The 1153433-nt window shown below is 41.9% G+C and overlaps 6 protein-coding genes, 3 long non-coding RNA genes and 2 pseudogenes across 47 annotated transcripts; 7 read left to right on the forward strand and 4 right to left on the reverse strand.

Moving 5' to 3' along the window:
* Positions 1-18110: 18110 nt before the first annotated feature.
* Positions 18111-27235, forward strand: NME1 (NME/NM23 nucleoside diphosphate kinase 1). Of its 5 annotated transcripts, none has more exons than XM_008517950.2 (5): positions 18111-18292; positions 21446-21575; positions 24950-25051; positions 26338-26450; positions 26934-27235. In XM_008517950.2, the coding sequence occupies exons 1-5, from the start codon at positions 18165-18167 to the stop codon at positions 27049-27051; spliced, it is 591 nt and encodes a 196-aa protein (XP_008516172.1). In that variant the 5' UTR covers positions 18111-18164; the 3' UTR covers positions 27052-27235. The 5 variants fall into 5 exon arrangements, with proteins under 5 accessions (XP_008516172.1, XP_008516171.2, XP_008516168.2 ...); XM_008517949.2 differs by lacking the exon at positions 18111-18292 and adding an exon at positions 18957-19688; XM_008517946.2 differs by lacking the exon at positions 18111-18292 and adding an exon at positions 18979-19733.
* A 1528-nt stretch (positions 27236-28763) lies between these two features.
* LOC139073983 (serine/arginine repetitive matrix protein 1-like) lies at positions 28764-30600 on the reverse strand. Its single transcript, XM_070561230.1, has 3 exons — positions 30329-30600; positions 29878-30202; positions 28764-29079 (listed from the first exon to the last, which is right to left on the reverse strand). Exons 1-3 carry the CDS (start codon positions 30598-30600, stop codon positions 28912-28914), a joined length of 765 nt encoding a protein of 254 aa, XP_070417331.1. The 3' UTR covers positions 28764-28911.
* On the forward strand, positions 29562-33280 carry NME2 (NME/NM23 nucleoside diphosphate kinase 2). Its single transcript, XM_070560747.1, has 5 exons — positions 29562-30244; positions 30595-30724; positions 31954-32055; positions 32144-32256; positions 33027-33280. The coding sequence occupies exons 2-5, from the start codon at positions 30599-30601 to the stop codon at positions 33142-33144; spliced, it is 459 nt and encodes a 152-aa protein (XP_070416848.1). The 5' UTR covers positions 29562-30244; positions 30595-30598; the 3' UTR covers positions 33145-33280.
* A 2295-nt stretch (positions 33281-35575) lies between these two features.
* On the reverse strand, positions 35576-103130 carry MBTD1 (mbt domain containing 1). 32 transcript variants are annotated; one of them, XM_070560740.1, is made up of 18 exons: positions 102989-103130; positions 102012-102075; positions 98127-98221; positions 73558-73741; positions 68933-69066; positions 67506-67620; positions 66585-66667; positions 57752-57869; positions 55015-55149; positions 54642-54730; positions 54204-54438; positions 53541-53596; positions 53093-53197; positions 49587-49734; positions 48627-48709; positions 48006-48240; positions 47441-47518; positions 35576-38790 (listed from the first exon to the last, which is right to left on the reverse strand). In XM_070560740.1, the coding sequence occupies exons 4-18, from the start codon at positions 73709-73711 to the stop codon at positions 38672-38674; spliced, it is 1887 nt and encodes a 628-aa protein (XP_070416841.1). In that variant the 5' UTR covers positions 73712-73741; positions 98127-98221; positions 102012-102075; positions 102989-103130; the 3' UTR covers positions 35576-38671. The 32 variants fall into 32 exon arrangements, 27 of the variants coding, with proteins under 27 accessions (XP_070416841.1, XP_070416839.1, XP_070416840.1 ...); XM_070560738.1 differs by having other exon boundaries at positions 73558-73759; XM_070560739.1 differs by lacking the exon at positions 102989-103130 and adding an exon at positions 102704-102845.
* Positions 103131-103313: 183 nt separating this feature from the next.
* Positions 103314-139256, forward strand: UTP18 (UTP18 small subunit processome component). 2 transcript variants are annotated; one of them, XR_011523090.1, is made up of 15 exons: positions 103458-103802; positions 105442-105554; positions 108164-108262; positions 110533-110600; positions 114039-114127; positions 115898-116023; positions 116123-116297; positions 120525-120625; positions 120885-120975; positions 123381-123504; positions 124266-124425; positions 132051-132225; positions 136808-136950; positions 138279-138317; positions 139109-139256. XR_011523090.1 is itself a non-coding variant. In XM_008517980.2 (14 exons), the coding sequence occupies exons 1-13, from the start codon at positions 103458-103460 to the stop codon at positions 138301-138303; spliced, it is 1674 nt and encodes a 557-aa protein (XP_008516202.2). In that variant the 5' UTR covers positions 103314-103457; the 3' UTR covers positions 138304-138317; positions 139109-139256. The 2 variants fall into 2 exon arrangements, 1 of the variants encoding a protein (XP_008516202.2); XM_008517980.2 differs by lacking the exon at positions 124266-124425 and having other exon boundaries at positions 103314-103802.
* Positions 139257-150105: 10849 nt separating this feature from the next.
* LOC139074064 (uncharacterized) lies at positions 150106-262646 on the forward strand. The gene is made up of 4 exons (XR_011523390.1): positions 150106-150357; positions 190749-190837; positions 200815-201060; positions 262463-262646. It is a non-coding gene; the product is annotated as an uncharacterized lncRNA (long non-coding RNA).
* A 131417-nt stretch (positions 262647-394063) lies between these two features.
* On the reverse strand, positions 394064-871054 carry CA10 (carbonic anhydrase 10). 3 transcript variants are annotated; one of them, XM_070562243.1, is made up of 10 exons: positions 870935-871054; positions 868714-869347; positions 789474-789548; positions 669677-669819; positions 491045-491230; positions 416691-416786; positions 412152-412224; positions 399156-399310; positions 397065-397239; positions 394064-395360 (listed from the first exon to the last, which is right to left on the reverse strand). In XM_070562243.1, the coding sequence occupies exons 2-10, from the start codon at positions 868772-868774 to the stop codon at positions 395338-395340; spliced, it is 987 nt and encodes a 328-aa protein (XP_070418344.1). In that variant the 5' UTR covers positions 868775-869347; positions 870935-871054; the 3' UTR covers positions 394064-395337. The 3 variants fall into 3 exon arrangements, with proteins under 3 accessions (XP_070418344.1, XP_070418342.1, XP_070418343.1); XM_070562241.1 differs by having other exon boundaries at positions 870278-871010; XM_070562242.1 differs by lacking the exon at positions 870935-871054 and having other exon boundaries at positions 868714-870165.
* Positions 483327-483928, forward strand: LOC139074066 (uncharacterized). The gene is made up of 2 exons (XR_011523392.1): positions 483327-483495; positions 483587-483928. It is a non-coding gene; the product is annotated as an uncharacterized lncRNA (long non-coding RNA).
* LOC139074065 (uncharacterized) lies at positions 662534-690777 on the forward strand. Its single transcript, XR_011523391.1, has 4 exons — positions 662534-662651; positions 684929-685070; positions 685590-685630; positions 689765-690777. It is a non-coding gene; the product is annotated as an uncharacterized lncRNA (long non-coding RNA).
* Positions 871055-1090207: 219153 nt separating the features above from the next.
* LOC103555035 (protein BUD31 homolog) lies at positions 1090208-1090909 on the forward strand (annotated as a pseudogene).
* Positions 1090910-1132015: 41106 nt separating this feature from the next.
* Positions 1132016-1132086, reverse strand: LOC139074235 (small nucleolar RNA U3; annotated as a pseudogene).
* Positions 1132087-1153433: the final 21347 nt, after the last annotated feature.

Genomic DNA, 1153433 nt, shown 5'->3' on the forward strand with positions numbered 1-1153433 from the left:
TTCTAGTATGAACAACATTTTGAACAACTTGGGCCAGAAACAAAAAAGTCAGTAGTTACTGAGTACCTACTGGATGCCAATCACTGTGATAAGGACCGTGAGCCTCAGCTTCTTCATCTGTATAATGAAGAGGTGTGTTACAGAATCTGTAAAGATTGCTTGCAATTCTAAAATCCTATGATTCTCGTTTGTAGGTGGGAGTAAAAGACAGGAGAGAGGGCCTTGAGGCTGAGTCCTGTAAGTCAACTCCTAATTATGTAGGCGGTAATACTACCCCCTGTGCTCAACTGCCTAGATAAATCCCCAGCACCCATCTCTAACTCCAAGGGCCAAGATTATTGTTAAAGACTAAGAGTCATTCAGGAAAGCAGGTCATGTTGTGGACTTTAGGGTAAGTGTTTACTCTTGATTCCTAAAAGGAAGGAAATTCCATTTTGAGAGGTTCTTTGGCCTTGCAGAAATAGTAAGGATGGTAATGGGGCAGCCGAGGGGAGGAGTTGATGAGGGCAGGAAGGGAGGAGTTTTTTCCTAAGCACAATAATTATAATCACTGGAACACTGAAATTACTAGTCCTGTTATTTGTCTAGCCATCTGGAACTTTTACAGTTGTGTCTATGTGAATCAATTTCTCTGGTTTCACAGACTACGTTTCCCCCCATGGGGAGAGAGGGTTGCTGAAAGAGGAAGAGAAAAGAAGGCTCCCAGTGCCTAAGGCCCCCCACTTATGGTGGTGTGAAATGATAAGTGATTCATCACCCCATCCAAACTAGAACGGGCTTGGTGAGGCAGTCTAGCTACGGAATTTGCGATTCTTGAAAAGTGCCAGAGGATTTTTCTGAACCCTCAGTTTTTCCTTTGAAAACCGTTTTAAGGTGTCAGGATACAATGGATAAATGCATCCAGGTTGAGGTTGCAAGCAGGCCTCTAGATGAAAGCAATTCTCTTGTAACACCCTCCTCCCCTCCCCCCTTCCCCCCTCCCACCCCGAACTTTGGACTACCAGAAATTGCCTCTGAGACGAGGAGGCTGAACATATGGCTGAAGCAAGAATCCCAGTACCTGGGGCTGTTTTTGATGGGTCCAGGGTATACTGGTCATATTTGTGCTCAGGTCTATTTTCTCTCTACTTCCATCTGACTTGGGTTAAGTGGAAGAGGATGCAGCCCATCACTCAACTCTCAGTATACTTTTTACACATAGAGCGGAAGTTCACTCTGGGAGTAAAAGATATGTCTTGAAAACAGTGAGTTTGAGGAGCAGCCCCGTGGCCAAGTGCTTAAGTTGGTGCGCTGTGGCCACCCAGGGTTTCGCCAGTTTGGATCCTGGGTGTGGACCTAGCACTGCTCTTCAAGCCATACTGAGGTGGTGACCCACATGGCACAACCGGAAGGACCTACAACTAGAATATACAACTATGTTCTGGGGAGCTTTGGGGAGAAGGGGAAGAAGAAGGAGAAGAAAAAAGAAGATTGGCAACAGATGTTGGCTCAGGTGCCAATCTTCAAAAAAAAAACAGTGAGTTGGTTGGATTTTCCCCCCTATTATAGATGAAATACAGGGGCTGGCCGGGTGGTGCAGTGGTTAAGTGCACACATTCCCACTTTGGCAGCCCAGGGTTTGCTGGTTCGGATCCCGGGTATGGACATGGCACTGCTTGGCAAGCCATGCTGTGGTAGGCATCCCACATAAAAAAAGAGTGAGAAAGATGGGACGGATGATAGCTCAGGGCCAGTCTTCCTCAGCAAAAAGAGGAGGATTGGCAGCAGATGTTAGCTCAGGGCTAATCTTCCTCAAAAAAAAAAAAGAAATACAACTCACTGTAGAAAACTTGCTAAATGCAGAAAACCACAGAGAGGAAAATTAAAATCACTCAGATAATCCCATCTCCCAGATATGACATGGTTAATGGTTAACATTTAACAATCCCAGGGTGATCCAAGAAGTCATCATTGCCTTTGTGGGAAGGAAGTCAAGTGCAAAGGCCTTGCTTTCTCTGGAGCAAGTAAGTATCCCACGAAACTTGCCAGCAAGCAATCTAAATTTTGTCCCCCTACTCCCTCACTTGGGTCTCCTAAGTAAATAGATGAGAAAGGTATAGATTAGAATTTTAGGAAACATCAGACAAACCTGGAGCCCATTTCCCAAAGTCTTTAAAAGATTTCACTGAGGATGACATTTCAAATCCATTGTAGTTTAGAAGATAATTTTGATATGCTTATTAACAGTTACGCTGGGAAAGGAAAGAGGATGAGAAGAAACTGTCTAATTTTTCTAAATGCCAATTAGTTTATGTATATTATTTTGGGGGAAGATCTCAATGACCCAAAATATCACTCCTGAAGTCTACCATCTTTAAGAAGTTGGTGCAATTCAGCTAACACTTGTTGCCTGTTAAGTGCCGAGTCCTGTGCTAGGCTCAAGGTGAAGGTGCTAGGCCAAGGCCGAGATGATGAATCAGACACAACACTTGCCCTCAAGATGAGCAGTCTAGTAAGGGAGGTAGGCCTGGGAAACATAAATCACATTCAAGTGCAACAATCTCAATATGTACAAGGTGCAATGATGGTAAAGAGGAAAGAATCGTTAACTCTTTCTGGAGGTTATTTAGGTAAACACCTCCTGGGGGATTTTGCAAAGGGGAAGGTAATCTAGGCAGAGGCTTCTTTGGAGGTTAACTCACAGAGAAATATGATTTATTTGTTTTGTTTAAATCTAATCTGGCCTACTTCCTGAGACCTCTCTCACAGAACAGACCTCATTCAAAGGAAGCTTGGTCTAAAGAGATTATTGAAACAGTCCCTTGAGGTCACATGCAGTCTCTCTTGGATAAGAATGCTGAGTCTTTGGGCTAATCTCTCTCCCTCCTGCTCCTCCCCTTAAGAGTATTCAGAGTATGGGGGAGAAGTACCTCTTCTGCCACATCATCAAGGTGGATAAAGGTAAATGGGGACTTTGGCTCCAGGCAGTGACCTTTGCTCGCTGTCTTCTGGTCTCTAAGTGATGTTCCTTGCTTGCCTGGCCTCTGGATATCCAGCTGGCCTTCGAAGTTGAAGTTTTGAGCTGCTGCTACTCAGGGTCCATTCTTTTAGCATCGCTCGCTGTCTAAGCTGGCCTCCCTTGACGCCGATGTTAGGGAGATGTCTCTGAAGTCTGCCTGTGATAGTAGCCTTCCCTGCAGCCCTCACTTCAGAGCTACCTGCTGCCACCCTAAGTTCCCTGGCTAGGCTTGGGAAGGCTGAACCTCTGAGCCTCCCACAGCCCAACCCCACAGCACAGCCAGCTTGCTGTGCTTGTTCCCTAGGTTGGTATGGGGTGGTCTTCAGGGCAGCATCTTTCTGAGCCCCAGATGAGAGGTGGGTAAGGCTCTCAGGGTTACTTTCATTTATTCATCCACCTGCTACTCTCTGGGACAAAGCCTGGACTTCCGAAAAAGTGTACACTGATAGTTTTATTTTCTTCATTCCTTTTCTTCTTGCCTCCATCCTACCAATCTTCCCGTCTGAAAAGTGAGGCCTTTTCTCATACGTTCTTTCTGCATCTGAACTTCAACTCCCAGTGAAATCTTAACAGTGAGCAGAGGTATTTTCTCTCCAGCTTGGGAGCCCTGCAGGCTAGGCTACTGATCTGCCAAAAGTGGGGGGTACGGGGCGGGGGGCAGGGAGGGAGGAGGCGGTAGAACACTGTGGGTAGGGACCAGGAACTTTGGTTGGCCAAGCTGATGTCTTCGTGCATATGCTTAAGCTGATCTTACTTAGACCTTTCTCTTTGCATTCCATCTCTATCTGTCTAATCTGCCCCCCTGCCTCCCCATCCCCCATGGGCAGGTGATGGCAATGGTATGGGTGTGAGAAATATCTGAGAGATCCAATGGTCAGAACTTGGTAGATTTAGAGGGTGACCGAAAGCGACTCGTAGATTTCTGGCTTGAGCAAATGGGTAGATGGTGGTACCACCAATCAAGAGAGCCAATTCAGGAAGGAAAGTAGCTTTTGAAAATAATAAGTTCACTTCAGACACTTTTGGTGTGAGGTGCTTCTGGACTAGATCACAAAGAAAGATGGTGGTTGGACAAACCATTCAAACTCATTAATTTATGAACGCAGTTAAGCCTTGTTTGTGGATAATACACCTAGGAAGAATTACTTTAAGAAACACGTGATCCAATATTCAACCTTTACATTTTGTTTAGTCAGCTGTTTCCCACCAAATAGCTAGTTAAAATCAGCAACCCTGAGGGAATGGCAATTTCACTGGGTAAAGGAAAGAAGCCTGAGCTAATTTTGGAGTTTATATCACTGCTTCTTAGGAAGGGAGACGGGAAAAAGAAGTTAGATTAAGAAAGAGCATTAGGGGCTGGCACGGTGGTGCAGCGGTTAAGTGCGCACGTTCTGCTTCGGCGGCCCGGGGTTCGCCAGTTCAGATCCAGGGTGCAGACATGGCACCGCTTAGCAAGCCACGCTGTGGCAGGCATCCCACACATAAAGTGGAGGAAGATGGGCATGGATGTGAGCTCAGGGCCAGTCTTCCTCAGCAAAAAGAGGAGGATTGGCAGATGTTAGCTCAGGGCTAATCTTCCTCGGAAAAAAAAAAAAGAAAGAGCATTAGCGTTTTTTCCCCCAACTTTCCTCCCATTTTATAGCTAAGGAGACTGAGGCATAAAGAGTGAGAAGCTGTGAGTAGAAAGCAGAATGAGGGCACTGGCCACAGGGATGGAGGGGTGGGGAATGGAGATCCCAGAAGGTGGGAAAGAATCCCCAAAAACTAATTACAAAGACCACTGTAAAATAAGGCAAAATTGCTTTCAATTTGGCGCAGGATGGGTCCTGTCCCATGAGACTTTGCTACTTCTAGACAATGTATGGAACCTATCCTCAGGTTGCCACATCATCAAGAGGAGAGCTGACTATTCAAAAAGAAACTATATACGTGTAATCACTTTGCAAACTGTAAAGTGCAGTTACAAGTATTGTTAACACCAACCGCTATTCCTCAGAAAAGTACACAAACCCAGCCCTAAGGACAAGGCCAATCCTCAAGCAGAGAACAGGATATGAACAAACTGAAACACAATAACATACTGTTGAATATATTTTCTATTTACGGTAATCAGCTTATCTGAAATAAAACAGAGAAAGAGGGGCTGGTTGGGAACAAGGTGTGGTGTCTGGTCAGAAGGGAAATAATCCAGAGTCTCTATGACCTTTGTCACTTTTTTCCTCCACATGTTCATGTATGAAAATGACTCAGCCCTAATACTGGCGGCTTATTTTTAGTGGAGGCAACAGAGCCAGTTGAAAACCTAAGCATAGTAACCCCTGCCAGTCGACAGCCTCACACATCAGAAGCGGGGAACAGATACTCATTTGTTCATTTCAATTTGATATGTGTGACTCAAGGGGCACCAGAGAGTCTGTGTCTTTCAAGAACGTATTTGTGCTTTCTCCTTCCTTCTGCCACAGTGCTGGAAACTCCCTGTGGAGAGTTACTCCTGTGGACGTGAGAGTCCAGCATTACGAGTTCCTGCAGGCAGCGGAGTGGAGTCCAGTTCCCTCATTTTCCCAGTGAGGGATCACCCACAGTCCTGTGTACAGTTTCAGCTGCGTCGGAACTAGTACCTAGAGCTCCAGACTCTCAGCTCAGTGCCCCATTCGACCTCCTGTTCTTCAAATTCCCTTCAAAAGCCAAATAATATCATACATTTGATATAAAACCATAGATCTACAAGAAGCTATGTCCTGGGCGGGTGTCCCATTCTAATGTAATGTAAATGTTGCATATAAGGGAATAACATTCTGTTGTTCACCACCAAATTAGGAGAAATAAAAATTCAGAGGGACGTATTCTTTACTGCTTTATAAAAAAGTTAAAATTTAAAATCAGCCAAACACGAAGCAAGAAACAACAGTGATTGAGAGAGTACAAGGGGTCTGGAGTTAGCTGCTGGGGTCTGATTGAGCTTCTGCCACTTACCAGCTGTGACGACTTTGGCAAGTTACTCCCTGTACCTCAGTTTCCTCATCTGTAAAATGAGACTGAGAATAAGAGAACCCATCACATAGGGTTGTTGTGAAGGTTCAATGAGGTAATACACATAAAGCACTCAGAATAGTGCCTGCACGTAAGTTTTCAATAAACCTCAGCTAAGATTATTAATTGCTGTACATTTATTAGCCAGGAGCCACGCCCAGCTCCCTTTCCTGTGGGCATCTCTTCTTACTACAAGGCACTGTTTTTCACCAAAATCACACCCAGCATGTCTCTAGCAGTGTCTCCTTTCTCTCAGAGGGATCCTGCATTTTCTTCTTCAGGCTTATGCAGGATGATTTTTTGTCCCTTGAAAACTACAGAGACCAGATATGTTCTGAGGAAAGGGGCCCAGTGGAGATGGGACTCGAAGTCTTGACGTGAGAAGAAAGCTTGAAGTAACTGGACCTGATTACGCTATTGAAGAGCAGCCTCCCAGGAGATCAGTGAGCCGTCTTCAAAGAGCAGGTCATGTAGGGGGAGGACTAGAGGGAGGATTATAAGCAAAGCTATCAGGAGGTGCATGTTTTCTCAATATAAGAACTTTTTTTTATCTCAATAAAGCTGAAATTTAAAAAAATTTTTTTAATCAGTGTGAGTTGTCTGAAAATGGTTAGAGGGCATCTTGGGAAATAGTGGAGTCCCCAGCCGTGGAGTTGTTTAAGCCCAGCTTAGGCAGCACATGGCAGCGAGGTAGTCAGGGAAACACAACATGGGAGTTGGAATAGGTGAATTTTTGTTTTTTGACTTTTTTTTTGCTGAAGAAGATTCACCCTGAGCTAACATCTCTTGCCAATCTTCCTTTTTTAAAAAAATTTTTATGTGAGCCACCACCACAGCATGGCTGCTAACAGACAAGTGGTGTAGGTCTGCACCCGGGAACTGAACGCAGGCCGCCCAAGTGGAGCACTCGGAACTTAACCACTAGGCCACTGGGGCTGGCCCAGAAATAGGTGAGTTTTAAGATGCTGTTCACTAGATTTGTGATCTTAAAATTATTAGGCTGGCAAAATTTACCTTTGGAGCCAACTACTCCCCTTTTCTGGTACTTTTTCTGATTCTAATATTCTACCTCCATTGGTCCTCCATTGCTACTTGCTGCCATGGGCCACCTAAAGTCTTATACTGTGGTATCTCACACAGGCCCACCAGCTTCTCTACTCCTCCTTCTGTACCCAACCTTTAGTGTCCTGATCCCAACCAGCTGTTAAAGGAAAAAATTTAAAAAGGCTCCCCAAGCTAATTCTTACTAAAATGTAAATGGCTAAGTCATTCACTTTATGTGTTCCCTTCTCAGTGGTACATCCCTTTAAAAGGAAATACTTGTTTGCTAGTTGTGTGTTTGGTATAATCACAAGTATATAAAGATAAACAAAGACTATGAAGGGTACTGGAATATGCCACCCTAAAATACACTGCTTTGGCCTATGGTTTATTTTGAGCTAAAGGCCATTGAGACCATGCAGACTGGGGCCAGCCCAGTGGCATAGCAGTTAAAGTCTGTGTGCTCTACTTCAGTGGCCCAGGGTTCACAGGTTTGGATCTACATCCCTTTCATCAAGCCATGCTGTGGCAGCATCCCACATGTAAAACAGAGGAAGAGTAGCACAGATGTTCACTCAGGGACACTCTCCCTCAAGCAAAAAGAGGAGGATTGGCAGCGGATGTAAGCTCAGGACCAATTTTCCTCACCAAAAAAAAGAAACAAAAACCAGTAGACTCAAGAAAAGCTCTAAAAACAGGGCACAAGTTTTCCTTTTGTAAAGAAAATTTACATTTATAAACAAAATTTCCATTTGTAAAAGGCATCTCCTTCCCCCTAACCAGGAAGAGGAGGACTCTTGACAACTCTGATTAACAGAGAAGTCACCCAGTTAAATCTGCATAACAAACCTCACTACACAACATGTGTTTACCAGACTTTACCTGCCCAGACTTGCCTCCTCTGACCAGAAGCCCAAAACCCCTTTTTCTTTGTTTAGTCTAAGACGGTATATGAGCCCAAATTCTAACCACTCCTTGAGGCTGCTTATCACTGGCTGCTCCCATATGTACGTGCATCATGCACGTATTAATAAACTTCTGTTTGTTTTTCTTTTGTTAATCCATCTTTGGCCAGTCTAATTTATAGGGTCCCAGCTGGAGAACCCAAGATGGGTAGAGGAAAAGATATGACTGGAAAGAAGTATGCAAATAATAATTTTTAGGCTGGTAGGATTAATTTTTCTTTCTTTTACATTTCCTTAAATACTGCCTTTGTAGTGTGTCTAATTAAAAACAAAAGCATGACACTCATGCTCATCCTGATCAGAACATGAGTAAACTGTGGAAAAGGAAGACCTGTTCCTACCAGGGATCTCTGGAGCCCTTTCCCAGAGGTCATTTTGTCTGACCTGTCTGACCTGTCTTCAACCGTCCTAGGCAGATAGTGGACCAAGTCTGGTTCCTAGACCGGGCTTCCAGAGGATTTGTTCAACCTGCTTTTATCCCTTCAGTGTTTCTCTTGTCTCCCTTTCTTCACCCAACTCCAGAGAGTTTTTCTTGCTCTTAGTAACTTCAATTTCTTTTTTTCCATGAGGAAGATTGTCCCTTAGCTAATGTCTGTTGCCAATCTTCCTCTTTTTGCTTGAGGAAGATTGTCACTGAGCTAACATCTGTGCCAGTCCTCCTCTATTTTGTATGTGGGACGCTGCCACAGTGTGGCTTGATGAGCAGTGTGTAGGTCCGTGCCCAGGATCCGAACCCATCAACCAAACCCCAGGTCACTGAAGCTGAGCACGCAAACTTAACCACTATGCCACTGGGCCTGCCCAATAACTTCAATTTTAATTGCAGAAAGTTTAGGGGGTCTTTCCAGACTACTCTCAGCTGGGTAGCTCCTAGAAAAGGACTAGATGCACAACTAGGCATGGGGACAAGGAGAAAACATTCCAACTGTGAGGCATGCCAGGGAAAGGGCAGAGGCAGGGTCATCTGGCAGGAGATGAAACACTCCAGAGAACCAGAATTGGATTAAACTATAATTTGTGGATTTAGAGGTAGGAGGTGAAAGTCCAAGGTACAGTGGCTGGACTGTGACTACACTGAGAAAGGAGAGACAAGATTGCAGCATACAATGCATTAATGAGAAGAAGGCAAAGACATGTCCTCATTTCCTAGCCCTCTTAGAGTTATGGGGGCCATTTGACCAGTTCTAGTCAATGGGCTGGAAGGAGCCATGATAGGTGTCACCTCCAGGCCAAACTAAGCATTTAAGGGCTACTGTGTGACCCTCCAGCTCCCTCTGCCCTGTTGTAGAGCAGGAAGGCTTTGTTTTGAGATGGCAGAGCCACACATTGAAAAGAGCCAGGCTCCTAGGGTCACGGTAGCAGGGAACTAATTGCAGAGGTGCTGCCTTGGAGCAGACTTTGGGCGAGTGAGAAAGTTTGGTTTCATTCAATGCAATTGACTGAATGTTGTGTCCCCCCCAAATTCGTATGTTGAAAATCTTAATTAATTAATTAATTAATTAATTAATTAATATTTTTTGAGGAAGATTAGCCCTCAGCTAACATCTACTGCCAATCCTCCTGTTTTTGCTGAGGAAGACTGGCCCTAAGCTAACATCCGTGCCCATCTTCCTCTACTTTATATGTGGGATGCCTGCCACAGCATGGTGTGCCAAGTGGTGCATAGGTCCACACCCAGGATCTGAACCAGCGAGCCCCAGGCCACCGAAGGGGAATGTGCGAACTTAACCGCTGCACCACCAGGCTGGCCCCCTGTTGAAAATCTTAACCCCCTAGGTGATGGTATTAGGAGGCGGGGCCTTTGGGAGGTGATTAGGTCTTGAGTGTGGAGTCCTCATGAACGGGATTAGCGTTCTTATAAACAAGACCATGGAGAGATCCCTGGCTGCTTCTACTGTGTGAGGTTACAATGAGAAGACTGCTATCGAGGAGGAAGGGGATTCTCAGCAGATGCCATCTGTTGGCACCATGATCTTGCACTTCCCAGTCTCCAGAATTGTGAGAAATAAATGTTTGTTGTGTAGAAGAGGAAGAAATTTTCCTGTCCCCTTCTAGGTTCTTCTGGCTGGTCTAAGAATTAAATCGACAGGAAACAGATGAACAGGAGAAAATCAAACAAAACTTAGTAACATGTATATGAGAGAGACCCAGAAAGACTGAGTAACTCACCAAAATGGCCAAAGCCATCACCTTAAATACCATCTTCAGCTGAAGACAAAAAAGGATGTTGGGTGTAGAGGTTTGGGACTTCAAAGGGAAGGAGACAATTCACATGGAGATGGAAAAGCAAATGTTTGGTAAACAAATGTTTGCCATGCCCCGCAGAGACAATGGGACCTGGGGGTCTCTAGGCCCTGGTCTCCCACCTAGTCTCCCCCACTCAATTAACTCTTTGTAGACATCTCTGGTGATAGCTCTGTTCCTATTACAGGCCATTTATCTGAATTCTTTTAGGCAGTTAAGGGGGAGGTAACAAGAAAAACTTTTTGAGTCTTTTGTTTCTCAAAAATAATCCTCATGTTAAAGAGACACATTTTGGGGTGGTAAATTTTGTTCACTTTGACTTGTTTATAAGCTGCCTAGTCTATGGGTTTTTTTTTTTTTTGAGGAAGATTAGCCCTGAGCTAACATCTGCCGCCAATCCTCCTCTTTTTGCTGTGGAAGTCTGGCCCTGAGCTAACATCGGTGCCCATCTTCCTCTACTTTATATGTGGGACGCCTACCACAGCATGGCTTGCCAAGCGGTGCCATGTCCGCACCTGGGATCCAAACAGGCGAACCCCAGGCTGCTGAGAAGCAGAATGTGCAAACTTAACCGCTGCGCCACTGGGCCGGCCCCAATGGTATTTTTGTTACAGCAGCTGAATGGACTAAGACATTCAGCCACTGAGACTTGGGGATTGATTTTTTTTTTGCTGCAGCACAACCCAGCCTATCCTGACTGATACAAAAGGCACTCCAATCATAGTATTAAAGAAATCACAGATTATGTGGCATTCAGCCCCAATCTGAAGAGGCTGAAGGAAGGAAGGAAAGACACGCTGAGCCACTCCAGTATCAGAATCATCATCAGTGAAGACGAGAGACCAGACCCATGTCAAAGGCTCCCAGTAGGGGTCCTGGAGAGTCAAACCACATGAAAGCAGGGAGGGGATTGATGCTAAGTCACTGCTCTGCATGTTGAGCCTCTTAAGCCACATACTCCTTCCCGCAGAGAGCCATAGCCTGAAAGACTAACCAGGCCAAGGCAAATGGAGAGACTGTTACAGGCAAAGAGCCCATGTTTTTGCTAAAGGCTTTATTATATCTAGGTTTAGAAAGTGGAGATAAGAGGAGGGTTGTAAGAGAATGTAAAAATAAATGGGATTGAGGAGTGTAAGTAGAAAGATCAGTGGTATCAGGGTCCTCGTTCATAGGCAAGAGTAGAAAATGCAGAGATGTCAAAGGAAGGCAATGTAGTTGAATAGAAAGAAAAAAGATGACAGATGTAATTTGGGTTGGATTGTGATCCTTAAGTTCTCAGTGGGCCAGGGAAGTCTATGATTTCTGAGGACGTCATCATCTATGGTGCATAGCACGATAGTTAAGCACGTGAGCTCTAGAGCGATAGTAAGATAGATTCACAGCCAGGCTCTGCCTCTTAGAAGTCTTGTGGCCTTGGGTAAGTTGCTTAACCTCCCCATGCCTCACTTTCCCCATCTGTAAATAAGAATTAGAGTTGTGGGGCCAGCCCAGTGGTGCAGCAGTTAAGTTCGCACGTTCTGCTTCGGTGGCCCAGGGTTCGCTGGTTCGGAACCCGGGTGTGGAAATGGTCCCGCTTGTCAAACCATGCTGTGGTAGGCATCCCACATATAAAGTAGAGGAAGATGGGCACGGATGTTAGCTCAGGGCCAGTCTTCCTCAGCAAAAACAGGAGGATTGGCAGCAGATGTTAGCTTAGGGCTAATCTTCCTCAAAAAAAAAAAAAAGAATCATGCTCACCTCCCATGGTTGTTGCACCAGACTATGTGAAGAGGCTCTCTGGATTTACTTCCTCCCTTAGCAAATAAAGCAGGTTTCCCAAAAGCTCACCCTCCGCCCCCAAGGATCAAGGCTTCACTCAGTATATTGAGTGAGAACATTGAATATCCCTATGCATACTCTAGAGCCAGAAGCAGACAGATGACCTGTAGTTTTTGCGAAACAGAGGCAATTACCTTCACCAAATGATCCTGCTGTTTGATTTATAGTTTGATTCTGGAGTCAAAGGTGGGAGGGTTCATACTACATTCTTGCTTATGGGCAGTGAAGATCCCCTGGGGGCTCGTTCCCAATTAGCGTTATGAATGTTCTCTCTTTGCCCTGCATCCCAAGATGCCTTTCTCTTCCTCACACGTGGGCATAATGCATTAGTTGCTCTGAGTCCTTAAATCATTAATAACAGGACAGGCACAGCCTGAATCAGTTCTGCTCTTTGCACAGTCTTGGAGCTAGCCATCTTGTTGGTGTTGAATTATGATTTCTTTGCACCCCATAAGGATCCCCCGTGGAAGTGAGACCTGGGGATAAAGCCTTGTGCAGATTGAGACAGCACACATGTGGTTGAGGTCCAGCTCTGGCGCTGCACAGATTGGCTTAAATCCTGGTTCTACCACTTCTAGCTGTTTAAACTTGGGCAAGTTACTCACCCTCCCTGAGCTTCAGTTTCCTCACCTAAAAAATGAGGATAATAGCAGTATTTATCGCATTAAGTGTTTATGCGGATCAAACAAGTTACTGTAAGGAAAGCACTTTGTGCCTGGCACAGATCAGGCTTTCAATAAATGTTGGCTATTATTATTTATTTCCGTGTAACACGTGAATGGTAATTATTGCTCCATTTAAAACACTTTTTAGACCTGCAGATCACTATTATGCAGATAGTTCCTAAAAGTCTCTCCTTAGGGCTAGCACCTCCTGAACCCGAGATAAAAGTCCTCAATTGATGATTGCATATTTTCTCTCTTGTGTCACCCTCCATCAGATACGTTACACCAAACTCCTCTTCCTCTAGCTGGCTTCCTCTGGTCTTCCTTATTTCTGTTAATATCTTTATTGTCACAGTTTCTTAGGTGTAAAATTTTGTCACTCGTAGCTATAAAAAAAACCCAAACAGCTGACCTTTATTATTTACTCTGTGCCAGACACTGTGTTAAATTTCTATTGGATTACTTTGTATAAGCCTCGCAACAATCTTATGAGGTAGTGACTATTATTACTCCCACTTAGCAAATATAGAAACTGAGGCTTAGTGATATTGAATAGCCTGTCCAAGGTCACACGACCAGTAAGTGGCTGAGTCAAGAATCATTCCTGTATCTTTTGAAAATGGACCCACGCCTTAAGCGCTATCATTGCTAAGATATAGTTCCTCTCTATTCTTTTTAATCATAGCTAATCAATTCCCAAATCTTGTCAGTTTATCCCAGGAATTCTATCACAAACATTCCTTTGACCACTTTTATCCTCATACCTTGATTTCTGATGATGTCACATCTTCCTAATGGGCCTCTTTGCTTCTGGCCTCTCCCTGCCCAATCTGCCATCCAGATTACAGCTAGATTCTTTACTGTCTAAAACATAGCTCTCCCACATACCAGTGAATCTTAAGTAAATAGAGTCATCTCTTTTGGTTTGTTTGTATCTCTGTGAAGTGAGTGAACGAGATGGCCTCGACAGTTTTTTTGAGTTCTAGAATTTTGCGATGTTTCTCATGTCACTGTTCTATCTCCAAAGCTTCAGTGACTTTCCATTAACTACAGCCAAAGGTCTCAGCTTCTTAGACTCGCATTCAAGGCTCGTTGCTAATCTGGTGGTCTCTCCCCTCACTGTTCTATAGAGCTCTATTAGGAGTGTCTAATCAGTTGCTCAGACATTTTCTACTTTTTTCTGCTTGCAACCTTTGCTCTTGGCCTTTTTCCTGATCTCCCAGGATCTATGGACTTAGCTATTTACCATCTTCTTCTTGTGTATCCAAATCCTCCCTCCTATGTGAAATCTCCCCCTACTCTATCAGGGCAGCCCATGACCGCTCTTTCTCTCTCAGTGCAGTTCACTAAACATTACTCCTATTATTTTGAAGGGTACTATATTTGATTGGCAGGGATTTGTTTTTAGCAAGGGGAAGGTGGGAGGCCAGTGCTCCTGATGTCTGAGGTAGTAAATTCCCATTCTCGAGGCTTCAAGCAGAGACTGAATCCCCTTGCTAGAATTTCTGGAGAAGAGATTGGTCCGTATGCTCATTAACATTATTGTTAGCTTTAAATTCTTACTGTTTGCTGATTTGGTTTGCAGAAAAATTTACCTGTGGAAGCCTGGTGGTTGTATGTAGGGTTGGGAAAGGAAGGTTAGGGTGAGTCATGTAATTAGGATGGCTTCCAGGAAGAGATGAGATCTTCCTGTTTGGTACTGCCCACCTCCCTTCTCCAGCATCTGCCTGGGCAAGACGCTCCTCACCTAATAAGGCTTAAATCATCATGTTAAAAGAACCTGGCTCTAGGACATGGTATTGTAGAGCCTATCAATCAAAGCATTGGAATCATTAAACTCTCAGGCTCCATCCCAGACCAACTGAGTGAGCATTTGCACTTTAACAAATCCCCATGGGGCCAGTCCCATGGTGCAGCGGTTAAGTTCCGCTTCGGCAGCCTGGGGTTTGCCAGTTCAGATCCCAGGTGTGGACCTATGCACTGCTAGTCAAGCCATGCTGTGGCAGGCATCCCACACTTAAAGTAAAGGAAGATGGGCATGGATGACAGCTCAGGGCCAGTCTTCCTTAGCAAAAAAAAAAAAAAAAAGTGGAGGATTGGCAGGAGATATCAGCTCAGAGCTAATCTTCCTCAAAAAAACCCAAATCCCTAGGTGATTCATTTGTACATAGAGGTTTTAGAAACACTAGTATGGTGGACTCCAACCACTAAAAAGGAGCTTTGTAGGGGCCAGCCTTGTGGTGTAGCAGTTAAGTGCACACGTTCCGATTTGGTGGCCCAGGGTTCATTGGTTCGGATCCCAGATGCGGACATGGCACCGCTTGGCAACCCATGCTGTGGCAGGTGTCCCACATATAAAGTAGAAGAAGATGGGCATGGATGTTAGCTCAGGGCCAGTGTTCCTCAGCAAAAAGAGGAGAATTGGCAGCAGATGTTAGCTCAGGGCTAATCTTCCTCAACAAAAAAAAAGAATCTTATATAAATGTCAATAGTATGTAACTTCTTTTTCTTTTAAACATTTTATTTTTCCTTTTTCTCCCCAAAGCCTCCCAGTACATAGTTGTATATATTTTAGTTGTGGGTCCTTCTAGTTGTGGCATATGGGACGCCACCTCAGCATGGCCTGATGAGCGGTGCCATGTCCAGGCCCAGGGTTCGAACCAGTGAAACCCTGGCCCAACGAAGCGGAGTGTCGAACTCAACCACTGGGCCACGGGCCAGCCCCGAGTATGTAATTTCTTGCACTTGGCTTTTTTCACTCAGCATAATTCTCTTGAGATCTATCCAAGTTGTTGCCTGTATCAATAGTTTTTTCTTTTGTATTGCTGAGTGGTGTTCCATGGTATGGATGGACCATAGTTCGTTTAAGCATTTACTTGACGGACATTCGGGTTTTTTCCAGTTTTTGGCCATTGCAAATAAAGCTGCTCTGAACATTTGTGCACAGGTTTTTGTGTGAACAGAACATAAATCTTGGGGCTGGCCCCATGGCCAAGTGGCTAAGTTGGCAGGCTCCGCTTCCCTGGCCCAGGGTTTCGCTGGTTCAGATCCTGGGCGCAGACATGGCACTGCTCATCAGGCCATGCTGAGGTAGCATCCCATATAGCAGAGAAGGACCTACAACTAGAGTATAAACTATGTATTGGGAGGCTTTGGGGAGAAGAAGAATTAAAGAAGGAAAAAAGGGGCTGGCTCGGTTGCAGAGCGGTTAAGTTCGCATGTTCCATTTCGGTGGCCTGGGGTTCGCTAGTTCGGATCCCAGGTTCGGACTTATGTACCGCTTGTCAAGCCATGCTGTGCCAGGCGTCCCACATATAAAAAGTAGAGGAAGATGGGCACAGAAGTTAGCTCAGGGCCAATCTTCCTCAGCAAAAAGAGGAGGATTGGCGATAGATGTTAGTCAGGGCTAATCTTTCTCAAAAAAAAAAAGAGAAAAGAAAAAAAAAGAACATAAGCCTTAATTTCTCTGGGATAAACACCTAAGAGTGCAATGGCTGGGTCATATGGTAAGTGCATGTTAAGTTTTATAAGAAACTGCCAAACTTTTCCAGAGGGGCTGTACCACTTTATGTTCCCACCAGCAATGTATGACTGGATCCAGTTTCTCCTCCTCATTGACAGCATCTGGTGTTGTCACTATGTTTTTATTTTAGCCATTACGACAGGTGTGTAGTGATATCTCATGTTTTTTTGTCTTTTGTTTTAGGAAGATTAGCCCTGAGCTAACTATTGCCGATCCTCTTCTTTTTGCTGAGGAAGACTGGCCCTGAGCTAACATCCATGCCCATCTTCCTCTACTTTATACGTGGGATGCCTACCACAGCATGGCTTTTGCCAAGCGGTGCCATGTCCGCACCTGGGATCCGAACCGGTGAACCCTGGGCCCTGAAGCGGAATGTGCGAACTTAACTGCTGTGCCACTGGGCTGGCCCCTCAGTGTGGCTTTAATTTGCATTTTCCTAATGGCTAATGATGTGGAACATCTTTTCTTGTGCTTATTTATCATCTGTATATCCTTTTCAGTTAAATATCTATTCTTATCTTTTGCTTATTTTATAGTTGGGTTTTTTTTGTTTTTTTTTTTTACTGTTGGGTTGTGAGAGTTCTTTATATATTCTAGATACAAGCCTTTTCTGCTGGATATGTGGTCTGTAAATATTTTCTACCACTGTAGCTTGTTTTTCCATCCTCTTCACAGGGTCTTTCAAAGAACCAAAGCTTTCATTTTCAATAGGGTCCAATTTATCAACTTTTTCCTTTTATGGATTGTGCTTTTGGTGGCAAGTGTAAAAACTCTTTGCCTAGCTCTCAGTTCTAAATATTTTCTTTCTTTTTTTAATTGCGATATAATTGACATATAACATTAAATTAGTTTCAGGTGTACAACATGATTCTATATTTGTACATATTGCTAAACGATCACCACGATGTCTAGTTACCAACCGTCACTGCAGTTACACATTTTTTTCTTGTGATGAGAACTTTTAAGATCTACTCTTTTAGCAACTTTCAAATATACAATACAGTACTTAAGATTTTTAAACCTTTTTCCTAAACGTTTTATAGTTTTACATTTTACATTTAAATTTATGATCCATTCTGAGCGATTCTTGTTTAAGGCAGGAGGTTTAGGAAGATGTTCATTTTTTTGGCCTATGGATGTCCAGTTGCTGCAGCACCATTTGTTGAAAGGGCTTCTGATTCCACTTTTGTACCTTATTCCACCCATTCCTCAGAGAGCAGTCAGAACGAGTTTTTAAAAACGTGTATCAGATGATGTTCAAAGCCCTCCAGCGACTTCCCTCCACCACACTTGCTGCCACTCCCTGCCCGCTGCAACCCTCGCCCGGATGGTCAGCCGATTGCTCCCTCCCTTCATGTAGGTTTGTTCCATCGTCACTCGCTCAGAGAGATTTCCCCAACTACCCTTTTAAAGGAGTTTACTCCTTCCACCTTTCCTTCTTGCCCTGCGTTTTCTTAACAGGACCTACATCATGCAATCTATTGCCTATTAATTTGCTCATCTGTTTATTGTTTGCCCCTCCCCCAACCCCATCAGAAGCTGCAAAGGAGTCCACTGCTGTAGCCCCAGGCCCTGCAGTAGTGCCTGGCACACAGTAGGTACTCAATAAAGACCTTACTGCTTGACAGGCTGGAAGGAACGAGTCAATGTAAAGCGACAGCGACAGTCCCCTTCTGGGTCAGGCGCTCGCGAGCGCCACCTCTCGGGAAGCCAATGGCTCGCGAACGAAGGAAGTGAGTCACAGAATCGCAAAAAAAAAATCAACGGAGCTTGCCGGAAGGGCACGAGAACGCAGTGCCGGAAGTTAAACCTCGGAAGGTTGCTCCGCAGAATGACGCCCGACTCACCGGAGGAAGCGTGGGCGAGTGGTGCTCTGCAAAATGGGCTCGGCGGCAGCCGAGCTGCGCAGGAGCGTTCCGCGCGTGCGGGCGCCGGCAGCCACGTGGGCCGGGGCAGGTTTCCGGTGCCGGGTGCAGCGGGCGCCGTGGGATCTCGAGCAGCTGGAGGGGTGAGAGGGGTTCGGGTTCGAAGAGGACTGCGAGCAGTGCGTGGCCGGGGATGGGGGAGGTGAAGAGGGCGGATGGGTTGCGCTGTGAGAGGTGGATCGGGTGTGGGGGACACCTGTCATCGCACGTCCCCCCACGTGGACTCGCCTTTGTCCGCGGCTGCCGTTCCCATCAGGCCGCCAGGATGGGGATTGTGCCCTGTTTGTCGCTGTCCGGTGCAGGGCTGGGCACGCAGGTGGCGCTCAGTGAGTGCGTGCTTAGTGAATGACAGGCGTGGTGCCACGGTGGGTGTGGAGGGCCGTCTATAGGGACCGTTCCTGGCTCCTTAGCCCCGTCGTCTCCTGGGGAATCCATGCTAGTTTCCAGCTGTCATTGGGAGTTCTCCGCCAGACCTGGGTCTTTCTCTCTTTCTCTTGGAAGGGCACGGTCATTACCGTTTCAGACACTGTTGTGTTGCTCTTACTGAATTCTGGGCCCTGTGGCTTGGTACCGAGGACAGACACAGGAGTAAACCATTCCTGTTCAGTGGTCTCCCCTTACCCACGGTTTCGCTTTCCGAGGTTTCAGTTACTCGCGGTGAACCTCTATCGGGAAATATTAAATGGAAAATTCCAGAAATAGATAATTCATAAGTTTTAAATTGCCCGCCGTTTTAAGTAGCGTGGTGAAATCTCGCGCTGTCCTGCCCGGGATGTGGATCATTCTTTTGTCCAGCGGATCCACGCTGTAATATGCTACCCGGTTAGTCACTTAGTAGCCCTCTGGGTTATCAGATCGACTGAGGCAGTATCGGGTGCTTGAGTTCAAGTAACCCTTATTTTACTTAATGATGGCCCCAAAGCGCAAGAATAGCGATGCTGGCAGTTCGAATATTCCAAAGAGAAGCCGTAAAGTGCTTCCTTTAAGTGAAAAGGTGAAAGTTCTCGACTTAATAAGGAAAGAAAAAAAATCGTATGCTGAGGTGGCTAAGATCTACGGTAAGAATGAATCTTCCATCCGTGAAATTGTGAAGAAGGAAAAAGAAATTCGTGCTAGTTTTGCTGTCGCACCTCTAACTGCAAAAGTTACGGCCACAGTGCGGGATAAGTGCTTAGTTAATATGGAAAAGGCATTAAGTTTGTGGGTGGAAGACATGAACAGAAAATGCGTTCCGCTTGATGGCAACATGTTGCGCCAGAAAGCACTGAATCTATATGAAGACTTCAGCAAGGGATCCCGTGAAACGAGTGACACCAAGACATTTACTGCAAGTAAGGGATGGTTACACAGATTCAGGAATAGGTTTGGACTGAGAACTATAAAAAGTACTGGAGAGGCTGTGCCTGCCGCCGAAGAAGCTGCTGCCACATTTCCGGCAGAGTTGAAGAAGTTGATTAAGGAGAAAGGATACCAGCCAAAGCAAGTCTTGGATTGCGATGAAACCGGGCTCTTCTGTACAGTACAGTACGATAAAATGTTTAGAGAGAGACACACACAGCCACGTAGCTTTTATTACAATATATCGTTATCATTGTTCCATTTTCTTACTAGTTATTGTTGTTAATCTCTTACCATGTGTAATTTATTAGTTAAACTTTATCATAACTATGTATACATAGGAAAAAGCATAGTATATATAGGCATACCTCGTTTTATTGCACTTCGCTTTATTTATGTTTTTTTTACAAGACCCTCCACGAGCAAAAAGATTACAACTCACTGAAGGCTCCGATGGTGGTTAGCATGTTTTGGCAAGAAAACGTTGTTTTATTAGACAATGCTATTGCATACTTAATAGACTACAGTGTAGTGTAAACATAACTTTTATTTGCACTGGGAAACCAAAAAATTCATGTGACTCGTTTTATTGCAAGGTTAGCTTTATTCCAGTGGCTTAGAGCCAAACCTGCACTGTCTCCGAGGTCTGCCTGTATAGTGTTTGGTGCTGTCCTCGCTTTCAGGCATCCACTGCGGGGTCTTGGAACGTATGCAGATAAGGGGAGACTGCTGTATACAGGCCGCAGACCAGGGGGGAGACAGACACACAAACAGAAAATTCTAATATACCCTTAAGTGCGGTAATAAGAGGTTAACAACTACAGTCCAGGCAGGTGGAGCCAGGCGCCGGTGCTGCTGTCCACACTGGGGATTGATTGTCTTTCAAGGTGCGGGCCTCCTCCTTTCTCATCTTGAGACAAAGCAGGTTGGGAACCAGACTTCTTTGTAAAAGGAAAGGTCTGGAATAGTTGCTCTCTAGGCTTCCTTCCATCACGATGTCCCATATCAGATGTTATTAAGGGCTCTAGTTCTCCCACAATCCTCCATTTATTAGTTAGTCACACTATTTATTACGCCTTATGATGTAGCATACATTTCACAGGGCTGGGAAATAGGGATTTTGGTCCTCATTCTGGTGTTCTAGATCTGTTTCCTTGTTTGTGAAAGGAAGGGGAAGTCATCTCTAAAACCCCTTCTAGTTCTAATACCATGACTGGCAGTAGATCAAATTGTATTTCATACTGCCTTGTCCCAGATGTCACTTTCACATTAGCAGCGTAGTTTTCCTCATCTTGATAACTGAGAAAGATAGTCTTTTTTCTTTTTCTTTCTTTCTTTTTTTTTTTGGTGAAGAAGACTGGCCCTGAGCGAACATCTCTGGCCAATCTTCCTCTTTTTGCCTGAGGAAGGTTGTCACTTAGCTAACATTGGTGGCAGTCTTCCTTTATTATGTATGTGGGACACCACCACGGCATGGCTTGGTGAGCAGTGCATGAGTCCACACCTGGGATCTGAACCCACAACCCCCTGGGCTGCCAAAGCGGAGCGTGTGGACTTAATCACTACACCACCAGGCCGGCCCCAATAGTGTCTCTTTTTTTTTTTTTTAACATTCCATACCTTAGTTCTGCCACAGTATTGGGTATACAGCAGATGCTTAATAGAAGCTTATTGAATCAAATGGGATAGAAATTATAGCCCCTGCTCTTGGACCCCTCCCCACTCTGGGATGTTAGCTCATCGATGAAGAGACTGAGGGCGGACTGGGTTTTTCCTAGAGAGACTTCACACTGACGTGACAGACTTAAACCAGCTTTACGGGATAATCTGCTTGGGAAGGATCGTGGTGCAGGCAGGGTATTCAGTGCTGTTTCCTTCCCTCACCCGTCCGCCCGCAGGACCATGGCCCACAGCGAGCGCACCTTCATCGCCATCAAGCCTGACGGGGTCCAGCGCAGCCTGGTGGGCGAGATCATCAAGCGCTTCGAGCAGAAGGGCTTCCGGCTCGTCGCTATGAAGTTCATGCGCGTGAGTGGGCTCCGCCCCTCTTCCTGCTCTTCTGTAGTCGGGGGCATGTCGTGGGTCAGCCTGTCTCTTTCTCCCGCCCCTCCTTTTAGTCTTCTCCATGTAGGGCGGACACAAATGTCCTGAAACCTGGAAACTCCTCTGCAGCCTAGCGTCGTGGCCGAGTCTTGGAACAAACCAAGTTATCTAAGACTTTTGGGAACAGCCCCCCTTTCCCTTAGCAACCCCGGCCCGCGTGTTACTGCGGCGCTGCGATTTCTGGCTCACAGCCCCAGGCGTGTTTGCATTTCTGCTCTTGAACTTCCGGAGCAGATGATTTTAGAGAACTTCCTCCTTTTTTTTTTTTTTGAGGAAGAGTAGCCCTGAGCTAACATCTGCTGCCAATCCTCCTCTTTTTGCTGAGGAAGACTGGCCCTGAGCTAACATCCGTGCCCATCTGACTCTATATGTGGGACGCCTGCCACAGCATGGCTTGCCAACCCTGCCATGTCTGCACCTGGGATCTGAACCAGTGAACCCTGGGCCGTGGAAGCAGAACGTGCGCACTTAACCGCTGTGCCACCGGGCTGGCTCCCTTTCTTCTCTTTGAGGCAGCTTATTTTTTAGCAAGAAAACTCTTTCCATCCTTAGTTATCACCCGTTTAGTGTCTGGCATATATTAGGCACCATCGGGGCGCAGGGGGAAAGCTTGTTTTTCCCTTGGGGGAGGCCCACCTCAAACAGCAGAGAGCAGACATCTACAAAGCAATATTTCAAAAACTGCAAAGGATTGATTGGCCAAGAAGCCTTCTTTTTGTTTTTTTGAGGAAGATTAGCCCTGCGCTAACTACTGCCAATCCTCCTCTTTTTGCTGAGGAAGACTGGCCCTGAGCTAACATCCATGTCCATCTTCCTCTACTTTATATGTGGGACGCCTACCACCGTGTGGTTTTGCCAAGCGGTGCCAGGTCCGCACCCAGGATCTGAACCGGTGAACCCTGGGCCACCGAAGCAGAACGTGCACACGTAACCACTGTGCCACTGGGCCGGCCCCCCAAGAAGCCTTCTTAAACAGACCTGGGAAATAATTCAAATTCTCAAAGCAAATAAATTAGGGGAAATCTTTTTTCCTATTCAAAGAGTCAACTTTGAACTCTCCTAGTGCTTTTCTTTTTTTTTTTTGAGGAAGATTAGCCCTGAGCTGACATCTGCTATCATTCCTCCTCTTTTTGCTGAGGAAGACTGGCCCTGAGCTCACATCCATGCCCATCTTCCTCTGCTTTATAGGTGGAACAATGCCACAGCATGGCTTGACAAGCGGTACATAGGTCCACACCGGACCCAAACCAGTGAAGCCCAGGGCGCTGTAGTGGAATGTATGAACTTAACCACTGTGCCACTGGGCTGGCCCCAACCCGAGTGCATTTTAAATTGTTTGATTTGCAATTTAGTTCCTGTGTGATGTTTTAGAAAAACCTCCTTAATATAAGAGAGAGTAGACTGGTGTTAACGCTGAGGGGAGACTGTGATGGATTGATTAGAGCAGAGTGTTGGACAAGCACTGCTGTCTAGAGTGTTTGCATGTTAGATTAGGTTTTGAAGGTAAAGTGAAATGAAAGTATTATTGATCAGGCATTTACCATGTACTGGGCACACATATTTTCTCATCCAGCCTTCATAACAGTGCAGAGAGGTGCTTAATCCTCTTCCCGTGGTTGTCAGTGGGGAGGAACCTGAGGCTTGGAGAGGTTAAGTAGTGTGCCTGAAGGCACACAGTCATTGATGCCACTGGGATTTTCTTTTTTTGCTGAGGAAGATTTGCCCTGAGCTAAAATCTGTGCCAGTCTTGCTCTATTTTGTATGTGGGGCACTGCCACAGAATGGCTGCCACCAAGTGGTGTAGGTCCACACCTGGGGACTAACCGGGGCTGCCAAAGCAGAGCATGCCCAACTTAACCACTAGGCCATGGGGCCGGCCCCTGCAACTGGGATTTTAACTCGAGTCTCTCTGACCCCTAAGTGCATACATTTTCTCCTTGATGCTGAGTTTCCTATCAAGGCTGTGGGCTTGCTGAAGACTGGGAGGAGGGATAGCTGGCATGAATCTACAGGGTTATTTACATCTGATGTGGAGGAGGGAGGCAAGAGAAAACTGGAGGCCCCCCCTCACCCCAAAAAAGCCTGTGATTTGTTTTGCAGAGTAAAGACAATCAGAGCCAACTAATAGAATTAAAACAGGGACTGGCTCCGTGACGAAGTGGTTCAGTTCATGCGCTCTGCTTCAGCGGCCCAGGGTTTCACTGGTTCGGATCCTGGGCGCGGACATGGCACTGCTCATCAGGCCACGTTGAGGTGGCGTCCCACATGCCACAACCAGAAGGACCTACAGCTGGAATATACAACTATGTACTGGGGGGCTTTGGGGAGAAGAAGAAGGAAAAAAAAAAAGATGGGCAACAGATGTTAGCTCAGGGCCAATCTTTAAAAGATAAAAAAGAATGAAAAGAGTGTTCTGGTAAGGGAAGGCCAGGTCAGTGTGTGGGAGTCTACCAATGTGGGTCTTCCATGTGGATGGAAGCGGGGAGGTGGGTGGTTAACATGAGTGATCACATGGTTATCTGGGGGCTGAACGGTAGGACATTCTGGATTTGCTTTTTGGCGGCAAATCTCCACGTTTGTGGGTATCACTGACGTGTGCAACATGCCTCATAGAATGTGGTACCACAGAACTGGAAAACTAAGGGGCCTCGTTAGACCCTTCACAAGCGTGTGTGCAGTGGCACAGAGAGGACGCAGTGGCGACGAGTTGGAACTGCCAAGCAGATGGTTCACGCTCTGGCTAACTTGATTCGTTCCCACATTCCCACCTTGCATTGTGAGAGCTTCTAATTCATTCTGCGGCAGAATGATTTACTGCTAGATGTCACGTGCTTTTGAATGGTTTGCAGATCCCTGTGGGGATTGCATGATCGCCACACCGGGCCTTTGTCCTCTGAGCAGATGTGAAGCGTCCCTGAGAAATGGCCTGGCTCAGTCTGCTTCTCCTCGAATGCCGAGACCCCCTCCCTCACCTCCCGCTAACGTTTTAGTTGAGGCTTGCTCTGGGAATGGAAATTCATCATGCTGTTAGTTTTCCTGTCTGCGATGAGGCGGCTGGATTCGAGTCTAGTGGTCTGTGGTTTATTCTGATCAGTCAAGGGGGGAAACTGGCACAAAGCTGAAACAGTTCTGGCCTCGTCACTGCCCCCTCTGCAAGTGTTGAGAAGGAATCGCTATAACGGACTCCATGAACTGAGAGCTCATGTTTCAAACGGCAGGGCGGGGGAGTGGGAAGTCACTAGATTGCTGGTTCTTAGACAGTCTTAGGGCCAGTTCTCATTCTCTCTCCTGCGCTGTAGGCTTCTGAAGACCTCCTCAAGGAACACTACAACGACCTGAAGGACCGTCCGTTCTTTGCCGGGCTGGTGAAATACATGCACTCGGGGCCAGTGGTTGCCATGGTGAGTGTGCACGTGTGGGAAGTCACTGTGAATGGCTCAGTTGGGGGTGAAGGGTGGGTGTTGTGATTCCTGCTTCTCATGCCGGGTCCTCATGGATGCGGAGCAAGCTGGGGCTGGGAGGGTTAGACAATTAGGATGTGTCAGCTCGCTGACGCACCAAAGACAGGATGAACTGAAGACTCACGGCTGGGAGAGGTCAGGAGGGGTTTGCCCTATTGGAAGCTCCCGGAGTGGGGGGAGATGGTCTCGTGGTTACCACAGTAATTCTTCTCCAAGTGTGTATAGGTTGTCATCTTTGTGCCAGGCTCTTTTCCAGGCACTGGGGATACAATCGTGAATGAGACTAACAGGTACCTGTTTTTGTAGCTTTCCTTGCCTACACATTTTGAAAGGGGAGGATGGGCAGATAATAAAGAAACCAAAAAATATATGTATCAGCTATTGATTAGTGATAGGCACAGAAATGAAATAGGATGATGTGATAGCAAGTGATCACTTTAGATTGGCTGGTCAAGGAGCATGATTTTCAAGCTGAGATCTGAATGAGAAGAAAGGCAGCTCTGCACAAATTCACAGTAAAGAGCCTTCTCAACTAAGAAAACAGCATGTGCAAAGGCCCCGGGGTGTGGACTTTTTGAAGTACAGAAAGAAGGTTGAAGTGTCTGAAGCCTGGTGGGTGGAAGAGAAGGTTGAATGAGATGTTAAGAGGCACAGGTGGGGCCAGTTCATGTTGGACTATTTTGGCCATGGACTTCATGAGTCCTTGGCAGTTATGGGAGGTTTCACACTTGGCATTTTAAAAAGGCTACTCTGGCTGCTGTGTTAAGAATGCATTGTAGGGGCTGGCCGGGTGGCACGGCAGTTAAGTGAGCACGTTCTGCTTCGGCAGCCTGGGGTTTGCCGGTTCGGGTCCTAGGTTCAGACATGGCACCGCTTGGCAAGCCATGCTGTGGTAGGCGTCGCACATATAAAGTAGAAGAAAATGGGCACAGATTTGTGCTCAGGGCCAGTCTTCCTTAGCAAAAAGAGGAGGATTGGCAGCAGATGTTAGCTCAGGGCTAATCTTCCTCAAGGGGAAAAAACAAAAAGAATGGATTGTAGAAAGGCAAGAGTGGGATCAGGGAGACCAACATTCCCAGTGTGGGAACAAGTGGATACTCTGTCAGTATTTGCCCAATGAATGAAGGTCATTTTAAGGGAGCTTTTTCTTTTTTAAATTAAGAGTTTTCGGGTTTTCTGCTGAGACTTCTTTTCTTCCTTGACCATGTCTTCTTTTGTCCTTTGAGGTCTGGGAGGGGCTGAATGTTGTGAAGACAGGCCGAGTGATGCTCGGGGAGACCAACCCTGCGGACTCCAAGCCTGGGACCATCCGTGGGGATTTTTGCATCCAAGTTGGCAGGTGGGAGTTGGTGCTTTTTACCCTTTCCCATGATCCAAGTTAGAATTCGAGTTCCTGAGGATGGACATGAGACCATATGCAGATCAATTTTTAACCAGAGTTCATAGTATTTCTCCCTCTGAAGTTGGTGTTCGGCTTCACGGGCTCTTCGCCTTTGGTTGTCAACATTGCTGTGGTTGTGTCTCTTGAGAGGGTGGACAATAAAAAACTCTGGTACAACACGCTCTCCTGGCCAGCGTCCTTCCAGAGGGCTTTCACTGCTTGCATCAGTGTTCCTGGGAGGGCTGGCTGTGGGGAGGGCGTCTTCATCCTTATGTTAACTGCAGTCCTGGTTTCTTTCTTCTGACCCAGACTGATGTACGGGGAGCTTTGGCTTTTTCTGCTGCGGCAGCTGTAGGCTTTCTGGCACTGGGAGTGAGGGGAGCTTCTGGGCGGTTTAATCCTTCTGGTCTTGGTCACACGGCCATCTCTTTCCCCATCCAGGAACATCATCCATGGCAGTGATTCCGTGGAGAGCGCAGAGAAGGAGATCGCCTTGTGGTTTCAGCCTGAGGAACTGGTCGATTACAAGAGCTGTGCTCAGAGCTGGATCTACGAGTGACGCGGCCGCAGACCGCGGTGCTTTCCCACTCCCTCGCCTCCCCTCCCACGGGCAGGGGCCAGGCTACAGCGAGTCTAGTTATTTCTGAGAACTTCCTTGTAATCTGGAGGGAAACTCTTGGAGCTGTGAGGGCTCCCTGTACAGTGTTACGTGCTACCATCAGATTAAAATGTTGCATCCCGTAGTTACTCTGTCTAGCTGTATTGCTTTGTATTCTTTTTGACTTTTTCATGTGCTCTGGCTAACCTGAGCTAATAGAGAGAATAAATACTATAGAAATTATTTATATTGGCCTGAGAGATCACACACACACACACACACACACACACACACACACATGTTCTTTGCCTGTTCCTCTCTTGCCCCCTGCATCCCGTCCCCTCTTGGCACAGCCAGTCACCAGGCATCTGTTGAGGAGCTGCTAGGTGGCCAAGACTGTACTGGATGCAGAGAATTCACTAGAAATAAAAGATATCCTTCCTGCTCTTGAGAAGCTCTCAGGGACTCAGTTGTAACTACTCCGAAACAGAAGAGCTATGCTGAGAGTGGGCCCAGGTCCCTGGGATGACCTCAAAAGAAGATACAGAAATCTTGTAAGTAGCTTTGATTTGTTAGGATCTTGATTTGGTTGCTTCAAGTGTCATGTGTACAAGATGGAAATCCACTTGTCTTTTATTTGAAAGTCCAAGCTAAAGATCTTTGGTACAGCACTGTGATTACAGTTAACAATCCTGTACTGTATACTTGAAATTTGCTGAGGGGGTAGATCTTAGGTGTTCTCACCATGTGCACACACACGCACACAGGAAAGAAAATGGTAACTGTTAAGTGATGGATATGTTAATTAGCTTGATTGTGGTGGTCATTCACAATGTATATGTATATCAACACATCAAGTTGTACACCTTAAACACATACAAATTTTGTCAATTATATCCCAATAAAACTGAAAAAAAAAAAGTCCAAGCTGGTAAGTAGGGGTGGTGATAGTAGGGCTCATCCTTGGGGTTGTCCAGGGACTCAGTTCCCTCTACCCACTGCAAAACCCGTTACCACCCCTATGCCCTCCAGCAAGTTGAGGAGGGAAGTGGAAAGAGTGTCCCTTACTTTTAAGGGCACAACTCTGAATTTACCACCTTCACTTCCCCTTGCATCTCACCAGCCAGAACTTAGTCCTGTGGCTGTATCTGGTGACAAGAAAAACAACAGGGACCAGCCCCGGGGTGTAGTGGTTAAATTCCATGCACTCTGCTTTGGTGGCCTGGGTTTATGCCTTCCATCCAGGGCATGGACCTACAAGACTCGTCAGCCACACTGTGGTGGGCACCCACATACAAAATAGAGGAAGACTGGCAGAGATGTTAGCTCAGGGCTAGTCTTCCTCAGCAAAAAAAAAAAAAAAAAGAAACCACCACAACTGGAAAATGTTATCTTTATTTGGGTAACTTTGTACCCAGATAAAACTCAGGAGTTCTAATATGAGAAGGAAGAAAGTGGGGATAGATAGTGGGACAACTACTGATTTTTGCCACAAACTAGCAGGTTTTCTTTCTTGGTACTTTCCCTGTTCACCTGGGTTTGGTAGAGGCAACTGAGGGGAAGTGATTTCTCAGGAGGAGGCAGAGGAGGACAGTTGGGATGGGGTTATTGTCTTTTTCCCCAGCTTTATTGAGGTCTAATTGACAAAACTGTAAGCTATGTAATGTGTGCAATGTGATGACTACATGGTGAAAGGATTCCCTCCATCGGGGGGCTCCCTTGTTTTGAGCAGTGGAGGGCTCGATGAGTTTCTGTCTCACACAGAGGTGGTTTGCTTTGGCGGGTGAGAGTACCAGGACTTCTGGGGAATGAATACGTGTGTCAGGAGGCAGGGCGGGCTATACCTTCCCCAATGACAGTCTTTCCGGAAGGAAAGGAGAGGTGCAGGGCCCAGGGCTGGAACTGACGGCACTGCCAGGAGGCAAACAGCTCTCCAGAGAAATGTCCAGTGAAATCCCCAGATTCCTTTCCACACTCGACGCTTGGTAACTGAAAATGAAGCCCAAATAAGAGTGTGCTTCAGACTGAGGCCAAAGGCAACACCTGGTGTTCCTGCTCCAGAACGAGGACTGCCAACGTGCTGTGGTTTAATGCTCAGCAACTAGAAGTCTGCAAAGCCAACGAGGTGTAACAGAGGCCTGGGCTGTCAGGACCAGGAGGCTGATGACACGTGGTTCCCGCGGCCGGGTCACCGTCCTGAAGAGAGACAGACACAGGGGCTCTGACCCTCCCCGAGATAAGCACTGATGGGCAGGGGTCAGTAAGTGCTGAGGGAGGGGCTCGCTGACTGCCCCGGGGAAGCTGGACACCACCAAACCGTGGGAGTGGAGGTGGGAATTGTCTGCAAACGGATGACAGGCCTGATTTGTCTGAGAGGATCTAGAATCTCGTCAAGGGTGTGTCTCAGACCGAACTGGATAATCTGACCTAACCACAGCCCTGCTGGGTGGGGAGGCCGGCAGGGAGGGAGCAGGCGCACTGCGGACAGCTTGGGGCAGCTCGCTCAGGCATCGCAACGCCGGAATGCCCTCCTCCAGGGAGCGGGGAGTCCTCAAAGCGGGACGGGGGTCCGATAGGGGTGGGAGGGGGCTCCGTGCAGGCAGAGGGGAGGTGGAGGCTCCTGCGGAGGCTACCAGTTTGAATGAGGGAGGTTGAACCAGGACTCGGGCAGAGGGGAGGGAAGAGGAAAACGATTTCCTCGGTGGAAGGATCAGGACTTCTGGGCGCAGGAAGAAGAAAGCTTAACTCTGGGTGCTCGGGTGGCTGGGGAAAGCAGGTCGTACTGACCGGGGAGAAGAACTCAAGAGCAAGAGCAGGTTTTCGTGCGCGCGCGCGTGCGGCGGGTGGCACTGAAGGGAGGAGGTGGGTTCGGACGTGCGCAGTCTTACTGGCGAGACCGGTAGGAGACAGGCGAGGAGGAGCAGAAATCACTTCCTGCCCCCGGAGCCGCGCCCGCTCCGTGCAAAGCCGGGGCGTGGACAGCGTGCTCCGGCCGCGTCGGCCCCGCGGGTTGGGCGGCAGGCCCTCCGGGGTGTGGCCGCCGCGCGCCCCTCCTCCGCCGCGGCCTCGCCTCCGGTGGTCGCCCGGCTCCCGGCTCCGGCTCCGGCTCCGGCTTCAGCTCTGCAGCGCGCTCGCACCGCCCCGCCAGCTCTCGGTAGGGGTGGGACCCTGCCCTCTCCCCCCGGGGGCCCTCACCCCGCGCCGCGTCGGCGGATCCCCGCCCGCAGCCGCCCCCCACCCCCCAAGGTCCCTGAGCTCTGCGCTGGCCCGGGAGCCCTGTCGCGTCCCCCCGCGGGCGTCCGGGGACTGCCGAGGGGCGGCGGCCCCGGGCCGGCAGGGCGGAGGCGCTCGGGAAGCCACGTGTCCCTGCGGCGGGCGGAGGGGGAGGCGGGGCGGGCGCGGCCGCGGGGGGTGGGGAGGGGCCCACGTGGTCTCGCGGCCGGGGGTCCCGGACCCCGCACAGCCCGGGTCGCTGCGGCCCCTGACTCGACTCCCCGCCCGCAGGACCATGGCCAACGTGGAGCGCACCTTCATCGCCATCAAGCCGGATGGTGTGCAGCGCAGCCTGGTGGGTGAGATCATCAAGCGCTTCGAGCAGAAGGGATTCCGCCTCGTGGCCATGAAGTTACTCCAGGTGACGCGCCCCCTCTCCCCGGCCCCCTCAGTAGCAGGGTCGCAGGTGTTTTTCCTTCCCGGCAGGGGCTCGTCGCGTCTCTTTTCCGAGTCGGGGTCCCACTTTGCTGATGTCGCCCCCGCGAGAATCCCTTTGGCCTTTGCCCTCTCCCCTGAGCCCTCTGGCCCAGTGACCCTCTCCCTAGGCCCGGGGGACAGACGCCCTTGGGAAGGTTAAGCGGAGGTAACGTGACTCCTGCTCGGGGCTGGCTTCCTTCCCGTGGCTGCGGCCCGTGGGCTGCCACCTGCCCCGGCGTCGCAGCGGGGCAGCAGGGAGTGAGGAGAGCCTGCTCCCGGGCCCCCTTCCCCTGCCCCACGCGGGGCTCCTTGTGCCGAATGGAGGCCTGGAGTCCTTTGTGCGTGAGCTTGCAGCTCTGAGATGACTGAGGATTTCGGTGGGGTGACCCTTCCTCTGCCGACTCTCTGGCGGAGGGCAGTTACTGTATTTTCCACATTAAATTTGGGGCACAGATTTGGACCCCCAGGGATAAGTAAGTAAGTACAGACGGAAATTTTAATCAATCTCGTCAGTGAAGAGGAGAACGTTCTGGGTTAACATCTGAAGTGTTTAAAAGGGCATTGTGCACGGGCCAGAGGAGTTTGATATGACCTCTGTCTGGCATATTTATTTCCTTCAATTGCAGCCAACACTTAACTCCATAAATCTAGATTTTTCTTTTGAGGAAGGTCAGCCCTGAGCTAGCATCTGCCAATCCTCTTTTTGCTGAGGAAGACTGGCCGTGAGCTAACATGCGTGCCCATCTGCCTCCACTTTATATGTGGGACGCCTGCCACAGCATGGCTTGATGAGCGGTGCCGTGTCCGCACCAGGGATCCGAATTGCGGACCCCAGGATGCGAAAGCGGAACGGGCACACTTAACCGCTGCGCCACAGGCCGGCTCCCCTAAATCTAGATCTTCAAACCACCTACGTTTCAGGATTATGACATCCATAAGTCACTGACATTCTCAGGGGTTCTTCATGATTAGAACAATCTTTCTGCTAAAATACCGTCAGTTTCGTGGTTTGGATGGCATTTTGTTTTATATGCACCTTAGGGATGTGGGCTAAAATACGGAACAGGGCTTTCGGAGGACCTACCCTGGTGATGGGGGTTCTGAGGTTGGGATGGAGGCATATCCCAGCCTTTCCAGTTTACTTCCTAACTGGCACCTCCTCTTCGATGCCAGGCCTCTGAGGACCTCCTGAAGCAGCACTACGTTGACCTGAAAGACCGCCCATTCTTCCCCGGGCTGGTGAAGTACATGCACTCTGGCCCCATCGTGGCCATGGTAAGTGCTTGTCGAAGGTAGGGATAAGTGTTTGTTCCTGCCAGTCCTGAATGGCAGACCCCATGCAATTCCTTTTCCTACTGTCAAGGTCTGGGAGGGGCTGAATGTGGTGAAGACAGGGCGAGTGATGCTCGGAGAGACCAATCCAGCAGATTCCAAGCCGGGCACCATTCGCGGGGACTTCTGCATTCAAGTTGGCAGGTAAGTCCTGAGGGGTGCCGATGACTCTTCCTCAAAGCCACTCAAATGGGGTATTAAAACAGACATTTTTGCCATATCCCAATTTTAGAAAAAATTTGAACTTTTAAATTAGGTGGTAATTATCATTGGATGAAAGCTTTCTTAAATAGTTACTTCCCTAGGCTGTTGCAAATTTTAGCTAACGCGTTGCACAAGGGAGCTGCATGTGGTAGGTTCTGTGACACAACAGCAAGCGCAGAGTGTGGGGAAAATAGGAGTTCTAGCCTCAGCTCTGCCCTTGGTGGCGCTACGTCCACGAGTGTGTCACTTAACCCTCTGGTTCCTTCACCTGTACAAGAACTTTACAGAGCTTTGAGATTCAAATGGAACAAAGGCATTGTCAATAAGCATGTCTTGGTTGGGCTTTGCAAATTATTCTAAGAAAATGCAGCAGAAATGGCCCTTGATAATGGATAGATCTCATCTAGTTCTGGGTTTGGTCTGGCTGTTCCTGTATTTTTTTCAAATTTGAGAAGGAATGTTTTGTGGAACAAATCTTGGGGTACAAGCACTATTTTGAAAACTTGGAAGCATAATAAAGTTCAACCAAGGAATACTTTTGAGCAAGTACTGCAGTTTTATACCTGCTTTTAAGAGGAAATACCCTGGGGGTAGTCTTCTGCTTCAAGTGGCATTTTGGCTCAAAAGGTCTGCAGTGGCTGTCCTTTGTTTTATCCATTAAACAGACTTTTGCACTTTAAAATGTAACTAGTAATTGTTCTCTTTCTTAGGAACATCATTCATGGCAGTGATTCAGTAAAAAGTGCTGAGAAAGAAATCAGCCTCTGGTTTAAGCCTGAAGAATTGGTTGACTACAAGTCTTGTGCTTTTGACTGGATCTATGAATGAGATGGGGAGGGCATCAGTGCCCTCTGGCACCACTTGATGTGTCCCTGGACACAGCTCTTCAGTCCACTCATTGGAAGCAATAGGATTCATCTTTCTTTTCTAAAGCGTATTTACCAATAAAGCCTTTGGAAACTGGGTGCAGCCTCCTGTGCTTACTTGCTACTAAGCTGGAAGAAGTGACTTGGTTCCCTGGCTATCGTAGCATTATCCAGAACTAATTAATCCTACTTATTATGGAAGAACGATCTGATCCTTCTCAGCGCCTGAGTCTACTTCCAGACTCTAGGAGGGGAAGCAGTGAGGCTGAAGAGGACAAGTGTGGCGTTGGTTGTGCATCAAAGGAAACTAAAAATAATGAACATCATAAATATCCCAACTGCTTTAGCTGATGTAGAAATGTGCGTTTCTGTACAAAGAGTTTTGAAACTTGACGGAGTGAAACAGATTAGTGAAGGGGTCTAGATTTACATTTTTGTTGGGCAAGTTACGTATGAGGAAACAAGCCTGCAGACATCTGTAAAATGAGGGTAATACCACTGCAAGGCAGGGTTCAATGAGATAACGGATATAAAACACTTAACCCTGGTCCACAGCTGGTACAGGCACTCCCCAAACCCTGCCCCCGCTTCCTACTCTCTTCCCTGGGATGAGAGAGTGCTCCCACCTGTTTCCTGGGCTAGAGGCAGTGCGTGGTTACAGAATTCATATTGCCTCCTTTTACGGTTAATTTTGCTGGGTTGGCAGTTGTAAAATGATGCCAAAGAGCACCTATCAATATGAATAATCTGTCACTATCACCCAGAGTCTGGCTTAAAAATCGGAGATTACTTAAAAATCGGAGATTACATAAACAGACTGACAGCCTGGTAGAAAAATGTGTCAGGAATTTAGTTTCAAGTCAGCAACTGACAAGAAATTTAACATTTTCTAAGTTTTTCAGTTTCACATTTAATCTCAGGTTTATGCTACATGCTTTCACTACATTAAGTAGAAGTAAGTTTGATTATCAGAATGACAGGTTGTGGAGCAGGCCTGGGGATTTGCATTTTAATGTGCCCCGGGGTGATCCTGTGCACACTGGATTAGCAGCAGCAGTTAAGTATGGGCTCGCTCTGTGCCAGGGCTGTTCTACGAACATTACCCTCACGAATTCACGTAATCTTCACAACTCTTAGGAGGCTGGTATTAGTACTCCCATTTCACAACAGGTTACATGCAGCCAAGGTACAGAGCTAACCAGGGAAGGAGTCGCGTTCCAATGCAAGCAGTTCGCGTGACTCCATGCTCTTAGCCACGATGCTTTACTGCCTTTAGACAGTTTTCCAAATGACATGAGAAAATCCTGAGTTTGGAGGGTTAAGAGAAGTCAAATTTGGAGCCGTGAGAGCTGAGAAGGATGCGAGTGTTATCACTTCCTCGGGGAGACATGAACGTGAAAGGGCAGACGATGGTGAGAGTGAAAACTACTCCCTCTGGAGGAAGGTCGGGTCTTGGACCTAATCCTTTCCACCAGTGAGGTGTGTGGAAGTGCACAACTCACTCATTCAGAACCTTTTATGCTTTCAGTAAGACTTTTTGAACACATAGTAAATGCAATATTTAAAATGCATTACTTCTGACATAACTGTTTGTTGTTGATAGGCAAGTCCTATTTTGGCTTGCTTGTAAGGCTTGGAATTCTCAGTTTGTAAAAAGGAAGGCGGTTTTTTGTTTTTGTTTTTGTGAGGAAGATTGTCACTGAGCAAATATCTGTGCCAATCTTCCTCTTAAAGGGCAGAAATTAGGTTTTATTTTTGTTTCTCTTGGAATGCATTACATTTTTCCAAAGTGTGATGAAATTAACCCTTGAAGAAACCCGATCTATCTCATTACTATCTTATATCTGTAAAATTCTCTACAAACTGCTTTTACAGTAAAAGTTGAGTAAGTTTCCAAAGAATCAGCTGTTGGTAAAGAAGGGTGTCTTTGCATTCCCTCTTAAACAGGAAGAGCTAGCTAGGATAATTTATTTACATCCTACGGACTTTGCTGCTAAGGTTAACAGAGCTAAAAAAAAAAAAAAGTCCCAAGCAAGTGTGCCAATCCTGAAACACCATGTTCTAGCTAAAGGGACTTAATTTCCCCACCCGTGGTCCACACTCACCTCTGTCCCTGCTGTGGGTTGTGCCTTTCCCCTCTCTGTCCGTGAAATCCTACCTCAGATGCAACCATGTCCATCTACCCACCCAAAGTCTCTTCCTCCCTTGTCAGCTAGTAAATTCTTCCTCGCTCACATGCTTGCTCTCCTTTGTCTGATTACATGCTCTTCGAGGAAGGAACTGATCTGACCTTCGCAGGGGCCTTTGATTGCTCATCAAAGGCACTCAGTATTTTGAATAAAAGAGGAAACCCCTCAAGACCAAAGCATATTAAAGAATTGCTCAAATACAACTTAACTTTAACATTTTATTTTGTGTAAAAAAGGGCAAATTTAGTGAATTATTTTCATCTTGTACACAAAGTTATAATTTTAATGCTTTTCACATCCATGCTGAAAATTTGCCATTTGGTAAAAATGAAAGGAACATAAAGTTCTCCGAAGGAATTTTTCACGCCATTATATACACTTCATGAGAAAGTTTCAAATACTTTCTCAATGATCACAAGTTACCAAGAAAATAAAAGATTAAATTTGTACAGATATTGATCTATATATCAAATACATACAGAAATGATGTAAAAACCTTATGCAGTTTACTTTGACCTCTGTCCTCAAAAGATTTGCCCAGGGACAGATGCTTTTCTTTTGTACAAATGATTGTGGCTTTATTTAAAATATGAAAATCAAAGGAAGAAACCCAGTTTAATCACAGTATTTTTAAAATCCCTTCCCAATAGTAAAGGATCATTACCAAATATATAGCACCATAATACAAATATTGATGGGAGAGGGTATTCACATCACGCAAAATTAATAATAATAAAAACAAACAAACACTGAAAACCCGTGTTAGTATCCGTAGAAGAAGTTGTTGATAACAGCTTTAGCTTTCCTCATACACAGCAAGGAAAAGGTTAAAGAGTTTAAACTACGAAAAATCTCCAAATAATCCTAACGGGAAAAAAATCAAAACAAACCCAAGGTCAGCAGTACACTTAGAACCGGAGAAGAGCAGGGGGCTATTGAGTTGTACAATTGGAGTTATGGCTAAGACGTACATCTCCTCTGCAGTAACTTCTGTTCTGTTCAGCAGCAGGAGGAGCTGGAGTCTGAACAATGAAGAGGGCTTCAGATTGTGTTTAGACTGGAGGAAGTCCTTACCAACCTTTAACTAGTGGTCATGGGATTGAGACAGGAAACACTCTATGAACAGATGGGAAATCTGGAAACTCTCAGAGCCTGGTTTTGCTACAGAACTGGAAGCTTATAAAACCTGGCTACAAATGAGCATTTCACAGAACTAATTACCAGGCTCCAAGTCAAATCCCTCCTGGTTTATTCAGTTCCCCAGAGAGCCTTTAGGCCCAAAGCATTGGTAGGCACGCCATACAACTGGCTTCTTGTGCCCATGTCATGAAATCAGAGTCCTGGGTTTAGTTCAATGAGCCTGAGAATAAAGATTGTTGTAACCTTTGCTTTGGAAGTCTTCTAGGCTTGAAGTTTATGGGAAGATTCTTACAAGTTAAAGATTTGGGAAGTGTGAGGATGTCACATTTACAGTAGGTCCCTCTCAGTAATATTGTTTAAGATAAATATCCAGTAATTTAACAGCTGAGTTCACATATATTTGAGACATGAGAATCAACTTGGCGTTGATATAATCTGCATTTATGCCCCTAAAGAGTCAGTATTAAGAAATGTTGACATGCGATTCCATACATTCTTACACTATAAAGTAACAAATTTTACTTCCAGTAGCAACTACAAAACCTTATGTTATTAACCCCTCTTGCATAGAATGAGGTAAACCTGTGCGTATTACCAATGCTATTATTCCCAAAAGTAGAGCAATATTTTAGAAAATAAATTGCTGGTTTTTAACGTTCTATGCATTTTAAAATTCAAACAAAAATCTTACCTAAAATGGTCTCCTGGGGCTTTCCATGAACATTTTTTAAAGCATTCCATAGGCTGAAGGACTGTAGAGGTTAATCATTTTGATTAATTTCTAATTAGCCCTCCCTATATTCCAGAGGAGATGGTCAATATTACCACTCTGAAGAGGCCAGGCTAAGACCCAGAAGCACTTCGAGAACAGATGCAATTAATTCCTGAGAGTTTAGTTTATGAACCTCACTGGTAAACGCTAGAGCTCTCATTCAGTCACAACTCAGAAAGTTAGAAAATGCAGAGAACAAACCTTTCACCAATTTATCCTTCTATCTTTGTTTTTAAAGGAAGCCATGTGAATTTCAAAATAGGGAATGTTCAAAATGGTCCAAATTGGTTATTACTGTTAAAATTAATTCTGAATACAATCAAAGACAATTCATACTATATATATATATATATACACGGAATTTTAAGAAAATTAAATTCTCTTTCAAATTAGTTTTCTAACAAATCCAGGATAGTTAAAAGCAAAGCTGGAATGATTTTGAAATCGAAACTTATTTTGCCTTTAAACAACTGTTCATTTGATTCTTGTGGTAATACAGAACATCTGTTTCGGGGTGTGGTTCTATCAAGTATTATCTCACAGTCTGAGGGAAATGGCAGAGAACTGATCAGAATCCCGTTTGTGGGGTATTTTTTGGTAAGGAAAATAAAAGAAACTTAGGACAATATTGCATTTCTCCCCAACCCCTCACTATGTAGACTGAGATCCTGTGTATCTTGTCAACCATTCCAGTTTAACACTTTAGTGTTAGGATAATTTTAATCATTTTTTTAATTAAAAGAGAACATATAAAAGTATCCAGAGTTCTTCCAGTTTCATATAGAACTCCAAATACATTTTCACAGAATGAAAAACATTTCTGTACAAACATTTAAAATGGGCTGCAAGAAAGGCGAACAAGCAGAACTGACTACCCCTTCGTGACCTCTGTGGTGAAGAACCCTGCAGGAGGGTTCATTGCATATTTCTGCAGCAAAGGAAGCTGGAGATGTGACTGGCCTAACTTTGAAAATCCCAAAATCTCCCAACAGGTACCAAGAAGGTTCATTTGTAATGACAGTTCATTTGCATTTACAACTATATCCTTCTTAAATCATTTCCTTCAATCCTGCTACCTAAACTTTAATCTTACCAAAAAAGTTAGAATTTCAGTTCTTGTTAACAATGCACATAAATCCAAACTTGGAAAATATTACAAAATTCTTTCAAAAGCTTCAAATACAACACAAAAATTGTCCATCTTTATAAATTGAAAAATTTCCCCCCACGACTAAAATAGTTTCCCCACCCACCTGAAAAATCTGGAACTGAAATTTTCTATGTTTAGCAAAATGTCCCAGTGGAGTAGCCGCGCTGCACAGCTGGATCGATTAGAAATCAGTCCTGTGTAAAAGGTGTCCCCTCCCGCCCGCAGGTTCTGAGCCATCTCATGGCTCTTGCTTGATGTAGAAGTTGGCAGAGCCATTGCTTTCCTGATCAGAGGCTCCTTGCAGGAAATTATAATCCTCTCCGTCTATCAACTCCTCCTTCAGCTGCAATGTGGTCACTGCGTGGAAGAGAGAAAGAGTTGATAAGCCTCGCTGGAATATTCACATTGCTCTTAATCTTCACATTCGTCCAGCCTCACAGTTAATAAGACGACTTCTTTTCTTTAATAACTCTTAAAATTACCCCCCTGAAGTATGAGCATTTAATTAATTTTAATTTTCAAAGTATATCAGCAGTCAAAGAAAGACCCAAAAAGGAATAATACTGCATCCTGGACACTGCACGATGAACATCTTCAATGAAATGCTCAAGGCAACAGTGCTCACTAATCTGACTAATTCGAATTGTTCTTATGATCAAGTATTCACTTTTATGTCAATGTCTATACAAACAATGACATATTTCTTGCATGGTTCTGCATTATAATATTTAATAAGTAACAATGCCATAAATATGACTTTAATATAATGCTATTATCATCTCCAAGGAGTACCTTTACTAAAAAGACTCCCTGCAGGAAAAAGGTATAAATCTGATATTAAATAATATTAAAATATTATAAACAGTATAAAAGGTTATCTATAATATGAATATTACTTATATAAATTATTTATAAAAATAACAAATCTGAGATTAGATAAATACCTATATTAAAAGTAAAATCATGGAAAACTTCAGTAATCACTTTAGGCAAAATAAAAATTTATTGACATCATCAACATGAAATCATTGGTGCAAAATGGCTAATATTACCAATGGGATCACATAACAGAGGTACTGCCTGAGTTCTTATCTGATGACTTCTTTTTATTTTTTATTTTGCTGAGAAAGATTCACCTTGGGCTAATATCTGTTGCCAATCTTCCTCTTTTTTGCTTGAGGAAGATTCGCCCTGAGCTAACATCTGTGCCAATCTTCCTCTATTTTTACGTGGGTTGCCACCTCAGTATGGCCTCTGATGAGTGGTGTAGGTTTGGGCCCAGGAACCAAAGTGGAGTGCACTGAACTTAACCACTAGGCCACTGGGGCTGGCCCTGATGACTTCTTTTTAATGAAAACAAACCAACAGTGTAAGCAGTCCTCAATGTATGAATAGGTCACGTTCCCAAATGTCTTTATTTCTACACACAACTGTTTTTCAGTTTCCAATATTTTCAGTGGGGTTTTGGTTTCTGTGTAGCCACTAAAGTCACACTAGCCAGAATTCCTAGTGACCAGAGGGCCCTTTCTAACACCTGGGCAAAGATGAAGAGAAAGAAGAATTTTTTCTTTGCTAGGCTCAACACTGGTCTTAGACAAAAATTTTAGGCCAAGTTTAATTCTGAGATTTTCTCTCTTTTTACAAACCCCTCTTGTTACTGCCCCTCAACACAACTACCCAGGAACTTCACAGGGCCCTAAATCCTTACCCTGAAGCCTACCCTCCACCTCCTACAGAGCTCCTCCAAAAAATTCATCGCTACTCTTCTAAGGAAAATGATCTCAGCTAGGTGTTTAAAACTGGGCTTACTAACTACCAACCTCTCAGAGATGTGTTTGGTTACTGTTTAACCAAAATTGAGTTGGTGAAGTTTCAAATAACGTAAAGAACGGGTGATCTGGAATGCTAACACACTCACTGGAATCTAATCCCATGGTGAGAAGTGCTGACGTTCTTCTCCAACTTTTCAGCACACACAGGTCTGCTAAAGCAGAGGTCACAAACTCTGCTTCCCCCCTCACCTGTGCCCTATGGTTCTTTTAAAATTTGATGGGATATTTTGAAACAAGAGATTTCAGATAAAAAACTGAAAAGTAGGGAGACTTGGCCACATGAGACTAGCGTTCTTGAAGGGCTGTGACCAGTGGGAATGGACTGGCTGCTACATGTTTTATCTGGGCAGCCTGAGGCCTCCTTCCGCCAGTGCTGGCCACAGGTAGGTATGGACGTGCATACAAGGTGTGACTCACACTCTTGCTGGCTGTGTCGCTCACTGAGGTAACCCTCTTGCTTCCTGAAGACACTGGCTCCAAATAAAAGGTAAGAGTTTTTTCTTCCATGATGGATCTTTTCATTATAATTAGTGAGAGGATGCACACAGTCGGCCCTCCATATCCGAGGGTTCCACATCTGCAGATAAGAAGGGCTGACTATGGGATTTGAGCATCCTTGAATTTTAGTATCCAAGGGGGGTCCTGGAACCAAGCCCCCATGGATATCAAGGGATGATTATATGTGGAATGTAAATTGGGAACTGCTCATACAGAAAAAAATGTCAATTTACAAGGAGAATTAGGACTCAAAGTATTTAGATGAGTGGTAAACCAATTAAGTTTTCATTGAAGCAGTAACTCGACAGTGTCACCAAGTGCAACAATATTAAAATGGGTACAGCTTTAAAGTCAAATAGTGCAATCACAGAGAAATGCTTCATGTCTTGATTTTAGTTATAAAAGATTAGTTTCAAAAATAATGGTCTTTGACATCTTATTTAGTAATTTACAGAATAATCTTTTGAGAGATGCCAATTCATTTTATTTTACCTTGGTACTTGTTTTGGTAAATGGTGGTAAAAAACTTTAATAGCCCAAAGACAGAAAAGCGAATACACTACGCCTATAATAATAGAAAACAAACCAATTGGGTGGTTGAAAGGTAAAGCCAACAAGACCGTGCGGTTCTTCCTTTCCTGTAATAATCACTGAGTATAATGAAAATGCGTTTATGGAGAACGACATCTAGTATAGAATGGTTATCCTTCAAATCCAACCAACATGCATTAATAGTTAAGGACATTTGAACAATACCATGAAAATAAACCCATGGAAAAGAAAAAAACCCCAAGTTTCATTAAAGGTGCAGTACCCACAATAAAAGGTTGATTAAAACAACATCTTGTTATATGATGACCAGATGGCTAAACGAATGAGAAAAGAATTACTTCAAGACCAAACATGTTCCATTCAAACGGATGCCTGTTTTCCGTTTTTGAAAGGTAAGCTGAGATTCTACAGCACATCCTGAAGCCGTTCGCATTTACTGTTAACAACCAATTTCTGGATTATGCTTCTACTTGTGTTAAAATATGGAAACAATGTGATTAAAAAAAGTAACTCAAGAAAAGGTGAAACATTCATTCAGATGCGTAATGTTTTAATGCAAAGTTTCACTGTTTTCATGGAACCTAAAATAAAACCTAGATGATATCGTCACACTAGTCATCTCTCCTTACCAGGCCTTATTCTCAATGAATGATGGATGAAATAAAATTGATCCTGTGCCTGAATGTCACTTTCTACGCAAATGTATTTTCTTGGCTCCACTTAAGGAAGTCACTTTGCTGACTCGAATCACTAACATTTCAGGAGATAAACTAACGGAAATCAGGTTCCTAGCTAGAAGCCCATCAATAAGAAACTCTCTCAATAGCTAATCAAACTGTACCTTTCAGATAGTTAAGACAGCAACGTGGTCCCTACAGAGTCTCACCAGAGTAAAACCACACCAAGTCTCACAACAGTGCCCCCAGCTCAGACAACTCTCCAGATACTGGTGGGAGAAGGAAGTCACTTAGGCGGCCTGTGGTTTCCATCCTCGAAGTCAAGTTCTGTTTTACATCAATCAGTAACCTCTCACAAAACAGGACATGCCTTCAAAATCAGTCTAATGCTTAAACAAAATACATCTAAAATCTGATAAAAATTCAAATAGATTCAGAGCTCACAATAGCCATAATTAATTACTTAGGTTCAAGAAGACACAGACTATTTCATAAATAACAAGTACAAAAGGGAAAAAAAGAGACAAACCAGAAAAGAAACTGATATGCTCTTTAGATAGATTTGAAGGTTTTTCCATTAAAGAGCAGAGAAACTTGGATTTGCAGTCCTAATCTTTTACACAAAAGAAGTACTGTGATTTCCTCTGGATATAAGGATATCAGAGTGATCTTCAGAGAAAGCAACTGGGAAGGGTCAAGATGACCAATACAGTGTTAGGGAGGCAAAGTTAAAGAACACATCCAAAAATGGCACAAAACCCCAAAAAACCAAAAAGGGCCGATGATAACTTCAGGTGCAAAAATATTAGCAAACAGTCAAATGAGAAGAAACAGAGCTAGGTAGGCACTAAGTCCCATCAGGGTTTTCAACAAACAGAAGACATTTTAAAGAATGCTGCTTAGATAAAAACAATTTAGTTTAAAAGCAATAGTTAGGATACGGCAAAATATATGTTAAGGAAGGTACAACTTTGACTTTGAAGCTATCTGATCTGCACTCACGTCTATAGTTCATCATGCGCAAGTGAAACTTTCTGACGTCCTATAATAATATGTTTCTTCTTAACAATTACAAAGGGCAAAACCATTTGCAGGTCTTCCTTACAATCTACTAGCTTGGCCTAACCAATCAAACTCAAATTAAATGTCATTAACCTAATTAATCACTGTACACACATAAACATGAAATTATGGAAATTTCATTCAAATTCAACAACAGAATTATACAGGTATTTTATTTCCAACTCCATATTATTCAAGTTGATATTACTCAACTAAGATTGTGGTAAATGTTACTACCAGAACCAAAATTACACTGGAACACAAAACACATCCTTTCTAATGAATGAGACACTCTGGAATGCTATGAACAAAGCTTTATCTTTGGATCTGATTAATCAAGTTGATCCCTAATGGCGCGTTTCTCCCCCAGTCAAGTTACAAAGAATTCTGCAATGAAAAATGTTCAACTATTTTAATGAAACCATGAAATAATACAAGTTGTTTCACAACTCTATCAACTGAAATTATAGCTTTACCATATTTTGAAGCTCACAATTGGTTTCTAACAATATAAAATCCTTCCCTCATGATTCATCCTAGTGAAGTGATTACCAAGGACTAGTGAAAATGGATTTTTTAGTTGAAAGAAAAAGAAAATTTAATGAGTCAGCGTCTGTCATGACAGACCATGCTTTGTCTCCCACCACCCTATCCAGACCTTCACCCTCTGTGGTACCTGAGGCGCTGATGGGACTAATTACCTGTTTTGAGGCTGGGACTGAACTCTCGGCTAGTGCTGGGAGGTGGGAAGGCCTCCGGGGCTGTCTGTGCTGGAAGGGTTCGATATGGAGGAGGAGTCAACTCTTCGTCACCAGAGAAGCTCCTCCGCACCCCACCTGTCATGGGCAGGCTTGACAAACTGACAGGCTTCTTCCCAATTGGCATCTTCCTCTCTAAATATCAAGTCAAACTAAAGTAAGCTTTTACTTACATGCGTGGTAAGAAAAGTGCATTATCTAAGTAGGAGAGGTTGTGTTGCATAGGATACTCTGAGAAGAGAACCAACTATGCAAGGTTTGTATTTCTGAAAGACAGGGGTGAGTGACTGTGTGTTTGGGTGTGTGTGTAGGAGTGGATGATGGGGAAGATTATTTCTAGTCCCCGAGTCTGGTAATCCTAGGTCCTGACTCTCAAATAAATTTAAAACAAAACAAAGCAAAATGAACTACAGAGAGCATTTAGCGCGGAGAATAGAATAGCTGGCTAATTTCCTTCAAGAAAATTTTAGCTTCAGGAAGGTTGAAAATCCAATGGAAGAGAGACAGGGTTTTAAAACCCTACTTGTAGGTAGCATTTCATTGCCCATATAAAGCCAAACACTGGCCTTCAGGGAGAAATCAGTTTAATAAATGTATTACCTGGGTGACAGGTACTGATAGGCAATGTGCTCCCCTAACTTTGGTTTTATAATCCACTCCTTTAGAAAGCACTTATAATTCTTATTCTGAAAAGCATTTTTAAAATTTAAAGCTTGTTGCCTGCAAGTTCTTAATCTAACGTCTTTTGAAACACCCTCGTTATAGTTCATAAGCAAACAGAAGCCTTCGAAGAAATACAATGCTTTCAGCACCAAGAAAAAGAATACTCCAAACTTTGCAAATATGAACCACCAGGCATACTGCATGAATCAGGTTGAAAGCTGAAGGATACTTACATATCCTTGAACTATAAATTACATCTCTTTTCTTCCAGAGTAGACAAATGACCCAGGCAAGAGCAATCAGAAATTATGCTTTGCAAAAACAGGACTAAAAGACAAATCTAAGTCAGACAGTATTCCTATGTAAAACAATCTGGAAACCAAGCTACTAGTGAGTACATATTCAACTCTCAACTGCGAGACCAAAATCATGTGTAGCAATCACTGAGACTTTTTCTAATGTACTATACACTGAGAAGTAAAAATGCAAGGAGAATCTCGACTTTTCTAGTACTCACTCAAATAGCCCCTGAAGATGGTACGGAAATTAGTGCTGGCTTTCCTGTTCTAGAAATTTCTGCTCTAAAATGACTAATCCTTGAGAAAAAAGGCTTTCGAAATTGGACAGATCACATGCACACAACAGTCTATATCATCCTCTTGGCAGAACATTCCTCTTACTTTTCAAAAGCACTCACTATGCCTTTACAGCATGAACACAGCTCAGCGGAAAACAAGCTAAAACAATGAAGCCAATCAACCGTCTACGTCTGTAAGAAAGGAGTATACCAAAGAACACACTGACGGATGACTTTCGGCACAAAAAGACCAAAGAGCTATAAGAGGAAACAACAGGGCCAGCATGTAATCCCCTGTAGGCAAACTTAAAAACAGATAAAGGTTTGGTGGCCTATCTGCTATTGATATAAATCTGCAAGCAATGACTTAGGTTTCTGGACCCCAAATTCTTTCATATTTGGGTAAGTTTTGTGGGAAAAATGTCTACCTAATAAACTATCAGCTGAGTAATATATAAAAAAATAAACGGAGTAGACAGTACCCCTACAATGAAGACTGCTTCTTCTTCAACCACTATAATTCCTTATTCTCAATTCCAAAATTCAAAGACTTTTGGGAAACTTCAGCAAAACCAGACCTCACTTGGTGATACTATTTATAATCTTTATTTGACCCATTTAATGTAAATATTTATATATAGTTTGCTTCAGAAAATGCTCCAGAGTCTTCGAGGGGTGTTCCATAATATATGCTACACGGATTGTACTTCTTTTCTGAAATCTGAAAAATTCTAATTCTGAACACATCTGGCCCCAGTGGTTTTTAATAAGGGACTGTGGGTCCATAGTTCTCTTCCTTTCTATGTCCAAAGGACAATTTAAAGAGATGATGTCATTATATTAAGAGCTATTACAATGGTACTATTAAAGAACACATTACATTTATAGCTAAATTCATTTTTCCAGGTAATCCAGAAATCTGGTAATGTTAAACATCACTAAAAACTAAGGGTACTGATATTATCACTTCATTAATTTCATATTTCTTCCCTTGTCCCTAGCACATTAATTTAGAATCATTAGACCCCATAAGCCAGAAACAAACCCTGCAAGAGTCACACTGAGGGAAGCATGTGAATATTCAATACTCAGAAATTAGTTCCAAAATGTATACATCATATAGCCACTAATAAAATACATTCATAATTCACTATCTTGGAAAGAAAACCCTGAAATCTCAAAGTCTTGTCCAACAGAAAGTGAGAAGACAGGCTAAAGCAGCCTATGCTAGTCAACCTTACAGAAAGCTTAGTCATCATGTCTGCTAAGATTAGTCAGTGACAAAGTTCCCATGTGAATTCTCCTAATCATTTCCAGATAAATGGGAACTCGCTTTGATCTGCCTGGTCTGGCAATGCTCTCCACAGTTCTTTTAGGTGACTATCAAACCTGGCAAGCAGCTAGTAGGAAAAATCATTCTGAGCCTATGAGAGGCTTAGGCCCATAACATGAAAGGGGGTGCGAGACCGGCCTGAAGGGTATCACTGTTGTGAGGCTGACTTGGGTTTCCCACTCGGAGGAAACTAAAGCACCAGCACAGGGGCTGGGAGAGGTTTTCAGTTCCCCAGTGAGAAAATGATCAACAGATAACTATATTCAGAAAGGCAAGGGGATATTTAATTCTGTGTGCTGCTTCCATCTCTTGGTTGTTAATGAGAGATTAGCACTTATTTGAACATATGGCAAATCAGCCGGAAAAATCTGTTTTAGTTCTCAAATGCACTGTTTACTTTGAAAAATATCTTTATATAAAAATAATCTTATCACAGAAGGAAATATTCCATAAGTTTCCTAAGAGAAAAAACTGTGGCTTTTGATGGTAAGGAAAAAAGATTTTAAAGAATCAAATAGAGCTGTCAATATATTTAATGTTATTTTAGCTATTAATGCCAATAATCATTCATTGTAAGGTAAAATATAATATAGAAAGCATATTTAGAAAAGTTTTCTGAGCCTGACTTTGTTAGCCATCAACTTGAATTTCTTAGAAGTAACATTCTAGAGAGTTTTTATATATAAGAAGGATAGGGTTATTAGGCTCTGAGTCTACTGTAAGCATCAAGCATCTTCTTTTTAAATTTGTTTAATAAAAAAGGTTTTAAAAAAAGAATTTACATATTCTTTTACATATTACCTTGAGAATCATTTATGGACTGTTCTTTACCGTATGTGTTGAATATTATGGTGATCATTTTTCCTGTCAATCAGAATATAAGCATTTCTCATTACTGAAAAGGTTTGCCTTTTATGGCATACTGCACCTTTAAGCATAATACCTAACGCACAGTCATCAGCTCTCACAAGGGATATCATTTTCTGTGCGAGAATACCGTGACCCCAATTGGTTAGCAACTTAGGAAATGTATTAAACACCACGTGGTGACCCACTTTTCTTATGTCCTTTGTACTGCTGGGACTTAGCCTTTTTCTTCTGTTTTGATGAACCTGACTGGCTTTCTCTTGATGCTGAAAAATAAAAGGGAAAATTGGTACCAGATAACTGCTTACAACTCTAGACACAACTTAGATGAGCTATTTTTACCAAGACCACTATGCTTACAGAAGTACATGATACTGTGAAAACAAGGGTACTTGCTCCTGCAAAACCATACACCTCAGTACCAGACAGAATGCACTACTGATTCATAAGTACTTATATACCAATACATTTTTAGCCTTTAATTTTAAGCTCATTAAAATAAGTCTAATTTGGTGAGTGCTCTTACTGTTGTGTTTCTATAGTCATTATGTAACTGACTATTGAGTTCACACTGCCATGGTACACAGGGTCTCATTCTGTGATATTGTTGTTGAGTCTTAAGATCTTACCTGGCAACCAATCAGACATAGGTATATTCTTGTCCTGTGAGCTCACAAGATGATTTATGTGAGACAGTCCTCTGGAGAATTGCTGATTTTTACAAAAGGACACCTTTTCTGTATACCAACTTACACTGTGATGCTGGAGGCTGTAGTTGATATCCAGTTAATTGACACCACCCTACAGGATAGAGGTCAGGGGACTCACAGTCTACCCACTGATCATACTCTTCTTCCCATCCATCAAAATGTATCCTCAAGAGACGGTGAATAATTCGAGTTACTGTGGCTACACATATTAATCGTGGCTCCATGAGATCTACTGCTTCTAGTTTCATTCCTACACGAAATCCGTGATTTGGAACATCCTGACATGGAGAAGCAAAACATTAGCAACGGTGAAAAGAAGAATGCATAACTCCACTATCACTAAGAAAGAAAAAAATAAGCAATGTAACAAACCAAAAAATACCAAATAATTCTTTAATAACTGAAACATATAAGGTGAAGCACTTAAAAACTAGTTAGGAAATGTATTCATTTCTATTTTACTCAGATTAAAAAGGAAACAAAGTGTGAAAACAAGTTTCAATTCCTAGGTAAATACTTACATTGCTTTATTACTATATATTTGCTTATATTAATGTCCATTAAGAAATTCTAATATAAGACAAAGACATTTTGATCAACAATTTGCCTTTGTGAGGCATCAAAAAAAATTCCACATGATTATTATGATATAATTTAAATTTACCTTATTAAATAGTTTTACTGGTGCTGCAATGGAGCCAGTTTCCCTGAGGTAGTCAAACCATTTAAAAGGAAGTTTTGTATAACCTGGAACACACAACTGGTTTAAGTAGCAGTTCACTTAAAATTAGCATAAAATTAAAATGTAGGTTAAAAAAAGTGAGTACAGACGAAATCTCAGATTTTAGGTTATACGATAAACTTTTAACTCAAGCTCTAGTACCGTTGAGTGCAATAACTTCTCGATGTTATAAGGATTTCCCATTTTTAGACAGACACAGGTGTACCAACTAGTCCTAATGCATAAGTGACTCTCCTCTCCTCTGTCTACCACAAGAATGATAGACTTTCTTTTTCCAACCCCTGGTTTAGAATAGTCTAGTATTTTACATTTTGCAGTGATATTTTTCTTCTTTGCAAGAAAGAAAACTGGCTGGGCAAATACTATTTTTATAGACCTTTTAGCTTCTCCCCCTTCTTTTCTTAAGAGAAAAACTCAAGGCTGAGATATTGAAATTAGGAAAGTCACAGGTTAAGCCATGAGAGCTATTTAAGGGTATGCCTTCTTTTAAAAAGCCACATGGTAATCTGAAGATGTAAACTTGCTTTCCCCTCAAAGGCTAAAATATCTATTTTTACAAAAAGTTTATGTATGCAACAGCTCATTAAGCCTACGCCATCATTTCGAAAGAGCTTAAAAATACCAATTCATATAAAATGCACAGATGCTTAGGAAAAATTCTATACAAATGTAGTTTATTAAGGCTAGCTGAAATACAGTGCTCTATGTTTTTAGAACATATGTTTATATACACATAAATGGGTATGTTTATATATACATATAGACACATATATATCCACACCAACAAGAAATCTAGGGCTTTGTTAAATGTTGTAAACAGATACCATGTAAAAAGAAAACAAGGATGAAAACCCAGTATATATATACATTAGGATGAAGTACCTCTGGGTGGAGTAAGTTCAATCATGTTAATTTCACAGAAACCAACAGGGAAAATAGAAGGGGAGGTTGCATGATAACAGAACCAGTCAGATCCATCTGCTGCTTCTGAGCCATCGATCCCAATCATCAGGAATCCATCAGCCAGCACCTTTTAAATTAAGAGAATTCCAAGTATTTGAAATTAGATATCGCTATTATAAAAATGATCCTTTAAGTTGACGTTCTAAAAGAAAGGAAAATCTATTACATAAAGGTCTCTTAAAAGTGAAAAATGCTTCTTTATCGAATTATTTTAAATAATGGAAATTAAAACGAAAAATCTATTAAATTAGTAAATTCTAGTGTGTACAAGAAACAAAAGCAGGGTTACAGAGAAGCGACTGCAGAGGTCTAGGAAAGAGTGCCTGTGCCCACGGCTAAGGCTGCCTGCTGCTGTGGCTTCAGGAAATTGGGCTGAGCGCTCTGCTCTTTTATAATTTCACTATCTAGCCTTGGCGAGGCTCTAAATCCTGCTCAGTAGTAACTTCACTTCTTTCCTTCTCATTTATCACATAGAGTATTTTTCCCAAACCTTTTCCACCTTCTTCAAGCTTCAACTTTACCTCTCTCATGCTAGAGATAACCATGCTCCTCCACAACAGAAACTATGTTAGGGTCCTCACATTCCTTCCTTCACACCTTAGATTGCTGTAAAAAGTAGTCCTTTCCCTGTGCCTCCCTCACACCCACGACAAACTTCTCTGTCTTGTCCTATTACCACTGGTACCTTGCTTCAAAAACACCATCTCTTGTACTCCAATGTCTCCCAATTTCTATTATATCAACAATACTTAAAAGTATTCTATTTGAAACAGTTCACACTTACAGGAAAGGTACAAGAACAGTACAATGAACTCCTACATACAGCTCACCCGGAGACCAATTCAAGTTGTATACTATGTAACTCCTTGCAGTCGGATTTCTGTCCTTACCATTGAACTGCTAAATTTGCCAATGATCTCCCAGTTTGTCACATCTGGTGTCTTTTTCCCAACATTTCCCCTCTTCAAACTCCAGCTTCCCTGCAGTATCCGGTATCTGTTGACTATTCTTAACTTCTGGAAACATCTTCTCCTGATTCTCATTACATTACAGCCTAGTGATCAATCTGCTCACCTCTCTGATCATTCCTTACACATTTCTTTTGGTGGCTGCCCTTTCACTGCCAAACCTTAAGTTTCTGATTTTGGCCTTTTCTTTCTGTCTGGTGATGTCATCCATCCAGGGCTTCAAAAATCAATCCTATGCCAACAATTTTTCAAGTTTTATCAGGAGTTTGTCTCCCTTCCATGTCCCGAGCCTGCATTCTACCTGCAGGCTGAACATATTATAGTACAGGGCGTCAAACCAACAACTGCTTCTCTTATTCCTTCAAAGGTAATGAATCACCAGGTCCTACAACTTCTCCTACACATCCAGTCCCTTGGTCCTTGCCATTAACTCTGTCCCCACTATCTTGTTTGATACCATTCCTTTTGGCCTTCCTCTATGGACATCTCTCTCTTACACAGTTTAACCTTCCCTGGGTAGGACCTCTGTTCATGCCAGAAACCTTTACCAACTTACCTTGTTTAACCAAGAAAGCTCAGAGGGCCTGACCAAGCATTCAAAACCTGCACTACCTGTTCCACATTATCTTTCAGTCTCTGCCCGCAAGTTCCTTTCTCCTACTTATTTCTACTCTATTGGATATGTACAGTAACTTTCTCTTCAAGCTTAACAGCTTTGCCTAAGACCTCTGGAAAGGACTGCACCCACTCACGTGGCAGTCCTTTCTCCCTTTCTAAAAAGAACTGACTGGACCAAGGTAGCTAACCTTCAGGGGACCAAGCTAAAGACTAGGGTCAGCTATTTAGATTCTCTCTCAGTAATTAGAATGAACAGACACAGAGACTGTTGTCAAGCCATGGGTTGGACCTGGAACTGAAAGGCTGTGATACAGAATAGGGCTAGGGCCCACCATGTGCAGACTGAGTGAATGAGCAAGACACAATTGAGAAAGAGGAAAGGAAAAGTGGCACAGACTCAGAGTAGAGAAGAGATGGGACAAAGAGGACCCTGAGAGGTGGAGAGACTAACACTGGGTTTATGTCTTTCCAGTTCTCATCTGTGTCCTCGCATGTCTGTGAGACTGCCCACTGTGGAACCATCCTAGAGCTAACTTTAGTGTGTTTCTGTTCCTTATAAACAGAAAGCCTTGCCTAGAATAGCCAATGCAACAGGTGTGATGAGTACTGCATGTGAACTACCTGCCATCCTAAATGTGGCCTGTACTTTCCTATCTTGATGCTTTTGTGCACATTCTCTTCCCATGGCACAGTTTCCTCCTGCATCTCTGCTGGGCCTCATTCTTCCCATCCTTCAAGATGTTTTCAAATATTCTGTCCACTATAGAGCTTTCCCTGCCTCCTCTGAGAAGATGTGATCTCTCCTTTATTTGCAATCCAACAGTACTTTGTACCTTTCTTAAGTCACAGTTAATCTTGTATTAAACTTATTTTTATACATCTTACCTTGCTCTACAAGACTGTAAGCTTTTTAGAGTCCAAACAAACCTAGCATGGCAAGCATCAACTAAGAACTTCCTGAACGAAGTATGACCTACTCACTGGGTACTTCATCTTCATCGCACACAACAGACATTCTTTTGAGTCTCCAGGTGATTCTCAAGTACTTCGATGGTTAAGAACCACTGATCCAGAATCTACTTACGTAAAGCTGTAACTTAAATTGTGATGCGCATTTCAACACAGTTTAAAATCTTAAGCCCAAAGAATTTAAAACAGTTATGAAGGCTGCCATGTCCCAGGCACCTACATTCAAGGTCTCACAGTTAGACATGACTGACTCAAATTCTTGTCTTCCTCTGTACCTGACTAATGATCAGAACCACCTGGAGACACAAAAGAATGTCAACACTAGGGCCCCAACCCAGATGGATTGAATCAGAATACCGGGGTAAGAAGCCTGGTCACCAGCATTTCTTTAAGTTCTCCAGGGGATTTTGTTGCCTGCTGAGAAATGAGAACCACTCTTCTAGATCTTCTCAGAAAAGCAGTTTTAGAAGAGAGGAAAAAGAGAAAAGAATGAAGCGCCACCAAAAGAAAGAAAAAGGCACAAAAAGGAAACACAGGAAACCGAAGATAAACTTGGCTTCCCGACAATTCTGTGCTGGACTAGCTTTGAGCAAGAGGTAACTTAAATAAACGTTGTTCCTCTAACTTAGGATATACTTCTGTAAATAAAGGGAGCAGACTCAAGATGACCATCTGGACAAGAAGCTATAGAAAAAGAGAACCTGTGATAAGAGAATTCAAATTTATTTTGAAATTATTAGTAACTTTCTATCCAGTGAGGATCCAGATACACACATTTTATGTCAAAATGAATGTTGGGGCCTCTTTCTCCTACTGCCTTAAACCCAGTTCCTATAACTGCATTTCTATACTTTAAACCTATTCTCTTACCTTTCTAATGGTCGCAACACATATTGTAGAAAGATTTAATGGGTCAATAGCTTCCAATTTCATTCCTTCCTTGAACCATTCCCCACTCTGGTCTACTTCTTTTACCTAAAGAATTACAGGAAAGCACATCAACTGTTACAAATGTTATCATTTTAATAATTAAAATGTTAGCAATCTGAAAAGGTTTACCAGATGAAAATACCAAAAGCCTTCTCCTACCTACCTAATATGAAAACTCAAACTTCCATTAGGGAATAGAGAGAAGTCAGGCAAACAGACAAAATTTTAAGAATAATTACAATCAATAGTTGTGACACCTAAGGATTACACGGTCTTAATTCTTTTAAGTGAACATATGTAATTGTGATTTTCATAATTTTAGGAAAAAAACCCACAACCCTCTTTCAAACCTAATTTACAAATGAGGGTTCTTATAAAAACTTCTTACCTTAGCAAATAAATGTGGTGGTGTATCAAAATGTCCATCCTGTTTCTTTGTAATATCTACAAGGAAAAGTTACACACTAATCTGTCAGCATTTGTGAGAAGACCAAAAACCACGTTTCTTTGAAGGTTTCAAACTCACAAGGTATGTATACTCTAAAACATGGCAAAAATACATGCCTTCTACATTTATGGTGAATAATATTCTTTAATAGTCTTTCTCTCTTCAAAGTACATGTGCTATTAAATACATTCCACCATTGAAAATGCTGGGAATTAGGGAATTACAACTTTAGAAGTATGTCTTAATGTGTTTATGATTAAGTCTAACCACATTTAATCTTGCTATTTTGAGGAAAATTGAATGGAAAAAGAAAGGTTATCCTTAGATCTTTCAAATGGGCTGGATAAGAAAAGTGTAAGGAAACAAATGTAGTCGTGAACAAAAGTGTTATTTTTTAAGTGAGAACAAGTGGAAGGAATATAAAGGAATTAGTTGGGACACTAACATTCTAGTGGGAACCTTCCCTTATTAAGGTAGAATGAGCAGCCCAGACAACTGGAATGCTATTTTTGATCTATGCTATTCTATAGAGAAAAATAACCAAGTAGTACACTTCAGTCTCAATGATAACTTTCAAAAGGAGTTCTTGTGACAGGTGCTTACCAGATCTTTTGAATCGATGGCCTATGCTTCGAGACCAACCAATATGATGGATCAACGGGCTGTGCATATGGCACCAGAAGTCATCTGTTCTATCTTCACTCTCTTCGTACACTAGTCTTAATCTTCCTCCAATTACACTTTCCACCACTGCCACTCGTGTTCGACACAAATGCCTCTTGTCAACCACTTCTACTCTCATGCAGGGTTTGAAAGGATACTGCATACTCTCGGAAACCTTGAAACAAAAGCAGACAAAAACTGTTCAGAATTCATGACAAAGGTCTACAAATAATTTTAATACTGTTCTATTAAAAATACTGAGTACACTCAATATTTAACAGAGGTCATTCTAGCTCACTAAAGCAAAAACTTTGGAGTTACTCCTTTCTTCAGAGCTCTCATTTAACACTGCAGTCCTTTCTAAGGTCCTGTCTTTACCTTTTGTGAGAAATCGGGAGGAAGTGTTTTGGCACCAGTAAGTCGTTTCACTAGAAAAGCTTTCCAGTTTGTATACTTATGCTGAATAGCTAAAACAAAAGAAATAACCAGTTACACTTTGGCAAAGAGCAGAACTGCTTCATAAACTATTTGCTAAAAAAAATAGTCACAAATCTCCCTGCAATTTAGAGTATTAATTAAGATTCTGAAGAAGAGTAACAGAAACAGAGAAAACAAGTATGTCTTGCCAACAAGTAAGGTACTTGAAACCAAAATATAGTATTTTAATTTCTTTATCATCTTAATGTTACTGTGTGTGAAACTGCACTAAAGCACATATATTTAAATTATAGTAAAGGTATAAGCTACTTACTTCTGGGAGGGACAAGAGGTTTTCCACTGGCTGCGCACCAACCAACTGGATGGATATCAGAACCACAAATATTGCACCAGAAGTCCAGACTAGAGTCATTTTCAAATCCTTCATATCTTAAAAGGGCATTGTAACCTGAAACCAACAAATCAATCACCATATAAGAAAATGAAGAGAAATAAAACAGGATATAGCTGCTGGCAGTGGTTGTCACACGTCTGTGCATCTGCAACAGAATCACGAGCAGGGCTTGTTAGACAGACAGAGGGCTGGGCCCCACCCGAGAGGTTCTGGGTTCGAAGGTTTTGGCTGCATCGATAATCTGCATTACTTTCTTTCTTTTTTTTTTTTTAAGACTGGCATCTGAGCTAACATCTGTTGCCAATCTTCTTCTTCTTCCCAAAGCCCCCCAGTACACAGCTGTATATCCTAGCTGTAGGTCCTTCTAGCTCTGCTACATAGGATGCCGCTTTAGCATGGCTTGATGAGCGGTGCCATGTCTGCACCCAGGATTCAAACTGGTGAACCCTGGGCCCAGCCCTAGAATCTGCATTTCTAACAAGTTCCCAGGTGATGCTGGTGCTACTGGCGTATGGATCAAACTTTCTGAGAACCATTTGTACCAGTTTAACTGTTTTCAGAGCATGGCTTCTTCCTTTCAATATATTTTGATTTTATCCACAGCTTCTTAAATTCTAGAAAAGAAATTCTCAGTGAAAACAGGTGTGGGAAAGTCGTACTAGAATATAGTTTTGAAAATAAAGCAAGAACATTGTGGTAAATTAGCAAAACCTTGTCAAATCACAAAAATCTAGTTAAAGTATATTTCAAAGAAACTGCTTTATCCAGCTGACTGGGTGACCAATTATTTTTGGAGAATTTGCATGCTGATACTTTGAGTCTAAATTCTTCTGTTTATTTGGAAATAAGATTCAGAAATGCTAGGTAAAGAAGTTTAATAAACACAAATAAAAGTATGTGAAATCACGTGAAAACTCCATGTACTAAGCAAGAGAAAGCCTCATTTCCTAGAAAGAACAAAGAGTATATGATGGATCCTGTTCATAAATTTAATAAGCCTTATGTTGATAAGAGATTGAGGTTTAATTTAATGCCCTTAGCGAAATAAAAAAGGCCCAATAAATTTGCATCTGAGACCGGGAGCTAAGTTCAGTCAGCATTTTCATGTGTTACTATCTATGATGAAAATTTATAACATGAATCCTTTAGTTTTAAAATTCAATAATTCACAGAACCATTTATGAGTTTGCTGTTGCTGAGCTCTAGTTTACGATTAACATCAGGCTCACTTACAAAATGTCATTAAAGTGGCTAAAATAAGACGATGCAATCAGATAAAACAGAAATGTAAAATCAGAGATGGGAGGTAAAAATAATTCTTGGATATTAAATATATTGATCTTTAGAGATATTTAAATACAACTGACAAACATCTAGGACAGAAACAGCATACCGCTGTTTTAAATTATGGTGTGGAGAATAATAGAGGCATTGAGAGATGCTTATTAAAGCTGGGGAAACGTTTCACGGAAAAGGTGGGAACTGAACTGGATAATACATTAAGTACAGAGCATGGGCCACTTGTGCGAGTGAGCAAAGGCAGAGAGGTGGCAAAAAACAGGCTGCATTAGGGAGGACGGAGACTACTCTCATTAGAACAGATTATTTATGTTGCGGAGCAACAAAAAATTTGGTCAGTGGTATAGGGTGCAACTCATCAATAGCTGTAAATGCTGACCATCTTGATCCTTTAAGGACAAAGAAGCTAGTAAAGACACTTGAACAGACAAACAGGATTAAGATCATTTTTAGGTAAATTGAGTCTATCACCAGTACATGTGGGCATTTTGGGAAGAAGGCCGGAGTTAAGACTAGAAAGAGAAGGATGAGTGAGAGACCTCTTCCAGTATCTCACGACAACTCTTCTGATCTGAGTGGCGGCCCCTCCTCTAAAGTACTACAGTGTCCAGCTACACTACTCAGTGAGCACCTTGCCATAAAGGTATTCAACATTTGGCAGATGTGAACTTGCTGGAAAAAACAAGTCTTATACTTCTGCATATCACCTAATGCACTTATTTCATGAGCAATAAGGAAATAAGGCCTAGGCTACATGGAAACAGCGGGAATGAAGAAAAAGGAAGAACCCAAGACATATGAAATTACCAACCCTGGTTTACTTTTGGTATTATGGATCCTATCACTCTTTTTAGTACCTCAACTTTTTGTTACTTTTCAAAGTATTTTCCTATACCAGAGGTTGGCAAACTATATTGTGGCCCAAGGATCTGGCCTACTACCTGATGTTTTTTACACTCTGCCATGCAAAAATGGTTTTAACATTTTTAAATGTTTGAAGAAAAATCAAAGGAAGAATAACATTTCATGATTCATGACAATCACATGAAATTCGAGTTCCAGTGCTCACAGGTGAAGTTCTACTAGAGCGCGGCTACGCCTGCTCATCTATGTCCTGCTACAGCTGCTTTCAAGCCACAATGGTAGAGGTGAAAAGTTGTGACTGAGATTGTATTGCCCACAAAGCTGATATATTTACTGTCTGGTTTTTACAGAAAAAAATTTGCCAACCTCTCCTCTACCATCATATTTATTATTTATTTGGCAACACTTGCAAAACTGACAAATATGCTTTCTTACAACTTACAAATATAATCAGCATTTTCTAGTGAAAATAGTAACAATGTGTGCTGTTCACCTGCTAATTTTACAATCCCAGCAATCCAGAAGACTTTGGTAGGCAAGCTGCAGTCTGTATTAGGAACTTCTACTCTCACATTTTCTGAGATATCACCCCAGCAGGTCCCCATAGGTGCCTGTCATATAAAAATTATTAAATTATTATCTTATTAACATAAAGCCTAAAACATGTCATTCAAAATTAAACATTACCATCAATAATGGAAACATTAAACTAAAAATGGTATTTAATTCACTCATTTTTCTCTAAAAATAGCACTGTTATTTCTCTTTCCACAGAATTCTATTTGGCAAAAACCAGGGTCAGGGTAAAGAGGAAAAGAATTCACATATATTAGAACAGATCCACGTCGACTTCAAAATACTGTCCTCATACAAGAATTGAGCAGCAATTTTTTCAAAAGCTGAATCACAAACTTGGTAGGAGATTTCACAGGATAAAGCTGACTTAAGAAACATTATTTTTAATATGCACTCAATAAACACACTTTTACTTTAACTTCTAATTTTAAAAGATCTGGCCAAAAGGCAGAAAGAAAAATAATTCCAATCAGCAATGTGGTTCCCAAAAACACAGGAGAAACAAAACTTAGTTATCTACATTTTCAACTTAAGTTAAATCCATAGAACAGAAAGATAGTCTGTTAAAACAACATATGGCAAAAGCACTGGATAAAGTTATTAAAAGGGTGGGTTGAAGAGTCTTTGGAGACGCGTACCATGGTAAATTGTTAAATAATTTATTATTTCTAAATTTCTCACGTAGGAATTACTGTACCCAAGAGAAAACTTTCAGTGTTAGAACTGGTAACCACTTGCCTCCACACCAAATGGTTAAGATGGGGACTCAGAAAAATGATTAAATGAACACCACAAAGGGATTTTTCCAAAATCTAACATAGGTTCCCAAATTACAATTTCCAGTACATTTTAATCATTAGAACTTGAGGCCATTTACAATTATTTGGAGTTTATGTAATGGTTAATTAAATCAAATAAGTGAATTCAGGAATATAAATGCTGATAACACCAGTCTCTGCGGCCCTTGATAATCTGGCTCCTCATTTAATTTAGAACCTGATCATAGAGAAAAGGATTAGGTGAGGTCATAATAAGAACAAATCAGGGAAAGACAAAATAGCTTCAAAGCTCAAAGATGAGCAAACAAAGACATCCAGCAGCCACACGAACCAGCCAATATGAACGCCGGGCAAATGTCTTCCACGCAAAGCCTCTCCTACTTTGGTGAATGCTAACCAACAGGAGGGTTAACCTAAAACTACTCGACCCCTATCCTCGATAGTTTATGGCATTTCTGAAGGAGAGGAAGAAACTGTCAAATATACTGAACTAGGATAAGTCTTGAAACCAAAGACAGAGTCAATTTACGGCTATTGCTTTAATTAGCAAGCAATGACTATACTCCAATACCTTGGAGACAGTGGCCTATCTCAACTATTTGTGATTCTGGAAAGGTACACATAACTATCTCCCTGAGCTGTGTGGAAAATAATACATCCACTATGACTATCTCTTTCTGCTTTTTTTAAATTGAAAGACTGGACTCTTCAGGTTCTGTTATCTCCCCCTATATCACTCTAGACTGTAGGGCCATCCCTATTGCCAGCAGATATGATCAGAAAAGGAGAGCCTGGAAGGAAGACAGCTAACAGATTAACGTATATTAACACAAAGACCATGTATTCGTTTCTGTGAGGATGAACCAATTAGAACAGATAGATGCAGTTAAATATATGCATTAAATTAAGGCAGACTATCCACCCTTCTTTGGCTGCCAAATCCTGTGGAACAGGTTTATCTTTTGTTGAGAAGAGGCATGGTTACGCTGACAAGGTAGGGGTTAGGTTGGCACACTGCTAAGTGATTTTGGCATACAGGACTCCCCTTTGAGCGAAGATATGACAATGTCATACTGACTTTTAAAAAAAAGCTTTAACAACTGTTTGGAGAAAATAACTTTTAGTCCTGTTTTATTAAAGAAAATAAAATATCCATATGCTCACTTAAAAAAACAAAGCTAAGGTTCCCTTTAGTGGGGGAATATTAAATAGTTTTGGTCCCTACAGTCTGGATTGGTATAGGAGAAAGTAGCAGAAAGTGACATTTGTTCTTGCCTGTAAGGTTGTGGTTCTGCTAGGCCCTCTTAAACCAATCCATATGGTTCACTCTAAGAAAAAAAATGAAGAAACAAAAACAACAAAAAAGAGCACCATAGTCATTGCATAGTATGTGCTCAATGTGTTGAAATAAGGTAATTTCACAGATACATCTGCCCTTTTGTTTAAAATGAATATTCTTAAGTGTGGAAGACTAAATGACCCAGGGCTTGACAGCCATCTTCATCCAAGTCATCTGTCTTCTCTTGCTGGCAGGAGGGACACCTCTGAAAGTCTGGATTGGCACAGCATGAACTAGCAGAACCATAATTTACAGGTAACAACAAATTTACCTTCCAGACTCAGGACGAGAGGTCCACCTCAGGCTCCTCCCAAACCAGGAAGATCTGCTCCACCACTTCCTGCTCCAGGGCCACTCGTGAGGGCTATCTGGGAGCGACTCTCCTTCCCTGCAAGGCAAGCTGTCATCAGGTCCTGCAGGACACGGCCAAATCCAAACGCTGAGCGCTCCCCAGCACAAATGTCTGACAACCTCCACCTGACTGTCTGTCTGTAAAAAGACAACTGGGTGGGAAGTCTTAGTTTCTGCACTTCAAGAACATTTCCAGATGGTCCAACAGCCCAGATGGCTAATATTTAGACTCTCATAGAGGGCTGATACTCTGCACTTATGATGCTTTATGGCAGAAATACAAATTTCCCTCCACAGAGCTGCCAACTTACAACTTTCAACCACCCACAATCTTTATTAACAAAGAGTTTAAGTGGGCAGACGTTAGTCCTGAAGTTGTACATAGGTAACCAAGAAAGAATCAATCCCAATAATGATATGGCAATGTACAAAAAGCCACCATTAAAATACCTTACGACTAACAGGCATATGGTCACTAAAGTACATCTAATAGAGAAAGACAAAATATTATTTTGCCAAAAAGGGGAGAAAACATTACAGGAAATTAATTAGAAAGAAATCACAACTCTTAAATACTACTTGCTGGAATTCGGAGGAAGTAGAAACAAGAAAAAACACTGTTCCCTCTTTCTTCAGAAAGTCCACTCATCCTGTGACTTGATACCATAATCTACTTTTTGAGGTGGTGGCAACAGGGAGATGGGGTGTGCAAGGACAATACAAAAGGAAATGGGAGGCCTGGGGTAGAAGATTAAGAATGAGGGAATGCTATTTACATGTGAAAAGAGCTAGGAAGCAGTGACGACTAATTTGAAAAGCATAAAACAGTCCATAATTTTTTTTAAACCATATTATACTGTTTCAGAATTGGGAGATTCCAATAGAAAAACAAGAAACATTTTAGAAAAAAGACTAAAATTTAAAAAAAACCTAGATTATTTAGGGTTTAAAACATAAAAAACAGATGATTTCTATATTAGAGTCCACTGCTTTCGTGCAGAAAATCTATTTCATGGCAACACTCAAAAAAGTTAACTCAGATAGAGCACTCATAAATGACAGAAATGAATTCAAGTTTTATTTCCATTAGAAAGAAATTCTGCAATCTAAGATGACATATTGAAGATTCTAACGAGTTAAAATGAACACAAAGTCATTTATTTTCAACTTTCAGTAGAGTCATGTATATGTGTGGTCAAGGCTAGGGGAAGAAACAAAAAATAGTTTTACTTGAAAGAGATTATTTTACTAATAAACACATAACTGAGAAATGGATTAAGAGTTTTACTATGAACTATTGTTACTGTATATACACAAACAAAAAGGCTTTTGTTTTTCTCCTTAAAGTCCAAAAACATAGTTGTGATACTTGTTGCAAAGAAATATGGATAACCTTATCTGCTCAAAACAGCGGGCGTGCAGGTGAGGCACCCAAGAGAGGATCAGAACAGATCACCTAAGTAACACCAGGGGTATTTGGGGGGGCAGGATGAAAGAGTATAGTAAACTTAGCTTCAAGTTACAGCATATATGTGTACAAAGGACCTTTTATAAAATACAAAACTACAACTATCCTCAAGGGAGAAAAAAGTACGATGATTACATTTCTGGTCTTACCAATGACACGATCAACAAAACACCAGAGTATCAAACAAAATAAATCTGATTGTAAATACATGACTGGAGGAATAGGATTTCAGCTTTTGTATGTTTCATGTACATTTAATACTGGCACATTTTGGCCTGTGCTGTACGCCTAGGAAAACTATTTCACTTGATTTTATAAGGCAAATAATGGAAAGATGAGCGCATCAGTTTAAAAGACTATAGTCTTTTAAAAAAAAAATTAAGAGTGCTTTAAAGGTAAGTGTTCTGCATACACACAGACCAAGTGGAGGCTCCCCTGGGTTCAAACATATTACTAAAAGAAGAAAATCATCTGTGAATTTCATTCATATATATAATGTACCTAACTGGCATGTGGCACTACAGTAGTATTTTGGAGATTCTTTCACAGTTTAAGGATAGTTATGGATACTGTTTTTAGGGGCTGTGAAATAACAGAAAACATATATATTGGTCTCTGTCCCTGGTTCCTGGTACAGAGCTCTTAAAACCTTTGTAATTTCCTAAGTGGTAAGAGCACTAGGAGCATCTTTTGTTCTCATATTTGGTCTCTGACCCAAGGTCCTGACACAGAGCTCCTAAATCCCTTGGAATTTATGGGTGACAGGAGTGTCTTTTCTTCTAATGAGGTGACTCTTGGTATATAGCTTCAGGATGAGAGCTGGTCACCAGAAAGACCAAGCTATGATTAGAAGCTTGGAACGTTCAGTCCTATACCTCATCCTCCAGGAAAGGGAGAGGGGCTGGAGACTCAGTTAATGACTGATCATGCCTACGTGATGAAACCTCCAGAAAAATCCCAATATACGCAGTTTGGAAAGGTTCTGGGTTGATGAACAAGTGGAGGTGCTAGGAGAGTGGCGAGCCTGGAGAGGGCATGGAGGCTCCATGCCCCTTCCCACATACCTTGCCCTATGTCTCTCTTCATCTGGCTGTTTCACCTGATTCCTTTATTATATCCTTTATAACAGACTAGTAAACGTGTTTCCCTGAGTTCTGTGAGCCACTCTAGCAAATTATCGAACCCAAGGAGGGGGTCATGGGAACCCTGATTTAGAGCCAGTAGGTCAGAAGTATAGGTGACAATCTGGAACTTGCGACTGGTGTCTGAAGTGGGCGCAGTCTTGTCAGACTGAGCCCTTAACTTGTGGCATCTGATGCTAACTCTACGCAGATAGTGTCAGAAGTGAACTGAATTATAGGACACCCAGCTGGTGTCAGAGAACTGCTTGATGTGTGGAAAACCCACACATCTGGTGTCAGAAGTCTTGTGTAGTAGGAGTGTGTGAGTAAAGGAGAAATACAGAAGTGAACCTATAGGGGCTTAATTCAAAACCACATCAAGAAAAAAAAGGAGAACCAGTCCTGATGGCCTAGTGGTTAAAGCTGGACGTGCTCTGCTTCAGAGGCCTGGTTTGGTTCCTAGGCGCGGAACCACACTACTTGTCTGCCACTAGCCACGCTGTGGCAGCAGCTCACATAGAACGGGAAGGACATACAATTTAAATATACAACTAAGTATTGGAGCTTTGGGGAGGAAAAAGAAAAAGAAAAAAAAAAAGAAAGGACTTTACCTCAATGAAAAGCAAGTTAAAGCCCAAAGTTGAAAATTACAATCCAGCTATTGAAAAAAGTAACAAGAGTTTCTTTATTTATAACAAGAGATAGATTAGATGATTTTTAAGATGCCTTACAGCTTTGTAACCATATGATTTAGGATTAGCGAAAAGTGCTATTAGCTAATTCGTGGTTTCCAACCTCAGAGACTGCCAAGGAAGGGGGAGCCAAGGGTCAGGGGCCAAGGCTCCGGCCACACCACCCCGCCCCTGCCAGACCAATCAGTGCAGCTTCTTCTTATCCTAGCTATGTTTACTAGGGAAAAGGGGAATTCTGCTGCTAAAAAAAAAGCCTGAAAAATACCACCTAGATAAAATGAAAGATATACCAGATATATGGCAATCATAATATACAGATTCCTAAGTAGATATATTTAATGAGAACTGAGGCTCAATTTCCATTGCTAATTATAAAAATGTCAAGCACCGTTGTAATCAAGTAATCACAGCAATTACTGAAAAGGATATAGTCCTATATCGTACTTTGCAGAGACTTCATTCCCAGAAGATTAAAGATACACCATGGAAAGAGGAATTCTCTTGAAATTCTATAACTTTAGAATTAATCACAATCACATTTAAGTGCTGGCAACCATAAAGCGTTTACTTGGAACCCTTAATCCAGAAGAGGTTGGGTTACGTTAAAGAAACAAGGCATTCGAGGCTCTGCCAGGGCCCCATGCCCAACTCCTGGTGCAATCACAACAGCTCTGCTTCCACGTTACACACTGGAGGTTTTTTATTTTTTGGAAGATTAGCCCTGAGCTAACATCTGTGCCCATCTTCCTTCACTTTATATGTGGCATGCCTACCACAGCATGGCTCACCAAGCAGTGCCATGTCCGCACCCGGGATCTGAACCAGCGAACCCCGGGCCACCAAAGCGGAACATGCGAACTTAACCGCTGCACCACCAGGCCAGCTCCTGGAGGTTTTTTAAAATCATGTTTGAAAAAGAATCTCCTAGGAGCAGGGAAAGGCTCCCAAACTCTGATCAAGTTGGAGACAAGGCAGATGTAGAGTCTAGACGAAGGGGGCCCAAATGATGAACCAGACTCAGGGCAGGTGTTAAGTCTCAGAAGAATAGAAGATTGATGATACAAGGCAGGGTCTCGCACTTCCAGCAGCTCCTGACAACAGGTTTTCTAAAGTCAAAGCCAATAACTCTCTTTGGAGACCTAGAAAATGATCTTGGGGGAGAACCATGAAGAGTCAACTCTAAAGGACAAAATCAAGTGCAGTATGAGGTCTGACCTCTAAACCAAATGGCTTCAAATGAAGATGCTGGTTAAGGCAACAACGCAAACCCACTTGTACTAAAATACACTAACAAATTAACAATATAAATGTTTTCCTATTTGATAAGGAGAAGGCAGTAAAGAAAGATGAGTGGACTAGGAAGGCACAGGGTGACAGATGCCTCAATTCTGAGCAAAAAAGAGGAGGCTCCACAGTATGATTATTAATAATCCAGCTAAGGTTAGCTGCTCTATTTTTCATCAGACAACAGTTCAATCTTAAAAAAGCAAACTCAAAAACAAAATCAATCAATTTTAGTATCAGAGATTTTCTTGCAAAGAACTTTAATATAGTATTACTATTCAAAGATAAAGACATGAAAAAAGTGATGTTTTTGGGACTCTGAAATGCTATTTTTTAAATATCCTGACTACTTAGGTAAAATAGCTTGACATGGTTTATGATATTAAAACATAAAAAACAGACTATTAAAATAAAGATAGGAAAAGAGATAAAGGCTATTCTGAAGGAGACAACAGACAAACATTCCAGGAATCTGCAATAAATTATCACAGCTGAGAACTTAATCTAGTCCTGAGCTTCTTAGTACCAGAAGGAACTATCCCACAGAGGAGAGAAAGATTTGCTTTGTAGTTCCCTTTAAAGCTGCTGCTGCTGTGTATTTAATATATCTCACAAATGTGACCCTATTATTAGACATTACAGTAAAATAAATCACCTACTTCACACTGAGATAAAGTAAGATTCCACTTAGGTTGGTTCAGATAGTCAGCACGCGAGCAACTAAGGACTTAACACCCGTAGTTTCAAGAAAGAAGACTTGCAAATGAATCAACTCAGCTTTAATTTATATTTCTACCACTGAATTAATATTCTTGACCTTGATCAAGATCCCTTATTGACCGTGAATGAATGAAAATTCATTTGGATTTCCATAGCAAGAAGCCAAGCTCAGTTCTGTCCACATGCTGTTATTTAAAAGTAAAGCCTTAACAAAATGCTAAGTGCAAACAAAATTTCATTCATTAATTTACTAAATTCTCTTTTCTTCTTATACATGGTCAGTAGCGGATAGAACCTTTAAATATAAATTAAACTTATAGTCAGGTTTAAAAAAGTATTGGACAGAATTACTCAGATAATTGAATCAAAAGGAATAGAATCAAAAGGAAAGAACTTATCATTAGGTATATTTTTAACATAATTCTGAATTATTTCAGATGTTCTGTAACAATTTACTTGCTAAAAACATCTTGCAAAGGGTTTTCCATGATATACAGCACATATTTCAGCCCATAAGAATATATTACTAATAGTTTCTTCTTTGTTTTTGTGATTTTACATTTGGAGACAAAAATAAAACGAAGAAAGAGCTTTCCTTTTCTGAATTATCAGGTCAAATCACAAAGATTTAGGTAATATAAATGATGGATGGTTTCTATTAGGTTGAACCACATGACATTGCTAATATGCAACCACTTTTGATATACAAAGGCAATTTTATATGATTCAACTTAATATGAAAATCAGACGAGAAGAGTACTTTTCCTGGTTTAAAATAATTTCAGATTGCAATTTCTTTATACTAAGGTTTTACTTACAAAACTTACTGAAGTTATTTTTAGCTATTAATAAGTATAATAATTAATAAAAAAAGACATTTCCACTGCAACGTGTAAGATAAAAACCTTCTAAGGATAAAATGTTTAGGTGTTATGTACCTTCAGATTTAATCAACTAGGAAGTATGTTAATACAAGGTGAGAAATTCCATACTCACATGTTTAAAGCAGGTAACTGGAGCTGCTATAAAGCTATTGCTATTGATGTAGTTGCCCCAGCTGAAACCTTCCATAGAGACTGCTGCTGAAACAAAACAAAGGTAGATATATTACAATGCTTAAATCTTCATAAGAAGGCTATTACTTTAAAATGCAAAATAATATGAAATTAATTTATCACCTTTAAAGAAAGTTTTCTTTTTTTCTGTAAGGATTAAAGAACTTCTCTAGAGAAACATGAACTTTAGGATACATCATATTTGCAAACAAACAGCAGTTTGAGTATTCTTCACACAACACGTGCTCCTCGGGACGTGAGTAAGAGCTCTCCAGTTAGGAAAGGCAGAGAACAGCGGAGAGCAGAGGTGTTCAGGCTAACAAACGCTGCCATGGCTGCCTTTGCGTCTTTATTCCCACGCAGCTCTTACTGTGCACCTTGGTGACATGTCCATCCAGCATCTACCATTTAATACATTTACTGCCTTTCTCCCTACTTACCTCTTTACCTTTGCACTCCTGTTAAGAATCTTCCATTAGAAATGGTCCTTTCTTCTTATTACTCTCTTCTCCCCAACCCCTTTGAAGCCTGCTAAATGTCCTACTTCTTTGCCAATTATCTCCACAATGCTCTCTACCATCCATGGCGTAGAGAATCAGTACATAAAAAATAAATAATAAACCAAATAAAAAACATTAATATTAAGGAGATTGCCACAAGTACTAGAACTTGTGAATGCAACTATTCTCTTCTAGAATAATTTACTGATACCAAAACCATCATCAGGAAGCCTAATGTCATAATGCGTTAACAGGGCATAGAAACAGCTTAGATAACCAGAATCCCAAATTAAAATGTCACTAATTAAAACCAGATGAATCAGTATCAAATATTTCACCTTTACTGCATTCACCCATATTACCTGCTTTAGTCTTTGCTTGATTTTGCAAGGTAGCTTGATACTGAGCATAGGCGGCTAGTTTAGCAACTAAAGGTTGTTTCTGAAGAACTTTTGCTTTCTTTGTTGGAGGCTTACCCTAAAACAAGAAGAGTTAAGTAAATAGGATTCTTTTTCATCCTCCCCGACACTGAAAACTAACTTGATTGCACACTACTCATTCTGCTTAAGTAAACATCGAGGGTTTAGAAAATTATTCAAGCGGAGGAAATACACAAAGAATTTTAACATGGGAAATCTTTTCTGGAGTTCTGCTACAATGTAGATTTCTAATATGGGTAGCAGAGCTGGCACAGACTAAAACAGCAATATGCAAATTAATATGTTAATAAAAAATTACACCCCATAAGATGTTAAAATATAGGCTGTGGTGGATACATGATTCCTTCTTATACTAGATAAAACCACTGGTTATTCACTCATGCAGGTTGCCAAGCATTGCTATTTATATGGTAAGAGAAGACAATTTAATGTTTAAAGAGCAAGTGACTGAGGTTTATACCTTTAGTGCTAATGCAAAAGATCAATGACAAAATGATCATTGGCCAAATTCAGTGTGACAAACTGCCATCCACTTGGGTACAGACCACTGCTCAGGATCTTTAGGTACTGTCTATCTGAAATATAGAAATACATCTAAGTGATGTATTTCCTTAATTTGGGGGATTTAAATAATCCTTTCAGTGCTATGTAATGATCACAATAAGTTAAATGAGAATAAGAAAAATGTGATCACTCAAGTAAAATACATTACAAAAATCAGTTACATAATGCCTTCAAAAAGTTTCTATGCCACAATACCAACAACTTAGTCAAATCATCAAATCTTCAGTCATTTTGTAGGCACTGATGTCTGTTTCAAGAAAGATGATTTTTTTTTCCATATCATGAATGTTTTCAAAAAGGTCAGTTGGATTAACCAAATATATTTGGTCAAGGTATCATATGGGTTGTAATCTAAACTACAAAGCAAAGATGATGGGAACATAAAACCAAAGGGTAAATTATTTCCCCGCAAATGTTGAAAGATTCTGCCTTGATGTTAACTCAAAAGAAAACAAGGGGGGAAAAATGGATTCAATTTCTATATATAAAAAGTTGTTTATTATGTTTATACTTGTTTAGAAAAAGCATAAGTATTTTTAACTCACTTACACAAACAGTTCACAGTTTATTCTGGATAGTATGTCTTATCTATTTATAATAGCTGTTCAATTTTTAGACTGAACAAACTTTGGGACTCACCTATTTCCTAAAAACGTGGGGTGTAAAATGACAACTGGCCAATTGGGCAGAGGTGGAATGCAGTGAATCACAGTCAAATGACAGATCAACGGTGAAAGCCAGAGAAACGACAGACAGAAAGAATACGAAGGTCTCTGTACCGTTACCTGAAGTCTGGCCAAAATGCTTGCCTTCTTGGAGTTTGACGAATAACTTCTTGAACATGAAACGCTGCAGAAACGCTTTGTTTTAGAGTAAAAAGCATCTCGCACACCAACCATCCCACACATTTCGCAGGTAGCTAATTAACAAAATAAAAACATGGGCATTATGATAATATAATAACACCAATTTTTACCTAACAGTTTAATAATTTCTCCAACTGTCTAAAGGTTTTAATTTAAAAGTTTTCCTTAAGAGAAAATTTCTTCTATCTGTTACACAAATGATAAAATACCTACACAAAAATGAGAGAAAAAGACTGGTATGATGCCATGGCTAGGGGGTCCAGAAGGTCCGAAAATAGCTCAAGGTCAGAAAGACTTTAAAAAGGGTCAAAAGACACACAAATGTAAGCCAGATTCAACTAACATTTCCTAGTGCTCACCCAGCACCAGGAATTTTCATATACATCATGAGCTCCAGTGTTTGAAAGGATTATAAACAAAAGATAAAAAGAAATACAATGCCACTGAGGATTAATTCAAAGTACAGCACAAGCCTTTAAAACACTGCAAAGAGTGAAACCTAAAAAAAGCCAACTCCTGGAAAAATCCTAAGGGCAATGTGAAGATTTTCTTAAGTTATATTCAGAGGATGAGAAAAAAGGGATGGGTTCCAAGCTTGAGGTAAGTGCTCCATTATTCAGTGATGGAAGAAGGCAACAGAACTCTAACTATTATTGTGCCTCTTTGGTAAATCAGCATAATGGACAATAATCTGAAAAGCAAAATTAGAAGAACAAGGATCACAAGCTCAAAAAAGACAAACAGGTACATACCCAGCAGCAGACTGCAGAGTTATACGGTAGTTCCATTTTTAACTTTTTGTGGAATTGCCACAATGTTTTCCATAATGGCTGCACCAATTTACATTCTCACCAGGAGTGTACAAGCCTTCCCCTTTCTCCACATCCTTGCCAACACTTGTTATTTCTTGTGTTTTTGATAGGAGCCATCCTAACAGGTGTGAGGTGGTATCTCACTGTGGTTTTGATTTGCATTTCCCTGATGACTAGTGATGCTGAGCACCTTTTCATGTACCTAATGGCCATTTTTATATCTCTTTTGGAAAAATGTCTATTCAGGTCCTTTGCCCATTTTTTAATTGGGTTATTTACTTATTTGCTATCGAGTTAAATGAGTTCTTTATCTATTTTATTAATCCCTTATCAGATACAAGATTTGCAAATATTTTCTCCCATTCTGTCGGTTGCCTTTTCAATTTGGTGACTGTTTCCTTCGTTGGGAAGAAACTCTTTAGTTTGATGTAGTCCCTCTCTTTATTTTAGCTTTTGTTCCCTGTACTTTTGGTGTCTTACCCCAAAAGTCGTTGCCAAAACCAATGTTAAGGAGCTTTTCCCCTATGTCTTCCTGGGGGTTTTTACAGTTTCAGGTCTTAAGTCTTTAATTCGAGTTAATTTTTGTGAGCGATGTAAGATAGTGGTCCAGTTTCATTCTTTTGCATGTGGATGTCCAATTTTCCAAACACGATTCATTGAAGAGACTATCCTTTCCCCATGTGTGTTCCTGGTGCCCTCGTCAAAAATTATTTGACTGTGTGGGGGCAGGCCCTGTGGCCAAACGGTTAAGTTTGCGCGCTCAGCTTCGATGGCCCAGGGTTTCACAGGTTTGGATCCTGGGTGTGGACATGGCACCACTCATCAGGCCATGCTGAGGCGGCATCCCACATGCCACAACTAGAAGGACCCACAACTAAAATATGCAACTAGGTACTGGGGGGATGGGGAGAAAAAGGAAAAATTAAAAAAAAAATCTTCAAAAAAAAAAATTAGTTGACTGTAAATCAGTACTTCGAAGAGATTAGCTGCACTCTCATGTTCAATGCAGCATTACTCACAATAACCAAGATAAGGAAACATCCTAAATGCCCTTTGATGGATGAGTGGGTAAGAAAATGTGGTAATCGGGGCCGGGCCCGTGGCGAAGTGGTTAAGTTCACGCGCTAAGCTTCGGGGGCCCAGGGTCTCACTGGTTCGAATCCTGGGCGTGGACGTGGCACTGCCCATCAAGCCATGCTGAGGCGGCATCCCACATACCACAACTAGAAGGACCCACAACTAAAAATACACAACTATGTACTGGGGGGCTTTGGGAGAAAAAATAAAATCTTTAAAAAAAAAAGAAAAAGCATTCTCATTCTTTAAAAATAAATAAATAAAATAAAATGTGGTAATACATATATATGGTATATATTTATATATATAACAGAATATTATTCATTATAGAATATTCTTCAGCCATAAGAAAAAGAAGGAAATCCTGTCATTTCTGATAACATGGATGAACCTGGAGGGCCTTATGCTAAGTGAAATAAGCCAGACAGAGAAAGAGAAACAGTGTATGGTATCACTTACATGTGGAATCTTAAAAAAAAAAAGCCTATTTCACAGAATGGTGGTTGCCAGAGGTTGGGAAGAGGGGGAAATGGGAGATGTAGGTCAAAGGGTACAAATCTTCAGTGATCAAAAGAGTAAGCTGTGAGGATCTAATGTACAGCATGTGACTACAGTTGATAATGTGGTATTTTATACTTGAAAGTGGCTGAGAGTAAATCTTAAGTGTTCACACCACACACACAGTTAACTATGTGAGGTGATGGATGTGTTAATTATCTTGATCTTGGTAATCATTCCACAATATATACATACATCAAATCACCACATTGTATACTTTGAATATATACCATTATATCTGTCAATTGTTCTTCAATAGAGTTGGAAAAAAAGATAAACAGAAATCGAGTTGGAAAAAAAAATAATATAGCAAACAACTGTCTGAGTGGGTTCAAATCTCCACGCAAATGGGTAACACTGGAGGGACTTGTAGTTTAACCAGTACTTATACATCTATGAGAAATCACGGAAAAGATAAGGTGCCAGGAGATTAGGGAGGAACAAAGGGTGTCCAAGGTGGAAAAAGCGGAATGGTTCTCTGTTGTAAAATTCTACAACACATTATTAAAAAGGTTTGTGATCATCTTGGTAAAACAACTGTGCTCCCAAGGGAACAGAGTATCTTTGCCAAGAATTATACCTGTCAAACTAGAGCTCATGACTAGGAATGTGAACTCCATCAGGGCAGGGACTTTATTCTGTATCGTTCATCTCTATCTCTAGTATATGAAACAGAGTCTGGCACATATAAAACTTTAATAACCTTATTTCCTTTTGTGATAAGAATCCCAGACTAGGGGGTTATAACCACATCATGGCAAGCTATCTATTAGTAGGAGTTAACACACTTGATACAATCTCTCATGTAGCTTTGTCAATAAAGGGCTGAGAAGTTTAAGCTTAAGTAGAAGACACTTAGGTAGGTTTTAACTGGTTGGATGACCACCCCTAGTGGGTCCTGATAAATGAAGTCAAGTTTTTTGATATGGTCTGTACCAGGCCCTGTGCTACTTAACTTAAAAGTCTAGAACAAGACCTAAAGGGCATTATTATCGATGACACAGCATTCAATATTAGATGACAGAATTAAGAATCAAAAATTTCTAAGACCAAAATTTATTAAGAAAAAGGTTACATGGGGATCTTTAAAATCTTACACCTTGGGTTTAAAAAATCAACTGCAAAAGCCTAAGATTAGTTTAAATTGGTTTAGTTTGTGTGGTAAAGATCAAAAGGTTTCAGTTATTTGCAAATTCAGTATTAGTTTCAAAAAAGCTAAAGCAATTTTGCTGGTATGAACGGAAACACAATGTCCTGAAACAGGGAGATACAGGCTGAGCTGCCCCGTGCCCTCATCACACAGCAGGGCCACCCCTTTGCCTGAGGTCTTTTCCAGGACGTGGGACTTTCAATCCTAAAACCAGGACAGTCTCAGGCAAATCAGGACAAGGTGTCACCCTACACCATATAATCTGAAGTATCCCCAGAAGAAAGTGAGCAGGATGTTGAAGAATTAAATCACTGTGATACTGTGAGAAATGGCTGAAGCAACTAGGGTTACTAATGTACCCAAGACACAAACTAGAACTAAGCATTCTAGTGTGAAGAGAAGAGACATCATTGTAACGAGGACTGGAATTATTCTAATAATTCAAAGAGCAAAATTAAGACCAAAAGACAAAAGAGCAAGGATAATTTTGGTTCAATATAAAGAATATTCTGGTAATGAGAGATACCCTATCACACTGGCAATATTAAACAGAAAACCTCTTAGGAGGAATTGTTACAGAGGAGACCTACCTTGACAGTCTCTTCCAACTCTGTAAGTCTACTATCCTACATGCTTTAAGTTGCACAGGGATTTATTAACCAACTACAGAATTTAAGTCCACATTAAGTTTCTAAACAGCCTTTTGTTTTCATCTCGTTCTACTTGTTTTCCACCAGAGGTAGTAGGTAGGCAAAATAAAGAGATCCAACACAAACCCAGTGATCTGATCTAGACCCACAAGTTTCAGACTGTGTTTCTGCAAACTGCCCTCTAAAAATTCTTAGGAAGGGAAATGAGAGAAGAAACGGAATCAAATACACTCTCAAAGATAAAGCTGCATGACAGGTGAAGGCTGTTCCCCTGACGGCAGAAGTGTTTCTACTCACCCATGCCAGACTTGCCATCTGGGTAAGTGTAGACTTGTCCATTGTTTTTGATAATTGGGAGATTAGAAGGTAAGGGAGCAACTTCTTCTTCACTCTCCTCAGAGCTGGAGCTGCTACTTGTGTCCTCACTGCAGCTGTCATAACCGTCAAACATCCCGAACGAGTCTCTTCTTCTCCTTCCGGACTGTGAAGAAGGTTCAGTCTTAAAAGTAGAAGAAGTCAATAATACATGACACAGCGCTCATACACACCCCCAAAAGACCTTAGTTGGAATGTCGGCTCGTGAGATTTGAAAAACGAAAATCTAGCCCTGAGAAATGATAATTGTATTTTATAAAGAAAAGCTAAATGTCTGTGTCAAAATGGAGCCCTCCACTTTGGTGAGGAACAAATCTATTAGCTACTGTGTTAGCTAAAAAGAACAATGATGATGGCAAGAATACCGAATGGGAATCAGCACATCATCATGTAATTCAAGTTTTGCCATAAACTAGGTGTGTCACTTCTCTATAAAAAGTTTAGATAATAGGATTTCTTTTTTTTAAAAAACTGTGTTGTAGGGCCGGCCCTGTGGCCAAGCGGTTAAGTTCGTGCGCTCCTCTTTGGTGGCCCAGGGTTTCGCCGGTTCGGATCCTGGGTGCAGACATGGCACTGCTCATCAGACCATGCTCAGGCAGCATCCCACATACCACAACTAGAAGGACCCACAACTAAAAACACACAACTATGCACTGGGGGGCTTCGGGAGAAAAAGGAAAAATAAAAAACAAAGAACAAAAACAAACAAAAAACCTGTGTGGAGGGGCCAGCCTGGCGGCCTAGTAGTTAAGTTTGCAGGCTCAGCTTTGGCAGCTTGGGGTTCACAGGTTTGGATCCTGGACGTGGACCTACACACTGCTCATTAAGCCATGCTGTGGTGGCATCTCATGTACAAAACAGAGGAAGACTGGCACAGATGTTAGCTCAGCAACAATCTTCCTTAAGCAAAAAGAGGAAGATAGGCAATGCTGCCACAGCATGGCTGACGAGTGGTGTAGGTCCATGTCCAGGATCCAAACCTGGAAACCTGGGCTGCCAAAGTGGAGCACACTGAACTTAACCACGGGGCCAACCCCCTCATTTTTCTCCTTTAACATAAACAATGGTTAAAAAAAATCCAATTATCTCAAGCTAAACATTATTTCCTTTTCAAAGGAAAGGCACAAAGAAACGATATCATCTTCAGTGAATGCTACTTATTAATGCTCCTCTAAAAGATGTTTCCTCACTCAAGTCACAAAAAAACTGCAAACTAATATTGCCACCCCAACCTTTTCTGAAACAAACTCCAAAACTTCAAGTTTAGTGAGGAAAGTCAACAGAAAGTAAGAGACCACAAAGAGAAAAAAACCAGAATGTGTGAAATGAAAAAAAAAAAATCAAACCATCAGTAAACATACAGTGAGATAGAGTGAAAACTATTAACCAAAAAAATCTTTAGAGTTTGTCACCTCTCCTTATTCTTTTCCTTCAGTTAACATTTTTTTTGTATCATCTTACACTTTATGCATAATTTCTTTTCTGGCTAGTTTAACTTCTTAACACGACCAGTGAGAGAGCTGAAATCTGTTGTCCAAAGTTTGATGAGACACAACCATGAAGATGAGTCTCTTAGTATTGAATAAACTGTCATTTTCAGATATGCCAGTAATTAAACATTTGCATTGAGACAGGAAACTGATTTTCACTTCTATCAGGTATCATTATGAAAGTAACAAAATGGGTTTCTTAATCCACACAACAGAAATATCATATACCCAAATGAATACTGTTCTTTTTTTCCCCTAAGCTAACATCTATGCCAATCTTTTTATTCCCTTCCACCCCCACAAAACCCCAGTACATCGCTGAGTATAGTTGTAAATTCTTCTGGTTCTTCTATGTGAGCTGCCACCACAGGATGGCTACTGACAGACGAGTGGTGTAACAGTTCTGTGCCTGGGAGCCAATCCCAGGCCACTGAAGCAGAGCGCACTGACTCTAACTGCTAGGAATCAGGGCTGGCTCAATACTGTTACTTTAAGAAGTTCCCTGGGGGCCAGCCCAGTGGCACAGCGGTTAAATTTGCACGTTCCGCTTTGGCGGCCCGGGGTTCACCAGTTCAGATCCTGGGTGCAGACCTATGCACCACTTGGCAAGCCATGCTGTGGCAGGTGTCCCACATATAAAGTAGAGGAAAATGGGGACAGACGTTAGCTCCGGGCTAACCTTCCTTAAAAAAAAAAAAAGTCCCCTTGGGAGGCTGTACACATGTTCTAATAATATTGCCACAACCTCCAACTTTCTTTCAGAGCTCTCCTTTAGACCCAATTTTAAAAAGAAAAACCTATTGTTTGTGATCACTTAGAATTATTCTCCCGTCCCCCAACAGTTTTCCCTAGCTAATTTAGCAGATTTAGTTCTGAGTAACTTCCTGGTATTTCTATAAACCAAACGTATCTTCAAAGAATCAAAATTTGCTACCACCAGGAGATTTCAAAAGAATAAATAAGACTCTGAAGGCAATTGGAAAGGAAAAGCCTAACAACACTCTGAACTGGTAAGGTGGGAGGGAATGGGACAGTCCTGGGTCAGATGAAGTGTGGTGCTAAGGACACGGAAGTCTGACAGGCTTAGGCTTGAGACCCAGCTTTGCCATCTAGTACCTGTGAACTTGGGCACCTTAGGATTTTCCTCTCTTCTTCACTCACATTCCCCAACTCTTTATCAAGCATCTGTGTGTCTCACAGTAACGAGGCTACGACAGAGAGGCATACAGAGCAGACAAGATCCACGGTTCTCAAAGGTTACAGCCTACTGGCGGGAGAAATTCAAGCAATGCCATCTGATGACAGAGTAAATAACTAAGCCTGGGTAGTCAACTGAGATTGAGTGGTGAGGAAAGACCCTGAGGACAAAGAAGGCAGCCACTTGAATATTCTAGGCAAAAGAAAGAGCAAGACAAAGACTTCCAGGCTGGAATACACTTGGTGCATTGAAAGGTGGGAGATGAGGCTGGAGGAGGATGCAATGACCAGATCACAAAGGGCCCTTGAAAGCCAGAGTAAAGAACTCACGTATTATTCTCCCTGAGGGTAATGGAAAGACAGTATGAAATATTTATCACAGTGCCTGGAATACATACTTAAACACTGGCTAGCCTTCTAAGTTCTAACAAATTCATACAGCCCACCTCCATGCAAAGATGATCTTTTATACCCACAGTTTTCATACAAGTTTGTCCACTTTACAGGCAGCTTGGTTAGCAGCTAATGACATATTCATTGACCCTTAAATGTCAGTGTAAAATATCTTATTCTGACTCTACTTGTCACGGAATATAATTTTGAAATTTCAGGGGGTTAATTATTATGAACATTCTGGTTTCATTAGAGGTTGTTTCCATTAACACTGGGAAATTTTCTTTACTTTAAGGCCTCTTTGAACCTTTTCCAAATCATGTTCAAGGAAAATTGTTCTAGAGAAATGTTCTCTGACCTTTTCCACAGTTTCAACACACAGAAAATGATCATCATACAATGCAACGCGAATAAGCCCCTGGAAGCACCCAGCCTGAGGCCTCTGACTGTCCCAAGTATCGCAGGAATGAATATCTTGACATACACACAATGCAGGACACACTAGTTGGGACGCTGTGTTCTACTTGGGGAATATTGTTCCTTAAGTATTTTTTCTTAGATTAGGATGGAATACTTGTGAACTACACATATGAAGTGTAATCACTTTATCCTATGTAAAACTTACCATTTATTTACTGTAGGGGAACTTAACTGGAAACTCCTGCATCAGACCAAAACCTCTAAGGGGGCTGCAACTTCAACAAAATTTGCAAAGTGGGTGGGAAAAAAATTTGGACTACAAGCCAAGAGGATGACCTACAAGGGAGCCTTTTCTGCCCATGCTCTGGGTGGAGAGGCTTCTCTGAGATTTTGTAATCACAGGCCTGTCCTCCTGAGGGTGTCTCAGGTTATAACTTACCCTACCCTAGATGGTCAGGAAATCCCCCTAGGCCACTAGTGCTCCTTGCCACCAGCAAAAGCAATCCTAAACCATTTCAAGAAATAATCACCTACAATTCAGGGCTTTCAGTATTGCCACAGATTTTATCAAATATGAGGGCCCAATCAAATGTCAAACACACAATAAGCAATCCACCACAAGCCAAGTGTCAGCAGAAATAGATGAGGAATTCCAAATAGTTAGGTACCAGACTTGTGAGAGACAGAATATAAAATAACCATTCAAGAACCGATTAAAAAGAAAAATATTACTGAAAAATGAGCAAAGGAATATAAAGCAATCAGGCAGATTTGAAAAGAACCAAATAAAACTTTTGTAAATGAGAAATACCGGGGGCCGGCCCCATGGCTGAGTGGTTAAATTTGTGTGCTCTGCCCTTGGCGGCCCGGGGTTTTGCTGGTTCGGATCCTGGGCGAGGACCTAGCACCGCTCACCAAGTCATGCTGAGGCGGCGTCCCACATAGCAGAGCCAGAAGGACCTACAGCTAGAATATACAACTATGTACTGGGGGGCTTTGGGGAGAAGAAGAAGAAAAAAAAGAAAAGATTGGCAACAGATGTTAGCTCAGGGCCAATCTTTATTAAAAAAAAACAAAAGAAAAACATAACTGCTGTAAGTAAAAAGAACAAACTCAAAACACCTCAATGGATGGGACGAACAGCAGATGAGACATGGCTAAAAAAGAACTGGGAAAATGAAAGATACACATTAAGAAAATACCCAAACACAGCAAAGGAAAACAGAAACATGGAAAATAAGAGGTTAAAAGAGCAGAGACAGTGAAGATCTAATAAATGTCTGATACACGTTCTCAAAGTAGAACATGGAGAACTGAGACAGGTAAAGCTGAACGAGATACCGGCTGAGAGCTTTACAAAAATAATGAAAACACGAATTCACAGATAGACCTACAATACATATTAAGCACAACAAAAACATATCCACACCTAAAGAGATCTCAGTAAAAGTGCAGAACACCAGAGAGAAGATTTAAAAACCAACCAGCCACCACAGTGAATCTCACTAGTCACCACGCCCAACTCAGGCACATTCAGTCCCATCACCTGCTTAGTCACTAACCATTTAATATGAACAGACAGGCAAGGATCACTAATCATTTGAGAATGGCCTCTAAGAATGGGAAAGACCAAAAATGAATCTTCAGGAAAGAAGAATCTAAAGGAAACAGAAACAATGCAGGGAACAAAAGGAAACTTCAAAAAATGAAATTAATTCTTCAGAGATATAAGAATGGAATATTATCAGTGAACAAGATAGATCTTGGAATTTAAAAACAGAAGAGGCAAACAATAAATTCAATAAATGGATAGTAAAATCAAGGAAATCGTTCAAAAAACACATGTGTGTGTATACATGAGACAGAAAGCTAGATAATAAAAGAGGAAAGATATGAGTTAAAACCAGAAGATCCAAAATCCAAAGAACAGAGATATTCAAGAAAGAGAAAAAAGACGCGGAAAAATTATATAAAGGAATGAAAAAACAACAAAAACTCCAGGAGTAAAAGAAAGAGTTTCTATATTGAGACACCATGTAAGCCCAGCGTAATGATTAAAAAAAAACACACACACACAACCTATACTGAGATACATCATTATAAAAATGACAGAACTCATTGGCAATAGATGTTAGCTGAGGGCCAATCTTCCTTACCGAGAAAACCCACAAAAAACAAAAACAAAACTACAGAACAATATTCCTCATGAATACAGGATGCATATATTCTTAAAATTTTAGTAAACTGAATTGAACAACATATAAAAAGAATAAGATAGTATTGCCAAGTGGGTTTATCCCAGGAATGTAAAGCTAATTTAACATTTCAAAAGCAATAAATTCACCATATTAACATAATAAAAAAGAAGTCATATGACCATTGTAAGAGATGTATAAAAAAGCATTTGACAAAATCCAACATCTATTCCTGATAAAAACCCTCAGCAAACTAGGAATAGAAGAGAACTTCCTCACCTGATAAAGAGCATTTAGAAAAATCCTAAAGCTAGTATATTGGTGAAAACCTGGATGTTTTCCCTCTAAGACTGGGAAAAAGATGAGTGTATCTGCCTTTGTCACTTTTATTCAACATTATAATAGAGGTTCTAGCCTGTGCAATAAGGCAAGAAAAAGAAATAAAGGAATCCAGATTGGAAACAAAGGAAGAAATAAATCTTTATTCCCAGACAACATGACTGTCTATGTAGAAAATCTGATGGAATATACAAAAAGCTACCTGGGCTAACAAGTGAGTTTAGCAAGGATGTAGGACACAGTAAATAATATTACAAAATTAGGTGTATTTCTATATACTAGCAACAACCAACCAGAAAATGAAATTTTAAAAAATACCATTAAAAAATATGAAATAATTAGGAATAAATCTGGCAAAAGATGTGCAAGACCAATACCTTGAAAACTACTAAATGCTACTGAAAAACTAAAGAAAGATCTAAATAAATGGAGAGATGTACAGAAGAACCAATATTGTTGGATCAAAAGAATCAATATTGTTAAGTGCCAATTCTTCCCAAATTGATTTATAGATTCAACATAATCTAATCAAAATCACAGATTTTCTTTTTTGGTAGCAATTGACAAGCTGATTCTAAAATTGATATGGGACTGCAAAAGACCTAGAATAGCCAAAACAAATTTGAAAAAAAAAACCAAAGCTGCAAGACTTAACATTTCCTGACTCCAAGACATATAAGGAAGCTACACTAATCAAGGCAGTGGGATTTTGACATAAAGACAGACAAACAGATCAATCAGAACAGAACAGAGTCCAGAAATATACCCACACGTATGTGGGTCAATTGATTTTTGACAAGGGTAAAAAAATTCAGTAGAGAAAACAGTCTTTCAATGAAAAGGTGCTGACACAAGTAGATAAACACGTGTAAAAAAAAACAAACAGAATTTTGGCCCATACTTCACATCATACACAAAAATTAACTCAAAATGGATCACAGACCTAAACGTAAGAGCGAAAACTTCTAGGAAAAAAACTGGAGAAAATCTTCATGATCTTAGGTTAGGCATAAAGTTTTTAGATATGACATGAAAAGTATGATCCAGAAAAGAAAAAAATTGATAAACTAGACTTCATCAAAATTAAAATCTTCTAGTTTCTGAAAGACACTATTAAGAGAAAAAGACAAGCCACAGACTGGAAAACAATATTTGCAAATCATATATCTAATAAAGGATTTGTATCTAGGATATATAAAGAACTATCAAAACTCAGTAACTGAAACAACCTAATTATAGAAGAAAACAGGTGGGCCGGCCTGGAGGCAAAGTGGTTAAGTTTGCACGTTCCGCTTTGGCAGCCCGGGGTTCATCAGTTCAGATCCCGGGTGCGGACATGGCACCGCTTGGGAAGCCATGCTGTGGTAGGCGTCCCACATATAAAGTAGAGGAAGATGGGCATGGATGTTAGCTCAGGGCCAGTCTTCCTCAGCAAAAAGAGGAGGAGTGGCAGCAGACGTTAGCTCAGGGCTATCTTCCTCAAAAAAAAAAAAAAGGAAAAAGATCTAAACAGACAGTTCACATAGGAGATATATGGATGGGAAATAAGGACATGAAAAGAGGTTTAACACCATTAGTCATTGGGAAAATACAAATTAAAGTCACGAGATACTCTTACACATCTATTAGAACGGTTAAAATTTTTAAAAAATCCTCTGTGTAGCAAATGGAACCTTCATATGATGCAGATGGAAAAGCGAAATGGTACAAGCACTTTGGAAAACAGGCAGTTTCTTAAAATGATAAATATACACAATTTACCACCCATTCCACTCCTAGGTATTTATCTAAGAGAAATGAAATAGTATAATTTCTATACAGAGCCATATATATGATCATTAATAGCTCAAAACTGAAAACAACTCAAATGTCCATCAACAAGTGAATGAATAAACAAATTGTGGTGTATCCATACGATTCCATTTTGCTACTCAACAATAAAAGGAATGAATTATTGATACACACAACATGGATGTATCTCAAAATAATTATGCTGAGTGAAAACCAGAGTAAAATAAAGAGCACATGCTGTATGACTCTATTTATATAAAATTTTAGAAAATGTAAACTAATGTTAGTGACAGAAAACAGATCAGTAGTTCTCTGGGGAAGGGTTGGGGACCAGGGGTGGGAAAGAGAGGTTGTAAGGGGGCATGAGGAAATGTTCAGTGATGTTCTTTATCATGATTGTGGTGATGGTCTCAGGAGTGTACACTTGTCAAAACTTATTAAATTGTACACTTTAAAGATGTATAGTTCTAATTTTCTGTCAACTTTACTTCAATAAATCTGTTTAAAAAATCTATATCCAGTCAAACTATCAACCAAGTGCAATGGTAGAATACAGATATTTTTAGATATGCCAGGACTCAAAAAACTTAGCTCCTAAATTCACTTTTTCTCAGGAAATCACTGGAAGATATGCTTCATTATAACATCAAAGTAACGAAGAAAGAGGAAGATCCCACACAGGAGAGAGGTGAAGGGCATTTCTAAGACAATAAAAAGGGATGTTCTAGGGTGACAGCTGTACAGGAGGCCTGGAAAACCAGAAAACCAGATTATCTTAAAGAAGGCGGATGGAGGATGGCTCTGGAGGGGCTCCCGGTAAAAACTGAACCTTTGTATTTGACACAGTTGGAGCGTTTGGGAAAAAAAGCAACGGACACTTCTAATATTAACTAAATAAAAAAAATGAGACAATTATTAACTCCAGGAAAAGAAGTTACACCAGAAAGGAAACAGTATAGTGACTGGCTGAGCAGCAGTAAATACTATTCATAGTTATACAAAAGCGTTAATGATTTAAGTAAAACTTGTGATATAAGGCAATGAAGTGGATAAGTGTGAAAACATATGGTGATTCCTCATCTCCCAATGAAATTAGTAACAGAAGTCAGTTTTTGGATGAACTTGAAGAAAATCTGGGGGAATGGAGATAAAAAGGGCAAACGTCAACTTATGTTTATTGCCCAAGCTATTCTTTTTTTCCATAAACCTTAATTTATTAAATTTAAATGACTATTATTTATTATAAGATTATGTTCTCTCTACTTTCTTTTATTTAAAGATGGTAATAATAGATTGTTATTTTTACCATAGAATATTCAACTACTTACTTGGAAATTATTTATAACTTATATAATTTTAGTAACACAAAGACCATCTGGATATCCTTTACCTTGATTAACTAGTTATTAGCATTTTGACCTACTTATTCCTCTCTCTCTCCATTTCTTTTTTCCCCCTGAACCATTTGTGAGTAATCTGCATGTTTCAAGGCCCTTTATCTCTAAATCAGGGCTAGCTGCATAGCTCAGGTTTCCCAACAGTGGCAATACTGACGTTTTGGACCAGATAATTCTTTGTTATGGGAGGCTATCTTGTGCATGATAAGATGTTTAGTATAATTTCTGGCAATAACATCTCCCCTAGTTCTGACAATCAGAAGTGCCTCGAGGTATTGCCAAGTGTCCCCTGGGGTACAAAACCACCCCAGTTGAGAACTAACGCCTCCTACTTCAATGTGCCTTTCCTGATAAGGACATTCTCTTACATAATCACAGCTCAGCTATCATCTTCAAGAAACTTAACATTAACCCACTACTTTCATCTACCATCCATATTCTGTCAACTGAGGTCTTTTTTTCTCCAGTCCAGTATCATATATTTCACCTGTTACATGTCTCAGGTCTTTAATGTGGAAGCAGACTGTTTTTCTTAACATTTGACATATTTTAACAATACAGCTCCCCCCTTTAAGAAAAAGAGTGGCTGGCCCAGTGGTGCAGCAGTTAAGTGCGCACATTCTGCTTTGGTGGCCCGGGGTTGGCCGGTGCGGATCCCAGGTGCAGACATGGCACCACTTGGCAAGCCATGCTGTGGTGGGCACCCCATGTATAAAGGAGAGGAAGATGGGCACGGATGTGAGCTCAGGGCCAGGCTTCCTCAGCAAAAAGAGGGGGACTGGAAGCAGTTGGCTCAAGGCTAATCTTCCTAAAAAAAAAGAAAAAGAAAAACTTTATCTTTTAGTTCTAGATTTACAGAAAACTTGCAAATACAGTAGATTTTCTAGACATCCCATGGCTTCCCCTATTAACATCTCAGATTAGTACTGTACATTTGCTACAATTAATATTGATCTATTACCATTAACTAAGTCGATACTTCATTCAGATTTCCTTCATTTTTACCTAACGTTCTTTTTCTGTTCCAGATCTCACATTACATTTAGTTGTCATGTCTCCTTAAGCTCCTCTTGGCTGTGACAATTTCTCAGGTTTTCCTGGTTTCTGATGACCTTGAGTTTTGGAGCAGCACTGGTCAGGTGGTTTGCTGAATGTTTCTCCAACGGGATTTGTCTCAAAATTTCCTCACGATGAGACTGGGGTTATACGTTTGTTTGGGAGACAAATCACAGAGGTCAAATGTCCCTTGAATCACATGATATCAAGGACACACACCACCACCATGACTTATTACTGCTGATGCTGACCTTGCTCACCTGCCTGAGGTAGTACCCATTAGGTTTCTCCACTATAAAATTCCTCTTAACCCTTTTCTACACCATACTCTTTCAAAGGAAGTGACTATGCACAGCCCACACTTAAGGAGTGGGGAGTTATGCTCCCCTTCCTTTGAGGATGGAGTATCTACACAAATTATTTGGAATTCTTCTGCATAGATTTCCTCTCCTTTTCTAAGAAAAGTTTCCTCCTTTTGGGTTTGAGGTTTTCTCATTAGATTCAGGCTGTGCATCCCCAGCTGAAATACTACATAACTGATGCTGTATCTCTCAGGGTAGCAAATCCAGACTACACGATGTCCATCTGCCCCTTACTGGTGATGCCAAGCTTGAAGATCTGGTCTAGCTGTGGTCCGGTTCTCCACCGTAGTCTTTACTATTTTCCCTCGTAATAAGCAATCTATGGGGAGAAACTTAAAGACCATGCAAATATTCTGCTCATCAAAATTTCACTCCAGATTTAGCATCCAATGACGACTCTCACCCAATCTTTTTTGTTTTTTTTTTGAGGAAGATTAGCCCTGAGCTAACATCTGCCGCCAATCCTCCTCTTTTTGCTGAGGAAGACTGGCCCTGAGCTAACATGTGTGCCCATGTTCCTCTACTTTATATGTGGGATGCCTACCACAGCATGGCTTGCCAAGCAGTGCTGTGTCTGTGTCACCAGGATCTGAACTGGTGAGCCCCGGGGTGCCAAAGCAGAATGTGTGCACTTAACCACTGCGCCACCGGGCCGGCCTGGTCCAATCTTTAACTATGATTTTCCAACCCCAGAATCTTTCCATATTCATCAGTTGGCATTCTTCTGTCAGGAACATCTGTTTTTTCTCTTATGGGTATTAACTCATGGATTCCTGCTTCCCAATAATTTATAATTCATTATTGTCCTTAATTATTTGAGGGCTCAAACTATCCCAGATTTGGGCAGTGGGAACCTCTTCAAGCCAACTCCAGTGTCATTGTGACATGCCCCTATCATTTTCTGAGCAATTCTTTACTCTCTGGCATAATAAGATATCCTAGGCTTGGCCCAGCCCTGGTGGCCTAGTGGTTAAGTTCAGCGCGCTCCGCTTTGGTGGCCCAGGTTCGGTTCCTAGGTGCAGACCTATACCACTGGTCTGCCAGTGGCACCAATGCTGTGGTGGCAGCTCACATACAAAAAGAGGAAGATCGGCCATGGATGTTAGCACAGGGCAAATCAGCCTCAGCCAAAAAAACAGATATCCTAGGCTTATTTTAGCTTATACTCATTTTCCTGTTCCAGCCCTGGAATCAACCATTTCTCTGAAGAGCCTTGGTTTCTTTTAGTGGGGAATGATAGTAGAAATAAAGATCTAGGTGCCCCGTGAGCTCATTGATACTGTGTCCTTCAGTGCATTGAGTTGGAATATACACACATACACCTATGTGATAATGTACACACATGTACTTTAGAAAACCATGAGTTCATACTTCTACCTTGAATTCCAATGCAGTATTTGTGTTTTTCTTCTTCCATAGTGAAAACCCTGGCTTGCAACAAAATAACACTTACTCATTTGCTCAATCCTTCTATACATTTCAATGGTTTCAGAAGCACAATATCCATACTGCTACAAAAAACAAACTTTGGGTTTAGAATTTCTCTGTAGTCCCTTCTCCCCAAACTGAGGGACAGGGTACTGAGGTGAGGAGTTACTTGGATTAGTTATTTTGCCCTCCTTCAATGTGCTTATGTCACTGATTTGAAATAAGTTGGGTCTGCCCTGCTTTTACTTTTTAGTCTCCCCTGCCATCCTTATTGAATTAATTTCATTTCTGGGGATTATCTAAAAAAAAAAAAAAATTCACCCTGCTTCCAAATATAAACAACTATACAAAAAGGTGTAACTTGGAGAAATGTAATTTCCTTCCCCGCCTTACCACCCACCCTTGTAGGCAGGTAACCAACTTTATTGCTTTCTGGTTCATCTTTCTTGTGTATGTTTGCAAAGGTAAATAGGTTTATGCATGTTTCCTTATTTCCTCTTCTTTCTTACACAAAAGGCCACACACTAAATTCTTCTGTCCTCTACTTTCATTAATTTAGAAATATCGCCTGGAAATCACACCATTTCAGTGCATAGACATCTCCCTCATTCTTTTTTCAGCTGCAGTACTCCACTGTGCAGATGTTTATTCAAACAATCTATTGTTTGGACATGTAGTAGTTTTCAATGCTTTACAGTTCCAAATATTGCTGCAATGAACAAACTTATGCACATACATATTTTTTAATTGCTTAAGGTATACCTTCAGGGTATATTTTCAGAAGTGGGATTGCTGGGTAGAAGGGTAAACGTATATGTAATTTTGTTAGATACTGCCAAAATTCCCCTAAGAATTTTGCCATTTGGAATTGGCACCAGCAACAGTGAGAGTGTTTGATTTTTTTTGCCAATATGATGGATGAAAAGTGGTATGGCAGTGTAGTCTTTTTCTTTCTTTCTTTCAACTTTTTAGTTGGAAATAACTTCAACCTTGCAGGAAAGCTGGAAGAATAGTACAATGAAATCCTATGTACTCTCCTCAGATTCACCAATTACTACCATTTTGCCCCACTTGTTTTATTCTTCTCTCTAAACATATAGATGTTTTCCTGAACCATCTGAGAGTAAGTTGCCCACATTATGTCTTTCTGACCCAGACTACTTCAGTGTGCATTTCCTAATAAAAACATTTTCATAACTACAGCACAGTTATAAGCTTCAGGAAATTTAACATTAATACGATACTTTCCAGTTATTTACCATCCACTGTTCGATGGACCCAATGTCCTTTGCAGCATTTCTTCCCTCCAGTCCAGGATCACATGCTGTATGTCTCCTTAGCTTCCTTTAATCTGGAATATCATTTCTGAAGAACGCAGCTCCTCTCCCTGCTTTTTAACACATTTCCCATTTGGGGTTCATCTGATGTTTGCCCATAAGCCTACCCAAGTCATGTATCCTTCTCAGAAGATACATCCAGAGGCCCAAGATGCCTATCCGCCCCTCACTGGTCACGTTAATTTTGATTGCTGTGTCAAAGTGTTCAGCTTTTCTACAGTATATTTAGCGTATTTCTCCTTGCAACTAATAAGCAATCATGGAGACACACTTTAAAACACACAAATTTTCTGTTCTCATGGAAATCCCTCCCCAGCCCTAAATTTAGCATCCAGTAACTCCGGCCAAAGCAAACATTACTATGATGGCCACAAAATGCTTTTCTACTTCTAGTTCTCCTTCACCAGTCAGCAGGACATCCTCCCATCGTTCCCTTTAGATCTACCTATTCTTTATCACTATGGGTTCACTAACTCCTATTTTTTTCCTCAATGGTTTATAATCCATTACTTCTTTATTATTTATTTTGGGGCTTAAATTGTCCCACGTTTGGCTACTGGGATCCCCTTGAACTGGCCCCTGTGTCCTTTTGACATGCCTCCATCAATTTTTTTTTAATTTAAAAAAATTTTTTTTATTGAGTTATTGATAGCTTACAATCTTGTGAAATTTCAATTGTACATTAATGTTTGTCAGTCATGTTGTAGATGCACCACTTCACCCTTTGTGCCCACGCCCCACCCCACCTTTCCCCTGGTATCCACTAAACTGTTCTTAGTCCACATTTTTAAATTCCTCATATGACTGGAGTCATACACAGATTATCCTTCTGTAGCTGGCTTATTTCACTTAACATAATTCCCTCGAGGTCCATCCATGTTATTGCAAATGGAATGATTTTGTTCTGTTTTGCAGCTGAGTAGTATTCCATTGTATATATGTACCACATCTTCTTTATCCATTCGTCTGTTGATGGGCACTTAGGTTGCTTCCATGTCTTGGCTATTGTAAATAATGCTGCAATGAACATTGGGGTACATAGGACTTTTGGGATTGCTGACTTCAAGCTCTTTGGATAGATACCCAGTAGTGGAATGGCTGGATCGTATGGTAGTTTTATTTTTAATTTTTTGAGGAATCTCCATACTGTTTTCCATAGTGGCTGCACCAGTTTGCATTCCCACCAGCAGTGTATGAGGGTTCCTTTTTCTCCACAATCACTCCAACATTTGTTACTATTAGTTTTAGATATTTTTGTCATTCTAATGGGTGCAAGGCGATATCTTAGTGTAGTTTTGATTTGCATTTCCCTGATGATCAGTGATGATGACATCTTTTCATGTGCCTATTGGCCATCCGTATATCTTCTTTGGAGAAATGTCTGTTCATGTCTCCAGCCCATTTTTTGACCTCCATCAACTTTTGAGTACTGCCTTACGTGGTGGCATATCAAGATATTCCAGGCGCCAGCTCCAGGGCATAGTGGTTAAGTTCAGCATGCTCCACTCTGGTGGCCTGGGGTTTTCGGATCCTGGGCATAGACCTAGACCACTCATCAGCCATACCGTGGCAGCGACCCACATACAAAGTGGAGGAAGACTAGCTCAGTTGTTAGCTCAGAGCTAATCTTCCTCAAGCAAAAAGACGAGGAAGCTTGGCAACAGATGTTAGCTCAGGGCAAATCTTTCTCAGCAAAAAAAACAATAAAAAAGGTATTCCAGGACCATTTTGTACCTATGCTGCTCCAGCCCTGAAATCAACCATTTTCTCAAGGAGCTCTCATCCTTTTTAGTGGGGATTGGCATTAAAAACCAAGATGTGCACAGTATAGTTTTACACTGAGTCATTTTTGTATTTTTACATGTGTGTGCAATTTGTCTGTTCTTATCTTTCGCCTTTTTTTCTTTAGGGTTTCTAGTCTTTTAAACATTTTTTTGAAGTTCTTTATATTTGGAATTTACCCTTTGTCTGTAATATATGGCAAGTTTTGATTTTGCTTAGTCTTTTGCCATGAAATTAAAATTTTTTTTTATGTAGTACAATTTATCAGTATTTTGTTTCATTGTATCTTGATTTTAAATCATGGTTAGAAAATTTTTCCTTATATCATGGAATAGAAAAATTCACCCATATTTTCCTCTATTTTTAGTTTTTTATATTTAGATGTCTAATTCATTTGGAATTTATTCTTATGTATGGTGCAAAGAATGATCTAATACTATTTTTCCCAAATGGTATCTAGTTGTGCCAACATCTTTTATTAAAATGTCTATTTTCTTTTAGTGATTTGAAATACCAGTTTAATAAAGTACTAGATTACATACTTTCCATATGTAGTTGTGTCCATATCTGGACTTTATACTATTTTACTGGTCTTTTCTTTTTTTTTTTAAGATTTTTTATTTTTCCTTTTTCTCCTGAAAGCCCCCTGGTACACAGCTGTATATTCTTTTTTTTTAAGATTTTATTTTTTCTTTTTTTCTCCCCACAGCCCCCCAGTACCTAGTTTTTAGTTGTGGGTCCTTCCAGCTGTGGCATGTGGGATGCCACCTCAGCATGGTCTGACGAGCAGTGCCTTGTCCACACCCGGGACTTGAACTGGCGAAACCCTGGGCCGCCAAAGAGAAGCACGAGAACTTAACCACTCGGCCACGGGGCCAGCCTCCACAGCTGTATATTCTTAGTTGTGGGTCCTTCTAGTTGTGGCATGTGGGATTCCACCTCAGCATGGCTCAATGAGCGGTGCCATGGCCACGCCCAGGATCTGAACCAGCAAAACCCTGGGCCGCTGAAGCAGAGCGCGTGAACTTAATCACGTGGCCATGGGGCTGGCCCCAAGTGTCTCTATTCTTGTGCCAATATCTTGCTTTTTAAATTATAGAGGCTTCCTAGTATATTTCGATTACTGGTAGGGCCAGGCCCCCCTCAAAGGTCTTCCCTTTAATGTTTTGATATTCTTGCATGTTTATTTTCCCAAATGAACTTCAGTATTAACTAGTTTAGCTCTATATCAAAAAATTGCTGGTGTTTTTATTGGGATCTCATTAAACCTACTAATTTAAGAAGAGACATCTTCAAGATGTTGAGATGTCTTAACCAAGAACACGGGATTCTTTCTATTTGTTTAGGTTTACTTTCTGTCTTTCAGGAATGTTTTATAGTTTGTTTCATACAGGTTTTTAAACAATTCATGTTGAAAGCAAATCCCTAGGAATGTATTTTATTTATTTTTTTGTTGCTATTGCAAATGTGATTTTCCCTTTTGTTATACTAATTGGTTACTGAGTATACAAAGCTTTATTATTTTATATCCTGCAATCTTGCTGAATTATTTTGAAATAGTTTTATCATTGATTCTCTAGGGCTTTCCAGATAAATCATCATGTCACTGCAAAGCAATTTCTTTCTTTCCCCATCATTATGCCTATAATTGTTTCTCTCTTCTGTTTGTATCTGTTCCCACTTCCAGCACAATGTTAAATAGTGGAGACAAAGGGCACCCTTGCTTTGTTTCTCATCTTAATGTTTCCCTATTAAGACACTAGCTTCAGGATTAAGGTGTGTGTATCTATGTATGTTAAGTGCAAAATCATGTTAAGGTCCCCATTCTTTCCCATTTCTGTTTTCTCAACAGTTTTTATGAGGTGAATTTTGTCACAGACTTTTTCAGCATCTATAGAGAATGATTTTTCTCCTTTCACCTATTAATATAGTGAATTCTATCAGAGGAGTTCCCAATACTGAATTATCCTTGTATTCCAACTGTAAACCTCACTTCATCATATCTTTTCTTAATATGGTGTTAGAGATTGCACAATATTTAGGACTTCGCATCAATATCCATAAATATTTACCTGTAACTTTCATTTCTTGCTCTATCTTTAACAAGTTTAGAAATTGGTACTATTTTTGCTTCATAAAAATAATTAGAGTTTTTCTTCATCTTGCATGCTCTGAAAAAATTCATGTAGCATTGGGAATATATGGTCTCTGAAGGTTTTGCAGAATTTCCCCATGAAATCACCTGGGCCTGGTGTTTTGTAGGATAGCTCCTTGATAAATTTCTTTATTTCTTCTATGGAAATTGCCTAAATTTTTTCTTTTTAATCTCTAATGAGGTCAATTTTCTTAAACTGTATTTTCCTAAGAAATAATCAATTTCATCTAGGTTTTCAAATTTATTTGCATAGAGGGGTGCAAAATTTTCTCAATTTCCTCTGTATCAAGTTATATTCCCCCTTGTCATTTCTTATTTTGTATATTTTTGCTTTCTCTTTTCCTCCTTGATTAATCTAGCTATTTATTTTGTCAATTTCCCCCCAAAAGTCCAGGACTGATTCATTAATTAGATACACAGTGTTTCTGTTCATTAACTCATTAATTTCTACATTTATCTTCAGTATTTTCTTTTTGTTGTTTTCTTTTGGCTTATTTTGCTGTCCTTTTTCACTTTCTGAGTTGGGAATTTATTTATTTTCATTCTTTTATTTTTACTGGGTTAAACCAAGCAGATTAGGCCCAGGATGAAGTTACTCAAGCTAAGCTTCATGTCAGCAAACCAAAATCTACCACGTTTCTATGCTCAGCTCTCCCAGAAAAAGCAGTCCCAGGTCATCCTATCAGCACTTGCCCATTCAGCACAAGTTATTTTACTACACTCCAAGACTTCCCTTTGCTCCATTAAGGACGGTACCCTCACTTTCACCAATCAGCAAAAGCCAGTGTAACTTCCTTGTTCCTGCTCACTTTGGTCTAGAAAAATCTTTCACCTTGCACAGCTCTTTGGAACTGCTTTCTATCTGCTAGATTGGATGCAGCCCAATTTATCAATCGCTTAATGAAGCCAATAAAATATTTTTAAAGTTTCCTCAGTTGAATTTTCTTCTTTAACAACTGATATAGGCATTCAGGACTATGAATTTTCCTCTGCTCACTGACTGAAATATATTCCACAAGTCCTGATTTGTAGTATTTTTATTATCATTAGTTTTTAGAAATTCTGTAATCTGTTTGCATTCCCCTTTTACCCCAAAGTTAACTTTTTTAATTGAGGCATAATTTTAAAAGCATATCAAGATGCAGAAGTCTTCTGTTACTCTAGAAAGCTCCTTTACGTCCTTTCCCAGTCAATCCCTCTCTTCCCCAGAAGAGTTCTAGCACCATTAATTTTGCATATATTTAAGGTTTTACCTAAATGGAATAAAACTGTATGGACATTTTTGTATATAATTTATCTCACTCAGTGAGGAATTTTTGAGATTTTCCCATTTTATTGCATGAATGAATGGTTCATTGCTTTATATTGCTGAGTACCATTGCACTTTACCAATCTATTAGTTCACTTATTCACTCTCCATCCAGATTTGACTACTATGAATAAAGGAGCTCTGACAATCCTGTACAAGGTTCTCTAACATGACAGGAAGCTTCTAAAGTTCAAGGTGGAAGTGCCCTTTTGCTTTTTCATTTTCTTGTATGGGACCTACTGATGTTTTCCTAATATATGAACAATTTTTGTGACTGTTATGTATTCTCTATCGTTAGAATGTAGTGATGGATGTGCGTGAAGATCTGCCTTATTATGCTGTTTAGATCTTTCATAGCCTTAATCTTTGTCTACTACACTCATCACGTGCTGAGTATTGAAGTCTCCAATTTTCAGTCTTTTTTTTTTGGTGAGGAAGCTAACATCTGTGCCAGTCTTCCTCTATTTTATATGTGCAATGCTGCCAAGCACGGCTTGATGGGTGTTGTGTAGATCTGCGCCCGGGATCCGAACCTGCGAACGTTGGGCTGCTGAAGCAGAGCATGTGGACTTAACTACTACACCACCAAGCCGGCCCCTAGTCTTTCTTTTTACTACTTCCATTTCTTGTAGTTTCTGCTCCAAACAGACTGTTGCTGCGTTATTTGGTTCATGTATATTTATAACTGTTATATCTTTGTTGTGAACTGTGGCTTTTAGCATTATAAACTGTCTTCCTCTGCCTTATTTAATGCTTTTTGGTTTGACTTCTACTTTAGTGTCAGCATTGCCTGTCCTACTTTCTTATTATTTCTATTTGCTAGTCTATCTTTGTCCGTCCCTTTATTTTTGGCTGTTTTAAGGGTCTTCATATGTTATAAAGTTGGGTTTCGATTTTTGAGCCAATTTGAAAATCTTTTTCTTTTAGTTGGTGAGAGAATCCTCACGGATATGACTGGTATGTTTCATTTCAATTCTGTCTTATTATTTTGTTATAATTACCATGTACATTATGTAATATTTACCATGTGATATTTTTCACTTCATGATGGTATTCTTTGGCCTTTTAAAACTGTCTTTCAATATTTTCATTTTCTTTTAGTATATGGAAGGTTTGTACTTTTTTTCTAGTGCTTACCTTTGAATTAATCTCTTTTACAGTTCTAGGTATCTTTCTTACCTAACCTTTCCCGTCTTTCAGTTTCATATAGTATCCTTTGAATCCCTTGTAATAGCTAAACTATAGTCATTAATCTTATTCTAGTTTTCCCTTTTCCTTCCCCCTTCCATGTTTTTTAACTGCATTCTTTCTACTTTGACAGAACATATAACATTTATGTACTCTTCTTCTTCCTATGTCCCTACTCTTGGTTTTAATCTTAGCTCAAAAAGATACAAGAAATACTCACTGTCACAGTCTTTTTGCAGAAAATTTCCCAAACATCTCCTTTAAACAAAGCTCACCCTTTAACAGTTTCCTCAGGAAGGGCTGGTCAGTACAGCATTCCCTGAGTTCTTGGCGTGTTCGAAACTGTTTTTATAGTCTTGACACTTGAAGGACAGCTGACTGGACATAAAGTCTTTGGTTTTTTTTCCTTATGCTGCTCCACTATTGTCTTGCTTTGTATGCTGCTTTTAAGAAATATGATACCAGTCTAATTCTCTGGCCCTTGTAAATCACTTTATCTTTGTGCCTGGAGGCCCTGAGAATTTTTCTGTATGTTTAAAGTCGTACAGCTTTACTAGAATATATCCTGGAGTTTACCTTCTGGGATGAACTTTTGATGTATAAATTCAGATCTTTTATTTCCAGAAAGTTTTCCTGGATTATAGTTTTAAACATTATGTTTTAAATCTTTTTCCTTCTTGAGGGACACCAATCACATGTGAGACTTTTTTGATCTATCTTCCATTTAAACTCTCAACTAAAAAAAAAGAATTTCATTTCATTCTCGTTTCCCTGCTTTTCCTCAATGCCTTTTATTATATTTGCATTTGAATCTACTGTTCAGTGGGAACCTTAAAACAGTCTTCGTTTCTAATACGATTTCAGTTTTTTCTCCTTTTCTGTTTAATCTACTCTCACTTTATTACTTCCTGTTTTTGTTCCTTTCTTAGTCTTATATTTCTGATTCAAGGTGGTTTTTTCCCCCCATCATATCTCCAAATATTAGTTTGAGGATGTTTTATTTCATTTCAGGTGTTTCATCAATTTTCTTCTGCCTCATGTTTTTCTTTTTTTTTGGGCGGGGGGGAGGGTAGAGATTTTCATCAGCTGAAATGCTTTGATTCACTCTGTGTTGTCTTACAGAAGTTCTCTGTGGATGTGGTCCATTCTTTTCTACTTCTATTCATTTCATGGTCAGAGTTCCTAGTTCACAAATGCTCTCAGGTTTATTTTCTCTTTTGTTTCCTGAAGGGTTATTGATTATTTCTTCTCTCTCTCCTCACTTCCATGTCGTTCAGTCTCCGTCTCTTCCCTATAATAAGGTTACCAGCTCTCACACTGCGGGCTTTCAAGCTCTTCTCCCAGCCTAGAGCTGTGAACCATCACATTTTAAACCTCTGTTCAGTATTTTGGAACTTAGTGTGGATTTTTCTCTTTAAGAAATGATATTTTAGGGGCCAGCCCGGTGGCCGAGTGGTTAAGTTCATGTGCTCCACTGTGGCAGGATCCCACATGCCACAACTAGAAGGACCCACAACTAAAATATCCAACTATGTACCAGGGGACTTTGGGGAGAAAAAGGAAAAATTAAAAGAAAAGAAATGATATTTTGCACTTCATCTAAGTCATCCATGCCCCTAAACTTTTTCAGTGAATCTGTTAAGCCGTCCCTGTCCCACTCTTCACATCCATGGGAATGGGCAGAAGGAGCTCTTGGAATCTAATTTAGTTCTTACAGGTAATTTGAAGGCTGTGGTAATCTGTTTGTTAACAACACTGAAGGCATGGGTGGTATGCGATTTATATGTGCTCTTTGTTCCTTTTATAGGTTTATAGAAAGGTGGGTAGGAAACCTGGATCAGGCTGCTCCCATTGTTCTCCAGACCTGGAAGTCTCACATATATATTTCAGTAATATATTAGAATATATTAATTTAGAAATATTGCTTTTGCCATTTCATGAAACAGTTCTCTTGTCATCACTAGAGTCACTCGCCCCACCCCACTATGAGGAAAATTGGCTCTGAGCTAACATCTGTTGCCAATCTTCTTCTTTTTACCTGAGAAAGACTGTCCCTGAGCAAACATCTGTGCCAATCTTCCTCTATTTTACATGTGGGATGCCGCCACAGCATGGCTTGATGAGTGGTGTATAGGTCTGCACCCAGGATCTGAACCTCCAAACCCCAGGCCACCAAAGCGGAGTGCACAAACTCAACCACTACGCCAGCTGGCAGGCCCCTAGATTCACTTTTTATAACATCTGTTTTCCGGAGTAAGTCTTCTTCATTTTCATCTAAGTTGGTTTGGCAACACATTTTGCCCTATAGGAGTCTATCGGTAAATTCCATATGAACCTCTTCTTGGACTATTTTTGCTAGTGATTTGTAGACGGCCTCTTATGATATTAATACAATTAATATTTATAGGATGCTTAGTATGTGCTAGCGACATTCTGAGCACTTAACTGTATAGTAATGCAGTCATTCCTTTCAACTATCATTACTCCCATTTCATAGATGAGGAAGCAGAGGCTCAAACAGGCTAAACAACCTGCTCAAGTTCATACAGCTGAAATGAACACTGGCAATATGAATCAAGGGAATAATCTCAAATCTATGTTAAATTTTAACCTTCTTTCTTTTTCTTAATTATGGTTCTGTCAGCTGACTTCTGAAAGTATAGAAAATAAGGATCAAATAAAACTGTTTCAGGTAATGTGATTTTTTGAATACTTTGCTCTCCAAAATAAAACTGAAAAACCATGTTAGGTGACTGCTTAAGGCTTTGAATATAAGGCGATGGGACGATTGCAGGTGAGCAAACCTTGCCTAATATTGGGGCAAATAAGGTAATTCTTCATCCACCACAGAGGAAGTCGAAAGATATCATCTAAAATTCACACACTCAGTAAGGTAAGCCTAGTATTTAGAATTATAGAGTAAATATTAGATGAAAAAGCTAAAAAACCTAAAAGTAGTTGTTGCATGAGAATTGAACTGGGAAGAGAAAAAGATTGCTGCAAGGGACCTGTTTTTGGAGGTACTTTTATCATTGTTTAACATTGTACTACCAAATGCATGTATTATTTGTGTAAAAATAAAACAATTTTTATGAAGTATAAACTACCTTTTTAAAATAAATTACAACAGCAAATATTGAGATTGATGGCATCTGGCACTGGCAAATTTATCTGTGGGAGAAATACCACTCATACACACTCAGCAGGAAAGCAAACTTATGCCATTTTTTTGGAAGGCAATTTGACATTACTTATGAAAACAAAAAATAACTGAGTACGCCTTTCATCAGGTAATTCCACTTTAGGAATGTGTACTTCAGAAATACTCATAGGACACAAGAATCTATGTGGCAGGACGCATCTTACAGTGGCAATGTAATAGCAAAAAGCTGGAAGCAAGCTAACCATCAGTAGGAAAACAATCAGCAGTAGTTAAAATGCTGAGTGAAAAAAATAAATGACAAAATGTGAATAGGATGACTCACTTTTTATTAAAAGAAACAATATATGCTGGTATATGCAAGGTTGATATATCTATGTTTATTTATTTATGCATTTAGAAAGGTCCTAGAAGGAACAGCTAAACTGTTAACATGGTGAAACGGGATGGGAGAATAATTTTCTTTTCTATATTTTTCATTTTCTTTTTTAAAACAGCAAATGCGTAATACTTCCGTAATGAAAAATAAAACCAAGGAGGCTTTTATGGTGACAAGATGTAAGGAGTCACAAATCACAGAATTTCATTTCTCTACTATAATTGTCACCCTGATGAACCTCCCTCCCTATAAAATTCATAAAGGAATAAAAAGGTATAATCATTAACTTAATGGAATAATCAACCAGAAGTTCCAAGTTCCAATAAAAGTGTAAACTTTTCTGGAGAAATTTTACAGAAGATATTTCAGATTCCAAATGCAAACAAGTATAAATATGTAACAAGTATTAATAGTATAATTTCAATTTGAATAAACTCATCAAAAGTTAACCAACTCTCCATTATTCAAACCAATAGGGAGCGGTGGCCCACAAAATGTTCAGAGCTTTATATTTAGTCTTGAAACACAAGTTTCCTAAAGCCTTAAATTTGAAAGTTGTATGCGTGAACTCACAAAGGTAAAAATAAGAATTAACAGACATTCTATGACTGGACCCAGCAGGAGTTAGAGAGCTATTTAGCTCTTGCTGGTCTTGTCCTCATTCCCACCATCAGGATGGAAAGCACAGCCTGGCATAGAGATACAATTCACCGGCCTCAACAAAATGCCTTCATTCCTTCTAAGTTTACTATTAGGAGGAAAATAAATTGTAAGGATTTGAGATCATTGGGTTTTTGTTTCCCCTAAGTGCAACGTGAAAGAAAGAATAAATTCATATCAATGATACAATCAAGAGGAAAGTGAAAGCAATACTATCCTGAATAACCCCCTAGAGAAGCTGACAAGTACCAGGGACTGATAGGAGAGGACAATGTTCTACATACGCTAAGATTTAAAGCAACAGTGAGCAAAAGGAAGCTATTCTTTGATCTATAAGAATTAAAAATTTCTACCTCTGGGTTCAAGTTCTGGTTCTATCACTTGAGACTATAGATATAATAATTACTTGGGTCTCAGTTTCCCTCTCTTCTAAATAAGGAAAACACCACTTACCACACAGGAAGGACGTATGATAAAATAAATTCACATGAATGGGCTTTCAGTTCTTCAGAAGAAAGCTATGAATCCTTAAGTATGAACCTGAAAAGCTAATTAAAAATAAGACGACCGCGTCAAAATTAAGTCTGAAACACCGTAGCCTAGAGGGTCTTTAAAATCATTATCAGCTATCAATTCTACCCCAAATAACAGAAATTCATACTATGGCTGGGAACGTAGGCAAACGTAGTTTGTGCAATGAAACGCTATCATTTCTTATTATGTTAATACAGCAAAAATAAGTTAAACTGTTATTCAGTGATAACACCCGAAATAAACTGATGTAAAAGGATATTCTCTCAGCATTTTGCTTTTAAAAATATATTTGGAGCTGGTTGCTCAAAAGATATAATCATTGACCAATAATAACCACAGGGTATTGATGAAACAATTAAAATAGGGTTAAACACGTGTACACAAGGGGGTTATTTCTCTGGTGTATAAAATAATCGGAAACTAGCTAATTGAAGTTTTAAAGTCTAAAAGTAAAGTAATAGATGGTATTATCCAATATTTATTGAACAATATATACAAATCATTAGGCCAAGCACCAGAAATACAAAAAAGTGCTAGATTTAACATGCATGCCCTACGACTAGACTGCAAACTATGACCAGACAATTGGGAGGACAAGAAATTATTATATTAATTAATGAGCACTGTATACAACCTATTCTATAATAAAAGAAGTAGGAATTAGGTTAACACAGTGGCAAGGGAAAAAGAAAAAGGGATTCTGGGAAGATATCTTAACATCTTAACTATCATTTATAGCAGCTTACGTTTTCTTATATAATGGTCATGACATCTGATTGGAGGTTTACAGAAACCTTGGGACAGAGGCAAGGCTGATGCTTGGCCTGTATTTTAGATGGGAAAATGAAGCTCCAAGAGATGAGGCAATTTGCCTAAGCTCACAGGTCAGGAAGTGGCAGAGCTAGAGCCTGGCCAGTTTGCCAACACTGTCCAGAGTTCATTTCTGCTATGCTAAATTTTAAGTTACTAATACTAAAGTGAGAACCAGAAGGGAGCCCAGAAATCTTCAAATGCAGTGTTTTCCTAACCAATCTGATCAAAAACTTTCTTGGCATGCACGAAAAACATAGATTCCCAGGCCCCACTGCAGACCTACTGAATGGTAACCTCCAGGGTAAAGGTTTGCATTTTTACAAGAGCCCCAGAAGGTGATTCTAGTGATTAGTTGAGCTTGGAAAACACTTGTTCTCTATCTGCATGTCCAATATGGCAGACATGTGGCTATTTAAACTCACACTGATTACATCAATAATAAGAACAATTGAGTTCCTCAGTCACACTAGCTACCTTTTAAGTGCTTAACAGCCACATGTGGCTACTGACTACCTTATTGGACAGCACAATGATGGACATTTCCATCACTGCGGAAACTTCCATTGGACAATGCTGATTCTAGACCAACCTTTCAACTGTGAGGACAAGAAAATTGAGGCACAGAATCTTGTCCAACAAGTGCCCAGAAGCTGCTTAGTGGCAGAACTGAAACTCTAACCTTGTCTGCCAGGGCCCCTCTTACTACATCCCTCCATCCCACCTCAAATTCAGGGTGTATTCAAATGGTATTATTTTCTGTCCACCTTTTCTTATGGGTTCCAGCAAAACAAGAAGAGAAATTCTAAATTTGTGGAGGAAAAAAAGGCTTATTAAAAAATCATGTTCAAATCTAAACCAATCTGCAATCTTTGTATAAAATTAAAGGTAGTCTTGGACACTTAAGAATATTTTGGTGTTACAAGCATATCTTAGCTTGTTTTAACTATTTTAAGTTCTTCCTTTTCTTTGTCCTGAAGTTTTTATCTTTCTCTTGGATTTGAAATCCTGAAACTAATGATATATTTTAACTGGCTTAACTTAAAATTATAAATGTGAAAGGGTTACATCTAATTTAGCAAATATTTTTAAGGATGAAAAATAAAGAAGCAAGGAGCAACCAAAAGAATAGTGACTTGTCTAATTTTAGAATGTGGTCACTCAAACCACTGAGCACTTGTGGCTTAGAGTAATTTAGTGGTTTAGTATTTATGACATTAATATGCTGTTTTCACATCTAAGCTATAGTTTTACCTTCTTTTCACTATTTTGTTATACTTTAAAACAATTTCAATTGCTTTGTTTGAATTTCCAATGTAACTGAAGGACTAGAAGCATTTGAACATCCAGGAAGGTTTAGACACCAACCAGGTCAACATATAACCAGCCATAAAAACTGTAACAGCGTCTTCTTTAAAAATAAAACCAGTTGTTCCTGTCTAGTATGTTTAGAATGCAAATGTCTCCAAGTCAGTCAACATAAGTCATGACAGTTCACGTTTAAAGTAAGCAGGAAAATAACTTGGAACTCTGTATTAATTAAAACTTCAAAGATAGAATTATACAGCTCTATTAATTTTTTTCAGTATCTAGTATTCATTTCCATGCTAAAGTCAGTGACTAGGCTGAGGAAGTATTATATGTCAAAGTTTGTACAAAATTAAAAATTAGATGTCAAAAAACATGACCCAACATAACACACTTATGAACAGATACTTATTCAAGACAGTTTTTGCCATAATTTGCAAGGCATCAGAAGCCTTGAGTATGGTGTTCTATATAAATAGAAGCTACTTGTTATTCAGAGAAGGAGGTGGTGTAAAAAAAGACAGTTATTTTCTTTCTAAACACTCATTGGTGTTGAGGTAAACAGATGAAAAAAAAATACAGCCTAAGCACACACCAGAGCAGAGCAATAGTCTCTAAGTCATACAAGAGAGAGAAAAAAAATGTCTCTGCTCTAACATTTTAAACAGGGGACTGGGAGCTTAAAGTGAAATTTATTCTCTGGCTTTTAGACCAGATTCATGACTTCTACATTTTATCTGGTATGTCTTGACTCCCACCTCACCATATTAGGAAGAGGAAACATGTGCCCCCAAGATTCTTATGGCAATAAGACTTCTTTTGGAGGCAGCATAGCTCACAAAATAAAGAAGAACGTTAGAAAAACACTAAGTGACAATAGCAGAAACTGAACTATCTCAACCATCAAATAAATATTCGTGCATACTAATGTAAGGAGCATGAAAAATAACACAAACTCTAAGCAACTACTAAAGTGTTTCAAAAATTTCAAATCTCATAAGAGTTAAAACAAAAAAAAAGACAAGAAAGAAAGAAATGAAAGCATTGTGAAGGAGGGACCCTGAGAAGGAAGTCCAGCTTGAAAGGAACACATGGGTCAAAAGGAGGAGGGGGGAGTTCTGCTGACCATCCCTCTACCAGGAGATGTTTCTAACAGCTTCTGTACTATCCCCTAGAAGCATTTTTAGGCATCCTTAAGAAGCGATTTAGGCAACAAGCAAATGTGCTTTCAGATATGGGAACTAGAGAGACGATGCTGAAATTTTTAACTTCAAAAACACGCACTAGTGAGAGAAAACTCTCATGAAATCCGAAACCGTAATTCCCAAGCTTCCTGTTGAAAAATATCAGCAGTTCTCAGACATATAAGCCAGCACATTTCAAACTGACCCAGCAAAGTTTTCAGCTGGCTCTCACTCTCTCTCAAACCCTCCTTCCTCCACTTCCCTGCTGTTCTTTCCTGGCACACAAAATATAGGCCAATGAGCAGTGGGTGGGTGAGGAGGATGTGAGAGAAAATTTGAGAAGTAAAAAACGGAGCAACTTAACAAGGACATGAATGAGACTGAAGGGTCTAATAAGGGCAGGCAAACAATAATTAGAACAACTGAAAAACGGACTGGGTTTCCTGGGCAGCAGCGAGCGCTCAGTGTTCGCAGGGGTTTAAGCAGAGGCCAGACTACCTACCACTTGTCAGAGAGGCTGCAGAGGGGACGGCTGCTTTGGGTGACCTCTAACGTCTCTTCCGACTCTGAAACGTTAGGATTCTTATTTCACAAAAGAGAACGCAACGGTCATAGAAGCCCACCGACCTAGAACCCTCTCAAACGAGCGGCCCTGGCGGCTGCTTCCCAAACACCACTCCCACCTCTCCCTCCCACACGTGCCCACCCCGCCCCCTTTCAATATTTCCACCTCCACGTGCAAAATGCCTCGCGGCACTCGCCCCAAAGCGTACAGGTGCCTTCCCCCGCAAAGCACCCAAACCATGCCCCCCGGGGGGAAGTGAGGACTCCACTCTCCCACCCTGGGTGGCTAAAAAAGGAAAAGTCTCAAATCCAGCCTTTCCCCCCAGCCAGAGCTGAAGGGGGGAGGGGGGGCGGAACGCAGAGAAAAACTTTCTTCTAAATTTTTCTTCCAGAGAGTGGAGAGAGTAGAGTAAACCCCGACGAGTCCGGGGCTGAAGGGGTGGGGGGAGGGGAACCCCTGAATCGTTTAACGGCCGGTAGGGGGAGGGGGGCTCCGGAGGTGGAGGGGGCGTGGGATGGAGAAGCAGGCCTGGGAGCGGGGTCAGAGAGCTGCAGGGCTTCCTGGGGTCGGGGAGCTGCAGGGGTCCCCCCCACCTGGCACACAAAGCGGCTGCCGCGCTCGGCTCTCACCAGATCCTTTGTGTTTTCCATCAGGGCCTCATGGGTAGGGGTTGTCCGTGCTCCCCGGGCCCGCGGCGCCCCCTCCCCGAGCTGGGGTCAGGCGCCTCTCCCCGGGACTACGGCGACTACAGGGGGGCCCCGGTTGGGCCCAGACCGGTGGCGGCTGCGGCAGCCCCCGGATTTCCCCCCTTTAACTCGGGTGGCCCCAGGATATCAACAACATTAGCATAGCCCTCCCTCCCCAGCGCGCCTGCGCCGTGACCCGCGCCCCGATTGGCCCACTTCCCTACATACCCTCCTCTCTCTCTTCCAGCGTGGGACCCTCTGCAGGCTCCGTACTCCAAGGGCCGTACCAAGGCCAAGGGGGGAGGAAGGCAGTTGGGGCTCGTGTAAAGTCGAGTGGTTAAAAAGTCAGGAGGAGGAGCAGAGGTTTCACGCAGTCATCTTAGTTTATACTCTGACTTTCTTGTGCTCCTTTCACTCTGCTGCAGCTGCGAAGTTGTGTTGGAAAAAATTTTCCACTCCGGTCACACCGCTTCCCCCTCCACCCGGAAGATTGGTCCTCCCGGAGGAACTCCCATACGGGGAGGGGCCCGTGCGGGGAGGGGGCGTTACGTAGGGAGCGAGGGCTGGTCACGTGGCAGCAGGCTGCGCAGGCTTCTTCCGGCCCCCCGGGGCCTCAGCCTCGGCGGACAGCGAGGCGCCTTGGCGCAGGCGCGGTGAGGTTCCACGTGAGCGCCTGCGTTTCTTCTCAAATCCGACGATGCCGCCGGAACGGAGGAGCCGAAGGAGACCGGACCGGAGAACCGGAGCGAGGCCGGACCGGAAGACCCGAGTGAGGCCGGACCGGAGAGTCGGAGCGGGGCCAGGCGGGCCGCCCCGAAAGGCTGCTCCTTCATCCCAGCGGAAACCGCCGGCTCGGCCGAGCGCAGCGGCCGCTGCGATGGCAGTCGCGGCGGCGGCGGCGGAGGAGAGACGGCTCCGGCAGCGGAACCGCCTGACGCTGGAGGAGGACAAGCCGGCCGTGGAGCGATGCCTGGAGGAGCTGGTCTTCGGCGGCGGCGAGGACGATGAGGACGCGCTGCTGCAGCGTCTGCGAGGCCCGCGGGTGAGGGAGGCCGCGGCGCGCGGGCTGGGCGCGCTCGGGCGGGGCGCGCGGTGGGCGGTGAGCCTTCAGGGGCGGAGCCTGGGCGACCTGCGGCGCCGGGGAGCGCTCAGGTGGGCGGGAGCCCGAGAACGCGGGCGCCGGGGACGCCAGAGAGTGTCTCGCGAGGGCGGGGACCGCGCCTTTCTCCGCCCCCGTGGGAGCCGCTGGGCCTGGTATTCAGCAGGCGCTCACCACGTCTTTGTTTCGCGAGCTGTAGTCGTGCGCATCTTTCGTGGCTCAGGCCCCCGCATTCTCTCCATCTCCAAAATGTTTCTTCCCTCGTGGTCGTTCGATCGCCTCCCGTGATAGCGTGCCGTGATTCACGAGTTCCGCTTGGTTTGTAGAATCAGAATTCTTGGGCACGGGCCTGGGAATCTGTGTTTTAACCATGTTCCCAAGTGATTGACTCGCCAGCTTTGGAGAATGACCGTGTACCTATTTCTCTATTCCACGAATATTTGTGAGCCCGTTGGGTGCCAGATACTTTTTCTGGCAATGAAAACCCTGCGTGATTGACTATAATTTTCCAACACTATTGTCATCCCTTTTATTCTATACCTGGGTTTTCTTCCAAGATGGGGAATCCCAGGCATTGTTCTAGGCACTAGATGAGAAACAGTAATGGACAAAAACTGACAAAAATCCCTGCTTAGGTACTGCTCGCAAAGGCAGAAGGTAAAGGAGTTAAGTGAAATTCAAGTATGTCAGTGACAAGTGCTTAAGGGAAAACAAAAGCATTGGGGAAAGGGAGCTGAGTGTGTAGGGGAGGGCTGTGAAATTTGACGAGGGAGACCCAGGAGAGCCTCACTGAGGATTGCTCAGCTTCATAAACAAGGCAGACCTGGCAGGTATCAGCTGATTGCTAGAACCTCCTTTGGTGCTTCTGGGAGAAGCTGCGAAAATCTAGTTGGGAGATGGAGAAATACAGCTGGAAATTGCTGAACCGTGTGCAGTTTCCTAGTCGGGAAAGCAGTCTATGTGAGGTGGGATTTCTTGGGCTCTGAAGGATCAGAGGCCCCTAATAGAGCGAGTAGAAATCACTTGGACATTTCTGTCATGTGGTTTTCGGAAAGCTTAAGCTCACCTTAGGGGGCCTTCTGTGGTTTAGATTTAGATTTGATAGTACAGTGTAAAGTTTCTTAAGGAGGTGGGCGGTCAAGAACGGTTGAGAAAAATGGAGAAGTGTGTCTAAGAAGATGAAATCGTAATTAATTGTGACATTCAGTCGTGTTGTTTTGTCTTTGATGCTGATCTGCCTCTGGTCCGGTGCTTTCTGTAGTTGTGGACTTTTTCCTGCTCCTTCATCTGTCGGCTTACCTTCGGTTGCTCTTGTCTGACTTGGTCTTTTCCGTTGAGCACATTGACTTTCTCTCCTTGACTGTTCCCTCTTACCTTGCCTGTCCAGCATGTGGTGCTATTCTCCAGTCTGCTAATTTTTTGTTCTGCCTCCAGCATTTGCTGCGGTGGCATTCTGTCTCATCATTCATCAGAGGGCCGGAGAAAACAAAGCATTCTACAAGCTGTCTCACTGCGAGGTGTGTGTGTCTGCCACCAGAGCATATGAAAAGCTCAGTGCGTGAGGGCTGTTCATCTTCTCTAGGTTCAAGCGCAGGAAGACTCGGGTGACTCGGAAGTGGAGAATGAAGCAAAAGATAATTTTCCACCTCAAAAGAAGCCGGTTTGGGTGGACGAAGAAGATGAAGATGAGGAAATGTAAGTTGCCTGATTTTTTTCCAGAGTCCCTGTGGATACTTTCAAAGTTGTTTCACAGGTTTTAAAAAAGTTTTTTTTGAGAATATGTGATTATGTGAAGACTTGAAAAATATTGGGAAGTATGGAAAAGGTCATTCATAATGCCACTGCTGGGGTAGAACCCTTGATAACACGTTGGTGTGCTTCTCTTCTCCTCTCTCTCAGTGCTGGATGGAGGAGTTGAGACAACACAGGTTTTTTTTTTTTTTTAAACATTTTGTTTTTCCTTTTTCTCCCCAAAGCCCCCCAGTACATAGTTGTGTATTTTTAGTTGTGGATCCTTCTACTTGTGGCGGAGTGCGCGAACTTTAACCATTCAGCCACGGGGCCGGCCCAACAACACAGGGTTTGGTGTCTGACCTGAGTTTGCCTCCTGATTTGGCCAGTTCCTAACTGACCGTGGGCAAGTTTAGAACCTACCTTGTCTTGTTTGTCAAATAGAGAGAATAATAGTGACTGTATCAGAAGGCTCATGAGATTGAAGGAAATAATGTATGTAGAGCTCTTCACACAATGCCTGAAACTGAGAAAAGGCTAAAAAAAGTTAGTACACACAATATGTACTTTAAAAGATGAGAATCTACTGTATTGCATGTATTTCTCCTGCTTTACAAATAAGCTTTATCCCTGTGGTCGAGTGGTTAAGTTCGTGTGCTCTGCTGCAGGTGGCCTAGTGTTTCGTTGGTTCGAATCCTGGGCGTGGACACGGCACTGCTCATCAGACCACGCTGAGGCAGTGTCCCACGTGCCACAACTAGAAGGACCCCCAACGAAGAATATACAACTATATACTGAGGGGCTTTGGGGAGAAAAAGGAAAAAAACAAAATCTTTAGAACAAACAAAAAAACTTTTATAAACATTTTTTTTTTTTGAGGAAGATTAGCCCTGAGCTAACATCTGCTGCCAGTCCTCCTCCTCTTGCTGAGGAAGCCTGGCCCTGAGCTCACATCCGTGCCCATCTTCCTCTACTTTATATGTGGGACGCGTACCACAGCATGGCTTGCCAAGTGGTGCCGTGTCCGCACCTGGGATCTGAACCGATGAACCCCGGGCCACCGAGAAGCGGAACGTGTGAACTTAACCGCTGCGCCACTGGGCCAGCCCCTTTGTAAACATTTTTAAATGGGTCTATTATCCGTTGTATGAATTAACCATAATTTATGTAGCTATTGTTGGACATATTTTATTTTTCTCTTTAATAAATTAACGACAAGGTAAATATCTTTATGCATAAATCTTTTTCTTTTGTAATTATTTCTTTAAGAAGGATTCTTTGAGGTAGAAAATACTTAATCAAACAGTATAGGCATTTTTCAGGCTCTTGATAAATACTGTCAGACCAACCATGAGATTCTACCAGTTTACTTCCCATTGAAAGGTGTCTGTTTCACTCCGTTCTTGTAAGCAGCGATTTGTGTTTTTTCAGACTTTGTCAGTTTAATGGGTGGGAAATAGCTCCTTAATTTGTGTTGCAAAAACATTTTCTTTAGTTGTTGGTGTTTATTGGAAGTATTCTGTATTATGTCTGACAATTGGAGACTTTTTATTTTTTAAATAAAAATATATTTAAGGAGTACAGCATGATGATTTGCTCTACATATACCTAGTGAAATCATTATTACAGCAAGCGAATTAACATATCCATCTCTTCACATATTTACTATTTTTATTTGTGGTTAGAGCACCCGAAATCTACTCTCTTAGCAGATTTCCAGTATATGGTATAGTATTATTAACTATAGTCATGATGCTGTAGATTAGATTTCTAGACTTACTCATCTTACATAACTGCAACTTTGTACCCTTTGACCAACATCTCCCCATTTCTCCCACCTCCCTGCCCCTGGTAACCACCATTCTACTCTCTGCTTCTGTGTGGTCTGCTGGTTTTGGATTCTACATATAAGTGAGGTCATGCAGTATTTTTCTTCTATGTCTGTCTTATTTCACTTAGCATAATGTCCTGCAGGTTCCTCCGTGTTCTCAAAAATGGCAAGATGAGACTCTTAATGATCATAGTAATCAGCTCCTTACATGTTGAGAATTTCAAACCTTTATCTGTCAAATTCATTGCAGGTTTTCTCCTCGCTTTCTGTTTGCCTTTTAATTTTGTTTTTAATGTTTGACATTCAGAATATTTACATTTTTATATAGTCACACTTATGAATCTTTTCTCCTTTTTTTTGCTGGTTTTAATAGTAAGAAGTCCATCAGAGAGAGACAAGGGTTTGCCTATGTTTTTCCTTCATAGTATTTTAAGATTTGGTTTTTATGTATTTAGCTCTTTGTTTTGCCTGGAAATATTTTGGTGAATGGCATAAGCTGTGTCTAGATAAGCCATTATGAATTTGAAATGTTAGCTCTTCAAAGGGTAAACTCGATGATCTCAAATATTGGAGACTCCTGTTTGTTTTGGGAAGAATGGAGAATATGCATATGAGATGTTCCACATCTTACAAATCTTGACCTGTATTGTTCAATTAAATGTTTTCTCAAATATTAAAGCCAACAACTATTTATGTTGATTCTTTAAAAATCGTTTAAAGCATGCTGTTGTGTTTTTTATAGGGTTGACATGATGAATAATCGTTTTCGGAAAGATATGATGAAAAATGCCAATGAAAGTAAACTTTCGAAAGAGGAACTTCAGAAGAGACTTAAAGAAGAGTAAGTGTCCTTTGTCGTATGATTTGACCAAGAGGTATTTATAACAGTAGTTTATTTTGAGTTGCTCAGTCTTTGGCTGTAACAGCTTTCTGGGTAGTGAGATTTCCATTTTGAAATAGTAAGAGCATTGCTACTGAAAGAAATGGTTAACTTCTAGCCTTTTGCGGGGAGAGGGAATGCAACAAGTACAAAATATTTGGAAGGAACTTGTAATCCCCCACCCAAATAGAATCAGTGATAATATTGCTTACTTGCTTGTTCATTTATACAATGGTAAACCATCTCTTGCTGCAACTTCTAAACTCTTCTAGTTGAACAGAGCTAGGAAATAAAATGTGTATTTTAAGGTAATGATATTGTATTGCTATTTCCAGTTCAAACTTGCAGATCTTTAAAAATATTTTAAAATAGTTTTACTTTTGTATTGACATTTTTCTGTATTCCTAGAGGTTCATTGCATTATCACTATTTTTATTAAAGTAGGTTTATTGAGGTGTAATTTACACACAGTGAAATTTACCGTTTTTAAGTATCGTTCTATGAATTTTGGTAAACACGTATAGTCATGTAAGCACCACAACTATTAAGATATGGAATCAAGATATAGAACATTGCCATCACCCCAAAAAGTTCTCTTTGTACTCAGCCCTCTCCTTAACTTCTGACCCCTTTAGGCCCTGACAACCACTCGTCTGTTTTTTTGTCCTTATAGATTAGCCTTTTCCAGAATGTTGTATAAATGAAATCATACAACATGTAGTCTTTTGAATTTGTTAAACACATTTAGTGAATTTCTTTCAGGTATTTTATTTTTCAGCTTCAGAAGATCTTTTCAGCTTGAGGTCTTTTTTTTGGTTTGGTTTGCTTTAGTTCCTATTTCCCCTTTTCTTATGTTCATACTTCCTTTAAATACTTGAATATATTTGTATGAACTATTTCAGAGTCTTTGTGTACGAATTCCATCATGTTTGTCATTTCTGTGTCTATTGCTATTGACTGATCTTCCTTCTGGTTATCAGTCATATTTTTCTGCTTCTCTGCATGTTTAGTAATTTTGATTGGATTCTGGGCGGTGTGAATGTTAAGTTGTCCAATGTCTCAATTTTGTTTTTTGCCTTTAGTGAGTGTTAAACTTTGTGTTGGCAGACAGTTAACTGGCTTGGAGATCAGTTTGATCCCTTCAAGATTTGTTTTTAGCTTTGTTCTAGACTAGCATTTACTCTAGGCAGGTTTAGCCCCATTACTAAGGGATCTCGACTGAATGCCCTGAGTGTTGGCTAAGGCCCTCCCCTCTGACTGGTTGGAACTCGAGTGAGCTTTGGTGAGCAGCTTACAGCTCCCTAGTGGTTCTTTGCCTGACCTCGTGGAGTGTCATCCTATGAGCGCGCAGCTTGGTGTTCAGCAAAAGTGTCTGTGGACTGCTGTGTGCATTCTGGAGCTCTTTCTCTTCCTCTTCCACTGTCCACTGCCCCTCAAATTCCAATTGTCTTGGCCACTTCAAGTTTGAGCTTTTTCTCCTTGACTCTGTGCCAGGGTCTTATAAATGCCCTCAGGGAGAAATCCTGGTGATGGCGAGGCTCACTTTGTTATTTCCCTTTTCAGGGCTCACAATCCTGTGTTGCCTGTTGTCCACCTTCTGAAAACAGTTTGATATATTTTGTGCAGTTTTCTAGTTGTTTCTGGCTAGTAGACTTAGTTTGGTGGGCTTGTCTATACTTCTGCATCGAACAATTAAAATGACTCTGCACTCTTTCGGATCCCAGTCTCTTAGAATATAGCTATCATGCTTCTCCTAAAGCTTGCTTTTTCCAGTGCGGAACACTCCTATTTCGTCAGAGGATGGATGGTATTTTGTATATTCATACCAGTCTGGTTGTTTTCTGTCAGATGTGTTCTAGTGTGTACTCTGTACTATAACATTGGTTTTTAAGTACAACGAGACTACTTAGTCCCAAGATCTGGGATGTGCTGATATCAGCAAATAAGACAACTTTGTAACTAGATGTAAGTAGTTGACAGAAAGTATGTATCCAGGTGTCCTGTAACCAGGTGTCCTGTATCTAGGACTGGTTGAGAAGGTGGGGTTTCCAATATAGGCAGGTTGGGACTTATTCTGTGTGAGCAGCCCTTCCGTTCTTAAAAAATAACAACTTCTTTGGAAGACATTCTACACATGCTCCCAAGGGTGATCTAAGCTACGCTCTTTAACTGTATCAAGCTCTATTTACATACAATGGTTACCACAAAATGTTTTTTATATTTTTGCTTAGATTCCAGCATGCCATGGGAGGAGTACCCTCCTGGGCTGAGACTAAGAAGCGGAAAACATCTTCAGATGGTGAGTGTTGCTACCTCTGTTTGAGTTAGTAAGTAAGTCCCTATCCCTGTTCCATTGTTATTTCAGCTCTCTCATGAGGCTCGTTAAAATCCGGTGTTTCAAATATGTCTTTTTTATTTAAATGTCTGGTATTGAAGTCTACCATTTCTCTGTGGGAAGTCCTTTTACAATAGTTTAAGGCTTACTTGATAGCATATTCTCCATGGTAAGGACAATAATAGATGAATTTTATGTTGTTTTATCTGAACAGAACTGTGTTGCATTGAGGCATAGGATTAAGGGAAAATGAATTCTTGATTCAGAGCCCCTTCTGAAGGCACTGGCCCCTAATCTAGTGGTCCACTAGGAAGTGAGATGTCTTCCTAAGTCGCACATGTCAGGTCAGGCCCAGGTTATTCCTCACTTTATAAAAACTTATTTTTCAACTCCAGGTTTTAAGTTGGGCTTGTAATATAACTGTTTTCTGCTTTTTAGATCCTTGACTTTAGATATTATAAATATGGATAGTTGAGTGAAGATCTAATTTGTGTGCTTGGAGTTACAAATTTTAGACTTGGGGTTGACCTGTGAAATCCTTTAGGGAGTCCAGAGTGTGTCCTCCACATAATGCAGGAGCTCCTTCCTTAACGTCCTTGCTATCTGGTGAGCTTCTGTTTGATTACTGCCACCACCTCTCCTTCCCTTCTCCCCACCCCAGTCAGTCCTCGTGGGCTTCAAGTACAGGGAGCCCATTCAAGGAGCCAGTTGTTTTATATAATTCTGTTGGAAAGCTCAATCTGTTATTTTATTTTATTTTTTTTGGTGAGAAAGATTGTCCCTCAGCTAACATCTATGCCAGTCTTCCTCTATTTTGTATGTGGGATGCCACCATAGCATGGCTTGATGAGTGGTGTGTAGGTCTGCACCCAGGACCTGAACCCACATTTAAACCCCAGGCCGCCAAAGCAGAGTGTGTGAACTTAACCACCATGCCATCTGGCTGGCCCCTAACGTTTTTTTACATGACATAATTTTTATGCCCTTGGTCACCAGTTTGTGCTCCTGGACAAAATAAAAGTTTATCATCTGTTTTAGATTGCGGCATTCATAGAACTACAACATTTTAGATTTGAGTAATTATAGATAAGGTTATGCTAGCTGTTGAAAAAGAAAACCTCCCAGATCCTCATGGCTTAATCCAGTAGAAGTTGTTTTTTTTATGTGCGCAAAATTGGAGTGGTGAGAAGGCAGTGATGTACCTCAGGGCCCAAGTTTATAGAAGTTCTGCCATCTTCAGGCTGGGTCTTTGAAAGTTGGCCGAGATGTTGACATCCACTTGGCTTATGGGGAAGAGAAAGAGGCTCACCCAAGGGAGATTCTCACTGGCCTGTCCTGGAAGTGGGGCATGGTACTTTCACCCACATTTTATTGGCCACAATTCAGTTACAAGGCCACGCTAACTGCATGAGATACCAGGAAATGTAGTTTGTGTCCAGAAGAAAAAGGAAATGGCTTTGGTCAACAATTAGCCAGGGTGCTGCCATCTAGGATATCTTAGTCTAATTCATTCATTTTACAGATGAAAAGAGTGAGGTTCAAAAAGATCAAATTGACTTGTCTAAGGTATACTTCTTATTGGCAGAGTGGTGACTAGAACCCAGCTTCACAGCTGTTTCCAACATGTGATTTGTTATTTTTATCTATAAGTACTTCATTGAGTATCTTTAAAAGAGAAGTGCTCCCTTCTTTAAACGTTTCATGATGCTGTCATCATACACTTCAAAAATCAACAGTATTTCGTTAATATTATAGATTGTTTTATTGTTGCTGTTTTGTTCATTTATCCCCCTCAATCTTTTTAGCTTGCTTTGTATTCTGCTTGGTCTTCATAGTGCTTTTGAACCTGGCTTGATGTTTTGGAAATTCTTACCTATTATCTCTTCAACTATTTTTTTTCCAGTCTTCCTTTCCTTCTGGGGTACCAATTACATGTATGTTAATTTTTTTTTAACATATTCTCTGCTCTTTCCTGTATTTTCTATCTTTTTTGCTTTCTATATTTTAATCTGGATTTTTTTTCTGATCCATTTTTCAGACCACTGATTCTCTCAACTAATTTTGATATACTGTTAAAAACATCCTTTGGGGTCTTAATTTTAATTACTGTATTTTTCAGGTCTAGAATTTCCGTTTGGTTCTTTTTTATTTTATTGAGGAAGATTAGCCCTGAGCTAACATCTGCTGCCAATCCTCCTCTTTTTGTTGAGGAAGACTGGCCCTGAGCTATCATCCGTGCGCATTGTCCTCTGCTTTATATGTGGGATGCCTACCACAGCATGGCTTGCCAAGCGGTGCCATGTCCGCACCCGGGATCCGAACTGGTGAACCCCGGGCCGCCAAAGTGGAACGTGCGAACTTAACCGCTGCACCACTGGACTGGCCTCCCTTTGGTTGTCTTTTTAATAGTCTAGTTCTCTGGCTCAATTCTCAACCTTGTCTTTCATTATTCTTGAACATGCTAAACATAATATTTTTAAAGTTTATGTCTGATAACTCCATTGTCTAGATCCCCTGCCAGGAGTGCCTGTCTTTCCTTAGATTTTCAGTCAAGTTGTCTTACCTTGACCTTGTTGTGTTTCACTGAGTGCTGGACATTATATACGAAAATAGTATTGACTAATTAGAGATCTAGGACAGTATCATCTTTTCCAGAGAGTTTGTGTATTTGTTTCTGGGTAGGTGGCTGGGCAAGGGGCACTGACAATCCCAGAGCATCTTATTCCAGTGAGAAATTGTGGGGATTCAAAGCTGCTTTCAGTTCCTGGAAGATTTTCTCATAGTTCTTCGATTTCGCCCTTAATCTTAGATGTAGCCTTTTGTGGCTCCGATCCAAAGCCTGGTGATTTACCAGATCCCCTTAAGAACCTTAGAGGGCCTTTAGTGCTGCTTTTTGCCCTCTTAGCCCCATGATTGTTTTAGGAACTCTGCTCAGCTTCTCAGCTTTCTGGGAAAAAAAAAAAACCAACCAAAAAACCAAAACACAACTTTGAAGTTCCGATTCACAGTTTGCTGACATCCATCTGTCAGTCAACCGTAAGTTCTGGTTCTTTTTCATGTGAGTCATTAAGCTAGATCTGCTGTCCCCCCTTTTGTCAATTTTCCAAAATTATGAGTTGCTCTTTTTAAATTAAATGCTGACTTTATTTCATCTTGTTTTAGTCACCGTCTGTAAATGTGTGTCTTTTATTCCAGAGTCAGGCTTTGATTTTAACCATATATATTGACCTCTGTGTTATCTTTTTCTTTTCCCAAATTTATTTTGCTGTTTTACCAATTGCAGCTTAAATAAAGTGGTTGGGAAGATGGGAGGGAAGTTGAAGTTTGAAATATAGTCATTGGGGTAGGTAATGGCCATCTCATTGATTCTAAAGATCAGCCTTGTGGGTTTGTTTGACTTAGATGAAAGTGAAGAGGATGAAGATGAGTTGTTGCAAAGGACTGGGAATTTCATATCCACATCAACTTCTCTTCCTAAAGGCATCTTAAAGGTGAGAGTCAGTGAAGTTGTACCTACCCAGCTAATTACCTCTGAAATCCAGTATGCTTCCCAGTTACAAATGTATGGATTCCTGTTAGCTGTGGGATTAAATCTGTTTGCTGTCGTTTTGCCTCGGTAAATACTTGTTAGTTTTTTTTTTTCCATTTGCAAAAATGATCAAGAAGATTAAATTATATCCCCAGGAATCTTTTAGGAGTCCTATGTGATTTCTCCTTTGCATTTCTCTTCATTTCTGTTGGCACCAGCCTCGTTCATGCTGCTGTCGTCTCTCACGCTGTGTACTGCAGTAGCTTTGTGACTAGTCTCCCCACTTCTGCTTGACTTCTTCCTAAACTGTTCTTCATCTAGTAGCCAGAGGGATCTTTTAAAAATAAAACATCAGGTCATGTCACTTTTCATTGCTTTTTGAAAACTTCTGAATTCCTTATCATACTCTACACTGCCCTTCCTGATCTGGCTTCTGTCTATGTCTAAAACTTCATCTCAGACCTTTTTTCCTTTATTCCCTCCTCGAGCCACACAGGCCTTCTTTTCTGTTTCTTGAACATGCTGAGTCTTTTCTTGCCTCAGAAACTTTGCTCATTCTCTTCCTTATACCTGTCTGTTCTTCAAGCACTGCTAACGGCCAGCTTGTCCTTTCCTTTCTGCTCAGATGACACCTTAGAACTAAGTCTTTCCTGGCCATCCTATCTAAAGTGGCCTACTACTAGTTACTTTCTAACTCGTCACTGTGTCTAGCTTGTTTGTTGGAGTAACAGAGTGCCTGCCCAGCACAGTGCTTCAGTTAAATATCTGTCAAATGAACAGATCTGTCTCTGACATAGATACTTTTCTCCATTATAAAATCGTCACATGTGTTTCTAGATAGAGGAAGGGACCCTGTTATGGCAAATTATTAGGAGACAGTGATTCTGTCTCTGCCCACCTTAAGACAGTTCATTCAGCTTCTCATAGGGTGAATTCATTGAAAACGTAGTCACCATAAAGATTTAACTTCAATGGTTACAAACAAAGCATACATATAATACTTTCTTTTTTATGTAATTGAATTTCTTTTTCCCCCTGAGGAAGACTTGCCCTGAGCTAACATCTGTTCCTAGTCTCCTTCTTCTTGTTTGTGAGCTGCTGCCACAGCATGGCCACTGACAGATGAGTGGTGTAGGTCTGTGCCTGGAAACTAAACCCAGGCCACTGAAGTGGAGCATCCCAAACTTAACCACTAGGCTACTGGGGCTGGCCCTATAATTGAATTTTTAATACAGAAGGAAAGACCTGTAAAAACAGAAATAACTGGAAACAGTTGAAATGATGCATGGGATCACCATTACTTAAACCAGCAATCTTGTACCCTGGGAGGAGAACATAAGCAATCCATGTGCAACCATAGAACCGTGGGGATGACCACATAGTGCCTCTTATTTGTGCCTTAAATGCAACGAGGCTGGAGTAGGAGTTTTAAGTAAACATTCCCTGGAAGTCAAAGTCTCCTGACCCAAATGGGTGTGTCGTGGGGAAATGACTGTATCCTGGTGCTCCATGACCTTAATGATTTAATCCCCTCATATGAAAGATGATAAAAATGAGTTATTACATAGTAAAATGACTTACTAGTTGGTAGCAGAGCTTTGGTCTTCTGATTACCATTCCAGTGCACTTTCTTCTGCCTTATAACTACTTTATAATGTCTTTCCTTCGTGTTTTAAAGCAAATAATGTTAATGCATTTGAATTGATAAAATTCCAGCTTTATTTTTCCGTAGATGAAGAACTGCCAGCATGCTAATGCTGAACGTCCTACCACTGCTCGGATCTCATCTGTGCAGTTCCATCCTCGTGCACAGGTTGTGATGGTCGCTGCACTGGATAACACTGTGTCACTGTTTCAGGTATGCATTTTTAAATGAGGACTTGGAGTGCAAAGTGTACTACCAGGATACAGGGTCTATGGGAAATTACCGAAAGGAATGTTTTCTACTTGCTTGTAGGTTGATGGAAAAACAAATCCTAAAATCCAGAGCATCTATTTGGAAAACTTTCCCATCTTTAAGGCTTGTTTCAGTGCTAATGGAGAAGAAGTTTTAGCCACAAGTACCCACAGCAAGGTTCTTTATGTCTATGATATGCTGGCTGGAAAGTTAATCCCTGTGCATCAAGTAAGAGGTAAGGTTTGTATTGAACACATAGCTGGTCATCTCACCCCTTCCCCACCCGCCCCCGCCCACAGCTGAGTTCATTTAACAGTATTTAGAACCACTTTTTTCCCTCCCCATAGGATTATTAAAAAACAAGAGTTTCTTTAGTTTTAGTATTTGGAAAATGGCATTGTGTCGTTGAGATAGTGTGTTTGAATGAAAACAGTGAACTGACTTTGTATTGAATACTTATTATGGGAAAATCATAATTTGGAAATGTCTCCCCCAGACCAGAAACGCAGTTACAGATACTTGGCTGCGAAATTAGCAATTGATGCAGCTGAATGAGCATGAGCCTGGGAGCTGGAAGACCTGGGTGCCGCTTCCTTGGACACATCACTTCACTTCTCTGATCTTAAAGAAATTTGGATACCTTCTGGTTCTTCTAGTGTTTGTTAGCATAGAATTTTGGTTTACAGTTAAAGGAAATAAGCACTGCTTTTGGAGGTTATGATGTGTTTTGAAGCATGAACTATCTTTCTTCTGTCTTACCCGTTCTTCCCCTGCATTCCCCTGCCCCTGTTACCACAGAATACATGACACCTTCCTGAATCCTTTGGGAACCAGGGCACTTGTACTGAGGTTGGCTGGGTTACATTATAAATCTTGGGAGGTGGTGTTGGCATGTGCTGCAGCTCGCTGGCCGTCTCCCTGTTAAACTGCCCCGCTATGGGGCTGTAAAGGACAGGGCTAGCTCTGTACAGCGTCTTTCCTGCTAGTGGTTGAAAGTGAATCAGGCCAACTTTAGAAACATTTATGATGTTTATTTTCAGTGTTTCCAAACTTCTCTTTTCCTGTGTTCCCTGACACCTTTAGTGCTCCTTTCCGTGTAGGTTCTTAGTTTATCCAATCATGCTTTAAACTGGGCTTCTCAGACGTTAGTGTCCATGTGAATCACCTGGGGATCTTGTTAAAATGCGGATTCTGATTGTGCAGGTCTGAAATGGGGACTGATTTCTGCATATCTCACAGGCTCTCAGGTGGTGCTCATGGTGGTGCTGGTCCATGGACCGCACTCTGAGTTGAAAAGCCTTAAAGCATCTCCCATGTTGAAATAGAAAACAGTATATAGTAGTTAGTACTTTTACGTATCATTCCACTAATCAAAAGGAATGGGCCTTGGTTCTTGCCTTAAATCCTCTTGGGGAAAGCAAACCAGGGGTTGGCCAAGATAGAGTAGTTAGTGACATTTACTGTGATCTGCTTGTGTTGAGGAGTGTGTATCCAGTCACCAGCTACTTCTAAGACACAGCATTTATCTTTCCCTCTCAATATTTTCCCTTCTCCTTTTGACTCAGTAAGCATAGCTTGGTAATGATGATAATAATAGTATTGATAAATCAAAGAGATTTCTTTTTGTGGTGATATGCTATTGAATGCTATTCTCACTGTCTCACCATTATTAAACACTCTAAATAACTCAGAAAATTAATTGAGGACATTAGAATAAGGGGGGAAATTTGCTGACCAGTTAGGATATGCAAGCCTTATACATATGCAAATTTGAAAAATGAAGAATACAGGATTGATGTAAATAGTGTGTTCCATTAATCTTTTGGGGTTCATAATGTGCGGTCCATGGACTCAGAATTCTCTGGATAGAATTCAGGGGCCTATGAAGTTAGGTGGGAAAAACACGACATCTTTCTTTTTACTCCCCTCTAACTGAAATTTAGTATTTCCTTCAGTCATGGATGTTTTGAACAATCATTAATTTGAGAAGGGGACCATACGCTTTACCAAACTGCTAAAAGGTCCTTGGCACAAAAAAGGTTACGACCCCCAGATTTCTAGTTCTGACTCCCAAAGCAATTTCTGTTATATCATTTAGACAGGCATTCTTCAGAGAGAAGTCTTGTTCTTAGTAAACGTAGAAGGAGTTTCACCATTTGGGAATCACATTAGTTGGTCAGGCAGCCATTTTGGTGATAGGTGTTATGGTGTGGTGATCTCAGCCTCAGTGTTCTCTTTCTCTGAACTCGGGCCATAAGTGTTGAGAGAATTTTTTAAAAGCACTTGCCGCATGGTAAATGCTCAATAAATGGCAACTGCTGAGCTTGTTAGGAATAGCATATAACCTGTCTGATGACAATGAGACTAATATTTTAATTTAGCAACTTAGAATCAATCCACTTATCGTCCTATGGAATTTGGCTCTATTCTAGTTAAATTGGCCGTTCCTTTTCTTAACAGGTGTTCAGTGATTGACCTAAAAATCTTATTCACAAATCTATGAAGATTTGTATCTGACATCTTTAAAGCATTGTATCTTCTTTACCTAGGCCATATTATAAATTTTATCTGACTCCTATTTTGAAAAGTCCAGCATTTGTAAAGAGCAATTATAATACTATTTGCATTAATCAGTATTTTTTTCTGAGGCTAAAAGCAAAAGGGTATATACATATAACTAGTATAACACACTGTAAGCTTGGATGAAAATAGTTGTTTCTTATTTTTGCAATTAATTCCTAGAGCAACTACTGTCCTCATTTGTTTGAATTCTGGTGTTTCCTCCTTGAAGACAGCCCCTCTCTCCTGAACTGCCCAAAAACACAGGCTTACTCAGGCCAAAAGCATAAGGTCTTCCAGCCACCTGCAGGCAGTGAGCAGTGGACTGTGTAATGAGTGCACTGGCGCTTTGCCTGTGCTGCTGCCGCACTGGGTCTGGGTTCACACCGGGTCTCTGTTCACACTGGTCCTGCACAGTGTGAGGGAACTTGGTTCACTCTTGCTCTGATGAAACCTGTGCAGTCTGTAAACCTCCAGGGCTGCTGTGGTGGCTAGCTTTAGGCTCCATGGTGAATACTTTTGAGTTCTCTTTCATGTTCCCGCTGCCCAATACCGTGCCATTAGGACTGGGTCTGGAGGGGTTTCCAGCTGTAGCCTCACCCAGTGCTAGAACTAGCCTCCCTCCCCTGCTTTATTGTGTAATGATACTTTTCTTATGTTTGGAACTATTTCTGTATACTGTAGTCAGTACGTAAGGTTTGTCCAGAATTTGGGGTGAAAGTTATTAGGAATAGATTCATTGTGAAGCAGCCTGGTCATCAGCAGAAGTAACCCCAGTGATTGGAAATAATGTGTCTGGATTGATTCCAATCAAGGGACCTAGGGTGTCATCTCTCGGGGCAGGACTAGAGTGGGAGGCTGTGTGTAGTGGTGTGAACCATCTAGACAAAGACCGTTAATAGGATAGAGATGGTCTGTAGGAGCCTTAAGCAGCATTTTCCTGTAGGGGAACAAGGGCTCTTCACTAGATTTTTCTAAATTCCCTTTCTCTGATTAATATTTTAACTTAGCAACTTAAAATTTTTTTAAGTAATTTTTTTTGACTAGGCAATAACGTTTACATGGTACAAAAATCTAATACCCACTTTCGAATGGGTGGACAGTGAAGGTCTCTTCCTCTCCGTCTCCCTGGCCACCTCCTTCCCTTCTCTGGAGGTAGCCAATTGTACCCATTCTTTATGTATCCTTTCTTTTAGACAGCTTTTTCATGAGTAACTTGGCTGTCTAAGCAGTCTGATGTCAGAAGGAGTCTCCTGCATAGTCAGTACGAGACTTTTAGGTCTGGAAAAGGGACATGTCCCTTTGTAGATAAGTAAATTGACTCTTTGGTTTGTATACCTAGCTCTTGTGACTTGGTTACGTGAGTCACATCTTGAGAAGCTAATCATCTCTTGAATATACTGATATCTTGTGTTTGTCTTGGATCCGCAAAGTTAAGGTTAGACTCCCATTCATCGTGGGAACTGTAGTAGGTGGCCAGCAACTAGTTTCCACATGTTATGTCTTTGGCTGTCTCTAACGGCAGTATATTTCCCTCCTTGTAATCAGCTTTGTGACTAAGAAGTATAATTTATCCTTTTAGTTAATTGCAGATATTGTTGCTTGTATTTGGAAAATTAGTTGATATGTTACCTGTTTGGAGAGCTAAATCTCTGGGCTGCGATTAAAATGGTGAATGTTAATCAAGACAAGGAAGAGAAGTGTGCTAAACACTTTTTAATGACGTTATATTTGGGTCATGCTTAATGATGCATGGTGTCAGACTTATTTCGAGTCTGAGCCTAGGTTTTGGTTAATTTGAGGCACTTAGATGTTTTAAAAGGTCAGAAAGTCTCAATTCTCAATGAAAGATAGCTTTATTGAAAACCATATTAATCCTTATTTAATTGAATCATCTCCTTAGGTTTGAAAGAGAAGATAGTGAGGAGCTTCGAAGTCTCGCCAGATGGGTCCTTCTTGCTCATTAAAGGTGTTGCTGGATATTGTCATTTGCTGGCAATGAAGGTGAATCATTATTAGTTGCTGCTTGCTCTTCTGAGATTGAGACATTAGTGTAGGAGTAGTCTGGAACCGTACCATATGGTGTCCTTAAATCTGCCCCTCACGTAGAGGAGCACAGTGGGACTGGGGAGAAGTTCCTGAGTATAGGGGAAAACCAGGTTGAGTAGGTGCCACAAAAGGGAGAACTAGATTGTTTTATTCTGCACAGTGTGATTCTCGCATGCACCTGCTAACCATTTGGTAATACTTATTGATCTTTTAGACTAAAGAATTGATTGGGAGCATGAAAATTAATGGAAGGGTTGCAGCATCCACGTTCTCGTCCGATAGTAAGAAAGTATACGCGTCTTCAGGTAAGTTAATGACATGACGATCTGAAGCGTCTTTGAAGTTTTCGATGTGTTTCCATTTCAAATTTAACCAAAAACTGTGTTTTAGACTTTCTTATTTCAGTAAGAAAATCAGTTTTATTTTTAGAATTCATTTTTCATTGCCATTTGTCTCCTCATAGCACTAACTGCTGATAGTGAAGGGCTAACCATTTAATATGCGCTGTTAACATGTTTGGAGCAAAAATGGGAAGAAAATGCTTATTTAAAAGATGATTCATTTTAAGACTTCCCTACTTCTTTTTGAGACGTACTTAGAATCATCACACCTTTTCTTTCAGCCCCTTTAGACTTCGCTATCGTTTGGAGTTTTCTCCGTTATTGACTGAAAACAATTGAGATCTCATGCTTTCTGACATTTCTGTGGTTCTCTTGACCAACTCTCATCCTGATGGTCTCTAATGTCTGCTCTCTGCCCTTATGACTAGCCTGGGTCATCTTTGGCTCTCACTCCCTTTCCTGAAGGCTCTTTGAGGCCATCACAATTGCAGAGTAGCTCATGCTGTTTGGTGGTGGGAGGTATGAGAGTGGTTCTGCCTGGGAGTGGTAGTCTGCAATCTCTGCAGGGCTTTTTAGCATTATTTTAATTTTACCTCAGATAGGAACATTTGATAATATGGCATTACTTTTTTTAAAAAAGGATTTGCTTTGGGGCTGGCCCCGTGGCCGAGTGGTTAAGTTCGTGCGCTCCGCTGCAGGCGGCCCAGTGTTTCGTTGGTTTGAATCCTGGGCGCGGACATGGCACTGCTCATCAGGCCACGCTGAGGCAGTGTCCCACATGCCACAACTAGAGGGACCCACAAGGAAGAATATACAACTATGTACCGGGGGGCTTTGGGGAGAAAAAGGAAAAATAAAATCTTTTAATAAAAAAAAAAAAAAAAGGATTTGCTTTAGCATTACCTCATGTTTAACTTTCATTCTGGTTTTGTCCTAGACTCAAACTTACACAAAGTTGAGTTACTTTGCACGTGTATTTTTTTAAATTTACTAATATAAGAAGCTCAGCAGCATCCATATTCCCTGTATTATGCTAGGTGTTCTGAGAGGTAAGGAATAAATATTGGTTCAGAGTGATGTTCCTAATGAAATGGCCCTTGGATTCTGGAAGTTGAGAATTAGAGTCAGTCAGTGGGGGAGAAGAGGTGGAGGGTCAGCAGAGATACTGAAATTTGGCGTATAAATTGGATGCAGGTGCAAAATATTTACAAAGTTGGTCCCTACTCTGGAGGTCTAGTTTACCATACGGAGGGCCCTGAAAGCAGGGAAGGAGCGGTCAGAAGGCGACATCTAGATGAGCTTCCCGCCCGTGAGCTCTTCTCTTCCCATTGCAGTCTTTGCTCCGTAGACTAATCTTTAAACACCTTTCTTTATTGTAACATTACCCTGCAGACACATGTGATGGTTTTAAAATTTGACCCTATTCAATTTTTTCCAAATGTATTTTACTACTACCTAACCTAAACCCTTCTGCCAGCCTGTCAAGTTTTATTTGTCAAGGAAATAGTTGAAACAGTGAGATTCATTGAATTCTCATTGGGTGAGATTAAGAGTATAGAAGAGTGAACTTTACAGCAATATCCACAGAAAAGGAAGAGATGAAATAGGTTTGAGATGGGTGTAGGGTCATAGAAATGTAGAGTGAGTGTGGGGAACAGGGTGATCATCTGTATCGAGTGCTGTAGGAGAGAGACAAAGAATAAGGACTGATTTTGGCAATTAGAGGGTCATTTCCATCATGAAAATATTTCTATTCTCTTCAGATTTAATATCCCCTCTTACTTTGCACACATTCTCCCTTCTCTAAACTATTTGTGCTTACTGCTCACAGTTAGCATTTCTTGTTATTTAAGTGACTTGGTAATAGATAAATTGTGTGTGTCTTATTTAAATGGTGGATTCCCGGTGGTCTGGATCAGTTTGTTCTTCACTTCCTCCTCCTCCGTCATCAGCATCGTCAGTCTGGTATCTGAGTCACCCAGCCTTACATTCGAGGTGCTCTAGTACCTCGTGATAGATGTTGGAAGACATATGCTGGTGGGTATTTTGTTTTTTCAGTTTTTGCTCCAATAACTTATTGGAATAAAATGTAGAAACTTTTTCTAGAAGCTAAACTCAAACCAAGACTTTGTGATTTTTTTACTCTGAATCTGAAGATACTGTGTAGATACTGAGGGTGCAGTTTTCTATATATGAGACTGTGTATACGAGAAATATTTTTAGGCCGCTTTTCTAGACCTAGGACACTTAGAGTAGGTCATCATTTGTAGTCCCTTGTACTGTTAAAGAGGGACTAAGAATGGTCAGTTCACTTGCCTTTCAAGTTTAAAGCAAAATTAACTGAACCCTCTTTTGGCTCTTTCATGCAGCGGATGGGGAAGTTTACGTTTGGGATGTGAACTCTAGGAAGTGCCTTAACAGATTTGTTGATGAAGGCAGTTTATACGGGTTAAGCATTGCCACATCTAGGAACGGACAGTATGTAGCTTGTGGGTAAGTAAAGAGGTTCTAGTAACCTTTGATCACCTTGTGCTAATGAGAAAATATTAAAGGGTTGAATGTACTAGATGGTGCTTGAGTATAAAGTGTTCAATTATAGGAAATCGGTAAACCCAGATCTTTTACATTTTATTGTCTTAATGCAGTTCTTAAGAATAATAATAATGGTGGTTTATCAGCTCTTTGGCAAAGAAAATACTAGACTGCCTTACATCATTGTATTTTCTCTTACATTTGAAGCATGTATTTGGTCACGTCAGGTTTTCCTGTTAGCTTAGTTTCTTGCCATTGATGAGGAAGTAGAATAAGATAAACTTTGGGTTTAAGTCTTAAAGATACCTAAGTTATTTTTTCCTTTATCTAGGAGGTATAAACCAGAAATGTGTTCCTTGGAAATAGTTTTTTGTATTGTAGAAACTTGGAAAATATTATCTGGAACATGTTACTGTGTTACGTTTATTACACTTGGGAAAAGATGGCTTTATTCTCCTACTTGACTCTAAAGGTGCAGGGTGGGAGGAGGCGCGTTAGATATTTACTCGTGATTCTAAACTGTCTTACCTACCAAACCATTAGGCAGCACGTGTAATTTTAGAGGTTTCAGAAGTGGATTTTTATGACTTTCTTAGACTAAACACAAGTGATCCGGAGAGATTTCAGTCAGATCCTGTCTGGGAGGGAGGTCAAAGGGGTCTTGCCTGTCCAGAAGCAGAGCGTACTCACCACTCTTTCTTCACTTCACTCCCTCCTTCAAGGTTAAAATTGAGGAACTGCCTGTAAATATCCCTACGCCCATTTGAAAATTGGTCAGCTACTACCTTTGGGGCCTGGGAGGAAAGGAAAGTAGAACCAGGCTGTGGAGCTTGGAGACCAGGCCAGCATCACGTGGACAGTGAGGCAGTAGGACAGTGGCAGGTAACTTGGTGTGGGAGTGCCCAAGTTAAGGTCCTTCCCTTTCGTGTGTTTCCACTAGTCAAACACCTGTGCCACCCTATAGGCAGGAACAGCTCAGTGTGAACCCCGCATTTGCCAGAGTGCTGTGCACTGTGGCAGCAAGTCACGATTAGCAGAACTTCTGGGAATAAAGCCCCTTTTAAATGAAGACTGGTGTTTAAACTAATGACAGGCAATTTTAAGTAGAACTGCTTTTGCCTCTGTGTGGGACAAGAATAACTGCACACAAATGACCTTCGTTCAAATTTGTGAAGTTAGTCTTTTTCTGGTCCTTGCCTTTCTTTTTTGTATCACTTTTTTTTTAATGCCCTTTGAAGGGTCCAAACAGGAAAGAATCTAATATTAGTAGTTTAAATTCACGTGATTTTAATTGCCCGTTGGTGTAATTGAATTCTGATGATTCTGATATGCTTGGTCAAAGAACATTGTTAAACCTGCAAGGAAAGGCCTTAACCTTTGTTAGAGGAATTTCTGATGTTAATAGGCAGGTGGGGAAGAGTTACTGGTGGTGGAGGAGCCAGAGGAGGAGAAGCTGAGCCCACCTGGCTGTCTGGGTGCCAGCTCCCTCCTTTCCTCTCTGTCGTGTCGTGTCCCGTCCCACCCCGCTGCCTGCAACTGGTGTGAAACCACTCTGTTCTGGCCTCTGCAGCTGGGAATTAACTCCTTCTTTGATCTCAGAACTTATGTGTTAGTATCGTTTAACTCTTCTCGTTCAGTGTCCTGACATAGGATGCTTTCTATGTGTGGTTTTGCTCTGAAAAGGAAATAGAGCAACTAAGAATGTTGCAAATAGAGAGCTCTTTTCGTTTACGTTACTGTTTTTTTACAGCTTTGGTTAATCTAAGGATTGCTATATATTTTTAGCAAGTTTTCACAGTAATTCATCCAACATCAGTGTTAAACGTTCTTGGGAAGTCATTCTGGATTAACCCTTCATTTTATAGACGGGGGACTGATGCTCTGAAGCGTCCTGAAAGACACAGCTGGAAGTATTGACCTTGAACTCTGCGGTCTTACTTTTTCGGGTGCCGCGGCCTTCTCCCTCCACTGGGTAGAATCTGTAGTTAAGTGGTACCTTGGCTGTATCTTCTGTAAGTGAAGAAGGGGAAAGAGTGGAGACATGGCGTACTCTCCCTTGCATATGACAGCCCTTTGTATGCATAGGCCCTTACAGTCTCAGAAGGTAGCTCAGCAAATTCGGAGGGCCCCATAAGGTGACTTGGAGAATCCTCTTTGTTTTGTTGCTTTTGCTTTATTTTCTCTGCTTGCAGTGAAGAAGTTAGGAATGTCTCATGCTCTAGCCGTGGCACAGATCCCTAGCTTGGGCTCCTGCCTTTACTGGGGTATGCAAGCTATAAAAACCACTTTGGGGTCTTTGCATTTTGAGAATTGTAGGTCAATGCCATAGAAATACCTGTTTTCATATTTTCAAATCAAAATTCTGTCAGGTGATAAGACATTTGTTGACTTTAGTCTTCATCAGCTTGTTAAAAATAGACAAATTAAGATGGTCTTTTTACTTTGATTTCCTTCTAAGTAGTTTTAAATTGTGCCTTGAATAATAATTATGGTAAAAAGATTATTTTATAATATTAATAGCAACCTTTTTTCCAGCGTTTATTGTGTGCCAAGGTCTGTTGTTTTCCATCTGTAACTATGTATGTATGTATATGTGTATATATATTAACTGTATATTTGTGTGTGTGTGTACGTTTTTTTTTTTGTTTTTTGTGTGTCCTTGTGAGGAAGATTGACCCTGAGCTAACATCTGTTGCCATCTTCCTCTTTTTGCTTGAGGAAGATTGTTGCTGAGCTAACGTCTATGCCAGTCTTCCTCTATTTTATGTGGGATGCCACCACAGCATGGCTTGACAAGCAGAGTGCTAGGTCCGTGCCCGGGATCTGAACCCGTGAACTTCACGCCGGCAAAGTGGAGTGTGTGAATTTAACCACTGCGCCACTGGGCTGGTCCCTATATATATTTTTATATATAAATGAATTCTTGTTTCCTACTCCGAGATATAGGTACTGTTATTTCCACTTTACAGGTGAGAAAGCTGAGGCACTGTGAGTTAGGTAACTTGGTTGAGGTCACACAAATAGTACGTGGTGGAACCAAAATTACAACCCAGATAGTCTGGCTCCAAAGCCTGAGTGCTTCACCCTCTACTGCCGTGTTTTAAGGCACACCTTTTGTTTGTGTTTTTTAATGTATAAATGGGACAGTTACTAGAAGTTTTGTAAATTAAGGAGTCTTAGAAGAGGTAAAGAAAATTTGTAGTGCATTGTGTCTTAAATGTGAATCCTTCTGTGCCATCTACATAATCCCTTTGGAAAATCGTCTTCAACCATTCTGTGCTTCAGCTTTTACATAGCTTTATCTTTTATCTTTTTAAGTCTCTAAATGTACCTTGGATTGCTATTTTTCCTACTTACATCTGAGTTCTAAACCCTTAGCTTAAAACTTTGCTTCAGGATTTTTGTGATTTCAGTAACCTACCTGGATTTGGAGATGTGGAAGATAGTCTTCTGTAATTTAAAGCTAACAAATGGAAAGCTTCTCTTTCATCTTTGAACTGTAGGATATTTTCAGTGTTAGTTTATTCTCATCATGATTATCCTTTTTGTCTTCTCTCTCCATTTGTTTGTATATCTACTTTTAATTTCTGGATGGTGTCTTAGTGAAATCCTGCATGTCCATCACAGTAGCCACTAGCCACATATGGCTCTTTAAATTTAATTAAAATAAAAATTTAGTTTCTTAGTGGTATTATACATTCTAAGTATGCAGTAGCCACGTGTCTGGTGGTTCCCAAAACAGCACAGATACAGAACATTTCCGTCATCACAGAGAGGTGTACTGGTAGCACTAAATCAATCATTTTATTGATAAGGAAACTAAGGGCTGATTTAGGTAATTTAAGTTTTGTTTATTGGTTGTTACTCATTAAACTGGTTATCTGCAGAGCTGGATCTGGAACTCAGGTTGTCTGGTTCCCAGTTCTGTGTTCTTTCCACACTGACACCCCCTGAATATTTTCGTTTTATTTTAAAAGAATAGTAGATAATTCAGAGCTATAGAAAAGTATGAAATTCTTTGAGGTAGGGCCTGGAATTAATAGTTCTTTAGTTTTAACAGTCTCAGTAAACATTTAAAATGGGTTTCATTTTACTTCATCTGAGACTCTTCAGGACGTGTATGTTTTATAATGCAAGAAAAACTTGTTTTATTCAGTGGTGTGTTTTTGCCTTGGTTTTCTCTTTCATGAAAGCATTTATTGAGCGTTGAGCTAGGGATTGTGGGTTAGAGGAACAGTACATCATCAGCCCACAGTTCATGATCTTGTGGTGGGGACAGATGTACATGTTTCTCTGTTTACTAGACAAGTTATCCTAAGGGCTGCCTTGAGATACAGTGTTTTCTAGGAGTCTATGGAATGGTGAAGGCTGTTAGAATTGAACATCTGGAACAATTTGTTTTGGAGATACTTGCACTTGAGCTGGGCATTGTGAGGGTTAGGTAGTATTCAAAGAAAAGCATTGCAGATTGTGGAAAGGGTAAAGGTGTGGAGGCGAGAGAATTCAGGTCTGCATTCCAAGTGGGGTGTAGACGGGATGACTGCAAAGGTAAGCAGGCAGGGATGACTTGTGAGGTCTTTTATGCTGTGTCCATGAGTGTGGACATTATTTTGAGTGGAAAGAAACCAAAAAAGGGTTTTTTAAGCAGAGGAGAATCATGATGATATCTGAATTTTAGGGTTTGAAGTGGATAATTCATGTGACAGCCTTTAGAAGGGGAACAGATCGCAGGGAGATGAGCTTTGAGGTCACTGCAGTAATCTAGGCAGTGGGTCATAATCACTAGGGCAGAGGGAATGGGAATGGGGAGGTGGGCCAACGATGCTTGTAACGGATCTCATAACTGCTTAGAAAATTGGGAAGGGAGAGAAGCAAGGACATTCTCAGGCTCCAGGCCTGAGCAGCTAGAAGAGTGGACTTGTCATAGGATGAGAGAGGAAGAGGAGGAGTTGTGTCAGAGGGGATACGTTCATGTGGCTGTGTCGAAAGCAGTTAGAAATGTGGTGTGGAATTACAATGAAGATGCTGATTTGGACATGATAGGTGATGGGTGGCCCATGGGAGTAAATGAGATGAGTGAGACACGAGAGGTAGGTCGAAAATAGAACTTTGGGGGCCGGAGTCGGTGGAGAAAGAGGTGACTGAGGATGAGAGAAGAAGTAGAGTTTAGTCTGAGAGAATTGAGTAAAGGAGAGGCTTTAGTTCTATTTAGAGCTTGTTTGATTTGAGGTTCTGTAGGACAGCTGTGGCTGTGGTTTTGTCTTAGACTCTTAATTTGAGGAGCAGACTTCCTTGGGCCACCCTCACGTGGCAATGAAGAGGAAGGAAGCAGCTGCATAGGAAGGTCACACGCAGACCGAGTGGGGTTGAGGCCTCGGAAGGAGGCAGGCGGTCCTGGACATTGGGCGGTTTCCGGTCCCTCAGCGGCGGTGTGTTTGTGTTCTGTGTTGTGGAGCTGCAGCTTCTCTCTCCCCTTTTACCTACATTCTTGGCCTTACTGGTTTGCCTCATTCTTGTTTCTCTGAATGTGGTCCTTAGATGCCCTCCAGCCCCACAATACCTGAGGTAGTGGTTTAAAACCAAGATTCCTGGGCTGCACTCCAGCTCTGTGGATCAGAATGCTGGCACAGGCGCATGGGCACATGGAGCCCAGGAAGCTGCTTTTAACACACTCGGTGATTCTTATGCACTATCAAGTGTGAGAACCAGGGTCTTATTTGCATTTTTTCCTCTACCTCAGGGCATTTCAGCTTCAGCACTGTTGATATTTTGGATGGATAGTTCTTTGTTCTGGGGTGTCCTGTGTACTGTAGGAAGTTTAGCAGCATCACTGACCTCTAGCCACTAGATGCCAGTAGCACAACTACACCCCCCACCCCTCAGCTGTGACAATCACAGTATCTCCGGACATTGCCGGATGTCCCTGGGGGTCACAGAATTGTCCCTCGTTGATAACAACTGTTCTGTCTTACGGTACCTTCTTGCTCATATTGTTAATTTTTTCGTGGCCCCCATGTGCTATATGCCTTTTCTTCTTTGACTCCTACCACCACTGCCACCATGGTTCCCAGCCCCAGTTCATAAGATAAACATTGATCTGGCTGATTGCTGTCATTCCTGTTTGGAAAGAATTTTGTGTAGCAGGACACTCTGGTTGCTCATCTACTGTGGATTGACTGCCCTTGATTCAGGAACCTGCTTCTGGTCCCATCAGCTGTGGCTGGGGGTGGAAGGATCAGTCTTGTCTGTTTCTTTGGTAGGAGTTCACGGGTGAGTGAATAAAAGCATGCTGATCTGTCCCTTTGTTCCTCTTCTCCCCCTCACCTGTGGTACCCTGGCTTTTACCTCCTGTCTGCCTTCCCCAGCTGAGGCCTACCTATTGCACAAAGCTTCCTCTGGGGCAGCTTCACCTCAGCTAATTTTTCCCTTCTTTGAGGTTCTAGATCACATATGGAGCTTGGTGCTGAATGATGTTTCTTTTGTGTTTCTGACTATTTCATGCAGGTGTATGTTTTCTGGGATAAATTCCTTCTGATATTCTATTCCTGTGACACTTTGCACACCGCCGGACTTGTGGAGATCATTCAAAAATATCTACTAACCACTCTTAGTAGCATATTAGAATCAGTTATACTCTTTTAGCACAAATGGCATTATAGGAATAAGTTGCCATATCTCAAAATGATTAACTTGTGCCATTTTTGTTCCAAAAATTTAAGCAACAGTCAAGTAAGAATTAATAAGCATTATTTAAGGAGCCTCTGCTGTTCATGGTGGTAAGATTTGATCTAAAATTGATGTTTACAAGAGAGCTATATGGGTTATAATTTTTTGTCCTTAATCAAGATGGATTTAGACATAAATCAGTTTTCAGCAAGAAGAGAGATTTAGTATAAAGTAAATACGTTGAATAGATATTTTGATCCAAGTCAAAAATATAAATAAGGAAAAGATGAAATTTGTCTTAGTTTGGGCTGCTGTAGCAAAGTACTATAGACTGAGTGGCTTATAAACAACAGAAATTTATTTCTCATAATTGTGGCAGCTGGAAGTGTGAGATTAGGAGGCCAGCATGGTCAAGTTCTGGTGAGGGCCTTCTTCCAGGGTGCAGTAGGCTGACTTCTTGCTGTGTCCTCACATGGTGGGTAGAGAGCAAGAGAGCTCTCTGGGTCCCTTTATAAGGGCCCTAATCCCAGTCATGAGGGCTTCACCCTCATCAGCTCATTATCTCCCAGAGGCCCTACCTCCTAATACTGTTACTGTGGGAGTTAGGATTTCAAACTGTGAATTTGGGGAGGGCCTTATGAACAAACATGAACAGTCATTCAGTCCATAACAAACTTATATAAACCAAGGATATATATATATATAGTTTCTCCTGAGTAGTTAGCATGGTCTACATACAGTGAGCTCTGTTTAAGTTAAGGGGTCCTTAGAATCAAATAAGAAGATGTATATATGTAAGTAGTTTGAAGACTTTAAACTACTAAATTCTAACATACTGTTTGTGTTGTGTGCTGGCTATAATTTCAAGCCATTGAATCTTTAGTGTGAACTGACTTTGTCTTGTTTATGCCTTGTGTCTGGTTCATTGTAGGTAGTAGTATTAAGTGGATGAGGGAGGCTGTTTGAGTGGTAGGAATGAGGGTACACTTGGTGGAATACATGTGTATCACTCCTGTGAGTTTGAAGCTTGATTTCTTGCATCTTTCAAGTTTGTATTGCATTGCATTTGCTAATTAAGTTTGAACTAAGTATCTATGAATTACAAGTACCTTATTCCTGTTGCTTATAAATGATGCCCATAACATTAGGTGGTCTGAAGAGTGAGATCAAAGATGTTTACTGAAAGCTCTTGCCTGTGAATGAGTCTGTTGATGATAAGGTCAGGAGGTTTTACTTTTTATGAATATTGGCTGTACGTCGTTGCTGGCAGATGTTCTGGTAAACTTGGAGTGGATGATCACCTCCAAAACTCTTGAATGTAGATATTCCCAGTAGAGCAAAACTAAGATGCCTGCTATTGCTGCTGCTGGTCAGCACAGTTTTGGAGGTTCTCACAAGTAGAATAAAAAAGAAAGGAGGAGATCTCAGTTGGCGAGGAACAGCTGTCATTCACACATTGGGATGTTAGGTGAGCCATAAGTGCCGGGAGAATGGTGGTCTCCGTCTCTTTTGCTCACCGTTGCATCCCAGGCATTTAAATAGCGCCTTGCATGGAGTTGACATTGAGTAAATATTTATTAAGGGAATGAATAGTGGAGAGTCTCTGCCTTCTTGGATTTTCCAGCTAGACTCAATTGAAAAGCTGCCAGAGTTAGCACGAGGTGAGCAAGACTGCAGTAGACCTGGTGGAATGTGTCTAGCTTTGAGCTTGGGATGAACTCTCCAGCGCTGCTCCCTTTGTAACACGAAACGACTGCAAATACCAGTTTATGGGGTTAAATCTCTATGTGAAAGCCCTTTTGCTTGTTTTTAATCTGTTGTATTCGCTTTTCTCTTTGCAGTTCTAATTGTGGAGTGGTAAACATATACAGTCAAGATTCTTGTCTCCAGGAAACAAACCCAAAGCCGATAAAAGCTGTAATGAACTTGGTCACAGGTGCTACTTCTCTCACCTTCAATGCTACCTCAGAGATCTTGGCAATTGCTTCAGACAAAATGAAAGAAGCAGTCAGATTGGTAATGTTTCTTTACCCTTTCCTTTTATCATTGATAATTTTTAAATTAAATTGAAAACATGGAAAGATAACAGGGAAGCAGAGTGTTGGATTATTTTTAAAAGAGTAGCTTCTTTTGATGTAGAAATTATTAGGATTGTAGCTTTTGGGTGTGGTTATAGAAATGCACAGTAGCCACCAAATTTGTATTATGTCACTTCTTTTGGGAATGCTGTGCTGTCCACCTTAGCATTTGTTAAGTGATGGTCTGCATTTTCAGGTGTTTCTTTTGACATATATGTTAAAGAATCTGTTCAAGGCAAACACTTCATTTCTCTAGTTTTCTTTTTTCATCTTTCTTTTTAAGGCCTGTTGTCTTAATGGAGTGGAGGCAATTCTTAGATTTTCAAAGTAAATTGAGCTTGAAAATAAGTTGTATAAAAAGATTACAATTTAAATACCTAGATAGAATGTGTGACTGTGTCTGTGCCAGGAGTCCCCAGGACCACCCCCAGGTTTGGCAGTTTACTAAGAGGACCCCCAGAACTCGGTCTGTGGTTGTACTCATGCTAAGAGTTATTACAGGGAAGGGATATAAAGCAACGTCAGCAAAGGGAAAAGGGGTTTGGGGCGAAGTCTGGAGGAAACCAGGTGCATACTTTCAAGAGGCCTCTCCTGTTGGCATCACATGGGACATATTTAATTCCTCCAGCAAGGAGTTGTGACAACATGTGTTGTGTTGTCTACCAGGGAAGCTCATTTGAGACTTAATGCCCAAGGTTTTTGGTGGGGCTTGACCATGTAGGTACCCTCTGCCTAGCATGTACCAAAATTCTAGGCTCCCAGAAATAAAAGCAGGTGTTCAGCTTAAATCATGGTGTGCAAATGGTTTAGGCATGGTGAGCCATCCTTATCATTTAGAGAAAGTTTCACATTAGTGTAGGGACCTGTTTACCAGTCAGGTTCCCAGACACCACCTAAGGGCCGCACTTGCAAGCAGGCCTTTCTAAGGATAGCAGCCTCGGGCCTGTGTTAACCTCAGAGCTCAGCTTAAATGTCACCATCTCTATGAAGTTTCCTCCTCTTCAGGCAGAATCAGTTTCTTCATTCATTTAACAGTTACCTGCTCTAGGCACCAGCTATACAGACGGTGTAGAACTTTGAATGGCAGTGTTGCGTTGCGCTGTTGTTACGTGTATACCACCAGATTGTAAGCACTTTACAGAGACTGTTTTTATCTTGCTCACTTAGCATACTTCATCAGCTTTGTATAATAGTATATAATTTATAAAGGTTTACACAAAAAAATTTTGAGCCAAATAACTGTCCTCAGAGGATTAATGTACCCAAAGTCAACAGCTAGTAAAGGGCAGAACTGTGCTTCTAGAGTCCATATTTTTTCTAGCACTTTAGTGGTTTTCCAGCTGAATTTCTCAGAGCCCTAGAATGTGTGCAGGACTTCTGACTCAAGTAGGGCAAGGAGGGGGCTGAGCTCTTATCTGTGTCTGATGGAGCAGCTTCGCTGTTACCTGTGGTGTACATTAGCATTCTGCATAAGATTTTCTTTGAGGGGAGAAAGGATTCTGCTGGAAAAAGAGTTAGAAAAATACAGTATTGTATTTATTGCCTGTCTGTTGAGTGAATCATTTGATATATGAGAAGGTTCTAATTCAAGTCGGCTTGGAAATCTCCACTCCTGTAACGGGAGTAGTGGGCTAGTGCATATTAACCTTTTATCGTTTTAATGGTAGTAAATTGTTTTAGAAAACCATGGGCTCTGTCTCCTGTTGACATAATACGTCTGCAAGACGCCTAGTAGTTAGTTCTGCCTAGTTTGCTTCACTGATCATGGCGGCACTTAACGGTTTTTTATTGTGGCAAAGTCACACAAGGAATTCATTAGTAACAGCCAAATCCCATTTTTTAAGTGGTAGTCAACCATAATATCTAATGGAAAGAAGCCAGGCAGAGCAGTTTCAGAATGCTTCAGTGAAACGGTGGTAGTATCAGTAAATGCAGTCTCCTATTATAATGATCCAAACCGTCCTGTTATCCCACCACAGAGCAGGATTATAAATCCACGCCACTGCACCAGTAAGAGACCCAAAAGTTAAATTGTTGTTAACGCCTTCAGTCTTGGATGCTGTAGAAAGTTGTGGAACTTCTTATCCATTAAATTAAGGATGGGTGAGCTTTTACTTGTTGAATTTTGATATCTGGGCCTTTATGCCGTTGGACATAAAAGGAACTTTCTAAGATTAAGAAATTGGGTTTTTATGGGACTTTTTATTAATTAATAGTTCAACTATAGCTTTTAATACAAGAGCCATAAGGAGAGGTTAGAGCGCAGCTGACCCTAACCAGGTGGGGGTCATTGGTCTGAGGGAGGATGTCCTAATGCGGAGAGAGATTACACTGGGGGGCTTTGCGAACAGATACAGTTGAATCTCTTAGGAGGACATTGTAAACATTTTTGCCCCTGATATCCAAGTCAGTAGAAGAGATAAAATATAAAAATAAGTTGTCACTAAGGTGGTGTTTATCCTCTGTCAGAAAGGACACACCAGCCTGTTGTGTGAAGGCATGGCCCTGTGTACAGTTGTATAGGTTATGCGCTGGACAAGGGCAGCACGTCTAAGGGCCACCGTTTACACCGTAAGCTTTGTAAGTGTCTGTATTTAACACAGTATTCCTGGTACTCTGTTCTCTTTAGCTACAAAAATGCACAGCTGCCCTCTGGTAAAAATGGTCTTTAAAAAATAGCTGTGTCTTGTGCCCCAGTTTTTACTCTGTAGTGAGCTCCTGATTTGTAATCAGCAATTGGCTTGAGTATAAAGTTACATGAATCCAAATTGAGACTGTTTTTTCCAATTTAAGTTAGAAAATAAAAAGAGTGGTTTAATATAATTATCTTTAACAAGTCATTCAAGTAGAAAGGTTGGTTCTGGTGTATTTTGTTTTGGAAAAGTCAGAAAAACAGCTCCTCAAACTTCAAAGTCATGCCGGGAAAGTTCATGAGCAAATGTCTGGGGCATAGTTTAAGGGTATTGGGTTACGTATAGGATGGAAACAAAAGTAAGGCGTTGGACAGTTCTCTTCTTGGCACTCACAGCAAATGGTTATTTCCTGAAGGTCTGCTCCCATGATGCCTTGGATCACCTGTTCAAAGTTGGTGCATACTGGGGGGATGCAAACTTGTAAAAACCTAAGCAAAATACAATTAATAAGCCAAACCACTTATCAAAAATTCATATAATTTCTGCATTCTCAAACCAAGTGTAAATACATTTTGCATATCCATATTGTGGCTTCTCTCCTAAAATAATAGCCTGCTTTACTAAGTACTTTAAAAAATATATACTGAAATTTTCCAAGAAATCTGTATAGAAAGTGGTGTTTAAGAAATTTAAAAGTTAAGATTGAATCAGGGTTCTGCTTTAATGGGTCAAGACCACTTCTCATTAGCGTTAATGTCTTTGCATTGATGTCACACTGTGCAGGCAGAACCTGCCTTCTGGAGAAGTTGAGAATAACTGGAAATGGCTTGGAGATTGACTGTGAGCTTTACTTTGTTGAGGAAATGGTCACTGTTATGTATCAGAAGGAGTAGGGCCTAGTAAGTGACTGACTGAAACCTGGTTGATAGACAGATGTATATATTAATGGGTTTTACTCTGTACTTGTCTGTGAAAAATCACTTTGATTGAATGGTTTCAAGTCTCATCTAAAAGTGTGGAGGATAACAGACTACCAAGATAAATAGCTGAATGAGAAGTCTGTATGTATTTGAATATGAAAGGTGTTAGATTTCTTAAAAGAGCTGGAGAACATTTGAAAGTGAGAGTTCTTAAAATCCTAGTCTGCTTAAGATAACTGCTTCTGTGCTTGGATTTTGTTTACCCACAAATTGGATTAGCACTTGTCTCACCCATCTTGGATTTGGGCCCATTCTTCCCAGAAGTAGACTCTTGGAATAAGAGCCTCTGCCCCTCCTCATGCTTGGGCCCGGCCTTGAGGTGAGCTTTCGGTTCGCTCTAAGTCACAACAGTTTGACTGGATGAACCAGGTTTTCATGATTCAGTCCTCCTTGAGGAGAGATGGCAGAAGGCAGAATATATGACATAGTTGAAAAGTAAACGTGTATAAAGGAAATAATGTGATATTGGAAGACTGTGAATTTGCGTAGGCTTCAGTTATGTAAAATCAGACTCTTCCTAATGTTCAAATATCTGTTCCCTGTGACCAAATTTTAGTCTTCTTTCCTGTGGTCATTAAGTTAGAGCAGTAATGGGTACTGCTGTTGACTTTTCACTTTAGTTTATTCATTCGTTTACTCATTCAGCAAACGTTTAGATCTCCCAGGCACCAGGGTAGGAAAAGCATCAGAAAATGCTTTCTTCTTTTTCCTCCCTCCCCTCTCAGTTAATAGCACGTTGAAAATCAAATTTTAATTTTGGAACACTTTACCTCATTAAGAGAACTATACCTTATGTGTGCTACAATCAAATGCACTTTCTGTTCCAGCAAAAAGATAAAATGAAGACTAGATTTTAAGAAAGATGAGTTCCCAGTTGTTGCAATTTAAAGCTTTTTATTTCCTGCAGGTTCACCTTCCTTCCTGTACAGTATTTTCAAACTTCCCAGTCATTAAAAAGAAGAATATTTCTCTTGTTCATACCATGGATTTTTCTCCCAGAAGTGGATATTTTGCCTTGGGGAATGAAAAGGGCAAAGCCCTGATGTATAGGTAGGTATTATTTATGTTTGAAAGAAATAGCGATAAACTTGAAAATGTGAAGAGATGCTATCATTACATTCCCATTTCTACAATTATGTGCAATGTATTAATTCTACAATTTATTAATCAGTTACAATGAGAAATTATTAAATGATAAATTGTAGAGTGTTCAGCTTGACTCTCATTGTCATTGTCTAATAAAATGTGCATTTTTCTACCATAAAATGTTACTAGCAGAAAAGTTCATTGGGGGAATTTGGGGGGTGGGGCGGGAGTGTAAGCTGTATTTTGAGAATGTCAAATTGAAAAAAAGTAGCCACTTTAATAATAATGCCACTTTCTTGGTGCCTTATGTTTTGATTAACCTTTGTTGATTTGACAATTCACTACTTGTTAGATTTAAGTGATTTTTTTTTTTTTAAAGGGATTTCTTTCCCTTCAGCTGTAAATAAGGATGTTAACTACAAAGATACCGAAAAGTTAGGCTCTGCCCAGGTTCTTTTTTGCACTCAATATATTTGGCTATAAAGCAGGAACAGACAAAATCTCATTGTATCATTGCTAGAAGATATAGGTGACAAAGTGGCTCTTTGGGGAGCACTGAAGAGCTGGAAGCCTGTGACTGAACCCACAGCCCCCTTTCCTCGCTCCCTTGTGTTGCTAGTGAATGCTGCAGAGGCCTGTGTTTATGTTCGTATGCTCAGGGAAGGCCTGCTTTCCTAGTGAACTGAAATCCAGGGTGAAGAAAAGGAGGAATGTAAATCGGTTTTCAGGAGATGGTTGTGAAGAGAGAATATAACAATAATATGGTTTAAAGTTCTGCTTACTTTGAAAGGAAAATGGGTTACACCAGGAAAATTGATAATTCCATCAGTGTCATTTCGGATCATTTTTGGAGTGATTCTTTCCATTTGGATTCTATAAAAGGATGCAGATTATTACTGTACTTAGAAATTCTCTTCCAAAGCTTTGGTTTATTATAATAACGGAAATATTTTTCTCTAAGTCCCAAAGACCATTAGACTTTTCACCAGAGCATTGCTCTCTAGTGAGACTTTCTAGCAAATGGGTTGAACTGACAGCATTTCTTTTGGGTATGGCTGATCAGGTATTTCACAGACCCCAGTTTGATGCTTAGGAGCAAGCTAAAATCTGAAGCATTAGCACTAGGGTCCTTCAGAATGTCAGACAGGGGAGTCTTATCCTAGCTGGCTGCTGAGAAGGATTGTGATTACATTCCCCGCCTCCAGTCTTCCTAAGTGCCGTTTCATGATCTGAGTGACAGTATGCTGGGTAATCAGAAAGTTGTTGAGATGATTTCTCTTTTACTTTTTCAGGTTGCACCATTACTCAGACTTCTAAAGAGGTTATTTGAAGTAAGAACATCCTGTTTTATTGGTTCTACAGGTTTTAAGGTTGCACCCATTGCCTCAGTTGCTGGAGGGACTAGATTAGCTGATGTCTGTGTCTTTGCCCCTGGGTTGCTGTTGTCTTCAGTTAGGGTAGGAGGATGGAAGTAGATCAGGAACAGTCTAGTTGGACTTCGACCTTCCGTGGGAATTTCTTATCCCAAATCACAACACTCTGGCTCTGTTCTTCTGAGGTCAGATCTCTAATGTTGTATTCAGTGATGGTCATGAAAATTGTGATTACCAACCATTTAATCCACAAATGAGAATAGACTTGAGAGAGAGAGAAGTGTCTTCAGGTATAATTATAGCTTATGCGAGCTCAAGCCCTTGTATTCTGTGTGTGTTTTTTGAGAGATTATAAGTGACATGCCCAGCTAGTTAATGGTGGCTTGTCACAGAGCTAGTTAATGGCTGTTACCCAGTATTTAAAACGGTAGGGCATACTTCCCTTCCCATGGCTTGACCTTTGACCTACGATATGGTGGTACTGAGGTTGAGCCTTGCACTTGGCCTGTTCATCACAGTTGACTATTTGGTCTTCTCTGAGATCCATAAATGTTGAGGAGAGACTCTGGGAGGGCATATAGATTTAATTAGGGAGAAGAAGTTTTGGAAGCAAAGGGATTTTGAGCAAAACAGCCAGGAGGGGAAAGCAGTCCAGATATCCTGCCTCCCAAAATTACAGTGCCAGTACGTATTGTTTGATGACTAGCAGCTGTAAATCAAGTGTGTAATTTCTTCTCTTCTTTCCTCAGATCCAGTTGAGCCACAAGAGAAGCCCGTCCTGATATATCTTCTCAGAAACTTTCCTGAATGTGCGATAATATATGGATAATGATTTATTGAGCCAGCTGTGTTTAACAGAAATGTCTTAATAAACACGTGGCAACTTTTGTTTGAAAACAAGTGTATGTGGTTCTTCCCTCCCCACCTACACACACGCACACTGACTTGTATGCGTTTCTTTTAAGACTAAACATGAGAGAGAGGAAACACTGGTCTGTAGCCAAAAATAATAGAGGCAGATATGTTGCTATTTCACAATGAACCCTGATGAATAGTTCCCCCTTTTTCAGCATAGGTCTCTCCATGTTTTGGGGATTGGATAACAGAGGCTCTGATGAGCTATGGAGGTCATTTCGCTTGAGATGATGTCTCATGAAATGAATTTTGAACTTCAGGTTTTCCTAGAAAGGTGGTTATGGAGATGAAAAGGCTTTTCTGGGCTTGGCACTTGGAATGGTTATCAATGCTACTTGTCGGGGAAGAGGCATGTGAAAACCTGGCACACTTGTCCTAAATATTAGCCACTCCGCTTCCTGGAAATGTTCATTATGTCAACTTAAATGTTTCATTTGACTTAGGTTCCAGGGTTGACAATTGGTTCCATAATTCTTTAATCATAGTATAAGCTTGCTTTAGACTACTTCCTACATTTCTTGGGAAAAACTGACACTGTATTAGATATTTAAGTATTAAAGGGGTTAGTTAGGAGAAGTATCAACTAGGTCTATGAACTTTCACCCCACCTCCTTGCTAAACATGGAAGAGAAAAGTCAGGTGAGAGGAGGAAGTTTTTCCAGTGACAAAAAATGGCTCTGGCTCTGCCCAGAGAAGTAACAGATCCCACTTAACTGTCTTCAAACAAACAGGGCAGAGGCAGGTATCTTCAGGGTCTTCAAGGCCCTTCCCAGTCTACAGGCGATGACCTTGAGCAGCCCAGTCGGTGTGGGTTGTGTTCGCGTATTTCAGCATCTTTCTAAAACAACATTTTCTGTTCAGATGGACTATTGCTTTGTGATTGTGGAGACCCTTCCTCTGTTCCCTCCTTTTTCAGCAACATCTTCCATGATTAAATAATAGTAATGCTGAAAATTTCAGATTCCTGGCCCGGGTTGGCTTGTTAGGGTTATTTCTCTCTCGAGTTGCTAGGGGGCAGTGTTGGATTATGTGAGTAACTGAAGGCGAGGTGTTTTATAGCTTTTTACTGTCACCTTGTCTTTAGCTCCAGCTAAATCGTTTGTTTCAGAAACGGACACCAAGCCTTGTATGTGCTTATTTTGCTTATGGTTTTCAGCGTGTGAAAGATTTACAGGAACTTACCATTCTAGAGAAAACGATGGAAGCAGAGTTTAAGTTTTAACTCTACCTTGTTAACATGGCCGGATCGTTTTATACTCTACTAGAGGCAGAGTAAAGAATTCCCAGTTCTGATCTCCAAGATAGACAGATGTGCTGTTTGTTCTACAGAGACGCTGCCGGTCCTCTGTCTTGTCTTTTCATGTTTTTCCCCCTTGATGGGAGTTGGGAATTTGAGTCAGCCTCTCATTTCTACCCCTTGTGGCCAGTGCCAAGCTAACTCTTAAAGGGGATGAGAGCCACAATCATGAGCTCATTTACACAGTTCTCTATTGGCAGTTGCTAAGATAGCATGAATGTGGCTCATTTCTCTGTTTTGGGGGCCCATCTTGAGCTGTGAGGTGGTATTTTGCCGCCCAGAGCCACACAGGATGTAGTTGGGTTTACTTGGAGTGATGAATTGACAAGTTGACATCTTCGGAGTGTCCCACTCCTCTCTCCCTCCATCCCTGCTCATATTTGTTGAACTAAAGAATTATTAACCTGTTGAAATTTCTCTTGTTTGAACAAATTACAGATGGGAAGTCTCTTGCCTTGCTGGATGTTGTGTGCGTGTGTGTGTGTTTCTGGTGGAGATGTGTGACCCTTTCTAAGTCTGCACAGAATGAAGTGACTAGCTGCAGGGTTTGTGACCAGCATGTTTACACTTCAGTTTGGGAATGGATGGAAGCCAGCAAATGCTGGAGAAATGAAGTGCTTGCTCACACCTGCAGTCAGCTCTTAAACTACTTGGGGTCCCACCTATGTGCATCTTCAAGTTAACACAAGAAACAACATTGTCTGTTCTGTTGTTCTGTTCTGGAGGAAATGGGGCAAAAAGTGTGGAGAGGTCGAATGTGGGGTGGGAACAGAATTTCTGAGCCCCTGGTGCTGTACTTGTGCTGACATGAGGATATTCGCACAATCTCATGAAATTCTCATTGTTCCTCTCTGTGGGAAGTAATAATTTCTTTTTACAGAGAAGTAAATTGAGGTTCAGAGAGGTCGAGTATCCCAAGCCTAAAGCCATTACCACCACTGACCTTCAAGGTAGGGTGTGCATACCCCAACAGTATACAGCCCTGTTGAGGTATGCACACCAATTAGATTGTGGGGAGGAAATCCTAGAACTTCTTTGCTGTGTGAAAAGTATGTTTGTTTTTTTTTTTGAGGAAGATTAACCCTGAGCTAACATCTGCTGCCAATCCTCTTTTTGCTGAGGAACACTGGCCCTGAACTAACATCCGTGCCCATCTTCCTCTACTTTATATGTGGGATGCCTACCACAGCATAGTTTGCCAAGCGGTGCCGTGTCTGGACCCAGGATCCGAACGGGCAGACCCTGGGCTGCCGAAGCGAAACGTGTGAACTTAGCTGCTGTGCTACCGGGCCAGCCCCGTATGTTTGTTTCATAATGTATTTATATTATAGATCATGTAGTTAATTTATTAAAAAATGTTTATATTGGGGATATATACTCAAAGATTTTTTGCAAAAGGGCCACTGATTTAGATGCCAAACCTACTGCCACACCAAACTTGACATATCCACAACTGGACACATTTCCACACCCTTCCCACCACTTTCCCAGACTTGCCTTTGTATTCCCTATGATGTTAACAGCTCCTCCATTAACCTAGTCACTTAAGCCAGGTACCTAAGACCCACTTTAAACCTGAGATTTTTCTCTACCCATGCCCCCACCACAAAAACTACTCATTGAGCAATTTTTCTCTCACAAAGTCCTTTTTGTTCCTATCCTACTGCCACTTTCCCAGCTCTCATCAGCACTCACCTGTTAATCACCTACTTCACGCTTTTCAATTGGATCTCCACGTTCCAGCCAGACATTTAAAAAAACCAAAACGTGGTTATTATGGAAAACTGCCAACATACAAAAGAAGAGAGACTAGTATAATAAATCCCCTTGGGTGCTTCAGCATCCCACGTCAGCAAGGATCAGCTCCTGGAAGTCTTTGTATCCCCACCCACAAACTCTGGTTATTTTGAAGCAGAGCCGAGATGTATCATTGCATCTGTAAATATTTGAGTATGTATAGAGATGTGTTTTAAAAATATAAATCTCAACATGCCACTCTTGCTTAGAATCCTTCAACAGCTCATCTCTCCCAAACTCTTTAGTTTCTGCATCTATGGAAAGGGCATAAAAATAGACCTGCCTCGTAGGATTCAGAACAGCTCCCGGCCCAGAGCACGCTCTCAGTGAGCCTTAGCTGCTGTCATTACCTTCATGACTGCCGTCAGGTACAAGATGATACTCAAGCTCCTTTGCTGGGCAGAAAGGCCCATTATTTCCGCCTCTTCCCATCACTCCAGCTTTCTCGCTCACCTTATGCTCCAGAAATCTTGAGCTACTTGAAATTCCCTGCATAAGCCAAGCTGTTTTCTCCCCCATGCCTTTGTTCTTGCTGATGCTTCCTCCTTGCCTCTTCTTTTTCCACTTTTCAAATACTGTGCATCCAGCAAGACTCAGATGGACTTCCATTGTAGTACCAATACACTTGTGCATTTGTTTCTTTGTTTGTACAGTCTTTCCGTGGAAGATTGGATGGCTTTCCAAAAAACACAGTAGAGAGAGAAAATATAATTGAATCAGGGCCTGGGGAAATGAACATAAGACAGGAAATTAGACCCCAAATATGTAGGCCATATGTGGTTACTAAGTTGAGCTGTAATCTCCCCCCCCCCCCGTTTTTGGCCTAAGCGATAGTCAAATATATTTTTTTGAAACAAATGTATTTCAAGAAAGAGTGAAAGTCCTCTTTCCCCTCCCTAACCAAGGGAACCTCTGTTAACAGTTTGATGTGTTTTTAGTAGTTTTTTTTTTTTTGTCATTGAGTCAATTATGTGTCCAGCTGCAAGAAACAAAACCTGGCAAATAGCGGCTTAAATCATAAGGACATTTATTGTTTAAGAAGTCCTTAAAGGTGGGGGTCAGCCCCGAGGCTGTGTGGTTAAGTTCGCGCTCTGCTTCGGTGGCCCAGGGTTTCACCGGTTCGGGTCTTGAGCGTGGACATGGCACCACTCATCAAGCCATGATGAGGTGGCACCCCACACGCCACAACTGGAAGGACCCACAACTAAAATTACACAACTATGTACTGGGAGGCTTTGGGGAGAAAAAGGAAAAATAAAATCTTTAAAAAGAAAAAAAAGAAGTCCAGAGGTGGGTGACTAGCTTCAGAATCCATTCGGTGGCTCAACAATGCCCCATCTCTGGTTGGTGTGTCTGTGTTTCTCTTCACCTGTGTCTCATGGCTGCAAAATGGCTGCTGCACCTCAAGTGCCACATCCTCACACACCATGAGAGCATTCCAAAGTGGAAGGAAGGGATGGGGAGAGAACAGCTTTCCTGGCAGGGCTTTTCCTTCCGACCAAAGGAGAAAGTCTTTTCTAGAAGTCTCCTTGCAGACTTCCCTTGTGTTTCCTTGGCAGAATAGGGTTACAGGCTCACTCCCGACCAATCACTGGCAAAGAGGACCAACTTCCCATAAAACCAATCATGCTTCATCCCAGGGGCTGGCGGTGGGGCCTGCTTTTCCTGAGCACATAGCTATCTGCCCGTTGATTGAAAACACTGGGCGTTCTGTTTGCAAGGAGGAAGGGGGAGTAGGACTGACTTTTGGGAGAAAACCAACAGTGCTTACCATAGATGCATGCATGCATTTAAAAAATTTTTTGTTTTATCTTTTAGTAGCAAGGGGCCCAAATTGTAATATTGTCCAACTCACTATTTTCACTTACCCAGCAGACATGGCAGTGCATATGGGTTTACCTCCTTTGTAACTATTGCATAGTATCTCTGACTGAGGAACATTTGGGTAGTTTCCTGTTTTTTACCATTGCAAACAATGCTGCAATTAACTTTCTTATACAGGTCTCTTTGTACCAAAAGGCTATGACAGTGACATTCCTACCAACAGTGGATGAGGGTCCCCTTCCCCTCTTTCTCTTTGACAGCTAAGCAGTGACAAAATTTTACCACTAGATATTATTGTTTATAATCTAATGAGTGAAAAACGATACCTATTATTATTTTAGTTGGCGTGTGCTATGATTTTGATTCCTTCCATTGAAAAAGGACAATAAAAGTGATATGATTCACATTGTCCATAAGAGAAGCTAATCCTAGTTCCCCAGGGAAAGCAGACTCCCCCTCGCGCCCCCACATTCTTAACAGGATTTGTTAACAAATCTCTCTCCTGCTGGTAGTTTATCCATCTTTGTGTCTCCAGCATCTAGTTCAATGCTTGCTCCACATATTAGATGTATAATTTTTTGAGCTTTAAAAATCTGACTTGATTACAGAGAGAACAAAGGGTAAATATGGACTAAGAGCACATTTTCTGGATCACAAATCAAGATGCATAGGTTGACTAAGGGTTTTTGTGAGAAACTGTCTTCGAGGAACAATATGAATGTAGAAATGACGAAACTTCTGAAGTATTTTGATAGTTTATACAGACAGCAGGTCAGAGTATTTGGAATTGGGACTATTTTGGAGGTTAAGCCTTAAGGAAGAGCTTAAGAGGGAATGCTGAGGTATAAGGAGAGATGAACTGTAGGTAGCCGGAGGCGAAACTGAAGTTAGTGGTTTTTAGAATAGATGATGAGTTGAAAATAAACCGTGAAACTTTGAATCAGCCAGCAGCTGGCAAATGTGTTTTCTCATTGACAGCTAAGCGGTGATAAAATTCCCTCACTGTAGGTCCTGACTCCCCTTCAGAAAGCTTATGTGGGCTTGGCATAGTAAAATGAAATCAAATTCCCAGAAGTTCTTCCAGTAAGATGATATACTGTTATTTTTATATGCCTCTGTTCTCCCTCAAACCTTTGCTTCCTAAAATGTAACATCTTCCTCCTGTGGTCCTCATCTGGATTTTCAAATCATCCATCCATCCATCCATCCATCTATCCATCCATCCATCCACCCACTCACCCATCCCATCCACCCAATGAATATCAATTGAGCGCCTGTGTATGTCAGGTACTATGTTGTTCATACTGGATTCCCAGCACTCATGGACAGATACAGTGCCTCCCCTCATGGAGGGCAAGTCACACATCAGACAGGTGATTACAAATTCAACAAGTGTGACCAAAGGAGAATGGCAGAGTGCTTTGCCAACATGGAGCCTGGAAACTTGACCTGGTCCGAAGGATCCTGGAAGGCTTCCTGAGGAAGCCATGCTTCAGTTGAGTTTGGAAGAGTGAGTAGGAGTTCACCAGGAGAAGGAGGAACATTTCCTTCCAGTCCCTCCCCACCACCTCGCCCCATTTCTCCCAGAGGCCTGCCCTCCGTGGTGCTCTGTGGAATTCCCCATCCCACTGTGAAAACTCCCTGTGCATCTCTGATTGCTTCTCTTTATCGGGAACCCTGGGTCCTCCCTGAAGCTCCTGGTCTCCAGCGACCTCTCCCTTCAATTTGGTTGCTTTGCCCCAGCCATCCCCTCCCCTCTTTCAGTTTGGTGAGAGGGAAGACTACAGCGACTCTTTCTTCTTAAACAATGTTCTAATATGACTTGGAAAGGGCATGGAGTAATCGTTTTGTCTTATTTCCAAATTTTGGATAACTTTTCTTATAACAGTTATAAGGCACTTTAGCAGTGGGTCCAACACAGAGTAAACTCTTAATATATGTTATATTACTCCTATTACTATTTTTAAAAGCCTCTGACAGTACATTGCCCATAATAGGCACTCCATAAGTGCTGAGTCCCTTCCTCCATCCCAGTGCCCCATGGCCCAGGCAGGGCAGAGCAGTAGGGCCCCAAGAATCCTGTTTAGGAGGGACCTTGGAGGTCATCTGATCCCGACAGTGGAGTGATTTGTCCAGGGTCACACAACTTGTTAATGCCAAAGTGAGCTAGACTTGGGATCTAGGTCTTAATGCTCAAACCCAAGTGTCCTGACTTGCACTTTAATGCTCTTCCTACTACACTACCGTGTGCTCTCCAGTCTCTGTGGGGATATTAGGTGGGGCTCACTATCTGTGATCACTGAAAGGGTGATAAAGCTTTTGAGTCTGTGTTCTCAGAGGCTCTCTTGTCTCCTCTGCAAACAGTGGGCTGTCTTGTGCAACCCTGGACACTCCTAGGAACTCTCTCCTCTCTGGGAAGCATCTCTGGCTGCCTCTCAGGAAGGGAGTGGGGTGGGCAGAGGATGCAATGCCCCTTCCTGCTATTTCCAAATCCGTCCTGTTTTGAGGGTTTGGAGGACCTGTGTTCCTGTCTCCCTAGATCCCTCAGTCTTTGCTTGGAGGTGCCCCCGAAGCATCCCTTCTGCTTTGCTTGTGGAGGCATTGCCTTCTAGGCGGCAGTTGGTACCTACTGTGCCTCTTCTGTTCTGTAGTTTTAAGGACACAAGGTCCTTTTAGAGACGTGCTCTGGGAGGCAGTACGGCATCACAGTTAAGAGCACAGAACCCGGAGTCAATCTACTTGCTTTTAAATGTTGGCTCTAACTTGGGCAAATTATTTACGCTCTCCAAGTCTCAGTCTCTTCACCTGTAAAAGAGGGACCACAATGGAGGCCACTTCAGAGGGTTGATGAAGAATTAAGGGATCCTACAGTGTATATAAAGCACATGGCCCAGTGCCTGGCACATGGCAAGCATTCAATAAATGCCAGCTGTTATTATTTTCTCATCTGATCCTACAGCAGCCTTGGGAGGCAGGCAGGGCATGTGTTATTAACCCTTTTATACCCTTGGGAAGGCTGAGTTTCAGAAATGTTAAATGACTTGAACAGAGGTCACAAATCCAGTAAATGGCAGTCAGGACCTCAGGTGTCCCTACTCTGAGTCCAGTGCTCCTTCTGTTCTCAGCGTGGCCTCTGGAACGAATGGTGATTCCCCTGGGGACCTGCCTGACTGACTTTCATGTCTGTGAAGTCTCTCTCCTTCCTGCTGCTCCTCCTCCTGCCAGAATTCTGCCTGGTGCCAGTCTCCAGAAACCCACGGGCCAAACCTCTGCCTGTCGCTCCGATGCCATCAGGACGCAGGTATCTCTTGTGAGGGATCAGAAGTGGTCCTCAGTGGCTGCGAGGCTGCTGGGTTGGTTCATCCACGCAGGGCATGCATTGACCCTTCAGCTGGCCGTTCACTTAGCTGTCTGTTGAATGGAATTAGTTCAAGTCCCCACAACTTGAAATAAGACCTATCGTATGTTTATGCATTTGAAAATTGCATAATCATTGAATTCTTATAACAGGTATTGTAGCATATATATGCTATTGCTGAAAAGGTACTAAAGAGTTTTTACACTAGGGTACTTCCTACGAAGGGTAACTTGTTACACAATGCCTCTGGGTGTCTTGCTTTTGTATATCACTAAGAACATTCCATTTCGTTCAATAAAAGCATTGGGTTTCATCCTTTTTTATTGTCCAAGGCATTGGCGGGGTAGATGCTAGTGCTTCCTTGTTCTCTGACCTGTGGAGTATTAATTTCTGAAGCGAAAAACTCTTTCACCTGTTGGCTGGGTGACTCTGGGTAAGTTACTGAACCTCTCTGAACCTTAGTTGACACATCTGAAATGATGATAATTATCCCTCAGAGATACGTAAAGCGTTCAATGAGATGATGTGCATAAGGGACCTCACATAGCAGTGTGCCTGACATTTGGTAGGTGCTTGGTCAGCCTGAGTTTATCTTTACCTTATGTTTCTATCATCCTTCACACTTACCCAGCCGTAGTCACATGCATTATTCTATTTTCTTCTGACCCTGTGGAGCACATGGGACCAGCATTAATTTGAAATATAGATGAATATGGCTAAATTGCCTTACAAAAACCTTTATCAGTTTATACTCCCATTGACCCTGTGTGAAAATCTCTCATTTACTATCTTTACTTAGCATACTGGAAATTTTTAATTGAAAAATAAAACACAGATACAAAAACCCACACATAACAAATATGTGGCTTAATGAATTATTATAAGGCAAACACCACCCAGGTCAAGAAATAGAACTTTGCCCCCACTCCAGGAACCCCTCCATGTGCCCCATCCCGATCCAAAGCCTTTTTTCCTTATAAATAACCACTCTTCTGACTTTTATAGTGATTATTGCTTTGCTCTTTTTAGGTTTTTTAGTTTTTGTTTTTGTTATTTTAGTGAGGAAGATTGGCCCTGAGCTAACGTCTGTTGCCAATCTTCCTCTTTTGTTTGTTTCTTCCCATAGCCCAGTGCATCATTGTATATCCTAGTCGTAGGTCATTCTGGTTCTTCTACATGTGACACCGCCACAGCATGGCCTGATGAGTGGTGTGTAGCTCCATGCCCAGGATCCAAACCAGGAAACCCCCGGCTGCTGAATCTGAGTACACAAACCCAACCACTTGACCACTGGGCTGGCCCCTCTTTTTAGTTTTATTACTCAAATGTGTGTTTTGAGATAATATTGTTTAGTCTTGCCCATTTAAAAAAATATGATATTTCTTTTAAGTCTCTTTTAATCTGTAAGTTCCTCCTCTGTCCTTTTTTTTTCTTTACAATTTGTCTATTGAAGAATTCAAGTCATTTGATTTGTAAGTTTCCCGCAGTTTGGGTTTTGCTGATGGCGTGCTCATAGTGCAGTTCAGCATATTCCTGAGTCCTCTGTTTTTCTTACAAATTGGCAGATTGATCAGAGACTGGGTCAGAACTCAGGGTCAATCTCTTCGGCAAAACTCTACGTAGTTTTAGGCATGACTACAGGAGGTGCCGAATGTCTAATGATCTTTCTTTTAATGCTTAAGTTCATTAGGGATTGCGGAATGGAGAATTAGAATAGAGTGGAGAATTAGAATAGAATTCTAATTCTATCATTTCTCTTTCATTTATTAGTTGGAATAGTTTTCTAAGAGACACCTTCATTTATTATTTGGTTGCCCAGTGGTACAGTCAACTAGAAAAGGTGTGATAAATGCTGGATTATTTCCCTCTACTTACCATTTTTCAAGACGATGAGTTAGTTTCCTATCATCCTCTGAGAGTGACCAATCTTTTTTTTTTTTTTTTATATCATCACAGACCTATGGACTTAAGTATATTTGACAGGTTTTAATCTATTGCAATTATTGTCACTGAAGCTCAAGTTGTACCATCTTTGGCCAATAGAAGCTTCCTCAAGTTTGCTCCTGAGTCCTTTTTGACATGACTCTAGCAGTTTTTTAATTGCTTCTTCACTATTTGGTGACAGTGTTCCAGATTCCTCTTGCATATTTCCTGCTCCGGACCTGGAATGATCCATTTCTTTGAGGATTACTGGTTTCTTTGAATGAGAAATTGTCTTTCAAGGCCACACACTCTGGTTGCTAGTGATGATCATTGTCACTGAGATTAGCGATTGTTTCCAGACCTTCTCAGCAGACAGAACTGGTGAGGGGGTTGAGGTGGGGGTGGAGAATTTATTGCTTGCTGATAACACTTGTCTGCGCCTTTGTTGGAGGAGGTCATTAAGAGGATGTGACCGCCAGTTGACCTGAGAGCTGGGCTGGCAATTAGAGGCTCCTCAGCCCCTCCCCTGTCCTTGGAATGTACACTCTACCTGCCTTTCCTGCACTAGAAGCTGCCTCAAGGACACAAGCTTGAGAGCAATGTGTTGTTGAGACCATCTGGACAGTATGAGTGATTGAACACAGTTAAGGCCTCTATATAAACTTTAAGATTCTGGTAAGCGGGCGCGGCTTTGTACTTGTCTGCAGCGCCCAAGACAAACTGCATTAAGTAAGTTCCCTTGCTTCTTAAACCTGCCGCCTGCCAGTCTGGAGTGTCCTGCCTCTTTCTTCAGTCTCACCTTGCCCTCCCCCTTCAGGTGTCAGTTTCAGATTTCACCCAGGAAACTCCCAAGTTTGCAAATCAACAGCCTTTTACACTCGAAGGTAAGTTTTACTAGATACTAAATCTTTGGCTCACACTTTCTTTCCTTGAGTATCTTAAATATGTTACTCTATTTTCTCTTGGCGTAAAGTGTTGCTGTTGAAAAGTCTGATAATTATCTGAATTTCTTTCCCTTATTAAGTCATATGTTCTTATTTTCTAGACAGTTAAAGGATTTTTCTTTTTCTTTAAAAAGTCCAGTAATTTTACTAGAATGTCTTGGTGCTGGTCATTCTGGGTCAATATTCTTAGGTAAGAAGTCTGCTCTCTCAATATGAAGTTTCAAATCTTTTTCGTTTCAGGAAAGTTTTCTTGAATTATAGTTTTTAGTATCTGTTCTGTTCCCTTGGTGAGGTCTTCTTTAGGGACTCTGTTAATCTGTATGTAGGATTTTCTTTGCCTATCTTCAATATTTGTCAGTTTCTCTTGAATCTTTTTTATCTCTTTCTTCATTTCCTTTTCCCCCCTGTTTTTCACCTTCTATTTCTCTTAAGAAACATGTTGTCTTTATTTGATCTTGTGTTCCTTCTAGTCTAGTCTTCATTTCTGAAATGATTTTTTTCTTTTCTTTTTAATTCTTCCCTGAGTTCTGTCACCTCACTTCCGAGTTTTTCTAATTCTGGTTTATAATTTTTTTTTTATGTCTTGTAGTTTAAAAACTGTGTTTGAGCTTGATTTGAAACAGTCATAGTTTTATTTTGTTTTGTGGACATGTCTTTCTATTATGCAGTTTCTCCGAGGTGTGGAGCCCACTCCTAGAATTAAGGCCCCAGTCTTTACCGCAGACCCCTTACACTCCCCAAGAACTGGAGAGGGCCAAACCTTTCCCCGTTTCGGCTGCTGTTTTCAGATTGGCCCTCCATGTTTCCTGGTCAATACCTGTGGGCTATTTCAGGGTTCTCCTCTTCTCAGGTACTGCCTAGTCGCTTCTCTTTCTCTCCTTTCTCCTGCATGGATGTGGCCAGTGCTTAGGTCTTGTGGCCATTGGTAGTTTGTCCCCATTTGTTTGTATTTGGGGGCTCATGCGTATACTATTCGTTTGTATTTGGGGGTTCATGAGTATACCATGTTACATTTTGATGTAAATGTTGCCCATTTTTGGTTTATTATCTAGTTGCTCTGGGGTTTTTTTTGTTTGTTTTTTGGATTTGGAGATATTGAGAAATTATGATCCCACTGCTGCCATCTTCCCAGAATTCTCTTTATAACAATTTAAAATTTTTTGTGTGATATCATATACTGACATTAGGCCTAGTATATAAATATACATAAAATATATAATATAAAATAATCATATACGATAGAATGTGTATAACATATAATCATATAATATATGTATATTTGTGTACCTGTATATAATTCTACCACTACAACAAAATGTAACAAAAAGAGAGAAAACAATTACCCAAAACCCACAATACATTAGCTGTTTTGCGTTCTTCCTCTGGTTTTGTCCATCAGATTTATTGGTTCATATCATACTTCACTCAGATTTAAAAATTTTTATCAAAGCCATAATATGCATGGTTAAGAAATCGAGTGGTGCTGAAGGCTTACAATGAAAAAACAGTCCCTGCCTCACCCCACTAACTCTCAGTCCTACTCCTTACAGGCCGCCATTTTGAATCCCTTTAGCTGTTTCTTCTGGTCGTTGTTCCCATATCTCTAACTAATATGCTCGTGCTACTATTCCATGGTCTACCGTCTTCAGACACTTCCTGATTACTTCCTGATGTAACAAATGAGGATTTATGTCTATTGCACCAGTCTCCCCTCCCCATTCAATCCTCCCAATGTGGTAATTTCATTATTTTCAGTTAAATGAGTTCATTATTATGACCATGTAGATATTATTAACTACAAAAGGAAGTAGTATATTTTGATTACATTTAATTTCTTGTATTACCTTCTTTTATATCCACCTCCCGCCTCCCCCCTGACCCCCTAAGCTGTGCCATTGGATCAGTGTCTGGTCTCTGGAACCTTTCCTTCTGCCCCATCTGGATTCTGGGATTCTCCTTGACTGCTCTCTTGGTTGTTATCCTGTTTCCTGGTCCCACATCTTCCATTTTGTTGGTTTAGTTCCTTGTTTTGCTCTAGCATATTCTCAAATTATTTCCTAAAATAAGGTGTATTGGAAACAAATTTCTTTAGAACTTGTATATGAAAATATCTACTTGAATCTGAAAAGTACCTTCCTTAGAATTTTGAGGCATTGTTCCTCTGGCACATACTGCTACTGTTGAGAAATCTGATAATATTCTGATTCTATTTACCTTCAAGGTAACTTTAAAAAAAAAATTCTTCACTTGGAATCTTTTAAAATCTATTCTTTGTTCTTGGTACTGTAAGACTCTATAACGACTCGTTCTGATAGGTGTCTTTTTGCATCCTCTGTTCTGGGTACTCAGTGGAATGCACCGTGTGGAAACATCAACTCTGGGAATTATTTTCAACTATTTCATCCTCTCTAGTTTCTCTCTTCCCTCTTTTCAGAACTCCTAAGTCAATAGTTAGAGTTTGGACCTCTTGTGTGGATCTTCTATGTCTTTCTTTTTTTTTTCCTCTCTCATTTTCTGTCTTTCTGTGTTTTTATTTTGATTTCTGACTTTATCTTCTGACCTTTCTCTTGAATTTTCAGCTTTATCGCATATATTTGAATCTCCTGCTCTGGTGATCTAGTGGTTAAAATTCAGCACTCTCACCACCACTGCCTAGGTTCACTTCTCTGTCTGGGAACCACATCACCTATCTGTTGGTTTTCATACTGTGGCTGCTGCGTGTTGCTGTGATTCTGAAAGCTCTGCCACCAGTATTTCAAATACCAGCAGGGTCACCCATGGTGGACAGGTTTTAGCAGAGCTTCCAGACTAGACAGACTAGGAAGAAGGACCTGGCCACTTCTGAAAAAATTGGCCACAAAAACTCTATTAATGGTCGTAGAGCATTGTCTGATACAGCCCTGGAAGGTGAGATGATGGAGCAAAAAGACTTCATAGAGTCTTGTTCTTATTTTATGGATGCACTATCTTTTCTACTCTCCTTTAAGATAATATTTATAGATTATTAAGTTAGAATGTCACTATTTCTTGTTTATCTTTTTTTTTTTTACCATGTGGGAGGTTTTTTGTTTTTAATGTTCCTTAAATAATCTGGTGATTCTTGGCTGGTCCTTTCAATTGAAAGAATGAGGCATGGCCAAGCTGATGGGAGCTCCGTATGTGAGTGGGAAGGGGGCACTGTATGACTGGCAGGCTTTGCTTTGGGTAAATAGAGAAGATACTATTTCTGTGCTGGAGGATAAAACCAGAATGAGATGGTCTTTTTTCCTGGGCCGACTTGATGTTTTTCCAGAGAAGAAACATCTAATCTTCAGCCACAGCAGGCGTGGAGAAATGTCTGCCTCCTCATTAGTGCTCTGTGAGGCTGGGGGCTGGGGGTGGGTGGTGGCAAAGAGACAGGTAGGGGTCCACTCTTCCTAACACAAACTTTCAAACAAACAGAGGGATCACCTGTGTTTTCAGCCCTGAGTTTCACTTCTGCCTTTCTCTGAACTGGAGTCTCTGAGCCCTGAGCCTCTGCTGGGTTCTTTGAGGGCAAATTTCCTCTCTTTTTGTCTGTAGCGCCCCTAGGAACATGCTCTGGTGGGCTTGCTTGCCCTGCTACATCAATTATCACTCTTCCGTTGGCTTCCTGATGTCTACAATTCTGTTGAAATCCCTTATTCACAATATACTTTCTCACTCCCATTCTCTTTTTTGTGGGCATTGAAAAAAATTCATTTACTATAAATTTAATGGAACCTAAAAAGAGAGAGGAGATAGATATAGGTGTTCAGTCTACCATCTTCAACTGGAAACTTCTGGTATTCCAATTTAATGAATTTACATCACAAATTATTTGCTGGGCGACTGGACAAGGCTATTTCTAATTGTCTCCTTTGGGCATGTATAAAAATATGCTTAATGTATGTCTCTGTGGACATATAAACCAAAAAAAGAGATGGCACTCATTTAGTTAAGCTCCCTCGAATGGAATCGGTGCTGGGAAGTACCGGTGAACAGAAATCTGATTTACATTCTGCTAGATAGTGGAATGAACCCAATGACACAGGTTTACTGCATTTGATTGTATTTTGGGCTTGTATTATTATCTCAATATTTTTGTGTTAGTGACAAAGAGAAGACTTAGGGTGTCTGGGATTCTTTGAAACCTCAGCACTAGATTGAGTCTCATGACTGGAGCCAGACTCTGGCTCAGAATTCCAGTTTCTAAGCTTCCCTTCTTTGCCTTCTTAATATTCCTGCTGCACCCTGTACCCACTAATCTTTAAGTATCTTGTGATCAGGAAAAACGTCTAGCTCATCTTTGTGTATGCCACGTTGAGCACAGGGCCCAGCACATACCACACTTGAATGGACAAATGCTTACTTGTATGACTAGGTGTACGGTTTGTATTACATGTTTACATATTTGTCTCTTCCTGTAAGAATGTAAGCATCTCAAGGGTAAGGATCAGATCCTACTCATCTTTGCAACCCTTTTCTTAGTACTCACTGAATGAATTAACAAGACTAAGTGGGAACAGAATGTCAGAAGACCTTTAGCAAGGACCCATCCTTTTTGGGTCTCCTGATGTTTTAAGGGCCAAAAGTAATTTCACAGCTGTGGCTTCTAAGATTAAGAGAAGAGCTTGAACAAAGGCAAATTTACTCAAAGCACAGCTGTATCTGTGCATGTATTCAGGCCTGTCCCCAACAGCACTACCTCCCATCCCCAGTTCGTGACAGATCTCAGAGTTGCATCCCCCAGGGCTGGCAGCATCACTTGTGCTGCTGGAAAAATGCATTCTTGCTCTCTCTAGCAGCTGATTAAATTCTATTCCCCATGGTGCTTGGAGCTTACTTGAAGCCAGAGGGGCGGGGGGTGCCTAGACTAGATTTGTTCCTGAAATCTCACCAACTCCTAGAGGGCCCACCACATAGTCCCTGTTGCATGCACACTTCAGGTACCTCCCCCATCTGACCACAGGCCCAGCCACAGCCTGTGCGGTGTGCCCCTAGAATGCCACAGTAGACTTCTATCTGCTTCCCTTGGGGACAGCCTGGTACCCCACCCAGCTGGTTTCAGAGGCCTCGTGTGCTCCATAGCCTCGCCATGTTCTGTGTCCCATGCAATATTGATGGTGATAGAACAATCCTTTGATGAGCGCTTACCGATGTGCCAGGTGTCAGACTAAGCGTGCTTCAAACAACATTTCATGGAATTCCCACAACCCAGTGAGTTCATATTATTGCAGATGAAGCCTCTGAGAAGTAAGGCCATTTTTCTCAAGGTCACAGTATGCGTAAGTAGAAGAGCCAGGTCTCAAACTCAGGCAAGTTGAGTATCCAAAATCCATGTTTCTAATGACTTGTCACAGGAGGGCTCCCAGGAAGCAGGCTCTGAGATGGAGATTCATGTGCAGGAGATTATGAGGAAGTGTTCCCAGGATGGACACCTGCGGAAGGGATGGGGTGAAAGCAGGAGGGGCAGAAGAAGGAGTTGAGCACTGATGAAGTCCCAGTGAAAGCCTCAGCCAGCCCTGGAGGACGGGGGAGCTGGGAGGGCCCTTTGGAATTATCCTGAGTCAGGTGCAGGAGCTGGAGGAAGGAGAAAGCCTGAAAAACACTGGAGGAACAATTCTATGTCCTCACTGCAGGGAAGCTTGTTGGTTCATTCACTTACTTGCTCATTCAGTCATTCATTCATTCGATGTCCCAGGTTTGGTGCTGGATGCTGGGAGAATACCAAGTGAAGTTTACAGTCAACATGGAGTTGATGAACACATGAGCTAGTGGAACTCAATTTGGTGGGTGCTAAGATAGAGGTGTGCACAGGGCTCCATGAGAAAATGGACATGGGCACTGAAGTCAGTGGGAGAAGCTGAGATATGTTGCCTTCCCAAGGCTGACTGAGCTGCACTGGGAGATGGGGAGGAAGGGCATTCCAGGCTGTGGGAAAGGACCCTGCTGATGGCCAAGAGAGTGAGCTGGGGTCAGAAACAAGGTTATCAGACGTGCATGTGGGAGGATGATGAGGTAAGGGACTAACTTGATGTGATTTACCCCAGATTCTCCACCCCTCTTGATTCTCATCAAGAGAGAGGAGAGCAACATTGCCCTATGGGGGAACGCGTGACAGAACATAGAGGAGAGGTGGCAGATTATTACCAAGTTCCAAAGCCACAGGAGCAGGAACAAAATAGAAAGATTTTGGAAGAAGATGTGATCAGCCAAAAGCAATTTTTGTCCTCGTCTCCATTCCTGATAGATGAAGATGCAGAGAGCATGGGACTGGACGTAAGAGGAGAAGCTGGGATAGTGAGGGATGGGTAGGGGGAAAACGAATGGTGGGGAAAATATACCAGTTAATTCTTCCAAGTACTATCCCACCACAGAAGAGTGCAGATATGTGGGCGGAAGATAAAGAGTAGATGAATCCCAGAGGCGGGACAAGCTAATGGTCAAGAATCCAGGGTGGGAACCTGACATCAAAGAGGATTGTCTGAGCTGGGGCCTGTGGACCTCAGGCTGGGGTTAGGGACCGAAGGGTGTGACCTTGCATATGTGGACTGAGGTGGGGCTACACAGGGTGAGGGGTGAGAGCACAGGCCTCCAAGAAGGTAAGTAGTTTGCCCATGAAGAGAGGACAGGGAGGCAGCTAAAGAGGTCCTACCAGCTACCCCATGCTTGCCTCCAGGAACCAGGCCAAGTAGACAGAGGCAAAGTGAATGTTTGGCAGGGACCCAAGCTGAAGACCGGCTAGAGTCAGAACGGGTCAGTTGTGGAAGAATTTCTGAACAGTGGGTTCTGAGGTGGCTGTGGCCCAGTTTGGTGTCTCCGACCTTGGCTTGGCATGGAGATCCCGGAAAACAAAGCTACAAGAGCAAAAAGGAAGGATGGGGATGCAATGAGTGGCTCTTATGGACTGAACTGTGTCCCCCCCCCCCAAGTTCATATGTTGAAGTCCTAACCCCAACACCTCAAAATCTGAATGTATTTGGAGATAGGGCCTTTAAAGAGATAATGAAGGTAAAATGAGGTCCTATGGGTGGCCTCTAATCCAATATGACAGGTGTCCTTATAAAAAGAGAGGATTAGGACACAGAAGACACAGAGAGATGACCACGTGAACACACTGCAAGAAGGTGACCACCAACAAGCCAAGGACAGAGGCCTCGAAAGAAAGAAACTCTGCTGACACCTTGATCTCGGACTTCCAGCCTCCAGAATTGTGAGAAAACAAATTTCTGTTGTTTAAGCCGCCCAGTGCGTGGTATTTTGCAATGGCAATCTCAGCAAATGCACACAGTGGCCATCCATTCTCTTCTCTAAGTAGATTCCAGGCACACAAGTAATTGTTCAAGAAATGCTTATTGAGCACATGCGAGGTCCAAGCACCATGCAAACTGCTAGGGATAGTGAGGGATAAGGTACTCCCTGTCCTTAAGGATCTCACTGAAGGAGAAACCTTTGTAGAGGAATTAATGATCAGAAGGAGCTTCCTGGAAGAAATACTAATAAGAAAACCCAGCAGCTCAACAGGCGCTGTCTCATTCGATTCCCACAACAACAGTAGGGGTTGTTATCTGCATCTTCCTCCTGCTTTAGGGGTTCAGATACTAAGGTTCAGAGAGGCAAGTTCAGGGTCACAAGCCAGTAAGTGGCAGATATTTGGAGATGGATTCCTAATTCTGAAGCTGCATCGTCTCTAGTGCATCTCATTGACTCTTGCTGATGACACCCGTTCAACTTTGGAGTCTTGGCCAGCGGGATATTGTAGCCCTGGATATTCTCAAGATCTGATGTAAAGCTTTTGATATGGGAGGATTTCTGACCCCATTCCTCAAGAAGCAATAAGTTAGAGCACACCTCTTTAAGATAACTTCTGGGTATTTTCACAGTTGGAAAGAATCCATTTTTGGTGATTCTGAAGACCCCGCTTGGATTCCACTCTCCAGCTCTCAGGAAACTCAGGCCCCCTCATTTCTCCCTGGGTCTCACTGTTCACTTTTTCCTTCCATGAGGGGGAAGCTTCCCCAGACCCATCCAGCCTGTGGGACACACAGAGCTTCGTGAAGGATGCTCTGACCTGTGGTTCCTGTGATTGGTAGCTGTGATCATCGCCAACCTCGGGGAGCCTGCAGGTGGGGGGAGTGAGTGGCTGGCATCTCTGCTAAGAAAGGTGAAATGCATATAATTGCCACTGACATTTGCCTCTGCTGTAAATCCTCTCAAAGAGACCCCAAGTCTCTAATGGAATGCCTTCACAGGGAGATGGCATCCACTTGATGAATCAATTGTGGCTTCATTAGTCTCTCCCTGATATTTAATAGTAGCTGATACTGAGCACTCCAGGGGCCAGCTCATGTGCCAACACCAAGAGGAAAGGGGTCAGGCTGGGAGGGGTGAAGTCAACAAGGGAGGGGGCTGCTTTTCCTCTGGTGGGGGCACGTCCCTTGTCATGCTTCCTTACTCAGTCAGTTCTATAAAGGAAGATGAAACACAAAGAGAGAAAAATAAGCAAAGAATGCAATGGGAAGATAATTAGAACGTGGGGAAAGAATGAGATCTGGTATTTATGGGCACTCAAATCCCTCCTGAACTCAACCATTCTGGATTCTTCTGGAACTTCTGTCTACACACATCACCTCATTTAATCCTCACCCAGGCCCTCTGATTATCTTCATTTTGGAGAGAAGAAAGGGGGGGTTAAGGATTTTTGTCTGGTTGCCCAGGCATAAAGACTGAGGAAAGGCAAAGTTTATGCCCTTTGTACTACTCCAACATAGCCCAGTTTGTTTAAAATTAGAGGTGGGCAAACCATGCCCTGCAGGCTAAGTGGACGCCGCTGCCCAAATTTCTGGATGGCTATGATCTAAGAATGTATCGTACATTGTTAATTGGTTTAAAGAAAATCAAAAGAAGAAGAACATTTCATGACATGTGAACATCATAAGAAATTCAAATGTTGGTGTCCATAAATAAAGTTTTTTTGGAACACAGATCTGCTCATTCATTCACAGATTATCTCTGGCTGCCTTTGCCCTACCATGGGGGTTGAGTGGTCATGACAGAGGTACTATGGCCAGCAAAACCTAAAATATTTACTATCTGGGCTTCTACAGAAAAAGTTTGCCAGCGCTGTTCAGACAGATTCCTGGGCACTTTGAATGACAGAAGAAGAGACGAATTGAGTTCAGACACGAATGCACACTGTGTTGATAATCGACTTTGTTAGACATAATTAAGTACTCCCAGTTTCAGAAACATGAAACACTGTTCCGTCGCCAGCCAGGAATGGCCCCGGAAGGGTTTTAGGATTTATAAGCATCATTAAATATTGCAGTAGAGATTGTTCAGCCACTTCAGTGATTTGCCTTGAAGGTACTTAATATTTTCAAGTAAATGCCAGGGATGGGGTTTTGAATGTAACTTGAAGACTTTGCTAATTTCTTTGTCCCTTGATTACTGCATGTGTGATTACTGCAAAAAATATTTACTTTCCCCAAATTTACTCAGCTCAGGGTTGGTGGCTGTCTAATTTATCAGTGTTGGTGGTATATATCACATTTGTCCAATTCAGGTAGAAAGGAGAAGCAAAAGAAGAAAGAAAAGAAGACAACCCATTGTAGGTTCTTACGAGGTCATGGTTTTATCGCAATACACTTTTAAAAGAACATGCATGAGCAAGTTGTCTCACTTTCCAATCCAAGAATGTTTGATTCCCTTGTGATGAAAAATTCTCTTTTCCAACATGGCTGCCTTGGATTCAAGAAAGTCCTCTTGTCCTCAACGTTTTTTTCCTGCTCATGATCCTCATGAAGATGGCAGGTTGACTAGGTTTGTCCCATGTCTTCCTCAAGCTTTGCTTCTGTTGTGAACCTCTTGGACTCTTCTGGCTTAATCTTCCTCCCCACTGTTGCCATTCTATCTTAAACACCCACCTGCCTTACCTGGAGGTACATGTCTTATCATAGGATACTATCTGTCCACCTAGCTATTTCCTCTCGACCACGGGCTTCTTAAGGGGTGCTGTCTTATTTCTCTTACTTCTGTACCTCCAGCAACCTAAGGGTGTTTACCACAAAATTGATCCTCGTTAAATATTTATTGAATGAATGAGTGAATGAGTAGATAGGCTAGGGGGGACTTGCTAGGGAGAGTGCCCACTGGGGTGAAATTCTGGGACTGAAATGCATTGTTCCCATCTCCTGTGTATAAGAGAAAAGAGACAGTATCCATCAGCCCTCTGAGGAAGTTTTCTCTTGACCACAGTGTCCCTTTGAACAGAGACAGGGGGAAACAGGTCTAGAGAAGGTAAATGTGAGGATTGAGGCTTTAAAACAAGCCCACAGACTTGCTGTCAGTAACGAGAACCACTTGCGTACAGTGCCTTGTGGTCTCCATGACCCCATTTGGACCTCCATAATGACCCTGTTGGGTGGATGTTGTTTTCTGTTTTACAAGGGAAAGAAACCAAACTCAGAAAGATTATCTAACCTCTCTGATATCACTTACTTAAATAAACAGCTGAGTGGGGACTCAAGCTTGGTCTTCTCTCTAGAACCTGGCAAATATTCCTCCAGGAGAAAATCGACCTATCTTTATAGTGGTGACTTCACAGAAAAATCTAAACGCTTTTTGTTCTTGCTTTCTGGTAATCTTGACTCATATAGGTAATTATCACATTCTCACACACTCTTCTCCTCCACCAAAACAAAAGAAAATAAAACCAAAAACAGACGCATTCATGCTCTTTGTCACAGAGCTTTTAATTGCTCTCTTACAATCGTTTTAACTGTAGAAGCCTGCCCTGCAGGGATGGTGGAAAGAGCTAGAGGGAGAACAGAGTTCTGACCTCATGGTGTGCAAGGATTAACACAGGGAGAGCCAAATTCAGTCATCAGTTGCAGGCACTAGATGAGATGGGGGCTGTGGGCAATGCAGGAGAAGCTGGCAGGAACTGGCACAGAATAGATGCCGAGAGCAAGGTCACAGCCCAGCCAAAGGGTCAGAGACTGTGACTGCAAGTGAGGCTGTGGGTCGGCGTGGGAGGGAAGGTCCACCTGCCCACCGCTGCAGAAGCCTTGCCTGCTTTGTTTACTGCTGAATCTAGAAGGGTCCTGGTGTTTTCTGGGACAGAGAGGCTGCCGATTCACTCTGGCCAAGGTTCAGGGCCCAGTCAGGGGAGTGGTATAGCATTCATATCGGACCTAGTGGCTTGGGTGGGGTTTGTATGAGAGATTATGGAACCTGGCCTTTGTCTGTAGGGACACAGAGGAAAGTCTGACTCAGTGCTCTCTTTGTATCTCTCATGGTGTTGGGTACTGTGCCGGGCACACAGTAGGTGTTAAGCTCAATGAATAGCACTGCCAGCCATCCACTTCCCCAGAACCAAAGCCAGAAGTCAATTTTGGTACCTCTTTCTTTCACCCTCTGGTCAATGATATGGCTGTAATAGCTTGTAACTCTGACCGTTGCCCTCCACCCTGTAGCCACCACCCAGCCCAAGGTGACGGCACCTTTCTCGGAGTTCTGTGACAGCCTCCTATCTGCTCTCTTATTCCCTGGAGTGTGTGCCTTCTGCCACTGCCACCACTCCCAGCCTGTCCTCTACACTGCATTCAGGGATCTTTCCAAATGCAAATCTGACTATGTCCCAGAGCCCCCACTCCCTTTCCATTCTTTAAATCTCATCTCTAACATCACCTTCTTCAACCAGGTTGGGTCCTTCTGTTATTAGCTTTGTAAGCACCCTATACTGTTCCTTTCAAGCCCTTACCATGGTTTTTAATTACACATTTTTTGGCATGTGATTAATTTCTGTCTCCTCCACTAGACTTTAACTTCCACAAGGGGAAGGACAGTGTCTATTTTTTGCTCATCCATGACCGTGTTTCCCAAGCAACCAACACTTGGTGATTGTTAAATAAATAAATAAATTTTAGTGAATAAGGGAATTCATAAACAAACTGATGGATGATGTGACAGGGAGTCGTGACTCAAGGCAGCCTGCTGTGCAGGGATCAAGGGAAAACCAAACAAGACAGAACACCAGACTGAGACCTCTCACCTCCCGCGAGAAGATGGAGACTCATTTCTGAAACACCTACTTAAAAACGTGTTTCGTTATTCTAAAATGCTTCTCTAAATGGATGTAGTGAACTGAAACTGGGAATCACATAATGTAATCTGACAAAAAAAATTAAGCAAATTGGCTCCTATCTAGGCAAAAATAGACAGACTAGAAACTATAGTGTAATATTCATGGATCTTTTAGAGCAGAGAGGAGGAGAGAGTGAAGGAGCGAAGGCAGGTGTGAAGGTGGGCTCGTATCATGGTAACGTGGACTTCCTTCGGCCACTTGGTGCTTGAATGATTTTGGCTTTGGACCAAAGGCATTGCTTCTCTGTGCTGCTTTCTCCAGAAAACACGTCTCCCTCCGCTGTGCATCTCCAGGTTTCATTGCCTTCAGGGATGGTTGAGTTGACCACACTTTACAGAGGGGACCACTGAAGCTAAGTGAGGATAATAACTGGGCCAGAAGTGACAAATACATGTTTTCTCCTTAGCCCAAACCCCTCCTTCATCCAGTGCATATGTACCGCTCCATAAATGAAAACCATTCTTAGCTGTGGCCGGGAATCTATGGTTAGTCACGTTAGCTGTTGGAGATAAACATTTATCCCTCAAGTCCCCTCTGTGGGTTGATGTCCAAAGGACTACTCTAGCTCCCAGTCCCTGTTTCTAACCTCCCTTGAGTCAGTGCTTCGGGAGCAGGTGGGAAGGGGTGGGAGAGCAGAGGTGGGGGGCAGCGGGAAGAGGGGCAGAGTTGTGTTAAGAAGTATTGATAGTGCGGTAGAAAGATCTCAGGAGTTGGAGGCAGACACACTAGGGTCAGATCAGGGCTGATCTTGTAGGAATTTATTAAACCTCTCTGAGCTTTCGCTTTCCCGTCTGTGAAACAATTATAATAAGATCTGCCTTGCAGGATCACTGTAAGCATTGAATACGTAAAGTGGCCAGCAAGGACACCGTGCATACGGTTGGGAGCCATTAGTATTCACTCCCTTCCCTTTTCCTTCCTTTCTCCTTTAGGAAGTAGCATGGTGCAGAGGATGGCGAGACCCACCTGGGTGAGATCCTGCCTTGGCTATGGATTAGCTGTGCGGTCCTGCACAGATAGCTTAACTTCTCAGAGCCTCCCTTTCCTCATCTGTAAACAGGGAGGGAGGGCCATCTCCCAGGTTGAGCCTTACGCAAGATAATGCACGCACAGTTCCTGGTGCAGACTTGTGGGGTGAATTTGTTATGTGCATATTTCCTCTTCCACGTTGCTTTGTGGATTGATGGAGTGATTCATAGTTATTTGCCCATCTGGGGTGATTGAGTCTTACAACACGTACACACACGCACGGACACACACATGCGCCCACACACACTCTCGAAAGGAAATGTGAGTCCAGGAGTAGCCCCACAGAATATTAACCGAGACATCTGCTTTGACAGCCTGTCTGCACAAAGGGTTGTTTGTGGATCCCGCGTGCATTGGTATGCCAACCGTGTACCAAAATCCTGCCTCTGTACAAGGCGGAACTTCTGTCGCAGACGGACTGGGCTCTGTCTGAGCCACTCGGCTTCCCAGACATCCTGATGACAAAACTCCCTCTCTGTTATTTCCGGAAGGGTAGCTCCTTTCATTTCATTTATAAAAATGGCCATAAAAAGGAAACCCAAACCTCACATCCTAAGCTAACCCCAAGGGCGTTTTTTCTACATTTGTCCACAGATGAGGTAACATATTCCCTTTTTAGAGGTGTTCTTAGCACCACGGTTTTCTGGAAACGTGGGAAGGGTGAGTGTTCCATGTGCTGAAGAGACAGGTGCCTTCCTCTAGCATCGCTAGTTCTCTGGAAGCTCCCAAAGCAGCCATTTTCCATCACCATTATGTGAAAGCCAGAGAGAAGAGAAAGGGTTTCTATCAAAATTCTGCCTGTCCCAGACTGTGTTTAAATAACTCCCTGGTTTGAAGTCAGACCCACCTGAATTTAGTTCCCGGCTCAGCCATTTACTTACCTTGAGGAGATGTCTTAGTCTTTGTAAACCTCGATTTTCTCATCTGTAGAATGGGCGTGGGAGGAGCGTTACCACCTCATAAGCTTGTTAGGAGGGTTAAATGCTATAAGGAAGGTGCACCATCTGGCATGGACAGCATAGCCACCGGCAAAGTCCCTCCCTCCTTCCCTTCATCTTCTTAATCTGTTCAAAAGTTGAGTGACTTAGGTGTGATAATGGTAAGCTCCCTCAAACAGGGAATGATTCTAGATGGCCACCTAGCCTAAGAGGACAGCAGGTCTCCAGGTCACTTCTGGGCAGCCCTTGCAGGGCCTTGGAACCCGTTTGACGGAACAAAGCGAGGCATGTAGGAAAGCTGTGATTGCATATGCTGAGGCCTGGTCCCAGGGCACCCTCTCACCTGCTCCCCAGGCCCTACCTTCCCACTCAGTCTTTCTCACAGTCATTCTGCAGTTGTGGTCACTGAGATGAGACTTCCTTCTTTCCCACTGTGCAGGTGACATCATCTGGGCACTGAGGACCTTCTGGTGGTAGCTGGCTGCTTCCTGATTGGCTGAGGTTTAAGCAGTGCATAATGATCACGTGTCGTGTGCATAAACAGTGCTTAATGATAAGTCAGGTGTTGCTTTCTTCAGGCTGTTGCATCTCTACCCCAGCCCCGCTCCCCTGTCCCTCAGGCAGTTTTGTCTGCCCTTCCCTTTTCAGAGCGGATCAAGGGAAAAAGCACAGGTCTTGGAGTCAGACCACACATTCAGGATCAGGACCTTCATGTGTGACTTCTGACAATGATTTAACTTTTCTGAGTCCCCCTTTACTCATCTGCAAAATAGGGGGGTTATGGCTGTCTCAGTGTTTTCCAAAGGGTCTTCTATGGAATCCTGGTTTGAGAGGATGCCACAGGTATCACAAGAACAAAGAGGGATGTGACCAGATAAGTGTGGGCAACAGTGGGTCAGATGAAGACAAAGACTCTTCTGCACTGTAGGGCTTCTCTTCATGCAATGTGAATCTTCAAGAAGGGGATATAATAGTCAACATTTCCAAATTTACTATTATTATTTTTTTTGGTGAAGAAGATTGGTTTTGAGCTAACATCTGTGCCAATCTTCCTCTATTTTGTACGTGGGATGCCGCCACAGCATGGCTTGATGAGTGGTGTGTAGGTCCATGCCTGAGATCTGAACCTGTGAACTCCAGGCTGCCGAAGCGGAGCATGTGAACTGAACCACTACACCAGTAGGTTGGCCCCAAACTGATTTTACCCCATTTTCCCCACAAACAGAATATCCTCTTAGACGTGAAAGGTGATATAGTGTAGTGGTTCAGGACACTGACTTGGGAGCCAGAGCGCCCGAGTACAAGGCCCGCCTTTTCCACTTACTAGTTGTATTAGTTATTTACTGCTGCATGATAAATTAGACAAACCTAGTGGCTGAAAATAGCACATGTTTATTATCTCATACTTCCCATGGGTTAGGATTCCTGGAGAGCTTAGCTGAGTCATTGCTTCAGTCTCTCTCACAAGGCTGCAATCAAGGTGTCAGCCAGGGTTGGGGTCTCATCTGAAGTCTCTGCTGGGAAAGGATGTACTTCTAAGCCCATGTGGTTGTTGGCAGGATTGAGTTCCCTGTGGGCTGTTGGCTAGAGGCTGCCCTCAGTTTCTTGCCATGTGGGCCTCGCCAAGAGGGCAGCCTGCTTCCTCAAATCCAGCAAGGGAACAAGTCTGCCAGCGAGATGGAAGTCACAGTCTTATGTAGCCTATTCATGGAAGTGACAGCCTGTCACCTTTGCCTTATTCTCTTGGTTAGAAGCAGTCACTTGGCCAGTCTACACTCAAGGAGAGAGACTATGCCAGGGCTTGAACACCGGGAGGCAGGGCTCATCGGGGGCCATCTGAGAGTCTGCCTGTCCCACTAACATCACACATGACAACTTAACTCTGTGCCTTAGTCTTCTCATCTGTAGAACTGGGATGACAACGATGCCTTCTTTATAAAGTTGTAATTAAATGAGTTAACATATAGAAAAGTATCTGGCAAATAGCAGGCACTATATATATACTGGCTCTTATTATTACCAAGTCCGGTGTCTGGCACACTGAGAAAACACAGTCAACATTGGTTGAATGAATGAATCAAGGATTTGACTTGCACTACACGGAACACACTTTGAGAACGGCAGCCCTCCTTAGAAATGCTGCAAGGATTAAATGCAAAGAGCTATGTGATGCTCCTGGCACAGCCCCTGGTGTGTGCCAGGTCCCCACTCGATGCTAGGTCCCCATCCTACTTCGGGTTTGAATGTCCAGTCTGAGATTGGAAGCCCAGAGAAGTCAGGTCCAGTTTCCCCGTTTACTCCTCCCTCTCTTTCTCCCTCTCTCTCCCCCTCCTACACCAATAGTAATTTTCTCAGTACAGTGGCTGGTATGATGCCATGAGCAGTTAAATGCTTCATAGGGGCTGTGGATGAGGTTGGCAATGACAATTAAGTGTACTTGAGGGGACTGAGCAGCAATGGAAATGAGGCGAATGGGAATAAGAGAATAAAGATCTAAAGAAGCAGAAAAAAAGAGACAGAAAGGACCACTTTGAAGAGCAATGCTACATTTTCTCTATGTACCTAAGAGGTGATTTAACATTCACTCCTAAAATCTTGAAAAACACAGTCCTACGTTTTTCCTTCCATCTTAGCTGCTTGTAATTACTGTATTCAAAGCAGATATTCCTTCTCAGTCTTATTCTCCTCGGCAAATGTCTGCATGGCATCCACCTTTTTTGTGTGTGTGAGGAAGATTGGCCCTGAGCTAACATCTGTTGCCAATCTTCCTCTTTTTGCTTGAGGAAGATTGTCACTGAGCTAACACCTGTGCCAGTCTTCCTCTATTTTCTATGTGAGATGCCACCACAGCTTGATGAGCAGTGTGTTGGTCCATGCCCAGGATCTGAACCTGCGAACCCTGGGCCACTGAAACAGAGCACGTGAACTTAACCACTATGCCACCAGGCTGGCCCCTTGGCATTTACAATTGATTTGTTTTGCAACTTTCACTATACCTCTTGAGTTAATAAAAACAACTGACAGCTGCCCCATGCTCTACGTTTGCAGAGTGCCTTCATACACATTATCCCTTTGAACCTCAAAACAACCCAGTGAGGCCGATATTGCTATTGTCCTCATTTTATGGTGGACAGAAGACAAGGGGCCACTGAAATGAAGTGGCCTTGAGCAGATGTCAGCATCAGAACCTCTATTGCAGCATCAAACTCTGAGCCAAGGCATTCTTCCCACTGCAGTGGATACTAACAGGAAGCTGTTCATAAATTGTGGGAGATGAACTCAGGTCCTTCTATAGCAATGCCACCTGTTGGTTGCTACCGGAGGAACAAAGAGCAGCTTCGATTTTGAGGAAGAGTTCTCAAAACTCTTTCTACTGGGCCTCCTTGAGTCTCACAAGACACCTTTCTATTTTAAGCTGCCTTCTTTCAAAGCACAGAAACAATTGGGAGCCAGGCAGGGGAAGGGGAGAGCCTTCCTGGGATGGTTTCCTTGGCTTGTCAGGAAAGTTCTCTGACATCTGTTGGCTTCTGTGCCCCATGTTGGCTGTCCTCCACAGGGCAGGCACATTGCTGTGATGCCAGCCACTGGGCAGCACGTCCAGGGACTCAGGCCACTCCTGTCCCTCATTGCCCAAAAAAGGGTGACAATAACAGCCTCTGAATGTATTCCCCTTTGCTGTCTGGGAGAGACCAGTCTGGAGCACAGTTTTCTTGTGGAGATGTCCTGGATCTAGGAACCTCCTGGAACCAGGAGACCCTACCTTCCATGCCCATAGTGCTTTAGTCCAGAGGTTCTCAACCAGGAGTGATTTTGTCCCCTTTCTACCCCTCTGGGGACATTAGGCAATGTCTGGAGACAGTTTGGGTTCTTCCAACTTGGGGGAGGGGAGGGCTTGTTACTAGCATGTAGAGGGTAGAAGTCAGGGGTGCTGCTAAACATCCTACAGTGCACAGGACAGCCCCCCCAACAAAGAATGACCCAACCCCAAATGTCAGTAGTGCTGAGGCTGAGAAATTCTGCTTAGCTCTACTCTTTTAGAAGCTTCAACGGGGTTGGGGGTCCAGGTGGAAGAAGGAGGCAGCTGTGTGGTTGTCTTGGCCACTTCTGTAGGATGCTCTTTAGGGATGGGCTCAGACTGCTAAGTAGGTACTTGTTTCCGGGGCACCCCATCCCTTCTTACTCCCTTCCACTTACCTAGCCCTCCCGTGTCTGTTTAATTCTGCTTGAAACCAGTGCTGTTTGACAGGGCAGAAACGACTTCCCCGTAGTTCCTATGCCTGGCCTGCTTTTGGCCGTGGCCTTGATGGCTCTGGTTGGGAATTCATGTGTCACTGTTTGGAGAGAGTCATATTTTTTACAGCAACATAGCCCATTTTACCTTTATAGTAATTGTTTTGGAATAAGAAGTAATCATCCAGGACTGACCAACTTGCTATACTAAGCGCTCCTTCCTCACTCCTGGCAAATTGCTTTGAGAATTGAACAAAGCCCGGCTCAATCATGCAGGATATCCATTCCAAAGGATGCCGGGGAAGTGAATCTCTGTTAAGCCAGCCCGAGTCATGCCTCCTCCTCCTTCTTCCCAGGGATCAAATGGTGAGCCTGTGCTTCATCCCGCATGCCCCTCCTCTTGCGGATGGGCGCCTTAAGCCTGGGGCTTGACCAGGGCATTTGCGATGCTCATGGGGCTGCATAGGAAACTTGGAGCAACAGACTGTTCTGTTAAAGAGCTTTTGGTCCTTGGGGCTGACGTCAGAGTCGGCGCTTTCCACGTGGCTGTTGAAATTAATTTATGGCAGTCTTTCCCTGACATAGCTTTTGTGGATGTTAAATAGGTATTGCATGAAAAAGTAGTCAAATGAGTTTGGAGAATCCGTGTTCTTTTCCGCAGGACTTCCGATGGTCTTTAAATTGTTAACCAACTGTGTGAATTGTTAAGAGGAGGATTATAGCATGTAGTAGTCCACACATTTATTTGGTCTCAGAACTCTATTTTTATGGAGCATCTCCCATGATCAGTGATCCACAGGATGGGATTTTGGAATATTGCAAAGGGAAAGGGTTTATCTCCTCTCCTCTTTTTTCCCTCCCCTCCTCTCCTTGTTCCTTTCTTTCTCTCTCTCTCTCTCTCTCCCTCTCTCTCTCTCTCTCTCACACACACACACACACACACACGCACGCTCAATTGGAGGGGGAATATGCTTCCAGGAAATGTAATGAGTTTTTTTCCTTGTCTTGAGCTCCTTATATAGATATGATCCTAGATCGTTGTCTTAAAGAAGTCCTCTTTTTATTCATATAACTTCAAAAGTGCTGCTCCCTCTCCCTGTAGGGAGTACTCACCATCCCTTTCCCCAAGCTAACTCCTGCTCGCTCACCTTCCAGGGCTCAGCTTAAAGAGCACATCATCGGAAAAGCTCTTCCTGACCCTCCTCCCAGTGGAGATCTGGGACCACATCCCATGGAGCTCAGCTCCTCATTAGCTGCACGAACTCACGGGTTCAGCTGTCAACATAAGATTGAGATGTGTTAATTATCCTCATCTTGGTAGTCATTTCACAGTGTATATGTTTATCAACTCCTCATGTTGTACATGTTAAATATATACAATTATGCTTGTCAATTATTTATTTATTCCTTGATAAAGCCGGGAAAAATTTTAAAAATTAGAAAATTAAAAAATAAAAAGATTTTAAAATTAAAAACAAGATAGCCTATACATATGATTTCTGCATGCACCTGGCGTTTGTATTTGAAGTCCAAGAAGAGGGTGGTGGTTACTCGGTGCTTGAAGGATGATGGCAAGGCTAGGAGTCGGCAAACCCAGTTCTTAGGCAGAGATCTTCCCTCCAGCTGGAGCGGAGGTCCCCCCCCCCCCCCCCCCCCCCCCCCCCCCCCCCGGAGTCCTGCGCTGTGTGGAGGTCTGCCTCCAGGCAGCCGCTGCTGCTGCCCCACGGCAGGGAGTCAGGAGCCCAGGGTTCCAGGCACACTTTAAATACCCTCTCAAGGCCTGAGGTCTGTGATTATGCAGGTGATGGAGCTGTAACATGCTGATCTCCTAGAGAATTATTTCCATTTCTATGATCTCCCCACAAACCGTATTATAGAGACTGTTGCCGCCTTGGCTGTTAACTATGTGATTGGGAGTCAAAATGAACGGGATAGCATGAGCTAACATCCCCGCAGCACCATAAGGTTTATGAGTCAAGTCTCAGAGCAGCCCTGTGAGCCCATTGTCTCTGGATGATGCTGAAACCACAGCCGTTCTATTCATCCTCTTACTCATTGAACAGATACTGATGAGTTTGACCCTGAGCCAGGCTCCATCCATGCTGGGTGTGGGGCATTTAGAAATGAATAGGATAAGGTCTTTACCCCCAGGGGCATCATCCTCCACTTCTCCAAACCAAAAGCTCCAACCTCTCCCCCGCTGCACCTCCAGTCTGCAGCCGGGTAAAATTGAACCTCTTGAGTTCACTCACTTTCCATCGCTGCCGCCATTACTCTAGTTCATCCATGTCACCTCTTGCCTCAGTGGTCCAGCTCCTTCCTTTACAGGTGAGGAAATTTAGGAGGCTCTTTCTCCTCCTCTCCCCAGGCCCTCACCTTGGCGTGTGGAGGAGGGAACTTTTGCATCCTGCCTCTCTCCTCAGGGGAGTGCTGCTGTGTAAGCTCAGTTCCTCTCTCTGCCCTCTTACTTGTTTCTCTTCCTCTAAAGCAGAGGATTGGTTTAGTCATGTTTTACTGGCGGGCAGGGTTCCTGGTGTGTCCACTCTGTCTTTTTGACATGTTTGTCCCAGGATTCAAAGAACTCTGATCTCACCCCTTGCCTGACCAGGTGGGACATCCTTGAGGTCCTGGGGGTCTAAGGTCTAAATTTGGGGAGGGAGCAGGAGGTCTCTACATTGGCCGCAGTCCAATTTGTGTTTGCCCTTCCAGCTTTGTCAGAGGGCTCTTCCTTTTGGGCGTTAATGGGTACAAAAGCTGCCCATTAGTAAATCTTATACTCTTTTTCCTCTTGTGGGTCTTTCGTGGAGAGGAAAAAAGGCGGGTGTCAGTGTTCTGGCCCCAACCCTACCCCAGACCTCTAAACTTAGAGGCAGAGAGGGTAAGGGGCTCACTCAAAGCTGTGGGGGCTCTTGGCAGATATGGGACTTGAACTGTGGTCTCTTGGCCCAGTGCTGTTTTCTCCACATCTCTCTCTCCTCAAATGAGCAGAGCTCACCTTTGGCGCTCTGCTTGTTGAAAAGAAGATACAGCCATGTGGACACAAAGATAAAAAAATGGACTCTGGACCAGAGATACTGTGGTGTCTGAATTTCTAATCTCCCCTGATGTCTTAGTTGCCTCATCTGGAAGCAGGCTTAATCACGGTATCTTCCTCCTAGCGTTATGATGGGCATGAGAAGAGATCATCCATGGAGCGTGCACAGCATAGTGCCTGGCAGAGAGTAAGTGCTCAATAAATGTTACCTATTTTTATTTCCTACCAAATGAAACGATCAAAAGGCTTTCAAGATGGAAAAATCTGGGCCAAGAAAAGGAAAACAGAGTCCAGCAGATGTGAAGTACAAGCCGAGGTGTTTCCCTAATGACCAGTGAGAGCACCAGCTCTGGTTTCAAGGAGCGGTAATTCCCATCTGGAACCCACCTGGGTATTGTAACTCTTCCCTGCTGGCCGTGCGGCCCAGGCTGAATGCTCTCAGTGTATGCGTCTAGAACACCACAGGCGCTAATATCTATAAATAGGGAGGAAGCCAGAAATGAGAGCTCATTAAGTTCTCACTGACTGCTGAAAAGTAAATTAGAAAAAATAAACAGAGCCGAACATTTGTGTAAACCTCAATCTTTTTGATGTTTTTCAATTAGCCGAGCCATTTTTCATGTGAAAAATTAATAGCTGTCATGTGCCACCTGGCTATAGAATCCAGTGACAAATTTGTTTTAATGACCGCTGTCATATCTCTGGAGTTAGCTAGGCGTGACCAGTTACAGGCCATCTGGGGTGGGAGGAGGCAAAAGGGAGGGAGTTGGCCTTTCCCTCTGATGCGCCAGACACTGTGCTGATCTCAGGAGGTACACCATCCACTGAATTTCCTCCAGGGCCTGGTGAAGCCATTATTATCCTCCTTTTATAGATGAGGTTCAGAGAGGTGAAGGAACTTGCCCAAGGTCACACAGTAGATGAGCAGGGCAGTCTGATTCTACAGTCTGTTCTATTAAGCCACACTGCGCAGAGGGAGAAAGATTCAGCAGGAAGGCAGGAGGTGTCTGGGAGGCTCTAGCGGGCAGCCTGAAGCAGGGGTGGGGCTGGAATGAAGTGAAGGCAGTTGAAGTGGGCGGAGTCCAGCTGCAGGAACTCTGGTGTAGGAGATACTTAGGATTCTGTTGGCAGGGAGCTCTCTCTGAATAACAGAGTACCTGCCTCCAAACAGGGGCTCCAGTCACTGGGAGAGGGACAGCAAGAGCAAGGCAGGAGTCAGGCAGGATGTCTGTCCAAGGGGGGCCCTGGGTTAGCAGGTACTCAGCAAACGTTCAGTAAGACCATTGAGCAGTTTATGAGAATAAGGCCTTAGAGGCCGACACCGGGGCCCGAGGCCCATCTCTGATGCTGGAGCAACCCCATGAGGGTGGGATAGCAGCAAGGACGGCTTTGTGCTGAGGCCACATTTTCAATCTGGGGCTGCCTTGGCTTGGGGGAGTGAGGGAGGCACAGAGCCGGCATGCGCGGTCAGAGACCTTAGCCTGGGCAGAGCTGGAGCAGGGGTGCAGAGCTGGGAGCAGGCAGGGCCTGACCTCCATGACGACAGCCTTCACCGATTGCTGGACGGGCCTCTTTACACTCAGCATCTTTCTTCACGAAACAGCATCAGGAGAAAGACACTACTATCCCTTTTTGTAGATCAAGAAGCAGAAGTTCAGAGAAGTGAGGTAACTTGCTTAAGGACACACAGGGGCCAGCTGACAGAGTAGAAATGCAACCCAAAGACCTGTGTGTGTTCCACCTTCCCCCTTCATGCCAGCTCCCTGCCATCCCCACGCAAACAGATGATTACTTTCTCCATCCACTCCTTCCTCCCTGCGCAGAGGTGCAGAAACAGCAGCAGCCCTAGCTCTGATTTCTTGGGCATTCTAACCTGGATGGAGGAGATTGCCTTGGCTGTAGGGACAAATCTGCTGAGGATGGCGCACACGTGGACGTCCCAGACTGAAAGTGGGACCACTGGATCCGACAGTTGCAGCTTATCCTTCCTTTTGGTAACGCACGACTGGGCAAGAGAAGAAAAAGACGCTGCCCAAGCAATCCTTTCATTTCAAAGAGAATTTCTCCAAGGTGTAGGATCAGTGGATGCGATCCCGGCTGTGGCAGGTCTCTGCTCCGGGGAAGGGCAGTTTAGGAACGGCTCTGCCGTGAGGCAGGGGAGGGACCCAGTGACCTCGGCAGGGTTTCTTGCAGCCACAGGTCCTCTCAGGAGTTTTGCTGATTGGTTTGAACTTGACTTTGAACCTGGTAGTAGATAGAGGTGTTAAGGTTTTACAAAGGTCTCTCTTTCTATTTGGTTTCCTTTCTATTTCTAATTACTGAAGTTTAGAATTACTCCGTTTGCCCTTTCGTAGTTTGGTGACTGCTATTTTTTGTTGTTGCTGTTTCTTTTGGCCATTTGAATATTCTTTGATGTCTACACCAGCAGACTCCTGGAATTCGCACTCTTCTTCCTGACGTTTCTGGAGAGACGGTACTTGTTCCAGCTCTGGCCTTGCTGGCCGACTGTTAAAAGTCAGTTCTCTCTGTCTCTGTCTCTGTTCCTCTCTCTTTTCAGCATTATCTATCTACCAATTCATCCATTCATCGATTAAGCCATTCGTCTGTCTAACTATCCACCAATTATTCCTCCAGGCATGCCATGGCTCTGCGTTAGCAAAGATTAAGATGCTTGGCTAAAGGATGTAGACCACTCATGCTTCCCGATAGGCATAGAAACCAAAGGGAGTTAAAAGATACAGGGAAAACTCAGTTAATCTCAAACCTCATCTGACTTTATTCACTTTCTTCCCCTAAAGTGTTCTTTTGTCTGTGTTGGAGACAGAGAAGAAGGAAAATCAGACACGTTGACTGGGGTTCTAGACTCCACCTCTAGAGGGCAGATTTGTAAGTTTGAAGAAAGGAGGGTGGCTACTCAAGGATCTTGAGATCAGGTAGTCAGGGGCCAGAGTGGCTGTGATGCTGCTGCTGGTTGATCCCTCCTGAGTGACCAGAGCAGGCCTCTGCGTCTCCGCCCTAGATCCCAGGTGAGGGTTTGGGAATCATTGCTCACCCTTGATCAGCTTGTCCTTCATCTTTGGCATCGTTCCATACATTCCTGACTCCAATAAATAGTCTTGGAATGGGAAGGTCCTGAAATCCTCTCCAGGCACCGATCTGTCTCTCTTTGTGGCCCTGCAAGAACGCCGGACAAACCTCTGGTGTCCCAGGGCTGCGGTTTCTCTGCTTCCCTCCGTTCTCCCAGAATATTCTGGGTTGAATGAAATCGTGTTGCTTCGTCCTTCTATTTCCATCAACACGTGGAAGTGGATTTTATATAATGGCTATTAAAAAAAGTTCTTAAATATTTGAATTCTACTTCAGGCAGTTCTGCTGAATTTAAAGCCCCATATTGACAAGTTTCTTTAATAGTGTAATATCAAAAAATAAAGCTTGATGTTGTAATTTTCTGCAGTAAAAAAAAAAAGGATATCTCTCTTATAATATGTTGTTTAAGGTTGCGAACTGTCCTTTCTTCAAAGGGATCATTTTAAGAGTGAGGAGTTTGAAGTCAGATCCGTTGGGTTCAAATCCTGACTTCACCACCAATTTGCTGTGTTACGATGAACAAATTGCTTAACCTCCCCCTGCCTCAGTTTTCTTATGTGTAAGATGTAGAAAGAGTGCTAGTAATTACTATGGTTTGGCTAGTGATGCTGTGGATTGGCTTGCTCGATCTCCATGCCACCCTCCTTCCAGGCTGCCTCCCTGTACTTTAGAGCCTGGAAAGCTAAGTCTACGTTTTCCAGATGCCCTTGCAGCCACGGTTCAGAATGCAGTGTAGGGTTTGCTAATCAGAGACGTTTGCCTGGGATTTGGAAGGCCGAGTGAGGAGGAGGCACAGACCTTCCTCCTGCCCCTTCTGCTGGTAATCAAGGGTGTGGAGCAGCAAGAGCTTTTGCAGCAACGTTCCGGTATCCTGTCCCCAGCCTCCTGGGATGAGAGGTAGTTATGGGAACAGCAGTGGGGGTGAAGGATCCTTGATCCTGGTTTCCGATGGCTGACTCACAGCGATGAGCTGTGCTGTGGACTCAGTAGTTCAAGTGTCGGCCTCAGGGGAACACCTCCCAAAGTTGACCAGGTCTTATTGTCCTGGAAATCAGTCTCGGGCACCTAGACAGCCCTTCTAATGACTTTGTGGTGCCCAATTTCCTTTATGACATCCCTTCCTGCTTAAAAGACCCGGAGTTGTTCCACTTTCTTATACTGACCCCCGAGTGATGCAAGTACCTTCCCGGGTTGTTGTGAGAATTCAGGGAGGTCACGAAAGAGCTAAGCGTCAGGGCCTGGCACGTGGTTGCATAGTCAGTGTTTCAGAAACATCAGTTATGATCACCTTTGCTGTTCCCGTTATTCTATTCCAAATTCTTGTCCTCCCCTGGTCCTGGGAGCACAGCTGAAAACAATAGGCAGCCTTCATCTTCCAAAAGGTCTTACAGTCCAGGGGACTTAAAATGAGATTCATTTTTATGAATTGATTTTAATGATCAATAATAGTTCCTTTTATTTACTTATTTATTTATTTTTGAGGAAGATTAGCCCTGAGCTAACATCTGCTGCCAATCCTCCTCTTTTTGCTGAGGAAGATTGTCGCTGAGGTAGCATCTTCCTCTACTTTATATGTGGAATGCCTGCCACAGCATGGCTTGATGAGTGGTGTGTAGGTCTGTGCCCGGGATCCAAACCAGCGAACCCTGGGCCCCCAAAGTGGGGTGCGTGAACTTAACTGCTACGCCACTGGGCCAGCCCCAGCAGTTCTTTTAAAAAAATACTCCATTCCTTTTTTTGAAAAAATAAAAAGCTGGCCAACCAACATCACCAGGTCCCTCATTTTTTATTTTTTCACGCCTGTGAGTACGGAACGCCTGGGAATCCCCATCCTAGATGGCACCCCAGCCCCTGACACCATACCCTGTTCCCAGAGGCCAGGCCTCATGCTGCTGGGAGCAGCCCATGAGCTTCGGGAACCCAGGGAAGCCCAGAGCTCAGCTCCTCCTTCTGTGACTGCACTTGGCCCGGTGACTGGCAGGAGCAGGTCTCGGGGAAGCAGGATGAATGAATGAACAGCTGGATGCCCTGCCTGACACTGGTTTCCCATCCCAGCATCTGGGCCAGCATTTCTCAGCTATGCCCAGACATTAGAATCACCGGGGAGCTTTAAAAAATTCTCATGCTCAGGACTCAACTCCATGATTTAATCAGTCTGGAGTGCACCCCTGACCTCTGTAATTTTTTTTTTTAAAAGTAGACTTATTTTTTTTTTTTTAAGATTTTATGTTTTTCCTTTTTCTCCCCAAAGCCCCCCAGCACATAGTTGTATATTTCTCGTTGTGGGTTCTTCTAGTTGTGGTATGTGGGACGCTGCCTCAGCGTGGTCTGACGAGCAGTGCCATGTCCGCGCCCAGGATTCGAACCAACGAAACACTGGGACGTCTGCAGCGGAGCGCGCGAACTTAACCACTCGGCCACGGGGCCAGCCCCTGACCTCTGTATTTTTTAAAGGCCCTTTGATCCCCTGTCTCCCACCAGCAGCCCTACGAATCACTTCCTGCAGGACCCCACAATATAATGATTAGCTGTAGGTATGTAAATCCTATTGGAATCCATTGCAGTGGTCCCAGCGGTCTGCTAAGAAGCAGCAACATCGACCAGTTTGTGTTTAGCCTTCCTTTGTTGTCTCTCCACCCTGAGCGGGGCGGGCATGACATGGGTGGGGTGAAGACCCAGTGACGCGGTGAGTTTGGTGAGAGGTTCCTCCTTCGCCCCCTCAGTTCCAGGATCTGCTCTTGGGCTTCTCTGAGGCCGTCCTCCTGACACCCGCCAAAGAACTTGCTTCATTCTGACTTCCTGGGAGTGGCATCCTTGGGAAAGATAGCCTCTGTGCACGCCCCCATCCCTTGGAAACATGTAGACATTTTGCTATTATTGTTTAAAGAATGATTATTGCTGGAACCTTTTGTGCGTTCACAATGTAGAGAGAGGAGTAGTTTGGCCAAGAGTCTGTCTGAGTATTTCCGTCTTCTTCCGCAGGAGTCTCTGGTTCTGGGGGCTGCCTCCCGCCCGTCCTATGCAGTGTGGTGGGCAGTAGCTGGAATCCATTCCAGTCATTGCAGTCTACGTTTTGCACGTGCTGTGAGGGCGCTGGGGAATCAGAGATGGACAAGAGCCGGTGCCTGCCTTCCAGGCTTTCACAGCCAAGTCCAAAAGGGCAGCAATGTCACTGCAACCCCAGAAGCATTTATAGGGAAAAGGCAGACTGCGGTTGAACAAAGCTAGAGTCTTAAAGGGAGAATGGACATTTGCCAAGTGGAGAGGGAGGGGAAGGGCATGGCTAGCAGAGGAAACAGCCTTGGCAAAGGCACAGAGGCAAGCTGTAGGGCACAAAGCGGGAGCGACAGCAGCAGCGGGAAGAGGCCAGGTCATGAAGGTCCTCCCAGCCAGGCTCAGGAGCTGGGATGTGGTCCTGGGAGAATGGGGAGCCATGGAAGGGTTTAAGCAAGGCAATGACTTACCAGAATTTGCCTAATAGAGGGATTCCAGGCAGGACTGTGTGGCGGAGAGGCACAGTGTTGGATGCAGATCCCCAGATTCTTATCCTTGCTGTGCTGCGTAAATAACCAACTGTCCTTGGACTAGTCGCCTCGCTTCTTTCACCCTCAGTGTCCTATAAAATGGGCATGATAACAAATTATAATATCCTCCTATCCAGAGGCAGAAATACAGTAGGAAATCTAAAGGAAATGTGTGTCCTTGAGCAGCTGGGCCTATTCTGGGTGCTGGTGTTCGGGGTTTAGAATCCCTTTGAGTGGGATGTGCGAAGTGGGCTGGCTCTGCTCTGTGTGGCAGCAGATGTAAGGCTGCCTAATCCCCTGTACATTCTAAGCCTCCCCACCCCTCACCCCTGCAAGGCTCCTGTCCCCACTGCAGGTGGCTCGTCTCGGGTGCTTTCTAGGGAGAGTGCACTTCCAGGTGGCACATTGCCCTCTCCTCCCCAAAGAGGGATGGGGATAGGCAGGCTCCCCTTTGGCGCCCTCAATGGCATGATTGCCTGCCCTTGTGGGAGGAGGTGGGAAAGTCATGCACATGTGCCCAGGGGAACTTCATGGCCCCAAGGATGCTCAGAACAAAATTGAAGGAAACTGTTTCAAGAAACAGAGGTGGCTTCTTGCTGAGGTCAGTGGTTTGTATTGTCATAAATAGGCCAGGATGGTGTGGAGAGGCCTGGTGGGCAGCTCTAAGGAGAGGGTGGGTGGAGCTGCCACCATCCTAGTCACTTGTGCCTGCATGAGGCAGTCAAGAATTTCCTCATTCCGAGTTCTTGTCTTGACACCTGTTTGCTGTGTGATCTTAGAAAAGTCCCGCAACCTTTCTGGCATTTGTTTCTTTATTTGCAAACAGGGGTTTTGAGATCCTTCGTAGTTCTAAAATTCTGTGGTGTTAATAACTACACTAGGGGCTGGCCCCATGGCCGAGTGGTAAGTCCATGTCCTCCACTTGGGCAGCCCAGGGTTTTGCCAGTTTGAATCCTGGGCACAGACATGGCCCTGCTCATCAGGCCATGCTGAGGTGGCGTCCCACATAGCAGAGCCAGAAGGACCTACAACTAGAATATACAAGTATGTACTGGGGGCTTTGGGGAGAAGAAGGGGATAAAAAAAAGAAGAAGATTGGCAACAGATGTTAGCTCAGGGCCCATCTTAAAAAAAAAAAAGAAACAAGTTAATATCTGGTAATTGGAAATAACAGCTGGACTTTAGTAATAAGAAATTATACTTGAATCAAGTAACTGGAAATACTGAAACAATTTATTTTAATATGTTCTAGGGTTCTGACTTTTCATTATTTCCAGCTCACCTCCCCCAGTCCTCTCAAAGGCCTCTAATTAGCTCATAGGCCTTTGGGATGATGGTGATCGAACCCAACTTATGTGAGATGCATTCAGGCCCAAGATGGAGGGAGTCTTGGCTTAGTGGTCCTCAAGCTCTAGCAGGCATTAGTGTAAAAATGCCCAATACTTGAGGGGGCCTGAGGGAGACCCCTACTGTATTAGTCTGCCAGGGCTGCCATGACAAAATACCACGGACTGAGTGGTTTCAAAAATAGAAATTTATTGCTCACAGTCCTGGAGGCTGGAAGTCCAAGATCAAGGTACCTGCAGGGCTGGTTTCCCCTGAAGGCTCTGTCCTTGACTTGTCTCTACATTCTCCCTGTGTCCTCACATGGCCCTTCCTCTGTGGGCCCTCTCCTGGTCTCTCCCTCTTCTTAGAAGGACACCAGTCCTATTGGGTTAGGACCCCACCCTCATGACCTCATTTAAGCTGAAGTCCCTCCTTAAAGGTCTCATCTCCAGGTGCAGTCACATTGCGGGTTAGGGCTTCAACCTATGAATTCTCAGGGCACACATTCAGTCCATAACACTTATAACCCCCAAATTCTAGCATTGTGGGGAAGTAGAATTGAAGCCAGATGATCTGAGTTCAAGTTGCCTCCTTCCCTGACCCCACACTGCTCTTGGGCTAGCTCCTTCCCTTTCTGGGCCTGCTTTTTATTTATTTTGATTTGATTTGATTTTACTTTTTCTGGTGAGGAGGATTGGCCCTGAGCTAATGTTTGTTGCCAATCTTCCTCTTTTTGTTTGAGGAAGATTGGCCCTGAGCTAACATCTATGCCGATCTTCCTCTATTGTGTATGTGGGACGCCGCCACAGCATAGCTTGATAAGCAGTGCGTAGGTTTGTGACCAGGATCTGAACCCTTGAACTGTGGGCTGCCAAAGTGGAGCACACAGACTTAACCACTACACCACCAAGCTGGCCCCTAGGGCCCACCTTTTAGAGTGAAATGACAGGGTTTGAGCAGAAGTCCCCTCTGGCTGAGCCATTCTAGGTTCCTAAGGGTCAGGACACAGTCTAAGGAAGGGGAACCCAGCAGGTTCTGTGTCTGTGCAGCGCAGATGTCAGGGCAGGGTCCACATGTGGGCTTATGTGAGTGCCGTCCAGGGTTGCTGCCCTGCAGGGTTTCTGGGTCTGATTTTTTATGACAAAACAACATTTTTCTCTTTGCATCGACTTCAATGGCAAGATCCCTGCTGCCACACCCTTTTGGGATTCCTTTCACGTGCTCATAGCTTGATGGCTTGAGAGGACCACTCCCCATCAACCCAGCTGGGACTTGATAATCTTATAGAGACCAGTGAATGACGCACTTCCCAGGAATCCTAGTGTGGTGGGACAAGCTGCGGGCTGCGGGTCAGAAGTCTTGGGTCCCAGGTCTGTTACAAGATTCAGCAGCTCCTCCTGGCTCCCTACCTATAAAATGATTTAGGGTGAGCTCACTGACTTCTCGGCAACAGGGATGGGAGATGGTTTGTTTTTTTCAAAATTTTTTTCTGGCTTTATTTGCATATAATTGACATATAACACTGTGTGAGTTTAAGGTGTTCAACATGCTGATCTGATACACTTATATATTGCAAAATGCTCGCCACTGTAGAGTCAGCTAACGCCTCCACCACATCACATAGCTACCATTTCTTTTTTATGGTGAGAACATTTAAGATTTACTCTCTTAGCACCTTTCCAATATATAATACAGTATTATTAACTATAATCACCATGCTGTACATTAGATCCCCAGAACTTACTCCTCTTATAACTGGAAGTTTGCACTCTCATCTCCCCAACCTCCCAGGCCCTGGTAATCACCATTCTACTCTCTGTTTCTTTGAGTTCAGCTTTTTTAGATTCTGGTACCAGCCCTGATACTGGTTTCCCTACATTAAACCCAGCATATGTGGGGTTAAAACAAAAGCACTCATTCCCTGCTTACTCCCTGGCTTCCTGGCTCCAGAATCCACTATCCTCCCTGGAGACAAATGGCCAAGGATTACTACCTGGATTTGTTATCTTCTCCCCACAAGGAGCTACAGGCTGGTGGGAAAGCTGCTGACCAGCAAGGCCATATGCTCCCCCTCCTCTCTCTAAAACCCCAAATAAAAACTCTTCCTTTTAGGTTTTCAGGGAGTTTGGGATTTCAGTGTTAGCTGCCCTTTCTCCTTGCTCAGTTCTGTGCAATAATAAAATTCCTGCTTTCTTCCACCACACCCGGTGTCAACAGGTGCTCAACGGGTGAGCAAACTTGCTTCAGGTTAGATATCACTTCCACATGTAAGTGAGATCATACAGTATTTGTCTTTCTCTCTCTGGCTTATTTCACTTAACATAATGCCCTCAAGGTCCGTCCACGTTGCTGTAAATGCCAGGATTTCCTTCTTTCTCATGGCTGAGTCATACTCCTTTGTGTATATATATGTATGTATGTATACACCACATCTTCTTTAGCCATTCATCCATTGACAGACACTTAGGTTGTTTCCACATCTTGGCTCTTGTGCGCAATGCTGCAGTGAATGTGGGGGTGCAGACAGGGGGGGAATTTTGAGTCCCCTTCTGGCATGGATGTCTTAGGATTCTTCATGCCCTCTAAGAGCAATTCTTTGCTTTTCATATTCAAATAGACTTGCCCTTGCATCTCTTTTCTCTTTTACCCCATCCAGTTGGCATCACTCAAAGTTCCTTTTAAGATTTTATGACTTTTCTGAAATTATTTTCCAAGTCTGACTAGCTCTTTGATCCAGCCTTTGTGTCTTCCTTTGGCACTGCGGGTAGGAGGCGAGCGGGCCGCGCTGGGGGCAGGCTTCCTTCTGGGCCACTGACAGTTGCTGTGGCCGTGCAGGGCTATCATTACTGTCATCGTCTCTGCACAGGCAGAGTTAGGTTTTGATCACCTTACTCTGGTTTGAGAGCTGTTGTGTGGTTGCTCACGGAACAAATGCTTTGAGTTTCTTCCTGTGTCACCCTGCAAAGAATTTTCCCTGCTACTTCACGCTGGACCCTAAGCTCCCTGAACGAATGGGCAGCTGTAACGCTGTGTTGTGTTTGAGTGCTGACAAAGGACCAGGAGATCAGAAATTGGGGTCCAGGAGATGGGAGCCCTCCTTTCTCTATATTTCCTATCTGTAGAGACTCTTACACTTTAGCGTCTTAATCCTTGAACCTGATTTGTAGTCCTCTTTCAGGGCTGCCATAACAGAACACCACAAACTGGGTGGCTTAAGACAGTAGAAATCAGGGTGCCCCAGGGCCAAGATCCCTCTGAAAGCTTAGGAGAGACCCCTTCCTTGCCTCTTCCTACCTTCTCGTGGTTTGTGGCAATCGGCGTTCCTCGGCTTGCAGATGCCTCACTCCAATCCCTGCCTCCTTTCCCGCATGGCCTTCTTCCCTCATGTGTCTGGGTGTTTCCTGATAAAGACACCAGACATTTTGGATTAAGGGTCTATTCTCCTCCAGTATGACCCCATTTTAACTAATTACACCTGTAATGACTCTGTTACCAAATAAGGTCACATTTTCTGGTAGTGGGGGTTAGGACTTTGATTTTTTTTTTTTTTTTGGTAGGGGAAGACAATTTAATACATAACATCACTATAAGTGAGATCCTGATTTTTATAGATGAGAAAACAGGCTCAGAGAATTTCGTGACTCCTATAAATTCATATGTACGGCAAGTAGCAGAGTCAGAATTCGGGGTGTAACTCACCCGGTTCTGATGCCCACATGTTCCTTACTATAACAGGGCATTTCTACTCACAGCCTCTGGGTCACCTGGATCAGAAGCACCTGGGGCAGGGGGTGCTTGTTACACACACCTGGGCACAGGGAAACTGCATTTTTAGTGAGCTGCCCAGATGCTTCTGAGGCATGCAAAAACTAGGGAACTCCTGCATTACGTCTTGGTTCCCGTCTTGGGCTGAGGGAGGTGGTGAGTTGAAGAGCTGCTGGCTGTCCAGATGGGAAGTGGTGGGTGGATGAGTATAAGAGCCAAGGTCTAAACAGCTGGTTCTCGCTCTCTACTGTGAACATGTACCATCCAGGGATCTTGTTAAAATGCAGATTCATATTCAAGAGGTCTCGGGTGGGAGCTGTGTTTCTGCATTTTTAGCAAGCTCCCAGGCCATGTTGATGCTGAGTTTCCACGGACCACATTTTGATTCGTGGGGCTTTAAGAGGCCGTCCTAGACGAGACATTGTTACCGAACCTGAAGTGAGTTCGCTCACCCGTTGCGCAGCAAGCCAATCTCTGACACCGGGTGTGGTGGAAGAAAGTAGGAACTTTATTTTTGCACAGCGCTGAGCAAGGAGAGAGGGCAGCTAACGCTGAAATCCCAAACTCCCCGAAAAGCTAAAAGGGAGGGTTTTTATTTGGGGCTTTAGGTAGGGGAGGGGGAGCGTATGGCCTTGCTGGTCAGAGCTTTCCCACCAGCCTGTCTTTGGCCTTGAGACACTTGCAGAGAGGAGGGAGCTCGTGACCTTGCTGGTCAGCAGCTTTCCCACCAGCCGTATCTCTTTGTGGGGAGGAGATGGTCCAGGTGCTTGTCCTTGATGGTGTCTGTTTCCATGGAGGATAGGGGATTCTGGAGGCAGGAAGCCAGAGAGTAAGCAGGGAATGAGTGTTTTGGTTTTAACCCCATATATGCTGGGTTTAATGTGGGGAAACTGATACCAGGGTCGGTATCAACATGGAGGGTGATGAACCAAGTGTGGATTCTCCATCCTGGCTGCAGTTTTGGACCCCTGGTGAATTTTTGACGTACCAATCTCCAGGGGCCATCCCTAGAGAGTGTTGGTATTTTGTAAAAGCTCCTCAGGTAATTCCATTGTGTGGCCAAGGTTAGGAAACACTACTGTGAAGCAAGATGAGGGACATAAGAACACCCACGTAGAAGCGGGCGTCGGCTTTTCCCTTGCCCTGTATGACTTCCTTTGGAAAGTCTCTGTCTCACCCCACTGACTTGCTGCTGCTAATCCCGCGGCTGGATTCAGAGCCAAGGAATGAGGTCTAGTTCACCTGCCTGGAGGGGATGGGGTGAGGGGCTGTCCCTGTGCCCTGCTAGTGTTTACGCAAGACCATGGGGTGCTGAGCTGCAGGCTGATGGGGGTGTGAGTTTTCCCAGGGGCCCTGGAACTCAGAATGCTGTTCCTTCCTAGCTGGAGTTCAAACCCCTGACTTCCTCTTTTAAAGTATCCCCTCCCTCGTCCACCAGCCCTTTACTCTCCAACTCACTTCCCTCCTCCTGCCATTGGACGGCTTCTCTGATGAGCCCACCACACCCAAGCAGTTCACACTGGGTGGGGTCCGCTCCAGTGGGCAGTGTATGGGTTGTGTTTGTTTGACTTCCGTCCCTAACAAGCCCTCCGGACTTTGACCTGGATTTGACCGTCATGTTAAACTGTCTCTGGGGCCCTGTAGTGGGAGGTAGTTTAGAGCAGCAGTTAAAAGCTTTGGCTTCAGGCCAATCTGAGGTTTCTGCCCAGCTCTGCCTCCCTCTAGGCTGTGGTCTTGGGGTAGCTTTTTAACCTGTGTCTCAGTCTCCTCATCTATAAAATGGAGCTGAACAGTAGTTTCTATCTCACAGGGATAATGACAATTGAACAGGATGATTTATGGAAAGCATCTAGGACGGTGCCTGCACATGTAAACGTGTCTTCATAGCGCAAGTCTCCGGAACCTGGGTGACGCTGACCGCAAGGGCCCTCTGCTGCCCAGGGCTCAGGACCCTGCTGGTCTGCCTCTGTCCCAAGAAAAGGGCAAAATGGGCAGGTTTGAAAAGAGTCCTTGGGTCAACTCATTCCTCATGTGATCCGTCTGTTCTTTTCTATTCTTCTTCTCTCTTATCTGCTCTTAATTTTTTTTTTAAACCACACTTCTGGAGTAAATTGAATTGTCATTCAATGAGACAATATGATGCAGTGGTTGAGAACAGGGCCTCTGGAGCCCACTACCTGGCCTTGCAATGGCTCTTTAGGAGCTATGTCGGCTTGGGCAAATTTCTAACGTCTCTGCATCTCAGCTTCCTCATCTGTGGAACGAGGATAATAACAGGACGTGTCTTCTAGGGGTGCTGAGACAGTGCAGGGAAAGTACATAGGACAGAGCCTGGCACAAAGACAATACTCAGTCTCTATGACTTATTGCTGACCACAAACCCTATGTTATGAGACTTCCCATCTCTTTTAATCCTAGAACTACCCTGTGAGGTAGGAGGTGTTATCTCATTTCACAGATGAGGAAATGGAGGCTCAGAGATTTGGGGACTGGCCCAAGGTCATAGAACTAGTGAATGGTAGAGCCAAGATTTGAACCTTGGACTTTTAGCTAAAAATTCTGAGGTCTTTCTTCTCTGGGAGTTCTTAATCTGGGGACCAAGAACACCTGGTGGATTATCTGTAGGTTTCATTGGTTTTGGGAACCCTTTGGAATTGTTTCAGAATTGGGTGTTTGTATTTTGGGGGCAAAGTCCATAGCTTTCTTTAGATGCATGGAATGAACCAGTGCATTATGCCAACTTTCTTATAAGATGGAAAAATTGTTTAATTAACTCCAAATATATGAAACTGCCATTGCTGAGATCATGCAAATAATTGAGCTCTAATGCAGCTGGATTTCTAGAATTAATAATTTCTGCATTCATATTCAACGCACATCACACTAGCGCCTCTAGTGCCATTTTGGTCTCAGTGGCTTCTGAGAAGGATAGGATGGTCCAGAAACCTGGACCAGTCACCCCCTGGAGTCCTGGGCTTCAATCTCAGCTCTGCTTCCACCCCCCAGGACTTTATCTCCCTTGCCTGTAAAGCGTGGGGATTGCCCAGATGGTCTTTGAGTCTCCCCTGACCTTCACGGGTCATTTTGCTGACGTCTTTCTTATATGAAGTCAAGATGAAGATCAGGAGTCTCCTTTCTTAATCAAGGTGCAGGCACATTTTGGGTAGATGGGGTAACACAGCCAGTCAGACATTCATTTGCTACATCTGGGGATGAGCGAAGTTGAGTGGGAGCCTCATGCATAACTCCTCCTCTCTTTTCCCCCTCTATGGTCACCACTGAGGACTGTAGGGTTAGAGTTGGGATAGGCCATGGAGGTAGCTCTTAGTTTATCCTCTCATGCTCCTGAGCAGCCTGAGGCCTCAAGGTGGGGAGTGCCTTCCACAAGGTCACGTGGCTAGGAAGTGGTTGGACTGGGACTGGGACTTGAACCCAGGTTTTCAGGCTCCAATTCCAATATCTGTACAAAGCCAAACTAGGACACAAAGAGACCTAGGGATCCTGTCAGGACTACCCAGGTGTGGCGAATCTGTGGGCTCGGGGGATCCTGGGACACATTTCTAGGAATGCTGTGCTCTCCCCTCCCAGAGCCTCATCATGGACGTAGCCTTCCACTCATTGGAGGAGGAGAGGCGAGGATGGAAGGGGAATATTGGTCCCAGGGTATGTGCCCCTATCCTGGACAAGGGGCAGTGTCGATGCCCTCAGCCCCCTGGGGCTCTGACCTAAGGCTGGCCATTGTTGACAGCACACTCCAGGCTGCCAGCTTCCTTCTTCAAAGGGCCCCCAAGGGGGATTGGACATAGGCTGTCATGCTCCATTCCTAGGTGGCAGATCCCAGAGTTAAGGGAGAAAAGACCCCACTAGGAGCTTTCCTTCCATCCCTGTGACTGTTCTCAGGGCCTCCCTCCCTTTGGAAGCTCTGGGTCCACTCTTCACATTCTGAGGGGGGAGCTGGGGAGCTGGAAAACATGCTGGCCCTGTCGGTCAGCTCCGCATCACTTGGTCATCTCACCCACAGATCAGAGTGGGAATGGATCCAGCCTCCTGCTTCTGGGTTCGGGGTGGTCAGAGCCAGGGCAGGTTCCACTTGGGGCTGGGAGGAGGCCAGCATGGCAGTCAGGCACCGGGAAGTGGGTGAGGGTGCTGAGGAGGTGGGGTACGTGAGATGCGTTTCACAATGACAGGAATGAGCCTTGAATTCTTTCATCGTCCTCAGCGGCTTCGAAGCCCCTGGATGGAGCACTGCATGGGCACTGATAGACTCTCTACCAGAGCGTTATTCCCTGATCCTTTGTCTCACATCACTCTGGTTATCCTGCATCTGCTCTGACAGTCAACAAATACTTGCTGAGCACCTACTGGGTGCCCATGAAGGAGACCCAGGCAAGGCCAGTTGCTTCAGTTGAACGCAAAGGAGGGAGGGATGAATTTTGTCGGAGGGATGTCAGAGAGCTTTCCAGGGGTAACGATTTTGTTTGCTTTTTTGTTGGGCTTTGGTGTTTCTCCAGGATTTCTTGATGTAAAAAATGGAGAAGGATTTCCAAGTAGATGGAACAGCTTGACTGAAGGCATGAGCTTATTCAGAGAAGGGGGTGCAGACTGGGGTGGCTAAGGCCAGAGAGTGTGGGCCCTTGTACGTCACGCAAGGCATCTTAGGCTTCACTCTTTAGTGACGGGGGCCAGGGAAGGGTTTTAAGTAAGAAAGCAGCAAGGTTGGCTCTGTTTTGGAGAAAATTCAGTCACTTTGGTGGCTGCTACAGACTGAATATCTGCATCTCCCTCAGATTTACATGTTGAAAGCTAATCCCCAGGTGATGGTATTTGGAGCTGGGGCCTTCGGGCAAAGCCCTCATGAATGGGATTAGTGTTCTTATGAGAGAGACCCCAGCAAGCCGCCTCACCCCTTCAGTGATGTGAGAACACAGCAAGAAGAAGGCTATGAATGCGGCCGTGGGTTCTCGTCAGAACCAACCATGCGGACACCCTGATCTCAGACTTTCAACCTCCAGAACCATGAGGAAGAAATTTCTGTTGTTTATAAGCCCCCTAGGCCGTGGTGGTTTGTTATATCAGCCAGAACTAAGACAGTGGCTGTGGAAGCAATAGATTGTAGAGAAGAGACCTGAGAGAGAGGGTCGCTCCTGCAGCCGTCACGGTTTCCTGGGTGATCTGTGATGCCTATTTCTTAACACGACTCTTTGAAGAAGCTAGGGTTACCTCTTTGAAATGAACTAACCAACCAACTAACCAACCCATCCCCTATCCCCAGTTTCATAAGGATTCTAGATGGCCAAGATTTTATTCTCTTTGGTGCTTGCTAAAGGATGTAAGGATTAAAAAGCAAACTTCAAATTGCCCCTGGGGTTCCTTGGCTAGACTGAATGTGGGTGGTGCCTGGATGTGGAAAATCCTTGAAGTTCTTTGGAAATAACAGGAAAATGGGTTCATTATTACTTTCCCTTTGCTCTAAGCACAGGGTCAGTCGAAAGAGCTTGGGGGTCAGAAGTGTGGATCCTGGAGTTAAACCCCAGGTCAGCTACTTCCTAGCTATGAGCCCCTGGATTAGTTTCTTTGTCTTCCTGACCCTCAGTTTACCTAACTGCAAAGTGGCGATAATAATATCTAACCCAGAGAATGAAATGACAGGTGCGTCTAGGATATTTTCTGCAGGCATTGGGTAAGAGCTAGTCTGTCGATAGGAAGCAAGAATTCTGCCAGTGACTTCACAGTGTGGGGCATCTCCAGGGAGTGGCTCTCCAGGCCTGGCCTTCCAGGCCCACCTGCCAGTCACTTATTCCTTTAGTCCATGTGAGTGGGCATCCATGTCAAGCCAGGCTCAGAAAGAGGAGCTGGGACGACAGGATGTGAGAACCAGCATCTGCCCTTAGGGGACGCAGAGATTTGTGCCAGCAGCAGGATGGGCTTTTTCTCCTAATTCTGCTTCTCCCTGGTTGGTTATTAGCACTCTTATTCCTCCTGAGTGGGAACTGCTACTGCTAGGGGCAGCATCCCTGGGGGCATGCTGGCAGCAGGGGGTTAAGAACCAGCCAGGAGATGCACCTGTGGACCCAGGAGGATTCAGCTTCTCAGCTCCTTTTCTCTTCAATGATGGGTTCACTATCCCTGTTCTTCTCACCGCCCATACTGGTTTCTTTTTAATGTAAAAAGTAACACGCATGGTTACATATCTTCTCCTAAAATTATATCTTGCTATCTGCCTGTTCCTCCATCCATCATAATAATGGCTAACATGTGAAGCTTTTCCCTCACTGTCCCGAGTCTTTCAGAGTTGAGTCTCTCACTGTGAGAGAGATGCCACTATTGTCTCTGTTTTTAAGAAGAGAAAATGAGATATGCAGATGTCGAATAATTTGCCCACGGTCATATATTAGGAAGTGGCAGAGCCAGCCAGGATTGCCTGCAGTCGGGCCCCAGAGCCCAAACCCGGAACCCCTAGAAGCCACACAGCTTCTCTGCTTGTGGATGGCACCGAGACACGCCCGTGGTGACTGGCCCCGAGTACTAACGCTGGCTATTTCTGAGTGGCTGGATTTGGGGTGATTTGTGACTGTCTTCTTCAAAGTCTTCAGTAGTGTTTTAATTTTTAAATGATGCGCATGTACCATTTTTATAACAATGAAGTAAATTAAAAGAGCTAGTCGCAGAGAATCCCCAAAGCATATGGTTTGCAAGAGGCTAGACGGGAAACAGGGGTTTGTTTGTTTTTGATCAGGCAAAGGGAAGGGCTTTGAGAGGCAGTCGGAGGAAGCCACTTTGATCTTGATGGTCATCGTCTGGTGCTCCTAGGACACTGATGGTGGTTGGGATGCTTTACGGCCTCACACTTCCTCTGCCACTAGATGGCAGTCACAGCACAACGATGGACTGGCTTGCAGCCTCCTTGAAGAAAGACTTGAGTGCCTGTCTCCTGACTACAGAGATGCCTCCTGGTACACAGTGGGAGGAAGGGGCTTTTAGAGAGAGATAGTAAAGCCCACATCCCCTGCTCACCCAAACCCCAGGCAGCCGGGCCGTCGTATTCAGATGCCTTCTGGCGCTGTACCCCACAGCTCTCCCCAGAACAGGGCTGCATCATCCACTTTGCTTTCTAATGAAAGAGACATAGAGACAAAATGACATAGAGGTTTCCGGGCTTGGGATGTGCACCGCCAAGCCTGAAGAATGAGCTGTTGCTAATCGGTGTGCTTATTTATCCTGTGATAATGTAGATTCTTTCTGCTCCACAGAAAGAAATCGGTGCTGGCCTTCTGGGTGCAGAGGCTACAAGACAAGTCCCAGAACAGGAAGCTGGCAGCCTTCACAGGGGTCTTTCCAGGTGAGTGGCTGGGAAGGGCAGCTTCAATGGAGGCCCAGCTTTGGGGCCAATCCCTAGGGAGGAAGACTGCCAAGAACAAGACTGGGTCCTGGTCCCTGTGATGACACTGGGGAAGAGCACAGGTGACTGGGGAGGGAACGTTGGAGTGGGGGCCACTGCATTTCTACCCCTTGAGATGCCCAATAGGGACTGGACTCAGGCGTGGAAGCAGGGGCAGGACTCCTGTGTCAGTTATTTGCTAGCTGCTGTAACAGATGCAACTTCAAATGCTGGTGACTTAGGACAACAGAAGTTCATTTCCTGCTCATGTAATGTTTGAGCTGGGTGATCCTGACCAGCAAGCAGGCAGCTCTTCTCCAAGTGGTGATTTGGGGACCCAGGCTCCTTCTAGCTTGTGGCTCTGCCATTTTCAACACGTGACTTATGAGCACTCTTAGAAGAAAAGGAAAGAGCATGGAAGAGCATGCATGAGAGGTTTTAAGGGCCAGGCCCAGCAAGGGTGGAGACGTCGCTCCCACCTCTATTCCATTGGCCAGAAATGAGTTGCATGGCCACGCCTAACTACAAGGAGGCTAGGAGATGTGGTCCTGTGTGTGCCCAGGAGGACGAAGACGTGGATTTTGTGTGTAATTAGCCAGTCCCTGCCCCAAGGCTCATTATTGAAATAGCTGGACTATAGAGTTTATCCCAAAGAAATAATTAGATTTGCATACAAATTTGTGCAGGAAGATGTTCATTTCTCTGTTCTCATAAAAGTAAATATTTAGAATCAACTTAAATATTTAGCAATAAGAGATAAAGGGCTTATGGTCTATTTACACAAAGGAATTCCATGCTGCCACTAAAAATCATGCTGTCGAAGGATGAATTTTGGCCCCACAGTTGTCAGAGTGCTTTATTAAGTAGTAATCCCAGGAGGCCCAGGACTCATGTAAGGCAAGAATAAAATACAATCAGACATTAGCTATTTTCATTTAAATGTTATACCACTTAGAGTCATATACAAAATATTTACTTTAAATATAATGCTTTAGAATATTCTCTCTGCATTTTTAAGAACACATTTCCTCAAAAGCAAAATGCACAACTGAATTATACTGCAGACCTTGTGGGAGACTGTTTCATCCTCTTCTTATCTCCCTGGTTCAGTGTCTGGCTCCCACCCTGACCATCAGCCTCGCGGGGCAGAGACTCTGTCAGGCTTCTTTACTGTGCTGCGCACAGTGCGGGGCCGATAAAAGGCATTTGGTAAATATTTATTGACTAAAGTTCAGTTGAATAGGATGACGTCAAAGGAAAAAACAGCTTGAGTGAAAAAAGCAAGAAAAACCTCCAAACATTCAGTATGATACCAGTTACCTAAAAAGAAGTTCATAGAGGCATTCAAAAAGACTGCAGAACAGCATTGTGTCATGTTCTTTCCTTTACAATTGTCTCTATTTTCCATTGTTTTTACAGCGGATCATTTATATAATCATTCACATCTATTGTTTGCATAGTCACGATGAAAAGAAACAGTTGTTCTTAAAAGAGGCTGCTGTAGGGACCAGAAATGCGACTCTGAGTCTGTATCCAATACCTCCTGGCAATATGGGGAGGTGTGGGAAGCTACTGAAATCACTGATGCTCAGACCTTTAGTCTGTGAGCTGGTGCAGAGCCCAGCCTGAAGCTGGGGAGCTGAGGAGCTGGGGGCATGGAGGCGGGGGCCTGGGAGGGGAGCTGACATTTCTCTCTTGGGTGTGCATCCTGAGACCTTCTTGATGTTCCCCTGGAAGTGTGAGCATGTCCCTCATCTGTGCTGAGAGTAGTGGGTTTAGCCTCTGGGAAGAAGTGTGGGGTGGGGGAGATGCCATCACAGCAGCACAGGCTGGGCAGTTGGTTCTGTATCCCTTCTGGGAGCGTCCCCACCCTCCCCAGGTTGCCAGATAAAATACAAGATGCCCAGTTAAATTTGAATTTCAGATAAACAGCAAATCATATTTTAGTATAACTATGTCCCAAGTATTGCACATTTTACAGAACTCTACCAAGCTCCAGAGCCTTGAATTGGTGAAACCGCCTGCTTTGTAAGAAGGGAGGAGTTGTATAAGCCCCTATCATAGTTGGGACCCTAAAACCAGTCAAATTAGCCTCCTGACCCCCTCTGTCCGCCTCCTTTTCCTCTTCTCAACTTCTGCCTTCCTCCTGCAAGACAGCCAGCAGCCACGTCTAAACCCAGGGCTGCATTGCCAGCCTCGGGCGTGTTGCTTCAGGGTGTTTCCCCTGAAAAAGCCCTCCTGGGGCAAATCGGACCTGCAGACTCTTCTAGGTGCCTTTGCAGGGCTCGCTCCCCTTGGCAGCCGCTTTCTTCTGGTGACTCTGCCCCTTGTTGGGCTGCCACCTCCCAGGTCTCTCTTTCCCTGGGTCCTCAACAAAGTTGCAAGGCTCCCGGCTTCTCCCTGAGCCTCTTCTGCCTGAAAGCATCTTGTTGCCTTTTGGAGGTTTTCTCAAGACTGCCCACATCTCTAGGGGAACAGATCTGGATAAAAATGACAAGCATTTTCATTGTCATACATTTCCTAGACGTTTAAAAACATTTGCAAGAGCCATCCTGTGGTGTGCTGGCACTGAGTGGGGCCTAGCAAGGGAGCAAGGGAGGTGGAGGGAGAGAGAAGCCAGGGAAAGATGTTTCCAGGCTGAGAAGCCAGGGATGGAGTCGCCGGCTGGGCTCGAGGCCGGGAAGACTTCACACTTCGAAGCAGAGTGTGGGTGGAGTCCATGCAAGGAGACAGAGGCAGAGAACAGGATAATCTCGCCAGCAGATGAGGCAAACAGGGGTTCAGAGGCGAACACAGAAGGGTCTGATTTGAGTCCAGCAGATGATGCACTGGGACGGCCAGCTGTCTGCCCTCCTGCCTAGCTGCCAGGTACCAGTGTAATTGGGAGCAAGGCCTGCCTCTCTCAGTCCCGCTTGTCAAATAAAAACCAAATCGTTCTTTTGGGTTGCTTGTTGATTTTGAAAAGCAAGTCTTCAGAGGAGGGTTGTGAATAAATCATCAATGAATATGGGATTTTCCATTTTTCAAGACAGTAGTTCGAACCAAGTGAAGTTGCCAATTCTTCTCTGCTTTGGACCTACAAAAAGATTGGTTTATATGCCACAATCATCAAACTACACATACACAGATGCACGCATGCACATAAGCATGTATTCCCATGCACAGATCGACTTTTGTTACCTGGGGTTGGCAAATTGGCTCAGAATGACCAGCCCTGTCACAGGCAACTGCTGCTGCTGACAGCGTGACAGAATGTCTCCCGGAGTTTTCCTTGGAATTTTAAATTGAATTGAACAAGTTTGCACAATATCTCTGCTTACTCAGTGCTGCCTTCTTCCGGAGAAAGTGCTTTGCTTCTGGTTTCTCCAAGAGACCTCACAGCCTTGGTGGAACGTACCCCTCAGCCTGTCCCAGCGAGTCAGGGAGAGTCCTGCTGGGGTCAAGTTCTCTTTGCTGCAAAGCCTGCGGTAGTTTTGGAAATGTCAGCCACACCCTGAATTGTTGTGTGTATTGCTGTTGTCAACTTGTATATTAGCTGTAACTGTCTGGGGCTGCCTGATCCTTCTGCTTGTCAAAAGGCCTCCTGGATTCTGTGCTTTTCAACCATTGTCCTATGCCTGTGACCCTGTGACCTCCTGAGATGTTCACATGTGAGAAGGAAAACAGAAGGAGACTAGATGTCCCTGAGAATGTGGGCAGCATGTGGAAACCCCACCCAGGATGGTAAAGTAGGTTCAAGGCCTGTGCCAGTTAAAACAGCAGGTGGCACAAAGTTTCAGTGAGACTGAAAGTAGATGACCTGGAAAAGTCCAGAAACCTGGGGAGGAGAGTGTTTGGCCTATGAGTATTCATGTGGAATGCAGTCTGTTGTGATGGGGTGATATCTTCTTTAACTGTCCTAACATAGATCCTTTATTTGCTAGCAATGTGACCTTAGGCAAGTTACTCAGACCCTCTGAGCCTCAGTTTTCTCTTCTGTAAAATGGGGAGAATAACTCTTACCTCATGGGGTGGCAGTAAGCATCTGACGAAGAAAGATGAGAAAGGTAAACTGTGAAAGCTGCATGTAAATGTCACATGAGCTGAACAGTGAGAATTCCCTTCGTGGAGGGCAGTTGAGGCAGGGAAGAGGTAGTTTCTCTGAGACTTTGAGAATCAGACCATCAGAGAACGAACCCACTAGCCTACGAGGAAGAATGGACTGCAGTTCTGGGGGAGTGGACAGGAAGGGAGCTAGGTTGCTAGGGAACCAGACTGAGTCTTGCTGGGATGAAGTATGCGATGCAGGATGCCAGATGTTCATGATCAATTTGGACTCTTCTGAGCTGCCAGTGACTGAGGGTTCCCCCTGCACTGCCAGAACCATTGTGTGGCTTCAGCCTGCTATTCTCTCAGGGCTCTAGAAACATAGAGGACCCAGGAGTATCTCCCTTATAGACTATTCTTCAAGGGCTTAGAGACAGTATGTTGTCGTGTAGTGTTTTCCAAGCATCAATGGCCATACAACGCTTTAGACATCATAATGTAGCAATGTACAGCAACAGCAGTTTGAGCATAAATGTTCAATAATCAGCATTGAAATCTTGAATATACACGGAAATTACAGGACAAAGTACCTGCCATAACCTGTGATTTTCTAAGAGATGCTTCTGCTAGGAGCTCCATGGTACCTGGTACTTACCCATCACAGCACTTGGCCTCCTTGCAAAGACAGAATCTTAAATAAAAGTGATGGAACACAACCCAAAGTAGCTTAAGCCAAAAAAAGAAGAGAATTTCTTGGCTCAGTTACTGGAAACATCAGTGCGGCAGCTAATTTTAAGGCTCTGTGTCTCTCTCTCCTTCTCTCAGTTTCTTGGACCTGTTATCTCCACTGACGGCAAGATGGCCATCAGCATTCCATACTTGCATCCTACCAGTGGCTTAGCAACACCAGCGGAAAGACAGGGTCTTTCGGGATAGCAATGGCAGAAAAGTTCCAGGGAGACTCTGATGGGCTTGTCTGTGGTCTCATGGCTATTCCTGAACCAATCATTGTGGCCAGGAGGATGGGGTTTCCTGGTTGACCTTTTGGAAAGAGTGGGTGGAATCGGCCTCCTTTCTGTCTCACAGAGAAGGCATTCCCTGTTGGAAAGGGGAGTTCTACTGCTGGAAGAAAGGGAGGAGTAGGGTGCTGGAGGACAAAAACAATGAGACCCTCCTGCAGTACTTTAATGCCACAGCTCGTGAATTGTCTACTGCGAGCTCTCCCAGGCAAGGACTGTGTCTGTCTCACTCACCACAGTGCCCTCAGCATAGCACTTGGCACAGAGTCAATGCTTAATACATGTTTGTTGAATTGATGGACAAATGAACAAATGAATGAGATACTTCAGCAAGTTAAGTTGGTAAATTCTGCATCTTTAATGAGACTTCCTTTTATTCGTAGGTATAACATATGGTTTCTTTTTTTTAGAAAATTGAGATGAAATTTATGTAACATAAAATTAATCATCTGAAAATGTACAATTCAGTGGTATCTAGTACATTCCCAATGTTGTGCAACCAGCACCTATATCAAGTTCTAAAACATTTTCGTCACCATGAAAGAAAACCCCTTAACTATTAAAGCTGTCACTCCATTAACCATGCTCCCCACCTCCCGCCTCCCCACCCCTGGGTGGTCCTTGGCAACCACCAATCTGCTTTCTGTCTCTATGGATTAACCTATTCTGGATATTTCATATAACATATTGTTTCTTAATGAAAATAACAAGTTTGTGGGGTATTTTTCTTAAATTTACCAAGCAAACTGAAGAAAAATAATTACTTCTAAAATTTGGTGACAAAGTACTCAAAGCAGCTTGAGCCAGTTTAATGGAGAAAAAAGGGATTACCAATCCGCCTGAGTTCCTTCCAGAAGTCAAGCCCAGTCAGAGGGTCTGGTACCAGGGTCTGAAGACTTGCCAGAACTCTGTCTTTTGTCTCTACTTCTTTCCACCCATCAGTTGCTTCTTTCTCTGCTCAGATGGGTTTTTTCTGCTTTTTGGAGCGTGTGGCAGAAGATACCCTCTCCCTAAATGACAGCTTAATATCCCTTCTGTTCCTGCCGCATTCAGAGGTTCTGGATCCACTTCCTAATTTCTAGGAGAGGGAACGGATTGGTCTAGCCTGGACCAGGTGTCCTTCCCCAGTCCCACCAACTACTGAGGGTCTTGGAGCAAGGCCATCTGATGAAAGAGCTCTATGGAGGGCAGAGGGTGACATGGACCCAAGCCAGCAGGGAGAGGACCAGCAGCTACTCAAAGGCTGGGGCTTCTCATCTGGAGACCTGCCTGTGGCTCGTAAGCCAAAGGGCTGCTCTGGCCTCCTGGAGCATGGCTGTAATTGATTTTGCTTTAGAGGATTTCATGACCCTTCCTGAGATAATAAAAAGGACTAACATAAAATTCTCCCAAACAAAATCAATTGCTTTCCTTTTCCCACCCGCATCCAGAGGCAGTCTGCCGTTCCTCTGAGTGAGCAGACTCCTGAAGCGTGCAGCCAGGGCCCGGGGGAGGCCGGCTGCCTGGTCTGGAGGGCGTCCGTGCCAGTGTGAGGCAGGTTTTAGCGGGCAATCTGAATTACAGTGTTCTGAGTCGCACGTCCCTCCTGGACCTTGCCCTAGATCTTGGTCCAGGAGGTTTTCGACTCCTCCTGACAGAAGACTTTGAAGTCAGCTGGCTTCCTAGTGCCAGAGGAGGAGAAGGTGTGCATCTGGGGCTTAAGCATGGTGGTGACAGGTTAAAGGTGGGGATTCCCAGCTACTCGGCTCATAAAAGGCATCTTCTGGGCAGTGGTTAGGAGAAGGGCCCCGGTGTCTTCAGGTGGGCAGTAAGCATCGAACTGCTGCGGGCTCCACTGACAGCTAGGCAGAAAGAGTTCTTCGCTGCAAGAGCAAGGGCCACACGCTCAGGAGCCTACCTGGAACTGTAGTTCCAAAATCCAGGTGAGCTCCGGGTTCCAGACCAACCCAACCGAGTGCCCCTGTAGACTCCCCAGGTTGAGGAAGGAGAATGAGCATGCACTTTGGAGCCAGGCAAAACTATGTTTGGATTCTGGCTCTGCTTCTTATGAGTCATGTGACCTTAGACAACTCAGCCTCAGCTTCCTCGTCTATAGAATAGGGCTAATAATGTACATCTTCTGTTCTATGGATGTAAGGATCATATAAGGCACAGAGCTTAGCTTGGCAGTACAAAGGAGCTATGCTCACCCTCTGTTGAATATGTGATTGCACAGTCAGTTAGAAACAACACCCACTGCTTTGGTTTATCCGGGATCTCTCTTCATCCGTGTCCAAGCTCATACCTTAAATTGCTGCTTCTCTCTGGGCAAGGGGCTTCAACTCTTTTGTCCTCAGTTTTCTCATCTGTAAAATGAGGTTGTTAGATAAGATCATCTTTAAGGTCCCTCCTGGCAGGGAAGGATAGGCACATGGGGTCTTCTGGGAGAGAAGCATGAGTGCCCCAAAGCCTAGTCAAGGCTGATCACTTACAAGACTGCCAGAAACCGAGGGTGCCTCCCTTGGAATCCAGTGATCTGGAAAGACTTAAGGAGAGAGAGTGCTTTCTCAATGTGTGTGGAGGAGAGAGGCGGGCTGCCATTTGACATTCCAGATTTTGTGCTTTGCTAATATAGCTTGAAGTTACCAGTCCAGGAAGGCTTTTGAATTACAAATAGCTTTTCAATACGAAATGCCATTTGAGTATGATATCAAAGATGACTCATTCATACTGGCAATTTACAACGAGTAGAGGGAATTATCTTTTTATAAGGACTTTTCCATGTAGTTTCGGAGCAGAAAATCCAACGTTGTGGAAGATAGTTAACCCAAGGAGCCCAGAGCCACAGTATCACCATGATAATGGCCATTTCTATGGACATCCATGAATCCTTGTTTGCAGTACTCAAGAAATGGGTTTGGGCATTATTCGGGAACCAATTTATTTGTTCCCTCCCTCATACAGCTCAGCCCAGAGTAATCATGAAACATGTCAGCCATTTTTCCTGGGATCGCAGGCTGACTTCGGGCCTCTCGGAATGGACTGTGTGTGGTGATGGACCCATATGTATGCTGACTGACAGGTACTTCTCCTGGGTGTGCTGGGCGAGGAGGCCACACCTTGTAGGGGAGAGGACACTGGAGTTGGAGACAGAAACTGCCAGTCTTAGTCCCGGCGCGTCTCCTTTACTTTGTGGTTTTGTACCAGTTGTTTCATCTGCCTGAGCTTCAGCTTCTTGTCTGTAACATAGAGAGAGACCCCTGTGCTCCCTCCCTCCCAGGTGAGGTTGTCAGGAGGGGGCGTGAGATAACACATGTTGAAAATGCTTTGCACACTGTAAAGGTCTATCATCTCTCTATCTATCCATCCAATCTATCTATATCTATCATCCGTCTATCTGTCTAACATCTATCTATCTATCTGATATTCTGCTTATTGCAACCACTGTTGCTAGTTGATTATTATAGCTCCTTGTCAGTGAAGATACCCTCAGTCTTTGGGGTAAAAGGGGATTCTGGGAGGACTTGGGGGGGCTCTAGGGGGAGGTGGTTTACTTTGTTACCCCCTTTATCCATGGTCCCCCAGCTAGGAAGGGTGGCTCAGTCTTTGACCTTGCCTACACCCACGCCAATGCAAATTCCCCAGTGTTTTTGAACTCTGCTCTGTGGAACCTTAAATCATTCAGGGATTCTGCACATGTCTGATAGTCACTGTTGTAGACGCTGGGGATGCAGCAGTGGTCTTCTTACTTAATGCCCCAATGATGGCTCTTGTACCAACTGGTGGGATTGGAATCCTCATCCACCTCTGGCTGAGGGTATCCTTGGTTACCTTGTTTGTCCCCAAATACAAACATCTAGAAATGCCCATACACATCATGCTGAGGAAGCCTCCAGACCTCTAGGGCTGCATGGGGCTCCTCTCCTTCTCCCCTTTCTGGGGTTTGGTGATCTACTGGAGAGCGTTCGCTCAAATATGCTGCTCTAAGTTCCTTAGCCGGACAACCCGGGGAGACAGCAGGGCGCCTGCAGGATGCTTGTCCTTGCCAAGTGCAGGAGTAATTAATGTGGCAAGAGGAGGGAGGGGAGCAACATGGATTTCATCACTTGGCAGCTTCGCCTCTGGAGAATATGGTGTGGTTTGGGAAATAACCCTTTAGGCTCACTGTAGCATTTTTCTTTGAATAAATGACAAACATCCATCATGTAATACATCCCTTGCAACATTTCAGCCTGTCACCAATGACCTTATTGGAAAGAACATTTGATTTAAGATTTAAACCTTTCACGACAACCTCTCTTAGCTTGGATACATATATTTGAAATAAAATTAATGTGGTTTTTGCCTGCGGTCAAGCAGTAAATCCACGACTTTTCTGGGTTTAAGAATTAGCAATCTTCTTTCTTCCCCCCTCTGCAATTCTTTAAAACAAATGTGCTTAAATATCAGCCCCCACCAGCTCCTGGAAATATAGTGGGATGACTTCATCCATTTTTGACCAACTGATGGTATATTCTCTGAGGTGTCAAAAGAATTATTATCTTATTTTAGGAGTCAAGGTTGGAGCAGCAAGTGTCTGTTATTCTCTCTGATAGCTGTACATCAGATTCTTAACTGATGTCCCCGTGGCTGAGGAAATGATTTAAGTCTGGAGAAAAGACAATGAATATTGTAGGGGCATCTGACAGCTTCCGTAAAGCTGAAGAAATGTTGTTGCTTCTGTGAGAAGTTTTACTTTAAAATGTATCCATCTGCAACACCTTAGTCCAAACGTTTTTAACCTGTGATAGGACAGATGTGGCCCTGACCTTGGGATCCTTCTCTTAGGATGTTCAAGTGTGCACACCAATTTTTCCTGAACTAGGCCAATTGATGGGGGATTGGCACACGAATGCAGCATTTTTCTGCTTTTAGGAAACTGCAGCCTCTTCTGAGTCCCGACCAGCTCCTTGAGGAGGTCTCTGGCACCAGAGGGCAGTGGCCAGTGACGCATCTTCCCTGAGGAAGGAACTGAGTCCCTTACTGAAATGGGATTGAAATGGGGAAAGTGCCTACGCTTGCACCACAACGTGCCAGGTTCTGCACCAGGCAGTGTTGCAGGTGAACGAGACAGACATGGTCTCCGAGCCCATGGTGGTGACGTCCAGCGGGGGAAAACAGGTAAGTCAAGAGGCAATTACTAGAACGTTGATAAACGCTGAGAGAGGGAAGCACGGGGCCCTGTGAGAATATATGGCTGGGGGAATTTACTAGTCGGGGGTGCCTGGAGGCCCTCCTGAGGGAGGTGACATTTATGCTGAGGCCTGTGTTTGTCACAGTGGAGGCGTGGAACATAGGCCATGAAGCAGGGCTGGCTTCTGCTCACCCCACCTTACAGAGATTGTCATGAAGATTCTACTCCAGCTAACTCTTCTTCCTGGGGCACGGCCAGAATTACCCTGACCCCCACGAACCTTTCTGAAAAATTTATCACCCACACTTCCTCTTCCATTAGGCTGGGGTCCCTAACCCACAGGGGGCCCTATTTCTTCTTTGTGCACAGATCCCTGGTGGGGTGGTCTCATTGACTCTTCAGGTTTCCCAGAGAGGCCTGAATTCCAGGGGGCCCTCCATTTAGCCTTTCAGACTGGGGCCCTCAACCCACATGGAGAAAGAGTGCATACCTGAGGCTCAGACTGGTTTGAGAGTCAGGTTATGGGACATAGAAAAGACCAGCACAAGCTCACCAGGGGCCTGGGTTGGCCCCGAGCAGAGTGTTGGGGAGTAATGGGTCAGGACTGGGCCTGTGGACTGGCTGGACCTGAGAGATATGGTCAGGGCCACACAGCGCCAAATGCCTGGCAGGATGAGCTCGTTTAGGGTACAGAGCTCAAACTGGGTGGTCCTTGGTGGTGAGGCTTGCTGGGTTTGGGGTGTGGTGCCTCTTCTGTGTAATGGAGAACGGGCCCAGCTTCTCAGCATTCTCAGGAAACTTCTTCCTGAGTCAGCCCTGAGCTCCTTTGCAGGCAGACCATAAAGGGCCCCGGGCTTGCACCCTACTACCTGGGGGAATCTGCCCAGGGACCCTCCCAAAGGGGCTCTCTGCCTTGAAGCCTACCCTTGCTTTCCATTCTGCTTGGGCTCTGCTCCTGCCCCCATCCATCTGGCTCTTCCCTAGATTTCCAGTCACACTCTTGTCCTGCAAACTGCACTAGGCCCCCAGCTCTGAATCCAGCCCATTCCCATGCACAGCCCCTCATGCTGAGACTCCAGCCCTGTCCTGAGCATGGGGTCCTTGCTCTGGAAAGCTTGGGACAGGCTCCTGGGCACCCCACCTGTCCCTCTCAGGGCAGGCCTGGGGCCCTGAGAGAAACCAATTGGTGGCAAGAGTTCCAGGTGAAAGGCAGCTGCTGTGGACACCCAGACTGCAGTAGAGATTGGTGTGTAGACGGTGGGAGGAGCTGGGCCGCCAGAGGGTGCTGTGGCGGAGGAAGGAGCTGGGAGCGAAGCTTGGGCCCAGGGAGGGGGGATGCACAGGGGAGCTGAGAGGAGTGACCCCTGCCCTCCCCAGTTCCTTCCAAGATTGGGTGGTGGCCCGGGGCAGGGAGGAGAACAGATCCCTGCACCCGAGATCCTGTAGCTCCAACTGAGGAGAGCGTTGGAGGCGTCAACCCCTGACCTTCCCTCACATGAGCTCCTCCATATCTGCTCTCCTCAGCAACACCATTTGCTTTGCTTATGTCAGAAGCTGGGAGTCTCCTTGCCATCCCTCTCCGTCTCCTTCCACAACCAGTCCACCACTCTTCCCCCAAAACATCCGGAACCTGTTCACATCTCTCCAGCCGAGCTGCCTCCAGGTTGGGTCACTCCTGGGTCACCGTCACCTCTCTGCTAGACCCCAGCCCTGCGTTCTCCACACCACTCCCAGAGCGGTCTTTTAAATATGGAAATGTGCTCATGCCACTTCTGTTGAAAGCTTCTCTGCTCATGTCACTTAGAGTAAACCGTAAGATCCCCAACTCTGCCTGTGCGGCCATTACAATCTGTTCTTTGCTCACCTCTCCAGTCTCCGCTCAGGCTCCCCAACCTCTCTTGTGTTCTGGGCTGCAGATGCTCTGGGCTCCAGTCAGGCTTTTCATTGCTAGCTTTTCTTTTTTGCTTTCCTGAGAGACTCCTCAGTCTAAGTTAGGGGCCACAGTTATATTCTCTTATACCATTCCATTCCGTCCTTTTCCTTCATTGTGCTTCCATGATTTGCAATAATATACTAATTGGAGTGATGGTTGTCTGTCTTACCTACTTGTCTGCACACTCTGTGAGGAAAGGGAGTAGGGATGTTTTGTCCAATATCCTTGAACAGGGCCTGGCACCCAGTAGACACCAATATTTGTCGAATGACAGACTGACTTACGGAATGATACTCTACCATCCAATATGGTAGCCCATAACCTCATGTGGCTGTTTAAATTTAAATTAATTAAAATTAAATAAAGTTAAAAATTCAGTTCCTCAGACACTCTGGACACATTTCCAGTGCTCAATAGCCACTTCCAGCTAATGGCTACTGCATCGGACAGCACAGAACATTTCCACCATGGCAGAAAGTTCTATTGGGCTGTGCTGTTAGCAAGTGTGAATATCAGTCCCTTCATTCAGGTGGTTAAGAAATATAATTTTTCTATGACTGAATTTGATTTTTATTTCAGGCTCCTATTCTGCTGGGTAAGGGACATTCGCTAGTTTATTGGGGGTCCCTCTCCCATTTCCTGGGGTGGGACAAATTCTAGGAGGCTTATGCAATGCCAGGGTCTCTGGTGGGGACTGGTGGCATCCGCGCTGTCATTCCTGAGGTGTCCTCCTCCTCATCTGGGCATTCGTCCATGAAGGACAAACAGCGCTGAAAGCTTTGTAATGAAAAAGAGCAACCCTAGCCTCCCCCTCTCCCTCCTCCACTCCTTCTCATTCCCCAGAGGCATCCCTTTCCATTTTTTAAAAGCTATTTCTCCAGGTTCATAAATAATGTGTGTGTATGGCTCTCTTTTGATTTGTCTACTCTAGACATTCTCTACTTAGTTCCTATTACGGTGGATGAGAAGTTTTTGCTTTTATTCACCTCCTTAAACTCGCCCATCCTTTCCATTTAGTTATAGTACAGTTTTTTGACAATAAAAAGTATTTCATTATTATAACTCTACCACTATTGTTCATTATTGAATACACCATGATCCTATGTTCTTTCTAGAACAACCTTTTTAAAAAGTTAATAATTGTGACATTTTATTTGTTTTCTTTGCATTTCTGGCTAAACCTCCTCATAACCTCCAGTAATTCTGTGAAACTTTTTCTTGGTACAAATTTCCACAGTCAAGATTTTTTTCCTCCGGGAGACATTCCTCTCGGAGTCCTCCGTCCTCCTGCCCCGGCCACTGAATGGCCATCATCCTGGGCTCCCCTTACTTCTTGCCTGTGTTGGAAACTCCGTTTCCTAAACCCCGTAGCTCTGTTTTCCGAGATTTAGTCCTTCGTGTTGGCCGAGTACAGCTTCTGTCCATTTTTTAAGACAGGAGAGTGTGGAGGTAAAGTTTTTGAGCCTATGAATGTCTGAAAGTATCTTTATTCCAGCCTCACATTTGATTGATAGTTTAGTCAGGGCAAGAATTTTAGGCTGAAAGTAATTTTCGGTCAGAATGTAAGGTCTTGCTTCATTATCTTCTACCTTCTAGTGTTGCTGTTGAGAAGTCCTAAACTAGTCCATAACGCTAGTGATAGAGAGAAAGAGAGAGAGAGACAGAGACACAGAGAGAGAGAGACAGAGACACAGAGAGAGAGAGAGAGAGAGAGAGACCCAGATGGAAACTGCAGCGTGTCTTTTGTACCCTAATCTTGGAAGTGACTTACCATCGCTTCTGCTGCGTTCTATTGGCCACGCAGACTGACCCTGGTGCAGTGTGGGAGGAAACAATGCAAATGTGTGAATAGCAGGAGAGGGGGATCATTGGCTCCATTTTAGAGGTTAGCTCTAACAGGGTCTGTTTGTCCTCTGTACAGGTTTTCAAGAAGTCCCCCATTTTCAGTGCCCCACCTTTCAGCGTATCCTTTGCCTTCAATCTTTTTGCCTTCATGAGGGTCTGAGCGGAGGAACGGGTTCATTTCTCGTGATCTCTTACTCTGGGCATTCAGCTTTGACCTTTCTCTTATTGGGTCATTTTTCATTCCTCTATTCTTCTCCATTTCTATAGGTCATGGTTTTATTTTACAGATAACTTGTAGCCTCATTAATATGGAGTTTCTGTGTCTGTGACTTGCTCTCCTTGTTATTTTGGGATGATTTTTGAGAAGGGAAGGCAGTAGGAAGAGTTTTGCTTTACCATTTTGGAATCTGAAGTCTTCCCAGGAAATCTGCAGCTAGTCAGTCCAGCTTTGCTCTCCTTCCTGGATCTTCTATGCCCCCAATCCACTCAGGACTTATGGTTTTCAGTTCACAAGCCAGGAATGACTCCCTTATTCTTTGTATTTTGCTATGTGATACCTTTCCTAAGATGGTTAGCATAGAACGGATGCTCAGATTTGTGGACAGAGAAGGACAAAGAATAAAGGAAATGTATGGAGTTGGGACATCTGGTAATTTATCAAAATGTTACTCTGCTACAATAACTAAAGATTAGAAAAATTAAAGATCAGGAACGCTGGAAGCAGCGGGGAGGAGCTGGGCATGAGTCACGAGGTGTGCTCTCAAATTTAAAACGGTAACCATAAGAAAACACCGACCCGAATGCTAGAAACCAAGAAGAAGGGACCTTGGCAGGTTATTAGAGGACTCCAAGAAACCTTAGCACCCAGCATTTGATGACTCACTCGACATCTAGCTAAAGAGATCATCTTTTCAGTCCCTCACTTTAAAAATGGGGAAACTGAGGTCCGAGAAGGGAAGGGACTTGACCAAGGTCACTGAGTCAGTTAAGAGCGGAGGTGGAATCTGAACTTTGGTGCTTTTATCATTGCACCATGAACCCTTCTATATTTTTATGACATCCCTCCTTTCTTATCATTTGCGCAACATTTTTGACAATTATCTAGCTACCTCTTTATTTCCAAAGATCAAGAACATAATTTTTACTGAGGTCCAGATGGCCTTTTCTCTGTGATCAGTCTTGATAACGGCACTTCTGTGCAGGGAATGAGTACAGAAGTTCAGGAAGCAGTTTAAAGGTAAGCAGTCATCTGTCGGCAGGACTTCATAGAGCTTGTAGCCTATTTGCGTACATTGTGACTCTTCAAGGAGGCTTAGTCTGCTGGGGCTTCCATAACAAGACACCTCAGACTGGGTGGCTTCAAGAGCAGACGTGGATTTTCTTTCAGTTCCTGAGGGGAAGTCTGAGATCAAGGTGTCAGCAGTGTTGGTTTCTCCTGAGACCTCTCTGTGTGCCCAAATTTCCCTTTTTTATGAGGATACCAGTCGGATTGCATTAGGGCCCACTCTAAAGGCCTCATTTTAAGTTAATGACCTGTTCAAATCCCCATCTCCAAATAAAGTCACATTATGAGGCACTGAGGGTTAATGCTTCAACATATGAATTTTGGGGAGGGGGGCACAATTTAGCTCATAACAGTGAGTGTTTACCCGTCTTAGTGGCTGGTGGAATCCTTTGCAGTGTTGAGAAATTTGTTTTTTAGAGAACAGTCATCAGGAAATGATGCTCTGAGGAAACAAAGTAAACAGACCACAGCTGAGATGAGGCGTGAGCCGCTCCAGTGTCCATAGTTTGCGATGACTCATCTCATGATGAGAATCAGGAGTGTATCGTGGGGGTGTCTAGGGCAAGAGATGGAGCTGGCCGAAAAGAACAGTTTTTTGTTTTTTAAACAATATGAGATGGCACATAGAATGAAAGGAAGGGCTCCAGGGACAGAGCCTCTGTTTCTTTGTCTCTTGGTGTCTCTTTCATCTTTACCTCTCTCTGCTTGGTTTCATTTAATTTCATTCCCTTTTCCTGTAGAGGGGTTTTTTTCATGACCCTCAAAGCTAGAGATATTCCTTGTCAGCTCCAGTGTAAAAAGACTCCCATGGCCCCAGCTTGGGTCACATTTGTGGAGAGATTTTCGGTTCTTTTATTGGCCAAAGAATATGGGGCAAATAAAGATAACATCCAGTGCAGAGAAGTACATAGAGCATTATCATGTTGCAGTCATACTGAAGGAAGGACACAGTGGTCCAGTCCCAGGGCATGCAGAGCTGTTGGGGAAGAGAAGTGTCTTCCAGCCTCTATATTGGATGAGTCAGGGTTTGCTCTGTGTTCTTTTAGGTGATGGTCCCTCAGGTGTAGGCACAAGAGGAGACACAGGAGAGGCTCAGGAAAACAAAGTTTATTATATTCACAGGTCCCAGAAACAGGTGGCATGCCATGCAGGGCTACATGGGGAAGCACCAGTGTCAGTCGGGGGCAGAAGGGCAGGAGCAAGGGGAGAGCCAAGGTGTTTATTGGCGTTTCCCTGGGAAAGGCAAGGCAGGACAAGGAAAACTGTTTAGGATTGACTAGTTTAATAATTTTGGAGGGCTTCAGGCTGTTGAAGTGGTCCCTAGTTGCCTGGTATCTGGCCCTGGGATGATTAAGGCAGAGGAATATTGCCTCCTGGGGTGTACGGGTCAGATAGAGGAGGTATGGAGCTGGATGGGTTAGTTTACATATAAGGACATGCTCCTGGCTGAGTCCTTTGCTGTCTCTAAGAATTGGCTAGCCCCAGGGGAGAGAGTCTTTCTCCATCTGGAAAGGTTTTTAAGATGCCGAAACATCCTAATATACAGAAAATAAAATTATTAACAGTACAAGGTTCAATCAGAGAAGCAGAACCCAAGGAGATACACACATAGTTGTAGGATTAGACCTTTCTCGATTATGCAAGTCAGTTACGCAGTCTCTGCTAGGCTGTTGTCTGTGTTTGAAGTCCCTGCTGGAGCTTGTCATTCTCAGGTAGGCTGTAAGGAAGGGAAAATGGATTTAAAGTGGGAGAGTCAAGACAAGCTGACACCATGAGCATGAGTAAGAACCCATGAGGACAGACTAGAACCCGTGTCAGTTCTCACTGCCTCCAACCTTGATGCTGAGGCATCCTGTGGGACAAGCAGGAGCCCTTCCTCACAGAGCTAAACACATGCAGGCCCTGGAGTGGGAGAAGCTGAAGGAGGGCCCGGGGGGAGGGGCAGTTGCAGGCCCCACAGCTGCCCCCGTGCCAATGAGGTGAGTCACCAGATAAGCATCAACCTGCTGAGTTGCGAAAGAGGCTGGTGACCCTGCCCCAACTTGCCAAGTGTGAAAACACAGCGTGGCTGCTCCTTCCTTTCCTCCCCATCTTCCACGAGAGTCTCTCTGCTGCTTCACGTTAACTGGAAGCACACAGGGAAGGACATTTTGGGACACTGAGCTCAGCCTAGATAAGCTGACACATCACCAAGGCACCGCCTTTGTCCGGTTGGAGCACCAGATGGGAGGACTTGCTGAGGATGTTTGTGTGTGTGTGTGTTTGTGCGTCCATATGAAGCAGGGCAGCAGCTGTGGAAGGAATGGGTGCTCAGAGCAGAGGAAAGAGCTGCGAAGAATCTTCACAGGGTGGAGGGAGCTATTCTGAGGGCTGAGCTGTGGGAGACTCATTCTTTCTGCTCATCTCCCCACTGCCTATGACATTAGTTCCTGTGAGGAGTGTGGAGACCATGGAAACCAGCATTCCTTTCTTTTAGTTTTTCTTACTTTAAAAGTCCAAATTCTCCCATGAAGCTGAAGGACTGGAAGTCTAGAACATTGGGCTCAGGCTGGAGACACCCAACGCCTCTGTTGTACACTGAGGAAAAAGAAGGTTGCACACGCTTACACACCAATGTCCTGTGACTTTTCAATAGTAAGGCCAGTCAAGGGTCAGCATCTTCAAACAGATTTTAATGGTCTCATTAAGGAGTTGTAATGGTTGTTGTATTGTGGCTGGTCTGTTTGGGTTAGTTAGTTTGGGTACACAATTTTGAGCTTAGAACTGAGGGTAGGCACCAGTAAGAGAGAAAATAAAGAGGACTATGAATTTCTGGGTAACAGGTCAAAAACATTTTAGGTGCCAAAAAGTGGCTCATGACAGAGGATCTCTGGCTGAGCCATGGCCTCCATCAACACTTCCTTTAGGGGTTTCTGCCTTCAGAATCCCCCCGGATCCCACCATGCTCAATGGCTCCTAATTTAGAGAACAGCAATGCCCGTCTTTCTTTGTGTTAAAGGGTAATTGTCCTCCACTATTCTTCCATTCAACAGTTTTCTGAGAGTTGATTCTGTTCCCAGCTCTGTGGGAGGTCCTGGGAATACAGGCTTAGCCCTTGGGAACACGTGGTCAAATGAGTGAGGGGGGACAAAGTCTAGTGATTCTGTTCAATGGGGTTTAGAGCAATTATTAGCCTTCCTTTTGGTCCCCATTGCCATTTTTAGACCATTACTCATCCATCCTCATGAAAAAACCTTTCTCCTTTGAGGTTATCATCATCTCGCCAATAAGGCTTTAGAGAGGAGGCACCAAGGTGGTGGGGCCTTGAAGGAGGGGCAGTTCTTCAGGCTGAAAGAGCTGAGGGAGAGGCTAAAGAAGGGCAGTGGAGGCAGAGCAAAGAGCAGGTTAAATATATCCTTAGAATTTTAGGCTTTTGGGTACCGTTCTCAGTTTCCCTTAGTTTCCAGTGAGATTACCCTCCTGGCTGCAGAAAAATGTCCCATTACCCACCCCCCGGGAGAATATCTGCTAGTCTCAGCTTTCTCAATCTACTTTGCAGAGTAAAGTTTCCTTGTAGCTCTGTTTCGAGGAAATTTAGTCCTTGAAGTCAACAGAAAAAGAAATCAATGAACTGCAGGGGACCATTTAGCATTGAGACTGATTTTAAGTGGGAAAGGTACAAGGATAAATGCCTGTGTGCAAATTGTGGTTCTTTTCTACAATTGTGTTTGCATAAATGGCTCATGGCCAAAGATTTCCCTTAGGAGAAGTTTGAGTCATTTTTTTTTTCTTCACCAGTCCCAGAGGAAGTATAATTGCCATGAAGTTTGTAGGCTCACTTAAGAGTTTAACCCATTTACCAAAGCAGGTCCTAAATGCAAACAACAACAACGTGGGTTCATATTTTTTGAGTTGTATGGTGGTTGATCACCCATAATTTCAGAAACACTGATTCGGTATGCAAGAGAAGCAGCCTTTGATTAGGTTTAAATGGACATCTTGAATAGAGTCTGAAATGCGAAAAGAAAGCAGCCCTGCCCTTTGATTCTGCAAAAATAAAACCAATTTGCTTTGAAAAAACTTATCTCCATTTCTTTCTCTTTTCATATTTGCAAGTTAAATAGGATTAAATCCCAATCAGCCATTCATTGTACACTTGCCAAATATATAGACTTAGACTTGGCTGGGAGTCAGGGCTCCTCACGGCCAAGTTGAGTGTCAGGTGCTTTGATTTATCGGGAACGTCAGGAACTGCTTGTGGTATCATCTTTTGCTGCTCAGAAAATGTGTCTTTTTCTTTTTCCCTCATAATTTAGAACTCCATCTCTCACAACTATAGACAGCATATAACTTTTGAGAATGCAGAGCATGGCTAAAGATATTGGAATGCATAACACAGGGCAACATAAAAGGAATACATCAATTCAAAGTATCTAAAATCAATGGCCACTCACAAAGTTCTGTTTTATTTTTTGATATTCATTTTAACTTCCATTTCAATTTTGAGACCCCATAGAATGAGTATTTCATGGTTTCTTCTTACTACCACGGAGAAGATTTTTTGAAAACTAAGAATCTGCTTTGTGGTGGCCAAGCTCCAGTAATAAACACAGTCCTTTCCTAACTCAGTCACCTGGGGACTGAGATGTCAGAGTAGATAACTGTTCAAGAGAGGAAATGAGATTTCATCAGCTACCCTGTCGCCTCCAGAGCACAGTCAGATGGTCTTTATTGGATGGAAGTAAAAACGGCTCTTTATTTATTTTTTTGGCACAAGAATTTTGGCTAAAATAAGACCAGGACTTTTATGCTGAGGGTTTGGTAAAGGGAAGCGCAAGGGGTAAATGTCTGTGTATAGCCCGCTCACTGTACCCAGAACTTGTTCTCTGTATTCATAACCTGTGACTGCCCTAAAGGGACAGCTTAAAATTCAAAGCATGCAGATCTTTGGCTGTTTGATTTCAGACACCAAATTGGACTCGGGCTGATAAACACATGCCGCACGCATGCCCCCGCCCCCGCCCCCGCCCCCGCCCCCGCCCCGCCTCCGTGTTCCGTTTCGCTGGGCTCAGCAGAGAGGCCGAGCCCTGTCAGCTCCGGGCTGGAAGGATCCCTGCTTTCCTCCCTGCTCTGCAGGAGTTTCATTGTTCCAATCGAGAGTCTCCTGAACTACCTCCGTTTCTCCTGTGTGTTTGAAACCGAAGTCTAGAGGGCCCGGATGAGAGCAAGCTTGCACTTATTTCGCTTCCTTTCCATGGGCTGGAGGGATGGGGGGAGATTTACTGACACAGTGATGTTCCCACCTCCCTTTTGGGAGAACAGCCATGTGGTCATAAGGCCCACGAGATCTTAGTGACAAATGACACCATCGATGCTGCCAGGGCATGATGACTCCATCCCCCACGATTCTGGGGTGTGGTGTGGCTGAGGGCTTTCATTGACCAGACTCTTTCACTTTCTCTTCCTTTCTTCTAATTCTTGGCTTGTTGAGGTCAAGACTCAACTCTGTATTTCCTTAAATGGCAAATTTTGAATTAATCATTGAAAGCTCAGACACAGGGCTTAGGTTACTTGTCTTTCTGGGCAATGATGGTCTTACAGCTAAGTCTCAGGACTTTCCTAAAAGGATGACACTGTCATCCACGTCCTTTGGGGGAAATGAACACCTTTGCTTCTAGGGGCAGAGCAGCTGGCAGCATTAGATTCTGGACCTGTTGGTGTCTTTTCCTCTACTGGGCTGACGGCTGTAGGGCAAGGAAGTGGGAATTTGTGATTAGCAGTTCACGGAGTTCTCATTCTTCATGATTAGGTGGTTCATTATTAATGATTCTTCGGTACTCCAAGCACTAATAAAACTAATGATTACTTTTGAATATCAGCAAAAGACTTGCTGTGTCTCTTTTAGAGAGAGGAGGTTATCAAGCACATATGTTTTCCAGTGAGTGTCCAGCCTAGATTGCCTCTTTTGTACCTGCTCTCTCCCCCTAGGTGTGGACCTCTAAGAGCCTGGGTCCATGCTATGTGATCTCAGCCCCTCAACTACACACAGCTGACTGAGCCAAGGCTGGACACCTGACTCAGGGAGACTGTATGGACCAAGTATTTGGGTCCTCCCCAAATTCATGTGTTGAAACCCTCCCCCATAATGTGATGGTACTAGGAGCTAGAGGTTGGGAGGTAATTAGGGTTAGCTGAGGTCACAAGCGTGGAGCCCTCATGAATGGGATTGGTGCCCATATAAGAGTCATGAGAGAGCTCGCTTCTTGTCTCTCTTTCCCCCATGTGAGGTTACAATGAGTAGTCAGCAGTCTACAACCAGGAAGAGGGTTCACACCAGAACCCAACAATGCTGGCACCCCGATCTTGGACTTCCAGTTTCCAGAGTGAGAGAAATAAAGTCCTCTTGTAATAAGCCACCTGGTCCATGGTACTTTGCTATGGCAGCCCAAACGAAGACAGGGATCTATGATGCGTTGAGCCAATCTATTATTTCTATTGGTAAATGACATCAAAGGCCATAGAGACTGGCTGGATGAGATGGTATTGGTCAAGGGAAAGTCACACAATATTGGGACCAGAGTTGGTGCCAAGGCCAGCCAGACCTGTGGGCAAGCTGAGGGTGTGGGGGGAGACTCCAGAACCTTGCCCAGAAGCTGGTCTTTGGAGAACATGAGCAGACGGAAGCAGAGCTAAGGGAGCACATGGTCCAGAGGAAGAGTTGTGGGGTCACCCTCAGTCCACTGTGGCCCGGTTTTCTGTCCTTGGATGCTCAGCTGCTTGTTGGTGTCCTACAATGACTTTATCCAATTTGAGTGGATTTCTCTTCCTTGCAAGCAAACAACCCCTGACCAGATGAGTGGCCTCTGAGGGCCAGAGGTGACTCATCACAGGGCCAGGAATAGTCGGAGTCTCAGTGTGGAGATAGGCAGCTCCCAGGTGGGTCAGGGCCTTGGAGCCAGAGCGCCCTATGTATGCCAGGCAGGGCATGCTGCACAAGGGTCCCCGGGGGACAAGTGTCCTGTGGGGAACAGGGAAGAGAAAAAGATGGAACGTTACCGAGGGCCTGTTGGGTCCTGGGCACTGTGTTAGGTGCTTTACAAATGTGTCTTTTTTTGTCTTTTGGTGGTTGTGGTTGGCTGAATAATTGCCCCCCAAATATGTCCACATCCTGATCCCCAGAACATTTCAATGTAATTTTATATGGCAAAAGGAACTTTGCAGATGTGATTAAGCTAAGAATCTTGAGATGGAGATTATCCTGGATTATCCAGATGGGTTTAATGTAATCACGTGTCCTTAGGAGAGGGAGGCAGGAGAGTCAGAGAGAAGGCAATGTGATGTACAAGAGACTGGAGTGATACACTTTGCAGATGGACGAAGGGGCCACAAGCCAAGGAATACAGGCGGCCACTAAAAGCTGAACAAAGCAAGGAAATGGACCCTCCCCTCAGAACTCCCAGAAGGAACCAGTCCTGCTGACATCTTGACTTTAGCTCAGTGAATTGGAGTTCCGACTTCTGACCTCCAAACCGTGAGAGAGTTAATCTGAATGGTTTAAGCCATTAAATTTGTGGCAATTTGTTACAGCAGAAATAGGACACTAATACAGTAGTATTCTTATAATCCCCACTTTTATAAACAAGGAAGCTCAGAGAGGTTGGATAACTTGCCCAAGGACACACAGCTAGTAAGAGATGAAACAAAGCTTTGGTCCCAAGACTGTCAGACCTCCAGCCTCTGCATTTCCCATGATCTGATTTGCTGCCTCAGGAATCTTCTTTCCTAAGCACATCTTTGAACACGTCAAAGGCTCGATCTATGTCCATCAGGTTAACACAGGAGCTGGGGTGGCCTGGAGCCTGTGGGAAAATTTCACCTTGTTATTTATTGCAGAAGAAAGTGGCATTTCTCCCACTTTGGAGTAAGTTATTTAATCACTACGTATGGGAAATGAGGGAAGAAGAAATCTTCTTGTTTCCAAAGTGAAGCCGGGTTTTAAGGAGGAAATACAGCAATGTTTTAGCTTCATTTTCCCTGGCTGCTCCATGCCTCTCGGCTCAGGGTCACTCCTGCTCCATTGAAAGGAATGAATATTTATTGACTTCCCATGAACATAAAGACAATGGTTCCCATTCATAAGCACTTACTATGTGCCAGGCACTGTGCGAGGCAATTTACAAGTAATCCTCAAACTGAGCCTGCAAAGTACGTGTTACTCTGCTCATCTCATCAATCGGGAAGCAAGGGCTAGGATAAATGAAGGCATTTTGCCCAACAACTGGTCAGCTAGGACTCAGACCTAGGCTTTTCCGAATCTGAAGTGTTTGTTATTTCTAGAAGTGATAGAACGTTTTTCTCTGGGCATTTTATTGCCTGTTTCTATGCATCCTGCAGGTCTCAGCTCTGATGGCACCTTCCTTCAGGCAGACTTCCCTTGTACGCAGGGTCCTCCTTAGTGCTGGGTGCTCATCCACTCAGTGCCATCTTCTTGCTGTGTTGTAATTGTCGGCTCCTGTCTGTGTCCCCACTATTCCACAGACCCCTGAGGGCAAAGCCTTGGTCTTCTTCACCATTGCATACCAACTGCCCTGTACAGAGCAGGCGCTCAATAATTGCTTGCTGAATATATAAATGAATGAATGCCATACACTCACACAAATGCTGTCACTGAAGATTATTATAAACCTTAGATGCCATTTGGGGGAGGCACTGTAATTTGCAAGGTGCATTCAGATATTATCACTTAAAAAATATAGATCTCATGAAGGGGGATACAAATGAGTGATTATGATGACTTTATCGGAACAACGTTTTGGTGTTCAGCTAAATCTTAAAAGGCTTGTTTTACCACATGCAAGAAAATTCCCCCAAATCATCAAATTGATTTCCTTAATGCTGACATTCCCTACAGATTGGCACAGAAGGGCTATAAAGACATTGGTTGGTTCCCAGAATGTCTTTGGACTTTTATTTTCAAAGCATCCATTAGGATGTGTTCATCGCATTCACTCATTCCATTTCTGGCTCAAAATTTATTCCTCTGGGTCCACTTGAATGCAAGTCTCTTAAGGGCAGGGCTCCATCTTGTTCACTGCCATGTGCCCCTGGCACCTAGGACAGTGCCTGGCTCGTGGGAGGCTGTCAGTTACTATTTAGTGATTAATTTATGGGTGCCTCCTAGTCACTATAGTGAAAGGATAGAGCAGGGAGGGCACATGCAGGAGCTGTGGGTGGGGAGGTAGGAACCTGTAGGTGTCTCGCTCCCTAACACAATGGGTACTGCTAACCCAGTTTGCCTGCTATCCCTGGCCCACCAAGCTAGGCAGAATCATCCACACTCCGTGCCTTATACTCCTTTATACCTCCCAAACAAGCCCTGAATTTCAGAGAATATTCTAGGCAATCACTCAAGTGCCTCATTACTCACTTTTGCCCTGACCTTCTCTCCTTTTCATTTTGTCTCCTGTCCCACATTCCTCAACATGGCCACAGCTCTAGTCTTCAGCTTTGATCCTGGCTCATGGTCTTTCCTTGGAGCCAGAGCGCCTGGGTGTGAATTTGAGCTTTACTCACTGTCTAGCTGTGTGGCCTTGGGCATATTCCTTAACCCCTCTGCTTCTGAGATTCCTGGCTGGTAAACTGAAAATAATAGCCATGCCCCTCAGAAAGCTGGTGGGAGGATTAGCTGAGCTAATATGTGTGAAGTGCTTAGACCAATGCCTAACATGCAGTAAGCACTAAATCTCTAATTGCTGTTATTATTTTTATCATGCTGTCCTTCTTGGGCTCTCAACGGGCCATCAGAGCAAGGCAGACGGAGCCTCGGCACAGGATGGAACCCTTGGTAATGCCCATGACTTCCACAGCAGTGTGGTTATGTAGACTGTTGCCAGGCAGACAGTCTTTCCCTCAACTGACCTAGAGAAACCCCCCAAGTCCAGAGGGTGAGAGCTGTTTCTGTGCTGCTCCATCCAGTTACCTCTGAGTCTACATGGAGCTCTCGTTGCTGGATGCCTGGGGGACTCTGCTCTCTCTGACCACTTCCTACTCTGGGATCTCTTGGTCTTTTCAGCCTCTCACTTCTCCCCGCAGAATCCTGGCTCTATCCTGGAGGGTCTCACCATAGCACCGACCCTGGGTACTCAGGTCCTGCTGAGTCATCAGAGAGATACCTCTCTAAGAGCAAAATCCTTTGCTTTGCTATTACTGACAGCCTTTGCAGCAGAACCTGGGGGCATTACTATCCCAGCAAAGTGCCTCTTTTTCTGCCGTACCAGGGACCCCCCACTCTGGAAGGGGTGAGTGTGGGAAGAACAGACTGAGGGAGCCGGAAAAACACCTCTTCTCATGTCTTAGAGTACCGCAAGAGCACCTTTCCTGGGGGTGGGCAGTGGGAGTGGCATCAGCCTGGAGTAGTGAATTACTTGGGATCAAGCTGCACCCTGGAGTTTAATTTCAAACCATGCAGCTGGAGCCTGACTGCTACTAAAACCCACCTGCTCGCATTGCCATGCAAACCCTGATGGAAACAGGCGTGAATTTGCAAGAAGGGCACCAAGTAGCAGACGTGTGTCAATATGGGGCTTTCAACTCAGGCGAGGAAATAAATCTCATTTTGGAATTAATGTCATGATTGACTTTAGAGCATATAAACTTGTTATGTAATTGATCTCCGAGCAAAGTGAGAATGTGACCCGCAGGTACAGGTTGCACACTGACATTTTGTTCTCTGCCTTCTCTCCCCCATCTCACCTTCTCCTTCTGTATCCTGGGGATGGCTGGCCTGGACCAATGAGAACCGATCTGTTTTTCTGTTTAATGATACCTGGGGGAAAGATGTGCTAAAGTAACTGACTCCTCAGCCTACTGCTGGTTTAACTGTTGTTGTAGCCATAAAGTTATGCCCTAGGTCTGACTTGCATCCTTTGTGCTGTGTCCTGAGTTTGTTTTTATTAGTTGCAAATTGCAGAGGACACAAACAGCAACAGGTTTGAACCTTTTAAAGGCTGTCGTAGTGGATATCTTGTGGTCTGTCCATCCCTAACACATCCACCACCAATGACATCGTGCCCCCACCCCTTCTCCTCACGCCCTCCCTTGCTGCACCCTGATCCTTACCACCTCCCTTCTCCATTAACCCAGCGAGTGGGGACCGAGAACTCGGATCCCGCTGATGGGAAAATGGTGTAAGCTGTGATGAGAAGTGTACCACTAAATTTTAAAAGTCCGAGTATCCTGGCTTTGAATCTTGGTCTGATTTATTTACGGGCTGGCCTCTGTCACCCAGAGTACAGCATTATATCAGGCAGCGTGCTGAAGGTGCCCCTGGTGGTTTATGGCTGTGATAATGGAGTTGTTACGGGCCCTGGCGAGCTGGAATTTATCAAGGCCCAGGTTCTCCCTTGTGTAGCTGACTCTGAGATATCACTTAACCTCTGTTAACAACAATAACAGTAGTAATAATAATATTAATAAAATAGCTCCTGCCTGCTAAGCCTTTATTAGGAGACTGGCACACATGTTAATACTTAAATGCATTATTTCATGCTCCTCAAACTGTCTCGTAAGGTAGACATTATTCAATCCCTAATTTACAGGTGAGGAAACTGAGGCATGTTGAAGTTAAGCGGTGTCCCCAAGGCCACACAGTGGTTAGGATTTGAGCTGGGAATTCAAACACAGACAGTCGGAATCCAGCATTTTTAATTTAATTTTTATGGGTATTATTCTGAGAGCTTTATTTGCTCCTTGAACTAACAGCCTCTGTGGAGATAAACAAAGATGATCAATCTGAGAACAAGCGTTGCTTCTTGACAGCAAGAGAGTCAGCCACCAGCACTTGTGGTTGGCACCGCGCTGCGAGCAGCCACAGGCAGAAGGGGACGCTCTCGCTTTGACGTTGACATCGAGGGGCTTCTTATTCTCAGCACCCTCCGACTTGTGTGTGTGCATGAATGTGTGTGGATGTGCACACGTGTTCGCAAAGGCAGCTGCGGTCGGCACGGAGCGTCCTGGGAACTTCCTGGTTGGGAGGGCCGAGCACCGATGTCCTTTGGCCTGTCCTGCTCTGTCCCACTTCGTGTTTTCCACTGTGGGTTTCTGGAGCTCCCTTCAGGGGGCCAGGGACGGCAGAGACAGGGTCGTTCCCCACCCCCACTCCATGGCACCTGCACTCCAGGTGCTAATCGCCCTCCTGTAGGTTCGTCATATGCAGGTTCCATCAGCCCTTCCTTGGGGGAATGATCCAGAAGAATATTTGGCAACATGAAAAGTTGGTTGCTACATATTATTTAGCAAAGAAAAAGTCACCAGAAAGTATATACAACATGATCATTCTTATTAAGGCACATATGTGTATATATGCGTATATTTATGTGTATGGTCATATGCCACGTAACAATGTTTCCCTTAATGACGAACTGCAAAGAGGTGTGCTAGTTAAGGGACTAGAACATTCTAGTTACAAAAAAGAGGAGTGCTGTCCCCCATGAGAAACAGGCATTTTGAATTCTGATTCATAACTGGTCTGCTGTGAGCTTGGTTAATGGGAATCTGTCCAGAGTGATTGGTTAGTCAGCTCTTCGGCCTGCAAGCTCGGGACCAGCCCCAGGGAGGCAGTGGTGCGGCTGCAGATCTCTTGCCAGAGCTGGTCAGCTGGCTTTTCTCTGGCAACATCTCTCCTTGGAAGAGAGCGTGATGTACTGGAATGGGCTCAAACTGGCAACTGGGTAGACCCATAGTCAAAACCTAGCGCTGTCATTTCTTAGCAGTGTGTGTTGAGCTGCTTACTTAATCTCTCTGAGACTTGCCTTTCTCATCTGAAAATGGGCATAAAAATACACCATGGAGTTCATCTGGAGATTGAATAAAATATAGAATGTAAAATTCCTAGCACATGGATGGCAGGTAACAGGAGCTAGTTCCCTTCTCCTTGTTTATTTGCACTATCAGGGAGGGCAGGAAGAACAGACAATACCCCTGTTATCCCTGATCTTGGATCCAGAGAGATTATGAGCTTTGCTCATGTTGACACAGTAAAACCAGACCACAGCTCAGGTCTTCTCCTTCCTTGCTGTGGCTTCCATGACAATATGGCCTTGGGTCAGCCCAGAGCAGGGGTTGGCAAACTATGGCCCACAGGCCAAATCAGGCCCACTGCCTGTTTTGTTTGTTTGTTTTTTTGGTGAGGAAGATTGTCGCTGAGTTAACATCTGTGCCAATCTTCCTCTAGTTTGTATGTGGGATGCCGCCACAGCATGGCTTGATGAGGAGTGTGTAGGTGTGTGCCTGGGATCTGAACCCGCAAACCCTGCACAGCTGAAGCAGAGCATGGGGACTTAACCACTACACCACTGGGCTGGCCTCACACAGACTGTTTTTGTCAGCAAAGTTTATTGGAAAACAGCCACACTCACTCATTTACGTATTATCTGTGGCTCAACAGCAGAGCTGAGCCTGCACGGTCCACAAAACCTAAGATATCTATTAACTGGTCCTTTTCAGAGAAAGTTTGCCAATCCCTGGTGTAGAACGTTGTTGTCTTCTTAGGTCGGAGGAATTTCAGAGCAGGGAATCAAGAATCAAGAAAGAGAGGCAACCCTCAAAAGTTTGCAGAAGAGAGAGATTTGGGAGAAAACATTGGCTTCCAGGGAAAGGAGGGAGAGAATGAAGGGAGAATATAGACCTTCAGCAGACCTGGCAATAGCCTTGAAAGACTGGCCAAGAAATATTAGGGAACTGATAAATCTGCTCCCTTTAATTCCATTGTCTCTGTGGGGGATGCAAAGCTGTTTCCAGAGATTATGAGAAAATATGTGTTGAATGTCTGGCAAAAGGCCAAGTCTCGAGATGGTCCTTCTGAAAGCCTGGCTGGTGACAGTGCTTTCATCTACTGTTTGTCTTCTCTGCCTCTGTGCTCTGACTTCAGGACCTGGAACTTCATGTTTCTTGGAAATCCATCATCCTCTATAGCCAATTGGCCCCCAAGCCCTGTCTCCTCTGACTCCTTAAATATACCTTCAGTCCGTCTTTCCTCTCCATCTCCACTGCCACAATGCTAGTTCTGCCCTTACCATCTCTCACTAGTATTATTGTAATAACATCCATCCACCCATCCATCCACCATCCATCCATCCATCCATCCATCCATCCATCCATCCATCTATTCATCCAGTTGTACTGAGTACCTGCCACGTGCCGTGTACTGGGCTGAGCCCTGGGACACAATGCAGAACACAATACTGTCTTTGCCTTCAAGACCTCACTAGCTAATGGTCTTTAATAACTGAATTTCCACTTCTAGCCTCACCTCCACCCTGGCTCTCCTTCTTCCCTGTTTGCAGGTTGCTCTTTTGAAAACATATGTCTGATTCTGCTATTCCTCTAGTTAAAACCCTTAATCACTTCTCATTGCTTGTAGAACAAAGTGCAAAGTCCTTTGTGAGGCATTTAGGCTCCTTTGCAAGTTGATTCCCACTCATCTTCCTAGGCTTCTCTGCCACAAATCTAAATTTTAGCAAACAACTCTGAGTTATAGTTCAAGCTTGACAGGATGTTTCATACTGTGTTAGTCAGGGTAAGTAATGCTAGGGTCTGCTGAGGTAACAAATAAAAGCTGAAATCTCAGTGCCTTAACACAAAATTTTATGTATCTCTTGTCTACAGTCCAATGTGATGGTCCTGGTTGGGTGGCTTTCCTGGGCACCCCTCCTCCAAGCAATGACTTGGGGATCTAGGCTCCTTCCATTTCTAAAAGTGACTGCAAGCTCATCCTGGAGTCATCCAGCCAGCAGATGAGAGGATGAACCTGCTTGGAGGGCTACTCAGGAAGTGTAAGGAGCCGGACCTTACATCACTTCTGGTCCCATTTTACTGGCTAGAATTCAATCATGTGACCCCAGTTAACTGCAAGGGAGACTGGGAAATGCAGTTTAGCTGTATGCCTAAGGGATGAAGAAATGGAGTTGACGAACAAACAGCACTGTCACTATTATTTAAATCTTTGTATTTTTGCCCTTGCTGTTTCCTCTGCCTAGACTCTCCTTCCCCTGCCTCTCTGGGCATATGAGCATCCCCTCATCCTTGAAGGCCCAGCCTAAACGTCACCACTTCCAAAGGAAAGCCTTTCCTAGTCCCACATGAATCCCAGTCCCTCTCTTCGCTTCCACAGCACTTTGTCTATTGTCAGCATTGATCAGATTTTTCTATGTGCCAGACCCTCTTCTGAGCTCTTTACGCACATTAACCCTTATGCTCCTCACACAAACTCTATGAAGTATGTACATTATTATCTCCAATTCAGAGATGAGGGACCCGAGGCATAGGAGATAAAGCAAATGTTCAAGGGCTTTATTACTATATCACAGTTCATTGCACTGATTTGTCTTCCAGTTTGTCACTCCTTTGGGACCATGAGCTCTTCACAGGCAGGAGCCTGGTCTTATTCATCTTCTATGCCTGCAAATGACATGTCCTCAGGAACTATATATTGTGTGAAGAAAAGTTGCCTTTCAACACATTAATATATGTATTGATCAGTGAATTTGTTTTATACTGATGCGTCATAGGGTATGCTCAACAAATATGTATTCCCTGATTGGTTTAAGAGTTGAGTCATCAGTCAGCGCTGAGCGGCTCATTCTTTTAGAAGGAGCACATGACCAGCTGGATGCTCCAGGGGTGTTTACAGCTGCTGCAGGAGAAAGCTATTCCTGACACTATACTTGCCTTGCAAGCTGTTCACTCTTGGTCATCATGGGCTTCTCGTGATGAGCTTCAGACAGCTGGGCTGCACTGTGATCTGTCACGTGCCAAGCTCAAACACATTTGTTTCTGATCCCAAGACTTAAGTCAAATCTGATGTCACATGCTTTTAATTTGACCTTTGGGAAAGCTTTGATTCCATCATTCAATAGGGTGACCAACAGAACTTTTGGGCTCAGAGAACCAGAAGTGCAGTTAAATTGTTCCCATGAATCGAAACTGAATTATATGCTAACCTTTGAGTGAGGTGTAAGGCGTGTATGGTTCATTCACTGTAAGTGCTCACTGTCTGGGGCTGAAGGAGGAGGTAGATCATCAATAAAGTCTGCCTGATAGGGTTTCTGTGAGGAGTAACGGTATAGTGCAGCAGGTAAAGCACACAGAACAGGGTCAGACATGTTAGTCAGTGCTCAATTAGTATTAGCTGTTATGTTATTATGAATCCATTATAGTGTGATGAGTGTTATCTTGGCGATGTGAACAAAATGCTTTTGGAGCACAGAGTATCCAGTCATGCCTGGAGAACTCGAGGAGACATTCACAGAGAGAGTGAGATTTAAACAAGACTCTGATGAATGAGTAGGAGTGCTTTGGATAGATAAGACAATGGCAAGGGTGGGGATGGGTATTACAGGCAGAGGAAACTAGAAGTATGAAAATAAATTTTTTTCTCTGAGGATAACAAGCAGTTTTGGTAAGAAGCGTAGCAGGTACTACAGGAGAAAGGAGGGGAAATAGAAAAGGTGGTGTGGTAGATGGAATAGGTATATCTTCCCACCCCTTGCCCAACGCCCACATCCTAAACCCTGGTACCTATGAATATGTTACCTTGCGTGGCAAAGGGGAATTAAAGTTGTAAATGGAATTAAGGTTGCTAATCAGTTGACCTTAAAATAGGGAGATTATCCTGGATTATCTGGGTGGCTTCAGTATAATCACAAGTGTGCTTAAAAGTGAAAGAGAGAGGCAGAAGAGGGAGTCTAAGTGATGCAATATGAGAACAACTCAACTCTCTTTGAACTCAACTGGCTGTGAAGATGGAGAAAGGAGATGAGCCAAGGAATGCGAGTGGCCCCAAGAAGCGGGAAAAGGAAAGGAGATGAGCCAAGGAATGCGAGTGGCCCCTACAGCTCTGCTGACGCCTTGATTTTTGTTCAGTGAGACCTGTGTTGACTTCTAACCTCCAGCACTGTGGGGTAATAAATTTGTGTTGTTTAAGCCACTGAGGTCGTGGTGATTTGTTACAGTAGCAGAGGGAACTAAGACAGATCAGGAAGGGAGCGTGAAGGACAGGGGCTGGAAGGGTGGGCGAAGCCATGTTATGGAAAGCCTCATAAGTTACACCCTCTTTGTAGGGTCCCCAAAAAGTATTCTCTCTCTTGATATGTTCTGCAAAAATAGAGTCCAGAGATCAAATAACTTTGTATATCGTTGAATCCTCTAGTCCTCATTTGAAAGTTCATAATGAACATTAATAGCTTAAAGTTCCCAAGAAGTCCTGCAGTAAAGAGATCTGTTTAACTTCGTTTAATCAAATTTTCCAAAATTTACCTAATCATCAAGTTTCTCTTTTTTTTTTTCTTCACATAAGACCTGTTGAAATCCCAACACCCTTTGGAAAATTTTGCTATAGATGATGGGAACCCATCAGAGTTTTAATTTTAATAAATGAATTTTTTTTTCTAGTTGAAAAGGTAGTGTAACCTTGTTATGAAAAATAGATAAAAGGAAAAAGTCACAGTTAATTTCATCACCTCAATCCAACTAGTAGTTAGTGTATTTTTATGTCTGTTTTTTACACATATCTATTCTTTTGCATAGTTTTAGTATGCAAAGTTAGTTTAAAATTATTTGAATGGCATTTGGTAATATTGCCATGTTTTTCTATTCAGTATCCATTCCACCTTTTTCAAGTAACAAGAGCACAATTCCTTCCCTACCTCAATGTTCCCAATAATGTAGTACAAGAGAAAGGAGGAAGCAAAGAAAACGTCAGTGAAGATAAGTAGAAAGCATGAAGTAAGATGGCAGAAGCCTGGTCCATATCTATCAATAATCACAATAAATGTAAAAGGATTAAAATCACCAGTTAAATGGTAGATTGCCAGATCGGATTAAAAAGAGTAAATGGGATGTGAAGAAGTGACTGACAGGACATCATACTTTTGGAAATTAGGCTGTGGATGGAAAGATTGAGACAGGATAGTTCTATGAGTCAGAAACTGCTTTGAGGGAGACGTTTTTAGAACTTGAATATTGGGTCCTTCCAAAGCTATGTGATGAGCAAGGAGAAAGAGGAAGACTTTGTTCTTTGACTTTGCCCCAAAGGATAGGCGTTGCCTTCCAAAAGAGTGATATCTTAGTGTGTAACTACTAGAATTTAAAAATTGTTTGGCAATGGGTTTGAGATGGAAGGAAGGGATGATTATCAAAAGGTCTTTGAAACAGAGAGAAAAGACCTAGAAAAATCTTGCAGAAACACATTATCCATTTATGATGCTTTACTTACCCAACGGCATCACTACAAACTGTCATTCTACTGTAGAGCTGAAAGTATACCTTACAGGGTTAGTAAATGATTTCAAGGCAGCATGGTGTGATGGAAAGATTTCTGGATTTGAGTCAGAATCTTGTCCTGAATCCCAGCTCCGTGATTGAGTGGCTGTGAGCTTAGACAAACTCCTTCAGCTGTCTGGGCCTCAGGATCCCTTGATGGGAAACAAGGGCACTGGATGATACAATCTCTGGGATGTATCCTAGCTTTCACCTTTTCTGAAGAGCTCTATTCCTTCATAAGTCTCAGGGAAATGATATCATCCCAATTCATTGAGGTCAATTCTTTCCTCTACCCCAAATCCATAGCTTGCCCTGGAAATGGGATGAAGCACTGGATCTTGAGACGATGTGTTTGAGTAACTGGGACATTTGTTGTACCTCTACACATCTCAAGATAGAGTAGTTTCTCAAGCAGCATTTACCAAAATGTATGTCAGGGAACACTAGTCCTATGAGATATTCTGTCAAGTAAATTTGGGAAATGCATTCCCTATGTCTCTTTAGAGATGCCCAATGAATAGCAGCGAGTTAAAGAATTGTGAGCTGGAGCTGAACAGGGTTAAGACTGATTATCACCAAGCCTCCAGGAATAAGGTGAGCATTCGTAGAGTCACTCATCAAAGGCCTCCAGACTCATGTTGTGGGCAAAGTGGAAGGGAAGAGTTTGTTCTTTACTCTTGGCCCTAAGGGTAGGCATCGCTCTCCAGGGAGTAGGGTCTGTATGAGTGCTTATTGGAATTAAAAAATCATTTGGTAGCGAGGATGTGGTCAGGGGATGGGATGGTGACAAAGGAAGGCTGTGGGGTGAGTAGGGACTGCACCCAGTATGAGGCTGTCTGTTTTACTGAGGGGCAGACAAAATCCTCTTTCTCGGGAGCGGTGTAAGTGACAAGAGCTTGGTGGGTGGCACCTTGGATAGAGAATTTTTGGAGCCAAACTGCTGCTAGAAAGCACTGACTCATAGCCTTTTTTTGTTTCCATAAGGTTGGGAAAAAGATCAAACCTTAGGTTGGGCGGCAACATCCTTTGGTTGAAGAGGGGTGGGGGCGTGTGTACTACCACTCGACCAACTTGCATTTGTGGATTAGAGAAGTGTCAACTAGAAAGTCTCCCCTTGTTGTGGCCTGTCCAACCTTCAGCACACTGCCTACAGAGCACCAGTGACACTACCCAGAGTGCACCAGTGAAACTCCCTACAGTGTACCTGTGTAAGCACCGACAGTGTGCTAGCGTCGCTGTCTATAGTGTGCCAGAGTAACTGCCTGCAGTGTACCTGTGTAACTCTGCAGTGTATCTAAGTAACTGCATGGGGTGCGGTAATGCCACTCCCTACATTATACCAGTGTAACTACCTACATTGTACTAGTGTTACTGCCTACAGTGTATCTGTGTAACTCTACAGTGTACCCGTGTAATTCCCTATAGTCTACCACTGTAACTGCTTCTAGTGTACTAGTGTTACTGCCTACAGTGTGCCAGGATCTGGGGTAGCTCCTGGGGATTTTGGAGGTGAATAAGACATGGCCTTCCTGCAAGGACCTCAGAATCCAGGCTAGCTAGAAAATCTAGGAAATGGAGTAAGAGCTTTATCTAACAAAGCTTGGGTATTAGGAGGACAAGATGGTGGCGTGTAACAGAATCTGTGAGTCTTGGGGAAGTTTACCTGGGGGAGGTGATGCCTGAGCTGGGTTATGAAGGCTGTGTAGGCATTAGCCAGATGAAGCGTGTGGGCAAATGAGCCAGGAGGGCATTTTGGGCACAGCTGGGAACAACAGCATTGAGGGGCAAGGCAGTGAGTGGGGGACGAGAAGCTGGTCTGTGTTGCTGGAAGGAAGTGTGTGAGTGGGGAGAGGTGCGAGGTCAGAATCAGGTTACAGGGGATCTGATCCCCATTCTAAGGAAGCAGGGCTGCCCTTAGCCTCTGGTTAGTGATTTTCAAAGTTTGATCCCCATGCTCTTTGCATCAGAATTGTCTTAGAGGCTTGTTAAAAATTCAGCATCTACTGAATCAGAGCCTTTGGATGAGCCACCCAGAAATCTGCATTTTAGAGAAGCTCCCAGGCGATTCTGGTGTACACTGAAGTTGAGAACTGCCACTTCAGGAGACAAGAGTCACTGAAGAGTTTCAAGCGGTGAAGTTGCCGAATGAGTGGTTTCGTAACTCGCCCTGGAGTGGAGGGTAGGGTAGAAAAGATCAAAGCAGGGAGACCACTTAAGAGACTCTTGATAATCGTGGTGGAAGTTGAGTGTGAACTCACCACAGTAGGGTAGCCAGGATGCAGAGAAACACCGATGTGGCCACAGAGGCGCTGAGCTCTCACCTGGGGCCTCAATGGTTAGTACTGCTTTAGAAAAAGGCACCGAGCATGGACTCACCTGGCTGATGAGGGGCACGAGGAGGGTAAAGTTAATTGGGAGAATGGTCTTTGGAAAATGTTGTAGGTAGTAAAGCGATTCTAAGTGATAAAGCTCAAAAGCCAGACTCCGTTTCAGTGTCTAGGCTAAATGAAATAATACTTCAGGATAATGCACATGGATGGCGGTGTCTGAGAATCGCCAGCTAGCAGGATGCATGTGCACACGTGGGTGCATTAGGGAGCAGAGCACTTCCTCTTCGCTTATAAAAGGGAAGATGTTCAATGTTTGCGGAAAAGGCCTGAGGCTCCCTATAGGCAGAACGGGAACATCAGAGTGAGCCTAACGCAGGAGTTTCCAAGCGGTGGGATTTGAGTTCTCTTCCCATCCCCCCTCCAAGAAACCCAGAGCCTTTGCAGGATGTATCTATCGTTAACAGATTGGTGTTTAATCTTTCAGACCTTCTTCTGAGTATAAATGTACATATAATATATTTCTATGGAAATACATAGTTTTATTTTGTGCATGCATGTGTTTTATTCAGGTCAATTTAAGAGATTCTCTTTTTTTATTTAAGAAAACTTTCCCCCAGTTTTATTGAGATATAATTGACATAGAACATTGTATTAGCTTAAGATGTACAATATTGTGATTTGGATATTGCAAAATGATCACCACAATAGGTTTAATTAATGTCCATTACATCACATAGTTACAATTTTTTTTTTTAAAGAGTGGCACCTGAGCTAACAACTGTTGCCAATCTTCTTTTTTTTTCCTTCTTCTTTTTCTCCCCAAATCTCCCCAGTACGTAGTTGCATATTTTAGTTGTGGGTCCTTCTAGTTGTGGCATGTGGGACGCCGCCCCAGCGTGGCCTGACGAGTGGTGCCATGTCCGTGCCCAGGATCCGAACCAGAGAAACCCTGGGCCGCTGAAGCGGAGTGGGCAAACTTAACCACTCGACCATGGGACCGGCCTCACAATTTTTTTTTTCTTGTGGTGAGAACTTTTAAGATCTATACTCTTAGCAACTTTCAAATATACAATACTATGTTGTTAACCATAGTCATCATGTTGTACATTACAGCCCCAGGACTTATGTATCTTATAACTGGAAGTTTGTATTTTGTGATCAACTTTACCCATTTCCCCCATCCTCCACCCCCAACCTCTGGCAACCACCCATCTGTTCCCTGTTTCTATGAGTTTGCTTTTTTCAGATTCCCCATATAAGTGAGATCATACACTATTTGTCTTTCTCTGATTTATTTCACTCAGCATAATGCCCTCAAGTTCCATTCTTGTTGTCACAAGTGTCAGGATTTCCTTCCTCTTTATGGCGGAATAATATTCTATTATATATATACCACAAACTTCTTTATCCATTCATCTGTTGATAAATACTGAGGTTGTTTCTATGTCTTGGCTACTGTAAATAATGCTGCAATGAATGTGGGGGTGCAGATGTCTATTTGAGATAGTGATCTCGCTTTCTTTGGATATATACTCAGAAGTGGAATTGCTGGATCATATGGTTGTCCTATTTTTAATTTTTTGAGGAACCTCCATACTGTTTTCCATAGTGGCTGCGCCAATTTACATTCCCACCAGCAGTGCACAAGGGTTCCCTTTGCTCTGCATCCTCACCAACACTGATAGCCATTCTAACAGATGTGAGGTGATATCTCATTGTGGTTTTGATTTGCATTTCCCTGATGATTAGTGATGTTGAACACGCTTTCACTTATCTGTTGGCTTTTGCATGCTTTCTTTGGAAAAACGTCGATTCAATTCCTCTCCCCATTTTTGTACGGGATTGTTTGTTCTTTTGCTGTTGAGTTGCATGAAGCTCTTGGTATACTTTGGATATTATCCCCTTCTCAGATATATGATTTGCAAGGTTGGCTTTTTACTTTCTTGATGGTTTCCTTTGCTGTGCAGAAACTTTTTAGTTTGATGTAGCTCCACATGTTTCTTTTTGCTTTTGGTGTCAAATGCATGTATGTTTTTTGCAGGCCTTGAATACTGTACATAAACTGCAACTGGATTTTTTCTTTCAACAATCTGTTTTGGAGAAGTTTCCATGTTAGTTTGTGTAGATCCGATCTGTTTTTTGAAACTGCTGCGTTTTCCTCGGTATGGAGCTACTTTTCCATTTCAGACCCAAGGGTGATCCAAACGCAGAACTTCTTCCCGTGCACCAGGTGGGGACTGTGAACATCCTCATCCTTTCCTCCCTGTATCTCCCCCGACACCAAAGCTAGACTTTCCCTTCTTGTTCCCTGAATCTTCATCTCACTGCAGTTAAACCTCTTCTCCTGGCAGCCAGCCGAGCCACATCTTTGAGATGCCACCTGGCTATACCTGGTGGGAACAAGAGAGCTTGCTGCCTGCATTCCTGTTGTTGAAGAAAGCCTTCATGGGGAAACATTTGGGAATTCTACGTATGGCACATTGACTTGTGATGTGCCTTCATAGCTGTAGGGCTCTAACGATACATAGTATCTTTGGCACATTCTTATCTGAACTGAGCAATCCTGTTTCCATGTCTTTACTATTTACCTTTGTATAAGTTCAAGAGTCTGCTAACAGAGGAGGGGCATTCCTTTTTCTTTCTTTCCTTTATTTTTTGGTGAGGGAGGTTGTCACTGAGCTAACATCTGTGTCCATCTTCCTCTATTTTTTCTATGTGAGACACCACCACAGCATGGCTTGGTGAGCGGTGTGTAGGTCCATGCCCGGGATCTGAACCCTGGGCCGCCAAAGTGGAGCATGTGAACTTAACCATTACGCCACCAGGCTGGCCCCAGGAAGGGCATTTCTTGAAGAGAGAGCCCACTGGGAGAAAAAAGAAAAGCATTTGATAAAAGATTTCAGGATTTGGAAAAACATAGTTATAATAACATAGTTATAATTATAGTTAAGGTTACAGCAGATTTGTCCCAACCACATCTCTTCACGCAGACATCAGCACAGGTTACTTGTAACAATGCCAGCCAAGGAGAGGAGATGGATACTGGATGCAGATAATTGGAAGGTCTCAGCGAACCACGGAACTGGGGTCATTGAGACATCTCTGGCTTTTCCACCCACATGCTAATGCAAGAGTCGTGTGGGGTTTAATTTAATTGAAGCAGTCAGAATGGAAACAGCTGAAAACCTGCTCCTTCTATTTATTCTCTGGGTTTCTATGGAGAGAGGAGCTCTGAGTGGTGATCTTTTAAAGAGGGATGTATCAGGAAAATAGTTCCCTGCTGGTCAGGGAGGAACTTGGGCTTGGGCAGAGGAGGTGGCTGTATTCGAAGGACACTTTGAAGGGTGCTGTGTGGTGATGGGAAGGAGAGGGAAGCAGAACTTATGTCCCCTTGAGTTTTATTAACAGTAATGATAATAATTACATAATAATAGCTCACACTCACATTCTTTTCAGCACCTGCTGGATTCTTTTCACTGTTTTAATTAATTCTCAGGCATCTACGAGATGGGCAGGGCAGAACTGTTATCCCCATTTTACTACTGAGGTTCAGAGAGTTAAGTTCGTTGCCTGGGGTCACACAGCTTCAAATAAGGGACAGTACGCAAATTGGAAAATAGGGCATGCGACCCTTTAGGGTTTGTTTTTAATGTCTACTCTATATGGTCATAGATATAGAGATCCAGATTGAAGGGGGGAAAAGTACAGGAGGGCAACATCTTGGCCAGAGAAGGATCAGATTTAACTGACGACAAGATCATTAGCCATTGTTGTAGGCTCTCCGAGTACACTGATGGGCAGGTGTGCCAGTCTCACAATCAAGGAGCTCTTTCTAAGGGCTCGCAGTCTTTCATCCCCCTCTCCCACCACTTGGCGTCACGAGCACTCTGGAAAGTGTATTTTCCTCAGAGGCCATGGCTCAGGATTCTTCAGAGTTGTTTACTTTCTTTCTTAAGGGTCAGGAGGACAGCAGAATGATCAGCATCCTGAGAAGAGTATTTGCCCATTCTGGATCAGAGAGAGGCCCTGCAGCACGTGGACTGAGACCGTGTAGGCAGGCGGAGCTTCACAGTGCAGGAGCAGAGGCAAGGTCATATCCAGGGAGGTTTCACGACTGAAGAGGGAGGAGAGAACGAGCGAGGAGGTCACGAGGCCTTGGGATCTGGGGAGGGGTGGGATGTGGTGTGGCGGGGTCAGGCAGTTCTGAGGTTATGAAGGATCCACCCTTGACGGTTCTGGCTACGTGGCATGGGGGGCGTGAGAGGGGTGCGTGGGATTGTTCCCTTAAGGGGCTGAGCAGGTAGACAGGGCCCAGGACAATGCCTTAAACATGCTTGAATCATGCCTGCCCTTTGTATGGTGCTTTTCAATTTCCAAAGTACTTCCTCCTCAGCATGCAATATGTTTGCTGCATTAAACTGAATAAAGCTGGGTTGGGGGGGGTTCTCTGTTACAAGTTATTCCTTGGAAGTTCACAGGTGTCCATACACATCACGATAATTTCAGAAAAAGTCACTGACTCTGATGAGGTTTGGTACGCACCTCAACTTCAATTTTTGGGGTAGCTTATCATCTTGGAATGAAACAGCAGCAGGTACGTTCCTGTGGCTGCACTGGGACAAGGCTACAGTCCAGGCAACCACAGAGGAACGTGCTAAGGCTGGCTTCCTCTTGGCAAGAAATAGTGAGCAGGATGGAGCCGAGAATTACCTTTGAAATAAGAGAGTGACAAGAACATCTTGGCACAGGTAGTCAACAGAGGGACAATCACTGCCACCAGTGACCTCTCTCATCTCTAACTCCACCAGCCTTTCATCTCGTTCTCTCTCGTGACATGTTGAAGTGGAAATTTCTTGTTTTGGGGCTACTCAGGTCCGTCCCTTCTTCTTTCGGTAACAGCACCCAGAATTTCCTTTGGGCGAACCCTCCTCCCTCCCCCACAGGCCACATCTGTGGGTGAAGATGGCACCATTGCTGGCTTTGGGGTGGATCATGGGACCACACCTGGCCAGTCAGACCACTGAGTGCCTCTAGCCACAGTGACTGGTTCAGGAATGGGCACGTGACCAGGATTTAGTGGGGGCTACATGGACGAGAAGCATTCTCTTTCTGCTGCCTTGGACCTTGATGACGTGAGGATGGGAGACTCTAGATGTTAGTAGCTACCTTGCCCCTGTGAGGGTAGATGGAATACTTAAAAGGGCTTAAGTGAAGAGAGGTTAACCTCAGGACTATTTACAGAGGCCTGGGGGAGGATGAAGGGAGCCAAGAGAGTGTAGTGAAGCACCCAGGGGCTAGCAACAGTGGGCAGCCTTGGTACCCTTAGTCCAAAGGAGCAAGGGGAGGGAACAGTGTTACCAGAGCTGGACAAGAGCTGGAGCCACAGAACAGGAATGCAGCTGCTGCCAGTCTGACAAGGCAGAGAGGAAGTGGGGATGGGCTGACCTTGACCTCACCCTCGTCAACGCTTCCAGTCTTGTGCTGGTACCTGCATTGGCTGGACACAATCAAAGCCAGAGTCAAACGCAGGTCAGCCCCCAAGATGCAGCGCATGGAAGAGAAGGGGAGAGAATGGGGGAAGGTAAAAGGAGAAAACCAGCACCAAGATGCTCTTGCTGTCCTATTAGATTTGTCAGTTAAGAGAGCCAGTAATCCTCCTTGTTGCTTTGGCTGGTTTGGGTGTCTGCTCTATCCTTTGTCCTGCAGGAGTCCTACGTGGAACATAAACTCACTAGCTCACTCTTATTGTAGTTACCGGGTATGTCTCAACTCCCCTACGAGATGTGAACTCTTTGAGGGCGTCTGGGACCGTCCTTTGTGCTTCTGTATTCTCAGTGAAGTGTCTGGTGTGTAGTAGATGCTCAGGAAATGCTTGCTGAAGTGAATGGAACTGAGTCCCAGGCAGAGGGAATAACTCATGCAAAGGCACAAGGCACGTTCCACCACGGCAGACCGCGATGTCAGCAAACGTGGGTGTTGGAATGGGTGGCATTTAGTTGCAAGGTGGTCGGACATCCTGGGCTGCTTCACCCCTGCTGTGAAAGCAGAGAAGACTTGAGCTCCCTGAAGAGGAATTGAGGCGAGGGTGCGGGAGGGTGGGAGGGAGCAGAGAGAAGAGCCTCGGTGTTCCAGGCGATGGGGAGTAATTCAGCCACCATGGACTCTGATGTGCAGAACAGCCAAGGCGGAATTGCACAGGGGCAATAAGGTGTTCAGCAAGAAAAACTGGGGCAGAACCTCAGTGTTAAAAGAGAGATCGTCTGATGGAATCTCCAACACGTGACCCTGTAAGTGTGGAGTTGGGGTGGGAGGGCAGGATGGACGACTCTGAAGTACCAGCAGAAAGTCAATGATCCAGGATAACATGCTAATACCTCAGGAGGAAAAGAAACTGCAGGTCAGGGTGAAAAAAATTCAGGGAAGGGTTCTGGTTGACCTGGTGGGTCCGATGTCCCTCCTTTCTACCAACCACAGAGGCCAGGAGCTCTCATGCATCTTTCTGCACCATTTGCCAGAAAAGGTGGCGAAAAGGCTGCTGGGAAGACAGAAACTACATGTGCTGATATTTCTAACTGTTTCAGTCAGCGGAGCCAGTATCCATATCTTGTTGTCTCAGATAGCATTGCAAAGATTGCACACCAGAGGGGGTAATCTGGGGTTCTAAGGGACCGTAAAGTGCTACAGGCAAAAAAGGTGTGGGGTAGTCTTAAACAGTTGGATGGAAAACTGGAAGCGACACAGTCAAACTCTGAATGCATTCTGGGCATTCAGATTATCATGCCTTAAGGCAGTGTTTCTCAAAGAGTGGTCTGGGGATCCGTGGGGGACTCTGAGACCCTTCCAGAAGGTCCTCAAGGTCAAAACTATTTGCATAATAATCTAAGAAGTTATTTGCTTATTTCGCTCTCATTCTCTCCCGAGTGTCCAGTTGAGAAGGAGAGTGACGTGTTCCAAGGTCTGTCTGGCACGTGACGATGCTGCAGACTGAATGCAGAATCGGCAATGAGAACCCAGCTCCTCTATGAAGCCAGACATCAAAGAGGTCTTCAAAAATGCAAAACAGTGCCACCCTTCTCGCTATTATTTTTGTTTCTGAAAGTAGTTATTTTACACAAAAATAAATTATTTATGTTAGCCATGCAACATGTTTATTGTTATTTCTGAGATTAATTAACATATAAGTATTTTAAAAATTTCTAAGTTTTGATTTCTAATATGGTAAGTATGAATAGATATACCCTGCATAAACAAAAGCTCTTTGGAGTCCTTATTAATTTTTTTCTTTTCTTTTTTTTTTTTTGGTGAGGAAGATTGGCTCTGAGCTAACATCTGTGCCAATCATCCTCTACTTTGTATGTGGGATGCTACCACAGCATGGCTTGATGAGCGGTGTGTAGGTCTGTGCCTGGCATCCAGGCCTGTGAACCCTGGGACCGCCAAAGCAGAGTGTATGAACTTAACCACTACACCACTGGGCCAGCCCCTATCGTTAATTTTTAAGATTGTGAAGGGGTCCTGGGACCAAAAAGTTTGGGAGTCACTGCCTTAAGCTAGTGCTAAGTCCCTGGCAACACACAGGGGAAGGGAATTCATGTTTTTCCAGCTTGCATTTTTGTTTCCGGTATAGTCTGTTTTAATACGAGGTTGCACTGAACGGATGATAATACTTGTCATCCTGTGGCGATGACCCCATGCAGGGAGTAGTGCAAAGTTCATGCATGAAATTGAGGCGGACTGTCCTGTCTTTAACTTCCACTTCTTTTAGGCAAATGATCATGTTCGAATTACTTACTATTTCTGAAGTTCAATTTCTCATTGGTAAAATGTAGAAGGTAACAGCCCCCCATCTCACTGGAATTTTGTGAAAACTGAATGAAGCGTTTATGAAAGAATCTAATCCGTTGCCTGGTAATAACAGGGGCTCCGTAAATATTAGTCCCCTTTCCTCCTGGTCGGATCACTTAAAGGATCAATCCTTTCAGAATCTCTAAAAAGGGTTCTTGTCTGAGTGGTTCCCAAAGAAAGTTCCGCCTGGTCTCTGGCCTCTTTTGGTCCCATAAGTCTCTTAGCCCTGAAGAATCAACTCACTGCCTCATAGAAACTTGTTTTGTATAACGCCAAGACCACTGAATTATATTTCCTGGATTTGCTTACTCTTGGTGGATACGTTCTATAGTGAAGCCACAAAGGGAATTTTATATAGAGATATATCGTCAGTGGACTTTTTACAAACACCCCTTCCTCTTCCTTTGGGATCAGAATTGGCTTGGAGGAGTGGGCGAAGGCCCCAGTCGGAGAGTTACCTAGCAACTGTTGGAATGCAGGTGAAATCTGCTAATTAGACTGGTATGGAGTGTGGTTGGCAAGGAGTTGCCTAGCAACCAGCAGTCTCCGGGCCCTCATTGCAGATTTTGGTGGAGGGCATCCATACTGCCTCCAGAAGGGTTCCCCCAAAGTTGCTTGCTCATGGAAATTTTCAACCAAATTTATCCATCCTGAAAATCTCTGTCTGTCTCTCTCCTTTCCCTGCTCCCCCCCACCACCACTTTCTCTGTTTCTCCTCATCAATTTATCAACTTGGCAGCTAAAAGAAAGTTGAACGTTTGGAGGAAGCAACAAGGCCAAGGGGAAAGAGCACGAGTTCTGGAGCCAAATAAATACAGATTTCAAACCCGTTCTGCCACTCACTGGTTCTATGAGTTAGATAAGTTGCTTCATCTCTCTGAGTCAGTTTCTTCATCTGTGAAACGGGGGATAACAGAGCCAAGCTCAGAAGGCTATGGTGAAGTTTAAATTACATAAGGCCCAGACTGCCTGGCACATGGCGACATTCACTAAACATTACCTCCTTTGGTGCCTTCTCTTTGTAAATTAGATAGTCCCAACTCTGTATAGAATCAATCAGAAGGATTAAAATATTAGTAATGCATGCCTGAAACACAAACATTACAGAGGAGTATACTATAGTTATCATACATGATACTATATTTTATATAAATATATTGGGAAACACTTCTCCCACCAGCTCCTCAAAAATAGACATTTAGAAATGGAAAAAGAGAACAAAACGTGTTTAAACACTGGTGAAGGTTTATTCTGCCATCCTGCCCATAGAAGATGCTGTCGGATCAAGAATCTGTTTTTACATCAGAAATATCCAGATGCCGCGGTGGACAGAAGAGCCGTTCCTCAAAGACGTCCACGTCCAACTCCTTGGAATCTGAGAATACGTTTCTTTACATGGTGAAGTGAATTTCGCCGATGTGATTAAGGGTGTTGAGTTGAGGAGATTATCTTGGATTGTCATCAAGGTGCTTATAAGGGAAAGGGGGAGGCCAGGAAGAGAGGACAGAAGCAGAGATCAGAGAGGAGGGAGGTTTGCAGACGCTACAATGCTGGTTCTTCAGAAGGAAGGGGTCACGAGTCAAGGAATGCTGTGGTCTCTAGAAGCTGGAAAAGGCCAGGGAACCGACTCTGGAGGAACCCAGCCTGCTGCCACCTTGATTTTAGCCCAATGAGATGCATTTCGGACTTTTCATCGCCAGAAGCCTAAGATAATAAATTTGTGTTGTTTTTAAGCTATTAAATTATGATTATTTTTCATGGCAGCAACAGGAAACTAATAAGATTCCTTTGAGAGTTTGGGGGGCTCAGATACCTGGAAACTTGAGCCCGCTGTGTTCCCTCGACTAGTTGAGACAAGTTGATTCTTCTTTCTGAACTTGTTTTTCACCTGTTTATGGGAGGCATTGACTAAACCAGGATGTCTCCCTGGGGTCCCTTCTGGTATGAGTTTATGGCTCTGTGGTCCAGGACTGTCTAGTGGAGGCAGTTGGAGTGAGTGACTAAAAATGTCACTAGGTTCTTTGGAGGGCTTGTGTTCATTCGACAAACTGGTGCTTCCTAGGTGCCAGGTGCTGTGCTAATTGCTGAGAATATAGGAAAATAGTTTCCTCCCCTGCAGAAATCAGAGTCCAGTGGGAGACGGGGAGAAGAGGATGAGACACAAGTGCTGGCCCAGGGGGATTCAAGGTGCGGTGGGGGCAAGGCTAAGGCACCTGACTGATGTGAAGGTGGCAGCGAGAGTTCCCAGAAGAGGTGAAGGATGACAAGAGTTTAGCAGGACAGAGGAGTGAGGCTGGTTTCCCGGCGGAGCCTGCAAAGGCAGGGAGACATGGGAGCTGGCTGTCTGTGTTACAGCAAAGAGGAAAGGTGGCTGCATGAGCGGAGGAAGGTGCCCCGGGCTCAGGCTGGGGACGGAGGCAGGAGTCAGAGCCAGGAGAGCCTCATACGTCACACCGAGGGCAGCAGGGAGCCCTAAAAGGTTTTCCGTGGGGCACGGCAAGATATCCTTCATGTGCTGTGACGATTTTTCACTTCGGCATTTTAAAACTAGAGAGACTATGGGATAAAGAGACTTGCCAACCAGTTACTGTTATATTGTGGATATTAAAAAATGGGAAGACCTAGAGAAAAATATGTCAAAGCATTAACTCTGGACCTAAAATGCCTGATTTTAAATCTTGGTTCTCTCACTGGCCAGCTGTGTGACCTTGGGCAAATTGCTCAACTCTTTGGCGCCTCAGTTTCCTCTCCTATAAAATGGAGATAATAGCGGAATTGCCTCAGAGAAATAAATGAATACAATAAAATGTTAGAACACTGCCTAGAATCCAGCAAACGTTCTATAAGTCTTTGCTATTTTAATTTCTAAGATCCCACTGGTCGGAGTCCTTTCAATGTGACCCTCAGTAGCACCCTGTTTGGTGGGAGGGAGGCGGTGCTCTTAGACCAGGTCCAAGGGGCCTCATTACTGCTTGTGGTAAGGTTACCAAGGTGGACCCTGTCAAAATACCAACTCTCTTTTAACTCTGTTTGGCTGCAAAGACTCCACAGAGACCATTAAAGTGACACTCCGGAGCATTTCAGGAATGTTCTCTGCATCCTGGTGCCCCAGTTGGACAGGCCTGGCAGGGTAGCCCAAGGCAAAACTTGTGTGGAGGCCAAGCTTCTCTTTGGCTTCCTCTGCTGTCCCTTGAGAGGGTCTGCCGGGCTGTTTGACCTTAGGCAAGGTACTCACCTCTTCCAGGTTTAGCTTCCTCATCCGTAAACTGGGGATAATGATAATTCTGCCTTTACCTCAAAGAATTGTTCATTCGTTGTATTAGTTACCTATTGCCGTGTAACAAATTATCCCCAAACTTAGTGGCTTAAAACAGCAAACGTTTATTATCTCTTGGTTTCTGCTGGTCAGGAATCTATGCATGGCACAGCTGAGTGCCTCTGGCTTTGGGTCTCTCTTGAGGTTGTCATCAAGCTGTGGGCCAAGGCTGCTGTCACCTCAAGGCTCTGGGGCTGAGAGAATCTGCTTTCCGGCTCCCTCACATCTCCTTGGTGTCTGTATCAGTCTGCTAGGACTGCCATAACGAAATGCCACAGGTTGAGCGGCTTAAACAGCAGAAATTTATTTCCTCACAGTTTTGGAGGCCGGAAGTCCAAGATGAAGGTGCCAGCAGGTCTGGTTTCTTCTGAGGCCTCGCTCCCTGCCTTGCAGTTGGCTGCCTTCTCTTTATGGCCTCACACGGTCTTTCCTCTCTGTGTGTGGGCCTACCTGGTGCCTCTTTCTTCTTATAAGGACACAAGTCACATGGATTAGGGTCCTAGCCTTGTATCCTCAGTTAACCTTAATGACCTATTTAAAGGCCCTAACTCCAAATACAGTCACATTGGGGATTAGGGCTTCAACATATAAATTTTGGGGGGGAGCACAATTCAGTGCATAACAGTTGCTCACCACATGGGCTTCTCCATAAGCTGCCTCAGTGTCCTCACTACATGGCAGCTAGAGATCCCAGAGACAGTCAGAAAGTGCTCCCCAAACACAGTCTTTTTGTAACCTAATCTTGGACGTGACCTCCTGTCACATCTGGTGTCTCCTGTTTGTTAGAACCAAGTCACTCAGTTCAGCCCACAAATTACATAAGGGCATGCGTACCAGGAGGAGGGATCCTTGGGGCCACTTAAAGCTACTTATCACAGTCACTCATTCATACAACAGACATTTCCCGAGTGCCTACTATGTGCCCCTGGTGATGCAACAGCAAATAAGCAAACAAGGTTCTGCACCTCCTCGAGCGTGCACTTTGGCAGGAGAGATAGGCTCTTTTTCTATGAACAATAAAAGAAGACATCTTAATGAGAATAACATTACTAGGCCATTTGGGCCAGGACACAAATGTATATGTCGAAGGAGTAGGTCTAGAGCTATCTATTTATCTACGGAAATGGATACGGTAGCCAGATATGTAGAAGTAGATGGAGATTTACATCTTCTATCTAGAAAGTAGATAGAGATATAGATCTCTCTATATTTAGGGTCAGGCAGCGATCAGTGCTCTGTAGGCATATGGAGAAGGATCGAGGACGGTGGCATGGAGAGAGAGGTGTGTCTATGGATGTGGTCCTGGGCAGCCTCTCTGTTAGGGTGACTGAGGCCTGCAGTAAGGGAGAGCGGGAGCCTGGGGAAAGAGCCTGTGCTGCTTTGCTGTACCCATGAAGCAAAGTCGCACGTGAGAAAATGCCTAGTCAGTGGAGACAACTGTATTGTGCTGTTGTTATCGTCGACAGTTTCCGTTGTCCGCCCACCCCATGCTCCCTTCATCCCATCTGCCTTGTTAAGAGATTAGCTAATAAATGCTTTGCAAATTATTTGTCCAGTCATTGCTTTTTCCCCCTGTAGAGGGAATATCTCTGTTGTTTCTTCTGATTACGTAGTGATCCATGCTCACTGTAGACAAAACTCAATATGGTACAGGCAATGAAATTTTCAGAAGAGGTGCTTGTGACCAAGAAAGGCCTTGACTAAGGAAGAGAATTAAAACGTATGGATGCTGCTGATCCTGGGTGCTGCTGAGGTGGAACGTCCCAGGTGAACTTCCCCACACCTGAGAGCTGCGTGCGATCACCTCGGCTTCATAAATGGGGGAATGGGCGCACATGTGCCCAGAGTCCGTAGCACTGGGATGCAGCCCCAGGCCTTCTCCACCCGTGCTGGTTCCTCCATTTGGCGCTGTTCTCAGTGAATGCATATCCAGACAGAGCCACGTGTGAGATGTTATTTTGAGTGAGAGACTTGCTGATGCCCCTTTGCATTGACCCTCTGCCCTCATCCGGTCTCTGCTTCTTGTGGAAGGAGACTAGAGGAAAGGGCAGCAGGGAATTTACTGTTCATGCCCTGTTTCCTGGCCCAAATGGCCTAGTAATGTTATTCTCATTAAGATGTCTTCTTTTATTGTTCATAGAAAAAGACAGAAGAGCAATCACTTAGTGAGGAGGGAGTGGTCACACTACTTGAACTGCTATACAATGTATGTCATTAAAATATGAGACCTAAAAGGGCAGGAAGTCTTGACTTTACCAAATCAACTGGCCTCTCAAGACACTGGCTCTTTTCTTTTGAAATAATTATCTGCTAACATTTACTGTGTACTGTGTACGCAGCACGTACTGTGAACTAGGCACCACTGTAAACTCTTCTGAGGAATTAATTAATTAAATCTCAGATAAATGCCTAGAGGTAGAATTTCTGGATTAGAGGATAGATGTATGTTTAACTTTTTAAGAAACTGCCAACCAGTTTTCCAAACTGGTTAAGCCATTTTACATTCTTACAGCAATGTATGAAAGTCCTGGTTCCTCAAGATCCTCTCCAGCATTAGGTGTTGTCTATCTTTTTTATTTGACCAATTTTACCAGGTATGTAGTGGTACTTCACCATGGTTTTAGTTTACCTGAAGGCTGATGATGTTGAGTATTTTTTCATATCCATAAGATATAGATTTCCTTGTGTATATTCATGCGTATAACTCATTTTCAAATCTTTCTTATAATTAAATTATAATTAAATAATTTAAGACTATGCATTTTCCTTTGAGTATGGGTTTGGCCATATCCCAAAGGGTTTGAAAGAAGTCCTCTAAATTTTGTTAGTCCTAAGTAATTTTGTCTTTTTATTTCTAATAAATGTTTAAATTCCTAAGTTATTTAAAGGATCTTTTCCAGATTTTCAACGGTTAACATTCTTTGCTTGCTTATCTCTTATTTCCCTCTGAATTTATGACACTGTAGGTCAATGAACATGACCTGTAAAACATTATCTTTTTAGAAAAAACATAGAGTTGTGGCCAAGTGCATGATCACTATTTTTCAATCTTCTGTGGGCTTAAAGAATATATTCTCTTTTTTAATGTGCATGTTTCTCTTTCTACATATCTTTTAAATCAAGACTGATTATTATGTTGTCAAAATAATTTACATACTTGTTTCTTTTTTGTCTTTTTAATTAAAAAAATTTGAAGAGAGGTGTTTTAGGCTCTCTTACTATGATTTTATTTTATTTTTTAAAAAATTCAATTCTCTTTGCATTCCTAAGAGCATTTGCCTTGAATATCATTTGGTGCATAAATTTTCATGCCTATTATAACTTATTCATGGAGTGTCCTTTGTCATTGAGAATATCATTCTTTAAATTGTTTAAATTTTGGGCCTAACATTCCATCTTTTAGCCCTTAATATTCCTATTGCTGTTTCTTCTCATTGGCTTTTGTCTGATATCTGTTTGGTCATCTCATTTTTTTCAATGTCCTAGTGTCATTTCATTTTAGGTTCATCTCTTTTAAACAACATATAATTGGGTTTTTTCTTTTCAAACCCATTCTAAGGATCTTTGTCTTTTTATTGCAGAATTCAACCCTCTCACATTTATTTGTCATCTAGGATGTTTGGTCTTGTTCCTGCCATTTAATTTTATGCCGTCTATTTATGACACTTTCTATTTATTTCCTCATTTCCCTTTTAGTTACATTTGTTAAGCTGATGAAATTTTCCTTATTCCGTTTTTTTCTTTCCAGTGAAATAGAAGTTCTAATATGCATTTATATTCTACTAGTTTTCACATTTAAATGTTTAATATACATATTTAAACTTATATTTCTGTAACAATTCCAAAAATGAAATAATGGCCACGTCCTTCCAGTTTTACTGAAATAATTAGGAATTTTAGTTTTATGTTGTTCGCTTTTTTCTTGGAGTATGTTAAGATTTGCGTTGAAGTTTTAAGTCACACTTACTTAGATTTACTTGTAAATAAACGTTTATACAATTGAATTGTAGGAGGACATTTTTGGTCTCTTTGTTCATCTGCTTGAGGACAGGGACCATTAAAAAAACAATTCCTTATATTGTCCCAGAGCCTTACATATAGTAAGCAATTCACACTGATATTGCGAAGTAGGGGACATAAGACAGGCCCTGAAGCTCTGGCCCCAGCTCTGCCACTTGTGGGTTACACGAGCTTAAGTAAATCACTAATGTCCCTGACCCTCAGCTTCCTCAGCTCTAGGATAGGAATAACTTGGGAGGCTAATTAACAAGGTTAAAAGGATAGAATCTGCAGGAATTCTGTGAACCATGGTGCACAATGGCTGGGTAAGAAAATGAATGTGTGGAAAAGGAAGAAAAACAGAAGGTCAAAGCCTACAGACTCTGAGGTGCGTCCTGGATGTGAAGACGCTCCCTGCGGCCTTCCCTGCCTTTGTTTTTCAGCTGAAACTGTTTGGGTGAGGTCAGCCAAGAGGTGACTGCAGAATGGAGGTGAGGTGCAGGCGAGAGTGTGGGCTTTGTGATTTCCTGATCCACAACTACAGCTGGGTGGGCCGTGTGCGAGACTCAGCCTGCTCACCATGCAGGGAGCCAGCTTGTGCTGTCCTGCTATTTACTAGGAGTCAACCTGGCAGAGAGCATTGGTTGGAAGGGTGACTTGGGGACTTGGCAAGGCATGCTTTTTTTCTAGTGAGTTTCTTTGCTCATTCAGATTGTTTTCTGTTCCCTGCTGCCTGATCTGAGGAGACTTGGAGGTTGTCTTTCTCCCATCCCCACCACTTGTTTGCCTGGCCCCTTGGTCCCCTTTCTAATGCTACTTTAAAATTTTTAAGGTTTTCCTGTATTAAAAAACTGTGTGTGTGTGTGTGTGTGTGTATATATTCATATATATATTTTATATATATATATATACACATATATTTTAAATCTGGAAGTTTAGCACCCAAGCTGCCCCACCCCTTGTTTATTTGTTTTCTATTTTTCACAAGAGAAATTCCGTATCTAACTTGCTTGCTAACTCCAGTATCTCTCAGACTTCCCTTTGCTTAAGGGACAGAGAATCTATTTGAAGAAATAATAGCTGAAAATGTTCCTAACCTAAGGAAGGAAACAGGCATCCAGGTACAGGAAGCACAGAGAGCACCAAACAAGATAAACCTAAAGAGGCCCACACCAAGACACATTATAACTAAAATGTCAAGAATTAAAGATAAAGAGAGAATCCTAAAAGCTTCAAGAGAAAGGCAACAAGTTACAAAGGAAACCCCATAAGTCTATTAGCTGATTTCTCAGCAGAAACCTTACAGGCTAGAAGGGAGTGGCATGATATGTTTAAAGTACTGAAAGGAAAAAACCTACAACTAAGAAAACTCTACCCAGCAAGGTTATCATTCAGAATGAAAGGGCAGATAGAGTTTCCCAGACAAGCAAAAATTAAAGGAGTTTATCACCAAGAAACCGGTTCTACAAGAGATGCTGAGGGGACTTATTTAAGTGGGGAAGAGAAGACCACAATTAGGGATAAGAAAATTATCAAAAAAGCCCACAAACAAACAGGAAATAAAACCACTGGTAAAGGCAAAAATACAGTAAAAGTAGCAGATCAACCACCTATGAAGATAATATGAAAGTCAAAGGACAAAAGTACTAAAATTACCTATTTCAATGATAAGAGGGTAATGGATACACAGACACACACACACACACAAAGAGGTTAGATATGATATCAAAAACATAAAATGGAGCAGGAAGGGAGTAGAAGAGTAGAGCTTTTAGAAACTAAAGAGACCATCAACTCAATACAGATTGCTATATATGTAGGTCATTATGTATAAACCCCATGATAACCACAAACAAGAAACCTATAATAAATACCCAAATAATTAAGAGAAAGGAACCCAAACATCATACTAAAGAAAGTCATCAAACCACAAGGGAAGAAAGCAAGAGAAGAAGAGAGGAACAGAGAAGAACTACTAAAACATCCAGAAAAAAATTAACAAAATGGCAATATATACATACTTATCAATAGCTACTTTAAATGTCAACGGACTAAATGCTCCAATCAAAAAGCATAGGGTGGCCGAATGGATAATAAGACAAAACCTGTATATATGCTGCATACAAGAGAAACAGTTCAGACCTAAAGACACCCACAAACTGAAAGTGAAGTGATGGAGAAAGATACTCCATGCAAATGGCAGACAAAAGAAAGCTGGGATAGCAATACTTATATCAGACAAAATAGACTTTAAAACAAACACTGTAACAAGAGACAAAGAAGAGCACTACATAATGATAAAGGGAACAATCCTACAAGAGGATACAACACTTGTAAATATGTATGCACCCAACATGGGAGCACCTAAACATATAAAGCAATTATTGAGACATAAAAGGAGAAACAGACAGTAACGCAATAATAGTACAGGACTTGAACACTCCACTGACACCAATGGATAGATCATTCAAACAGAAGATCAATAAAGGGGTACTGGCCTTAAATGATGCATTAGACCTGATGGACTTAGCAGATATACACAGAACATTCCATCCAAAAACTGCAGAATCCATATTCTTTTCAAATCCACACGGAACATTCTCCAGGATTGATCACATATTAGGACACAAAACAAATCTCAATAAATTTAAGAAGATAGAAATAATACCAAGCATATTTACTGACCACAAAGGTATGAAACTAGAAATCAACTACAGGAAGAAAAATCAGAAAAGCATTAAATAAAATGCTACCAAACAATGATGGGGTCAATGAAGAAGTCAAAGTAGAAATCAAAAAATACCTGGAGACAAATGAAAATGAAAATACAACAATGCCAAAATGTATGGGATACAGCAAAAGCAGTTCTAAGAGGGAAGATTATAGCAATACAGGCCTACCTCAACAAACAAGAAAAATTTCAGATAAGCAATCTAACAGTGCACCTAAAAGAATTGGAAAAAGAAGAACAAACAAAGCCCAGAATCAGTGGAAGGAAGGAAATAATAAAAATCAGAGCAGAAATAAATGAAAGAAACACTAAAAAACAATAGAAAAAAATCAATGAAACCAAGAACGGGTTCTTTGAAAGCATAAACAAAATTCACAAACCTTTAGTTAGACTCACCAAAAAAAAAAAAAAAGAGAAAGAAGCCTCAGATACATCAGAAATGAAAGAGGAGAAATGTCAACAAACACCTCAGAAATATAAAAGATTATAAGAGAATACTACAAAAAGCTATATGCCAACAAATTGCATAATCTAGAAGAAATGGATAAATTCTTAGAATCATGCAACCTTCCAAAACTGAATCAAGAAGAAGTAGAGACGTTGAATAGACCAATCACCAGTAATGAGATCAAAACAGTAATCAAAAACCTCCCCAAAAATAAAAGTCCAGGACCACATGGCTTCCCTGGTGAATTCCACCAAACAATCGGAGAAGGCTTCATACTGATCTTTCTCAAACTCTTCCAAAAAATTGAAGAGGAGGGGAGGCTTCCTAACTTACTCTACGAAGGCAACATTACCCTGATACCAAAACCAGACAAGGACAACACACAAAAAAGGAAATTATAGGTCCATAACACTGGTGAAATCAATGCAAAAATCCTCAACAAAATACTAGCAAATCAAATACAGCAATACATCAAAAAGATCATACATGTGATCAAGTGGGATTTATTTCAGAGATGCAGAGATGGTTCACATCCGCAAATCAATCAATGTGAGACAACATATTAACAAAATGAAGAATAAAAATCACATGATCATCTCAACAGATGCAGAGAAAGCATTTGACAAGATATAGTATCCATTTATGATAAAAACTCTGAATAAAATGAGTTTAGAAGGGAAGTACCTCAACATAACAAAGGCCGTATATGACAAACCCACAGCTAACATCATTCTCAGTGGAGAACAACTGAAAGCTATCCCTCTAAGAACAGGAACCAGACAAGATGCCCACTGTCACCACTCTTATTTAACACAGTATTGGAAGGCTCAGCCAGAGCAATCAGGCAAGAGAAAGAAATAAAATGATCCAAATTGGAAAGGAAGAAATGAAGTTGTCAATATTTTCAGACGAAATGATTTTATATATAGAAAACCCTACAGAACCCACTAAAAAACTTTTAGAAATAATAAATGAATATGGTCAAGTTGCAGGATACAAAATCAACATACAAAAATCAGTTGTGTTTCTATACACTAACAACGAAGTAGCAGAAAGAGAAATTAAGAATACAATCCCATTTACAATTGCAGCAAAAAGAACAAAATAGCTAGGAATAAACTTAACCAAAGAGGTGAAAGATCTGTACACCGAAAACTGTAAAACATTGTTGAAAGAAATTGAAGAAGACACAAAGAAATGGAAAGATATTCCGTGCTCTTGGATTAGAAGAATTAACACGGTTAAGATGTCCATACTTCCTAAAGCAATCTACAGATTCAATGTAATCCCTATCAAAGTGCCAACAACATTTTTCACAGAAATAGAACAAAGACTCCTAAAATTGATGCAGAATAACAAAAGACTCCGAATAGCCAAAAGAATCTTAAGAAAAAAGAACAAAGCTGGAAGTATCACACTCCCTGATTTCAAAACATACTACAAAGCTATAGTAACCAAAACAGCATGGTACTGGCACAAAAATGGGCACAGAGATCAATGGAACAGATTTGAAAGCCCAGAAATAGATCCACATATCTATGCACAGCTAATTTTCAACAAGGGAGCCAAGAACATACAGCAGAGAAAGGAAAGTCTCTTCCATAGATGGTGTTGGGAAAACTGGACAGCCACATGCAAAAGAATGAAAGTAGATCGTTATCTTACACCATACACAAAAATTAACTCAAAATGGATTAGAGACTTGAATGTAAGACCTGAAACCATGAAACTTCTAGACGAAAACATAGGCAATATGTTCTTCGACATCGGTCTTAGCAGCATATTTTCAAATACCATGTCTGACCAGGCAAGGGAAACAATAGAAAAAATAAACAAATGAGACCACATCAAACTAAAAAGCTTCTGCACAGCAAAGGAAACCAACAACAAAATGAAAAGACAACCTAACAATTGGGAGAAGATATTTTCAAACTGTATATCTGATAAGGGGTTAACATCTAAAATATACAAAGAACACATACATCTCAACAACAAAAAAACCAACAACCCAATTAAAAAATGGGCAAAAGATATGAACAGACATTTCTCCAAAAAAGATATACAGATGGCCAACAGGCACATGAAAAGATGTTCAACATCACTAGCTATCAGGGAAATGCAAATCAAAACTACAATGAGCTATCACCTCACTCCCATCAGAAAGGCTATAATTAACTAGACAGGAAACAACAAGTGTTGGAGAGGATGTGGAGAGAAGGGAACTCTCACACAGTACTGGTGAGAGTGCAAACTGGTGCAGCCACTATGGAAAACAGTACCGAGATTCCTCAAAATATTAAGAATAAATCTATCATATGATCCAGCTATTCCACTGCTGGGCATTTATCCAAAGAACATGAAAAGATGAATGCATAAAGATATACGCACCCTTATGTTCATTGCAGCATTATTCACAATAGCCAAGACCTGGAAGCAACCTAGGTGCCCAAGAAGGATGGACAAAGAAGATGTGGTAAATATATACAATGGAATACTACTCAGCCATAAGAAACGATGAAATCTGGCCATTTGTGACAACATGGATGGAACTTGAGGGTGTTATGCTAAGTGAAATAAGTCAGAGGGAGAAAGTCAAATACCTTATGATCTCACTCATAAGTGGACTATAAAAACAACAGCAAACAACCATATAGAAACAGAGATTGGATTGGTGGTTACCAGGAGAAGGGAGGAGGGCAAAAGGCACATACACGTACGTGGTGATGGATGGTAATTAGTCTTCAGGTGATGAACACGATGTAATCCACACAGAAATCAAAATATAATGATATGCACTTTAAATTTATTTAATGTTATAAACCAATGTTACCACAACAAAAAAAGAAAAAAACTGAAAAAAAACCCAAAGAGAATTCCCTTTGCTTCCTCCCTCTGGCTTTTCTGCTCAAGTGTTTCTGAATGTTCAGGGCCTCAGTGACGTTGAGGGAGATTTACTTTTAACTGTGCCTTGCTCAAGGCTCCCCCTTACCCACACTGGGCTTGGTACCAAGGGATGTGCATCCTCTGCTCTTCATGAGAACTGCCCCTCCCCCCCTTTAGTGAACTCATTGTTTTGAATTGTCAGAAAAGTTGCAAAGGTAATGCACAAAGTTCTCAGACACCCTTCACCTGGCTTCCCTTAATATTAGCATCTTTTGATCCAATACTATTAACTAAACTACAGATTTTAGAATTTACTGGATTTTCTACTAATATCATTATTCTATTCCAAGATACAATCCAGGGTCGCATATTGCATGTAGTTGTCATAAGCTCTTAGCCTCCTCCCATCTGTGATAGTTTCTCAGCCTGTCGTTGCTTTTCATGATGTTGAAAGTTTTGAAAAGTACTCCATTTAATTTAGGGAAAGGAGGGAGAACCATTTATTAATGATTTTCTGCCGTCTCAGTGGAAATCTGCTCTCATGTAAGCCATTTTTCTGGAAGCACCATCCACATTCTCAGAAGATTATTTAAAAAGCAGTTGGAGCAATGAATTTTCTTCCTTATCCAGGAGCTTGACTGGCGATATTTAATTTTTTTTATCTCCATGACCCTGTCTTAGCATATGAACAGGCAGTGCATGGAGTCGACAGGTTAATGAGGCCCCTGGGTGCTGTTATATACTGTTGCACCTACTCTCCCTATAGGCTGCATAGCTGGGCTAGAATTTGCCAAGACTAACATATTTGCAGGGACCACCCCCCTGGCATCTGGGGACACACATCTTCCTCTCTCTCCCCTTACCTCTCCTCTGCGGGGACGCAGGGTCCATTAGGGCAACAAGCAAGGGCAGCCCAGACTTCACAACCTAAAAAGACCAAGAACCAACAAGACCAGCTTTATCTGAGTGTGGCACTTGAGGATGTCTCACTGAGGGCACCTCCAGACCTCCCTACATCAGCATACCGGGAAATCTAGTTACAGTGAATATCAAGGCCCCTGAAGAGGAAAGGATGGAGGGATACTGCAAAGAAGGACCACGTGAGCCCAGGAGGGGTATGGAGGAAGAGAAATGTATGAGCACCAATTCGTCTTCCTTTTCAGATCCAACATGTGCATATGGCTGTCCTGTCGCTGGCTGAGGTTCCCCATGCTCTGAGGTTCTCTACCTCCCCTACACACGGCAATGGCTGGCTCCTCAGGATCAGGAGGCCCCACAAAGTCCAGAGTAGGATGATTGACCTGGTTTTCTAGACCCCAGAAAGATCTCTGGGACTGCATGGAGCCCTGACTTGGGGTTTCGAATGGGTGGCAGTGCTTCTGGATAGAGATTTTTCACATTGTAGTGGAAGAAGCACTGGATGGGTGCTGACTCTAGTTTAGTGGAGCCCTGTCCTCCTGTAAACATGGGGACATGTGACCCAAACCAGGGTGATCGGATGCTCCTTTCCTGGAGTGTGAATCTTGAGCAAATAAGACAAGGCGGCCAATGCGTGGTGTTGCCCACTCCACTGGTGGCATCTTGATCTGGCCATTCCTGCCGCAGGACCACCCTTGTACTTCCTGCTTCCAGGAGCTGTCTATGCCCTAGGAGAATCCAGGCCTGGGTCCCAGCCTTCCAGTTGATTCTGAGAGCCCCTGATCTCCTTCAGTGTTATCCATTTTGGCTTAAGTTAGGCAAAATCAGTTTCTATGGTTTGCAACCAAGGATCTGTAAATATTGAAGAATTTTCTGCTAACCTTCTTAAATGTGAAGTTGTAGCAAGAATATTTGCTCTACATTTCAGAAATTTTCAGAGTTCTGGAAAGTACAGATCACGCCACCCAGTGATGTTTGGGCTCTGGAGTGAAACAGCCCTAATCCAAATGGGAGGTGATGTCTAGGGGCTCCTTTGCTGACTGGTGCCCTTGGATAACTCTCTGGAACTCCCTAAGCCTCAGTTTTCTTGTCTATTAGATGTGGACAATAACACTACTAGCCACGTAGAATGGTTGTGAATATTAAAGAAATATACATATAATAAGTTTTCAATAAACATTGAATGATTGTGATCGCTATCATGAAAACTTGGATGGATTATGGTGCCGTGTTGGATACATCTGTCTCTGGGCACCCCAAATAACTAGGACTGAGAATAATAATAATAATAATAATGCACACATATTATTACTGTGTTCCAGCTACGGTCCTAAGTGCTTTATAATTAACTCACTTAATCCTCACAACCGCCTTATATGGAAGGGTACTCTTATCACCTCCACTTTAAAAATGAGGAATTGAGGCATCCAGCAGTTAAGTAACTTGCCCAAGGCCTCCAGAAGCTCTTGATCTGCTCTGATGTTTCCTGACAGAGAGAAGGCTGGGCAGATGGGCCAACATCACACACACACTGCAGAATCCATGTGCTTTCTCTGCATCCCTCCCCTGGTCTCAGGGAAGGACTGTCGCTGCGGTCCAGGAGGGAGGCAGCTTCATCAGTAGGCATGACTCCTAGCCTGCGCTCCTGGATTTGGTCTTGAAGAGAGATTTCTTTGTGTTTATTGCACATAGACAGGCAGCTCCATTACCTATTAACTTGGCTTCCTTCCCATTAAGTTACCGAACTTTGAGCATTGGGGAGGCCGAGCAGGAAGGGAGGCCAGGCAGGGTTCTAAGAGAGCTCTGTCTTCGGCAAGTAATGAATTCCCCCGGCAGCTGTTCCCACTTAGTCTGGATGCATTGATAGGATGTGAAGATGGGCTTCATTGCTCTATCCTGCTTGCAGCTCGGAAGATGAGGATTGGCTCTCCTCTTGGGGAGATGGTCTGGGGGCCAGACATGAGCTGCTGAGGCCAGAGGGAAGACTGGCCAGTGCTCTGGCCACACGCTGGAACAGCCAAGAGAGATGAGAGATGGAGCAAAGCCACAGGGTGTAAACGTAGGCTTGAACAAGGAGTCCAGTCAAAGAGCCGGAGGGACTCCCCTTCATTGAGTTCCTCACTGTCGACACACACAGAGAGCGGGAAGGAGTGACCACACATCCAGAGCCTGCTGTGGAGGAGACACAGCGACAGGCCTATTCAATACTTATCTCGTTTAATCTGCATGCCAACGTCAAAGCTTGAGGAGATTATGTGAATTTGGGAAGGACTCAGAGCAGAGCCAGGATTCAATTCAGATCTGCTTGACTCCAAGGCCATTCCAGAAATCTCCCTTTCTTTAGGCCTTCTGACATGAGAGTTGGGTTCTTTCTGCCAAGATTTCCATCTCTGACGATCATTTAAATGAATACAAGAGTGCAGGTAATTGATGAAACCCAACAACAGAGGTGAATGTCTTTGTTTGGCTGTGGATGTTGAAGAGGAGGTGACACTTGATGTGAGGGTGTTTGTCTCAAGCCTGGGAGGGTGTTCTGGGCCTTGGTGCCTGCGCTGGAGGAGTTGAAGTGGTTTGGAGGGCCTTAGAAATCAGCTGGGTCAGTGGTTCTCAACTGGTGGTGATTTTGGTAATGTGTGAAAACATTTCTGGTTGTCATGATGGAGGTAGGGGCGTGCTACCAGCCTCTAGTGGGTAGAACCCAGGGATGAACATCCTGTAACGCACAGGAGAGCTCCCCACATCACAGAGTCATCTCACCTAAAATGTCAACGGTGGCGAGGCTGAGAAAGCCCGATCTTGGTAGCCCTGTATTTACAGCTGTGTAAACAGGGTTCCAGGAGGCAAGGTGCCCTCCCCCAGGTAACACAGCTGGTGTAAGCAGAGATGAGACGAGAACCAGGTTTGCTGCAAGGGTTGGGTGAGTAATATTTACACCACGTTCGGTGGTCTCAGTCAAGGAAGGCAGGAAAGGCTTTCTGATGAAAGGGCGGGGTCCGGCGCATCTCAGCTCAAATTGCCCAGGCCGGGTCAGCGTCTGCCCAGGTCTCTCCTTGGGGAAGAGGTGCTTCTAGTCCGTTGATTGTCCATGGGGCCCAGGACCCAGGGGAGGAAAGGGTGCTGGGAGAGTCCTTGGAGCCAGCATGAGCTGGGTCTACTGAGAGAGGTTGGCAGGTGGTCTCCATCCCGTCTTTTTTCCCTCCTGGCCCTGAGATACCACTTCCTCTGCTGGTCTATGAAGACCTTCATGCTCACCCAGTGGGAAATGTGGGAACCACTGTAGCCCCTGACTCCTGAACAGCTCTTGATAGTTCAGAAAGCACTTTTTAACGTTGTCTCTTCACTGACTCTGTGATCCTCATCACAGCTTTGTGAGGTAGGCTGAGCGGGCATGATTCTTCCCATTCTAGAGATAGTGGAAGCAGGGCTTAGGGTGTTAACCTTGACCCCACATCTTGCCAGAGGCCCAGCTGAACCAGCACCCATACTTTCTGACTCACGCCTGGCAATCTATTGACTACGGTTTAACAGCTTCCATGTGAGAGGGGAGCTTTCAGTTGGAGCACCCTGCAGGTCCTGCCTCTCTTTCCATCCTCCTTCTCTGCGTCCCTGCTAGGTACCCGGTTTCTCCAAGGTGTGAATATCTCAGTTGTTACTCTCCAATTAGCATAGATATCCAGAACTTAATTTCCATTTCAATAAATGAATCCCTAGGTTGAGGTGGCATTTGGGTTTGTGGTTTGTGAGGCACAGTGCTGCAGAGCCCGGGCATGGTGTTGACCGAGCTGTGGTCCCTCTCCTATGTGCTCAGAGTGCAGTAGGGCAGAGGCGGAAACACACCATGATCGGAGAGTCAGCGGAGGATGCCCGCGAGCGGAGGTGAGCACCCAGCTCAGGCCTGGAGGGGTGTCCGGAGCAGTGGAACCCCCCTGACCTCAAATTACTGCTTTATAATTTGCACTGCATACCTCTCTCCCCAGGAGGCCACATGCTTCTCACCTTTGTCTCTCCAGCCCTTAGAGGTGTTTGGCACGTAGTAGTAGCCTAGTAAATGGCTGTTCCTTTCTGTTCCCTCTTGGAGGCAATGTAGAGGAGTGGTTAAGAGCATGGCTTTTGGAGTCTCAGTTCCTTAACATATTTGCTGTGTGACTTTGGTAAAATTACTTAATGTCTCTGAGCTTCAGTTTCCTCACTTGGAAAATGGGGATAGAAACAATGGGTCCCTCACAGGGCGGCTGTGAAGATTATCTGTGTAAACCATCCAGCACTGTCACTGTGTGTGATACAAGGAAGATGTGAATAAATGCAGCTACTACAGTAGTGATAATGTAATTGGGCTGGGGGTGCCTGTCCAGTACACGCACGAGTGCTCCTTAGATCCCAATAACTGTGGTTGATTTGAATGGTTCAGGCATCGGTGTTGTAAGAGAGCCAAGGTCACTGGTTAACCAACTTGCAATGCTTTATCATTGGAAGTGACGTTACTTGTCAAGATGCTAAGAAGTATCTTTAATGAAACAGAGTAAAAATTGTTGCTGGAGCATGGTAGAGGTGGGCCTGCTGTGGTCGAAAGGACATGGGGCCAACAAACCTTGGATTCACGTTCGAAAGTTATTGCTTACTGGCTTCCCTGTCCCCCTGCCTGAATCTTGACACTCTCCTGTCACCATGTCACTTTCAAGGTATTCCCAATTCTAGGCTCCAGAGTGCTTGACTTCCATGGCTGAGGGTGCCCGGAGCCAGCTCAGGGACAGTTCCGAGGCCCTGAGTCCCCAAGGCCTGGATTGCTAACATTCTTTGCCCTGTCTTGAATCTGCCACGTTCTCCTTGCTAAGCTCCAGGAGATAATTTGCCTATTGAGCATAACTAACATGTTTGTAGCCATCTCCGTGGGTGGCCAAAGAGTGGACAGGATTGCTGACCCTGGAGACCTGGGCTGACAGAGGCCGGGTCTACCTCCCTCCTCTGAACCTTGAATGTCCGGGGTAGAACCCCAGAGACCCGGTCACACCACCTTGACGCCATCTGGGATGGGCCTCTCTCTGGAGCCAGCTCAGAATTCCCATGCTGTCCCCAGCAACTGTTCTTCGCACACACGTAGGAAGAGATCTCTTCTCCTTTTGTTGGTACCACTCAAAATGTTAGCACCTGGATTCCCTCTTCCCTCCGCCTTTCCAACCACCTGTTTGAACGTTGAAGGCAGTCAGCCCAGGGACGGGGACATTTGAAGCTTTGAGGCAGCCCCTAGCTTTGAAGCAAGGACTCGGAGACTTACTGTTGGCTCCACTCCTCTGCTTTGGGTCCCTGCCAGGATTGTAACGACATCTGCAGAGCGTGTCTAACCACACATTGCAATGATTCTCTCCAGACCCGCATCGTCTTTCCTTGGAATTTCTCCCGTGCTTGTATCACGTGGCTTCTACTGGGGACTCCACTGCACCCCTAATTTCTTTCTGCACCATATCAGCCAGTCTCCTCAGACTTGTGACTTGGCAGATAGAGCCGCGCAGGGACTTTTGACCAGTCCAAGAGTGTCTTCCAAAAAAGACTTCAACTTTTCAAGAAACCCTGTGCCTATAGATGCTGATTTTTAGACCAACTTCTGGCGGCCTTCTTTGCCTGCTTGTACCTGAGGGAAATTTCTGGATCTCGTATTGTGTATGACTGGCTCTCTGACAGGCTACCTGCACCCACACCAAGTTGCAAGGTTGATTGCTGAAGAGTTCCAGAACTTCCTTCTGACCTTTGAGAGGTAGTCCTAAGGGTATTTTCCAAACTGTTAGGAGAGAAGAGAGTCTGAGGATGAAAGTGGGACTGATGATGCCCTTGAAGATAGAATCATACCTCCTGGTTACCCCATGATCTAAAGCCAAATAGGGGGCCCCTCGAATCAGTTGATTGAACCAAGGCTTCTGCACAACTAAACTGACATGGGATGTCAGTGGCAGGAAGAAACCTCCCTAAAGGCAATGAAACAGGAAAGATGTCTCTATAGGGAGAGTTAGAAGTTCACCCTTTATCTAGAATCATTTTTAGAACCCCTGGAGTGTGAGATGAAGACCTCACCCATGCAGATCGGTGCTCTGCGGCATGCGGTGAGCCATCACTTCCACTTCGGGGTACCATCTGGGGAAGTATCTGGATGCTTCAGCTGTACAATGTGTTTTGGGGTCCCTGATATGTCACCATAAGGATGAAACCCAGAGAAAATGACATTTTGTTGAGTAGAGTTCGTAAGTTCTTAAATTTACAAAAGTTAATGTGAGGAGGGTCTTGGGAGATATACAAAGTTCAAGAGACCTGGTCGGAGTCTTGAACCTGCTGAGAAAGGTAGTGAGGAGAAAGTCCCATTGCTCAGGGGGTGGAGGTGGGACAAGAGGATTTTCAAGAATGGGGATTTTTTTTGTATTAAATTACAAATTGTTTTTCTTTAAAATAAATCCCTACTCCTTGCACCATACCCCATATGGCTTGAGAGTGTGGTTTTGGGCAATGTCAAGGAAAAGGAGCTCTGTTGCACATCAGGATTGGTGAGGGTAGAGGAAAGAGGAGGTGGGGAAGGGAAATCATAAATGAGACAGAGAACTTGGTAGGAGCAGGGATGGAGGGCCAGTGGAAGTCCCGAGAACGTACGTCTTTGGGGATTTATGGAAATCTTGGGCAGGGCATTGGACTTCCCTGGATGTGGGAGAAGGGACTGGTGCCAATTTCCTTTAAATCCTAAAGCTTAGAAAAACCTCTTCTACTACCTGAGTATGTTTGGATGCACATAGATGAAGGTCAGGAAAAAGGTCAGAAAGACCCCAAACTGTTTAGCTGCATCGGGGGAGAGTGAGTGATTGGGAGTTTGAGGGAGAATTCACTTTTTTCTCTACATATATTTCAGTATTATTTCAATTAAAAACACATTAATTAAAAAATATGCCATTTCATAATTTAAAAATGGAAAAAGCTGGAAATCACCCATAATCCCACTGCTCAGACGTGGTAACTTTTAACATTTGATGTGTATTCTTCCTGATGTGTTTCTATCCATATGTAAACATATATACATGTATGTACATACAATGAGATCATGTTATACTCGTGGTGTAGCCTGCTTTTGAAACCTAATAATATATCTTGGATATCTTCCCATATCCTCAATACACATATGCATCATCAACTTTTAATAGATGCATGATATTCCTTTGTCTATGTATTCCATGGTTTATGTAACCGACATTGAGGACATTAGCGTTGTTTCCATTTTTTTCCTACTATACACAGCACTGCATTGAATACCTTCATAGACGCATCTTTTCACAGTTTTTAGTAGTGTCCATAGAAAACGTTCTGAGAGGCGGAGTTACTGGATCAAAGAGCAGTTGTGTTAAAAATTTTGATGCATATTATCCAACAGTCTCCCAGAAATGTACCAATTTCCACTTGTATCAGCACTCACATGTTTTTTGAGCACTGACTCTGTTCCAGACAAATAGACGTTATTTTTGCCCTGAGGAGGTTTACATTCTCTTAGATGGCCTGTTAACACATACTAAGGTTCTCTATTTATTTAACAAGCACTTACACAATGCTTACCATGCCCCAGATAGTATTTTAAGAACCTTAAAATATTAAATCATTTAATCCTCATGACAACCCTGTAAGTCAGTACTATTATTATTTCCATTTTATAAATGAAAAAGCTGAAGCAGAGAAGTTAAGTAACTTGCTCAAGGTTGTACTGCTGAGAAGTGGCAGAGCCAGGAGTCGAATCTAAGAATTACTCTCTAGCTCCAGAATCTGTGTTCTTAATCCTGACCACAACAGGTAACAAACCTCTCACTGCCAAGATAAGAAAACCCAGTGGCTTGGAAACCTGCATTCAATCATGGAAGCTAATAGGGTGATGGGCTTCCAGCTGCCCAAGCCCATCCCTTTAGGGCTAGGGGCAGAAGGGAGCTCCAGGGGCTCAGCTGCTCCAATCCGGGCAGTTGAGGACAGAACAGAGGAGTGAGGATCATAGAGTTTTTCCTGGAATTTTCCATTACAAAGCTACCCTTGGAGGAGACCCAGGGAGGAGGAAACTAGCTGAGGCCTTTGGCTGACACAGGAAGATAGAGCTCTTTTTGGAGGTTTGAGCGGTGCATTGATTCTGAAGGAGAGTAGCTAGAGAATGAAGAAAGAGAAGAGAGAGAGAGAGAGAGAGAGAGAGAGAGAGAGACTGAGATGGAAACTCCAGCTTGAACAAAGGTTGAAAGTCCAGATTGCAGAGTGTGAAGGCGTCTTGTCCTGGTAAAGACTGGTAAACCACGTGGCTGGAGAGCAAGCTGCAGATGGGGTTAGGAGAAGGAGCGGTAGCTGGTTTCAAATCTTAAAAAACTCTGAGCCCGGGTAGGGAGTTGGACCGAAGACAATGGGAAGCCATTACATTTTAAAGCAGAGAAGTGACTTGACCAGAGCTGCATTTTAGGAATATATTGCAGGAAGTGTGGAAAGATTTATGAGAAGATGGACAGACTAGGACAGGAGATCACTGCAATAGTCTGAGCTTGTGGCCTCTGGGGTTTGATTTAGGGTAGAGACAATTTGAGCATAAAGATGGCGATGATACCAAGACAACGTGAAAACGAAACAGAGAATGCGTGGCTGATTTTTGTGGGGCTGGAGGAAGACTACGTAAGGAGAAAACACGATTTTGTGATTCTTCAGCTTGAGCATCTGGAAAGCTGTTCCTGCCCTTAACCGAGATGGGGAACCCAGGAGGAGGGTAGACGGAACGCAGGGATGAAAGACAGAGACTTCTGTTTGGACTGGTTGATTCAAAGCTTTGTGAAATATCCAGAGGCAAGGACCAAGCAGCAGAAGGGAATGCACATTTGGAGCTTGGAAGGGAAGGTAGGTCTGGAAGAAGAGTCTCGAGAGTCACCAGCCTGGGGGACAGCTGTGCCACAGCGAATGCGGTGGGGTCTCACAAGGAGGGCATGCAGGGCCTGAGAGCAAGCCCGGAGAAGTGATTCCGTTTAAGGGGATGGTTCTCAAGCTTGGCCACATGTTGGAATCACCTGGAGACTATAAAAGCTCCTGATGTCTGGGTCCCACTCCCAGACATTCTGATCTCGTTGACCTGGAAGGCAGCCTGGGTGGCAGAAACTTTAAAGCTCCCCAGGTAATTATACTGTGCAGCTAAGGTGGAGAGCTATGACTGAAGGGGAATACGGAAGAGGAATTGAAGAAGGAGCCATCTCAGGAGAGCAGTGAGAGTTTAGAGGTGTTTTTCTTTGTCTATAACATTTGCTGAGAGCCTAATAATAATAATAATAATAATGATAATAATAACTATCATATATTGAGGGCTTTGCTCTGTCACGCCCTGTGCTGAATGCTTTACACACATGATCTCATTTTAATGCTCTGATGGCACTATGTGATAGATATCCTTATCCCTTTGGCAGGTAGAGAAACTAAGAATCAGAAAAGTTGAGAAACTTGCCAAAATTCATACATGTAATTAAGTGGGGGAGTCAGGATTTAAACCTTTTGAATGTCTTTCAAAACCCTTGGAGTTAATCACTATGCTATGTGCCCACTACCTGCCAGACCTTGTGCTTGGGACTCTCAAGGGCCTTGCTATCCGATGGGTGTAGGACAGTTACATGTGGTAAGGTAAGTGCTGTCATGGAGGAATGTACAAGGTGCCATGGGTACCAGAAGGGAGAAGTTCACATCAGCCTGGAGGACTCGAGGAAAGCTTTGCTCATGAGCTAATGCCCAGAGAAATATTTCCTATTTATTCCTGCACCCAGAAGCAGGCTCCACCTCTTGATGGGAGGGTGGCTTATGTGTACAGGGAGGAAAGATTTGATGATGGCCACCTTGGAGCTGAGCAACGACAGTCTTGACCAACAAATGAGCACTTTTGAGAGAGGCCTGGGGACTGTGTCGACTTTCCTTTCAGACGCTTTGGCTTCATGACGACAAAGCCTCTCTGGTGGATGGCAGCCAGATTGGCTTCTGTCTATTTTTAAGCTACTCTGGAACAATAGCCATAACTACTGAGAAGGGGATCCTAGCCTCAGGAACAGCAAAGAATTCTGCATGGGCAGAGTAGCCAGCTGAGCCAATGGGAGCATCCACTGCCCTAAAGAGAAACACCTTTAGATAAAGTTTGACATCTTACTTGGGAAGGTGCCTTCTAAGCCAATATGAATTTACGGTACCTGGAAGGAGAAAGGGCTCATTTAGGCTTTCAGAAATGGGAAGCTAAAAGTGGGCATCAGTCAGGGTTGTCATCATCTTGTATATCAAAACTGAAATTGTGCCGATGTCATTCTTGACTAGATGAGTCAGAACATAACAAACTTTCAAATTGCCAGACCAAAGGCTGCTGCTCATGCTTGTGATTGATGACAGAGATTGAGAGATTGCAAGCTGTTACATTAACTTCTCCACTTCCCATTTATGTTTGCATGAAGTTCAAGGGGGGAAAGAGAAGCTGAGCTCTTCACTGGACAGGTCAATAAGACTGTGGTCTCAGAGGGACCCAAGTTTGCTCTGTACCTTTTAAGCATCTGACTGAGAATGACACCTCTAAATTAATCACACTGATTCCCCTCTCTGCTCTGTCCCTGAGGCTTCTCAAGGGAACCAGTTGGTAAATAGCTTTAATTGAAGTTCCTGAAAAGTCAGGGGGTTGAGAACTCTTTATTTGAAAGCAATAGCTATATCAATTTAAGACACAATTAGTGATCAAATATACAATTTCATACAAGTGGCCTCACCAATATGCAGACCATTTTTATTAAACTTACTCTTAGTGAAATCATTCACTTCATTCAGGGTAAAGATGTAAGACATTCAATACTAGGATAATGAAAAATGGCAAAAAATATTGATGTATTAAAATTAATCAGATATACACAATGATGAAAATATAAATGAGAATAAAACTTCAAGGGAATAATGTAAATTCTAATGACTTTTCACCAAATGATGAGATTCCTGATTTAAAACAATCTCTCAACATTTTTTTCAACAATTAATCATTGAGCATCCACTATAGGTCATGCGCTATGCTAGATGCTAGAGATTCTGATGTAAACCAGATAGAAAGTCCCTGCCTTCAGCGAGCTTATAGTCTATGGAGGAAAACAGGCAATCAATGTCGTTCTGTGAGAGGTTCAGGAGGCTACGATTGTCGAGAAGAGCTCCTATCTGTACTCAAGGCCTTAGGCAACACTGGATAGCTAGGACAAAATACAGCCATCAATGAGATGCAAGTCAATTTAACTGTGGGCTCTCCACCATTTGTTCTGTATTAAGACATGGCCCATTCAAAAGGAAGTCTCCTCTGAGAAGAGAGCCAAGAAGACATGGCAAGAGCCATGTTGGACAAATGGTGGGAATACTGAGTGTCGAGGATTTAATGGGAGATGAGAACCAGTAGACAATTCTTTTAAGAGTTTTGAGGGAGAAGACCAGAGGAGAGAGGTAAGGGGAGTTTTGGAGGGGCATACTAAGAGCAGTGAGGATTTTTAAAAGACTAAATAGACAGTATATTTAGTGTAGATGCAAAGGAAGGCAGAAAGAGAGAGAAAGAGAAAGGCTGAGAGAGAGAGATTTATTGTAGGTCTCAAGAGGGTGAGAATGATGGACAGGTGGGAGACGATGGCATCCAGTTCACAGGTGGAGAGGTTTGTTAGTTAGGATGTTATGGTTGCAAGCCACCCAAATTGCCTCAATGTCTTTCCTGTTCTCTCAGCCATAACAGGTTGGGGCACTTCCTGTAGTTGCTACTTCCATGATACCTTAAAATTCCCTTTCGTATTTCCATTTACCTAGTTAACAGTTCTTTATGGTAAATTCTCTCTTGTATAAATAATTGGTGTGATTTGAGTCTCTTGACTGGACACTGCTTGACACACTAGCAATCTCTTTAGGGAGAATTTCAGATTTGGTTCTGGCCAGAATTGGGGGTTCTGGGGCTGGGGCAGACTGCCCTTCAAGCCTTCCACTCCAAAATCCTCTTGCCCCTTGCCATGCAAATCCTTGGTCAAGCATGACAGCCAAGACTCTTAGCTCCTGGGACCCCTTCTTCTCCTCTCCAGTGGGCACAGGGGACCTTCTGGGTCTCCTCCATGTCAGGTGTGGTCTGCAAGAAACCAGGGGGCATTCTTTGTTTCCTGTCTGGAACACCTGCTGCCATGTCTTTCTTGTCCGGCCCATTACTTGTGCTGTGTGTGGTATCACTGGGACTCTCGATTTCTAATGTCAGCCAAGAAAGAGCACATTAGTCCACCCATTTACAGATACATCCATACTCCTGGGGGATCCTCTTATATTTTTCTTCCTTTTCCCCTGCTTTCCCCTCATTAACTGGAGGACCCTCAGCCACTATGCTCTCTCTAATTGGCTTTATCTTCTGCCAACTCTTGTCTCTCATTTCCAGGCCTCTTTATGTTGCCTTTGAGTAGAGGGAAGAAAAATCAGTTCTCCTAATTCACACATACTCTCCAGTGACTTGTCTCACCTGGCCCACTGTCCACTGTACTTAGCACCTTGGAACGTGCCCCCAACCCCTTTTTAAAAAAGGTTCTTTGTCAAGGTTTTCTAGAAACATGATATTTAATGTCTCAAATTACCAGTTGGCTATGAATGAATATGCCATGTATCAATGTGCTTTTATTATATTATGCTTCTCATGGTGGTGAGCAAAGAAGGATGGCGTAAGCCAAGAACCCAGTAAAGCTGTCAGATGGCCTGGCATTTGGGATTCTCCCAGCCTGCTTTGTGGATTTCATCTCACTGCGGCAGAGTCTCCTAGGAGACTGCGGAGTCAGCTCCCTCAAGCACTCCAGCCAAAGCCTAAGTCTCCCAGCCCATCCAAAAGAGTACCCAGCTCAGCCTCTTTCCCACACTACCCTTTCTGCCCTAGATGCTGATTGCATTTAATCCACAAGTGAAATGTTCACACAGAATTCCATTTTAATTAGCATACCACACTCTTCGTGCAAATCTGCTCTCAGAGGAGTCCCACTGACACTTCATGGAGAGGCTAACGACAGGGCCCCTTGATGTTTTCCCGGATAGCTTTTAGCTGCAAAAGCATTTGGGCAGAACGCCATGAGCATCCCGCCCAACTGCATTACTGAGGAACACCTCACTGGCTAGAAGTTGATCCTCTTGTAACTTTTCTGAGTTTCTTTAGCTTACTCTTGAAGCCCAGTTGTGCCACTTCTTATCAGGATGCCGTGAAAGGGAACAGTGTCTAGGAAGAAAAGAAGAATTAGGCTGTGGACTATTTTCTTTCCCCTAGGCTGTGAAATTTCAATGCTGAAAAGGTTCTTTAAAGTTGTTTCGTCCAGCTGGTTCATTGTATAGTTGGGAAAACTATGTTCCACATTCTTTTAGCCTGAATGATGACTAGAATCTCCACTGAGGGCCTACCCAGTGCTTCTTGATGCCGGGCACACATTAGAATCAACTTGGAGCATTGAAAAAGTACCAGTGCCAGGCTGTACCCAGACAAACTAAATTAGACCTTTGGCGGGGCCTCAGAACTGCTATTTTTTTTCATATAGGTGGGCTCTAATCCAATACGACTAATGTCCTTATGAGACGAGGAAATTAACACATGGAAAAGCACAGAAGGAAGACCACATGAGGACACCAGGAGAAGAAGGCCACCTACAAGCCAAGGAGAGAGGCCTCAGAAGAAAGCAACCACACTGGCACCTTGATCTCAGACTTCTAACCTCCAGATTTGTAAGAAAATAACTTTCTATTATTTAAGCCACCAGTCTGCGGTACGTTGTTATGCAGCCTGAGCTGACTAACACACGCCCCAAGGAATTCAGTGTGTAGTTAAAGCTGAGCGCCCGTGGGCTAGTACAGACCCTAGAACTTAGCAGGAGCTGCTCAACTGGTGTTTTGAATAAAGGATTGGGATTTCTAATTCTTTCCAGTGCTCTTGCCATACTTCTTGCTCCAAGTGCTCTTGCCAACACCAGGCCCGCAAACATCCAAGTCTACTGGAATAATTTACAAATAGTAATCATTTCCAAGTATTATGTCCACGCTCTTCCTCCATTCTCTGCTCAAGCCAAGCTGGTTTCCTCACTGTTCCTAACACTGTAAGTTTTCCTGCCTCTGGGCTTCTTCTCTTCTTCCCAACTGGCTTGCTCTGGTTTTTCTCACCTCTCCCAATTGTTACCTGTTCTTTAAGCTTCCCTTCTCTACTCTAGTCAAGCTGCCCCTTCCTCCTCTGGCTCCTGAAGCCATTATCAACTGTAAAATCAACTTGGCATCTAAATATGCACTGCCCTTGATACTCATTCTATTGTCCTCTCGAACTGCCACCACGCTCGATGGGGTGCATCCTGCCTGCTATCTCTCTCTTGTCGGAGTCTCAAGTTTGATCAGCTGCCAAGTGTCTTCACTTTAAAAACAAAATGTTCTTAATTCGATTCATCATCTCAGCTCCAAACTTCTCCACCTTCCCATATTTCCTGTTTCTGATAAAGACATCTCCATTTTCTAGCAGAGGACTTTCAAACTTTTTTGACTGAGACCCTCAGTAAGAAATACATTTTATATTATGACTCATAAAGTTGCAAGAAATATTACTTGCCCACGATGCACTCTCATCTCTTCTGTTTCATTACCATATTTTTCTCTTTTGTTTGAATAACTGCCATAGAAGTTTTTGGGAATCAGATTGATCATTCATTCATTTATGCAACTAATGTTTATTGAATGCCTGCTATGTGCCTGGTATTGTAGATGATGGTGAGATGATAGGGAAAAAACAGACACGATCCTTTGAATTGGCTTTATCAAGGAGACAGAACTTGAACTCATGGTACAATCCAGTAGGTGGGGGGAAGGGAGACGGATGTCCAGAAATCACATCAAAACCACAGGCCTACACTCCGAGAGCCCTCAAGGCTCTTGGCAGGATGCTGGGATGGAAATAGCCCTGGTCTGGAGTGAGCTAGATCAGGTTTTTGCCTTAGCTTTGCCTCTAACCAGGTAACTGACTTTGGGTTAGTCGCATCCCCTGATGGGATCTCTGTTCCCTCACCTGTGAAAAGACTGGGCTGGACTGGACGAATGCCTGTCCAGTTCATACATCCCCAGCCTGTGTGTCAGAAGTGCCCACAGCTCCTCTCTCATCTTTCTTGGCCAGTGCCCGGCACAGAGCTTGGCACTTAGGGGATGCTCAATAAATATGTAATGAATAAATGATTGAATGAATTTGTCCATGGACCATCAGACCTGAAAGGGACATAGGGTGAGAGCTTGGCAAATAGTGAAAACTCAGAAAATAGCTGACCGACTGTCTGAATGAATGAAGGGAGCTTACTCATCAGTTGGTCCAATCAATTCATTTTATAGATGAGGAAATAGATATACAAGATTCCTCAGAGGAGGAGCTGTGGCTCATCCTTCCATCTGAGGGAATAAGGGAGTCCGTTCACACCCCAAACTGAATACAAATGAAACACTACAAGGTGTAACATCAATTAACACACGCGTCCTTCCATTGAAGAGCTTCTTGAATGCGCACGTTTGAGGAACAATGCCCCTACCAGCCAGCTTTGGAGAGCGGAAAGACTGCTGAGCTTGGTGACCGAAGATGTGGCTTCTGCTGATTGCTCTGTGACCTAGGGGTCTCTCTCACATCTATTTCGCCTTCTTAAAAAACAACACAACAAAACAACAGAAAATTGGAGAGGATAATTTAACCAATTTGTACCCATAGTCTAATAGCCTAGGATTAAAAATTATTTTATCCTATTTACTTTTCACAAAAGATGGAAAATATTGGGGCTGGCCCCGTGGCCGAGTGGTTAAGTTCGCGCACTCCGCTGCAGGTGGCCCAGTGTTTCGTTGGTTCGAATCCTGGGCACGGACATGGCACTGCTCATCAAACCACGCTGAGGCAGCATCCCACATACCACAACTAGAGGAACCCACAACAAGAAATATACAACTATGTACTGGGGGGCTTTGGGGAGAAAAAGGAAAAAAATAAAATCTTAAAAAAAAAAAAAGATGGAAAATATTATAGACAAAAGTGTGCTTCCTTTCACCCCCATGCACAGACCCATTCCTTCTCTCCCTACAGACAACTACTATCTTGAATTTGATATTCTGTCACTAGTTTTTTTCTCCTATTTTTGAGCACGGCTTTGTATTTTGTCTTTTTTGCTTTTTTGTGTTAACAATGATTTATTGGGGTGTAATTTACATACAGCAAAAGACAAAATCTTAAGTGTGCTTAAGGTACAACCCTGAGATCAAGACAGAACATTTCTTTCACCCCAAAAAGTGCCTTTCTAGGTTCTACCATTTCCTCTAAGAGTTAACCAGATTTTTAAAACGATAGATTAGTTCTGTCTGTTCTTGAACTTGGTATAAATGCAATCAAATAACATGTACTCTTCTATCGGGCTTCTTTTGTTCAACATACTAATTTTGAGATTCATCCATATTGACACTTGTCTCAGTAATTTCTTATTTTTTAGTGCTGAATACTATTCCATTGTCTGAACATAAGACAATTAACTGGTTTATCCCATAACTATGTATTTTTATATATTTAAAATATTATATCTAACATTTCTATGCTTTTATCATGGAAGGGGGAGCCTGTGTGTGTGTGCTTTCCTCTGACTTTCTCAACACTTATAAGCATTAGTTTTTTGTCAACTGATTGTGCTGAGCAAACGTGCCGGTGAAAGGACCCTTCCCAGGGCTGGTTCTGAAACAACCTGGAGCCGTGGTTTCCCACCTCCAGAATCCCCTGTGGGGCTTCAAAAATACAGGTGCTGGACCTCATCCTTCAGATTCAGAGTTAGTAGGTCTGGGGAGGAGCTCTGGCATTTTTTAAAGTGGTTGAAACCTACGGCTGAGGTTCTCCAGTGGTTTTAAGAGCCATCATGAAATTTCAAAAGAAGTCCTTAGATCAAGATTTTCTCATTTTGCTAGAAAGAACCCCAATAATACAAAACCTACGGCAAGCAAACACCTAATGACCTGATGGTATTAAGAATCATGAGGAGGAGAAAGAGCGGGTGTTTTAAAATCAAACCAAGCCCCTTAGGGTGTGTTGGAAAAGCCCCTGGTCTGGGGTCAGAAGATCGATGTTCGGGCTCCAGCTGTGTGACTTGGGTCAAGTTGCTTAACTTCCTGGGTCTCAGGTTCCCCTATTGTAACCAGAAGAGGTTAGGGCTGGACAGTTCCCGAGATTCTCTCCAGCTCTTGTCTTCAGTGCTTCTCAGATCCAAGAGGAGGCCTGAGTGACAGGATTGGGTCCTGCCCTCATCTCTTACTCTGGGTATCACCCAGGCAGGGGATGCCTCCTCCTTGCTGGATTAATTTTTATTTGTGGAGGGTCTATGAAGCAAGGTGAAGCCTTGAGTCACATGAATTCTTTGTGAGAAAAAGTACCTAGTTTGGAGCTGTAGGACACTGCTAAGGCTGGGCAAGAGGGATTTGCACTCTACTGTGACGTTGTTGGAAGGCTTTGTATGTGCAAGGAATCAGTGAATGATTTGCTCATAGGATTCAGAACTGCCCCTCCAGTATGCAGCAGTGGGAACTGCATAGAAATGTGTGCCAGGTCCTAGAATTATTGTCTGCAGAAACTTTCACAGTGTCTGGCACATGGGAGGTGCTTAATAAATATTTGATGAATAAAAGATCCCCTTGGAGTTACTTTAAGGATTCTCCTTCCTCAGCCTGGGTGGAGAAAGTAGCTGTTTCCTCTGCTGTCACCACGCAATTTACATCTGACTACCAGGCTTCTCTACTTGCTGCTTCTTTCCATTCACAGAGGGAGGGTTTGAGGAAGTAGGTATGTTTGGGGTGGGGTCAGGGTGGGTGCAGGGAGTCGGGGGCTGCGTTCATACATAAGCTTCCTTGGAAAATCCAAATTGCCTTTGTAGGGGAGGAAGAAATACTCCTCTACCCTCTGGGTTCTTCTGGCTGGTCTAAGAGTTAAATTGACGTGAAACAGAATAACAGGAGAAATCAAACAAATTTAATAACATGTATACACGGGAGAAATCTAGGAAACCTGAGTGATTCTCCAAAATGGCAGAAGCTAATACCTTAACCGCTATCTTCAGCTAAAGCAAAGGAGGATGTTGGTGGGGGGGGGGGAGGAGGGGAGGGAGGGTGGTGGTGGCTTGGGACTTCAAAGGGGAGGAAGGCAATTCACGTGGAGATGGAAAAACAGATCTTTGGTAGGCAGATGTTTGCCATGCCCCAAGGACAGTGAGACATGGAGAGGACTTTGATCAAATGGGCCTTGCTGGGTTCCTCCCTGTCGTCCACACCTCATTCATATTATACTATAGATCTCTATGGTGATAGCTCCTTCCTGGGACAGGCCTTCCATCTTAAATTCTTTTAGGCAGTTAGGGGGAAGCTCAAAGTTTCTTTCTGAGTCTTTTGTTCTTAAAAATAATCAGCCAAAGAGACATATTTTGGGGTAGCAAATTCTGTTCCTCCTCAGCATCAATCTGAGAGAGGGAGTGGCTGTCATGAGAATCTCTTGAAAAACAGCCTCCTTCCCAAAGATACTGGATCAAGCAGTCCCATTTAAAATGGCTTTCTTGGGGGGGCCAGCACTGTGGCCGTGTGGTTAAGTTTGTGCACTCTGCTTTAGTAACCCAGGGTCTGCTGGTTTGGATCCTGGGCATGGACCTATGCACTGCTCATCAAGCCATGCTGTGGCAGCATCCCACATAGAAGAAGCAGAATGGCTTACAGCTAGAATATACAACTATGTACTGGGGCACTCTGGGGAGAAAAAAATGAGGAAGATTGGCATTAGATGTTAGCTCAGGGCCTATCTTCCTCACCAAAAAAAAAAAAAAAAAGCTTACCTTAAAATGGCTTTTTTGGGCCTGGCCTGGTGGCTGAGAGGTTAAAGTTCCACATTCTCTGCTTCGGTTGCCTTTGCAGGTTTGGATCCCAGGCACAGACCTACTCTATTCATCAGCCACACTGTGAAGTGTGTCCCACATACGAAAAATAGAGGAAGATTGGCACAGATGTTAGCTCAGGGCTAATCTTCCTCAAGCAAAAAAAGAGGAGGATTGGCAATGGATGCTAGCTCAGGACAATCTTCCTCAGCAAAAAAAAAAAAAAAAAAAAAGGTTTTCTCATTTTGTCCCCCTTTTTTGCAGTTAATGTGTATATACTAATGAAGTGTGGAATAATATAGGTATCAGTGTATATACCAACACTAAGTGTTTTATTAAAACCAAGTTCAGCAGTGTCCCCCTTTCCCAGCCACCTGTCAGTTATGATTACGTGGGGGAGGAAAACCCGATCTCCCATTGAAAAAAAGCATTTGAAACACTAACACCTGAGGAGTAACCACCACTGATTGGGAACCTTCCAGATCTCTCTTCACCTTTATTTTTTAAAAATTTTGATAAAAAACATGTAACATAAAATTGACCGTCTTAACCATTGCTAAGTGTACAGTTCAGCTGGGTTAAGTGTACTCACGTTGTTGTGTAACAGGTCTCCAGATCTTTTTCACCTCGTAAAGCTGAAACTCTGTAATATCCCTTCTACTTTTGAACTCTGGAAAATGCAAGAAAAATATATTCTGAAGGGGATGAGTTAAGTGTGCAAGCGTGTGGGTCTGGTTTTATCCAAGAGGTGGAAAGGAGGAAATTAACTAAATTAATGTTTATTAGTAATATTAAGAATAGCATATCCAGGTACTCTGCAGTTCTGAGATCCCACACTTCTCATTTTTGTCGATCTTGAAATGAGGATGCTACAGGGGGCTGTAAGTTTTTGTTTGTTTTTTTGCTAAAGCCTGACTGCCTGTGTGATAGGTAGAATCTGGGGCACTTGTCAGTTTTTTCCAGGGATTTGAGCACTGGTTTCGCCACCAGCCGTGTTCACCAGACCCAGCGAGAGAGGAGCCTGGGGTGGGGGTGGGGGTGGTGGTTATGGGGCAGGGCTCATTGTCTTAGTATCTGTGCTGATGTCGGCAGAAGCATTATATTCAAGTCCTGGTTGTATGGCTCTTAATTATTTGTTCCTTGCTCTATTTCCACAAAGCGTTTGGACATGGCATGAGAAACAAATACCACTCAACAGTTTAAATAATTGATAAGGAAATTTGGACAAAGGGGAAAAGAAGGCAGGACCATAATAGGATAAAGCTGAGTAAGGACGCTTGCTGTCCATCCTGTGTATGGCTTTCGGGCTCTAGGGGGTTCATTTCAATCCTCTCAACTTCCGTTCTCTCACTTGTAAGATGAGAACCAAACTACTTACCTCAAAAGGGCCTGAGAACGACAATAGAAAGCACTATGTTAATGAATTATTTTTATCATAACAGAGATTTCTTTTTTTTCAAACCAGCTCAATCAGCTTCCATTAAAAATGAATTAGAGAGACAAGGTTTTTAGGTAGTTGGGTCAATTTTCAGCAGTGGGGCATCTGTCTTAGCCTTTTCGAGTTGTGGCGGTTTCTCCCCACTAGGTTATTAGGAATGATCAGCAGAACAGAATTTACACTCTTTTGACAAATTAGACGAAGAAACTGGGGGCAAGTTCTGAATATCCAGGCCTCTAGGTATCACTTTTCCAGCTTTTCCTGAAATTGTTTTATGGACGTTCTCTACACAGCTCCGTAAGGAAGAAATTTGTGCTTCAGTGGAAAAGTGTACATTGCTTAGAGAAAAGTATGTATTGCTTCAGATTATTTTATTCTGATTCTGTGGGGGCTTTGAGTCTGTTATGGGCTGAATTACATGTGGTGTTCTCCCCCTTGCCGCTGCCCAATTCATATGTTGAAGTCTACAGAATGGGGCCTTGTTTGGAAATGGGATCATTGCAGAAGTAATTAGGTTAAGATGAGCTCATACTGGAGCAGGGTGGGCCCCTGATTCAATATGATTGGTGTCCTTGTAAAAGGGGGAAATTTGGGCAAAGACACACACAGGGAGGACACCGTGTGAACATGAAGGCAGAGACCAGGATGATGCATCTACAAGCTAAGGAATTGCCTGACAGCTGCCGGAAGCAAGGTGAGGGTATGGAACAGATTCTCTCCCCAGAAGGAAACAGCTCTGCCGACGTCTTGATCTTGGACTTTCGGCTTCCAGATTCGTGAGACAATAAAGTTCCGTTTTTTAATCTACCCAGTTGTTGTACTTGTTAAGGCAGCTCTAAAAAACTAATACATCTTTCATTGTCTTTGAGCTATTTTAAACTCTGAATCATAGATAATTGATAGTAATGCAAAATAATTCTTGTCTATCGACATGCAAATTTTGTCCTGTCCACACAGAGGTTTAATTGGCTTCATCCCCTGCTGTGAAAGAAGTCAGATTTGTTCCTATTTGCACACTCATTTTAATATTCTTCATCTTTCAATGAGTCTGTCCTTTGTTTATCCTTTGAACTGGTCTTAATATCCCACTGGTTCCCTCATTCGATAATGAGTTAAATAAAACCTTTAACGTATGTTTATTTTATATCTGTAGGAGAGCCACGATTTTACATTTCTGGGGTAAGATTCTCCTTTAACACTTCCTTGTTATTGATGAGTTCTTCCATGTGTTTCTTTTATACACTGCTTTATTTAAAATTTTTCTCTTTTCTGCTTTTGATCGTAACGTCCCATCGGGTCAGAGACAGACAGATGTATGCCAAATGGAGGAAGGGTAGTCTTGGTACCCAGTAGTTTTTATCAAATACTTGAAGGGCTGTCACCTGAAGGTCGGGCCATCATTCCATGTTTCCTCCAGCAGCTGTCAGTTACAGGGAGACAGGCTTTGGCTCCAAGGGAAGATGAACTTGCTAATCATTAGAGTTGATTAAAGACAAAATGGGCTGCCTTTGGGAGGTAGTGGTTTTTGTGGTTGGGATTATGCAGCGAGGTTTGGATGCCTTTGGTGGATGTTATAGCAGGGTTTAAGGATGAAGGGTTGGATGGAAGTTTTAAGTCCCTTCCAGTCATGAAGATCAATAATTCAAAGATAGAAAGACAGACAGTAACATCCTCTCCCAACCTCTTTTCTTGCTCCCATCTCTAGCCCTCTCTTGCCTTAGCTGAAAAATTCCAAATCCTTCTCCCTTCTTCTCTAGTCCTGTTTCCACCTTCTCAGTCATTCTATCACTTTCCCCTTCAGTCTTAAGATGTCTCTTTTGGGGGAGAGGTCCTGCCTTCTCTTCATTAGCTTAGACCTGGCTGCCCACCAGATGGAAGCAGGATGGAACATTTAGAGTCTTCGTCCTCTGGACCTGGGCCTGGGGGCTCCTAGTGGGCAGGGTGTGTTTGACAAAGATGTCAAGATGTCACTGCTAAGTGGTGGGATGCATTTTGGATGGGGTGTTACTGCCTGACACGCTGTCTGGGGCTGCAATCTAGCAAAACTTGGAGGGTATAATTAATGCCATGCGCGTATTGTCTAATGTCATCATAAATCTGCCTGTCATGGCTTCTCATGGGTGGTTTCTGACTCTTGGTGCTAAGCTTCATGAATCCCCATCACTGCTTTCCAGGCATGTCATCATTTTGCAGGTTATAATTTGCAAAACGAGAGAGACTCGTGTGAGCATGGAGCCAGCTGAGGTTACACCAGCGACTTCATTATACACTGTGTATCTTGCAGGTTTGTAATTATGCAGTTAAAAAAATGAAAAAAAAAATTGCCAAAGGCAGTCACTTGACATAGATATATAGTTCCAGTACACAAGAATTATTGATATAATTTTGTTTTGCCTCCTTTTATTTAAAAAAAAAAGGAGATTACAAAAAATCAGTGAGCTTTGTCTGTGTACATGGAAATCCCAATGTGGTTTCAATGCCAGAAATTTATAGATATAACATAGATTGGATCTTGGATCTTAAAAAATGTTAATTTGCCACTCTTGCTGCAACGGAAGTGGAACCCCCTCCTCATTTATTGTTGGGGATCTTTATTCTTCCAAGATGCTGCCTCTACAGATTGTGTTGCAGATTCAAAAGGTGGTGATGGGATAAAGACTTGACCAGGCGCAGGCAGCTGGGTCTGAGTCCTCAGTGGGGGCAAGTGTGGCACCTTGTTACCTAAATCCTGGCTTGTAAGCTTAAGTAGTACAGTGCTGCGGGGCCCCAGATCATTAGCATGCGATCGAATCGACCAGAAAGACAGTTAACCAGCAAGTCCACAGGCAGTGGACCTTCTTTCCTCATCAGTAGAGGAAGAGCTTCTCTCATTTATTCCCCTAAGAACCCTTGCCTTACCAGCCAGGGGTCTATAGCTGGGGCCAGCCCAACAGAGCTCAGTGACCAGAGGGCAGTCTGCATGATTGAGTCTTCAAGGCCAGGATTCCCTCCTTCTCTTTTTCCTCTAACTCTTGGAAACTCGTGTCTTTCAACTCCCAGTCCCTGGATATCCTCCCTTAATTTACTATTTATTTCATCATGTCTCATCATTAGCTCAGTGACAATTAGAAAAGTTGCTTGAAGGTTTTTCTCCCAGGAGACGGGTATTAAGTCCTTTCATGCGACTTCTGGCTAATCCATCAACTCAAGCAAAATTGCTGGCTCAAAGGGTATCCACACTTTAAAACTCTTCTTTTTCTTTCTTTTTTTAGATGAACATTTAACTTCGTAAGTCATGTATACCAAAAAGAATCATTTTCACACCTTAGGAAGACCCCAAAATAAAGTATTATGTCTCTTCTTTTCTTTGCAACTTGAGTATGTATTTATCCCCTCAGGAGCCGTGATTCTGAAGAGCTCAGAGTAAATGGGATTCTTATAAACTGTGTCTTATTTCACCCTTTAGTTCACATGATTATCTCTGAGCTTAGATTTTAGCTTGATTTCTCTCTGACAGTCATTTAGTGAGCGCTCCTAATAATCTGCTGCCAGGTTTAACTGTCAAGTAGTTAACGATCGACAAACCAGCCCTTTCATTTACTAAACATTTGATATTTTCCATGTAAAAACATTTCAAGGCAAAGAGGAGTTCTATAATGCAACAGGTCATACCCAATTTCTATTTGATAAACTCAGATGTGTGTTTCTTGAATGTTCTTTAATGGAATGTGTGAACAAATGGGTGGCAGGAAACCTGGGTTTTGGCCTGACTTTGCTGCTAACTTGGAATAGAATCAGTATCTGCAGGTATTTGACGTCCATCCTGCGACTCCCTCTCCTTGTCCATGGCAGACATTGCTAATAGATTGAGGTAAGATTTCTAGCCAAGTCTAGAGACAGCTTCAGAATTCTTCTCAAGGTAGCTCTCCAGGCAGCCCCTGCTAACTGATTAGGGTTACTAGAGACGAAAACTATCTGCTACTCTAGGGCAAATCATTTCTCTCCTGTCCAAAATTCTATTGTTGTATATTACGTGTAATCAATGTCCATTGTTTCTTTTTGAAAAAGACAAAGTAATAGAAAAATACCACTTCCTTTCATCTGAAGAACTCTGAATTTCCTAGAGTCACAAGTCTGATAGGGTCTTCATGGGATGTACCAGAACCTAGGAACTTGGATCCTGGGGGCATGCAGGAAGTCAGGGCTGAATAAGACCGAGGCTGGTGCAATCTGCCAGCAGTCCTGCTGGTCCAGGAACCCTCTGGGAGACACTGCTGTTTGCAACCCTGGAGATTCTGAAAGGGCCTGATACTCGATTCCAACCCTCCCAGCTGCAGTCTCTGAGCAGTTCTGCCAGTGCTGGGACCTGGTGGGACACAGTCCTGCCCGAGCCTCAGGAGATTCTGAAACAGCTCTAGCCCTTCCAGCCACAGCTGGGGAGCAGTCCAGCCTGCCCAGGAGCCTAGCAAGAGACACACCCATCTGTGCCTCCGAAGGCTGGTCTGTAGGCTTCACTCATGGCTGTGGGCCCTGAAACAGGCTTGGGACTTGGTTCCAGCCTCTCTCAGACACAGTCCAGGGCTAGTCCTGCCCACTCAGGAACCCACCCAGTGACCTGCAGGAGCCATCCCAGGGACCTAGCGGGAGCCATACCCCTCCTTGCATCTAATAATAGGCAAGCTGTCTGAGGACCCAACTGTGGACCCTGAAGGGGAACCTTGTCTCAGTACCACCCTACTGAACAAGGTACTGGAGGCAGTGCCGTCCATCCAGGGACCAGACAGGATCCAGGCCCACCTGAGCCTCTTGTAACAAGCCTGCCAACTACAGACCACATTGCAGGCCCAGCATAACTCAGGCCTAGCCTGCATGACTGTGATTCCAGAGGTGATCCCACCAGCCTGGGAACTGACAGAAGAAGGTCTTTACCTGCCAAAAGTAGTCTATAAAGACTGGAACAGGTGTTTGCTCCTTCAAATGAGCAGACACCAATGCAAGTCTACATGGATCGTGAAGAATCACGCAAATATGACACCCTTAAAGGAAATGAAGAAAACTCCAGGATCAAGAACCCAGAAATAAACTCATGTATCTGTGGTTAACTAGCATTTGACACGGGAACTAAGAATGTTCAATGGGAAAAGATAGTTTGTTCAATAAAGGTATTGGGAAAACTAGATATTGACATGCAATAGAATGAAATTGAACCTCTGTCTTGCACCAGTTACAAAAATTAAATTGAAATGGATCAAAGGCTTAAACAAGAACTGAAACTGTAAAACTCTAGAAGAAAACCTATGGAGAAAGCTTTTTGACATTGGTCTTGGCAACAATTTGTCGGGTATGACACCAAAAGCACAAGCAACAAAAGCAAAAATTAAAAAGCGAGATTATAAAATTAAAAAAAAAACCCTCCTGGGGACTGGCCCCGTGTCTGAGTGGTTAAGTTCGTGCGCTCCGCTGCAGGTGGCCCAGTGATTCGTTGGTTCGAATCCTGGGTCCGGACATGGCACTGCTCATCGAACCACGCTGAGGCAGCGTCCCACATGCCACAACTAGAAAGACCCCCAACGAAGAATATACAACTACGTACCGGGGGGCTTTGGGGAGAAAAAGGAAAAAAAAGATAAAATCTTAAAAGAAGGATCACTTAAAAAAAAAAAACCCTTCTGCACAGCAAAAGAAACAATCAGCAAAATGAAAAGGCAACTATGGAATGGGAGAAAATATTTGCAAACCTTCTATCTGATAAGGGGTTAATATCCAAAATATATATGGAACTTGTACAACTCAATAGCAAAAAACCAAACAGTCCAATTGAAAAATGGGTAAAGGACCTGAATAGACATTTTTCCAAAAAAGTCAAACAAATGGCCAACAGGTACATGAAAAGGAGCTCAACGCCACTAATCATCAGGGAAATGCACATCAAAACCACAGTGAGCTCTCACTGTGCACCTGTTAGGATGACTGCTATCAAAAAGACAGGAAGTAAGAGTTGTAGAGGCTGTGGGAAAAAAGGGAATCGTGTATTTGGTGGGAAGACAAATTGGTGTAGCCACCATGGATAACAATATGGAGCTTCCTCAAAAAATTAAAACTAGAACTGCTACCATAGGATCCAGCAATCCCACTTTTGGGTATATATCCAATGGAAATGAAATCACTCTCTAAAAGAGACATCTGCACTCCCATGTTCACTGCAGCGTTATTCACAGTAGCCTAGGCGTGGAAACAACCTAAGTGTCTCTTGACAGATAAATGGAAAAAGAAAATGTAACATATATATGTGCGCATGCACACACACACGTGCACACACTGGAATATTATTAAGCTGTAAAAAAGAAGGAAATCCTGCCATTTGCAACAATACAGATGAAACTTGAGGGCATTATACTAAGTGAAATAAGTCAGACAGAGAAAGACAAATACTGTATGATTTCATCTATGTGTGGAATCTAAAAAAATGAATTTATAGAAACAGAGTAGTAGATTGGTGGTTGCTGGGGACCGGGGGTGTGGAGGAAATGGGTAAAGGTAGCTAAAGGGTACAAACTTCCAGCTATAAGATAAATAAGTTCTGAGGATCCAACATACAGCATGGTGACTATAGTTAATGATACTGTGTTGTGTATTTGAAAGTAGCTAAGAGATTAGATCTAAATGTTCTCACTACACACACAAAAAGAAACTATGTGGGGTGATGGATGTGTTTAAGCTTTTTGCAGTGATCATTTTGCAGTGTATGTCTATATCAAATCATCACATTGTATACTTTAAACTTACTCAATGTTATATGTCAAATATATCTCAATAAAACTGGAAAAAAGGAGGGAGGCAGAGGCCAAGGACACTGACAAAACCACAGTAAATCGATTCGATAAGGGTGGCTTAAAGATCTGATGCCCAATGCTGAAATGGCTGTGAGATATTTGAGCTTGTTGGAGCAGGTGTTGGAATTCAGAGAGCCCAGTTCAGAATTGGATAGTGGACACGTAAGCAGAAGAAGACCATGGATATGCGAGAGGGTGAGTTGCCCATTTTCACATCCTTGCAGAGCAAGTTTTCAGCTAGTAAACAGAGGTGCAGAGAACAGGGTTTCGCTTCCAGGGGGCTAGGGCTTGCAAATGCAAGTCAGATGTCAGAGCCCCAGCCAAAGAGGTGGGCCTGTGTGAGGGCTAGAGTTGAGGTGAGGCGCTAAAGGGAAAGCTGTAATTTTGAGTGAGTTCATCAACTCAGGGCTTATCCCCAGCACCTCGATACCAGGGCCAGGGCAGAGATGCTAAACTTGACATTAGACTCCACAGGGAGAGTCTGAGGAAAGCTGGGGCTGTCACCAACCTTGGCAAGGATTTCACAGCGCTCATGTTTCGGCAGAGTGTGAACAAAACAGCCAAGGATCTGCCTGACTTGCAAACATCTCCGCAGTGTAGGCAGCTCTCTCAGGGTGAGACTTAATTAAAATGTCCAACATCTTCGGTGCAGGTGTCTCCCCAAGCTATTTCAGAGATGCTGAAGACTGAGGCTGTGTAACTCTTATAAAAAGTCTACTGGGAAAAATTCTTGGAATGAATTGGGTAAGAGATTGAGTCCAGTGGGAAGTCTGGATCGCGCTTTTCTTTTCCCAGCTGTCTCTTGATAGGCTAGGGGACTGAGCTCAATGAAAGGTCTCACGCTGGAGATGGAGCTGCCCAGAAAACTGAAGCAGCTGGACAGACTCTTTTGTGATCATTGCCACTTAGCAGAGAAAAATCCTTTCTCCCACCATGGCCTGGATTGGGAAAATGACTCTTCTTCCTTTTTTGGACCCAATTTGGTGCTGCCCACTTTGGGTCTGTTTGCAGTCAGACCTGCATCCACTTTGGGATCAGGGCCACATGGACTCAGTGCAGTGAATTTCAATCCTGGCTGCATATTACAATCCCCAGGGGAGCTTTAAAAAACAATCCTAAGGTTGAAGTAATCTTGTGTTATCATCCCTTCACCTGCTATAGTTTGATTACTAAGAACCTCAGGAGTTAATTTTTAAAGTGATAACATCAAACATCGTATTTCCTAAGTATTGTCAATGAACCTGTCTTCCCTTCCCTCGCCCCGGCTTTATTCTCACATCTCTTCCTTTCTAACAGGATTTCTCCCTCAGATGTTAGTGGGTATGAAGTCCAGAAAGTCCTTCCAGAAAAGTATCAAGAGAATATAAATATTAACATGATGAGCAAATTAACACAGACATGAAGAAAACATCTCTTCTGAAAAATGAAGTCAGGAGACCAACATTTGTCAAGTGAACTTGAAAATAAAAACAGTAAAATGTATGCCTGCACATTTGCATCCATTAACCTTCAGTTTTACAAGCTCTTCATGAAACAGTTTATTTTAAAAAAGTTTATTTTAAAAAAGTTTTATTTAAAAACCTTTTCTGTACCTTAATACTTAAAATAAACAAATAAATGAAAAAGCTACACCTGGACCCATCCCAAGGGTTCTGATTTAATCGATCTGTGAGGGGGCCTGACCGCTGGTATTTTTTTTTTAAAGCTTCTCAGATAAGTCTACTGTGTCTAGGATGGATTAGTTACCAGGCTCTGAAAACAGTGGTTAGTTTTGACAAGGGCTGGAGTTAATTACACGACAAAAAGAAGGTATTAAAGGGGGCATTGACCCCCATAGTCTGGCCATCTTCATATGGTGAGGGACCCATTTGAAGCACAGCCAAACTGACTAGAATGAACAGCTTTGTTGCATTCTCCCACCAGCAGGTGAGTGGCCAGAGACGAGGTTGTGGTACAACCATCCTAGGTCATGCTACAGCGGGCTCTACTATAACAGACCGAATTTATTCCTGTGTGTTTCCTTCCTGTTCCAAACCAACATTTAATCACCTTTTTGTTTTTTTTTTACAGTACATTATTGAGGAAAAATTTACATACCAAAAATGCACTTTGCATTTTGCAAAAGTGGAAATTTAATTTTTCCATCATTTTTGAAGCATATTTTTGCTGTATACATAATTCAAGTTCACAGTTTTTTTCTTCTAAGTATTTAAAATATGTAATTTCATTGTTCTCTGGCTTCCACTGTTCCTAAGGAGAAGTTGTTCATTGTTCTTATTAGTCCCCTGAATGTAACGTGTCTTTTCCCTTCTGGCTGTTTTTAAGATTTTCTCTTTAATTGCTTTTCAGCATTTTGACTTTGATATACTAGGTGTAGATTTCTTTGCACTTGTCCTGCTTAGGGTTTGATAACTTGAATCAATTTTGGGAAATTCTTGGCTATTATCTCTTCAAACGTTTTGAACATTCAAACATTCTCTTTTTCTGGGACTCCGATTATGTATGGCATTGTCCCAGAGGTCTCTGAGCACACTCCCCGCCAAGTTATTTTTTTCTCTCTATTCTTCAGCTTGATTGATTTGTATTGACCTGTCTTTAAGTTCATTAATTCTGTCTTCTGCTGTGTCCAGTCTGTTGTGAAGCCCATCCAATGAGTTATTCAATTTATAAATTTTATTTTTCAGTTTGGTTATTTTTCGGTTTCTATTTATCTGTGGAAATTCTCCATATTTTCACGCAATTTGTTAATATTTTCTTCTAATTTATTTACTGTATGTATAATAGTTATTTTAAAGATATTTTCTGCTTCTTCTTCTTTTTTTTTTTTTGGAGGAAGATTGTCCCTGAGCTAACTACTGCCAGTCCTCCTCTTTTTGCTGAGGAAGACTGGCCCTGAGCTAACATCGTGCCCATCTTCCTCTAGTTTATATGTGGGATGCCTACCACAGCATGGCGTGCCAAGCAGTGCCATGTCTGCACCTGGGATCTGAACCAGCGAACCCCGGGCCGCCGAGAAGTGGAACGTGCGAACTTATCTGCTGCGCCACCAGGCCAGCCCCCGCTTATTCTGTCTGTGGGTCACTTGTGTTGATTGATTTTTCTCCTGATTATGGACCACATTATATAAAAGAAAATAATAGAGTCTGATAATATTTCCCCCCAGAAGGGTATCGCTCTTTCCTCCATCAGGCAGTTAGGGCAAAGACTGATCTCTTTTATGAACTCAGGAGTTGAGCTGGGTTGGGGCTCATTTATTGCTTAATTACCTTCGAGTCTCCTCTGGTTTCAAGTGTCCTGACAGTGGGACCAAGTTCCTGCCTCCAGCAGAGCTTTGGAATCTGAATGCTGTGAGTTTATGAGCGATCTCTTCCTGCTTTTCAGCCCAGCTCTTGCTCCTGCACCAACACTTCCTAAGCAAAATTCCCCTGGGAGAATAGGCTGACATAGAGAAGTAGCTTAGCATTCTGATTTCCTCCATATAACAGTATGCTCTATCAGCTCACATGTGGTCATTTAGCTGTTTTTTCCTTACCCCAGCAAAGTCCCTTTATCTCTGGAAAATCTGATCCTCTCCTGTCCTGCCTTGACTTGGTAGATGCCTCCAGAGACAAAAGCAATTGCCAGTTTTTACTCATCTAGTAAGGGCTTCTTCTTCTCTGGAATTTAATTCATTTAGACTTCTTTGCATTCACAGCTTTTTGATGGTTCTAAAGAGGGTTTTCTCATCGTTATCATAAAAGCAATGGCCTCTTGCAACTTTCTATGTCCTACCGATCTGTGTTGGAAAAAATTTTGGCCAAAGATCAGTGGACATTCTCTTTTCCTTAACAGGCCTCAAGTTAAGTAAGAGATTCTTGAAATAAGGCAGTGAATGAATGGTTCCGAACTCTAAGATGTAGACATTCATCTTAAGTGTTTTGAAACACTTTCTTCATTTTCCGCGTAACATGAAGTAATAATCAGAATTTGGCAACAGTGCATTCTCAGCTCTCTATGCATGAGATCTCTTTCCTCGAACTGGTTTCAGTATCTGCACAGAGCTGGACAGCACCCTACCCCAGTCGACCTATGAGGCGCACAGAAGGACAGTCCGCCATCGAGCTCTGCAGACACGACCGACTCACGGCTGCTTCTCTGTCATGGAACCTGCCTGCTGCACACCCAGTGTGACTGGCAACGAAGTTATTCAATTACAGCTTTTCCCTTCTCCTTTTGACATTTCTGAATTCTCTAACAGGATTTTACAAATTAACAAGTTCACAAAGGAAAGACTATGGAACTCATAGGCATCCATTCATTTCTCTGTTGTAATTTATATAAATTAAACAGTCTTTTGGTCTTTCAGCGAATGGTTTTCAGTCCACCAGGGTTAGAAGTACTGTCTTTGGCAAAGAGCCAAGGCTTCATCAAGGACCCCTGTACCGTCATTGACTCCTCTCTGGATCCTTACTAGACTTTAAGTTCCTTGAAGTCAGGGACTGTGTTTGGTTCACTCTTACATTCCTTGTGCTTGAGTAAGGACTCAATAAACATTTATTGAGTCAGTGAATTGGCAAGAGACTAATTTTATTGTCCAGGAGTAGCAATGCACATGAAATAAACATATAAGCTGTTGTGTAAAATATGCAAAGCTACAGGCCGAGACTGAGAAGGCAGCTGAAGGAATGGGCCAGGAGGCTGCGTGCCCCACAGACATTATTATGCCTGGATGTTCTGACATGAGGACTGAATTCTGTGCACACGCATATTTCAGAAAAGATAAAACAGCCAAGATAATGACTAGCACCTTATGGGAACATTTTATAAACCAATATATGTTTCTAGGAAATTATCCGTAGTAACTTGAGAACCAGACATGAAATCTGAACTAATTTGGCCAGAAAGCCGGCAAAATCCAGGAGGACACTGTGTTGTCCCAGCAGAAATCTTGGGCACATGTTTACTAAAACAGTTTGAACATATTAGATGCTCTGAACGAGAGCAAAAAGCTTAAGTGGGACAAAGATGAGAAGGCCTAAATCCCTCCGTATAATTGAACCAAGAATGATATGGCCGGAGAGAGTCATCTTATGATTTTAACAAGACAGCTGCTTGTCGCAAGGCCCCTTCGCAGCATTTCTTTGTCCTCTCTTTGCCCCATTTCTCAGCCTTAGGGGCACATAGATTGGAGAGGAAAGGACAGGTGATTAGAAAGCTTTCATCTATTCCTTTTTTCATTTTTCATGCTGTATTATTTATTTTATTTATTATTAATTTTACACATGTGAAATTCAATAGAAGAAACTTATGACAGTCTGCATTTACCTGGCCATTATTGTTATTTGTTTTATTTTGTGATTATTACTGAAAATAATTTTTTTGGATGAGGGAGTGTTATAAAATAATTTCCCCCTGGTGCCAAGTATGCTTAGCACGCCCCACATCCGAGCCAATGGAACCAGTGAACACCTGCCCAGCGTGTGTTAAAATGGTGCCAAGGAGGAAAAAGTTTCCTCTGAAGAGAGATGAAAATCTAAGCAGTTTGATGGCCTCGGGGAGTTAAGGGTAAGCTCAGCAAGTTTGCAGATTTTACCTTCCCCAGGTAATAACGTGTGTACGTGTACACAAAAAAGGTGTGCTTTTCAAGATGAGGAAGAGCTGTGTTGTTTATTTTTTACGGACTTAATGCAAAAAGGAACACTAGGTGAATGAATGAGCAAAGTGATCGAACAGTCACTGTTAATTCTGGGGACCCTCCCTTGTTGTTACCCAGGGAGCGTCAGGACATGCATCTTTCTGCCTCAAGCGGGAGCTATTTTCAGAGCGTACTCCAGGCAGGAAGAGACTGCCCACCAAGGGACGGTCCTCCTGTTACGAAATGAATGTTTGCGTCCCCTCAAAATTCATATGTTGAACCCCCCTCCCCAGTGGGATGGATTTGGAGGTAGATTACTTGGGAAGTGATTAGATCATGAGGGTGGAGCCCTCCTGAATGGGAGGAGAGCTTTCTTAGAATAGGCATGATCTTTCTCCTCCATGTGAGGATCCATCAAGATGGCAGCTGCTATAAGCCAGAAAGACGGTTCTCGCCCAAACCTGACCATGCTGGCACCCTGATCTTAGACTTTCAGCCTCCCAAACAGTAGAAAGACATTTCTGTTGTTTAAACCACCCAGTCTGTGGTATTTGCCATAGCAGTCGAGTAGACTATGACGCTCCCCATCCCCCGGGTAAATGAGGGTTATCTTGGGCAACAGCTACATCACCACAGAGTCCTTGGGTTAGAAAGACCCAGACCCGCGATGTCACAGGTACGGCCACCTTGTGGCAGAATGCTTCGGGGGAAAGCAAAACCTTGTGCAGCTACCAGTTAATAAAGACCTAATAGAATTGATGTTTGAGTTATGTTTTTGCTATTCAATGTATGTCTCAAGAGCAAAAAGATTCCCCATCATTATAGCATATACTTTTCCCCGTAAGTATAACTGAAAAATTTAAGCGACTCTTATGAAAATGATTTATGGCTCACTCAATAAGCAATTTTTACACTGGCTGGAACATGTCCCGAAGCAGTTTTACAAATTGTCTTTATTGTTTTTATACAGAAGGCATGGCGGAGTCCTTCAGATTATGGATGCCGCCAAACTTGACATTCCACCCTGAATGTATCCAGTGTTTCAATTCTCTGGTAAGAACAATTACTTTCTCAGACGTCTTCACTTTTTCTTCATTTTTATCATCAGCACCAGCAGCTGCCTTTCTCTGGGGAGCTACTTTTCACACAGAAGCAAAACTTTAGTCACTTCATAAAAGTTATGGTGTCTATGACAACAAAAGAGAGAAGCACTGAATCGTGCTGAGATGCAGATTCGGGGGTTTGGTTAGGGTTATTCACTAGCTGTTTTGGTAACTTGGTTCAGATCACTGATCTTGCAGAATATAGGATGGAAATGTGTGTCTTAAAGATGTTGCAAAATAGTGCATGCCGTGGACCTCCAGTGCCATTCCAGAACGGTCAGAACTGTGAATGCTAAATTCAAAAGGCTTGTAGATGGCAAAAGTCTTCTGTACTTAATTGTATATTGAAAGGCAATGGATAAGGCAGAGAGTAAGTAAGAAGCAGCATTCCAAGAGCAATCTAAAATATAAACAAACGGATTCAGGACAGGTAAGAATGCCCTTGAGCCTGTTGGGTGACGGTTACTACTAGCCTCGCAGTGCATAGGAAATCAGGATTCGGGGTGAGAGCCCCCTGCGTGTCCTCTGTTGTTTGCTGTGTATTGACATGTAGGGTAACCTGGATGGTGTCCTCACGGTAGAGAAAGAACTTGAGTATTCTCACGAAATAATTTTGTCACCTTCACAAAATTCCAAGTTAAAGAATCTCTTCAGACATTTTGTGTGGATAACCAAGCTGAGTGAATCAGAAATGATTATTATAGTCAAGATTCTGATCCCCATCAGGACAAAATAAGAGGGCCCCCCTCCCCCTGGAAGAATTCTGCTTCAGTGAGGTTTTTTTTCTTTCCTGTCTGGGAAGCCTAGCTATTGCATATACCCTCCCATGAGCAGGCGGGGTACAAACGCCAGAAGCAGTCCTTTCTATTTGTGTCCTTGTTTGACGTGCTTCAGGAAATTCAAATATCCAGAGGTCTAAAGTTACACACTGTTCAAAGATTATTTACATGAGAAGAGGTTCCTTTAAAAAATCGTCTCTCCAATGGAAAAAAATCATTGCTCAATATACTTACAAATGGTCTGGCTTACCCAAATCAACTTTTGCACACTTTTTCAGTGGTAAACCTTGCATGTCACGTCCAGCACATGTGTCCTCAATGCCTCATCTTGCCCTGGATCACAGGCTGGTGCCTCCATCTACTTCACTGTGGTCCATATGGGCTTCAACACTCAATAACTCATGATGACAATGAAGCCAGCTGCCTCTTCAGTGACTCTATTCCTCCCTGATCTGATGTGACTCAGTCCCCTCAGTGACCCTCTTCCTTTCAAGAGTGAGACCTCGGGGGCTCTGCAAAAGTTTTCTCCTCTGTGCCCCGGTGCCCAAACTCCTGAGGCTGCCTGCTGCATCTGGCCTGCGTTTGAGTACAGACCTCCAGCCTTGATTCTCTTCTGGCTTCTCTGCCTGCTTCCTCAGAACTGATGAGTCAGAAGGTTCCCTGCTTCTGAGTGCTCTTCGTCCTTGGCATACTTTCCCACTTCCCTTTGTTCTGGATTTCGCCACGTGGATCAGCCTTGCCCTCACTCATCAGCGTGCTCCCGCAATCCCAGCCTGAGTGGGGGCCCCACTTGTCTGGGAGGGAGCTCAGATACCCTAACTGACCCCCCAGATGCCTGTGGGTTCCAATTACATTGGCACTTTCCCAGGTGGGCACCAGATCACCAGAAGACACAGTCGAGGGAGGTGATGGAGCAGCTGCTTGTCTGAATTCCCCTCAGGAGCATTGACTGGACCTCTGGCAGCACTTAATTCTCATTTCCAAATACAGACGCTGCTGCAAATATTAAAGTGAATGGAATTCTGCACCAGGGCGGAAGGCCATTCTCATTTCATTCACACGTTTGGATATCAGTTGTAATTAAGTCTGGGTATGAAGTCAACTCTTCCAATCTTGGAAGAATTACTGCCTACAGTATGGAGTGTGTGTGTATGCACATATTTTGGAGTTTTCTTTCCTGTATCTGAAATTTCAGATCACTCTCCTCCATACTGAATTGTCATGCCTGTGCTCTGGCTGCGAAGCAGGTGGGAAAGCAAGGCTCTGACTTGTCCTTGGGGAGGCGGTAGCCCTAAAGGGGAAACTTTCCTAAACTCAGGAAGGCCATTCAAACAGTACTGGGTGCCAGAAATTATGAAAAATATCCTTGGTACTCACTCTTCAGGCCGTTGGGTCTGTTCTTTGCTTCAACAATGACTTTGAAATGGAGATAATGCCTTTCACCCTTCATTAGTGCCTTAGGCTCCCATCATCTTACATAGATTTATTATTATAATTTAAAAAAATGACTAGATGGAAGCAAAAGAGCCTACAAAGAGGCCCTACCCTTTAAAAGAGTATTTTTATTTTTATTGAAAAAGTATATGCCCATAATTTTTGAAAAGTCAAGTAGTGCTAAAAAACTCATTTAAAAAATGCCAAACAATCTCTTGCTTAACATCTGTCCTCCTTCTCTCCAGAAGCAATCTCTTTTAACTTTTAATCTTTTTTCTTCTATTTGCCTCCAATTTCTGAATAATATGGATGTACTGCTCTCTCTTGATTAATCACCTTAGACGTTATTTATTGTCTTCCTATTATGGGGAGATGAAAATTTTAAATCTTTACTGCTGGTTTCTCTCTCTTCATGCTTGCAATATAATTAGAGCGCTGTATAACCACAGTGAAGTCATATTTACCGTTTTTAGGGTAACTAATATTGCCTGCTTCCGAACTGAGAGTATAACATATTCTTTCCTACTGGAGCAAGTTGTTTTTTTCTAGAATTAATAGCTATCTCATTTATCTTCACTTCTTTTACTTTCCAGAATCTCTGGTTAAATCTTCCCACATCTTCCCATAGTTCTATAAAATTCCACTCAGTTCCATTTTCCACACACACACCCCTGTCAGATAATTTCTCAGTCAACAGTTTAACCTCTCTTGGAGTCTGCTCTCCCAGAGCCTGCTTCCCTTGTTTCAGTCATAACTGTTTTTTCCCTGGATGGTTTCCTATCCTGGACATTCCCTTTGCCCTTTTTCTATGTTGAATCTCCTACTTCTTGGATCCCATGCCCTCCTTTTCCTTGTTAAGTCCATCATTTTGGTGGCGCACACTCTCCTCCAGTGTTCTGAGAAAGGTGAGCAGGAGAGACGAATTGTATGAGACTTTGCTTGTCTTCTTTTACTTTCAGAATTGATTGATAGCTTAGATGGGTATAGAATTTTATGTGGGAAACCACTTTACCCATTTATAAGGTAGTGTTCTACTTCCTTCCAGCTTCTAGTGTTTAAGATTGATGCCATTCTCAGTCCTAATTTTTTGTTTGTGATTTTTTTTTTAATCTCTCTGGAAGCTTTTAAGATCTTCCCTTTATCCACGGTGTTCTGAAATTTCACAAATGAGGTGCTTTTGTTCATTAAGCGTCGCATGCTTCGTGGGCTCTTTCAATCTGAACAGTTGTGTCTTTCAGTCCTGGGAAATTTGCTTGTAGTATTTCTTTGGAAATTTCTTCCTCACAATTTTTCTCTTTTTGGAAATCCTGTTAGGCAGATCTTAGGCCTCTTCGGTTGACCCTCTACTTTTATTATCTTTCCTTTCCTATTACCATCTCCTCATCTTTTTTGTTGAATAATTTAAGATAACTGGATATAGTATTTAAATTTTTAGGAGCGTATTGTTTTTCTCTGATTGTTTTCTTTAAGAAGATAGCAGCCTATCTTTCTTCATTTTCTGAAGTCATTAGAATTTTCTTTAAATTTTCTCTTCCTTTTTTTTTTTTCCTATTCCTTTCTTCCTGTTGGTTTTAGCCTTTGTCTTTCAAGTTTCCAGCTGCCCCCAAATGCCTGGTGTCCAAGAGTGAGGCATTAAAAAGGTGATTAGGCTTGCACTGGTCTGATTGACTTATATGGCTTTCGCATAATTTCATAGGGAAATTTGTTGGCCAACCAGATTGTCTCCAAATATCATTATTTGTATGTCTTTTTTTCTCCCCGAGGTTTTTTATTTTCTTAAATCCTCTTGAGGAATATAAGGCTAGATAACAGTGTTCTAAAGCTGGAATAAGGAAGAAGTTTGGAGGACTCACCCTCAGAACACAGTGTTCATTCATTTTCCTGATTTGAGTTTGACGCCTCACGCACACCCTTCTCCGTGCCTGGTGTTGCTGAGATGGAGTCAGCCTGGTTCAGTTCATCCGGAGACTCTCTATCCTGTCTCCCAACGGGATAGAGGAGAGTAAACGCTTTGCAGCACACAGTGACTGCTTTTGCCTTCTAGGCACTACGTGACTCCAGTTTCTGAGTCTTTCTTGGGCTCTTCAGGGCAAATTAGCTCTCTTATCGCTGGTTTCTCCCCTTGAAGACACTTGGGTTTTGCTTTACTCTGCCTTGCTAAGAGCACTCCTCTCCATGCTTTCTGGATTCAGCTATCGTGGTTATAAGTTACAGATGTCTCCGAGTCTCATAAAAATGGAGTTTGTGTTCCCTTTTCTTGTTCTCTTTCTTTTATAGTATAAGACTCCCTTTATGAACACAAGGATATTACATGTTAGAAAGTGAATGTGTGAGGTACCTAGATTTATCCCAAGAAGGTCCTTAGAGCTAGGGTGGCCAAATAATTTATTATCTGAACTGGGACACTTCAAAAGTAAGCTGGAAGAGGGAAGAGGGTTACATGCTGAGGTGACAGGTATAAACTGGGACTGTCCTGGGAAAAGTGGGACATATGCTCACTCTATATAGAACTCAAACTTTCTTTCTGTCTCTAGAGTACCAACTTTATAATATATATGTATATACACACACACAGACTGTCCCCGACTTATGATGGTTTGACATGATTTTTCAACTTTATGATGGTGCAAAAGCAATATGCATTCAATAGAAACCATACTTTGCACTTTGAATTTTGATCTTTCTTTGAGCTGTCGATATGCAGTATGATACCCCCTTGTGATATTGGACAGCACAGCCCGGTCAGCCACTCAATCATGAGGGTAAACAATTGATACACTTACAACCATTCTGTAGCCATAGGACCATTCTGTTTTTCAGTTTCAGTACAGTATTCAATAAATAACGTGAAATATTCAACACTTTATTATAAAATAGTCTTCGTGTTGGATGACTGTGCCCAACTGTAGGCTAACGTAAGTGTTCTGAGCACAGTTAAGGTAAGCTAGGCTAAGCTGTGATGTCCAGTACCTTAAGTGTATTAAATGCATTTTCAACTTACAATATTTTCAACTTATGATGGGTTTACTGGGATGTTACCCCACTGTAAGTTGAGAAAGATCTATATACATATTTTAAAGAAAAAGAATTCCCTTTAAAAATTACTCTTTAATGCAATATGCACTGTCCTTCATCTTGGCTTCTGGAATGAATTCACAAGGACTGGGCTAGACAATGAGCTGAAAGACAGCATTATGCTCTACTCAAAATTGCCCCTTCCTCCCTGACTCATTACTCTCTTTGGTCCAGACTTGTTCGCTTCAACTCTTTCTTCCCTTGGGATGGATTCTGTCCCAGGAGACAGCTTAGTGCTTCATGCAAACTGAACCATGGAGGGCTTACTCTACCAACCTTCCACTCATACTCAGAGGTGTTTGAATCATAACAAACACAGCTTAGGGTTTTAAGCCCGGACCTCCGTAAGTGAATGCAGTCATGCCTATACTGCTGCCTTGAGGTCTGCAGGAATAAAAGGAGGGCAACAAGTTGAATTCACAAATCCTCTTGGGAAGTTTATGCCAGGCAATAGATATAACCTAACTGCAACCCCTTTACCCTGCCTCATGCACACACACGCACATACACACACACCCCAGTATCTTGAGAACTTGCATCTCCTCTTCCATTTCTGGCTCCAAGCCCTTATCACTATCCCTCAATTCAATATAGTTGTGTTTATTTCACCAAACATACATCAGTGCCTACTGCATGTCAGACACTGGGTAGGTACTGAAGACATAAAGATGAATTCTTGCTATCAGGGATCTTATAGTCTAACTTGCTATAGATGTAAAAGGGTCAATATTTTTGAGAGTCCTTCCTTGGATAGACAGAGGAGGAAGAAATAATCCCCTTTGGTATGAGAGGAAAGAATTGGAGGTAGAGAGGGGAATCAAGGGATGGTAGAAACATGTAGAGAGGTTTGGGGAAAACCTAGTGCAGGAAACTACTTCCTTATTCCTCATTTCTCAAGCCATAGCTTGAGAAAACTTCAAGACCCATTGAGATGCTCCATTTTCACTACAGTGCCTGATAACATGGTGCTGGTTGGGGGAGGGATGCAGATTAGAAATGGCTGAGGGAAGTGTCCATATAACTGGGCCTGAGACAGTTTCCCAGTTCTCCAGGGTCCATGCCTGATGTCCAGGGAATCAGAAGTTCTTGACTGCCTCAGTGGGGCATACGCAAGTGCTAGAGAAGTGATGGGCTGAGGAGGCCTGGCGTTGGGACTGGGAGGCCACACTCTTCACTATGGCATGCCCAAAATGAACTGGGCAGAATTAGTCACACTGGCGGATGCCATTGGTGGATGCCAGCACAATACTCAGTGGCGAGATTGGGTCAACTTTTCCTAAGAGTGTTACATTCGTGGTTAGAGCAATGCCCACATTGGAGGTGGGAGACAAGCCGTGAACTTGTAGATGGTTTGGAAGGCTCCCATTCAGACAGTGGCCCTGAGCAAGAGTACAGAGGAATAGGTTGAAGAACAAAGAAGTCATCTGAAGTGAGAGGTTGGACAGTAAAAGTGCACAAGTGCAAAATGGAGTTGGTTTAGGAGTGAATATAGGCTTGCAGGATTGTGACCACAAGCACCCCTGTGCTCCCACGGCTGGAGGTTGTATTAGTTTCCTATTACTGCAGTACCAAATTACTACAAACTTAATGGCTTAAAACAACATGAATGGGGGCTGGCCCCATGGCCGAGTGGTTAAGTTCACGCGCTCCGCTGCAGGTGGCCCAGTGTTTTGTTGGTTCGAATCCTGGGCGCGGACATGGCACTGCTCATCAAAGCACGCTGAGGCAGCGTCCCACATGCCACAACTAGAAGGACCCACAACGAAGAATATACAACTATATACCAGGGGGCTTTGGGGAGAAAAAGGAAAAAAATGAAAAAAAAATCTTAAACAAAACAAAACAAACCCAACATGAATATATTATCTTGCAGTTCTGGTGATCAGAAGTCCAAAATGAATCTCACTGGGCTAAAATCAAGGTGTTGGCAGGGCTACATTCCTTCTGGAGGCTCTGGGGAGAGTCTCGTTTCTTGCCTTTTCCAGCTTCTAAAGACCACCTGCGTTGTTTGACTTGTGGCTCCTTCCTGATCTTCTGCATCTTTGAAATCAACAACACAGGGCCGAATATTTCTCATGATGTCATCTCTCTGATTCTCTCTTCTGCCTCCCTCTTTCACTCACCCTTGCGATTACGGTGGGCCCACTGCCTAATCCAGGATAATCTCCCCATCTCAAGGTCAACAGACTAGCAATTTAATTCCACCTGCAGCCTTAATTCCTTTTGCCACAGAACGTCACATAAGGACAGGTTCTGTGGATCAGGACATGGACATCCTTGTGGGAGGGCAGTATTCTGCTGACCAGAGATGTTCTCCCACGAGACCACACACAGGACCTTAAGGTGGCAGGCACTTGGCTGGCTTAAGGCTTTAAGGAAGAGGTGACAACTTAGCTGTGTTTTCAAGGAAACGTAGAGCTTAGCAAAGCTGGGAGGAGAGGAGAGTGAATTCCAGGCAAGGGAGAGAATGAGAGTAAAGGATCAGAGATGGGAATGTGGTGAACAGAATGCAGGACTGTTTGAGGACAGCAGAGGATACCTGTGGGGGGGGGGACAGAGATTAGATTGAAGAGGAAGGTAAAGGACAGCTGACTAGTGCCTTGAAGTTTAGGTGGAAGGCAGTGGAGCGACATTGAAAGCTTGCGTGGGGTGGGGGTGGGGAAAGACCATAAAATAAACATGTAAGGATGTATGGTCATTAAATCAATTAGTTTCCCTCACTCAGGCAATATCTGATTTCGTGCTCTTGACTTTATTGCGATTGTCAAATAAGACTTGCTCTGTATGATTTACCAAGATGTAGTTGAAGAAGTCCATTTTGTAGTTTTCCGAAGACTTGGCTCCATGTGAAATGTTCCCTGCATTTAGTGCCGAGAAGGTTGCCTCTCCACATGACATTTATATGCTTTCTAACTTGGGCACTGTGAACTGTGCTGTCTAGTGGTTGTTTTTTTGTTTGTTTATTTTGGTTCATTTGTTCATTTGTGCTTCCATGAAGCTCAGAGACAAATGCTAAATTGCTATAATGCCCTATTTCTCTCTCTTGTACATTTATATATTTCCTAATTCCAAATGGTCTCCAATTTTTCTTTTATATCTCTGTTAGTTAGGGAGTAATGCTATCTGTTAAAAAATAACCCCCTAAGTGTTAGGGACTTAAATACAGTGGAAATTTCTGTCTTTCTTACATAAATTTCGCACAGGTATTTGTGATTCTAAATCTTTCCAAAAGTGGTTTAGGAACCATGGGTCTTTCTTCTCGAGACTCCATCTTCATCTAGGCCTAGGAGTGCTCTCAATTCCAGCAGCAGGTGGGGAAAGAGATGATGGATTATGTATAGGCTAGACCGGGAAGTGGTGCACATAACTTCCATTGGATAGAATTCAATCACCCACGGCATCTCCACCTAACAACCAGGGATACTGGGAAATACAGATGAACTGTGTGCTGAGAAGAAAAGGAAACTCATTTGGTGAAAAGCTTGTCAATCTCTGCTGTTATGGATTGATTGTTCATGTCCCAGTGAAATGCATATGTTGAATCCTAACCCCCAGTGTGATGGCATTAGGAGGAAAGGTCTTTGGGAGGTAATTAACGTTTAGACGAGGTCGTGAGAGTGGGGTCCTTATGATGGGATTTGCGTCTTTATAAGAAGAGACCAGAGCTCTTTCTCTCACTCTTTCTCTCTCCCTGTCTATCATGTGAGGCTACAGCAAGAAGATGGTGGCCCACAAGCTAGGGAGGGAGCGTTCAGCAGGAACCAGAGCCAAACCAGCTAGCACCTTGATCTTGGACTCCCCCGCTGGTCCAGAGCTGTGAGAAATAAATTTCTGTTGCTTAAGCCACCCATTTTATGGCATTTTGTCATAGCAGCCAGAGCTCACTAAGACATCTGCCATATCCGTTCCTCTGGTTACCAGGTACCCATTTTGTTCTTCCCACAATAGAAGACACTCTCTCCAAGAGAGTCCACTCAAAGTCTCATTGAATCATGTCCTCAGGCTCCAAGTTCAGGACCTTTGGCCGATGATACGCATTTCTCTCCATCAGGTCTGGAGGCGGCTCCTGCGACCCTGCAATGATAAACTGACAAGAAGGTTATCATGCCCCCTCCCCAGACCCAACTGCTGCGATGTACAGCAGAGACGGGATAACACACAAAAGACTCCCATTTGTGAAAGAGAAAGGTGGGAACCACACGTGGCTGGTCCAGAGCAATAAGGAGATCTTGCCAGGAGGATGGGGGGTGAGGCCATCTGACCTGGCAGTGGGGAAGTTCCTTGAATTGACCGGACTCTGCTCCACAATAGGAATTTCATTTTTTCTCATGTAAAGTTCGAATGGTTACTCCTGATGTCAGTTGCTTCTCCCACAAGTGGAGATCCGGGACCTAGAATCCTTCCACTTTGGGCTTTGGAGTCCTCTGCACTCTGCCAGAAGAAGAAAGAGTATGCATGATCATGCATGGAAGGTATCTATGGGCCAGCCCTGGAAGTGGTTCACATATTTCTCCTCACATTTTATTAGCTAGAACTCAGTCATTCCTATTTGTAAGGGAGGTCATACCTAATTGCAAAGGAGGCTGGGAAATGTGGTCTAGTTTATGCTCAGGAAGAAGAGGAAATGGGTTTGATGAAGAGCGAGCCAGACTTTGCCAAGTATCTTTACTTAACTGCCCTGCACATGTGCTTTAATATTGTGAATTACCTTAGAGCCTTTTGAAAATGTTTATGTTATAAATTAATTTTAAAGGACACACAATCTGCCTCTCTTTTTCCAGATTTTTTTTCTATAAAATATAAGGCAGGAAAAAAATTATTTAATGGTCTGTTCTAAGTTTGGGAAGCTCACCAATTTGGACCCACACCAGTGGTAATGGTCAGACCATCAAAAGGCTTCTGAGCACTTAATTCCTAATTCCTAATTCTAATTTCTACAGGGTCAGCTTTCTTCTTCCTTTTCAAATGGCCTCTTTCTTCTGCATCTCCTTCATCGTTGACCAACCTCTCATCTAACTTGGCTTGGATTCAGAGGCAAGGCTTTAGTCTATGTGCTTTCATTTTGATTAGTACCGTTTCTTGCAATTTCTCCTTAGACTCACAACTTGCACCCAGTTGGCACCGTCCATCTGTTTCTACTTATCTGGAGTAGGAGATTTTAAAGGCTCCAGAGTTCTAAGATGACCCATCCTGGGCACAGTCTTTGGCAGCCTGTGAACTTGAGGTCTAGTGAATGACAAGATCCTTGTTCTGTGCTCATGCTGACCCCCCTCCCTCCACGCCCTGTCCCTTAGTCTGGCTGCCCTTGTAGCACTCAGGGGCCATCCAACTGCCTCCTGATGGGCCATCTGTAGGCACATTTGCTTTCTGGCAAACTTCTTTGCACAAGCAGCTTTTGAGCATGATTTGTGAGACTCATCCCGCTTTCTGATTTTCAAATCACGTCCTGAATATTGACTGTCCCTCTTTGCCTTACTATTTTCTAAAAAACTGGAACCCTTTTACTCCCCTCTGTCGATATACTTTCTGAGCCTTTGACATAACCAAAAGCTTGGGTTTCAGCATTAATCATTGTGATTAATGTGATCCCACTAATAACCTTTTTCTACTTGGGAAGGCTCCAATTATGGCTATATTTTGTGTTTGGCCTTGGGCCAATTTCTTACCCAATGATCCAGGTTCTCGTTGGTTTCATGATTCCTCAGCGTGGACACCAACCTCTCCTGTATCACTTTCTCCTACAGATTTCAGGCAGTGCCAGTCCTCTGGCCCTTCTGCTGGCACGCCCTTGGCTACAACAAGGCCCCCTGCCGGGGAGGGAAGGTCTGCCTGTCTCACACGCTCAGTATGCTCAGACACAAGCCCATTCAATGATTCTTGGTGATGATCACCCGAGGGTGATGTCAAGCCAAATTCCAGCTTCATAATTCTTTGGCTCATCATTCACCCTTATAATTAATAATGGAACCCTGCCAGAAACTATTCTCTTCTAAAGAATGTTCTTCAAGGAGAATATTCAAAGGAACTCTTCAGTATAGATTCTTCACAAGCTCTGGACTCCTTCTTTCAATCCTGGTAGCGGAGATAGTCTAGTTTTTCAGAGAGGTAACATGATATAGGGGAAAGAACATGGTCTTCAAGGTCAGGATCAGTTGTGCGACCTTGAGAAAATTATTTAACTTCTATGAGTGTCAATTTCTTCATTTGTGAAGTGGGACTATGATTATCTATCTTGCAGGAATAGGATGAGGATTAAATTGAATAATGTGTTGAATGTGATCAGTGGTTCCATTTCCAGTAATACAGTAGTCTCAGTAGTGTGAAAACCTTCCCACTAGAAAATGCCTAGAAATACTGAACAGAAGATAGCAAACATCCTTTTAAATGCCCAGAAAGAAAGGGGAAATCTTCAAGAGCCCAAAACAGAAGGAACTGAAAACCAGGGCTGATGGTCTAGCAACCTTGGAAAGGCGGGAGTTTATTGTTTCTGGTAAACTAGGGGTTTGGATTTTAAAGTTCACATAGAGATGGGAGATAAGGTCTTTGGCTCTTGTGGGACAGGGAGTTGGAACTGAGACCACTGAAAAAATCTGGGGCACTCGAAATGCTATATACTTGGGGAAATGGTTAGATAGAAAAATTTCCACCCACCGGCAGAGGTGTTGTAATGAAGTTTATCTGTCTCCTCCTGATTTCCGAATGGGTGGTAAATTTTCTTTTGAGAATTCATAACAATGTTCATTCATAACAAACTCCTTGCACAAGCTTGGGGTTCTAATTTATACTACCTGCATGGTCTTGGGAGCCACTATGCTGAAAAATGGACATACCACTGGTTCTAGGTTGGTGATACCCTTGGAATGACTACAGAAGCAAATCTAAAACTATCTAAGAAATCTGGATAGACCCTTACTCAGGCCACTTGGCATTTCCACGGATAAAGCTTCACTAGAGTAGATCCAAAAAACAAATTACAAAATGCACAGGGAAACCATCTGCCATATCTAAGAGTCATCAGGCAAACATACAGCAGGGTTGGAGCCCCAAAAGCTTCCAATCACGGAGCTGTTAGATGGAGACCATGAGATAAGTACACTCAAAAATCATCAAAATTATAACAGAAAGAAGTGAGATTATGGGAAAAGAATGAAGCAGCATAGAAAAAAGAGAACTCGTAGCAATGGAAAAATGCAGTCCTTGGAATTAAAACTCAGTGGGCAGGGTAAAGAGTGGATTGGCCACAGTGGTGAGACGATGAGTGAACACAAATACTTGAAATCAGTAGATACACAGAAATTTCCAGCGATCCCTCTTTGGGAAACATTGAGGTGTTTACTTTCTTTCCACAGTATACTTGAGAGGCAAGGAGGGGTTAAAAATGTCCATGTCTATTTTCAGATCAGCAAATGAAATTGTAAGTCAAATTTAATGTGTCTATAGTATGGCTGACCGCTGCTGTAGCACCGTTCTCTCTATGATGGCACCTTCTCTTTCACCTCCCTTTCCTCCCAGCATCACCAGGAGCTCGTGGCCTTATGCTTTCACCCCACTCCCCCTACCAGAATGCCATTGCAGGAAAGGACCTTATGGATCTACATACATACAGCAGAGGGTGCTGAAAAATGGTCAGGATTTGGAATCAGAAATCTTGGCCTTGAGTAGTGGCTCCATCACTGAAGAGGTATCTATAAAATTGGAGTTATAGCATCCCTTTTCTTATTCTGCAGAGTTGTTGACAAGATCAAATAGATCCTATTGTGACAGTATATTGGAAATGACAAAGCACAAATACAAGGTTATGAAGTTGCTATTATTGCTATTCATATCAAGGAATAATTAGAAGGCTCATGGCTATTTCTCTCATGTCTATTTGATTTCAACAGGGAGCTCTGTAAGCCAAATGAACAGGTCTCTTTTGTTGGGACTTCACACATTGGTGGGCAACTGGGGAAGCCTTCTTACTAATCCTGAAATCACACCAAATAGGCAATTACCTTCCCTGTTCAATTTCCAGCTCAGATTTTTCACATGTGATTTGAGGGCAAAGTAGTGTGGGGTGGTCAATTTCTACAAAATGACTCTGCATGTCAAAACTTACTCTTGGAAGGCAAAGCTGGGCTTAGGGAGGGGAAGTGTCTATGTCTCTGTTCTTCCCCAGCACAACTGTGTTCTCATATTTGAGCATTTTCATGTTTGTTATCTGTTTGTATCACCTCTTCAGTGAATAGTCATGTTCCTATGCTTTGTCAGTTTTTTTTCCCTGTTGGATTGTTGGTCTTTTTCTTATTGATTTTGTAGGCACTCTTCATATATTAAAGGAATTATGCCTTTATCTGTATTATCATCTACATTTTCCCCCTGGTATATAATTTATCTTTTAACTTGGCTAATGTTTCAAAGATTTAGATGCATTTTTAATGCAGTTAAAACTGGAAGTTAAAACCCCTAGGCTTTGTGCCATTCCTATATTCTCACATGGGTTCTTATGAATCTTTTGTGGTTTCACTTTGATGTAAAATTTGAAATATGGGTCCAAAAAAGAGTGAAGAAACTTTTTGCATCTAGATGAGGTTTCCTTTATTTCTCCTTCTCTATGACCCTTTGGAAATCTGAGCAATCTCTCTGCTTCTAGAAACGTCGGAGACCTCTCAGACACTTTTGGCAGATCTGGCTCTAGCCTGTGCAATTTACATGGGAAAGGGGCACTTTTTATTCTTCTATTTGCTGTACTCCTTTGAGAATTATTTCCAACAGAGACCAGGTTTTTCTATTATTAAATATCTAAAAAATTTAGTGGGTGATATAAAGTCATAGACGCATTTCAAAGCCCAATTTATCAGCTAACCAGAGGCAGCTACAGAAAGTCTCTGTTCACCAGTAAATTTGATGCAGTGAGAGGGTGGGTAGGCGGAGCTGCAAGAGAGAGGGAGAGGGTGAAATTTCTCTGGATTGAACAGGGCTCGCCCACAATGGTGTAACAAGTGAAACAGGTCCCGGATGCACGGTGTAATTGGTCCCTCTTGCATATAACAAAGAGGACATTCCTCCTTTTTCCAGCTCACTGGAAAGTGGCTTTCGCTACATGAGGATGAGGCTCCTGGATGGAGAGGGTGGGAGGAAAGCGAATTCTTCCTTTTTGGTCGTATAAATTTACCAAAGAAAACACTGGTTTTCCTGACAGTCTGTGTGCAGTGGTGGTGGCAGAGGTTGCTTCTGTATTTCTCAGTCCCGTTGGAGATCATCTCACCTTTACCTTCCATGAGTGACATCCTACCCTAAACACAGGTGGGCTGGTCACACACAGCTCAGGGTCCTTGCTGAAATGAATCAGTTATGCCGTCTTAGAACCACCACTGCCCTCCAAACTTTTCTTTATAGGGGATGGAAGGAGCTATTTTTATTTCTCCAAAGCAATAGGACTCCTGAAGTGAGGCTGCTCATAGGTCCTTGGTAGAAGACCAGGACAGCAATGCGCCCCTCTCTGCCCAGAACAAAGGGTGGGGAATGGGTGCCAGGAGAACAATATTGTGTTACTCGGATATGCACCAGGTAAGGCTGTAAAATGGAAGCGTAGAATTTCAGGATCTTTACAACGATTGGTTTAAGCTCTCTCATTTTACTGATAAGAAACAGAAGTAATGACTTAGTTGTCCAAGATCTAGTGGCAAAGCCAGAGCTTGATTCCAGGACTTTTGACTTGAAATCCCTTGCTTTCCTGATAGATCATGCATGACTGGCCTCTTGAAATCCTAGATTGAAGGCGCCTGATGGCTGCCATAAAAGTGCCAGACCTTCCAGGAGTGTCAGATGGGGAGTGGAGATGACAATTGCTTAACCAATATCCATTTTCTTTTATTATTAATAGAACTCCAGCTAAAAGGTAGTGGTGTGTCCACTAAAGGACCACACTTCCCAGGTTTCTTTGCAGAAAGGATGACTTTGTGACATAGTTCTGGCTAATGAGATGTAAGTGGAAGTCACTGGGTGGGGCCGCTGAGGTTTACCTTACAGCAGGGAAGACTCAGCGAATGTGCCATTTTCCTCTTCACTTTCTTCTTTTTCCTAGCATTTGGATGCCATGTTAGAGGTAGAATAGCTTCTTGTCACCATGAGGTGACCATTAGGCCAAGAGAATTCCATGAGCTTTGGCTTTGATGTACGTGAGCTGTTGCATTAAATGTCAGCAACCTCTTACTTTCTGACTTGGTTAAGCCGTTAACAAGTTGCTCTTTCTGTTATTTGCAGTCAAACATATTCCTCTAATACAGTCCAAAAAGAACTCTGTATATATATATATATGTATATGTGTATATATATATACACACACACACACATACACCCCTAATTCCCCAGAAAATAGCCTTTTACATTATTAGACAGTACTGAATACATTAGCAAGCAGATTATTAGAGGGTGAAGTCATTCACATTACCAGGGAATTTTTCACATTACAAAAGGATCACCAACCGCATCTTCTTAAGTGTTGGTTTATAGATCATTTCATACTTAACAGAGGAGAACCTAAAAGCTGAGTTGTTCCATGCTATTGCTGATTAAGAATCAATCAGAAACAAAGATAAAACAAATCTGAGAGTATAGTGATCAAAAAGACATTCGTATTACTAATTAATTCTTTTTCTTCTTTTTAACCAGGCAGGAAACTCAAACATTAGGTGTCCTGGTTCAACGCCAGACGCCTGGCTATCCTAGCAGAGTAGAAGTGAACACGTTTATCACACTGGGTCATTCTTTCTGTGGAAATTACCCTTCAAGTATTTTCTCCTCATTTCTATGAAAAGCCCCTCTATCCTCCTGGACGCCCAGACTTGAAATCTCCATCGTCTTTTCTCTCCCCACCCCAACGTTTGATCGGTTGTCAGACCTTGGGTGGGTGGGGTGGGGCATGGAGAAGAGGATCCAAAAGTGGGTTTACCCAGTTGTTCTCTGTAACCTCAATCACGCGCGCTCTTTGATCGGGCTACTCATTAGCTGCTTGCATGGGAGATATCAATTTGTGTGATGGCGACATGTGAGGCTTACGTGATTGCTTTGGTATACTAGTTTTGGAGACCAAACACCCCAATTACAGCCAACAGAACACTTTTAATTGGGACACAGAGGTAAAGGACTTTCTGTTGCCATAGTTTCAGAGGAACATATGTGGTCAGCTGCTTAAAGCTGGATTTATTTTCAGACGTAAGATATTACTGATAGTAAGCTCTGGTGACTAAGGGACATCTGCTGTTCTGGTAGGAGTGGAGTGTGGTCTTGAAGCTCAGCTAAAACCAGACTCTTGGGCAGAGAACATTCTGTAATGGTGTTGCTTTCAATGCCTCCAGTTTCATATCCTTAGATGGTGAGAACGTGTCTGAAGAGGAAGTATTAACCTATGCCTTCATGAGTACTTCGCCAATAGACTATTGTTCTGAGTGGTAGAAATAAAAAGAGAAAGAAAAAAGGCGAGGAGGACAGATTGGACTCATGACTCCTTTTATGCTTAAAACCAGCTTGCCTGGAGGTGAGTAGGAGAGACTCCATCAGAATTCAGTGATACCCTTCCATTCTGAGGGATGCCAACTGGAGGCAAGGGTACGCTGCAGGCCGTTAGAGAGTCATAGTTGGATCCTGCAAGAGGAAGCCCATTAAGTGTTCTGTGCCAGTGTGCTACCTACTCACAGATTGCACTTGGCACAGATGCCTCTCTGTCGGGCAAAACACGGCAGCACTCCCCAGCCAACTCTTGGCAGCCATTCCAGCATGACAAAGAAAATTGTAAACACAGAGATAAAACTTCTGCTATGGTACCTTACAGCTTAGCTCCTTCTCTGTCTGCTGGATCTCTGGAATTCTGTAGTAAATCTAAACTTTTTTCCCCCTTCATCAGGCCTGAAAAGGCTGGTTAAAAACTGGGCCATAAACACTCTCAAATTCCAAAACAGGAAATTGCACAGGTCATATTCTCTAAGTACAACACTACTGATAAATAAAAGTTGAAATAAAACACCAACAACTTGAAAATTAAAAACAAAACGTACAAGTGCAAAACATTCACCTAAATAATTCTTAGGTCAAGAAGGCTATAAGAAGTTCAATTAGAGTCTAACTAGCCAAGAATGACATTGAGGACAATAGATATTAAAACGTGTAGGATATGACTAAAATTGTACTCAGAGAAAATGCGTAGCCTTAAATACCTTGCTTTTAAACCAGGAATAAATTGTGTACAAATATTTAATTCAATAACTAGGAAAACAAAACATACCTAATGTAAGCAAACAAAAATTATAGGAGAGCTTTAAAAAGTTTGTAAGATAGTAGACAAGTTGCCAGCAACTCAAATCTAGAATTAGGAGAAAGCATAAGCACACAAAATGAGGAATTAGAAAAAGGATGTAATAATAGATATTAAAGAGGGATATAAAATTCCACCACATAGCAAAAAATTTGAAATTCAAAGGAATACATGAACTTCTGAGAGAAGATAAAGTACTATAATTCACCCCAAAGAAGCAGAAACTGTGAATAGCCTATTAGTAGGAAGAAATTTTATTTTATTTTTTATTTTATTTTTTGGTGAGGAAGATTGGCTGTAAGCTAACATCTGTTGCCAATCTTCCTCTTTTTGCTTGAGCAAGATTGTTGCTGAGCTGACAACTGTGCCAGTCTTCCTCTGTTTTGTATGTGGGATGCTGCCACAGCATAGCTGATGAGTGGTGTACAGGTCTGCACAGAGGATCTGAACCTGCAAACCCTGGGCCACTGAAGCAGAGCACGCAAACTTAACCACTACGCCACCAGGCTGGCCCCAAGAAATTTTATTTATTTAATTATGTATTTTCCCAGCCTTATCGATAAATTACTGACATACAAAATATGTATGTTTAAGGCGTATAATGTGATGATTAGACACATGTATATATTGCAAAATGATTACCACAGTAAAGTTAGTTAGCACCCATGTCCCCTCACATATTTACGATTTTTTTGGTATTTCCTTATACAAGAGACTCGCAAGAGCTCCTTGGCCTCTTGCAGTATGTTGAGGACACAGTGAGAAGACAGCTGTCTGTGAACCATGAAGCGGGCTCTCACCAGACACCGAATCTGCCCACACCTTGATCTTGGACATCCCAACCTCCAGAACTGTGGGAAATAAATTCTTTTATTTAAGCCAACCGGTCTATGGCATTTTTTTTTTTTTTATAGCAGCCCAAATGTTGTAAGACAAGAACAAGGATGGAAAAACTGATGAAATACAAATAATCTCTGGAATTGGTGAGTAGTAACCTAACAATGTCAGTTGCTTAGTCTTGACAAATGTGCCCTGGTGATGGAAGAGATCGACAATGGGGAAAACTGTGAGGGGTGCACTGGACATCTCCGCACCATCTTTGCAATTTTTCTGTAAATCTAAAACTACTCTAAAATTAAAACTTTGTTTAAAGAAGAGAGAGAATGTTACCCTAACTTTCACAGATGTTGTGATGGTTAAAGTTAATACCATAAGTAAAGTGCTCAGGACATAACAGATTTGCAATAAACAATAGCAGTGATTGAACCAGCTTCCCCCTGGGCTGGAGATATCTTTTCTTTCCCTATCAGGGCCTTTCATCAAACATCAATGCGGAGAATATAGTAGACGCAGCAGCTTTTCATCTTGCCCTGAGTTCCTTTCTCCCTTCTCCCCCACTACCAAGCCCCCTCCCAAGAGGAGAGCAGCAGAAGCCATCCCACACTGCTATGGAGACTTTCTAACGGCTTGGAGTTTGCATTCCTTATCTGTCCATTGCCTTTTTTTTTTTTAGATACCACATATAAGAGAGATCATATGGTATTTGTCTTTCTCTGCCTGGCTTATTTCACTTGCCTTCAAGTTTCATCCATATTGTTACAAATGGCAGGATTTTCTTCCTCTTTAAGGCTGAATAGTATTCCATTGTATACATAGCACATTTTCTTTATTCTTTTGTCCGTAGGTGCGGGTTTAGGTTTCTTCTATGTCTCGGCTATTGTAGAAAATGCTGCAGTGAACACACGGGTGCAGGGATCTTTTTGAGTTAGTGTTTTATTTTCCTTCAGATAAATACCCAGAAGTGGAATTGCTAGATCATATGTTAGTTCCATTTTTAATCTTTTGAGGAACCTCCATACTGTTTTGCATAGAGGCTTCATCAATTTACATTCCCACCAAGAGTGCCCAAGGGATCCCTTTTCTCTACATCCTTGCCAACACTTGTTATTTCTTGTCTTTTTGATAACAGCCATTCTGACAGGTGTGAGGTGATATCTCATTGTGGTTTTGACTTGCGTTTCCCTGATGCTTAGTGATGCTGAGCACCTTATCATGTATCTGTTGGCCATCTGTATGTCTCCTTTAGAAAAATGTCTATCCAGTTCCTCTGCCCATTTTATGATCAGATTATTTGTTCTCTTGCTATTGAGTAGGATGAGTTTTTATGTATTTTGGATATTAACCGCTTATCAGATGTATGATTTGCAAATGTTTTCTCTCGTTTGGTAGTTGAGTTTTCATTTTGTCCATGGTTTCCTTTGCCATGCAGAGGCTTTTTAATTTGCTGCAGTCCCACTTGTTTATTTTTGCTTTTGTTGCCTTTGTTTATGGAGTCAGGTCCAAAAAATCATTTCCAAGACCAATGTCAAGGAGCTTGGCACCTATGTTTTCTTTGAGGAGTTTTAGTGTTTCAGGTCTTATGTTCTATTCTTTAATCCAGTTTGAGTTCATTTTTGTGTATGGTATAAGAGAGTGCTCCAGTTTCACTCTTTTGCCCATGGCTGCCCAGTTTTCCCAAAAGCAATGGTCCTTTCCCCACTGTATGTTCTTGGCTCCTTTGTTGTAAATTATGCTGTTCCATTGAGCCACATGTCTGTTTTCATGCCAATAACATACTATTTTGATTACTATAGCTTCGTAGTATAGTTTGAAATCAGGAAGTGTGACGTCTCCAGCTTTGTTCTTCTTTCTCAAGACTGCTTTGGCTATTCAGGGTCTTTTGTGGTTCCACACAAATTTTAGGATTTTTTGTTCCATTTCTGTGAAAAATGCCATTGGAATTTTGATAAGAATTGCATTGAATTAAATCTGTAGATTGCTTTGAGTAGTATGAACATTTCAACACATTAATTCTTCTAATGAGTACGGAATATCTTTCCATTTATTTGTGTCTTCTTAAATTTCTTTCATTAATGTCTTATAATTTTCTGTGTATGGGTCTTTCACTTCCTTAGTTAAATTTATTCCTAGACATTTTATTTTTTTAATGCAATTGTAAATGAGATTGTTGTCTTAATTTCTCTTTGAGCCGTCTTTACTAATTATTTTCTTTGTGATCTTTAGCAAATTTAGTCATATGTTTGTAACCTGAATTTCCTCATCTTTCAAATGCGATAATAATACCTACCTCACAGTGCTGTTGTGAGGATTCATTAAGGATATATACGCATGTACCCATTTCTGTGCCTGATATATAGTAGGCATTGATAAAAGATAATGCCTCATGGATGCACCCAGGGACATCCACAAAATGTTGGCATTGCTTACATATGGGCGGGTGACTTCCATGAAGGGAGAGGCTATTATCTCTTGCTGCCTTCCAGGAGAGTTGGAATAAAACATTTCCACAAAGGTCCTGCAAAGTAGTGGTCCTATGTGTAAAGTCCTGTGTGCAAGGCCATGGGTTTATTTGTTTCATTGTTTTATCAGCAGTGGTATAAGGAATAAAATGAATCTCAATTCACAGCTCAGTGGGGCTCTCCCACATCGAGAAGTCTTTCACTTTTCTACTAAGTTCCGTGACAGGAGGGACAGTGTCTTATTTTTGGATTGCCATTGTATCCCTGTATATTAGTGGAGTTGCTAGAGCATAGAAGGTGATCAGTCAATAAAGATTTGTAGAACGGATGAATGGAATGTGAAGACGATGGGGCTGTGAGAGGAGAGAAGTTGGCTGGGAGATCTCCTTAGGAGCAAGACCATACTGCCCAGATCACTTGGATAGGAAAGGAAAATGTCTCTCTCGTTGACTTTTTCCCCATCAGCTGGAAGCTCAGGGTGGCTGTTGGTGGTGGTGCGAGGAGACGAGGAGGTGGTCTGCTAAGAAGCCTTTTCCTACTTCATCCTCAGAGAAGACGGAGCTATCACTGTTGACATCTAGGGTACAAAAGTTTGTGTAGGGACCTTCCTCGCACCAGACATGGCTGTGAGGGTTGCTCACAAACCACGGGTTCCAAAGCAGTGCACCACTGGGCTTCAGGTCATCACATGATTTGCATAATTTCCATTCATGAGAGGAGCTTTAGGATTTCCAGAGTCGCATGAGCTATCCCTCAAAGAAATGAGTATTTTCTCCTTTTTATGTCTTTCCTTCCCTGCCTTTAGTTAAGTAAACGTTTTACTTGTTTCCAAGAAGTTACTGCAAAAGGACAGATACAAGGCTTTAGCTCAGCTATTTGAGAGCCATCTGGGTTTCAAAGAGCCTTTTAAAAAATGTTGTGTTACTGGAAATTGATGGGCAAACTGTTGTGTGCTTTCCTTTGCTGGACATGTGCAGCCAAGCGGAACAGACAGTGCTTTTCTGTGTGGTAACTGTTCACTTATTCCCTTGTTTTCCTTTTATTCCAAATTGCCAGGGGTTAGAGTGGAACGAGCCATTCAAGAGACGTAATCCATCAACAGTCTCTTAAAGAGAGGGGAAAAGAAACTAATATTTATTAAGGGTTTAGAATATCAGGTGTTTTACAGGAAACTCGAAGTCAGCTGATTGATCTAGATATGATTGATCCAAAATGCTATTTCCTGAATTATGGAAAACCCAAAGCTCTCCCCGAAACTTATGCAAATTTTCTGGGGGGCTTATGTTCTCATGGTTGGCTCTGGCCCTGAGTTCATTTTTCTGTGGAAAAACTGAGTGTTTGGATCATCTTGTTCTCTGTTAGGCACCATACCAACCTAGATGTGGGACAATTCTCTCCATGATCACCTCCCCCACCTCCAGTTACAAAGAGCCTTTCTGTGTGGGCAGAAGACTTTACTGAAGGTTGAGGAGAGAGGAAAGAGTTAAGTCACCTCCGAGTAAGACACCTCAAAATTTACTATTAGACTTCTCTATTTTTACGTCTCTGTCGGCCACCGTTATGAGGTTGGCAGCTAAGCCAGATCTCTCTGCACTTATCCTCCTGCCAGCTCACAGAGTCTTCTCTCCAGGTGAGACTTCATCTATTTAAATGGGTTGAAACATATCATTCTCCCCCATTTAATTATACACATGCTAACACATTTGGTACATGGCAACTGTGTGAAGTATGTACCACTATGCTCATCTTATAGGTGACGTCTTGGAGCTCAGGGAGATAAATAATTTAACCGAGGTCACACAAATAATTTAAGTGAGGTTGTTGAGAAATTAGATTTCAGACTGAGGTCCAAAGTCCGTGCTCTTTCTGGCTTTCTCTTTGTGTTTATAAGTGTGATTGCTTTTGAAAGCAGCCACAAGAATTCCCAGACTCTGTCTCATTTCATCATAAGGAACTCCTGTCTTTGAAGTCAGTGCTTGAGCAGCAGTACATTGCTTTATTGTTCCCTCATGCATCCATGTACTCATTCAACACAGTTCCTGAATACCTCCTACCAAGTAATAAGCCTTGTGCTGGATGCTAGATGCCCAAAGGATCCAGAAATGGGACTGTGAAAAAAGAACTCATGGGTGGGAGAAGATAATGTTCTGCACAGTTGGCATATTTTGATGAGCAAAAGATCAACTCATCCAGACACTTGCCTCTACACAAGACTGTGCATAATCAGAACAGGACTGATGGGAGGGGATCTCAGTTCTTTAGGATTTTTAGTCATACGTTATCAGAAGAGTATACAATGGGCCGGTGGAGAGGGTAACTCAGGGTACAATATGGAAGCTCTGATTGGATCTGGGCCCAACTTGTGGGTAACATAAGGAAGAGGGCTCCTTAACACCAAGTCTCATCCCCATCCTCCCACTGTGCACCACGCTCTAACTCTACCTCCAGGCATTGCCGACAGGATTCTCTGAGTATTGTGATGTTCCATGCACCAACTCATAAGACCCTCTGCACAGAGGAAGTAAAAGCTGGATAAACTCTTGGGTGCCTGGGCCTTGGAAGTCTTAAATAAAGTAGAGTCCTCTAGATCACTACAGGGCTAGGGGAGAGGGAAACTTACAAGAAGTGATACTGGGTAGCGTAAGAAAGAAGATGGTTTATGTGTAGTGGTGTAAAATGATGGACTGGATCCTGGTCACTTCTTCATCTGTTTCTTCAAGATCTTAGGCAAGTTGCTTTGTTTATCTAAGCCTCAGTTTTATTTGCAAGCCAAGAATCCTCTAAACTCTTCCAGATCTGACATTTTCTAATTTTTCCACAAGTTTTGCAGACAAAGATCCTTGCTCACTGTTGACTGGGAAGACCTATGCTCCGTTGTTACATGGAAGCATTTATTTTGCTCTCTGTTGGTTTTTACTTCTGCCCTCTTTTTCTTGCTGTTGCTAAGATGGATTTCTTGTCTCTCTGCTGGAATCACCTTCCATCTCTTTCCCCTTCAGTTCTTCCTCCTTTGTTCTCCGATTGACAAATGATGGAGAAACAGGCTCGAGGTGGGAATCAGAGCTGCCTAAGGCTGAAGGAGACTCTGTTCAAATCATTGCAAAGTTCGTAAACCGCATGCCTGTGGAAGTATTGATTCTGATTTTATTTTCTCCTTTTGGTTAGGAATCTTAATTGAACTGTGGGTAGCCGCGATTACCACGGGCTCACCCCTATTAAGCCCCAAACACACACTCCTGAAATTTCTGCTCAATCAATACCACCTGGTTTCAATGAGAAGAGAAAGGTTACAAATTTTATATATAAAAGTGGGTATTGAAAAATTCCTCTGGTCGGCTCCAGGTCAGCATCCAATTCACAGCACTTTATGAGAGTAATTTTTTCAGATAGAGGTTTTTCAGCCCATGGAAGGATTTTCATGAGGTCTAGGGGCCAACTGGGATGTCAGCAGGGAAACTCTTCTTTGTATAAAAAGCTGATGTGAGTGGGAAGAGGCAGCCAGGCGTGTCTGTGTCCAACTGGCTTTGGAGGTAGGAAGAGGTGGGTAGAGGTGTGGTCCTATGGATGCCAGGTGGGAACTGCCAGATGCCTGGAGGGAATCTGCTTTCTGTTCCCTCCTCTGTTCTCTTTAACTGCCAGAAGGGAACAGCCTTCATTAAGTCCCTCCTAGCTAATGGTCATACAAGCTCTATTTCATTTCATTCATCTAACAACCATTGAGTATCCATATAAGCCAGGTGAGAGGTATCCAGTGGTGACTCATCTGTGTCCGGGAGCTTCATTCTTACAACAACCCCATACATTAGGTATTTTCGACTCTAAGACTCAGATTGCCCTCCTGTTGCAAAGCTTGTAAGAACTTTGCTTCTGGAGTAAGAAGTCTTAGTCTAGGTCTTTTAAGAAGCAGATACCAAGATGAGTTAGACATGCAAGAGATTCTAGGGGGAAACACTGGTGAGGGAAAATAGGAAGGGAGCCAGGGAAGGCTGGGAGAGACATCGGACTTGTGGTGCAGGTCCAGCCCCTATGAGGGAGATAGGGAGGGGAGGGAGGGAGGAAGGAAGAAGACTGAAGGACAGCTTGAAAGACATTTCAGCCGGGCGGATGGGGAATCATGAGTCAAAGTCACCCATGGGAGGACTGCCAGGAACAGGCCTGCCTTCGTACTGTTGCCACACTCAGTCATCGACTAGGAACAGCCATGGTACATGGGCTTTGCGTGAAAGCAGTGACAGATTTCAGAGCACAGCCCTGGGGCTGTTGGTCAGTCACATTTCCAGCCACTGGCAGGCACTGCCACAGTTCAAATCCCTGTGTGCCACTCGCCGTCTGGGTGACTGTGGGTAAGTTAGGGAATTTCTCTAAGCCTCATCTTTCCTCTTCTCTAAAAAGGATAATTCGTATCTCATGGGATCACATGGAAGAGTAAATGAGATGATACATGTTAAAAAATTTTGCACAGTGCTTGGTACATAGTAAGCTCTTGATAAATGTTAGTTATGAGGTTTTATTATATCAATGGTTCAAGCTCCAACCCCCCCCCCACCCCCGCCAGATGAAATGTTCCTTGAAACCTAAATACACGAAACAGATCAGAGTGGAGCATTCCAGTTGAAGGGAGATGGGAAGCCCTGGCAACTGGGCCTCGTGCGAACCTCTGCTCTAGCCCTTGGGGCATCTCTGAGGGACCCTCGTGATTGGAGAAACATCAGGTAGAATCACATCGTACATACATTTTGTGTGTTGTGTGTATTTTTGGATTTTTTTATGTTGATGGTTTAAAAATTTTAAAAATTAATATATGGTAAGATTGACCTTCTGAGGGTGTATAAGTCTATGAGTTTTAATACATGTATAGATTCGTGTAACCACTACTATGATGGAAATACAGAACAGCGTCATCACTTACCTCTTTATCATCACATCCTCCCAGACTCCTAACCGCTGGCAATCATTGGTCTGTTCTCCATCACCATAGTTTTGTCTTTCGGAGAATGTCAGATAAATGGAATCGTATAATATTCAGTCTTTGGGGACTGGCTTTCGTTCAGCATGATGCTGTTGAGATTCATCCAAGTTGTTGTGTATGTCAATAGTTGATTTCTTTCGTTGCTGAGTAATATTCCAACATCTGGGTGCACCGTGGTTTGTTTATCCATTCTCCTGTTAGAGGAAATTTGTTTGTTTCCAGTTTAGAACAATGCCTGGAGCATAGTTGGCGGTGATCAATAAATTCTAGTTGCTATTATGGAGGCTGAGAATGGGAGCCCACGTTTCAGTACACTCTATGGGATTCCAGCACACCTTCTTTCTTTTTAAGCTCTACACTTTGGTTTTTACTACAATTATTTTCCTTCTTATAGGTCGCTGAATGTAGTGAGTCAAAATTCATTTCCTTTGGCTGCAATAGTTAAATGGGGGAGGCAGCCATTGGCTAACATCTTTTCTTTGTCAGTTTCTCTCTGGTTAAGTGTCTCTTCCCAAGGTCAGATTTTCTCCCCAAGTTATAAGCAATGGCTTCAGGACTAACTTATATCATTGATTGTAGCTAAGTGCACACCTAGGACTGCAGCTTGTTGCGCTTAACTTTCTCCCCCAGATGCTTCCACTTTATATTCCTGAGCTACTCATCAACAGTGTGTCCTTCTATCCATCCAAACTGACACTTTTCAAGCACTTTAGTGACTCTGAACTCATTCTTTATGTAGCAACTTCATCCCTTTAACCCCTTGCTGTTAAAAATTCATCCTTACTAATATCAACATCATTAGGATTTTTTTGAGTAAGGAAGACACAAACGTTATTTAAAACTGCAACGGACAGCTAAGGAAAGTGGAGCTGGTTAAACTGAAGGGCTTCCATCCTGCTGAGCCCCCAAGGGGTTTGGTCCAGCTATTCAAGTCAGTGTGGAGCAGATTTTGTTTTTAGGAGCTGGGGGAAGCTGTAAGGCTCTACCTAACGGAGTGAGAAGAATTTGGAGTTTCCAGTGATAGTACTAGAAGGTGAGGACCAGGGGAGATACAGGAAGGCCAAGCAAGAGAGAAGAACCTGTGATATGCACGAGGCTCAGAGCCACATGGGGTGAAGCAGCCCGGGAAACATCCCAGAGGTGGAATTTCACTACTTGCCCTGTTTCCGCTAAATACAGTAGTCACACTTTGCTATGGTGTTGGAGATATAAACTATCAATGAGTCACTGCTTCTGCCCTCTGGGCTCTGACAGGTTGAGAAGAGCTATCAGGAGGCATAGGCAGTGAGGATGTTCTCCTAAGAACAAGGCTGTCTGGTGTTCCATTTGAAATTTTTCATAGAGACTCCTTTTCTGTCTCTTTGTGGACTTCTTGGTAACATCTAACACACACCCAAGGGACTTCTGAGAATGATTTTACTCTAGAGAACACAAGAGCTGGGTCTCATTTTTGTGTCAACAGGAAGTGGGGCAGAGAGAGTAGGTGTTGGGTGGAGAGAAGATTAATAAATGGACTGAATTTGGTGAAAGCAGGACTTTGGAGCCAGAAATGTGCAGTTCTCTTCCTTGCAGCCCACCACTTCTCTACCATGAAAAACCCACATCATGTTGAGGAGAGCTTTGCACTCCCATGGGATGTGGAATGAGGCGTGTTATGGACTGAATTGTGTCCCCTCCAAATTCATATATTGAAGTCCTAACCCCCTTCTTAGAATGTGACTGTGTTTGGAGGTAGGACTTTCCAAGAGGTGATTAGGTTACATGAGGTCATAAGGGTGGGGCCCTAACCCAATAGGACTGGTGTCCTTATAAGAAGAGAGCGAGACACCAGGGATGATTGTGTACAGAGAAAAGACCATGTAAGGACACAGCGGGAAGGTGGCCATCTACAACTCAAGGAGAGAGACCTCAGGAGAAACCAACCCTGCTGGCACCTTGATCTTGGACTTCCAGCTTCCAGAACTGTGAGAAATAACTTTTTGTTGTTGAAGCCACTCTGTCTGTGCTACTTTGTTGTGTCAGCTCTAGCAAACTTACATAAGGGGTTAGGCAACCTCACCTAGATCTCAGGAGGCAGGGAGAGCTCAGCTGATATCTGGGATATCTTAGGCAAGAAATGATGTCTCCATCCCATCTTGCACAGCGCATGACAAAGAAGAGGAAGCTGATGCGTCGGGGGCAAAGCATTGAGATAGGTCAGAAAACCCAGCCACTCTCTTGGCTTGGACACTCCCTGGCTGGCGACCTTGGACAGCGGTTTCTCTGAGCCCCATTTTCCTCCAGCAGTAACGTGAGGATAGTAAACCTTGTCATGACTGCTTTATAGAGCTCTGTGCCTCCAGAGGGAGTACCTGGAAGCTCTTTATTACTTGGAAAGCATGATAACTTTTCCAGCCTCATTCGTCTTTTCCTCACGTTCTAGTGGATTCCCCCCGACGTTTCACCAGCAATAGTGAGAAGCAAATGACTATCGCTATAAAGATGACCACCTTGAGAAATACCTGTGTGATTTCTTACAGAACAAAGACGTCCTCTGAATGAAGGATGAAAGCAGAAATCCCTTTTACTTCTAAAATGTGTGAGAGACAATACTCTGAGTTGTTACTGGTAAAGAAAACTCCAGCGTTTGTCTGCTCTCATAAACAACAGTGGCTCTATTGCCAAAAACTTTTCCAAAAAGCAATTTGGAAAAATGCATCAAGACCCTTAAAAATATTCATATTCTTTGACATAGTAGCTCCATTTGTAATAATTTATTCTAAGGAAATAATTTGAAATGCAGAAAGCTGTATGCTTAAGATGGGATGTTCCTTTATTATGCAGCTTTATTTACTGTGTTGTAGATGAGGAAATATTCTAAACACCTAACATGAGGATAACGGCTAAATAAGTTGTGGTACTTTCATATGATGGAGGATAATGTAGTCATTAAAAGTACGTACATAAGAGTATATATAGAGAAATGAAAAAAGCTGAATGCAAACAAAATTGGAAGGAAATACAACAAAATGATAGCAGTGGTTGGTACTAGAATTATGTATTTTTATCTTCTGCTATATACTTCTGTTTTTGATAAATTTTCCACAAGGAACATGTATTATTTTGGTATACATGAAATTTATAATACAGAAAAAATGTAGTAAAGGTCAAATTGAAAGATAGGGATGTGGGCTGGCCCTCTGGCCGAATGGTTAAATTCACACGCTCCACTTTGGTGGCCCAGGGTTCACTAGTTCGGATCCTGGGCATGGACCTATGCACCGCTCATCAGGCCATGCTGTGGCGGCATCCCACATAGAAGAACTAAATTGACCTACAACTGTGATATACAACTATGTACTGCGGCTTTGGGGAGAAACAAAAAGAGAGGAAGATTGACAACAGATGTTAGCTCAGGGCCAATCTTCCTCACCCATACCCCCCTAAAAAAGAATTTGTTTAAAAAAAGAAAAGAAAAGGATGTCACTGTATAAATAACTTCCTCCCCTGTGTCCTGGAGACCACCCTGCCTGCCTGTATACCACACAGGAAGTATTGTGAGGTTCAAATGAAATCATATGCAAAAACATTTATTCTCTTCCCATATTCCCTCCTTGGACCATAAGAAAATAAACAACACTGTTGCCTGGCCAGCAGGGAAGAACTGAAAAGAGACCTTCTCTTTCTCCTTCTGCCCATTCCTCATTCACCTCTTTCCAGGGGGATGGGCTGTGCTGGTCTGACTAACGAGGCAGGTTAAGCTGCTGACATTCCTCAGCCTAGTTTATCTACTGGGTCGAGTTCACGTTTCCTTTTGGCCTCCTGGACTAACTTGGAGAGTCCCAGCCCTGAGAGAATCACCTGGGGAGCTTTTAAAATCTATTGATGAAGGGGCCAGCCTCCTGGCCGAGTGGTTAAGTTCACGCGCTCCGCTTCAGCGGCCTAGGGTTTTGCTGGTTCGAATCCTGGGTGCGGACATGGCGCCGCTCATCAGGCCATGCTGAAGTGGCATGCCACGTGACACAACTTAGAAGGACCCACAAATAAAAATATACAACTATGTACCAGGGGGGTTTTGGGGAGAAAAAGGAAAAATAAAATCTTTAAAATCTATTGATGCTAGATGCCTCTTCCAGTTCAGACTCAGTTGGTCTCGGGTGAGGCTCGGGCAACAGTGTTTCAAAAGCTCCCAGGTGATTCTAACGTGCAGTCATGGCCAAGAACCATCGGATTGATAGAATCAGCTCCTTGACCTTCCAGGCTGTAGATGGTACACAGACCACGTAGGAACAGCCTCTTACTCAGCCTCCAGGTCTTGGCTCTTTCTGTTCCACCTTCTTAGCCTGTGAACGGGGGAAGAGGATCAAGTCAGCTCTTTACCAGGGGCCAACTGTCTTCAGGTTGTAAGGCAGGGAGCAGAAAGCTCCATTTGGGGCTCCATTCAAGCCGTATTCTCCAGTCCAGTTTTATCATTAGTGAGGCTGATTTGGCTTTGAACCCCACTGACTCCTGGTATCTATTCTCAGCCAGTAGGAGCCCAGAGGGCAGGAGAAGGAGTTAACTGACAGTTTATACTTCCAACACCATAATCAAGTGCTTCTACTGTATCACAAAGAAAACAGGGAAAGTAGTGAAAAGCTTTGCAAGGGAAAACAAAGGAAGGATTCACCAAACTGGGTTTTGAATGGAACATATGAATCTGCTAGGCTGAGAAGGTAAGAGAGGAAGAAGATTTCAGAGAGAAAGCATGGAGATGTGAAAATCCTTATTGCGTCTTGGGATCAGCAGGAAACTCTTGCGACTGGAGCACAGAGTGGCCATTTGGGGAATGTCACATGAGACTAGAAATGTATGTTGGAGTCTTAAGTGCCATGCTAAAGAATCTAAATTCTGTCCCGAAGAACTTTGTAGCCATAAGGAAAACTTATTGGAGTCACATCCATATTTCAGAAAGTCGTAGGCAATGGCCAAGGGAGACATGGATGCCTGTGTTCTATGTGGGTTTTAAATCTGTTTGCTGTGTGACCCCAGGCTGCACTGGAACTATCATCTTTGATGTAGACTGTCTCACTTTTCTCTACACGAAAATTCTCTTTCATCTCTCCTTCTCATCTTCCCCTTATTTCTGCAACAGTTCAAGATGTAAAAGAGCCATCACAAGCAGAGTCCCTTGCCAGGCCGAGTCCAGGCAAAGCCTTTAAGTGGGCCATTGTGGTGGCACCTTCAGCTTCCTCCAGCGTCTTCACACCTGATGGGCTCCCCTCTCTCTTCATACTTACACTACCATCCCCCTCTATCAACGCTTTCTGTTTGTATGTCTCCACCTGCATGTATATTAAATAAAACATGAGTTCATACTGATTTCTGACTTTGATGTAGAATCACATGGATCATTCCAGCCTCCTCCCTCATTTATCTGTGACCTCCCACTCCTACAGTGAGAAACCCAGCTCCCACCATCCGTCGTCTGTTCTCTTAATTGTTCAGTTCCAGTATTCATGTGTAGTGGTTTCTGACTTGTTAACCTGTACCTCCAGGGGAAACAGTCCTATCAATTAGAGTACAGTGCTAATGTACAATTCCTTTAGTCCTGCCAATGGCCCTCATTTCCAAAGTTACTTAGTTCAGCACCTTGTTCCCCTACCCCCTTCAGCGAGGCTATTTCACACATTTGTAATACAGTTAGATCCTGTTGCCACAGTTTGCATTCCATCCTGGGATCTCCCAACTGCTAAAGTAAATTTTTAAACATTTGCATATATTAAGACTTACTCTATGTTGTAAAGCCCTGTGGATTTTGACAAATGCACAGTGTCATGTGTCCACCATTACAGTGTCATATAGAATAGTTTCACTATCCTAAAAAATCCCCTCATCTTCCTGAACCCATGATCTATTTACAAATATTTTGGAGTTTTGCTTTTATCACGTTCCAGAAAGTGCAAAATGGAATTGTATAGTATGCAGCCTTTTCAGATTGCTTCTGTCACTTGGCAATATGCACTAAAGATTCACTCATAACTTTGAATGGCTTGATACTTCATTCTTTTTTATCACTGAATAGTCTTCCATTGGATGAATGTATTACAGTTTGTTGATCTATCACCTGTTGAAGGACATCTTGGATGCTTCCAATTTTTGGTGATTATGAATAAAGATGCTATAAATATTGATGTATAGGAAGTTAGGTACATATGGTCAGGAAGAAACCTGTCTAAATTTCAGTCAAGCTGAGGGAAATGTTAAAGCCACTCTTGGTCAGTCTTTGTGTGGACTTAAGTTTTCAGATTATTTGAGTAAATACCTAGGAACACAATTGCTGGATTGTGTGATAAGACTATGTCTAGCTTTGTAAAAAACTGCCAAATTATCTTCCAAAGTGGCTGTACCATTTTGCATTCCCACCAGCAATGAAGGAGAATTCCTGTTGCTCCCCATCCAGCAACTGGTATGGTCAGTTTTTTGGATTTTAGCCATTTAAATAGGTGCGTAGTAGATAATCTTTTAAACAGGACACCAGCCTCCAAAGCCTTGTGGACTTCCCTCTCTCAGTCTTCCCCCTCCACACAGGCTCCTTTCTTCCAGATAGCTGGTCTCCCCAGGCTCCACTTCATAGATTTCTTCTCCAACATTCTGCTGCTCCTAACACTGGGCCCTGGGACCCACCCACACCTCAAGCCCAAGCTTAAGCCCAAGGCTATATTGTTGAATGCAGCATTTAACTGCAGGCTAAAATCTCCTGTTGAAGCGAAGCAGAAAACCGTGAGCTGGTGTCAACATCTTCAGGGAATGAGCAGAGCGGACTAAGAGGTTTCTGAATGGTCAGATGAATAGTGGTTGAGGGTGGCCCAACCCAAATGGAATGAGCTTCAGAGGAACATGAGGAGAGAAGGATAAAGTCTAGAAAGTGGCAGGGGAATCCAGTGAAAGTCCAACTCTAATTTGATGTGAAGTTGGATATAAGGGATTCTCAGGTGAGGGTCAGAGTCTCATTAAGGTGGAAATGAGGAGAAGTTTCTGCAAAGAGGCTGAGGAATGTTTGCTAATATTAATGATAGAGTGAATTCTCCAGTGGATATAGTTGCAAGATTTGTTTTGTTTTTAGTTTTGGAGTTAAGGCTGAAGACTTGCAAAAGAGCAATGGGATGAAATACAAGAATGATGACATGGGAGAAGGCCCTGTCTTTCTTTGGCAGTGGAAGATGAGATGCCTAGTGGCAAGTGGCTTTCCTCAAACTACCTAATTTTGGCAAAAAAAAAACCCACAAACAAAACCTCAGCAGGAGATTTTATCCCAGGAATAGCTGCGGGTCCCACAAAGTATCTAGCCTTGTCTTGCAAAAGTAGTGAAAGCTGCCACATGGCTTGTAGACAGAGACAGAAAGAACATAGTTCTGGGTAGACATGGTCTTGTGGTTTGAGGTATGATAACAAAGGCCCAGGCTGGGAAAAGATCCCTGCAAAGATGGCACTGCATGTCTGCAGAATGGCCCTTGGGTGGGTATGGCAGCTGTGGCGACCTCCTTCAGATGACCTTCTGAAGCGAGAGTAGGTGACTGACAGCTTCCAGCTGTCATCCCATGAATGCTGAGGCTGCATTTCCCCCAGGCTGCTTCCAATCAATGATGAGCACAGCAGTCTTACTAGTGCAGTCCCATCTCTGTCCAACGTGGGATTCCTCTAATGGGCAACTTTTGCTGGGAGACTCATCATTGGCCTTGTCAAGATTTTCTCAGAACTGCACTGCCGTCTGTGGCTCTTCCTGTCCAATTCTTCATGTCCTCTTTCCTTTTACAGTGGTCAGACTTGCATTGTCATGCACATTGCATGCACTGTCCTGGCCTACTCCTGCCCCATCACCCCTCATCCTTCATAGCTGTTTCCCCAATAAATATTTACTCCTGTCTTGGTGGCTGCTTCTCAGAGGACCTGAACAGACATGGTAAGGGAGGGTCAGGAGGACTTTGTTCAAGGCAGAGCCTGTCTCAGAGGGTTCAGAGGGCATTACTTCTGTTCATCCACTTGTCTTTGTCTTCCCCTGACCTTTCACATTTGACACTTGACTTTGCTCCTGCAGCTATGACCATGACTTCTCTGCCCTGCATAATTTTCCTTGGGCAACCCCTCCTAGTACAACCTGGCTCTGGAAACCTCCTCCTACTTCAACATCTTACTTATGGGAGGCACTCCTTCCAACTCACAGCAGCCCCTGAGCAGGAATCAGACACTCACTGAATGTGTGTGACTCTTGTAGATCAAGAATTAAGGTAATCATAATTGTACTGGCTGTAATGTAAGCTTGTCCTACAATAGAGTTCAGGTAGTCCTAGAGCCTGGGCCAGCTAGAAGATGGTACATCTTGGAGGTTGGCAGTAAACTCTCAGGAATAGGCTGGGAAATTTTCTGCTTCTTGAACCTAGTAGTCACGTGGACACACAGACAGGGTCCCAAAATGCTCTGGAGGGTCCAGGAGGGATAAAATCCCATGAGAATGGCAAAGAACGTTTCTCAAAGGAACTCATGGGATGGTTACCCCTCTATTCCCATCTACCCCACTCCCTAACTGAGGGCCTGTGGTCTGATACCCTTATAGCAAAGCAGTTCCCAACATGACATCTGAGGAGTAATAGGGCCACTGATGGGAAATGAATCACTAAGTCAGAAACCAGGGGTATTAGGGACAGTGGCAAATGGGCTGGTTCAGGTGCAGTTCACTATAGGGGTCTGAACCTCATGAGAACATCAAAGTCTGGTTTTCTTGGATGCTGGCTCCATGGTGTGGCGATGCACCCGCTGGTTGAAGGACTCAGGAAGAGACAGTGGCCGGGAGGATTAGAGGAGACAATGGATGTCAAGGCCCTTTGTAAAGTGGTAGGATTGCACAGAGTTAGGGTCGTAGGTCCTGGCTCAGCACTGTTTGGAGCAGGACCTCTCATGAGTCATGGCACTGCTCGGCTTTGCTTCCCAGGCTGGAATCCCGGCCCCCTCCCGCAGCCTGGTGGAGGGGAGTCAGTGAAGTGGCAGACAGAACATGGTTTTTCCTCTGCTCTTTCCCATATACACAAGCTCTGTGCCGATGAGGCATCTGTTACAGAAACTATTAAAGGCTCTTCTTGAAACAAATCAAACTGCACAACATGGCACCTTCTTCCCTGCCAAGCAAGAAGGCACAGTGTCAGCCATGTCTTGCCCCTGTCGCCTCTTCGAGGGATCCCCGGGCCTGCAGTGACCCGGGAGGAGGCAGGGCAGTGTGAGCAGATCAGGCCACACCTCGCTTTGGGAAGAGTGAACGGAAAGACTCTTGCATCTGGTGTTTATTCCTGTATACTACTTTCCACTCCTTCATTCCTCTCTGCCAAGTTACTCATTTAAAAAAATTTAAAAATATGTTCTCTAAAAATTGTGTATCCTAAAAGTTGTTATTGAAAAAATCATAATTGATATTTATTGAGCACTTACTTTGTGCCAGACATTGGGCTAAGCACTTTACACTCACAAAGAACACTAGAAGGGAGGAACTGTTATTATGCTCATTTTACAGACAAGGACAGTGTGGCTTAGAAAAATTAGATAATTTGCTTGAGACATCAGCTTGTATTGTAGAGGAACTGAGACCTTGCTTCAGAGGCCCTGCCCTTATCAAAATACCTTAATGCCTTTTCCATATGTAGAAACATAGGCTGCTGTAAAGAAGAAAGAAACAAAAGCATTCACAACCCCAATGGTCAACGAAAACTGTTGCTAACATTTTAGCATATAAACTTCCAGTTATTTTCTATGCTGATGTACAGTTTTTGAATTTCTCTCTTTTTTTAAATTTTTTGTTTTTTATTTTTTGAGGAAGATTAGCCCTGAGCTAACTACTGCCAATCCTCCTCTTTTTGCTGAGGAAGACTGGCCCTGAGCTAACACCCATGCCCATCTTCCTCTACTTTATACATGGGACGCCTACCACAGCATGGCTTTTGCCAAGCAGTGCCATGTCTACACCCGGGAGCCGAACTGGCGAACCCTGGACTGCCGAGAAGTGGAACTTGCACACTTAACTGCTGCGCCACCAGGCCTGCCCTGTGAATTTCTCTTTAATAATGTTTTATGGATATCTTTCCATATCAATAAATATCATCCCAAATGATGATTTTTAAAATGACTGTTCCATTATATGAACACGCCATAATTTTTTTTTTAAGCAATCCTCACTTCTTGGGTATTACCAATGTTTTGCTCTTATAAACAATGATGTGATGAACATCCTTGTTCATGCATCTTTGAACATTTGTCCAACATTTTCCATAGCATATATTGCTAGAAGTAGAATTGAGAGTTAAAGTAGCTGTACACATTTTAAACATGACACGGTGACAGATGACCTTGCCGGGGGGCTGTGTGGGGCACCTTCCCCCCAGCAGTGGGACTCATTCTGAGAAAAGTGTGAGAAGCACTGTATATAATGATCCTCTCCTTTCAACTTCCTCTGACTCATTGCCACTCACTTTGATGTCTGTCCCTCTTAATTTTCCACTTTGCACCCTATCTTTGGCCCTTCTGGTTTAGAGTTCCTCTGAATATTTTCCGAATGTTGTTTTGTTTTTGTTTAAAAATAACTTCAGTGAGACATATTTTGCGTATCATATAATTCATCCTTTTAAAGTGTACCATTCAATGATTTTTCACGAAGTTTACCAAGTTGTGCCACCATCACCACAAATCAGTTTTAGAATACTCTCATCCCTTCACTGAGCCCCCTCATGCATATTTCCTGTTACTTCTCCTCCCCCCTTCTCCATTCCTGCTCCGGGCAACCACTAATCTACTTTCTGGCACTATAGTGTTGCCTTTCCTGGACATTTTCTATAAAGGGAATCACACAATAGGGAGTCTCCCGTCTCTGGTTTCTTTTAACGAGTATAATGTTTTTAAGGTCCATCCATGTTGTAGCACGTATCCGTTCTCCATTCCTTTTTGCTGTCGAATAGTTTGCCATTGTATATATACACCACCTATTGTCTATCTGTTCATCAGTTGATGGACAGTTGAGTTATTTCCAGTCTTTTTACATTATGAATAATGCTGTAAAGAGCATTCGTGTGCAAATCTGTGTGCACATATGTTTTCATTTCCCTTGAGTAGACACCTAAAAGTGGAATTGCTGGATCAGATGGCAAATTCACGTTTTAACTTTTTCAGATATTACCAAACTGTTTTCAAACAGGCTGTGCCACTGCATAGTCCACCAGCAACGGATTAGGGCTCCCGGCTCCCCACAGCCCAGCTAGCATTTGTTATTGCCTGTATTTTCCACGATAGCCATTAGCGGGTGTGAAATGGTATCTCATTGTGGTTTTAATTTGCATTTCCCTAATGACTAATGATGTTGAGCATTTTTACGCACTTCAAATTTTTTGAAATTGGACATTCATTGCATAAAATTAAAAATATACAGAAAAACCAAAGAAAAGATAATCCCTTGTATTTCCGCAATCTAGATAGAAGCCCTGTTACCACTGGATGTTTTTTCAGCCGTATGTATGTGTGTGTCTTTTTTACAAATTGGAGTCTTACTCTATATATGGCTTTGAAAATTGTTTTTCCCTCCATTCACTCATGTCATTAGATATTCTTCTACAACTCAGATGTTAACCTCTCCCTTCCCCATAGAATCATTCTTACAAGGGAAATCTTTTGTGGAACCTCAATATGCAAAACGGAAAGCAGCGCTTCTCTGAGCAGAGGTTGGGTGCAGTGGGTCCCCTTGAAGGCCCAGTGTCTTCTGAAGGCCATTTTCCAGACTGCTCTTCTGTATTATTTTTCATACTACAACTAGTTCTCCACGGTTAAACACTGAGATTCCATGTGGGAAGAAGGCAGGAGCCAGCCTGTCGGGTTTGACTCTCAGCTCTGCCACATGTTAGCAATACATCCAATGGCGCCCTTAGCCTCAGTTTCCTTGTTTGTAAAGTGGCAACAATAATAGTGCCCACTGTCATGGGAGGGCTATGTGGGCACATGTGCATGATTACAACGATTTGGCCTTCCTCAGTTTTAAATTGCTTAATTTCAAATTTGCATAATACAAAATTTAAAATTAACAGTTTAAAAAAATGTCTTTAAGCAAACATGCTAACAACTATTGCTTCTGTCTCTGGGCCACACAAACTGGTCAATGGGGTAGTTCAGAGAGAGAAAATCAGTTTATATTCTAATTCTTCACGTGCAGATACGATATGAGGTCTTGGAAAATTTGCAAGCAGTGTCATGATAATTTCTGCAAAGACTTTTTTTTCCTTTTTTTGAGGAAGATTAACCCTGAGCTAACATCCGCTGCCAATCCTCCCTTTTTTTTTTTGCTGAGGAAGACTGGCCCTGAGCTAACAGCTGTGCTCATCTTCCTCTATTTTATTTGTGGGACACTGCCACAGTATGGCTTGATGAGCATTGCTACATCCACACACGGGACCTGAACCGGCGAACCCCGAGCCACTGAAGCAAAGTGCACGAACTTACCCACTGTGCCACTGGGCTGGCTCCAGAGACATCTTTTGATGATTTGTGAAACATGAGAAGTTATAAGTGAAAAGGCATTATGTTTAAATTCAGAAGAGACATTCAAAATATAACTGTGCATAATATACTATTTTGAGCTAATGTGCCCCAGAACACCATGATGCCATAGCAGTGTTTCTTCAAAAATTCTTTTCAAGAAAAAGCCTTCCTTCTAAAGAAGAGCTCTAATGCCTACATGCATGGCTTGTTTGGGAAGGAGATAGCTTCTACAATTTTTGCTCATCGTGTTTTACAATATATGTTAATATTTAAGCCATATTTACCCTGTAAATTACTTCTCCTTTATTTTCTGTGAGACCTGATTTTTCAACCAAGGGGTTGTTGACTGACTGAATGAATGACTGTCCTTTATTGAAATCTGCTTGTATGTCCCGTAGTAACAATTTATCACTTGTGTCATATAAATCCTGTATGTTTCCTGTATTTCTAGACATTTTTTAATTTTCAGTTAATATTATAAATGAAGTATTTCCCCCCACTATTCCCTTACATTTCTAGCTGGTTACTATTGGTATTGCTGCTATGCAAATACAGCTCAAGTGCCACAGGGCAGGGCTCAGCAGTGCCACGTGGAGCAGAACACAAGGGTGATATTAAAAAACATTGAAAAACAACTAAAATCTTTCCTGAAGCCTCACAAAGGGGTGCAAGGGGAGCATTACGTCAGCTGGCACACAGCAAAACATGCTCAGCTTCTCTGCATCTTTCTTATCCATCCTGCCGGCTGGGCTTCCCTCTCTCTCCATTCTCCTCTCTCAGATCTATTCTGCTCTTCCATGGGTAGCTCCAGGCCCTGTTAACATCATCCAAACTAGTATTTCTAGGTTTATTCCAACTCTGTCTATCCATTACTCTGATCAGCAGCCCCCTAGCTAAGACCATTGGTCACTCGAGTGACAAAGAATCCTATGTCAGTTACGTATTGCTACACGACAAATTACCCCAAATATAGTGTCTTAAAACATGTATTATCTCCAATATCTGTGGGTCAGGACTGTGGGAGCAGCCTGGCTGGGTCGTTCCGGTTCAGGCTGTCTCCTGAGGGAGCTGTTGACCCGGGCTGTGGTCAGCTCAAGGTTCAACTGCAGGGAGGCGCTGCTTCCATGTTCTCCCGTGTGGCTGCTGGCAGGCCCTGGTTCCTTGCCCTCTAGGCATCTCCATGGGCTGCCAGAGACAAGAAAGAGAGAAAACCCAAGGCCAAAGACAAGGGAAGTAGAATTAAATCCCATCTCTTGAGAGGAGAAGTATCAAAGAATTGTGGCCCTATCTTTAAAACCATCATAAATCCTTTCTTATAGTGGGTTAGGAAAGAATATAAATTATTATAGGCTATTTTTCCATATTTATCATGCATAGGAAAGGCTATTGATTTCTGTGTTGCATTTTGTAATTAGCCAGCTAGCTCAACTCTTATTAAATCAAAAATTTGTTGGTTAATCTTTTTGGGTTTTCTAGGTAGCCAATCATATTTTTCCTTTCCTCTGCTATTTATGCTGTTTTTTCTTCTCATTTTCCCTATCGCTGGCTAGAATTACCAGAATAATAACCATAAATAATAAAGATAAATAATAGTGGTGGTCGGGGGCATCCTGGTTTCATTCCTCACTTTAATGGGAATGTCTTTAGCGTTTCACCGATAAGAATGATGTGGGCCGCTCTTGGTTTATTATGTGAAGGAAGCACCTTTCCTGTGCTAGTTGACTAAGAATTTTTAACTCTTCCTGGATTTTGGAACGTGGCTTTGTTGCAAGATTTTAGACGTTGCACATTCTTGGATTTCCTGAAGCTTCGAGTGAGGAATTCCAGGCTTGCAGAATCCTAGCACCTGGCTAGGCCAGAGCCCACCTCCACAGGGTGAGGTGGGGAGATTCAGACATTTGCTTTGAAGTTACTGCTTCCATATACCTTTCTGCTCCTGTTCTGCCACTCTCTCCCAAGCAACTCTTTGTCATCTTCCATTTTCTATCGCTGGAAAGCTTGGTACTAACAAAGAAAGATAAAGAACTATAGGGACAGAGGATGGCTCTTATTTCAATTGGCACAGGTAAGATTGAAGTCACCTATGGCTGTGTTCCTACCTCCCCTCACCCAACCCCATCTCTTCCCAGAAGGGAGTTGGGTGATTCTAGCCAACTTGGAGGTCCCTCATAGCACTGGGCGATTTGTGGACCCCAAGGCTAGCAGGGCGGTATTCATGGAAGCCATGCAGTTGACGTTTCCTATAAATCATTTCTCCAGGAGATGATCGGTGGGAAACCTAACTTCTACAACCTGAGGCCTCTTTTATAGATAATTCCTGTATCCTGCCCACATGAACCATGTTACCAAGTTCAACCCTTGAGATATGGTGATCTCTGCCTTGCTGATTCAGGGGAAAACCGATTTGCTGTAGCAGTTGGATAAAATGACCCTCACGACTGGCCCAGTTGAGGGAGATCTTCAGCCTTCCTTCTCAAAGTGCTGATCAGCAGCACCAGCATCCCCTAGGGGCTTGCTGGGCATGCAGACTCTCAGGGCCCACCCAGACTTACAGAATCTGGATCTGCAGTTTCACAAGGTCCTCAGGCGATTCCCACGCACGTGAAGTTTGAGAAGCTCTTGTGTAAAGCACCTCGACTGCACGTTAAATCATCTGGAAAGCTTTTCAAAAACCCACAGTGCTCAGACCATACCCTAGACCAGTGGGTTTCAACTATGTCGATTTTGCTCCCCCGCTCCCCTCATTTGCCAATGTCTGGGGACAGTTTTGGTTGTTACAACTGCGTTCCAGGTGCTATTGGCATCTAGTGGGCAGAGACCAGGGATGCCGGTAAACTTCTTCCGGTTCACAGGATAGCCCCTTTAAACAAAAAATTGTCCAGTCCAAAATGTCAATCAATACCGAAGTTGAGAACTCTGCCCCAGAATTTCTGAGCCAGGGTCCAGGCATCACCAGGGTTTCCCAGTTTTCCTGATGTTAAGAATCCCTTGGGGTGCTTGTTAATTACATAGCTCCCCAGACCTTTCCATGCATGGTTCCGAGTAAGTGGGTCTGCGATGAGGCCAGGATTCACAGTTTTAACAGAACCTTAGGTGATCCTTATCATAAAGGAAGTTTGGAAACACTAGCCCAGGGCCAAGGAGAGCACAGATGCTAGGTTATAAGTTAACTTCGGAAATCTATCCCTAAAGATGTGCTGAAGTTGAGTGCAGGAAGGAGATGTGACTTGGGACCCAGTCATACATTCTCAAGAGCCAGGGTGGCGGGCAATCCACGCTGCTCCTTACTGAGCAGTTGGGCTGCATCCTGTACTCCAGCTCCATCCTCATCTCCAACCTGGGGTGTGTGTATATGTATATGATTCACCTTGAAATGGATTCAGAGGTATTAGGTATATCACAGAGACAAAAATCATACAGTGTCTATGAATTCACAGCCTTGATCTCTCCAAGGCTTTCCAGGAGGATCCCACAATCACCTGCCTAGCTCCCAGCCTGATTAGGGTAAAGGATGGGGAGGATCAGAAGGATGCTGATGAGTCATTATATTGAATTACCAAGAGCAGGTAGTACTGAGAGACAGTGGGGATGAGCAAAATAAAGACTTACATTATTTTTCAGTGTATAGTTTTTTTAGATTAGAGATTGGAAGTTTCTTTGAATGTAACATTGAAAATGGCCACGAGGTTGCCCTGTTATACTAAAAATTTGGGTGGTTTTGTGAACCAAATCCTGGTCCAACAGGCCCAGCATCGTCTCAGCTCAAACTCTCTCCCACTCAGGTGGATGATGACTGGACGTACAGGTCTGGGAGGCCCAGACACTCACAAGATGGCCCTGTTTGATGGATAGTGGTTGGGTTGGTTGGGAAAGGGGAGTGTTATGAAGCAGGGGGGAATCAGGGAGAATGGCTGAGATACCTCTACAGACTGCACATACTTACTTCCCCTGGTCTTGAGCAGGGTCATATTCATGACCTTTCCATTTCTGAGAAGTCCTTGATATATTTGAAGATTAGAGCTGTCGGAGAGATTACATACTCCACCACACCACACTTCAGCTACCTCTACACACCAGAATCTGGAACACTTGGAGGTATTGGCTCTTGACTGAAAAGAGAAACAAAGGGCACTATCCATAGTAGGACTCCTGATACCTCGATGTTGTTTCCATTCTAGGGAGCCCTTACTCCAATGATTCCCTGGTGTTCAGGCTGAAGTGGAACTGTTAATGTTAGCGAAAGTCCAGTCTCTGATCCCGATGCCAATCCAAATAACCTTGTCTTGAGATTCTTGAGTGAAAAAGAAAAGACTTTACTTTGCCAGGCGGAGGGAGCAAAGCAAGGCCTAGTGCCTCAAGAATTGTCAGCTCCCCCCTAAGAAATGGGTAGGGGTTTTTAACTTGGGGTCTTAGGTAGGGGAGGGGAGCCGTGGACTTCTTGGTGAGCATTTTCCCATCAGCCTGTGTCTGGGGCTGCTTCCAGTGGAGGAGACAAAGGATCTCTCAGATGAGTGTCCTTGGCTGCTTATCTCCACAGTGGAAGATAGACTCTGACGTTGGGAAGCCGAGAAGTTGGGCCTGGGAAGCTTCAGCTTGTTGATATTCTCTGGACATTAGCTTCTCTGTAAAAGAACTTCAAGTTCCTGTGAATAGCCACAACTTTAGTGGGAGCCCAGCTTGAGGCCATCTTGGCTTTAACAATTTGTAGCTTCTATTTGGCTGTACAGCTCAGGGAGACAGACGTTAAAGAAACAAACACTTACACATAAGTATAACTAGAGAAGCAGGGAACTGGGAATGTGTTTCTGCTTTTAACCCCCTATCTGCTGGATTCACTATAGGGGAACCAATATCAGGTCCGATATTAACTAAGAGCTGGTAACATTAGGGCTTCTATAGCTTAATCTGGATTGCAGAGGAAGATTCATAAAAGACAGCCTTGAAGATGCTTTGACCTTCTAAGGCCCGGTGATGCCATTTGGAACACGTCCTCAGCCTTTCAACAGCTGAGAAACATGCAGCAGTATGACCTTTGGGCACTGGGACTCCACTGTTTATCTTGAGGACATCCTCAAATATGTTTTAGACCTCAACTTGACTGAGCCACTGGTCAGAAAAATCATGAACTGACTATGACAGCAGGAATCCTGAGAACCTAATTTCCTGAGGTACAGAACACGAGTTTGTAGCCATATCTGTCTAGGCCAGACATCTGTGTAGTACTGCTCAAGGACTTAGCCTTCTTGAATTGGAAGTCCCCTGTCCCCCATCCTGCTCACCTACGCTCTCTGAAGTTCATCTCCCGTTTTTCCATAGTCTGTGACTCTATAATGTACCTCTATAAAAGGAAGGCATGTTCCAATGTTCGAGGAGTTTGAAGCCCTAGTCACTTCCATCTGAGCCTGAACCACACTAAACCCAACCCACTGGCTGTTAAAATTGATGCCTGTAATGCTGTCATGTAGTGGACACAGAGATGCTCTTAAAGGAAGGACTTGCCTCTAGCTGTCAGCTCCCTCAGGGTCTGCCACTGCAGAAGAGCCATCTCTCCCGAGGCAATCTATCCACGGTGACTGAGAGAGGTGAGATTATAAAGGGGTAGTGAGGCCTGGACACTGTCGCCTGACATGGACACTCCAACAGGAAGTACTTGGTCCCCACCTGCATGGCAGTTTGACTTCTTCCTCTGCCCAGTCCTGCATCCTCCTCCCTCCCTTTGCAGGTATTGCACTCTAATAAACCACTTTCACCCCAAACTGCATCTCAGCGCTGCTTTTGGAGGAGCCAAGCTGTGACACACTGTGTGGACCTACTGCTACAGGAGGATGTGCTCCTGTGCTTACTTTTTAAGAAAGCTGGTCCTGGTTAATGTCCACTTCCCAGCATGGTGGGGGTAGCTCCTGGGGATCAGGTCTATTTTGTAAGGGAAGGTATTTCTTTCGTTTAGTCCCTAGTTTTGTTAAGATATAATTGACATGCTGCAATGTATAAGTTTAAGGCATATAGGATAATGGCTTGACTTAATACATTGTGAAATTGTTAGCATAATCAGTTTAGTTAACATCCGTCAACTCATACAGATACAAAAAGAAGAAAAAGAAAAAAATATTCTTCCCCTTGTGGTGAGAAACCTTAGGATTTATTCTCTCAACAACTCTCGTGTATATCATGCAGCGGTGTTAACTAGAGCCATCGTGTTGTACATGACATCCCTGGTGTTTATTTATCTCATAACTGCAGGTCTGTACCTTTTGGCCACCTTCATCCGATTTCCCCTCCTCCCACCCCTCAAAGGGAAGGGATTTTCTTATCACGTGACAATGTTCAATTGGGGCGTTGTCTGACTATTTTAGCTGGGCCAGCCCAGGCAAACCTAGAGGCCCCCTCGGTTACCAACAGGTGAGGCGGGCTTTCTGGAGCATTTTCCTAGTGCAAGAATATTCCAGAATTGAGCAGGTGGTCATCTCTGACCCTCTTTCTTCTTCGGTCCTGTTTCTGCTCTTTGTAATTTTCCGGGCCTATATCCTGTTTCCTCTTCCTTCTGTGAGGTTACTGCGAGGTGTGTGTCATTTCAATTTGCAATTTCAACATGGGATGAGGAATTTTTGAGTAAATCTCGGTTTAGTGAGACAAATTAAAATCCAATTAAAGAAATAAAATAGTGAACAGCGAAGTGTCTATGAGAGGTTGCTGGGGGTTGGGGTGGGGATTGGTTTGCACTCACGGAAGAGCCGAAAATTCCCCGCGGGAGATGCACACCACAGCGAAGGCTTAGAAGGCAAAGCTGAGGATAGGGGGTAATTACAGGTGCAAGGCTGTGACCTGCTTGATGCAGAGAAGATGTGAGGAACAGGTTGCAAGGGAAATGCATTTGATTAAAAAGCAGCTTAACCTCTTGCAGAAACCTGAATTGAGAAAACTATAAAGCGGCCGTGAAACTTACCGTGAGGCAAATGGGAGAGAGAATGTGAAAGTGAATGTCTTGTTTGTATAGTCTCCCAGGAGCTCTCAGAGGAATTAAAGTGAGTTTGATGAACACTGCTGCGGTCCCTGCCTTGTTCCAGGTGCTGTGCTGGGCCGAGGGATACAGATGCTAATGAAGGGAGCACAGCTCCTGTCCTCCAGCGCTGGCAGGCTAGTGGGAGAGACACCCCGCTCCCTGCTCCCAAATGGTAAGCCTGGGCTGATTCCAGCTGCGCTCTCTCTGACGAGCAGGTGGCCCCTAAGTATCTGTTGGGAGGAGCAGGTGCAGGTCTGAGAGGAGGCGGTTTTGGGTGCTTGCTGCTTAAGGGAGAGAGAATGACACGGAGAAACAAGATTCAGACTAACGGACTAAGGTGAGATGAATGGCGCCCACCTCGGGCATAAAATTTAAAGAGGCACCAAAAAACTCAGTAATGGAGATAAATAATATTGTCATGCAATTTTCAAAAAGCATGAAAATCAATGCAAAAAATCACGATGAACAAGGTATCACCATTTGAAATAAAGACAAGATCAGTATTTCTGATTTGCCTCAGGCTTCAGGGTGGCTTGGCATGGCACTGTTGCTGACCCTTGTCTCTGTTTAAAATTTCGGTATTTTGTTCATCTTGGTACTTTTTGCATTAATTTTGATTTTTTAAAGAATATTGCATTAAAATAGTACTTTATCTGGATTACTGAGTTTTTTGGCATCCTGCTAAAATTTGCGCCTAAGGCCAGTCCCAACCCCATGGGGAAGATAGATGGTATTTGTCCCCAAGGTGGCCCCGTGCACCCATTCTGAGTCTTCTGGAATGGAAAGAGCTGTCAGCTGAAGATGAAGGGACTATTTTTACTAAGATCTCGAGGGATTTGGGAAGCAGCGCGGCTTCAGGCCCCAGTGACAAAGTATGACAGAACTTTGGGTGAGGGGCCTTTTCCCAGTCTCCAGGGGGAGCCACGTGACTCCTCCCATGTGGTAGGAACTGAAGGGACACCACAGCTTGTGGGCCTGAAGGCGTCGGCAGCTTTGGGAGCACAGCCTCCTCGAAGCACTCCTCTCTCCCACGTGGTGCGCCTTCATCCTTGTAGTTGTTGTTCTTAACACATAGTAGGCACTCAGCATCCATTGAGCGCAGGAATGGACACAAATTCGTGCTACAACGTTCTGTGGTAGGTGGACTTCCTGGTACCCCAGGAGGAGACTTTGGAAAGATCTGGTTAACTGCAGAAACATTGTATCTCCTAGCCCCCGGGAAATACAAAAGTTAACCTCCCGCTCTTTTTGTTTGTTCCCATAAAATATACACAACATAAACTGTACCATTTTAAGCATTTTTAAGTGTTTAGTTCCAGTGGCATTAAGTACATTCACATTATTGTGCAGCCATCATCCATTCATCTCCAGAACTTTTTCATCTTCCCCAAGTGAAACTCTATACTCATTAAACAATACCGCCTTTCTCCCCTCTATCCCCCAGCCCCCGGCAACTACCATTTTACTTCCTGTCTCTACGAATTTGAGTACTCTAGGGACCTCGTATAAGTGGAATCACACAGAATTTCTCCTTTTGTGACTGGCTCACTTAACATAACATCTTCCAAGTTCATACATGTTGTAGCATGCGCCAGAATTTCCTTCCTGTTTAAGGCTGAATAATATTCCATTGTATGTATATACCACATTTTGTTTATCTGTTCATCCCTTGATGGACATTTGGGTTGCTTCCACGTTTTGGCTATTGTGAATAGCGCTGCTTTGAACAAATCCTCTTCCTTCTTACTCTTGGAGAAATAAAAAGCAAAGAGGCCCCTGCAGGGCTGTACCTGTGCTGATTCTGTTTTACTCTCCATTGCGGGCTTGGCCTCCCAGACAGAGTCAGCATCAGACCCTTGAGGACCCGTTGTGTTCCGGGCATGCCCCTCCCCTCAAATAACTCAGTTTAGCACGGGGGCAGATTGATCAGCAAATGATTCTACTTGCCTCTAGGTTTGGTCAGAGAAGCAATTGCTTCTGTTTGTTCTTTTGGTCCTTGAATGAGTGGGTAACTCCTGTAAGGGGAGAGGGTTTAGCTAAAGTGGGTAGTATAAGAAAGATGGACTTGAAGGACATTTTGAAGTCTCCATCAATATCCCCTTTTGAATTTACAGACCATCCAAGTTAGGTGGGGACCTCCAGTACTGTGAATAGATAGTTCTCAGGTTGTGACCACTGAGTTTGGCATTTCCCTCCTGGGGCTTCCAGGTTGGGGAGACAAGGGGGCTGCCTTGGAGCATCATGCACCCGTTCTCACTCATAAACACACACCTGTATCCTGAAGGGAGATGAGCTTCAGAAAGTCCTTGAAACCAGGAGTCTGTTGGCTGATTTCATGGGATTGCTTCATGGCTGAGGGAAAACCACCCAGCCTCTTAAAAGTCATATACCCTCTTTAATGTGGATGATAAAACTTTAATTAAAGTGGTGATTAGAAACAGAGTAATAATGACCACTAATAAAGTAGTTTATGGGGATCGATAGCTTTACAAAGAGCAGCTCCTCCAGTTGCTGGCGGGCCTCTGCGGGCAGCCCCAGAGACGGGCTCTGGGCAGGAGAGAAGGATTAGGGAAAGGGTTTCCTGGAACAGAGAGATAACATAAAAGGCAATTTAGAATGTGTGACTCCGAGCAATGAGCTGGGGAAAAGGAAAGCTGTGATGTGGATGGAATTCGCTGTACCTTTGCATTATGAATGAGCTTTACAAGATTACCGGCTATAGCCAGGACTTGGTTCCTTGTGCATAAATGAGTGTTATCGGCATTGTTTTTCTGTTTTGTTGTGGTCCATGTACCTCACGGAGAAGGGAGGCAGGACGAATAGAACCATGTCTGAGAACGAGTTTAACAATTGCTGCTGTACTAGTAACGTAATAATAATAAAGGCCAGAGCAATAATAACAATAACAACAATAATAATAATACAGTAATAATGAGCACCTAAGTGCCAACCACTTTCATATTTCATCTTTAATCCCAATGACTCTCCTGCCAGGTAAATAGTATCATCCTTACTCTACCAAATGATGCAGAGAATGTGTACTGAGAACCTTGGGTGGAAAGGAAGTCCAGGGAAGATTTTCTGGAGGGTCAATCTTTTTTTTTTTAAGGTATGCTTCTTGTTTTTGGTGAGGAAGATTGGCCCTGAGCTAACATTTGTTGCCAATCCTCCTCTTTTCTTTCTTCCCCAAAGCCCCACTACATACTGGCATATCCTAGTTGTAAATCCTTCTAGTTCTTCTATATGGGGCGCCACCTCAGCATGCCTTGATGAGCTTTGTGTAGGTCCCCACCCAGGATCTTAACCAGCAAACCCTGGGCCACCGAAGCAGAGTGCGCAAACTTAACCACTACACCACTGGGCCGGCCCCTGGTGGGTGAATTTTTAATTAGAATCTGAAAGGCAGTGACACACACATCCAAATTCTGTTCCATGACCTACAAGACCCTCTAGGATCTGGCTCCTGCCTACCTCTCTAGTCTTACCTCTCTCTATTTTGTCCTCATTCACCCACAGTGGCTTTCTCTTCCAAGCCTCAAACGTGCAAGTTCTTTCCTGCCTTAGTTCATTCATTCTTGCTCTGCCTCCTCTGGAATGTTCTTCCCTCAGATCTTTTCACAAACCCTTTTCCCATCCATCAGCCAAAAGTCGCCTCCTTGGGGAGGCCTTTTCCATCAACCCAGCTGACCCCTCTTTTCCCAATCTATTCTTTTTTTTTTTTTTTTTAAGATTTTATTTTTTCCTTTTTCTCCCCAAAGCCCCCCGTACATAGTTGTGTATTCTTCGTTGTGGGTTCCTCTAGTTGTGGCATGTGGGACGCTGCCTCAGCGTGGTCTGACGAGCAGCGCATGTCCGCGCCCAGGATTCGAACCGACGAAACACTGGGCCGCTTGCAGCGGAGCGCGCGAACTTAACCACTCAGCCACGAGGCCAGCCCCCCAATCTATTCTTTATTACCCGGTTTTGTTTTCTTGATTTCACTTAGCACCCGAGAGTATTTCATTTATTCATTTTCATTTTTTTTTTGGTATTTGCCTCCCTCCGCTAAAATATGTATTTTCTAGAGGCTGTATCTCTAGCTTCTGAAATAATTAACGCCTTGCGCATAGTAGGGGCTCAGTAAATGTTTGTGGAATGAGTGGACAAAGGCTGTTTGAAGAGCCTGTTGAGCCTAGGATGCAATGTGAAAGTCCCGTTCACCTCTAACTATTCCCCTCGACTCTCCATGCTTTTCCTGCCCCCTCTTTATTCACTGAACACAAATTTCAGAGGATTTGGACCACAACCTAGAAAGGCTTGGGAGGAAACACTGCATAATCCAGTGATTTTTAAGAGTCCCCGAGTTCTAATTAGCATGGTGCACGGCAATGATGCTAAACGAACTGTAATAGTCTTATCAGGTCAAAACCCAGCTTTGTAGGGCAGCCCAAAATAGAGGCTGTGCTCCTTTTGTCTTCAGCAGGGCAGTCCATGGAGTCTCGAAAGGTGTACCAAGGTTTAATAGACAAATAACGTACTTGGTAGAATTGTGCAGTGAGAGAGATGCCGGCATCTCTGGGGTGTGGCTTCCGGATATTGAAGTTTCTTTCAGGTGCGCTTGGGGCCTGGCTGGATGGTTTCAATTAGAATTCAATTAGCATCAATCAAGGTGAACTCCAGGGGCAGCCAATTCATCCTAAGCCCCCAGCCCCAACCCCCTCCACGCCCTCCCCTCTCTCAGGGCAGTTCTGAAAGAAAGCTCTACAGGAGCATGAAAAGGAAGTGGCTCTGGATTCAGTTCAGTGTGGAGATAAGAACCCTTAACCTTCACTTTAATAGCCACTGGAGGACCAGCTGGCCTGTCCCTCCCTGGCCACCCTATCTAACTCTGTACTGGCCCTTCAGGTGGTTGGGCCTGACCCCACATTACACAGTCAGCAGCATGTACAAAACGTGCACTTCTAGCACCTTCTCACCATTCACAGCTATAATTCTGAACCACTTGTGGCAACATATCCCATGACAACTTGCTGCCAGTCCTCCTGGCTTCTGGCTTGAGTACTGCCTGCTTCCTAGATTTGACTTGGAAATTGCCTCTCACTGCTGTTGAGACCCAATGCTCTTAGGTTTTTCTTCACATAATCCTTGATAAAGAACTAGAAATGTATTTATACGTGTATGTGTATAACTCTCTCAGCGCAGTGTGATTTAGAGGGAGAAGCCTAACCTGTTTGCTTGAGCGGGAATTTTGGCTCAGTGGAGCATGTCCCTAGGAGTCCTGTTTACCTGCAGGTTTCACTGACCTCTGGGATATTAGAGAAGAGTATTTTGAAATTGATGGCTGAATCTTGCGAAGCCAAAATCATGGCTCTCCTGCAAAGAGAGGGGGACAAACTCTATTACCCTCTCCTGAAGGAAGATCTTGGCACAGGTTAGAATTTCCCCTTGAAAGTGGGTCTCCTTCTGTCTTGAGACTCAAACTGATTATTAACAAGAAGAGAGACTTTGGGTGTGGCACAGATGGTGACCATCAAATGTCCTCCAACCCAACTTCAGAGGGAAACTTGTCCTGGGTTTCTTAGTGAAGAACAGACACCATGAGGCCCCCTTCTTGCGAATAGAGTAAACTTGTCTTAATCCTGGTGGAGAGACGTTTCTCCCTCCCCCATCTCCATGGGAACACAGAAGTGTCTGCTCAACAACTGGGACAGTCGAAGGATTTCCTGGTGTAAATATCATCCTCAGCAGTTGATTAGAATACCTTTCAGCAGAACAGAGAGAAGCACCTATAGCTCACGGCAGATTTCAGTAGCCAGGAGGGGATGCTATCTTCCTACAACCTGCTAGATAAAAGGCCCCAGAGATGGTGCAGGGTAGGGTTTAAGGTCCTACTGGATTGCTCTTTTTATTTTCTTAACCATGGCTTCTAGGGATTTCTTAAGCAAGTTTGGCATCGTAGTTAGCGATGCACATTTCTGCCTTCTCTTTGGATTGAGAACTCTGGGTGCCCTACAATGCCTTGTGCACAGAAAGACATCAAAAAATAAATACAACTTAAATGCAACTGATTTAGGCCTGAGCTTTTCGCAATCACACACTGCTTGAGAAAACTCTCAGCATGTGCAAGAATCCAGGGAACCCCCAAATGCCAGCTATATATAGCTTGAAAAGACGAGTCAGCTCCTGAAAGAGAGGGAGAAAGCAAGGTTTGGCAATTGAAGAGGAAATGTCAAGCCAGGCAGGGCAGGCCCGAGGGAGCCTGTGCACTTTGCGGTGTAATTGTCCAGCTTGGAGCCCTTGGCTGCCAGCCTGGCCCGGCCATCAGGTGATGAGAAACAGCACTCTTGACCTTTCAGTTCTGCCGCAGAGCCCTTTGCTTGAGGAGCTGGGCAAACCTGAGCTGCTTCGCGAACTGAAGCAGTGGAGGGTGCCTGTGGGGACCAGAATTTCTCTATTCAAGGTATGAGGGGATCACTTGCCCCCTTGGGGATGTGTGCTTTCCTTCCTGACATCAGCCAGACCTCCAGTCCCAGGGCAGAGGGCTGACCTCACCCCGGCCCAGTGCCGAGTGGAGTCTTTAGTGAGCACCAACAGTTTCCTTTACTTTTTATCCCCTCTTATTAGATGAAAACCCAGCATGTGGTAAGAGCGCCTGCTTGAGAGTCAGAGGGACTTGGATGTGCGTCCTGGCTCTGCCGTGTGATAGCTGGGTAACTTGGGTACATTTTACACCTGTAAAATGGCGAGAAAAAGTTGAGAAAGGAAAGTGCATGATTGTAATGGATGAGGGGCAGGAAGCGCTGTTCCCTGTCCCATCTTACATGTTGTCCTTATTGTTACCAGACTTGAGACTTGACCAAACAGTGAGGTCGCCATCTTGGCAGGCCTCTGCCTTCTTGCTGACAGGTGTTCTGGACTCCATGTTGTTTTTCCCTATCCAGGTACCTTCTGTTGGTCTTGGCCTCTTTTCTGGAGCTTTCCTGCCCACTGACCCCCATTAACACTGACCCATTGTATCTTGCATTCTCTCAGGACCTTGGTCAAAACAGATAATTGTCATCCCATGTCTCTTCCTATTACATTTTCTTATGGGGAGTGAGGCCTTCCATCTTTAGGCTAACAGATAAGTGGCATCCACTTAAGACTCCATGGGCTTGTCGGTGGCTCTGAGCCCACTGATGGTCAGGCAGGACTTGCTGAGGGACGGGGGCCTATGGCACTCAGAGGCACAGCCTTTCCCTAATCTCAGCATCATAGCTCGTTCTTCATAGCTGTTTCTGCTTTGGTTTCCTGTTCATCTCTACTGTTACACTCTGGGGCTGGAATCTGATTCTGGATTCCAGTCCTGAAACAGGGGCTCTGATCTTCCAGATCTTACTAATCTTTCCCTTAAAAGTTGGATTCTCTTCCAAATAATTCCTCACCATCAGATGGGTTCTGTTCCTAAGGAACTCATTGCTGGGCTCTGCATACTGCTGCTGTCTGGTTATTTCTGCTCATGTCCCACACTCTGGGTTGGGGTCCCTCGCATTGCAGCTCTAGGCCAGTCAAGCCTGAGACCATCATGTCCTGCTGGATCGTGGCTTTGGACTGATGGTTTCCGGCTCCGGGTCAAGCTCTGGCGCTGAGTCACTTCTTTTAGTTCCAGGCTTTTTCATCTTGGCTCCTTCCCTCCTCTACACATCCATGGGGCTAAGGGCCCAAAATGCCTCATGCTCAGTCTTCATGATTTAGCTCATAAACAAATCCTACCAATAGTATTGATTTATGATTTATATCCACTCCATTTCACACACACTTTCAAAAATATCTCAGGCAGCTTTCAATAAACAAATAAATATTTCAATAAATAAGCTTTCAAGCTTTCAGTACTTAAAATTGGTCTATACAAACAAGAACGAAAGACTGAATCACTAATGGGCGGGGGGGGGGGGGTGGTTTGGAAGGACACTAGAAACCTAGATTAAGGATGTTCTTGTCCTTGAGCACCAGATTTTCAATTGAACTTCCCAGCGGCCAAAGCAAAAAAGAAAATATGATGAGTTGTGTGGTTTTCTCTTCTGGTTAATGGTGGCACACTAAGATCCTGCTGAAAATTACTTAATTTTATATTTTTAGGCTAATATTGTGCATTGTTTCAGTCAAAATTTCCTGGACATTCTTAAGGAATAAAATGGATGGCAAAAATTTTAAGCATCACGATAGATCAATTCAATTCAACCAACACTGATTTATTTTGTAATCGAACAAACTTACTGAGCACCTGATCTGTCAGCATGAAATATTATGCATATGCTAGGGGAGATAGAAAGATACAGAACTTTTCCATGAGTAGCTCACAGTACAGAAGGGGAGATGAGAGACACACCCATATGTCTACAAAACGAAGTAGAAAGTAATAAATACTATAAGGTTGGCATGGACATGGTGCTGGGCGAGTCCAAAAGAGGGATAGAGGAACCAAAGGTCATAGAGGGATAAGACTGACATTTAGGGTCTGTGCAAGTAGAGGTGGTGGGAGGGACAAGCAGGAGGAAAGGTCATTTGATGTTGAAGAAGCAGTGTGGCTCAGAGCACTGATGTAAGAATCGCAGGTTGTATTTAGGGAAAAGTCAGTGTCAGGGAGTCCATGGCTGGTTGACTAGAGGCAGAACATCTGCTGGAAATATCCAAGGGGAGGTCATGGGCTATGAAGGCAGCGTGACAGGACAGAATAAGGAGGGTCTGGCATGCCATGCTTAGATGTCAATGAGAGCTAATTAGGGTGAGGTGTGTAGCCTAGGACCTATGCTTCCTGAACTTTGGGCTTTATTCTGCAGGCAAGAAGAGCTGATGGAGGTTTCTGAGCTAGAAAGGGCTTTGTCCAGAATTGGGCTTTAAGCAAATTATTTTGTCAGTTGAATACTGGAAAATTTGGAGCCAAGGAGACCATAAAAAGGAGACCAGGATGACGCTGCGTCACCAGTTCAGGTAAGATGGGAGGAGAGAATGAGATGGAGTCGGGGCAGTGAGGCTGGAGGGGAGTGGATGGGTTCAAGAGCTGTTATTGCTCAGCGTCTTTCCTTGAATTGTGATCTCTTATGCACCTTTCTGCCTTGGCTACGCATGACGCAGTGTAACGAAGAGGCTGAGTGAGTGTGGGAGCCAGATAGACACAGGTTCCAATCCTACCTCCACCACTCACCAGCTGTATGATTTTGAGCAAATCACTTCATTTTCTTCTGAGTCTCACTCCTAAATCGAGGGTAAGAATACTGTCCTCATAAGGCCGTCGTGAAGATGAAATGAGAGACTGAATGTGCAGTACTTCCTATGGTGCCTAGCCCAGAAGGTCCTACATGAATGGTTGTAGCTAAGCTTATCTCTGCTGTCCGGCTGTTCGCCTGAATCCTGATTCGTAGTCTGCTCTGGTATTTACTGAGGTACCCATAACGTACCTACCTCCCTGACCTTGGACTTTGCCTTTTCTGCGTGATGTATGCTATTCCTTCCTGACCTACGTGGATCTGCTCTATTGCCTGACTCTGACCTTTGATACACAGATTCATCTTTGCTCCAGATCCTTGCCGTCTTACCTGTGGCCACTAGCTACATGTGGGTACTGAGCACTTGAGTTGTAGTGTAAGTGTAAAATACACACTGAATTTAGATGTAGCATGAAATAAGAATGGAAAATATCTCATTAATAATTTTCTTATATTGATGACATATTGGAATGCTAATATTTTGAATGTATTGAGTCAAACGAAATATATCATTGAAATTAATTTTACGTCTTTGTTTTTTGAAATGGTAACAATGAAACTAAGTTTATTGGAGGCTTACTAGGCACTGTTCTAGGCACAGCACAAGGTCTGAGTCATTTGATCTTCACAACATCCTGTGACTTACTATTATTAGCTTTATTTTTACAGTTAAGGAAACTGAGGCCCGAAGAGTTTAAGATAATTCCTTAACCATCTGTTTCTTTTTACTTTTTAAAAATGTGGCTACTAGAAAATTTAAAATTACATGTGCACCTTGTGTTTGTGGCTCATATTATATTTCTGTTGGATGGTGGGCTCTAGACTAGAGGTTGGCAAATTGCTCATGAGCCAAATCTGGTCCTCTGCCTGATTTTGTATGGCCCGTGAGCTCAGAATGGGTTTACGTGTTTAAATGGTTGAAAAAAATCAAAAGAATAATATTCCATGAAAAGTACATGAAATTCAAGTTTCAGGGTTTCTAAGTAAAGCTTTGTTGGGACACAGCCACACATTCATTTACATACTGTGTGTGGCTGCTTTCACGTTACAACCACAGGGTCGAGTGACCACAGCAAAGACCACCTGGTCCACAAAGACTAAAATTGTTACTATTTGGCCTTTTACAGAAAAAGCTGACCAATCTCTGCTCTAGCCAGTATCCTGATTTTGGCCCTTTTCTCTGTCCTGACCACTGGCCCCTGAAGCCTCTCCTGATCAGTGTCACTCCTCTATACCTTATCCTGGATTCTAGACTTACTCAAGTGCCTGTCACGCTGCTTCTTGGCTCTGTACTCACAACCTGCTTCCACATGGGACCCCAGCCTGGACAGGATGTCATTCCCTCTCAACCACTTGCAGCTGCTACACTAGGTTCACATTGAGGTGACTCGTATGCGATTACTAAGTGAGCCTCTCTGCTTTGGGCTTCTGTCCTCGATGTTGCCATCTTGGTATTTTGCTTCGTGTGGGTTGCAATTTGCCGTAAAATAAGCACAAATGCACTGAAAACACCAGCTTCTGAGGCTCACAAATTGCTGCCGAAGACACACAGACGGCAATGCTGCCACTGCGATGGGAGCAGCCATCTGCTGTCACCAGTGTGGAGGCTGTGCTCAGGGAGCAGAACGCGGAGAGTGGAATGAAAACATCTGTTTCCAAGCTTGAAGGTGGTGCCTCCAAAGAGAGCACAAGACAGTAACGGCCAACAAGGGGAAAGGTTCTGGGTCCCAGAAAAACTTTACAAAGGGTCCCTCCTTCACCTTTATAGCCCACCACCACCCTAAGCCCTTTTTCTTTAAGAAAACTTTATTTTTTTAAAAATGTATTTCTAAATACATGATCATTGTTAAAAACAAAAACAAAAACAAAACGAAAACCAAGCGAACCCTTGTTGCACTTATACGTGATTTGGGCCTGGAGGGCGCTGGGCCTTGAGTGGGATTTGCAGACAGATCATGCTGACTCTCAAATTGTCTCTCTTTTTCAATAATCTAAGTATCTGTTTCTAGCTCTGGCTTTTTTTTCCCGGTTCTGTTTCCATAGGATGAATTCTTTCTCAGGAGACTTTTCAGATCCTAATTGAAAAAGCCTTCAGGTGGGTCTTTCCCCGGTTCAGCTGACTTGCCTGGGCTCACCCGAATCCCAGTGGTAGGCACAAATTAGGTTCAAGATTCTGACAAGCTTGGCTGTGAGGTCTGTGAGGTCAGAAACTAGCGTTTTCATCTTGGGCCTCTGATGCCTGGCACAGTGCCGGTCCACACAGAAGCGTTTGTATGTATGTGGATCTCTTTCCTCCTCTAGACCTGGTGGCCCAGCCAGTAACCTGAAATTGTCCACATCCAGCTTTGTTGTACCCTCCCCGTACTCCTTGTTCTTCCTCCCTCTAAGCATTCTTTTCCACTCTAATCTGTCCATAGCCTTAAGTACCCCACTCATTCCTCCAGGGCACCACACTCAAGCACTCCTCTGGTCCTCAGGGTCTCCCCTTTAACTCTTACCTCCCCCATGACACATTTGTTTAGGTCCCAGGTCTTGGAGAAGGAAATGGAAAAACTACCAGGCGCTAAGTTGCTAGTAGCCAAGAGAAGTTAAGGTGGAACCACATAACTCCTGAGAGATTGAAAGTAGAGCCGTGGTTCCTGCCTAACGAAGCCTTAGATATCTGACTGTCTGTTGTCTGTACCTTTAGAATAAAGGCCCCTTCACTGGGGCCATTTGAAATGGGTTTGTTCCTTGACACTCAATGTGCCTAGAGCAGAGCAATCAACATTCTTCCAAATAACACATAGTTAATTTCAGTAGTTAAGATCCTCTGGGTTTTAGGAGGTTTCACTCGAGCCCACTTCCTTTGGTACTTGGAGCAGATGGTCTTGTTACTAGTATGATCCAGATCAAAGACAGTCGTCTAGTATTTTTTGTGATGCATCATCTCTATAGCCCAAGGCAAGCATATGAAGCTTCTGTTTTCTTCCTTGGGGAGAATGAGGGTCTCAGTATTTTTATTTGCTTGGCTTTCTGACTATCTCAATTATTCATTCATTCAATCTTTTATTCATTCAATGAATATCTATTGATACCATCTAGGAGTCAAAGAATATGCTAGGACTAGAGATACCCTGTTAAAAAGGTCCCAGTTTGCATGGACATTCTGGTGGATGATGACATATAATAAAACACAAGAAAAATATCAGGTAAAATAAGGCAAGGCACAGAATGAAATCAGGATGATGTAGTTAGTAGGTGGCTATTTTAGGTTGGGTAACGAGGGAAGGCCACTCTAAGAAGTTGGCATTTAAGCCAATATCTGAATGTCAAGGAGGAGTCAGCCATGTGGAGTTCAGGGGAGTGCAAAGGCCCTAAGATGGGATCAAATATGGTAAGTTCAAGGGACAGAAGAAGTCCACTATGGCTGTGGTGCCGTGGGAAGAGGAAGAGTGGAAGATGACAAGGACAGAAACGTGGGTAGGGCTACATCGTGTAGGGCCTTGTAAGTCAGAGGAAGAAGATTATTCTAAATATTATGGATACCCTTGAAGGCCTCCCTTTTTAAAAAAATAGCTTTATTAAGGCATAATTTAAATAACAGAAAGTTCACCCAATTGTTCAATTAAATGCCTTTTTGCAGAAATATGCAAGCATCACACAATCCAGTTTTAAAATATTTTCATTATCCCAAAAAGATCCCTCCTACTCCTTCATAGTCATTCTCCATTTCCACCCCCAGCTCTTGGCAACTATTCATCTACTTTCTTTCTCTATAGATTTGCCTTTAGGGGATCTTTCTTATAAAAAGAATCATAATATGTAGGGTTTTGCATTTGGCTGCTTTCATTGGCTTCTTTCATGAGTTTTAAAGCTTCATCCATGTTGTGACTTGTATCAGTATTTCATTTCCTTTTTTTTTTTTGGCTGAGTAGTAGTTCATTTTATGGGTAGCCCAATTTTTATTTATCCATTCATCACTTGATGCATATTAGGGTTGTTTCTAGTTTTTGGTTATTATAAATAATGACAAATAACCCTGGAAAGGTAAAGCAGGGAAATGAGTGATGTGATCTGATTTACATGTAGGAAGATGACTGTGGCTATTGCGTCGAGGATGGAACAAAGAGAGCAACAATGGAAGCAGGAAGACCAGTTTAGAAACTGTTGCGGTTGCCTAGACAAGCATGATAGTACTTGGAAGAGGGGATAAAATAGTAGAGATGGAGAAAAGTGTATGAACTTGTGGTATGTTTTGGAAGAGAATGAGAAGGATGTGCTGATGGGTTGGACATGGTATGAGAAAAGTTTAATAGGTGGGGAACAAAGATTTTGTTTCAGTGTGCTCTTTTTCCTACTCATTGTTCCTTAGCTAATCAAAAAAATACGGGTGAAATTTGTGACTAGAGATGTTGAAGTCATTTTTTATCTCAATTCCTGTCCCCCAAATTTGGGAGAACAAACCAACAAAAATCTTTGATGTTTTCAAAGAGGAAAACCTCATCTTTGATGAAACAAAGAAATGGCCACAACCCCAAACTGTGAACTGTCAAGCATGGTCCATGAGCAATCTGGACCAAAACGAGAGGAGAAGCTGTGATCCAACACTTTTCCCTCACATCTCAAGTAGCAAAGAAATTTCCTTACAAGTAAGAATCACAATTTTGAAAGACTCTTCTCTAATCACTTGGTTGGAGCCCTGAGGTTTAGATTTCTCCACAGACACATTTATGCCAGTAGGCAGTGGAGAAGTATCTATAGAGATCTGAAGGAGAGCATGGGGGTCCTAGAATTTTACCCTCAGCCAAGACTTCTCTCAGGTAGAAAGGCCGTAGACAAAAGGCAACATACAAACATTTTAAAGCCTGCAAGAACTCAGATGATATAGTTTCCCTCTATTGCTTTTTTTTTTTTAGTTTAATTATTTTAACTAAAACCAGCATGTACTGTTATGTGGCTCTTAACGACAGGCTCTTCTCAAAAGTGCATGGTTAAGTGATTTCATCATTGTATGAACATCACAGGGTGACCAATATAAATCTAGATGGTCTAACCTACTACACACCTAGGCTCTATGGTATTAATCTTATGGAACCACTGTCGTAAATGTGGTCTGTCGTTGACTGAAATGTCCTTATGTGGCGCATGACTGTATAACATAGCCTTATTCTTATTTGTCTATTTACTTATTTATCTACTCTGTCTGTCTGCCTTTTAGCTGTATATATACATGGTCATTATTGGAAATGATAGTCACCAAATAACAATAGTAATTGGATTTGGAGTCATTTTTAAGCTTCCTTCTTTATACTTCTCCGTACTCTTTACTTTTAAAAAAACAACTAGGGGCCAGCCTGGTATCGCAGCAGTTAAGTTCTCATGTTCCCCTTCGGCGGTCTGGGGTTCACCAGTTCGAGTCCCGGGTGTGGACCTACGCACTGCTTGTCAGGCCATGCTGTGGCAGGCGTCCCACATAAAATAGAGGAAGATGGGCATGGATGTGAGCTCAGGGCCAGTCTTCCTCAGCAAAAAGAGGAGGATTGGTGGCAGATGTTAGCTCAGGGCTAATCTTCCTCAAAAAAACCCCCATAAAATATATACCTAAGTCTTTTTTTAATTAAAGAAATTTAAAATAAGTGTAGCTTATTTTAAAATAAGTGTAGCTAAGTTGTGACCATGAGAAGGAAAGTCAAGTGCAGTGGAACTGGAAGCAGTGACCTCCTTTTTGTTTAGATCCTTGGCTATCTCAGCTGACACTCAACTCCTGCCCCCCAAAACTCCTGGCTCTGAGAGACCCTACTCAGTGAGGGATCCTGATCTCAGAACTCTGTACTGGTCATTGTTCCTACTAACCTCGACCTTGAAAAAGGGACTTGGATAGGAATGGGGTGTGCCAGAACGATGTTGTCTTATTTTCCATGCAAGTCCGGGGAGAAAGAGGCTAAGACAGAAGCCATCAGGACAAAGCGTAGGGCAGTTTTATTTAAGCAATACAGGTGAAATAGGATCTTGTCTGTGTAGGCACAACTAGGAGGCCGGTTACCTGAAGGAAATGGAGGTGGGTGAACGGCTGCTAAAGCTGAACAATAAATGGTAATTGATACAAAGTAGCATCAAAGAAACCCAAGAAGGTGGCGTTATAGGAGACTAAGTAAACTGCGGCATTGCTCAACCTATAGCATTTCACAGAAGCGGAAGGTGGGGCAGAGGGGAGAGCCAAGGAGACAGAGAGCAGAGGTGGCAGATGGGCCCACAAAGGCAAGAGGGTTTTGAAATGGAGACCAAGCCTGCCCTAGACAGCCACTAACACTCTTCTAGGGCAGCAGATAATAATCATTGGCTGTCCAAGGCCTAAGTAGCCCATGGTCTGGAGGTAAAGGCTCCTGTATGGTAGCACTTGCTTGCCCCTACAAGAGCAGTAGTTCCTAACAAGGCCAAAAGGAATTTCATCTCATCCACCCATATATCCTCTTTCATCTTCTTAGGTAAACCCTCTGATATACTCCAGGGTGAGGAATCAACTTTTTTTTTTTTTTGTAAGTTGGACATTTTAGTTAATAAAGAATTAACTTGAGGCTGCAGAATGATGGCAAGAATCCTGGACTTAGAGTCAAAAGACATAGTTCAGTTGCTTTCAGTGAGTCATGTCAACTATCCAAGCTTCAGGTTTTGAATCTGCTAAATGGGTATCATATACCTGTCTTATCCTGTCTGTCAATGATGATACAGGAATCCAATGGGGTGATGGCTGTAGGAGTGCTTTCAAAATTATATATCGAAATATACATATCGAAGATGCTGTAATATTATCACATACACCGGCCATGTCTAGTTTGAAAGAATTAGAATAAAAGAAAATACACATGAAGTTCAAACTGTACACGGGAGATTTTATTCTCTCTCACGATACGGAACATTTTTCAGTACCATGGAGAGAAGGCAACAGCAGAGGAAGTTCACCCAAGGCATTCAAAGCCGCTGTCCAGGGTTCTGGCCTCGAAATTGAAAAATCTGGAGCTGACCTGCTATTTAGTGAAACACATTAAGATGTCTTAGATGGTGCAGAAGACGTGCAGGCTCCAGAGGCAAACTTTTTGCATCATAAATGAGAAGTGTTGAGTGTCAGAAGGCAGCATGGAGAGGAGGAGCCCAGACACAAAGAAGGAGGGAATCTTTGAGGAGAGAGGGGGATGAACAATCTGGTCGTATGAAGCTCCTCACTGCCTGAGATCCTCAAACATGTTTATCACCGCCTCAAGTGACTTGAGATGGTAGTTTTCACACTGGGGCAGAGGGCAGGTGTCCCCACAGAAAAGGGTCTGAGTTCCAGATCCACATCAGTAAGGGGCAGAGAAAAAAGACCTGCTGTCAGTGATATGAGTGAAGCTAGATTTTCGCCGGGAGCCCTGAAGTGGGGCGACTGTCAGGACGGTCGCAGTTTTAACACTGAAAGTCCATGTCTCAGGAAATCCTTCGTCCCAGACAAATTGGGATGGTCGTTCACCCTCCAAGTGGTGCTGGAATGAGGAAATTTAGGGTTTTCAAATATCTTGGGGAGGTCATTGGACCCTCCCTCCAGGCATGGATAGAGGAATGAGTCAATTAAAAAATCTCTAAGGACAGAGTGACATTTTGTTCCACATGTGTGTTTGAATGTTGGGTAACAAAGACATTTGGTTGCCAAAGGAGGCCGAAGAGAGCACAGTCTTGTTGTTTTCTCTGATGTTTATTAACTTTCACTAATGTCGGAATTTTCTGGGCTATCGTTGCTTTGGTTCATCTCAAAGAAGAACACTTCCAAGGTTTTTGCATGTGAAATTCAGGATAAATGAAGCAACACGACTCTCTAAGTACTCATGAAAAAAAGTAAAAAACAAAAACAAAACAACTCCATTTTATTTGAAAATAGACTTACAGAAAAGCTGTAAGAAGATGGAATAGCTTCAAGAAATAGAATAGTACAAAGACCACCAATATTCCTTCATTTAGATTACCTGTTATAACATATTACCCCATTTGCTTTATAGTTTGTGCATTCTGTCTTTCTCTCTCTCTCTGTCTCATCCACATACACATTGAATAATTTCTTTCTGAACCATTTGACACTAGGCTGCATACTTCATGCCTTTTATCCCCAAATAATTCAATGTGTATCTCCTAAGAATAGGAGTGTTCTCTCATATGTCAACTTCAGTAATGTAACATCAATACAATACTTGAATCCACCATACATATTCGAAATTTGTCAACTGACTCAGTAGTGTCCTGTATAGCATTTCCCTTCCTTCCTCTAGTACAGGAACAAATGGAGGATCAAGTATTTCATCTAGTTGTTTTGTCTCTTTAGTCTCCTTTAATCTGGAACATTTTGTAGTCTTTTTTTTCATTTACAACATTTTTGAAGGTACAATCCTGTCTTTGTGTTTGATAGAAACTTCCTCATTTTGGGGTTTATCTGATGTTTCCTCAGGGTTAGATTGTACCTCCTGGCTTGAATACTATGTAAGTGATACTGTGTCTCTCTCAAGGTATCACATCTGGGGGCACCCCGTGTCCATCCGCCCGTCATTGATGATGTTAATTTTGAATATACAACCAAGTGGTTGTCTGATTTCCATACCATAGAGTTCTATTTTTTCCTCATGTATATACATTCTTAATCAATTCTACATATAGATATTAGCATCTTACATTATTTCAGACGTGCACTTTCTTTGTAACCATGGACAAGTAGAAGGTGTTTGATGTGTTTTAGTTTCTATTTGCACTAAAGGAGGAAGTTTTTATATTTTCGTTGTTATGTTATACTTAGTTTCTGGAACCAAACCGACCTCTGAAGATTGCCTCTTACTTGGGTAAAGGCGTGAGAAAGAAAATCAAAACCAAACATGAAGCCCACAATAAAGCATCCCCACCCTAGTTGCTCTGCTTCCTCTGCTAGAGGAGATGATTGAGTTTCACGGAACCGACCATTCTGACAGCAGAATTCTGCTGCTGCCTTTGCCTCAAGACTGGAAGATCTTTGGCAAAATGAAGAGAAACTGGGCTAACATCTGTGGTTAAACAACAAAGAAAAAATTGAATTTTTCCTAGTTATGAGTTCACATCACTTGTGTCATGCTGACTCTGAGAGGCAGAGTAGCTTTAGAAAAGGTGGATGCAGAGGGCCAGTTTGTTGGTGGAGATGTTCGATTCCAAGCAAGGACAGTGTTGGCCTGATGTTCTTTCAAGGGTTAACCTGGACCCAGAAAATGCTTGTAGATATTCAACATCATAGAACAAGACATAAAAACTGCTCCCTATGTATCTTTCTTCAACTTGTGACCTTCCCAGTATCTGCCTTTTCTACTGTCAAGTTTCTCTTCTACCTAAAACCTTGACCTTGTAGTCCCCTGTGTCTACCTTGACTTTGTTCCGTGGTGTCCTTTCAAGATTTCTTTCCTTGGTGTGCAGTTTTCATGCGAACTTATCTCTGGTAATAAGCCCCTGTTTGGCATATGTCTAGAACATTTGATCCTTGTGTATTACCCTAATGGGCAGCTCAGCCCAACCCCACGGATGGACACCAGTTGGGGAGGGGCATGAGCTGACCATGCTAAGAGAACTGCATTAGACTCTAGCCCCTGACACATTTGACCATGTATAATTCTTCTCTCCCAAGGTGGAGGTGGACAGGAAACAGGCCCATTACTTGATCCCTGCATGGGATTAGGTAACAAAGAACCAAAATTGTGCCCCAAAAGAGTACAGAGATCCAGCAGATCTGAAGTGGATAGTTAATCATAGGTCACCAATCTTAGGCCCAAGATTCAGAATCAAATGGGATAAGAAAATGACACATGAAAATGGGGAGGAACAGACTGGAATTAGTGAGGAAGATGCTGTTTGGACTAATTCCAGAGTGGAGAATCTTAGATTGAATTTCATTTTTACAAAGTCAAAGTACATGTTGGCAAGATTGGGCTGGGTCCATTTAAAGGGACCATCATGCAGTAGACAAACTATTTACTACTGCCCCAATGATCTGGCAATTGTCTAGTGAATTTGAGCAGAGAAGTTCTACATCAGAGGAACAATGTAAAGTCAAGCTCAGTGATGAAGTTTAAATGCAAGGTGACTATCAAGTGTCCTGCTAATTTTAAGATTTCTCACGTAAAAATCTTGGAAAGTTGGAAAATTGAGAAAAGCAAATACTTGAGAGGAGGCACCATTTGTCTAGGTCTTCTCAATATGCTGTTGGAGAAGGAGAGAGATTTTGATGTTTGAGATGGTGGAGCAATAACGTATAACTAAAAACCCACAGGAATTTCCAAATGTTTCTTGATCGGAGCTGGGAATTTTGATTGCCTCGGATGTTTCTAGAAGTCCAGGTTACTATCAGCCACACCTGTATTATCCTGGTGCCCGGTTGTGCTATATTCATTAGCTGAATTCTCATAATAATCCTTTGAAGTAAGTACCGTTATTTCCCTCTTTTTGAAGATGAGGACCTAAGAGGCACAAAGAAGTTAAAAGATTTGCTCAAAGTTATACAGCAAGTGGTTGAATTGAGATTCAACCTGGGGCTCTTAGTCCTGTGCTCTGCTGCACTGCTTCTTGGCCCACTTGAGGTCATGGATCCTTCGAGCATCTGACGTAAGCCGTGGATGTTCTTCACAGGAAATTATACCTTCAACATTCACCTAAAGCCTCAGGGGGCTCATGAACATCTGGGAGGTCACTGATGGAACTAAAGTTAAGAATGTCTCCTAAATATATATATATCTTATATATAAAATGCATAAATAATATGTTTTTAAAATTTATTTTTATTTAGTAATTTTTTTAAGAAAAAAATATATTCTAAGTCCCCAAAACCCTACAGTTCATATAAACTCTTGCAATACAAGAAATTTCTGAGTTGAGGTCCGCTGGTATAGAAGTTTTGAGGCAAATGCTGTTCATGCCTCACCCACGTCCCTTTGGCATTCATTGTTCTAGTATATTCTGATGCAGCCTACTGCAAGCTCTTAAAACTCTCCACCTGTAGGTTTTCTTAGCCTGCAATTGGGGCAGGCCAGAAGTGCTGGGGGTTTAATGATCCTGGGAGCAGCTGTTGGCTAATGAAAGATGGGAACCGATGCATAAATACTCCTGCTTTCTCACTCCATGAGGGGGACAACTCTGAGGTGGGTTCAACATTTCCTCTCAGGGTTCCCCAGCTGGATTAAGCTGTAGCTATCCATCGTGGGAGCCTGTTTGATAGTACACCCTTTACTGGCTTTTGTCCTTTCTTTGTCTCATTTTTCCATGTTCCTAACCAGTGCTTCCTGGGACCACATTCCAAATGAATTATTTACACTCAAACCCTTGTCTCAGGGTCTGTTTCTGGGGGAACCTGGCCTCAGACCAGTCTATACAAGTATAGACTATACAAGTATAGTACTATACAAGTATAGTACTGTGATAAGTTTTTTTAACTATAACAATAGTGATGGTTTAAGATACTCATCACATGACAAAATCCAGCTATGAATGCTTTTGTCGTCATGTACAGAAGCCCGGTCGAACCACTGGAGGATGTGAAGTCACGTGAAAGAGAACATAGACATCCCAGTCAACAACTGCATCCAACAGCCAGACATGTGAGTAGCTCTCTGGGACCATCTGGTCCCTGGTTGATCCGCCACTTGACCACAAAAACACAAAAGAACTGCGGTGACACCATGGGTGGTAGAGAGGAGCCTTCCCAGGTGAGCCTTGCCCAAGTTTCCAACCTGCAGAATTATCTCTGGATCAAGAGGAGCAGCACCTGAACAGCCTCAGCCACACTGGAACCTGATCCAGATCACGAGCTCATGGACTTTGAGCCTGATTCTGTGGCCAAATAAGGCCTTGGGGATCTTGGGAGGGGGTGAGTATATTTCACATATTTTGTGTGAATTTTTGGAGCCAGAGGCTGGACCATGGTAGTTTGTTAGAAATGGTCCCCAATGAGCCACACCTCCTTCTCTCCTCCCTTTGCTATGTGATTTTGTTTCCCCTCTCATCCAGAGATGGAGTCTATTTCTCCATCTTCTGAATCTGTGCTGGCCTTGTGACTTGCTTTCACTAATATAATGCTGCACAAGTGACATTTTGAGATTTCTGAGGCCTGGCCTTAAGGGGACTTGCAGCTGCCACTGGTCATCCTCACGGCATGCATCTTCCGCCATGTAAAAGGCCTGATCTAGTTACTGGAGAAAGAGGGCATGCAAAGGAGAGTCATGGCATGCTGGCTAACAGCCAGACATGTGAATGAGGGCATCTGGACCAGCCAGCCACCAGCCAACCTGCCAAATGACCACAACACAGGAGAGAGCCCAGCCGACAGCATGTGGAACAGAGATGAACCATTCCAGCTGAGCCCTACCAAATTGCCAGCCCACAGAATCACAAGGGGGAAACACAACAGGATCCACTCATAGTTCTTAGTTTTGCTGACTTTCTCTCTCCATGGCCTCTTGATGCCACGCCAGGGAATCAAAGATAGTGCTGGTACAAAGGTTGGAGACCCAGCCTCGGCCACGGCCAAGATTGCCTTCTGATTTAAGTCCAAATTCAGTCCTTTCTTGCTCCATAGACCCGTGAGGCAGGAAATGAGGGTCCTTTTGACTTAGTTACAATGGAGGGCTGCTGGACCTGTCCACTTTCCCCCTGGGGTTAAGCCAACCACCAAACTGAAAGACAGATTACGTAAAGCAAACTGATGTGGATGAAGGCAAACCCTGCATGAATTTGTAAATCTTGTAAATCTTGTGAATTTGTAAATCCCCTTGTAAAAGTCAGAGTATGTAAGTGAGTCATGGCGCTGCTGCTGCCCTTCTGCCCTTTCGTCTCACTTTAAAAGTCATGGGAAAGATTTTATCTTTTTTTTTTAAATGACTTTTTTTTTTTGGAGGAAGATTAGCCCTGAGCTAACATCCACCATCAATTCTCCTCTTTTTGCTGAGGAAGATTGGCCCTGAGCTAACATCCATGCCCATCTTCCTCTATTTTGTATGTGGGATGCCTTCCACAGCATGGCCTGACAAGTGGTGTAGGCCCGTGCCCAGGATCTAAACCTGAGAACCCAGGCTGCCGAAGCAAAGCTCGCCAAACTTAACCACTATGCCCCCGGGCCGGCCCCAGATTTTATCTTAATTGAGAAGAAAATATGAGTTTTTCTTCTCAACTCAAGAAGGGGGCATCCATCAGACCGTCAGAAGTAGGCAAAAATGCATCAGTCTCTAAATGGCAGTAATAATTTCAGCTTGAAATATTTTTGCTTTGGGGAGGTTTAAAGAAAGTTTGCTTTGATCCATTTTCTTCCTTTTATCCCTCTGTGTCCATCATTAGAGGTTTGTACTGGAGCTTTATGTAGAAGAGCATGTTTTAGGACAGCTTTTCTGACTTTTCTGAACATTCATCCTCCTTTTGTGGAGGGGCATTATAAAACCCTGTGAGTCCTTAATTTCAGGTTGTGTGCCCTTACCATTCTGTTTTCTTCATTTGTCTTCTCTGATGGTGGAAAGTGCTAGAGAAAAATGTTGATTTCTGATGAGAATAATGCAGCTTTTTTGGTGAAAAGCCTTCGTTCCATGAAGCAGTTGGTTTGTTGCCAAGCTGCGCTGGAAGCCACCCAACTATTGATCAATTTATGTACATCGTGTAGCTCCTCTAAACATGGTGGAGTTCCCTAGACCTCAAAAATACAACTTCATCGTCTTCTATTACTCAGCTTAAATAAGAGGGAACCTTGTATTGCTAAAAGTCATCTTGTGAAGTGTGTGTAAATCTGGATGCTCCCAGATGGCTCTCCTGTTTGATCCACTCCTTCTGGCTACTTGGTCCCAGGCAGCCCTGTGGTTAAAGGGGCAGGTTTCTATCAGGGACTGTGAGGTACATAAGCTCACAGGAGATAGAAGTGTAGATACAAAGCCCCACACTAGGCTTCTCCTACTCCAGACTGAGCCAATACGGTGGTTTACTGGGAGTTGTTTGCTTGTTAACACACCAAACAATGTTTCTTCCTCCTTTAATTTTATATATAACAGGCAAAAACATTATGCATCAATTAGTATTTGTAGAGTCTTTTCCATCCCAAATCTCTGGTAGGTAAACTTTCGTGTTGTCTGTTCATCTCTTTCCCATCCTTTCACTACCATTCTTCCCCCATCCAGCTCCTAGGCAAGATTCTCTTGGGAGAAAAAAATAACAATGGTAGAGGAGAGGAGAGGAGAGGGAAGGGAAGAGCACAGGTGGTGTTGGGGTAGGCAGGGCTTCTCACCCAATTTGCTTGTTAGAACCTTCTCGGGAGCTTTTAAAAATGCCAGCGCCTGGGTCCGCAATTTAACCAATCTGGGCACTGGCATTTTTATAAAACTACCTTGGTGATTCAACTGAGCAGCCAGAATTGAGGTCGCATTTTGATGAACGAGAGAGGTTGGAGAGAAGGAAGGTTCCAGAGTCGCTGTGGCTTGTGATAGAACTGGAAATCAAGATGATTAGGAGAAAACGAATTTTAAGTGTGTTAAGAAGTAGTCCTGTAGATTATAAATTGAACCCTTAATGGGTTTTTCCCCCCAAGATACGTATGTAGAGATTAGAATTGCTTTTGGTTGCTGATCCCTATTTCCTTGAACACAACATCACATCACAGTTGGACTTTCCCTCTTCTGGCTTCAACAGTCCTCTTTACAGGATGTAAGATGGGTGAAACCACAGAGCTCTCTATGCATCTGTTAAAACTGTGTCCTCCCTTACCCTCTAACTGCCCCATGTACAAGCACCCTGCCTCATTCCTCCAAACTGTCCAAGAGACCATTTCCAAGAAGAAAGATGTAACCAGACCTGATTATCCACCTCCCTGTAAGCCAGTGTTTTTCAAATTATGGAGCTATGAAATCAATTGAATGGCCTGTGACCAGCGTGTTGTGTTCTAATGAAAAAGAATAGACAAGGGAATAAACAGAGTACATGGAAGACAGTAAGGGCAGATATAATTTGTTAAAGCCTTTGTTTCACTATATGTATATGAGTGTAACATTTCATGTATTATATTCTTATATTGGTATTTCTTATACGAGATATTTCTTATTGTGAGTTTGTCAAATCGATTGAAGCCACTGCTCTAAGTGACCACAGGGCACATTGCCTTATACCTTATCTATGTTTCTCCAGTTACCACAGACTTTCAAGGTGATCCTTTATCACCTGGACTCTCATACGGGTCTGTACATGCCCCAATCTGACCCAATATACCACTCCTCCTGACTCCTCAGACCCTTCCACTCTGCCCTCGGGAACTCATTGATCTACCATTAGCAAAATTCCCAGTATTTTCAAACTCTCTTCAGAACACTCCTTCTTCTTGTTGCTCTCTTTGAAAACTGTCTCTCCTCTGACACCACTGATTCCCCTGTAGCCTCTCAGGTGGTGGCTTTCTTTCCCTCACTTCCCACCTACCGCTGGAGGTGGAAGGGGTATATTTCTGCTCTTCATTACTACTTCCAGATCATTGTTCCTTCCTCATCCCTAAAGAGGCCAGCTCCTTTAGACCATACCGCCCACTCCCCTTCCTTGTTGTAGCTATTTTTAGTCCTTACGGTTAAACTCATTCATTGAAAATCAGAGAACCTGGTTTTGTATCTTTCTTTCCATCCCTGGTCCTGCCATCATTCTTGGTATTTTGAAAATCCACATAGATGATTTATCCAACTTCCTGACCTCCCAATTCCTTGACCACCTCATCTCCAGTGATTTTTTTCCTTTGCCAAACTCAGCCATGATCCCCACGGTCATACATTAAAACTACACTGTCCAGCATGATAGCTGCTAGCTAAGATGGTTATTTAATTTGAATTTAATTAAATAAATAAAGTGAAAATTTTAGTCCTTCAGTAGCACTAGTCACACTCAAGTGTCTCACAGCCATTTGTGGCTAGTGGCTATCATATTGGACTTCACAGATATAGAACATTTGTATCATTGCAGAAAGCTCTATAGAATAACGCTGCACTAAGACCTTGTCATGACAGTAACTCAGTTTCAAGCATTATGCTTCCAGACTACCATCTTACATAGCTGCAGCTCCCTCCTTTGAGTACCTGTCTCTCATAACTCTTTGGCTCTACCAGGACCTTCAATCCACTGACCTCAGTACTTTACTGTCTGTTATCTTCCCCATATCCTCACTTTCCCCCTTACCCAACTTAAATGTCAAGGCCCATTGTTCCAGCTTGTGGCATAGAGCCTCAACATTTTTGCTCCCATTTCCCTCTGTCCTACTCAATCAGAAAAACACCCTCCCAGGTTAAATTTCTCCTCTGACAGTCTACACCCAAGGAGCTGAATGCAATTTAAGAAAAATCGTAACTGTACCATCTTACTTGAATTTCATGACAAAAACCTCACCTGGGCTCTCAGTAAACCCTACTGTATTTCACGTGTTCTAGGGTAACTAGAGGTCTGAATCGCAGCCTTGGTGGGAGATCATCTTAACCAAGTTTGTTCTGTGTTTGTTCCAAGTACTGCCTCAGCCCTAGGGGTACTAGCTATTCTTTACATTTTCTGTTTCTCTCTTCTTTAGAATTCTCTTTTATCTCTTTTAGTAGTTAACCGTCTTTTACCAGTTAATAATTATTAATATTAAATTTTCCATATCCTAATTATTGGTGTGATTTCTGTCTCCTGACTGTATCTTGATTGGTACAAAGGTTATTGACACAAGGTCAGCTAAATAGACCAGTAGAAGAGAAAAGAGGGTGCCCAAGTGGACTCATGCCATTTGTAGACACTCGATTTATGACAAAGTTGACCCTGCAGAGCAGTGGTGAGGAATATGGTGTTTTCAATAAATGGAGCTGCTCTCTGATCACATCTCCTACTATCCTTCCCCACTGCACTGTGTTTCAGCCTCGCTGGCCTCTTTGGTGCTTGTTGGACACACGCAAGCATGTTCCTGCCTCAGGGCTTCTGTGTAACTATTCCATTGCTTGGAATGTTATTCCCCCAGATAGCCACATGGCTTCACTGAGCTCTGTACTCAAATCACAGTTCCTCAGGGGGAATTTCCCTCTAAAAATTGGAAAATCCAAAGTATTATTTCCAGAGATTCTTAGTCCCATATTTCACTTTAGATTTCTTCATAGTACTTCTTAGCACTAACTGTAAATATTTATGTTGGTTTTTTGGTTGTCTGCTTCTTAGAATGTGAGATCCATGAGGAGATACATTTTTCTTTTTACTGATGTATACCCAGAATTTAGAACAGAGTTTTCAATAAATATTTGTTGACTGAGCAAATGAATGACTGAATCATATGATACTGGGCCACTTGGGCCCTGGGATTTATTTGGGTTACACGCACGTCTTCCCTAAACTGATGTTTGAGCCTTACCCTTGGGAAAGTTCTGCTGCTCTCTGGCTTTAGGCTCTTCCTCTAAGAATACCTCTCCTAGACATTGACTGCCTTTTTACTGAAGATTTTAAAACTGGATGTTGAAAATGTAAGTCAGATTATTTCACTTCCATGCTGAAACCCTCAAAAGACTTCTCATTGGATGTGGAATAAAATTCACTCCTTTTTCTGCTCTACTGGACCTGACACCATCTGTTCTCTTCCAATATTTCTGACCTCTTGCCCTGCAATCTCTCTTTTGCTCTTTCACCTGCAGCCACACTTGATTTCCTTCTGGTCTTTGAACAACACATTGGCCCATTCCTTAGGACCTTTAAACTTGTGTTTCCTTCTGCTCAGAGCACTGTCTTCAGATTTTCACTTGCTTCATCCTTTGTCATTCAGTGCAAACATCACCTTGCCAAAGAGGGCTTTCTTTATCTCCTTCTCATCATCTGTTTTATGTTCCATGTAGCACTTGCCATTCTGTAAAAATTATCTTATTTGTTTAATTGTTTCCTCTCTGTCTTCCTTCTTCACCAGAATCTTGTTTTATTTTATTTGCTAGTATATTCCTAGTGTCTATACAAACAGTGCCTGATATTTAGGTAATACTAGCCTTAGGTGGGAACATAGATCCTCTTAGAAATAATGTGAGCTCTTACGAGAACTTGCTGCTTACAGTAATTTATAATAAATTAACTTTCTTCACACTCACCCATGATTTCTACAAAAGCCTTTCCTTATTAAGAAGACACTTTAATTTCTAGTTTCTGCTTAAACATAAGGTACATTTTGTCACTCACGCTCTTTCTTTGAAGGCTGTTTTGCTATGATCCATCCTTCTTATCTGCACATCGCCTTCTTTCATGATTGAAAGCAGGATCCTGTCTGCCTCTCATCTCCGGGGTCTGATCACTTGGCTTCTGGTTTATCAGCTTCAGGCAGTCTCTGCTGCTGTTTAAGAAGAAAGGTATTAACCTCCTTTATTTATTTTATGTATTATTTACACCCCACCTGCTTCCAAAACCAATTTGAGGCAACTCACTTCTCTTAACTACTTTTCACCCTTGCCCTTTGAAGCTTCTAGACCCTGTAAGGTTTCTCAGCAGTGGCACTGGTTCTTTGATTCCTGTTTAAAAAAGCACAATGTTGGCTGGTTGGATTGGGTGATCTCTGGGTTTTTTTTAATTGTGACATTTTGAACCACTCTTCACAAAGTCGAGGCAGCCAATGATCACTCACCTAGGGACCCTCCGTCCTCGCTCAGCCACTTCTTCCCAGGTAAATGTCTTCACCACTCTCAGCTGCACCTCTTAAGGAGACTCAGTTTGAAACATGATGAATATAGATTTCCTATTTTATTAAAACTTGAACTCTTAAGTTGTTATCTATGGAGCATATAATACTATTTGTTGAGTACCAACTATGTGCCAGGTACTGCTAATTATTTTATATAAGTTATTTCAGTTAATTTCTATAAAATTTCTGTAAGGTAGATGCTAATACCCCTATTTTACAGAAGAGAACAACTGAGGATCAGAATAGCTAAGCAACTTATGCAAGATGAAATAACTAATAAGGGGCAGTACCAGGATTTGAACCTGGGTCTATCTGGTCCTTCAATCAGACACTCTGAGGCTGGCCTCTGCAGATGTATGTACATACTCCTGTGGGTGTAAATCACAGAGGGAGAGAAATTCAACCCTAGTGTTGCATTAGGGATGACTAAGGGAAACTGGAACAGCTGTGGAGAGAAGCAATGCCTTCTCTGCTTTTGGTTTACACATATTTGTGTGAAGATGCATGTATGACACAACTGTTGTGGCAACAATAGGCGAATGAATGGATGGACGGATGGATGGATGGATGAGTGGGGTCACATCTGACCAGGGTCTTAATGGCTGCATAAGACTTAGCCCAGTCAACTGAATTGAAGTTGAGGTGAAGAAGAATTTGCTTTCCAGGCAGAAGAAACAGCGTGCATAAATTCCTTAAGACATGGTACACTTGAATGGCCAGCACTGTGGCCCAGTGTTTAAGTTCATGCGCTCTGCTTCAGTGGCCCAGGGTTTCACTAGTTTGGATCCTGGGGGTGGACATGGCACCACTCACCAAGCCGTGTCGAGGCGATGTCCCACATAGCAGAGCCAGAAGGACCTACAACTAGAATATACAACTATGTGCTGGGGCGGAAAAAAAGGAAAAGAAAATTGGCAACAGATGTTAGCTCAGGTGCCAATCTTTAAAAAAAGAAGACATGATACACTTGAAAACTGTGAGTAGCTTGGTGAAACCAGAGGGTAGGATCTGTCTGTGGGTTGGAGGAAAGCCTGGAAATGAGGCTGGAAAGGTCAGCAGATGCCAGATTATGCAGAGCCTTTTGTACTTTGATCAGTAGTTGGAAAGGGTCCCAGAGGTGATGCAGCATCACTGAAGAACTGAAGAGGAGTGATGTGATCTGGCTTCATTTTGGAAAGCTTTCTCTCCTTGCATAGTGGCTCTGACTCCTTTGATCTGACTAGCTATCCTTGCCAGATATGTGGGGAATGCCCCTCGGGAGGACACCTTGTCTAATTCGTGGGCTGGGATTCTCATCATGCTTACCCAGTGCCTGTAGATGGAAGGTGACACATCCAGGACAGATAATGTCAGAGCCTGAATGGAGCTCTGTGGCTCTCAGGCTTGACAGACATTTTTCCATTGCTCTTGAGATGAAAAGAAAGGCTGCCTTTGCCTCAAATGTCAAGGCATTCTGTGGGTGAATTTTCTGCTGGTGGTGAATCGATGCCAATTTGAATTCATCCAATAAACTCTGGAAAACAAAATTAAATTATTGGCCCTCTTTTCCCCAGCAGCTAAAGCGAGCTGAATACTTCGCCTCGTGTTCAGACACCTAGGGGGGAGAATGGAACAGCTTCTGAATGAGAAGTGAACAGAGAGACGGGATGAAAATCTCGAGGCGGTGGCTTTGTCTGTGGGTTCGCAGCACCTGGACCGGATTCTAAGACCAAGAACAAGACTCCGGGGGCTGTGCTTTTAAAAGGGAAGTGTAACTAACATTTGTAAACGGCTTGTCCATTGGGAAAACACTGTCCAAACATATAGCCTACGGTACCTCGCACGGAGCTCGTCAGTGGTTGGATACTAGAAAGTGCCGTTCAAAACCCTTAAAATCAAAAGTTACAAGTTGAGAATGTTTGAAAATTGTTTTGATTCCACAAACTCATTTTAGATTAAAAATTGAAGTTACTGAGTAGCAAAATTGTTGTGAGACCCTTTCCCCAGTCTGGGAAAACATCTCAATTCTGTTGTGATGGGGGCATTATCAGGACTTTAGTACAGTTCGGAGTCAGACAAACCTGGCTTAGAATCCCAGTCCCCAAACTTGAGCATCCTTGGGCAAGTCACTTCCTCTCTCTAAGCTTTAGTTTCCCATCTTTAGAATGGCGTCAGTGCTACTTATCCCCAAGGGTTGTTATAAGGACTGAGTAAAGTACTCAGTGTTATATCTGGCACTCAATAAGCACTCAATAAAGGGCAGTTGTGGTGATCATTGTTGGTGTTTTTGAATCTCAGGTTTCCCAGTGCCGGTTCCTGCCCACACCTCTCTTGGCTCTGGCCATCTTCTTACTGCTGACCCTGAAAAGATCATCTCTCCAGCTTCACCTCCGATAAACACTTCCAACTCTGACACGAACTTGCTTAACCGGAATGCTCAGTTTTTGCCTTGGTCTCCTGGCAATTTCAGTTCATTTTTCCACCCCAACATTAGTGCTTACAGCTGTCCTGGTAATGACCCTTACTGTTTCCGTCATCTCCCGCTTACCTTCTGCTCTGGCAGGTCCTGAGACCGCCTTCTGTGTAAGTTGCCTGTGGTAGGCAAAATAATGTCCTCCCTCCCATCCCTAAGGATATTCACGTTCTGGTTCCAGAACCTGTGACTGCATTATGTTATATGGCAAGGGGGAATGAAGGTTGCAAATAGAATTAAGGTTGCCAATCAGCTGACCTTGGATGGGGAGATTATCTGGATTATCCTATGGGTGGGCCCAATGTAATCACGTGTCCATATAAGGGAAAAAGAAGGACAGGAGAGTCAGGTCAGAGGAGGTGAGAGAGACTAATGGGCCCTGCTGACTTTGAAGATGGAAGGGGCTTTAAGCCCAGGAATGTGGGCAGCCTCTAGAAGCTGGAAAAGACAGGAGAATAGATTATCTCCTAGAGCCTGCAGAAAAACACATAACCTTGCCAACACCTTGATTTTAGCCAAGGGAGACCATTTTCAGACGTCTGACCTCCAGAACTGTAAGATAATAAATTTGTTTTGTTTCAGGCCACTAAATTGGTGGTAATTTGTTACAATAGCGATAGGAAACGAGTGCTCTGCTCTTTCCATAAGCTATGCGTTTTCCAGTGGATTGGCCCAGACTCAAAGACAGGAAGACAGGGTAACATGGGTTTCAAAACAAATATTTCCAAAAAGACTTGGTACGCAGTAATTTTTGATGAATAATATCAATCCAATGGTCACCCCAGCTATCCACTCCCATTTTGAAGTGGAGAGAAAAAAGACTTCTATTACTTTTCGTTATTCTCCACTAAATGCCTTGTTAATCCTCCATATTTTCCCTGCTGCCTTCTTGTGATTTTAACATCTAGTGCTATATTGTTATCTGATAAAAATATTTAAAAATGATTTTTAAAAATTCTCAAGTTCTAGAGGCATAGAATGTTAATGGGGGTTTTCAAACTTTGTACCTCCTTAAACAACAGGCCCCTTTTATCAAATGAAATGTCGTGACCAGATAGTCTATAAAACAGATGACAGCAGTGTTCAGGTAGAGATGGATTGCCGACGGGGAGAGGAGAGGATATCCAATGTTCAGCCTCATTCTCTGGGGCCCCCGAAGCATCTCATTGGAGCCCCAGAGAAACCATTGTTTTTGATTTGAACTTTCTATTTGACAGATGGGAAAACTGTGGCCCAGAGTGGGAGCATAGTCAGCTCAAGGGCACATGACCAGTTAATGCCAGAATGGAGACTAGAACCCAGGCCTCTGGGCCTGGCTCACAGACTGTGCTCTTTTCACTCTACTGTGTTGGTTTGAAATCTAATTCTCGTCTTGTCTGATTTTTTTTCACACTGATGAAGTGAGAGACACAGCCAATTCTCTGGTGGGTGGGTGAAAGAAGGTTTTTCATCCGGGAAGTTCAGGCTCAAGCGTGTATCAGCTGCTAAAATTCTTCATTCTGTTACAACCATTCTCTAGGTGAGGAAACTGAAACTCAGAATGATTAAGTGACATACCTTCTATCCATTTTCAGCTCAGATCTCAATCAGGAAGTGTCTCTTCCCAATAGAAGTGATGAAAATGATCCTCCTTTGTCGCAATGTGGGAACTATCGCCAGCAACCGAAGCATTCTCGTGAAAAACAGTCATAGAAATATGAGGACTTCCCATTGACAGGAACACAGGCAGCCAACCTTTTGTGCTTGTTGGATTTCATTAGAGGAAAGAGTTGCCTTCCGTGGAAATTGATTAAAAATAACTAAATCCTTGGAGACTTCTCTTTGGGAAGGCGGGGTTAGTTAGGAGGGCCTGTCATAAGAAGCCATCCTGGGAAACGATGGAAAAGATCTCAGAAAGAAGAAGGATCCATCCCAGGCCAGCACTGAGCGTTATCACCAGTCCTTCCTGAGACGGAAGCATAGACTGGTATCAAATTCATGTCTTCTCTCTGTTCACTGAATATACATGTACATAGTAAGTAGTTCTTATTCCAATCATTCAAGTGTGAGGCTCCCATCATTCTACACCAATCCACCCAGGCATTGCTGTGTGTATCAAGGTTAATACTCAGCTAGTACACACCTGTATAGTTTACCAGCGGGTGTATATCCTGATTGACCAGAGCCGATGCCGTAGCTATTATTAGATATTTCGAACATCATCCCTGTTTAAATACCAGGATCAGTCAAGATTCCCATGCCTACAGTGAGCCAGGCTAGGGAAGCAAGAACACTTATAGAAGTTCTTAGTAAAATTTATTGGATGTAGGTGTTCTAGCAAGCGATGGAGCCAGAATTCAAAGCCTTTCCTAGTGGCTTCCACGGCCGTACACTTCTCAGCACACTGTGCTGCGTTTCCAGTGATGAAAAGCATTTTTCAATTTGATGGGTTTCATCTGCATTTTATTAGTCTATTTCTGGAAAAAAAACCATTTGTACATCATTTTGCTTGCAGACTTGTCTTTATTATTCCTTTCCCCACCTCACGTGGTGGGTCCAGGATTTGATTTTCTCTCGACTCTTGGCACATTTCTCATCCTCTCTCAGAGTAATTTACCCTCCGTGACAGTCCATCTGTCTCTCCTGCCCCCACTTATGAATACTCTGCCTTTTCCAATATTCCTTATTTCCTCTTTAATATCATCCACCTCGCCTTCCCTGACCTTTTCTGGCTCTTCGCATGTCCCGTTGTTCCTTATCTGTGCTGTTTGATTGGTTGGAATCCTGCAGATTGCTCTGACAGCATTTCTCTCATAACTTGCCCTGTCACTCTCTCTTAACTGTCTCATTGACCTTTAGTTGTATTTTAGTGGTTTGTGTTTTTCTCTTATTAAAAAGAAAAAAAAGAAAACTACAAGTATGAAACATGCGGCCATTGTCTGAATATTTCCATTTGAAAGAGGATCTGGGTGTGTGTGTATCTCTTCTGCTGTGCCTGCTGGAGTTGGAAGGAGGGACCTTGAGGACTTGTGGCCTTCGGTGGCCACCTCGGAAGCTTGTGGGGATCCTTCAATGGGCTAATGGTCATTGTTGATGAGTGTCACCAAGGAGAGATGTATACTCATTTTATATTGGGGTCAGCAAACTTTTTCTGTAAAGAACCAAACAGTAAAATTTTCAGCTTCTCAGGCCATATGGTGTATGTTGCAACTACTCGGCTCTACTGTTGTAGTGCAAAAGCAGCCAAAGACAACACACAGAGGAGTAGGCAGAGCTGTGTTCCAATAAAACTTTATTTACAAAAATAGGCAGCAGGCCAGATTTGGCTTGGGGACCTTAGTTTGTTGACCTTTGTGTTAAGAGTAATTTTACCTTCTGGCTTCTTACCTTTCCTTGTATATTCATGCATTTGTTGTTTTACCGAAAAGTGCTTTTTCAGAAATGAGTTGGTGTTCTCTCGTGGGGTACTCTCAGAGGTCACCTTGTGAGGGAGAGGGTAGCAGGGAAAAGGGAGTTTGGTGCAAGGAGCTATCTTGTGCTGGTTTTGGCATTGACAGAGAGAACCTTGCTCAGGCCTGCTGGAGAAAGTTGGTCTCCTTTTAGGTTGGAGGTAACCTGAGTTGAGTGATTGAAGATTTAGTTCTGACGCTTGATATTTTGCTCAGGAGCTGGGTGAACTTGGTCAATTCATGTCTTTGGATTTCAATGTTCTTATCTGCAAAACGGGGTTATTATTGTTATTATTATTAAATTAAATATATGCTATTTTATTTCACATCTATGTTTAACAGTTGCAAGCTAGTACAAGAATTTCTAACTTAAGGGAATTTTTGTCTTCTAATATCTCAAAGATGATATAGTATGTGAATTGTAGCGAAGTCTTCATGTAACAGAAAATCCAAACATAGGGGTTATGATATAGGTGTTTATTTTTTTCTCAATCAGTTGTCCAGGGCTGACATGGTAGCTTCATGATGTGAGCAGGGACTCAGGATCCTGCTATCTTTCTGTCCCACAAGTCTCAGTATATGGCTTTCATCCTTAAAGTCCCTTCATGGTGTCAATATAGCCACTGCAGCTCCATCCGTCACATTTACATTCCAACCACCAGATCAGAGGACAGGGCAAAGGCAAAAGGGAAGTCTTTTAAATAGCTTTCCTGGAAACTCCAGCAAATGAATTGACCTCATGTGCCATTAGCCACCCTCACCTTCCAGTAAATGCAGTGTTTCAGCTTGGCACATTACTGTTCTCAATAATATACGATAAAAAGAAAGAATGGGTATTGAGAAGGCAAATAGCAGTTTCTGCTGTGTACAGGTTTATATAATGGCTCAAGGTGAAAAGTAGGTAAGTGCCCCCAACCACACCTGTGGCACAGCATTTCTGTCTCACCTTTGGTACTTTTTCCAACAATGACACAGGTGAGTTTACATAGTGGATAGTGCAACCATATTATGATGCACTTCATGAAAGAATTCTGTCAGTGGTCTTCTCTTAGTTTTTCTCACTATTGACACCAGAATCTTAACTGATCTCCACATCCATATCAGGGGTAACATTAAAAAAAAACCTAACAATGGGTCTGTCATCAGCCCTGATGGATAGAACAGCCGCCAGCTGGTAAGACATAGAGATGTGTACCAGTTGCTCTAAAGTAATGCATGGGAAGGATTTGTGAACAACGATTGGAGCCTCATTCTGAAATAAGAATCATTTACCACGATCACCTGTCAGAGGTGAGCTGGAAGGATTCATAAACGCCGACGCCAGGCTATGGGCCCTCCTCAGGAGGGGGCTGGTGTTGACTGGCAATGCTGCCTACGATGGATCTTTCTCTCTTGGATTTTAGGGATCGTCTATGTTTCCCAAGTTGCAGGCTCTAATAACTAATCCCACTCGCTCAAAGAAAAATCCTTAAAGATTTAGTCATTTTTCATTGATTTCCATGGAAGGCAACCCTTTCCTCTAGTGTGATCCAACAAGCAAAAAATGTTGGCTGTCTGTTTTCCTATCAATGGGAAAGCCTCATATTTCTCTAACTCTGACTCTTTTTTTCTCCAGGATGTTCAGGTTGGTGGCAACAGTCCCCACCCTGTGCCAAAGGAAGGTTTCCATCACTTCGAATGGGAAGACACACTCGCGATTGAGGTCTGAGTGAAAAGTGGATGACCCCACTGTGCTGCCCTTGTGTGATGAGAACTATATAATGTTATACCTCCTGTGCAATTCCACGAAACAACCCCACTCTTCACCTACTCCTTGCAGCAGCGGCTGTGGTGTTGCTGTCTAATTATGCACAGTGTTGTGTGGGTGATTTTCCTGAGTTGGACAGGACAGCTCCTCAAAGAATTTTATATATATGTGTGTGTGTGTGTGTGCTCAGCCTTCCTCAGACCACCAAAATAAATCCTGTACTTTCTTGCTCAATTCTTACCTTTTTTTGGTTCTAATTGGAGAGTCAGGAAAGCAGTCTTTGGGTGGCGAGAGAAGGGAGAGGAGGACGATATCTGTGCCGGGCCTGGCGATGGTGGGCCAGGTGTGGCTAAGAGTGGAAAGAAAGTTTCTCAAAAAAAAGTCATTCTAAACTATGTATTTGGATCCCGTTCATGCTTTTTGAGAAATGCAGGTAAATAATTTTTTATTACTTTTGGTTGTTATATTGTCTATTTTGGCTGTGATACTCCCCACAAATAAACTATGAAGACCCCTTACAATAAAGATTATATTTTAATAAAAAGTAAACCTTTGTCTTATTAAAGAAGCAATGCATGTCCTCTGTAGAAGAACTGGAAGGGGGTGCCTCTTGCCAGACCTTTCAGAAGTTGCCCTTTACCAGTTGCAGCTCCCTTGTTTGGGTGGACAGGCAAGCAGACGTGGAGCAGATCTTTTTTCAGAGAAGAGTTACTTAAGTGGCCTTGAAGCTTACACAAATGGGAGGTTTAATGGCAGGTTTCCATCTTTGGGTAAGGGTGCAGGAGGGCCTTTTGTCACCCAAAGAGGCCACTGCTTTGGAATACCCTTTGAGATGCTGGTGCGCTGCTTTGGAGAAGCTTGGTCCATTTGCACAGGGGCCAAGGAGCCATGGAGAGGAAATGGACCAAAGCCATAGGTGCTTCCTTTTGAGATTCAAAGTTAGTGGACACTCCAGATGTGTTTCTATGGTCCCCAGGAAGTTGTACTAATTGGAAAGAAGAGACGGGCCTCCAAAAGGCACTCATGAGAGATGGGGGTCTGAACACCGACTGAGCCCAGGACAAGGGCTCTGCTTGGGAATGAACTAAAGACTTGGAACTCTGGGTGCCCACATGTGGAGTACCCCAGTTGAGGTCGTACGGAGCGGGGCAACTGTCTTTCCTCAAAGGATGTTCTTGACTTGAGCAAGGATCTGGGTCAGCGAGAAAGTCAACAAGGAAGCATCAGCTGAGCAGGCCCCATATTAATAGCAGCAGCAGGGGCAGTGAAAACAGACCAGAGCCTGTCCGGGCTTTCTCTCCTTCTTTGTCTAGCAGTTGGAAATAGAACTACATAAGCCTGATGATTCCTGGACCATTCAGGAGGAGGGTCAAGCCCAAGAATGAGAAGATGGGCATCTTGCTAATATGGAAATGTTCGAGTGATTAACTGATGTCTAAAAAAGTACAAATAGAGCTTATTTATACCGTAAACTGGCAGAGTGGTTCATATCCAGCTACACTAGAAAATGCAGATAAACTCAAAGTGAAGAAAATTCACAAGACCCACGATAATTATTATGACATCTCAGCGTATAGTCTAGATTTTCCTGTCATAGTTATACATATACAGTGGGGCATATTGTTTTTAAAATGGCTGTTTTTCACTTGACAATATACTCTAAATACTTGTCAATGCACATTCATCTTAGTATCATTTGTAATAGTTGAAAACATCCCATTTTTATATACGGGATATCTTATATACTGAATGTGCAGTCATGCTTTTTGCTCTCTAAAGGCAATTACATTACATTACCCTGCCTTGCTGTGGAACTGTCTTCAGGTGAAGGCAGTAGAGAGTGATGGTTTAGAGCAGTGAGCTTTGGATTCAGGGAGACCTTGGCAATTTTTCTGGATCTGCCTCTTTTAGGCCATGTGATTTTAGGGAATTCATTTAACTTCACTTACCCCCAGTTTCACTAGTAGTAAAATATGTATAATAACTTCAGCTTCATAGCATTGCTGTGAGGATTAAATTATATAAAGTATGTAAAGATCTTAGCACAGGGCCTGATTCAAAACAGTTACGCAGTCAAGGGTAGATACAATAATTATTCATTCATTAGTGTGAAAATCATTCATTCATTAGTACAATAATATTTACCGGGCAGCTATAGAGTTTCAGCCACTGTGACAAATGCTTAGGCTAAGAAAGTAGCACATAGACTCATCCTTACCCTCAGGAGACTCACAGATAAGTAAAACAGTTACAGAAAAAGGAGCTAAGTGCTGTAATATTGAGGAACGTACATGGGACCAAGGCATCAAGAAGAAGATGGTGCTTAAGCTTTCTGGGTGGCTGCGTTATGTAAAGGACACAATTATCATGCACTCTTAGGCATGTCTTTACTTCCTCGTTTCCCCAGGAAACAGAAGAAACCAGTGTCAGCTTCACAAGCATGTCCCCTGTGTGCTTGCTCTGTAACATGGAGCACACCTCCTCCATCCCCCGATTCCTTATCTGCTGGAGACACTGTTCAAGGCCAAGAGGAACTCAATCTATACCTGGGCCAGCCTAAGCCAGCCAGTGGGCCATGAACAGAACTGACAGAACAGTGGTCATCGGATAGAAACTGTTAGAAGAGAACCACATGAAGGGCCCTTTGAGTTGTTAAGCCAAGGAAGATGTCTGTAACTCAACTGAGAAATGGAGGCCCTATAGGGAATTCTTTTTTTCCCCAAGACAGATGATTTCTGGCACCCAGGGGAGATAACCTGTAGGACAGTTGGAAAAGAATCAGAACAACTGGTTACACGCATTCTGCATTATTATTTGTATCAAAGAGATTCCATTTGATAAACCCCATTTTACTTGAAAAGGAGAGAGAAGCTATTGCTTTTGTTAAACAACCAAAGATAAACTGACCCACCTGGTCCAGGAAGGATGTTGGGACAAGCTAAACATCAGAGCTGGGACATGATACCTGTGCAGCCGCCCCTAAAGAGAGACCTCCTGACCCTCATCTAAAGAGGATTGAGCAGGGAGCCCTGTACTGTCCTCTGTTTTGCATCTATTAGAAGTGTAGGGCAGACATCAGGACTGGGATTGTTCTCCTGGTATCCGTACCTAGGAGGAGCTCTGGAATACTTAGCCAGAGATCAAGGACTAAGGCATGATGCTTCTCTGGACAAGGCCATCCTTAAACATACACCATATACGTTTTACAGCTGATGTGGCAAATGGGTTTACTCTCTTAGGCCAATTTTGGTGTATTCAGATTTGCTACCAAGAGCAGTGCATTGACCCAGATTCAAGGGCCGTGTTCAGGCTCAGTGGCATAGAAGGCCATGATTGTTTGGTGAGTCTATCAGAAGAGGAAAGGAAGAGAGGAAAGGAGGAGAATCTATCAGAAGAGGAAGAGGAAACAGTTGACCTATTAAAGGATGAGTAACATGGGTATTGAAGTGTTCATAGAGATTCTTTACAATTATGAAAAATGTTCCTGTATCTATTAGAGATCCTTTGCACATTCAAGTTCTCTGCTTAAGAAGCGAAGAGGGTAATGAATGAGCATATCTAATAGACAAAGAATTATTCTTTTTAACATATAAAGAACTCCTACAAATTGATAAGAAAGACAGCCCAACAGAAAAATGGACAAAGTGTGAAAACAGATAATTCACAGAAAATAAAAGACTGCCAATGAATATTTGAAAAATTGTATACTCTCTCTAATAAATAGGGAAATAAAAATTTAAATGACTATGAGTGAGATATCTTTCTTAAAACCTATCAGATCAGCAAAAATTAAAAAGCTATCAAGTCCAGGATAGGATGAGATTGTGAGGGAATAGAAGATGTCACACACTATAGTTGGAAGTATAAATTGATAGAGTGTCTTTGGAGGGCATTCTGGTAGTACCTATTACAATTCCACATGAACATATCCTTTAACCCAGAAATTCCAATTCAAAATTTTTGTTCTAGAGAAATACTTATACATGATTTCAAGGATACTCATTGCAGAATTGTTTGCAGTTGTGAAAAACAATTAATAACCTAAATGTCCATCAAGTGGAAATTGATTAAATAATTTAATATATTCATAATATGGAAATCAATTTAGTTCTTTAGAAGAATGAGTTAGATAAACAGATGTACAGACATGAGAAGATCTCTAAGATAGAAAGTGAAAACAAAGTTATTTTGCATATAATACATATAGTATTAACTCATTTACTATTTTTGAAGCAAAAACAATGTACTCCTTTATGCACTATATATGTATGTAAGTGTATTTTTAAAAAAGTTTCTACAGGTAGAACCTAAATTGTCATGTGGTTACTTTGGGGAGAGGGGTGAAATTGGGGCTCAGAAGTGGAAGGTGGACAGGAACTTTTATTGTTTTATTGTTTAAAATTTTAATCACGAGAATGTGTTCTTTAACTGTTTTCTGAGAAAATGTCAGAGTTGTGAGGGCATATGTTTCATTCTAGAAATTACAAAGGGGCTGTTGGAGCCGTAGGCTGGGGCCAGACTGTGAGAGCTCTGTATGTCAGGCTCGAGTTTAAATTCATTCTGTAGGCAATGGAAAGTCATCGAAGGGTTTAAGAAGAGGAGAAAGGGGATCAGACACGCGTCTCTGTTGGCTGCCCCTGGCAGTAGTTGGAGGATGGAGATGTTCGGTGTGTGTTTATTAAACGGACAGATGAGGGAATGACTGATTTCTTATGGAAAAGCCCATGTGTGAAATCAAAAGTGCCAACGCTGAGATGATTTTTATTTCTCTTTTTCCAAGTCATTTCAGAGAATGGATGAGCAGCTTTAAAGTCAGCTTGAAAAATGAGGAAACTGGATTGAATATAAGTCAGGAGGCAAATACGACACGCTTAGTACAGCAGCTCTTAACAGCTGGGTCTTGGTTCCTTGGTGAGGTTTGTCACAATCCAATATTTTGCTAGTAATGAAGCAGTAATGTTTGTAAATCGTTTGCTTAGTAAAGAGAGAGCAGCCTCAAGATCATGCCTGTAAAAGTGCTGCCCCACCCCCCCATGGCATTCTGATGTGCTTTCTTTAGTGGAGGGAAAGGGATGGGTACCAAACAGGGTGATAGGAAATCTGAGCCCAGGACACCCAGAGGAATGTGTCTTATCTGTGATGCGCGGTTGGAGTGGGAGGAAATTTTAAGAACCCCTGTCTTAGGATAAGAAAATGGCTCTTCTTAAGTCTAAACTACCATAGAATTGAGTTTGTTCTGACAAACAGCTTTCCCTCCATTCATCATATTCCCAGGGAGTGAAATTCTTGCAATTAACCACTGACCTTGATGCTCTGGTCATGATCAAGCTGTTCACATTGCCAGTGGTGTGCTGCTAAACTAGAAATCTGGCAACAACAACAACAACAAAACGAACTGTGATATTGTGATTTATAATAAATAAATATTTGGTCTCCATCCTGGTCCTGGCACAGAGCTCCTCAAACCCCTGAAATTTCCTAAGTGATAGAGCCATAAAGGTAAAAGGACAGTATTTTGTCCTTCATAATAAGCCCATTTCAACCACACCTGAGCTTATGTTAATACGATGACTTTTGGAAAGTCCCTAAAAATGGGGGCCTGGTTGCCAAGAGAACCAATCATGTGATTAGAGGGTTGGAACTTTAAGCCCCACTCCCAAACCTCTGCAGAGGAGAGAGGGGCTGGAGGTTGAGTTAATCACCAATGGTCCATAATTTAATCAATTGTGCCTTCGCAATGAAGCCTCCGTAAAGACCCTAGCTGAAAGGGTTAGGAGGTTGGTGAAAACATGGAGGTGCTGGGAGAGTGGTGCTCTGGAGAAGGCATGCAGGCTCTGATCCTCTTCCTACATACCTTGCCCTGTGCATCTCTTCCGTCTGGCTATTCCTGAGTTGTATTCTTTTGTAATAAACAGTAATCTAAGTAAACGGTGTTCCCGAGTTCTGTGAGCTGCTCTAGCAAATTATTGAACCTGAGGAAGGGGTTGGAGGAAACTCTGATTTATAGCTGGTCCGTCAGAAGCACAGGTGACAACCTGGACTTGAGATTGGCATCTGAAGGGGGGTGGGGCAGTCTTGTGGGACTGAGCCCTTAACCGGTGGGATCTGATGCTAACTGCAGGTAGCTAGTGTCAGAATTGAGTTAATTTGTAGGACACCCAGCTGGTGTCTGAGAATTGCTTGGTATGAGAAAAACTTCCACACATTAGGTGACCAGAAGTGAACTATTCTGTGAGTGAGAGTGTTATAACGGAGTATAGGAAAACAGTTAAATGCTGGGAGTAGGAACTGTGAGCTTTTTCTTTTCACAAAGAAAACTTGTAGTTTTTGCCGATTTCCGTGGTGTAAATACTTTCACCATGGTCAGTTTCAAGCCACCAACAATTTAACAACTGGCCTGTAAAATTCCTGAATGTTTAACAATCAGCTCTCCATGAGCCGTGGCAGTCCCAGCACACCACCGGTCCTTGACCCAGAACTTCATATGGGTGCCAACAAGCATCATGCATTCTAATCTAATTTAGGAAATGCTTGCCTTTAGTTAAGAGGTATTATTAACTTACTTCTCTCCTCTCCCTCTCTCCTCTACTTGCATTCAGGAGCTCTTTCCTAATAGTACAATAACCTAGGTGGTAATAATCCCATTTTATGCATGAGAAAACTAAAATTCAAAAAGAAGTAACTTGCCCAAGATCCTGTATAAGACAGCACATATGGTTGCAATTTCCTCCTAGAAGAATGAACCTCCTGCAGAAGCCCAGGGGCATCAACATCTGGGCCCCAGACCCTTAGGATCAAAGAGAAGAACTCATGGGAAGACAGTTCTATATAGGAGCTCTGTAGTCAAGAGGAAAAGAGCATGAGGTAGATGTTTCCACAAAGATTTAATTCTCACAACAACACTTTTGCTGTTTATTAAAACACTAAGTGCAAAGTCATTTGTTAACTGAAAAGTGCTAAACAAATGCTAGTTCGTAACTGTTAATATTTAAAGTAGTCTCATAATCCTCAGTCCTATGTCATAGGTAAGATTGTCACCAGGTTAGAAGTGAGGATGCTGAGTGTCTGCGAGATTCTTTCAAGCACTTGGGGTCTCATAGCTTGTGAGGGCTGATCTGAAGGGACAGGTCTGAAACCTGCATCTTCTAAAGCCCAGCTTATCCATCACGTTGCTTCTTTGCTTGTGTCCTTTCTTCCCTACTGGATTACGACTCCTCTGAGGAGAACATCCTCCTGTGTCTCTGAAGTCTGTGTGTCTCACCTTTCCAAAATGAGGGCTGATTTGCAGGAGGTAGTTTTTGTCCTGGCCTAGGTAAGAGGGTTAGCTAATGCTGTCAACCAACGGATTCTCAAACAAATTCCTTAGCTCTCTACAGGCAGAAACCCAGATCTTTTATATCAGACAAGGAGCTTGCAAATTGCAACCAAGTAAGAGAATGTTGTTACTGAGTTCTCCCTATCCGCATCACTGAAAAAGCAGCTGAAGTTTTCCTGTGAACAGTAGAGCTGCAGCATCATCTTTGTAAAGAGGGCAACACATCCGTCAAATCCTTGACTTGGGATGTCTGCTTCGGTCCTGTGCTTTTGAGTTACCGGTCCACCGTGACATGCTTCACAGCCTCCATCCCGAACCACTCGCCTGACCTGCTCACACTTGGCTTTCCTACCTGCACCCAATTGTCTTGATTTCTTGGCTTCTAATGCCAGGGCTTATTTTCTGGCTCATGGTAAATCTCTAACAACCTGCTGGGGAACAGAAGGGAGGCCAGAGGTAGTGAGGGGCAGGGAGGGTGGCAGGAGGTGGCCTGGAGAGATTCGTGGGGGTGTAGTGTTTACAGATTTGCATTCAAAAAAATTCTTGTAGTACGTACATCTGTTTGGCAACTATATTTTTAGTTCCTCAAGGATGGAACCAACTCCTGTTCCCTAGAGTGAGTAGCACAGTGAAGAAAGTAAATATTTATTGCATGAAAACAGTGAGATAAGAGGGGAGACCTAGTGTGGCTGTAGGCACATCACTTCACACATCTGGACATCACTCTGAGAATCTTAAAAAAATAGAGGTTGGACTAAAAACACCCCAAAGCAGCAAAGTCTAGGACAGGGGTTGGTAAAGTTCTCCTGTAAAGGTCCAGAGAATAAAACTATTTTAGGCTCTGCAGGCCCTATGGTCTCTGTGGCGACTGCCCAGCTTTGCTGTTGTGGCACAATGGCGGGCACAGAATGAATGAGCCTGGCTGTGTCTCAATAAAACTTTATTTACAAAAATAGGCAGCAGGCTGGGAGAGAGGCGGATCCAAGATGGCACCGTGAGTCGTCCTCTTTGTCTCTCCCCCTTCAAGTCTACAATTATGTGGACACTCATCGCTTACCAAAGGATATCCAGATAGCATCTCAGGACGTCTGAGAGACCCACGTGACCATACATCAGAAGGCGGACGGACTTCCCTCCGGGAGGAGGTGGAGATAGGTGAAAACTCTCTGACCCCAACCGAACAGCCTAGTATCTGCAAGCGGCTTTCTTCCAACAGACGCCCCCAGAAGATCAACACACACCTAGGGCAGGAGCAAGCACACACCAGAGGAGCAACGGTGGAAACAGGTGACCAGAACCCTACCTAAACCCCCCGCAATTACTCCTAAACACAGAGGGAAACTCTAGAGTTACACACTTGAGCCCACGGGGAGAGTCTCGCCCCGCCATTGGCGGGGAGATCCCACCTGGTGTCCATGGCGCCCAGAGGGTCCCAGAGAGAATCACAGAGGGCATGGCGGCCCCCCTGGCTGCCACTGCCTGCATGGCAGGGCAAGGGATTGCCGGAGATCTCGGAGAGGACTGGGGCTGGGTGGAGCTCCAGAGGCTGGCTCCGCACCCCGGGGGGGGGGGGGAAGCTCCAGAGTTCCGCCAGGGCAGCAGACAAAACTCTCTGTCTGCCATTAGTGGAGGGGCCACGCCCAGCATCCACAACACCGGGAGGGTCCCGGAGAGGAGAATATCAGGCAGAGCAGCAGCTGACCAGCTACCACTGAAATCAGGATCTCTGGCTATCCCCCAGTCAGGGCAAAGGGCTCCCCGAGTTCCTGGGGAACAGGACTGGGGCTGGGTGGAGTTCCAGCGACCCGGCTCTGTAGCCTAGGGGGAAACCCTACAGACTCACAGCAGCCTCAGCGAAAGCCTCTGCACAGCACTAATAGAGAGCACCCATCCAGCAGCCACAAGGCTGGAAGACCCCGGGACAAAAGTAGCATAGCTAGGTGAGCTAACCACAGACTGTAAAAGATGCCAATAGCTCTGCTGCAACCCATAGTGGACAAGTGAGATTTTGTGGGTGCCAACAGTGACGGAGCGGCAAATATAAGTGATCCTACCCCTGGCAGCTGGAAAAGCCCATAACACCGTTGCAGACCCCAAGGAGGGAACACGTCTAGGTGGGCTGCAACAGTAGGCACCAGCAGCCTGAAGCCCCCACGTGACGGCCCCCACGGCAGAAGAGGGAATCCAAAGGACCACTGTGACTACGAGGAGGGGCCCGGGCCCAGGCCCAGTTAGCAACTGCGGATAGGGTTCCTGGTTGGTGCAGTATAAACAGCTGCTCCCCCACCACACCAGCAGAAACAAGTGGAAGGAGCAACTAATCTCTATCTCTATGCAGAGGCACAAATCTACAACATCAAGCAATATGAAGAAATACATTAAAGCTCCAGAACAGAAGGAAAACAACAAATACACAGACAACAATCCCAAAGAAAATGAAATATATAACCTAAATGACGATGACTTCAAAACAGCCATCATTAAAATACTCAATGAGTTAAGAGAGAATTCAGATAGACAACTCAACGAGTTCAGGAGCTATGTCACAAAAGAGTTTGATACGATAAAGAAGAACCAAACAGAAATACTGGAAATGAAGAACACAATAGAGGAGATTAAGAAAAATCTAGATGTGCTGAACAGTAGGGCCGATAATATGGAGGAAAGAATTAGCAATTTGGAAGATGGGAATGTAGAAATGCTGCAGGCAGAGGAGGCGAGAGAAGTAAGACTAAAAAGAAATGAAGAAACTCCGAGAATTATCAGACACAATTAGGAGATGCAACGTAAGGATTATAGGTATACCAGATGGAGAAGAGAAGGAGAAAGGGGAAGAAAGCCTATTCAAAGAAATAATGGCTGAGAACTTCCCAAATCTGGTGAGAGAGATGGATCTTCAGGTGACAGAAGCCAATAGATCTGCAAACTTTATCAATGCAAGAAGACCAACCCCACGGCATGTAGTAGTGAAGCTAGCAAAAGTCAATGACAAGGAGAAAATACTAAGGACAGCCAGGCAAAAGAAACTAACCTACAAAGGAACCCCCATCAGGCTATCAGCAGATTTCTCAGCAGAAACTTTACAGGCTAGAAGAGAGTGGAATGATATATTCAAAAATCTGAAGGACAAAAACCTACAGCCGAGAATTCTCTACCCAGCGAAAATATCCTTCAAATACGATGGAGAAATAAAAACTTTCCCAGATAAACAAAAATTAAGGGAGTTCATTGCCACAAAACCTCCTCTTCAGGAAATCCTCAGGAAAACCCTCATTCCCGAAAAATCCAAAAAAGGAAAGGGGCTACAAAACCAAGAGCAGAGGAGATAAGTAGAAGGACAACAACAGAGAGTAGCAGCTCTTCATCAGAACAGATTAAACCATGGGATGAGAAACAAAGGAAATTGAAGAAAACCGGAAAACAAGACATAAAATGGCAGCAGTAGGCCCCCACATCTCAATAATCACTCTAAATGTAAATGGATTGGACTCCCCAATCAAAAGACACAGAGTGGCAGGATGGATCAAAGAACAAGACCCAATGATATGCTGCCTCCAGGAAACACACCTCAGCCCCAAAGACAAACACAGACTCAGAGAGAAGGGATGGAGAACAATACTCCAAGCTAATAATGAACAAAAGAAAGCAGGTGTTGCCATACTTCTATCAGACAAAGTAGACTTCAAAGCAAAACAGATAAAGAAAGACAAAGAGGGACAATACATAATGATAAAAGGGATTCTCCACCAAGAAGACATAACACTTATAAATATATACACATCCAACACAGGAGCACCAAAATTTGTAAAGCAACTCTTAACAGAACTAAAAGAAGACATCAACAACAATACAATAATAGTAGGGGACCTCAACACACCATTAACACCAATGGACAGATCATCCAGACAGAAAATCAACAAGGAAATAATAGAATTAAATGAAAAATTAGACCAGATGGACTTAATAGATATATATAGAACACTTCATCCAAAAACAGCAGGTTACATATTCTTCTCAAGTGCACATGGAACATTCTCAAGGATTGACCATATTTTGGGAAACAAAGCAAACATCAATAAATACAAGAGAGTTGAAATAATATCAAGCATCTTTTCTGATCATAATGCTATGAAACTAGAAATCAACTACAAGAAAAAAGCAGAGAAAGGTGCAAAAATGTGGAGACTAAACAACACGCTTCTGAACAAACAATGGATTATTGAAGAAATTAAAGAAGAAATCAAATATTATCTGGAGACAAATGAAAATGAGAACACGACATACCAAATCATTTGGGATGCAGCAAAAGCAGTCCTAAGAGGGAAATTCATCGCAATACAGGCTCACCTCACTAAACAAGAAAAAGCTCACATAAGCAACCTCAAATGACACCTAACAGAACTAGAAAAGGAAGAACAAACAAAGCCAAGAGTCAGTAGAAGGAGGGAAATAATAAAAATAAGAGCAGAAATAAACGATATTGAAACAAAAAAGACAGTAGAAAGGATCAATGAAACAAAGAGTGTGTTCTTCGAAAAAATTAACAAAATTGACAAACCTTTAGCCAGACTCACCAAGAAAAGAAGAGAGAAATCTCAAATAAATAAAATTAGGAATGAGAGAGGAGAAATCACAACAGATACCAATGAAATACAAGGGATCATAAGAGAATACTATGAAAAACTATATGCCAACAAATTGAACAACCTGGAAGAAATGGACAACTTCCTAGACTCCTACAACCTCCCCAAATTGAATCAGGAAGAAATGGAGAATCTGAATAGGCCAATCACAAGTAAGGAAATAGAAACGGTAATCAAAAACCTCCCCCAAAATAAGAGTCCAGGACCAGATGGCTTCTCTAGAGAATTCTACCAAACATTCAAAGAAGACTTAATACCTATTCTTCTCAAACTATTCCAGAAAATTGAGGAAGATGGAGTACTCCCTAACACATTCTATGAAGCCAATATCACTCTGATCCCCAAACCTGACAAGGACAACACAAAGAAGGAGAACTACAGGCCGATATCACTGATGAACATAGATGCAAAAATCCTCAACAAAATTCTGGCAAACCAAATACAGCAATACATCAAAAAGATTATACACCATGATCAAGTGGGATTTATACCAGGGACACAGGGATGGTTCAACATCCACAAGTCAGTCAATGTGATACACTCCATCAACAAAATGAAAAACAAAAACCACATGATCATCTCAATAGATGCAGAGAAAGCATTCGAGAAGATCCAACACCCATTTATGATAAAAACCCTCAATAAAATGGGTATAGAAGGAAAGTACCTCAACATAATAAAGGCCATATATGACAAACCCACAGCCAACATCATACTCAATGGACAAAAACTGAAAGCCATCCCTCTGAGGACAGGAACAAGACAAGGGTGCCCACTTTCACCACTCCTATTCAACATAGTACTGGAGGTGTTGGCCAGAGCAATTCGGCAGGAAAAAGAAATAAAAGAAATCCAAACAGGTAATGAAGAAGTAAAACTCTCACTGTTTGCAGACGACATGATCTTATATATAGAAAACCCCAAAGAATCCATAGAAAAACTATTAGAAATAATCAACAACTACAGCAAAGTAGCAGGGTATAAAATCAACATACATAAATCAGTAGCATTTCTATACACTAACAATAAACTAACAGAAAAAGAACTCAAGAACTCAATCCCATTCACAATTGCAACGAAAAGAATAAAATACCTCGGGATAAACTTAACCAAGGAAGTGAAGGATCTATACAATGAAAACTACAAGACTTTCTTGAAAGAAATTGACGATGACATAAAGAGATGGAAAGACATTCCATGCACATGGATTGGAAGAATAAACATAGTTAAAATGTCCATACTACCTAAAGCAATCTACAGATTCAATGCTATCCCAATCAGAATCCCAAGAACATTCTTCGCAGAAATTGAACAAAGAATCCTAAAATTCATATGGGGCAACAAAAGACTGCGAATTGCTAAAGCAATCCTGAGCAAGAAAAACAAAGCCGGAGGCATCACAATCCCCGATTTCAAAACATACTACAAAGCTACGGTGATCAAAACAGCATGGTACTGGTACAAAAACAGGTCCACAGATCAATGGAACAGAATCGAAAGCCCAGAGATAAAACTACACATCTATGGACAGCTAATCTTCGACAAAGGAGCAGAGGGCCTACAATGGAGAAAAGAAAGTCTCTTCAACAAATGGTGCTGGGAAAACTGGACAGCCACATGCAAAAGATTGAAAATTGACCATTCTTTTTCACCACACACCAAAATAAACTCAAAATGGATCAAAGACCTAAAGATTAGGCCGGAAACAGTAAGTCTTCTAGAAGAGAATATAGGCAGTACACTCTTTGACATCAGTTTCAAAAGAATCTTTTCAGACACTATAACTCCTCAGTTGAGGGAAAGAATAGAAAGAATAAACAAATGGGACTTCATCAGACTAAGGCAAGGGAAAACAGGATTGAAACAAAAAAACAGCTCACTAATTGGGAAAAAATATTTACAAGCCACTTATCCGACAAAGGGTTAATCTCCATAATATACAAAGAACTGACACGGCTTAACAACAAACAAACAAACAACCCAATCAAAAAATGGGCAGAGGACATGAACAGACATTTCTCAAAAGAAGATATGAATATGGCCAATAGACACATGAAAGGATGTTCATCATCTCTAATCATCAGGGAAATGCAAATCAAAACTACACTAAAATGTCACCTTACACCAGTTAGATTGGCAAAAACATCCAAAACCAAGAGCGACAAATGTTGGAGAGGTTGTGGAGAAAAAGGAACCCTCATACACTGTTGGTGGGAATGCAAACTGGTGCAGCCACTATGGAAAACAGTATGGAGATTTCTCAAAAAGTTACAAATAGAAATACCCTATGACCCAGCCATCCCATTACTGGGTATCTATCCTAAGAACCTGAAATCAGAAATCCCAAGAGTCCCTTGCACCCCTATGTTCATCGCAGCATTATTTACAATAGCCAAGACGTGGAACCAACCTACATACCCAGAAACTGGTGATTGGATAAAGAAGATATGGTATATATACACAATGGAATACTACTCAGCCATAAAAAAAGACAAAATTGGCCCATTCACAGCAATGTGGATGGACCTCGAGGGTATTATGTTAAGCGAAATAAGCCAGTCAGAGAAAGACGAACTCTATATGACTCCACTCATAGGTGGAAGTTAACATATTGACAAGGAGATCTGATCGGTGGTTACCAGGGAAAAGGTGGGGTGGGGGGAGGGCACAAAGGGGGAAGAGGTGTACCCACAACATGACTAACAATAATGTACAACTGAAATCTCACAAGGTTGTAATCTATCATAACATTAATAAGAAAAAAAAAATAGGCAGCAGGCTGGTGCAGAGGTACAGGGAAAGGCTTGAGTATTAGGCTTAGACCCATGAGGGTTTGACCCCCCAGCTTGGACACCAACTGGTTGGCATTAGGCAAGTTAATTAATTTTTCTGCTCCTGTGGTTGTTTGGCCATAACAATCAGGATGATATTATTTGCTTTGTAGGGACGGTTGTGAGAATTAGATGAATCTATATCAAGTTCTTGTCCCAGGGCCCGGCATATGTGGTAACTGCTGCTTCCATGATTATTTTCGTTATTCTAGCTCTAATATTCAAGGAGCCTAAGAGTCTAAGAATTCTGCTGGTATTTTTAGTTCAGGCTTTTCTGAGACATAAGCTGACAACTCCTGGGTGACATTTCCTCTGAGAAACAATAAACAATTTGAGCAGATTCCTTATCTGAACTTATGCTAAGCGGGGAGAGAAAGAGAAGCTTTGGGGACAGCGTTATAGGTGGTTTGGGGTACTTTACTTTTGAAAATGCCCAGGCTAGGTCCTGCTGTCTGGCACACTTTTCCAGACAGTCTGCACTCTAGATGGGCTGTACATCCCTTTCCTCTCAGGACCCTCCCTGCCCTCAGCAGGCCCTCTGAGGTCCCCTCCATGCACCTCAGGTGTTCTTTCCCGAGGCCTCCATCAGAGGAACTCTAGTCTGGCCTTTTGAGTCACAGGAAACACGTCTCGCAGGCCAGGTTCAGGGTACCGACTGTAAGAGTCCAGGTAGCATGATGTAATTCAAGGCTAGGGTAGGAAACTGAGCCAGGTCTTCTGGGACCTGGGGAGTGAAGAGGAATTGATGGTGGCATCACTAAGTTGGGAGGCTCTTCTGTAGGGGTTGAGCACGTCACTTTGAAGTTAAGTTGCCTGGCTGCGACTCCGGGCTCTCTGCTCATCAGCTGTGGGATCCTGGACAAGCAAGCGCTGCCTGCCTGGCGTGTAAAATGGAGCCTGTAATTGACACAAGACTGCAGTGAGGACTAACTATGGCTATTTCCTCCGTCTAAGAAGCAGCTTGATTTCTAAGTGTCTTCTCCATTCCCTCTCTCTCCAGAGTCTTACATGACCGTTTTGTTGCACGAATGAACGTATTTGGCTTGATTTCTGAATTGCTTCTCTTGGCATTCTCTTAGTTGTTATTTCATTCATTCATTCATTCATTCACTCATTTATTCTGCATTAATTGGGTACCTACTATGTGCTTGGCATTATGCTTGATGCTCAGATTACAAATAGGACGTGGTGCTTGCCTCAAAGGAGTTGCCCAGCTAGCGGGTAACAGATAAGCAGACCATTCCAGTACAGTGCACAAGTATCTGCCACCCAGACAAATAAAGAGGGGCAAGTGGCTCCCATGATGACATCAGGGGGGCTTCTGGGAGGAAGTGGTGCTTAAAATTTGATTTTAATAAGTAGGTGAGGGTAGACTAGGGGAAGGATGTTCCAGGTAGAGGGGAAGGCATACACTGAACCAAGGCGTGAAATACTGTGATTTGCTCAAGTAATCTGTGTGACTGCCCCAGAGGGTGAAGGGGAGAGAATCTAGTGTCCTGGGGTGGGGAGGTAGGAGGGGTCAGGTAACGAAAAGCCTCGTGGGCCCGACTAAGGAGCTTGAATTTAACCTTGATTCTAAGGGCAGTGGGGGACCTTGAAGAGTGTCAACAGGGAGTGCCGGGTCAGATGTAAATAAGGGGGGTGAGGCGCCCGTTGTCTAACACTGCTGGGGGATGCAGGGCCGCCTCCCGGGGACCTCCTCAATGACCAGCTCCGTTACCACTGCAGCCGGGCGCCCGTGGAGCACAGGGCATTGTTGTTTCCTTTCCTTTTCTTTCTTTTTGCATTCTTTTTTATTTTTTTGGACAAAACCCTAAGAAAATGTCATTTACGCTCTGAAGAGTGTTTTGCCCGGGGCGGAATTGGATGTCAGGCCCAACCTGCTGTACAGTGACAGGTTGCTGTATGAAATGAGGTGCTTGGTGTGAATAGGCAATTAACGGTCCCAACGGTTCACAGAAACCGCAGAACTTAAGAGCTGTGCTCCTCCAGGACGCCTTCTCCCATTTCCCCAGTTCCATTAATTGCTCCCTGCACTGCGTCTCTGGGTGTTTGGTTCAGTTCTCTGTGCACCGTCACCTGTTTCGGTTGCAGTTTCTGGGGATCTATTTGTCTCCTTTGTCAGAGTCCTAAGCTCTCTGGAAACAGGCACGGGGTCTCCTGTAGCCTTGTGTCCTCCACAGAACACTGCAGAGTTGCTTGCACATGGTAGATACTTAAGATGGTTGTTTTAAATCCGATTTAAAAAAATCCTTCCTTTATTTTATAGATGAAGAATAAAATCCCTCCTTTATTTTATGGGGATGGAGGGAGGAAGGCAAGCAGACAGTTGACATATATCAGAGGCTCCTGTGTGGCTGTCACTGCATTCTGTCTATGTTGCTTACTTAGTCCTCATGACAGGGATGGTATCACCCTATTTTTACAGATAAGGAAAATGATGCTCAGAGAGGCCAAGGAATCTGCCCACGTTTATGAAACAAATTACTGGCCCAAATGGGTCTAGAATTCAAGGCTTTTTCTGAAGATTCCCATGGCCTTCTTGGCCTGAGGCTGCAGTGAGGGTCCATGTTGTATTGGGTCTTTCTGCCTTGGAGTCCAGACTCAATTCCTTCAGCCTCTGAGGCTTTGATGGGACAAAGCTCCTCTCCTGGGGAGGGCCACCGCGTACCCAGACAAGATGGACGCGGCACACATATGTAAACACGTTAGTCTGGGGAGCCTGGTAGAGACTCGCATGGTGGACTAGTGGAACGTGGGCCAAGGGGAGGGAGCAGCGGCCCTCTGAGACCTGTGGCCGCAGGAGGAGGCTGATCACCGGAGCTGTGAATCCAGGTGCTGTCAGCCTGCTGCCCGGGAGAGAGGTATGGGAACAAATACCTCCACCTCGCTGTCCTCCCGTGCTCCAGTCTCCTGCTTGTGACAGGACCCATATGGAACTGAGAGACCCAGGGAGCCGGCTAATGGGTCCACAAGGTCAGCGTCTTGGGGTTCAGAGCAGGGTGAAGACGGTGGAGAATGGGTCTGAAAGGGCAAGATACTCTGTGGCACCCGGGGGAAATGAGGAACTTCTGTCCTAGGACTTGTGTGTGGCGGCAGTCCAGTTTAGGTGTCTAAAGTCCTGTCCTTCCACTTCCACTCCTGGGCCCCAACAGAAGGGAACCCTTTGTTGTTGTTCTTGTTGTTGGACAGTATTTTCCCTACACACAATCTTTCGTGTTCCTGAGTTGGTATTTGCCCTCCCCTTTCCCAAGGGCCAATGGCAAAAAGATGATGGGTTGCCAAAAGAGGAAACAGATTTGGAATAGTTTTAAATAACTACTTTCTGCATAGGGTGTCCCTGGTAAGAGCATGTCTTCCTGCAGAGACATCTGCTTTCACTGCTGCCCCTCCCCTCATCAGATGCCTCAAGTCTCCCCCCCCAGGCGAAGTAGAAGGCTAGGTCACCCTGGTCCTGAGTGAAATTCTCATCTCCTGCCCAGGAGGCCCAACTTTCTCCCAGGACAGGTCCCATCAAACCAAGAGCAGGCAAAGGTTTTCAAGAGGAGGATGGGCCCTGGCTGGGCTCATGTCACGGGACTGAGTTGCTGATACTTCTTTCTTTTTTTCTTTTTGGTTAGGAAGATTGTCACTGAGCTAATATCGGTGCCAATCTTCTTCTATTTTTTATATGTGGGATGCCACCACAACATGGCTTGATGAGCAGTGCATAGGTCCATGACTGGAATCCGAACCTGTGAACCCTGGGCTGTCAAAACAGAGCACACGAAGTTAGCCACTATGCCACTGGGCCGGCCCCCATGTTGCTAATATTTCTTAAGGCAACAGGTAAAGTGGGCTAGCACTCTTCCCTGCAGTTCCTTCCAGATTGTGTCAGGGGAATGCCATGTGCTTATCAAACTGTTTCCATGTTCCTCTGGTCACATAGGAAGACTACATTTCCCAGTTTCCCTTGCAGTTAGAGTGAGGCCATGTGACTGGGTTCTGGCCAATAGGATGTGGGGAGAAATGTAAGACACTTTAGGCCTGGCCTGAGTAAAAAGAACCTGGATCTCTGAGTCACCTACTGCTCAGAGGAGAGCTACCAAGAAGGGTTGACATTGACATTGAACTATAATGAGAGACGTAAATCTTTATTATGTTAAGCCACTGAGATTTGGGGGCTGACTGTTACAGCAGCTAGCTTTAATTAACCTCACTAATATACTCTCCTCCTCCTAGTCATTGGCTAGACACCTCCTCATCTATACCTATTGATAATATCCCAACTGCGTGCTTAATATGCCCTGAAATAGAGGTATTTAGGGGGAAAATAGCTACTTGCATGTGCAGACAGATACCACCTCTATTTTGGGGTTCCACTCTTTGGAAAAGAGGAAAATGACATTTTTTATAGGCATTTTTTTTTATATGCTAGGCAATTTCACACACGTTAATTCACATAATCTTCTCAAAATCATGAGAGTTAGATATGATTTAGGGAGCCATCTGGAAGTTCCTAATTATCTGGAGGGGAAGAGGAGACCCTCGGGTAAAGCAACATAAGAAAGACTTTCAAAATGGCGCATGAAGAAGAGCAAGGTAATGGGAAGAAGGGCATTAGCTGCTAATGCAGAGAGGACCCAGAGTAAATGAGCTGTGAGAATTCAAACGCTTCACCAAGCGTCATGTAGAACATGGGTGTTCTCAGTGAAAAGAATGTAAGAGAGAATAGGAGATGATACCTTACTGTCTTACATAAGAAGACTGAAGCTCACAGAGGTGAAGTGCCACGCCCAGGTCATCAGGCTAGAAGGTAAAGTGCTGGGATTCGAAGCCAGGCTCAAAGCCCACGCTCTTTTTCTTCTACTGATAACTGAATTTCCCTTAAGTGGTCGGTCTCTAATCAGAGCTTCCAGAATCTTTCCTGCTCAGTTTTCTAATTAACCCACCGTGTAGCCACATTTCAACATTTGGGGGACCACGTTTCGGAGGTGGGTCTGCACCTCTGGTATGCGAGGGAGCTGGCGCATAAAGAGTTCCTAACTTTAACAAATTTCCCCACCCAAATCAAGACTTACCTTCACATTGCTTCTGCTGATATTTTTTGTCAGCGATTTAAGATCTATCAATATCAACTTATGACCTTAATTCTTTTTTTCCCCAAAGTTATCAACTTTATAGAATGTGCCCAAGAGGAGTCCAACTAGTTATATGTCTTTCTTTGATCTCAAATATGTGCTGAAGTGCAGGGGTCTTATTTTGGTGGGGAGGTAGTACTAGTTATTTCTTGAGGTTTCTGGTGCTCAGGCTGGCTAGATTTCCCCTCTTTTCCATCAAATTCTGCCATCCAACTACACTTTCCTTTTTTTTTTGAGGAAGATTAACCCTGAGCTAACATCTGCTGGCAATCGCTAACATCTGTGCCTATCTTCCTCTACTTTTTATATGGGACACCTACCACAGCATGGCTTGCTACACTGTGCCATGTCTGTACCCGAGATCTGAACCAGCAAACCCCGGGCCGCCGAAGCGGAGCATGCACACTTAACCACTGTACCACTGGCCGGCCCCCAAACTACACTTTCCTTAACGTTATCAGTTCTCAACTCTGGCTTTTCTGAGCGGCCTGGGTTGTTTGCCACTTGAATGAGAGTTAAGCTGTCTGAGTTCCTGGAATTGGGCTGTTTCTACCACTTTCTCCTCGTCAATGTCCAGTTTTCTCTTGAAAAGATTTATTATCCATTTTCCATCCACTGCGTTGGCTTGGATTTTTGACAAATCCTTAGTTGTTTCCATGCTTTCGGACACTGCAGAAAGGAGTCTTGGTTCTCTCTGATGCTGGCTTCTCGCTATAATTGTTCTGGGTCTTTATCAAGCAAATGTCTCTTCTGAATAATTCTGTAGCATGAGTGTAGACGATGGCCTCAATGGTTTGACAGTTGTTTTAATTCACTAGAAACAAACTAGGTTTCTGAGGGCCAACGACTTCTGCACTCCATCTCTAGTTGGGAAAGAAAATTGGAAACAGCACGGCTGAGCTGCCCACTCCTAGTTCAAGCTGCTCTCAGGCAGGGAGCTCTAGTACATGCTGCTGGTGGGAGAATGAGCTCACTCCTCTTTGCCCGAAAGATGGTGACGAGCCAGGGGAAGTGTGGCTGGATGTCTGCAACAGTGATCTCCCCGGTCCCAGAGAAACCTCCATGAGCGGAGGGATTCTGAAGCTTCAGGGACAGAGGGAGGAGTATAACAGGGTGTAGTGTCGAACAGTCTGAGAGTCCTGGGTTTGGCTCCTGGCTCTGCCACTTACTCAGAGGAGGCTGTTGGGCAAGTTGCATAAACAGTCTGAGCCTCCATTTGGTTCACTGTGCTTGGGAACAATAAGTGTTTTTATCACAGAAGACTGTTGGAGGATTGGATAAAATGATGCCGGTAAAGTGCTTAGCACCATGCCTGGAACATGGGAGGTACTCCATGACTAGCAGACGTTGTATCCACCGTATTTTCCCACCAACCAAGTGATGCCACAGAGTTGGGTTTAAATAAGCCTGCGGTGCACGTGTCAGGGGCTGATGGTGTATACTATCTCTCTCTATAATCCCCTCCCCATTCAAGCAGCCTTGCCCATCTTGAGCTTTGGTTACTTATTATTATTTTAAAATTTAAGTAAAATTCACATAATATAAAGTTAACCATTTTAAAGTGAACAATTCAGTGGGATTTAACACATTCACAATGTGACACAACCATCACCTTTATCTAGTTCCAAAACCTTTTGACCACCGCAAAGGAAAACTCTGTACCTGTTAAGCAGTTGCTGCTTATTTCCTCTGCCCCCCAACCCCTGGTAACCACCAATCTGTGTTCTGTCTCTGCAGCTTTACTTAATCTGGATGCAGTCATGTCTCGCTTACTGATGGAGATGTTGTTGTTGTGTGATCACAGACTGAACTTACACAAACCTGGATGGTATAGGCTACTACACACCTAGGCTGCATGGTACTAATCTTATGGGACACTGTCTTATATGTGGTCCATTGTTGACTAAAACCTCGTTATGAGGTGTATGACTGTATTTCATATAAATGAAATCATACAGTATATAACCTTTTGAGTCTAGCTTCTTTCACTTAGCATAATGTTTCCGAGGTTCATCCACGTTGTAGCGTGTATCAGTACTTCATTCCTTTGTATGAATGAATAATATTCCATTATTCCATTATATAGCTATATCACATTTTGTTAGCCATTCATCCATTGGTGGACAATAGGGCTGTGTCCACCTTTTGGCTATTGTGAATAGTGCTGTTATGAACATGCACGTACATGTTTGAGTCTCTGTTTTCAATTCTTTTGGGTATATACTGATCCCTAGTTTTAATTGATCTCTGCTGTGCGTTTCTTACCAGCACATTTTCTGCGAGGCACCATGACAAAGAGGTGAGGTGTGAGGGCTCTGGGGCCAGGCTCTCTCCTCTGTCACTAGTTGAGCGATATTGGGCAACAGTTGACCTCTCTATGCCTCCGTTTTCCTCTCGTAAAATGCAGTCCATATCAACAGTTCCTGCCTTATAGGAGGATTGTGATAATGAAACGAATTGATAACTGTAAAGCACATAGTCTGTACTTAGTGAACGTCAGCAATCAATGTTGCCCTCTCCTTCCAGTTACTTCCCTTCTGGAATGTCCTTTTCACCCCCCTCCCACCTTTGTTTTAGGGTCTCTCATTTATTTCCTGGAGCAGCCAATGGCTGAAGTTTCTTCCTGGGCAGGGTGACTGAGCTCCTGGGCTCTCCCATTAACACAGGGAGTCTTGGGACCCTGGAGGACCAGGATCTCTGAAACAGGAACAAGCTTTAGAGGAGCTGGGCTTTGAGCGTATTCCTATCTGACCAATAGGAATCTGGATCCAAAGCTGCCTTCTTTCTCCTTTCCATAGACCTCCTGGTTCTATGGCCGAGGTATATCCCCAGATCCCATATGACTATCTTCTCTCTAGGGGAGATGCCCTTGCTCAAAGCTGCCAGTAGACTCATAATTTTTCCCCTTTTTGTCATATTCCTGCTCAAGACTTCCAAAGGCTCCTTATTGCCTATTACACTAAGACAACCCCTCTACAGCCCTAGAAAGTAGGTGGCTCTCTCCTCATTTTATTTCTGTGTGTTTGCTTGCAAAGGGAGTTTCCTCTGTTTTTTATGGATGAGGAATCTTAGACTCAGAGGCATAAGATAATTGCCAGTGTCCCCAGTAAGTAAATTACAGAGCTCAGATTTGAACACGCTAGCCAGACCCAGGAGCACCTGCTCTTTCTAGTCTGCACCCTGCCACCCACTCTGGCCTCCTATGCCAAATCCAGGTGATTTTTCCTTGGCCTGGTTTCATCTCATCTGTAGTGAAGCCAGCGAAGTCTCTTTGTGCCTTGAGCACCTGCCAGGCTCGTGCGAGCCCCAGACCTTAGCTCCAGCTGTTCTGTTTGTCTGGAACACCATCCCACGTCCCGCCTATTCCAGTCCGGCCACCTGGCAGGCCTCATTCAAACCCCTCTTCCTTCACTAATGTGCCCCACTGAGCTTTTCAATCAAGGTGTTCATCTTCATTGTTTGAATCTCCTGTCATTCTTTTTTTTCAATTTTTATTTTAACTAATTTACTTATTTAAAATTTTTTATTAAATTATAATTCACATACAATATTATATTAGTTTCAGGTGTACAACGCAGTGATTCAATACTTTTATACATTACGAAAGGATCACCATAATAAGTCTAGTTACAATCTGTCACCATACAAAGTTATGACAGTACTATTGACTATCATTCTTAAAGTTGCTGTCCTCGGGGCCTCAGCTAGCATACCTATTGCTTCTATGTGAATTACAAGAAGGCATTCATTCCCTCCAGGCTGATCAATTGCAAAAAGATGGTCCGAGTCGCCCTCTTGGCTGAGCACTTTTGTGCAGGGGGAAGTCTGTACAGCCAAACTCCGCCAACTTGCCTATCTGACAGTTTCAAAAATAATTGTCTTCAATTATTTTTGTAAAACATTCCTAAGTCATATAGATTGTAAGAACTCCATGTTCATTCATTGTCTCCCCCAATTAGATTTCAAGCTTCTTGAGGGCAGGAACCACAACTTATCCTTCAGTTTTCCCCACTGTGCTCAGCTCAGAGCCAGCTGTGTAGTTGGTGCTAAGACCTCAGTGTCAGGCTAATGAAGTGACTTAGAGAAAGTGTAGTACCAGCCCTTGGCTCTGAAGGGACCTAGCAAAACTCTTGTGGGTAAGATTTGACTGACATCCACAGGTGACCTCAGGAACTCTGTCCCATTCCAGCCATACCGGCCACTTCATTTTGGAACACACCCTGCACCGCTTTTCCTTCAGGCTACTTCTTCTCTAGAAAGCTGGCTCCTTCCTTGTTCTCTCAGCCAAATTTTCAGCTTTGTCAGCTCAAATGCCGCTTCCTCAGGGACGCCTTCTTCTCCAGAAGCCTCTATCAGAGTCAGTATTTCCCTCCTACAATTCCCTAGGTGGTTGCTCCCTTCTCATCCACCATTCCTGGCTCTTAAAAGTGTTTCTTTAAATTCAGCTCAAGTTTTCATCTCTGACATCTGTTTGCATCAGGGAGGCGTATCCCAAAATACATTGGGCCTTCGTCTCCCATTCTGGACTAGGTTCTTTGAGGACAGGGTGGTGCCCCGCACACAGTAGGCCCTCTCCTAATGGCTGTTGCATCAGTGTCCACCAGGGTCCCCAGTCACCCACATTTTCCAGTAATGTATCTTTATTCATTGCAGCAGAAGCATTTGCATCTTCTATGAGCGTTACCTGACACTTGTTTAACACTTTCCCCAAGCTTTTTCTCACCTCTTCTCTGGTTTTGTTTTCACAACTTGTAGGATATGAGAAAAGAAATGATTATATCCATTTCACTCATGAGGCACCTTAAGTCCAGGAGGCAGACATCTTATCTCACTGTCTGCTGACAGGGGCACAGCTGTCACTCACTGTGGTGTCCCGAGCTCTATAGACTACTGGGGTATGTTGATGGTTTGGCTCTAGTTTCATCCTCTTAACTCTTACCTGAAGTTAACTATTCACTGTCTTTGGACTTCCTACTGAGTCTGAGCCCTGAGGCCAAGAGGTTGACTTGGGTGTGAGGGTTGAGTATCCTTGTCAACCCTAAAATCGTATGAGCACAACTCACTGCATTCATATGTCAGAATCCCGCATCCCGGGCCCTTAAAGGAATTGTTCTTTTCTCTCATTGACTCTGCGTGCTACCGTTCTATTTGAGCGTCTCTTTCAGGGGTCTATAAGGTACCCTCTATGTATTTAGAACTGTTTGGCAAATATCTTGGCATAGAAAGTGGGTCTCTGCCTTGGCTGATGTTAGATTCACCTGGGGAACTTTTAGAACTACCAATGCTCCATACCTTTATGAGCTTTCCCAGGTGACTCTGATTGGCAGCCAACGTTGGGAGTGGTTCTCAATGCTGATGGCAGAGCGGAACCACCTGTGGCTTTTAGAAATCTGATGGCCGGGACTCATAGTCAGACACCCTGATTTAATTGGTCTGGGGCTGGGAATCATTGACAGGCCTCCTGGACCTTGAGTCCATGGAAAGAATAGAACTAAATGATGACAGTCTCAATGGGAAGAGCCCTTCCATTCTAGCACCAGCTAAGGGCAAGTTCACCTGATGCTTCTCTAGTATCAGCTTTTGCTGTAACTTTCTGGCTTTGATCCTCACCAAATGTGTGATCTTGGGTAAGTATCTTTACCTTTCTGATTAACTACATGTAAAATAAAGCCAAGACCTGCTTGGCAGAACTGTTATGAGCACCAATAAAAGAAAAAATTATGTAAAATATATCTAAAAGAACCCACCACTGTGCCTGGTACATACCTGGGACATGGAAGGGCCCCAACCATCTGAATTGAAAAGCGATACTGTCCTCCCTCCCACTGGAAAATTCTATGTATCAACAAACTTTTTTGAGTACCTACTATTTGCAAAGCATTATGATATGATTCCTTTCTCTTTTTCCCTCTGTGCATGGGAGGGAGAGATACAAAGATGAATGAAGAGAGAATCTCTGTCTTCAGGGAAGTTCAAATTGGCATATACAGACAGGAAAATATAGAACCGAATGAAGTTCTCTCTCTATATACAACACACATACATTTCTATATCTATATTTCTAGTAGAGACCAGAATGAAATGAATGTTAATCAGAGATAAAATCAATATGTTGTGTTAGCTCAGAGCAAGGAAGAAATAATTTTCCCTGTGCGATCAGGGAAGCGTGGGCGGCATTTGAGCTGGGTTTCTTTAAAGGCGTGTCGTATTTCCACAGATGAGGAAGAACCAGAAAGAGCTGAGGGAGGCCATGGGCCAGGAGGCTGAGATGTGAGTTTGCAAACCTCTGCTGTGAATCCATTAAGGAAGGCTTTGCCTGCCTCGCTAAGGAATTTGACCCTTTAACCTGAAAACAGCTGGGGGCCATTGGAAATCTGAGTCTTGGGAGATGTGCTCCAGTTGGAGGTTTTGGTTCACTGATCCTAGAGATGGGATGGGAACGGGCTGGAAATGTCTGGGTCAAAACGTGACTTTCATCTCTTCCTCCGCACCCTGGCCCGTGGCCAAGGCCTCAGACAGCCTATGGAGAGCAGCTCAGGACATTCCCCTGGGTCCTGCTTCCTATCTCCATTCCAGATACGGCACACAGGTTCTGTCCTCTTGCATTGTGCCTGGAATCGATTTCTCTACCCAATCGAGTTGGAGTGCTGCCCTTTTGGATTACCTGTTTAGCTTTGCGTTTTGTTCTATTCCCCGGGAAGCATCTCAGATTATTCTCCATCCACTCCCCAGTCCAGCCTAAACTTCTGACAACCTCCGATCAGGGTGGACTCAGATTCCCTTATCTGAGGGCAGAGTGTGGCTGTTTTTGTGCTCTTGGCCCTGGGTCTTTCGCTTATGCAGACTGGAGGCATGAGGACCTGTGGAATGGATATCGCTATAGTGCGTGGAGGTGACAAGGGCGGGGACGAGGGCTTGTCACAGGGCTGCAGGGTTGGGGGAGGGAGCACTGCATGGAAGAGAGACCATGAAGTCAGAACTGACAAAGCTATAATTTGCCTATGACTTTTAATTACGGACCCAGCTTATCATGCCGAATTTCTGGTCGCCTGCCTCACAGCTTGTTTTCATTTGTTCATCATAGTCTGAAGACTTGGAAACTGCAATCTGAGTAACTGGGAGTGATGACCTGGGGTGGGTTTTGGAAAGTTGGTGCCAAGCCATTATTTCAAATACTAATGCTTCTTCTATTTTAAAAAAAGGGAGATTTGTTATTCAAACTCTGGACCTGTTAATGGAAGATTTGGGGAAGGAGGAGGGGTGGGGAGTATTCTGAGACCATCCAAAAGAATTACGATGCACCGGGATCAGGGTATGATTCTGAATGGGAAGATGGGTGAGGTAACACTGGCCTCTGGGCTCCCATGGACCCACCTTACAGGTGGGCCCTCCTTGGAGAAGGTCCTTCAGACAAGGATATGGCTCCCAACTTTGCTGCTCATTGGAATCATCCGGGGATTTTTATAAAATACTCACACTGGCTACCACCCCGACATTCTGACTTCAGTGGTATGCAGTACAGCCCGGGCAATGGGATTTTTAGAACATCCCAGGAGATTCTATGTATAGCAAAGTTTGAGAACCTCTGCAGTAGGAGGTAGTAGGAATGAGCATTTGATTTACAGCGGGTCTCACACTTGAGTGTCCATCAGAATCACCTGGAAGTCTTGTTAAACCAGATGGCTGGGCCCCACCCCCAGTGTGTCAGTAGGTCTTCAATGCAGTGTGGTTTAAGACTTTGCATTTCCATCCAGTTTCCCAGTGATGCTGATAGTCAAGGCCACAGTTTGAGAACCAGTGGCTTAAAAGAGCTGGATCTGGCTGTACCACTCAGAAGCTATGTGATGCTGAGCATGTCACCCAATATTTTTTTTTTTTAAGATTTTATTATTTTTTTTTCCCCAAAGCCCCCCGGTACATAGTTTTATGTTCTTCTTTGTCGGTCCTTCTAGTTGTGGCATGTGGGATGCCGACCTCAGCGTGGTCTGATGAGAAGTGCCATATCTGCACCCAGGATTTGAACCAACGAAACACTGGGCCGCCTGCAGCACAGCGTGCGAACTTAACCACTCGGCCATGGGGCCAGCCCCTCACCCAATCTTTAAGAAGTCCAGTTTCTGCATTTATAACGTGGGACGGCAATGGTGATTACCTCATGGGTCTCTGCGGGTGAAATGAGATGATATTTGTAAGTTGCTTAGCACAGGGCTTGGCCCACAGGAAACGATGTACCCCATAGTGGATTTTATTAGTATGTTTCCTCAGTTGGGGTTTTGGCAGATCTTGATGTTCAATCCTGCTAGATGGTGAAGCATGTTAAAGTGAGTTTCTGCTCCTGGAGGTCCTATGTTCCTTTCCGGAACAGGAAAACTGGGATGCTGGCATCAACTACGAGCGCTCTGGGGTCCAGCAGGGTAAGGGCCCACCTTGGAGGTGTTGGCATCTGTTAATTGACGATCATCCATCAAACCCTTTGGCCTGATGTGGGTGGCCCTTGGCTGTGACTGAGGACTGCTTTCCTGCCCAAATTCCAGGTTACTCTCACATTCCAGACACATTTAGGGCCCTGAGTTGTGATTGTCCTGGTGTCCCCGTGGAAACTAAACTGCTGCCGAGGGAGGTGGGATGAAGCCCTAAATGGTCTTGAAAACCACAAAATGTGTCCTCGAGAGGGGGACTGGGGACCTCGACACTGCCTTCTCTTTTTTTCATGCAATTTTCCCAGAATTCTCTTCTGTATTTACCTCCCTCCCCCATTTCCCTGAGGAGGGAACTGAGGCTTGGCATGTATGGCCCCAAAAGTTCTAGTTATCCTCCCCAGGTGGAGGGGAATGCCCATGTAAGCCTGTGGCTCCGCGGGCAAAACCAGCTGGCCTGCACACACCGCAGAGCACGTGGCCCTGCTGCCCGGCCCTTCCTGAGCACCCATGGACTTCACGATGTCCAGATGTGTTTTTGTTCCTTTATGGCGTCACCAGGTCAACTCTCAGGGGCTTTTTGGTACTTTTAAAACTTCTTTTCTTTTAGAGTGGCACGAATCTAGCTAATCTTTATTACTTCCATGTGGTTTGAGGGCAAAGTGTCCCTATTTCCATGTTACAGTTTGGGCAGCCCAGTGAGTGGGGAGAAGGGACATTGAGGATTGGCCCAGAAGGTGGGACATGAGCTACTTCACTCCATCCTGAGTTCTCTTTGGCCAGAGAAAAATTCTTCCTGTGCCTAGGGACCTCAGGGGTGAGAACCTGGGTTTTCCTTTGTTCTCCCTGGAGAGACAGGGAGTGACAGGGTGAAAAGGCCAAGGGAGGTTGTCGTGTCCAAGTCATTTCTAATTAAGGACGCTGTCCCAGGGAGGGGAGTCGACTTGCCCAAAGTCACAGAGGATGCGAATAACAGAACAGAGCTTAGAAACCCAGCCTCTGCTTTCCTTCCTCACCTGTGCTCCATCCTCTCTGTCCCGACACACATCAGGCATTTACGTACCTGTGTGCTGTCTGCTGGGTATCTATTGCTCTCGCTTGATATTAATTTGATGCCCCTCTTGTGATCAATGCTAACTGCTCCCTGTAGAGGGAGGTATGGTGTGGTCCAGATAAACCCTCATAGCTAGGCCACACATATGCTCTATAGGCACCATTTATGGAAAAATCATTGCAGGTATTGTGCTAGCTGCCTCAAGTAGCTATACAGCAATTAAGCCTCACAATTTGTGGAGGCAGTTATTAGCATCCCCAATGTACAGATCAGAGAAGTAATGCAACTTGCCTAGGATCACACAGAAAGCAGGCAAGTGGCAGAGTGAAGTCTGAAGCCAGGCCTGGTTAATTTACCATCGATATTGTTCAACCATTACACCATATGGCTGCCTGCCCTTGCAGGCTAAGGAAAACTGACTCATAGAGGAAGCAGCAAGCCGCACAAAGAGAGACTGCCACCTGCCCACCCTAGACCTCTGCAAACAGATCTGGTTTGCTGGAAAAACACGATTGCTCAGAAACAGGTTCATCTGTCATCACGGCAAAGGCCATCATCTAACTAACATTGGTGCAAAAAGAGAAAACGAATCCAATTAAGTGTATTATTTCAAATTTGAAATATCTGGCTGCTTGCTTTTCTTTTTCCTCGTCAATATACCTAGTCTCTTGGCTGAAGTTTTCCACGGGTTTGAGAAATCACCCATCTGCATGGCCCCTAGCTGCCTGTGCTTTTCCCTCTTTCTGGGGACTGTGACAGAAAGGAGAGACGAAAGTTATTTTTAATTTGGCTGCCGAACGAACATCCAGGTCTTCCCTTCTAGCAGCTGAGTCTATATGTTTTCTCACCAGGGTATTAATTACCTGGCCCTGGGAACGGCCAGACGGGCTATTCCGGCGGCTCTGGCTACCCTGCTGGTTGTAATGCAATTGCTCGTGGACGCGGCAGGACTCTGAAGCATCCTCCTCCTCAATAAACTCAGACATGGGTACCGGATAACTTGTTAAACACATTTATTGATTTCTTGACAGTAACCAAACACAGTGAGTGACCATTATAAACAAGAAAAGAAAGGCATTCGTTTGTACTTTGTGAGATCCGGCTGCACCTGGAGAGAAAAGACACTCCTTTCCCAGGAATTTACAAGGCAAAGTGCATTCCTTCAAGGGAGCATCACAGGGGGGATGGCAGTTTTGAATCGCAAGAAATCTGTCGCCTGCTGTCAGGCTGAAGCTCACCTTGTATGAATGATCGAGCCATGGAGTGGAATTAAAGTTATACTTGCTTAGCAAATGCATTCCTGATTGCCACAAACTCAGTAAAAACTGGCTGCAAATGAACCAAACATGTAGATGAAGAAAAAAGTGAAATCAAAGAATGCACTCGCATGGAGCCAGGGCTTAGCCTGTAAGGAAAGAGAACAGACCCAAGCCAGAGAATGAAATGAACTCGTTAAACACATTTATTGAGCTGTTAACAATAACCAAACACAATGTATGACCTTTGGAAAACAAGAAACAGCAAATGGATCAATTCTGATCTTGGCAAATCCTACTACAGATATGTGACAAAGAGGGGAGATAATTCCATTTCTTTATAGTCTGTGGTGATAGATATATACAATGTGTATCTCTTCAATGTCTGTCCTTTTTTTTTTTCTTTTTAAATTGTTGAGTAAACGGAAGAATCATAATCTAGAAATAAGTGTCCTTGGCCAACTTTGTCCTGGTTCACCTGTGTCACCAGCACCCTCAGAAGATCCTAGGACACTATCCAAGATGATTTGATGCAAAGAACAAAGTCTGCTGGATGCTGTCGGAGTTGCGTTTGCTCCTCTCTCTCTTTTGGAAGAATTTTGTATGTACAAAGGCTGAAAGGTCTCATTGGGTAGAGTTATTAGTTCAGGAGAATGGTATCAAAATTGTTATCAGGTTAACTGGTTATTTTCTTCTAAGACCTCTTCTGAATGAGCCTTTTGTTCTGAAACGTGACTTCCCATCTTGGAGGCTGGGTGAGTTTACATGTATATAGATATGTTTGCATGTGTGTGTATGGATGTGTGAGTGCTTGTGTGTGTGTGTTTGTGTGTGTAAGAGATGTGTTCCTCTGCCATGGTTTTGCAGACACTTTTCATGTAGAAAGGGCCGATCCAAAGAGTGAATGAGGCTTGAGGGGGGGAGGGAGAGAGAAAAAAGAAGGGGACATTCTGGGTTATGTCAATTCACAGTTGTAGCATTTCACTGAGGTGGGATTCTTCTTGGCCTAGTTTCCTATTTGAGGAGCCATTCATTTACTGGAAAGAGAGAAAGGAAAAAAAACACAAACACAAAACAAGGCATCAATGAATGAATTTGCACACAGTTTGGGGGAAGGGACAGTTCTGCTTACTTGTACGTATCCCAACTACCTCCTCTCCTTCCTCAGGAACCTCTAGGCCTGAGCTCTCCAATATGGCGGTCACTAGTCATATGTGGCTCCCATAAATTTAAATTAACCAAAATTAAATTAAAAATTTAGTTGCATCATTATACTAACCACACTGCAAATGTTCAATAGCTGCATGTAGTTAGTAGCTACCTACCATGTTGGACAATGCAAATGCAGAACGTTTCCATCATCACAGAAAATTCTAGTGGGTGGCACTGCTCTTGACAGGGGTGGGGAAATGACAGCCTACAGGCCAAATCCAGCATGCTATCTGGTTTTGTAAATAAAGGTTCATTGGAACACGGCCACACCCGTTCATTTACATATTATTTATGGCTGCTTTCACACTACAATGTCAGAGTGTGGCAGAGACCGTATGGCTCACAAAACCTAAAATATTTACCATCTGGCCCTTTACAGAAAAAGTTTGCCGACCCCTGCTCTAGACTAAGCTCCTATGGATGGGGTCATATCTGTCTTCATCACCACTATATCCCTATAACCTAGCTAAGAGCCTGGCACATAGTAGGTACACAATAAATAAGTATTGACTAAAGAGAGAGATCAATGAATGAGTAGACTATTTGTCTGGTAGCTCTGGCTGGAAGGGAACAGAAAATTATAGTTTTGGCACTCTGCATGTATCTGAGAGAAGAAAAAGAAAGAAGGGATGTGGGGAAGTGGGAGCGATGAAGTGGGGGATCAAGGGACAGCAGTGGCAGCTGCTTCTAAAAGCTGCCTGGTAACATCCACAGCCCCTGTATTTGGGCAGCACATTATTGCTACAAAGGGCTTCCCCATCCAGCCTCTCATTTGCTCCTCACAAGTTGTGATGTAGAGGGTACACGGACTGTCATGACAGAAGCCAGATCCAGAGGGGTAAATGACTTCGTTGGGTTTGCATGGCTTGTGAGTGACAGAACCAGGCACAGAACTCAGGTGTCCTGACTCCTGGTCAAGGGCATCTCCATGACATGGTTCTGCCTGCATCTTCCTTCCCATTTGGAGGGTTTACTACAATGATCCACAGATACTTAGTGTGCAGAAGGGAAGAGAGAGGGCTGGGTGTGGACCAGAGGGTTACAGGAGGTGGGAGTCATCTTGCATGTCCCTTTAGTAGGAATAATAGTCACTTCTAGGGACATAGCACTGGGAAAAGATGTATTCACACACATTCCTCATTGGATCCTAATGGCCTGGCATTCAGAGTATTTGCTCACCTTCTAGGGGGAGAGGGTCCATCACACACATAACTAAGAGCTCTAACGCCTCTAGCTGTCCTGTCCTAACACATAACCTCAGGAAAATCAGCCTCTCTGGGCTCTCTGTAAAATGACAATAAAAAGGCTGTCTTGCCTGAACCAGAAGAGCTTTAAAGGTTTGATCTCTATCTCCGATATATAGGCTTTACCAGCAGAAAAGCCCCATGCAAATGGAAGGTGGTGATTTCAACTGTCATTTATAATCACGATTGCTATAATGGGAGATAATGCCAGGCTCTAAGAGCAGGCCTAAGCAGGAAGACTGAGCTCTGGCCTGGGTCCACTGTCCTCTGAGCTGCTGCACCCACCTCTATACTGAAGCTTCTGGGCTCGGTTGTTTGGACAGTCCTTCCCCTGTAAACTGAAGTTGATGTTGGTGCGGATGCAGCGGTTGTTGAGCGGCTGGACGGGCCTGAAGTTGTCACTCATGCTCAGAAAGATCTGAGATGGCTGATTCTGGCTGAGCAGGCGTAAGGAATGCATCTGAGGAGAGAGAAACAACCATGAGGTCCACCAATCCCCTTAAATGCACTTCGGAAGAAGTAAGACCATGCAGATTGTGACCGAACCAGGCTGTACTGGCTGTCTGGGAAAGACGACCCTGTTCCATGGGTTCAGCTGCGCTGGAGGCCCAGTGATGCCTCCATGCGTGGAGTGGGCCTTGTTTCTAGCTCACTAGCTCATGCATGCCTCAAGTCAGTTCCTCTCTTTCATCCTCAAATATGCCATCATCAAAGGTGGAAACCCAGCTAGGTGTTCTCCAGAGTCTCTTCTTTCTCTTACACCCCATGGTTCAATAACTCCCAATAATTCAGGGAATTATTCCCCTACATGGCTATTATCCAAACTATCGTGATTGGCCCAGGAGCCAGAGCTAAACTAAGCTGGATTAATTTGGTTCCTTTTCTGTGAATATGACGACCAGGGGCTGGACTAAAATGTTTGCAGCCGTGTTCCACCCCAGGACTGTGAAGGAAAGGAGGGGTCTCTAGCAGGAGGAAAGAATGAAGCAAATGTGTAGTAGGAAGCAGAAGACAGCAGAGAGAAAGGGCTGCTGGGGTTCAGATTCCAGTGAATTCCTGACATCAACTTCTGATTTTAAATTCCACAAGATGCTCCCATATCTTTTGAATAAGTCCTTTCCTAAGTTGAAGTTACGTGGAGGGGTTCTTATCACCAAAACAGTCCCATTCAATACAGATGGGATCAGGGACTTTGAATGTTCCAATTGTTGTCGGGTTGTGAGGACACATCCTGTAAAGAAGATTGGATTCCGTGTCCTTTGCACCTTGGCCTCTGAGTTTTTACAGACTCTCACAATCATAGAATATCAGAGCTGGAACAGACTTGTGTAATTTACCCCCTCGTTTATAAAGAGGAGTATCCATTCACAGAAGGAGGATGGCAGGCCTAGGAGTGCATAATGAGCCATTAGCAAAGCTGGCCTCCGAGGCCAGTCTCCTGGCTCCCATTCAGTTCTGAGAAATACTAGCCAGGTTTACTAGGAATCCCGGGAGATGCTCTAAAAATTTCCGCATTCAAATACATTTGTGAAATGCTACGTAGCATGTTGCTTCCTCTTGGAGACTGACATATGTATTATCATTTTCAAGGCCCCGAGAAGTCTCCCAACAATGAAATCTATTTAACTCTTTTTGAATCCAGCTTTTTCAAACATATTTGGCTGTATCATCCATTTTGCTCCTTTGTTTTTGAGCACCATGGCTGTAGAGCACACTTTGGGAACTAATGCTGCTGTCCTTTCTCACTCAAGGGTGGAATGCTTCTACAATGAGTCTGTGCTAAGCCTTTTCAATTGCAGATTCTTTAAACAAAGGTGTGATGAGTTGAATTATGTGCTCCCAAAATTCACAAGTTAAAAGTCCTAAACACCAGTACCTCAGCATGTGACCTCATTTGGAAATCGAGTCATTACAGATGTAATTAGCTAAGATGAGATTATTGGGGTGGGCCTTAAGCTAATATGACTGATTGGGGCGGGCCCTAATCCAATATGACTGATGTCCTTATAAAAAGGAGGATTTGGACAAAAAGACACAGACACAGGGTAAATGACATGTAAAGATGAGGGTAGAGTGGGGTGATGCTTCTACAAGCTGAGGAACACCAAAGATTGCCAGAAAACCACCAGAAACCAAGGGAAAGGCAGAGAACAGATTCCTCCTCACTCCCTCAAACGGAACCAACCCTGCTGACACCTTGATCTTGGATGTACAGCCTCCAGAACAGCGAGGCGATACCTTTCTGTGGTTTAAGCCACCAAGTTAGCGGTACTTTGCTAAAGCAGTCCCAGCAAACTAACACAATAGGCACTCCACAAAGTCAGCCAGGCTTCACACCATCTTCCCCATTAGCTAAAGGACCACAGAGCAGCTCACCTGCATCCTGGTTATATAGACGGGTTTGTTCATTATTATCCAACTTGCCGTCTCATAGCACGGTGGGATAGTCATCGACCCATCGTAAGTAATGAAACTAGAGGTCTCTGGATAGAGTGCCTCTATGTTAAGTCCCTGTAGTAAATATGCATCATCTAGAGAAGAAAATAAGAGATTTAAGAATTAGGTTTCTCGAGAAAGTGCTGCTATCGCTGGTAACTTTTTTTCTTTTCAGATTCCAGAAGACTGTAGCTGTCAGGATGGGCTGCAGTAACACACAGCCCCCCACAGCTCAGTCATTTTAAACAACAAAGGCTTATTTCTTGCTCACACTGTAGGTTGGCCGAGGGCTTCCTCCATGTCATTGGTGTCCACACTCTGGGATCTAGGCTCTTACAGTAGATACTATCTGGACCCTCATGAGTCACAATGATAGGAGGAAAAGCAAGAACAGTGACACATGCGTTGGCTCTTAAAGCTCCCATCCAGGAAGTGGCAAATGTCGCTTCTGCTCACATTTGGTAGCCAAAGAAGTCACATGGCCAAGGCTGCTGTTAGGGATTCAAAGAAGCACATTCCTCCCACAGGGTGGGGCACTGAATATCGGTGAACAGAAACGTGGTCTACCACAAGGATACAAGGAAGAGCCAAGTTCTTGGTTATGGTCTCTGAGACCTAGACTGCTAGCATTATATTTATTACAGTCATAATGAAATGCACAATTTAAGCCTTCAGGACCTGTTGAAACGTTGTCTGGTCATCATTCTTATTTATTAACATTGCTTAATTAAAAGAACACTAAGAAAATACTCTTAGAAAGAAAAGTATATCAGGCCAAATCTTACCATGAGATTCAACAGTTAAGCTCAACAACTAATTTCAACTTTTTGTAGATCTCCTCTTTGTCAGGCCCGTGCATGTAGCCTTCTCTCTTATACCTATTTGAGGTATTCACACTCATATATCTGTTATTATTAAATATACTTTTTCAATAATAAAAGTGACATAAGTACATATCAGACTATACGGAAAAAAGAGAAAAAGAAAATAATGACAGCCCCGATCATCTAAAATAGTTGCCATGGGCATTTTGGTGTATTTCCTTCTGATTTTTTAATTCAGTGTTTCCGTCGTATTTTTATAAAAAGTGTAATGTAGCAGAGTTTTCAAATAACAATAAATTTCAAAGGACCTTCATATACAGCTGGAACCTCATACTGACCTAGTGAGATTGGTCAGACAGATAACAACATTCTTATTGACAAGAAACTGAAGATCAGAGAGGGAGAGTAACCTGCTCAAGGTCACAGAGGTAGCGGGTGACTGCAGAGTGGGAACTCAAACCTAGCTCTCCTGACTTCCAGACCAAAGTCATTCATTCATTCAGCAAATGTTCGCTAAGCACCTCGTTGTGCTGGGCACAGGGTTAAGCTCTGGGGATAGAGCAGTGAACAAGATGGATGCAGTGCCCACCCTCATTCTGGTCGAGGAGGCAGATGACAAATGGCAGAATCAACATACATGAACTCTAATATCAGGTGGTGGTAAGTGCACCTTGGCCTAGTCTGTACCTATCTATTGATCCTGAGCATTAATGCTGCTAATCCGTTTTCCTGGGCAAAGGCCCCCTTCCTTCCTCCATAAATTGCTCACTCACGTTTCTCTGATAAGAAAGAACTATCTTTGCCAAGGGAACTTGAATTTCAGTGCTCCTTTGCTTGTCAACTGAATTAAGAACCAACCAACTGATTCAGTGGTTTGGAATGATGTAAATAAAACCACTGTTTGCCTGCTCCATCCCAAACGGGCCCTCCTGGCCTCTGACAACCCTGATGGGGTAACGGAACCTCTCCAGGGCTCTGGCCACAAAATGCCCATGAGAGAGAGAGATTGGTCAAGCTAGATTTGGAGACCAACCCTAGGAGACAGGACTTCCTTTCACTTTCCATTGAGACGTTTCTACCTTTCCACCAAAACACCAGGGAATCAGGACAAGCTCAGGAGAGACGTCGCGGTTGGAATATGGCTGGGATGGGGCTGCAGTCTGGCCTGTGGGGTCAGGTGCTTCCACGACAAAGCCTCAGTGCCCAGAGCACACACTGATACGATGGTTCTAGGGAATCAGATCCAGCGTCAACACAATAAGCTTATGTTGAGTATCCGTCATATGGCTCTGTTTCTTAAGCCCCTAATATGTGTCAGGCACTAAGCTAGGTGTAGGCGAGCAGGACGTAATTAAGTGACTGCAGCAAGGAGCCACAGAGACAGTGATATGTATCTGCACTGGGTACACTGAGAGGTTGTCAGTTCTGCCTGGGGGTGGGACTCAGGAGAAGATTAATGGAGGAGCTGACCTGAACTGCATCTTGAATGACAAGAGGTAATCAGTGTGTGGCTGGCAGTGGGGGGTGGGGCTGTCAAGGGCACTCTAGACAGTCCCGCTAGAGAAACAGCTAAGGACGCAGAGAGCGGTGCACACTCGGTGATGGCTAGAGCGTGGGCGAGATGCAGGGGGAGGGGTGCTGTGAGAAAGCAGGCTGGCGGGTCAGCACAGGCCACACCTAGGAGGTCCTTCTTTGCGCTGTTGGGAGTTTGGGCTTCATCCTGTAGGCAATGTGGAGCCACTGAAGGGTTTTAAGCAGGGAGTAGCATGATCAGATTTGCAGTTAATGATGCTTGCTCTGATGGTGGTTTGGCCTGAAGATTAACATATTGAATGAGAGAAGGAAGCATTCGGCACATCTTTATTAAAGGTCAATGTGATTTGTTTAACCAAGCTTGCACGCAGAGCATATTGGGTACTCTAGCATGCTGCTATTATTGTATTTTATTTTATCGGGAGTGGTGGGCAGGAGGGTAGGAGGGAGGCGGTGGAATGAGGGACGTTCCAGTCATGACTGGAGTAAAGAAAATGAACATTTATGTTTCTCTGAAACTATAACCAGCCTGTGTTGCATCCACATTTGAGGAAAGAGTTGGTGTGGGTGGGGAGGGGCAGGCTAGGAGCAAGAGGCAAAAGGTATGTTCCTGGGTTGAACCCACATGGCAGGGTAAGAACGTGCTTCTAAAACACTGTTTTGCTGAAATCTCAGACTCCACCCGAGTGGTCCTGCCAGGGAGTCCTCTTCGTCCACATCCCCTGCGAGATGCAACAGTCGTCAGAGAACGCGGGCAGCTTCCGCCCTCCCAAGATCCTCATTCACCACTTTGTTCTGTGCGTGAGCTTGGCTAATACTCACACTTCACCTTTGCCCTTTTTATTTCCTCACGCTGCAGAATTTGGAAGGACCCAGTGTGATGAGTGTGAGCCTAGGACCCAGACCTGAGTTTGAGGGCTGGCTCTGCTGTGTGCCATCTGTGTGATCTTGGACACGCAGGTAACTGTCTGAGCCTCATTTGTGACATCTGTAGTATGCAGATGGTTGGAGTAGGCAGTGGACTGATTGTCTGTGTCCCCCCCACACTCATATTCTGAAGTCCTCACTCGAATGTGATGGCATTTGGAAGATGATTAGGTCATGAGGGTGGAGCCCTCAGGAATGGGATTAGTGCCTTTATAAAAGCCACCCCAGAGAGCCCTCTGACTTTCTTTCTGCCATGTGAGGACACAAGAATTCCGCAACCCAGAAGAGGGTTCTCACCAGAAGCCAGCCATGCTGTCTCCCTGATCTCAGACTTTCAGCCTCTGGAACCGTGAGAAGTAAGTTTCTGCTGTTTACATGGTACTTTGTTACGGCAGCTCGAACTGACTGAATACTTGCCTCACAGAGTTGTTTGAGGAACAAATGAGATTACACTTTCCAATGTCCTGGCCCATGGGAAATACTCAGCAATGCTGGGTAGCATTGATGCCATTCCTCCCTTCCCGGAGTGTCTTTGCCCAGCTTCCCCAGGATAACCACGGCTTGACCTCCCCGAGGCCTCTTGACTCTCCCTAGCGAGGTTAGTGCCTTCCTTTTTCACCATATTTACTGAGTTAGCTTGCCAATAATTACCTACCAATTTGAACGTCTCCACTAAGCCATGAGCCTTTGGGGGAAGGGCTTCCATCTTTTATCTCTGAATCCCCAAGCCCCAGTATGGGGTCTACCATATTGGATGCTCAATAAACACTGGTTGAATGAATGAATGAAATGGTTTCTGCACAGAAGCTCCACCTGCTGGTGGTTCTGAGCAGAAACTAAGGGAGGAAGAGGCAACATCATCTGTCAGATGACGGGGAAAATTGTCTGAGGCTCGTCTGTACCATTAACTTAAATGCCTGCTGTCGGCCACCATCTCCATATATATCACACCACAGAAATCAGGGTGAAACTGAGACTGTTGACTGTCTCCTTATGGTATTCCTGTGTTTCTACACCAAACCAACCTCTACGCTTATATTTACATTGCTGAAATTGGTGTGCATTTAACACATAACATTTGTCCTCATGACTCACCACACTGCCTTATAGGAAGCCATTAAGTCAATGTTCTGTCTCTTAGGGACTGGAATTTGAGAGCCACAAGCTACCGTCACATCTTCTTTTCTCCTCATTGCTTGCTTGGTGTATTAGGCAGCACAGAGGCAGTGGAACCCAAGAAAATGATATAGGCAAACCCAATAGTTTTCAGCTCTACTGTCAAGGAACACTGCGGTGTCTCCATGGCTGACCAGGCCAGGAACTAATTATTACCCACAGGCTATCTCATCCACGCAGCAGCCAACACAAAACCATTGCTTTGTGCATGTCAGTGTTCTCCTCTGGGTTGTGGCAGACAGAAAGGAGCCTAAGAACTAGCCCACCGGAAGGTGGATTCTGCTCTCCAAATTCTCATGGCTCTATTCATTTGTAAGGATGGCAAAGATCTGCGGAGGTCAGAGCTGCTTATGAACAGAGAGATACAAATTTGGGGGTGAAGCTCAGAGGCAAATGGGGTGAATCATGCAAGCTTCTGCTTGCTTTAAGGATATCTATTCAGAGGAAGTGATGGCAGAAGTTCAAATAAATTTTCATGGATAGTTTTACAGAAAGGTTTTCTTCCTTCCTATTATCTAACTCTCTATGAATCGATTGATTGATCTATCAATCAATCAGTCCTATGAGAATATAGCTTACAGAGGGCAAAGCCCTGGACTTCAAGTCAGGAGTCTTAATTCAAGTCTAAGTTCTAATTGTGGCTTTGCCAGTGATCCACTCCTCCTTCAGGGGTAAGTTACGTAACCTCCTACTTGTGGGTCAGATTATTCTGGATAATTGCTGAAGTCATCTTCAGGTTAAAAAAAAAAAATCTATAGAACCCCAAATGTCCTTCAACATAAATAAGCTTACAGAGGCAAATTTATCTTAAGTAGGTCAAATTTCTGGTATGACATTGTAATTTTTTACATGTTGGCTATATCTTTATAGTACGAGAAGATCCCTCGGATAATCAGTAAGTGTAGAACACTTAGGCATAGTTTATAGCCCAATTTTATTCTTTTAATTGACTGTAAGAGTTGACAGCTTGGCTTCTGATTTTATGACATGCTCTTGCTGAATCTATGATTTATGTTACACTGAGTTCTTAGTCATGGACGCAACTTCTAAGTTGACTTTTTCTTTTTTTTTTAAGAGAAACACACTATAATGAAATGCCTAGGACCACACAGTTGGGGGATCTTTATCTCAGTCTGAGCATCCAACAGCCGCCTCTGGTAAACGCATTGTGTTTACTTATGTGGACCACTGATGAGATTTCACATCGCCCAGCTTCCTGCTTATGAAGTTCCCATTCAAAGAGAATGATGCCAATGAGAAAAAGGCACGGCAGTTCCCGAGATCGATACTGGACTTGCTTCTGATCAATATGGAACTATTTGGCAATTTACTCATACGGAATGACATTTCCTCTTGTAATCTGGGGCAAATTGAACCGAAGTGAAAAAAGGTAATGACTAAAGAATAAAGTAATATGATTTTTTGTTTTACACAAACAATAAATGAAAAAAGGTCCTCTGAGAATTGGATTCACGCAGGCAAGCCACTCCTTCTCTGCTCCTCGCTGACTTGAGTTACTACTTAGATTGCAACATGGGAAGTGGTGCGCTGCATTTCGCCTTCTGTGAAAACATTTCCAAAGCCGTTCCTTTGAAATGAAAGTACAAGTTCAATTAAGCATAGAGAAAGGCACTGGGAGCAATAGGCTGAAACTCCCCTGTGATATTTCACCACATTTGACACCGCGTCCCTCTGCGGAGCAGGCGCACAGAACACTTTCTGAGGAACTGAGGAGCTCACGGCAGTACAGCTTGGTCCCTCCTTGCCTACACACTCATTTTTCAGCTGGCGTGGGGGTGGGGGGCCAAAGGAAAGTTATAAACAGGCAAGACTGAAACAAATGTTTTCACGGGGTCATACTGGGTGTCAAAACACCATGTTTAAAAGCCCTCCTCCAAACCCCTCCAGTCGTGTGCTTTCATTTCCTTGGAGGAAATACGTTAAGGCATTAGCCAGATCTTTCTAAATTTGGAATCTGTGATCTTTTGGATTCTTACTGGTCTGAAGTTCTTCACTGCATTTACCGTCTATGAAATGAACGGAGTGTGTTGAAATTGGAAGAGAATGAAGCTACCAAAATGATACGCTGTCCTAGGAAGACATTGGAAGAAAGTGTTCATTTATACGTAATCTTCTAGTAATGACCCCCTCTTACCCACTTAAGAAGGCTCTTTGTGCTCCATTAGTCACTGGCTTCACCACTTGAAATTATCATAAAATCTCTTTTTAAAAAAATAACGCTAGCTCGATGAAATCAGGTGGGTACGAAAATGACAAGAATGTTACCTTTTATGTAATTGGGGCTCTATGCCTACTAATTGATTAACAGAAGGAAAATGTAGAGATTTGGCATTATTCCAATATACTACATTAGAAAAACTAAAACACTTGGGGTAAATTACCGATATCTCCTCCAGAAAATCCATTCAGAAAATCCATATTTCAATGTCATAATTTCAGTCTTGACTCTCAATCTGTCGAAGGGGAATTTAATTTTAATGAAATGGATTTTCTTTAGAAGACTTTCTAAATTCAGCCTGAAATGAATTCAGGCTGGTCGTTTCCATTGTCAGTCTGGGTTAGGGAGAGTGTTTTATAAGCCTTGCTCAGATGTATGAAATCTAAGCTTCTAAGGAAAATAGTGGAAGCCACTAGGCCATTACCACCCACTCCATGGGCTCATACACAGGACTCTGCTTCATTTGAAGTAAGCGAACTCTGTAGCCTGTGTGCCTTGTATTGGATTCACCTGGAACATAATTTTTATTTGGCACCATAGTGACCTGCCTCCCACTCTTCAGGAAGCTGGATTTGACCACCACATACCTTAGGACAATTTAGGAATACAAAATTATGCCCCTAGTTTATACCAGTCACTGCCCAGGCAATTGACTCATTATCTTGCTTAATCCTCACCTCAGCCCTTTAATATCAGTATGAAAATCTTTATCTTACTGATGAGAAAATTATTATCTCAGAGATGTTAAGAAACTTGCCTGAAGTCACACAGCAAAGGAATCGATAGAGCCAGGAGCCCAGGTCTGCTTTGCTCCATCTCTCATCACTAGAACACTCTGCCTCCATAAGTTTGGTGACCTTCACCAGCATGGTATCTGGCTTCTGAAATTCCCAGTCCTTGTGGCAAGATTCTCCCTTTTTCCTCCTTTTACAGGTTCCCTAGCGCACTGATTTTCTTAACTGGTTAAATAGAATGATTTTGCATGAGTCCTTTTTTTTGCTAGTCATCTAATCTATGCTCAAACCAAGCAAATGGACTGCGTCCCTACTGGCTGCCATCTCGTGATTTCACCCCACGCTTCCATATTCGCTCCCACCTCCCTGCGCCTCCTCAGCCAGTTAATGAGACAGACACATGGGAGCCTCTCCCAGGGTGGGATTTAAAAGATATCTTTAGAAATAATTTGCAACCCTAAGTCATGGGGATTTGAGCTGCTCTTTCAAAAGTGAGGACATGTCCGCCTCTCTTCTCTATTTATTCCCACTCACGATTTCACCCAGGTTTAAATGCCATCTGGATCCCAATGCCTTCCACATTTATATCTTCAGTTCTCTCTCCTAAAATCCAGGCTCATATACCCAACTACCTACTCCACACCTCTTCTTGGATGCCCAGTAGACATCTCAAGCTTAACACGTTTGAAATTTCTGATTCCCTTCCCACCCACAAATATGCTTCATCCACGAATATGCTTCATCCAGAGTCTTCCCCAAATCAGTTGATGGAAACATCTTCCTTCCAGGAATTCGGGCTAATAATCTTCCAGTCATCCTTGACTCCTTTCTCTCATATCACACATCTGATCTTTCAAGAAATCTCTTGGCTCTTCCTTCAAAATATACCCAATTGCTTCTCACCACCCCCCCACAGTAGTCTGGTCATGACTGACATTGTCCCAGCATTTGGATTGCTGCCATCATCTCCCAACATTTTTTGTCAGCAGATCATGTCACTCTCTGCTCAGTATCTTAGAGTGACTCCTCATTACTACAGCCTCCAGGAGAAGGACTAAGGGGGATGAGTGGACCCATCCTGAACCAGTTGCTAGCCTTCCTCTGATTACTGTGTGTACCAATAGCAACAGTGCCACTGTGTCCCTCTGGATGACACTGATTTCCACTGGGAGTCTCATGCTGAGGGACAGGCAGGAGTTGCAGAGAGCTCAGGATGTTATGAGCCTGAACTTTCAAAGTGCCCAGAAGGTCTGTGGCTAGTTTATGTCCCTTTCAAGTAGAAACAAACAAAAGCAAAAAGCAGAGAGATGGCTCTTCCAACTGAACCAAACTGGGAATTCAGAGAAAACCATGCTGACAAGTTTCACGTAATGTGAAAGTTTGAAGACCTCAGAGCTAAATTTTCCTTGTTCCTTAGAGAGGAAGCACGATAGAAAGGTAAGAGCATAAAGTCCCTGGGAGGACCTATGTTTGAATCCTTGCTCTCCCACTCTGGAAGAGTAGATCATCGTTCAGGAAATCTTTCCTCTCTCCTCAACCCCACCTCCTTGGGAGGATTTTGATGTTGGGCTTGGCCACGTCACTTGCTTTGGCCACAGGAAGTGGACAGAAGGGACAGTTTGTGAATTTCAAGCCTAGGCCTTAAGTCACATTACAGGTTCTGGTCTCTACCATGAGAAGTACTTGCCCTGGGTATCTACCTGATCCTAGAAAAATGAGAGCCACGTGCAGCTACACTGCCCTAGCTGACCTGCAGATCTGCAGCTGGAAGCAGAGCCACCTGGCTGACCCACAGATGCAGCAGTGAGAAATCAATGCTGATTGCTGAATGCTTGTGCGCTACGCAGAAGTTGCCAACTTAGCCGTTTACTAGATGTGTGTCCTTGTCAAATGACTTCACTTCTTGGAGCCTTAGTTTCCTCATCTGTAAACTGGGATAGCGATCGGACCCACTTTGTGAGTACTGGGCAAAGTGCTGTCTGTAAAGCTCTTAACACGGAGCCTGGAGTGCAGAAAGTGCTCACTTAGCATCACTTCCATACTCTGGATGCTCAGCCTATTGCAGAGTGGGTACCACATCTAAATGAGTGGGGCAAGTTGAAGCTACGCTGGGGTATAATTCTGGGTAGCAGCAGAGTGGGTGGGGTTGAGGTCAGGTGTCCTGGGTAGTGTGGCTGGGTGGCGGTGGGGGGCACTGGTTTATTTCTGTCTTACTTAGAAGCATGGATGCAGAGTACTATGATAAGTGTTCCTGAGCAGGTGGCGTTGTCTCCCTCTCGCCCGGAATTCTCGGGCTGATGCCAGCATAACCTGCTGCCTCCCGCAGAGCCTCTGGAGAGTCTTCCAGCCTCGTGTTTCCCACCCACTGGCTGTATCCTAGTGAATGACTCCTGTTTCAGAAAGTCCCCTGCTTTCCGCCAGGCCAACCTTCCGTGGGCTGGCTGCCTCAGGGAGTTTAGCAGGAGAGACCAGTGCTGGCACTTTCCTGCTGAGCAAATCAATCCCTTTCAGCCACAGTGTCCTGGGCACGTGGTGTCGAGGCTGCTTCCCTGTCTAGGGCCATCATTATCCGTGTGGTGTTTCTCCCTTTAGGTCTATGATGAAGGCGCTACCAGGCACACCTTCATTATTCGCCAAGCGTAAGAGCACAAAATACCTGTGATTAGCGGCCTAAAGCTGTTACCTCTCCCCATGAGAGGTCTCTTTGTCTTGCTTTAGTTCCCCTTCTTTTCCCTTGGCCCTGACAGATAGAGGATGAGGGAGAGAGGAGAAGGGGGTGCTCCTGTTCTCTCCTGTTAGCATTTCTAGGATTGTGTCTCTAGAGAAGGCGAAGGCATTTCTTCAAATGCATCTCCTGTGTAAACTCCTCAGCGTGGCATCAAGACCTTTCAGGATCTGGCTCCAGAACATCCTTCCCACCACTCCTTCTGCCCTTGTCACTGCTACCACAGGGGGCCATTCATTCCTCCATTAATTCAGGCTGTCACCAATGTTTACTGGGTATCCTGTGGGGCACTGAGGTGAAGAGCTGAGGAAGGCAGAGTTCCTCCCTTTGAACTCTTCATAGTCCTTTTACTGCTCTCCATGCCTTCGTACATGCTGCCTTTCTAGGCTTGAAACGGCTTCCCTCCTTCCTTCCATCTCTCTCTCTCCCCTTCCCTCCTTCCTTCTTTCCCTCTCTTTCTCTTCTCCTCTCCTTTCTTCTTTTTCTTCCATTCATCCTTCTTCTCTTTCTCCTCCTCCTTCTGCTCCCTCTCTTTCTCTTTCTTTCCCCAGCAAATAGTTATTGATCTATTCATTTGAATAGTACTTACTCTGTGCAACCTCGCTATGTATGTAATTCTAGGCAGATTTTCTGTGATCCCAAAGAGTTCTGTTCATATTGTTAACACTGCATTTGTTACGCAAATCTTTATAATACACTATGATATGACTGTAATGAGAGAGTGAGGGCCTTATGGACAGGAAACGTGTTCTTTTGATCTCCCTATCTCCCGGCACTCAAGAACCACTCAATAAATATTTGCAGAGTGACTCAGTGAACAAATGAATGAAGGTCTTGGGTTTTAACATTGCTATCCTGTTCAGCTACTGCCAAAGTGTTTCCTTCTCAGTTCCCACAGACCCGATGGGGCTGGCAGTCAGCAGGGACACCTCATTTGAAGTAGATGAAGTTCAAATTCCCCTTAGCCACAAAAGGGCCATCCACCATTGGTCCCAACAAGATCTGTCACCCTGGCTCTCCAGCCCCTCTCTGTACCAGAATCGATACCTGTTCCCGAGGGAGGCCACCTTCCTGGAGCACAGACCCACGTGGATGCCTTCATCTTCGGCAGCAACCACATCACTTAATATTAAGCAGACCAGTGCTGGGGGTGGGGGGGTGTGGGTGGGGAGGGAAGCCCCACTAATGACTTACTCTGCAGTTGGCAATCTGTTAGATTGTGTGTTGGGGCTTAATGTGTGATTTCACGGTTTTTCACGGTCTCTAAACTGCAAATTCAAGATTATTTGAAAACATTTTATTTAATTTTCATGCTTTTTTTAATCAAAAATGTTAAAAGACTAATAATCTTTTATGGGCAATCATAAAATGTGCTATTTGCACACGAGACAGAACTGCCTCCCTTTGCTGAGCAACCCATGTACGCTTAGAGAAGACTTCCTGGGAGTGCTGGTGAGGAAGGCAGGTGGCTGTGGAGACCACTTAAGGCGTCCTTCTAGGTGATGTCCTTCCAGGTGGAGTGCAATTCCCCAGTTTCATTTATCGCCCTCACCGCCCAGTACCCAACCTTCTTCATATAGGAGTGACTTGGCAGTGAGCACCTTGTGGGGAGGGCTGGGGTCTGGTCCATCTTTATATTCCAGGAGCCTTGCCTGGTGTCTGTCATGGGACAGCCATGTGGGAAATGTTTGTTGAATGCATGAAGAAATGAATGCGGGAAGGTTCTCCTTACTCTCCCTCCCGCAGTCCGAGGTGAGACCCGTGAGCATTCACTCTGTCTTTCCCGCATCACCTTTGGAGGCAGGAACTGCAGTAACAGCTAAGTTTCTCTCTTGGCGGACGATGCGCCAGGGGGATGCAGGGTGTTAGAATGTTTGCGTGCTGTTTTTTACTTTTGTGAAAATCATTATTTACCTATTGCTTGATTCAGAATCCTAGACCTAGAAGGACCTAGAAACCTAGGGGGTAACTTCTTCACTTTACAGATGATGGAACAGAGTCAAAGTGAGGAAGCTCCTTGCTCGAAGTCAGGACTGGAATGCCCCTTTCCTGCTCACTCCTGGTTCATAAATTTGCCTTGCCTGTACTGACCTCTTTCCTCTCCTGGTGTGTGCTATTTCACGTAAATTTTCCCAAATCCTGCAACCCCTGAGACTGCTGTGGATGACAGTGGCACCCTTTTTCCTCTTCCCTCTTCAACTTTGCACCGTTCTCTCTTTTCTGCTTAAAGATTCTATGGAGAAAACCCTCTGGAAACCCAAGGAAACTGGACAGAGTCCTCTGGGTCAGTGGATCACACGTGGGGATGAAAAAAGATGCCACCTGCCTCTACCTGAGAGGGAGACGCAGCGACCCGGAGAGGGAGGTCTGGTCCAGCTGAGGGCCTCTGTAAGTGCTGAGGTTGGAGCCAAACTACCTCGTGAACGCTTTTTCAATCACATAATTGGCAAAGCCCCAAATGTGGCCAGCTGACACGGTGGAGTCTGTCAGCTTGTAGAGTCCCCCAGCTCGTTACCAATCCATGGGATAACGATGACCATCATCATAATAACCATTATTGCCTTAGACAGGCGTGGATGACAAAGACACCGTTGGGACTTCTGTTTGAAAATGAGCCGCTTCTTTGCCAACCCTGACTCTCCAGAGTGACTTTCTACAGAATTAAAGGATTATGAACCTGGAAGGGGCCCTCGGAGATCCTCGGTCCTGGCTTTCTGCCTTCAGACAGGACTAACCTTTATAGAATAGTTGCTGTATAGGAAATTGAACCAAACTTACTTTTATACGTTATTCTCGTGATAGTATCTCTGTTGAGCATTCGATTAAGAAATGGGTTTGATGAATCAGAAACCTAGGGGGAAAAAGAAAATAGTGATGGCTGGGCAGTACTACCCTAGGATAAACATTGCTCCATGCATTCACTTATTCATTCATATTTACTGAGCGCCTCCCATATGCCAAACACTATGACGGCTGGACATTCAGAGATCAAATAGACAGACTCTACTCTCCAGAAACCCAGTCTAGAGAAAGAGGACAGGGAAGTAAACAAATGGTTATAATTAGTGTGAGGAGTGCTCTGAGAGAGTCACAGGTGGGATGATATTAGAGGGAGACCACCCACCTGGGGACTCTGGGGAGCTAAGGCATGAGCTGGGTCTTCAAGGATGGTGGAAGTTAACCAAGTGCTTTGGTGATAGAGTGTAGAAAAGGAGGAATGGTAACGAACAACATTACGTACAGGAATCTGTGCATGGATGGACATGGGAGAGTGAGAACTGCCGTGCTCAGGCAAGTATTTCAGTGTAGTTGGAGCCGAGAGTATGGGAGAAGGACAGAGGTGAGGCCAGAGGGGGAGGCAGGGGCTAGCTCATGTCAGGCTTTGAATATCAAGTTAGGGCATTTAAACTTTATTCTGTAGGGAGGGGGAAGCATCAAAGAGTTTTAAGCGGGGTGTAGGGAGTGACACGTTAGTAGGGAATAGTAATCTAAGTTGAGAGTGAGAGAGAAAGAATACCCAGAACAGAGGTATCAGGAGATGAAAAAAAATCTCAAATAATATAAAACCTTATTATATCACTGCTCATTATTGCATGAATCAAATATATCATAAGCCATGTCATTCAGTCAATCATCCATCCATCCATCCATGCATCCTTACATACAACAAATATTTACCAAGTGCCTATTATGGATGAAACATTGTACTAGATGTTCAGGGATCAGTTCCCATTTTATGCCTATGCTCTGAGGTCTCCAAATTCCTTCTTTAAGAGAACAAGCCAAGCTTCACGGGGCTTAAGCCAGGGGACCACCATTTGGAGACTGTGATGTGCCCCAACATAACTGTGTACACTGTTTTCTTAACAACTCCCTTTTTAGTCAGCCTTTTCCGAGGCGCCATGGTTCATCCTAGTCATTTCTCTCCTACCTCGCTCAGCTCTGCTCTGCAATTTACGCCTCAGCTGCTAATCGGATGTTGTGACACATGAACATTTTAAATCTGATTTCTTCTGAGGGTTGGAAAAATTGTAGCAGATGATTATTATTATTAGATAAGCAACAGGTAATTTTTAGTTTGGAGAAAGTGCAGACTGTTTATTTTCCCTCCATCCATCTCTCCTTCCCCACACGCTTTCCTGGGTGTGTTGTGGTGAGACACACACCAGGGGGAGATGGGTGAGTGACACTGCTCCATGGAAGCAAAAGCCCATCCCCCAAAAGGAGAAAAGTCCCCAATCAAACCCTGCTGCCCCCTGGAAGCTTCAGTGCCACGTCCAACTTCTACGTTGACATCCTCTTCAGCCATTTAAAAGGTAGCCTAAAGCTGCCTGTTTGTGCCAATGCACCCCATGAAAGGAGAGCCAATAATATTTTGTCATGGGAGGTAAGGAATCTGCCATGTCCCTTACTTGGGTGCCTTGGGCTCCTGGTAGCTGGTGAGTCTGGCCAACACTAACATTGGGACTGGACCCTTTTGAGCTGATTAAAAATAATTGAAAAAATTCCAAAGTGCACACAGATGATTTGTGGGCTCTAGTGTGTTGGCTGCGTGGGTGAGAGGATAAAATATGTACTTGGTATAAGTGAGCTTAAGTGGGAAGTTAATGGTGTGTGATTGAGCAGCAATTACAGCCAAATCTCAGTTCCCTGTGGTCACGGGAAGGCTGGGGGATTAGGAGGGAACAGAGATAAATAAATCCCACAGATAAATAGTTCTCTTATTTCAGCCAACAACCCCAACCCTTCTAGGGCTCAGCTGTTGGCCAAGGTGACATCTCCAGGACTCAGCTGACCTAGACGTGGTGCCTCTGGTTCTCTGTTCCTGCCTACCCTGCACGGAGCTAGGAGGGGGAGGCAGAAAGATGAGAAGGAGGGCAGGACTACCAGAGGTTGTGCGCCCTCCGAGGCCCAGGGCCTTCTTCATCTCATTTCTAGGTACCAGTGCCTTGCACACGGCTGGCCTGTGTCCCACATTCATTCGGTGTTTTGAGATGAGTGAATGACAAGTCACAGCTTGGATAACTCACTGTGGAGCATCTGGGAGACGATTATGTTGGATAAAGATAGAAATGCTGGCTTATTCTGAGAGCTAGCCAGAAAGCCTCAGGTTTGCTCAGGGAAAGAACGGTAGCATCCCTGGCGGCCAAACTGGCCTGGGAAGATGCAGGAGCTAGTCACCATCCTTTCACGGACCTCAGGGTCTAGGGCATAAGTTCCTCCCAGCAACCCACAGGGAAGCAGCCGGGACCTGCGGCCGTAATCTCCGTGGAGCGAGCGTTTCTGCAAGAGCTTGTGAAACACGCCAGTAGTTTGCTGTTGAGGAGGCTGACTTCCCAGCATATCAATCACTCTGTCAGCTGTAATGTGCCTGTGCTTCCAGGATGACATTCACTGACTCAGGAGCTTCAAGCAAAGTGAGGCAAAGTCAGGGGCCAAGGTTGACGCACCCATTAAGGACAGGAGTTGCTGGGCAGCCCATGTTGGCCGTCGGAGTTACTCATGGATGGCTTGGCATCAGGAAAGCCATGGGGGAGGTGAGCTCCTGGACACGCATGGCATGATATTGTGATAGATCTGCAGGCTCCACAACAATGAGTGTGGCCCAGGTTGAACGCACCAGTTGGCTGTCAATGTCATAACTGGGGCTGGTGAAGGGGATACAGGAATTTGCCCCGTGCTTGTGAGCAACATGGGGACGGTGGGGGGAGATGTTTTCAAATGTCCTTTTCTCTCTTCATCTCACTTGGGTTGTCCCAGCTCGGTTAGGAAGGCATAAAGTGCGAATAACGTCATTAGTGTTAAAGTCAAGCAAGACCTGGGGGGCTTTCCTGCACGGGCTGTTATGAATTACATGAACTTGCGGGGGATGTCAAAGATTCTCGGGACCATTTTCCTCATCTGCAAGATAGGGACACTAATGCCCAGCTCACAAGTTTATCATTAGGGTTAAATGATAAAATATACATAAAGCACATGTCTCAGTGCCTGGCATTCAGGAATCTACTGTTTATTATACCAGGTCTTTGCTGATGCCAAGAGGGGTTGGGCGGGGACCAGCGGGATCTGTGCCAGGACCAGTTTCCTTCAGGATGTCACATTAGGTTTTAAGAAGGCATGATAGCCTAAAAATATGCTTTCCCGGCCAATAGCCCCTTCCTATATTGCTAATGACAAGCTAGAGGAGTTTGGGGTTGGTGGCCAGGGGCAGCAACACATCACAAATGCCCCTGCCCAGTGTACAGCTCTGCCTGGACCACGAAGAGGCCTGACCTGACCCAGGGGAGGGAGAGGAAGTTGGGAGAAGGTGTGGAGTCTGGAGAGGGATGACTGGGCAGGGCTGGCCTGTTGCCAAGGGAGATGCTTTCAGAGAGGGAGTGGTGTCTGAGGTGCCTGTGTGCCCATTCTTTTGAGTGATGTCAACACGAGAACTGTTAAAACTCCCTAATGGCAAATGCTGGATTTCTCCTGATTATTTTCATCAGATGAAGTTCCAATCGGGCACTTCCTCTAATGGTCAGGCTGGGACTTTCCCAAAGGGCTAGCACAGTGACTGCCGACCTTTGTAACTGTCACCTGTTGCTCTTTTCTCCTAACTGGAAAGACAATTTCTTATTTTCTTTTTTCCTTTAAATTTGCAGTCTTTCTTCACTCTACATCTGTCAAAAACGTTAAAGGTAATTATTTTTTTTAACAAGTTAGAATTTACTGGGTTGGAAATTTGTCGTTGTTGACTCTTAGGAGGATGTGGAGCCTCCCTAGAGTGTCATAGATTCAGCAGGGGGATCTTGCCTTAATTCTCCCTGGGGATGCTTCCGAGGGAGAGGGAGAGACGATACTCAGAGCAATGGCAGAAAAGCTGGAGCGAGCTGCTTACTGCAGTGCCTGGAGGGAGGGACCTCTCAGAGCTCCTTTGTATCTCGTTTTCCAAGGGGCAACTGATGGACAGGGCTTAATCCAGTGTGGTGTCAGTAAGGAACCCCCTCCCCTTTTGTTGCATCCTTCTGGTCCTTCTGCATGAGGCAGGACCTGGGCCTGCCCCTGGGGCCGGCACCCTTTGTCTCACCAGAGCAGAAGCTGCCTGAATCCTCAGGCTCTGATGCTCTGAAATGGAACTCATCACTTTTGCATCTCTCTGAAAGGGATCTCATTTTTCATAAATCTCATGGATATAAAAGTCACCACCCTGCAGCTTTTCTTGGGCACGGACATCACCCTTTTTGTTATTTCTAAGATCCAACAGAGACTGTAAACTGATATTCCGATTGGAGTGGGAAATGGCAAGAAGGAAAGAATGAAGGAATGCAAGACACTTACTTTTATAAATATAGAAACTACCACCAATCCATTTGGGCTCTTTGCAGCTTCTGTGACATTTGTGTATAACTCATGGTTATAGTGGATGAGCTGCACCTGGCAGGAGGCAAAAACAATAATAAGAACAACAATCTAGCATTAAAAGGTGTGAGGCACAGCATAGCCACCCTACATAAGAGTAAACTGTAAAGTATATTATAGAACAATTGGAAAGACAATCTTGTAATAGAAGGGATTTCACGAAGATGTGTGTGTGTGTATATTTTGTACGTGTGTGTGTAAAATGCATGCACACACACACACACACACTACAAAAATACCCATACCTATTTGCAAATGTTTCCTGGTAACAATTATGCCTTTAATAGGCTTAGTGCCCATCTGGCTTTGGTTCCATCTCAGGATATTTCCCCTCAAGTGCGTGTAAAGTGAATTTCCCTTATTAGGAGCAGAACTGCCCTGTAGGGGCGGACGTGCTCTCTGGGCTGCACCACCAGCTGCCACTGGCAGCAAGTAAATCTTCCTCGTGGCCTCAGGCGAGCAGGGAATTGTCAGGTCCTGAGTCAGCCCAGTGACTCTGAGAAGAGACTGGTCAGCCTGCAAGATGCAGTGGTCCTGAGGGAGAGAGAGCGGATGGCTTAGGCTCCCAAAGCACCAGCCTGCCCAGGTCATCTGATTGTGCAGGACTTAACTTCCTCCCTGTTGAATGAAGATCTTCAATCTGCTTGTTGAGCCCCGGTGCAAGAGACAGCATAGATAGCAAAGTAGTCCTGGACCTGGGCTCCAGCAAACTAGGTTCTCCCTCTGTTACCTAATTTTTAAAACTCGTTTTTTTTTTTAATTGTGAAACATAGCATACAAGTATGTTCAAACTAATGCCCCACCAATTTTTAGCCACATGACTAGTTACTCCATCTCACTGACTCTTGATTGCTTCCTCTGAAAAATGGGTATGATTATCTCTCCTTGGAATTCATCTCAGGCTGTGGTTTTAAAGTAGACTTTGTTTTGTTTTCTTTTTTTTTGTTTTTTTTGAGGAAGATCAGCCCTGAGCTAACATCTGCTGCCAATCCTCCTTTTTTTGCTGAGGAAGGCTGGCCCAGAGTTAACATTCGTGCCCAGCTTCCTCTATTTTATGTGGGATGCCTGCCACATCATCTCTTGACAAGCGGTGCGTAAGTACACACCCGGGATCTGAACCTGCAAACCCTGGGCCACAAAGTGGAATGTGTGCACTTAACTGCTGCGCCAGACCCTAAAATAGGATTTTAAGAACAATATAGAAGTACAATTTTTGTAACAAACTAAAAGATGGAGAAATAAAAAAACTGTGATAGCCGCCCCCACCTCTGTCTATTCTCAGCAATATGACTGTTAACAGTTTAGTATATATCCTTCCAGATATTGTTTTGTGCTTATAAGTCACTCACACATGGACATATAGGGTTTGAAAAACAATGGATGGATAAATTCCTAGAAACATACAACCTATCAAGACTGAATCAAGAAGAAACAGAAACCTGAACAGATGAATACAAATGAGGAGATTGAAGCAGTAATCAAAAATCTCCCAACAAAGAAAAGCCCTGGGCCAGATGGCTTCGTGGGTGAATTCTACCAATCACTCAAAGAAGAATTCAGACTGATCCTTCTTCAACTCTTCCAGAAATAGAAGTAGAGAGAATACTTTCAAACCCATGTTATAAGGCCAGCATCATCCTGATACCAAAGCCAGACAAAGACACTTCAAGAAAAGAAAACTACAGGCCGATATCCCTAATGAACAGAGATGCAAAAATTTTCAATAAAATACTAGCAAACCAAATTCAACAGCACATTAAAAGGATTATACACCATGATCAAGGAAGATTTATTCCTGGATGCGAGGATGGATCAACATATGCAAATCATACCACATTAACAGAACGAAAAATAAAAACCACATGGCCATCTCAATAGATTCAGAAAGAGCATTTGACAAAATCCGCCATCCATTTGTGATATAAACTCTCAACAAAACGGGTATAGAAGAAGCTTACCTCAACACAAAAAGGATATACGTGAAAAGCCCACAGCTAACATCATAATCAATGGGGAAAGACTGAAAACTTTTCTTTTAAGATCCAGTACAAGGTGAGGATGCCTACCTTTGTTAAATCTATTCAATGTATTTCTAGAAGTCCTAGGCAGAGCAATCAGATAAGAAAAAAGAAAAAAGGCATCCAAATCAGAAAGGAGGAAGCAAGATTATCTCTGTTTGGAGATGAGATGATCATATACATAGACACACTAAAGACTCAACCACAAGAAAAAACTATTAGCACTAATAAATGAATTCAGGAAAGTTACAGGCTATCAATTCAGTATGTAAAAATTGCTGGCATTTCTATACACTAACATTGAACTATCTGAAAAGGAAATTAAGGAAACAATCCCATTTACACTAACAACAAAAAGAATAAAATACTTAAGAATAAGCTTAACCAAACAAGTAAAAGACTTGTACACTGAAAACTATAAAACATTGATGAAGGAAATTAGAGAAGACATAGATAAACTGAAAGACATCCTGTGTTCCTGCGTTGAAGGAATTAATATTGTTAAAATGTCCATACTACTAAAAGTGGTCGACACGGGGCTGGCCCCGTGGTGGAGTGGTTAAGTTCGTGTGTTCCGATTCGGCAGCCCAGGGATTCTCCGGTTTGGATTCTGGGCGTGGACATGGCACCACTCGTCATGCCATGTTGAGGCAGCATCCAACGTGCCACAACTAGAGGGACCCACAACTAAAATATACAACTATGTACTGGGGGAATTGGGAGAGAAAAAGCAATAAAAGTGGTCTACAGATTCAATGGAATCCCTATCAAAATTCCAATGGCATTCTTTGCAGAAGCAGAAAAAACAATCCTAAAATTCACATGGAGCCACAAAAGATCCCAAATAATCAAAGCATTCTTGAGCAAGAACAACAAAACTAGAGGCATCACATTTCCTGTGTCCAAAATATATTTCAAAGCTATAGTAATCAAAACAGTAGGGCACTGGCATAAAAACATATATATATAGACCAATGGAACAGAATAGAGGGCCCAGAAATAAATTCATACACTTATGGTCAACTGATCTTTGACAAGGGTGCCAAGAATACACACTGGGGAAAGGAGAGCCTCTTCGATTAATGATGTTGGGAAAACTGGATATCCCATGCAGAAGAATGAAATTGGACCCCGATCTCGCGCCATATAAAAAATCAACTCAAAATGAATTAAAGATTTATGTGTAAGACCCAAAACTGTAAAACTACTAGAAGAAAACATAGGGAACAGTTTCTTGACATTGGTCTTGGCAACAATTGTTTGGTCATGACATCAAAAAGCATAGGCAACGAAAGTGAAAATAGACAAGCGGGATTGTATCAAACTAAAATACTTCTGCACAGCAATGGAAACAATCAAAACAGTAAAAAGGTAACCTATAGAATGGGAGAAAATATCTGTAAACCGTATATGTGATAAGGGGTTAATATCCAAAATATATAAGGAACTCCTACAACTCAATAGCAAAAAACCAAATAACCTTATTAAAAAATGGGCAAAGGACTTGAATTGACATTTCTCAAAAGAAGATACAGAAATGGCCAACTGGTACATGACAAGGTGCTCAACATCACCAATCATCAGGGAAACGCAAATCAAAACCACAATGAGATATCACCTTGCACTGTTAAATGGCTGTTATGAAAAAGACAAGAGAGAAGTGTTGGCAAGGATGTGAAGAGAAAGGAGCCCTTGCGCACTGTTGGTGGGAATGTACACTGCTACAGCCATTATGGAAAACAGCATACAGCTTCCTCAGAGAGTTAAAAATATAACTACTATATGACCTAGCAATCCCTTTCTGGGTATATGTCCAAAGGAAACGAAATCTGGATCTCAAAGAGCTATCTGCACTCCCGTGTTCACTGCGGCATTATTCTCAATAGCCAAGACATGGAAACGACCTAAGTTTCCATTGATGGATGAATGGATAATGAACATGTGGTATATACATACACAATGGAATAGTATTCAGCCGTGAAAAATAAAGGAAATCCTGCTACTTGTGACAACATAGATGAACCAGTAGGACATTATGCTAAGTGAAATAAGCCAGACATAGAAAGGCAAATACTGTATGATCTCACTTATATGTAGAATCCAAAATAAACTCATAGAAGCAGAGAATAGAATGGTGGTTGTCAGGGGTTCCGGGGTGGGGAAAATGAGATGTTGGTCAAAGTGTACAAAGTCTCAGTTATATGAGATGAACGAGTTCTGGAGCTCTAATGCACAGCATAGTGATGATAGTTAACAATGCTGTATTGTATACTTGAAACTTGCTAAAAAGTATAGATCATAAATCAAATCTTCTTAACACACACACACAATAGTAACTATGTAGAGGTGACGGATATGTTATTTAGTTTGATTGTGGTGAACTTTTCACAGTGTACACATATATCAAAACATCAAGTTGTACACCTTAAATACATACAATTTTTATATGCCAAGGGTATCTCAGTAAAGTTGTTAAAAATAGAAAACACAACAGAAACGGAATGTATAATTATGCTTCAGAACTTGAGGTTTTAAATTTAAAAATAGTTTGTGGCTATCTTTCTAAGTCAATGTGTATCGATCTACCTGTCTTTCTAACAGCTGTGGAATTCTCTGTTGCATGAATGCCTCGTAACATATTAAACCATCCTCTCACTAGCTTTTGGGTTGTTTCCATTTTTTTGTCTCTTATAAACAATGTCACAGCAAGCCCAGCATATATCTTTCTGTAATGGCGTGAGCACTTTCCACAGGCTGATTTGAGAATCTAATAAGAGAGTGCATGTAAAAGTGATTTGTGACTCTGAAAGCATAAGAGAGTGTTTATTATTACCAATATCCTGTATTACACTAAAAAAAGGAAGGGAAGTTTTAGAAGTCGGGAAAGTCAATGATCAAAAAAACGTGCTTTCCCTTGATCTTTGAAAAAAAACATTTCTAACACAGTGGTTTGTAACCTTCACTGTGCATCCAAATCACCTGGGTGCTTTTAAAACCCACCTATGCCTGGCCCCCCCCAGTCCTGATTGAATTGACTTAGGGTGGGAAGAGGGCACTGGTATTTGCTAAAAGCTCTCCAGCTAGAGAGTAGCTGGAATGGAGAACTTGTGCAACATAATCAATGAACATCAACACCCCATCAGTGCCTGCGCAGACGGATGGTACCTTGGATCAGAGAACACCCTGAATAAGTGGAGTCAGCAGAGCTTCTCATGGAGGGAGCACACAGTATTGCTGCTCTTGAAATATCCTATTTGTTTATCGCTTTTTCACTTCTTGTGAGTTTTTCCAATGGTGGCAGATGGTTATGCAGCAGCTACTCTGCCATCAGAAGGGCGACCACAGGCAGGGGCTGGTGAATCTGCTCTGCCTGTGCAGGACTCAGGCCAGGCAGGTTCATCAGGCCTGTGCTCATCAGTTGCCTCCCTCCCTTTCTCCCGCCCACACACAGAGCCAGGACTTTCTGCAGGTGCAGAAGTGTCGCCATGTGGAAGAACCAGGAGCTGTGGGGGACCTGCCGCACCTCCCTTCAATGTTGAGTAAGCTTCTTAATGAGAATCAAAACACATCTTGCCATCTGCTAAGATCTTCCTACCAGGTGACTTACGAAAACCACCTGGGGATGCGCCAGTGCTTCAAGGCATGCCTCGAAATTTCAGCATCTTCTGGGAACTAGGCCTTGGAGAGCAGGGAAGTGGAAGGCAATCCAGTGGAGTGATCCTCCTCTCCAACTTACAAGACTGAAAAAGGCAGGAAGAGTCTCCTGGGCGGGATTCTACAGGGGCCAGGGGCCGTGAGAAGGAGGCTGGCAAGGATGGGGTGAGGTTGTGCTCTGCTCTAAGCTCACGTTAACACATTTAGAATTTTGATCTGAAGTCTCGCCTCCTCTTTGTTCCGTGGTAAGTCGGCTAGGATTCTGAGATCGTGAGCTTTGGTTTCTATTAGGAGTTGTTGATAGACTGCCTCTTTTATTAGGGTGGACCAAATGAAGTTGACTCTTTGATCTACAGAAACGGTGATTTTAGAGAGTTAACATGATCTTAAAATAAAGCTATTTTGAATCTAGCATTTCTCCCCCCCTCCACAAATTAGATATTAAACGGATGACATAGTGCTTTGCTACTCAATGTGCAGTGTGGGGACCAGCAACAGCCAGAGCATCTGGGAGCTTGTTAGAAATGCAGAATCTTGAGCCCCACCCTAGACCTTCTGCATCAAGATCTGCATTTTCACAAATCCCCAGTGATTCGAATGCACATTAGTAGTAGCTGAGAATACTGGTTTAGCAGATACTGTTGGCTGGTTGGCAGAGCCCTATAGGGTCTGGCTGTTCACCGCTCCTCTGCTTCAGTTTGGCTGGGTGAAGGGGTACATACGTCATATATGTTGGAGGATGGGCTGAGTATAGACCATAGGAGACCCAGAATAAGAGCTATGGAAGAGTTCTGAGCAGGGATGAGCTCATCAGCATGGACTGTCAGAGGGCAGATTAGAGCAGGAGAGACTGGAGGTACAGAGGTTGTAATTGCAGGTGGTAGCTATTAAGGCAGAGAATGTTCCATAGGACTTTGCAGTTTAAAGAATGTGCATATGTGTGTGGTGAGTGGGCACCAAGCCATCCCCTGGGCCTCAGAACAGTCAGCATCACCAGAGGAGCCCAGGAGGCAGCTTGGCAGTGGCCAGGCTTCTTGTTCCCACTTGTCAGAACACAATTTTGGCATCAAAAGCAAGAGGGGAAGATGCCTGGGGCCTGCACTGCTTCATGCACCAACAGTAGGGCTTACTTGTGAAAAAGCGCTGCTTCCCTTCCACCTCCCCCCAAGGTCCTCTCAGTGACAATTACAGTTCCCGCAGCCATTGCCCCTGTTCTTCCCCAGCCAGGCCTAGTGGGGCCAATCTGATACCCACTAACCACTCACAATGTGCACAGGTGCGGGTGGGTCTGGGGGAAGGGGTCTGCTGCTCACCCTGCTGTTCATTTGGGCTTAGGGAGCAGCCATGGGAGATCCTATCCCACTAGGGAGAGAGTGTCAGATTGGCAGGTGGGTTCTGAAGGTGATGCCTGTAGATTACTTCTTGCCAGTTATGGGTAACATTTTAAAATCCCAATCCTACAAAGTCGGAATTTTGAATAATTTGGATGAGTACTAAGCTGTGGTTTAATTACTACTTAGTTAATGAGCCTCAACTTTGAGGTTTATTCAAGGTCATCAGGGTGTCTGACATGAAATAGGCGATCAACAAGTGAATGTTTGACCTTCTGAGCAAGTGCACGAGGCAACGACGGCTGCAGGGACAATGTTGAAACTGCTTACAAGAGCAAACTCTTTAGGGGCTCATGATGACATGCTAATTAAACACCAAGTTTAGCTATTCATTAAAGAGACGCCCCTAGGGCTTCTGCTGGCTTAGTTGGAATTACCATGTGAAAGAGCTAAACCTGGATTACTGGAAATTATTTTATAATCTCTACTTTTTTATTAATTTAGATGGGTGTCCTCCTAGAGAAGCTTTCTGGAAATTCAAGCCTGAGAAATAGCTGTCTTAGAGGAAGAAATCAGATCTTTTGGTCTTTCGATGATGCTCAGATACGGTGGACGCCATGATTCAGTGCATTCTCTGTACTTAAGTGCTCTGTGACCTGATGTAACTTTAGTACTAGCTTGAAACTTGTGTTCTCATCCTAGAACATTGTGCCTCCCCTCAATCCTTTACAAGGATCTGGAATTTGTTTGTTCAAAAAGTCTCTGAGAGCAACTATGTGCCGAGGCCGGCTGGAACAAGACTGGTAAGTGCTTGACCTCTTAGAGATAATTTCAGATGGTAGTAAGTGCTTTGAAGGAAATAAAACAAAGTTTTGGCTTGCAAAGCGAATGACAGCAGTGGAAAAATTTGGGGGGGCATGCAAGAGTGGGAACAATGTCAGGTAGTGTCATTGGTGGAGGCCTCTCTGCAGAGGTGACGTTCGAGCTGAGTTCTGAGGATGAAGAGGAGCCAGGCAGGGGAAGATGGGAGGGAGGTGCATGGCTGGTAGAGAGCGCAGCCAATGCAGAGAGCCTGAGGTGGGGATAAATGGCTGAGTACGCTGGGGAAGGGTGAAGGTGGCTCAAGATGGGACCAGCTCATGCAGGGCTTTGCGGACCGTGGGGAGGAGCTTTGATTTTATTCCAAGCGCAACGGATAGTGATTAGTTTTAAGGAAGAAATCAATTGATCTGATGTGCATTTTTGAAAGCTCCCTCTGGTCACTGTTGGAGGGCAAAGTGGAGATAGAGGAGGCCGTGCCTACCCCTCTTTACCTTACAACTCAGCTCTGGCCTCATCTTCCTCAGGACGCCTTCCATGAACCAGTGACACTGAGCACCAAGTGCAGCTCCTCCCTGCTCCACGCACTCTCGTCCAGAGGGAACGTTGAAAATATTTTACCAGGAGGGCGTGAGTACTGAGAGTTCAGAACAGACGTAAGCCATAGACAACCGGTACAGTCACAGGGTGCTGAATATTGTTGTCGACGTCAGTCATCATCATCATTTGTTGATGATCATCACTAACATTTGTTGTGTACTTCTTTGTGCCAGAGACAACGCCAGCAGTAACATCGTGTCATTTAATTCTCACAAAATTCCATGAGTTAGTGCCATTATCTCTATTTGAATCATGGGGACACCAGGCCACCAAGAGATTATTTGCTCAAGAAAGCGCTCAGAGTTGAGATTGTGCCTAGTTCCTATGACTAGAGAGTTCACACTCATGCGCCATGCTATTTTGAAACTCTTCTCTTTGTGTCTGTCTCTACTTTTGAATAAACATCTCAAGAGCAGGGATATCCATCAACATATCCCTCGTGCCTGTCATGGGCCTTGGCTTGGAGGAGATGTTGGCAAGTGTTTGCTGAATGAATCCCTGTTCTGCATCTCATAGAGTCTTCATCCTGGAAGGGGCCTTATAGAAAACCCAGGCCAGTCGCTTATTTTACAAATGAAGAAACTGAGATCAGAGAGGGGCTATGTCTTGCCCAAGATAATATAGTCATTCATCCATCCATTCATTCAACAAGAGTTCAGTGAGCAGCTACTAAGTAAAGGAGAGTGGTCTGAGTTGAAGTCAAACAGGGAGGCAGGACTAGACCACGGAGAGCCTGGCAGGCCAGGGTAGGGGGTTTTCATTCCACTCTAAGGGAGATGGACAGTCGTGTTTATGCCTAGAATTCTCTTACGACTGAAGGCAAAGCTTGTTTTGTGCCCTAGAATTGAAGTGAGGGGCCTGAAAAACATTGACGTTGGTGACAAGAAACTCAGCTTTCAACTAATAGGTAAGTACTCATTTTTACTAAATGAGCAGACTGGCTGCAAGCAAGCTTCCCAGTCGACAGCAAGCTGCCCTTGTCATCGGTTAGGCTGGGAGCCATCTCTGGTGTCAAAGTCTCACACAGAGTTTTCCCTTCGTAGCCGGGAGGTGACTCCCCAGGACGTGCCAGGCTGCTCCTGGCTTACCCCTCACGCCTCAGCAGAGCGACCAGCTGTGTTTTCAGACCCTGATGTATACACCTTAGTTCGTCTTTCTCAGCGTGATGCTCCATTAGCAGAAGCCCCTTAGTGAACTCAGGAAACAGCAGCGTTGTAATGGGAGACCACACACAGCATTCAGTGTGATACCACCACCGCCTTACTCACCCCTGCTTCAACCGCTCAGTGACTTCCCATTGCCTTTAAGACAAAGACCCGAATCTGAGCACAAGCCTGATTTTTCCATCTGCGTCTCCTTGTTCTGTGTGCTCTGGCCACAGTGACCTTCTTTCAGTTTTCCTCACGCCCCGTGCTTCCTCCTTCCTTAGAGCCTGTGCACACACTGGTCCTTCTGCTTAGAGCGCCTTCCTCTCCCCTCTGTGCCTGACTCTTCTTTATGAATTCCTTTAGATCTGAGCTCAAGGGTCAGCTCTTGAGAGAGATCCCCATAACCCACGCTCACGGCATCCTGTGGCTTTCCTCTTTGAAACACACATCACAGTTTCATTTAACATTTCTTATGTGATTGATTAATGCCCATCACTTTCACCAGACTTTAAGCTGCATCCAGGCAAAGACTGTATCTGATTGGTTCTTGTGATGGACCCAATGCCCAGCACAGTACCTGGCACATATTAGCAGTAGCAAGGTAGAAATAATTATTAAATGAATGAATGAGGCCGTGCAGGCTGGCGATAAGACAACAAAATATGTTGTCTTGAGGATCAGGGAGAGCAAGGCACTTGGCTGAGCTGGTAAAGGAACAGCCTGGAATCCTAAAGACTATCTCTAATGGGAACTCAGAAACCAAGTCTCACGCTGGGCTATGCGGACTGCGAAGCCTGGCTTCACTGCTGGTACCCTTCAGCAAGGCAGGCCTCTCGTCTATGAACAGAGATAATAACACTAGCTACTTCGTAGAATGGTGGGGACGATTTTATGAGACAGGATCCATAAAGCATTTAGTGCAGGGCCTGGCATGCAGTCAGCACTCCGTAATTAGCTATTACTACTGTTGTTGTTACCCTATAATTATTATAAAACAATAGATAATAGAGCCTTCCGCTCCGGCAGAAATAGGGGTTCGGGGTGGGCAGCCCCCTCTTCTGGGTCCTCACTTGGAGTCTGTTGTCCCAAGGAAACTTGAGGACGGTGTACCTTGTCCACAACCTGGAGCACTTTCCGATTTATTTTGTCTCCTTCAGCCATGGATGGAGCACCCCATGTTCCAGGCACTGGATGAGGTGAGAGCTTTTAAAGAAAAATACATGCCCAGTGGCTTATACCATAGTTCTGAGGTCAGCAGACTTTTTCTGTAAAGATTCAGAGAGCAGATATTTTCAGCCATGTGGGCTCTATGGTCTCTGTCACTATTCAATTCTGCTTGTATATGAAAGCAGCTGTAGACAAAATATAAAAGGGCATGGCTGGGTTCCAATAAAACTTTATTTACAAAAACAAGCGCAGGCTGCAGTTTGCCAGCCCTGCTGGTTTAAATTTGAGAGATGAATAAAAAGTGTTAGGGGCATATATTTACCAGTGAGTGTTCTATAGAACAGGAAGAAAACACATGTTGAAAGAATCTAGTATTACCCTCTTCCTTCCCTTTAAATGAGAATGATTTCCATCGTCACAGTTCAATAGGCTTTTAAACTTTTCAAGACTTATTCAATTCAACTAAGTTTATTTCCAGTCAACACAAAAGTCCCAAGTGTCGACTCCATGCCAGACTCCAGGAATCCACAGAGAAATGCTATACATTCCATATCATTGAGGAACTCACCCGTAATGCCTCATTTGTTCCTAACATAGGCAAAGGATGAAATGAAGGCACAGAGAGGTTCGGCAACTCTTCTGAGGTCACAAAGCCAAACAGTGACCCTGGCCCACTTTGCTTTTGAGTGTCCAAACATTTTCTTTCCACAAGAAGGTAAAGAGAAAAGGAAAGGTATTTATATTTAGGGGGAGCTCACATTTCAGCAGCTGTTGCTGGAACAACAATTATAAGCTAGAACTTACTTACAGAAAGTCATTAACAAGTTTGGCTTTAAGTGTAAGAGCACACACAGCCTTCAGAGAAGAACGCCGTTTGATATTTACCAATTGTCACATTCTCACCCTAAGGTTTGGCAGTTATCACCAATCTGCCTGGTGACGGATGATTTCCTGCACTTTAAGACATGGAAGGCAATTACGGCTAAAAATAAAAAGAAGTGCCAATAATTTCATTGATAGAGCCCCCAAAATGTGGTCCAGTGATCACAGCAACCTATAAAACCAGAGTGAGCTATACAGTAGTTCGCACAAGTGTAGAGGGATCTGATGGGTGCAGGATGGTGCTGGAAAAGACAAGGCTGTGAACCTCAGGGACCTCTTCTGTCCAGGTAACCGTTGGCTGGTTGATGAGCCCCTCTGTGCCTTGGTTTCTTCATCTGTAATATGTGGATGCCTCTAAGGATCATCGTGAGAAGGAAACAAGAGAACCCACTACCAAGTCCTTGAGGAACTAGGTAGGGTATAATTAAACAAGAGGCATCAATGAGGTGGCACACACTGAGTGCCACACGGAGAAAAGGCAGTCATCAAATATTCCTTCTTTTTCTTTCCATGATGCAAAGATTGGACATACTTTCCTTCTTACTGGTTGCTAGACTTGAAATTCATTATCACAAAACAGACGAGACGCCAAGAATCTTCTGGACAGTTCTTTCCTCTGAGGTGACATGTTTCCCACATCTTTATCTAGAACTACTGACTTGGAATGTTCCCTAATGCTTTTTTTTCCTGAAACATTCTGAAATAGCCACTTCTAGAAGCCAAACTTTCCTCCTACGATCTTTTTTTCAAAGCATCTGTAGCCCTTCCACTTCTCATGAAAGAAGCATCTGAAAGGCAGAGCAGGATGCTCCCCCTGAATTGTGGTCCAGATCCTCCCGGAAGTGACCTCCAGGCAGTGGCTGCTACCTGCCAGGAGTTACAGGTGAGGTCGACAGGTACTTTCTGCACCTGGGCTGATTCTAGGTGATGCTCGGCCTCACTGACGTCCTGCCACCCAGCCTTCACTGCTCACGTCCTCCTTTTCTCTGCAGTCACCTCCTCCCATACTCCCATTACCTCAAATCATCCCAGAGAAGGGCAGGGATAATGACTGTTCATCGGCTCTGGAGTCAAACGCCCTGGGTTCAAGACCTGGGTCATGTAGTCTCTTTGAGCCTTGATTTCTTCACATGCAAAACTGTGATTACAGCAGAACCACTCAAAGTGTTCTTGGGGTGATTAAAACAGCCAAAATATGTCAATAAGCTAAAGTGCCTAAATGAGATAAAGCAGGCTTTAGACGCAGTGCCTGGCACGAAGCAAGCCCTCATTCAATGGGAGTTGCGATTATTGCTATTAGAACTGTCCGGCTGCTGGGGCTCAGATAAGGGAAATGAGATGCCTGGACGATGAAGTGACTCGTTCAATCCATAGATAACAGCAGAGCCAGGCATGAATGCTTCTAGACCATATTTCTCGAGAACAGGGTCCGTATATTATTCATTTTTGTATCTTACTTTATCTTATTGTCATCTGACTGCCAAAAAGATCCTGCCAGCCTTTTCTTTCCGTAGTTCATATTATAATAACTGTAGATGTACTGAACACATTGTTTTAAACTATCTATGCACCGCCTCTCTTAGGCTCATGATCATCCCTGTGGAAGAGCTTGTCCTTTGGGTAAAACCACGGTTCTGGTGTGTTCAGGTCATTTTTGTTAAGTGTTTATTGAATAAGTAGTTCCTGAGGCCACATAAGGAAGGTTCACTTTGTTCTAATTATTGTAGAGATGTAACGTTATTCAGTTCCTTTGATTAAGTCAAGAATTATTTTCCTTTGTTTTTCTATCCACAAAAACTACTACCCACAAAAAAGCTTTGGTCAAGGTGGTTTTATAAGTACGTTCTGTGAGACTTCTAAAGGGCAGATAGGCCAATGTCTCTTACAATCATAAATGCAAGAAGCCTAAATAAATATTAGCTAATGGAAAACAACATGGTAAAAATCATTTTTATTTTTTATTTTATATATTTTTAATATTTTATTTAATATTTTTATTTTATTATGATCAAGTAGGGTTCATATCAGGAAACAAGAGTAAGTCAACATAGTAAAAAATCTTCCAATGTAATTTAGTTGAATGAAGTAGGAAAAAGACCCACAAACACCCCCATAGGGACTAGCTATACTGAAGTCACACCTGTACCAAGTTAACACCCGTTTTAGTAGGATTATTTCTCATTTCAGTCGAAGAACATGACTTTAACAGTTGGCTCTTCTGATTTAACTGTGATGGGTAGCTGTTACAACTCTTAGACACAGTAGAAATTGTTAATAAGTTAGTTCTGTTTTATTGTCCAGGTTAAAATGAGTGCAGTTGTGAGCGGTACTTAAAAAAAAATACGCCAATACTTCAACCCCATCCCAGAAGGTTTTTGCCTGAGGTCTGATCTCTGGGAACGAACAAGGAAGGCAGCCTCCAAATGCCCACGTGATGATCTGGTCCAAAGCCTGTCCGCAGGAGGCTGCGGAATGCTCTCAAAGCCTCTTTCTCCATTGCTTGAGGCTGGCATCCACACTGCAACGCGGAGCCCAGAGCACAATGTGAAAGACATTTCAGGGGACCACGATGTACGGTTTCCGTCCCCTTATAGTTATTTGTAAATGTTATGGCCTCACCGGTTTAGATATAACTAAACTGAAGAGGTTTGTGATTTGTCAAACATCCAGGGGCAACAAGCATCAATAGGTGCCCTGCAGTAGACGCACACCCGGGATTTGACTGAGAAAGCCTTTCTCAGCTACACTGTACAGTCGGGCCTGGAATCAGCCAAGCTCAACTCACAGAGAAACAGAATAGAAACCAAATTCTCCTTTCTAATAAGAGGCAGCTGTGTGGCACTGGATTGCCTGAGGGCCTTAGACCCTCACTTTCTGCTACCCAGACTCCAAGCTCTGTTCCTTACTTGCTTAGTGACCTCAGGGAATCACCTTACTATTTTCTGCCTCAGTTTCCCGATCTGTAACAGGAGGCTAACCACTCGTGCCTTCTAGGCTTTTGGGAAGGATTTGGAAAGATAATGGACATACATCCAGTTGTATTTTCAGTATATAGCCTGATACCTGGTATATTCTAAGTACTTAAACACTTGAATGAACAAAGGCATGTATGAAAATCCTTTATAAACTGTAATGCAATATATGTATAAGGAAATACATATATTTTTCGGAAAACTGGAGTACTCAATACTCAATCTTTTTGGAACTCCAATAAATACTTCCTACAGGTATGCCAGCAGGAGCAGCTGGGGGTGGGGGTGGAAGGTTTCTTGGATGACCTCTTTAGAAGAAAAAGAAAACAACTCATCTAAAAAAGAGTGAGGCTCCTCTGGGGGCAATAAATGGAGATCACATTAGGCAAATTACAGAAGCAGAACCTGTCACTCCAGGTTCTCAGACCACAGCAAAGGGACCACCGGCTCGAGAGTAACAGCCCTCCAGTTTCTCAGATTCCAACTCTAGAAGCAGGTAATGCTACCAAGAATTTTATGACATATCACTCAGTCACATCTGCTTTCTGCAGAGGCTGAAAACACCCATCACGGAGGGAAGAAAGATTCAATGCCCACAACCACTTGCTAAGGCCCCCGCGTTCAGCTGGTGTTAATCCAGAAGAGTCCCTTTCCATGAGCACTCTAACTGACACATTAATGGAAATAGAAACACAACATCTATCAGATAAGAGGGGAGGGTTTTCTGTCCTCTTGTAAATCAAGCTGCAGAGCAATTTGGATAAAACGTTCATAAAACTAGGCTTGATTTTCTACACATTAATTGTAGAAGGTGTGATACTTAATAACTAGAAATGCAGACTTTCAAAGCCATTAAATAGACATAAACACCATCCATGATGGATTGACGCTGGGGATGAGGAGTAGGAAGAGCCCGGAGCTGGGACTCAGGAGAACTGGGTTTTAAAGGGCAGTTCTTCCTTTTAGACCTTGGGTCTTTATCTGGAAACATGGAGATCTCAAGGACAGGGTTTTGTGATTTTTCCAAAAAGTGAAAGCACATTGGTGGGAGGTATGGGCTATTGCCTCCTGAATTTCTATCAAATTCAATTAAATTACATTGAATTGAAGTCATATATTTAAATGAAACTTTCAGTAGACAGCATGTGTAAGCCTGGGGTTGCAAGTGGAATGCCAGGCAGATTGTAAAGATGAGAGAAAGGGGCTAGGAAGGGACCGAGCTCAAAGATTTGTGGCCAGGTCAGGAACGGTCTCTGGGCCTGTTGGCTGCCAGTTTGTGATCTCTGGTTGCTTCATTTGATAATGTTTAGGCCAAACCAAATCAAATCCATTCAAAACACAATACCCTAAATCTGAGAATTGACTCCTAAGCCTTCATTCATTTATTCTTTCCATAAACACTTATTTGTGTCTCCTATGCACCAAGCCCTGTGCTGGGAATGACGTGATGAAAAGAGGAAAGATATTAAAGGCAGAAGGAAGCACATGTGCAAAGGCCCTGTGGCATCATGTAGGGATGTGTAAGAAGAAAAGGCTGAAGCCCAGAAGGCAAAGGGGATGAAGGTAGGATCACGTAGGAGAAAAAAGTCAGGACCAGACCATATCCAGTCTTGGAGACCCTGGTAAGAATTTTATCTTTATCCTAAGCACAATGGAACATCATCAAAGGTTTTAAGATGAAGGAGAGGGTGTGGGTGGAGGGGTAAGGGATGGTGACAACATCAGATTTACTTTTGGCACAGACCGGTCAACCAAAAACTGTAGAGAGACGTGACTCTTTCCTACAGAACACTTTCTCAGTATGCTGGCTGACTCTTCCAGGAATCACACTGCCAACCACCTGCCAACTTTCCCCAAATCTTGCCCTTCCAGAACCTGCCCAGGCTCTCAGTGAGCCAGCATTCCAAACCCTGGACTCAGACCACCCAAATTCAGTAACATGCCTCACGCCATGGTGCCTGATGAGTTAAAGGTAATTTGAATATCTGCCTAAATCTGTTAACCATAAAAGGCACTGCAAATTATTTGGTAATTTTATTTCTTTTAAAAAAAGAAAATAAGAAAACAACATATCGATCCAGATTACAGGGAATGGGAGACCCTCAAATAGTCTTCTGAAAAATCAGGAAAAATATTCAGGAAGATTATAAAAGATGAGTAATGAGTGAAAAACAACTTTTGGCAAACACAGAAAAGTATTTGCTTATTCTAAGATATAAGAAACAGATCATTGGAAAATAAATGGCAAAAAATACAAAGAAAGCCCCAATACCTATTTGGAAAAGTACAAAAGTGATAAATCAAGAACATTTGAACAATCCAGGGATGGCCACATTGGTTCTGGCCTATTACTGCAGTTTAAAATGAAGCCAAATGCCAGAGGATAATATGACCTGTTTTCGGGGTTCGTACATGCTACATGGGAGAGAGGGAGCCACAAAGACATACCACGTTGAAGAAGAAGGAAGGGATTATGAATGCTGAATGGGTTTACTGGCCAAGTCAATATGGTCTTAGAATCCAGCCCTCCCTCTGCTCACCAGGCAGTGTTTTATAATCAGCGAGCTGTGGACAGTTGGTCTGGACAAGTCTTCATGGGGTGTGACGGTCCTATGCACTTCAGGGCCTTTAGAACCTTTGTACTCCTCCCACTAATTGCTTGTAGTATTCCCCATCATGGTGACAATCCCAAATGCCTCCCATACATTTTCAAACAACCCCTCCAGGACAAACAACTGGAGTGTATGGGGGGTGGAGTATGGATTGGTGGTTCTGCCCAGACTGAAGGGCATGGCTGGACAGCCGGGTTCCTTATCTGTAAACTGGAGGTAATGATGAGGCTCTCACATTACACATCTGTGCTATATATCTTCATGAAGGCTGCAATATCTTGGGGATCAAGAGAAAATGACCATGAGATGCAAAACCCTTGCTGCTGCTCCCCTGTGTGGTCTGATTGTCATTCAGTGAGGATTCTTTGCACTAGCCCTTTAGAGGGTATTGTTTTATAGATGGACCCTTTGATCCTGTTACTGAGGAGTGGGTCTGGGCTGACAGTGGGGAAAAGGAGACAGAAGAAGAGAAAGCTGAACTGCCCTCACTGTATGACAGGGAAGCCCAGATGGTGCCCTTGTCCCAGGCTCCCAAAATATACTCTGGGAGGGAAACAGAGACAGCGTTTTGCTGACAGCATTTGGGAACAGGCATGTGGGCAGTCTATAATAAGACTTCAACATCCATTCCAAGCGAATCTGTGTGCATGTGAGAGAACCATGGCTTTCCTTGGAAACCACTGGGCCTAAATCTCTGGGGCAGACCTCATTTTCATTCTTTCCCTCCTCTCCACTGTAAGGCAGGCTTAGCTCAATATCATGGCCCCAGGCTGTTTCCAATAGAACTGAGCCAAAGGAGAAGGTCTGAGTCTCTTGTATAGCCAGGGTCCGGGGCATTCCCAAGGGTGAGTGGGAACAGTGCGTTCACATCTACAGCAAGGTAGCACCCACTCTGTGCTAGGAACTGGGCCAGGGGTGATGATTCAAGATGGAGACCCAGTCTTGGCCTCAAGCAGTTCCCAGTCCAGGGAGGGAGAAAACCAGCTCATACACGGAGAGCTTTGTAATTTACAATGCATCTTCATGGCCATCTCCTCATTGGACCCACACAATAGCCCTGCTGTGAATTAGGCCTAGAAGAGTGGAAACTGACTTTCAGACAGGAGAAACTGAGGACCCAAAGTCGCTCAGCTGGTAAGCAGTCAATCTTAGAAATCCAGGTCTCTGATTTTCCAGCCTATTTCTCATCTCTAAACTTTTGTTCAAGCTGCTTCTTTCAACTGGTGTGTTTTCCCTACTTTTATCCACCAACTTTATCTTGCCTGACCTTCAATTAATAAAAAATTCAAAGGAGTTACCACATCCTGAGAGTTTTCCACAGGCCAGTGGGGTCCTCAATGCCCTATGGACTCATCTCACTCAATTATTGTAACCGGCAGATGTACTGGCAGAAACTGTCGTCCCCACTTAACAGATGTGGAAACTGAGGTCAGAGAGGTGGAATGACTTGCTGGAAGTCACCCAGCTAGTAAAAGGTGGAGCCTTGCGTCAAACCTGGTCTGTGGGTCACAGGAGCAGCCACTGCTCCCCGAGGATTAGCGAGATTGCCCGCCTGCTCAGGGCCTCCCTCAGCATTCTGGCCCACATTCCTTTCTCTTCCCTGGACCTCTGGGACACCAGCTCGTGTGTGAACCTGGGCAAGTCACCTTCCCTTCTTGGGACCTGGCTGAGGGCTTGAACGACCTCCAAGCCGCCTTCCAGCTCTGCCTTTCTGTGGCTCTATGTGTACTGTCCATCCTACCCCCAAGTCACATTTATCTCTTATACTCACGGTGAGCAACACCAGCACCACTAGTGAACACTATCGGGCCTGCAGTGTGAGCCTGGACTGTGCTAGCCAGTTCACGTGCATTGTCTCATGATCCTCACCAAAACCTCAAGCATGAGAACCTTATCACTACCTCCAATTTACAGCTAAGGAAACTGAGGCATAGAGCTGTTAAGTAATGTGTCCGAGTCACACAGCTACTCACGGATAGAACAAGGGCTGGTGCCTGAAGCCAAAGACAACGTGCTAACTACCAAGCTGTACGGCCCCCACGTTGGATGTGAAGGCTTTGGGACTCAGGATGGTCAATCAGACTTCGGGGCTGGCTAAAGAAGTGAATCCCTGTGGAGTGAAAGCCTCTTGCACTGCAGGATTTTACTGCGTGTCAGCTGTGGAGAAAGAGGCACAGGGGTACGTTCTCCATAATGCTCCTTCCTCATCCCCCAGCCCCCACTCCAACTGCTGGGGATCCTGCCCTCTAAGGCTGGAAGGGAGCTGGCTCGGTGCGTTGGTTGGTCGTGAGTCTCCGGTTCTCTCTTTCCCTGGTAGGAGCTACTCCGGACACACTGCTAATCCCTCCTCTGTAAGTCCCGGCCAGCGGCCAGCCTCTTAATTTTCCCAACTGCTAACGCTGTCTCCTTCTTCCCACCCCCAGGCCTGCCTGCCCTTGGTTGGCCCTCAGGGCCCTCCACAGCCTAATCCCAATAATTCCAGCCCTCTCTTGCCCACTTCTCTACAATAAACAACTACCCTTTCAGGGGCTCCTTGCTGGTCCCTGCACATGCCCCAGAGTTTCAGAGTCTGACCTCTGTCCATGTTGTTTGTCCCCACCTGGAATGGCAATTTTTTTTAGCTGTCGTTTCTGCCAGTTGGAAGCCCCTCCTAATCACCATTTCCTCCGTGCTGGCTTTCTGGATTTCCCCATCTAAATTTGTTCTCTTCCTCCTTTTGAATTCTCGTAGCACTAAAATGTAGATCTTAGTCTGCTTTAAATGATAACTTTTGTGACTTGTAGCCTCTGAGTAGTGGAAAGAGGTAGAAATCTGACGCTCATCCTGGCACTAACTCTGGCCTTAGGGTCAGCAAGTTAACGTCTCTCTCAACTTGAGTTTCTCATTTCTCCAGCTGTCCAACTTATTAGCAAAGGATTATATAAATTAATGCATGTAAAATACTCAGCATGCACCAGACATGCACTAAGCACTCAAGAATCTTAATTTACCCTTCTATCCTACTTTCTTTATCACCTTTTACCCCCGAGACACATACTTACATATATACGCCACCACCACCACCACTGACATGGCTCAATGCCTAGTGTACATGGGATCACAGCAAGTGAGAGCTGTAAGGTTCATTAAGAGTCCATTGCATTGTCATTGTTGTGCATATGAGTAACTAACACCTGGGCTAGGGGGTCCGTCGCTCTCACTTGCCTTAAGTTAGTACAGCGATATAGCTAACATTTATTGGGTTCCTACTAAATTCCAGGCATTGTATGTGGTGTTTTACAAGCATTATCTTATTTGATCCTCCCAGTGAATTCCCCTTTGAGGTCAGGGAATAACCTCTTCATCATCCACATTTTGTAAAGGGGTTGGGGAGCCAAGGCTTAAAGAAGTTAAGGAGCTTGCCCAACGTCTCACTTTGCTAGTAAGTTGAAGCACTAGAATTTGAACCCCAGAGCTTAATTCCAGAGCCTGGCTCTTATCCAGAAGCCAATGTGAACATGGACGCCAGCTATCCTGCATTCTGTCCAGAGTCCTGGCCAGAGCCTTAGGAAGGGCTGCGGGAATTCAGAAAAGCTCACTTCCCGATTCCCACACCAGGGCTATTTGCCCAGCTCTGCCCAGTGCAGCTGAGCCGAACAGAAGTGAATTCCATCAGGCTAGACCGCTTGCCCTCCCATCTCCTCCCTCAATAGCTAAAATCAGCTCCCCCAAGGAAGCTGGCTGCTTCCCAGTGGGGAGGTCCAGCGAGCTCTGCAGGAGAGGAGGCCTGGAAGGGGAACTCCAGCAACGCAGGTTGTTCCAGGCATGCCCTTAGGCCTGCCCGGGAGACACTCTTCACTTTCTCTCGGGCTGACACAAAACACACGGCTCTCTTGCTCGTCATTCTGAGTTAACAGGCTTGTGGGGTTAGGGCCTGTTGAACGGGATGGGTACCAGAAAGGGCCATTCTTCGCTGTCCAGGTTCTCAGATGGAGAGCTGGGTAGAGCAGGGATGGAGCAAGCGCAGCCTCTGCTGCTCATTCTTGTTCTTCGGCATTTGGAAAGCGGGACACCTGCAGCCCCAGATGGCAGAGACGCAGGGCTACCCTGAGGCGGTTCCCTACAGCCGCCCCAACGGGCTGCGGTGAATCACTGAGTCATGGCGACGGAGACTTGTGAGCGTGCACAGGGAATTTTATACGCCAAACTTCAGCCTATCCCAAGCCACGCTGGTGATCCCGCCGCCCGAACCTCCCTCCAGATCTGCTCCTCCTGCATCCCCTCTAAGGACACCATCACCCGCCCAGCACTGCTTCTATAAACCTAGGTGCCTAGGAAGACTCTTGTGTCTTCCTTATGCCGGGGATCCCGTTAGTCACTAAGTCCTACGGATTTCGGTAATATTTCTAACAGTCCTTGCTACGGTCCCCATCCTCTTTATTCCCAGTGCCACTAACTCAGTTCAGGGCCTCTCCTCGTCTTACCTGGAGTATTTCATAACGTCCTAACTGGCCTTGCTGCTTCCAATCTTATGTCCTTCCAATCCAGCCTCTGCACGGTGGTCATGATGATGACACTATGTCTAAATGTCTCACTCCCCTGCTTAGGGAATCCTTCTGTGGCACCTTACTCTCCTTAGGGAAATGTCCAGGCTCTTTTCCATGGCCTGACAGGCTCTCTATGGCCTCCAGCTTCACCTTTCACTTTCCTGCCAAACCACACCTGCCAGTCCTGCCAAGCCACTGCAGCTTCCTGGACAGACCTGACTGTTTGCACACCTGTACCTTTGCATATGCCTTTTCCATCACCTGAAATGTCCTTCTCCCCTGTGTCCATCTGGCAAACTCTTACTCATCCTTCAAAACCCTGCTCAGTTTTCACCCTCCAAGTGGAAATGCTCATGTGTGCCTCTGTGCCACCATCATATCTACAACATACTTCTATTAAGGCCTTTACCCCACATTACAATTACTGTCCACAGGAGCATCTCCCAAGCAGAACGACAGCTGCTTGAAAGCAGGACTATGGCTTGTAGAAGTCATTGCCCTAGGATCTAGCACAGCCCCTGTCACATCATAGGCACTAAATACACTTTGTCAATATGGATGTTCCCCAAATTGATCAAGGCCATTCCTCTCACAAAGGACAACGACCACAGGGAAGAAAAACCCTCCTCTTACTTAGGAAAAAATTTACTTGACATGTCTTAAAACTGTAAAACCCTTGAACAAGCACTTTATTCTTCTTTTGCAGTTACTTTTTCTTTTCTGTTGTGTGGCTGTAGGTCTGAATAAGTTGCCTGAGTTTATTCATTTTCCAAACTCTGATCGTTAACTTGCGGGGGAGGGCTGGGGTGGGGAGGTGCAATGAAACAACAACCAATATATTGTAGCTTTTTTCTTTCCCAGAGACATATATAGAGCAGCCTCTGAAGAAGTATTAATATTGGGAAAGATGCTATTATCTGCATTTTATTAATTAATCCATACATCTACTTGTCATTCTTCCTTTTCTATGGCCTTCCTCACAGCAGTGGTACACACTTCTGCTGTTGGTAAATTGGCACAATAAATCTGGGGGCCCACCTCTATTTCCAGAAGTTCACTTAACACTTTATCACACGGTTGTGGTCTCGGGATTGAAGTCAGTTAAAAAGATTAATACCATTTAATACCACCCAGAAGGAAGACGCCAGAAATCTGTTTAAAGTCTCGTTATTCATGTCTTCATTTCCTTTGTGCGTGTATTGTGATAAGCATAACCATCCTTTTTAGGCTGCTGCTATTAACTACTTAAAATGATTAAGGTAACTAGTTATTTCCTGTAAGGAAATTGCTCTGCTGTCATTAACATGGAATTAACACGGCTTCTGTTTCATCTTTACCACACAGCCTTTTGCCCCCCAGTTGCCTTAAATAAACAGAGAACCATGTCAAGGAGGCTGCGTGCTCCTTCATAAAAGATTAGCTCCGAAGAGGCAAGAAGGTAAGAAAGCAGAGCTTGCAGACGACACTGGAATGGAGACAGCTACCGGGAGGGCAGACTGAGCTTCCTTCTGTGTTGTAGGCACAGTCTCCCTGACCTGCCATGGGGTTTGCGGGAGTATAATTGACATAACTAGCATAATTATCATTATTCCCCTGTGGTCTGAGCAATGTGAATGGGATCCACGACTCTTTAAATCTCCCAATACTCCGGACGAGTGGTTCTAAAATTTTTCTCACTCAGACAGAAGCATGACATTCATGTGAGAGACACTCCTATGAGAATACTCTGCTCTTGAGAAGGACTCACAAATATCTTATAGGGATGTAAAGCACTGAGATCATCTACAGCTGCCCTAAGTATTCATGGTACATCAGTAATGGTTGGTTATTGGGGGTTTCAGCATAAACAGATTGGCCAGCGCTACTTAAAGTGGAGTGTGTGAACATGCATGTACCAGTTTTTGTTTCAGCACCATTTTCAACTCTTTTGGAGATATACCTGGGAGTGGATGGCTGGGTCATATGGTAATCATATGTTTAACCTTTTGAGGAGCCGCCAAACTGTTTTCCTACATTTTAAAGTTGAGCACTTACCTGTGCCAGGCATTGAGTTAAAGAGTTCACAATTAAATTAAATTAAATTTTAAATTGAATTAAAGAGTTTACTGTGCAAGTGCAGTAAACACCTAGAGACAGGCGGAGATCAGAGGGCTGAAGCAGACCAAGGTCTTTAGGGATTAGTCATAGTTGTTTTTCTCGCATGCTCACTCTTCTCTCTGTCCCCCACCTTAATCGCCTGTGGTGAGTGGCAGCATCCAGCGTCAGCCTCACCCAGGAGCTTGTCAGAGATGCACAGCCTAGGGCCCCACCTAGACCTTCAGTTCAGCCTTTCTGGGGGTGAGGCCCAGGAATCTGTCTTTAAGAAGCAGTCCAGGTGATTCTGATGATTTGTCAAGTCTGAGATGCTCGGAGAGAGACCGAGGTGCAGCCTTACAGCCACGCACTTCCCTCTCACATCAGAAAACCTATGGGCAGCAAAGGGAGTGAGAGAGATGCTGCATTAGGGGCGGCTCTGAGTCTGCTCTAATTTACAGAAAACAAATCACAGGCAACACTCCTCACTTTGAGCAAACTGTGAGCACCCCACTCCACTTACAATAACAATACCTGACCGTTCCGGGCAGTTCTGCACGCAGAGTTACCTCGGCCCCATGTCATGTCAGTTGCTCTCAAGTGCTCCCTGCAGAAATAATCTAGCTTCTTAGGAATTCCCGAGACTGTGTTCTAACTCAGCGCCCACGTCAACCTGCAGGTATGACGATCGCTCTGCAGCAGGGTCCACGGCAGTGGCTTAGTTCTCTACGGCTTCCTGACGGCCAAAGGCAGACTTGACATGTGAGATGTGGTGCCTGTGTTAAGCCTTTCAAGTTTCTGCTCGTCAAGAAGTAGCAATGTAGTAGTATGCTGACCATGCATTTTGTTGTTAGACAGACCAGAGTTCAAATCCTGGTTTTGGCACTTGAACCAGAACACGTTTAATTCCCCGAGTCCTCAGGACCCCACCTGCAAAATGAGTTAATAATATCCACTACATGGAATAATATTTGTCCAATAAATAGCGGTTATTGTTATTAATCCTTGCAGATGATGTGTGTGGGAGCTCTTCCCCCTCCCTCTCGTCTCCTTTTAATAATAAAAAAAAGAAATACATGGAAAGAGGTAGTTGGTTAAGGTTGGGGAGAGAGCGAGAAGTGAGCAAGACTGAGAGACAGAAAATTGTCATGGATCCCTAAAGACTTCTTGGACTGCTTCAGCCCTGTGGTCTCCTCTTGTCTCTAGATGTTTACCACCCAAGGCACTGTCTTATCAACTCTTTAACTCAGTGCCTGGTGAAGGGTAAATGCTCAATTAAAAATACAGGAAAACAGTTTGGCAGTTCCTCGAAAAGTGACACCTACAATTACCATAAAATCCAGCAATTCCACTCCTAGGTATATAGCCAAAAGAACTGAAAATATGTATTCCAACAAAAACTTGCACATGCATATTTATTGCCACACTATTCACAATAGATAAAAGTTGAAGACGACCCAAACGTTCATCAACAGATGAATGGATAAACAAATTGTGGTATACCCATACAATGGGATATCAGTCAGTCATAAAAAGGAATAAAATACAGATAAATGCTACAACAGGATGAACCTCAAAAATATGCTGAGGGAAAGAAGTCAGACACAAAGGGTCATATGCTGTATGATTCCATTTATATGAAATATCCAGAATAAGTCAATCCATAGACGGAAAGTAGACTGGTGGAAGCCAGAGGCTGGAGGATGGGAGAGTGGGAAGGAAGTATTTAATAGGCATGGGTTTTTTGGGGGGAGGGCTATGAAAGTGTTTTGGAACCAGATAAAGGTGGTGGTTGCAGAACATTGTCCATGTACGAAGACTCATGGAATTGTTCACTTTAAAATGGTTAATTCAATGTTACTAAAATTAAAAAATAAATTAAAAAATATGTATCTATGTTTCAGGAACAATAAAAGATGAAAGGTTGAGCCTGAATGATTGATTTAGGTATTCCTGAAAGCAAGCATTTAAAAAGATCTTTTATTTCTGTTGTTTCTTGCTATAACTAAAAATCCCTCGGCCCATGTGGGGAACTCAGGTAAAGGATAAGTGGCTCTCTGGCAAGAGTATGTGGTCATAAATTTGGCCTTGCTGGTCCAGGGATTTCAGGCCAAAATCAGGAACTATGAAAGTTGTTACCTTCTAAGACAGGTGAACCTCTGAGACAGGGCCATAGGAATGGTTTAACGCAGGCAAGAGAAAAACATGAAGGAAAAGGATGCAGGCCAGCCCTCCTGAGAGACAGATTCAGGGGCATAAAATTGGCAGTGCTTCTCCATTAAGCAGTTTGGGATGATCTGAAGGCTCCTCCAGGTTCCTGTCTCTCTCTTTATCTTAATTAGCAAAGCAAAGTCTTAGGTATAGAAAGGCCTCTCCTTCCCTAACGGATTAGCCAGAAAATAGGAAACGAAGCTTTGGGGAGAGATTAATAATAAAGGAGTGAAGGGAAAGATGGAAAAGGACGGCCTAAGAGGTATGTGCTGGTAGGTGAATTAAGCTTGCCCAATCCATGAATTCACGTATTACTTCATTCACTCTCAGAAACAACTGCCTTCCTTTTTTGTGGACTGTAAGGAGTCAAAGAGATATATGACACAGCCATTGTCCACCCTCAAAGAGTTTACTCTCTACTGAGGGAGGAGAAGAAGATGTGGATACAATTACTCGACAAACCAGAGCAGTGCATGTCAGACTGAACTGTGCACACGAATCACTTGGGATTCTTGTTAAAGTGCAGATTCTGACTCATTGTGTCTGGGGCAGGGCCTGAGATTCTGTATTTCTCAAAGTACCGAGGTGAAATCCATGCTGCTGGTCTGAGGACCCCCCTGGGCATAGCAAGGAGTGAGGATATGTTAACCACAGTCAGAGAGGATGATATAAAGTGGGTTCAGCAAACAGTGGCCTGTGGGCCACATAAGGCTTGCTGCCTGTTTTTCTATAGCCCACCGATTAAGGATGTTATATGTTTTTAAATGGCTGAAAAAAAAGGAAGGGTGGTATTTCATAACATCTGAAAGTTATATAACATTCAAATTTTAGTGTCCATAAATAATGTTTCTTCGAAACACAGACACACCCATCCCTTTTTATGTTGGCTCTGGCTGCTGTCTCACTACAAAGGCAGAGTCGAGTAGTTGCAATGGAAACCATAGGGTCCAGAAAGCCTAAAATATTTACTCTCTGGCCCTTTACAGGAAAACTTTGTCTACCCCTGGTATAAAATAACAAGGGATTCCAGGAGAGAGGGAGAGACCATTTCCCGCTGGATTCATCAGGGGAGATTTTAAGGAGGAAGGGCATCTGAGTGTCGCGACCAGCGGGTAGGATCTGAATGGCAGCCCTTGGGGAAGAAGGAAATCCAGCTGGTACAAAGTCTCAGAAGTGGGAGAAGCAAGGGGTGTGACTGCAGATCTCACTGTTAAAACCACGAACAAACCAGGCCACTGTCTGGACTGCCCATGTGGAAGCACCCTCTGAACAGGAAAGAGAAATGGCCTGACAGAAAGAAACCCTGTTCCCAACTCTAGGAAGATGGCACCAGCTGGGCAAGGGTATGGTAAGCTACGTGTGTGTCTGTGAGCACCAATGAAGCCCAGGCATACCATTAACCACATGTGAGCAAGGATCTGGGATCCAGCGGTTCTCAAAGTTGGGGGGTGGCATTGCCCCCCACGGAGTGTTTGGAAATGTGTCAGGGTGTTTTTGGTTGTTACAATAACTGGGGAACATCTACTGACATTCACTCTTCAGGGGCCAGGGATGCTGGAAGGATTTGCAGTGAGAGGCAGAGGACTGTGGTTCTGGGCATCGTCGAATGGTTTCCTTCTAAACGCCAACAGCGCCTCCATTAACAAAGTCAGGCTGTGTACTCTCCTTGGTGTGGAATAGCCATGGGCTGAGGAATAAAGAGACTGGGAGAAGGGGATGCAACCTGCTTGGATACTGATGAATGGTGCCCAGGTAAGAGGGTATATTGATGGTTAGTGCTTGGCAGTTAGACTGAAAGCCTTCTATTTTTTCTCCCAGATTCCAGGAGAGCCAGAATGCCAGGGGAATGTACAAATCCAAAGAGAACCTATGTTTTAAGGGATATTTATGATGCCTATGGAAGATAAGGTTTGGGCGGTGGGTAAAGGCCTTTTACTACCATTTACCTACAACCACTCTTTCAGCCTCAATCTGCAGAGTGGTTAGATCACTGGCTTTGGAATCACAGAAAGCTGGGTATGACTTCAGCTTTGTCTCCTCCTAGCTGCCGATCCTGGGCAAATTATTTATATTTTCTTAACCTTAGTTCCTGACCTGTAAAATGGGTATGGCGAAGGGTTTTTGTAAGGGTTGATTAAGACAATCTGTGGGGCAGGCTTAACACAATATTGGGGCCCATGTTGGTGCTCAGGAAACGTGTTTCCTTCTCTCTTTGCTTCAATGAGCACAAACGGATTTCTACTGCCAACGGTGCTGCTATTATAGGCTAGTTGGCAAAATTAGAGGGAGATCAATTTTAGCCAAGCATGGCAATGATTGGAGTAAGGTAGATTTCTCACCCTCAGCAGTATTGACATTTTGGGCTGGATGATTCTTTGTTGCGGGGGCTGTCCTATACATTGCAGGATGTTTAGTAGCATCCCTGGCATCCATACACTAGATGCCCGTAGCATCCCTCAGTCATGACAACCAAAACTGTTTCCAGACACTGCCAAATGTTCCCTGGGAGGCAAAATCGCCCTTGGTTGAGAACCACTGGTTTAAGGTAAGAGAAAAATAAGTGGTGGCTGTTTTGGATGAAGGGAGAAATGTGGGATTGCTTTGTTTTTTTGTCTAAGCAAAAATTCTGACCCATAAACCTCCAAACTCCATGGCCTATAAATACCCCAACGTACCATGTTTTCATTCAATGCCCGGCACTACACTAGGTCCTGTGGACAGATGGAAACAAGGCATGGCTCCTATGGTCCAGGCAGGGGGAAACCTGTTTTGCAGAGTCTCATCTGGGGAAGAAGGTTCTTGAAACTCTGGCCACCAAGCAGCCATTCATTTTCCAAGCAGGGCCCGCTATCGGGTCTCTGGAAAACACGTGGTTGGGCAGCGGGACTGGTAATATGGGAGGCTGGGTAGATTTATGCCAGTGTTTATTCTGAAAGCTGGGCCAAGGCACAGGCTGAACCCACTGGCAAAACGAAAGTTCCCCTTGCCGCTGTGGGGAGGCCGGATTTATCTCAGGGGATACGGTGTGGTGACAAGACTGATTATGGGATGTATTGTTTATATGAGTGTAATGTACTCGGAGCCTGAGGCAGAAGGTGAGTTTTATAAATCAGCAGATAAGCAAAATTAATGCACTGGGCTAGAGATTCCTGCTCCCTTGATAAAGGTGAAGAGGGATGGTGAAATACAGTTAGTCAAGGCAATTCAATAAACTTAGTGGATTCTCCCTTTAATGATCAGTCACCGCCACCACCCAAAGGCTTTCCCCCCATCGAAGGCCATATTCTCTAGGAGAAAGCTCTGGAACTCTGGCATTGGAAACAGGCACTTGTCTTCTTAACATCAATAATCAAAAGTAAAGAAATAGAAAGACAGAACACCGCCTGATGAAGGTGGGGAGAAAAGAGGAAACGCAATGTTTATAAAGGGCTACATTGTGCCAGGTGCTTGATACAGACAGCATCTCCTTTAATTCACACAAAAATCCCATGGAGCAATTATTTCCAAACGTCTGCTTCTAAGACCCACCAGGCATGCTTATCACAAACCCAGAGGTCTGAGTGCAACTCAAAGACCTTCTGAATCTGACTTTCTGGGGAAACAGGAAAATTTGTATTTTTAACCATCATCTCGGGTTTCTGATGATGAGGGGTTTCCGATGATCAGGCTAGTATGGAAAACACTGCAGCAAACTGTAATTTATCATCCGTAAGTTACAGATGCGGAAACTGGGCTCTGCCTGACCCCTAATTCTAAACCCTTTTCATGGCTTCCCGCTGCCTCCTTAGAAATGACAGGTCCAATTAAGACTCAGACGAGATAGGCCTAAAATTGGTCTCTGCTTTGCATATCGGCTCCTTAGAGCTTTCAGAGTCAGTGTGGTGGAGAGGACAAAACCTGTGATTGGCGTCCAAGGACTCGAGTTACAGCTCTGCACTTTATTAGCTCTGTGACCTTGGGCAAGTTTCTAAAGCTCTCCTGGTCACAGTTTTTTCATCTGTAAAATGGTGATAAAAAATAATACTTGCTCCAACTGCCTCCAGATTCATTGTGTGGAGCGAATGAGATAATGGATGTGAAAGAGTTTTGCAAATGATAAAGCCGTCTGCGAGGTCTTAATATTGTGGAGTCCTGATTAAGTCGATGCCCAATTACCTGCATAACCAGTTTCTATTTTGTGCAAAGCTTTTGTAAAGGTCTGAACTTTCCTCTCACCTTTGGATCACTTCCCTTTGTGTAGTCAATGTGAGAACAAGGAATTCACGCTTATTGACAGATTAAATAAAGCATGAACAGTGCTCCCCATCAAAGGCTGCTACTCAGTGGACGCCACCCTCCAAAGGCATCTGTACATGTGTTCTGAAACTCCTGACATGTGACAGCAAATGCTCCACTGGATTAATTTGGATAACTGAATATTAACCAGGCCACTGCTTTAGCAGGGATAATTGAGCATGGCCTGAGTCATGTGAGGCCACCCTCTAGTGGCTGAAGCTGTCAGTGCACCTTCGGCCCCTAAATAATTCGTCTCCCACTGTTGCAGGCAGAATAATGGGCCCCAAAGATGTCCACATTCTGACCCCTGGAATCTGTGAATATGTCACCTTACATGGAAAAAGGGACTCTGCAGACTGATTAAGTTAAGGATCTTGAGATGAGCACATTATCCTGGATTATTCGGGTGAGCTCAATTTAATCACAACGGTCCTTGTAAGTGAAAGGGGCAGGGAGGAGAAGAGAGGAGATGTGATGTCAGAGGCAGAGACTGGAGCGATCGGGTGTGAGAAGGACTCAACAGGCCATTGTTGGCTTTGAAGACGGTCTCTTCTCCTGGAGCTTCCAGAAGGAACATGGCCTTACCAGTACCTTAATTTTAGCCCAGTGAAACCCACTTTGGACATCTGACCTCCAGAAGGGTAGGATAATAAATCAGTGTTGTTTTAAGCCATGAAGTTCATGGATCAGCCACAGGAAACTAATGTCCCCAGCTTTCCGTGTTTATCAGTGGGGTGCTGCCAGTCTCTTAGTGAAGCTCGGTCCCGAGCACAGCAGGGCATCCAGAATCCTGATGCCCCTAAGCACTAGCCTCCCTTCCAAGTCACCGTGACCACCCAACACATGTCCACATGTTCCCAAAGGCCCCGTGGTGGGGGCTGGCATTGCCTGGGTTAAAAAGAACAGCTCCTATGGCCGGAGCATCTGGGGAGGAAAGGTGCACGTGGGAGCTTGCTTCAGCGAAGCCAAATTTAAAAAACACATTTAAAGCTCCACGGTGCTCATTAGCATTACTGGCTCACCACTCCACTGGAAACTTCTTCATGCCTTCGTGTCCCCTGCACATCAGTGCCCACCACCTGGCCCCGAGTAGGTGCTCTCTAAGTGTTTGTGAAGAAAATAAATGGGTTCTTTGATTAATTATTTCTCAGGCCTCCGAGAAGGATTTATGGTGCTTTAAAATATTAAAAAGTGTAAGCTGAAAATAATGAAGTCAAATCTCATTAGAAGGAGCAGGAAAAGAGACGTCTGGGCACCCGGGATGGGAGGTAGGAGGGATGCGGAGGGAGTTGGGGTCCCATTTCTGATCCCCACCTTTGGATTTGAACTCCTGACTGCAAAATGTAGACAGGCAACACCCACTGAAGCACCCCTTGAGGTCTCACGTGCAGGTCAAAAGTAAATTGTAGGAGGGTGTCAGGAGTGACAAGTTGTGTACCAGAAATGGCCGCACGGAGACTGGCACACTGGAAATGCAAATGTATGTTTGATCTCCAGAAACGTCCCATGCAATTAGCTGAGAGATGATGGGAAAATGCGCCCAGCTTGATGAGAGATAGCCAGAGGCATGCTGGTGTGAGCAGTTTAGTAAATTTTTGAGATTTCTGGAGGTTACGGATGCCAGGGAGGATGGCGTGAAGAGTCAGAGTTGGAGTCTGCAAATCATCAGAGATGCTCTCAATGTCAGTGTCGGGACAGGAGGGGAAGCCATGGATGAGGGGAGGGCCAGAGGGCGGGCGAGGGCGTCACTGTGACTGCCAGGCAAAGAAAACAAACAAACTCGCATCCAGTCCCTCGTGTCTCTTCTTGCCTCTGCAAAGGTGCCAGGTACAGCCCCTCCGTGTTATTGATGCTAATAACCCACCTAATGGCCCTGCAAGAAGGATTTCAAATCTGCAAATGACAGTTTTTGCAGGCACCACAAATCATTGTGCCTTGCAATCAAATGCAGAGGAGCCCAGATCACTGAAGGACTTGGGATAATGGGTGATAAAATGCAGTTTAATGGCAACAAATGTGGAATAATATGTCTTGGAACAAACAATCAGAAGGAGGAACAGCTGCTAAATGAATTGGTTTGCATTACACTGACTAGGGGCCAGAAATGGCCCTGAGCAGCAGCCAAAGAGTTGACAGAGGGAAAGGCTGGAGAGGCTAGTCTCCATTGGGTGAAAAGGACCCCAGAAAAGGCAGAGGGAGGAGAATGACCAGGTTAACACCTGCCTTACAGCCACCCAAAGCTCCAGAAAGAGAAATAAAAATGGCTGACATCTGTTCTGTGAGTTAGGCACTGGCTGCCGCTCTCAGGCTCCTTCATCAGCTCTTCTGCTCTACCTCCAAATGTTGGGATACCTCAGGGCTTGGGGGTGCCCTAGGGCTTCGACCTTGGCCTTCTCTTCTCCAGTCTCACTGTCTCTCCAGAGAATCTCAATCAGTCCCCTGGCTTTAAGTATCATTTACACCTTGATGACACCCAAAGTTAAATCTTCAATTGACTTCTTGAACTCTAGTGGGTCTCAAAGTTTCCTAAACATTAGAATCACTTGGGGGATATTTTTTTTTCTTTTTATTAAGATTATGATAGTTTACAACCTTGTGAAATTTCAGTTGTACACTATTGTTAGTCATGTTGTAGGTGCACCACTTCACCCTTTGTGTCCTCCCCTCACCCCCCCTTTCCCCTGGTAACCACCGATCAGGTCTCTTTGTCTATATGTTAACTTCCACCTATGAGTAGAGTCATACAGAGTTCGTCTTTCTCTATCTGGCTTATTTCACTTAACATAATACCCTCAAGGTCCATCCATGTTGTTTTGAATGGGACTATTTTATCCTTTTTTATGGTTGAGTAGTATTCCATTGTATATATACCACATCTTCTTTATCCAATCATCAGTTGATGGGCACTTAGGTTGCTTCCACGTCTTAGCTATTGTAAATAATGCTGCGATGAACATAGGGGTGCATGGGACTTTTGGAACTGCTGATTTCAAGTTCTTTGGATAGATAGCCAGTAGTGGGATGCCTGGGTCATAAGGTATTTCTATTTTTAATTTTTTGAGAAATCTCCATACTGTTTTTTCAACATAGTGAGAAAACTATAGTTTCCTATGGTTTTCTATAGTATAGCCACATAGTGGCGGCACCAGTTTGCATTACTTGGGGGATATTTTTTAAAATCCTAATATCCAGACCACACCCTAGACCAATTAGTCAGAATCCCTTGGGGGTAGGACCCAGGCATCAGTTTTAACTCTCCAAGTGATTCCAACCTGCAGTCAGGTTTGAGAACCACTGCTCTAGACTTCTACTCCCAGCTGCCTACCTAACCTCTCCACTTGGATGTATAACTGTTCTCTCAAACTTAATATGGCCAAACACAATTGATTATTATCCCCACTCCACACCTGGTCCTCTCGATACATACATACATACATACACACATACATACATACATACACCAATTGCTCAAGCCTCACATCTAAGCTTTATTCTAGTTTCTTCTCTTTCTCTCAGTACCTACATCTAATCCACCAGCAAATTCTTCAACACTAACTTGAAAACATCCAACATCATCCTACTATCAATTGTAACCTGGGCCACTGCAAGTCTGCTTACCTTTGGTTTCTCTCTAATCCATTCTCTCTCTGGTATCCAAACTGATCTTAACATTAAAACCAGGCCACGTCACATCCCTGCTTCAAACTTCTGATGGCTTCCATCCCATGTAGCATAAAATTCATACTAATTACCCTGATGTCTGAAGCCCTCCAGGACCTTCCGCATCCTATCTTTATGACTTCATTTTGTGTTTTTCTCCCCTTATCCACCAGGCCTACCCGCTCTGACCTCAAACACATCAAGCTCATTCCCATCTTTGGAATTTTGCACCAACTACTTCATCTGCCTAGAATGTACTTTTCTTGGTCTTCACATGGCTCACTCAGTCTTAACATTTAGATCACACCACAAATGTCACCTTTTTAGAGAGACCGTCTTAACCATCCAATATCAATTAATCACATCACTCATCTGCTATTTTGTTTATTTTCTTATCAGACCTCACTAGAATATAAATCCCTTGAATCAGGGACCTTGTTTATCCTGTTCACTGCTGAATTCCCACTGCCTAGTACAGTGCTTGGCACATACTGGGTGCTCAATAAATATATGTTGAATGAATTTACGAATTTTATCAATGAAGAAGTAAGGCTCAGAGAAACCGGCTTAAGATCTTACGGTTTGTAGTGGCCAAGATCTATGGCCTATACCAGTGGTTTTCAGACCCTTGTCCAGAACAAAGTTTTCATCAATTCATGGTGAAACGAGAACAAAGAGATCATTGTGGTTCTATCAAACTTAAATAACTGAGCTATATTTTGAGATCATTTCCCTCATTCTTTTTTGGTGTTAAAATGTCCTTGCCTTTATAAGATACTATTGATAACATATGACAAGTGATTTGGGGGTTTATTGTAACCTCTTGATAAAATAAAAACTGTGCTAATGCAATAAAGTTTATTTCTTAAAAAAATTATTATGATCGTAGTATTCAGCCTCCAAGAATACCCCAATGATCCCTGCCACCTGCTGTGCACGCTCCTAGGTAGTTCCCTCTCTCGTTGAATAGGGTTGAACTTTGAGTAAATGACAGCATGTGACTTCCAAGGCTGCATCATAAAGCATTGCGGCTTCCTGCTCATACTCTCTTGGACCACTTGCTCTGGGAAAACACAGCAGCGATGTTGTGAGGACACTCAAGCAGCTCTGTAGAGAAGTGTGTGTGGGGAGGAACTGAGGCCTCAGCCATCAGTCAGCATTGACTCATCGTTCACATGAATGAGCCACCTTGAAACCAGATCCTCCAGTGTAGGAGCAGCCAGGATACCAGCCCAGGGCTGTCCATCCAAAGGCCATTCTCTTTTCAAGACATCAGAACACTCTCATTGATCTTTGAATGAATGAACATGTGATGGACTATCATCTGCCATATACACAGAAAAGAAGAAAGGTGGATGATCCATGTGCACTTATTTCTACTTTGAGATAGATACAGTTTGAAGTAATAATGAGGTTATCTAGACAAAAGGAAATGATGTCACAGGAAGTAGAATTTTGGCTTGGTGCCGGACAACTCTCTGTTTTACGTGCCCTGCTGATTGCCAATGACCATTTCCATTATACAGTCTGACATCCTGTCCTGTCTGAGCTGTCCTCACCCGCCATAGGCCCCATGGTGCTGAGAATGTGCCCTTGCTTTCCTATTGGCCTGAGTCACTTCCAGATTTTGCTGAGAAAAAAATCCCAACCAACAGAAGTGCTTAAAAATGAAACATGGCTCTCAAAACTTGATCTAAAAGTGTGCGTCTGTGTCCATGTGTTCTGACTACAGGGAATAGTTCAGTAAACCACATCATCTTGATTTTAATCTATGCATATGGGTAGGTATCCAACAGGGGCCTCTTAAGAGGTGATAATTCAATGTAACAGAAAAAGCATCATGCTCAACAGGGACTCCCCATCACCAATGTGCTATATACATGTGGGAAAATCACTTAAACTCTTAGAACCTCTGTCTTCTCATTTGTAAAATGGGGATAGTAACATCTATTTCAGTTTCATTGTGAAGATTAAATGTATATAAAGTCCTACCTGTCTGGACCTCCCATTCCTCTTTGAGCTTGTATTCTATGATACCCTCCCAATGCACACTCCTCTCCAGCTGCACTGACTTGCTACCTATTCCTAAAATTCATCAGGGAAGTGCCCACCTCAGGGCCTTTGCACCAGCTCTCCCCTTTGCTCAAACATTTCCCCTTTGGATATCTAATGGCTCACCCCTTCAAGTCTTGGCTTGCATGTCCCCTCCTCCAGAAGGTCTGTCCTGATGACCCTAATTCATTCTGCACCCTTCTCCAGTCACTCTTGAGACCTCTTGCTTTGCTTCATCTTTCCATAGCAATTACCAGCTTGCTATATGCAAAATAATGCATTTATTTATTATTTATCATCTATCTCCCAATGCTAGAATATAAGCCACATGAGGGCCAGGATCCTTGTGTTTTACACACTGATGTGTCCCTGGCAACCAAAAGAGAGCCTAGCACATAGAAGGCACACCATAAATATCTACTGAATGAATGAATGAACAAAGACATGAATGAAATCACTCAGTGTGGTGCCTGGCCTCCAATAAAGTTAGCTATTACTATTGCTGTAACAGAGATACCCCCAGTCTTCTTCATCCCGGTTTCACTACTTGCCACCCCCGCGTGGCTGCAGGATCTCACCCTCTCTCCCTCGCCACTCCCATGTCTTTCCCAGTTATTTTTGAGACCCCACAGGGACCCACGTGGCATCTGCTTCTGTTCTCCAGCTCCAGGCTTGCAGGTGGCATCAGAGATCTGAGGTCACGTGGAGGCAGCCCCTGCTCTGCCGCAGGCCTCCGTGGGACGCTGCTTCCCTGCCTCCCTCCCTGCCCAGTGGGCACTGCTGCTGCTCTCCCACTGTCCTCCCAGCACAGCAGATGCTCCCACTGCCGCGCTACCATCGGCTCTGACTGCCGTCGCTGTGTTCGCCCCAGAATCCGAGAGAACGTTCCTCTCCCCTGCCCCCTGTTGCGATGGCTCACCTGGACCCTGAATCCAAATACCTTGTGCTTCAAGCCTCTCAAGGTCGCTGGACAAAACAGTCTCCTTCAGTCTTTACTTAGGACCAGCGCCTGATAAAGAGACACCAAGCTGCTCCCCATCATCTTGCCTTCCCTCTGGTCTTGGCTCCAAGCTTCCTTTGAACCAACCTCCTCCCTCTTCCTTCAACCAGAGATGCATGCAGCGCCCAGGCCTCCCAGTTCATGTGAATGCCTGTCTGCCAGTAGGTGTCCTCCGACCCTACACCCACTCTTTGCTTAGCTTCAGCCTAGATATCCCTCCAGATCATCAAAAACAAAACCAGCCATCATTAAAAATGACATTAGAAAGGAGTATTATCGAAGAACCTAATGCCTTAACTTATTGTGTGTTGGTATTCTGCTGTTCTCGTGAAGGTCCAGTTCTGCATGACGAGGCTACTTTCACATCCCAACAGATGGCCCATGGTAACAGGGCAAAGCGGATCTTGTTACAATGAAATCTATTACATGAAAAATTCTCCCTAGCAGATGTGTACACCACTTTCATCCCCACGTGGGGATCAAACTCTTCATAAAGACACTGTTTGTGTGGTATTTATAGGCTGATGGTTGCAGGGTGAAGAGAGGGGTGACTGTTATTAGTATTAATTACAATCACTTCCATTTATCCAGTGCTTTATCCTTTTTCAAAAATGCTTCCACAGCTGTTCCCTTATTTGATTCTCGCAACATCCCTGTGAGGTAGACATTATTGCTGAGGGCACCTGCTGCTCCTGCTACCTGCCTCGTTCTTTCCCCATCTCTGCTTGGCTCACTCCCTCACTGCCTTTGAGCTTTGCTCACATCTCACCTCAGTGATGCCCGCCCCGGTTTCTCCAGACCTCGCTTGCCTCACTCACCTCCTTCCTCCCTTGTCCTTCTCACCCAGGTCTATGTCTTACTTGTCTCTGTAGTACTTACCATCTTCTCACATACTATATACATTAATTTCCCCGGGTTGTGGTCATTTGTTATGACCACAAACTGGAGGCTTAAAACAATAGAAATTTATTCCCTCACAGTTCTGGAGCTAGGAATCTTCACATGGCTGTCTTCTGTCTGTGTCTGTGTCCAAATTCCCCTCTTCTTATAAGGACACCAGCCATTATATTAGGGCCCATCCTAATGAGCTCATCTTAACTTGATTGATTACATCAACAAAGACCTATTTCCAAATGAGGTCACACTCACAGGTACAGGGCATTAGAACTTGAACACGTCTTTTGGGAAGACACGATGCAACACACAACACTATATAATTTAATTTTTACTATGTTTCTTGATTATTACCTGTTTCCCTCTGCAAGATAAGCTTTGTGAAGACTGGGACCTTTGTTACACAGACTGGTTGGATCCCAAGATGCTCAACAATGTCAGCTTCCTTCCTTCAAGTTCTTCATCCTTTAAGTATTATTTATATTCCCAAATGAAAGTCTCATAATAGCTAACTGTCAATTATCCACCCATATTTGGGAACTGGCCAAGAAAGTAATTTCACAGTCATTTCTAATGTATTACCAGAAGAATCCTATTTTGACAAATTGGACATTCTATCAAAGTTTCTAGCTTAAATTCAAGTTCTGTTTACACAGAGGCTGCCACAGCCTAGAGAAGGCTATTTAGCTTGAGATCCAGTTCTTCCATGTGTTGTCTCTCCTCAGAACCTATTTTTTCTGCACATCTTACAGTTACATGCTCACCTCCAATCACCTGTCCTGCCCTAGGTCTAACCCTCAGCTTGGTACCTCACCCACATGTCACAAGTTCTTCCTCAGAACCTGTCAACGAGTCTAGAGAATCAGACTCCTATCTTCTGAGAACCAGAAGGCATCCTACAAATCATTCATTCATTCACTCCGTAATATACTTCTTGAGCACCTATAAAGTGCCAGGAATTATGAGTTCCCCTTTAAACGTCGCAGCACCCTGTAAGGTGGGCGTTATGGTCCTTGCATTCCACATGAGGGCACAGAGGCAGAGAGAAGTTGAGAGATTTGCTTTCATCCCTCAGCTGGTAGACGGTAGATCCAGATTCAAACCTGGATGCTCGAGTTCTAAGCCCTTTGAATGACGCTGCCCTGAACCCAGCTCCTCATCATTAAGTCTGAAGACGAGGAAAGCAGATCCTAGCCTGGCTCTTCTTTTGGGTCTTCTCATCCCCTTGGGGGCACACTGAACACCCTATAGAGGGCTGCTGACAGTTCTTCTCCCCAGGTTAACCAATAACTTTTTTTTTTTATTACTTTGGCATTCTCTATTTTACGGAGCAACTCCCTCCACGGACTCATTTCATTTTCATAAGGTCACTGTGATGCAGGTAGAGCCGGTGCTGTGTGCTGGTGGCTCCCACTTGTGCCTCCAGACTCCCTCTCCACCCTTCTCCACTCTGCATGGGGACTGTAACTGGTGCCCCCTGGCTATCCGAGGGTTCCTGCCCTGTGAAGTTGTCTCGGGCTGGCTGTGTCTCCATGGTCACTGCCCCCTCAGGGCTGCCAACCCTACAATAATCTCTCTCCTTCTAGCTTCTGGTAACTTCTTCCTCCCTTTGTCCCTTTGGACCTGGGGTAGAAACAAACAGGATGCTCTATCCCTGACTTTATTACCCCCAGTGGCTCCCTCACACTCAAACCCTTGTGAATGGTCCTTTTGTAACACACTTTCCTCAGATTATCCAGTTTTGAGGTTGTCATATGTATCCTGTCAGGAATACTGTATATAGGTTACTGTGCCCACTTAGTAGAGGAGGAGACAGAAGCTGAGGAAGGTTAAATGTCTTTCTCCAGGTCATACGTGGAGAAAGTGACTGACGAGGGGCTGGAATGAGGTCCCTAGTTTAGTGCTCTGAGGGTGAAGAGGAATGTCCAGTTGGCTTAAGATAAGCCTCTGATAAGACACCCTGTGTATACTAGGTGATCAATAAATGCTGGCTGATGACATGTTTTCTTCGTTCATTAGTTACCATGATCAAATTCTAAATGACTACAAGTAGGAAGTCAGCCCTTTGGGAATATCATTATCATGGAGAGAAAACGGGGTCCATCCCTGGTAAATCTGAGCCCGAATATCAGCCCTGTGGTGGGCAAGCCCCTTAGAGCCTATGGTCTCACTCTTCTTGTCTATAAACTTGAGACGAGTTTCGAATGAGTTTTTCTCCAGTATTGTGGTGAGGATTAAGTGAGAGGACATCTGTCAAGGCTGTCCCTGAGCCACATTCCGAGCACCTCCATGCTTCCTGTCACTCAAGATAATATTTCTTCAGTATGTCATTCAGAGTTCTCCCTTAATGGGGTGTGGGATGAACAGGAGTAGTGGGGTGCAAAAGAACGAGCTTCTGAGGAAACACTTAGGAAACTGGGCTTTCTGCCATTAAAAGAGACAAATCTTTATGGTGACCTAATTAAAGTTTTTAAAATACAATTTGGACAGTTAGCAAGCTAGGCTCCTTTCCAGAAGGGAAAAGGAGTCAGTGCAATGACTTCACTGAGCTCAGGCTGCTTGCCATCTCAAACAACTGGAGTGGGTTTATCAGCTTCTTTCAGGGACCCAGGCTGCCTGGGTACAGTCTTGGGTCATGGTCTTCTGACCTCTGTGGAGTCATACTGATGTTGGAGCCCAAGAGTGACTGCCATGACTAGAGGACATGCTTTTTGGGATGGAAGGTCATGAAGTAGGATTCTCATGAACGGAAAAATGATTTTGCTTTCAACTGTTGCTATGGAAGTTTATGGAGTCTAGAAAAAAGAGCATCCTTCCAAATCCATATGTCCACCCATTTGTCCTTCTATACTTCCATCCACCCACCCATCCATCCATCCATCTACCCACCCATCCATCCATCCATCCGCCTCTCTGTTTATCCATTCAACATATACTGAATACTTACTCCCATAAAACACTGGAGATACAATATTAAATGTGGCACAATTATTACTTGGGAAGGGCTCAGTCTTCATGCAAATACAGACAACTAAAACAATGGTTACAAGCACAAGGCTCTAAGTCAGAAGACCTAGGTTTGTGTGCTCACTCTGTAATTTAAGTGGCCATGTGGTCTTGGGCAAGACACTTCTCTCTAGGCCAATTTTCTCATCCATAAAATAATGCAGCTGGACTAGAGGCATGCTCTCTAAGACCTCTTCCAGGTTAGACATGCTAAAAGTCTACGACCAGGCAAATTCAGTGTAAAATAGGCTTATCACATGAGTGTAGATAGCACAATAATCCAGTAAGCACTCTCCTCCATCCACCCTGCCCCTCCAATCTCTCTCTTATAATGTAGGCAGAGCGGTCCTTTCTAAAGCAAACCTATCTTGTTTCTCTTTGCATTTGTCCCTCTGAGGGTGGATTCCTATTCCTCTTACACTAAAGAACAACATTCTTAAGGAGGTCTTTGTGGCAAGGTGCTCTCTAAACCCCGTCAAATGATTAAGGGTGTCTCAAATCCCCAAGGGAGGACTCTCTGAACCAGAAGGGATGTAACATCACTGTGATTCTGAAAGCTGTGACACATCACCAGCTATGAAGTCACTGCTGAGCTGTAGACTTAGGGTTTGGGTGACAGGTAGAGAAGGATGCCAATGGAAGGCTAGAGAGTCAGAATTTCACAACGGGTCTCTACCACTGGCCAAGGTTGGGGGTGTTCTCAGTCTAGAAATCTGGTTCTGTAGTTTAAAAAGCTTTAGACAAAGAAAGACCATTCGTAGTTTCTCTTGAGCTCGGTTAAAAAGCATTTTGCACGTGATCTTGGTAGCACAGTGGTTGAGAATACGAGTCTGGAAGCCAGACTTGCCTGCTTGGAGTCACAGTTCTAGCACCAGGCCAGTAGCTTTGTTCTAAGGCCCAATTTCCTCATCTATGAGGACGATGGTACGTATATCACTGGATTGTTGGAAAAGGAAACAGAGTTACATAGGCTCAGTACTTAACACAGGGCCTGGCAGGTATTCACTGCTCCGTGAATGGAAGCTGTTATCAATGAGATCAATTACGCCCTTTGTTGTGATTTTCTGCTCACTGATGGGTCCATCTGGTCTACATCTGATTCCATAGTGGATCCATTTGCCAGAAGTGGGCTCCATGGGAACTGTTCCCCTTCACAGCCCCAAACCTTGACTCCTCTGCTTCTCTCCGCAGCACACCAAGTCCATCAGCTACCAGAGCTGGCCCTCTTCCCAAAGCGTATCCAGAATCCAACTGCTTCTCTACCCTTCCACTACCACTCTGGTCTAGGCTGTCAGCGTCTCTCACCCAGATGACTGCAGCGGCCTTCCCACTGGCCTCCCTGCCTCTGCCTCTATTTCCCACAGTCTTCCTGATACAGCAGACAGAAGAGGCCTGTGAAAATCCAAACTGGATCGTGCCATTTCTCTGCTTGAGAATCTCTGATGGTCCCCATCACACTCAAATGAAACCAAATCCAGATCCTGCCCTCCAAAATCTTCATGATTGGCCCAGCCAACCTATCTGATCCTACCCACTCTCTCCTAACACCTAAGTTCCAGCTACAGTGGCCTCCTTGCCACACATGGGGCACGTTCCTGCCTGAGGGCCAGAAGCCTTTCCACCAGGCAACTTGCAAACCGGCCTCCTCCTCTCCTTTAGGTCTTTGTTTACATGTCACATCCCTAGTAAGGCCTTCCCTGACCGCCTTATTTAATATTGCAATCCCCACCCCCATACCTGGCACTTTTTCCTATAACCCATCTCCTACGTCATTTTTCCCACAGCACTCATCGCCATTTGAGGTACTATATTTTTTACATATTTGTCCACTGTCTGTCTTCTCCACTAAGTTCCATTACAAAGGAGCTTTTGTCCTTTTTTCTGGTTCTCTGTTGCAGGCTCAGTGCCTAGATCCTCATAGAAGCAACATGCTAGGTGCTTAATAAATATTTACTGTATGAATGAATGACTGGTCAGTCCAGTTCTTGGGGTATGGATGCCTTCTGTGTATACTCAGAAAGTGTCCTGGATTATATGGTGGTGTGAGTCAGGCTCCCTGAGCCTCTTCTTTAAAGAGCGACTCCACTACCATCAAGTTACTGAATTCTCTGGGCTGCAGAGTCAATCCTGGACCATAGATGTCCTTAATACACAGCTCAAGCTGCGGCAACAGTGACACATTTCCACAAGAGTGGAGAATGAGTCAGACTATGAGATGGTATACATATTTAGCTACTTACCTCCTGAAGGCGAATTAGTTCTCTCAAGTTACCAGAAATATCTCTCAGTTCTGTGAAGCAGGAACACACTTACTGATGGGCATAAATAGCCAAGACAGGTAAGAAGCTGATGTTTATCATCTGGTCACCAGGCATTACGCTTACTGGGCAGGGAAGGAAAGTAGATGTATATATATTTATATGTATACATACATTTGTTTCTCATGTTCTTATCCTTAAGCAGAAAAATGGAATCCCTTCTGGAAGACTGGTTGGCCAAATTTAGGGCTATCCCCTCTTTCTGTTTTGGAGAATAGTGGTTTAGCTTTTATAGAAAAACTAAAGGGAATTCCAAGAAAGAAAGAGGTAAATGGTGGTGGTGGTGCCCAGAACAACTCGTGTTGGGACAGCTGTTGGTCAAAGGACAAACACTGGGAGATTCATTACAAAGGCACTTGCTGGGGTGAGATGCTTACGGAAACATTTAGAGCAAGACATCAACCCAGGAAAGATCTGGGAGTGGAGATGAACAGAAGATGGTACTAAAAGTAGTGGAGGATCCCCAAAGACATGATCACTCCTTGCTGCTTTGGTGATCAGTTATTCCAGTCAGATTCCACTGAAGACCAGCACATTATCTAAACGCTCCTCTGGAAGCCTAGCTGGGATGGAGGGAGACGGAACAGAGAGGGAGAGAGAGGAGCTCTTATGCCTCTCTATGGCTTGGCAGTGGGGTGGGGAGGGCACAGGTGCAGGATGGTAAAGGATTCACTTGCTGGTCTGATGGCCACATGGGGGACACATGGAAGCAGAGGATATTAAAAACCTAGAGTTTCATAGAAATTCCAACATTGATATGCAACTTATGATGTTGTGGTTATATAAATTTGTTGTCGTTCATCAAAGTTTTCTGCATCTTCAGGTTAAGAGAAGCTCAAAGCAGAAAATTATGGCTGCCTGTAGAATAAGAATATTTTCCCCAGATGTACTAAATGGGGCCTCTTATTAAGTGAAGAATGCTATCAAAAATAGTAGCTTGGACTCTAAGGACAGAAGCTCATTCGTTCACTCACTCATTTACTCATTTATTCATTTGTCCATAAACTTATTCATTCACTTATTTACTTACCCAGCAAATACATTTTGAGTACCTAATATGTATCAGGCATATGTCCTGTGATACAGAAGTCAACAAGATGAACAAGATCTCTGCTCTTTTAGAGCTTGAGTTATAGTAGAGACAACAGCAATAAACAGAACACAGAAAAGATAACATTAGATAGTGGTGAGTATTATATAGAGATAATAAAATCAGTGAGTGATGCAGAGTTTTGGGCATTGGAGTTCAGGCTACTTTAGACAAGATGATCAGGGAGGGGCCGGCCCTGTGGCGCAGCGGTTAAGTTTGCATGTTCCACTTCTCGGCGGCCCGGGGTTCGCTGGATCGGATCCCGGGTGTGGACATGGCACTGCTTGGCATGCTGTGGTAGGCGTCCCACATATAAAAAAGTAGAGAAAGATGGGCACAGATGTTAGCTCGGGGCCAGGCTTCCTCAACAAAAAGAGGAGGACTGGCAGTAGTTAGCTCAGGGCTAAGCTTCCTCAAAAAAAAAAAAAAAAAAAAAAAAGATGATCAGGGAATGCTTCTCTGGGAAGGGATGTTGGAGCTGAGACCTAAACAAGGGGGAGGACCCAGTAACATAAGGATCTAAGGTGATAGTTCACAGCGAGCTTTAAAAAAATACTGATGGTGGACCCCATCTCCAGAGGCTTTCATTTAATCAACCTAGAGATGAGGTCTAAGTTTATTTTAATGTGTAGTCAGGGTTGGAAACCATATATCTAGACTAGAAGAAAAACTTAGTAGGTAGAATAGCACAGGCAAACATCCTGAGGTAGAGAACAGCTTGGAGTGGTCCCAGAGCAGAAAGATGGTGGGTGTGGCTGGAAGGGGGTGACTGAAGCAGATGGAGGTAACAGATAGACTTGGAGAAGGAGGCAGGGATTATATTGGCCAAGGTAAGCTGGTGAGCTTACTGTGGATCTAGAACTGGACCCCTGAGGTACATAGGAAAAAAGAGTTCCCGGCCACATGCAGGGGAAGGTATTGTCTTAAAGGCAGACAGGGAGGCAGGGTGGATGGTAGGGAGGAAACGCCACACATTGCACTTCTTCAGTGTCATCAAACAGCAAACTAATCTTAACTGCAGAATTTCTCTGGTGATCAGCTGCCTGTTTTCCTGGGGTGATCAATCTATGAAAAGTTTCCAAATTGTGTTAAAACTGCCAGTTTCTCGGCAAACAGCACAGAGCGTACTTTCCAGGGAGAGAAGTTCAATAATTAAAATGAGTCAGCACGGAAGAACTGGAGGGCGGTTTGATCTAGTTTAGCAGCCGACATTTTCTTAGGAGGAAAATGCAATATCCATAATACATTATTTTGTGCTGAACAGGAGTCAACTAGAACAGAAGTGTCTCAGGAGACACCAAGGGCAGCTTGCCAGAACATCTTTTGGAAGGCAACAGAAAATGTGGTCTTCCAAAGCTGGAGTTGGGAAGTGGTCTGGGGGCCGCGTGTCAGGTGCCTGCAGGTCAGGGGTGCTCCCCAGAGCTGTTCCAACGTGCCTCTCCCCTCTCGCTCCCTCTGCTGGAACTCTGGAGGCCAGGTAAACACAACCCCTAGGCTGTCCAAACGCTGGAGTTCAGAAGCCCAGCTTCCATCCTCACCCTCTGCTGAAAGCCCGTCTCAGTGTCGGGCAGCTCTCTTCCTAAGGGTTAGGTTTGCATCTGCCTGGGGTGTTACTACAGGAGGTGGGCGGTTGGGGTGATTTGTTTTTCTGAGAAAAAAAGAGCTGTTCCAAGAGAACATCACTTTCTCTGGATGGCAAGCGTTCCTGCAAAGCATCCTCCCACTGAGATGCCATGAAGAGTGAAATCTGCCAGAACTGAAAGTGGCTTGGCTTGAAGTCGAGGTCCCAGTGAGAGGTTACAAGAATCCCTTCCCTGTGCCCACTGCATAGACGCCCTTCCTGGGGCTGCTCTCCAACTTCAAAGGAAACAGAGAAACTGCCTCTGGTCTGTCCTCCCTAAGTTTCACGCAATTATGTGCCGAACTAAATTTGTGTTAGATGATGCCAAAGACGAAACACCATTTTGCTTTATTTTTTGCTTCACTGACAATAGTCCAAGAGAGGAAGCCTTCAATTAGAGTAGCAGAAAATACTGATTAGAATCAATCAACACCTCTGGAAGTTTAAACACTTAAGTTAATTAAATGGTTTGGTAAACTTGAAGCTAAACTTGCAAACAGAAATCGCAATGTATAAAAGGATGCTTAGATTTTTACAAAACAGATAATTAGCCAACAAGCTCAACATCAACCTCACCAAAGGCTCTGTGGAAATGATCAGGCAGCCCATTAATTTTCAGGCAGCTCACACTTACATTAGTACCATTACTCAAAAGAAAAATTCGTGACTCCTATCAGAGCACATGCTGTTCTCATAAAGAATTGATTTAGAGGGGCCGGCTGGTGGCGTAGCGGTTAAGTTCATGGGCTCCGCTTTGGTGGCCTGGGGCTCGCTGCTTTGGATCCAGGGCATGGACCTACACACCAGTCCTCAAGCCATGCTGTTGCAGCATCCCACATACAAAATAGAGGAAGATTGGCACAGACGTTAGCTCAGGGCTGATCTTCCTCACCAAAAACAAACAAACAAAAAAGAGGAATTGGTTTAGAGATATTACTGGGAAGTTGGCAATGACCATGTGGTTTTTAAATAGTCTTGAATATGATAAGAGACCACTGTTTCCTCACCCTCAAAACACATAAATTCATGCAAATACAAGCAGATCTTGCTGATTTTGTTTAATTTTAGGAGAAGGCCCAATCTGAATGAGTGAAAAAATGGTATACAGATTCTTTTCAAAGACCTATATTTTGTAACTCTTCTGCTAGAAAATACAGTCAAACTAGATGTCTTTGGCTGGGTTCCCGTAGACAAAGCCTGAGATGGGGAGTCTAGTTCAAGCGATTTATTGAGGATGTATTACCCAGACGAGGGGAGGGAGGGACACAAGATAGAGCAGAAGCCAATATCTAAGCAAGGATGTTGACTTAGCTGGAGATTGCTTGTCTGAGCCTTAGGGAAGCTCCGGAGTAGGAATTACACAACTAAATTAGTCCTACCTGAGGCAAGGAAGTCAACTCGTTATGTACCCTGCCCTGTATACATCAGTCACTGGCTGTGGACTTCTGCTGGGGGTGGGGTGGGCGTGTTAAGGCATGGTCTCCCGGACAATATAAGGAAGCAATTCCCCAGGGAAAGGGGCAGCTGTCAGGTGTGATCAGACAAAGTCATGGCCACTGGGGGATGAGCGCAGTGGCTACCAGATGGGATCTGAGCAGAGGGTCTGCTTTAATGGACCAAGAAACTTGTGTCTCATGGAGATCATTGGGTGATCTTAGGTAAGGGCATCTTTGATGAACAAGCTACTATAAAATATGAGCTATTCTGGGCTCCAGACACTGTCTTGTTCACCTCTGAACGTATTAATGAGTCAGTCAACCAGTGCGTATTAAATGAATGCCCAAGAGATTGCTTATAGTGTCAACTGGAGACAGAGCAGCTTTCATTCCCTTTTCCAAACATTGCACAAACACCTGTTGGAGATAAAACAGTAATATGCTACTTGTGGTTCACTCTCATCAGGAGACATGGGTTGGAGCCCAAGTGAAGCTTCTCACTGGGTATGTGGCTTTGGACCTCAGTTGTCCAATCTTTAAAATAGGGATAATACAACTTCACAGGCCTCTCGTGAGGATTAACAGAACTGGCACAGTGAAATGCTTAGTAATTTGGCTTTTTCTTATAAAATGCTTTCCTTTGGCAGACAGCCTGGAGTCCAGGAATATAGACACTTAAAGCTAAAGGATCAGAAACTTCTAATAATAAAAATTTATTCTGCAAAGATAAAGCAATACTGGAACCACGCTGTAAGTCAATGGGCATCATGGGCTGATGTTGACCTACAGAACACACTTTTAGGAATGAAGCTACTACATAAAGTGAGGCAGACCTAGAACAAGTGACTCATTGTTCTATCTCCCAACAGAATTTGCACCTCAGGTTCTGAACTCCCCTTAACTAGAGAAATTGTGAGTTGTAAACAAGACATGAGTTTCCCACGTGTTGGCCATTTGCGACATCTCTATGCACAACACTTACTACTCCTTTTCAGACTATGTGGTGTGACTTCTTTTTGGGGGTTGCCAAAAACAAACACTCCCTACTACCTGCCAAGAAAGCGAAGGAAAGTGAGTCAGCTTGTCAGGTTAAGACATAGTACTGCAGGCACTCTGTGCCCTGGTGTTCCAGCTGTCTGGTGACCTATCTTGGCCTCCACAGACTCTCCTTTCCTGCTCCTGCTGGGCAGCTGTTCATGGGTCCAGGACATAAAGTCATCACAGAGACTTAGGCAAACAATAAATCAGAGGTCGAATTTTAATAATTTGGAAACAGGAAGACTTCACTTGTCCAGTTGGGTGACTTCTTGAGAAAGTATTTTCCACTTTTAGAGTTCCTGAAGAATTGCGAGCTGCTGCTCAAAATGACCTTCTTTCACACTCATTGAGTGGTCTGAATGTCGCTCTTCTCATCATTGACTAAGGGACTGGACTAATTCATGGCTGGACTTCAGGCATGGTCAGAAGGAGGAAAGAGCCTATGATTGACGATTTCTTGACTTGGTCATGACCACAGTGAGGAAACAGCTGCCTAACCAGAGGGTGTAAGAGGACACTGAGAATCCTGTATTGATATTGACTCACCTCATCAAAATGTCCATCAATGATGAAGTCATCATAGATGGGAACAAGGAGGAGCACCTGAGGACACTGGTCATGGTAAGTCATATGAGAAGAGTAGGGTCTGAGAACATACAAATTTCAATTCTGTATCTTTTGTTGAGGATGGCTCTGTAGCTATCACTTAAGCCTAGGACCAAAGGCTAGCTTCCCTGACCACTAGGCTACTTAGACTAGAGCAAAGAACAGAGTGTGGGTAGTGAGTATTTGTAGTTGTCTTGCTCAACATCTATTTATTCCCCCTTCTCTTGGTAACAGCACCCTCAAAAAGTGACATTTATTCTGGAAAAAAAAAAAGGAATATGCCAGATGTCCATCCCTTGGCTCCCTTCCCCGCCACCTGTCCTCCCCCTAGTCCTCCGACATTGAACCCTAGCTGGAGTAAGTGACAGGACTGCCCCTCAGGTGATGTCAGCACCACGGTTAAGTAATGCCTCACCACTTACTAAATGTACCAACTAGGGAACTTCATTTTGCCACTTTTAGCTGCAGTTGCCTCCATATTATCTTGTAGGAGAGTTATTTAAGCATATGCTTATCTCCCCCACTGAACTGTAGGCATCAGTCAATGTTGAATTTAATATAAAATCCTTTCCTTATACATCCTTCAACCTTAAGGCCTGCTGCTGAAGAACTGGTTTTACATTTGACAGAAATCCCAAGGGTCCTCAGGTTCATGGGGGGCCCAGCATTGGCTCATCAAGTTTATGGTCTTCAAGCTTTGACTATGCAGGCAAAGGGATCTTAAGTAGGATGTGAACATGGGCGACATGAATTACAGTGTTACTTGAGTACTTTATGAAATAGCTTGCTGCCGTCTTTGGAAACCTATGTCAGTGAGGAAGTCTTCTGCGCCTCCTTTTACACTACAGTGTTGTAGACTGGAAGCAGTGGACATTTCCCAAAATGGTCACAGCTTTTCTTCTGATCTCACTCCAGTCCCTTACTCCCTTCAGAGAGCTCATCTGAGCACCCTTCACATCAGCACATGTGCAAAACTACATTATGGAAAAGAGGGATTTGATGAATCGTAAAATCTTACATGGCACTGGAAAAAGTCCAGAATAAATGGGCTTTCAATAAAATAAATGCCACCAAAACCCCCACATAAATGATGCATGACATCGCCTGCAAATTGAGGCATGAAGGCATGAAATTTTAAACTCCCAGATAGCTCCCCCTCTGTTTCTTTTCAAGTTGTCCTCACAAAACATGTGCAATAGTCACATCACCCACCAGGGAACTTAGGTGACACCTGAACTCAGCCTATTGCTGAAAAGTAGACTGGGAAGTTGAGTCACTGGGATTTGAAGGCCATGTCCATGTTGCAGGTACCCCTGTAGCCCCAGCACCTAATATAGGATTGGGGCACAGTAGGTCTCAGTAAGTGTTTCTTGCATGTTTCTAAATGGGGAGGAGAGCCGTCTCTGTCTAGGAGAGGTTAAGACTCATCAGCAGATATCTTCCTTCATGGTGTAGGCTGTTAAGTATGTGCAGAGGAAGATGAACCTGGGTTTTCCAGCCTTTTAAGGAGGCAATAAGGTGGGCTTTGAGACCAGATAGGCTGGAGTTTGGTTCTCAGCTCTGGAATATAACAAGCATGTGATCTCTGAGCCCTGGTTTTCCACCATTGAGAGGATTATAATAATAATAATAGGAATAATGATAGTAATCAATTACACATTCACAGTATTATTTCAAAGACTGTGCTAAATTGTATAATACACTCAGCGTGACCAGAATACAACAGATACCATGTGAATGCTTGTTTTACTCACGCCCTCCCCAACCCTTCAATGATCTGGCCTGATTCCACTAGTCCAACTTTTTGCTCCAACACCAAGGTCCATTCCAACTTTGTGGGTGTGTGACATTTGACCCCTAAAAAGCATCTTTTCGACAGGACAGATGTGGGTGTCTATTTTGTATGCTTGGAAAGTTTCATTGAAGAAATGAGGAAGCGGGATGCATATTCACAGTCACAGTTCATATAAGTAATTCTACTAAACTTTAGGTGGTGGGATGGCTTCAGGGCTTCCCATCTCCCTACCCCCTTACCAAAATTAACAGTGTGCCACGATCTTTCACCCATTTTCTTATTTGAACTCACAACAGCCCTGGAAGGGAAGTTTGGACTAGACATATAATCACAATTTTCCAAGTGAGAAAATGGAATCTTAGAAAAATAGACTTGTAACAAAAGAATTAAAGCTTATTAAACCTGGAGGGCATCTTGGAGATCATGTGGTACAGTCTCTTCATTTTATGATTGGAAAACGAAGCCTGGATCAGAAAGTGACTTGCCCAAGGCCACATGGTCATTGGTGGAGCCAGGATTGAAATCTCTTTCTTTATTTGTGATTCTTAATTTGGTGTTTTCTCCCTCCGTACATCCCTTAGGTCTCAAATGCAGATTGTCTTTATAACAAAGGGCTTATCCCCTCTCCACCCCTTAATACCACCATCTATGAAATACTATAGGCTCCTCATGAAGTTAGTTCCCCTCCTGTTGAGACAAAGAGTGGCTAGTTGATTGAAAAAATATAATTAGACCAACAATACTAACTCAGCTATATCAATGAACCTTTCAAGATGGTGCGCAGTTCCCACTTAGAGGACTGAGTCAAATGGGAAGCTTGCCCACTGAACAACTTGGGAGAAGGAGAATGCCAAGATGACCAAAGTTGGGCATGTATTTATTCAAGCTATCCCAGAGCACGTCTTTAGTGGGAGAACCTGAATTGTGACAGAGAGGATCAGGGTTGTAGCTGAAAAATGAATGTCAAATGTCAAGTCCAGAGGGTGAGACTAGGGATGAAATTGGAGGATGAGCCATGAAGTTGAAGCTAAGAGGTTCGAGAACAGGATGGATTCAGTATGAGGAACAGTGGTTCAGAACCAAGGACTTGAATGGCCACTAAAGTCTCTTGGTGCCTGGGATGTGGCCTGGGGACCAGCATGTTGCCTAGAGGTACCAGGTAGGACTGGACACATGGTCTCCTGAGCGATCTTGTGGGTCATCTATGAGAAAGACATACATTTTAGGGAAGTAACTAGTCATAATTTCAAAGAATTACATATATATGTATTTTTTAGGTCTCTAAGGAAGTTTTTTGAAACTCAGTTCATCTTTCCTTTGATGTGAGAACAGCAGAATCAGACTGAAACCTTTTTTTTTTAACTTACTTGCCATTCATATGGGGTACTTGCTGACCCTTTTATCTTTGCTGAAATCAGAATCCTTTCCATCTGAGGAGTGTGCTGGTGCAATGCTATTGGGCTTCGATGTGAGGCTGTTTTCCCCTCTGTCTCCTTCCCCCATCTGTCCTCACATTTCCGAGTACAGATGAAAAGCCTGGCACTCATGAGTTGGGCCCCACAGCCAGCCAGCCAGCTAGTGTTTACTGGGCGCCCGCGGGGTGCATGACATCGCCCTGGGCACCCGTGTGAGACTCCGACGGCCCCAACATCCTCTGCTCTGAATCCTGGCTCCCAACAGTGCTGCAGGGCTGCATGGGCCTGGGGCACAGCAACAGCAGACAGACAGGCCTGGCGAATAGTAATCAGAAGGATGAGCTGGCCTGGGACTTTGGAATTTTGAGGGGGAAGGAGAGGAACAAGGTTTTGGCGGCTAGAATTTAGGAGTGTGAGAGATTTTGTAAACAGCCACCTTAAATAAAAGAAAGAGCTTCCAATAAGTGCAGTTTATATGGTCCTGGCAGAGTGGCAGGCACACCCACTCGCATGCATTCTGTAATTGACACAATATGAAAGGGTAGGGTCATAATACAGGACATCCCCCGGTTGGGAGATGTGTTGAGATTATGGAGGCCTGCCCACTTATCTTCCACTTAAGGAAGCTGTTTTCCACATCCGTGCTTAGGAAGGTCTAGTCGGCGTAAGTACTTTTAAGCAACGTGAACACTGGGAATGAGTTTTTCTCTGTAAACACTGGCCGTTACCAATAAAAGTACAGGATGGGCTAACATCCCCATTTTTTGGATGAGGGAAGAGGCCCACTTGCCTCTGAATAAGATGCTGTTTCCCACCTCTGTCTTTGCTTAATGAAATTTCACTCATCCTGAACTTGGGAAATCAAAAACGTTTGATTTGTTGGGGTGGAGGAGTCAGGCCATATTTTTCCTTTCTTTTACTTTGTTTTCTCAGAATATTATGATGATGTCCGTGTAATGCAGGAAAACAATTACCTGCTCTCTCAAGGAATGAAGGTTTGCCACTGAAAAAACAATGTAAGAAAGAATATTTCCTTTCCTGATTTGAGAATAAACGAAAACCATGCCTATCCCTGACGGCCCAGGGAAAATTCCATCTCCTGCATGAAATTCCTCTCTTAAACATCTCGTGCCTCCCCGGGGCCCATTGGTGTGAGCCTACAGGTCTCTCAGTAAATACTAGTTGGAAATGAAGGGCATAGCGATAGCTAGTCATAATGATAATGGTTCCCACTGTTGAGTGTCTACCAGGAGTCAGCACTGGTGGGAGCAGCTTTATAACCATCATCTCTAGTCCTCATGACAAACCAGCAGGGAAGGAGTTATAATCCACTTGACAAACGGTCAGGCCGAGACTCAAAGAGATGAAGTCATTGTCTAAGGTCACAGAGGAAGTAAGTGGCAGGATTGGAACTTGATTCCAGGTTTCCTGGGCTCCAAATGTCTTGCTCTGTGTGGAGATCTTGGTGGCTTCTGCATGGGACAGGACACATGTTAGTGTGGCTGGCTGGTGAGCACGCCAGAGCCTCTCTGAAGACAGCTTTTGAATAAACCACAAGAGAAAAGACCAGTAAATTAGCCTAGTTTCTTGGGTTTCCCACTACTCTAACTTGAACTTTAATACAATGCACATCTCCCCCCTTTCTAGTTTCACTAAATGTCAAGATTTCATTAGCATGAGCCATCCTTTTCAGGGAGGGAAGTGTGCACTGCTGCCCAGCATATCAACAGGGCAAGGGAGGCTTTCCTAGAAGCCCTCTCCATGGTAGCTGGGTGTCTCCACACATTTGTGGCAAGTGGGAGTGGCCACATGGGAGGTACCCCATGGCCTCTTGCTGGCTGATGGGTGAAGGATGATTTTTGGTTTCTCTTTCCTTCTCTGGCATTGCTCCTTGAGAGGGATCTTTGTTTTGTTGTGATTCCTGTCTTTTCTCTCTATTCATCCTGAGTGCCCGTCCCTCAGGTTTGAGTAGAAGGCAGACGCTGATAGTCAGCTGCATCTGGTTCAGAGCTAGTTCTTACAGTCTTCATTCATGTGTCTGTTCATTCATTCATTCACTCACTCATTCATTCATTCATTATTTATACAGTGTCTACCCTCTGCTGGGCATTGTGTCCTCTGCTGGAGATAGAGAGATAAGAGACAGGGACCTTGAACAATCATGGAGATGGAAAGATCATCCAGGTGCAAAAGAAGGTGACGTGCAGTAAGGACACATTTACACATTCTGTAGGAGCTGCGAGGAGCCATTAACCCTTTCTGAGAGCGGAAGAGGGGATGCTGTTGAGGCAGGGGGCACAGAGAAGTCTCAGAGTTGAGGTGGACATCGGAACTGAAACCTGAAGGAGAAGTGGGATTTGATAGGCAGACGAGCAGGGCAGGAGGGCCGAGTGTCCCGAGCAGAGGAGCTGCCTATGTGAAGGCCTGGCAATGGAAAGGAACATGTTGTTCTCAGAGAAGTGACTGGAAAGCTACTCTTTCATCCTCTGTTTACACAAATATCATTCATGCATCCTTTAAGGTCCAGCACGAGTTCCACTTTATGTAAGAGGCTGACCTAGACTATCCTAGGAAACACCCTGGTGTCCTTTAATATAATGCTATAGAATTATTTGTCTACACTTAATCATTTAGCACCTGTGTTGTTACTTAACTTTCCAAGGTATGTCTGTCTGGTTTTTTTTTTTCTGACTATACTGGTAACTCTTGAAAAGTATAGAGAATATCCTATATATATTCTGTTCCCCTACTATGATAAGCAGAGCACAGAGTACTTAGAAATAGTTAATATGCACCTTGAATGAGCCAGAAAAGGACTTAGAGACTTTTCTAGACATTTGGCCTCATTTGAGAGATGAGAGGCTCAGAAAGATGAACTGAATTGCCCACGTTTATGAAAACATTTGGTGGGATCAGAACTCAGGTCTTCTGATTCTCAGGTAGTGGTCTGTCTGTTGCATCAGCTGCTCCCTTATTTGTTGAACAGATGAGTGGGTGGATGGATGGATGGATGAACGGACAGATATCATGGTGTGTGTTGTGCATCAGTTGAAGCCTTGTCTCAATGCTGCCCACTCTTCAGCCATTTGCTAAGCCCCTTCACCCTTCTCCCTGGTGCCCCCATACTACCTTAGGGGAGGAGAGCTCACATTTCCAGAAGCTGAGACTCCTTATCAATGGACTGTCTTCTACCAGAGCCTCGTAAGGACACCTTTGACAGAGCAGCTGGCACTTAGGGGTCTCCCTCTTGTCTTTGGCAATTGTTTTCAGAGTAATAATCAGCTGCGGAATAGGAGAGGTAGCCCACATTCTTATGAACCCAGATTAATAAGATGTTACCAAGACGATAGATAATTTTCTTTAACTTTTAAATGAAGTTTCTTTTCTCTCAGAGCCTTAGAGCTGCAAAATCTTTATGAACAGAGTTGGCTGCAGGTCAGTGATGCCCAGTAATGGTTTGATCACATACAGTGGCTTCTAGTGGTCCCTGGCTAAGCTGTCACTTTTTACAGATATGCCCCAGGAAGTGGGCAGTCTTTCTTCCATTTTAAAAATAAAAATGGGACAATGATGATATTCTTTTATATTTTTAAAGAGCTCCTTGCAAAGTACTTCGCCCTGGGCAAAGCACTTTAATTGCTTCATTTATTTTTTCAGCTATCATTACGGAGATGACCGCGTGCCCATCCTATTTATTTATCAAATGTTTATTGAGCTCCTATTACCAGCCTAGACAGTTAGGGGCACAGCAGTGAAAAAGAAGATGGACAATGTCCCTGATATTGCAGAGCTTGCTTTTTTCCAAACTTTTTTAAATGAAATGCTTTTATATTCACAGCAGAGTTGTAAAGATAGAGAACAGAGAGTTTGTGTATGCCTTTCATCCATCTTCCCTCAGTGTTACATAATCATGTGAGACTTTTAGCAAAACTAAGAAATTAACACTGGCACTACACTATTAACTGAAGTAAAGACCATGTTCAGATTCTACCAGTTTTTGCTTCCAGGACCGATCTAGGATCCCACGATTCGTTTAGTTGTGGTCTCTGCTCAGACTCATCTAGACTGTGATAATTCTTCAGTCTTCCCTTGCTTTTCATCATCTTAACACTTTTGAAGGATGCTTATCAGATATTTGGTAGACTGTCCCTCACTTTGGGTTTGTCTGCTGTTCTCTCACGGTTATACTGGGATTATAGATTTGGGGATGCAGATCACAAAGCTATTATTTCCCCTGCCCACACTCGAGAACAAATGGTGGAGCTTGCTTTTTAATGAAAGGAGATAAAAAATATACAAATAATCGGATAAATAAGGGAAATTATCAGTGAGAGATGAATACAGAGCTGAGAATTAAGAGGGTGATGTGACTGTGAGTGACTGGGTATTGAGGGACAATTTCAGCTGAGATCTGAATAACAAGGAGTCAGGCATGAAAAGGCCAGGGGAAAGAATGTTCTAGGGGGAGGGAACAGCTTCATGCAGGATCAAGCTTGTTGTCATCAGACCATGTCACTAGGCTCCAGTGACTCCCTTCCCACACAGAGGGAAAGCCAGAGGCCTCACCTTGGCCCACAAAACCAGCAGGATCTGCCCTCCCTGCCTCCACCACTCTGACCTCATGCCCCTTCTGCCCCACCCCACTGACCGCCTCACAGTTCCTCAAACACACCAGGCACAGTCCATACTAAGGCCTTGGCACTGGCTGCTCCCTCTGGGGAAATTCTCTTCTCCCACCTACCCTCATGGCCAACCCCCTGACCTTTAAGATTTTGCTCAAATGTCATCTTGTCAGTGATGCCTGCCTTGATCTTATTAAAAATAGCAGCATGCCCTCACTGCTGGTACCTCTGAGGTACTTAATCGGTTCTCTTTTTCTGTATCACCTTTAGCTTGCAACACACACACATCCAGACCCAGTGAGTCTGTAGGTACCCCCATCACTGGGAACATCAGCACTGACTCAGAGCGAAGTCCTTGTATATAATCACGTCTTACGCACTTCTTTAGCCAACGGGGCCCGCGTGACAAGCCAGTAGGCAACTGTGACTCTTGAATTTCCACTTCTTTAATGCTGTTTTTTCTGACCCTTATCACAGCAAAGTTTACAAGCAATCAACTCCCTCTGTCCTTGCTTTAGACACTGCCTATAGTTCAGGCGATCGTGAATTCTGTTGCTCTCTCTTCATTACTGGTGGCTGAAGAGGCACCTGCATCACGTTCCCCACCAGCCTATGCAGGAAAAAGCTATTTTGAGGAGAAGCTGACATTTTGAGAGGAAATTTCCAGTATTTCTAAAAGAAATATAATGCAGGACTTCTAAAACTTCCCTGAAAGTCATCCTTTTGGTTCACTTCTTGCCCACCCAGCAAATAGCCAGCCACTGCAGCCCTCTCTGGAGGCATTTCAGGTGGGACAGACAAAGCTGACCTGTTAGTAGCCACACAGTGAGGGTAGAGAGGATGCCTGGGAAGACCAGGAAGGCAGACTCAGAACTTCAGCTGGCTTGTGCTGTACTGTATCATATCATTTCTGCTAAATCTCATAAATCTCTTTTTTCTCTAATCATGGGGATACTGAGGTGACATTTCTTATCAGAAAACACAAAAGGCAAGTGAACTCATATGGTCAGATAAAGGGAAAATAGTCTTAAACAGATATCTATCTTAAATGACCAATGGACCAGGACAGAAGGTGAATCAGTGCGGCATAAGTTGGTACCACTATTATTCCCACTTTACAGATGAAGAAACTGAGCCAGACGCTGGTAAATAACTTGCTCAAGGCTAGTACTGGCAGTAGAGCCAAGAGTCAGGTCTGCGCAATCTGGCTGTGCTCACAATCCCACGCCAGTGCGTGAGTGCAGTGAATAAAGGGCTTTCCTCCGGATTCTCACTGCAGACAGTGCCGTCTCCTAGAATAGAATTTGGCAAGAAAGACTGGAAAAGTCTCCTTACCTGAACAGAACTGTGAGGACATGGATTGTGTAGTATTCATATTTGAATTTAGAGACTGGCAAAATAATTCACATAGTAGGAACTCAAATATGTGTCTATGAGGAATAAATATAAGTCATGACACAGAGTTTTGGGATTATTCATTATTTTGCATTACTCATTCTTCTGTTTCCTTTATGAGGAAGCTGCTAGACACACTGGTTGGACCGTGTCAAGCATTCTGATGTAGGAATATATTCTCCTGAGCCAGATTCTCTTTCTGAACTTATTGGCCATTATTTCCTGGTAGAAACGTTTTGTAAATCCGGCCAGAAAATCAACAGGGACTTCAGCAAGGTAAGAGGGATTAATGTGTATTTGTAGTGAAGTGAATCTTACTATACCTAAGAAGTAGTTGGTTTTGCAAAGTTAACCCTGATCCCGGCTCTTAACTCAAGCAAACATTCTTTTCCCTTTTGAAAAAAAAATCGAATATATGCCAGTATGAAAAAAAAAATGCATCTTCAATATTAAAGGTCCACTGTAACTGAACTTTTCTTTTAATTAAAACAAGCACCGGAATTAAATAATATAACCTGCCATGTTGATTAAGCTCAGCCGCTGCCCCAGAAAGCCGTGTGCTTCTAACCTGTTGGCATTTTTCTAAATGTGAATAATGAGAAAACTATCCCAATGGGGATATCCTGGACTTTGAAATTCAAAAGGCTTTTGGAGTGTCCTACATCCGGGACTCTTAAAAAGTTAAGTCAACACTAGGGGCAGAATAAGTCCTCCAGTTGTTGCAGTCCTCAGAAGGGACAGACACTAGATACAGTTGTCACAGATTAATCACCAGGGCCCAGATAAGATGGTCCTGACTGAGGTGGGCAACAGGAAGCCAGGAGGATTGGCCATACAGGATGGCTCACACCAACAGGCTTATTATTGAGAAAGTGAAAATGGCGCCTAGTCAATGAGTAACTGTGAACAATATAAATAATTGTTTTCTTTTTGTTCTGAGGTTTGGAAACTGACAGTGAGACAAGAGATGACATGTGTAAAGGCCCATCGATTAAGGTAGAAATGTTCCTTTTTTTCAGGGGTGGAGTCTGTATTTTAACTATTCTGTCCCATGTTAGACCAAATCCATCCCCACGTCCGCATTTTCTTATCCACGACATGTCATCAGCCAAGTGGAGAAGAAAACAGACGGAGAGGGAAGGGGCTGGAAGCACACATTCTTGACAGCCACTCTGTGCCAGACACACTGCTAAGGTTCTTCACCTCATACTCCCGTTCTAGCCAAACAACAACTCTCTGAGGTTGATATTATTATTACTATTTTTCTCATTTGGGAAGAGCCTACATAACTTGTTTAAGGGCACACAGTAAGTGGCAGAGCTGGGATCTGAATGTGTGTTTGATTGATGCTAACCCCTAGGCAATTTATTTAAGCCCATCCTGTGGCTTATGCATTCTTCCTTATGTAGAAAGGAAGGAGGGAGCGCGATGACAGCAGCCAGGAAGATGGGTGACATGGTTGTGACGTGCCACGGATGTCCCTGTGATGAGTAAGATTGTTGTGACCCTCAATCACCAGATGCTAAATTCTGTGAGAGCACGTTATGGACTGACTATAGTCCTTCTTTCTGTTAATAAGTGATATTCCTATTTGTCTTGGATGGTTTTATCTTATTTCCACCACATTCATATTTCTCTTTCAAGAGCCTGCTCATGTCAGAAAGCTTTCTCCAACTCCCAGATGTGGGTCAAACGTGTCAACAGCACTCTAGTTTGTGGATTTTCTTGCGCTGAACAGAAAGGAGCTGTTGATCTCCCCCACCACAGGAGACATTTTTTGAGGTGTCTACATAGCTTACAATGCCAGCCTTCTCCATATAACTGCTCTCCCCACCACAGGGACAGGTCTCCAAGACCTGTTTATCTACATGAACTTGTCCCACATGCATAGCTGATTGGGTCACAGAGGACATCAGATCCGGTTTGGAAAATCAAATCTCTTCTTTGGAAAATTTGGAATTGGGATGAAAAGCCAGGCAGCCAGTCAGTCCAGGCTGGTCTTGACCCAAAGGAACACAACTTGGGAGCTTAAGGGGGGCCATTTATGCCCTCCACATGCACAGAGAATCAGCAAAAGGACAGCTTACAGAGAGAATGGGAACAAGGCAGCCATGCAGAGATGAGAAATGGAGTAGGAGTGGTTCCTGGGGTCATGACCTTGTTTCAGTTCCCGTTTCCAGTCTCTTCACGGCCCAGTCACCTCTGAGTCCTAGGACATATCCCAGAGGCCTTCCAGTAAATTCTCCTTGTAGCTTAACCTAGCTTGAGTGAGTTTCTGTTATTTGCACCCCAAAGCACCGTAGCTAAGATGCTCTCAGGAACTTGAGCTCCACGAGGACAGTGGCCAGATTCGTTCCTCAGTGTAGCCCTTGCCTAGCATGGTTCTTGGCTCAGCTCCATGAATTTTTGTCGAATAGCACTGACTGAATACAGCTTTTCTATCTAAGAGATAAACATAACACTACCGGATCCTCCCCCAAATTGCCATATCGTCTAGGAAATTAAATGAATTGAAACCAAGGGTTGGTTGATTCCATTGAAAGACCGGTCTTGCTTCGTTGTCATTCTATCTCATTTCCAGTTTGAGAAAGCAGGTGTGGTGCAAAGCTGAAAAGCACTCAGCCAAGAGAGACCAGCAGGAGAAAGTGACAAGCGAGACAGGGTATGAAAGGGGCTTGTTTTGTTCTGTGTGCTTTGGAATCCATTTGTTCCTTAATTAAGGGGAAAAAAATCACCCTCCAGCTAGTAAAGACACCCCTAAGAAATTAAAATAACGTAAATCAAGCTAAATGAATACTCCAGAAGCAGCACTGGAGCTTGATGGAAGAGAGTATGGATGCCCCCGAGATTTTAAAAGCAAAGCCTGCAACGGCTTTCTGGAGCAGAAACACTCTCCCTTTTGTCTGATGGCACTTAGATGCCAACACCAAGAGGGATTTATAGAGGAGTTTAAGGGGACAGCGTCTTCTTGCTGTTCTGGCTCTCAAAAGACAAGAATTGAAACAAAGCCTAAATGGATGATGATGATAATTCCCGGAGTTTCTTCCCAGGGGCACTTAGTGTAGAGAAATCACTTAAATTGTAATTAAAATACACAAAGCAAAATGGTTCAAGGGGAACGCATAGTTTCTAGTAAAATATCTTACTAACCACAGGAACATTTTACCTGGGAAGTAGCTGAATGACTGAAGTGTGACAGAACACGTGTGTGGGTGTGTGCTGGTCGTACGGTGGTGACAGCAGGGACATGGTTAGGAAGTTCAATATTTTAAGCATCATAACAAGTAAAGGTGAAATCCCCAAGTGGGCAGAAAATCTAAGCTTTAATTTTTGGTGTCACATCAAATGATCCAAATGTTCCTTAATTTCTCAAGCTTTTACCTTAAAGGAGGTATGATGGTGGCTACTTAGAAAGTATACACAATCTTGGGGGGAACCTCTCCAAGACAACATAAAGATTTTACTACAGATCAATGTTTCTGACTCTCCAGACAGCACAGTGAGCCCTCAATCAATGTTTATAGTGATGATAAAATTATGTAGGGAGATTGGACTTCCATGGGCCTCTTGGTGCTGGAAGGGCCCTGGTTGAGCTACTCTGATCCATTGATTTTTTGGACGTAGGAAAGGAGGTCTGGAGGGGTTAAGTGGCTTGCCTAGACATAGGGTGACCATTTGACTCCTTGTGCAAACTGCAGCAATTTTGAGCGTTAAAGGAGGTACCATTACAATGACACCAGGACCAACTGGTGTCAACCTGGACTGTCCCAGGCAGACCAGGGAATGCAATCATCCTATCTAGACAGCTCCAGGCTTGGCCTCAGACTTACAGGCAATGAGAAAATGCTCTACTTGGTGGTGTCCTTTGCAAGAAGGAGTTGCTATCTGGAGACAGGGAAGGGGGTTCCTAGGTGGCCAGATGGGGAGTGCACATCACACGTGCTTCAGCTGATGAGTGTCCCCCACAATTCTAAGCTGGTGTTAGCAGGGACTTGACAGGCCCATGCAGGGCCTCTGTGAGCATTAGAAAAAGGTGTAAGTCTGAGGAGGACAAACATCTTGGCCAGCAGATGGTGCCTTTTGCAAAAAAAAAGGAGACTCTTCCTCCAGGAAGTCCTATTCCAGGAAGTATTGGCACTGATGAGAAAGTGGCAATCAGGAAAGGGCTCTGGACCCATCTTCTTGGAATAAGCATGTTTGCAACCAACTCACAATGGCTGATGGAATTTTTAAGAATTTCATCTCTGGTATGGACACTACTCTGGATTCCTGTTAGATGAGGATGGAGGATAGAATGCTGACCCTGGAAGACGGAGCTCGAAGAAGCACGCCGTTGCTGATATCAGCTACCATTTTTGGAGCACTCACTGTGTGCCAGGCACTGTTCTGAGCACTTCACATATATTGATCCTCTTAATCCTCCAAACCACCCTATAGGGTGGAACCCTTCTGCACCCTGGTTGTAATGATGGTTATGCAAATCCATGCATGTGTTATACCTTCAGAGAATTGATGCCCAAAGAAAGAAAGTTAATCTTACTGCATGATAATTTAAAAGATAAAGTTAAAAAAATAAAGACTATACTGCTTGAGCCCATTGATTGAAATTTGAGAAAAAGTAAAAATAGTGATAGCAGATCAGTGGTTGTCAGGGGTCAGGGCTGGGGGGGATTGACTGCTGAGGGACATGAGGGCAATTTTTAGGATGATGGGAATATTCTAGATCATGGTGGTAGTGGTGGTTCCATGAGTATCTATTTGTGAAAACTGCACACTGAATTGTACAGTTAAAATTGCTGAATTTTATTGACTGTAAACTATACCCAAAAAAGCTGGGGGGAAACAACCCTATTGCATGGGCATCACTGTTAGTCTCATCTTATTCATGAGGAAACTGAGACACAAGGAGGTTGAGCAGCTTGCCCAAGGTCACAGCTAACATGTGATAGAACCAGATTCAAATATAGGAATGAATAATTCCAGCCATCTTAACCTCTCTAATTAATGCTGCTCATGCAAGTAGGTCACAGATCCTCACCTGGGGCGGGAGACACATCAGCCCTAGAGAGGCTGGTGCAACAGACAGGAAATGCACAACCCCCACAGAGGACCCTACAGAAACGACAGCTGTTCTGGGGTGGCCATTTGGGTCCACCCCAATGAGTCTTTCCTGAAGCAGACACAACTATTTGCTTTGAAAGAACTGGTGCAGAGGCACTGAGGCCCAGTGCAGGTATCTGGTGGTCCCTGGGCCTTCCCCCTTTTCCTGGCTGGAAGTGTGATTTAAAACCTCCCCAGCTAAGCTCATTTTGCCACATAGCTCCTGCAGGATTCATTTTCAAAGCTCAATCCAGAAATTTCTAGCTGAGCAAATAGATCCAAAGCAAGAAAATGTATTCACCCAAGTTACCTCTGAGACAGAGGAATATGGTTTCTCATGCTTTGCAGAGGGAAACAGATGTGTGTATATACAAACAAATTTGCAGATATATAACACTTTGCTTATTATATTTCAAAGACGTGAAAGAGAAAACAACCATGCATCTATATGTAACTTCCCAGTTGCTGTCCATCTGAGACTGGAAGGTGAGTGATCTACGGTCCTCAGCAGGTACATGAAATGATGCTGTGTCATATTTCACCTCGCAATTGTGCCACTTGGAGAAATAGGCTCCTGACTCACTTTACAGCTGGAAAAGGGACAGGCTATTCTTAAGGCTTATGCACAACTGGGAGGGGCTCAAAGATCATCTCAGGTAACACACAAGGCACTTGTGATTAGAGGGAGCAGACTTACCCATGACCAAGCAACTACTCAGAGGCAGAGCCACACAGGTGAGGTGACTTGTCTAAGGTTACTCAGCACAAAGCTGGAGTCAGAGACCTGGGTTCAAATCCTGACTCTTCCTTGTACCAACCTTCTGATCAAAGGCAGGTTCTCTAACCTCTTCAAGTTTGTTTTTTCCTAAGTAATATGCTGCTAATTAGTGCTAGCTCATAGGTGTATTGTGAGGATTGGTGGGATAACGTACTGAGCCCAATGCCTGGGTCATAGTACTTGCTCAATAAATGAAAGTTGATGGTAGTAATCGCATTAGTACATTGTGGTTATCTTTCTAAGTCTCATCTGCAAGGCTTTCGGACAAGATGAGTTCTAAGGCTTAGGCTGGCTAATAACTGACTTGTACAGCACTTTAAAAAGCCCCATCACAGGAGTATTTTCTTTGCACAGCACAATCACCCTATAACGTACATAAGATTGGCATTATTAGCCCCATATCGCAGTTTAAAACGTTAAGGAAGGCCAAGAATCTCGCCCAATTCTGCCCTCACCGAGATCAATCACACAGCTAGTAAGGGACAGAATAGGGTCTTGAAATCAGATCTTCTAAGTCAAGATATTGCCCTCTGCCCGATGGACTGAGTGTCTGACTCCTAGGCCAACATCCTTTCCCCATGGTGTGCTTGTCTCCGCTTCCCTGCAGCCCTCTTCCAGGCCAAGGCAATACGGCTCTTGGAGACGGCCTCTAACAAGCCGATCCAATGAATAATCATGAGAGCAATCCTTGTGTTGCCCTTTTACCGCTGAGATGGGGACAGATTTATAGAGGCTGACTCTGGCTGGTATTTGGGAACGGATAATTACCTTCACTTACTATATTCTAGGCTGCTTCGGCTAAATATTTACTGCCCAGAATTCTGCCCTTTCCAACCAATTCTGAACACGAGCATGCCACAGGCAACTAAGTGGTGTAATTCATTCGGGGCGACCATAAATCTAAGGCTTCCACCAGAAATGATGCAAAAAATTAATGGGACATGAAATCAAGTAAATGGAATTGAGTACAGTAATTAGTTCATATTTTAATCCTCAGGTCTGTTTATTATCCGTCAACTGGTGAGCAATTAAGTCGGCACCATTGAGATGATTAGCTTTGTTTCAGCAAAAGTTTATCGATATGTCAGAGCAAATGATTCTGGGGCTTTAAACGGCTTCATTTTGAATTGTAGAGGAGCACATCAATGGAGCGGCTAGACATCTAATGATTTAATTTTGCAATATTATTATCTAGATTACTTATATTTAATATTATGGAGCTGTTCTGGATGGTTAGTGGGGAGAGTGGGCGGGAGGGGGTATTCAAACCGTAGAAAAGCATTGTTTATATCCTTAGGTTCTTAATGCCTTTTCATACTGAGACCAAATGAGGGATCTTTAAGGCATTTCACTTTCTATTTCAGTCTTCCAATCTTTAATTTCCGCATTTCTTGCAATCAGGCATTATAATGGTTCTCACACTGGGGGTATTTTTGTTGGGGGTGATTTGGTTGACTTCCAGATCCATTTCCTCATGGATGCTCCTTAGGGCTCATGTTTGTAAACTAATCTACCAGTGTCTTTGCCTTTTTGAGGCTGACCTTATAAATGCACTTATGATGGGGTTCTGCTCACTAAAGCCAGAAATCTGAATATCAGGCTACCCTTGCTCTACTAGGTAACTAAACCAGAGCACCTAAACAGGCCTTTTGAATCTAGGATTTGATATAATTTAAAATTGTATTTGAAAAATTTAAAATCCCAAACTAAGAGTCAGGAAACTTGGGTTCTGGTGCTAATTCTGCCATTGGATCTCGGTGACTTTGGGTAGGTCTCTCGCGCTCTCTGGCACCCGATTTTTCCTTTGTCAAGTAAGCAGGTTAGAAGAGATGACCTCAGTGGGGCTTCCGACACTGACACTTCAGATGGAGGCTTCGAGCAGACTTGCTCTTTCCAATGGCAGGTCTGTATCTTGAAGCGGGAGGTTGATCTTTGGGGGAAACTACAAATTTTAATATAGTGTTGACAGTGGTCAGACTGGTCATGAATGGGTCGTTCTTACTTTGCACCTTGTTTTTCAATTGATTTTATTCCTGTGGCTTTGGAAATGGATTTAAAAAAGAAGAGCTATGGGGCTAGCCCAGTGGTGAAGTGGTTAAGTTCGTGCGTTCCACTTCCGTGGCCCGGGGTTTGTGGGTTTGGATCCCAGGTATGGACCTACATGCTGCTTGTCAAGCCATGCTGTGGTGGCATCCCACATACAAAATAGAGGAAGACTGGCATGGATGTTAGCTCAGGGACATCTTCCTCAAGCAAAAAGAGGAAGATTGGCCACAGATGTTAGCTCAGGGCCAATCTTCCTCACCAAAAGGAAAAAAGTAGAGCTAGTTCACACAAGTGTTAGAAGCAGTACTCATCCTCTAATTGCAGTGTTGCTGGTTCCTAAATAAAGGAAGATTCCACTCAACCCTCGTAAAGCCATGACCAGTGATGGTCTCCATGGTGACAGTTAGGTTCTAGGCTGAACCCTGATCAAGCCCCAGTTGCCCGTCTTTACTGTTGTCTTTGTGATATAACACCCCTTTGCCTGCTTTAGATGGAAGACTCGGGGATACCAGAGTCAAGTGGAGGAGGATGGTGGTCATCACAGTGCCATCCTGGTGGGACCAGGTCAGAGTTACAGTGCAGGTTGGGGTGGAGTTAATGGGATAATGAGTTGACCTCAACAGGTTGTCTTCAAGTGCAATGTCTTCTCTCTTAGGTGGCCCCACAGCGTCCATCTAAAACTAGCAATCCAGGAAGCTGCAGACTTGACTGGGCTGTCCGTTCTCAGAAGTAATTGTAAAGAAGTTCAAAGGGAAAATTCCCTATCCTTAGAGTCATCCTCTGCTGGTATCGTCATAATCTGTCCTACCACCATCTGGGCTTCTGACCTTGGTTTGCTTTGCTTCTTGAAGGCCAGTTTGCTCACTCTGGGTGGTACTGGCTCCCGAAATCCACAACTATGGCTTCTAGCATCAGCCAAGACAAGTCCCCTGGTCTGCTCCTGGGAGTAATTCCAGGGCTGAAATGAGGAATTTAAATGAATTTTACTAGTACTTCAGCTATCAATTGTTCCATTACTCCTCCCAGGTACCCTGAAGAATTCACTTACCTAGTGTTTGTGAATAATTTAACATAAAACGCCTAGAACGTCTGTTCATATTGACATTAACTTTATTAGGTTTGCCATTACAGCAATAGAATTTAATGCATGATATATTGGGCATAATTAAGGCACTCTGAAAGCTACAGTCTTTTAAATTATCTTCATTTACTCATTGAATCTCTTCGTTCAACAGCATCTACCAAGTGCTGGTCATGGGTATGGGGAGATATTAAAAAGTACAACCAATTCTGTGACTGCAGTTAACAGTTCATTTGGGAAGACAGGGTCCTCTACTAGATTGTAGGTTCCTTAAAGGCAGGCCCCATGGTCTATAGGTCTTTGAATTTCCCCCTGGGCTAGGGCCCGGAGTAGGTGAACACTCATTAGTATGGGGTTTATGGATAAAACTTGGCCTATATTAAGCCGTGTTATGAATCAGAAGGCCTGAGCTACGTCCAAACTCAATCATTTATCATCCGGATGGTCTTGGGCCTTAAGTCCCCACGTGAGAAGGAGATAATTTAAGGACAACTTCATTGAGCTAGTGTTTAGTGATTAAATGGGAGAATTTATATCATCGTGCTTTGGAATTCATTCAGAGTAGAAGCCAAAGTCCATACGAAGTCCATGCGAAGAGGACAAGATCTGCAGCAGCCCCCGGCCCCACCCCTAGCTCTCTGTCTCCCCTACCCTGCACATGCGCTCATGCTGCTCCGGCTCTTCCTAGGATGCTCACAGCTCTCCCCCACTTCAAAGCCATGGTACCGGCTGCTGTCTCTGCCTGGAATGTCCTTCCCCTAGACATCCCATGGCAACTTCACAAATGTCATCATCTCAGTAACACCTACACTGGCCACCCTATTTACACTTGTAACTCTCTATCTCCACTCCTCATCCTCTGGTCCCCCTTACTCTGTTCTATTTCTTTTTCCATAGCATTTGTCATATGCTAACTTACCATGTACGCTTACTCATTTCTTATGTTTATTATTTATTATCTGTCTACCCCCACTGGACTATAAGCAACTTACAGGCAGGGATGTTTCATCTATTTTATTCACTATAGCACGTGGTAGGCACTCAGTCAATATTTGTTAACTGAATGAATGAATGAATGAAAGTAATTCACAAAGCACATAAACAGTAGTCAAGTGTTAGCTGTGACATTCTGTAGCCATCTACGGGCGTGACTAAGTTCTGGACAGCACTGCACAGTAATTGACTCAAGTCTGTGCCTTGTCCCTCCAGTGGATCTAAGATTCCTCCAAGGTGACAACTGTTCAATCCTTTTGTGTTCTTTGACACATTTAGAATAGGACTAGGTTAGTGCCTCATGATTACATTCTGAATTTCTCAAAGCACACTTCTTTCTTAGAGAAAGCCTAGAATATGTCTCAGTGGTTACTGCAAACTAAACCACTCTTCCCTTTTTCCAGTTTCTAATGAAATTTGATGCTTTGGACAGCCTTTATTGAAACACTTGATCTTCAATTTAAATGAGGCCGTGTATTTCCTGTACAGTCAATGAAGGCAACACATGCAAAATTCCAGCAAAAAAAGCCTATAAGGCTTGAATTGCTAGGACTTCAATAGTTTATTGCATTATTGATTCAGTGGTTGAATGACGCATTCCACAAACATCAATTAAGCACCTACTGTATGTCGGGCACTGTGTTAGGTGTATGGTGTACGAAGATGAATAGTAAAAAATGTCTGTCCTTAAGGGCTTTCCCAAGATCGTTTACTCCTTCCTTCGGCAAACATTTACTGACTCTGCCCTCATGTGTCAGACAAGGTACGAGATGCTGAGAATACAGCGATGATCAAGATAAAACCCCTATCAACAAAGAACTACGGTTCCAACAGAAGGGAGAGGAAACCATTACAAAATCTACAGTGATGGGCAATTCAATAGTTTGGGGTCAGCAACATTTTTCTGTAAAAGGCGAGGTAGTAAATATTTTGGCCTCTGGAGGCCAAATATGGTCTCTGTTGCATATTCTTCTTCTTTTTAAAAAAACACAATCCTTTAAAAATGTAAATCATTCTTAGCTCCTAGGCTGAATTTGGCCCAAAGGCTACCGTTTGCAGACTCTTGTCATAGACGAACATACAGGATTCTCTGGAAGTCAAGAGGAGGCAGCATGTTACTGGCTGGGAGGAGGGAAGGGGGGTTGGAAAGCCATATGGGAGGAGGGGCTGTGCTGGATACAGAGGAGGGGAAGGGGCAGAGGGGACAGCTTCACCATGGCACTCGAGTAGCGCTTCCTTATGTATTACCCATGCATCCTTTATTCTTAAACATCTAAATTCTCATACCCCTCACATCTCCAGTTGTGCCAACGGAGCATCTCTACCAGGAGGTCCCAGCCTCCCAGCAAAGCGCTAATTAGATTGCAGGAGCGCTTCCCCTCAGAGCCATTCAATGCCTGCTGGGGCTCTGGTCCTCAGTCCTGTGCTCCTCAGCACTTTTTATACCCTGGCACACTGCAGGACAATTTGGTGTTAGTTGCTTATGCCAATGAATCTGTGTTGCTTTAGTGAAACCAGTCTCTCAAGGATGCAAATAACTGATTCCTTTAAGAGGACAAGGTCTGCATTTTCTGTTGTTTAGTCTCAGTTGTTGGCTCTGAGATAATTGTTTTCTCGTTTCTGATTCAGAGCCACTAAGAAATATATATATTTTACATAGGACTTTTATTTCCCTCTTTTAAGTAAACAAATCTTATCTACATTACCATAGTGACAGCTATGGACTTCTTCCTCCCTCAGATGTATTTGAGCAGAATCGGGGATTCGAGAGGCTGAGAGTTGCAAGGAGGATGTGTTTCTACCCCACCTTCAGGGGCAGCAACTGTGTCAGGCCACACAGCTGTTCCTCCATCCTCTCCTTCATGCAATCCAGAGAGAGCCATTTCATAATCCTCTTCTGGAACAATCCTCAATATAATCCGCATTACTTTGTATTAAAAATACAAACATCTCTCTCAACAGACTGTAAGCTTCTCTGGGCAAGAGCTGGGCTGTGGAGCCCAGCTCACAGCACAAGCACAATAGTCATGTGAAGAGTGAGTAAAATACAAAGGAGGATGTGGCCACAGGTACCCCGTGACGTGGCTGGTGCAATTCTCAGGGTACCGCCTCATCTCTTTGAAAAGAAGAACTTAAGGAAGGTTTTCAAAATGAATATTTCCAATTTCCTCCAAATAAGAAAGATCCTTCTTTGTCTAGCCTCATTCCTGCACCTTAATCCACAGGCATGATTCTTTTCAAATATTATCTTTCGCCTGGTTAATGTATTCGTTTCTTTTCATAAATACCCTACTTTATACCGGACGTTAATCTAACCACTTTAGACATGATTAGCAAGCTACTTTCTTATTAAAAACAGTTAATTTTCCCTTCTTAAAAAAATCGAGACATTTGAATCTCTGAATATGCTCATTTATCACCAACCCCCAACAAGGCATCCAGGAGTTTTTCGTGTAGGACATGAATAATTTTTATAAAAACGCAGTTGCTGACTGTGTCGTACATCCACGCAGCTTTATAAAACAAAGCAAGTGATTACCATCAATTATAATAACCTCACTAGACAAGGCTGCAATTAATCTACAGCTCTTCAGAAAATGACTGTTGCGCTGTGCCAAGGAAAATGCCTGGCATTAATTGACTTATCACTATCAGCAATGATAGATGGGGCAGATGGCAATGTGATTATTCATTGTCAACAAAGTAAACACATGCTTTGTTGCTAGAGGGCCTACTTGAGTCCTCACAGAGGGTAGCCAAAAATAGAGACCAAAGGTGGCTTTGAAGTCAGCACAAAATAAAAATAAAACATTAACTTACAGGACGGGATATATTTACTTGAACTGGGGCTAACCCTCAGTGGAATCCAATCCGAGGACATGTTCTTTAAGGAAGTCATCGATTGTGTAGAGTTTCAGCATTAGAAGGTGCATTAAAACTAACAGCCCATCCGCTCATTAGGATGTGAGTGTCTTTTATGAAGTTCTCAAATTCCATTCCATGCTAAATAATTCCAGTGACGGGAATTCCCTATTTTCAGAGGCAAACTCATTCCATTGATGAATGGCTCTCATTGTTAGAATGTATATTTAGCTGAACTCTCTCTTTCTAGAACTTCCCCCCATTGACCTAGGTCTTTTCTCTGATACCACAGAGAAGATGCTAAAATTTTCTTGCTCACTAAAGCCCTTTAAACATATCAAAGGCCAAATGCCTATCCAACTGCTTTCCACATGACATTGTTTTGGTGCTTCCAATCTTCTGGTTTCTTGCATCTAAACCCACACCTGTTTACGGATCACTCATACTGAGACCCTTCACACTGAGGTGCTCAGAAAGAAAAGTGATACAGCTGATGTGGTCTACCCGGGACAAGGTATGACCATGCTTATGCTGAGCCTAATGCTCAAGGTTGCCTTGGGCAACGGATGTGTGTGTGGCAGTTCTGCTTGGGAAGCTGTTCTCCAAACCCCATCTGTCTAGACAGCAGCCCAGCTCTGTCATTTCTGGGGGCAGTTGCCTCTGGGTTTCTCTTTTTTATTTTTGCTCAGTATGGTTTTATGGATTAAGTCCTCATGCTGAGAAACCTGGGATAATTCACAGCCTGAGTTGAAATTGGCATAGTGGTCACTAACCAAAATCTCTTGGGGGGATTTTTATAGACGTGCATAACTGGACCCCATTCCTGGAGACTCTGAGTCAGTTGCTTTGGGGAAGGACTCATATATAAATATTTTGATAATATTCCCCAGTTAATTCTGATTTGAAACTCTGTTTAAATGCTTTCTTCATTGAGAACACGTAAGGATGTACTACTGAGTGAGTGCTTCACAAACCTAACCATAAGACTCTCCTGAGCTTTAGCAATGCAGATTCCTGGGAGTGCCTGATACCTGTGATCTGGGTTAGGTCTAGAAAAACTAACACATTGAGAGATCAAATTGCTATAGATTCCCCTTAAGGATCTCGGAAGCACTCAATTACTGCAAAATTGTAGTTCATATACAGGTTACAAAGCACCCTTATTACCTATTGAAGAAACAAGCAACTGTATGGAATTCTACAATGGAAAGATTTTAGCCAAGTAATCATTTACATTTTTTGACTCATTCATTTCATAAATTGATTCCTAAGTGCATTTTTACTCTGAGGTCATATTGTGAGAGGCTCTGGACTATAACAGTTCAGCAGGGGAGAAAAACAAAGAAATAACAGCAAACAAATAAATGAGAAAAGAAGTCCACAAATGAAATAACTACAAATCTTAAAATAACATATATTTAAAAAAGAAGAGTTTATCTAATTCTGAATATTCTCTAGTTTGGCCTGGCCATCCGCAGTCACTCTCAATTCATGAGCTTTGGCCCTGCTCTCATCATAAGCTCTGCTATACTCTAGCTCAGGGTCTGCATCGCCTGGGAGTTTCCCATTACAGTGCCTTTGGCAGACATTCCTAATCAATTCTAGCAATTTTTTCCTACAGATCCAGAAAGGAAACTCATATGCCTGCTCAACCAAGTCCTCTATGAAGCCATTACTAACAGATCACAGATGAAATCTATGGGTAGCTTCCCCAACACACAGTGCCCTACACGCCTGGAGCCTTGGGTGCCCCTCATTTCCTGCTTTATCTTTGTTGTCTATCACCTACTGAGTACCTCCAGCGCTCCCTGCATCTGGAATCCCACTTAATTTCCAAAATAACCTTGAGAAGTGTCTAAACTTAGAAGCCTTAGAAGGCTCAAGTAATCATTCTAAGATCACACAATTAGCATGTATCAAAGCAGGGGGTACAAACTCAGGCTTTTTGACTCTCAAGCTGATGTTCTTAAAATCGTTCTGCCCAGTTCAAAAGGCACCTCCTCTGTGAAGCTTTCCCTGACCCCTTCAAATAAAATTTGTCACTTCTTTGAGTTCGCCAGGGCCTTTGTACATCTCCACTGCAGCATGACACTATACTTTAACGATTTGAATATAGCACTCTTTGAGCAACTCTGGCAGGAGCTCTGTCTTTTTTTTTTTTTTTCTTTTTTTAATCCCTGTGTCCCTGGTAAGTAGTAGAGTGCTCAGGCAGGTTCTCAGTGGATGCATTTTGAACAATCATTAAAATCTGGCCACTGGACTCATTAAGGTTGTGGATCTCTTTCTCAGTGCATGGCCTTACTATATTAAAAACAATGCCAGGTTTAAACATGATGCTGATTTAAAAACACTTAAAAAGACCAAGTCGATAATGGATACATACTTCTGCTATTTCAAAACATTCTTGACATCAGTTATTGAGGACTCTTAAGTAGAAACCTAGTGACAGGATATTTAGCATAGAAGGACCAATGATCCCTAGTTGGTAACTGTCTTCAAGTGTAACTGAGGTCAAACAGGTCAAATTAACTACACGCTGCTTGTCAAGTGTCATAGCACAGATGACATCTGTTTAGACTATACCTCTCATCCTATAATTGAAACTGGTTTGGCTCACTGCTGTGGCCTGAGTTCTGTCTGGGTTGATGGTGGCACATAGTGACACTCACTGTTAATGGTGGCACATGATGACGTCTCCATTCTGCAGAAACTCAGGCAGACTTTTCAGTTGCCTGACACAACTATTTTACAGTAAATTATTGTTTGTGCAAATAAGACATATTCTATCAGAAGGGAAATTATAGACTCTGTGCTATCAAATGTGACATATGGGAGGCTGAGTGCCCACAGAGGGGTAAGAGAAGATGTACATGAAAGGTGCATTTGGGTTTTGAATAATGCTCTGGAGATATCTTAGGGCATGAGTCACAAGAGAGCTGTACCAATGTTGCAGAAGGAAATATATATCCAGTTTCACTGTGGCCTTTTCTGGAAAATGCTGGAAGCTTGTTATAGACTTTCATGTCAACTTGAAAAAGATAGATGGAGAAAGGAGGCACAAACCTACTTGTTTCATAGATTCAAGAGAAATCTTTCTCTTCTCCTACCTTGGGTATAACGAAGCACCAAATCTTATTAATTGGCACTTAACCTTAGTACTTCAACAGCCCCACGTACCTCCCCAGAGAAGGCTTGTCCGTTGAGGAGGTGCTCCGACCCCTGGCTGTCCTCACTCCCAAAGTGTAGCCGGATCTCCTCCAGCCGGTGGCTGTATGTCATCGGCCCTCCTGATATGTTGACCAAGTGCTCCTTGTCCAGGCGCAGGGACACGTGTCTTCCAGTGTTGTACATGGTCCCACTGACCTGCAAGGCAATGGCAGCAGGTGAAGCAAGGCTCTCCTCCTTCCACTTCTCACCAAACCCAGCATGGTGCTTAGACCAATGCCTTTTGCTTCCTCCTGCTGGGAAGACATTAGGCTAAATCTACCTGTGGAGCAGGGAGTGGCAGTCTCCCCAGACAGCCCTCCTGCCCCTACTTGGCTTCCATGGTACCTTCTGTGAGGCAAAAACCATATTATCATTTAGGAAATTGAGGTAGGAATTCAAAGGAGACTTTATCAATTGTGGCTAATATTTTGGATATTGCACCTTATAAAAAATTAACTTGTCCCTCTCGCCATAAATATTTGGAATGTAGAGATATTGCAAAAGTTAAAAATCTGAGGAGTGAGAAAATGGAGAAAGCAGTTAGTAGGGGTGAGATGCTATGAAGGCCAAATGAGGGACAAGGAAGCCAAAATGGGTCAACAGGAGTAAACTCTAGTGGGAGACCAAAGGCTCAAGTCTTAAGCGTCCGGTCCGGTGTGCCTTGGTTAGGTCCCTCTCTCGCCCCTGCAACCAGACACTGCAGAGAGTAGAGAGCGGTGACCCTTCCTCACTGCCCGTGGTCCCAGTGCTAAGCTAGAGATTCATACACGCTTCCTGTTTCACAGATTCCCAGACTCCCTCCTCACTCCTGATCCCATCTTGCTTCAGCCCCTGCAAGCTGCTAACCTTACTGCTTCCTTCCTCTTTGAACTTGATGTTCAGCTTCATCTTCCTGCCTCTGGCCTTAGCACTTCTCAACACTTGACTCTAGAACACTGATTCCGGGCTGAGACTCTATTGCCTTAGTCTCCTGGGTTGACCCAGCTCTAGGAGCAGATCAAAAGCTTTGAATGGGTCTGGATGGAATGCCTCTGGGCTATTACATGTGGATCTTCTTGGATTTTCCTCCTGCTTACTCTGACTCCTCTTGGCCCAGCCTTCTGCTCTATGGGCTTCATGTAACTTCCTTACGGGCTTCATGTAACTTCCGATATCTTTATTAGATGCGGTTTTCACGTACAGCTCTATAGCACTAGCCTTACCTGCCCCTCCACCTTTCTGACACTAGTCTCATGAATGATCAGTTAGTTTAGTTCTGTAGATTGCTCTGTGTGGCAGAGACAGTAATGTTCACCAAATACTCTGTTGACTCATTATTCCACTGTCTTGCCATAAGTTAGAGCCCATGTGACTGGTGTCGGCCATGGGCTGTGTGGGGACATGTCAAGTGTCACTTCCAGGCTGAAACAGTGAAAAGCTTTTGCACAATTCTCCAGTCTCTCTCTTCCCCTGCTATATCAACCAATGGTGCAATGTGGAAGTATGTAAATACGGTGCAGCTACAAGTTGGAGCCTGTGTCAGCCTGGGTCTCTGGCAGATTGTGTGCAGATTGCAAAAATGGCCAGAATTCTTTCCCTCCCTGTAACTGCACTCCTTACAATATGCCTTTGTAGCTGTGCCCATTAAGATAGAGGTCTCTTTCTCCGCCCCTTGAATCTAAGCTGGTATGTTACTTGCTTTGGCCAATAGCATGTAGTGGATGCAACATATGAGTTCTGAGAGTAAGTCTCTAAAGAGACTTTGCACACTTCCTCACCCCTTCTTAGAGCCTTGAGACCACCATGCAAACAAGCCTGGCTAGCCTGCTGGAGGATGACACCATAGTGAGGAGAGTTATTCTGGGAGAACCCATCCTAGACTGGCCATTCCACGGCCCATCCACCAGTTGACTGGTCCAGCCAAGATCAGCTTAGCCTGGCTCAGACCAGAACTGCCCACAGACTAATAGACTTGGGAGCTAAATAATTGGTGTTTTAAGTCCCTAAGTTTTGGGGTAGTTTGTTATGTAGCAAAAGCTAACTGATATACACTAAGTCAATCATCCCTTTCTCCTGTGAATCTGGAATCATCAACAAAAACTCTGGACACTCTTTGCTGAGCACCTGAACTGGAAAGTCACATGGGCCCAGACAGTCAACGTGTTGAGCAGCTGGAAAGTCAGACCAGAGAGAGAGAAGAGAGAAGCAGATGTGCCAACAGCGACAGAGGAAACCATGCAGAGCTAGAAGAAGAATTGGAGAGAATAAGTACTTGACCCTCAGAAACCCTTCGCGCCTTCTTGTTCCAGTTCCTTCATGAGGCCTGAGCTGTGCTTTCTCAGATACTTAATATCTTAGCAATAAATGTATTTTTTTTTCTTAAGTTATCTATTCCTTACAACCAAATGATCCCTGTCAAGGGGTCTACTCCTGTTCTTTAGCCTCAAATAAATGTCTATTTAGTCACTAGGAGATAATGAGAACTTGTCTTCTTTTCATGTCCCAATTCATGACTTTCTTTGCAGTAAAATGGTTTGAGACAGGTTTGTGTTGAGATTGCTTCTATTTTTAAGTAAAATTTATTTTTCTAATTATTAAGATAATATACAGGCATTACATATGGTTAGGAAGATATAGAAATAGCTGAAGGAAATAAAAATCAGCCTCAATTCCACAATTAACCAGTAATAACCACAAATATTTTGTATGTATACTCTTCACACTTTTAACTACATATACCCATATTTTAATGAGATCATTTTATGTATATGTATGTGTATAAATAGATAATAAATGATTTTTCACATACATGTGTATATATATGACTTTATATATATAAAATAATATATTAAATATATATTAATATTATATATTAATACATTTGTTATATATTACTAATAATGTTAAATATTATTTATATTATATAAATATACAATATAATCATATTATATATTAATATATAGTAATATAATTTATTTAATAACATATATATTATGTATATAAATATTTATATAATAAGCATATTATAAATATTATTTCACTAATATTAATATTTCCAGGTCATTAACTGTTTTGCAGTATCACTTGGAAATGGTTGCATAACGTTCCACTGTAAAAATGGATATCTTATTGTTGAATCTTTACATCCCCTCCACTTTTTCACTATTGTAAAAAAATACCGCAATGAGCATCCTTATAGACACGTATTTTTGCCAATCCAGGGATATTTCATTAGGCAAATTCTGGGTCCAATGGTGGACACGTTATTACAGCGCTTACTATCTATTGCCAAATCCATCTGCTGTGGAGAGTAGATCTCGCAGGGCAGGCTGGACCTCTAATTCTCTTCAAATGACATTAAGAATAGAATCATGAGATGAAACCAGTCACAACCATGGGCACCTCTGGGGTCAAGGAAGCAGAAGAGGAGCTGCTCTGAATTCTTACAGGATATACGCTCTGTCCCACGGGGCAAGTATCTTGAGCTTCCCTGCCCTTCTAGAAACCCTTTCCTCTGTGTCTGTCTAATGTTCCTAAGAAAACCATTGCCCACTGAAGCATGGCAGGGACCATGTCATACGCTTGTCTGCATTTTCCCAGTACTTTGAAAACACACTGGCACATAGCAGGTGGAAGAACCAAGGAGCCTTGAATCAAAAGCTTCCCATAAAGTAGAGATAAGAAAATTTCCCCCATGAAAATGAAGGAGAAAAAACCTGTAAGGCATATAGAAAACAAATATCGAAGTGACTGAAGTAAATCTCTCCTTACCAGTAACTACTTTAACTGTAAACGGACACCACTTATATGAAGCTCCCAGAGTAGTCAAAATCAGAGACACAAAGTAGAACGGAGGCTGCCAGGCGCTGGGGGAGAGAGGACTGGGGCTATTGTTTAATGGGCACAGAGACGCGGTTTTACAAGACGAAAAGAGTTCTGGAGATGGCGGTGACGGTGGCACAACAACACGAATGTACTTAATGCCACTGAAATGTACATGTTAAAACAGTTAAGATGGTAAATTTTCTATGTGTATTTTACCACAATAAAAAAATTGGGAAACATTGCCTCCCAAGAGGCTGTTTTGAGAATTAAATAAATAATACATATAATTTTCATTCTCTTCCTTCTCTTCCTTTTGACTTACTGCCTGGGGGCCAGCTGATGCAGAAGGACCCTTGCTGATCTTCCCCACTTCTCAGAGCCTGGTGGAATACAGTGTTGCTTGGTAAACATCACAATGAAGAACTTTAACTGACTTCGGCGCTGTGATGATCCACTTGCTTCCCACTTTGGATTTTAAAGCTCCAGGGGTGGGAAGCATCCAAGATCATTTTGAAGGCCATGAAGCAAACACAAAACCAGAAAAATCAGGAGTAGACCATTGATTGTGCCTTCTCATTCCTCCACTCTACCAGCAGACCCCTTCTGCTTACATGGCTCTATCTTCATTCATTCCCTTTGTCAGTCACTCAGAAGATGTTCAGTGCACGTGAATGTGTGCAGGGAGCTGGGGATTATATGGTGAGCAAAACCAGGCACGTCCCCGCGCTCATGGAGTTCACACTCTCCACTGTGTAGAGACCAGAGCCGGGGAAGGAAGCTATGGGGAATCCATCTGAAAGTCTGCCATTTGCCTATGTGTTCTTACAATTAAAAGCAATACCCCTTATCCCCACCCTTTCCCTAGACACCAAAATAACATTAATTTGTACTAATCAAAAAAAGCTGTGTAGCCCGGGTATGGTTTGTTGCACTTTAATTTAAAAATAAAGGCTTGACAACATTATGTATGATATCTAACCGTACATCTGCACTGTAGTAATTAACATTGCAGCAGTGTCATTTTATCTGTAACTCTAATTACTGTGTTTCCAATGAACTACTTTGGTGCACAGCATGGCAGAAGAAGTTGTATTATGCAGACCAGGAGACAGGGCTGAGCAGAGAAGTTGGACCTGCAGGGGAGAGTCGACTGCCTCTAGCTGCCTCACAGTTCTGCTTTTGTTTTATTTTAATCCACTGCAAAATGAGGTGAGAGATGTACGTGATGCCCATCTTACAAATGAGGGAAGTAAGTACGGTCGGTAAATGCTCAGTGACTTTTCCAGGATCACAAACCTGGCAGCGGCGGCAAACCCAGGTCTTCTGATTCCAGGACTAATGATCTCGATGTGAGCCAATGCGAGCATCTCAGCTCATTTCAGATGGAAACTAAGTCAGGGATTTTCGCTTCTTCTCCAGTGTGTAGACAAGGGGCTTACGCAGGGGCCAAGGCAGCGGATTCTTCGTCAGGAAAGCAGAGGGCTGGAATGGATGCTGGGCTGCTCAAGTTCATCCCAGGAGGGGGCCTGGAGAAACCCGAAGGTCAGGGAAGTCCCGGCGTATCCTCACCTGCAGACGTTTACACTGGTTTGAGACTGGGTGGAGCCATATGTGTTGAGAGACACAGGTATCAGATGCTCCACAGATATGCCTGTCAAGATTGTATGTCAATCAATACCATCTTGATAACTTGAAACCATCCAGAAGCAATGTGTTCTTTTGCAAAGCAAAAAATTTACTCCCATTTATTCATTTTGTAAAACCGGGTGTCCTTATATAGCAAACACACTGCTTTGCAGCAGCTCATGACTAGCCAGGAACTCTAATAAATGGACTCGTCTCCTCTTTCATTCTGGTGACACTGCTGTATTGGAGGAAAATAAATTCAGTCAGTGTAACTTTTTTAAAATGGTAGGTGTTTTTTTTTTTTTTTTTTTGCAGGGGAAGATTCACCCTAAGCTAACATCTGTTGCCAATCTTCTTTTTTCTTCCTCCTCCACCACTCAAAAGCCCCAGTACATAGTTGTGTATAGTTGTAAGTTCTTCTGGTTCTTCTATGCGATCTGCCACCACAGCATGGCTACTGACAGACGAGTGGTGTGGTGCCACGGCCTGGAACTGAACCTGGGCCACCAGAGTGGAGCATGCTGAACTTTAATAGCCAGGCCATCAGGGCTGGCTCAGTGTGTTTTTGAGGTAAGGAGAGTTTTTATGCTTTGAAAATCAAGAATGATCCCGTTCATAATAGTTGCCATCTTGGTTTGAACCTTTAGTTGGTAAATTCTGAACCTGAATTTAACTAATCCTCACAATTTCTCCCTCACCAAACTCACCACCAAACACAGCGTGGTACTTAGACCCAAGCCACTTGTTTCCACTTGGATGGGGAGACATCGGGCTACCCTGCATGGAGCACAGGCTGGAGGCCTCCCACAGGGCATGTCTGTCCTCGGCCTCGTGGTGGTTTCCGGCCTTGAGGCAAACAGCCCATCAGTGGGGAGCCAGGGCTTGACCCCACGTATCTCTGGCTCTGAAGTCTGCACTTTCAACCACTTTTAATCACTTCTTAGATTGCCTAGCCGATTACTTAAAAATTCAATATTATAAGGTTTCCTTCAAATACGGGTTGATAGTGTAGGAATCCCACAGTGGTTTAGAGTTCAGCGTCCAGGGTTACTTATGATATTAGGGTTCTCCAGAGAAACAGAATTAATAAGATGTGTGTATACACATAGAAGGAGATTTATTTTAAGGAACTGGCTCATGTGATTATGGAGGCTGGCAAGGCCAGAATCTGTAAGGTGGGCCGGCAGGCTGGAGATCCAGGAAAGAGCCGAGGTCCTAGTTCAAGGCCTAAGGCCGACGGCCGCAGAGCTCCTTGTTGCTCTGGGCAGGCCAGTCCCTTTGTTCTATTCAGGCTTTCAGCTGATCGGATGAGGCCTGTCCATCTTATGGAGGCCAATCTGCTTTCTTCAAAGCCCACGAATTTAAATGTTTATCTCATCCAAAAACACTCTCGCAGAAACATCCAGAATAATGTTTGACCAAAGACGCAGGCACTGCGGGCCGGCCAAGTTAACACACAAAATTAACCATCCTCCTTATCTTCAAATCCCATTTGCTTTCTTCACGACATCTTGCTCAAACAGCTCTTCACCAGTTGTGCTGACAGCACACGTACCAGGTTAATATATTTAATATCTGTATATTATATATTTTCTACATCACATAATTTAAAAAGTCAGCTGTACTAAATCTGTTCTCTAAACCTCAGTCATATGGTAGGACAGCCAGTTTGCAGTAATGTACGTCTGGATTATATAACAATTTTAAAGAAACAATTTAACTTCTTCTGTCAAAAGCTACGTGCACAACAAGGTAGATTTATTCTTGAGTCTGTGTGGGACCTCAGAGACGATTTGATGGAAGTCCCTCATGTTGTCTAACTTCCTATTAGCAGATTGGGAAAAAAAAAAAGAGGAGGTGTATCTTTTTTAAAAGACCCAATTCACAAAATAAACGTACTGATGGTCTTTTGGTTTAATGCGGATAGTACTTGTAGGGTTGAGGTTTATGGCAGACAGCTAAGCTTGAGTAAACCTTCCCTTCAGAAATTCTGATTCAGTAAGTAGTTACTTGCTTGGTATGATGCAAAGCTTACGTGAGGTTTCCATTATATTCTCTCTCGAGGCAGTCTGACCCAAATCTCCACTAATATACTCAGAAATAATTCCCCACAGCTTAAATGGAAATGTAACACCACAGACGGAGTAGTGGAGAGGAAATAGAATTCTAATTGTGTAAAAGGAGGAGATGGCCATCTGACCTGCATGCGAGCTACAGGGTTGGGTAGGAAAGGGAGGGCGGAGCGCACCCTCAGATTTTGAGGACTTAGCATGTGTCAGATGCTATGCCACTGTTAAGATCAGGAAACTAGGTACAGAGATGCTAAGGACTCTACTCAAGGGTATCAGGCAAGCAAGCGAGGGGACTAGAACTCAAAAGAAATCTTTATGACCCAAAGCTCACAGTCTTCCCACCGTCTCAGAGAACAATTTCAAAGCCACCGGAGAGAGGCTGCACTCCACTTCACAGTGACCCTGTCAACTGCAGAAATTTAATAATGGTCCTTTGTTTATTTTTCTATATGGAATTGGCAGAGGCCCTGTTCACTCATAAATAGCACTGCTGGCATTCTCGCTATAGGATACGGTCTTATTTAGCGATTGTCTTTTACTGTAATTTGAGTGAACACCCCGGGCTGATGGGGGACCGTGACATCCACAGCAGCAGCAGTGATTACGGTATATTCTAGGCCTTGCACTTAGTGTCTTCATTTAATCCTTGCACCACCCATGTGAGGAAGGCATTATTATCCACATTATACAGAGCGGGAGGTGGAGACTCAAAGGGCTAAATGACTCTACCTAAAGCTCCACAGTTAGAATCAGCAGAGCCAGAATTCCAGCCCAGGCCTGTCTGATTCCAAACTCTACAGCTCTTCAAAGAGGAGAAGTCAGAAGTTGGCAGGAAGAGTGTTGGGGATATCACGTGGCGTGGCTTAAAAGTAGCTTCTGGGACCAGGGATAAAACATGGTATCCCCATGGATATGCTAGATTGAGTTGGACTGGGCCTGGCTTGAATACCCTTGGTGGTTTCTAGATCCTGGGCAGCAGGGGAAATGCCAGTCCCCACTTGCTGGGAGTTCAGAGATGGTCATACCTGCCTATCTTAGCAACTGGGTGGCCAAGCCCTTAATGTTGGCTCAGTGCCAAGAGGGGTTAGTGAAGATGCTCCAACAGCCACGTCACATAAATTAGGTGTCCTTTCTCTGCAACTGATGTTTCCTATTATATGTCTCTGACCGCTCTGCTGATGTGTGTAATAGGTCTTCCAATGTAATTAGTGAGCCTAAGAGATTTAACACCACCACTTAGTCTGGTTTCCTGTCGAGTAGCTCAAGATGCCAAAGGGCTGATTTTTAAAGGCTGAATCCAAGAAGCCAGTGGGCTGTTTGCTCACATGGACACTTCGGAGGCATCACAGAAAAAAAAAAAACAACAAACAACCAGAGTGAAATGATTGGCTTCATTGCAGCGTAGCATATACATGGATTGGCAAATTGAGGGCGTTGGGGATTCTAGAGCTACAAGAACCTCAGAGATAATCAAGACCAACCTTTTACTCAATAAACCAGGGAACTGAGACACAAAGAGGTTGAAAGACCTGTCCAGGATTGGACAACAAGTCAGTGGCTGACCCAAGACTAGAAATCAACCAACTGACTGTTCCTTCCTCTGTGCAGCATATCTCCTCCTCCTCTTATTCTTTTGTTTTTCCTTTAAAGTATTTTATGCTGAGGGTACACAAGCATAGTGACTCAGTTAGAAATCCTGCGGTACTAAGGGTGAATATACACAAATACCATAACCCACGGAAAAGCAGAAAAAAGTTCAGCCTGAATCTGGACATACCATTTACACGACATCATTCATCTGGATTCGAGCTCTTCTCAGAGCCCGACCGGATGTTTTAAGCTATGTAGATTTCAGAGTAATGATTGGAAATGGAGGGGATTAGATTTGAGAAGAGATATAGAGGTAAAGGATATGGAGCGTTAGGAGAAGCGTTGAGGCTTTGAAAGAAAGCAGAAGATAAATATTTGGAGCTTGTGGGTGGGGTTGTTAGGAAGGAAGTGGCTGAGATGTGGGTAAGGAAGAAAATGGAAACCGACCAGAGTGATCTGCATGGAGTTACCATACATGGAGTTGTGTAGGAGGACTGAAGAAGTACTTCCAAGTCTCACCCACCACTCTTAACCCTGCAGGGAGGATGGAAGCAAGGCTCAGGTTACTCCAGTCTTTCTCTTCCCATCCATCTGAGTCAGTCTGCTTATCCTACGTGAAGAAACTAGGATTTTGGAGTGAATGTTGAAAAACCAGATGAAATGGTCACTTGTGCTACTTATTATTATATTAATCCTATTATTATTAAGATAAAAATTGAACTTGTGTATGGTAATATTGATTCTTCAAATAACAGTTAATTTCTTTGCGACCTCTACAAGGATGCTGGGCATCGCCGTTGCAGCAAAGCATCTCTTGAACATGATTGGTGCTGGTGGTAATGACAAGAGGAGTGGAGAGCATGTGTGAAAGATGCTGTCTGGTCCACAAAGGTGTGGGCTCTGGAAAGAGAATGCTCTTTATCTTCCTCAAAGGGGCCAAGGGCAGGTGGCCAGCATTGGGCTGAGCACGTTCTGCCACACAGAGCTGTTGGCACTGAAGCCCTTCACCCACACCTCAGCCTTGCCCAGTCTCTGACCAGGGAGGGGACCCCAAAGAATGGCGTCTGGAATCAGTATTTCCATTACAGTCTTGGCATATGGGTTTTCCAGGTGTGAGTCCCACGCACTCGTCTATTGAGCTACCACTGCCAACCAATCATTTTATTAATTTAATATTATTTTAATAATTTGATATGATGAGTAAAATTTAAATTTGTCTTGTGTGTTTCCTTAGATGCTTTATGAACATTGAAAATCCCTACCCCAAATCTGCAAGGTAGGTGTACTCTTCTCATTTTCCGGATGAGATAATTGACAAATGGAGGGTTATGAGACTTGCCCAGTGTCACATAGTTAGTGGGTTAAGGAGCCAGAGTTTGATCGCAGACTGATTTCAAGTTGGTCTCTTTCTGCATCACTGTGCTTCTCCTAGCACTCAATAAGTAGACCTCATCTGTATCACATCACCATGGTTCATGGATTCAGGATTAGTTCTCCAATTCCCATAGTTGGGCTAAAACTCTGCTTTAAATCTTAGCCCACAAGGACTTTGAGAGCCTGCAGAGTTCTTGCCAAGCCTCTCATTGTCGGTTGCCTGCAGCCACTCCTTTTGACTCTGTAGTGAGAGGCCAGTTGGACAGACCAACCAGATCCAAGATGGTATCAGCTGATTGCCCAGCAGTACTGCCCCCACGGGAACATCTCCTCTGCTCCTTTCTTCCGCTGGGAGCCCACCCAGGTACTGCACTAGATCAAATCAAGCTTGGGTTGAGTACACTCCTGTAAATTTAAATATATGTTTTTTTTTTTTTAAGATAATATAGACACGTTTGTTTGTATTTATGCTTCCTGCGGTATCCCCAGCACCTGAAAAATGCCTTGTTTCTATTGGTTGCAAAGAAACGGACAAGATGATGCTTTGAGCATCTCCGGGGTGCTCGGCCCCAGCTCCACCCCCAGACTGACTCAGTAGGTCTGAGGTAGGACTTGGGAACTGCCGTATTTCTCTTCTAGGCATCCCTCGGTGTTCATTTTAACCAATGCTGACAGATTTAATGCTGGAGTAATCTTCTTTATCCTTTCTCCATCCTCCATGCCTTAAGGAGTTGCTGTGATAATTATAAAGACAAAAGCATTAAAGCTCTCTTAAATATATATCACAGGCTACACACTGACTCATCTTCAGGCCACCATTTTCGCCTAAACTGTGAAAATTCAAGGTTAAGCCACCTTAATTAACATACTAAAACTTACCTTAGAAAAGTTATTTCTAGCTTAATGTCATTTAATTCAATCTCTGATTCCCAAGGCTTTAGGCAAATAACTCCCTATCTCCAGTTATTTCATCTCCAAAGAGGAAAATGCCTTTTAAGGGGAGTCTGGTGGGACACAATGGCGCCTGGTGCTGGCCCTTTGTGGGGCGTCGCTGGTCCCACTGGTCATGTTAGAATCCTTGATGCCAGTTTTTCAAAGAGATTAGAAATGGCAAATGTTTGGGGGATAATTAGATAAGTCCCTTTGCTCGTTCTTCACATCATTGTACACAAGTTAATTATTTAACGTTTATCTCCCACAGTGTCCTTGCCCCCATGGACTCTTGTCCACTGTGAAGCTGTCACCCTCTGGGACATACTCAAGTACCCACAGTGGTCAGCAGGATAATGACAATAAGCGAGACAGGCCGGGGTGAGACAACAGGGGGTGGTAGCCATGGTGGGGCTCCTGGGGAGCACCATTCCTTGGACATCTCTGGAAGGATGTACAGGACACTGAGGTGATGCTTGCCTCAGGAGGACAAACCAAACGGAATCAGGAAAAGGAGGGGCAGTGATATAAGACACTTTTCATCTTGTGCCCTTTCGCATTGTTCGAATTTTAAAAGTAAACAAAGAGATCTTTACAATGAAATCAGAGACTCTGTAGACAATCACATCTGATGCTAAATCTGGGCCGTGGGGTGATGGTTATGATGTGGGCCCAGGAGCTAGTCTAGAGCAGCTGCCCATGAAGCAGAAAGCAAGCTACAGCTGCAATTTTAAATTTTCTAGCAGCTACGTTAAAAAACAATAAAACGGTGAAATTAACATTAAGAATATATTTCATTTAACCCAATATATCCCAAATATTATTTCAACATGTAATATATACAGAAATTATTAATGAGATATTTCCCATTCTTTCTTCATACTAAGTCTTTGAAATTCAGTATATATTTTACACTCAAAGGACATCCCAGTTTGGTCTCGCCACATTTGAAGTACTCAATAGCCACGTATGGTTAGTGGCTACCATATTGGACAGTGCAGCCTGGTCAGTCTTCCTTTCCAGTCTGTTCTCTCACATGTAAGCAGAGCCAGATCAAGGAGTGTGCCAAGTGAGCAGCTGCAGAGGGTACCAGACTCTGAGGAGCACTAAACAGCCCAGGAATAAATTAGGAATATAGTGCCAGTAACTTCTGTTACCCACCCAAGTAGACAGCTCCCAGTCTGTTGAGGTTTTTTTCTCTTTTCTCTTCTCTTCTCTTTTCTCTTCTCTTCTCTTCTCATCTTTCTTTGTGAGTCATATTGCAAAATTTATGGGGCAGCCATGCATGGGCGCAGACAAATGACAGTGACCTTGAAACCCAGTAAGGCATGGCCTAGTGCTATTTACCAGGAATGTATAATATGTCCCATTATCTAAATTATGAACCTCTTAATATTCCTCCTAAGAAGCTGGTTGACTCTGAAAATCATAAAATAAACTGAGAAGATAGATGAAATAAAAATGGGAAACCTTTCTTTCACAGGTGTATTTGTTGGAGGAGCATAGACATATTCCCCAGTGCTTCCATCCCACTGCTTCTTCCTCCTCCCAAGATTAGACAGCCTCTGTTTCCATCTTGAAGGCCATTTATTCTATATTCATCAAAGCTCTTCATCTTGTTAGCCAATGACTGTGCATTTGAGATTTCGCATTGTTGCCCAGTTTTCATGTGCTCTGCCTTTCTCAGGGGCTCTGCAGGTGTCATGAACATTTCTTGTGCCCTGGAAGGAAGGCTTAGGGTCTTGAGCCAATAAATAAATATCATCCATAAGCAAAATCCAAACAGGACTGCACCTCTGATGCCCTTATTTTATTGGAATCATCACTGTTGCCACTTCCTACTGCAGCCCTTAACAAGAGAGGGGAGACCATGAAAGAAGACACTGATTTCTAGAAACAGCATGTGTCCTTTCTAGAAGCAAGAAACCAGGGGAATTACATTTTCTGACCAGAGGTCACATCTAGATATACTTCTACTACTACATCAGCAGTACTACCATCTATTGAGCTCCATGTGTTTGCCACTGTGCATGCATTAGCAACTTGATCCCTGCCACCGCCCCGGGAAACAGATATTTTTATTATCACCATTTTGATGAAGAAAGTGAGGCTCAGCGAGGGTAAATAGGTCACAGAGCTATAAGTGTCAGAAAGAATATATGAGACAGAGCCTGTGTGGACTGCCACTGAGCAGGTAGATTGGCTCTGAGGTGGGAGACATGACTTCCATTCAGGAGAGTCAGCGACGTTTCCCAGAGGAGCTGGCATTCGAAATGGGCCATGGAGATGGGCGGGACATGGACATCTGGAGATACCTAGAATAGTGAACAGCATCAGTGAAGACCTAGGGACGGGAAAATACAAGGCATGTAAAGGGAATGGCAGGAGTGGCCAGCCAGTGATCCCAGATAGCCAAGGGTGGGGGTTGTACAGGGTATCTGACAGTAGGTACTAGACACCTGCCAGGTGACTGACTCCTTGCTAGTGGTTTAAATAGGTCACCTTGTTGACTTTTCAGCAAAACCTGTGAGGTACAACGTATTACCATCTCTGTTAAAAATAAGGAAAATGGGGCTCTGAGTGGTTAAGTAACCTGCCCAGGTCACAAAGTCAGCAAGCAAAGGCGGGAAGATTTGAGTGTGTGTCCGTCCCACTCTTTCCACTGCAATGTGAAATCACAACAGAAAAGGACACATTTCCTCAGAAATAATTTCCTGCTATAATGCTGTCTTATTCCAACGACTCTCCCACTTGGCCACATTTCAATATCAGAGGGAGCCCCCGCTCTCACGCCTCCTCTGTAATGCCTAGCATCACCACCACCACCATCACCACCCTGTCTCCCTTCTCCTTCTTCCCAAGTCTTTGACTAGTAGGAATAAAATCTAAAAATCAACAACCAAGAAAAACCTAGTGAAATGATTAAGTAGCTGACAGCACCAACTAGAATCTCACCTTAGGGATGAGAAGATAAATACTGCAATAACCAAAACCTCAGAAATATGTGGCTCAGTTTCATGCAACTGATACTCCATTTCATGGCTCCAAAGCAACGGTTATATCAGCCAATTTGCATCCTCAATATAGTAAAATGCCTATTGAGGGAAAGTGGTGGAACGTGTGCGCTGCAGGGATGGGACAAAAGTGCTAAGTGGCTCCAAAGTTATTTGTACAATTGATCCAGCTGATATCAGGAGAGTGTATTTGCCAGGTGAATTAGAGCAAATTAAATGCAATGCTGTGCTCCTTAAGAAGACAATCTTAAACTCAGAGGGCCAGAAAGAAGTCATTCAATCCTTTTTCACTTCTCCTCCCTGCCCCACTTCCATCATTGTGGTCCGTTGAAAACCTGCCCAGATTTTTATTCAATGAGGTGATCTCATGGTGCCTTTTGGTTATGTAACTCTCCTACCTCTTTTATGGTCAAAGAACTTAAAATAGTCAGCAAAACTGTTTTCACTAGTTTCTTCCAGTTGTTTCTACACACACACACTCCACAGAGGAACTCTCCTCTTTGTCTCTGACATATAGTCATTCAACAACTATAAAAAATTCCACCTCCTAAAAACCTCTATAATCTTTCCCCTTCTGTCTCCACAGCCACCACCTCATCTTATTCTGTCCCTTGATTTTACAGTGTCCTCCCCACTCCATCCTTCAGCCACAGTCTCATTTAAGCCCCTATATTACTGTATTTCCTCAAATCTCAGATGCCACAGATTGTAAAATGCCCCATAATTTTACGTCCCTCCATGAAAAGAGAAAATACTACAAATACAATGATGACACACCATCGTTTCAGGATGCAGGAGACATCCCAAAGAGATGTTAAAACATGAGAAGAAAATGTGTATCTTAAAAACTGACGATACACAGTATCTCAACTAAACTCATAATTGCCTTCTAACTGCTCATTCCCGTCATCTTGTAGTGGCACAGCTGACCCTTCGCAACCAGGTTCTGACCGATGTCTCCTTTTCCTCTGCTTGGCAACCTCCTTCTCATCCTTCCAGACCACCTCCTCAAAGTCCTGAGACCCCTCGGGTGTGGTGATGACGATTTCCTGTTCCCGCAGCATTGTGAACTTCCGCATGTGTAATAACACATACACACTGCTTTGTAATTGTGTGCCTATGTGTCTTCCTTCTGAGGACCATGAGGAATCTGAGGACAGGTGGCGCCTCTCGTTCACCTCAGTATCCCCAGTCCCTGGCATTTAGCAGATCCTCAGGAGATATTGCTGAATGCACTTGAAGACTGCATGATGCTTCTAGTAGCTTCTGGGCACAGCCACTAGAGGGCAGTGTGGAACTATTCCATTGCCCAGAACTGCTGTTGCCAGGAATCTAGGTTGCAGAGGTTGAAGGAAGCCGGCCTCCTGTGGGCAAACTGGCTGAGCGCCTAGGAGGCTATATTGCTCTAAGGGCTCCATACCATTCTGCAGAATCTACTTTGACGATGATCCTGCATCTCCGGATCCCCTGCCAGACCCCTCCCACTAGGTGCTTTCAGGTGACTGCCTCAGCATACTTCTTTAATAAGAGCCAAACGCTCTTCCCAGCTTTCCATCCTGGGTGGGAGGGGGAGGCCATGGAGAGAGAAAGAACCATCTCCCTAACATCCCCATTCTCATTTCTAATAAAGACAGGCTTGCCGAGAAGGGCCTGCAGTATAATTGCTTCACTTTGAAGAACAACAGGTAGCAGCATCAATATTTGATTTTTAAAAGGTTGTGCGAACAGTTTTAAATATTAAAGATAAAGGCAAAGACTTGGATCGCCTTTTCATCTCAGCAGTTGAAGCATTTTAAACGAAAAACGGTGCTAATGAGCAGAATAAGACTGTTTGCCCATCAAATGGTATCGGGTTGCAATAAAGCAAAATCATTTCGAGGTGGGGAGGGAAAGGGTGGGAAGCAATATCTGCACCAGGGAAGCCTTCTGTTCATTATCTCTGTAATGAGAGAAAAGTAACACAACCCTACCCGAGTAACTTTCTTCCATCTCATTGAGGGCTGTTGAGCTCCCTCAATGAGTGGTCTGGGACAGGCTCTGAGGGAACCTCATAAATTAACTATCCAACTTCCTGGCTAATGAGCCCAATATGTCAATTTCCAGTGATCAAAATGATGCAATTCAATAAAGCACAGTTCATTTTGTAAGGAAATATACTTTTAATAGGGAGAAATGTAGGGTCATGGTCCTCCCGAGATAATTATGGGCCAGAAGAATTAGAGGCGTGGAGCTGTACTTACTCCCTGGAGATATCCCATGGGGTTTGTGTGGCAGATATTGTCTTTCAGGGACAATAAATTCCTTCATTATATTTCCATTACTGCACTAATGCAGTGATCTCTGATTTACATGTAACTAAGAAGGCTGGTTATTCCTGAAACCTGGCATTTAATGCTAATGAGTGCTTGCAAGTCAGGCAGCTCCCTCTGTGTGTGTGTGTGTGTGTGTATGTCTGTCTTTGACTCAGGCAATCCAGCAGGAAAGTCAGGAACCTGGGAGAGCATTAGGGTAGGTCTGGAGGGCTGAGATGACCCAGGCCAGATAGACAAATGGATATTTGGAGAGAGTCTGAGAGTTCTGAAATCACACCTGCAAAGAGAAGCTGAGTTCTCTACTAGGTAAGCAGTACCAGGTGTGAAATCCAGACTGACAAGGCAGGGGGTCCTTTAGGCAAGGCAAACAGATCTCACTTGAAAAAATGGGGTCAAGATGGTGGTGCAGGCAGAGTCTGAACTCACCTCCTCACACAGACACAACAAATTTACAACTACTCTGGGGACAATTACCTCTGAGAGAGAACTGAAATCTGGACAAAAAGAACTCCTGCAACAAGGGACAGTGCTGACTGAGGTGGAAGAGGCAGAAATTCCTTTCTGGAGAGAAAAAAAAGGCACCTTTGCAAGCTGCGGCACTTCATGGCTGACCGGAGGCAATCTTAAGGTACACAGCCTTCCCTGGAGGAGTGAGGGACCTGAGCGGGGGAGTGTTACCTCTATAAGCATCCTTCGGGCTCAGCACAACCAAGATGAGTGTCATAATATCTGGCTTTGCTGGCTAGTAACTACCATGGGGAATACCCCCAGACATAAGGGGGAAAAAGCCTGCTCTTAAAGGGACAAAGCACAAATTCACCCATTTTGGAAAGCAACCTAAAATCACCAGAAAGAAAGGTGAACAGTCCTTTGGTGAAAAGAGACTCACCTGATAGGCTCTGAGTGCATTTCGGTGAGAGGTGAGACATCTCCAGGGACTGAGATGTTGGCAGTAGCCATTATTGTGACCTAGTACAGGTGTGCTGACACAGATGCTGGCAGATGCCATTGGAGTTCTTACTCTGGCCTGTTAGCCCAGTGTTAAACCACTAGAGCACTGATTTAATCCTGCTCAGCCAGGCCAGGCAGCTTACCCTAGGGACTGGCCCCACCCAACAGCAAGCCCTCAAGCAACTTGTGGGCTTGCATAGGCTGGGTGCCTGGATCCTCTGCAGCTGGGTGAGTGGGTCCACCTCTGCAGGGCAGGGCATGCATGAGAAGTGGGTGGAGTGTGTGGGGTGTTGGTGAGGTGTATGGGGCCTTTCCAGTGGGCCAACTGGGTCCCCTTGAGGGGACCCTTGATGCATGCATGGAACAGGACTGTTTTGATAGTGTGTGTGGCCCTGTGGGAGGTGGGGCTTGTCAGCTGCAGAAGACTTGTGCTTCTCAAACAGCCACATAGTGGATTGGTCCCACCTTTCAAAGCGTGAAATAATTGGGTGCTCCTGTGCCTGGGGCCAGCTCCACTCAGCTTCAATACTGAGAAAGCTGACAACAGCCTTGCAGGCTGGAGACCTACAGCAATTGTAAGCCCCTGAGCCCAGCAACCAGCCATGCTGGAGGCCTAGTCATTTATCAGAAAAACTGCAAAAGGAATGTGCTATTAGTCGTTGCAGCCAACTGTGCTAGGGCTCCCCATGCCTGATAAAGTGACTGAAGAGTCCATAGCAGCCAAACACAGCTGAGCATTACAACCAGCTGGCCAGGGAGACAGTCTAGACTTCCTGTGAACTTGCAGAAAGGGCAACCCTACCACAACAGAGGGACATATATAAGGGGTTACTCCTGGAACATTTGGAACTGGTGATGAGAGGGAAGCACACAGCTGGGCCTTATAAGGCATCTCTTACATAGGGCCACCTCTCCAAGATCCAGAGACATAGCTGACCCACCTAATACACAGATATTGAGCACAGAGAAAGAGGAAAATGAGAAGGCAAAAGAATATGTTCCAAGTAAGGGAATGGGACAAAACCCCTCAAAAGAACTGAATGAAACAGAAATAAACAATCTACCTGACAAAGAGTTCAAACAAAAAGTCATAAGCATGCTCACTGATCCTGGGAGAAGAATGGATGAACTTAGTGAGAACATCAAAAGAGAACTGGACAATATAAAAAAAAAATCAATCAGAAAAAAAGAATATTGGAAATGAAAAATTCACTAGAGGCTCTCAATAGCAGAGTAGATGATACGAAAGGATGGACCAGTAAACTGGACAAAAGACTAGAGGAAATCACCCAAGCTGAACGGATAAAAGGAGAAAGAATTAAAGAGAACAAGAACAGTCTAAGGGACCTCTGGGACAACATCAAGCACACTAACATCCATATTATACATGTCCCAGAAGAAGAAGCGAGAGACAAAGGGGTAGAGAATCTATTTGAAGAAATAATAGCTGGAAACTTTCCTAACCTAAGGAAGGAAACAGACACCCAGCTATAGGAAGCACAGAGGGCACCTAACAAGATAAACCCAAAGAGGCCCACACCAAGACACATTATAATTAAAATGTCAAGAACTAAAGTAAGAGAATCCTAAAAGCTGCAAGAGAAAGGCAACAAGTTAGAAAGGACACCCCATAAGGCTATCGGCTGACGTCTCAGCAGAAAGCTTACAGGCTAGAAGGGAGTGGCACGATATATTTCAAGTGCTGAAAGGAAAAATCCTAGAGCCAAGAATACTCTACCTGGCAAGGTTATCATGCAGAATGGAAGGAGAGATCAAGAGTTTCCCAGACAAGCAAAAATTAAAGGAGTTTATCACCAAGAAACTAGTCTTACAAGAAATACTAAAAGGACTTGTTTAAGTAGGAAAGAGAAGACCGCAAATAGCAATAAGAAAATTATCAGAAAAAAATAGCAATAAAATCACAGGTAAAGGCAAAAAGACAGTAAAGGTAGCAGATAAACCACCTATTAAGATAATATGAAGGTCAAAAGACAAAAGTACTAAAATTATCTATTTTAAGGATAAGAGGGTAACGGATACACACACACACACAGATTAGATATTATTTCAAAAAATAAAATGTGGGAGGAGAGGAGTAAAAGAGTAGAGCTTTTAGCAAGAGGTCAAACTAAAGAGACCATCAAATTAATATAGATTGCTATATATGTAGGTTATTCTACATGAACCTCATGGTAATCACAAATCAGAAACCTATAATTAATACACAAAAAATTAAGAGAAAGGAATCCAAACAGAAAAGAAAGCCATCAAACCACAAGGGAAGAGATCAAGAGACAAATACTGAAGAGAGAACTACTAAAACATACAGAAGAAAAGTGACAAAACGGCAATAAATACATATTTATCAATAGCTACTTTAAATGTCAATGGACGAAATGCTCCAATCGAAAGGCATAGGGTGGTGATCAGATAAAAAAACAAGACCCATATATATGCTGCATACAAGAGACATATTTCAGACCTAAATACACTCACAAACTGAAAGTGAAGGGATGGAAAAAATACTCCATACAAATGGCAATGAAAAGAAAGCTGGGGTAGCAACACTTATATCATACAAAATAGACTTTAAAACAAAATCTGTAACAAGAGACAAAGAAGGGCACTACATAATGATGAAGTGTTATCCTACAAGAGGATATAACACTTGTAAATATCTATGCACCCAATATAGGAGCACCTAAATATATAAAGCAACTATTAACAGACATAAAAAGAGAAATAGACAGTAACACAGTAATAGTAGGGGACTCATTCCACTTACATCAATGGATAGATAATCCAGAGACGATCAATAAGGAAATGTTGGCCTTAAATGATACATTAGACCAGATAGATATATACAGAACATTCCATCCAGAAATCACAGAATACACATTCTTTTCAAATGCACATGGAACATTCTCCAGGATTGATCACATATTAGGCCACAAAACAAGTATCAATAAATTAAGAAGATTGAAATAATACCAAGCATGTTTTCAGATTACAATGGTATGAAACTAGAAATCAACTACAGAAAGAAAATCAGAAATGCCACAAATATGTGGAGATTAAACAAAATGCTACTGAATAACGATTGGGTCAATGAAGAAATCAAAGGAGAAATAAAAAAAATACCTGGAGACGAACATGAAAATACAACACGTCAAAATTCATGGGATACAGCAAAAGCGGTTTTAAGAGGGAGGTTTATAGCAATACAGGCCTACCTCAACAAACAAGAAAAATCTCAAATAAACAATCTAACAGTGCACCTGAAGGAACTGGAAAAAGAAGAACAAACAAAGCCCAAAATCAGTAGAAGGAAGGAAATAATAAAAATCAAAGAAGAAAGAAATGAAAGGGAGACTAAAAAAAACAATAGGAAAAATCAATGAAACCAAGAGCTGATTTTTTGAAAAGATATACAAAATTGACAAACTGTTAGCTAGACTCACTAAGAAAAAAAGAGAGAAGGCTCAAATAAATAGAATCAGAAATGAAAGAGGAGGAATTACAATGGACACCTCAGACATACAAAAAATTATAAGAGAATACTATGGAAAGCTCTACACCAACAATTAGGATAATCTAGAAGAAATGGATAAATTCTTAGAATCATACAACCTTCTGAAACTGAATCAAGAAGAAATAGAGAATTTGAATAGACCAATCACCAGTAAGGAGATCAAAACAGTGACTAAAAACCTCCCCAAAAAGAAAAGTCCAGGACCAGACAGCTTCCCTGGGGAATTCTACCAAGATTCAAAGGAGACTTAATACCTATCCTTCTTAAACTCTTCCAAGAAAATGAAGAGGAGGGGAAGCTTCCTAACTCATTCTACAAAGCCAACATTACCCTGATACCAAACCAGACAAGGACAACATGAAAAAGGAAAACTACAAGCTAATACTGCTGATGAACATAGATGCAAAATTCCTCAACAAAATACTAGCAAATCAAATACAACGATACATTAAAAAGATCATATACCATGATCAAGTGGGATTTATTCCAGGGATGTGGGTATGGTTCAATATCCACAAATAAATCAACGTGATACACCAGGTTCACAAAATGAAGAATAAAAATCACACGATCATCTCAACAGATGCAGAGAAAGCATTTGACAAGATACAGCATCAACTTATGATAAAAACTCTGGATAAAATGGGTATAGAAGGAAATTACCTTAACAAAATAAAGGCCACATATGACAAACCCACAGCTAATATCATTCTCAATGGAGAAAAATTGAAAGCTATCCCTCTAAGAATAGGAACCAGACAAGGATGCCCACTCTCACTACTCTTATTTAACACAGTACTGGAAGTCCTAGCCAGAGCAATCAGGAAAGAAAAAGAAATAAAAGGGATCCAAATTGGAAAAGAAGAAGTGAAACTGTCATTATTTGAAGATGACACAATTTTATATATAGAAAACCCTAAAGAATCCACCAAAAAGTTTTAGAAATAATAAATGAATATGGTAAAGTTGCAGGATTCAAAATCAACATACAAAAATCAGTTGCATTTCTATACACTAACAACAAAGTAGCAGAAAGAGAAATTAAGAATACAATACCATTTACAATTGCAACAAAAAGAATAAAATACCTAGGAATAAACTTAATCAAAGAGGTGAAACATCTGTATACTGAAAACTATGAAACATTGTTGAAAGAAATTGAAGAAGACACAAAGAAATGGAAAGATATTCCATGCTCCTGGATTGGAAGAATTAACATAGTTAAAATTTCCATACTTCCTAAAGCAATCTACAGATTTAATGCAATCTCTATCAAAGTTCCAACAACATTTTTCACAGGAATAGGACAAAGAATCCTAAAATTTATATGGAAGAACAAAAGACCCCAAATAGCCAAAGGAACCCTGAGGAAAAAGAACAAAGCTGGAGGTATCACACACCCTGATTTCAAAATATACTACAAAGCCATAGTAACCAAAATAGCACGGTACTGGCCCAAAAACAGACACATAGATAAATGAAATAGAATCAAGAGCCCAGAAATAAACCCACACATCTAGGATGAACTAATTTTTGACAAGGGAGCCAAGAACATACAACGGAGAAAGGTAAGTCTCTTCAATAAGTGGTATTGGGAAAACTGGACAACCACATGCAAAAGAATGAAAGTAGACCATTAACCTTCACCATACACAAAAATCAACTCAAAATGGACTAAAGACTTGAATGTAAGACCTGAAACCATGAAACTTCTAGGAGAAAACATAGACAGTATGCTCTTTGACACTGGTCTTAGCAGCATATTTTCCATCACCATGTCTGACTGGGCAAGGGAAACAATAGAAAAAATAAACCAGAGGGGAAGGGGGGAAGGAGCAGGGCGAAAGGGGGGATTAGGCACATGTGTGTGGTGATGGATGGTAATTAGCCTTTGGGTGGTGAACACGATGAAATCTACACAGGAATCATAATACAATGATGTACACCTGAAATTTATGTAATGTTATAAGCTAATGTTGCTGCAATAAAAGAAAAGAGGTTAACGTGATATATATGAATAGCAAGCATTTCACTCACCAAAATTTCTACATTGTACCATCATCATGTACAATAAGAACATTTTTAAATCATATAGTGCTTTGTGGGTTACAAGGAACTTAAAATTTTTATTTTCATCTAAAACAATAGCTCACATCTATTGAACCCTTTACTGTGGTCTTGTCATTCTAAACGCTTCATTTATGATCCTACTTGATCCTCAGACAACTATGAGTTACAGCTATTATCAACCCGATCTTATGAATTAGGAAACTGAACTCATAGATGTAGACCAACTCGAAGAATATCAAATATATAAGGAGTGTAATAGAAGATATTTGAGTCCAGGCCTGCTCTCTTATCTCTTACACCAAAAGTGTCTCTACTGCACCTGTGTTAATAAATCAAATGTTATACTAAATGAAATGAAAGTTCCTTAATGAAAACTTCAAGCTAAAAAACATTAGGGAGCAATTAGAAAAAAAACTATAAAGGAGACTAAGACTACAGGAGCAGAGTGGCAAGAAGAAAACCAAGGAAGACAAAACTGTTGAAAGCAAAATAATACTGTGTCCGAAGATAATAATAATCATAAATCAAGAAGAATGAAATAAATAATCCAGTAAAGATGATGTTGATAGATCAAATAATATAAGTATTGAAATAAATTGAATTCATGAATTATGCTTGCTGCCTAAAACAGAAATTGATACATAAAAAGATTCAAAATAAATAAATGAATGAATGACAAATAGATCATTAGTGTCTTCAACAAAAGCAGTTTCAATAAAAAGGAGAAAAGAACACAAATAACAATGTTCTGAATAATGATTGGAAAGTGAGAAAGTATATAATCTGTGTCCATTTTTCGCTCAAGTGCATTGACTTTGAAGAGAAACTTATAAAAGGGGTGATGGAAGAGGGATGATAGAGATGCATGGGTATATTTATGTCTTGAAGGTAATGCATTTTAAATGGAAGTGGCTGCATATATATGAGGAAGGGAATTAATGAAATAAAACTTGAAATAGTGTGGGGCTAGGGGGAAATGGATCCAGAGTCTATTCAAAAGCAGCCTCTGACAGGATGTGTCTTTTCCAGTAGGACAAGAAGCAAGGAATTAATGTAAGCGAAATTGACATATTTAAGACCTGCTAGGAAGGAAGACTTCAGTGAGTAGCTTGGAAAATAGATGACTTCAGAAATTTTTTTTTCTTTTGGTGAGGAAGATTGGCCCTGAGCTAACATCTGTTGCCAATCCTCCTCTTTTTGCTTGAGGAAGATTGTCCCTGAGCTAATATCTGTGCCAACCTTCCTCTATTTTGTATGTGGGATGCTGCCACAGCATGGCTTGATGAGTGGTGTGTAGGTCTGCACCTGGGATCCAAACCCGCACACTCTGGGCCACTGAAGGGGAGTGTGCAAATGTAAATACCACACCACCATGCCACCAGGCCGGCACCCAGAAATTTGTTTTAGTTAAATCAAATTTAACTTTATTTACTTTATATTACTATCGATATTTCTGTTTGCCGTTTTTTGTACATCATATGTTAAATCATTTATCACTTATATTTCCTGTTGTATTTGTTCTGAAGGCTTGTTTCCAAGAAGTCACAACTTTAAATGAATAAATTTTAGAATGTAAAAAAAGAAAAAAGGGGTGCTGGGCGCCAAAAGGGTGCAGGACCCAGGCTTGGAAGCAATAAAGGGTGCTGGGAACTCATGCCCATTCAGGGCTGCCCATGCAGCATAGGAAGAACCAGGCACTTCATGGTGATAGGGCCAAGGGCAGCCCAGCCCAATGGGTGTCTCTTTAAAGAGGCTCCACCTTGAGACAGGTTCTTTAAGAGCAAGCGGCCCATGGTCAGGCTCATGGGAATTGCTTGATTCTGTAATCTGCACCCAAGGGTGAAAAGATACTTGTTTGGTTTTAAAGACATAAGTGGATGGAATGAATTTCACAAGTCTTCTGCAGGAGCAGATAATCTTCTAACATGCTACCCAACCATGCCGGGAAGCTCTGCTGTTGAGGAAAAAACCATGTAGGAAAGACGAGTTCCACCAGCATTCTTCAACTTGACTCCAGGGGAGTGGACAAGGATGCAGCAGGAGCCGAGGATAGCTCCTGGAGTCAGGTTCATGTTCTGACTCCTCTCCTCTTAGCTGGATGGTGTTGGGCAGGTTGCCCAGCTTCTCTGAGCTGTAGTTTCTCCGACTGACATTTAATTTGCTTGACTATCTATTTGAAGGGAGATGGGAAGATAAATGAATACGTCAGTTTGCTTATTTTTTATTTATTTCTCCAACACCAGAGATAAGAAAAATAAGTTACAAACAAAATCAGGATTCTTTCCCTTGAAGCCATTGTTATCTATAATGGGACTTACCTAGGAAAGTAAGGTTGCTGTTAATTCAAGGAACTTGGAAATAAATTTGTGAAAAAAGAATTTTTCCATGAGTCAGAGGGCTCAAAATGATAATACATTAATTAGAAGGTGTTGACTTAAGGTGAGAAATGGATTGTGCCAAATTCAACCTTATGCAAACTCTTGCCGGAAGTCCCTGAAGGGCAATGACTGGAGATGCTGCTCAGCTTGCCCTGACCTTGAGATGAGGCTCCTGGTTGTCCAGGAGTTGTGGGAAGGGACTTGGCAAAGATTTTTCTGCTATTTAAAAAAAAATTCTTCTTTGACCTTTGACTTTTACCTTGTCTTGGCCTTTGACTAAATTCAACTAATGTGTATGGAATATTTATTACCTGCAAGTTCGACTTATACGTTCTGTCACTTAATCATCATAATAATTGAATAAAGAGAGTTTAATTATGCCCATTGTTAGAGATGAGAAAACTAAGGTTCAGGTAGGGTAAGAACTTAATGATAGGGACAGCTAATAAGAGGAGAAGGGAGCCCCATATTCACGCCTTTGGATGGATTCCATGTCTCACATTTTTTTTCATATTCCACATCTCATCCTCGGTGACCCCTGGGTTTGATCCTCCTACATTTTTAAAATAAACAATATTTTGGAATAATTTTAGCTTTATAGAAAGTTGCAAAGACAGTACAGAGAGTTCCTGTACACCCTTCACCCAGTTTTCCCACTTGCGAACATCTCACTTAAGCATTGTACATTTGTCACAACTAAGAAATTAACATTGGAACATCACTATTAACTAAACTACAGACTTGATTTAAATTTCATCAGTTTTTCCACTTGCGTCCTTTTTCTGTTCCAGGATCCAATCCAGGACATGACATTGCATTTAGTGATTCTCAGTTTTAACCTGATATTTGTTGCAACTTCATTTGGGAAAAGGTTGGAGTAGGGATAACGTTTAAAGGCTAACCTTTTCGTAGAGTGTACCAACTTGTAAAAATATGCTAGTTTTTTGTTTGTTTTTGATTCTGTTTTTGGCAGAAGCAGTTCTCAAAACTCATTGCAAATGACACTTTCATTTCGGCTCGAAATCTTGGCTTGCTTGCACCATGGCTGTGAAGGTTTGGGATTGAGATCCAGCTTTCAAAAGCAACTCTCCATCATTGTCTTCTTTCAAGGATGGGAAATTTCAAATCAACTTTAAACTTTAGCATTCACTGCACTAAACATTCCTGAAGTTTCCACGATTGCTAATAAATAAGACTTTCCATCATCTTTAAGGCGTCAAATCTTATGATAAATTGAATTTCATAAAATATTGCTTTATTGATCTTAGTGCTCATCTTTCAATAAGGCAAGCGAGCCAGAATTGCTGGCTGGGGCTTTTCTGCAAGGAGGATGTCGTGTGCTTACATGGGTGGGGACATTTACGAGGTCAGGGTCCCCGACTCTCAATTTCAGCTCCTGGCACTACGTCAAATCCAAACTGATGATAGTGACCTTCTCTCCATTGCTGTTGCCTTAGCTTCATAGTAAAATTTCATTAATGCTTCTAAAAGAACGTGGGAGGAGCCCTTTGAATCTACACTGTAGTTAGTACCTGGCACATAGTGGGTGCACAATCTGTGTTTTGCTCCCCTTCTTCCTGGAACAAAAGAAAATCAAATTTGTCTCAGGACTCAATTTTGAGAGTTCATCATGATTACGGAAAGAAAAGAGCTAATGATGAAAACTGATGATATGGCAAGACTGAGAAGGAAAAAGTCAAAACACAGAGTCTTCCCCCATGCCAGCTTCCCCAGGGCTGCTCTTAAAATAGTCTGCAGTTATGTGCGGGTTCTTTTAAGATTTAAAAAAAAAAAAATAGCATGTTCATCCTTTTATAATGACAACATGCCTTGAATGCCATCTGTTCTTGCCATTTGTTAACGCAACTCAATGAGAAAATAGTATTTGAATGACTAATATTTAGCTTGCTCATAGTCTTTTTAAATGGGTGGACAGCTTCCCTTGAGATAGCATCCCAGGATCCATGGGAAGCTAGTGGGATGGGAGAGCTAGAAGCAGGGCTTTGCTACCATTAAGCAAATTGGGTCATTCATCCAACATTTCTTAAGCAACTGCAATGAGCCAGTCAATGTGCTAGGATGAGAAATAGAAAGATGAAAGAGAGAGTCTCCTTAGGCTGGTGGGGACTGAGCAGTAAATCCATAATTACATATAAAATGTTAAGTGCCATGACAGAGGTTTGCAAAGGGTGCTACTGGAATATCTAAAGGGGGCCTGTGATCTAGTCTGTGTCTGTGTGTCTGGGAGGGGCATGGTGGTGGAAAAGGATGGCCAGGAGAGTTTCCCTGAAGGAGATAAAACCTGATCTGGATCTGGCAGAATTGGTAGACATCAGCTACAAGTAAAAGAGGAGAGTGTGTAGCTCAAATGAATCCTATGAGAACAGCATGATGCATCAAGGATACACATTTCATCTTCCATCTGTTTTAACTGGACCAGAGAGCAAGAGCATGCAACAGAGCTAATAAATTGAACGCCATTTCCTGTGCATCCTGACACAGTTAATCAACAAGGATTGATTGCCCAGCCCCAGACCAGGTGAAAGAGAGTAAAAGAAAGAGAAGACAACGTGGTCCACCTTGGGAGGGCAGCCACAATTTCTTCTCAGGCCACAATCAGATAGCAATGTGAGGTGGTGTGTTGAATACGGGGGTCCTTTTGTGCTTAAGGAGCAGATATAGCCTATGTTAGTCTGATGCCATGAAGTTGCTTACACAGGGTTATTTATTTTTGTTTTTTTTTAGGCCATTTACTGGAGAACCTGGTGCAGGAGGGCTAGACAGAGGATCCAGGAGGCTTCCTTCCAAAGCTAAGAGTCTGTATCTCCACTGCTCTCTTAAAGGACTGAGGTTAAACCCTTTTTAAATAGCCCTTGCAGTGATTTTGTGTTTCTCCTAGAGGTATTTGGGAGTACGTGTCTGTTTTTAATGAATAGGAATGCATAGTAGCTGCACATTGTAAAACTGCTTTTTTCCCTAGAAATAAAAAGTGTTTAAGGCATGCCTTCCATGTTCTCTAAATCATAGTTATCTGTGGTGTGCAGCAAGTTACCAAGTGTGGCTGTAACATCCCTCGTTCTTTCCCTATACCATGGAGGAGCAAAGAATCAGAAAACAACTAAAGCAAATAGGACACAAAGCCCCCCAGAGCTTGGAGGGTCGCAAAGTCATACAAACATTAATACTAATGTTTGCTAAACTGTACTGAATGCTTCCTATGTGCCAGATCCTGCACTGAGCATGATCTCTCACTGAATCATCCCAGCAATCCTGTGAGCTGGTATCAATGTTATATTTCCCTTATAGATATGAAAGTAGAGGCTCAGAGAGGATAACTGACCTGTCCAAGATCACACAGCTAGAGGGTAATGAAACTGTACCAACCCAGCCTTGTCCACTGCAAAGCCTTCTCTCTATTGTATCACCTCCCGGGAAGTTAGTCAAGGGAGCGTCCCCATGTCATACTTGGCAATGCTTACTCCATGTAATGGCTATGGTGGATCGGGGGGCCCTTTGACTTTCCATGAAACTCAATAGTCACACCCTGAGAATTCTGTGAAGTCCATCTTTCCCCCTTTAGTCATGGGCAGCTCCCACCATGTCCCAGCCTTATCATTTATTCTTCCTACATTTGAGAAAGTGCATGTCAGCCAGCCCTGGCTCTTTCCTGGTTCATTCAGCAAGCACTAAGTAAGCATTTACTGTGTGCCAATGTTTTCCTAGGTTCTGGGGTGGTGGTGTGGGGCAAGGATGGGAGGAAACCAGGGAGGCGAGACTTGACCAATCCTGAGCTGGCTAACATCACTATGGCTCCTTAACATTTACAGAGCATGTTCACATGCCCCTGGTCCTATGGTTCCCAGACAGGAAGCCCTGACATGGGAGCAAGTAGCCCATCTCATGGAGTTTAAGTGACTATTCCATAGCTGACCTCTTGCAGAATTGAGTTTGACACCATCCATGTGATGTCACGTGGAGTGTTCTGCATTGCTGCTTCAGTTCTGTCACTCCTCTTTCTCATTCTCATACCCTATTTAACCTCTCTGTGCCTCACTTTCCTCATCCTTGAAATGGGGAGAACAATAGTAGCTACTGATTTGTCTTGAAGATTAAATAAGGTATTACATGTAAAAATACTTAGAAGAGTGCCTGCATACACAAAAATTACTTAACAAACATTAGGCACTGCTAATAGTTATTAATATTGCTAAGACTACTACTACTATGATGCCCACACAACAAATAAAAAACAATTCTAAAGAAATATGCAAATACACGCAAATGAGCATAAGCGCTTGCTTATAAAATGTAAGTGTTAAGCGATATGGGACGAAAAAGTGACATAAAATAAAATTTTCTAGACTTGGTTGTTTTTGATACACAGCTCCAACAGCTCATGTTTAAGTAATTAAGGCCACAAGGAGACCTAAAATATGGACTAAATCCTTGAGAAATTCACAAATGGGAAAGACACAGAGGCAGACACCCACACAGGTGAGCAGGATAAAGTGAGGCAAGGGCTACAACTGGCATGGAGCAGGGAGGAGGAGGAGAGAGAAGAGAAGTAATTTCCTTTTATTGGGCCCTCTAACACAGTCTAATAATTTAATTCTAATAACTGTCGTGGGAGACAAGTGGTCTTATCTCCATTTTACAAATGGGGAAATTGAGACTCAAAGAAGTTAAGGAACTTGTCAAGGTCACAGAATGGAACGAAATTGTTTTTTGGTGAGGAAGATTGGCCCCGAGTTAACATCTGTTGCCAATCTTCCCCTTTTTGCTTAAGGAAGATTGTCACTAAGCTAACATCTGTGCCAATCTTCTGTTTTGTATGTGGCATGCCACCACAGCATGGCTTGATGAGCAATGTGTAGGTCTGAGCCCAGGATCTGAACGTGGGAATCCCAGGCTACCGAAGCAGAGTGTGTGAACTTAACCATTATGCCACTGGGCTGCCCCTGGAACAGAATTTTAACACAGATATTTTACTCTGAAGCCCATGCTTTATCTCCCTCACCAACAGTAACATTCTAATCTGGGGAGCATTGTGGGTGAGCAGCTTGTGACTTCTCCTCTCCCTGAACTCTTAAGTATCTCTAATTTATACACATACTTGCACACCCAACATTTACACACAGCATGCACTGCATTATTTGCACACCAGAGCGATCTCTGCAATCAGGCTGTAAGTACCTTGAACGCAGGGTTGGTGCTGACGTCGCACAGTGCTTAACACATGGCCTTGTACATAGTAAGTGTCTACTGAAGGACGTGGGGAGGGGAAAGATTCTGTGATGTGCAAGACTGGGGAAGAGGCAAGGACTTTCATAAGCAATGGCTGCTTTTGGACCAAAGGAAAGCCAGAGCCCCTGAGAATGTTCTTGGTGTGTAGAACTCTCTGGAAGCCAGGTCTGAGCTACAAGCTCCCACTTCCGGGCACAGGTATTTGGTCAACTCTGGATCCTTTACTGAAGTTGGACTGCTTGCGTTCTTTTCTTGCTAATTTTGGGCTAGGACTAGGAGATTCAGTCTGGGCTGGTCTCTTAGATAAAGAGGATGTAAACTCAGGAACTGTGACCGGTCATCTTGTGCCTGAGAAGCAGAGAGAAGGATGAAGTAGACATTCAGAGAGAAGACATCCTCACAGCCTGGTGGAGAAGTCACTAGATCCCCGCAGGGTGGTGCACCATGGAAGGAGCCCATTGGGTCTGTGGAGCCAGACTGGTTGGGTCCTAATCTTGGTTCTGTCCCTTACAAGCAGTGTGGCTGTAGGAATACTGTTTAACTTCCCTGTGCCTCAGTTGATCACAGTATCTTCCTCAGGATCCCATGTCACCTGCTTCAGCACAGTGTTGGACACATCCTACACCCTCTTGGAACTGTAGCTATCATTTTAAGGCTGTAGCTCCATTTTATTCTGCTTGTTTTTTATCTGTATGTTTCTGGCATCTTGGGCGCTTTTTCTTCCTTTTTTCAGAACTCTTGCAGGCCCAATTGCTACTCGTAACACAAAGCAAATCAAGTTGCCAGTAAAGAGACTGTCTCTTCAGCAGCTTCTGCCTGAGCATATTTATCAGCCACTAGCCAGAAACACACACCTGTCTTTCCATAAGCAACACCCCAGGCCCCAGCGCATTTCAAAGCACAGACGGTTCTCCTACGGAGAAGGGGCTCTGCTTGTTTGTTCTCTCTGACTCTCGGGGCTTCTTATTAATTTGGCACATGGCTGGGGATATTAATGTCCTCTCATTGTCAAGAACACCCTCCAAAGTCATGAATAATCATGTTGTCATGCCTGTGTGACTTAAAATACAAAAGGTGCAATTTATGCAAGTTTTAAAGTTACTTTTTCAAAAGAGTTCACCAGTGAAGCTGTCAGACTGTCAGAATAGAAGCACCAGACTAGATCCTTAGCTGTTAGTTATGAATTTTCAAAGGACTTTAGCACATTTTTAATTGGAGTTTTTTTCCCCCCTAGCGTGCAAATCAATCTGTTTGGCTATTATATTCTGTTGAGTGGAGTGGCAACAGAATGCTGGGCTGGTGGGAGGGGTGGGTGGAAGGCTAGCTTCATTCAAGGCCACTTTCTAGGCTCAAGGCCATGGGCCAGAGCCCAGGTTTGTCAGACAATAAATAACTTTTATTTATTTTTTTAGAGAAAGCAGGATGCTAGCCAGCCTAGGTGTGCGTGAAATATCTTAATAATAGCTTATATTTTCACTGCATTTCTCAGAGCACTCACACACACCTTAATTCACTTGACCCTCCCAACAATGGTGTTTCTGCTCATCCTCCTACAGATGTGTGGGCAGATTCCCAGGTCTTGGAGAGACCTTTGTTCCCCATGCCTCCTGACTCATGAGGAAGGACTCTTCCTAGACAAACACTTCTGGTCCCTCTGTCCTCATCTCACTCCTCCCCAAGGAAGAGGAGCCTCACTTCTCTGATTGGTGAGTTTGAGAGAAAGAAGTAGGCCTGCGAAGCTCGGTGCCTTGCTCTCTGCTCAGAATGGCCTGCCCACAGAGGTGGTACTCTGGTTGGTTCTCTTGGTCTTCCTGGGACCTCCACGGTAGACTTGTCTCCTCTGAAGTCAGGCCTACGACTTAGGAGGATAAGTTCAATTTGTGGTGATGGGCGGGTGATGTTCTCAAATTTACTTCACAGCACACCTTAGCCACATCCTCCAACATAGTTTTCATCATCAATAAAGTTGACATTTTAGTCTCCAACTATCTGATTCCTAGGTGTAGCTCTTACTTAATTTAAACCATGTAGGATGCAAAGAGGGGTAGGGCATGCTATTTATTAGTCCCCTCAAACACAAATAAGAAGAATCAAATCCAAGATTAAACAGCACATAGTGAGGCTGTTCTTTTATTTATTTCACACATACTTATTGGGTATCTACTAAGTGTCAGGCCATAGGTTTTACAATGAAGAGACCTTATCAAGCATATATTTTAATGGTGGAGAAAGGCATTCACCAACTAAGTACACAATTACATGGTAATAAGGACTAAGCAAAGAAGTACAGGATGCTAAAGAAGGTATAATGAGGGGACTGACATAGTTTTGTCTGGAAATTGAAGGTTGTCTTCTTTGAGCAAGGGACATAAATTGAACTCCTAGGATGAGCAGGAGGAGGCTGGCCAAAGTATTGATGTGGAGAAAGGTGAAGGATGATCCAGCACATGGTCCCTGGGATCCTTAAAAGAGGTCAGATGTGGCCGAAACAGAAAAATGGAAGGGAACTGGGGCACATGGCCAGATGGAGCTGGTGAGGTAGGACAATCGTACAGGATCTCGTGGGTCAGATTTAGGATAGTCTAGCTTTTCTCTAAGATCAGTGGGAAGGCATTGAAAGTTTTTTAAACAAGAACAGCTATGTTGAGATTTGGGTTTCACAAAGATCCCTATAGCTGTTGTGTAAAGAATGGATTAGAGTAGAATGAGAACAGAAGCCAGGGACCCAGTTATTAGATATTAGATATAGGAATATTAGAAATAGAGACTTATCTTTGGTTTAGGTATTTATAGTTTGAGTTGTCCCCAAAGCAAACCCTGAGATTCTAGTATGCTAATTTGTTTGGGAGGTGATTTCAGGAAACAATAATGTGGGAAGAAGATATGAGACAGGGAAGGGAAGGAGGTCAATAATGGTGAGTAATCAAGAAACCGAGGGTAACTGGAACTTGACCCTGCCAGAAGGCATGCCTTAGAGCAGCACTGTCCTGTAGAAATAGAATGCGGGCCACATATGTATTAAAATTTTATACTCATCACATTAAGAAAAAGCAAAAGAAAACAGGTAAAATTAGTGTTAAGAATACATATTGTTTAGCCTAATATATCTCAAGGATTATCATTTAACATGTAGTTAAAATAAAAATTATTAATAAGCTATTTTACATGCATTTTTGAATACTAAATCTACAAAATCCAGAACGCATTTTACACTTACAGGACATCTCAGTTGGAACACTAAATTATCTTTGGAAATACTTGATCTGTGTTTAGATTTCATAAAACTTATAGCTGAAAAGTAGATTCATACACCTAAGTTGTACTGAACATACTTGAAACTTTCCCAATAACTGAATTGAGTGTCAGTTTTTAACTGAGTCTCCCGAGGACCCATCAACTCTGAGTGTCCTGGCCCATGGGACAAGCCCAGTACCAGGCACACAGACAGCTCTCCCCAGACTCAACTGATGGATCAGAGGAGGACCAGTGACACAGCCTGCTAGTCCTTCAGACCCGGCATTCTCTGGAAGTCAAGCTTGGCTGGCTTCTAGGCTGGTAGGCTGGTTCTGGGACATGAATCTTTGCATGGGTACCCTGCAGACAGCCTTCAAAGAACAGGGCCACTGTAGGTGGTCCAGATGATGAAGTCTTATAGGATTTCACACTTTGTTAGGAGGCCTTGTTCCATCAGTTCAGATGAGACTGCAGAAAATACACCTTGACCACATGGTAATAGCCCTGATAGCTGTAACATCACATCGAACACCTTTATATGGAGGAAATAATCCAGTGCTCAATCATGTGTTCAACCTGAAGTTGTAAAGTGCTGACATTTTCCCAAGCCTTGTGCTAGGAGGCGGACCAGAGGCGAGCTGTCTCTGCTCCCACTCAGGAGGGAGAGTCAATAAACAGAAAATCTAGAGTGTGCGAGAACGTAGGACAGAGGGGATCACAGAAATGAAGTGTCTAGCTCAGGCTGTGCAGGGAGAAGATGGGGACATTTTCCTGGAGAAAACAACCTCTGAACTGAAATCGTTGAGGGAACAAGAGCACTGAAGTGCCACATTCTCAGGTCAAAGAGTTGAGAGGGGTCCCTGGGAGTCACAGAACCATTTCCTGCCTCCTGGAAGGCTCTGCCAGACATCAGTTAATTATACTAGTCACCTTCTGATCCACAGCAAGATCAAGAGAGAATTTATGGTGGAAAGTGCAGGACCTGGAGCTGAGGGGAAAAGGAAAACCTTTCTGAAATGGTCAGGGCCAGAAGAGGCATTCACGTGGGGCAGTGGTGTAGGTATGTGGGGGCTGGTGGGTTAGAAGCACTGTTTTCCCTTTTCCAAAAATGGGGGAAAGCTAAGTAGCACTAGTGGCTAGAGTGAGAGCCCTGCTGAGGGGCTTGGCATCTGGGGGCTCCCCGCCTTGACTAGCAACCTCATTCCGCCCTCCACCTGCCCTCCCCAGATAAGATTCTAGCCTGCCGATGAACACACAATGCTTTTATTTTTAACTGTAATCATTTTCCCCCTACAATGATTCATTGCAAATTCTGTGTCCATCAGATGCATTAATATTGATTAAGAAACAGGTGCTCTCTGATTCAATTAGCAAAACTGCAATTATTCACAGAGGGTTATGCTGGAAAATTGGGGAAAATATGCAGGTGTGCAAATGAGCACTAGCTGGAGGCGCTGCAGCAGGGCTCGAAAAATGCCTCCCCTCCAGCGAGAGCTTCCCTCGCATTACCCTTTGTGTGGGTGACAGATGGAGCTGCCATTTCAACCAAATAGTGATGATGAACCTCTGTGGCTTAGGAGCCAGTAGAACTTCATCCTTGGCATCAGACTCCCAAGTCAGGATTCCCAAACTTGCCTGTTGAATGACTACTCGTGAATATAGATCCCTCGATGTCACTCCTGGTGCTTCAAGTTCAAGGAGCTCAGGTGAGAGGCTCAGAAATCTGTAGCTTAAAAAGTAACTCATATGACTCTTGTTATGAGACCAGTTTGGGGAATGTGCCCCAAGAGAAGGCTGGAGCTGACTGGAGCTGTGAAATGCCCTCAGTGGGGATGCATGATGCTGGGACATGGAAGGGACATTTACTATCCCTTCTGGTTTGGCTTTGACATATGCAGTATCCTAAATGCTGAATCTCTCTGGATGCTGAGTGAATAATGGTTAATCCAATAACCACGAAAATGAGAAGAGGGCATCATGATTTGCCAGTTAATGCTCTTTTTTTTAAATAAATAAGAGAGAGAAAATAAATAGCTTTGGGTGTGTAATCATGGACACTCAATCTGGACTTCTGGAACATTCTTGGGGTTCTTGCAAATAACACCTCCCTTGACAACAAGAGAGGGGAGTTTGTGACTTAGATCCCTCCCTGGCTAACTATATTTATAACTGTTGACCCTCAGTCACAGACGTCAGGGTCTCAGAATTTTTAGGGCAGGAAGAACATTCAAGATAATTGAGTCTGACCTCTTTACAGTGCAGATGAAGGCAGGCTGGCTCAGAGAGGTGAAGGGACTTATCCAAGGCCACTCAGATGGTGAGATAAGAGATCCAAAGATGGAAGGAGAGACACCACGGTTCCTGAACCTTGGCTTCTGGCTCCCAGTGCCTCCTTCTGGCACACCGCACTGCCTCTGAGATCCTCTCCTTACACAGCCACAATATGCTAGGGAGCAGGAAAGGCAGGAAGAACTCCAATTTGTTGCAATAAATATTAAGTGAGAACCCAATATGTTCAAGGAATTGGGTCACATGATGAGCTACGAAGATGCATAAAATAAGATTCCTGTCCTTTAGGTCACACAACATGTAAATGGACAACCGCAATATAAGGTGACAAATACAAAGTATAAGCATACATAAGACACTGGTAACTCAAGAGAGGAAGCAACTAACTCCTTGAGAAATTAGGGAAGTCTTTTCAGAGGGTTTTGAAAAGTCCAAAGTCAAAGCTCATCAGGTCCTGATGGAAGAAATGGCATGCCTGGGAGAAAGACCAGCATGTGCAAGAGTCTGGAGGTGGCAAAACTCTAAGGCAGGTGTCAACAAACATTTTCTGTGGAGAGCAAGGAAGTAAAGATTTTAGGCTTTGTGGGTTATACATTTTCTGTTGCAACTGCTCGACTCTGTTATAGTGTGAAAGTAGCCACAGGCCATATGGGAACCAACAGGCACGGCTGTTCTCACGAAATTAGGCAGCGAGCCAGATTTGGCCAGTGGGCTGTAATTTGTTGACCTCTGCTCTAGAGGCTATGTATCATAAGTAGTTCAAAATGGTTGGAGCATGGAGCTAGGGGAGGAATAACTGGGAGGGAAATACGGCAAAAGATCAATCTGGTCAGCTTGGTAAAGAGCAGATCAAAGGAGAACTTACATGGTGAAGACATGCTTGATGAGTTACTTGTGTTCTCTGAGCCTCAACTTCCTCATCTGTGAAACAGGAATAAAAGTACCCACCATCCCAACCGAAGAAGGACTGCTGGGGGTATTATCTTAGATAAATCGAGCGCGATTCCTGGCATTGGGTAGATGCTACAAAATCTGAGTTGCTATTGCTCTACAAGCAGGACACATTTAGAGATGGGGATGTGGAGTGGTCACAGATTCAGAGTAGGCACAGTGAGCAAGGGGTCTTGTTTCCTCCAGCAGGTTAATACGGAGAGATGCCGTTTGGCCGTTAAGTCCAGAGGGGAAGTCTTCAATGGGCTATCTCCTTGGAGGCTGTAGGTCGAATGGCCCCTTATTATCTGACCTTATTTACATTAATCCTAATGGAAAGCTTTTTGTTCATTTCCTCCACTGCATGTGAGCTCCTTGAAAGTGGATCATTAATCTTTGCAACCACAGTACCCAGCTCACAGTAGAGCTCAATTAACGTCTGACAAAGATGCCTTTGTGTCTGTCATTCTCTCTGCATGTGGTGCCTTCTTTCTCTTCTCCCTTTCAAGTCCCGCTTTTATCCCTCTGACATGTAGACCTTTGCTTTTGTAACAGTCATGATATGTAACATATTTTGAAAACTTACTATGTGCCAGGCATTATCCTTAACAATTTATGTACATCATTTCACTTCCTATATAATACGAGATAGATATCATATCACAATATAGTTATATAACAATGAGGTAGGTATTAGCATCACTCCTATTTCACAGACGAGGAAACTGGGTGCAGCTCAGAATACTTGCTCCAGATTTTACAGCTTGTAAATGGCAGGACCAGGATTTGAACCAGGCTCGTCTGATTCCAAAACCAGAGACCGTGCTGTGGGGTGACATGTGGTATTTGTGCACTGTCTTGTGAGGTTCCAAATCCTTCAGTGTCAGTGAGTCTCCTTCTCCAACCAGACTGTTCTTCTGAATATTTTTTTCCTCGCAATACCCAATCTAATGTAGAAAAGCTGATGTTTATTAAATACTTGGAGACTTAACTTGAAGAGATCTTTGTCCCATGGTCACCTGGATTGTTCCAAAGAATGTACTACTAACTCGTTCTGGCCTTTAGGAATTACTGCTCCTTTGACATATGGCAAGAATGAAAATATTTTTCTCTCTTTATATGCTAAGCAGCATTGTAACAGCTGCCTGAAAATATAGGCCTGCCATCTATCACGCAAGCACCTGGATGTTGTAATCACAGATGACAAGCCAGCTCAGAAGTTCATTCTCTCTCTAGAGCAGGCCTGATACAGGCATCTTCTTGAAGAAAACATTTTCTCAGTTCAATTGAAATCAAGGCTCCCTGGACTGGAATCTTCCTTTTAACAACGGGGGGTGGTGTCAGGCATTGGTCCTTTCTTTTCTTCTTTTAAAATTATTTTTTGAGTTCATATTGACTTTTAACATTGTGTAAATTTCAGGTGTACATTATTATATATCAGTTTCTGTATAGACTGTATCACTTTCACCACCAACGTCTAGTGTTTATCTGTCACCGTACATATGTGCCCCTTTACCCCTTTTGCCCTTCCTCCTGCCCCTTCTCTGGTAACCACCAATCTGTTCTCTATGTCTGTGTGTTTGTTTATCTCCCACATATGATTGAAATCATATGGTGTTTGTCTTTCTCTGTTTGGCTTATTTCACTTAGCATAATACCCTCAAGGTCCTTTCTTTTCTGATAAGAAAAGGCCACACTTACTCTCTTCATCTCTCCCTTCACTATGGAAACAGGACATACAACAGATATATGTCAGTTTCCTGATCACCTGGAATGCAAACCCCCTCACTAAAAGGGAATCTCTCTCTCCTCCTGTGTGTATGGTCTTGGCAGGAAAGCAATTCTCAGTGCCTGCCTGCTACTCTGGAAGTCTGGGGCTCAGATCCTTGCAACGTTCCCTGGTACAGCTAGAAGGCAGGACATTGCATTTCATGACAGCAAATGGCAGCCTGGTGGAGGTCAGCTCGTCCTAGCGATGGTGGAGCAGTGACAGCAGCAGTGATGTCTCAGAGTCTTTGACGGCCTCCTGATCAGAGCTGGAGTTCCTGTGCTTGGCATCCCTTGTTCCAAGTCTGGTCCTCTAGCCTCCCACTGATTTCCTTCCAACAAATCTCCTTTTTGTTTAAGATAACCAGAATTGTTTCTAGTACTTGTAACCAAGAATCCTGGGTGACACAATTTGGAACATACAATTTTATCAACCATCTCTCAACCAATTGTTGTCTATTATATTAACCTCTTTTCCTCAGAGGTGATTCAGTGGAAAGCCCTCATTTCCTTCCTTCCTTCCTTCCTGTATTTCAGGGGTGCTGAGAAGCCGGAAGGTGCCCTCAAAGCAGGAACTTAATTGGAAATGAATACTTACTGGAGTGGCCCAGAGGGAAGTAAGAAAGCTTGTGTTTTCTCAGTTCACTGCTCTGTCCCGGAAAGGTGGAGCAGTGCCTCGAACACACTGTGTACTCAGTCAATATTTGTGGCTTAATGAATGAATGAATTGCCTATTAACAGCTAGATAACCACTTAAGTATTTTCACATTTAGTCTTCCTTTTCTTTAAACTGTATGATTCCCTTTATATGAAGGTTAAGGACAGGCAACACTAATTTAGGGCAGTGGTTCTCAACCAGGGGTGAATCCCCACCTCACCCTCCACTGGGGAACATTTGGCAATGTCTGGAGACATTTTTGATTGTCACAACTTGGGTGGGAAGTGGGCTACTGGCATCTAGTGAGCAGAGGCCAGGAATGCTGCTAAACATACTACAGTGCCCATGGCAGCCCCATGACAAAGAATTATCTGGTCATAGTGCCAAGGTGGGGAACCCCTAGTCTACAATGACAGAAGTCAGAAAAGTGGTCACCTTTTGGGGAGTGCTGACTGGAAGGGGCACATGGGAACTTTCTCGGGTGATGGAAACACCCTCTGTCTGTGCTGTCCCCTCTAGCAGCCACTGTTTACACAACAAATACACAGCCAAGCTATTATTACCTACATTATATAGATAAAGGAATGGAAACTCAGCAAGGTTAAGTCACTTTCCCAAGGTCTCACAGATGATGAATAGTGGAGCTGAGATTCACAGCCAGGATTGCCAAATTCCAATTCAGGGTGTTCTACTCCCCATCCTGAGGCAGGTAAGGAGAAGACTAGAGAAAGGAGAGAAGGACTGAAAAGAAAGAAGAGAGAAGAAAAGAGAAGTCGATGAAGTGAAGAAAAGGCCCGGTTGGTTTCCAGATGGGTCCCCTTTTTGGGATAACGAGGATTTCCTAAGGCGTCTATTCCACTGGCCCACAGGGAGAGGGCAGCGTGTGCTGGCGCTGATGTTGTGCAGGGAGGCTGGCCCCTGCTCAGAGGGAGCCCGCAGCACAGCGGCCCTCTGAGCTTGTCAGAGCCAGGCTGGAAAGCTGGCCCGGTTCCCTGTCTTCAGACAGGATCCTTGCGAGGCTGCTGACTGGAGAACAGAGGAAAGTTCTATAGGACAAGCCTGCCTGGGAGGCTCGGTGCAGGAGCAACAGCGCTAGGAGAGGCCAGCTTCCCCAGGCTGGCGGCACTAAGTAAACACAACCTGGAATCACTTCTCTTCGCCTGCCCTGGCCGTGCCCACTGGGTTAAGTATCATTTCCCCATTTTTTAGGCAGGGAAGCCAACCGGACAGCTTCGGTTGCCCAGGGCCAGATAGATGCCAAGTGCAGACTCTGGGATAACTTCTCAGAGGAGTGGGCTGGACCCCCGGGAGCTGGCAACCCCAGACTGTGTGAATGCTGTGGCGGGGGACTGTTACCTTCTCAGCCAGGAAGGAAGACTCCAATCCAGCCACCACCCAGAGCCTGGTGCCCGAGGCAGAAGGACTCCGCAGGGCTGTGGTTCTCCTTAGCAGCTGGAAGGTACTAAGAGAACGCAGGACGCAGTTATATCTGGTTCTGGAAATTAGGGAGGTTTTCATGTAAAATGTGTTCGTTTAAAAGGGCTCTCATCAAAATCTACTATGGAGCATCTCCAGAGAACCCCATTTCTCCTCCTCCAGGAAGCTCCACCCCGACCCCTCTAGCGGGGCTTAGAAATGAATAGACTCAGGTTCAGTGCTGGCTCTGCTGCTAGTTATCCGTGTGATTCTGGGCAAGTTACTCTACCTCCCTGAGCCTCAGTTTCCTCCTCTGAAAAACTGGGATAAAAAATCTACCTCACGTAATATAGCATCCTAGATAGAATATACAGCGGCAGAATAGCTAAATAAATCTAGTTTCCTCCCCTTCTTTTCCTCTTTCCTCTGCAATTCAATGGCACTTATAGGATTTGTCATAAAATTCAGTTCTCAATTACACAGTTTTCTAATAAAGGACATTTATCTTATGGCAATGCTATATTTATCTTTAATTCACTTTATGCTCCCAGATAACGGCTGAAAGGAAAAGTCCAGTACATTCGCCATTAGCTTTTTCAATGCATCATAGACAGACCTGGCACGGAACGTCCTCTCTGATTCTGCCCTTGTGTGGAACACACCAGTACACGCTGCATGATTTACAGCTCCCTGAGCTCATCGCCCTCTGCCTCTGTGTGTGCACATGGTACAGCCTGGAAACCAGCTGCTCTGCCCACTCTCGCCCCCATTCCACCTGGCTGACCTTTTCCCACATTTCACTGAGGAATCCTTGCCTGACCTCCAGCCTGTGATGGTTCCCGATGCCTGTTTCACATGCTGGGCACTCATACACAGGTAGTCGTTACACCTGCAAACACAGTCTCATTTGTCATTTTCCATTTTAAATACCTAGGCTAACAGGTCCACCTCACCTTCTACCTGTGAATCCCAGCAAATGTCTCTGGTTCTTAGCCTTAGGAGATATTGAGGAGATGGGTCACCAAAGGATGAAGATCTTTGATGCTCCTAGACCCGAACTCTTCTTGGCATGAGAGATGTTTCTCACCTCCCTATCACCCTCTGGGCTCTTTGGTGGGTCTACAGCTTGCACCAGCAGCAGCCAGCCCCATCCTTGCCCTGCTTGGTGAAGCCCAGCCTGTGGCTCACTTCTTAGCTGCCTCCTTTCCTGCTGGCCATAGGAGGAGCCATTGCACATCACAGGCTTAGACAGACCAATGAGTGGGGAACCAGGGCTCATTCCAGGTAGTGGCCAGGGACCCAGGATCAATGTGCTGCTCCACTGGAGCCCAGACCTCCGACTTCCCTTGCTTGGCTGGGCCCCTGATGACTGTACCACAGCGACAAGAAGAGAGGGGAGCTCAGCAAGAACGTGACAGTCTAATGTGCCTGCAGCTGGGGCCGGACTCCTGCCTGCAGCAGGATGATGCTCCTCTTGTAACAACTGTCCTCTGAGTTGCAAGTAATAAACCTCTGGCTTAAGTGACTGCTAACTGGGATTGCATCTTTTGCATTTGGTAAACTCATAATGATTTGCCTTCCTTCTCTGCCTCCTTCCTACCTCAGGTGAACATTCTTTCCTCTCTGTTACTCCTCTGCCTTGAACACAATTCTCTTCCTGAAACTCACCAAAAATAGATTGCAATTCATTTGCTTGCAAGTGCGTTTTCTCTTAGGCTGAGAGGACCTTGAGGGCAGGGACTCTGTCTATTTATCTGTCTTCTGGGAACACAGTGGTCTTAACAAATATTTTTGCTATAAATATGTGTTCAGATAAACTTGATCTCAAATTCATCCCGTTACCCTGAAAAAGTTAGATGAGTAAGTGGATCAATTTTAAAGGTTCTACCACCTTTGCTTTGCATCTTGGTCATATTAACGTCTGTTAACAATGCACTAAATGCCACTTGAAATAATCACCAACATCTGTTTTCCAACACATCACCACTTCCATATACATTATCTCCACTTTGGGAGCAGGAAAGTTATCCAAGAGGCTACTTGCATAGAAGTAGCATAGCATATTGGTCAAGAGGATATGTTTTGAGGTGAAACAGACTGAGGTTTAAGTCCAGGCCTTCCCAGCTAAGTAACATGTGTCTTTGGGCAAGTTACTTGACTTCTTACAGCCTCAGTTTCTACATCTGGAAAATAGGAACCAAGATATACACCTATACTCTGGGAAGAGTAAGTGAGACTATGTAAGCACTCAGAACATCGTTTGCTCTCTGTGCTCCGTAATGGTAACAGTATAGTTGTCACATACCTAGTAAATAGTAGAGGTAGACTAAACCTTAGGCACTCCATTCACGATTTGTCTACTCTACTAGTCTAATGTTGCTAATAGAATAGCCTACCATTTTGAATTTCTATTCAAAATCAATTCGTGTGATCAAATGACAACATGACAATGAATTTTCACATTTCTATCTTCATTTACAAAGGTGCAATTAACATCCCAACTGTATATTCATTGAATTTAAACACACAGTGTCTGGCATGCAGTAGATGTTCAACTAACGTTTGTTAAATGAAATGCCCTATGGATTTTTAGCTCCTCATCTTGCATGGGCTAGACTTTCTCACTAAGTACACCAGGAGGATATTGACATGGATATTGGGATTGCCTGATCTAATCCCATTCTGTGTGGCTCACATTAGGAGAACTGTCTGTGATCAAGAACCTAAAGAAATTCACCCATGATCCATAAGGAGATGGAGGCCTCTCTCTGGGAATCATCAGCACTGTGGTGCCACCGAGTCAGGTGACCAGACACAAATGACTTCTTCATGGTGCTATGCGGAATCAGCTTTTCTGGGCTAACTACCTAAGTGATTATTCTCTCTTTTTCACTTATTTGGTCCTGCTAGCCTTTGAAGACAATTTAAAGTATTTCCATTTGAACCTCTATTTTAGAACCTATTTAGCTCTATTTTGTATTGAAATTACTTACGTGTATTTCTCTTTTCTACCAGCTGGAAAGTTCTCGAAAATAAACACATTTATCTCTGCACAGAGAAACATCATGCACGATGTGTAGGAGAGAGAAACTGAAAGATAAATAAATGGAAAGGTACTCCTATTTCAGGTATCATGCCAGGCGCTGTATAGACATCATGGATAACTCTCCTCTGGGAGACTGGTATTACTTCCCCAATTTTACCAAAGGGAAAACAGGCACAGGGAGGTTAAGCAACTTATTCCAAGTGATGAAGACAGCAAACAGTGGAGCTAGAAAAGAACCCAATTCTGTTTGGTTTCAAAGCCTATTCTTCCACTTTCCCAGCTCCCCCTAATGCTTTGCACATAACAGAGGCTCGGTAATTGTTGAAGCGTGACCTGAAAAACCCAGTAACAGACAGAGGGTATGTGATCATAACTAAACATAATCAAATCCCTTTAACAACTTGAACATACTTGAGCAGTAGATGATGGGTGACAGCATATGTTTGTCAGAATAAGTACCTTACGAGAAGTCAGTTCATTTAAATAGGAAGCAAAGACTGAATTAATGAATGAAGCTTAGTGTAGAAGCTCAGCGTCAGTTGCTGGATGTGTGCAAAGCCATCATCATAGCACGCTGTTAATTATGGTCAAATCAAAAGCAAATTGACTGGTAGCTACAAATTATGTTTTCATGCATAGAAAAGAAGAAAAAAAATAGAAAAATAAGCACCAGCATCAACAGATCCAATGGTGAGGCTGGTCTGTATCATGCAGAAAGGAGCCATAAACCATGTGTAAATGACCTTTATGGATGATCAATGTCTCACTCAAATGCCACTATTACAACTATAATAATATCTTATGTTCATGTAGCTCGTTGTAGTTTAAACATAATCTCAAATCCTTCATCAATTTTAATCCTCAAAGCAACACCATGTAGTATGAATCACCCCTGTTTCACAGATGAGGAAGCAGAGGTTCAGGGGTTCAAGCACCTTGCCCACGTTGGCCCGTAGTTAAAGCAAAAGCCAAGAAGAGAATGCAGACCTTCAAGCAACTGCCTTTCTTCCAAGAGTTTTGTTGTTCCTAGTGAGGTCCATGGAGAGAAACTGATTACCCCGATTACTTAATTCCTATCTCATGCTATTCCATCTTCCTTCCTCTCTCTATGGCTCATGCACTGAGGACACAGCCTGACTTACATCTGAGTCCACTTGAATTGAAGGCACAGGAAATGATGCTTCATGGTTTAAAATAAACTTAGGGTGGAGAGGAGGGCAGACAGAATTCTGGACCGTGAACTTCTTAAGAATCTGGAATTCCTGACAACTTCCTTTGGATCAGTGGCATTTTGGGGGGAAAAATTCAAAGAAACAACACCCAAGATGCCTGTTCTGGAAACCATGTGGTTGTGGTTTCAGGTGATGGGAATGGGTCTAAGGTGATTTCCCTGCCCACCCTGGTTAGCCACATTTCACACACATAATAAAGTCCAGAAGTCCCTGTGGTTGAAGAAGGAGGAAAGACTACAGATTGCAAAAACCCTGAATAATGGGCCACAATTGGAACCATCATTCTTGATGATCTTTAATTTGGTGCAAATATTATAATATTCTCTGGGAGGTTAGGGACCCCACAGAAACCAGGTTTTGCCCTGTATTGAAAGTATTGGCAAAGAGAGAAGGATAAAACAAATGGTTTTTGACTAGAGGTTGGGCGTAGAGAAATTTGCTGTAGCTTGGTAATAAACTTGTCTCTTGTACAATGGATGGTGGAAACACGGAACAGCTGCTGATTGGTGAATGAGTACACAGACCCACATGGTATCTGCGGAGGAAAGACAATTTCTTTTCCCCTTGCATCTTTTAGACAGATGTTTGGTGTTCGTTGTGCTTTCTTTCCTTACCGTCTCATTTCTGACCTTTCTTTGTCAAATCTTCACTCAGTGTAGGATTATCATTTATCTACCTGCTGTGCCTCCATCTGCCTTCGGATGCCTGAGCATGCTCAGATTCTGGACATCCAATACAATCTGATGGGGATTTGCTTTCCAGAGTCCTTTTCTCTTTGTACACAATACATCAAACAGTAAACGGTGACCATGGGACCCACCTCTGCAAAGTCAACAGATGCCAGGTAGTTGTCCGGAAGAAAGTTGAATTGAACTAGGCAGTACAGATATTTGCAAATTAAAACAACTGCTTTTCTGCCAGGGTTTTTGTTGGGTCTCGCAAGGCCCAAGGAGAGAAGTTAATTACACCAGTCACCTTGAATTTCTTGGGTATCACAAGAGGGAAAGGTATATTTTCAGTTTGTTTCTGGTTCCATTGTTAACAAAAATGAGCCTGGGCACCCACATGTATAGACCCGGCATACGAACTGGAAGGAAAGCTGCTAGATGGGCCCCTTCTCCATTTCACCAGTAGAAACTGAGGTCAGAGAGGTTACATGCTTGGCTCAAGGTCACACAGCTAATTGGTGGCAGAGGTGGAATTGGAGACCGAGGTCATTTTACCCCTGGGTCTGCAGGTGTCATCCAAGTATATTGTAATAATTTTAATTTCTACGTATTGGGCTCTAAGATATACTCTCCTATCCAGGTGGGGTTCTTTTTTCTATCTTAAATTCAATTGTATGATATTTAAAAATTGATACCAAGCAAATAAAACCAAATAAGTATTATGTATTATATGTATACTAAATATAATATGCAATGTCATAAATTTCCTCACTCTTTCAACAAATATTTACTTAGGGACTTTGAAACACTGGAGTAGAGATAGAGTTTCGATATAAGAAATTTATAATAGAATGGAAAAGTAGAGAAAGAGAAAAGTAGAGTGAAACCCAGGATATGTATCCATTACAGCAAAATCAAGGATATCTCCATGAATAAAAGGCAAAATACTTGAGACTTTTTAAAAACATCTAAAAGTCCTCACTTTAAATAGGGTCTACAAAGGGAGACTTGGTTAACTAGAAGGGGATTATATGGGACTTCCAGTTAATCAGAACTGGATTGCTGGTTCTGATTTGGGAGAAAGAGACAAATCACAAAGAATATAGAGCATAGCAGGCAGGACGGCATCTGCAATGGGCCTGGATTCAGATCCAGATTTTCCAGAAGCCTTAACTTTTCTACCACTCAGTTTCATCTCCTGTAAATGGCCAATGAGAGGCTTCATTGTATGGGTGGATGAGGTCATATGTGCAGAATACCCAGCCCAGAGTCTGGCACACAGCCTCTGCTCAGTAAATGTTCATGTTCTTCCTTCTTTCTAAAAATTCACTTCCAGAGCACATTCCTGGATTTGATCCGTATTCAGAGCTGTCTCTGGCACCACCTTCCTCAGAAGATGGAGCAGGGAGGACCAACATTCAGAACGATGTGATGAGAGCACGGGGAGCCGCAGCCATCCAACTACAATTCCATTCTCACCAATGTGTTCCACTTACCAAAGGGGTATCATGGAATGACACATTTTGGAAAGACTTTTAGCCATCAAAAAGGAAATAAAAACAACTTTTAGCCATTGAAAAGTCAACTGGAAGGTTCAACTGAGCAGAACATGGCTGCTCTAAGAATTGTGGATGATTGAGGTTCTGTTTTACACTCACCTAACAAAGGTGCCTTTGGATGCAGGTCTGTGTTTCTTGGCATCAGCTTCCTCCAGGAGGTAACGGACTCGAATGCCCTTACTAAAAATAGCATCGGCTGGCTCTGACTGGTGCTGACAGAGCTCAGGGCTGACCCCGGGGAGGCACAAAGTGTCCTCTGCAAGGCCCTTGCCCACACTCGTGGTGGTCACAGGGCAGTCCCGCACTGGGCAGCTGTAGGAAGGAACAAGAGAGCATATATGCTGATGCCTCTGAAAGTGTCAAGTCTCCCCTGCTTTCCAGAAATGGATTTGGAGGCTAGGTGGGAGTGGGGAGGGTCCAAAGCACAAGAAAATCGTGGCATAAAAAAGTCCTGAAAAGAAACCAATCTGAAGAGGCTACATACTGTGATTCCAACTATCTGACATTCTGGAAAAGGCAAAACTATGGAGCCAGTAAAAAGATCAGTGGTTGCCAGAGGTAGAAGGGGTTGGGATGTAGGCAGAGCAGAGGATTTTTAGGGCAGTGAAAATATTCTGTATCATGTTATAAAGGTGGGCACATGTCATTACACATCTGTCCAAACCCAGAGAATGTACAACACCGAGAGCGAACCCTACTATGAACTATGGACTTTGGGTGACAATGTTGTGTCAATGTAGGTTCATCAGTTGTAACAAATGTATCCCTCTGGTGGTGGGTGTTGATAATGGGGGAGGTTGTGTGTGGTGGGGGGTAAGGAGGTATATGGGAGATCTCTGTACTTTCCTCTCAATTTTGCTGTGAATCTAAAACTGCTTCAAAAAAATAATGTACCTTTTTCTTTTAAAAGTCTTAGAAAGCAGAGCTATTTATCTAGCTATTTTATTTTATAGAATGAGAAATTGCAGACTGGAGAAAGAGAGAGGTTTCTAGTGAATGGAAGCAGTGGGACCACAACCCAGGGATGCTAATTTTTCATCCAAAGTCTTCCTGCCCTCTCTCTGATGACCTGGCTCTTGACTTTCTTTCCTAGGGCCATCCATGGACCACTAATGTGGAGTCGGATGTGACATGTGGAAGACATTTATAGACTTCTTGTTCCAGTTCTGTTCTTTTTCAGAGGAGGACACTGAGGCCCAGAAAGGGAATGTGCCTTGCCCAGGATCTCATGGAAGTTAGTAACAGAGTCTGACTAGTGCTCACCTCCCCTATCACAGGCTCAATGCCATTTCTATTTCAGTATGCAGCCAGACCTCGAAGGGGACCAATGTGCTCCTGTCACTCCCAGGAATTTCAAGTTCAAGTGCCATGTCTGCACTGTCCTGAAGACATTCTAGGGCATCATGCAGAGAAACATATGGAGTGAAGGAGATAAGGTCAACAAAATAGACGAGAAGATCTACCATCCGCTGGTCTAAATCTTTTTAGGTAATTCAAGCAAAACTCATGAATCCTGGACCACTCTATAGCTTGAGGTGAAAGCTAAATTCACAACAGTCATACATCTTTTTTGTTTTGGGCTTTTTCTCTACCTGTAGTAGTGTTTCCTGGAACACTTCAAATCGGGGAAGCTGTCTCCTAATTACAATGTAGCACCTGTCATTCCATCCCCTTCCTCTTCAACTCCCTGAAGTTTTTTCCATTGCCAAGGCCTCCAGCATCTGTGCCAGGAGCACTGCTGCTTTCCCTGAAGCCACCAAGGCCTGAGAAGGTCACTGCAAAGCCAGATCCCACAGCTGTCAGAGACACTGGGACTTTTTTCTATAAAACATAGAATGAATATCTTTAAAGAAGAGGATGGTGACCTTGGTAACAATTAAAGACATCTCTCCCCACACCCCCCAAAGCATCCCAGGTACACTAAGGTTCTTACCCACAGACCATCTGCTAGCTGTGTCTGCCAGAACAGCTGCCTGTCAGGTGGAAGATGGACCCAGAGAGCCTCTGCACAGCCCTGGAGTGCTTCTCCAGCATCAGCAATGCAGGCAAGGCCTGTCACAGACAGCCCCAGCTGTTGGTGGCTGACACAGCCAACTTGGGCATGAAATAGCTACTGAGGGCAATCAGGCAGCATGAAAACGGACGTGCAATTGTACACACTGTGCAAAGCGCTGCTGTTTCTGTGGACTTCCCAGGCTAGAGCTGCAAATTCCACTCTGTCCTAATTCATAACACACACACACACACACACACACACACACACACATGACCACCGACTCATGGAGTGGTGGTGCTAAAAGTGGCCTGAAGGTCATTTAATCCAGTGGTTCTTACATTTGGCCATGTCTACAGACCACACTAACCACCTGGGGAGCTTTCAGAAATCAGAGATCCCTGGGTCCCATCCCCTCAACTCAGAATATCTAGAGATAAAGCCAAAAAAAAAAAAGGAAAAAGAAATTTATATTGGAACAAGCTTTCCAAATGATTTGGATGTAGTCTGCCCAGCATGCATCCACAGACTATCATTTGGGAGTCATTGATCATAGTTCAAATACCCTCCCTCCACTGCTATAATTTCTATTGAAGAGGACACCATGGCCCTGTGAGAGGACGTGACTTGCCTTGAACCCACGGCAAAGCCCTGACAGAGATGTTCTAGAAGTAAATCCTCTGACTTCTTATGTTTTGCGCCTTCCCACAATGTGCACTGTACTGTCCCTTATTAATGACCAACCTTCCTTCCCATTTTCCTCATGTTCACAATACAACACGCACACTTGGCTATGCAAGCTCATTTATTGATCAAAAAAAATACTTAATCTAACCCTGCCTCCCTCTGGAAGCTCAAATTCCCTCTACAACATGAGTCTTTTAGGTCTGGGACTTCAAGGCTATAGAGAGACTTGGGGCTTTAGAGACCAGACTCTGAAAATGTAGAAATACTATTGTATACACGCGTCTGTGCTTGTTTTGTGGAAGACGGTTCCTAGCTTTCATGAGATGCTCAAAGGCATCTGTCTATATCTCTAAAATAGCTAAAACCTCTGGTTTATAATATCCCTGATAAGAGGTTGTTTGCCTACTATTTTAAAGGAGATGGCTTAGAACTTACAAAAAAAAAAAGAAAGAAAGAAAGAAAAGAAAAGAGAAAAAAAAAGTCTACTTTAGAGACCCAGCTTAACATACCGTTTTTTGGCCCATCTAGCTGTGCTAAGCACAGTGAAAGTGTTTGATAAAGTGTCAACACAGAAGACATGATCATAAAAGCTACGGCAGCTTGAGAAAATTTTTTAAGTTGGCTTAAAGCTGCATTGTCACTAATGTGAAGCAAAAATATGGCCAAACCAAAATGCCTCAAGGAAAAGGGAAAGGAAGCCAGAAAAGGCTTAAGACTTAGAAGGATAATAAACCAATTTATCGGGGTAGAACTTGGGAGAAATATGGAGCAGTAACTTTTAATTAAAGTTATGCTAGTACACTAATTTGGGCAACCAAGATTCATAATTAAAACTTTATGCCAACTCTCCGCATCACCAAACATTTTTAATGGCTCCAGGAAGAACATGATGTGGGTACAGGATACATTGCAGTGAACATCAAGGGAGCCAGTCAAATGCACAAAGTGAGGAAATTGGGGGGGAAAGCTAGGAAACCGTTACTCAAGCTCGCAAAGCCTCCTTCTTTTACAAAATGGGCAGGGATAGCTACCTGGTCAAAGGAGTGTCCCAATTCTTTCAGAGCACAGACTGAACTATATTATCACTCTTCGGTACATTTCTGCCCTCCCTAATTCAATATGGTCCAGGGACTGTGTCTTTCATATTTCTATCCTCAGTACTTAAGACACTGTCTTGTATCAGTTATCTAGTCCCATAATAATGCAACAAAACAAACAATCACAAACCCTCAGTGGCAGACAACAAGAAACATTCATTTAGGTCATGAGTCCTTGGGGTCCAGGTGATCTGGGATGGATTTGCTTGCATGTCTATGCTTAGCTGCAAGTCATCTGGACAGATCTGCCAAACTTGCCGGGTTCGCTCAAATGTCTGGGAGTTGCCTGGCTATTGGCTGATCTAGGATAGTCTTGGTGGGGATGATGTGGCAACTCAGCCCTGTACCACACATCACATCCTCCAGTAGGCTAGCTTGGGTGTGATCTCCCAACATCTCATGGGACAAAAAAAGACATGTGGCTAAGTTCCAAGTCTGAATGAGAGGGTACTACCAAATTACTTGGCAAAGGGTATGGCTACAGGGAGGTGTGAAGAATTGGGGCCACCGATGCAATCAGTCTCCCATGTGCCTAGACTATGGTAAAGGCTCAATAAAGGTTCGTTGCAAAAAATGAATTGAATGTTCACCAAAGAAGATATACAAATGGCCAATAAGCACAATGAAAAGATGCTTAACATCACTGGCCATCAGGGAAATGCACAACCATGAGATGTCACTTCACACTTATCAGGATGGCTAGCGCCAAAAAGTCAAAAAAATTACAAGCGTTGGCAAAGATGTGCAGAAATGGAACCCTTACTTGTAGGAATGAAGTTGGTGCAGCCACTTTGGAAAACAGGCTGGCAGTTCCTCAAAAAGTTAAACATAGAGTTATCATTTGACATAGCAATTACACTCCTAGGTATACACCCAAGAGAGATAAGAACATATGTCCACACAAAAGCTTGTATACAAACGTTCACAGCATTATTATTCATAAGAGCCAAAGGGTGGAAACCATCCAAATGTCTATCAGTTGATGAATGGATAAATAAAATGTAGTATATTCGTCCAACGGACTAACTCATCCAGAGAAAGGAATGAAGGACTGATACACGCTACAACTTGGATGACCCTTGAGAACATTATGCTAAATGAAAGAAGCCAGACACAAAGGGCCACATATGCTATGATTCCATTTATATGAAATGCCCAGAATAGGTAAATCTATGGGGCTAGAAAGTAGATTAGTGGTTGCCTAGGACTGGTTGGGTTGGGGTAATATGGAGGTGACTTCTAATGGGTATAGGGTTTCTTTATGAGATGATAAAAATGTTCCAAATTGATTGTGGTGATAGTTGCACAACTCTGTGAATATATAAAAAATTGAATTGTAACTTCAAATGGATGAATTGCATGGTAGCTCAATAAAGCTTATACAAAAAAAATAATCAAATGAGGTAACTCTTATAAACATACCTGGCAGAGTACTTGGCCATGTTAACCATACTTCATGAAATCAATGATGCTACAGGTTGTAAGATGCACTCTTATTTTATGTACACCAAGAAATAAAAAACACTGCCAAATAAACTGTGACAGATCATCAATTATAAGATGTATTCTAATTTCAGAGATGTTAAAATGTGGAAAAATATGTGTCTCAGAACCAACGAAATATGGCACATGTTGAAGAAATGTTAGTAGCATCTGAAATTAAATCTATTCAACAGGAAGACAGATCCTTCTGTCTTCAGATTCAATTTTTAGGCTCACACATCTTTCCTACATTAATGGGTTTTTTGGTATCCACTCTTAACTCCCAGTCTCCATCAAATTCAGCAGGTGTGTCCAGGTGAAGTGCCTACCCTCCCTGGTCCAATATGCCCTGCCATTGCCCCTGAAATTGTGTCCTACTCCTAGGAGTCCCTGGTCTGCTTGAAAATTTCTTGTCTCTTTGTAGGGAGGGAGGTCTGGGCATGGAAGGAGCCTGCCTTTCCTGGAGGTCATTTTTGCCTCCGAAGCCCTTCAGGCATCTTTTCTCTCCCCTGTGATGGGATGTGACTGGGACAAACAAGGAGAGCGTTTTGTTGTGGTAAGAGACATCTGGCCTCCAGTGGCAGCTTCCACAGAGGAGAGAGCGAAAAACCACATACATGTTCACTTTTGTTTGGGTGATGAGCAGTCAGAGCTGTTGACTGATGGACAATGGAATGAATAAAAGCACTACCCATCCATCTTTTGATTGTCAGTAAATCTGCAGTCTCCTTTGGGAACGGGGGAGAATTATTTTCTCCTTCTTGCAATTTACCAATCTCATCTAGGACAGATAGGAGAATAGCTTCATCGTAGGCAGGCTGTTATGTACTTTCTTAACAGCATGAATGTGCTTTCTAATTTTCACACTAGAGGAAAAAAACCACGCTCTTCAGTTCTATCTTCCATATCTACGAATCTCGAGTGAACTATAGAATGTTGTTGTGGGGAAAGGCAATTAAGAAAAAATAGTGATCAGAAGCAATCTTTCTCAGAAACAAAATCTATAAAGAGAACCGTGAGAAGCATTGTGGGTGGCATGTCTACTTTATGACAGTTCTCCTGGGGCTGGCATTTTGTTCTGAATGATTCCAGGTTTATAGGATAACTTCACGAAAATTACAGTGAGATAAAAGAAGACATTCTGGTGCAAGACGACCCATGTTTCATGAAAGGATCTAACCCAGTGACACCAGGAAGTCGTTGATCATGGTGTTTGAGCTGTGTAATGCTCATAGTGGTGCTTGTACTTGAAACACAGGAGATTGTCCCTCTGAAGCCCTAATTTCAGCCCTACTGGAGACACTGCTCAGAGAACAACCCCAAGAGACCACATTGAAGCTTCATGAGGGGAAGGATTGCAGGGTGTAGTCCACAGGGTCTGGGTGTCTGACAGTTGGGTACCATGAACTCAGACATGGCAAATAGCTTCATCATTCATCCAGATTCCAAATGCTGGGAAGTGGCTGCTTGGCATGCCATGTTGAGGAAGATTCAGAGCTGCTTTAGAACGTCCAGTGGAAAAAGAGCGCTATTATCAATTACGCCTAGCTACGCTTTTAGCAGGGGCTGGGGTCAGGCTGGGTCTATCTGTTATAATGCTTCTCATTAGTTTTTCCCAGGGAGGTAGAAATCCTAGAAAGAAAAGATTTGGAATCAAGCACACCTGGTTTCACTCCTGGTTCTGCTTTTTGTCACATGACAGTGGGGCAATTTACTTAATCTCCCTGAGGCTCCATTTTCTCATTTGCAAATGGGGGTAATAATGAGAATTGTGATCTCTTGTATATTGTTCACTTGGTGCCATGCACTGTTCAAAAGGGCTTTGACTATCTTAGCTCATGTGGTCCTCTTGAGTGTGGAGCACAATCAAGCCCTGGCATTGCAGAAGTAAGATGCTTTCCACGTGGGAAAACTCTTCCTCCGCAGGCCAGTGTCTTTGGACCCAGCCTAGACATTCTGCAGGCTCCGCTTGGAGGGGAAGACTTGTGCCTGAAATCTGAAAAAACAGAAGCACTTCCTACATTTGAGCCAAAGGGTATCTGACGATTAAGTTTAAAGTGAGGGGGTTGCTGAGTCCTGAGAGGCGGATGGCTAGTGGCATCCATAGTGTTAATCTGCCAGATAATCTGCAGATGACACTAGAAGATGTGGTGAGGAAGGACCTGGCCACCTCTGTTTCATGCCCATTAGGACATAACACCCAACAGGCTATGCATAGCTCTGCAACCTGTGCCTGCTTTCAAGTAACGAAGTTATATTTGCTTCCCGGTTCTGCTGAATATGCCCATATTTAAGTGCACTATCGCTTCACCAAGAACCATGAAACAATCATCTTATTGACATTAAGTGCACAGTAGCAGACAGCAAGACTCATACCCTAACATCCCAGGATCCTGCCAATTAAGCCCAAAGACCCTTCTGGCTAAGGGATTAACGTGCTGCTCCTGGTTAAATGGAGCATTAGCCTGTCACGGTACCAGCCAGTTTTTCCCTTACTTTCCCTGGCATTACCTGAAACCCTACCAGAAAATGGATAGTGCTCACATCTCCGATTGGTAGGCAAGTAAGAAAGTCCAGCTAAAGGGCTGTTCAGGAGGGCGGATTTGAGGTTTGGGCTCTGAGAAGCTGATGAGCATGGGAACTCTGCCCAGTGTGTCCTGAAGCAGAAGCAGCCCGGCCCTCCATCCTCCTGGGACTGGTCTCCCCTCCCTCAGCCTCCACTGTTCCAAAATGGCAGCCGGAACTTTCCCTATTGCTTCTGCCTCCCTCGCTTTCCTAAATTCTAGGCCTCGGCTAGAGACTTCATTTCCTCTTAACTGCCTCTTCTCCCCAAATCCCGATTTCTGTCTCTCTCTCCCAGCTTCACGATCGAATCTAACAATGAAAAATTTCTGGAGATTTTCAAACTACGGAGAATTTTTGGTTTATTTTTATGTTTTTTTCTTTCCTTTATTTACTTTTTGGTGGTGTTGGGGGAAAGCATGTGTGGAGGAACGAGCAAAGAAACACCACATTTGAGAGAAAGCAGAAATCTGCACAATGCTTATTTTTAAGTGCCAGTTTTAGTCAATTTAGGAGCATAAGGCTACTTTACAACTCGGTTTACTAATTAAGTGGTGACTGGTATATTAAATTTTAAAGTATAATTTAGTCAGACAATAATTACCAGCAAACTAATTAAATTCACTTTTCAATGTTTTTAACTTTCGCCACAAATGGAGCTGCAAGTTACCAGGCTGCAAGGAATCTAGCATCTTTCCTTTGATCAGCGAACAAAAAGCAGGCAAAACAATGATCATAGAAGAGATTTTCTTCCCACATTGTATTTTATATGACTCATATAGTAGTTAAGCGTAGAGGCCTAGGAGCTAGGCTGTCTGGGTCAAAGCTTGACTTGAACCCTGACTGGCTGTGTGATCTTGACGAAGTTACTAAAACCCTCTGCGTCTCAGTTTCTTCACATTAATCTCATAGAGTTGTCACGAGGAATAAACGAATTAGTTCTTATAAAAGTTGTAAAATGTTGTCTGGCACACACTAGATACTAAGTGTTTTCCATGATGATCTTTAAACAATCCTTATGCTTTCTGAACTTATCTCCTCCAATGTCAGGGCTACTCAAAAATACACATTTCTAGAAACGGATCTGGAGAAAAGAAGAGAACAAGAATCTACACTCATTGACGGCAGCATCTGCCACATAGGATTAGCCAATCCTTCTTAATTTGTGACTGACCTATCATTGTCCCTATTTCTGCATCCAATGTTTCTCTCTCGTCCCCTTCCTAAATTCTGACAACTGAAATTTTGTAAGTGACTAGGGTTGCTGTTCATTTCTTGATTTGGGTCAGGTCAGGACCTTCTTGGGAACAGTTACAGAGGTCATGAGAAGATAGAAGCATTAAAACCGAAACTGCTTGAGGTCCTTCGGCAATAGCCCGGTTTCTTTCACATGCTTCAAAATAGGGAGGAAGGTGGAGGTGGCAGGAGGTGGAGAAGATGAAGTTAGTCAAAGGGCGTGGCCACCTTGCTCTGGGGGGAGTCCTCAGCGGAGTCACAGACCGCATTTCTGGCTGCATTCTTAGTCATGCACAGGGAGGTAGCTCTCTAGCATTCATTGTATGTACGCTGCTGCTTGGTAATCCACAACCACAATCTAATTAATAGATAAAGTGTTAGCACAATCTAATTAAGAGACAAAGACTCTCTGGCCCCCAGAAGAGTTCAAGTCCTTTCTGACTGGCAGTCTTGACCCTTGCCAACCTGTTTACCTTCATAAATACCATGGCATGTTCACACTTGAATGGATTTGGCATAAAATTTACCCATCTTCAAAGAGGGTATGCTTTTACTCCCTATAAAAAATTGGTTGGATAGCACATATCCACAAAACTTGGATATATAAAACATAAAAACTTAGTTTCTTAAGCTACAGGTCAGGGTTTCTCGTGCTAATATTTTTCTTGAGGAGCAAATAGGCTTTATTTAGGCAAAGTTCATCATCTACTGACAGCTGTCATGCTTGTTATCATTTCTGAAACACTTTTCAAGAATAATACAAAATCTTTGCAGCTTTCATTGACCTCTTCTTGACCTTTAACTTGACCTGGTATGGCTCTAAGTTACAGTTCTTAGTTACTGACAGAGAACAAATCTGCATCGTAATCCTGTTAGGAGACCTAAGGTCAGTGTGCATCCTCTTTTGAGAAATCAGATAATTATGTTTAGTAACAAAGGGCCATACTAGGAAACCTCTTCTTACCTTACACATTTACGATCTTAAATAGCTTTGCAGTCATCTGCATGCAAACTCCTCAGGCATAGAAATTAGAAGGACTGTCTTCTATGATGTCACAAACTAGGAGTGACTGAAATTGACCAATGCTTTTGCTATATAACTCTTTGCAACATAATTGCTTGACTATCAACTATACTAAAAGTTAAAAATGACTATTGGTGACAGCCATCTTCTAAAACAGAACTGGATTGTTTTCATTAACTTTATTCAATAGGATCAGCTTGTTCTTAGCTCGGCTTCTTGCATTCCCGCTCCTGAATTTTCAGCCCAAGTGGTCTGTAGTAACAGGAACTAGCCCAAAAACCTTTTTTAAGGCAGGGAATTAAGATAAGAAGTACCAAATGGGAATTACATATGTAGGAAAGAAAGCCAACTACTCTCTTGGGGCAAATTCTCTCCCATCTTGCTTTCTCTAAGCTGTTTCCCGAAGATCTCCCCAGTCCTGGACTCTCATTTCTGTCTACTGGGTCCTCTCCTTTGAAACCTGCCTCCGCAGCCTGTTCATGGTCAACTTTTGACCTCAGGTTGGATGCTGTGGTTTCTCCTTTTTGATGGAAGCCTCTGCTTCTCTCTGCACTCCCAGTCTTCACCCAGACTTGACCTAAGTTCCTGTCTTCACTCTTCCAACTTGGATGCAGCACCAGAGAGAAAAAATAAATTTGCTTTCCCAGGAGAAAATTACCTACAACAATGCAAAATGAAGTTATACACATCTAACTGAAAATGAGGGCGGGATAGCCTGAAAATTTTCTAGCCCATTTTTACCAATTAAATATGTATGTGACGTCATTTATATTTTATATTTTATTATTTCGTGAGCTGTCTGTAATCCACCTTAGTGAATGCAAAAACATCTATAAGGGCTTGCAAAGGTTTACAGGTGAGAGCACTTTTGTTAGCCTTCTTTTTGGTATAAGGTCATTTTTTGTTTTTTTATCCCAGCTCTATTGAGATATAATTGACATATAACATTACGTAAATTTAAGGTGTAAAATGTAGTGAAAAAAAAAAAAATATATATATATAAATGATGACCACAATAAGCTTAGTTAATATATCCATCACCTCACGTAGTTACAATTTTGTGTGTGTGTGGCGGGAACTTTTAAAACCTACTCTCTTAACAACTTGTAAATACACAGCACAGTGTTGTTAACTATAGTCACCATGCTGCACATTACATCCCCAGAAGTTTTTCATCTCATAACTGGAAGTTTGTTACCTTTGACCACCTTCACCCATTTCTCCCACCCCGACCCTCTGCCCCTGGCAACCACCAATCTGTTCTCTATTTCTATGAGTTTAGTTTTTTGGATTCCACATGTAAGTGAGATCATATGTATTTCTCTTTCTCTATCTGACTTATTTCACTCAGCATAATGCCTTCAAGGTTCATGCAGTCTGTTATAAATGGCAGCATTTCCATCTTTTTTATGGCTGAATAATATTCCATTGCATACATATTCCACATTTCCTTTATCCATTCATCTGTCGATGGACACTTAGGTCGTTTCCCTGTCTTGGCTGTTGTAGATAATGCTGCAATGATCATGGGAGGGCAGATATCTCTTTGAGATAGTGACATAAGGTCTTAAAATCCTCAACTGCAAATTTTCCTACTTTGAGGGTGTAGAGTTGGAAGGGGAGGGACAGTATTTTCTCCGAACTCTCCATTTCTGGGCTCCTTTACTGAACACCTCTATTTCCTGTGTCTGAGGTCTTCCCACACTGCTTTACAGGGTTATGAGACCATCTCACTGTCCCTGTGGTCTCAGGGGTCCCTCTCAGCACTGACTGAATGATTCTCAGACACACAGTTCTGGTCACATGTCTGCCATTCTGTGCAGCTCTTTGGCAAACACGCCATGCTAACACGCCGTGTTCTTTCGTGTTTCTGTGCCTTAGCGAGGGCTTTCCCTCTATCCTCCACTTTTCTATTCATTTACTTAATAAACATATATTAGGCAGCTACTATGTGCTGGATACTGGAGAGTCAAAGGCGATCCGGTGACAGTCTCTCCCTTAAGGCAGCTTTTATTATGTTTCATCAGGACAATAACTTAAGTAAACAATTGAGTAAATAAGGCAATTACAGGGCTATGAAGGCAATAAACAGAGTGATAAGAGAGAGAAGTGGTTCTCAGTCATGGTTGTACATCAGAATTTCCTGGGGAGCTTTAAAAATTTATGGGTGCTTAGGCCCCATCCCCAGATTAATTAAATCAGAATTTCTGGGAGTGGGTTCCAAGTACCAGTATTTTGTAAAAGCTCCCCAGGTAATTTTTAAGGACAGTTTTATGGAAACATAATTCAAATACCATAAACGCACCCATTGCAAGGGTGTGGCTTGATGATTTTTAGTAAACTAGAATTGGGCAACCATTCCCACAGTTCAGTTTAGAACATTTCCATCTCGTAACAAGATCACACCTGCCCATCTGTAGTAGCTTCCTATGCCCACCCCAGCCCTAGGCGGCCCCTGAGCTGCTTTCTATAGATCTGCCTTTTCTAGATGTCTCATCGCCAGGTAGTTTTAATGCGCAGCCTGGATTGAGAAACACTAAGATCGAGTAAATGTGGGGAGGGAGAGGCTAAACTAAAGTTGAAGGATGAGAATAAACCAGGCCTGCGAGGGATGAGAAGAGGAGCCTTCCTGGCAGAGGGGACAGCAAAGGCAAAGGCTCAGAGGAGGGAGAGAGCATGGCATGCTGCAGAAGTGGAGAGGAGGCCACTGTGCACAGTGAGCGAGAGTGACAGCAGAAGAAGATGCAGGATCCAGAACAGCAGGCTTTGTGGCATGGCTAGGAGCTTGGGTTTTCCTTTGAGAGCAATGGGAGATCACTGAGAGTTTTATGCAAAAGTGTGACATGATTCTCTTTTAAAAGAGTTTCATGGGGCCAGCCTGGTGGTGTAGTGGTTAAGTTTGTGCACTCTGCTTCGGCAGCCCAGGGTTTGCAGGTTCGGAGCCCGGGCACAGACCTATGCACTGTTCATCAAGCCAGGCTGTGGCAGCGTCCCACATACAAAATAGAGGAAGACTGGCACAGATGTTAGCTCAGGGCCAATCTTCCTCACACACACAAAAAAGATTCCTAGCTGCTTTGTAGAGACTAGATCAGAGAGGGTCAAAAGAGACAAGCAGAAGAAATTAGAAATAGACAAGGCGCTATTTCCCTGTGGCCAACTCCTACTCATCCTTTAAGGCTTGATTAAAGCTTCTTTGGGTAGCTTTCTCAGTGTCCCTGCTTTTGCTCCCATAAAGCTCTGTTCACACTTCCATTAAAAACCAATTATAAAAGATTGTTAATCTATTTACTTGTCTGTCTTCCCTATAGGCTAAGGATGCCTTTGGTGGTTTGCATAGGGGAGAGAAATCTCACCAAATAAGTAAACTAATGGAAAATAAAACAAATAAAAATGAGAAACAAAGACGTGTTATTTATCCTTCTATTCCTACCACCTGGCTCTATGCCTGGCACAGTCACAGGTGTTCAGGAAATAAATGTTTGTTGAAGTGAATGAGGCATCTCTTCAAGGCCTGAGACCATGCCTCATGTTCTGAATCCCTTTGGCAAGCAGCATGATTTAGGGCGCAGGAGAGGCAAGGTGTAATTTCATGTTGTGTAAACGAATCTGTCTTGAGATTTGATTCCATCGGTGCATGGAATACAACATGTGATGATAATGAAAGCTAACATTTGTGCAACAGTGTATAGCTTTCAAAGTGTTTTCATTCATTCAAGAAATAGCTGCTGAGCACCTCCCACATACCAGGCACTGTGTTGGGTGTTGGTGGGTGGTACGGGGTTTGACAGAGAGTAAGTCTTCTGGCACTGGGCTGTGGTCTTGTTGAGGACCAGAGTACGATACAGCGGGCTTGGAGGGGTGGTGAGCCAAACTGCATCATCCCCATTTTACAGATGAGAAAACCAAGGCAGACTGATGTACTTGGTTAAGATATCAGCCAAGACCCAAAGCTGTGTCTTCTGCCTCCAAGTCCCTTTGCTGGATAGTGGCTCTTGGGAAGAAATGTCACATCAGGGACACTTGGGAAAGCAATGATTGTCTCTGGGATATAGACCATGTTGGACTCTTTTGAAACATGGAATTTATAGCTGGAAGGAATGTTGGGGAGCATTTGGTTCAACTGCTTTATTTTACAGGTAGAAATTTTAACCGAGGCCCAGAGAAATGAAATGACTTTCCTTCAGGTTACACAGGTATTTAGTCAGAAAGCCATGAACTTTCAGTGTGAAAAGTCCTCATTTATTTTATTGTTGAGAGAATTTAGAACCAGAAACATGGAACAATTTGCATAAAATTATACTGCTAGGAAATGGCAAAGCTCCAAAAACAACTCAGGTCCCCTGGCTCTTGGTTCACGGTTCTCACTATAATTTGTAAAACACCCAAAAGCTTATATCTGTTGTTCACCAAAAAACAGATTAAAAATGTCTGTAGTACCTTTAATCATAGTAGCCAAAAAGTAGAAATAACAAAAACATCTATCAATGGTAGAATGAGTATAGGCACACAACGGAATACTATACATCGATGAAAAAGAATGAGTTACTGCTTCACAAACAACATGGGTAAATCTTAACAGATATAATGATGAGCAAAAGATGTTAGACCAAAAAAGAGTTCGTACCATGTGATTTTCATTCATATGAAGTTCAGGAATAGGTGAACCAGCGATAGAGGTCGTAATAGTAGTTATACCAGGGGCTGCTGACTGAGAGGGGACACGAGGGAGCCTTCCAGGGCTCTGGAAAAGTTCTGTGTCTTGATCTGGGTGGAGGCAACACAGGTATAAACATGTACAAAAATTCCCCAAATTGTCCTCTTAAGATCTGTGCATGTTTCTCAATACAAGTTACATCTCAATAGATTTGACGAATGAAAAAAAAAAGTTTCCAATTGTCATCTCCTGTTCCTCTCACTCTGAGGAACTCTGAGAGGTTAAGACCAGGCTTAGGAGAATTAGGCTCAGGGAATTTGCTGACCAACCCCGCAGCCCTTGGAACGGGCTGCCCAGTTGCTGCTCCACTTGAAAAGCTGTTGGTTTCAAGTCTTCAGTCAATAGAGAGAAGGTTTTAAGTTTCTTACAGAGTTTATAAATGTGTTAATTACAGTCATCAGGATTTTGTATTGCAATAAACGCTTATCTAACAGGCTCAGAGTAGGCAATTTACTCAACTTGCTTCTTATTTCCCAGTTAACTTCTTGAAATCTTCTTTCTCTGACTTTTCAACCTATACCAATGCAGCCACTGAGGTCTGGATCTCAGCAATTTTTTAAAAAGTAGTATGTATTGTTTGCTTCACCAGTGAAAAGTTCTGGAAGCAAGTTCAGATTTACAGCTGCATCTCTGTTTCTTGAACCTTTTGTTTTGTTTTGTCTTGTTTTTGAGGAAGAATCTTTATCCACACAAACGCCGAAGGCAGCATTATTTATAACAGAAACTAACAGAAGCAAATAAATGTCCAGTGATAAGGAATGCCTATGGGAACTATGGTGCATCTCTGCTAGGTGGAATATAATGCAGCCAGTAAAATGAGACAATACCTTGGAAAGTGCTGATGGTATGTTAAGGGGAAAAAGCAAATAAAATCGTACACACAATGTGTCACAACTCAGCAAAAGTACACGTTTAAAAAACACACATACTCAAATGTCAAGAGCGATTATGTTTAGATACGAGAACTAGGGTATTCTGTTATTCTTTCTAGTCTTCTATATTTTCCAAATTTTCTTTAATGAGTATGTACTTTATAATTTTAAAAATCACATCTTTGAAGACAAAACAAATTAATTTTCAATATCTTTGAGGCGTACTTTCTAAATGTCCTCCATTTTTCAGAGCTATTGAGTGCTTCACATTACCAATAATATTGTATTTTTAAACCAGTAAATTGAGATTTATTAAGCCCTAACCTTGTGTCCGAGGTTTCTCACAGCACTATGTGGGACAAAATGAAAATATAACAGTGCAAATAAAAGAGACAAAAGCAACAGGAGAGAAACAGAAGTTAACATAAGAATGAAAACTAAGAGTTAATTTTGACCTATTTCCTACGAGACACTTGAAATCAGTTATCTCAAAAACATTCATTGATAAAGGTGGATATGATCATTCTCATCCACGTACTCCACAAACATTTATAAACACCTACTGTGTGCCAGGCAGTGTGTTCGAAGCTGGGGTTACAAAGACAAATAAGATACAGTCCTTATGGTATGTAAATTACACGTAAAGAAAAAAGTACAGCCCTTTATCTCAAGGGAGCTTGCCCCCTGAACAAACGTGAAAAACATTTAGAAAAGTTAAATGACTCGTCCATTGTCCCACAGAAAGACAGCGCTGGAGCCGGGGTTGAAGGTGCTCCTCTGAGACATCCTGGTTTTGAAGACCATCACGTGATACAGGTTATGGATGCTGTGGGACTGACGAACTCTTCAGTAGCTGGTAACGCTTTCACGGACAAGGGACCATCTTTCTGGGCCTCACAGTGGGTAAGCTTTGGAATGCTGATATGACAGGGAAGATATTCCAGCAGCTCAAACAGGCAAGGAGGAGAGAATCATCCCATGGTATTATAGTCTTGTAAAGGACACGGGCCCCTAATCAGATGGTGAAGCTAGAATATGGGACAGACTATGTTGTAACTCAGATTTTAGCCTCAGATTCTCACCTCTGCAGAAATGTCCAACCTGAACTAGGTATCCAGTCCTTTTCCACAGCACCCGATCTTAAATCTATACAGAACATTTATCAGTATTGGTGATGTGTCTTGTTTTGTAGCTTTTTTTTCCTTTTTAAATTACTGCTTATTTCCTTCCATTAGAATGTAAAATCCAAGAGAACAGGGACCATGCCTGTCTTACTCCTAGCTGAATTCTTAGAACCTGGAACAGAATCTGGAAAAGAAAACACTCCCTAAATATTTGTGGAATAAATTAATTGGTTTTATGGGCGCACCAAGGAGGGTTCCTAGCCTGGACAGGAATGGGGAGTGGATGTCAGGGGAAGGTTTCCTGCAGGAGGTGACAGTTGAGATGGGCCTTAGGATGAGTAGGTTCTCTCCAAATCTGGGGTAGGAGAGGGAGGGCTGAGAGAAGCGGGGAAAGACATTGTGAAGCAGGGGAACAGCACAGGCAAGACATGGTGAAGAAGAATGGTGCGAGAGGAGCTGGAAAGTGCGATGCAAGGGCGTGCCTACAGATGAGGCTCAAATCAGGCAGGGACCAGACTCCGGCAGGAGTTGGAATCCATTTATTTGGAGGATGAAGGAGATCGACTGAAGGGTTTTAAGTGGGATGTGACATGACCAGTTCTGTGTGTTTTAGAAATTTTGGCAGTATGGAAGGACACATTTGGGGGAGGGGGAAGATCCCTGACCCCCAGGGGCTGGTCTGGAACTATCGGCCAGGTCTTGGTGTTCTCCTGATGAATGTCAACACCGTCACAGAACACAGCACACAAGGCCACTCGGTGATGGGTCAAGTCAAAAACAAGGCCACTCCACAATCACGTCTGAACACAGACCCAAAGCATGAACGTCATCCAAACTACAAAAATGACCAAAGCTCCCCTCTCTTGGCTAATGTGAGTGGCTGCTGCTTCTTTATCAATTACAGTTCTAACTTGCTTCATTCTTTCAGCTTCATAGATAAGATTTTCTAAGATATCCAACCTTAGAATTACCCCCGTTTCCTGACAACAAGCCATTCAGAGCCAAGCCCTGCTTTCTTGAAATCTCCAGAGAACCTGACACAAATCTGGATTCAATAACAAGTCCTTCCTAGCACCTCTTATCGAGATGCCGCATGATGCCCTCCCTCACTGGAAGGAGCAAGAAACTAAACTTGTTCAACTGCAGACGTGTTCCTGGTGGCCTCTGGCTACAAGGCAGCGACACTGCTAAAGGCTGCAACAATCAATGACGTGTCAGAGTCGCACCAGCTCGCGAGAGCCTATTGTTAAATTTTTAGGCATTTTGCAAGCCAGTTGTTGAACACATCATTATGAATAATCAAATTATACCAACTTCCAATTAAATAAATTTAATTATATTGAGACAACAGTAATGCATCCTCAAAACTCATTACTTCCTAATTCCTTTATTACATTTTGCTATTATCTCTGCTCTGGGGATTATTGGCATCTATTTTTTCTGCGTGGTGGAAACAGTACAACGTCATGTGCTACTGTGGCGTCTCTTCCAGACTCCGTGTTTACTGATGTCATGTCGTTACTGATGTCATGTCGTTAGCTGATTGGCCATAGTGAGAGTATTTACACCACGGAAATTGGTAAGCACCACACATCAAGGCTCCTCGCCTTCCTGCAGCTTGTTGGTAAACCAGCACACCACCGCTATGCTAATCCACAAATGTCAAGCCCTTGCACTGAGGCACTAACGCGGAGCAGGACATCAGTGGTGGCCTCAAGAACTGGTTAGGTGATAAGAGAGCTGAAAGAGGAGGGAGTTAATTGTCTGAATTCTTCCCCCATCCTCTGGATGAAAAGTATGAAGCCTTGATTTCCTTTGCCTAAGGAGGCTTGGCTTTAGGTACCCAGATATCCTTTCCCGATTCTCTTTACACTGTCCTGGGTCCTGCCTGCTCCCAGGCTGATTTCCGGCCTTTGGCTTGAGTACCAGCACAGGCAGGAAGTAGCTCCAGGGAGTTGTGCTGGCCTTGGAGCACTGCTGAGAGCCATCGGGATGAGGGGGCCCTGCTCAGGCATCTTCCAAGTGGCTCACTATTCTGAACCAAGAGAACAAGCAAATGTGTGTCTTAAATTTACTTCAGGGGTGGTTTAGAAATAAAGATGCATAACGTTTATTTACTTTGTAAAATTTTCAATCGGCATTAAATTTCACTTGGACTAAATCAGATAATAGAAAAGCACAGGGCCGACAGAAAAGATCAAAAAGAGAGTCACATGTAACAGATGAAAAATTACACCACGGGGAGAGTGACAAGAGCACCGTGCTCTGAAGGAAGAAGCTTCCTCCAATGATGGTACCTGGCACCTAAGTAGTCCAGGTAATTAATGCTTGTAGAATACTTCAAAAGCACAAACCACTGCACCGATACTGAGACATAACCGTTCCAGTCAATCAGGACGTGGAGCTCCACTGCACATGCTCGCGATGGAGACCCTTAAACGGGACATGTTAGCGCCGCAATTGGCGCAAATCCGTGGACTTGCATCAGGCAGTGGCTGGGGCGGTGAGGACCAGGGGTATGGGAGGGGCTAGGCTGACGCTTACAGGGACGTGGGAGGCCCTCAGTACAAGGCCCACCTCCTGCATGGGGCCTTTCTAGATCACCAGGCTCTCCTCAGAACCCAGCAACTCTCCATCCCCGGGTCACCCTGGGTCAGTGTGGTTTTGTGCGATCATTTGCACGTTTCACCTGAAGGTCTGGGACCAGGCAAGCCCCTTGCTTCTGCTGCATCCTCGGCACAGGACCTGCCCCCAGCTGCAGCCCTGGGGACTCGCCATAAAGCTGCGTGTGACTGCACGGTGAGAGGGAAAGCTTTCTCCTCTGAATGGCGTCCGTCCTCACACGACAGTCCTGCGACACCAACCCCAATACCTGGTGGAATAGGCCAGTTCCTGCAACCACTCTGGGAGGCAGAGAATACACAGAACTCCCACTTAGGAGAGTGGAGAGCAGAGGCTCAAAAAGGCCAAGCAGCCTGCCGCAGAGCTCGAGCCTCGTTCAACTCTGTCTAGCACCCTTTCCTCATTGTTCCCAAACTCCTGGGTGGCCCCTGCCACTGTCTGATTTCCTGCTGCCTTGTTTCGCCTACAGTCAAAATAATACCCATCCAACAGCAAAAACAACTGACATTGAAGAGTGTTGTCCTGGGCTCGGAGGGCCCCGCGCTGGTCATCTTGATTAATCTGCGCTGTGACTCCATTCCTAGCTACACGACCTTGGGCAAGACCTTCACCTCTCGGGGGCCGCTGTTACTTCAATTATCACATTCATCAACTCCACATCTAAGTGAGGTAGGGAAGATTTTATTAGTAGTAAATTATTAATCAGGATGCATTAATAATGACCGCTTAAACTTTTATAACTCTTCGGAGTTTACAAAGCACTTTCTCAAGTGTTTTCTCGTTTCTTCTTCCAACAGGTCTGGAAGGTCACTGAGGCAGACAGTATGGCCCCAGTGGGAGGGTAAAGAAACTGAGGCCTAGAGAGACTCCTGCAGCATTTTATAAAAGTGCATTTTGGCAGCATATTAGTCCCTGGAGATACTCTACGAAAAAGACATGAGTGGGAAATGCTGCATCCCATGTTCCCTGCTTAGAAAGTGCATGGAACATGAAAGGCTCTGATCAGTCCTGCAGTAAGGAAATGGCGTACTTTTGTTTAAACAACGTTTGCTAAAACTTAGATAACCATAAACAATAACCCCTTCTCTGAGCACTTATTAGTATTTTGTGAAACTAGGTTTCTGTGGAGCTCGTGGAATTGCCCTTTAGTAGTATTTGGACTAAACTATATATATATATATTTATTTATTTATTTTTGGTGAGGAAGATTGGCCCTGAGCTAACATCTGTTGCCAGTCTTCCTCTTCCTTTTTTCCTCTCCAAAGCCCCAGTACACAGTTGTATATCCTAGTTGTAAGTCATTCTAGTTCTTCTATGTGGGACGCCACCACAGCATGGCTTGATGAGTGGTGTGTAGGTCTGCGCCCAGGATCCAAACCAGCCAACCCTGGGTGGCCGAAGCTGAGCATGTGAACTTAACCATTACGCCACGGGGCCAGCCCCCTGGACTAAGCTGTTTAATCCAGGTTGTGGGGCTGGGAGAGCTGATCTTTCTTTGCGTCAGTCTGCAGTTGATATGGTCACTAGCAGAAACATATTATAGCCCTCTGTTCCTAATACATTTAACTACCTGTACGGGTCAGTTTCCTGTCTGCTTGGCCTAACAGGGCTAGACCACCACTCCAGACCCTGTGGACTTTGACTTGTTGCCAAGAAAATGCTGAGTTGCCTGTACCCAGCTAACTTCCCATCACTGCCTGGTTGGTCTGAAATTCTCCTATGTCCGGGAGTACATTTCTCCTTCAACATCCAGCCCAACGTAGGGGAGTGGGAGAGTGGATGTATTGAGGCTTCTATGCCCCAGTCGTTCAAGTCTAAAAGGATCACGTGTTGTAAACATAGCTTCTGGGGTCTTGTTGGTTCTTCTTTCTGAGTTGCTCGGAACATTCCAGAGATGGTACTCCAGATACCAAACACCAAGGATTAGGTAAGGGGACGGAAACGGCGGTTCCCAGCCAGGAGCAATCCACCCGCAGCTCCTCCTGCCAGGGGACAGTGGGCAGTGTCTGGGTCACCCCTAGGGGGTGCTACTGACAGCCAGTGGGTAAAGACCAGGGATGCTGCTCAATACCCTATGATGCACTGGACGGTCCCCACAACAAAGAATTATCCCGCCCAAAGTGTCAATAGTGCTGAGGTGGAGAAACAGAGGACTATAGGAAGTGAGATGGTTTGGGTGTGTGCCAAATTCCTGAGGCCACGCAGAGCAGCAGAGGAGCACGGATTGCTGGCCTGAAGGCCAAGGTTCAAAGCCTGGCTCCACGCGTGTAGGAGGGACATCCGGGGCTCACTGCTGCGCCGTTCTCCTCTCCTCCCTGATCCAGAGAGCAAGTCCACACAGCAAGCAAGGGGGAGAAGGTGGTCACAGGATTTGCCCAAGCTGGTGTCATTAGTAAGTGGCTGAGCTGGAGTTTAACTCAGCTTGGTTCCATGCCCAGCACAGTGTATACTGCCCAACACTGCTTTCTGCCATGTTTTTCACTGCCCCTAGCATTGTCATCAAAGAACCTTCATGCAGAGTATGTGGTTATTGAGTATAACTGTGACAAGGCCTCTGCCATAATCCAGTCCTGAATGGTCTTTCAAATGAGTCAAGGTCAACTCTTGTTTATTGTCTGCTGTTGAATTGCTGTGTGATCCTAAGTAAGTCACTTAACCTCTCTGAGCCTCAATTCTTTCAACTGTCAAAACAGAATTATAACCTTTATTCTACCTCACTGGGTAATTTAGCACTCATTCAAAGATGAAAGGAAATAAATTTGTTGGGTAGATTTTTCTTTTTTTAGTCTCGGCAGTGAAAAAAAAGTATTTTTCTTTGAAAGACTCACAAAACGACAGCTGCCAAAATTAGCATCTGGCTCGCTTCCTTTTATTTAAATACATCTTATTTGACTCCATTCCTTTGGCACATTGTAGAACGATCTAATGCCAGGGCTAGAAGGGAGTTGACGAGATCTTTCTAAAACAACCTTTCTTTTAGCAGTTGAGGAAACAGGGGCCCCAGGAGGCCAGGTGGTTTGCTGTGGATCAACCAGGAATGTGAGCTGAGGCTAGAACTCCGGATTCCTAGGGATGTGTGTTCTCCACGTTTCTTTACGGCCTCCTGAAGGAGGCGCCTGCTCCAAGCGTCCAATTTCGTGATGATGGTTATTCAAACAGAAGTTACAATGGGTGTGCCCCTTTCCTTTGGGGGTAGGTGTGCAATGATAAACCCACCATCTTCGATTTAAAGAAGCTTGGGCTTGAATGGTTCCTCTGCCACTGACAAACGATGAGACCTTGGGCTCATTCCCTAAGCCCTCCGGCAGGGTCTGTTTCCTTGCCTGTCAAACAGGGAGAATAATAGTACCTATTTCATAGGCTGTGGAGAGTGCAATAACATGATGTAGATAAAGCATGTATAATAAAGTCCCTGGCCTACAGCGAGACTCAGTAAAGGCTAACTGCATTACAGCTATCGTTCCAGCAGCTGAGGGTAAGGATCCTGCATCCACGCGTGCGATCCACGCACGGGGCAGGAAAGAGGCTGTGGTGTGTCATTCCGGGGTCCATACAAAGGGTGCCAAGAAACAGGGCATTAGTAGCCATGGCTATCTGCCCAGTTTTATGCTGGAGAAAGCCTGCATTCTAGAAAATCACTGTGAGTTTAGGTCTCTCACTCGATATCACTAAACAGGCATTTAAATACATATTTATTTCATGTTCTGATGTCAGCCAGTGTGAGTATGGAGGAAATCACCCAGAAACAACTTAAACCTCCCGAGTTAGACCTTCTGCGGGAGTTTCTCTCCAGCCAAGAACTCAGCGTTGGATTTGATCTGCACACGGGGCCTCATGGCGGCAGCCACCATCCTGGCCACAGAGCGGGTCTTCAGCATGGGCTGGCTCCGGGGACCCAGGGCCACCTCAGTGCCTTATTACCTGTGAAATGTCTTTAAGCATTAAGCTTTGGTGAGGTCGATGCCCACGAACCAGGCCTCTCAGCCACTGACGGAGGTCACGGGCTCGCTGGTTCACACACAACCAAGCTCTCAGCGGAGCCCTGCGGGGGGCGGGGGGGGGGGTGCTGGGAAGTGGCAGCTGTTTGGGGCTAATTAGCCTCATTATGAAATGCTGATGAGCTAATGGAACTAAAATGTAGTCACCTTCTGAAGTCACTTAGGAGATCTTCGACCTAAAAATAAAGTAACTTTCTGGCCGTTTCGGAAGGACTTCCTCCAGGAGGAAGTATACAGGTGTGGTCTTCCTCCCCAGCTGAGCTGGGGCCTGGAGCCTGGAGCCTGGTGTTCTTTTGTACTTTCTTTTGTTTTAGATTGAGAGGTCTGTCTGGGGAGCTCCCTCCCCTCTCTTCTTTTTGCCTCTGGATCCAACCCCCAGAGCTCTGCTCAAACCCTACTCCCTATCATGTGTGCCTTATTCATGCTCTTTCTCTCTTTCTGTCCTTGTCTGATTTACTCTGTGCTGAGTTCTCATATGCATTTTCTCATTTAACCATTGTAAGGACCTTATAAAGTGGTTATTGCCATCATTCCTATTTTATAGATGAAGCTCAGAGAGGTTAAGTGACTTTTCCTAAGTCCCACAGCTAATAAGTGGCAGAGCCAGAATGTGAACCCAAAATAACTGACTCCAGAACCTAAAACCCTCACCTAATACTGCCTTCAACTGTGAGCACTTAGAATGTTCTCACGCTGCATCCACATCATTTCCCACTCGAATGTGTCCTTGTTTGTGTATGAATAATGGGCCTCCCGACTGGCACACAGTAGGCATTCAGTAAAAATTTGTTGCATGACTTCATGCGTTGTAAACTTCTGGAGGGTAATGACTTTGTTTTATGCATCTGGGGTCCCTGCCTCCCCAACTTGAGTTCCTGCACAATGTTGAGCTCAGAGTCTGAAGCTATTACATTCTTCCTGAACATCAGATAGTCCTATGTATTGGGCAATTTCTTTCTCATATCCAGATGAAATCTCTGACACAGCAATTTAAACATTTCCTTTAGTCTGAACCATAGTTGAAAACTTCCACCTACGCCTGCTTAGGTGCTTAACACCGAGCCACCTTAGTGGGAGAAATAAGCCTGGAGTTTAGAGTCAGAAGACCTAAGTTTGAGTCTCATTCTGTCACCTGTTAGCTGTGACCTTTGGCACCTGGCTCAACATTCTTGAGCCTCAATTTTCTCATCTGTAAAACGGGCATCGTAGCACCTGCTCACCCAGACCACCTCACAGAGCCTGTGGGAGGGTCAAGTTAGATAACATACACTGCATCAACTTGTACATCAGTTATTATTTTTACTGACCATAAGCTGATGGCAGAAGTGTTTCTTTTGTAGAATAAATTGTGTCGTGGTTCATTTTGGATAGCAGAGTCAGCAGAAATCTTGAAGATGTCTTTCCCAGGTCAAGCTACTAAGTAGAGGGGCTGTGATTGATATCCTTTTTAAAATTCTTCCCTCCTTCAAATATTTCTTGTGCACTTAAGGCATGCCAGGCACTAGATGCTAAACGCGGGATATTCAGAGGCTAGATGCTGGATATGCAAAGCCATATGAGACCGAGCTGCTGCTCCTCATGGAGCCCAGAGTCTAGAACGACATACAAACAGGTGGATCCCAACCACCATGCAGTAGGCCAAGTGCCATGGAACAGGTGGAAAGAGGGGAGCCAGTGTGTAGCGAATGTCTACAACCCTTGGAATCGCCCTTGACTTCATCTCTCTCACATCCCACGGCCCAGCTCCCAGTAAATCACGCCAACTCTACCCTCAACATCCATCGCGAATCTGACCACTTCTCATTGCCCCCGCCCCCTCCAGCCAGAACTTGTAAAAAAGGAAAGTCAGAACACGTCCCTCCTCTGCTCAGAACCCGTCAGTGCCTTCTTATCTCACTCAGAGGAAAATCTGACGTCCCAATAACAGCCTACAAGGCCCTGTACCGTCTGGCCCTGGCAACCCCCTGCTCTCTGCTACCTCTCTTCCCAGCTCAGCCCACACGCTGGCCTCCTTGCTTTGCCCTGACTGCTCCAAGCACATGCCTACTTTAGAGTTTTTACAAATCCTTGGACACCAGTCCTGGTCTAGAATAGCCATTTTGCAGATATGCATGTGGCTTGCTCCCTCTCTTTCTTCACCTCCTCTACTCACATCTCATAACTGCTTAAAACTCCATTCCTGACCACCCTATCTAAAATAGCACCCACGCTCTCCCCTTATCAGTACCGTCTTGCTTTATTTTCCTTCAAAGGACTTAAGGCCACTGCACACAGATCTAATTGTTTAGGTGTTTATTGCCCTCCACCCCGGAGAATGGAAGCTCCGTGATGGTTTGTTTGGTTCACTGATGTTTTCCTAGTATATAGAATGGTGCCTGGCACATAGTAGGTACTCAATAAATATAAATAGATAGAATGTGAAGGGTGGTGCGCCAGAAACACAGAGAAGGGGCATCTCACAGGACTTGGTGGGGCAGAGGGAGGGCTCATGAGTCCTTTTTGGAGAAGGTGCAGTCTGCTTTGAGTTTTGAAGAACTGAAAGGTAACAGCTAGATAGAAAAGGGGAGAAGAGTGTACTCGATGGAGGGCCCAAATATCATGTGCAAAGACCCAAAGGAATGAAGACCATGATGCATTTGGGGAACTTGAAGTGGTTCTAGATGGGATGAAGTCCAGAATCCTTCTACAATGGTCTAAGAGGAGATTCAGCCTTACTCCCACCGCCTCCCCCCTCCATCATCTTGTGCTCCCTATTGATTCACAAGAGGTTTTATTCACTGAGAGATTTAAAATCTTTTTCTAAGCCCTGCTCTTTCTAACCTGGGGAGCACTTTATTTTCTCTACTTTTGTTTTCTTTTTTGCTTTGTTTTGTTTTCCTTGGTTTTTAACAGGCATAAAAAGTCCAGATGAAGGAAAGGAAACTTTCATTTCTTTCTTTACATGCTGCTTTGCCGGAACCCAAACACCATGAAATGAGTTGGTGAAATGCCAGACAGTCACATCCAGAGCATTGGCAAAGGGCCACATGGGCTGGGTCGGATCAGCCAACCCATGGGAAGCCGTGGCTGGATGTGGTCCCGAGCGTGGGGTGGCCCTCCTAGCTCCAGCCAAAGGCAATGGCTTCGCTGATGTTTTCTGCCCACGGATGCTGTGCTGGAAAGGAATCACATCCACTTGGGTATGCCAATTACCTAGGGGCTGTTTCTGGGTTGTGCTCATCCTTTTTACTCTTCAGCATATCTGGTTTTTCTCCTCTGTTCCCTTTGTAAGGAAAAAGCTGAAGCTCAAGTGTGCTCACTATGAAAGGAGAATAGAGTGAAACTTTTTTCAGATAATTGCATTTTCTGGACCTCAGGGCCAGAGACCTCCATGTTCTCAGAGCTGAGCCAAGTGATAAAGACAGCTGTTAACACTTTCAGGCTCTCTCTGTGCACTTAGTGGTAGAATTGTCCAGAATCCTGTAGTTTCAGCTTCCAAGGTGGCTGCAGAGCCATGTCCATTGTCCAACTTGCCTTCCAAACTGACCTTTCCCTGCTTGAGCGAGCTCCACACCCATCCTTTACTGAGGCACTAAGGCGAGGTGGGCACTGTGCTGTCCTTTGGGGATAACTATTACCTCCTTTCTTCTCCTCAATAACCCTTCTCTGAACCAGTCCCACCTCTTTCGTCCCCTCTCTGCCACCCGTCGTCACTCTTGGTCACCCACCCTGCTTTATTTTTCTTCTAAGCCTTGACCATAACTATGCTACCTGATATTACGTATTTACTTTTATGGGGCATGACTCTCCCAAACTAAAGTGAAAAGGTCATACAAGCAGAGACTTTGTTTTGTTTTGATAACTACTATATCCCCTGGGCCTCAAGCACATAACAGGTGCTCAATAAATATGTATTGACAGATGAATGAACAAACCCATGGGTGAGGTTTTTGTTATCCTTTTGCTGAGGAAGAAACCAAGCATTTAAAGGGGAAGTAAACTGCCCAAGATAACATACTCAGGGTTTGATCCCGGGCCAGCTGACTTTAAAGACACCTCTTTTCATGCATCTCTTCATGCCCCCTACACTCTGTAGGGGCTGCGATTAGGGTGAAGCCACTGAGGCACCCATCTCTGTGCAAAATTTAAGCAGGTAGCAAAAATCAAAATAAATAATAGTCTAATGCACTTTTTTTGAAAAATCAAAAATTTTAATGCCAAAAAACCCATGATGATCAAAACGTCAAAATTATAAATAAAGGATCAGTATCCCTGAGTTTTCCTTTTGCCTCAGGCTCCATGGCTCAGCCAGCACCGATCCATCTTTATTTAAAATGTTGATATTGCCCTGACCCCTGCCCTGTGCCTCGTCATAGTTATGTGTTAAATCTCTTATTCTTTAGGCACTTCTTCCCTCCAGGCCTTTGTTCAAATGCTCCTGGATCTTGGGATATTGGCCTCTTGCATCATTTGCACTTGTGAGTGCTTTACAGATCTCTCTAAGCCACGGTGGATTGGTCACGTGCCACTGTGTGACATCTCTCATGCCCTGCTGCTCTGCTGTTTTGACGCCACAAATTCCGCCTCCCTCACCGTGCTACCCGATGGCCGTTGTGGAGGTGGTGCTGGCATCGCTTGCCAACTACTAGTTCCGTGTATCAGAACCGCGGTCTGGACTGCTGTGTTGTTCAATTATTGGACCGTTTCGTTGCATTTCCTTTATTGTTTTGTGAACTTCAGTGGAAAACAGAAAAATGGAACCACTGAGTCTAGTGAGAGGAAGCGCAAGTCTTATCATCTAATTGAATTGAAACGAAAAAGGAAATCATTAGGCACGCCAAAAGCAACGCTTCCTGGGCTTCAGTCAGAGGCTTTTGCACTTCCCTGTAGACTGTGTTTCTACACGTGGAAGAAAAGAGCCGGATTAGAGAGTGCGTAAAAAAATGCTAAAGATACATTATCAGAGACTGTGTCAAAAGGTGAGGTTTAATCAGATTTTGATGCTTTTTTTTTTTTTAGTTTTTCTGGGAACATCTTTATAATGTGATTATAATTGTTAATCTAGAATGTACTCTGTGCCAGGCACTTTATGTGTATTAACTCATGTAATCCTCTAAACAACTCTAGAAGGTGAGTGCAAATATTATCTATTTTATCTGTTTTCCCTGTTACAGATGAGGAAACTGAGGCACAGAGAGGCTAAGCAACTTGCCCAACACCACACAGCTAGTGAGTATCAGAGCCAGGATTTGAACCCAGGTAGTACGACTCCAGAATCTCAGCTTTCAGGACACCAAACCTCTTATGTAACGTGTACATCTATTAGACTTCATGTTATAGGGGAGGAAGAATTTTTCCTCTCCCCTTCTAGGTTCTTCTTGCTGGTCTAAGAATTAAATTGACAGGAGAAAGAATAAAAGGAGGAAATCAAACAGTTTAATAACATGAGTATATGGGAGAGACCCAGGAAATCTGAGTAACTTGCCAAATTGGTTGAAGGCACCACCTTAAATATCACCTTTAGCTAAAGACAAAGGAGGATGTTGGGGGTAGTGGTTTGGGACTTCAAATGGGAGGAAGACAATTCACATGGAGATGGAAAAGCAAATGTTTGGTAAACAAATGTTTGCCATGCCATGCAGAGACAATGGGACCTGGAGAGGACTTTGATCAAATGGGCCTTGCTAGGTTCCTCCCTGACTATCACATGTAGTTCTTATTATGCTGTAGTTATCTCTGTGTATTAGCTCCTTCCTAGAACAGGCAATCTACCTTAAATTCTTTTAGGCAGTTAGAAGGAAGGTCAAAATTTCTTCCTGAGTCTTTTGTTCTTAAAAATAATCAGCCAGGGCCGGCCCAGTGGTGCAGTGGTTAAGTTCACACGTTCCCCTCTGGTGGCCTGGGGTTTGCCGGTTCGGATCCCGGGTGCGGACATGGCACTGCTTGGCAAGCCATGCTGTGGCAGGCATCCTACATATAAAGCAGAGGAAGATGGGCATGGATTTGAGCTCAGGGCCAGTCTTCTTCAGCAAAAAGAGGAGGAATGGCAGCAGATGTTAGCTCAGGGTTAATCTTCCAAAAAAAAAAACATCAGCCAGAGACCCATTTTGGGGTGGCAAATTCTGTTCCCCTACAGTGTATTTTACTTTTGCACATATTTATTTTTGTCCTTAATTCCATGAGCATTACACCCAGAAGCAGTGCCCTGCCCATGACCCTCTCCCCTTTGGCTGGTCCCAATCCTAGCCCTTTTCAAGGCTCAGATAAAAAGCTACTTCTTCCCCGTTGCCTTCTCTGACAAGCTGGAAGCACTCCATCCTGCCTAGAATGCTCCATAGCACTTCATGTCTCCATCTCTCAAAGCACTTTATTGTCCTTTAACTCAACATACATGTGATCTCTCTTAATTGATTGTGTGGATTTCATCTTTGCATCGTGCAAAACAGCATAGTAACAAGTACTTGCTGAAGAGGGAACAGAGGCATGGGATCTGCCCAGCAGAAGTGGTCTCACAGCGTCTGGGAGGCCACAGGGTTCTGTGGATTTTCCCATGACCTTTCTATACAGCAGATGGCAAGTGTAAAGGGCTGTAAATATGGAAGAAGTGAAGGGTACTACCTACTGAAGAGTGTGGCAGTAAGTGACTAATGAGAACATCCTTTCATAGAGATGACCCTTCCAGGACACCATCAGCAAAGTGTGTCATTCACATGGTAGAATCAGCACCAGGTTGGTTCCAGGAAATTCCACCTTCACGTCCCAACTAGACCTTTGAAGTTCGGATGTGGGGAAGGCAGCTTCATGTGTAAAATATGATAATTACTCCCTCTCTGTGTACCTCACGGGGTTGTTGTGACAGCAAATGAAAGAAGACATGAAAGGGCTTCACGAGCTCCACAGCAATGGAGAGTCAGGGCGGTGATCATATTTTCCCTGGGTGGATTTAATCGTGCTCAATCCATATTCTCACATCCTTCAAAGCCCTGCTTGTGCTGGCTACTCTGCTTCACCCTGAGGTCCCGCCTCCATCCTTTTCTACCTGTCTCTGCTCTGGGAGGCTGACCCTCATGGTTGCCACCAGCTCTCTTGCTCTCTGACTTCTGCTTGCACTTGGTCAATGAGGGGTATTTGTTCCATTGTCCACCCACCCACTCAGGGTCACGTTGGGCTGGCTGTGTCCCTCAACAGAGGTCACCGCTCCCCTTAAGGCAGCCCTCTCTCCCGGCCTTGTCCTTCATTCATCCCTTGAAGGACAGTGACAGCCAGTGCTGGGCACTGCACTCTCCCTGTGGTTTCTCTAGACCCTGCACACACCTACATACACAGTCCCTCTACCAAACCCTCCTCAAGTTAACTTGATTTGTCTTATCGTCTCCTGCTGGGACCTTCACTGATTCACTTGCTTCATGAGGCCTTCCTAGCAGACTTCAATCCAGAAGACAGCTAATCTGCTTTTCTCTGAACTCAAAGCTCTCGTTGTTTAAACCCATTTTTGTCAAAGTGAGTACCATGAATATTCGCTCTAATGGATACTAGTAAGTGATTTCAAAAAAACGTTTTCATGGGCTAGCCTGGTGGTGCAGCAGTTAAGTTTGCATGCTCCACTTCGGTGGCCCGGGGTTTGCTGGTTCAGCTCCCACGCACGGACCTATGCACCGCTTGTCAAGCCATGCTGTGGCAGGCATCCCACATATAAAGTAGAGGAAGATGGGCATGGATGTTACCTCAGGGCCAATCTTCCTCAGCAAAGAGAGGAGGATTAGTGGCAGATGTTAGATCAGGGCTAATCTTCTTCAAAAAAAGGAAGAAAGTTTTCATGTTCTGATAACTTATAGAGATACAAGTTAAACAAACTACATCACCAACACCCCCTTTTTCATCTGCAAGACTTTTCAGAGCATTTAATTTGCTATTATGCATATTATGTACCACTAAGAGAGAAAACACACACATGCCCATATATACACACACAAGCTATGTAATTATAAGAAGCCATCTACTGTAAAATGTATTACTATTTCAGAGATATTAAAATGTTAAAAAGATATTGGTCTTAGAACTGACAGAATATGATAGTATGCATATCTTCCAAATTTTCTTATTTGAGGAAATCTGTCCGGGTAGAAAAATCTCATTGGAATAGAGCTCTAAGGGACATATTTTGGCAAACCCCAGTCCATGCTTTTATCAGCTAACAACATATATAGCACTTGTGCATTTCTTTTATTATTGAATTATTGTTTAACTATGACTTGGTTATTAATCTCCTAATGGCAAGGAAATCGCTATTAACCCCATCTTGAGAGCAAACATCCTAGGGCTCAGCAGATCTTGGCAGCTGCGTGGGTTCTGTGGCAGAGGCTGGCTAGCTGTTTACCAAGCCGGGTTCTATTTCCTCCTGCGCACACAACTAAGGGCATTTCGCACTCTTCCTTACAGGCAGGTGTGGCCATGTGAGTTCTGCTGTGGTTAGAAATAACGTGTGTGGCTTTCAAGCTCGGTGCCTAAAACTTTAGTCTTCATGCTCTCTTCTCCCATATCCTGGTGGGATGTCAACACCTGGAGCCAACTTGGAGGCCATGTGCTGAAGATGGCAGAGACATCATCAGCCTACATCTCTGAACACGTGAGCTCCCCTCCACCTATCCTCCCATTATTGCTCTTTGGACGTTGAGCAGGAAATACACATCTGCTGTACAAAGTCACTGAGATCGTCGGTTTCATTTGCTTCCTACTGTGGCTGGTGTTGCATAAACTAACACAAACGCCTTGTGACTAGGGAGTGGCTGGGGTTCAGAGAGTGGCCTGTGGCTGGAATTGCATGTAGCTTTGGGCTCTTGAAACTCAGAACATCCCTCACGTCCAACCTTCTCCTCTCTGAAGTCTTCCCCATGTCCCAGCTAGCCCATTCTTCCTGCTCCTTTGGGCGTAACTTTACTAGAACACTTGTAAAGCTGCATTTCATCTCTTGGTGTCGTGTTTATCCCCTCATTTCACAAGTTCCACGGGGTCAGGGTCCTGAATGTATCAATGTCCCTGCTCTTAATACCCCACAGAGGGCTTGGCATTGGGTGCATACTCAAAAAATATTTTACCGAGTGAGTGAATTGCTAGAACTTTGGATAGTCAAATAAAGCATTTTGGAACCTTCCCCATATATGCAGAGTTGCTTCAAGTAAACCCCACGATCAAACAAATATATAATAAAGTGAACCCAAGAGTCTCCAAGAGGAATCAGAGTTTTGAGAAAAACAAACATTGCAAGCAAAAGTATCTTTCATCCACACACTTTCCAAAAAGACTGTTTCATAGCTATAAATATATTTTTTTCATGAAATAAAAATAAATCTTCCAAAGATTGATTGTTGGTCATGGTTTAAAGCTGGGACTCTGGAAACCATCCAGCTCTAGGGCACTGAGTTGCTTAATCCTCTTTGCCTTCTTTTTCTCATTTGTAATATGCAAATAATAATAATGCATAGTTGTTATAAAGAGTTAATGTATGTAAAGTGCTTAAAATAGTGCATGGCACACAGTAAGTACTCACTAAATGTTAGCTATTTTTATCATTTCATAGGCAAGGGGCTTTATCTCCTAATTTCATAAAGATATCTGGTTCTCAGCTGGGCCAGGAAACTGTGTCCCTTAAGTCAGGTCCAGCACGCAGCCTGTGTTGTGTGGGCCCTGCAAGCTACAAATGGTTGTCGTATTTCTAAGGTATAAAACAAAAACAAAGAAAAACCAAACAGAACAGGCGACAGGCCATATGTGTCTGGCAAAGCCTAAGATATTTCCCCTCTGGCCATTTCCAGAAAACGTGTGCCGGTCCCTGCTTTAGAGTAACAGTTATTCACTGGTGGAAATGACAGTGTTACCTCTTCTTGAGAGGCAGAACAGCAGAGTATGGAGTAGGAGGAACACTGGATTCAAACTCCCAACCCTTTCAGGTCTATTAGCTTGGACAAATTATGTAGCTTTTCTGAGCCATGGTTTCCTCATTGTAATATGCAAAATTTAATATTTTATCCCTATAAATGAGAGTGGATTGGTGGTCAGGCCTACTCCAAGGGCTATTTTAAGAATTAAACATGAGAATGTGTGTCTAGACCCCACTTCAGTGCCTCGCTGAGACCAGGAGTTCAGCAGCTACTGTTTTCTGTCCCGTCATGTCAGCACTGTACTATTGGGCTAGGAATCCAATGATTCTTTTTAAGGAGCAAAATGGAGGATTCAGAGCACAGTACAAGCCCTGGGCAAATATCAGCTGGCAGGGGCCTGTAGGAGACTGTGGAAGCCCCACCTTAGAGGGCCCTGATGTTATAGGACCCAGGAGGCCAACAGAGTCCTACTCTCATGGCCCGACAAGCCCCCTTTCAAGAATTGCTCTCCAGCTTGTCTTGGTTGTTCCTGATTCTCTTGACATACAGAGCCCTGCTGCAGCCTCTAAGTGACTTTCCGGCAATGAAGGTGTTAGGCAGGAGAGAGTCGTGTTATTCAAAGACTGCCCCCAACGGATATGTTGTGAATCCTCGGAACAGCCCATTGCAGCCTCCCTGAAGTTGCCTCCTTTAATTTCTAAAGCGTTTGAAATCTTTACCAAGTTCATACCTTTGGTGACTGTAAACATTCAGTATGTGCATGGATTGCTGAAGCCTCAATTTCTGCTCCCAAGAAACTCAAGCACTGCCTGCCTGGAGCCGCCTGTCAGGGGCCGGGCTGCGGAGGGCAGCGAGGTGCTGACGCGGTGCTCACTGGGGTCGAAGGATTCCTCCCGCGACATCTTGCAAAGACAGCTCCACACAAATAAAAGCGGCAGCAAGGAGCTACGTTTAAACGCTTCATGCTAATACTTAGGAAAGCGAGTCACAAGGGAGAAATACGTAATAGCACACCAGTGCCATCCCAGAAGAACTACAGAGGGATAAGGGAGGAGAAGGGAGCTAGCATTTGTTAAGGCGCCTACTATGTGCCAGGCATGGTGCTAAATGCTTCATTAGCAGGTTAGCACTTCAATTCTGGGCGGCGGCCCAGTGAGGCAGTTGCAGTCATTACCCCAACTTTACAAACCAGGAAACTCTGGTTTAGAGAAGCAAGTGGCTTGTTCAAGGCCTTGCTCAGACAGAACCAGAGTTCTAGGCTAGGTTGATTTCCAAGCCTTTGTTCATTTCTAGACCAGACATGGTTGAGAATCCATTATGAACTTCAGGAATGACCCCGACCCAAAGGGAGGAAGGGTCAAGGTGACATAAAGAAGTCTAGAGAGTATACATGGGCGACTGAGGGTGAGGAGGGCGCTGGAGTCCTTTAATCGAATGTGTGAGATTCAGGCACAGTAGAACAGTGACGCCTTTGTCTTTCTTTTCTCTCTCTTTAAGATGCACCTGATTTAGAAAGCATTCCATGCTTTCTAAGAAACCATTTGAGATCCACCCAGTCTTACCATCCTATACTTCTATCCTTTGTAGCGCCTGTTAGCCTCATTCATGAAAAGTTTATGACCAGCTGATGCCAATAAGCAGCAGCTCTAGAAAACTTCAGGAATCCACCTCATTAAATGGCTTTTGTGCAGTCCTGAGCTTGGAGTGTTGGGCCCAGGTTTTCCAGGGATGGAAAGCTGATACCTTGCTTCAGCAAGGAGGCCGGCAAGCGACCTCTCTGCTTACTCCACATCAGATAGAGAGGAACAAGCCAAGAAACAGAATACTTGACTGACACTGGCTTAAGAAATGATGGCATGTGATTGTCTCGCTCTAGTGGCTATTTGTCACTTGTGGCTGCCCCATACTCTCCCTATATTTTGGTTACATCTCATATTCCGAGTCCACCTTTTTCAACAATAGAGACCAGAAAACTCATATTCCCAGACTCCCTTGCAACTAGAGTACAGGTCTGGCTTCTAGCAACTGGCTGTACCCATGGAAGACTGGGATTCAAGACAGGCCCTGTGAGCAGGTGGCCAGGTATGGGGCACTCAATACGCTGGTTATCACCGTGGGGGAGGTTTTTACTTCCTCAGAGCTTCTAGCATCCAGGCATGAGCAGCATTGGAGCTGAGGGTAACGGCTGAGACAGTGACATTTTCACCAAAATAGTTCCCCTGTCACGTTTGGACATTGTTGTTATCTCTGTATCTTCAAAGCCTGCCTCCCTGGTCCTCCTGGAGAGTCTATGAGTCACCTAACATCCTTTCAAAATGATTTTTTTAACCAATCCACAGTGGGTGCTGTCATTTGCAACTCAGAACCCTGACCAGTGCTGTCCACTGACAAGGAGCAGGTGATTCCAGGGCCAGTGCGTTGGCTCAAAGTGTCATTAAGGATTCGCCTCCATCCTCCCAAGTTTCGTGTGTTTACTTTTTATCTTAAGGTTGTTTGTCTCATGGTCATTGTCAGTGACCAAGATGACTGTCAATGGCTCCAAACATCACATCTTCACACTGTTGTTCCAAGGAGAAAAAAAATGAATGGGCAGAAAAGGGGCTTGCTTGCTTTCTTTTTAAAAAATTTTTATTAAAGAGGAAATATTTTCTAGAAGCTCCTCCAGGTCCCCCTTATTTTTCACTGACCAGAACTGGGTCATAAAGCCACCACTAGTTGCAAAGGGAGTATCTGACAAGGAGGAATGTGATAGCCATTGAGAGCTTGGACCAACCATGATTTATTATCAGGGGCCGGAAAATCCAGATTCCATTATCAAGAAAGAAGGGAGGGGACTGGCTGCTGGGTAGGCAACTGATGTCTACCACCATTACATTGTAAGCTTAGCTGCTCTTGACCAGGCTTGGCAATGGGAACCTGCTCCTAGCAGTGGAAGCTTTTCTAGCAGATTCTGATTTTCATTTCCCCCAGGCCAACTTCCAGGTGCTTCAGAACCTTCCGATGGGCCCATTGTCAGAGAGATCTGGTTTGAATCCTGGCACTGTCATATGCCCCAGTGTGGTCTGGACAGAGACCTTCTCACTTCTTTTTCTTCATCTGTAAAATGGGAACAGCAAAGTGCTGCCTTATGGGTTGTTGTGAAGACTGAAGCTGTAGGAACACACAATTCCTGGCACTTGTTAGACAATAACATTTTTGGAAGGATGGGGAGGACTACATGGGGAGGAGACAACTATTTGGAAGGATGGAATGTTCTGACACCTAATCCTTCTAGAGACGGTGACTTGACAATACACGCATATAATCAGGTGATTTTAGAATACAGACACCCTGATGATATCATTGGTATGATACCAATGACAAGGTAAGGTGTTTACCAAATGTGTGTTTACAAGCGTACTGTAAGAAAATGTTATGAGTATCATCTCATTTAATCTTCATACAAACCCTTTTTACAGTTGAAGAATTAGAGGCTAAAGGATGTTCATGATGGATCTGAGGGTGCATTTGGTAAGTGGCAGGGACAGACTTACTCATCCAGGTCTACCTGGACTCTTTGCAGTCTACCTCAGCACCTGGAAGCTGACCAGGAAGGTCAGTAGCAGGTTTCTTGATAACCATTGAGGGTTAATCTGGAGAAAACTCAGGAGCACAATGCTGGCTGTCTTGAAATATCAACAGGACTGGCTTGTGACAGAGTGACTTCACTCATATTTTTAGGCTCCAGAGATTGAAGACATGGATCATATTAGTGGAGGGAAATTTTGAACTACAGAAGGAATGCAGTATGAGCTAAGCAACAGTGGAATGAGTGGCTTTGGTGAGAAGTGAGCTTCCTGTCACTAGAGGTAATCAAGTAGTACTGGTCTTCTGTAGAGATGATTCGTGCTTTGGATGGAGGCAGGGAAGTAAGGCTGGGTGATTACGAGGCCCTTTTCAGTTCTGATCCAAGATTTTGTGAGAGAGGGGGTAGAGCAACACCAGCCTCGTGGAAGGTTCTGGAGTGGGTGGAATCTACCCTTCCAGCAAGAGTTGCTGAACTTAGGCAATCTGCAATCAAACACAGGTGTGATTTCTCTGCCCTTCTCTTAGTGCCTTTGCTGGGTGATTCCTGTAAAGTGTTTTGGGTATCCAGGTTTCTCCCTTGGGCATTAGCAGGAGTGGCCTGTTCCAAAACGAAAGCAGCCAGACCATTCTCACTGGTGAATCTCAGTACTGCCACCATCTTAGAGGCCAAGAGAAACCAGCGCACCTGTGCTCCTCCTGTCAACATTCTCTCCTTCCAATATGATGCAGATGAAGAACTCGTTTTTCCGCTTTGATGTGTTTTTAAGCATTTACCCTCAGGATTATTTCTCTTTCTTTCTATCTCTCTTTTGTTCTCTCAACTTCTAGCCGGCTGATTAAAATTCCAGTTAGACTGAAATACTCTTTCAAATTGGGCCATTCAGAATTAAGGGAAAAGGACTGAACTTTCTACAGGCCCAGTACTTTGATTAATCTTTAATTAATACTTCACTTTAATTTTCAATGCTACCTTTAAAACACAGAGCTGTGTTCAAGCCTCAAACTCATTATCTTATCATTTTGAAAGGCAGGCCTGTCTGCCAGAGAATAAAAAAAGGATGCTGTGTAATAGTCTCTTCCTGGAAGTCAGCTTCGGAAAATCCTCTTTGATAGACGGTAGTCCTGAAATATATATATTTTAGAAGACAACTGTTTTGTGAAAGATCTAACAAGAATCAGCTGGGAGAAAGTTATTGTAACACAGGGTAAAATAATATGGTGCCAAGTTGACATCAATTTATCTTTGTTATTTATCCTAATGATTTTATGTTTTTATTGGTATGCTACATGGCTGCAAATGTACTTTATAATTTAACTTCCACGGCCGAGTACAGAGAAGCCACTGGGGGCACCATAATGATGAAAGAACAGCCACGGTGAGACCACGGAAAAGGATGTGAAGATGATTTATGTAACTTTCTTTTCCTATTTGCAGTTCATTAAGTCGCTGCCTTCTCACAGTGACCAAGAGAAAATTAAAACACTTCAGAGAAGAGCTTGGGGTTCAGCATCATTAGAGGAAGAGAAATGGGCGCCTTGATGAACTTGACTGCAGAAATCTATAGAGCACAACTTAATCAGCCTCTACATTGATCTTGGATGCTCAGAGGCAGGTTTAAGACTGAACAAATCTTTTTAATGCATATTCTTTCCCTTTGAAAAGCGGCATATGATGCATGAGAATGATTTAAAGATGATCCCAGACTTGAATTTCATAAAGTGAAATTGCACATAGCACTTTCCAAGTTTTCATGGAAAAACAGGAAGAGGATGGATACTTTTCATGATGCCGCCTCCTTTCTTGGATTCTCTGTCCCTGCTCCTGAGAAGCATCGTCCGGACAATGGCAATTACTTAGAAGAAAGAGAAACTGCCTGCTGTCCTGATGATTACAATACCGTTGGGCCACGGATGTTTCACTTCCTTTTTAACTGTAGGTTCAGAGAAACCAGCACAATCTATGCATCTGGGCTGGCAAGAGCTGTGAGAAGGATCCTTTTCTCCAGTAGTACATCTCTCCCATCCTTGTGGGGAGGGATAGCTGCCATGTGAGGCAGGGAGCAGGGGTACTAAGAATTTGGTGTCAGACAAGCTTGGCCTTGAGTCCTTGCTTCTCCACTTACTACAAGTCCTTGAGCAAGTTACCTAAATTAATTGAGCTCCAGATTCCTCAACTGCTAAAATGGGCTGATGAAACTTATCTTATATGGTTATCCAGGGGATTAAAGGTAGTCGTTGATGGGGACCAGAGGTAATGGCAACCATCCCAGTGTCATGCAAAAGCAGACTTTATCAGAGAAATTTACAAGCAGAAGGTCAGCAAGATTTGTCCCCTATTCTCTCCTCTGCCACAGAGAGGTGTCCAGGAGCCAAGTTGGCAGGACACAGTGTGAGGCTGTGCTCTGGGAGCAGGACCCACCGCCCTGCTACTCCAGCCTTTCATAGTGAGTTCTCAAGAGTGGAAAAACCAATCTGGTCTTGTGGTCCACCTGCTCAAGACAGTTGTAGATAAACATTTAGTAGCCGCACACCAGCTTTTTAGTGGGGTGTTATTCCTGGAATGGTATCAGCCCCAACTTGTGGGATGTCTAAGCCCCTCCAACTGGAAGAATAATAGTCAGTCACCAAGAGTGACATGTCCTGGAGTCATGGGGAACTTGAGGAGAAGGTGGCAAGGTTTCAATCTGAGTTGAGGCTGTGCCTTGGACTATATGGTTGAGCAGAAAGACCACTTTTCCTTGACCCATCTATTTTGCGAATCAAGATTTACTTTGGGGCCCCTCAGAAGTGGAACTGCGGTCTACTGACAGTAGGGCTGTACTTCTTAAACATTCTAGCTATCCATGGCTTGCTACGCCCCATCTGCTCTCAGGCTTTCCTCCTCTGCTACACCATAAGTCCAGCACAGACACTGAAAGCAAACTAGCATAAGGTGAGTTGTAATTAGGTTTCTAAGAAAGGTGTTTTTGTTGTTGTTATCTTTCAATTCAATAAAATAAACATTCATGTTGTACCTCCTAGGCGCCAAGGGATGTAGCAGTGGGAGGGGGTTAATACCAACAAGAATAACTCCAACAGTTATTGAGTTTTACTACCTGCAGGCAGTACTCTAAGTACATTACGTGTTTTATAAAAAAAAAAACAACTAACATATAACACCTGCCTTTGAGTTAGGCAGGGAGTCAGCCACTTACACAACTGAATGGGTGATGCTAGTACTAAGTGCCGTAGAGTGTAGTTGACAAATGCTATTGGAGCCCAGAGAAGGGTTATGAGAACGTAAGAGAACACAACATTTGAGCTAGAAGATTGCGTAAGATTTAGCCAGACAGAAGAGGGGTGGAAGGAAGAGCACGAACAAAGGCATGATGGTGTTGATGATGATGGTGAGCAAAACCCAAGGAGGGGGAGGGAAAAGAGAAGGAGGAGTAGAAAGGAAAAAAATTAGGTAAGATTTAAGAGATCTAGACTCCCAACCACCATCAACACATCTCTCCCATCAACACACCTCTCAGTGCAGGTTTTCAACACACATTTTTCACTCATCAACTTGAGGGACCGTGAGAAGCAAACATATATAGGACTAACACAGCCTTTGTTGACTTCACCAAAAAGCAAGGCACCCTTTCTGTAGGCTGAGGTTGGCTCTCCATCTCTCACCTGCCATCTTGCTGGCCTAGGTAAACACACTGTAAAGCAAACATGTCATTACTTCTCCTGGGATCTTTCTTCCTAAGATCCCATGACCCCTTTGGAAATCCAGAGAGATGCTCTAAGTAAAAGTACTTTGAAAAAGGTACCAGGAGCCAACACACAGGCAAAGTTGGGGCTCTAAAGAAGTCAGGCTGCTCCTCTGCAGTCAGAGCTCACAGGATGGAGACAGCCATGGTAAAGCAGTCTAGCCCCTCTGAGTATCCTGCCCACACCCATTCCCACTAGGTAGTAAACACTCAGAGTGGGGAAAATACATAGGTTCATTTCATCCATCCACTTGCAGCCTAACATCTGTGGAATGCCTGTGCCAAGTGCTGTGGACACTATGGTCAAGGATCTCCCAGTGTATGAGGAAAATGGACATGTAAAAAATAATTGTATATGCCATGTACCAAACATTGTGAAACTGTGGTGGCACAGAGAAGTGAGACAATTGATGGGGTGGGGTTTGACAGGGAGGCGTATGGCTGTAGGAAGTCCTCCCCGGAAGTGAACATACTTGAGTTTGAAAGAGAAGGAGGAGCTGCCTTATGTTCTAATTCTTACTGTATATACATAGTCTCTTTCATGGGAAGGTTTTACCCAGGGAGTAAAACACTCGGCAGAGAGTACAGGGGTAATGAAGGAGGCACCGGGGATGTGAGGCTGGGGAGAAAGACTAGGAAGTGAAATATCAGGTGAACATTTACGATGTCACAAGAAATGGTACATGTAAAGTGGTTTAAGGTCAGATGATACACAGACACACACACAAATAACTCGGGGAGAAAGTCAGTGAAAGGATTCAGGTTAGTGCTGCGTAAAGTCCAAGACTTCAGGAAAATTCTTTGAGGAAGAAGCATCGAAAACAGAAGAGAGTCAGCAGCCCTCTGTATAATTTTCCTTTGCAAGTTGAGTTTCCAGAAAATATGAGCCTCCCCTTTTAGGCTTATCATGGCATCTGATATGGAAGTAGGACACTCCTGTACCAATTACAGTGGGATGAGGAGGTGAGGACTCACAGCTCGGAGGGTCCACCCTCTGCCAGATGCTATATACGTATAACCCAGGTCTTCCCCACACTAGCCTGCGGGGAGCCCCCCTTAGTATCCCGCCCACCCCTATTCCCACTAGGTAGTAAACACTCAGAGTGTAGCTACATATATATATAATTTCATTTAATTCTTACAATACCCTATAATGTTGGGTATGAAAGCCTAGATCCATTTCCCCAATGGCTGGAAATTGTGACTTGGAGTTTTGAAATACTTTGCCTAACAAAGGTCATGCAGTTGATCCAAGTCAGACCTCGCTTATTCCAAAGTGTATGTTTTGTCCACTATATAATGCTACCCTGAAAACATGAGCCAACACCATTACTGAAACAGATAGTGCCTTTTATGTGTACATGATCAAATGTGAGAATGTAAGATATTTTATAGATTTCAAGTATATCTATATGAAGGATTATTATGATTTATTATCATTATTTCAGTGTTATTGAAAACTTTCCATTGTTTACAACTTCTAAATTTTATTTTTGAGTCTGGTCCATAGGAGGCTAGATTTTTGGAGCTCCTAACCAGCTAATTATCTAACAGAAATTCAATATAACACCTGCTCTTCAAGTTAATATTTCTTCTTTCCTGGTCAAGGACATATTTGGATGATGAAAGAATCTGTATATTCTCAGACTCTGAAATCCTTAAAGTGATATTTATCACCACTAATTTAAAAATCAGAGTGCAAGTGTCTTGAAGCATTTTATCATTTCAACGTATAATTAATTACCTTGGTTAAAACTCTTATGAAGGAGGTGGTGCAGGCATTATGATCCTCATCTTACATTCATCCATAAATTCCTTCCCTTTACAAATATTTATTAACAGATTCTAAAAATCTAAGCCAAAAGAAGCTAATGACAGACTGAAATCAGGGCTTCTGGCTCTGGTTCTGAATTTGGGCCATTTCTCACTAACCTGTCTTGCCTGCGTCTCAGTTCTAGTCCAGGTCTTTGGGTATATATTGTTGATGTCTTAGCTGATTTATTCTATTGTAGGAAAGATCCTGATGCAACTAGCACCTTCTAAATCAACTTCTATTTGCCTCCAAACCCCATGGAAATATGGCTCCTAGAACAGCTGTACCTTCAGAAATCCTGAGAAATGTATGCGGTGGCTTGTGTGCTAACTAAATTATAGGGGATGGGACTGCTTAATTGCTGTGAGGAGCTGAATGCAGTTATTACTCAGAGTGAAAGAGCCTTGTTTCTTATTTTCTTTGAAGACTGCCAATTATTTTCTGGAATGACTTGATATATTATCAAAACTTCCATAAAAATTCATTGAGACATTCCACAACAGAGCAAGTGCCCCCTTTCACATAGCAAATGTCTCTACCTGTACACCCTGTACTTCTCAGATAGTAGAAGGTTGGAAAACACACAACTCTTCTCAAGGGAGTCATGGACTAGCTCTCTGGCACCTTCTGTGACCCTGCTCCTGCCTTTCCCTTCTCCACTTCCCCCATCGAAGACTGGATCACTCCTTCTCATCTTTTACCATTGCCCCCTTTATAGACCTCTATGAATAATACAGTTATTTTGTTTTAATTTCTTCGGGTTTTTTTTTTCCTACTAAATTGTGTGCTTCCTAAACTCAGAGATCTTGTTTCATTAACATTTGTAGCATTGGTGCCTAACACAGTGCCTGGTACAAAGCAGGCATTCAAAAATGTTTGCTGGAGGAAGACACAAATGCATGAAATCAGAGATTTACAGTCCTTGGTTAATTACATGTCCATTGTTGAGTAAAAGAAGCAACAAGCAAGCAGGCTTTGAATATATCTATTGCTTTCCTATCATGCACAGAACGCTATGGTTAAACGGCTCGACCTTATAGAACAGGGAAGGAAACACATAAATGATATTAAAAAAATCATTGATTCTTTCATCAGATATTAGGTAAATTCCAACTTTTGTCCAGGCACTAGCTGATGACTAGGTATAAGAAGGAATGACAGGGACCCTGGAGGGGCTTACGGCTTGGTAGGAAGAGGCTGGGCTATAATTAGGTAATTAAAATAAAGTAAACCAAGGGCCTAAATGGGAAGGAAGACTGAAACAGAACTGGAAAATTTCAAAAAAGATACAAATACAGCTCTGGCAGAGGAATCCACATGAAAATCAATTCTAAGAAAGAGCAACACATACCCAATCAATGAGCAACAGGTCTCTAACATTTAGATGAAGTGTTACTCAGTATCGGCTGGTGTGGTAGATGTCTTACCTTTGCTGTATAACTTATTCCTTACACTAACCCTAGAAAGAAAGCCCTGGACTTCTTTCACAGATAAAGACTTGGGATCAAGGAGGTAAAGTAAGCAGAGTGGAGGGGTTAAGAACACCAGCTTTGGCATTTGGCAGAACTGGGTTTGAACCTTGGGTCCATCACTTAACCGTGTGACACTGGAAAAATCATGTCAAGCCTCAGGATTTTCACCTCTAATAGGGGAGGATGATAGAGCGCACCTCATTGGTGAGGCAGGTAAGGTACTTATTAGCTCAGTGGGCAACAGAGAATCCACTGAGTGCTGACTGTTTCTTTAGTCCAAGACCACCCAGCTAGCAAGGGCCAAGGCAGGGCTTCCCACCCAGCCTTTTTATTCCCAAGTTCATGCTCTTTCATGTTTATTGCCTCTCTGGGCAAACTGGGAGATTTGACACACATTCATTAGATGTCTGATATGGGCAAAAGGCAGAATGCAGCTCTTCTGATCGCATTATCAGGGCATTTCTGTCTCAACTTGAACTCTGAACACAATCTCAACTGCAGTATATACAGAGCTATACATTATGTCTCTTGTGGCTTGTGGCTATAATAACACAGAGCTGATAAATTATAAGATAGGGAAAGGGAGAAAGGACAGCTCTTCACCATGTTTTTGACTTTGGAGAGTAAATCTAAGCCTGAGGATGGGAAGGATGATTTTAGTTTTGAATATACTGGATGTGAGTCTCCAGTGGATCATGCAAGTAGGGAGGAAAGTACAAATGGGGAAGCTATCACAGGGTGTTGTCAACAGGAACTGAGTACACGAGGGAGAAGGCCGGGAGGTTTTGAGCATGGAGGCAAAACATCAGAATCACAGTCCAAAGATGTGTGCTTATTACCCCAGATGTCTTAAAGCAGGTCAGCATTGAAATCAAAGCAGCAGTAGAGGCAGACCCTGGGGAGAATAAACTCTGCTTATTCATCAAGAAACAGAAAGCAAAACAGAGCTGAGTCCATGTCCTGAGAGCCATGTGCTCGCTCAGAAGTAGAGGTGAATTAATATTCGAAAGGATTAAGGGACAGCGGCAGAGACAGGTGGTAATGGCCTCCATTTCCATCAGCCACACAGTCAGGCTCCTGCTTTCCTGGACAGGACCAGATTCTTGTACGACACAGAACCCCTTGTGCCTGCCTTCAAGAATGGCATGCTTTCTCGCTTCCTTCCCCTCCTTTTCCCACAGCAGCGACAGACTTCACCCTCCAACCCCAACGTTAAGTCTTCAGTCCATGAGTCATTTTTATTTGCCACCCCATGTGACTTTATCTGTGTGCATATACTAAAGTCAGATTTCATAGCCCCTTTCAGGTTTCATGGCCTCCAGACATATCCATGCTACTGTTATTACCTCTAAATCTAGCAGCATATTCTCCAATAAACCAATGTACACAAGAATGCATCTTCTTTCCTGGCAAACATTTAATTCACTGGTGCCCCTTGTACTATTTCTGGTGCGGATCTGGCTCTTCTGTAGGGGAACTTCCAATGCGAAGACAAACCTACAAAGAAGCCCCAGGAAACAGGAATAAATAGCAGGATGTATGCACAAGGGTTCATGAGAAATTGGATGAGGGAGGGGTCCATTCCACTCCCAAGAGTGGGCACCTTGGCTAGTCTTCAAAACCACCACGTAAACTCAGGCAGAAGCTCCCTGCAAGCAAAAGACACAGCATGGCTTGATTTATTATTTGGCTCCTGAGTCCAAATACATTGGCAGCAAGTAGCAGAAAGCCTGGACTCGACCAGCTTAAATTTAAGGAGATTTATGATCTCAAAGAGCAAGCTGTCCACAGGTAGGGAAGGCTCCAGGCAGGGGACATCATGGGTCTGACCCCACTTCACTGTGGCCCTGTCTTTGTGGATTTTGCTTTGTCAGCAGTTCCAGGCATCGCAACCAGGCATGCCAATGACTTGAGAAAGGGAAGGGACTGTCTCCTCCTTGTGCCTCTTTTTAGCACCAAGGGAACATTTCCCATAAATGCCCTAACAGTTTCTCATCTCACTGGCCTGGATAGGGTCACGTGCCTGCCTTTAAGCCCATCACTTAGAAGGGGTATGAGATGACCATGATGGTCGTAGACTATTTGGGATCTGCCCCCTGGGTGGTCATATTTTCTGAGCGAGCCCACTGGAACAAAGCAGCACTCTATCCATGAAGACAAATGGGAGAACAGATTTGAAGCGGGTAGCTCACAGAGTCTGCTCTGCAGCCACTCTCTGCATATAATGCTTTTTATTTTAAAAGAGAAAAAAAAATGAAAACAAAGAGTGCTATTAGAATAGGAGCAGGCTCAGGAAGACAGACTGATTCTGGGCAAGGGATTTAGGTTATGGACAGCGTGACACAATTATAAAGAAAATCTGGAGATTTAAAGGGCCAGCTGCCTGTGAGCAGCCACTGCAGAAATCTCAAAATATCTTGGTGTATCCATTAGACATGACTGTGATTGAGGAGTGCCACGTCAGACCACTCTGCGCTCACTCTTGGAATATATGCAGTGTGACAGCCGACAGGCACTACGCATAGTTTTAAAGGGTTGGTAGTTAGCAGATTTACTTGTTGGAAACATATTCCCGTAAAAGACAAGACATCATTGGCATGAAACTCTCACATATGCACTTACACAGAGAAATATATATATATAACTAATCACTTATTTTTCATGCATATTAAACCACTTTTGCTTTTAGTAAAAGTCACATCAATAAATCAATAAGTAATTAAAATTTAAGCTTTCAGTCTGAGAATAACAGTATATGGAACCATATAACCTGACTCCCTATCTTCAGCTGGCTTTTAGTTTTTACAAAAGAATCTATGAGAGACAAGCAAAAATTCGTTTCTCTTGCAGAAAAGTGAGCAGAGTGAGGGCTGCAAAGGGGTTACTTCCAGACGCTGAGCAAGGATGCTTATACATGGTTTTGTTAAGTTACTTGCAAATGATAAGTACTATGACTATCTCCATTGCTGAAAATCCACTGTGTATGCACTGAAGCTGGGACTGACAGAGATACTGAAGTGGGCAGCCACATTCACCCAGAGACAAGCTAAAGTGAAGGTATAAAATAGCCACAGAAGAAAAGAACCATGGAGACATGCAGCAGCTACGGCAGTCTGTTCTTTGAAGCCAGTGAGGAAACTCCAAGCATCTAGCACATTCCATGTGGGTACTTTGGGACTGAGTGGGTTGCTGTGGGAAGGAGCCATTCTCTTAAGGAGAGGTGGGCAGCCTATGATGGCTGGACCCCTAATATTGGCTCAGAAAACTTCTCTAATTGGCAACTCTCTAACCACATAGCCTTTGAATAAACCACTGCATTTCTAAGTCAAGAAAGACTCTCATTTATTTTGTCACTCTAATTGCCTTGAACACTAGTTTGAAACTGCATCTGGAAGGGACTGTTAAAGGACAAATTCCAGATCTCAGCTACAGGGAAGGTTAAATCAGAATCATCCAATGCTGGTTGACTTTTCTCCCACATGAGGGCTCTCTTGGAGCCAAGGCATCACACCTCCTGGTTATCTGAAATGAGGTGGGCCCACTGTGAGGGGATGGACTATAATTAGTTTTTGGGTGGTGAACATGATGTAATCTACACAGAATTCGAAATACATTATGATGTACATCCAAAAGCTACATAATGTTATAAGCCAATGTTACCGCAATTAAAAATAAATAAATAAAATCTGAAAAAAAAAAAAAGAAGTTCCTGAGGCAATTTGGTCTTAGTAATAGTCTCCAGTTGTATACACCGTCCTTTTCCTACAACAATATACCAAAGTAATTCTATCTAATGTTATTTGTTTTTTACAGTATTGCTTTAAACAAGGTGCAAATATCTTAATAATATCTTTCGTGGGATGGGGGTGGAGTTGTAGAAAGAAAGAAAAAAAGGTCAGGAGTCTTTCTTATCTGGGTTTTCACGATTATGGGCTCCACAGTTGTAAGGTTTCAGAGAGAAGTAAATTCACGACTGCATGAACATATTCATTACTGGATTGACCACTTAAAAAATCAGTTCCCATTCAAAATCAGTGCCTACTTAACAGTAGAGTCTCAGTCAATGTCATTACAAGTCTCTCATTGATGCCTGTAAAATACAGGCTTATGTAAATTGATTAAAAAGTAAATTTAACAATTTTCCCAAAAATGGAAGATTTCATGAAGTTAAAAAGAAAAGTGCTGTTGAAGAATGGCTGGAATCACACAGAGAATTACTGATGAATGATGATGTGGCAGACACATAACTAGGCATTATTTGAAGAGGAAGGAATCCACAAAGATAATGACAGCCCAGGCATTATAGGCGAGAATGCCAAGAATAGCAAAGGAATTAGAGAATAACGATAAACTCCTCGAATTTTGAAAAATAATCCTCTTTATGACTATACTGAGAAAGTCAAAGTGAAAGTGAGAGATATGCTGTGAAATCATGTGATTTTGTTGGAAAAATTAAACCAAAGGGGGAAATAAAACAAGATCATTCTTTGTTTTAAGAATTAGTGCAGTTATATTTATAACCTGAATTTCTTCAAATTTAAGTAAAATGCATTCATTTTCATAAATTTTCATTATAAATTCCAAATCAAAAGATTTTTTTATTCAGTTCTTTAGAAATTTTGATCTCCATTTTAAGAGAATTCATTGTAAATGGCCTTTTGGAATTATCCATTATTGTTAAATAAGATGGAACTTCGGTAAATGCTCTCTTTCACTGGGCCAGATTACCTCACATGACACTAGAAAAGCCCAACATATAAGATATCTGATATGGAAGCACAACGTTGTCCTTGTGGTAGTTTTAAAATACGTCCACAAATTGTTGGATCCTTCTCTCTTCAAAAGACAGAGTCTCATTTCTCTCTTCTAGAGTGTGGGCTGGTTAATGACTCACTTCTCAGAAATAGAATAAAACAGGTGGGTGTACTGGGTTGAATATGTCCCCACCAAAAGAAAACTCATGTCCACCTGGAACCTCAGAATGTGACCTTATTTGGATATAGGGTCTGTGTGGATGTCATTAGTTAAGATGAGGTCATAGGGGATTAAGGTGGGCCCTGATCCAAAGACTGGTGTCCTTATAGGAAAAGAGACACACAGCCGGAAGACAGCCATGTGAAGATGGAGGCAGAGACTGGAATGGTGCTTCTGTAAGCCAATGAATGCCAAGGGCTGCTGGTAGCTACCAGAAGGTAGGAAGAGACATGGTAGGATTCCTCCCCCAGAGTCTTCAGAGAGAGCAGAGCTCTGCTGACACCTTGATTTGGACTTCTCCCCTCCAGAAGGATGAGAGAATAAATTTCTATCATTTTAAGCCTCCCCGTTTGTGGTACTTTGTTATGGCAGCCCTGGGAGACTCAGATAGGAAAGACTTCGGAGACTGCATTATAAAAGGCACTACAGCTTCCTCTTTGTCCACTCTTTCCTGGATCTCTCACTCTAGGGGAAGTTGGTTGCAATGTCATGAAGAATCTCAAGCAACATACAGAGAGGCCCCATAGTGAGGAGCTGACGCCTCCTGCCAAAGGCCATGGAAGTGAACCATCTTGAAAGTGGACTTTCCAGCCCCAGTCAAGCCTTCACATGACTACAACCCCTGCTGACATCTTGACTGCACTCACCTGGGAAACCCTGAGCCACCAGCCCAACTAAACTGCTTCCAAATTTCTGACCCACGGAAACTCTGTGATAATATTCATTGTTTTAAGCCACTGAGCCTTGGCATAATTTTTTATGCAGAAACAAACAACTAATCCCTTTGTTCCCTCAGATCTAATTTCCCCACCTCCGAAGTTCCCACAGATCCAACTGCAGTCAAAACACATTTAGAATTGAATAGAGATTTCCTCTCCCAAGGTTATTATAATTTTCCATAACTTCATTTCCACTGCTTATGCACCTCCTACTTCTGATAGACTAAAAAGTGGGCTTGTTTCTTCCTTAGAAATCTCTCAGTCATAAAGCTCCATCATTCTGAGATGTAAAGATTCTAAATAAAGGGTGTTTGCCACTTTCATAAATGAGATTTATTAGTTTCATTATCTCAGATATTTCAAAAACGATCTGAAGCTTCTCATATCCCCTTGGAAAATTCCATTGGATGCAGATTCCAATACCAGCATTCTGTCCAGCAGGCTTCAGAGGATGTCCAAGGGGTGCATGTAGCATGTATGTGGAAAATAGCTGGTCTCTGGTCTCCCCCACTCCTTGGAAAGCTCAATGAAGACAGTTCTGCCGCTCTAGCAGCTACACTGTGAGGACACAAAGGAAGGAGAGGATCCCTGAGAAGGAGCAGAGAGAAAACAACTCTCTCTGTGTGGACACAGGTCCACAGAGTCAGGCTCTGGTCATTGCTGATTTAACAGATTTATCCAGTGCCTGCTGTGTACCACACACAAGATGTTAGGTCCTGGGCAGGCAAGAAAGAATAAGATAAGGGTCTGTCATTGTCCATCAGGTAGACGGACCCATGAAAAGATCATTACGTGCCATATGGTAAGGACAATAATGGAAACATGTACAAAGTTCAACAGGAACCAGGAGGAGATGAAGTGAGCTTGCCAATTTTTTTTTTTTTTTCTGAAATCTGTTTGCCTGCAGGTTTATTTGCCATTGGAACTTGTATGGGAACTGCCTTCAAGGGGACAACTGCACCCCTGCAATGTTGGAGGAAGGGGAGGAAGAACAGGGGAGGGGAAACAAGCCCACTTACACTGCAGGCTCCGTACTACAGCCTCCTGCCCCTGGGATGAACGAACGTGCTCTGATGATCATCTGCGTGTGGAAACCCTGTGCTGGGGCTGCCTACGGTCAGAAACGCCAGCTAATCTTGTATGCCAGGTGCTGTGCAATACTCTAAGTGCTTTACAAATATCAGCTCATTAAATCCTCATAACGACTGGAAGAGGGAGGTATTGTTATTATCCCCTTTTTACAAATAAAGAAACTGAGGCACAGTAAGAGGCAGAGCTGGATTCAAACCCAGGCAATCTGTTTCCAGACTATGCCCCGCCATGTTAATCTCTCAGGTGTCCTAAATGTCGGTAAAAAGGATGTTTACTCTGGACTACAGCTGATCTGGAATTTTGATAAAATATGGCACAAGGCAGAATTTCAGGCCTTTTAAGCAAATCGCACAGGTCTGACACTGGTGAGCTTGCTACCACAACATTAGGCTGATGTGTCTGTGCTTGTTTGCTGTTTTGTTGTTGGTTCCATCCAGTCGATTCTGACTCCTGGTGACCCTGTGGACAGCAGAGCGGAACCCTGCCTGGTCTTTTTGCGCCCTCCTCTCACCTTCCGGCGCTCTCCCAGACAATGCTCTGCTGCTATTCATAGGGTTTCATGGTCAATTTTTTCACAAGTGGGTAGCCAGGTCCTTCTTCCTAGTCTGTCTTAGTCTAGAAGCTCCGCCATGGGTGACCCTGCTGGTTGGTATTTGAAATACTGGTGACATAGCTTTCAGCGTCACAGCAATGTGCAGCTGCCACAGTATGACAACCGATAGACGGTGGCATGGTTCCCTGACTCAGAAACGAACCTAGGCCTTGGGGGTGAGAGAACCGAATCTTAACCACTAGACCACCAGGGCTGGCTTGTAGTTGGTAGATATGTTAAAAAAAATTAAATAAAGGGTAGGCAGACTCAGCTGTTTCATGTTTTGAGGCCATTCCCTAAAATGGTTAGGAAGTCAATGGCTGACTCTGATAAATGCATCAGTACACAGATTTTAAGTCTAAATAAATTTTAATATAATTTTGGAAGGCAATTAATCAGGTGTGCTCATAATTGCCTGGTGGGGTAGGCAGAGGAGTTGGGTGTGGACTAGTATGGACTGCTCAGTATTATATAACAAACTGAGACCGTTGTATGAGACTGTGGAAGCCAGCCGGGGAGTCTCTGCAGCTCATCCCAGATTTACTGCACATGGAAGCTGCTAAGGAGAGCGAGTCTGAGTCTCCAGGCAGCTGCACGGCATCAGCCCTTCCCTCCTTAATCCATAGCTCCAAATAATTTTATAAGTAGATAAAATTCTTAACCCATCCAAGAGTAATAAAATCGGACCACTAATGCTGCCATCTCGTCTCTCTCGGGGAAATCTTTCTGAGTGCAAGTGAAGCAGTCTCCTTCTCCAGAATCCTCTGCCTTCCTGTTAGTTTAAAATCTATCTCATTGCAAGAATTGCATCAGCCTTCAGCAAGCCGAGGGTGGTGAATGGACTCTGGGTATTCAGAGATGCACAGAACACCAAATCCTTTTATGTCTGTCATTGCTGTGTACTCTTGCGTCTCCCCAACCTTTTTTGAATGTCATGGTCACTTGGGATGTGATAATAATGTATTTTATCTCCTTCCAAGATGCACCATTTTTTTGCATTATAACATCTGTGAAGTTGGTATGAATTGTTAGCACCTTCCAAGTGCTGTCATCTTGGTGGCAGCAGGGACATGGTGCATAAAATCACAGTGCTTCTTATAAAGGCTGGAATCTTGGGGTTCAGTGGACTCTGGTGTCTGTGAAGCATGCTGGAGTACACGCATGAGGCTGCTTCTGGCTGGAGGCGGCCAGTCTGGGGGTGCCTGTGGCACCAGGTTCTGGTCAGCTCCCCTTGGGGGCTGAGAAACTCAACATCTCAGGCACACCTGTGATTCATCTGTGACACCCCAGGAGGGCATCTTGGCCTCAAGTCTCAGACATGCTGTCTGTAAACAGAGATCATAACAGCACCTTCCTGATGAGAGGCTTCTGTGGGCCCTCTGTGAGTTTACATAAAGAAAGCACCGTTCCTCTAACATGACATTAAAAGCTCTCTTAGTTACTGCTGCTGGTCTTACAGGGCCAGGGCTGGGGGAGGAGAGTGAGGCATTCGCCTTGGATGCAAAACTTGGCGTCAAAATCTCAGTGATCAAGATAAAAAATATTTCCATTCAATATTTAAAAAAAATCAAAATTAATTTAAAAAATCCAGGATGAAAAAAAATTCAAAATTTTACACAAAGACAAGATCTGGCTCTTCACCGGGATAACACCCTTCTTTCCCTTTCCCTAATCTCTGCCCTGTTGGATCCCATTTTGATTATTTAAAATATTGCATTAAAATATTATAAATCTTGATTACTAAGTTTTTTGGTGTGCCCTTAAATTTTGCACCTGGGGCTAGTGTCTCACTTCCTTTACCCCGAGGTGGACTCTGGTTACATTTCTGATGCTGGACTGATCATTGCTAATTGTGCCTAAGTTGGCCTGTTGTAAACTACCCTTTCACTCATGCAGCCATTCAGCAAGCCCCCGATCTATGCCAGGTGTTGCACTGGGGATGCACAGTGACGAGACACAGCACTGGCCTGTGGAGAACACGGATACACAAACAGAGACGTGTCATATATTCTTTAGGGGCATGGCAAATGTATCCATTCATGGGTTCATTCCAAAGTGTTCAGTGAGCGCCCCCTCTATGTGCCAGGCACACAATATGGACCAGCTACAACACGGGCCTCAGGAAGAGAAAAGTCACTTCTGTTGGCAGAAGTGGATCAGTATTTCCTTACAAAACACTCATTTACAGTGGCCTAGGGGGAGGTAGTGAGAAACCCATTTGGAATTCAAAAATTGCTGTGGCTGCTTCAAATGCAGTGCCAGCACAGTGCCCACCACATAAGACACACTCGAGAAATAAATGTTTGCTAATGAGGGTTCGAACTAGTGAATTCCTATAAGTAAGACGGAGATGATGAAGCCACACTCAGCCCACTGGAATCCCTCTCTTTCCCTTGGATGCTGGCGGGCCTGGTGCAATGGGATGAACCAGACTTTGCAGTTGACAGATTTGAACTTGAAACTCGGCTCCACCACTTAATTAGCTGTGTGACCTTGGTCAATTTACTTAATCTTTCTGAAACTATCTCCTCTAATAAGGTTAATGCCAGCAAACTTGCAGGTCTTTCAGGAGATTACGGATCTGCAAAGTGTTTTGTAAAGAGTCAGGCTCATAGAAGGTACTCGGAGATGTACATTTCTTTCCTTTCCACTTTGTTACAGAACTCAATGGAAGCGCAGGTCAGAAAGTCTGAGTCGACCCCAGGCAAAGAGAACCATTTGGGAAAAGGGCAATGAGATTTCACGGCTGCCGTCATGCCAAGGGCTCTGACCGCACAAAGAATGGGACCATTCTGTTTCTTTGCATCAATACCCCATAAGCAAGTGGGATATGGGATTTGAATAATTCAAGTTCATTTCCACAAGATGGTCACAAATGGATTGGCTTCTCCAGGAAAGATGCCAAACTGGGATCTTTAGCAACAGCCTCCTGAAGCAATGTGGGCCTGAAGAAATGCTTCAAGGACAGGAGAAACACACCTGCTCTGAGTAGGAAGTCCTGAGTGCTACAGCAGACATGCAAATTGGGGCTGTGTCATGAAAACAAAAGTTAAACCATAAAATGTCACTTCACATGCAATTTAAGAGAGATCTATGAGAAATAAACTTTAGAAAACTGCTTACATATATCAGCGTATTACAGGTGCCTGGCAAAACATTTCCATGAAAATATGCAGCATGGCATGTGTATACATCTATCCTGAGTTTTATGGTTCTGTATACAAAGTCATAATGTATATAAAGTAGAGGAATATGGAGAACCAGTTCATTGCTTTACTACTGGTCAAATGGACGTGGAATAATCTATCAAACTTATATAGCATCAAACAAATACAATCGCCATCTAACAAGGGTCCAAGCAGTAAAGGCCAGTCCGGTCCCACCCATTTTATAGGGTGGCAGTGGGGTGGGGAACAGACTAAGATTTCTTGACCCCCTGAAATGGGCCAAGTCTCTGCTGAACACATTACATCCATAACCTCACTTCAGCCTCTCCACAACTCTAAGAGGCAGGTGCTACTGTCCCTAATTCACAGATGGGAGAACTGACACCCAGAGAGGTTGAGTTACATAAGTAAGGACACAGAGGCAGCAGATACTGCACTAGCTGGAAGACTCATGAAAGCAAGGGTCTTCTACACGACTTTACTCTCAGTTCAGAGAACAGTGCCTGCCAATAAATATTTATTGAGCAAGTGAGTGAAGATGGCAATCCCAGGTTCAGTTGACTGTATGTCTAGCGTTCTTCTCGTGGGGTCTTTGCAGCGATGAGAGAAATGAAGCAGCTCATGTGCACAGAAGAGAGGATTCATGGGGTGCAATGAGAGCTGTGGCCTCTGAGAAGACAGGTTATGGAGATCGTTTGGGAAATTCCACAGTTTAAGGAGCAAGCTGCCTCTTCTCCTCAGTGCCTGCCCAGACCATATCTCTAGACTAGGCTGTCCTGAATGCCCCTTCCTTGTGCTCCTACAGTAGCTCATATGGAGCAAAGTGGAGGCAGCATGGGATCTAGACAGAGCACGATGCTGAGAGGCAGCAGACCCAGTTCCAACCCTCCGCATTGCCACTTACTAGACACATGACCGTGGAGATGTCATCAAACCTCAATCTTCTTGTCACTGGCAAGAGTGTATTAATACTCATGTTATTTTCTTCCAGGCTGGATATAGCTTCACAGGCTGTACACCGCACAACTCCACATCCTATAACCTACAATGTGAATGGTGCCCCTGGCGTCGTGCAACACAGCAGCCCTGCTCTAGGATGGAGCACACGGGAAAGAAGCCACAAATGGAGCCAGACAGACCTGAGCTCAAATAGCTCTGCCACTCTCCAGCTGTGCAATCTCGCCTCTATTTCTTCACTTGTAATGGGAATAGAAGGAATATGTGCCTCACAGTGTTGTTTTGAGGATGAAATGAATTAATACATGTAAACCACTTAGAAGGCATGTAGTAAATTCTCAAAAAATATTATATTATTATTATTTTATTATGTTATTTTATCATTTTTTATTCTGTATTAAACCAATCTATTTTAGAGTCAATTCTCCTGACTAGACCAGAAGCTTCCAGAAGGCAAGGCTGTGTCCACTTATCCATCTATCACCATTCTCCCACTGCTGGGCAAATACTGGACCCTCGATACATATTTGTTGAACCAATCTGAACCAGCTGTGGACAAATGATTCTGAGTCTCTTTGACCAGGTCTCACCATGAATTGTCTTCTTCCGTTTCACAGACTCTTGAGCCAAAGATCTCTTCATTTGTCTTAGTTAAAGGGCGTAGATTTCACTAAACTTTCCTTCCCCACCCTTACTCCCAACTCAAATCCTTTTCTTCTGAGAGAAATTCACACTTAACACAGGCTCCTATTTGTAAGGAATTTCTTATCTGCTGTTCTTTGGGTTATACAATCAAGTGGAAGAAATACATCGGCAACACGGTCTCCCCAGGACCCAGCATGACGCAGCCTTTAAAGCTCCCAGGGCCAGAGGTGGAATCAGGGTCACACAGCACCGTGCTTGTCTATGTTTGCAAGACAGTATGGGGGTGGGGGGCCCCTAAGCCATGACCACAGTCCAGCTCCATTCCAGAAGATTCTAGCTTCACTGAATTCAAGGGGAGGAGATCGGGTTTGTCCATGGTCTCCACACCAAAGAGGTGAGTGAAGGTGACTGATTGCCAGAGAAATTTCAGACCAAAAAACCACCACTGATTTTCTGAATTGTTTAGGAATTTGGGTAACAATTTTTAAGTAGTAAATATGTGCCAATTATGGTACTATCATAGTACTGGGCACGTGCTTATATATTGTTTAATTTAGTCATCATAGAAATTAAGGTAGGGATTATGAACCTCCAGATTACAGACTCAGAGAGGTTAAGTAACTTGCTCAAAGTCACACAGCTGAAGTTCAAATATAGGTCTGAATCTAAACACTGTGTACAGGGTTAAGATTTGGGTTCTGGAGTCAGAAGGATCTAGATTGAAATTCTAGGTCTGCCTCTTAAGAGTTGTGTTGTATTAGGGAACCTATTAAAACTCTCTAAGTCTCAGTTCCATCACAGGTAAAATGAGAATAATAGCTGTATTCATCTTACAGAGTTGTTGTGAAGGCTAAATGAGATAAGGCATCTGATTCAATTGGCACAATGTCGCCCACAAAGTAGTAGGTGCACCATCAAGTTTAGTTATTTATTACTACTTTTTTGTTTGTTTTTTGGTGAGGAAGATTGACCCTGAGCTAACATCTGTTGCCAATCTTTCCCTTTCTTTTTTTTCCTCCCCAAAGCCCCAGGTCATAGTTGTATATCCTAGTTGTGAGGCTTTCTAGTTCTTCTGTGTGGGTTGCTGCCACAGCATGGCCTGATGAGCAGTGCGTAGGTCTGTGCCCAGGATCTGAATTGACACATCTGGGCTGCCAAAGTGGAGCGTGAGAACTTAACCACTGGACCACAGGGCTGGCCCTACTACTTTTAAAATTTACTATTCCTACATCATCCTCTTAACATAATTCAGATGTTCCCCATTCCCCCCACTCTTAAGAGAACAATGGCTTTACAAGTTTTTTTTATTTTTTAGGAAGATTAGCCCTGAGCTAACTTCTGCTGCCAATCCTCCTCTTTTTGCTGACAAAGACTGGCCCCGAGCTAACATCTGTGCCCATCTTCCTCTACTTTATATGTGGGACACTGGCACAGCATGGCTTGCCAAGCAGTGCATAGGTCCGCACCTGGGATCCAAACTGGTGAACCCCAGGCTGCCAAAGCGGAATGTGCAAACTTAAGTGCTGCACCACTGGTGGGCCTGCTTTATGAATTTTTAATTTAGAAATCCTAACTGCCTCATCTGTTTTATTTAAATGAGCAAGCATCCTATTTAGAATAGGGGGCTTTATCTTACGTCCTTGGGAAAACTGGAAGGAGGTAAGTGGATACTCAACAGAGCTTGTGTCTACTTTACTGCAAGACATTAGCCTGAATACTAATATAGTAGTTGTTTAATAAAAAAGAGAATTTTTAAAAAGGTCCTGATGATATTTAACTGTATAATAAAACCCATAGAAACTGCTAGATAGAGAGTAGGGCAATGAAATACCGCCGAAACCTAATATTGCTGGAAGCTACCCAGAGCTGGGGCTCTTCAGGCTGTTCTGTGTGAGGCTGGAGACGGGCTGGTCAGCAGCGGGCATGGCCGGGAGCTTGGCTGCTGTCTCTGCTCTGGTCAGTGGCCCCAGTCCATGCACCAGAGCACCGTTACCTGGAGCGTCTGTCCCAGAAAGCCCCTTAAGCAGATGTGGCCTGCCCACACTGGAATGCCCCCAAACCCAACAGAGGTTCTTCCCCATGACTACTTACTTAGCCCAGGTCACCCCCTAACTCATTTACTCCAACCTGCACTTTTGTTTACACTCCGTGCCTGGGTTCTCCTAGGTTCTCCATGCCCCTTAGCCCTTGGCATCCACTTCCGGCTTCCCCGGCTTTCGGATCTGTAATACAAACGTGTTTTCTCGCTGAGTCTCTGGACCTACCCGCAGCACACTTCAGATATTTACCCTCTGGCCCTGCGCACTTGGCTGTGGAGGAGAGGCACCCTCTCCGCACCAGGATTCTGAGGGAGCGCTTAGCCAGTCTGCTCAGTGGGAGTTTTCTTTTCTTTCACCGTCCCTCCTAAGAAGGTCACTCTGGCCACCCCATGGTCCAGAATGAGAAACTGAGGCCCAGGTAAACAAGCTCACAGTGCAGCGCGGCAACAGCTTCACCCCTGCTGGGCAGCGAGAACCTCCAGGGACATCTAACTGGCTCTGGGCACTCAGGAGGCTGAGGGTTAGGACCGGGCAGCAGGCAGCAGTATGAACTGTGGCTGGAAAATGTTCCCCCGGGGGAGAGTGAAATGCATTTCTGTGCAGTTTTTAAATGGGCAGCAGGCAACAAACCTCTTGGGTTTACTAGTCCTGGGGTGTGTGGTTTCTGGGACTAGTCTCGTGGGAAGCTCCTATTTTGCTGGGGACTTTGGATGAAGGGAGTGGCTGGCTGAGAACTCACTGCCTAGTGACAGTGGCGTCTGAGGAAGGCAAGCTCCGCTCAGGCCGCCTTCCCAGGACTGTTGAGAGGGGTCATGGAAGGCAGAGTCATTGAGTCTTCAGTTCCCTTCCTGCTCTCTTAGAAGAGGGGACATGGTACAGGCATCCCAGAGGCTTCTGGGAACCTGGCTTATGACCTGATGGAAGGAGCTGAAGGCCATTTCTAAGCTGAAGATGATGCCCACAGGGGATTCAGCAAATCTGAGAATGACGAGATCACTCCACAGTTCCTGAACCCTCAGTGTGGGCAGAGTCAGCGTTCCCAGCACTGTATACAGCTCATCTCACTTAACCCTTACAACCGCCAGCCTACAGGAAGCTGCTGTTCTCATTTCTACTTTACAGATGAGGAAACTGAGGCACAGAAAATTCGAGTAGCTTGCCCAAGGTCCCTCGAGAGTCTGTGTTCTCACACTGCCCATCCTGCTATCCATTTGGCTCGGCGGGGGGAGACTGAGAGCAAATTGCGACAGGAGGAGAGGCCAAAAGAGCATCATCAACTCTGCAATAAAACCCCGCTGGGTGTGGCTATGGCTCTGCATCCTACTGCTTTGTGACGTTGCAAAAATTACTTTACCTTAGTTTCCTCATCTGTAAAATGGGATGGTGCCAGCTTGAAAAGTTGTTATGAGGAGGGGATAAAATCATTAGTGTCCACAGTGCCTAACACACAGTGGGCATTCTATATATGTTAGTTCTTATTAATATATGGGAGAGCACTTCATACAATTTGAACTATCATATACTCTTCAACTCCACAATGGCAAGATTGTAATATGCACCATCATTTAAGGAAAGAAAAGACAGTGACAAACTCTCACACACCATTGACTGTAAAACACATCTCAATTTCAACAATGCTAAAATGTCAAACACAGCTAACCACATCCATGTACAAACAACCTAAAAAGAATCTAAGACTTCGCCCCACTACCACCACAGCAAGGAAGGAAAGCGATGCAAAGACACAAAGACCAAGTGCTGGTTTTATGAGGAGCACAGGGCCCAGACCGGAAGGGAACAGAAGAGCCGCATGCAGATGTTCACCTGCTGGAAGGCAATGCACGAAGGCAATGAAGCCTGGCCAGTCTCTTCATCATTCATGGAGCCGCAGAGTTCAACAACGGTGAAATGTGGTGCCACCTCAAAGTAAAATGGGTAATGACAAACAGGCGTGATTAATTCCTTAGGAGGACCCTTGAAATGTCAAAATTTGGACTACGCAAGCAATCCACAAATGGGAAGAGGCCACAGGGTGTAGGAGAGGAAAGAGCGGGACTTAAAGCCTGAAGACTCTTGTTCTAGCCCAAATTTTCCTCCCTCATTATCCGCTGGACTTGGGCAGGTCAGTTCACCTTTGGATCGCAAATATTCTGGCTACCAATGAGGGGCTGAAAAAGGAATAAATGAGGTTGATCCTACTTCTCTGAACAAGCATGTCTAGGCCTAGGGCAAATATGCAATGGTTAAACTGAAGATGATTTTATGAAACTAAACTGTCCAACGCTTCAAGCCTTTCCAGCCTGTCCCCTGGACAATCCTGGCCCTTTGCTGCCTGAGCTTTTTACCTACAGAGGGACTAACATGCTGGAATAAAACATCTTCCTAAAGCAGATCCAATCTTAATGTATTTGAGGTTTTTCTTTCATCCCATGAAGTAGCAGTGGAAGAAGCTCTGCATTCCAAACTCTTGTTTTAGCTTGTTTCCCAGTGTTGATGCTGGTTCTTTAAGGGGTCACCCAGGCAAAAAACAGATGAGAGACATTTCAGTAAAACAGCAACAATGACAACTCCCCAAATCCCCGACTGCTTTCCATGAGGCCACAAAGAGTCTAGAAATGCTTAATATAGAAGGATTGATAGTTGTAAAGTAAGTGGCCGCCGAGGAGCATGAAAATAATGACAAGACACACAAATCACAAACAAACAACTAGAAAATTCAGAACAGTGAGAGGAGCAGCACAAACACTAAACTTCAGCTCAAATGAACATCCATTAATTTGGTCCACAATGAGGAGGAACATAAAGGTGAATACGCCACAGTTCCTGCACCCAGTGGGGTCTCCCATCCTTGTGAGGCAGAGAGAAAGCGTCCAGACTCCTTTACTACAAAGCTGCCCGTGCAGAGTGCTGGGGTAGAGGTCCACACAAAGCCTCCTCAGAGAAACGGGGAATCCTAACTTGAACTAGAAGCCTTGTGCAAAGATCTCTGGAGGAGGGTAGATGGACTGGAACAGCTTGATAAATTAGTTCAAGAGCTGGAGAAAGGAGGAAGTGGCATTCCAGGTGGCTGGGGCAGCAGGAGCAAAGCCCATGTTTCAGGACAATAGTCCAGAGTTGATGATGACTCGGTCTTGGATTTCACATGTGTATGTGTTTGTAAGAGGCAGAGAGAGAGAGAGGGAGGGAGAGAGCTCGATTTTATCCTACATACAGTGCAGCACAATCCATTTGTTTTGAGGAGGGAAGTGACATGACAATTAGTTAAATCAAAGATTAAATAAATTATCCTCCAAATCAATCAAAACCACCACTTTTCTTCGCAAAACCATCCACGCCATGATAATAATAAACAGCATGGACTGAGCGTCTACCATTGCCAGGCGTTGTACAACTGTGATCTCATTTACTCCTCACCACTGCCGTCTGACATATGTATTATTACATCCATTTGATAGATGAGGACACTGAGGCTCTGAGAGGGGACATCACCCACCTATCGTGGCAGAGTGAGCACTAAAGAAAAGGCTGTGAGATTCTAAAGGCTGCTTTTTCCCACCTGCAGGGCTCACCTTTCACTATGTGCTACTGATTTTATCAGACAAAAACGTGGCCCTCTAGTTTCACAGAAAGAGTCACGGACGAGAAGCGCCATCATCAGCATAGCCCTTCAGGTTCACTCTCAGGAATCCCAAGAGCCACACCCTAAGGTGCTGTACAGTAAACTGGTCCAGGATTACCATTAGGGACTCGCCTAATTTCCCCGCCATGATATGGCTAGACACACATGGCTTTGTTTTTCTTCTATTCTAGCAACAAACCACTGTTGGGTTTGGGGGAAGAGCAACATTCCCACGTTTCATTCTGTAGTCATTCTCTTACGAAAGGCTGAAAATAGAATAGTCTGTCTTCATGATCTGAATGATAAAAAAGGCAGTGAATGACACAGGCACGATACTCCATTTTCATAATTTTATGATTTCTGGTCTAGTCGGCAGGAGCAAGCATAATAACAATCCTTCCGATTCTGTGATAGTGTCTCCCCTTAGAAAATACTCATTTTTAGCACAGTCAGGGTCAAGACTGGATGAGAAACTCAGGATTTTCTCTTTAGCCCCCACCACTCAATCTTCTGAGGCTCGCCTTCTGGAATTCAGAGAAAAAAGGGCTCAGTAGCTTCACATGGTCTTTTTCTGAATATGCATAACTGTGACCTGCAACTCTAATTACAATATGTAAATCGTGAAACAGAGGAGGAAAGAAATGACTCATCAAAAATCTCTCTGGGCACCTCCATCAGTAATGCAAATCATGTAAGTTTCTGGATTCTAGGTGGGCACCTGGAATCTCAGCTTGTAGTTTTCTTTGGGGGAAAATTAAAAATAAAGAAAACCATACGTCCCACTTTAGTGAGCAGGAGCTAAGGAACATAGGTATTAAAAGCAGAAGTAAAATGAGCAGCTTAGAGCTTCATTTTATACTGAGAAGTCAAGGTGCGATTCACCCCGTGCTTTTTACCTTATTTTGCTCTGTGCATGCCTTTCCCACTGGGAGGATGGGGAAAACGTGCTCCTGCAGAGGCAAGGAGTCCCCACAGCCTACCCCTTCCAACAATTTTCAGGATTTTCCTGAACAGATTTCCAGCTACAAAACACTCAGCTGCTGTGTAATAGCTCTGGTTACAGCTGAAAATGTTAGTCATTTCATTATACACACTCCAAAAGGGGTATATAAAAGTTGTTTACAAGGGCAAAGCCGTAGTTCTGAAAGCTGGCTTTAAGTACTCATTTTTGCCATATTTTAATTCTTTGAACCTGCAACAACAGTTACATTTTTATAACTGCTAGTAGAGGAAGTTATTAAAATGCTCTGCTCCAGTCTGTCTTGGTCCCTGCCTCTGCTGGAATGCTGTAAATTGTTATGGCCAGCGCATTTGTGCAAACCCACTGAGAAAAACGTCATATTGAAATAATTTCTGTGGCTAGTAAAGGGAAGTTAAGGACAGACTTCAAAACTAGGCTATGTGATGTAGGGATTGAGATGACGGGCACTAGAGTCAGAGTAAGCTTGAATCCTAGAGCTATCTTTTAATCCCTGCGTGAACAAGTCACTTAGCCTCTCACAGTCCCAGTGTTGCCATCTGTAAAATGGAAGCAATAATGGTACCTGCCATATACGATGTGGTGTGAATTAAATGAGACATGTAAAGCACGTAGTAAGTGCCCAATAAGAGTTAGGTATTATGATTGTTGTTGAATTAATATTATTTTCTCTTCTGCATCATAGCAGAGTTCTGGAATCTGTGGCAGAATGAAATTTCATGACCATATCCCCTTGTTGTAATCACTTACTTTTTTAAAATGACTTTGAGATATCTTTGACATATAAAAACTGTACATATTTATATGTACAACTTGATGTCTTGATATATGTGTATATTGTGAAAAAATCACCACAATCAAGCTAAACAATTTATCCATCATCTCTACCATTATCATCTTGTGAATGTGCATATGTGTTGAGAAGATTTAAGATTTATTTTCTTAGCAAGTTTTAAGTATACAATACAGTATTGTTATCTGTCATCACCAAGCTGTATGTTAGATCCCCAGAACTCAATCATCTTGCATAAATGAAACTTGTACCCTTTGACCAAGATCTCCTCATTGCCCCCTCTTCTTTCCCTTCCCTGGCAACCGCCACTCTACTCTCTGCTTCTATCAGTCTGACCATTTTAGATTTCACATATAAGTGAGGTCACGCAGTATTTGTCCTTCTGTGTCTGCCTTATTTCACTTAGCATAACGTCCTTCAAGTTTAACCTTGTGGTCACAAATGGGAGGATTCCCTTCTTTTTTAAAGTTGAATAATATTTCTGTGTGTGTGTGTGTGTGTGTGACATTTTCTTTATCTGTTCGTTCGTTGACAGACATTTATGTTGTTTCCACATCTTGGCTATTGTGAATAATGCTACAGTGAACACAGAGTGCAGAAATCTCTTCAAGATCCAGATTTGCTTTCCTTTGGCCATATACCCAGGACCAGGATTGAGGGGTCATATGGTCGTTCTATTTTTAATATTTTGAGGAACCTTCACATTGTTTTCCATAATGTCTGTCATCACTTTCTTAAGAGAACTGAAAGTGAACAATGATGAACTCTACCTTTTTCTCCCTTCACCAAGGGGTTCCAGCCCGTGGCAAGATTTACACTCCTACCTGGCCTTGTTGGTGAATGAACGAAGGCAGGACCTGGCACACGATTGTCAGCATCCTGCACTAGAATGTTAGTACCTCCCCAGTTGCCATGTTCATTATCCTTTACCCTCATCCTGCAATTAACGTGGCCTAGAAGGGTGTCCGGATTATCCTCTTGGCTGGGTCTGGAAATAACCTTGGGAGACCCGCCCACCCAGGGAGGCACGTGATTCCTTGTGCCACATTCCACACAGGCCACTGCGAAGCTGTAAACATGGGAGTCAGGAGAGCTGGCTTCAGTCTTAGCTCTGCTCCCTATTGATGATGTGATCTTGAACAAGTTACATAAACTCTCTGAGCCTCAGTTTTCTCCCCTGAAAAATGGAAATAATATTATTATTTATTTCACATAGTTTTTGTGAAGGCTGAAGGACGTAACACAAAAGAGCATTGTGAACTGTAAAGAATGACATAAATGTTGTTTATTATGACTTTGGGTAAGCAGGGTCACCATTGATCAGTTCCTTATATTAAGAATTCTAAGGGTTTCTGTGGCTGAAGACTGCCATGATACACATAAAAATAAATGTTACATTTCTTACTCAAAGGTCAGAGCAGTGGGATTGGACAAGGATAGAGTATAAAGATGAGAGGCAAGGGATCGTTGTATAGGGCCATGTCGGGCTACGCGGCTGTGGAAAGGGAAGTATTCCAGCGACAGAGCAAGGTCCACGTACTTTTGATTTATTAGAAGTGAACTTCTTTATACTTTTCTTCCTTCCTTGCAGACGTATCCCATTTCATCTGTATGTTCTTTCCAAATCCCATTCCTGGAAACTCTTTCTCTTCTAGTCTCTTGAGATGCTTAGGATTTAGCACTTATCAGGCATGAATTTTTACATGGTAGACGCTTTTACGGGACCCAGCACTGACCCCGTAAAATGAGTCCTTCCTATTTAGAACCATCCAATTATGGAGAGGCTCAAGCAGAGCCAGATTTGCAATTCTCTTGGCCTCATCAGTTCTAGAGGCCTCATTTACAGCATTCTCTTGTTTCCTTTTCCTGAAACACCCAGAAAACTGAGTGGCTGGAAGTCTGACTGCAAGCAATGGTTAGGAAAGTGGGCCGAACATACAATATACATCTTGATGCCATGGAGGAGGTGGGCCTGCCATTTCATGCTTCAGATCTGCAAGGATAACTTTCTTAAGGAAAGAAACGACTGATGGGGGATGGTTGGCCGCTGTCCACACTCCCTGCTCTGAGAGACAGTCTGGTGAAAGGATGTTCTCCTCGATGTTAGCTGTCCCCAACACTTCCCAGTGACCCTAAATTTGGAGGACCAGTAGCAAGTAGGTTTCCTCTTCTTCCAAGACTTTTATGCATGCAACAGAAGCGTGTTATAGACGTTTAATGATATACATGCCAATGACAGCATAGCAACTATTGATTTCTCTCCTCCACTAAAATGTCATTGGGGGTATTCAGAATACAGGCCCCTGCAATGGCCACCCTGATGGGCTGAGATTTGGAAAAAAGGAAAAGGACTGAGAATGGGACTAAGAGATATTGCACTAAGAACTTGATTTAGTCCTCCTCCCCACTTTCCACTGTGTGTGAGCTGTATGGAATGACCTCCTATTAAGCCAAGTACAGACACTACACTCTGAAATTTTAACATAAAACACCTCCCGTGCCATGTATGAAGCTATTGTGCCTAAGCTTCAAATACAGCTTTCCATACTTTGCTTCGTGATGCTGGGGCTAGGACTCTGCAAACCACATTTCTGCTTTGCCAGCTGGAGCCATGTCAGGTTCTGCCAGTAGGGGGCGCTGGAGGAAACTGAGAGGCCAGGGAGAGAGGAGAAACTGGTATCCTTCAGGTGAGCTTTGTGTTAGGGGCCATGTTGCTGGCCTCGCTTGCTTTTCACTCCAGCAATAGCACTTCCTCCTTGTAGCAGCAATTTAATGCCATTTGTAGTTTCCCCAACATTGCAGAAGCAGCCCCATGGTGACCCCTCAAAGACACCAGCACCATCCGGGGCTCCTGGGGGATTTGGGTCCTCTCAGCCCAGAGATGCCAGCACTGGCCAAGCAGCACCCATTCCTCAGAGGTTTGAGTTCCAGCTATGTTGGCCAAGCTCCTAGGTTTTAATATTCCTTTTCTTTTCCCTGCCTTAGAAGTGGTGTCTGCCCCCTGCAATTGTTACCTCTGCAATAACTTTGTGTTAGCTCTTTGCCTTTTCAGATACATATTCAATACCTAGTTAACTATCTTTTATATTAAATTCTGTTACAATATTGCTGTGACTTCTTTCTCCTGATTAGACTCTGATAGATGCACTCCTTTTGCTACCTAACACGCCTGGCAGTGAGAACTAACAGCATTTCTTTTAATCAAAGACACAAGTGCATACTCTAGGGGTTGTCTGTTGAAAGGCCGTAAGATACAGCTGATATTTGAGAGAAAATCTAGGAACCATAGTAACTACTCATACCTGAAAATTCTCCATATTTGATTAAGCCAGATCACCTGAAAGCTACCTGCTGCGATCATGGGGTACACGCCCATCTCATAGAGCTACTGGGAACACTAAATGAGATAACCATAGAAAGCCTAGCAGATTATAAGTGCTCAAAAAAGACCAGGTAATCATGTGTGTGCATGTGCAAACGTGTGTGTGTGTGTGTAAATACTCTTTAAAGCAGGACAAGTGATTGGCTGTTTTCTGCAAAGTTGTTATAGAAAGGGACACCACTGAATTTGGAGATTTAGGAAAACAAAATTGGCAGCTGTATCTCTCTCCTGTTTTTGCCTTAGAAAATTAGCAGGAATAAAAAGGAGACGACTGACATTCCTTTTAGCCCAGAGAAGAGAGGGCTTGAAGAGAACAGAGGGGCCTGAAGTCTCACGATTGAAGTCTGTTTATCTTCAGGGCTCTAAAGTAAATGGGAAATAAGGCATGTTTTCCGTGACCTACGAGGTCAAACAAGGGCTAATAGGAGAAAAAGAGTAATTTTTGATCAAGATAAACAGGAATTCTATGCAAGTGAGAAATAGCCAAAGGCTTACTTCCTGGAGAAGCAGTGAGTTCCCCATCAGATGAGGTGATCAATCAGAAGTAGGTATCTGCTGGGCTAAAGTAGAGAGGCTTTGAGTAGCAACGGAAGTGACTGTTAAGGTTCCTTCCAAATGCAATACTATGTAATTCTCTGATTTTAGTCTAAGTTTTCTAAATTCATGGGTTAAAATCACAAAGGTGGAAAAATAATAAGGATGTGAGAGAGAGAAGAAAAGTTCAACAGACTCAAAGTATAATGTTATAAAGGCATTAGGAAAAGCTACATCTATGAAAAATTCGCCCCCCCCCACTTATATTTTAAGCCCTCTGAGTAGGAAAAGTGAGAAATAGGTCACAATATGTGTGTGCGTGTTGTTTTTTTTTTTCAAATGAGATCATTTGGGTCAACTTTCTATATACCAACTTTACATGCTGTTGTTTCAAAGGCGACTCTCGACGTAGCAAAGAGAGAACATAATAAAAAATTCATGGAAAAAAAGTTGCAATCAATGTGGAATAAGCCTTTGAAAATTAGCCAATTAATCTGGCTTTGCTTTGTTTCTCCATATCCGGGGACTTGATTTACATAAAAGAAGTCTAATGTGAACAATGAACGCATACACAGAAAATAAGAGTTGAATAAAAGATTACTTATGTGTATGACTAGACACTTCAAAGGCTCATTGTGAAAGATGAATCACTAAAGGCTACATCTGAAAAGAACTCCAGAACCATGACTTCCTTAAAACAAGCTGTAATGGACTCTGCAAGACTAGAAGGGGTCCAAAACAGAACTGCAAGACTTCTGGTATGGTCCGCCATATACAACAGCTCTCTCTCTTGCTGTTGACACTATTTCTTCTTTAATTCTCTCGCAGACAGAGCCAGGATCAATGAGAGGAAAACACACAAAGGTAAATTTCAACTCCTTCAAGAAATTTTCAGATGATCTGATCTGTAGGAAGGAGGCTCCGGCTACCTACAAAGGCAGTCAAGCTTAAGTTGGAGGACAACCTGAATCTAGAATCAGATGGGGAGGCCCCTTCTTGCACTGAGATTCACAGGGTTCTTTGGCAACTAGTTCAGTGAGCAAGAACGTGTTACAATAGATGTTTACAGCTCTATTCATTCAGATGAGAGATTTTAGACAGAACCATAACTCAACAGGACTCCAATTTTTTTGGCCTCAACCCTAGCACCTTCCCCCATCTCCAGGTGTGCCATTACACCCTAGAGAAGACAGGATGCCTTACGCTGATCATATTTTTCAGAGGCTAAGGTGCACTTTCCAAAGGAAATTCAGTGCACGCATCATGTACTGGAGTTCTGGGTTCAGAAACTATCTTGTCAGCTTGGGCTGCCAGAACAAAATACCACAGACTGGGTGGCTGAAGCAATAGAAATTAATTTTCTCACTGTCCTGGGGGTTTGGAAGTCTGAGATCAAGGAGCCAGCATGGTTAGGTTCTGAGGATAGCTTTCTTACTGTGCTCACATGGCCTTTCCTCAGTGCCCAGGCATGGAGAGAGAGAGAGAGACAGAGAGAAGTGAGAGAGAAGCAGGCTCTCTGGTGTCTCTTTTTATTAGGGCACTAACTCCATCATGAGGGCTCCTCCCTCATGTACTCATCTAAGTCTAATTACCTCCCAAAGGTCCCATCTCCAAATACCACCACATTTGGGTTAGGGCCTCAACATATGGATTTTGGGGGAACAGTTTTAGTCTATAACAGAAATCAAAGTGCAAAGCAAAGGTCTGCCAACTCACTAGTTGGGTGACTTTGGCCCAACTGTGTACCTAAATCTCAGATACTTCATTGGAAAACAGAAACTCCAACAATACCTTCCAATAAGGTTGTTGTGGGGATTAAATGAGTCAATGAACATAAAGCACTTTTCACATAAAAACAGTCCAAGAGATTTTAGTTGCTACTGCTGATGTTGTCATTATTAGTATTTTTATCGTTAATTCAGATGACAAGGATGATTGTGATAGTTGTTCCATGTGCTGCTCTCCATGTCCTTGCCTTGCTTTGCTAATTACCATTTGTGCTTGAAATCAGCTCAGATTTCACTTTGTCCCGAAGGCCAGCTCTGATTATGCCCAATGAGTTAGATGGTACCTACCTTGCTCTCCCATGACTAAGCCTACATTTGTGAGCAAACAGCATTGTGAATGCAATTTTTCTTTTCATCACTCTACCTAGGCCAGGAGCTACTTGAGGGACCAGCCAGAGTTAAGCCAAACTTCATAGTTGAGGGCACAGTCTTTCACAAGAATGCCCTCACTGCAGATACCAACCACAAGTTCAGGGTCCCTTGGGCCACACTCCCTTCTGACTAGCTTGCTATCAATTCATGGGTCCTAAGGACTCCCTCTGGCTTGATAATTTACTAGAACAACTCACAGAACTCAGGAAAGTGCAATACTTATGATGAGAATACAAATCGGAACCAACCAAGGAAGAGGTGCATAGAGTGAGGTCTGGGGGGGTTCCACACGAGAAGCTTCTCCACATGAGAAGCTTCCATCATCCTCAGGAATGCATTACCCTTGTGGAACATCAACGTGAGACAATATGTGGAGTATGGTCAACCAGGGAAGCTCACTTGAGCTTTGGTGTCCAGAGTTTTTACTGAGGCTTCAATAAATCATTGGCTACATGGTTGAAGTCGATCTGCAGCCCCTCTTCCCTCTTCAGGGCTGGGCTGATATCAGGTGGCTCAAAGCCCCAACCCATCTCATCACACGGTTGGTTTTTCTGGCATGGCCGGCTCCCATCCAGAGTCATCTCATTAGCATAAACTATTTGGGGGCTCACCAGGAGACACCTTGTTAGCAGAGACTATCAGGTGTGTGGTCCAAGGGGTCCACTAGGAATAACAAACACTCCTAACACTCAGGCAATTCCAAAGGTTTAGTGTTTACCTCCCAGAAAGATCAGCCAAATTCTTTATTACATAGGGACAGAGACTACGTGTCCTGAGTCTTTAGTAGAATTCCTGGTAGGTGGTCAGTAAATATTTGCTGAATAAATAACAGAATGGGTAATAAAGTCAAAACGAGGCCATTGTCTTAACCCCATGGAAAGAGAGAGTTGGCCACTTACCTTTATTTTTGTGCGTAGGTTCATTTCTGGCATTTGAAGCCCTTACATCCCTTAGTCTACTTCCTCCTCTCCTTTCTTCTGTTTTCACTGAGTTCTTCCCACCCTCCTCATTCCTTACTACTGTGAAATAGACTTGAAGTCCCTCCTTAAAGCTCTGCCTTTGCCTTTCACACCTTTTCAACGGGATTTTACAGTGCTGAGAGCCGAGGAAGTGAGACCGAAAACATTGCACAAGAAAATCAAATTCCTCTCTCGGTGGCAGAGGGGCCTTGATGCATGACAGCATTTCAATCCTGGTATTCATTCCCCTTCACATTATATTAATGTCACTTCAGTTGCCACTCCATTACTTGTTATTAGTCAAATCAATAAGCAACCTGCAGGCTGGGCGCTTACTGCCTGTCAAACCGAGGCACGCGGGCGGAGCTGTTAGCGCAAACTGATATTTCAGGTGTCAAGGGGCACGCTGGCTTCCGAGAGAGGTCTGAGGAGTGCAGTTTGGTTCAACAAACAATTATTGAGTGCCTAGTATGTGTCAGATGTAGTGCTGGGGGCTGGGGAAACCAGTACTAAGAAGGCACAGTTGCCTGCCTTGAGAAACCTAGTGTCTAGGGAACAGGGGAGATGGCAGATGCGCAGAATGTATTCTTCCTCCTAGGGTCTTTCTACCCAATAGAAATTCCTCAGCATCCCTATGTCACCTTCCGAGATGTGACAGGCATATTTAAGATCCCAATCTTTCCACTGCACCCTGGCATGCCTCATCTCACTTCCCCACTTTATTTTTCTCCGTGGCATTTATCACCATCTGACACCCTATATAATTTGCCTATTTGTTTATTTGCTTGCCTCTTCCCACTAGAATGTATGCTCCATGAAGGCAATGATTCTTGTCTATTTTTACTCATGGTTGTATCTTCAGTTCCTAAATCTGTGCCTGGAATGTCGAAGGTGTTCAATAACAATGTGCTGAATGAATGAATGAATGAGTCTACTAACTAGGGGCTTTTTGTCCAACCGTCTAAGACTCCTGTCTACTAATGAAAAAAATTTTAAAGATGTGTTTATGACAAGATCATCCCTCCAGAGTGGGCTGGAGATGTTCCGACTGCTGGGACACAGCGGGGTGTCCGGGCTGCAGAGAGGAGGCAAAGGGAACCCACAGGCGCTCAAAGCCAGACACTGTAGACGTGTCGTCTCATTTAATCCTCACGGTAACCCTGCGAGGCAAGATTCATCATCTTCATTTTATAAATGAGGAAATGGAGGGGAGGTGACACAGCTTGCCTGTGGTTGCACACCTCATCAGTGCCACGGCTGAGCTCTAAACCCAAGCCTATGAGACTCCATGGCCCATGTTCTTCCCATCGGGGACGTTCGGCCCTCTCTATACCAAGTCTCAGGGAACACAGAAAATGGGCAAGATGCCTTCACTCCACTGCAGGCGCTCACAGACTAAGCTGGACAAATCGGCACCTAATAAATCATACTGGTTTGTATGGTTGGGACCACACACACCCCTTTGCACCATTCATAGAAGGCTGGACAGTGTGGATATAAAATTGCTGTGTGGAGCCAGCCCTGGTGGCCTAGTGGTTAAGTTCGGTGTACTCCACTCCACTTTGGCTGCTTGGGTTTGGTTCCCAGGTGCAGACCTACATACACTGCTCTGTTAGCAGCCATGTTGTGCTGGTGGCCCACATACTGAAAAACAGAGGAAGATTGGTAGGGACGTTAGCTCAGGGCGAATCTTCTTCAGCAAAAAAGAAAAAAAGAAAAAAAAGCTGCGGTGAATGAGTTATTGGCTTCCCTCATCTCCATGTTCATTGGGCCCCTGGAGACTTACTGTCAAGCAAGATCAAAGAAGCAAAACTAGGGAAGAAAAAAATAGGCTATTACCAAATAAACAAAAGGCAATGTTTTAAAAATCTCTGTCAAGTCCTGCTAGTTCTTGAACTACTCCAGTGAGCGTACTGCAACTGTCCTTAATCCTAATCTGACTCCTTCTGGTTTAAGACACCCCCTCCCCAGATCTGAGCCAATAAACTCCCAGTGAGGGGCTAGGTTAGGAGCCACTCCCCAAGCAGGGAGAGGGCTCTGAAATTAGTATTCTGTCTCCACGACTTGCTTCAAGATGGACTGGAGCTCATGTAACAGCCTCTCCATGTAAACACCCTCCCTGCTCCCCTCCCTACCACCTTGTGGCTATTTCTCCTGGCAGCTAATTTTTCCTGCAGTTCTTTCCTGTGCCTCTTCATTTGGCTCATGTCAGTCTTTCCCCAAGACTGGACCATGCTTCCAGCAAATCCTTAGCCCTAGTCTCTCTGGACCTAAAGCAGAAGCAACTAAGTGATGCTAAGACCTCTATTTTCTAAGAATCCTTGCTCCTCTACCCCCTGAAAATCACTGCCAGCCTGCACTGGACTGACTCTCAGGATGCCCCCTGGACTTTAAGATTCCTGGCTTCTCCTTTAGAGGCGACAGGAGGGCACCCTTTTTGGCTCATTAATTTCTCAGCCACTATCATACCACCTCGAGGATGGCCAGGCAGACAGCCAATGCCAGGATGTCTTCTAACAGTCACGTGGCTTATGATATTTACTTTTTAAAGCTTGGTAGAAATTTAGCCTTATTTAATGGCTTTTAAACCCCATGACGAAACACAGAAAATATTTTTAATGCAAGTTAGACAACTATTAATAGAAAAATTAAAGGGAAAATTTGAAAATAATAGTAGGAAGCATAGCTTCTCAGAAAAAGCACCCCTTGACTGAGAAGTTAAAACTCAGAAATACCTCGATTGCACTCAGCTGATGAATCCCCAGTATGAGAAATGACTACATGGTTTATTTCTGTTTGGTTGGCAATAAGATTGACATATTTCCTTGGCTCTCCTGTGCTATTAGAAAAAGGGCCTCTAAAATTGAGACTACTGCCCATTTTGGTAAGAAATGAGGCCACATGTCAATAGAATATAGGTAACTAGACATTTATAACACTGGGCAGTGATGCAGAATTGATTAGCAAGTGTAATTGCAGTAAGATGCTTTCTGCTACTGGTAATGATGACTCGTGGCATATTGAGAGGAAAAAGCATGATTTGCAAGGCGATGAGATTCCCAATATTAAGACTGGGTCTAAAAGTGCCCAAATAGAGTTGGAAATAACCTAACTATTGAATGAAACTCTACAGTGTAATGGTTTAGAGCATAGGATTCAGGAGACAGATCTGACTTCAAAGATCAATTTTAACATGTATTCGTTTCTTGACATGCAGCAAATACTTTAAATCTAAAGCCTCAGTCTTCTCTATAATGAAATGGCAATGCTAATAGTGTCTACTTCTCTAGGTCAGGAATAAAAGAGGATTGTGAGGATTAAAAGAGACCATGCAGGGGCTGGCCCCGTGGCCAAGTGGTTAAGTTTGCGCGCTCCGCTGCAGGCGGCCCAGTGTTTCGTTGGTTCGAATCCTGGGCGGGGACATGGCACTGCTCATCAAACCACGCTGAGGTGGCGCCCACATGCCACAACTAGAAGGACCCACAATGAAGAATATACAACTATGTACCAGGGGGCTTTGGGGAGAAAAAGGAAAAAAATAAAATCTTAAAAAAAAAAAAAGAGATCATGCAAGTAAAGCAAAGTTTGTGTCTCTCACACAGCAAGTGCGCAAAAAAAAAGCTACCAATATTGTTTTATTAGTTCACCAGAAATTCTAGTTACTGGAAGGCCACCATTCAGTGATCTACTGAAGCTAAGTCAGGCGACCAACGAGATGCACTTTTGTAGCTGATGAGATTCAGACCTAGAGGCAAGTGGCAGGGTGCACTCCCCAAGGCGGAATCTGAGGTCTGCCTTGTGAATTCAAGTTGCAAGTAGCAGGGAAAATCTCCCCAGAAGGGGAAATGTAAAAGGGAAGTGCCAATGGTGCCTAATTATTTCCAACGAATTCTAAAAGCCTCTCAGCATGAATTTTGCATAAATGTAAATCTAAACAGCTTGATGATGATCCACAGTTTCTACATTATTCAGTCTTTTAAAAATAAATAAATCTGAGTTTTCCTTAAACAATTCTATCAAGATTCAAAGAAAACAGGTGTAAAATGCAAAAAAAAAAGAAAGTCATGGAAGGATACTCTACTTTGGCTTTCTGTTGTATCTGGGAAACCATTCATCTTATAGGCTTCTCTCCCTCTCTCTCTCTTTTAGTAAACATTAATCCGCACAGATGGTGAACCATGGTAATCTCTGCTACCAGCTGCACAGAGGAATTTTTAATGAAATGGGAATTTAAAGGTTTTTACACAAAGCACTAGAATCTCTTCTACTTTTTCTCATAATGCTCAAATTATTTCTACTGCCATGGGTTATAAATGCATGATTGTGGCACTGCTTCTGGAAGAAACTGGCCTAGTGCTCAGAAGATGCTTACTGCCTTCAGCATGCTCTTCCTGCCCCACCCAGTATGAGGGTGCCAAGTCCTCGGTGAAAGACACTCAGTGGCTAAAGATTAGAAGATTTAGCCCTGAACTGACCTAATTCCACACTATGAACCCTGCCCAATCTCTGTCTGGCTTTTGTTGATATGCCTCTTGATCTCTGGCCTCCCTTTTAATAAATTCCACAGAGTTGTGGCCTTGATTTAGCTGTTTCTCTAATCTCCACCTGAAAGATTTGTTTCCTCTTTTTTTCCCCTGGCCCAGCACCGCTCAGACTGACCACCTGGTATTTTAACATCTGTTTGACCTTAAGACCCTCCTTTACAAACAGCAGCATGAGCAACTCTGTTGGACACGGCTCAGTGTTTCTATAGTCACTCACCCTCCTCAGTTCTTGCCCAAGAAGGTTGATGCTAGACACTTATGATCATTCTCAAAGAAATCTCATAGGAAGGAATTCCAAGCTAGCTATGAAGCCTAAGTCTTTTTATAAAATGTTTTATAAAAAGTTATACACACACACACACATAAAACACTGAAAGTCAAGACAATGTCTAATCTAAGTCATATTAATCACTTTTAATAGGAACACATTACTTTAAAAAAGATTTGTGCATCTCTAATACACTCAAAATATAGTGACACAGGATGATGTTGACACTTATAATAGTTTTTAAACATAAAATATAAAGGGGGAAAAGTCAGAAAGAAACTCTAATAGAAAAGGAGAACTACTGTCTGCTAATTAAGGTTAGACACAAAAGAATAATACAATCTTAACATTAAGAAGTTCACCTCTTTTGAAGCTAAATTGTGAAAATTTCACTCTTGAACACTGAATTCTCACGTGTGTCTCATTAATGACCAAAACCCCAATCACAAACCATTTCAAATGCCCGGGGAGAATCTTGAAGGCAAAGGGAGGAGATCAGAGGGAACCCACCATCATGGAAAGACTTGCTGCTTCAAGATCAGGAAGCCTGGGATCTGGTCTTGGTCCTGCTATGAACTCACTTTATGATCCAGGCCTTTTTGAGCCTCAGTTTCCTGATGTGTGCCCTTGAGGTCTGATTAATATAAAAGATATCAGGAAACAATACAAAACTCACCTAGAACTAATCAGGAGACTCTTCCAGATCCTTGATATTATTTCATATGATGGTCACATGGAAGGCAGGTTTCAGAACCCTGGACAGAGCTATTTTGACTCAGGATGAGGGAAGGAGAAAAAGCAGCTCATCTGACAGAGTAGAAAAAATCAGGGGATGTTGGGTGCCAAACTCTTTAGAAAGCCTGGCCTCAGCTACCCCATATGGAATTTGTCACTGTATTCTTTTGGATCTCATAGCATAGGATGTGTATTATTATAGAGATGTCTATTAGAATCCATGTTAACATCACTGGCAAGATGAAAAGATTCTTTAAAGAAGGACTCCTTGACATTTAGTGCTCACTTGAGCCCTCCATCTAGAGATTCCCATATCTAGGAATGTGTATTTTAATGTGTATTTTTCACAGATCCACTAGTGATTCTGACATGCACTGACATTGGAGAGATTTAAAAGCAGAGCCCAGGTCTTACTAAATGCCTGGCACCTACTACACTGCCAAGAAAGCTTGCTGAAAGAACACACACGCTGAATGAATTAGTGTGTTTTAGATGCTGCAATCCAGCACAAACACTGACCTTTATAGGACAAGTGACTCTGGGAGACTGCCCTGCTGATCGAAGAATCACCAGTAGCTTTTCTTGGGCCACGGCTTTGCAGGGCATGCTATGCTATCTTGCCCATTATGAAAGAGCTGGAAGTCCACAAATCACCTAAGGGCAGGATCCCACTCGGAAGCGACTTGAACCAATGATTTGTGTAAGTTAATGTGCACCTCCTATGGCCATGCTGTCATCAAAACACTGGGTCAAACCAAATAAGTCCATCAAGGTGCCATAAAATATGCATGCAAAGAGAATGCATGTGATGTTCTTGAGAATAATAAAACAGTCCATAAAAGCGAGGAAATAAATCAGCTGTTCTTTCAGGCATGGAATACCAAACACCGCATACAGCCATATATATTGTATATGCTGTAAGCACACATATATTATATATGAGCACTTATTGACGCGTGCAGAGAAACACAAAATGATTAAGGTGTTTGCAGCACGAAAGCATTCGCTATCAAGGAGGCAGTGACATACTGACTGAGACAATGCTTTGGCCTCTGATCAATGGCTTTGCTAAGGACAATCTCTCTGAGGAACACATCTCATTGAGAACACATATATCCCTAGATAGGAAGAATCATAAATAGGAAATACATGGAGACTACATTTATGTCATGAAAGAAAGTTCTTAGGTAGGTAGTTCTGAGATGTTCTAAAGGGGTTCTCTGCCTTCCTCTAAAATCATGTTTTTCATCTCAGATCATGGGGAAGAAATGTACCTCCAACCTTCAGGTCAAGCAATGAATGAGTTGGGAGGTAGAGATTCCTTCCTTCCTTCCTTCCTTCTACCTCTTTCACCTTCTTTCTCCTTCCTTCCCTCCCTCTCTCCCTCCTTCATTTCTTCCCGTCTAATAGCTTCTCTCACTTTTTTTTGGAAAGTGAACTTCAACACCAGCTGCTCCTGGGCACGCTGTATTAGCAATGCCAGCATTACTTAGGGAGCATTTGTATGTGACTGGCCTTTTGCTATGTAAGCAGAGTTACAGATTTGAATGAGCCGCCACCCCTACCCTCAAAGAGTTCAACATCTATTGTCAGAAAGTCACGTAAGGGTAATTAATGAGAATGCCAGCAAGAATGAAGTGTGCACTTCAAAAGAGAACATAAGCAAAGGAAAGAATGACTAGTTCCAACTGCAGAGATTGTAAAGTGTCTCATGCAAGATGGCATTTGAACTTTAAGGAATAGGGTTTTCTAGCTAAGGAATAACACGCTGAAGACCTGGAGAACAGAAAGGCAGTGGTTACACTTGGTCTTCTCTGTGGAGCACCACTCAAATGCTGGCAGTCACATGAGTCTCCGGAATGGAGCTATCTTCTTCTAGCAGAAAGAATAGGAGCTATTCCACAGAGCGACTTGGAACCTTCATCACAGAGTTTTTTCAGCTTCATCACTCACCTACATGTGGGGAGGGCTCCCCTACAAATTGTCTTGAATCCCTAAAAGTTCAATTTTCTCTCCTTTCTAGTGCTTGTTGTTAACCCAAGGGACTAAGATCAGGGAAATTCAAGAATAGCACCCCAAATCACTGTTCCCACAGACATTATCAAGCCCATCCTGCCAGGCTCATGCCAAACTTACCGTGTTTTCTCCCTCTGAGAGGCCTCTTTGTGTCTCCCCGCTATCTGCCTTTTATTGGGATATCTCCAGTGTTTAACTATCTCAATATCTGTCAGAACTCTAAACGTAGAAAGGATTTAAGTTTCCTTGCAAGGGTATCCCGAGTCCTGAACAACAAGGAGTATTTGTGTTGCTATCTGGAGCTGACTCATTCTGGCTTGCAGGAGACAATTATTAAATTTTCAGGAATTTTGTGAGCTGGTTGATACCATATTGATATCTTGAAACTGACCACGGTGGGAGAACTTATACCATGGAAACTGGCGAAAGCTACAAATCAGGGCTCTTATTTTCAGAAAGCCAGTTGTTAAGATTTTTACTAGTACTGTACTGAATATTTGCCTTTTAAGAGTCCCCAAATATTCCACACCAGTGAGCTAAGAGCACACAAATGGCTTTCAGAGGATTATCATCTTACTCCATAGACCAATGGAATGTTGGTGTCCCAGGAAGTATTGACAGATGGACATTAACAATGGTGCTGGTCAAATACACTCACTGTCAGGACTGCAGTGTGCTGCAGGGGAAAGAGGAGAAGGGCTGGTGTCCAGTGTCTAAGAATGCTAGCTCCATTCCTCATTGACTGTGTGACTTAGGGCAAGTTATTTAAGTCTCTGTGCTTTGTTTTTCTCATCTGCAAAATGAGGATCCTAATACTAAAGTAACAGAGTTACAGTAAAGATTAAATAAGATGATATTTGAAGGTACTCAAAACAATGTATAGAACAGAATAAACACCCACTAAATGACTCTGGAGACAAACTAATATAGGATCATATGCTGGTATTACTACTTTCCAGCTTATACAACCTTGTTAAAGTTATCTAACTTCTCCGGATCATTGTTTCTTCACATAAAGAATAACATTAGCAACTTTACAGGGTGCAATGAATTAGATAGTCGGCACTCAGCATTCTTCTGGTCTTCTCAGTACTGTAGAGGCTGGAAAGGTCAAAACTACACTTCCCAGATTCCCTTGCCATTAGCATTCAGAAGTGAATCAGGTTCCACCATTAAGATGCGCTTGTGTGGGGTCTAGAATGCAGATGCAAAGTAGAGACCAATGTTTTGTTTCTTAGCTTTTGTTGTTGGCAAGCACAGTTGTGGAGACACTGGCTTTTCTGCAATGGAGTTCCAGGGTTCATGATTGGCTGTAGGGGCTTGAAGAGGCAACTGTGCTGGTTGGGGTGGGCCTCTGACCCCACCCCTCCTAACTGAGGCAGAAGGAACAGCTCCCCAGGTTCCACAATGTTCTGGGAGTCATTCCTGGACGCCCAGCCTACAGACCTCTTGCAGCCCTTCTAATGATGTTGCAAGTTGTGTTAAATAACTCTAAGTGATCAAAGAGCTGTTTGCTTTCTGCAACTGAACGCTGACCAAGAAACAGAGTTTGGGGAGGATTTCACAGGTACATGGGACATCTAGTCCTGTGCCTGGCATGTAACAGGTTCTTAATAAATGGAAGTTACCTTTTCTTTCCGTACTCATCAACCCTCCTTTCTCTATGGAAGAAAAGGACTCAGCTCACTATGGCTTGCAATCAGGATAATTTATTTTGTGACCTTTCTGTGCAGAGTGTGGGGGCAATGTGTACTCACTCCCTGGAAAGCCAGACCACTGCTCTAAGCTCATTTTTATACATGCAAATCCTCAAATGATGCCAAACGATGTTAAAAGACGGTTGCCTTTACAGACAGAGCTGTACGGTAGCTGCTAAGAAAGCAAGACCATTCCTTCTGGAAATGGAGAGAGGATAGCATTGCTTGGAAAAAGTTTTCCTTAGGATGCAGAAACAATTTTGCGTGCATTTATGACCATTTCTTGTGGAGGTAGTGTCCAACCTCCACTTGTATCTTATTAATTTCACTTTTAAACAAAATTGCCATCTAAGCATCTACCCCTAAAGTAATTATTTTTTAAAAAACTCCACAAAACTCAGTTCTCTCTTCTCTGCTTTTTTATTCAAGTTGTTTCCTAAGCAATAGTAATTGTTTCAGTGATTAAAATGTCAGGAGGTGGGCAAAGCTGAGTAGAATAACCTCTGACCACACACACCAAGAAAGCCACAGGAGAGGGAGCTGGAATCTTGACTACGACCTCATTACGAACATGGTGCATTTTATTAACCTTGTTCCAAACATAAAATGTGCTGAAAACACTGACACTCAGCTCTTCCTGGTTTTGTTTCTGGCACCTCAGGCAACTGCTCACTATTAAAGCTAAAAATTGCAAATATTACAAATCAAAGGCCTGCAGAAATGAAACGTGGATGTGAGTTGAAATAACACTGTAACATGAAACTTAATGTCTGCTTCTATCGCTCCTATAGAATGTCTGCTTTACCTAGGGATGATGCATCTTGGACCGGGTCTCTCCCGTTGGTAGCATGTCCCCACACTTCCCTTTGGGCACCCTGTGTGAGGTGGGGGGAGGGGCAGGCAGAGTCGGGAGGGTGGTTTTAATGTGTGTCTGGATTTGTGTTCACAGACAGACAGAGAACTATGGTATTACCACGAGGGTATGCAAGTTACCATGAGTAAACTTAACACTCTCATCAGTCAACACGATTGAACATCAAATACCTTTGATCCTAAAAGGTAAAAGTCATTTAGCTCAATGTCCTCCCCTGTGCAGACAGCTTTATGGAACAGGAAGAGCGCTGCCTCTGCCGTCATGCAGATCTGGGTTCTATTCCTTACTCTACCATGTCGAGCTCTGTGTCAGAGACAAGTCTCTCAGGTGCCATTCTTTGTGTTTTTTACTAATTTTTTCAACTTTAAAAATGATTTACATTAAAACTTACTTTTGGGGGAGAGTATAGTTCAGTGAGTTTTAGCACACGTGTAGACTCATGTAAACACCACCAAAATCAGGATACAGAGCAATTCCATCATCTCCAAATTTCACTCTCTGCCACTTTTTACCCTTGGAAACCACTGATCTTTTCTTCATCCCTATAGTCTCATCTATCCCAGAATGTCACAGAGATGAAATCATACAGTAAGTAACTTTCTGAGACTGGTTTCCTTTGCCTAGTGTGGTACATTTGAGATTCATCCATGTTGTTGCATGCATCTTTCTTTTTTACTGCTGAGTAGTATTCCACTGTACAGGTGTACCACAGTTTGTTTATCCATTTATCCATTGAAGGACATTAGGTTGTTTTCAGTTATTACGGACAATGCACATAGACACATTCATGTGCAGGTTTTTATGTGAACAAAAGTTTTCATTTCTCTAGAGTTGAATTTTTCAACCACCATACTATCAGCTATTAAGCAGGATAATTCTTTTATGTAGGAGGCTGTCCTGTGCATTGCAGGATCTACCCACTAAATACCAGTAGGGTCCTGACCCAGTGACAACCAAAAATGTCTTCTCACATTGTCAAATGTCCCTTGGGGGGCAAAATCATCTTGAGAATCAATGCTCTAGAGTAAAAGGGAGTAGTGGTCCACATGGAAAATATATGTTTAACTTTAAAAGAAACTGCTATTTTTTAAGGCGTCTATACCATCTTGCCTTCTTACCAGCAATACATTAGCATTCTAATTGTTCCACATCTTTGTCAGCACTTGGTATTAGTAGATTTCTTAATTTTTAGTGATACTAACACTTGGATGGTTTTTTCATTTTAAAATAAAGGATAACAATACAATACTATGGTGGATATTAGTGCAGCTCACCAATATTGCTAGTTCTGTGACTCTCCTCACTTGAGAAAATTTCATTTCCTGATCTCACTAAGTTGCTCTTCACTATGTGAATTGCCTTGGCCAAAGAGATGAAGTGAGGTGGGTCACTTCTGGATGGACACATATAAGAGCTGATGCACTCGTCTCTGTCTTCCCTTCTCCCAGCTTCGGCAACCGGTTACATTCCAGATGGTGGAGACTTCATCAGCAAACGGCCTTGAGGGAGCATGACATGGAAGAGTGAGTCGCCTGCCAAACCTCAAACGGACATGAAGTATGAGCAAGAAATAAACTTTTCTCATTTTAAGCCACTGATGTTTGAGACTGTTTGCTACCTCATCGTATCTAGTCTATTTGACTAAAACAAATTCCTATGTGATAGGCTCATTGAGAGCATTTATCTCAGAAATTTCTGAGATAAATGCTCGTAATGCATTTGGCATGGTTCTTGGCTCAACATAAGTGCTCAGTAAATGGTTGCTATTATTATAACTATTTACTCTTCCCTGACCATCCTACCCCATAGTGATTCCTTTGTTTACAAACTCCCAGCTTTCCTTCTGTGATGCTTTAACAGAACTACTTCAGCTCCTTCAAGGTACCCCGAGAACAGACTGACCTCAAAGAGACAGACTGCAGCAAGCACACATTTCATTGGCCACCTGCCCTTCAGGTGTGCAGGTACACCATTCAGAGATCAAGGACACAGCATCACTGTGATGCTGCAAACATATTCTTTTGAATGACAATTAACTATATCAAGTCATTTTAAAACCCGTCCCCTATAGGTCACTGTATGTGTTGAGGGTCTTACATTCGTCAGCTAACCTTTTCACATCTTCTGACTACTTGCCCATTTCCCAAGAATGCAAAGAGAGGTAAAGAAGTATAAAAACAACAACAAACAGGGGCTGGTCCCGTGGCCGAGTGGTTAAATTCGCGCGCTCCGCTGCAGGCGTCCCAGTGTTTCGTTGGTTCGAATCCTGGGCGCGGACATGGCACTGCTCATCAAGCCACGCTGAGGCAGCGTCCCACATGCCACAACTAGAAGAACCCACAACGAGAAATATACAGCTATGTACTAGGGGGCTTTGGGGAGTAAAAGGAAAACAACAACAACAACAACAACAATAAACAAACACATAGATACAGAGATTAGATTGGGGGTTACCAGAGGGAAAGGAGGGAGGGAGGAGGGCAAAAGAGATGTCAGGGCACATGTGTATGGTGATGGATAGTAATTAGTCTTGGGGTGGTGAACATGACATAGTCTACCCAGGAATAGAAATATAATAAAGTACACCTGAAATTTATACAATGTTATAAACAAATATTATCTCAATAATAAAAAAATGCAACCATTCTCAAAGTTGATGGCAAATCTGGATTATCTGCAAAAATGTGAAAGTTCTGATTCCAAGATCTAATCTCACTGAGATTCTAAAGCAATAGATCCCGGGTGAGGCCTGGGATTTAACATATTTTCTAAGAATTCCCTCCATAATTCTGATGAGTAGTTAAGTTTGGGAGCTGCTAGATTAGTTGCAGAGGGGCAGGAAGGGGGACCCTAGAATCCTTGCAAGACTCAGAAAACCTGAAATCCTCCCAGCTGTTTAGGAATGCCAAGAGTCCATCCTACCCGCTTGGAAGAATTAAGAGTTGCTATAGGATTTTTTTTCCTGTTATTGCCCAATATTGAAATTTATCCCTGGCTCTGCTTTAACTTAGCAGAGAGAACCTAGGGAGAGCACCCAGTTCTCTGGGTACCAGGGTCCATATCTGCAAAATATGTGAAACCCATGAAAGTCTTTGATCCATTATCTTCTATAATCCAAACCCTTATTTTGATTACTCAACGAGACTGCTGCATGAGTTGAGGACCCTCTGCTTTTTCCAGGATTTTAATGCATGATAGGGACCCAGTAAATATTTTTCAAATTTATAACTGTTCGTTCACTGACAAACAGGGGGTCCACTTGAGTGAAAGTCTCATCAGTTCCAGTTTTATTTCTTTTTTAAAATAATATTTTTCATCATTCCAAATATAATATATGCTCATTATATAACATATGAAAACCAAATACAAATAACAATAAAATTCCATAATCCCAACACGCAGAAATATCCACTGTTAATATTTTAGATTATTTTCTTCATTTGTTAAATAAAGTATAGAATATATAGCTCTGTACCTTTAAAAAAAATTTCCATTATAACATGAGAATTATCTCATGATTCAGTCTTATTCAAAATGGAACTTTAAGTACTTGCATGGTATTTTATTAGATAGTTACCATACTCATGTAACCATTTCTCTACTGTCAGACATGTTAGGTAGTTTCCAATTATTTTCCATTGAACATCATGCTATGATGAATATTCTTTGTCCATATATTTTTATGTGTAGCTCTGCTTATTTCTTTAGGATAAACCACTAGAATTGGAATTACTAGGGAGTCAAACATGATGAATAGTTGCACAAGCCTTCTAAATGGTCGTCCTATCTCCACTCTCTCCCTCCCATACTCATCCTCCCTACTACTGCCAAGAATATCTTTCTAATACAGATTTTACCCCCTTTCTCTCCCATCTGATGAAGCCTAGGGTGGGATCTCTGTTCAAGATGGTGGTACTGAGCACAATGCTTTACCTCCCCTTAACCCCCCAATATTATTAAAATGAGCAAAAATGTATCAAGAATTAAATCAATTAAAGCTCTGGGAAACAGGAATGAACAGAAACTTTGAGGAATTTCTGAATAATAAAGAACAAAATGGGTTTGGCACAAAGCGAAGACTACAGAACAGAGGACCCAAAGCCCATCAAAGAAAGACTCCCTGTAGAGAGGAGAGCCAACTGCTCCCAACAGAATCCCAGAGAAATTCCACGTGCCTATCAATAAGTACGAGGAGCAGGAATGGAACGCAAAGAAGCTCCCCAAATCCCTGTTAGAGACAGGAATTCTTTTAAAAAGGAGAGACAGTGAAACACTCCTAGAAATGAAATTCACCGACGGGTGGCACTCTGTGAGTGAAGGTGTATTAACTATGTCTTTTATATCCTGCATTCTGATGCTTTGACATCTGGGGTTTTGCTGATCCTGGAAGAACTGCCCCTCACAAGGTTAGCAATTCCTAGATAGTAAACAATTTGCCTGGGAGTGTGCTTTCCATACGCAAGCCACCCAATCCAGAGTCTACACCTCTACCACTTCCTTTACTGGGCCTCTCACAATCAGGTCTACTATTCATCTGCCCTAATTACACCATGGCCAGGTACCAGACAACTAGGGACAGCCCCTCTGCCCAGAGCCCGCTGAAATTACTCAAACTAGCTAATCCCTGCTTACCCTCCCTCCCTGGTCCCTTCTCAAGGAGACCACAATAAAGGCTCTGGCCCACAGTTCCCTTGTCCCCCTCTGCCTTGTGTCAGACCCTGGCGCTTCCCGGCGTGGCCCCCATGGTGTGGTGTGCCTCCTCCTCTTGGGAACTGTGAGTAACAAACTATCTTTGTAATGGCAATCGTCTCCTGATCAGGTTGGCCTTACTGTACCCTCAAGTTTTCTATTAATACACTACATTTTAGGACAGAAGCCTTCCTTAATGTGGTACTCCTGGTGTTCCCAAATTGACTGCCAACTCTCTTCCCACTCTCCTATAGGAAACCCCGCTTATTGGCATATCCAACAGGTTTTAGTAATAAAAACAACAAAGTAGAAAAGACCTATGTAGAAGCATGCTGAAAAAAAGTTAGGTGTGAAAACATATAGAATTTTGAACAGATGGCAACAATTAAACCCTGTGGCGTTGGTGCATAAATAGATGACAGAAACTGAAAGAATAAGTATATTAAAAACCCATGCGCACGTAGGAACTCAGCTGCATTTCAAAATTAGTGGTGATGGATGATTTATTCAAGAAATTGAGTACCTGGAAAATATTAGATCTCTTTATCAAAAATAGACTAAAAATAATTTTCAGATGGATTATAGACATAAATGTAAAAAAAAAATTCCAGTGATTAAATTAATAGGATAATGTTTCTATAAACTTATGCAAAAGGAGATCTTTCCAAGCAAGGACAAAACCTGGAAATGACAAAGAGAAAGATTTACAGATTTTATATCTTAAAAATGGAAGTTTCTGTACACTAACAAAAGTCACTGTAATCACAATTAAAAGACAAATGATAAACTAGCAAAAAAATATTTGCAACACCTAAAACAGAAAAATGGTTCATATTCATAATACATAACAAACTCATAAAAATCAATACGAAAAAGACAACCTAGCTAATAGAAAAAAAAGAGCAAAGGGTATGAATAGGCATTCACGTAAAAATACAAAAGGCAAATAAACATATGAAAAGGCGATGAGCCACACTAGCAATTGGGGAAATGCAAATTCAGTCAACAATGAGACAGCGTTGTTCACATATCAGATGGGCAAAAACTCTAAAGACTGATAATATCCAGGGTTGGCAAAGCTCAGGGGGAAAAAGGAGCATCTTGTACTGTTGTGAGAGACATACAGCTCTGGGGAGGACAATTTGGTAGAATCCATCAAAATTACAGGTTTGTGACTTCTTTGGCTCAGGAATTCCACTTACAGTAACAGATGCTACTAGAAGCCTTGCTCAAAGGGATAAAGGTACGTGTGCAAAATGTGAGATGCAACATTGTTTCTAATAGTAAAGAAGTGGAAGGTTCTAAAGGCTCATCAATGGGGGCAGGGCTGGATCCTGTTGACAATTTTCACAGTGGCTGAAAAGAAAGAACAGACTTACACGGCCTGACTTTAAAAATAGATACCTATCTTATACTGTTGGTTAAAAAGAAAAAAACAGAATGAAAGAAAGTTGCAAAATAATATAATATGTACTGCATTATCTGTGTTATATGTGCACATGTATATGTTTATATATACATATATAAAGACATGTTTCTATATAAAGGTATGTATTTATACATGTATATACATATATAAATATACATAAAGTAATTGATAAAAAGCTATTCCATAAATTCATAGTATTACCGCATCATATCCCTGGAATCTACCAGCTCAGAGACCCAACATGGTCACCCTCCTTCCCTCTCTAGGGAATCCACCAGGCAAGTTTTCCTTTGAAAACCTCAGAAGGCATTTCTATTCTCCTTTCCCAGAAGAGAGTAATAGCTTGGCCCTTCTTCTAGAAAAGACAAGGTGTGCTCTGGTGGGGACCATCTTAGTTAAGGTACTGGTGGGACACTTTGCTGATAGGATAGATTTTATGTGCATAGTACAGGTCTGGAGGGATTCACACCAAACTATTAATAGTGGGTGATCCCCTTGTGGGAAGGTGGTGATAGGGGAGTGGATGTTAAAGAAATATTGTCATATTTACTCCATAGAAATTTGAATGGACTAAACTTTGGTTTGATTCTATTTTGGGAGGATTAATGAACTTGCGTGTGTGTATATACACATGATTCTACTAGATCGCTCCCATCAGCTTATACACATGTTGTTATTCCTCTCAACTTAAAAAAGAAATCCCTTCTTGATCACTCTTCCCCCTTGAGTGATAACCCTATGTTTCTGCTGCTCTTTACAGCAAAAGTCAAGAACTGTATAGATCGTTTGTAAATCTCCTCCCATTTTCTCATGGACACCTGCTAATGTTTTCCCCCTTCCACTCATGAATACTGCTCTTGTCAAGGCTACCAATGGCCTCTATTTTGTTGATCCAAAGGTCAGTTTCAGGTTTCATTGCACTTGACACAGAAGCAGGACACTTACTCCTTCACTGGCAGCTCCATCTTAGTCTCATTGGCTGATTTTGCCTCAATTCCTTCCCATCTTAATGTTGGGTGCCCCAGGGCTCAGTCCTTGAGCTTTTTCCCTGGTGTGATTTCATCATTCACGGGTTTAAATACCATCTATGCTAAACACACATCAATATTTTACTTTCAGTTTGGCCTTCTCCTGAATTCCAGATTCATACACCTTACTACCTATTCAATATCCTCACTTGGATGTTTGATAAATATGTCAAACTCAGCATACCCAAAACTGAACTCATCATATTCTCTCTCAAATGTGATCTTCTTGCATTCTTCCACAAAACGATAAAATGGTAACTCCATCCTTTTTAATTGCTCAAGTAAAAATCTTGGCGTCATCCATGACCCCTCCCTTTGTCTCACATTCCATATTTAACCCACCAGCAAATCCTGTTGCGTCTACCTTCAGATTATATCCAGAATATACGCACTTCTCCCCAACTCTTCTGCTGCCCCCTCGGGTCAAGACACAATCACCCACCTCCTGGATCCTTGAACAGCCTTTTCACTGGCTGCCCTAATTTGCCTTGAGTCCCTTCAGTAATTCTCAACACAGGGATTCTGCTAAACCATAAGGCAGATTGTCACTTTCCTCACAACCCTCATCTTTCTCAGAGCAAAAGCAAAGTCCTTGCAATGGCCTATTTAGGCCTTACATGACCTGGCCTCTGGGATCTCTTTGACCTCATTGCCCTTTACATTCTCTGCCCCTTATTTCTGTCTCCTAGCTTTCTAGGCCTTGCCTCTGGACCTTTGCATTTGCTGTTCCCTTTCCTGTGCTTGGAACACTCTCCCCCCAGATATTCAATGGCTTACAAATTTAACCCATCCAAGTCTTTGACTTTATGTCCTATTCTCAGTGAGGCTTTCCATTACTGCAGTATTTACAATAGTATTCCTCCCACCCTCCTGCCATTTCCTAGTCCTTTTTCTGGCATTTTCTTCTTCATAGCAATTATTTCTATCTGCATTAGTTTCCTAAAGCTATGGTAACAAATTACCACATATTGAGTGGCTTAAAACAACAGAAATTTATTGTCTCACAGTTCTGGAAGCCGGAAGTCTGAAATCCAGGTGCTGGCAGGCGTAGTTCCTTCTGGGGGCTCCGAGTGAGAATGTTCCATGTCTCTCTCCTAGCTTGTGGTGGCTCCCGGCAATCCCTGGTGTTCCTGGGTTTGTAGACACATCACTCTAATCTTCTCCTTGGTCATCACATTGCCTTTTTCGTTGCATGTCTGTGTCCCTGTGTCTTCACATGAGCTTCTTATAAGGAGGTGGGGCATTGGATTTAAGGTTCATCCTAATCCAGTAGGACCTCACCTTAACTTGATTACTTCTGCACAGACTATTTCCAAATAAGTTTGCACTCACAGGTACCAGGGGTTAAGACTTCAACATGTTTTTTGGGGGGATATAATTCAACCATTAGCACCATGGTGTACAATGTATTTTACTTATTTTGTTGTCTTTCTCTTCATCTAAGAATTCACCAGAAAGCAGAACTGTTTTGTCTGATTTTTTCCCTCCACTACTATACTCTCAGGGACTACAATGGTGCCTGGGTGGAATGTACCCCTGAAAGACTTACTGAATCACTGAAATCTCCCTGCTAGCTCCCCGTGACGAAGAGGATAATGGTCCCCCCCACTGGATAGAACATTCACACTCTGTGGACAATCTGTCCCTCAAGTTTTCACTCTATTCTCGTCACCTCTCTCAGTGTCCCTCATTTCCACCAAAGTGAACTCCTGGCTCTTACTCAAACAAACACTTCTACTCCCCATCTTGTCTCTTTCTGCCGCTCCTAAAATATGCTCCTTCTCCCCTTCACAACATGCATTTCTCTGCTAAAATCTTATACATCCTCCTAAGGTCAGCTCAGTTCTCACCTCCTTGAAACCTGCCCTGAGTCCATATGCAATGAACAGCCTCTTTCTCTGGCCCCCTCCCCGTTGTTCTGATTTCCCCATTAGAAATCTTATTATCTTATCACGTGAATGTGGTGGTTTGTTATTATGACAACCATGACCTTCCCATTAAACTGGGAGCCCCTTGAGGGAGAGGCCATTGCCTTCCTTATATTTCCATCTTTCCTTCACTTTAACCTGCAGAATCTACCCAGTGCTTGGACTGTAAGAGCTACGTGCTAAATACCTGTTGACAGAATGAAGGAAGCAAGGCAGATTTGCCATCTTGGGCTTGGAAGTAACCACAGATGTAATTTTGGCCACTGGGCCCCAGAGCATCTGTACTAGAGAGACAGGCAATGAGTAGGTTGGGAAAGATGAGGTTTCTAAGGCTTTTTTTGAAGTTAATAAGTGCCTTTCAGGAAAGTCCTCAGTCTGGGCAGAGAGTGCAGAGATTAGCACGGGAACACTCAAAATACACTGTGCAGGAGGCCAAAAAAGGGACTTTGCCTCCCCAAGCTAACAGCCATCGCCAGTCCAGTAAGTGGAGTGGGCTGGGGGTGAGGGGTGAATCTTCCCCAGCCACCTGCATCGTCTCTAAAGACCCATCCCTTAGAGCCATTTCCAGAGGTATTTTGAGCACTGTAGGTGAATTTAGCAGTGTGGTCTTAGACACAGACGAGGCTGAGCGGCTATAAAATCTGCAGCTGCCAATGATGACAATTTCCTGGAGTAACAATCCCCTCCCCCAAAGTAACTCCCAAGGGCCATTGATCTGTCTCATTTTTAGGCAGTGTTCCACAAAGTCCTACAACCACTCTGTGAGAATCGCTTGAATGCTTTTCAAAAATCTAATTCCTAGGTCCCCTCTAAGATCCCCCTGAGCAGATCTTTGGGGTAGAGCCCTAGAATCTGCATTGTCAATGAGCCCCCCAGGAAAATATGACACATACTAACGTTTAAGGATTCCTATCTTAAAGGAACCCACCTCGAAATCCACCTATATGACCTACCTTGGCCAACCCTATTCTTGACAAAGCTGGAGAGAGAAAGGGGTGAAAAAAATAGCAAGCCTTTGCATCAAGTTGGGATTTCTCTAAATACTCCCCCACCTCCAAATAGAGCTATTCTTAGAGAATGGATGCCCAGAAAGAAGCCTGTGGTCTGAGGCAACCAGGCCCACAGGCCTGGGACACAGAATAAAAGAGACAGCAGTTCTTGAGAGCTTATTAGCAATTAAACCCAAAGACAGACAGGCATTCTGAGATGAGGAGACACTCTGGACAGTCATTCTGTGTATTTTTCAGCAGCCCATGGAACTAGACATAGATTTCAGATGCAGGGAGGGATAGTGCAAACAGCAAGGTCTTTGGAACAAGAAAGAACAAGGTTTTAATTCCTGCTTTACCAGTTATTTCTGGGTCAGTGAATTTGGGCAAGTTATTTAATTTATCTCAGCCTTAGTTTCCTCATCTGTACAATGGGAACATCAGTTGGCTGCCCTGTTGTGAAGATTAAATGAAATAAAGTATGTGAGACAACCCAGCATAACGCTTGACACTTGGGAGGTCGCTGAAATAAGTCTTCTTCTAGATTAATTTTCCTTGTCCCCAAGAAGAGATAATGAGAAGTTGGCATTGATTTAAAAAAAGAAGGAAGAAAGGAAAGGAGGTGGGGAGTGAAGGAGGAATAAAAGAAGGGAGTAGAGGGAGGGAGGGGGAGAGAAGAGGGGGAGAGAGAGAGAGAAGAAGGGAGAAAGTGAGAAAGAGAAAGGGAAAGAGAAAGAAAAAAATATACTGAAAGAAAAGAGAATTAGCTTGGTCAGTTTGGCAGATATAATAAGCTACCTGTACATAAAACGTTTCACTGCACATTTCAATTAAAACCTTTAAAGGGTACATCCTGCCACTGTAGACTGTTCCAAATAACTAGACAGTAGAATAAGCACTATTTTCTGAAGCTCAGAGTGAAATAATATGAAAGTAAACATTGGAAAGCTTTTAAAACATCCTAAATTATTTTTTTCTCCCTTCAAATGTCAAAATACCTGTCTCAATAGATATTTTTAAATTACATTCATTTTTCAGGATCCTTCCATTCCCAGTGTCTCACTTAGGAATGAAAGAAATAACTTAGCTGGAAACAGTACAATCCAGGGTGGGGTGGGAGGGGAGTTTAAATAAATTTCAATTTGACCATCTTCTAGATCTTAGTAGATATTAATTATGTTTTACCACTGAGTTTTGTGGAAACTGGAAAAAAAATAATCTTTTGAGGTTTTCTACTCCTCCCACTATCTAATGCTAAATAACAAATCATCTCAAAACTCAGTGGCTTAAAATAATGATTTATTATTGTCACTCATGGTTCTGTAGATGGAAGGGGCTCAGCTCTCCCATGGGGTCTTTCATGTGGTTGCAGTCTGGGACTACAGACATCTCAAGGCTCTCTGGGCTGGATGTTAAGATGGGTCACTCCTAAGACTGGCAGTTGGTTTTAGAAGTTGGCTGGCAGCTCAGCTGAAGCTGTCAAGCAGAACACCTACACAGGACCTCTCCAGGTGGCTTCGGCTTCTTGGTCATGGTGGCTGGCTTCTGAGAGGGAAAGTCCCAAGATTTAGTGTTTCAAGAGACCCAGGAGGAGGCTGCCAGGCTTCTTATGACCCAGCCTTGGAAGTCATGCAATGTTACTTCTACCACATTCTACTGGTTACACACAGTCAACCAAGAATCAAGTGCACCAGTACTTGAGTTCAAAAGCGTGACCCCTAGGAAGCATGGTTCATTGAGGGGCCATCTTTGGAGACTAGCTGCCACACCTACTTACCTTCTAATCAAACTTTTTTGCTCATAGGGACATTTCTACCTTTACAGCGTCATTAGTGGGGCCACTTACCATTTAACTACAAATTCCAAATGCAAGTTTCACCTGCACATACGGAAACAAGGTTACCATCAATGGTAACAAAATGCATAACCAAACGCTGCTGGCTAAAGCTTCTGTGAAAGTCCTTTTATTAGATGGGGGCCCACTGGAGACACCTATCCTTTGAGAGTTTCTGATCTCAATCCCTAGACAGAAAGGGAGCTGGAGTCTCCCAGCTGCTAAACAGTCCTGGGAGAGTAAGCTGGCACAGATGAAGCATCTACGGTGAGTATCTTGGGCAACTCACTTCCCCTGGTTTCTTCACCTAGAAAAAAGGAGGGAGAAAAACTAGATGATTTTTAGGGTCTCTTCCCTCCAGACAGTCCCTTAATGTGCCAGTGGCTTAGGATTTTGCCGGGAACTTCACAGAATAGAACACTGTAGTTATTTTATGATTGTTGTAATGCATTTTTCTAAATCATCCATCTCCTTCTTGTCTTTTGGTTCATTCATGAGAATAGAGCAGGGAGGCTGGGTACAATCCTAGTTCGGTCTCAGCGTGAAGCAGAGTAGAGTACAGACCACGGGGTCAGCAGATGCTGGGTCTGAGTCGTGGGCTTTGAAATTCACAAGGGTGAGACCTGTTCCCATTTGCTCAACCTCTCTGATCCTTGGCTTTCTCGTTTGTAAAAAATACTAAGCCCATAGTTTAGTTGGGAGGGATAAGTGAGTTGAACTTTATGATTCTACCCTAGGTCTTTCTACCACAATTTTTGTTGTTTGGGTTTTTGTCTTTTTAACCTCACTTGAATGGCTTAATGGTTATGGTGTACCTGTAGCTTTCAGTTACCATGAATCTGTTTGAGAGGTAGTCAGGGTATGAATAATACACATAAATAAAAAACGAGTGAACAGTATTTCAAAGCAAAGCAACCCAATTTGAAAATGTGGACTCAAACCACAGTTTTAAACCCATCAAAAATATTTATTGGGTCACTAGCATTTACAAGGCACAGTGCTAGGCTCTGTAGAAGACAAGATTCATATTTGGTCCCTGTATTCAAAGCTTCTTCCAGTCTACTTATCCAGAGATTGCTGAAGTGGGAGCTGGTTGACAGTTATGCCAGCATCAATCTGCCTGCCAGGGAGAGACCTGAAAGTTTGCTTCTGCTCAGTGCGTAGCAGATGGCTCGGAAAGAGTCCTGCAAACCGAGCATTGCAAGCAAGGCCATTTCTCCTCCTTTCCAGGTTTTCATAAGTAGGTCAAGAACAGTTCAGGAAAGACGCACTTCTGAATAAGAAAGCTGTTTCAACGGACAAAGATTCAAACAGCAGAAGGGACAAGTAAGAGTCACCAATGATTGTCTTTGGTAGTTAAAACAAAAGGAAAGAACTCAGAACCATAACATGTGCTACCACCCAGCTAATTACCACAGAGGTACTGAGGACCCACCTGGGCAAGATGACATGGGAATCGAGGTGGTGTGGGGGCAGGAGGCAGGGGGCTGGAAGAATAACACAAGACTTTTAGGAGCTCACCAAAGGGGAGATGAGACAGATACCTAAATAACTAAATAATTCAAGAGAGGAAGCACTAAGGATTATGAAGCTCAAAGTTCTAAGGAATGAGAAGTGACACCTGTCAGGTAACCTGAGGGGGACCTGTTGGAGGAAGAGGTCACACTTCAGCCTGTCTTTGAAGTGGAGGTGGCAAGAGTAAGCCATTTGGTTTAGATGAATCATAGAGTTGGCGAATGAAAGAAATGGGAAAAAAGTCTGCATGCAAACAAGGTCAAAGCTAGACCCCAGAGCATTTTCAAGACTGACCTTGTGGGTTTACATTTTACCTCGTAGGAAATTGTATCAGATAAGAATGTGTTTAGCTGCAGTTGACAGAGAAATACAGCAGACAGTGGTCTAAATGAGAAAGGAGTTTGTTTATCTCATGTAACAAGAAGTCAGGGGGGCAGGCAGTCCACGGTCAATATGGTAGCTCAATGACAACATGGCCGACCCAGGCTCTTTCCATTTGCTCCGCCTTGTCATTCTCCACAGGTGGCTTTTGTCCTCATGTTTGCTACCTCATGGTAAAATGGCTGCTCCACCTCTAGCCTCGTGTCTGTGTGACAGGCAGGAAGATGGGTTAAGGGTAAAGGGACGTGCCGGTCAGCCACTCCTAAGACTTTCACTCACATCTCACTGGAAATATGTCATGCCATTCCTAGCTACAGAGGAGGCTGAGAAATTTCGAGTATTTTACATCTCCTGCATCGGTGGTAAAGAAAGCTAAGGGAAAGCAGCCAGCTCACAGTGTCTACATAGATCTATTGATGGCTTTGGAGCAGAGGGATAACAGAATCAAAGCTGTGCTTCTTGACAACTAATTTGGCTGCAATATATAACTGGACTTGGAGAGAATGGTGGCAGAGAAAGATGAGGCACAGAGAGGTTAAGTGATGGATTCATAATCATGTATTAGTAAGTAGTGGAATTTGGATTTGAACCCTGGCTGGTGGCTACAAGCTCTTTCAACCCATCTCTTAAAGCTGACTCTAAGGATTTGATCCTTACAATTGGGAAGGGCCCTTAACAGAATTATCTCTTATGTACAGTCATGTGCACAAGCACCAAAGCTAGTAAGCTAATCATTCACTTATTCCTTCAATCCTGCTTTAGTCTACTGGTGTCTCACAAAGGATCCTGAGAGAGACTGTAATAACGTGGAAAGAATGGGAGTTCAGAGAAAGATGGAGATGGGTTAAAATCCCAGCTATTCTCTTTCCAGCAGTATGATTTTGGGTTAGTCACATAAATCCTTTGACCTTCAATATCCTTAAATATAAAATGAGCAGGGGAATAACAACGACAGAGATACGTAAAATAAGATAATGTAGGTATGGCAAACATACAGCCAACATGGGTTAGTTGGCCCAACCTGCATTCTCACATTTCTTCTCCAAGACCATTCCAGCCAGGGTGGTTGTGCATTGCCATTCTGGCCAATCAGATACAAGTGAAGCTGGTTATATTTTTAGGAATGCTTTTACTTTTCTGATACCGATTCCTTTCTTTTTCCTTTCTTCCTGATGGTGGGTAAGATAGCTGGAGCTAATGCAGCCGGCCTACCACAATGAGGAAAAAGCCATGAGAATACTACAGGCTTCATCATAGACAACAATGAACAATTGGACTAGCACTAGCAGCTGTCAAGCTCCCCAACCTTTTGTTATATGACAAAAATAAACTACTTGTTGAAGACATCATGGTTTCATTTTCTATTACTTTCAGTTAAAAGCTCTTAAAATTGATATAGTATATAAAAGACTTGGTGCATAGTTGACACTCAATAAATGATGCTAATTATTATTTTCGTCATCATCGATATTATTGCTATTGTTATTATAGGAAGTAGATCACATCCAGCTGCAAACTAACTTGCAGATGAAAACACTGTAATCAAAATACAGGAACAAATATGTGATATCCTCATAAATATGGAAACAAAGTCACTGCAAAAGTTCGAGATGATTCTTTTTGAGATGATCAAAAGATCATGTTGATTCTCCGGGGGTGGAAATTGTCTGTACAGATGTTGGGAAAATCCAGGCTATAAACCCCAAACCAGGATTATAGTAAAAGACTCTCTATCCAGGTGCAGAAACAGAGTGCACGTGGAGGGAGGGAAGCATTTCTCCGGGAGAATTCTGAGTGTTGGCTACAAAATTAATGCTCTGACTCTAGAAGACGGATTCTGTGGCTCTGACTTAAATTTAGTGTTCAGGGGGTTAGAAAGAAATCAAACTAGCAAAGAGAGACTGGTTTCTGGTTAAGAATTTAGAAATCAAGGAAGGCAGGTTCCATGGAAATGAATTCTCTGACCTTCAGAATTCTCTAGCCAACTACTCGAGATAAATTGTTAATCTATAACATATGTTAAATGATCAGATTTGCATGAACCTAAAGAAGAAAATTGAATCTGATGAACAATAGATACCAAGAAGAACGGAAAGACTGTTTAAGAAAAAAATGATATATTCCAGTGCATAGCATAGCCCTAGGCATAAAAATGTTTGTTAAAGAAGTGAATGATCAAATAAATAACATAGGGTTGTTCAGACAAAATCAGAGATTCTATATTCATGAGGTCAAGAGATCAAAATTCCTATCAATATATTTACCATCTATCTATATCATTTTTATTTATACATTTTCAAAAATATTTGTTAGAATTTACAGAAACACATACACAGTAGTACAATTAACAAGTGATAAAAGAATTCTGTAGTTCAAGATAGTTGACTATGTCTTCTGCCTCACATTCCATTAAATGACACAAGATATATACAAACGAGAACAAACTGTACAATCATTGGAAAAGTATAGGGAACTTGCCATTGACAGATCAGAATATTCAGGAATTTCTGAAAGGTGTAAGGTAGATGGTAACTTAGCATTGACTAAGAATCTTAACAAGCTAAATAACCCACAACACAAAATGGGGAAAAGAAGGGACCAAGAAAATATGAGTCTTCTCAGCCAAACTCTGAAGGGACCCCAAGATCAGGGAGCATGGAAAGGGTGAGGGGTAACTGAATAAAGAGCCCTGAAAGAGCTGGACCATTCAAAAGTTGATTCAGCATTTGCTCCCTGAGTAAAGCTGAAAGAATGGCTCCCTGAATGGGGTGAATGATCCATGGGAGGTTCCCAGAGTGAGCACTAAGGTCCAAAAAGATGCAGTGCTGTGCTCTGTAATAACTTCGGTTACCATGATGGGCCCCTAAGGGTAAATCTCCAGACCTCCTAAAAAAAAGACTTCCCAGTCACTGAAAGGAGCCAGCATTCCTGTCATCAGAATCCATACCCACCGTTGGAGAAACAATGATTTTTGCATGTGATGAACTTTGAGGATAAAGGAAGGGGTCACAAGCCAAGGAATGCGGGTGGCATCTAGAAACTGGAGGAGGTAAAGGAGTGGCTTCTCCCCCAGCAAACTCAAAGTACCAATTCTGTTCATTTAGATCCTGATGTGTAAGTATGAATAAGTAACATCATCACTAATAGTGAATGAAAATTCATAGTCTGAAAGTGAGTCATAGGATGAATACTGTGGGGGACTGCAATTGGCCACTCCAAAATATGTCTCTTTGGCATGAGGATTATTTTGGGCTGGTTACTTTTAAAAACTGCAGACACAGAGAAACTCTGAAAAGCAGAAGTTACCCTTTGTTAAGAGACATTTACATTTGTAAAGGAAACTTCCATCTGTAAAGGTGTCTCCCTCTCTGTACTAGGAAGAAGGGGGGATGACCTTATTATCTCTAGAAACTCTTATCAATGCAGAAAGCAAGGACTTAAATCTGCATAATAACCTTACTCTTGTTTACTGTGCTTTTCTGGTAATCTCCCACAACTGACTCCCCGCCTCCCCAACATCTTCCTTTGTCTTTAGCTGAGGACCATATTTAAGGTGAGAGTGTCCACCACTTTGGTGAGTTACTCAGTTTCTCTGGGTCTCTCCCATGTATACATGTTATAAAGCTTTGTTTAATTTTCTCCTGTTATTCTGTTTCATGCGAATTTAATTTGTTGTCCAGCCAGAAGGACCCAGAGTGGGTAGAGGAAATGTCTTCCTCCCCTACAATATACAGACAAATTCCCTAGGAAAAAGAATTAATACAGAAGACAGAAAAAACTTTAAAGCAAATAAAATTAGTATTTTCAGAGATAATTGTGTTTTCTCCCAGTCTAAAAGAAAAAAGATGAATCAGAATTCTTGAAAATTAAAAATATCATCGCGGAAATAAAGCGTATGCATATCTCTGAGATATGGAAAATACAAAGAACTCTTTCAGAAAAGAGTAAAAAGCCAGAGTAGACTTATGAAGAAAGCAAAGAGATCAGTATGGTAGGCAGAATTACAGCCCTTTCAAAGATGCCCATATCTAATCCCTAAAAATAGTGAATGTGTTACTTTACACAGGAAAAGGGACTTTGCAGATGTGATAGTTAAGGATCTTGAGATGGGGACAGTCTCCTGGATTATTCAGATGGGCTCAATGTAATCATGAGGGCCCTTATAATTCAAAGGATGAGGCAGGAATATCAAAGTGAGAGAGAGATGCTATGCTGCTAACTTTGAGGATAAAGGAAGGGGCCACAAGCCAAGGAATGCAGGTGGTCTTCAGAAGCTGGAGGAGGTAAAGGAGTGGCTTCTCCCCTAGAGACTCCAGAATGAATGCTGCCTTGCTGACACCTTGATTTTAGCCCAGTGAAGCCCATTTCAGACTTCAGACCTCCAGAAATGTCAAAATAATACATTTGGTTTGTTTTAAGCCACTAAGTTTGTGGTAATTTCTTACGGCAGCAACAGGAAACTAACACACATGGAGAACAGGTCCAGCAGACCCAATAGCTCTGTAGGGAGGGTTCAGAAGGAAAGAAAGATATTTGGATGGAGCGTAGGATGTAACGAAATAAATAATAAAAGGAATGTCTCTGAGCTGAAAAGCGACTTGAGTTTTCAGAAAGAAAAAAGCCAGCTGAGTTCCTTATGGCAAAACTGTAAAAGAATGAGATCCTTAAGGATAAAGAAAAATTCTACAAGCTTCTAGAGAGAAAAAACATATAAAGTTGGTATAAAGGAACTGTTATCATTCTAATCACTGAGTCCATTATTTATTTGTGCTAGGTATTTTATTTAATCTTCGTCACACAAGGACCCTGCCCCATACCCTTATCTCACAAATGTGCATGAGGAAGAAGAAACTCAGTGATGGTAAGCAGTGATACAGTTGGGAAAGTGGCGGAAATGGATTTAAAACTCAGGTTGCCTGTTTCTGAAACCCATGACCTTAATTGCTCGCATGAAACTTCTGATCTATAATACAGAAAGCAGAAAACAATGGGCCAATGATTACAAAGAGCTAAGGAAATATATTTTGAAGCCCAAGTCCTATCATTAAAGTACGGGGCAAGGGGAAATGACATTTTTAGATAGATAAGAACTCAGAAAGTTGACCAACCACATAACCTTTTCTGAAAACAAAACACCAAAAAAGATAAAGTTTCCAGTTGCATTTCAGTAAAATAAAGCTGAGAAACAGAAATACATAATGTACCAATAAAACGAGCAATGATACCAGTAAACCTTTCAGTTAATACTAAGTAATTGTCGAAAATATGGCAGTGAAATTTAATGGAATTGTTAAGTAGGTATTCATAAAACAGAAGAGGCACAAAGTAAAAAATTAACAATCTGGAACCAAAATTCAAGATAATTTTAATAGTACAGAGGAGATATTAAAGAAGAAATAAAGGGAAGATATAAAACACCTGGTGATACAATTTTTCTTTCGTTTAAGTGAGGTGGCTGTACGTACTGCTCTATTTTTATGGAGAAAGGAAAATAATTTCTGTTTGTGAAGAGCTTAAGGATAACACTAGCAGAACAAAAATATAAGGTGGAGCTTTTAAACTACCAAAAGGTAAAATATAAAGAAAAAATAGCCAAGAAAATATGACAGGGTATGAAAAATGTGAACTAAGAACAAACATATCAGACATAATGAATGACTATCCATTGAATTTTCTTAACTTAAAGGACTCTCAGAATGGAGTGGGGGAAACACACCAACAATATCACTATATTTGTTTAAGGAGAGATACTTAAAATAAAACCACATAAAGAAATTGAAAATAAAGAAACAGACAAAGATTTATAAAATCAATGCCACTACAATCTGGAAGTTATCGATAAAGCAGAATTCAAGACAAAAAATATATACAAAAAAAGTATAATTTATATTGATAAAAATGTATGTTTTAATAATATGTTGTAATAGCTGTGAATGTTAAGACCTGGGACAACACATCAAAAAAAATGATGAAAGGAGAATATTATTAAAAAAAATACTGGGAGATTTTTCAATTGAATTAAGTAGTCTCAAAGTAAGGATATAGAGGATTTGAATAACATAGTTAACAATCTAGAAAGAACAAGAGGGAGAGAGAGGGAGCATAGAAGGAAGAAGGGATAGAGAGATGGAAATAAGAGATGGAAGGAGGGAGAGAGAAGAAGGGATGAAGAAAGAAAGGAAAGAAGAAAGGGGGGAAAATTGAAGTGTGTTCCAGAAAAGAATCCAGCCTATGCATTCTTTTTATTTGCCTATGAAATACAAAAATTGTCACGTACTAGGCCATAAGAAACTCTCAACAAATACATAAAAGCCCAAGTCCTACAAGTTGCATTCTCTCACTACAGTGCAATAAAGTTGCATACTAAACCAAAGGTATAACAACAACAATAAAAAAGTAGAGGAAAATCAAAATCCTTGGACATGTTTTAAAGATTCATCTACATAACATTTTGTTTAAAGCGAAAGTCAAAACTGACCTTGCAGACTCCTTAGAAATGAGAACACTATATGAAACCTGAGACATAAAAGTCATAAAGAATCTCAGGTTTGGTAACAAAAAATTAAACCTTTTATGTAGAAAAAGTCACTGAATGTTTAAGAGAGAGAGGAGAAAAACACCTGCAGAATATTTAATAAAGGTTTAGTGCTCATAACATACAAAGAGAACCTATAAATTAAGGAGAAAAAATAGGCCAATAGCGAAATGGCAACTCCCCCAGGAAGAAATAGAAATGGCCAGGAAACATAGGAACAGATGTCCACACTGGTTCTGGGAGAAATGCATGTTGAAATAAGACATGGTTTTTGTCCATGAGATTGAAAAAATTTAACTGCTAATAACCAGTTTGGTTAGGATGTGGGGCAACAAGCACTCATACTTTTTGGCTGGTGTTTAAACTGGTTTAGATTTTCGGAGGGAAATTTAGCAGTACTTATCAAAATTTTATAACATACATCCTTTGAAACAGCAAGATTAACTCTAGGAATCTATCCTGCAAGGATACTCAATGTATGATTATTTGAAGAGGGAAAAACTGAAAATAACTTCAATTCTGACAGTAGAATGGCTAGATAAAATACAGCCCAGCTATACCACACAATACTAAAGTAACTCTTAAAAACAGTGCGGTAGACCCTTATGAACTGCCATGGAAGAATGTCCATATATTGCTGAGCTAAGAAAAGAAAAGCGTGTGCACACACACACACATGCATATGCATATATATGTACAGACATTATTTATATGTGACTATATCTGCAGAAAAGCCTCAAAGTATTCCCATTGCTGAACTGTCAACAATGACTTTCCCTAGAGAGTGAACTTAGGACTTAATTTTATACAACTGTTTTTTTTTTTTTCACCTTAACATAGAACATTACTTTCGAAATTCAAAAAGCTAACAAAAATAGAGAAATTAATCAAGGTGGAAGCAAGATAAGGATATAGTAGTAAGAGGACACCAGGGGTAGGTGAGTTCACATAAATTCAGGGCATTTGCTCTGGCTAGGTGGGTCATAAATCCATTACTGAGCATCCTGGTGGTCAAAGCAAGAGGGAAAACATAACCAGTATAATGATCACAGAAACCATCAGAACCAGGCAAAACAGTTGCCATACTCTTCAGAGGCACCATTTTCCCAGGCACTCTGGCCTAACAGAAATTTCTTCTGGGGCTTCATATAAAGCATTGATGTAAATGACGTTAATAACTCTACCCTCAATAAATACCATGATTAATTTATAAAACTGCTTCTGAAACTGACCACATAGTCACTCATTAGATTAATCCCAAGGAGGAGCAAAGCCCTTTTCTGAGAAAACATTAGTGAGCCTGAGTAAAGTTCTTTGGATAGGAACATCCACAGCAGCAGCATCAGTGAAAAAAAAATCAGTACCTACTTGTACAAAGCGAAGAACAAAGGGATTTATGGCCAGGGGGCATTTGAGATGAAGCAAGCCTGTGCTCCCACCAGCTCTCTCCTCAAGGATTGCAGCGCTTCTTAAGTCAAAGCCATGACTGGGGCTGGACACAGAGTATAATGACAACCTGAAGATGTGGAGAATGTTTCTAGCTTATTCCTACCTACATGTAAGCAAATATGGGTAATTCACTCATTTATGTTAGCAAGTGACAGATTTGTTTCCGAGCAGAAGAAACAAAATGCAATAATTTATTACTTAGAAAAAACATCAGGCCAATAAATTCCAACAAAGGGACTTCTGCTATTTTATGATGTCCTACCCTTAGAGAGGCTACCAAGCAGGGTAAGGGAAGGTATGATTCATGTCACAGTGATGTGAAATGTTTACCTTGCCTTGTTTTAGGGTGGGATGTAATTATTACCGTCAATATCACATTTGTTCCTCTGCCTTCCTAGCACAGGAATCAGATTTGCCACTTCGTGAAGCACAAAATTACCTTTTCAATACTAATTCAATAATAATGTTGAATAAACTGTGAGCAATTATCACCTGAATCAGAAAATAGTCTCCCCACCTCTGTCACCTTCTAGTCACTAAGAATAACCCTCTTTGCTCACACCATAGAAGAGGATGACATTGATGTGATGAGTATTTCCAAACCAAGATAAGTAAGAATATTCCAAAGACAACTGATCAGAATCGCAATCCCCCTTAGACACTTCCTGCATCCTTGGATCTATCAGAATGATAATAGTGTTGTCATCTTTATGATGTAAAAAATGCACTTATCAAGTCATCTAAAGGTAGTAGACCTTGTAAAAGAATGTAAAAGAGAGATCTCTTGGAGAGATCAGGTAATCAGATTACAGAATTATGCATAGAGAATAATAATGAAAATAGAAGTAAATAGTGATAAGAATTTGATAGCAATTATGGGAATACTAATAGTAAAAATAATAGCCACTCTTTAATGAGTGTTTATCATTTTCCAGGCATTTATTATTGAATCCTCACAGCCATCCATGAGGTACAGGTGACAAAACTGAGGCTTATGGAGGTTCAGAAATGTATACAAAGTCACGGAGCTATTGAGTGGCAGAGCTGACATTTAAACCAAGATCTGAGGATATAGTTAATTCTCTTTCCATTCTTCCAAACTAGCAGAAAAAGTCATAGAAAACAACAGGTTCACGACCACGTAGTTTTGTAATAGATGAAGAAGCAAGAGCTCAAAGGTTGGGAACGCAAGCCCTTGATTTCAATATTTACTTTAGCTGCCCTTGCTTGGAACCAATGACAAGTGAGGGCAAAAAGTACGGATATAAGACTCAATTTGAGGATATAGGTAACATTCAATTATTCAGTACGTTTTCTTTTTGTTGGTTCCTGTTTGCTAAGTAGTGTATTGGATAAAATTATGTGGTCCCTGCCCCAATGGGCATTACCGTATTGTGGGGAAGGCAGATGTCATTTAAATAATCCTATAAATGAAGGTAAAATTACAACTGTCATCATTGCTACAAAAGAATGGTAAAAGGTTCAATGGGAGATTATAACAGGGCCATGGTAAGAAATTTTATCTTTATCCTCAACACTATGGGAAACTTCTGAAAGGTTTTAAACAGTGCTAGTGTTGGAGGTGGGGGAATTCTTCTGATTTCAAAGCCTCTGGATAGAGAGAATGGAGAATGAACTGGAAGCTAAGGGAGGGGGCAATACCAATTAGAAGATTATTAAATTGTCTTGGAAAGAGACGGTCTGGATTAAGATGGTGTCCGGAGTCAATAGAGAAGTGGATGGAGTCTAGAAATAGATAGGAGGTAATATTGACAAATCGTTATTATGAAATCACACTTAGATTTTGTTCTTAGCAAACAGTGATTTTCTTTCTTCTAACTATGATGGGGACTGAGCACTTCATGTATATTATGGCTACAAATCCTCACACTCCTATGAGGGAAGTACTGTTATCATCCCATCATAGAAATCAACAAATGAAGCTTAGAAAGCTTAAGTAACTTACTCATGGCCATACAGCTAAAAAGTAGCAAAACTGGGATCTCACACGAACCCAGAGCCCATGTGCTTAACCACTGGACTACGACCTCTGTGAACACCCTTTCTGCTTTAGTCTGGCCCCCAAACCCCATCCTGTGGAGACACCAGTCCTGCCTGACCTAGGCAGGAACCATCTATAAGAACAACGAGGGCCGGCCTGGAGTCGGCTTCTATTAGTCTTGTTTAGGAATGATGATGCAGGAATAATGATGATACCAAGAAGGCAATGGTCGACTGAAAGGATAAATGCTCTAAGCTACAAATGTCAGCAGACACATTTATGAATATGAGCACCAAGAACTCAGTAAGTTCTCGCAGGCTTTCTGATATCCCAGCTATAACACCCATGCACATGACTTGTGAATTGAGTGCAGAAAGACTAGAGAGGAAAAAGAATTACTAGTATCAACGTTATATTTTTACTTTATTTTATGTTCCTTGCATTTTGAGAGGTTTTAAGTAATCATGACAAAATAATAGTTAAATAACTCCTTAGCATTCTGGAGAAATTTATTGAGGAAGGAACTAGCAGCGTAGAACTTATCTCTAACATCCAAAATTCAGTAACACTCTATGTGTTCACCATAAGAGAACATTAAGTAAACTACAGTAATATTAATAATGATGTTGATGATGTCATCACTGATGGCAGAAGCAGCTCACATTTATTGAGCCCTTATTATTTCATCTTCACAACAATCTTATGAAGGTGAGTTATACAGTTAGTATACGATGATGTTACCAAGAGTTTATAATAGTGGAGAAATGAAAGAAGTAAGATATAAGATCTTATCCTTTGCAAGAGAAAAACCACTTACTGAAAAAAACTGGAAAGATACATGATATAATATTAATAGCAGTCAATTCTCAGAGATGAGGCTATGTGTATTTTTTTCTTCCTCCTTTTTTCTTTAATTTTTGTTTGTCTTTTATAAGCCCTTGTTACTTTCACAATGGGAAAACCCAAGAAACGTTCTTTAAAATCAAAAAGCACTGTAGAATTTCTTTTCTGGAGATGACTAACTGGGCAACATTTGTTCTCAAAGGTCTTTGGGGCCCCAGGAAACCTAGGTTAGATTTTGTTCTTCATCAGATAAAAAAGGATTTCCGACTGCTCTTTCTTGGAGGCGCTACTTCAGAATTCACCAAGAGAGGAATATGGTTAGGAAGTTCTCAGAAATGGAAGGATCCCTCTGGTAAACCATAACACAAGGAAATAAATCACCTCAGGTATCTATGGTGAGTTATACTTTTCTCAGTAACTTTATTTTCATCTTTGTTCATGTATTCCTTACAAGAGCCCTGAGAGACGAGGACACCAGGTGTTATTAATGCCCATATTACAGAAAATGAGTGACAACAAGAATAGTGACCTGCCAATGCCACAGAAAGAGCCAGTAAAAATCCAAGAATGGAACCTGATCTCAACTCTTAATTCAGTGCTCTATTCGATGACAACAGCTATCTACGCAGAGTCCTGATTACTCTTGGCAGGAAAGACAAGCTTATCAGGCCATCGGCTATCTAAAATGTTGATGGATGGAGGCTCTGTGTAACGCCTGCTGTAAATTCAGTATAATACAACTCACAGCAGAAGCAAAGGAATGCCAGTGTATCACACCCTTTTATTCAGCCATTCATGCCACACTCACTTACTGCAGGACAAACACTATGAAAGTCCTGGGGATTCAACGATGATAGCCTTCAGGTAGCCTATAGTGGGGAAGCAGATAATTAACTCTAGGAGTATAACACAGTGGGAGGAGTAATGTGAAGGAGACATAATGAGCTGTCATAGGCTGTCAGAAGAGGGGAACGCGGCTCCTCATTCATTCAACAAATAGTCATTGACAGCCTTCTTGTTGCCATGCTTTGTGTTGGGTTCTGGGAATCCACAGTAAAGAACACATATATTTATCCTCAAGTATTATCATCTAATGGGGAAGATAGAATTAAGCAAATGATTATGCAGACCTATATTAAATCAGAAATGTGATACATCTGGCAAAGAATAGTTAATGCTGTAAAAAGCACATGATCTATACTTATGATTCAAGGGAGCGTTTCTTTGTAACCCTCCACCAGAAAGTGAAAAATTTTGTATTCTCTCCAAGGCTTGGATATTCACAGGATAGTTTCCAGGTGCTGATTGGAAGAAGCCTACTCAAGAATGCTTATACCTTTATCATAATAATTTGATAGACTCACTATTTCTTATTACACTGCTGCTTCATTCCCCACCCCCTCCACCCCCGCTGCATACAACGGACGCTTCTCCTTTTGTCCTCAGTTTATGCAAAGTTGGACGCTTCCTCTCTTCCGCACAAGCCAAGCACACACTCCTGGAGAGAAAACTGCCATCATATCCCCATTATTCGTAGTAAAGTATTAGCTCCTAACCTGAAACATCCTCTGCTGAGGGTAACAGATGGCATCGGGATGCCTATGTTAGAAGAAATGAAAACCTCGTTATACTCTTTCTAATTTCTTTTCCCCTCCTACATGAAGCATGCTGTAGCCACCTCACAGAATATGGTGATGCGTCAAAACATAATTAGCCACCACTTGTACCCCTTCTACATTATGTTGGAAAGCACATTTCCAAGAGCAAGAGAAAAGAGCTCAAAATATTCTGGCAGGAAGGAAATTCTTAGAACATAAGTGAGAGAGAATAATGCAATAAGCTATTTTATATTACCAAAGCCTTAATTCTTTCTTGGATAAGCAGAAGCAGGAGACAACTTCTCAGTTCCCAGGATGCAGGAGGATTGGCGTATCTTCTACACAAAAATGGGAAATCTATGGCCTGACACGTATATGTGTATTTAAAGGATCAGGGGTTAACACATTTGAAAGAAGTACAGTTCTGTGTGTCTGGAATGCATCATAGGGTGACCAACCATCCTGATTTGCTGGGAGTGAGAGGGTTTCTGGGATGCAGGAATTTTGGTGCTAAAATGAGAAAGTCCTAGGCAAACTGAGACCAGTTTGTCACCTTCAATGCACGTAAACTATGGTTATAAAAACACTTTAATACAAACTTAGAAGGTCATGTTGACCAGGTCACCGCTGTTTCCTCTGCTCTCTCCTTTGACCAATGTGGAGGAATGAGGCTGACGGTTCACAGGAACATCAGAGATCTTCCTTGTTCTTGAAGCAGCTCATCTGTCCAAACCCCCTACTCCTCTCCCACCATCTTTCTTCCCCTTTGGCTCTGCTCCTTGCATCTTCGCTGCCACCCTCACTGTTCTGGGGCTGAATATAGGGAATTGTCCTCTACAGCATGAGAAGGGTCCCTCCGGCCTATCTAGGCTCTGTCTCTCAAGTAGGCCTACAGCTTCTTTTATATTTTCTAGGTATTTTTAACCAGGGGACAGGAAAAAAAAAAAACACCGAGATAAACTTTCAAAGTGATACAAAGGCCTCAAAAATCTCACAGTAAAAATACACTTTTGGAATTCTCTAATATACACATGGAGCAAGTTCGATCTCAGTTTCCTCATTTCCTAATGTCATGCCTGAGACAGTCAATCCAGCCTCTAGCCCATCCCAACACCTCTTTGCCTCTACTGTTTGCAGGTTTGATGAAGACACTTCTCTTCTAGGCGCCTTCCACTTCTCGTGCCATGGAAGGCAGTGAATGAAATGCAAACCACATCAATTTTGGAGTTCTCCGCCTGTTCAGGCTGATTTTAGATCCTGGCTCTGCCACTTTTTAGTTGGATATGCTTGGATGAATTACTTAATCCCTCTAAACCTCAGTTTACTCATTATACTGTCACAGAGATTTAAAAAGTAATATTTACAATGTTCCCAACCTTCTAAGGAGGCTGCTTGGTTTGCTGTGATGTTCGGCAGGATAAATAATTATGAGACACACAAGAATCTCAACAATCAAAGAAAGATGCAAGTGAGTTCTCTATATTTTCTTCATTAAGGCAAGTAAATGGTTGAAGATTTGACCCAAGATTGGAAACCAAAAGGGCTATCCATCAGTGTTCCAGAAATTGCAGTTGACTCCCCTCTGTGGCATTGAGACAGCTGTAGAATTGGAAAATGGGGCTTAGATGTGGAGTTCAGGTAAACAGTTTGCACCAAACCTCAGGTGGGGACAATTCCTCCTGACCTCACTGACTTGTTGTGAGAACTAACTGAGAATAGATCTAAAAGCAAGGGGCACGGAGTAAGCTCTGTGACTGTTGGTCAAGTTGGGCAGACATCTTTTTCCCTGTTGGTAAAGTGAATCAAAGGGTCACGGGGCTAGTAAGCAGCATTTCTCTCACTCCCTCGCCTCCCTTCTTACTTGCTAGGAATCCATGGTCCATCCCGACAATCAGTCCACTCCCCACAACTCAATTCCTTTGCTCCTTGCTCCTTTCATCAAATGCACCTGCCACACCCTAAACCCGGTTGGAACTAGCTCTCTGCCTACCTTGCTCCTGCCCCCAACTATAGAATCAATTTGGATATTTTCATTTGTAACCATAACTCTCAAGTATGCCCTCAGTGCTCCCTAGCAATCCTACCATGCTGCTCTAGTCCGTTCACAACCTCACATTCAGGGACGCCTCTTTTACACCTTCTCCCCACCCTCCTCCGATTTCTCCTTCCCATTCTTCACTCTCAGCTGATGACCTTGATTATTTGACTGACAACATAAAGCAATCAGACACAGAGCTACTTCATCGTCCCATAACCAAACATACCTCCTCAGATCACTCCACACCCAGACCCTCCTCATCCCTCCAGTTATGGGGGTGAGCTTTCCCTTCCCCTACCTAAGACCAGCACCTACTTTTTGGCACTGGAGCCGTACTCCATCCTTGCCTAAAGAAGAACTTGACATCTACAGGCAACTTGTCTTTCCTTAGCATTAACAGTGAGTTGGATTATTCCCATCAGCATACAAATATGTCCTAATATCTCTGTCTGAAAAAAAAACACCAAAAGCAAACCTTATTTCGATCCCCATTCCTCTCTAGCTAGCTTGCTCCCATATATATTATGTGTATATACATGAACTGTTTGTTTATTGTCTGTTTCTGACCACATCCCCAGTCAAGGAGGTAGGACTTAAACCTCCAACTGCTGTGAGCACTGCAACAAGGAGTCCTCAGCTGCCACTTCTCTCCTAGAATTGCTTTTAGCTGGTAAGAGCCTTCTGCCCAAGGTCGTGTCCCCTTCCCAGATAGCTCTGTCAGTGATTGGCCTACGCAATGGCCTACAGGTGAAAGCTCTTTCACTCCCATGGGGAGACCACTCTGAAAGGCCATCCCAGCTTCAGAACTCCCCACGGAGTCACCGACAGCCTTTGCTGAGACTGTGTTGCAGCCCACCTTCTCCCTCTGCTTACTGTTTCTTCATCTTCTCCCCCATAAAAGTTCAGCTTGCGAGCCCTCTTCCATAAACTTCCTGCACACAAATATCTATCTCAGAGTCTGTTTTCCTGGGAAACACAACCTGCCATACCTCCACTAAAATGTAAGCTCCAGTAGTGCTGGGACCTTATCTTTCTGGTTTTTAGCTATATGCCTTGAGCCTAGAACAGTGCCTGGCACATGGTAGGTGTTCAATAAGTTATCAGTAAATGAATGGATAAAGCGGCAGAGCTGGTATCAGACTCAGTTCAGCAAGATTTCAAAGCCGCCAGTGCTTTCTGCCCCACAAACGCTACCATGAAGGCATTTCCAAATTATAACTTTGAGATCCAGATCAATTTGAAACTCTGCCCTTGCTTCGGCATGCACCTGGTACCAGACGAAATATGGAGTTTGCTAAGGCACAGAGATTAATTGAAAGAACTCATTCCCACAAATGCTGAACCTGGGAGAGCTCAGGCATGGCGGTGTAATTACTTTGGAAGCATCAACACCTCAGAAGGCCCCTAGAGAGTCCAGAATCAGGCTCAGCCCGAGAGGTTTCCATCTTAACTTTGAATTTCCTTGGGCTTCTGTCACTTGAAGTCAAACAACATCATTTTAACAAATTTCAAGTGTGTGAATAATTTCTCCTTTTCTTCTGCCCTGTTATGTAAACTGATATTAAAGACTGGAATATTTATCATGTTGACAGCTCCTGCCTGCTAGATTAGATTTTGTAAGGGAGCTGAGTTTTCCTCTGAGAGTGTTCAACTCCATATCTTCCTATTCTTGACTTCCACTCTAGACATTTTTGGTATGAGCTAGCTCTAGCCCCAAATAAAATGGGAGGCAGCCAACAGGAAGAGTTGAGTATACTGGCTGCCTTCATTCCTGACTATTGGGGAAATACAAATTCAGTTACTAAATAAAAAGCCAGTTCAGTTAAGGAATGATGCTGTATCTTCCTCCTGTTGCATCCACTAGACTAAAACTCAGCATCACAGCTCATATTCTCGTGAGGTATTTAGTACTCCACCTCACCAAATCACTAGGAAAGCTGTGTGCGTGACATCTGTCCAAATGCAGAGAGAATCAAACACTGATTTTGCTAATCTGATATGAATGCAAGGACATTAGTAAAATAGGCTAATCTCACTGAATGAAATGTCCTTGGCTTTCATAACTAATTTCTTGACTCGACTTCTTCTGGTTCTCTGCAAAAGTCAGAGATACAGCTGCCTTTACATAACTCAACGAACGCACGCACAAGCATACACAGTGTTTTGGAGCAGCCATGCTGTCTTTTTCACAGTCAGTATAAATGTGCATCTATTTCCTAGTCAAAGGTGAGAGAGAAGGTTAAAGGCGTACTGAGACAACTCTTTCCTGGCCTCAGTCAAGGATCAAAACTCATTTTCCCAGTGAAAGCAATACCGGGTGAGACTGGGTACCATCTCTGTTTCTGCCAAATTACAGTGATGGGAGCTCAGACTTCTCTGGAACTGGAGGTCAGGCTGGCAGACTTAGTCACTATTTATCTACAGATGGAGCATAGAGCTTCCTATCATGATTTCAGGAAATGGAAGCCACACGAGGCCGGTGAAATTCAGAGGTACATACTATCAGTTTGAAAGAGGGAAACATGTTGTCCTCTGCTCTTTCTCTTGAGTTATTTTGAGACAGGGGAAGACACTGCAGATACATGGAAAATATTAGAAATGAAAAGCAACCCCTTTTATAAAAGCAAAATTACAGTGTTGAGATGAGACTGAACCTGTCAATTTCCAATCATCCATTCAAAGGACACAGCTCATTTCAGGGACTCTTCTACAGATGTGCTTTTGATAGCTTTTTCTTTAACGGTCAACTGGAGGCCCAGCTTTTCATAATTTGGTTTCCCAGAAAAAGCATCCTCTTCTTTAGGGAGACTAGTCAGTACCTCTGAGATTTGCAGAATTCACTTTTTGCAATGTGCTTCTCATTGATGCTAACTACAGAAGGTAGAGTACTGAGAAAGACCCCGTTCCTCAACAGCCAGCTGGCCAACTCATAGCCCCCTCCTCTATTTTCACTGCATTGGGTCTTTTAAACTAGTGCAACTTCTTCTACTCTGTATGCAATTGGGAATATTTCCCGCTTCAATTTTCGAAATTGTAGACATGTAATAAAATGTTGCCCTGCACTGTTTTGCTTAATCCATCTGCTCCTGCTTATATCTGCTGTGCATTCTTTTCAAATCCTGGTGACCGAAGCTATTTAAAGCAGACCCTCTGGTCAGAAGCAGGGTGACAGGAATTAACAGCAGAAGGGGAAGCTCATGTCATTTTGTGGGCTCAGGCTGGAGGGTGGGAGGAGGAGAGGCTTAGGGCAGGGGACAGTGTCAGAGGGGAGCCTTAGAGACAATGCACTGAATCCCTTTTGATCCTGCCCTTAAGCTCTTTTAGAAAATTTAATCTCCAAAGATTTGGCTTAATTGTGGTTATAAACAAAACATCTTTCTACCAGTGGTAATTAAAAAAACTAGAAGGCAGAGAAACAGACCAGCTGATCTCCGTCTTCTTAGTTAGGTACCCCTAACAGTGCACAGCTTTATTTATTGTTTTGTTCTTCCTTCTATCTTACCTCATTTCACAAAAGACTTGCTTTGGCTTACAGAACAGAAAAAAAAAAAAAACCCACTGTACATAACACTATGTATAATAAAAAAAAAATCAAAGCAGGTTAAAGACCAGTTAGAATAGAATGGCAGAATCGAGAGAGTAATTCAGCAGGTTATAAAGTCTCACGAATTTTATTACAGGTGAATATTTGGCTCTGAAGGTCTTGACATTCCAAGGGAAATGTACAATACGGTTACACAGTTCTCATGGAGGGAAAAAAGCACAGCCACTGTGCAGAGAAAGCAAGGTTTTTCCTGGCACTTAGTGTTACAGAAATTTCTTTCCTAGGGCTTCCTTCAGGAAGACCCAATGACACAATGTCCTTTACAAAATGCCAGCAGCAAGTCAAAGGGTAAATACTTGCCCCAAACTGCTCATAAATTTGAGTTTTGTAAAGCAAAATGAATCTTAAAGGTGTTTGGGACAAATTTTGGTCTGTAAGTTATCACCTTTCAATTTATCACTTTTGTTAACTTTGGATCGTTTTACGTGAAATTTTCTTAAGTAAAGGCCAATCTCGGTAATGGATAGAATATGGTAGAAGCCACAGATGGCCACACAACTTGGCCAATGGAATATGGGTGGAAGTGACAATGGGCCACTTTTGCACCTAAGGCTCATGTGGCATTTTGTGCTTCTGCTTGCCCCTCTGACAGCATTTGATCTCAGCCAAAAGGACATGCTCTAGGTAGTTGCTGCCCCTTCACCCTGGGCCACAGAACACATTTGATCTTGACTTGAAGCCTGAAGGAGACCTGCTCCAGCAGACCTGAAGACCCACGAGCAAGAAATCTGTGCTTATGTTTTATACCACTGAGACTTGGTGGCTATTTGCTAAACAGCATTATTGTGACAATAGCTTACTAATACTCTGCCTTGACTACTTCACAAAGGTGCTGTGAAGATTAAGTGAGAGAATGATCAGGGATATAATTTGCATATCTAAATTTAATGAGTGAATTATAATTGCACACTTCTCTGATGTTTACTCCAATACATGGCTTATAGAGGTTCCAGCAGACCTGCCTGCTGCTTGCTGGCAAAAGAACTGATCGTGGGACAGTCAGAGACCCAGGAAAGTCCTGTAAAATATTGGAAGTAACAAATAGTAGAGGAGGTGGTCTGTTCTGCTTAGCATCACCAGACCCATTAGTTGACATATCATACGGACCCTTATGTATTGCAACCGGCACTGTGTATATTTGGCCCCTCATGCATGGATGGAGGGCTGAGTTGAGACTGCTGGCTGGAATGAAGTAAAAGAACAATCCGGAAGTAGCTCAAAAGACTGGGACAAAATACTAGTAAGTTACCAAAAGGAGTTTGGAAACTCAAGTGGAGGTCTGGCTGGTCTACTGTTAAGCACTAATCATTTGATATCAATATTACTTTGTTCGATCAGTAAAATTCTGAACTATCTACTTGTTCTTTTCTGGAGGTAGCCATAGGAGTTATAAAGATAACATCCACCTTTCTGGATATTCTTATTTAAGCTACTTTGGTCATCCTAACCCAAATTAAATACAACAAACATTTATGAAGCACCTACCAACAATTTCAGTGCATACTTATTGGGCACCTTCTATGAGCCAAATAATATATGGCCTCAGGCATAAGCAAGCAGACCACTAGACATAGTTAAATATATGCCAGATTATAAAATACATGAGGATTATCCTTCATGAAGACTAAGAAGTACAGACATTACTGATGGGGACCAGAAAATGCCACCCCAAAATATGCCACTTTGGCATAAGGATTATTTTAAGCTGAATGCATTTGAGTTCCTCAAGTCTCTTATCTGCCTAAAAGCAGAGCCTCCCCAAAGAACTCAGTTGTCATAAACCTCCTCCCCTGGACCAATTCTAATATTCTCTTCTGGGACAGCACCATACCCAGACATTGTCACAAACTATCACATCTCTCATCTATTCTCCTAAGGGCAAATTTATCTTTCCAAAAAGTCTTTTGCTTTTCCATAAATTCTCTTTCTCCCCCTCCCTTTCCCTTACTAAGTTAGTTATAGACTCCAAATTCTAACCATCCCTTTGAGTTACTCATCTCTGGGTTCTCCTGTGTGTTAACAGGTGTGATGCACATGTTAATAAACTTCTGTATATTTTTCTTTTGTTACACTGTCTTTTTTTAGTCTAATTTACAGAGCTCCAACCAGAGAACCAAAGAGGGAAGAAGGGAAAAGATACTTTTTTTCTTCCCTTACATCACGAAGCTTATAACCTACCCTATATTTTACCATGTTGTATGTAGCACTTTTTACCTCTTCTGTAGACTAAAATGTACAGTAATACTGATAGCATAAATAACACTGACTTCAAATTGCAAGCATATTACATGGGCTGTGGCCAATGTTGACATAATTTCCAGGGTCAGTTAATTCTCTGTTAAATTAAATTGTGGGAATACTATGTGCTATTGGAATGGGTGCATTCCAACACACTGTGATCCTCACCACAATTCTTTAATATTAGCTCCATTTTACAGATCAGGAAACAGGCTCTAGGAGATAAAGTTACTTGCTTAAAGACTGTCAGAGTCCAAGTACATCTCTTTCCTCCATGCATCCTGCTACCTTCATAGTTTATTTACTGTGCTCCATATGGTGCAGTCACTAAAAAGCAAATGGCAACTGGAAAAAAAAAACTTGCCATTTCTCTTCTTCATAGCTAGAGAAAGAGTTTACTAACATCAGTGTCAATGATCATAAAGCAAAAACATTCTAAGCCTTAAATTTTCTTTTCAAATACCAGTATTTCAGAGGTAGATTACCTGACTCCAATAATATGCCTCAAACCTCGCACTGTGTGTGCAATGAGAGGGAATATTTTCATCCATTATGAGAGGCTGTCAGAGGAAAATATTTTCCTGATATCGTACCCAAGAGAACAGCGTGTGAAGCAACATTATCATATTTTACTGAACTTTCATATATTCCATGCAGTATAATGTATATTTTATCTTTTGAAAAGCCTTGGTAACAAAAGGATAAGATATCCATCTAAAACTCCAAGTACATACTAATAATGCTGCATTCAGATTAATAGCATTAAAAAACATTCACAGGGCTTGGTCGCTCGCCAGCTTACCAGTCTGTGCTAGGAATGAATATCCCCCAGTTACTGGAGGAAAAGCTCAACTCTCTGGTTTTACCCACTCTTCATGGCAGGGGACAGGTGGAAGCTGAGGGGAAGAGCGAAGGGCATCCATTGACAAAGGCTTCCTCCCAATTGGCAAGATGGCAGGAGAGGAACTTCTTGTGTACACGAAGTTGAGTACTACAAGTTTTGCTTAATTTGCATATTCCTCTAGAAACACAGGGTATTGATTCTAGCATCTAAGGGTCCATTTACACAAAGGTTTCAGGGCGCTCTCAGGGAACAGCAAAGGGGACTTCGGAATGGACAGTGAGAATCTTGAGAAAAGCAGGGAGAGGAAATGTACTGATTTTTGGTAGTTGAGGGCTCGGAGGCCAGGCAGATTACTCTTGAGGGAGAAGAGTCTAAAGACACGTGCTTTGGGTGAAGAGTCCTTTTGTCAGTGACGGAGAACAGTGCTCCCGATTCCCGCCAGGCACAGTCACTGAAATGGCTTCCAGGCAAGTCCCCAGGATCTTGTTTTAAATTTTTTGTCAGAGGCTCCTACGAAATTGGGAGAGCCATGCTATCTTCTGAGAAACTCAAAAGCAGGCTGAAATCTCTTCAAGGAGGGACCATTCAGGCTTGGGCAAAGGCCTTTACTTGCTTTGGAGAAATAGCACTGCCAGGATGGGAGTAAGGGTGCCACCCGCACGCATCACTCTCCCAGGGAGCATGTGTCACCTATGACCATGTAGAAGGGAGGGGCCTGGGAGGCTATCTATGGTGAGCTCCCAGCGATGGTCTTCAGTGGGGATGCTGAGCCACAGACCATAGGAATTGTAAGCCTCTGATGTGATTGTCCTATGCTTGGTGTGACTTGAGAACGGAGGGTCACCTTTGAATTCCTTTCAGTCTTAACACAGGATGTGGAAAAGAACAAACCTAAAGTTTCTATCCATTATTATCCACAGAGAACTAAGGGCAGACTAACAAATGAATGGCAGGGATGTGTCAGCTTCGCCATGTTAAATTATGCACGTCAGATGAAATGACTTAAAGGATGACTGCCTGGGAGAAACAGGGACAGGCCATTGACACTGGCCAGACCCTTGAGGCTCATGACTTTAAGGGTTTTTCTTGATCTGCTGTGAGCCCTGCGGAACTTAGGAATATGCCTTTTGGGGTTTTGCAATTCACATTCTTTGGGGGAAACATCCCAGATACAGAAACACTGAGATGTATCCTTATCACAAAGTAAGAGAGAGAGAGCAGAAGAGAGAGAAAACAGAGGAGACAGAGAAAACAGTGCCACCGCTATACAGAGAGAAAGCACCCATATTTGTGTCCTGGAAATTAAAACTGTATGCCTTTCCCCTGACTCTATAGCTGCCAGATCTGCAGTGATGACAATAACTATCTTGGGCATTTTATGGGGCTTTTTTGATGAAGAATGTAGGAAAATTAACTACCCATTCAGAAACGACATTCAGTACGTGCTTTGCTACCTTGCCAGGGAAGAGAAGCGGCAGCCAGATAACAAAGCAGACCTATAACACCACCTCTAACAATAAAATATGTATGATGCTGGAGCCGAAACAAACAGGCTGCAGAGACGCAATTAAAAGGCTGAACGTGGCGAGAAGGCGGCATAGGACACCACCTTCCCTCCTTCTCTTAAATTACGGCAAAGAGAAAGAAATTGGCTGAAGGTCAGGGCTCTCCCAAGATTATGCTCTCTTTTTCCTAAAAGCTTAATACATACGGAAAATATTTCTTCCCTGTTTTCAGGTTCAGCGCAACAGTCTGGAAAAGAACACAGTGTAGGAGTCAGACAACCTCAGATTGAAACTCAGCTCTTTTTCTCGTCAACCCTGTAACTCTGGGTAAATTATTTAACAACTGTACATTTCAGTTTCCTGGTCTCTAAAAGTGACCATCTCAGGTTGTTTGGGGAATTAAATGAGATTAAATATGTATGTATAAATGGATGTAGTAGACACTGAACATATTTAGTGCTTTTCTCTTTTCCTATCTATTTGTAATTCCAGGATCTGGGACATTTTTTCACTCATCTATTTATCATTTCATTCAATAAACATTTATCGAGTGTTTTCTTTGTGCCCTACACTTTGCTGCTAACCAGAAGCTGTCAGCCAAAGCCATAAAAATTAGTGGGCCAAAGAAACCAAGGCTGTAGGTTGAAAAGGGCCGCCCTTGTTCAAGATCCTATGCCTCATATCTGTTAATGCTTTCAGCACACAATCCATGGGGGAAACGCCAGACCACATGGTTAACTGGCAAGGACAATGTGTTCATCCAAACAGATTCTGTTGCTCCTATTTGAATCTGCATCAAGGGACTCTGGCTGTTGTTAATTCATCTCTGATAGGTGATCAACGTATACACTTTCCTCTCACTGTATGGGGCCCAGTCTATGAAAAGGCAAATTAAAGGCTTTACCAAACGTGTAATTATGGGTGTTTGTGTAACATTTGACCTTCTTGTGTCTTCACAGTATATTTCTAATCGCAGAGGGCAGCAAGACGGAACATACAGAACAGTTTGACTGTGTTAGTGAAGTTACTTATTTATCTATTATCTGTGATCACATACTTTTCCCCATTACATTCTTCCAAGTGGGTAACTTACAGTTATTAACTTTCAGGAAGCCCCTGTATATCATAGCATCATACCATTAAGCCTTTTGGAAATTCATCACAAATCAGTATACAGATGACATTGATGTCTTATTGCTATTCATTCCTCCTGGGCCATTTCTAGCAGTCCATTTTTTATATCCCTGCAGTGCTGAAATATGGCTCACTCCAGTATCTGTCCTTTTTGTAATCGCAAAAGGAAAGCTTGGCAGTTGTCGTATATTACACTCTTGAGAAAAACGCCAGTAATACTTCGAATTGATTGAACAGCATGGACTCAAAACTGCCTGGCACAGGGCTATTTCCTCACTCCTATTCAGATTTTAATCTTACCTTTTGGATTCAGAACCTGTGAAATAATCATTAAAAGGCAACGTGTTGGATAAGGATCACTTATCTGGAAAAGGCTAAAAGCTCCTCCCTATTCTTCCCTTTGGACTTTCAGACATGTTTATAGCATGTGTTCACGGTGTTGCATGTTGTGCTGCTGCAAACACTGCACCATTGGCAAGAAGCTGGTGGGAGCACTGAGGTTGTGCAATTGCCCAGGACATCCCTGGTTCTGGAGTAACGGAGGCTTAAAGTGGAGAAGAAATTGAGGAAGTCGCTCTGTGACTGCCACGGCATTGGGCAAAAGCTGGAGCTATAGGGCAACCTTACCTTTGCAAAGATGTCATTAGGAGAAATATAGGCTTGTAGGAGGCAAGCAAGTAAAGAAGATATACTTAACGAAGAAATAAGATGAAGGTAAGGAAAGTCAGAGTCCCACGTAATCATTTCTATGCTTCATCCCTCCTCCCCAGTTAGTGGCAACAGAGCTTGGAGAGGGGAGAACGAGGGCACAGACAGCTCAGTTTGAATGATACTTCAGGAAGTCAAACCATGGTCACCAGAGTCATTTCCAATATGAATATTTCTAACAAATCTAAAACTTTCTTTTCAACACCAGCTATAAGAGATGCTGTTGGTGACCCACCAGGATCCCCTTTTCCAGGCCAGTGCACAGGTCCTCCAGCTTCTATGAGTGTTGGCCGCAGTCAGTTCACCCTGGGAACTGTCCTTGGCTTACAAGAACTATAGTGTGCTGGTAAATGTTTATCAACAGCCCTCCAGGAAAAAAAAGCCCTGATATGTAGCATTTGCAGATTTCAGTGGTGTAAACACTCCTACCACAGTGGATTTCAAGTTACTGACTTGATGTCATTGAACACAGAAGCGGGAAGAGATGCACAAGATGGGCTCTTGAAAGCCAGTGAGAGCCAGCTTCTCCAGTACACCACTGTAGGACAGCGGCCTTGCCTGGGAATGCCAGGTGATTACATCCCTCCCAGGACATCCTCAGGCTGCCTCTCTAGCCACTAGGGGATGAGTGGAGGGCTGTTAGCGCCGCGGTGCCATTCATGCTCAAGAGCTCCCTGCGGGATCAGGCTCTAGTTGGATTCCAGTTGCACTCCAATTGGGCCCAGATCTTTGCTGAACTTCTCCCCCGTCCCGGTTCCCCAATTCCTCTGCAGTTTTCACTTGAGAACACTTCCTCAGCAAATCATTTGCACAAGAGTCTCCCTCTCAGGCTCTACACCTGGACGTGGGGGGCATGTCACTCTGAAAGGGTGATGCAACACTTATTCTGAACTGATAATTTTGCCCAAATCTTACTCTATCAGAATTTCTCAAGCTCAGAATAAATAATTTGGGAGTCATCAAACACTGAGTTAAAGGTGGGAGAAAACATTTTCTGGCAGGTGAGATGCTGCTAGTGTGAGAAGTTGCTAATGACGCACAAAACTGTGTGGGTGTGTATGTTTTCACTTCTTGGTAAAAATGAGATGATGCCCCTTCATCATATGATATCATATGTTTTATGTATGGTCAGAGCATCTGTGTTTCAGGGCTAAGGGCCAGAAGTGATTAACATTAAATTAAGTATCACATCTGATGAAGATCTGGGTAAAAAGAGGAAAAGAATCTGTTCAGAACTTTAAGTGGGTAATGCTAACATTAACAAAATGAAACTGTCACATTAATGAATAGAAAGTAGGTTTACTGTACAATAAAAACAGATGTTAGGCTGAATTTACTAATGTTTTTAAAAAAATTTACTTATAATATTTATGTTTTACTTATATATTTAAATAAAAAGTATATTATATATTTAAATAATAATAAAAATTACTTATATATTTATCTTTTTAATAAAAATTGTATATAAGGTGTACATGATAGTTTTATGTATATCTATATATATATATACACACACATAGTAAAAAGATTACTACAGTCAAACTAATTAACATATCCATCTCTTCATGTAAGTTACCATTTTTTTTTTTGGTGAGAGCACCTGAAATCTACTCTCCTAGCAGTACAGTACTAACTATAGTCATCATGCTGTACTTTAGATCTCCAGATTTATTCATTCTACATAACTGCAACCTTGGGGCGGGGAGTTGGGAAAAATCGGAAGATGAACTGGCTAATCCTAACGTTGCATATGGTTTGCATCTTGGCCCTAGCATACTACAGAACAAAGAATTAGAACGCCTACATTCTAAAATGTTAAAAATATGAGATACTGGAAAAAGGAGGGTTGATTATTTTAGTTATTCTTAATCCTCATGCAACATTAATAAAGTTGTACCTATATGACATTAAATTTTCATAAGAAAATTAAAAGTCTGATAATTGCTCCGATTTCAATAGTTTCTGATGCATAGACTCCCCAAATCACATTTTTGATTCCAGTTTTTCTTTTAGTCTAGTTCTTTAATTTCAGAAAGACAGAACTTAAGAGAAAATTCGCATTTTCTTAAGCCCTTCAAACATAATCTACCTCATTTTTTTCCTGAAGTGATGGGGAAATTATTGTTTATTTTTATTTTCAGTTTAATGTTCAGACCAAAGATTCCTGGTTTCCAGGCAATGAGAGCTCTTTAACAGGATTCAACGTATCCAAAGTTCCTGTAGGTTTATCCGGACAAATGATCAGGCTTACAAGGCGTAGAGTGGCCAATTTCAGAGCCTTCTGGAGAAAATGCACAACTGATACCAAATTTTTAGTATCACCATCACTTGTCTTGAGTATGCGACTTTCTGTATCACCCAGGTGCTCCACCAGTTTTATCTTCTTGATTATGATGGAGACACTTGTTCTGAAATGCTTGGGAGATGAGGCTAGCTGGGAAGAAGTCTGTAAAAATTAGGTCACACTTTTTCCTTTTCTCCTCCTCTTCTTCCCCATATCCAGATGGTTGGCAAGAGAGCTGAGCTGCAAGCAGTGTACGCAAATAAGACATTTTGTTGTCTATTTCTGAAAGGACAGTTAATTTGTAAAATGCCTGTTAGTTTCTTCTGTGGAATCACGTAACCAGTAAATGAAAGTGTACCATGTGACAGAAACTTAACTCATGACATTCCTGGAGGAAAATCTTTCTTTTAGGAATTCATCTGCCTATAAATTCGGCAAGCGTCTAGAGTTAATTGCCCCCATATTCTCTTATAAAAAAACTTGCTCAGTTCTCAGATAACCTGAATTTTCTCTCATTTAAGTGTTGTCACCAAAATCATACAACTGTCAATCTTTTGCAAATGTAGGAAAGGGGAGAACCTATTCTACTCTGATGCAGAAGAGAGAGGGCACAGGTTCCTCGGGTAGATGTGCCTAGGACCAAGAGAAAGGAGCGACGAAGGGACAAGGAGAAAAATGGTCTAGGGAAAAGTGAAAGGGACAGAGGAGACTGGGATATAAGGACTGGAGAAGGGAGGAAAGGATGTGAGAGCAAGTCAGAGAGATGGACAAGAGGAGGGAAAATAAGGAAAAGGATAGAAAGAATAAAGGACTGAGAAGGAGGAGGGGAACGCAAAGTCTTTTCTAATACTCACCAGAGGAGTAAAGAACGAGAGAGAACTAGATACATTTATAAAATCCTAAAGCCAACAACTCAAGGTGTTTCCTTGAGACTCTTGTCTAATGACTGCATTGATTAACTGGGTGATGCTAAGAGGTACCCATGACAAACAACTGCCAACACAGGGAGCAGTAATCCTCAGCCCAGATCTAAGCTAGGCAACGGTGCACAAGAACCTGATACCAGCAACAGAACGCCTTTGCTCTGAATCTATTTCCCAACTTAGATACAGCATCTGAGTCTTTTACATTTTGCTTATCTTTCATCACTCTTCAATGCTATGCACTGAAACCTTCCACTGACTGCGAAAAGCTCTGCTCTGAGCATAAACACAATTACCTTGGCCTCATTTCCTTATCTTTAATCAAAGTCCTTTCTTGCAACATTCATTTGGCCCTGGATGCTCCATTCTAGCTACTCAGAGCAAAATATCCTAAAGAAGAAAGAGTACTGTATGCAAAACTTTGATAGAGGATAAGAAGAAGAGAATGTAACTTTCCTCCAAACCAAAGCTAGGGCTTTAAAGGGAGTTTTCCTTTAGGAGAGTTTACATCCTAGTTAAATCCTCCTTCCAGGGTCAGCCTCCAATATATTCCACATGTCCCATCTAACCACAGCTCATATAGAATCAAAGAATTTCCAGATGAGAAGGGGATTCCCAGATCAAGTCAAGACTCTTGTCTGATGCTTGAGCTTATTCTACAATCTGAAAAGATCTTCAGTGCCTGCCAGAACTCTTTTTGTGCTGGGGTTCTCCATAAAACACATGGAGGTCACTCCCTTTGCACACAGCTCGAATTCCTATTTTGAACCAAAGTCTGGTCCAAGCCACTTCCAAACCCCAGGGCTAGTTCTCTGTATCTGAGGCAGCATAGGACAGGTACAATCAGAAGGCACCTGCAATTCCACCTTAAAAGGTTTTCCTTTCAGACAGATTGAGAGAGAGAGAAAATTGAACACAGAACATTTGATTCTTCTCATCACCACTTTGCTCCTCTTCTTCTGTGCTTCGCTTTGTCAATATCTTTCCCATTAGTTACTCTAACCATCAGCACTGAGGAATCTGTCTGTAACATCCCAGACATCATCATCTCAGTGAAGGCTGTTGCAGGACAATCACCTCACTTCTGGATGTACTACCTTATGTATCTGTAATTAGGCTGAATTTGTCTTTTAGCATCTTCCTGTGTTATTTACTCATACCGAGCACATTATCCATTAACTTCCTGTACTGATTTCACATGTAGTGATTTTACAACAAAACCAGCTCAGCCTAAGTCTGTGCAGGTTTTTATAAATGTGTACCTGAGAGGAAAGCTTTACCTTTAGGCCTACTGAATTTCAACCTTTTGGATTGGGAATACTGGCAAGGTGGCTCTGAGTTCTTACTTCTTATTCTGTCATCCAAAGAATTGCAATCTCAGCATAGATGTCACTGATTTGCATGTGAATATTAGTCTCTTTGACAGAGAAACTCAAGTGGGAGGTAAGTTGTGTGTTCTTGCTAACAGCAACAACATCTCTGACGGCAGCTACTATGTTCTGAAGGTTTGTGTCGTCTCAAAACTCATATGTTGAAATCCTAAACCCCAAGTTGATGGTATGAGGATGTGGGGCCTTTGGAAGATGATTAGGTCATAAAGGCAGAGTCCTCATCATTGGGCCTAGTGCCCTTATAAAAGAGGCCCAGAGAGCTCCCTAGCCCCTTCTACCATGTGAGGACATAGCAAGAAGGTGCCAGCAATGAACAGGAAGAGGGCTCTCGCCAGAACACGAATGTGCCAGTGCCTTGATCTTGGACTTCCCAGCCTTCAAAACTGTGAGAAACAAATTTATGGTTCTTCATAAGCCACCCAGTCTGTGGCAGTTTGTTACAGCAGCCTGAATGGACTGAGACAGCAGCTAACAATTGTGGAGCATTTTCTTCTCTGCCGGTCTCTGGCCCAATAACTTGCATTATAACCTGCCTACCAAGTGCATTATTTCATATAATTCCCTCCAACACAACCCTGCGAGGTACCATAATGATCTCTCTTTTATGAATGAGGAAACTGAAGCTGAGAGAGGTTAGGCCTCTTGTATCTAGGTGGCTGGTGGCAAAGCTAAAATTCAAACCCATATCAGAACACCCGTGGACATCTATTCTCCCACAAATTATCAGAACACCCGTGGACATCTATTCTCCCACAAATTATCAGAACACCCGTGGACATCTATTCTCCCACAAATGGAGGTCTACCTTGTCTACTGTCCCTCTTTCCTTTAACCATAACTTTAAAAGACGTTCTCATCCTTCAAGATAACTTTTGCCCTGTAAGATAACATAGGAAGTCTCAACTCATTCTGGGCCTTAGTCTCTCTGAAACCATCTTGACAGGTTACTTCCTCTTTCGTCCTCCTCCTTGGCTATAAGCCCTTTCTCTCACATCTCTTATACACCATTTAAAAACATTATTTCTCGCAAAACTCCCTGTGCAGCCACTCACATATCTTTAGCTCCTACCAGTTCCTTTTTTGGTATCATCATTTGTAATTGTATTACCATAATTTCGGTTTTAAGAGCTTCCCAATCCTCTAGAGTTATCTTCCATGAGGCAATAAGATCATATCTATTTTAACTACGATATTTCAAAAATCTGCCTTTTGAAGGCATTTTGAAGTCTGACAATGCTTAGCATTTCTTTTTAACCTTGGCTACTACTATATTTTCTAAGTTAGCACATCCACTTTCTCCCAGAGTTTTACTGTCCATTCCATATCACCAAACTGCTTTTCCTTGTTGGTTAGAACTAAATCCAAATAAAGAGACCCTTTGTTACTTCCTTCTGAGAAAGGATATTATCAACACAGCAAGTCAAGAAATTTATCAAACCACAAAATACAGATGAGTAAGAATTGCACTCACTTCTTCATCAGCTCTTAAAGACCTACTTTATCCCACAAATACACATAAAATTATATGTAGCATCCCCATACCAGAGATTCAGTGTAAATATCCCTGGTATTTAAAGACAGCTAATGAGTTCCAAGTGGGTAAGAATACTTATCTATGAAAGCTTCATATCAGTTATCCAACTAAAATCAGCACCACAGCAACAGATTTAGATGGCAAAATGGATCTATCCTTACCTTTTCTTTCACCCTTCTACATGTGGAGCCAGAACATCTGACGTTTAAAGACCCTCCTGCAAACAATATTTCATTCTATCTACCTTTTTATGCTAGCCCATATTCTAGGACCTCCAAACAGCCTGGTTCAAGGAACCCAACTTCTTACCCCTGATAAAAATTAATGCCAAAATGATTGATTTATTAATCAATCATTTTACTGCTTCCTTAGTATCTATTCTATTATCTCAATAATTATTTAAATCAGTTACTGACATTTAACTTCTGTGTGTCTATATTTTCTCCCCCAATATATCATAAATTCCTTGAAGGAACATAAATGCTTCACTCATAAAATGTTTCAGAACATAGCAATGCAGACGTGTCATGAATTGCAATGATTAATTGTGGTCAACTAAATTTTGTCATCAAGTTCATGGGGAAATTTAAAAATAGAGCAGTGATAAGATTTTAAGCACCAAACCAATTCACATTCCTTATTTTCTTAAATTTATTTCAACCATATTTCAGGGAAAGTAGAATACTTGAAAATTAGTTTCTAGAGACAGGTTGTGTTCATAGCAAGGTGACTTTTCATCAAGGGACTTTCTCATATTTTTCCCACCTTGAGTCAAAGCAACTTTTGACTAATTCCACATAAACCCTTTCCTTGGTAATCAAGGATAGCTTTGGTTCAATTCAAATCAACCAGCCCCATCATAGATAACCTCAAGGGTATAAAATGAAAATATGAAAGCACATTATTTTGAGGAGCTCTTAATCCAAGAGGAGGGAGACAAGGCAAATAAGACTAATATACTATAAGCCAAGGTTCAGGGCCTAAGAGAAACACAAGCAAGGTACTTAAGAAGCCAAATGAAGAGAGATTTCACCATCAGTTAAAGAGATCAAGAGGAGTTTCACGGAGGAGGCAGCATTGGAGCCATAGACGCTGAATAATAAAAAGGTAGGGACTGAGGGTGCTAGGTAGGTACATGGAGTGAAGCCTATGCTGTGGCCAAAGCACAGATCACAAGGGAAAGGCGAGACATACCTAATTAAAAATAAAGTATTACAATCTCACTGAGAACAAAAGGTACTCATAAAGCGTAAGAGGGGTAAGACTCTGGAAAGGATATCTGGGGAAGTATTACAAGGGCTGTGAATGCCAGACTGAGGCATTTGTACCTAATTTCATAAGTGATGATGAGTTTTATTACCTCTTATTCATTTCACGGGAAATGTGGAAATGGGCTCGTGTTGGATACCTTCCGTTTGCACCTTCAGATCTGTCTTCACCTTTCTCTGCGGCCTGCAGGCTGGCTTACACAGACTGAGTCCACAGGCTCGCTGGTCTCTGAGTTTCTCCCAATGGAGCCTTGCAGAGGCGGGGAGGGAAGGCAGTGCAATTGGGGTCTTTATTCCCCAGCTCCATCCCTGTGGGTTGCTCTGGGCTGGCTACTTCCCTTGCTGAAGGTGTTCCTACATTCAGCAAATCAGAAGTCAGAAATCAATTTTGCTGGGTTAAAACCAAGGTTTCAGCAGGGCTGTGTTCCTTCTGGAGGTTCTATGGAAGAATCCATTTCCTTGCCCTTTTCATGTTCTGGAAACTGGCCGCATTCCTGGGCTGGCGGCCCCTCCTCACTATGACCTCTGCTTCTGTTGTCACATCTTCTCTCACTCTGACTCTTCTGCCTCTGTCTTTTCCTTATAAGGACCCTGTAATTACAAGGGGCCCACCTGGATAGTATAGAATAATCTTTCCATTTTAAGATCCTTAACTTGATCACATCTTCAAGATAGCTTTTGCCATGGACGATAACATATTCACAGGTTCTGGGGATCAGCATGTGGATAGTTTTAGGAAGGGACATTATTCTATCTACCATATATGCCAACCCTAAGTATTTTCTTTCGCCTAAAATGGAGAGATAAGTTAAACGATAAGTGTTTTTCAGATTATTAAATTAATGCAAGCTTGTTGGAGAAAATCTGGACATTTAGAAGAGTAGAAAGAAAACACTATTACCCTTAATCCCCGTCTTTTCTATGTATTTCACAGCCACTCTTTAAACAAAATTGAGATCATTAAGTGGATGATTTTAGATCCTACCTTTTACATTTAACATGTCACGAGCAATACCCATGTCCTTAACTGCTGAGATGTCCATTTTATTAAAAGAGCTAGAAGATGAGGAAGGATGCCAAAAGTAATTTTTGGTTAAAATGGCAGAATCAGCAAAAGATTTTAGACTCAGTTTTAATATGTTTTTTTCTTCTTTTGGATATTTTAGATCAGCAGAGAGGTTACCCATGTACCACATTTCCTCCATGAAAGCTCAACTCACCTCTTAATCCACACCCCTCCTTAATCCACATCTGTATCAGGAATGTTCCAGGCAAATATCTAGAGAAATTACCGTACCCCGAAATGATCAAGAGAGGCTATTCATATTTTGCTGTGGGGGAACATTCTCACTCTATATCTTTATTTTCAAATTACCAAGAAGCTAACTTACGTGACTAGCCATGAAAATACACAAACACATCATGTACACTCACCTTCGTGTGAGGAAAAAGACAAAGAAGGTCAAAATACATGTGAATCTGTACAAGTTCAATAGCTAACAAGGGTCTCTATCTTTAAAATAGCCAGTCAGGCTTGAATTGAGCTTAAAACACCAGTTATGTTATAATCCAATTTCCCAAAGATAGAGACTTTAAATGATCCGAGACCACAGAAGAAGAGCATCTCCACCCGCCCCCTTTAGATTCCTGAGTTGATCTAGTAGTTTTATCTAGAACAGATTAATTAGCTCCAAGATTTAAACAAAAAACTATCTAGCCTATTGGGAGTCAAGTTTAATCGGATCAAGAATGGGATATTGGTTCCCAGGTAGGATGCTTAGATCCATATGCAACCCAACCTTAAGCGAATGTTGTTTGCAAAGGACAATTATTTTGGATTTTGTCCTTAAGAGTCCTGTGTGTCAGATATGAACAAGTGGATAAAAAGTCTTCTCCTTCAAGACGAAAAACAAACATTGCTTAAAAACTACCATTGAAAAAAAGCAACTTAAAAGGTAAAAGACATCTCATTGTTCAAGTAAAATGAATATCCTCGATTCTATTCGAGACACAGTATGTTTTGATTCTCTTATTATTCTTTGTATTCTTGGGTTCAGGTTGAATTGCAGCCCCAGCTCATGCTAAGAAAACCCTTTAATTCATCATCTGAGCCCTATGCCAGGTCAAACACATTGAATCAAACTCAGTACTGCAAGTCAGGGGTTTGCGCATAAGGTACATTTAAACACGGCCAAGAATAATGCCCACAGATAAAAATGTGACATAAAATACACAATGACTGGGATGCATTTCACATGCTGGTACCCTGCTGATCTCAGACTTCAAAATGTGGCACCTTGCCCAAATTCTACAAAACCTCCCAGTCTTTCAGCATGGTTTTTAAACCTTTTGAGTTGGCTATCTATGTCTTCAAGGCAAAACAAAATTCAGAGCAGGAATATGCATCCTCACTTCCAAAATAAGTCTCCAGGGCATCAAACACCATCTTTAAAAAGCTTGCACGCACGATTCAGCTATTGTCCATCAAGTGTAGGCATCTCATTACCAGTTAGTTTATCCTACTACCATCTATATTTTATTTTTCACCTTTACAAATGCCACGGAAACCATCAGACAGTTCTCAGCTCTTCAAACAGCTGACAACACAAATCATGCCAGTTATAAATATTTACATCATCAAAAGTAAATGTTTCCAAAATTCCAAACTCCAATGCATTTGAAAATTGATTTGGATCAGGTACACTTTACCGAATTGGAAATATTAAAAAAAAATCACTTGTCAACAACAAAAAACACCAAAGCAAAACATAACATATGAGTGATTTTTAACACCTTGCTATCTCCTAGTCTGTTCTTTCCCACTAAGTTTTAGGGAGAAGCTGTCGTGAAATTAGTTTTTCTTCTTGTACATCAACATCTTCCTCTAAGATGGTCTAATGGAAAGTGAAAATTACATATCCATTATTTGTGTTAGCTTTTGTCCTTTCCCATCACACTCTCAATGTATCTTTTCCTAAAAAATGCTTCAAATGTTTGCCATAACTCTTAGAAAATTCCAGTTCCTTAACATGGCCTCAGGATCTGGCCTCTGCCTTCTTCTTCCATCCTTACCTCCCCACCACCTCCTCTTTGGTCTCTGTGCATCAGCTTTGCTGGCCATCTTTCAAGTAATTTCTGGAACTTAGCTACCACCTCTCATTCTGCTTTGGGCTTTACTGCTTTTCCCTTTGCCTAGAATACAATGATTCCCACCATCAATCTCCAAAATAGAAAGAATGACTGAATATTTAGTCAAACCTGCAAATTGCCCTTCTTAAATACTGGTTGGTAAACCTATCCATGCTCGTAACTTGACTTGGATGATTCACCTTTTCAGAGAGAGGTGTATGTAGAACCCACATCAAATTCCTTTTAGGGTTTGTAAAAAGAAAACTGCCAATGGAACAGTAATTAGGCTAGGTTAGTTTTCTATGGAATCAGAGTAATAAACTACATGAGCTATATAGGACCTTTCTAGAAAAATGCTTCCCATGTCATATTTACATCAGCACCCAAATACTACAGAGTGAAATAGTCTCAAGCACGTGCAAGGTCTTTTAAAACCTGCCTTGTGACCTGAGTGAAGGTCACTAACAACACTTTGATGAGTCATTAGACTTTTTTGTTTTTGTGACAGTTACGTGATAGGGAAAAATATATTCTAACATATCAGGAGGGAAAAAAATTACTTACAAACTTGTGGTAAACATGGCGAGCAGACTGCATAAGTGGAGGAGAGAGCAGAGCCCAAGAAACCCAACCCTGGAGAATCAGCCGCCAGCAGTAACAAAAGTTCTCCATAATTTTAAGACCAATTTCTTGCACACAAATGATTTTCCATTCCTCTTGAGTTCACAACAGCTAAATCACCTTCAAACACAATTTTCTGGGTGTGTGTTTTTTCCATCTTCAACATTCTACTCAACGGTAAAAGCTAGCCAAATAGAAATGAACGAGCACAAGAAATGCTGGATTCCAGGGATGAGAAGACCCCGCGAGCATTATGTCCTTGCACAAATTAAGGAGGAGTGCATCATGAGGGAGGAGAGGGAAGGAGGGACGTCGGTGTGAGAGTCACAAAGCACAGCTCAGCATCTCTGTGCAGGAGCTAGGAGTCTTAGCCAACAAGACACCCCTAGGAAGATTAATTATTGATTTTCTTATAAATCATCTAAGGTGATTTTTGTTTGTTTGTTTTTCCTTCCAGAATGATAAACGTCTGATTTTACTTTTGTTAAAAAATTTTTTCACTTTCTTGAGGTTCAAAGAAGGCCCAGCAAAGAGGTTTCTGAGAGGAAGGATTTCCCCAGCATGATAGGCGGGCGGGGACAACTGTGTTTTCTGACCTTCGTGGGGTACCAAAGGATAAAACCTCAGGCAACCTCCAGGGGGTACAAAATAATTAGTAGCAGGAGGGTTTGACTAGCTATGGAGAAACAGCACAATTTAGACAGAATTATATTTGTTGGCAGTAGGCCTGAGGTCCGTGACACTGCTCCTAGGTAGAAAGATAAATTCATCACAGAGAGCAAGGCCTGGAGAACTGGCTTTCAGAATCAGCATCTCCCCCATCCTCAACTTTACAATGGAAACAACATGGCTGCTTACCTTCCTTCCCCCAGTGTTGATGCGCAGGGGCGTCAGAAAGGGGTCGAAGATCATGTGACTGGTCTCTATGTTGACTGGTGACTGCCGTTTCCCCACAGAGCAAAGATTCCAAGCTGAGTTCACCAATCCCCAGAAAGAAGGAACTAGAAACAAAAAGAAATTGTAGAATCAGGCTGGGTAGGAGGTAAAAAGAGCTATGGCACAAAAGTAGTAAAATCAAAGAGAGCCACCCAAAGTTTTCCACCTATAGAGATTCTTGAGTGTTGCTATGGTGTTTTCCTGGCCTGAATCTTAGTCAATTTCTCTAAGTCCTACATTCATAATCTCTTAAGATCAGATTTTCTTGTTTCAGATAGATTCATCCTGCGATCTCTTTCATGAGTACAGTTAGCATTAACGCCTTCATGGGAGCCGTAACAGTCCAGCCATATCATCTTTGTAACATGTCTGAGATGCACCAAATATTTAGCAATTCCTGAGTTGATGCTCTGCTTTCCCATTTGGCAGGAATGATGTGAGAATCAACCTTGTCCTACATAGAAGAAGGTGGCATTCGACATACACCAGGCATTATTCTGTGGATTGTCCAAACCAAAGTAAGGGAGTAAATTATTTTTATGGCCCCCAATCAATGCCAGACTGGAGCTTGGCAACTTGACTTTGTCTCTGTTTAGTCCAGCAGTGTGTCATTAACCTAATGTACCAGGCAGCTGAAGAGTGTGTTCATTTGATAGGAAGGAAAAAATGACACTGAGTGCTGAACACAAATATCCAAAGGGAAATCGGCTACTCATTTTCAGTGTCACATTAAAATAAATTTCTACAGCAATTTCCAGTCCTACTTTCCTTTGTTTAAGAAAGTTAGCAGAGCAGCAGAGAGCCAATCTACTAATTTTATGAAGATCAGAGACTGTATTGTTAGCCTTTTCCTGCCCCTCTCAGAATTGCCATTGAGGCTCTGGATCCATGTGTCCTCCTTATGCCCCTGAGATTACATGGCCATCATTCACTCATCCATCCACAGCATCCATCACCAGCATAGCGAGTTCCTATCGTGGGTCCAGCCCTGAGTTAGGCTGAATTGCAAGGAAGAGAGATGAGCATTAGAACATGACCACTAGGGACAGGGGGTGAGGTTAAGTCAGTGTGTTACAAGACTCTAGATGGGGGCACCGAACCCTGCAGCAGCGGAAGTGGAACCAGGGAGTCATTCCTAGAGGAGATGAGCCTAACAAGCAAGTCACAACCCTCTCAAATGTACCTGTCCTCTCAGGGACTCAAATTTAATACAGCCTTTACTTTACAGCAGCTATTATTCCTGCCCATATCATGGATGGGAAAAACTGAGGCAAGGGAGGAGTTTGGCAAACACTTGGCAAAGATACTGTATAAGAGACCCATAATCCAGGAGAAGAATTGTGCTAGACTGTTTGTCTAGTCGCATCTAAACTCAAAATTCTATGACTCTTTTATTTGTTATAGGCAAGTGTTAGGCAAAAATGGGAGGAGAACTAAAAACAAGTTCCTTAGATGCCTTGAAGAATGCTTTAACACCGAAATAATACAGGCTTCGTTGTGAAATATGGAAATACCTAATTTGGTTTAACACATGCCAGTAAGCCTCTAGTGGCTCCATTCCCTTTAAAGAGTTTGCATTGGCTTTCCAGCCACAACTGATTTACAAAATGGCAGCAATGGCCAGAGTTACAGAGGGAAAAAGAGAAGGAGGAGGAGTGGAAGGAAAAACAAGTATATGTGCTTCCATGGCACTCTCATTTCCGATCCTTATCTAAGCTATGTTATCACCGAAAGTCACTTAACATCTTTAGAAGGTACCACACCCTAGCAAAATTATAACATTTAAAGGAAGCGCTCGCATTAAAAATGTGTTTTAAAAAATGTAAACTTCCGTCTTCTCTAAGTTGCTCTTTTTAAATCACTGACTTAATCGTATACTTATTCCTCAATCATTTCAAGTTTATTATGAAAAGAAAGCCTCCGAAAGAGCATGTTTCTACTCCTTTGTGAGTGACGCACATAAACATGGCAGATGTGAGGATGCCAGGGGTAGTCATGACACTGCCACAAATTAGCTGTGTGACCTTAGATAAGTCATTTGTCTCGTAGGCCTTGGTTGGTCTCTATGGCCCCAGTGGTAGGCTGAACAACGGCCCCCCTTTGACGATGTCCACATCCTAAACTCAGAACCCAGAATATGCTACCTTACGTGGTACAAGGTACTTTGCAGAAATGATGAAGTTAAGGATCTTGAGGGGAGTAGATTATCCTGGATTATCTAGGTGGGCCCAACGTAATCACGAGGGTCTTTTTTAAGGGAGAGGTGTAGGAGGGTCAGAGACAGAGAGAAAAGATTTAAGGAAGGAAAGAGGTCAAAGAGGATAGAAGATACTGGCTTTGAAAATGGAGGGAGGGACACAAGCCAAGGAATGCAGGTGGTGGCCCCTTGAAGCTGGAAGGAAGTAACAGATCCTCTCCCTAGAACCTCCAGAGGGAACACTGGCTGGCTGACACTAATTTTATTAACCCCACAAAACTCATTTTGGACTTCTCACCTCCAGAACTGTAAGATGATATATTTGTGTTGTTTTAAGTCACTAAGTTTTGATTATTTGTTATAGCCACAAAAGGAAACTAATACAGCCCTCTTTTATCTTTAAAACTCTGTGAGACAATAACCTCTTTGACAATCAGACCATCTCTGAGGTCTGGGGGGCCTTCTCTGGAAGCCAGCTGCATGATAAATGTAGTTACAGCTGGTGCATATTGCATTTCATCTACTCCCATGAAAATCATTGACAAAAATCATTCCAACCCTACAAATGGATTGTAAGGCTGCTATTATATGGCAGCATGGGTAGGCAGATGCTGCTGTGCCTTCCTAATAAACTTCACACTCCAAAAGTACTCCCACAAAAACACAAACAGCAAAAACTTTATGCGAACATCTGCCTTCGCTTTTCCTGGGCATGGCATTCTTTATGACAAACAGTTTTGGGGTTTTATATCCCCACTTCACTATCAAGGCCTATGTGTCTGCTTCTAACCACCTGCTCAGCCAATTGAGGAAAAATTGAGAAACACTCGTTCCTGCTGAGCTGTGTCCCTCATCAGCTCCACTCCTGAAGGGGTGTCTAAGTTTGTTCAACACTGAATTGCTGGTTCTAAATCAGCCATAAATTAATAGTCTTTCAGAAATGGAAGCCACCCTAGAGATCACCTGATCTAAACCTGTACATGAAATTAAGGCCAGGCAGAGGTAGAGGCAGGGAAGGACAAAGTAAGCACCAGTACCCAAGTCTCAGGATCCCTGGTGCTGCTAGACCTCCACTGCTCTAGACCCCCAGCAGGCTCCATACATGAGCAGATTATTGTAGCCAGGGAGGTTCAGAGTTAATGTTGTCATGGTCATTGTAAGACTTTTGCTTCCATTTCTCTTTTGGTAAGTCAAGAGTAACATGAGTTGAGTGCCTATTTTCCAGTGAAAATAAATTTCAAGTCAAAGGTTCAAATCAGACTGCTCTAAATGTGAACCATCCCAATCGAAGTCAGGATTTTTCAAAAACCGTATAATTATGGCTGGGTAGAGAAAAGGCTTCAACTCAGGCATGAGGGGATGTGTTTGGGTCTCATCGCTGGGCCCCGAGGAGATCTAATGGGGATGACTGCTCAGGAAGAGCTGCTCCAGGGGTTGTGTCCATGGACCAGCTGGATTGGGCAAGGCTCTAGTCCAGATGAAAGAAGTCACTGATCTTAGAAACTTAGAAAAGTGTTGGGACAATAATTAAGGTGTCACAGTTCGTTCAGAGACCTCAGGTGCCAAATGGACCAGGAATAGGTCTGCAAATGTGGTGTAATCTAGGTTCTAGGGAAATGCTTTAGGAGGAAGGCTGTGAAACCAGGAGGGCATGGAGTGGCCACACTTACTGGGGCATGGGAGTAAGACAGCACATTTTACCTGCAGTGCAAGGCTGGACACAAGAACCAAGGCTTCAAGATTTAGAGTAAGAAACTCTCTCTCTTGATTTGCGCAAAACTTCCATTCATTTCCAAGATTCTGATACTTACCTATCCTCCATATTATTGATCCTTCAGGTTTACAACCCTCCCACGTCCCCCCGGGAGCAGAGATGTTGTTGGAGAAGCTATGGTATTGGTTCTATTTCCAAATTTAGAGAATCATTGCTGAATTATTTTTCTTTTAGTTTCCATGGCTGTCCAACAAATCCAATTTTTAAACTTTCTGTCATTTTTTAAAGCATCAGTTATTATGGCTTATTAGCTAACACTGTGTTTTTTTCTGGCTTGACTGATACAACTTATTGTTGAGAAAAAAATGTAAATAAAGTAAAATTAAGTGAGAATCACTCTAATTAATTAATGGACAACTGGTCAGAAAATGTTTGAATGGCATCATCCCTGGCATCCTTTTCACACAATCTTCTAATTTACATATAAACTAGAACACACAACAGACCTGGATATTTTTGCAAATTAATTCTCACAGAACCTAAACAATGGAACTTAACTGCTGCATCACAGCTATGTGTTATCTTGCCAAAACATTTCCCCACGGCAAAGCTGTCATTGTTACCATAAACCATAAATCCCAAACGGTCTCTTGGCTCTGGGTCCAGTGAACTATGAAAGATGCTCAGTGACTGATTTCAGCCGCTTAAAACACGAGCCTTGGAAAATCCAAAGCAAAACCTATCAGTGCTTGTTCAAAACCAGTGAAACAAAAAAGCTCAAGTTTAGTTTATTAACACATCGTGGTAACCCCCAGACAAAACAAAAACGTTCTCACCAAAGCAAGAAATAGGTCAGGAGAGTAAGAAGTCAGAGGAATTAAGTCTGAAAGGGAGGGCTAAAATTTGCCTTCACGACATTTTCATCCTAGAGAAGATGCTCCAAAGTCAGTGTGCACTTTTAGGCATCTTCCCTATTCACTTGTCCTGAATTGTCATTTGTCTTCTCAGCAGAATTTGCAGAGACCCTGCTGTTGTGGGCAAGAGTTTCCACACTGGGAATTAATTTATATGGCTTATGTGAATTTGCTAAATCTTATCGGAACAAGACAAACTCAATTAAAAAGTGTTTACCAGACAGTCTTTGATGTGCCAGGCATTAGGCTTGACACTGAGAATTCAAGCAGCAAATATTTAATGAGGACCCACTATGCGCCAGTCACTGTCATCAGTTCTTGGAAGTCAGTAATGAATGAAACAGATATGGTTCCTGCTCTCATGGATCTTACAGTCTAGGGGGAATATGAGAGAGAATGTTTATCTCCAGGTTTCTACACGTATATCTATGCAATTAGAACTTTTGGTAAGCATGCTGTAGAGACAATTAAGATGGTAATGAATTACAGAATAAGCACGATGGGGAGATAATCTAGATAGAACAGTCAGGGATAATTTCTCTGGGAGTGACATCTAGTAGACCCTGGAAGGACTGAGAGGAGCTGGTCCTGAAGAACAGCAGGGGAGAGGGTGTCTAGGGCAGAGGAGAGGAGCAGGTATTGGCAGAGAAGAACCCGCTGTGTTCAAAGAACCGAGAGGAAGCCAGTTAACTTGAACCTGATGAAGCAGACGAGAAGAAAAGCGAGATGAGATGAGGTTGTCTAGGTGGCTGGGGGACAGATGTTTCAGGCCACAGAGAGGAGTTTGCATTTTACTTTAATGTATTAGAAAGCCACTGAGAGTTTTAGGCAAGGGAGTACCATGTCTGATTTATGAATTAAAAGCATGTATCTGCCTTGGCTGGAATACAGCCAAGAGTGAGCTTGATTATCCTTGGAGTAGTTTGAGTGGGAAAAGAATTGGTTCCCAAGCAACAGTTGGGTTTTTATGTGAGTTTAATCCTATTGCTTTGGGTTTGTTTAAATTCTATCTCAAAGGCAGAACTAATTGAATGTTTTAAAAACTATTCTCTTCAACATATGTGCCAATAAAATAGCATTTTCCAGGATCCAACCAGTACTTTACAAGTCACATTTGAAGCAAGGACTATTTTCAGGAAGAGACTCAGCTAAGGGAATCGTTTTTTTGTTTTGTTTTCAACCAATAAACTAAGTCCCCAACTTTTTGGCCGAAGGAAAGCAAATGAAAGTTGAGAAAATGAATACTGGCATAAAACATATCTTTGGTGAATTCAATCTTACAAATAAAGCCTTCCACTTCAATATAGCAATCTCTACTTTAGGCTTAGAAAGCACATGAATACATTTTAAATAAGAACTCATATCTTTCCTTTGCTCTTTTCCTCACCAACGCTGATTTACTGCCCCTCTTCCTATTCTCAATTGTAATAAATCTCTACTTTGAGTCATTATTAATGAGCATGTTTAAAATGCCCACTGCTGCAGGCTTTGGGCACCTTTCTGGTTTCAGATTTATTTCATAGGGGGAATTGGCTTTGAATAACTCCTTTGCTGCTGGATTCTTCGTCCATTGCTGGGACTCTGTTCCTATCACATGAAGTGCCTCTAACTAGGGCTTCCCGTTCTCTCACTTGGGGACCTCTCAGGGGTTGTAAATATCCAATTTAACACATAATCATTAATTTGTGCGTTCATCAAAAAATTAATGGAACCTCTCCAATGAACCAGATAAAAAGTGCCCCCACTCTTAAGGACATCCTGTATGGCGAGAAGATAAGCAAAATAACAAATAGTTACAATAAAACATGATAAATGCTATAATTAAGGTGTGTGCATATTAAAGCTTAAATGTAGACAGGGGAGTAAACTGACCCTGACCGTTTTTTAAAGTGTTAGGGTAAGTCTTCCCAATAGAGGAGATATTTGAGTTCAGTGTGAACGCACGAATACAGGCCGCAAGCCATAAAAATCTTATAACTAGTTCAAAGACTAAAGTTTTTCCTCACATGGAGAGATATGCTGCTCCTAGCAACCAAGATGAATTATCATTGGAATCTGAGTAATTATTATGCAGGGAGAATTTAAGTCACTGGATCTTCTGACTTATTATGCAGGAGAAAGATCATGAGCTACCATAACCTCACCATGGAACCCTGAGCAGATGGCAAACATGGGGATAACAGTCACTTCACAGATTTGTTGGGAAGATTAAGTGAGAACATGTTTATAAAAGGTCTGGCATAATGTCGTTTCTATAATAAAAATCCAATGAATACTGGAGAAGGAATCGAGTGCTGCAGGATGGAGAACGGGGTGGCCACCAAGACTGTGATTCCGCCACTGCAGCATTCCAGAGATGACAAGGGAGAAGGATCTAAGCAGGAGGAGGAGGAGAGGCAGCTTTCAGATGCCCACACAACCCAACCTGGCTTCAGAGCAGGGAGCAGTCTAGGTCACAGGATGGCGCTTCATTTCACACTTTTAATGAGCCGTGTGCAATTATTTCTTGGATCCATAACTCTCTGTGTCTGGATGAATGGAGGGAGTAAGCAGCGAGATGGGTCACTCATGATGGCTTTCATGCGAAAGAAAATCAGTTTAATTTAGCTTTCGGAAGTTGTTGGATATTTGTTTGTCCAGCAGCTTCATCTCCTGTTTGTGCCTGGTTCCAATGTAGTGACTGGGTTGCATACCCCAAAACACATCATCTGAGGGTGAAGAGAAAGGAAGGAAGGGAGAGTTTTCATTTGCTGATCATCCACCGTAACAAGCTCTGTGCTAGAAACTTAATATATCTTATCTTGCTTAATCTTCTTCACAATTCTCTGAGATAATGTTATCATTATTTTATAGACAAGAAAAATAAGACAAAAAGGTCATGTGACTTTCCAAGGTCACTTGGCCAGTAAATAAAGGAAGTAGAATTTTGAGACCAGTTCCTTTCTTTAAAGGAAACAACCAGACAGACCAACAAATGAAGTAATGCACGCGTGGAAACATGTGAAAGAATACATAAGTGTATAAAGCAAGAGGTGATCATCTCATGCTCCCTCCTTCCAGTGACAGCCCTGAGGTAATCAGTGTGAATAGTTACGAGGCATCAGTCAGCTCAAACAAACACATCGAAATACATATACAAACCTTTAGAGAGGTTCTATTCACAAAACTACTTTCTGTTTCAAGTAACCATATGCCATGAATGCCCTCCTGTCAGTCCTTCACAGAGCCACACATTCATGTACAACTACAGAGCTTCCATTGTGTGAATGCACCCTACTCTTCCCAACCAATCCCTAAATGAAAGACATTAAGGTTATTTCCATGGGATTTTACCACGAAAATCAATGCTGCACTAAATAGCCTTGAACATAGACTTTTTCATACTAGTGCTTTCATTTCAGTAGGAAAGATTCTTAAAGGTAGTATTGTTTAGTCAAGGTATGCACACACTTTCTTTTAATAGATGCTGCCAGGTTACTCTAAAAGACACTGGCAGTACCTAAGAATATTTATGCTCCTATCAGCTAGGTGTGATATGTCCATTTCCCCATAATCTTCATAGCACTGGATGTTATTTATTTATTTGTTTATTTATTTAAGGCAATCTAACAGGAAAAATGGGATTTTGCTGATTCAATTTGCATTTCCTAACTACTGCCAAGCTTGAACATCTTCTCATAATGCTCATTAGCTATGTGCATTTCTCTTCTGATCATATTCTTCATGTATTTTTCTCTAGGTTACTTTGCTTTTAGTATAAATTTTGGCTTTCATTTGAATTGTAGAAATATTAAGCATTTGTAATGTGCTATAAACATTTTCTCCTAATCTATTATTTAGCTTTTAACCTCATTTTTGGTATTTTGCTATATAGGGATTTTTACTTTTTATATGGTTGGATTTATTGATCTTTTTCCTATAAGGTTTCTGGATTTCCTCTGTTATTTAAGCTTGCATCTCCAACTACAGATTACATAAATATTTTCCTAAATGTTCAAAAAATATTTTTGTGGTTATACTTTTTACAATTTGATTTTTGTGTGTGTGTGTGTGTGAGGAATATTTGCCCCGAGCTAACATCCATTGCCAATCCTCCTCTTTTGTTTTTTTTGCTGGAGAAAGATTAGCCCTGAGCTGACATGTGCCAGTCTTTCTCTACTTTGTATGTGGGATGCCTCCACAGCATGGCTGATGAGTGGAGTAGGTCCATGCCCAGGATCTGAACCCACGAACCCCGGGCTGCTGCAAGTGGAGTGCATGGAACTTTAACAACTTGGCCACAGGGCTGGCCCCCTATAATTTGATTTTTTAAATCCAGCAGAGATTAATTCATATATGCTATGACACAGGAGTCTAAGATTTTTTCTCAGATAGAAAGTGAATATGCCGGCATTATTTATTACATAAACCATCTTTCTCCAACAAATTGAATGTTACTTTTACCACATATTAAGTTTCCATATACACATTAGACTTGCTTCCAGTCTTTCTAGATTGTGCCACCTCTTTGCATATTCTTGTGTCAGTGCCATATTGTTTCCAGTATAGTAACATTTATGGTAATTTATAAGATCAAGCTTCTGGATCAAAAAGCCTGCTCTGTTTTCCTGTTACCTCTGTGGGACCATGAATGCCTGAGCTCCAGGGAAACCTGCTAGGATTAGTGACTCTAGGAACTTAACACAGATATAGTATTCTTGGGGAGACCAGATCTTTAGGGGTTATCTGGCCTATCCTCACATCTTCAAGTAGTTATGTACTTGAATCACACATGAGAGAGAGGACAGTGCATGCCCCTTTCCTCAGAAAGCACTAAAAGTGTACACACTCAGAGAAGCTCCAAAGTTGAGTCCTTGGAAGACAGAACAACGTGATGGAACTAGCATGGTATTCAGGGCCAGCAGAACCAGGTCCAGGTTCTAATAACAGTCACACTTACTGAGTGCTTACCATGTATTGACCACCATCCTAGGTATTTTCTATTCACTAGCTCATTTAATCATCTAGCAGGAAGACCTTGTTATTATCCTGCTTCTTATAGGATGTTGTAGGAATCTGAGGCATAGAGATGTTAAATAATGTCCCAAGGTTTAAACAAACAAACAGAAAACAACTAGCAAGTGGTGAAGTCAGGATTCAAGACTCAGGCTGTCTGGCCCAGATCCTCGATTTTAACTCCTGTATTTTTCTTCCTTCCTGTCCTGGTGCACGCGCTTGACCCAAACATGTTTTCTCTTGAGCTTCAGTCTTATTTGTAAAACCGGGACATAAGAAGATACGCTTCGCTGGACACTTGTGTCCATCTAACTGACAGTGAAAATTAAAACAACAAAAATAGCAACAACCATCACAGCCAGTTCCATTTACTGACCGAGTCATGGATTATGCCACTGGTGGTAGACTGGAAAGAGGCCAGCTTTACACCAAATTATTCATAACTGTTGTCCTCAAAGATGGGTCTTATTTGTCCCATTTTATAGATGAGGAACGGAAGCTCAGAGAGTTGAGTAACTTACCAAGGATATTTAGCTAGTACATAGCTGAGCTGGGGATCTGAACCCAAGTCTAACTCCCATCTTCATTCTGCTCTCATCCATTCCTCACAGCCAGCACAGAACTGAGCTGAACTAAGCTGCCAACGTTATTTTCTCCGCAATATTATGCTTTCTCAGAATTCATTTGCCAGTGAATCAGGATGACTTCTTCTTGAGAAACCACAGGAAGGCATAAAACAGCCTAGTTTATGTAGGCATTAAGCCCCGTGTGTCTGTGTTTAAGATTTCGCCTAACAACGGTGTTAGGCATTATCCGATTGCATTTGGGTGGAAATTTTTCTTGCCCCATGTAACTACTGGTGCTTTAGATAAAAATCTGAAATTAGTTTATTGAAGCTGGTAATTGAAACCACAAAGAGAAGAATATCTCAATGCTTGTCAATAAACCAGCCCATTAATTATTTCCACCTACTCAACTTCGAAGAAAATGACCAGGTTGATGCCTCTGAATAACCACATGACCCACTTGAAGTTTACATAAAAGCTGCATCCTCTTGGCTTCAAGAAGCGCATATCCACAATGTTGAAACCAGCTGGGACATGAGAATCAAACGCCAGGTAAAAAGCATACAGCCACTGAAAGTAGGCGCTCTTCTTCAGCCTTCAGAAATTCTGAAAGTTCACCAACACAGTATCAGACAACGATTTCCTACAATTTAAACCTCTGGTGGAACAATTTTAAAATGCTGCAAAAGATCTGGATATCTTGGAATACGGTGTCCTGGATCTGCGTGAGTATGTAAACACCTTCCTCTCCCACTCTCCCCCTAACTCGCACTCTCTCTGTATGTGTGCACAAAATTATCCCCTTATACAAATGTCAAAAGTAGGCAAATGATGAAAGTGCTGTAACCCAGATGTGTGTGGACATCAGCTGAGCCTCGCCTCACAGCCCACCCCAGCGGCGGGTATTGCAGCCTTCTGCAACTTCTCAATGCGTTCACGTTTGTGTGATCCTACAGAAACCTCCAGCTGTTCCAGTCTGTCTTGAGTTTGACATGTATTGAGGGCATTTTCTTTATCATTTGCAAAAATAACAGGCCTCAGTTATCTTCATGGTACATTAGGAGAAATAATCTTCATGCCATCACTGAGCCTTGGGGCCCAAGCACAGCAGAATCAGTCACCAAACAGGGAACAAAAACACAAATGATCTGTTGGTCTCTTCCAGATTTTGCGCTAGGATGGATTGTCCAATAAATCTAAGGGGTATTTTCTGTTGAGATGCTAGACTTAGCTTCTATGATATAGCCATTTCACCAACACATGTAGCTTCTCCTCTTAACTTTCCTTTTTGACTTTTGCATTGATACGCTTTCTATTAGCGGGCAAGAAAACATGCAGGCATCTCGCTAATTATAGATCTCTATCATCCCCCAAATATTATCAATGATTAAAGCTGGGTGAGTTCTTTGCTTTGAAATGTTCCTGGTCCAACTGAAGTACCACTAGCCCAATGCAGGTTCCCACTGCCACGCACCTTAGTTTTTGCAACACTTCCTTAGATAAATTCCCCGCCTCCAGGGTCAGTTTCACATCACAAATGACATGAGAGCTGGGTGGAAAAGGAAGAACCAGGACTGGAAATTGCACTAGATCTGTGGTCCACAACAGAATTTAGCGCACAGCAAGGGTCACGATTAGGTGACTCTAGACTTGTGTCCCCCTGTAGCCCCAGGGCTCTGCTTTGATGCCACCATTATATCCCCAGTTTCCAGAGCTTAGCGCAGAGTAGGTGCTCAATAACTATTTATCAGATAAATGGATGCATGGATGAGAGAGAGCAAGACCAGGCTGTCTGCTTTGCATATTGATTTCTGCCTATGCTGGTCATATTACAGTCCTTCAATACAACCATGGATGAACAGATGCACATCATTCTGTTTCATTTCCATACCCTCAACAACACAGTGTGCTCCTTCCTATTTCTGCGCTTCTTCTCCCCCCAGCTTCACTGAGATATGATTGACAAATAAAAATTGTACATATTTACGTTGTACGACGTGATTTTTTTAAGGTGTACAATGTGATGATTTAATACACATATACATTGTAAAATGGTTACTACAACCAAGTTAATTAACCCATCCACATAGTTACCTTCTTTTTTTTTGTGGTAAGAATACTTAAGATCTACTTCCTTAGCAAATTTCAAGTATATAATACAGTATTATTAGCTATAATCACCATGTTATGCATTACATCCCCAAGATTTATTCAGCTTGTAACTCAAAGTGTGTACCCTTTGACTTACAAGTCCCCACTCTCCAGCCCCGGTAACCACTATTCTCCTCTCTAGTTCAATGAGTTCGAATCTTGAGATTGCACATTTTTATTCTTCTTTTCTCTCTTGAGCTACCCCTAGTCAAATCCTGCGCATCCTACAATTCCTAATCTAAATCCCAATCCCTCCATTAAGTCATGCTCTACTATTCAAGCCATCACTCTGGATTTCTAGAGGAGCTGGTTACATGCCAGACCATTTTGTACTTAACTATGCACAGCGATATTGTTCACCGTTTTGCAAATGCATTAGTACCATTTTCTAAGCAAAAGCAAGCACCTCAAGATCAGGAACTCGAACACGTACAGCACCTGACTACAGGGCCTAGGCCTATAAGAGATGATTCGTGAAGTGACTGACCAAGATTAAATCTCTCCAAGGGGCTTTTAAAGAAAAGCATTTGTATTTTAAAAGACACAGCAGTGAAATGGATTTAGTGCTATTTTGACCCTCCTCACCACCCAGTGCCCAAATATCTGTCCCGCCCTATGAAGCTCCTCGCAGTTCCACTCACATGCTTTGCCCGCAGTGGCTCCACTGCCTAGAATGCCCTTCCCCATTGCCCATGCAGAGAGCACATTCTCAACTTTCAAGATGCAAGTCAAGAGACCCTGGTAAGATTTTCTCATCTGCTCTTCCCTCTACTCTCCACTCTCTCTGACGGCATCACATGACCCATCCCTGTGCACCTTGAGCACTCCTCTATACTAATACTCACATCTTCTTGGAATTTTGCACATGCCTGTCTCCCTAACTACAATCGATATTTCTTGAAAACAGATTTCCGTCCCTAAATCACCATTGTTAAGCACAGTGCCTCGTATATAGCAAATTCATAGGCAATGTTGTTTAAATAAAAAAAGGCATAAAAAATACTCAAGACCTGATATATACTAGTAGAAGAAGAGGCAAAGGGGGAGGAGTGGGGAGGACTGTCATTTTACCGAGCATCTACTTTGTGACAGGCCCAGTATTAGGCATTTACTCAGGATGTCTATTTAACATCTGATCACTCTCCCCAGATGAAGTGGGAGATAAGGCCCGATCTCAGGGACATGGTTGTTTTAACCCAGGTTGTGAAGTGCGAATATCAGACCCAGTGGGGATTTGATGGCATTCTTATCAAGGCAAAAATCCAAAGTTGGGTTACCAAATGGAATAAAGAAAGAAGAATGATTCAAGATGCAAAAATCAAAGGAAGAAAGTTAGTGAGGAGATTTGCAGTGGGCAGGAGGAAGGGGAATAAAGGAATTTCATGAGTTAGACAATAAGGAGACAGAGCAATATTTTATTCATTTCTATGTCCATGAGCATGGTATGCTCTGAGCTTTTAAAAGCAGAGCCCTGAGGCAGACATTTGATCCACGTTTGTACTAATCATGAAAGGGAGACTGATGGCTGTATCAAATGATCAGATTGGAAAAAGAACTAAAATGGCACCACCACAGGAGACCCTGACATTGGTCACTATGGCTTTAGAACATACAAGAATGCCTACCTGTGCTGGCACTTATGTTTCCATTTTTAAAGGCATTTCTCATTTCCACACAGCCTTATACAAAGATTCAATGATAAACTAATGTGAAAGTGCTTTGTAAACTGTCACACATTCTTAGTTTCTTAATTCTTCATGTTTACACTGCAATATGCTTACAAATGACCAGCACTCTCTTAGTTAGTTGGATCTCTGCATTTCAGGACAATTTTGCTCTCCTGGTAGGACAACTCAAGTTCATGCACTAAATACAAGGAAAAGATCTTTGTTGTAATGCTTACTCAAACAGATAGCATGGATGTTGGCCTTTCCCTTTATCGTTGTTTCTTAAAGAAAAAGCGAGGTGCTTAACAAACCATACTCCAACTTGCAGCCTCCCCAGGAGATCCGTGGCAAAGCAGCAAAAGAAATTCATACTGATCCAAGTGAAGGTTTTTTTTTAGAGACTGATCCAAGACTCTCAAATCAATGGCTGGGAACATTAAAGTCTAACATCTTCTTTTTGAAATAGTGAGAATCTGAAGTTTCCTCATTATAGTTGGCGGCTCCTGGTCTTCGCTGAGAAGAACTCTAAGTGCCCCGAGGAAACACCAGTTCATGGTGACAAGAGATTAAAAAAGCATTCGAGTTTTAAAGGCCCAGCTGCCTAGGAGACTGCTCAGGAATTTAATCAGCAGTGATACATCCTTAAAAGTTTCCCCTGTAAGTGGCCTGAGCCTCAGCTCCCAGTTAATTCGTGATAAGGCTGCCCCCTCCGGCCTTTCTGCCTTGTCTATGCACTGGGAAATCAGAAAAATCGGCAAAGCCCTCACTCTGGAACACTTTAAGGTTTATAAAGTATGTTCTCGAAACATGTACTTCCACTCTTCTGTGATGTGGCAGTACACGGTTTCATCAACAATTTGGCATTTCAACAAAAAACCCTTGTGCAAAGTCTGGGTCACCAAACATGAGAATGTTTACCCTCTTCTCTCAGAAGCAGGCAACTCTTTTAACTTTCTCTTTGATCTTCTAGGAAGAAGCAAAACCCAAATCCAGAAGCAATCAGAAGTGATGGATTACTGATCACTATAAACAAACACCAATGGAGCCAGTGTGCAGTGATGAGGCACTAATTTCTGTGCAGAGCAAGAAGCTATGAGCATAGGGGCACTCAGGTAATGCTTGTTCACTGAGGAGATAAGAAGTACACTGTCCTGTTCAATGTTTGAAAAGAAAAGGAGGGGACAGCCCTGTGGCCTAGTGGTTAAGTTTGGCTTGCTCCACTTTGGTGGCCTGAGTTCAGTTCTTGGGCGTGGACCTATACCACTTGTCAGCAGCCATGCTGTGGCAGCAACCCACATACAAAACGGAGGAAGATTGGCACACATGTTAGCTCAGGGCAAATCTTCCTCATGCAAAAACAGGAAGATTGACAACTGATGTTAGCCCAGAGCAAATCTTCCTCAGGAAAAAAAAAAAAACGGGGGGTGGGGGGGAGAGACAGTTAAAGGGTTACAAGTCTTTGTAGGATGCTCTAAATGGAGAGTTGCCCTAATGCTGTGGTTGAAAAATTAACCTTTATTAAGTGCTAACTCCATTCTAGGCCCTGTTATAAGTGTTTATGTATGAATTAACTCATTTAATCCTCACAACAGTCCTAACATGTGAATACAACTATCATCCCCATTTAACAGGTGAGCAAACTGAAACAGAGGGAGATTAAGTTTCACAGATGGTAAGTAGTTCGGCTAGGATTCAAAGCCAGGTGGTCTGGTTCCAGAACCTGCACCCCTTAAACACATGTGATCTGTGATCTTCCTCACCTTGATTCTTGATCTTTAAGGATACATAACAATCAAATGGGGAGCTCATCAAAAGAGCTGATTAGGAACCCCATACCAGAGATTCTGATTAGATAAATCTATGTGGGATCCAGGGGTTTGCATTATTAACAAGCAGCCCAGCCGCTTCCAGTGCAGGTTGCTCATAGACCATACTAATGGGAAAAACCAGCTGATAAAATGAACACATATTGGGAGAGAATAGGTCTCCCAGAGTCACAAGGTCAGCAATGTGACCTGAACAATGACAGATCTAAGGAGAAAAACATATCAACTAAAGGGTGGGTAAGAAAGAATAAAACAGAAAAACAAACATCCACACTTTGCTTCCTGCCCTGCCACACGAGAGAGGCACAGAAAGGTGTTTCTTGGGAGGGTAGAAATATTTCATCAGGACTCACCGGAGCCCTCAAGTTCACCTGCCTTCTTTTGGTCTAATTCCGTGTCCACCAAGAACCCTCTGATACATGTTTCCAAACATTATAAATCTCAAGAAAGAAAAAAGTTGTTTTAGATGGTAGACAGGAATAGTTTCGCTACTGGGAGGCGGGATTTCCCAATTTCCCCCTTATAAACTGTCATGGCGGCTTAGTCATCGTGCTGTGCTATTTTAACGAGCCCCAGTTAATCAGCCCCCAGGGCCTGATCATCTGTGGCTATACCAAGACTATCCTGTTTCTGGGTTTGAGAAGGTGCACCTGACACAGGGCCATGCGGTTTGGACCAGCATGTGACCTCCCACAGGCACTGCCAGCCACCAGACCACACCCCTTAGGGGCCTGCCTCTGTAGTAGGACCCCCACCTCACCAGAAGAGTCCATAGTCTTCATTACTTTAGAAACCATAAACCGCATTTAAAAACCAAAATGCTTTGTGCATAAAGATCTTCACCAGAACATAATTTATAATAAGTAAGCACTGAAAACAATCTAAACATGCAACAATAACAGGGGGATGGGTTAGTAAATTAGGTACATCCACATAAAGAATATTTGTGCAGTCATTAACATAAATTTTAACTACATAGCAAATTTTTACATAGAATACTGTTTCAAATAGATAAAAGAATGTGTACTAGAGGGAGAAAAAATAACCAAAACGTGGATAGAAGTTGTCTCTGGATAGTGGAATTATAGGTGAATATTAATGTATATGCAAGTGTGTTCCTATGTTCCAAGCTTTCTGCAATAAGCAGGTGGTACTTTTACAATTAAAAAAAAAATTTAAAGACTGTCATTTGGGTCAAATTTTAACCCTCCAAAGAATTATATTCCGTCACACTGAGATTAATTTTCTAATCATGTCTGTTCTCAGAGTGAGAATGATAAAGAAAAATTGTCGCACTCTCTGCACCCACTTTCCAAATTTCTGGGCCACTGCGATGATCTGGGCACGTCCAGGAGTGAAATGCAGGTGATCAGCCTGGCTCTCTAAGAAAAGAGGCAAATGACGGTCAGACTTAGCAATGGCCGAGCAGGAGAGTGAGAAACCTCAAGATACGGAGCAAAACTTCTTCCTTTTCATCCCCACCCTTGGACATGAGAAGTTAACAGGGATTTAGTTAAGTGGCAGGGTTTTACCCCAATTGGCTAACAAATCTATTCTAGTCTCAAGAAAAACCAAAGAAGAGGAAATAAATAACAGGAGAGTTCAGCTGCTGATTGATGTTTAAAAGGGACTGGGTTTGATGGGTCAGGTGGTCTGAGGCCTGAGGCCCAGAGCATTAGCTTCCCTGGAGAGTAGGGGCTCCATCAAGGAAGGGGTCAGTGTCCCTGCTGGGACCCCCAGGCCTTCGTGTCTCTTTGAAGAAAAACTGAAACTGATGGCTGGTACATGTTGAATTTTATCCTCTCATACTGAATTCTGCTTAAGCAAAGGCAGACTCTCTCTGGGCTGGGGCAGAAGATTCAGCAGGGCTGAGGCTCTTTACCCTGTGGGTCCAGGGCCTTCTGGAAGGTGTGCGTTACGCCCAGCTAAGCTGAGTTTGCTCTGTCTTTTCCCACCCCAATGAGTTCTGCCATTTAACACAGGGATTAGCAATCTCATTTCCCAGGACTGTCATCAAAGGATCAGAGTCAAACCACTTAGGGGAGCTAGGCTTGTGCAAAATTTTGAGGTTGGCTAAATTGCTTTTCTACATCTTTTCACCTGCCTTTTAAGCCTCGTTCCTGCCGGGTTCCTTTACTAGGTGGTCTGCGTTTCCCTCCCTCACTCTTTCTGTTTACCTCTCCTGCACCCCACAACCGGTATTACATGTATCACAATCCTACACTCTGAACTACAACTTGGCACTTATGACCAGACGCATGCAAATGCACTCCTAGGAGGGGTGGCAGAATGCTCAAAACTTGTGCTAGATCAGAAATTCAAGCCAGAGGAGGACTGTATCCAAACTATCCCAAAAAAGGTGGCAGGCAAAGTAAAAAATTAAAAAACAAAAAAAAACCAGACAAAGTGGAAGGGACTAAGGAAAGAAAGAGCCTATGGTGAGAAGAGCTAACGTACCACCAACCTGGACCTCAAGACCAGCTGATAAAGGTCCCAGGGCTCAGGCCATCTGCCATTACAGCACAGGATAGGGCTCCAAGGACAGCAGAGGGAAAAACCCAGGATTTACAAAACATGAAGAATGAAGTCTCTTCCACGTTTCTCCCTTTTCGTTCCTTCTGTACATCTTTGAATCCTCCTGTCTAAACGAATCATCCACTAAGAGGGCTGACAACTTTCAGTTTCTCCCTGCTTCCCCTTCCCTACATTGATCTTCACTGTGGCCTCCCTTTGTCTAGCTTTCAAGACCCTCCACTGGCTGGCAGCAAGCCGTCTTTGGGGCTTACCAGAGTCCCATGCTCTTCTTCATGCACCTTGGCCTCCAGCTGAACAAGATCTCCACCACTCCCAGTGTATCCTAGGGCTTTCTTCTCTTCATCACGCTATGCTGTTTGCCTCATATGCCTACTCATTAAAATCCCACTCATTCTCCAAGGCTGAACTCAACCATCTTAGCCTTTGGGAATTTTCCTCACTGCCCCTTCCTGCCTCAGGAAGTGGTACTCTCTTCTTCCTCTGAAATTCCGTTGTATCCAATGTCATTCTTATGCCACCTCTTGTAATATCTCTTGAGATAATGGCAGAAACCACGTTTTTATGTCCTAATATTCCTTGTAGCTTATAGTGTGATAATGGAAAATCAAGTGTTTGATGAACAAAGGAGGATTCCCGACCACAAACTCTGAGTATCCCCACACCACACTGAGGAGTCTTTCTCGTCTTCTTGCTCACTCCCTCTTGCTCTCATTGCACACAAATACAGTCACGCATTTCTGTCAGTGAGAACAATTCAGATATCTTAATCGAAACATGAAAGATTGATAAGGAAAGGGAAAAACAGTTAAAAAAATAAGGATTAATGTTTCAATTCTCTCAAATAAGACAGATCTTTTTTCCTTGGCCTTTAGAAGGTAATTATTTATGAATTTCTGTAGGTAGAATCCACTTTGTTCCACAGAGACCTTCGGGCACTTTTTACAATGCAAAATCTTGATTTTAGGATGCATCTTCGTATGCCAAAAAAATAAATCAAAGATTTTGTCTAGACTTTCTAAGCCTCCTTTATCTGTGTGGTGATGAAAGACTGGAAGAAGCAGCCCAAATTTCTATCAGGTGGCGAACGGCAGGGCCTCATTAAACCTGACGGAGCTTCACCTGTCTGAGGTTTGTAAACAGAACATACGTTCTCGTCAGTGTAGACGTGACCTTGTGGGTCTCTTTGCAGACTATATTAGTGCTGTGCAAACACTCCCACTCAATTGTAAAGGAACATTATACTCAGGGAAATTATTCTCCCAGCAAACAGACAGATGTTTAACTTCACTTAATATGACACTATCCTCTGAATTCTTAAAGTGAGACAGGGGGCCTTTTTGGAGCTGGAGTAAAACTGTGCATGTCATAGCTGAACAACGCGGGACTTTGTAACATCAATTAAGTCATTATCTCTTTCTGATTAAAAACTTTCTGCTCCTTTCAAGCTGCTCCCAGCAATGCCACTTGGAGAGGCCACGGTGCACTCAACAGACCTTGGTAATCGCGAGATGAAGAAGGAGGTGGCTGTGATGACATTTATTGGCCTCTCCAAGAACTTTTAAACATTCTGCTTGCAAATCCCTATAGTATAACATGACAGGACTTATCTGCCACTGTCAGGGTCTGCTCCTGGAACACGAAACATGCCTTTTCCACAGACACTAGGAAGGTTTAAGAAACTCGAGGAGAAACGAAAGGGTGGGTGGCGTTAGACCAAACACACATAGCTAGATCCATGCCTGGGGGCCTTGGCACACAACGAACAGATCCATCTTCATTCAGCTCGTGAAGGGGCCCAGGAAACTGAGCTAGACCTGAGCTTGGACACGGTGGAATTTCTTATAGTGCTGGGACTTAGCAACAATCCCAGCAATGCTGACACTTAGCCTGGAATGACCACATGCGAAGTTCTCGCAGCTTCCAATCTGCTCTTCTGCACTCTGCCTGTGATGCTGCTGCTGGGCCTCAAGAAGCCACGTTTCTGCTTTATCAGCTCATTGCAGCAGACTCTGCCCATGGGGAAATCCAGAGGGACACTGGAAGGCTGGAGGGGAAGGAGCTGTTCCTTTCTGCTTCCGTCCTGTTCCAGTTGATGGGGCTTCACCCTGGCAGGAGCATTTGGCTCCACTTTGCAGGTTTTCCCTCCCATTCACCCAGCTTCACTGCACCCCTTTGAGATACCAACACCAACCAGCTGGCCGCACTCCCCACAGGTCTGGGTCCCAGATGACAGGGGCCTCCTCCGACCTCATGAGCCCTCATTAGCAGCCCTGCTCTGCGTGCCCAGTTCCGTGGCCTCCTCCGCCAAGCTTCTAAATTCCCATCCTAGTCTCTTCTCCTATTTCTCTCAGCCCGGAGGTGGTAGCTAATTTCTTTTATTATGACTCCAGGGTCCGTTTTTTTCCCCAACTCTCTGATGAAACAATTATTTTATATTAAATTATCTCTGTTGAAATAATTACGTGATTTCTATTTTCTTGACTGGGCCCTAAGTGATACAATTTGTTACTTGTAAGGGAGTTACACAGGCTTTTCCAATATTGTTCATGTTATGTTTACATTTTGGAAGATGTATTCATGTGCTAAAAATGTATGGATAATTTGCATTTTTAAAAAGAATGTGACAGATCAATATTACTGTCCTGAAAGATGTTCATGCTATATTGAGTGATAAAAGCAAAGGCTTTTATAAGTGGCAAGCATGTGTCTTATAATTTGAGAAAAATAAAGGAAATGGTTAAGTATAAAATAAGACGATAGTGTGATCTCTGAGAGAAAACTTTATTATCCCTGTTAGCATAACTCTTAAAATATCTTTAACATATGTAACCAGGACAGTCTGACTTTTTCTGCCCATATTTAGCTGGGATTGCAATAACTATAAAACAAGATGCATTTTTTTGATGCTTCTGCCACAATTTGAAACCCAAAACATTTATATAATATGCATAATTCAAAGGCATATATGCTACTGCATCTAAAATTTAACTTTTTAGCTAAATATAGCTAAAACCAACTCACATGAAAGTCCACAGCTGGGAAGAAGAATTAGCAAAAACTTTAATTATGGCCTCATTTACACTTCTATTTTCAAGCCCATTCATGAATTAATTTTAACTCTGCGCCTCTGCCTTCCATCATGCTGTAAGTACCTGTCAGAAAATGACAGTGTTTGAGTATCCGCACATATGTTTGAGATTTCTACACCTTGATTCCTTTGTCAAAATTTCCACTTACAGCTGTGTGAGTGAGGCTCTATGGCAGAGGCAAAACGGTTGGTCTCTGAATGTGGCCAAAATTCCATACCCGGAGAATGTTCATTTAATGTATAAGCCAAAATAAAACTCCTGATTAAGACAGCTGACCTTCAACACATGATAAGGCAGGAAGGGAGCATGACAGAAGGAAGAAAGTGCTGAACAAGAACTTCAGCGAACCTGAGCTCACGGTCACATTCCCTAGTGTGACCTTGGGCTAATCTTATTCTGTAAAATGGGCACTGGACTAGTGGGACTTTGTTGTCCCTATGCAGCTTTCCATTATAAAAAGATCTCTCACCTGCAACATCTTAAAGTAACTCAGGTGAAGGCAGCGATTGCCACAATTTTAGATGGCATAGCCATATCAGCAAAAAAAGTTCAATATGCAATGCCCATATATAAATATTTATTCATAAATTAGATATGGATGCTGTTGTATTAATTATTACTAGTACTGGGTATCTTCGAAGACAGTGAATATCAGCCAGCATCCTCTCTCCTTCACTTGCAGCCACACCAACCTCCTTGCTGACCCTTGACCTTGCCAAGCATGTTCCCAGCTCACGGTCTCTGCACCTGATGCCTCTCCTTCAGCTAGCCACTCTGTTCATACCCTCACTACTTCAGGTCTTTGCTCAAAAGCCACTTTCTCAGAAGGCCTTCCCTGACTGCCCTATGGAAGATTACAATCTTTCCCAGTGCTGCCGCTTGTAGAGTACTGGGACTGGGTGTTCTCCGTTTACCCTGGGGATACCTCCTCCCCCATCTCTACCCTTTTCTATACCCTAGGAGGCTGTCCTGCATGGATTACATGCACTGGGCTCCTTTGTGCTCTGGCTTTCAGTTGAGTTTGGCCAATGGGAGGCACAAGCAGAGGACGGGATGGTGAGAGGAGAGAGAAGCCTGGGCGTTTATTCCCTCCGCAACTATCAGTGTAGGCCCAGAGGCTGGAAATAACTGCTGTCGTCTCCCAGGGCCACCTCTCCTGTTGGGTGCCCTCCTACGTCCACAGCTGCTGCTCTCTCTTGATTTGGGTCACTGCTCCCTCCCCTGGAGGAGAGAGCTCCCCACTATTGGTAGCCCCTAGGGTGTTTCACCATTCCTTGTTGGTTTCTCTTAAACTCTACCTGGCCCTCTATAAATACTGTGCCAACTGTTTCTTTCCAGGACCCTGACTAACAACGTTTATATTGTGATATATGTTGATAATCTGATATTTATCTTACATATAATGTTATATATATTGATAATCTATTTCCTCTCATTGGAATGTAAAATTCCTGAGGGTACAGACTTTTCCATCCGTTTCTATTGTTGTTGTTTTTCACTGCTATATCCTCAGTTCCAAGCACATAGTAGGCACTCAAGTAGTTGCCAATTAAAGAGATGAATCTTTTCCTCCTGGATCCCTATAGATTGTCTTGCATATTCCAATTTGGAAATCATCAGCTTAAGGAATAAATATATCTATCATTTGCCTGATTTTACTAACTCTTGGACTAATTTAGCCTACTCCTCATCTAATATGGAGCTCTGATTATTTTTAAATCATAAGAAATGTAATTTAGTATCACATCCTCTTGGAAGATCATACTTGCCTCCCACAAGATTCCTCTAATAATGGCCCGAACAGATATTGAGCCAATCATGAGAAAGACTTTATTAGTTCACCTTTTGGTGCTGTCTTTAACAGTTTTGTCCTTCTCCCTTCTGATTTCTGCTTTAAGATCTTGTCTTCCTTTCTTCTAATAAGGAAGATAAAAAACCACCCAAGGAAATATAGACTTGGCTGGCCCTCTTCATCCCTATTCACGACAGGAGAAAATCACTCAATGTCTTGTCCCCCAGCTCAATTATTTAATTCATATACAACGCTCCATTATTTAATAACTTATAATTTCTAGGGCTCAGTTTCCCAGAACAGACTTAACAGTTGTCTCTAGTAAAAACATCCCTTAGAGCAGAATAGCTAATTAAACAGAAAGTGAATTTTTTTTTAATCAGAAACACATACAAATCCTTTTTGTCCTTCAACGTGAACATTTAGTTGATTGCTTCTCACTGAATTACCTTATGCCTATTAAACATGACCAGCACTTTACTTTTGGATAAACCAGATCATTTTTCACATGCCTGAGTGAATTCTCCCCGCATTAATCGATAAACACAGCTGGGTTCTAAGCATAGCTACTGTACTGAACAGAACCTGATCTTCAAGACAAGCCCACAGAACCTGCTGAGCTTGCTTTGGGAGGGATAACATTAGTGGCAAGAAACTGCTGAATCCTGCATCCAGGAGGAAAGATTCTGTAAACACAGTAACTTCCACGTGCAAGTGGCTCCATTTTTAAATGCCGTGCTCCTCTCTGGCTATATAAAGAGGCATGAGTAAGAGTTTTCTCATGTGGTTTTAAGTTTCTTGAGCTGCAAGTCAAAACATTGTGATGTTCAAACAGTCTTTGGGGAGAAGAAGAAATTAACTGCCAAAGTTATTAAAATGGAACTCTGCTTTCTATTACAACTAAAATGGATTAGCTTGCACAAAGAGTTATGTACAAAGTAAGATATAATTTTCTTTACTTGAACTGGAACAACATTTATATTTTCCCACTGTTGGCAGTGCTTTGACTCTCCAACATTATGTTAGTTTTCTAGGTCAGCTCTAACAAGTACCACAAACTGGGGGGCTTGAACAACAGAATTTATTGTCTCACAGTTCTGGAGGCTGGAAGCCCAAGATCAAGGTGTCAGCAGGGGTGGTTCCTTCAAAGGACTACGGAGGAGAATCTGTTCCTTGTCTCCCTCTTAGCTTCTGGTGGTTTTCTGATGTCTTTAGTGTTCGTTGGTTTCTCTGCATCATCTCTAGCTCTGCCTTCATCTTCACAGAACGTTCTCCTGGTGTGCATGTCCATGTCCAAATTTCCCCTTTTATAAGGACACCAGTCCTATTAGCCTAGAGGCCCGCTCTACTCCAGTATGACCTCATGCTAATTTAACTAAGTACACGTGCAATGACTCCATTTCCAAATAACATCACAATCTGAGGTTAGGACTTCAACATGAGATTTTTTTTTTTATGGGGGAATCACAATTCAACCCATAACAAATGGTAAAAATTTTTAAAAATTAGGTCTCAAGGAGATGCTAAGAGACCATTTTGTTCAACTCCTTTATTTTTTAGTGAGAAATAGAAAGATAAAGTGACTTGTCCAGGGTTTCCTGGCAGAGTTAGTAACACAGACCCAGAACACAGGATTTCTGGCTCTGGTTCTGGTGCTTTCCAAGCACACGACACTGCCTTTAGTTGTATTCTTCCTGAAGCTGAGACTCATTGGCATTTACAGAGGGGGGAGCAGCAATAATGACCTGTCTTATCTGGAAAACCTGCCCAAAGGCTGAAGTGCATGTCTACACCAGCCTGCTTCGTGAGGCTCATCCCCAATAGGTGAATCAAGAAAGAGAAAGCTAGCTGTGAGTATTGAAAAATAAACCTAATTGGAGCACTGCACACAGTACCTGGCATGTGTGCTACACTCCAAGAAAGTCTGAATCAATAACTTAAACAAATTTTAGTAGTGAAAAGAATTTCTCACATGCGTTTAGAGCTTCTTTCACATAAAGTGTTATCAAATTCATTATCTCATTTGTTCCCTGCTAACTCTTGAGAGATAAGCATTATCGCTATTTGACAGAAAGAGAAACTGAGGTTGGAAGATAAGCGCTCTTTTTAACTCAAGTGTGACAGGCAGCCTGACTTGATAAAGCTTTCACGTTCTTGCAAGTTTGGATTCAAATTCCAGTGTTCTCTTTACTGAATTCTTGTCTTTGTGAGCAAAACTAAATTAAAATTTTTTGAAGTACATAAACTTCTTAGCATTTACCTTCAATTTTTTTCAACTTTGTTCCCTCCAAGTGTAAATTTGGAAGAACTTCTCACAGGTCAACACTTTTTCTCTAATAGCTCCTCCAAGTGCTTGCATGCACTGCTTAGCACTCAGCAGATGGTCACAATATATGAGTAAATGATGAAAGTCCCTCTTCAGACCTTAAGGTGTCACAGAGTCACACAAACTTAGGATTTGAAATGGCTTAGAGGGTTTCTAAATAATGTTCTCTGTCTTAGAGATAAGGAAGCTAAGGTCTTAGGCCTTAGAGCAAGTTAAAAACCCGGTATCCTGACTCTCAGCCCAGAGTTCCGAGGATTGCAGGAGCTGGCACCATTTCAATAAGAGACTGATCAGCTGGAAGAAAGTCCTGATCAGACGGCTTTTATCCCACTTTCTCTGAAGAAAGGTCATTAAAGATGCACGGGAGAGACTGCAAAAGAGTACAATACTGTGCAACAGTGATATTCAAAATGATTAAATTGGTGGCCCCAGTGCCCTTTGCAGGCACAAAGCAGCTCCTTTGTAAGGGAATGAAAAGAGGTCACATGTCGCGGGAAGAGGCTTCTTTCTATAGAGACCCCATTACCGCTCCGGAGGAAAGAACATCAATTCCTTCCAGGGAGTCTGTGTAAAAGATAATGTATGCTTCTTTTCTGGCTGTCAAGATTCACAAAAGAGATAGGAAGTTTGAGGCTCTATTACTGATGACCTTCCCACAGAACATGCCGCATCTCGTTTTTAAAAATAGCCTCTCTCCTGGGTGGAATATTTGATGGTCTTCATAAAGAAACTGAAAGCTTTGGCAGAAGTCTTGAAAAAGACAAAGAGTGGAAAAGAGAGAGGCAAAGAAGCAGGTCTCATTGGTCCTGGATCTTTCTGGACCTCAAAGGGGTCATCTCTCTGACCTTAGGGTCTCATCACCTCTAAGTGGTTTTCTTGATGGCCTCAACACTTCTCGGCCATTCTCCATGCTGCTGAACAGGTGGGTTGTGTCATCACCCATGGAAACCTTGGTCATCTCCACAGTATAAAGTCCACCTTCCTAAGCACAGCATGCCAGGTCCTCCTCAGAAACCCAGTTTTGGCTCCATCTCATTTCCTCCTCCACTGCTCCAGGTAACTCATGTTTCAGCCACATCTGGCCACTTGTTACTCCTCAGACATGTCACTTGTTGCCACTGCCTGGGCATGCCCTTTGTTCTTTCCTTCATTAATCAAAATTCTCCCTGAGAATCAAGGCTCAGCTTGGACGCTCCCTTCTCTGAGAAATCTTTCGGACACAATGAATCACTCCCTGACCTGAGCTCTTTCTCTGGGGCTCGGTTCAGAGCCTCCTATTTTAGGCTCTGATTCTTTTGATTAGACCTAAAGACAGAGCCGTTGTAAACCAATTCCAGATCTAATACTTTTTTTAAAACTTTTTCTTTTGCACTAATTTTACAATTACAGAAAAGCTGCTGAGATGTACAGCGAGCTCCCACCTAATAACTTTTAGAATCATAAAGTATTTTAGAGAAACTTATAAAGGATGATATTACAAACACCTACATACTCACCTCCCATCTTTACCAAATCTCAACATTTTGCCGTTTGGCTGCAGATTTTTATTAAACACATAAAACATTACTGCTGTTTTTAAAGTCCTCCATGGACTTCTCCGGATCCCAATCTCTCTTCCTCCTCAAAATTTATCATGCTCTTTATTTGGCATTTATGACTAATTTGCATGTGTTTATACATTTACTACATATGCATGTTTCCCAGAAATTATATATGATTGTTTTGTATATTGTCAAACTTTATACATAGAGCACCATTCGCTATATATCACTCAGTTCTGCTTATTTTGCTTTTTCACTTAACACGTGTTTGTGATTCTGTAGATCTAGTTCATTCACTTAATCTTCCGTATAGTATTTTATTACACGAATACACAATCATTTATTCAATTCAATTGCTAGACATTTCAGTTTCTCGTTTGTTTTTTAAGGTGGACGAGGAGTAACATACTCAATGCACATTGCAGCACTGGTTTTAATAGCAAAACCAGGAAGTGGGTCTGAACTGATCCATTAACTCCTGAGCTTTCCCATTCTAGCGCACCATTCAAGCTCTTATGGAACAAAAACATTAGAGACATCAAAATAATATTTTTGGCCGCGATGAGATGTTTCTTATTCCTTTCAGTTCAGCAAAAAACCCTTTTCTTCTTTAAATAACTAAAAAAGCAGGGGGGAATCCATCAGCATTTTCTAGGGAAATACATATCTAACAGAGGCCCCTTTAGACTCTGCCAAGCTCTTTCAAACCTGAAGAATGGAGGCAGGAGATATGGTTTGTACTTATTGTACAGAATGGTAGAATTAAATCCAAAGGGTGAGTGGAGTCTTGTCTCTCTAAATTCTGGTTTCCTGTCTCAGCACTGGCCCAGATTGCCTTAATTGTCCCTTGAAATAATAAACTCTTAAAAAAACAAAGGCAGGCTACACAAGACATGATCGTTTTCCCCCAAACAGTTTTAAAATATGCCTGTAAATAATTCTACAGAAAAGAGAGGAGTAGACCCAATCAACTGTTTTGTGAGCTAATTAAAGCAGAACTTGGATTTTATTTCTTAATGATTTTATACAAATTGGAAGGAAGGTGAGAAATGCTATTTCCTGTTCGGGCAGGAAAATAGATGCCTTGTATCAACTCGGAGTTCCCCGGTCGCACTGGGACATTTACACTGGGAACTTTTTCTTTCTGGTTATTATGAGAGTACCTAATGCCATAGATAAGGTGGTAGGATTGGGGATATTGGGTGAATAAGATAGTGTCTGCTCTGAGGAAGCTACCAGCCACTCCCTGAATATGTGAAAACTATTTTTTTAAAGCTTCAGTGCGTGGTTGTGTATCCTAGTTGTTAGCTTTTAGTTCTTCACGTGAGCTGCTGCCACAGTATGACAACTGACAGATGGGTGGTGTGGTTCCACAACTACAAAATAAACTGAGGCCATGGTGGTGAGAGCACCAAATCTTAACCACCAGACCACCAGGGCTGGCTCATGCAAACACAATTTTAAAAGAAGAGACAGACAGAGAAAGAGAGAGAGAGAGAGCATGGTTCTCTGGGGGAAGGCAGGAGATTGGGAATGCTGAAAAACAGGATAGGAAGATGCGAGCAAAGATGGAGTAGTACCAACTACCACTGCCCCCAAGGAACACCTGCAAATAACACATCTGCTTGGATCCAAGTACCGGTTTCCATTGTTTGGTCATTTCCAACACTGCCCAAACCATGACATATGAGAAATAATACAAAGTAGTCCAAGAGAATAAAAGCAAACTGGAGTGCACTGCACACCAGCTATGTTGAACTATTTTCTCTTCTCCAAGAGGGCCATGAATTTTGGAGCCTCCAAGTCTTTGCTTATACTCCTACTTTGGATGGCATTCTCTGTGTCCTCCATGGCTCTCTGTCCTCATGTGTCTTTAAAGCTCATAGAAAGCATCACCTCTCTAGGAAATCCTCCTCACTCCCCTCTGGAGGGGGAATCATCCCTGTGTGTGCTCCCAGAGAAGGCTACCTCTGCCTCTGTAAAGTACAGCACTCAGCACGGTCTGACAAATAGCCTCGTAAACGGTGCCTGCCTCCGTATCCTCCACTCCTAGAAGATAGAGATTCATCTAATTCATCTTTTTGGTCCCCTTAGCACCTGGCATAGTGCCAACATGTAGTAAGTGTTCAATGTGAAGTTTAGTAAATGACTTGCATAGCTGAAAAGGAAACGTAGCATTGGGAATTAGAGTAATCAACAGATCCAGTAGTGTAATTGCCTTAAACTTCACGTGGATAGGATTCCTCTCAAAATAGCTGTGATTTTTTTTTCTTTTTTATAATTGGCATTAATTCCCTTAGCTCTACCTAGAAGTCCTAGGTTCAGTTCCTGGGGCAAGAAACCAAGTGGTGTATATTTGTGTGGGTGTATGACGGCATTCCTCATGGAGCTCTTTCACAGATTGTGTTCAAAGTAGGCCATTTCCTGCTAGATTTCTCGCCTTTCCTAGATGGCATATGGTGAAATGTTTACTTTTATTAAAGTAAATAGTCCAAAAGTATGCCCAGAAAAGAAAATTTAAAAGGCAAGGAGAAAAACACTACACATAGAGTTTAAAAGGGTATATTATTTCCCCGTCAACCTCATGGTTTATTATATTTCTTGAAACAATTGTGAATGGCTTCTCCTTCAGTAATGTTTGGGTTTGTTCTTTTTTCTATTTTCTCTATAAAATTTATAGGAAAAGAGAAACATACCTTAGCAAGGAAGGCTGAGAAGAATTATTTTAAAACTCAAACATATCAGGCCAATATATTCATAATATAAAAACAAAGCAAAGCAAACAAATAGATGGAGCAAAAATAAAACAAAATATGAAATAAATGAAAGTACCAATAGAAGGAAAAGTAACACGTAATTTTGTTTAGTTCCAGTTCCGGCTATGACACAGTAATAAGCATACACTACTCCACATCTCCCATTGAGCGCCACTAAAAACATAAAGACATCTATCTGAGGACTCAGAAAAGTAAATAATAGCAGATGTTTTGGGAAAGAAATCAAAATTGAAAGTACGACCAATATGGCAGTGAGTTAACCGATATTTTCTTTTTTTTCCTAATTTCTCAGCTTGGATTCCAGGGCATCCCAAACCCCAGAACTGCACATCACACAGGGAGAAACAGCTCCAAGAGAAACTTACTCCCTGTTTTCCTGACCACAGGACAGGGAAGGAAGAGTATGTGGGATGGAGATAGTAGAGAGAAAGCTCTTCCTATGTTTGTTTTTTATTGTTGTGCTTACCTGACTCAGTCCCAGACAAGCCCCAGTCACAAGGCTGCACACTAATAGATGCAGCAACTATGCATATACCTAAAAGACTGAGAGAAATTCTTTCTCTTTGAGCAGAGAAACTGGAAAACTGGGTCCCCGTGGTCCAAAGAGAATGTGTGGAGAGAGGAAATCGTCATTAATTTTCTTCCTCCCTTCTCTCTCGTTGCTTTGCCCTCAAGGTGAACCAAGTTATAGGAAGTGTGAAATGGCATAGGGAATCTAAAATCCTGACTTTTAAGTCAGAAGACCTAAGAAAGGGACTCCTGGGGACTGGAAAGAGGAGAGGAGTCAGGGAGAGGAAAGTGGGAGAGAAAAAGAGCCCCTAAATGTAGTATGAAGTCCTAGGCTCACCCCTGAGTTGCACATGCAGTGAATTACCTGAGGTAGCATAGCAAATGCTTCAAGAACTGAACTAAAGCATAAAACAAAGACTGGGTTGACCTCAAGGTGATGTCCATGTGGAGCAGACAGATTAGCACCACAAATGCTTTTAAAAGTAAACTGACATCGGAACCACAGCCTACAAAAGGCAGGTTGTGACTTGCGGCAAGAACCACACCAAGTTGATTATCTGCTAACACAAACAAAAAACAAAAGAAAACAAAAGGAAAACATTCTCTGGAGGATTTTAACAGGAGTAGAGTCACAAACATAATTCTCAAAATCTCTATGATACAATCCAAAATCACCAGACATAAAAAAGAACCAGGAAAATCTCAATAACTCTGCAGAGAAAAGACAATCAACTGACATCAACTCCTAAGATGACCCATATGTGGAAATTACTAGACAAAGCTTGAAAAGTAGGATTTTAACTATGCTCCATGAACAGAAAAAAGAATCTTTTGAAATGAACAGAAATGAAAAATACGATAACTGAAAAAATTTACTGTGTAAGCTCAATAGCAGAGTGGAAATGGCAGAAAAAAGAGTCATTGCACTTGAAAATAGATCAATAGAAATGATCCTTTCTGAACAAAACAAACAAAAAAATTTTAAAAAATATAAGCAGAGCCTCGGGGACCTGTGGGACAAGTCTTGCATTTGTGTCACTAGAATCTGAGAAGGAGAGAAAAAAAGAGATCGGCGCAGAAAAAATATAGCTGAAAACTTCTCAAATTTGTGAAAGCCATAAATGTACAGATTTAAGAGGCTGAGAGAACCCCAAAACAGAAAAAAAAAATCATGCAGAGACCATCATAATGCAACCACTGAAATCCAAAGATGAAGAAAAAATTTCGAAAGCACCAAGTAAAAACGCAACATTTTACATATAGGAGAACAATTTAAATGACAGCGTATTTCAATGGACATCCTGGAAGTCAGAGGACAGTATAATAATCTATTTAAAGTGCCAAAAGCAAAGAACTCTTAATTCAGAATTCTATATCCACCTAAAACATCCTTCAGGCAAAATGGTGAAATAAAGACATTCTTGGTGGAAAAAAACAAGCTAATAGAATTCCTACAGCAGATCTGCTCTAAAAGAAATGATAAAAAAAGTTCTTCGGGCAGAAGAGAAATGATACTAAAAGGAAACCTGGAACCTCGGGAATAAAAGAAGAGGAGAAGAGAAATGGTAACTACCTGGATAAATAAAAACAGCTGTTTTCTTCTTCCTCTTAAGTTTTTTGAAATATGTAGGACTGTTGAAGGTAAAAATTATAACACTGTCTGATGGGGCTTTCAACTTTTTATAGAATTAATACATTAAATAACTATAGCATAAAGGAGGGAGCATAAAGGAACCTACATGATTATAATGTTTCTATATTTTTCTTTAAGTGCTAAAATATGAACTGCCTGTAGATTGTGAAAAGATAGGTATGTATATTTTAATCATTTGAGCAACTAATAGAAAACTATAAAAAGAGACACAGTCAAAAAATTGATAAATTAAAATTGAACACTAAATACTATTCAAATAATCAAAAGGAGACAGAAAAGGGGAAATAGAAGAATGAAAAACAGAGCAAACAAATAGAAAAACAATAAAATAATAGACCAAAATCTATCTATATCAATAATTATATTAAAGTAAATGTTCTAGGCAAACTAAAGGAGATCATCAGATTTGAGAAAAAATTAAGACTACTACATGCTGTCTACAAGAAAGCCACTTTAAATATAATGATATAGATAGGTTAAAAGTAAAAAGAAGGAAAAAAGATATATCAGGCAAACACTAGTTAAAAGAAAACTAGAGTAGCTATACTAATAATCAGATAAGTAGACATCTGAACAAGTAAATTACCAGGGATAAAGAAGGACATAATATAATGATGAAAGGGTCAATTCACCAAGAAGATATAACAATCTTACATGTGTATGCACCAAACAACAGAGCTTTAAAAATGCACAAACCAAAACTGACAACACTGGAAGAAATAAACAAATTAAAAATCATACTTCGATTATAAACACTCCTCTTAGTAATTATTAGAACAAGTAAACACAAAATCAGCCAGGATACGGAAGTTCTGAATAAGACTCAGCCAACTTGACATACACCAAGATAGACAATATCTTGGGTCATAAAACAAAGTTTAACAACTTTTAAGTGATTGGAATAATACAAAGTATGTTCTCTGATCACAATGAAATTAAACTAGAAATCAATACCAGAAAGATGCTGAAAAAAACCAAAACATTTGAAAATTAAATAACATGCTTCTAAATAATCCATTGGTCAAAGAGGAAGTTTCGAGGAACATTAGAAAATATTTTGAACTCAATGAAAATGAACATACCACATGTGCTGGTCAGTTTTATGTAGTCAACTTAGCTAGGCTATTGTCTTTGTTATTTAAGGTGCTACTGTGAGGTAGATAGGATGAAGTTTCTAGTCATTTTGCTTTAAGCAATCAAGATAATTGGTTGAAAGTATAAAATAAAGATATTTTAGAACACTGTCCCTCTAAAATATTTTCCCAACTGCTGTGAGCTTATTGAATGAAAGAATTGATTTGAGCCATAAGAAACAGTCCAGTTCTTGTTTGAACTCAGCTATATATTTATTCTTCTACCCAGATGGCTATTTACTGCATACCCTCTGTGTGCCAGGTAGTATGTTAAGCAATAAAGACAACACCAAAAATTAAAGAAAATGAATGAACAAATCTTCAAGGAACTTTTGTGTGGATCTTAGGAAATGACTAGAGAATAAGCAGAAAAGCCCATTCCAGGCAGAGGGGAACAGTATAAACAAAGAAATAGAATAAGAGAAATTATGCTCTGAGAAACTCCCGTTTCTGCCCGTTAAAAGCTCTTTGCTTCCTTCTGCGGGTCTCCAACGGTGGGGACTGAAGACACCAACTGCAGTAAGGCAGCTGAAGCATATGGAATGACTGAGTGGGCTGCTGGTAGAGTAACAGAAGTTCACAGAATAGGTAGCCAACCCAAGGCGTGGGAAAGGGAGAGATGGAATACACATCTCAGGCCAAAGCAGATTTTGTACTCCAAACGGAATTTTTATAACATCTTTAATTAAAAAAATATTATGCAAGGCTGGGCGAAAACTTGTCCAATTCCAAGCTACCCAAGCTAAGTCTTGACTTCATTTAAATCCTATTACAGCACAATCTTCTCAAATATCCTTACACGATATTTAGAAAGTCTAATTCTTCAATTTAATTTTCTGAGAGTGTGGATTAAAAATGCATACGAGCAACAGAGGGAATTAGCCAAAGAAAAGCTTTTCCTTGCACGGAAAAAAAAGCCTTCCACAAAGTAAAAGGAATCTTATAGTTTTATTATTTTTATTATTTGTTTCCCTCTTACGTATGAGGAATAGAGAATGGGAAGTCTAAAACCTCAATTAAAAGCTACCACTAGGGCTTATTTTTTATTTTATGCTATATGGCTTTAGCAGAGGAAACGTGATTCTAGAATCACCCCACATAATTTTGGTAGAGAAAGCATAGATGTATTGCTACTCAAATGCTGAAACGACTATTTGGCTTATTCAGAATTATCTGAACTGTTAGCTCACATAGGCTAAGCATGATAGGTATCAATCCTTTCATGACCTAATTCATCGGCCTTTCCAAAGTTACTAATGCAAATTTGTCAAAGATGCTTTCAAATTTTATTCTAAAAGGATTCATTGTTTGGTTTATTCTGCTTCTCAAAAGTCACAGATAAGTTTCATTTGCTCACTGCTAAGTCCCTGTTTTTAAAAAAGTAATACTTGTATTGGAAGGTAAAACACCTACATTGCAGGAATGAAATAGAAGTAGAGAGGAGTCAAGCAGCAACCAGCAATAACAGGTGGATTTGAGTCTGGGAGGAGAAGACATAGAGAAAATGGACAAGAAGTGATGAAAATTTACTTGACTACATCATGGGCCTACAAGGGAAATATTGCTCTAAAAATTCCACATTTGAATAGGCACTGCATGGTAATTGGAGTTAATTTGTTAATGGGTCTTATCTAAATATGCATTTCAAAATACACTATAAAATAAGTTCTAGATCAGATTTTTGACTCAATTGGAAAATCATCATAAGTGATTTAGAAGCTAAGGACCCAGAGCCGTTCATTTGTTTCAAGCCAATAATTTTGGAGAGCCTCAGACCAATAATGAGGAGAGTCTAAAAATGAACCCAGAATAGAACATGCATATTTACAAGCAGCCATGAGCCTGCAGTTTCTTATCCATAAATGGCAACATCATGCTTGTTATCTGCATAGGCGTAGGAGCACAAAAAATATATCATACCTCTACCAAACAATTTTTTCCCTAAGAAGCACAAAATATTCAGTGAGATCTTGGGCCCTTGGGCATGACAAATCAAAAATGTATCTATGGGTGAGATATGGATCCTTTATTATAGAAGAAATCTTTAGAAAGTCTAGCCTTTTTTTGTTTCCAGAGAAAGCATAGTCAACATTATTAGGAATGATCAATCTGGATAGCAGCCACAACAGAAAACTAAGATTTGCTTATCAGAACTTGTGATATTTCAGATAACACTGAGTGAAAGTTACCCTTATCTAACTAACTTTCAGTATCAGTAAAAACAGAATTTTAATAAGATATTGGAACTGCTAAAAAAATATTTATTGGTGCTTTTTTAAGCTTTCCACTTCTACCACTTTAAAAAGAACTCATATTTTACATAACATCTTGTGTAAATAAAAAGTTATTGTTACTTGCTTATATATAGAATAAAGCCACTATATATCTATTTTATTATCCTAAGCCAGTATAACATATATTAAAAATAATGTTTTCCTTATAATTATAAAAAACACTTTACAAGTGAAGTTTTTTCATTAGTTAAAATTTTCTCTTAGTTTATATGAGTTATTTCCTTATTCTACCAAGTAACATTGATTTTCTATTAATATTTCAGACTATGCATTTGATGACAGTAGTGGGGTACTAAAAAAAAAGTCTAGGCACAATTTTTATCTCAAATGCCTTAGTCTTGGAGGAAGAGAAAGATGGGCACACACAATTATAAAACCCAATAGAATATGAAATATAGAAAATGTGATGTGAGAATTATATAAGGGAAGGATACTATTTGGGAAATCAGAGAAAAAGCAAGGTTTCAGAAAAGATGTGAGATTTCCTTTGGGCCCCCTCCTTGTTTTCTGGTCCTGGAAAGGTCCATCCTACAGACTATAAAATTTTTCGGAGACCCACTGAAAAACAACATTGTGACCATAGTTTGCCTTGTCCTCTTTATGCTCACTGATATTCATGAATCCTCAATGTTCATTTTTAGATTCTCTATCTATACCTCTGAATACTCAAGATTATAAATGGAATTCTGAATTAAATCATACACTTTGCTGAACATCTAAAATGTCTGAAAGACAACATAGTGCTATTGATATAGAGATTAATAAGCTAAGACTCCTGCCTGAGAGGTTACCATCCATTAAAGGAAACAGACACATGAGCAGATATAAATTTAACAAGCTGTAATAAGATAACAAGGTACTAGGGGAAGAAAAGGAGGATATCATTTGAAACTACCATGCATTCTTGAAAACTGTATCTTAGAGTAGGTGGCCCAAAAAGTGAAATATTATCTAGCTTGAGGTGTTACTCTTTTCACCTCTGAAGACAATGGAGAAAATGAAACGAGTAAATAAAGGTAAGAAGTGATGAAGAAAAAAACCCTCAAAAAACTAAACCAAAAAAACCTCACAAAAACAAAGCCACATTAAGCAGTGGTTAGAGAGTCAAAACATGATGACCAGCTTAGTCTCTTTTGTATGATGTCATCTACAGCATGTGATTGTTTAAATCAAGGGACCTTGCAAATGTTAAACAAAATGAGGACAAACTGCAAGCATAGCTATAAAGAATCACAGGGAGAGACTTTCATTCACCTCATTTCAGACTGATGTGGCTCTACACTGCCTGGTCAAATAGGTTAGAAAATGCTGCAAAATTGACCAATTGATGAGGTAGCATTCTACAAGGTCTAAACGGAATAAAGCATCAGGATTTTCAGTTCCCAATAGAACAGAGTAATGAGTATCAGACTAGTTTTTCTGCCATTAAACAACTATACAACTGGAAGCAACTACTTTCAGGCATTGACAAGACAGAGCACAAGACTGTAATCTTTGAGAAAGGACAAACACACAAAATGAGCTCCATATTAACTCTGAATTTCTGCTGGAAGGCACATGCCAAGACTTGACATATAGAAAGTGGGGCCCAAGCAGAGAACAGTATTTTCAACTGTGTGAAGGAGACAGACATTGGGCTACAGGGATGGTAAGAAGGCTGGAATCTTCAGGGCAAAGAGGAGAAGAGGATGGATTTCTGCAAATTCAGAACTCCAGAAATCTGCTTTGGCATCCCTAGGCATCTGCAGGGCTAGACTTCATGAGGTCTGGCAGAGAATAACTTCTGGGGAATTGTGAGCCTAACAGAGTTTCTGAAGGTTGCGTAATGTAGGGAAACTTTGGAGTTCTCGTAATTTAGAGTGGGAAGACTTCACTAAATGCCCCAAGCATTCAGTTAAAACTTCATAAAAAGTCACAAATAAAGAGTAGGGATACACCAGCTCTCAAGTATCCTTTAGATCCATCCTAAGAAACCTCCAAAAAGCCTTGATAGCATAAATCTGATTCTCCAATAAATTAAATACTTTCCAGAAAAAAGAATCAATGCTCTTTAAAGAAAGACAGTAACATTTAGACTCTAAACATGAGGCAACTCACAAGGTACAACATAACAATAAAAAAATTACTAGAATGTGAATCAGGGAAATATGATACATAACTAGGAACAAAACATCAATAGGAATCGACCAGGATATGACAATGATGTTGTAATTAGCAGACAAGAACTTTAAAGGTAGTTATTATAAATATGTTCAATTTTTTTAAAAAGATTGCATAAACAGTTGAAGACTCTCAGCAAGAAACAGAAACTACAAAAAAGAATTGAAAGAAAATTCTATAACTGAAAATGACAACACCTAAAATTAAAAACAAAAAAATGAATAGCCTTAATGGTTGATGGACAGTAAAAAATAATAAAAGATTAGTGAACTTAAAGATAGGATGAAAGAATCTATATAAACTAAAGCTCAAAAAGAAAAATAAGCTTGAAAAATAGAACAAAGCCTCATTGACCTGGGAGACAATATCAGGAGTCTAACATGTATAATTGAATTGCCACAAGGAGAAGAGAGAGAGAGAGATTGGGCAAAAATATGTTTGAAGAGTTAATGATTAAAAATTTCCAAGTCTAGCCCCAGAGGATCCACACACATCTAGGGTAGGAGCGAGAACACAACAGAGGAGCGACGGTGGAAACAGGTGACCAGATCCCTACTTAAACCCCCCGCAATTACTCCTAAACGCAGAGGGAAACTTTGGAGTTGCACACCTGAGCCCGCGGGGAGAGTCTCTCCCCGCCATTGGCGGGGAGACCCGGCCTGGTGCTCGGGGCGCCCGGAGGGTCCCAGAGAGAGACACGGTGGGCACGGAGGTCTCCCAGCTGCCGTTGCCCGCCCCGTGGGACTAGGGATTGCCGGAGATCTCGGAGAGGACCGGGGCGGGGGAACTTTCAAAGGCGGGTCCGGCGATCCGGTGGAGAAGCGCCGGAGCTCCGCCCGGGCAGCAGACAAAACTCTCTGTCTGCCGGTAGCAGAGGGGCCACGCTGAGCATTCAGAGCTCCCGGCAGAGGCCCGGACAGAAGCCCAGAGGGCGGGGCGACCCCCAGCTGCCGTTGCCCGCCCCGTGGGACTAGGGATTGCCGGAGATCTCGGAGAGGACCGGGGCTGGGGAACTTTCAAAGGCGGGTCCGGCGATCCGGTGGAGAAGCGCCGGAGCTCCGCCCGGGCAGCAGACAAAACTCTCTGTCTGCCGGTAGCAGAGGGGCCACGCTGAGCATTCAGAGCTCCCGGCAGAGGCCCGGAGAGAAGCCCAGAGGGCGGGGCGACCCCCAGCTGCCGTTGCCCACCAGGTGAGGCTAGGGATTGCCGGAGATCTCGGAGAGGACTGGGGCTGGAGAGAGTTCCAGAGACCCAGCTTAGTAGCCTAGGGGGAAACCCTACAGGCTCACAGAAGCCTTAGGGAAAGCCTCTGCACAGCACCAGTAGAAGGCACCCAGCCGCCAGCCACAAGGCTGGAAGACCCCAGGGCAAAAGCAGCATAGCTAGGTGTACTAACCACAGACTGTAGAAGATGCCAATAGCTCTCCTGCGACCCATAGAGGACAAGTGAGATTTGGTGGGTGCCGACAGCAACCGAGCGACAAATAAAAGTGATCCCACCCCTGGCCGCTGGAAAAGCCCATAACACCGGTGCAGACCCCAAGGAGAGAGCGCATCTAGGTGGGCAACAACAGTAGGCACCTGCAGTCTGAAGCCCCCCGTGACGGCCCCCACAGCAGAGGAGGGAATCCAAAGGGCCACTGTGGCTACGAAGAGGGGCCCAGGCCCAGTTAGCAACTACGGACAGGGTTCCTGGTTGGTGAAGTATAAACAGCTGCTCCCCCCACCGCAGCAGCTGAAACAAGTGAAAGGAGCAACTAAACTCTATCTCCATGCGGAGGCACAAATCAACATCATCAAGCAATATGAAAAAATACATCAAATCTCCAGAACAGAAAGAAAGTAACAAATACACAGAAAACAATCCCAAAGAAAATGAGATATATAACCTAAATGATGATGACTTCAAAACAGCCATCATTAAAATACTCACTGAGTTAAGAGAGAATTCTGACCGACAACTCAACGAGTTCAGGAGCTATGTCACAAAAGAGTTTGATACGATAAAGAAGAACCAAACAGAAATACTGGAAATGAAGAACACAATAGAGGAGATTAAGAAAAATCTAGATGCTCTGAACAGTAGGGCCGATAATATGGAGGAAAGAATTAGCAATTTGGAAGATGGCAATATAGAATTGTTGCAGGCAGAGGAGGAGAGAGAAGCAAGACTTAAAAGAAATGAAGAAACTCTCCGAGAATTATCAGACACAATTAGGAGATGCAACGTAAGGATTATAGGTATACCAGAGGGAGAAGAGAAGGAGAAAGGGGCAGAAAACCTATTCAAAGAAATAATGGCTGAGAACTTCCCAAATCTGGTGAGGGAGATGGATCTTCAGGTGACAGAAGCCAATAGATCTCCAAACTTTATCAATGCAAGAAGACCAACTCCACGGCATATAGTAGTGAAGCTAGCAAAAGTCAACGACAAGGAGAAAATATTAAGGACAGCCAGGCAAAAGAAACTAACCTACAAAGGAACCCCCATCAGGCTATCAGCAGATTTCTCAGCAGAAACTTTACAGGCTAGAAGAGAGTGGAATGATATATTCAATAATCTGAAGGACAAAAACCTACAGCCGAGAATTCTCTACCCAGCGAAAATATCCTTCAAATACGATGGAGAAATAAAAACTTTCCCAGATAAACAAAAATTAAGGGAGTTCATTGCCACAAAACCTCCTCTTCAGGAAATCCTCAGGAAAACCCTCATTCCTGAAAAATCCAAAAAAGGAAAGGGACTACAAAACCAAGAGCAGAGGAGATAAGTAGAAGGACAACAACAGAGAGTAGCAGCTCTACATCAGAACAGATTAAACCATGGGACGAGAAACAAAGGAAACTGAAGAAAACCGGAAAACAAGACGCAAAATGGTAGTGGTAGGCCACCACGTCTCAATAATCACTCTAAATGTAAACGGATTGAACTCCCCAATCAAAAGACACAGAGTGGCAGGATGGATCAAAGAACAAGATCCAACAATATGCTGCCTCCAGGAAACACACCTCAGCCCCAAAGACAAACACAGACTCAGAGTGAAGGGATGGAGAACAATACTCCAAGCTAATAATGAACAAAAGAAAGCAGGTGTCGCTATACTAATATCAGACAAGGTAGATTTCAAAGCAAAACAGATAAAGAAAGACAAAGAGGGACAATATATAATGATAAAAGGGACTCTCCACCAAGAAGACATAACACTTATAAATATATACGCACCCAACACAGGAGCACCAAAATTTGTAAAGCAACTCTTAATAGAACTAAAAGAAGACATCAACAACAATACAATAATAGTAGGGGACCTCAACACACCATTAACACCAATGGACAGAACATCCAGACAGAAAATCAACAAGGAAATATTAGAATTAAATGAAAAATTAGACCAGATGGACTTAATAGATATATATAGAACACTTCATCCAAAAACAGCAGGTTACACATTCTTCTCAAGTGCACATGGAACATTCTCAAGGATTGACCATATTTTGGGAACCAAAGCAAACATCAATAAATACAAGAGAGTTGAAATAATATCAAGCATCTTTTCTGATCATAACGCTATTAAACTAGAAATCAACTACAAGAAAAAAGCAGAGAAAGGTGCAAAAATGTGGAGACTAAACAACACGCTTCTCAACAAACAATGGATCATTGAAGAAATTAAAGAAGAAATCAAATATTATCTGGAGACAAATGAAAATGAGAACACGACATACCAAATCATTTGGGATGCAGCAAAAGCAGTCCTAAGAGGGAAATTCATCGCAATACAGGCTCACCTCACTAAACAAGAAAAAGCTCACGTAAGCAACCTCAAACGACACCTAACAGAACTAGAAAAAGAAGAACAAACAAGGCCCAGAGTCAGTAGAAGGAGGGAAATAATAAAAATAAGAGCAGAAATAAACGATATTGAAACAAAAAAGACAATAGAAAGGATCAATGAAACAAAGAGTTGGTTCTTCGAAAGAATTAACAAAATTGACAAACCCCTAGCCAGACTCACCAAGAAAAGAAGAGAGAAATCGCAAATTAATAAAATCAGGAATGACAGAGGAGAAATCACAACAGATACCAATGAAATACAAGAGATCATAAGAGAATACTATGAAAAACTATATGCCAACAAATTGAACAACCTGGAAGAAATGGACAAATTCCTAGACTCCTACAATCTCCCCAAACTGAATCAGGAAGAAATGGAGAATCTGAATAGACCAATCACAAGTAAGGAAATAGAAACGGTAATCAAAAACCTCCCCAAAAACAAGAGTCCAGGACCAGACGGCTTCTCTGGAGAATTCTACCAAACATTCAAAGAAGACTTAATACCTATTCTCCTCAAACTGTTCCAGAAAATCGAGAAAGATGGAGAACTCCCTAACACATTCTATGAAGCCAACATCACTCTGATCCCCAAACCTGACAAGGACAACACAAAGAAGGAGAACTACAGGCCGATATCACTGATGAACATAGATGCAAAAATCCTCAACAAAATTTTGGCAAACCGATTACAGCAATACATCAAAAAGATTATACACCATGATCAAGTGGGATTTATACCAGGGACACAGGGATGGTTCAACATCCGCAAGTCAATCAACGTGATACACTACATTAACAAAATGAAAACCAAAAACCACATGATCATCTCAATAGATGCAGAGAAAGCATTCGACAAGATCCAACACCCATTTATGATAAAAACCCTCAGTAAAATGGGTATAGAAGGAAAGTACCTTAACATAATAAAGGCCATATATGATAGACCCACAGCCAACATCATACTCAATGGACAAAAGCTGAAAGCCATCCCTCTGAGGACAGGAACAAGACAAGGGTGCCCACTTTCACCACTCCTATTCAACATAGTTCTGGAGGTGCTGGCCAGAGCAATTCGGCAGGAAAAAGAAATAAAAGGAATCCAAATAGGTAACGAAGAAGTAAAACTCTCGTTGTTTGCAGACGACATGATCTTATACATAGAAAACCCCAAAGAATCCACAGAAAAACTATTAGAAATAATCAACAACTACAGCAAAGTAGCAGGGTATAAAATTAACGTGCATAAATCAGTAGCATTTCTATACACTAACAATAAACTAACAGAAAAAGAACTCAAGAACTCTATCCCATTCACAATAGCAACGAAAAGAATGAAATACCTTGGGATAAACTTAACCAAGGAAGTGAAGGATCTATACAATGAAAACTACAAGACTCTCTTGAAAGAAATAGGCGATGACATAAAGAGATGGAAAGACATCCCTTGCACATGGATCGGAAGAATAAACATAGTTAAAATGTCCATACTACCTAAAGCAATATACAGATTCAATGCTATCCCAATCAGAATCCCAAGAACATTCTTCACAGAAATTGAACAAACAATCCTAAAATTCATATGGGGCAACAAAAGACCGCGAATTGCTAAAGCAATCCTGAGCAAGAAAAACAAAGCCGGCGGAATCACAATCCCCGATTTCAAAACATACTACAAAGCTACAGTGATCAAAACAGCATGGTACTGGTACAAAAACAGGTCCACAGATCAATGGAACAGAATTGAAAGCCCAGAGATAAAACCACACATCTATGGACAGCTAATCTTCGACAAAGGAGCAGAGGGCCTACAATGGAGAAAAGAAAGTCTCTTCAACAAATGGTGCTGGGAAAACTGGACAGCCACATGCAAAAGATTGAAAATTGACCATTCTTTTTCTCCACACACCAAAATAAACTCAAAATGGATCAAAGACCTAAAGATTAGGCCTGAGACAATAAGTCTTTTGGAAGAGAATATAGGCAGTACACTCTTTGACATCAGTTTCAAAAGAATCTTTTCGGACACTGTAACTCCTCAGTTGAGGGAAACAATAGAAAGAATAAACAAATGGGACTTCATCAGACTAAAGAGCTTCTTCAAGGCAAGGGAAAACAGGATTGAAACAAAAAAACAGCTCACTAATTGGGAAAAAATATTTACAAGCCACTTATCCGACAAAGGGTTAATCTCCATAATATACAAAGAACTCACACTGCTTAACAACAAAAAAACAAACAACCCGATCAAAAAATGGGCAGAGGACATGAACAGACATTTCTCAAAAGAAGATATGAATATGGCCAATAGACACATGAAAAGATGTTCATCATCGCTAATCACCAGGGAAATGCAAATCAAAACTACACTAAGATATCACCTTACCCCCGTTAGATTGGCAAAAACATCCAAAACCAAGAACGACAAATGTTGGAGAGGTTGTGGAGAAAGAGGAACCCTCATACACTGTTGGTGGGAATGCAAACTGGTACAGCCACTATGGAAAACAGTATGGAGATTTCTCAAAAAGTTAAAAATAGAAATACCCTATGACCCAGCCATCCCATTACTGGGTATCTATCCTAAGAACCTGATATCAGATATCTCAAGAGTCCGTTGCACCCCTATGTTCATTGCAGCATTATTTACAATAGCCAAGACGTGGAACCAGCCTACATGCCCAGAAACTAATGATTGGATAAAGAAGATGTGGTATATATACACAATGGAATACTACTCAGCCATAAAAAAAGACGAAATTGGCCCATTCACAACAATGTGGATGGACCTCGAGGGTATTATGTTAAGCGAAATAAGTCAGTCAGAGAAAGACGAACTCTATATGACTCCACTCATAGGTGGAAATTAGTATATTGAGAAGCAGATCTGATTGGTGGTTACCAGGGAAAAGGGGGGGTGGGGGGAGGGTACGGAGGGGGAAGTGGTGTACCCACAACATGACTAACAAAAATGTACAACTGAAATCTCACAAGGTTGTAATCTATCATAACATTAATAAAAAAATAAAAAAATAAAAAAAATAAATAAAAAAAAAAAATAAAAAAAAAAAAAAAAAAAAAAAACTACACTAAGATATCACCCTACACCTGTTAAAATGGCTATAATCACTAAGACTAAAAGTAACAAATGTTGAAGAGGTTGTGGAGAAAAAGGAACCCTCATACACTGTTGGTGGGAATGCAAACTGGTGCAGCCACTATGGAAAGCAGTATTGAGATTTCTCAAAAAATTAAAAATAGAAATACCATATGACCCAGCCATCCCACTACTGGGTATCTATCCAAAGAACTTGAAATCAGCAATTCCAAAAGTCCCATGCACGCCTATGTTCATTGCAGCATTATTTACAACAGCCAAGATGTGGAAGCAACCTAAGTGCCCATCAACTGATGATGGGATAAAGAAAATATGGTATATATATACAATAGAATACTACTCTGCCATAAAAAGGATAAAATCGTCCCATTCACAACAACATGGATGGACCTTGAGGGAATTATGTTAAGTGAAATAAGCCAGATAGAGAGAGACAATCTCTGTATGACTCCACTCACATGTGTAAGTTAAACATGTAGACAAAGAGAACAGATTAGTGACTACCAGGGGAAAGGGGGGGGTGGGCACAAAGGGTGAAGTCGTGCACCTACAACACGACTGACAAACAAGAATGTACAACTGAAATTTCACAAGGTTGTAAACTACTATAATCTCAATAAAAAGTTAGAAAAAAAAAAAAAAAAAAAAAAAAAAAATTTCCAAGTCTAATGAAAAATTTCAAATCACAAATGCAATGAGCTAAACAAACTCCAGCTAAATAAACACAAAGAAAATGAGATATAGACACATTATAGTCAAGGTACTGATAACTTATTTTACTATTTTACTGAAAATAAAAAGAAAATCTTAAAAGCAGTCAGAAAAGGCATGTTACATAAAAGGGAAAATGATATGAATTATTGTCGACTTCTTATGAGAAATACTACATACAAGCAAGAAGATGATGGGACATCTTTAAAGGGCTGAACAAAAAAAACCCCTGTTATCCTTGAGGTCTACATCCAACAAAACAGCTTTCAAATACGAGGGTAAAATAAAGGCATTTCCATAAAAACCAAGGCAGAGAAAATCTGAAACACAAGAAATGTTAAAGATTTTTATGTTAAAGAATAATGGAACACAGATCTAGTTGAAAGCATAAAGAGAACACGAAATGATAAAAAATGTAGGTAAATAATATTTCTTTTTGGTCTTTTGGAGAACTAATATTTTTGAAGGTAGACTGCAATAAGTTAAACAAGCATTTTACAATATCTAGATGAACAATTAAATAATAGCACAAAAGAAGCATAATAAAAAAGTCAATTTAGGAGATAAAACAGAATTCTGAAGACTATTCAGTTCCCCATAAAGAAGGCAGGAAAGGTGAAACTGAAGTAAAAGAGCCGACAGGACAAATAGAAAACAAATATGAAATAACAAATAGAAAATATAGACAAACAAAAATATAAACATGATGCATTTAATCTAAACTTACCAAAAAATTACATTAAGTGCAAACGGACTAAACTCCCCAGTTAAAAGGCAAAGACTTTCAGACTGGATAAAAAAGCAAGCATCAACTATTTGCTATTTATAAGAAAAGACTTTAAGCATAAAGATATACACAGTTCAAAAGCAAATGAATGGAGAAAAACATATCATGCAAACAAGAAAGCCAATGTACTTATATTAATATCTGACAAGTAAGACTTCAATAAGTAATGTATTATCAGGGATGATGAGAGACATTTTATAATGTTAAAAGTGACAATATATGAAGAAGACAATCTTAAACGCATATTCGTTTTATAAGACATCTCTCAAATGTATGAAGCAAAAATTGATTTCACTAGAGAAAATTAGACTAGTCCACAATCACAGCTAGAACCATTAACACCAGGCTCTCGGTAATTGTCAGAACAAAAGTCATTAAGATACAGAAGGTTTTAAAAACACTATAAATCAACTTAATTAACTTTCATAAAACATTACATGCAACAACAGCAGGATACATTTTCAAGATGGACTATACACCAATTTATAAAGTAAATATCAATACATCTCAAAAAATCAAAATCATACAGATTGTTTTATCTGGCCACAATGGTGTTAAACTAGAAATTAATAATAATTACATTTTGAGAAAATACACACATACTTAGATATTTAAACAACATGGTCTTCAAATACGTATGTTTCAAAGAAGAAATCCCAACTGAAACTTTAAAAATTTATTGAACTTAGTGAAAATAAAAACACACTATATCAAAATTTGTGAGATGAACCTAAAGCAGTTCTTTCTGGGAAATTTATAGTGTTATAAGCCTACATCAGAAAAGAAAAAGACATAAAAATCCATGATCTGGGTTTTACCTTAAGAACACAGAAGAGAGAACAAATTAAACTCAAAGCAAATAAAAGAGAATGATTAAAAAAAAAAACAGTGAAAAAAACAAACATTAAGGAAATCAACAAGTTCAAAATTTGGTTCCTTGAAAAGGTTAAGAAAATAGACAAGTAAGATAAATCAAGACAAAAAAGAAAAGAAAAATCACCATTATCAGAAATGAAAGCAGGAAAATTTCTACAGACATTATAAAAATAACAGAGGAAAGTTATATAAAACTTTTTGCTCATGAATTCTAAAAATTAGAAAAAATGGACAAATTCCATGAAAGACAACTTAGCAAAACTGATAAAATAAGAAACAGAAAGTGTGATCAATCCTGTATCCATTAAAGAAATTTAATTTTAATTCAAAATTTCCCACTGAGGCACAAATGGATTTACTAATAAATACTATGAAATATTTAAGAAATATATTATATCAATTTTACATCTACTTTTTCAGAAAAATAGAAGAGATGGGACCACTGTCCAATTCATTTTATGAAGCCAGCATATCTTTGATACCAAATCAAGACAAAGATATTATAAGAAAAAGTAATGCAGACCAACACCTCTCATTAACCTAGACACAAAAACCCTTAACAAAAGATTAGTAAACAAAACCCAGTAACATATTTTTTAAAAAGGTTACATAATGGGCTGGCCCAATGGCATAGTGGTTAAGTCTATGCGCTCTGCTTTGGGGGCCTAGGGTTTGCCAGTTCGGATCCCAGACATGGACCTGCACACTGCTCATCAAGCCATGCTGTGGCAGCATCCCACATACAAAATAGAGGAAGAGTGGCATAGATGTTAGCTCAGCAACAATCTTCCTCAAGAGAAAAGAGGAAGATTGGCATAGATGTTAGCTCAGCAATAACCTTCCTCATCAAAAGAAAGAAAAAAGGTTATATATAATGACTAAGCAATATTAGTCTAGGAATTCAAGGTTGGTTAAATATGCAAAATTGAATTTATGTAATTCACTACACTAACAGATTAAAAGAGGAAAAGAATATGATCATTTCAATTGTCACAAAACATTATTTTAATAAAATTCAATACTCAATCATGGAAAAATTCTCAGAAAACTAGGAATAGAAGGCTATATCTTCAACCAAATAAAATACACCTGCTAAAAACCTACAGCTAATATCGTACTTAATTATGATATATTAAACTCTTTCTCCCTAAGATCTAGGAAGAGGCACAGATGTTCACTGGCAGTGTCTCTATTTAACATTCTACTAGATATCCTAGACAGTGCAATAAAGATAAATAAATGGCATAAAGATTGTAAAGGAAAAAGTAAAGCCATCCATATTTGCATATGTCATGAATGTGTATATATAAAATCCTAAGAAATCTACAAAAGGCAAATCCCTGACAAACTAAAAAGTAAGTTAATCAAAACCATGGATACAAACCAATATAGAAAAAGTATTTGGGTTCCCACATACCAGCAATAAACATTTAGAAAAAAATTTTAAATGCCATTTGCAACATCATACAAAGCATAAAATATTTAGGGCTAAATTTAATGGAAGCTATACAAACGCTCTATGCTGACGCTTAAAACAGTGCTGAGAGAAATTGAAAAAGGCTTAAGTAAGCAGAAAGATATACCATGTTCTGGGACTGGAAGGCTCAATATTATTAAAATGTCTTTTCTCTCCAAATAGATCTAAAGATTCAATGCATTTCTATCCAAAGTCCCACCAGGCTTGTATTTTTAATAGAAACAAACATGTTGATTCTAAAATTTATATAGAAATGCAAAGAATCTGGAATAGCCAGAACAAAGGTAGAGTACTTAAAAACTTAGTATAAAGCTACAATAATAAAAATAATGAGGTTTTGACATAAACATAAACAAATAGACCAACAGAACAAAAGTGAGACTCAAGAAACAGATCTATACTTAGATGTTCAGTTTGTGTTTTTGCAGTTACCAAAGGAATACAATGGAGAAAAGAACCTCTTTTCAACAAATGGTGCTAATACAACAGGATATCCATAAGGAAAAAAATAAGTAAACCTCAACTTTTATTTCATATCATAAGCAAAAATTAATTTTAGATGAATCATAGACTATCTAAAATTACCAAAATTAGAGAAGAAAATGTAGAAGAATATCTTTTTGAACTCAAAGTAGACAAAGATTTCTTAGCACATAAGTATTAATCATTAAAGGAAAAAATGAATAAATTATATTTCATCAAAATGGAAAATTTTCTCCTCATCAAAAGGCCTTGTGAGAATGAATAGGCAAGTAACAGACTGGAAAAAATATCTGCAAAACAAATATCCTGACAAAGGGCTTTTTAGTTCTGACAAACTAAAAAATGAATTTATCAATATCATGAATAAAACCAATATAGAAAGAGCAACTGAGTTCCTATTTAATAGTATTTGAAACATTTGAAGAACTAAAAACAATAATGCCATTTACAATATCATCCAAAACATAAAATAATTAGGGTTAAATTCAATGAAGTATTTAGGAATTCAACCAGGAATTCAAGGTTGGTTAAATACACAAAATTCTATTAATGTAATTCAATTAATATATGCAGAATAGGTAAATAACTCAATAACACAAAAACAAACAATCTAATCTAAAAACATCAGCAAAAGACTTGAATAGTCATGTCACAAAAGATGATGTACAAATGGACAATAAGCACATTAAAGTGTTCAACATCATTAGTCATGAGGGAAATGAAAATTAAAAAAACACAGTGGATTATCACTACACATCCAATAGAACAGATAACATTAAAAACACTGGCAACATCAAATGCTGGTGAGGAGGTAGAGAACTTTAATACCCATAGATTGCTAGTGTAAGTATAAAATGGTGCAACCAATGGGGCTGGCTCAGTGGTGTAGTGGTTAAGTTCGCGTGCTCCCCTCTGTCAACCTGGGGTTTGCAGGTTTGGATCCTGGGTGTGGACCTGTACACTGCTCATCAAGCCATGCTGTGGCAGCATCCCACATACAAAATAGAGGAAGACTGACACAGGTGTTAGCTCAGGAACAATCTTCCCCAAGCAAAAAGAGGAAGATTGGCAACAGATGTTAGCTAAGGGCCAAGCTTTCTCACCAAAAAAAAAAAAAAAGAAGTTCTAGCAGTTTCCTAAAAGGTTAATCATATACCTACCACAAATTCTAGCCTCTTTACTCTTAGGTATCTACCCAAGAAAAATGAAAATGTATGTTCACAAAGAGCTTTGAACTCAAATGTTCATAGCAGCTTTATTCATCATAACACAAAACTGAAAACACCTCACATGACCATCAACAGGAGATTTGATAATCTATGACACAGTCATACAATGGAGTATTGCCCACATGTAAAAGGCAAAGACCTACTGATTCATGCAACAGCATAGAGGAATCGCGACAACATTACCTTGCACAAAAAAGTCAAGTAGAAAAAAGTATGTTCTAAATGACTCCATTGTAACAAGTTCTAGAAGAGGCAAAACTAATATACGAAGAAAGGAACCAGAACATTGGTTCTGTCTTGAGGAGGGTGATTGATTGGGAAGGGACACAAAGAAACTTTTTGGGTGATGAAAATGTTCTTCAACTTGATGAGGGTGTATTACATAGGTGTTTACACTTGTCGGAACTCACTGAACTTTACAGTTAAGCTGTATGCAATTTACTGTTGTTAGTGCTGTCAAGGTGATTCCAACTCCTATCCACCGAGTGCAGCAGAGCCAAACCCTCCTCGGTCTTTCTATACCATCCTCTCACCTTCCAGCACTGCATCAAACAATGCCCCACTGCTATTCATGGGGTTTTCATGGCCAATTTTTCCGGAAGCTGGTGGCCAGGTCCTTCTTCCTAGTCTGTCTAGTCTGGAAGCTCTGCTCAAACCTGTCCCACCATGGGTGACCCTGCTCATATTTGAAATACTGGTGGCACAGCTTTCAGCATCACAGCAACATGTAACTGCCACAGTATGGCAACTGATAGACGGGTGGCGTGGTTCCCTGACCGGGAAACGAACCCGGGGCCTGGAAGTGAGAGCACCAAATCTTAACCACTAGACCACCCAGGCTGGCTGCACATTTTACCGTACGTAAATCATATCTCAATTTTTTGAAAGTCTAAACATGTGATTAGTAAGGAAAGCTGATATTTGCCTCTGCCTGCCCTAGGACAGCATTTAGTTGCTTTTTTTTAATCTTTTTTTTCTGTTGCTGAGATGTACATCAAATGCTAATAAAAAGAGCAGATTTTGATAATACTGAAATTAGTCTGGCCACTGAATATATCTCTTAAGACAAAATAACTCATTTAAATGTTAAGAAGGGATAAGCTAAATTCAGAAAATCAACTGAATTTATCTATTGTCTCTTTCCCCTAACATATTCCACAGGTAAGCAGAACATAATGCATAAAGGTATTAAGAACTTCAGGCGTGCTTGGAAAATTACCATTCAGTTTTGCAAGCGATTAAACAAATACCAGATGCAGAGCTAGATTCCCAATCATGAATTTCAACTTATAATTTAGTGACAGGCTATAAAAATTCCTTTGAACATTTCCTGTCTTCCCTCCAACACTTAGAACTATGGTGGCTATGTAAACATCAAGGAAAAAATCTTGCATAAATATTGCAGGTACGGTGTCTTTCAGTGATGTTTTTTCCTGGTGTTTAACATTTACTAGCATGTCCACCGTGTACAAACCTCCCCTGGGGATCTAGCTGGGGTGGCCTTGGAGGAAGGCAAGCAGGAAACATTCTACTCACTGTTTGAACAACGTGTTCCATTTCTTGGGCGACTTAAATTGTGTGATCAAGTCTATCCATATATTCTGTCAAATGTTATGGAGTATTTTGCATCCCCAAATTAAAAGTGTCCGGGGAAAGAAATTTAATGCCCTGCTTCATTCCAACCTTCAAGGATAAAGCATTAAGAGTGAAAATATTAAAGGAAATACTCCAGTTTCATATCTTCAACCTTTGCTTGACTAATTTATAACTGCAAAGGCCATTCCACACTACGCATGGTACTCAAGATGCACTGGGCTCTTTCACATGTGTTCCTCTCTTTGGAGTGTCCTTTTCCTTTTTCTCTGCTGGTTAAAGTCCTACTCTTCACTCAAGGCTGTGCAAATACCACACCTTCTCCCCAGTAAACTACCTCACCAACTGTAGGTGTTTTAAATGTATTCGCTCACATCTCTGTCCTTTCTAGAAGATGGAGGAGCTCACTGAGGGAACGCTCTTTGTAATATTAACCTTGGCGTCCCCGTGGGCCAGCTCACAGTAGGTGCTAAATAACTGATGAAGGACCAAATGAATTATACAAAGCAGAGATTCTGGAACACCATCACACCTATAATTTCACAGGAGTCAACTTCATGAAGACACTTTCAGCTCAAGATCTTGAGTTGTTTGGATTTTTTTTTTTTTTAACCTGAGTCCTCTCCCAGAAATATGGCTTTTTATTTCCAGCCTAATCTGGTTTCACATCTTTGAGGCGGCTTTCAATTTTGCTATAGGAAATGATATATTTTTTCTATTTTCTTGATTCCAAACTCTTTTGTGTTTTATATCTGGTCACCCTTACTAGAGTATGTCATTTATCCACCATGAAACTAACTCTGTCCAGATTACTCATTGTTTAATGTTCCCTGTCAGCTTTCCGGGCATGAGGAAACCTGAGTACTTTTCAAGCTATATTCCTATCTAGGACATTCATAACAGAGAGTGCTTTCTGCCGTCGTGAATAACTTTTCTTTCTCTCCTAAAAACAAATTGGGGATTAATGTACACAATCTTTCTCACATCAGGGTTTCTGATTTGTTTGATTGATTTCTTCCACTAAACTGTGCAATATCAAAAGTACCATGGAAATCTCAATAAATTACCTGCACCCAGACTGCCTCTTCTCTGCGTCTTGAATGCAATAAGATGGCCTACTTAAATAACTCCAAATAGGATGGCAGGTCCTATTTGTTTTCACGGATCCAAACTACTCTAGTTTCTTGCCAGATGACTGTATACGTATTTCACCTTTTATTTGTTTGCTTTTTATGGATTTAAAATCTTATGCAAAAGCAAAACAAAATGAGACACTGCCTGTGGCAGTACATCAAGCATGAAAAGAACACTATAATTAGATAAAATTTCAGCAAACAAAGCTCCGGCAACGAGATGGTCTAGTTACTCAACAATGGGAACAGGAGTCAATGACTAGTTGTTAGTCACTCACACCTTCATGAGTGAAGAGATATATACTTTCAAAGTGATGCCAACAAATCGCTGCCTGGGTGTCTCATCCTTCTATCAGGTCAAAAGGACATTTTGTCGGACAATTTTCAGGGGCACATGTGCTGCCATGTTCCCCCAGATTATTGGGCGCGTCTGTCACATGGTCCCCTTACCTGTGATTATGGGAGTTTGTGAATAGAATATAGTGAAGGATGATTAAGAAAAGGAGAGTACCTGTAGGTGAAGCAAAATATCACTGATAGCAAAAAGAAACTGGACTGATGGGGAGGGTAAAGACAAAACCGTTTACATCAAAAGCAGAAACAGCCCATTATTTAAGCCTGGGGCTCAGAGACGGAGGGGAAGTTTGCCATATAACAGGTGGAAGAATTTCCTCAGCTGCTTTGGTAAGAGTGTCTTGACTTCTCTTCTCCTTGGTAAACATTCCCAGCCTGAAGTCTCCAGGTGAGACCTGACTGTGAACAGTATAACTATCACAGTTGTTGCCGTTCAACTAGTTTTCCCCAAATTATTCCTATTCCAGCACTTCTCGACCTTTATTGATTCTGGATCCATGAGACGGCTAACTTAATGATGGCACCCTTTCACCAAAAAATGCACATCTACCCATCTATAATTCTGTATACAATTTCAGGGAATAACACGATGAGGAAAAATACACAAAGCAAAATGCAAATAAAAAGAAAGTCAATGTCACCATATGAAAAGCAAAGCAAGCTGAATATAAGGCAAAAAGCATTAAACTCCTTGATTTCAAACTATACTACGAAGCTACAGTAATCAAACAGTATGGTATTGGCATAAAAAAGGACACACGGGTCAATGGAACAGAAATAAACTCGTACATATATGGACAATTAATTTATGACAAAGGAGGCAAGAACATACGATGGGGAAAGGACAGTCTCTTCAATAAATGGTGTTGGGAAAACTGGACAGCCACATGCAAAAGAATGAAAGTGGATCACTATCTTATACCATACACAAAATTAACTCAAAATGGATTAAAGACTTGAATTTAAGACCTGAAACCATAAAATTCCTGGAAGAAGACACAGACAGTAAGCTCCTTGACATTGCTCTTAGCGATTTTTTTTAAAAAAAACATAACTGCAAAGGCAAGGGGAAAAAGCAAAAATAAATAAGTGGGACTACATCAAACTAAAAAGCTTCTGCACAGCAAAGGAAACTGTCGACAAAATGAAAATGCAATGTACTGAATGGGAAAATGTATTTGCAAATCATATATTCAATATGGTTTAATATCCAAAATATATTAAGAATTCACAAACTCCACAACAACAAAGAAAACAAATAACACAATTAAAAAATCGGCAGAGGATCTGAATAGACATTTCTACAAAGAAGACACACAGATGTCCAAAAGGCACATGAAAAAATATTCAACATCACTAATTATCAGGGAAATGCAAATCAAAAACTACAATGAGATCACCTCACACCTGTTAGAATGGCTACTATCAAAAAGAAAAGAAATAACAAGTATTGGAGAGGATGTGGAGAAAAGGGAATGTTGGTACACTGTTGGTGGGAAAGTAAACTGGTACAGCCACTATGGAAAACAGTATGGAGATTCCTCAAAAAATTAAGAATATGATCCAGCTATTCCCACTTCTGGGTATTTATCCCAAGGACATGAAGACACTAACTTGAAAAGATACATGCACCCCTATGTTCATTGCAGCATTATTTACAACATCCAAGATATGGAAACAACCTAAGGGTCTACTGATGCATGAATGGGTAAAGAAGATGTAGTAGATAAATACAACGGAATACTACTCAGCCATAAAAAAGGACATCTGGCCATTTGCAACAACATGGATGAACTCTGAGGGTATTAAGCTAAGTGAAATAAGTTAGATGAAGAAAGACAAATACTGGACAATTTCACCTACATGTGAAATCTAAAAAAACCAAAACAAGACAAAAACAAACTCATACATGGAAAACAGATTGGTGTTATCAGAAGTGAAAAGGGTTGGAAGGAGGGCAAAATGGGTGAAAGGGATCAATTGTATGGTGACAGATGGTAACTAGTCTTACAGTGGTGATCACTATGTAGTGATCACAAATATCAAATTATAATGCTGTACATCTGAAATATATATAATGTCATATACCAATTTTACAATAATTTTTAAAAAGCATTCAACTGAAAAGATAAGATAATTTCCTGGGTAAAATCAAAATTGGAACCATGACTATTCAGAACTTTTATGTACTGAAATAATATTGCATTGAAATACATAAAGCAAAATGACAGAGAATACAGGGAAATTCTAGAGAGAAACTTAAGGAAAAAATATGGTAGAGGCGAATTTCATATTTCCTTCTCAGTTTTTGACCGATAAAAAGACAAGGCAAAGGAAGAGAATGGAGCATCTAAATAACAGTTTTAAAAGCTGACCTAATATGTGTATGTGTTTGTGAGTGTGTATAATCCTTTACTGTGCAAATACTTTCTATCTGAGCATTCATGGAACACTTGCAAAGATTTACCATATATTTTTAGGCCACAGACACCTTCAATAAATTTTTTTAAATGCAGAACTGGTTAAAATAAAAACAACAGCAACCTATTTAGAATTAAATCCCTCTATCGGTTCTTGTGTCAAAAAGGAAATTAAACTTATTAAAGAATATCTATAAAATGATTGAAATATTATATATTTGACCTATAAAATGTAGCTTAAGATCCATACAAAGTTTAGGAAATTAAATTAATAAATCATAACCTCAGAAGGTATAAAAAGAACAAAAGATAGACAGTATGAGGAAAGATTTACTGGAGAATCCGTTCAACCAATGTTCATTCCGGATCTTCTCTGCTCCACATAAAGGCAGAAAATAAGAAAAGAGAAGACAGGAAAATTGCAGATTTGTGGACTAAATCTGAGACTGTTCTATGGGGAAAAAAGTAACAGCAACGGTAAAATCACAAAAATCGATGAACTATTCACCAAGATAATTAAGAAAGGGAAGAACGGAAGCACCATCATGTAAAAATCAAAATTCGAAAGGAAAAGAAAAATTGAGAGAATTTGTCATCAGCAGATCTGCCTTGCAAGAAATGTTAAAGGAAGTTCTTTAGAAGGAAAATGACATAGGTCTGAGTTCTATAAGTGGAAGTTGTGAAACTTAATGAAATGACCATAAAGTAAGGAGGAGACATAAGCAAGGCAGTAGGAAGCTGGGATAATTGCAAATTCAACCAACCACTTCCTTTACACCCAGCAGATAACTTTCATAGCACATGCATCAGCTATGTGCTTTTCAGATCCTCTTGCCTTTTGTTCTAACCTAATCAATCTAATTACATTTATTCTTCTCAGTTAACATGCCTGCACCTGTGGAAAGGGCCCAATTCTTTCTTCTTTCCTTGGCACTTTCAACTCTCTGTTTCTCGCCTGACCACACTAAAGTAGCTGAAATGCTCTCAAGGGCATGGTGTTGTGGGTAGGGAAACACCTTGTGCCTTTTGCTAGATGCCCAAGCTGACTGCCATCATCCAGCTGCTTTTCCAAGGAGGGGCTGCCAAGTCAGAAAAATCACCTGCTTCCTAGATGGCCCAAGTACCTGCCTCAACGAAAGCAGACACCACAAAGAGGGAGAAGATGATAGGATACAAATATAACTCGTGTGAATATACTTTCCTCCACTTGAAAGCTGTGTGCCCTTGAGCAAATAACTCAAACTCTCTGAACCTTACTTTTCTTAACTGTGTAAACTTGGGCTAGGTACTCAACCACTATGACCCTCATGTTTTATCTGTAATAATAGGGCGTTTTTACTTACCTCCTAGGGTTTCTGATAACATTAACCAAGAATAAAAGATACGAAAAAAATATAGTGCAGAGCCTGGCACCTGATGAATAATATCACCATAATATGCTCCCACAATTTTCTCCTATTTAACCACAGGAGTTTTGAGGCTGTGATAGCATTACTATTTTAGACCTTCTGATGGCCAACCATAAACATTTTGATGTCCAAGATTCCCCTCCAAGATGCATTTACCCTTCAAGATGCGTCTCATGCTAAGTAACATTTGTATGCAACTCTTTACTTCATTTACTTATTAACAACTATATTGCGAATATCTCTAGGACAGGGTCTGGGTCATTTCATTTTCCTTCCTGGGCACGTAATACACTGCCAGGGATTGCTTAATAAAGCACTTTTCTTTTTCTCCCCAAAGCCCCAGCACACAGTTGTAGATCCTAGTTGTAAGCCATTCTAGTTCTTCTAAGCACGGCTTGATGAGCAGTGTGTAGGTCTGCGCCCAGGCTTCAAACTGGCGAACCGTGGGCCATTGAAGCAGAGCACACAAACTTAACCGCTACGCCACCGGGCCGGCCCTAATAAAGCCCTTTTGTTGATGACAGGTACCCCCACTGTCTTTGGAAAACTTGCCATGAACGTCATAATTTGGGCACTGCTTAAGCTCTACCTTCTCATCCACCCTTGAGATCCTCCAGCACAGACCTGACCTCTTTTCCTACAAATTGAGTGGTGTTACTATAAAGCATTTCAAACATACAGAGAAGTAAAACGTCTATGTCTCTAGCAGTCAGATTTCATGAATGTTGATCTTTTGTCCTATTCCTTCAATTCTGGTTTTTAAAGATCTATAAATGTTTTAGACACAGTTTGTAAACTTTTCAATCCTATTCTCTTCCTCCCTCCTCTGAGGCATCACCTATGCTGTCACAAGTTTCATTTTTGCTGCCTGTGAAAATGGAGTTACAATATCTCTCTTACAGGGTTATGAGGGTTAAGTAAAATAAAAGATGTAATGTGGCTGACAGCGAGTTAAATACTCAGTTGCTGGATATATCATCATCATCACCATCACTATTCTCATCATCATTATTATCCTTATTACTTTTCTCTGCATGTTGATCTGTCTCCTCCAGTAAAGTCTGGCTTTTTTGAGATCTGGAACTGTCTTTCTCCTCTATATACCTAGAGTCTAGCCAAGTTCCTCTTACATAGCCAGCACACAAAACTTGTAAATTAAATGAATGCTATGAAGGCTAGCATGACTGCCATTCATTCTCTAATTTCAGGCATAGTCTTAAAACACATTAGGCATACGCTATGCCTATGCTACCTCTAAAACAGGAACTGGACCATAATATGCAGGCTGTATTCATTCTTCTTGAAAAGTCCAGAGTAATGATAATCTCTAAGTTCTTTTGAGTGGCCCCGGTTACTTATTTGTTAGTATCACTTATTCTTGTCCAATACCTGACTCCAGAGGACAATGGGATAAAATTAAGGTTCCTAAAGTTCAGAAGCTAAACTACAAGACAACCAGGTATTGGACAGACATGCACCCAGTATTCTGGCACCCTCAATACCCTCTCAAGACAACAGCAGCCTTTTAGTTCGTTGTAACCCAACTTGCTGTCTCCTATTCAATTATTGAGATTTACAGACATAAAAAAGCAGAACTTGCCATTCATTCAAAATTATTTGCAATAAAATCCTATTCTGTTTACTCGACGCTAAATACCAATAGTCAAGGAAGCAGCAGGCAATCTTACTTGTTTCCCCCCATGCACTAATTAAACATTTTAGTGCAGAGATCAGCATAATTAAAGAATTAGGAAACAATGAGAAGTGCTCGGGATAATTTGTAATATCAGTGCACTGATGCATTGGGTCCAGATACCAGACTTTGATTGGCAGGACTTTATTAAGTTTTGGCAGCACTTAGGTAGGCTGGGAGCTCCTTTACGAGGCTCTTGCACATTAATCCAGGCTCCCGCTCTCGTTCATACTGATGAGTGAAGGCAGTTAATTGAATTATGTATGAAGCACTGCTGATTAAATAATATTTCACTCCCCACTATAGAATTAGCTCTGCTGCATTAACATCCACTGTTGTCTCTGACACTGAATGTCACAAGGACCTCTTCTCAAGCATATACTTTGATTCCTTTCCATCTGTTCAATTGATGCAGCATCTCAGTTACTACTGGAAACAGCTACCCTCTCCGCTCTGACATGAGGTCACTTTGGAGAGCCGATGCAATTATTTATTAGCATCTGTGTAACCAGGAGCGAAAATCTTCCCTGGTACCTCCAGTGTCCTAAGGATATTATTATTTAAATCCACCATGGAACGTGAAGGAAAATTCTAATAATTTACAGTTGTATTCTTCATAAGGTAATAAGAAGAGAAAATAACTCAGGGTCTTCCAAATCAGCCTTGAAAAACTGAAGTATTGTTTTGAGCACCAAATGTGGTTCTGCTTACATTTTCAGCAATTCCTCTTCTCATATAATCCCAATAATTGCTGTTGAGAAAGCAGAAGCTTCTCGCCATGGAAGATGCATTCAAGTGTCTTCCCTCTCTCCTGTCCTCCCTCCCCTCCTTTCTTCCAATCCATCTCTTCTTTTATTGTGAAATTACTAAGTGCCAGATGCCAGGATGGGTGCTGGTATACAGAGAGAAACAAACTATGGTTATTCTTTTAAGAGGAGCTCACATCTTAATCGTCAATAAAATATGTACGTAGATATTTAATATCATGTGATAAGTACATAACAGAGATATAAACAGGGCAGAAGAGGGAGTGACTGATCTAGGTGGAGAAGTTGAAAAGGCTTTGAAACCAGAAGCAGCAAATGGGGTGAGTTTTGAAAGGTGAGTTGGAATTTCCAGCTCCTGACTCCATCAGAAAGAAGAAAAGAGTACAGGGTGAATTAAAGGGCATGTAGTTCCATCATCCGTTGAGGTACTAGAGTAGGGATTAGACTATCAAAGGACTCAGGAATTTTGTTTCGCCCTATGATTTAGATAAGCTTGAACTGTTTCCTCAGTTCTCTGAGGATGATGGTGTATTACGAAGCCTTATGGTGTAACAGGAGGAACATACACCTGGCAGGAGGCAAAATTTGTTTGTGATCTTTGTCCAGTCACTTCCCTAGTCTGGCCTTCAATTTCTTCGGCTCTAATGTAAGGAGTTTCATCAGGATACATCCTACTTAAGGTTTGAAGAAATCCTGACTGACAGTGGGAATGACGTTGGTCTGTCTCCAGGAGAGAGGCTGGAAGGCTACCTTGGTGAATTTATTATAGATCAGGGTCTGGCTTCTCACTTTCCAAGGCTAGAAAGTTCCTCTTATCAGCACTACAGAGATCAGGACTCAAGTATCTGATTTACACAGACTAAATTTACAAGAGATTGAGGTATATAAATCAAGTTTTTGATTTATAATAAATGTTCTTGTCAGCCTACCTTGAAATTTTCTTCTTATAGAAAAACTATAGGGAAAGCTATATTTTAATCAAAGATTACTTAAGCATGGATTTGAAGCAAAGGGAACTGACTGATTTAAATGTTTTATGACCTGTCCGAATGCACCCATCTTCATGGTAGAGTTGTGTCTGTCAAGGGGAACTGTTCTTTGTTTAGTAGGCTGGGCCAGGAACCTCTTTCCAAGGACAGTATTGAAGAGTCAAAGGTGAAAGGTGCCACATTTCACCTCCCAGACTTTCTTTTCTTCTAGATGTTCATTACTCACCAATTCTTCTTTCCTATAGATCTCAGTAAATATGTATTGTATGCAACTACTGATCCCTCAATAAAGTCTCCACTACATTATGGGGCATTCCTTCTCCTTAAGATGACTGCCTATCTCTAATGGTCCCTAAGTTGACTGATAATTCAAGTTGGAGAGGACACTCTTATTTCTCATATAGCTAAGTTTTTAGAGATTCCTTATTATTACTTACCCACCTACATCTTCCAACTCTGGGATTCTAAGACATACGCTAAATTATCTTCCTATAGTTTGCAAAACATTGGACCTACAGAAGATGCTTGAATGAAATTGAATGTGATGGCAACCCAGAAATCAACAAATAGGCATAGTCATACAAAAAGAAAGAAAATACAGCTGATAAGATTTCAAGATCATGACTGATAGGCAAAGCTATCTTAGAGTAGTAAAAGCATGCAATGCATTTCATCTCTCAAATCACAAGTTCATAAAATACTTAATACAAACAAAGCAATCAAAAGAAGAAAATAAAGCCCAACACTCAGCATTTGGATTATTAGAAAAACCTCATTCTTTAATTAAAATTGTTAATTGCTTTTATGCTGTGCTTCGCTTATTTCAAATAAGTAAAAATATTCAGGAAATAAAATGCTGGAAACACAACTGCTGAATTTTCAACTAAGAATTCTGCTTATGTGCCCTAGAAATGCTTTAAAAAAAAAAAAAACTTATGCAAATAATGGTTTAACCAAATAATTGAAATTTGATCATTACGAGAAGACATTGTTCAACCGTTTAAAAAACTTTAAAATCCTCAGCAGGCCAAATTAACACTTTCATTAAAGTTATATTCAATTCTTACGTTCAGTGACATTCCCTAATTAAGGGACTGGATCTAACAAAAAGAGGATGTAAATGGAGAAAAGTGTAGCTGAAGTTAATTCCAAAATTTCTATAATAGCTGAGAAAGTTGTTGCTTTGTGCAAAGGTTCTCTGTCTATCCAGGGCTAAGGATGACCCAACTGACATGGCTGGATTTTCAGAACTCATTTCCTGTGTTATTCCTTCTTTCAAACCTCTCCCATGGCTGCCTTTTAGAAATGAAACCAAACTAGGTCAGCTATTGTGTCCCCTCACATATTACATTTCTTCTTCCCTTAGGAGCTGTCACTTTTCTTCTCCTTGAAATAAATTCACCTAAAGAGTCAAAGCCATTTCTCTCAATCAACTTCCCATCATTCTCTCTGGAGTCTTCAGAACTCACCATTATCCTGTCAAAAGTGTGCCATCCATGAATTCACTAAAACACAACTATTGAAAGCCTAACAATAATAGTAGTTACTATTTACTGAACTCCTCAAATATACCTTGCCTGCCATGCTGGGGTTTCAGTGATTAATAAGGAATTTTTGTCCTTGAGGAGCTCCCAGTCAACCAAGAGAGGCAAACACGTAAGCAGATGTTCATTGCAGAGGAGGATATGTGCTATAAGAGCACAGATGAGGCAGCAACTCATTCAAATGGGAATGAGGTGACTCTCCCACATCCCTTATTCATGGTGTCATCACCTACCTTGTCCCCAACACCAAAGTCACACCCATCTCCTCTTTCACCCTTTCACATCAAATGGTGATTTCTACTTCAGAAATGTCTCTGAGGTCTCTTCTCACTGCCAGTGAACTAGGCCCTCAACATCTCTTGCCTGGACAACTACAATAACCTCTCTGCCACTACTGTCTTCCCTCCAGAAATTCTTATTTAACTTTAAGCAGCACTGATTCAAAAATTGCCATTGGCTTCAACTTTTCCACCAGATCAAGTTCCGTCTCCTCAACGTGGCCCATGGAACTTTTCACAATCTGGCCCTCACCTACTTCTCCAGATTCATATCCTACATCATTCTCCAGGCTACACAAAATTTTTCTGGATTCTCTCAACATGCCACGTTCTTTCAACTATCTGTACCTTTGAGCACGCCCTTTCTTTGCCTGGCATATCTTTCTTCCTGACTCCATCTTTCTGGGAAAAAATCTCATCCAGTAGATCAAAAATTATGCCCACTTGGCCTTTTTAGCACCCACTTGCAAAGGTCTACCAGATGGCCACTCACCCAACAGCTGCAGGCGACTCCACATAAGGGCAAAAACTTGACTTTTAAATAACAGCTGAGGACCACACTTCAGCCAAGCACAAAACATTTACATGCAGTAAAAATGTCACTGAGAGAGCTGCTATAATGTGCTCAACTATTTTCTATGGATTTAAAGATGTTAATACATTTCTCAAAATCTAACTTTCTCACAGCCAACAGGTGCATCCTAGCATCTCAGAGCTTCTACATGACAAAAACTGAATTATACACTAAAATTCCTGACTTCCAATCCATCTGTAGGGTTGGTTCATGATTATTCTTCAAATTTTGGCTTATATTCAAACTCTTCAAGAACTCTTTCTATATGTCCTTTCCAGGTAGGTCCCTGCTATCGTCTTTCTCATAGAATCCAGTTCTTCTCCTTTATAGCACTTACCCCAATTTATCATTGGATATCTATTGTTTGTTTACTGTCTTTTTCTGAACAAGTTTGTAAAATCCATAACGATAGGGATCATCTTTGTTTTATCCATACCTACCCAGCACTAGCCTGGCACAGAATGAATCTCAATAAATATGTGTTGAATGACTACAATATCGTGTTGCATCATGCTAGATGACATAAAAGCAGAAAAAAACAGGTCTACCAAAGTTACAGTCTGGTTGCTTGGGAAACCAATTATTGATGAAGATCTACACGCATCAGGGTAGCTAAGTGATTTCCAAGAGTTTTGTCTGTATGAAGACCCCATGGAAGTCCCAAGAGAAAGAGGGGCAAAGTAGAACTTTGACATTTGTAATTGAGCTCAACAAAGTTCTCCCCAAACTCCCTGGGGGACAAAAAATTCATCCTCAGGTAGAAGAGAGTCAAGCTTCTTTCATGGCTTCTTCCATGAAATGTGCTGATTTTGGGCGAGGAAGAAATATTTTTAGATGTAAACGTGGGGATGATTAAATAGTATCTGACTCAACCTGGGAGAAACTTTTTCATATTTAAAATAGCATGCTTTAAGAAACTGAAAAAGCAGGGCAATACTTGAGGGATCCCCAAATAGAACTGACACCACTGAGGAAATAACTCATCTTGTTCCCCAGGAAAGAAACACTCAGAGTAACGGTCAACATAAGCTGTTGTAACAATGTCAGCCTCCAATGGCAACCCCAAGGTCACCTTCCCAGTGGGAACCACAGGGACAGAAGAATCTGGGGATTACGGCCACGAAATGGCAAATGGAAGAGCAGCATGTTAACTGTAATATCTGTCAAAGTAAAAGAATGGCCACCCTGGTCACCCAGCCTGATGAAGAAAGACAAAAGAGCTGCTGTGGGGCTCAGTTGTTCCTCTGGGTGGGGATCCAGGTCAAAGCTTATGTTCTTTATAGAGGCCATGGCTGCCTAAGGGTTTTGTTCATTTATGCTAGACTGCTCTACTCTGGGGAACAAGGATTCAAAAGACATACCGTGTAAGAAAATGAAGGAACAATAAAAGTGGTGAAATAATTTTGTGCTCAATTACACGTACAGACTGCAGGTGCTATAGATATTTAGAGGCAAGAGAAAGAGCATCCAGAAAAGGATGGGGTACCAATATGTGCTCTTCTGCAATCCTTCACGAAGTGAGTCAGCCAATGATAAATTTAACTTTACTTTCTTTTAATGCCTGTCCCTGGGAATTCCTTATCCCATAAAACACCATCCTCATAAAATTACAGCACCATCCCATCTTCCTCTGATGCATTTCTCTTCCTTCCCATTTCCCTTCTATCAATTAAAACACACTGCTCTCAACTCTGACAGTACCTCGTTTCACTGTGGGCTCCCCCGGGCCCACTTTCCGCCAGCACATCAATTTATTTACATTTATTTGTCCTAATATATATTTTTTTCAATTGGTTTCTATTATACAACGCACCATAGGGAAAGAGCCTGGGATTAAAATCACACTGTGTGGTTTAATGTCACTTCAGCGGCAAGACTCTGGTTTTAATCAACTTATTTTGGTCATAGAGTAATTCTCAGTAATCATCCAGTGGTGGCAGGTAGGTCATAAGCTGAGAGTAATCGAATGAGTCTCTCCTCCCCTTTCCTCTCTCTTCCATACGTAATAGCACATTTCTTCCACTCCACATAAACTGGAGCTAAAGCCAGGTTCTAAATTGGTCTGGTGAAATTGTCAGTGACTCTCCATTATCCCTACTACTAATGGGAATCAATGGAGTGGATAATCTAAAATAGTGGCTGGTTCCAAATCAATCATAGTTGTCTGGAGGAATACAATATATGTTTTTTTCCCCTCTCAAAAGATTTACCTTTCTTATTAATTAGGTTTTCTTGATCCCTAAGTAGACATCAACAACAACAAAAAAGAACACTTTTTAGAAGGCCAAACATTGTTGGGGCTACTTTATAAACATTATATGGCACAATTCCTTTATGAAGAAGGCATCATTACTTCCAATTCATATGTAAAAGGGGAAATTCAGAGGCAGCAGAGCATTGTGGGAAAATCTCTAGGCTCAGAGATAGGGAGAAGAGAGTTCAAGTTCTCGATCACCACAGAATTACTGAAAATGGAAGATATGTATCATACCAATTTAGCTATGCTGAAATTTTGTTTCCCAAAATTCCTTTTGCTATAGAGTTCTGTTAGCCCAGGTCACAAGAGACATTTTGTGAGGGATGTGGAAGATAAAGTGAAGCAGCAGCCACCTTCTTTTTATGCGGGCAAAGTCAGTGCAGTGTATGAGACACTGTTGTAGCTCAAACACATTGTCGCTTATCTGCTGGCTTGTGTTGTTAGCATGGGGCAATGAGTGGACCTGAAGAACCCTGAGTTCCTGCTGGGCACTGTATGTGTTTAGCTCCATCAAGAAGGACATCAGCTTTTCCTGCAGATAATTCCATCATCAAAGTTGAAGGCTTAGGGCTGGTGAGAGACTAATATGGGTTCATGCTGCTCTCATGAGCTCTAGCCCATCCATGTTGGCCTTGCTTCCCGCTCTTCACATCCATCTTTCCTTCTCGACTGCTTTAAACGTGGACTTCAGGCTCCAGCCCCAGACAGAGAAGCAGTAGCCTTACATAGACTGGTTACCCGGCCCCTACAACTGCATAAAGTCGAATCCCTGTAATAATCCCTTATTCTCTACACTCTGATGAGGTCTGCCTTTCTGATCAAACTCTGACCCATACAATGAGCAATCCTAGGAAATCACTTCCTCTCTTCAGATCACTGTTTCTTAATCATTAAACAGTTGCTTACGGCTCTGTGGTCAAAGTGAAGGGGGAACCAGCATTGTGCTAAGAGGTTTTTCTTTTTGTTCATAGATAAATCACAAAATAGGTAATTTGCATATGGATAATCATGCGCTAAATTAAAAGGTGATGTTGTGAAGACAAGAGTCATCACTAGGAATTAGGTCTTGGACTTCATGACGTGAACAGTATTTCCAGGGAGTCCTCAAGCCCTGAGCCACCTGTGTGAAGAAGTGTGTGATAACATGAAGGTCGAGAGCAAGATTTGTGGTTGCTGAATGTCCCTGTTTTGTGTAGGTTCAGCAAAAGCAATAAATCCACATGTGTCTAACAACTCACTTCTTTCAAGTGCTTTCACAGCCAGTGCCCACACTTGTCAAAATGCCTGCCTTAGAGGGTTGCTGTGAGAAACACACTGATAATACATGTGGAGACCTCAGGAGGAAGCTGGGCACATAATAGTAAATAAATGGTAATTATTATTTCTGAAATGTGTGTGTTTATTTGACTTTTGCTAGCTTTCTTTAGCGGTTCCTCGGGGTAATCTTGAAATGCTATTATCACCCACTTTACTTAAGAGGAAATAAGCACAAAGCACATAAATGACTTGATCGAGGTCATATGGCTACCAAGTGCTTACAAGGACCAATGGCAAGTGATAGAACAAGAACCAATAATCTGATCCTCTGAAATAAAGATAATAAAGCTCATACGTAAGGAGCAGATATTGCCTACACATTAGTTTATTTAATCCTCACCAAGAAACAAACAAAAAAAACCCTAAGGGCAATAATATGATTACTCTTTTACAGATCTGGAAACTGAGGTTTAAAGATTGAGAGGTTAAATTATCTGCTTTATGCTACATAGCAGGGAAATGGTATATGGGGACTAAAATCGGGACATGAAATGATCAAGGGGCTGAGTGCGGGATGGGAATGGTGTTCCCAGCTTCCTTCTTACTGGTGGATTCATATAGTACCTGTCTCATAATGTTGCTCTGAGGACTGAACAACCTACTATAAGTAAGATGCTGGGACCACACCTGACATGGACTGAGAACTTTTCTGTTCACTATCTCATTCACTAGGCCACGCCCCATCTAAGCAGAGCTGGTGCTTTTATTGGTTATACCACAGATTAGGAAACCACGTCCTGTGGCCCAAATCTAGCCTGAGGTCTGTTTCTGTATGACCCATATTATAAAAACTGCTTTTACTGTTTTCAAGGGTTGCAAAAAAAACAAAGAAAAATATTCAGTAAAGACTTATGTGGCTCACAAACTCTCAAATATTTAATATCTAGGGGCTGGCCCAGAAGCGCAGCAGTTAAGTATGCACATTCCACTTCAGCGGCCCACGGTTCGCGGGTTCGGATCTGGAGTGCGGACACGGCACCGCTTGGCATGCCATGCTGTGGTAGGCATCCCACATATAAAGTAGAGGAAGATGGGCACAGATGTTAGCTCAGGGTCAGTCTTCCTCAGCAAAAAGAGGAGGATTGGCAGCAGATGTTAGCTCAGGGCTAATCTTCCTCAAAAGAAGAAAAATTTACTATCTAGCCCTTTATAGAAAAAGTTTGCCAACTTATGGTCTATACTATGCTGCTTCTTGGACCTTGAGATGCAGAACTGAAAGAGCCGGAGAGCCTGCATTGTTTTACTCTAAAAAAGGGCAGAGCTCCTTCCTAAAGCATGAATGGATCTCAGAAGATAGAAGGAGTGGGTGAAAGAGGCAGAAGAAAGCTGTATTTGGTGTTTTTCAGTGAAGTGAATAAAAATGAATAAGAGACTAGAAGTTCTCTCTGCCATAGCACCCCCACTGCTGTCTCACCTTGCTGTAAGTGATTACAGGACAAATAACTGTAGAGGAGTGGGGGTTTTTAGGGGTTATTGCTATTTGCCATGCCATGCAAACCCCTTCTACCATTTTTTTAAAAGTCTAGTAAAGACTTATATTACTTTTTGAAGGTGGAATTGTGTTTTTGTTGTTGTTGTTTGTTTTTTTCTGGTGAGTAAGATTGGTGCTGAGCTAACACCCATTGCCAATCTTCCTCTTCTTGCCCAAGGAAGACTGTCACCAAGCTAACATCTGTTCCAATATCCCTCCATTTTTTGTATGTGGGATGCTGCCACAGCATGGCCCAATTCACAGCACACAGGTCCGTGCCTGGATCTGAACCTGAGAACCGTGGGCCACCGAAGTGGAGCACATGAACTTAACCACTAGGCCACTGAGCAGGCCTTGAAATTGTGGGTATTTTTAGGATGTTACACTGTATGGAAATAGCCCATGAGGTGGCCCAACTATATTAGGGTTACATGCATATCTTCTTAAAACTACCCTGCCTGCAGCAGATTTTGTTTCTAGTCTAAATGTGTTTCTATGATAAAAGTGTGTGTCTAAGAGACAGCAATTATCCCCATGCAAAACACACACAAAGAGAAGCCAAGTCATTGTGCTAGAAGACCCTGGGCTTCAATCAGTTTGATTGTCTGGGAGTAACAGCTACCCAGAGGCTCCAGGCTATTGACTTGCTTTCTAGATCAAAGAGAAGCAGAAGGGGCAAGAAGAACTCAAGATGGGTAACATATAGCCACTCTGGGATTTCACCTGGTTTTACCTGACACCTGAGGAAGAGAGAAAAGAAAGGCCAGGGAGATTGTCTTTGCATAGGGTGTGATAAATCACAGGGGCTGTGGAAGCTCAAAGCTTAATATGTGGAAAAGAGGCTACATATTAAAACAAGCACATGCTTCCAAGGCTATCATGAGATTTTAATAAAAAATATGAATCTCCTGGAATTATATCTAGGCTGGCCTACTGCAGAGGTGAGGTGTATGAGAGCAAAAAGTAGCGATGACATCACAGAGAGAGGGGAGGCGAGATGACATGTGAGGCAGGCCTGCAAGTTCACTCAGGCCCATAACAAAACCTGGGGTTCCTGGGAGTACATACAGGACGTGCTAGTGCAGGGAAGCGACCAGCTTAGGGTCGTGGAACAGAAAAAGCAGAGGAGGGAAGATGGACACACATGGACCCAAACATAGAGAACCCAGAATGTACAGAGATGCTGAGACTTCAAGATGCTCTAAATTTATTCCCAGACACATAAATAAATAATGAACATGCAATATATCTAAGTTCATTTATTAGTTACTTTCCATGCATAATTTTATTTGATCCTTAAGATCCATCTAAGGGAAAGAAACAAGTCCTCCATTTTAGAAACTGGGAAAAGAACAGTAAAGGAAACTAATATGCATTAAGAACCTTTGATGGGTCAGCCTGGTAGCCCAGCGGTTAAGTGCGCACATTCCACTTCGGTGGCTGGGGTTCACTGGTTCGGATCCCCGGTGCGGACATGGCACCACTTGGTAAGCCATCCTGTGGTGGGCGTTGCACACATAAAGTAGAGGAAGATGGGCACAGATGTTAGCTCAGGGCCAGTCTTTCTCAGCAAAAGCAGGAGGATTGGCAGCAGATGTTAGCTCAGGGCTAATCTTCCTCAAAATAAATAAATAAATAAATAGAAAAAGGAAAAAAAAACAAAGGGGGCCACCCCCATGGCGGAGTGGTTAAGTTTGCCTGCTCCACTCTGGCGGCCCAGTGTTTCGTCGGTTTGGATCCTGGGCATGGCCATGGCACCGCTCATCAAGCCATGCTGAGGCGGCATCCCACATGCCACAACTAAGAATATACAACTATGTACCGAGGGGCTTTGGGGAGAAAAAGGAAGAAAAAAAAAAAGAACCTTTGATATGTCACGCACTCTCTAGACACTTCCACATTCTCACATGCAAGCATCACAACGACTCTGCGTATCTTATTATCGTGTATTTAGTCATTCCTATTATTATTTTTATTCCCATTATTCCTATTATTGTTTCAACAGATGAGAAACCCGAGGCTGAGAAGATTAGGTAAGTTCTCACAAGCAGCAAGTTCTAAAGTTGGAACTTGAACTCCACGTCTGGCTACAACTCCAGCCTCTCGCCATTATATAACCCTTCCTTCCCCACATAAGAGAGAGGTAGAAGACATAGGATTATCCTACTTTCAAAAATAAGAAGAGGGAGTTGGGAAAGGAATGAAGTTTGCTGTCTTCAAGTCTCTTGTTCTTTCTGGATACCTAGAGGCTTCCACTTTGCTCTTCAGGTTGCATTCCGGACCATTCAACAGACTGATCTCCCTTCGGTCCCTGACTATACTCCATTTAACCTATGGACCATGGCACATGCCCTTCCTCCTGCAGGGATAGCCTTACCTGCTCTTTACATCTTTCAAGATACAGCTTGAGCATCATCTCCTCCTGGGTGTCTTTTCTCACCATCCATTTCAACCCTCCTGGCCCTCCTCCAGCGTCATGCCTCTCCTATGGATTCTCCCGGTACCTTGTCCTCTCCCTATGGAGCACACACCACACCATGCTGTGTAGCCAGTTTGGATATTTGTTTCTCTCACTTTACTCTAACCTCCTTGAAGCCAGGGGCTGCGTTTCATTCCTTCTGCTTCTCTAGCCTCTAGCACAGTGTCTGACCTACAAGTGGTCAGTTAGTATCTGTTAAAGGAATGAATGAGTGAACCTTTATTTTTCCTGTTTAATAACTTTTTGGCTACAGTTTTGGATAATAGTTGATGAAGGAAACATACACACGAATACTCATTATTCTTCCAATGATATTGAAGTAGGAGAAGCTTAAGACAGAAGAATTTGATACGGAACTGTGCAACTCCGGGAGAAAATAAAGCATCCAGAGTTTACTCATAAGGAAAATGAGTGCAGTTAGATGCAATGACTTTCTTTAAGGAAAGGCAGAGAAGGCGATCCCTCCAATTGCCCTGTTGAATTTCATCAGCTTTTAACTATATGTTCATACTCAGCCAATCAAATTAGCATCTATTCCGACTTCCATGTGTAAGGAAGCTTATTTCTAAGGGAATAACTTTCCTAAAAGTATTCAGAGTAGTTACTTATATGGAAAAAAAAACCCATAACACAACACATAAATAACTTAGCTGTCTCTTACCAGGACAGTCACCAAAAATAACGTGTACATCCCAAGGGGCTGTTTCCTAGTTACATTAATAAATCAAAACATCTACTTACGATGATTTATTTGTAGATCTTGATGCTGAAAACTCATTTATCATGTGCAATGCAATTTGCCCATCTCTATGGATCATAAAAATTCATTGAATTATGCTTCTTCTTATGGTTTAATTTAATATCTTGTTTTTCAGCACCACAATAAATCCCCATGATAAGTATATAATTTCCCTACGTTATCCTTCAGCCGTCCATCTCAAACAATGTATTTTATAAACGCCACACATGTATCTCAAGAGTTAATAAAACAAACTTCTCACACCATAATTTCTGAAACCAAAAGTTACCAAAAGAAGTATCTAACCTATTTAGGGATCAGAACAACAAAACTGCCCAGTTAACAAGAAAGCCAGCTGTACATTTATGGAATAAGTGCAGTACCTTGCTGATTCCACCAAAACTGTGATTTATAACCACCCCTGTGGAAAAGACACATGTATGGTTTTCTTGGAGGTTGAGAGTAGAGATTTTTAGCGCAGCCATTCTGTGCCTCAGAGATTAACAAGAGAGTGATGGCTACTAAAACGAGGTGACATGCAAGATCTGGAATAAAGTTATGAATTTTGCGTTAATTGACATGCCACCAGCTTATATTATTTGCACACCATTTCTACAAGGAGATCCAAGTGTTTCCATAATTAAGTATTTTCCCAATGTTTTAGAGAAAGTAAGGCATGGAGAGGTTCAGAAAATATCTCAGAAAACAAGAATGAGGTAGTGAGAAACAGCATTTATCATCGACCAGTCTAGTTCTTGTTTTACAAGATAACAGATAAACCACATCCTTTGATAATGAAAAACTTTCTATATTTTAGTATAAGATTATTAAAGTACAAATTTATTTTTAGCCTCTGATGCAATTTGCTAATTATTTTCAGACGTCTCAAAGCCAGGTCCAAAACAAGGCTCTTGTTTTTCTTATTCAAATCTTAAACTTGTCTACAAAACAAAACAAACAAAACCTTAAGACTCTCAAATACTTAAATGCTTTTGAACTTCACTGGTATATTAGCAAGTTATTCTGAACTATATAACTAGGAAACACTATAACCAGGACCTTCATAAATCCCCAAAGTTATGAACGTCTCTATAGTACATCATTTCCCCCATAAAACGAAGTAAAGCATAACAAAGTAATTTAGTTGACCCTTCAAAACCTTAATGATTCCATAAATACACTAATAAAATCATTCATAAAGCCATAAAGGAAATTCTGCTTCCAAAATAAACTCTGCATTTCATTATGCTTCCAAACTACTGTTGTAACATTAATTATGAACTTACTGGAATCTTAAAAGAAACTTTTTATCTCCATTGGTATCTACCTCCTGAGAGTTATTCTCTGAGCAATGGGTAAGAGATAACTTCCAGGGCTCATTGAAACGAAAAGGGGGGTAGACCACCAGGGCCACTCCCCAGACACACACCAACTGACTGGCTCTACTACCAGCCACATACTGTATGTTTCCAGCCCAGGCCTCTTTGTCATTATCCTCATCAAGCATTATGTTATTTGTTAATAGTAAACATGATAAGTTTTCCATGTGGCCTGGAACAGCTCTATTTTACTGGTTTGGAGAGCAGCTGTCAGTCATTTCATGGACGGCCAAGTCTTTGTCAGACTTTCATGGTACAGAGTAGCTATATTAGGGTGCTGGTGGGGATTTGGTCTCCAACGTCGACATAGTGATAAGTTTTCCAAAAAGGTCCTTTTATATCCTCACAAATTCTTGGTTTCAGAGAACTTTCTTTAAAGTATGTTGATCTCTTGGCTCTATTGACCCATACTAACCAGTCACATGAGAAATAACCAGGGGTTGGAAAATGGTGGTCCACAGAACCAAGTTAACTTTCAACATCTGGACAAGGAAGGAGAAGAGCAACAAAAGAAGAGATAGGAAAGATGAGGGGAAACCGAGTTAAGAGTTCAAGGAGAAAAAAGGGTGAAATAAGTGTTCTAGAGTATAAAGATTTTCATCCTGCTCAGAGCTTCCATAAGTCTTAGAGGTAATGGCAGACTGGAACTTTCATCATCTGATGTAGATTGTGAAGTAATGAGCTCCAGAGAGAAAAAGATGCAGAAGGTACACACTCCAAAACCCTTGATCAACAGCAAAATGATCAGAGCCTGGTCTTTGTCTCTGTAGAAGGAAGCAGCACCTCATATGATTTCCGCTTCCACCTAAGTCTGAAATTCCATGTTGACAGAGCTTGAATGCTACAGCGTTAAACCAGCAGCTCCCTACAGGAGAAAGGACGAAGTCATGATGTACAACTTACTCTAGTCTCTGTCCCTTAGTTCCCAACCAACTAAACCCAAAAAAGGGGATGGGGCACACCTGCGCCTAAAATTATGAAATATTACAATAAAATATTACAGAAAATACAAAGTAATATAAAAATGCCACATACCCTCCAATACCCAGATTTAACAAATGTTAACATGTGCCATTCTTTCAACAGATCTCTTTTTGCGAAAAAATGCAAATGCAGCAGAAGACCCATTTTCAACATTTTTAACCCACTTTTCCCCTCTCTCACTAGACACAATGTCCCAAAGCTGCTTTATGTCCTTTATGATCATTGTTTTTATGTTTTTACAACTTATATGTATATCCACACAACACATAGTGTTTATTGATGTTTTCTAAGGTTTTACATAAATGTAATCATGTCATATTCTGCAACTTGTTTTTTTCACTCAAGATTGGTTGAGATTTATCAGTGTTGATATGGGCATACCTAGTTCATTAATTTTAAGTGCAGTAAAGTATTCCTACATAAATATATCTTTTCTAAAAATATCATGGAGATTCTTGGACCCTCTTGGGATTTTGATTAAAATACTATTGAATTGATTAATCTGAGAATTAGCCTCTTTGTGATATTAACTCTTGTCATTCATGTACATTGTGATTCCTTCCCTTTCATCCAATCTTTTCGATCCTTCAATTATATGTTGTAAATTTTTGGGTTGTTTTGTTAAAGGTCTTTCACACATACTATATACATAGTTATAGGTTCCTTGTAGTCATTATTGTAAGTGGTACCTTTTTTTCCCTACTATATTTTCTATTTTTATATGGCTGATGTATAAAAATACCTTCAATTTTTTGCATATGCATCTTATATCCAATAAACCTGTTAAATACTCTTCTTTCAAATTTCAGAATTTCCATAATTTTCTTTCAAATTTCTATACAGATAATCATATCATATTCAAATGGTAAAAATTATTTTTTTCTTCTTTTCCAATCCATCTTGTCTTTTAATGGCTGGGACCTCCAGTATTAAATGTAAATGCTAGCAGTGGCACTAAACATCTTGTCTTTAACGGAAATACTTTTTACATTTCATTCATAAGTAAAGTGTTCAATATGGGTTTTTGGTGGCTACCCTTCAACAGATTAAGGAAGTTTTATTTGAACCTTAGTTCAAAGAGAATTTTATTATGGATAATGCTAAAATTTAAAAAATTTTTTTCTGCTTCTATTGAGATGACCATGTAATTTTTTTTTCTTTAATTGAGGTTGGGAATTACATTGAGGGATTTTTATGATGTTGCTCCATTGTCACTTTTCTGGTAAAAAATGACTTTTTAAAAAATAATACAATGTATTTTTAATATTCTGTTGGATTTAATTTGTTAATGTTTTATTTAAGATTTTGCACATGGGATCATATATCAAAATAGCTTATACTTTTTCTTTTCTGTTCTTATTTGATTTTGTTGTCAACTTTATATTGGCTTCATATAATGAATTGGGCAGCTTTCCTTATTCTTATTCTCTGATATAGTTTATTTTATATGTGCACTATCTCTTGCTCATAAATCCGTTTATATCTACATTTTCTATGAAAAATACTTCTAGAATGCTTCCTGGTCCTTTTTTTAAAGCATGTTTAATTATTTCTATTTTTCCAGAAAATTACCCATCTCCTAAAATTTTAAATAACTGATCAAAATAGTATCAAATTTTCTTTTCTCTCTCCACTGTTATCTATAGTTGGATTACTGTTTTATTACTCAAATTACTTATTTGTGCAGTCTCTCATTTCTCAATCAATCTTGCTTATTTACTCTGTAATATAATCAGGTTTGCTCATTTTTCAAAGGGCCACTTTGGGTTTTGTTAATCACCTCTTGTTTGTTTGTTTGTTTCCTATTTCATTACTGCTTCTTTCCAGAGGATTCCTTTGCAAACAAAGTTCTAAAGCCCTTGAGGAAAGCTATTGCAAAGGAATTCAATAAAATCAACAATTAAGATGTGAATACACTCCAGATGGAACGAAAATAATAGAGGAAACCAAAAATAAATTCAAAATGAGAATGTTCAGAATCTCTGACTAGATAAAAATATCATAATAACTATTTTTTATTGAAAAGATAAGGCTGTAGGCAAAAATTCCCAGGAAGTTGAGAGTGCAAAAAGCGTCTTATGCATAATTGTCTTTTGGAGGGAACAGGGTGAGAAATTAAATAATTTACACTTTGGTTAAGTAACTACGTTAAAAATTTAAAGAAGTACTCTGTCTAAGCCTTTCTAATTTCTCTTTTTATATTTTTTCTCTTACTGCCACATATTTGAAGCAGAAGGGGGGCTCAAAACATGAGCTTACAATGTCACTTGGCCAGAAATCAGTGGCAGACATTATCAGAAGCTTCAGCTCTTCCAGTATCTCTCTCTTACTTAAAGAAATTTTGAAGGACACTCTGAGTCTCAAGTGTCATGTAGATTTTACATACATAAAGCTCTTTGAACCTGCTAAGTTAAAACACAAATTAAATTTAAACACGAAAGTAGAGGCTCTCTTATCCGAGCTCATTTCTTACTCCTGCTTCTGCATAGCCTTCCCTCCTCCTAAACAGAATAGTTGATGCTTCTTTCTGCCTTTGCCCACATTCCATCTTTTCTTCAGTCCCCCACCCAAACACTAGAGGTGGGGGTCCTTATTATTTTCTATACTACAGGATAGCCATTTATGGACACAGATTCTCTCTTTTTAATAGGACTGTAAACCTCTCTTAGGCCAGGACCTAATTTGTGTTTTATACATAGCAAAGCAAATTATAAATATTTGCTGAGTAAGTAAATAGCTTAAGGCATAAGAGAAACATAAAACACTGAATTTTCCACTTGTTCAGTATTTAATTACTAGGCTCATACGGTCTTCAAGAAGGTTCCTGAACTAGGGTTTTGACTTGGAGAGAAGATGTCCTGGGGGTGTTAAGTGTTGTTTCCCCTCCCTTCAAAGCGGAATTGACTCCTTAATAGTGGCTTCGTAGCAGAGCTACACACAGTTCCCTGGCTTTTAGAGAATCTCTAAAGCAATGGTCAACTGTAATCTATAAGAGCAATTTTCTTCTGAATTTATAATTTTGAGATGTTTAATTTTAAAGGGATAAGAGAAGTTTACGATTCAAAGCTCACATTTTAAACCAAAATGTTAAAACAACTATATTATTTTTATATTTTGTTTAAGGTGCATTTACTAATATTTTTATTTCAGAAAAATGCATGTTGTCCTGTTTCAATTAGCTTTAGCAAAGCTGATATAATCAAATTGAAGTCCTAAATTCACTCTACCAGTAGATATTTAATTACAATTTAAGTTCTATGATCAGAGAATGAAGTCAAGTTTCAGTAAATTTACAGCAGAGAATGATAAGAAGCAGCATGCCCAGTGGAATGCTACAAATGCACAAGCAGTGGGGACGGGAAGACCAAGGTGGCTATCCTGAGTCAGTCAACTACCAACCTGGGAAGGTCATTTAGCCCTTCCAATTGGGAATTGTAATTCTGACCTTGCAGAATGTTTGTGAGGGTTACAGAAAAGCATGAATGGCTCCTAATACTGTATTAGGCACCTACCATTTATGGTATAATTTATGGTCATTTATAATGATCATTTATCATTACATTTATGATGATGATGATGATGATGATAATGTTTCATAAGTCAGCAATGTGTCCTGAGCTTAAAAGCCAGAGGATCAGCCTTGTAAGTTTAGACTTGAGTTTCCGCTTTGATCAGGTGGAAGTCGTTTGTCCTTAGGGTCATGAACATGACAGTATGCTCTGGTGCAAATACTTTGGGCAATTTTAAAAATGACATTCTCAATGGCATTTGACATTAATCTTTTATAGCTCATCATGATAAAGTGGAATAGTCCATCATGATAGGAAGATAATGCTAAATAACTTTATTCCGTTATATTAACCAATATATAAAACATGAGATGCTTTATTAAAGCAAATGAGAAAAAAATGTCTAATTTGCCAAAAGTACACTTGGATTTTTTTCTCTTCTTATTCTCCTCCTCTTCCTCCATATTTTTCTTCTTCACTATATATCAACGGTCTGTAATATGGAATAGCTGATTTCCCACTTATAATGGAAATATACGTGAAATACACATATAACACTGTAAGGACCACATACATTGCAAGTGACATGACCCAGGAAAAGCTACAGGGGATCAGAATATAGAGAAGGGATTATGGATTTGTGGGGAAGAGTGTCTTTAAGGAAACAGAGACCAGAAGTACATGCTGATGGAGAAATGACTTCAGCACATGGAAGAGCAAAGCAGAAACAAACAGAAATAAGCACTGTTTGAGCATTATTCCCAGGCCACTAGCCCCAAGGGCATGGCTGTGAACACAGCTGGGTTTCAATGTCATCCAAGGCCAAGGAGGCAGAACTGCCTGAGAGGGCAGATGGGAATGAAGGTGAGCCCACACGCAGGCTGAGCCAGGGGGCTGCATCAGGGAGCACGTGCCCAGGGTGAGGAGGAAGCCTGGCCAAGAGGACCTTCCACTTTTCAAACTCAATATGCCACGAGCTGAGTTAGTAACAGTAGCTTGTCATTCATTAAACACAATACTAGGCAATTTATTACAATTTCTCTTAAAATTCTTACAGTTCTGTGATGCTAATATCTCAATTTCACAGATGAGAAAACTGAGAAAGAGAGAGGTTTAAGTAATTTGTCCCAATTCTTTCAAAATCCAGAATTCTCAAAACAACTCTACACGTTCAGCATTATTAACCCTATTTACAGATAAGAAAACTAGAGTTTGAAGAGACTGAGTAACTTCACAATAGACAGAAGAGCGAAAATTTGAATATAGATCTGTGAACCCAAAGAGAAAATGCCACTCAGTAAATGTTGCATTGATTCCAAAGAGCTAATTCTAGCTTCCTTTTTTACAGATGCTGAGACCTGGACATTTGAGTGGTTTAAAAATGGGGTCAGTTTTCTCATTCCCTTTATTTTCTTTAATAAAGAAGCTAACCTTAGTTGTAAAATTGTAATTTTTTTCATGGAATTCAGTGTAGCCATTTGCTTTAATTTTGTAGCTTATAAACTTTTTTTTTTTTCTGAATTGCCTTTTATGTCAAAAAGGTTATCTGTCATTGCTTCGGCTGTTCCGAATACAAGAAGAGGGTTAGTTTTGTTTTGCTTAATTTAGGCAGTCCCACAAACAGCTTTCAGTAACTGAAAGCATTTGGGGGATTTTTTTTTTTTTTACAAGGAACAATGTAAACATACACTTTATATTTTTTTAACTTTCTTTTTTTAAATTGATATATACTATACATGCAGAAAAGTGCACAGACCTTAAGTGTATAGCCGGATGAATTTTCAAAAAATGAACAACTCTGTGTATTTAGGACCTAAAATCTATGTTCTATGCCAAGGAATACAAGACGACCAGCACCCCAGACGCCCCAAATGGAAACCAGGATACACAAGAAATATTTTGGAATTTCCATTATAATTTCTTTTTTTGATCCATGGATTATTTAGAAAGGTGTGGCTTAATTTTCTAACATTTGGGAAGTTTCTAGTTGCATTTCTGATGTTGATTTACAGCTTAATATCCCTGTGAAGAGAATACATATTCATTCTTTTATATCTTGCCTATTTGTGTTTTTCCTAGATGTTTGTTACATCCTTTGTTGAGAGACTGTTGTAAAAGTCTATGATTGTAGATTTCTCTATTCTTTTAGTTCTGTCAATTTTTACTTGATTAAGTTTGAGGCTATGTTTTTAGGTGAGTACAAATTTAGAACGCTGATATCCTCCTGATAAATTGACCCTTTTGTCATTATGGAGTGTCCTCTTTATTGCTCGTAATGTTTCTTGCCTTAAAGTCTACATTATATGATATTAAACTGGGAAATAGATTTTTTCCAGCTCTTCTCGGTTCAATGTTTCCTACCTGTCCTTATATTTTAAGTATTAGACTTGCTGGTTATATGATCTTCCTGTTCTTTTAGTGGTTGAGAGTATAATGGCAATATTCGAATTATTAAAGCCTAACATAAATTAGTATTTTTGCTATTTCCATGTAAGAGTCTTAGAACATTTCAATTACAATGATGTCCTTCTTGCATTTTATCTTATTATATTTCAGATATTTTAGTTCTGCATACATTAAACCCAAAACAATATTAGTATTTTATTTTCATTATTGCTTTAGAAAGTCAATATTAACTTAGATGTACATTTTTTCCTTCATTCATTCTTGAATTTTCTTGCTCTCATCTAGGATCATTTTTCTTCTGCCTGAAGCATCCTCTTGTATTTGCTTTACGGAAATTCTGCTGACTTTTGTTTGTCTAAAAATGTGTTTATTTTGCCTTCATGTTGAAAGAATATTTTCCCCTGGTACAGAATATCAGGATTTCTGTAATTTTCTTTAATCCTTTTAAAATGTCATTCCATTTACTTTTCCTTCCATAACTTCTGTTGAGATAGAGACGTCTGTCTTATTGCTTTTTCTTTAAAGTAATGTCTTTTTTTCCCACTGCCAGTATTCAAGATCTTCCCTTTGTCTTTGTTAATAGTTTACTATGCTACCCCATGGTGTATATTTCTTTCCTTTTATTCTGCTTGGAGTTTGTCAAGTTTTTGGATCTGTGGGTTAGAGTGCTTATCAGTTTTCGAAAATTCTCGACCATTATCTCATCAAACGTCACTTCTACCTCATTCTGCACTTGCTTTAGGTCTGGGACCTTGATCTTGTAAGTCTTGGAACCCTTGGTCACTTTATGCTTCTTTCTGAGATATTTTTAAAAACTTTATGCATGTTATCCAGTTCTCAGCAAAAGGATCAATCTAAGCTAGTCCTCAGCAGCCAGAGGGAGAACGTCCCCTTTTAAGGTGATGCTTCTTACACTGTGCTAATCCCAGGCACAGACTGAACAACAATCTGCTTCTTCTTACTGAGACATAGTCACATATGTGAAATGGGAGCCAAATTTAAGGTATTAAGAAAGTAACAATGTCAAACTTATTAAATAAAATTTAGACCTTCTGCTGTCTAGTCACCAGTTGCCCCAAGGCTCATTCACAAAGGACTAGGGCACTGTGACCCTCACTACAAATCCATGGGTACTGGAGGGCTGCCAAATTACAAGCTGGGATCAGGAGTGGCAACGCCATTGCCAGAAATCTTAAACCAAATAGAGGCAGAGGAAGTGAACCAGGTCAAAGGAGAAGCAGAGTGATGTATCATAAGATATCCAAAAGCACTCTGGGACTGTTACAAGATACTTCCTCACCCACAGATGATGCTCAGCCTCCTTCTAAGAGCAAATAACTTCCTGTCTCTAAGCTTCAGGTTCCCTAAAATGATGATAATCATGAATAATTATCTTACAGGCTTGTAGTGATTGGAAATAATAAATATGCAGAGTGCTTAGAATAGTGTCTCATTCATAGTAATTGCTTAATAAGTCAGAGCTATGAGAATAGTGATGGTGATAATGATGATGATTGTGCTGAAGATATTGATGATTGTGATGATGATCATGAAATGAAAATGATTATCATTATTATCAGAAAGAAGTCAGAGGATATCAGAGCACACAGTCCTACATGTTATAGCTGACTTTCTGTGGTTGTTTTTTTTTTTTTTAAATAAAAGGGGAAGTCTCGCATTTTCTGCTTTAAAAATATTTGTTCTACCTTAAAGTGGTCATGCTCCTGAGGCTCCATCTGACTGCATGGGCTAAGTTTTGTACTGAAGGATCAGGACCCCAAACAGACTCCACGGGACACATGACATGTCATAATCCTAGTCTTGCTTCATTGTTCTTCATAACTAATAGTAACAGGCAGGAAATAAAGCTAATTCACTCATTGTCATAGAGCTTGGAGAAGGACTCAATGCTAGTTTATATGGCTCAGAATTTCATGATGATTAACAAGCAAGGTCTCAAAGGAGAAACAGCACATACTTCAGAATGGACACATTCTTCATTGTGGCTCTTGCTGAAAAATATTGATAATAGAAAGCAATTTTCCTAAGGCTCATTCACATAGGACTAGATGGCTTTTGCTTTGAATACACTGCATTTTTAAAATGGGATAATTTAAAAAAAAATCTAACTGCCACTTAAACCAAATGGATGAGGCACCTAGACGGGAAAATCTGAAGTCAGGACACTGCCATTTCTATTCATGAACACCTTTCCTGTCTTCATTTATCTTAAAACATTTTTGATTGTAGAGAAGTGAAACATGCATAAAATAGCAGGCTTTTCACAATGCGATAGGCAACTTTGTTGAGACAAATGGATTTGATGATTGCTTTGCAAGCTGTGGGTAAAGAGGGGGATGATGATAACAGAGAAGGGGTGAAACACACACAGGGTTGGCTGAGGAAGCTGAACAAAAGGAGAAACCAAAACTGGACCAGAGTGTACCTATATGCTCTTTTTTGATGGTCATGTAGGTGAAAAAATAATATATAAAAATAAATATTTTAAATATTACATATATAAACAATAGTCTTTCTCTAATCTGGCTGAGGTGAAGATTTTGGCAGACGTGGGCTCCATTCATGAGTAAATTAGTCTCAGTGAAGACTGAGGAAACAGTCTTGGAAATCTAAAGGATCTTCTACCGGAGTGGAGCAGAGCGATGCAGTTAGGGGGCCACATGTAGGGAGATCCTGCTTCACGAGGTAGGGGGTGTGCAATAAATGTGCACTTAAGTAAAATTAAGTCACCTCTGAGCCTCCTCCAAATCACTGCTGTCTTTCCAGACTTGGGGACTCTTACCCTCTTCTCTCACACAACTCTCTGTCCTCTACTCAATGGCACCAACTGCTGTCCCTTTTCTCCTAGCTTACTCTTCCCAATGACCTCCAGTTTTCATAAATAAAGGCAAGTGACTGGAGAAAACCTCCTCAAAGAAAGGAAAGGCAACTAACTGGCTTTCTTCTAGGAATCCCTTCACCGTATCTCAGTTTTTCTTCTGTACAAGGAGGGGTCTGATAGTTCAAATTCCCTGAAGTCTATCCCCGCTAGGTGCTCTAGGAGTCTAGGATCCCACGTTTTCTCTGGCTCTTCCTGTTAAGTACAAAGACTGAAAATTATTCCAACCTTCTCAAACCAGCACACGTTTTCAGAGTCCTATCACTCTCAGTTCTAGGATGGGATACTGAGAAAGCTAAAACAAAAAATTTGGTGAAAGAAGACACTCACATGGAACTTAACTTAGAAAAAAAATCTAGGGGCTGGCCCCGTGGCCGAGTGGTTAAGTTCGCGCGCTCCGCTGCAGGTGGCCCAGTGTTTCGTTGGTTCGAATCCTGGGCAAGGACATGGCACTGCTCATCAAACCATGTTGAGGCGGCACCCACATGCCACAACTAGAAGGATCCACAACGAAGAATATACAACTATGTACCGGGGGGCTTTGGGGAGAAAAAGGAAAAAATAAAATCTTAAAAAAAACAAAAAAACTATGTGGGCAGGAAGGAACCCCTAAGGTTGCAAAGGAGAGACTGCCATGTCCTGCAACAAGAGCAAGACCCAGACCCCCACCCCTTCCTTTCCTTCACTCCTACTGAAACCCAATGCTAATCTTTCTTACAAAAGGATCTGTTCTTGGAATTGAGGCAGGTATTATTCTCTGCACTTTTCTGATGATAAAGCTGTGAGTCAGAGAAGTTGAGGAATTTGCCCAAGATCACACAGTGTCTCTCATGAGTTGCAGAAGAGGACAAGCAGGAGACAAGGGCAATCACTTGACAGGACCTCAGCTGTCTACAGCCATACCACCCTGAATGCACCAGATCTTGTCTGATCTCAGAAGCTAAGCAAGGTCAGGCCTGCTAGTCCTTGGATGGGAGACCTTCACTTTCCTTGGGCCCCTGTGCAAGGGCCTTTGGAATCAGATTCCCAACAAACACTGGTGGCCTAGAATGACTTTGGCCCACCTGAGTTCTCCCCCAGCCCTCTTGCTGATCGTCACTTTATGTTGGCTGACTTTTCAGAATTTCCCCTCTATAAATGCAATTATAATATCTGACCCAGGCCTCCCAGGGATGAGAAGATAAACGAGGTGATAAAGTGAGAACCTGCTGAGCTCTTCTTAATGACAGTGCAGTGATGCTAACACCCCATGGGGTATTATGGGATTAGTAACAAAACGCAGGGGCTGCAAAGTTATATTTGGCCAAAATCTTACACTCCCAATTCTTTAGGAAGGAAACAGAGATGTGGAATAGGTATTTCGTAATAATGAAACTGACAAGTGTGCTCTCAGTTTCAAACAAACCCATTACAGGCAAACCCAATAACAGAAAAAGTATACCAATAGGCAATTTTATTAATCTATATATACATTTCACAGAACTATTCTGGATTTTATTAAAAAGAAAACTTCTTCAATATGCTCAATATGCTTCACGCTTTGTAGCATTTCAGTGAAACTGGAATTGGAAAACGACTTACACAAACCCTTTCAAGGGCACACCTTTGGCATAAAGTAAGGTACAACTGAAGTTACCATTTGAGATTCCAGCAGTGGTTCTCTCCTGAGATAATATTCTACCGATCAATTCCATCACTTGTAAATGTCAGCAGTTGTTGCCCTGGGCTGGCTTTAGAACCCACAAAAGCAATAAGATGAATTCTCGGGTATTAGATGAGGACCACATTTCTGCTGTGAGTCACCGCACGGCCAAGGTGCAGTGCTAGTCAAGACAGGATTGTGGGCAGAATCTTGAATTAGATAGACTGTCCCCTTCTTTAACGTGCATCCACAAAATTCTGGCTCTTTTGGATGGCCACAAAACTTCTGCTTTGATGACATGAGTTTTAGAGCCATGAAGAGGCTAAGACTAACTTCTACATTTCAATTTTTACCTTTTCTCCTGCATAGCTTGTCACTAAAACTCTCTCCCAGCTGACGGCTTGGAGAACAGATTTTCCTGGTTTTACATCCCCCATCCCACTGCCACAACCCTATTCAATTATATTCTATTTTTTTTTTTCAAAGATTGGCACCTGGGCTAGCAACTGCTGCCAATTTTTTTTTTTTTTAATTTTTCTGCTTTATCTCCCCAACCCCTCCTTGTACGCAGCTGTATATCTTAGTTGCCCGTCCTTCTAGTTGTGGGATGTGGGATGCCGCTTCAACGTGGCCTGACGAGTAGTGCCATGTCCGCACCCAGGATCCGAACCCTGGGCTGCCGCAGCAGAGTGCGCGAACTTCACCACTGGGCCACGGAGCCGGCCCCACAATTATATTCTTTAGAACTACTGGATAATTCCTTTTGAGGGTGCTGTAATAGCTCAAACATGTCAGGGTCTAAGGTTTTTAACAGGTAAACATCGAACACCTTCAGTTTTAGGTTGTAAATTAATCAGATAACTCAACTGAGCCTTTTTGTGTTTACTCATTGCTGAGGTTGCTTTCAAGTCTTTCCTTCCCTCATGTCTCCTCTATAATATCCCAAGAAACAGAAGAGACTAGTTAGGCTTTCTGGGCCGCTGTCTTGCCTTATTTAGGTATGAGCATCATAGGAGATGAACAGTTACCATTTCAAGTTTAAGTTTTCTAGAGATGATTTTGAAACATCCTTTGGTCAACAAATCCAATCATAAACAGCTTTTGAGTGTTCTTTCCAATTCTAGAATCAGCAACACTAATTTAGATTATTATGTTGCCTTACATTGAGAATACTCCTATTGAGACTGAAGAAGTGGTCCAATAAGAGCACAGGATTGGGGAGTTAAAAGACCTACATCACACAGCCTCGGGCAAGCTGCTCAATCCCTCAATTTCTCATTTGTAAAATACCAAAGATTCCTATCCTATCGTGTAAATGATATTCCCATCCTTGTTGTGGGAGATTAATGAGATACAAAGTACTGGGCACATGTCTGGCCAACAGTGGGCACTTCATAGTTACCTTGAATCTGAATCTCTGACGGGAAGTAAGGACATTGAGAAGTCTGAGTCACTGAATCTTGATCACAAATATTTCTAAGAAGCTTACAACTCCTTGGCTAAAGGTACCATTTCATACCAAGCATAAAAAAGTCACGTGGCTGAACTAAAAAGTGAATTTATTCTATAATTTATTGTATCACAATATTACATTTGTATTTATCTCATACACTTTACATGTGCACTCTTAGAGAGAAAGACTTTTTTAAAAGTCAAGAATTTTTATGTCAAGCAAAGGCACCTGGTCATTTGCATAGCGTGCATAGTGCTTTGTTGCAGAGTACAGAGAGAAATTACTTGCTCTTCACACTCTAAATCTGAGTCCACCAAGGATGGAAAACAGGCTTTTGGTGGCAGAGGTTTCTGTCTAGCTGAGCAGTAAATCCTAGCTGGCCACAATGATTGCAGGGACTAGCTCTTGGTAATAATTTTGATGTCATTATCCTCTTCCGGAAATGCATGAATGATTCTGGCCTTTAAAAACAGATTTAAGAGAATGCATTTATCTTGACATTATCAGCCTTGTAAAGATCATGCAGTAGGGCCTGTTGACCTTTCTGTCTTAACGATGGGCTGCAAAACTGTTGGATAACATTAATGGAATGAAGTGAGGGTGTGTGCTCAGGGGCGGGCCCCATGGAGGGGAAGAGTTGAGAAAGGGATGTTTAGGATGACAAAGGAAACTTGCTTTAGTCCTATGGGTACTAAGGAGTCACATGGAAGCAAATGGGTACAAATTGGATTCCATTTCTGTCTGTATGCCATAAATACCATCCTTGGGTATACATCAAGGCATGAACCAAGAAAAATAAAATATTTGGTTCATAATGAGGTGGTTGACAATGACTCCAATTCTTGGGCATGTAAAGCACAAACATATTTACTTAACTGCACCCAATAATGTAAATTTCTACCCTTTTAAAAAATACATAATGTTCACCAATTCACTATATACTGGAAATGGCACTGGATTCTGTCACTAATCATATGAAGGATTGTGTGCAAATCACCTCCTTCCCTAGTACTGGGTTTCACAAAATTTTTTTTTCAATCAAGAGTTTCTAACATCTTAAGGACTGAAGACAAAAATAACGGCAAAGTTCTTCACACAGTTTCTTGGTTATCTCATAGATTTAAAAAATGCTACTATCTCTTTCCTCATCTCCCAACTACCCCCTTTGCACGAACTTGCTCAATCTACAAATCAAATGTTGGAACGAACCAATAAAGTTGATCAGAATTAGAAATTGAGACTGTCTGACTCCCTTGCAATCTTTGAGATATAATTGCCATGAACACATTTTCAGTGTGATACAGAGTTTTAACAGAGGGATAGGACTTTAAAATTGGAAGCCCTCTGAAAGATACAGGAGCTGCCATGGGCAGACCAAACATCTCTAATCTCATACACACAAATAAAAACGGATTAAGTTAAAAGCACTGACTGTTCTGCCTTCTAAACCCAACAGGGAGGTGATATCAATGCACAAAGTGAAATGCATGATTCTATGCTTGCCCACTACCACGACAGCCCAGTGAACGTTTTAAATCCCAGATATGCTTTAAAAATATAGCTGGGTATGTGATTTTCTATTAAACCTAATATAGTGCAATGAACCACAGTACCTAACAGGAGCAGGTGAACTAGTATTTCCATGGCAACCAAAGGCTAACAATATCACTTTATTATTATTTTTACTTTGTAAGGTACCTTCTTTGAAAAGCATTTCCCTTTCTGCATGGCTCGACTTGATAGCTCCCCGAATAATTCTAATCCGTAAGCCTTTGTATCTCTTTTTGCCTGCTGGAAACACAATGGCTTAATCTAATTATCTCAAGAAACTCAACTCTAAAGTCAAAATCGAAGTAAAAACATAAAGCAGCCTCCTTCTTTTACTTTAGTTATTGACTTCATGGTGCCTTCCTCTTGGCAGAGTGCTAATAAGGAAATGGAACATGCCTGATGCAGAGGAAGGGTTCTTTACAGTTCTTCCTGGCAAGAGGAAGGTGGGTTTGGGCCAAGTCAGGCTCCATTAAAAGAGCATAAAACAGGAGAGATTGAAAACCGTCCTTGTGGATGACAAAGGAGTGGTTGGCTGAAACATTTACTGAGCGACTACTGGAGGACGGGCACTTTGGATGGAGAGATCAGCGGTCTAGAAGATCTCAGATCTGCAAGGAGAAAAATAGGCCAACACGGGATGTCAATAAACTGCAATGAAGGCCATTATGGAGTTAACACCAAGGCCGCCATTGATTGATTGTCCAAATTGGTCACTTTTGAGAACAAAAGGAGCACTACTGATAATTATTCAAGGACAATGGACATAAACATTACCTTAGCTAGGACGTAAGGGCTGTGGAATGAGAAAGCGGCAAAATGCATTTGGAGGAAGGTGGACCACCAGGGGTGTCAGACAAATTTTTGATTTGGGTCAGGAAGGAAAAATAGATGTTGCTAAGTAGAGAAACAGGAAAGCATTCCAGGCAAAATGAGATGGCAAGCACAAAGATGAGAAGCAGTAAAGCTGCATCGTGTGGCTCATACCCATGAGAACCTAAAGACAATAACCACAAGATGTCACTTCCGCCCCACCATACTCAGAAAATGCAAAAGCCTGATCACACCCAGTGTCGAGAAGGATATGGATTAATACCCCATATATGGTGACAACCAATTTGGAGAGCACTATGGAAACATCTGGTAAAATTGAAGATGTGTATATCCTGTAATCCAGAAACAAAACTCCTGGTATAAATCTACATGTGTGCCCAAGAAGAAATGTAGAATGTTCATTGTACATTGTTTATAATAGTGGAAAATTACAAATAACTTAAATGCTCATCAATAGCAGAATAGAAAATAAATTGTAGTGAATCCATGTAACGGACTACCATTCTGCAGTTAAATGAACTAAAAGCCAATGCATCTATCAACAGACATAAATATCAGAAACATATCAAGTGAAAAAAAGAAAAAACCAAGTTGCAAAAGGATAGGTATTGCAGGATAGCATACCAATAACGACTAACAGCATGGAAATAGCACTGTAAATTGTTTAATGGATACATATCTACAAATATAGTAAAAGCGTATGGTAAAAAGTTTGCATGGGAATGATAAATACAAAATTTTGATAGTGGTTTGCTCTAGGTAGGAAAGAAAAGGAAGAGGATTATGAAGAGGTACACAGATGACTTTAACTGTAATTGCAGCTTTATTTCTTAGAAGGGAGAGAGATGAAATAAATATGGCAGCATTTTCAGATGTGGCAGAGCTGGGTGACAGGTACATGGGAGTTCCCCATATCTTCGTGATCAGTGGGGTCTGAAGTCAGACTGCCTGAGTCCAATCCAGCCCTGCCTCTCCCATTTCACCAGCGTGCGACCCCCAGAAAATGACTTTACCTCTCTAAGTCTCAGCTCCTCACCTGTAAAATATGGCTAATAACGGTGCCCGCATCATGGAGTTATATGAGGACTGAACGAATTAGTGTTGGAGGAGCTCTTAGAACACAAAGTAACAACTATACATTGTTAAGTAAAAACAAACAATTCGTGTAGTGCACAGTTCAAGTGGTAGAGAACAGGACAGCTGGGATGGGATGGGTGAGGACGGAAGATGGGGCTGGAGAGGCAGCCTAAGGGAGAAGCAAAGGGCCTTAGAAGCTGGTAGCAATTCCTTGAAGTCACCTCCTTGAATTAGGGTGAATATAGATGACAAAAGAAGACTCTGTACTCAAACATTCTTGGAAGGACTGAAATTCAATCTATTAGTTAACGTCATTTTGGGAAACAGTGTCTGGGACATAACGGTTGCTCAAAAAGAAATTATTTTTTCTTCTATCAACATAAAATATTCCAGGGGGTAAAACAGGGCCCTTCAGAGCCGTAATATTAGGAGTTATGACTAATACCACGCTTAAAGGACGGTTATGTCTTACGATACCTGGAGTGGGTGAAGAAGGCCTGAGCGAACCCACGGCATATCTATGTAATCAATATGTTTATAGAATGCAATTCTTCAAGTAGAGAGGGACCTGGAAGCTCGTCAAACTGACTGTGTTGGTTATTTGCCTGTCTCTCAGCTCCAAGACCCTTCCTTCCCCTTTTCTTTAATGCTGGGGCTGGAACTCTACACGTGGCATTTCTTCTCTTCCTTCTAGCTGGCTTCATGTTCTGTTCTGCCAATGAAAAGCACGAGTGCAAAACTGGAAGTTGGGAAGAAGAGAGAGGGACCCCCCTTCCAGCTTTAGCACCTGTCAGCTTTACCGCAGCAGCAGCAGCAGCAACAAGCAATTATGACTCCACTCGTCAGCTTTTCCCAGCAATCCCAGGACCAGCCTTGAAGGGCTGCCCTCACAAGAATACCACCATTGCAGTCCTCAGCTGCAGAGCTGCAGCCACCAGGCCATCCTAGTACCGGCCAGGCCACAGCCTCCTTGCTATTCCAAGTACTAACTGGGCCACACCCTTTTATTAGTCCAAGAAACCAGGAAGCTGTGCACCCCCCAAGTACCAGCCACAGGGCATCGCCTTCCTAGGGTAGGAGCAGCAACCTGTCATGCTGTCCCCTTAGAGTTTTAAGTTACAATTCCTCAGGGCCCACTTCCCAATTGTTCTCTGTGGTCTCTTCCTTTTTGCTCCCCAGTTCTAAGGGTGGGAGCTGCTCTCTGGTTGTATTCATGTCAAGTTGCCTTGGCTCTCTCTTTTTGCACCTTCATCTTTCAAACATCTGTGTCCCCCAGTTCCCCATATGAAATTCCTTTTGTTTGAGAGAGATGGCATGGTTTCTCTTTTCCGAACTGGACCCTGACTGATTCAGCAACCTTATCCCAGTGTCATTTTCTAGGATGAGCAAAGTGAGCTTTGGAGAGTAGAAATAACTTGCAACAAGGCAGAAATGGTCTAGAACCCAGGTCTCCTGCCTGGCAGTCCACCGTCAATCAGGGCTATCACACGGTATTCATAATCAACGAATCCTAGAACTGGAGGGGCCCCCGGTGATCCTATCATTTAGGGAAGGGATTGGCATAACTTTTCTGTACAAAATCAGGCCTTGGGTGAGATTTGGCCCAGGGGCCCTCAGGTCATAGCTTTCCAACCCCAGGCTAGCAGTTCTCAAATAATGCCATGCATCAGAATCACCTGGAGGGCTTGCTACAAACGTAGGTTTCTGGGTTCCACTCTCAGAGACTCTGATTCAGCAGGTGTGGGGTAGAGCCCGAGAATCTGCATTTCTGACAAGTTCCCAGGTGATGCCGATGCTACTGGTCCAGAACTACACTTGGGGAATCATCGCTATGATCCAACTTCTTTATTTTATACACGAGGAGAATAATGCCACAGATATAGCTTCAATTTCTTACTTGAGGTCACAGAGCCAGTAAGTGATGGAATTGGGGCTTCAACCAAAATCTTATATATTCTAAAAGGATGGATGAAGTTCCAACTATATGCTGGACACTGTGTTAGGTTCTGGGTATGAAAAGATGAGTGTGACATGGGCCAACAGTCTAGTGGAAGAAATGAGATAACAGATGACACAGTGTGTGTGACTCCTGGGGCACAGGAAGAAATGGGACCACAATGAAGAAGTATCTGGCTTTTTGAAGGAGGTGACACCTGAGGCATCCTGTCAACCAGTCAAAATAAGCAGTTGGGAGGAGGAAATTCCAGGCAGGGGGAGTAGCTTGTGCGAGGCATGTGAGAAGTAACACAGCATCATGGTTAACAGTAGAAATTCCGGCTCTGTCTCTTATTGCCCGTGAACCTGGGTAAATTATTTAACCTCCAAACCTCAGTGTCCTCTTCCAAAAACAGGGACAGTAAAAGAACTTACTGCATAGGGTTGACACGCGGACTGTGGAAGATAATGAACGTAAAGTGCTTTGGCATAGTTCCTGAAACACAATTAGCTCTTAATAAATATGAGCCATTGTTATTAGCATTATTAGCATAGTGCAGCAGTGTCAGCATGATACATTCACAGTCATAAACAGACCTGGAGTATGAGGTGCAGGTGAAGATACGGGGGCAGGCAAGGCCAGACAATGACGGACTGTCTGCAAGTGTCTTTTTACATAAAAGTAATGAGCATCCGGGGAAGAATTTAGGCAGAAGAGTGACATACAAGGTCCTCATTATAACTAGAGGAAAGAGAATTATAGTAGATGGGGGATAAGGTAATCCAAGAGGTAAGGGAAATTTTGAGGAAAAGACGATGAGGTCGATTTTGGAGATAGGTGGGATATCTAAATGGAACTGTTTAGAACTCAAAAGAAAGATCTCAGCTATGTAAATTTGGGATCTCTCAGTTGGCAGCTGAATCCACAGAAGTGAATTAAATGATTCAGTATATTATGTAGAGAGACGGTGGGCCACATCAATGCTTACACTGTCAGCACTGAGAAGTGAAAGACGCATGAGATATTATCCCAGTAATTAAGAGGGAAGAGTTTCAAGGAGATACAGTCAATAAGACAGAACACTCCAGTGATCAAGCAAGATAAGGAGCATGGAGTGACACCTGGATTTAGAACCAGGAGATGTAATTTTATTTTATTTTTTTAAGATTGGCACTTGAACTAACATGTTGCCAATCTTCTTTTTTCCCCCTTCTTCTTCTCCCCAAAGCCCCCCAGTTGTATGTTCTAGTTGTGGGTCCTTCTGGCTCTGCTACGTGGGACGCCACCTCAGCATGGCTTCATGAGTGGTGCTAGGTCCACGCCCAGGATCCAAACCAGCCAAAACCTGGGCCACCAAAGCAGAGTGCGTGAACTTAACCACTCGGCCATGGCGCTGGCCCTGGAGAACCAGGAGATGTAATTTTAAAATCTGCTTTATACTAGCTGGACTGCTTCACAGACACTTCATAAACAACTACAGATTTGCATATAAAAATAAAAAGGGGCTAGTCATCGGTCAAAGAGCCAAAACGTTTTTCAAAAACGAACAAAAAACTCTCCTCTTGAAACCTCAAGAATAATGATTTGAATACTTCACTCTCACTTTCTGCCCGAGGACCTGTGTGACATTCCAGGCCCTCTAAAATCCGGCCATACATGACACCAGACCAGCCTCACACCCCCTAGACATCCTTCCATGAAGATGCCGTAGCCATGTGGATAGTCTGCATTTATCCATGGCTTTTCAAGCCTCTGTGCCTTTGGTCATTCTTGTTCCCTCAGTCTAGAATTCCTCCATCTTTTCCCAACGTGACGAAAAACTCTATGTAAGAAAAATCTACTCATACTTTAAGCTCGATTTCTGTGCCATGCCAGACCCTCTCACTTTGCCCACCCACCATTATCCTCTGCCCCAACACTCTGTTTATTTCCTTGACAGCACGTTTTCACAAACTATACTTCATTTTTTATTTATCTCTTCAATCCTTGTCTCTTCTCTGGAATGTAAGAGCCAAAAGTTGAAAGTCCACACTGGTCTAGGTCTGTGTTCTATCCAGTTGTACTTATTGTATCCACATGCCTGGTATAGAAGGCACTCAATACCTAGTTATTTAATGGATGAAGGGAACAATCTGTCATGCTTAAAAAGCATCTTTAAATAATTTAGGACAAGTATAAGAAAACTCATAAAGAAGTAATGCATACGAGAGTTGAGTGAGATAAATAAAATTGAAGTTTGGGGAGAGCAAGTGGGAGTAGGGAAGGCGTATGAAGTGGAGAGAAGTAACCAGGTACCCACTAGACACATTCCTCATCAGTAATTTTATCCTTATGTGAACATTATCAAGTAGGTGTTATTATTCTCATTTCGTGAATGAAAGCACAGAAGCTTGGAAAACCTACTAATTTGCTGCCCAAATCACACGGCTAATAAGTGCCAGTGCTGAAATGAATCTGATTGTACAATAGCATGGTGTTGTACGGTACCATGTTGCTTTTATGAGTTAGAATGCACAAGCATAGACTGAATTAAAAATTAAACGAAATGTGAATAGAGACTCAGCGACCATTAATTGATCTAGAAAAGGGCAACTGTACTGCCGATGAGATGCAGGCAAACTTATGATTAAAAGGATGGATCATAACTAATCATTGTGTGGACAGAACTGTGCAGTGAAAACAACCCTGAACAAAGTTTAATAACCTAGACTTTGATCATGACTCAGCCACTTACAGCCGGGTTACCTTGTTCAAGTCACTCACTCCAGCCTTCGGGTCCTCATAACAGAAGGAAATCAGATCTGTCCTGCCTGACTACTCACTTCAGAGAGTTGTGATGAGGAGCAAACAAGACAAGATATTTTGCAAGCATTTTGAAAACTGGAACAAGCCGTATGTACCTAAGGGATAATTAATTCTAGACCCTCTGACTTTTTCCTTACCCTATGCTCTGAAACATTCACTTCATTAAATTTTTGCTTATTCTTTTCTTTTTGTCTTAATCATACTAATGTGATTAAAATTAAGTCCATGGTGTTTTTCTGAGCCCTGTTTAGAATCAATTTACAAGAGATGGTCTCCTTCAAGAAACATTCCAAATACACAGTAGAAATTTTGGCTGGGGGTAGGAAGGTCTGTTCTGCCACAAATCAGCTGTGTGACCATGTGGAAATAATTTTCCTTCTCTTATCTCATCTTCCTTACATGAAAAATTAGTTGAATTAAAGGATTTCTAAAATCAGTCCCAACTTTCACATTTTATGATTTGGACTCTTCTGAAATCAACTGGATGTGTGAAATATGGTTTAAACATCCTCCTTCTTTCCAACTTGGTTCTTAGGAATCTGGAGAAATCTTTATTGTCTTGCCCCTGAAATGATTCTGGGAAAGGATATACATATTAGACCACTTTCTCCATCTATGAGTATCTTCCTTACAGCATTAAAATCCAGGATGAGTAACTTTCTCCTCTAAATATTAGATTGACTCCACATTCTCACTGTTGACAGAGCTTTAAAAAAACCCTTCCATTCTTTATAGTACCTTTTGTCAGCTGGTAGCTGATAGGAAATTTCAGCGGAGACGTGATCATTTTAAACAGCAGGTACTTGCCTTAATTTAGGGAATGAAAGTTACATTGATCCTTTAAAAGTGATCTGAAACTAGCACGAATGTCTACCCAAAGCCCGTCTAGACAGATGGATGAACCAATGGGCTTCCTGCGATCACCTCTGCTACCCATGCATCAATGGGGTGAGAAATAAATGTGTTTTAAATTACCTGTGGCTTCAGATAGACCTAGAAATTAAATCTCTCCACATTCAAGCAAAAGTTAATACCACTTTAAGCTGCATTAATAGAAGTCTAGTTTCCTTGCCATGGGAAATAATTGACCCATTCACTCTATATTTAAATTCGAGTATATATTTCTGGCAATCACATGTTAAGTAAAAAAGTAACACATTAGTTTTTCATCCAAAGAATAATGACTAGCATGGTGAGAGGGTCTGAAAGCCATGCTCTTTATAAAATATCAGAGGATGTTAATCCAGATAAAAAAAACTTAAAAGGAAACCTCACAATGGTCGTCAATTATTTCACACATTATATTCTATGTTATTCAGGAGGACAGAGCAGATAAATAGGATGAAGATAAAGGAACAGATATCTGGCTGAATGGTACAGAGATGGTTCCCAATGATCAAGAACAGGTCACTGACCGGACACAGAACATATAAAACAGCAGGTGGACGGCCACCTATCAGACATGATATGGTTGGGAAATAACAAAGGTTCCTCACAGCATGAAGATTCCCTCCTGTTTTTTTCCAAGTTATTCTCAAGTGACCTCCAAAATCAATAGCTTAGGAAAACTACTACCTCTCCTAGAGAGAAAGGGTGGCTTTCCTTGCTCATTTATAACTATGGAACTTTAATTCCAAATCAATGTTACATACCTGGTCTATTTATGAGCACTCATTTTTGTTTGGCACTAATGATGTCTTTTATATTAGAGGTTCTTGGGCCCTCAACTCCTCTTTCATCATAGTAATTTGCTTCTTCTTTCACCTTTAAAGTCTTCTCTGCATTCTACAGATGTTGAATTTAGGTCTCAAAGTAGAGAACTAACGAAAAAACTTTCATTTCAGGCCATGATGGAATGGCAGGGTCCAGATTACCCTCCTGCCTTAAATGATAAGAAAACTGGAATAGATCTATAAAAAAATAGGTTTCAGACACTGGACAAGTGGTCCCTGAAAGAAGGAAAACAAACAAGATGATTTGTGTGAGTACTCTAGATCACTACCTGAAAAACGTTTCTAGGCCAAAGCACGGGAGAGGGGGAGCCAAACAGAACCTGGTAGTCTCGCTGAGTTGAGAAGACAGAATTCAGAGTCTGTAGAGGCTAAGGAAGCAAGAAATTGTGGAGCAGTTTACTGAGAGGAAGGAACTACCCCAAGAGGGAGCTCCAGAAATGTACTGAGGGGTCCCTTTGAGTCCTCGGCTAAGTATTAATCTTAGCAGCATGAGAGGAAACTATACAAAGCAGGAAAAAGACACTGGAAAGAAGTAGTCACAACAATTTCTGAAGCTCACACAGGGCTGGGAGTAGTTTGTATTCCCCATATCCTAAGTGGAAACATATGAGCGTATTATACACAGAGTACTGGGTAGAACTAAGAGAAGCATGTAGGCTTGGTGATGGAGCTAAATTAGCCCCAGAAGAAAGGTTTCTCTGGCAAGGCTTCAAAAGAATTAAAATATTTCAAGCAACGTAACTGCACGCTGGAACAAAATCCAACACCAGAAAAGGAATATAACAAAATCTAGCAACCAGAAGTATAAAATTTTGCAGTATCTGCCATCAATTCAAAATGAAAAGTGATACAAAGAAGCAGGAAAAGACAACCTGTACCCTGGAGAAAAAAATCAACCAACTGAAACAAGTGCAGAAATACACAAATATGGAATTTGCAGACAACAATATTATAACAGCTACTCTAATTATTTTCCACACGTTGAAGGGAGGACAGAAAAACATGAGCATGATGTGAAGTGGAAGCTTTAATAAATACACAAAGGGATCTCCCAGAGATGAGAAATAAAACATATGAAAGGAAAAATACACTTCATGAGATTAACAGCAGTTTAACTACTGCAGAAGAAAAGATGTGTGGACTTGAAGAAATAGTAGTAGAAACCATCAAACATTAAGCACAGAGAGAAAAAAAGAACTCAAAAAATTGAACAGAGCCTCAGAGACTTGTGAAATAATATCAAGCAGTCTAAAATACATGTGACTCGAATCCCTGAAGGAGTTGAGGTGGTTGACGGGGCAGTGGTGAAAAACTATGAAAAAATAATGGCCAAAACTTTTCAAATTTTATAGAGACCTACAAACCTAAGAAGCTCAATGAACCATGAGCAGTTGAACATAAAGGAAACCATGATAAGAAGCATCATAACTAACTTGACGACAATCAGTGATAGAGAAATCTTAAAAGTGGACAGAAGGAAAAAAGATGCATTATATACAGAGAAAGAAAGATAAGAATGACAGTGAGCTTATTTAAATATACACAAGCCAAAGTTAGTGGATCAATACCAAGGACTAAAAGGAAAATATAAACAAGCTTGCCAACCTAGAATTTGTTACCCAGTGGGAATATATTTTATAAGTAAAGATTAAATAAAGTATTTTTCAGGAAAACAAGAAAATATTCCTTGCCAGGAGATCTGCACTAAAGGAAATATTAAAGGAGCTCCTTCAGTCAGAGGGAGAATGACAGTGGATGGAAATTTGGATCTACACAAAAGAATAAAGAACATCGGAAAAGTTAAATAGGTGGATAAATGTGAGGGGCATTTTTTTCTCAGTTTTAGTCTCTTTAAAAATTAACTGTTTAAAGCAAAAATAATAATGTAGAATAGGGTCTATAACATATGTTGGAATAAAATGTATGACATCAATAGTACAAAGCCAGGAAAAGAGAAATGGGTATGTACTGTTGCTAGATTCTCAAATACTAATAAAAGTTTCAAAATAGGTGAAACAAAAACTGATAGAACTTAAAGAAGAAATCTACAATTATATCTGGAGATTTCAAGACTCTTCTTTCAATAATTGATACAACAATTAATGACAAAATCAGTTAATAAATGGAAAACCTGACAACACTTTCAACGAATGAGATCTAAATGATATTTATAAAGCACTCCACCAAACGATAGCAGAATACACCTTCTTTTCAAGCGCACTTGGAATATTTCCCAAGCAGGTCATATTCTGAGACATAAAACAAGTCTTAATAAATTTAAGAAGTTTGAAAATATACAAAGCAGTATTTCTTAACACAACAGAGATGAACTAGAAATCAATAACAAGAATATACCTGGAAAAAATCCCAAAATGTTTGGAAATTAAATAGCATACTTCTAGACAACCAACAGGTCAAAGAAAAAAGAATCACAGAGAAATCAGGAAATGGTTTGAATTGAATGAAAATTAAATCACAACATATTAAAATTTGTGGGATGCCATTAAGGCAGACACAGAGGGAAATTTGTAGCATTAAATGCTTTTATTAAAAAAGAATACAAGCAAAATTTCTAGCTTCCACCTTTAAAAAAAAAGCTAGAAAGAGGAGAGCAAATTGAACCCAAAGTAAAGAGAAGGAAGGAAATACTAGGTGTTGCAAAAGAAATCAATGAAATAGAAACTAGGAAAAAGAAAGAAAAATAAAATAAAAAGACGGACAATACCAAGTGTTAACAGGCTGTGGAGATGCTGGAACTCTCACACACTGAGAGCAGGAATGTAAAATGGTACGGCCATTTTAGAAAACAGTTTGGCAGCTTCTTGTAAAATAAAATACACTTACTAAATGACTCAGTAATCCCTCTCCTAGCGAGGTAAATAAACACATATGTTCACACACGGACTTGTACATGACTGTTCATAGCAGCTTTACTCCAAATAGTCAAAATCTAGAAACAACTCTAATGTTCATCGATAAGTGAATTTGGTATCTGTTTAGAACAAACCACTATTCAGCAATGTAAAGGAATGAACTACTCATATAGTGAACAAACGGATGACCCTTAAGAATCTCACGCTGTAGGAAAGAGACCAGGCACAAGAACTATGTACATGCAGCCTAAACTTCCATTGATGTGAACGTCAAATTATACTGATAGAAGGTGGGTCAGTGGTTGCCAGGGACCGGGGGGTTGGAAGAACTGATCAACTACAAAGGGGCACAAATTAACTTCTTAGGATGATAAAAATGTTATGTATCATGATCGTGATGTTAGTTATAGGACTGTGTGTATATTTGTCAAAACTTTATAAATTTAAAATTAGAGAATTTTACTATGAGTGATACCTCGATAAAACAGATTTAAAAAGACTGATATTTTCACAAGTACTAAATTTTATCTAAGATCTATAAAAACTCAACACCACCTTTCCTTCCCATAATTCTTCCTTTAGAAAAAAGCTGTGTTTTTAATAAAGTCTTAACATAAAAGTAATGTCTGCTAATTATTAAAAGATTAGAGGGGCCGGTCCGATGGCACAGAGGTTAAGTGCCCACGTTCCTCTTTGGCGGCACAGGGTTCGCCAGTTTGGATTCCGGGTGCGGACATGGCACCACCTGGCAAACCATGCTGTGGTAGGCGTCCCACATATAAAGTAGAGAGAGATGAGCATGGATGTTAGCTCAGGGCCAGTCTTCCTCAGCAAAAAGAGAAGGATTGGCAGCGGATGTTAGCTCAGGGCTAATCTTCCTCAAAAAAAAAAAAAAAATTAGAAAATGCAGAAATGTACAAAAAAGAAAACAACCCTAACTCCCAAAGATAAACATGTTTTTTTATTTTGTGGTTTTTCTTTCCAGGGTTTTTCTTAAATAGTTATAAGAGAATATAAAAAATTGAATCATACATATATTTGATTTAAATCTTGCTTTTATTACTAAAACTATAAAGTTCAAACTTAATATATGGTGTTTACTGTCCTGGTCAAAATCCCAAAAATATCTAGTTTGTTTAAGTATTGTAAAATAACTCCTTCTCCAACCACAAAATAAACTCCAGTCAGAAAATAAGCTTTATGGTGAAAAAATATTGTATTAGCAAAATGAAAGCCTGAAAAAGTTCCATTTGTTCTTATTTAGTTGAAAATAAATGTGTTTTCAGGACTTGGTTCCCATCTATAAACCGATTACCCCCCTCCCCAAAAAAACCCACCCTTTTTAAAAAATTTTATTTCTTTTCCTGAAACATCTGAAAAGCACTTTGCTGAGAGCCAAACCGGCAGAAAAAATGCCTTGTCCGGAGTTCATCCTGTCTGCAAAAGGCGTAACTGGGGAGTCAGTCACCTAGCATTCTCAGTTTTAGCGTATTTTTGGGAAATAGATGTAATAAATCACTCCATGATGTGAATGTATTTGGGAAGCAGAATCATCTCACTGGAAAGCAAGACAAAGGGGCAGAGCTCTACAGGTACTCATCAGATAGGAAAAAGCAGGTGAGAGGAAGAGCCTGTATCTGTTTATCGAGTACATAAATACTTTAAGCACTCACTGTTAGCCAGGCATAGTGCAGGCATTATGGGGTAGGGGGGCAGGGAAAGATACAGATGACTTGCCCTCTAGAACTTGACAATTGGTATGCACAAATTCTTATAATATTTAGAATCTGATGACTACTGTAAAGGGCACAAAGAAAATTTAAGAGTTCAGAAAGAATTTGATGAATTTCAGCTCAAAATCAAAAAATCATGAAAGGGAGGAACCCTAATGCTGTGTTGTGTGGGACAGGTAAGATTCCAGCAGGAAAGGACAGGAAGCTTTGGGGTATGGTAGAGTAGAAAGGGATTCTAAATGTGCCGAGAGGAAGACAGAGCTGGCGAGCTGAGAATGCCAAGGACATAAGCAAGGAATCGTTAATTAGTCCAGGTTGACAGCAGTAGCTATAGGCTGTGGAAGAGTGACTGATGAGCTTGGAAGTTGAGGTCAAATGACAGGTGGCTTTGGATACCAGGAGAGGATTGTAGACATTACTCTGTAAGAAGTGTGAGGTCACTGAAGGTTTCTATCTAGGACATAACGGGAAGTGGCTGGTTGGAATGGGGAGAAGTGATTGGAGCGGGGAGAAAACACAAACCATTTAGGAGTTTATCACAATATTCCTAAAGTCCGAAATTTGGATGGTATCAGAAGGAATATGATGAAATGACAGACGTAAGAATTATTTTGGAGTTAAAAGCAATGGGGTTTCAATAAATGGTGTTGGGAAAACGGGACAGTCACATGCAAAAGAATGAAAGTAGATCATTATCTTACTCCGTGAACAAAAATCAACTCAAAATGGATTAAAGACTTGAATGTAAGACCTGAAACCATGAAACTTCTAGAAGAAAACATAGGTAGTATGCTCTTTGACATCGGTCTTAGCAGCATATTTTCAAGTACCATGTCTGACCGGACAAGGGAAACAAAAGAAAAAATGAACAAATGGGACTACATCAAACTAAAAAGCTTCTGCACAGCAAAGGAAATCATCGACAAAACGAAAAGACAACCTAACAATTGGGAGAAGATATTTGCAAACCATGTATCAGATACGGGGTTAATATCCAAAAAATACAAAGAACTCATATGTCTCAACAATAAAAAAGCCAACAACCCAATTAAAAAATGGGCAAAAGATCTGAACAGAGATTTCTAAACAGAAGATATACGGATGGCCAACAGGCACATGAAAAGATGTTCAACATCATTAACTATCAGGGAAATGCAAATCAACACTACAATGAGCTATCACCTCACTCCAGTCAGAATGGCTATAATTAACAAGACAGGAAACAGCAAGTGTTGGAGAGGATGTGGAGAGAGGGGAACCCTCATACACTGCTGGTGGGAGTGCAAACTGGTGCAGCCAATATGGAAAGCAGTTTCCATATGCCTTTTCTCTCCACTCCATAGTTTCCACTATGCAGTTTCCTCAGAAAATTAAGAATAGATCTACCACATAATCCAGCTATTCCACTGCTGGGTATTTATCCAAAGAACTTGAAAACACAAATGCATAAAGTCACATGCACCCCTATATTCATTGCAGCATTATTCACAATAGCCAAGACTTGGAAGCAACTTGGGGGCCCACTAAGGGACAAATGGATAAAGAAGATGTGGTATATATACACAATGGAATACTACTCAGCCATAAGAAAAGGCAAATCCTGCCATTTGTGAAAACATGGATGGACCTTGAGGGTATTATGCTAAGTGAAATAAGTCAGAGGGAGAAAGTGAAATACCGTATGATCTCACTCATCAGTAGAAGATAAAAACAATGACAAACAAAACCCATGGCAACAGAGATTTGACTGATGGTTACCACAGGGGAAGGGGGGAGGGAGGAGGGTGAAAGGGGTGATTAGGCACATGTGTGTGGTGATGGATGGTAATTAGTCTTTGGGTGGTGAACACGATGTAATCTACACAGAATTCGAAATATATTACGATGTAAACCTGAAAGTTATATAATGTTATAATCCAATGTTACTTCAATAAATAAATCAATAAAAGAAAAAGAAAAAAAAAAAGCGACGGGTTTTGGCAATAGACTGATTTTAAGTGGCAAGAGTTCAAAAGAATCAAGGTCTGGAAGACCCACAAGAGAAGAAATACTTCCATTCCCACCTGGCCCATTCACTTAGGATTGGGTCTTACTGAACCCACATGAGACCACAGGATGCTGAGAGCACCACGGCAGAGTGTGTAAGAGTATGAATTCTAGAACCAGACTACCTGAGTTGGCATCCCGGCTCTGTTATTCACTAGCGATGTGACCTTGAGTAAGATACTAAACTTCCACATTCTCCATCTCTTTATCTGAAAAATGGGGCTAATAATCATAAATCCTTCATGGGGTGGTTGTGAGGAATACATGAGTTAACATTTGCAAAGTTCATTTTCAAATGAACATTTGGAATCATGCCTGGCACAAAGTAAGTGTGGTATAAAGTGTATGGTTGTTAAACATACAAATGTTCACATGGTCCTATACTAATGTGAGTTGTCATAGTGGGTAAAACTTCTTCCATCTCTGCCCACTTCTTAAAAAGTTCACTTTTCTCAGTTTTTAATCTTCTATTTGTGAGCTGTATTTTCTCTTTGGGGAATCTCACTCACTCAGTGGCTTTAAATCCCACTTGTATGCTGGCAAGAGGCAAGTATATATACCCCTTCAGACCTCTCTTGCCACTATGTTGCCTCCTCTTGAATGTTTCAAAGCATGTCAGAATTAACATGGCTAAAACCGAATAATGGACTCTCCTCACTCCAAACCTACATCTCTCACAGTTCCCCGATTCAGATAATGGCAGCACCGTTCACCAAGTTATTCAAACCTCAAACTTAAGGTTCATTCTTCATTACTCTCTTTTCCATTCAGTATATCAGTATGTCCTGTCCACTACCTCCAAAACATTTCCAGAATCAGTACACTTATCTCCATCTTCACTCTGCCTCTCTGGTTCTACCTACCACTGTTTCTCCCCTACACTTCTGTAATCACTTTCTAACTGGTTTTCTTAAGTCCACCCTTGCCCTTTTCTAGTCTATTCTCCCCACAATAGCTAAAGTGATCACTAGAAAAAGTGCATATCATGCATGCAATTCCTCTGGTTAATACTCTATAATTGCTTCCTATTGAACAAAATTTAAATCTCAGTTCCTTACGTGGCCTGCAAGGCCTCTTCTTCCCAGCTTCTCATCCTTTCTTTAATGTTGCTCAGAACGTCAACCCCTTCCCTGGATTTCTCTACCATCCTCCAATGTGCCAAGGTCTTTCCTACCTCAATGACTTCCACTGTTCGTGCCCCATCTTGTTGAAATCTTCTTATCTCCCTGGCCTACTGGCCAAATTCTACTTACTCTTCAGGGCTCACCTCAAATGACATTTCCCCAGTAATGCCTTCCCACTCTTACTTCCTTCAAGGACTGTACCATACTTTGTAAACATGTGTTTTAATCGTATGCCTGTTTGGTTGACATTTGCCTCCTCCACTAGATTGTAAGCTTTGAGAGGGCAAGACCATTATTTGTTCACCACTATACACCCAGCCCCTCTCCAGTGCTTAGGTCAAAACATACTTTTTGACCCAAAGAAAGAAAGAAAAGAAAGGGAGGAGGGAAGGAGGTAGGGAAGAAACAAGCAAGATAGGCAATCACTAACTCTGATGAATGGCCATTGACTTCTGGCTCTCTGAACTGACAAGCCATTAAAATAATGGGGGAGTTGGGGAGAAAGAACAAGTTTGATGGGAAAAAAGAATTTGTTCAGGATTTGGTTCATTATCATTCAGGGCACATCTGTTTACTGTCTCTTCCACCCATACTTCCCGGATATAATTATCTGTACAGCAACAATATTAGAAAAGGAATAAATATATAACAACTATAATAGATAGGAACAAGGACCATTTGCAGGGCCAGGAATTTTCAGAATATCTCAAGCAGATAGGATCAGATTTAACAAGAGAATAAATACATAACTAGGAGAGAGAATAAGCTCCTTACAGGGGTAATAGTCTTCCTTCCTAACTTTTCAGGGGCTCCCTAGAGAGCGGCCAAACCTGCAGTCAAAGGTATAGGGAACAGAAGTGGGCCAAGCACAGGGTAATGATTAGAGTTTCCCTGTGGAAGTGCTGAGCTGCTGTTCTTTCTCGTCCTTTGCATAGTTATGCTGAGACTGGATATGGCATTTGCTCCCATGCGGAAGCCATGAGAAGGCCCTTCTAATGAAGCAGAGATCAACTGTGTGTGTGTGTGTGTGTGTGTGTGTGTGTGTGTGGTGGGGGTGGGGATGAGGTCTTTCTTATTATGTGCCTGGGTCCAGAGAGAGAGGCTGGCCAAACCCAAGGTAACTTCAGAACCACACAGGTGACACAGACACGCGAAATAAGAGGAGCAACTCTACACAGAAATGAAACACAACCACACACGGCACTCCCTAAAGTCTTCTTTACTTTGGAGACTGAGATTCACCAGCTCATCTTTTTATCTTCTGTTCATTATACCTTGAAGAGAAGATGGCGCCTCAGGATTCTCCATTTTAAATCTTCTCATTCAAGGTAGAGACTTATCATAGAAACAGATGGGCACAGCTGCAGAGGAAACCATATCCGTCTCCAACACCAAAATACTGAGTCCTTTGTTTAAAACATGGACAGCCAAAGATAACTAGACATTTGAGGGAAATCAACAGCATGAAAGAGAGGAACCAAGATTAACAAAGAGAGAGATAACTGAGAGGACAAAAGAAAACTTTAAAAAATCCAATTAGTATCCCTGTAGGGATTTAGGAAGATAATGGGTCTATAAAACAAGAAAATATTCACAAAAAACGTAAATCAAAAATAGTTTTTAGAAATTAAAATATGATTGCCAAATTTAAAAAGTGAATAAAAGTTCTGTATAAAAGAATGGATATTGCTGAAGGCCAAAGCAGAAATATGGAAGATAAGTAAAGGAAATCACCTAGAACTTAATATAAAAAGACAGAGAGAGAAATTACGAGAGCAAGGAAAGAATATGAAAATTGTGGAGGGAAAGAAAATAAAGGCTTAGAAGATACATCCATATGTTTCAAAATTATCCAGAATTTGAGAGCAGAAGGCACAGATCGGAGAAGATAATCAAAGAAATGATAGAAGAAAATTCCCCTAAAATAAGATGTGACTTAAGTATTAGTTCATTTAGTCAATAAGAGTCAGTGAGCTCTGACTTTTGTCAGGCACTCTTCTTAGCATTCATAGATAAGAGAACAAAAGAGAAAAAAAAACTCTGTGCCTGGTTGGAACCTGAACTTTGGCATGCTGAGCACAAATAACGAAAAAAGACATACACATTTAGATACATCCCATGACATTTCTGAACTTCAAGGATAAAGAAAATGTCCTAAAAGCTAGTAGGAGCCTGGCCTGGTGGGAGACATTTATCTACAAAGCCATTACACTTTTCATCTTAGACACTGTTTGCAAGCTGACAGTAGAGTAATACCTAGAAAAATCTAAAAGAAGGTAATTTTGGAACCAGAATTCTATTACCGAACAAACTATCATTCAAGTGTAAGGGCAAAGGACAGACCTTCCATTGGACATCTGAGGACCCAGAACATTGATCACCCATACACGCTTTCTGTGAAAAAAAAAAAAACAAAAACCCCAAATATATGAAGTTTAGAAAACAATAAAGTGAATTCAAAAGTATAACACAGGGGGCCGGCCCCGTGGCCGAGTGGTTAAGTTCACGGGCTCTGCTTCAGCAGCCCAGGATTTCGCCAGTTCGGATCCTGGGCACGGACGTGGCACCGTTCATCCAACCATGCTGAGGCGGCACCCTACATGCCACGGCTAGAGGGATCCACAACTAAAAATATACAACCTTGTACCAGGGGGCTTTGGGGAGAAAAAGGAAAAACAAAAACCTTAAAAAAAAAAAAACGTATAACACAATATATGAGAGGGAGTAGAAATAACCCAGGAGATTTAACAAAAAAGCAAAAAATGCCCCCAAAAGCCAGTGTGTGATGGCTGAGCAACAAGCTTAGAAAGCAATCAGTCTCCATTAGAACAGAATGTTTGAGGGCTCCAAGAAGAATGTCTTCAAGAAAAAGTAGCTGCCATAACACAAAATTTGTTGTTAGTGCCCTCGAGTGGATTCTGACTCCCAGCGACCCCGTGGACAGCAGAGCGGAACCCTGCCCGGTCTTTTTGCTCCATCCTCTCACCTTGCTGAGCTTTATCAGACAATGCTCCGCTGCTATTCATAGGATTTTTGTGGTCAACTTTTTCGGAAGTGTGTGGCTAGGTCCTTCTTTCTAGTCTCGAAGCTCTACTGAAACCTGTCCACCGTGGCTGACCCTGCTAGTATTTGAAATACCAGTGGCACAGTTTTCAGCATCACAGCAACACGCAGCTGCCACAGTATGACAACCAACAGCCTGGTGTTGTGGTTCCATGACCGGGAAATAAACCTCGGACAGAGAAGTGAAGGCACCAAATCTTAACCAGTGTACCACCACAGCAGGCGTGAACACAAAATGCATAATTAAAAATCAGTAAGTATAAATATGTTGTAATATTAATATATTACAGTATGACATTATATAATGTATTATAATAATATATTACTTATATATTTTCATACTGATGAAATGAAGGCAAAATTTCTTCTGACTAATCACACAAAAAGGTAACATTTTCCCAGGAAAAACAAATGCAAGAAAGGTGTGGTCTACATAAAAAACACTCTAAAATGAGGCATGATTCTGGGCAACTGCTGCAGTGTTAGCAAGATTCTTCTGGGGAAAAAACAGTCAACTCTCCCAGAGTAAGGCAGATAGCCTGAAATAAAATATAATAGAGCTCATAATTGATATTACCTGCACAACTGATATTGTGAAACTCTGGTGCTCCAAAGATGGGGAAGAGGGGCTGTTGAAACGCTTGGAAAATGAGGACATAACTGGAAAGAGATTGGAATGAGTGCTAGAGGTTTTGGAGTTGTCCACACAAAGCAGGTGGCCACTGAGGCTCTGAGAAGAGCTAAGAAGACATAGGGTGAGGTTCTGGAACACCATCCATGAAGGTCACATGAGGAACAGTAGGCACAGAAGCCTGCCAAGGAGCCATCAGATTTAGAAACTGTTGATCTAGAAATGTGTACTCTTCCAGAAAGGAAGGGGAAATATCTGAAAGGAGAATCATTGGTGATCGGAGTCGACACCGAAGGACCCAATGGTTTGGCACTTGGCAGGAACTGGTGACCCAATTCTGTTCAGGGATGGGAGAAGACAGCTTGTGGGCGATTTGGAGTTGAAATGCAAAAATCATCACAGCTGCCATGGGGTCCAGTCATAAGGAGGCATGGAGTGGGCTGGGGGAGAAAGAAGGCCCCCCTTCCAGCTATTATCATCACACTGGGACCCTGCAATCCAGGTTGAGGAGGTGGGAGGGGAGTTGGCTCCCTCCTATTACCAGATCTTCAAAGTAAGAGCATCCCATGCTGGATACTTGCTGCATAAAAACTTTTGCTATATAGTTTGTCTTTTTGAGAACGTTAAAGAACGTTACATCCTCTAACAAAGTCCACAGGCACCTCCCTGTCATCCTTTTGCAGGTATAAGAAGTAGGATTCCCGGTTGGGGCTTATAGTCTTGCTGCTTTTGATTATCTTCCAGCAGACAAAAAGGTATCACCAGAGGGTGAAGCATCCTGCCGTGTGTTCTGTAAACACTCCCATTATCACACGACAACTCAGTGAGCAGTATTTACCCGCACAAGGTCCCTCCCAACCTCTCACCAAGCTCTTTTCAATAAAGCTGTATCTGTGGCTTGTGAAGGGAACCAAGGCATGTCTTTCAAATGGGAGGCTTTGTCAGGAGGGAGGAAAAGAGGATTTTCAGTTAGCTGAGCGGCCAGGAGAGAATGAGGCCAACGCCGTGGATGTTAACCCAGTTAGCTTCACTCAGAGAAACCCTGCGTTTCATGGCCAGGAGGCAGGCACGAGCTCTGCTTTTGGGTTGCCCACCCCATGGAAGGGTTTTCAGTGGATGCAAAGTTACTGAACCCAAGGCTCTATAGAGTGACATCCCTAAACTACGTGACCCCAGAGCAGACCATTTTGTATTACACCCTTCTCTGAACAACACAATTATTTTCAGTAATAATCACAATAATCAACAAGAATCATTTTTCTTTAGTTTTAAAATAATTTAAAGTTTTCAGCGGTAACGGCATTATTCAGATTCAATAAAACATTTCATGGCTGAGAGGAAAACTGCACTTACCAAACAAAAATATTACACCTTACCGTTCATATTCTGCTTCAGTGTTTTAAGTACAAATAAAAATTCCAAGTAGTCCCACAGAATGGCAGAATCGCAGTAACCTGAGTTCTGTTTCTTCGTGTTTACAGTCATAGCGCCATTGTTGTTTCTTTTGAGTCAACTGTTCAGATTCAGGAATATGTAGTAGTACAGGGATTGGAGACAGGGACCATCCTGCAGTGAACTCACCAATTCCGACCCCTTAGGAATGTCGTCTTGGAACAAACACATGTCGTTGAGTCCCTGTGCGTTAGAAGCTAACTGAGTAACTGAGAGTTCCCCCATTAACTTCCGCGTCGAATGCAGTGCTTATTAAAGGATAAGTAACAGAAAGGTGCTAATTTGAAGATTACACATATATTATTAAAACACAACAGCAACCACAGGAATTGTTTAGAGTTTGGACTAATAAAACATTTTTTAAGGAGGAGTATGTCATCACTGGCAAATTTAGATTTCCAGCATATGGGCATAATAAAAAGCAGAGCAAACTTTGGGTGGATTTCATTATTGTTATTAAATTCTCTACAGACAATGTGCCCTCTTGCTGCCTGCAGCCAGTGTGGACCACTGCCACTGAGTCTCCCTTAGGATAGCTCCGACTGGATAGGTCCTGAAGCTCCAGAAGTATTCCCCAAGTGGTCGATTGGCTAGAACCACTTGTGTTGACTGGACGAAAGATTAGCGTGTGTCACCAGGAAAGCCACGTACCTCTGAGAAGTCTTCGCACAAAAGCCCATTCAACAGAAGTACTCCATATTGGATGGCTGCAACCTGACCCAAACACACCCTCTTGGTAGTGAAGTATATATGCAGATTTTATGTATACTTGTGCTCAAAGTGTATCTTTGCGCACGATGCGCTATAGTTAGCATATCTTTAAAAGGCTTACAGTGCCTCCCTGGATTAGAAGGATGTATTAGGAACTCATGATGGTACACCTGAGCAGGTCTCTTCCTTGCAAACTTAAATAGCCTAAGGCAAAATCATGATAAAAAATTAGTAATACTTTTGAATACATTCAGAGTCTATAAGGCGCATCTAGATCTAATATATAATTTTAGTTTTACAAAAATATTTGAGACATAGGTTTTATTGCCCTTATTTTACAAATGAGTAAACAGAGGCTCTGAGAAGCTAAGGGATTTGCAGACATCATACAGTTGGTACACGATGGAGTGAGACACAAAGCATGATCTTCAGAGTCTGGTGCACTCTCCACCACACAGCTTTGGTGTACGGTAATAATAGCGACTGTCGTAAATGAGATGATGAATAGGAGTGCTCACTGCTTGCAAGACGTTTACAATCTGTTATTTAGTAGTAGGTCTGATTCCATTCCATTTAATCCACCAGCAATGCCCTTTTCTGTCTTGTCCACCTGGCAGATTCCTACATATCTTTTAAGGCCTAGCTCAAGAGAAGTCTCATCTGCAAAACCTTCTCTGAGGTAGAGTGGGCTACTTTCTCCTTTTTCTCACCACTCTAGTCTCCCAGCCCTTCCCAGGCTGAACTGTAACCCCTGATTTGCATGGCAGTCTCTAAACTTGTCTGTGAGCTCTTTAAGATCAGGAGCTTTACTTTATTCTTATTGGTACCCCCCATGTCTAGCAGGGTGTCTGGCACCGATCTGGCTCAGAGTAAATTTTGATCCCTACAAATCCAATTTCTGGGGAAAAAAATATAACTAAAGGTATTTATAATTAAGGGTGAGTCAGTGTATCATCACCCTCCTATACTGAGAAGAATATATCCATTAAATTCTATTCGCTTTCTCTTAGAGATGAGAGATCGGAAATCTAGAGACACACTTGCATCGCTGACTCCATTTCCGAACACAGATATTGAGAACATGATAAAATTATCCTGTGAATGAAATCAATATTCTATTTCTTAATGCTGCTAAATATATATCCCAAACCAATCTTATGTCACATTACCAAACTCTCGGAGAATATTGGAGCCAGAATAGGCCTTTGAAAACCATGCAGCTCAATACCCTTTACACCAGGAGGAAATCAAGACCCTGAGATACTCAGTGACTTGCCTAAGAGTTCATGGAAGAGCCAGGCCGATGAGCATTTTCCAATACTTCTTGCGGCTTCCATGACCCAAAGGAGGAAGAAGATTGGAATGACAAAAGCAAAATCCAGGAACAGAGTACTGGTGTGCTCTCTCACCTACACCCTGCTCAAGGAAATTCAATGGCTAAAACAAGAGCCTACACAGTAAGGATTGACTGCCCCCAATAGCAGAGGGTTATTCCCTTAACCAAACAATATGCCACAGGTCTCTATAAAATGCAAGCTTTATCTTTTAGAGAAATTAAAATAAAATTCTACTCTGAAACAAAAAGGTTTGCATACATTTTTGCAGAAAAGAAACTGAGGCCATAAAGTGAAATATCAGCAGGGGCTTGATTTTAGAACATCTGACCTCCAGAATTATAAGATAATAAATTTGTATTGTTTCAAGTCACACTGGTGTTAATTTGTTACAGCAGCCACACGAAACTCATTCAATGACTTTATATAGCACTCATGTGGCATGTATGGAAGGCTGCTGAAGGGCAGATAAGCTCAGGGGCTGTGGGATCATCTTCCCTTCAAAGGGAGACTGAACAGGCATTGGGACAATCATGCAGTGAATTCCTGAAGGGAGGAAGCCTGTGTCCTGAGCTACACTTGACACCAGGGTCAGCAGAGCTTGTGGAGTGAAGATGGAGTAGGAGGTGGGGAGGATGGGGGAAGCAAACACTGAGCCTGAGCCGGAGGCCAAAGGGCAACATCACCAAACAGGAGGACAGAGGCCTAAGTAGGGAGAAGATCAAAAGCCAGAGTCTGAGGCTAGAAGATAAAAGGGCCAGGGAGATAAGGGCAGGGGGAAAATGGTTGGAAGTGCAATTTAGGGTGGCATCTGGATGAGCCCGAGGGCTGCTGTCCACAAGCAGCCTCTACATATCTTGACCCGCCCTCCTCACTGCTTCTTTCCTATGTCCTCACAATGGAGAATGGCTCCACTCTCCATGTGGCCCATACCAGGAACCTGGGAGTCATGTATAAAACCCTACCCTCTCCCTCACCTCCGACATTTGCTAGAAATCTGAGAAATCTGTGGTGGGCTGGGCAAAGCTGGCTTTGGTTTTCTTCCGAGGATACTCTTCACGCAAAAGCAACAAAAGCAATATCCAATCCACAGAATATTATTTCCTACTTCTTAATTTGAAGATATTAGGCTAGAACAATGTCTAGTTCATTTTCAAATGCCATATTGTAATTGATTTGAATTGAGCAGATCAGCAGCTCTTTATGCTTTTCTACTCTGCAAGAATGAGGGGCACAGTTTACCAGATGGAGGAGTGTGGGGCTCTGTGATAGACCAAATTCTAAGATGGCACCAAAGATTCCCATCTTCTGGTGTACACACCCTGTATAATCTTCCCACCTTGAGAATGGATGGGATTTATGAGTACAATGGGATTTTACTCCTGTGATTAGATTCCATTATATGTCACAAATGAAGGGACTTTGCAGATGTGAATGAGGTCCTTGATCAGTTGACTTTGAGTTGATCAAAAGGGACATTATCCTGGGTAGGCCTAACTTTTAAAAGAGAGTCCAGGCCTTCCAAGAAGACAAGGGAGAGATTCAAAGCAAGACACTTTCCTGTTGGCCTTGAAGAAACAATCAGCGATGCTGTGAACTGCCTATGGAGAAGGGACAGCCAACAGGAACTGAGGGCCTCAGTCCTATAACCACAAAGATGTGAATTCTGCCAAGGACCCGCCTGAGCTCAGCCCCAGATGAGAACGCAGCTGGACTGACACATTTTGTAGCCTTGTGAGACCCTAAGCAGAGGATCCAGCGAAGCCATGCCTGACTCCTGACCTAAGGAAACTGGGAGACAGTAAATATGTTGATTTAAGCTGCTAAATGTGTAGTAATTTGTTACAAAGCAATAAAAAACTATTATAGGCACCATTTACTATATGAAGAAATGAGGGGCGTGAATGATCCCAGGCAGGCCATCCTAGATCAGCAAGCACCCCCACCGTCCAGTCTGCTTCCCTTCCTGGGAGGACTGCTGGGAGAAAAAGAGAGTTCACATTCCTTCCAGGTGTCTAATATGGGCCTTTCTTAAGCAAAGAAAATTGGCCATTTTGAACACCACAGGTAATTAAGCATCCGTGCTAAACCACAGGTGGCTGCCAATAGTTGTAATTACCTTCATCTTCTAACAATCTTGAGGTTTTAAAACTACTCAACAAGGAAGGAGTGGGAAATGGCATGTTGGGAGAGTTTATTGGCCTGGGCGAACCATTCCAGCTCAGTTTTAAAGAACGCTCCAGAGGATGGTGCAGTGAGCCGAAGCAGCCCCCTGATCCCCTCCTGATCAGAAATGAAGCTATAGATTCCTCTAGTAGTCATTCGGACAGCTGGAAACTCGGTTTCACGATCGCTTGGTGATTGCCAGATCCCTGAGGAAGAGTAAATTGCTTATAACTGTTTATTGTCCTCTCGTTACTGCTAGGATGTCTACGCAGATACTTTGAGTGTGGCCCAGACTGTGTGATCTGGCTCCTGACCAGCTCCAATCTCAAACCACCTTTTCTCTGTCACTCTACACTCTGGCCACAGTGAATTTTGTTCTGTGTCTTCGGCACGTCATGCCCACACATGCCTCTGAGCCTTTACCCAGGGCTTATTCCTGTGCCTGGAACACTCTCTGAGCCCACTCTTCATTGGTACTCTCCCTCGTCCCCTTCCAGTCTCAGCTTCCCACGGCTTTTACAGGAAGGTCTTCCCTGATTTCCAGACTTGCTGGACTTTTCAAAACCCTTTTGTGAAATAAGAAACATATATACAGTCTCTGTCTCAGTTCCCGACAGAGATCCTAAAACCCTTGTGATTTTCTAAATAATAAGAGCACTAGGAGCATCTTTGGCTCTATTGAAGCGACTCTGGGTGGGCTCCTGGATGGTTCCTAGATAGGGCTGGTCACTAGAAAGACCAAGCCATGATGAGATGCTTGCAATGTTCACCCCTCTCCAACTTCGCCAGAGAGGAAGAGGGGCTAGGAATAGAGTTAATCATTCATCATGCCTACGTGAGGAAGCCTCCATAAAAATCCCAATAGTGTAGGGTCTTAAGAGCTTCAGGTTGGTGAACACACCCCAATATTGGGAGGGTGATGCACCCCAACTGCACAGGTACAGCAGCTCCTGTGCCAGGAAGCCTCCCAGACCTCACTCTATGCATCTCTTCACCTGGCTGTTCACCTGCTTCCTTTATCACATCCTTTAATAAGCAGGTAAACCTAAGTAAGTGTTTTCCTGAGTTCTGTGAGCCGCTCTAGCAAATTAATGAAACCCAAGGATGGGGTCATGGGAACCTCCTATTTGTAGCCAAATCAGACAGAAGTTGTGGGTAACTGAGGATCACTACTTGCGATTGGCATCTGAGTGGAGGGGCAGTCTCATGGGACTGAGCCCTTACTCTGTGGAATCTGACACTATCTCCAGGTAGATAGTGTCATAATCGAGTTAAATTGTAGGACTCAACTGACGTCATGAAGAATTGCTTGATGTGGGAAAAAACCTCCACACAGTTGGTGACCAGAAGCATGAGAAGGGAAGCGTTCTGTGTGAGGAGTAAAGGGGACACAGGTGGAAAACTGAGGTGTTTCCAGTCCACCTTTATAGCATGTACTGCGGTGTGTAGTGATGTGTTTATTATTATTATTGACACCTGGCATCAAGGGCTAACAAGTCCTCTGTTCTGATCCAGGTTGATTTAGCAAACATTGAGCCCCCTGTATGCAAAGTTTGCCCTCTGTCCTGGACGGGGAAGGGGGGTTCGGAGATGAGGTTCCTGGTCCTAGATGGGGGACCCTCCCCAGAGTCCTCACTGCTCCTATCTCAGCTCACATCTCCCTGACCCGTCATCCCGAATTCTGCACCAGTTTCAGCCCGTCCCTTGGCACCCCAAGGCCTTTAGGGTAAAGTCCAAACTCCCGGCTGGTGTGACCTTCCGTGATCGGCCCCTGCTGCCTCCTCGGCTCTGACTCCCCTAAGCCCTGCTCACTCCAGCGAGCCTCACTTTCCAGCCTCCAGGCCTCTGCCCATCTTGCTCCCTTTTCTCAAACACCATTTCTTCCCCTTGCAGATCCATTCATACATGTTACCCTTAGGGACTCAGTTTGAGGCATTGCCTCCACTGGGAAGCCCTCTGTGCTCTCTTAGATGGGTAGCTCCAAACACCTTCCACAGCAATCCTGACAACACTGTAAGGTGACATTTACCCTGGTTTCTCCCACTATCCTCTGCTCCCTGAGCCCACAGTGGAACCTCCTTTGTGTCTTTACCTACTAGGGACCAAGTATGGCCACGCCGAAAGCAGGTGTTCAAAGAGAGCTTGCTGGATGAGAGAGCTGAAGAGCTCAAGGGTCGGAACCTAGGAGCGATCCGCTGGAGGTGGTGGAGTGGAAGAGAGGTTTTTCACCTGCTCTAGGGTTCCATGAAGTCGTAAAAATATAGACCCCAAGTGTCATGATTTAAAGCCTTAAAATGGAAGCAAGCCCCCAGATTCTGACGACCTAGTCTGAAAAGCTAGAAGGAAACTCGCCCTCTACTCACGGCCACGTGAAGCAGGTGCCAGGGGCAAAAGGCTGCTCATTACTTCTAGCGACTGCCTCTCCCGCTGGATTGTAAACACCGAGAAGAAGCCATGTCTTTCGAAATCCCAGCTCCTAGCATAGCGCCTCCTCTAAAGAGAAGGCCCAATTTCCCTGCTGTTTTGGATAAACGGAATGTGAACAGACAGTATTTGGCACACATTCTCCTGAAATGTGTTAAATGTGTGTGTGTATTTATGTTAAATTATAAATGTGTTATGTACATGTGTATGAGAGAGATATATACTTTAAATGCTACCAAACAAACCCCATGCTGAATCCTTCAATAACATGATAAACCCAATTTTGGGGGGTTTTCACAGTCTCTTAGTATAGGTGCCTGCCATCTCTTGCGTGGATGATTAAAAAAAAAAATCCTCAAGGATCCTTCTGCCTCTGATATTCTTATTGAAATCAGTACATCTCCATTACTGTAGCCACAACTGACTTTTTAAAACATGCAGTTGATTGCGTCTCTCCAGAGCTTAGAAATGTCTTATATTTCCTTTGTTTTTAAAGGGATCGTGTCTAAGCTCTTGAACATGGAACACGAAGAGTTTCATGGCCTGGCCCCTGATGACCTTGCTGGCCTCCTCTCTCCTCGTGCTCCGCTGTGTACCATCCTTTAGAAGCTCAGAAGTACCCAGCACTCCACAAACCATGGTGCGTTTTCACCCCTCTTTGCCAGTGCTGTTTACTCTGATATTCTCCTCCTCCTCCTCCTTTGAGTAATCCTGAACGTTGTCAAGAGGCAGTTCCAGCTTCTGTCCCTCTTGTACCGAAAAACCTGAATCTGGAAGAATGCTTTGGGCTGCAAGTGACAGAAAGCCTGACTCAAAGTGGCTCCAAAAATAAGAGGTTTGTTACCTCACTTAAGAAAACCAATGTCAAGGCAATTCCATGGTTAATTCAACACTGAAGTGGGCCACAAAAGACCTGGGTTCTTTCCAGCTTTTTGCTCTGCTGTCTCCAGTGTGGCTTTTGTCCCCAAGTTTGTTCAGCAGACCTCTCCTCACAAGCCATGGATAGAATTGTTTATAATAAGTCCATGTCTATACTAGTGCATCAGTCAGGGTTTTCCAGAGAAAAAGAACCAATAGAATGTGTGTGTGTGTGTGTGTGTGTGTGTGTAGGTGGAAGAGAAAGAGATTTATGTTAAGGAATTGGCTTATGTGATTGTGGAGACAGACAAATCTAAAATTTGCAGGGTAAGCCAGCAGGCTGGAGACCCAGGGAAGAGCTGATATTGCAGCTCGAGGCCAGAAACTTCTGGAATCACAATTCCCTCTTCCTTGGAGGACATCAGTCTTTTTCTTGTAAGGACTTCAACTGATTGGACAAAGCTCACCAGCATTATGGAGGGTAATCTGCTTTACTCAGTCTACTGACACAAATGTTAATCTCATCTAAAAGATATCTCCACAGAAACATCTAGAATAAGGTTTGACCCAATATCTCGGTACTGTGGACTAGCCAAGTTGACACATAAAATTAGCTATCCTGAAGTTGATGATGAAATCAATCACTGTCAAGAAAGAGACTGAAATCTCCATGATTGGTATAGACATTAGCGAAGAGTAACCTTCTGGGGCTGGGGAGGGGCTCTTGCCCTGAGCACATGGCTGTGTGTGGGGTGAATGCGCAAACAAAACTGGGATTCTGCCTGCATGGCAGACTGTGGTTATGGATAGGGTTAAATGAAGATGCAGATTTGAGGAGATAAACGACAAAATCTGTTAAACACCAGGCAGCAGACTCACAATACTTTGTGGATTCCTTTACATGTTCTATAAACCCTACTAAAGCCCTTGTGATACTGAGTCATGGATGTTGGCTTACTTTCCTCTTTAGATTATGGATTCACCCTGATTAAGAATCATGTATCAGTTACCTCTTTATCAACAGCCACATGCGTAGTGCTTGGCATGAGGTGGCTACTCCATAAGTGCCACTGAATTGACCAAAGTGGGATATTCTGGTGCTAAATAAACCTTGTGCTTGCCATTGCTATAGAAATCATATATTTCTATCTACCACAAGCTTTGTTGAAGTCACAGATTCACAATTATTATGCCAACTGACCGCTATTTCTAGGTACTCTTATAAAGAACTTATGGGACAATAAAACTTGTCCAAATAGTCTAATCATATGAAGTTCTCTTCTCTTTCATACATCCAGAACCCGAAAAAAAATCCCAGTGGCAAAGAGAAGAACACTCTTAACCTTATACTCAGTACTGATAATAGCAGATAAAGGGTCCATGGTTTGCCCTAAGCGCCATCTCAGATAAACTAAGTCATCTGGAGACTGTCAGATGTTAGAGCTTCAGGTCAAATTACTTAACTTAAAACTTGTCATAATTCTCATCTTTTTTAACAGGATGGGGCTTCCAAAAGTTTAGGAAGTGAAATCATCATATAATTTCTCCTTTACTAGTCTTCTTTACCAGGAAGCCAAAGAGCTTCAGGACTGTTAAATGCAGAGGATGATAAAGTCACCTCTCGGTTGGCCCCCGTGTAGAGACCTGTTGAGTTTACAAATTCAAGGAACATGTAATAAGCACCTTCCATGTTCTAGGCATCATGAGAGACCTGCCCTTGGATTATTACATTTTCCAGTTTATAACCTTTTCTCCAGCAGTTCTCAATGACATCTGACATGTACGGACTCACGCCGTGCACCAGGCATTACCCTAAACCCCTTACCTGCATTATGCAATTTAATCCTCACAAAACCTCCTGAGGCTGATTTAATCCTTATCTCCATTTTAACAGATGAAGAAGCCGGGGGGCTGAGAGAGGGTAGGCAACTTGCTGACAGCACACAGGAAGCCGTAGAACCCAGACTCAGCTCCAGGTCTGTCTGACTCGAGTCCACGCTCAGACCTCTACACCTTCCTGCTCCCCAGGTAGCAGGTTTTACACTTATTAACTCATTTAAAGCTGTATATGAGGGAAAGTCAAACTCTTTTAAATCAACACATAAAGGAAAGATAAAGCTTTTTTCCTGTACTTGTTTTAGAAGCAAGAGCCAACTCAAAACTTGAACACCTAAAGAAAAATGTGTCAACAGATGGGAAAACATCAAAAAAAGTGGGACAGAAAAACAAAATTTTGCAGTGCCTATTCAGTGCTTATCCACGAGAATTTCAGTCACTACAGAGGCCAGTATTAGTTTAACAAGACTCATTATAACCTGGAGGGAATGCCCTTTGTTGCTCTAATTCCATAATCACAAAGCACAAGAATAAAATTATAAATGTCATTTCTGGGATATCTTGAAAATGAGAAGCAGATTCCTCAGAAAAAAATCTATGCATTCTATCCATTGGAAAGAGATGTCCCCAACTGTAAGAATAAAATGCCATGTGTCTATATCACACCATATGAACATAGCTTGTGTCAATTAAGTTGTTATATGATCATTATTAGAAACCTGGTCATTTCTGAGTCAATTAATCAAGTCCAGTTTCTATGCCCACTGGGCCAAGGAAGAAATGTACCATAGTAAATTTATCAAGTTAATAATACCAATTTATGAGGCTATTGGGCAGTCAGCTGGCTTTTTCGTGGGTCACCCACTCTCCCTCACCATGCCTGCTTTCATTCTACTGGAAAGCTCCAAGAGCGTGTATTCTTGTCCCACAATACACCTGAGAAAAGTGAGGCCCAGAGGGGTTTAGCCACTTGCTTAGCTCTGCACAGCTGATGGAACAAACTCTACAGAAGGACAGGAAAGAAGACATAGCCACCAAGAATGGACCAGGTGACCCGGGGGCACTGCTCTTTCCACCCGCCACCAACTACAAAGACCCTGACTGACACTTTGGGCCCTCCGTTCTCAGTGACTAAGTGGGGCCCCTACGTTGGCTCCTCCTGAGAGCTTTACCTCTTTCTCTCTCACATCTAAACAGTAAAAGTACTCTGAAATATCTCACTTGCCTTCCCTGCCATCCTTCTCTTTAACCTTCTTGCTCTTTCTTTTGCCCCTCTCCCCACTAAAGTCTTGACGCAGCAGAAGGACGAGCACCATGATTAGAATAAGAGTAAGGGGAAGACAACGACCCTCCATCTTGCTTCTAAACTAAAGTCATGGTTTGTTTCAGTTCTCTCCCCCATGCTGACAGCATCTACTTTGCCTGCTATTTTTAGCTGGTGCTTGGCCTAATCTGCTAAGTCCTGACCATGAATGCTACTGATGTGACATCAGTGACAGCATGCATCCCAGCAAGCCTTGTTGCCACGGTCGGCCTCCCCAGATTTCCTGTTCCATTAATGTTAAAAAATGGCTCTTTGTCACTTAACCAAATTCCAGCAAACAGAGCTTCAACCCTCCATCCTCCATTGCCCATTCTGTGACAGAGGCACCTATAGACAGAAGTACCCTGGGACGTAGGCTCAGATGGAAAACGTAGTCTTGGTTATGTTGCCACTCCTTAATAAACTTTCTCTGGATGGATTATTCACCTAACACATAAGTCAGACTATGCTGCCTTTTACAAAACATTCCTTGACATGGAGCAAATGCAAAATTCCAGAAATAATACTATATTTCATTCAAGTTATTTTCTTAAAAATAAAATAACAAGAATAAGCGTATATTTACCTGGAACAAAGCTTCCCTGGACCACCTCCTTGTATGCCCACCAGCCTTCATGGATTTTTGGTGAATTCTGTTGAGCTAAAGGAAAAACAAGGAAGAGAGACTAAGACAATAGTCGAGCAGTATTGTGTCTTGGCCAAGTAAGAAGGGTGAATATACATAAAATAATCCTTTACCCACAAGTCATACTACAAAATGCAACAGTAATCCCTCCCCCTTCCTTATTTTCAAATAGATTATTAACCTGTAAATATACTCTCATAGAGTTTTATAAAAAGCACTCAAGATATTTCTATCGAAGAGAGACAGTAATTATGTATTTGAGCCCATTTAAATTCCTCTGTCATTTGTCTCTACCTCTGACTCATCTCTTTTTCTCACCTGCTGCTACACACACAGACACAGAAATACACACATGCACAGACACACACATATACCCTCCACTGGAACTGAGGAAAGGAGGCTGATCCTATCCACAAGCCAGGAGAGAACTCTACACATGCGTGGAAATCTTAGGAATGGAGAGGTGGGGAGTTTGCTGAATGGGCTAAGCTAGAAGAGTGATGGTGCAATCAGCCCGCTTTCCTTAGGTCCCAGGAAAATGAAAACAAGAATATAAATAATCGTGGTGAGAGATTTGACATCACAGGGAGAAAGGGTGGAAAGTCCAAGAAATCGGGACACAACAGAGGGGTCTGTGAGTTCCCACTGACAAGACATCAGGATAATCCTTGACATTTGCAACAGCTGATAGGTGAATTTGGGCAATTCCATTACATAGGGGTGTACACCCCAAAGTGCAAAGATCAAACTTGCGTTGATCCCTTTCCTAATTAAATTACAGTCACATTTCAGCTCTCAGTCACATTGGAGGAAAACAGGTAATTTCGACCATACTTGTAATTTGGCCAGTATATAGCAAATGTTAAACCTTTACTTTAATTTCCTTTCTTTAAGCCTTGTTCTTTTTTCCGTCTCCTTCTTCAGACTCATCATTCTGGATTAGAGAGAATGGTACAAGAAAACGGGTTTGAAAGCAAAGCTTTGTGTTGAGAGAGGAGTTGCTAAATTCCTTTAGTTTCCATATGAGCTTCTACTGCTTAACTCCAAGCATCTTCCCATAGTATAGAGAAGATACTTCTTCTGCCTACATGTTAAGACCCCCGAGGCTTGCAGCTCTGTGATGAAGGAGGGTTTATGACATAGGATGAAGAAAAGAGAAGCCCACGCCTTCTGGAGCTGACAGTGGGGTTAGTGAATTTTAGAAATGAATAGAAGAGGGACAAAGAATCTATTTAAGGCTCTGCAAAGGTATCCCTTTTCAAGTTGCCCAGCGCTAACCTAGGGCATGGTTACATCAAAGCACACTGGATTTCCCAGTACTCTGACTTCCCAGGGGGCATGGATAAAGGCCAGATGTTCCCACAGCCCTTGAGGAAGATCCTGAAGGCAGCTGAGTTGAAAGCCAGTGCATCTGTCCTGGGGCAGCAGGCAAGGGAGAAGTGACCTCAAAGTAGAGGATGGAGAGGTTCTGTCTAGCCACAGAACCAGGTGGAACAGTCAACATAGACTCCAGGTATTTGTAGCAACAGGCAAAGACAAGGAGATCTGAAGTCAGCCAGGAGACCTTTAGGCCTGACCAAGTCGAAAAACCAGATCAAGAGTTATATGGTTGCAAAGTTCACCAAGCAGGTGGACAAAAGACACTTGTCTAGAGTTCAGAATGACTCTGATTCTCCTTCTGGGCCTTGACATTGCAGGATCCACCTTCATCGTCCTTCCCAACTCATTGAAGGGTTGTCATAGGAGCAAGATGTGAATCCCACAGGCTTAGAGATCTGTGAGATGAGATGTCACCTCATGCACTCAGACCCAGTGGCTCTTTTTTGAAACAAATACTTTGTAATGTTCACCTTGATGATAATTAAATAAAATTCATAGACAGTACATCCTACTGAAAAAGAAGGAAACAATTCTGATATTTCACTAAACTTCCTACTAGCTCTGCTGGACATGCAGCATGTTCCAAGCCTGGAAAAGAGACACATTTCTGAAAGCCCAAAAGCAATGAACTAGGACATCACCTAACAGCTTTGCATCAGAGATAAGAATTAATGTTCTTTATCAAAGACAAGAACTTCTGAGTTCTATCAAAATTCACACGATTTTATCCAATCAGGATTTTTCCCTGACGTTGAACAATTTAAACCATAAATATAGCCTCTCTTTATTCTCAGAGCCACTTGTTGGGAAGGCCACACTCTTGCACACATTTCACTATTCCAAGTAAGGATCTACATAGCACTCAAAAATTTTTCTTTTACATTAAATTTTTTTTTACCAAGTTGTTTTACAAGAACTTTTGTTTATAGTATTTATACACATTCATTTAAAAAAAAATCAACATAGTGCCTTAGCTATAATATAAAGGAGAAACAAAGGAAACGTAATTTACAATAATATATATTTCAATACATAAATGCTTAAGCATGATGCACTAGAATTAGGCAAATTATCATCTGCTAGCCAAGGATGGCCCACAGACTGTTTTTGTACCACCCACGACCTAAGAATGGTTTTACATTTTTCCATAGTTGAAAAAAATCAAAGAATAATTTCTTGTGACATGCAAAAATGATATTAAACGCAAATTTCAGTGTTCATAAATAGTTTTAGTGGAACACAGCCATGCTCCCTTACATATTGTCTATGGCTGCTTTCTCACTACAGTGGCAGAGTTGGAGAGTTGCAAAAGAGACCATTTGGCCCACAAAGCCTAAAACATTTCCTATATGGCTCTTGACTGAAAAGGTTTGTTGACTGCTAATTTACACACATAATTTCAAAAAAACGATCAATATAATCAATGTGATGCTTTAACTGTAATGTAAAGGAGAAATGCAAAGAACATAATTCATAATAAAATATATATTTCAATTTGTAAATACTTGGGTATGATGCACTAGAAGATAGAATGAAGAAGTTGGATATTTGATGGCAACAGGTACAAATGATACAGTTGTGTCGCACTGGAGATTTCAGAATCCACAAGTGGTATTGCTCTAGCAGTGTGATGTTCCCCAGATAGGGAACAACTCTTGGCAAAGTTCGGAACAAAATCAAGTACACTTTCCCTTGATTTACACAGTATTTGCATTGCTGAAGAACAGGCTATACCAAAACTACGTAAGAGAGACTTTGCAAAATGGGGTTTGTAGGCTCAGATAAATTAAACAGTTTTTCATCCACTTGAATGTCTGCTGGGACATGGGGCAACTAGTCACTGTTTGGAACTAACAAATTGCAGAGAATAGTCTCTGCCCACCCTCAGTTGGCGCTAATCGCCACCTCTTTCATTAAAACAATCTCAACTTGCCCTCACTCATTTCCAAAACACTCCCCCAGGAACAGTGACACCCCTCTTAAAAATCACCAACCTAAAAGGACTATTTGTAGCACTATTTATGTGTGCTGAATGAAATAGGGTGAAATGTCATGTTGGACACTAATCAGAGGATAATGTTTTATCCGTTGGATAAAAGATACATCTTTCCCTATATATCTGATTTGTAGGGTCGAGTTCATTTGCTGCCCCACTACGTATTCAAATATTTTTTCTACTTTTTCCTGCTTTTTTCTACTTTTCCTTATATTTGACCATATCCTTAAGAAATTATCATTTCCACCAAAGAATAAAGCAGTGAGGAAAAATGAGAAAGCAAAGATGCTTGCTCTTAAGTTGGCAAAAAGGGAAAGCTAATTCTAATACAATCCTGAATGAAATGACAAAGTTTCCAGACTTTTAGATAAATTCATGTTCTTTCTCTCTCCTCTTTCTCTCATATGCTTGAGTGCGTACACACACACACACACACACACACACACCCCCCATAAGAAAGGCCTATCCAGTCTGACCAAGGCATCAATTTAAGAAATGTCATTTAAAAGGTAGAAGACAAAGAAGTCCCTGGATAATTAAGAGTGCTGCAATTGAGAAAAGTCTCACGAAAGCCTCGGTTCCACCTAGACAGTTGCAAAACACTTTGCTCTCTCTTCATCTCCTGTCACTGCTTCCTCAGCTATCCTATCCATTCAGAAACGGAGTTATGTAAGATTTTAGCAGCCGGCAAGACAAGGAGACCATCTGAATAAGGTCTGTTATAATGATAGAACTGTGGAGTTTCTGTTAGCTTTCTGTGACATGCATTGTGAAGGATCCAAATTCACCCTACAAATATCGATCAGCCTGAGCAGGGCCCACTTGATGTCTATCAATTACAAAATATGCTACCTGCAGGCTAGAGTTGAAGAAAATGAAGGCATTATTTGTAATATGTTTTTGAATGCCCTTGCATGCCCAGACTGGCCTCATATTGTTTCACAATTTGGAACGACAGGACAGCACAGTTAAAAGGCACCTCATTTAAAGTTCTTCAGTACAGTAGTACCCCTAATCCATAGAGGATAGTTCCAAGACCCCCAGTGGATGCCTGAAACCATGGATCATACCAAACCCTATATACTCTATGTTTTTTCCCATACATACATATTTGAGGTGCGACAGCAAAACTAGCACAAATTTCTTTTTCCTTCTTCAGAGTTTCACGGCTAGAAGATTCGTTCTTAGCAACCTCAGCACACGATTTTATTCTTAATTCGAGAACTTTCATCTTTTCACTTAAAGGAAGCACTTTACGACTTCTTTTTGGCATATCCAAATTGCCAGCATCACTACTCTTGTGTCTGAGCCATTATAAAGTAAAATAAGCATTACTTAAACAGAAGCACCACGATACGGAGACAGTTGATCTGATAACTGAGAGGGCTACTAAGTGACTAACAGACAGGTAGCTTTTACAGTGTGGATCCGCTGGACAAAAGGATGATTCGTGTCCTGGAGGGGACAGGGCCAGAGGGTGTGAGATTTCATCATGCTACTCAAAATGGCATGCAACTTAAAACTTATGAATTGTTTATTTATGAAATTTTCCATTTACTATTTTCAGACTGCGGTTGACCGTGGGTAAGTGAAACCATGGAAAGTGAAACTGTGGATAAGGGGGGACTGCTGTTCTACCAGCAGCTTTTTTGCGATAGAGCACTAAGAGAAGTACTGGATTTCCATTTATCGCCTCCCAGCCAGATCCTCAATAGTCATCTGTTGTTTACATCTGGTTTCCAGTGAGCGGAGAGCCAATGGAGAATTCCTCAGAGCAAACAAGTGAACAGAAAGCAGCCTTAGCTTCCAGTGTTCTCTGCTTCCCTTTGCCAGTGGATCAGGATTCTTTACTCAACATGCAATCAGCCCCCGGGGAAAATCCAGGTGTCTAATCAAAAAAATTGTGTTGACAATAAAAGCTGTCATTGATGCCAGATGAGGAGATATACATAGCAAGGGCCCCTCTCTTGATAATAAAGAAAACATATTTCAATTTTATTTTCTTTTTTTCATTGTGGAAGGTTAAGAACTTGTGAGTTTCAAAAGAAAAGTCAGAATCTCAGGATTTAGAAAGAGACACACATTGCTCCAATCTCTTCTTGGACATACAAGGAAACTGAGGCACAGAGAAGGGATGCCACTTAAAAATGTATGGTGTCTTAGAACAAGAGTCAGAAAACTTTTGCTGTAAATGGCCAGAGAGTAAATATTCTAGGTCTTGAAGACCATAAGGTCTTTGTCCCAGCTACTCAACTCTGCCACTGTAGCACAAACGCAGCCATAGGCGATATATAAATGAATGGGTGTGGCTGTGTGCCAACACAGTTGTATTTACAAACACAGACAGGGATGGATTCGGCCTGTGGCAGGGAGCACTCTGCTGATTCCTGTCTTAGAGCTGGAAAGGATTTTTGTCATCTAGTTCTGCTTCCTACTCAAATTTTTAGAAATGAGCTACTTTAAAGAAAAAATCAAAAAGATTTTGTAAACATATGAGTTTCCAATTACATGTAAATGGTGTCTGATCAATAAGCACCAGAGAAAGCAAGGGGAACACTAAATCTTTTCCAGACTTCCGGAAATTGGTTACCAAAGTCTACATAAAATTCAATATGGCCCCCTCCCCACCCCATTTCCATTGGGCTAAACCACCAAAGCTGGAGGTGCCTCATATAAACACTGCGCACAACCCCATGCTGAGTTTTTCAAACCAGCCATAAGGGACCTGACTGATTCCTGGAAGCCCTTTTATCCCTCCCACAAGTCTGTAAAGCATGTCGACTCTTGGGAATCTCACCTGTTTCCATAGATAAATAAATTATATTTCACATGCTAATTCTTTCATGTCATTTTGAGGTTAACTTTTACACTCTATTTATACATATATTTCGATCCCTATCATTAGCTGCAAGACAGAGTTAAGTAGCTTAAGTAACTTAGATTCAGAGAAAGCCCAATTGTGAAACACTTCCATGTGGAAATTATAGTGCTGTCTTGACCTGGTGGAAAACGAAAATCAAGAAGAACGACTGAGTGCACCCTGGTGTGGTGGGGAAGGGAATGGAGCAGAGGGGCCAGAGGAGCCTCAAAGGGATCCAGGAGGAGAAGGGAGATTGCTTAATAAAACTCTGTCAGTCAAAATGCACCCAACTGTAAGTGTGCACATTGCAAAAATGCGCTTCTAAGCCCTGGGTCAGTACAATTATACCCATGCCAGGTGGTTTATGACCAGCAAAGATGGAGCCAAATACAGAGGAGTGGTGGTTAGAGCACACGTGCTGCTGGGGTACTTGGTTTTAATGTGATAATAGGAGATCTGAACAGTTATTTCCCTGAGAAACTGCTTTTCTCTGCCTGAGGACGTAACTCAAGGAAGGAGGGACTGAGGCTATTAGATCAGGAGAACACTGGGTGTTGGCAGGTGAAGAAAGTCCTGTTTACATTGGATGCAGGATGCAAAGTGTCATATCCCCAGGACATCACTGATTTCCCTTTAATGGCCAATTGTGCCCTCGCCATGGGAAGCAGGAACTTTGAGAAGAGCATGGATCACCAGAGGAAACCTAAATGACCACCCCAGTGCACTGCATGGCACCCACTGGACCTGCCGGGGTAATACTCTTCCCCAAGTGCTTGAATTATGTCACCGGGTAGGTCTCTCCTTCCTCTGTGCCCCCTTGATATTATGTGTTATCCTACATCTTAGCATTTAGACAGTGCCCCACACTTCTCTGCTTCCATGTCGTTCTTTCACACTAAACCGTAACGTTCTTGAGGTCAGGGAATGTGTCTTCTTTTGAAATCCCATTATTTATGCAAAGCTTGGTACATAAGAGGTGCCCAGTGAAAGTTACATGGATGGATGAAAAATGCTGTAGTCATATATTATATAAACTTGCGGTCCAGCTCGAACAGTCTTTGGGAGATTTTAGTCTATTTCCAAAGACGACTTGGTGTGATGCCTGTATCTGTGGTCAGTGGGAATGTGGACAAAAGCATTTTCAAGGTGGTTGACAGGCCCACACTCACTTGACAGATGGAAGAACACCAGGAGCTGACACTCCGCCTGGGGAAATCAAAGCCACAGCAAACTCTTATTTGGCTCATGTGTTTCATTTAAAAGTATAGGGGGCGGGGCTGGCCCCGTGGCCGAGTGGTTAAGTTCACGCACTCCGCTGCAGGCGGCCCAGTGTTTCGTTGGTTCGAATCCTGGGCGCGGACATGGCACTGCTCATCAGACCACGCTGAGGCAGCGTCCCACATGCCACAACTAGAAGAACCCACAATGAAGAATACACAACTATGTACCGGGGGGCTTTGGGGAGAAAAAGGAAAAAAAAAAAAATCTTAAAAGTATATGGGGAATGGGAGGAGGGAAATGCCATAACTGAGAGTATTTACATCTCTGCATTCTTTACTTTTTCTAAAGTTGTGGGACAAGTTTGAAACTCATGTCTCTCCCTGCACCTTCTGTCACCCCCACTTACCATAAAAACCTGACAGAACACTCAGATCACCAAGGATTGCACTGGTTAACTGGGTGACAGAGTGACTGTTCCAAACACAGAAGATGGATATAAGCTAGAATCACCTCACACATTGGGCCAGACCCAAGCAAGGTGATATCAAAATTTTATTTGCATTGGAAGATAAAGAAAGAAAATAATTGGTGGTGAAGCAGTCGGTATTACTTTCACTTAAAAGGCGTAGAATGAGATCACGGCTAAGAAGTCCAAAGGCAGCTGGAGTTGAAAATCAACAGGAAGAAAGTCCCTAGCATGGCTAACAAGATTCCTACCCTAGTATTCCAGAATCTCTGCAGTTTGGATTTACCACTCATTCTGATCTCATTTCTCATAATCTTTACAAAATTTCTGTTCTACCTGCTGTCCCCAAGTATATCACACTGGTTACTCCCTCCACACTTTTGCTTTAGCCTTTTTTTCCCCCACAATTCTCTCTTTATCTACTTCTTCTTGACTAGTCTTACTCAATTCTCAAAGTCCTTTCCAGAAACTTCTCCTGATCATTCCAGTTCCATTGTAATTACTGACTTCCCTGAATTTCAGATCTTTAGAGTCTATTCCTCATTTGTCACTTTCACTAATTCAACAAACATTTATTGAGTTCCTACAACTGTCAGGCAGTGTTCTACACATTGACAATACAAAGGTCCTGTTTTCCAAGAACTCACGTTCCATTGGTGGAGGCAGAAAAAAAGCAAACAACTAAATTAAACCATAAGGAGAATATTACATAGAGAAAAGTCTTCTGCAGTATAATTAAAGAGGGTGAGATAATAGAGAGTGACTGGAACGACATATTAGATTGTGTGACAGTGATGGCCTCTGAGATTATGATACTTAAACTGAGATTCAAATGACAAAAAAAAAATCTGACCTTATGAAGATCAACAGAAATAGTATTTTCAGGTGGATTGACTGACCCTAAGAAGGCAGGAAGGAATTTGGTTCTTTTAAGAAACATAAAAGTGGCCATTATGGGTGAACTATAGTGTATGCATGGGGAGAGAGGTTCAAGTGGGTCAATGTTCAAGGCCTGACGATATAAGTAGTAATCCAGGAGAAAGATAATGGTGGCTTCAACTAGGAGAGTGTTGGTGAAAACAGAAGTGGATGGACCCTGTATGTTTTAGAGGAAGAGTGAATAGGACACGCTGATGGATTGGATGAGGGAAGTTAAAGACCATGGATCAAAGCTAACTACCATTTTTTTTTGGTCTGAGGCACTAGATGTTAACCATTATTGAGATGACAAGGGAGACTGGGGGAGGAGTAGCTTTAGAGCAGGAAGTGAAGTCAAGATTCCATCTGAGATGGCTAGTGAGCATTTATGGGGAGATGGCAAGCGGGCGGTTAGAAATAAAATGAGTTCTGAGGAGAGGTCAAGATGAGATCTCTGTTTTTGATCTTTTGACATATAAATGATATTTAAAATCACGAATTTAGAAGAGGTCACCAAGAAAGATGTGAAAATTTATAGAGAGAGACCAAAAGAGACATGGAATAGAGGGATGTTCAATATTTGATGTTGAATAGAGGAAAAAATCCAAAATGAGAATGAGAGGAGAAGCCACTCAGGTTGGAGAAAAAAAAGAAACAGGAGAGAAAATAGTAGTCTGATGTCATTCTTTTTTCTTTATTTACTTTCTCTCTCTCTCTTTCTCTGTGTGTGTGTGTATTTATATATATGTGTGTGTGTGTGTGTTATATATAGAATATATTATGTTCTGTATGTATTATAGATAGAACATATATATGGACATTAATAAACTTTTTATTTTAGAATAGTTTTAGATTAATAGAAAAATTACAAAGATGGTATGGAGAGTTCTTATGAGTCTCCTTTATTAGTGACATCCTCCATTAGTAGATTTGTCACAATTAATGAACCAGTATTGATATATTATTATTAATTAAAGTCCACACTTGATTCAGATTTCCTATGTTTGTTGTTTCTTCTTTTTGAGGAAGATTAGCCCTGAGCTAACTACTGCCAATCCTCCTCTTTTTGCTGAGGCTGAGCTAACATCCGTGCCCATCTTCCTCTACTTTATACGTGGGACGCCTACCACAGCATGGCTTTTGCCAAGCAGTTCCATGTCCGCACCCGGGATCCAAACAGGCGAACCCCAGGCCACCGAGAAGTGGAAAGTGCAAGCTTAACTGCTGCACCACCGGGCCAGCCCCTCAGATTTCCTATGTTTTTAACCTAATGTCCTTTTTCTGTTCCAGGACACCATCTAGGATCCCACATTACATTTAGTTGCCATGTCTCCTTAGTCTTCTCATGGTTGCAATAATTTCTTCACATCCTTTTAATTTGTATTTTCCTATAACCCTGTCTCCCTAACTATCTGAAGGGTAGACAATCTGCTTGTCTACTATAGTTCAATATTATATTATATTATATTATATTACATTACATTACATTATATCATATTATAATAGGTGCACTAGGCACAGTGTTTAATAAATCTAGGAGAGGAAGACATGTAAAGCTCCACATAGAAATGCCATTCTCAGGTTTTATAGGAAGGCCTACTCTTCATACTCCTCTATACTTTTTCCCTAAAATAAATTTAAGGATAAATAGTCCTTAGATTTTAAGAACCATGTACCTCAAATAATAATAGTAGAACATAAAAGAACAGGGATTAAAAAGACTATCTCTAATCTAAGTAATTGGAAGACCGGAGCTGTAATTTTGTTTTCTGCTTCATTCACCAAACATTACTTTCTGAGTTGTTTTCTCCATTCTTATTTTTTTTTCTCCCCAAAGCCCCAGGACATAGTTGTATATCTTAGTTGCATGTAAGTCCTTCTAGTTCTTCTATGTATGACGCTGCCACAGCAAGGCTTGGTGAGCGGTGCTAGGTCCACACCCAGGATCAGAGCCAGTGAATCCCAGGCCGCTGAAGTGGAGCATGTGAACTTAAGCACTAAGCCATCAGGCTGGCACCTCCATTCTTTTTTTTTTTTTTCTGAGGAAGATTAGCCCTGAGCTAACATCTGCTGCCAATCCTCCTCTTTTTTGCTGAGGAAGACTGGCCCTGAGCTAACATCTGTGCCCATCTTCCTCTACTTTATATGTGGGACTCCTGCCACAGCACAGCTTGACAAGCAGTGCACAGGTCTGCACCTGGGATCTGAACTGGTGAACCCAGGGCTGCCAAAACGGAACGTGCAAATTTACCTCCTGCATCACCAGGCTGGCCCCTCCATTCTTATTTTTAATGTGCACATAATAGTGCGTTTAAAAAACATGCCATAATTTCCCAATTACTCCCTTTCTATTGGTCATTTTGTTGTTTGAATACTGCAATTAACTGTTTCAAGAGCACAGCATCCCCTTCTCCTCCTCTTTTAGAATCTTCCTTTAGCACAGCATGCTAAAATCTGGGTCAAAGGACAAGGCAGAAGCGTATTTGTTAAGTTACTTTGTAAAAAATTTACAGCAACTTGCATTGCCATAGTAATGTGATTATTTCCATTATTATTATTATTATTATTATTATTATATTATTAATAATAAAGTGATTATTATTAAAGGAAAATATTGGGGTAATCTCAAGACAAATAAATAATGATAGAATAATGCTAATCCCTCTAAAAATATTTTTGACTTCTGACATATAGGCAACTAATCTAGAAGCTTGGTAACTCTAATGAATGATTCTCTTCTGGCACAAATTCAGGAGACGAACATTTCATCAAAGTCAGGATACATTTTGTATTTCAATTTTTTTAATATTATTTATCATTTTGGAACCAGGTATAGATGTATTTTCCATAAATATTATAAGTCAATTTGGTAGTAGAGTCTATTCACATTTTAAAACGGATGAAACTTCAAACCTCAGAAGATCAAGGCCATGCCCAGGATCAGCTGGCCTCCCGTAAATCACCATGATAAGGAGAATGTGTGTCATATTTAAGAATACTAAAAGGGTAGTAATATAATGAATCCATTTCTAAACTACAGTTGATAAACTATTGATAATTCCTAAAATCAATGAGTTAGTCAATTGTGGGATTAATCTCATTCCACACAAAACTTTCAATCACAACGAGTAGCTTTGAATGAGACTAAAATCTCCTCATCTCTCTCTTAAGCTTGAAGTGAGCAAGGCCAAGTCAGATGAAAAGAAACAAGCAGAATCATTAGTGTCTTTTGAGAGGCAGTGTGAAATAATGGAAAATATACAGCAACCTGGAGTTGAATCACAAATTTAGTACTAAATTTTGTGTGACTTTGGGCAAATTATTTCATCTTTTAAATGTTCAGTTAAAAAACAAAAACAGGACCACCCCTGGTGCCCTAGTGGGTAAGTTAGGCACACTGCACTTTGACAGCCCAGGTTAGGTTCCTGAGCCTGGACCTACACCACTCGTCTGTCAGTGGCCATGCTGTGGTGGCGGCTCACATACAAAAAGAGGAAGATTGACAGCAGATGTTAGCTCAGGGCGAATCTTCCTCAGCAAAACAAAAAACCATAAAACACCTCAGTGTCCTTATCTGAAAATTGGAAATAACTGCCTTGAAGGACTATCAAAAGGACTAAATATGCAAATGTATATAAGACAATACTTTGTGCTTAATAAGTGACATCCATTACTTTTATTATTTGATGTCACTGGTGGTGATTTTAGGGTGGTGCAGCCAGAGGCAGAAAGGGAATCTGGAAAAGACAAAAAGTAGAAAATTGGGGGCCGGCCCCGTGGCCGAGTGGTTAAGTTTGCGAGCTCTGCTTCGGCAGTCCAGGGTTCGGATCCTGGGTGTGGACATGGCACTGCTCATCAGGCCATGCTGAGGCGGCATCCCACATTCTACAACTAGAAGGACCCACAACTAAAATATACAACTACGTACTGGGGGGATTTGGAGAGGAAAACAAAAGAAAGATTGGCAACAGTTGTTAGCTCAGGTGCCAATCTTTAAAAAAACAGAATAAATAAATAAATACATAAGAAGTAGAAAATTGCTCAGAAAAAGAAACCAGAAACTATGGAACAATTTTACTTGAATCTGGTTGAAATTAAGGAAAAAAAAATCACATCCTAAAGAAGTGTCAATCCACAGTCCATGCTCTAGATTCTCAGCCTGATCATGGAAGCCCTGCCTGACTGAGGGAGAGTTCAGGAGCTTGAGGACACTCGTGACGTTTCCAAGTCAAAGCACCATCACCAAGCAACCTGTGGGAACAGAACATGAGACCTGAAGCAGCAAAGCAATTGATTCAGGGAACTCATGCAGGGAACCTGTGCTATTTGCTGGGATAAAGCCCAACGCCCAACGGGCTGCTGGGGAAGCATACAAAATGACCCATTGGAATCAATGAGCCATGACAGGACCTAAGGCCAGAGGCAAATCTTAGACCATGTGGTTTTATTAATTTATTTTTTTCAGCTCAACATCTTTTTGTCCTTCTTTCAGATTCTGATCCACTGAGTATTTGCTGATCACGCACTACATGACTGGTGCTGTCACATACCTTGTAAGTGGTGCAGCCAATGAATGATGAGCACATCTGGGATGTCCAGACAAGCCAAACTGGAGTTCCATTATTTAAACAAAGATGAAAGTAAAGTTTGGAACTTGAATTTTCTGGAGTGTTGTAGCTGGAAGACTTGACCATTCTACCCATCTCAGCTACTATTTCAATAAGGATGACTCAAAATTTATATTCCTCACCTGGACTTTTCATTCCAGTTCCATCTGACCTTTTCAGCTGTCCACTAGATAGGGTATCCCTATTTTCCAGGACCTCATGATCACAACCATTGTCTTTTGCCCCTGTGGCAAAGACAGTGCTAATAATCCCCTGACAGCCACTTTACTCTTCTTCCTTAACAAGAGAAGCCCTCGTTTTAGGAAGAACCATGACTTCTCAGAATAGACTACATTTCCCTACCTCCCTTGTAGCTAGGTGTGGACATGTGACTAAGTTCTGGCCAATGAGATGTCAGGGTGTAACACATCCAAAAAGTGTTAAAGGGAAATGTTATACCTCTTTTCACCCCTTTCAGCATGCTGGAAGGTGGACATGACCGCAAGAGCTGAAGTAGCCCTCTTGAACCATGAAGCCAAAGCCTCCTTTCCAGTAACAAGTCAGAAGGACCTGGGATCCCTATACTGACTCCATTTACAAGAGAGAAATAAACCTCCATCTTAATTGGTATTTTTCTATCACAGGTGAAACTAATTCCAACTGATACACACCCACCTCCAATATCCAAGGAATTAAGACATTAATTCTACTTCTTCTATAGCTCTAATCCATTTTTCTTATACATTTACACTGCCTAGACATAGGTCTTACACAGAGGCCCTCAATAATTACTTAAATGGGCGATTACAACTGCCTAATAACAAGACTCCTCATCTCCATGCTCCATGCTGCTGTCCCCACACCTGAACCATTATGAAGATTCTTCTTCCTTGGAGAAATACTCCTGTGTGAAAGATAAACAAACAAACAAACACATAGATAAGAAGAACAGACTGCTGGTTACCAGAGGGGAAGGGGGTAGGGGGAGGGTGAAAGGGGTAAAAGGACACATATGTATGGTGAACAGAAGGAAACTAGACTATTGGTGGTGAACAGTCTATATAGAAACTGGAATATAGCAATGTACACCTGAAATTTACACAATGCTATAAGCCAACATGACCCTAATAAAATAATTTTAAAAAAACAAAAAGAAAACTCTTCCTAAAGCAACGCTTTGCTCACATCTTTTACCGCCCCACTGTCCTTTCAAAATTCTTTAATGATTTTCAACTACTTACAAAACAATGTCCAAACTCACTGACCATCATTCAAGGATCACTACAATAACCCTTCAATGGCTCCCTGTTGGTTACACCATAACGGGCAAGCATCCTAAAGAGGCTTTCAATGCCCTGCGGGGTATGGTTAATTTACTTGCTTTTCAAAACTCACCGTAGTATCCTTTGGGGGTCTTTTCTCTGTGCTCTCATAGCATTTATTATATACCTCTGCCGCATCATATACACTATTTTCTTAAATTACCTCTTCACGGGTTTGTGCTCCTGCCAGAACAGGTGGCCAATAAATATGTTTGAACTGAAGTGAATTTAGACATTTGTTTTTCACTGACTGGTCCTACATCCTAGTCAGACTGAACTGTCTGTTCTTGTTTATGTGTATCATGTTCTCAAGCTATATCTTTTTCCTGGAACATAATTTTCTTCACTGCCTATCCAAAGTAAGTCAATTCTTCAAGTGTCAGCTCAAAGACCACCTTTGCCTTGAAATCTCCATGTTTCCTCCAGTTGGAAGAAAGCTTTATCATCTCTGAAGTTTCTTACCATTTTATGTATAATTTATTTAATTTCCATCCAATTCAATGATTTGATTCAATGCAATTCAAAAAAGTATTTAGAATGTATTCACTGTATTTCAAGACCTACCCTGGATTTCTATTTTGGAGAAGCTCACAGTTCAATGAGAAAGAGATGTCTTTACTACACCTGAGGCTATTGTTTATGCAATCTATTAGTTAAGATAATGCTAGTGATGATAATGCTAATTTACCTGCTGTAAAGGTTAAAAATCTCAACGGCATAGTACAAGCTTATTTCTCACGCATGTAAAATCCCAAAATCCCAAACTGGTTTTCCTAATTGATGCACAGCTCTCCAAATCACGGCCCAGGCTCCTTCTGTCTTGTGGCTCTGCTACCTGCAACATATGAATTCAAACCACCATACTGTGCAAGTCAGGCCAGAAGGGAAAACAGCCTGGTGACTCTCTTGTAAGTTGTTTTCAAATGATACTCATTACTTCTGCCCACATTTCATTGACTAGAACTTAGCCTCCTGAATATACCTAAATGTAAAGGGGGCCAGGGAAATGTTGTCTAGCTGTGCGCTGACAATGGTGGTTGACTGGACAGAACAAAGGTACGTCTTGTAGAATCCTCCACATTCCACAGTGATACTGAAGAAAATTTGAAAGCTTCCTGTTTCCCTGAGATGGACCAAGAAGCAAGGAAATATGTTTTGGAGAATACATACTAGGGTGACTAAAACTTCTGATTTGCTTCAGATATTCCTAGTTTACCACTGTCCCAATATAATTATAAATAGGACCCTCTTTTGCTCTCCAAGGTGTCCTAGTTTAGATGATAAATTACATGGTCATCTCTGCACACAGCAGTTTTGTCACACGTAGCTTTAGCCATTTTGAAGAATCTGCCTGTAAGGCATTTAGATTCATATCAGATCATCCACATATTGATGAATATTTCATCGTGTATGTGTATTGCCTAGCCTAAATCAAAAATGTGCACTTTCTTCCTCCCTCTTTCTCCTGCTATCCTCATCACCATCTGTCAGCTGATAAATCAATAAAACCAATTCATTTGACCCCAGAAAAGACCCAATTACTAGAATCCTGATGACCCAGATACATTTCCTTTTATTTAAATGTTAGATGAAAAGAGGCAAATTTCAGGGAATACGTTTACTGAAGGTACTAAAGGCTGGGTGGTGATGGGGTTGAGTGGGGGGAGGGTTCCCTCTTCTCTGAGTAACTTTTCTCCGTCAGTAAACATTCAATGTGACCCCCAGTGCTTTCTTCAACTCCTGGTGTATACGGTGAGCCTGGCTGCCAGGATGAGTTGTAGTATAAGATACTGAATATAATGAATTGTAATTATCTCATAAACAAATTATCTAATTACACCTAATTTTCTTCTAAATAGGCTGTTCATAAAAATGAAAATACAACATAAAATTATAGATGTGGAGGGGAGCTTTGAAATCCCGTCTTCTGCTCCCTCATTTATCAGATGGAGAAACTGAGACCCAGAGGAGAGAACGCCTTCCAAAGAGTTAGCAGGGAGCCAATACCGTGACTTAGGGCCTCTGGTGATCAAATTGTTGCTCTTCCAACTACATATAAAAGGATTTTTAAATGAGTCGTAAAAGGAAAGATTAGTTGCTAGTTCAACAGAATATCCAATTTCTGTTATTCAGGATTATCAGTTCAGTAGTCAGCAAAGTCCAAGGTTTTCTAATAGCACATGAACTAATTCCACCAAAGAAACCTGTAATGATGAGATTTTTTATCTTGTCAGCATGCGGAAAGGGATCCTGGAACAGAACGTGCACACTCTGCCTAGGAAAACTGAGTGGAGTTTGACAAGTTCGAGAGTTGTAAGTTCCAGAAAGCTTCTTCTGTTCTTTAATCATCCACCTCTAGAAGTCTGTGCCACGTCCCCTCAAGGTCTACTCGCTTGTAAATCAAAGACAGATCATTATGAATGAACAGAGAGGACCTACGAGAGCCTGCCTTCTCTGAGAGCCTCTGTGAAAGTTAATCTCTAAAGAAACAAAGGCAAATCTTTGAAATGGCTGTTTTTTTCCCTCAAACAATAGGTTTTCTCAAATTTCTGGGAATGTCAAGAACACCCTATCTCTGCTATAAATGTTATATGCAGGCATTTAATAACAAAACCAAGAAATGAAAAGAAAGGAAAATCCTTATAAACAAATGCCATTGAAACACATGGGCGAGGCAGATGCCATTCCTGAGAGCCACTGCACCTCGGCTTCCAGAAAAAATCACTGAGCACGAAAGTGGGAAAACACACTAAGGATTATACAGAGGTCAGTCAACAAAATGCTTTCATCGTGCTGGCCAGATTTCCCTGGACCATATTTTGTTTAGAAAGTAAGCAAATGCTCTTTCACCATTTGGTCAATGCTCTGCAATTCTACAAATCCACTTCATTTGGGACATCCAGGGTCACACAATTGTGAATTTCAAAAGGTAGGTGAAACCAGACACAGAAAGAATATGTGGACCGCTGAAGCAAATGCTGTGCTCTAACTTTCAAGGTCAAAACGATAGGATTGGAAGAGGGAAGAAGTTCGCGTGAAATATACCAACACTGATCTCCACTGAGCTCTTGAGTCACCAGTGTACTCATGCATGGCTGCTGGATAGAAGGATGCTGGCTTTGGGGAGTGTACGGTATGTGAAGGTGCCATCACAGGGGCCAGCGCAGGCTGGCATTAGGTTTTGGGCTTGAGTTAGATTCAAAGGTGTTCTTAGCAGCCAAGAGTCAGCCAAAAGAAGAAATAACAATAATAACAATAGCTAAGATTTAAATAGCTTTCATAAGTAGGCATTGTTTAAGCACTTTATGTATACTGACTCATTGAACTCACACAGACCCTCTTTAGTGTTACTTTCATTGTCCCCATTTTACAGGTGAGGAAACCAAAGGCTAGAGATGTGAAGCAATTTGTCTGCGGTCTCACTGGTAGTAAGTGGTGGAGCTAAGGCCTACACTCAGGAGTCCAGCCTCTGAGTCTGGGCTCTTAATCACTATCCCTATTTCCTCGCAAGAGCTGGAGGATAAATACAAGGTCTTTTATTAGAGAACTGTAATTTTAAAAGAAAGGGAAAAAAAGGTTCATCAAGAAAAAGGTCGTCAAATGCCAAGGAGTAAAACGGGCTTCGAGATGGCAATAAAGCTAAGAGGTGACTGAGATTGGAGAAATACTAAGGGGGCAGATGGGAAGCAAGAGGACCCCAGTGAACAGCTGGACCATGTTTAAAATTCCTCGTAGAAAGGCATAGGTTCAGATGGACACTAAGAGAGACCATATCACCCCTCCACCAAGGCTGTCCTCATCCTCCGGCCAGGAGTCAGTCCATCACAACTACTCAGAAAATTACAGAGACATTCTTGTGAATAAAGCTTTCCTGCATCTGTGGTTACACTCCACAGATACATTTTAGAAGTGGAATTATTTAGGTCAAAAAGGGAGAAATAACTTAAATCAATGGGCATTCCCATTCTAATCAGAAACAGGACAAGGATGATTAAAACAATAACATAAAAGAAAAGCCACCATGTATTCAGTGACTTTTAACCACAGACACCCTGCTGGGCACTTCAGATATACCATTTACCAATATACCACTCAACCAAAACAAATCTATAAAATAGAAAACATTGTGGAGATTAAGATCCAAAAACATTATATAACTTGTCCAAGGTCATAATCTATTAAGTGGCAGATGCAGGATTTAAATGAAGTCTATTTGATGCTAAAGCTTTACTCATGGGCTTTACTCTCTATACTGCCTGGAAGCTCTGAACAATCAATAGTGGGAGATCGGGAATAATGACCATAACTATTGAAAAGAAGTGAGAAAAAATCATTATTTGTACATGATATGATATCAAATGAAATGAATAACTTCCAAATCACCTAAGAAAAGAACCAAAAAAAGCAATGAAGAAAACAATCCAGTGGAGTCAAGAATGGAGAAAGAAGGAGAGAGAGAAAGAGAGAAAAATAGAGCAGAGAGAGAGGGAGAGAGGGAGGAGCAGAAAAAATCATATAGATAGGAAACAAAATAAAATGGGAAAATAAATTCAAATATATTACTCATCATTATAAATGTAAAGGGTTTAAACTCAACTATTATAAGATAAAGACTCTCATATTAGGTTTTCTAAAAATTAGATATTCTATATTCTAGCGATATGCCTAAAAAAAATGGCACTTGAGGCTGGCCCGGTGGCATAGTGGTTAAGTTTGTGCACTCTCCCTCGCTGGCCCTGGGTTCGCTGGTTTGCATCCCGGGCATAGACATATGCACTGCTTATCAAGCCATGCAGTAGGAGGCATCCCACATACAAAGTAGAGGAAGATGGGCACAGACATTAGCTCAGGGCCAATTATCCTCAGCAAAAAGAGGAGTATTGGAGGAGGATGTTAGCTCAGGGCTAAATCTTCCTCAAAAAAAAGACATAAAAAGATTGGAAGCAAATAATGGAAACAATTTAAATATTCATCAGTATAGGAATAGGTCAATTAATTGTCATATTCATCTGTAGAAATACTGTACAGTAGTTAAAACAAATGAATTATATCTAAAAGCATCAAACACATAAAATTATATTAAGTGAAAAAGCAATTTGGAAAATATACTGACAACTTCAAATGTATATAGCATGCAATTATATACATATAATATTTATAATATGCATATCTTAAAACTACAAAATAAAACTATAAATTTTATGCACACATCATATATAGTAAAGTTATCAAAGAAGTCAATACATAACTTCAAAAGAGTGATTATCTCGAGAGGAGGAGAGAGAGTGGGGAATGGAATTGGGAAGGGGTACGCAGATTACTATAAATTTTATTTATTCAAAAAGATCTGAAGCAAATATGGCAAAATGCTAATATCTGCTATTTCAGAGTGGTGGGTACATTAGCATTTGACACAGTCTTAGTACTTCTGTGGTATGCTTAAAAGAATTCATATTTTTAAAGTAGATAAAGAGAAACAGGTATGGTTGTACATAAACATGTTATTAGATAATATTAAACAACTATTTTTGAAAATCATCTGGGGAAAACAACCTTAGAAGAGATGAGGAAGATAGACAGTAAAATAGAGATGAGTAAGATCTTCCCTTGTTTCAGAAGTGGCAGACTGAATAGACGTCAATTCTTCCTAAATGGATCGAGTTTTAACTTGAAATGAAGTATCGGGGGCTGGCCCGGTGGCACAGCGGTTAAGTGCGCACATTCCACTTTGGCGGCCCAGGGTTTGTCAGTTCAGATCCTGAGAGGGGACATGGCACCACTTGGCACGCCATACTGTGGTAGGCATCCCACGTATAAAGTAGAGGAAGATGGGCATAGATGTTGGCTCAGGGCCAATCTTCCTCAGCAAAAAGAGGGTGAATGGCAGTAGTTAGATCAGGGCTAATCTTCCTCAAAAAAAAAAAAAATATATATATATATATATACATATACAGTTAGGGACTTACATGTTCAGATATCAAAACTTTATAAAGCTTATAACAACTGATATGATGAGTTATCGATAAGCAATTGGCAGACAGATAAATGAAATGGCATTAATGGTGCTGAAATATTCCCTAGCTTATTTGTTAATAAGATATAATAATGAAAATATCAAAATCTATGGCAAAGAAGTGGATTACTTAACAATTACTAGGAAAATTGGCTAAGTGTAACAAAAATTTGTTAGATATGTTTGTCACAATATAAGTTCTAGATGGATTAAAAAGTTAAATGTAAAATAAAAAATTAAAAAATAAGTAAATGAAATTAAAAAATTTTTTTTCTGGGTCAAAAACAAAGCAGCTTTGGGGCCAGCCCCACGGTGTAGTGGTTAAGTTCAACATGCTCCACTTTGGCAGCCCAGGTTCATAGGTTTGGATCCTGGGTATGGACCTACACCATTTGTCAAGCCATGCTGTGGCAGCAACCCACATATAAAGTATAGGAAGACTAGCACAGTTGTTAGCTCAGGGCTAATCTTCCTCAAGCCAAAAAAAGGGTGGGGGTGAAGATTGGCAACAGATGTTAGCTCAGGGCTAATCTTCCTCAGCAAAAAATTAAAAAATAAATAATAATAAAATAAAGCAGCTTCAAGTTAATGTAGGTCACTCTCTTCCCTTAAACCTAAAGGCTGTTTATGGGTTCTAGGTAGACCAGCAGCCTAACCCTCATAGACCATTCAGGGAAATGGAAACAAATGCTGGCCATGCCCTTATGGGAGATGAACCGGAACCTGCTTTAAAACTGGGGTGTAGGCTTGTGTAGATTATCTGATGGGCTGGGGAGATTACCATGAACCAATGAAGACAAAGACTGACTCACTCTTATTAACAAACTTACAAATAACCCAGTGTTGAATAATAGAACATTAACTAAATATATCACGGAACATTCATACAATGGAGTACTAAGTCATGTTTTTTGAAAATGGTTTAAAGGCACAGAAAAATCCTCACCAAAAAACACTGAAAAAAAGCAGGATACAAAAAAAATTTATGAAATACGACCCTAATTTTGAAAAAGGACAACGAAATTCGGAAGCAAAGACAAGCAAATGTTAAGCAAGGTTATTTCCAGGTCGTAAGATGATGAAGTGAAATTAATTTTCTAACTTTCATTTTTCTGCATTTCCCAACATTTTCTTGCAACATGTATTTATTTTTTATGATTAGGATAAAAAATGTTATTAAAAACTTAAAAGGCAAAATCCCCCACTGTGTGCTAAGCTGCCCAGAACCAGTGACCCAGATTTCAGTGAAGACCCTAACAGCTTGTCTTCTCAGAGGTAAAATAATGAGTTTCCCCAACATTAATTTTTAATTTGCAGACCTAGAGATGGGAGCAAGAAAACCCAAAGGACAATCATTCCTGAGCATAATTTCTCCCTCTCACACACTGGCCACTATGCTGCTGGCTAAACAATTTCCCCCCACTCTTAGCTATTCATTTTGACTCATGCATAAAAGATACATGTCAAATCAAAGAAACCTCCATAAGGACGATTATTAATGAAGGGAGCCGGGAGCGTTCCTTCAAGCCCTAGGCTCAGGAAATGTGATAACATTTTGGACTCAATTTCACTTTGCTGCTGTAAATAACAGCGGACCTCACTGTGGGGGGCCTCATTGCTTACGCCAACATTCAATTTACCAGGAAATCTTGAACACCGTTGGCAAACTCAAAGCTCTCCATGACGAGAGGTCTTCCTAAAAGAACACCAGCTGCACAATGAAATGTGCCCTGGAAGGACCTGCTCTCTGCACAGCTAATGAAGTTTCACGGGGCTTCCGAGGAAGCAGGGCAGAGAACAGGCGGGCGGGAAACGGGATGAACGTTACCTGTGAAAGCGAATGCGGTCTATGCTTCACACACTCTGGTGCTTCTAAAACACTGCACAAACCTCTATGTGCCCACCCATCTCTCTGTGGGAGGGATAAGTTAAAACAACCTGTCTCGTCAATGGGACAGAATTGAAAGCCCAGAAATAAAACCACACATCTATGGACAGCTAATCTTCGACAAAGGAGCTGAGGGCACACAATGGAGAAAAGAAAGTCTCTTCAACAAATGGTGCTGGGAAAACTGGACAGCCACATGTAAAAGAATGAAAATTGACCATTCTTTTTCACCATTCACAAAAATAAACTCAAAATGGATCTAAAGGTAAGACCTGAAACCGTAAGGCTTCTAGAAGAAAATATAGGCAGTACACTCTTTGACATCAGTATTAAAAGGATCTTTTCTGACACCATGCCTTCTCAGACAAGGGAAACAATAGAAAGAATAAACAAATGGGACTTCATCAGACTAAAGAGCTTCTTCAAGGCAAGGGAAAACAGGATTGAAACAAACAACCCACCAATTGGGAAAAAATATTTGCAAATCATACATCTGACAAAGGGTTAATCTCCATAATACACAAAGAACTCACACAACTCAACAACAAAAAATCAAACAACCTGAAAATGGGCAGGTGACATGAATAGACATTCCTCCAAAGAAGATGTACGGATGGCCAATAGACACATGAAAAGATGTTCATCATCACTGATCATTAGGGAAATGCAAATCAAAACTACACTAAGATATCACCTTACACCCGTTAGAATGGCAAAAATAACCAAAAGAAAAAGAAACAAATGTTGGAGAGATTGTGGAGAAAAAGGAACCCTCATACCCTGCTGGTGGGAATGCAAACTGGTGCAGCCAATATGGAAATTTCTCAAAAAATTAAAAATAGAAATACCATATGACCCAGCCATCCCACTACTGGGTATCTATCCAAAGAACTTGAAATCAGCAATTCAAAGAGACCCATGCACCCCTATGTTCATTGCAGCATTATTTACAATAGCCAAGACGTGGAAGGAACCTAAGTGCCCATCAACTGATGATTGGATAAAGAAGATATGGTATATATATACAATGGAATACTAACTCAGCCACAAAAAAGGATAAAATCATCCCATTCACAACAACATGGATGGACGTTGAGGGTATTATGTTAAGTGAAATAAGCCAGATAGAGAAAGACAAACTCTGTATGACTCCACACATAGGTGGAAGTTAAACTCACAGGTGGAAGACAAAGAGAACAGATTAGTGGCTAACAGGGGAAGGGGGGGCGGGTCGGGGGGGGCACAAAGGGTGAAGTGGTGCACCTACAACACAACTGATAAACAATAACGTACAACTGAAATTTCACAAGGGTGTAAACTATCATAATCTCAATAAAAAGTTTAAAAAAACCCACAAAAAAAACCTCTCTCTCCCTCTCCTCTCTCTCTCTGTATCCATCTCTGTCTTCTTCTGACTCTGTCTTTGATTCTTCGTCTCTCTGCACGTGTCTCTCTGCATTTCTCTTTCTGTGTCTCTGTCTCTGTCTGTCTCTGTGCATGCATCTAGGTCTCTTTCTGTATTTTCCTGTCTGTCTGTCTCTGTCTCTTTTTCTGTACAACATTCCTTGTCCTTGTTCGTGGAATTTAAACAAGAAAAGTTGGGGGCAACTAACATAGCACTTACTTTACCTGGCACTATGTTTGTTACTTTATATACACTATTTCCTTCAAGCCACTCAGCAACCCTAAGAGGAGGAAACTGAGGCTCAGAGATTTTGTCCAAAGTTACAGCTAAGTAGTGGAGATGGGGTTTGGATCCAGGACTGCCTGGCCCATCTACTCACAGAAGATGGAAGGTGGCTATTTTGTGGGGAGCCCCTGTGGCCACCCTCTGGAGGAGCAGCATCCTTGGTCCATGGATACACTTGGAGTAGGCGCCTTCTCTGTGATGGCAGGGCTTGTTCTTCCTCATCTAAGGCTGAGAAATCCATGGCCCAAGATGTGTGCTCATCTACCCAAGGATATAGAGAAAGACAGCAGAGCGCCTGGTTCTCCAACCCTCCCACTTCCACTCCCTTCTCGCCAGCTCCTTTTAAACTTCCTCCACACTGACTTTTGTTCCTAAAACAATCTAAACTTATCCTTCCAAAGGTCTTTTAATGTCTTAAGACTCAATGGGCATGACTGTCTTTACTGTTCTTCCTCTCTCTAAAGACTGAGCACCATGGAGCTCATCTTCCTAACCTGCTTTGTCCTTAGCTTCTGTAATATGACATTATATTCACCCACTTTCTATTTATCTTCTTTAAAAAAGAAAAGGTAAGCAGAAAAAAAAAAGCACAACTAGAAGGACCCACAACTAAAATATACAACTATGTACCGGGGGGGGGGGCGGGCGGTTTGGGGAGAAAAAGCAGGGAAAGAGAAAAAGAAGACTGGCAACAGTTGTTAGCTCAGGTGCCAATATTCAAGAAAAAAACGTTTTTAAAAATTTAAAAGAAAAGGTAAAATACAGATAGACATATATATGTAAATAATACAATTTAACATGTACGTATATACACATATGTGTATGTATATGTATGCATATGTATTCTTCAGATATGTATATATAATATAATATATATATATATAATTATATAATACACACATGCAAACATATCAGAGAATTAAATGAGAGCAGATAGTTGAGAAAATCAAGCATTATAGATCTGGGCACACAGTAGACGCTCAATAAATATCTGTTGCATTAATGAATAAACCAACTCACAGTACTATTTCCCAATCCTCATCTCAACAAATCTTCCACTCCAGGCAACTAGAAAAGTGCCTCCTGGACATGCCATGAGTTTTCTTGCTCACATCAGTAGACCCCATCGGAGATAATTTCCTGCCGTCTACAAATGCTGTTCACTTCCTAGTTCAAATCATCACACCCACTGAAAGCCTTCTTTGCTACCGCAGACGGGCACAACTGCTCCTCTCTGAATATTTATGTTAATTTCTGTCTATTTGACAATTTACCTTGTAGTCTTCAGTGAACAATCTTTAGTAAGTGTTTTTAATTATTACTTAACTTTTGTATTGTTATTTCACATTTCCCTTGTCGTCTCTTCAACTGAGTGAGTCTTAGTTTTTGTGTCTTTACTGTGCTCCTCTAATAGTACATACTCAAGAAATGTTTAAATTATGAATGTAATATTCCTAAGTACTGCTAACTTTGATAGGACAGAATGGAGGAGGGATGGTAGCTAAATTTGCTGAGTTTCTCCTGTGTACTAGATGCTTTACATGCATATCTTGTTTAGTTCTCACAACAAAATTATTAGGTAGGTTTTATCTCATTTACACATGAAGAAACTGAAACTCAGAATTACTTGAGCAGAGTTATGCAACTGTTAAGTAGGAAAGCTGGGATTTGAAACCAAGATTCAACTAGAAAGTTCATTTGTTTAAAATTATGCCACACGAAACAATAAAGCTTCTAGAAGAATACATATGAACAAATCTTCAGGACTTTGAGACAGGCCAATGTTTCTTTAAGAGGACACAAATAGCCCTAACCACTGGGGGAAAAACGATTGATAAATTGGACTTCATTAAAATGAAGAACTTCTGTTCATCTAAAGATATCATCAAAAGGGCAAAAAGGCAAGTCATGAATTGGGAGAAGATACTTCCAAGCAAAAGACTTGTATCCAGAAAACATCAAATACTCCTACACATCAATAGGGACAAGACAAACAACCCAATTTTTAAAAATGGGCAAAAGACTTGAATAGGCCCTTCACAAGAGGACATCCAAATAGCCAGAAAGCATATGAAAACTTGCTCAATGTGATTACTCATCAAGCAAATTAAAGCACAATGAAATACCACTAACACCCACCAGAACGGCTAAAATTAAAACAACTGACAATACCAAGTACTGGCAAGGAGGTGGAGCAACTGGAACGCTCATATGTTGCTGGTGGGAGTAGAAATTGGCTCAACCACTTTGGAAAACTGTTTGGCTATATCTCTTAAAGTTAAAACTACAAACTCCATCTACTCTACAACACAACAATTTCACTCCCAGGTATACATGCAAAAGAAATCAGTGTGCCCATCTACCAAATGACATGCAGAAGAACGTTTACAGCAGCTTTATTGGTCATAGCCAAAGACCATAAACAACCAACATGCCCACTGACAGTAGAGTGAGTAAATATATCGTCGTATATTCCTACAATGGCATACTACTCATCCATTAAAAAAGAATGAATGACTGCTATCTACAACAACTTGGGTGAATCTCACAAACTGGTAAATGAAAGAAATCAGACACAAAGAGCGCATTCTGTATAATACTATTTATATCAAGTTTAAGGACAGGCAAAACAAGTCAATGTTTATAAAACTTAAAACAGTTTTTGCCTCTATGGGGCAGCGGGAGTAGAGAGGTTGTTAACTGACCAGGAGGGAGCAGGAGTAGAGGGGACTCTACTGGGGTGCTGGAAATGTTCCATATTTTGATGTGGGTGGTGGTCACACGGGTGTATATATACTACATATATACAATTTATCATATATAATGTTACATATTAAAATATTGTTACATAATATAATATATTAATATACACCCATGTAATCATATAATGTAATGTAATATAATGTAACCATATTAAAAATTAATATACATTAATCAATCTTACATTTGTGCATTTTATATATCTCAATAAAAAAGCAGTAAACAAATAAAACAATATTCCGCCTCCCAATGAGGACGGTGACTGGAAATACAATTCTAACTACAGCAGTTTCCTTTATAAGAATTTATGTGTTCGTTCCCTTTTATAATTAAGGTCCAGGGAAAACATTTGTCTCTCCTGTCACACTGCCCAGCTTCCCTTTATCAGACAATAAAACCATATATCCTGGCATGTCTCACTTGGGCCAGGGAGCATACACTAATTCACTACTAAATAATCACTTTCCTGGCCCAGGGTTTGGTATATTTATTTCTATTCCCTCTTGCTTCTCCCAACTCCCCAAACTCTAACCTCATTTCCATTTGACAAATGTCTTTTATGGATGCCTTTTGCCACCTTAAAACCACATTGGATGCAAATAAGGGCACAATACAATGCACTCAATTAATAAGGTGCTAAGGACAGAGCTGAAAGGTGGTAGACACACGATAATATTCAGTCAGAAAACTTTGGTTCGAGTCTACATTTCCTTTTGTTACCTGCATGATCTTGAGCAAACCACTTAGTTTGTTGAACCCTGCCTCCTCGCCTCTAAAGCCAGCATGCCCTGACTCATCTCACAGGTGTTGTGACTGACTCATGGGATAACGCCTATGAAAAGTACAGGAAAGCAAGGCAGTAGGGTTCATCTGGCTGCCAATAGAGGGGTGCATGGGCTGAGGTCAGTCAAGAAGCAGATCTGAGTATCCGAACCACAGCTTGAGGACCTCATTGCTCTCCATCTGTCACATTTTCCTTGACCCACATTACCTTTTTGGAACTTGGTGTGTGTTCCCCCTAAAGAAAAAAACAGACCTCCTGCTGTCAGGAAGGAGGACTCAAGAAGAGGACTGTGAAAGTGCCTTAAAAGGCTTGGCTGGATATTGACCCTGGAACTCAGAAAGTCAGGTCTACCTTCTTTTCTCTACCCTTAGAGAAAAAGTTTCAGGCCACCCAGGCACGTCTGGTCATAGAAGAAAGAGATGGGAACAGCTCAGAGGACAAGGTGAACAGGCTTCCAACAGAACCTGATGCTTTATGCTCTGCCCCTTCAACTCCCATGACAATTGGTTCCTTTTAATTTTTAAAATTCACTATGTGTTGTAAAATAGCAAAAGCTCAGGCAATAATACAATAGACACCACTGTCTCCACCACCCTTTTGGAAGAGAAGTTGACAGTGTGCTAAAATTGCTAGGATCTCTTTAAAAAAAAAAGAAAATGAAATACTATGGGTAGAGCTAAGTTTCACTGCCCATCCTTCCTCCTTATGCCCCCCTTCCTTGATGTACCTCATGTCTGAAGTTGGTGTAAATCATTTGCTTACATCCTTTTGATTTTCTACCCATAATCCCCATATAGTTCAGGTGTCATTAAAGTTAAATAAAACATATCCAGCCATATCCACCCTTTCAAACTTGCTTTCCTCATTTATCATATTGCAGACTCAATTCAGTCATTTGAACTGCTGTATAGAATCACATAAATTATCATTGACTTGTCCTTTCCCCTACTAATAGTCGAATTCTACTCCCTTCTTTTGAGCCACTTCAAATTGTGCTGCAATGAATATCCTTGTGTAGATCTCATTGTTTATGCACAAGGATACCCCAATTTAAAAATCTAGAATGGACACCGAAAAGTAGAATCGCTGAATTGTAGAGTATGCCTATCTTGAAATAAATGAGATCTTTCTAAAGTGGTTATAACAATTTAAACCATCATATCCTTTGCCCACAGTTGGTGTAATCAGATGTTAAAATGTGTGCCGATATGATGGGTTTGAAATGGTATGCTACTGCAATTTTAATTTCCCCTGAATCCCAGTGAGGCTAAGCAAATTTTTCATCTATTTATGGCTATTTGAGATTCTTCATCTATCAACAGGCTTGTTTATGCAGTTTGTACATCAAACGGTTTATTCGATCATTTGAGTTATTCTGGTGCCAGGGAATTTGACTACTCCCATAGGAGCTCAATCCATTTTCTCATACCTCTAACTTCCACAAGTTTCTTCTCTAAGGTTAAACCCAAATCTGCATTGTTATTTCCATCCAGTATAATGGTTTTGCATTCTGGGATGACACAGAATAGTCTGACCTTCTTCCATAGGACTGCCTTACACATTCATTTGTTCACTCACTCATTCATTCATTCATTCACTTATTTCAGCAAACACTAATTAAGTACCCAACAAGGTCAGGAATAAGATATGGGTCATGCCATCAAAGAGAAATGATTTGGTAGGGGAGACAGCCATTGAATTAACAAATAACACAAAAACATGGTTGGCCCAATAATAGTGGTATGTACAAGAAATGAAGGTAGGACAGAATGAGCATGATTTCAACCGATATGTACTGTTTCAACCCACCATTTATTAAAATAGTAAGACATTTGTATAAAATTTATCTGTGATAATTAGCCATTGTCACAAGCCCCTTGTGTATCTTCCCTCCAGCCCAATCACCTAGCCACCCTGACCCCTTCCAGGGACAGCCCCCAACATCTCCACATTAAGTAAAGGGCTGGCACGGAGTGGGGGATGCCCTAGGACCCTGCTCCTGTGCTAGAGTTGGCCTCTGCTCTGATTGGCCAGTGCCCAGGCCTGCTGTAACATACTCGGATGGTCTTCCTTGGGAGGAGGCCACCTGTACTTGGGATCTGGTTTCAGGCATTCTCATCCTAGCTACTCTCTTTCAGGCTTGTCTTTATCCCTCATAAATTACAGCACCCAAAATAATACTTAGGGCATGAGGAAATGGTCTAAGGCCAGCACTTGTCCAACTTTAATGTGTGCAAGAAACATCCAAAGATCTTGCTAAAATACGGATGATTCAGAAGATCTGGGGTGGGGTCTGAGATTCTGAATTTTTGACACCTTGTCAGGTGACGCTGATGCTGCTGGTCTGAGGAGCACATTCTGAGTAGCAAGGGTCTCACCAGTCTGGAATATAGTGGGACTAACACTACCTAATTCTAACACAACACTGCTAACAACCCAGCCCAACGTCACATCAGCTTTTTAGCAAGCGTCTCGCTAAGGACACATATTTGACCTAAGTCTCCCAAGTCTTTTCAGGAAGGGCTGAGGTTACAGTCAGCTCTTCCCCATCTTTCATTTGTGTGAATATATTTCTGGATGAACATGTAACCTTGCATCCACACTAATTTGGAGGCTAGTGATGGTGCCTTCTGGTTGCTACTCAAGCATGTAAGTTTATAGAGAAGGTATAACCAGTGGGCTTCCAACGGCGCACCTGAGCTTCTGCTAACCTCTTTAAAGGCCCACTGCTAACTTAAAGTAATCCTCCTGTGAGCTGAGGTTCTAAGACACGCCATTATGTTTCATCCATTACTTGAACGAGGAGCTTTTGAGCACTCATCCCTGGTGGTCACTGTTTTACAGACAAAGCCCCTTCTCTCATGGAGCTTCCATTCTGCTTGGGCCCAATATACTTTAAAAAAGAAAATCTGAATAAATAAGAATGTCATATGCAAGAATAACAGCAAAAGCTGAGGGAGTAGCAAGTGGCATGGTGGCCACTATGGATTGGGTCATAAGAAAAGGCCTCTTAGAGATGATATCATTGAAGCTGATGTCTTCTAGATCTAGACTAGAAGCAAGAAAACATACATAGATGATAAGAAAAAAAACTGCACCCAGAGAAAATAGATGGTACTAGACCCTGAAGCAGGAAAGAGTTTAACATGTTCACAGATGAAAAAGGCTAGTAAGCTGCCTGGGGCATAATGAGTCGGGGTAGGGGGTAGTGCTCACTGACACTGGGGAGGCAGGAAGCGGCCAGATCCTCTTGGGCTATAGAAGTCAGCATAAGGAGTTTAGACTTTATCTAAGCGTGATGTGCAGCCATTAGAGATCCTTGAAAGCTGTGGATTTGTTTTAGAGGTAGAGTCCATAAGGCTTGGCTTCTTATTGAAGTACTGAGCATCTAGATGATGATGATGATGATGATGATGATTGCTTTAGCAATCAGTTGGGTTTTCAGGCCATTTACCTGGTTGAGGAAAGCTGTAGTGCAAAGGACGTTTGAGAAGGAAATGTAAGAGTTTCATTTAACCATGGTAAGTTTGAGATGGCTGCTAGACATCCACGTGGAAATGCCAAGTCAACTGTGGGAAACAGCATCCTGAAGAACTGGCTGGCTCCCAGCGCTGGAGCAAAGACTTAGCACATACAGTAAGTGGTTCACAGGGCAGACCCATAGATGATACCACACTTATAGACTGATTAGAGGAGGAAAGGCCAGCAAAGGAATTTGAGGAATTAAAAAAGAGGAAGAATAAAGACATGGAGTCCTGTGAGCTCAAAGAGGTGGTTCAAGGAGGCAGTGGCTGACTGTATCTGATGTTGCTGTAAGCTCATGGTAGATAAGAACTGAGCATCGTCCACCAAATCTGGCAATATGGAGATCACTGGTGACCTTGACAATAGCAGCCCTAGTGGACTGATGAGGAGGAAAGCCTATCAGGAGAGTTGAGAAGAGAATGCTAGTGGGGAAGTGGGAACATTAATTGTAGGCAAACAGCTCAAGATTTCATGTGAAGGAAGCAAAGAGAGTAGTAGCTAGAGGGAAACAAGAGTTTGTTTTTTTAAAAAAAAATAAGAGATCCAAGAGCATATTTGTATGATAATGGGAATGAAGGAATGGAGAGGGATAATGTGATGATTCAGGAGAGAAGGAGATCTAATTGCAGGAACAAAGACCTTGAGACGGTGAAAGAGAATGGGATCCAGACCAAAAGTGTTAGGATTGGATTTTGACAGGTGCAGTGATACTGTCTCCATAGAAACAAGAGGGAAAGAAAAGAGGCAGGGGATAGACACAGAAAGGTGGTTTTGGCACCAAATAGATGAAGGGTTCCTGTCTTCCTCCATTTTTTCTGTTTGAGATCAAAAGGCATAACCGATTCTCAAGTACAACAGACTCAAGAAAAACAGACCCGCCACCGTCTGATATGACCCCACCATAACTACAACTGAAAACTAACAAGCAACTCTGTGTGAAAGTGGGCAAGAGAGGGAAGCAGCTTCTAAACAGAGAAATTGGGGGAGGAAACGTGATATCCCCAACAGCACTTAAACCTCTCAAGCCCCACTTCTCCACTACCACTTCGGACACTTTAAATGTCTCCTTCCTGACAGCCTTCTCCCCATACCCTGCTTCTCATCTTGGTATGTGGAGAATCTCACTCATTCTTCAAGGTTCATCTCAAATATACGTTCTTTATCAAGCCTTTCCTGATATCCACCCAATGCCCCCATCATTGGTACCTGTCTTGCCCCGCTTTGATTTCTCAGGTTTATTATATCACTTAGTAAAGTCTTTCCTGTACTACAGCTTCGTACTCTTTGAAGGAAATAATGACGTCTTGATTGCCTACATGCCTCCTATGTATTTCTCTTGCTACTCTGAATCATGGTCCAGATATCGGCTGTTCCCTTATCCACACGGCCTTACTCTCTTTTCATTCTAAGTCAACACAGTTGCAAAACTCAGATCTTTAACAGATTCCCACAGGAAGTCTTGTCTCAATAAGCCTGAAAATGGTCTAAGCCAGTGCCACCATTCACAGTTAGCAGGATCTTTTGGGTGCACATCAATGTCCTCCAGTAATGCGACACAGGTGAAGGCTAGGTCTCCTCCCCCATAACCTGGCCACTACATGGGACGTTGCAATAGAAACGTCTCTGATTTCTACAACACATACAGACTGTTATTCACGAGCATGTACACAAAAGTTCATGCTTCTTTTGTGAGCTAGTGAAGCACCATCTTTCTGTTCTTTGAGGCACTCTCAAAAGGATCTGTGTATAAAAGAGTTACTTGAGCCAAACAGGACATTGTGTCAGCAGCAGAATCCAGCCAGTCTTCTAGCTGGAATCAAGCAACTAAATCCTCTGTTCCATGGCTGGACGCAGGACTTGACTGGAGCTCCAGGCTGAAGGCACCGCGAGAAAGGAGTATAACGCTTTGAGATTTGCTAGATCCTCATAGCTCATTCATTCAAGGGCAGTGGTGCCCGTATGATACTTGCAGCCAATCCACATGTCTTGAGCACCATTCATTTCACCAGTAAAAAGTGATTTCTAACCTCTCTTGTGCTAATCCACATAGTCCCCAGGTGTAGATGCAGACATGGAGAGTTGACTGCTTGTGGCGGCTGCCTTTGAACTGTTGATGCTAATCAGCATCTCTCAAATGCTACCCTCTGGAGTGTGTATTCTTTTCCAGGGCCCTTCAGATGTTAGCTTTTCCCTGGGTAGGGATAAAATTAAGCTAAACATATATAGCGCAGGGTTTAAATAGGAACGTTCTAAAGTAATTTATAGACACACAAGTTAATGAATTCCTCCCTCCTCCCTCCCTCTCTCTCTCCCTGTCTTCTGATCTTTTTTTCTTGGTAGTCTGTACTAAACAGTGGTGGAGTCATGGAGGATCATATTTTGGAAGCACACAGCACTTCTATAAAAATTAAAATCCACGGGGATTTTGCTGTTCTCCAAAATCCCTCTTAGCCACACGGCTACCTACGGCTCTTTTTTCCTGGAACCTATTCCCTCTCTTGTGGAATTTCAAATTACTTTCCTATGTACTCTGCCTCCCAACATGGCATTCTCTCAGTTCTTAATTCGCAAATCCAAACATCAAGATTCTCAGGGAAACAAAGGCTGTTCCAGGGAACAGAATCTGGCCTCATTCAAAGGTTATTCGTGGAACATCTTTAATTACTTAAACATTTCCCCACCCTCTTACTACACAATTTTTCCGAGCATTTCTCCCAAACAAATATAGTGCTTTCTTCGAGAAGAATGTTGGTAGATGAACTTTTCTCAACCACATTACAGATAGAAGAATGAGAAATCATTCTTAATTATTAAGCCTCAAGAAAAGTCCAAAATGCATCTTATCCCTGATACACACCCCCTTCCCCTCCCCTCTCTATGACGGCACTTACTCTTGACATGAATATAATATAAATATTCCAGGGCTTTCATCTATTAGATTTTTTCCCTGCTATCCACACGCCCTCTTCACTTCTTTTTTTTTCTTAATTTTAGCCTTATTGAGGCCCAAGTGACCAATAAAATTGTAAGATATTTAAAGTGTACATCACAGTGATTTGATATATGGATACATTGTGAAACGATCCCCCACCTAGTTAACTAACACATCCGTCACCTTATTTATTTATTGAATTAGGTGAGAACATTTAAGTCCTACTCTCAGCAAATTTCAATTATACAATACAGTGTCATCAACTACAGTCATCACGTTTTCCATTAGCTCCTCAGACCCTATTCATCTTACAGCTGAAAGTTTGTACCCTTTACCAACCTCTTCCTATTTCGCCCACCTTCCCCCACCCCTGGGAACCCCTCCTCTACTCTCTGTTTCTATGAATTTGACATTATTTTTAATTCCACATCTAAGTGATACCATCCAGAACTTGGCTTATTTCACTTAGCATAATGCCCTCGAGTTTCACTCAGGTTGTCACAAATGGCAGGATTTCCTTCTTTCTCACGGCTGCAGAACATCCCTTTGTAGATACCACATCTTCTTTATCCATTCATCTGTTGACAACACTTAGGTTGTTTCCATATCTTGGTTTTTGTGAATCACGCTGCAATGAACATGAGAGTGCAGATATCTCGTCGTCTGGTTTTCATTTCCTTGGGATGGACACCCAGAAGTGGGATTGCTGGATCCTCCTCTTCACTTCTTTTTGTTGTCCTTGACTTGAAGCTTTGAGAATTGCAGGGCCCAGCCTAAGGTCATCAGAAGAATTGGGAGAGACTTTGAAACTACTTCAGAATCTCCCCAGATCTTCTAAATCAGCCTCTGAGAGGTGACACCAAGAACCTGTGTCTTATAAAACCATCTCCCCAGGTAATTCTGGTGCCCAGGCCCGAGTAAGCTATTTAGCACAGGCGGAGAGCCTTATGAACATCTTTCTTTGGGTACCAGTATACTGTGGTCAGGCAGAGACTTTCGGCTTCTCAGTGACCATAAGCAGAGCTCTATCACTTGCTCCATTTGCAACTTCCTCCTAGTCACTCCTGTCTCAGGCTGGCACGATCCACGGCAACAGCCAGGTGTGTACTCATCTGCACATTCAGTTCTCAGGATTGGGTGTCACTCTGATCTCATCCTCGTCCCCTCTTAGGGAGCTCGTCAGCCATGCTCAAGACCGAGACTAGGTCAGCCCCTTCCTACTCAGAGGGACTCAGTTAACCAGACTGTGTCTGAGACTCCAACCCTTAAATGAGGGAAACTTGACCTTTGCTGGCTCCCGCGCTGGATAAGCAAGGGAATGATGCACCGTGACTGCTTGGGAAGCTCGGTGCTGCCTGCAAGGACAATGGCGATTTCAGCTTTGAAGCGTTCCCTCAGCCACAGACCTGGGCCTACCACTTACTGAGCAACTCACAGACACAGAGGAAGAATGCAGTTCAGCACATTTCTTCTCCCATGGCTGTCTCATTCGTCCCAGTTCCTTTGGTCCACGCTTCTCCTTAGCACATGAGGTGAGGTGGTCCCCTCACCACCTGGGTGGTTAGTCTGATGACATAACTGCACACTGGTGTGGATGCTGCGTCACACATTAAGTGTTTCCACACGTGCAGGGAGCCAGCCTGAAGTAGTGGAGCAGGCTCAGGCTTCAGAGCCAGACTGATCTGGGTTCAAACCCCAGCTCTGTCACTTAAAGCACTGTGGCCGCGGGCCAATGACCACACTTGACTGAGACTCCATTACTACCTATAATAATGGAGATACCAGTAAAATAATAACTGCCTCAGGAGTCTAATGGAATTAAGATATTAGGTACATGTGTTAGGCACTTAGAATATGCTAGTTCCTCTTCAGCTCCCCTTCCAAAGGAGGGCAGAGTCCACATCCCTCCTCCCCCTTCTTTGTATCTTTTTTCCTCAGACAAGGGCAGAAATAACAATAATGACTGGGAGAGCTTTGTCAAAATATCCACGCCCCCACCCCTAGAGCCAACTCTTTTTACAGTCTCTAACTTCACCTCCCCTCTCTTCCTCTCTCAGTGCCCTCTCTAAGGAGAGGGACTCAGGCACGGCAAGGGAGTGGTCTGGAAGGCACAATGTAAGGAGGTGCTCACTGACCCACGCAATCCTGAGAGCCGTGCCTCCATAACTGGGCTCCCTAGGCACCTCGCTGCAGTCCTCACCTGCTGGGGAGTTCATTCCCTCAACTCATCATGTGCTGCACTGGGGACAGCCATTTCCTTCCCGTGATTTAGATACAGCTTAGACTAATTATCAGCAGAGCTTAGGCAATTTTTCTCACTAGGGTGAACAAAACACGCAGGTTCCCGAGCCCCACCCCAGACCTTTGAAAGGAGTTCACCATCCTGGGTGCCCATTAGACTCATCAGAAGCCCAGACTCCACCTCCAGAGATTCTGGATCCACCGATCTGGGGTGGGGCCAAATGAGTATTTTAAAAAGCTTCAAGGTGATTCTTATAGGTAATTAGGGTCAAATCACTAGAATAGGATCCAGGAATCTGCTCCCGGGTGATTCTTACACACATTACAGCTGAACACTCCGCTGGCTTCCTTAAGCTCGCCAACTCTGGAGTCAGACTCAGGTTCAAACCCTTACTCTTGCTCTTGCTAGCACAGCACCTTGAGTAACGTACTCAACCACTTTCTCACCCACAGAATGACAGTAACAACAGTACCTACTGCAGAAGTGTTTATGGGATTAAATAAGAGGTCCATCAGTTAGCATAACATGTGGCATGCAGCAAGGCTCATTAAGTGGTAACTATTTTTATTATTATTATTAGCATTTTAAGCATTTATTGGGCCCTTACTATAAGCAACCATTGTATATTTATACATATACTACATGTATTATATAGTATTGTAAATATATTATAAAAATAGTTTATATATATATAAATGACATAGTCTCTGATTTCCATTTGCATGACTTTGGGCTAGTTACTTAACCCCCCTGTGCATAAAGAAATTATAAACAGCACCTACAGACTCAGTACCTCATGAGGATGCGATGAAATATTGCATGTAAAGCATTTAGCAGTGGCCTGGTACACAGTAAACGTTCAATAAATGTCAGCTGTTAAAACTACACATAATAGAACTTCAATAAAGGTGGATATTCCTTTAGTATTTTTTCTTTATTATTTTTAATAGACTTATTATCAAAGAAAATGGCCCAACTTGGCTCCTTAAATGAAGCAAAATGTCTTACTCGTATCTGTTTCTCCAGCTTTTAGCACAGTGGCTGGCAGACATCTGGGGTTCCACGCATGTTTCCCAAAGGTATGCATGAATGAAGGACCAGGGAATTTGCATTTGCCTTCACTCTCCACACTGATCTTGCCCATATCTCAAGATTGTGAAAACCTCACTGACCGTGGGGCCATTCATTCTCTTTCCAAACGCTGCCAAGATGCCCACAGCTCTAATCAAGACCAGACCTGATTTATGCTCCTGTGGAGTGAGGCGGGAAGGTGGGATCCTCCCCCCGCTGGTTTGTTTATCTCCGAGTCCTTGGGAATTGAAGAGGGAGGGCGAGGGAGGTATGGAGGATGAATTAAGAGCTACTCCCCATCACATCTGATATGAGGTCCTTTCACGCTGGCAGAGTAGGGCTTTTTGTTGTTGTTAATATGAAAATTCTACAGATGTTACAAAAGCACATGGCAAGACCCATGCTGGTGACTTCTCCTGATGGCCACTAGAGCCCTGACAATGATGGAGGAGCAAGCGGCCTGGATTTCAAGGGCTTAATGAAGGAACTGCTTGCTGCAGGCGGGGCTAGAACTCTGTAATACTCCTCGGTGAATGACTACAGTATATAAAGCAAAATGTGTTTCCCTCATTTAGAGGATATTGATTAAAGAGTTCATTTTAAAACATTTAGGCTAACTTGGTTCTTTGATTTATTCATATCCATACGTTAAGTGAAAGCCCAACAGCTCAAAAAGATTGTATTAACTTGATCGCCCTCTACTGGTCACAAATGGAGTACATACCTGTTCTTGACCAGGTCCTACAAAAACGACAGCTATTTTTAGAAAGCACTGGGCTTTTAAACTCCAAAATACATCTACAGGTCAATTATGAGCATAGTAGAGAGACTCATCTGTACTAAACCCCAGACTGTCTGCCTTATTTTTGAAAACGCTGCTTCCTGAAAGGAGAACATCTGATTTCATATATTTGGTGATTTATGAAGAAGCATGGCCAGGAGCCAGGAGACATGAGTTCATAGGGACCTGTCTCCTCATCTGTGAAAAGTGAAGGTCGGGGTGAGACAGACCCAAGGCTCCTTCTCAGTTTCTCCAACTGCTGTGGTATAGAGACCGCACCCAGGTTGGGAGCCCGGGGCCGGGAGGTCTAGTCCTGATTCAACGTAATCCTGCTGTCAAGTAAACAAAGAAGGGGATGGACTCTCCAGCGTTCCCTTGAATTCGGACATGTCATGACGTGAGTCATACTAAGCCTGAGCACACAGAAATGGCAGGGAGAAATTCTCAGAAGTATAATTCCAGTTAAAACCCTTTACTTTTTTTTTCTATGAAAATTCTCTAGAAAACACAAGGTTTATCCCTTACCTAGCTCCTCATACTTGTAACTAAAGCTACTGTCTCCACAGTCTGAATAAACTCTAACATTTTCATTGTCTAGAAAATAGGGGAGGAAAAAAATCCAACACCAGACTCTAGATGCAAGTTCCTACAATTAGAAAAAAATGAAGCGATGAAGAAGTCTGAGGAAGAACAGCTTCTCTGAGTACCTCACAGATACAGTTAGAAAGAAGCTGGACTACATCCCTCTATAAAGCAGACCCAATGTGATCAGCAACCTTTGGCCTCCCTCAGTTTGTGCTGGACTCTCCAGTCCCTGGTCACAGTTCAAAGGAGACATTAGTTCAGGCAAGGTGAGCGCAGCGTAATCCTCCATCCTTGAAACAAACGCTGAGAGCATTTTAAAAAGTCAGAGCAAGGCAGCACTGGAAGAAAGTCTTTTTACCACAAGGGAAACAGAAAATGCCATGTAAATCAGTGTAAAATTGATTGACCTAGCAATGATGTGGCTGAGTGAAAATGCACCAAGTTACAAGAATTACAAACAAAAATAATAACTTCCATACATTGAATTAGCCATTTATTCTACCAGACACTTTCAAGTGCATACTTTCATTTGCCTCTTAAAACGACACCGGGAAGAGGGTGACGGAAGCATTACTGGGCACATTTTGTAGATGAAACTGAAGAGATGATTTAGCTTGCCTACAAAAACCAAATCACACAGATATTAAGTACTATTTTCAGATATTTAAAATCAGGCTCTAATGGATTTTCTGAGAAAAACACGCAAGTCCTTCTAAGGAAGTTAGGGTTATATGTATGTATCAATGTATGTTTGTATCTTTTCCAAGGAGAAATAAGCCACTGATTACCAGGGGAAAACCAGAGCAACAGAGCTGGGAGAAGAAATCTCTGAGTTTGATTCTGCACTGACTTCTCCAAAACAAGAGGCTTATTCAATGTGAAGATCACCCAGAACGTTGACTGAGCATCTAAATGGCATCGTGTAAGACACATCACAAGAAGCCATGATCCCTTCCCAGTTCATTGCCTAGTTGAGGTGCAAGCTATGCAGACTAATGCAGATTAAATTCTGTTCTCTATGAGGCCTGTGGACAAAATGGCAGCTAGTAGTTTCTAGGAGCTGGAAAATAACGGAGTGGAAGCTTAACGCAGGTCACATCCAATCCTATGAGCAAGTCCTTTAAAAAATCTATCAACTCTACATCTAAATATGTCCCACTCCCTGTCATTGTCTCCATCTCTATTACCGCATTAGACTAGTGGTCTAAAAGGTGGGAAGAGGACTATTGAAGGTATGTTTCATTACTTTCAGGTCGCCAATTACAGAGAAGAGAGCAGTGAAGAGAGTCCTCTTCCTATCTGGCTATAAAAGAATTCCAGACCCTCTTCCTTTGTCTGTGGAATCAACAGGCAACACATCCCATGCCTCCTTTGGTATCATGCTCACAAAAGTTTCATCTGCTACCGGCCTACGTAGGAGCTCATACGATATGACTGTGTGTGCTCGTACCCCTCAGCCTCACCCACATTACTGTTCTGCAAGTACAAAGCTTAAAATACACCAGACAAGACACCGGCAGGAGTCCAGCTGGAAAAATTGAGAGATCATCACAGTCTCTATGTAAGCATGTGATAAAATCTCTACAAACAGTCATGCTTTTCAGCTGGATGTGAGCTCTCCCTCCTCCGAATCCCCATCACCTTTCTTGGATCTCCTCGATAATATTTTTGCATTTGCTTTCTCTATTAGACTGCAAGCTCCTGTGGGTGTGGAGCACGGATGATCACGCCCACAAACTCAGGCAGCTGGATAGAATGAGGTCTACAGAGTCTGACAGACCTACCCCAGAAAGCTGGCTCTACTCACTGGGGGACTTTGAGCCCTTCCTGAACCTCTCTGAGCCTCAATTCCAACAGGAAAAGTTACTGTAAAGATCAAATGAGATAATATAGGTAAATTGTTTAGCCAATGCCTTGCCCCTAGTAATTGATGCAATAAGGGATAGTGCTGTGTCTTCAGTTGGGCTCTCCAGAGGTAACATCTGAGATGGGGATGTGCGTGCCTGTGATTTAACTGAAGGACAGGTCTCAGGAAGAAGGGACTGACGGAAGCAAGACAGGGCAGGAGGAGGAGCTAAGCTGAAATCCAGCTTCACTCTGATCCCATGGGGAGCTCTGGAGCATAAATTGCATCAGAGTTGGTTCCACCTTGGAATGGATCCAGCCTTTGCACCCTCCCCGATCCAAGCCCTCCATGTCAGTCAGTCAATGGCTATAGGCTACCCCCTTGGGGGGAGAGGGAGAGGAAGACATGTCTCTTTCCCATGGCCAGGCAGCTCCCATTTGGCTGAGGACATTTCTCTGGAGAAGAGGGCAGCTGTGAACTGACGGCAGCCAATATTCACGGTAACTGTGTCAGGGGATCTGGGCAGGCCACAAACAGCACCCACTACACTATTATTATTATATTTGTATCATCCCATGGCTGGAGCTGAGCTTTTGATATGACAGGGACTCAATAAATAGTTATTACACCGAATTAAATTAAAGGATTCAAATGATGGAGAGTATGCAAAACCAGCAGGAGTAGCTCAAGTCTCTTTCACAGGTCCAAAAGCTTCGGTGGCAGCTCTCACAGCTCTCCCCTTCACTGGCCCTCATAATCACCAAGACTTCCCAAGGTCGTAGCATGTCCCTACATTCCTTGGCACACTGATTATGTCTGAAGCTGACTTAACTGTGAATTTCCTTGCTTCTCTTGTTTCAGAGACTTTTCTGGCATTAATTACACCTACACTTACATCCAAATATTTCATTGTGATGCAGATTATACTTGTACGTGCATGAATTATTCTTCAAAGGCAAAAGGAATTAATAATGTTTCACCACTCACTGTGACATGTTTCCAAGCATGTAAGTGACAGATGCACTTTTAAATGATGTACTTTTTCTTCCCCTTGACTTGCAAGAACCCAGATTTAAAGAGATAGAAGATGTAAAGGCATTGCCTTCTGGATCTACTGATGTCACACTTGGATTTCCATCTCCATCAGCAAGTGCATGAATAAGTAATGTGCTCAGGTCCCAGGACCTGCTTAGATTAGATTGTATCAGCAGCCTTACACTGTGAAATACCATTAAGACAAGTCCCCAGACACCCAAGGAAGGGAGGAAGGAGGAGGGCTGAGCTGGTCATCAATAGGAGCAAGGGGAAAGCATTTCGTAAATTGTGAGGTGTTTTACAAAGGTCAATTATTAGTATTATTATTAATCCTTCTACCATCAACCTTATGTTCAATGTTCTCCAAACCCCCTGACCCCACATCTCCTTCTGAATTAATCAGCCTTTTCAGAGATTTTGCTTCTTTTCTACCGACTGGGGACAAATAAAAAACAACCAGTTCGAGTGACCAGCTCTCTTCTTGCACTTTCACCTGCTACTCTTTCTATTGTCAGGGACCAACTGAATTCAGAAAACAAGTCCCAGCAGATGCTAGGAGAGCCTTAATAGTGAGCAGCCTCTTGGCATCACATGGCAAGGAAACAGGAATCCTGAACACCATCATCACCATCACGATGTCAAGGAAATGGATGCCCGACAACCAGTTGTTGAGTTTGGGAAGATTTCTGTATGGGAAACAAGCGGATCTGTTGCCCCAATTCACTGGAGTTCATTTTAGTTCTATCAGGACTACAAGGTATTTGAGGAAAGAAGAAAAAGGAGAAAACAATATTCACTCTTTGGTATGGGTAATCCACAAAATAATTAATCCCTTACATGTAAATTCACAGTAATGGGGAAGAAAAAGACTCTATTTTGGAAGGGCAAATGGTTGAGCTCTAGAGTAGGGACTGGCAAAACATGGGCCAAATCTGGCCATCCGTCTGTTTTTATAAATAAAGTTTTATTGGAACACAGCCTTGCCCATTCATTTACACATTCTCTATGACAGCAGAGGTGAGACAGAGACCATCTTGGCTCATAAGGCCAAAAATATTTACTATCTAGATCTTTACAGAAAATATAAAGGGGTCAGCCCTTTACATTTTCTGACCCCTGCGCTACAGTTAAATTCCTTGGGATTAAATACTGGCTGTCTCACTTATTAGTTGTGTTACCTTGAAAAACGTCTTCAATATCATTATCATGAGGAAATTAACACTACCTACCACATAGGGTTGATGTGAAAACTGAATGAGTTAAAACATTCAAAGCACCTAGAGCATCTAGAATATATTAATGAATCAATAACTGTTAGCCATTATTATTATAAACAGCAAGATCAAACCACCGCCTCCCCATAAATGTCATTGGCTCTTCTGCAGACAGGGCCACCTAGACACCTTGGGGCCCTTTCCCATGCATAAATACGGACTATCTTTCAGACATAACTTCCTGCGAATGTAGACAGATCATTTTCTGGGTATTCCATAGCAGTCATGCAGAGAGAAAACCATTTTTTCTTTTTCATCACTTTATTCCCAGAAGAGAACTTCAGTCAAAAGCTCATGCAGAGACTTCAAACCTCTTTCCTCTGTCTCCTACAAAAAACATTCAATGGCCAGCCTAACAACTCATGAAATAACGGGTTTGTTTTCCCAATGAAGAGTTTTTTATCACCTTTAAAATCAATTAGGGGCTCTGAAGATATTGTATGATCCAGGGTCTGTGCTTTAAAATACCAACCCTGAATTCCTAAGAGGGCTTATTAGTGCATACAGATTAGCTACTCAAGATGCACAGAGGGCCCAGACTCTGGAAAGTAGGAATGTAGGTAGGAGGTAAAATTAGTACAAGTTATGAATAACCCACCTCCTTGAAAAACATAGATGAGTAGATTATTCCTCTCTCTCTCTCCCTCCCTCTCTACTTCTCTCTCTCTCTCTGTCTCACTTTCTTTCCCCTTCTCTTTTTGGCGGTGTTCAATGATAAAAAGTCATTATTGTGAGTAAAAAACATTATATTGATACCCGTCCGTGCAAGGCACTGCCCTGGGGTCTGTGGAAAAAAACCCATGAAGTTTAATTCCTGTCCCAGAGAGTTAATAATCCACTTAGGAAAACAAGACAAGCCCATGAAAAGTTAAATAGCAATTAACAAGTTCAATGACTTTACAAGAGAACAATGGAAAAGATACTGCCATGTAATGAAGTTATTAGTTGCTAAACAGTTCCTTCAGAGTTAACGTTATAGAAATTTCATAGAAAAATAAGATCTGCATGATATGTGAATTTGTTAACCAAAACAGGAGAAAATGGCCCTCCTACTTCCTCCTACTGAAAGAAGATAAAATGCCAAAGTTAAATATGTATTTACATTTCAAGTGAGCAATTTAAGGTGTTTTAGTTTAAAATGAACATTAATTAACTAGCTTCCCAGGCTAACAATGTGTGTTAACCAGCCACTGAACATTGTTTTCTAACTTCAGTTGTACTGTTTTTGGAGGAAATGTGTCGGGTGGGCCAAGAAATTCAGATGGAAATCAGGACACGCACTACAGTGAAGCCTTGAGAAGAAGACAGCTTGCACAGCCAAAGCACGAGGATGGAATGGGGTCCTGAACAGCATCAAAGGACCCAAAAGCTGATGGAGTACAGCAGAACTCAGAGAACAGCCTCCCCAGAATCAGCATGAATGAGCAGGACTAGCTGAATTCTAGAATGTTCTAGAAAGACCAAGCTGAAACACCTGCAAGTGAGTCTCCTGAATGAAGCTTCTCTATCACATTTACTAATTCACTGTAGGCATCCATATTTCCCAGATGCCTGAGAAAGGGGTTTATTCCCAAATATGCCACCTAATTCAAGTTTAACCACACGTCCGGATTTCTGTTTCTTTTGGACCACTGAACCTTTAATTCTGATGACTCAATGATCTGCTTCTATAGACTCCACAGCACAGCGATGAAGAATGTGGCTCCAAAACCAAACTGAGTTCAAATCTCAGTTCTGCTGCTTTGATCTGGAGCAAGTTGCACATCCCAATGTGGGGAGGATGCTACTACTGAATTCACAGCATTGTCATTAGGGCCAAGCGAGTTAATACATGTGAGGCTTTTATTTTATTTATTTATTTTGCTGGGAAAGATTCGCCCTGAGCTAAGGTCTGCTGCCAATCTTTCTCTCTTTTTTTTTTCCCTCCCCAAAGCCCCAGGACATAGTTGTATATTCTATGGTAGGTGCTTCTAGTTTTTCTATGTGAGTCACCACCACAGCATGCTTACTGACAGATGAGAGGTGTGGTTTTGCGCCTGGGTGCCAAACCCAGGCCACCAAAGCAGAGCACACGTAACTTTAACCGCTAGGCCATCAGGGCTGTCTCTACATGTGAGGCTTTTAAACTCATCCCTGGTACACAGCACCTTGTAAGTATCAGCTGTCATAGCCATCCTCTATTACTTAACCTGCCAGCTCCAGAGGCAGCCCTGCTTCCCTCTCTGGGACCAACACTAGCCCTACAAAGGGAGCTATAACAAGTCAGAGTTTATCTATTTGGTAGTCCTGTTTCTGGCCATCTGTGTATCTTAACCCAACCCTGGTTCCACCAAGAGGACCTAATTTTAGTAACTTGATTTTAACTTTCTCCTTCTACCTCTCAGGTCCTGGTTTCAAAGTACCCCAGTGTTTCTTTGTTGGGTGCCCTTTGTGTTGACCCACATCAATCATTCTGAGAACCAGACCCAGTCTTTGCATCCCAGTCACCCTCCTGCCACTGGATCCCTCTGATGCTATGCTTTGCCCACTCCCAGGATCTTGTCTATGGCAGGACTGCTTGGACAAGGACTGTGTGTCTACCTGGATATCTTCCATTGTCCTGTTGAAACCTTCCCCCACCACCTCCTGTGACTCCAACAATCAGACTGGTTTCTACATCTTCGCATTGGTGGTTTGACATCTAATCCACTCAAGTTCTGTCAGACTTCGTCACGGCAGGTAGCCTCCAAAGGCTGGCCCACCCACAGTTCGGCAAACCTGTGGCAAAGGCAGTGACTTTCTTCCGAGCATTCTCAGAGCATTTGTCTTCTCTACATCACCTCATGGTCAGTTGGTTTGACAAAAATGAAAGGACAAGGATGATATTCAGAGTTCCTTCTCGATTCTGCTAATATTGGCAAATCTGTTCATCAGCATTAAAATTGGGAGAAGATACAAGTGATAGAGGATATTGCTTCAAAAAATCTGACTGCTGCTTAGCACACAAACTAAAGCCTAATCCACAGTGTGTACACAGAACAAAGCTTCTTCCATAAGTCACTCTACAAAGCTTAGGTATGTGGAGCCATGAACTCATTCCACAATTTTCACTAGAAAGAGACCTTCATGGAAAAGAAAGGAGAATTGCAGCCTCTCAGCAGACATCCAGCAATCACATAAAAGGGGAAAAATTGAGGGCATTCTTGGCTGTCTTACACATGCACATACACACACACACACACACACACACACACACACACAACACGTCAAAGCGAAATAAAATAAAATGCTGGGCATTAACTTCCAATCACTGTTAAGGCATCAGGTCTATCGCAACAACTTACAGCCCAGAACACACAGCATGAGTTGTATTACAAAAAGAAAGCCCGTCTCCCAAACGACATGGCTGCCCCTGCCACACACCTGTCCTGCCTTCCCATTCAAGGGCCTCCAGGAACCTGTAGGCAAGAAGCTGGTCACGAGGAGACTTGACCTACTGGCTTCTCCCCCACCTCTGGTGCACCTTCAGAATGTAACAATGATTATCCCAGCACTGGGGTCAGCAGGCCAAAATCTCTTCCATAAATATGCTTCTCACTGTCTTTTATTTCCTAGCAAACGGCCCTTTACGCACACCTCAATCGAACTACCCAAATAACTGTTAATACAGCTTGGAGAGGGGGGAAGAGCAAGAAAAAGTTTTTTTTAAAAATGACAGACAAATGAACCGCCAAGTCAAATCTACACAAAGAACCCACAGATGCTGGGAACTAGGGTGATGGGAGGGAGGGAGGGAAGTGAGGTAAAATTTAAGGTGTGCCCAAAAACTCAGCCACTGAGGTGAATACTATTTTAACGCAATTCTTTTTTCTTTTTTTTTTCTTTTTTTAAAATTGGCACCTGAGCCAACATCTACTGCCAGTCTTCTTTTTGTTGTCGTCTTCTTCTTCCCCCTCAAAGTCCCCCAGTACACAGTTGTATATTCTGGTTGTGAGTGCCTCTGGTTGTGATATGTGGGATGCCACCTCAGCATGGCCTGATGAGCAGTGCCACGTCCATGCCCGGGATCCAAACCAGTGAAACCCTGGACTGCCAAAGCAGAGCACGCAAACTCAACCACTTGGCCACGGGGCCAGCCCTTAATGCAACATTTTTAAAAATCCAAGTTAATGCAAAAAAAAAAAAAAATCCACTGTGAAGAAAATATCTGATTTTTAAATATGAGCGAAATTTGATGGTGCCTCAGTGGACCATCTTGAAGCCTAAGACCAAAGGAAAAATCAGTAATGCTGGTCCTGTTTTTACTAAAAACTTGAATATTTTGTTCATCATGGGTTTTTTTCCCACACTAATTTTGATTTCTTAAAAATACTTCATTAAAATATTACTTATCTTGATTTCTGAGTTTTTTAGCTCTCCGTTAAATCTGCACTCGAGGTAAGTGCACGTTTATCTCACCCTTGTGCGCACCCTTCTCCAAAACATGAGACTCTTGTCTCAGTAGGAAAAGCAAGAGTATTGGTTTCTGATAAAGCCTTCCAGCGTCCTGCCACGCACTTTATTAAAAAAACAAAACAGAGGCCCCAGAATTAGTACCATGAAATGAAGGCCAATTCTTACTTCAATATCAGTAAACAGATTAAACCTTCCCTTTGGGTTCAAACGCCATGGCTTTTATTCAAGAGAGACACTGTTATGGGAAGGCCTCAAATTTAACATCAACTTCTCCATTTCGGCTACATGACGGTCTTGTTTTGCAAACAAGGTCCTTTTTAATCAGTAATTCCCAGTCTTTGCACCATCAAAGAGTAATTATTTCTCTCTGCCTCTAACCAGGCCCCGGGTTTTGAAAAGTGCTTTTCTGCTAAACATATATTAATACATTTATTAATAAATTCTGTCTCTCATTTTAATAAGCCAAGATAACTATATTTGCCAATCTCATCTTCTGATCAGTGAGAGAGAACCTATGATGGTCAGGCTGAGTCGACACAATTGTGACCAAAGAGAGATACTTGACCTTCAAATTAACCCATGAAGCTTCATCAAGGGTGTTAAACTTTCCATCAGATATTTTAAAATTTTGAGAAGTTCTCAAAATAATTATGGTGAAATACTCATTAAAAGTGACATAAAAGAAATAGTAAGTATACTGTGTTTTCACCTAGGTTTATAGAAAGATAATAAATAGACAAAAAGAAAAATAGTTTGGCATACTAGTTATGCGATTATAGACAATTAAAAAAATACGCAGCGTTTGCATTTAAAAGTTGACAAAGAATTCAGATCTCATTACCACTTTCCTGGTCTTGTTGGGCCTGAGGACCCCAAGATGGAACACTGTTATGTTGAAAACAAACAAGCTATGGGGGCAGATTGAAAGAAAACTGATAGAACAACGAATTTCTCAGCAAACATTCATGAATAGAAGGCTCATGAATCTATCGTAAGCAGGCCAAGGGGCCAAAGGCCATTGACTGAACCTTGATATATTTCATTAAGAAAATGACACTTCCAGGTGCTTTTATAAGGTTACCTGCAAGAATGTACGCTTCCTGGATTCTAATATCCTGCAGAATGCCCTCCAGGGCAGACCCAATAAATATTTATTGAATAGATGATTGAGTGAGTGAGTTCCTTATTTCCTGCCATTGTATTAACATGTGAATGCACTTCAGGAGGCACCAGGATTGGAGAAGTGTGCCTTTAAGAGAGATGAGGCCCCCCATGGGAGCAGAGGCTTGGGCCCTCCGTTTAAAAAGGCATCTTGTCAAGCACAATCATTAGGAGACATGGAGCACGTCTATTCATTCGCACCCATTGGCCAACTAACCAGTGATCTGTCCCAAAGATTCTTCCTCCCGCATTTGCCCCACTTGGACTCTCCAGTCTCTTGGTGGGGCTGGTATCCAAGCCTGACCACACCCTCTTACTTTCTCATTTTGATGTGGGGCTCCTTCCTGGCTCTCCAACACTCTAGTACCTTCTCTAGTCCTACATTTATCCTCTTCTCCTTCACCCCACCCCCTACCACACACACACTTTAGTGCAGCCTGGATAATTTTTCACACACTTTTTTAGCTGGCCCTTGCAACAATCCTAGGAAATTGGCAAAGCAGGTTATCATTGGTCCTATTCTATGGATGGCAAAACTGAGGGTCAGAGAAGTTAAGTGTGTTGGCCCCAGATCTGGGATTCAGAACCAGGCCTCCTTTCTCCAAGGCAAGCACTCCACTACCACCTTCATTTGCATACAGGATTCTGTTCCATTACCAAGGACCTCAGCCTGGTATATAGCATATACTCCATTTAAGCCTGACATAGGAAGTGACATAACAAGCATATAAAAGTGTTCAGAAGATACTGGAGAACTCTATATCTTTCTGTGACTATGGAATAAAATAGTAATTCTTTTCTTTTTTTTTTTTTTTTTGGTGAGGAAGATTAGCTCTGAGCTAATATCTATGCCAATCTTTGTCCACTGTGTATATGGGATGCCTCCACAGCACAGCTGAGTGGAGTAGGTCCACATCCTGGATCCGAACCTGTGAACCCAGGCTGCCAAAGTGGAGCACAGAACTTTAACCACTCAGCCACAGGGCCAGCCCCTAAAATAGTAATTCTTTAGCATGATATACAACAGTCTCATAACTTGGCTTGTCTGACTTTCCAGCTTCTTTTCCTCCACTCCCAATTATGCACACAGTGCCCCAGCCATGGAGACCTTGCAGGATCCCACACCCACTATCTTCATGCCTCCAAGCCTTTGCATATACTGATTCCTCTGCAATGGCCCTCCCACTCCATTCACCTGGCAAACTCCTATTCATCCTTCTAGAGCCTGCTTAAGCAAGACTAATGAAACTTTCTGACTGAGGCTTGCTCTATTTTGTGCCCACAACACTATTACTTCAGTAGCTTCCCATAGCTCAGGATAAAGTACAGATCACTCTACTTGGCTTGTCAAGGCCCTTCATGATCTGGCTCTTATTTATATCTTCAGCCTTATCCTCTTCCTGCACTTGTCGGGCCCCTCACACTATTCTCATTCTATACTCAACCACCTTCAGTTGTCACACACACATCACTGGCTCTCTCTCCTCTAAGACTTCTTGTGTGCAGCTCCCTCTGCCTCCTCACTTGCTTTGCTGGGAACATTCCAACTCAGTCCTCCAGGAGGTCTCAGCTGAGATGTCACTTTCTCCAGGAAGCCCCCTGAGTCAGGGTTGGCGGCACTCTTCCTTGCCCTATCGAGGTACCTCCTCACTATGATAAGTACTTGGTGACTGACTCTCCCAATGTCACCTTTGGTTTTTCCTTCTTTGACACATTCCTTGTCTGTTCTAGAAGAAAGTCCATGATCAGATGCTCCTTAGGGGCGATCCTTCCCCATCTTTGAAATCACCACTTTGTAAGGTTTCGGGGTGACTGGTGTGGTGGAAAGAAGGCTGAACTAGGTGTTAGCTCAGGCTCAGGTCCTACTCACTCATTCATTCATTCATTCATTCAACAGCTATTTATGCAGTACTTCCAGTCTATGTGCTAAGTACTATTCTAGGCAATGAAGAGAACAGGCAAAGCTTCTGCCCTCATAAAGTTTTCATTCTAGTGAGAGAGTCAGATCAGAACAAAAAGATAAACATACATCGTAACGTATGCTCGTGATATGAGCTATGAGGAAAAACGTGGCTCTGATATTGCCTGTGTCATGCTAGACAAAATCTATTAAATCTCTCTGAAACTCAGTGTCATAGTTTGTAAAACAGCACTAATAATATCTGCTCTAAATAACAAGCAGGGTTTCTATGAGATTCAGGAATGTAGGGATACAAATGCATTTTTGAAAACATACCAAGAATATGTAATATTATTATTATTTTTATTTTGATGTAATGTGGTCTCTATTTACCCTCTCCAAGAGCCAATATATGAATAAAAAAAATCCATCAGTCATTTAGATATTTGAAAATGAACAAATGTCTGGCTGACGGCTTCAGTCTTCATCTGAATGTTTGGTTAACGGATCTAAACGGATGGAGAAGTCACGAGTTTACCACTGTGCACTTGAAAGCATCGACCTCCAGGATTATTATTTTTCCTTATACTAGTGAGATAATGGTAATTTTCCTGTCTAAATGTAAATTTAAAATGGGCATTTTCTCACCCGTCTGGGAAAACAAGCTAAACAGGACTGTCCATCTCACATAAATGTTATTTATACTTCTACGTAGCTCATTTTTATTTAGGACATATGTGCATGCCAGGAATGTGTGGGAGAACGTTAAATCATTCCCCATGAAACTCAGGAACCAAATTTAATTTTGTAACTGTTTGCAAAATTTTTTTTAAATGGCAGCATGCTTTTTTTTTATATACTAGCTTTAAAAGGATTAGTGTATGAAAATAAACTAAGCCATCCTTTTTCTATGTTGCATCTGCTAAAGAAGAACTTGATATCCACCATTTTGAAAGGTGCCCAAGAGTGAGGTGAAGATATGGCAAACGGGGGTGAACACTTCAGGCTTCTTTATTTTACTCAAGTACTTGTTTATTTGTTTGCAATTATATAATAAAATGTGAACACATCTGCACAGTAATTCAGACAGTACCTACAAGGCCTAAATTCCTCTTTAGCTCCTCACCTCCTCCATCACAACCTCACTCCACTCATGAGGTAACCACTGTTATCAATTTAGTGTATGTCCTTCTAGATTTTTTATTATTAATTTATTTATTTATTGAGGAAGATTAGCCCTGAGCTAACTACTGCCAGTCCTCCTCTTTTTGCTGAGGAAGACTGGCCCTGAGCTAACATCCATGCCCATCTTCCTCTGCTTTATATGTGGGATGCCTACCACAGCATGGCTTGCCAAGTGGTGCCATGTTCACACTTGGGATCCGAACCGGCGAACCCCAGGCCACCGAAGTGGAACATGCGCACTTAACCACTGTGCCACCGGGCCGGCCCCTAGACTTGTTAATATGCAATATCAAACGTATATATGTATTTTCATATAAATAGGACACTGCATATTGTCTGGCAAGTTTGTTTCTTAACATATGTTCTGGAGACCATGCCACACAGGGACATATAGCTCTACCATATATCTTTTCACTGTTGCACAGTAAAGTGGATCCACCGCAGTTTGTGTTAGTTTATCATAGTTCATCACAGTTTATTCTATTCCTTGTGGATAAATATTTGGGCTATTTCCAATATCATTATGTTCAAACCATGCCACACTGAATATCTTGCCTATGCTTCCTAATCTGTGTGTGTGTATACACCGAGAGTATAATTGTGGCTTCAGGGATATTCACATGTTTTCTTCATTTAACTTTTGGCAGACACTGCAGATTTGTTCTCTAATAATGGGCTACCAATTTACACTTTCACCAACGGGATCCACTCCAGTTAGGGGGCATCTCTGTGCTATCTAGGGAGCAAGTGGGCGGGGAAGGAGAAGCTGGTGCCCTCTGGCTCTCTAGGGGTTACATACATACATTCAGCAGGTAAATCCTAAGGGCGTAGAAGAAGCTTAGCCTGGCAATAATTCTCTCTCTTTTGTTACACTAAAGTTAATTCCTCCTTTATACTACTTTGACCTTTTATTCCATTTCAGCTGACCCTAGATCTCTGATATTGGATATCCTCTGGATTTATATTTCCCTTGGATATGACCCTAATTAAATAGTCCATTGGAATTAATAACAATCATCATTTATTATGGGACATACACTTTGCATGCACTCAGTTAATCCTCAAAATAGCTCTGTTAGATAGGCACTACTTTGATCTACTTGACAGATGAGGATATAGTCACAGAGGTTACATGTACCTACCTAGGGTCACAACATGTGTCAAGTGGTGGAGCAGAAACCTGAATCCAGGCTAGGGGATTCCAGTGCCAGCTCTGGAACTATGAGCCACCAGGCTCCCCTGCAAGCAACCACTCCCTCCTCTGCCCTCCTAAGGCTCTTCCTCTCTGCCTCTTATATCAGGCACAAAGTTATTTGTGCATAGGATTTATCTTATCTTTTAGACTCTCAGCTTCTCAAACAACAGCTACACGGCTGAGTTACCTCTGTCTCCACCATCGTTTCAAAAAACATAGTACCTCAAACACAGTAGAAACTTAATAAAAATATTTTAAAAGAAAGACATGCCATTCAATCTCATAAAATTTCTTCCCATACAATCCAAGATCACTGAGTGCTTCCCAAACTGAATCTGACAGTGGCCTTTCTGGATCACCTACTGTGGCATCTGTCCCGGCTGAGTCCCACATCAGAACCTTTAGATGTGCATCTCTTCTAATCCCAACTCTGCCATTAGGAACCATTTGCCTTCTGGCCCGTTCCTCTAGGGCTCCACTGGTGCAGGATCTGATGCTTCGAGTTCATTCATCTGACGCCTTAATTAGAATTTATTTGCCTTAATTTATCAGTTGAAGCCCTATGCAGCTTGCTGCTCTCCATCTCTATGCTCTGTTTTCTATCTCTTATTCCAAGTCCTCTTATTCTAGCATTTATCCCCAGTTTCTAATCTTTTGGGTCATGCCTTTATTTTGCCTTCCAACTGAGCTACTGAGTGGAGGGTTGATTTGACTGTCCGGCTTCCAAGCCAGCTCCATCCCTGGACACTCTCTCTTCAATCACCTTCTAATCTATGCTCTGCTACCCAAAGCAAAACCACACTCTGCCCCATGACGAATGCAGGCCCCCCTTTCAGCTTAGATTTGGATGGAAATTTGGCTAACAGGCAATAACAAACCCCGTTACAAGGACCATCAGTGCTCTATTAAAGGAAGCAGACTTCATGTCAAGAAGACCACACCACCATTTTCCCTCTGCCTTTTTTCAGCCTACTCATCCCAAAAGCCATGGTCAAGTCGCTCCTCCATGTTGCCTTTCCCAATCCCCACCCCTCAAATTATTGGGAATCTCATTAAGCTTCTCATATGCATCACACAAACTAATATTTAATTGTATATGTTCTCATTTTGTTTTATGTGATTTATAGTCTGCCTTATTAGACTAAAAGCTTCTTGAGACAGGAACCACATTGCCATATTCTCCTTAATCATCAGCATCACAGGAAATATTTACTTAACACTTACTGTGTGCAGAAATGCTTTACACAAATTAACTTATTTAATCTTCACAAGAGCCCTATGAGGTAGGTACAATCATTATCCCCGTTTTGCAGATGAGAATACTGAGGCACAGTGATAAGTAACTTGCTCGAGGTCACATGGACACTATGTGGTGAAGCAAGTATTCAAGTCTGGGCAGTCTGTTTCTAGAATCTGTGAGCTTAACTTCTGAGACCCCCTCTTCCATGCAATCCCTCTATAGCACTGAAAACAGCTGAGCACAGAAATATTACACAATAAATATTCACTGACTGCTTGGTATACAATTAACACTAGTGGTCTTTTCAGTATCCTTAAGTCCACTCTACAAGTATTTCAAGACTCAAGGGCACATGGTCCAATTACTTAATTGGCCATTGTCCAATTACGGAGAAAGGGATCAGACCGGAACCAGATTTGCCCACGAGAGCTATGGACGCATTGGAGAGGCAGACACAGAGGAATGCTATCAGAAAGCTGGTTTGGCTGGAGAAGTCCTGAGCATGACAACAAGAGGACTTGCTCCAGTCGAGGCAGACAATAAAGGGCATCCCAGTTAAGAATATGGGCTTTGGAGCAAGGCTGCCTGCACCGGAATCCCAGTGCCATGGAGCGCTTTCTCATGGAGCTACTGTGAAGCCATGTGAGCTAATTCTTCTCAAGTGCTTAGCACAGTAAGGGGCAGAGTAGGTACACTATGTGTGTTCACTGCTATATTCTTTATAATAATTAGGATAAAGAACAGCATCTGATATCTGGGTTCCTGACTTGTATATGGGGTGCAGCAAAGAGGAGTGAAGGCACAGTGGATATTCAGAATTCAGCATCTTTTCCTGGGGCTCTGGCAACCTGAGTCCAGTGGGTCCTAGTGAGCTTAGCCCATGGGTGGTAGAACCAAATTTAGGGAGGGCACTGGGCCCTAAACTCAGGGATTCCAAGGTCTCTGTGTAGTGCCTGCAGAAATGAAGCCACTAGGTACAGGGAGAGGGGCCTCTCATCAGGACCAAGCCACAAACCAGGACTTTAGTTCCAGATGCAGATGAAATCTTACAGCTCAGCTGAGGCAGAGCCAGATAGCAGCAAGGATGCCTTGGAACAGAGAGCAATGTATGGGGTGGGGCTTAAATCAGCCCTCCCTCAGCTCAGGAGTAGGCCAGAGAACAGGGCAGGCTGAGCACGCAGCTCAGGAGCATGTGACACTGAAAGTGAGGAAGAGGTGGGAGTCAGGCTGGACCTGACCCATGTTGCACAGGGCTACCTCACAGCCCTGTCCGGGCCTCCCCCTGTTGGTGAGCAAGCAATCTGGTGCTGTGCCCTTTGCAGAAGGCAGGCACTCGGCAGGTGACAGGCCGCAGGGAGCGGAAGCCAAGCTGTCAGTCGGCACAAACCATGGTGCAAACCTCTCTGGCGGCCTCCAGGGCCCCAGCAGTGGGGCGCACATCCTCTGGGCAGGGAGCTCGATTCACACAGCACGAGAGCCATAACATAGCAGGAGACCCGCACAAGGCTTTTAAATGTCTATTTTTTAAAGTGGTTAGCAAAGCAGGGGAGAAATTGTCAGAGACCCGCAATGAAGAGTTTAATCCAGAGAGTCAGCAGAGGGTGAAGGAAAGAAAAGGGAAGACAGTGGAAGAAAAGGGCTCAGGGTTTTGGAAGAGAAATGCAAAGGGTGGTAACAAGGGGAAAAACTAACTGTCACATCTCAGAAACGGTTCAGATCAACGTTTGTGGAAGACAGTTTTCCATTCTCCAAATTCCTGCTGCTTTTGTAGCATGTTATTTCCTTTGCTGGAAAAACCCAATCCCTCTACACATCTGACAGATTTCTTCTGGTTCTTAAGCCGAGCTCAACATTCACCTCCTCAGGCAAAGCCACACCTCTCCTGGTCTCCGTTTTCCCATGACGCAACGTCTGTAATAGTGTATGTCAAAGTATCACACAAGGAATTTATAAACTCCACGTACTATAGCCACCCCTGAGCTCCTTGAGGATGTGCATCTTCATATCCCCAAGACCCACAAGCCTTAGTACAGTTCCTGGCACTTGGTAAGTGCTCGATTCATGATCGCTGAAAAAATAAGTGAAAAAAAGAATGAATAAAGGAAGGAAGGAAAGGAGAGAGGATGGGAGGGAAGAGCATCTGTGGCTGAAGCACACGGTGTACAGAGGGGAGACAGGAAGTGAGTCTGCAAACGCATCTCAGCATGGCATGAGAGTCATGTGGGCCAAGCTAAGCGTTTGAGCTTTACCTCACTAGCAAGGGAACATAATCAAGGGTCATAAAGCAGAATGATGTTTCAAAAGGCTACCTGCGATGCCCTCTTCACCCTACATGTTATTAATCTCATTTATTTGCTCCCTACTTCAAACTACTGTACTTGCACTCAGAGATTTGGCATAGATGGCCTCATTCAAAACCAGCAGACCTCAACTTCTCCAAGCGTTCCTACAATGACCTCCTATCAGACTGTTTGTTATCTCAGTACTTTATTCTCAACTTACATCCCTCTAACCCTGCACTTGTTTATTTGTCCCTTGAGGTGACAGTTTCCCTAGGAGTTATGAGTATATTCTTTAGAGCCAGATAAACTTGGGTTGAAATCATAGGTTGGCCATTTGCTAGCTTTCTAACTCCAGCTAAATTACTCAATATCTCTGAGCCTGAGTATGTTCAGCTATACAGGGGTGATGAATGACACCCATCAACATGGTTTTTGTAAGAATTGAAGGCTATTTAAGCTTTAGACATACACTAAGCAATCAATGGCAGCTAGCAACGGTGGTGTTGTCAATATTAGTTAAAAATGGCAGTAACAGTAGGTTTGTTTGTTCTTTTGCCCTGGTATACTCTCTGGTAGAAGTCACTGTCTTCTCTTTCTTTTGTTATTATTTCCTTTTCTCCCCTCCCCCAACTCTACATCTCCCTCTCTCCTTCAGGGTGTCTTGCAATTCTCTGGGACTCAATGCAGAGTGCATGCTATACATGATGGTCCCCCTTCCATTCTGCCCCAGCTCCATGAATACCACTGCCATCCACCCAGCTCATGAGGCAGAAACCTGGGTCCCCTTCTGACTCCCCACTCTCCCTCAACCCCACCATGCACAAGTCATTAAGTTCCATTGATCCATGTCCTAAACAGCTCTTGATTCTCTCCGTTCCTCTCCATATCCACCACCACCTTCCTCAGATTACCTCCATCTCTAACTCAGACTGCCACCAGAGTTTCCCTTTCGCCCTTCTCCGGGTTACCTGTCTCCCTCATCCCACTTCACTTCCAGTCAGTTCTCTGCTTTGTAGCTGGAGAGGTCTTCTTAAAGCTCAGATATGATCATGCGAATCCTCCTCCCTCTCCCCAGCTTAAGACCTTCTCCTGGCTTCCCATTGCTCTTAGGATAAATACACAACTTGTTAACATGGTTGTTCTATAATCACAATTATTACCTGTGTCAGAGCCACACTGGTTTATATCAGAACCCCCTCTCTGCAGAGGTTATTGTCTTCTGAACCAACGAGCTCTCCAAAGAAATAAGCCTTGCACAATATTGCCTCAAAAACAAAGTTAAGCCCTGAACTCTCGACTGGGAAGGTCTCTTTTTTGGTTCAGGGTATTGCATGTAACTGATATAAAACACTGTGTGAAGACAAGTCTCAGAGAGAAGGGCCAAGCTGGTAAAGTACAAGAGAAAGTGATGGATGGAGGAGCTGGGTGCCTAAAAGCACTTCATTTCACTTTTCTAAATGTGCCCTGTCAAAGTGAAGGGAATAGACCCAGTAAGGCTTAAGTTAGTGGATGCACAATGAAGTAGAATATTTATCTTCACGCTCTTGTGCTGCAGACCATTCAGCATTAGAAAACACCACCAAGACTGTCTCCCAACAGGCCCGGGGCCCTCGGAGTGGGGAGGATTCTGATTTAATGAACAAGGCACACCATCTGTCAACAGGACTGCTGAACGGGAACTCAGCAAACAGCAGCTCCCAGAACTCAAAGAGAAGAACACTTGGGCGCCATTTGGGGAAGAGATTTTACGCACCCTAACGACTCAGCCTGGGAGTGAGCAGTGATAGCTGTGTGGCCTTGCTCACAGTCCAGCCCAGCCTCAACCCACCTGTGTGGGGGCTTGACGAGCCATTGCAGAGGGGAGGCATCCAGCTTAGGACAGGGTGCGAGAGAGCTGCATCCCTGACCATTACACTTTCTGGCAAGAGGCATCAAGAGGCATTCGTGTAAGCAACACCACTGACCAAAGCATTGAACTTGGCTCATAGCTATGGGTGGAGAGGAGGAGGAGAAAGGGGAAAGTACGACTCATGTATATTCCTTATGGAACATGATTTTAAAATTGAAATAATCTAGAATGTATTTTGTACCTAAATTAGTGAAAGCAACATAGGGGTTGCTCCTATCTCAGTTGTAAAATAATATGAACTTGAACCAAACAGACCAGAAATTATAGACCCAAATGAAGGTTTTCCCCTTTAAAATCAGTCACCTTGGAAAGCTACATAATTCTTTGTCTGCATTCTCATAGCTTATTTTACTTACTGAATTTTGAAGTTCACTTATGGGGATTTTTTTTCCTCTTACACCTAGGAATCCCTAGACCCTAGCCCAGTGCTTGGCACACAAGCAGGCAGGACAGCAAAACATGTGCACCCAAGACTCAGACGACGTGACGCTCAAATCCCAGCTCTGTTCCCTAGCAATGTGAACTTGGTCATATTTCCTAAGCCTTAGTTTCTTCATCTGTAAAATGGGGATAACAATTATCCTTAACTCATGAAGTCAATATAACTATATGAAAATAAAGCATATAAAGTACTTAGCATTATCTTTAACACGAAGGAAGCACTCAATAAGTGTTGACTACTGCTATAATAGACATTCAATCTAAAAGTACATATATTTAGTCCAGTTATAATGCCTTTGTATATACATTGTAGGGGCTCCTCTTCTGGAATCATCTGAATATCCTAACTTCCGTTCTTCCAAACTACTCAAATGTGGATTTTTGGTGGGATTTGATATATAGAGACAACTGAAAATCAGTTCAATCTAAACCCAGGGTCTAGGAACTTCTTGACTGTTAGCTCTATGTCTTATTCTCTTATTTTCCTTTGTAACCATAATATCTTTCACAGCGCTTGGCACTTAACTCCAGCAAATATTTATTTAATGAATAGAACATTTGTTGAATAAATCATGGAATGAATAAGGTAGTTGAAGAAGCTGAATAATAACAAGCAATTTACACAGCTTGTTCCCCAACCCAGCTTCAGGATGCTATTGGAATGCTCTCACAGGGCACAGAAAGGGAGCCCTATGAATTGGCTGGGGAAAACAACTGTTCTAGTTTTCCTTCAATGCTGCTGTGCTGGACATCTGTCATACTATCTGGTTTCCCGTCACATTTTGAATACTTTTCTGATGTGTATTAGTTTCCTATTGCCACTGTAACAAATTCCTACAAACTTAGTGTCTTTAAACAACACAAATTTACTACCTTAAAAGTTCTGGAGCTCAGAAGTCTCGAATGAGTCTTAGGGGGCTAAGATTTAGGTGTCAGCAGACCTGTGTTCCTTCTTGAGGCTCTAGGGGACAATCCTTGCCTTTTCCAGCTGCTAAGACCTTTGGCATTGCTGAGGTCATGGCTCCGTTCCTCCATCTTAAAGAGCATCACTCCAACCTCAGCTTCCATGGTCCCATCTCCTTTTTCTGACTGATCTTCTAGTCTCTCTTTTATAAAGACCCTGCGATTACATTGGACCAGCCTGGATAGTCCAGGTGAATCTCCCTACCTCAAGATCCCTAATTTAATCACCTCTGCAAAGTCCCTTTTACCATGCAAGGTAACATATTCACAGGTTCCCAAGATTAGGACATGGACATCTTGGGGGGCCATTATTCAACCAATCCACTAATGTTTGGAGTATTTCCTGCCTTTTGTAGTCAATCCCACCCAGGCAGAATCCTGAACTTTGCTTTTGTTAGGGCACAGGCATGTGACTGAAGTCAGTCAACCTCAGATGCCCGAGACTTCAGTTCTGAAGTGAAGACATGAGGAAGTGGGTCTGATGTGGAATTCCTTTTCTGGTGAGGCTGGTGGCTGAACTGTCCAGCTTTCTGGACACCACTAGCGTCTAGTGACTTGTCCACATCAGAGATGCAATTTGGCTGTTTCCACCCAGAAGTGGCAGGAATAAGGTTTTTTCTAGAAAAATCTCATAGCACATTCTTGTAAGCATAGCCTCCAATTCCAATTCTTTGGCCACTCATAGATTCAGTGAGCAGCTCAAATGCTTTAATGAGTTTCCTTTCTGCTTAGACTAGTCTCAAAAGAGTTCTGTCATTTATAACTAAGGACCTCAGCGGACAAAGCCTCCTGTCCTGGGTTGTAAGAAGAGCCTGCAGAGAAGCTGATGGAGCGTGACTAGGAAACTGGAACAACAAACAATATTTTGGGGCACCTTTCGGGTGTCGAGTGCTTAGGAAAGAAGCTCTGAAGAAATACAGTGCCATCATTCAAACTAGGGGTTGGTAAACTGCACCATCGTTTGTAACAGCAGGTGTGAGGAGGAGGATGGAAAGAGAACACCCTGGGTGGTTCTCCTCTGAGACCTTGATTTTCACTCTCTTCTCAATCCAAACAGACCAATGCATATATAATGCTGTTTGCAAAGGGATAGAAAGAGAGATTTTGATTATCGACACTGGTCAGCATGGACGCACCCCTCAGGGTTTTTTAAAGCACTTTACCACCATTAGTTGTTTTCTATTAAATTAAATCATCTTGGAATACCCATTAGTTTAGAAAGCAAAAGTACATCTGGTTTAAGACTGCTTTTCCCCCACAGCCACTCTCACCCCTGCGTTATCTACAGCTCGCTCACCCTGGGGTCTTAGTTCACCCCTTTGTAGCACGGAGTGATTGCGATTTTCCAAAATCATGTTTTTCAATTGCTCTCTCTTCCTATGCCTTCTGCTAGCAGTTACAAGTTCAAATCCTAACTCAGGCCATTAGCAGCTGCGTGACTTGGACCAGTTACTTAACCTCTCTGAGCTTCCTTCTTCTATAAAATATTGATATTATACCCCCAAGCAGGCTTGTAGAGAGGACTGAATAAGTGTGCAGGGGAGCGGCAGAGCTCAAACTCTGGATTCAGATACATCAGAGTTCAAACCTTAGGTTACATCTTACCAGCTTTGTACCCTTTAGCAAGTTAACCTGGGGGCCTCTCTCTCCTCGCAATAAAATGGGAGATGGATAAGAACTCTCTCAGAAGGTTAAACAATTAAATGAGATAATAGATGGAGAGCTCTTTGCACAGTGCTTGTTAGCCAACTGTTTATAACATTATAAACAGTTAAGTGGGTGTTTGGAGTGGGTGTCTGGAGTGAATTAAGGAATTATCAAACAAAAGAATAAAATCAACTTTATGTTTTCACACCCCCACCACCACCCTCCCTAATACAGTCTCTAGTGACCCAAAATGCTCAGGAAACAAACATTTAAAAGCTGCTACTATTGACAGAGATGAGATACCTGGCTGCCTGAGTTCAAGGACAGGAGAGAAACTGACACGAAGGGGTCAAAGGGAATTTGGGGGATGATGGAAATGTTCTATATTTCGATTGTGGCGATGCTTACATGATTGTATTCTTTTTCCAAGCTCACCAAACAGTAGATTTAAAATGAGCGCATTTTATATATATTACACTTCAATAAAATTGACTTTAATTATTATATTGCATGCACCCTAGAGCAGAGGTGGGCAAGTTTTTTCTGTGAAGGACCAGACAGTTAACATTTTAGGCTTTGCCAGCCATAGGCTCTATTACCAGTACTCAACTCTGCTCTGGTAATGCAAAGCCAGCCCTGGTCAACAACCAACACATAAATGAATGGGCATGGCTGTGTTTCAATAAAATTTTATTTATGGACCAAAGTTTGGTTTCATATAATTTTCAGGTCATGAAATAGTCTTCTTTTTTTGTGTGAGGAAGATTGGCCCTGAGCTAACATCTATGCCAATCGTCCAGTTTTTGTATGTGGGATGCTGCCACAGCATGGCTTGATGAGTGGTATGTAGGTCTGTGCCAGGGATCTGAACCCACACACCCCGGGCTGCCAAAGAGGAGTGCTCAAACGTAACCACTATGCCATGGGGCTGGAACCGAAATCATCTTCTTTTAATTATTTTTCTAACCATTTAAAAATGTAAAATCATTCTTAGCTCCAAGCCTTATAAAAACAGGCAGCAGGCTGGATTTGGTTCCTGGACCATTGTTTGCCAAGCCCTGGCCCGGAGTTCAAGAGAGCCTCTGTCAAGCAGCATTCTGAACTCTGCTTTAGGGGCTTCTCAGTGCAAACGCCGTGTCTAAGAGGCCCAGAATCCAGGGCCTGTGAGCCCTGCCGGGCCCTTGCCAGAACCCACTCTCTCTGTGGCCAGGCTGCTTCTTGACTTCAATTTCCCCATCTGTCCAGGGAAGACAACAATTGTCTCCCAGAGCAGCGCAAAGCTCATTCAGCTGATGACTTGGGAGAAAATGCTCCGCCCAAGTGCCGAAATTGATCACAGCTCGGGTTGCACCTCTGGCCTGTCTCAATCATCAGGGGGAAAGGTTTGATTTTTCAGGTTGTCATTCCTAAAATTGCTTGTTTTTCCAGGTGATGTTCTCATTTCTGAATGTGGTCTGACCTTCACATTCCCAAAAGTGGAGGGTTATTTTTTTCAAAGAGCTGGCAGCAAAACAATACTCTCAGAAAGCTTATGCCTTCCCTGCCAAGCTGCCATCCCCAGCACAACCATGCCCCAGGGGAGGGAGAGGGGCTTCTCCCGAGAACGTTTTCCTGGGCAGGGCCAGCAGAGCCGCGCCAAGCTCCTCCGACAGCAGAGGGAGCTTTGCAAATCCAAACCAGCACAAACTGAGATTTCGTTTTTTAGTTTCTGACAGTGGTAGGTGCTTAAGGAACCCCTTTGGGGTGGGAAAAACTGCCAAGATATCCACAGAAGCCAAGATAATTCTGGAGTCCTAAAGCCTCATGGTTTTTTAAAAAAAATTTTTTAATATTTCATCTAAAATTTCATCAATCTTTCCTGGAAGAAAATGGATTATTCAGGCATCCAGTTTATCATTCTACCTGGTGGAAGCATTCAAATCAATCGTTTGCATTAGGATTTGCAAACATTTTCTGTAAAGGGCCAGAGAGTAAAAGTTCCAGGCATTTCAGGCAATACCGTCTCTGTTGCAACTACCCAACTCAATTGCTGTGGTGTAAAAGCAGCCATAGACAATACATAAATGAATGAGCATGGCTGTGTTCCAAGGAAACTTTGTTTACAAAACTAGGCGGCAAGCCAGATTTGGCCCACAGGCTGCTGTTTGCTAAGACTTGTCCTGAGCTATAGCATCTCTAAGAGATACTAGGTGAGTTGGGAAGAGGAAATAAAACTTAAATCAACAGACACTACTTGGAATATCTGCAGATAATCTTGTAATTATCATTACAGATTGTGGAGTCAAACCCAACCAATCAGCATATTGTGCTAGGAGTGGGGTCAGGATGTACAAGGAGATTATATGAGTCTTGACCACAATGAGTTTTCCATCGGATGGAGGAAGAAAGTCAGGTTGGTGATGGGCAGCACTGGAGACAGCTAAGAGCCAAAGGGTGCAGTGAGGCAAGGGGCCTCTGCTAACCAGACTGATCACAATGGTATTCACAAAGGGAGCCCTCTGGCTGAACTTTAAGATGGGTGTGATTCAGGGGGTGAAAACCAGGTGAAGAAACACAATATGAACAAAGGCACAGGTAAACACGTGCCAAGCATGTTCAAAGAATAGTGAGTTGGCAAATTGGAGCAAAGTTGGAAAGGTGTTTATGGTATATCACAGAGGACTTTCAAATATCAGTTTTAAGAGTGCAAACTCTTTTCGTAGAATCGTGAAACTCTTTTCAGTGGGAGGTACTGAAGGTTTCTGAGCTTCTAGGACAATATTCCCTACAAAGCAGGCAACTCAAAGACTCCGCCTTTACAACGAGGATGTGGCTGGCTGTATCTTAGATGTTATGAATGTGATGTGACTAACGGGTCACATTCGTTAAGCCATTATTATCTGCCCAATAATAATATACTAAATGCTTTACTTTCACATGTCATTTAACACATAAAAAAATCACTGAGGTGGTTATTTTTATCCCCACTTTACAGATTAGAAAACTGAGATGCAGAAGTTAATTTACCCCAAGCCATCCAGCTTGGAAGAGGCAGAGAGAGGGTGAGTTTAAACCTAGGCCTGACTGTCTGTAAGCTTTTAATCACTCTCCTAAATGTCTTCTCAGTGCATTTAAACATATTTCTGTGTTTTAATAAATAAAACTTTTTTTAACTTCACTTCTAAATTGTCTCTTCCAGTATTTCTCCTACTCAAAAATCCCCAATACTATGATTACTTTTCTCATCTTTTTATCTTCCTACTAATTATTCTTTTCTGGAGCGAGATTCATAATTAAAAATTTAGAAATTTAAATTCTGTTTAAATTTCATCCAATTTGAGCTCACTAATTTAGCATAAAATTGTGGTTTTCATCAATGCCATATCTACCCATCTACATAGATAATTATTTTCTCATTGTTTTTGTCTATATCTTGGTGGGCCTTGCTTTAAGGCATACAAACCATATATGACTTTTGCTCAAACAGAATAGTGGAATACAATTTAAAATAAGTAAAAGTGACTATAAATAAAAACCTACAAGGGAATAAACTGTTAACAACAGTTGCATTCAGGTTATTGTGATTACAGGTGATCTTGTTTCCTTTTCCCTCTTTCTCTAAATTACTGAAAATTGGGTTATAATTTTTCATTGTAATTATGTGAAAACGTTCTGAAAAAAAATCCCAGGATGAAACAACACATTGGGATCTACTCTAATAAGCAACTAATTAAAGAATTTCCCAATGCAAGAAGTGACTATGTTCCATGAAGTTTCCATAATTCTTGGCTATATGTACTTAGAGCTGCTAAGTCTCATTAATTTACTGAGATCTAATATCAGGCAAGCTGGTATGGGTCTATCTTTGGCTTCTCTAAATTCAATCAATTTAAGAGAAACAGGAGTAGGGGTTTAGTGGATTAGTCACAACAGGCCATTAATCTCTGCATTCTCAGTTGTAATCCAGCCTCTATCAATGCGACTGGGGGAAAAAAAAAAATCCCACAAAAAACCCAAACGCTCAGAAAAGCTCCAAAGCCGGCTCCCTAGAGACCAACACACTCAGGTCACAGTTAGTTCATCTTTACTTAATATCAATACAACATTTGTCATCTGTCCTATTTCTTGTTGGTTTTTCTTTTATGCCTTTTGCTGAAATTCTCAGAGCAGATATACTTGAAAAGGAACCATGTCGCAATCCCAGGATAGCCGAGCATTTAATTATCATCTTAAAAATCATTCTCTCAAGTGAATAGAAAACATAAATCAAAACTATCTTTTCATGTTGCAAATTTGTTGAACAAACATGGCTAAGGTTACCATGTGTGTAAATTAGTGCTTGGGGAAGCTGGCAAGACTGAATAAGGAACAGAAAACAGAATAACCAAAGTGCAGTCAAAACGAGCAAATGACAGTTTCAGAACATGTAAACATTATATCTTTTTTAAATGGATTGGATCATACTACCTCATTTCTTTATTACTTTGGCCAATAAGCCAGCATTTATTAATGGATCAAGCAGGAAAAAGGATCGGCTCCTTCCTGAATCAGGCTTTTGTTTACGCCACCATGGTCAAGGCTGAATATTTACTGGATCACATGAGACCATGTACCCACGTCAGCGGCCTGGATAAGTCTAAACCCTAGCTGTAAAATGAAAATATGTGATATTAGATTTTTTTAAAAAAATTATTAAAGAAAAACGTGGGCCAGACCCAGTAAATTGCCTCTGAAGATCATTTTATGAAAAAGATAGGACTGTCTTCTTTCTTATTACCTTTAAAATATTCCCCAAACATCCCAGCTTCCCCTAGTGAATCAGATTCAACCAACCTCAACTGATTATGTGTTATGTGCAGACATTGTGCTAAACACTTCCACATGAATTGGCTCATTTAATCGCCATGTTTTACAGGATATTGCCAATTCCTTCCTAATTTTGCCCAACATGTCTTATGTTCTTTTAGCTGCAGCCATAACAATACAAAACCCACCATTTATCAAGTACATTCTATGTGCCAAGCACTATGCTGCATTTTTTAAATGTCAGTCTCCCTTAACTCCAAAGATAGATGTGATTACCTCTAGTTTATAAATGATACTAATGATTAGAGATGGTCACTAACTCCCCAAGCTCACACGACAAGTAACAGCAGAGTTGAGATGAAATTCTAAGACTCTAGCATACAGACCACCTAGACCCCAAGGTTTTCAGTAAATGCCTTTATGGAGCAGTCAAGGATGACTCCTAGGCTGTCCCACAGTCTTACTACAAGGTCATCATTCTACAAACATAGTTTGAACTATCCTCTCATCATGCCTTATCCTTACACTTGCCCATCTCAAAAGTTACTTGCCACTTTTCTGGTCACTCACAGTCTTAAAAGTTCTTCCTGTAATTCAGTCTTACTGACTCAACATTTCAAAAACTGACAACGTTTGGCATCAACAGCAAACTTGGATAATTTCCTATAAAAGTCTCTTAACACCATAAAATTCCCAAGCTGGCAAGCAACCTGAAAATTACCTAGTCCAATGTTCCTGTTTAAAAGGAGAAAGCTGGGGCCCAGAGCAGTAAATCGACTTCCCTAACACCACAGAGCTGGTAGTGGCAAAGCTAATCCTAACTTTGACATGTTCTAACCTCCATCCCAATCATCTTTTCTGCAAACCACCAACTAGCTCTTCCCTATAACATATAGAATTATGCTCCAGGAATAAGAAGTCTCAAAATTCTGGATCTAAGAAAGGTATCTGCTTGTTCTTCCATGGTTTCCTATCTCTGATCTAACTTATTAAGCAAAATAACATCTTGAATGCCATGGCTATTTGGTTTTTGTTTAACAGTTTCTGGCGTGGACCATGTTAAAAAGATCTTTAAAGGTTTAATTACTATTCTACAAACTCGTTTATTCCCTCAAGGAATTCAAGTATTTTTTTGGAGCCTCCTAAACAGGTTATACACTACTTATGGATGTAATATGGTAAAACTATAGAGGATTTTATACTATTTTACCCAGTATTCACAATACTGGGGTTATTTTAAAGAAATAACATAAATATCTATAGACATGAAAACATATGCCAAAAAATGACAAAAACTAGAAACAGCATAGATGTTCAAAAATAGGGAAAAAAGATAAATATAAATAATGCTATTTTAGATGAATAAACTATATGGAACTATTACAAAGAAAATCATGAATATTAAAGTGGCAGACACTAGATAATTGTTCCCCAAATCATTTTCCCTCTGCTCCTGGGCACAAGGCTAGCCTCCAATTCTCAAGATCTTTTGCAATAAGATGTGGCCATGAAACTGACCAGAAGGGATGTACACAGCTTTCCTGCTTGGCCCATAAGAACGTCTCCCATGATCCTCCTCCACAGAATATTTTTTCCATCTGTTGACCTTGATGCCCAGGAGAACACTGGAAGCCATAACTTGAAGAGAGCAGAGGCTCCATCAGCCTTGAGATTCCCAAGTCACTACAAGACGGGATTCCTTCCCTTTTATCACCTCTCCCTCACAAAGTCCCTACACACACACACACATTCATGCTCATCGACACCAACGGACAATTAACGTGAGTGGAAGTAGGCTTCTATTGTGTTACGTCACTGAGATTGTGGGGTTTATCTGTCAGAGTTCAAGATTTCCTGAACTGACACGACTAGGAAGCTACATGGGAAAATACTTAAGATATAAGGTAAAATTTTTTTAAAATACAGTAGTTCCCCCTTATCCGTGGGGGATATGTTCTAAGACCCCCAGTGGATGCTTGAAACCATGGATAGTCCTGAACTCCATACATTGTTTTTTCCTAAAACATGCATATCTACGATAAAGTTTAACTTATAAATTAGGCACAGTAAAAGATTAACAATAAGAAAATAGAACAATTACAACAATATACTACAGTAAAAGTTAGCATAAATCTTAGCAACCTCAACATATGATTTTTTTCTTTCCTTATTAAGAACTCTCACCTTTTCACTTAAAGAAAGCACTTTACAGATTGTCTTTGGCAGATCCAAATTACTACTCTTGCAGTTTGGGGCTATTAAGTAAAATAAGGGTTACTTGAACACAAGCACTGTGATACAGGGACAGCAGATCTGATAACCAAGACCACTACTAAGTGAGTATGGGCAGGTAGTGTATATAGCATAATTATGCTGGATAAAGAGATGGTTCACTTCTGGGGCAGGACTGAGCAGGTCGGCGATGGAAGATTTCAACATGCTACTCAGAACAGCGGACAATTTAAAACTTATGAAATGTTTACTTCTAGAATTTTCCATTTGATATCTTCAGACCTTGGTTGATCTTGGGTAACTAAAACCGCTGAAAGTAAAACCGCAGATAAGGGGTGACTACTGTACAAAGCTTTAAGGTTGCAAAAGTTGTCACTGCAAACTTTGGTAAACAAAAATTTAGTCTATGAGGAATCTGTTTTCCTAAATTTTCTTTGATCCTGTTGTTGTACCATACTTAGCATTAAAACTAACTCAATGACTTCCAGCTCATGTTTGTGACACTAAAACACTTGCATATACCGTCCCCAGCTTGCAAGGGGTGCTGGATCAAGGAGGAACATTTCACTGGAACACACGTTAGCCTAACTGGCAAATGCATAATCAAAACTCTCATTCATTCATTAATTTGTCCAACACGTTTTACCAGGCCAGACAACAGAAATTTATCACTTATAGATGCCTCACATTCTAACTATCAGTATAATCTCTGTATAACTACTGAGAGGTCAAGAGCAGAGGCCTTTTTCCTATCTCCTACCCTTATTTTTTTTCTATAATTAAATTAACAAGCAAAGAAACAAAAACCAACCATCCAGCTGACCAGTTGAAAGGGTCAACTAGGAGATTATAGACAGACTGCCCAGCCAAGCACAGCAAATCCACTTTGTTCTTTCAATTTCTAGGTTCCTGGCTCTCCCCCAGCTAAGAACTAGCGGGCAACACTACAATTGTATCACAAAAGGCCAGAGAGGAAAATAAAGTTTTCTGACACAGGACTGAAAACACCTTAGAAACCAGTCATTTCCTGAACTGCTCTTCATCAAGATTAGAAAGTGGGCAGGCTTTTCCCTAAAGCTCTCAAGTTCAGTGCTAACTAAGGGGCAAGGAGCTTTCTCAAGCGCTGGCTTCTCCCAAGCTGGAACCCAATAAGAAAATACCGTATCCTAAACAATCTCCTTTAACAGGAACAGAGATGACATGGAGAAAGGAACAACACATCCATTGATCCTTAACATCCTGTTCAAGTCTTACAGTGTGGTAGCTGAAAAACATTTTAAACAACTCTAAGCCCCCCAGCCAACACTGGTTTGTCAAATGCAGCTATGAGTTGAGTCTGAGAAGGAAACAGAAAGCTATCCAATACGCTGCAGCCTGGGAAAGTTCCTGTTCTCTCTGACTCTGTACACTCAAAGATCCCCATGCGGTAGAAGCAAGAGGGCAGCTACCAGAGCTGTCTTCTTCATCTCCCCCTCCCTCCTAGCTTCAGATCTTCTCTCCCATTCTCCTTGGAAAGCGGAAAAGCCATTCTAAATCACTTGTTATTCATTCACATATTAATTCAGTCATTCGTTACTGAACATGTACTAAAGGCCAGGCACTGGGTTGGGCACTGGGAGAAAACAACAACAACAGTATTTGTGTATTACCAAAGATACATTCTATAAGAGCAAAGATCATGGCTGCTTTGTTCCACATTTTATCTTCTTCCTGGTCTAGTGCCTCCCTCAAAGAAGGCATTCATCAGCTTTTGAAGAATGAATAAATCAACACATTAAACACTGGGGGTGGGGGTCAGAACCCTCCCATAGGTACATCACTTTATTAGTTCATTTCAAGAATCCTATGAGACATTTATTATTATTCCAACTTCATGGAGGAGGAACGGCCTATGCTCACTCAATAAGTGCTGCCATCAATATCCTTTTCCTAAGGATGAAAGGGAGCTGTGTGTATCATAGGCAGAGGGGGCAGCAGAAGGAGAATATGTTGACTCACATCCTTCAGCAAATGTGTTTATTCCAACTCTGGCATTGCTGCCAAATGCATTGTGAAGCCAGCAGGACTTGGCTCTGGAAAACTCACCTGAAAGTCATAGGCTTCATTTCCCACTGCCAGTCCCTTCAGCCGCTGGGCATGAAGTATTGGACAAAGTTAAAGATTAATTCTGCATTTACTGTGACAAAGGTCCCACTTCTCCCAAATCAGGAGGGAAAGGCATTTGTAGGCTGTCTCCTTCACAATCACTGATAATTTCTCTGCTGCCATCCTGATGGCACCTTAATGCAAATGTAATCAAACCCAAACACTGGCTACCCCATTACCAGTGCAATCTTGCTAATAAAGAGCAATTGTGGCTTTGTTATAAAGGCAATCCCAGACCATTTCTTACCATCCACAGCTCCCCACCCCAACCCCTGCAAGATGGAAATCCTTTAAAGTTTTGTTTAAGGTTACATGAGACAAAAATTGCAAAAAGTTATAGGAAAGATTCAACTGTCAAAGAGAATAAGGTGATAATTACCATATTGCAAAATCCAGGGTCAACCAATATGGTCCTGGCTTTCTTTCTAGGGTATAAATTCACGGAGACAAACTAAGTAAGCAGATAAATTCTGTAATCTATATCTGGGTTAGCTCAAAAGCTTCTGGGAAGCCACCTGGAATTAGAGACGACAATGGAAAATAACTAGTGAACTGGGCCAAATGGAGCTTAGCTGGACTACAGCCAAAAGCTTTAACCCTAACTGGTCTGTTCCTAACAAGGAGAATGATGTAAACTAGACCTACCCTCTCGGTCCTTAAAAGGATGCTGTCCCTGCACAGAGAGGTACCAGGATGGTTTTTACTAACTATTAATATACGCAAGGTGTTATTGTACTAGAACCATAGCTCCTACAGGTTCTTCTACCTCAGTCTTATCCATCACACTCCACTCTTTTGCTGTTGTCATGCTGACCTCTTGACAGTCCCCTGAATTTATCATGTCCCTTCTAATCTCTCTGTTTTTGTAAATGCTGGCTCCTATTGTCATCCCTCCCCCATCACACTCTTCCTGGTCAATCAACCAAAATCTTCCAAGGCAACTCTTCAGCATCTTTCAAGACTCAGCCCAAGCATCTTCTAGCTAACACTACCTACTCTCCTTCCTCTATAGCACTCCCCCCTCCACACTGAGTCAGATGGCCCTTCTCTGTTCTACTCAAATGCTGTATCTCTTTTCATTACAATACTTATCACGTTCTGCTGTAACTACTAATATTTCACTATCCGTCTCCTACTAGATTATGAATTCCTGGAGGGAGAGGTCAGTGTCTTACTCATTCCTATTGGATCCTCGATAACACACACAGTGCACCCTCAACAAATACTGAATGATTAGGTGGACAAAGGAAGCCATTTCATTTTATGTCGCTATACTCACTCTATATAGTAACTGGACCACCGAGAGGGTAAAATGGGTACACAATTTAGTAAACCATAAGTATACTCTCCCAAGTGAAAATGCAATCTATTGTAAATAAGAGTCGGACAGAGCGTAATAAGGCAAAATCGCTGTAAAACGCTTTGCAGTGCTTCAGGCATCTGCTTCATGTCAATAGTGCATCTATTGCTTAGCACGCAATTAATCTTCACAACACAAAAGCATGTATGGATGATCCATGTCTCTTAGCCTTCATCTAATGCTAAAGACATTATCATTATTATTATTATTATTATTATTCAAGCACAAAATTGGAGACATTCGCATTTGCTTCACACGGTTCATAAGAGATAGGATAATTGTCTTTTTTTCCCCTAAGTCTGTCACTCAGAATGTCCCGTAATGGACCACTTGATCTATTAGACCAGTATCTTTTTAATGGGTTTTGTGAGCAAGAAAAAAGGTTGACAAGATAAGGAGTTGGGTTTCTAAAATATTGCTTATTACAATGAAAATATAAATATATTTTATTAAATTGCACACCAACCTGATTATGTCATTTTCCTTCTCTCTCCTGTAGCTCCTTATAACTAAAAGACGTGGACTAAATTTCTTCTCTTAGCTTGCGAACCCCTTCACATTAGGCCCAAGTTATTTTTCTTGCCCTATTCCAGTCACTGACTCCAGCCCATCTACCCCACATGTCCATTGCATCTTACTTCCGATGCTTTATTTTTTCATCCCTTCTTGTCTATAAACACACTATTCTTGCCTCATGGTATGTCTTTTTTTTTCTCTGTTCTTTTGACATCTTGTGTATTCTTCAGGCTTAGTTCAAATGTTTTCTCCTCTTTAAACTCTTCCCCTTGCTCACTTGAATCCACCAAAAATAGAGTTAATTGCTCTTCCTTTATAGTCCCACAGCACTTTGTACACGTCTCTATCACATAATACATACCACCTTATAACTAAGGACCAGCAGTTGTTCATTTTTGTGATTCCTATGCCTGGCACAGAGCTGGCCAGCAATACTATTTTGTTGGACACAGAAGAAACAGCTGAATAACTAATTGGCATTTACAAGAACAGGTCCAAAGTGTCAACTAGTATTGTTATTGATGACAGTGATGAGGGTGATTTTGTGAGAGTAGCTCCAGTTCACTGAGTTACTACTACATGCCAGGCACTACGGCAACATCTTACGTACATTTTCTCCAATCCGCATTTTACACATTTTAGAGAGGCTCAGGGAACTTAAAGACCACACAGAGAGTGAATGCTGAAGGCAGGATTCACATGTAGACTTATCTTGGCTCCAAGGCCCCTGCTTACTCTCATACGATATGTATAATTTGGCCAATGGTTACTGTATTCCACACACCATGCTAGGCATTTGACAAATAGCATTTTGTTCCTTAACAAGCACCCTGTCGGATTAACCCTGGGAAGTAAGTATCCTCTCCATTTTACAGGTTAGAAAGCTGAAGTCTCCCCAAAACTCAACTGTCTACAATCCTAAATGGGCTACAAACTATGAAAAGCATAGCAGCACTTGGAGACAGGCAGCAAAAACTTAAAATCCAAAGAAATGTCAGAATTTCAAACAAATTTTAACCAAGTTCAGTCCACTGAATCCACGCAAAGAACCATAATAAGAAAAATAAAAATCACCGAGGAATTAAATATATTAGGACACTCTATATTCTCTCCATTCATTGCTCCCTAAGTGGAGTCACCCAAGCTTTCCAGTATCCCCCAAAGGGAACCTTTTATTCCAGTTGACAGAGTCCTTACTACATATCTCACTCCTTCCTATTCCTCTCCTTTTGACGATATGGTCCCCCTCCATCTCTTCTATCCCAACCTCCAACATTTATCTATTATCTTCCTTTTCCTTCATGTCTAGACGTCTCTCTGCTATAGCACTTATGTCCTCTGGCAAACAATTAGGCATTATTCTTATTGTTTCATTTTGTGCCTTACTTTCTTGTGCATTGGCTTTTATAACTATTTCTCAACAACTAGGCATCATATTATTTCATATCACTCTACAATATGTGTATGGATCTCAACGTTGATTTTATAACTATATCTTAAGCATGGATCATTCCATAATATAGTAAAGGCACAGATACTGTACATTTGCATAACATGAAGAACATTCAGGATCATTCTGTGATGTTTCTCTCAATAATTCTTTGAAATAGGCAAATGTAATTTCCATGTTACAGATGAGGACACTAAGACTCTAAGAGGCTAAGAGAATTGCCCAAAGTCAGATAGATAATTAAGGAAGAGCTGGATTGCAGGGTGGGTCCTCTACCTTCCATATTCTCTGCAATGGCTTGCTACCATACACATTTATGGTGCTTGGATCTTTTCCTGACCTAAACCCCAGGCCCAAATATGTAATGCTTAATTAAGGTGAAAAATTAAGGGATGTTAAGTATTGACTGCCTAGGATGGCAATCAAACCCCCTCTCACCACTCAAGAAAATGTTCCTCCACATTGACGTTTCTCTTTTCCCCAGGGATTTTCTCTTACTCAGGAAGACTCTCGTCTCACTGCCAGGAGAGTCTCATCTATGAAGATGGAATCTGTCAGTGTCGTGGCTACGTAGCATCAACATGGGAAACTGGATTTAAAGGAAGCATATGACCCAATAAGATCATCAGATAAGAATTCTTTGTTGGGGTGGGACTCTTTTTATTTAATGGAATGTTCTATTTCAAGCCAAACTGACAGCATATATAGTTGGCCACTTGGGAAGCACTTTAAAGTTGGGTCTATCCCGAGTTAGAATTTACAAGCAGAAAGAGAAAAATTCTGTTGCTCCCCTGAGTAATAAGCACTATATTCCCAGATGATTTATTAAACTTTCCAAAGCTCCCCTCAGTATTGGGCTCACAGGGATAAAGTGAGTTACACTCATGACTATGCACCAACGCCTAATGCTGCCAGTCTCATCTACCGGAGAAAGAAAATTAAGAGACATTTCAAAGCTGTTAAGCTAAGACCTCCTTGAAAGCAGGATTCATGGCCAATGTTATAAAATGCACTTGCTGAGGATTTTCTCTTTGCTTTTAAACAAGTTGAAGGGGTGGAAGGTAAAGGCTCTATTCTATCATGGCCTTACAAACTTAAAAAACGCCAGATTTGTAGGAAAAGAAAATAATTGTATTATTGCAAGCTTACTATGCCTCAGATACTGTGCTATGTGAAAATCACTGAACGTATCATCTCATTTAATCCATGTAAAAAACATGTGGGCCACGTTCTATTGTCCCCTTTCTGCATGTAAAGAAGCTGAAGTAAAACACTCCAATTTTCAGATTAGGAAAAGAATGCATGAAATATTCCTTGCTTGTAGGGACTGCTGATCATAAGGCCTTAGTGGCAAACTTGGGTAATGGTCTTATCTGTTTGAGTGACAGTCATGCACAACTCAAACGCTACCTTAATTCCAGCTCTAGACTGCAATCTCCCCAAACTTCCACTTCCAAACTCTCTACGACTTACATCCATTTAACACCATTTATTCTTCCAATTGGAGAAAGCAAAACAAAAAATGATGTATTCATCATTTAAAAAAAGAATGATTTCATCATTAAAGAGAAACATTTAAAGAAATCTTGAACCAAAACATAAATGACATGCTGAATTTTGACTCGGTTAGATGTCCAGGTTGACCCCTGGGGGCTTTGGTTGCCTTACATATAAAATTACCCTACAAATTCTGAGAATACAGGAGTTCAAATATGTGCGATATCATGCAATATATGTGGAAGCACCACATAATTCTAATTGTTATTGCTGCGATTATTATGAATAAACTGACAAAGAAGTAAAGTTATGTATAAGGAAGTAGGATGCATTCTGTAAATTAAATCAGACAGCTGTCTTTGGACCAGGCAATTCTCTCCTGGTGCTGCTAAGCATTCATTCTAGCTGATCTGAGCTGCTTTTGTAAGAAGGGAATGGTGCTCTTGCTAGCACAGGGAAAAATCATCCTAGCTCTCTCTCTCTCTCCCTCTCTCTTCCTCTCATCTCTTCACAGATCTTGGCTGCCTTATATTTTCAGTAAAACGAGATCTGAGTCTAACATGGAGCCCAGATCATGGCACTCCCTCTTCAGCCTAGCTGTGTTGTCCTTAAGTAGCCAAAATTGATTCCATCTCTCAAATGGAAGAAGGCACACATGCTACTCCCCCAGCAGCTAGCTAAGCCTGGCCGAGCAGACCCCCAGTGCCACTTGCCAGCAGCTTCATCACAACCAAACGATTAGTGCAGAGCCATTGACCATACCAATCCCAGGTCTCTGTATTGTAAGTAATATATGTACACAGGCCCAGGGAGAAAACTCCTTGGATATGCTTTTAATTTGGGGGGTAGGGTGGGGTGAGGGTAGACGCCTTTGGTTAACAAAACCCTAAGCTACAAAGCACCAGAGCATTCGTGAAACCAGATGCTACCAACTGAAATTCAGTCGATAACCTCCCATGAGCCAGATCTACTACCAAAATTTTCCTTCTGCAAAATGTTTACACTGCAGCCTTTTGCTGGCCTTTTCTAGTCTGGTATTCCCCAGTAATGAAGCCAGCTCTACCAATACATCAATCTCACGCCTGGTAACTCAGTGAGAACTGGTACCCATTTCCCGGGTAGGGCGAGTCATCCCAAGATACCAGAGAGGTGTTTTGTTTTTTTAAATTTCTTTTTTAAATTCAAGATTTAGTAGGTTCTATGATCACAGGGTTATGTTCCTTTTGGTAAAGCTCAGTCGAGAGGAAATTAAAACTGCAAATCATGGAAACATAAGGGAAAGACCTACTAAACTCTTCCTGCGACACAATTATTCAACCTGAGCACATCACATTCCTATACCTCTTAAGGCTGCCAGATGGGAAAAAAGTCCTCCTAAGTGTGGGAAATGTGAGTCATAATTATATTACTAATCAGAATTGTCACATCCATGGACATCAGTGAATGAGTGGTTCTGCTTATGAAGGGAGGAGGCTACCCTGGCCTTGGAGAAAGAATGACCTGTTAAGTTTCTGAATGTGTAAATATAGTACCTAATATTGCCTCTCTGCCTAAACATCTTCATAAAGTGCAAATTAATGCAGGTCCTAACTAGGCATTTGGAAGGCTAACCTAGTTGTCTGTGGTTAGCTACCAGCTAGCAATTTTGCTCCCACTTTTATCCTCTCATTACATAGCAATGACGATGATTTAGTAAACACAAGTGAAAGACCACGTACTCTACAGCATCCCTCCTGGGTTGGAAATAATCCCCTCCTAATGCTTCTATTTAGATAATTTAGTTGCTGATCCACCTAATCAGGTATGGCTGTGACAGGTATCCCACCAGTGTCTCTTTTGGAGGCTAAGGACAGCCCCATCTAAGGACAGTTCCCCTCTTTGAGGGCCTGACCAAATGCAGGGTAGGGGCTGAGGACAAGGTTTGCAATCTGATCCAGAACCTCAATGAATGTTAACCCTTTGCACATCTTAAAGGGACTCAGCTGGCTTGTCTGATCTGAAAATTATTTGTGATGCTGGAGAGAGGGAGGGAAAGGCTACTTTATAACTAGTGAAATATTGTGGAATGGAGAAAGAGAGTTTGGAATAGACACGTAGAAGAAAAAGATGTAAAATGTGGCCTTGTGAGATGCCACCCAGTGCATCCCTGGATATATAACTGATAGAAACCTTCATAAATCACCTGGGAATCTTTTCTCTTAGATGCAGGAGGAGGTAAAAGAGGTCCCCCCTAGAGCAGCTGGGGTGACCCAGGGCACTTTTTATGGTCTACCAGGTACGCAACGTATCTCTAAAGTGTTACAGAGGTACGTGTCTTAGTTGGGTGGCTGAGCCCCAAACAATAATTTCAAAGAAAAGATTCCCTATTCCTGCCCAAGGAAGTGAACACTGAGACTGAACAGTGGCATTTGGCACTGGGTCCAGGGTAAGGGCAGACAAGAATCAGATCTGGCTCAGAGGGTGGGGATTGGCTGGGCTGCAGGAAGATGCAGGAAACATGTCCCTCCACCCCAATGCTGCTGAAATGTGTCTGCTCACAGGGGGCAAGGTTCTGCCCTCCTCTTCTAGTGACTTCATGGGAAGTTGTCTGAGTCCTCAATTCTGCAGAGGGAATGCAGGCAGAAGGGAGCACTGCAAACGGGCCTTACCCTGGATGCTTAAATGACAGGTGTGACGGGAAGTGGGGCAGACACCGTCCATGAGAGGAGGCACTGAACTGAAGGGGGGAATACTGCTGATCCTGGGGCTTTTTCTCACGGCCCCCGTCCACACCCCCAATTCCCTGCACCAACAAAGACACTGCTTCAAAATCAGAATCCCTCCCAACACAAAGACACACGAACACAGGCAGGCACAAGCCATACCTCATTCACCTCAACGCCCGGCTTCCCATTAGTTCCTAAAACCACAGACTAGCACAAGTAGCCTGAAATCCGGGAGGCTGAGCCAGCACATCTTTGCCACAGGGATTTAGGAAAGACCATGATCTAAAGCAGTATTTATGCTATTGTGTTGTTTCAGGTGGGTTTCGCTTCTATTTGGGGTCAAGGGGGGTGTGCTGGCATGTTTCAGACCATGGCAACCAGGTCCTGATGGGTTTGGGGAAGGCATGGAGGACCTCTACATCTCTCTGGTTCCTCCTGGTACTCTCCAGTCCCGTATCCTCCCGCAGTCTCTGGAAAGTGCCTAGAAACCAGGGAGGGCTCTGCATCCATTTTGCCAGCCTGGAACCACCGAGTTTGGGAACTTTGGAAGCCAAGGGATGGGGGTGGAGGTTGCCAAGGCTCGGATTTCGGCGCCAGAGTTCTCAGCCAGGAAAGCAGTTGAAAATCAACACCCATCTGCCTCTTCTTTCTCATCTCCCACCCCTACTACCTTTCAGGACTCCATACTGATATTATCCCCACTACATACACGCACACGCACGCACGCACACACACACACGCGCGCGCGCGCACACCCTTGAACTTCAAAGGTTTTTAATTCTGAAGGCAGCAAACCTGCAGAGCTGAAAAGGTCTCTGCCAACACCCCCCCCCCCCCATCCTCGAGGCTACTTGAGTGTCTACACACAATAAACCCTACACATTCCCAGCACCACAACAGAACCCAAACCCGCCCCTGACTCCAGCGCGTCCCATACCTGATATGCAGACGATGAAATTGGCTTGAAGAAGAAAAAGCACCTCCCAGACTATTTCCATCCTCTGATTCTCATTCCAAGTGCATCACTCGACGGGAAAACAGGGGGGGCAGGGGGGAGCCCGACACGGCACACACACATACACACACGCACACACTTCCGAGCGAGCGCACACTCGCACTCCCACCCGACAGCCGGCCAGGGGCAGTCACCCCCAAGATCAATATCGCAGTTTGAATTGTTCCGGCAAATCTCCCCTTGGGCTCGACGGATGTGCGCCCCAGATGTGCTGACACATGTCCGATGCCTCGCTGCCCCGGAGGTCTGCCCGCTCGCCGGTCTCTGCTCCTCGCACGAGAGGCGGAAACAGCACTAGCAGCGGCGGCGGCAGCCACCTGAAGCCACCAGCGCTGGGCTCTTCCTGCAAAAACGAGACCCCGATCCGCCGGGCGCCCCAAGAAGACATAGACGATAGCCCCCCGCCGGGCCGCGCCGCGCAGTTCCGGGCCCCCGGCAGCTCGCAGCTCGCTGGCTATGCCCAGGCAGTCCGCGACAAGTTGCCCTCGAAGTCCGCCCCCCTCACCGGGGCATGGTCAAAGGGTGGCTGCTCCGCTCCGGGGCCGTTCTCCTCCAGCTTCCGGGGGGCGGGGGGAGGAGCAGACACAGCAGACAGAAACAGAGAAAGAGAGGCAGGGATTATTGCCCGAAATCGCCGGCCGCCAGCAGCCTCCGCCGACCCTCCCTGCTCCCCAAGTCCGCGCGCAGCCCGCCTCCTCCGAGCCCGGCTCAGGCGGAGCGTCCAGGGCGCCGAGCGGGAACGGTGCGGGGTCGAAGACCCAGGCGCATCGGGGGCCCGCGGGCTCCCCACGACGCGCGCGCGCTTTCGGCTCCTCTGCTATTTTCCTGGGCTCCCCAGAACCCCCAGTTGCCTCGCTTCCATCGCCTGCAACTAGCGCCGCCGCCGCCGCCGAGATTTTCCGCAATGCAACTGCAGGGGTCGTTATTTCCTCGCCTACGGATCCCGATGCTTCCCGATTCGGAGGGGAGGAGGAGGGCAGGTGGGGGCGGAAGGAGAAGGAGGAGGAGGGGAGGCTCGGCCAGGTGAGCGTCCTCGCCGCCGCCGGGAGCCCCAACGTCAGCCCCGCCGCCCCCGCGCCCAGGGGCGGAGGCAGGAGGCCAGGGTGGGGAGGTGAGGCCGAACGCGGCCATAAGGAGGAGGAGAGGGCTGGGCGTCGGAGCTTTGGGCCACCGCGGCGGCCGCCTCGGCCCCAGCCCCGGGCTCCGACTCCTCACTCCGCCCTGCCCCGGCTGCCTATGTCACCCTCCAGGATTTGGGGAGTTTCTCTTCTCCTTAAAAAGAACTTCGCGCCAGCCGCTTCGGCGCGGGAGACCTGGGCGGGACTCATCCAGGGAGTGCGATGCTGCGCTCTCCCACTGCTGCGGAATATTTGGGCTTTTTTTTTTTTTTTTTGCATAATTCATTCCCTGCCCTCTCCCTCTCGTCCATCTCCTTACCCCCCCTCCTCCTTCCCCCTTTCCGCTCCAGTGCCAGAACACGACTTACCCCAGAGTCCTCCTCTCTGCAGGTTTCTAGACCGGGTGCAACTCTTGCCTGCAAGTCCCTCACCTCCCTCCTCCTGAAAGGGGAAAAAACCGTCTTCCCAAGTCCAAGTGCGAGCAGTGGCCGCTGCCCCCTGCGCCTCTGCCCAGCTCCGGGAGGATCCAAGACTATCGGAAACCCCGGTTTTAGGGGAACGGCTTTCCCTTCTTTTCCTTCTTTTATTTTCTTTTTCTTTGGGAAAGCTCAAGTGCTTTGGAGGCTTTTGCTGGGCTCCAGAATACTCTCTGCCGGCGACACTCAGCAGCTTCCACTGAAGATTTCCCTACCAAGTCCGCGCGCGCGCGCGCACACACGCCCAGCGCGCGGCTTTCCAAGGCCCCAGGGGAAGGTGGGGGCGGCGTGAGCACCACCCACCGCCCAGACCGAGGCCGGAGCCCGCGGGTCCGCAGCAGGTCTTGTGGCGGGGCGGGCTGAGGCCGGGGAGGGACTTCTACCCGGTCAGCCGCTTGGAATGTAGATGCGGGGGAAATGCGAGGAAACCCTGCGTTCGGGACTGTTCGCCTGACAGGAGGGCTGGGAGCGAGAGAAGACAGGAAAAATCGCAGCCGATTTCTATGCGTCGATCGCTGCAGGAGCGTTTTGAGAAAGCCCCAGACCTACCTCTTTGGGAGCGCTGAAGAAGAGTTGGGCAGGATAGGGGAATCCCTGGAAAGATGTCGGATTTCTCGGCGCGCCTGTCCGGATTGCAAACTGTGACTTTGGGAGATTTTGCACAAGCGCGGATGGACACACACAACAAACACAAACACACATAACCCGCAGGGGACTTTTTTTTTTTTGCACTTTTTATTTTTTATGTTTAGAAGCCCTTTCAGTGTGAGTCTCGGTCTGATAGCCGCCTAAAAGGTGGATAAGTGGAGAGGAGAAGGAAAGAGAGTACCGTTCATCCGCACAATTTAGTGAGTCTCCCAGGCTGTGTAGCATCCGAAGTTGCGGGGTTGGAGCCAAAGGAGTGACACTGCAGCCTTCCCCGGATTCTTGAACCGACTCCAACTGCCCAGGAGGCAGGCGGGTCTTTTTGCAGACAGGCGGGGTGGGGGTGGGGAGGAGGTGGGAGGGAGCAGAGCTGAAGAGCGTGAGCTTCCTGCGCTGGGCAGACTTTGGAAGCCTCCGCTGCAGTCCTGCCGCCTCACGGGATTCGAAAAAAGAACCACCCGCAGACTTGCCTGCTCTTCCACAAGGAGGTGTGGCCGAGGGATCTGTTCTCTGAGACTTGGGCCAAGGACTCCAGGTGGTCAACACATTGAAAATCTAGGCCCAGATGAAGAAAGATCAGGATTCTTATAGAAAGAGCTTCGAGGCTCAGCAGGAAAGATAGTGAGACCTCAGAACAGTAAAAGAATGTGAGACAGTGAGAATTAGCCCGTTTGGGAAACATATGGGAGGGGGAGGAGGGGTTTGTTTCCGTGCCTTGAAAGTCGACCGCAAGAAAGCGATTTTTGAAGGAAGAGGAAAGAAAACTGGTTGCCAAAGACGAACAGATTCCACCGTGGCGAGCGTTTGGAACCATGAATGGTGACCTACCTTCTGCACTCGGCAGTGGAATCTGCTGCCAGCAGGAGAGCTGTCCGTGGAAGCAGAAGCGGGGTGCCTGGATTCTATAGCAGGATTCAATTATTCATGAATTATGCAAATATTAAGTGAGTGCCTTATATGTGTCAAGCAGTCTGGCGAGATACAGGAGTTTTGTAATTGAAAATCCATAATCCTTGCTTTCAAAAAGCTTACAAACCATATTTCCCTCTGCATTTTGCCTTAAGAGCCAATCCAGTGAAGTAATACTAAATTTTCCCCTTTTCAGCCTGTACACTGGCCTTCAGCCTTCTCACAGAATAATCTATTCTCTGTCACCAACTACTTACAATTAAAAAACAAAAACAAAAGAACCCCATCAACTCATATGACATATTTAAGTGAAAATAATAGCATTCATGTGTTGTTTGATTGTTTGCTGTATGCCAGGCATTGCCAAATCGCTTACATGGATTATCTGATTTAATCATAACATCCATATGAGAGAAATGTCATTATAACTTCCATTTTACAGATGATAAAACAGAGGTCCAGAGTAGTTATTGGCCCAAAGTCTCACAGCTAGTAAGTGGTGGTGTAGAGGTCACAGCCAGGCATTCCAAACTCAGAGGCCACGCTGTACCATGTCCTGCCCCCTCTGTACAATGAGAAGTATCATCTTGAGGAGGTCACTTTGTAATTAGGGAGAGCAGGAGTCCACATGTGACACAGCTAGATGTCAGTCAAAGGCAGGATGAAATGTAACGGTAGGTTATGCAGTTTGGAACTTAGCTACTGTTAGGAGAGAAAGAAAAGATCAGTGGGAATTAGGAGTCATCAAAGGCGTTTCTAGTGAAAGAAGCTGAGTGTCTGCTGAGTATCAAGTCTGTTCTTGGCACTTGGAATACAGCACTGAACACAACAGTCCCTCAGCATTTAGTTTCCATGTTAGCATTTTCTAGAAGAAAAAAACACAATATTTTCTTGAGTCATTTCTAGGCTTAACTTGTGTGTTTTCTAAGAAAATCTCCATCTTAATCCAGAAATAACTCAGTAAAAGCACGTATTAAGTAGGAACCTTCTGTTTTCATTCTTTATTGAAGTGTTTATTTTTTTAACCCACAAAAGAAATAAAAGAAATTTTAAAAACTCTATGAAGCTAGAAAATATTTATTCTTCACAATTTTTCTCGCATTTTAAAGAGCTTGTACCCAGGTGTTAATAATTATAAAGAGTCTCTCTCCACCATGCCTGCCTTCATCTTTTGTCTCTTTCCTGCTCTACATTTCTCCAGGACAATTCAGTGCAAGCACATAACACATATAATAGAAAGTCTCGGCTGAGCCCAAGCGTGACAGCCAACTCCAGTTGTCCCATAGAAGGCAGGGGATTATAGTTCCACTCCCCAGAAGAGGACAATATTGAAATCTTTGGGGTTCCTTCTCCACTTTCTTTTTCTCTCCACCCCATAAAAAAAGCGGTGACTCATCTGGTAACATTTTGAGAGCTTGACATCCATTAGGGCACATTCCCAAGAGCCTGGATGCCTGTATTACAAGACACAGCAGAGCTCCCTCTCTTCCCAACTCCTCTACTCTCTTGTCAGCCTGTATTCAGGCACGATGGGCTCACTATTTCAGTGTGTGTTTCTCTTCTCCATGCCTTATCTAGCTGGAGTAGAATAGTGGTTGCCTGAGGAGGAAGGCAGGGAAGCGGAAAGGGACAGGAAGGAGGGGTTACAAAGGACCACAAGGAAACTTTTTAGAGCAATGGATATATTTATTATCTTAATTGTGTTGATGGTTTATGGGTGTATACGTGTGTCAAAAGTTATCAAAGTGTGCCCTTTAAACATATACAGATTATTTTATGTCAATTATATCTCACGATTATCCATCCAAATGGATAATGAGCTTTTGCAAATATAAGACAGAGACTATAATCATAAGCAATCGTAAATAGATACTATATTTAATAAACTGTGGCTGGACTAGGTTTAGAGAAGCTCAATCTTAGTGTACTGTTGTTTTATGTGAAATGTCACTTACTACTAAATTACTCAGATTCCAAGAAATATGAAAAATTAAACGAGTTCTTAATTTGGAAGCTGTCGTGTAAAGAAGTGGCTCTGATGTTGTAGCTGTATCTTTAGCTGTTTTACAGGTATTGGAGTGTTATGTTATAATATGCTATCCTGTTCGGAACATAGGATAAATCCCCTAATATTAAGTGGGGCGATTTCCCTTGAAGGTAGTGGAAATTATCCAGTCATTCCTGGAGAGAGGCACATCTTGGGACAGAAATGAAGACTTGGTGATGGGAAAGCTGGATTCTGCCACTGAGATGTGGGCTGTGAGATGGGGAAGAAGTTTTATAGTAAGACAGGAACATAGCCCAAGGGGAACCAATAAGATTGGCATAGAATTCTGTTAACTGGAAGTAATCATATCTAGTAACCAATTAAAAGTTAATCTCTGAAAGCTTTTCCTTCTGCTGTCTCTTGAGATGACTATTGATAAACATTATAACATACTGAGGGAAAATTTCTGTGCCAACACTTGTGCTATCATGTTAAAGGGAACGGCAGCAGTTCCCAAAACAATGTGGCAATGGTAGCAGAAGCAGAGGCAAACTCTGGGTGGTCCCCCAAACTGCAGAGTGTGATGCACAGTGACACAAAGGGCAGACCACTGGCAGAACAGAGAGCTATGTGGAAGAAAGAGGTGGGTGATGGTGAAGACCCTGGTGATGCCATGGATTGTGAGCACAGATGAGTCATCCCCGCAGGAGCTTCTCAAGAATTAGTCGTAGGGGAAGAATCTCGAAAGAGGCACCAGCTTCTGCTGTCTAGCATGCAGGTTGAGGCCATCAAGGAGCGTGTTAGTTTCCTGTTGCTACTGTGATAAGTTATTATCAATTTAGTGGCTTAAAACGGCATAAGCTTTTTCCCTTTCATTTCTGGAGGTCAGAAGTTTGAAATGAGTCTTACAGAGCTAATATCAATGTGTCTGTAAGGCTGTGTTCTCTTTGGAGGCTCAAGGGGAGAATTGGCTCCTTGCCTTTCCAGCTTCTAGAGGTTGTCTACGAGCCTTTGCTCATGGCGCTCTTTCAGCAATGGCTTTACTCCACCCTCTGCTTCCACCATCCCATCTCCTTCTTTTACTCTCTAATCCCTTTTTTCCTTATAAGGATCCTTGTGACTACATTGGGCCCCACGGATGATCCAGGATAATCTCTCCGTCTCAAAATCTTTAATTTAACTGCACCTGCAGAATCCCTTTTGCCACGTAAGGTAACATATTCATAGGTTCCAGCGATGAGGGTGTGGACATCTTTTGAGGGGGCATTATTCTGCCTACGACAGCAGGTAGATATTTGGGTCACAGGAAAAATGCCAAGTGTAGATCAGTGGAGCTTCTCATGAAGTAATTGAAGAAAGAAAAGCTTGCCACTTTTCAATGCTATTCAGTAATATGCCTTATATTTTTCAACAGTGAGTTCATGTGGGTTATTTGAGGCGTGGGTACAAGATCTTGTTCTCTAAATGAGTCCATCAAGAGAAGATGTTAATGCATTTGAGCAGATGCAGTTCAGTTCTCTGGACATAGAATGTGAGGATGGTGAAATAGCATATAATGCAAGGAGAACAGGTTATTTTCTTCTCTTTGACATTAGACTGAATAATAAGTTGGTTACCACCAGTGTTCATTATATTTTTGAAATAGGATTTCTTCTCATCCCTACTAAAATTCATAATCAACATAAGGGAATTTTATTTTTTTAAAGGAGATAGTGGACATTTTATTTCTATAAAATGCTATACCTTATTTGCTATTTAAGTTTGTGCAGGATCATGGTGACTAGGAACTGGTACAAACTAACTTTATGGCATTTTGGTCAATGATTTGGGTATCATTTTGGAAGTTAATTAAACCCATGCTACACCTTTCTTCTTTTCATCACAGTTAATGTCTCTCTCAAATATGCAGCCTCCTGAACTCAAGGTCTTACGAATGGAAGACTTCTTTGCAATGAATATGTAGCAGGCTAAATGATTGCTGAAAAATTGAATAGGTTTATTTGTTGGTTTATTCAAATAACTCAAGTCTTCCTTGCATTTTTGTCATGGATTTGATGGTAGATGTTTCAAAGTGCATTTCAAGCACACATTAGTACAGTTTCAGACCTGATCTGGTCCCAACCCCCTTAATTTTCAGGTAAGAAGATGCAGGTTTAAGCTGAGGTTAAATGATGTGTCGAAGTTCAAATATAGGCAAAAGCTGAGGCAGAGTCAGAATTTGATGCCAGCCTTCCTAATTATTTACTTTTAAACCTTTCTTGGTTTGAAAACTGTTCCCCATACACAGAGGGCAAGAAGAGACTGAAGAAAGAAGCAAATCACTCCAGATTGGTAGGTAGCAGGTTTAAGAAGCGAGGTAACTTACTTATGTGGCTTGGCAAGATGAATTGATCTCCGTACCTACTTGCCAGAATCTTGAAACTTTGCATAGAGGCCTTAGTGGGGTTCAGCCATGTATACCATCAAGAAGGTCTCAACAGCCCCTTGCTCCCTCAGGACTGCATCCTTGAATCAGCTCCCACTGTGGGAATGGTAGGCAGAACATACATTCCAAAGACACAAGAGGGGGTGAGGGGCCTCTAATTACCCTGGTCCAGCTCAAGGGGTCTTGATGACCTCCTCCAACAACCTTCCATCCCCATCCTTCTTTCTGTTGTTACCCAGCAACACACGCAGCAGCTGAAACATGGAAAATAAATATATCATCCAAATCCATACAACTTAGTTGAAGATGCTTTTCCCAGATATTCTGCTTCCTGTCCAATACACTTTCAACTCCGCCGCACCATTTGTGTGTATCTGTGTGTGTGTGTGTGTGGTTTTGTGGTGTGTGTTTCTTTTACATTAAACACTTTCCAGTGACAATTTATACCGGCAAGAATGCTCTCCTCTCCTCCTTAAGCCAGCTGCAGTACCTTCAGGTAGCAGTTAGAGATCAATAGAGAGGATTTTAGTTTCATAATGGTTCCCAGGTTTAAAAAAGACTTTAATTAGGACAACAGTCTGCTCCTATCTCAGCTTGTATAATTTTGGAGTTAGCAACTAACGCATTAGGTTTTTAAATTATTTGCCAAGATTTTTTTCACATTGCCTCCCCAATGATTAGCATTAAAATTACAAGTATTAAGTTTCTCTTTTTACTTTGCCCTTGAAAAATACATTCTACTTCACTACTCAGCATTTTCTACATGCTGGATCATGGAGTCATATGTCTCATTTGTTTATTAAGGAAATCTACAAATAGTGAGGGTGGCAGACCTACCCTGAATATTTGCAGGCCGGGGTCAAGAGGGCATCTGATGGGGTCTTCCAGCCTCAAGCTGGTGGTCCTTCCTCCTTCTCTTCCTACCCCTGACACTGTCTCACAGTGCAGGGCCCTCACGTGCCATCTTTCATGCTTATATGACATGCCTCAAGCTCAAGTGCCCCAAGTCGATGTTTCATCCCCACACTTAAGAGTCATTTCTCGGAGCACCCTCAGTCCTAGGAATGCAGTTACGGCACTTGGGAAAACAGCCCTGCCCCATCGCTCCACCCAACAGTATTAACCCTCAAATGCTTGTGTGAAATGACATTCCTTTTATTCAAAGCATGGAAGACATTCAAGAGTGAGGAATGGTGCCACTGGAAGGCTCTAAAAGAATGCCATTTCCAAATCGACACAGGGAAGGGGACCCTGCTGTTGGGGTCTCCGCGGCTAGCTTACTTTCTTCTCCTGCAAATAGGATTTCAGATTTTGATCCAACTTCAACAACAGAATTTTTCTCCCAGATACCGCTGTGTGGATTTAATAAAGCAGGAGTTGAGTGACCCTGGTAGGAAACCCACAAAGTTCTGAATCTGTTCTCTGATTGCTGCTAGACAGAGGAGAAAACTCATTAAATCAAAAAGAACCCCCTGCCAAGCAGAACAGGAGAGGTATGAGGAGCGATTACCCTACAACAGAGTCACCCACAGTTGAGACCAAAGAGGGTTGTAAGACTAGGGCTCTCGTTACAAAAATATAAACACGGCATTGTCGGGTACTGTAAAATATCAAGGTTTCAGTAAATGTCACATAAACTTATAATGAAGTGATGGTTTCATCTCACTGGTTTAAATACTTTCTCTTAATGAATCTTTTAAGACCCTCCTGAGCTAATATTTCCTTCTGCTGAATTTCCTCTTGGGAGGCAGAAGGACATAAATATTACATGTGAAAATATATTTCATTTTAATCTCCCATAAGTTACTGTTTCTTTAGGAAAATGGATTTTAGATGGGTGTGAAGCAAATCCTAAATATATTTTAAATGATAAACTATTTTTTAAAAAAGCATTCTCTTTTCTTCAAGTCATTAACTTCTCTCATAATAAAATAGGAGCTCCTGGAGGCTGTTTCTTGCTATTCTTCCCATGAAATGGGGAACAGACTGGCACCCTGCCCTCTTCATTTCATGTTTTTTGTTAGAAAGAAAATGAACAAAGGCACTGTTTTTCTCTCGTGTATAAGTGAATTTCAGAAGGGGGTGGTGGTAATTTTGGAGGTGTTGCCATAATGATTTTGGGATTCTTGGATTCAGTTCAGTCAATAACTACCAGAGTTAGCTTGTTCAAGACTCCTCGTTAACCAATGAGAGAGAATAGGGCTCCTTGTAAAGCAGACTGTGAGCGCTACTCCCAAAGATTTCTCATTTACCTTCAGGAATTTCATAAAATTTTCAAAGAAAATTGATTTTACTATACTTGAATTAGAAGGACTCTTAAGGAGGTACAGGGTGATAATGTCACAAAATTAAAATGATGGGAAGGTTGGATAAGGCCCATCAGTGCAAGGAAGGCTGGTCTAAAATGGTTCGGAGACTGACTTTGATCCAAACTCTGATCGCTGAATTCTGTCGGGAGAGCCTCTTCTCATCGCCTGCTACGAGCTATCTACTTTTAACCAGCAGGGTGCAACCTTGAGTCAGCCTGGATATACCTTATCCCTGTGGAGAAGCAATGACGAAACTTAAAATGAAGGTAACTAGAGGTTAAGGAACTTAAGAACCTCAGCCTAACCATTCCCCACTGAGGGGAAAACATTTCTGGCTACCTAGTGGAAATCCAAACTAGAGGATGCAGACCCAATGAACCAAGCGGGGTCTTGTCAGAAACACAAAAACCAATGGTTATTTTTCTGAGAGAATTTAACGTAGAGAGTTGGCTAAACTGGCGTTGGAGGACTAAAAAGTCAACAGGAAATGCTGTTAACACAGAGAGAGTATCTGCAGGAAGCAGCCACCACCGTTATGGCTGGGGAGACAAAGCAAAGATGTTAGGGTTATCAGAGCCTAGAAGCCCGGAGGACGGGTTCCTGATGGCCTGGGACTCCTGCCTCTCAAGAGGTGCTTCCCATTGGTGCTGGTACCTGAGAAGCTCAGAGGAGGAGCTGTAACTCAGACCTCTGAGGAGGGTGTGTTGCTCAGCTGGTACTGATATCTCTGAGGTGGTGCAACGGAGGCTGGTTCTGAGACTGCTGGAAGAAACTAGAAAGTGGAGCAACTGCTTCTTGCTGAAGGAAGAGCAGTTGCTAGGGAGACCCTTGCAAAAACTGGATGCAAAACTGAATGGATCAAGTCCTTTCTCCCACTTCCTGCCTTCCAAGCTCCCTCTAGCAGCCCCTGTTGGCAAAAATCTCACAGAGAGCAAACTGATGAAAGAGAAATGTTTGATAAAGACCCAGCCACAGCAACACAGAGCAGAGTGTGGAAGGATCTAGAACTAACAGATGATAAGTTAATAACCAACACAGCCACTAGTTCCACCATTGTTGGACGGATGGAGGTAAAATGATCCTCTCATGCTGTAGAGCTTCATCAGTTTGTTCCAGTCCAGGGTTTTGAAAATGAAGTGTTGCTTCTCAGCTGCTTTTCATAGAGCTTGATGACATTGAAGTACTGCTTTTCTCTCTGATTCACCAGCAGTGCTGATAAGCAGATCTTACCCACAATTTCATATATATTTGACTTTCCAAAACCAGTTTTTGTGTTAATCTGTAGCTGCCCTATGAAACTGAGCTGCCTACCCTATGGTCTCTTTTCCTACCTTCGAATTTGGCAGCTCATAGCCCTGGCTTTTTCCACCATGGTCAAAGGCGGAACCCTCCTCATAATCATGATTGGGACCAGCTCCCAGATAGCCGGTGGTGCAAGGATGGTGCCTCACTTCCATGTCCCAACAACTTGCCAGATAAGAATGTAGATGCTGAAAGAAAGAGATGTTTTCTGATCTGGAGACTTGACTCTGAGGTCTTCCAAGTTAGAGAGGCAAAACAGCTGACCTACAGAATTAGGAACTTATTATAAGAACACGGACAGGGAATTTCCAATATGAACTATAGTAGTTGGATAAAGCTTTATGGCAGACATGTGTCACCCTAAATTCTAAGGTGTGCTAACCTTAGACACTATGGAGAACACAGTGGATAAAGAGGCACTAGACCTCGAATCAGAAAGCTGGTGTTTGAATCTGAAGTCTACCATTCACCAGCTGTGGGATTTCAAAAGTCACTTAAGCGCTTTAAGCCACAATTTCTTTTGCAAAAGCAGAATAAGGACATCTTTCGTATAGAATTATTTGGGGCAATTCCATGAAATAGAATACCTAAAAGCATTTAATACATTCTAGGTAGTTAATAATTATTAATTAATCTAAATCTATAGAGAACTGTAATATGTGACCAGGGAATACAGGGAAAATACAATATGTGGTTCATGAAACATGCCAAGTAGGAATTTTAAAGCATCTTATACCAGACACTTAACATATACCAGGTTAGGATCATCATGCATCCTGTCCTACATCCCTCCCCCTCATAGCCAATACAACGATCTTCAATTAGCCGGATGGGGTTGGGGGTTAGGAAGGTAAATAAAGGGGAGTAGACAATTATACAGCAGATATTTATATTTTAAGCAAATATATATTTGACATTACTAACTAAGCCTTTTTTTTCTTATTCTAATCAGGGAGGAAAAACATCAGGCAGATGAGATTTGAAGGAGAACAGAAACAGGAATCAGAAGATGTGGGTTGAAATCACTGTGACGCCCCTTAGAAGTTATGTGGGCAAGTTACTTAACTTCTCTAGCCTGAATTTTTGTTTTAGTGGTTGTTTTTACTTTGTTTTGTTTTTTGACTCTGTAATAGTTTTGTTTTTGACTCTGTAATAGATGGGTTAGTGTCTAGCCCACTGGGCTGTTTTGAGGAATAAATGAGATAATATATGCAAAGCGCCTGGTGCAGAGGAAGCCCTAAATGCGTGGGGGCCATTACTGTTAGCTCCCGAGCACTCAGTTTTTGTGGACACATCGGTGGGATACAGGTTTGAGTCCTGGCTTTGTCACTTACTAGCTGTATGATCTTGGATAAGTCACTTAGAATCTCCAGGTTTTAGTTTCTTCATCTTTAAAACTAAGAGATTAATACTGAGTCTCCCTACTTCACAGAGTTACTGGGTAGTGGATCTGGTGAAAAGATCAGTGCAAAACACCTTATACATGTGTGTATATTGTCTCTATACCTGTGTGTATATGTGTATATACATATGTGTGTGTTTGTATGCATATCTGCATATATGAATGTATCTATGTAGGCATGCATGTATGTATATATCTGTATACATGTACATACACATACATACATATACCTTGATTTAGAAGGTCTCCTAATATTACATAATCTATCTATATTAGTCCTGGGATTGAAATTTACTGGTTAAGGCCAGGAAAGGGCATCAAAATCCAGGCTGTGTTTCCCTCAGTGGTCACATTGAAGGAAGCCATGTAGCCTCTCATTTGTTACAGATAAACATTAATATCTCTATTCCATTCATTAATAATTAATTGCCCCAGGCTCTGATTCATGTATAATTGTACCTTATGAAAGCCCACAGCAGAGAAATATTGTGCAAAATGCAAAACACCAATTTTATCATGAGTAATAAAAATTCAATTAAGTTTAGAATAAATGTGTGAGTTAGTAACCCAGGCTTAACATAAAGTCATAGAATGTAAATAGATTTTGGAAAGCAAAACAACAAGGATGTGACAATTTATAAAGTGTGTAGGAAATCCATCTTTGCCTTTCACGTACTGGCAAGAAAAAGCCCACATTACGGGAGAGGAGAATAATTTTTGACATTGTTATTGTGCTTTGTAGCTGGAACAGTCCAACAGGGAGGCTGAATAGGAGGCCTCTTATACAGCATGGTTTCAGGGGAAATAAAAAGTAAACCTCCCAGAATTATTTCTTCCCTGTACCTTTGATGGGACCTTGAATTCCGCAGTGTTGGTGAATGTTTTCACTCTAGAAGAACTCGGGTGTAAAACATGACCGTGACCTGGCATCACAGAGTTTGGGACTCTATCCTTTATTTGCTGTGTAACTATGAATAATGCCATGTAACGTCTCTGACCTTCAATTTACACATCAGAAAAATGGAGGCACTAATAATATTATTGTTATGAAATATGTTCTGAAAGAGTTCAAATGAGCTATTTAATTAAAGCCCTTTGCATATATTATGGAGTTTAATGAATATTATATAAGAGGTGAGATTATAATGTAATTTCATGATTTTAGTATCTTTCATTGTGTGCGCTTTTTTATTCACACAAAGCAGAATTTGCATGTTCCAATAATTTTGTTCTTCATAGCAAGAACCTCAGAAAAGGATCTTTTCAACAATTCTATCATTTCTCAAAATGATAAGGGAATTCTTATTTGAAAGTGGATTTTAAAATAGTCATGCCAAAAGAAAATAGCTATCTTACAGTCACAACCATTTTTAAAAAAATAGAAATTATATCAACAAGTTTTATCACCCACTTTCTTCAGTGAACTTGAACTTGTTATTCGTGAATATTTTCTAAGGCATGAGTCACAAATTTTGAAAGCAATTTCTGAGAAAGATTCTCAGAAGTGTTTTGAATAGCGGCAACATGGGTGGGATCCCTGTATTAGAGTACCTCGGGAGAGAAAGAGACCAATTAGACCACCTCCTGCGGCTATCTGTTTAATGCTAAAGCCTTTTCTACAGCTGTACCCATCAAGGGTTGTCCCGGCTGTGCTTGCACACCTTACGTGATGGGGGACACACTGTTCCACACTGTAGCCCATTCTATCTTTAGTTATTTATGTCTGTTAGAAGTCCTTGATTATAATGGAGCTAGAATCTGTTTTCCTGTAACTTTTATTCCAAAATTTCCATTTATCCTGCCTCTATCCATACTCTATTTACTTCTCTTTCAAGTAGCAGATTTTCAGGTTTTCAATGAATTTTTCATCATGCTGTCCCAGAATCATTCTTTTTTTTTTTTTTTAAAGATAAATAGCCTGACTTCTTCAGTTTATTAAAGTTTACCCAGAAGTAAATGCATTACTTCAAGTGTGGTCTGACCAGAGCAGGTTGTGCATGTGTGTGTTTGTGTGTGTGTTGTGTAGGTGTGCCTGTATGTGTATATGTTCTCTTGCTCTTACCAGACAGTGAAAGAAGCAATGATGTTTACTTATTTATTCAATAAATATTAATTAATATCTTGCCAGGTGCTGCTCCTGATAGTAAGATGTCAAAGATGAACACAGAGGACACATTTCTTGTTCCCATGAGGCTTATATTCTGGCTGGAGAGTAATACGTGTATTAGTAGATAATTAAATACCAGACAGAAAAATGTCCAGGAGAAGATTAAAAAGCAGAGTAAGCCAACAGAGAATGGCAGAGTGGCTAGGAGTGGGTAACTCTTTGAGATCAAGTGATCAGAATAGGTCTTGCTAAGGATGTGACATTTAAATAGGGACCAAAGCAAGGTATGAACCAGTGGAATCTGAGGGAAGAGCATTTCTGGCAGATCTAATAGAAAGTACAAAGATCCAGAAGCAAAGGAGTTTGGCGTGTTTAAGGACCCATAAGAGACCTGTGTGGCTCTAGTCCATGAGCAAGAGGAAGGATAGCAAGAGAGAAGTCAAGGAGATAGGCACAAATCTGAGGCTGTCACACACTTTAGGCTGTGATTATGAATTTGGATTCTATTCCAAGAGGGATACAGAATCCATTTGAGTGTTTTGATTCAAGACTTCATCATTTTGAGGTCACTGATTTTGTCTCCAGTGTAGAGAATTGACCTGGATGATGATGGAGAGAGGAAGCAGGGAGACCACCTGAGAGAAGTGACAGTGCAGACCAGGCCGGAGAGGTTGAGGCCTGAATAGGGAAAGTGGTTGGATTTGGGATTTATTTCAAAGTTAGTGTCTAAAGGACTTGTTGGTTGTAGGGATGGAACGAAAAGAGGAGCTAAGGAATTTATTGTGGAATATACGCACAATGCTGTTTGTAAATAGGTATAAAATTAACAGGTCCAAGAAAAGTTTTATTGATGGGAAAAATAATATACTGACATATCCCATTGATGGCCTGGCACAACTGATGCAGCACTGAGCTAAGAACTCACAGCTTTTTGAGTCTTGTCACTTATAATTTGGCCTTGGGCAAGAAATTTCTCATCTCTGGGCACCTCAGTTTCCTTATATGTAAACATTAAAGAATAAACTAGATGTTCTCTAAAAGTCCATTTACTTCATTTGTACGATGTCTCTAAGGAATAAACACAACCTTTATTTCCTAATAGATATTTTGAACCCATTAGTGACATTGCTGCAGACTTTGCTTTACAGGAGCCTGTAAGGCAAGTATTTCCCAAGGGAAAAGTGTAGCGAATTCCATTAGGAATGTACCCAATGAATTGAGATGTCATTTAAACTTACCAAAAGTCCCATTTTGATGACCTGACCTAATAAAACAGAGTGAATAAACAGAAATTTGCCTCACTAATGCCTTGGGCAGAGGGACGAGGCTCAATCTAGTTATTACACACCACTATGTGTTTGACAATGTTTCTAGTTCCTTCAGCCAAAAGATTAATCTGAAAAGTCAGTAAATGTTTGTTCAGTGGGGAAAGAAATGCATGATGATTGAATTATATATTATAGCTTCATTGATTGACAGCAAAAGTACTGAGATATTTGGCCTGGTAAATTGAAACTCTGTTGCACAGAAATAAAAAAAGAGGAAATCTTGATTGTGTAATCAGAGCATGTTAACACACTGTTATCATTTCAAATATGTGTTTTCTCCCTTTTGAAAAAAAAAAATCTGAAAAAGAGTCTCGGTTTGTTTCTATAAGAGATCCTATAGACAAGGATCATGAAATACACATAGGAAAGCAGCAACAGCTAACGATGGAAGGAAGGTAGAAATGGAAAACATTTGGACAAAGTGCCAGGGCTAGCCCCGGGGCTGAGTGGTTAAGTTCATGCGCTCTGCTTCGGCGCCCCAGGGTTTCGCCAGTTCGGATCCTGGGTGCAAACATGGCACTGCTCATCAAGCCATGCTGAGGCGGCATCCAACATGCCACAACTAGAAGGACTCACAACTAAAAGATACAACTATGTACTAGGAGGCTTTGGGGAAAAAGAAGGACAAATAAAATCTTTATAAAAAAAAGAAACTGGACAAAGTGGGAGAAAAATCTAGAGCAGGAAAGAGGGCAAATTTGAACACTATGCCACCCTATTAACTTCCACTATTCTAAGTTAGTGAGAGAGAGGGAATAGAAAAAAATTCATCCATGAATCTTGTCAGACTCCTCTTTTTAACTCTTTAACTCTTCTTGCATAGAGAAAACGTTCATTTGGAAGCCTTCCTTTAAAAATCATCCAAATAAATAACAAGTGGATTTATTTTGGGGACGCCTTTTCATTATCCTTTTGGTCAGTGGTTCTTAAGCTGTAATCACCCAGGAACTTGCTGAAAATGCAGAGGCCAGGACTCCAGCCCCCAAAGCTTCAGAGTCCATATCTGACGTGGAGCCTCCAGCTTATCTTTTCACCATGCCTCCCAGGTGATTCTGATGCAGATGGTCCAGAGATCACATCTGAATACCCATCTTTTAAGAGGCAACAGAGTATGTAGTCATGCTCTTTCCCTTCATTATATCATAGCTGAGCTGAAAAGGATAATTTTTCTGGTTTAGGGGGATTTATCTTTGCTGAAATTCTATAGGCAGAGGGAAGTAGCCTTATCATCAAACTTGCTGACTGGATAAAATGCAAAGTTCAAGCCTATTCTGCTTAAGAGAAATGCACCAAGAAAATGAGGGCAGAGGTGAACATTTTTATTCCAACTCAGTAGATTTCAAAGTAAGAGACATTAAATGGAAAAAAGCTGGTTATTTTATACCACTAAAAGCACAGCCTCCAATAAAGAAACAACAATTCTGAACATTTGTGCACCAATTAATAAAATATCAAATACATAAAAAAATGTAACTTTTAAAAAGGAGAAAATTTTAAAAATTGTGAGAGCTTTTAATATAATTAAAAATTGTAGAATTGAAATCATCTGGTAGCTGATTTTATCCAGTTTCCTCTGTATTTAATTTCTATTAAAGGCAACATAACCTTTTAATGATTTTAGTAAACACATAAAAATTACTCTATGCTTAGTTAATTTAGTGGTGAAAAGCAGAGCATAGAATGTGATCAAAACAAAATTTTTTAAAAACCTGAAAATACTGTTTATTTGAAGCCAAAGCTAAAATAAAAAGCCAATGGGTGGCCAAGGTTTCAAGTTAATCAATAGCAAATAACAGTGATTTAAATGAGAGTGGATTTCAGCAGACCCTATGCTGGGTAGTTGTTACATTTCTAAATGAACTTCTAGTGGGTTCACTCTTTCCCTCCCTTCAAATGCAGTCGTGTGTGTGTGTTTATCTACCATAAATTCATGAAATGTGTGTGTGTGTTACACACACGTGGGGGAGAAACTAGTATAAACACAAAACAGTAATTAATAAAAATTCATTTCTATTTGCTTGCAGAATATATTAGTAAGTAGAAAAGCAATGTAGTCTTTGATAGCGTCCTTGTTTTCTGATATGGTGAGATGTTCTAGGCTGATCTAGTGTAATTCCTGTCTAAGATCTAGAATCAACAATTTCTCAAAGAGCCCTGGTATTTAAGCCCATAATCTGTGTGGTAGGGCTGCCTATCGCTCCTGGGTTGGCCATTGCTTCTAGGACTTTTCAGTGGACAGAATTGGGGGATGTAAATGTATGTATATATGTATTTGCATATATACATAGATGGATTTGTGTGTATATATATGTGCACATGTGTCTGTATACACATATACATCCATATTTATTTTTATATATGTATACTTAAAGATGACACACGTTGTAAACTCATACTTCCAATCAAAATTTAGGACTATTGTTTTAACTTAATCTCTTCAATCTTAGATCTACATATCACTCTCTCTGGTCAAAAATCTTCGTTCTCAATGTCAGCAACATAATTACTAATTTTTGAAATTCCAAAATTCCTGACAGTCTCAGAATGGCAATACCAACACTACCTCGAAGGCATGGTTACTGAGATTTTTAAAACGTAATCTTACTGTCCTTGGGATGTATCTTTTTAGAGATATTCAGTATAATAAATATGATTTAAATTGCCTGAAATAATTCTTCTATGTATGGCTACGCTACCAACTCAATACAAAGTTAAGTGTCTTTGTTTCATTAAAATTTTGATTTTTAGAAACTGCTTTTTAAATTTTATTTTTATTTTCTAATTATGTTAAATATTTGATCCCAAGAGCAAATGTATAAAACAACGTAATTTAGAGATTTCTAGCTTCAATCTCTGTCCCCTCCATCCTTTTGCTTCCTTCCTCCCATAGGTTACCATTTTAATTTTTAAAATTTATCAGTTTTTAAAATAAGCAAACCAAGCACACGTGTGTTTGCACACTCTCTTTTCATACACTCTTCTCCACTTTGTGTTTCTTTTTCACTTAATGATACATCATAGAGACCCCTCCATACTAGTAAATAGAGGAAATACTGTATTTCCTGTACCGAGTATTGTAATTTCATACCTGTAACACAAATCAGTCTCAAAATCGATAGATTATTTAAGTTAGGAGCTCTGACCAAACTCTGCCCCCAGTATCCTGTAATTAGTAAATGAAGCTGCATTTGACTGGCTCGAGGCTTATACTGAAATTCATATCCAGAAATCCATTTCTGTTGACTCTTTTATAGATAGACTTTTCTGCTCAGTACATTCACTTTATTTTCTTTTGAATAAACAAATGCGTATTGAAAGCTTTGTCCCAGTACTAGGTATACCAAGATGCATGAGATGCATGAATGTTAGCAAAGAAAACATACCTATCACCATTGACATGGTGTGGTAAGTGCTGGGCACATGGTACTTAAGTCCCTCTTCAATTCATCTCCCTTTACTGTTGCCTTTGATGGCATTGGCGATGGTGTGGGGTGTGGGAGGTAAGTTGGGAGACTTCAAGGGGTGTCCGGTTGGATCCTAAAACTGGCTTAAAGGTACAGGGAGAAACACACAGTAGATACTTAATAAATATTAATGTTTCTCTTCTCCCCAAATGATCTTCCTGTAGAGCTAAGCGTTATTTCATCCTCTGACTCACCGTTGTTGTAACAGTCCCACTCTCTGCATTAAGTATAATCTCAGACTGTCACCTCATTTCTATTAGTTTATCATTTTAAAGCTCTCCTTTAAACGCCTCCCCTCACCCCTCCTTCCCCTTTCCCTAATGCTTCTGTTTTATAGCTTTCCAGCCATCCCTGCTGTTTACTCTTTTATTCTGATGTAACCAATCCCATTAGTACAAACCCAATGCATTCCGAAAGGAGACTTAATGTGCCATAAAACTAACAGGGAGATTGCTCTCAAGGTGGGCAATAAGCTGACACAGCACACAGGTAATATTTATACGGCAGTGCTACTTCGAGAAATACCAGCCACTGCACTGCTTGCAAATCACAGGGTAATTATCCGCTGTAGGTCTTTAATCACTAGAGCAAAGCCCTTCGTAAGTAAACACAAATAGTGAATGCGAAGCTGGATGCTGAAGAAAAATGAGACCGGGGAGAGACAACCTCTGGGGGTGAGGTGACGAGGGGTGGAGGGGGTCCCTCCCTGTGGTCTGTAAGGAGGCAAGAAAGTAAAGTGGTCGTTATCAGGGTCTCTAGACTCAGATAGAGACAGGTTTAAATAATGTTGTGACCTTGGGCGGGTTACTTGACCTTGGTGTGCCTTAGGTTTCTCCCACAGAAGACGGCCATGATATTCCCACCTGTCAGATGGGTTATAGGGATGGAGCTATTCAATGTGCCTAGACGGCTGGAACCTGATAAACACAAAAATGTTTCTTCCTGGGACTGGCCAGGTGTTGCAGCGGTTAAGTGCGCACGTTCGGCTTCGGTGGCCCGGGGTTCGCTGGCCCGGATCCCGGGTATGGATGTGGCACTGCTTGACAAGCCATGCTGTGGTAGGCGTCCCACATAGAAAGTAGAGGAAGATGGGCACTGATGTTAGCTCAGGGCCAGTCTTCCTCAGCAAAAAGAGGAGGATTGGCGGTGGATGTTAGCTCAGAGCTAATCTTCCTCAAAAAAAAAAAGTTTCTTTTTCTTATCAATGGTATCATCATTTTCTTCATCTTCATTGACGACTGTCAAGTTTTTCTTATGGAATTTTCTTTATTTTGGGGAGACAGAAGAAACCACGAATTGTATTGCTCACCACATTTGCTCCTGTACCGTTTCTGGGGAGAAGGTCTAGGCACTAGAATCACCCCCGAAGAAGGGTATCCAGACAAGCACTTTCAGCTTGCCGGTGTCACCAACTTGCAAAAGGGGGTGAAGCTCTGTGTTTGGGGGGAAGCACAAATGGTGCCTTTTCAGAAGGTGTCCTTGAACTCCAGAGCTTACAACAGAAGCAAGAGTCCTGGCCTAAATATCGCTCATGGCTACTGTAGAGGACCGCCAGCACATTTTAGAACTCGCCTAACAACGACTCCCACCCCAAACGCCTCACTTTGTAGTATAGACTCATAAGCCTGAATTCTGGATAACTTGTTCCAACAGATCCAAGTCTTGCTTAAGGTCACATATATGTTTTAAATGCAAACAGAAAAAAGCAACTTTAGCTCCATGAAGGTTTGCCACTATTGTTACAAAGAGTGCCCCATTGTGTGTATTTTCCTTGTCTTCTCTGCTATTATTTCTGCGGAAAATTTGTCACAGGCTGGAAGAACCCAGACATTTGGAAATAGGTTCAGATTCACGAATGGGCCTTGTGACTATTTCAAGGTTAGACCTTTTAGTTATAAATATTGACTCTGTAAGTCTTACAGTACTAATAACCAAATTTATTGAAGCTTTGCTGTCTGTCAGGCATGGTAGGGAGAGCTTTGTATTAATTCATTTATTCCACCCCATAAGATAAGATGGCTATGATTGTTATCTTATAGATGAGGAAACTGGAGCACAAGGAGGTTAGGGAACTTTCCACGATTATACAGCCACTGAGTACGAGTGAGGACATTGAACCCAGGTGGTCCAGTGTAGACAGAGCTTGTGTACCTGACAATTCTATTATACCACCTCTCTTGTGGAGAGGAAATGTGCATTCTCTTCTCCTCAGGAGCTCAGAGAAATCATCTTTCAGAAGATGAGCTGTAAAAAACAAAATGCCATTTTCTATACCTAAAAACATAAATTATGTTTTTATTTTTTAAATTTTATTTATTTATTTTTTGGCCCTGAGCTAACATCTGTTGCCAATCTTCTTCTTTTTGCTTGAGGACGATTGTCTCTAAGCTAACATGTGTGCCAGTCTCCCTCTACTTTGTATGTGGGATGCCATCACAGTATGGCTTGATGAATGGTGATAGGTCCAGGCCCAGGATCCAAACTGGCAAACCCCGGGCTGCAGAAGCGGAGTGCACAAACTTTAACTACTGTGCTACAAGGCTTGCCCCTATATTTTGTGTTTTCAAATATTAAAATATAGTTATTCTATAGGGTCCTGATTAAATTGGCAAATTGGGTAAAAGTGAGGGATTTCAAAAGACTCTTTGGATTCAATATCTAACACAGTTGACAAAATATAGACTTCCAGAACTGGAAATAACCTAAGAAATTATTTTCTCTCACCTCTTGCATTTCATGATGAGAAAACCATGGAGTATGGAGTGAAGTGACACGCCCAGGGACACCAGGCAAAGTAGGGACTGGAACTCTGCTCCCTCAATCTCCAGTGCTATTCTCTTTTCTTATTCACTTTGTTTAGATTTTAATAAATTAAACAATAATGCATCTGGCTTTGATATAGACTAAGTAAGCAAAATTAGGACCAATCTTCATATGGAAATGATGGTTTCTATATTTCTTAAGAAGCTACCTTGGGCTTGCCATATCCAGCTAACTAGAGTTTGGAGATGGGGACATATGATCTGTTAGAGAGGAATAATCCATGGTTATCTCCTTCAGTGACCCAAAGTGGAAGTTTTTCATTACTGCTAAACTACTCCCTTGTGTTACAAGGAGGAAGGACCTAAGGCCTCTCGCCTGTCCAAGTAACACTATGTACTGCAGATGTCACTCAGAGGCAGAGTGGTGCATGTCACACGTCAGTGGACTTGGATGATGAAGCCTGTTTGCACTGTGTGCAAATGTTACAAACAGCATGCCTAGTGGATTATAAGATAGTGGTCTGAATTGCTTCGTATAAACATCCACCACTGTGATTTCTATTTCTGAAGCAAATTCCATTGAAATCCTGTTAAAAATTACAGTAGCAAGCCAGCCCTGACGGTCTAGTGGTTAAAGTTCCATGCTCTCAACTATGGCCCAGGTTTGTTTCTGGGTTGCGGAACCACACCACCCATCTGTCAGTTGCCATACTGTGGTGGTGGCTTACACAGAGAACTAGAAGGACTTACAACTATGATATACAACCACATATTGAGGAGCTTTGGGGAGAAAGAAAAAAAAAAAGAGGCAGCTTGGCAACAGATGTTAGCTCAGGGTGAAACCTTCCCTGCCCAAAGGAAAAAAAAAAATGACAGTAGCAATGCTGTAGCAGGCAGAGTAATGCCCCCTCCCAAAAATGCCCACACTCTAACGTCTGGAAGCTGTGAATATGTTGCCTTACATCGTAAAGGGACTTTGCAGATTTTATTAAGGGAATGGACTTTGAGATGGGGAGATTACCCTGGATAATCCACGTGGACCCAGTCTAAGTACATGACTCCTTAAAGGTGAAAGAAGAAGGCAGAAAAGTGAGTCATAGAGATAGGATGGAAGAAAAAAGAGGACACATTGCGAGCATGAAAGGGACTCAACTCGCCGACTATACTAATGAAGGAAGGGGCCATGAATCAAGGAACGCGGGCAACCTCTAGAAGCTGGAATGGCTCTCTGTTGACTCTCAGCAAAGAAATGGAAACTTCAGTTCTATAAACACGAGGAACAAAATTCTGCCAACAACTTAAATGGATGAGGAAATGAAATCTCTCTCAGGGCTTCCGGAAGGAACATGGTGCTGCCAACATCTTGATTTTAACCTGGTGAGACCAATGTCAGACTACCGACCTACAACATGTTAATATAATACATTTGTGTTGTCTTAAGCCATTCAATTTGTGGTTATTTGTTACTGCAGAATAGAAAACGAATACAAATTCTTGTTTGAAAGACTTTATTCCACGTACCTATTGATTTTCAGAACTAGAAGAGAGCTTGTTCAGACCAAATTTGCCTTCACAACCAAGTCTTTCCCTTGTTTTCCACTGTCCTGATGGCTCCTCTCCCCAACATGTATTTTACAGGTAGGTATTATCCTTTGATTACCTGCTTCTGGTTTCTTTGTTGCAGATAGAGCCACACACTGAGCTTAACATCAGTGTTTATCTTTGTATAGAAATTGAGCAAAATAATTTCTTTAAATTATAGAACTGTGGAACATATGAGCAAACAAAATGATAACCACCAAGTAATTTCATAGAGATGGATACATACTCTGCTGGTTATATCGAATTAGGGAGAAAAGAGTTAATTTTTTGCCTTTCCCTGCCATGATAGAGTTCACTTCATTGTATCTGGGGTGGGCATGTGTGTGTGTGTGTGTGTGTGTGTGTCTGTGTGTGTGTAGGATTCATTGATTGGCTTAAAGCTATTCAGGGCCCATTGAGCAGATTTATGGTCAATCTAAGACAATCCACAGGACTGGGAAAGATGGTAGAGTAGTTTCCCAAAGAAAATTCATTATGTTTTTCCCAGAAGGAGGAGACATTGATGCTGGGTGAAAATGACGAGCATCCTAGAAAGTACATCGCTTGCTGTCCAAACTATATCACACGCCTACTTTTCCATACATAAAACTCACTCAGAGTAAGAAAGCTCAAGTCCAGGATTCCTCCTTAGTTGATGCATAACTCTCTTGATCACTTTAGGATATAGCATCTCCTTAGCTTTTGATACACGTCTAAATTATGAATTTATCCACACCTAGTTCATCCAACACACTGTGGGGTATAGATGGTATAAAACTCCTCTTTGGAGAAGTAGATATCGGTAAATAATTTATGGTAGCCATGAATCCGTGGCGTCTTCTCCTCACGTCAGAAAGTAGGAATGTTGATGTCTCATAGACGAGGGAATTTCTTGGCCAATCTAGTAGCCCCACGTTCTGTTTTCTGACAGATTTTTCCTTTTTTATTGTTTTGCATGGCCATATTTTAAGATGGTCTTTGGCCAGAGTTCCCTTTCTGTACCTGGGTTGTCCTTCCGTAGCAGCCTATATGGCACAGTGTGAGTTCAAGGACGTGGGAATTTTCTTAGGGGTTAAGCAATCACAGACAATAGTTAGACAAACCTGTGTTTTGTTTTGATTTGCTTGTTCCAAAACAATTCTGTTTTGTCTATTTGCTTCATTCAAACCAGAGAACTGAGTAAGCTCTAGTCTTTGAGTCTGGAACCTAATATGGGAGCTGTGGTTTGTAGCAGTGACCTCAGACCCTGTTTCTGCCTGCTTTCCTAGCCCTCACTTCCATGGCTTCGTTATTGGCCTGTGCTTTCAGACAATTCAGAGCAATAGGTTGAGAAAGGAGAGACCATGGATCTGCTCCTTGCCACAGACTGCGTGCCAGCTGCAACTTCACATGGAGATTCAGCGTGTTTTTATGATCCAGGTTTCCCCAACAGACACTTGGAAAATCACTTGCAAATTTCCCTGGGTCTGCTCATTCTTTCCACTTCAAAAAGTTGGCTTTTACTATTTGCCACCCACAGTGTGGGGTGGATATGAGGATGAATGTGGGAAAATTCTACAGAGAGCTTAAATGTCCTTGGTTTGAAGCAAAGTGCTTTTAAATACTAATAAAATACGTTATCATTAGAGCCAGACTTTAAGAGGCAAAAGTGGATATTTGTATTCTGTTAGCAATGAGGTAAAAAAACCTCCTTTCTTCTCATTTGCGTGCAGCATATAAATGTATTATTATTTTAAAAATTGAGCCCGAGAATTTCTTTTCCCTGATGACTTTGGTGCATTTTACATTTATTGTGACTACTCATATATTTAGGATTATTTCTATCATCTTACTTTGTGCTTTCTGTTCCCCAGACTTTCTCTTTATCTCTTTTTTTCCTCCTTTTTCACCTTTTTTGGATCAATTAAATAGTCTTTATTACTTTTTTCTTTTCTATTGTTTTAGAAGTTTTATGTATGCAGTTTTTATATTTTATATGTGGATATACACGTGTGTGTGTGTGTGTGTGTGTGTTGACTCTTGCTCTCGGTGGGTGATTTCCTCCTGTTCTTTCTATTTTTGCATATGAGAGCATCCTCAAACTGGCTTTACCTATGGAAATCCTGTGTGACCTGGCTGAAGGACATGTTTTTCTAAGGTGGTATTGAATTATCTTCTGCCTACAGCCTTGAGGTGTTACAAATTGGGATCCATTTCAATATTCTTTTCTTTTTTTATAGTCCATACACCATGCATGAGGTGTAAATTCGACCTCAAACCCATGTGTGACAATGTCATAATTATGGACTTTCAAGGGAAACCTGTTTTCTCATTCAAGTATCAAACAGATGCAAAGTCTTTTTGATATAAATTTACTAATCCAACTGTCAAGAGTCTCAGCTTTATGTAGGACTTGGTTCCATTTCCCTATTTCCCATGGGCCTGAGGTTTCACCTACAATGGTAATAAAAGAACAATATAAAACACAGGTCATTTAGACTGACAGGACCTCCTAGGGCAGTTGCAACTTCTGCTCACCCACTTATATTTGTGGTTTTCAGTATTCTCTTTAGATCTGATCCATGAGAATTTCCCTTACTTTGTCAGAATTTTAGCTATGAGTTTCAAGGATGTTCAATATATTTGTCTGGACTTTCTAAGTGTTTTTAGTGAGGATATTTTCTGGTTATCTAGTCTATTATTTTGGCAAAACTGGAAGCCTGAGACATGCTGAAGACTGAGTTTTGGCTCCAGGAATATTTGGGGATCAGACTAGCTGTCTACAAATGTATTCTAGTTGTTCTTATATGAAAAGAAAGTTCACTGGTTTCCAATCTTTAAGAGAAATCATTGAAGGTAAAAAGCCTCCTATAGGATGTAGGCTACAGGATGCCAGTGTTACCCAAACACTAATTTTTGTTCTCTTCTTAATATATATATATCTTAAAACTATACGATGAACCACTTGTAAATAATTGCAGACTGGTTTGTTTGGTCCTTTAAGGAAAGTGGGTGGAAATTAATTTCAGTGTGTTTCTTGTTAGGATCAGGTCTGGAGTTCCCGTTCTCTGTGAACAATGCTACCAGTATCTGGAAATCAAGTGGTTCCTAAGAGAGTGTCTGTTCTCATTCTCTCTTTTTCTCTCAAATTAATGAGCTGGCAGTGATCCTTGTTTGTAGCATTACAAGGAGAGATCCATTGACATTGTTGCCCCATAGCAACATCACTGATTTCTGTCTTACAACCAGAGTATTAGAACCTTACTATTTTAAATTATAGCATTTTAGATATTAAATTTGTACATTCTTATAGTTTTAAGATGCCTTCAGAATGAGAGAGAATTATATTGAATCTAGGATTATAATTAAAAAAATAAAAACACCATCTCTAAAACAGTAAATGGGGTATCTTCCAGCCAAGATGGACAAAATATGGCTCTCTTTCCTAATACTTCAAGCACATATAAATGCTTGACAGAAATGATGAGATTATATTAATTATCATCATAACTGAAATATACAGCCAAGCTAAATACTTTTAAAAATATTTAGAAACTATTCTATCAGAATGGAAAGGATCATCCCAGAGGTGTGTGAAGTTGCATAGCTCATGGGCAATACCACAGGATGTATGCTTTAAAGGCTGGTCTCTAAACACCTTCACAGAGACTGGTGTCAAAGTCTCAGATCCCTTTCATAGTTGGAATAGGAATTATGGTCCCTTTTTAACTCTGAAAGACAAGAAGTGAGGTCCTTTTTGAAAAATTCAACATATCACCTCGAGATGCTTCAAGAAGTAGGTAACCTCACCCAAATCATGGGTATAGACCAAGTCAACTGTGAGAAACTGAATTAAAAATATTGAACTGCATATGACTGTAATGCTTGAATTCACACACCATCCTTATGTGCAAAAGCCCATAGCTGGGAACTAATATAAAAACTGGTCTGGTAGGGGCTTCTCTAAACATGAGAACATCTGAAACTCCCTCAGAAAACAATTCTGAGGGACCACTGAAGATCAGCCCACAGACAAAAATTACAAAGCATGCAATTTTTCCTACAATGCCATGCAAAATAGTCAATTGATGGAGCAAATTAGAGAAATCATGGGCAATGCATTTTGGAAAAAGAACAGTCTTATGTGGATGATAAGTATGTGTAAATGCACAAAGAGACAAAATAAGGTACAGAAACCTTAAGCAATGAGACAATCATGAAAAAAGACATATTTGGAAAGGGACTAAATACAAATTTACAAAAAATAAAGTCAATAAACAAACAAATGAACAAACAAAAACGCTTCAGTGGACAGACAGAAGAATAGACTAAATACAGTTGAAGAGAGAATTAGTGGATGGGAAAAGGAAGATTGATAAGTAAACCCTCCCTACTATAAAAGAGAGATGAAAAGATAGAAAATATGCAGAGAATTTGATAGATCTGGCTGAAAAAATAAAATACTACAACATAATTCTAATAGGGTTTCCAGAAATTAATCCTAGATTAAATACTTGGGAACACGTGGAGGCAGAATTTAGACCTCAGTTCTCCTGAGGATAAAGCCTACACTCTCAGCCTCATGGAATATCGTCTCTTCAGTGCAGAGCAGGTGCATTGGATTTATAAAGATGGAATCTCACGGGAGGTGTCATTGCCTTGTGAGGCAGAATTTTTTGGTGATGGATCTCAGAGAATAAGGGTGATGACAACATACAAATCTTTATAATTTACAAAATTTGTCTCATTTTATCCTCACAGTAACCTGGAAAAGTCACTTTTTAATCTATTTACCTTTTAAATTTTCTCATATAATACACAGATATGTAAGTATCTCAAAGGTAACCAACGTTGACAGTAAATCTTTACTCCTTTATTTAATGTTACTTACATGACAATGGTATTTTATTGTCATAATCCTCATTTTACAGATGAAGATGTTGAGGCTAATAAAGGTTATTTGGTTCCCAAAGTCACATTCTATAAAGCAGCTTATGATATTGTGATTTATAATAAGAACTATATATTTAGTCTTCATCTCCTTCTGGCACAGAGCTCCTGAAACCCTTGGAATTTCTTAAGTGAGGAGAGCAATAAAGGTGTCTTTTGTTATGTTAATGAGGTGACTTTTGAACCTTACCTGAGGATGGGGCCTGGTTGAGAGAACCAACCATGTCATTAGAGGGTTGGAAATTTCAGTTTAACCTCCGCCTCCCCAACCTCTGGAGTGGGGAGAGGGGCTGGAGGTTGAATCAATTGACAATGGCTGATTATTTAATCAATCGGGCATATGTAGTGAGGCCTCCACAAAAACCCAAAAGGACTGGGTTCAGAGAGCTTCCTGGTTGGTGAACACATGGAGATGGGGAGGGTGGTGCACTGGAGAGGGCATGGAGGCTCCACGCTCTTCTCCATGCTTTGTTCTGTGTCTCTTCCACCTGGCTGTTCCTGAGTTAACATCCTTTTATAAAAACTGGTGATATCTTAAGTAAAATGCTTCTGTGTGTTCTGTGAGCTGCTCTAGCGAATTAATTGAACCCAAGATGGGGGTCTCCGGAAACTGATTTATAGCTGGTAGGTCAGAAGTACAGGTAACAACCTTGGCTTTCAACTGGCATCTGAAATGTGTGTGTAGGGTGTGTAGCGGGGACAGGAAGTCTTGTAGGTCTGAACCCTTAACCTGTGGAATCTGATGTTATCTCCAGGTAGATAGTGCTAGAATTGAATGGAATTCAAGACACTGACCTGGTGTTCTGAGACTTTCATGGCATTATGTGGGACCCATCCCTCCGCCCCACACACACATTGGAATTGGTCTCAAAACCAAAAGACAGCTTGAATAAAGGTCCTCTCATTCCAAATTCTGGGCTGTGTATATTACACAACACTGTGCCCATTGTTTCATGCTGCTTTACTCTAATCTTGCTGCCAACTGATGACACTTCTGAAAGGAAAGTTGAGATTTTAAAATAAATTCCTGGAAGCCAGGTCTTAAATGGAAGCTCCCCAAATGGTCCCCGATGATGAGATGAAAAACAAAGTGATGAGTAAATCCCCACTCCTCCATGCGCTGGTTACTTTCTTGCCTCCCCTCAAGTTACCTATGGAGCCTCAGCAATTGCTTATCTCCTTATAATCTGGCCCTGTGGAAACTGGGATCCAAAATTAGGTACTGCATTCAAGGATGACCTGTGTCATTAGATCACACCTGAATTACTGGTTGAAATAAAAACCGCATTAGCAAAGAAACGCTCATCAGTGCACACATCTGGCCTCCAGAGGGTGCGACTGGCATCTTCTCCTGGTGTCTGAGCAGAGCCACGGCTCTATGGTTAAAGAGGTGGATACAAGTTTAGCTTTTGCCACTTTTTAGTTCTAGGGCCTTGGTTTAGTGAATCACTGAGCTTGTTTCCTCTTCTGTATTAGAGATTTCAACATTCTTGCCTCAAAGAGCTATTGTGAGGGTCCAGTAAGTTAAGGAGCATAAGTTTCATAAACTGTATGATACTACTTATGCTGTCTCATGTAGTTTTCTGTGTCCTGTGCATTAGTCTTGTCTTGCCAGTAAGATGGTAAGACTTATGAGTTTATGTTTCAAATATATTTTTGTTCCTCCTTCAAGAATACTGAGTACATACTATGTTCTCAATAAGTACTTACTAAAATCATAGAACTAAAATTTGTGTTCTCTTATTAGCTCATTACAAACTTCTTGGCTGTCTATCTTCCCCATGAGAACACATATTCCATGAGGGACATTTGCTTGCCTTGTTCTTGGCTGAATTATAAACATCTAGAACATTGCTTGGTGCATACGGGCAGTCATTAAATATTTAATGATGAATGAATGATCTTTGCTGAATTAGGAGTTTTTTGGAGTGGGAATTCAACATAATGTCTTTTTTATATTTTCAGCACCAGGTTCTTTTTCCTGTCCATTCTCATTACCTTCACTCTTGTTCAGGTACAAATTAGATCACGTTCAGATTATTTTTATAGTCTCGTATTTCATGTCTCCAGTCGTTCTTCTATAATCTGTAGTGTACTATGCTGCCAGAAAAAAATCTACCTAAAACACAGATGTCAACTGGCCTGAATATCTTCAATGGCTTCATATCACTAAAAACCCCATTCTGACATTCAGAACCCTCCACAGTAAACCTACCTGACTTTTCATTCTTTACGACTCCCTCCCGTATCTGAAACCTCTATTCTAGCTAGCCTATCTACTCTTGCATAAGTCTCTCATTTTCCCCTTTTGATCCTTTGATCATTAGTCACTACCTGAAACGAACTCCCTCCATATCTAATATTGTTAGTGCCTAAGGTAGGGTTGTCTGCCTGCTGCAAGACATGCCAATAGTCAAGAGGTAAGGTGGCAGGAGAAAAAGAACTTTTTATTACAGCTTGCTAGCAAGGGGGGAGATGGCCAACTATTGTCCGAAAGAACCATCTTACAGAACAAAGACTACAAGCTAGTTATACAGAGAGCTGTTCTCCAGGTGAGGGAGACATCTGGTCTTAGTTCCTGATAGACTTTTGTTTTACTGGATATGCATTGGAGACCAGAGCAATTTCCTATACCATGATCTTTGAGTTGTCATTGATGATGGCTATCAACATACACTCTCTGCCTTAGGGGTCATAACATTCCTAAGAAACTCAAAAGAAATTATCAACTTAAAGCAGCTGGGAGGGGCCGATAAAATCTAGAGAACATGTCTGGGATAGTTAATTAGGTCATTCAAAGTTATAATATGGTTTCTTTTCTACAATATGGCTTCCCTTATGTCAACCTTGTGTTGAGCTGGTATCAATATGTCTATTAAATCCAGCAACCTTCACATCTGAACTCTCTGTCTATATCATATGACATTTATCCCATAGTCCCTTTTGCTTCAACTTAATATTTTGTTCAACAAGATATAGAGAATGGCAAACAAGCCTTGTTATTTTTTTATTTATTTATGTTTTTGCTTCTTTATTTATAAACATCCACTTTCAAAAAAGAGTTGAATTTCATTCTGAGTGTTATGGACAGCCACTGGAGTGATTCAAGCAGAAGAGTGACATGATCTAACTAATGTTTAAAGCAGTTTCTCAATGTCAACACCATTGATATTTTGGGTCAGATAGTTCTTTGTTGTGGGGAGTATGGCTGTGTACTGTAAGATGTTTAGCAGCATCCATGCCTTCTACCTTCCAGATGCCAGGAGCAACCCCATCCCGCATTGTGACAATCCAAAATGTCTCCAGACATTGCCAAATGCCTCTTGGAGGGTACCCAGTTGAGAACCATTGTTTTAAAGAGAACAAGAGAGAGAAGCAACTTTGCAAACACACCAGCCATCTCTGTCTTCTCTGACCTTGGATGTGCAGGAAGGAAGACAGAAAAGAAACACCCACTAGCTTTCTGGCTGAAGCTTTACTGTGATCTGAGCAGAGCTCAACAATGCATCAATGACCAACTCTTCTCTGAAAGGTAAAGAACAAAAACATAGCAGGTCCAAGCAATATAATTAGGAGATTTGTGATTTTATGTTAGATCTAATTGCATAGGATGTTATGCCATAATCCGAAAACAGAAAAAAAAATTTTTTTCCAAGTATTTATTTTCTAGTTTGGGAATTCTCATTGGTCCCCTTCTGGGATCAAGCTGGAGCTTGGGAAGCAAGTTGCAAAGTTTAATAAAGAATAAGATAATAACTTACATCCAAGAAATGTTTAAAAAGCACTGCCACCATTGCAATTCAGACTGTTAATAGTTTTATTCTTAATTGTTGTTGAGAGATTTCATCCTGAAAGCAAATATGAATAATGCATTCTTAGTAACAGATGACAGGAACATCAGCTCTCTCTTGCTTTAGCCTCTGACTGGGGTGGCTATTTCTCCTTAATCCTAACCTGCAAGCCAGGATGCCCTGGACTGTAAAACGAATCCTGGCTCCGGGCAGGGGCGATAGAAGAAGCTCCATGTCATTTACTTTTTGGCTCAGCTTTGAGGATGAATTGCTTCCAGTGCCAACCCAACTTTGGAATCCGCTTCCCAATGATCTGGTTCCTAATTTGTTTTTTCCTCTGTCCTAATCCTTGGATTTAATGTGTTGTAAACCAATTCTCCCCACCTTGTTGAAATTGTTGCCACTATTTTTCTATTACTGGCTACTGGACCCCAAGACATTTTCTTATAGGTTTTTCTTTCTTTTTTTAATTTAAAAAATGAAGTTATTTTCTATAATAACTGAACTTTTGCAGTCACAAAAAAGTTTTTGAATTATTCACTGGAAGAAAGTGAGGACATGAATATTTCTTATGCAAAAACAGGTGGTTTTTAATTTCTGGAGTTTACAGAACTCTTATCTTCACTTCTAATAATGACAAAGCAATAAAAATAATAATAACAACCACCACAACAGCGACAATAATGGAGCAAGACGTATTTTTCTTTTCCACTCATCCTTTTCTGGTCTTTCTTTTTTTTTTTTTCTGCTTTATCTCCCCAAACCCATCCTGTACACAGTTGTATATCTTAGTTGCAGGTCCTTCTAGTTGTGGGATGTGGGACGCCACCTCAACGTGGCCTGACGAGCGGTGCCATGTCCGTGCCCAGGATCCGAACCCTAGGCCCCCACAGTGGAGCTTGCGAACTTAACCGCTCGGCCACGGAGCGGGCCCCATGGTCTTTCTTATTCCTTATAGGACTGGAGGTGTTCAGTAAGAAAAATGATGAAACAGAGACAGTGTTTGTATAATAATAATACATTGAAGTTATGCTCTGAGAGGAAGGCAATACAGCATAGAGAAGAGTTTGTTTGTCTTGAAGAAGATTCCCTCTTTAGCAGAAGAAGGACTTAAGGTCACTAACCAGAGTGTTAAGTCTGGAAGGTCGGTTACTCGTTCTTCAGGATGGAGCACTGACCCTTGCCGGAGAGTAGAGGGGTAGAAAGAGGGAGGATGATAAGGAGGAAGAGGAGAGAACAGTTATTAAAGGGACTCCAGGATACCCATTGTATGAACTAATAGATGATTTGATGAGAAAAATAAAGGAACATTTGCCTCACCTCTGGTCTCTGTGAGTTCACGATTGCCTAATAGAATTTTTTTCATGATAATAGAATGACCTTACCCTCCCTCCCACTAACTAAGGGGAAACCACTGCCACTCCCACAAGAACAGCTCACATTAATAGAAGGCTTATTCATGCCGCCACCTTCTAAGCCCCTCACCAGCTCTTCCTCTGTGCACTCACAATACCTGATCTCTTTTGCAGGCTTCTTTCTCAATGAATTGGAAAAGCCAGTGCCAGCTGCGAGTACAGAAATACCTTGGAGACACTGCTGCCAGGGGAATTCGTGAGCAAGGACCCAAATAGGGAAGACTATTTTTTCCTAGGAGCCTGTCTACCCAAGGGGCTGCCTGCTCTGCATTGAAGCTGCTCTGTTCATTTCTCAGTGACAAGAGCCTAGTGGCATCAGGACAAGATCCTTGGAAGCCCAGAGCCAAATTAGAAGGCAGCTTTCCCTCTCCAGGCTCTAACATCGTTGCTCCCTGAGGATCACTCTTGAACAAGCTCTGAGAGAGGACCACTGGGCTGTGTGATTACCGAGTCTTGTCACTTTGTGGCACACCAGAGGGCCGATTAGAGAGAGGGCTGATGACACCTCGAAAACCTGGGTTACAGATGTTGTCAGCTGCTCCGGGGGTGCTTCCTCTGAAATGGCACTGCACACAGCCCTCCCCCCACCCCGTCCCCGCCCTCCACCCGTTACCACTAATCACCTCCTTGAAGTGTTATGACTTTACAACTACTATCTGGTGAGCTGCATCTGAAGGTAGCTAAATCCTCAAAGTGAAGGCAATTTGTCAGCACAATATTAAAACAAAGCGTGGAGAAGGGACACTTCAGCAAAAGCCAAGCTCGCTAACCTTTCAAAAGTAAGTGTATTTAATTTGAGCTGAATCAGGAAGACTGTTTGGATGCCTTGTGTATTTACAAGCATTATGTGCAGGCTTCATTTTACCCCAAAGGCTGCTTGTAATCCTGTCCCTCTGCAAAACTGTCCTCTCGAGCTGTAGGCTGAATTCTGAATCCTCACTACAGTCTGGAGTACGTGTGTACGTGTGCAACCCACTTCAGGGCTGTTTCTCGAACATCACTTCCTCCATTTTCCTACCCATTCCTCAACCCTTACCATCTCACCCAAAAGGAGGCTGCTGGATATAGCTCAGAGATGGGATTTTTAATATAACATCTTAACTAGTCTTCCTGTCTCCAGTTTCTATCTCTCTCGCCAAAAGAGCAATACAAACTATTCTCCACATAGTTGTCAATGTGAGCTTTCAAAAATATATATCCACCACATTGCTCTCCTGCTTAAAACTTCTATGGCTCCCTGTTGCCTATAGAATGAAGTCCAAACTACTTACAGTGGAATTCATGGTTGTTCTCTACCTCTGCCCACAGTTGTGCCGTTTCATAGCTTCCATGCCTCTGATTACAATGCTTCTTCCTCTAATGTCACGGCTGTGGAAGTCCTATTCATCCTTCAAACCCCATGTCAGTAATCATCTCTTTTCGAAAGACTTCTCTGAGATATTGTCTGTGTTTTTAATCATTTCCTCTTTGAGATTATTTTTGTCTCTTGCATGTGCTTGTATTGGTGCACTTATTGGGTACTATAATTAGTTTATATCTCTCTCCTACTAAATTATAATTCCTTGAAAGTAGAGGCTGTATCTTATTCATTCCTGGGTCTTCAGCATGTAGCATAGTGCCTGACACACAGCAAGCTCTCCACAGCTACCTCTTGAATTGATTTATGCTTATTCACGTAACTAGTGGATGTTTGATGGAAAATAAGACATTCTCCAAATAGGAGAGGAAATGTGGCTTGAAGAGAAGGAATCATAAATCAAGTAGGGCATGCTAGTTTGACTCTGGTTTCTTCCAATCAGATAAGCTTACTTCTGAGCTGGGTGAAAATGATCATTTTTCCATTTTGATCTTCAGTCTCATCTCTTCTCTCAATTTTTCTTCTCCTTCCTAAAACTAAAGGGCACTGCTCTGAGTTCCTTCTTTCCTCATCCTCCGCTTCCTTTGTTGCTATTCTCCTGAGGGCATGATGTCAGGTTAACCCAAAACAGTTTTACACCTGTTGTCCTAGTTTCATCATGAATAGTGGACCCTTTCATTCTCAAGTTTCAGGGTTTGGACAATACATTTTGTGGCTACCTTGCATACGCACACACACACACAACACACACACACACACGCACAAATAGGGATGGAGAGAGCAGGGAAAAGGTTTGGGGTGAAACTGGGAGAAGGGAAATAGGGAAGAAGTCAACATTGTTTAACGAACAAAGAGGGACAGAGAAGGCCATGTCTTGCAATAATGGTAATAACTAATTTTTATGATATTAAGTGATTTAAAATTATTTTCATGTGCATGATCTCATTGGATTTTCACAACAACTTGATACAATAGATAGAACAGAAAATATAATCCTTATTTACAGATGAGGAAACTAAAGCTTCACTTGGCCCAAATTACACAGTGAGTAGTGACGTAGGCTTGGTGAGCCTAGGAGCTGAAAGAAAGATTTCTTGGACTCTCAAGGTCTGGCAGCAGTGCTCTTTTATTCAGAGAATAGCATGGAGTAGCTTGGGGACAGGACCCATGGGCAGTAAAGAGCTGCAAACGTGGGTTGAGGGTAGGGCCAAATTTAAAGCATAGGTATGTGAGTTCTCTCTTTACAAGACAAAGGAAAGATTATGTAAAAAGAAGTCATTAAAATGGTAGCAGTGTAGGCGGGGTCTGGTTATGGGTGGTCCTATAACTCTGGATACAAATCCAGTCAGATCAGGTCAGGACGTCCTATGCCTTGCGGAGGATGATACAGTTCAGTATGTAGAGCAGGATGCCTCGGACTTCTCTCCCTGGGGCAGCCTTGATCCTCACCACGTAGCAGCACCAGGATTTGAATCTACATTTTTCTAACTATAAGTCTGCCACATTTTTGATCTGTCTATTGTGATTTCAGAGCTGTTTACTTCTAATTTGCAATGAAAATTTAGTGAGTAAAAGATGAGAACTCTTTCTGCTAGTATTCTGCTTAGAATTTGTTCAGCCTTATGGCTGAAAACTAGCGGGGACTATAACTCTCCTTTCCCCAAATCCTCCATCCCCATCTTAAGGGTCTACTACCATCCCCATCTGCAGTGTAGGAAGAAGCCTCAGAGATATCTTGCAGGGCACAAAGACTTAAGAGAGACATCTTTCCAGCACTTTCATAGACATGTGCAGTATAAAATATAAACATAAATAGGAGCTAAGAAAGTGAATTCATGAAAAGGAGCTTGTAGTAGATACTGCTGCTGCTGGTGTCCACCTCTGTCACTCAAGCTTCCTCACTGTTAACATCTGTGACTCTATGCTTGGAGCTTTCTTTAGCTATCGGGACATGCTTCAGGCCACAAGCAGGTGCTGGGGGGTTAACACCCCTGGGAGCAGCTCTCATCAATGACTAACAGCTGTTGGTAGATTAATGCCCCAGTTTCCTCCTCGCCCCACTGGGGGAGAGTCAACTGAGGCCTGTTTGGCCTCATCTCCTGGAGTTCCCCAGAAAACTGACCCTCAGCTGCCCTCAGAGGGCACCTGCTTATTTGGGTACCTGCATAGACTGCCTTGTCTTCCCCACCTCACTTCCTCACTTCCCTCCCGGTGCTTCCTGGTATCACCTCCCAAATAAACCACTTGCACTAAAATTCAAACCTCAAGGTCTGCTTCCAGGGAAACCCGATTTAAGATATTCCTCCTTAAGATCTGAACTTTGAGTACTTGCAGAAAGAAAATGTAAGTTCCTTGCAGTTAACAAATCAGCTTGAAATAAGCAAGTAATTAATCCGTACAACCTGACTTCCCTCAGACTGAGCACGGAAGGAGAGGAGAGTCAATGGAGACCAATGACCAATGGTCGGCAACTATGGAGCGGTTGTAAGAAAGCTTCTGTTAGATGTGTACCAATTCTAGCTTGTTATTTATATGTTTACGTTTGTCATCAAATTCTGCGGTTGTCCATATTGCCTTCCCACTGTTCTCAGAGAAAGAAGTGTGTTTATTCCTTCAGGGCTAATTCCTCCTCCATCAGTGCAATGATCTCATCCTTTTTACCTCAGGGACCCTGCTGCACGGCTCTCATCTCTCTTTCGTTCTTATAGTTCCCTCTTTCCACCCTTTCCTCAGAGCTAGGGTCTTTACTGTGTTACAAAAATGACCCTGGGACCTTGAATGTTTTCTTCCTCTTCCAGTCAAGATTCTTAAAAAGAATAAACTTCTCTCACTGTTTTCTATTTCCTCACCTCCCACTCCATTCTCAGTCCACTGCAATCTGGACTCCTTCTGCTTTTACTACTTGAGGGAAACTCCTTTCTTAAAGGTCAAAGGTCACTAATGATTGGCTTGCGGCAGAATCCAATTGTAAATGTTCAGCCATTATATTACTTAACCTCTTCACGATAATTGACTATGCAGAGATGAAAAGCAATATTGCGTGTATAGCAAGTGCTCAATAACGTCATCCATTATTACTGGGATTATTATTGCCCACTCCCTAACTTCTTGGGACCTATCCCAAGGCTTTCTGGAAACAACTTCTGTTTGTTTACTTGCTTTTCTCCTGCCCATCTGATTTCTCTTACTCAATTTTCTTTACTGGATCATATGCTTTTGCTCTCTCTTTAAATGTTTGCGTTTCTTCAGAGTTCTTTTCTTTTCTTTTCTCTCCCTACACGTGTCCCAGTGAGATTCTATTTACTTCTATAACTTCAGAAATTTATTTCTCTAATCCAGAATTATTTATTGAATTATAGGTTTTTACTTCCAGTTCTTTTATGAACATTTCCCTCTGGATGTCTTAAAGGGTTACCAAACTCAATGCATGCAATGTGGAATTTATTTCCTTTGTTATGTCTCTCTATACCCTTCTCTACACATCTTTTAATATTTCCCATCATGAGTGGTACTACCACCTCCTTAGAAGTCAAGCCAGAAATCTACATATAATCCTATTTTCTTCCTTCTCAAACACCAACCACCCTTCCAACCATGTCTAGTTGTCTACTATACCCATAGATGGTAATACTTAAATATCTCTCTAATCTTCTTCCTCCTACCCAATCCTCAGACATTGCTTGAGTTCTTGGTCTCATTATATCTTGCTGGGAAGATTGCCCAGCATCCTTCTCGCCCCATCTCCAGTCTTGTCTACTTCCAATTTACTGCTTGATGCCAGAAGAGTATTCAAAAATATAATTCTATATATAATATGACCATGTTTGAAATCTATTGATCTTAACCACCCACAGGAATACAAAACTCCAGGACCTACAAGAACCCTTATGATCTAGACGTGATCAGCTTTGGAGCCCCATAAATCACCACTCCCCAAAATGTACACAGTCATACAAAACTGCTGACACACTGTTTGTTTCCTTGGCACTCTCTTCCACCCACCTCCTCCTCCCTTCTTCCTCCGAAGTAAGAATTAGTAGTCCTATTCTGTAATGAGCATACATCCCTTATGGCCCACTCTGTACCATATTCAGAATAACTTATTTTCATGTTTGTCTTCCCTTGTAGCCTGTGAAATCCTCAGAATAGCTGATTTCCTTCAGTTCATCTTAAAAATCACAGGGCTTATAATAGTGCCTTAGTTCATTCCAGACTATGAGTTCAGTAATCTTTATCCAATTCCTGTTTGTTATCTTCTAAAGGCTGATTCACAGAAGCTTTTCAGGGATTGTTAAGAACGTAATAAATATGTGAAAGCAAGAGTTTGGCTTCCAACATGAGCAACGGAGACCCAATTGAGAAGTGGAGTCAGACGCTAAACATTCAAGTTCTGAATTCTACCACAGTCTCCTTCTGTGAGTTTAGGTAAGTTATTTAAACACTTTGGGCTTAAACTGGCTCACCTTTAAGGTTAGGATAACAATTCTTGCCTTACCATCTTATGGTGCAGATTAAATGAGATCATATGTGGCAAAACAAATTTGTAAATTGGAAGATGCAAAAAAAAAGTCAAGACAGTATAATCACCATGTATAAATGGGTTATCAGATGTTGAAAACACAATTTCTCTATCACTGGGAGTGATTTCAACTGCAAGAAACAAAACCAGAAAAACATTGGCTCTAAAAATAGAAGGCTGTTTTTCTTATCAACAAGAAATATGGAGGTAAACAGTTGATTGAGCTGGTTCAATGATGCTATCAGGGACTTAGGATCTGTCTCTATTTTTACTCTATTATCTTTAGCATGTTGGCTTTTGTATTTATGCTCATTGCCTCAAAGATGGCTGCAGGAGTTACAGACATCACATCTGCCTTCAAGGCAGAAAGAAGAGAGATAAGGGAGAAAGCACAAGCTCATTTCTTCTTTTCCTTAGAAGAGCACAAGCTTTTCTGGAAGGCCCCATCAGACTTCTTCTCCCATCTTGTTGCCTGGAACTCACAGGGCCACTTCGAGTTGCATGGAAGGCTGGGGCCATGTTTAGCTTTCTCAGCCTTTATAATAGAGATGAACAAGGAAGAAGCAGCTTCGGAATGGATGTGGATGTTGGGCTACCAGCCAACAGTGTTTACCACAAATATCTTCTTGAACGTCTCAGTTTTCAATCAGTTGTTGAGCGAGCAAGCGTAGCACTGTGTTCTCAAAGCTGCTTCTGGTGGGGAAGGATTTCTCATTAGGGATAATTAAGTCAGGGTGCCTTTTCAGATGTCTGGTCTTTCCTTTCGAGGTCAATACCCTTGAATAAAGATCACAGGGTTCTGCCTTTGGTGGAAGAGAAGGTCACCCAGCTTTACACTTTGCCTTCAGAAAATGCACCCATTAGAAGCTGATCAGGAATATTAGGGGAGAGGGAGCTCCCTGAGAAGTCGCTTTCCAATACAGTTTCCAGTACAATCCAGTGTAGACGGATCAACACAAAAGGACTATGGACAGGAGAAGATTAAGAAACTGGAAAGACGTACCAGAAGAATGCAAATACCCCAAAAGACAAAACCAAACCAAATGAACAAATGAAGTTAAAATAGTTTCACTCCTCTCTCTGCTCAAGTCCCAATGTAGCATTGACTCTGTAAAGAGCAGGATGCTCTCCCTCCTTAGCCCCACCTGCTGGCTGGATATAACCTTGTGGAAACCCAGGAAGTCTTTAAGATTATTGGTGAGATCACTGGAGGTATTTATATCTTCCAGGTCTGGGATAATTATAAGTTGCCTCTTTCCTTTCATTAGTTCTGTCACATCGGGATGGAGGGCATCTTAAATAATCTTAATATGTTGCATGCAAGCACATGGGGCCATGACTCTGTCTGAGGATCCGTTTGGTGAAGGAGGTGCCTTGGGCTGTGTCTACTGTACTGGACCACACAGCATTTCAGAGTAGAACAACTCTGCAGCCCCAGCAGATGGCTACTTTCTGTTTTTAGAAGAGCCGACTTGGGATGCCTTATGCTTTTAATCTTGCTGAAAGGCGTTCTAAAAACTCAGAGCCTATCAATTGCTCTTCATGTTTCTCATTCGAGCTAGAGAAAAAAAACGCATTAAAATTAATTTATTATTTAAAATCGTAGGAATGAAATGTATAATGCCCTTCACAGAAATGTAGAAATTAATTCCAGTGATAAATCTGGACTGCAAAATCACGGTGAACTATTCTAACTGTCTGCACCCACCATCATGTGAAAAATTACCTAGTGGAAGAGTCCATTATGGATTTCTTTCCAGGTCTTCCCATCCTCTCCCTCTCTTTCTTTTTTTCCTCTCTATCTTCTATGAGGTGCTTAACTTAGCCCAGAAAGGCAATGAGATAGGTGATTTTGTAACAGCTGTCTGTCTGAAACATTCTACAGCCCTCTTATTTTAAGGTCTGTGGATGCTTTTTATCTGCAGTGCCTTCTACTAACGTTGCAGTTGCCAAGGCTTTTGTGAAGGACGTGACTAAATCCGGTCTCCACTTTCTCTTTCAAATCATCTAATGACATTTTCATGGTTAAAACTAAGACACCAGTTCCTTAAATTGTACTATGTTGAAAATCCATTTCTAGATGAAGGCAAGAATTGGATTTATTGGCTAGGTGTATTTCTTTATTTTCACTGGTCAACAAAGCTTCAATAGATTTCAGTTGTCAACTTCAAATACTATAATTGCTACTCTCTTAAGTTGCATACAAGTGAAAGAAGTTGACTAACTCTTTGGGGCATATAGACACCTGGGGAATTTTTCTTTAAAAAATAAATTTGAAGTTATATTATTCCTTATGGCTCCTTTGCAAAAGGTGGTGTTCGAACTACATAGACTATATAAAGAAAATATAAAGGATTGGACAGACCCTTAGAGCTGGGCGGGTTAGAAGAGACTCTAGAATTCAACTTTTTAGTTTCGACCATCCCCATTTCTCCTCAGTCTTTACTCCCTTTTTACAAGTGAGGCAATTTCCCCAGACAAGAGAAGGACTTCCCAAGGTCACATGACTCATTGGCATGAGATCTCCAATCTCTTTTCTAATCAATACTCGTACTGCTAACATTGCTTTTGAATATGAAAAGTGTTTTTTAAAAATATTGAATGTGTGTTCAGACCCAACTCAAGTTGAAGGAAAGTGCTAACGTTTAACTGGTCGTATTAACAACTTCACAAAGCAAAATTACATCAAGATGAGTCATCGTTTTCAAACATTTCTGAGTGAAATGTAGTGCAAGATACACTTACTTGGGAGTCAGACAGGTCTGGGTTTACTTCTCAGCTCTGTGTTTTGCCCTTGAGCAAGTTATTTACCGTTTCTGAGGATAAAGATACTGATTTTGCAATGTTGTGAAAATTAGCAGTACTGTATGTGGAATACGTGCACAGTGCCTGGGATATAATAGGTACTCAAAAAAATAGCAGCTTTCATCAGATAACATCAAACCTAACTTCTATATAAGTGGTGGTGAGGGTTACATAATCTTAGGAGCACAGGGGAAAATATGTACTGTGCAGGTGTCTGTGTAAAGAGAATAGACTGATAAAATGAGTCCAGGTAAATGAAACATGCTCATAAATATTGGTTCCTGCCTTCTTTGACATGAGTCAGCTCAGATAGTAAAGGCTATTTCAACTACAGGTGCACCTGGGCAAGGTCTTTAGCCAAATCTGAGCAAGGCAGAGGACAGTGCAGCAAAATCAGCCACTCAGCTGATGGCACCTGGAACTAGTCTTTGTGTCCTGCGGCATATTGACCAACATGCTTGGGAGCCTCAACCCCGTGGTTTTACCACTCTTCTCCTTATTATTCGTTTGTCCAGCTTTGGTCCTGAACTTCTGCCTTGGTGTCCTCATTTGCACGCTAGTTCCTCTGGTGGAGCCCAGGACGCTTTGCTGAGACCCTGACTTCCTGCCTAGTCCTTAACATCCACCTTTTTCAGAGATGGGCACTGTCACTTGGAGCCCTTGATGCTGACTGGGGTCCTGCTCCATGTGGACGTTTCATTTGTAACCAGCATGCTTCCACTAGGTGTGCATTTCTATTTCCTGCAGATGGAGAGCACGGGATCAGAACAAGCTCAAGCTCACCACATCCTTTTGAACGTTGTGTTTTACTGTGAGTCTCCATCCTCAGGTGCTAATCCTCCCTTTTAGTTCATTCGTCCACCTGGACTCTATACCAATCCAACTCCTTTCTTTTCTCCCACTGATGAGTTTCCATAGCTCTTTGCACCAAGCTGTCCTGAGCTAAGAAGTCTTTAGGAGACCTGCAGGTTAAAGCAAAGGTTGATGTAGGTATCAGGGATGAAGCTGATCTGTGCAGGGCATCAATAGTCTCATATAATCCATACTTTCCTCGAGCTATAACTCTCTGCTTCTCTCTGATGTACAGCCATGGATAAGTTCTCAGAGACACATTGCGGGGTTTCAGTGATCCAACTCTTTCCCTCCCAGGAGGTTGGGTAGAGCAGGGAGTCATTTGGGTAACAGAGTCATGGCTGGGAATCAGCCCCTCATTCTGATGTTGAGCTGTATTTCTTGGACAAGGTTTATGCACGTCAAACTTTCTCCTTTGTTTCTCATTCCATTGTCCAAAGAGCCTTGCAGATATGCTGGCAAATGTCTGAAATAGCAGTCGATGAACTGATCAGAAACTCCTTTAGAGAAACGTGATATAATAAAAGCAGTTCTAACTCTGGCCTTTATTTACACAATTGATAACAGAATTGTGAAAGGTCTTGAGTGCAATGTTTGGGCCTCAAAGGGCACTTGACTGAAAATGAGTAGAACACAGGGCATTAGGTTGCCCTAATTCTCACATTTAGGCCGTATTTCTCACAGGCAACAGCTATTGTTCTTGCCTCTGTGGATAGCAGAAGCAGAAGCTCTGATGGAGACCTCTGAACGGCAACCATGAACCGTAAATATTAACTGCCAGGGGTCTATATTTGCAATTTTTCCTCAGTAAGGGCTGACTTTTTGACCCTCAGACTTGTTCCAAGGTATTTGCTTCTACTTTGAGTCATTTTTAAATTAGAAAATGAGCCTGGCAGTCCACCATTTTTTTTTTGGGTGTGAGGAAGATTGACCCTGAGCTAACATCTGTGCCAATCTTCCTCCATTTTGTATGTGGGACACCACCATAGCATGGCCTGATGAGCAGTGTGTAAGTCCATCCCTGGGATCTGAACCCACGAACCCCAGGCCGCCAAAGCCGAATGCACAAACCCAACCACTATGCCACTGGGCCAGCCCCCCATATCATTTTTTATAATTAGGTGTACAATGATCATATTGTAGACCCAACGTGAGTAAAAATGTGTGCTTTTTGTTGTTATTCCAAAGGTAAAAGTAGATTTCTGCCCCCAATTCTTACTCTTTCCCTTAGTCCCTACTATGACCAATGACATGGATTGACAGGTGCCAGGAGTATGTCTGCAATCACAAATCAGAAGAAATGGGATGAGTTAAAGACCAGAAGGGCGTAAAGGGGACACAGGTCCCTGCAGAGCCACATATATTTGCTAAGGTTCTTTTGGTCACATGCAACAGAAAATAACTCTGGGAAGCTTAAGCACATTTAACCAAACCATTTTATTGTGATAATAATGTGATTCTTACAGAATTGAAGGAAGAGAGGAATAACTGAAGCTCATAAGAGCATTCATACTTTGTCAGCAGAAGTTTTGGCCTTTTTCTCGAGGTATCAACAAATCAGTTCTAATTGTCCTCAGTTTCTGACTATTGTCATTCCAAATATCAAAATCTCGTTGGATCTTTTTGGGTTGGGTGTCTGTCTTTGGATTAAACTGCTATGGTCAGTGGGGCAGAGTCACACAGGATGCACGAGGCTTCTGGGACACACCCCTGTGGCCCAGGGGTCAATCTCAGAGAAGGGCTATTTATTAGGAGCTGGGCAGCCACCCCCAACATTGTATGCTACACCCCTCATAATCCAACATTAATTTTCATAATTAAAGCATCCTAAAATTCTCAAGCACAGATTGCATGGAAATGAAATGAACTACACAAACATATGCAATCTGAGGATGAAAAAATGGAAGCAGTTTGATGGTTATATAGCAAAGATGCTGATGTTTTGTTGCTGAAGACAGATTTTGTCCCTCAGCTCATAGAAGCTTGGTTGTGGCTTGGATTGTGTCTCCCCAAAATTCACATGTAGAAGTCCTAACCTCCAAGACCTCAGAAGGTGACCTTACTTGGAGACGAGGTGTTTCAGAGGTAACTGGAGTGGGATGTAATCCAATATGACTGGTATCCTTATAAAATGGGGAAATTTGGAGACAGATGACAGACACAGCACACAGGGAGAATGCCGTGTGAAGATGTAGGCAGAGATCTGGGTGATGCATCCACAAGCCAAGGACACCCAAGATTGCCAGCCAACCACCAGAAGGCAGGCAAAAGGCAGGGAGCAGATTCTTCTCCACGGTCCTCGGAAGGAACCAACTCAGCTGACACCTTGTCTTGAACTTCCAGCCTTCAGAATTGTGAGACAATAAATTTTTGTTATTTAAGCCACTGAGTTTGTGACACTTTGTTACAGCAGCCTTACCAAACTAATACAATGTTATCAAAATGTGCAAGGGCACTGGCTGTGCACTTAAAAATGACTAGATTAAAATTTAAGTTTTCAGAGAAGAAGATAACCTCTTAGGAATCTCTTTACATTAGATTGTTGAGTTACTTTTCTCCTGAGGCTAGCCGTCGCCTTCATTCTCATTGTATGACATGTGAGCATTCAATTAAATTCTCAAATGTATCACAGACTAAACAAGATTGATCAGGTAAACTGTTCAGAGCGTCAACCATCAAATATAGAGAAGTGGTCTAGAATTCGTATATTCTTAGAGAAAATTTCTGATGTTAAGCTATCCTTTTCTCAGTTTTGTAATAATTAGGACTTCAGCTAAACAGTCACTGGAAAGTTATAAAGGAATAGATTCTGTTGCGTTTTTAGGTCAACAGTGGACTTTTTCTCTCTATAATTACTAACATTAGCTCATCCATCTGTCCTTTTTACCAGTGAACCCACACGGTTCAAAAATTCCAGCTGAGGAAAGCTTGACTATTTCTCTTCCCCAGCAAAATATAATGATGCCCAGTAATTTATAAATGTTTGGAATAGCAAAAAATCTTGCAGATGTTACAATGGTTTGTGTTGAGGCTATCCAATGCCACCTTCACTGGCAAATGCCATGGCTCAAAAGGGGAATGTATCGAAAGGAGAATGTAGTTCTGCTACTAAAAAAAAAAAGGTAACTTCACAGATGCTTGGTGAGGATGACGGTGACGAGCTCAGCCTGAAATCTTTGTAACTCAGTACCAGCGAGCCCTGTGGCTATTGGAGTTTTATTGTAGTAGCTCTTACCACAGTCTGTAATGATTTCTTTTGCATGTTTAATGTTCATGTCCCCAGTAGATTGTAACTCCATGAGGACCAGGACTATGTTTGTCTTGATCAATGCTGTGCTCCATAAGTCTAGCACAATGCAGGGATTTTAATAAATTTTGTTGAATAAAAGGATGATAAAATATGAAGAATCAATGATTATTGCAAGGTCTAGGCAAAGTATTATCAGTTTGATATAGAATGTAGATAAGTTACTACTTCAAGAGATGTGTTTCTATCTCTCTGTCCCAGATATTTAACAAACTAATTTTTTTTTTTTTTTTTGCAGAGGAAGATCAGCTCTGAGCTAACATCTATACCAAGCTTCTTCCACTTTTTATATGTGGGTCACTACCTCAGCATGGCTGACAAGTGGTATAGGTCTGTGGCCGGGATCCAAACCCACAAACCCTGGTCAGTGAAGCAGATCATGCCGAAATTAACCACTATGCCACGGGGCCAGCCCCAAGCTAAGTTTTTTTTAATTTCCCAACTTCGTTACGTCATATCTTTTCTTTAAAACCTTTAGCCGTTCTCCATTTCTTGTAGTACAAAGTTCAAAATCTGCAGCAGAACAATTCTTTTTACAACTTGGCTTCAATCTACACACCTAGCCTTCTCTCTTTCTTTCTTTCTTTTTTTTTTTTTGAGGAAGATTAGCCCTGAGCCTACTACTGCCAATCCTCCTCTTTTTGCTGAGGAAGCCTGGCCCTAAGCTAACTTCTGTGACCATCTTCCTCTACTTTATTTGTGGGACACCTGCCACAACATGGTTTGCCGAGCGGGGCCATGTCCACACCCGGGATCCAAACCAGTGAACCCTGGGCCGCCGAGAATCAGAACGTGTGAACTTAACCACTGCGCCACCAGGCTGGCCCCAGCCTTCTCTCTTTCCATTTCCTCAGTCTTTCTTTTCTCTTACCTTTCTCTCCCCATATGTTCCTTCTGAGCTAGCCAGACAGAACTATTCTCAACCCCACATGTTCCACGTACCCTCAGAACTGTATGATGGTGTTCTTGCCTAGAATAGCTGTCCCCTTCACCTCTATCTGTTTGAATTCTATTAATCTTGCAAGACTCACCTCACTGCCTCCGTAGAAACTTCCATAATTCACTTCTCATTTTATAAAATTAACCACCTCCTCATCAACTCCCCCCAAAATAATGTTTACATAGCAAATAAATTATTTTTTCTTGATTGTCTGTATATCTTTAGTGTCTGATGGAGAATCTCTTTAGGGAATTTATTTATCCCTCAATCCTCTGAACCTAACTCAGTATGTGAAACATAATTAAATTTGTCAAATGGATCCTTTCTTGCTTTTCTCAGAATTCTCATTTTTAAATTCATTCTTTCAAAAAATATGTTGACATTTGGTTCTACTCCCACAAATATGCTTAACCCACACAGAAGTGCTTTGCGCCCTTGAGCAGAGATGACCTGATGTTTCATAGGATAACATAAGACTCAAGCCATGGACGCTACATCTTCTTTTCAGCTCATTTAAAAATAACTTAAAGAAATGTACCTCTAGTGGCTCAAAACAGCCTAGCATAGATGGCACATCTCAGTGCTGTGGGACTATTCAAATTTTACACTTATACAAATTTTTACATTTATTCCTTTCTATTTTTACAAAATAATCAAGCTAGTAAAATAATACAGCTTCTCATTCCTGTTATCCCCTTAGTCTAATTGGTTTGGATTCTCCAGAGTCAATTAAAACTGAACATGTGATCCCACCCAGTGATGGGAAAGAGATGCATCTCTCTCTTTTCTTTGTAGGTTTATATAATCTTCTGTGGGGAAATGCTCAAGGCCATGTATCTATGACACACTCAGTTTTGGGAAGGATTTGGTTGAAGTTGGGAGGTGGGATTCCTGTGGATCATTTGGGCAGCTGCCTTACTAATGTCCCTGGATGTTTCCAGATTGCTCCCAACTTGCCAGTTGGGAGTGAACTCAGCAAACCCCTGTAGGGTCGCAAAGCCTCCACCCCTGGGTCTGCTGCAGTTGCCCAGAGATGTGCCCAATTAGTGGAGAGAATGCAAATGGAGAGCTGAGCGCATCCGTCACCTTGTGACTGAGTTTTTGTAGAGATCACATGGTTTGGACTGGTGTTATTGATCTGGCACAAAATCTGCTGCATCTTTAATGGCCTCTTAATTGGGCAAAATTTTAAGAACATCCACAAGTAAAGTTGTTATAGAAAAATGGGAAAAATTCAATAGTATGGCAAGCTATTATAACAACAGAAGTGTTTATTTCTTTGGTGAAATGGGTCTTCTCCTCACTGTGGATCCAGAATACAATCTCTGGTTCCTGAATTTTAGTGAAAACTTCATATTTTTATTCCAAATATTAGTCAGCTAGTGCCTGAACTATATGACAGTATTTAGCATTTGTATATTGCAATGCAGTTTACCAAAATGTTTCCCTATACATTATATTTTTAGATCCTCATTTGATCCATGATTTGGATATCGTTCAGGGTGACATAAAAGGTTTTGAGAGATTACGTAATTTATCTAAGACCACACAACTACTAAGTGGTATTTCTGGTAGTCAAACCTAGGCCTTCTGAATTCTAAGCCCAAATCTGTTTTATTTTTTTGAGGAAGATTAGCCCTGAGATAATATCTGCCACCAATCCTCCTCTTTTTGCTGAGGAAGATTGGCCCTGAACTAACATCCGATGCCACCACAGCATGGCTTGACAAGCAGTGTGTAGGTCTGCACCTGGGATCCGAACCAGTGAACCCCAGGCCACTGAAGCAGAACATGTGAATTTAACCGCTGCACCAGCAGGCTGGCCCTCAAATCTGTTTGATATTAAATAGTGTAATACATGGTTAGTAACTATGTGGCAAGAGCACACTTCTACCTATGTCTATTACTTGAGAAAAACTGAGGAAGGTCTGTTATAAAACTATCTAAAAAACGGCGTTCAGGAGACATACACATTTTAACCATGTAAAGGCATTATGTTACCAAAAAAAAGCCCTAGGATAAGCAGCTAAAATAATAGCATCGATTCAAGAGATGTTCACTGAGTATGGTCTATGTCCCAGGCACTATGCTAGGCTCTGGCACTACAAAGATGAGTAAGACATGGTTCTACCCTTGCGTAGCTAGCACTGAAGTCATAACTTAGAGGATACGTAAGAATAAGGAAAAATTCTGAAGAATCAACTGCCATACCAGGCTCCTAAAGAAAGATAAGTCAACCAACATCTCATTCTGAGTAAAGGTCCGGGTTCCCAAAATGTCAGCTCGCCCCTCCCAACCCCCATGCCCCCTACCTGCGTATCTGATCCCTTTCACCTCTCTGACTTCATCTCCTACCACTCTCCCCTTCATCGTTCAGCTGCAACATCACAGCTCTCTTAATTGTTTGCTGAACATCCCACTGGCAGTGGCTGTTTCTTTGGGCCAGAATAGTCCTCTTCCAGGTAACTGCTTGGCTAACCTTCTTAGCCTCTCAATCATCATCCTCTTTAGCACTCCAGCCTACACCTCCTCCTTCGCCCTCCCCTGCGCTCCCGATCCTCCTGTTTATACTTCACGTTCTCTTTGATTTTATCCATAGTACTTATCACTCTATAACATAGTGCATACTTTACTAACTTGTCGGTTGTTTATTCTCTGACTCAACATTCTAAAATAAAGCTCCAGAGCTTTGTTATGTTCACCAATGCATCCCAAGCATCCAGAAGAGAGAGCACTTACCACTCTCAATATTTGTTGAATGAATAGGATGCAATATATAATTATCATATATATTATTTTCATTAATCTTGTACACTTCTGGAATATAGCATTTTACTCTCTCCATTTCAAAGATGTAGAAACTGAGAGCCAAAATGCTTAAATATCCCAACTAAGCTCATCTGACTGGTCTGTTAACAGGTTCTTTCCAGTACATCATGCTGCCTCAATTTGGAAAGGAGAAGGATTTAGACCATTGCTGCACAACTGCTCTGTCTGAGTGAAAAGAATAGACAGCTTGGGGTGAAGAATGCTCAGGTAGGGGCAAGGCTAGTTGTCAGAGACAGATGAGCAGAGGGGGCGAGAAGAGACTTCAATATTTGAGTCTAGGGGAAACAAATGGGGTGATGGAAAAAGAATCAGAGACATCCGAGAGCAGAGTTGTACCATTAAACCTTGGTAACGATCATTCCATTTAGGCGTCAGGTGGAGCAGGGTTGGAGGTGGGTCTCACAGGAAGCCAGAACAGAGTGGAAACACGGAAGCTGCTCTCAAACTGGAAGGTAAGCTCCTTAGGCATTCAATAAATGAGCTCCCTGATGGTGTCTCCTCCCCACCTCAGCCTGGTGTGTGTATCATGTCGTTTTTTTAACAAATGAGTGTTGGTTACAGACATTATTCACTCTGTATATTGTCTTCCCTTTGGATGAAAGCATACTTCTCCATGTCTCTGGCTCTTCATTTAATCACAATCTTCCTTGCTGATTTTGATTCTTAAGAAAATTTCCCACAGTGTGTCCTGGCAGAGAAGAGTGAGACGGGTGTTTGAGGGCAACGATGTGGTAAAGAGATTGTGCAGACCCTGACCCATCTGTTTGGAATCCTAGCCTCACCACTGGCTAGCTATATAAGCTAGGGCAAGGTGCTTACGTCCCTTAGCCGCAGTTTCTTGAACTGAGAAATGGGCTTGATCATACAAAATGGTACGGTTGTGAGGATTGAACATATATAACAAATTTGCTTCAAGAGCCCAGCCCAGTACAGTGACCAGCAAATAACAAGTACCGAACACATAGTAGTTACTTTTACTTTTTGCTCTCTTGAACATACATTGCCAGGATTTAGCCTTTCCCTTCAATTCCAAAACTGAACTTCTGGGATCATCCAGATAACTTAGCCACCTTGCTGGGGCATAAAGAATAACCATAATTGGGAGCAGTGAGAGTTAGCAGGAGAAAAAAAAAAACCCTTAAAGAAAAACTGCCTCTTACTTTTATCATTTACATAATCAAGATGTTTGGAATTTTAATGTTTAGAATTTAAATGAGAAAGATATTTAAGATTTGACTACAGGTGTTTAAACTGCAATTTAAAAGATTTAGAATTCTGACCAAAGAGAAAAGATGCTCCATTAAAATGGAGACCCTTCGTAACTTGAAATGAATCAAGTACCACTCAGATTTTTATGGGTCCAAAGCAAGATGCACTTTTCCTAGTTTCCCCTTTATCCTAGACTATACACATTAAATGAGTCCAAAATGGTATCTGAACAGATGGCTATTTGCATAATTTTAAAAAATACCATAGTATATGTCACAATTGACCTAATGTTTCCCCTGGGGTCCTGTGGTCCTTCCAATGAGATGATCAAAATGACTGAGAGGTCCTTTTCCTAATTAGGGTGCAAAGTACAGGACAGAATCAGTGAAGAAGCTGAAAAGTATAAACTGATTCCAGTTTAGGTTTCAGTTAAAGTGCTCATAGGTAGACTTTTAGGAAGAAAAATAAAGCACTAAATCGTTCACTCATTTAACATTTACTGAGCACCTATTATGTGGAAGGCACTGCTCTAGACCTTGGAGAGTCAGAAATGAACAGGGCGGACATGTCCTTGCCCTTAAAGCACTTCCTCCTGGGAGAAGAAGAGACTCTTCCTTGTAAGTCCAAGAAGTCTTGCTCATATACTGATAGATGTACATGTAAGATAAATTTGTGGCTCTAAAGAGAGTTTCAGTTTTCCTTAAAGACAGTGGTTGGATACAGGCTTCATAGGATGGGCTGAGTTTTTAAAAATAGAGGTATTCCATGGGTGGATAAAGTCAAGAGGAGTATTTTGGGCTGAGGGAGACTTCGGAGCGGGATGCATTCAGTGACCTGCAGCTTATTGGGTGTGACTGGAGCCTAGGATTCAAGCTGGGGGTCGAGCAAGGAGCTGGGAGGGCCGGGGTGGGATGGAGGTGTAGGAAGGGTCAGATCACGGAGGGCTTTGCATGCCATGCTGAAAGACCAAGATATTATCTCGGAGGCTTGCGGTTCGTGGCAAAATGTAAACAGCCACATGCCGATCAGATTTGACACTTAGAGAAATGACTCTGGTGCCATTGTGAAGGTTTGGAAGGTTTAAGCCTAGGGTCAGGGGAACCTTTTAGGACATTTTTAGAGGAATCAGGTTAAAGATACTGAGGGTCTGTGCTAAAAGTTCTCCTTTTCAAATCATTTCTAAAAATTCTTCCAGATTTCTCTCTTCTTAAGTATTCCATGAGATGCTCCCCACTCCCCAAATATCTCTCATTTCTCCCAAGCAAACTGCCCCATGAGGTGAGTAAAAAGCAGGAGATATGTTTTATCCAAGTCACCAGAACAGAACTGGCACACGGATACCCACTCCCAGCTCCTCTGGCTCTCAGAGCCAGGTGTCTGAGGAAGGACCAAGAGAAGAAAGACATCGCCATTAGCTTTTCCTCAGTGGGCGTGAGAGAATCAGCTGAGACTAGAGGGCGTGCTCTGTGGGTGAAGCAAATGACAAACAGCTAGAGGAGAAATGAAAGAAAATGCTGAGGAATCCAGACACATGACCCTTTCAAACCTTGGCATAGGACTGAGGGCGAGACAGAAGAGGAGAGAGGAGTGGGGTTTGGAATCCTCACTTTTATTTTAAGAAATCTAAAATGGTCTGGTGAGAGACACGGGAAAAAGAAAAAAAGTCCAGTTGTTCCGCCGAGAAAAACAGGAACACTCAAGTAGAACAAATTCAGCCCCGTGCTCCTCTTCTTTCTTTCTTTGGAAAAAGAAAGATTGCAGAGAGGGCATTTACACTGATTCTGCTGGGTGTCTGTGAAATTAGGGGAGAAAAAAAAAAAAAGAAAAAGAACAAGGAAATGAGAGAAAGAGACTATATTTGAAACAATGAGAAGTCTTTGGAGCTCTGCTTAACGACGTTGTCACCCTGCAGGGGCACGAGGAGGGCTGATGATGAGTAAAATGTCCTAGAAACAGACCTGTGTTAAGCAAAGAGCCGGAGAGGCATCTGGAAAGATGAAAAGTTTTTGTTTAAAACACATAAGGCCCAATTCCCTGTGGCTGGCACAGCGTGCAACACGAATTTGCAATTTCTTGCCCCCACCTCTCCCTCCACAAGTTCACATATTTTATTGAAAGCTGTGATGACATGCACGCTGGATAGTGTCTAGACTGAAAGATATACTGTACAAAGCTCTTGAGAGCAGAAAGCCCCAGCAGATCTTGTCGCTAAAGTGCAGCCAGACTCAATGAACTCGACTAAAAATAAACAAGATGCAGAAACGGATTTCACGACTCAAATTTTGAAAGGCAGTGCATTTCAAACAGGAGAGAGGAAATCAGCTGTGATCTAGGACATTTTAAAGAGTTCTATGTCACAGTTTTGTACCTTACCAATGAAGGGGTTGAAGAGAATGAGGCAGCACTTGATATTTAAAAGCCAACAGCACTGGGTTTTGAGTCTTCCTGATTTCTACTAATCATGAGGGATTTTGTCCCTTAACTATCTCTAGTGCTTTGCTACTTGTATCTTCTTTTGTAAATCCTGGAATAGTAGAAATCGAAGGGCCTTTAGAGGCCACCTGGGAAGTCCCTATAAACAAGGAAATGGAGGCCCAGAGAGATAAGGCTAATTTTCAGGGTTTCAAGACTGTCCTGGTAAGAGAATATTTGGTGGATCTGGACTCAGAACTATCTCAGGGCTGGGAATTTGGAGGTGAGGAACTGATATATTTTTTTTTCCCGGTGCTTCATCTTAATTCAGTGAAGTGATCGCTCAGGTAGCCTCTAAAGTAGTTAGGTTGGAGGGAAATGCTGGGTTTTTATAAATTTCTCTGATTATTGGAATAACAGGTGGAGCCATAGACAGCAACACAACCATGTGGGTCAATCTGCCTCTTTGAAACCCTGGGACAGTTGTTTTCCAAGTTTTAAAAGAATGTAATCTTGCTCTCTTGCTGACGTCCACGAAAAATATGTAGGGAGCAAAAACTTGTCATGTCACACAGGCAAAGAGGCTAGAATGGTGCTTGGGGGATTAGATTCTGTTCCTTAAGCAGTGAGACCAAAACTCCAAATGAGAAATTGAAAGACAAGGGAGGAAAATGAAGCTTCCTTTAAAGATCTTCTCTTGTGCTTTAGTTTTCATCACAAAATATGGACAAGGATAAATTGTTCATCACTTTTTGCTTTCTTATCTCCCCTCTGACTCCTAGTGTTTGTTCCTGCTGAAACTTTCCTAGATTATCTCAGTGCACAATTTAAAAAATGGCAAAACCGTTGACAGTCTAAGTTAAATTGTTCCCGCTATTGATGCAACTTAATGAAATTCCATCTCCAGTCATTGATGAAATCCATTACCACGCTGATCGACTGCTTCACTCACGCTCTCAATATTGCCTTCTTGTTTGTCATGTAATGATTTGGTTCTTTGCTGAAAAGTTGGGAATGTCGGCTCATTTATGCAGAGTCTGATGTTAGTAATCAGTTAACTCTATATGGATAAGGCAAGATAAAGGAGAGGTACATTCTTAAAAAATATATGTAAAAAGGTTTAACTGTCCTTGCTTGTCCCGTTCATTTATTTAGCAAATCACTGAGCCTACTGTGTGCCATAATTACTCTCCTATTTGCTTAGTTTCTTCTGCCTATGTTGTCTCTTGATGATCTTCTGAAAGCACAAATATGATCTTGTCACTCTGTTCCTTAAAACTCCCCAATGTCTTTCACTGCCTATAGCAAAAAACTCTACAGTCCTTAGCACGGCTTTCTAGGATTTGACCCCTGTTTAACCCTTCATTCTCACCTTCAACCAATTCTATTTCATATTTACTATGCTTTTGTCATGCCATCGTATTGGCTATCCTCATTGAACATCCTGACATTTCTGCCCCCATCCATCTGGGAAATGTTATCTCATGTTGGCGAACAAAGTCAAGAATCTCACCTTCTATGCAGACTTTCCTTAACCATCCCATCAGAGCTGCCTTTTCCTCTTGTCCTATCGTTATACCAATTGCATTCTTTCCTTCAACCAATAAGTACTGGAAGCTGACCACATGCTAACTACATTCTAGGCATGGGTGGCCAACAGTCCTAGTAGGTAGAGTCATGGGAGAGACAAACCATAATTAATGAATTACAATTACTGTAAGTGCCACCAAGGAGAAGTGCAGGATTCTTCAAGAGCATAAATCAAGGAGAGCAGGTATGTTATTGGGACTGTTGGTGAAGACTTCTATTAGAACACTCATTAAACTCTAGTACAGCTGTCAACTTATTTCACTTTGTCACCTATACACATGAGTTCCTTGGGGTTAAGGACCCATTTTAGTCATCTTTCTCTTCCCAATGCCTGGCAGAGTGACTAACACATTGTAGGAACTCAGAATATATTTTCAAATTTAACAATGTATACAATTAACCAGACCTCAAATGTTGCCTTTCTTAGTAAGTTTTGATATTTTCTATTTAAAAAAAGTGAAGTATTTGTCCCATGAGGTTGGTTTTCTTATACTCATTTAATAGATAAAAGACTAGAAGTTTGGGAAGTTAAGAATTTTTTTTCGAGTGTTCATATCCCTAAGATACCTAGAGTTCTAACAAATTGAAACATTTAAGTGAAAATAGGAATGACATAGGCAGATTAATCAAAGAAGAAAAAATATGATTGGCTCATGGCCATAGGAAAAGATGCCCTCCCAGACAGTGACCAAAGAGATACTAACTAAAATGAGATAACATGAGATCCTGTTCTTTTCTATCATAGCCCAGCCTCGTTTAAGGATTGGGCTTCTTTTCCAGGCCCACATCATGCTTTCTTCTTCTTGATTCTTACTTTGATTTCCATGCTTGTCCTCATCATGCTGATTTATTTTCTGATTGTCATGGTTTTAGATGTAGGCTGGAACATTTGCTCTCTTTTTCTGTCTTATTATTTTTTAAAAAGGTATTTAATCGATTGTCTCTTTTTCAGCAATATGAATTAAGTCAAATAAACTAATTGACTCATTCAAGAAACATAGAAGTGTCCCAAGTAAAGTAAATAGGCTCTCCCTCTCTCTTTCCAAACTCACTACCTTTGTTTATATAGTAACATGTGTCCTGTATTAGAAGTGTTTTGGTTTGATTCCTTTTTGTTTATAAAAATGAATCAGATAATATTATTTGTAATTTGTTTTCTTTAATCTAAAATATACCATGAATACTCTTCCAAGCAAATATGATTAAAGCTATATCTGCTTTCATAGCTCTTACTTAGTGTTTTCTAGTATGATGTGTTATTACGAAAACACAAGCCAAATTTTGCCCATGCAGATAGGTACCAGTGTTTTTGTCTGTATACACAACTCAGCCACTTGTCCTTATTCTTTTGTATTTACAAACTAGTATTTTTTAATCAAAAATTGTATTGTTGAGCGAAAATATATATGCACCTCTTTTATCTCAATAAAAATTGTCAGATTATTTTCCATAAGGGTTGTCGATATTTATCTCACCAAAAATGTATGAAAGCGCCCATTTCCAACATCCTTACTAGCCCTTGATGTTCACAATCTTCTTTTATTTTTGCCAAATTGATGAGAAAATAATTCCTATTTAATTTTTGCTTTGGTTTTCATTTCTATGAAGTGTCTATGACGTTGGACATCTTTTCAAATGTCTATTATTCATTTGTATTTTCTCTTCCATGAATTGCCAGGCATATTCTCTGCATTTTTTCTGAGGGACTGTTGCAATATTAATCCTCTGTCTGTTTGATATGTCGCAAATATTTTTCTTTACCATTAGTGCTTTTATATTTTACATTTGAAATTCTTAATTACTCCAAAGTCCTAAAAATATTCTTTTATATTCACTTCTAAAAGATTTGTTTGGTTTTTCATGTTTAAATCTGTATTTTCTTATATCTGTTTTTTTCACTGCATCTTATTGTTGACTTTTTTCCTTTGTTTGACCATGTAGTTCTTGCTGGTACCTACTACCTATGGTGGTATGCTGCCTTGCATCTCCTAGATGGTTACTGAATTCTGGCAGAAGTTTCAAGGCATCAATGGGGAACTGTTGACAATTTCCAACCAGAGGAGGGGCATAGTCAGTGGCTTAATTGTTTCAATTTTCTACCATAATAAATACAGCTCCCATTTATTGAGCATCTGCTATGTTCTGGGACCTGTATGGAAACTATCTATATATTTCTTAGCAAGCCTGAATGGGAGTTGTCGTCAAGCTCATTTTCCAGATGTAGAGATTGAAATCCAGAGTGTAGGCTAGAATTAAATAGTGAAGCTGGGTTTTGTGTTCGGGTCTGCCTGACTGTGAAGAACAAACCCTCCTGGCCCTTAACCCCTGCTCAGTGCAAGTGAACGTCATGGCCCTTTCTCTCTTTTTTCCTCCTTACCACACACCATTCCTATCTCCGTGCTTTTCCTCACATAATTCTCTCCCCTTGTAATTCTGTCTTTCATCCTTGGGGCTCAAACAGAAGCAGAAAGAGTTAGAGATGGAATGATCAGATCTGGGAGTCCATAAGACCCTACGCTGGGCAAAGGATGGGGGGATACAGAGTTAACAGGGAAAATGAACAGAGCAACACAGTGTGAGGATCCAGATTAGAGAACCACGTCTGCCACATATTAGCTCCGTGAGGCCAGTTGTTGGGTGATCCTTGCTGGCTTTTAAGTTTTTATTACATACGTCTTTTTAATCTACAGAGTAAAGTTAAAAGTCATTCTTAATCTGTAAGGCTATTTTATGTGAAATATTATGTGCCTGTGGAATATGCTTTCTAAGGGGTAAAGTTTTTAAATTGAGTATTTAACTTTTCTTGTGTATATGTCTTCTCTCTTTGACATCAGTCTTGTCCAATATGGTAGCTCCCAGCTACGTGTGGCTACTGAGCTCTTGAAACGTGGCCGGTGTTGTCTTGTAAGCATAAACTGCACACCAGATTTTTACAATTTAGTACAAAAGAGAATGTAAAAAATCTTGCTAATTTTTTAGCATTTATTACATGGTGTAATGATCATATTTTTGACATATTAGGTTCTATAAAACATGTTAAAATTAATTACATCTGCTTCTTTTCACTCTTCTTAATGTAATTTCTAGAATACTTTAAATTACGTATGTGCCATACATTATATTTCTATTGGAAAGCACTGATATAGATAATACGTTTCTTGGGGATGTGAACCCTGAGTTTCACTGAACTAACTGGTCTCCTTAAGTCCAGGTTTACCCCTTCCAATAACCCATCTTCACTTTGCTGCCAGAGTTAACTTCCTTAAGCACAGATCTGGTTTTGTCCACTCTGTGCTTAAATTCCTTTCATTGATTTCTCGTTGCTTGACGAACAAAATCCAGCCCACCCCTCATCAGGCTCTCCATCATCCAGTCCTCAACTTTGCCACCTGAGGAAGGTAAGCCACTCTTTCCCCTCTCTCTATGTGCCTCATAATAAAGGTGACATGTAATTTATTGCCTAAACAACCTGGGGCACATTCAAGATGGAAAGAGACGCTGTTAATAATAATGCTGAGCCAACAGACATAAACTGGGACTGGCCAAGCAGACCCCATCGACAGTCCAGCTTTGCTAAGTCGTACATAAGTCATGTACGTTTGCACTTGCTGTTCCTTCTGCCTAAAATACTCTTCCTCCTCTTTCCTTCCAAAGCCCTCTTCCATTGTTTTCTCAGGTTTCATTTTAAGTGTTTCTTTAATGGTCCCCTAAGACCACCATCCATTGGACATTCCTTTGGAGTGATTTCCTGGCACACTGCCTTAACACACACTCTCTTGTATTAGGGCCGCTTCCAGGTTCCCCTACTGCTTTGTCTGTTTCTTGGGCACACGAAAAGTATCCTTTCTCTGTTCTCTCCCCAGCATCTAGCCCATGGTCTTGCCTGGAATTGGTGTTTGAGAATCGTTTCTGAATGAGTATTAATTGCCTCTTACCTCTTATTGCAGCGAAGATCCACAGCCACAAAGGCAAGACTGCTTTGTTGACTGAGTGATGGGGGTGCCACAATCTTCCATTAAGGGTCTCTCCAGGGGCAACTTAACCCGTCTGAGTCTACAGTTCAGCTTCTGCAAATACATGTGCAGTTGGTGATTGCAAGGAATTTCTATTTCCAATTTGTATGACACGGCCATACAGAGGAATCAGAGCATGAGAGGCAGAGGGAAGCTGTTTGCTGTGACATTCACAAAACTCCTCGCTTCTCTGTCCCTGGGAGATGCAGATGGAGGCTGCTCTGCTCTCTGCCCTTTCATTAACGGGCCGTTTGTAAGGGAAGGACAGTCACTCTCAGCAGCGCTCCTTATCGACACTGGCACAGCCTCCCCACACCAGGGATCCCTTTGTTCCTGAGCCTGGTGGAGAGGCCCTGGGATCCCTCCTCCTGGCTGACATGCATTTACAAAGTAAAAATGGTATTTTATCATACCTGGAAATAAGAAACTATAATCACTAATGAGATTTATAAAATTATGGCCAAGCCGACTTTGACTTTCATAATAAAACGTATCTTGCCTTAGCCCGCCCACACTTATTGTCATTGTGGAAGCCTCTGGAGGCTACAGGATGTCCTCTTTGAATTATGGATTGATTAAAAGGAGCACAACGTGCTATTTGAAGGTTGTGTGAAGGCTAAATAATCCCATCTGTGTGAGAGAGGATACAATAATTTATACTGTCTGTGGAGATTCGTCCAATTATGTTTTATGATCTAGACTCAAAGATTCCAGCTTCTTATTTTATTTAACTCTGCAGGTGAGTGTTCAGCAGGACATCCATTCCCCTGGGGTAGAGAAGATGGGGAAGTTGGAATCTGAACATCATAATTCAGCTTCAAATCCAGGCTTGTTTTATGGGGTGGGGAGGTCCCTTTGAGCTCTTCCAGCAAACCAAATAAGAAAGAGAAAGATGGGTCCAGATCCTGACGTGATTATGGAGCTGCTGATCAGATCTGATCATGGTGCTATGAAGGGGGTCCTTTCCGTGTCACGAAAAACCTGACTCAAAGTGGCGATAAGCTTTGTGGTCAATTATATTCTGTTTTTATGGCTTCATGGGGTGAGTGTCAGGTGAGATTTCTACCTCGAAAAACTGCCACCAATTGTCCTTCTTAGTGCCACCCCATGTTTCTTTTGGCCGTTGTTTCCAGACATTTCAACTCATTTAGGTCCTATCTTTATCAGGCTGTGATTTGCTTATTTCCTAATAGGAAGTTCACACTCGTAAATTATGTTCTAATAAACGAATTAAGGCCCAATTTCTACATATCCTTTTTATGTCTTTGTTCCAGAAAACAGCAGAAAAGGTGAGAAGGGCATAGTTTTGTCCTATAGGTTATCCACAGCCAGCCATGCTTCTTTTCAGGAGCATAAACTTTATTTATTGTGGGATAGAAAGCATGTTTTTTGATAAATGAGTTCCAAGAAGCAGAATAAACAGCATCAAACTTTCCAAAATGCTCTCATCAGCCTTCTAGAGCAAGTGATGCCCTTGTGTTTCAAATATAAATTATTGAATAAATAATTAAATGTGAATTACTGTCTTCTTAGATATCCTTTTCTCCACCAAGAATTAGTTGACCCAAGGTTGGGGACATGAGCCAAGCTGGGCTACTCTGAGCCCTTTTCCAGGTCTTTTGAATTTTGGAGAAGAAAGCAAATCCCAGTTCTTCTCAGGAGATAAAGTTGAGTGATGAGAGATTCAGGAGGTGTTGTGTCCAGGTTCTCTATCTTATGGGGAAATCTTCTTTAAAAGACTGAAGCTGATCTGTAATAAAAGCAGGAGAGAGAGAGAGAGAAAGTAGAAGCCTCAGTCACCTTTGTCGTAGAGGTTGGTCTTACCCCTGGCCTTTCCTTGGTTGTGTGAGCCAATAAATCTGTTTTTCCTAAGCTCACCAAGGTCTGTTTCCTTTACTTGCAAGATCCAACTTCCATAACCAACATCAAATGGAGTCTTCCGCCATTCTTGGCAAAGCCTCTCCCAATTGCCCTGAATATTTATGAGTCAACTCTGTGAATCTTTTGAGATTTTTCATTTCTCTTTCTCTGAAGTCAATAGTCTACTTCCTTGGAAGGAGGATGCCCCAAGCCAGACTTACTCCTTATCTAGGGAATAGCCGTATTTTTATAGAGCTTGGCCTAGATCTGCAAGACAGAGTCTTCCCAACTTTTCCCTTGGAAGCAGTCATATTCAGCGGTCACGTAGACAGACTCTTGTTAAAACTACATAGGATAATTGCAGCTTTCCTCATTGATGGGGGTCTATGTTGGGGCAAAGACTTCTGAAATGTAGACCCTGAAATGAAATAAATTCAGTTACTCAAGCGTGAGAGTCTCTCTTTCTCTCTCTCCTTCCCTCTATCCCTCCCTTCTTCCTTCCCTCTCTCGCTCTCTCTGTCTTTCCCTCTCTCTCTTCATAGCAATGCAGAAGTCTATGGGTTGTCAGATGGAGAACAGATAGGCAGTTTCCCTCCATTAGGGGCCCAAGTCCTTTCTCTCTGATTGTTCTACCATTCCTTAGAGTGCTGCTTCATCAACAAGTACACTTTCCAAATCGTGGAGAAACGGAAAGAGCTCACATAGAGGACAAGAAATTTTATCTTAAGGAAGGGATGTGAAAGTTGCACACATTATTTCTACATCACTGGTGAGAATTGGTATATGGGAAATGACAGCGAGGGAAACTGAGATGTGTAGCATCTAGCTGGGAAGCCATGTGCCTTGCTAACACACAGGATGGTAGAAGGAGCTTATTACTAAAAGGAAGAAAGGGAGAACGGGTATTATGGGAAAATTATGTCTCTGCCATGTGTTGCTAGACTATTGCTATAGGGAAATGAATGTTTTTTCTTTAGCTCATAGGTCACTCAGATTTCCCATGTCCTAAATGCACACAAACCTCAGCTTGCTGTCCCCTCACGTTACTGCCCTCTTCTCATTTCATTCACTGCCAAAGTTCCGTAAAAATGTAATCTACACTCAGTGCACCCTCTTTCCAACTACCTGCTTACTCTACAACCCATCGCAATCTGATTTCTGTTCCTATGTCTTTTAGGAAGAAGGTTCCTCATGGGTCAGAAGTGGCCTCTAATTCCCCTCTTTTTAGCTCTCAGCCACTCCAGTGTGTTGCCTGCATTGATTCTACTGAACGTTTATTTCCCTCTGGAAATGCACTCATTCATTCGGATGACTCAGCACTATCCTGCTGCTTCTTCTATTTCTCTACCCAGGACTCCTCTGTCTTGTTCTTTGCCCATCTTTTTCCTCTCATATGATAAACATGACATTATTCTGTGGGTGTAAAGTCTTGAATTCTCCTTACCTATCCTTCAGCAGTTTCCCCAGTGGCTTTGGCTAACACCTAGGTTGACCTTGATTCCACCCCCATACTCCCTTGGTCTCATATATAATTTGCCTTATTCTCCCACAATAATGCTTCAAAAAGGATCCTGATACAAACACAAGCACAGGCCCCTATTAGCTTCCAATGACAAAGTTTGTTCTGTGACTTCTCTGGTGTATCAGAGCTCTTTTGATTCCAAAGAACAGAAACTGCCTGTCGACTTTAAGTAAAAGAAAAGATTCAGGGGTATTTTGGGGATATCCAAAGGTGGGCTGACGCCAGCAAGAGACTGGAGAGAGTCCCAGAGCTTCTAGAAGAATCAAGCACTTATCTTCTCTCTGGTGGTTGTTTATGCTTCTCTTATCCTCCAGCTCAGAGATTAAACAGGTCATGTAGGACACAGCCACTAATAGCTCCCAGGGTTACTCATTCTCAATTTCAGTTATCTGAGGTGCGACTCACTTTTCTCCCCTCATCTCTGTTTCCAAAATCCGTGGACAGAATTCAAGTGTGGGGAGTGGGGGAGGAAGTAGTTGGAAGAAACCAGATGAACAGTAACCATAGAAGAAGACATTTTGGGGAAGCCACTCGAAAAGATATCTACCCAATAAAGTAAGTCATCTCTTAAACGCAAGCACTAATGTGCATAAAAGCTATAACAGAGTGGAAAGAACATCAGACTTGGTATTAAGAAATCTGCATTTGAATCCCAGGCCTGCCATTGTCTTAGCTGCATGATTTGGCAAGTTTATACGTGCCGATATTTTCATCACATAGTGATCCTTACGTCCTGTCATTATTGTGATAACTGAATGACATTATAGATAAGAAACTGAAGAGTTTAACTTGCAGCCCATATTAGACATTCGGTAAGTGTTGGTAGAATCTAGCTGGCCAAGAGGTCCCTAAGGGAAAAAAGACATTGGTTTTGAATTTGGGGAACCGCTTTCCTCAGTGCCGGAGGATAACACAACAGCCCTCTTTTCCAGTAATTCTCATCTACAAGAAACAGTATTAATGCACCTATCTGTTCCTCACTGGGTGAGTTGGCTACGGATATTCTATGTGGTGCTTAATTGGCCTTGCCAGTTCATTAGGAACTGCAGAGCGGCGTCATGACCTTCCAAAGGAAGATGGATTGTGGCCTGCTCGCTCGCATAATAGGAAGCTGCACACCAGCTGAGAAGTGCACAAAGCAAAGTTTCCTGGCTTTGTCTGGGCAGGAGAAATGTTTTGGTTCAATTCAAAGCAGACTTGTGGCCTCATTGCCGTATTATGCTGGATATAATTCTGGGAACAATGAGGGTGCCTGAAAGATTCTGGAGGAAGGATGCAAGAAAGATTATATCCTCAGACCCGAAGGTATTGATTCTGTTTGTCTGGGAATGAAAGGAGAAAGGATCTATGACTTGGGATTTTGTTTTTCTGAGGCTTCGGGTTCACAAAGCGATGGTTATCAGGACCCTTTCAATTTTTAACTTCTCCTAAATGCTGCTGATGCTGGAGATGCCCCTGGGGTCTGGTAGTATTAATATGCAAGGTGGGAAGAACTGAAGGAAGACAGGTTGCATACTTCCATGAAGCAGGGGTAGGGTGCTTCCAGTGCCCTTGGGAACAGCAAGACAGAGGGATTGTCCATCTTTGTTCACAACATTCTTACAGGCCCCCAGGTTTTTATGCTGACTGTGAGGGCATTAAGGGCCAGGGGCCCCAGATAATCACTGAGGCTCATTATGGGGTCCCATTTCCCTCGTACTTGTCAGATAAAGCAGGCGAGATCTCTAGCACGTAGATATACGGTAAAATCTGATCTATTTTCCATAAGGATCTCTTTTGATCTGCAAAAGGGCAAAGTCATAAAGTTCAACCACGCACATATATCTGTGCACACACACTTACATACCTGGCCACACAGATGGATATATGCATTCACAGACACACACATATATGTATACACAATATTTTGCGTGAAATATATACGATATTTTTTACACATATATGTATGTATGTATAGGAACATATAGATAAGAAATTGCATAGGCAAGTGTGGCATCCATGGGACCGGCCATCAGGAAGGGCAGGCTGCAAATCTTGGGCCTGAGTTGAAGCTGCAGTCCGCAGGCAGAATTTCTCCTTCCTTAGGGAGCCTTGGCTCTGCTTTTAAGTCTCTCAACTGATTGAATCACGCTCACCAGCTTATCGAGGATAATCTCCCTTACTTCAAGTGAACTGATTCTGGACTTTATCATATCTCCTTTTGTACCTTCACAGCAACACTGAGGTTAGTATTTGACTGAATAACTGGGGACTGTCGTCTAGCCAAATTGACACATCAAAGAGACCGTCACAGAAGTTTGGTTGATATATTAAATATATAAACTGCATTGAAGAAGAAATGTCTATTTCACTTAACTCCATCATAACTTTACTAATATTTACAAGCAATCTTCAAATTACATGGTATTTTGTTTAGCTAAACAGACGGTATTACTTCTAGTTTGGAAGTATTTAGCCATAGTGTTTCTGAATATATTTAAAAAATAATATACCTATGTTAGATATTTCAGATAAATCTTTCCCCCTATTTTATTTGAATCGGTGGGTGGATTATTCTGCAGATTGTTTTGCAAATGACTTTGCAGAAAGGAAATAATAATTATTGGACTGTCTTGGGAGGTTTACATTTTACATCATTCACTCTTCCCAGCAATCCTGTGAGATGGGGGTTATTAGACCCATTTTTGTAGCGGAAGAAATTGAGGCTCAGAGAAGTTAGATAACTTGACCAAGGCCACAAAATAAGCAAGCCTAATGTTGACTGTTTCTCTTTGTTTTTCAGTATCAATCTAATCTAATTTTGGAATTAGATTGAGTTAATAAAACAGAATAAGCAGATGCTAAAGACAAATTCATCACCCACCTGTCCACAGTCAGTTAAGCGGCCTCAGAGGGGAGAGGGGAGGTGGATGGAAGCTGACCAGAGATTGAATGGAGAGAAAGAAGGGAGGAACAGTAAGAATTTAGGATTAGCTGCATTCAAGAATTTAATTAGCTGCATTTAAGAATTCACTTTGGGGGACTGTTACGAGATGTATTTGTCAACTTTACTAGCATCCTGGAAGAATGGTGACCTTAAGAAGCAGCCTCCTAGAGAAGTCCTAATTCTGAATTTCTTCCTGACTATTTTTTGACATTGGACAAATCACTTTACCTCTTTTCGCCTTCATTTCCTCTCTTACAAAATGCTGCAAATTTTATGCAACTTGCTCTGAACAGTCTCCAAGGGAAGGTATGTGGATAAAATAAACTGAAGTTGGGAAAACTCTGCAGAAAATGTCCTTTATTTTAAAGTGTTATGCAAATACGATGTGCGATTGTGGATGCAGGATAATGCTTTCGTTTCTCACCGGTTGAATCATTTATGGCCAAATCCTCTGACTGCATTCCCTCTATCCTGCTGTGACCCTGTGGCCTGTCCAGGACTTGGGTCTTTGAGCTTTCCCGGTATCATTGCAGGCATCCCTTCTAGCTGGATGCTCCTGGCTGAGGTAATTTCATAGGCAGCCCCCTTGAAGCTAGAGCCTGGTGCTCACTGTCTGAAATATCTTCTTTATCCAAACACCCAAGATAGAGCGGATCCACCCGAGTAGAGCATACACAATGCTTTTATTCCTGAAGAAGAACTGCATTTTTCAAAAGAGATGCCTTCAGATTCCCTCCTCTCACTCCTTCAACTAGCGGCTTTCTGTGGCACTATTAGAATCAGCCACAGATAAAATCTTCAGAGAGTCCCTTTCTTCCACTTGTGTGTTATTCTTATAATCCTCTCAACAAGAGCAGCTCAACCTTCATCTACTTGAACTAAAGACTTTTTGCCTGTATATTGACTCCCAATTTCCTCCAGAGTCAGCCCTGGTGGTCTGATGGTTAAGATTGCATGCTCTCACCAACGTGGCCCAGGTTTGTTTCCGGGTCATGGAACCACACCACCTATCTGTTGGTTGTCATACTGTGGTGGCTGCATGTTGCAGTGATGCTGAAAGCTGTGCTACCAGTATTTCAAATACAAGCAAAGTTGCCTGTGGTGGACAGTTTTCCCCAGAGCTTCCAGAGTAAGAAAGACTAGGAAGAAAGACATGGCCGCTCACTTCCAAAAGAATGAGCCATGAAAACCGTATGAATAGCAGCGGAGCACTGTCTGATCTAGCGCCAGGTGAGAGGGTGGCGCAAAACGATTGAGCATGGTTCTGCTCTGGGGCCCACGGGGTTGCTAGGAGTCGGAATTGACTCCATGACACTAATAACAAAATTACCTACAGAAACAACAACTTTGGGGGATGAGGCTTGATACCTACAATTGTCAGGCTGCAGAAAATTCCACATCATTGAATCGTGTTCCATGAATTATTCTCTCCGCAGTACTTTGCAATGATACTCAATGCAGGATGGCGCAACTTTAAATAAGTTTACACTGCCAAACTCCCCACTGGTGGTGTTACAGAGTGAATTCTTGCAAGTTGGATCGTAAACATCCTAGATTTGTGACAGGCACTAGATTACAGATTTTTGAAATTTCTATGGTCTATTGAGATTCTGGATGAAACATATGCTAAACTGCTGACTAATGAGAGACCTGTTAACTTGGAAAGCAGAAGAATACATAATAGCATGAACACTAAAATACGTACTTTGTATTCTTGCCTGAGTGTGAGGCCACTGGACCTGTGCACAGAGGTTTCTGATAGCAAACCGGGATGTTCTTCAGGAGTACATTTCAGATATGTCCCAGAACTAGGCTGAGACTATAGTCTCAAGAATTCCACTTTGCAATTGTTGTAAAACTGTGACTAAAGGCATTGTATGTTACACCGCTCAAAATCCCCTAGAAAATATCCCAAGGAGACATGTAATAGACCAAGTCTGCAATAGCTTTAGCCAGAAATAGCAGTCGACCACATGACCTGCGGTTTCAGTAGACATATGCATATATGTGTATATATATACACACACACAAAAAAAACTAAAGAATTAGAAAGGAATAACGAGTTCACTTTTATTCAACTCTTTTTCTCAGTTTTTGGTAAAAGTCCCTCTTCCCAGTGGCACCCTCACCATTCATTAACTGTGGCCACAAAAAATCCTACGAAATGTTTCTGTGGAGCAAAGAATTAATGGCAATGAATCAGCCATAAAAAATACATGTCTGGTAATGAATGACTATAGACAAGATGCATCCAGAATTTATAGGAATAGTAAGTGCCAGAATGTCTCTCAGGACAATAGGCTGGAGAAACTTGAATGTAGCTTAATCAATGATATTAACACATCTAAAGAAAGAATGTGTCAAACAAGTACGTAGAGGTTTTCACAGGTTTCACAAAGACCCACTGTTGTTGAAGCATCTCTCCATCCCTGCCCTTTGCAGTGTAACTTTGTAGCTCCCCTTCAAGATATGAGTCCTTGAATAAAAACTGAATTAGTGATTTGCGTTGGCCAAAAGAAATCATGGTGTGCCACTTCCAAGCCTAAGCTTCAGCGTTTCCACTCGCTTTCTTGGAACTCTGTCATTTGAGCAAGCCCAGGCTAGCTTTCTGGAGGAGGAGAAGCACATGGCTCAGTGCCATGCATCACCCCAGCTTCTCGCCAGCCAACTGCCCGGCACATGAGTGAGGTCATTACAGACATGCCAGCCTCCAGCCACCCTGCCCATGGCCTAGATCAGCAGAACCACCTAGCTGACTGCAAACTTTAATAAATGGTTGTTGTTTTAATCCACTAAGTCTTAGAATAGTTGTTAAGGAACAACAGATGGCTCATACAGAGGTCATCGGTTAAAAATCAAACGGAACCAAGAGAGAGAAATTTTATCAGTATGAATACAGCCTTGTCCAAAGGAAGTAATCAAATATCAAATCAGTCCGGCCACTTGGGCTTTCTGGAGCTCAGGTGAGATGGTTCCAGGTACTTTCACCATAAGCATCTTTGCTGTAGACATCTTTGCCGCAGACATCTTTGCCGCAAGCATTTTTGCAGCAAACATTTTCACCACAGAACTAATTGGCCCTAAGGCAATTTTGTCATGAAAGATAAAATACCATAACTGATGGACAGTTTGGTTTCATTTCTCCATTGACACAGTGCTCTCATTTTCATATTATGTAAATCTTAGCCCTCGTAATGGTCGATACAGTGATGGGCAGTAGTGACGTGGGGGCTTAAAATAGTGGATGATAACAACATATATTGATTTGATAGAAAATACGGCGATGCAACTTACTGGACGTGTGAAATAAGAGAGTGTAAAGCCAGATTGCATACTATACTAGAAAATGATAACATATCAGTTTGCAAATCTTTCGTGAGCACAGTCATCCCTTCCACCCATCAAAACCAAAAGTTTACCAGGCTATGGAAAATATAAAAGAGGCGGCTAGTCCTTTCACAACTGTCTTCGAGAGCATCAGCTATCAATTCTTTAGCTAATGTAGTTACAACAGGTTGCTCTCTAATGCTGTCTTTGCCAAATTTATCACAAAATATTAGAAGTTGGAGGCAAAAGAAGAATCGAGCTCTTCCTCCTATTCCACCGCCACCCCAAAAGAAATGGTTATCCCATTCCTGATGAGTATGTTTCTTGAAAATGGTGAAAAGTTTTTGCTATTTGATAGTGGAGAACATGATATGAACAGAATTTTGGTATTTGGCACAGAATCTGGCTTAGACGATCGGTGAAATATAAGGACTGGGCATGTGATGGGATATTTAAATGTAGTCCCGACAAGTACTATATGTTTCATCATGTCCTTTTAAATGTCTCTCCTTTATTTTATTTTCATTATTTTATCTTTCAGAGCAAAATTGTCTTACGGCCAATTAGTTATATGGTAAAGATACTTATGATGAAAACACCAGAGGTGAGGTGAGACGTCCTCCAAATTCTGACTCCCACCCAGGACAACCTGTGTGGGCATTTCAGGCACTGAGAAGTTATAGCCCTGTTGTTGATGAATACTTGGATGTTGGATTTCTATCTTTCAGTCTAATGTGAGTTTGGCTGAATTTGGGCTATAGTGTGTATGTAAAGTTTTCCTTCATGTGGAAACTTGCCCAAGAGGATCCTCCTGATTCCCTGACTACTACCAACATCCTCATTGGTGACCCCAAGCACAGGGGTCCACTGACCAATAAGGACTCTTTAAGTGTTAGAGATATTCTGCAAAAGCAATGCTTACTTTCAGACAAATGATACGCCCATGTATCAGTAGCAATGGATACTTAACCAGGATGATTTGGCCTGTGGATATTTGCTTGGAATATGGAAGAATATTCAGCCTCCTGTTTTAGTATGTTGAGAAGACACAGGTTCCAGTTCACTTCAACACAGATATAGATTTTAAAATAGCGGTGAGGTTTTAAATTATGTTCTTGTAGATTATGAAAAAATGTCATCTTCCATTAGTGGATCTTTTCTAGTTTTGGCAGTGTTATTAGAGTACAGATTTTGAAGAAATGGTAATAGACATTAACAGTTGGTAAGAAACTTGGCACATACTAAGTTCTTTGGTTCCTGTGTTCAGAATCAACGGGTGATAAAAAGACAAACGAATGGGGTCGGCTCCGTGGCCGAGTGGTTAAGTTCGCGCGCTCTGCTACGCCGGCCCAGGGTTCGGATCCTGGGTGCGGACATGGTACTGCTTCTCAGGCCACATTGAGGCGGCGTCCCACATCCCACAACTGGAAGGACCTGCAACTAAGATATACAACTATGTACGGGGGAGTTTGGGGAGAAAAAGCAGAAAAAAAAAGATTGGCAAGTTGTTAGCCCAGCTGCCAATCCTTAAAAAAAAAAGGAAGATTGGCAACAGTTATTAGCCCAGGTGCCAATCTTTAAAAAAAAAAGTCAAAGGAAACGATAGTCTTATGTAACTTTGAACAAATTTGTCCATAAACTAGAAAAGAGAACAGCAGTTTTCATTATGATTGTGATTATGCCTGAAGCAAGCCTCAACTGCAAGAAACAATGATTTCTGCCTGGGGAGCTGGGGAAGAATTTCCAGAGCAGTGGCATTCACTTTGGTTACTGAGTATGAGTGAGAGTCTGTGAAATCCAGAAAAGAGGAAGGAATCTCCAAGAAGAGGCATCAGCGTATGTCAAGGACGGAGCATGCAAGAGGATGCTTACTTGCGCCAAGAGCTACAGTATTGTGAACACAAGCTACTTTGTGTGTGTGTGTGTGTATGCGTGCAAGCGTGTATTTATATAAAGAAAGAATATGCGTAGGGATTAACACGGCAGGGAAGATCAGTTAGCAATTTCATTAATCAGAATTTCTTTAAGAAGAATTATGTTAGCTTAATGAAGCAAATAGATGTATTAACTTTGTCAGGGACTCCAGCTCCCAGGTAGGGCTTTGGACAAAGAATTTACTAACCGTGGGTACAGTCAATATTTAGTAGGTTGAACCAAAGGACTCATTGCCAGGTACTGCTTTTCACAGTCTTTGAGGAATCAGATACATTATTAGACCAGAGAGTGCCAGTGCTTTGTTATCACTATTTAATGATGTGAATTACGAGAATTTAATGCTGTCTTTGAGTGACCATATGTTATTATTCCATTTGGGTCGGGCATTCACATTCTGACCTTATTAGCTGCAAACAGACTCCAGAGCCAACTTGGCTATACTTCCCTGGGGAATGGCAACCAGCCCATTAACAGCCAGAGCTTGAACACGTGGAATCAGGCAGTCAGTCTTGAGCCTGGAAAAGCCAGGGAATAGAAAGCGAACTGTTTTCTTACTTCTCATTCAATCTCTTACCTCATGCTGTCGTAAACCTGGGTCAGACTCAACCCTTGGGCAGGGACCTATAACTGGCTTACTGTAATTGGCTGCCTGTTTTGCCTGCCCTCACTGTAGACTGAATAATGACCCGAAATGCTGGCAGAGTCTCCGGGATTTTGACATTTTGCTGTGTGGGATTTCCATATGTTATTGCCAGTTATGGAAGCAGGAGGAAAAGGTACGGAATTGCGAGTGAAATTAGCTGAAAGTCCCTAACTGGCTGTCTGTTGTTAGTTTCCTCTTTCCTAAGGGGAAGGCCAGATAGGGTAGATCCAGACATTCCGACTCCTTTTGGGGTTGGAATTGGGAAGAGGAAGGGATGGGTACCGTCTGTTGAAAAGGGGGATAAATATTAGGCATGCTCAAAGGCACACTTTAGTTAGTATTGAGTTGGAGATGAAAGTCCAAAACAGAGGGTCAGAGGTAAGCAACGCTTGAGCGGATAATCAGGAATTGAGGTGGAGAGGCAGGGAAGATGAGAATCGAGTAATAGTGAGTTAGATGGGGTGAAGGTTGTCTCCACATACACGGGCAACAAAGCCAAGATTCTGACATAGAACTTTCATAAACTTCCAGCATTTTTGCACATCTAGACCCATTTAAAAGAAAGCCAGGGCAGACTGAAATTGACAAATAATATTGAAATCTTTGAGAGATCCCACCCTCTTAAACATGCCTTTGAGGAAATTGCTCCATATTCTTCCAGGGGGACAGGCAGGTTATTTAGGATATAGTGGCTGAGAGTGTAGGTTCTGGCTTCAGAAAGACTGACGTCCCAATCTTGATGTTGCCATTTACTAGCTGTGGGAGCTTGGTCAAGTTCTTAGTTATCCTGAGCCTTATTTTTTCCCCACCTGTTAAACGGGAAATAAAAATATTACCTCCCCTGTAGTGTTGTTGTATTCATGGAGATAAATAATATAACATGTTTAGCAAAGTGTCTGGCGTGTGGTGAATATTACGTATTTATTAGCAGTTACTGTGATTATGGTGATGGTGTTGATAAAGAAAAATTAATATTTGTGGAAACAAATTAGACTGAGAGAATTTGTATGGTTAAGTTAAAGCATCCAGCTATAGAGTGCAAAGTTCCTGAGATGTGAATTTACCCGGTGCAAGACCTTCAGTTTCTTTTATAGCAGATTCAGAGCTCACGGTGTAATTATTCTTACAAATGAGTCACTGCGCTGGGTCTTTTTCTGTGAGTTTGAAATCGATCAGTGGATGCCTAAGAGTTTGTAGGCAGAGTGTTCCACATGGCCTTTTATCAGTAGATTGTGTTAAGCTGGAGACTGGCTCTGCTGGGCAATTGCGCTGGTGCTCTGCACTCTCAGATGCCTATCTGTCATACATACAACAGGTTAGACACAGATTTCCTCTTCTTTCACTTTAATAGGTAAATGGTCAAGTTCCAAAGACTGTCTTCTGTTCGAAAACTGACACTCTTTCTCCATAGAGATATAAGCTGATGTCAGGCAGGTTGAAGGTAGGTAGAGAGAGGCAACGGTTCCTGAATATTCCTCTTTAGCTCTGAAAATAAATTTAAGGATTTGAGAGAATCAAGAAAGATATGAACTCACAACTCTCACTGTTTTTTTTTTCTTTTTTTTTTTGGTGAGGAACATTGACCCTGAGCTAAAACCTGTTGCCAATCTTCCTCTTTTTGCTGAGGAAGCTTGGCTTTGAGCTAACATCTGTGCCCATCTTCCTCTATTTTGTATGTGGGACACCTGCCACAGCACGGTTTGATGAGCGGTGCGCAGGTCCACGCCTGGGATCTGAACCTGCAAACCCTGGGCCACCGAAACAGACCACACAAACTTAACCACCATGCCACCAGACCAGTCCCATTGATGCGGGGTCGGTGAGCCGAGGAGTCGAAAGAAAGATTTCTTAGATTCTCAAGCTCTGGCAGTAGTGCTCTTTTATTTAAAGAATAGTGTGGAATAGCATGGGGACAGGGACCCATGGGCAGTCAGAGCTTCTGCTGCCCTGAGTTGAGGGTTAGGGCTAATTTTATAAGGCACGGGTATGTGACTTATTTTTACTGGAAAAAAGAAAAGATGACGTAAAAAGTCAAATGATTTCAGTGCAGATGGGGTCTGGTTATTGTGCGGTCATATAACTTTAGATACGAATCTGGCCATATAGATCGGCATGCAGGTGAGGATGCCCCGGGCTTCTCTCTCTGGGGCAGTCCTAATTCATACCATAAAAAAAGTCCACTGGGTCGTATAGTTTGGTATGTAGGCCAGGTCACCTTGGGCTTCTCTAGCTGGGGCAGCCTTAATCCACATTACCATGACTCTCACTTTCTGCAGACATTATTTCCAAATGTCCCTGGTGTTGATCCCCATAGCTTTAGGGCCAGCTTAGCATAGTTACATTACAAAAAAATGAGAATTTTAATTGTGATGTGATTTTTTTTTTTCTGGTTCATTTGGTTCCAGGCTGCCTCTTAATAAGACAAGTGTTTTAACCCACTTGGGTGCAAACATTTCTATTAGGTGAACCGAGCTCTGGCACATTCATCATACTTCCGCTTGTGGCAAAGGGATCTCTTGTTTCTTTATTAGCCTCATTCCCTGAATAATGGTGCTCTACAACAAGCTGCATATTCATGGTCTTCATCGTGTCTCTCTTTCCCCCAATACACGATCCTTCTACCTGAACCAGACTCGGCTTCCTTTGCCTGCAACAGGTGTATTCATTGAGATTTGAGCCCCAGGTTCATTCCCCTTAGTCCTACGTGGGTAAAGGAACATGTCAGGAGCCATCTCTACCCATAGGTGGCAGGCAGGAGTCGTCTTGCTTTTCCAGGTTCAGGGTCTGGTTGTCTACAGAGTTATCCCGGGCCTCCACGTTTCATTGAGCTGCAGCCTCATCACCACCATAGGGAGATTTTCTTTGCCCCTCTGTGGTTGATTAGCACGGTATTGCTCGAACATCCACTTGAGTATCCAACGTTTAAAACTTGGATTTCTGAGACAAAAAATATGCTGATTTCAGGGCCAGCGGCTCAGTGGTTAATGTTCTGCACACTCTGCTTGGTGACCTGGGTTTGCTGGTTCACATCTTGGGTGTGGACCTACTCCACTTGCCAGCTGCACTGTGGAGGTGTCCCCATACAAAAGAATAGAGGAGGATTGGCACAGATGTTAGATCAGGGCAAATCTTCCTCAGCGAAAAAAAAAAAAAAAGAAGTTGATTTCTAGCACAGATCTCACAGCACCCTTACTTTCATTCTTGCACATGGCATCAGTCAGATGTACCTGAATAGCCACTGTCTAGTTTAGAGGGGACACATACTCACTGCCCTATTCCCCATCGTATCCACACAGAGGCCTGGCTGTGTAGACATATGAGCTTGGCACCCCTGATCTGGCCCATATCATGCACATTTGGGTCCACATGTTGGTTCTGGAGCCCTGCTCAGAACTTCAGCCTGCTTGGCTGGAGCATTGGCCCCTTGCTGAGCTCTTGCTGACCCTCTCTCCCAGGATGAGGAGAGGGTATCTGTCTTCTGGACCTCCAACTGCCATCCTTCTGTCCTGATCCAGATAGATCACATTGAATCATAAGAAACTAATCATTTGGGTTAGCAGACAGCCATCTAAGCCCCATTCCCTCTCCCTCCACACCCTATATGACCCCTTTTTGGGTATTGATATTGTTCAAATACACAAAACCTTCTCTGCACATTCTCCTTAGATTTCTGGACAATGCCTTCAACAGTCTATCCTACAGCTTGGCCAATTCTCTAGCCCCAATTAAGTCTATTCCTAGATGCTTTGCTGTCTAGGTGACTACTAGCACCTCAGCAAGCCTTGTAGCAAAGCCTGATTGAACAGGACACAGTCACAACCCGGGAACGCGACCTACGTTTACCCCGTTGTACGTCCCTGGAGAACCCACTAGCTCTCATTCTTCGCCGGCTGTCCCAGTTGTTCTCATGACATTTTTGTTGCCTGTGGCTGTGGGCTGGAGCCACTAGATAGATGGAGCTACAATCTGCTGGGATGGGGAAGAACGGCATTGCCGTGGGGAATTGCTCCTTCTTGCGAACATGTCCAGCAAATCAGAAAGATGCATTTGGCAGTGCCACCAAATAACCATCTCTCTTCATTTTTCTTTATTTGTGGTTATTTGATCACTGTTTAATTTATAGTTGTTGAATTTATTATATTATTTCAGATCTTGGCTCATTTACTGAACTGGAAGCTCACTGAGAAAAGAAATTGCATCTTCTTCATTTTGTATCACCTAATCAAGTTGCCTTATTTGCATATAGTAGATCCTTAGCAATATAACTATATTTGACTTGTAAAGCCCTGAATTACTTATTTTCTAAACATTTAATGATTTTATTTGAAACTTGTTAAAATTTTCTACATTGACTTTTAGTTGGAGCCTAGAGGTAAAACACTCCTGATTTGAAAGGTCTGAATATTAGAATATTCTTAAGAAATTTAATTTTACTTCTTTCCAGTTTTTTAAGATTTTTATTACCACTCCAATTTTTAAGCCACTTTAAAAATTTTAACTTTTCATTTGAGTCAATTTTCAACTTCCAAAAATGTCACAAAAATAGTGCAAGGAATTCTCTTGTATCCTCATCCAGACATCCCGGATGTTAGCATTTTACAAAACCAGAGTTACAATTATTTGTCACCGATGATCACTCCCTCCTCTGGAGATGATGCTTTGCTGTGCTCAATGTTTTCTTCTCCTGTTTTTCCTCCTGTCTCATTGGGTGTTCCTTCTCAGACCCTTTTCTCGTTCCGTTCCCATCCTTTAACTTGCTGCTGTTCCTCAGGGTTCCACGCTAGTTCCTCTTCCCCTCTAGTGACACTCAGTCCCTTGATGATATCATCCAGGCTTATATTTTAAAATATAATTTATCCTGAAAAATTCTAAATTGATACCTACCATTCCAGCCTCTCCCCTGAGCTCCAGTTTCCTATATCAGACTGTCACACCTTCACAGTATTTCCCATTTTGTTAAAGGACACCATCATTCACTATAATTCTCAGGCTTTAACCCTCTGCTTAAAAGTCTTTCCTCACTATCCAATCAGAATACCCAGACCCTTTCATTTCAATGTGACTAAGATGTCAGCTCCATGGGTGCAAAGACCTTGTTTATTTGGCCCAGTGCCTATCAGACTGCCTGCCATACAGTAGGGCCCCAGTACTCTTGGTAAATGAATGGTTAAAATAAACATGCATTTGACAAAATAAAATTCAATAGATATTTCTTATAAATCTTAGATGAAGGATTTTTTATTGTAGATAATGAGTTATGAAGGCAATTTCCAAAACCAATATATGTTAGTTGTAAACAATTTTAAAATGCATATGAATTTAACATAACATACGAAATTTGCTTGCTCTTTTCCGTAAATGGATAGCTTGGATACTTTCTTATGATACTATGAGTGATATTCTCTTAAGATAATGAAAAATGTATATTACCAACAACTAAAGGTGAAACAAAGCCTTAATGGCAAAACATCAGAAAATTTGCAATAAAAAAATAACGAGTGTTCAAACCACTGTTATACAATATTTTCCTGGAAGTTCTGGCAAATGCAACGATACATGAAGAAAACAGCAACAGCGAATTATATATATATATCAGAGTTAAGAAAAGTAATGATGGGGCCGGCCCAATGGTGTGGTGGTTATATTTGCACACTCTGCTTCAGCAGCCTGTGGTTCGCAGGTGGGGATCCCAGGCGCGGACCTGGTACCATTCATCAAGCCATGGTGTGGTGGCATCTCACATAAAATACAGGAAGATTGCCACAGATGTTAGCTCAGCAACAATCTTCCTCACACACACACACTTACACACACACACGACAATGAGACTACCAGCTATAGGCATACACCCACAAGGGAAAAGAACATGGGGGATATTGTGGAAGCAGGTAAGCAGACAGGAGAATGTTACTGGTTAGGTTGATGTTGATTATTTATCATGTAAAACTCACTTATAGACCCAAGAAATGTGAGTTCTAGGCTGCTAGAAGGGAAAACAATGAAGCAAACTAATTTTTTTTTCCTGAGGAAGAATCGCCCTGAGCTAACATCTGCTGACAATCCTCCTCTTGTTTTGCTTGAAGAAGATTAATTCTGAGCTAACATGTGTGCCAATCTTGCTCTGTTTTGTATGTGGGTCGCTGGCACAGCATGGCTGACGAGTGGTATAGGTCTGCGCCTGGGATCCAAACCCGAAAACCCAGGCTGCTAAAGCAGAGCACAGCAAACTTAACCACTAAACCTTGGGGCCAGCCCTGGAGCAAACTAATTTTTACTGTGGGTCCATCAGAAGGCTTAGGAATGGGTGGCTGTAGGTATATGGGTGATTATGGACCTTAAAACAGGAAGAGGCAATAAAAGGCCCCAATCCATCTCCATCCTCACCCACATGGGTGATTGTCCTTCCCTGTTGTGGTAGCAGAAGATTGGTGATTTATTCTCTGCAGAGGGTAACTGTGGCAGCTCCCAGGCTCAGTTAAGATCGTTAGTACAAGAAGAGGAAAATAAGTATACGTTTAATCATCGACTGTTGAGATCCTCAGCTTTCTTCTCTCTTCCGTTGGAAGGCTGAGAGCCAGTTAGTTTGCGTCCTCCAGTCAGGAGACTGTAAGAGACTTTCCTGGTGAATTTGACCCATTCAGGAGGCAAGACTAAAGAATATCACACTGCGGAGTTCCAAAGGAAATGGTTCAATCAGATCATTCCACTGCGAAGAGGTACCATTCGGGTCCACAAGGCTCCACTCAGCTTTTTAGCTTTCCTTTCTAAAATATGAGGGCACATGAAAGATCAAGGCCACCGCAAACATTAAAAGAACTTGGAAGAAACAAATTATTCCAAGAGATATTTCAAAAAATAAGTAAACAAATGAAAAAAAAAAAACCTATCAAGAACAGGAGTAAAATCAAATAACTTTTAGAGAACAAAATAGAGCTTTAGGAAATTAAAATTATGATTGTAGAATGGCAAAATTAATAGAAGAATTGGACAATAAAATTGAGAATTGTCTCAGAAATTAGACTCTAATGTCAAAGAGATGAGAAAAAGGAGAGAAAAAAAGAATCTTAGAGAAAGAGTCTAAGAGACACAGCAGCGGAGAGGTCTCAAAAGGAGAAGAGGAAATGGACAAGGAGACAAAAATGAAATAATTCAAGAAAAAATTCTGGGATGGAAGGACTCATGAAAGACTCATGATGCCAGATTGGAAAGGCCCGCTGAGTACCCAGCAGAAGGCATGAAAATAAACCCACACCTCATTGTGAAATTTCAGAACACCTGGGAAAAAGAAGGCATCCTAAAAGCTTCCAGAGGAAATAAAACAGGTTTATGCAAAGGACCAAGAGTCTGAACGGCAAAGTATCTCTCAACAGAGACACTAGAAATTGGAAGACATTGTAGAAAGGCCTTCAAACCTCTGAGTGAAAATAATTTCCAACTTAGAATTCTATATTCAGTGTTGCTATCGATGAAGTGCGGGAGTGGAATGAAGGCGCTTGTGGACAAGCGAAAAACTACCTCTTTTCTTCAGGAAGCTACTGGAGGATGTGCTTTGACCAAATACGGTAATAAAGCAAGACAGAGGAGGAATTGCAATCCAGGAAACAATGGATCCAACAGAAGAGAGAGATCTTCAACGGAGAAGAAAGATCAGGAACAGAACTAGATGAAGCAGACCTAAAGAGCGCACAGCTCCAGGAAAAACGTCTCCAAAACAATGAACGTGATCGAACACTTGATGTTTTTGGATATCTGTTGAGGATTTTGTACCACTGGGAAATGCTGATAAATTAAAGAGCAGTAGGTGGAAAACTATGCCTTCCTCTCTCCCTCTTAACCCCCCCCCAAACAAATAAACAAATAGAAGCAAGACAATTTAATGTTAGGGAGAATAAAACGTTGATCAAGAAAATTAAACTACGTCTCAGCTGTCAATAAAAGTTATGCAAAAATAACAATGCAAATATTGATCAAATAAAAATTAAGAGATTGAGCAAAATGGGTGAAGGGAGTCAAAAGATACAAACTTCCAATTATAAAATACATGTGTCTCAGGGATGCGATGTACAGCCTGGTGACTACAGTTACTAACACTGTATCGCATATTTGAAAGTAGCTGAGAGTGTAGATCTTAAAAGTTCTCATCACAAGAAAAAAAATTTTGTAACTACATATGGTGCCGGATGTTAACTAGACTTATGGTGGTGAGCATTTCATAATATACACAAACGTCGAATCATTATGTTGTACCCCTGAAACTAACATAATGTTATGTGTCAAGGATAATCTCAAAAAATTTAAGTGATCTGAAGGATAAAGTGAAGGGATTGCAAAAGAAAGTTGAATTTGACAAATTTATAGGAGGAAATCAGTGGATAATCCTTAAAACTAAAGAAATCAATAAATAGTAGCCTAAGCAGGTTATTCAGAAACGCAGAGGTAACACCAACAGGATCAGCTCGAAAATTTGAAGGTGGTCGCTGCTGGGAATTAGGAAATGTGAACAGAGAGGGGTGAGAGTTTCTTAGTTGTAACAAGGTTTGTAGACCTAAATGACCCTTTACTCTCTGTACGTGTATCTGTTTTGATAAAAATAAAAATTTAATGACAACAACAAAAAAGAATTACTGGAGAGAAATATCACTTCACAATAGCAACAGAACCAAAAATACCTGGGATTAACTCTGAGGAAAAATGTGTTGCTGTCATGTGAAGAAAATGGCAAAACTTTACCAAAAGGAAAAAATATATAAGTTAATAAAGAAACGTAGTGTAATCTTGAGTAGGAAGACTAAATATTTTAATATTGTCTATTCTTTAACTTAGTTACAGTTTTAAGACAATATCAATTAACATATTATGAGAGGCTTTGGAGACTTTGGTGAGTTAAAATAAATAGGATAATTTCGAAAAAAAAGTAAAATAATGGGAGAATCTGCCTTTTCAAATATGGAGAGGTATTTTAAAGTTAAAGTTAAAGTAGAGTGGAATTGACACATTAGCCAAGAGATATACAGTGGAAAAGAATACAGAACTTTGAAAAAACTCCATCGTTTATATAAGAACTTCTATAATTAAAACATCAAAAATGATGTTTGCAAATTTGATATTTTAAATATGAGGTTAGATCTTAGGACACATTAAAAAAATACATTTTCAAGGGGTTAAAGTGTTAAGTGTTTAAAACTGAAAATATTATAGAAAAAAGAATCAATATTTAAATTGATTATGAGGTTAGGATGAATCTTCTAAACCTAAAAACCAATGGAAGTAATCCTGCCACAAAGGTAGATAGGTTGCACTACATAAAAATGAAAAGATTTGCATGCCAAGACAAAACTAAAGAAAACAAAGCACTCTATGCTTGCTCAGTCTATCAGACTTGACTTTAGGGAGAGTAGGCTGGGGCTGGCCATTATGCTGGTGACCTGCTGCCCTCAACCCCAGTTAAGAGATGTGCACTCAACTCTGCCTTGCACCATCCCCTCCCCATCTCCACGCTCCCTCCCCCAGCAGCCCTAGCATTCCCTGTTAACCCATTAAATTTCTTTATTTTTAAATAATTGAATTTTTAAAATAATATTATGCATATTTAATGTGTACAACATGATGATTTGATAGATAGACATAATAAAATGATTGCTATAGCTAAGCTAATTAACATATCACTGCCTCACACCATGTGGTGAGGAGCACATGAAATCTACTCTCTTAGCAGATTTCCAGTATTCTCAGTAGTCTTATTAACTATAGTTGTGATGCTGTCCATTAGACTTCTAGACTCAATTCATCTCGCATAACTGTAACTTCGTATCCTTTGGTCAGCATCTCCCCTTTCCTCACCTCCCCACCCCTACTAACTACAGTTTTACTCTCTGCTTCTATGTATCCAACTTTTTTAGATTTCACATATAAGTGAGATCACTCCATTATTTTCTTTCTCTGTCTGGCTTATTTCACTTAGCATAATGCCCTCCAGGTTCTGCTTGCTTGTTAGCCTGGGCATAAACGCCCACCTATCCTTTACTGTGGGCAGCCATGAGGAAGCGGATAGGGTGACCATCAGGGTTTTTCCGTGAGCAGAGTTAACCTTCCTCTTCATATCCATCCTTCCTCTCTTCATCAGGACCCTCCCTGATGGTCTCCTGGCCTCATGGGACTCCTCCTCTCCTCAACTCCTCTTTTGCTTTTCTGGGCTGCGGTTTCCTCTAGTTGTTTCAATTATCAATACACTTCCATCTATTGTTTATTTCTTTTTTAAGCCTTATTGAGATATAATTGATATATGAAAAATCGAGCATATCTAATGTATGTATTTTGATGAGTTTGGACATATACATACCCCCATGATATGCTTCCATCTATTTTTGATACACAAAAATCTGTTGAAATCTCTCCTCTGTTAATGCTCCCCTGGTGTTCTTTCTGTTCTTCTGATTTTATTTCCCATTTTACTACTGTATCATCATTTTAATGGGAACTCAGAAGACAGGGAGAGAAACATTGTGTGCTCAGCTGATCATCTGGAACAAGTAATCTTTTAGTAAATGTCGTAGGAATATTTGATTTAATGGAAAATGTAACAAATAAAATACCAAATAATGAAATGATTCTAATAAAAATTAACATCTCATAAAGAAATTTTTAATAAATCTCTATAAAAAACATCAATGACTCAATGGACTACAAGGTCAAGGAAATAAAATGAAGAAATTCAACTAACCCATAAGTATGTGGGAATATTTTAAACCTTGTTAGTAATTGAATGAATGCAAGTTTATGTAATCATAAAGTGTTTTTTCATGTATTAAATTGGATTTTAAAAAAATTTATATTACTTAATACTGGGGAGAGTCTGTGAGGTAGCCCCTTTATAGACTGCTAGCGGGCACGAGAATTTGAAATTCTTTTGGAAAGCACTTTAGCAAGATGTATGAAGGACACTTTAGAATATGTCTTCTTTGAATCAGATGATCCCCTTCTAGGCAACTAATTGTAAGTATAATAAAAAATGTGGATAAATGCTTGCAGTTTTACTGGTTTAAGAGAGAAAAAGATGGAAAGCTCTATAACCAACAAAGGTAGAATTTTAAAATAAATTATAATAATCCATTCACTGATTATTATATAGTCATTCAAATAATATTTTAAAGAATATTTAATCTCATTAGCAAATATGCATGATAAGTTGGAGTTTTAAAAGTTACTTAAGATCTAAATTATATAAATAATTAAAGTTTTCACTTTTGGGGAAAAAATATGTATGTAGAGAAACTTCCCTGTTTTTACGAAAAGAATGGCCAGGGGAGCCCCATGGCCGAGTGGTTAAGTTGGCGGCCCAGGGTTCCGCTGGTTCGGATCCTGGGTGCGGACCTAGCACCGCTCATCAGGCCACGCTGAGGCGGCGTCCCACATAGCACAACCAGAGGCACTCACAACTAGGATATACAACTATGTACTGGAGGGCTTTGGGGAGAAGAAGAAGAAGAAGAAAAGATGGTTGGCAACAGCTGTTAGCTCAGGTGCCAACCTTTAAAAAAAAAAAGAATGGCCAGCCTTTATGCTCCCTTAGCCTTACATGTTTAGAACTGGTTACACTTTCCACTACAGTGTGTTCGTCTTGATTGACCGTGAGCTCTTTGATAGAAGGGGTAGGTTACATTATTCTTCATATTTGTGATTGTCATCAAGGGGCCTGGCACATAATAGATGTTCCTTAAATATTTGCTCAATTATAAAATGAAGGGATTAATAAGTGAATGATTGATGGAATGAACGAATGAATAATATAGAAATGGAGAGCTGGTCTTGTGGCGGTGGTCTAGTGCAGACAGCATAGAGAGGAAAAAAGAAAAAGAGAGAAGAAATAGGGGTGAAGGTCTGTCTTTGGCCAGAGGGACAATCAAAGGAAATTCAATTAAACAGGGCTATACAGAGAAATAAGTAAAGGCAAATACACCAGGGAGGGATAATAAAAATGCATCATGATATTGTGGAAAGTTCATAGGCTTTTAAGTCAAAAGTGTCTGGGCTTAAATTTTAAGTTCACTGCTTGTGGCTATCTAATCTTAGATACGCAGTAGAAAATAGACACAACAGTTCTTTCCTAGGGGATATGAAATGAGATAATATGAAAATTTCTTGGTATTGAGTAGGCCCAAACAGAAAAAAAAAAAAACTGAAAAGTTCAAGAAGACGGAGAGACAAAGAGTGAAAACTTTTAATTTTTTTTTTGCTGAGGAGGATTTGCCCTGAGCTAACACCTGTGCCAGTCTTCCTCTATTTTGTATGTGGTTGCCACCACAGCATGGCTGAAGAGTGGTATAGGTCCACGCCTGGGATCTGAACTTGTGAACCAGGGCTGCAGAAGCAAAGCATGCCAAACTCAACCACCATGCCACAGAAAACTCATTTTTGATGAGATGCAATATCAACATAAAGCATTGGAAGTATAAAGTATCATTTCTGGGGAGAGTTAGATATGGAAGCCACTACCTTGAACAACAAGGAAGCATGCCTTTTTGCTGCGGTGGCATCCTACTTTCAACCCCCTTCCCTTTGCTTGCTGGCAGTGCACCTAAATTATAGCAGCAGCAAGTAGGTAACAATCAACCTTCACAAAGTGCCAAGTCTGTAAAAGAAAATCCTTTTAAACGAGGTTTCATTGCTTGTCACAGTATTTACTCAAATTATATCCCATTGGAGTCCAAAAAAAGTATTAAAAATAATTATTTATGGTCCTTGATTTTATCTTTTGTTCGATGGGAGTGGGGGATGCAGTGTGTCTTTTGATTGGTGCGAGGGGCAGTGGAATGGAGAGGTACACATTACTTTTATTTTTGAGACCCAGCGAAGTGTTTAAGAATATATCCTGGGGTCATCCCCGCATCCTTGTTAATGAGATGGTGTGGTTGAGCCCGGACTTTGGAGACAGACGGTTCTGAGTTTAAATCTCAATTCCGATGCTAACTAGCTCAGTAACATTGTGACTAAATGTTAACTTAAGATAAGGAGTCACATTGCTTTCTTCTGGGAAAGTAATTAATGATAATAATATCCTAGGATACTCTTAAGAATTGATGAAAATTTATATAGTGTTCCTAGCATTCCCAACATTGCTTGGCTTTAGTGAGAATTCTAGTTTTCATCGGTTCTTTGGGAGGTTGGGTGGCTACCAGGAACTTGAAGAGAAATTGTTTAAAAATACTTATCTGGGGCCGGCCCATGGCCTGGTGGTTATGTTCACGCTCTGCTTTGGCGGCCCAGGGTTTTGCTGGTTCGAATCCCGGGTGTGGACATGGCACCGTTCATCAAGCCATGCTGAGGCGGCGTCCCACATGCCACAACTAGAAGGATCCACAACTAAGAATATACAACTATGGAGGCTGGCAGGTGGGGCAGCGTTAAGTTTGCACGTTCTGTTTCTCACGGTCCAGGGTTTACTGGTTTGGATCCCGGGTGCGGACATGGCACTGCTTGGCAAAAGCCATGCTGTGACAGGCGTCCTGCATATGAAGTGGAGAAAGATGGGCATGGATGTCAGCTCATGGCCAGTCTTCCTCAGCAAAAAGAGGAGGATTGGCAGTAGTTAGCTCAGGGCTCATCATCCTCAAAAAAAAAAAAAAAAAAAAAAGAATATACAACTACGTACTGGGGGGCTTTGGGGAGAAAAAGGAAAAATAAAATCTTAAAAAAAAATGCTTATCTATGTATCACTGCAATTGATGCATTTCCCGGATTTTGATCTGGATTTTTCTGGGCAAGCCTGCAGGGGTTTTTTCCTGCTCCCTTAGGGTTTTATGATGACTGTCTTGCTTGCTCATTCTCTGGTTGAGCCAGGAGCAGTCAGGAAATATTTCACCAGTGTGGAAAGATGAGCATCCAATTCTGACAACCAGCAATTGCCTTCTTCCAGCTCATGCTTTGGACATAAACAGAAGAGTTAGAGAAGTACATATACCTCGTTCATCATGCTTCAGAGAATCAGATTCTATCATTCTAGAATAAAAAATGAGCATTCAACTGGAGGAGAAAGAAAGAAATCAATTATACTGGTGGCGTTAAAGCATCATAACAAAAAAATTGGGAAGCACTGAATGAGATCTTCTATTTTCCTTAAGTTGAAGAAGCCAACCTTCCACTTTTTATACTTGGGAAGAACATCAATGAGATGGATTGGGAAAAGGCAGTAGAATGTTAAAATTATACATTATTTTTGCAGCTCAGCTGTAATTTGTGCGCACAATGGGCTATTACGTATGCATTTTTCTACGGAAGAAAAAAATAAATTAATTGCTTCTTCCCTTCCCTCTTCCTTCCTAGAAGCCTAATCAGTGATTTATCTTCAAACTTATTGCAATAAGTAGTTTCATTACCATTTTCAGTTGTCTTCTTTAGGGAAGGAGATGAAAAGTTGACAAAGAAGTTATTGGTTTCCAAAGTTCTTGTTAGAAGAGTCAGCTGCTGAAAGAGTAGCATGACTCGTACCCAAGCCTGCTCTGGACAGTCTGTTGGGAATTCAGATTTTTAAGAGAGCAAATTAGCATCTATATGACCCAACGTTCAGAACAATGAAGATGGAATTGTGCTTAAGAATTTTCATCCTCAAGCTCTATCAGTGCATAGCTATATCAGATACATGCCCATCCAGCACAGTTTATTCTTGCCAGTCTTGGATGAAGTTCTGGCTCTTCACCTTAGCACACCTCATGGCAATCATCTTTTGGAGGCTTTTGAAAAATCACTTAACCAACAAGCATTTATTGAGAACCTACTATGTTCACTGCACTCTGCAAAGGCACTGAGTCAACCCATCGTACTGGTCAAATAACTCACTCTTTTTTTTTTAGCCCCATGAATCCTCTCTTTCCTGAGGATATCTAGGATCTCAACTATAAGTGGTACAGTGGAGAAACCTAAAGGATCTGCCCACAGGCGGACACATGCTCAAATACTGACAAACAAATTGACTGCTGTGGAATGTTGGGTAAATTATTAGTACAAAGTGGGGAAAGTATCAACTCTCTTGCAAGTATGTCTTTTATTTATTTGTTTTTGTTTTTGCTGAGGAAGATTTGCCCTGAGCTAACATCTGTTGCCAATCTTCCTCTTTTTTTGTATGTGAGCCACTGCCACAGCATGGCTGCTAATAGACCAGCAGTGTGGGTCCGTGCCCGGGAACTGAACCTGGGCTGCTGAAGCTGAGCACACTGAACTTAACCACTGGAGTTGGTTAGTCCGCTGGAGTTGGCCCAATGTGTCTTTTAATTAGAGTCTGAATTAAGTGTCCTCCCCTGTGCTCCCTTAGGAACTATAAATACCATTATCACATCCACTTATGGTTTATTTAAGTTGTGAATTTACAAGTCTAGCTCTTCTGTTAAACCATGAGATCCTTGAGGCTCAGGTCTGCGCCCTATTCATCCTTGTAAACTGAGCACTGAGCACGGTGATGTGTACCTCTTATGTCCTGAAATACCTTGGAAATTGACTGTTAGTGTAAGTTAGGTTACTGGAATTCACAACGATGAAGGGTTGGCCCTGGAAATGACTGATAGTCCATTGTTGTTACACACAATAATGTATTTGACCACTTTCCTATTGATGCGTACTTATGTTTTTTGCTAATTTTTCACTATTATAAGTAATACTGCATTGATTATATTTGTGTTTATATTTCTTCAAACTTGTGTGACTACCTCCGTAATGTACATTTTTTGTGAGCAGTGGTGTTTTGGGGTCTAGAGATTTGCAGTATAAAATGATGCAAATCGCCACTCTGCCCTCCAGAAAGGTTGCATATTCCCACTAACAGTGCAGACTGTCCATTTTTACACACTTTCAAAAAGCAACATTAAATATTATAAATCGTTTAAACTACTTTTTTCAGTTTGATAAATACAAATTACAGCATCTTGCTGTTTATATTTATACTGGATATGGTTGACCAACTTATCCTGCATTTATTGGCACTGCCATTCTTTCATGAATTTGTGTTCTTTACCCAATTTTCCTTTTTTCATTGTGCTTTTTATCTTTTTCTTACTGATTTGTCATATAAATTGAATCATTCAATATGTAGTCTTTTTTTGGTTGGTCTTCTTTCTCTCAGCAAAATGCATGTGAAGTTCATCCCTGTGTGTGTAAATCAATAGGGTTTGGTGTTTTTTTTTTTTTTTTTTTTGGTAAGTAGTACTTCTTTGTATGGCTGTATCACAGTTTGATCATACATTTACCAGTGGAAGGACTTTGGGATTTTTTCCAAGTTTTGGCTATGACAAATAAAGCTGCTCCAAACCTTTGTGTCCAGAATTTCGTGTGAACATAAGTTTTCATTTCTTTTGGGTAAATGCCTAGGAGTGTGTTTTCTGGATCATATAGTAAATGTATATAACTTTATAAAAAACTGCCAAATAGTTTTTATGAATGGCTATACCATTTCATATTTTCACCAGCAATGAGAGTTCCAGTTGCTCCTGAGCCTTGCCTTGGTATAGTAACTTTCTTTTCTTAAAAAAAATTTTAGTTTTTATAACAGATGTTAGTGGTATCTCATTGTGGATTTAATTTAAATTTCCCTAACGACTAATAACGTTGAACATCTTTTCCTATAATACATACTTGTCGTCTATATATCTATTTTGGTGAAGTTTCTATTTAAATCTTTTGCCTATTTTCTTTAATTGGGTTGTTTGTCTTATTTTTGAGTTTTGAGAGTTCTCTATATATTCTGGGTACAAGTTCTTTGTCAGAAATATGGTCTGTAAATATTGTCTTCCAGTCTGCGGCTTGTCTTCTCATTCTCTCAGTGGTATCTTTTCCAGAGGAAAAATTGCTAATTTTGAAAAGCTCCAACTTATCTTCATTTTTTTCTTTTTGAATCGTGCTTTTGGTTTCAAATCTAAAAATTATTTGCATGCCTCAAAGTCATGAAGATTTTCTCCTATGCTTTCTTCTAAAAGTGTTATAGGAGTTAGGTTATATATTTAGGTTTATGATCCATTTTGAGTTATTTTTGAATACAGTATGAGATATGAATTGAGGTTAAATTTTGTTTGCATACGAATGCCCAATTGGCCCAACATCACTTGTTGAAAAGGCTCTCTTTTGTCCATTGAATTGTCTTTGCACTTTTGTCAAAAATCAGTTGACTGAATTTGTGTGTCTTTTTCTGGACTCGCCCTTCTATTCAGTTGATATGTCTATCCTTTCACCAATATTACACTGTCTCGATTACCGTAACTTTATACTTAAACTTGAAAGTGGATAGTGTGTGTCTAACGTTATTCTTCTTTCTCAAAATTGTTTTGAGTTGAATTTATTCTAAGGTAGGAGAGTAATATCATCAAGATGGCAACATAGAATGCTTACTGACTTTAGGCGACCTCACAGGAAGATCAGACAGTAACTATCCATCGATAAGACACCATTTTGAAAATCCCAGAACCTGGGGCTGACACTGAAGCACCTCGGTGGACAACAGAGACCAAAATGGACCACATTAGAAGGGTAAGAGGAGTGGCTCCACTTTGATGGCATGCCCTTCCTCAGGCTGGCACAGTACAACATGAAAGGAACTCCGCTAGACCTACGCTTTCTCCAGTGGGAAAAAGAGAACCCAAAGTGGGCACCCAGCTTTCCCAGCATTGCGGGACACTTCCTAGGAGGCTCAGTGGAGTCTCACCTCACAGGATCACTGGGGGAACCTGCAGATCTGTGACACTGAGGATCAGATAGAGACTGAGAAGGAGGCAGGAGCTGACGGCAACCTGCACCCAGATCTTGGCAGTCCAAGCTTCTGCTTGCAGTGGCCCCCTGGCAGAGATCCCAGCAAGCAGCTCTGCCCTTCTGCAGAGCTGAACTGCTGGTCCTGTCTGGCCAGGAAGCTTGGTTGGCAATTCTGCCTGGTTTGGATACCCAGCCAATGGGCTATACCAGCAGTGGAGCACATCCTAAGGCCCTGCCTGGGCAAGGGTGCACCTTTGCACTCCTGCCCAACTGCTGAGCATAACCTCCAGTGTCACCCCTCCAGGAAATGTGGCCACACACACCCGGAAGCTGTGGAGCACATCTAGTGGCATGGTCCAGGCAGGCAGCCAAGCCAGCAGCCCTGCCCGTCTGTTGAGCATTGCCTCTGGCCCCTCATAACCAGGGAGCCTGCACAGTGACCCACAGCAGCCATGGAGCCCAGCCCACGGTACCACTCAGCACAGAGCCAAGACTACAACCCTACCCAGCAGCAGAACACAGCATATGGCCCTACCTGATCGCTGAACACATCCTGTGGCTTCCCCTAGTCAGGGAGCCTAGCCAGAGACCCCATCCAATCAGAAAGCATAACTGCAGCCCCATCCAAGTAAGAAGCCTGGACAGCAACCCCAGCCTACTGCAGAGCACAATCTCTAGCTCCACCCAACTATGGGGTACAGCTAGGGGCCCTGCCTGATCAGAGAGCCCAGCCAGCAACCTCGCCCAACAGCTGAGCACAGTAAAAGGTCTACCCAATGGCAAAGTCCAGCCTGGGGTCCCGCCCAACTTTAGGGCACAGCCTGTGTCCCCGTCCAGCCATTTGTAACAACATGGATGAATCCCGAGGACGTCATGCTAAGGGAAATAAGTCAGACAGAGAAAGACAAAATCTTCTCACTTCTATGTGGAATCTTTAAAAAAAAGAACTCTTAGAAACAGAGAGTAGATAGGTAGTTGCCAGGGGCGAGGGGATGGGGGAAATGGGTGAAGGTGGTCAAAGAGTACAAACTTCTGGTTATAAGTTGAATATGTTCTGAGGATCTAAGGTGCAGCATGCTGGCTAGTTGACAATACTGTGTTATATGCTTGAAAGTAGCTAAGAGAGTAGATCTTAAAAGTTCTCACCCCCCCAAAAAAAGTGGGATGATGGATGTGCTAACTAACTTTATTGTGGTAACCATTTCACAATATATATGTATTGAATCACCGTGTTGTACACCTTAAACTTACACAATGTCCCATGTCAATTATATCTCAAAAAAGCCAGAAAAAAATAAAAATTATGATAGGGATCAAAATTATTTTTTTCTCACAGATATCCAATAGATGTAGTATTATTTATTAAAAATCACACTCTTTTCCCCAGTGTACTACAGTGGCGCATTTACCATCAGATGACCTTGTTCTCACATCAGGTGATAGATACGGGTCTCTGTCTAGGCTCAGTTTTCTCTTCCATTAGTTGGCCAATCATTGCACCAACACTCACGTGATTTTTAATTGCTCTCTTTTTGCGCTAGATTGGTTTCTTTCTGGAATTTCTATTCTGTTCCGTTGATCTATGTGTCTATTTTTATGCCAATGCCATGCTATTTTGATTAATACAGATTGGTGATATAGTTTGAAGTCCGGAAGTGTGATGCTTCCAGTTTTGTTCTTCTTGCTCGAGTGTTTTTTTTTGTTATTTAGGGTCTTTTGTGGTTCCATATGAATTTTAAGATTGTTTTTTCTATTTCTTTGGAAAATGATGTTGGAATTTTGATAGAGACTGATTTGAGTCTGCAGATTTCTTTAGGTAGTTTGGACATTTTAACAATATTAATTCTTCCAATCTGTCAACATGGAATGTCTTTCTATTTATTTGTGCCTTCTTTAATTTCTTTCAACAATGTGTACATACAGATAGAGGAGGCCAATGCTAGACATTCTCTCTAGCATATTCTATGCCCTGCATTGAATTAAAACGCATCAGATAAAATGCATACATGAGAGTATTTGGTTATGCCAATCTTCACCTTCTGGGAAGTCACATAGCATCATTGAATAAGGTTTTGTTTTTGTTTGCTGCTTTGTATGTTTGTTTTTTTATCTCTAAAATGGTAATGCTATCTGGCCCACACATACCCTGCTGGGTTGTTATGATAATCAGATGAATAAAAAGTAATTTTAAATACACACACACTTTGTAAATGGCAAACCCTATACCAAAATAATGTTAGTGATAATGACGATTTTCTTTTTACTGATTTCTGGGGCTAGATATCTAGAGACTTTTTTCTTAACTCAATCTTCTTTGTTTACTGCTGCTCTCTGATTGGATAACTGGGTTAGGTCACTATGTGTGTGAGAGGGTGCATTATATGCACTTTTTCTTCTATCACATGCTCCTTTTCATGAACAAGAGGACATATTCCCCTGAAACTGAATCCGGGGGAAAAGCACCCATGTTTCCCAAGATAACCTGTGTGGGAAGTAATTGCAGGCCTCCTGTTTGCCAGCCAGTCCCTCTCCATAATGCAGAACCCCCTGGTATGGTTAGTGTCATTCATTTGTGCCAATAAAATCCAGTATGTCCTGCCACAGAATTCTTCCAGCTGTCATAAAGGGACTCAGGTACCTTTGGATACAATATGCTGGCAATAAGTCTAGCCTAATAGCCAAGCCCATGGTCCCATCATTGCTTTTAAGTCATTCCTCAGCATCACAGGGACCTCCTCAAAACTCCCATTTAGCTGTCACACATGTCAGCAGATGCAAGCTAAGGGATGATAAATAATTGGATCACCAAAACAGCAAGGGCCAGTATGCTCCCTGTCAACTCTCTCTCTGAAAATGCAGATCTGACACTGCATTAGGATGGTGAATCCAAAGGCAACACTGTCAATGAAACTTTCCTAGCAGATCTTTTCTCTTTGTCAAGATCCCCACCTGCTTGATTCACAAGGCCAAGGATGCTAGTCTTTTTGAAGACACACCGTGAAAGGAAAGGTTAGTGCCCCAGCAAGTAGTAAAGAGAAGGCAGACTCTCCTAGGCAACTCCTTCCTTGTGTATGAGATGTAAAAATGGCCTGAGATGGCCCTGCTGCCCCTGCTGGTATCCATACATGAAGAAAAATTAGCCTGGTTTTCCCGGGCATGCCCTGCACTTTATCCAAGCTGTGATGCTTTGTCACCTTTTGACCTAAATACCCTTTCTCTATTGCTTCAAGCTCATGGTCTCCCCGTCAGCCCTCTGACCTCATCTGCTCCAGCCACTCTGGCCTCGTCGTCAGTCTCCAAACTCACCAACCGACTCTTGCGCCTTAGGTCTTTGCTATTGCTGGTTTCTCTGGTTGAAGCGCTCTTCTCCCAGATATTTGCAAGACTTGGCCTCTCCTTGGCCTGTTGATGTATCAGAAAACCACCCTCTCTTCCATTTCTTTCCCTGTTTTATTTTTCTCCATAGCAGTCATCCCTGCACACTTATTATATATTTATTTATTACCTTCTTTGTTCATCACTTGCTTGTCGTTGTCCCTCTATTTGGAATGTCGGCTCCATGAGAGCAGGGATTGTGTCTATTTTTGCACACCTGCTACGAAGCAGAAATTAAAATATTGCTGAATGTTGAAGGCAGTGCAGCTCCTTCCTCGACTCCTGATTAAAGTGCCCTTTACTCCTCTAAGCCATCTCTGATCGTCCACTTCTATCTTTAGTTTTCTCCTCTCTTCCTCTGCTTCTTCAAGACACTGAATACTGTTTACCTGATCATGTAGTTGTTCTAGGTATAATAATTATTACCATTTCTTCTTCCTCCTTAGACTACCAGCTCCTCAAGGATGTGGGCTGTTTGATTCAAGTTTGAATCTCCCATAGTATCTTGACTGTGTTAATCAATTATTTGGGGGAATGAATGAATGGTTGTAACATAATAAATTTACTCATTCACTCATTTACTCATTTGTTTAACAAGAGACTGTCAGTCGCAGCTCCAGGGGCAGCGAACAAAACAGAAAATAAAAACATTAGGAGGTCATCATATATTGACTACATGTTTTACGTAAGTTACTATTACATACATTTAATTCTAATGATAGTTGTTTGTGATAGATGCTATTATCCCCTTTTAAAGGATGAGTAAACTGAAAACACAAAGATATTGAAGGGTTTTTTTTTTTCTTTTAATCTCTAGCTCTCCAATCCCGACATGTCTTAAGCAATATGCCATGCAGCCTGGCCTTGTACAGAATCCTGATGTCTAATAACAAAAATCATTTTGGACGTTTGATGATTACGGTTGTACAATGTTGACACAAACCTGCTGTGGGCACAGGACGCTTGCTGATTTGGGAAAGTTGTCTCAACCTCCCCTCTCCCAGAGCCCTTGTGAAGAGGTCCAGCTCTTCTGCTCAGTGTCACTGAACAGACCCTCTCCATGCTTCCCCCACATCACATTTCTCCTCCTGTCCCCAGGCCTCTCTAGGTGTCTGTGGGCTCTGCCTTCAATGGCTTGTGTCTGTGGCTCCTCCTTGAGGCCACTGGACCACTTATCCCCCAAGTACGCAAAGTGGGAAGTGCCTGCAAGTTTACCTTCTCCTCCCCTCATTTCAGGAGGGGTCTTTAGCCAATAACACTGATGGGTGAGGGGACTCAAAAGGCCGGCTCCTTCACCTCGGGTGGCAATGATGCTGAGACATAATTCACACACAGCTTCCTCTGTGGGATCAGGCCGAGTGTAAGCTCTGGAAGCTCTGTCTGAAATTGCACCCTTGCTTGACCTCTTCCCTCTGCTTCTTTTTTGCTTTCCTTCCTCACTTACTGGGTTTTCCTCAAACTTAGTTAGGAAATCACTTGTACACAAATCCTTATCTTGGGGTCTGATTCGAGGAATCCAGTTGAAGATAGTCTCCTAGTTGGAAGTGTTAAAGAAAATGTTTCCCTAAGAAAGGAAAAAAATTTGCCCCGTGGACTCTACTCACCCTTCTAGAGGGAGCTGCTTGCTGCTGGGTCAGGGCCTCTCGGTCCCTGAGAGTGTCTCATGGCTATTGTGCTGATGGTGGTCCGAATCTAACCCAGATTGGCAGGAATAATAAATTGCACCTATTTATTTAGACTATATTTTGTCTATGGTTGCCCCCTACATATATATATTTATATTCATATAAATATATAAATACATATATATGTTCATGATCAAGTCAAATAAGTTTTGAGACACTTATGTTTAACTCCATTCATTCATTCCATCTAGCATTTATTGAGCATTCATCACTTTCTAGGTATTCTACTAAAGACTCAAGACACAAAAATAATACTTAGTTCCTGCCCTTGAGGAGCTCATAATATGTGGGGCAAGACAGGTGGATGCTTAATGAAACATGGTACAGGTGGAGAAATGCTACAAGAAAGGTAGGTGTAAAGTGCTGGGAGACCAGAAGAGGGAGCTATACATTCTGATAGGGAGAAAAGCAAAAGGTTTCACTGAGATGGTAGTATTTGGGCTGATATTGGAAGGAGAGAAATTACCAGAAGGAGGAGTATGCTTGGGGAGAGAACACTGGGAGTAAAAGAAGCACAACTTATGGAGGGATGATTTGTAGGTTCTTTTGGCCCCCACGCCCACAACACTTGCTTTCTGTTCCTAAGAAGACAGCGAAATCAATTGATCTGTTAGTCAGTCAATTAGTCAGGGGATTTCTGTGTTTTGGGGCTGAAAGACGTTATCTGAAAGCACCCTCCTTCCAGTGGGAGGGATGCTGGGAGGAGCTGGGAGATGTGGGGACGCAGAGCTAGGGTGTCTGGGGGGAAGGGGAATGGGGAAAGCTGGAGGTCTACAGTAGGCATGTCACCAGGGATGAGTGTGGCCAGCAGCAGAAGAGACTCTCTGAATCCTCTGCTCTATATAAAACGTTAAAGAACCCAAGGGGACATGATGGATGGGAGATGCCACCATAAGGACTAAGATTGAAATTACCTTCAACCTGGTAAAATGGGTGTAATGTTAGATTTAATTTGATTTAAAGAGGACAAAGAAATAAGACATTTCTTGCATATGTGAGTTTTCAAAGTAACGGTTAGTACTATTGCTAGCTTGATGTCCTCGGGGAGCTATGAGTGGTTTGCACGGCTCACATATCAGAAATAAGAGGAGGCTGGGATGTTGGGTTAGGGTGAAGCTCCTGTATGCAGTGTTTGTTTTCTGCACTGATTAAGAACCATTACATATCATTAAATAGAAAAATAGTAGGCTCAGGCCAGTGCTTGGGATGGAGTGAAGATCAGGTGGAACGTAGTGACAGGTCCTGGTGATGGACAAAGGCAAAAGGTCTGCCCTTGCCTCAAGGCTTCCCATTTTTCCAGAGACGAGACTTATTCCAAAGAGAGATGTGTAACTAGTTCTATAGGAAAGAGCAGTTACTGGGGCTACTTTTCGCTCCTGATTTGGTTTCTAGCCCTTTGTTGCACTCTTAGAGTTGGCCACTGGGTAGCAGAGTCAACCCTACCTTGGTGGCTCTATCAGACTGAGCTGCTTATTAGGGTCTCGGATGAAGTCACATTGCCCATTTCTTGGATGTGATGGCCAAACCATGACCTCTGGACTCCCATATGCCTTCTTATATCTTTACGTTTTATCTGAATCTATTGCTGACGATCTGACTCACACTTCACTGCTGAATAAGTCATGGATGGACACACGGCCCCCACACCATAGCACTCCCTACCTCCTGGGTCAGTTCAGTCCTACAGACTGGGTCTTTATTCCTTTACATCCATAGACTATCCTATTTTCTAGAACAAATTTCCAATTTCATTCTAGAACTGGGGTTACCATCGTGCTCCCCAAATACTTGGTTAGAGTTCTAATACCCAGTTTAACTGCCCCTGATTACTAAGTTCTGTATTCCATGCCCTTAGCATGCTTTCTGGTGTGCTGACACATATGGGCAAATCATTCATAAGACACACTAATCGGGATGCTTGACTCTTAAATTTGTGATGCTCCCTTGATCTTTGGAGTGTCAGCTTGGTATGGTGTCCCAGCACAGATATCCTTTAGTTCTGAGACTGTCATGCTGTCATACTCACTCTCCTTAGATCATATCCCCAAAGCCTCCTGTATAACCAAGTAGACTTCTTGGACTCTGTCTAGAATCTTATTTATTGCCCCTCTACACAAGTTAAGAATATGGAAAGAATCCAAACGGTGGCCAGAAAGATATAGGACTAGGGTTGTGGAGAAAGAATCGAAAGAAAAAAGATAGAGAAGATATTCTAGACGTCACTACACATTTGAGATTCTCAATAAATATTCACTGATCTTTGCTTTTCATTTGATCTCAGCGCATATAAACAACAGGACTACAGTCTTCCCAGGAGAGAGAGGTTCTGAAGGCTTTGAAGAGACTCTTTTTATGTGGTGGGACACAAGCCTGCTGTGGAGCTACTGCATTTCATGGTGACAGAATGAACAACAGTACTTGTGGGGCTGGGTGTGGAACAAGAGAATGATTTAGAGCATCACTGAGATGATGTTTTGCCATTTTAAAAGAGTTTGATGCTAGTTCTTTAAAGCAGTAGTTTTCTAACCTCTTAAAAATTCAGCATTGAAACCCTTCTGTCAAAGGAAAGCTTATGTAGAAAACTAATATAGAAAACAGACAAAAGAGAGCTGCTCAGGTTGAAGCAATTATGCGAGCCTGAGCCCCGGCCACCGGCTCTCCTCTGCAACCCTCCAGCTATGGCAGTGCCCAAGGCTGGCAAAGCTCTCAGTGGGATGTCCACAGATCAGAAGCTACAAACTGGCATCCTGAGGGCTGGCTCTGGCACAGAGATGTGTCTGGTTTGGATCTTAGAACATTTTACAAAAACTTGAGTTAATATTTAAAAAAATGAGGGAATTCACATTAAAAATTTTAGTTTTCTATATTCTCCTGAATAATTTGAAGTTCATTCCATATGGAGCCTGAAGTCTCACACAATAACGTTAGCTTAGAAAGATGAGCAGTGTATTAGTCAGAGTTCTCCAGAGAAACAGAACCAGTAGGATGGATATAGATACATCCAAATACACCTACGGATATCTACCTATTTATCTCTTTTTGTAGATATACTTTAGATAAACATGTTTCAGAGAGAAACTTACTTTAAGGAATTGGCTCACACAGTTGTGAAGGCTTGGCAAACCCAAAATCTGCAAGGTAGGAGACAGGCTGGACACCCAGAGAAGAACTGCATGCAGTTCAAGTCCGATGACATCTGATGAGGGATCACATCCACATTATGAAAGATAATCCGCTTTACTCAGTCTTCTGATTTAAATGTAAAATCATCTAAAAATCTCATCTAGAAAATACCTTCACAGAGGGGCTGGCCCACCATAGTAATTGGGTTCGTGTACTCTGCTTTAGTGGCCACGGGTTTGTGGGTTCAGATCTCGGGTGTGGACCTGCAACTGCTCATTGGGCTATGCTGTGGCAGCTTCTCACATGCAAAGTGGAGGAGGTTTGGTACGGATGGTGGCTCAGTGGCAATCTTCCTCAAACTAAAAGAGGAACATTGGCCACAGATATTAGCTCAGGGTCAATCTTCCTCACCAAAAAAACCCTTTACAGAAACATCTAGAATAATATTTGATCACATATCTGGATACTGTGACTTAGCTAGGTTGACACCTAAAATTACAAGCAGCTTATGACACATCACAAGCAGCTCTTTCATGTATTAAAAAAAAAGTTATTGACTTAAAAAATATTTTCTTTAGTTTACTTAAATTTTGAAAAAATTATAAGCATACAGACAACCTGAAAGTACAGTACAAAGAACTTTCTTTTCCCTAAATGAATATAGAGTAGGTTGTCAACCTAATGTCCTATCACTACTGAATACTTTGGGATGTATTTTGTACGAACAAAGTCGTTCACCTACGTAAGCTCAATGGAACAACTAAAATCAGGAAATTAACATTAGTACATTACCATACCAATCCTCAGACCCCGTTCAAGCATCCCATAATGTTCTATATGGCAATAGGATCCTGCTCAGAATCAGGCAGTGCATTTAGTTGTCTTATCTCTTTACTCTTCAATCTGAAACAGTTTCCCACTTTTTCTTTGATTATTGCAACCCTGACACTTTTGAAGATTACAGGTAAATTATGGTTTAGAATATCCCTTAATTTGGGTTTGTTCAATGTTTCATAATAATTAGATTTATTTCATGCACCTTTGGTAGAAATATTACAGAAATGATGCTTTTGTTCCTTTCATTGCAACCTATCAGGTGGAAGGAGGGTTATCTGAAATCAGACAGGAAGTTTTCAGCCCAGATGTGGAAGGCTATGGCTTGTAACAATGAACTGATATTTGAAATCTATGTGTATGTGTGGGCGCATCACGTTTTGTGTGTTTCTACTTAAGTGGGTTCAACTGAGTGTGATTTTCTGCATTCACCTAATGTTTTCTCTCAGATAAAATCGTGCATAAGCAAATATGACATTTGAGGAGTACATAAATTGTTCCTTAAGATATCAATCACATTGGAATAAATTCATGTTTTCCCAACAAGTGTTATAGCAAAACTGGTTATAAGATGAACCTGAATAAATCTGATTTTATTTTATTTAGATAGCTTAACTTTTTTTTTTTCAGTAAAGATGTGGCAAAAGAGAATCTTAGAATGGTGCTGGGATCAGCCAAAACGCTTTTCGAAGAGTGCAATAATGTCCATTAACAGAGAAAACTCATGTTAGTTGATATATACGCTACCATCTTTGTCTTAGTACTTTTCCTGGAACATTTTATACCCACAATTACTCTTTCAGGGCTATCAATTTAGCATGCAGAAAAATGGTAGCAGAGTAATCTCCTTCTGCAACGTAGGTACAATCTGCCTGATAAATATCTACCAGGCAAAGAGAATATTTCTGCATGAGAAAAATGCAACCGTATCAGAATTTTACTGAATTTGCGCCCAAAAGAATATACACTGTATAAAGAGAGTTTCATGAAGAATTTACATGATAGAAGGGATCATATGAGATGATTCACGGCTATACAGCTAGAGTCATTAACACAGATACTGCAGACTAGCCCCGTAATTTCCCAAAATGTCCAGAAATAGAAATTTATCTAAATACCAAAGGAAGCAGTAGACTTTGAAACTTTTTTGAGTTTTGACTTCTGTACAAGACCTCTGAGAGTTTCCTTTCTCTCCTTTCCAGCTGATTTCAATAGTCCTGCCTTTTCTCTGGGCTTTTGACAAGTGATGAGACTCACAATTCTTGACAGCCCTCAAGCTTGGATTTTACTGAACAAAGCAAGGCTTTAGCCGAACAAGTGGATTTCATATTTAGAGCTGCCTCTGGTAGTGACGCCGGTTTAGGAAAAAATCAGAGAGCGTAATTGTTCTTTCAGCATCCTACATCCATCCTTTTAATACTTCAGAATTCCCCTGGAAAGAGAAAACACGTTTCATTCTAGGTTAAGTTACAGTCCATCTTTTTGCTGGCTGATGTAGCATATTTTTTTTTAAAGTATGTGTCTTATCTCTTAGAGAAAAAGAGAGCTATCAGCCTCTTGGCCAAAAGGTGCACTTTCAAAGAGCAGGCTAAATGGAGAGAGGCACACACCTGCTGTCTCATTCTACAGTTGGATTGTACCATCAAAGCGATCACTGGACAAGTGCGCTCATTAAAAGGTTATTTGTCATAGGAAGGAAAGGTCCCATAAAATCTGGAAGCAAAATGAATGTCTATCAAGAGTTTAAATTATTTTCATCCGGTGGAATTATATGCATTCATTTAAAGATATATACTTCTTTACATAGAAATTAATAACATATTGTGGAAGGAAGAAAGAGGATGCAGAAGAGTATTTAAATTAATAGACATGAGTGTGTAAGTGCATTTGTGTGTATGTATGTGTGTGTATGTGCACATAAGTGCTTGAAAAGATGTTCTCCAAACTGTTGGTGGGAGCTAATTCTGATTGGTGAGATTTGTACTGATTTTTAAATTTTTACTTATTGCAATATTTTCAAAAATTTTAAACAAGGAACAGGCATATTTCTAGACTAAGAATAAAAGATAAAGTAGAATTCCTCTCGAGGACAGAAAAAGCATACTAATTCTACTGCTCCTGGAAACCGTACTGAATAAATGATGGAAACAAAGATTAGGGAATAAAACTTCATCAACAGTGATAAGAGGAAGCAACTGAAACCTCAGTCCCTAAGATATAAAAAATACCTGCAATACAGTGACTTTTCTCTCGAATCAAGATAGATGTCAAAAGGCCATTAATACCTCTCCAGATTTCAAACAAGGTGCATAGCACTCTGAAAGTTAACTTTCTTGGGAGGCCAAATGGGCAAACATCTTGTAATGATGTAGGGGTTCCAGGGGCCTGTGACTGCTTGCTGTGTGTCGGATACTGTTCTAAGTACTTCATGTATACTAGCTCATTCAATCTTCTTACCGTGCTGTAAGGCAGGTACTACTAGTGTCCCCATTTTACTGATGAAGTCACATCTAGGAGGCACAGATGGGTGAGGCAACTTGCCCAAGAGACTCAGGTGAAGCCAGGATTCAGCTGAGCCCATCCGACTCCGGAGTCTCTGGTTGTTATCATATGTAGGATACACTTTGGGAGATCCAATCCACTTTTCAGATTGGTGGAAGAGGCAATGATAAAGGAGGGATCGTGCAGAATGACACCTTCGGTGATCAGAACTAGATTGGGTGGAGGAGAGCTGGGAAAACGGCAGTGCTGTTGGCAGCTCCTGCTGGGTAATAATTGAGCAGAGCTAAATAAACATTGTATCATTAAAATTCATACGAGCTATAGAAATTCACTGATTAAAACTAATCCCCTTCCTGACTGATGTGATGACCCAGAACAGAGGGAACTCTGAAGCCTGAACCGGGGTGTGCTCACACCACAGTGTGTGTTGCTGTTTGGATAAGACAGTATTTTAAGACGACGTGTCAGGAATGAGGGACTACCTGCCCCAACAGCCTGCAGTTCCCTCCTCTTCTTGAGAAAACAGCAGGTCACAAAAGAACTACTCCCATTCAGAAAACAAACAAGAAAAGAGGCAAAAAGTAACAATAAAATGAAGGGCTTCAACTTAAAAGGCCAATGGAAAATATGCATTTTAAAAAGAATTATTTAATTAATAAAAGAACATTTTTATTTATTTATTTATGTTTTGAGGAAGATTAGCCCTGAGCTAACATCCACCACCAATCTGCCTCTTTTTTGCTGAGGAAGAGTGGCCCTGAGCTAACATCTGTGCTCTCTTCTTCTGCTTTCTATGTGGGATGCCTGCCACAGCATGGCTTGACAAGAGGTGCGTAGGTCCGCGCCTGGGATCCAAACTGGTGAACCCCAGGCTGCTGATGTGGAATGTGTGAACTTAACCACCATGCCACTGGGCCAGCACCTAAAAGAATATTTTAGATAAGCACTCTTTTATACTTTCAAACAATCAAAGGAGAATTTCAAAAATTATAAACAATCAAAGAAATATTATTGTTTATTGAAAAAGAATAAGAGTGAGCTGCCAAACGTCAAAAAAGACAAAAATAAAATAGTTTACGTAAATGATAGCCACACTAAAATGCAGAAGGAATTTGAGTAGATGTTGATAAAAGACAGAGACATGGTGAATTGGATTGTGACATTTGTATAAAACACAGGGTAGAGCTAACAGGACAGTCGTGCATCTCTTGATGACAGGGATATGTTCTGAGAAGTGCAACACTAGGTGATTTTGTTGTGGGAACATCACAGATGGTGCAGCCTACTACACACCTAGGCTATATGGTGCTAATCTTACGGGACTACTATCCTATACGTGGTCCGTCATTGACCAAAATGTTGTTATACTGCACATGACTGTAATTAGAGAGAAGCAGAAATATTTGAAAGATGCAAAAAATATATTTGACATATGGATATTTGCCATCCTTGTTACTAAAACAGAGAAAACAACACACCCCACACATTACATGTGGAACAGAAAAAATACGCAGGAATATAATACAAGAAAGCTTTCCTCAACTGAATAAAGCCATAAATGTACAAATTGAAAGAATACTATGTAATCCAAGGGGAAAAACTGCTAAAGAATGACCATCACTAACACACACCCTAGTGAAATTACCGTAATTCCAGGATGTCAAAATTATTGTAATCTAGGCAGAACAGAAATATCTAAAAAGAGAAAAAAATCAGACTGGCTTCACAATTCTCCTCAGCAATACTTCAACAGAAGAATACATTAGAACAGCATTTTCAGAATTAAGAGAAGAAAAAAGTGAACACAAGAATTTCCTACCCCGCTAAGTTATTGTTCTTGTAAAATGGCATAGAAGAGTAATGACTGTAATTTAAGAACATAGAGAAAAATTGCACTCAGATGGAGTGATTAAATAAATATCCTTTTGAGAGCTAGCCAATCAGAAGAGAGAGAGGGTGGAGCGGGAGGAAGACCAAATGAATAACAGAAATTCAAAAGTTGGATGATGAAAGAGATGGTAGAGATCACTGAATGCATGTACATGTAGAAATTAGACTTTAGATCCACATTAAATGGTTTACAGAATATATTGCAAAGGGCATAAAACCTGACAATGTAATATATTGTAATAACTAATCAAAATCAAGGAAAGGAAGACATGCTAGGTAGGAGACATTTTAAGTATAAAAATGTCCTTATTTTTCAGGGCAAGGATCAAAGTTGCTAAATTAGTAAATAGAATTTAGGAGTATTATTTTAAAGTTGTAAGGTATTCAAGGTAGTCACTGGAAAATCTACAATTTTAATTCAAAGCTTTGAAATTACCAAAAGGGGGAAAAGGCAAAAGGTAGCAAGAAAGGAACCTAGATCACAAAGCAAACATTTAAAACCAAAAACACATTAAAAACAAAACCGAAAGCACTCACCTCAAAATGAAATGGGAAAAGAATTCTCTTCAATACGTCTTGAGGTCAATGAGTGAATCCAAAGGAAAATTTCAAAACCTTCGGAGCCTTAAACTCTTTAACATTACCATAGTGGATTTCGTGGCTGGTAAACTGGATACATTCTGCCTTTTCTTCATCTTACTGGAAACTGGATTTTGCTCAGATATTTACCCTTCAGACTCACAGTTCTGTTTCTCAGAATAAGCTAAGAATTGGTCTGAAGGGTGCAATGGAATTCTCACCCTCTTTGCTCGGGAGTGGTTGAGGAACGGTCATGTGAAATAATTCTGGCTAACAATGTGGGAGAGGAGGCATGATACAAACTTCTGGAAAGTGTTTCCTTGTTCTTGAGTGAGCCAAAGAATGCCAGTTGGGAATGAGGAAACTGGAGCTTTAATGGCAACAGAAACAAGGAGATTCACCCTAGAATGTAGCCTCTACTGGGGATCACAGAATAGAGAGACGTGGAAAACCCAGGCTTTGAATAACATCTTGGAGCTGCCAATAAATTAACCCTTAAGTCCTTCCCACATACAAGCTGCTTCTTCTGTGAGCTAATACATCTTCTCATTTTCAGTCAATTTGAGGTTATTTTTGATTGTTTTACATCCGGTATCATGCATCTAATTGATAAAATTAATAAACGACAAAAAATAAAATAAATCAGTCAATTCAATTATTCTATAAACATTTATTGAATGATTACTACATACTATGCATACAAATAGATTAGTAAATACATATGCAGGAAATGTACACACATACAAACATATATATGCACATATATCTATATATACAGCCAATGCATGCTCACAAACATACATAGACAGAGAGGAAGTAGAGGAGAGAGAGAGACCTAGAAGGATATATGACAAAACGCTTCCGGTGTACAACATTACATATCAATTGAATTCTTTACAAGCATATATTGCTTTAACAACAGAATATTCTTTAAAATTTTTAAGGGTTTTAAAAATCCATTTTCATTTCGACAATAGAGAAATCCCTGCTGTCTCTAGTATCTGCCCTTCCACGAAATGTCAACATTGTGTCTTTGGCTGTAATCCACTGGTGAGAGATCTCAGCAGGAATACAACAGGCTGGCTCGGGTTGGATTTCCTATTTCATCATCTGAAAAAAAATCATAGAACAAAAAGCTTCAACAGCCCAGCATTTCTGGAACATTCATATATGCAGAAGAAAGAGAGTGAACATCATTTTAAAAAGACAAAAGAAAGAGCTCTCCAAAAAGCACATTTGGCTGAGCTGTGGCTCCATAGACACACACATTGTGCTGGTATTTAATAAAGATCTTGTTTATCAAGGACAACATGTTTTAATGGCTTGGGAATTAAAATATGGTTTCAGCAACCCTTTTACCCTGTTGCAGTAAATTAAATTTAATGCTGACAGCAGTAATACACATTACACTCCAGAGCAATAAATTTAAGCACCAAATTGATGCCACTGGACTGAAATGAAGGGTCTAGGAAGAAGATTATGGACAGAGCAGACTCCTTTAATGGTTGTTTTTTTCGTAATGGAGAAAGTCAGACCTAGGAAGTAAAAAGGCAAAACCACCCACAGCCTCAGGAGCCTCTGGCATTGCTGATGCTGGTTTGCATGTCTCTGTTGAACTTCCATTAGCAGTATTCCATCCATTCGCTCTCCTCTCATTTCATGAATATCTTGTTAGTCCTTTTGGATATAGCAACACCATTTTAAGAGAAGAGTGAGATGTGGTCAATGAAAGGACAACAGAAACTTGTATGGAAAAGTTCAGGGTAAAATGGAAGGGTAATATTTCCTAAATAAGATTAAAAGTTTGAATTTTTTCTCTGCATCATTAATATAAATCAACTCACAGCTTTAAACTTATTTTTTTAGAGCAATTTAATTTGCAAAACAAATGCAGATCCTGGGTTTATAGGAGTTATATAAGCTCTACCAAAACTTCTAGATTCTAATCAGAGTAGTCAGAGATGAAAACAATCTTTTTGCCATCTGATTGCAATAATACCTTCATTTTATCATTGATATTCCTACAACATCTCTTGTTGAATATTGCAGCATCTGCACTGTAATGCCTAGAATTGTGATGAGCATCCTGGGACCATCAGGGAGGACAGCCCAAGAAGAGCCTCAGACCTTGATAGTAGTGCTGGCACACCGCTAGAACTACTCTGCCTCCAGATTCCTTGGTATGTAAGATAAAACATCTCTGTGGTGTCCAAGCCTTTTGAAGTTACCATTTTTCTACAGCTTGCAACCAACATTATCTTAATTAATAAAGGGCGTCAAGAACCAGAGCTTTATTCAGTCACTTAGTCAACCATTTTGATCTAATTCCTACGACATGTGAGCCAGTATGTTTGGTGCTGGGGATACCACAGAGAACAAGACAGGCATCATCCTTCTCTCATGGAGCCGGCAGCTCCCTGAGGATTCCAGACTTTGAAAGAACAATCAGGATCTCAAGGGAATCGTGTTGAGTAAAAAAAGCCAATCAAGAAAACGTTACATACAGCGTGGTTCTGTTTATATGGCATTTTTGAAGTAACACAATTATAGAAATGGAGAACAGAATAGTGACTGCCGGACGTTAAAGAGGGGGGTGCATGGGGGTGGCTATAAAGGGTAGCACGAGGCAGTCTTGTGGTGATGGAACACTTCTGTATCACATGGCATAAAAGTGCCTAGAACTACGTACACACACACAATTGAGGACATGTGATACTGAGGCTGAATAAGCTCTGTGGGTTGTACTCATGTCAAATTCCTGGTTTTGATATTTTACAAGCTATGCATGGTTTTACCATTGAGGCTAACTGGGTGAAGGGTACACAAGACCTCTCTGCACACTTTTTTTGCAACTTCCTATGAATCTGTAATTATTTCAAAATGAATTCCTTGTTAGGATGACAGATTGAACATATACATCTTATTTCTAAAAGCACCAATAAAACTACTGGAAAGATTGTTTTCCTTAGGGTTTAAATCCAAAAGTACAGAGAAGACAAGTAAACAGAACATTAAGGGTGCTTTGGAACCTGGAAAGCAGATGAACCAGTTATAATGGGCTGAGTAGACCAAAGAAAGGCGAATCCTGAGCCAGCGGTACAGTTGGAAAACAGCCCAAGTAATACTGCAAAGCCTCTAAAAGGCTCAGGTTCTAGAAATTCCAGGAACTTACAGAATCAGGGAGAGTGTGTTGGAGGGGGAGCTAAAATATGTTTTATTGGTTAAAATATTTTTGAGAATTAGTTAAAAATCTACATCTTCTCCTCCATCCCATGATGCTGAGTGACAGCCCATCGTCCTCCCTGGCAGAAGAACGGATATTCGTTCTTTGGCGAGATTTATTCTCACCAGGATCAACGAGCACAATTGAGAACACGAGTATCATCTGAAAACAGGGGGAGTTAAGTGACGACAAACATACTTAACGCTGAGACCCTCTAGAGCTGTTCTCTGGTGAGGTCTTGGAATGCAGGTTGACAAACTTTGAGTTCCAGACAGGCATTTGAAAGACTCCTCCCTGGGAAACCTGACAAGCCCAAAGGAAAAAGGAGCTCATGATACTGACTGTTTCAATTATCCAGTGATGCCTAACAACCATCGCTAAACTTGGTGGCTTACAATAACAGCTTGATACTCTCACAGTTCCGTGGGTTGAGTGAGCCGTTCCTCAGCTCCGCTCGGCTTTGGCTAAGGTACCAGGATGAATGCAGTCGTGTAAAGTCTCAACTGGGAGCTCAGCTGGGGCTGTCAGCTAAAAGCATCAGCTCCCCTCCCTGTGGGTCTCCCTGTGTGGTTGCCTGGGCTGTCTCACATCATGGAGTTTCCAAGCGGTGTTTCAAGAGGAAGCAGTTTACAAAGGAAGCCCAGGAAGGGCTAAGCTGAGGACTGGCACTCTATCACTTCCACCACACTCTATTGATTGCATCAGTCATAAGCCCAGCCCAGAGTCAGTGTGAGCACTCGTGAATTCCAGGCGGCATGAGGCCTTGGACGTCACCAACGTAACAGTCCACCACACTGGCATCCAGGGTTCTCCAACAAAGAGCCCACCTGGATCATCCTAAAATGAAGCTCAAATTACCCACACCCTCAGAGATTCCTATCAGAGTTTTAGTTGCCTACTGTTAATTATGTGCAGACAAGCACAATCCAGTGGCACTTGAGACAACCAAAGAAAGCCTCCAACACAGAAGGAAGCAAAACATAAAAGGAAGGAAAGGGGGGAAAAACCAAATTGGAGGAATTAAAAACTAAATATATATAAAATATAGTAGAAACTATATACATACATATATACATACATATATGAAGATATATTTAGAGAGAATAATAAAAAAAACTTTAGGAAATTGAAAATATGTTGCAAAATTGAAAACCTAACTGAGTGAGGTGGAAGATTAAGTTGAAGATATCTCTCACAAAGTAGAGCAAAATGACAAGGTGGGAAGAAATGTGAGATAATTTTTTTCTTAAATTAAAGAATCAGGGGGCTGGCCCTGTGGCCAAGGGGTTAAGTTCGTGTGCTCCACGTCAGCGGCCCTGGGTTCGCTGGTTCGGATCCTGGGCATGAGCCTACACATCACTCATCAAGCCATGTTGTGGTGGCATTCCACATGGAAGAAGTAGAATGACTTACAACTAGGATATAGAGCTATGTACAGGGGCTTTTGCGGAGAAAAAAAAAAAAGAGGAAGCTTGGCAACAGATGTTAACTCAGAAACAATCTTCCTCTCCAAAAACAAAAAGCATACCTTAAAAAAATTTAAAGAATCAGTTCCAGGACCTCTGAATAATAGGCATTCTGAAAGGGAAAACTGAGGAGTTTGAACAGAAATTATCAATACAAAAATTCTAGAAATCTCCAGTTTGGAAGGACCTGAATTTCCCAAATGAAAGGGATCACTGAGTCCCAGAACAAAAGATGAAAATACACCCACATTAAGGAGAATCATTCTATAATTTCAGAATACTGAGGACAAACAGAAAGTTCTACAAGCTTTCATAAAGGAGGGAAAAAGGAAATGTCATACAATAAAACAAATCTGAATGGCCGCAGCTTTCTCAAAGCAAGAATGGAAGCACGAAGATAATGGAGCTATGTTTTCAAATTCAAAAAGAAGATGATTTCACACTTAAAATTGTTTTAGCCAAACTATCAATAAAATGTATTGGTAGAATAATGACATTTTCCAACATCTTAATAAAAATTCTCCCATGAACTGTTTCTCTGGAAACCCTTGGAAGATTCCTTCCACTACGAAGAGGGAGTAAAAGAAGAAAGAGAAGATCGGATGCAGGAGAGATGCACAGGGCATCCCCAGGATGAGGCTGCAGGGAGAAGTCAAGATGACGCCTGTGAACCAGGCATGGAGGGCAGCCAGTCCTGTCTGGAGAAGAGCTGAGGGCTGTCATCACCATCCGCTTTGCCATGGGACTATCTTTTTAACCTGAGGAGTGACCAGGAAGAAGTTCTCCACGAAAACAAGAAAATAAATCCTACAATTTAAAAAACCCCATAAAGTCAAAAATAAAATCCAGGAACAGGGAATGAAACCTAGGACATAGGCAAAGGGAATTCAAGAAAAACAGCAGAAGGAAAACCTGGGATGACAGCTGCGTCCTGTCTATCCTACTGGCTTGGAGAGCAAACAGCCCAGATGGAAGAAGATTAGAGGTCTATCTGAGGAATGGCTCCAGGAAAAATAAGATGGAGCCTCTGATAGGATTAAGTTTATGGAAAATTAGAATGAAAGGTTATTTAAGGTATGGAAATAGGCACAAACTTAAAAAAAAAAGAAGAAACAAGGGGACAATGATAAAAAAAAGAAGGAAAATCTAATCATGGCACCCAACAATGCTCAGTTATGAATAATTTTTGTCTAGCCATAAAAATATAAATACTGCATATTTTTAAGCCAAAAAGTATAATATAACTCTAACAAGAGGGGGAGGGGGCACAGAAGAAATGGCAATGTACCAGAGCTAACTTCATTTCCCATAACAGGAAGTTAACAGAGAAGAGAGAAGTATAGGCCTATTATTTACAAATAACTATCTGCTGATGTTATTTTGATTGCATAAAATTAAAATAATCGATGTTAAGGGAAAAAGCATGCTGTTATTGAGGAAATTATGTGGTGTGCCGTCCAGCTGAAGGACCTGGGGTGATTTCCCGAGGGAAATGAACATTCAGTATGAGACTTATCCAGTGAGCAGGAATTAATAAATCCAAATGAGGAAGGAGGGAGGGGGCTAAAAGAGGAAAAGCGTTTGACGCAGTGGGGACCAGCATGTGTGAGAACCCTTCAGAGGGAAAAAGCCTGATATAATCAAGATACTGGAAAAACCGCTGTGGCTTGAGCAGATAAGACATGTGTGACATACAGTTAAGCTAAAGAAAGAGTCAGCAGCCAGAGCATATAGAGACTTGTGGGCATATGAAGCATTTGGGGCTTCATCCTTAAGGCGACAGAGGTCTATTGGTTGGTTTTCAAGAGAGAGAGAGAGGACTGACTTTAAAAGCATGCTTTGGCTGCTGTTTTGGAGAACGGCTTAGAGGAAGCAACTGGAATGCAGGGATGATATTTCTAAGATGGTTCAATAGCTAAGGCAGAAGAATATGGTGGAAGGAAAAGCCTAAAGCCACTTAACGTGTAACACGCTGAACCACGTCCATAACCAAGATCCTGGATGCAAGTCTGGCGCTTCTCCTCTACACTGCAACCCAAGATGACAATTTAGCTTTAGTGTGATTGTAAAAGTAAAACAAAAGGAGATGGTCTCATTTCAATAGGAGTAGGTAGGTGGCAGTGTCCATTTTTACCTGAAAAACTGTGTTTATTAGCTCATGCAAGGACTTGCAGTTGTCCAGGCATGCATTCATTCAGGAAATATTTTTTAGCACGAGCTATCTGCCAGGCACTATTCCCAGGGGTATAGCTAAGGAAAAAAAGAGAATCTCTGATGTCTTCCATCATAGAGCTTTCATTCTTCCTGGGTAGACAATAAAAGCTATGAAACAAACAAATAAAAACAATGAAGCAGATTAAGGAGCTGGAGTTGGCCGGGTGGGGATGTAAGGTAGTACTATAGATAAGTGGTTAGGGGGGCCCTCTAATCAGGTGATGTTTGATGGGATGACTATATGAAGTGGGGGAGCCGGTTAGATATCTGGGAGAAGAGTATTCTGCTCAGAGAGCAATAGCTTTCCAGGCAGAAGGAGAGAGCAAAAGTCTTGCGTCAAGGTTTTTACTAGACGTGTTGAAGATACAGCAAGGCTTGAGAGGAGTAAGCAAAAGGGTGAATAGTTGATGACGAGGTTAGCGAAGTACCTAGGACAAGATAAAATAAAGCTCTGCCCATCCCAATTCTTAGTAAATTAAAGATCAAAAGTGACGTGTTAAAGGCAGTGGTTCTAAGTCTGTGCTGTGGTAATGGCCTCCTGGTTGACGTTCGTTCCTGCCTCTACTCAGCCATCAGGTACAAGATTGCTAGATGGATCTTCCCAAGGCACAGATGTTTATCACACACTTCTCCTCTCGTCAAGAACCACCCCTAGCTTTGCCAGATCAAAAGCAAAGGTCTCAGTTTGAATACGTATCTGCCAACCCTTTCTAAGCCAGCTCTCTGTTTCCTACACAAACTTGTCTCCCAGTATGCCCCCAAATGGGTTCCTTGGTTCAGTGTCTCTGCCCTCCTTACCGTTCCCCACTAGCATTCTGTGACTCCTGCTTCCGTATCCTTCAATGCTCAATTCCAATTCTTCAATGATTCCACCATCTATTCTGTACCTAATTTTTTAAGATGATACATGCAATGCACTTTATTAGGCCCTTTGCTGGACACTACAATGAAAACAATATAGTTCCTGTCCTCAGAGCACTTAAAAAGAAGATCTCAATCACTAAGATGTAATGTTAGAAACGGGACAAACCATTGAAAAAGAACACTTGTTGCTATGGAAATTTCAAAAAAAAGGGCGAGATCAGGGGCCAGCCCTGTGGTGTAGTGGTTAAGTTCAGGCATTTTGCTTTGGCAGCTTGGGGTTTGCAAGTTTGGATCCCGGGCACAGACCTACACACTGCTCATCAAGCCATGTTGTGTTGCATATACAAAACTGGAGGAAGATTGGCACAGATGTTAGCTCAGAGACAATTTTCCTTACCAAAAAAAAAAAAGATGAGATCAATTTCAAATGAAGTGCTTCAGGACAATTCTGCCCCTTGATGCTCTTTATTATTTACTACCTATTCTTTGGCTCCATTATAGAATGCCTTGGACTTACTCTATTCTCGTGTGTTTGTTTTGTCCCCCAAAACTAGACAGTAGCTTCCCTGAGGTCAGGAATGTTGCCTTTGGCTACTTTCTAATGGCTGTCAAGAATTCCCAAAGTCTAGCATATGCCAGGTAATCTATAAGTGCTGATGGAGTGAAAATGAATTGAATTTGAATCCAATGCATCTGTTGCATGATTCCACTATTATATAATCCTGCTCAGAGCAGTTTCTCTACACCATGGTCACCACCCAGTGGACAAACTGAGAACTGGAATTTAAAACCTTTATAAAGCAAGTCCGAGCACCATCTATACTTGCTCTTTTGGTTTGGACTGACGGCCCATCTGCAATTCTTCTATTAAATATAAATGAGTGAATCACAGCCTGTTATGGTATAGGTGTCGAGTGTGTTCGAATTGGAAGAGTGTATCAATCTGAGTGGTAATATAATCAGAAAGCAGCTATTATGTGGTGGTGTCGTGATAAGATACCAGGAACTTTGAACAACCCGATGCTTTTTATTTTTTACCTGTTATCTGATCTGATATCAAGATTGCACAGGATTTTGCAATTATCAGAGAAAATTGAGAATCCATAGTCCAGTCCTACTTTAAAGATGAGGATGTTTCGGCTTGGGGAGTGGAAGTAATTTACCTAAAATGACACAATTATTTGGTAGCAAAGCTGGAGTTAGAACCCTGGTCAATTGCTCTCGTCCTGACCCTTTCTGTTATATGGCACAGCTTCCTCAGAGGGAGGGATGCTCAGAGAAATGATAATTCCTATTACTTCCTGTCTCCCATGGCTGCCACTCTCTCCTATCAGTGGGTACCACCTGGCAAAAAGGCAACAGGGCAGCCTAGTCCACAAGGTTTTTCCATTTTACCGACAGATTGCTCTCACGCTTTTGGGGAAAGAGTAACCTTAAAATGATGAATGTTTGTCCTAGTAAAAGCTCCTCCGCACAGGCATTATTGATAGTGTGTAAAAAGGCCATCCATTTTAGTGCAAATGAAAATTGAAATGGAGAGAACATCGTGTCTTTTTTTCTAATATATGATGCTGGCTCAGGAGCAGTGTGATTGATGTGAGCTGAAAACAGCTGTCCAGAGTCCTTGCGACCTGCGCCTTCTTCCCACTGGTGATTATAGGGACCCCTGCTCAGAAAGGAAGCCAGCTTCCTAACATCTATATGATAACGTCTGCAGCCTTCAGCAGGGCATTGAGGACTCTCATAATCTGTTGTCAATCCACTCCTTGGATGTACCTTCTATCACTTTCAGTCCCCAAATCAACCTGTTAGTTATCTGAGATAATTACTGTTATTATTTCTAGATTGTTGCATGTTCATCAAATCTCCTAAATATGCTGTTTTCTCTGCCTTTCAAGTTCTTCCCATCTTTTTTGCGAGGCTGAGTAATTCTCTTCTTTCACAGTGTAGCTCAGTGTCTCCGATGGCTCCTTCTCTACCCCTTCCCTTCCTTAAGCTGCATGAACTGTTGCATCAGCAGGACACCTCCAATGCTTTTAAAATTTACTAAGAGTGTTCATATCGCATGGAATTATGGTCAGGTAGATGTCTGTCCCTTCCTCTAGAGGGCACAGTACCTGGGAGCAGAGACCTGTATCTTATCTTTGCATCTCCAGTGTCCAGTACGGTGCTTAGAAGATAGCAGACAATTAAATATTTGCCTAAAGAAGGAAAGTATCAACCAGTGGTGAGAGAATGAGGCAGACATGTGAGATCAGAAAGTCTCACACTTACGGATACTTGTTCTTTAAGAAGACGGTCTCAGCTATAGCCTCAATCTTAGCCACAATCAGTCCCAATGATCAGGAACCGGGAGCCCCTACCTGGGCTATCATGCCAGCTGCCAACTTTCATACCATCTGCAAATCATCCAGCAGTAACTATCCAGGAACAAGACAGTGCTCATCTAAAAGAGGGTCGTCTTTTTCAATGAAGCAGTCTTTTTCAGTGATATGACAGAGCACTTGGGACCCTCCAAGCTGGATAATTAACATCCTTGTATTACTCTTTCTACTTTGTCACTGGGTTTGAAGCCTTCGCCGGTGATCATTATCTTATGATATGAGAATTTCAAAGTAAACTGGTAGTTAATTTAACAGCATTTAAAAGTAATGTGAAAGCAAACATGTCAGAATGAAATACGCGTTTCTTTGAAAACTCTGGCAACTATTTTGAAATCTGGTTAAGCATATACACCTTAAAAGGGGCAGGATGAAAGAGCCGCTGAATTGTGATTGAGCTCAGACAGAGAACCATTAGGGAGTCCGTGCGAAAAAATGAAAAGAGGATCAGCTTAGAGGCAGGAGGGTGGATTCGAAATCCCAGCTTCAGCTCTTCTTAGCTGTACCATCTCAGCTAAGTCTCCATTTCTTTTGCCCATAAACTCTACATATTTGTTTCTACATTGCAGTGTTGTTGATGATAAAATGAAATAAGATATATGTAAGTTCAGAATTTGGCAGGCAGCTGGTGCTCAATAAATGTCCCTTCATTTCTCCTTCAAAAAAAGAACGATCTGACAGAGCATTTGTTATCTCTCCATGTCCTTCATGAGCATGGAAAGAACTGCTGATTTGGAAATGGGGGTGAAGTGGATCAAATATGTGTGAGGAAGTGAGACTGCTCAGGGCCTTGGTCAGGAAACCGCTTCAGACTTATTTCAAATTGAAAGAAATCAGAGGGTCTATTCAATCTTACTGCCCAACGGTTACAGCAGCTGGAACCTCTGGATAGATCAAACGAGCAGGGCATGGCTGACAGCAAGACTAACCCCTTGACTCAGAACTCAGACTCATAATCGTGGAAAAGTCGGGCCTTTTGGAGGCAACAAGAACTGGGTGCAAATTCTGGTGCAGCTACTTCCTAACTCCGTGACCCAGATGGTCATTTAATCCCTCTGAAATGAAATGACCAAACTCTCCAAGTCGTAGTTGTCTTGTTGGCAAAATGGGAGCATAGTATTCATAGTATTAAATTTGATAGTATTCAATTTGACAGTGCGTCTTGGCTGCTGATATAGTACTTGACACAGAGTCGGTGAATGACAATCTAGTTTCCTTCCCAAATTGGATCTCCATGTTGGTTTTCCTTGATAGACTGTGAATTAGTCACTCTAAAGGGTTATAGCTGAACAGGCTCGAGGGGCTCGTCTCCCCCAGGATTTTAAAGTTTTACGTGGATCCCTAGGGTTTCTCAGAGTTATTCTCAGTGCCACCTGAGGGATGACAGAGTTCTCTGTTTTAATCAGTTCTGTGTTTAAAAGAAATGGTGACGCTACTAACGAGAAAAAATATCAACACAATCAACGTCTGCGAACCAGTCATTTGTTGCAACCCCTCATTTTACATTTGAGTAAACTCAAGCCAAGGAAGGGTTAGGGCTTGCCAGAAATCATCCTGCCAGGGAGATAAATGGTGGTATATCAGATACTTAACACAGAACTGGGACATGTTGTTTTAACGTTCATGATGTCATGTAAGATAAATGAGGAGAAACGCTCACGGGAGAATATTACCTCCTACCTATTTTGAGTTTTTCCCCAAAGGCTTCTCTCCTCTCTACCCAAAATAACCTCATAATTTGATTTAAAATAACTGTTTACAAGCAATTTTCATAAGAGAAATTCAAGTATTTCTATCATATAAATAAATAAAAGAAAAAGGAAAGTGACATGTGTCATGCATGATGTATTGGAAAGGAGTGAATGAACTTTCGAATCTGGGATGAGGGTGGAGAAATAATATACCGGAGAGTAATCTTTCTAGGACAATCGAAGAGAGTGTTCTATGAACTGTGGAATATGCTTAAATTAGCTCTCTGCAGAAAGAAGCATATAAACACATGAATGTACTTACGTCCAAGTTTGGGAGACAGAGTTGAGTTCTAATCCGGGCTCTGTCACTCACTTGCTATGGGTCTTGAGCAAGTCACTTCACCTGTTGGGCCTTCCCTACCTGTAGAATGCAATACATGAACAGGTGTTTTGATAGTCCCTCCAAGTTCTAACATTCTCTGATTGTAGTTGGAAATAGTATCTATCTTTTTCCACTGCACTTTTTTTTTTTTGGTGAGGAAGATTGGTCTTGAGCTAACATCTATTGCCAATCTTCCTTTTTTTCTTTTTTTCTTAAACTTGAGGAAGATTGTCATTGAGCCAACATCTGTGCCAATATTCCTCTATTTTGTATGTGGGATGCTGCCACAGCATGGCTTAATGACCAGTGCATATGTCTGTGCCTGGGATCTGAACCTGCAAACCCCAGGCTGCCGAAGCAGAGTGCGCAAACTCAACCACTATGCCACCAGGCCAGCCTCCACTCTATACTTCTTAAAGAGCAGAGAAGAAGGTTTGTAATAGAGAGTCTCTCTCATATTTATTCACTCCCAACCCTTTTCAAGTCGCTTCTTTTCACGTACTCGACTCTGTTGCTGAGACATTGGTTCATCAGAGGATGCTGCCTTTGGTCCAGTCCTGTGTGGCAGCAGTGGTGCTAAAATGGGTCAGTTAGCCTATGAAAGTTATTTTACTAAATTTGCTTCAGTCTGGATGTGGTTACAGCCTGTCAGCTTCACTTCCTCCTCCTCCAGCCCTTAGCTCTTGTTTTGAAAGCCATCAGACTTTCCTTTCCCAACTGAATTCAATGTTCTTGCTTTTACCATCAGCCTCTGTAGCCTGCAACTCAGCGAAGTTTTTTCTGGAGCCCTCTGGTACATTACAAGCAAAGCAGTTCTCCTAACGTCGCCCACACTAGTTAGAGATGCTGGGTATCATTATTGTTTCCATCATACATTTAATTGGATGATTGCAAGACCGAGATTTATTATAAGATGTCAACTTATCGTCTAATGATTCTTTATTTGGCATATTGTTCAGTGCAGTACATTTTAACACTGCTGTTTATACCACACACCCAAATTAGGATGATGGTAAGGTAGTTTGGCATGCAATGGAGAAATAATTGTCTTGGAAGACTTAGATATCTTATACGTTGTGGCAGGCTTACATAAAATGGATATTCCTTTAGAGGTTGATAATATGTCTTGGATAATGTTCAGTTACAGATGATTTTTGTTTTACTTTCTGGGTGTTTGTGGGAAGCGAGAAGAAGAACATGGAAGAAGGATCAATATTTTCCTACTTTATAGATATGTAAAATCATTTGTTAACAACCCGTCAGGGATCAAACCTCATAAAAAAGCAATCCAACCTAGAAATAAAGGGCGCTGGGTTTGTGACTTGCAATTTCCTTTCACATAGTAACCTCTGAACCCTTTAATGAGATCCAGAAGATCCTAAATGACTGGCTCTTTCTTCTTTGTGCAGTTTGTCTGTAGTCTCTCTCGCTCTCACATACACTTTGGCATCCTCTCGTCTGGACCGCAGGTCTTTGCACAGACTGTTCCCAGCCCTGGGATGTGTCTTCTCTTTCACCCACATCACCATGTCTGGCCACCTCTGACCTCTAACCTCTGTCTCAGCTGATGTGCCACTTTCTCAAAGAGAACCTTGCCTTCCCCAAATATAAGTCCACTATCCCTATTTTCCTCGCACATATCACCATATTGCTTCACCTTCATAGCACTTACTCTATGGTTTTCATATGATTACTTAAAATACATCCTACCTCTGTCACAGTGACAAAAAGCATGATGTCAGAGACCATGCTTATTTGGTTTTATCTATATTTCCCAGGCTCAGGACATAATGGAAACTCAATAAATATTTCTTCGTGAATTAATATTTTCCCTTCTATTACTCATTTTTTCCACTCTGGACTCAGCCTAGTACAACTACTGTATGTCTTTGGGCCTGGTGGATACTAATTTACTATAAAAATGGCGACTGATGAAAAATTCAGTCTTATAGTAAACATTGATCATATTGATTTACATTGATATAATCTTCGTAGGTTTCAATGAATATCGCTAATTCTTATTTAGGGATTGTTTGCCTGCAAAGATAAGCAATGCACTCAGTGATGCACAATACACAGGCTCTATGGGGATCCAGTAGAAACAATTACAGAAACAGAACTGCACATCATGTTACTAAAAAGTCTTTAGACAGCCCCTCTCTCCTGCTCTTTGGCTGGCTCTATGATAAAATTCTTCATTTCTGCCTCTTCCTGAACATGTCAAGATTGTCTTTGTTTCAGAATGGTTTTCTCGGTGAGACTCTTAATTCTTGCCCCCATAATTGTGTCTGCAGAGCCAATAGCTTGTTGTGAGCCTGACTCCGTCCACAACTGTATGTGACCTTGCAACTCCAGTGCTCAGCATCGTCTGACTCAGTCAGCCTGTGCCTGGCTCGATCTAATTCTCAAGAGGCAGATACTGTCATCGGTTGTCGTCTATTCATAAGAGTGTTTCCCTCGGACCTTGCTATACAAGGTCTTCATAAGGACCTGCACTGTGGATCCAGAGCCTTGAGGCACAGCTTCATGCTCAGTATACTGCCTTGGATAAGAAAATAGAGAGGTAAAGAAAATTTGGAAATTTTCTTATCAAAGTATTTACATGAAACAATTTTGGTGTTGATGTTGGAAATGTGTGTTTATCTAGGTTGTTTCTCTATGGGGAATAATTTATACCTCAATGATAGAAGGTAACTGGGATGTTATGAGTATAATAGCAATATTATAAAACCAGAGGCAGAAGCAAATCTTCATTCTTGGGTTCGGCTTTGTTTCACAGGGGCAGGGATGGTGGCGATTAATCAAAATCTGTCTGGAGTGTTTCTGTGTACTCTGCAGGTGCTCAGCAAACAGTGAGCTGGCTGGCCACTTGCGGGAGCGTGGAAGCTCCCATATTTAGTGCAGGTTGTCTAAACAATGCCCAAGTTCAGGCTTTTGAATGTAAGTCATGCTAATAGGAACTTAAGTATTAGGATTTTGGGGGTGGGGATGTTGATAAATGGCATGTTCATTCTGCCTTTCTGGGTGCTGAATCAATTGAGTAGACAAAAGAGTAAGGAAGAAGGAGAAATGTATAATTTTATCATTTATTAAAACCAAAGTAGAGAATAAGAAATACTTATGGCACACAATGGGCTTCTCAATACTCTTGCCTCCCTCTCCTGTTCTCTGCCTTCCCTCTCTCTGAAGTATAGACCTATTGTCAAAATTGGACTAAATGAAAGCACCGGCTCCAGACTGAAGACTTCAAGGAATTGTTAACGCCAATCTTATTCAAATTGCTCTGGAGAAGAAAAAAGGGATAAAAAGCTACTTATTTTATGATGATAGCGTGATCTTGACACTAACACCAAAGGAAAATGTGAGTAAAGCAAATTATAGGCCAATTTCATTTTCTAACATAAATAATAAGGTCTTAAATAAATATTTAGCAAACAGAATTTAGTTGTTCGTACACAGACGGAGGTGGATTTACCGGGGTGATAATGAAATGTAAGCCTCAGAGTCCTTTAGTTAGGAGAGATCCTTCTAAGTCATATTGCTAAATTCTGGATTTTAAATTTTGGAGACTTTTTCCTAAAGAAGGCCCCAAATTGTGTAAGTTTCAGGTCCTCCAGAACCTGGATTGTCTCCTTATGTACACATGTACACAAACATACACACACAATATAAACACACCATGAACAATTAGCATTTACTCTAGGAATGCCAGGATCTGTTAACATAATTAACCACATTAATAGAAAAAAAGAGTAAAATATATAATCATCTAAAGAAGTAGAGAAAAAAGCGTTGAATAATTTTCAGAGTCTATTCTTGATAACAGAATAGAATTTAGTATGATAATGGGTAACCACCAAGAAGTGCCAGCAAACATTATGCTTTATTTTGAAATGTTCGAAGCCTTCCCTTGAAGGAACAAGGCAAGGATATCTACTATTGCTCCTTCTATTCTCTGACACCTTTAAGGTCACAGCCAACCCATTAAGACAATGGAAACAAATAGTATAAAGTGGAAAAGAAAACACAAAACAGATTTTATTTGAAGAGAAATAATTGCATTTATAGAAATACCCAAAAGAATCTAATGATGCACAGAATTAATAAAAAATTTGGCAAGTTTGTCTGGCATAAGTTTAACATGCCAAAATCAATAACATTCTGATGCACAAGCAAAAACCAATTAGAAAGTTTTATGATAAAAAGATGTCATGGGGCCAGCCCCATGGCCCTGTGGTTACAGTTTCCGTTGCTCTTCTTTGGCTGCCCGGGTTCATGGGTTCAGATCCCGGGCATGGACCTACTCCACTCATCAACCATGCTGTGCAGGTGTCCCAGGAAAAGGAAAAGATTGATAAATCTGACAGAGTCAAAATGGAAAACTACTATATACCAAAACGCATCATAAAATAGAGTTAAAAGATGAGCGACTGACAAGAAATAGATATTTGCATCAGCACATGGTTAGTGAGGTGGACATTAACCATGCCTGGTATGTTTTACACGCCCTTCCTGATATTTGGTGAATTCCCCATTATGTGAATACTGTTTCCCCAAGGCAGAAGCCAGCTGGGGCATAGGCAGGGGGCCTAGGTGTCAAGGATCAGATGCACATGAGCAAGGCTTTGATTAGGAAAAAAGCCCCAGTTAAATTAGGGGGCAGCAAGCAGTTTTTCCAGCCTTCAGTCTCCGGGTTCACTAATGGCACTCGCAGTGTTTGCGCCCAACTAAACAGCCATGAGGCATTTGCTGGGACAATGCTGCAGTGTGATTTGAGTGAACCACAGGACCTCCAAGTGTGGCTCTCTGGTCCTACCAGAGATTCTATTAGCTGTCCAACATCCTCTTAATACATAACTTTTCTGCTGAAACCAGCTCGAGTGTGTTCTTCTGCTGGCAAATCAGAACATGACTAATACCATTCACATCCAGGCTATACAACGAACACCTACCAAGTCAATGAAAGAATTTCAGAATGAACAGGAAATTCAGAGGAGAAAACCTGAACTGAATGGCTGACTTGTATATGAAAAGATGCTCAACAGCACTCCTAATCAGGGAAATGCAAATTAAACAATGAGGTAGTGCTTCATGCTCATCACAGGAGGCAACATTAAAAACCCATTGAGACCAATTGAAGGAGAGACGTGGTAGAACATGACCTATCACTATCGCTGAGAGAAGTGTGTAGTAAATGAAGTGTGATGTACCAATTGCTGGTGTGAATTGGTACAGCCATGTGGAGAGCACACATTGTTAAGTGGAAGCTGCGCGTACCCGTGACATAACAAGTATGTACTCTGGAGAAAGCCTTACCCTATGCTCGGGGAGACGTGTACAAAGATGTTCACTAGAATTGTTTGTAATATCGAAGGTTTGACAACGACCCAGAAAGTCAATAGGAAGATAAATACATAAATTATACCATTTTTAGTCAATGAAATTCAATGTAGCAGTTCAAATAAATTAAGAAAACAAATATGCACAAAGGATAAATGTCAAAACAATGTTGAGTGGCCAAAAAATGAAATGGAATACTGAACAGTGTCATGCAATGTTTGTAATTCTTTTAAAAAAAGAGAAAAACAAAATAAGATTCCGTAGAGTTTCTGCAGAGTTGAAGGACACGTGCATATGTAGTGAAAATAGTAAAATCATATATAGAACGGGTATTCACCAATTTTGAGATGATGTTTACCTCTGCAGAGAAAGGGGTAGGCATGGGAGGGGCTCCAACTATTTTCATTGTTATTTCCTTAAGAATATGTTTGAAGCAAATGTGCAAAATGATGAAGTGTTAAATCAAGTAGTAGGTACGTGTGTGTCCATTACATTATTCCTATTCTTGTATGTGTATTTGACATATTTTGCATTTAAATTTATATTTAAGAACCTTATAGATGTTAAGTAAAAGAAGACAAAGAGAAGGAGGAAGTGGAGAAGACCGACAGCCTGGCAAGAACGGCCGCGTGGCCTCGTCTGCGAGAGGTTTCAGTCCAACACAGCATAAAATGTACAACAGTGGTCTTTGTCACCCCGTACGTGTTAATCTTCCCAGAGATTGGGTATAGATCCTCCTTCTTAAACTCCAAATCAATTAAACTGGCAAACAACATGGGATTCTATATAAGAAAACTGACTTCCTTGAGGCTTGTTCCCCTGAATAAGCATATAGAAGATATTCAAAAATGCTGGTTCACTGACTGAATCAATAAATCACTACCAATGTGATTAAAATAGTACCAGCAAATGGTGGGGTAACAGGGCTTACGTGACAGAATATAAAGTAACTTAAAAAAGACGGAAAGTCACAATTGGCCTTGAAAATCCTGTTTCACTGAAGTTTAACCCAGCGTCTCACCTCCTGCCTTGGAACCTTTTTCTTTTTCAGGTCATAAGTTGTATAAAAAAATAGTTGTATTTAGGGGGTGAAGTTATACCAAAAATGTGTATCTTTAAGTGTTATAACCACACACAGGGAGCTGGAAAGTCTATGCCATCAGAGGCGTGAGCACCTGTGCTTAAGAGAACAGCAGAGATTTGTCTCCCAGGTCAAGGTTGCTGCTGGGTGTGTACTCAGTGAGGGGAATAGTGGATAGACTCGTGTGCTATTTAAATCACTGTTTATCTCTCCTTCTTCTTTAGAGACCAAACAAGTTCAATTGAGTTTACATCAGTTAATTGGGAATGCAATCTGACTCAATCTTAAATGGAGTTGTTTCGTTATTACTCAAATAATCATAATTAACTAACGCATGCTGGAAACCTGTGATTTTGCCAATTCAACATCATCCTAACACGCTCTTATTAATTACTTCAGGCTCATTTGTTTACTTTGGATCAGTTCACAAGAGGACAACATCTTTCTGAAACTTCACCACTATACTTCATTTCTACCAAGTGCTGCACCTATACCTGAAAAAGTTACACTTCATTGTAATTTTCCGCGCTGTGTGTGCCTGCCACTTAGTGTATTCCAAAATGCCAACCCGGGAAACAGGCATCTTTAAGAGCATGAGCCAGGGTGTTGTCCACAGCCCTGACCTCTTCAGGATTTTTATGCCAAATTGAAGGCAGGCTTATTAAATTTTCAAGTGACAAGAGGCTCAGAGGTATAGAAAATATTTTCAAATGCAAAATTAAAAAAAAAAGGAAAAAGAATCTTGACAGTTTGATAAGATGAATAAAACAATGTAAAATTTAGAAGACCTAAATGCAAGGGGTCTAAATGCAAGGGCCTGGATCTGAGTTGAAAAATCATCTACTCAAATTGAAAGTGGTGGAGATAGGCATCAAGAATACCACGTTTGAAAAAGAATTAGAAATTTTAATCAATGAAAAGGTCATCAGGGTAATGGTATTGGTTGGGACTTCATACAGAAAACAAACATTTTGATGGAAATGAACGAGGCCAAATCTAGGAGAGTGCTATAAACTTTAATGATGCTACTAATTTAAATATATCAATATGTCACAGTTTGAAGGATTGTACAGTGGCATTCATTGTAAATCCTTTTTGACAAATGAATTAATATATCCAAATATGGCTAAAAAGATAGTTTCTGTTGTCTATTGCTGTGCAGAAAACCAGCCCCAAACTTAATGGCTTAAATGTATTATTTTTCATAATTCTGTGGTATGAGAATTTGGCAGGGTTCAGGTGGGTGATTCTTCTGCTCCAAGTTGTGTCCGCTGAGGACATTCACTCTTTGAATTGTATTTAGCCAACACCTGGGCTGAGGCAGAAGTTCCAATAAGTCTTCACCTCAAAGTTCTGGCGTCTCAGTGGTCCTCCACAGGGCCTCTCTCTCTCCACATGTTCATTCTCTCATCATTTGTAGTCTAAGCCAGGTTTCTCAACTTCTGCACTATTGACATTTTGGACTGAACAATTTTTTGCTGCCAGTGGCTGTTCTGTGCTTTGTCAGATGTTTAGCATCATCTTTTGCCTCTACCCACTAGATGTCAGAGGCAGTCCCCTCCAGCCCGCTGCTATTTGTGACAGTCAAAAATATCTCCAGACCTTTCCACATGTCCCAAGGAAAATTTGCCCCCCATTAAAAATCACTAGTCTGACCCAACCAAGTTTTTTAAAGCATGGTGGCTGGCTTCCCAGAGAGGGAAAGAGGAAGCTCCCAGTTGTTTCAAGGCCTGGGTCTGGAGGTTCCAGACCACTACTTCTGCCACATTCTTTCAGTCAAAGCAAGTCACACACTAGCGTAGCCTGAGGGAGAAGGAAAATGACTGCACCTCTTAAGGGAAGAGAGGAAAAAATTTGTGCCCAACCTCAATCCACCACACATAACCTCTCTTCTGGTCTTGTTTGGAGTCTTCTGTTTTATTCCTTTTTTGTGTATGTGGCATTGTTTAGTTTCTTCTCTTATTTATTTATTTAATTTTTATTGTGGTAATAGGAGTTTATAACATTATATAAATTTCAGGTGTACATCGTTATATTTCGATATCTGTGTAGATTATATCATGTTCACCACTCAAGGACTGATTATTCTTTCCCATTTTTATGTGATCCTTTTTCTGTGTCCCATTCTATTCTTATGCTATGTAAGACTGTTGTAGGGGGTCACTTCCTGCATGGTGGAAAAGCACAATGGCAAACAGTCAGAGTCAATGGCTCTGGGTCAGTAAGACCTGGGCTGAAATCCCAGCAATGACACTGGACTGACTGTGTGACTTGGGTGTAATTATAAAATCACTATGCCTCCATTTCTTTATTTGACCTTTTTCTTCATATTACTACCCCTTAGGTTTGTAGCAGATATTAATTGAGATAGTAAATACAAAGCCCTGAACACAGTTTCTGGTGCATAGTAAATGCTCAATACATGCTTATTATTACTCCTGTATTGTTACCAAGGCCTTGTCCTCAGCTTCTACTTATGAATTTGCCCAAGTTTCATTTTAAGGACAACCGTTATTAAATGATTTCTATGGAAATTTGTAGTCTCTAATGCTCTCTGAAAAATCCTTGCTTCCATTTATGTTGACCTAAAAGACTCTTCTTTCTCTGTCTGTAGAGGCTTGCCATCTCTGGTGCCCACATCGAATGCATGGCATCCCAAACTGTGGTGTCCCATGGTGCTGTGTCTACTGCTGTGGTGAGGAGTAATTTTGGTGGAAAGAATTACTTACCCATTTGAATCCAAACTGAACTCACATTTTTCTGTCGTATGAGCATTCTAACCATATTATTTATTCATAACGTCAATAATCATCTTGTCTTCACTGCAGCAGTTCAGGCTTGAACAAGTTAACTAAGTGCGTCTATTGTCCTATTAAAAGCAAGGTATAAAATTTTTGTAGAGAGGATTTATTCTTCAATAAGTAGATTAAATGAAATTTAAGTTGCCTAAAATACTGAAATGCTATGATTTTATTTTAATCTGTGTGCATTTCTCAAGGTCTGTTAAATCATATCAGGACTATTTTGAAATGAATGTATATAAGAGGAATGAAAAGTTAATGAATTTAAGTCCAAGGGGAATACAATTTTGTAAGGTATTAAAATTGTGCAGACATACTTTAATGGCAGTGCTCTGTGAGAGGCAGTCCTTAATACGTTTGTAAGGTAGTCATTAAAATGCACTTGAACATGAACAATAAAATTGCAATAAAAATACCAAATAAGGATCCAGGTGAAGTCAAGTTTCTGTTCTGTTGGAAACTGCCACCTGCATAGTAGGCTTTCAACCTTTTCTCAGATGTGTGGGATAGAAAGCTTATCTAAAACAAAGCAGGAGAGAGAAACAGAGTTCAGTGTAGGGGATATGACAGGGTTGAAGAGTTGGCCAGAGTTCTGGAAATGTGATTTGCCCAAGAATGATAAGAACAAAGACATGATTATTGCAAGTCCCTCAAAGACATCTCAGAAGGGGCAAAGTCTGGGATTCAAATGGATGGATTTGTTTGGCTGCATCCAGCATAAGATAAGATGTGTTTCCACAATGATGGAATTGGAAGATGAAAAAGAAAAAAAAATCACCAATCTGCTCCTGGACAGATGAGAGAGTACAATGATTAGAAGGCAACCAAGTCATTTTCAGGTAGTGTGTGCTTGAAGAAATTTGACAGGAAGACAGCTGTGGTTAGAAGGCACCGTGTGGGCCAATCTAAACCAGGAAGTCTCGGGGCTGGCCCCGTGGCCGAGTGGTTAAGTTCGCGCGCTCCGCTGCAGGCGGCCCAGTGTTTCGTTAGTTCGAATCCTGGGCGCGGACATGGCACTACTCATCAGACCACGCTGAGGCAGCGTCCCACATGCCACAACTAGAAGAACCCACAACGAAGAATACACAACTATGTACCGGGGGGCTTTGGGGAGAAAAAGGAAAAAAATAAAAATCTTTAAACCAGGAAGTCTCAAAGTGATTAAAGGAACATCTTGGCCCGGGTTCGTCTGTTAGAATTCTTTTATACGCAGGTTGCTTTCTGTTCAGCCATTTTAATAAATATAGAGTTCTAACCAGGTAGTTAGGTATTTGGGGGATTTGGATGAACAAAATTTCAGGTTTCCCTACTCCAGTATCCACAAAGCCTCTTTCTCCTTTCCCTTCCCAGTTCTCATCAGTGTGATCTAAGACCCCTCCTCCCCACTCTACTAAAACTATTATCTCAAATATCACTGAGAAACCGCTCTTCAGAAAATCCAGTGTCATTTCCTGGTCTTCACCACCCTCAATATTTCTGAAGTGCTAAATGCTATCGATCATGCATTGCTTCTTTAAACCTTTTCCCCTCTGAAATTTTTTGTTTTGTCGTCTTCTCTGAGTATTTCCTTTTCCTCTTACTTAGCTGTTAATTTCCACCCATGCCCCATCTTTCATGCCTTTATTTCTGTCTACTTACTCCCCCAGAAAGCTTATCCACTGTTGTTTCCTTAACTATTGTCACCAGGAAGATGAATTCCAAATCTAAATTTCAAACTGTGAATCTAGTTACATATTTACATTCCAACACTGTCTATAGCATATATCTGCTTAGATGGTACAGCTATACTAGCCAGGCCAAGACAGGCTCTGTTGCACAACAAATAAGCCTGGAAGATTAGTGACAATACACAAAAGTTTTATTGCTACTTATGTCACCCTCACTGTGGGGCAGATTGATCTCTCCTAAACAGTGACTCAAGGATCCAGATCATCTCCTTTTACACATGTGCCACTCAGACCAGACCCAGATGTGGCAGTGGCATACATCCCTTCCAACTGCATCCCATTGGCCAAAACCTAGTCACATGCTCCTAACCTAACTTGAGGGAGACTCATAAATGTAGTTTTCACGTGAGTGCAAGAGGAAACAAATCAAATGGGGCTTGGAAAACAGAATATTTTCTCTACCATAATATTCTCATTCAAGCTCAATCCAACTCAAATCTAACTCATTTTCCTTCCCAAACTGTAGTTAACCAACTATAACAACTATTTCCAATAGTTATCCACTACTTTTTCTTGAGTATCTCATTCTTAAAAACATTATCTTTAACAAATCATTCTACTTTCTTACTTATTTAAATTTTGACACCAAAACTCATTATTTCTTCTTTTAAAGTACCAGTCATACTTTCTCAGTATTGATACTTTAGACTAGGGAGTCATAAACCTCTGCATATATTACTTCAAACATCTCATTAGATCATTTCCCTTTTCAGTTTATCCTGTATTGTCCTTTGGGAAATATCTTCTTAAAACAATATTCTCTTCATGTCTCTCCCCTGGGTAAGTGGTGTCCTATTTTTCTCAGCATCAAGTCCACATACTTGTGGATCTCAGAGCTTGACATGATCTGGTCCCATACCACCCAGATGACTTGATCTTCCATTGCTATATCAGTCAGGGCTCTCCAGAGAAACAGAACCAATAGAATATCTGTATATACATCTACATCTCTATCTGTGTCTCTATCTAGAAAGAGGTTTATTATATTGTATTGGCTTACACAACTATGGAGGCTGAGAATCCCACCATCCGCTATCCACAAGTTGGAGATCCAGGAAAGCTGGTGGCGTAGTTCAAAGGCCTGAGAGTCAGACAGCCAATGGTATATATTCCAGTCTGGGTCTGAAGGCCTGAGAACTAGGAGTGCTGAGGGCGAAAAACTGATCAGGCAGAGAGTAAATTTAACCTGCCTCTGCCTTTTTGTTCTATTCAGGCTCTCAATGGATTGGATGATGCCAACCTATATTGCGGAGCGCCATCTGCTTTACTCAGTCCACCAGTTCAAATGCTAGTCTCTTCCAGAAACACCCTCACAGACACACTCAGCAATGATGTTTAATCAATTATCTGGCATCCTGTGACCCAGTCATGTTGACAAATGAAATTAGCCATTACAATTGCTCTCCAACACGTTCCCCATAATCTGGACAGGCCATTTCTCTCATAATCTCCACCACCCTCCCCTACCTTCCATACATATAGGCCATGCTATTACTTGACTCAGTGATCTTTTCTTAGCATAAAGTACATCAACTCTTTTATTCATCTATCCAAACCTGTTTACTCTGTAAGACCCAACTTCTATCCCACTTCTTCTACGAGACGTTCTTTGTCTATTTCAGGCCATGCTAATGCCTTCCTTCACTGTGCTCAGTTTAGCACTTCACTGTTTTTCCTTGTTTCATGTTAGATTTTTCTCCTCAATTAGTAGATAAGCATTTAATTCAAGACTCACAGTTTTTTCCTGACTGCAGAACTCAATTCTTATGTGCTTATTTAGGAGAGTGATAGGCATATCGTCAATTCTAAATGAAATTAAAATGTTGCAAGGTTCACAAAATGGCAATGATAAGTCACCAAGATGAGTCTCTTCCTGTAGCACATCTTTCCATGGACATTTTCACGAATTCTACTAGGTGGTTGTTTTCGTGGGATATTGTCAGGAGCATAGAAACATTTTACAGGACTCCTAAAAAACTTCAATGTAGTGTAAGCACTCTTACTATAAACCTACATTCAGACATTTAATTAACACAAAATATTACATAATACATTTATCCAATATTAACTATATGGGCTATAAACAGACACTGGCAAATTCTGGGCAACTTCAGTCTCCAAAACCAATTCACCTCACCCGCTTGCAGAATTTGGAGTTTGTACATTACAGTTTTCCCGAAGATTTAGATCTCCCCTGAACACACTCGGCTGTTCTCCTGGGCATTTGTGTTTGGTCAAGTTCAGTTATGAGCTTTCAGGATTTGATGACTCCTGCCATTATTTCAGGCTGCTTATATGGTTTTTCTTCAACTTGGGGCTTCCTCTCAATGAATTCTTTTTTTTTATTTTTATTTATTTTTTATTTTTTTTTAAAGATTTTATTTTTTCCTTTTTCTCCCCAAAGTCCCCCGGTACATAGTTGTGTATTCTTCGTTGTGGGTTCCTCTAGTTGTGGCATGTGGGACGCTGCCTCAGCGTGGTCTGACGAGCAGTGCCATGTCCGCGCCCAGGATTCGAACCGACGAAACACTGGGCCGCCTGCAGCGGAGCGCGCGAACTTAACCACTCGGCCACGGGGCCAGCCCCCTCTCAATGAATTCTTGACTGGCCAGCAGGGGTGGCATGAATCAAATCCACTTTTCAGACAGTCGCCATATTTCTTTCTGCCTTTAAAACCTTTCTGTCTCTGGAGAGTTACTTTCTGTGTCATTTGTTTCTCTGTATGTTACTCTGCCCTTTGGTTCTCCAGCTCCCTCTTTGGTACATTCCTATAAGAAGTCCTGTAACTCTTATTTCACTCTCAAATAAATCCCTGACTATGGAAACTTATGCCACCTATGCTTATATGGATGCTCACCTGCAACTAGTTGAATCACGACGAAATGATTCAGGACACTTAGAAACACCCCCTTTCAGTGCTATTTCAGTTTGTTCCACACATGTTAACCACTAGCACCTCTGGCTTCCCTGTCATCTGCATCGTCTTCCATATTTTCCAAGCAGCCTGAAAATGTTGTGGAGACATCTAAGAGAGCCCCTCTCTGATAAGAATATTGCTATTTTGTGAGTAATAAATTGGAAGAGATGCTTGAGGAAAATCCTGTGTTTCGGATCTGATTTAAATATCCACAGCTAACCAAGGAGGCAGGAAACCTAAAATCTAGTCCCAGGGCTCCCGCTGACTCCCTGTGTGACCATGGACAAGTCAATGAATCTCTCTACACCTCAGGTTCCTCATTTGCAAGGTGACAGAGTTGGACCAGATGATTTCTGAGGCCCATTTGCAATCTTCTGTGCTGTCGTTTTCTTCATCATTGATATTCATTGTGATTTGCAAAGAGATGAGAATTTCGAGCAAAGCTTTTGATTTAAAGTCTGTGTTCAGAAGTGCTGCTTATCCGGTTTGGTGAATACTAATGAGGGAATTTAGATGTTTCATAGGATGCTCTCCAATGACCGCTGGGATCTTCCTTCTCCAGATCCAAGAATATTCTTCTTTAGATCCTCCACAGTTCATTCTTCAGAGTGATTGCGGATAACAATAAGAACTAAACATTTTTTGGGGGTGGAAAAGCCAAGATAATATAGACTAACCTTGCAAATATGAATCACATGTTTATCAGCCCACCAGGAATGGTTTCAACCATCTTTCTACCAAGGACTGCCTGGAAAGGGACTAATTACCTTGTCACTGCTTTTTAAAATCTTTAAAAAGTTCTAAAATAAAAAAATATGTCAAGAATGACGTAGCTGAATATATAACAGAATATAAGGAAACCTGTCTCTAACCTGGAGAAAACCCAGCTCAAGTCCTATTCTCATCAATCTTGATTTCTAGTCCCTACGAGTTTATCTGTCGGTAAAACAATGGTTCTTAAGATTTAGTGAATATCAAAATCGCCTGGAGAGTTTGTTAAAACATGGGTTCCTGGCCCCCAATCCAGCCATTCTGATTCAGTAGGCTAGGGCTGGGATCCAAATATTTATATTTCCAACAAGTGCTCAGGTGAACTCCTGCTGGTCTGATGAGCACACTTTGAGTGGAGTGTTCTAAAGTAGTACTGCATTATTTGTCTGTTAATTTTGCACACAGAAGGTAAGTAAATATTGACTAAATTAATAGGCTATACAGTAAACAAAATATTTTCTATGATTAATGATTAATCTTTCTCTCTGATTCTCAAGTTTCTTGTTTCTAACACGATAGAAATTACAAATAATAATACCTAGTTCTTGTAGTCTTTATGAGGATTGAATGGCATGGTTTATGTGTAACCACTTTCTAAAACGAGAAGTTTTATTCAAATGTGGGATGTGGTAGTAATGATAGTACTAATGTGAACAGAACCCACTGAAATTTGATGGTACTGTAAATCGGGCTCTTAAATGGGGAGGTGAGCCCTCAGTCCTGCCCCAGGGCTTACCCGGTTTCTGTAGGCTGGCCTGGGTACCTGACTCTCACGTATAATAGGGTGCCATGTTCACAACTGTTTTTGTCTATGGGAAAATGGATGCCATATTCCAAGGTCAATTTTTAGAACACACCTATTTATAAATTGGAAAGATATAGTATAGTGATTAAGAACACAGACTCTACAGGTTTCTCACTGTTAGAGAATTTACAGATGAGAAGACTAGAATAATCGCTTTGGTACTGGATTACAGTCAGAAACATTAGTATGAACTCGTGTTTATAGATAGAAAACTATAGGTAGACAGACAGATAGATAGATAGATAAGTACATAGGTATAAATATGTGTGGATACCTGGATTATGTGTATATATAATCTCCTAGCTCTGTCTGCTGAGAGGACCTAGAAGCAGTGACATCTCAGTAGGAACAAGCACACACCTGGCATCTGGATCTTGGTTTCTACACACCATTTTCCTATCAAAGAAGCCAGAGGGCCCTGGAGCAATGGCTGATACTAGTGCTATGACAGAAAATGTGGGATGAACCTGGAGCATCTTATAGTGCCCCAAATAAGAAAATGCTAAAAAGTAAGTAAATAAAATGAGTCATAACCCAAAGAATAAAACAAGTAAAACTGAAAATAAATTTAAAAAATTAAAAAAAATCTCTACTCATTAATATGCTAAGGACCTCTCCAAGTGAAAGGGCCCATTTAATATTATAGGAAGGATGAAGGATTTGAAGTCAGAAACCTTCATTTAAGGTTTGGTTCTAACTCTCATAGTGTGTCTTTCGGCAAGTTGTTTAGCCCAAGCCGTGGTGCCCCAGTTTGCTATGCTCCTTTTCTGAGTTGCTATGAGCAACACATGAGATGGTGCATGCAAAAGCACTGTGGAACTATGATGAGATATGAAAATACCAGTTATTATCTATTTGCTTTATTAGCCTACTGCGGTGATTTTTCCAAGTATGGTCTGGGGACTACTGAGGGATTCCTAAAACCCTTTTATGAAGGTCTGTGAGACCAAATTATTTTCCTCATAATTCCAAGATGTTGCTTGTTTCTTTCACTCTCATTTTCTAACGAGGGTAGGGTGGAGTTTTCCAGAGGTTGGAGCCTATGTGATGATACCACCATTCTAGTGGATAATGGAATGTGTATTGTTTTTCTCGTGTTTAAACAACTGCTCAGATTTAATTTCTAAATGTCAATAAATAGAATGCAAAGCTTTTGGGGTCTTCAATTAGTTTTAGGAACGTAAAGGGATTTTGAGACCAAGAAGTTTGAGAACCACTATTCAATTTCTTTAGCATAAACTCTAAAAAGATAATTAAAGCAAATTTTAAAATGTAGAATCAGTCATTTTAGGGCAGACATTTCCTTGAATTAGTTGAATCACTGTTAAACTATTCTCTGTTTTTTAATGTAATCTATTTTTTCTTATTGTGGTAACATTGGTTTATAATGTTATATAAATTTCGGGTGTACATCATTATATTTCAATTTATGTGTAGATTACATCATGTTCACTACCCAAAGAGTAATTACCATCCATCACCACACACATGTGCCTAGTCACCTCTTTTGCCCTCCTTCCTCCCCCCTTCCTCTGGTAACCACCAATCCAATCTGTGTCTCTATGTGGTGGTTTGTTGTTTTTATCTTCTATTTTTGAGTGAGGTCGTATGGTATTTGATTTTCTCCCTCTGACTTATTTCGCTTAGCATAATACCATCAAAGTCCATCCATGTTGTCGTGAATGGTCAGATTTCATCCTTTTTTATGGCTGAGTAGTATTCCATTGTATATATATACCACATCTTCTTTATGCATTTGTTCTTTGATGGGCACCTAGGTTGCTTCCAAGTCTTGGCTATTGTGAGTAATGCTGTGATGAACATAGGGGTGCATATATCTTTACACATTTATGTTTCATGTTCTGTGGATAAATACCCAGCAGTGGGATAGCTGGATCATATGGTAGATCTGTCCTTAAATTTTGAGGAAGCTCCATACTGTTTTCCACAGTGGCTGTACCAGTTTGCACTCCCACCAGCAGTGCACGAGAGTTCCACTCTCTCCACATCCTCTCCAACATTTGTTGTTTCCTGTCTTGTTAATTATAGCCATTCTGACAGGAGTGAGGTGAGACCTCATTGTAGTTTTGATTTGCATTTCGTTGATAATTAGTGATGTTGAACATCTTTTCATATGATTGTTGGCCATCCGTTTATCTTCTTTGGGGAAATGTCTGTTCAGATCTTTTGCCCATTTTTTAATTGAGTTAATTTTTTTGTTGTTGAAATATATGAGTCCTTTATATATTTTGGGTGTTAACCCCTGATCACATAGATGGTTTGCAAATATCTTATCCCAACTCTTAGGTTGTCTTTTCATTTTGTTGATGGTTTCCTTTGCTGTGCAGAAACTTTTTAGTTTGATGTAATCCCATTTTTTAATTTTTTCTATTGTTTCCCTTGCCTGGTCAGACATGGTACTTGAAAATATGTTGCTGAGGCTGATCTTGAAGAGTATACTGCCTATGTTTTCTTCTAGAAGTTTCATGGTTTCAGGTCTTACGTTCAAGTCTTTAATCAATTTCGAGTTAATTTTTGTGTATGGTGTAAGATAATGGTCTACTGTTAAACTATTCTGAATCTGAGAAGTCATTTCACTCATTGAGCAGGGGCCAGGGCCTAGTGTGTCTGAAATAGTGAAATGCAAATGTGGTCAGAACTTCCAACCCTGAGTCAAGTGAAGAGACACAGAAGCATAAACGAATAATTGTAACACAATATGGTAAGTGTTGAACACATCCAAAAGCAGAGGCATCCCTGGGGAGAGATTAGGGAAGCTTATCAGAGCAGGAAACATTTGAAATTGAGCTTTCAGGAAGAGAAGAAGGAAAAATCTAGAAATTGGATTTTCAGTCCAGAATTCCAAACTTTCCAGAAGTCAGAACTAATGCTAGCAAAGGAATGGCAGCAGGAAAGAGCAAGGTTTCCTTAAGAGTGGCTACAAGTTCGTCATGACTTATTTTCCCACCAAATATAGGAAATAAATTTTGCCTGGTTTCACTATCATTTTTTAAAAGATGCCTACTGATGTGAAAATGGAAGTTTCGTTAGGTGATATGTGAGTAGAAGTCAAAACAGCAAGCATCTTGCCTTTTTTTTTAAAAAAAAGGATTTTTTGAAACCGGAGTAGAAAGAAAGACATCATAAAGATCATGAAAAATGTTTGTCTGTTTTTTCATGGCAGGTCTATAGTATTCTTATGTTTTTTATTGTATTAAAAGTTCTTTTCAGGGCCGGTCCTGTATCCTAATGGTTAAGTTTGGTGGCCTGGGTTTGGTTCCTGGGCACAGACCTACACCACTTGTCAGCGATTATGTTGTGGCAATGACCCACATACAAAATAGAGGAAGGTTGGCACAGATGTTAGCTCAGGGCAAATCTTCCTCAGCAAAAAAAAAAGTTCTTTTCGTGGCTAGCTCAAGTGAGCATACTTTGGTAGATTGTCTGCTTTCCATATCCCAAATCATATTGAACTGAAGCTTCAAAGCTCTGTTTCTATTATTTTCCCTCTTAAGAACTTGACAAAGACTGAGGGGTTTATAGTACAGGCAAAATCTTTTGCATTTTGATACACATTTCACGTATATCATCTCATGTTGAAAGAAAGAAGTAAATTATCTTTTGATGGCCAGCTGAAGGCGTGCATGTGTGAAAAAACCGTTTTCTTCTTTCCTCACATTGTCTAAACATAATGAGCTTCCTTAAATCCCAAATGTTCTTATTTATTCTTACTTATAATTGAATAATTATTCAATGTTCTCCACTGTTCCTTTGAGTTAAATATACCGTTGTCCTCTTGAAATCAGTTTTCACCTTGTCCACTCAGATGTCCAGGTTCATAATATCAATGATAATTTTAAATCTTCAAAATTTTGAAGTCTTCAAAAATTTGATAAATTAAATCTTCCAAAATTGAACTCATTTGTAAGGCATTTTGCTCACAAATTTCCACCCTTTTAAAATTTTCAAACTGATAAAGAGAAGGGTGATACCCAGGGCTCCAGCAGCTTTAGTTAATTCTCATAGATACCTGTTCTGTAAATTTGGGCAAATATTATGACATTTAACAAAGGCCAATGTGTCAGGTTTTTAAAAAATGTCCTTTAATACTAGATTAGATCATAATTAGTGATACACTCTACATTTCAAATACTAAAACGGTTTCCAATTTATTTAGATAAGTATAGCATAACCTTACACAGGGTAATGGGCAATGTCAACATCTTATTTAAAGAGTCTCGGTTTTCCTCCTTTTGAAATTGATCATCTGCCTGAATAACATAATTATGGGACAGAGCTCCAGTGAGAAAACCAACGATCTATATAGGATCCCTGATCCTGAAAAATGCAACTCATTGATTTACAGATTGCTGTTGACAATTCAGAAACAAATGCTTTAATAAAGCAAGTTGTTTTCGAATGTTAACATAATAACCATGATAGGCAGCTCTTTATAATCAGAGGCTAATCAGTATTAATTCCTTTGACATTCAGTGCAGTGACATTAATTATAACAAACTCTTTCAGCAAACATCGAATGCAGTCCAGGGCTCTGGTGCAAATGCGTTGTCATTTGGAATTCATTGCTGTCCAGTCACTGGGAAGTGTGGCTATATTGTCTGATTGTGAGCATCTTATTAATCAAAGTGAATATCTTACTTTTCTGTAGAGTAGAAAGAAATTCTGGTTTGAACTGTTTGATAATTTTACCTTTATTTTTTTCTCTTGGATTGCATCACTTTGAAATTTTGTGTGACTTAAAGAGAAAGTTTCTGTTTATCATAGCTAGACTTTTCCCAGAGATTTCTCTGTTTGATTTATGTACATTCTCATCATTTTTCTTATTTTCTGATTCATGAAAATTTAAAAGAAATAAACATTATGCTCATTTACTATATCCAGTAAACTGAACGGAGAGCAACTATGCAAATCATTTCTTCACTTTTGAAGTTCAGTTGCAGTAGAAAACAAAATCACCCCGTGAAAATGTGAAAATTCTCAAAATTAGTGCTAATATATTTTGTCTCAGGAATATAGGCTTTGTTACACCATCACGCTTTTGTTATTTTTTCCCCCCAATTGCTTTTGTTAGTAGTGTCTTATTTTAGGGACGGTGATGGAGCAGAAGTCAGGCAAGCTTTGGAATCAGACAGCTCTGTTGCTTATTTATTGGAGGATCCTGAGAAATAGATGGTATTCAATCTAATGGGAGAATAAATTTTAGGCATGTTGTAAGGATTAGTTAGAATGTAGCTCAGAGCACATGTTAGATGTCAACTCATGATGAGTAATCAGAGCTAACATTTACTGGTCTCTCAATTTGTGCCAGGCAAAGTGCATCTTACATGGATCATCTGATCTAATCTTCAGAACAACCCAGAAAGGTATATAAACTCCTTACCCTTGCTTTAAAGAGAAAGCAAGCAAGGCTTACCGATGTTTACTATTTTGCTCGAGGTCATGTAACTGGTAAACAATGAAAGAAGTAATAGATTTGGGATTTGAACTCAGGAAGTCTGATCCTAGAGTCTGTTTTTAACCTGAGTTGTTTCTTCAATATTTTGTTATCCAGCTATTACTCAATTATTTATTAGATAAATGTATACCACAGAACTCAGTTATTAGACAGCAAATTCCCTTTTAGGAATTCTGAAACAAGAGAAGGGTATTGTTCTAGGAATATTTCCTACCCCCAAGCTGCTTTGAGTAATTTTTGGTTGGGGTTCTTCTGAATTCCCGGTGGAAATAGTTTTTCTTTTCTTGCTTTTCCTCTCCTCCTCCTCCTACTTGTCCTCCTTCTCGTTCTCTTCTTCTGTTTTTCTCTGTCTCTCTCTCTGTTTCATTACACTCTCCCTCCCTCCCTGTCTCTATTTTTCTTTTTGTATTCCAGCTTTATTGACGTATAATTGACAAACAGAAATTGTATATATTTAAGGTTCACAACTTGACGTTTTGATATACGTATACATTGTGAAATGATCATCACAATCAAACTCATTAACATATTCATAACCTCATATAGTTACCATTTTGTTTCTTTTTTTCTTTTTTGTGGTGAGAACACTTAAGACAATCCTCTTGGCAAATTTCCAGTATACACTACAGTATCATTAACTATAGTCATCAGGCTATACATGAGCTCTCCAGAATGCATTCTTGTTGCATAACTAAAACTTTGTGCTCTCTGACCAACACTTCCCCACTTTCTGCTCCACTCCGCCCCTGGTAACCACCATTCTACTCTCTGCCTCTATGAGTCTTACTACTTTAGATTCCACATATAAGTGAAATCACGCAGTATTTATTTTTCTGTGTCTGGCTTATTTCATTTAGCATCATGTCTTGCAGGTTCATCCATGTTGTCACAAATGTCATGATTTCATTTTTTTAAGGCTGAATAATATTTCATTGTATGTATATTCCATATTTTATTTATTCATCTGTCAAGGGACATGTCGGTTGTTTCCACATCTTGGCTATTGTGAGTAATGATGCAAACAACATGGAAAGGCAGGTATTTCTCTGAGGTATTGATTTCATTTCTTTGGAATATATTCTCAGAAGTGGGATTGCTGGATCATATGATAGTTCTATTTTTAATTTTTTGGGGAACCTCCATACTGTTTTCCATCGTGGCTGCACCCAGGTACAATCCCCCCAACAGTGCACAAGGGCTCCTTTTGCCCCACATCCTTCTCAACACATTTTTATTGATTACAGAGCTGCCAGCTCGTCCTAACTGGCTGAATTTAGCATCAAGCTGTGATCCCAGGGCTACGCAGAGCTAACGGGAGTGGAGATGTTTGTTCTCTTTGGGGCATAGACTGTTCTCATAACACCTCCATCACTCTGTCACTTCTTGTTCCACTTTTAAGAGTGAAAGTAAAAGAGAAATAGAATGAATAAAATAAAATAAGCTGAAAGATCATTCCATAAAATGGAAAGAATAAAATAGTAAAAATATGCAGCTGAAATAACATCACGCACACCAAAAAGCCCCATCTAGGCAGAACCAATTCATAGGATCGACTAGAGGCACTCCTTTAAATCTGAGATTACTGAAAATAGAAAGACACGTCCTGAGTTGGCTGCTCGTTCAGAGAAGGGGGCACATTTCGTAGGACAATCAGTAGATGTGGTCACTGTCTCCCTTCTCCTCTTCCTTCCTCAACTTCTCTTAGCTGATTCTTCCCTTAATGAAGCTCCGCCACTGATTCCCTGATTGGTTGATTAAAAGAACCCCTTATACAGTTTTCCAAAAGACACGGTTGGCTCTCCACTTACCCTCGAGAGCAGAGGAGTAGGGGGCCAGTGCAGCTTGAAAACCTTCTAAGTGATTCCAAATGGCAGCTCCCCTTCCTGCTCCCTCAATTACTTGAATTACAGTTACAGACTTTTTAAAGTGGGATTATATCATTTTATTTTGTTTCCTGATAAAAGATACAAACATGATACTGTCTCGAATTGGCACCCTACTTGTGACTGCACAGGGATCAAAGAAGGAGGCAGACCTGTGGTGTCTTGGAGGTGTTCTCTGCTTCCTCAATAAAATAATTCTTGTGCATATAGTTACATTAGAGGTTTCTTCTACTTAGGATCCTAGAAAGTTAACAGTTGGAAAAAAACCCCACTAGAGTTGTTTAGTTGAATGAATCTATTGTAAAAATCAGTGGATGAGGTCTAGGGAAAGAAGATAATTTGACCTACTGAGTCTCAGAGCTGACGGGTGGCTAAGACAAGACTAGAGTCCAGTTTTCCTTGTTTAAAAAGCACTTTGTATAGGTGAGAGGTTATTCTGAAGACAATACTGATGTATCAACAAGCTGAAACAAGTATTTTCCCTTCCTCAATCCTTTCTTGAAGAGTCAGGAAGACTGATTTTGGCGCCACAATCTCAGTACGTGTCGTTTCATCCAACATTGCTCTTCTCACCCGTGACTCAGGTTTCAGGAAAATGTGATCCTGATGTTTTTCCTGTACTTGTAGTAACTACATCACACTTCACCCTCCAAAGTAAAAGAATAGGTCCACCATTTTGTACCCAGTTGACTGTTTCAGTTTTCTAATTCCAAAAAATCTCTGGAAGGCTTATCGCTATTCTGGATAGTGACATACAGCACCCTCTTAGAATAATCCTAAGATAATGGAAGTCTGTGCAAGCAAGTATGGGAAAGAGGCTGCAGTTACTGAGAACTGGAAGACAAATTTAAGGATAAAACCTTGTGTTCCTCAGTGTCCAGTCTTAATTTCAGATTCCGTTAAATTAATATGCAGGAATGTTGAGGGGGTATCATTATAGTTGGAATGGAGGCAGGGAAGTTAAGGAAGGACAAGGCAAGTGGCTACATGTATACACATTAGAATCTTATGGGCCTGGCTTTACCACTCAACACCTATGGGGCCTCGAGCAAGAATCTTAAGCTCTCTGGGTGATAAATAAATGTTAGCACTTATTAGTATGATAATAATTATTAAAGAATTTTCTCTCAAGAAAGATGAATGTGAGGTTTCCTGACTTTGGTTTAAATCCTAAATCTCCACTGTTTGATGTCACTGTATTGAAACAGATGTTTTCCAAGTGGTATTTAAAACCAAAAGTTTTGCTTTCAAATGAATGGGGAGCATGTTACTTGTCTGTATTTACTTAGGATACTGCTAATTTTTATTTTCGTGCCTTTAATATTATTTGTTCAATCATTTGCTGAATTAGTATCTGTTTACTATGACTGATAAGGTTTTACTAAATCCATATCTAAAGGATATCAGATTGCCCCCCTTTAAATAGAAATGCATGTAAGTACCTGGCTAAGTCTTTCTGGGGATGAAAGCACAAGTGGGACATTTTGGAATTCAACTGAAACTGACTTAGCCAAGCTGTTAGGATGCCATTCAATCTTGAATAAAGACTCAACAATTGATATTTAGTACAAATTGAAGAATAAATGGACTATAACCACATTTATCTCTAATTCTTTTCTTTGACCTAAATGGCTGTACTACCCAATTTTATCCAGCGCTCCAGGTCCCACATATGGGCGAATCCAGTCGTGATTTGACACCGGATTCTAGCCCAGGAGGACTAGGAGATTTGTGACTTTCTAGGTATTTTTCAATGACCGAACTCAGTTTACAAATCTGCAGTTTGAAAGTCAAGCTGTGGTAAATCTTTGGTTACAAATGTACAGAATGATGAAGCTACAGAGGACAGAAGGAGTGAAAACAAAACAGAACAAAATAAAAGACCATCTATCTCCTCTGGGTATTTCAGCCTTCAGATGTAGAAATTCAAACTTCCGGAGATGGACGTGAATGTTGGAGGAGCCTGGAAAGGCTGAAGAGTGTATTGAGGAGAGATAACCATCAGTGTGACTCTACTTGGTGACCCATGTCAGGCATTCATGAAGCTCACTATTCTCTACTCTAGATGATGTCATCAGCACAGCATCACATTCTCAGGGTCATCGTCGGGGAGGATGCTCTTACTGTTCTCTGAATCCTTACTCAGAGGTTCATTTTGTCTTCCACAGAATCACATCTCACAGCTTTGAGATTCTGTCTTTCATCTTTCCCAGACTCTCATACAGACGTTGGTTGTATTCACTGTTAGCTTCCTACTTGGTAACTGGCTTAAGTCTTAACAAATGAAAATTGAACTATTTTACCCTTTTGCCTCCTGTTTTTGAATCCTTCCAGTGGTTTCCAGCTATTGTCCAGCTCTTTGTATGGCAGGCAAAGCCTTCCCCAATCTTGCCTATTCTCATCTCTAGTAGCATATTTTGCTGCATTCTTTGTTGACTCCGCACTCAACCACTCTCAACCTCTTGCAGTTCTCTGTGCCGACTCATGCTTCCATACTTACTTTGTGCTATTCCTTTTTAGAAATTCATAAATTTAGAAATTTTTAGAAATTCTCACCCTTGTTCAAATCCTACTCAATTGTCAATATCAGCTTCAGTGTCATCTCCCTCATGAAGTCCTTTCTATAGGAGGAAGTGAGCAACCTCCCTGTTGCCTCTGCCACTATATATGCAACAATCACAGCATCCAAATACTTACCATAATTATCTTTGTCTATGTGTCTGTCTTCCCTACTCTGCTGTAAGTTTCTTGAGTGAAAGATTAGATCTGTATTCTTTTAAAGTACAGTGCTTACATAGTGCGCAAGTTTCTTGTGCCCCACTCCAGACTTGCTAAATCAAAATCATTGGAGATGTGGAGAAAAGCTCCAAAATCTGCATTTTTAGCATTCACCATGTAATTTTTATGCAAACCAGTGTGAGCAGTACTGGACTATGAGTTATTTGTTTCTCTGCCCAAGTTATCTAGTATAGTGGCTGCAATAAGTATTGAATGAAAGAGCAAATAAATGAAAAGATGAATGGGTGAAAAATCTTGGATAGATTCATACGTAATCTGCATGTGACACAGAGGACTCCTTTCTCTAAGACATCGAGTTAAAATTGGTTCTAACTACAGAGTTCATGCCTCATGGAAATCTAAAGACCTTGCCTGTATTTTTAGGGCATCTGTTCTTATGGTTCCTCCTTCTCACTCTAGCATTGGTATATGTACTTTCTGTTTTGTTCCACATCAGCCCAGACACATAACTTAATCCTTCTACCAGTTTCTATGAGAAGTCCACTCACATGGGACATTTTGTAAGGTCAGTAGCTTTGCAGAAGATTATGAAGGTCATGGGGGACAAGTCACATCGTTCAATCTTCTCCTTTCACTTCCTCTCTCCTCTTCTGCCCAAATTACTCCAAAATATTTTTTCTTATTAAGTGTAGCTCTTCAGCTCTTCTCAGCACCTACCTTTGAACTTACCCAATCAAACTCTAGTTGCTCATTAGAACTACACAGGCTGTTTCATTCATCCACCATCCTAAGAAGGCCGTGGAAAGCTTGTTTTTTGCTACAGATTTAATACTTTCTGGCTTTCACACTTCTACTCCCCCTGCAGGACTGATGGAGAGAGCCTGTCTTTGAATCACAGGGCTGAATTCCTTGTGGTGTCCTGGGGTCGACAGACGGGTGGGTTAAAGGTTAAAACTTGCAAGATGTGCACATGAAACAGCACAGTCAGAATTCCAAGATGGGTTTCCATGTTGGTAAGAAGAATGAGTAGGGGAAAAGGCAGGAAAATAGCAAATCCCTGTCTTGTCTAAGAGGATGCTGAAGCTTCTGTTCTATTTTCAACCCTCATTTCTTGCACAATCTTCAGCTCAATTCTTGTCAGGCTTTCCTTGCATTTGGCTGAACCCAAAGATCCAGATCTGCACATCACAAGTTGATGAGTCCAGACGTTTGGCGGAAATTAGTTTGCTTATCACTCTGACTGACTCTGTTTAATTCACAAAGCCAGCAAGCGCTCAGCACACCTCAGTCACAGAGGTAGTTTGGAACCCGTTAGAGGAAAGCTAGCCTTGAGCTGGATCAGTTGTCATGGTGATACTGTGGGACATTGAGACACCTGCACTTGGACATACTATAGAAAAGAAACACAGGCAAGGCTTAAAGTGAAACTTTTTGATGTTCTATATTAGTATTATTATTTGTAAAGACTGGCACCTGAGCTAACATCTGTTGCCAATTTTCCTTTTTCCTTGTTCTTCTTCTTCGCCCCAAAGCCCCTCAGTACATAGTTGTATATTCTAGTTGTAGGTCCTTCTGGTTGTGTTATTATTTTTTTCAACAAGGCATAGAAAGAAAAAGAGCACAGGTTTTGGATATTAAACATAATGGGTTTACATTCAGCTCTACGCTTTCTAGTCTATGATTCTGGGCAGAGTAACTAACACACCTATGTTTCAGTTTCCTCCTGGGTACAAAGAGCATAATGATAATAGTAATAATAACAACATCTATATTATAAGGTTTAGTGAGATAAATGCATAAAAAGTACCCAGCATGGTGCTAACAAAGAAATGATTCCTCCTCCCCTTCCCTGTCCTTGTCCCATTTAGCTCTGAGATCATTTTGTCAATTAGACCTATCATCTGTCTGTGGAATATGGAGATGTCCAAGGAGAGCTGTGTGTGCGTGTGTGTGTGTGTATGCATAGACATGTATATAGGCAAGAGGGTTACCTTTTTCTTTGTTTCGAAACATATTTGAGCATATTGCTTGATTAGCTGGTTTTCAAAGTTTTAGTTGATTAGATGGTTATTATGTTTTTAGTTATTTATTGTACGTTTATGTGATTTATAGTTTTCAAAATGATTTCATGTCCATTATTTTATGGATCTTAAAATAGCTCTCCAAGGTAGGTAGGGCAGGAGTTTCCCTCGATTTACAAAGGAAGAAATTGAGGTTCTCAATGGTTTTTCAAAGTTCATCCTTCAAAGAAGTGATGGAGACAACTCATTCAGTCCATTTCTAACCAGTGAGAATTGCTTCATACTCAGTTGTGAGAAGTAACATTTTTTGTTTAATCTAATTAAACCTGGTTTGGGTCTCCCTCCAGTGAGGTTGTCAGGCAGTGTAGTGACAGTCATCTTTTGAGGTTGTCTTCTCTTTCCTTGGATTAAATAACTCTTGGAAGAGGGACATGGTCTTTTGCTGTGGTGGTCACGTCACATTGCTCCTTGGCCAGGCCTGAGTGATCTCCTTGAGTGGAGGAAACTCTCAGGGAGCACCATTCCCTCCTTCATGGGTTCAGCCTTGGGAGCCCTTTGCCGGATCTCTCATGGCCATACCTCCATGGCCACTCTCACAGGCCTCGCCACTGGTGATCTACTGCTGTGGAACACACCACTTCAAAGAATGCTTCTGCTGAGATGACTCAAATGGCTAGAGTTGGAACAATTGGGGCCCGGCCAGGACTCTTTCTCTCTCTCACTCCCTCTGTCTTACCTCTTTATGTGGCTAGTTTGGGCTTTCTTACAGCAGGACAGCTTCTGGGTAATTAGGGCTCCTAGTTCTAAGAGTGTTCCCAGGGAAAGGCAGGAGAAGCTGCTCCTAAGGCCTGGGCCCCAAACCTGGCATGGCGTCTATTGGTCAAAGCAGCCCCACACCCTGCCCAGATTTAAGAGAAGGGGGCATAGTCCACACCTCCACGTGAAGGGGTGTGGATCAAGGCTTCCCCAGGTAGAGAAGCCCAAGGTGTCCTGGTCTACATGCCGATCTATGTGATCTGATTCATACCTAAAGTTATACGACCACAAAGTAACCAGACCCCACCTGCACTGATACCATTTAATGACTTTTTACATCATCTTTCCTTTGCCTAGTAAAAATAAGTCACGTACCCATGTCTTATAAATTTGTCCCTAACCCTCAACACATTGCAGATCTTCACTGCCCATGGGTCCTGTCCCCATGCCTACAGCCCTTCACTGCCCATGGGTCCTGTCCCCATGCCTACAGCCCTTCACTGCCCATGGGTCCTCTCTCTATGCCTACAGCCCTTCACTGCCTAATTCTTTTAAATTAGGTACACATGCCTCATCCCAGTTGTTATGTCCCGCTAACTTTAGTTCTCATTAAATCCACCTACTATGTGTATAAGTTTCATGGGTATTGACTGGATCAATGAATGAGTAAGTGAACAAATGAGAGAAGGCATAATATGGATGGGATGCGTAGCCGTCGTTCCTCACAAGGGTAGCATTAATTAATAGCATTAGGTACCACGGCTACTGTCTATGTCGACATGGACACCCTGTCCTCAGACTTTCACAGTTTCTTAATGGCAAAACACAGTAATTCAGGTGGAAGATTCTCAATGCATGGACTCCCAAGAAACGGCAGCAGGCTTTGTTTTCTCTCCTATGATAAGACTTTAAATGGCAGCTCACTGTGATAATGAAGTCATTGTTAATTCTTACGTGGGAGCCCCTCAGGCAAATCTCTTCAAAGCACTAATTTCTGAGATAACTCAAATCAGACATCAAATTGCACTTTTTATCAAAATTCAATGAAACATCAAGCCAAAGGCAGGACAGATGTTGCCCTTATGGAATGATCAGTGGATCACTTGCGAAAAGTTCATTTATAGGTCCATCAATTTGTGTAATACGCTTGTTAGTAATGCTCAGAATGTCTAGCTAATGAGCTGTTTCAGTCGTTTCTAGGTCTGGAGTGGGACCCTGGCACCTGCATTTTTAACAAGCTCCTTAGGGAATTCTGTTACACATCAATGTTTGAGACTCAATCTATTTGGTACACACACACGTATGTGTATATACACGTATATATGTACATATGTGTATGTATGTGTGTGTGTGTGTATATGTGTATATATATATATGTATATGCCTTTTCCAAAAATGTGGAAATAAAGAAGCCAAGAAAATGAGGAGTGAGAGTGGCAAGATTAAAGATAGGAGGATGAAAAGCACAACTTCTAACTGATCTGTTTTCCTGGCTTTAATTTCATTTTACCTCCAGCCCATTCTCCATTATGTCAAGATACTGACTTTTCTAAACCACAAATCTAGTCATACTAAAACAACTTTTAATAGTTTCTTCTTACATGTGGAACAAAGTCTAAATTACTGATCACAACTGTTAGTGGGGGCCCTTTCTATCTTCTCAGATCCTTTTTTTTCCATTTCTTCCCTCATATCCTACTCTAGCCATACTTGGTTACTTACCATTTACCAAACAAGCCCCATATTTCTACATTTCTGTGCCTTGTTTTAAGCTTTCTTTCTGGAAGACTCTTCCCTCAACTTGGATTTAAGAGGTATTCATTCTTCAATGCCAAGCCAAACTTCAAATTATTGACCTTTCCTGACACTGTCTAACATTTTAAGAGACAAGATTAAGAAAATCTATGTCACAGGTCAGTACGTAAAATTCCTTTTTTTTTTTTTTTTTTTTGGTGAGGAAGAGTGCCCTGAGCTAACAATCTTCCTTTATTTTGTATGTGGGATGCTGCCACAGCATGGCCTGATGAGCCATATGTAGGTCCATGCCCAGGATCTGAACCAGTGAACCCTGGGCTGTCGAAACAGAGCACACGAACCGAACCACTATGCCACTGGGCTGGTCTCAATACATACAATTTTTGTAGGGTAAATTTTTGATGCAAGCTCATAATTCTAAGGGATTATTAGAAGGCAATGTCAGTGAAAGTTATAAGGCCTATAGGAGCCATGCTAGGATTTTTTAAACTATCAAATTTGTTAATGGCTAACATCTACATTAAATACGTGTGGGACCTAGATATTTTATTCCTACTTTATGATGAAGACTTTTAGGATCTTGGAGTGTGCATTCAGATTTTAAACAGGCTCATGTTCTATTTTTTTCTGGAAAAAATCATGTAGCTCTGCACCCGTATAAACTACCTCCCTGCATTTTCAATACGGATAGAAGAAAATCAGGACTTTCTACTTTTTTCTCAAACATCTCGATAAAAATTGTGAAACATACAGAAAAGTTGGAATAACTGTATTGTGGATACTCATATACCTACCATCTGGATACTACAGTTGCTAACATGTTGTCATGTTTGCTTTATCACATACCCATCCTCCTATCTTCCCATCTGCCCATCCATTGATCTTTCTTGCTTTCCATGCATCTCAAAGCACGTTTGCAAACATCAGTACGTTTCAGATCCTTTCCCTTTTGAATGCAGAATGTTAAGACTTCCACGTGAAACTTGGCAATTCAAGCATATGCATTTCCCTTCCGTGAATAACACACAATATCTATACCATAATCTTAAACTGTACATGATTTGTTTCCTGTCAAGAGCATGGCTAAACTGAGTAATATTTGAGGAAGCAAATCTATTTCTCTAGTTTCTCACAAAATTCTCTTATCAGGTCACATCACCAGAAAGCAAAACGTTTTTAATACTGATAGCATACGTATTGCAGAAATTCCATGAGAAAAGTGATTTGATACTATGCCGTTACTGTTTACGTGAGATCGGTATAAAAATTCGCTGGATAACTGATGTTTTCTCAGATTCTGTAGAGCTATGGTTAAAGATAATTTCCTGAATATGGCTTCTTATCCTTAACCTACAAGTCAAAGGATGCTGTCTGGTTTGAATGAAGAAGTAATGAATGTTTAGAGATAGACCCTTTGAAGTTCCAGAGGTACTCAGTAGAGAAATGAGAATAGGGATGCAGGAATAGGAGGAGAGAAGGTGGGGGTAGGGTTTGTAAGCTGATAAATCAAATGTTAGAATGTTATTTAGCACTGCGAAATTAACAACTGGAAGCAATAAACCTGGAAATAGTCAAAAGCAGGGAACTCTTAGGAGCTGGACTGGACAGGAGAGGGTTGTGGAAGGAAACTGGTGATTTTCATCATAAGCCCTTCTGTAATAATACTAATAACAATAAGGCTACTAATAAAAACCAAACTAATGAGAACATATATAGTACTTATTATACGTCAAGAAATATTCTAAGCTCTTTACATGTATATTACATTTTTTCTTATACGGTACATTACATTTTACTTAATTTTCATTCAATCTTTATAAAATTTCTATGAAGTAGATATTGTTATCATCATTTTACAGATGGGAAAACTGAGTCTCAAAGCGAGGCCTGAGTCTTGGAACTCAAGAAGCATGTTCTAAAGTCCATGTTCTTCACTGTTGCATCTTGATAATATTTGTTAAAGAAAAAATTATCCCTGAGATAAGTTATTTTCAGCCTTTAGTGGCAGGAAAACTGCCTCTCCTTTAAAAAAAGCTTGTAAGCTTTCTTTTATCAGATAATAAAACTCAAATCAAACTTTCAATTTCAAAGCCCAGACATCAATATGTTGCTCAAATATTGTAATTATTCCACTCTTGTTTTGGTTTCTGATCTCACTCTTATCTTTGCCCTCTGTGCATGTACTCAAAATATCCAAAGTAAATAAATAAATAAACAGAAAAATGTGACAGTAAATGATTCCTTTGCCCACTTGTTTGCTTCTACTCTGACGATTTTATTTAAAATTCTACACCTTTCATAATTTCTGGCATTGTTATGACTTCTGGAAGAATGCTCCATGAAAATCCAAAATAGCCATCAAGCCATTCACTAATAAAAATTCATGTGGTGTTGAAAATGCAACATGAAAATCTTTACTCAAGCTACATTAAAATTGATATATCCTTTTCTTTTCACTAATGAGAAGTTTGCCAAACTGGCAGATTCTGGGTGGAAAACCTGATGTTATCAGGTCAGTGCCTATCTCTCTAAAGGTATAAAGAGAAGATCATGGGGCTTGCATTTTCTCTGTTCATTAATACTTCCCAGTGGAAGAACACCCACATCATATTCTGACCCCATCTTTTTTGATCATTGAGCCTTCTCGAGTGAATTTATTCTTCGACATTCTAATGGACTGCTGTGCCTCCCAAAGCTTATCAAGGTGTGACTCTGATCACACAGCATTGGACCTCCGAGCAAAGCTGTCAAGGAAAGAGTACCGGAACCTCCAGAGAGAGATTCATACGGACCTAATGATGAGCTGACTTTTCATCTCTGCTGTCAAGTAACTCTCATTTCAAAAGGAATCAATGTTAAAATAGGCTTTAAAAAATCTTCTTGAGGAGTATATGCTGCCTTAAAATATATGTAACGCCCCCTTCCCTCCCAGGATTGATGGATTCTTCAGTCTCTGGAACCAAGGTGAGTTAAGAAGATGCTGGCATTCAAGCTAAAGACAAACTGCCAAAGAACGTCTAGTTGCAGTCTGAATCCATCATCAAAGGAGCAGCCCTCTGTTATCGCTACAGTCCCAGCTCCCAGTGGAGCAGAGATGTAAGATGTGAGCCACTATGACCGATTTCCTGGGGTGTTTGTACCTTGGCTAGGAAGATAATGCTGCTGATCTTAACATAAGAAAAGGAAAGCATCTTAGAACTGAAACATAAAAATAAACAAACAGAGAAAGAGTTTGAGATAATGTTATTGTTAGAGCAATCAATCAGCAGATGAACTGAATGGTGTTAAGTGTTAAAACAGAGAAGAAAGAAAAATCTGAGTTATATTAAAAAAAAAAAGACTTGATTTGGCTACAGGGTAGAGAATATATGGGGTAGGGCAGGAACAGAAGCGGAGGGATCAGTTAGGTGGGGGTTACCATAGACCAGATGTCAGGTGGTAGTGGGGTAGATGATGGTGGAGGAAGTGAAAATGGAGAGAAAATTGTATTTATGGTAAATGTTGTGGACATGAAGAACGGAAAGACATTTTGATGGATTAGATAGGTGATAGAATCGTGGGTTAAAGAAGGAAGGAATCAGAAATGACTTCTAGGTGTTTTGGCTTGAGCACTGGATGGATGGTGGTGCCATTCACTGAGATGGAAAACTTGGGATTGGAACAAAGTTAAGGGCTATAAATAGGGACTTTTCTTTTGGATACAGGTAACACTATTGATTCCCAACTGACAGATGAAAAAGAACTTTAGTTATTTTAACCTAAGAGAGAATGGATCCTGTGGCCATACGTATGTACAAACACGCATAAGATAGAAGCAGAAATACATGAATTAGGTTTCCCCTTACACGTCTATGGACACCTCTCATGTTTTAAATTATATCCAAGGCCCTGATTAAGTCTGCAAGCATCAGAAAGTGGTCACTGCTTGGAAAACGTCATGCTTTCATTTATTACTAATAGTTTTGAACAAGAAGGCATTTTATTGAAGTAGATTCTCAGAACATAAACAGTTTTATTTGCCCATAAAAGAATGAAGGAAACTGAATTTCTCGATGCAAGGGATATAAATTGGAATTATATTGACTTGTATTTTTCTCCACCTTTATAAAACATTGTTCTTTATAAAAGGTTAAAAGTGTTTGTAGAATGAATGGCCATTTACATATCTTGTCTTTTCAGTTAGGCTGTAAGCTTTTGACAGCAGGAACAAATTAGATCTTCTGCTTCTTGCAGTCCACCAGGTAATCAGGAACTTGGTATAATAAAAAAAATTGAGATTTGGGGAAGATACGGATGTGGCTTACAGTGCTACTGCTATCCTTCATTTGACTTTGAGAAAGTTATTGAGCCTTGATAAATTTACACCTTTTCATCTGTAAACTGTAATAATACTATTCTCACATGGTTGCCGTGAAGATTAAATAAGAAAAGTTTAGCAAAAGCCTTGTACAGTTCTTAGCACGTATTGAAATACTCAATAAATGTTAGTCTCCCTTCTTTAAGCATGGTTCTGTGAACATACTCAATAAATATTTGTTGAATAAATGAATGTCATTATCTTTAGAATATCATCGCCATTAATTCCTAATGGGTCTTGCATTTTGGGTCAGAAGGACACTCCGTCAACCCTTTCCTATCTGGTGTTAATACCCGTATAGTGTCACAGATCACAAAACCATACTTAATGCTTGTTGCTATTATCAATCAGGACAGCTGAACAGAGCCCACAGAATAGAATTGAGTCCGATTAATTTTAATAACTGCAAGTGAACATTAGCATTCGTGGGAATGGGAATAAAATTGTCCCCATCACAACTGAAATTACTGCTGCTGTTCATACATTTTAAAACAGCTGACTCTGAATTTCCACCTGCAACTTTTAAAATGATCTTTCTATCTTCTCATTACTTTTTTAATAGACACTTAGGCAGAATTTCATCTCAGTTGTACTTAGAGTAAAGCTAGCAAGTAGCTGAAAAAAACCCCGTAATTCTTATTGAACTACTTATACCAATATTATTTAAATCTTAAGTGAGAAATTAGAGGAGCTAAAAATAGTTTTCCTCAAATACTGTTTTGACATTGTATTTTGTTTGATTAAGCTCCTCTTGAAAGGCTAATTTAGAGGAAGTCTTACTTCTAAATACTAAGTCATGATCACGTTACACTATTAAACCCTAGGTCCTGGGCAGAAATTTGCGAGACACACTGATAAACAGATATATAGATTTTCCAAGTGTTCTAGCTTCCATAGAGCTACTTCTGCTCTCGTTTCTAATCAGCCTAATAACAGTCATATCTATAGAGATCCGTAGACCCTTCTTTACTCTATCATTGGGTTAAGGAAACTAGGTTTGTATTTTAAAACCATTCCCGTCCCCCCGCCCCCCAGAAAATCAGAACATACTTTAATCACATATAGTAGGAGGGCAAAGGTTACTTGGTCTACTAGGGACCAGAGTTTTTGGCCCACAATAGCTTCTAGATCCCAATTGCTCAAAAAGCACTTCAGCATTTCTCTCGAGACTGGAATTTCGGGAAGTATCTAGCTACAGTGTGACGTACCTCATTGTATTAGAGAAGGTAAATATACCAATGCATTCCTAGGAATGGGTGGTATAAAAACATCTTTAAAATGCAAGCTAAATTAAAAATAAACAAAGCCTGGGAAAACACTCTCACGAAGGATGGCTCTAAAGCACAAAAGACTGTTTGCTTTTTTGAGATAAAGAAAGTAAAACAGGGGCACGTGCTAGGGACTACCATACCAACAGATTGGCTGAGGCCAGTTGCAAGGAGGACTGATAAATAACAAGGAGAGCAGTAAAGAAACTGTCTCCTTCTTGAAACTTGGCCCTAAATCATCTAAGATGTGTATTTGTTTTCATTTGCTTTATAATGACACAGGAAATTATAATTAAAGAGTTGACCTAGGTTCTGTTCTGTAACATGGGAAAGTAAATTCATCCCTGCCCCCCCCAAAGCACCCTCCCCCCCACTTTATTCAGTATGTTTTTTGTTTGTTTGTTTTTGAGGAAGATTAGTCCTGAGCTAACTACTGCCAGTCCTCCTCTTTTTGCTGAGGAAGTCTGGCCCTGAGCTAACATCCGTGCCCATCTTCCTCTACTTTATCCGCTGGATGCCTGCCACAGCATGGTTTGCAAGTGGTGCCATGTCTGCACCCGGGATCCGAACCAGCGAACCCCGGGCCGCTGAGAAGCAGAACGTGTGAACTTAACCACTGTGCCATCAGGCCAGCTCCCCAGTATGTTTTTTAACATATTAGTGGGTAAAATGGGAAAATCTATCATACTTCAGTACATGCCAAAATTGGGGGAAAAACACCTCTATTTATCCTCTAATTATGAGAGAAGTAATAAAGTAATAGAAAGATACTTTCTCAACTTAAATGGAAAAAAAACCTGCATATGGCCAATAGCATGCTTAATGAAGGGTCACTAGAAGTTTTCTTTATACAATAGTAGTGTTACTAGTTAAAAACATGGGCCTTGGAGGTAGATTGCATGGAATTACATTCAGTTCTGTGTGCTCTTGGACAAGTTTCTTCACCGTTTTTTTGTCAGTTTCCTCTCCTGGTAATAATAACATAAACTATCTCACAAAATTGTTCTGGACAATAAATGAATAATCCACATAAAGCACGTAGAACAATGCCCACCATACAGTAATTGCTGCACATTTGTTAGCCATTTTCATTCTAGAAATTAAAACACGAGTAGCTACCAGCAGCAATACTACTTGGCATATATTAAAAATACCAGACGTTGCAATAACATTAGAAAATAAAATGCAAGTTAGAAAGAAGCAAAATTATGATACTCAGATTATGGTATTGTTCATCCATGGAGATAAAAATAAGAAGCAATTGAAAACCATTATAAAAATGAAAAACGTAAACTGCAGATGAGACATAGAAAACAAATTGAAAAATGGTATATTTAAATTCAACCAATGTAGGGGCCAGCCTGGTGGCGTGGTGGTTAAGTTTGTGCACTCTGCTTTGGTGGGTCAGGATTCATGGGTTTGGATTCCAGGTGCAGACCTAGCACTGCTAGTCAAGCCACCTTGTGGTGGCATCCCACATAAAAAGATAGAGGAAGATAGGCACAGATGTTAGCTCAGGGCCATTCTTCCTTAAGCAACAAGAGGAAGATTGTCAACAGATGTTAGCCCGAGGCCAATCTTCCTCACGAATAAACCAAAACCAAAACCAAACAAAACCAAACAACAAATTCAACCAAATGTAGATGGCCTTTACACTCCAATTAATGGCAGAGGTTGTAAGATTGGATAAAAAAGTCAAGATCAAACTAGATGCTGTTATAGGAAACCCACTTTAAAAAGCACAGATAGGTTGAAAGTCAATAGATGCAAAAAAGCATACTATACTAATACTAACAAATAAAACTAGAGTGGCTTTATCAATATCAGACAAAGTCGATTTTAGACAAAGGGAGGATCCAAGGTCAATGCACAAAAATCAATTGTACTTCTCTATACTCATATTAAACAATTGGAAATTTGAATAAAAGTAATACCATTTACAATATCATCACAGATTTGAATCACTAAGGGATAATTTTTTAAAATTCTTCTCCCAAAAGCCCCCCACTGCATAGTTGTATATCCTAGTTGTAGGGCCTTCTGGTTGTGCTATGTGGGACGCCGCCTCAACATGGCCTGATGAGCAGTGCCATGTCCACGCCCAGGGTCTGAACCAGTGAAACCCTGGGCCTCTGAAGCGGAGTGCATGAACTTAACCACTTGGCTACAGGGCTGGCCCCACTGAGAGTAATTTTAGCAACATATCTATAAGACCTGTGCACTGAAAACAAGCAAATGTTGATGAAGGAAATTAAAGAACATTTAAACAAGCGGAGAGACAGACTATGCTTGTGAGTCAGAAATCCCATATTATTAGGATGTCAGTTTTCTCCAAATTGTTATATAATTTTAATACAATCATAATATAATCATAGCAGGATTTTTTTTTTGGTGTAGAAACTGATATGTCACTTCTAAAATTTTGCTGGAAATAAAAAGTATGTAAAATAACTCGAACAGATTGGAAAAGGAATGATGTTGGAAGATTTTCACAGACTATTTTTAGGAGGTACTATCAAGTTGGAGTTAGACTGTGTGGTATTGGTACAAAAGAGATATATAGATCAATGAAAATGGATAAAAAGTCCATTAATAGACCCAAACAGATATGGCCAGATGATTTTAACGAAAGACACCAAGGCAATTGAGCAGAGAAAAGATAATCTTTTCAACAAACTGTGCTGGAACAATTGGGCATCCATATGAAAAACAAAAAAGCCTCAAATCCTTATCTCACACCCTATACAAATTACATATCATAGACTTATCTGTAGAAGCTAAAATTACAAAAGTTATGGATTCGGCAGAACTCTCCGAAGTGGGAAACAGAAAGCACAAACCTAAAACGATATGATGACTTGTACTGCATCAAAATTAAAAATTTCGCTCTTCCAAATATTGTTAAGTAGATGAAAAGACAAGGCACAGACTGAAAGAAAATATTTTTAAGATGTTTATTTGATAAAGGACTTGTATCCAGAACATATAAAGAACTCTCACACCTCAGTAATGAGACAAAATGAAAATAAAAAATAGGCAACAGATTTTGAACAGGTGCTTCCACCAAAAAGATACCTGGATGGCAAATAAGAATGTGAAAGGATGCTCAACAACATTAGTCATTAGAAAAATAGAAATTAAAACCACAATGCGAATTAAAACCACTGCAAGCCTACTAGAACGACTAACATTGCAAACACGAACGATCCCAAGTCTTGGTGAAGATCTGGAGCAACTGGAACTCTCATTTATTGCTGTGGATGCAAAATAGTAAACCATTTTTGGAAAACAGTTTTGTAGTTCCTTCTAAAGTTAGTCATATATTTCCCACATGACCCAGCAATCCCACTCTCAGGTATTTATCACAGGTAATTGAAAACGTATGATTATACAGATGATTGTACATGAATCTTCATAGAAGCTTTATTTATTATAGCCCCAAACTGGAATAAATGCAAATAACTATCAATTGATGAGTGGACAAACAAACTGTGATATATTCACAATGGAATGATATTCAGCAATAGAATGGAATGAACTGATGATACATGTATGACCTGGAAGGATTTAAAAGTAATATGCTGAGCAATAAAAACTTATGTTCACATAAAAATATGTAGGCAAATGTTCACAGCCATTTTCTTTGTGATAACAAAAAACTGGAAACACAAATGTCCTTCGCTGAGTGAATGGTTAAACAAGCTGTGGTACATCCACATACGGAATTCTACTTAGCAATAAAAAGAAATGAGCTATTGATATGTGCATCAATTTAGATGGATCTCAAGAGAGTTATGCTGGATGAAAAAGAAAATCTCAAGGGTTACATACTGTAGGATTTATTGGGTGATATTCTTGAAATGACAAAATTATGGAGATGAAGAACAGATTAGCAATTGCCAGAGTTTGGAGGTGGGTGGCAGGAAGGAAGTAGCTGTGGCTGTAAAGGGTGGCATGAGGGATCTGTGTGATAGAACTATTCTGTATCTTGACTGTCGTGGAGGTCATGTGAATCTTCATATGGATTTTATCTATGTCAATTTCCTGGTTGTGATATTGTGTATGCAAGGTGTGGGGAAATGGGGCCATGGGTATACAGGATCTCTCTGTATTATTTCTTTAAAACTGCATGTGAAGCTACAATTATCTCAAAATAAAAAGTTTTAAAAATAATATGTTGACTGAAAAAAGCCAGACACAAAATACCATAGGATTCCATTTATATGAAATTCTAGAAAGGGCAAAACTGTAATTATAGAAAACAGAGTACTGGTTGGCAGAGGCCAGGGAATGGGGGAAGATTGCCTACAAAGAGACACAAGGAAACATTCTACATGATGATTGTTATAAACCCTGTACACTTTCAAAACTTACCAAATTGTATACTTAAAGTTGGTGTATTTTGTTGTATGTAAAGTGTCTTAGTCAATTTGGGCTGCTATAACAAAATATCATAGACTGGGTAGCTTATCAACAACAGAAATTTATTTCTCACGGTTCTGGAAGTCTGAGATCAGGGTGCCAACAGAGTCTGGTTCTGGTGGGAGTCCTCTTTCAGCTTGTAGACGGCTGACTTCCCCTTGTAGTCTTACATGGCAGAAAGAGATCAAGATGGCTGTCTGGCTTCTTCTTATGAGGGCACTAATCCCCTTTGAGAGAGCTCTACCCTTATGAGTTAATCACCTCCTGAAGGCCCCATCTCCAAATACCAACATATTGGGGATTAGATTTCAACATATGAATTTTGGGGGAACACATTCACTTCATAACATAAATTATACCTTAATAAATTTACTATGTGATCTAAAAAGTTATCTATCAGTATAACTGATATCTATCAGATATAGTAACCGATATCTATCAAGATATGTATCCGTAAAGGAAGTCATAATGTATACATAATGATACCACTACTCTTCCTATACTCCAAAAATTAATTTTAAGTTATTGTTAAAAACATCTCACTCAAAGCATCAAGATTGGAAATTACAAAAGAATAAATTTAAGAAATGCACAGGGATGATAAAACTAAAACTATAAAGCCAGAGAGAACCAAAAAAAGATTTAAATTATGTGACTAGATACATTATGCAACTGAAGAAAAATATTCAGTTATTCCAAAGATGTTAATTCTTTCTGAATTTGTCCATGCGATACTAATTATAATCTCAATGAGATTATTTTGCTATTACTCTATAAAATATGCAAAGCATCCCAAAATATTTAGCCATAAAAAGAGTAAAACACACACCAAAGGAAAATGTAGGAAGTCAGGGGGTTTACTGTTCAAAGTGTTAAAATATATTATAAAACTACAGTAATTAATACATCATGGTAGATGGCACTAGAATAGATTAGCAGATCACCGGAACAGAATAAAAAGTTCAGAAACAGTCTGAAGCATATTTTAGAGATTTGGACATAATAAAGGGAACCGTCAGACCAGTAGGGTAACAAATATTGGAACAAAGAGCTGATCAGTTGAATTAGATAAAATCAGATTTCTACTTTAACCCTTATGCCAAAATAAATTTCTGACAAACTAGAAACCTAAGCACTCGAAGAAAATACCAGTGAATGTTTTTATCATCTAGATGCAAAGAAGACTTCCAAGACAGACAATAAAAACAGAAAACAGAATGGGATAGAACATTCTAAAGATTGGCAGCCATTGTAGGGCATACTGTAGCTTCTATTCCTTCTCCTTACTCCTCTTTCCTACAATAAGCCCTATTCTCTTGAGGTACCTACTCTTTCCCCAGCTCCAGGGGTGGATACTAATCAGCACAAACCAAAGACAGCAAATTAAAGTACAAGATCGTTTCCGTGATGGCTAATTTCAGGTGTCAACTTGACTGGGCCAAGGGATGCCCACATAGCGGGTAAAACACTATTTCTGGGTGTGTCTGTAAGGGTGTGTTGGAGGAGGTGATGAGAGGAGGTGACCGCTGGTTGACTCAGGCAGTCAGAGGCTCCTTACCCACACCCCTGTCCTTGAAATGTACTCTCTGCACACTCCCACTTGGAACCATTTCCAGGATGCAGGCTTGAGAGAGTAAGATGGGGTTGAGACTGTCTGGACTGAATATGTGACTGAACTGGGTTAAGCCGTCTATATAAATTTTAAGATTCTGGCAAGCGGGTGTGGAAATCTACTCACCCTGTGGCTGTCCAAGACCCGCCTCGTATGTAAGCTCCCTTGCTTGTTAAATCCTGCCGCCTACTAATCTGGAGTGGCCTGTCTCTTTCTTTGGTCTCTCCTTGCCTGCGACCCACTGGGGCCAGTTTCGAACTCCCAGAAGGAGGAGGAAAGGCAGATTTGCCCTCTGCTTGAGCTGGGATATCCATCTTCCGCCTTTGGGCATTGGCACTCCTGGTTTTCGGGCCTTCAGATTCAGACAGGAGCTAAACTACCAGTTTTCCTGGGTCTCCTACTTGTAGATGGCGGGTCATGGGACTTCTCAGCCTCGATGATCATGTAAGCCAATCCCTCATAACAAATCTCTTTCCATCTTCCTCTCTGGATATATCCTATTGGTTCTGTTTCTCTGAAGAACTCTGACTTTAACAACGATTTCTACTTATTAAATTGCCAAGATCAAAAAGCTTGATAAAATTCATTGTTATCAAGGTTATACAAAAATCGGCACTCTCACACATTTCTAATGGGCTTGTATGTTGATACTTTTAAGAAAATAACATGTGAATGTGTCACCAAAAGTAAAATTGTATACTTTTAATTCCAAAATTCCTCTTCTAGGAATGTGTCTGAAGTAAGGAAGGGCATAAACTTATAGGTTTATCATGGCATTGCTTATAATAGCAAAAAAGGAGTAATACCTTAAATAAGGATTTTCAAAAATAAATTCTCATTTATCCATCAAAAGGAGAAAGTAATTTTGATGACTGACAAGAAAAACCAACATTATTATAGCATTTACTAAGTGCAAGTCACTGTGGCCGTTGAAATGATTATGTGGCTCTGTATTTATTGACATAGAAATAAATATATCCATTTTATGTTAAAAAAAGAAAAGCCTGCAAAACTACGCATGACATGATCCAATTTTTCTAAATAGGTACGCACTCCATAATGTGTGTATTCCCAGAATAATTACTGGAAAGTTACTAGGGTGACCACACGTATTGATTCACCTGGGACAGTCTATTGTTCCAAAGTAATTATTAACACCCCTTTTCATGCTAAAAAGGTTCCAGTTTGGATAATAAATAGTATAGACATCCTAGTTATGTGGGATTTTTTTTTTTACTTTCTTAATTATTTATATCTATATTCAATTAAGTCTTGAAATGAGCATATATTTTATAAATCAGGCATGGGAGAAATAATAACGAAGCTGTTTTAATGCAGAGGAACCCAAAAGTATGTTCCAGACGATATGTGTTGTACACCAAACAGATATAGATGAGATACATTATAAGTTAAGCTTATGAAAAATATCCTGGTTCTGGTGTTTCCTGTCCACTACGTTTTAGCCAATTCTTTGGTGAGAAGAGTTGCAGGCAGGAAGAAGATGAATTAGTATCATTCGCTCAGCTTCAAGAATCTGATCCTGCGTCGAAACAACTGTAAACCCATTTCTAAAAAGTTTTCTGAAAAGGAAACTTTTTTCAGTGAAAAGAGTCAGTTTCTATCAATAGAAAGTTAGGTGATAAAAATCTCTAAAAGCTGAAGAGGATTTGCGAAGAGGATTTGCAAAGTGCAGATAAATATTCCATAAGCAGTGAACGTTCCAGAAGGAGGTAGAGCCTGGAGGGGTAGGAGGCATGGAGGAAGTCTTCAACAATGGTTCTTTCTTGGTTAAAGGGCATCATGGGAGAATCTCACTGTGTTGGTGACAACATGGGCTTTTCTTTAAATACTTGGATTTGTCATGAGAGATTTATAGAGAATTGGAGCAAACATTACTTAACAGGATGGTTGGAATGGTGGCAGGAGTTGGGGTTGCAAAGTGGGTTGGAAAGCTTAAATTAATTAATATCTAGCTAGAGGAGCTGGCATCAGCTTTTTGATGCAGTGAAGAGGGCTGGGTGGAGAGAGGCATTGTTCTTACTGATCTGAATTGAAGTTTGAATCAGCATAACTCAGATTTCCGACCTTAAGAAAAGAGTCGAGATGAAGTTAAACCAAGTCCTTAGAGAATACCAGAGTTATATTTAGCAGGACCTGGTATTGTTGAATTTTAAATTATAAAATGTACCAGCGCATGCTCAGATTTGAACCCCCAAGGTCAGCTGGGGCGAATCTAGAACATCTAAGGAAGACTAGCTGACCTCCCCCATTCTACGATTCGTGAGAAGTCCAAGGCTCTCCGCACAAGCACTTCAAATTCCCAGGGGAGCTCCTTTGTCAGGTTCACCTTTGATCCGAGTTCCTGCTTCTGTTTACTATCTAATGCATGCACTTTTCCTTACACAAGTCCATGTATGGGATTCAGTCCTTTTCCTTTTTACACACACACACTACTCACACACCACTCATTGAAGGCATTTGTGGGTGTAGCTGACTCTACTGAAAATTTGGGAATAAGGACAGGTTTACAACCATATAAATATTCTTAACTGACTATTAAACCCTCTGCATTTTCAAGTGTCTTAACCATTCCTGCAAATCCTGATCCTGCTTCTTGCCATCTGTGCAGCCCATCTCTCCTTCCCTCTCTTCTCATCCTTTATCCTCTGCCCCTTTTTTCTCAGACATAAATACACATACTTTTCGTGTTCTTACACAGAGCAGGTTTGCTCTTTCTACTCCCTTCACACAGGCTTAGTTTTGGGCTCCTTTGTGAATCTAAGCTTTAAAATTACTCTGGTCTAATTAGATTCTTAGACAATGTGTCTTATTCTCCATTACCCATCTGCATGAAGTGAAGGTTTTATTTTACAGGTGAAATTGTATTTTCTCAATCTTGCTATCAATTTGCAGACGTTTCATATTTCTTATGGTGGGCAGCTAAATAATTCATATCCTAGTTTAATAAATAGCCTTTTCATCTTATCTCTAGAAGTTATTCATGTTTGGAGTAAATTGAGCCATTTTCATTATATTTAAAAATTCATAGCAATATTGTTTGTCTGGTGGTATTGAACCAAATTTTAGGCATTAGAGAAAGTTTGGGTAAGTAACTAACATATGTTGAATTCCAGAAAACTGGCTAGGTTCCTTACAATATTATGCTTGTCTTTTTGTTTATACACTAGTTGGATTTGTGAAAAGTGAAAGAAGTTAAGAAAACACTCAAATCAAAACATATATTCTCATGAAAAAAAAATTAAGCAGAATCAATGTTATAGCAGGTTGAAAAATGTCATGTTGAAGTTGTTTTCATCTTTGCTTTTTGTCAGATTTATTTACTGAAACCATAAATACACAGATTTTGGGAGAAATGAATGCATACTAACTTGTATTCTCAAAACAAACAATGCAACAAAAGTTAGAGACAGCGATCTACTGAGTTATGGAATAAAACTATTAGCTCTTTGATTCTCCAGTTTCTCTGTCATAGAAATTCTTGCATACCAAGTCGTTTTCATATTCAGTTGTTTCAGACTTAGCACCTCCTTTAATCTTGGCAGCACTGTCAAATAGTTCCGCCACTGAGCTTTTCTCCTACGTTGATGGTGGTCCTTTCACCTTCTTAATGGTTCTTCATCTGCCGGCTTCCTTGTGACGTTAACTGACATTTCTTTAGACAAGAATTTATTTAAGAGTAAAACAGCAGCAACAACTATAAATCTCCAGGAACACAAGAATTCAGAGTGTGCACAACCACAATGTGAAAAATACAGAGGAACCAGCAAGGGATTTCTTGCCACGGATGGCCTCCTGTCCTTACTCACAGTGGTGCTAATTGGGTCCCCTTCACCATAGGTGGAATCTTGCCACCAGTCCATGACCGCCAAAACTTTGGTTATGCATTTTTGGCATACATTTTTTTTATGTTACTGTGTATATATTTTAAATTATTTATTTACTTGTCATTGTATTCCCCAAATTGATTAATTACATGTATGCTAATTGTCCACAAATTGGAAGGTGGGTGTAATTCATTTTAATTCTTTCCATTGATTTGAGAGGTAGGGGATACTATCTTTACAACAAATTCTTTGACATTTTTCCAATAGTTTAATTTCTCAGGCTTTAATGATTGCTTGCCCTTCTTCTTCTCCAACTCTTGTTACTAATGGAGATTCCAAACAGTGTGTCTGGTTAAGCAGGTGACGGCAGAAGTATATGCTCTAGCTGATGCTACACATGTGCGTCTATTTCAGCATCATGCTAGTATGCTTTGAAAGAGTCCTATCTTGCCGACTCACAACTTGCAGACCATTAGTTTTCATCTCGTATGAATGGAGATCAGTCTGATTTTGTCGTGTGCTACATTTTCCCTCCTTTTCAGTCATTTAGTCAGTGCACCTCTTGGGCAGTGATATAGTATCCTGCATCACATAATCATGTGATCTAGGTTCATTTGGTGATGCAGGTTGAGTTTCTCAGAATCAGATTCTGAGATTCAGATTCATGAACGTGATGCTTCTTAGGGAGTGTTCTGAGGGTGTAATAGTGGGGAGGGAAAGGGAGCAGGAATGGGCAGAAAAAGCTGTGATGCTTTCCTAATAATGAAAGGCTCAGCTGACCCCATGGGGAGCTCTGGAACCTGGGATGGCTCTTCAAAGTCGTCCTGAGTTGAGGCAAGAGAGCCAGGACTTTTTATACTTATATAGGTCAGTCGTCAGATATAGGCTTTCCCTGGAAGATGGTTGACTGGACCAAACTGTTTTCTTCAACTGAGGCAATCCTCAGAGATGGATGGCACCTGAGGGTCACCTTCTGGCAGCACTCACAACAGCTAGGAGAAAAGTTTTCTCATTCCTGGAGATGTGGGTGGCACATCACAGTATTTACCACACACTTGAATGGTCATTCAATTTACAAGGTTTTTCTAGATCAATGGATTACAAATTTTTTTTTAAAGAAACAGTACTTTTTGTTCCAAGCAAATAGCTTACAAAAGAGACAAAAGCAGCTTCTTTCCCAGAATGCCCAAGAAATGACTCCTAAGATATCTTCACAGTTACTTAGATATCCACGGTTTCTTGGGACACATTTGAAAACCTACCAGATGAATAGTTGTAAAACTTGGCTGATCATCAGAACCGGCTGGCAAACTTGAAAAAAAAAGGCAAACCACACACACAAATTCTGGGACTTCAGACCTAGAGTCTCTGTTTCAATAGGTCTAGGATTGAGCATCAGGATATAAACACACACACACACATACACATGCAAACATATATATATGTTCCCTCATGTGATTCTTCTTGATTTCTGTCTTGGCTAATAGCTTTTATTAACCAGGTTTTTTTTTAGAAGAAAAAAACGCATAGATATGAATCACTATTATCTGAAAGTGAGAAAAACCAGGCTGTATATATTGGGAGGTGAGCAGAGTTGGGAGCCCTGCCATGCTTCAATTTCCTTCTGTTTTTTAGTCTTCTGCTTCTTTCCTTAGTTATATGTTGTTGAAGTTTATGGATTTGTGTTATTCCTCAAAATGGACTTCATGGCTCTTTCTCTAGGTGCTGACTTTATTGGCTCATTTGGTAAGGTGGTGTGGGAAGGCAGTTCTATGAGGACTCAACCTCCCATCTTTACATCGACTTCCCTGCTATATGCATCTCCAGATATATTCAACAAAGCCAATTCCTCTCCAAAGTGACAACTCTCTGCCAACAGTTGAGTGACCCTGCTACTCAACGTGCTAATTAGCACTTGGGATTGTTTATTTATTTATTACGTAAATGTTTGTTGATTACCTGCTGTGTGTTGAACACTATCTAGGTGTTTGGAATAGATCAGATAAGACATTCCAGCAGACTGACAATGAACAATGCAGAAGATAAACAAGTAAATTTTATTGGATGTTAGAAGATGGTAAGTGCTATGGGATAAAGACAAAGGAAAGCAGCATAAGAGGGATAAGGAGGGTCACAGAACAAGGAATTGAGGTGACAATTTCAAATAGAGGGGTTCAGATCAGTCTTATTGAGAAGGTGACATTTGAATAGATTTGAAAAGAGATAAGGGAGTTAACTGTGTGGTTATCTGGAGGAAGTCTGTTCCAGCTGGAGCTGGTTTCTCAATCATGGTCCTATTGATATTTTGGGCTGGATACTTCTTTGTTGTGAGTATGCTCCTATGCTTTGAAGGATATTTGGCATCATCCCTGGCCTCTACCCACTAGATGCCACTAGGATCCTCTCCTCCAGTTGTTGCAACCAAAAAATGATCCAAACATTGCCAAATGTCTCGTGGGGGCCGAAATCGCCTTGATTGAGAACCGCTCATATAAACTACAGAAGTAATTTTGGTTTTTTCTATATGGATTCTAACTGTCTCAGCACTACTTATTAAGTCCATCTACCTGCGGAAGGTAAAATGCTACCTTTGTTAAACAGAAAGTGCTCATATCTGTGAGAGTCAGCGGTCTACTCGCTAACATGTCTGGAGGTCTGTTTATCTATCTCTGAATAAATATTCTCTTAATTCCTATAACTTTGTAAGTCTGGCTGTCTGCTAGGGTAAATTCTTCCTTATTCTTCTTAGAAATTAACTTAACTGTTCTCGGCTGTATACCCTCTTCCATATGCATTTTCAGACCAGCTTGTCACAGTCTATAAAAAACTGTGGTAGGATTATGATAGGAATTCATTAAATTTATAGATTAATTTAGAGGGAATTGACACCTTTATGAAATTGGTTCTTCCCATCCATGACCAAAAGTATCTCTCTCCATTTATTTAGGGCTTTTTTTATGTCCTTCAGTGAAGATATTATTCATTTTCTCCATATAGGTCTTGGACCTTTTTTGATGGATTTATTTCTGGTTGTGTGATAGGTTCTGTTACTAATGTGAAGAGAGTCTTGAAAAACAATGATTACATTTTCTTAATTGCTGTTTCTAGTCCATAGGATTGTAATTAATTTTTGTATCTTCAATGCAACAACCTTGCTTATTGTTTCTAGCGATTTCCTACAGGTGGTATTTAATAGTTCAGGAGGACAATCATATAATCTGTGGATTATGAAAAAATTATTCTTTTCAGTCCTTTTACCTGTTATTGATTTTTGTCATCCTTTTGTTTTGGTGAGCACTATAGTGGACCTTTTTTATTCTGTTCCTGATGTTAAAGTGATCAATTCTGATATTTCACCTTAAGTGCAATCATTGCCATAGTCTTTTGGTAGGTAACTTTTATCAGATTAAGGACAATCTCTTCTATTTTTAGTTTGCTGTTAGTTTATCTCTCATTAGTACTAAATTTTATCCAACATATTTTTTGTATCTATTGAGATGATCGTATGATTTTCTCCTTTAATCAATGAACAGGGTAGTTACATTAACAGATTTTTCTTAAGTTAACCTTTTTTACATTCCTGGAATCAACCTTACTTGTTCATACTGTCCAGAAAGCAGAACAACTGCACTCTGCAAATATCTGTTCCATTTCTAGGGACCCCATCCCTAGTGGTAGTTGCCTCCAGAAGCAGATCCAGGTTTATAGGGACCCGAAGCTTATTCAATTTGGAGTTTGTCTATAAGAATAAGTATGGAGATTTATGAATACAAATGAGCTATAAAAGTGAATATCTATTTAATTTGAAAAGAAACCATAACAAATTATAACTTTTATAAAGCTAATGAATATATAAATATCACAAAACCTAGAAAGTAACAGTTTTATTCATCAACTGCTTATTGATACATCACTGTCATATTTTTTTTCTGACAACTTTTGGCTGCATACTCTTAAAACCACCTCTTTATGGAACAATGATTTTAAAATATTTTCTATGTAGATTCTGGATAAATAATTCAGTATTTCCTTTAGCGTGAACAACCAAAATTAATTTAAAAAGACTATTGATATTGAGTACTCATAAAATGTGCGAAATCCCATGCATACATCCTCTGTGTTTTGTATTTGTATATAGTCCCCTGTAAACAGCAGAATTTCTGTTAAGTTCTATTTTGCGTGATTTCCGTAAAAATGACCGATACGTTTATAGGTGTATAAGCTGCATTATTAGTATATTTGTGACAGAAGAAAACTTCTGCTTTGATTAGATATTACTAAGAGACAGATCCTCTGTTAACAATTTTACACATATGACATTTGGAAGAAATTTCCAGACACTAGCTTTTGGCTTCACAAAATTCAAACTTCGTTTCTCTTCCGTTGCTCACACACTACCATTCCTGAGCTCTGAAGGATCCCTTCCCATTGTGATAACGCCTCTGGCTTGTGCCTCCACATCGTGTCGTGATGAATCTTCACAGTGGGCAGGAGGAGTTTTTCTGGAAGCCGTTGTTACACTGGGATATTTGGTGATAACTATACACTGAAGTGACTCCAAACCTCATAACTGTATCTCACTAAATGCAAAATAAATGTAACTGCCAACTCAGCTTCTTAACTGGATTCCAAAAATGCTTGTGACCTTTTCACTATCAATCGGCCTAAGGGGAATTATGAAGGAAAGGCAGTTGAGGTGGAGAGAAACAGTGATCTTAATGATTATAGCAAATATATCTTATTTAACAAATTTTACAGAAACATATGACCATATACTATTGCTAGGGCCCCTTATAGGGCCTTGGGGAGAACCTGTGCAAGCTAGGGGCCATGAAGCTTGAGATTTATTAGCTTCATGGTTAACCCACCACGGTAGGGGCCACATATTAAGCAGTTTTAAAAGAGAAAAACAATGGAAAATATAATGATGGCATTAGTAAGCTTGTATGACATATTTCACAATGTGTTCCCCTTGCAGCCTTGTGAAGTGAGGACATACACTCAGCTTTTCACAGAACATTTACCTTCATACTGCTAATTAAAATAAGATGCTCATAAATCCTCTCTCTGATAGAGAGCTTGCTCACTGAGACAAAGGCAAGGAAAATTAACTTTAAGACAATGTCTGATAATTAAGCTTTAATTTTCCATTCCATTCTGAAAGTTGGCTTTCTTTTCCTACACGTAGAAGTCAGTTATGTTTTCTCCAAACTCACAAAATTCCCTCTAATATTTGATATTCATGAAATACTCACTACTAAGTTCTCTTGCATATGATGACTCTCCGTTCACTCATAGATGGATGATAAATAACACTTTCTAGGTGTTTTTATCTCTAAACTGTTAATTCATGTTTGTTTTTATATGGAGGTCTTTGAAAAATTGAATAGATGTTCTTGAACTTGCCCTCTGTTGGAAAAGAGTTCCACATGTTGAAAAATCGAAACATGTGCTCCATCCATGTTCTTCTCCCCAGCATACATTCATATTTCTGAGTTATTGGGGAGCTCAAGCATTCTAAGAAACTACGGAACTGATCATGTTTTCTTCTCTCCTTCAATCTTCCCTTTCTGTGCATTTTCCCTCCTTCCCTTCTAGGCTGGCTCCTTACGGGTACCCACAGCGTTCATATCCTCTCTTGCCCTTCTCCATCTGATTTTAAGAAAGGTTCTGATAGACTCCTGTCCGTTGAGTTATCAATCCCTGATAGACTCATTCCTGATGGTTTTTCACTGACATTTCTGCTAAATTCGTAAAGCTTAAAACACACACAGCAACACAAAAAAAAGAATAATTATCTGAGAAAGTGCTCAGAACAAGGAAATAAATGCCGGTTCCACATGTAACCATAAAGCATTTAAAATGAAATAGTTCTGATTTATTAAAGAAACAATAAACAACAAAGAGACATCTTTCAACAGAGCGTGAGAAAAGGAAATTCTTGAGATACCTCTTAAGGTAATCCCAGCTTTTTAAAGTCAAAGGATATTTAAAGCCGCAATGATGAATCAGCTCCCTTTCTAAATGTTCGGAATGTCAAGGATAAATAAACCTTTTCAAATAAACTTTGAAATTAGAAAATTAAAGCAAATACCCGATGAAGGGAATTAGCTTTGCTCGTTTGGAACCAACAGACTCTAAGTTGTAGTGAATGAGTGGGCAGCTACCCTTTGGTCCTAAGCATCAGGTTGTATAAAATACCTGGCATTTTTATTAAGCACTCCAAACCTTTCCTCCTGGGCATAAAAGTCAGTGCACCTAGTGGGGGAAAAAAATGCACTGAAATTGAAAGATCGTGGTGAGATATACCCCAAATGTGGCTGAGCAACAGCGGCATCTGTGGAGCTGGTAAAACTGTAAACACCAGGATGCACTGCCAGTACTGGGAACCGCTGGCCGTTGAGGGGTAAGTCAGAGGAAAAGGGCTTGGCTGCCCTTAAGGAATGGTATATTTTTTATTAAGTTGTGGTAATTTAACAAATCACACTCACCCACTAAACATAATATGGCCAAGGCATCCGGATAGTCACAGAGCAGCCCCTTGGGTCATGCTGGAGTCTTCAGCTCTCCGTTTTTCTCAGTAAAGACCGCCTTTCTTTTTGCACCTGCCGTTTTAAAACCACCCTCTTCACAGTGGCAAACTCACCTAAACGACCATGTAAGTGTGTAGGGATTAAGAATATGAGTCTTAGCATTGGACCAGGACCTGAATCCTGACTCTGCTACGTATCCATCCTGTGAACTTGGACAAATCAGTTAATCTCTGAGCTTCTTTTCTCCATCTGTTAAATGAAGATGATGGCACTTAATAGATAAGAATTTATGGGGATTCAATGTGACGAAATACACAGAAGTGCTTTGCGAGGTACTAGGCATATTTTAGTTATGAGCTGTAACTGCTGCTTGCTGATGTTTAAAAGAAACACCAATCCTTTTAGGGAACTATTTACATATCATATTATTGGATGCATTACTCTTCTGAAAATTTCGTTAGAAACAACCTGACATTCTTGACCAGTTTTTCATTATTTTCTAAATTGTATCTACTTGTAGCCACACCTGTGAGTTCTAGAACACAGTATGTATCCAGGCCTTTATACAGTAGTGGACACAGATTATTTATCTTTCCAGAGGAAATATCTATTATTTCCTTGCTACAGGGACCACCTCACTCTGAAGTCATAATAATTGTCATCAGTCACCATCACCCCACCAACCAGTTAAGGGCATCTCAACACAGTGGATCCTGCAATTATTTTAGGGACGGGCATGGTGTACAAGCCAGACCTCGAATCCTTTCTCCTACTTATGCGTGAGTTTGTTGAGAAAGACGCTCTTTAATATCCTCTAGGATCAAGGCTGCAGGGGACATGCACTCCTGAAATTGCTGGTTGTTCTCTTTTCCGTCACATGAAGACAACCTCCATGAAAATGAAGGCAATATGGATGGAGAGTGTAGAAAAAAAGACAGAAACCAGTGATTTAGTGTGAGCACCTGTTTTCAGACACCTGAAGTGAATAGTGAGCATTGGCTATCTCCATGGGGAGTCTAATTTAACGAGTTAAGAAGCATTTCTTTTTCTCAGGCTAGTTTGAACTGAGTATCTACCTTACTTTCAACCAGAAGAGTTCTGATCAGTAAACACATGATGTTTTCTTCTACCTGAAACATCCACATCTTTCTATGCATCTGTGAAATCCCAGTTTATTTGTGAATTCCTCTGGAAAGCTTTCCTGAACCATTTTCTCTTTTCCATCCTGGCTGAATTAATAGTTCCACCCTTTCTGCATGCCTCCAACGTCGGTTATGTTAACCATTTTAAGTGTGTGTCTTCCTCATAGACTGTGAACCACCCTAGGATATGGACTGTGTCTCATTCGACTTTATAATTTCAGCATCTTGCAGAGTACCTAACACCAGGTAGGAGCTGCGTGAAATCTGTTGTACAATCTGACGCATGACTAAATGACTATCATAAGTCATCTGCAGTTTTCAAATGCAGAGACAAAGTTTTATTTCCTTCTTCTCACACCTTCCTATAACTAGACTCAAGGACTGTTAGATCACAACATCTATGAAATGGGAATATTGGCATCTGGGGGGCAGCAGAACACGTCTTCCACGATGGGGGATGTTGAGCTAACACAGTTGAAATTCTTTGCTTTCCAATTTTTAGCAACTTGGAAAATCTAGTAGAATAGATTGTCTACATAGTCCATTAGATTCCCTATGTCTGATATCATCTGTCTTAAACAATCTTTTAGTAGACCCTGGCTTGCTGTCAGTTTAGGATTGAATTCCCTAGCAAATGCCTGTGGTGCAGATGGTCTCTCAAGCAGGTGTCTCCACTGGGAAGGGAATGCACTGATTGGCTACTGTGGAAAGCTAGAATCCAGACAGTCAAGATTCCCGCTTGTAACTTATTGCAATGGCTTTCTAACACCGATCAATCCCATGTGGCTTTGATGGTGTGAGTTAGGTTTCCCAGGGCTTGATGACCACAAGCCATTCAGGTTGCTCATCTGGAAGATCAGTGTGGGGGACCCATTTCCATGGGAGGCCTACCCAGTGGTAGGTGTCAATCTTCTATCGCACTCAACTCTTTTAAGTCCTATGTTGTCCTATGGAGGTACACACTGAGCATATCAATATTTCATCAGGACATGCAGACCATTTTCCTTTAAATTTCACATTTGCTGAATCCTCAAATACACTTGTGAGTATGTCTTGGGACCACTTTTGCCTTGGACTTCCATATCTGAAATTCAAATATAAGGCAGTAGAGAAATAGAATTTAATTTTTAAAAAATTAGATTTTCTACCAATTTTAAGGAAAAATATAATGTTGAAGTTTGGAGAAACTATAAATGGTGTAGTGCCTGGTGGTTATGAAAGTCTTCCAAACTTCAGAAATTTTAACCCTACCTTTTCCTAGCTCTTGCTTCTAGGGTTCAACATGTCGCTAACAAAGACATTTCTCTGGGAACATTTTCCAGCATGCTACTTAACACTGGGTGTCCTCGGTTAAAGAGGAAGAGTGTCATTCTTTGAGCTGAGAATTTCTTTAGGATAAAACAATGCTAGTCCTTTAGCACAATTAGTGAGCGATTGCTCCCAATGAATGTGAATCATAGTTTTGCAAATATTGGTTTAAGTTCCTTCAGAAGGATCGGCAGACCAGTACAAAATCTAACAAGGATTTAGGTGAGAAGGGAAAGATTTGGTTCACCAAAGAGACGAAAAGATCACATAAACATTTATGCAACACCTATTATGAGGCCAGTGTATCAGCCATGCTCTGTCAGCAAAATTCACTTAAAACTATGGCATGCCAGTAAGCATAGCAATTAGGGAGTCAAATACTTGGGATTAAATTACACTTCTGTCCTTTACTAGCTGAATAACCTTAGGCAAGTTACTTAACCATTCAGAACTTCCATTTTCCATTTGTAAAATAATATTAATGATAATACCTAGATTCATAGTTTTTAAAAGTGAGAATTAAATAAGATAATGCCTGCAATTATTACCTTCAAAACCAATCCATGTGTAATGGTTTTTCTTATTATAAAGTTATCATTATTCATTATTTCATTAAACCAGATTAGGAAACTGAGTCTCCAATAAGATGCCCAAGGCCATTTATGATTACAGGCTGACCTTTTCCCTTACAACCCTAAGTTTTGTTTCTGGAAGTAGAGGTGATGGGAAGCAGGGAGCAAGGTGTGCACGTCATAGGTGGGGAGGTGGGGTTAGGATTTTTGTGGAGCCTTGCAAAACTGGGTGATGACCACAGGGCTCACTGTTTTTTAAGTATTATATTATGATTGCAGATGCTCAGTCTCCTATTATTTTTCAGAATCTCTTTTAGAGCCTTTGCCATTTTTAGGCTTGCTTACTACAGGTCTCTCTTTTTTCTGATGTCAGAAATGGCTTTGAAAAGTTATACAACACTGCGGCAACCTTGGTCATTCATCAGCTCTTAAGCATCCAAAGCACAGCACTATTGTTCAGCAACATTGAAGGAAGGGAATTCGCCCCTCAGGACTCGCTTTTGATTGCTATTAGATTTTTAGTCATAGCTATTGCCCTCGTAAGAAAAACTCACACCTCCTGGGCTGCCCTGCAGCGTTCCATTATAGTGCCCACGCTGTTCGTTGAGATACAGTGAGGGTCTAAGCAATGTCATCTATCCCAGTCTTGTTTGACTTGAGAGTAAAACCCGGTGTCTGAAATTCCTGTCTCTTGCCATCTTAAAACTGTACCCATCCGTCTTTCGTCTCATCAGTTCTAGCAAAAATGACAGAGACAGACATTTTCCTCCTTGCTTTCCGGCTGAAGCAACTGATTTTGCTTTTAGACACATCACCTATATCACATTACACAGCTACAACAGAGCCTTCGCTGGTTCTGTGATGAACACTGGTGCTGCCTATGACCTTGTTTAGGAAGGACAGCTTCTTGTTCTAACACAGTCCTTAGAAAATAGAAACGCTGAAGCGTGAACCACTCAAACACTGTTTCTTAGAGTCCACTGTACTCAGTTGCCACTGGAGATTCTCAATAGGCCATAAAACAAATACAGGTGTTTGATATCTAGGCTTCAGATCCAAATCAAAGCTGTTGTAGGAAAGAACCATTATCCACTTTTTCAGCTTTTGATAAATATTTTCTCATAAATTATAGTCATTTGTTAGCTTATATAAACTTCAAAACCTTTAGTATGATATTACTGGTGGAATTATGTCTGAGTGTTCATCTCTATTGTACGTTTTTCACCATAGCCAGACAATTTCAGGCTCACTGGCCAAGAAGTCAATATTATTAGGGAACGGCAGTGATAAGAACAAGGGTGGATAGTCTGTCTCAAGGAAACTGGGGTCTTGCTTTCAGACAAAATCTTATAAAGGTGAATGAGAAGCCTGTCTTAAAGTTGCGAGGTAGGGCTTTATCAGGATATGCCAGGATAAGGCTGGAGATAGAACTAAATGCTTAGCCATTTTAATGCTATGGGAGCTTCCAGGCATGATATAACACTCTGTTTTTTGAGGGTCAGTATGTCAGGTTTCAGGACTATTGGGGGAATAGTAGATAAAAATGAATACGAGAGATTCTAGTATATTTTAAAAAATATGGGGAATCCTAGATTGACTAGGCGAGTGTTTCTAGAAGGTACGCCAACATGTCAAGATGGAGGGGTGCTTGGATGGACAGGGTATGGCCCAGAAACTCCACATCAGAGATTTCCAATATCCATTTGTTAGCATTGGCCTGGGAGTGATGCTCGGAAGACAATCAAGAAGGACTTGTGAAATACCGGGTCTAGAAATGGCGTCAGGTGTTTTCAAAGTAACTCACAACTACTGAACCTCACAGGCCACAGGAGGCCACAGGAGGCAACAGGAATATTGCAGAGGCCAAAAGGAATCACAACCTTCTGGCAAAAGCGAATCTGGAAAGCTCTCCTATCCTTCTCACCTTCCCTTATAAAGACAACATTAATATCTGCAATGTCCTGAAAGTCCAGTTTTGGAACAGAATCAATTAAGAGTTACGAGTGGTGGCTGCAGTGAAGTCTCAGCTCGTAAATAGTTTTATTCTGAAAGATCATCAGGGGATGAAAGTATAAACAAAATGTAGTATATCCATACACTGGAACATTATTTGGCCATAAAAGGTAACGGAGTACTGACACACGCTACAACATGGATAGAGCTCAAAAACACTATGCTAAATATTGTATGATGCTGTTTGCATGAAATGTCTAGAACAGACAAATATCTAGAGACCGAGAGTAGATCAGTGGTTGCTATGGCTAGGGATGCGAGTGGGGAGGGCCTGCAGAGGAACATAGGGTTTCTTTTTTAGGAGTGGTGAACTGTGCTAAAAGGAGATTATGGCGATTATTGCAGAACTCTGTAAATATACTGAAAAACACTGGCTGGTTCACCTGAAATGGGTGAATTTTTATGGTATGTAAATGTTATCTCAGTAAAGCTGTTTAAAAAGAAAAAAGAGCAGCAGGGGTCTTTGTAGAGGAAGAACAGACCTAATGAACTCTGAAAGACACAAACAATTGGCTCGTTAAGAGAGCACACATCCTTGGCCAGGCACAGAGGCCTCGGGCATCAGATCTTTTACACCATCTCATTTTCAGTGGAGAAACAGAGAGAGACTTCCCGTGCTGAGTTCACTTCACAGCCTCTGGGACACAGTTCACTTGTCACTAGAGGGTGCTATTATGCCACTGCTGTTAGGGGCAATACTGGGCTGAGTCCGGATCTGCTCTCTGCTACTGTGTGCAGAGATGCTGCAGAACCGGGGCTCCGGGGGCACATTCATGTGGTATTTCGTGTATTTGACCAACCCTAGACTTGGGTCTGGCTATAGTGGCTGTTGGTGCCTTAGACTGTGCTGGAGGGTGTTGGAAGGTAGCACCGTCTCGGAAAGTCTCAGACGTTTATCTCCTACTCACATGGCTAAGGAGAGAGTCTAGATAACAACCAAACTGAGCTATTCAGCCAGGGCTACATGGTTAGAATGATCTCTGGGATCAAAATAAATAGGAGCTCTAGAAAACTCCAGGCTTCAGGCTTCAGGGAATAACATTTCCTTTTTTTTTTTTAACTGAGGAACATCTGTTAGCACCCTGAGCTAACATCTCTTGCCAATCTTCCTCTTTTTTTTGGTTGAGGAAGATTAGCCCTGAGCTAACATCTGTGCCAATCTTCCTCTATTTTGTATGTGGGTTGCTGCCATAGCTTGTCTGACGAGTGGTGTAGGTCTGTGCCTGGGATCTGAACCTGTGAACCCAAGCCATCGAAGTGGAGTATGCCAAACTTAACCACTATGCTACCACAGGCCTGGCCCCCTAGGGGATAACTTTTGAACACTCACTCATGACCTAGACTGAGTCTCAGTGAGCCTCGGGGATAGGGGGCCATTGAGAGTGGGCCACAGTGTCAGTAGACACACAGCAGAGTTGACTCTGACCTCCTCCCCTGAGAGGAGAAGTTCAGGTTCTGCAGCTGTAGGGTTTGGGACAAAGGGAGCTAGTGGCAGTGACCTGGGGGAAGGTGGATGGGAAAGGCATTAAATAGTGATGGCAGACGGGCAGGGCTGAACACATTGGGTTGACATAATATGCCAAATGAAAAAATCAGATGAGTTAAAGTCAAGAGGGTCTGTTATAGACTTTCAAAAAGACCAGAAGACTCGTTTGGGGGAGCAGCACCAGAAATTGCCCTAGGTAAGTCAGAATTATGGGAGGTTTGCCAACATCTGCTCACAGGCCAAAGGTTTGGGGGATCTTTAAGTTTGGATTTTGGATAGACTGCCACCTAAGGCCTTAAATCGAGTTATAACTTAGCAGTTACATTCCTTTTGAATGTAATAGAGTGGAAAAAACATGCTGTTTCTAATTTCTTTCGGATAACCCAGGGAGAGACAAATTGTTAAAAGAAATTCTTATTTACTACGATTAACTAACTATATCGCGAGGTGTCTTGCACTTTTATGTTTTATATGTTATAGAGTTTCTTTGAAGTTTTCAAATTTATGTAAAAAAAGAATAATTGCCATCAACTTCCCTTTAATTTCTTCAGAAATAATTGGAATTAGAATAAAATTCCTAGGAAGAATGCCACCAGCTTCAAGATTAAACAGGTGCCAGCGTGATTGATCGGGTTTACAGAGCTAAAGCACAGGTGTGTCTTTGTCCTTCCACAAACACAAGGTCTTCACCTGGAGACGGTGTTCCAGGAGTGTCCTTTGTGGCTGCTAGTCGGGAGTCCTGTGTTTTAGTGATGTTGATCTTCGGTCTGGGGTACGAGATTTATATAATTCACATATTCTATTGTTCTCATCAGTTGAAGACTAACAGATTTTGTCGGTGATGTTATTATTACTGTTTCTCCTGGCTGCTTTGTTACTAACAAAATTTATTTTGTTGGAAATTCATACATGAGTCCAAGTCAGAGGATCTTTCTGAGCTGTGGCTGAGTACTTCTAGGGAAAAACAGGAAAGGTCATGTTTCACCTGAATCACAAGATTTCTCTTTTGGTCTTCTTTTTCTTTCTTAGTTTTTTTTTGTCTTGTAATGTCTCTCTGAATTTGGAATCAGAGTGAGGCTGTCCTTGTAAAATGAGTTGGCAAGTGTTCCCTCTTCTATTTTCTAGAAAGAAATATGGGGAACTCGTTTCTTTATTTCTCTTTGGGGTTTATTTCACGGGTGCTCACTCACTGTTAGTGCAGAAGGAATTTGTTTTCCATGAGGTAGAAACTCAAAGAGTGAGAGAGAACCGCTTCCATTCTTCACCATTCCCCACTTGGGGAAAGCTTACTCCCATCTCCTGAAGCTCCAGGTGCCCTTTCGCTATCTTCCTGGAACGCAGTCATTCATATCAGCAGACCTGGGTTCAAATTCTAGCATTCTTCTGATTTCTTAAATAGAATTAATTTTTTTAGAGAATTTTTAAGTTTACATAAAAATTGCACAGAAAGTCCAGAGTTCCCATTTACTCCTTTTCCATCCTGCATATAGTTTATTATTAACATCTTGCATTGGTGTGTTGCATTTGTTACAATTGATAAACCAATACTGATACATAATTATTAACTAGAATCCATAGTTTATATTAGAGTTCACTATTACAGTTCTTTGGGTTTCGATAAATGTATAATGTCGTGTCTTAGTGAATTATGAAATCAATTTTGAGGATTGATGATCATCATTTTTATATACGCAGAATACAATAAAAAATATTACAAAGAGTTAACTATTACAATATTGTTTCATGAAAAAAATGTTAAGTTGCATACAGACACAGACACGTGCAATATGAATTTTGAGGTCAAGGTAAAGGACATTTGAAATTTACTGTATTGCCTTGAAAGAAGGCTAAAAACTACTTGTTCATGCATCTATTGCTAGCTTCAAAAACGTGTTTGCAACTGATAGGCAAATTAACACTTGTTTATTCCAATTAAGGTGTAGCGAAAAGTAAGCTGGGTATGTTTTGAAATAGTCTGAGCAATCTTCATGATGAAGCAAAGATGTGGGTTGAGTTTTGAGGAATGGGTTGGATGACAGTTGGTAGAAAAAGGAGGGGAGGGGACAATGACCTTTAAGCTTCAAATAGAAAGTGTACAGTGGGGGGCTAGCCTGTAGTGGGGAACCAGAGGGCAAAGGATGGTCTAGGGGTAGGAGGAAACAGGGAGTCAGTGTAGGGCTTTAGTTATATGTTTAGAACTCAAAGACAGAAGCAGAGCCACACTGTGGATGAGAAGAAGTGGGGACAAAGGTACTGAGGCAGGAAGACCAGCTAAATTTCTTCTCTGTTGTATTAATACGGGAACGAGATGATAAGAACTTGAGTTAAGTTAATGGCAGAGAAAATGAGGATCACAAATTATTCCAAAGGATAATTCAATATCCTAAGCTTACCTTGTATTCATACAGCTGTGAGGTACCCCCATTAAATGAAGGGAACACTTAAGCCTTTTTGCCTACATTGTCAGACATCATGTGATGATGGTTATTACCCTACTTCCGTCCTTAGGGTACGCTCAGTGGGTCAGTGAGGGAGGACCCTGAGAAAATGAAATAGGAGAAGAGAGAGGTGGGGTGGGAAGGCGAGAGTGAAATCCATCTGTCTCTTTATCTCTACAGCACTCTTCCCAACCTGCTCCTCCACAGCTCCTTGTACCACCACACAAATAAACACCCCATCTAAACCACAACTCTATACCAACTTTTACCATCTTCTTGAGTTTCCCATTATGCGACCAGGAATGTAAGAGTTGGAAGGAACCTGAGTGATTTTCCAGCCTAACCATTTCATGCTACAGAGAAGGAAAGGGAAAGTGAGCAGTTCACACAGGCAGCCGCACAGTAACTGGCAAGGAACAAGCACTCCATTGATGTTTTCTGAATAAAACGAATGAGATACTGACCAGGAAAAGATTAGAACCCAGGACCTCGGACTTCCAGACCACTTGGCTCTTCTGCTTGCCCCTTAGCTGGCTTTTCTAAACCCAAGCTATCTGAGTGAAAATCCAGGCTCCAAATACTGGGGCCAAACAGGGAAACTAGAGTTCATCCCAAGACTTATTATGAGTGCCGCCTTTTAGTAAAACCTGTGTGTGGGTGAGGAAGACAAGTATAAGGGAAAGCCATGAAATTAGATTCATTAAGATGTCAGAGCCCTGAAAAAATCTGGGCCACTTGTGAAACACTGAAATAAAATAATTCGTTGGGCTGGCCATGGGGCACCAAAGGTTCACAGAGAGGATAAAGTACTAAAGGTAGGAAGAAGAAAAACAGCTCCTTTAAAGCCAGCCGTACTTTGTTTCCTACAACTCCATTTCAGCCTGGCTGTGTTTTTTTACGTTGTTTTGAGGCTATTTTATTAAGCTCATGGATCCCTCAGACAGGTATATAGCGATGGGGCGAAATAAAAGGAGAAAAAATATTTGCTACACAATGGAGAGAATAAAGAAAAAGCTGATCTTCTGTGGAGAGGCTCTGGAAGCCTCAGGTCTTTATATGTATGCCTGCTCCTTAATTTCCTTCTCAGACCCTGGAAGTTAAAACTCTGGGCAATCGGAAGCCCAAGGGGAAGACTTGAAGGCAGAGTGGCCCTTCCTGGTGTGTTGGGAATCCCCAGACTGGTGGGCCAGGGGAAAGGCTGAGGGGTCTTTTGACTGTGGGAATGGAAGATTTAGATTCCTGGGTCCTGAAGTCAAACAGAGCAGGGTTGAATCTTGGCTCTGTGATCTTGGGTAAGTTCTTAACCTCCTCATTCAGTTTTAATTTCAAAAATGGAGATAATGATCACACCTACTTGATACATTGTTTTAAGGATGAAGTGGGATAATTTATGGAAAGTGTTCAGCACAGCCTGGTACACAGGAAGCACGTAGCAAAAGATGAAAATTATCACTGTTACTAGGGATTATTATTTTTATGAGGGTGCTTCCTGGAGCAGCTGTGGGGGTGGCATCTGTGACAGTGTGGCTGCAGCATTGGCAGCAGGTGTAGCTGGAAGAGGAGAATAAACTGAGAGTCTGGCCTCCAGAGATCTGGGTTTCTGATTTAGCTCTAACATGTTCCGGTTGCATTTAACTTGGAGAATCCCCAGTTCTCTCCAGGTCTTGGTTTCTTCATCTCGGAAGTGGAGAAAATTATAATAAAAGCTCTTGGAGATGATGGATTGGATAGAAAACTTTTTACACCGAATTATTCTATTATATGAGTGGATACTTTTTTATTTGTAGCAAATCTGGTCGGCCCCTTCCCTTGCACTTCCAACTCTCTGCCTCTTTAACCTCTGAAGCTCACCTCAGAGCGCTATGGGGGTGGTCCCCATCATCAAGGTGAAAATTGACTTCACCTTCCTATTTGCTGGCTGTGGTGACCTGCACTGAGATTTCAGGCATGTTTATTGTCACATGATACATTCTCCCAGAAGACATGTGGGTCACTCAGCGACTTTACTCCCCCACCTTTCTAACTCCTTCCACTTGCAGTACCCAAAGGTCATGTGGACACCACCCCACTGCCTATGAACAAGTCTTGTGTTACATGGGAGATGCATTAGTTGCTCAGAAAAGCAGAAACAAGGGAGGCCCTTCAATAGTGCCAATCAATACAATACTGATAACCATAGGCAATACGCTGTATAGTAGATCTCCAGAATTAATTATCTTGCATAAGCTCACAATATGCCATTGTATACTTAAAACTTGCTAAGAGGGTAGATCTTATGTTAAGTGTTCTTACAACCAAAAACTTAAAAAAACAATAAATGAATAAAGGGGGCAGGAGGAAATTTTGGGGGGTGATGGATATGACGATGGCTTTGCTGGTGGTGATGATTTCACAGGTGTGTATGTAGCCCCAAACTCATCGAGTGGTATACATTAAATATGTCCAGCTTCTTACATGTCAATCATACCTCAATAAAGTGGTTAAAAAAAAAAAGAATACCATGCTGCGCTGAGATCGCTGCAATGTGGCCTCAGTTCTCCTTGGCTGTTATGCTGTCTCCTCAAACAGACATTATTTTCTGAGTCCCTGGGAAGGAGAATAAAAGCAGAGAAATTCTTTTTGCCTGGGGGAAGAACCAGGCTTGCCGATTGAGAGTCTTGTGCTCAGGCAACATCCCGCCAGCCAACTTGTACCTGTTTACAAAGGTTCTCAGATCGAATTCCTCAGAGGCAGGTCTGCATGGGATTTATCTGTCCCTGAGCCTGCATCTGGGAGCCTGGGGTGACTAGAAAGCAGAGAGACTGCTCTTTGAACAAGGCTTCCAGCACTCAAGCCTCCAAAATAATGGTGCCCTTCCAACCAGACGCTCCTGGAGGCTGGTATTTCTTCCCTGTTGTTGATGCACCCACTGTGTTCACTCCCACCATGCACAGTATTGGGGATTCTTCCTTTGGCGTGGTCCCAGAAGCAGTTGCAAATTATAAACCAGAAAAGGCATTTGGTTGCTGCATTGTGTTGACCAACGTTATCAACTATGTGATTTATTTTTAATTTTTTCATGAAAACAATGATAGGACTTATTGAGTATGTTAAGTCCCTGAGCTATGTGTTTTCCAACAACTTTCAAGGTGGGAACAGTCATCCTGGGAAGAAGCCCCAGTTTTCAGTTGTCATTCCCATAAGCTTCTCAGGGTGAAGTCACACTCAGAATTATTTAATTCCCAAGTCAATAAAATTTCCATTAGGGCGAAGTGATTGTTTTCCAAGTTTCAATCCATCCTTAAATGACCAAAAATTGACAGAGAATGCACTAGGGGGAATTCCAAAAGTGGTTTTCTAAAATATACCTTGAGCAGGCTTTATTGGAATAAACTTATATACTCATATAATATATAACTACTTCGAAGGGGGCGCTGCTCATTTCCTGCCACATTTCATGTGTTTATTTGGAAAAGTGATTTCCACCTCAACTCTAATCATGGAGTTTCCTCTTATCTTGTCTTCCTTTTTACTTCTACCCTGAAGGGAATTTCTGGAATATTTATTAGAGGGCATATCTAGTTGCCTATGTGTTCCCCGACTGGCTCAGGGCCGACTGATGAAGCCTTCATTCATACAGCACATCAGTATGCCCAGATGCATGCTGTGGCTGCAAGTTAGATCTAAAGCAGCCTTTCCTATCTCCAAGCATGCTTCCAGTTGCTCTTTATCTGATGCTTGAGTAGCCTTCCACCTCAGTGATACCATTGATCAGCCTGCTCACCATTTACGATAGAAAGTCAAACTTGCTAAGTATCCAAAGATGATGTAGATTGCACTACAGAGCAGGGCTTTAAGCTCTCGCTGGGAAGTATAACCCAAACTTAATGATGTGGGTATGAAGGGATCTATACAGCGCTTGACACAGAGAAAATGATCTATACAGTAGGACCCCCTTACCCACGAGGGATGTGTTCCAAGACCCCCAGTGGATGCCTGAAACTGTGGGTAGCACCGAACCCTATATATACTACGTTTTTTCCTATACATGCATACCATGATGAAGTTTAAGTTATAAGTTAGGCACAGTAAGAGATTAATAACAATAACGAATAATAAAATAGACCAATTATAACAATATACTGTAATAAAAGTTACTGTAGCTCTTAGCAACCTCAGCACACAACTTTTTTCTTTCCTCATTAAGTCAAGAACTTTCACCTTTTCATTTAAAGGGAGCACTTTATAGCTTCTCTTTGGCGTATCAGAATTGCCACATCACTATTCTTGGGCTTTGGGGCCATAACTAAGTAAAACAAGCATTACTTGAACACAAGCATCGTGATACCACCACAGTCGCTCTGATAAGGAGAGAGCTGCCTAGGTGATTCACGGTCAGAGAGTGTATTCAGCGTGGATACGCTGGAAAACGGGATGATTCACGCCCTGGGCAGGATGGAGCAAGATTTCAACACGCTACTCAGAATGGCACACAATTTAAAACATAAATTTTTATTTCTGGAATTTTCCATTTAATACTGTTGGACTGCAGTTGATCACGGGTAGCTGAAACCAAGAAAACAGAAACCAAGAATAAGGGGGGTAGATATTAATTTCTTCATTGAATTGCCTGCTTCGCATCTCAGTTGTTTACACGTGTTTAAAAAAGTATTATGTCAGGAAAAATAGTCTAAGAGGACCCTTGTGCTCTTCTAGGTAATCTGACTCTATCTCAGAACCACTTGGCTGGACCATAAATACACTTCACAGAGCCTCTTGACCAGTGATTGTCTGCTCTGTCCCAAGAAACTCTAGGGGTTCGTAAATCATCTTCCAGAGTTTCCTGAAAGGCTTAATGGTTTGACAAGCCATACATCCTTAATCTATCTCATGACATTGGGACAAAAATCGCAGGTGCTTTGAATCAGCCTGTTACATTGGAAATACAGTGAGTCTTGATCATCCAGCTGACCTCAGTGCAATTCCAATTTGACTGCTGACCTGTTGTACAATCTTAGGAAAGCTTCTGTAGTTCTTTACGCATCCTTACTGTTTCTATGGGCAACTCTTTACTGAGAACTCTCCTTTTGACTTTCTCAGGTCTGCAACTCCCCAAATATGAGAGCATGGAGTCCTTGAAATAAGGTGGAAAAGGACTACTCAAATAAGGTAGAGCCCTAATATGAATAGAATTAGAAATATTTAGTAAAGCCACACAATTTTAGAAAGAAAAAAGAAAGAAAAAGGAACTGTCCTTTGCCTACATTATATTAAATTTGATTATAGAAGTATAATACAGTCATTCCACAAATTTATAGGATGTCTCCACTTTAGATCCTTGGCAATTTTAGTTCATACCCAACCTGAGCCCCATTCAATACTGGTATTTACCAGTTTTACAAAATTTAACAAAAGTGGTGTTATTTAATCTTACTGTTTTGCTTTTATTTCTGTACTAATTCCAACTCGGCTCATCCCTTAAGCAAGTGCTTCTTAAAATGGGATCCATGGACCAACTGGATATGAATCATCTGGATCACTTATAAAATTCAGATCCTGGGTGGGGCCCACTACAGGCTTCTTGATTTGGAACAATCAAATTTCAAATTTTAAATTTTGTTTTACAAGTACCATTCTCCTTGGTTTTTAAAAAATTACTGGTTCCCTAACTTGGCTTCCAGTGTTATCTGAACTCTAGCCGTTTCTGTAGGTATTGATCTTGTGAACTGCTCCTGCTGCTTCATGCTCTCTTCCTGCAATGCCGGAATTCCCTAAATCTGAGGCAAACTTCTGCTTGTCTTCCCTTGTCATACAAAGTATGCCCTCTTTCAGCAGGTCTCTGTCGTTCTATCCTAGTAACTGTTGGCAGCACCTCCATCTCTTTACTGTCCTTGGCATCAGTTGTCAGTGTGGCACACACATTTATTGATTATTGAATAGTTGTGTACTCTCTATGTTCCTCAGCCCCCTTGCAGTTAGGCAGGGCTGTGTGACATCTTTGGCTAATGGACAATAGGGGAAGTGACAAATGTCACTTTTAGGATGAAACATGTAAGAGTTGGTACTTAATCCTTCATTTCTCCTTTACGCCATAGAAGCAACATGTTAATATGGCAGCTTAACAAATTCAAAATAGCCTGAATGAAAGAATCACTTCAAACGAGACAGCTTCTCTAGAGACCTCATCTTCCGACTCACCTCCGAATTTACATGATCAAGCAATGAATCTTTATTGTGCTAAGACACAGAGGGGCCAGGCTGGTGGCGTGGTGGTTGAATTTACGTGCTCTGTTTCAGTGGCCTGGGGTTTGCGGGTTTGAATCCCAGGTGTGGGCCTACACACTGCTCATCAAGCCACACAGTGGTGGTGTACCACATGCAAAAAATAGAGGAATATTGGCACAGATGTTAGCTCAGGGCCAATCTTCCTCACTAGAAAAAAAAAAAAAAGACAGAGATTATAGGGCTAAGGTTACTAAAGCTTAGCCTAACTCATACTTACTAACATAGTTGATTAGAATACTCATCTATTTGGGTTGCCACAGTTAGCTTTATGGTTCTAGTGAGTTTGTGATACAGATAAGTCTTTCCCATTTTTTATTGACCATTTGACTTTGAACACATTACTATGAGACATATCCTATCAGCAAGGCATTTCCAGTGACATAGAATTTAATCATTTATGATTATAGTAGGGCTTGCCCAGTCCCACCTACGCTGCAGCATTGGTTACAAAACTTCTTTTTGTTTACGCGTTCCTCCTTGTCTTGCATGAGTTTTACTTCTATGACTCCACTTTCCAATTCTAAGAGAAATTCTTCTCTTACCCACCTTCAACAAGACTATTGTAGATAAAGGAGTTCATTTCATCCAAGGGGACAAGCAGTATATTGTAGAAATTAGGTATCCTTCCAATCAGAACAACATTTCCAGAAATCGGGTCATTTTTACTTCTTGTACAGATCCTAGCATGGTACCTTAGAAACACGTTTAACGCACATTTTAATACACGTTTACTACATATTTAATAGAATGAACTTGTAAATGTATTCATATCTTTTTTTGGATGATGTGCCTCCTGAGCAGAAGGACCATGTCTTGTTTTATCTTTATGCTCTACACAGTGCTGTGCTTGTCTTAGGAGCTTGGTACACATTTAATTTGAATTTAGCAAGTAAATCTCACAATGATCAAATTGGGGAGGGGTAATACTGAAGCCATCAGGTATGACTAGTGGGCTTTCATCTGTTTTTGACTCTGATGAATTTGTGTCAATGAAATATTCAGCAATGACCTCTCAATGAACCATTTATTTACTATATTTCACGCTCTTCCCACATTCAGTACTTAGTTATAACATTTAATGAATGAGAAGAATAGCAAAAAAAATATTTAAGGCCTCTAATTTCAGCATGGTTTGCTTCTGAAAATTAACACTATGGTTTTTAAATGTCAGCAGGATCGATACAGTCTCATAATTATCCTTCATAAGATAAATTTAACTCTTGGGTAAAAAAAGAAATATATATATATATATATGTATATACCCATTTCTTCAAAAGAAATTAATTCTGCTTTAATATTCACCTTTGGTAGTGGAAGCAAACATTGAAATGAATGAAAATGAAATAACAATGAAAATGTTATACTTCTTGGGAAAAAAATCACTGCACCTTTGGTATTTGAAATGATTTGCAAATCATTGTGATTAATTGTTGGTGCAGCTGGAATTTCTTTGGTCATATTTTGCTCATGTAATTAAAGAGATATTTCCCCACTCATTTATCTACTGAATGGCCATTGCTCTGTTGACATGAACATCATAATTAGCAATTCAATATGTCTCCTTTATCTAGAATCAATTAATTATAGTATTTGGTAATGTGTTTTACTTCACTTTGGGACATTCTTCCTGCTTGATGAATAGTGGTTTAGAAAACATAAAACAATTTATAGGCTTTTCTATAATTTCTACTTACATGGGGCCTTACAAACAATATAATATTTTAACATGAATGTTAAAGTCTGGATACAGATCATTATTTTTAAAAATAAAATTTTAAAAATATTTCTTGGTAAAGTTTCTAATATTTTCAAAGAGTTAAAACATCATACTGTTGACTATTCAAGTTAATCACGTTTATTAAATTCTTACCAGGTACCCAACACTGTGCTGGGCACCAGGAATGCAGAAAAGGATTATCCAGAAACCCTTATTCTCAAGGACTCATGATCCAGTCAGTCAAATGCACCTAAGCTCAAAATGTCAGTACAGTGGTGAATCATCTTGGTGGATTACTTATGAGGAGAGAGGGGAGATTAGACCTGACACCACTTCCAGGCAGGTTGAAGCAGAAGGGAGTGAAGAAGGAAGAAGCAGTGTCAGAAAAAGCCAAAAACTGAGTTATGCGTTACAGAATGAAAAAGATGTTTCCACATAGAGAGTAAGGGCTTGTATAACATCCTAGGCAGAGGAATCGCATACTTAAACAGCATGGAGGCCCACACATTGTATGTTTCTTGACATACACTCAAACTGATAAGATCATATTTCAGGATATATAGGAGAAAGAAGAGGGAGATTAAACTAGAGAGAGAAGCAGAGGTCAGACCACAAGGATATCATGCCAAATCAGAGGTAATCCTTTACTTTACAGGAAATAAGCAAGTTGTGAAAGGTTTTTAACAAGGAGTTGCATAATCAGTTAGGAGAATACGTAGCAGCAAGTTTCATGATTAAGAAACAGAGAATCATATAATAAATCACTGTACAGTTTTCACCATCTTTAAACCCTGTTAAATAACAGTTAACTTTAACTCAAACATCACAGACTTCCCTGGCTGGTGATTAAAACTGTGGTCACATTTTGCAGTAAGAAATCAAATTCAGGTGTTCTGAGTCTGCACACAATGACTAGCAGAAAGGCTCTTATTTTCTAGGAAATGCCTTCTGTTAATATTCTTGATAATCCAGAAGGCTTTTGAGATATTCTCTCCAATTTTGGTGACTAGCTAAGGCTATTTTCTTCTATTGCATCTTGCAGTGTTTGTAAGATGTCTTGCTATCTGCTGTTCTGGGGCTCCTCTGCTCATTTGCCCAGGGTTACTTTGCTAGTCTCAAGCCATTCTCCCCATCACTGCTGTCTTCCCTAGACTGCTGATCCCCTAGCAGCCTCCAGGATGTGGTTGTTATTGCGGGCCCCTCTATAGCACTAATCTCTTTGTCATTTCTGCCTACTTCTCGTTGAGATGTACAACAGCAAAGGTGCTTGGGATTTTAAGAAAGTTATGTATGTATGAGATAGTTATTCTCTGCCCACAGGGCATGGACACTCAGCATGGTAGAAGGGGTCAGAGAGGAAGCATAAGCTCATGTAGTAATACAGGTTGGGGGAGCAAATCTGCCTTGTCCTGATAGTCTCCTTAGTTTATAATGGGGGGTGTGTGTGTGTTTTCTGAGTCACCTGCTTCTCCAGTTGTGGAGGGAAAATAGAACATAGTTTATCAGGAGTAATGACAATTACAGATAAATTTCACCTTCTTTTCTTTTGGTTCCTGGGCTCCAATCAAAGCAATGCATATTTCTGGGTGCCTGTTTCACTATTTCCATAACATCTTGAAAGTTAGGATATTCTAACATGTCTTAATGGGAGATGTTACCTTAGTCTACACAGTAGCCGACTTAGCTCTGGTCTAACTGACAAAGCCCACAGATGTAACACATCTGATAGACGTAAGCTGACTACTGGTCATAGTATTTTAAGAAATATTTATTAAACTTCCTCAATGTGTTGAGTAGTGCTTCCATTGAAGAAGATGATTCTTGTGGCTCTTACATTTTCCAGTAGATCACTTCTGGGAGAGAGAGCTCCAAGTGTGAGAAGAATATGTCTTCTTAACCTGTTTTCTGAAGGTAACTATAGGCAGGTCCCTGGAACGTGTGCATTTGAAATGACATAGAAAACTATACTTTTATCCCTCAAAAGGGTCAGGGTTTCCCATTTATGGCTGAAAGCAAAGAAAAATTTTTAAATGTGATAGATGCCAGCTACTTTTTCTTGTGTGCTGTCATTTATTCTTTTCTTTTTGGAACTTTCCCTGTTCTATGTGATCATGGTAGAAAGGTCAGTGATGTAACACATGATTTCCTGAGATAAGGATGGGCATATGACACACATAGGCAGCGGTGTACTGATAATCTGCCTTTCTGAACAAGAACGTCCTGATTTGTGGCATTTGCGTTTGTAGTGTCGACACAAATAATCCATAATCAATCTATAAATCAAATGGAGGTGAGTTTATTATGAGCCAGCTTTGAGGACTGTAGCCCAGAGTCTTCCTTACCAAGGAAGGAAGGGTACCAAAGAAGTGAGGTGTTCAGGGTAGTTATTACCATGTTGGAACAAAGAACATATGTCACATATGACAGCAATATCTCTTTTACTGCTGTCGCAAGTTGCTTAGCTGGTACAGCAGGTTAGTGTACAGCAGGTCAGGGATCACAAGGTGAGCACAGCAGTTCAGTAATTAATCCTTAGTTTCTAGGAAGAGATGCTTATCCTCAAAGAAATGTTGATATGGGGGGACGTTACATCCCTATCTTTAAAGGTGTCATTCTTGTCTTTAGGACATAGTGATAAATGTTTAAAGCAGAGGTACCATGAATGCTCAAGATGCCACATCAGGCCTTTTTGGAAAAACAAGGTCAGGACAAATTAATTTTAAACCAAATGGCTTCCTCATATACTCCAATATATCCTATTGCTTTTCACTTATTTATCAGTAGTGTCTCCCACCTTCCCACGATGGCTGACTTCAGGCTACCAACATGACATCACTAAATTTGGAGTTGAGGAGAGAAGCATGGAATTGGCTGTGCCGAGTTGAGATACAAGCCCACTTCATCAAATTACTGCCAACAGGTCAATCCTGATATATCCCTCTGGACACGGAGATGGGTCGAGAATCAAGTATACAAACACAAACCATGTTGATAAACACCATTGTGGAGAATTGGTGCAGATGCTTGTGGGGAGAGGGCCACATATTTTCTGTTGGGATTAAGGCTACGAGGAGTATGTGAACCTAGGAGTGCTGGTCACCACCTTTGCTAGCATATGAAGACAGTGATGTGAAAATAAGGCACAGACGGTGGTAGAGCCAAGAGGTAGAGTCCTGTTGACAATTTGAAACGCTGGATCTAGTTTGACCTGGCCAGATTCAGCCCTCTGGGACTTTCTGATTACATAAGCAAATGAGTTCACTTTTTTACATAAGCTAATTTAAATTGGGTTTCTGTCACTTACAAGTGAAATAATCCTCATCCTAACGAATAAAGAATGTCTTAGAATAGGGGATTTATATTTTTGTATTCTGAGAGTGGAAAGTTTAGAAATCTTTGGGGACCCAGATAAGGATGATTAGGGTTTCCTTAAATAGAGAGTGTGCATAAGAAAACCTAAAAGTTCCTAAGGAAACGAAGCAAGTGAGGAGATCACAAGTGCAAAGAGGAGAGTGGCCTGGACCAAAAGACTCCAGGAGCAGCATCAGCCAGGGGATCAGGCCAGGGACTTTGTGGTTCTCCACATGGGCTCCTCTACCGTTTTTGATCAATTGTCTGTGCATAGCGGGGAGAGGTCATGACAGTTTCCTAGATGCTAAACTCAATCTACTCCAAAAATTCTCTTCTTCATATCATTGCTGGAGCTATCTTTAGGACTAGACATCTAATTACTCCATCTTAAATGTAAAATGCTTTCATAATTTCCTGTTTGTGATTTAAAATAAGGAAAGTATGTTTGGAATTCATCCCCTTTTCTGACCCAGAGCCCCTAAAACCTTTAGAATTTCCTAAGCAAGGAGAGCAAGGAAGCTGTCTTTTGTTATGTTAATGAGGTGACTTTGGGACTGTTCCTATGGATGGGGGCTGGTTCCCAGGGCTGTCAACCGTGTTATAAGAGCATTGGAACTTTGAGTCCCACTTCCTGACCTCAGCCAATGGCCAATGATTTAATCAGTCATGCATATGCAATGAAGCCCCCATAAAAACCCAGAGAGGAGAGGGTTCAGATTGCTTCCAGGTTGGTGAACACCTGGAGATGAGAGGAACGTGGCACATCTGGAGAGGGCACAGAAGCTCCACGCCCTTTCCCTGTGCATTGCCCAATGTGTCTCTTCCATCTGGCTGTGCGTGAGTTCTATCCTTTTATATTAAACTGGTAATCTAGGAAGTAAAATGTTTCTCAGAGATCTGTGAGCTGCTCTAGCAAATTAATCGAACTCAAGGCGGAGGTCATGAGAACCTCTGCTTTGCAGCCAGTCAGTCAGAAGTACAGGTAACAACCTGCACTTGCAACTGGCATCTGAAATCCAAAGCAGGGGTGGTTGGAACCTCCGATGTACAGTTGGTTGGTCAGAAGCACAGGTGATAACCTGGGCTTGCAACTGGCATCTGAAGGGGACAGGGCAATCTTATGGGACTGAGTCCTTTCCCTGTGGGACTTGATGCTATCTCTGGGTAGACGGTGTCAGAACCCATTGAATTGCAGACACCCAGCTGGTGTCGGAGCACTGCATGTGGGTGGTAGGGAACACCCCTTCCCTCCGCATGTTGGACATAGGTGAGCAAACCCTTTGCCTTTACTTTGGTAGGGAAAAACCAAAACTCCTTTTCATGGTGGCTCAGGCTTCTTATAACTTGGCTTTTTTACAGCACTTTAGCCCTATTTCCTTTCACTCTCCTCATAACACCTACACTCCCATCATTTTGAATTTCCCGGACCCCTGAACAGACCTGCTCCCATGTGTCTCTGGATATTTGTGTACTTAAAAAGTGCTCCCCCTGCTGTTGACCTAGTTAAAACCTACTCACCATCTGTGTCAGCACAATCACTGTTTCCTATAAGAAGTATTTTCAGATTCCTCCGGGAGGCATTCGTGACTTCTGCCTCCATTCTCCTTTACCACCAGCTCCAGCTCCCTGGGAGCAGCTATAAGCTTGTTTGCCTCTTTGCTTATTTCTATAGAACTCCCTCATTCGACTGGGAGACTCTTGAAGATGGAATCCCATTGACCAACCCTCTTAAAAATGTAGCCTAAAGATGTTCGCCAATACAAGCCGAAATTCAGGTTGTCTCAGACCTTAGAGTAGAGGGCTGATTCTATTCCAGAATATTTATTAAATGTCAGACATTCTGCAAGGAAGTAGAAGGATTAGCAAGACATGGCTTAAGTCTTTTACATCCTAGAGCAGAAGACAGGTGGAGAGGTGGATAGAAGGATAGACAGAGTAGATAGGTAGACAGATGGGAAATAGACACTTATGGAGCAAACAGGAGGTGTGTACAAACTGGAATGATAGTCCAGGAGGCCTTGTGTCTAGATCAGCTGCAGAAGGCTTCGGAGAGAAGGTAATGTTTGAATTGAGTCCTGAAGGGTAGTTAGAACTCTTTCAGAAGGACAGGGGGTAAAGAAGGAGGGGAAGCTTATTACAGACAGAAGAGACAGACAAATGTAGTGCATGATATATAGCAGATTGATGTGCTTACTGTGTGATACTGAGCTCAGTTTCCAGTATATAGGAGCTCAGTGAATGTCTGGGGAATGAATGAATGTAGGCAGCGTGAGTAAGAATGATAGAGTTTGTGGAAGGTACTTTGGGAGCTAAATTGGAAGGGTCTTAATATGTCAAGGTAAGGAGTTGGGACTTCATCCAGACTCCAATAAGGCAGTATTTTCTAGTGGTTAAGCCCAACCACTAGTCAGACTGCCAGGCTTGAATGTTGGCTCCGTTATGTACCAGTTTTGTAACTGTGGGAAAGACTAAACCTTAGTTTCTTGCTCTATAAAATGGGGTTAATAATTATACTTACTTAGGGTTGCTGTGAGGATTAGAGTTAAAGCATTTAGTACAGAGCTTCACACAGCGTGAGTCCCCAATAAAGGTTAACTGTTATTATCACTAGGTCTTTATGCCCTGGAGAGCCTTTGGAGAATTTTAAGGGAGAAAAGGATGAGAGCAGGTTTTGTTTCTTTAAGACGCCACGGGGCTGTTGGCCTGCTGGGGTCCACAGAAAGTCATTTTTCCTGATTTTATTCTAACCTCTCTTGGCCAGGGAGGAAAAAAATCTTCACAACTCCATGAAAAATATGGGTGATTCCAAAGAGAGGCCGGAGACACAGAAAAGTATCCGTCAAGGCCTGGGACTAGATAAAGATCTACACCTCTGCTGGAAGAGACTGTTTGAGCCCTGGAGGAGGAAAACAATAGCCTGGTAATGAGACTGAAGTGGGACCCTTAGGAATGAGAGTTAGAAAGGCTAGTGTTAAATATCAAGTTTAACCGGGTTTAGGAGAACCGGCAAGGGGAACTAGAGAAAATAGAAAAATGGCGAAATGGCCAGTGATGGTTACCAGAGGAAGAATTAAAATGTGTGAGGACATCGCTACTGCCCCTGTCCACCTCTGAGCCTTTTAAGAACAGCTCCCAACTCTCAGATACTCCCATTTCAGATAAGTGCAGCCCTGGAGTGATTTTGGCCTGAAGCCTGGTTCAGAATGGGATGGGGAGGAACCGGAGAGCAGGCTTGGAGCTTTCTAGCCACTTTCTGCAACTTTGACTTGAGTCCTGTGTGTATGTATGCCTGGAGTTCTGACAGTTAGCTGGTGTTTTAGTGCGTGAGATAAAAAAAAGCCATTATTCTTAGCAGCTACGCTTCTCCATCTATGAATCCCATTGCACGTCCCTGTGACCTAGTTGTAGGAACTGACAGCTCAGTGGCAGCAAAGAGCCGAATAGCACTTGGAGTCGTGATGTCCAGGCTATTCCTTGAGATTGCGTGAGATATTAATACATAGTCTGAGAAAAAGCGTTTCTAAAACACAGTATTGCATTTTAAAATAAATTGCTAGGATGAACATGTTACAGCTATCTAATAACAACTTGTATTATATCCTTAATTTTAAAACTTCACCTTCTCTATTTAGTAAATGATTAAAAACGAATAGGAAAAGAGGGCAGGAACAGAGGAGCAGCAATCATGGACACTGAGGTGTTTAGAAAGAGGCTAGAGGCAAAGGAAAAAATACTCAGAGAACATCTAATGGAAACCAGATGTCAGAATAACAATAAAATATATAAATACAATCTTAGGTTTATATAATACTTCTTGGTGAGTCATCTCATGTGGCTTGCTAAGTTGCGAAAAGAGTAACCCAAGTATTTTAGTTTTATAGATAAGAAAATTGAGGAAAAGGAAGTTTTAATGTGTTTTCTGACATCCCTTGGGAGTTAATTTCCAGAATGGCTGACACAGGCAGCATCGCCATTAAATCTCAGTTTCGTGTCTGCTCCAGTTTTCTGATCTGTCTCCACTTGGCTTGCTGAGGTGGTCAAAATGCATGTGCATAGGCCCCAGGAAGAGCAAGTCTGTTCTCCATCCCACTGTGAGGTTCACCTTGTCAGGTGAGACTTAGACCTGAGTCACTGGAGGGGATTCCTCCATTGCACTGATGGCTTTTCTTCTTTTTCGTTCTTTCCTTAGTTCTCCCACTAGCTTGTGACTACATCGAGCACAGGCACTCTGTATTCCATCCTGAGCGTCCTTCATCTCTAACACTGTGCCTGCCACACAGTAGACACTCAATCAATCATTGTCAAGGGAATGAGAGCTCTGGCTTCTCTCACTCATCATTGAGAATCTCAGCTCCAGTCTCTGCAAGCTATTTTTTCGTGCCTATTAAGCCCCAAGCCCATTAGTACCCTGCAAGGTCCAAAAGGCTATTTTAGCCAAGAGAGATGTTTGCGCAGCTTCCTCCCTGCCCTGGCAAGTGTGGGGGCGGACAACACTAATCCTCATTCTGGATCAAAATCAGGAATTCCTCTTTGCTTAGGTTCCAGGGGTAAATCTTCCTGTACATGGAAATGTATCATGTTGATGGTCCTGATGGGCAGGCTGCCCGGAGCTTCATTGAGTTATCAGTGTTTCTACTTGATCTATTGACAATGGAGGCTTGAAAGCAAATAGCTTTGCCCACTCCAAATAGCTGGTTTGAGGCTGGGCAAACAGGAAAGCTTTGCACAAAACTAAGAGCTGGCGCAGGGCTTGAGGTTTTCAGTAAGTTTCTGCAGTTGGTTTCAGGAGGGGAAAAAGAAGTCTGGATTCTAAAATCAAGGCAGGAAATTAGACCTTGAATTCAATCAGTGCGTTTAGGACGCACTGACCATATGCAAGTAACCAGGTAACGCTGTGTAAGAATGAGAGGGAAGTGGGTTTTAAGCCTAACTTAACTTGGACACGTCATCTGACCTCTCTGATATCAAATTTCTGCATCCTTTCTGTATCTCTAATAAGGCTCTAGTGACAGTAAAGGTGACGATAGAAAAGGAGGTGGAAAGGACTGACATTAGAGTCAGCTAAATCTGGATTCCGTTCATGGAACTACAAAGCCCTACCTGTGGAAACGGAAGACACTACTCAGTTTCGCCATCTGTAAAGTGGTACTAAGACCATAAAAGGTTAGTGAGAAATAATGAGCTTGACAGTCACATCGTGACATAGACAGAACGCAAACACTTAACACTGAGTGAGGAAAGCAAGAATCAGAATACACGCAAAGCACCGTCAGGTGTGTAAATTCCTCTATGTAGTGAAAATTGGAGAGACACCCTTTAAATAGACTAGTTAGGGGCTAGGGTGAATGAGGAGAAAGGAGTGATAAAAAATAAAATAATGATGGGTAAAAGTAAAATAGAAGAATTGTCTGGCATGGACCGTAGATAATTGTGCTCCTGAACTGAGTGATGTGGTTCACTCCATTCTGTGGTCCATGAAGGAGAAAAAAGTAACCATGCAAATAAATATGTAACTACAAACCATGATAACTGGTATGAATAAAAGTATGTTCTGATTAAGAATAAGGGGAGGCAGTCTGGTGATGTAGTGGTTAAGATTGCGTACTCAACTTCGGTGGCCCAGGGTTCATGGGTTCAGATACTGGGCACAGACCTACATACCACTCATCAGGCCATGCTGAGGTGGCATCCCACATACAAAATAGAGGAAGATTGGCACAGATGTTAGCTCAAGGACAATCTTCCTCAAGTAAAAAGAGGAATATTGGCAACAGATGTTAGCTCAGGGCCAATCTTCCTCACCAAAAAAAAGAAAAAAGAAGAAGATTCTGATGAATAGGAGAAGCAGGAGCTCTAACATAGCTGTTAAAGTGAGCCTGGTGAAGAGTGGAGGAAAGGACATTCCAGATAGTGGAAACAGCCTGTGCAAAGTCCCTGGTGCTATGAATAGATTGATGCATTCAAGGCACTGAGAGCCGTGAGGCTGGTGAGTGAGGTCCAAGTGCTTGGAGATGAGCCTGAAGTGGTAGACAGAGGCTAAGTTAGGCAAGGCTTTGGGGACCACAGGAAAAGGTTAGATTTTAACTTAAGTGCAGTGAGAAGCCATTAAGGGGTTTTAAATGCAAGGGCTGTTGGACAGTGATGGATTTGGTGGGAGGAGAATGTATGTAGCATGCTCAGATTTTTGTTGGATACCCTAACTGCTGTCAGGGAGCCAAAGTGGATGTAGATAGACCTATTAAGGGCTTTCTTGAATCAATCCAAATGGGCCATGAGAGTGATTTGGACAACAGTGTGGGAAATGGGAATGCAGAGAAGTAATTGATTGGAAAGATACTTGGAGATAATATCAACAGGTCACATAAGACCAATACGTCTTTGGTGCAGATTATATATGTGTTCAAATTATTTACTTCCCCTTTTTGTTGCAGGATTATACGTCTGATATTTGATTGACATAAAAAATAGCCATGTTAACTTTTCTTTAGACAACCAATGTGAATTAAAGTAGTATGTATCACTTCTAGATAGAATTGTTAAGAGCCAGAGGATTCTTTGCTACTGTTTCCTCTGACGTGAGACCAGCAATGCCCCAGAGAGACGCTGCCTCACCAACCTGGGTCTCAGGATGATAATGATACACGACAGTGCCCTAAGTGACCAGTGATAAAGTGAGTGAGAAATTCAACTTCTTGCTCAAGGGCACATCAGATGTTTGCTAAGATAAACGCTACGCTGGGCCATAAAACAAATCTCTGTATGTTTCAAAGGAGAGAAATAATACATAGACTATTTTCTTACCACAGTGGTATTAAATTTGGAATCAATAACAGAAAGATATCTGAAAAATCCCCAAATATTTGGAAATTGAACAACTCACTATAGAGAAAGCCATGGATCAAATAAGAAGTGATTCGGAAAATTGGAAAATATTTTGAAGGAATTAAAAATGAAAACACAATACGTCAAAATTTGTGGGAAGAAGCTGAGGGAAATGTAAATTTTAAATGGCTATTTCAGAATGAAGAAAATATAAAATCAGTGATCTATGATTCACTTTAAGAAGCTGGAAAAAGAAGAACTAATTAAATCCAAACCAAACAGAAGAAAGTCTGTAATAAAATGTGTGCAAATCAATAAAATAGATAATAGATAAGCAGTTGAGAAAGTCAATGAAGTAAAAATTGGTTCTTTGAAAAGTTAAAAAAAATTGAAACCTAACGAGTTTGATTAAGAAAAACTGGTAGAAAATATAAACTACCAATATCAGGAATGAAAGATAGGGCATCATGACACATCGTAGAAACATTAGAAGAATAATAAGAACAAGGGTTATTATGAGAAAAACTTTGTCAATAAATTAAGCAAACAAGAAATGCAAAAAAATATTTCAAAGGCACAACTTACTAAAGCTGCCAGTAGAAGAAATTTTGAAAAAACCTGAATAGGCTGTATCTACTTAAGAAACTGAATTCAAACTTGAAAGTCTTTCCACAAAGAAAATTTTAAAGAACGTTGTCTAAAATTCAGATGGGAATATAAAGAACCCTAGAATAGACCCCCAAAAATCTTGAAAAGGAAGAAAAAATTCGATTACTTATGCTATCTGATTTTAAGACTTACTATAAAGCTAATGCAATCTAGGAAATCTGATATTGTCAAAAGACATTGTCAAAAGATATTGTCAAAAGACATATGTATAACTCAGAGGAATAGAATAGAAGGTCTGGAAATGAACCCACATATATATGGTGAAAATACAAAAGTGTTATAAAAATTCAATGAGTAATGGAAAGTGTTCTCACGAATGGTGCTGGAGCAACTGGATATCTGCATGGAAAACAATGAAACTTGACACGTACTTTATACTGTATGATACAATTTCTTTGAGATAACACATACGTAAACATAAAGGATAAATCTAAAACTTTTCAAATAACACATAGAAGAGCATCTTCACAACTTTGAAAAAGCCAGGCATCTTTTTTTCCTTTGGAAATAATGCAGAAAAGACAGGAACTAAAACGAATATATTGATAAATTGAGCTTCATCAAAATTAAAAACCTCTGTACATCATGAAAACAAATAGGTAAGGAATAGACTGGGTGAAAATCTTTACAACATATATATTTGACAAAGGACTTAAATCCAGACTACGTAAAGAAGTTGTACAACTCATTAATAAGGAAAACAACCCAACTGAAAAACCAAATGATTTGAAGAAACACTTCACAAATGAAGATACTTTAATGGTCAATGAGCACATGAAAAAGTGTTCAAGTCATCAGGGAAATGTAAAACAAAGGAAATACCACTCTATACCCACCAGCATGGTTAAAATGAAAGCGTGGGCATGTATATGGAGCAACAAGACTCTTAAACCTTGTTGGTGGAAGTGTAAAATGGTACAGCTGCTTCAGAAACCTGCTAAACTCTTCAGCAGTTTTTAAGATATTTATCTATTCCATGACACAGCAATTCCACTCCAAGGGAAATGAAATCATGCCTTTGCTAAAGACTTGTGTGCAAGAGTGCATAGCGGCTTTATTAATAATAGTCAAAGACTAGAAGCAATCCAAATGTCCATCAGTAGAAGACCGAATAAGCAAATAGGTATATTTACGTAATTCAATACTACTCAGCAATAAAAAGGATGAACTAATGATACATTGTGCAAACTAACCTTTACATGGCCTTTCTAACCCCACCCTACATTGTCAAAACTGTTCACCTCTAGTCTTGACCTCCTCTTTGACCCATCTCCCCTTTAGTTTCTATGTTTCAGCCACAGTGTTCTTTCAGGTACTGATAAGACTCACAAAACTTGACAGATGAATGAGAATTGAGTAGTGTGGAACGAGTTGTTCCTGTATCAAGAATACCTTCACTCATCCTTCCACCATCTCTAATTCTCCTGAAAGCCTGTTCTATTTTCTTCAACATTTATCAGGAAAATTTTCAAAAGTTGAAAAATTTTACAATAAACATCTAGAAACCTACCACCCAGATTCTACCATTAACAATTTACTATGCTTGTTTGATCCATACCTGTCTGTTATCCATCCTTCTATTCAATGGCCCACTTTGTATTCCATCAATTCTCCAGGGAAGCTTTCTCTGAATCCCCCAAGAGACCAAGATGTTACATCTTGTCCTGGTACCCTCTCTCACAATTTCTCATTTTCTCTTATGACACTTGATTTCATTACCATGAGTAGCTTTGTTTAGATTTGTCTTCTCTGCTGGTCCAGTGATTCTCAAAATTGAAGTTGCATCAGAATCACCTGAGAGGCTTGCCAAAACACAGGTTACTAAACTCCATCTCCTAAATTTCTGATATAGCAGGTCTTGGTTGGGGTTCAAAATTTTGCATTTCTCACAAGTTTCCAGGCGATGCTGATCCGGGTGGTCCATAGACCACACTTTGAAAACCACTGAGGTTGATAGTAAGCACCATGCCTGCAGGGATGAGGTCTGTTGTATTCATTGCTGGTTCTCATTGGCTATCACAAGCATAGAGTGAGTACTCAGGACATAATGCAGATATGCTAAGTGAATGGATATACATATATACATGTACTTTTCATTTACTGTATTGTAGGAATTCCTCAAAACCATTATTGTCAATGAATAGCTCCATCAATCGGCATATCCTGTTTACTTATCTACCCTTGTTGTTAGATGTTAACATCTTTCCTCGTTATATCCTGTTATATTGGTGGTGATACTTTTCCCAAATAGGTTTTAATTTTCACAGTAATTCCTTCACATCAGAAAAAAATTTTGCAATTAACAAAGGATAAAGTACACTTTCTGTTTTATTTCTTTTCTTATGAGCCCAGGTTGTAAAATCAGCATGTTGTTTAGGGCTTAAATGAGATAGGGGTTGTAATTTCAAAAGGCACTTTTCTCAAGGGAAGGAACGAAAAACCCTAAGTATACTTTGACTAATAACAAACAAGATAATCTTTGTGTGCGGGTTGATGTACTGGTGTGAAAGTGGGAGGTGAGGCCATCTTAATGTCCTTGAACTATCAGTGTGCATTATCCTCACTGTGAAAACATCTGGTTCTAAAGACTGGAGGGAGCCACTCTAAGTAAAGGAATTGCATGGCCCCAACTTTGAGTTCTTCAGATAAAGAATGCAAAAAGCATGGCCTTGAGTTGAGTATGACTTTTCAAAAAAACAATCTTTATTTTTAGAGCAGTTTTAGATTCACAGCAAAATTGAGAGGAAGATACAGAGATTTCTCATTTATTCTCAGCTTCTATGCATAGATAGCCTTCCCCATTATCAACATCCCACACTAGAGTGGTACATTTGTTACAGTTGAGGAAGCTACATTGACATCAAAATCATCCAAAGTTCACAGTTTATATAACGGTTCATTCTTGGTGTTGTACATTCTGTGGGTTTGAACAAACATTATTTGACATGAATCCATGATGACAGTATCATACAGAGTATTATCACTGCCATAAAAAACCCTCTATGCTCTACTCATTCATCCTCTATCTTCCCCAACCCTTGTCAATCATTGATCTCTTTACTGTATTGATAGTTTTGCCTTTTCCAGAATGTCATGTAGTTGGAATCATACTGTATTAGCCTCTCAGATTGGCTTCTCTCACTTACTAATACACATTTAAGGTTCCTCCATATCTTTGCATGGCTTGATAGCTCATTTCTTTTTAGTGCTAAATAATATTCCATTGTCTGGATGTACCACAGTTTATTTATCTATTCACCTACTGAAGGACATCTTGGTTGCTTCCAAATTTTGGTGAGTTTGAATAAAACTTCTACAAGCATACATGTGCAGGTTTTTTGTGCACATAAGCCTTCAGCTTCTTTGGATAAATATCAGTGGAGACAGTTGCTGGATTGTATGGCAAGAGTATGTTTACTTTTGTAAGAAACTGCCAAGCTGTCTTCCAAAGTCACTGTACCATTTTGCATTCCCACCAGCAATGAATGAGAGTTTCTATTGATCCACATCCTCACCAGCATTTGGAATTGTGAGTGTTCTGGATTTTGGCCATTCCAGTAGGTGTATAGTGTTATCTCCGTGTTGTTTCCTGATGACACATGATATGGGACATCTTTTCATGTGCTTATTTACCATCTGTGTATCATCTTTGGTGAGCTGTCTGCTACAGTCTTGGCCCATGTTTTAATTGGATAGTTTGTCTTCTTATTGTTAAGTTTTAAGGGTTCTTTGTATATTTTGGATAACAATCCTTTATCAGACATATCTTTTACAAATATTTTCTTCTAGTATGTGGCTTATCTTTTCATTCTCTTGACAGTATCTTTTGCAGAGTAGAAATTTTAAATTTTAGTCAAGTCTAGCTGCCTTGCCATTTTTTGTTGATAGCTGTACATGAAACCCTGTGTAAAAAGGGAAGCCTTCTTTAGTCCTATGATTAGGTCTCAGTCTTTTTAGTGAACCTGTGCTTCTGGGACTATGAGCTTCATTTCTAAGTTTCCCCCTCCCTTTTGTTGGGACAGAATGGCTAGAGGGGTTGCTGAAGTTGCATATTCCCTTCTTTCTCATGGAAGGCTGGAGCCAGCTGGTGTTGGGTATATCCCTTCCCCAGGTCAGTTAGGCTCTGATAAAACTCCAGCAGCTTAGGCTCTAGTTAACTTGTTTCTCCTGATGGCAGAGCTTGTTAGGAAAAACAGAATGCTCTGGCATATTTCACAATGATTCCTTTTGCCCTCCCCTTTCTTGAAAGAGGAGAGGATTTTTCCTCTGACAGTCACTATAAGAACCTAGCAAAGCTTCTATAAGTAAAACTCACGAAAGTGTGGGGTCCCCCTATCACTGGATCCTAGTGGAGTTTTAACCTCTCACTTGTCCACATCGAGCCTCCAGCAATTCATCAATTACAGTTCAGGTTTTCCTTCCCCGGCGTGGGGTCCTGCAGAAGTTTCTGCTTGTGAATTTCTGCTCCAGTAAGTTGTGATTCTCTATACTCACATGCTTGTCTATCCAATTCTCTGGGAAGCAGTTTGCCCTGAGACCTCACTTCTTTTACAGATCGAAGAAGAGTTGATTTTCCAGTTTGTGTAGCTTTTTATTTGTTAGCATGGCAGGTAGGGGGTGACTTCCAAGCTTTTTACACTCTGGACTGGAAATGGGAAGCTGAGTATAACTTTTCTTTTTAAGCTATTTTAATTATTTATTTAAGATTGGCCCTGAGCTAACATCTGTTGCCAATCTTCCTCCTTTTTTTTTCTCTCCCCAAAGCCCCAGTATGTAGCTGTATATCATAGTTGTAGTCCCTGTAGTTCCTCTATGTGGGATGCTGCCACTGCATGGCTTCATGAACAATGTGCAGGTCCACTCCCAGGATCTGAACCAGTGAATCCCGGGCTGCCCAAGTGGAGCATGCAAACGTAACCACTACGCCATGGGGCTGGTCCCTGAGAATGACTCTTTAAATCTGCCTACATTGTGGTTCCTTGGCTGCAATATGGGGATGGGGGAAATGGACTCGCATAATTTCTTTGCAGCGTGGCAATTATTTCTGCCTTATTCAAATAATGGAAAATTTCCAAAATGATTTTTATTTCCTTTGTATTGGAATTAGGGAGTAAAATCACCATAGGCACCTTCTTGCCTGATATTGGAAGCTTCCCTCCTCATTACCTACTCATGAACCTACTTACAGTGTTCTTTATTCAACACACAATAAAGTCATTTAAGTAGAAGGCACAGCATTCACCCATCCATAAATTCACTACATCTCCCCTTACTGAGTGCCTCCTTTGTTCCAGGCATTGTGGGAAAACAAGTTACATACAACACTGTCTTTCCTCAAGGAACTTAGAGTCTAGCATGGAATAGAGTTAATAATTTCAGTGCAATGTAATATAATCTTCAAGTAAAATATGCATGGGTCTTCTGGGGAAAGATTAGTATTCAAATGAGGCTGGAGCATCCGGGGAGGCACTTAACTGAGTTTTGAAGACAAAGTAGCTTTAGGATAAGAAGGGTGGTTATTGTATATCTTAATGTTACATATGTTATATGTCAATAATATCTCAATCAAGCTGGAGGTAAATAAAAGGGGTAACCAAAGCAATTTTAAGTGGAGGATAGCATCTAGGAAGATAGGAAGCATGAACAGAAGGAAGCATTCTGAAGAACAGGAAGACTTCAGTGTAGTTCGATGTGACATGGCTTGTGTAAGATGGTTCAGAACTCATCATAGAGGTTGACCAAGATGGCACCATGAATTACTTAGAAACTGACCAACCTGGTCTGGCCCATGCCTACCTCTGCAGCCTCATTTCACCACTTTGCCCTTGGTACCTGTGTTCCAGCCACACTGGCCTTAGATCATTCTCCTAAATCTCTCAGGCTTTCCCCTACCCTGGACATTTGCACACTGCCTCGGAAGTTCTTTCATGCATCCTTCTCCACCCAGGCAATGACTCCTCCTCCTCCAGATCTGGCCTCCAATTCTACTTTCTCAGGGAAGACCTCTCTGACCCTCCAAATTAAATCTGTCTCTCTTTTGCATCTCCTCTGTTCTCTCTACTCTTCTTGATAGTCCTTGTCTTAATTGATATTTAGGAGTATGATCACTCACTTCTATTCTATAAGCTCAAGCAGGAAAGATAACATGTCTGTTTTCCTCAATATTGTATCCCTATTATGAGCAGAATTTCTGGCATATAATAAGTGCTTAGCAAATACTGAATGAAAGAAGATGAAAATTAGTATTTATTCAATGTCCATAAGCCTTGCTGTCTGTGTGTGTATACAAAAGTGTTTTCACATAATCCTAACCTAAAGCCTTTGAAGTTGGTGAAATTATCCCTATTTTACAATTAAAATGCATTGGGTTACTGGAAGTTAATTTCCTTAAAGTTGCGGTATGCTCCCACGTCATCATTCATTGTATGCATTATCTTCTCTGTCAACCCACGGCCTCCAAATTCTACCCAGAAATAAAAAGTAGTAATTTTATCATCTGAGTTCTTAACCCCTCAGTGGGATTTTCTTTGATTCTCTCTTCACCACAAGCAGGAGAGTCCAGGCCATTCTGTTGTGGATTTCCACTTAGTTAGGTAGATTCTTCTAACTTGGCACTAAGTGTTTACTCATCTATCTCCCCCAGCTATACTGTAAGGCTCTTGAAAACAGGAATTGTGTCCTGTTCACTGCATGACTCCTGCCGCTCAAGTATCTGGGACACAACAGATACTCAAATTAGAGCCAGGGTGGTCAGCTCAGAAATTATCAGAGACATTGTTCGATAGCAGATTATGAACTGCAGAGAAACTGAGTCTGTCCCCATCTACCTGTGGAATGAAATTAAATGGCCGAGTTATATTTATGAATTCCACACATAGATATTGAGTACTTACTATGTGATCAGCACTGTTCTAGGTTCTAGGGATCTAACAGTGAGTAATACGAGCCAAATTCAAGTCCCTGTTTCCTGGAGTTTGTGCTTTGGTGGGAGTTCACTGAGGCTCCTAAAATCTCAGGTCTCGGAAGGGGCAGAGCAACCTTTGAATTTAGGTCTGCTTGTCTCCAAAGCTTCTTCCAGGCTGCTGCTCTATGCAGCCTCCCTAGTACAGGCTCCAGAATAAATATATTTTCTCCGATGGTCACATTCAGCCTAATTTAAGCCTTGGGCATTACTCCATTGCTGAGAGCACTCTTAAATCAGGTTATAATGTGACCCAACTTTCTTGCCATCTTGAAAAGGACACATTGCTTTCATTGTCACCCCCTCCATGATTCCCCTGCTGTTTTAGCATTTCTTCTTATTCCAAAAGCAATTAACATATGCCCCTTACAGTTCAAGAAAACATCCCAGCTTTAGAGGAATTCATTCTTTTTACCAGAAAAGGGAGTACCTTTAGCTTCCCATATTACAGCATACAGCATAAATGCAGTCAATCTGTCTGGCGCAGTCCTTTTGTTTTGAACCAATTTTCTAGCACCATGTCTACTTCTCCTCCAAAGCGTGTATTTTCTTTCCCACAGGCTTAGTTAATAATCCCCACTTAACACTGTCCTTTAAACCGAATCCAGAGAAGGTGCATCATCTTTAAATGCTATTTTGCATTTATGTACGTTTATAATTCTGATGTTTCTATAACCTATTTCACATTTTCGAACTCAGAACTCATCTCTCTTAAATGCCTTATTTTATTTGAACTAGTACACTTACCTGTATTGCTTTTTCTTCCCTTATTGACCATTGCAAGTATCGTCAAGTTGGTCCCAGTGTGGAAAAAAATCACGAAACAAAACAAAACACTCCCATTGATTTTTACATACCCAGAGTTTTCCTCAGAGCTCTGTAGGTGACAATTCTAATTTCCAGAGTTTTCCATCGCCTGTGCTGTAGTTTGCTAGGGAGTGAGGCCTCACAGCATTTCTGAGATTTTAGTTCACCCATCTTGCTTCCTTAGTTTCCCGCTTTTTTTCCTTTTGGCACTTCTTCATTCCTTTTCTACTTTTCAGTTCCCACAGGCCTAGTTAGATTATCTAAGACTCAAGTTCCTCAAGCATGGGCCTCCTCTTCAAACTGTCTTAGTCTTCCCCGTTATGTTCACTGCCCACTTCCATCTTTATTTTCCTTGTGAACCATAGTCAAGGCTGAATGTTTTTTTTTTGAGGAAGATTAGTCCTGAGCTAACATCTGCTGCCAATCCTCCTCTTTTTGCTGAAGAAGACTGGCCCTGAGCTAACATTCGTGTTCATCTTCCTCTGCTTTACATATGGGATGGCTACCACAGCATGGCTTGCCGAGTGGTGCCATGTCTACACCTGGGATCCGAACCGGCGAACCCCAGGCTGCTGAAGCAGAACATGTGCACTTTGCTGTGCCACTGGGCTGGCCCCTCAAGGCTGAATTTTATAAAGCATATCTTCCCTCATCTTCCTGCTTCAGAAGGTGCCTTCCTTCTGCTATTTTCATGCTGTACTTTTTTTTTCCTGAGGAAGATTAGCCCTGAGCTAACATCTGTTGCCAATCTTCCTCTTTTTGCTTGAGGAAGATTGTCACTGAGCTAACATCTGTGGCAGTCTTCCTCTATTTTTGTATGTGTGATGCTACCTTAACATGGCTTGATGAGCAGTGCATAGGTCTGCACCCAGGATCCGAACCCGCGAACCCCAGGCTGCCAAAGCGGAGCACATGAACTTAACCACTATGTTGCCAGACCGGTCCCCAGTCTTCCTCTACTTTATTTGTGGGTCACTGCCACAGCATGGCTGATGAGCAGTGTAGGTCCGCGCCCAGGATCCAAACCCGCGAAGCTGGGCTGCTGAAGTGGAGCACCCGGAACCCAACCACTAGGCAATGGGGCTGGCCCCTGTACTGTAATTTTTACTCAAGATAGCTATTTCTCTCTCTTCACTGCCTCCTGAAATTTACCTTTACTTTTCTTCTGCTTTTGTCACCAACTTTTCCATTCTCTTCTCCTCAGGCCCAGGAATATTTCCTTTATTATTTGGGGAAGATGTTAAGACTCCCCTTATGGGTCTTGGCCTCACAGCTTTCTTTGCTGCTTTTCATAAATTTTCCTGACTCTTTTGGATGTTTATTCCTCTTTTCCACAGGGTGACCCTAGGCCCTTTTAGTAAGGGCACAGCTGTGTTCTTTTTCAAATCACCTTTTTCCAAGATTATACCTTACAGTCATCTTTGATCACATTCATAGCATCCATGTTTTCTTAATTCTAGGAATAATTATCTTTTAGAAAACTTTAAAAATAATATTTAATAATTATTTGCATTTATTTTATTTAACCTCAAAATAACCCTATGGAATATTAATCTTATTATGTCCATTTTATAGATTTAAAACCATAGATCTTTATTTACTAGAAATATTATAAAGCCAATATAAACGATTTAATCCTAGGAATTTAAATTTTAAAAAATATGTCACTTTGGTTATTCTTTCAGTTATTTGAGTACCTAAATATGCCAGATAGTGTGCTGTGTTCTGGGAAAACAAAAATAAATTTCCTGCTTAAAAATGTACTCAGAATTTCATGGAGACACTGCAATATAAATAATTTTGATTCGTGTGATAAATAAGACTATGTGGTAAAGAATTATGGGAACATAGAGGAAACAGAAATTCATCTAGAGAATTAGAGATAGTTTCACAGAGGACTATATCTTTGAACCGTGTATGAAAAGAATGAAGAAGCATACGCAATCTGGAAAGAAGATGAAAAAGGTGTTCATGTCGCAGTACGATATACTATATGCAAGGTGAGGGTATAAAAGAATGTGGTGTAATTAGGGAAAATAAACTAGTATGGTTTGAACCAAGTATAGATTATGTGAGGTGGGGCGATAGAGATGACATGGACAAAGTGAATTAGGAATAGATTTCAACCATCCAGAGTTCGGGCTATAGTCAAAGGTGATTGCAGATAAACCCTGGAAACCTGCTAGCTTAACACGTAGAAGTCTACTTGTTGGAACTGTTACATTCAAGTAACTGAGTGTTCTTGTTTAGCAACAGTGAGGGTTTTTCCCTCTGCATGATTATGTTGGGGCTCAGACTGAAGCAGACTCGGCCATCATCAACTCTCTGGACATCAACATCTGCTCAGCAGAAAGAGAGGAAAAGAGGAAGGAGGGGATAGTCCAGGAGGTTGTTATAAGCCAGTCCTGGATGTAGGGTGCTTTACTTCTATCCATATTCTATTGGCTGGAACTAAAATACTGGGCTACATCTGCCTGAAAGGGCCACTGAGAAACATAGGCAAGCCGGGTGCCCAGGATAAAAGTCCTCCCCAGCGAGGTAAAAATCTCAAGGTGATGAGGATTTTCAAGTAGGCAAATGACATATTTATATTCTGATTTGGGTGAAGTATACCAAGAAAGTGAACTTGGAGGAAATATAGCAAGTTTAAGTTGGGCTACATTGAGTTTGAGGTGGCTTGAGCATAGGACTATGAAAGGAAGCTAAGCCTATGTCTTGGAAGCACTCAAAGTTGTTGTCAAATGTTGGAGAATTATCCAAACAAAAGTGAGATCGTTAAAATTATGGAAATTCATTATTTAACCCGGGGATAGTGTGTAGGGCAAGGAGAGAGAAGAGGAGAAGGTATACCTTAACAATTCCTATTTAAATAATTCAACAAAGAAAAATGAGTCAAAAGAGGGCAGTGATTGCCAGAAAAGCAGGAAGAAAATGAAGATAGAGCAATGTTACCAGAGCCAAGAGAAGAGATGATTTCACAGGAGGATTTATTCAACAGCATCGAATGTAATAGAAAATCCAGATAAGAATAAAATTAGCCAATGAGCTTAATAATTAGAGATTTTTAATAGCCCATGAAAAGGTAGTTTCAATAAAGTTGTTGGAGTAGAGATTAGAATGCAGTGGTTTAAAGAAAGAATGGGAGAGAACTATACAGAAATAAACTATTGACTCTTCAAGAAACCTGGATAAGAAGGAAAAAAGAGAGAGAGTGACTTTAGGGAGAACAAGGTTGAGACAAGGTTTTATTTTGAATTTTTTAAGGATAGTAGATATTTGAACATGTCTGTAGGATCAAGGGAAGAAACCAATGGAGGAAGTTTGAAATATCCAACAGACAGAATAATTGATGGAGCCATGCTTTAGAGGAGAAAAAGTTGCAAACATAGGTAGAGGCATCAGCTTTAGAAAGAAAATGTCAATATCTTCTTTGGGAGAGGCAAAAAGAAAGAAAAGTTTAAAGAATGCATACATTTCAGGCCAGAGGGAATATAATTCAGAGACTCAAATTCTATGGTTATTTTCCCAAAGAAGCAGGAGGCAAGGTTTTCTGATGAGAGTGAGAAAGGGGTGAGAAGAGAGTAGATGGCTGGATAAAATGGAAAAGGCCTAGAAGATTCACAGTGAAGAGCAGAAGGACGCAACCAAGCTCTCGTGAAAGAGTTTCCAGACATCATGGAACGCCCAACCAGGACAGAAGTTATATTATGTCATGTATCTTGAGAACAAGTCCTCTGTTTAAGGTTATACTCCTCAGCCTCCACTCTCCCAGAGACTGTACAGGTTTTCTACAATTTCCTTTGGCCCATCATTCTTCCTGGGATCCTTTGGAAGATAAATTTGTTTATTATAATCTGCCAAACAATCAAATTTGGTACGCCTAATAGGCAAATGGACAAAACCTTAGGTATTTCCCTGTTTTCTCTCTTCTTAAAGATGCTTATTTGCAGATAACTCTTATATCCTGACTAGGAGGGAGGAAGAAAATTAGGTCGGTACTCAAATCTCTTAATTTAGCATCTTTTTCTGCACATGCATTAATAAAGTGTAGTGATCACATTCTTTGTAGCTCGCGCATTCACAACACTCATTGTCTTCAAGATCTTGACCTGCTATATCATGCTTCAAGAAATCTCAAAAGTCATGCACCTTATCGCCTGGAGTGCTAAGAGGAGGAAGGATCCTGACATAGGGTAAAATTTGGACTAAGCGGTCCAACTTTGATCACCCTTAGCTTGGCCCTTAGAGGGATATGGGATTCAGATATTTACCACCTATTGACAGAACCATGGTTTCAGACATAGTTCAGATGATTACCAGTACCAAGTGAGTCCCAGCCAGTTGTCTTAGCCTGGGCTGCCATAACAAAATATCATAGAGTGGGTAGCTTAACAGAAATGTACTTTTTCACAGTTCTGGAGACTGAAGTCCAAGATCAAGGTGCCAGCAGTTAGTGTCTGATGAAGACTCTCTCTGGATGGCAGATGGCTGCCTTCTCGCTGTGTACTCACGTGACTTTTTCTTTGTATGTACAGAAAAGAGATCGCCAACTCTACGGTGTCTTTTATAAAGGCACTAATCCTATCAGATCAGGGCCCCACCCTTATGACCTCATTTAACCTCAATTACTTCCTCAGGGGCCCCAACTCTCAATAAAGCCCACTGGGGAAGTAGAGCTTCAATGTATGAATTTAGGAGGACACAAACATTCAGTCCATAACACCAGCCAACAGAACAGGGCAAGAATCCCCCACGAAGGCAATCATCAGCATAAAGTACATATTATCACTATGATTTAATAATTCTACTTCTAACTGGTATTACAAGTGGACCTGTGGGCCATTTCCAAGACGGAAAAAGAATGTCATGACATAATCCAGAGAGCTGAGACTCTTCCAACAGAGAATAAGAAGTCTCAGGAGAAAGTTAGAAACTGGTGGCTCTCCTAGAGTAGAAGAGAAATTTAGTTTAAATCTTTATTGATATCTTTACAAAAGCACACAAATGTTTTCTGTGACAATATATCATTTGACCTCAACCATCTAAAGGCAATGCACACCTTCCCCTAACTGATTAATAAACAATAATGAAGAGGTTAATTCTCCCTCCTACTCATAAACAGAATTTCAGAATCACATACTTCACAGAGGCAAAATTAGGAGCTCTTCTGTAAGAGAATGAATAGTTCAGAGTCCCCTGATTGCCTGAAATCATGTCCTGATTCAAAAAGGTGCAACTGGAGGCTTAAAAGAATACAGGTTGAGATGCAATCCTAAAATTACCCATTACCAGACCTCAGAAAAACATCAGCTGTACAGTCGGTCTCTCTGCCTCCCCAGCTGAGAGTTTTGATGATCCCTAGAGGCACATGGATCCTCTGTGCTGAGCAACAGTCTCCGAATTCCAAGACTCCTTACAGTCCCTCGTCACTACTGACTCACTGCGTGATTTGCTAAAACCAGGTTTGCTCACTCACTGAGATAAACTCCGAGAAATAGCACTCCTAATTTTTAAGGCTGTGAGCAGACAATCATGCTATCTGGGCAACACACAAAGAATGCTTCACAGACGCAATCCGTTTAGTATTGCAATCAAATACAACTTACAACAAGAAATCGTCCGACACATAGTTAATGATAGGCTTCATCATTATTTGACTGCGTTGTAATTTGACCTAAATGGTGAACAGTTTGTGTAGATTACTGTATTTATTAGCAATGACTCTTCTTAACGTTCCCATGGCTCTTTAAAGTTTACAATGCACTATACCACAGATTATCTCATTATTTCACATGAGAAGATCTAACGAGCTCGGTAAATATTAGTTTAATTTAAATCACTCAAAACCATGTTAGAAGAACTTAGTAGTAATTACTAACTCCTTTTATGGTTGAGAAGCTGAAGCTCAGCTAGAGGGACACAGCTACTCTTTGATTGGGCCAAAGCTAGAGCCAGCCGTTGATTTCCAGTGATGGTTGTTCTTTATTCCACAGTCAAATGACCTTTCTGAAGGTACCATCAGCGCTGGATGGAGGTGGAGAATGGGTGGAGCTAAATTAAAAAGCAGTTTTTCAATTGGCCCTCTGTAGTTTAGTTCCTTTTTTCTCCTTCAAGTGGCTTATCCTCCAACTCTTTAAGGCGGATCTCCCCTTTGTGTTGCTTGAGATTTCAGAGAGGGAGGGAGAGAGGCAAGGAGGGAGAGAAGGAGCGAGAGATACAAAGCATACACCTTCCAGAAGACTCCTGCTACCTGTTCGTAGTAAAAAGAACATTTCACTTTTGTACTGTGCTTTGTAGTTTTTAGAGCACTTTCTTTAGGTAAACGGCAAAAACTCAAACAGCTTATCGTATCACAGGAGGCTTTTCATTATCTGGCCCTTGCCCACCTCCCTGGTGTCAGCTCCCCTCCTCCTCCAGATGCGCCCTGCTTCAGTTACAAAAAACCCAACTTACCGCAAAACTTGAAGGTATTAAGCTATTTTGTACCTCTGTAACCTTGCACATGCTCTTCCCTTTGTCTTGACTGCCTCTCCCCTACATTATCCAAAGTATCCAAAGGCTTCCATCCTTCTTCTTCAGTCCTTAGTCATCAGAGTACCCTGGGTGGGGGGGATTTTAAGAAACACTGTCCCTAGGCTCTGTCCTAGGCCAGTTGTATCTGAATTGCAGGGGGTGAGCTTGGACAGCTATGGGGTCTCTGATTTTGGTGCCTGTGAAGGTTGAGTATCATCATTCACTTCTGTGTCTATTCCATTAGACCTTCAGCTCTTCAAGGGGATGGAGTATTTTATTCAATTTTGTATGCCCAGGGCCTAGCATGGCGTCTGATGCATTTACTAGGCTTTTGATTGCCTCTGAAACAGGGCTAGTTGGGCATGCCAAGGGATGCTGGGGTCTCAAACTCCTCTTTTAAACAAAGACACTTCTGTTTTGGGCCTTCGAGTAAAGCTGTAACGTGTGTCAGTGCTCCGCCTCTGGCGATGTTGAATGACGTCTTCTGTTTCATCTGTTCTGACTTGACAGACTTCAGTCTTTTTTCTCGGTTCCCTGAAATCCTATGTGTTTCCTTTTGGCTCCTGCTCTCTGTCTAGCCTACATCACTTGTGCTGCCATGTCCACGACTGCTATCAGCAATTGATGATGGCTCTATTTTCCACCAAGCTGGACAAGGCCTCAGAATCTTTCTCAGCCAAGAAGTGCAAAACATCATTTCAAATAAGTCAGAATAATTACATGAGCCAAAATCTATTTGTGTTCCCTGACCTGGACCCTTGAGTTGATGACATGAATTTGGGTCTGGCTATTTTGCCAGGTCAGTTTCCCCTGGTATTGAACTTCCAATATCCCCTGGCTTTAGCACTATATTTATAGAAAGGAAACACACTGCCCTGTGTCCCACCTGCTATAGACTGAATATTTGTGTTCCTCCAAAATTCATAGGTTAAAACCCAATCTCCAATGTGATGGTATTGGAGGTGGGGACTTTGGGAGGTGACTAGGTCATGAGAGTGGAGCCCTCATGAATGGGGCTAGTGCTCTTATAAAAGAGACCCCAGAGAGATCCCTTGCTCCTTCTACCATGTGACGTTATAGTGAGAAGACAGCTATCTAGGAACCAGGAAGTGTGTCCTTACCAGACACTGAATCTGCTAGCACCTTGTTCTTGGACTTTCCAGCCTCCAGAAATGTGAGAAATAAATTTCTGTTGTTTATAAGCCATTAAGTCTATAGTACTCTGTTATAACATCCTGAATGGACTAAGACACCATCTCAAGCCTTGATTTGGTCCTTAATAATTGAAGGAAATGGGCAAGTGTTGATTGCATTTCATGTGACCACCCCACACCACTGTCAACTTTGGAGACTATAATAAGAGCCTTAAGAGTAGTAGAAATAATCTAATTACCTATTCTCATCCCACTGATATTCACAAGTAGCCCCACCCTGTCCGGTCTTGGTCATTGCTGTGGGGCCGCCATCTCAGTCTCGACATCTACGTGTCTTTTGATTCTGAAAGTGGTTGGGCTTGACCTCTTGAGCTTTAGTCATCACCATGAGAGGAAGATGCCCCGGATAGCCTGCTGTCCAAGAGGGATGAAAGACAGAGCAGAACCATATCCAAACTGTGGCTTGGAGACAAGCCCAGCTGTGCCCGACATCACTTAATTCTTATATCCTACAAGTAGCAATATGACTTTGGGTAAGTGAACTCACATCTTTATGCTCCTTATTCCAAATTTGTAGAAAGAAGCTATTGAGCCAGAGGATTATAAAGTCTGTTCCAGCCCTAAAATTGATTCTGACAAACTTGTGGTTGGAGGGGAAGGCAGAAATTAATGTCTCTATCATATAAATAAGGAATATAGAGTTCTTGGACCTTAAATAAATTGAGCAAGGTCACTCAGCTAATAAGTGGTGAGGTCAGGATTCAAACCTAGAACTTCTAACTATAATGCCACAAAATATTTTGCCACCCCATGTGGATTCTAGCTAAATCATAGTTCTCTGTTCTAGAAAAGCAAAGTGTGTGAAGTTTTCAACAGTAGAAAATTTGAATTTGGAGAACGATGTGGTAAGAAGATTTATTGAAAAGTGATTTTAGAGCCTGTAAGTCTTTAGGGCAATCTGGAAGAGGGCTCAGCTTGATGGTGAACAGTGTGAGGTTGGAGGAACCAGAGAAAAAGAGTCCTGTGTCTCCAGGAGTTGAGAACAGGAAGTTCAAGAATACAGATGAGGGATGAAACAAAGTGATGCTATCATTGCGGCTAACCAGAGGAACTTCCTGGTGTTTCTCAAACCATTATTGAATTGAATATCTGTTGAAGACACCCAGGAATCTGTATTTTAATAAGCTTCTCAGCTGATTTTTACATCATTCATGTATTAAATTTTGAGAATGCCTCAGAAGCCCTCTAATACAATCATCAACACCTGAGGAACTATCCACACCTGTAGTCATTATTGTCTTACATCAGGAGGGATGCCTTGAGGTAAAGCAGAAGACAAGCCATCCCCAGCCCCAGAACCCATTTATCCTTTATCATACTGGATTGAGAAATTGAAGGGCTAATTTTACATGCCATTCCTGAATCAGAGATAATTCCCCAGCTTCTATTGACCAGTTCTCAGCCTGTATCTCACTCCGTATTTGAACTCCAAATACTTGCACACTCAGATTTTGTTCTTTCCTGTTGAGTGACGGCAACATTTAATCCCAATTTCAAGATTGCAAGCAGTGGACTTTCTTCTGTCTGTGTTGCTGCCTTGATTTGCATTTAGAGGAATCTGCTCTTGACGTCTGCTCTACTGAGCAGCAACCTATGATTACAACTGTGCAGGGCTCTCTCTTTTCTGGGATACCTGTCCTCACTCTATCCATGTGGTTTGGTGAGAGAGGGGCCTTGTGTCTCCACTAGTACCATTCTCTGGTCATAGCTGATGAGTTGGAGGTGGAGGGGAATTGCCTACTTAACCCAAACTTGTTTCCAAGATTTTGAAAGTGGAACTAAGTGGTTTTCCCCTCAGACTGACTAGTCATTTCAAAGAAATAAATTTACAGCGGGGACTGTTAGTGGTAAAGTTTTTCCAAAAGCAGAGGAAGCGTAAAAGTACCAGTGGGGTGGAGGATGCATACAAAGAAAACAAGTAAGTAGACACGCAAAGAAATACAAGGAAAAGAGAAAGGAGAGACAACCCTTCACATTTTTATCTCCAGTTGATCTGGAGAGGGAAGTCAAGATTCGTTTGTTTCTCACATGGATATTCAATTGACCCAGCTCCATGTTGAACAGAGTCTCATATCACAACTGCACTGCAATGTCATCTGTGTCATAAACTGATACTCTTGTAGGTCTATTTCAGGGCTCTCTCTTTTAGTACATTTATCAATTTGCACTGTCTGAAATTATGCATTATGGAAATCTTGGTATCTATCTAATAGAGTTCCTCCTCCAGTTTTGGCTCTCTGTGTTTTTATATACATCTTATTAGCAGCTTATTAATTTCCATCATAAAGAACCTATTTTGACTGGGATTGCTTTGAATATGTAAATCTGTAAAGAGAGAATTAAATCTTGATAATAGTCGTACAATCCAAGAATGTGATATATTCCATGATTGAATTCTCTAATTTCTCTTAATCATATTTTGTAGTTTTCCACATAAAAGATTGTACATTGTTCATAGATTTATTCCTTGATTTTTGATACTATTGAAAATGTATTTTCTTAAATACCCATCTTCAGTATGGGAGTAGTTATTTTTTTGGTGGTGTTTAGAAATATAGGTGATTTAAAAATGTATTGACTTTGTATCTAACCACCTCATCAAATGTACTTATTAGTTGTAATAGTTTTTCTGTATATTCTTTTGATGTTTTACGTACGTAATCACACCATCTATGAGTAAGACAGTTTTATTTCATCCTATCAAGTCCTTTTAAATAATCTTTACTACAAACAGTGATCATGAGCATTCTTGTCACCTTACAATCTCAGAGGGAAAATGTTCTGTATTTCACTGTTCGGTACGATGTTTGCTATCCATTTTTGGAGGGGTAGATTTTGTTAATAATATACATCTATTCTCAGTTTTCTTAGAAATTGTATCGTGAATGAGTGTTGGTTTTTATCAGATGATTTTTTTCTGTATCTAGTGAGATTATCATATTTTTTCTTCTTTAGTCTTTTCATGGGGTAAGTTATATTGATTTTAAATCTTAAACAAATCTGTGTTCCTGGAATAAACCAAACTTAGTCTTGTATATTATCTGTCTTGTATTATAACTGGATTTGATTTTTCTTTCCCCTCTCCCTTCCCACTTCTCCCCCCTTCTTTCCTTCTGTTGTTCTTTCCTTCCTTTCTTACTTCCCTTTTCCATCAGGCAATTTCATTAGAGAAGAGGCTTATAATTTTCTTTTCACTTAATGTCCTTGTCCTTTTTGTCTTTAAAGATTAGCCTGAATTCCTAACAAGAGCTGGGATGTGGAATCTCTGTGTATTTCTTTTTTTTAAGATACATTGACTTGTAAGGCAGGTTCAATGTGGGAAAATAATACAACATAACAGCAGAAGTGTTGTAAAGAGCATTGAAGGCAACTCATAAAAGGGTGTGGTATTTGCTCAAGGAGTATACGACAAAGTGAATCTACATTTGTTGAGACTAGTGCTTCTTTATCTAGCACTTTATGTTTCAGCCTATTATGGGACTCCAGTCGTCTCAAATTGTGCTAAGCGCTTTACACGGATTATCTCAATGTTCCCCACAATACTAAGTGATGGATACCTTTTAAATCCCCACTTTGCAGGTGAGAATATTGAAACACACAGAGAATAAATAAATTGCCTAAGATGATAGAGAGTATATATTTGAGACGGGGTTTGAAATAATGACAGTAATCTTATTATAGAGACATTTTTCCCATTTTGCTGATTAGGAAATTCTCCTTCAGAAAAGTTGCAGAACTGTCCCAGTATGGTGTAACTAGTAAGGACTTGAACTAGGTTTTAAATTCAGATCTGTTTAATTCCAGAGCACATAGTTTCCTTCTGAACCACGTGGCTTCAGGGACATGCTTGAGGCTGCTTTGAATACCATTCTCTGTAAAGAGCTGATTGCAGCTCTCATAATTACAAAGCTAGACTACGCATTCTCAGAAATGGTTGAGTGAGTATGCAGACCTCCTGCCCAGAATTCTGAGTTCTTGTCTTGGCTCTGCCACTCAATAGCTGTATGGCATTGTTCAGGTTGTTTCCTATCTGTAAAGGAAATGGGGTAGAAGAATGAAGATAATTCCCGTGTTCTTTACGGCTGTGCGATGATGGGTATGTTGTTGGGCAACGTTATTATAACATTCCTCTTTCCTCTTGAGCACAGTGAGTTTGATCTTACTGAAGTATTCTAACGCTTCATTTGTGTTAGCATGAGTTTCTCCCAGTTTTCAAAAGGTGTAGAGTGTTAAACAGCATCAGTTTGAGGATGGCACTACTTACTACCTGGGAATTTTCTTGAACATGTATCCATTATATTATAACTGCCATCCCTCCTCTGCTGGAAAGGCAGTAGGGTGGGTGATTATGAACACAAACTCTGAAGCAAGAACCTAGGTTCAAATCCTCTCTCCACCACTTAGTAGCTATGTGACCTTACAGCAGATCACCCAACCTGCCTGTGCCCAGTTGCCTTATCTAGACATGATTGGAATGATGTCTGCCTTATGCAGTTGCTAATAGGTTAATGAAGTTAATTAAGTCAAAGCTTTTAGAGCACTGCCCCGCATTCAGTAAATATTGGTTTATTACTGCTGCTGGTGTTATTATTATTATTATTGTTATTATTATTACTATCATATGTCTTTCAGCTGTTGCACAAATTGTGAAGAAACCTAAAAGCAAAGCCATTTGACACCATCAGAGTTGTCAAACCCACCAAGACAGATGTGCTTGGGGTAATTTCAAATGAAATGCTGCAACATGTGGCATGAGCAGTGGAGTGACGAGTGAGTCATGTGTAGGTGGAGCAGGTTACTTAAGTGCATATTTTTACATAAAAAAAGAATTTACTCCGCCATTAATTAAACTTCCCGGTTACACTATACTATATATTTGTGTGTGCCATTTATCATCACCTGATAAGTGGTTTGTATGATACATAAGTACACAAGAATACAGAGTAAAACGAGTCCTCACCTGTCCTCATCCTGTCACCATCACGATGCTACTCCCAGCCGGACAAAATCACTGTTAACAGTTTGGCATGAATCCTTCTAATTCTTCTGCTATAAATTTATACATATTCTATTTCTTTGTACAGAAACGGGATAATATTTATTTTTCTGCATGTTTTATCACTTAATATCTTGAGAAATCTTTCCATGTAAGTACATATAAATCTACCCTACTCTTTTTAACACGTATATTATTTCCTAGTATGAATACACCTTGATTTATTTTACTACTCCTCCCCTATTTTTAGACATTTCAGGTTTTTTTCAATTTTTATCTTGAAAACAATGCTTCAATACGCATTATTATGCGTAAATTTCCATGCACACATGTATGTATTTCTTTAGGATAGGTTTCCAGAGTTGTCATGCACGTGGTGTTTTATTATTTATAAAGCATTTTTAAAACAATCACTATTGGTTAAGTATCTACTAGAAACCAGACATAGGCCTAGGAGTTTAAATATATTGTATCATTTAATCTTCATTCTCACTTCATTTATAGATGAGGAAAAAGACTCCTAGAGGCTAAGCGACTTATGCTAGTCACACTGCTAGTAAGTGGTATTCAATGTTAGTGTTTTGGTGCCCTTTGGGGCAATTTTTATGCTCAGAAAAGAGTATTCAGAGATTTAAATTGGTTTTAGAAATTAATGTTTAATTTATGAAAGTGAAAAATCCAATACCTTATGCTTATTCTTTCTTATGCTTTTAAGTTCAGCTTACACACAGTATTTTATTCATAAGTCTAGAGAATTTTAGCAATCACATATAAGAGGATTTTGCATAATGTTTGCTTTCATTTACAACCTTAGCTAATTAAACATCTTCAAACATTTTAAAATGTATAAAATTTGATATACATATCAAATTCTTAAATACTCTAATTGTTGACTGACAAGCCTTCCCAACTACTTACATATCTTATAGAAACCTAAAAAATTAAACTTATACATGTGCTGAATCTTAAGTCACTTTCTAGTATTGTACATAAATTGAGTATGATTTCAACTTAAAAAATATATCTAAATAAGTCAATTATGTATTTCAAATTAGAGTTTGATGAGGACTCTTATTCTAATTGGCTAAATTATATAAACATTAAGAATATGAATAAGATTCCAAAATGTACGCTCTTTATTTCAAATGTTAAGATTATGGGTTTAATTGTCTAGAATTCATCCTAGATCTTCCCAGAATTTCAAGGTGCTAAACCATTAAGAATAATAGTTTACCTCACACAGTTTTAGGGTTAATTTCTAATGATGATTTGGTAATTGAATTTTCAGATTGCTTAAGGTCACGTAATGACCCAAAATTTCCGTGGGGATACTGTCTAGATTTTTGTAAGTCATCCTGATAAGACACACTGAACTATCTTTAGTCACTTTTTTGATTACCAAAGTGAGTTGTGTTCAGCTCCAACATTTTGAAAAATTATATTTCAAGCACAGAATAAGATAAAAGTTTGTCACCCAGAATATAATATTTAAAAACACATGTTGAAATTAACATAATTATATTTCCCCAGGTTTTATGAGACAGCCCAATAAAACAGATGCCTTTAAATAAAAAGTTAGAAAAATGAACATTTATTAGTCTTTTTTGATATATTAGTATATCAGTATGTATATAATATTGCTATATTTTGATATACCTCTCAGAAATTGAGGCAGTGAATTTCTTTAATAATGCATACAAAAAGGTGTTGTTGGTTTTTTAAAAATTTTTTTAGTCAGAAGAAGCAGTAGTCAGACTGCTTCTTTTCCTTTGTTTTTTATAAAACACTGACAGTGAGTGCCTCCTTGGCTAGGTCTCATGCTAATCCTGGCCCTGGTAAGACCCAATTGAGATAGCTAATGGATCATTAAAGACAATTCTTGACAGTAGATCACCAGGTAATTCTTATTGCAGAACTCAGAAGGGGTTTAAAGAAATGACTGCCGTTGCTATAACAAATTTCTTCCTTTGGGAACAGGCTTCTTCAGGCTTATACATATAAGATGAAAAATAGGTATAAAATTAATGCTAAGTCCTGTCTTATTCCAGTAACGTCATAATCATCCAGGGATTAATGGCCACATTTTTATACAAAAGCTCCATATTGGTTTCATATAGCTGCTGTAACAAATTATCACAAACTTAGAGGCTTAAAACAGCACCAACTCAACGTCTTACAGCTCTGGAGGTCAGAAGTCCAGAGTCTTACAGACTAAAACCAAGGTGTCCTCACGGCTGCGTTCCTTCTAAAGGCTCAGAGAGAATGCGTTTTCTTGCTTTTTCCAGCCCCTCAAGGTCACTTGCATTCCTTGGTTCATGGCCTCTTCATCTTCAAAATTCTAACTTCTGCTTCTGTCATCACATGTTTTTTTAAATTTTTTTTTGAGGAAGATTAGCCCTGAGCTAACTACTGCCAGTCCTCCTCTTTTTGCTGAGGAAACCTGGCCCTGAGCTAACATCTGTGCCCATCTTCCTCTACTTTACATGTGGGGCACCTACCACAGCATGGTGTGCCGAGTGGTGCCATGTCCGCACCCGGGATCCGAACCAGTGAACCCCAGGTGCCTGAGAAACGGAACGTGCGAACTTAACCTCTGCGCCACCAGGTCGGCCCCCGTCATCACATCTCTTTTATTCTGAGTTTGACTTTTTGCCTCCCTCTTATAAGGACTCTTGTGATTACAATGGGTCTGCTTAGATAATCCAGGACAATCTCCCCATGTGAATATCCTTAATTTAATCATATCTGGAAAACGCTTTTATCATATAAAGTAACATATTCACAGAGTCTTGGGATCAGAACATGGACATCTTCAGAGGGGGCATTATTCTGTCTACCACAGGCCACTTCCACCTCATTGAGAGATGCTTCTTAAATGAAATTTTAATATTTATATTAAAATTCTTTATTAACATGAACAATATTTTTCTGTTCACTAAAATAAATTTTGTACTAATTATAAATTTTAGTGTCTCAAGCCAAAGATATGAATTTTAACAATTTGAATGTTATACTTACAGAAAACTCCAATAATAAAATGCACAATACATGTTTTCCTTCCTGAACAGTGTGATAGAATGACAATATAGCAGTCTTTCAAATATAAAAATATACTCCATAAGGATAAAATTCCATTGGGATGTGTAACAAATATATGAATCTAAAGGCAAAATGAAAGTGATATAAAATTTTTAAATGTTAAAGAAAGCCTATTTTATGTCATATATAAATGGATAAAGGCATGTGTCAGATCCTAAGTGATCTTTAGATTCCTTTGAATATATTTAATACAAAGAAACTTTCATTTTAAAATATTAATATTTACAATATGCCAGAAATTGTATACATTACAGTCATTTGATCTTGTAATAGAAAATTTTAGGTCAAAATATGAAATTACATGATAGGCTACATAGTTCCAAAATGTTTTATCAGATAAATGAGCAGATGTTTATAGCCTGAAGTGTAGGGTCTTACGTCATACTGAAATTTTGTTCCAGGTCAAGAGATGCTCGTCAGTACTAAAGATTGTTGCAAACAGAATTTGATGCATAATTAGTATGTGACTTATTTTCAATCGCAATCTCTCTGAGCCCTTACCTATAGATGGTAGTAAGAGCACTAAATTTGTTCCCAGGGTTTTTGTCAATGATTCCATTTTGGTACAAGGGAATCATTTTGTATCAAATGGGACATACCATCTAAGTTTTTTCATCCGTTATAAGGTGCAATACGAATTATAGTTATTAATGGTGCTTGCTGGGATGTAAACGCTAACCAGTAACAGGGCTTTCCCTGCGCCCTGTTTTGGAGACAATTTTGCCATGAACCTGTTTATGGGGAGATCCAGGAGGAAATCCTGACAAATGCTCCTCTTCTCGCTCACTGAATCCTCCCTAAGGGACAACTTTAATGGGAACTACTGGTGACTGTTTACTGAATTGTGAAAGTTCAGGTCTTTGGAGATTTTCATTTTACACAGTCTTTCAAAGAGAGCTCTTAAAGGTTACATTGAAATATGTCATCCTTACCCCTCAATCTTCAAGCCTCTGACCTCAGAAGGACACCCATAATGGCTTTGTGAAGGGGGATTTGCTACTCGCCAGAGGCATTAGTGACAATTACTTGGAGGGAAAAACTAATGATTTTCTTACTTGTAGGAAGACTGGAGCTCCCATTGGTTGTCATCCCATTGGTAAGTTGCATGGCTTTTCTTATGATAATGGGGAGAATGCATGAACTGCACATTAAGGAGCTGTCTGAATAGAGAAATGTATTGACATTTCAGCATTATCTGAATTGTGTGTTAAGAGTGGCTTTGTCAAATTAAAATGAATGGCAGGTCAAAGCAAAAAATACGAGCTCTGTCTCACTACTCAGAATACGTAGTAAATGTTCTCTGAGTCCAAAAAATTTTAGCCAATTTAGGTCACAGAGATAAGCTTTCTCCATGGGGTTTGTGTAGAAAACATGGAGAAACGTGAGCTTCTAACTCTCTGTTCCGACAAACCTTTGCAAAGGCAACTCTTGCCTTTCACTTTGCTGTTCTTCATTATTTCCGTGTTTTGGTTAGCTCCTTACATAGAGGACAGCTGTGTGTGGTGGAAATGGCCTCAACTCAAGTTCATGAGAACCTAAACCCTTTTCTCCTAGTTTACTCCCTGACACGTGGTAGCCACTTCATTTCTCGGGTTCTCATTTGTAAATTTCTGACTGTCAGATCAGATCAACAATTTTTTTTATATCAAGCTATGCACAGATAATGATCCCAGTCCTCCACAGACCACTTCCCTGGGCAGGGCTTGAGATTCAGCAAAGGCCCAGCACTGATTTTATAAGAACAAAACCTCTTCCATGAGCAGAAATCCACACTAACTTTATCATTTGCTTTTCCACTCCAGAAAGCTATCACAATGTCAGTGGATGAGATGGATATTATTATAGGGCTAAAGTTGAATATGCTCTAATTAATTTTAAAGGTATATCTTCTGAGTCTCATGTGGCAGATGAAGGAGACAGATGCCCAATGAGGAGACTGATTACCAGAGATGGAATGTGACTTCCCCAAAGACATCGAATCTTCGCAAACTGTCTTGTGAAAGAAAATGCGTAAAGTCTAAAGAAGCTGGAAAGCTGCCCCAGATGGCAAGGAGATCGTTGAGCTGACACAGGACGAGTTGGATTAGAAGACAAGAGAAGCTAAAATAAAACCTCAGAGGGGCCGGTCCAGTGGTGCAGCTGTTGAGTGCACACATTCCACTTCTCAGCGGCCTGGGGTTCACTGGGTTGGATCCCGGGTGTGGACACAGCACTGCTTGGCACACCATGCTGTGGTAGGTGTCCCATGTATAAAGTGGTGGAAGATGGGCATGGATGTTAGCTCAGGGCCAGTCTTCCTCAGCAAAAAGAGGAGGATTTGGCAGTAGTTAGCTCAGGGCTAATCTTCCTCAAAAAAACCCACACACAATAAAACGAAAAACCTCAGAAAAGAAAGAAGAAAATGAAACTCTTGGCCCCTCCTTCAGAATTCATCATAAGAAAACTTGGTAAATCTTCAACCTTTTCATAAGCAGAAGGCCATGAGCCAAGAACTGTATGAATGATACATTAAGGAATGCGATGCAGATAAAAGGCTGATTGCCAAAAGGAAAAGAGAGAGTTATGAGAACCTGTGCTGTCTCTGATGTATTCAGACTTGGGATACCAACTTCAGAAATGACTTCATTTGCCAGGTCCTTGAAAGCAAGCTGGATGTGAGGATGATCATCAAGGATCATCACTGTGGCTGCAGGGGCTGCAGTGGCTGAGGCCACTCTGGCCCCCATTCTTACCCTGTCCTTGACCTTGAATCTCAAATATTGCTACTTTTTGTGTTCGCACCTGCTTCCTGCTTTCCTGGCAGTAATTTCCCTGGTAGCGAGGACCTAGGCCAGAGTTACAACACAGTCTCTATGGGTGATTTCTTCTGTCTTCAACAGGATCAATTATTTGTGATTAAAAATAACATCGTTAAACCTCAAAAAAGTAAGTAAATCATTTGAAAATACTTGTACTTTTACTCTAAGTAATGCAGCATTTAGAGTTAGGACATGTTTGCAAACTCACTCTAAGAACTATACCAATGGCCTCAACTTTTACCAACATTCTCACTTAAACTTATGTCTTTACCAGTTATGTCAAAGGAAGAGTTTAACATCCACTTGTCAGCTAACTAGCAGAAGTTTATAACAACTCCTTTGGATGAAGAACGATGCTTTCAATTGTCAATTCCAAGAAACTCTTTGGGCTGTAGTTTTTAAAGGATAGAGTCTTAGCAAGAAGAATATAAATAACTGTATAGCTCTTGTACCCAAGGGCCTTCAAAAGAAAATCCAGCTTTAGGTCCTTGTTTCTCTGTGTGCCTTCCTTCCTCCAGCAGAAATCCTTGGATCAAGGCCCTGACTTTTATCTCCCTTTCTCTTGGACCAGATCTTCCTTTGCTCCCTCTGGATTTTCCTCATGAAGCTTGGAGCCCTGAAGCTTTGGAAGCTGCCTCTCATATTACAAAGCCTTGTGACATGAAGCCTAAATCATCTCTGCTCTAGGCATTGGCACGATCTCTTGTACTTCTGTGCCTGGCTCTTCTCTCTGGATACACGTTCTCCTTGACCACTCTCTCCTTTCATCAGAGTTTTGTGATGAAGAGACTTGGAATTCAGGTATGAGTTTATGGTGATAGGGACAAAGAGGGGTCGATCTGTTTGGCTTTAAGATGCCAGGCATATCTTTAGCCAGGCAAAAATATTACACAAGTACATGGCTAGCCAAATAGACCACTGTGCTGCGCTCTTGAATCAAAAGCTTGTAATAATCAAATAGTGCATTTGCCTGCATATTCGCCAAATCACATCTTTGTCCTTGCTGTGCTCTGTTGTCGTTTTAAAATGAAAAATAACTGGAACATGAATTTGGCTAAGGTGAAGGAGCTGGTAGAGAAAGGGAGAATACAGTATCAGAAAATAGAAGGAATATTGAATAAGCTAGGTCCCTTTATTTTCACTGAGATATAATGGAAAGAGTTGGGATTAAGTGAGCAATCAGAACACAATTAGAAGATATAACACTCTATGCTCAAATGATCTTTCTCTCAGTGTGTCTTATTCCAAACACTGCCTGACACCAGTTCTAGTTTTATTCTTGGTCTAACCCCATCCCACCTAGTGGAAACTAGCTTCAACGATATTTCCTCTATTTTCTGATTTTTCATTCTCTTTCTCCAGTAGCTTCTTTAATTTAGTCCAGGACCATGTTCAAGTTACTCATTGCCTTAAATGATGACAACAACAAGAATGCCTAAGATGTGAATTTGGTAATATTGGAATGTGCATTAAGCTAAAGTGACTCATTTGGATGTGACAGTTCAGGGTGAGTGGTAAGTTGGGAAGTCAAAAGAGTGGAGTGAGGAATGAGGCAGGGATATTCAGGAAACTAAATGCGTGAATTGATAGTATTCGAATATTCTTTGTAAACAGAGCCTGGTGCATACTGTCCATGGTGTTTTGCAATTTTGATATCTAAGACATAGAGTCAGGATAGGGCACCGACTCCAGAGAACCATGGGCGCCACTGATGATGATGCTCACGTACAGGGGGAGTTGGCTGGGGCAGAAACAAGTTATTTGCAGGGAGATGTTGAAGAGCTTATGATATATGAAGTGATCTTTAAGCCCCTCAGGTATTCTGCTAATACTTGTTTAAACCCTGAGGTAGGAGAGGTAGGCCAAAACCTAGAGATCCTTAGAATGGTTCACACAAAACCAGGACCCAGATGGGAATCTTGATGCAAGATTTAAGTGTTAAGAGAGCTCTGAACATAGAACACCTCTTTCTGGAAAGTGGCTATGCATCTCTTTCTGAGGGAGCAATTCTGTGAGGGGACTAGATTGGCCATTATTAATACAATTGTACTAAAATAAGTATTTGCCACACAGAATTCTGAATCGGAATCCTTGAGGGTGAGGTCTGAGTATAATATGTGCTTTTAAGAGGTTCACCTGGAGACCTCTATGGGTGCCAGGTTTAAACTGCTATTTGGTAATTGTGACACCCACATCACAGTCACTGGAAGGGAGTGAAGGGGGTTTGAGTTGAAAGTTTACAGTTTTCATAACCCCTTGGATTCATGAAATTCAGACATATTTCCAGAAAGTCCTCAGTTTAACCTAAAACATCTTTAGTGTACACACATTAGTATGGAGGTGTAATTCTAGATACAGGGCAACTGAAAGAGCTGAAACAACAAATAGGATGACAAAGTTGCAGGGACTTCAGTGGTCTGCTGAAACACTGGCCCGGCAGGGCAGGTGAGGAATTTGGTCTCGGATCTTGTTTTCCAGAACACACAAATAATAGTGATCTTGTGGGAACTCTGCCAATCAGACTGTAAGGGGCTGAGTCAGAGAGAGCGCACGGTTCTTCCAGGTACCCTCAAACAGAGGTGTTGGCCTGCTGCAGACACCAGAGCCTCGCCACTTCTGCATGTGACAGCAGGATTACAAGTTTGCTGGGTGGAGAATTTCCCAGGGCAGAGGGCCTTCTGGAGCCCCTGGTGATTGAGTGAGAATACGATGTTTTGGGCAAAGGTGATTGTAAACGGAAACTCAAAGCCCTGGAACATACAGAGTTCATTACATTTGGCACTGGATTAGCTTTCTGGAGGACGCCCATCTTCTGTGCTTCTGGGGCTGGGGGGTGCTGGTACCAGCAGAGAAAAATCATGCATCTTGGCTGATGGGTGCCTCCACAAATGTGTGGACTTCCAGCCTGGTTTGGCCGCTGGGTTGACCCAGTAATTCATCCCTATTTGTCTTCCTTTTTGATTCCTCCCAACACTGTATCATAAGTGCAATTCAATGTGTTTTCAAAACACCATTTTTATAAAGGGCTACTTTCTATTCCATCATATGGTTGTTTAATAATGTATTCAAACATTCTCTTATTGTTAAGCTTGAAGGTTGTTTCCCATTGTTAGCTGTTAGGGATAACGTTGCCATGGATATCTTTGTACTAAATCTTGAACAAATCTCTTATTTCTTTACAGTAGCTTCCTACTTGTAGAATTACCAAGTGAAAGAGTAGAAAATTTAAATATGTGTGTGTACACATGTGTATATGTTTATGATATAAATAACACATGCTTACTATAGAAAAAACATATTAATACAGATAAGCAAATATTATCCATAATCCCAAGACTCAGAGATTAATGCGGGTAACATTTTACTAAATAATCTTTTGGAAATGTTTTATGCATACATTGCCATGAACTTTTCAAAAGGCTCATTATACATTTGCCAAGTTGCTGACCAGAAGAACAGGACAGTATACACTCCCACCTGCTGTATCTGAGCACTTTGATTATTATAATTACATAAATACTTTGGAAATAATCTCATTATTTTTATTAGAATTTATGCAACTCTAATGGAGTTGATTATCATTTTGCAACTTGAGTTTTTATTTCTTCTTTTGTGAATTGATTTTCATGTTCATTTCTCTTTGTTCTCTTCTTTTTGGAGGATAAAATTATTTTAAAATATAAAAAAATACAAAGAAGAAGCTAACAGTCACTCAATTACACAGAATTACCCATTGTGTTTATTTTAGTAAAATTTCTCTCGCTCTTATTTATAAGTTGTTCACATGACACAGGTAGTATATGAACACATTGTTTCTTTTGAATAAAAAACACATTGTACATCAAATGACAGTCCTCTTGACTTTGACCTCTCAATTTTTATATATTTGTCTTTCCTAAGTAAAGACCATGCATTTAAGGAGTCAGCTTCTAAAAATTCTCACTCTTTCTCTCCATTTATATGGAAAGTGTATAATATGGTTTTGTGTCTGCATTGTTCTTCAACTCTCTTTTTTTTTTAGCCAATATATTTCTGAAATATGCATGTTGATAATTTCTTTTCTTTTTTTTAGGTATGCTTTTTTTTGGTGAGGAAGATTGACCCTGAGCTAACATCTGTTGCCAATCTTCCTCTTTTTTTTCTCCCCAAAGCCCCAGCACATAGTTGTATATCCTGGTTGTAAGTCATTCTAGTTCTTCTGTGTGGGATGCCACCACAGCACGGCTTGATGAGTGGTGTGTAGGTTCGTGCCCAGGATCGGAACCAGTCAACGCCGGGCTGCCGAAGTGGAGCATGTGAACTTAACCACTCAGCCACAGGGCCGACCTCCAGTGTTGATAATTTTGAGCCACTTCATTCCTATGAACTGCTGCATATGCTATCTGAATTCACGGTGTGTGTACATACAGACTTATTTATCCTTTCTCTTATTGTTGGGCATTTAGTTTGTATAATTCTTTTAAATGGAGTCTCAGTTCTCCAAGAGTATAGGAGAGCGCTTATTTTTCTCAGTAACTACAATAGCAGCGCTCTGTCGAGCTCTCTCCTGCCCCCTCCTGCTGGGTAGTGAGATCCCTTAATGATAGCTCATTTGAATCTGTAAAGTCACTTTCTGTTATTAAACCAGTCCCACTTCAGTTCTTTAAGACTCAGTAAGGTACATTTTATCACTGTAATCTCATATTTGATTCAAAGCAATATCGCCTTTCCTTCTCTTATTCCCTTACCCAGACCAGCATGTGGTTCTAAGGGTTTGGATTGGAGGGCAGAATAGACTGCTCGTGAATCCTCATGCCCACCTTGCTCCCAGGTTTCCTTTCCCTTCTTCTCTCTCCTGGTGTTGGCCAAAAGGAGAGGGAGGGATAAAATATATCATCTGTTTAAGAGCCCCACCTGGAGATCCTCTCTTGGGTTGGTTGGTAGCACTTTTCTAGCTTGCCGATTTCATGGTGGAAGAGTGGTAGCTGGCTGTCCACAGAACAGCTCATGGCATTCCTTGGAAGCAGCATCCTTATGGCTTCACTCTGCAGCAGTCCTCAGCAAGAGCAGGGCTTTATCTCCTTAGCTTCTGTGGCCCCTGACTCTGGGTCTAGTGAGCCAAGGCAGGATCTACTTTCTAGTCCTATGGGAATGGGGAACTTGAATGGACCACCAGTGCCCTCAGCTGGTGACCCTTCTGTGTTCTCTCTCCCTTATGTTCAGTTCCCTTCAGCTGTAGCAGGGTCTCTCTGGTGGCGAAGCAGAAATCCAACCAGAGCTAAAATGTCAGCCTCCCTTTCTTACAGACATCGCCATACTGTTCCCAGCAATTCTCCTGGCCCTTCGTTTTTGGAGTAGGGGAACTGGAAGAACCTCCCCCCAGAAACTCCTCTCTTCCTCTTGGTTCTCCTAATATGACCACGGAGTAGGAGGGGGTGTCAGGTGTCAGCTCTACGGAAATGCCGTCTCTGTGTAGGCTCTAGGGGGAGATGGCTGGACCCCTCCACTGAGCAGCTCTCTGTACTTAGAGAATGCGAGGCACTTAATGTCTGTTGTTCTCAGCTATGTACTTTAGTTCTTAGGAAAAAAAGAAAAATCCCATTTTGCACTTCACAGCATCTTTTTATAATAGTTTTCAAGTTTTTATTGCTCCACACAATGCCCACACCCAGGATCCGACCAAGTGAAACCCTGGTCCACCGCAGCAGAGTGCGCAAACCTAACCACTAGGCCATGGGGCCGGCCCCAATAGTATCTCGTTTTTAAATTGCCTTGCTCTGATTTTTTGTAAAGATGAATATCTTTTTATTGACCCCCCCCTTTTTTTCTCCTTGTAATGTTTGGCTTTTAATTACGTGTATGAGATCTTTAGAGAATGTCAATGCTTTGTCATAGTATGTTTCATCACCTTCCTCATTATTAGCAGCCCTTTAGTCAGAACAATCTCTCTAAAATTTAAATCTTAATACAGCACAATTCTGCTTAAAATGTGATGTTTCCAATTGCCTTTGACATAAATTTTAAACTTTACCAGGCATGCAAACTCCTTTAAGATGTGTCCTCTGTATTCTTGTTCAGCTCATCAATCATCATTGCCTGCCTTGCACCCTATGTGTTCCGTGCATACTGAACCATCTATGGCTAATCAATATTCCATTCTTCTCATGCCTCTCTACTTTGATGCATATTTCTCCCATTCTCTCTACAATGGCTCTCTACTCCTCAACTTCTATTCCTCTTTGAAGACTCTGCTTATGCATCCTCTCCTCTGGGAACTCCTCTTTCTTCTGAGTGACTGGAGTAGCCTTCGCATACTCTTCACATAATTCTTCTATAATAATTGTGTTATCTCTTTGTGGGCAGAGGTTATAGTTTAATGGTCATCAATATCCTGGTGTTTAGCATAGTGCTTTGCACACAGTATGACCTGATGAAAAAATATTTTGGACAAATGAATGAATGAAGCTAAGACATGGAAATTGTAGTTATAATGTCATGGACTATCTGAAAGAAATATACATTTATTTGAAGTGGTTGAGGTGAAAATATAATTATACTTTAAATAGTAAAGTTGGTAACTAGAAAAGTTGAGGGAACAGATCAAGAAATAAGGCATAGGATGGACAAAGATTAGTGATTCAAGAAATGAATTGCTTTAAGTGATGGTATTTTATAATGGAATTTTCTCCTAGGATGCAAGCAAATACGTATCAAACACCACAGTGAGCATCACAATTTATAGTGGAGGATTCACAGAAAGACGTAGCTGTAAAGTGGTTGGACAGTTTATGACAGTTCTAAACTCTTCACCGACATTAAACAGATATAAATGAGCTGAGGTTTGAAATCAACGTTGTAAAGAGGATTTGGGGGAAGGTTGCTGGCAGACACTGAGTTCTCCCACCCACCTCAAGGGAAAGGCTATGTTGTGTCTGTCCTTCACCTTGCGCCTATGAAACGGGCTTCGCTGGGACCACTCTGAGAGTTAACATAGTCATTGGCCTGGTATTTGACTCCTGCCTGAGCAATCGATAGTGTGAGACATGGCCTGATTCGTTGTAGACAAGGGACACGTAGAAATGGCTACACTGAGTGGCCTGTACTCCCAACATACATTAGGGGAAAGAATCATGACTATTTCTCATGGGCCAGTGATGGGTACGATAAAGCTGGGAAATATAAGATAAAGCTGGGAAAGAGTCAGACGCAAATAACTATCAGCAGAGATAAACTGAAGGTATCAGCTGACTTTCAAAGGCTGAAGATAGAATAAATCACCAGACCAAATAGCTTAGTGACCAAAGGAACTTCAGGTGGAAACTCCCCAGCATGGCCCCAAAGATTCCATGAGAGCACTGGGGGATAAAGGGTCAGTTCTAAACACCTGTCAGGTCCAGAGAAAAGTCATCAATCAAGAAAGGACTTTCCTTAACCCTTTTTCTCTCTTTATTCTTCATGATTTAACCCAAAGAGGTCAGAAACTTTAGTTAACAAGATGCAGTTAAAGGGCAAATGATGGAAGGAGACATGAAGCCAAGGATGCCTTTTTCTCTTGCTACAGGCTTTCCCTGACAATAGATCAGGGATGAGGGGAGAAGGAAGGGGCGTGGAAAGACAGCAGAGCCTGAATTTTAAGGACATTTGGAATTTGGAACATATTGAGAACTGGACATCTCAATTCTTAAGTTGAAACAATATTTTATAACTTAAGAATGATCAAGAATGTCTTGAGATGTGCCTGAATTTTCTATAGGGACAGGAGAATATAAAGCCTTACTAAATAAATGGTAAAAACAATGAGAGACAAAATAAATGGCTTTGTGATTTTAGTCCATGAGTCATGCTTGTTCAACATGCTGATTACATTTTACTCAAAGCCTGGTAAGCACTTGTTGGGCAGTGGCAGCTACTTAAAGGCTCTGTGTGGAGGTAAACTGTTTTAATAATTTATGTGTTAAATCTGTTCGATTATATTTTATAGACATGCAGATTTCTCCTCAATTTTCCCCTACATATCAATGCTTAGGGTCTTCAATTTTGGATGCTGTCTCCTGGCCCTCTTTGGTCTAGTTTGATAAATGAGACATTGCACATGTGATGAGCCTACCACAGATAAACTGGAATAGATTTTAATACTCTTCCATTCTGGCCTCCTGGATAGAATCAATACTATTGATCATAGTGGCTGAGTTGGCCAGACAGGCACTACCCTAAGAAAAGGATCTCATCAGTCTGCTGGTGAAAACACACAAGGGAGACATGCAAACATTTTCAGAGAGTGATGTATTCTGTGCAGGCCAGGTTACCAAATTCATAGAAGAAGGAGGTTATGCACTTTGTGGTCTGCTCTGTTTTCAGCATTGAAACTGATATTAGGGATATCCTGTATTCAGCTTATTACAAAATTATTGCTGATTTTCAAGAGAAGTGAAGATTACTCTTTATTTTCAGGCTGGTGTATCAGTCAGAGTTCAGTCTGAAGCAGAGCCATTACAAGCATTATGGCATAAGAAATTTACTATAAGAATTAGACCTTACATATTTGAGGGAGGAAATGGTGACCTAGAGGTCTGAAAAAGGGAGTAAGCAGATCAGAGAGGTCAGTACCCATCCAATGGGCAGCTGAAAGACTTGGGACTTAGAGAGAAATCCGGAGGTTAGGCATGTCTGGATAGGGAGCTGGTGTAGATGTCTATGGAAAACCGAGGCTCTTCATGGCTATCAGCTCTGTGAGTTTGCAGCAAAGCAACTGATGGTGGGCCTGGAGTGCTGTTAGTCAGCAGGACCAACAGTTGAGGAGAGCTGGATATGGAGTGGGAAGGAGCTTGGACAAGCTGGAATCTGCTGGGACTTTTGTATCTATCTCTCACCACCTCTAATCTCACAGAATGATGGTCGCTGCTTCTGCCTCCCAAATCACATACAACTTAATTTCTGACAAACTCTGACTCAGAATTACACAGAGACAGAGATTTCAGAAAAGGTAGTTCTTAGCATAACCAAGTTGACAATAGAACAATCCACCACAGTCTACCCCTTGTCAAATTGGCATCTGTATACCCACCTCTTTTACCCATACTTAATTTCCAAATAAAAACAATAGCAAGTTGAAGCTTCTATGTAACATCACATAACCATTCCTTTGTAAGACTGCAGACACACTAATCTTCCTTCCTAAGGAGGATACACGAGGTCCCATTTTAACAATTTTTTGATAATTATTCCTCTTCTATCTGAGTCACATGCCCCCCTTGCCATCTTGTTACTTAAATACTGAATTATAAGGTTGATTTATGGAATGGGAAAAGAAGAGAGAAATAAGAAAGGATCAAAACCCCAAAATAATCAATTAATACCCATATACAAATACATTCACAACAAAATAAGGAGGAAGTACTCATAGATACTACGGCTTGTTTTTCTGCAATTGTTCACATGATCATAGCTGGCAGTTATAACTTCTCTCTTCCAGATATTTCTTTTACCCTCAGGAAGCACTTCAGCTGGTCATGTTTCCTTGTCTGTCTGTGAAGGTGACCAAGACCTTCATTCTTATATGGGATTATTGTAATTTTCCATTAATTTTGACCACAAAATTAATGGGACAACTAAGAGGTGTAATAGAGGATCTCCCATATTCTAGAAAAGCCCCTCCCTTCTCCCATTGCGTAGAAGCAATTTAATCTCATCTGTCAGGGAAAAAATAGTTAGGATCAATTACCCACACGGTACAAACTTTGCCCATTGTTTCACTGCTCAAAGTGGACCAAAGTGACCAGGTGGCAGTTTCAACTTTTAGTTTAATGGTATCATTACTATGCCCCCTGGTAGAGGCCTTTTTCTCTTGGGAAATAAGACCTGAAAACAAGCAGGGCCTAGAGTTGGGGAAGATTTTTGCTAGATGATTACTAGGAGTAATAGTAAGTGTAGCCACTCCCATTTCCACCTCTTGAATCCCTGATAAATACTGGCTGAAGAAAGACACTACTGTATATTGGTTGCAGATAAAGAGTATTTAATATATCTTTGATCAACCCAGACCTGCAAGGTGTTGCCACACAACTAGTACACTGAGTCTTTAAAAGTTCATTCTATAGTTCAACTGTTGTAGGGTGTTAGGCAACATGGTAGCACCAGCACATTCTGTGAGCATAAAGCCATTGCTGCACTGGTCAGATCACTGTTAGAAGCAATGTTATATGACAACATCAATATAGTGGATCAGAGTAAGGAAAAGAGAGCTGTTTATGGACCCTGCAAACTGGAGTTAACCCAGCAATTAAAGAGTTGATATAACCCTGAGGTAGGACAATGAATGAGACTGACCTTGCCAGCTGAAACTAAATTGCTTTTGGTGGTCCATACTATTAGGTCTAGAGAGAAAAAGCATTCATCAGAACAATAGCTGGACACCAGGATGTGTCGACTTCCTCCATCAGCTGCAATAGCAGTTCTCACTAAATTAAACTTACAATAATCCTTGCCATCTTTTAAAGGTCCATGTGTCTTCTGCATAGGTCAGATCGGGAGGTGGAATAGGCATGTGGAAAGAATCACCACTCATGTATTTTCTAAGGTCTTGATGGTGGCAAGAACAATCGCAATCCCTCCAAGAATGCTGTATCGCTTTGGTTTACTATTTTGGTAAGTGGAGTCAGTTCTGGTGGCTTCCATGTGACCTTTCCTACAAGAATAGCCTTCACCTTATGTGTTTGGAAACTAGTGTGGGGACTCTGCCAGTTTCTGAGTATGTCTACTAAGTTTGCATTGTGCAACAGAGGAGATAACCACAGTGTGGGTTTAGAAGCCCGCTGTACCCACCTTTAGATCCAGGCCAAAATTTCATAATCACCTGGCCTCCACAAGCCCCTACTCTGACTGGTCAACCACAGTGAGGTTTTAGGTCTGCAGAAATTGCTGTCAATTCAAAGCTATTGTCCAATACAGTCATGTACCACGTAATGACATTTGTCAATGACTGACTGCTTATGTGACGGTGGTCCCATAAGATTAGTACCATATAGCCTAGGTGTGTAGTAGGCTATACCATCTAGGTTTGTGTAACTAACTCCATGATGTTTACACAATGACAAAGTCACCTAATGATGCGTTTCTCAGAATGTATTCCTGGGGTTAAGGGATGCATGGCTGTAATTCCCGAAAGGTCTGGAAAATCTTCTCCCCCCTTCTAACCAAGTCACCTTGGTAGATGGCCACTGGTCACACTGGAGAAGGCTAGGAGCAAGATTGGAAGTATACATTTTTAGTAGAGTATAAATTCCTTTCTTTTTTTTTTTTTGAGGAAGACTGGGCCTGAGCTAACATCTGTGCCCATCTTCCTCTACTTTATATGTGGGATGCCTACCACAGCATGGCTTGCCAAGCGGTGCCATGTCTGCACCCGTGATCCCCACCGGCTAACTCCGGGCTGCTGAAGCGGAACGTGTGCAGTTAACCACTGTGCCACCGGCCGGCCCCTGTATAAGTTCCTTTCTTAAGGGGACCTGGATTACTCTTTACTCAAGTGACTCTGGGTCTGTAAACTGGCTCAAGTCTGGGAATTAGCTGGGGGCTGTGACTATTTTGACGATTCAAGATAGATTTCATTTTGATCAAGAACTTTTTTTACTTAATCAAAACTCTAATTTTCTGCCCTTCTTTTTTAGTCCCAAGGACAATATTCAATTAGCCAACCTCAAAAATCTCTGTGGTTTCAACCATTCTGATTGCTTTTGGCTCTAAACATTCAATACAAATTGAGAAAGTCTTGCAATTCTTTTTCCATGACTCCTTCTCATGGGTTGCATTTTGCATCTGACCTTACAGGTCCTGACAGGACTTGGGTCTGGAAGCAATGAGAGGTGGTGGGAGGAGATGCTGAGGAGGACCAGCAGTTCCCTGTGAGTAACTACAATCACGAGAATCCAATGCAGGTTCTTCAGCCGTAAGGAGACTAAACCTACTCAGACCAGCGAGAAAGGTCTGCTTTCATTGGAAAAGGAAGCTCAGCAGAATTTCCAGGGTGTGATGTGCTCAGCTTCATTAGACTCTGCCCGTGAAATCCTTCCATCCAAATTTTCAAGATCCTGCTCCTTCCCAGGCAACACCCTAAATTTAACATAAAAAGCCCAAGAGGTTGCGGACTCAATCTGCATTGTGCTTTAGTCACCTACAGGATTAGACTTTAGGTTTTGATTTACAGAAATCTTGTCCCTGTGCTTACAGGAGATAAGGCGCTCTTTTAGGGCAGTTATAAAAGCATTCTGATCCTGTACCGGACCTTCTGGTGAGAGTTTAAAGCCATAGGGACATCATTTTATTCCTCCAAGTCCTCCAATGCATTTATAATTGACCAGGTATCTCAATATGCCTTATTTTAACTAAAAATGCTTATGGCAGCAACTACCTGGTCACCCAATGCATTGCCTTTTGTGGGTGCTTGAATATAGATGTCTATAGGTGATAATTTAGTTACCTGTATTGTCACTGAATTCCTTGGACTACCAATGTGCTCTTTCACACTAGTGACAGGGTCATTAATGTCCTTAAATCTAATTGGATGATACAACCAATTCCAGATTCCCATTCTGAAGCTTCTGTTGCCCCGCTATCACTTCTGGTACAATAACTCTATCAGTCAGGGTTCATTCAGTGGACAGAACCACTATGAATATTATAAAGTGAGAAAATTATTATGCAAGTTAGACATTACACAATTGTGGAAGGAACTGGAGAGCTGGAACCTGCAGGGAAATCTTGGTGCCAGCATATCCAGCTGTTAGAGTAAGACCACCAAGAGAGGCTCATAAAGTCTATGAATGTTACTTGCTCTTCACGGCTGCTGCCTCTGTGAATTTTCAGCAAGGCATCTGATAGCAGGACTGAGGTTTCTTTTGGCGAGCAGCTATATTAGTCATCTGTTGCTATGTAACAAATTACCACAGATTTACCAGTTTAAAACAACACATTTTTATTATCTAACAGTTTCCGTGGATCAGGAGTTGGGGCACAGGTTAGGCTGGTCCTCTTCTTATGGTCTCACAAGGCTGCAATCAAAGTGTCAGCCGGGGCTGGGGTCTCCTCTAAGGCTTGGAGTCTCTTCCAAACACGTGTGATTGTCGGCAAAATGTATTGCCTTGCAGCTGTAGGACTCACGGAAGCTGTGTTTTCAAGGCCGGTAGGAATGAACATCTCTGATACTTCATTTTATTTTAAGACTCCGATGATTACATCGGGCCCACCCACAATGAGCTTGATTTTGATTAACTCCAAGTCAGCTGATTGAAAACCTTATTGTGGGAGTGATATCCCATCATATTCATAGCTTCCACCCACACCCAAGGGGAGGGCGTTATACAAGGAGAGGACGCTACAGAGCAAGAATGTTGGGGCTTTTCTTAGAACTCCGTCTTCCACAGCAGGGATGGCAGTTAAGAAGAGAGCTGGACATGGAGCAGAGAAGAGCCTGAACAAACTGGAATCTGCCAGCACATCCGTATTTGTCTCTCATCACCTGTAACCAATGACAAACTTTAGAGTGGAACGACCGCTGATTCTTCACATCTTCCTCCTCCAACTCATTCCACTTTGTCTGACTCTAACTCAGAATCTTACAGGGAAGGGAGTTCTGGGAAGTGTAATCCCCAATGTAGCCACGCTGACAATAAGACAATCCAGCACAGCTAGGGTGGAGAAAATGTATTAAATTTCACTGGGCAGGGCACACTGACTTCCCAGGAATCCATTATGTCTAACAAAATATCATTACTGTTTTCTGATGAAGAAGTCTTCTTTCTACACTGTTAATAGAGCCAACCCACGTGAGTTACCTCCTAGTGAAATGAAACCAGCCAATTTCTATTTGTTTCGAGTACAAGGAATGGTGTTTTCCACTCTTACTTTTATGACACAGCTAGATCAGAATGGATATCTTTATAAAATAGAATTTTAAAGGAGTCACATTTTCCTATTTCATGCAATTTAAATGAACCTTTGATAGTAAGAGAAGATGAGATTATTTGCAATATTGAAGATCTGCCTTTGTTTCCATAGTGCCTTTCTCCAAGGAACGTGGGGGACTTTATCTCTGTTACACTTATTATCAGGTACAAGCAAGGGCAAGTTGCAGTTATATTATCACTTTACAGTTGGAGAAACAGGGTTTTGATTAAATGAATCAACCTATAAAATGAGAACAAATTAGAAAATGCCAAATGATCCAGGGACTTCCAAAGAAATTAGGCTGGATTTGGAAAAAATAAACTAGCATTTGCTTAGAGAGAAATGCAAGAAATCGGACATAGAGCAGAAAAGCATAGACAAAGACTCAGGATGTTTTGCCACAAATTTCTTGTGGGACCTTTATCAAGTTGCTTCAGCTCTCTTTGACTTATCTCTTTCCTCAGCTGAGATCTTTGCAGCCGCAGAGCTGAGGACAGTGCCTGATACATTGTCTGTGCTCGAGGCCTGTGGAATCATTCCATCACCCAATCAATTGCTCAATAAATCCATGGGAGATTATAATTAATTTTTGGCCAGCTTTGATACTCCATGATTCTATTACCTCTTCCCTGTGATTTATAGTTTGATTTTCATTGACCTTGGTGAATTTTTTGAATACTTGTACAAAAGGCAGGACCTCTCCACTGGAGCTGTCAGCTCAATGCTACTTTATACTCTAGAATTATGTACATTTTGATAGATTGTGTAGACTTTGGCAATCCCTAGATATCGTATCAATTCTATGCTTATTGGGTCAAATGCCAATCTGAGGGAGCTCCCACATTTGCCTTTTATATTCCTATTCTTAGGTAGCTATAGAAAGTTATAAAACCATGCCATCTCAGCTTTTCATAGATTGGTCTCAACTGGGTCCTCTTGGCTGCTTGATAATCATGTTATTCCCTTGAGATTCTGCTCACCTTCCAGAACAGCTTTTCCAAAATTTTACTCCAATGTCTACACCCATCTACCACTCACATGCCATTAAAATGATCTTCCCTTCTCCTCTACTTGCGCTTCTTCCCTCACTTGTTTTCCTCATCATCCTGTTTAGATTGGCACTACCATCTTGCTAAAATGGTTTGTTTCTTCTCAATTTTCCTTTTTGCTCCTCTCACTTGCTTTCTCAGCTTCAAATATCACCTTGATGCAACTGATTCCCAAATCTGAGTCCTTGATGCAGACTTATTTCCTAATTTTGAATCCCACATTTCCAGGTATTCATTAGATATTTTACCTGAATGTTCTGTCACGTCTTCAAAATCATAAGTTTTTCTTGTGATTGTGAAATGCTCAGTTTTTCTCTGGTTCTACCACTTATGCCAATGGAATCGTTACTCTCTCCATCACTCAGGGTTGAAAATTGGTGTCTCTCTTAGCTCTCTTTTCCTTGTCCCATCATTTCAAAATGTTGTCAAGTTCTGTTACTTCTGGCTTAACTCAGGCTGGTTGTGCCACAAGGCATTCTGGAACCACATTATTGTGGAATACAGAAGACAGAAGGAAGGTGAGAGTAAGTGAGGCCAGAGTTGGAGAATCTGACCCAGTTATAGAGGGCTGGCTTCACTGGAAGGAGTGCCATAGACCTATGGTCTTTATTAGGTGTTATTGTAGGATGTGATGAACTCAGGCTTGTTGAGATGAATCTTGATGTCCAGAATGTCTAACTAGAAGGCAGGAGAACTTGGAGGACATAAACACTATTTGAAGTCAACCACAAAGCAGTGAGAGCACAATCGGGCATCTCCTTTGTCAGGGAACTGGTCCAGCTACAGGGACCAGGGCTCTGCTGTTGCATGTTTTCCTTGTTAATCTTCCTAAGGCACAGCTTCCATCATTTCAGTTGTTGGGTCAAAAATCTTCACAGACTTCACATTTTTGATTAAATGGTATTTAAACTCTTCTGTCAAGCTTATAAAGTTCTCTTGTTCTAGTACCAACATCATTTTCTGGATAACTGCTCACACTGTAAATTGAAGCTTGGATTACTTCCCAGCACCTACTACAGAAAATAAACAAAGATAATCAAGGATGCCGAAAGGTGATTGGTGCTATGAGGAAAGATGAAGGAAATGTAGGTGATGGAGAATGAGGTGGGTTGGAGTGTGCATCCTATGTTAGATAGTGGTTAGAGGAGGCCACTATGATAAGGTAACATTTAATAAGAGACCTGAAAGATGCAAGGAGCAAGCCATAAGAATATCTAAGGGAAGGACAGTCGAGGCAGAGGGAACAGTAATGCAAATGCTCTGAGGTGGGAGCAGGCGTGGTGTGCTCCAGGGGCATGAAGGAGGCCAGAAGGACTGGAGGGCAGTGAGTGAGGAAAAGGGGAACCAGGTCACTTAGGATCTTTCAGATGTGGTGACCCTAAGTCCTAGTTTCTCCCAACACTCCTAATTTATGCTTGTTTTTCCAGCAAAATTTTTAAGAATTCCCCTTTCATGCTCCAATATGTCCTTGTTTAGATAACGCTTACATTTCTACAGTGTTCTTGGGTTAGCATGGGATAATGACACCTACCTAGAGTGAAAATTATAAAGTTCTATGTGGTGATACCTTAGTTCTTTCAACACTTGTAGAACATATACTATATGTTTATTTTCTGTAGACACAAAGATGATTAAGAATTGGTTACAGCCCTCAAGGAACTTTTAGTATATATGACAACCCAGACAATTTCGTACAATGTATTAAGGATGATAATTGCATGTAAAAGGTGCAAAAATAATACAGGGAGGCTGGCTCTTCTGGAGGTTTGGGCATATTCCAATAGAGGCTTCATGCAGGGGATCACATGTCTGTGGAATTTTACAGGACAAATGGGAGTTTGACAGGCAGACAAAGGGTGGGAGGAAATCCAGGCAGAGGGCAGAGCAAATACAGAGGCAAATGGCAAGAAATAGCCTGTTTTATTCAAGGATCAGAAAGGGGGTAATATTTCGAGAACTTCACATGGTGGAATGGAGGGTAGTTGAGTTGTTGGAAATGAGGCAAGAGAAAGAGGTGGAAGCCAGAACTGAAAGGTTAGTTTTTGTAAATCCAAGGAATCTGGACTTTATTACTTAGTTAATAGAGAGCTGCAGAAAGGTGTCTTGGTCATTAGGGGACTGATAGGATCAGATTTATATTATTAGAATTATTCAAGGGCCATCTTAAATGGACTGCATGGGTGAAGTCAGTGAAATGAGTTAGAATAATTCAGAAGAGAGATATGTATGAGAGACATACTTGAGAGTACAATGCCTGCTACGTAGCAGGTGCATAATAAGTGATGGCTTCTTTTCTCACTTGGCAATTCTATAGGTTAGTGATGGCAGATGTTGTTATTGCCATTTCACAACTTGGGCAATTGCATTGCTAAAGTGACTTTCCCTGGGGGACTCGGATTGTAAATGACAGAGCCAGAGCTACATTTTCGTGTTTCTGCCTTCAGGTTCAGCACTCTTTCAATGTCCAAGAGCTTTGAGGATACAAAGGAGAATAGCAAGTTTTTAAATAAAGAGAATATACATTTTCTGTACAAGGCCTTCAAGGGCCCAAGAGTGAATCAAATCCTTCATTAATCAAGTCCCATCTCTACTGTTCATCTGTTCCACAAATATTTTTAGAGAGTTTATTATAATCAGAAACTGGGGACACAGTGGACAAAGAGAAAAAGATCTTGCTTTGAGTATATAGAGTGTGTGTACTATGAGGCAATCAACAAACAAATGAATAAAAGGATCATATAATTACAAGCACTGATAAAATAAAGCTATGTGGCAAATTAATAGAAGACTTTGTTGTTAGTGCCGTCGAGTCGATTCCGACTCCTAGTGACCCTGTGGACAGCAGAGCAGAACCCTGCCAGTCTTTTTTCTCCATCCTCTCACCTTCCTACACTCTATCAGACAATACTCCACTGCTATTCATAGGGTATCATGGCCAAGTTTTTCCAAGGTGGGTGGCCAGGTCGTTCTTCCTAGTCTGTCTCAGTCTGGAAGCTCCCCTGGAACCTGTCCACCATGAGTGACCCTGCTAGTATTTGAAATACTAGTGGCATAACTTTCAGCACCACAGCAACAGGCAGCTGCCACAGCATGACAACTGACAGATGGTGGTGTGGTTCCCTGACTGGGAAACAAACCCAGGCTGTGGTGGCGAGAGCGTCTGCTCTCAAGCGCTAGACCACCAGGGCTGGCTAATAGAAGGTTAGGGGACAGAAAATGATGGGGAGTCTATATTAGATAAGGTGATTGGGAAAGACCTGAGGAAGTGACATTTGAATTGATACCTGAATGAAATGAAGAAGCAAGACTTGTGAATATGCAGGAAAAGAACATTTCAAGGAGGCAGACGGACCATCAAGGATAAAGGATTAGCAAAGACAAAGGCCCTGAGACAAACCATGTTGTATAGTTAAAGATCAGTAAGATGGCCAATGTAGGATGGCACCGAATGGATAAGATGATGCTAGAGAAGGAAGAGGGACTCAGGAAAGAGTTTACATTTTAGGTTTTTTTTTTCTTTTCCCTGAGTGACCGTGTGAATAATGATACTAGCCCCGCTAAAATGACACAGGCGAAGATTTAGGATAAAATCAAGACTTGATAGGCTTCAGATGTCTACTGAAAACCCAAGTAGAGATACTGAGCCAGTTGATGTTAGTGGAAAAGTCAGGGGAGAAGAAAATTTCAGAAACAAAAGTAGAGGAGGCATCAGCATACAAAAGACTTGTAAAGCTACGGAATCAGATAAGATCATCTAGGGAATGAGGCTATGCAGAGAAGACAGGGCAAAGGACTAGGTTTTATAGAATTTAGATTTGAGGAAGAGGAGTTCCTGGCAAGGAAAACTGAGAAGCAGTTGATGAGGAAGGAGAAACACCAGAAGAAAGTGGTTTCCCAGAAACTCAGCAACTAAAGGGTTCTAAGAAAGAGAAAATAATCAGCTATGTCACGTGCTCCCAAGAGGTCAAATAAAATGAGGACTGAGCATTGACCAATGGATTTGGGAAGACGAAGGCTATCAGTGGCCTTGACAAATGTGGGTTTTACAGTGATGGGGATGGAGGCCAAATGGAAGTGGATTAAAAGGAAAAGAGAAGTGCAGAAATGAACACTGTGATAACTCACACCTTGTCCAGGGACTTACTGTATGGGGGAGCTGGGAAATGGGATGGTAGCTAGAGGAAGTAATCGGGTGCTGGTGGGGGGATTTTAAAATGAGAATTATTGAAGACTATTTGTGTGATAACAAGGATGATCCAGTAGAGAGGAGAAATGATACTGCCAGAGAGTGTAGGCAGAGAAAGTCTCATCAGATGAATTCTCATTGGCACAACTAGGTAGACTTCTAAGCAACCATACTGAGGAGAAAACCAGAACCAGCTAATATTTATTGCATACGTACTACATGCAGGCATTCCACGAAGCTCTTGCCCATATAACACTTACATCACAACTCTAGGGTGTAGGCACTATTATTTCTTCCAATTTATAGGTGAGCAAAGTGTGTCTTACAGTGTTCCAATGATTTGCCCAAGGTCACACCATTAGTGAGTGGTGGAACCTCGTTTCTCACCTGGGTCCACCAGCTCATGCCTTTAAATACTCTACTGCAATGCTAAGGAAGGGAGCCAGGACTTCTGCCCATCCAGCTCAATGAGGAATAGTTTGAGGTAATCAAGGATGATGATATATTTCTTACTCCTTGCTGCTGTCTGGAATTTTTGTTAAAATTACCAGCTGCTGGGGCTGGCCCCGTGGCCAAGTGGTTAAGTTCGCACGCTCCGCTGCAGGCGGCCCAGTGTTTCATCGGTTCGAATCCTGGGTGAGGACATGGTACCGCTCATCGAGCCATGCTGAGGCGGCATCCCACGTGCCACAACTAGAAGGACCCACAACTAAGAATACACAACTATGTACCGGGGGGCTTCGGGGAGAAAAAGAAAAAAAATGAAAAATCTTTAAAAATTACCAGCTGCTTAGTAACAGTTTGACATCTCACAGTTTCGCTATTAATACTAATTCCAGACTTGCAGGATCTGGGTTACTCCTGTTATCTGACTGTACCTAGAAATTCAACCTAAAAGCTATCATTTTACAGAAAGTGTCCGGAGGACAGGTTCCCTGTGTATGCAGTAGGTTTCCTTTTCTTTGTTGTTGTTTTTTTAATCAGTTTACCATTTTGCTATAACTCCTCAATTCAATAAAAAAAAAAAAATCCTTTTTTATTGGTCTCGATTGAACCAAACGCTGTGCTAGTTGGTGGGCATATACAGATGAACAAGATAAAGTCTCTGTTCCCCAATGTCCAAAGTCAGGCAGATTCAGGGTGGACAGTGTCTTCTCTAGATTATTTCTGTCAATAGAATGAAATTGGTTGTTTTAGGTCCCCACATCATTTATCCCCTGCACACAGCTATACCGAGGCCTTGCATTTGGTGAATAGAGAACAGGGAGGCAGACAACCAGTGACAGAAAACTCTTTTTCAAAGAAAAGGATGATTGAATGATTAACTTTCTACCTCCTTCCAAGAAGAATTTGAGGAAGTCTGCAAAGATACAGCATATAAGTTAATACAATTAAGGACAGAAATTAGGCAAAAGGAAAATAGGATGACTTCAGGTCAAGAATAGGGACAGAATAGCTCCTATAAGTTGTGAAGATTTGGCCAGAGGTGGGGAAAGAAAGCACATACAAATTCAGAGCAGATGCTCTCTAATTGAATATAAATGGAATAATTATGCTAATCTGTCTCTTTAATCAGAGAAAGCTTTTAATTCTTTATGCGGATTCAAAATTAAAATATACTCATGTTATTTGGCCCTTGCCTCAATATCCCCTTTTAGGCCAAAACGACCCTTGAGTGTCACCTTCATGCAGCATAGATTTCTCTCAGGAAGCTCAGGTCAGCAGGAGGGCTTCCTCTGACACTAGTCACGTGGGCCCACCTGGCTATTGGGCAGATGTTCTCCTGCAGGGTACAAAAATCTCTCAACATTAAATTTTAATTGCACCTCCATAATTGTTGTTTAAATGTTGGCATTCATTTTATGAGCTGATTTTGCTATGCTAATCAGTGTTCCATTCAATCTAGAACAAACAAATAAACAATAACAACAAGAAAAATATAACTCATGTATTTAGAGCTGGTGACTAAAATAGTAGCACAAATCACAACTGTGACTGACTAATTGCTTGATGTCTGATACAGGCCCAACACAGTCTCCCGCTTCACACAGCTTTCATCAGTGTAAACGAAATCTACTCTGATTTGTTTGAGAATCAATTTCATTTGAGAAGGCACTGGGGCTCTGTCAATAAGCAACAAACAAAACACAATTTCCTTCTAATGGAATTGGGATTATGCTTAGAAGAGATTGCTTTTCTTCTTAAGGGATTTGGGAGAGTAAAGCTGGAAACTCCTTTCCCAGTGGCAAAATATAGGAGCCAGTCGTTCAGAACCTCAGATGCTTTTCTTTGAACTCTTTGGGCAATAATAAAAGAAAAAAGTTCCAAATTGTCAAGAATGTGATTGATCAAAGCACGGGCGAGGTAGCTTAATGGAGTGAAGCGGGTTTGGAATTTGGTCAAAGATTTTGGCTTTGGTATGGATTTGGCAAGGTATGGATACGACCAAAACTGTAGGTGATTTTGAGCAGCCCATGTCTTTTCTGCATCTCAGATTCTTCCGCAGCAAAGTGTGGTAATAAATAATTCATGCTCTGTATGATCATTATAAGAATTAAAGGCGAAAATATATTTAAAAATATTTTATAGATGATTGAGTTAAATAACAAGGAATCGTTGTGTCTTAAAACAATATCTCTGTACATATTGGATGCATAACTCAGCTTTAGTCAATACTTTCTAGACTTTTCCAAACTCCTTATTCCAATTTTTCGATATAGAAAGAAGCAGAGATTTGAACTGTATGGTTTAGACTAAATAGAAATTCCTGCTGTTATGACTCCACATTACAAATTCAATAAATTATGGGTTTGCTATGGTCTTAAAGTTAGAGAAATTTGATCAATGTTAAACGCCAATCCCAAAGATAGTTGTTTTCAAGCCATTTTCTTGTTTGGTTGACAGGGACCCAATGTGTCATGAGGTCTTTCATTTCAGCATCACGTCCTCTTATAATTAAAGCTCTGTTCCTGCAAAAGATCTTCCTTTACATCCAAGTACTTTATTGGAATTTAGCACCAATCCGATAATGAGGCAGAAAAATATCAGATTCATTCCTGATTGCCCTAGTGTGCCTTACAATTTGTCATCTTGTTGGAAGGCCTAGGAGGCAGGAGAGGAGCATAGAATTTTATTTACAAATGCGCATATTGCCAAGGTTGCTGCCCTGATGTTAATACTGACGTTAAGTTCTGGTCTTGGGCTGCCAAAAAGTGGCATCTCTTCTATAGTAGGATAGGTGTGTACAGAGCAGTTTCTCTGCCCTTAATTTCCAAGTCTGCATGGCTTGCTTCCTGAGAGTTTTTCAACAGTTTGCGACATGTGTCCCTCATCAGTGTATGCTCTCGTCCTTTTTACGGCAGTTAAGGCAAGTTCAGATACGGCATATTCTTAGTCCTCAACAGTCAAATCTCGGCGATATAACTCAGAGGGAACATCAGTAGAAGCAAGAAGACCAGTGAGGAGGTTATTGCAAATTATCCAAAAATCTATGGCAGAGCTTCTCAACTTCTAATGCCTGGAGGAATCATAAATACACTTGTCAAAATGCAGATTCTAATGGGGCGAGGCCCAAGATTCTGCATTTCTATGAGCTCCCAGGCGATGCTGACACCGTTGATCCATGAAACACTTTGAACAGCAAGGATCTATGGTGTGCCCATATCCCGTTTCTAGCTCTCTGCGTCTCTCCTTTGACGACATTTTAGTGTAGTGGCTCTCTACTTCACTGCCTGTTAATTTCAACGAGAGAGAGTAAAAAAACACTGACGTCTGACCCCACATCCCAGAAATGCTGATTTAATTATTCTGGTGGAAGGCCCAGACGTCCATACTTTTTCAAAGCTTTCTAGGTTATTCTAGTGTGCAGTCAAGACTGAGAGGTCTGGCTTTGTTTTTTTTTTTTGGCTTGATTCCAGCTTCACCTTTTGATGCTACTTTTAGGTCTCTGGGCTCCAGGCTCTTCACAGCATGCAGACCTGTCACCCCGTCCAACAGACCCCAGGATCTGAGTACTGTGCCGTAGCCCTGTCTGTCCAGCAGAGAAACTGCATTAGATGCTCACCCCCTCTTCGTCTGGTCTCCTCAGTTCTTGGTGCTCCCACAGCATCTTTATTATTTTATTTTACTACGATTTGTTTATATGTGCATGTCTCCCCCATTCGGCTGCTCAAGGACAAGGACTGTGTCATTTCCATCTTTAGTTTACCAGGCTGGAGGGTCGTGCCTGGCATAGACTACACAATCTTCACAGATGTACAGAAAAAAATGAACCAAATCGATGCAGTGTGCTTAGTGGACTCCTGGAAGATTTCCTTAAAATTCTTCCAGGAGGCATTCATGTATGGAATGTGGGTGGTATACATAGCTGCCTCCATTTCCCAAATGTGGGTGAGAACAACCTAACTGAAAAGAAGACAGACTAAAATAAACATCAGTTAGCAACCTGACTTCTTGCATATTCATGCAGAATTGTCCTACTGAAACTTCCAGGATAATATTACTCAAATCATAATTTCTTTTCTTTTTTTTTTGGTGAGGAAGGTTGGCCCTAAGCTAACATCTTTTGCTATTCTTCCTCATTTTTTTTTTTTCTTCCCAAAGCCCCAGGACATAGTTATATATCCTAGTTGTAGGTCCTTCTAGTTCATCTATGTGGGATGCCACCTCAGCATGGCTTGATGAATGGTGCTAGGTCTGCCCCCAGGATCCGAACTGGCAAACCCCAGGCTGCTAAAGTGGAGTGCGAGAACTCAACCACTATGCCACTGGGCTGGCCCTGCATATCATAATTTCCAACACTCATTTATAGAGATTATTATATTACTGTGTACTTTTCAAAAGTAAAAATACATGTGTGTATGTATATATACACACACTCATAAAAAAGTAAAAGTGCTTGTGGTGTATATATGTGTCAAATTGATAGTATATATATATGTGTTTGTGTGTATACATAAAGAGTTTACATAGTTTGGCTTGAATCACGTAGATAGTAAGTGGCAGAGGTGGGGTTTAAATCAAGCAGTTGGGTCCAGAGATCATGCCCATCTCTGCTACCCTACGCTACCCTGCCTGCCAGACCACAGATGCCAGACCACTTGGGAAGCAAGTGGAGCTGTAACACTTCTAAATACCTCTCCTCCTTTTTTTCTTTTGCTTGCTTGTTTTTGATTTTTACTGGTTATATCTTATGTCATGCTCATAACCAACTTAGATCTAAATTTTTAAATGCTAATAAGTCCCTTAAATTCTCTCTTGCACAGTCATGTGCTGCATAATGACGTTTTGGTCAATGATGGACCGCATATACGACTGTGGTCCCATGAGATTAGTGCCATATAGCCTAGGTGTGTAGCTGGTTATACCATCTAGGTTTGCGTAAGTGCACTCTATGATGGTCACACAATGATGAAATCGCCTAATGATGTGTTTCTTAGGACATATCCCCTTTGTTAAGCGACGCATGATTGTATATTCAGTCACTCCCTATAACCCGGATATTCCCTATCAGCCTCTAAATACCCCTGAATCATTTCAACCACCACAGAGAAAGGATCATTATGTAACATCATAGAGGTGCTAATTATCACTGTAATGGCAATCGTATTATAATATATAAATTATCAAATTAGCATATTGTACACTTTAAATTTACGCAATGTTATATGTCAAATATATTTCAGTAAAAAATAAAAATTAAAAAAATAAATACTCTTGAGCTCTACAATTAAAAAATAATAATAATGTTAATAATTAACCCTTTCTCAAATTCATATTCCTCTTCAGTTGCCACCTCATCTCTTGCCTTCTCTTTATTGTTACTATATTAGCATATTTTATAATACCTTTTCTTCACTTCTGACTTAATCCTCAACCCAGTGTAGCCTGACACGTACCCTCATCATTCCATCAAAAACAATTCTTACTCTGCCACTCACAGCCTCTATACCATTAATCTCCTTTAACCTATTCATTTTCAGGCCTCATATCCTTGGTTTTTCAGTAGCTTCTGACGGTGTTGGACTCTCTTCTTAAAAGACTCTGAGCTCTCTGCAGTCTACTTGGCTGATACTTTTGGATGTTTCTAGGGAGCATCAACATTAACACTGGTCCCAAGCCAAACCAATTATTTTCCCCACCTGCCCTCTGAGTCCCCTAACTAATCATCTTCCTGGGTTTCCAGCTCAGTGAATGGTACCTTGTTCCATCTAGTTATGCCTCCCGCATATCCACAAGTCATCTCTGACATCCTTCTCTCTTTCATCCCCCTTCTCTAACCATTGATGATACCTCTTAAGTATGCCAACTATTCACACTGACTATCGTTAAGACAATTTTAATGCTTTCTATACTTACAGTGATTTTTGGCTATTTGATTTTTTTTCTCCCTATTTTCTAGGAGTCAGATGATTACTCCAGCCTGGCTAGTTCTTCTGAGGCCCCAAAACAATGTTTACCTGAATGCTCAACTCTTGATTTTTCCTGAATACTTTTAAAATTCCAAGTTGTATAAATCTGTATCAGTCATCTAAATGTTGATATTGACCCTTCAAAGCCACTGTTTTTTCCCCACTACAGAATCCAATTTTCTCCATAAAGCTCAGCCCGAACTTCCTGCAAACTGCCTCTTGATTCTCTCCTCTGGCTGATGAGCTCAGTCTCGGGGAGAGAGAGAGAGACCATAGAGACCACGGCTTTTTTCTCCTTTTCAGAAGTCTCGTTAGGTCCACATTTTGCTTGATTGACAAGTACTCGAGTCTGCCTTCTCCTTTTCTATTTCTGGAGGTTTCTGAGGGGTATTTAATGATTTTTCAAGCATTTCAGTCTTTCCAGTTGATTCTCCCCTTCCCTTCCATGCCTGGCACACACAGGACGCAGATCCACACATCTCTGAGAGCAGAGGCACTGCAGCCTCTTACCTGAGTGGAAACAGATGCTCGCTGCAGAAATGGGCTTCAGATGGATGCATGCAGAATAACACTCCTTCTGAAGACAGACTCCCCACGGTAAGAGAGCAGAGCAAGCAGAGCACGTTCAGATTAGAGCCGAATAAATAAAAATGAAGAGTGCAGCTGAAAGGGAGTCACATCTTGAAGGGACACCCATTGAGTGTTGGAGTCCCAATGCTGCAAGTAACTTGGAGATGATCTAGCTTAGCCTTTTTGTTTTACAGATGAGGAAACTGAGGCCTAGAGAGCTGAGATAATTTGTTCCTGTAGCTAAACTAGCTATTGCAGGGGCAAGAGTCTTCTGCTTCCCAGACCTTTTTGGAGACCAGCCATTACTTGCTGGTAGACTCCTATGACATCATCTGTTTCTCTGGTTGCATGTTGCCTATCCTATCCATAATCAATCAAGCAATCTCTCTCTCTTTCTCTTTCTTTTTCTGTGAATTAAAGATGTAAGAAAAGAATTCTAAAGCGTAACAAGTGTGGTCACCTTTTCTATATATATTTCGTAGAAGTTTTTAGAAGCTATTTCTGTTCCGATTCCTGATCCACAAAAAAAGGGTCACCCTGCATATTTGACCATCTGTTCTTCTCCTGGGTAAATTTTTCTACCCCTCTCCTTGAACCAATTTTCACCTGGTATTGGGCATTTGGTTTTAAGAATTGAGACAAGGCAGTATTGAACTAGCTACAACGGAAGGAGATAAGAAATACAGGATATTTCAGGTGCCGTTAGGGAGTAAATAGGACATCTCTGTGGTCACCTGACCGTGTTGATTTGTTATCATATGTAAGAAATTACCAAAATATGGAAGAGAGAATGTGGGTCTGTACTAGGAGAAGCTCAATTTCTAACCCCATGGGATTAGATGCTATTTTTTCACCTTTATTCCTGCATCTATTTTGCCTCTCACATTGGACTAGTAAAACTAAGAAAATTGTCTGAGCCATTGTGAAGGATGCCATCTTTATAAAAATATTTATTAAAAGCTTATAATACATTGAAAACTTTTATGAATAGCCTGACTCTCCCCCGCCAAAAAAGTCATCCAGATAGATGTAGGCCCACTCCACATTTTGCTTACATTTCAGCATATGGAAGCGGCTCTCAGCCTTTCTCTGGCCCTAAGGGATCATGCTGACTGCTGAGTCATCCAACTTAGGTGTATAGTAGGAGCTCAATAAATGACGGAATAATAATAAATAGTTGAGCTGAATTGTTAATTATTTCCTGAAAACTCTATCCTTATCTGTACTAGATTCTGACCCATATGCATCCTCCTCTATTTTTCCTGATCTAGTGAAGCTCCCCTGTCTATGCTTCTGCCTGCCATGACCTCATTATCCCCTATTACCATATTTGATGCCATCCATTGGCTAAATTGTCTCTCCAGAGTTGCCTGGAGTCTCTGAAGAGAGTACTTTTTCTTTTAGACTGGATATCTCCCCCTAATCAGTAGTAGGTTTTTTTCCCTTTTCCTCCTTTAATACTTGCCTTATCCTGTAGACGTGTCTAAATCATAATCTCATGCTCTTTCCAGTGGAGTAGACCTTCCATGGCAAGTCATATCATGAGCTAGGGCACTCCTTGAATGCCAGGGTACGTAATTGCCCTTCATCCTTATTCATTGCTTTTGACTCCTCTTTGCTCAGTCAAGCATCTCTCTTCCATGTGATTGATTCTAGCTCCAGTTCTGGCTCCTCCCAGGGCAAGCTCTTTGTCCAACCACTGTGATGGCTTAAGATATTACAGAAAATCTACAACTATAGAGATGGGCTAGTTGGCAATTTCTGATTTCCAGAGTAAACCACATTGTAAAATTTTTGGCCCAACTCCTTCACTGACACTAAATGCTCAATCATTCAAAAGATCTTTTCACGCGTTTGTCTTAAAACATCAAGAATGGCAATAATCAAAGATTTCCAAACTAGTTAGGCCACATGTTATCTATGTAGATGAAACAAATTTTAATTATGAGTTTTATTCTGATCAACTCTAAAACAAAGAGAAGACGTTCTAAGGAGAAATTGTTTCACTGGCAGTATGTGTGAGACATTAAAGAAGTCAGACCACCTGCAATCAGAAAAACTGAGACTCTGAGGGTTGGGATAGACCTTGAGCATCTTGTAATGAGACCTCCCTCATACCTAGAACATCTTTGGTGGTGGCCTAAAAATCCAATGCTAGCAAGTGAAAATGGCAGGGGATATTCTCTCTAGTATGTGTGTCTCAAAATTGGCAAAACTAGAGGAATGACAAGAAGGAAAGTGACTTTTACAAATACTTCTATTGATTTTTGAGAGCAGCTTAAAATCTAGATTTTCAGACAGGAATGATAATTCCATGGCAGTTAACTTATAGAACTCCTCCGAAAGAATCTTTTAGGATAACTATAGCTATATGTATCTGCTATATGCCAGACATTGTAATTTTTACGACCCTCACAACAACACTGTGAAGTATTAACAGATCCATTTTATAAATGAGAAAATAAGTGAACTAGAATTATATAGCCAATACAGTCATGTGTCTCTTAATGTCAGGGATATGTTCTGAGAAATCCCTCATTTGGTGATTTCATTGTTGTGTGAACATCGTAGCCTGTACTTACACTAACCTGGATGGGATAGCCTACTATACATCTAGGCTATATGGTATAGCCCATTGTTCTTAGGCTACAAACCTGTACAGTATGTTACTGTACTGAATACTGTAGGCAATTGTAACAAAGAGGTAAGTATTTGTGTATCTAAACATATGTAAGTATAGAAAAGGTGCAGTAAAAATATGGCATAAAAGATAAAAAATGGTACACCTGTATAGGGCACATAACCACAAAAGGAGCTTGTAGGCTTGGAAGTTGCTGTGGGTGAGTCAGTGAGTAAGCGGTGAATGAGTGATGTGAAGGCCTAGGACGTTACAGTCATGTGTTGCCTAATGGTGAGGATCATTCTGAGAAATGCGTTGTTAGGTGATTTCATCATTGTGTGAACTTTATAGAGCGTACCGAAGGGGAACAAAATTTGCCACCCCAAAATGTGTCTCTTTAACAGAAACATTATGTTAGGCTGATTATTTTTAAGAAACAAAAGACTCAGAGAGCTTTTCTTGTTACTTTCCCCTTGACTGGCTTAAAGAATTCAGGTAAAAATAATCTGTCTCAGGAAGTGAACTATCACCTCAGCATAACATGACCTAGGAGAGAGACAGGGAGGAATCTAGAAAAGCCTGTTTGTTGGGGTCCCCTCTGTTCTTCTGTTTCTGTGTGGCCAAACAATCCCTTGTTTTCCAAACATTTGCTCCTTTTCATCTACCTGTGAATTGCCTTCCTTAGCTTTGAGGTCCCTGTCTCTCCCCATTCCCAACATCTTCTTTTGTCTTTAGCCGAGGATGGTATTTAAGGAGGTGGCTTCAGCCATTTTGGTGAGTTACTGTGTTTTCCTGGGTTTCTCCCTCACCTACATGTTATTAAAATTTTGTTTGTTTTTCTTCTGTTATTTTTGTCTCATGTCAATTTAATTCTTAGACAAGCCAGAAGACCTTAGAAGAGTAGAGGAAAATTTCTTTCTCCCTGACAGTACTTACACAAACCTAGATGGTATAGTCTACTACACGTCTTGGCTGTATGGTACTAATCTTATGGGACCACCATCGTATATGTGGCCCATCATTGACTAAAACGTTGTTATGCAGTGCAGGACTGTATGTAGAAGAAAATTAGATTTGGATCCAAAAATGCCTCACTGCAGGTCTATGGTCTTTTCAAAACATCTTGCTGTTTCTTTATTCTAGTGAAACAGCAATTTTTTAGAGGTTGCTTCTGTTTTCAACTTAGGTGATAACTTTATCAGCTAGGCATTATATGGTATATTATATATAACATTTGGTTTCAAAATAGGCTGTTATTTATGAGATGATTTGGGAAAAAATTTATTTCACTTGAATTGGGCTATAAGCATAGCCCAATCACTAATATAATAATGAGGATATACAGCTGATGCAATTTTGAAAATAAGGAAGCAAGTGAGAGTGTATCAATTTGAAAGAAATATTTTTTTGGTTGGTAGAGAAAAGGATAAAGGGACAAAGAGGCGACAAAGGCTGCTTATAAGCTGCTACCAGCTTTTTGCTGTATTCAAAGGGAGTGAAGAGGTTTTTGGCTGAACCTCTGTCTATGTGGGTGGAGGAGGGGGTGGTTAGTTTTGAGCCATCCTAGTTTCAAGGTATCTATACATAGATCTTTCTTGTCAGCGACTGAATTCACTTCTGTTGGCACCCCAGCCAAGGAAAATTTTCATGTCTGCAATGGGTTGAATAGTGGCTCCAGAAAGATATGTCCCGATCCTAAGCCCTGGCACTGTGCATGTGACCAAATGGAAAGAGGGTCTTTGCGGATGGAATTAAGTTGTTAAAGATCTTGAGATGAGATCATCTTGGGTTAAACAGATGGGCCTTAAATATAATGAAATGCATCCTTATAGAAGACAGAAGAGGAGAGTGTAGAAGAGAAGAAAGAGACAGAGGGAGAAGACACGTGAAGATGGAGGCAGAGATGAAGTTGTGCCGTGACAAGTCAAGGAACAACTGTGGTCATCTGAAGCTGCAAGGAGCAAGGAAGGATTCTCCCCTAGAGCCTTCGGAGGGGGCCCTACTGGCAGCTTGATTTTGGACTTCTGGCCACCATAACTGTGAGAGAAGTAATTTGTGTTGTTTTAAGTTGCCTAGCTTGTGGTTATTTGTACAGCAGCCCCAGGAAACTAATGCAATGGCTAAATGAACTTCTCTCTCCCTCCAATCTTTTTCTTCCTTGCTCTCATCACAGGGGTGTTGACCCTTTATCCTTCACCCAAACTACACACATGGGCATTATGCATGAACTGAAATGAATTCAGACTTACCATTTCTCCCAGAAGACCTCAATCCCTGCAATGAATTTGACCAATGAGGATTTGAACACACAGTTGGGAAGAGCAAGGCGGGCCCTGGGCTCCCTTTTCCAGCATGCTTTCTGACTTAGCAATCAAAGTACCCTGCAGAATGCTGTCTTGAAGACTAATGCTAATATAGCTGGGGATGAGAGCAGCAAGAACAGAGTGGGGCACTGGTTTGGATTTCACAGTTGGGTGGATCTTTAATCATCTGGGTGTGACAGCACTGTCAATATGTGCCCCTCTTTCTTTGACTACCAGTTTTATTCCAGATAATACAGTGAGGGTTGTTAGTTGATCAGATATGATGTGATTTTGTATATTGTGGCATGAAACAGAAACAGTATCTACTGCAATAGCCAATCCTTTTTCTTAGTTGGCATTGCAATTACCCAGGCAAAATGTTTTCCTGCTGAGTAAATTCAGGCATGGAACCATAAAATACTGTCTGTTCCTTCTCTCCCATGTGCCTTCTTCACTCATGTTCCTGAAGAAACCACCCTCCAAAGAGTATCTTTGCATAAGTGCCCACAACTCTTAATGATGGTGAGTGACTGTTTAATAGCTGGAGGCTTTGAATTTAAAGGAATTTTGGCAGAGGATTAGGGAAGGTTGGGTTTAACCCAAGCTTGAGAAAAAGGTAGGCTCTGGAATGATGATACAACTACCCAGAAGCTCAAACATTTAAATGCACAAAATCAGGGCAACTTTCCCCCTTCTTGCTTGTCAAGTTCTTACATAAGAGTATACTTTTCAGAAAAGGAACTCTCATACACTGCTGTTGGGGATGCAAACAGGTGTAGCCACTATGGAAAACAGTACGGAGATTTCTCAAAAAATTAAAAATAGAAATACCATATGATCCAGCTATTTCACTTCTGGATATTTCTCCAAAGAACATGAAAACACTAATTCAAAAAGAGCTATGCACCCCTATGTTCATCACAGCATTATTCACGATAGTGAAGACTTGGAAGCAACCCAAATGCCCATCAATGGATGAATGGATGAAGAAGATGTGATATGTATATACAATGGACTACTACTCGGCCATAAAAGAGACAAGATTGTGCCCTTTGTGACAAAATGGATGGACCTTGAGGGAATTATGCTAAGCAAAATAAGTCTGACAGAGAAAGACAAGTACCGTATGATTTCATTCATATGTGGAAAATAAACAAACAAACAAACACATAGATAAAGAGAACAGATTCGTGGTTACCAGAGGGGAGAGGATTGGGAGGTGGGAGGACAGGGAAAGGGGGAAACGGGCACATGTTTACAGCGATGGATGGAAACTAGACTATTGGTGGCGAACATGACGCAGTCAATACAGAAGCTGAAACATGGTAATGTACACCTGAAATTTCCACAATGTTATAAGCCAATGTGGCCTCAATAAAATAATTTTTTAAAAAATTGTATACATCTCAGCTTTTCCATTGAGATATTTTCATGCTGCTCTTTTCAGATTCAAGTTCAACTATATCTATTAAATATCTATAACCTCCTAGACAATGTTAGGTGATTTATATACTTTATCTTATTAAATACTGAAAATAACAATGTAAGGTCAGGAATTATTATCCCTGTGGAGCAGAAACTAAGAAACTAAGGGTTAGAAAAATTAAATTACTTGTCCCAAATTACAGCCTGAGTAAATCTCAGAGCTGGGGATTTCGGTTCTGATCTTTAGTCCCAAATCTATTTATTTCCTCTTTCTTTTTGTTTAAAAAATTGAATTGGTCAAGCATTTCTTAACACGACTTAAAGACCATTGTGTATGAGCGCAGGTGTTCTCAACGGACATTATTTCACAGTAGCGTTTACCACCGCAGTAAGGGCAGAGAATGAGTTCTTCAGACCAAGTGACGGGAGAAGATCATTACAAGCAGATTTAATTTTACAAAAAACAAAATTGCCCTTCAAACTGCAAGCATTTAATTTTTAATATGCTAATTTTAATTAAGTTTAATTAATGCTGGTGAGCTTGGGAAACTGAAAGAACTTCCAATGACACCCCCAGAAGCCCTGAAATATCTTTCTTACTTGTTGAATCTGCCTTCTGGCTGAATCGCAACTCACGCCTCAATAGAAATTGCTTACTCTTTGCTCTTTCCAAATCCAGGCAATCACTTATCCGTTTGTTACATGAAATCCAATTTGTAATTGAATCTTTGTCCCATACTTTATCAGAGAGAGAGAGGAGCTCTGAGATCATTCATTATCTTAAATAGCTCAACTGAATTCTGCTGAGTTCTGCCTCCCCTCCTTAACAGCCAGGCTGTGCTTTTTCGAAGGTTTGCTCTGACTCATTGTTCATCTTGCTTCTTATATCACAGCTGGTGCTTCAGGGATGAAGGGTCTCCCCCCACCTCACTCCTACCTGTACAAATTAGTGTTGATGAAAAAGACCTGGGAGTCTAGTCTCTAATCCTCCAGGATTTCTCTGTTCTGTTTCTAGATTCTTGGAAAATAAGAGTACATAACAACAGGCATCCTTTACTCTAAGGGGATGTAGAGCATCCTTCCACTGAAGGTAGCAGAAACACTGTGGAAGCTGACAGAGCCACAGAACTTTAGAGCATTCCAGATTGAAGACAGTAGAGAACTTTGAAGCTTTCACTCTTAAATCCAGTCCCTGGAACAGATCTGCCAATGTTCTGGAGACTGGCTCAGGTCCTTCGACCAAGTCCCTTCCTATCTCCAGGTCTCAGTGTGACTCTTCAACCCTTCGTGACTCTACCCTCATCTTTTGTCCAGGGGTTGCATAACCTCTGTCTCCCTGCTGTAACAAAATTCCACAGACTGGGCAGCTTAAACAACAGGAATCGATTCCTCACCATTCTGGAGGCTGGGAAGTCTAAGATCAAGGGGCTGGCTCATTTGGTTCCTGGTGAGAGCTCTCTTCCTCGTTTTCAGAGACAGGTTTTCTCTCTGGATCCTCACATGGGGGGGGGGGGGTTTGGGGAGAGAGAAAGAGAGAGAGATTCTCTCTCTTGTGTCTCTTCTTATAAGGCACTAATCGCATCATCAGGGCTCCACACTCATGACCTATTTGCCTCCCAAAGCCTCACCTCCAAATACCATCACATTGGGGGTCAGGGCTTCAACACATGAATTTTGAGGGGGCACCAACATTTACTCCATAGCACTGCCTGTTAACCAAGAGGAACAATGCCTGCTCCCGTCTAACACCAGTCTCTCCACCTGTGCACTAGAGCTGAGCCCTTCACACCTTCTCAAGGACGTGGCTCTAGGAAGGGTCCATTTCCCTTACATTATCTCACTCTGCTTGAAAGAGACATTCCTTTTGGTATATAAACATGCTGCTAATTCTCCCACCTTAAAAAATCTCCAAATAAAGCAAAACCAAAACTCTTGATTTCTCTTCCCTTGCCATCTATCCACATAGCAAAATTCTGTGAAGAATGATTTATATTCACTATCTCTACTCTTCTGCCTCAATTTTCTTTTAAACACACTCCTATCAGGCTTTTTATTTCCAGTGCTAGTTCAATGCTGATTTCCTAAGCCATCAATTTTTTGAATCCTATGATCACTTCTAGTCCTCATCTGACGTGTCCTATGAGTAGAAGTTATCATGGTGGACCACTTCTCCTTCCTTACTGTACTGTCTTCACTTGGCTTCCCGAGGACACACTCTCCTGGTTCTCCTCCAACATTAATCATGATTGCTTCTTCTTAGTTTCCTTTGTTGTTCTTCCTCTTTACCCCTCATGACTTCGAAATTTATCTCCAGCCAAGACCTCTCTCCTAAACTCTAGGCCCATAGATTCAACTGTCTACTTAGATATAACATTTAACGTGTCTAATTTAACACGTTAAAACTGAACTCTGGGAAACCCCCCCTCTCATACACAAACCTGCTCCATCTACCATCTGTCCCATCTCAGTTGATGGCAAGTCCATCTCTCAGTTGCCCAGTTCAAAAATCTTTAAATTGACTCCTCTTTTTATTACATCCACCACATCCAATCCACCAGGAAATTCTATTGGGTCTACTTTCAGAATATATTCAGGACCCAAAGACTTCTTACATCCTCCCCTACAACACCCCAGGTTCAAGTCACCATCATCTTAAGCTTGGGTTATTTCAATAGCTACCTAACTGGTTTCCCCACTTCAGTCCTTGTTTCTTCTTCGTCTCCTTTGCTGGATTTGCTTAATCTCTTGTTTCTTCTCAGAAAAAACAGTCTTCAATCTGTTCTCAACAGAACAGCCAGAGTGATACTTTTAAAACATAAATCAAATCCTGTCCTCCTTATGTCCCAAAGCCTACAATGGTACCCATTTCATTCTTAGTGAAAAGCAAGGTCCTGGTATCTTAACTTAGAAGTAAAGGCTATGTCACAGTAACTTATTTCAGACACAATTTAGTCATTTACTTATTATGAAAAGTAAAAGAATATATGTGCCTTAAGAAGCCCTTTACATTTTTGTAGTGAACAATAAGGTTTGATATATTGGTATGGAAAAGGTTAAAAAATAGGCATTTTTATTATAGTCAACAACTAAATACTGAGCATTTGCCATAAATAAAATGGCATAATAGATAAACTGGAGATTAAAAGACACAGACTAATCCTCTAGAGACTCAGATAGATACATATTCATACAGATGCTCAACAGAAGTGATTCTGATACAAGTCAGACTGTGATATATGGTTTAGGAGAGGTACAAAGTGCTAACGGAGTGTAGAATGGGAATATGAGAATGAGTTGAGATTTAAACAGAGCTCTGAAATTTGGGTGGGATTTAGACAGACTGTGGTAGAGGGTGGGAACTGGTGCTGAAGACATTGTATAGGGAGATGAAAATAGGAACAAAGTCACAAAAGAAAAAAATGTTCCAAACATGCTACAGCAGCAATGATTAACCAGGATGACTACGGGGAAAGTGCTCAGCTGGGAGTGGAGTACTAGGGAGGTTGTGTGTAGGGCATAGGTGGAGACAAATGACATTGGATTTGAAGAGCTAAAGACTGTTGACAGAGGATCTTAAACATCAAGCCAAGAAATTTGAGTGCTTTTCTTTATTCCAAAGGTAGTTATTAAAAGTGTTGAGGGAGCGCCTTACTAGATTCATAGATTTAGTTTAATTAATCCGATTATAATTTAATAAATAGCAAGTGTGTCCTCATTACTGTCCTGGATATGTTGATATTGATACAAAGCACTTAGGCCTTGTGACAAAATATAAATTCCAGGGCCTACATCCAGATATGATCTGTTAGATCTGGCATGGGTTCCAGACATCCACATTTAACACAAGCCCATGAGTCATTCTGTGGGCAGCTGATGTTCAGACCCAGTTTGGTGAAATACTGATTTACAGCATATGAGCCTGTAGAAGACTTCTCTTTAGTACAGCCCAGATTTTAATATTTTAGTTTAGGAGTCATCCTTTCTATTCCTACTCTGCAAAGATATCAGTAAGTAAGTAAGTAAATAAATAAATAAAATACTTGAAGACACAAACACTTTGCTTTGGTCACACCATCCAGAAGTGTGACAGACATCTTGCAGTTCCGTTTCTTGTATATAGATCCCAAGAACAAGAGCATTCTTCTACCCAGTAAAATACCATTACCACAGATAAGAAAAACACTATTAATTTTACACTATCATTCAAGGTATAATTCATTATCAAATTCCTCTAATTAATCCCCAAATATTTTTTGTAACTATATTTTGAAGCCCAAGGTCCAATCAAGGTTTATACATTGCATTTCCCATTCCAGAACCTTCCCACTGCCTCTCTGTTCTTTACGAAAGGGAATAATTTGAGAAGTCTACTTGAAAGCTTCCATATTCTGGATTTTCCTGTCTATTTTGCCATGATTAGTTTCCAATTAAAAAAAAATCCTAGGGGCCAGCCTCATGGCCATGTGATTAAGTTTGCGTGCTCCGCTTTGGCAGCCCAGGGTTTCACCAGTTTGGATCCTGGGCATGGACACGGCACTGCTCATCAACCACACTGAGGTGGCATCTCACATAGCACAACCAGAGGCACTCACAACCAGAATATATAACTATGTACTGGGGGGCTTTGGGGAGAAAAAATAAAAAAATAATAAAAAATGATTGGCAACAGTTGTTCGCTCAGGTGCCAATCTTTAAAAAAATAAAAAATCCTAAACATAATGCCACAAATGTGATGTTGTGTACTTTCTACTGCATCACACTGGGAAGTATGTAATGTCAGGCCATCCAACAAAGAGAAATATAACCATGTAAATAAGAGAATTTATTGAAATAGATATTAAACACAATATTCTGACTGTATTCCCCTAGTGGAAGATATTCTCAGAACAAAAAGAACTACTAAAAAATTTTGAACTTCACTTTGCGGATCTTGTTGTTAGTGGTTTGGCTTTGTAATTGTTAAACTGTTTTTGTGTTCATTGTAGGTCAGTGTAGGGCAAAGCAAATGAGTAAATGTATTAATTATTTAATATAAATGTATTATTTGAACCCATTTTCTCACTATTAGAGAAAGGAAATACAAATAAGGAATGGCAGAAGGTTTTGAATTTGAATTAGAAGTATTAGGAGGAACTCATGATTAAAAGAAAAAAAAGTATGTAGGATGCAATGACACTACAACATCAGTTAGTGCACCTATTTCCAAGTTATTGGTTGCTAAATACCATTTCTCACTTTTTGTATCAGAAGTCCTTGGAGAAATTGTTAATTTCTGGAAAAGTACATGAGCCTAGAACATGTTCTGTGCCAGAGTGAGAAAGTGCTCACATATTAATGAGCTCTTGTCAAAACGACATGTGCTCACAGCAGTTGGCTTGAAGGGGATTTAGCTGCCAAAATTTGGGATAATTAGAGTCAAAAACGAATCATGATGGCAATAGATTATAACATAATGAATAAAACTATACCTAGTAATCTACAGTAATGTACTCTCTCCTCCCATAAGAAAGAGGGAAAAGAAAGGTTTTGAATGCCAGTTGTAATGAATTAAAGGTTAAATTCTTTGTTACTTTCTCCATTTAGAAGTGCGATATTAAATCTGGACAGGATCTGTGACTGCTTAACCAAAAACATGTGGTGGAAGGGATATAGTGTCAATTCTGGGTCTAGACTTCAGGAGGATGGGAAACTTCTGCTTCCTTATTGTCGGAACATTGACTCTTGGCATGATCATGCTCCTCTCAGAACCCAATCACCATGCTGAGAGAATCCCAAGCCACAAGGATTGGCTATATTTTGGGATACTGGTCAATAGCCTCAGCTGAGCTCCCAGGCAACAGCTAACTTCAACTGCCGGTCATGTGCATCAGCCTTCTTGGAAGTTCCAGCTCAATCAAACTTATACATGACTACACCTAAGATAATATGTGGAGCAAAAGAGCCACCCAGCTGATCCCAGTCAATTCACAGACTCACGACAGATAACAAAACAGTTATTTTAAGCCACTCCATTTTAGCATGGTTTGTAATACATCAATAGGTAACCCAGACAGTAGCTAACACATGCAGAAGGAATGTTAGCATAGAAAATCACCACTTTGAACACCCTGATATAATAATGGAGTCAGACCAGGGTACTCAATGGATGCTAAAACTCTTAGGAAAATTGGCTAAACAATAATATTGAGTGTTCTTATCTAAGTACCTGCTATGTATTAATTACCATTTATTCAAAGTTCTTTTTCATCTCTCAGTAAATTTTGGGTCTTCTTGGCTTATTCACAATTAACTATCATCTATTATCCAGCTCAGATAACAGTGAATTCTGAATAAATGCTTACTAAATGAAAAATAAATGAATATAAACCTAGGGAAATGAAAGAATTGGAAGTGAAATCATAAAGGATATTACTTTTAGTATGTGTGCTGGCGAAGTGAGCACAGGATATTACTTTTAAAAGACTCTGTTCCCGGGGCCAGCCCTGCAGCCGGGTGGTTGGGGTTCCGTGTGCTCCACTTCCACGGCCCCAGTTTGCAGGTTTGGATCCTGGGCGCAGGCCTACTGCATTCATCAGCCATCCTGAAGAGGCATTGCACATACAAGGTGGAGGAAGATTGGCATGGATGTTAGCCCAGGGCAAATGTTCCTCACCAAAAACCAAATAATAATAATAATAATAATGACCATAATAAAAGAGTCTGTTCTCTGTTTGATCCTAGTCCCCAAGGATATCCATTTATCTCAAGGAGAAGAGGGAGTCCAGGGGAGAATAGAATCTTAAAACTATACCGTCCAGATCCTTTTCTCAACAATGAAAGACGCGTTACAAACTAGCTGTGTACTTTGGGAAATTCATACGTCCTGGTGTCACGTGAATGACACTAAACTGAGTTAGAGCCTTATATCCTAGACCAGATTTCATCCCTTGCTCTCCACTATGATCAATAACCAAATCATTGATCATGGACTGCCACAGTCCTTTATTTCTAATGTGGAGCAAATAAGAAATCAAAAAGGGAGACTATGCTAGCACACGGAGGAAAATAGATTTAAGTAAACAATTTTTTTGAACATTATATATACTGAGTAGATGAGAGAAAGGGAGAGGGAAGGCTGAGAAGATGTGGAGATAAATAAGATATCTAATACCTAGGTAATATTAAGATAATAGCAGAGATGATCCCAAATTTCAAAAATACAAAGTAATGAACAACAAGAAAAGATAGGGAAATTCAGAGGGATCCAAACATGGAAATGGGCTCTGTTATGTCCCAGATACGTGATTGATGATAAAGAACAGGTGGGCAAGTCACTGGTTCTTAAATGGCATCTCTTACACATGATCTGCGTTAGAATGCCAGGTATCACAGAATTTTCAGCAGTAATTTGTTATAGTGATATACATACCATAGAAGAGGTTGGGTAATACTTTTTAATAAAGGGTTTTTCGATATATAAGGTGGCTATGAGTGGGTTCAGTTCCTTAGTAATGAACAGTTAATATATGTCTTCTAGAGGGCAACAATTGGAGACAACAATGACAATATTAAAGTTATTTTTTAAAAAAGAAGACAGGGAGATGACCACACCCGAAAAATGGACAAATTATTCACACAGTGACTGAGTCATGCATGGTAAGGAGGACAGGAGGAGTGGAGGCAGAAAGTCCCAACTGGCTTACCATCATCGATCCTTACTTTCTTTCTTTCTTTCTATGGTCACTGACACTGGTCCAATTGGCAAAGAGTATGCATTAGGTGAATTTCTGTTATCCAGTCCACTTCTCTCCTGTTATGTTTCACTAATTATGGAGTAGAAAACACCCAAATCAAAGTTTTATGGTTAATTGGTGGGTTAACGAGCCCACAGAAAGCACTTTAATTAATTCCCCTTGTTCCGCTGACAAGAGAGACAGGACTGAATCTAAGCATTTGCATTGAAGATGTTCAAAATGCAATGTAAAGTAATGAAAAGTAAAAAAGTAAAAATGATACCAATTATTTATTGACAACTGAGTTTTGTGCCTTATACTATATAATTTACTTAATTACCTAATTTTATCCTGGCAAAAATCCTATGAGGTAAGTATTATTAGCCCATTATGTAGATGAAGAAAGTAAGACTGATGAAGATTAAGTGACTTGTCCATGATTTCCCAATTATATCAATCAAAATTTAATAGAAATTGATTTCTATTAAACATATATATTTATGCGTATATATGTTTATATACACATGTATATGCAGAGGGCAGAAAAACAGGCTGTACTACAATGTAAATATGCAATGAGCAAAATCCCGAGTGCGAAAAACTTCAGAGGTCAAATGGTCCAGCTTCTTCAATACATGTTTAATTGGAAGGAGATCAGATAGTTCAAAGAAGCTGCAGACAATCTGAGAAACCAGCCTTGGCAAAGGAAAGCCATCAAGAAGATTCTAAGGAGATAGTACATTGGGCATTCTCTCTAACTTGGGAATTCTCTGTACTGTGGCCACAGAATTCTTATATACTTCTTTTAACATCTTTTAAAAACTATTTAGCTTTAAATTAAAATACAGAGAAAGTAACGAACTATAGAAATGATCCCTGAAAGTATAGTCTTTTTCTGAGGATACTCCATACTGCTTTCCAATGGTGCAACCACTATGGAAAGAAGTATGGAGTTTCCTCAGAAAATTAAGGATAGATCTACCATATGATCCAGCTATCCCACTGCTGGGTATTTATCCAAAGAACTTGAAAACACAAAGGCATAAAGATACTTGCACCCCTATGTTCATTGCGGCATTATACACAATAGCCAAGACTTGGAAGCAACCTAGGTGCCCATCAAGGGACAAATGGATAAAAAAGATGTGATATTTATACAGGATGGACTACTACTCAGCCATAAGAAACGATGAAATCCGGCCATTTGTAACAACATGGATGGACCTTGAGGGTATTATCCTGAGTGAAATAAGTCAGAGGGAGAAAGTCAAATACCGTATGATCTCAGTCATAAGTAGAAGATAAAAACAATGACAAGCAAACACATAGCATTGGAGATTGGATTGGTGGTTACCATAGGGGGAGGGCAAAAGGGGTGATGAGGCTCACGTGTGAGAGGATGGACTGTAACTAGTTTTTGGGTGGTGAACATGATGTAATCTACACAGAATTCGAAATATATTATGGTGTACATCTGAAAATAAATTAATTAATTAAAAAAATACAGAGAAAGTGACACAAAATGAATGTATAGCATAATGAGCTATGATAAGATAAACACTTTTGTAAATACCTCACAACCATTTCTAGAAACCCCTCCACTTTTCTTTCCCTCTGCATCTCAACTCACTCCTCCTCTCAAATGTAATCACTACTTCGCTTTTATATTAATCACTTCCTTGCATTTCTTTACAGTTTTTTCATTCAGATGTGCATCTTAGGCATAGTCGTGCAATTTTTCCCATTTTGAAATGTGTATGTTAAGCTTCTTCTAATTTACAGTTTCCCTCTTCATCCTTTTCTTTTCTTTAAAATTTATTTCTTGAAGAAGTGGGTCCATTCGACCTGTAGAGTTTTCCAAAGTCTGGATTTTGCTGATTGCATACTTACAATGTCACGCAACATGTTGTTGTTGTTTAAATTAATCCCTTCTATATTACGTCGCTATGTCTTCTCCTCCACAAAAAGAGTTCTGGTCTCAAGGACACAGGATAATGGCATTAGAATATCAGGTAACTAGCATTTACTTTCCCAAATTACATGTACACAGTCCACAGAAGCCACACTACTACCACTATTATAAATACTGAAAATAGTCAAATATTTTTGCATATGTTCTCTCTATTCTCCAATCTATATTTTAAAAAATAATTGTACTGCATCTGTTTAACTGGATAAATAGAATTGCTTACTGTATTCTCTTCCTTCATTTAATCTTAGTTTGCAGGTAACTATGTTCAGCGCTTACAATTTGTATTCAATTTGTAAGTCTCTTTTTTTATTTTGGTCTACTGAAGCCTGTTCTCTAGTAAGTTCCTAAGGAATAAATTTCCCTGAGTACTTGTATGATGGTTACATTTTACGCCTTTATGCTCGAAAGTCAGTTTAGCTGGAGATAAAATCTTCAGCTCATGTTGTCTTTCCTTAATATCCCTTATTATCTCAAATACGTTACTACGTTTTCTTCAGGCATAGATCGTTGCTTTATAATTTTATTTCCCTTATAATTTACTTTTTGCTTAGATAAATGAAGGTTTATAAATTAAGGTTATATTTCTTTTTCTTTTAAGTCCAGTAATTTTGCTATTTTATATTTTGGTGTTGGTCATTCTGAGTTGATATTTTCAAGTGTATAGTGTACAATTTTGAAATGTAGTCTCAAATCTTTAATGTGGTTTAATATTTGTTTCTAGTCTCTCATTTTGGCTTTCTTTTTCAGAGAGGCCTATCTTGCATAAGTTGTACTTTTTTTGTCTATCTTCCATATTTGTCACTTTTTAGGATCTTTTCATCTGTTTCTTTCTTATTCATTTTTCAATTTTTCTTTCTTTGTACCTCTTATGTCTTCTATGGCACAATCATTTTGTTTATCCATCTTTACATTTTTTATAATTTAGTCTTTATATTAGTTCTCTGCTACTGCATAACAAATTAATACAAAACTTAATGACAAAACAATAATAAACACTTTTTCTCACCATTTTTCTGGATTGAGAATTCAGGCATGGCTTGGCTGAGCGGTTCTGACTCAGAGACTCTTATGAGGTTGCTGTGATCTGAAGACTTGACTGAGGCTGAAAGATTTACTTTCAAGGTAACTAACACATAAAGCTGGTAAGTTGGGGCTGGCTTTTGGCAGGAAGTCTCAACTCTCTCCTTTTTGGCCTTTCCTTAGGGCTGAATGAATGAGCTCAACAGACAGAAGTTAGCTTCTACCAGAGCAAGAGATCTAAGAGGGCAAATGGAAGATGCAATATCTTTTATGACCTAGCCTCATAAATCATTTGTCATCACTTTTATAGTATCCTACTGACCAGTCCTGTGCCAATGTAGAAAAGTATTATAGAAAGGTCTAAATATTTGGGGAAAAGGGTCACTGGGGACCATCTTGGAGGCTGGCTATCACATCTTAATGTCTAAAATAATTTTAATATTAAAAAAACTTTTCTTGAGTTCTGTTATCTGCTTTTTGGGTTTTTCTAATTCCAATTTATGTTGTTGTTTATGTCTTGTATCTTTCTTAATGTCGATTAGCTCTTTTCAAATAGGTTTCTGTTTTGATCTTTTCTTTGCGCAAGACTTTCTGTTATGCCTTTGTTGTCTGTAAAAATGCTATTCTGCTTACTAGTCTCTTTTCTCTTATGACAATTTTCTAAATAAGATCTGACTTCGGTACTTTTCTATTGCTTATTTTATATGAAATTAGTTTTCCTGGACTTTTCGAAGGAGATGTGGTTTAGGGTAGCTAGAACTTCATGGAGATTTGTCATCTGTTGTTTTCCTGGAGGATTCAAAGATGTGGTGGCTTACTTTCTCAGATGTATCAGCTTTGTTCCTCACTCCAACTTTTATCTGGAGTTTTCTTTGTTCCATTTCTGCTCAATTTTAATTCAACTCCCAGCAGTTTCTTCTAAGTGCAAGATTCTTACCTGGAAGGGAGTCCTAAATGGGTTAGTTTTAAATGTTCAGACTGTAGACTACTCCAGTTTCTTCAATATTTACTGTAAAACCTTTGCATTCCTACACTATTAGATTGAACAAAACCCTTCCAGTTTTAGCTGCTATTCTTAAATTGTGTGCTTTCTACTGAATGTTTGTTTATATTGCGATCCTGCTGTTCTCAGATCCATTCGATGCCCTGTTGCTTCCCTGAGCTGTCTCATCCACAGAGATGGTCACCATGCAGAGCAAATGGCTGTTGGTAATTTGTTGTCACCTATTGTATTTTGGAGTTCAGGGGATTCTTTGTTACCTAATATTTTTTTAAATAGATTGCCTGTAGCATTGTAGTTTTGTTATTTAGTTGCCTTCTCTGTTTTTATGTTGATACTCAGAGACTCAAAGCTATGCTGCTACCACTTACCATATCAAAAATCCCTTCACAACTGGCCATTAATACTTTCTCAAATGCCCCTCAACATTTGTGTCATGTCTTCAGGGTTTATAATCCTATCCCAGTGCTTCTGATTACCTGGACTATGGGTTATGATCATGTTCCAGATACCAGTGGACCAGTGAGTGAGATGAGACGAAATATACGGCCCTAAGTGTTCAGACTGCACAAGAACCACTATGGCACACATGTGTACATAGCACCCTGCCCACACACATACATGCATTCACTTCCTTGTATTTAAAAATAGATGACTGATTCTCATTAATGTCTTAGTCCCTCCAGGCTGCTATAACAAAAATACCATAGACTGGGTAGCTTATAAACAACAGAAACTTAAGTCTGAGAAGTCCAAGATGAAGGCACGAGCAGATTTGGTATCTGGTGAGAGCCCACTTCATGGCTCATAGATGGCCATCTTCTCGCTGTGTCGTCACATGGTAGAAGGGTGAGAGAGCTCTCTGGGGTCTCTTTTGTAAGGGCACTAATCTCATTCAAGAGAGCTCTACCCTCATGGCCATATCACCGCCTAAAGGCCCCACCTCTGAATACCATCACATTGGGAGTTAGGATTTCCACATATGAATTCTAGGGGTACACAACTTTCGGGTCATAACAGTTAGTGCACCCAGATCAGGGCCAAGATTTTTGGGCTTCTACTCTTCTATGTCTTATTATCTTGAATCAATATTTTTAAAGCTATGGACTAAAATTTAAAGTTAAGCACCACTAACGTATACTATATACAATAGAAGATAAAAGGGAAATTGGTTTTAACATATAAATGTATATTTTGACATGCAACTGAATAGGCTTTTTAGCTAAACACCAGATGGCTAAATGTTAAAAATAATAGTCAGCTGAAGCACGATATTTCTATCACAGAATGAACTTTTAGGAGACAGGAACAAAACTTAAGTGTTACCGCAAATTTAAATGGTATTGAACTTTTAATATTAAAATTTTTGTGGTCAAATTTTCTAAGTTTGGTATCATGGTACAGAGACAAAAATTACTCAGCTGGCAGCTGCTAGATTGTTTCTACAATCCTCATAGTGCACATTTATGATTCTAAATAGATGTTCACTTTTTAGCTTGGATACTGAAGGAACATGAATTTTTTAAGATAGATCATTTGCTTTAACATTCCTCTTTTTAAAAAATATTCTTTAGTATATATGGATCAAAGATAATTGATTGTACATTCTATTGGAACCATTTTTCCTTTGGAAACTTGAAAGTGGCAAACTCAACATGCTGCTTTGAATTCTTACTTACCAGATGTTAAGAATTTCCAAAAAGGGATTTTTCTTAAGTCTCATAGCTTTAATTCAATTAAATAATTTAAAATATATATACATGTATAATTTAATTTCATGAAAGCTAATACGTCAAAAATTATGTGTCCATTACAATTAGGATATATTCTAATTTCTTTTACTTTTTCTTATAATATTAATTATACCTTAAAAACCCATGTTGGTTCAAAATGATACATGGGTTTTCCTAAAATTAACTAATAAATTCTCTTATTGTTTGTATTAACTGTCAAATCATTTCTCTATTTTTGAACTATTTAAAAGTTTTTCATTATTTCTGCTGATAAGATTAAAAATTTTCACTATCCTTATTAATAATGGCAATATTTTGCTCCTATAGTAATACATCTATTTTTTCCTTGAAGCAAGTGATAAATTGTCAACATGTAAAACATATCAGATCATCATTTTGAAGTAACATCAGAAATATTTAACTATAAATATAGGTGATATTAATATTAATGAATTACTGAATGATAGTGAATATTTAAATATTAGAATTATATCCAGAATACTGATGGACCACGTAATTTGGATCAATCATCTTTCCATCTAAACAGTACTAGTTAAAAATATTTTTAAAATATGGCCTGAGGACATGAGAGAATCAAATAGGTGGTGACAAATTAGGATCTAAGAAGAAACCCAGAGATTGGCCTTGCATTTAGCACCACTTTTCCCCAAGGGACAATGGCTGACTTTAGAAGAGACGAGAAGAACATAAGAAGCTGAACAGTGTTTTGGATGGCCTCTCAGAATCTGAGTACAGAAATCGGAGCCCTGCACCTACAAGCTTGGCTTGGAGTTCTAGTAAACCTCTCACATCTTGAATTTGGACTATAAATGGCTACATTTTGGAGTAAGAGTGACCCATAAAGTAGAGTAGCCCTTATGGCAACTGAAAGTCAGTTGTGAGTTGTTTAAAACACTGAAATTGGACTAAGTTGATCCCTGATTGCTTATGTCAGCCACTTACCACAAGCAAATGAAATCTTCATTGGAGGAGGAGAATATCATTGTAGGTCTCAAATTATTTTTATAGTTTTTCAAGTAAAATTTATGGCTTTCAAATAAAATGACAAGCCCGTAAGGAGTGTTATGGGTAGAATCATGTCTCTCCAAAAGATATGTTGAAATCTTTACCCCCTGTACCTAGGAATGTGACCTTATTTAGAAATAGGGTCTTTGCAGATATAATCAAGTTAAGATGAGGTCATGCTCCATTTAGGCGGGTCCTAATCCAGTGTTACTAGCATCTTTATAAGAAGAGGAAAAGAGATACAGACACACACAGGGAGAAGGCCACATGATAATGGAGGCAGAGACTGAATTTATGTATCTATAAGCCAAGAAATACCAAGGTTTGCTGACAACGCCAGAAGCTAAGAAAAAGGCATGGAATACATTCTCCTCTACAGCTTTCAGAGAGGACATGGCCTTGCCGACACCTTAATTTTGGACTTCTAGCCTCCAGAACTGTGATAGAATAAATTTCTGTTGTTTAAGCCACCAAGTTTGTTCTACGTTATTTCAGCAACCCCAGGAAACTAACACAAAGAGACAGGGAAATGAGAACCAAAGAACAGAAGAAAAAATATGCAATAGAAACGGACCCACAGGATTCAAGTTAAAATCATTATTTATATATTTCTGGTGAAGATGGCATTTGTGAGCTTATTTTTGAGTCTTTCACTCTTCTCTACCATAAACCAATGATAGTTAAAACATAAAAAGAGAACACTTAAAGTTAAGACAAATGTCTTCATCGACCAAAAAGGACATGGAAATAAGTTTGTTATCAGGAGTGAAACTGTAGATTTGCTGGCATCAAAGTCTAAAAACAGAGAAGGGAAGCGGAGGCTGTGAGTTTGACTTCTACGAGAATTACAAATTAAAACAAAAAAAGAACTGGCACGAAGTAAGGGGGCCGGAGTCAGGCCAAGTGCAGGGCCAAAAGCAAGGAACAGAGTGGGCATTCACTGCCAACCACTGCCTGCGGCTGCAGCTTGCATGAAGCGCTCTGCCAATAATGGTGGAGAACACAGACAGAGCCTCAAAACAGATCCTGAGACAATCTGCTTTCTACTTAATTCCTGCCCCACAGAGTCACATAGAAGATCTATGTCTGAACAGTAGTAACAGTGGGTATTGTGAGTTTGTGGACATCACCTCAAAATCACGAACCTGGAAAGGTAAGCTCAGAGAAAGATCAGGAGAAAGGGAGAGATACACAGAAGTCATCTTGCTGCTCGGAGGGAACAAGCACGAGGACAATAACATGAGCTAAAGCTATGGTTCTCAAACTCTCACAGTTATAAGAAAAACCACTGGGCAGCTTATGGTTCCAGTTCAGTAGGTTAGCGTGATGCCCATAAATTCACTACATTTCTAACAAGTTCCTGCTGACGCCGATGCTGCTGGACCATGGACCACATATGGTAGAAAGAGCCTTGCTCCCTGAAGACAGTGCAGAGCAGTTGAATTAATGCTGGCAATAGTCTAATTCCAGAATTTTTGTTATGCAAAAAAACCCCACCCAAATCTATAAATGTTCAACCTACTCTGATCATTTTACTTTCAGCCAGTGCCATTCCAAATGTTACCATTTATCATTATCAAAATCTACAGCATCATGATCATCCTAGCCATTATTTATACCATGTGCTGGGCATTATATGAACTCTTTAGATAAAATTATCTAATGCAATCCTCACAGCAATTTTATAAAATGAGTATAATTTTCTGTATTTATGATAGAGGAAAATAAGGCATAGAGAGGTTAAGTATTTTTATCCAAACTTGCAATTAGAAGGTTGCTATGCAGGCTGATGTCATTCAAATTCCCCTTTACTTACTTTCTCTTTTCTAAGCTACCTCCTACATTAAGCACAAAGTAGATATTTAATAAAGGTTGGTGGATGATTTAAACTTTCTTGGATCATTCCAGTTGAAAGCTCTCTCTTTATATTATGACTGCACATGTCTTAACACTTTGTCTGCCTTCCTTATTCATTCCCACATCAACACTTAACTGCTACAAGTAAGGATCCATAGTAAACAGTGATAAAATAGAAGAAATAAGCCATGCTAGGCCTCAAAGAATTCACAGGCTACTAATGGAAGAATAAGATAAGAAAATCAATTCTTATAATACAATTTTATAAGTATGATAGTAGTATTAATAGAAAATATATCCTCTAACTTTGGATAGATAGCTATTTTTACACGTCATCTTCCCGATTAGAAGCTTGGTAAAAATAGTCTGTGTTTATCTGATCTTTGTATTTCTAGCACCTAGCAGATTGGATCAAAGGCAGGTTCTCTAAAAATTTGAATAAATTAATATATCCCTCCATACCAGCATAGCACACACACATTCAGCATTATAGTTTTAAAGCGTTGTTTGCATTATCTTTTCTTTGGTGAACTTTTTATTGAAGGGCAGAAATTACAGGGATTATCTTCAATTTTTGGCTTAGAAAGGAGAGAAATAGCTACACAATAAAAATGATAAAAAATAACCACACCTAACATGTATTTAACACCTCATATTTGTCATACTATATCCTTTGCATGTTTATTTAAAATAATTACAACAGGGGCCAGTCCTGTGGCCGAGTGTTTAAGTTTGCACGCTCCACTTCGGTGGCCTGGGGTTTTGCGGGTTCGGATCCTGGTCGTGGACCTGGCACCACTCATTAGGCCATGCTGGGGGGGTGTCCCACGTGGCACAATCAGAAGGACTTACAACTAGAATATACAACTGTGTACTGGGGGGTTTGGGGAGAAGAAGAAGGGAAAATAAAGAGGATTGGCAAGAGATGTTAGCTCAGGTGCCAATCTTCAAAAATAAATAAATTAAATTAAATTAAATTAAATTAAATTAAATTAAATAATTACAGCAACTCCAAAAGGGAGGATCACCTCCATTTTACAGACAAAAAAATGAAGCTCAGCGTGATTATGAAAGTCAAGTGTTGGCCTGTTTTTGGAAATACAGTTTTACTCATTGTCTGCGGCCGCTTTCACTCTGCATGGCAGAACTGAGTAGCTGCAACAGAGGCCATATGGCCCGCAAAGCCTAAAATATTTATCATCTGGTCCTTCACAGTAAAACATTTCTAACCCCCTGAAATAACTTGCAAAGTTTACTCAGTAGGAAGTGAGATAAAGACGGAGTTTAACTCAGTTCTGCCTATTTCTACATTCCATTTGGGATAGATGGGCTTGGGAATAATCAGAATTCGATTCTCAACCCCAGTTTGACTAGGTGTGCGCTATAGACCATCGGAGACTTATTTAACCTCTTTTACACACAGTGTCCTCATCTGTAAAATTGCAATAATAGTCATATCTATCCTATCTACCTGACAGTGTGCTTATGCAAATCAAATGTGTTGATTTACATAAAGCCCTTGTCATAGGGCCTATTACCTGGTAATTGGCTAAGACAGGTGAGTGCTTGCTACCTGTGCTTTTACTATTATTATTCCTACCTTCATAATGACTATCAATATTACTACTGCTATTACTACTTTAATATGAGGCTTTCCTATGATCTCAGTTCCTTTATTGAAAAACTACTTTTAGAACACTATTTCTTATTTACTATTTTAGAGCATTGCTGACTTTTGTCAATTGTTTCAGAAATGTATGTGACAACACTGTGATGATATTTTCATTATTTATATCGAACTAATGATATTCTTGACGAAGGTCAAAGACAATACATTTCATGATGGTAGAAATCGTGTGATATTTATGTGTGTATGCTTATGCATGGCAGGGTACTTAGCATAGACTAGGGGCTGAATGATTGTTGAATTAACATTTAAACATTTATTAAAATGTCGCATATGAAACATAAAGACAAATATAAAAAGACTACTTCATTTTCTAAGAGAATAATAAGGAAGAGATGTTTTGTCTTTGAGAATCAATGAAAACTACTTAAATCTCATATTTCAAGTCTTAGTAACTAATCCTTTTATCTCTGCCTATTTACATATTATATTTGTTGTCTGTTAGTGAGCAGCCCTCTTCTTTTTGACATGCACTTGGCACTCCCTTACATTAAAATAGCTAAAGGGATTTTCCATTTAAATTATTTTCCACCCAAGGGTAATTTTGGGGAACTCGAATCCTTCCATAATGAACTATTCAACTCCAAATAAGACTGTCAGCCTGTACTGTGCAAAGCAGGCTCACTTATGAGAATCCTGCGGGGACAAAAAGGAGACTGAGGGAGTCTCATGTGTTTCCCCAGTGCTTTTGAAATTAATAGCTGGCGCATTTTGAATCACAGCACAAGAGCGACAAAACAGAAGATCTATTTTAATAGACTCGAATCTATACCTGGAGGGACATAATGAGAACAGGGAGGAAATGAGTTTGACCTTTGATTGTTCCAAAAGGATCTTGACGTAGGTAAAGGAAGCTGTGCGAGAAAATAACAAAGTTGCTGCACATGGTACCATAGGTAATAATGTCCTTCCTTCTCAGAGTAGAGAGAAATATTAGATTTGCAAAACAAAGCATCTATTAGACAGACAATGAGCCCTGATTGGAAAGTGTAAATACTAATTCATCAAAACACTCAATTAACTAGGAAACTATAGAGAAACCCAGCGGACTTTTGAAAAAGCTAGTAGACCAAAGGTGAAGTTAACATGGTATTAAGATTCAGTGAGAATGGATTTCCTACTTCTGAGTACTGGCATACCCTTGATGCACTTATTTGTTAATTCGAACAGGCATTGTATGTTAAATGCTGAGGACACAAATATGAGCAAGTGTCACAGACAGTTCAGGCTGCTGTAACAAAATGCTATACACTAGGGGCTTATAAATGTAGGAATTTATTTCTCACAGTTCTGGAGGCTGGGAAGTCCAAGATCAAGACAGCAGCAGATTCAGCGGGTAAGAACCTACTTCCTGGTTCATAGGTGGGTGTCTTCTCATTGTGTCATCACAAGGCAGAAGGGATTAGAGAGCTCCCTGAGGTCTCTTTTATAAGGGCCTTACTCCCATTCATGAGGGTGATGAAGATTATTTTAGGCTGGTTACTGTTAAAAACTGCAGATGAGAAGGAGGCTCTGAGGAGTGGAATTTGCTTGCCCTTTGATGAGAGACATTTGCATTTGTGAAGGAAGTCTCCATCTGTGAGGGGTGTCTCCCTCTATGCACCAGGAGGAAGGGGGGATGGGCTTATCTCTGGAAACTCTTAATGGAGAAGGCAAGGACTTAAGTAGTTCACGGTCTGGTAACCTCATGTAACTGACCCTCTCACCCCCCCAACATCCTCCTTTGTCTTTAGCTGAAGATAATATTTAAGGTGGTGGCTTCTCCCATTTACTTAACCCAGTTTGATTCTTATCTAAAAGTTATAGGACCACCGAATAACCAGACCCTACTGGCACTGATACCATTTTAACAACTCTTTTTACATATTCTTTCCTTTGTCTTGTAAAGAGATAACTCACATACCTATGCCTTAAATTTAGCCCTACTCTCAACCCATGTTTGCAGCAGCAGCAGCTCCTCCTGCCCATGGGTCCTGTCCCCACGCAGCAGCTCTGACTGCCTGTGGGTCCTGTCCCTATGCCAGCAGCAGCAGCAGCTCTGACTGCTGAAATGTACATGGAGTGGAGGGAGTTATAATAAGACCAAATCCCAATTCTCAGTCTATCTGAACAGAGAGGACGCACAATGCAGCACCCAAATTGTCTTTCCTGAGATACTTATTAGAAAGTTCAAATTAACATAATAATCAGCTTGAGCTGCTGTAACAAAATACCATAGTCTGGGTGGCTTAAACAGAAGAAATCTATTTCTCACACTTCTGGAGACTAGGAAGTCCGAGATCAAGATGTTGGCTGATTCTATTCCTGGTGAGAGCCCTTTTCCTGGCTTGCAGATGGCTGCCTTCTTGCTGTGCCCTCACAAGGTGGAGAGAGAGATCTCTTTCTTCCTCTTCTTATACATCCACTAATCCTATCATGAAGGCCCCGCCCTCATGACCTCCTCTAACCCTAACTACCATCCAAAGGCATCATCTTCCAAATGCTATCACATTGGGGATTAGGGACTCAATATATTAATTTCAGGGGTACACAATTCAGTCCATAGCACATAATATTATAAAATAGTGAAGAAAGTCTTATTGAATGGAAAAATACATAATTGTTGCAGATATGCTATTGTCTACTTTCAAATATATTAGAAATTGATTAATGTTAAAAATTCCTGTTTGATTGCATGTAACAAAATGTGAATTAATTTTTTTCTTTTGATTCTTCAACAGTGAAATTATGCTGCCATTTCTTGGGCCCAGTATTTTGCTTTCAATTTCTACAAATGCACTACTTATGCGCAAGCTGTGCTCTATGCATTGTGATGTTGTGAGTTACAAGGAGATAAATTATGTTACTCTTCTGCTTTCCTTTTTCTAAATGACTGGGATCCGGCATGTATCCTAATTTTTTTCTTGGGTCATGTTTAGAACTTGAATATATTTGACTTCATAGGTTTTTAACCCAATATATGATTTTCATGAACCAATTCACTCAAAGAGCAGAGTACAACTGGAAATGAAAATCTAGCTACAGCAGCACTCTTAGAAAATTGAGATGTCAAAAGAGTAAGAGGAGATCAAAAAAGCACCAGGAACTTGTCCTTTTCAAAGCTCCCTCTAAGTTCTATCCTCTTTGAAAATTGTGAACCTATTTCCTGCATCTTAGAGGCCTGGGTTGGATGCTCTATTCCCTGCCTTACCCTAGAAGTAGCAAGCTTGTGTGTCTTCAAAGCATATGGCCACATTCTATTTTTTGCTCTAGGGTTATGGGTTTATTCAGGAGATACCTGAATAAATAATATCTGTAGCATCTAACACTCTGGATAATTAGAGGCATGCTCTGCTCAGAACCAGCTCTTGAAAAATGCATTACTTGATTTGTATCTGGAGGATGCACTTTCTTTCCAGAAAGCTTATGTTTTTGACTTGGGAGGTGGCTTTTGGTCCTTCTCTCATTGCTAATCCTTGGTTCTTTGGCAAAAGGAATACTTGTAGTTCTCATTTTGTTTGATATTAAAACAATGGGGCCTCACGAGACTCTACATGATTTTTTTGTTGTTGTTGAGTATAACAACCTTGGTTTCCACAGTAGAAGCTACTTAGTATAAATACTGAGCTTGTTCATTCATTAAACATTCACTCAACAAATATTTCTTTGAACTCCAATATTATGCTGGGAACTCGTCTAGTTGCCTACCCAAAATTAATTCTCGGGTGAATGGAAGAAAAACCTACATACTTGGACAAATGTAATAAAGATATGCATACAGGACTTACAGTGGGTATCTAGAATAGGGATTACAGCGGTAGAAATGAGGAGACAAACTTGTCTAAAATGAGATGTAAATTTCTAAGTGGTTCCAAAGCTTAATATTTTCATTCGTAACATTTAACAAAGCAGAAGGAGATCAGAATTTTCTAACATGTAGACAAATTGAAAAGGATCTCTGCCAATCTCTGGTGTTGCCTTAGTCTTTTTCTAGATTTTAACAAAATGACGGAACTAGAAGAAAGAGGAGAGGGTCATGCCAAGAAATTTCAGTGGAAGCATGAATCTTTTTTGTAGATTTAGTGAAAACTCATTACATCTTACTCCACTTTTCAAGAAATTGAGAGAATTTTTGTAAAAATCTTAGCTGTGTTATACATTAACAAAGAAAAAAATGATAATTGCTAAGAAAATAGTTGTGGAAAATTCTCTAGTATGTAATAATAACCTTTTCTAGGCTCCATGGCCTTCTAATGGCAGAGACCAGGACTGTAATGCAGGCAATAAGACCCCTGGAACTCAGTTCAGAGTGTGTGTTATAGAATATTATGGGATTTGCTTCAAAGATTGAAGAAATAATATATTAAATGTTCTTTGAGAGTTTTGATGCTTAAGATAAGATAAGTGTATCTCTTTGATTTTCTTTCAGTCTGATATACAATAATATTTTATTATTTGAATAGCATGTTATGATTTACAAAGGGCTTTCACAGATATCCTATAATAATCTTGTGAGCTGGACCTTCTTATTCCTATTTCACATTGAAGAAACTTTGGTTCAGAATAGTTAGGAGAACTTTCCAGCAGTTCACATTGTGAGGGAGAGAGAGAACAAGAGAATTGGGACTGATTCCCAGCAATGAACACAATCAGTGTATCACTGCTGAAATTAGACAACATATAATGCTCTGAAAACCATGGGCAGCAGAGACAACTTCTGTTCTCCGAGTATTTCTGCATTTCTCCCCATTTCCAAGGCCTCTTTTAGTTAGATGGAGTTACGGTGCTGATAACGACCAATTCTAGGTTTTTTGCTATAAGCAGAAGTGGCCTGGTCACTTCTGGGCTGAATCATCCTCACACTGGTATATAGCCCTCCATTATTCTCTTCTCCTCCCACAGGGACCACAGAGGCTCTGCCTCCAGAGGGCACAGCCAGAAAAAGGTGGTATGCCCCTGTTAGCCTGGATCCCTGAGTACGAAGTAGATGAGAGACCCCTGCTCTTTCCTGATAAGTATATACCATGAGTAAGAAGTCAACCTTTTGATGTGATGCCACTGAAATCTCAGGGTTAATTGTTGTATTGTGTGTGTGTGAGGAAGATTGGCCCTGAGTTAACATCTGTTGACAATCTTCCCCTTTTTGCTTGAGGAAGATCATCCCTGAGCTAACATCTGTGCCAACCCTCCTCTATTTTGTGTGTGGGATGCTGCCACAGCAGGGCTTGATGAGTGGTGTGTAGGTCTGTGCCCAGGATCTGAACCCGTGAACCCCCGGCCGCCGAAGTAGAGTGTGCAAACTTAACTACTATGCCACTGGGCCAGCCCCAGCAGGGTTAATTTTTAATTGCAGCATAAACTTATCTGACAAATACAGCACAGAGTCAAGCAAATAGAATTCCAAACAAGAAGGAAAAGTTACATTCTCTCCTTTATCTGAAGATGTATAGAATATGTTACTTTCCTGTTGTGGGTTTTCTTAAAGACAACATATTCAACGAAATCTCTTCATTTTCTAATCCTGACATACATTATATCACAGCCTCAGCAATCAGCCACCGCTCTGGCACTACTGAATGATGGCAGGAAGAGCATTTCCTAAGAAGGAATGCCAGGGCCGGTTCGCTGGTTTGTGGCTGGAGCCGTTGCACAGGGCCCTGCTTCAGAAGGACCTCTGCTTGGAATTTAATGTTCTGCAGCTGCTATCTTGAAATTCTTAATAATTTTAGCTTTGAATTTGTGTTTTTTAAGCAAAGTCCAACAGAATAGTGGAGCATGAGCCTGAATCTTGTCTCAGCTCATGTGGTACTGCCTCCAGCTGCCTCTCCAGGATGAATTCTCAGCTGCCTGGTGCCCTGCTCTGCCTGACCTCCCCTTCCCCACACTGTTCTCCTTGCCATCTTCTGCTGCTGGTGGGGACCTGAGCGTGGATGGGGGCTGGAGTTAGGCATGGATGCTCCATGGCCTCTAGGGGCAGGGCAGGGCTGAGTAGTTACTGTCCCTGCCTGATAGCTCAGCAGTGAATAGGTGGAGAGACTCACACCTGACCCCAATCCAGGTACCAAGGGCATCCAGGTGCGCAGCCTGTCATACACTTGGCGGTTCCCCATACACAGCAGGCTGGGGAGGTGTGCCTGTGGGAAAGGCAGATACCTGGCTTGACTTCCCCAGATGCTGTCCTGGCCAGTACGTGGTAAGGAGTTCTGCCAGCCATTAGGCAGAGCAAGTGTGCACATGGCCCACAGGACCCAGCAGAGCAGGGCACCTGTGAGGGTCTGGCTCACCCCACAAGTACCTGTGTGTCTGAAGAGGTGCTTCTCTGGTCTGCTCCAGGCCTGGGAGCATCCTCTTTCCTCTTTCCAGCTTTCCTGAGTCTGGTTTATATTTTTCTCTTCTGCCAGCTCCAGGCACTCTCTGGAGATAAACCACAAAATAAGAATTGAGTACTTTTGGTGATTCAGCATATAAATTAAATGCACTAATCCTTTCATTTAAAAGTGGCATTGTGCAATATAAAGATGGATGGTAAGATCCATGCTAAAAATTTAAGAGGTTAATTTTCCTTTACTTAGAATTAAATAGCAAATAAAACACACCATGACAAAACATGAGAGAGACCACAAAGGAAAAAATCTTTATATTTTAGTTCTTCTAATGACACCTTTTTCTTGATTTTTGAACAAGGGGCCTAGCAGCATTTCCTTGTTGCTCTGGGTCCTGCAAATTATGTAGCGTCTTGAGGAAGAACCAGCATTGAAAAAAACTGTAGGATGTGAATAAATCACACAACAGTGAGGTCTTTTCCAACATAAATCTCCAGTGGTAAACTCCTGGTGCCTTAAGACGCTGTTTAGTTGTCCAGATCTTTTTAAAAATCACAACACAAAGCTGACTTCACCAAGCCACCTCTGAAGTCTTTCTGGCTTTGAATTGTGTCCAGCTGTACGCAGAGGCTTTCGTTTCTTCCTTACCTATAATGCTAAAATAAAACATACAACATCTAAAAAAGAATTGCTGAATGGGTTTATCAGATCACCGCAGCAGTGGGAAGTCACAAAGAAAGACAAAACAGCCTTTTACTTCACACTTGCTTTTGAAATTCCATCCCTCCAGCTCCTCTGTGCTTCTTTTGCAAAGGGCGGACTTTATTTCTGCCAACATCTCTGCAACAGAGCCAACAGAATTTATCTCAAGCTTGGCAGCCAATATACATTATCCACAGGTTTCTGGCTAAACTATTAAAATTAATCAGGTGGCAAACTTTCATTTTAGCGGCTCTAATAAACAAGAGAACCAGAACCCCAGAGGGTGGAAATGTCGGTAAATATAGCCATTTTAAAAGGAAGAAATTCTTCAAAATGTCTGAGGATGTACTCAAGTGTTAGTCAAAGGGATCTAAACTACAGTTACAGTAGAGGCACGACCATTCATTTTTATTGAGGCATTTTTCACTGCAAAGAGGAATCAAATCCATTCTAACACTGGATTTCAGGCCAACTTTCAAGCTGCGTGAGATGTTGCGTTTATGGAGAGGTAGTGGAAAAAAGAGCCTCTCTCGATGGTGCTTTCCTTGGGGACACTAAAATAATTCTGAAGCAAGGACTTCAAATAATAGATCTGACTCTGGATTTTTAGAAGAAGGTACACGTGGCAGAAATAGAAATGCTCACCCTATATTTCACATGTTCCCCAGGTTTCCCAGCACTCGCGCAGTTAGGCAGATCCATATAACTTGTTCCGAGCTGGAGTGACATGCATTCCTTCCAGGCTAAAGCACAGAAGAGCCGTGTGAGCTCTCCAGGCTCCTCTTCTTCTGTCACAGTGACAAGTTGAATTGCAGATGGTGCAACTTCACTCAATTTGGATCCCTGAGGGACCAGGTGGTGCACGGGTTGGACGCGCAGCATGTAAAGGTAACAAACGCTTGTTGCACTAAGGCACTGGCATTTAGAGGTTAATTTGTAATGCAGTATATCTAGCCTGTCCTAGTTAATAATAAAATTCGCAGCAGTGGTGTGATGTGGTCACAGAAAAACTAAAAATGATAGAGGATGAGGATGGTAGGAAAACAGGCTGGAGTAGTAGCAATCCTTGCTACGCAATGACAAAGCATTTGGTAAAACAGTCCTCTGGAGTAACTTGGAAGGGAGATGGCATATCTGATGAACTACAGCTCTGGGGGAAAAGGGATGAAAACCAAAATAACAGAGTGTGTATTTGTGCTTATTTTCTGCATTTAGTTTGAGATTATAGAAAGAAAGAGATAAACCCACAAAAGAATTAACTTGCTGCAAGTAGAACTGGAAGAGAATAGGAAAATTCCAGAAATACATGACCTGGCAATGTTGAAAAGTGAAATTTGAATGACAATATCAACCTTTAGGAAAGATTAGTTTAAGGGCATGGCCTTCAAAATGGCCTTCAATGCATTAATGTATCACAGGACAAATGTCAGATTAGAGATATGATGCCCAGGAAAGCATAGCAATTGATTAAATCCTTCAGGGCAAAGGCCGTATTAAGAAAGTCTTTTCTACTGCTATTTCAGGTAAACTCAATGTGACCAGCAATAATTGTTAAGAGAGAGAAGTTTTGGTGTCAAGAAGGCAAAGAAATGTAGCAAATGTGAGGACCAGGTTTCTATAAGAACAACTGTATGCCATGAGGGTAGAGGTGTTAGTTGCATTTGGAAATGACTGGAAACAAACATATGAAGTCTACTAAATTTTTGAGCGACAAAGAAACGAAGAGCTTGGGCTAGCACACCTTGGGCCATAACCTTCTAACGGGCCGGGAGTGGGTTACCCGCAAAATCATTTCTGTATGTGGCACAAATTATGAAGGACAACAGAGAACCTCTTAGACCAGTGAACCAGGGGACACAGAGAACAATGAATGACAGTGCTCCTCCCAGAAAGCAGAATCAACCAAACAAAAAAGTCAGCCCCAGCTCCAGGTCATTGTTCTTTACAACATCTGCCCAGTGGCAATGCAGGATAGACGTATGACAGCTGCATTTCTCCAAACTTAATCATTCCCTCTGGTTATTTGGCACCCCATATTGGGTGGTGCACTGGAGGGGTGCAGATTTATTGCCTATTGAACTAATTGGAATCTAGACCAAGAAGAATTACCACTGAATTTGATGCAAAGGCGATTATGCATTGCCCTTGACCCTGGGACCCTTGGGTTCTCTATATTCGGAGGATGTATTTTCTAGGTGTGGGAAGAAGAAAGTAGAGAGGTTTTTGCATAGCAAAAAAAAAAACCCAAACTGTAGGTGAGAGGATGATACTCACAAATATTTCAAGCATTCCTCTACATTTTCTGTGTAGGGGGCATGTGACTACTTATGTGCTAAAGAACCTAATATCAGGTTTGAGATTTTCCAGTGCTCTTTTCCTTTGGCATAGCGACCAGCGGCATTTCCAGTGGTGGGAATTTCCATCCGCTAATGTCCTTGAGGGATCACATGAAGCAGTTTTCTGCCTCTACCCTCATATAACCATATTGCCTATGTAATATGAGAAAGAAGGAAAGGTTGGTTGAGTTAAACTGAAATTTCTCCGTTAATTTGTTACTGCCACATAATCTCACCTAACCCTACTAATACAAGAAGATATATGGAATATAGTCTCTAATGAGTTGGGAAAATGTGGGTATGGAATCAGGGGGTCTTAGTCATGGAGAGGAAGTTCATCTCTAGGGAAAATGATGTGGGGAAGAGCCTGAATTTGGAGTCCAGTAGACATGATTTGAATCTGTTCTCTTTTATCTTATTAATTCTATGTCCTTGAACTTGTTATTTAAACTTTGTAGCCCTAATTTCCTCACATGTAAATTGGGGACAATAAAACCTGCCTCATGAGTTGTTATAAGGATTAAAGAGGTAATTTTATGGAAAGGATCTAGCGCAATGCAGTGACTCTACAAATACCAGCTAGTTTTCCTTCTCCCTCAGCGCTGCTATTTCCTTATTGGAGGAAAATGGTGAAAAATTCATCAAATGAAGCACAGGAATGCCTCCAAAGTTCAGTCGCATTTCAGGGAAGGGTCAGATAGGTAATACAAACGTTTGAAGCAGCTGGGCATAAAACTGTTGAACATAGTGTCAGATTCTGATGAACTTGAAAGCTCATAACTTCAAAACAAAACATAAAACAAAACAAAACAAAAGGAAATAAAAGAAAACAAACAAACAAAAACTCCAAGCAGCTCAACAGAAAGAGTCAGTGGCTAGAAAATTAAGATTCAGTCATGGATATGATAGCATCTTTACCCTAGAATGAGAGAAGAGCGAGGTCTCTTGTATCAGATTACTTGAGTTGAAACCCAGTCCATCCATTAGTTTTGGGCAAGTCTCTGAACATCTCTAAGCCTCAGTTTCCTGTGTGTAAAGTGGGAATAATGATTGTCTCTACTTCATATGTTACATATGTTCCTCATATCTATATCCCACTGCCTGGTGGGTGTTCCATAAATATTAGTCTTTATTAGTAGTATGACCATCACTATCTTCTTCTTCACCATCATCATCATCATCATCATTATCATCATTATCATGGTTAGATGGGATCAATTTAAAGGGGGCCTTGAAAGTCAGGAGAACTATAAGGATGAAATTGATCGCTTGAGAATATGAATCTGTTAGTGTTGTTTAGGAAGGTTTGGAAGCAATCTAAGGTAAAGTTCTTTGATCCCTTACTACACACTCAACAAGCAGGTACACTTTCAATTTGCATTCCTCTAAGGAGAGATAATAAAATTAATAACATGGAAACCAAATTTGAATGTTGACCTTTCTAAGGTTTCAACTTAGAAATTCAACCCAATGACTTTCAATAGTCATTGGTTAAGCAGTCATTGAGTAAAAAGTGTTCTGAGACAGCTACCACAGTGAGCTAATTATAAGTAATTGTTATTTGTTAACCAAAGATACATCTCATTTGTCGAACAAATACTTCACCTATTACGTTATTTATCATTTTCTTTTAACGTAGTGAGTAAACACTATGCTAAGTGATGGGGACACATCTGTAAAAAGAACAGATGTTCATCTTGGCCTACGTGGAGTTTATCACCAAAAGCTCTAGAAAGAATAAATCACCCTATGACTCCTCCATTTCTATTACTGCTCTTATCATCTTGCTCTGTCCTCATTTCTTTGACCTCTATGATAGCAATAGCTATCCCTCACTTGAGGGCAGTGACAATGCCTTAATCATCTTCATAACAAGTGCTAAAAATAGATTCTTATTTAGTTAAAGCTTGCTTAAAGAATTAATGAATGAAACTAAATTAGCCTCAGACTAGCTCTAGGTATTTATAGCCCCAATTGTATTAGAGGGTACTGTATCAATATAAGACTTGTTTTAACCTTTGACTGATGAGTTCTGAGATTCAGTTGAACTTTGCATACATCATGCTTCCAAAGCTTAAATGAAATTAAGTAATATTTGACTTCCTTAGTGCAAAGTAGATGCAGTTTTACTTTTTATATTATGTTGCTCAATTTTATGCAGGTGCAGCAAGTCTGGATGTCTTTCTTTCTTATAGAGAGCCAAATGATCTCACAAATTTTGAGTTGCAAATATTGTAACGAGTGAGGTAAGGCAAAGCTACACCGAACTCTCATTCTCACTTTTAAATTAAATTGCAAAAAATTAGCCTTGCCCAGAGACATTAAGAAAACTTTTCTCTTAAATTTAAAAATGCAGACAAAGAGAACAGATTAGTGGCTACCCAGGGAAAGGTGGGGTGGGGGGTGGGCACAAAGGGTGAAGGGGTGCACTTACAACACGACTGACAAACAATAACGTACAACAGAAATTTCATGAGATTGTAACCTATCATTAACTCAATAAAATTAAAATTAAAAAAAAGAAAAAAAAGAAATCTTTTCTCTTGAGTATACAATGCAGTCAACAAATATGCAAGGATGCTCTGTAAACATCCCTTCCCTGAG

The sequence above is a fragment of the Equus przewalskii genome, chromosome 10, assembly GCF_037783145.1.
Source record: "Equus przewalskii isolate Varuska chromosome 10, EquPr2, whole genome shotgun sequence".
Classification (NCBI taxonomy): domain Eukaryota; kingdom Metazoa; phylum Chordata; class Mammalia; order Perissodactyla; family Equidae; genus Equus; species Equus przewalskii.

Bases quoted from the DNA above. Each gene is read 5' to 3' on its own strand.
- NME1 (XM_008517946.2), top strand. From the start codon at position 19,117: ATGATGGCCCCAAAGCGCAAGAATAGCGATGCTGGCAGTTCGAATATT. The intron at 19,734-21,445 runs GTACGATAAAAT...GTCCGCCCGCAG, and splicing joins GGGCTCTTCTGTACAGTACA to GACCATGGCCCACAGCGAGC. The intron at 25,052-26,337 runs GTGAGTGTGCAC...TTGTCCTTTGAG, and splicing joins CGGGGCCAGTGGTTGCCATG to GTCTGGGAGGGGCTGAATGT.
- NME2 (XM_070560747.1), top strand. From the start codon at position 30,599: ATGGCCAACGTGGAGCGCACCTTCATCGCCATCAAGCCGGATGGTGTG. The intron at 30,725-31,953 runs GTGACGCGCCCC...CTTCGATGCCAG, and splicing joins TGGCCATGAAGTTACTCCAG to GCCTCTGAGGACCTCCTGAA. The intron at 32,257-33,026 runs GTAAGTCCTGAG...TCTCTTTCTTAG, and splicing joins TTCTGCATTCAAGTTGGCAG to GAACATCATTCATGGCAGTG.
- LOC139073983 (XM_070561230.1), bottom strand. From the start codon at position 30,600: ATGGTCCTGCGGGCGGGGAGTCGAGTCAGGGGCCGCAGCGACCCGGGC. The intron at 30,203-30,328 runs GTGGGGGGCGGC...GCAGAGCTGAAG, and splicing joins GAGCTCAGGGACCTTGGGGG to CCGGAGCCGGAGCCGGAGCC. The intron at 29,080-29,877 runs GTCAGTACGACC...CTTCATTTTCAG, and splicing joins CTCTTGAGTTCTTCTCCCCG to TTACCAAGCGTCGAGTGTGG.
- MBTD1 (XM_070560727.1), bottom strand. From the start codon at position 73,711: ATGTTTGACGGTTATGACAGCTGCAGTGAGGACACAAGTAGCAGCTCC. The intron at 53,597-54,203 runs GTAAGCACCTGT...TTTTCCTTGTAG, and splicing joins CCATCGATTCAAAAGATCTG to ATATTACAAAGAAACAGGAT. The intron at 49,735-53,092 runs GTAAGAGAATAG...TTAATTTAAAAG, and splicing joins GTGTTGCGACCATTAGAAAG to GTGCTGGCTGATGGATTCCT.
- UTP18 (XM_008517980.2), top strand. From the start codon at position 103,458: ATGCCGCCGGAACGGAGGAGCCGAAGGAGACCGGACCGGAGAACCGGA. The intron at 105,555-108,163 runs GTAAGTTGCCTG...TGTTTTTTATAG, and splicing joins GAAGATGAAGATGAGGAAAT to GGTTGACATGATGAATAATC. The intron at 108,263-110,532 runs GTAAGTGTCCTT...ATTTTTGCTTAG, and splicing joins CAGAAGAGACTTAAAGAAGA to ATTCCAGCATGCCATGGGAG.
- CA10 (XM_070562243.1), bottom strand. From the start codon at position 868,774: ATGGAAATAGTCTGGGAGGTGCTTTTTCTTCTTCAAGCCAATTTCATC. The intron at 416,787-491,044 runs GTACGTGGGGCT...GCCTCCTGCCAG, and splicing joins GACAAGCCTTCTCTGGGGAG to GTGCAGCTCATCCACTATAA. The intron at 399,311-412,151 runs GTAAGTTTGGTT...TTTCTTCTCTAG, and splicing joins CACGAGAATAACGTATAAAA to ATGATGCATATTTACTACAG.